The sequence below is a fragment of the Zootermopsis nevadensis genome, unplaced genomic scaffold (assembly GCF_977971745.1).
Source record: "Zootermopsis nevadensis isolate Lab colony 2312 unplaced genomic scaffold, Znev_1.0 Znev_ptg000045l, whole genome shotgun sequence".
NCBI classification, from domain to species: Eukaryota; Metazoa; Arthropoda; class Insecta; order Blattodea; family Termopsidae; genus Zootermopsis; species Zootermopsis nevadensis.
The window spans coordinates 676,100-1,798,216 of NW_028259177.1; the positions used below are offsets into that span (position 1 = coordinate 676,100).

Below are 1,122,117 nucleotides of genomic sequence, written 5' to 3' on the forward strand. Positions count from 1 at the left end.
AAGTATTACCTGGCCTACATTTCATGTTACGAGTTGACACATTTTAGTCTAGAATTTTGTTTTTGACAGTAATCTTTCTTCTGGTGTCAGTTTACATAAACTCTTGATTGACACATTTCAGAATTTAAAAAAAAAAAAATATACAGACTTTTAATTCCATAATTATAATTTCTAATGTCAATTTATAATACATAACCCTAAAATATGAGGAGAGATGGAGACTTCCAGTTTCCCCAGAAATGATAAACACAAGCCTTAACAAGGTGAAAGCCTTCAAACTTCAATTTAGTTCAGTGTTTTGTACAGGAGTTAACTCTATTTAGATTTGATATGGGAGTTTACTGTTAAAATATATTGTTGTTGGTAACCTTTGGTTTTCAAACTAAAAGATGCCATTGGCTGATGAGCTGAGTCACTTATTCTCTCTGGAAATGAAAAAAAACGACAAATGACTGTCTGGATCAAATCAGGAGCCAGGTGGTTCCATCAATTTTCAGTGTACAGCATGTGGAAATATTTACAAATACAGGCGAAGTCTTTTGAGACACGTAAGACTGGAATTTGGAAAGGAACCTTAGTTTCAGTGTCCAGGCTGCCCCCCCCCCCCCCCCCCCCCCCCCCCCCCTGCGGTTAGAACATAGAAATCATTTAACTGCTACAAAACATAGCAAATTAAATTCATAATTGTGTGCAACAACCAAGACTTAGTATATTTTGAATGTAAATTTAAGTCATGTGAAGATATATATTTCTGTTTTTTTGTGATGTATGCTTGTATTGTTCTGATGACAGTGTGTTCCTGTTATAAATGTTTTTGATTCATCATATTTTAAACTCTTATTGCCAAGCTGCATATTTTAAAAAAGACAACTGAGCTGCTTCTTTAAAATTTCATAACGATCACAAGAGACCTTTATGATTTATGAAACAAAACGTAGCACACCAAAAAATATATTGTGTGATAGTGTAATTTATTAAACGAAACAGACATTTTTTTAAAATTAAATAATAAATAACAGAAAAGTAATTTTTAAGCATTAGTCATATAGGAGGCTTACAGAATCTGTCACACTGATTCCATTGTGGTCACTGGTAGGAAAATTGGAGAATACAGGAAGTAATGTTGTATAAACTTAATTGTACGTGGACCATCATCTTATCATTTACAAAGATTATTGATGGTATTAAACTTGTGTGTACAAATGTGGTACCTTTGAAAGAAATTCTCATTATTCTTACATGAAAGAATTTTATTTTCCAGTTACTCATCCATAAATCCATCGAGACGCTGTGATTACCAGGTTATAGAAATATGCGTAAGAAGACTTTGGTATATGTTACGTAGTCATCGCAGATGTTTAATCGTGTCTCACCGTAACACGAAGGCAACTATCCCATTGTGAAAGAAATCACTGACCAGTCATTTGCGCTCCTTTAGTTATCCGATGAGACGGAAATAACTTTGGTGGTTCAGAAGCTTCGACTCTCGAGACACCCTCACACATTATCACTGGAAGCCTTTTGTTATATATAGTTCTTATTTCTGTCAAGTAGAATGCTGTTTTCTTACGCATATTGATGGTTATAAGAGTTAATGTAGTGTATTATGTTGTAGACGTCTGGTCATATTACAAAAAGGATAACGTTCACAAATGGTTTATTTTTATGTTGGATACAAGATTTTTTTTTTAAAAAATATGTACCTTCAGTTACGCCATGATCGCTTCCATGGACGTCTCGTCAAATTCTTTGTTCATTAATAATTTTATCATTTGGTGTTATAGTCTGAGATTCTGACAGTGTTTTAAGTAAGTGAGAAAATATGGAAATGCCTTCAGTTTTCTCTGTTCTCAGTGGCTTCCTTCACTAAGTTATTTAATATTTTTTTTTGTTTATTTAATGATTCTTTGTCAGTTGTGAAGATTATATTGACAATGTTTAGTGAGAATTGGCAGAATGATTAAGAGGAATGAAATAAGTTTACTTAATTGTATTTGTTACGTGTATTGAAACACCATTCTCTTTTGCAAGGAACTTCCAGTTTTTCTGAAGAACTTACTGCCTTCCTCTCCAGACTGGAATACATTTTCACTAGTGTGCTTTAGGTGTACTCCCAATACACCAGATGAGTTTTCTAATAATACTTTAATTTCGGTGTTAACAAATTATTTCCTTAAAGTAAATTTAATCATAGTATTGAAGTGAGATATATATACTTCTTGTAGATATATTGAAGAGGAGATTTTTACTTCCCAAGAATTACAGAACGTCTGCTGGAAGGCTAATAGTATGAGACGTATGAACTACGGACGAAATGTGGGTGAAGATTTGCTTTATCTGGCTTTCTCACTAATTTTTTTTCATTCTTAAGAGTTATTTTATCGTGCGAACAGACGACGGAAGTTTCACCACTTATCGGAATACAAAAATAGAACATTTTGCTGACAGAACTATTCCATTGTGTGTTACAGAATTGAAAGAAAGCAAACTTCAGCAGTTGTAGTAATCAGAATTCTGACAGAGAGTACCTCAGGGCTACTGATGGTCAGGAGGTGATATATCATGGCAGACGAGGCATTTCGACGTATGACGTGGCGAGAGTTACCGATACGAGAAGAACATGGTGAGGCATATTCTCAGTTCCAGTGTCCGCATCGCCCACATCAAACTAAACACAAAAGCAGCATCCAAATGTCTCCGATTAAAGCCCATTAGAAGAGATACAGGTAAGTTGATGCGTACAAACACATACTCATGCATGGATGCATGAGTATGTTCTGTTACTTATTGAAGAATTGAGTTAGCTTCCTCTTGAGTATATGTCATACGGAGACAGATAATATGAAAGGTATATAGAGAGTTACTATTGGGAACAATAATTTATGTAGGATCAGTTCATGGTACGCCTGCATCATATTTTGTCAGTCAGTTTTGGCATTGGGTTTCATTTAAGGTTCTTATGGTGATGGCTGTCTTCTGGGATATTGCGTGGTAGATATTGATCAAAATATCAGAAGAGTTTACTGCCTCCATAACAAAAGCCCTGTTGAAGGAGGCTCTAAGCCCTTCTGTCAGTTTCTACTCAACTCAGAAGACAGCCATATCAAATTTTGATATTTGCAGAGTTTGGTTCATTTAGGCGTTTCTTTATTCAAGGCCTTGAATTAATATATTTAAGTCCTTAGATTCAGTTTAATAAAACTTTGAAAAAAAATGCCACTTCTGTTATAGGTGTCCTGAAAACTCACAATATTTTCATAAGCTCTGATTTTAAGAAACTCGTTGTTAACCTTTGTCAGACACACATCATGGCTTTTGCAGTAGTATATTGTTAAACCATGAACTGCGTAGCTCAACTCTGACTGGCAGCCTCAAATTATTGACGTTTAAATCCCCTGTTACTATATCGAAAAAGATTGCGTGCGCTACCAGAAGTGTTGTCCGAGCCTAACTGATGCATTCCTAAATTTATGTAGTGAATATGCTATATGTAAAGGAATAACAGTTTTGTGATTGTGATTTCGTTCCATTTCTTGTCTTACCCAAGTTTTCTATTAAACGTGATTTTAATTAATTTGAATAATTTGTAAATATTATAAATGTATTGTGTGTGATGTTTTATTGTAGCTGGTGGGTTGCATTGAGATTTTTGCTGGCCTCGTGTTGCACATAACTGTACTAGTTTTTTTATAGGTTAATTTGATCTGCGTCATTTCATTCATCTTAATGTTGATCCTTTTTCTTTGGAAATACAGCCTTCATCTACGTAATACAACCAATCAATCAGGAACTGCAGTTAACTTGAGAATATTAGAAATGGTTACTGAATTTCTAAAAAAAACTGTCATATGTCGTAAGTCTACTTACTAAATTACCAGTTGCTGATGTAAGGAGTTTGTTAGCAAGGGAAAGGTTAATTTTCTACATCAGTAAAATAACTGATGACTTTTTGAGAAGACTTCTTCTCCACAGTTACTGAGTAGAGTTTTAGTTCCATCCAGATGTGTCCAGTACGTAAAAGTGCACATAACTCAAAAAAAAAACACCGTGAAACTGAACACTCATTTTGGCTTAGTGTTATATAAATACCGCATCTAATTCCAAACAATTAAATGGTAAATCCTGTAAGAACTATAATTGTCTTTTAATGTTATTTATTTGATTATTTTCAGCAGAGTCTAGAGCAGAAACCGTCACGAATAAAATATTCAGCAATCCCTTTGCTGCTGATGGCTTTACAATTTGTGGAGTGGTATTTCAGGTAGCATTTCAAACAACAGTGCAATGGAGTGTGCTTCGACGTAGATCTACTTCAGACCCGTGATCGGTAGATGGCAGCAGAGTCTGTTACAGTACGCAAAGAATGATCATCGAATATCCCTCATTCTCCCGCGATCCCGGGATTTGTTCGCTGCTTTTCAGATGTTGCCATCCCTGCGTACGAGATAATGGCGTACGTATTGTGTATCTCTTCTGTCATATATTGTGAGAGCGTGCAAGTTAATGTTATGTTATTTGAGCGTGTGTTGAATTTATGTGTGTCATCTTTCCCTTGTGTGGAGGACGTAAAGTAAGAACTAATTCGATTGCGTTGAAGGTCGGCTTAGTTGGCCAATTGATTATGATGTAGAGTGCCTCTATAGGAAAAATTACGTCTGTGACTTGCTTGTGGAAATGCTGTAGCTGATAATTTATAGTTGTGTAAGAACTTGCTGCAATGAACAAAGTAAAAGTAAGTAGGTAGAGTGACAGGATGCAATAATGGTGATGTGGCACACTTTAAATTCTTAGTGACAAGGTTTCTGGTGTTCATAAGATGCCTCATAAGGCCATTAGGAAGACCTCAGTCCCTCGTGCGTCTAGTTGCTCTCCGAGGATGTGTACAGTAATAATTTTGGTGTGAATGCCTTGTCTGTATCAAAGAGGAGTTTGAGATCAGAGGATTAATACTGAAGAGGATGTGCTTAATGGCAACTGCCTTGTGAACTGTATCTCCCCTCTTTTATGCATATATCGTGGAGTAATATTACCAAGAGATGGCAGACCAAGTTATCTGAATATTAGTGTTTCAGAAGAGCAGTTGTGTGTGTGATGGGGAACCAGCTTAGGTGGAGTTGGAGATGTGAAGAACCAGACAGAATGAAGCACCTGGAATGTTTGTGACTTGGATAAGGAAATGCATTATTCAGGTATGTTAGGGAGTAGAGTTTATTTACATTCCATAGATCCTTATTAGGACTAAACTAAAGGATGTTGTTCATTGATGAACTTGCAGGCACTGTAAAGCAACAGACTGGAGACGCTGATGTTGCAGCTGTAACTAAAGGAATTCAGACATTAAAGATCCCAAATAGGACAGGTTGTGGGACTAAAGGAATGAAAACTGTAGTAGAAACCAACTATTTATCAATTTTTCCTGTAGTGATGTTGCTTGGAACACAATTGAAGGTGTGATAGCGCATGTAATATAAACAAAAGTTTTGTTCTCACTGTAGACAGTTTTCCACTCTAAAATGAAAAAGATGTTTCTATCAGAAAGATTCTGATGTGTTTTTATGTTCAGTAAGACAAATATAATAGGAAGCATACTGGCAGTTTTAGTTATGTAATGTGATATCATCGAAGGCCAAGTTGAAGGAAAGCGAGGACTGGGAAGAAGACTGATACAGCTAACCGACGATCTGAAAGAAGGAAAGAAGATGAAGTTCCAGGAATTAAAACGAGAAGCTGAGAATAGGGAAAACTGGAGAGCTCTTTTTGGGCAGAGCAATGGACCTGTCGTAAGACAGAACACTGAATAATAATAATAATAATAATAATATAGTAAAAATTTGTGTCATGGTATTAAGCTTTAGTAAGAATCCTTTACATAAGATTGAATGAAAATACACTTGTTCTAGTCACGCACAACAGAATAGTATTGCGTGCCCACTAAGCAGTGTTATAAATTTGTGTGTAACTAATTTAAAATTGAAATTCATTAGTAAACCACTGTCAGCATAAGGAATAGCTTTCTGTTTCTGTCCATGATAATGTCACGGAGGATATTTACTGACAGACTACCGACGTCCATCTTCTGGCATTCGAAAGAACAGCTTCATTATTGCTTTTCAGGTGATGTCATAGTTATCTTTAGTAATCTTCCACCTTGTCCATAAATTTGTTGGCTCTCCGGTCTGTATTCGGTCCGTGGCCTCCTCGATTCTCCTCTTCCATTCGGTCCTCTGTTAGGTCCATCTGTCCGAGGCTTTGATTGAGGTGTAGTATCTTAATTTGTAAGTATTCCTTTGAGATGGCCTCCGACATGTGTCTAGCAAATCTCGTGTGAGCTGCTTTTAGTCATATTTCTTAATATCCACTTCAGTATTATATCTCATTCTTGTTCTAACCAGGAAGTCTAAGTAATTACCTAGTTGGTGGGCGTGTGCTAGCATTAACAGAGTGACTGTGACTGGTTGTGCTTCAACTGGATATTTCTTGTTATGTTCCAGACAGGCGTTGTTACATCAATGGACAACATTGTTCCTTTTAAGTACCTGCAGTTGCCACAGACAGAGCAAGACAATACAATGGCCTTCCAACTAAGTATTCAACTATTTTCAATTGCCAGGTAATACACAGAATCTGTTACATGCAATATTGTATTCATATTGAATCAATATATATTCATACGAAACAATCTCTACCAAAACGTACACGGAAGAAACTACTGCTGAGCAGACGGACCGAGCTTTAACACGACTTGTGTTCATGGTTCATCAATTTGATGCGTGCTCAAGGTTCTACTAGAAGGACGGTAGATTTATCACCTCCCTAAGCACTGCAGCTTACCTTATTTGATAGAGGAGTCTCAATGAGCTGACCTCTTGCTTCTAAGCAAGCCTCTCTCTTCTTCTATGGCTGTCCGGTCCATATTCCGTCCATGGCCTCCTCAATCCTCCTCTTTCATTTGGTCCTATCCTCTGTTAGGTCCGTCTGTCCGAGGCTTTGATTGAGGTTTAAAATCATCTTCCTTTTTAAAGTGCAACCCCCAACCTGGAGGACCTGAGTACCTGTCTTAGTCTGACCTCTCCCCCCTCGACCAATCTGGGTAGGGAGGCCCTACCAGCAGCTATGCTACCGCCAACATACCAAGCAAGCCTTGCGCCTTCTAAAATTATTTCTTCACATGTGATGGAGTTGCTATCTTGAAATATTAGCAGTCTCCCTTGGAATATTGCTAGTTTTTGCAAAGAACGCAAAGTACCATCTGCACAACAGACAGAACATCGCAGTCTCAAAATTTGGATGTAAGAATTTAAGAATTTGTGTAACATAATTTTGTGAGACAACAAAAACAGTCTCATGTCTTGGTAAATAGCGATACATAAAATACCAAAGGTGTTTCACACGACGTTAAGAAGAATAATGTAGTTGAATGCGTGTGTCGAGATAACGGACGACACTGCATTCAGCGTTAAAAATTGTATAAATATTTATAATTCAGGCTCTGAATATCCAGGTGTGCATTCTAAGCAATAAATTTGAGACAAATAATTACAAATATAATATAAATAGATTATGGATGGATACCAGGTAATATGACACTGTTGTGAGACAGTGGTGATGATGGAAGCCTGTTTGTCCTGTATACAAGGTGTATACTGTCCTGAAAAATGTAATAGAAGCTAGTTGGTTAAATTTGTGGCTCAATTCACAATCATCACAGCTATGCAATTCTTAGAGCATTGTTACATAAAATAAGACAAGCCTTTACAATTTCCAATTGCCTCTGGAATGTGAGTTTACCCACACTCCAAGACACTTCATATTACAAAGTCAGAAAATGTCAGTGGCCTGAAGCATATTTTACTTTGTATCCATATGCAAATTTTTATTTTCATTACGAAAATTCTGATATTGTGCTCAGGAAGGCGGTTGATCGATAACTTTGAAATTAAATGTTTGTGTTGGAAATTTAATTTTAAAATAATTTTTTAACTTAACTGTACTTTTCCAGATCAAATAATAAGTCACAAAATGGTTTGAAATGATCTCAGTTCTTATTTTCTTGAATAAAGAATATTTATAAATTTAAAATGTATTTTGTTGTTCATTGATGAAATCGCAGGCACCGTAAGGCAACAGACTGGAGACGCTGATGTTGCAGCTGTAACTAAAGGAATTGAGACATTAAAGATCCCAAATAGGACAGGTTGTGGGACTAAAGGAAGAAAAACTGGACTTGTCAACGCTTCGGAACAAAATTGCCATTCATTATGATGTGGAATTTAAACCTTCACCATTTCCAAAGAGGCTTTTGAGGTGTGTATAGCCCCATTATATTTTGCATACGATATGTACAGGTAAACTTTGTATGATTTTTTTATGGGATAAAGAATAATAAATATGTTAACATTAGTTTCAAAATGGTTTTATTTGGTTTTACAATAATTCACTCTGATTTGCATTTTTTGGTAACTGGTAAGATTTTAATTGTAAATATTTCAGTGTACTGTTGTCTTTTTCAATTATTTTACCCACAAATCTAAGAACTAAATCAGTTTTGAAGATACGTTGCATGTGAAAATGTGTGCGCTATAATACTAATACGTTTGAATCCAGCAAATACTGAACTTTTCTGCCTTCGTAGACTTTGGACGTCCATGGATATTTGTGTAGCTAGCAGCAAAAATGAATTTCTTCTTGGCTTTTACCTGTTGTCTATCTTCTTTAGGTCAGTCTGAATAATATTAAAACTTTTAATGACTTCCGTGTAAAAAGACCTTTTGCTACTCTGATAACTCAGAATAATGTGATGTTAATTTTCTCACATTAATTTGTATGTCGTTGTTAATAAGTAGGAGGCTAAATGTTTATGTTTTGTGTTTATACAATTTGGTAAAATCAATGCATTGCTTATATACTTACAGGTAGATTTTGATTAATCGGGTGTTGAGGAGGATATTTGGGCCTAGGAGAGAAGACAATGGGGCGTGGAGAAAACTGCACAATGACGAGCTTAAAAATCTGTACTGCTCCCCCAGTATTGTCAGGGTGATTAAGTCGAGAAGATTGAGATGGGCGGGGCATGTAGCGCGCATGGATGGGACAAGGTGTGCACCGGGTATTGGTTGGGAAACCTGAAGGAAAGAGACCGCTGGGGAGACCTAGACATAGATGGGAGGATAATCTCAGGCAGGATCTATGGGAGATAGGAGTTGAAGGAGAATGGATTTTGTTGGCCCAGGACAGGGTCCAGTGGAAGGCTTTGGTTAATTCGGTGATGAACCTTCGGGTTCGGTAAGCCATCTAGTTAGTTAGTTAGTTAGATTTTGATTACAGTTTGTTATTGTCAGTGTTGGTAAAATTCAATACAATTTTAAGAGCTAGCCGAGATTTTAGGGACCAAACGTAATGTGGTTGCCATGTGTTGCTGCATTTAACAGTACATTGCAATCAGGTCTTTTCTCATTGTGATTATGAATTAATGACTGCTGCCTCCATTATAGCATTATTTGTAGATGAATGTTGACATCGAGGATGTATTAATTGGTACAGCTCTTCTCTGGTTTAAGAGTATTACTGAATGTAATTGCACATTATGTATGAAGCTTCATTCTTTAGGTTTCAAAATCCTAAATTTTTGTTTCTGTAACAATACATGCTCTGGTCCAGTGGTTTTGAAATTGCGGGTCAGAATGAATTGTGAGGGTGCCTTGAAAGGGTCGCAAGCTTAACCTTTTCCTCACTGATTGTTGCATTTGTAACCACACTTGGAGGATACAATCAGGATCTTTGGTTAGCGTATGAACTGTAGTGATCTGATATGAACAGTTACATTATTTAATAAAACTATTAATAAGGTAGTATATTTGCGTCATATTGTGAATTAGGTTGATATTTTAATATTTTTTCCGTCAAATCACAATTTTTAATAAGATAATAAAATATTTAAAATATCATTTCACGTTCCGCATCGAATGATCGATTTACAAATTGGAACGTCTCTTACGACATGTTTCGGTTATATTTAACCGTCCTCAGGTATAAATTAGATTGGTAAATCTAAAACTCGAATTACAATCATTTACAATGTTATGCAGTTTATTGAAAATGTTATTATCAGATTACTCTTATATATTAGAACGAAGGTATTGTTTTTTATATGGCGTGGTTCATCTGATGTTCAATATTAGTCGGTGATGAGTTGATAGAGACATGACGTGTCTAGCGGAAGACATCTAGAAGTATTACTGTGTCGGGTCGAGGTTTAATACTGAATAGGATGTGCTGAATGGCAACTGCCTTGTGAACTGTATCTCCCCTCTTTTATGCATATATCGTGGAGTAATATTACCAAGAGATGGCAGACCAAGTTATCTGAATATTAGTGTTTCAGAAGAGCAGTTGTGTGTGTGATGGGGAACCAGCTTAGGTGGAGTTGGAGATGTGAAGAACCAGACAGAATGAAGCACCTGGAATGTTTGTGACTTGGATAAGGAAATGCATTATTCAGGTATGTTAGGGAGTAGAGTTTATTTACATTCCATAGATCCTTATTAGGACTAAACTAAAGGATGTTGTTCATTGATGAACTTGCAGGCACTGTAAAGCAACAGACTGGAGACGCTGATGTTGCAGCTGTAACTAAAGGAATTCAGACATTAAAGATCCCAAATAGGACAGGTTGTGGGACTAAAGGAATGAAAACTGTAGTAGAAACCAACTATTTATCAATTTTTCCTGTAGTGATGTTGCTTGGAACACAATTGAAGGTGTGATAGCGCATGTAATATAAACAAAAGTTTTGTTCTCACTGTAGACAGTTTTCCACTCTAAAATGAAAAAGATGTTTCTATCAGAAAGATTCTGATGTGTTTTTATGTTCAGTAAGACAAATATAATAGGAAGCATACTGGCAGTTTTAGTTATGTAATGTGATATCATCGAAGGCCAAGTTGAAGGAAAGCGAGGACTGGGAAGAAGACTGATACAGCTAACCGACGATCTGAAAGAAGGAAAGAAGATGAAGTTCCAGGAATTAAAACGAGAAGCTGAGAATAGGGAAAACTGGAGAGCTCTTTTTGGGCAGAGCAATGGACCTGTCGTAAGACAGAACACTGAATAATAATAATAATAATAATATAGTAAAAATTTGTGTCATGGTATTAAGCTTTAGTAAGAATCCTTTACATAAGATTGAATGAAAATACACTTGTTCTAGTCACGCACAACAGAATAGTATTGCGTGCCCACTAAGCAGTGTTATAAATTTGTGTGTAACTAATTTAAAATTGAAATTCATTAGTAAACCACTGTCAGCATAAGGAATAGCTTTCTGTTTCTGTCCATGATAATGTCACGGAGGATATTTACTGACAGACTACCGACGTCCATCTTCTGGCATTCGAAAGAACAGCTTCATTATTGCTTTTCAGGTGATGTCATAGTTATCTTTAGTAATCTTCCACCTTGTCCATAAATTTGTTGGCTCTCCGGTCTGTATTCGGTCCGTGGCCTCCTCGATTCTCCTCTTCCATTCGGTCCTCTGTTAGGTCCATCTGTCCGAGGCTTTGATTGAGGTGTAGTATCTTAATTTGTAAGTATTCCTTTGAGATGGCCTCCGACATGTGTCTAGCAAATCTCGTGTGAGCTGCTTTTAGTCATATTTCTTAATATCCACTTCAGTATTATATCTCATTCTTGTTCTAACCAGGAAGTCTAAGTAATTACCTAGTTGGTGGGCGTGTGCTAGCATTAACAGAGTGACTGTGACTGGTTGTGCTTCAACTGGATATTTCTTGTTATGTTCCAGACAGGCGTTGTTACATCAATGGACAACATTGTTCCTTTTAAGTACCTGCAGTTGCCACAGACAGAGCAAGACAATACAATGGCCTTCCAACTAAGTATTCAACTATTTTCAATTGCCAGGTAATACACAGAATCTGTTACATGCAATATTGTATTCATATTGAATCAATATATATTCATACGAAACAATCTCTACCAAAACGTACACGGAAGAAACTACTGCTGAGCAGACGGACCGAGCTTTAACACGACTTGTGTTCATGGTTCATCAATTTGATGCGTGCTCAAGGTTCTACTAGAAGGACGGTAGATTTATCACCTCCCTAAGCACTGCAGCTTACCTTATTTGATAGAGGAGTCTCAATGAGCTGACCTCTTGCTTCTAAGCAAGCCTCGCTCCTCTTCTATGGCTCTCCGGTCCATATTCCGTCCATGGCCTCCTCAATCCTCCTCTTTCATTTGGTCCTATCCTCTGTTAGGTCCGTCTGTCCGAGGCTTTGATTGAGGTTTAAAATCATCTTCCTTTTTAAAGTGCAACCCCCAACCTGGAGGACCTGAGTACCTGTCTTAGTCTGACCTCTCCCCCCTCGACCAATCTGGGTAGGGAGGCCCTACCAGCAGCTATGCTACCGCCAACATACCAAGCAAGCCTTGCGCCTTCTAAAATTATTTCTTCACATGTGATGGAGTTGCTATCTTGAAATATTAGCAGTCTCCCTTGGAATATTGCTAGTTTTTGCAAAGAACGCAAAGTACCATCTGCACAACAGACAGAACATCGCAGTCTCAAAATTTGGATGTAAGAATTTAAGAATTTGTGTAACATAATTTTGTGAGACAACAAAAACAGTCTCATGTCTTGGTAAATAGCGATACATAAAATACCAAAGGTGTTTCACACGACGTTAAGAAGAATAATGTAGTTGAATGCGTGTGTCGAGATAACGGACGACACTGCATTCAGCGTTAAAAATTGTATAAATATTTATAATTCAGGCTCTGAATATCCAGGTGTGCATTCTAAGCAATAAATTTGAGACAAATAATTACAAATATAATATAAATAGATTATGGATGGATACCAGGTAATATGACACTGTTGTGAGACAGTGGTGATGATGGAAGCCTGTTTGTCCTGTATACAAGGTGTATACTGTCCTGAAAAATGTAATAGAAGCTAGTTGGTTAAATTTGTGGCTCAATTCACAATCATCACAGCTATGCAATTCTTAGAGCATTGTTACATAAAATAAGACAAGCCTTTACAATTTCCAATTGCCTCTGGAATGTGAGTTTACCCACACTCCAAGACACTTCATATTACAAAGTCAGAAAATGTCAGTGGCCTGAAGCATATTTTACTTTGTATCCATATGCAAATTTTTATTTTCATTACGAAAATTCTGATATTGTGCTCAGGAAGGCGGTTGATCGATAACTTTGAAATTAAATGTTTGTGTTGGAAATTTAATTTTAAAATAATTTTTTAACTTAACTGTACTTTTCCAGATCAAATAATAAGTCACAAAATGGTTTGAAATGATCTCAGTTCTTATTTTCTTGAATAAAGAATATTTATAAATTTAAAATGTATTTTGTTGTTCATTGATGAAATCGCAGGCACCGTAAGGCAACAGACTGGAGACGCTGATGTTGCAGCTGTAACTAAAGGAATTGAGACATTAAAGATCCCAAATAGGACAGGTTGTGGGACTAAAGGAAGAAAAACTGGACTTGTCAACGCTTCGGAACAAAATTGCCATTCATTATGATGTGGAATTTAAACCTTCACCATTTCCAAAGAGGCTTTTGAGGTGTGTATAGCCCCATTATATTTTGCATACGATATGTACAGGTAAACTTTGTATGATTTTTTTATGGGATAAAGAATAATAAATATGTTAACATTAGTTTCAAAATGGTTTTATTTGGTTTTACAATAATTCACTCTGATTTGCATTTTTTGGTAACTGGTAAGATTTTAATTGTAAATATTTCAGTGTACTGTTGTCTTTTTCAATTATTTTACCCACAAATCTAAGAACTAAATCAGTTTTGAAGATACGTTGCATGTGAAAATGTGTGCGCTATAATACTAATACGTTTGAATCCAGCAAATACTGAACTTTTCTGCCTTCGTAGACTTTGGACGTCCATGGATATTTGTGTAGCTAGCAGCAAAAATGAATTTCTTCTTGGCTTTTACCTGTTGTCTATCTTCTTTAGGTCAGTCTGAATAATATTAAAACTTTTAATGACTTCCGTGTAAAAAGACCTTTTGCTACTCTGATAACTCAGAATAATGTGATGTTAATTTTCTCACATTAATTTGTATGTCGTTGTTAATAAGTAGGAGGCTAAATGTTTATGTTTTGTGTTTATACAATTTGGTAAAATCAATGCATTGCTTATATACTTACAGGTAGATTTTGATTAATCGGGTGTTGAGGAGGATATTTGGGCCTAGGAGAGAAGACAATGGGGCGTGGAGAAAACTGCACAATGACGAGCTTAAAAATCTGTACTGCTCCCCCAGTATTGTCAGGGTGATTAAGTCGAGAAGATTGAGATGGGCGGGGCATGTAGCGCGCATGGATGGGACAAGGTGTGCACCGGGTATTGGTTGGGAAACCTGAAGGAAAGAGACCGCTGGGGAGACCTAGACATAGATGGGAGGATAATCTCAGGCAGGATCTATGGGAGATAGGAGTTGAAGGAGAATGGATTTTGTTGGCCCAGGACAGGGTCCAGTGGAAGGCTTTGGTTAATTCGGTGATGAACCTTCGGGTTCGGTAAGCCATCTAGTTAGTTAGTTAGTTAGATTTTGATTACAGTTTGTTATTGTCAGTGTTGGTAAAATTCAATACAATTTTAAGAGCTAGCCGAGATTTTAGGGACCAAACGTAATGTGGTTGCCATGTGTTGCTGCATTTAACAGTACATTGCAATCAGGTCTTTTCTCATTGTGATTATGAATTAATGACTGCTGCCTCCATTATAGCATTATTTGTAGATGAATGTTGACATCGAGGATGTATTAATTGGTACAGCTCTTCTCTGGTTTAAGAGTATTACTGAATGTAATTGCACATTATGTATGAAGCTTCATTCTTTAGGTTTCAAAATCCTAAATTTTTGTTTCTGTAACAATACATGCTCTGGTCCAGTGGTTTTGAAATTGCGGGTCAGAATGAATTGTGAGGGTGCCTTGAAAGGGTCGCAAGCTTAACCTTTTCCTCACTGATTGTTGCATTTGTAACCACACTTGGAGGATACAATCAGGATCTTTGGTTAGCGTATGAACTGTAGTGATCTGATATGAACAGTTACATTATTTAATAAAACTATTAATAAGGTAGTATATTTGCGTCATATTGTGAATTAGGTTGATATTTTAATATTTTTTCCGTCAAATCACAATTTTTAATAAGATAATAAAATATTTAAAATATCATTTCACGTTCCGCATCGAATGATCGATTTACAAATTGGAACGTCTCTTACGACATGTTTCGGTTATATTTAACCGTCCTCAGGTATAAATTAGATTGGTAAATCTAAAACTCGAATTACAATCATTTACAATGTTATGCAGTTTATTGAAAATGTTATTATCAGATTACTCTTATATATTAGAACGAAGGTATTGTTTTTTATATGGCGTGGTTCATCTGATGTTCAATATTAGTCGGTGATGAGTTGATAGAGACATGACGTGTCTAGCGGAAGACATCTAGAAGTATTACTGTGTCGGGTCGAGGTTTAATACTGAATAGGATGTGCTGAATGGCAACTGCCTTGTGAACTGTATCTCCCCTCTTTTATGCATATATCGTGGAGTAATATTACCAAGAGATGGCAGACCAAGTTATCTGAATATTAGTGTTTCAGAAGAGCAGTTGTGTGTGTGATGGGGAACCAGCTTAGGTGGAGTTGGAGATGTGAAGAACCAGACAGAATGAAGCACCTGGAATGTTTGTGACTTGGATAAGGAAATGCATTATTCAGGTATGTTAGGGAGTAGAGTTTATTTACATTCCATAGATCCTTATTAGGACTAAACTAAAGGATGTTGTTCATTGATGAACTTGCAGGCACTGTAAAGCAACAGACTGGAGACGCTGATGTTGCAGCTGTAACTAAAGGAATTCAGACATTAAAGATCCCAAATAGGACAGGTTGTGGGACTAAAGGAATGAAAACTGTAGTAGAAACCAACTATTTATAAATTTTTCCTGTAGTGATGTTGCTTGGAACACAATTGAAGGTGTGATAGCGCATGTAATATAAACAAAAGTTTTGTTCTCACTGTAGACAGTTTTCCACTCTAAAATGAAAAAGATGTTTCTATCAGAAAGATTCTGATGTGTTTTTATGTTCAGTAAGACAAATATAATAGGAAGCATACTGGCAGTTTTAGTTATGTAATGTGATATCATCGAAGGCCAAGTTGAAGGAAAGCGAGGACTGGGAAGAAGACTGATACAGCTAACCGACGATCTGAAAGAAGGAAAGAAGATGAAGTCCCAGGAATTAAAACGAGAAGCTGAGAATAGGGAAAACTGGAGAGCTCTTTTTGGGCAGAGCAATGGACCTGTCGTAAGACAGAACACTGAATAATAATAATAATAATAATATAGTAAAAATTTGTGTCATGGTATTAAGCTTTAGTAAGAATCCTTTACATAAGATTGAATGAAAATACACTTGTTCTAGTCACGCACAACAGAATAGTATTGCGTGCCCACTAAGCAGTGTTATAAATTTGTGTGTAACTAATTTAAAATTGAAATTCATTAGTAAACCACTGTCAGCATAAGGAATAGCTTTCTGTTTCTGTCCATGATAATGTCACGGAGGATATTTACTGACAGACTACCGACGTCCATCTTCTGGCATTCGAAAGAACAGCTTCATTATTGCTTTTCAGGTGATGTCATAGTTATCTTTAGTAATCTTCCACCTTGTCCATAAATTTGTTGGCTCTCCGGTCTGTATTCGGTCCGTGGCCTCCTCGATTCTCCTCTTCCATTCGGTCCTCTGTTAGGTCCATCTGTCCGAGGCTTTGATTGAGGTGTAGTATCTTAATTTGTAAGTATTCCTTTGAGATGGCCTCCGACATGTGTCTAGCAAATCTCGTGTGAGCTGCTTTTAGTCATATTTCTTAATATCCACTTCAGTATTATATCTCATTCTTGTTCTAACCAGGAAGTCTAAGTAATTACCTAGTTGGTGGGCGTGTGCTAGCATTAACAGAGTGACTGTGACTGGTTGTGCTTCAACTGGATATTTCTTGTTATGTTCCAGACAGGCGTTGTTACATCAATGGACAACATTGTTCCTTTTAAGTACCTGCAGTTGCCACAGACAGAGCAAGACAATACAATGGCCTTCCAACTAAGTATTCAACTATTTTCAATTGCCAGGTAATACACAGAATCTGTTACATGCAATATTGTATTCATATTGAATCAATATATATTCATACGAAACAATCTCTACCAAAACGTACACGGAAGAAACTACTGCTGAGCAGACGGACCGAGCTTTAACACGACTTGTGTTCATGGTTCATCAATTTGATGCGTGCTCAAGGTTCTACTAGAAGGACGGTAGATTTATCACCTCCCTAAGCACTGCAGCTTACCTTATTTGATAGAGGAGTCTCAATGAGCTGACCTCTTGCTTCTAAGCAAGCCTCGCTCCTCTTCTATGGCTCTCCGGTCCATATTCCGTCCATGGCCTCCTCAATCCTCCTCTTTCATTTGGTCCTATCCTCTGTTAGGTCCGTCTGTCCGAGGCTTTGATTGAGGTTTAAAATCATCTTCCTTTTTAAAGTGCAACCCCCAACCTGGAGGACCTGAGTACCTGTCTTAGTCTGACCTCTCCCCCCTCGACCAATCTGGGTAGGGAGGCCCTACCAGCAGCTATGCTACCGCCAACATACCAAGCAAGCCTTGCGCCTTCTAAAATTATTTCTTCACATGTGATGGAGTTGCTATCTTGAAATATTAGCAGTCTCCCTTGGAATATTGCTAGTTTTTGCAAAGAACGCAAAGTACCATCTGCACAACAGACAGAACATCGCAGTCTCAAAATTTGGATGTAAGAATTTAAGAATTTGTGTAACATAATTTTGTGAGACAACAAAAACAGTCTCATGTCTTGGTAAATAGCGATACATAAAATACCAAAGGTGTTTCACACGACGTTAAGAAGAATAATGTAGTTGAATGCGTGTGTCGAGATAACGGACGACACTGCATTCAGCGTTAAAAATTGTATAAATATTTATAATTCAGGCTCTGAATATCCAGGTGTGCATTCTAAGCAATAAATTTGAGACAAATAATTACAAATATAATATAAATAGATTATGGATGGATACCAGGTAATATGACACTGTTGTGAGACAGTGGTGATGATGGAAGCCTGTTTGTCCTGTATACAAGGTGTATACTGTCCTGAAAAATGTAATAGAAGCTAGTTGGTTAAATTTGTGGCTCAATTCACAATCATCACAGCTATGCAATTCTTAGAGCATTGTTACATAAAATAAGACAAGCCTTTACAATTTCCAATTGCCTCTGGAATGTGAGTTTACCCACACTCCAAGACACTTCATATTACAAAGTCAGAAAATGTCAGTGGCCTGAAGCATATTTTACTTTGTATCCATATGCAAATTTTTATTTTCATTACGAAAATTCTGATATTGTGCTCAGGAAGGCGGTTGATCGATAACTTTGAAATTAAATGTTTGTGTTGGAAATTTAATTTTAAAATAATTTTTTAACTTAACTGTACTTTTCCAGATCAAATAATAAGTCACAAAATGGTTTGAAATGATCTCAGTTCTTATTTTCTTGAATAAAGAATATTTATAAATTTAAAATGTATTTTGTTGTTCATTGATGAAATCGCAGGCACCGTAAGGCAACAGACTGGAGACGCTGATGTTGCAGCTGTAACTAAAGGAATTGAGACATTAAAGATCCCAAATAGGACAGGTTGTGGGACTAAAGGAAGAAAAACTGGACTTGTCAACGCTTCGGAACAAAATTGCCATTCATTATGATGTGGAATTTAAACCTTCACCATTTCCAAAGAGGCTTTTGAGGTGTGTATAGCCCCATTATATTTTGCATACGATATGTACAGGTAAACTTTGTATGATTTTTTTATGGGATAAAGAATAATAAATATGTTAACATTAGTTTCAAAATGGTTTTATTTGGTTTTACAATAATTCACTCTGATTTGCATTTTTTGGTAACTGGTAAGATTTTAATTGTAAATATTTCAGTGTACTGTTGTCTTTTTCAATTATTTTACCCACAAATCTAAGAACTAAATCAGTTTTGAAGATACGTTGCATGTGAAAATGTGTGCGCTATAATACTAATACGTTTGAATCCAGCAAATACTGAACTTTTCTGCCTTCGTAGACTTTGGACGTCCATGGATATTTGTGTAGCTAGCAGCAAAAATGAATTTCTTCTTGGCTTTTACCTGTTGTCTATCTTCTTTAGGTCAGTCTGAATAATATTAAAACTTTTAATGACTTCCGTGTAAAAAGACCTTTTGCTACTCTGATAACTCAGAATAATGTGATGTTAATTTTCTCACATTAATTTGTATGTTGTTGTTAATAAGTAGGAGGCTAAATGTTTATGTTTTGTGTTTATACAATTTGGTAAAATCAATGCATTGCTTATATACTTACAGGTAGATTTTGATTAATCGGGTGTTGAGGAGGATATTTGGGCCTAGGAGAGAAGACAATGGGGCGTGGAGAAAACTGCACAATGACGAGCTTAAAAATCTGTACTGCTCCCCCAGTATTGTCAGGGTGATTAAGTCGAGAAGATTGAGATGGGCGGGGCATGTAGCGCGCATGGATGGGACAAGGTGTGCACCGGGTATTGGTTGGGAAACCTGAAGGAAAGAGACCGCTGGGGAGACCTAGACATAGATGGGAGGATAATCTCAGGCAGGATCTATGGGAGATAGGAGTTGAAGGAGAATGGATTTTGTTGGCCCAGGACAGGGTCTAGTGGAAGGCTTTGGTTAATTCGGTGATGAACCTTCGGGTTCGGTAAGCCATCTAGTTAGTTAGTTAGTTAGATTTTGATTACAGTTTGTTATTGTCAGTGTTGGTAAAATTCAATACAATTTTAAGAGCTAGCCGAGATTTTAGGGACCAAACGTAATGTGGTTGCCATGTGTTGCTGCATTTAACAGTACATTGCAATCAGGTCTTTTCTCATTGTGATTATGAATTAATGACTGCTGCCTCCATTATAGCATTATTTGTAGATGAATGTTGACATCGAGGATGTATTAATTGGTACAGCTCTTCTCTGGTTTAAGAGTATTACTGAATGTAATTGCACATTATGTATGAAGCTTCATTCTTTAGGTTTCAAAATCCTAAATTTTTGTTTCTGTAACAATACATGCTCTGGTCCAGTGGTTTTGAAATTGCGGGTCAGAATGAATTGTGAGGGTGCCTTGAAAGGGTCGCAAGCTTAACCTTTTCCTCACTGATTGTTGCATTTGTAACCACACTTGGAGGATACAATCAGGATCTTTGGTTAGCGTATGAACTGTAGTGATCTGATATGAACAGTTACATTATTTAATAAAACTATTAATAAGGTAGTATATTTGCGTCATATTGTGAATTAGGTTGATATTTTAATATTTTTTCCGTCAAATCACAATTTTTAATAAGATAATAAAATATTTAAAATATCATTTCACGTTCCGCATCGAATGATCGATTTACAAATTGGAACGTCTCTTACGACATGTTTCGGTTATATTTAACCGTCCTCAGGTATAAATTAGATTGGTAAATCTAAAACTCGAATTACAATCATTTACAATGTTATGCAGTTTATTGAAAATGTTATTATCAGATTACTCTTATATATTAGAACGAAGGTATTGTTTTTTATATGGCGTGGTTCATCTGATGTTCAATATTAGTCGGTGATGAGTTGATAGAGACATGACGTGTCTAGCGGAAGACATCTAGAAGTATTACTGTGTCGGGTCGAGGTTTAATACTGAATAGGATGTGCTGAATGGCAACTGCCTTGTGAACTGTATCTCCCCTCTTTTATGCATATATCGTGGAGTAATATTACCAAGAGATGGCAGACCAAGTTATCTGAATATTAGTGTTTCAGAAGAGCAGTTGTGTGTGTGATGGGGAACCAGCTTAGGTGGAGTTGGAGATGTGAAGAACCAGACAGAATGAAGCACCTGGAATGTTTGTGACTTGGATAAGGAAATGCATTATTCAGGTATGTTAGGGAGTAGAGTTTATTTACATTCCATAGATCCTTATTAGGACTAAACTAAAGGATGTTGTTCATTGATGAACTTGCAGGCACTGTAAAGCAACAGACTGGAGACGCTGATGTTGCAGCTGTAACTAAAGGAATTCAGACATTAAAGATCCCAAATAGGACAGGTTGTGGGACTAAAGGAATGAAAACTGTAGTAGAAACCAACTATTTATAAATTTTTCCTGTAGTGATGTTGCTTGGAACACAATTGAAGGTGTGATAGCGCATGTAATATAAACAAAAGTTTTGTTCTCACTGTAGACAGTTTTCCACTCTAAAATGAAAAAGATGTTTCTATCAGAAAGATTCTGATGTGTTTTTATGTTCAGTAAGACAAATATAATAGGAAGCATACTGGCAGTTTTAGTTATGTAATGTGATATCATCGAAGGCCAAGTTGAAGGAAAGCGAGGACTGGGAAGAAGACTGATACAGCTAACCGACGATCTGAAAGAAGGAAAGAAGATGAAGTTCCAGGAATTAAAACGAGAAGCTGAGAATAGGGAAAACTGGAGAGCTCTTTTTGGGCAGAGCAATGGACCTGTCGTAAGACAGAACACTGAATAATAATAATAATAATAATATAGTAAAAATTTGTGTCATGGTATTAAGCTTTAGTAAGAATCCTTTACATAAGATTGAATGAAAATACACTTGTTCTAGTCACGCACAACAGAATAGTATTGCGTGCCCACTAAGCAGTGTTATAAATTTGTGTGTAACTAATTTAAAATTGAAATTCATTAGTAAACCACTGTCAGCATAAGGAATAGCTTTCTGTTTCTGTCCATGATAATGTCACGGAGGATATTTACTGACAGACTACCGACGTCCATCTTCTGGCATTCGAAAGAACAGCTTCATTATTGCTTTTCAGGTGATGTCATAGTTATCTTTAGTAATCTTCCACCTTGTCCATAAATTTGTTGGCTCTCCGGTCTGTATTCGGTCCGTGGCCTCCTCGATTCTCCTCTTCCATTCGGTCCTCTGTTAGGTCCATCTGTCCGAGGCTTTGATTGAGGTGTAGTATCTTAATTTGTAAGTATTCCTTTGAGATGGCCTCCGACATGTGTCTAGCAAATCTCGTGTGAGCTGCTTTTAGTCATATTTCTTAATATCCACTTCAGTATTATATCTCATTCTTGTTCTAACCAGGAAGTCTAAGTAATTACCTAGTTGGTGGGCGTGTGCTAGCATTAACAGAGTGACTGTGACTGGTTGTGCTTCAACTGGATATTTCTTGTTATGTTCCAGACAGGCGTTGTTACATCAATGGACAACATTGTTCCTTTTAAGTACCTGCAGTTGCCACAGACAGAGCAAGACAATACAATGGCCTTCCAACTAAGTATTCAACTATTTTCAATTGCCAGGTAATACACAGAATCTGTTACATGCAATATTGTATTCATATTGAATCAATATATATTCATACGAAACAATCTCTACCAAAACGTACACGGAAGAAACTACTGCTGAGCAGACGGACCGAGCTTTAACACGACTTGTGTTCATGGTTCATCAATTTGATGCGTGCTCAAGGTTCTACTAGAAGGACGGTAGATTTATCACCTCCCTAAGCACTGCAGCTTACCTTATTTGATAGAGGAGTCTCAATGAGCTGACCTCTTGCTTCTAAGCAAGCCTCGCTCCTCTTCTATGGCTCTCCGGTCCATATTCCGTCCATGGCCTCCTCAATCCTCCTCTTTCATTTGGTCCTATCCTCTGTTAGGTCCGTCTGTCCGAGGCTTTGATTGAGGTTTAAAATCATCTTCCTTTTTAAAGTGCAACCCCCAACCTGGAGGACCTGAGTACCTGTCTTAGTCTGACCTCTCCCCCCTCGACCAATCTGGGTAGGGAGGCCCTACCAGCAGCTATGCTACCGCCAACATACCAAGCAAGCCTTGCGCCTTCTAAAATTATTTCTTCACATGTGATGGAGTTGCTATCTTGAAATATTAGCAGTCTCCCTTGGAATATTGCTAGTTTTTGCAAAGAACGCAAAGTACCATCTGCACAACAGACAGAACATCGCAGTCTCAAAATTTGGATGTAAGAATTTAAGAATTTGTGTAACATAATTTTGTGAGACAACAAAAACAGTCTCATGTCTTGGTAAATAGCGATACATAAAATACCAAAGGTGTTTCACACGACGTTAAGAAGAATAATGTAGTTGAATGCGTGTGTCGAGATAACGGACGACACTGCATTCAGCGTTAAAAATTGTATAAATATTTATAATTCAGGCTCTGAATATCCAGGTGTGCATTCTAAGCAATAAATTTGAGACAAATAATTACAAATATAATATAAATAGATTATGGATGGATACCAGGTAATATGACACTGTTGTGAGACAGTGGTGATGATGGAAGCCTGTTTGTCCTGTATACAAGGTGTATACTGTCCTGAAAAATGTAATAGAAGCTAGTTGGTTAAATTTGTGGCTCAATTCACAATCATCACAGCTATGCAATTCTTAGAGCATTGTTACATAAAATAAGACAAGCCTTTACAATTTCCAATTGCCTCTGGAATGTGAGTTTACCCACACTCCAAGACACTTCATATTACAAAGTCAGAAAATGTCAGTGGCCTGAAGCATATTTTACTTTGTATCCATATGCAAATTTTTATTTTCATTACGAAAATTCTGATATTGTGCTCAGGAAGGCGGTTGATCGATAACTTTGAAATTAAATGTTTGTGTTGGAAATTTAATTTTAAAATAATTTTTTAACTTAACTGTACTTTTCCAGATCAAATAATAAGTCACAAAATGGTTTGAAATGATCTCTGTTCTTATTTTCTTGAATAAAGAATATTTATAAATTTAAAATGTATTTTGTTGTTCATTGATGAAATCGCAGGCACCGTAAGGCAACAGACTGGAGACGCTGATGTTGCAGCTGTAACTAAAGGAATTGAGACATTAAAGATCCCAAATAGGACAGGTTGTGGGACTAAAGGAAGAAAAACTGGACTTGTCAACGCTTCGGAACAAAATTGCCATTCATTATGATGTGGAATTTAAACCTTCACCATTTCCAAAGAGGCTTTTGAGGTGTGTATAGCCCCATTATATTTTGCATACGATATGTACAGGTAAACTTTGTATGATTTTTTTATGGGATAAAGAATAATAAATATGTTAACATTAGTTTCAAAATGGTTTTATTTGGTTTTACAATAATTCACTCTGATTTGCATTTTTTGGTAACTGGTAAGATTTTAATTGTAAATATTTCAGTGTACTGTTGTCTTTTTCAATTATTTTACCCACAAATCTAAGAACTAAATCAGTTTTGAAGATACGTTGCATGTGAAAATGTGTGCGCTATAATACTAATACGTTTGAATCCAGCAAATACTGAACTTTTCTGCCTTCGTAGACTTTGGACGTCCATGGATATTTGTGTAGCTAGCAGCAAAAATGAATTTCTTCTTGGCTTTTACCTGTTGTCTATCTTCTTTAGGTCAGTCTGAATAATATTAAAACTTTTAATGACTTCCGTGTAAAAAGACCTTTTGCTACTCTGATAACTCAGAATAATGTGATGTTAATTTTCTCACATTAATTTGTATGTTGTTGTTAATAAGTAGGAGGCTAAATGTTTATGTTTTGTGTTTATACAATTTGGTAAAATCAATGCATTGCTTATATACTTACAGGTAGATTTTGATTAATCGGGTGTTGAGGAGGATATTTGGGCCTAGGAGAGAAGACAATGGGGCGTGGAGAAAACTGCACAATGACGAGCTTAAAAATCTGTACTGCTCCCCCAGTATTGTCAGGGTGATTAAGTCGAGAAGATTGAGATGGGCGGGGCATGTAGCGCGCATGGATGGGACAAGGTGTGCACCGGGTATTGGTTGGGAAACCTGAAGGAAAGAGACCGCTGGGGAGACCTAGACATAGATGGGAGGATAATCTCAGGCAGGATCTATGGGAGATAGGAGTTGAAGGAGAATGGATTTTGTTGGCCCAGGACAGGGTCTAGTGGAAGGCTTTGGTTAATTCGGTGATGAACCTTCGGGTTCGGTAAGCCATCTAGTTAGTTAGTTAGTTAGATTTTGATTACAGTTTGTTATTGTCAGTGTTGGTAAAATTCAATACAATTTTAAGAGCTAGCCGAGATTTTAGGGACCAAACGTAATGTGGTTGCCATGTGTTGCTGCATTTAACAGTACATTGCAATCAGGTCTTTTCTCATTGTGATTATGAATTAATGACTGCTGCCTCCATTATAGCATTATTTGTAGATGAATGTTGACATCGAGGATGTATTAATTGGTACAGCTCTTCTCTGGTTTAAGAGTATTACTGAATGTAATTGCACATTATGTATGAAGCTTCATTCTTTAGGTTTCAAAATCCTAAATTTTTGTTTCTGTAACAATACATGCTCTGGTCCAGTGGTTTTGAAATTGCGGGTCAGAATGAATTGTGAGGGTGCCTTGAAAGGGTCGCAAGCTTAACCTTTTCCTCACTGATTGTTGCATTTGTAACCACACTTGGAGGATACAATCAGGATCTTTGGTTAGCGTATGAACTGTAGTGATCTGATATGAACAGTTACATTATTTAATAAAACTATTAATAAGGTAGTATATTTGCGTCATATTGTGAATTAGGTTGATATTTTAATATTTTTTCCGTCAAATCACAATTTTTAATAAGATAATAAAATATTTAAAATATCATTTCACGTTCCGCATCGAATGATCGATTTACAAATTGGAACGTCTCTTACGACATGTTTCGGTTATATTTAACCGTCCTCAGGTATAAATTAGATTGGTAAATCTAAAACTCGAATTACAATCATTTACAATGTTATGCAGTTTATTGAAAATGTTATTATCAGATTACTCTTATATATTAGAACGAAGGTATTGTTTTTTATATGGCGTGGTTCATCTGATGTTCAATATTAGTCGGTGATGAGTTGATAGAGACATGACGTGTCTAGCGGAAGACATCTAGAAGTATTACTGTGTCGGGTCGAGGTTTAATACTGAATAGGATGTGCTGAATGGCAACTGCCTTGTGAACTGTATCTCCCCTCTTTTATGCATATATCGTGGAGTAATATTACCAAGAGATGGCAGACCAAGTTATCTGAATATTAGTGTTTCAGAAGAGCAGTTGTGTGTGTGATGGGGAACCAGCTTAGGTGGAGTTGGAGATGTGAAGAACCAGACAGAATGAAGCACCTGGAATGTTTGTGACTTGGATAAGGAAATGCATTATTCAGGTATGTTAGGGAGTAGAGTTTATTTACATTCCATAGATCCTTATTAGGACTAAACTAAAGGATGTTGTTCATTGATGAACTTGCAGGCACTGTAAAGCAACAGACTGGAGACGCTGATGTTGCAGCTGTAACTAAAGGAATTCAGACATTAAAGATCCCAAATAGGACAGGTTGTGGGACTAAAGGAATGAAAACTGTAGTAGAAACCAACTATTTATCAATTTTTCCTGTAGTGATGTTGCTTGGAACACAATTGAAGGTGTGATAGCGCATGTAATATAAACAAAAGTTTTGTTCTCACTGTAGACAGTTTTCCACTCTAAAATGAAAAAGATGTTTCTATCAGAAAGATTCTGATGTGTTTTTATGTTCAGTAAGACAAATATAATAGGAAGCATACTGGCAGTTTTAGTTATGTAATGTGATATCATCGAAGGCCAAGTTGAAGGAAAGCGAGGACTGGGAAGAAGACTGATACAGCTAACCGACGATCTGAAAGAAGGAAAGAAGATGAAGTTCCAGGAATTAAAACGAGAAGCTGAGAATAGGGAAAACTGGAGAGCTCTTTTTGGGCAGAGCAATGGACCTGTCGTAAGACAGAACACTGAATAATAATAATAATAATAATATAGTAAAAATTTGTGTCATGGTATTAAGCTTTAGTAAGAATCCTTTACATAAGATTGAATGAAAATACACTTGTTCTAGTCACGCACAACAGAATAGTATTGCGTGCCCACTAAGCAGTGTTATAAATTTGTGTGTAACTAATTTAAAATTGAAATTCATTAGTAAACCACTGTCAGCATAAGGAATAGCTTTCTGTTTCTGTCCATGATAATGTCACGGAGGATATTTACTGACAGACTACCGACGTCCATCTTCTGGCATTCGAAAGAACAGCTTCATTATTGCTTTTCAGGTGATGTCATAGTTATCTTTAGTAATCTTCCACCTTGTCCATAAATTTGTTGGCTCTCCGGTCTGTATTCGGTCCGTGGCCTCCTCGATTCTCCTCTTCCATTCGGTCCTCTGTTAGGTCCATCTGTCCGAGGCTTTGATTGAGGTGTAGTATCTTAATTTGTAAGTATTCCTTTGAGATGGCCTCCGACATGTGTCTAGCAAATCTCGTGTGAGCTGCTTTTAGTCATATTTCTTAATATCCACTTCAGTATTATATCTCATTCTTGTTCTAACCAGGAAGTCTAAGTAATTACCTAGTTGGTGGGCGTGTGCTAGCATTAACAGAGTGACTGTGACTGGTTGTGCTTCAACTGGATATTTCTTGTTATGTTCCAGACAGGCGTTGTTACATCAATGGACAACATTGTTCCTTTTAAGTACCTGCAGTTGCCACAGACAGAGCAAGACAATACAATGGCCTTCCAACTAAGTATTCAACTATTTTCAATTGCCAGGTAATACACAGAATCTGTTACATGCAATATTGTATTCATATTGAATCAATATATATTCATACGAAACAATCTCTACCAAAACGTACACGGAAGAAACTACTGCTGAGCAGACGGACCGAGCTTTAACACGACTTGTGTTCATGGTTCATCAATTTGATGCGTGCTCAAGGTTCTACTAGAAGGACGGTAGATTTATCACCTCCCTAAGCACTGCAGCTTACCTTATTTGATAGAGGAGTCTCAATGAGCTGACCTCTTGCTTCTAAGCAAGCCTCTCTCTTCTTCTATGGCTGTCCGGTCCATATTCCGTCCATGGCCTCCTCAATCCTCCTCTTTCATTTGGTCCTATCCTCTGTTAGGTCCGTCTGTCCGAGGCTTTGATTGAGGTTTAAAATCATCTTCCTTTTTAAAGTGCAACCCCCAACCTGGAGGACCTGAGTACCTGTCTTAGTCTGACCTCTCCCCCCTCGACCAATCTGGGTAGGGAGGCCCTACCAGCAGCTATGCTACCGCCAACATACCAAGCAAGCCTTGCGCCTTCTAAAATTATTTCTTCACATGTGATGGAGTTGCTATCTTGAAATATTAGCAGTCTCCCTTGGAATATTGCTAGTTTTCGCAAAGAACGCAAAGTACCATCTGCACAACAGACAGAACATCGCAGTCTCAAAATTTGGATGTAAGAATTTAAGAATTTGTGTAACATAATTTTGTGAGACAACAAAAACAGTCTCATGTCTTGGTAAATAGCGATACATAAAATACCAAAGGTGTTTCACACGACGTTAAGAAGAATAATGTAGTTGAATGCGTGTGTCGAGATAACGGACGACACTGCATTCAGCGTTAAAAATTGTATAAATATTTATAATTCAGGCTCTGAATATCCAGGTGTGCATTCTAAGCAATAAATTTGAGACAAATAATTACAAATATAATATAAATAGATTATGGATGGATACCAGGTAATATGACACTGTTGTGAGACAGTGGTGATGATGGAAGCCTGTTTGTCCTGTATACAAGGTGTATACTGTCCTGAAAAATGTAATAGAAGCTAGTTGGTTAAATTTGTGGCTCAATTCACAATCATCACAGCTATGCAATTCTTAGAGCATTGTTACATAAAATAAGACAAGCCTTTACAATTTCCAATTGCCTCTGGAATGTGAGTTTACCCACACTCCAAGACACTTCATATTACAAAGTCAGAAAATGTCAGTGGCCTGAAGCATATTTTACTTTGTATCCATATGCAAATTTTTATTTTCATTACGAAAATTCTGATATTGTGCTCAGGAAGGCGGTTGATCGATAACTTTGAAATTAAATGTTTGTGTTGGAAATTTAATTTTAAAATAATTTTTTAACTTAACTGTACTTTTCCAGATCAAATAATAAGTCACAAAATGGTTTGAAATGATCTCAGTTCTTATTTTCTTGAATAAAGAATATTTATAAATTTAAAATGTATTTTGTTGTTCATTGATGAAATCGCAGGCACCGTAAGGCAACAGACTGGAGACGCTGATGTTGCAGCTGTAACTAAAGGAATTGAGACATTAAAGATCCCAAATAGGACAGGTTGTGGGACTAAAGGAAGAAAAACTGGACTTGTCAACGCTTCGGAACAAAATTGCCATTCATTATGATGTGGAATTTAAACCTTCACCATTTCCAAAGAGGCTTTTGAGGTGTGTATAGCCCCATTATATTTTGCATACGATATGTACAGGTAAACTTTGTATGATTTTTTTATGGGATAAAGAATAATAAATATGTTAACATTAGTTTCAAAATGGTTTTATTTGGTTTTACAATAATTCACTCTGATTTGCATTTTTTGGTAACTGGTAAGATTTTAATTGTAAATATTTCAGTGTACTGTTGTCTTTTTCAATTATTTTACCCACAAATCTAAGAACTAAATCAGTTTTGAAGATACGTTGCATGTGAAAATGTGTGCGCTATAATACTAATACGTTTGAATCCAGCAAATACTGAACTTTTCTGCCTTCGTAGACTTTGGACGTCCATGGATATTTGTGTAGCTAGCAGCAAAAATGAATTTCTTCTTGGCTTTTACCTGTTGTCTATCTTCTTTAGGTCAGTCTGAATAATATTAAAACTTTTAATGACTTCCGTGTAAAAAGACCTTTTGCTACTCTGATAACTCAGAATAATGTGATGTTAATTTTCTCACATTAATTTGTATGTCGTTGTTAATAAGTAGGAGGCTAAATGTTTATGTTTTGTGTTTATACAATTTGGTAAAATCAATGCATTGCTTATATACTTACAGGTAGATTTTGATTAATCGGGTGTTGAGGAGGATATTTGGGCCTAGGAGAGAAGACAATGGGGCGTGGAGAAAACTGCACAATGACGAGCTTAAAAATCTGTACTGCTCCCCCAGTATTGTCAGGGTGATTAAGTCGAGAAGATTGAGATGGGCGGGGCATGTAGCGCGCATGGATGGGACAAGGTGTGCACCGGGTATTGGTTGGGAAACCTGAAGGAAAGAGACCGCTGGGGAGACCTAGACATAGATGGGAGGATAATCTCAGGCAGGATCTATGGGAGATAGGAGTTGAAGGAGAATGGATTTTGTTGGCCCAGGACAGGGTCCAGTGGAAGGCTTTGGTTAATTCGGTGATGAACCTTCGGGTTCGGTAAGCCATCTAGTTAGTTAGTTAGTTAGATTTTGATTACAGTTTGTTATTGTCAGTGTTGGTAAAATTCAATACAATTTTAAGAGCTAGCCGAGATTTTAGGGACCAAACGTAATGTGGTTGCCATGTGTTGCTGCATTTAACAGTACATTGCAATCAGGTCTTTTCTCATTGTGATTATGAATTAATGACTGCTGCCTCCATTATAGCATTATTTGTAGATGAATGTTGACATCGAGGATGTATTAATTGGTACAGCTCTTCTCTGGTTTAAGAGTATTACTGAATGTAATTGCACATTATGTATGAAGCTTCATTCTTTAGGTTTCAAAATCCTAAATTTTTGTTTCTGTAACAATACATGCTCTGGTCCAGTGGTTTTGAAATTGCGGGTCAGAATGAATTGTGAGGGTGCCTTGAAAGGGTCGCAAGCTTAACCTTTTCCTCACTGATTGTTGCATTTGTAACCACACTTGGAGGATACAATCAGGATCTTTGGTTAGCGTATGAACTGTAGTGATCTGATATGAACAGTTACATTATTTAATAAAACTATTAATAAGGTAGTATATTTGCGTCATATTGTGAATTAGGTTGATATTTTAATATTTTTTCCGTCAAATCACAATTTTTAATAAGATAATAAAATATTTAAAATATCATTTCACGTTCCGCATCGAATGATCGATTTACAAATTGGAACGTCTCTTACGACATGTTTCGGTTATATTTAACCGTCCTCAGGTATAAATTAGATTGGTAAATCTAAAACTCGAATTACAATCATTTACAATGTTATGCAGTTTATTGAAAATGTTATTATCAGATTACTCTTATATATTAGAACGAAGGTATTGTTTTTTATATGGCGTGGTTCATCTGATGTTCAATATTAGTCGGTGATGAGTTGATAGAGACATGACGTGTCTAGCGGAAGACATCTAGAAGTATTACTGTGTCGGGTCGAGGTTTAATACTGAATAGGATGTGCTGAATGGCAACTGCCTTGTGAACTGTATCTCCCCTCTTTTATGCATATATCGTGGAGTAATATTACCAAGAGATGGCAGACCAAGTTATCTGAATATTAGTGTTTCAGAAGAGCAGTTGTGTGTGTGATGGGGAACCAGCTTAGGTGGAGTTGGAGATGTGAAGAACCAGACAGAATGAAGCACCTGGAATGTTTGTGACTTGGATAAGGAAATGCATTATTCAGGTATGTTAGGGAGTAGAGTTTATTTACATTCCATAGATCCTTATTAGGACTAAACTAAAGGATGTTGTTCATTGATGAACTTGCAGGCACTGTAAAGCAACAGACTGGAGACGCTGATGTTGCAGCTGTAACTAAAGGAATTCAGACATTAAAGATCCCAAATAGGACAGGTTGTGGGACTAAAGGAATGAAAACTGTAGTAGAAACCAACTATTTATCAATTTTTCCTGTAGTGATGTTGCTTGGAACACAATTGAAGGTGTGATAGCGCATGTAATATAAACAAAAGTTTTGTTCTCACTGTAGACAGTTTTCCACTCTAAAATGAAAAAGATGTTTCTATCAGAAAGATTCTGATGTGTTTTTATGTTCAGTAAGACAAATATAATAGGAAGCATACTGGCAGTTTTAGTTATGTAATGTGATATCATCGAAGGCCAAGTTGAAGGAAAGCGAGGACTGGGAAGAAGACTGATACAGCTAACCGACGATCTGAAAGAAGGAAAGAAGATGAAGTTCCAGGAATTAAAACGAGAAGCTGAGAATAGGGAAAACTGGAGAGCTCTTTTTGGGCAGAGCAATGGACCTGTCGTAAGACAGAACACTGAATAATAATAATAATAATAATATAGTAAAAATTTGTGTCATGGTATTAAGCTTTAGTAAGAATCCTTTACATAAGATTGAATGAAAATACACTTGTTCTAGTCACGCACAACAGAATAGTATTGCGTGCCCACTAAGCAGTGTTATAAATTTGTGTGTAACTAATTTAAAATTGAAATTCATTAGTAAACCACTGTCAGCATAAGGAATAGCTTTCTGTTTCTGTCCATGATAATGTCACGGAGGATATTTACTGACAGACTACCGACGTCCATCTTCTGGCATTCGAAAGAACAGCTTCATTATTGCTTTTCAGGTGATGTCATAGTTATCTTTAGTAATCTTCCACCTTGTCCATAAATTTGTTGGCTCTCCGGTCTGTATTCGGTCCGTGGCCTCCTCGATTCTCCTCTTCCATTCGGTCCTCTGTTAGGTCCATCTGTCCGAGGCTTTGATTGAGGTGTAGTATCTTAATTTGTAAGTATTCCTTTGAGATGGCCTCCGACATGTGTCTAGCAAATCTCGTGTGAGCTGCTTTTAGTCATATTTCTTAATATCCACTTCAGTATTATATCTCATTCTTGTTCTAACCAGGAAGTCTAAGTAATTACCTAGTTGGTGGGCGTGTGCTAGCATTAACAGAGTGACTGTGACTGGTTGTGCTTCAACTGGATATTTCTTGTTATGTTCCAGACAGGCGTTGTTACATCAATGGACAACATTGTTCCTTTTAAGTACCTGCAGTTGCCACAGACAGAGCAAGACAATACAATGGCCTTCCAACTAAGTATTCAACTATTTTCAATTGCCAGGTAATACACAGAATCTGTTACATGCAATATTGTATTCATATTGAATCAATATATATTCATACGAAACAATCTCTACCAAAACGTACACGGAAGAAACTACTGCTGAGCAGACGGACCGAGCTTTAACACGACTTGTGTTCATGGTTCATCAATTTGATGCGTGCTCAAGGTTCTACTAGAAGGACGGTAGATTTATCACCTCCCTAAGCACTGCAGCTTACCTTATTTGATAGAGGAGTCTCAATGAGCTGACCTCTTGCTTCTAAGCAAGCCTCGCTCCTCTTCTATGGCTCTCCGGTCCATATTCCGTCCATGGCCTCCTCAATCCTCCTCTTTCATTTGGTCCTATCCTCTGTTAGGTCCGTCTGTCCGAGGCTTTGATTGAGGTTTAAAATCATCTTCCTTTTTAAAGTGCAACCCCCAACCTGGAGGACCTGAGTACCTGTCTTAGTCTGACCTCTCCCCCCTCGACCAATCTGGGTAGGGAGGCCCTACCAGCAGCTATGCTACCGCCAACATACCAAGCAAGCCTTGCGCCTTCTAAAATTATTTCTTCACATGTGATGGAGTTGCTATCTTGAAATATTAGCAGTCTCCCTTGGAATATTGCTAGTTTTTGCAAAGAACGCAAAGTACCATCTGCACAACAGACAGAACATCGCAGTCTCAAAATTTGGATGTAAGAATTTAAGAATTTGTGTAACATAATTTTGTGAGACAACAAAAACAGTCTCATGTCTTGGTAAATAGCGATACATAAAATACCAAAGGTGTTTCACACGACGTTAAGAAGAATAATGTAGTTGAATGCGTGTGTCGAGATAACGGACGACACTGCATTCAGCGTTAAAAATTGTATAAATATTTATAATTCAGGCTCTGAATATCCAGGTGTGCATTCTAAGCAATAAATTTGAGACAAATAATTACAAATATAATATAAATAGATTATGGATGGATACCAGGTAATATGACACTGTTGTGAGACAGTGGTGATGATGGAAGCCTGTTTGTCCTGTATACAAGGTGTATACTGTCCTGAAAAATGTAATAGAAGCTAGTTGGTTAAATTTGTGGCTCAATTCACAATCATCACAGCTATGCAATTCTTAGAGCATTGTTACATAAAATAAGACAAGCCTTTACAATTTCCAATTGCCTCTGGAATGTGAGTTTACCCACACTCCAAGACACTTCATATTACAAAGTCAGAAAATGTCAGTGGCCTGAAGCATATTTTACTTTGTATCCATATGCAAATTTTTATTTTCATTACGAAAATTCTGATATTGTGCTCAGGAAGGCGGTTGATCGATAACTTTGAAATTAAATGTTTGTGTTGGAAATTTAATTTTAAAATAATTTTTTAACTTAACTGTACTTTTCCAGATCAAATAATAAGTCACAAAATGGTTTGAAATGATCTCAGTTCTTATTTTCTTGAATAAAGAATATTTATAAATTTAAAATGTATTTTGTTGTTCATTGATGAAATCGCAGGCACCGTAAGGCAACAGACTGGAGACGCTGATGTTGCAGCTGTAACTAAAGGAATTGAGACATTAAAGATCCCAAATAGGACAGGTTGTGGGACTAAAGGAAGAAAAACTGGACTTGTCAATGCTTCGGAACAAAATTGCCATTCATTATGATGTGGAATTTAAACCTTCACCATTTCCAAAGAGGCTTTTGAGGTGTGTATAGCCCCATTATATTTTGCATACGATATGTACAGGTAAACTTTGTATGATTTTTTTATGGGATAAAGAATAATAAATATGTTAACATTAGTTTCAAAATGGTTTTATTTGGTTTTACAATAATTCACTCTGATTTGCATTTTTTGGTAACTGGTAAGATTTTAATTGTAAATATTTCAGTGTACTGTTGTCTTTTTCAATTATTTTACCCACAAATCTAAGAACTAAATCAGTTTTGAAGATACGTTGCATGTGAAAATGTGTGCGCTATAATACTAATACGTTTGAATCCAGCAAATACTGAACTTTTCTGCCTTCGTAGACTTTGGACGTCCATGGATATTTGTGTAGCTAGCAGCAAAAATGAATTTCTTCTTGGCTTTTACCTGTTGTCTATCTTCTTTAGGTCAGTCTGAATAATATTAAAACTTTTAATGACTTCCGTGTAAAAAGACCTTTTGCTACTCTGATAACTCAGAATAATGTGATGTTAATTTTCTCACATTAATTTGTATGTCGTTGTTAATAAGTAGGAGGCTAAATGTTTATGTTTTGTGTTTATACAATTTGGTAAAATCAATGCATTGCTTATATACTTACAGGTAGATTTTGATTAATCGGGTGTTGAGGAGGATATTTGGGCCTAGGAGAGAAGACAATGGGGCGTGGAGAAAACTGCACAATGACGAGCTTAAAAATCTGTACTGCTCCCCCAGTATTGTCAGGGTGATTAAGTCGAGAAGATTGAGATGGGCGGGGCATGTAGCGCGCATGGATGGGACAAGGTGTGCACCGGGTATTGGTTGGGAAACCTGAAGGAAAGAGACCGCTGGGGAGACCTAGACATAGATGGGAGGATAATCTCAGGCAGGATCTATGGGAGATAGGAGTTGAAGGAGAATGGATTTTGTTGGCCCAGGACAGGGTCCAGTGGAAGGCTTTGGTTAATTCGGTGATGAACCTTCGGGTTCGGTAAGCCATCTAGTTAGTTAGTTAGTTAGATTTTGATTACAGTTTGTTATTGTCAGTGTTGGTAAAATTCAATACAATTTTAAGAGCTAGCCGAGATTTTAGGGACCAAACGTAATGTGGTTGCCATGTGTTGCTGCATTTAACAGTACATTGCAATCAGGTCTTTTCTCATTGTGATTATGAATTAATGACTGCTGCCTCCATTATAGCATTATTTGTAGATGAATGTTGACATCGAGGATGTATTAATTGGTACAGCTCTTCTCTGGTTTAAGAGTATTACTGAATGTAATTGCACATTATGTATGAAGCTTCATTCTTTAGGTTTCAAAATCCTAAATTTTTGTTTCTGTAACAATACATGCTCTGGTCCAGTGGTTTTGAAATTGCGGGTCAGAATGAATTGTGAGGGTGCCTTGAAAGGGTCGCAAGCTTAACCTTTTCCTCACTGATTGTTGCATTTGTAACCACACTTGGAGGATACAATCAGGATCTTTGGTTAGCGTATGAACTGTAGTGATCTGATATGAACAGTTACATTATTTAATAAAACTATTAATAAGGTAGTATATTTGCGTCATATTGTGAATTAGGTTGATATTTTAATATTTTTTCCGTCAAATCACAATTTTTAATAAGATAATAAAATATTTAAAATATCATTTCACGTTCCGCATCGAATGATCGATTTACAAATTGGAACGTCTCTTACGACATGTTTCGGTTATATTTAACCGTCCTCAGGTATAAATTAGATTGGTAAATCTAAAACTCGAATTACAATCATTTACAATGTTATGCAGTTTATTGAAAATGTTATTATCAGATTACTCTTATATATTAGAACGAAGGTATTGTTTTTTATATGGCGTGGTTCATCTGATGTTCAATATTAGTCGGTGATGAGTTGATAGAGACATGACGTGTCTAGCGGAAGACATCTAGAAGTATTACTGTGTCGGGTCGAGGTTTAATACTGAATAGGATGTGCTGAATGGCAACTGCCTTGTGAACTGTATCTCCCCTCTTTTATGCATATATCGTGGAGTAATATTACCAAGAGATGGCAGACCAAGTTATCTGAATATTAGTGTTTCAGAAGAGCAGTTGTGTGTGTGATGGGGAACCAGCTTAGGTGGAGTTGGAGATGTGAAGAACCAGACAGAATGAAGCACCTGGAATGTTTGTGACTTGGATAAGGAAATGCATTATTCAGGTATGTTAGGGAGTAGAGTTTATTTACATTCCATAGATCCTTATTAGGACTAAACTAAAGGATGTTGTTCATTGATGAACTTGCAGGCACTGTAAAGCAACAGACTGGAGACGCTGATGTTGCAGCTGTAACTAAAGGAATTCAGACATTAAAGATCCCAAATAGGACAGGTTGTGGGACTAAAGGAATGAAAACTGTAGTAGAAACCAACTATTTATAAATTTTTCCTGTAGTGATGTTGCTTGGAACACAATTGAAGGTGTGATAGCGCATGTAATATAAACAAAAGTTTTGTTCTCACTGTAGACAGTTTTCCACTCTAAAATGAAAAAGATGTTTCTATCAGAAAGATTCTGATGTGTTTTTATGTTCAGTAAGACAAATATAATAGGAAGCATACTGGCAGTTTTAGTTATGTAATGTGATATCATCGAAGGCCAAGTTGAAGGAAAGCGAGGACTGGGAAGAAGACTGATACAGCTAACCGACGATCTGAAAGAAGGAAAGAAGATGAAGTCCCAGGAATTAAAACGAGAAGCTGAGAATAGGGAAAACTGGAGAGCTCTTTTTGGGCAGAGCAATGGACCTGTCGTAAGACAGAACACTGAATAATAATAATAATAATAATATAGTAAAAATTTGTGTCATGGTATTAAGCTTTAGTAAGAATCCTTTACATAAGATTGAATGAAAATACACTTGTTCTAGTCACGCACAACAGAATAGTATTGCGTGCCCACTAAGCAGTGTTATAAATTTGTGTGTAACTAATTTAAAATTGAAATTCATTAGTAAACCACTGTCAGCATAAGGAATAGCTTTCTGTTTCTGTCCATGATAATGTCACGGAGGATATTTACTGACAGACTACCGACGTCCATCTTCTGGCATTCGAAAGAACAGCTTCATTATTGCTTTTCAGGTGATGTCATAGTTATCTTTAGTAATCTTCCACCTTGTCCATAAATTTGTTGGCTCTCCGGTCTGTATTCGGTCCGTGGCCTCCTCGATTCTCCTCTTCCATTCGGTCCTCTGTTAGGTCCATCTGTCCGAGGCTTTGATTGAGGTGTAGTATCTTAATTTGTAAGTATTCCTTTGAGATGGCCTCCGACATGTGTCTAGCAAATCTCGTGTGAGCTGCTTTTAGTCATATTTCTTAATATCCACTTCAGTATTATATCTCATTCTTGTTCTAACCAGGAAGTCTAAGTAATTACCTAGTTGGTGGGCGTGTGCTAGCATTAACAGAGTGACTGTGACTGGTTGTGCTTCAACTGGATATTTCTTGTTATGTTCCAGACAGGCGTTGTTACATCAATGGACAACATTGTTCCTTTTAAGTACCTGCAGTTGCCACAGACAGAGCAAGACAATACAATGGCCTTCCAACTAAGTATTCAACTATTTTCAATTGCCAGGTAATACACAGAATCTGTTACATGCAATATTGTATTCATATTGAATCAATATATATTCATACGAAACAATCTCTACCAAAACGTACACGGAAGAAACTACTGCTGAGCAGACGGACCGAGCTTTAACACGACTTGTGTTCATGGTTCATCAATTTGATGCGTGCTCAAGGTTCTACTAGAAGGACGGTAGATTTATCACCTCCCTAAGCACTGCAGCTTACCTTATTTGATAGAGGAGTCTCAATGAGCTGACCTCTTGCTTCTAAGCAAGCCTCGCTCCTCTTCTATGGCTCTCCGGTCCATATTCCGTCCATGGCCTCCTCAATCCTCCTCTTTCATTTGGTCCTATCCTCTGTTAGGTCCGTCTGTCCGAGGCTTTGATTGAGGTTTAAAATCATCTTCCTTTTTAAAGTGCAACCCCCAACCTGGAGGACCTGAGTACCTGTCTTAGTCTGACCTCTCCCCCCTCGACCAATCTGGGTAGGGAGGCCCTACCAGCAGCTATGCTACCGCCAACATACCAAGCAAGCCTTGCGCCTTCTAAAATTATTTCTTCACATGTGATGGAGTTGCTATCTTGAAATATTAGCAGTCTCCCTTGGAATATTGCTAGTTTTTGCAAAGAACGCAAAGTACCATCTGCACAACAGACAGAACATCGCAGTCTCAAAATTTGGATGTAAGAATTTAAGAATTTGTGTAACATAATTTTGTGAGACAACAAAAACAGTCTCATGTCTTGGTAAATAGCGATACATAAAATACCAAAGGTGTTTCACACGACGTTAAGAAGAATAATGTAGTTGAATGCGTGTGTCGAGATAACGGACGACACTGCATTCAGCGTTAAAAATTGTATAAATATTTATAATTCAGGCTCTGAATATCCAGGTGTGCATTCTAAGCAATAAATTTGAGACAAATAATTACAAATATAATATAAATAGATTATGGATGGATACCAGGTAATATGACACTGTTGTGAGACAGTGGTGATGATGGAAGCCTGTTTGTCCTGTATACAAGGTGTATACTGTCCTGAAAAATGTAATAGAAGCTAGTTGGTTAAATTTGTGGCTCAATTCACAATCATCACAGCTATGCAATTCTTAGAGCATTGTTACATAAAATAAGACAAGCCTTTACAATTTCCAATTGCCTCTGGAATGTGAGTTTACCCACACTCCAAGACACTTCATATTACAAAGTCAGAAAATGTCAGTGGCCTGAAGCATATTTTACTTTGTATCCATATGCAAATTTTTATTTTCATTACGAAAATTCTGATATTGTGCTCAGGAAGGCGGTTGATCGATAACTTTGAAATTAAATGTTTGTGTTGGAAATTTAATTTTAAAATAATTTTTTAACTTAACTGTACTTTTCCAGATCAAATAATAAGTCACAAAATGGTTTGAAATGATCTCAGTTCTTATTTTCTTGAATAAAGAATATTTATAAATTTAAAATGTATTTTGTTGTTCATTGATGAAATCGCAGGCACCGTAAGGCAACAGACTGGAGACGCTGATGTTGCAGCTGTAACTAAAGGAATTGAGACATTAAAGATCCCAAATAGGACAGGTTGTGGGACTAAAGGAAGAAAAACTGGACTTGTCAACGCTTCGGAACAAAATTGCCATTCATTATGATGTGGAATTTAAACCTTCACCATTTCCAAAGAGGCTTTTGAGGTGTGTATAGCCCCATTATATTTTGCATACGATATGTACAGGTAAACTTTGTATGATTTTTTTATGGGATAAAGAATAATAAATATGTTAACATTAGTTTCAAAATGGTTTTATTTGGTTTTACAATAATTCACTCTGATTTGCATTTTTTGGTAACTGGTAAGATTTTAATTGTAAATATTTCAGTGTACTGTTGTCTTTTTCAATTATTTTACCCACAAATCTAAGAACTAAATCAGTTTTGAAGATACGTTGCATGTGAAAATGTGTGCGCTATAATACTAATACGTTTGAATCCAGCAAATACTGAACTTTTCTGCCTTCGTAGACTTTGGACGTCCATGGATATTTGTGTAGCTAGCAGCAAAAATGAATTTCTTCTTGGCTTTTACCTGTTGTCTATCTTCTTTAGGTCAGTCTGAATAATATTAAAACTTTTAATGACTTCCGTGTAAAAAGACCTTTTGCTACTCTGATAACTCAGAATAATGTGATGTTAATTTTCTCACATTAATTTGTATGTCGTTGTTAATAAGTAGGAGGCTAAATGTTTATGTTTTGTGTTTATACAATTTGGTAAAATCAATGCATTGCTTATATACTTACAGGTAGATTTTGATTAATCGGGTGTTGAGGAGGATATTTGGGCCTAGGAGAGAAGACAATGGGGCGTGGAGAAAACTGCACAATGACGAGCTTAAAAATCTGTACTGCTCCCCCAGTATTGTCAGGGTGATTAAGTCGAGAAGATTGAGATGGGCGGGGCATGTAGCGCGCATGGATGGGACAAGGTGTGCACCGGGTATTGGTTGGGAAACCTGAAGGAAAGAGACCGCTGGGGAGACCTAGACATAGATGGGAGGATAATCTCAGGCAGGATCTATGGGAGATAGGAGTTGAAGGAGAATGGATTTTGTTGGCCCAGGACAGGGTCTAGTGGAAGGCTTTGGTTAATTCGGTGATGAACCTTCGGGTTCGGTAAGCCATCTAGTTAGTTAGTTAGTTAGATTTTGATTACAGTTTGTTATTGTCAGTGTTGGTAAAATTCAATACAATTTTAAGAGCTAGCCGAGATTTTAGGGACCAAACGTAATGTGGTTGCCATGTGTTGCTGCATTTAACAGTACATTGCAATCAGGTCTTTTCTCATTGTGATTATGAATTAATGACTGCTGCCTCCATTATAGCATTATTTGTAGATGAATGTTGACATCGAGGATGTATTAATTGGTACAGCTCTTCTCTGGTTTAAGAGTATTACTGAATGTAATTGCACATTATGTATGAAGCTTCATTCTTTAGGTTTCAAAATCCTAAATTTTTGTTTCTGTAACAATACATGCTCTGGTCCAGTGGTTTTGAAATTGCGGGTCAGAATGAATTGTGAGGGTGCCTTGAAAGGGTCGCAAGCTTAACCTTTTCCTCACTGATTGTTGCATTTGTAACCACACTTGGAGGATACAATCAGGATCTTTGGTTAGCGTATGAACTGTAGTGATCTGATATGAACAGTTACATTATTTAATAAAACTATTAATAAGGTAGTATATTTGCGTCATATTGTGAATTAGGTTGATATTTTAATATTTTTTCCGTCAAATCACAATTTTTAATAAGATAATAAAATATTTAAAATATCATTTCACGTTCCGCATCGAATGATCGATTTACAAATTGGAACGTCTCTTACGACATGTTTCGGTTATATTTAACCGTCCTCAGGTATAAATTAGATTGGTAAATCTAAAACTCGAATTACAATCATTTACAATGTTATGCAGTTTATTGAAAATGTTATTATCAGATTACTCTTATATATTAGAACGAAGGTATTGTTTTTTATATGGCGTGGTTCATCTGATGTTCAATATTAGTCGGTGATGAGTTGATAGAGACATGACGTGTCTAGCGGAAGACATCTAGAAGTATTACTGTGTCGGGTCGAGGTTTAATACTGAATAGGATGTGCTGAATGGCAACTGCCTTGTGAACTGTATCTCCCCTCTTTTATGCATATATCGTGGAGTAATATTACCAAGAGATGGCAGACCAAGTTATCTGAATATTAGTGTTTCAGAAGAGCAGTTGTGTGTGTGATGGGGAACCAGCTTAGGTGGAGTTGGAGATGTGAAGAACCAGACAGAATGAAGCACCTGGAATGTTTGTGACTTGGATAAGGAAATGCATTATTCAGGTATGTTAGGGAGTAGAGTTTATTTACATTCCATAGATCCTTATTAGGACTAAACTAAAGGATGTTGTTCATTGATGAACTTGCAGGCACTGTAAAGCAACAGACTGGAGACGCTGATGTTGCAGCTGTAACTAAAGGAATTCAGACATTAAAGATCCCAAATAGGACAGGTTGTGGGACTAAAGGAATGAAAACTGTAGTAGAAACCAACTATTTATAAATTTTTCCTGTAGTGATGTTGCTTGGAACACAATTGAAGGTGTGATAGCGCATGTAATATAAACAAAAGTTTTGTTCTCACTGTAGACAGTTTTCCACTCTAAAATGAAAAAGATGTTTCTATCAGAAAGATTCTGATGTGTTTTTATGTTCAGTAAGACAAATATAATAGGAAGCATACTGGCAGTTTTAGTTATGTAATGTGATATCATCGAAGGCCAAGTTGAAGGAAAGCGAGGACTGGGAAGAAGACTGATACAGCTAACCGACGATCTGAAAGAAGGAAAGAAGATGAAGTTCCAGGAATTAAAACGAGAAGCTGAGAATAGGGAAAACTGGAGAGCTCTTTTTGGGCAGAGCAATGGACCTGTCGTAAGACAGAACACTGAATAATAATAATAATAATAATATAGTAAAAATTTGTGTCATGGTATTAAGCTTTAGTAAGAATCCTTTACATAAGATTGAATGAAAATACACTTGTTCTAGTCACGCACAACAGAATAGTATTGCGTGCCCACTAAGCAGTGTTATAAATTTGTGTGTAACTAATTTAAAATTGAAATTCATTAGTAAACCACTGTCAGCATAAGGAATAGCTTTCTGTTTCTGTCCATGATAATGTCACGGAGGATATTTACTGACAGACTACCGACGTCCATCTTCTGGCATTCGAAAGAACAGCTTCATTATTGCTTTTCAGGTGATGTCATAGTTATCTTTAGTAATCTTCCACCTTGTCCATAAATTTGTTGGCTCTCCGGTCTGTATTCGGTCCGTGGCCTCCTCGATTCTCCTCTTCCATTCGGTCCTCTGTTAGGTCCATCTGTCCGAGGCTTTGATTGAGGTGTAGTATCTTAATTTGTAAGTATTCCTTTGAGATGGCCTCCGACATGTGTCTAGCAAATCTCGTGTGAGCTGCTTTTAGTCATATTTCTTAATATCCACTTCAGTATTATATCTCATTCTTGTTCTAACCAGGAAGTCTAAGTAATTACCTAGTTGGTGGGCGTGTGCTAGCATTAACAGAGTGACTGTGACTGGTTGTGCTTCAACTGGATATTTCTTGTTATGTTCCAGACAGGCGTTGTTACATCAATGGACAACATTGTTCCTTTTAAGTACCTGCAGTTGCCACAGACAGAGCAAGACAATACAATGGCCTTCCAACTAAGTATTCAACTATTTTCAATTGCCAGGTAATACACAGAATCTGTTACATGCAATATTGTATTCATATTGAATCAATATATATTCATACGAAACAATCTCTACCAAAACGTACACGGAAGAAACTACTGCTGAGCAGACGGACCGAGCTTTAACACGACTTGTGTTCATGGTTCATCAATTTGATGCGTGCTCAAGGTTCTACTAGAAGGACGGTAGATTTATCACCTCCCTAAGCACTGCAGCTTACCTTATTTGATAGAGGAGTCTCAATGAGCTGACCTCTTGCTTCTAAGCAAGCCTCGCTCTTCTTCTATGGCTGTCCGGTCCATATTCCGTCCATGGCCTCCTCAATCCTCCTCTTTCATTTGGTCCTATCCTCTGTTAGGTCCGTCTGTCCGAGGCTTTGATTGAGGTTTAAAATCATCTTCCTTTTTAAAGTGCAACCCCCAACCTGGAGGACCTGAGTACCTGTCTTAGTCTGACCTCTCCCCCCTCGACCAATCTGGGTAGGGAGGCCCTACCAGCAGCTATGCTACCGCCAACATACCAAGCAAGCCTTGCGCCTTCTAAAATTATTTCTTCACATGTGATGGAGTTGCTATCTTGAAATATTAGCAGTCTCCCTTGGAATATTGCTAGTTTTTGCAAAGAACGCAAAGTACCATCTGCACAACAGACAGAACATCGCAGTCTCAAAATTTGGATGTAAGAATTTAAGAATTTGTGTAACATAATTTTGTGAGACAACAAAAACAGTCTCATGTCTTGGTAAATAGCGATACATAAAATACCAAAGGTGTTTCACACGACGTTAAGAAGAATAATGTAGTTGAATGCGTGTGTCGAGATAACGGACGACACTGCATTCAGCGTTAAAAATTGTATAAATATTTATAATTCAGGCTCTGAATATCCAGGTGTGCATTCTAAGCAATAAATTTGAGACAAATAATTACAAATATAATATAAATAGATTATGGATGGATACCAGGTAATATGACACTGTTGTGAGACAGTGGTGATGATGGAAGCCTGTTTGTCCTGTATACAAGGTGTATACTGTCCTGAAAAATGTAATAGAAGCTAGTTGGTTAAATTTGTGGCTCAATTCACAATCATCACAGCTATGCAATTCTTAGAGCATTGTTACATAAAATAAGACAAGCCTTTACAATTTCCAATTGCCTCTGGAATGTGAGTTTACCCACACTCCAAGACACTTCATATTACAAAGTCAGAAAATGTCAGTGGCCTGAAGCATATTTTACTTTGTATCCATATGCAAATTTTTATTTTCATTACGAAAATTCTGATATTGTGCTCAGGAAGGCGGTTGATCGATAACTTTGAAATTAAATGTTTGTGTTGGAAATTTAATTTTAAAATAATTTTTTAACTTAACTGTACTTTTCCAGATCAAATAATAAGTCACAAAATGGTTTGAAATGATCTCTGTTCTTATTTTCTTGAATAAAGAATATTTATAAATTTAAAATGTATTTTGTTGTTCATTGATGAAATCGCAGGCACCGTAAGGCAACAGACTGGAGACGCTGATGTTGCAGCTGTAACTAAAGGAATTGAGACATTAAAGATCCCAAATAGGACAGGTTGTGGGACTAAAGGAAGAAAAACTGGACTTGTCAACGCTTCGGAACAAAATTGCCATTCATTATGATGTGGAATTTAAACCTTCACCATTTCCAAAGAGGCTTTTGAGGTGTGTATAGCCCCATTATATTTTGCATACGATATGTACAGGTAAACTTTGTATGATTTTTTTATGGGATAAAGAATAATAAATATGTTAACATTAGTTTCAAAATGGTTTTATTTGGTTTTACAATAATTCACTCTGATTTGCATTTTTTGGTAACTGGTAAGATTTTAATTGTAAATATTTCAGTGTACTGTTGTCTTTTTCAATTATTTTACCCACAAATCTAAGAACTAAATCAGTTTTGAAGATACGTTGCATGTGAAAATGTGTGCGCTATAATACTAATACGTTTGAATCCAGCAAATACTGAACTTTTCTGCCTTCGTAGACTTTGGACGTCCATGGATATTTGTGTAGCTAGCAGCAAAAATGAATTTCTTCTTGGCTTTTACCTGTTGTCTATCTTCTTTAGGTCAGTCTGAATAATATTAAAACTTTTAATGACTTCCGTGTAAAAAGACCTTTTGCTACTCTGATAACTCAGAATAATGTGATGTTAATTTTCTCACATTAATTTGTATGTTGTTGTTAATAAGTAGGAGGCTAAATGTTTATGTTTTGTGTTTATACAATTTGGTAAAATCAATGCATTGCTTATATACTTACAGGTAGATTTTGATTAATCGGGTGTTGAGGAGGATATTTGGGCCTAGGAGAGAAGACAATGGGGCGTGGAGAAAACTGCACAATGACGAGCTTAAAAATCTGTACTGCTCCCCCAGTATTGTCAGGGTGATTAAGTCGAGAAGATTGAGATGGGCGGGGCATGTAGCGCGCATGGATGGGACAAGGTGTGCACCGGGTATTGGTTGGGAAACCTGAAGGAAAGAGACCGCTGGGGAGACCTAGACATAGATGGGAGGATAATCTCAGGCAGGATCTATGGGAGATAGGAGTTGAAGGAGAATGGATTTTGTTGGCCCAGGACAGGGTCTAGTGGAAGGCTTTGGTTAATTCGGTGATGAACCTTCGGGTTCGGTAAGCCATCTAGTTAGTTAGTTAGTTAGATTTTGATTACAGTTTGTTATTGTCAGTGTTGGTAAAATTCAATACAATTTTAAGAGCTAGCCGAGATTTTAGGGACCAAACGTAATGTGGTTGCCATGTGTTGCTGCATTTAACAGTACATTGCAATCAGGTCTTTTCTCATTGTGATTATGAATTAATGACTGCTGCCTCCATTATAGCATTATTTGTAGATGAATGTTGACATCGAGGATGTATTAATTGGTACAGCTCTTCTCTGGTTTAAGAGTATTACTGAATGTAATTGCACATTATGTATGAAGCTTCATTCTTTAGGTTTCAAAATCCTAAATTTTTGTTTCTGTAACAATACATGCTCTGGTCCAGTGGTTTTGAAATTGCGGGTCAGAATGAATTGTGAGGGTGCCTTGAAAGGGTCGCAAGCTTAACCTTTTCCTCACTGATTGTTGCATTTGTAACCACACTTGGAGGATACAATCAGGATCTTTGGTTAGCGTATGAACTGTAGTGATCTGATATGAACAGTTACATTATTTAATAAAACTATTAATAAGGTAGTATATTTGCGTCATATTGTGAATTAGGTTGATATTTTAATATTTTTTCCGTCAAATCACAATTTTTAATAAGATAATAAAATATTTAAAATATCATTTCACGTTCCGCATCGAATGATCGATTTACAAATTGGAACGTCTCTTACGACATGTTTCGGTTATATTTAACCGTCCTCAGGTATAAATTAGATTGGTAAATCTAAAACTCGAATTACAATCATTTACAATGTTATGCAGTTTATTGAAAATGTTATTATCAGATTACTCTTATATATTAGAACGAAGGTATTGTTTTTTATATGGCGTGGTTCATCTGATGTTCAATATTAGTCGGTGATGAGTTGATAGAGACATGACGTGTCTAGCGGAAGACATCTAGAAGTATTACTGTGTCGGGTCGAGGTTTAATACTGAATAGGATGTGCTGAATGGCAACTGCCTTGTGAACTGTATCTCCCCTCTTTTATGCATATATCGTGGAGTAATATTACCAAGAGATGGCAGACCAAGTTATCTGAATATTAGTGTTTCAGAAGAGCAGTTGTGTGTGTGATGGGGAACCAGCTTAGGTGGAGTTGGAGATGTGAAGAACCAGACAGAATGAAGCACCTGGAATGTTTGTGACTTGGATAAGGAAATGCATTATTCAGGTATGTTAGGGAGTAGAGTTTATTTACATTCCATAGATCCTTATTAGGACTAAACTAAAGGATGTTGTTCATTGATGAACTTGCAGGCACTGTAAAGCAACAGACTGGAGACGCTGATGTTGCAGCTGTAACTAAAGGAATTCAGACATTAAAGATCCCAAATAGGACAGGTTGTGGGACTAAAGGAATGAAAACTGTAGTAGAAACCAACTATTTATAAATTTTTCCTGTAGTGATGTTGCTTGGAACACAATTGAAGGTGTGATAGCGCATGTAATATAAACAAAAGTTTTGTTCTCACTGTAGACAGTTTTCCACTCTAAAATGAAAAAGATGTTTCTATCAGAAAGATTCTGATGTGTTTTTATGTTCAGTAAGACAAATATAATAGGAAGCATACTGGCAGTTTTAGTTATGTAATGTGATATCATCGAAGGCCAAGTTGAAGGAAAGCGAGGACTGGGAAGAAGACTGATACAGCTAACCGACGATCTGAAAGAAGGAAAGAAGATGAAGTTCCAGGAATTAAAACGAGAAGCTGAGAATAGGGAAAACTGGAGAGCTCTTTTTGGGCAGAGCAATGGACCTGTCGTAAGACAGAACACTGAATAATAATAATAATAATAATATAGTAAAAATTTGTGTCATGGTATTAAGCTTTAGTAAGAATCCTTTACATAAGATTGAATGAAAATACACTTGTTCTAGTCACGCACAACAGAATAGTATTGCGTGCCCACTAAGCAGTGTTATAAATTTGTGTGTAACTAATTTAAAATTGAAATTCATTAGTAAACCACTGTCAGCATAAGGAATAGCTTTCTGTTTCTGTCCATGATAATGTCACGGAGGATATTTACTGACAGACTACCGACGTCCATCTTCTGGCATTCGAAAGAACAGCTTCATTATTGCTTTTCAGGTGATGTCATAGTTATCTTTAGTAATCTTCCACCTTGTCCATAAATTTGTTGGCTCTCCGGTCTGTATTCGGTCCGTGGCCTCCTCGATTCTCCTCTTCCATTCGGTCCTCTGTTAGGTCCATCTGTCCGAGGCTTTGATTGAGGTGTAGTATCTTAATTTGTAAGTATTCCTTTGAGATGGCCTCCGACATGTGTCTAGCAAATCTCGTGTGAGCTGCTTTTAGTCATATTTCTTAATATCCACTTCAGTATTATATCTCATTCTTGTTCTAACCAGGAAGTCTAAGTAATTACCTAGTTGGTGGGCGTGTGCTAGCATTAACAGAGTGACTGTGACTGGTTGTGCTTCAACTGGATATTTCTTGTTATGTTCCAGACAGGCGTTGTTACATCAATGGACAACATTGTTCCTTTTAAGTACCTGCAGTTGCCACAGACAGAGCAAGACAATACAATGGCCTTCCAACTAAGTATTCAACTATTTTCAATTGCCAGGTAATACACAGAATCTGTTACATGCAATATTGTATTCATATTGAATCAATATATATTCATACGAAACAATCTCTACCAAAACGTACACGGAAGAAACTACTGCTGAGCAGACGGACCGAGCTTTAACACGACTTGTGTTCATGGTTCATCAATTTGATGCGTGCTCAAGGTTCTACTAGAAGGACGGTAGATTTATCACCTCCCTAAGCACTGCAGCTTACCTTATGTGATAGAGGAGTCTCAATGAGCTGACCTCTTGCTTCTAAGCAAGCCTCGCTCTTCTTCTATGGCTGTCCGGTCCATATTCCGTCCATGGCCTCCTCAATCCTCCTCTTTCATTTGGTCCTATCCTCTGTTAGGTCCGTCTGTCCGAGGCTTTGATTGAGGTTTAAAATCATCTTCCTTTTTAAAGTGCAACCCCCAACCTGGAGGACCTGAGTACCTGTCTTAGTCTGACCTCTCCCCCCTCGACCAATCTGGGTAGGGAGGCCCTACCAGCAGCTATGCTACCGCCAACATACCAAGCAAGCCTTGCGCCTTCTAAAATTATTTCTTCACATGTGATGGAGTTGCTATCTTGAAATATTAGCAGTCTCCCTTGGAATATTGCTAGTTTTTGCAAAGAACGCAAAGTACCATCTGCACAACAGACAGAACATCGCAGTCTCAAAATTTGGATGTAAGAATTTAAGAATTTGTGTAACATAATTTTGTGAGACAACAAAAACAGTCTCATGTCTTGGTAAATAGCGATACATAAAATACCAAAGGTGTTTCACACGACGTTAAGAAGAATAATGTAGTTGAATGCGTGTGTCGAGATAACGGACGACACTGCATTCAGCGTTAAAAATTGTATAAATATTTATAATTCAGGCTCTGAATATCCAGGTGTGCATTCTAAGCAATAAATTTGAGACAAATAATTACAAATATAATATAAATAGATTATGGATGGATACCAGGTAATATGACACTGTTGTGAGACAGTGGTGATGATGGAAGCCTGTTTGTCCTGTATACAAGGTGTATACTGTCCTGAAAAATGTAATAGAAGCTAGTTGGTTAAATTTGTGGCTCAATTCACAATCATCACAGCTATGCAATTCTTAGAGCATTGTTACATAAAATAAGACAAGCCTTTACAATTTCCAATTGCCTCTGGAATGTGAGTTTACCCACACTCCAAGACACTTCATATTACAAAGTCAGAAAATGTCAGTGGCCTGAAGCATATTTTACTTTGTATCCATATGCAAATTTTTATTTTCATTACGAAAATTCTGATATTGTGCTCAGGAAGGCGGTTGATCGATAACTTTGAAATTAAATGTTTGTGTTGGAAATTTAATTTTAAAATAATTTTTTAACTTAACTGTACTTTTCCAGATCAAATAATAAGTCACAAAATGGTTTGAAATGATCTCAGTTCTTATTTTCTTGAATAAAGAATATTTATAAATTTAAAATGTATTTTGTTGTTCATTGATGAAATCGCAGGCACCGTAAGGCAACAGACTGGAGACGCTGATGTTGCAGCTGTAACTAAAGGAATTGAGACATTAAAGATCCCAAATAGGACAGGTTGTGGGACTAAAGGAAGAAAAACTGGACTTGTCAACGCTTCGGAACAAAATTGCCATTCATTATGATGTGGAATTTAAACCTTCACCATTTCCAAAGAGGCTTTTGAGGTGTGTATAGCCCCATTATATTTTGCATACGATATGTACAGGTAAACTTTGTATGATTTTTTTATGGGATAAAGAATAATAAATATGTTAACATTAGTTTCAAAATGGTTTTATTTGGTTTTACAATAATTCACTCTGATTTGCATTTTTTGGTAACTGGTAAGATTTTAATTGTAAATATTTCAGTGTACTGTTGTCTTTTTCAATTATTTTACCCACAAATCTAAGAACTAAATCAGTTTTGAAGATACGTTGCATGTGAAAATGTGTGCGCTATAATACTAATACGTTTGAATCCAGCAAATACTGAACTTTTCTGCCTTCGTAGACTTTGGACGTCCATGGATATTTGTGTAGCTAGCAGCAAAAATGAATTTCTTCTTGGCTTTTACCTGTTGTCTATCTTCTTTAGGTCAGTCTGAATAATATTAAAACTTTTAATGACTTCCGTGTAAAAAGACCTTTTGCTACTCTGATAACTCAGAATAATGTGATGTTAATTTTCTCACATTAATTTGTATGTCGTTGTTAATAAGTAGGAGGCTAAATGTTTATGTTTTGTGTTTATACAATTTGGTAAAATCAATGCATTGCTTATATACTTACAGGTAGATTTTGATTAATCGGGTGTTGAGGAGGATATTTGGGCCTAGGAGAGAAGACAATGGGGCGTGGAGAAAACTGCACAATGACGAGCTTAAAAATCTGTACTGCTCCCCCAGTATTGTCAGGGTGATTAAGTCGAGAAGATTGAGATGGGCGGGGCATGTAGCGCGCATGGATGGGACAAGGTGTGCACCGGGTATTGGTTGGGAAACCTGAAGGAAAGAGACCGCTGGGGAGACCTAGACATAGATGGGAGGATAATCTCAGGCAGGATCTATGGGAGATAGGAGTTGAAGGAGAATGGATTTTGTTGGCCCAGGACAGGGTCCAGTGGAAGGCTTTGGTTAATTCGGTGATGAACCTTCGGGTTCGGTAAGCCATCTAGTTAGTTAGTTAGTTAGATTTTGATTACAGTTTGTTATTGTCAGTGTTGGTAAAATTCAATACAATTTTAAGAGCTAGCCGAGATTTTAGGGACCAAACGTAATGTGGTTGCCATGTGTTGCTGCATTTAACAGTACATTGCAATCAGGTCTTTTCTCATTGTGATTATGAATTAATGACTGCTGCCTCCATTATAGCATTATTTGTAGATGAATGTTGACATCGAGGATGTATTAATTGGTACAGCTCTTCTCTGGTTTAAGAGTATTACTGAATGTAATTGCACATTATGTATGAAGCTTCATTCTTTAGGTTTCAAAATCCTAAATTTTTGTTTCTGTAACAATACATGCTCTGGTCCAGTGGTTTTGAAATTGCGGGTCAGAATGAATTGTGAGGGTGCCTTGAAAGGGTCGCAAGCTTAACCTTTTCCTCACTGATTGTTGCATTTGTAACCACACTTGGAGGATACAATCAGGATCTTTGGTTAGCGTATGAACTGTAGTGATCTGATATGAACAGTTACATTATTTAATAAAACTATTAATAAGGTAGTATATTTGCGTCATATTGTGAATTAGGTTGATATTTTAATATTTTTTCCGTCAAATCACAATTTTTAATAAGATAATAAAATATTTAAAATATCATTTCACGTTCCGCATCGAATGATCGATTTACAAATTGGAACGTCTCTTACGACATGTTTCGGTTATATTTAACCGTCCTCAGGTATAAATTAGATTGGTAAATCTAAAACTCGAATTACAATCATTTACAATGTTATGCAGTTTATTGAAAATGTTATTATCAGATTACTCTTATATATTAGAACGAAGGTATTGTTTTTTATATGGCGTGGTTCATCTGATGTTCAATATTAGTCGGTGATGAGTTGATAGAGACATGACGTGTCTAGCGGAAGACATCTAGAAGTATTACTGTGTCGGGTCGAGGTTTAATACTGAATAGGATGTGCTGAATGGCAACTGCCTTGTGAACTGTATCTCCCCTCTTTTATGCATATATCGTGGAGTAATATTACCAAGAGATGGCAGACCAAGTTATCTGAATATTAGTGTTTCAGAAGAGCAGTTGTGTGTGTGATGGGGAACCAGCTTAGGTGGAGTTGGAGATGTGAAGAACCAGACAGAATGAAGCACCTGGAATGTTTGTGACTTGGATAAGGAAATGCATTATTCAGGTATGTTAGGGAGTAGAGTTTATTTACATTCCATAGATCCTTATTAGGACTAAACTAAAGGATGTTGTTCATTGATGAACTTGCAGGCACTGTAAAGCAACAGACTGGAGACGCTGATGTTGCAGCTGTAACTAAAGGAATTCAGACATTAAAGATCCCAAATAGGACAGGTTGTGGGACTAAAGGAATGAAAACTGTAGTAGAAACCAACTATTTATAAATTTTTCCTGTAGTGATGTTGCTTGGAACACAATTGAAGGTGTGATAGCGCATGTAATATAAACAAAAGTTTTGTTCTCACTGTAGACAGTTTTCCACTCTAAAATGAAAAAGATGTTTCTATCAGAAAGATTCTGATGTGTTTTTATGTTCAGTAAGACAAATATAATAGGAAGCATACTGGCAGTTTTAGTTATGTAATGTGATATCATCGAAGGCCAAGTTGAAGGAAAGCGAGGACTGGGAAGAAGACTGATACAGCTAACCGACGATCTGAAAGAAGGAAAGAAGATGAAGTTCCAGGAATTAAAACGAGAAGCTGAGAATAGGGAAAACTGGAGAGCTCTTTTTGGGCAGAGCAATGGACCTGTCGTAAGACAGAACACTGAATAATAATAATAATAATAATATAGTAAAAATTTGTGTCATGGTATTAAGCTTTAGTAAGAATCCTTTACATAAGATTGAATGAAAATACACTTGTTCTAGTCACGCACAACAGAATAGTATTGCGTGCCCACTAAGCAGTGTTATAAATTTGTGTGTAACTAATTTAAAATTGAAATTCATTAGTAAACCACTGTCAGCATAAGGAATAGCTTTCTGTTTCTGTCCATGATAATGTCACGGAGGATATTTACTGACAGACTACCGACGTCCATCTTCTGGCATTCGAAAGAACAGCTTCATTATTGCTTTTCAGGTGATGTCATAGTTATCTTTAGTAATCTTCCACCTTGTCCATAAATTTGTTGGCTCTCCGGTCTGTATTCGGTCCGTGGCCTCCTCGATTCTCCTCTTCCATTCGGTCCTCTGTTAGGTCCATCTGTCCGAGGCTTTGATTGAGGTGTAGTATCTTAATTTGTAAGTATTCCTTTGAGATGGCCTCCGACATGTGTCTAGCAAATCTCGTGTGAGCTGCTTTTAGTCATATTTCTTAATATCCACTTCAGTATTATATCTCATTCTTGTTCTAACCAGGAAGTCTAAGTAATTACCTAGTTGGTGGGCGTGTGCTAGCATTAACAGAGTGACTGTGACTGGTTGTGCTTCAACTGGATATTTCTTGTTATGTTCCAGACAGGCGTTGTTACATCAATGGACAACATTGTTCCTTTTAAGTACCTGCAGTTGCCACAGACAGAGCAAGACAATACAATGGCCTTCCAACTAAGTATTCAACTATTTTCAATTGCCAGGTAATACACAGAATCTGTTACATGCAATATTGTATTCATATTGAATCAATATATATTCATACGAAACAATCTCTACCAAAACGTACACGGAAGAAACTACTGCTGAGCAGACGGACCGAGCTTTAACACGACTTGTGTTCATGGTTCATCAATTTGATGCGTGCTCAAGGTTCTACTAGAAGGACGGTAGATTTATCACCTCCCTAAGCACTGCAGCTTACCTTATTTGATAGAGGAGTCTCAATGAGCTGACCTCTTGCTTCTAAGCAAGCCTCTCTCTTCTTCTATGGCTGTCCGGTCCATATTCCGTCCATGGCCTCCTCAATCCTCCTCTTTCATTTGGTCCTATCCTCTGTTAGGTCCGTCTGTCCGAGGCTTTGATTGAGGTTTAAAATCATCTTCCTTTTTAAAGTGCAACCCCCAACCTGGAGGACCTGAGTACCTGTCTTAGTCTGACCTCTCCCCCCTCGACCAATCTGGGTAGGGAGGCCCTACCAGCAGCTATGCTACCGCCAACATACCAAGCAAGCCTTGCGCCTTCTAAAATTATTTCTTCACATGTGATGGAGTTGCTATCTTGAAATATTAGCAGTCTCCCTTGGAATATTGCTAGTTTTTGCAAAGAACGCAAAGTACCATCTGCACAACAGACAGAACATCGCAGTCTCAAAATTTGGATGTAACAATTTAAGAATTTGTGTAACATAATTTTGTGAGACAACAAAAACAGTCTCATGTCTTGGTAAATAGCGATACATAAAATACCAAAGGTGTTTCACACGACGTTAAGAAGAATAATGTAGTTGAATGCGTGTGTCGAGATAACGGACGACACTGCATTCAGCGTTAAAAATTGTATAAATATTTATAATTCAGGCTCTGAATATCCAGGTGTGCATTCTAAGCAATAAATTTGAGACAAATAATTACAAATATAATATAAATAGATTATGGATGGATACCAGGTAATATGACACTGTTGTGAGACAGTGGTGATGATGGAAGCCTGTTTGTCCTGTATACAAGGTGTATACTGTCCTGAAAAATGTAATAGAAGCTAGTTGGTTAAATTTGTGGCTCAATTCACAATCATCACAGCTATGCAATTCTTAGAGCATTGTTACATAAAATAAGACAAGCCTTTACAATTTCCAATTGCCTCTGGAATGTGAGTTTACCCACACTCCAAGACACTTCATATTACAAAGTCAGAAAATGTCAGTGGCCTGAAGCATATTTTACTTTGTATCCATATGCAAATTTTTATTTTCATTACGAAAATTCTGATATTGTGCTCAGGAAGGCGGTTGATCGATAACTTTGAAATTAAATGTTTGTGTTGGAAATTTAATTTTAAAATAATTTTTTAACTTAACTGTACTTTTCCAGATCAAATAATAAGTCACAAAATGGTTTGAAATGATCTCAGTTCTTATTTTCTTGAATAAAGAATATTTATAAATTTAAAATGTATTTTGTTGTTCATTGATGAAATCGCAGGCACCGTAAGGCAACAGACTGGAGACGCTGATGTTGCAGCTGTAACTAAAGGAATTGAGACATTAAAGATCCCAAATAGGACAGGTTGTGGGACTAAAGGAAGAAAAACTGGACTTGTCAACGCTTCGGAACAAAATTGCCATTCATTATGATGTGGAATTTAAACCTTCACCATTTCCAAAGAGGCTTTTGAGGTGTGTATAGCCCCATTATATTTTGCATACGATATGTACAGGTAAACTTTGTATGATTTTTTTATGGGATAAAGAATAATAAATATGTTAACATTAGTTTCAAAATGGTTTTATTTGGTTTTACAATAATTCACTCTGATTTGCATTTTTTGGTAACTGGTAAGATTTTAATTGTAAATATTTCAGTGTACTGTTGTCTTTTTCAATTATTTTACCCACAAATCTAAGAACTAAATCAGTTTTGAAGATACGTTGCATGTGAAAATGTGTGCGCTATAATACTAATACGTTTGAATCCAGCAAATACTGAACTTTTCTGCCTTCGTAGACTTTGGACGTCCATGGATATTTGTGTAGCTAGCAGCAAAAATGAATTTCTTCTTGGCTTTTACCTGTTGTCTATCTTCTTTAGGTCAGTCTGAATAATATTAAAACTTTTAATGACTTCCGTGTAAAAAGACCTTTTGCTACTCTGATAACTCAGAATAATGTGATGTTAATTTTCTCACATTAATTTGTATGTCGTTGTTAATAAGTAGGAGGCTAAATGTTTATGTTTTGTGTTTATACAATTTGGTAAAATCAATGCATTGCTTATATACTTACAGGTAGATTTTGATTAATCGGGTGTTGAGGAGGATATTTGGGCCTAGGAGAGAAGACAATGGGGCGTGGAGAAAACTGCACAATGACGAGCTTAAAAATCTGTACTGCTCCCCCAGTATTGTCAGGGTGATTAAGTCGAGAAGATTGAGATGGGCGGGGCATGTAGCGCGCATGGATGGGACAAGGTGTGCACCGGGTATTGGTTGGGAAACCTGAAGGAAAGAGACCGCTGGGGAGACCTAGACATAGATGGGAGGATAATCTCAGGCAGGATCTATGGGAGATAGGAGTTGAAGGAGAATGGATTTTGTTGGCCCAGGACAGGGTCCAGTGGAAGGCTTTGGTTAATTCGGTGATGAACCTTCGGGTTCGGTAAGCCATCTAGTTAGTTAGTTAGTTAGATTTTGATTACAGTTTGTTATTGTCAGTGTTGGTAAAATTCAATACAATTTTAAGAGCTAGCCGAGATTTTAGGGACCAAACGTAATGTGGTTGCCATGTGTTGCTGCATTTAACAGTACATTGCAATCAGGTCTTTTCTCATTGTGATTATGAATTAATGACTGCTGCCTCCATTATAGCATTATTTGTAGATGAATGTTGACATCGAGGATGTATTAATTGGTACAGCTCTTCTCTGGTTTAAGAGTATTACTGAATGTAATTGCACATTATGTATGAAGCTTCATTCTTTAGGTTTCAAAATCCTAAATTTTTGTTTCTGTAACAATACATGCTCTGGTCCAGTGGTTTTGAAATTGCGGGTCAGAATGAATTGTGAGGGTGCCTTGAAAGGGTCGCAAGCTTAACCTTTTCCTCACTGATTGTTGCATTTGTAACCACACTTGGAGGATACAATCAGGATCTTTGGTTAGCGTATGAACTGTAGTGATCTGATATGAACAGTTACATTATTTAATAAAACTATTAATAAGGTAGTATATTTGCGTCATATTGTGAATTAGGTTGATATTTTAATATTTTTTCCGTCAAATCACAATTTTTAATAAGATAATAAAATATTTAAAATATCATTTCACGTTCCGCATCGAATGATCGATTTACAAATTGGAACGTCTCTTACGACATGTTTCGGTTATATTTAACCGTCCTCAGGTATAAATTAGATTGGTAAATCTAAAACTCGAATTACAATCATTTACAATGTTATGCAGTTTATTGAAAATGTTATTATCAGATTACTCTTATATATTAGAACGAAGGTATTGTTTTTTATATGGCGTGGTTCATCTGATGTTCAATATTAGTCGGTGATGAGTTGATAGAGACATGACGTGTCTAGCGGAAGACATCTAGAAGTATTACTGTGTCGGGTCGAGGTTTAATACTGAATAGGATGTGCTGAATGGCAACTGCCTTGTGAACTGTATCTCCCCTCTTTTATGCATATATCGTGGAGTAATATTACCAAGAGATGGCAGACCAAGTTATCTGAATATTAGTGTTTCAGAAGAGCAGTTGTGTGTGTGATGGGGAACCAGCTTAGGTGGAGTTGGAGATGTGAAGAACCAGACAGAATGAAGCACCTGGAATGTTTGTGACTTGGATAAGGAAATGCATTATTCAGGTATGTTAGGGAGTAGAGTTTATTTACATTCCATAGATCCTTATTAGGACTAAACTAAAGGATGTTGTTCATTGATGAACTTGCAGGCACTGTAAAGCAACAGACTGGAGACGCTGATGTTGCAGCTGTAACTAAAGGAATTCAGACATTAAAGATCCCAAATAGGACAGGTTGTGGGACTAAAGGAATGAAAACTGTAGTAGAAACCAACTATTTATAAATTTTTCCTGTAGTGATGTTGCTTGGAACACAATTGAAGGTGTGATAGCGCATGTAATATAAACAAAAGTTTTGTTCTCACTGTAGACAGTTTTCCACTCTAAAATGAAAAAGATGTTTCTATCAGAAAGATTCTGATGTGTTTTTATGTTCAGTAAGACAAATATAATAGGAAGCATACTGGCAGTTTTAGTTATGTAATGTGATATCATCGAAGGCCAAGTTGAAGGAAAGCGAGGACTGGGAAGAAGACTGATACAGCTAACCGACGATCTGAAAGAAGGAAAGAAGATGAAGTTCCAGGAATTAAAACGAGAAGCTGAGAATAGGGAAAACTGGAGAGCTCTTTTTGGGCAGAGCAATGGACCTGTCGTAAGACAGAACACTGAATAATAATAATAATAATAATATAGTAAAAATTTGTGTCATGGTATTAAGCTTTAGTAAGAATCCTTTACATAAGATTGAATGAAAATACACTTGTTCTAGTCACGCACAACAGAATAGTATTGCGTGCCCACTAAGCAGTGTTATAAATTTGTGTGTAACTAATTTAAAATTGAAATTCATTAGTAAACCACTGTCAGCATAAGGAATAGCTTTCTGTTTCTGTCCATGATAATGTCACGGAGGATATTTACTGACAGACTACCGACGTCCATCTTCTGGCATTCGAAAGAACAGCTTCATTATTGCTTTTCAGGTGATGTCATAGTTATCTTTAGTAATCTTCCACCTTGTCCATAAATTTGTTGGCTCTCCGGTCTGTATTCGGTCCGTGGCCTCCTCGATTCTCCTCTTCCATTCGGTCCTCTGTTAGGTCCATCTGTCCGAGGCTTTGATTGAGGTGTAGTAAGTGATCAGTATCTTAATTTGTAAGTATTCCTTTGAGATGGCCTCCAACATGTGTCTAGCAAATCTCGTGTGAGCTCCTTTTAGTCATATTTCTTAATATCCACTTCAGTATTATATCTCATTCTTGTTCTAACCAGGAAGTCTAAGTAATTACCTAGTTGGTGGGCGTGTGCTAGCATTAACAGAGTGACTGTGACTGGTTGTGCTTCAACTGGATATTTCTTGTTATGTTCCAGACAGGCGTTGTTACATCAATGGACAACATTGTTCCTTTTAAGTACCTGCAGTTGCCACAGACAGAGCAAGACAATACAATGGCCTTCCAACTAAGTATTCAACTATTTTCAATTGCCAGGTAATACACAGAATCTGTTACATGCAATATTGTATTCATATTGAATCAATATACAGTGAAACCTCGATGCATCGTTTTCGGCGGGGGTGGGAAATAAAAACGATGAATGCGGGAAAACGATAGATGCGGGAAAGCATTAAATTTTTTAAAAAAAAACTGTTTCTCTTTCAAAGTTACTTCTTTCTACCAAAAAAGTCTTTAATGGACAACTGGTTTGTTGAAACTTTACGTTTTAGACCAAACAGAGCACTTTCCACGTTCAAAATGTTTTCTTCGTCACGTTCACTAATATTAAGCGCATAAAAGAACGACTTCACTTTCGCCAATGCAGCGTGTGCTTCGGCAAAACTCGGCAAAGCTTCGGGCTCGCATTCGTCGTCTTCCTCTTCCTCACCACTCCAACCCCTTTTGCGGACAATAACAGGAAGAATGGAAATACTATTACTGCCGAACTCAACGAAGACCCTGAACCGCTGGAAACGAGATGAACCAGAAGAATGAAAAGTGCCGCCAGCCTTTCCTATGTACTTGTAATAAAAGCATTTGTGAAGAAATTCACACTGCACATGCCATCTGGCATCGCTGGAACGAAATATGAGTGCACCCTAATTAAAATCGTAAAATTTCTGGCAATGAGCACCGCCATTCACTCCAACTATCACCCCTGCACCGCTGACACTCATTCCAAAAGAATGTGCTGGTTGGGCGACATAACAGGTTATCGCTACTGTGTATTCCAAAAACATTGTGCGTCTTTCGGTATTAATTTATCTCAAAACCCAGCATTTTAAATTCTCAGAAACGATCATTGCGGGAAAATTGTGGGACGGGACTAAGATTTTTGAACGATCGATGCGATAAAACGATAGTTCGAGGAACGATAGAAGCGGGAAAATGTAACATTATTTTATATGGGATGTATTCGGGACCGAACAAAACGGACGATGCATCCGGGAAAACGATAGTTCCGGGAACGATGGATAGAGGTTTCACTGTATATTCATACGAAACAATCTCTACCAAAATGTACACGGAAGAAACTACTGCTGAGCAGACGGACCGAGCTTTAACACGACTTGTGTTCATGGTTCATCAATTTGATGCGTGCTCAAGGTTCTACTAGAAGGACGGTAGATTTATCACCTCCCTAAGCACTGCAGCTTACCTTATTTGATAGAGGAGTCTCAATGAGCTGACCTCTTGCTTCTAAGCAAGCCTCGCTCCTCTTCTATGGCTCTCCGGTCCATATTCCGTCCATGGCCTCCTCAATCCTCCTCTTCCATTTGGTCCTATCCTCTGTTAGGTCCGTCTGTCCGAGGCTTTGATTGAGGTTTAAAATCATCTTCCTTTTTAAAGTGCAACCCCCAACCTGGAGGACCTGAGTACCTGTCTTAGTCTGACCTCTCCCCCCTCGACCAATCTGGGTAGGGAGGCCCTACCAGCAGCTATGCTACCGCCAACATACCAAGCAAGCCTTGCGCCTTCTAAAATTATTTCTTCACACGTGATGGAGTTGCTATCTTGAAATATTAGCAGTCTCCCTTGGAATATTGCTAGTTTTCGCAAAGAACGCAAAGTACCATCTGCACAACAGACAGAACATCGCAGTCTCAAAATTTGGATGTAAGAATTTAAGAATTTGTGTAACATAATTTTGTGAGACAACAAAAACAGTCTTATGTCTTGGTAAATAGCGATACATAAAATACCAAAGGTGTTTCACACGACGTTAAGAAGAATAATGTAGTTGAATGCGTGTGTTGAGATAACGGACGACACTGCATTCAGCCTTAAAAATTGTGTAAATATTTATAATTCAGGCTCTGAATATCCAGGTGTGCATTCTAAGCAATAAATTTGAGACAAATAATTGCAAATATAATATAAATAGATTATGGACGGATACCAGGTAATATGACACTGTTGTGAGACAGTGGTGATGATGGAAGCCTGTTTGTCCTGTATGCAAGGTGTGTACTGTCCTGAAAAATGTAATAGAAGCTAGTTGGTTAAATTTGTGGTTCAATTCACAATCATCACAGCTATGCAATTCTTAGAGCATTGTTACATAAAATAAGACAAGCCTTTGCAATTTCCAATTGCCTCTGGAATGTGAGTAAAATTAATTGTTTACCCACACTCCGAGACACTTCATATTACAAAGTGAGAAAATGTCAGTGGCCTGAAGTATATTTTACTTTGTGTCCATATGCAAATTTTTATTTTCATTACAAAAATTCTGATATCGTGCTCAGGAAGGCGGTTGATCGATAACTTTGAAATTAAATTTTTGTGTTGGAAATTTAATTTTAAAATAATTTTTTAACTTAACTGTACTTTTCCAGATCAAATAATAAGTCACAAAATGGTTTGAAATGATCTCAGTTCTTATTTTCTTGAATAAAGAATATTTATAAATTTAAAATGTATTTTGTTGTTCATTGATGAAATCGCAGGCACCGTAAGCCAACAGACTGGAGACGCTGATGTTGCAGCTGTAACTAAAGGAATTGAGACATTAAAGATCCCAAATAGGACAGGTTGTGGGACTAAAGGAAGAAAAACTGGACTTGTCAACGCTTCAGAACAAAATTGCCATTCATTATGATGTGGAATTTAAACCTTCACCATTTCCAAAGAGGCTTTTGAGGTGTGTATAGCCCAATTATATTTTGCATACGATATGTACAGGTAAACTTTGTATGATTTTTTTATGGGATAAAGAATAATAAATATGTTAACATTAGTTTCAAAATGGTTTTATTTGGTTTTACAATAATTCACTCTGATTTGCATTTTTTGGTAACTGGTAAGATTTTAATTGTACATATTTCAGTGTACTGTTGTCTTTTTCAATTATTTTACCCACAAATCTAAGCACTAAATCAATTTTTACGATGTTTTGATGATATGTTGCATGTGAAAATGTGTGTGCTATAATAGCAATACATTTGAATCCAGCAAATACTGAACTTTTCTGCCTTCAAAGACTTTGGACATCCATGGATATTTGTGTAGCTAGCAGCAAAAATGAATTTCTTACCTGTTGTCTATCTTGTTTAGGTCGGTTTGAACAATATTAAAACTTTTAATGACTTGCATGTAATAAAGACCTTTTGCTACTCTGATAACTCAGAATAATATGATGTTAATTTTCTCACATTAATTTGTATGTTGTTAATAAGTAGGAGGCTAAATGTTATGTTCTGTATTTATACAATTTGGTAGAATCAATGCATTGCTTATATACTTACAGGTAGATTTTGATTAAAGTTTGTTATTGTCAACATTGTAAGTGTTGGTAAAATTCAATACAATTTTAGGAGCTAGCCAAAACTTTAGGGACCAAACGTAATGTGGTTGCCAGGTCTTCCTACATTTCACAGTACATTGCAAGGAGGACCTTTCTCATTGTGATTTTGAATTAATGACTGCTGCCTCCATTATAGCATTATTTGTAGATGAATGTTGACATCGAGGATGTATTGATTGGTACAGCTCTTCTCTGGTCGAAGAGTATTACTGCAAATTATGCATGAAGTTTAAAGAATGTTGCCTTCAGTGTTAAGGTTTCAAAATCCTAAATTTTTGTTTTTGTTACAATACATGCTCTGGTCCAGTGGTTTTGAAATTGCGGGTCAGAATGAATTGTGAGGTTGCCTTGAAAGGGTCACAAGCTTAACTTTTTCCTCACTGATTGTTGCATTTGTAACAACACTTGGAGGATACAATCAGGATCTTTGGTTAGTGTATGAACTGTAGTGATCTGATAAGAACAGTTCCATTATTTAATAAAACTATTAATGATAAACTGTTTGCACAGCTTTATTCAGTCAGACTTTCATACATCATTTTTCTGTTTTGACATGTTTCTACTATACCAGGTGATCTTATGGCAGTAAATACTAAATGTATGATAATTCTTACAACAAAGATAGGATTGACCTGTTCATTTACAGGTTTGGGTCCATTGCATGAGCTTTATATAAACTATGTTTATTTGTCATAAGAGATATTTTGTTTTGAGGTTATGTGCATTGTTTTTTATAACAATAAATATTCAAATTATATAAGTTGAAATATAAACTTATAGTATGTAGCATCTAGCTTTCTTGAAGTTAACGACATTTCCAGGTGCTAGCATTGTTAAGACACAAGTAGTTTGGTCTGTAATTTCAAAAAATCTTGGTGTTAAAATGTTATTGCACAGTGTAGAAGACTAGGCTGCTTCAATTATAAACATGTATTTTATGCAGATTGTGTATGTTGTATTGAATTTTTATGCTTATAAATATATCATGTTTCTCTATGTTTCTAGTTTTGTTAGAACTACTGTTGAAACTGTATAACATTTTGTGTAATTATACATAATTCCTTATTTCAGACGTGCAATGGAAGAATTCAGGCGGAAAAATTTTCCTGATCGATATCTAGCTTTTAATGGGAGGAAAAACTTGTACAGTACTCGAGAGCTGCCAGAGGTATGTTTGGTTTAATTTAACAAGTGTAAGCTGTTGCTGCTGGTAATGTTGATGTGGATGTAAAGACATACAACTTGTGATGGAGGCAGTACGCTCCTTTGAAACATTGATCAACTTGTACCAGACTAAACAGTGCAACATCCCAGAAGACAGCCATCTTCATACTTATCGTTGTGAAAGTCTCAAGTTTTGCCATATCAGAGTTAATTTAAAAAGTTAGTTTCCCTTTGTATCACTGTAACTTTGTCTTCCAGTGTATGTGTTGTAAAATTTATAAGTGTTCAGTTCTGAACATTATGGTACATACAGCTATTGAAAGTGATACTGTGATACTCTGTAGCAAAGAACTAAAGTATTTTTTTCTTCAGAAAACTGAAAGTTTCATGGTGCATGATGATGAATCTGTTAGGGTTAAAAAGTGTGAGATTACCATCAAATACACACCCCAAGTTGATTTTGGATCCCTCTCTCCATGCATGAGCAGTGAACGTACACTGGAAATCCCACAGAAAGCTATTCAGATTGTGGATGTTGTGCTGTGCAATGCACCATCTTTGCATGGGTAAGTAGTTAATTAGCTGTTTTGTGACTCTTGGTGTACCAGAAACATCTGATTGGTCTGTAAGGTATTCATCAATACTGTGTCAGTTACAGAGATTGTGTAGTGTCAAATGAAGTGGGTAGATAACTAACTAACTAGATGGCTTACCGAACCCGAAGGTTCATCACTGAATTAACCAAAGCCCTCCACCGGACCCTGTCCTGGGCCAACAAAATCCAGTCTCCTTCAACTCCTATCTCCCATAGATCCCGCCTGAGATTATCCTCCCATCTACGTCTAGGTCTCCCCAGCGGTCTCTTCCCCTCAGACGTCCCGACCAATACCCGGTGCACACCTCTTGTCCCATCCATGCGCGCTACATGCCCCGCCCATCTCATTCTTCTCGACTTAGTCACCCTGACAATATTGGGAGAGCAGTACAGATTTTTAAGCTCGTCATTCTGCAGTCTTCCCTCTTAGGCCCAAATATCCTCCTCAACACCTGCAATCTGTGTACATACATACATACATACATACATCTTTATTACATTTAATGGATCCATAAGTTAGTCAGATGACAATAGGATGTAGAATAAGTCATACTAATACAATACATGTTATACAAATACAAGTCATACTATTATATAAATGTCACAAAAATACAAACAAAGGATAAATTACGACTTACTTGTAGACATTAGGAATTCATCGACAGAGTAAAAGGAGTGTGTAATTAAGTATCTTTTCAATGCTGTTTTAAATTGTGCCTTTTTATTTACAAGACTTGAGAGATTAGATGGTAGACTGTTGAAAATTTTGATCCCTGCATAATATGCACTCTTCTGAAAACATGAGAGGTTGGCAATTGGTCTATGAAGCTGATTTTTATTCCTTGTGTTGACACTGTGTATAGCAGAATTAGTTTGAAAGAGTTCTTGGTTATTTAAAATAAAATTCATTAATGAGAATATGTATTCACAAGATAGAGCTAAGATCTCTAATCTCTTAAATAGACTTCTACATGAATTCCTAGGTTTTACACCAGCCAATAACCTAACAATTTTCTTTTGTAAAGTGAATATCTTTTTGATGTTTGATGAATTTCCCCCCAAAATTATTCCATATTTCATTAAAGAGTAAAAATAGGCAAAATATACTGATCTGAGTGTGTCAGAGTTGCTGACATGCAACAGAGATCTAACTGCGTAACATGCGCCACTTAACTTAGGTATCAGTTTATCAATATGATTAATCCAATTTAGGTGATTATCAATTTGCAAACCCAAGAATTTTGTGTTTATTGACTCTTGTATATACTTCCCATTATAACCAATACTTAAAACACATTGTGGTGAGTTATTTGTTATAAATTTTATTATATTCGTTTTATCTAGATTTAGGGCCAGCTTGTTAGCAGTAAACCATTTACTCATATGAGACAGAACTATGTTTGATGTTGAACAGAAATCATCAAAATTTTTATTTGAAATTATGACGCTTGTGTCATCAGCAAATATTATGGGTTCTGTTAAAGTATTTATTGTTTTTATTGTTGGAGGAAGGTCATTTACATATATTATAAAAAGCAGGGGCCCTAAAATTGACCCTTGGGGAACTCCATGTTTTATTGTTCCCCAGTTTGAGAAAAAATTTCGTTTGTTTTTAGGTGCTTTTAATTCAACCTTTTGCTTTCTAACTGTTAAATAGGAACTGAACCATTGCGCTGCTATTCCTTGAATGTCATAAAAATGCAATTTATCCAACAAAATTTCATGATTTACACAGTCAAAAGCTTTTGCTAAATCACAGAAAATTCCTCCAACATGCATTTTTTGGTTAATAGATTTAAGCACATTGTCTGTTAGCTTGAAGGCTGCATCTTCAGTGGATACACCTTTCCTGAAGCCAAATTGTTCCTGGACTAATATGTTGTTAGCATGCATATGATGACTTAATCTATTGTACATAATCTTCTCAAGCACTTTAGAAAAGGCAGTTAAAAGTGAAATTGGCCTGTAATTTGTCATATTGGTTTTGTCCCCTTTCTTGTACAGTGGTCGTACTACTGATATTTTAAGGCGGTCCGGGAAAATGCCTGTGTATAATGAGTGATTACAAATGTGGGTTAATGGACGACTAATTAAAGCTGAACAAGCCTTCAAAATTTTACTTTTTATTTCATCATAACCTGTTGAGTTTTTTGATTTGAGGGAATTTATTACACTTTTCACCTCAGTTTCGGTGGTTGGAATGATATTAAGGCCAGAAAATTTTACAGGAAATGCAGCTTTTAAAATGGAAACAGCATCTTCTGTCCCTGTTTGATTTAAATTTAAGCATTCAGTAATTGTTAGAAAAAACTTATTGAAGGCATTAGCCACTGTTCCAGGATCATTTACTTTTTCATTGTTTATTAGAAGAGATGGCATCTGTTCTGATAAATATATTTTTCCTGTCTCCCTTTTTATTATGTTCTATGTTGTTTTTATTTTATTGTCTGATTTTTCTATAAGTCTACTGTAATGCTGCTTTTTAGCCTCTTTTATATGTGTATGTGTTTAACTGATTAAAAGTAAAACTCCAATAAAAGATATAAGTATGTAAGTATGGATGTGAGTGAAATTACTGAAAAGGCATTCTGAGATTTTCAGTTTGTATAAATAAGGATAATGTCTTTACAGTAAATTTTACAAGTTATGTAATTCCATTTCATAATACAAGAGGAAATCTACCACCTCGGGTTGACAAGAGCAAAATGATTAATAAAAAGTAATCCCAGTTAAGCCAGAGGTGGCAGTATGATCATCAGCTCATCAAGAGACTTTAGGTAAACTAAATGATTTTTTGTTATAATATATATTTTGGTAGAAAGCGTACGTGGAATCTGTTTCAGGGATTGATGGTGGAGAATCCAGTTGTGATCTACATTGCAGCCCAGAACTATGATTGGCTGCCACAAATGCAGACTGTCATCCAAAGCAACACTAAGCATCGCATTATCCTTGTAGCTCAGGATACACCACTCAATGGCATTTTGGGTCTCATGAACTGTATCTGCAAGGAGCCAGAGACCAACTTTGTAAGGTTAGAGACTCCTACTTGAACCTTTTTACTGCCAGTGAACAAAGTACCACATGTTAACAAGTTTTCACCTGATTTCTAAGATTTGAACATTTGTGCAATATTTAATCTCTTTGACTTATAAATATTATTTTATGTTTTAAAATAAAATTTCCATCTGAGATGGTGATTTATTTAATGTATTGTTCTTATTTATAAATTCTTGGAACATATGCCAGTTTCACTATTACAATAAAGTCCACAATCAGAATTTTTGTTGAAATAAAACCTGTCTTAAATTTGCATAATTGTTCATGTTTAGATAAAATGTTATAATGTACATTTTTGTCTTGAAGATTAGCTGATTTGAGTTGGTTCACTCTTTTCTTATTCATTTTCAAATATTGCATGTTTGATTGTTTGTCATGTTAAGGGTATAGAGCTATGACTCTGTTATTGTATATCCTGTTCTTGCTGTAGCACCTAAAGTGTGGGTTTTCCATTCATAACTTTTCTGTAGATGAATGTAACTTAGTTTTGTCTGAATCAAAAAGAGAGAATTTTTAATATGTGCTGATTTTTGTCGTTCCCCAGTTGCATAAGAGCTTACTTGCTTTTCTGAGAGTGATAGCTGATTTTCTGGCATGAAATTAAAACAAGAGACTTTGTGAATTGGCACTGAAATTATGTAATGAATTTAAAGTTATAATTGGTTAGTTTAATTTTGTTTAATTCTTTAGATAGGTCAAAATAAATGTTTGTTTGGAAGTGAGTTTAGTGGTTACATACTATGTGGTCCAGCTTTTACAGCATTGTGGTTGAGAGGATGACCTGTAGATTAGCATCCTGAATCAGTAATTGTAAGGATCACAAATGGAAACAGGCACTTCATTGTTATTCATTTAAACTTATCCAGATAAAAAAATGTAATCAGTCAGACCACATGGGAGATGGAGGCTTAGTTGAAATGATAATATTAAAGTTCATCTTATTGGAATAGGATGGGAAGCTGTGAACTGTATTCTTGTGGCTCACAATAAGGACCAGTTGGCAACAAACCTTTGGGTTCCTTGAAAGGCGGGACTTACTTTACTAGCTGAGTGACCATCAGCTTGGAAGAAAGACTCTGTTTCATGGAGTTTCAAAAGGTTGAATTAAATACATGTTCCTTTTGTGTGAAGACAATGAACTTTAATGTTTATTAAACTTATTTAGTAACATTATGATGATAATAAGGAGCCTTAGAATAATTCATATTAGATTCATCAGTTCGAATGACTGCATTATTCATGTCTCAATAAAAGGATATAATTAAAATATATAAGTGAACAAGCAGAAGGTCTACGCCCTCCTGCAAATTTAGTTGTGAGAAATTATCGAGCAGGGAATGTCCGTATTAGGTGTTGAGTGCTACAAGTGCCAAAGTGAAGTCTACGAAGGGAAGTTCGTGTTCGTAAGTACGGTTAGCAGTGGGCTTAGTCAGTCGGTGTGCTAAAGAGAGTCGTGCAGTACAATCCCGTGGCGACATATGGAATAATCGTTTAAGAATGCTTCGCGCTAAGTTCATTGTGCAGTATTTTACGAAATCCTACCTGTTTTCAGAAATGATGGAAGATTTTTAGGTTATGGAAATGTTTGGTAGTTGGTTTTCTATATGTGATGTTGGTTGGCCTGATTAATTGACGCAGCCCGCGTTTCATCTTATTAGTTTCTGCAAATTTAGTTCCAAGAATTGAATAAACAGGGAAGATGTCGCTGCTGAATCCGCGTGAGGTGTTGAGTGTCTACATACCAACATGAAGTCTGACGAGTGGAAGTTCGTGTCCGAGACTACGGTTAGCAGTGGACGCTTTCACTCGGTGTCTTGTGTTATAGATAGTCGTGTAGGTATTAAAGATTTGTGTCTGGTTTTGATCTAAGCAGGGTGTTAAACGTCGCTGGGTTCAGTAACAATTCGGGTGACCGAGAGGCAATGTGTGCCAGAATGTAGGCGATCTAGTTACGAAATGTGTGTTATTTGTTTCATAGTGCTTCGTGCTAAGTTGATTGAGCTGTATTTTACGATCCTAGGTGTTGTTCCGTGTGGTTGGTTTCATAAATGATTTTAGGTTATGATTATGTTTGGTAGTTGGTTTCTTATAGGTGACGGTAGGCGTGTTTCGCCTTCATTTGTTTGTAGTTCCTGTCATTTTTAAGGGCTAAGATGTAACTAATGGCGGTCACGGAAGTACTTTCCAGCAACCCCGTTTCTGCTTATGATTTTACAATTTGTGGAGTGGTATTTCAGGCAGCATTTCGTTCGGCAGTGCAGTGGAGTGTGCTAGGTAGGACATCTACTTCAGCCCTTTTGTCGTTAGATGGCAGAGGAGTTCGTCAGGGTGGACATATAACGATCATCGAATATCGCTAGTTCAGCGGTGGCGGGATGTGTTCGCTGTTTTTTTCGACGTTGCCGTCCCTGAGTATGAGGAAAATGGCGAATTCTGCGGTCGGCGTGATCGTGGGCTGCATTACGAGTCTAGTGCAGATTCACTGTCATATATATATATATATATATATTGCCATGGCGTGGAAGTTAATTTGATTTTATTAGAATTGATGTGTGTCATCTTTGTGTGAAGGACGTAAAGTGAGAAATATTTTGGTTGCATGGAAGGTCGGTTTAGTTGGCCAGTTGATCATTAATGTGGTGTAGAGTGCCTTCGTAGTAAGAATTAATACTGGTCCCTTAATGCGGATGTTTATTTCTGTACATGGTTTTGTTTCAGGTAGGCGTGAATGCTAGCATATGGGATACTTCAGCCGTTAGGCAGTTTCGAGTCCATCACTACTACGGAGGTAGCAAGACTTTGCTCCGGGAGCTGACATGAGCATTGTGCATGATGGACACAACTCATCAGGCGATGCGGTTGGGATGACCCACAGACACGTGGTGGCAGCCTCTGTTTTTGTGACTTGTTTGTGGAAATGCAGTAGCTGTTTATTTAAGTTTGTGTAAGAGCCTATCGCAGTGGATAAGGTAGAAGTAATCAGCTAGGGTTACAGGTTGTAATGTTGGTTATGTGGCCACCACACCACAGTCGCCCACTTTAGATTCCTAGTGACCAAGTATCACGAGTTAGTAGCATGCCTCACAATGCCACAAGGAAGACCTCAGGCCCTCGTGTGATCTCCTTGCTTTCCGAGGAGGTGTACTGTTATAGATTCAGTGTGAGTGCCTTGTCTGTCTGAAAGAGGAGTTTGAGATCAGGGGATGTGCTTAGTGGCAACTTTCTTGTGAAGTGTATCTGTAGTGTGTGGAGTAATATTACCAAGAGATGGCAGACAAAGTTATCTGAATGTCAGTGTTTCAGAAGATCAGTTGTGTGCGTGATGGGGAAGCAGCTTATTTGGAGTTGGAGATGTGAAGAACCAGACAGAATGAGGCACCTGGAGTGTTTGTGACTTGGATAGGAAAGTGCAGTATTCAGGTATGTTAGAGCGTAGAGTTTATTTACATTCCATAGATCCTTCTTAGGACTCAATCAAAGGATGGAGAACAAGTCATTTTCTGCAATATACATAAACCTCAGGACTTCATTCAATATACATAAACTTCTGTATTTTCGACACAATAACAAGAACTTGTTTCACATATCAATGTACATAACCTGAGAATTTTAAATAGAAATACAAAAGTGACTTTACATATAGATTATAGATATACATAAAGCTTATGGATTTTCAGCAGAGATGAAAGCGTCTACAGAATAGTAAGAGTGAGTGAAGAGGTAACCTTTCAATGCAGGCTTGAATACCTTTATATCATAATTTAGACTTTTAATTGTTGGTGGAAGATTATTAAACAACTTGATACCTGTATAGTACACCCCTTTCTGATATTTAGTAAAGTTAGCATTTGGCACACATAGGTCATGTTTACGTCTTGTATTTAAATTATGTACATCTGTATTTCTTTTAAGATTATCCAATTTTTCCACCACAAATTATAGCAAGCAGAGTATGAATTCACTTGCAAGTGGAAGTATATTAAATTTACGAGACAATTTTCTACAATAAACCCTGCTCTTGACACCTTCCATTATTCTAATTATTTTCTTTTGCATGTAAAAAACTTTATTACTGTCTGTTGAATTCCCCCAAAAGATTAATCCATAAGACACCACAGAGTGGAAATAAGCAAAGTAAACTAGCTTTAAAGTATCTATTGTCATGGGTGGTATGACTGTTCTCATGGCAAGGCACGCAGAGCTTAATTTGGGAATAATAATATACTCAATGTGTTTCTTCCAATCTGAGGTATTGTGAACTCGTAAGCCAAGGAAACTTAAATATATAAGTGAACAAGCAGAAGGTATATTTCAGTATGAGATCTCTGAAACATTTTGTATATATTTTCAGGTGTTATTTTATTCTGGATACATCAGCACGCCCATTAAAGATCTTGTTATGAATGTATACAGTGATGGAAAGTGGGGGTCATACCGACACCTGCCACTAGACAGCTGTGCACTGTTACTGTGCCACATGCCTATGTCAGCATAATGACCCGAGGAGATTTCTCCAGCTTCAGGTGGCTGGAGGGAAATCTGGACCCTGACAGGTGCTGATCAACTCTTGTACACAGTAATGTGATTACTTTAAAGTTCCATTATAGTGATGAGGGACCAGAATAAATGTACTTAAAATTTAATGCCAAGTGAGCTTGCTTTACTTTCTTAAGAAAAAAATCACATTATTATGCTGTCTTTATATGTCCATTCCTAACACTTTTAAACTTTTGAATCAGGCAACTAATCTGACAAAATTCAATATTAATGTTATGTCAGTTGAGGCCACCCCAGTTTCCTATAATTAACAGTAACAATATGGGATAGTAGTAGCAGCTCCACTTGATATAGCATCCTGAAAGTATGTGTAGCAATAAATAGATCTTCAACAAATATACTCCCTCTCGAAAACACTACATTTTTTATTTTAGTTTCCTAATTTGAGTAAATAATTTACTGTGTAGTTGAATTCCTGTATATTATTGACACCTACTTCCCCGTTCTCTGTATTATCTTCAACGTTCTCTGGGATTGCAGAAATTTTAAATGATACTCTTGCTTAGTTTCTACATCACTCAGTCTTTTGACCCCGAATTTCTCAATCCTGTATATCTTCCCCGCCTGTTTGCTATCATTAAATAATGGTCAGTGTCACAGTCCGCTCCCCTATAAGATCGCATGTCTACGATTTTTGTTTCCTCTGATCGATCAAAACGTGATCAATTAATTTATGGGTGATCCCATCAGGGGACATCCAAGTGTGCTCATGGATATAAAGATGTGAGAATGTTGTGCTATTGACAATCAGATTTTTGGATGTGGCAAAGTTCACTAATCTCACCTCAGTGTAATTACTAAATTCATGTAAACTCTCACTCCCTATAGTTGGTTTGAACATATCCTCCTGACCAATTTTGGCATTGAAGTCTCCTAGCAGAATTTATTTTTATTTATTTATTTATTTATTTACAAGTTCCAGAAATCCAATAGTGGATATAGAACATGTCACAAACTCAAGTATAAAAGCATAAAATACATACATTAAAGAATTACATCTAGACAAGCAGCGTACTAAATTCAAGACAATATAATTAGTATTTTTATTACAATAGTTATCCAATTAAGTACTCATCCACAGTGTAAAACGAGTGAGTAATTAAGAAATGCCTTAATGCAACCTTGAACTTTTTAAAATTATTTGAGGTATTCTTAACCTCTGTGGGTAATTTATTAAATATCTTTATACCCGCATAGTGAACTCCTTTCTGATGAATAGTTAAATTGGCTTGGGGTAGATACAAATTTTGTCTCTGTCTAGTATCAATAGTATGAGAGTCAATGTTTGATGGAAAAAGAGTTTTGTTTTGTAATACAAACAATGATAAAGAAAATATATATTGTGATACCAACGGTAAGATATCTAATTCTTTGAATATATTTCTACACGATACTCTATTGCTACATCCCATCATTGTTCTAATTGCCTTTTTCTGAAGGAGAAAAATAGTGTAACTACGAGATGAATTTCCCCAGAAAATGATGCCATAGCTCATTAACGAATGAAAAAAAGCATAATAAATTGCCTTTAGTATTGAAGTAGACATATATGGTTTCATATTTCTAATTACATAGTAAGCCTTGCTCAATTTTTTAATGAGTAGATCAATATGATTCTTCCAAGTTAATGCACCATCAATCATAATTCCCAAGAATTTAGTACAGAAGATATTATTAATGAATTTATTATTATAACTTATTGTGACAGTATCTGACATTTTTCTCTTAATTTTAAAATTAATATAATGTGTCTTATTAAAGTTTAGTGGTAATCTGTTCATTCTAAACCATCTATTTATATTTTCAAATGTTGCATGAATGTGTTTATTAAAGTCGTTTGTATTAGAATGAGAAAATAAGATGCTAGTATTATCAGCAAAAATTATAGGTGTAGCAAGTTTAGTTATTATACTGGGTAAATCGTTTATGTATAAAAGAAACAACAAAGGTCCCAATATAGACCCTTGTGGAACTCCATGTCTAACTTTAAGCCAATCCGAGGCTGTATTGTTACTGTCATTAGTATGTAATACTGTTCTAATGTATCTGTTATTTAAGTAAGATTCATAGAGTGCATGATCTTTCCCATTGATACCATAAAATTTAAGTTTAAATAATAAAATGTCATGATCAACACAATCAAAAGCTTTTTCTAAATCACAGAAAATGCCTCCCACTATTTGTTTGTTATTCATGGCATTTAAAATCTCTGTAGTCAATTTATAGATCGCATTATCTGTTTTTAATCCTTTCCTAAATCCATATTGTTCAGTACTTAAAATATTGTATTTATTGAGATGATACAAAATTCTTGAGTACATTATAGTTTCAAATATTTTTGAAAAAGATGTTAAAAGTGATATAGGTCTATAATTAGACACATCATATATATCACCATTCTTATATAATGGTTTTATTAATGCATATTTTAATCTATCCGGAAATACTCCTCTCCTTAACATTTTATTGCATATATAATTTGTAGGTGAACTTATAAATGACGAGCTTATTTTTGAAATCATAGGTGGTATCTCATCATATCCATGCAATTTTTTTAATTTAAGGGACTTTATTATTTTTTTTATTTCTTTGTTCGTACAGCATTTGGAATTCATATTTGGGTATGGATTAGAAAAGGCTTGGTTCATGAAATGAATATAATTTTCATCATCATTAATATCATTTGCAGTTATGGGATTATTAATATCTTGTTTTTTTATTTTCTCTGCAATGTTAACAAAACAATTATTAAATTTTTCAGCAATAGTTTGTTGGTTATCGAACTTCTTACCATCAATTTTTAGTGTTTTTATTTCAACTCTATTTGTACTTCTACCTGCTTCTTTATTTATAATATCCCAAGTAGTTTTAATTTTATTATCAGAATTTAGAATGCATTTATCATACTCCATTCTTTTTGCCTTTTTTATAACTGTAGTCAGTATTTTAGAGTAATTTCTGTAATAAGTTCTAAGAGTAGGATCCTTATTATTCCTTAATTTATTACAGAGTTCTCGTTTATGTTTACAGGACATTAATATTCCTGGTGTAATCCAAGAATTATTTTTCTGTTTACATTTTATCTGTGTCAAAGGGAAGTTGGAATAGTAAATTTTTAAGAAAATATTTAAAAATGTATTAAAACTATTATTAATATCATTTTCATCAAAAACTAATTCCCATGTTTCCTGACTTAGTTTTAATTGAAAATCTGTTATAGTATCGTTATTTATTAACCGTTTTATATAAGTATGATATCCTTTTCCCTGTTCCTGTGCCTTATGAAGTATTAATACTTGGGCATCATGATCTGATAGACCATTTATAGAGGGGTATATCTCATATTTTCCAATACTGGTTATATCATTGAAAAAATTATCAATTATAGTGCATGAGGAGATGCCAACTCTAGTGGGGAATGTTACAATACTAGTAAGATTATATGATTGTAGGACAGCATCAAGTTGCTTCTTTCTGTTATCATCATTTAAGTAATTTACATTTATATCACCACATATAATTATATTGTATCTCTCATGATATAACTTCTGTAGAATCATATCTAATCTACTAAACTGATCAAATACACACTAATTCTCCATCTTTACAGTATTTCCATCTTAAAAGTTATCTCTTTATCAGTAGTATGTAGGAACTGCGAAATCATACAGAGTTATCTACGTTCAAATAACCATCTTTGAACCTTGTGTTTTTTACTCAGTAGATCAGTGTCTTACTTTTAAACCATCAGTTTACTTGACAGACTTTGAATTGGATTCTGTTTCATTGAAACCTGAAGGAATTCCATTGCTTAAAAACCACTTTTGTGGCACTGAGTTGATTTGTATTACTGCAGAATAATATCAGCTGATAGGTTAACAAGTCACGTGAATGTAGACAGTCAGATTTATGTTAACATGTGGAATGTTTCAGCATTCAGTTGGAACCAAATGAAGAACTGGTGCATATTTATTACTCTGCACTTAACTTTAAGGATGTGATGACAGCAACAGGAAGGCTGACTGAGAAACCTTCCAGGCATCGGGTGGATCTGGTGAGAACAGACGTGATATATGAAGTGCAGAATCTATACAGTGCTAAGAAAACTATTCTGCCTTTGACTGTGACTGCTCTTGTTATTACACCGTGCACTCTTGTTTTAAAATAATATTTTAATTTAAGTGTTGAAGAACAGAAGACCCTGAAGACTGGGGTAATACTTTCTCTGAAACATAGGTAACCATTTACAAGGTTCCACAGCATCACAACCTAAAAACCACAGTTGACGTCATCGCTACAATAAGAATCTCAAATCTCATACATACTCTGCTTCCACATTGATATAGCGTGGTATTGTGTTTGTAGTCAACTAATTAATTAAACAACTGTATTGATGCTGATCTCCTGGAAAGTAACACCATGTGGACTTGTAGGTTGAAGCCCTGAAGGTGGAGGCAGTATGTGTTTCTGAAATGTTGATGTCTGCCTACAAGTCCATAAAGAATTCATCAACAGTAATAATTTTACTGCTATGAGAACCTCAGTCTTAACTAAACAGTTAATTAATGAGCTGACCGTACTGTGAAGTGCCGTGCCCTTCACACACTGGTGTACTTTGTTTGGAGCAGTATGCACCTATTGTAATCTTTGCTTTGGTGACGTACTTACATGTGTGATTGTTCAACTTCATGAACAAGAAGTATATCAGAGAGTAAATGAAAGTTAGGTTGTCGAATTAACTAACTTCATAGCGTATAAGCTATCTTAAGAATTTGAAAACTGCTAATGTGGCCAAGAATTTACCCTGTATATAAGGAACCTTAAGGTTGGTTATTGTGTTCATAAGAACCACCCACTTTCACGTATTCTGATCCAGTTGGATAGCAACAAAAAAGGGCATGTAGGTTTAAATTTGTTAATTCTGAAGATGAATTATAGTTGATTACAAATACTAGGAAATTTCCCATCAAGAATGGCGAAAAAATCTAAAGTCATACTTAAAAACACATTTTCTTTATTCTTTTACAAATCAATGTATGAAAATTTAAATTTAATGTTTTTTTAACAAAAAAAATCACTATGTATCTTTGCTTAACTAAGATTGTAGTATGATTTAATGTAGTACAGTTTTAAACATGATTTTATATCTAAGTTGTAACAACTGTGCTACACTGTGTACATGCACATAGTAGGACGCCCTTAACAACATATCCATGGCTATAATATTATCTCATAGAGCCCAAAATCTCTTAACAGGAAATGATCACCAACCAACCAATAGTAATTATTATGTAGTTAAATAATAGTCTACTGCTCATCAGTTCTCTTGTCAGCTTTCAAAATCTACGCTGTCCTCTGTGTCTATATGCTGGTTTCTCCATTCACTATTAAAGAACGTCCTGTGCCCTTGTGAGAAATTGCACAATCAACATGAAATTCTGAGGGACACACACACGTATATATGTCTCCACGTCACATAATGTAATAGTTTGTTTTATATATGACATCAAATTTTTTTGTATTTCAGGAAAACTTGTAATTTGTTACTAAAAAATTTTTGTGTTGAAGGGCTAGAGTTCTCTGGACGTGACCAGAATGGGCAATGAGTTACAGGACACCTCTGGGCTCTCCATTTGAAATTTATGTCTCTGATTTCTGTTGTAATGTTATAGTCAGTTCTGTGCCTGCATATCTGTTTCGACTATTATTTCCAACTAAACTTCTGTATGTAATTTTTATTAGTTCCTGCATATACTACATATTTTGTCAATTCCATCTTTGTTACTTTATTCCTAACACATGGACTCGTGTCTTACAGTGTGAATATGTTCAGGTAGCTTAAATAAAGAGCTCCATATATTCCAGATCTAGACAAAAGAAAACTATCCACATTATCTTTCTGTGGTTTCATTTATAACAAATTAAAAAAGTTGTTGTTTGAATAATGATAGGTAGAACAGTTATTGTTTCATTTCTTTATTCGCAGAAATTTGTTTCTCCCGTGCCATATGTAACTGCTGTATTTTTGGTGGAAATTGCTTCTACTAGCTTCTGTATTACTATTTTGTTGTCAAAGCAACATGCTTACTTTTGAATGTCTTTCTTGTAACAGACGACAAAATAAGATACGAAGGGTTTATTTGCACCGAAATAAATCTAAACTAAATAATAGATCAAGTTATTGACATAAATTGAAGTTCTTTGGTTTCGAATACATAATATTGAATACTTTCATATATTAATATGTATAACTGGATATGGTGAAGTCAGATGGAATCCACTCAAAATTCAGTTTAATGTGTGCATCAACACACACTTTCCAATTGTTATTAACAGAATTATTATGTATTTTGTTATCTAAAAAGAATTTCCAGTCAGTGCAAATAATTGATAATTATTTAACAATGTATAAATTGTGAATTGTGTTTTTTTAATATCCATGGTTTATTATGTCTACTGTCATCTCACTAACTTATGGATCAATGGAACATATTAAAGCTGTATGATGTATGTATAACTATTTAACAAGTTTGAAAAAACAGATTTTTTTTTTTTTTTTTGTAAAGTATTCCAGCCCATGTAAGTTTAAAAGAGATTCATCATGCCCCCAGGTCTACTAGTGATCTTGAGATCAAGAAACTGTGAATCTTAACATTCACACCTTGTATTTATCTTTATGACATGGTACTTGGGCAAGGGCCAGTCCCCTAAAGAAAATGAGATTTCAGGTATAAATGGCAGTGGCTATCTTCTGGGTTGTTACGCTATGTACTCTGGTAGATTTCCACCAACGGTTCAGAAGTCATACTGCGATTAACATTCATTGCCCTGATGACAGGCAGTATGACCTCTGAAATGTTGGTGGAAATCTATCAGACTACAGGGAGCAACAACCCAAAAGACAGCAATCTTCATCTTCTGAGTTCTTTTACTGTATAGGCTCATAAAAGTTGTGATCTTTCAGAGGTGGCTGGTGCCACCACCATCAGGAAACATGCACCTCCGAAACACCAGCAGACCTCTACGAAACTACACAGTGCAACAACCCAGAACAGAGCCACCTTTATACCTAAAGAGAATTTAACATAAAAATAAAAACTTATTGCTTTGCTTTATTGTGAACAGGCTTACTATGCACTTGAGATGATCGGTCACATGAGAAAGGGTGAGTCTGTGCTGGTCCACTTAGGGAGCGGGGGTGTAGGCCAGGCAGCCATCAACATCTGTCTGCACGCAGGTTGTACAGTGTTCACTACTGTTGGCACGCAGGAGAAACGGGCATTCATGAAGAAACAGTTTCCACAGGTATTTCAACAGCCTATTTCCTATCTCATGCACACATAGGGGAGATTTTCCGCCATGATAAATTGAATTATTTTACAGATTCTGAGTGTTATGTGTGAATTTCATTAAAAATCGAAGTTTCGATGTGAAACATACTGTCACAGAACTCAAATACTGCTCCCCATCCCCGCTCAGCTTTCTGCATTGCCTGCTTGTGGCAACATCATGACCAAACAGTTGTGCATACACATAATCACCTTCTACGAAAGCCTGTCAGTGCCAAAACATTTCTAGTCACAATGCAACAAATGAGTTCCCTTTCAAATAATGAAGTATGTGCTCTGTTATGGAATTTCTCACATGACAGCGTTACTGTCTCAGCCATCTGCTGGAGGACTGAACATGTGTGCTATTTTCCTATTTATATTCTTTATTTTATTCTTTCTGATTGTGGGGCAGCTGTCAGCTTGTCCTGTTAGATTATGTTCCCATACCTCCACCAGGAACATTCATAATTTGTGTCTGGTTTCTTGGTTGTGAATTTTTGTTTTTGGCCTGGGTGGACTCTGGGGGTTCTCAGTGATGCATGACGTGGCAGCAGCTGTCATAAGTTCCAAATATCTAATCTGAATTTTTGGTGTTTAGTATGGGGGGAAATTTGGGCCTCAACATGAGAAGATTGTGGGACATTTTGGTTTTCTCTGTGTTGGGCAAAATACTGTTTTTCTTTGTACATATGAGAGATGATCAAGAATGTCTAGTACCAAAGAACTGAGTACTGGTACTGTGGCTAGAATCATAAATTATATTTTTACCATAATTAATATTCTCATTCATGCATTGAGATAGTACAGGATCCATGCCTTTGACCCAGGCACAGTACACTGTTTGAAGTATTCTGGAATGTTTTTAACTTACCACATGTGTTATAGGGATTTGCATTGGTATGATGTTGAGACTGTTCAGCAAGGAGAATCTGTTACATCACTGTTAAAGAAAGTGCAGAACTTTTTGTCTAGACCTGCAAGTTATAAATGGATGTATGTTCCTTATAGAATACATAATATTCGTTACTGTCCAGAATGTAAATTCAGAAATGGAAATTTTTCTTCCTCCAGGTTTCCCTATTTATAACACTGGTTAGAGAACAGTGACAGAAAATGAAAAGTAAAATAATACGCTTTTAAGACATGCAACCATAACAGGTATTGAAAGGACTTGGCCTTGAAGGTAAGATTCCTAGAGTGTTTTCACAATGGATGTGTAAAGTCATCTTATGCTCCCTTTTGATAATGTATTGTAATTTGAAGGTAGTTCTCTTGCTTTTAATGTATACAAATTGTCAAACACGTGTGCATATAATCTTCTTTCCCAGTTGACGGACCGCAATATTGGCAGCTCTCGAGACACCTCTTTTGAGCAACTCATCATGTCAGAGACAAATGGTAGAGGTGTGGACCTTGTTTTCAACTCCCTCACTGAGGAAAAGCTGCAGGCCTCTGTACGCTGTCTTGCCCATTGAGGACAGTTCCTTGAGATTGGAACATTTAATCTTCAGAAGAACAACACTATTGGTATTGTAAAAATTTTACTGATTTCACATGGATTCATTATAGCTTATGGATTTGTTAAGTACTCCAAAACAATTGATAATGATTTACTCTTTACTGTTCTTGAAGCTACTGATATAAAAATGCTTAAAATAGTTGTTCTCTATTCGTTACACTTCTCATGTCATAATAAAGTGTTATTCCGCTCTCTTAATGTCCGTTGATAACTGCACACTCTTGCCATGTTGAACAATCATTGCTTATTCCATACATGAGACACTTGAACTTGGCAGTCCTATTCATGTTCAGGGAACTTGTAATCCTTGAAGAAGCTACAGTAAATCCCCACCTCGTAACATCAGCCTTCAGAATGTTTTGTTACACTCCAAACACTGGCCAAAGTTGCTTGAACATCAGGTGAGGTAGACAGGTTACACGTGCTGGAGGCCATGAATCGCATCACCAAGGGAGGAGGGGTGTAATGCTCATGATACAAAACATAATATAAAAATGTTTCCATATTCCTTCACTGCAATGTTTGTTAAAAGGCCAAGGATAAGTGCCGGTACATGCTTCATTATGCCATTAGTGTACTGAGTTCAGTCACAGCCAGAGAAGATCATGTAAACATGTGCATCACAGAAGAAACTTTTGTTTCCTTCTTCCATGACATGACTGTAATCTTTTGAACTGCCCTCAGTTCACTGTTGACAAGTTGCCATGAAGACCACAACAAAAGACACAGAAATTTAATTCTCATTACATTGCTTATAGTAGAGTTATTAGTGTCACAGCACCGCCACGGTGGTCTAGCGGTTAGAACGCTGGCCTTGTAATCCTGGGGTCTCGGGTTCGAATTTATAACTTGTGTTGGGCAAGGCCGTGGTCTAGGCAACACGGAGTTTTCCTCCGGGGGCTTCCCCGGTTTCTCCGTGGCATCCCAACAATTACTCCACTTTCATCATCATCATCTCACAAAAGGGGGTCACAGCAGGGGTGTTAAATGTCGCGGTCCCGATCGAACCCATGTACTGATGGGTCGTGAATCCTGCTAACCACCAATGCACACCATGCTGAATGGTGCGTACTGGATACGAAACAAAAGTGTCACAGCAAAGAGTGGTATTGCCAGTTGACGTGTGAATCATCCAAAGAAATGTTATAGTTGGGCAGGAGAAAATGACAGTTCGTTTCTGCATCATGGCACAAAAATCATTCGATAAAGTTTCTTGACTCATAAAAATTTGAAAGGAGTAAGATGCTCAGCTTGTTACTGCTTGGTTTGTGCAGATCAAAGGAGAAGCAGAATTCAAGGCACTATTTATTTTGTAGTTACACATGCACACTGCTCATATTGTGCATACATTTGGTAATTACTGTGAAAAGTAATACCATAAGTAATTTCATACTTATCTTAACGTACTGTCCCTGCCCACAACATTTTAAAGGTCGCAAACCATAAAAGGTTTGAAATTCCAGTCATTGCAGAAAGCTACGGAACAATATTGTAGGCTATTAGGAATTGCTTATTATGGCAAAGATGCTAGTAAAAGGAACTGTAGTTTTATATGACATATGTTGTATAGTGTTGCTGGTCTTTGTGACATAAATTATCTGTGAGTGAATCCAACATGTAGGCATGGAGGTGTTCCTAAAGAGGACAAGCTTCCATGGAGTCATGTTATCCAAAGTGGTCTCTGGATCCATTGAGTTTAAGAATAAGGTGCATGACTGTGTATCTGAAGGCATAGCGACAGGGGCAGTACGACCACTATCCAGGACTGTTCTTTCAGACACTGAAGTGGAACAAGCTTTCAGGTACAGTTGTCATGATGGAGATGATGGAAGAACTTCAGAGAATATTGTGTAATTTCCTCTCTGTAGCAATTTTTATAAAAAATTGATATCAAGTATCAAAAGCAGTTACATTCATTGGCTTATTCTGTTCATTGATTCTCTGTGACTGCTTATTCCTATATGTTTTCTTCCTTGCACTTTCATTAAAATTGTTTCTTTTGCTGAAACTTCAAGATAGTAATCCCTTCTTCTTAAGTTGCTGTCTGTAAGGCAGTTTCTAATTTTGCTGTGATTGCTTGATCATCGATGTTATTTCTATTTCTTATTATTAATATTATAACAGATTTTATTAGTCTCATAGTTTTTTAAAGTTATGTGACAACAGTAGATTCAGTTGTACTATTATTATGTTGGACGTTGTCACTTGTCTGATATTTATTTGTTATACATAATGTTCTGGAACTTGGCTTTACCCCACCTTCAGGAGACTGACTAGCTGTCGTTCCACTGATAGAATCCTTTATGTTTCTTTTTTATTTTTTTAAAATTTAACATTAATTATCTAGTGGTTGACATACTAACCTGGTATTCAGAAGGTCTGCGTTCCATCCCTAATCATCACAACTACCAACCTTAAAATGGAAAATTGATAAAAATCTTCCTGCATACTGGTAACCTATTAGCTGAATATGAGAGCAGAGCCAACTTTGGAAACATACCTCAGAAAACAGATAAAGTGCAATTAATGTATTTAACATTTATAAGCTGTGCATCATGTTAAGTACATTCTGACTGGAAATGTGTCACGATAGCACAATGCTAAATTACCATTTGTTTTCAGCCACGGTATAGCAGGTATGACACTGCAGTCTTTTTCACTGCCCCGTACAGAATTTGGTTGTTCTTCCCCGCTGAAAGTTATTTTTAATTATTAACCCTATGAAGGTTATTGTTATTAAGTCGAGAAGAATGAGATGGGCAGGGCATGTAGCGTGCACCAGACATTGGTTGGGAAGCCTGCTGGGGAGACCTAGACATAGATGGGAGGATCTGTGGGAGATAGGAGTTGAAGGAGACTGGATTTTGTTGGCCCAGGACAGGGTCCGGTGGAGGGCTTTGGTTAATTCGGTGATGAACCTTCGGGTTCCGTAAGCCATCTGGTTGGTTGGGTCCTCTATTTGGGAAGCCTGAGGGGAAGAGACTGCTGGGGAGACCTAGACATAGATGGGAGGATAATGTCATGCAGGATCTGTGGGAGATAGGAGTTGAAGGAGACTGGATTTTGTTGGCCCAGGACAGGGTCTGTGGAGGGCTTTGGTTAATTCGGTGATGAACCTTCGAGTTCCGTAAGCCATCTGGTTGGTTGGGTCCACTATTTGGGAAGCGTGAGGGGAAGAGACCGCTGGGGAGACCTAGACGTAGATGGGTGGATAATCTCAGGCGGGATCTATGGGAGATAGGATTTGAAGGAGACTGGATTTTGTTGGCCCAGGACAGGGCTTTGGTTAATTCGGTGATGAACCTTCAAGTTCGGTAAGCCATCTAGTTAGGTAGTTATGAAGGTTATTGTTACCAAGAAGGTTCTATTCAAATAGTCATTATATTATCATGCATCCAAGGTCTTCTCTGAGGTAGAGGCACCTGAAGGAATATTAAAGAAATGCTGAAATAAATAATACTTCTCTCAGGTATTTCTAGTTTGCTGAATCATGTGTTTGCAAAAGGGAGTGGGATGATAAGAGGGTATGTGGTAGACCAGACCATTGTCAGAAGTTCTCAACAAGAAAGTGACCTGCAGATTTTAGATAAACTAGTGGGAAATGGTGTAAAACTACTCTCAACAAAATATAATTGTCTTCTCCTTATAATGGTGAATCAGCACTGTAGTGTAAACATTTAAATACCTTGTTCCCATGTAAGAAAGGTTAATACCTCATTTTGATAAATTTGGTAAGCACGGGGTTGAGTTATATAGTTGTATAAAAATTGTGTAGGAATATGAGGTACATAATTATATTGCAGATTAGAAACATATAGACAAAGTTTTGGTGCATATTCGACCAGAGGAGGATAAAAAAGTTACTGTGTCTGTACCACGACTCATGCAGGCCTATCCACAGTACTTCTGTAATCACAGTAACACCTATGTCATTGCAGGTAATGAGTTTTTTCATTTAATTTCCTAACATTAAAATATAAAAAATAAATTGTGTGTAGAAACGTCCATAAATAAAATTGTTAAAATATAGAGAGTTTGGCTCATATTATGACAATGGCAGAGAAATTATTCTTCAGTGCAGTAAAAGTATCTGTGGGTAATTTGTGAAAGATTAAAATATATTGAAATTGGTCGTGGGCAAAATGTAATAATACAATCTTATAATGTTTCCTTGCAATTTTTTGAAAATGTGTAGAAGTCCAAGAATTTTGGATTTCTGATAACCCAACTGGAACTGAAGGCAGAACTAAATAAGAAGATGCTTGCCACAGTTTTATTGATATTTTCTTCACATTATTTTTCTTTTATTTATTTTATTTTAGTCCGTCTTATCACAATATTTAAAATTTCTTATAATTAAGATAATAAAATATCATCGATGTTCCATATCGATTGATCGATTTATATTTCGGAACATTTACACAACATGTTTCGGTTTTTATAAAACCATCATCAGGTGTAAAATATATCTAAGAACTTAAAACTCAATTATGATTTCTGTAGTTTTTTTGGTGATGTTTCATTACGTTTGTTTTTCCATATTTGGGCGAAGGTGTTGTTTTTCCTTAAATTTTATTAGATGTACATATCGGCCTGTAAGTAAAAGATTGAAAGAAACACTAAAGAATTTGAAAGAATTTATAAAAGAATTTAGAGAATAAAATGCAAAAATATATGAATTATAGTTAGAAAGTATCAATAAAATAGAAATAAGAATAAAACATACCAAAGATGTAGGAGTGATTGTCCCAATTCTTTTTCTTTTGTTACCAAATGCAGTAGAATATAGTACTGTATGATGCTGGCAGATATAGTGGTGGATTTCACAATAATATGTGTAAAATTATAGCCTCGTCACATGCACTATGTCACTGCTGCTATGTTAGTATTACTGAGGGTAAGAAAATTAATTAATACATTACTAAAGTGGGAGTGGCCTTAGTTGCTTGATGTTCATACCAAGTTACATGAAAATTTATCACTTGGTTGAAAATCTATTTAGGCAGACAGAGACATGGACATGATACTAAGAGAATATTAGTGTGAAAAGGCTCGTTGAAATTACTTTTTTATTATTGTTATCCCATGCTGTCTTTCGTATTCTCTTTTAAATATTCCATACCTTTTTCTCCTTCCAAAACATTCCATTACAGAAAAATTATGTTTAATATGGTACAGATTATTATATACAGAATGCCCCTGAACAGGTTATCCATAGCTTAACTACGTGCTCTAGGAGATAATTTGAGCCAAGAAGTTATGATCTGCAATGAGTTGCTGTGACCGTCATAATGAGGGTATATTGTAATCACAAATTCAGTTTCTTACAAAACTCTTTCCAATCTTGAGTAGGTTCTTGTATTTCCAGGCTACTAGAGAGTGTGGGTTTATGTTGAAGAATTGTACTACCTGTTCACATATACTTGATTCATCAGGTTGCTGTCTTTTGATTTTTGCATTGGTTTTTAATTGTTTCATATCTAGACATTTTAGCCTGTTAAAATGTTATCTATTACAGACAGTTCATGAATGGTTTTTTATTGGATCCTGTAGTGAGAATCCTACACGTTCTTTGATAGGTTAGGGGAAACCTTATCCTGTTGAACTATCCGAGTAATTTGGTTTTTTCTACATTTATGGTTTTGGGTTTCTGGGTTATCCCCCATATTATTCAAAACCCTATTGGTATCCAAATAGATGTATTTGGGTATTGTTTTTCTTTAGGTCCAAGATGAGTTCTGTGACTAATTGAACTACGTAAACTTCAAACCCGTCACCTTTCTAATAATATTTGGATGCGTTATAACTGTTATACTATTTATTAGTTATATAATAATTTTAATTAAAAAAATAAACATGTAGGTATGTGACATGGGACAGTGTTGCCACTTACAGGTGGCTTGGGAGGCTTTGGTCTGGAGCTGGCTGACTGGCTTGTGTTACGAGGCGCTCGTAAACTGGTGCTGACATCTCGTAAAGGCATCAAGACTGGTTACCAGAGTTTGCGTGTCAGGATATGGCGCAGCTGTGGTGTAAGAGTAGTCATCTCTCTGGCTGACGTTACCATGAAGAGTGGTGTAAGAGCTCTACTGTCAGATGCAAACAAGCTGGGACAAGTTGATGCCATATTTAACCTGGCTGTGGTGAGTGCTGAAATTTTTCACATTTTGAAATATCATATCGGTTAAACCAGAGAATAACTAACGCATGGCTGTCAGTTAAAACCAAGAACAGTTATGCTGAAGTGTAAGATGATTATGTAATTATTTCTGCATTCAGAGTGCTGCTTCTAAATGAAAGGAAAGATCTGAGAAAGAATTTGGTACAATTAGAGTATTAGGAATAAATTTATAAGCATGTGTTAACTCTGTTTCTCATATGTGCGAGCACTAATATATATGTGACTTGAAAGCTTCCAAAGAAATTAGCATATTTTGAATAATCTAATGCATCAGACTAAGTTGATCTATTATTAATATAAACAGAATCTTGTAAGACTTGAGGTTCTCACAGCGGTGAGTATGAAGATTTCTGTCTTCTGGGTTATTGCGCTGTGTAGCCTGTTAGATGTTTACCAACGTTTCAGAGGTCATACTGCCTCCGTCATCAGAGTATGAAGATTTCTGTCTTCTGGGTTATTGTGCTGTGTAGTCTGGTAGATGTTTACCAACGTTTCAGAGGTCATACTGCCTCCGTCATCAGAGTATGAAGATTTTCGTCTTCTGGGTTGTTGCGCTGTGTAGTCTGGTTGATGTTAACCAACGTTTCAGAGGTCATACTGCCTCCATCATCAGGGTATGAAGATTTTCGTCTTCTGGGTTGTTGCGCTGTGTAGTCTGGTAGATGTTTACCAACGTTTCAGAGGTCATACTGCCTCCGTCATCAGAGTATGAAGATTTTCGTCTTCTGGGTTGTTGCGCTGTGTAGTCTGGTTGATGTTAACCAACGTTTCAGAGGTCATACTGCCTCCATCATCAGGGTATGAAGATTTTTGTCTTCTGGGTTGTTGCTCTGTGTAGTCTGGTAGATGTTTACCAACGTTTCAGAGGTCATACTGCCTCCATCATCAGGGTATGAAGATTTTTGTCTTCTGGGTTGTTGCGCTGTGTAGTCTGGTAGATGTTAACCAACGTTTCAGAGGTCATACTGCCTCCGTCATCAGAGTATGAAGATTTTCGCCTTCTGGGTTGTTGCGCTGTGTAGTCTGGTTGATGTTAACCAACGTTTCAGAGGTCATACTGCCTCCGTCATCAGAGTATGAAGATTTTCGTCTTCTGGGTTGTTGCGCTGTGTAGTCTGGTTGATGTTAACCAACGTTTCAGAGGTCATACTGCCTCCATCATCAGGGTATGAAGATTTCTGTCTTCTGGGTTGTTGCGCTGTGTAGTCTGGTCGATGTTAACCAACGTTTCAGAGGTCATACTGCCTCCGTCATCAGCGCAATAACCCAGAAGACAGAAATCTTCAAACAGAATCTTGTCAGTAGTCAGATTCTGTTTACATATTACCTTAAAAGCACAGTAAGCAAAGATTATGTGTCTATGATTCTGATTCTGTACGTACTCGAGAAGAAATGATATAAAATTAACCAAATAGGCAGGAGAACAAATCTGTGAATGTTATGTCATCAGCTTCATATTGTATCACTCTTGTTGTTACCTTAGAAATACCAAGACTGAAATGTAGCTGTCTTCATGGAGAAGAGTAATTTTTGAGAAGCTAATGTTACACTCAGCTAGTCAAAAATTTCCCCACTTTTTTAACCTTATGATTCATTACTGTGTTTACAAGATCCCACAAAAGGTAGCTATATTTTTGGATTTCGCTAAATATGTTTTATTGTTTTGGACAACCTTGTGTATCTGGTCACTGCTTTTACTTGAGTGTGGGGCTTTTTCATTTTACTTATATTTTCATTCAGAAATGAATGGCTAACAAATAAATGCATAACACTCTGACCATTTCTGGGAAGATTGATCTTTGACTAAGTGTAGCTCCACACACTATGTGGAGGCGAATGGCCAGGTTCAGGTCTCAGTCTCTAAGGAAAAGAGCCTGATTACCCATTGGTTGGGATGAGCCGGGATAGCTCAGTCAGTATAGTGACTAGCTACGGGCTGGACGACCGGGGTTCGATCCCCGACGGTGGCAGAGGATGTTTCCTCTAGCCTCTGCGTCCAGACCGCCTCTGGGGTCCACCCAGCCTCCTCTACAATGGGTACCGTGGTCCTTTCCCGGGGGTAAAGCCGGCCGGGGCGTGATGCTGACCACTCACCCCCATCTAGTGCTGAGGTCAAGGAAGAGAGGAGCTATACTGCCTCTCCCCCCAAACGCCTACATGGCGTATAGTGGGACAAACTTTAATTTACTGTTTACCCATTGGTTGGGAGGCTGAGTGGGCATCAGAGACATAATTTATTTGGTGACAAAGATAAAAATCTCTACTGGTGCTGCAAATTTAACTCTGGTCATCCAGCTGGTAGCGTTGGGGATAGCCGACTTTTAAATGCTTATAATAATTTTGCCTATTAAACAGAAGTTAATAAATCACACGACATAATCATGAAAGAGTTTCTTTTGCTTGCATGGAAGCAAAAGAAACTCCAGATATGCAAATTTCTTACAAATGAACTGCTTGTGATGCTGGTTTTAATCTTTAATAAGTATGTTGGAGACTAATAACTGTGGAGCACACAGCATCTATGAGACAAATATTCAGTGATGGAAGAAGGTTAAAGGACAGTTACTGTGTGTAGGTTGTGTAGACCTAAAATGGGTCACTATAAAGAAGCAGAAGAAAGTTAAGTTTGTGTAGAAAAATTCTGTATAGTATAAGAATTTTATTGGAGGATGTAATATAAATATTTTTCTTCAGAATTTACCAATTGGAGAGGTGGTCAGTAAATAGCTGAGTACCATCACTCTTGGTCTGTTTGCATAATACTCTGTAAAGAATTGAAATTCCTAACCATTGATTAATAGCCAATAAGTAGAAAGGTTGTTTCCTTCTGAGAGACTGAGTTTTGTGTTCCAATGCTAATGAAATCCTTATTCTGCCATGACTCATTTACCAGGACATAGGGTGTACCACAAGAACATAAGTAAGAGTGACTGTTGAAAATATTTCGCAACCTGTTTTGATACTGAAAGAAACATCTGGGCATTATTACAAGTGTTGCGAGGCAGACTTCACAGCTTCCGCAGGACCCAAGGCACTTGCAACACATCACCTGGATGTGTTGTCTCGCCAGATGTTTGTTCCTGAGGGCGCAACTGTTATTGTAAATTATTAATTGGAAGTTTTGAAGCTTTTAATGCTTATTCAGCAGAGGATCATAATGTTCTAGCAGTTCGAAAGATTCTGTACAATTACTTCTGTCAAGGGGCAACTCAGATTATTCTTGACCTCTCAATGGCAGTTCTTGATCTGGCAAGTCGTGTCACCCATTTCAAAATTTTTCTCAGTTTTTACAAACTCTTTTATTATATTCTGAACTACTAAATGTAAGTTGGATCTCCAGAAGCTCATAATTTCTTTGGTGGCTTAAATAAAGAATGACCAGCGTGTACTGTAAATATTTTTTGCCAAAGATTCATGTTTTTCTTTTCTTTTCGTGAAGCACGTAAGTCATATGGTTGTTAAAGGCCCCTGAAATTCAAAACATTTCAACTTTTTTGAAACATCAAGCATTGCCAGCAAATCAGTTTTTCTCAGATTGTTGCAAGCTGTTAACCATTGGTAAAAATAATATTGCAAAACAAAGGTTCCCAGTGTACATTTTGTTTTCCTTATATTCACTCTTAGGGTTGTATGTAGGTTGGCAGTGTCTCCCATATTTCAATGTTTTTAGTTTCTCCAAGAATGTTCTTCTTGACAATAGTTTTTCTAAAAAACATGGAATAGCATTTCTATCTAGTTTCCAAAAACTGACTGTTTAGTAACAAAGGGTTTTAGGATGCCAAAAATAATATTCTTAAAACAAAGGGACTAATTTACTGTCATTACAAGAAAGGAAAAGTACTTGCACAGTACACAGCTCAACTGAGATATTTTTTGGTGAGGACCACACAGTCTACCCATGTTTAAAGGGCAAATTCTCTAAGTTTCCTTGATTGCGAGGCACAAATGAATGCGAAGCCTGGAAACTCTGATCCTCTAGTGCATGAAAACATGATCAAATGATGTAGCAGTTAAGTTGCATAATTCATAAAGCCACGTCCAAGCAAACAGTAAAGCTTGTGCGGAATGGAGAAGAGAAAGCATCTCATATTCCTCCAATTTTAGTGGACTGGTGGCACACTACTAGCCAGACCACTGAGGACAATACCCCTATCCATTTCACGTACCTGCATTTATCCTGAAATAAGAAAGTGGTGTATTTTAATGACTTGCTACTCAAACAGTCCTTAAGAAGTATACTTATAATTACTGTTCTCCACTGCTGCCATCATCAGCTGATCTGACATGGTCAGGATTGCTGTCACGTGAGTGGTCGTCCTCTGTGCCATCAACTTCTTAAAACTCTTTTTCAAGTTACCGCAGGCAGCATGAATGCCCATTCACTTTTTATCAACGTGCAAAACTGTTAAGTGTTGAGCCACTAGATTTTAGTTGTTGGTGTGAATGAATGCTTTCAAAAATTCTACCATCGCTTGTTTTGTCTTTCATTGCAGCTTCAAATGGCTTATGTATAGATGCAGCATGCATGTCCATTTCTCCAGGGATGACAACTTGATTTATATTTCTGATTCTTCCGTCATATGGGGAAAGTACCTGTGTACACTGAAGTTGTGCTTGGCTTGGCTTCTGGGTATGTTAATGAATTATGTTGCCAAATTTCTTACAAATAAGCCTTATATCCAAAGTTTGGCTTTATTTTCACTCTCTTGGAAGGAAATGCATGGGGTATTTAAGAAAATGTGGTAACATTAGGAGTCAGATTACATATACAGATTGTGGTCTTCTGGTTTATGACACTATGCAGTCACGTTGCCATTGTTTTCTAGGAATGTGAAGATGGAGGCAGTATGTACCTTTGAAATGGTAGTAACCACCTATAAGACTACACGTTGTTGTAGTCCAGAAGACCACCACCAGATCTCTAATTGATGTGAAGACCTCGGATATCACGTAGCTGATGTGTAAATCACCAAAAGGACTGAGGACCGAAAACTTTTGAAATATAATGGAAAATTAAAGTACTGAAATACAAATATATTGTCTATATGTCACAGGATGGCTTACCACAGGCCCTGTCATTGTCATCTTGTCCATCATGGCTCGTGCATTCGGTGTTGTGTTAGCAGTTGAAGCAGACGTGTGCTCTGGGTGTGTAGGTGTGTCAGGCCAGACAGAGCAATTGGCTGTGGCTAAACTGATGAGTGACTGAGGTATGTATCATTCATTCATTTAAAGAGAGTCTTTTCTTACACCTGCATTAAATTTCATATCTTGTTAATTTAAGTTACAAGAACCGTTTTCCTTGTGAATCCACATGGCTATCCAACGGTTAGAATGCAAAACATAAAATCTGATAAGAGTCTGAAGGTTGTTGGTGATGCTGCACTTTGTCTATTATCTGATTCATAAAATAATAAAACTACAATATTTTGGGAGCTGAATTTTGCTTCCATCTCCGTGTAAAGAAGGAGAAGAGGATATACCAGGTCTGAGGCTAGCTCCACTAGGGGGCCAACAGATAGGATTTCTGCCCTCTTCCCCTTTCATACCAGAAGACAGAAGTAAAATCCAGACTTCAAAATGTTGTAGTTTTATTACTTTTTAATTTGATGATAAACAAAGTGCAAAATAATAATTTTACATATATCATCATCAGAGTCCGATTGCATTTTGTTTTGTATTCAGACCTTTGTATAGAAGTGTGGATTCACAAGGAAATGGTTCTTGTAGGGTTACACTAACAGAAAAAATGATGACACAGTTTTAATCATGCAATTGAATGGCATGGTATAATAAATTATTCTCAAGCTACCACCCGTGTAAGGTGGCTTAATGAAGAAAACCCCAGCGTTTCAAGAATATTCCTTGTCTTCACCCTCAGGGTACCCTGATTCTCCAATCATTGGTGCTTTATTCATTAAACCAACTTACACTGCTGATAGCCCAAGAAGAGTTTATTATGCTTCTTCTTAAAGTGCCCATCCGTTCCGGATGTTGCCGATCAGCATAGCAATTTTAGCTTTATTGGCTGCTACTTGAAACAGCCCTCCAGTTTACATCGAGAACCAAGTTTTTAGGTTCTGAAGCCAGGAGATTCTTGGCCTGCCAGGTCCCCTCTTTCCGAATACTTTTCCCTGGATTATCAGCTGAAGCAGCCCGCATCCTTCACAATTTCTCATGATATCACCAAAATATTCCAACTTTCTCTTTTTATCTTGTTAACAACCTCGACGTCTTTGCAGAGTTTCTCGAGAACTTTTTTGTTGCTTACACGGTCAATTCAGAAAATTCTGAGAATATGTCGGTACAACCACATTTCGAAGGCCTCCAACTTTTTTGAAGAAGCGTCGGTCAACGTCCATGATTCAGCGCCATATAAAAACACAGAGAGAATATAACATCTGAGTAGTCTTAACTTGGTGTTTAAGTTTAAGTCTCGACTCCTGAACATTGATCCCATTTTGCTGAAAGTGGCTCTGGCTTTTTCGATACAGCACTTTATTTCCAAGGAGTGATCCCACTGGTCATTAATTGTGCTGCCCAAGTATGTATATTTCGATACTCTTTCCATTTTTGTATTATTAACTACCAGCTGACCGGGTAATACAGCATTTTTACTGATAATCATGAGCTTCGTTTTTTGGATGTTAAGATCTAAGCCGTGGTTGGTACTGGCCTTCACAATACGATCCATCAATTCTTGGAGACCTTAAAGAGAGTCGGCGAACACTACAGTATCGTCCGCGTACCGAATGTTATTTAATCGCTCTCCATTCACAACGACTTCAACGTTTACATTTTCCAATGCTTCTTCGAATATGTGTTCCAAAAAGAGATTGAATAGAATTGGAGATAGATTGCATCCGTGCCGAACACCATGCCTTATTCTTATGTCTTCTGAACTGACACCTTCCACCTTGATGTTAGCGGTTTGGTTCCAACAGAGGTTAACAATAACACGCAAATCTTTTCTATCAGTATCAGGACTTCCACCATCCTATCGTGTCGAATTCTATCGAAGTATTTAGGTAGTCATCTACATCACAGTTGACATCCCTGCAGCTCAGAAATAATACTTGGATCAAAAATAGTGCCTCCCTTGTTCCCAGTGCATTTAAAAATCCAAACTGGGTGCGAGTAATCTTTTCTTCGCCTAGCCTGTATATTTGTTTATGAATGATCTTCAGTAGTAATTATAATGTTAATACGTAATTTTGAAAGGAATATGATGTTTGAGTTACATCATGCTTAAATACCTCGAAGGAAATAGTCTTTCAAATATACAGCATGTATAATATATATCGTACAAAAAAGTCACTCCACAAATGCGATTTGCAATGGAAATCAATCTGCAAGAACCACACATAACCTACAAATCACATTCAATACCAACCTACAAACAGCTATGACTTTTAATACCAACACAACACATGGCAAGGAGCTCTGAAAAAAAATGGTCACACACATGACGTCACTTACGCAGCTGTCACTGATTGGATAGTGGCGCTATTCAACGCTAGTGGTATTGTAGCATGCTGTCAGTCGCCACCTTAACAGTAACAGTACGAAAACCAACTAGCCGTTTGTGTCAGGTTTAACATGTTATAGTCTGTTGTTTTATATTACGGCGACCAACAAAGGTGTTTGTTTTAACTACCTTCTGAAGACACTTTTTGACATTTTTCTTGAATGTGAAAATGGATTTCAAACATAATTTACCTATACAAGCTGATAAACTTTGTAGCCAACTGCAAGGCCATAATAAATTCTTTGTCAGTTCAGTTGTAAGGTGTAGACGAGGCTTACAAGAAGTGGCACACTCACAGAAGTATTTTGCAGACGTGTCCAAGTTATGTATCAGAGTCGGTTAACTCTCAAGCGGCCATGAGGTAAGCAAAAAAAATGTACAGAAACCTATGACCTTTATGAGTATTAACCAATTTATTAGTAGTTTCTTGAAATTCAAAGTTCATCTGACAGCAGGCAGAACTCTGGAACAGTTTTTTATAATTACTGTTTGGCATGTACCCTTTGAAATCATTTTGTGTCCCACATGTGACACACATACCACACTTTAAGAAATGCTGCTATAATTTTTTTAAATAAATTAAAGTGACTTTTTTGCACAGTCCTGTAATCAGTGTTTCATCCAGACTCTTTTCTCTTCTTCCACATACGACATTTCTGCCTTTACAAAGAATATTTAAAGTGCCAAAGTGCAGTCTGAAAAAAAAGGAGTGTTAGTACATGTGTGTGGATAATGGTGAAATCCTCGAGGACCATGTTCGTGGACGTCTGTGCGTGACTGTGTCCCTTAGCACAAAATTTGTGTCGTTCACATTAAAACAACAGTGTTAACACACCTGCTTAAAATTAGAATATGTGAGATCTTAGGTTTTCACAGTGGCTAAAATGTGAATTGTGGTCTAATGGATTGTGAAGTCTTGTACTCTTTTACGTTTTACCAACATCTCAGAGAGATGTATCACCACCATCTTCTGGGTACAGATCTGAAGTTGGAGTTGTTGTGGTCCTCTGAAATATTGATAACCACCTGCAAGGCCATGACTTGAGTATGTGAGCTTGACATCCCTGGTGTGATCCAAGTCAAGAGTCTGTAGTTGGTTCCTTTCTCTGGCCTCAGACTGGAACATTTCTGTTTTTATCATTGTAATGTACGAGGATGTAGAACCCATTCATTGGGTTCAAGACGGGTTCCAGTGGCATGCTCATGTGATCATGGTATTGAACCTCTGGATTCTGTGAAAGGCAGTCGGTGTAGTTGCCAGTGTGTGAAGATGAAATTGGTTTATTGTGTCAGACCTTGGACAGTTTTTCTTTCCAAAATGGGCAAAAGAGGTTTCTGTGTAATTTTTATTCTCCAGATTGTAATGCAACGAAGATGAGTAATTTTGCACCATACTAAATCTTTATTTTGTAGAGTTGATTTTATTTACATTCCATAGATCCTTCTTAGGACTCAACCAAACGATGTAGAACATGTCATTTCATATAATAAACATACACTTCAGAACTTTAAACACAAGTACAAGAACGTATTTCACATGTCAGTGTACATAAATTTTAGATTCTGCAATACAAGTATGAAAAATAATTTTACAAATTAATATACATAAACCTCAGAGTTTTAAATATAAATACAAAACTTGCTTTACATATACGTAGATTATGGATATAAAGCTTAAACATTTTCAGCAGAGATGAAATCATCTACAGAATAGAAGGATTGAGTGAAGAGGTAATCTTTCAATGCAGGCTTGAATACCTTTATATCATAATTTAGACTTTTAATTGTTGGTGGAAGATTATTAAACAACTTGATACCTGTATAGTACACTCCTTTCTGATATTTAGCAAAGTTTGCATTTGGCACATATAGGTCATGTTTACGTCTTGTATTTAAATTATGTGCATCTGTATTTCTTTTAAATTTATCCAAGTTTTCCACCACAAATAATAGCAAGCAGAGTATAAATTCACTTGCAAGTGGAAGTATATTAAATTTACGAGACAATTTTCTACAAGATACCCTCCTTTTGACACCAGCCATTATTCTAATTATTTCCTTTTGCATGTAAATGATATGAAAGCCTTATGTTACTGTTTGTTTAAGGGCAGGACGAGAATATGTAAGAACCTCTAGCGTCCTTGCTCTTTAAGAACATCGTTTTTAAGTTTCACTTTTGGATTTCAATAACATGACTTTGTTACCTTATATTTTAATATAATTAAATGAACAGAGCATACATTGACATTTTGATATGAGGTGGAATGCAGAGAAGCGTTTAGCAGAATTTAAATCCGTAAATGATCCGTCACCATCTTCAACAGCCTGTATCTCTGTTTTTGTCCGGGACCATTAAGGGGAAGATGGTGGCCAGTCCGTACACTTAAAAATAGTAATTTGTTTTATTTCCACAGAATTAGAAATATGATGTGTTAAAGAAAGTTGTTTCTTTAGTCTTTTATATCTTTGGCGTTATTCTCACATTTGTGTGTTATGATAATGAAGTCACTCCAAAGAGAATATGCAAATTTCAATCTACTGATTTAGTTTAATTTGGTGATGCTGTTCAGAAGTTAATTTTCGTACGAATTGAAGGATCTTGAAATGACTTTTCAAAAGTTGTGTTTATTCTTAATCTGGGCTTTTCGTGAAACAAACTGTACTGGAATAATGAAAGTGCTTCTTTATTGCAACAGTATTAGGAATGTGTGTTTGTGTGTTTTTCCATTGAAGAATCTTCTATTAATCTGTACAGTACCAGGTTTTAAAATCCCTTTATCCCTTTTTGGCCTAACATAAATCCCAGTTGCACTATGCAGTGCATGTTATTTGATAAAACATATCTTTCTTAAGAACCCACTTACAGCAATGAAATAAATTAGACATAGTTCAGGAGAATTTATGTCACCACTGGAAACCATTGCTCGAGCAATTATTCTGCAAGATTTCTTTCATTGTGAAGGAATATCACTGTATTTATATTTTCAGCTATCATTGGATTCTTATTTTGAAACATATTTTGATATTATTAATGTGTTTACCTTAAAATCTGAATGCATCGTGTAAACGTTTCTCTTCCCTCACAAGCAACTGGAGATATCTTTGTTCCTGCCATACATGCTCACAAAGATAGGTTAGACCAATTTTTCTCCCCCATACTGCCGTCTGCCATTTGAGGGTAAGTTTCTCTTGGTCCAGTTTCCGACACATAGAAACCCACAGTAAAGCAACACTGCCATTGCTTTGTGTTCCATGTGCTTTTGCTCCAGATGGGACAACTGGGATAATTTTGGATTTGGATTTTATTTCCTCTCATTGTATTCCCCTTCCATTTACGTCCCTATCTTCTGCTGCAAGGAAAAGTTGAACACTTTCTCTGATGCACAGATTTGAAGGGCTATAACTCGGATAGGAAGCATTTCTGGACCAATGTCTATATGACCTTCATTCATCCTTAGAATTAATGGAACAGGCTCCCAAAGTTTGGCCATATATTTCAGGACCATTCTGTATTTGCCTCCTCATGTCTCTTATTTGAAATATTTTAAATGTTTATACCTACATTTGAAACAGAGCTTTGCTCTGACATGTGGATATCTGCATGTGCTTTGCAGGATGGTGCCACAGCACTGTTCAAAGCCTCACACAAAGGACACTCCAGTGTTGTAGAAGAATTACTGAAGTACCAGCCATCTCTTGGACTTCTGCCTGTAAGTAGCAAAATAAACGTTGCTGAGGTTACGTGCACACAAAACATGTATATTAATAAGATATAACATCGGTGCTGTAGATTTGTATTCAGGAGGCATATGGTTTCAATTTCAGTTGGACTGTCGGCTGTCCTATTGTTTTCATAATTTTCCTCAGTCTCTACAGGTGAAGATTGGGTATACACCTTCGCATAGGACATAATAATCTTTTTCCAAATCTTTACCAGTTATCATACATGATAATCGTTTTTTCATCTCATTTGGCATTATGTAGCTTGTGCATTGAAATAATGTCATTAAATTATTCATTAGTTATTCATTTCTTCTTCTTCTTCTTCTTCTTCTTCTTCTTGGAACTACAGTTCAAAGTTGAACCTTGGCCTCTTCAATCTTTCACCCGAGGCTTAGCTTGAAGTTTCGAAACAAATCTTTGTTTTACGGATTGAGGTTGTCAGCCTCGCGTCCAACCCTCAACAATCCTGAGGGAGTGATGTTTTTCTGTCGGGGTTGTCTCCCTTAGCTGGCCGGTCCCAACTTGGACATGCACGCATTGGACTTTGTAGGAATGAATGGCATTTCCTAAGTTTTTAATGGTACATATCTGCCAGCAGGATATGTACCCTTGAGACAACATACTACCCCTTTGGCTATTCATTTAATGACCTTAATTCTTTGCTTATTTCTAGACTATGTAAACTTCTTGAGTTAGAGGGGGAACAGTTTAATTGTCACCTGCCCTTCTGTCGAGTACTGAATTGCACACAGACTGCATGAGGTCCATAAACCTGACTTCATGTGGTCCTGTTGCAAACAAGTTTTAATTCTGTGATAAACCGCCTGTAACCGAACCCTTACGATCACCAGAGATATTTGTTGTAAGAAGACAAACGCACTAAAATGTCACTTACTTTGTATCAGAATGGGGAAAGTGCTCTGCATGCAGCGGCCCTGTTTGGCCATGTTCCGATAGTGAAACGGCTGATATCTGCTGGAGCAGACCTGATGCTAAGAAATCAAGATGGAGTCACGCCGATGCAAGTTGCCCAAGAAGCCAAGCAGTATGCAGTTGTTGAGTACCTGTCCAGCTTATTGGTGGAACGAGTTAATGGGACACCCCATAAACCATCGTAGTTGGGTCTGACGTTGTGCTAAAGGTGGTGGGAATTCTTAAGTTAACAACATTCAGAATGCAAAATGCCAATATGAAGTCAGTAATGACCATTCATAGAATCGGTGTATGTTGTACTGACAAAGCTGCCACACTTCATATGGGAAAAACTGAATTACCAAACCACAGAATCAGAGACATTAGCATGTACGATGAGGCAATTAATTAGTGTCCAGTGAAATTAAGTTGGTCACAGTGATCGCACCGTCTGAGGCGTGGGCCTCGTGCTCTTGGACACTGGGATTTGTGGGTTCAAATCACACTCAAGGCACGGATGTTTGTCAGTGTCTTTCTGTGTTGTGATGTCCTGTGTGCAGGTAAAGGCCTTGTGACAGGCCGATCGCTTGTCCAAGGAGTCCTAGCAAATGTCTAACTCAGTGGTCCCCAACGCGGTGCCCCCGGGCACCATGGCTCCCACCAAGGGTTTTTTGGGTGCCCGCATTGCTACGGAAAGAGGTTATACTGAATAATGAAGGCCGTTCAACCATGAACATCATAAAATCAAAGCACAGATCTCGACTTACTGACGCCAATCTTGATGATTGTTTGTGAGTAGCAACATCATCCTACACTCCCAAATTTGAAAAACTGGCCAATCAAATGCAGCGCCAAACATCACACTAACTTCCCACTTGAGTAATAATAATAATAATTGTACTTATAAAAGTACGTATTTTTGTTTGCATGGTTTCTTGTATCATTAAACGTGTTGTTTTGTGTATTATTTGGTGTCCATATCTTATTTGTCCAGAGAAAGGAAAATTTGGCTTTGTTAATTGGTTGGTGCCCGCCACGATCTCATAAACTCTCAAATGTGCCCTTAGGCACAAAAAGGTTGGGAACCACTGGTCTAACTGATTACTGAAACCTTTTAAAAATAGAGGCCTTATGCCTCACATAGGAGTGAAAAGGGGAAAAAGAAGAAATTAATTAAAGTTGGAATGAGAGGATGGACTAATGCAATGTGAACACAACACAGCATGAGAAGGGAATTTTGCTTACCAAGTAATGTCATGGATAAACACCAGTTCTTCAAAGTGATGCAGGAGGAGTCTGGCAGTCTTTGTGTGTTGGTTAATTTGGAAAAGTCAGTGAGTCATGTTAGTTTGAAAGAAATATAAAGATATTTAATAAATAAAGGGTTTCCATGATAAAATTCACACTAATTTCAATGTGAAGTTGAAATGATGCTTGATTTAAAAATGAAATATGTTACAAAAACAGAAACTGTTTTGAGTGCCTGACTTCAGTGCACTACAGTTTTATCATGAAGTGTATATTTAGTAGGTGGACCAGGGACATTACAAGAACTCTTTGGGCCACCGGCATACTTGGAAAAGTGTTTTGTGTACTTGCCATTTTAATATAATATGCAAATGCAATATCAGAAAATGAATCTCATTTAAAATACTGTTACAATGTACTATGATGGATATATTTTGAAATACAAGTATAGATAATTTATTAATAAAGTGATCATTATTTATGTACATATTATGATAATACCATTGCTTTTAACAGAGCACAGGTCGCATATGTTGTCTCAGACTGTACAAATTCTATAATCATGTATATTGTGATTGTCATCTTGATTAGCAACACCAGTTTATTTCATTAAAATTATGGATTTATAAATATTAAGGACAGCAGTGTGGAAACAAAATGCAAAATATACAGTTTATAAAACTGAGGTTAGGTCAAATCTCATGGGGCCACATCGTTGGAGATTACAAAGGTAATGTGTCATACCACCACATTTCAAATGGAACCGGTAGTATCAATACCCCTGTAAAGGCATTAAATAGCTGTTTTTTCTTTCTTTCACATTTTGACCTGAAATAATTATGAATGATATCATTAAAATCAATATTTTAAAAAATGTGATTTTCAGTTTACAAATCTTGTACATGTGCACAAATCTTGTAGAATTATTATATTAGTCTGTGGTTTTGGGGTAAATGCAGATGATTCATAAACAACAGAAAATAAATGAGGAAGTTTACGTATATGCTGTGTTTGTTTATAATGTCGTTTCAAGTGTAGAATCTAAATTTTTGTGGCTTTCATGGTAACTTCTATTCAGTTTATTTGATATCTGGACAAGCAACCTATTTTGTGCTTTGATTTTCATTCCATGAGGTTCAACACAGGACATTTTTCATTGAAGTTTACCCAATCGTAACTGTTCAATATGCATTTCAGCAAGGGAATGCTGGATTGATTTGTTTAGACGAAATGTAAAGTGATTAAAACCAATGTCACGTCAGACTTTCACATGAGTAGAAAGTTTCTCAGCAGTTCCATTCAAAAGTACAATCACTTTACATTCATACACTTTCAAAAGTGGAGATGTTTCTTTGCATTATCATTTGTGTAGTTCGTAAATCTGAGCTTTCAGTGCTGACAAGAAGGTAATTGTATTCTGAGATATTGCACTGTTTAGTCCGGTAGAAATTGACTGACATTTCAGAAGCACAACTCTGAAACATCTGTCAATTTCTACCGGATCGCTGTATCCTAAAAGACCACCATTTTCAGGTTTCTTAAATTGATTTGTAGCTAACGTTATGTCTTAAGAAAGGGGCAGGAGAAGGAGGATAGGTAAAGGAACTTGGATGGTAAGTAGTGCTCCTGACTGACCGTCAGAATGTTGTTACAGACAGTAGTTTTACAATGAATGTGGATAGATGGCAGCAGAATTACATTATATCGTAGCTACATCCGTTGGCAACTTTTTAGGTAGTAGGATTTGAGGTTGTGTTATCGTTTTGTATGTTGGGCAGTCTGTGCGAAATATGTTAAGTGTGTTTGCATTTCATTTTATGATGATTCTATTAACTGCTTGCATATTGGTCAATGCAGAACATTGCTGTGAGGTTTGTAAATTTAGGCAAAACCCGGGTGCACTTTGAACAGGTTCACAGATGGAGTTAGTATGGCTGTGGGGATTATTCTGTGCGATTATTCGTAGTCCACCAGTGACGGTTGTGTGGTTTTAGAGACTAACAGTCTTTAATGTCAGCTCAGTGTGTTTAGTTGTGCTTGTGCCTGTAGAATTTAGGGATTGGGTATTTGTGAATTTCGGATCGTATTTTGTAGATTGGAATAGTCGAAAAAGCAGTTGGTTATATAAATCTTCATATTTTCTTATTCTGAGTAGCTATTTTCTTGCCTTTGTATACGCCATTAAGTAGGCCCAAGGCAAGAAGGGGTTGTAATTTAAATGGACAGTTTGCGCTGAGGATACTGTTCTTGATATAAACGCAAAGATAGCGATTATGTTTCGTCATCAGAATAAATAGCAAAAGAAAATACAAGTCCTTAGAAAATGTGGCCAAGTTCAGTAATAAATCAATACTTCGCGAAGAAATGGAGCGACAGTAACAAATCAGAATTTAATTCATGAAGAAATTAAGAGCAGAATAAATTTCGGTAAGACTTTCCACCATTCGGTTCAGATTCTTTTGCATTCCTACTGCTAGAAAACTTGAACATTTTATGGACATTTATTTTAGGCGTTTTTTACGACAGTTTTTAACTTTGTCTGTCACTTAGGTTAAAACATGGATTATGAGTGAGAATGGGATACTGATGAGAATGTTTGGAGCTAAGTGAAAAGAAATTGTTGGAGGAGGAGGAGGTAGTTGAGGTATGTATAATACATAACAGGGTTTTGCTAAATCTGAAGGGATGACTTGGAAGTCCTAGGCATAGATGGGAGAGTATTAAAATGGAAATTAAAGAAATAGGATGCAGGGTATTAATTGAATTCCTGTGACTCAGGATAGGGTGCATTTGTGGGCTTTTATGAAAACTAATGAACTTTTTACATTACAGAAAGTAGAATTTCTCCAGTAACTAAGCATCTTTTAGGTTCATGAGAAGAGCTCTGCTGGTTGTGATTAGTTAAATTACTTTTTATGTGTAAACCATACTACATTTTAAGAATTACAGATTGCAATAAAAGTTAAATTGTGTGAACTCTGCAGATTTTCAGTGGCTGTGATGGTTGTACGACAAGTTCGTGTTTCAGTGATTGTGTAATCTGCTTTATTAAGTGAGTGTGATAGGTTGTTACAAATGTTTAAACTTTATGCAGGGCTCAATTTGAACTAGTGAATTTTCTGCTGCATCAACAAGGAATACCATGTCTACAACAGCAGGAGATGAAGACTCAAGTGTTCGAGTGGCTGTCAGGTTGGTTCATCAGCTTTTTGTTAATTTTAATCTGGATTACATGGATGATGGATATTGGGTGTTGTGGTCCAGGTACTGTTGCAGTTGCAAGAAATGACTGTACAGTACCTGAAACTCGAAGGTTTACTGGCTGCAAAAGAAGAAGGGGAGCACATGCTTAGAGAACATATTCAGGAGCTAGAGGAGGCTCTGTGCACTGTGAAAATGGACTCGGAACAAATGAATCAGGATAGTTGTGAACTAACTCTGAAAGTTGCCAAGGCAACGAATTTGTTTAAGAAGCTGAAGTATGAAAAAGATGAACTTTCTGAAAAATATAAACATTTACAAGCAGAGAGGAATCAGTTAGCATCAGAGAAGAAGATGACTGAAGAGAAACTCAAAGACGTGGCCTCTCAGTTACATAAGTTAAAAACAAGCTGTAGTGTAGATGAGAATGTATTGGCGTCTAGTGGATCAGAATTGCCTCCTGCCACAGAGACACGTGCTGGTGTTGTAGTGACTCCATTGGAGTGTGCTAGTGTGACTGAATCCATTGTCAGCAGTGGTCAAGATGTTACAAGCAGTTTTGACAATACTGAAGTTGTAAATTACAGTGAAGATGGAGATCAGATTTCTGATAGTGGGCCATTGAAAAGACGGAAAAGAAGTACTATGAATGTGCCAGAACCTGTTTCATCATTCTGTTCATCAAAATTGTTAGAAAAGTTAATTGTTTTTGAAAGAGAGAAAATAGAATTAGCAAATCAACTTGAAACTTTGGAGTCAAAATTTCAGGAGAAGGAACTTCAGGAACTCCTATATATTGAAGAAAGCAGTGTGGCCAAGTTGCACTGTAAGGAGCTTGAGGATAAATTATTGCAATTAGAGAAGGTTAGAATAGAGAGGGATACTATTCTTGAAGAAAAAAGTTACCTTGAATCAAAGGTTGTTGACCTGGAACATGAAAATACAACATTTCGTAATTTGCAGACAACACTAAATACTGAACTAGCAAAGGAAAAAATTGCAACTGAAGACAGATTGCAGCTTGTAAAACAAAGGCTTGAAAACGTTATTGATGAGAAAAATTGTACTGCAATAGAAAATTTATTTCTTGATCTTGGAAATAAAGCAAAAGAGGTTGTATTTTTGAAGGAGAAAATGAGGTCACAAGAACAAACTTTACAGTTGTTAAATGAGAAAATACTAATTTTAGAGAAGTCTAAAGGAGAATATGCAAAGAAAATTAATTTGTACCATGAAGAATTGGCTAGGGTCCGTTCTGAACTTGAAGAATCATGGAAACAGCATAATGCTACCAAAGAAGAACTAGGAGCTTGTAGGAAGCAACTTGCTGTGCTATGCATGCAGAAGGAGCAGTGTGAGTCTAGCAGGAGCCGACTGTTGCAGATGAAGACGGGTCACACTGAAATCACTCCTGTCTGTAGTGAGTCACTTTTCATTTCATTTCAAATGCAGAGTTACAGATGAATGTTTGATCAGATAGTGAAGTAAATGGAAATGAATATGAAGACAAAGAGCTTATAATTATTGAAGCCAAGGACTTTACTGTGGTTTGTTTGATCTCATCTGTTCATTATTGGGTGATGTAGTAGACTTCTTTATGAGTGTTTCAGAGAACTTGACAATTACCATTTTCAAGAACTGATTGACAGATTGCTTTATTGATATTTTTTTAGTAAGATGTGTATCTGTGTCCTTTTTAATTTTAACTTGTAATTTAAATATTAATGTATTAATTTCCAGCATCATCACAGGAGGAATTGCACAGTATGTTAAAAGAACTTGAAATTGAAGTTGAAACTCTGAAAAGTTCCCTGGAGGATGAGAAAAATCATAATGAGAAACTTACTTTGGAACTGGAAATGGTTCAGAAGAGTGATAGTGCAGCAGTTCATTCGGGAGTGACAGATGTTAACAGCAATGCCAGTAGTGACAGTGGCATGCTTGAATTACAACATAAGCTGGAACTCATTCTCCGGAGCAACACAGAGTTGGTTGCTGAGAAAGAGTCTCTTCTTGACAAACTTAAGAATCAACAACAGTATGTTGGAATGTTGCAGGTATATTTTATAAAAGAAAATGAATGCCCTTGACTCCCTCCTGCAGTACAGAATTTGTTCTGAAATATGGCCATATAGTACAGATTTCTTATGTGGAAACTCATTGTTCTGATTTGAGTTCTATTCATTTCTTAGTGTTGTGTAGAAACTTCATCTGTAATATTTGTAATTTGTATACATCTGTTAGTTTTGTTTGTATGCCCAAAATAGGTAAGCATTATTAATCTAATTTTTTCACATAATTCAGCGGGCTGGAGGATATGAGCAGGTAGAAAGTTGGATGTCAAATCTGGACAAGCAGCAGAGTGACTTGATGGCTGAATTGCGAGCATATCGAGAACAGCACACAAGCCTGGCAGAACTTGTGGGTTCCACAGGAGTTTTACAGGAAACATTATACAGGCAGAAACATGAATTATTGCAAAAGTTTGAGGTGGGTTAATACATAAATCAAACTTTAATGCTTTTAATTTGGATTTAAACATCTTGATCACATGTTTTACTTTTGCATATTTGTTATTTCTTAAGAAGACCGGTGCATTTTCTGTGAAGCTTTGGTAACACTTCACAGAGCATCTAGGTTAGTAGTGTAGAACAATTTGAGTCTGTATTTCATCATCTCTATCATATTTAATTCTTATAGTGCCTGCATCAGTTACATTTGTGTAAAATGTAGAATTGTATAAAAATCTGTGGTGTTCTTGAAGACTGGTCTTGATGTGACAACTACATTTAAGTCATAGTTATCTTTGTTTTTGAAATAAGGGTGTTCACCTATTCTTAAGCTAACCACAAATGAAAGGTTTTGTCAGTTCCTCCAGGTGAATGTTTCGAAATGGACCACATCTATTTTGGTGTGGCCTTTTTCCCTTCATGATACATAAAAAACCTTCTCATTTCTTAAGCTGTAAATAAACTTGTCATCTTACTGAGATATGGGGAAGAGGAGACAGACACCTGTGGATTCTTCTTCTTCTTCTTCTTCTTCTTCTTAGTATTATACCAAGGTCAAAACTCTGGCTGTTGGACATGGCATGTGGGGGCAGAGCTGGTCTGGAAGTGATTAAAAGATAGGGGAAATAAACCTGTTGGGATTTTGACCCTGGCCATCCAGCCTGTAGCCAGTTCCTTTAACATTTTTTGCATACTACATTGTGCTTGAATATGAATACGTTTAATTTTGAATTAGGAGATGAATGTGATCAAGATAATGTTGGAAAATGAGAGAGTAGAACTGAAGAGTGCACAGCTCAAGATACAGATGATGGAACATCAAATGCTAGAAAAAGATAACATTTTCCAGGTAAGTTGATTATTGCGTTTGTTAATTAACTGACTCTGCGGTAGTAGTATGTGAAGATTTGACACCATCCTCCGTCAAGGAGTTAGGTGACTCATTGCCCATTCCAGACTTATTCATCGCACAGCCTCTTGAAAATTCTTCTTGGGTTCTTAATCTATGTAGTTTGTAATATTTTAATAGTTTTGGAAGTCTGTCTGTTTGCTTTCTGTTAGCATGCTGAATTCAGTAAGTAAATAAACAAAGTTCCGAAGACCCTGCTTAGTATGTTTCTCTATATTGCAATTTGGTGTGTTATCTTAGGAGCTAACACGCCAGAAACGCTTGTTGGAGCAGGATCTTCATGAGATTGAGGACCGACTACGTGACCAAGAAGACCGACTACAGACACAGAAGTTGGCATTGGAGGCTGAGATACGTGACCGTGATTTGCGTATCCGGCACTGGCAACTGGAACTCAGGGCCAAGCAAGTGTGTAGTTCAAAATTCCATTTTTTGTTTATTTAACAATGCTGTCAGTGGCTGAGACTATATACCATCAGATGTTAGGTTGATTAATAAATTAGAAAGGATATGCAAGGAGGTGGTCATGACCTGGTTTAGGGTACTGTACTGGAAGTAGAACTGCAGAAAATATATTTCAAGATACCTAGTCTCTAGGTAAAGATTTAAACCAGGTACTTCATTAGTATTAAGCAGGAGTGCTGATGACTTAGCCTCCTTGCTCAGTAGTACTGAGCAATGTAGAGGGATATTTTTACAGCCGGAGTTCCACTGCTCTTCTTTTATCAGCTAGCATTCGGTAAGCAGAAACATGAGGTCCTCTCAAGGACCTCTGAAACTGCTGATCATTAAATTGTAAGAGTACTTTGTAATTCAGATGGGAGAACAAAGTTCTCAGGACCTTGCCTGTTTGCAGTTTCGTTGCATTAATTTATTTGTCATAGGTTGAAGTAAGCTCTGCAAGGACTCTGGAAGGCTTTGATCAGCAGTCAGACCAATCCACAGTTGAGAGTGATAACACTGGTGAACAGGAGAGGTTAGAGTTGATGCGTTCCCAACTGGAAGAGGTGCACAAGCAAGCTGTAGCTCGCCTTAAACTTTATTTGGAGGAGCAGTTTACTATACGTGAGACAGAACTGCAGAAGAATTTCATGTCAGAAGTGCATACACTTAAGCAGCAGCACACAGAACAGGTAAATGCAGCTATGTCTGTGCCATGACACATATATACTTTGGTATTTACTAATAGGTACACAATATACAAGACTGCCATATTTATGTGATGTCAGATGCAAGACATGCGTGTATTTTGAAACATGATTTCAGGAGAAATTAATCTTGGTTGTGCTGTACACAGATTTCAACCAGAAAAGTATGTGTTTTCCTGTGTGGTCATACTTGAGGATGAGGGTGTGAGTGGGGTATGTGTGTTAATTTACAACTCCTTGGCTGGATGTCATGGTAAATTACTGAACTCAGTTTTAGTTTTATTGTAAGAATACTTTCTTTTTGTAACCTCACTTATGAAAACCAGGGACAAAGTCATATTTACTAATACATAACTATTTAAGAGAGAAGTCTAAAGTACTCAGTTTTGAAAAATGGAATTTGAATTTGGTGAGGTATGGCACTGAATGGCATGCTGCCTATTCCACCATCACAGATGAAATAAATTATGCAATTTGGATTTTCTGTAGCTCTTAATGGAGTCAGTATTTTGTACTAATATGGGATTATAAGTAGGTTTCCCAATTAAGTTGTATTTTTTTTAGAATATCTATATTGGTCTCTTTGAGGTGTCTGTACATTATTTTACCTCATATACTATATACTGAATCTGAATTTCAGGTCTCAGGGTTAGGTGTTTCGTAGTTTTCTATGCCCTGTTCTCATGTCACTGTCTAAGAACGCAGAACTCCAGTAAATAGCGGGCCTTGTATTTGACATATGTAATATTAGAAATCTTACTGTGATAATGATTATTAATTTATATGAATTTGAGGTATTTTTATAGTTCTCCGTAATAATGACGTGTGGTTGTGTATGTAGTAGCTATAAAAAGAACTGAATTCTGAAACTGCCATTGTAATATCAGGTTCCTATGTAGTTACTGATGTATTTCTGAGGTTTCTTTAACGGATCCATTCCATTGTGTGATGCATTTTTGCTTACAAGTTGTCTCTCCATCCTTGAGAAGCAGGTTCCTATTATGATGGTCTGTCATGGCATTTGACATTGACTTTTGACCAGAGAGTTTTACACTTATTTATTTATACAACTAGAACTGATAAAGTATTGTATATGTTGTAACTAGGGTTGCCTGCATTGAGAAAAATTAGAATTACGAAAAATGTTCTGATGTTTATAAAACGATATTTTATTTCTGTACTATTAATATTTACTTGTTATTTCTTGACTGTGACAGCAGTCTCATAGCCTGTAAAGTCATTGAGGTTTTGCAGTAACAGTTTCCAAAAATGATATATGAGGTGCCCATGTAGTGTGAAATATTGTGGTTCAAATAACTGAAGACGAAGTGGAATGAACAATGAACTGTGTGTAGTATTTTCTCTGCAGCAGTAATTCTACTTGATATATAGTCCTATATTTGAGAAAAGTGTTTATTTTTTGGACATTTTCCCCATGATATTCTTACCTTAGAGTCATTCACCATTTTATGGCAAGTGTATGTGAGCAACTTTTTTTACAAGTGGTTGGCAAGCAGAGAAGATACACTCTGCCATCTCCTTACAAAGTACACTTAGTATTAAAACTTTGACTTGAAGGTTAATGTCAGAAGTGATTGATCTCTTGGAGGCTATTTTACATGTTTGAAACATGATTACTGTTAACTCTTTCATCTCCAGTATTTTCAGTAATACTCTGCTGGAAAATGTTGGTGTTAAAAAGTCACAATACCCAATATTTTTTTACAAGGTAAAGAAAATTAACTTTTGTAAATGTTAAGATGTTGGTTAATAGATGTACCTGACTTCACAGATGCAGTATTAATGTTAAGAAATTTGTTTTTAATCAGGCAGACATGTTTCAAATGATATTTCATATTACTTCTGATATGTTTGAGACTTATTTTAAATGCAAGTTTTCTAAAACATAGCTTCGAGTTTTAATTTAAGTTAGTCATAAGTTGTCTATGGTTTGCTGTGCTTGATCCTAGTGTTATTCTTTGAGACTTTCCAATTGTTTCTTCCATGAGCTCTGGAAATGGCATATGAGTTTTATTTCAGGAAAGGGGTTAGAATTCATAATTCCTGCTTAATTTAAAATAATTGATTATATATTATTATGCATTTATTGGTTTGTATCAAAAGTGCATGCCATAGGCTTGCTTTAAGAGAGATAAAAGAAGGGGTATTTGTAAGGGTTGGAATCATGTGTAATTTTTTTTAGAACAGTATTTATGTAGTTTAATTTACTTTTTACAGTAGTTTGATTCTGACAGTAAAGATACTCAGATTAATTTTAACTGTATGAGATGACATGGAACATAAAACCATATATTTAGTGAACTCATGCATTATTTTCGATTTGTAACTTATACATTCTGTGCTGTGTCAGAATAAGGTTATACATGGTAACTGTACATTTTTACTGTTAAGGTCAATGTTTAATGTAAAGTGTAGTCTGGGTCAGAACTGTTGCCAGCTTAAATTTTTAATTTACAGATAATCCATCTATCTTTTAAGCCTTGGCATAGGTTGGTGCTAATATTGTAGGATTTGAGGTTTTCACAGTAATGTGAATATAGATGGTGATATCTTGGTTATTGTGCTATGTTGCATTTTGGCTGTGTGCTGGAATTTCTGAGGAACATGTTCCTCCACCTTCAGGACAGAACTTAGCCCTAAAGATGGAGGCACAATGTTCCTTCAAAATGATGGCACAGCTAAAGTGCTACATGGCACAGCAACCCAGAAGTCCACCACGGCTTGGGCTAATGTTGTGTAATTCATTTTGTTTTCTGCTTTTCACAATTTGTTTAAGGCACTTTTATGGCTCAGGCTTAAAGACTGATTTTGTAAATAATTATACATATTGGGAATAAACATTTTTTTATTTAAAAATTGATTGGTTTTATGTATTTTTATAAAAGAAGCTGTGCTCTTCTGGCCCAGACTGTCAGATTGTGAGCATTCTACTGAGCCTTGTTCGGTTACCATAATTATAGATACAGAATCCTGCCTGAGGGTGATTCACATTGGTCAAGGTTTATTAGAAACCTGGCCATAGCGTATCATTTGCATGTAAGGACCATGAAGTCTAATGACTCTTCAGTTTATTACAAGATGTTAAACATTTTCTATACAGTGCATACCTCTCATCTTCCTGTTTTCATTTAATGGGCCACAGGGGATGCTGGACACTGAAGTACAGCTGACAGTGTATGATACCTTTTAAGTGCAGACTGCAGAATACTGCAGGAAAGACATCAGGATTTGGTAACTCAATGGAATGCATGTCTCAAGGCATGTGTTATCAGTATAATTTGGCCAAACAGAACTCTAGGAATCACTCTCTGGCAGGTTTTTGTTGAACTTCCTCTATACTTGCAGTATGTTTAGTGTATATAGATATAGTATTTAGAAATTCTCCATGAACACACAAAAATGGGAATGAGTCAGAAGAAGAAAATTAAGAAATTTTTTGCATTTTATTGCTTCATCTTTTCTGTTTTTACAAAATTACTTAGTTCCCTAAACGGTTGCTGCAGCTATATATATGATCTGTTTGGTATTTGTATAGGCTGTTGGTCTTATGGCAGTAATGTTATGATGCATAGTGCAATAGACCACAGAGTAAGTACATGACCAGTGCACAATTACATTTCTAGACTGATGAATCGGGCAGCAAGCTAATATTTTTACACACTCTGTACCGTATTGTTTCACTTTACTTCACTGAAGAAAACTTTTTTCAGCTCTTGTAGATGCACAGTATGTGATCTGAAGTTTCATTTGAGTTAATGAATTTACTGGCATACGTTTCTAGCTTATGAGTATACAGCAGCAGCTGGATGCAAAGGCAAAAGAGGTGGAGGCACTCCTGAACTCTGAACTGCACAGTCAGCTTGGCATCAGTCAAAATCTAGTCACAAGACTGGAGGCAGAAGGAATGGCTGCAATAAAGGTGATTTTATGATTGTCTATAATAAGTAACACACTGGTACTCAACTTTAATGTTCTCATTAGAATGGCTGTCAGATATTTGAAAAAACCGCTTTGTGTAGCAAATTGCAAAGTTACAGGATGTTCATAATTTTCAAGCATTTAATTTTAATCTGAAAGGTAAAAATAATATTTAAATTGTTTAAGAATAACTGTACCTGTATCGAAGTTCTGAACATTTTTCTTCTCCATTTGCTCTGGCTATGGGAGTATCACCATGCTTTCATTACACACACACACACACACTTAATAAAAGTTTGAATTTGCTATGGATTCAAAAATTGTTGATGGAGTAATCTGAAATTGTGGTTAAAAATGCTGCTTCCAAATGGGAAGGAAGGCTTAATGAGAACACCATTTCAATGCTTGTGTCCTGATATATTAAGTATTGAACCCATGAAATGTGGAATTAAGTCCATATTATTGACAAACATCCAGGTGGCATACTTTTGTTGCAGAATTTTGAGGTGGAAGAAACTCCATTGTCTTCAGTGTAGAGTTTTGCAATTCTATATTGTTATTAATAGATATGGTACTTAGGAGTCTGATGAATGTTCACTTAGGAAGCTATTTTGATGTGTTGTAATGGAACATACAATTGTGTTTTGAACTATACAAATTACAAAATGCTGTCAACATAATACTTTCATATTTATATGCACTTTGATTTAGCACCTTCCATTTTGTGTTTGTGTATTTGTGCTAGTCACCTGAGTGGTATTTACAGTTTTATGGTGGTATATGTTGTTGTGTATTGAACTGTTCAGATTGAAGTAATTAATGCTGTTTGAGTGGAATGTGGGAGTGCTGTGTTGAGAGCATTTATTCGTTTGTAATCCCTGACATGAATTCTTGATGCTTTAATTTATCTACTTGTGTGGAAAGTGCAGTAAGAATGTCATTGATTCTTTTAACAGGAAAAGCAAAGAAATGAACTGGATAATATGAAGAACAACTTTGATGAGCATCATACTGAAATATACAGTGTGTTGAAACAGAAGTTTGATAAGTTTGCTGAACAACAGATTGCCATAGCCTTGAAAGTTATCCAGGTATGTAATCTTTCTATCTTTTCTGAGACTAATATTTTATACTTTGAAGATACGTGTAAAATAATGTTTTTCATTCATTATCTTTTGAAAGCATGAACATGAGTCAGTCCACCAACAGAGAGTTTCCAACCTCATCATGAAACATACAGAAGAACTGAAAGTTTTGCAAGCAAAATTGGAAAGTCAGAGGCAGGAGGAACTCCTGCTGCTTCGCCAGGTAATGTAACTGTGATCAAGTTTCTCATATTGTTAGTTATAAAAGAATTCTCATACTCTATCTCTGATACTGTTACCTACATGATTGTATCTCAATGTCTTCCTTATCATGATGTAGTGTACCTAATTTTGTCTGAGCAGTATACCCTTACTGCAGTCAAGTAGATTGAGTTCATATTTTGTGGTGTTTTTGTATGTTGTATACATTTCTAATCATACACACAAGCTTCTTACCTTCCTTTAGGAATAGTTTTAGCCTGAATTAAGTAACAAATTATTGTAATAAATGTTGTTGTTAATATGATCTGGAAGTATCCACGTGGTGGAAATATATATTATTTTCTTATTTGTTTCAGGATTTAAATAAAAAGCACAATGATGAACTGAATGAGGTAACAAAAGGGTTAAAATTAGAAATTTCATTGCTCAAACGACCACATGATGGCAAGTCGAGTCGAAGCAGTGTGCACCAGTTGAAACAAGAAATGTGCATGGAATACACATCAACTCTTAAGGTTAGATTTCTTAGGTTTTTCAAATTAAAGAACCAGACTTAAGGAAAATGTGAGCGAGTAGGGATCTGATTTAGCAATTATGGACTACTGTTAAAAACTCAGGTCTGTATTGTTGTATTCTGATTTTGGCTTTCACAGACTTGGTCTGTTTCTTATTTCACAGATGATTGAATATATAAAGTATTTTTCTTATAGGTTAAAATCAATTTGTCAGCTGTAATGTAGGTTATGCAGAAGAAATTAGGTCATCTGTGACATGTTTCAGGGATGGGTTCAAACCTGGTACAGTGATTGTCAGGAACAACTGGAGGCTCTGAACAGGCAAATTTATGAGGTGTGGCAGCAAGAGGAGTCACAATGTCAGCAGTCAGATGCTGATGGTCCAGGAAAAATATCTGTAACTCATATTGACATTAGGAGGCTCCTTGAGGGCAAAGAACAACTACTTGCACAGGCAGAAGGTAAATTTGGGTTTCTTATCTATTTTCTGTGTTGCTGTTGCTCTTCAAAATTTGGTTATCACTGCACTGTACAAGTGACTGTGAAAATTAGGAATAATGTGACCAAACTGCTTTGTCTCTGATACATTAATGTGTTTTTTTGCTCATAAATGTTTAATGCTTGATTACTTAGTTGTTACTGTACCTGAACACACTGATGCCCAGGTAACTGGAGAACTAGTTTTGTGCCGAGTCCAGTCGACAGAGCGAAGAACACATATATTTTAATAAATTATAATTCAACTAATGATTGTTTAGAATCTGCTGTGTTGATGAAAGATGCATTTGTCCATCATTAGTGATTTATGTCAGAAATTATAAATTTTACTGCTTGCTATTTGTCAGTAACTCTTCATTTGCTGTAGACATATTTTGACTGTGTATTTATTTTTTGTTAATAGATTCTCATCTTACAGCAAAATAAAGTAACTAACTGAAGCTGTGTAGTGCCTGGAGTCAACTTAGACCTGCATTCAAATCTAATTTGTTTAAAAGACAAGAGGGTGCAGCATTTTTAAAATAAATTCTTTGTGATATTACATATCCCTCAGATTTTAGTATTTATTTATCTTTGAATGGGTCATATATTATTAAAGGTTTGTGGGTTACCCTGTTAAAATCTTGGCTAGGTAGCTGACTCCTGACATGTTTTTATGATTTCCCTGTTTCTTTGTGTGGTTGTTAAGATAATAGCTTGCCTTGAAATAGACCACAGTTACTCCAACAAATAAATTGTTACCTACTGTCTGTTTATGACTATGCCTCCATTTTATTTGATGCTGTGCAGTTGAAATTGTATCATTGAATAGCCTAGGAATCAGTTTGTTACTTGTATTTGCATCTTGTTTCTCTGTAAGCAGTTTTACACACAGAAGTGGCAAAGCGTCACATGGGAGCATTGCATAGTCTGCAAACTCAGTTAGATGCTGAACATTCCAAGCTTGTAGAGAAAGTTGAACACATGAAAAGAACTGTCCAAGAAGGAACAACAATAGCAAGTCTACAAGATCAGATAAGCAAATTGACTGCAGAGAAGGAAGAGCTCCAAGACAAACACAAGTAGGTCTCTAATGTGAATGAACATCTTGCATACTTTTGCAGCAGAGAAAGGAAGTAATGTTTTTTAGTATGTTTTGCTTATTTTATCTGTGGCAGCTTTACCTTTAATTTTGCTTTTGCATATTCAAAGCTTCTGTGCTGCTGTATAGCATGATTTATAACTACAGCTTCATGCATTGCTGTTTGTATATATATTTATTTTTGTAATGTTTTATGCTGGCATGAAGAACTGCCATATTTATTTGCACAATTCTTGCCTTAGCTATCATGCTTGTACTGTGAAAGAAAAGATAGGCAATAGAAGCACTGTGAAATGCATATACACCAGTCAGCATAAAATCTCACAGTAGCAGTTACTTTTTTTAAAACTGATTTTTCATATCTTGTTTTCTATATGCAACTGCTGATTAATAACATCATCCGGGCTGTGAGCTGTATCAGTTCATAAAAAATTGATATTTCAGGATTTAAATGATAGGAAAGCAACCTGTTGTGTGTTATAGAATTAATGGTACTTTGTATTGTAATCGACAGTGAAAAGTACTATTATTATTTCAGGATTTGATGACATCATATCCTGATGATGGGGAATGTCAGTTTTTAACAAATTGATTCAGCTGATAGCCCAGAAAGATTTTATTAATGTTAGTTTCTGTGAAAGCTTCAGATCATACTGTTGCTGATTATTACTTTATAATAAATAATTTCAGAACCAGAATCTAATTTGTGTTTAAAGTCATAACAAAACAAAACTATGATTATTTACTTTTTAACCATTTCATTTTGGGTTGGCTGAAATTTCAATACTTTTATGAAAATTGTCATTACTTCAATACTTTCTGAAGGTAAAATATGTAATATGCTGTATGTAAGTCAGAATTTCCAAATAGTGTTTTGAACAGGATGGTGGCTGGGTATCAGTATTGGAGACCTAAGCATAGATTGGGGATAATATTAAAATTGATGAGGTGAACAGAATGTACAGGTGTGGATTAGGTTTGACTGACTTCAGATATGGTCCAGTGACAGGCATTTGTGAATGCTGTAATGAGTCTTTTGGTTCCACAAAAACAGGGATTTTTTTTATCAGTTTAATAACTATCAGTTTTTCTATAAAGACCCTATGACATTGACTTAGATGACAGTGGATATTTTTAGTACATTGACCAATTATAGTCATTCCTTAAGAAATGAAAATATGACAGAGAGAAAGAGTATTTACCATAATGAGCCAGCTGAGTAAATTCTTCCTGTACCAAGCAGCTTGAAAGCATAGTATTTTGTGTGACTTAAATTCAGGGGATTTGTATCTCAGACGGCATTGATTGAATGGGCTGAAATTATTTATTGATTTTACTTAGTTGTTCCAGGCAAACTTTTTACTTATTATTTGATGTTAGCCTTGGTCCTTTTCAGTTCATCATGTATAATCGTAATAATATCTTTTGATGCTAAATAATGTTAGCATTGTTAAATATCCTATGGACCAGAATTGTATAATTTGCTTCATTATTCAACATTGAATGAATTCAGGTAATGAAGTCAAATAGTTTTGGTGTTATGAAATAGCACATAGCCACATTGGAACATATTGAAAACTGCCATGATAAATGCATGGATTGTGTAAGTAAGTACAATAGTGTATGAATACAGAATATGGTTTTGTTTTGCATTAGACCATCTGATATTACATGAAGTAGTTTGATATTTGCACCTCTCACTACATGTAGACTGGCTGTGGACTTGCTATCCCATGAGCACAGTGTCGAAGTGGCAAAGTTGCGTGATCTCATAGCAAATGTGAAATGTGGCAGCATTTCTGGCCTCACAGAATTGCGTCAGGAAATGGAGGCTAAACATGCCAAGGAAATGGAAGAACTACGTCAGTACTTTGAACAGAAATGTGCCGATGTTGAGAAACAGTAAGTTTGTGCCTGTTATTTTTATGTCTGATTGTCAGACATGGTAGTTTGTATTGTTGGTGCATTTTGAAGTATGTGTAAAAGTATGCATTTTTGTTGCATTTTTATGTGTGTTCTTAGGAATGAATATTTTGATTTTTAAATGTATTGATAAGACCTAGCTCTAATGTACCTATTTAAATTTCCTGTTTTCTCTTTTGTTCAGTATGTGCAAGTTAAGTACATAAAAAACTATTATGATTCCCTTTTTTGATTAATAATCATTGTATATTCCCATTGTTATATTTTGTTTGTGAAATAGGAGAACTAATTTTCTTGTTCTTCCATAAAATCCATTTGTCCTCAAGTTTATTGTAGCATATGAAACACCCTCTTCTACACAAAATACTCACATGTTAGGCACATTGGTAATGTTTTATATTGAATACTCTAATAAAAGCATTCCTTTTCTGTGTAATTTGACTTCATCAATATTACAGTCTGCATTTGCATTATTATTTATTAGAATCAAGTACACACAAAGAAATGGAAAGTTGAAATTTGATATAGAATTATACTTGCTAGGATTTGAGGTTATCATGGTGGTGAGTATGAAGATGGCTGTCTTCTGGGTTATAGTGTTGTGTAGTCTGGTAGAAGTTTACCAGCATTTCAGAGATCCTTGCTGCCTCCATTATCAGGGAAATCTTGTACAAAGCAATGTGGCACTACAACCCAGAAGACAGCCATATTTGAGAACCACTTGTCTAGGAGGTTCTGTAAAGGAATGTTACTTTGTAACTAACCAGTCAGCTAATTGAATGAAGTACCTAACTAACTAACTAACTGATGGAAAAGGGAAAACTTTGGATATCAGTAGATATTCAAGTGATTAAGACATTCCTTATTACAGAACTTGCAAGGTTTGTCCCTTTCAACATAACAGTCCACAGCTGCACCTTATCCTGAGAGCCATTTCAGTCAATTTACTACCTTGTGACCCATGTCCCTAAGGTCCATTTTTATGTTGATTTAACTGCACTTGTGTCTCCCAAGTGGTATTTACATGAAAGTTGCTAAACAACATGCTTTTTAAATTTTATGAATTAAAAATGAACTAATACTATCATCATCTGTGGCTGAGATTGTCTTTTCTCACTTTCCCCATTTAATTGAATCATAATAAAGTACTGCATTCAGCTATACACTTAACACATGCAATTTTCAACTGGTGATTATTTTTATATATTTCTGCTTCTTCATTATAAATATACACTATTGAATAGAATTTTATTAACAGGCATTTGTTCTCTGTTGTACTAATCTTTGTGGTAGGCTTTAATGATGACTATAATTTGATTGCATTTTATTTATTTATGTTTCCAGACAGACTATTTAACCTAACTTTTTAATACCATCATTGTCATTATGCATTGATATTTTAGTTAGGTTAGGTTGTCTTATGATAAACTTCCCAACATTCTTCTCTCTCCTTCTGTGAGCATTCTTTTTGTATCTGTGTTCACTCTTTCCTTATCCCCAGATTTCTCAATTTCATCCTTGGTCTTCCCAGTGGTCATATATTTAGCTGTCAAAGGAATCTGTCATCCATGTGTAGCATACATGCTGGTGGCAACAAACTTTATTTGTTTTAATCTTAACAAACTTCTTATGCTACTGATAGTTTTTCTGCTCTTTTTTTGATAACATTTATTTTGTATCATCTTCCTGGATTAGCCTTACTCTGTTATTGTTTCAGCTATAATTTTAAGATTTTAACCTAAAATATTTAAAGTATGATGTTGATGTTTATGAAATGTGTTTGGAATACATGAATCTTCCATTCTTTCTAGTTGTTCCCGCGAAGTCCTGTAATAGTTTCTAAAATTGTACTGCAACTGATTGATTATATCCTAGTTTGATGCCAGCAGAAACCTTAGAATAGTTTAAAAACCCTGCCTGGCACGTGTTTTTGTTTCCAGATGTCTGTTTCATCATACCACAAGATATGCTAACACTGATTTGTGTTTCAGTTATTCGGAGGAAGTGTTTAGTCAGCATAGCCGGAAACTTTCTGGGAGTAGCTCAGGCTTGGAAAATGAAGAACTTGTGTCTGACATGTACTATACTGGGGGAGATCACGGTCAGCGTCTGACAGCTCTCACACACATCTGTGACTCTTACAGTGTGGAGCCAAGTTTCAAGTAAGACTTCATTTATTTATTTGTGCAGCATAATGATTACGTATCAGTAGGGGAGTTCTTGGCCAGCTGAATAACAGTGAACTGTTAGAGGAAGTCCATGTGTCATGGTATTTTAGACATTTATAGCAGTTTTCTCAAAATGACTCATTGTGTCAAACAAGTGTATATGAATTAAAATTTCTTTCTCACTGAATCTGAATCACTGATTTTGTAATTATTTCAAAAAGTTTTAGAAATTATTTCTGGCCGTTAAGTGAAGTGGTAGATGTGATCAGGTTAAAGTATCCTACTTGATTTCAAATGTGGATCATTGTAAGTGGCAGTTAACATTTCCTGAGATTTAAAATTTTTATCTGTAAAGTTTAATACTCTCAGCCAGAATTGAATGTTTTCACATGTACAGGTTAGCTTTGACATTAGATGTTATTTCTCATACTTTTTATTTAAATTGTATCAGTCACCACTACACTGACATAGTTAGCAAAGTTTTCAATTTTTGAACTGTCTGCACATCCCTAATAATGCTGAAATCAAAGGTCATAGGAAATTACTGACATTTTTTAATTTGTGGCATTTTGTTACCGAACATCATGGTCATGTCGTTAGCACTCCTACTTCATATTCAAGATGTTCCAGGTTCAAATCTCAGCTTGGACATCACTTATACTGATTGAGGTTTTTTGTGGTTTTCCTCAGTCCCTCCAGGCAAATTCTGGTACAGTGCCTTTAATTAGGTCATGACCACTTCCTTCAATGCCCTTTCCAATTCATTATTCAGTATTTATTTAATGCTGTATAGTCTGAGATACTGAAAGTGTCATTAATAAATTAGAAGTAAATAAAGTAGACATGTAGACATTTTGTTTTAAAGTGTAGCTACAGGTACAGGATAGAAAATATGGAATCTTCTGCCCAGGTAGGCAGGTGTTATGAATAATTATCAGATTTTCAATTTATATAATTTATTATTTTAAATATTTCTAGGGATTTGGAAGAACATTATCGAATAGACTTTGAAAAACGTCTTGTTGAATATCGAGATCAGTTGGAGTCAGTCAAGCTGGAAATGGAAGTTAAGTACCAGAATGAGATGGAAGTGTTGAGGGAGGAGTATGAGTCAAAGGTAGAAGACCTAGTAAGGGATTTATCTAATACTCATAAAACAGAAATCCAGAATATAGAATTAAAACATGCAAAAGAGATCCAGAATCTGAAAGAAAAGTTACAGTTGGAGTCTGCCAAGGAGTTGAGTAATGTCCATCTAGAATGCACAAATGAAATACAAAAAGTTCAGAAAGAAATGGCAGATGAGCACAGAAAGGAACTGGGAAGAATGAAGGACATGTTTGAAAAAGAGTTAAAAAGGCAGATAGAAAGTCTCACATACAACATGAAACAAGAGGAAGAAGACCATGTTGCAGCCATGCAGTCTGAACTTTTGAATAAACATGTTAAACATATTCAGAAACTTGAGGATTCAATTGCTGATCATGTTGATAAAATCGGAAGAACAAATACTGATGTGATTCTTCAAAAGGTGAGGTTAAGTTATGATAACACACATGATTGTGCTCCTGTGGTTGTAGTTAATTTCGTTATAAAGCTTCAAAGTAGGATATTTGATGAACAAAAGAGAATACACGTAGCCACCAGCAGTGAGTTTACTATGATGTGTGTGTGTGTGTGTGCATGCGCATATGAAAGTATGAAATGCACTATTTTGCTGGCTGAGTTACCAAGATTGCACATTTACTTTTACTTATCAAAGGTCCTTATGTGATTCTTATAGTTCTGTGGTAATAAGAAATTAAATGAGGAATTACTACAGTAACATTTTTTAATTCCAAATTAAATTAACAGCATTTTATTTGTATTCAACTGATAACAAAAGTTTTGTCTATTGTTTTAAAAATTGCCCTTCATTAAAAGAATATGCAATAATAAAAATGTATAAATTGGGGATCTGTTGTCTGCCCTTTTCTTCTTCTTCTTCTTCTTATTTCTTTACTGTTTTGTGTGTTTTATTATTATGAGATTGTTGATGGCTTCTTATTTAGGTTAATGTGGTACAGAAAGTTCAAATGGATGTAAAACAACAATGTGAGGAAGAGTACAAGAATAAGTTAACTGAATTGAGAAGTCATATGCAAGAGAAGTATGCCAAAGAACTGGAGGCAACTATTGAAGCTGAAAGAAAATTAATGACAGAACAATTTGATGAACTTACAGCTATATTGAAGAAAAGTGCAGAAGAAGAACAGGTTTGTTTAACCTTCACTCCTGTGCAAAACAAAATTTTCCCATACATCAGATGTAAATTCTATATGATAGATGTTTTTTAATTTACTTCATTTCAGACTGGGTTGAAACTTTATAACAGAATGAACCCACTTTGTTGCAATAATTTATAGCATTCATACATTATAATTCCATTGGACTGTTCAAACCATAGAGAGGACTGTAGTGATTGTTTGAGAGATAGCTAAAAACTGTTGGAAAGTTTGAGAGAGTGTTTTAAACCTGGACACTGTCTGTTGTTCTGGTAAAAGGAAGAGATGCTTTCTCTGCGGGGCTCATTTGATAAACTGATAAAGCTAGTTCTTATCATAAGGCTCTGTAGCTTTATCCAGTGGAACTTTTCTTGGCTCTTATCTTTCTACCTGAAGTTTGAGAAAAACCCAGCCTTCAAAACATTATGTCTTTGTTATTTGGAGAGTTGAAAAGGTTAAAAGAAAATACAAACCTTTAGAACCATATAACCATGCAGTTGCTTCAGCATAATTAAATAACACACAAACCATTTATTTTTGATAGGACCGATACATGTTAATGAAAGAAATATTATAATTTTCAGGATAAATTTATGACAAATCAGAAGGAAATGATGTCAGATTTTGTAAGGCAACATCAACAGGATGTTCAAGCATTGAAAATACAACATGAAGCATCTATTCAAGCAGTTCAGGAAGAATGTCAAAGATTATGGGAAGTTCAAATTCAGCAGCTGAAAGATAAACATAAACAAGAGATTGGAGCTTTACAAGAGGAAATTGCAAGGTTCATACAAGAGAAGAATACATGTCGTGTTCAAGTGATGAATGTAGCAACATCAGCAGTGTCTGCAGATGAAACTTATGGCACTGCAGACTTAGACTCCGCAGCTGCCAGAGAAATGACAACACTGCACACTATTCAGCACTTACAATATAAAATCAAAGATAAGGTACAGCTTTTGAATCTTTATTAAAAATTGTTTGTTCTTCAAATCAGGTTTCTGTGGCCAGTGAAGATGATATAACTGAGGACAATCTGGAATGTGACGACAGGGTATTGAGTTTAGTTGTTGCTGTTGCTGTCATAAAGTAATATAAAAGAATTAGAATAAATATTAGATTATGTAATGTGAGCTTTTCTTTGTGCCAGAAAGATTTTTAGTTCCTACCCATTTTAAATTTGTAGAATGTGTAGTTACAAATGTTTTACAGAATGCTGGAAGATAAATAGCAATGTCAACCCAGTTGTTGCAAATAATTATTGAATTTTTAAATATATAAGATTAAGAACAGCATGGTTTCAAGTGCCACATTCAGACATTTTATGGAACATAATTTTGTCACATACATTTGTAGTGATTCTTATCAAGTGGTATTTAAAAAAGTGAACATCTTGCACTCTGTATACAACTCACGTAGTCCTCTGTCTTTCACTCATGCCTTTCATGTGTTGCCTGTGTATAACATTTTGTTCACTGTACCTAGTGTTTTGTGTTATAATGATTGCTAATTTGTTTATATATGTTCTTGATGAATAACTAATCTAATAACTTACTTTTAAATTACATGTTTTATAGCTAGTTGTGCTTAGAAATAGTGAATTGTGAATTAAAACGTTTCTGTTCAAATTTTAATTCATTATAAAATTGAGTTGAAAGCTACACAACCGGGATTGTTGATAATTTCTTGTGATATTACAGGGAGACAAAATTCTGAGTTAGTTAAATTGACAGAACGTGTATTGCTTTTGTGCTGGATTGCAGTAGCACGGTGGCATTTTGACTGTAGTTCATGTTTCAGTGCCTTCAATAATTTGATTATCCGTCAAGCATTCCTTCATGTGTTTTGTCATTTTTCACTAATTTGCTTATATTATGTTGATCATGTTACACAATTCTGTTTATAAAATAAGAGCTCCAGTTGCAATCATAAGTCATAGGTCATAGTCTTAAGCCCATACCTATATTGGTAATCACATACAAAGTGAAAGCCCAAGAAATTTTAATAGTCTGTGTGGTACTGCATAATATAAAAATCCTGTTTGCAAGTAAAATGTGTACATAATTAAACTAGGTAAATATTTGGTTTAAATTTTCATGTTTGAAATCGATGTAATTATTATTTGATATTCATTGAAATACTGAACAATCAGTTTATGTTTGTATGAATGAAGAGCCTTTGGACAGAACTGAAATTTGATAGGTATGCATGTGTGGTGGGACTTAGGTTGATGTGTTATGTGTGTCACTAGAGTGATTAACTGTTTGACCATATGTGTGCCACTGTAGGATGCTAAGTTTGCTAGCGCCATTGCAGAAATGAAGGAAATGCATGAAAGTGAATTGGACCAGGTGAGAGCCCTCTGTGAGAGACGACTGCATGATGAAGTTGAACAAGCAAAGCATGACATTTCTAGATCTCTGGAAGAGCAAATACAGGTACTTCCTGTTGTCTCTCTCTTTTGGTGTTGGTCATGGTGCAATTACATAGCTGATTTCAGGTGTGGACAGCTCTTAACCCTCCCAGTGCCAGCATTCTGAGACCCTACAGGCTAAAAAAATAATTATATGAATTTATTAAAATGCAAGTTTAAATGTAATATGCTTCCTTTGATTGCAGTGAAATATTCATATATTTATTTGTTTGCATACAAGTGACATAAGATGCAAATCTGATGAAAAGTTAGGATTATGCTTCTGCCTCTGATGGTTGAATGGACCTTTGTTATGCCACGTTTATATTGCATAACATCATTCAAATTTCTCCATGCAGGTGCACAATATTTGTGTTTATGTAAATAGAAATAAAGAGTGGAAATTATTATGTAACTTTTTCCTGTTATGTTTTCTTTAAAAGTTTTAATTTGTTCATATATTTATTTAAAAATACTCTCTTTCCTTGAAATACAGAGTATTAATTAAATAGTCCTGGTTTACCATGGCCCTAAATTTTATGGCAAATTTTCTTCTGACACCACAAGTTTGATAGTTACACTTCTTCTCACTACACATTTACATCTTTGTCTTTAACTTTATGAGTCTCATGACACATTGAAGTGAGTAATGGTATTGGAGATTATTTGTATCAACAACTGATAGCACCCCTTAGATAGTTTCAAGTGAACTTTGATCTGAAACACTTAGCATCAGCCCTGTGTTTCATTATGGTGTACATTATACCTTCAGTAAATGTATTCTTTTCTTTCATCTTTATAATTCAATATAGCACAAAAATACTTAGAGACTATTCATTTTATATAATTTGATATTTTGTGACTCACTTGTTTCAATAATTGCAGTTCTAACAGCTGAAGGGTCAGGAATCTGGGTGTTATTCCATCCATCAGTGAATTCTTCAGATTTACATATTATTGAAGTTTTAAGTATCTTTTTCATACTGTGTAATTTTTATTGGATAAGTGGAAAACATTGCATTTATCAACAACTGGACAAATTTTGCCAATTTTTTGCATGCATGTTCCTTGTCTCTTTGGATAATAATCCATAGTAGTCAGTACACTGCTACTGCTTTAACAGTTAAAATCAGATTTCAGTTAACATACTTTAGATACCAAGTAAATGATGAAAAATGTTTTTAATGTCTGTGCAGAATTAACATCTCTTGGATAATTTTGGTGTGTAATTACTTTAGAACTTGTTCTTCAATTTTTTCTCACATTGCTTTATTAGTATTCAACATTTATTGCAGAATTTTTTATTGTTTTTAATATTAAAACACTGATCATTGGAACTTTTGGTCAGTATTTTATGTAGCTTGGCAATTATATCCATAATGAGTTTGCTTTGGAAATTAATATCTTTGATTGTGTATTTACATCTGTGAAAATATAGAACAGTTTGAAGTAGCATGAAATTTCATCATTGATATAAGCAAACAATTAAGATATTCAGAGCAAAAGTAGCTGGTGCTTCTGAGCAATAAATCTCTTTTGTAGCGTGGAAAAGGTTAAAGTATGCTTTTAATGAACATGTTTTTGCTTGTCCTGTTGCTGTATTTGTGCTTGCTTGGTTTGATAATTTGCGCAACCAATAGCAGAAAGAAATTAAAATTGACATATTAATACTGTGTATCATGTTCCTATTTAGGCCCTTCTGTCAAATGACTGTAAGGATACTCCTCGCCCAAAAGAATTAATTGAGCTTGAGGAGAAATTTGCAATTCATTATAAACAAGAGATTGTTATCCTGAAAGAACAGCATGCTAAAGAAGTGGCACAATTAAAGGCTGATTATGAAACAGAGTTGCAGTCTCTGACAAAGAAGTTCAGTGAGGACATTGCAGTGCTGGAGGGACAGATGGCTGCTGAAACAACAAAGCATGAGGTACAGGTGAGATACCATTGTTTGCAGCATGTTGTTATACTTACATGTGGCAGAGCTTGTACTGAATTATTGTGTTCCAGAATTCTTACTGTGGTGCATTTATCTCTTAAAAACTTGTTCACACTGACCTTTCCATACATTTTTTCATAAAGATTGTTTCATTGTTTGCACATGTACTTATTTACTGCTTGTATTTTTTTTACATATATTTTTATATTTTTTGACAATATAAAGCTGTGGTGAAGATGCTACATCTATCACAATTATAGCAATTTTTTCATTGTATTCGTATATGTACTTTTCTTTAACCTGTTAATGAAATGTAAACTTATTTTTAAAAACGGTCTTACATGCAATTGTGCATCCACTGTTATTTTAGCTTGGTGCACTATAACTGTTATGTAACATGAATTTTTAAAACAGGAGATGGCACTACTAACACAGAAGGTTGAATTCGACTTTACTAACAAAACCACTTTCATAGACAGTATGGTACAGGAATTGCAGTCGTTGAAGTTTCAGATCATTCAGGTGTGTTTTCTGATAATTTTGTCTGTGATTCTCCTGTATTACTTCCATTGAATCAACTCTTTCTTGTACTTTGTGTTGACTTTTAGCTTGTGACATAGCTCTAGCAGTAAAGTGAATGGCTGCAGACTGAACAGCCAGGGTTTGATTCCTGACAGGGCAGGCACTCTCTCTTTGCCATCATGTTCTGATTGGTTCTTATTGGCTGTGTTGCCTTCTTAGCCTCATATTAAATTTGTCCCCCATACTTTACACACAGAGCTAAAGTAACTGGAATGTGAGGCTGACTTCTTACCTCTATCTCTTCAGAAGTTTAGAATGCATGGAGATTCCCCCCCCCCCTCTTTGGTCCTTCATCTTTATTGAGTGCTGCTTGTATAAATAAACAGTTTTTACTTAGTATTTAACATAATACTGAACTACTTTATGTAAGATTTGAAGCTGTTATGGCGACAGTGTAATGAAGCTGTCTTGGGTGATCAGTCATGTGAAGGTGGCGTTGTAATCGGACATTTCAGGGACTGTCTCTACCACCATAATCAGAGTTTATGTGGTGAGTGGTATGACTGCATGTGTATTTATACCTACAGCTGGCTATCAGAGCTCTGTCTCCTCGTTTGTAAATGGGTCAGTGTCAGAGTCAGGCAGTCAGTCATCCCTGCCCTAACCAAGTTCATGTACAGTTGGTCATCCCATTACTCCATTCTCACATGGCTGATTGTCCAAGAAGAATCCATTGTTATATTACCTGAATTACATTTTATTAACTTTTCACTGCTGTGTAGGACAGCAGTTTTCTACCGAGAACTTACAAGTTCTCTTATGTGAACAATGCCACTGCAGAAGGATCCCTCCAGACCTTTTCCTGGTATGATTGAATCCTGTTGACATATTCCACTTCTTATTTCCTTGTGATCCATTTTAATGTTATTTTCCCTTCTATGTCTTGTTTCCCAACTAGAGATTTAAATATTAAGGTGAATACCATTAATAAATTAGAGACTATACATTTCTAAATTTATCTTTTAATCATGTGTTATATTTCAGTTGGAGAAGTGTAAGATTGCAATGCAAATTAAGCTGGAAGGTAGCTCAGATCAGGGAACTGAGAATGTTATCTCGATCCTCCATGCAGATCTGGAGCAGTTGATCAAGGAAAGGTATGTTTGGTCGAAGTTATTTGTTGTCATATCTTCATAAGATAGTGTTTATTGCTGATAATGTGGTATTACTGATTTATTTACAAACATATTTGTATAATATGAAGGAAAACATATTGGGTTAAATTAACAGTTAGATGCATGTAGCTTGTATTGCTAAATTAAGTTAGGAAGATAGGTTAGTCTATTTTGAGGTAGTTTAGTTTATGTAATGCTTTTTATTAGTCTTATTATGCATTGAGCTGAGAATTGTCACAATTGTGTGGTATGGTGCGTTGTAATCCATACTTTTCTTAACATTTTAAGGTTACTTAATATTTTCTTTCCTAAAATGTTAGTAGCTTGTGGGACATGTATTCCCAGTAATAAACAATTTTTCTTTAATTGTCTAGCATGGTAAGATTTTTTTGAATTTAACGGTTCTGAACCCAGAAGATGGAAGGGTCCAAGAAAATTAATATTTGTACTTATGACTACATACCATTGTTAGAAATATTAAGTTAATGTGAAATTTGCTGCATAAATTTAAAAGTACAATGTATGTACTGGCACATATAAACTTCAACACATTTTTTCAAACCTGTATTATTGTACTTGATTGTAAAAATGTGTCATAGTATTTCATATGCTTCTCACCAGTTTACAGGTTGCTACTATCATTATTTTTTTTAATTATAAACTAAATTTGTACTTTGTTGATAATTCATACTGCAATGTATAATTTATTCACAGAGATAATCTAAAGAAAATGACTGTCACTTTGAGGTGCTTGTTGGGGGAACTGGTTGCATATTTTACTGTTTGTGAAGATGAGCTGAATAGTACTCTTATTGGAGAATTGCTGAGGGTTGAGCCAGAAGAATTTAAAAATAGCATGGAATTGAGAAAGAACATATCTGAAGTGAATGGTCATGCATTTTCATCTGTTACTGAAAGTATGTACAATGAATGTGGTAATAACACAGAAGCAAAACGTAGCAGTAATAGCGTTAAGAATTTAGAGACCTTCTCATTAGAATCCACTGTAACAAGCCCACAAGAGAATGACATATCAGTGGTACAAGATCAAGTCACTTGTGATGAGGTCTCAATAGCATCACACCATCTTGATCAGTCTCTTGTACCTATCAGACAAAGTAGCAGTTCAGCCCATGTAACTCATAGGGTTCATTTTGCTCCTGATGCTTCAAGTATCAACAGCCTTATTGATGAAGACAACTTGTTAGATTGCATAGAGGGAAACAAAGATCTGTCCATGAATTTCCGATCAGAACTTGACAGCTGCTTGAAAAGATTGAAAGCTGAAGCAATTGCTGTCCTTGGGCTCTCAGGCACTTTGCCTAAAACTGTTCAAATTACACGAGATGCAGTAATGTTGTTGGAGGAGAAGGTGAACATTCTGACCAACCAACTGGCTATGGAGGTAAAAGAAAAGGATGAGCTTATGATGCAGCTGGAAAATTCTCAGAGAAAGGAAAGAGAGCGTGCTGTCCTACAGGATCATCTAAAAAGCCTGGAAACTATGCAGGAAGTCCTGGAGTCAGATTTGAAAGCAGCAAGGACGCGGGTCACAGAATTGGAATCTGAACTTGGAAAGATGGAGGATGTTACAGAAGGATTTGGTGAAAGCATTCAACCTAGTCTTACACGAAGGCTTCACAACATGGCTGAGTTGCAAGATAAAGGTGGGTGACATCTTGCTTTTATCTTTAGCTACAATACCCGAGAGGATCAATTTAGCACAAAAAGCATTCACGTTAATTCAGAGTTGTGAATAGAAGCATTGCTTCCAATTAATTATTCATTACCTGTCCTGTCATTCAGTGCTATGTTGTCTGAGCTACTAAATGTATCATGAAATAAACTGCAAAAGAAGACAGGCATTCTTTCAAGTTTAAAAGTTTAAAATATTTTTCTTTGAATTAAATTACTATTTTTTGATTTTCTCTTATGTGTGATGTTATTTATAACTTAAGTGAATCTGTAAGTGAATGTACTCAAGCATTGTAATTAAAAACCATATCATAATTAGTTAAACATGTATATCAGCACAAGAAGGATATTATCATATTTCTTCAATTTTAAGATGCCATTGATTGTAAGATTTAGTAATTGGTTCCTTAGACACTGTCAAATGCAAGACGTGTTCTGATTTCGTATATTTTAAAATTGTGAATTGGCTTTTGAAATGCTGTATGTCAGTCCAGACAGTGGACAGCAATCCAAAAAAAATTCTCCAATTACTATACTGTGTTGTGTATCAACAAGTTGTTACAAAACTTTATAGAATGAAAAAAAATTATGTTTGTAGCTCGATCTGTCCTAAGTAAGAGGACAGCTGGTGATCACAAGTCCCCACATCTCCAGCTGATCGAAGAATTGTGCCAGGAAGGTGACCGTCTGTCAGAAGAAGCTCGTAAGAAACATGATGATTTAAAGCAACAGGCAAGTACTTTTTTAACTTTTCCAATAAGAACTGTTGCTGTGAATAATGTTAGTTAGTAGATGTGGTCTGTCTAATGACAGAAGCATTTTTTGTGAATATATGTGAAATGCCATTGTGGTTTATCTTTTAAGAGATTATACCTTCCTACCAACCCCAGATTTTATTTTAGTCAGCACAATTTGACAAATTGTTTAGAGAAAGGATAACAGAATATTGGGAAGTATCATTAGTAATTTGAGTACATTTTGGTATCTTTGTTTCTCTGCCAGGTCTCATTAGACACTCCTCCCTAGATTCACAAGGTTTTCTGTCAAGAGGTAAATAATTTTGGAGATAATATTGACACATCTTCACTTTGTGAGGTGGCATGTTGTGTTTTGCTGTTTGGATTTACAGCTGTTGTGTGTGGCTGCTTAGCTGAGAATATGTCGGTGTTGGTCTGGCATGAAAGAAATAATCTTTTGTCAGACATATCACTGAATATTAATAACATGAGGTTCTGAAGGGAGGCAAAAGTAAAATGCATATATGTTTCTTTTAGCTTTGATATTATGTAGCACTACCCGCATCATCAAGGGTTACAACACTGGCTCACATGCTAGTTATGGGCCTCTGATATTAAAGGCAGTTTTTTCCTCTGAAATGTTGGCATGTTCATACAAGTCCACATGGCATTACAACCCAGAAGACTGCCATCAGTATATTCACTATGCTGTCTTACATGCTGTTATTTTAGTTGACATTGGGAGGGATTGTCAACATTTTGCCCACATCTGCCACAAATCTGTCCAACATTTCTGTACGTGTTGTGTTTTGTGCAGGTTGAGGCTGCAGATAAGCAGCTGCGAGCCACACGCCTCTTCCTGGAGGAGCAGGCAGCTGAACGAGAACAGGAGAGAGATGACTTCTTGCGGGAAATTGCCAAGCTGCAGGAGCAGATTCATGAACGAGATCATGACCATAATGAACGTGAGCGCCTGACTAAAGAGGTTGGTTTTTTATTTTTTAGTTTGCTTTGAGTGGTTATGACTAGGATTAAAAGGAATACAGCCTGAAAAATTAACTAGTTAAAGACTCTAATACGGAATTACATGTAATAATTTGTTGGCAAATGAACAAAAATAGCAGAACAACCGTTATAGAAGTTGTCTTATCTTTTAAGTACACCAGAAATGCATCTAAAAAGTGTAACAAATGTAGAGCTGTTTGCACAATATTGCTGTTTAGATTGCAAATTTAGTGTTAGAAATATCTCCAGTACATTGCTGGTTTGATATTTTTGTGTATGCACAGAGTAATCCTGTAATTTGATTAAGAATAAATTATAGGTATCATAACTTAATTTACTTGAAAGAAACTGCTTATTAGAGTCACCATACCTGTTTGTCCTGCATTCTATAGATATCAGAGATATTTTTTACATGTAGGACCAGCATAAATATGTTTATTGCGTGTTGACCTATGTGAAATGGAAATTATGCTAGAAGTAATGCCTTTTAAAGTGAACTCTTTGGTCAGTTGCAGAATAATTCGTCTTAATTGTGGGACTTGGAACTACATAGGCAAATTGTATAAGATGTTAAATGTCTTGCTGCAAGTGTTTGTCTTTCAATTGTAAGTGCCTTGGGGACTTCAGAGAAAGAACTTGAATATTTATGTCCACTTTAGCATGAAGACTTATTTGCCCCTTTATTTCATTACTGTCCTTTTCCTAACTCTGCATTTTATCAGCATACCATATATTTCTTTCTGTTTTGGTTGAATGTTCAATTAATATGTACAGTACTGATATATTTCCTTGTCTATGAAGATAGTTTGATTTAACATTAATATGGGAACAGTGCCCTATTTATATTGAAATGATTGCTTGCTGGGTGGTTATGCTTTGTAGTTTGAATACATTTAAAATAAGAAGCCTTTGCACTCTGCTGTATTTGCTCATGTAATGAGCATATAAATATTGGTAACTGAAAGTTCTGGAACACTACTCTTTATGTAATTTATACCTGAAGTGAAAACATCTTGAGAGTTTATTGTTTTCATTTATTTAGAATGTAACTGTCACATATATAAGAATATCCATTTTCAACTTCCTGCAATTATATATCTGCCTGATGATTCCTTTCACTGCCAAATTTAATCAGAGTCTACCATTGTCCCCCCCACCTCCAACACTCTTAGCTGTGACTGCAAATCTTATTTATATTCTAGATATACTAATGCTTGAATCATTTTGTATTTTGAAAAGTTTGTCCACATTTCCTGTCACTTTTAAATTGCATCAGATTCAATAAAATGTAGGTTTACATCTTTTTCTGTTATTGTGCACGTTACAAAAAATAAAATAATCCTATTTGTCTATTTAAAAAATCTGATGGCAAACCATTGATGGCTATTACCTGAGGAAATATAAAATTGTATTTGTAGATTATCAGGATTTAAAATGCTACTCCTGTTCCAGTATGTTTTGCATCATGGAACACTAGCATTTACATACTAATTTGAACATTGTCTGATTTGGTGATGGAGTAATTGTTGTTTATCTTTTGTTTTCTTGACCATGCACCCCACCTCCACCCCACCCTTCTCTCTGTCTCTTCTTGAACTGTTTGCTCATGCACAAAGGATGCACTAGAGGGCAGTGAGCAACTCGTCAGAATTCAGACAGTGAGTTTCTCATCATGTTCTTATAACTAACACCGCTATAACAAGTGTTTGAATCTACTCTGTGCTATCTTTGCTGTTTAGGGGTGGCCAGTGTTTGGTTTGATAAGATGTTTGTGAATCTGTTTTGCGGTTTGTGGTAACAGCATGTGCTGAGATTATTGAGAGTTTCAGAAAGTTGAATGGGAATCAGAATAATATATGTATGCTTTACATAAGTTGCTTGAACAGGAACTTTGATGATATTGTATATTATAATTTTGAAAATAGATGTTACTGAAGGTGACTGTCTTCTGGGATGTTACACCATGCAGTATGGTAGAAATTGACTAATGTTTCAGATGCAATAAGAGCCTCTGAAACATTTGTCAGTTTCTACCAGACTTCATGGGACAACATCCCAGAAGACAGTCATCTTCATACTTGCTGCATTGAGAATCTGAAATTTCACCTAGATGTTACTGGTTGAGAACATTGTATTATTGTTTGTATAAGAAACAGAAGAAAACACTGTGCAATGAATGAAAGAAAAGAGAATTAACTACCACACTTTAGTAGTCTGAAACTGTATCATTTTGAATCTGTGTTACTAGCACAAACTTGCACAGTGTATATAAATGATTTGGCAATTTCACACTTCACACATAAAATTACTTGTCATTTTTATGTGCAGACAGTTTACCAGAACTACCTTCTCTTGGCAATTTTGTATGAGCTGAAATAACATTTAATACTTAAATATAACTAGATTTTGGTGGGAAAACTAGTTGGAAAACACTCACTTGTAAGATCAAAAAATAAGATGGGAGGATAACATTAAGATGAATATACAGAGAAATGAGAATTAATTATTATAATATATATTTGTTTTAAATGTACTGGTACTTTATATTTAGTGTTTTACATAGGCAAAGTACCAAACTTGAAATACTGAAATTATTTGTAGATCTATTAGTACAGATGTGGCATCTCTGTTTCTCCACTTAGTTGTTTTCCCACAGAAAATAACCATAGGATTCCCTGTGTTTATTTTAATTCATTTTCTTCTTTTTGGAACTGTCTAAATATGAATATTTAGATGATCTTAGTAAAGTAAAAGGAAAATAAATTTCTTGGTAATCGAGTAAATTAGTTGATAGTTTATATAGGAAGTCCAAAATCTTGTTAATATTTTGTGTGGGATACATTTTAAATAACCATTGATTTTATGTGTATTCCCTCATAATATTTTGTTGGCCATCCTGTAACAAGCTACAGAGTGTACGAAAACTCTTGCTGCATGAGTATGTCAGAAAAACACAGGTTATTGGCCATGTTGAAGCTTTTTGTTAGTTGTTACTGTTCAACACAAGCCAGTAACTTGTATTATAGTTTTGCTTGATGCGAATAACATGCATGTAATGCTTTTAGAATTATAAACACTTTATTTTTATGGGAGTACTATATTGATGTTGTTATGTTTAAACATTTAGACACACTGGGTATTTTCGTCAGGTGCTGAATAGAGTAGTTGAAAATTATACATGTCATTTCATCTCAAGCCCTAGAGAACGGGCATAGTTCATACTGTCACATATAACAGTTATGGCCCCATAATTGAATAAAAGTGTGCTGTAAAATGTATTTATTACTGTTTATAGAACAGCTTCAGAATGGCTTGTTTTGTTAAAGATGTAAAATTGTATGTATTGATGAAATCAGAATTCTTTTAAATTACACACAAACAAATGAAAACTCTTCATAACTTTGAGTGATAAGAAGTATGCTGCTTTGACGACTTTAAGTAAATTGTCATATAAAAGAATTATGACTCCTTGTCAGGGGTTTGTCTTATCTTGTCATCTGTTGCCAGTAAGGACACCTGTTTTATTAAACCTTACCAACAGAAATCTTTGCACAACTATGATACCACCATCTGACAATTTCTTGTTCTTCAGAGTTCAGGATGAGTATACACTGTTTTTCACTATATATATATATATACTCTTCAGAAAAATTTAATATTCACTGTAGTCAGTTTTAACTTGATTCTGACTAGTCTATTTCTGATTATATGTTTTATTGCTGGATGAAAAGGTAAATTTAAAATAAGCATGGAAAAGTTGACAGTGGAACCACGGTTCCGGAGAATCTGACGTAAATATGTCTCTGTAATGTAATGTAATGAAATGTAATAATTCTTATATAAGATATGTATTGTGATATTCTAAAACGTTTTTACCAGCACAAAATTATCTAATCCACGATGCACTTCTACAAGCAATTCACAGCTCAGCTCTTTTCGTAGTAACGAAAGCTGATTGTTGACGGCAGTAATGTAACACAACAATGCCGAGTAAACAGATGACACAACAATTAGTTTCTTAGGTAACATAACAATGCACGCAGGAGTTCATATAAAAGATGACCATTGTTGTCGGTCCATATTTATACATTGTTGATATGGATCTCACACAACTTCGTTACACATCTTCGTTACGCTTTTTTGCCGAATGACACTTCCGCATAGACATATTTATGTCAAAAACGTTTTCTAGATTGAAGAATTTTGACAAACTTGCACACTTTATTGTCAGGAAGTTTTGATTATGCAGTTGGGGGATAGAAGCAGGAATTATATATATATAATTGAAGAGTCATAAGCAGTATTGTAGTTGCACTGTAATGATGGAAATTAATTTCATTAGTAAACAGAATTTTTTCATAATGCATTAACATACCTTGCTATCTTCGTGCATCAGCAAAGTGTTTATTATTAAAAGTAATTCTGTATTGAAACTATCAATTTTGGTGATATTTATAAGTGATAATTTCTGCAACTCAAGCATTGTGGCATTGAACTTGGCAGGGGCATCATAACAACTCAAGCACTCATTCAATCACGGGATCTTGTATTGCAATGAATGAATTTGTTAATGTGTGTCTCATGTGCGTTATGATGTAATGTTTTGACAGGTGGAGTCACTAGAATTGCAAGTAAAGGAGGCAGCAGCTCTTCAGAAAGACTTTGATATCAAGAGAGAAGAATTAGAAACAGAATTGAAAGCTGCTGTTGACAAGGTACTGCCATAAGGGAACACCAATGGACATGAACATTTCTCTGTTTTATGCAGGCTTCTCTTTAATTCAGAATCTGAGACTTTCTTTCATTCTTTAATCATTCTGCACATATTTTGTCAGAAATCATGTTTAATTCTTTCCAGTTTGTGACAGGAATGTTTTCATGGATAAAACCTAGGAAGCAGAATTTGGAAAAAAAAATGACAGAGGTATGCTGTGTGATGTGAAATTGGTTGTGTGACTAATCAGACCTTGATAGGTTTTGAGGTTTTAATTGCACTACAACCCAGAAGGCAGCCATCTTCCAATTAGACCTTATTTCCATGATGCCATCAAGGCATTGGTGGATCATCGGAAAATATATTGAGAAAAACAATGCGACTGTTGAGAAGTAATGTGAATCAGTTTTACTGTAAAACAGTACACTCATTTTATAGTAAGACAATTGTTTTAATTTGAATTACCCTTGTATATAGTTAATGCAGTACCAGACTGAGTGGCATTGAACTTGGCAGGGGCATCATAACAACTCAAAAATATAAATCTCACTTTTACATTAGGTAATTGAATATTTTATGCTTGTTATTAAATTGTGTATTTCTGTATTATTTATATGAAGTATACTTTCTTTAATATGAACACATACAGATAAATTCTATTTTGACTTTCCTAATCAGCATTCCCCTCGATATATTTAAGTTTACTAAATGTGTTTATGACATTTCCAGGCACCTTGCATCCTGCATATGCAGGGATTTACTGTACTTTTGATTGCAGTGTGATTAGGATAGTGATGAAACATTTGACAATAACACTTAAAGGTTTAAAGAAAAATTGTTTTCTTTATTGTGGCTGTTATTGAGGTGTGAGAGAGTTTATGTAATGTGTCTTGCAGTAATTATTGTAAATTAACTTGTGATGTTATTATAGGTTCTGAAGTCATATGAAACACCATAAAAGATAATTGTATACATTTTTATAGCTTTGTCTATGAGTACATTCTGTGCTGAGATTGAAGCTCCTGTTCTTACAGATCTGGGTGTTGCGAGATATAATTGGTGAACTGGAGAGTCAGGTTGAGACAAAGACGCAACATGAGGCTGCTGTAGAACAGCAGTTGTGTGAGCTGCATGCTATACTGGAACAGCAGAGTAGGACTCATCAGGAACTGGCAGAGGAAGTGAGTGACAACTTTTATGCATTTGTCCATCTGTATATCATCTCCAAAACCACTCAACAAATATTAATGAAATGTGGTGTTTAATTTTTACAGTTAAAGTTGCCCACATAAATTTCAATTTGATTTGTATCAATCCAGTATAATTTCTACTCTACATGAAGCTTGGGTTAAATTTGTAATATTTTTGTTCAAAGTGGTTCATCATATGAAAGAGATTATGACATAGCATAAAATATGGTCTCATTAGGATCTACAATTTTTATTTAAATATGTTTTATATTAGTATTGAATGTAAAGAGAATAGTTTACATCTCTATGTAATGTTGGCTTCACCAACATCAGAATTTATGAATCTTTATAGTGTGATATCTGTAATGATAATTAGCTTTGCAAGAATGAATTTATGTTACCCTATGAAGTGCCACCTATTATTTCAGTTCTGTGATACTGGGAACATATGCATGTACATATTTGCAGAAAAAAATACTGAAAATGGAATTAAATTAACTGAACCTAATCATATGTTTTTCACTGATGTCAATTAGTAGGGTTGCTACCTCCCTATTTGCCCCCCCCCCCTTCAAATCCATGTGTAGACATGTAGACATACTGGTAGTCTATGATGTAAAAGTCTACCTGGTAACATTCTACCAAGGTTGGCTTGTTGAATACTCCTCAAAAGGGCACATTTATTTTGATCTCCATGGAAAGAAGAGTTCTGTCTCAGCAGAATATTTGTATCTTGCTGAGAGCATGGCCAGACAGTTAAAAGGCAGGGGAAGAAGTCAAAACTTTGGGACTATGGATGGTACACTGGTTAAGAGAAGATCATGAACTAGCTGCCTGTTTTATGATTTAACCAAAAATTCAGATATAATGTAATGATCTTGAGGATTAGGGCCTGTGTTACTGTGGATTACTTCCCTAGACAATGTTTCCAGTTTTATAGGGTGCTTTTTTATGCTTATGTACAGTTGAACTCATTGCGATTGGATTCTGGCAAGTCAGAATTGACAGAGCACATCAGCCATCTTGAAGAACAATTGCAGAAACATCGGTTGCATGTCGAGCAGTTTCATTCAAACTCTACAGCCTTGCGGCAGATGAAGGCACAGGTGTGTGACATATTTTATAAAGGAATGTGTTGGTCTGAATTTCATTTGTTTCCCATTAAATTTGTCGCTGATATAGTATATGAGAATTCATGTTGTGGAAGTGCTTGTTGGGTGACCACTGACTGACGTGACTGCTTCATGCATAATTTTGTTTCAGCTGAGGGACTTGGAGGCAGCAGTAGATAAGAAGACCAAGGACCTTGAATCATATCATGCCACTGTGTCCAGTGCCAGCTGCAGTTCTCCTTCTGAAGATGTTTCAATAAGGTGTGGTTCATTTTCTTGATTATTTGTGCATTTCAGGAAGTGTTACTAAATTATGGATAAATCATAGACATTGTTGCCATTGGATAAGAAAGGTCTGAAATGTTTATACCTGTTAATGCAAGATTTCTGATTGAATTGAAGCCACTGTGTAACAAAACAAAATTATTGTCACAGTTAAATTTCTGTACTTTTCTGAGGACTTAATAAGCAAGATTCAGTTGTTATGGGATTTTTTTTCCCCATAAGAGGTAAAGCATGTGGATGGCTTATGTTTAATACGGTGTACCGTGTATGATTATTTCGGAAAGCATTAATTAATTGACATCCTAATGTGCTTCAAATTATTTGAAGGTTTTTAATAAAATAAATATTTAACAAATGCCTATGATAAGGTTTTATTTGAGCATAAAAAATATGTGAAGATTGTATTCAGATGCCAAATTCTACTCTTAATTTACACAAAACCATTTTGAATTTACTGGTTATAATGATTGTTTTTTGGGCAATTTTGTGTTGTTTAAATTATGTAGCATCAAGTGAGATATTGTAGGATGATTGTGAATAGTGACTTGAGAGGTATGTGGAAGGATGTGGTCATGGACTATTGTAAGGTACTGTCCTGGTATTTGACTGGATGGACTAAGGAAAACCGCATTAAACCAGTTGGAATAATTAGTCTTTTGTCTCCGAGATGTGTTGCCACTGACATATCAGACTCATTCTATAGTAATTATAAATTAATGGTGATGAGAAGATGATTATAATGATAATTTACAAGAATCACTATACCATTATGTTGAGGTTATTTTGTGGATTTCTGTTTATAAGCTGTAATTTGTAGAAATTACCTCATCTGTATATGTGCTAATAATTTGTAATTTTTTTAAAATGATACTCAGTTTAAATTTTGATCATTTCACATAGGGAACAACTGGATGCCTTTCGATGTGATACTCCTGAAGAAGCACGCAACACTCAATCTCCTGTTTGTTTGCCACTGGATGAATTACATCGACTGCAAGACAAGCTTCAGCGGCACTCTAGAGCAGAGGAAGTGGCTCTCAAGCGAATACGAGACCTAGAGATGCAGCTTAAGGGAGTCAAGAAGAATGAAGAAGTAATGTGTTCTTGATGCTTTCATTTTTGGGAATAGAGTTGTATTAGTAATTTCCTCTTTATAACTTGTAGACTTGTGGTAGATACAAAATCCCACTGGTGTTATTTGTTCATGAATCAGTAAAGGTAGAGAATGACCTCATAACATGGAAACCTGGTGGAAACATTGATGGATGATTATTAGTTTCATTTTTGAGTTACTGTTGCAGGATGTGGTTGCAGAAAGAGATGCCCTACAGGAATACATGGAAAAACAGCTTCTCAAGATTTCAGCTCTACAGTCACGATTGGATGAACAGCGTCAAAAGACAGACAGCCAGAAGAAAGAAGCAAACTCAGAACTGCAGACAAAAGTCTGTGATCAGGAGAAGGAATTTAGCAGACTCCGTGAGACAATAGAGACCAGGGACCAGGAGGCATGTAATGAAGTAGTCTTATGTATTCAATTAAGAACGTTTCAGGTGTAACCAAACATTGAAGACAAGTGATTAGCACTTTTGCAGATAAAACAGTCAGTTGCAGATCTTACATCTTTTAACTTCTTCCTTTGTGCATCCTGTATATACTCTATTAGAACAATGTTTTTGTTCTGCCATTTCTCAGAGTTTATTATATTTTGTACTAAAAATATGCAAACCATGTTATAAGTGTTATACTTGGTAGAGTCAGTTACTCTGAGGAATTACTTCCAGTGATGACTGATAGTCTGTATTTATCATTAGACCAGTTTCAGCACATGTGTGCTTATGTACAGTCACTGTCAGTTTTAAATAAAATATATTGTGTCCCTGATATCTTTTTCTAGGTAAAGGAGTTGAAAACAACTCTTCAGGAAACCAGAAGAATTATGATGGCACAAGAAAAGGAATGGCATACAAAGGCAAATGAAGAATTAGAAACAATTGAGAAGCTCACAGAGACCTGCAAGAAGCTGAAGGCAGAGAAACGTGTGTTAGAGGTAAAGGGTGCTCTCTTTCTCTGTTATTTAAATAGAACTGGTGGAAGTCATATACATGAAGATGGCTGTCTTCTGGATTGTAGTCTGGTAGAAGTTTACTGATGATTTAGAGGTCCTTGCTGCCTCCATCATCAGAGCAATATGTTCATAATTGAAGATTTACGTCTTCTGGGTTGTTGCGCTGTGTAGTCTGGTTGATATTAACCAACGTTTCAGAGGTCATACTGCCTCCGTCATCAGGGCGATATTCAGACGGAAATCTTCATACTCACCGCTGTGAGAACCTCAAAAGTCATTTACATGTTTGTCTTTCAGTTTCTAAGGAATTAAATAAAATAAGAAGGATGAAAAGTGTTACAGAAGAATTTTCATTTCATGCTTCTTGATTTAACTCCTTAAATACTAAAAACTCTGTTAATGTTAGTCCCACTGGTTGCAACAGTGAGACTGCACTGCTCTTACATCTGAGTTACAGTGTTAGCTGTCATTTTGTAAAAGAAAACGCAAAGTGGAAGGATGACATTCCATGTAAGTATTGGTACTGTTCTGAACACAGCTATTATTTCAACTGATGTTATTATATTTGTATGTGTCATAATTTTAATCTCTTCAGAATTAACTGGATAAACAGATGCAGTTCAGTTACATCATAGACATTACTGCAATAGTCAGCAATTGTTTATTCTTTCTTTAGTACTATTGTGAGATGTAATTTCACCATCTGAAGAACAGAAACAAATTCTTAGTGAGATAAGCGCAATGAGACATATAACTTTGGACAAAAAAATATTTGAGAAAATGTTTGAGGACAAACAAGTGACTTATCCTAAGACAAAATGGACATATGATTGTGGATGTAGAAGAGTGGACTAATTGTTATAGACAAAAACATTTTGATGAAATGTCTTGGAAACATAAGAATTTGGATACCGTGATTTTGGAGCCTTTAGTTCTGCTGCCATGCTTTAAATAAAGTGTTATTCTGTTAGTCATTTATATATTGTTCTTATTCTGCAATTTCTCATTCTCAGAACAATATGAAAGTGGGAGAAACAGGGGTTTTGATTGTGGTAGACTTAAATTTCTGGACATTTTCAGAGGAGCAGTCAGATGGAGCGTATGTTTGGTCCACGAGATGAGATGAGGTTCCACAAATCAAACATTACTGAAGGATTTCTGAGTCTCGATAGAGATGATGTGGTGAGTGCGGTTGTTATTGAGTGTCTTCTTTCTGTCATACAGTTATAGTCTGTTGATTTATGTCTGTGCTTTAAAAGAACAGTGATTATACAGAAAGTTCATTATTTCAATACTGGATAATTAAAATTGTGTATAAATCAAACTTATGAGCAAACCACAAGTCAATTATTTGAGCAGTAGAGTGAAAACTCTATTAACTTAAGAAAAATATATGGTCCAGAAGGTAAAATCTTAAGTGAAGTATAAGGCATAGCAATTCACAAAGTTGAAATGAATATTTCAACAACTCCTTCCGTCAAAATTCCTTTTTACTTCTCATTCATGATTACCCTTGCACACATCTCACCTGCCACAACTTATTCTCTGCAGTTGATACAGCACAACGACATACCTATACATCCATCATCATTTCTAAAACCTGACACCAGAAGAGTGTGAATTCTTTCTTTCATGCCACCCATTTCACATGTGTAATACCAGGGTACCACAAAGTTAGTAAACCCATATGCACACTGAGATTCTGTTTTGTCAACCATATTGAGTCAACTTATTAATGAGAGAAGGTCTGAAGCCTGTAGGGGACAAATTGACATGAACCATTACTGTAACAGTGAACTTAATATAACATTTTAACTTCATTGTTTACTAGTTAACTGTTATTGAACCTTGGGATTGGTACATACAGATTTCAGCATGATTGGAGCAGTAATATTTTTGTTGGTAATAGAGTTTATGTTTTGTTCCAGCTTTATACTAGCCCACGTGAAGTTTTTTCAGGATCAGAAGTAGATCATGATAACAGCTACTTGAAAACAATATTGAACAAGAAGGACTCTGAAATAATGTCACTGAAGAACCAATTGGCCGTAAGCACCTCTGTTATTACAACATTCTCCTTACACTGACTTCATGTGACTCTTCTTCAGATTGAACTTTTTATTTGTTTTTACAGCTTTGATATTTATGTCTGTGACACAGTCGCATGATTTTTTAAAAATAATTCAATCTTAATTTTGAGACATTTTACAGCATTTCAAAATGTGTCCAGAAAGATGAAAGGAAGATGTGATAGTGTGTACTGTGGCACAGTGGGCATACTTATTATATGCAAGGTTTTCTGGAATCATAGGTTACAGGAATATCTTTATCTTTTATGGATATTAAAATCTGAACAAGGAGGACTTGGTGATTAAGTAGAAAAACCTTGTGTTAGGCTTTTTTTTTAAATAAAGATAATGCTGGTATGCCTGACTACTTTGGAAGATCCTATATCATCTTTTTGGTACATATCAGGGTAAGCTGGAGTTGGAGCAGAAGCTGGAGTTAGAGCAGGAGCAAGGTACCAAATTGGAGTTGGAGTTACAAAGAGTTCAGCAGAGAGCAGAAGAGCTTGAATCTTCAGTGGAGAAGGAGAAGCAACTGGGACAGCAGAAGATAGAAATAGAGAAGGGAATAATCCAACAGCTAAAGAGAGAGTTGCTTACTGTAGAGGGACAACAAGACATGTTTTCTCAAAAAATATAACATGCTAATACTCAGATATGTTATGGGAGCAATAATTTTGAACTTTTGTCACAAAAAATAAACTAGTGCACCAGTGTATACCAGTTTAGTCTTCTGAGTTGTAGGGTCGTATATTATTGACGGAAGCGTCCAACATTTCATTTATACCCTGAAATGGGGTGGTCATTTCTTCTGAAATGTCTGAACCTTCTTCCAGTAATGCATAGTGTTCTAAACTTTTATTTTAAAAATGTTATGATGAAAGTGTGGCATGATATAACTATACCCGTGATTCAGAATGTGAATGTGATGCTGGAGCAACATGTGACCGAAAATGCAGAAGTAGCCCTTACACTCTCTCGGCTAACAGGGGAGCGCCAACGCCTACAGGCCCGAATTAAAGATCTGGAAGAGCAGCTCAAGACTGCACATAGGTCACAGGTAAGGACAGGTGGCTTTACTTTGCTCTAATCCTTAATAGCATTTTACATTAGTTATTCTTTAATGACATTAAAATGTTGGATTCTGAACAAATTTATATATAAGTGGAATTTCTGAAGTTTCTGTTATGTGATTAGTAACTACCCGCTTTAGACATAAGAATTTATAAAACATTGTGTCAAAACTTGAGATTTGAAGTTCTCACAGCAGTGAATATGTTGGTGTTTTTCTTCTGGGTTGTGATGCTGTATGGATGCATAGCTGGATACTAGAGTTTCAGAGATAGATAGATGGAAAGAGAGAGAGAGAGAGAGAGAGAGAACACATACACGTGTGCACACACTATTTTGTTGCAAATCTAATCATTTTTTGTGTAAACTGGGTTGACCTGGACCTAGTTTTTGTCCACTGGCATGTGTAGTGTACTTAAATATGTACCTTTGAACCATATCCTGAACAATTTCAGTCCTGTTTGTAACTTCGCAACCTATTGCTCCAAGATATGTTATATTATACTCCTATTGATGCACAAATTTTCCATGTGTGTGTATACATTTTGAACTACTATGATTTTTTATTCCATACACATAAAACTTACAATATCATTAAATAACCTTTGCTTATTTTATTTTATGACACACTTAATGATGCTGTCAGATGCTCATGCTGTATAGCATCTTATAGATGTGTTTTATCTCATTTGAGGTACCCGCTGAAATGGATTCAGTACACATGGAATTTGCTGCAGAGAGAACTTTATGGGCACAGGAGAAAGCTGCACTCAAATTGGCATTGGCTCAAGCTGAAGCTGATGCCATTCATGGTTCTAGAATAGGTGAAGGTGCTGACATCACTGATAGAGTGAGTTTTTCCATGTTCTTACTTTTAAGAGGCTAATGTGTTTTGGCACATGTTTCAAGGTGATGGTTTTTACTGGAAGTATCAGTCTGTTCATTTTTAAATGAAATGCAATTTACCATACATTATGAAGTTATAGTGTAAACACTGTTAAATAAATTCTATAGAATATCTTTTACAAAGTAAAGTAAAGCTGTTCTGCTGTACGCCATGTAGGTGCTTGGGGGGAGTTTTGGACAGTTATGTTATGTTGCATTTTGGATCAAAGAAAGCTTAATTAATATAAGACATGCCTCTGCAGGTGAAACACTTGTTTGGAAAGTATCTACGGTCAGAGAGCTATCGTAAGGCTCTAGTGTGGCAGAAGAGGTATCTTCTAGTTGTTCTTGGTGGGTATCAAGAGTCAGAAGCAATCACTGTAAGTCGCCTGGCTCACCTGTCTGGTGTACAAGAAGCCATGCTTCACCAGCAGCATTCTGTGTCTCAGAAAAAACCAAGGACAAGGTTTAAGTAAGTTTTTTAATTTTTAAGTTAATACTGTCAGTTATTCATCAGACTGATATTATGTCAACTTCTTCCTGAGGCGTTTACATTTTATATGGATTGTCTAACAACCAAGCCTCTCCATCTGTCTCTGCCTTGATACTCTTCGTCCCATGTTTTTCTATCCTGTCTGACATCTTTCCTAATTTGTTCCCAGCTTGATCTCAGCCTCCCTCTTCAGTGTTTTACTTTCATATTCAAGGCCTTCTTTGGGATTCTCTCTTCATTCATTTTTAAAACATGCCCATACTGTAATATGTTAATTTACCTTCCAAAGTTTTTATTTTTAAATGCTTTCTAATTATTTCAATCCTTATTCTTCCTTAGTCTTTTCCATCTGTGCTTGTTAAAAATTTAAGAAGTCATTGCATGGTTGTCATGTTTCAGGACGGCAGCAATAGTCATGATTGCGCTGTCCCGTATGCGTTATTTGGTGCAGCGGTGGCGACTCGGACGTCGGGTAGGAAGCAGTGCTGTGCTGAGTAGAGGTTGTAGTGAGAGTACACTGTCCAGTGCGCAGTCCTCGTATCATGGTGAGTAAACAACATCTTATTGCGGACTTCGTTTGCTGTAAAAAGCGTTTCAACATTCCTTGTATTATAACTCCCTAACATGTTTATGATGTGTAGTAGGCTGTTTCCTATATCTGTGGCTATGACACTAGTCAGCAGTGGTGCAGGAAACTGATTAGTTAGATGTGAGTACCTGATGACTGTAGACATCCGACATGTTAGGCATCATGACAAACAAGTTAGGAAATATAAACATAGTGGAACATTCCTTGCACATTTGCTAATGGTCCTGTTGATGTCAGAGTTGTTGGGGGGGGGGGGGGGGGCAGTGACATACCACCATTACCACTATGGTAGCAGAATCCAAATATTTAAGTCTCTTAATACCAAAGACCATTCTGAACTGGTTCCATCTACCTCCCTTCCTTACAACTTTTCTTCTTAAAATCTGTCCAATTGATGTCTTTTCATTACTATCTTGTTCTTCTGTAAGATGCTCTTTATGATGTTACGCTGAAGTACGTCAATCTGATTCGAAAGGTTAAGGGTATCAAGTATATGTGTTTTGTGTAGTTTCATACATTGAATATACCCATTTCTCAACTTACATATTTTGTTATCATGCTGCTTTCCTACATAAGTCTTTTGTTGTTTCAGGTCCAAGAAGACATGGGTCATCAACATCTGTGAGCAGTTTAGGAATTTGCAGAGCCCCTGCACAAGAGTACGATGTTCTCATGTCTCCACCCAGTAGAGACCGACCCATGTTGCAGAGGTGGGAGACTGATTTTGTACAGCACCATGTGAGGTGAATGTGTGGAAATGTTTGATTATTACCTCTTCTCTTATTATTTTCTTCCTTTTTGTTATACTCTGACTGGCCATATATAGATCGGGCAACTGGTGGTAATAATAAAGGGCCAATACATCTGTACCTCAACTGAATAGTAGTAACATGCAGTAGACAGCTGGATGTACCTATACCTTTATTGTAAATAATAATTGAGACAAACTGTTTGTATTTTAAACTTCTAATTTAATTGAGAGGGCTTACCTGTTTCTATTGATAATTAGATCTCATCTAAGAGTCTAATTTGGAGTTACCACTGTTTACTTTTAAGGTTGACATAAATACCATTTTCTCTGCACAAAATTTGTGTGTTAACACAGCAGCAGCACTTACTGGCTTTTTTGTTTCATTTGTCAGGGACAAGTAGGTCAGTGTGCTTGTTGAGCCCTTGTAATAGCATGTAATGTTTGAGACATAAGGAACTCATGTCTCTGGATTTGCAGGACATGAATTGAAGAGGATTTTATGGTAGGAGTGGTTTCGATCAGTAAGTTGACAGGAGAAAGATTGGGGTTTTAAAATGTTATAATTGAAGCTCAAAGAGACTTTAATGGTTCTTGCATTTATCTTGAATTAGAAGGGCAACAGGTTTATTTGGTATTTTGGTCTGCAATCTCTGAAGTTCAGGATAAAAAATGTAATTTATGTTGGGCATATACTATGATGTTGAAAACTAAATTGAACAGACTCAAGACTGGGTCAGTGGTGGGCTTTTATGTTCACAGCGTTTCAGCTTTGGGTCTTAGTACCAACTGATACTCTTAAAATACTTAATGCAAACTACTCCATTTAAAGTTGATTGCCTATTTTTGGCTGAGGGTTGGAAGTGTCACATACAAGTATTTCATATTAATTTTCCATTTTCTGTTTATAGGAGTACAGAAGGCATTCCTGTTTCACCACTGAGGCCATACCATGTGGCTGAATATGTTGATAGATTTGACGAACTCCAGAGAAATCTTGGGTTGAGTTTAACAAAATCCCCACCTTGAACCCAAATAAACTTGCCAGTTTACTAGATGTATGTTCAGAATTTATTTGGCCTGTATCTTTCTGATGATGTTGGTGATTTAATTTGGTCAGAGATCCCAAATAACATTGCATAGATAAAATCTGTTTAGTAAAACTTGTTAATATCAAAGTTGTAGCAGTGAGTAATTAAAATTAGAATATCCGTTATCATTTGTTAAGTGGTGCACATCATATTTTTGTAGTAAGGGTTGTTGCTGATTGAAAACAGGATGGCACTGATTAATAATACGAACTGTAACATATTTTCTTAAATCTGAATGAATGTTTTACTATATGTATTTTAATTTTATGTAATTTATTTTTATATATGTATATAACACTATTATCTTCATAGATTAACTTTATTTTGTAATGCAGCAAGTGCCATCTTTATAAATAGAGGAACATATATTAATTTTCCCCTTTTAAATTTCTTCACAAAACATTTTTGTTATAATTTGTGAGCACTGTCTGCACATAGATTTTCAGTTCTGAGAACATTCAGTATGAGTATGTGAGATTATATCACATTGTATGTCACCATTTCATTTGCCATACTGCACTCTTGACATACAAGGGCAGTTCAAATCTGACCCAGAATTTGAATTGTTTCTCATGAATAATACTGTAGATTAATATAATTGTTGAACATTAATTCCATGAGATGGGACAAGTGTGTACTTCAGAAATACTGCATGATTTGAAACTTTTAACAAAATTCTGGATAAAATTTGAACCTCCTAAATATTTGTTTTCAGGACCATAAGTTTATCAACAAACAGTCATTTCAGTAATAAACCACAATTAAAAAATTCATTTTAACATTTAAAAGAGAATTTTTACTGTACATTTTCATAGGTGACACTCCATGTTAGGCTTGAAATTAAACACAAAACCTTATATTCTCATGTATAGTTTTTTCAAGAGAGGTGCCTTTGTAACCTTAAGTGCATGTTTTGCATTTCATGAAGTTTGCTACCTAACTCGTAGTGATATATGTTTGTGAACACTTTAACAGATTAGCATTAGCAAGTCACCGTGGATTAAATTGTCTTTGTACATTAGCCAAGAGAGCATTTGGAAGATGCATTATACACATTCACACACAAATGTAAGTAGTTATTCCAAAAAGAGTGAATGCTATGAATTAGTGGTTCGCAAATGGTGTCAGAACACTTTTAAATATGAACTCGGTAAACTTGAGTGGAGAATTAAGTGGAGTATTCACTCTTCTGTGCTCACATATTAACGAAAATGTTACATTATAGCTTTGTTTCTTCTTGGAGAGTACCGGGAGTTGTGCAGCCCTGTTACTGGCAAGTACTTGGTCATATCTTTTCCATTGTTGTCATTTGAAATCACTGTACTGATGGACTAATCATTTGTTGCATGATATGTTTTAAGAAATGGAGTATTCTGTAGAACTGAGCCATGGTCATTAACTTCCTGTTTGGAATAAATTAAGTTTTCATTTATAATTTAATATTAAAGTTAATTTGTCCATGGTGCTTAAGTAAGCCGCACACCATGCAGACAATTGGGTGAATGGAGATATAGCTCCAAATGTTCTTAATCTTGGCACTTGATGGAAGTGAATGGTTAACTAAACACATCAGTGTTTTTCACTTGAGGAGAGAATAGAGTGCTCCAGTATCATTAGGATAGGAGGTTAGATGGGCCCCAGAATTGGTCTGGATGCAGTGGCTAAGAGAAAAATCTGTGCCTCTGCCAGAAATTGAACCCCAAACATCCAACCCATACCCTAGTAGCTATAGTAACTGAGCTGTCCCAGTTCCCTGAGGTCTGAGATAAACTTATTAATCCATGATTATAAAATTTTTAATGACAGGAATCAACAAGAGTGAAGTATTCTTGAATATCATCGTTTTCTGTGATTTTAGGACATTTTATAATCCTGTTATAACTTTAGAGACTCATTAAATAAATCAAACTGAAACTTTAAGAAAATTCAAATAAATTTTGATAGTGACATGCCCTCCACTTCATGTTTTGCACACGCAGAATAATGGGCACAACTCAAAACATGTAACATTTTGTAGTGAAGCAATTTTAAATTTTATAATCTGTATATAAAGAGCTATAAGGGTGTAACTGATATGCAGCTGAATGGATAGAAACTACAGCTGTGGCCTTATTATACTGTTAAAAGCAACTTCAGCTTTCAAATAGTACCTTTTTTAATTATGGTCCTGTTATTCTGTGTGTATGAATTGTGTTAATTGTACCATCATGTCTCAGTTGTCTGACCTGTCTTTGTAAGAATTTGGTTCACGGTATGAAGGTGAGGTTGAAATTAAAGTAGGAATGGCTTGCAGAGATGTGTGTGTCTCTCTCGCTCTCGCTCTCTCTCTCTCTCTCTCCCATCCCTCCCTCTCTCCTCTCCCCTCCCCCCATAAAGGAAAAAGTTTTCATAAAATTACAACTACCAATTAGACAGTAGCCATATTATTACTTTTATGTGAAAATATGAAAAGGTTGTTTAAAATATGTTTAATTATTTATTGTATCATATATTTATAAAGTATTCATAACACTTGCAAAAAAACAACTTATTTTGAGTTTGATAAATTTTGCATTCTGTACAGATATTTTTAAATCTCATAACATACTTGTGTTTAGAAACTGCCTGCCCAAAAGGCGTACAAAATTGTCTAATACATTAACCTCTCCCATTAATTTCCACATCAATAAGAATACCAAGATATATATGTAAGTATACAGTTGTGTAGAATTTTGTTTGAATAGAATGGACTATTTTTTTATGTCTCCCTTATCACAAAATTAATTTTAAAAAATTACAGTTAACGAAACAGGATTGTTGTTTAAATTGATAATTTTACATAATATGTAAGTACTTTGGAACCATGTATAATTTCACTGTACTTTATTTTTATTGTGTAGTGCTAGAAATGTTCTCTGTCTGTTACTGCAGTATGTACGCATTGTGTCATTCCAGTGTGTTTCATATTGATCAGGAAGAACTTTCTAGTCATGAGACCTGATTAGGATAAGAATACCAGTAATCTGAAGTTCAGGGTACAATGACTTTTGAACAACATTTTATGTCAGTCATTGTGGGCTAACGGCAACAGTCTTCCACATTAAAACACGCCATGTGAAATAGAGGTTCTTGCCAAATATGAAGTTACTGGTAGATTGGTAAGTTTGTAGTCAATTTATGTGCAGCAACGTCAAGTGATAGAAATCTGAGCTTAGAACTTATGTGACCTAATTTTTTATAATGTTATTTTCTCCACTCTAGAAATAATGGTTGTATCTCCGTGGCTTTTGCCACATGTTGTGATAAGTTTCACCACCTGACGTTAAGGTTGGCAATGATGTAGGAGAGGCTTAATGAACAGCATACCCTGACAATGGAGAACTCTGTTATCTGTAGGCAGTATTAAAATCATTAGTCATGTTCATCTCTTTCTTGCAAATTAGGTGTATTAACGCCTGTCTGTTCCTTGACCCTCTAAAGAATAAAACTTATTTGAATGATACAAAAAATATTCCTTTGTCCAAGAAAACACACTAAAACACCATTACACCTTAAATATTTTAATGGTGATTAGAGAAATGTTTTGCTGTTTGTTTCTTGTGTGTGGTCCGATTTGTTTTAAATATCTAGTCTCTGAATACGAAAGAGTGTGTATATTCTAATAGATGATATGGTAAAAATAAAATGTACCCCTGTTTGAGATAGTTCCTCATTGTTTTTTAGGTCACTGTTACCAAAGTGAAAAGAACGTTAATATTAAGATTAAATGAGAAAACTTCTCTGTATAGATTGTATATGTAATGTGTTGTATTTTTAAGGTTTCAGTATTGAAAGTTAGTGCTGTACGACTAAATTTGAGTGTTATATTTCAGCCTCAAGATACTATTCCGTGTTTTATTGCTTGTTCAACTTGTAAATCGTAAGTTTTAAAAGGGCATGTTATTCTCAAAAGTTTTGCTGATCTAGTTTTGCTATAATATTATTAGGTCTGGTTAATTCGGTGATGAACCTTCTGGTTCCATAAGCCATCTAGTTAGTTAGTTGTTATTAGATCTGATTTTACATTAGTGTTTCCTACATTTCTTTATTCACTTACAACCAAAATATCCTTTGTGATGTATGTAAGATGTATATATATGAATGAAAAATGTACAAATGTGATATTAACAGATTTGAGTGCTTCATTTTGGAATTTCTTCACTTATAGTCCCTCCTTCGGTATACAAGGTCCCCAACATCAAGGCTTTTCAGGTTGTGGGCCAAACAGTATCTTGGATTTCATCATAGGTTCAGCCTTCTTAGTGACTGTAAGGCCATACCTTTTCTTATAATCCTGAAAAGTATCAACATTATCTTCATACTCATCGCCCTGATGATGGAGGCAGTATGACCTCCGAAGCGTTCGTTAACATCGACTAGACTACACAGCGTAAAAACCCAGAAGACAGAAATCTTCAGACTCACCGCTGTGAAAACTTCAATTCTCGTCCTTATGATGGAGGCAGTATGATCTTTGAGGCGTTCGTTAACATCGACCAGACTACACAGCGTAACAACCAAGAAGGCAGAAATCTTCAGACTCACCGCTATGATAACTTAAAATCTCGTCCTGATGATGGAGGCAGTATGACCTCCGAAGTGTTCGTTAACATCGACCAGACTACACAGCGCATCAACCCAGAAGACAGAAATCTGCAAACTCACCGCTGTGAAAACTTCAATTCTCGTACTGATGATGGAGGCAGTATGACCTCCGAAGCGTTGGTTAACATCGACCAGACTACACAGAGCAAGAACCCAGAAGACAGAAATCTTCAGACTCACCGCTGTGAAAACTTCAAATATCGCCCTGTTGATGGGGGCAGCTTGACCTCCGAAGCGTTCGTTAACATCGACTAGACTACACAGCGTTAAAACCCAGAAGACAGAAATCTACAGACTTGCCGCTGTGAAAACTTCAAAGCTCGTCCTGATGATGGAGGCAGTATGACCTCCGAAAAGTTGGTTAACATCGACCAGACTACACAGCGTAACAACCCAGAAGACAGAAAACTTCATACTCACCGCTGTGAAAACTTGAAATCTCGCCCTGATGATGGAGGCAGTATGACCTCCGAAAAGTTGGTTAACATCGACCAGACTACACAGCGTAACAACCCAGAAGACAGAAATCTTCAGACTCACCGCTGTGAAAACTTCAAATCTCGCCCTGATGATGGAGGCAGTATGACCTCCGAAGCGTTCGTTAACATCGACCAGACTACACAGCGTAACAACCCAGAAGACAGAAATCCTCATACTCATCGCCCTGATGATGGAGGCAGTATGACTTCCGAAACGTTGGTAAACATCGACCAGACTACACAGCGTAACAACCCAGAAGACAGAAATCCTCATACTCATCGCCCTGATGATGGAGGCAGTATGACTTCCGAAACGTTGGTAAACATCGACCAGACTACACAGCGTAACAACCCAGAAGACAGAAATCCTCATACTCATCGCCCTGATGACGGAGGCAGTATGACCTCCGAAACGTTGGTTAACATCGACCAGACTACACAGCGTAACAACCCAGAAGACAGAAATCCTCATACTCATCGCCCTGATGATGGAGGCAGTATGACTTTCGAAACGTTGGTAAACATCGACCAGACTACACAGCGTAAAAACCCAGAAGACAGAAATCTTCAGACTCACCGCTGTGAAGACTTGAAATCTCGCCCTGATGATGGAGGCATTATGACCTCCGAAACGTTGGTTAACATCGACCAGACTACACGGCGTAACAAACCAGAAGACAGAAATCTGCATACTCATCGTCCTGATGATGGAGGCAGTATGACCTCCGAAACGTTGGTTAACATCGACCAGACTACACAGCGTAACAACCAAGAAGTCAGAAATCTTCAGACTCACCGCTGTGATAACTTCAAATTTCGTCCTGATGAAGGAGGCAGTATGACCTCCGAAGCGTTCGTTAACATCGACCAGACTACACAGCGCAAAAACCCACAAGACAGAAATCTGCAGACTCACCGCTGTGAAAACTTCAATTCTCGTCCTGATGATGGAAGCAGTATGATCTCCGAGGCGTTCGTTAACATCGACCAAACTACACAGCGTAACAACCAAGATGTCAGAAATCTTCAGACTCACCGCTGTGATAACTTCAAATTTCCTCCTGATGATGGAGGCAGTATGACCTCCGAAGCGTTGGTTATCATCGACCAGACTACACGGCGTAACAAACCAGAAGACAGAAATCTTCATACTCATCGCCCTGATGATAGAGGCAGTATGACCTCCGAAGCGTTCGTTAACATCGATCAGAGTACACAGCGTAACAACCCAGAAGACAGAAATCTTCATACTCATCGCCCTGATGATAGAGGCAGTATGAACTCCGAAGCGTTCGTTAACATCGACCAGACTACACAGCGCATCAACCCAGAAGACAGAAATCTTCAGAATCACCTGTGTGATAACTTCAAATCTCGTCCTGATGATGGAGGCAGTATGACCCCCGAAGTGTTCGTTAACATCGACCAGACTACACAGAGCAAGAACCCAGAAGACTGAAATCTTCAGACTCACCGCTGTGAAAACTTCAAATATCGCCCTGTTGATGGGGGCAGCTTGACCTCCGTAGCGTTGGTTAACATCGACCAGACTACACAGCGTAACAACACAGAAGACAGAAATCTTCAGAATCACCGCTGTGAAAACTTCAAATCTCGTCCTGATGATGTAGGCAGTATGACCTCCGAAGCGTTCGTTAACATCGACCAGACTACACAGTGTAACAACCCAGAAGACAGATATTCAGACTCACCGCTGTGAAAACTTCAAATCTCGCCCTGATGATGGAGGCAGGATGATCTCCGATTCGTTCGTTAACATCGACCAGATTACACAGCGCAACAACCCAGAGGACAGAAATCTTCAGACTCACCGCTGTGAAAACTTAAAATCTCGTCTTGATGATGGAGGCAGTATGACCTCCGAAACGTTGGTTAACATCGACCAGACTACATAGCGCAACAACCCAGAAGACAGAAATCTTCAGACTCACCGCTGTGAAAACTTCAAATCTCGTACTGATGATGGAGGCAGTATGACCTCCGAAGCGTTCAATAACATCGACTAGACTACACAGCGTTAAAACCCAGAAGACAGAAATCTTCAGACACACCGCTGTGAGAACTTCAAATATCGCCCTGATGATGAAGGCAGTATGACTTCCGAAACGTTGGTTAACATCGACCTGACTACACAGCGCAACAACCCAGAAGGCAGAAATCTACAGACTTGCCGCTGTGAAAACTTCAAATCTCGTCCTGATGATGGAGGCAGTATGACCTCCGAAAAGTTGGTTAACATCGACCAGACTACACAGCGTAACAACGCAGATGACAGAAAACTTCATACTCACCGCTGTGAAAACTTGAAATCTCGCCCTGAAGATGGAGGCAGTATGACCTCCTAAAAGTTGGTTAACATCGACCAGACTACACAGCGTAACAACACAGAAGACAGAAATCTTCAGACTCACCGCTGTGAAAACTTCAAATCTCGTTCTAATGATGGAGGCAGTATGACCTCCGAAGCGTTCGTTAACATCGACCAGACTACACAGCGTAACAACCCAGAAGACAGAAATCTTCATACTCATCGCCCTGATGATGGAGGCAGTATGACCTCCGAAGCGTTAGTTAACATCGACCAGACTACACAGCGTAACAACCCAGAAGACAGAAATCTTCATACTCATCGCCCTGATGATGGAGGCAGTATGACCTCCGAAGCGTTAGTTAACATCGACCAGACTACACAGCGTAACAACCCAGAAGACAGAAATCTTCATACTCATCGCCCTGATGATGGAGGCAGTATGACCTCCGAAGCGTTAGTTAACATCGACCAGACTACACAGCGTAACAACCCAGAAGACAGAAATCTTCATACTCATCGCCCTGATGATGGAGGCAGTATGACCTCCGAAGCGTTAGTTAACATCGACCAGACTACACAGCGTAACAACCCAGAAGACAGAAATCTTCATACTCATCGCAATGATGATGGAGGCAGTATGACCTCCGAAGCGTTGGTTAACATCGACCAGACTACACAGCGTAACAACCCAGAAGACAGAAATCTTCAGACTCATCGCCCTGATGATGGAGGCAGTATGACCTCCGAAGCGTTTGTTAACATCGACTAGACTACACAGCGTAAAACCCCAGAAGACAGAAATCTTCAGACTCACCGCTGTGAAAACTTCAAATCTCGTCCTGATGATGGAGGCAGTATGAACTCTGAAACGTTGGTTAACCTCGACCAGACTACACAGCGCATCAACCCAGAAGACAGAAATCTTCATACTCATCGCAATGATGATGGAGGCAGTATGACCTCCGAAGCGTTGGTTAACATCGACCAGACTACACAGCGTAACAACCCAGAAGACAGAAATCTTCAGACTCATCGCCCTGATGATGGAGGCAGTATGACCTCCGAAGCGTTTGTTAACATCGACTAGACTACACAGCGTAAAACCCCAGAAGACAGAAATCTTCAGACTCACCGCTGTGAAAACTTCAATTCTCGTCCTGATGATGGAGGCAGTATGATCTCCGAGGCGTTCGTTAACATCGACCAGACTACACAGCGCAACAACCCAGAAGACAGAAATCTGCAGACTCACCGCTGTGAAAACTTGAAATCTCGCCCTGATGATGGAGGCAATATGACCTCCGAAGCGTTCGTTAACATCGACCAGACTACACAGCGTAACAACCCAGAAGACAGAAATCTTCAGACTCAACGCTGTGATAACTTCAATTCTCGTCCTGATGATGGAGGCAGTATGACCTCCGAAGCGTTCGTTAACATCGACCAGACTACACAGCGTAACAACCCAGAAGACAGAAATCTTCAGACTCAACGCTGTGATAACTTCAAATTTCGGCCTGATGATGGAGGCAGTATGACCTCCGAAGCGTTCTTTAACATCGACCAGACTACACAGCGCAACAACCCAGAAGACAGAAATCTGCAGACTCACCGCTGTGAAAACTTGAAATCTCGCCCTGATGATGGAGGCAATATGACCTCCGAAGCGTTCGTTAACATCGACCAGACTACACAGCGTAACAACACAGAAGACAGAAATCTTCAGAATCACCGCTGTGAAAACTGCAAATCTCGTCCTGATGATGGAGGCAATATGACCTCCGAAGCGTTCGTTAACATCGACCAGACTACACAGCGTAACAACCAAGAAGTCAGAAATCTTCAGACTCAACGCTGTGATAACTTCAAATTTCGGCCTGATGATGGAGGCAGTATGACCTCCGAAGCGTTCTTTAACATCGACCAGACTACACAGCGCAACAACCCAGAAGACAGAAATCTGCAGACTCACCGCTGTGAAAACTTGAAATCTCGCCCTGATGATGGAGGCAATATGACCTCCGAAGCGTTCGTTAACATCGACCAGACTACACAGCGTAACAACTCAGAAGACAGAAAACTTCAAATCTCGTCCTGATGATGGAGTCAGTATGACCTCAGAAACGTTGTTTAATATCGACCAGACTACACAGCGCATCAACCCAGAAAGACAGAAATTTTCATACTCATCGCCCTGATGATGGAGGCAGTATGACCTCCGAAGCGTTCGTTAACATCGACTAGACTACACAGAGCAAGAACCCAGAAGACAGAAATCTTCAGACTCACCGCTGTGAAAACTTCAAATATCGCCCTGTTGATGGGGGCAGCATGACCTCCGAAGCGTTGGTTAACATCGACCAGACTACACAGCGTAACAACACAGAAGACAGAAATCTTCAGAATCACCGCTGTGAAAACTGCAAATCTCGTCCTGATGATGGAGGCTGTATGACCTCCGAAGCGTTCGTTAACATCGACCAGACTACGCAGCGTAACAACCCAGAAGACAGATATTCAGACTCACCGCTGTGAAAACTTCAAATCTCGCCCTGTTGATGGACGCAGTATGACCTCCGAAGCGTTCGTTAACATCGACCAGACTACGCAGCGTAACAACCCAGAAGACAGATATTCAGACTCACCGCTGTGAAAACTTCAAATCTCGCCCTGTTGATGGACGCAGTATGACCTCCGAAGCGTTCGTTAACATCGACCAGACTACACAGCGTAACAACCCAGAGGACAGAAATCTGCAGACTCACCGCTGTGAGAACTTCAATTCTCGTCCTGATGATGGAGGCAGTATGACCTCCGAAGCGTTCGTTAACATCGACCAGACTACACAGCGTAAAAACCCAGAAGACAGAAATCTTCAGACTCACCGCTGTGAAAACTTCAATTCTCGTCCTTATGATGGAGGCAGTATGATCTTTGAGGCGTTCGTTAACATCGACCAGACTACACAGCGTAACAACCAAGAAGGCAGAAATCTTCAGACTCACCGCTGTGATAACTTAAAATCTCGTCCTGATGATGGAGGCAGTATGACCTCCGAAGTGTTCGTTAACATCGACCAGACTACACAGCGCATCAACCCAGAAGACAGAAATCTGCAAACTCACCGCTGTGAAAACTTCAATTCTCGTCCTGATGATGGAGGCTGTATGACCTCCGAAGCGTTCGTTAACATCGACCAGACTACGCAGCGTAACAACCCAGAAGACAGATATTCAGACTCACCGCTGTGAAAACTTCAAATATCGCCCTGTTGATGGGGGCAGCTTGACCTCCGAAGCGTTCGTTAACATCGACTAGACTACACAGCGTTAAAACCCAGAAGACAGAAATCTACAGACTTGCCGCTGTGAAAACTTCAAAGCTCGTCCTGATGATGGAGGCAGTATGACCTCCGAAAAGTTGGTTAACATCGACCAGACTACACAGCGTAACAACCCAGAAGACAGAAAACTTCATACTCACCGCTGTGAAAACTTGAAATCTCGCCCTGATGATGGAGGCAGTATGACCTCCGAAAAGTTGGTTAACATCGACCAGACTACACAGCGTAACAACCCAGAAGACAGAAATCTTCAGACTCACCGCTGTGAAAACTTCAAATCTCGCCCTGATGATGGAGGCATTATGACCTCCGAAACGTTGGTTAACATCGACCAGACTACAGAGCGTAACAACCCAGAAGACAGAAATCCTCATACTCATCGCCCTGATGATGGAGGAAGTATGACTTTCGAAACGTTGGTAAACATCGACCAGACTACACAGCGTAAAAACCCAGAAGACAGAAATCTTCAGACTCACCGCTGTGAAGACTTGAAATCTCGCCCTGATGATGGAGGCATTATGACCTCCGAAACGTTGGTTAACATCGACAAGACTACACGGCGTAACAAACCAGAAGACAGAAATCTTCATACTCATCGTCCTGATGATGGAGGCAGTATGACCTCCGAAGCGTTCGTTAACATCGACCAGACTACACAGCGCAACAACCCAGAAGACGGAAATCTTCAGACTCACTGCTGTGAAAACTTCAAATCTCGTCCTGATGATGGAGGCCGTATGACCTCCGAAGCGTTCGTTAACATCGACCAGACTACACAGCGCAACAACCCAGAAGACGGAAATCTTCAGACTCACTGCTGTGAAAACTTCAAAGCTCGTCCTGATGATGGAGGCAGTATGACCTCCGAAAAGTTGGTTAACATCGACCAGACTACACAGCGTAAAAACCAAGAAGACAGAAATCTTCAGACACACCGCTGTGAAAACTTCAAATCTCGTCCTGATGATGGAGGCAGTATGACCTCCGAAAAGTTGGTTAACATCGACCAGACTACACAGCGTAAAAACCAAGAAGACAGAAATCTTCAGACTCCCCGCTGTGAAAACTTCAAATCTCGTCCTGATGATGGAGGCAGTATGACCTTCACATGCCCAAGCAGAGGTGAACGATCATTCAACCAATTGTAACAACACGAAAGAGTCGACGCACTCTTCAAAGAACTTCAACAGAGAATATATTGCGCATTATCCGTCAGCCGTACCGACGCCGACGGTCGTCGAATCCTAATTTTATGCCTGACTGAAAACAATTGATGTGAATGTATACGTACAATGCACATCTAAAATGTCACACATGCAGTAACACGGCAATTTATAATGAAGTTAATTAAACTGGAATCTGCGTGGGGAAAAGTGTGTATTGGCATTTGTAATTGCACACACAGGCATGTTAATTACGATGTTTACTTTTTCTGGCTAAAGGTGGAGAGAGCGTCAGACAGCTGTGTGTACTGATTGTCTCAAATAAGCAGCCGTGAGCAGGCAAATAACTTTCAGGGGTGCAGAGCCCCTCCCCCTCCCTTGACAGGTGCAATACCCTGACCATTCCATTTTCTAGCCTTGTTGCGATCGACTGAGAAAGTTCGAATCTGTAAAAAGTCTGAAAGAAAATACATTATAGCTTCAATTTATTCTTAACCTCGGCACTAGATGGGGATGAGTGGTCAGCATCAGCTGTGCTTTACCACCGGTCTGGACCCTTTGCTATGTTTGCCATGGGATTGCATCGACAGAATTCTGAATGTTCGCTTTCTATTCCTGAATACTGTGCGGATGAGTTGCGTAGGCGTCCTGGCATAACTGCGTGACTATAAATATACGCTGCTGCAACGTGTACCCCATGGCTACTCAGTGTTCTTCACCACCTGGACAAAAAAAACCAATTACATGCGTTTCCCCATATGGTTGCGTGACTTTTTGAACACAGTGTACAAGCGATTCGCAGCTCGGCTATTTCCGCTACAATCTAACACAACGATGCCGAGTAAAGCGATGACGTAACAATCAGTTTCTTACGTAACAGGTGCGCGCATTTAAAAGCTGACCAATGGTGTCGATCCATATTTACAAATAGTTGATAACGGATCTTGGTTTCACTTCTTTGCCGCATTACCTTCCGTATAGAGCTAACGAAGTGGTGAGATAAGACAAAAGTTAATCAGTGAAAGCGAACCCTGCAAGATAAAGAATTTTATAAAATACTTCAAAGGAAGTCACAAATCAAAGTCGCTGAACAAAGTAAGTATGGAACTCGCCCTTAATTGGAGTAACGTATTTGGTATCTGCCTACTTCGACACGATACCGGAAAGTAAAGGCTGTGTAACAGAGTACGCACTTGTTTTATGTTTTGTATCATTGCATTCAAAATTAATTTGGCAGTATAATAATCGTAAACACTGTAGTCCACAGGCGATGTACACACGTTTCTCTTCAATATGATATAATTATGCACGTTTATCCCACTTACCTTCCTCACAAATGAAGTTAGAGGTTATTGCAATGCAATTTTCGTACTTTACATAGTTCTCACTGAAATATGTGGACACGATTTTCAAAAGTTTTCTTTCACACTTCCATGGCCATTACTTTGTATTAAGTACTAATCAACAAATGCAATGTATAGCCTACAACATACTTTGAAATATATATTAAGTATATATTAAATCTTGTCCGTCTAATCACAATAATTCTTATTAAATATTAAAATATTACAATGAAACATGAAAAATGATGGTCTAATGTAAATCGAATATTTCGATAAAGAACATCATTTAATATTTTAAATATTTTAAATGTTAATTATTGTATTATTTTAATATTTAATAAGAATTTATTGTGATTAGACGGACAAGATTTAAATAATATATATTTATATCACAATATGACGCAACTTTACCATCTTATACTTTGAAATGTTTCCTGGCTCCCAATTTAAAGACAAGTAATTCGTAAAATAAAGCGTCTGTTATCCTTCACAACTTTAATTTCGAAATCTAAAAGAATCACGACCACGTATGTTTTGTGAGAAATATAAAATGCTTGTTTTCATCTGTGACTAAACTTTTCTGCATTTTTCACAGAAGTTCCCAATATGGCGTCAGTAGGGAAATATTTGTAATGTGATGCCTTGTGATGAGTGGTGTATGTGAATCCATTATCGTTCAGTTGTGAGCAGAGAAGATGAACTGTCAAATTAAAGGAATTTGTATTTAGATTATTTTGGCCTAATTTTGGGAAGCTGATGTAAGTGAAGAAATAGTTTGACTTGAAATCTGACCTCCGGTAATCGGATTATTTTTTGTACTATTCAAAATTGTTTTTAAGAAAGTTTTTTTTTTATTTGTGATTGTCTTGTGCGTTGTTGGAATACATTGTTTAGTAGAAGCTTGCCGATGTTTCAGAGGTGCTAGCTCTCTGTATCATCAGGGAAATGAGACTGAATTGTGCAACAAGCCTGAAGACGGCCATCTTCATACTTACCTCCATGATAACCTCAAATCTCACTTGTTGCTTTGTAAAGAAAACAATGAAATTACAAGCAGCTTCGCTTAAGAAAAATTCAGATACACTGCTTTGTAAATAGAACGAAACAAAATACAATTTATCTTTTCTTTAATGGATGTAGATAGAGTATATTTTACTCCTCAATTTTACCACATTTAAATTGTATCAATTCAGAAGTTCCTTCTTTTAACCATCCGCGTGGGTTCAGAATTCCAACTGTTTCTTTTACCTGATATCTTAACATTGATCCTGACAATGAATTAATCAGTATGCAAACATGAAAGGAAACATAACCAAAACAACAAAATGGAACACATTTGTTTATAAAGATTTTTGCGAACAAGCTAATATGTGATGTGACATTTAAATACTGACTTAAATAAATCATAAGGCCATTAGACATTAGTGATGTTTCTTTCTGAGCAACCGTATTTTCCTACATGCACTTGTAAGATAAATGTTAGTGAAAATTTGCTTCTGAAGTCTCTGCATGCCAAATGTGTACGTGACATTGTAGCAAGGTTCAGATGCCTTCAAAATGGCAATGTCGTAGAGCCGTAATATACGAGTTCCTTGAATACAACACTCTCTCTTATTTGAACTAGTCAACACAGTTTCCTTCACCTGAATGATTGCTGTCTAACCATCTGCGGAGGAATATGGCTGTCTTCCGTGTTGTTGCCCTGCGCAGTCTGGTAGAAATTCGCAGACATTTCTTAGATGATGGCTTGTCTCCATCAATGAGGCAGACTGGCCTTCAGTGTTTTAATTCTTGAAAATCCTCTCGGGTTATCAGCCGCGCCAAGTGGTTAAAACATGAAAAGACCAACAGTTCGTTGTCCTCAGGGTACTGGCTCCAGCCCCGTGTGACTGGTGAATGATGTCACGAGCTCGCCTTGTTATGGTCAGCTTACCGGTTAGACGCCTGGGCCTGGTTTCCTGTGTTGAATTTAATTCTTGTTTCCTGTAATGGTTCAAAGTTGAAACAGATTTTCCAGATTAAATATTAACTTCATTATGTTACAGAGAATTCTTAGTCTGTAGAATGACCTATTTTTTCTCTGTTTTTCCAGTCAAAACCGGCTCACGTGTGCCCAGTCAATGACAAGAGTGGCTGTATTGTGAGGGAATTGAAAGAATCTCTCCAAACTCACATTGAGGACAAAAGATGGTCAGAAGAGAAGATCGTTAGGCAGGGAATAGAGATCTGGACTCTGAATGCAGATTTAATTCCATGTCAATTTTTGTGTTTGCGCGTGTCTCTTTAGAAGCCCTGATATTCTCCCCAGTACTCTCTTCCAGTTACGTTGAGAATTTGTTCTGTCTCGCTTAGAGACAAAGCTCTTTGCCTCCAAAGAAGAACATAGGTTGACTTCAGCTTTCCGGGGTGAACCTTGTCACACGTTGAAAGTTGTGTGTGCTGTAGAGTTATTTATGTTCAGATGCACAAAGTTGGTACCTATGGAAAGAGAAACTCTCCAAGTTTGCGCAGAATCTTCCACACAGTCTTCTGCAGAATACCAAGCTCTGTGCTGCCTCTGACGGTGGATTTATGCGGGCTGCGTGTGAAACTTGTTCGGACCCGCTCCGCTGTTTCCTCGCTTACTGACGAGCTGCCGGTTGACTTTCTCTTACATCTCTCCCATTTCTTAAATTCGGAATACCACTTACGAATTGTATGCCAACTGGGTCGATCTGCCGCAAACTTGGTTCAGAAACGCCGTTGCGCACTAATAACAGACCGGTAAACGTGGAAATCTAGGACACAAAAGGCTCCCCTGTCTTCGATGGCAGCCATTTTCTCTCATATCGCCCCTGGCGGCGAACAGTGTCATTACCAGCCCATGAAAGTGATATTTCCCATACATTATTCGAATATAATTTTCTTGATGAATTTCTCATCTGGCTCATGCATGCTGCCTTCTCGACACACACATCATCCCAGTTGTTTTTGTCTCTCTCGGAGACATGTTTTTAGTATGATGTCACGCGGTGTAATTGGAGAAGCCACTGCTTGTTTGCCACACAATGGTTCAGAAATTCGTATGATTCACTAGTGGACTCAAATAGCTGTGTATAAATTTTGCTCTTAACTGTAATGCTTGATTTCTTATTTCCTGAAATACCCTCACAGGAGGAATTTCACAATTTTACGTGGTCATAAAATGTTACAGATACAGAGCTGCGGAATAAATTGAGATGCAATAAATTTAGTGCGAAGAAGAATGGAGACGAACTTCGATTTCAGACACAGGAGAATCAGAAATTACGAGAAATGTTGTCAGAGCAGGCGAGAGAGATTAGCAAAATGCAGACAGAGAGTATGTATGTTTTTATTGTGTTTATGTCCAAAGTTGAAGAGTACAGATTATATACTTCCGCGGTATGAAATGTTGTCAATTACCGTATTAACTACTTGTCTCTTCAGAAGTGCAGATATTCTGCTTGGCAGTTTGTTCCAGTTATCTTAAAAAAAAATTTCCTAACTAGTGGGTTCAAGATGAAGTTTTGCTGTACAGTAGAACAGATTTTATTGTCATATTTTGAACAACTATGGCTCTCTGGGACGAATCTTGTCAAATTTTAAAACTTATCCAAGATTTTGACAGATATTTAAGTTGACATTGCCCCCCTGAAAGAAGTAGTTCCATTGTCAGCTGTAACGCGGGATCATTCTCGATATTTATCAAGACTTATTCCTGGAAGCCGTAGTTATAATCTTAACTCGAGCTACAAAAGACTAAGAAGATGAACTAATGTAGTCACAAAATTTTACAGTGACAGAGCTGCGGAATGAACTCAGACACCATAAATTTATTGCGAAGAAGAATGGAGACGCACTTCATTTCCAGATGCAGGAGAATGAGCGGGCGAGACAGAGGGTATGCATGCTTTTATTCTATATATGTTTTAAGTTGAATAGTGCAGACACTTCTTAGTATGAAATTTTGTCAATTACCATATAACTGCATGTCTATTCAGAAGCGCAGATATTTTGCTTGGAATTTTGTTCAAAATTTATTCGCCTCCCTTTAGTTAGTTACAGATAAAGTTCTGCTTTCAGAGAAGAAGAAGAAGATGTTTTACTTTCATATTCTGAAGACGCTCTGTGTTTAATAATCCCTTTTAATATTACTCGGGTTCTTATCCCCGGGCTGTCAAAGTGACATTTTGCTTACAAAGTTAATTCTTTATGAATTTCTCATTTCTGAAGCCTGTTACATGCTCCATCCACCACGTCCCTACTGATTGCGTCGGTGATGAAAGGGCGTATATATTGTATGACATCAGGCCACCGTAATTGGAAAAGGCACTGGTCTTTTGCCATCTAATGATTTCGACAGTTTTTTGGGATCCAGTAATGTAGACAAAGGGTGTTCAAAGAAGATGCTCACTTTATTTAAATCCTTTGTTTAAAATTTTAGCTATGTAGACTGTGTGCTGTAGCGCGTGGTTTCTTTGAAATTCTGTCGTGCAGACTGTTTTTACTTTGTCTTAAAATGTTTCGGATATGGATCTGCAGAAAGAAGTGAGATTTCAGAAATCGGTTGTGGAGAAGAGTGAGGGCACGATCTGCATCCACACAGATGTGATTAAGACGTTACAAGCAATGTGTTCATGGATGGGGCGTGAGATCGACAAACTGCGTGTATTTACCAAGTTGAAGAGCGCATACTATAAACTTCCTCAGTATGAAGTCCTCTCATTTACCATTTGACTGCATATCTCTTTAGAAATGTAGATATTCTGCTCAGCGCTCTCTACCAATTGCTCCCAAAAATTTGTTCTTACATCCGAGTTAGAGAATGAGTTTTGCTTCCAAAGAAGATGAAATTTTAGTGTGTTGTTTTCAACGGCTTTGGCTATCGGGAATGAGACATGTCAGATTTTGAAAATTATCCATCATTTTGTCAAGGATTTCAGTTGCTATTGTTACCGTAAGAATCACGAGAGGCCACAAGTGGTGTCGGTTGTGAGCCGTATCAATCCAGGTTCCCCTTCCTTTCAGTGTTTCATAATTCATTTTAATATTATCCACCTCTTCATGTCTTCAGTCTTGCCCAATCAGTGCTTCTGAACTAAATCCTGCATGTGCTTTTTATCTCTGCCATGCTACGTGCCCCACCAATCTCATCCTTCTTAATCTGATTATCGTAGCTAAAGAATAAATGTCATGTACTTTTATCAGGAGATATTCTACAGACAATTTCAAGCGTTCATAAAATTTTACAGATTCGGGTCTATCGAGAGAAGTTGGATATTGAAGAATCCGAAGAGATGAATGATTCTGCAGCGGTCCCAAGGTACGCAGATCGGTGAAACAGTGCATTTCATGGACCTGATATGTTTCCCGATGAAAATAACCCAGCAATGGAGAGTGGTAAGTACCCGTTAATTTTGCTTCTTTATCGAAAGTTTCCTGTGGGTTTCCACGGGATATTAAATTAAATAGGTTGTCAGACCTGACTTAACATTCTACGCAGTTTGTCTTTCAAAATTATCTTGCAATATAATTTGTAGTTTTTCAGTAAATAATGTTTAGTTACGTCATTAGCAAAATAGAATTGCATAAATTGCTAGTGTTTATATGGTTCGTCATGTTTCTCCAGTGTACCTGTCGCTTGATATCGCTGTTATATTTTTAACAAATGAATGCATATTTTCAAGTACATGTGCCCTTATGTTAAGTGCTTAAAAAGCAGTTTTCGGTGCCTGAACACGCAGTCTTTATTGATCATATAGGAACGTTGAAATTAAAAAGAAAAAATAGGAATGAAGAAAGTAGGAGAGTGTCTGTTTGAGGTTCGTGAGGAGATGGAAGAACGTTAAGAAAATGATCTGCATAAACAAGGAGTAGGGAAACAAAATTACAAACAAAATTATTTGTTCCATCGTCTGTTCTTTAAAATCACGACGTTTCGGTGGCTGGTTCTGTCTACGTCTTCAGGTGAGAGGTACCTACTCTGTTGGTTCCCTTAGATAGAGATAGTCTCTGTCACAGAACCAGCCTCCGAAACGTCGTGATTTTAAAGAACAGGCGGTGGAAAACGTCCTGACAAAGAATAATTTTTGATGTAAACTCCCGTTGTCAAAGCCCTTTAGAATAAAATTAAAAATATTTATAGGTGTAGAATGATGATTGTACTGTAATCAATGTTTATGCTTGGTAACAAAGATTCCAGGGTTCTGCCGTTGGTACCAGTCCAGTTAGAGTGAAAAGGAGCAGCGATTGTGAGAACAGCATATCATGCCCACCAGACATCTGGGACTTCGGAAAGAGATGTACTCTCCTGCTCTTGTTTTGGACAAACGGCTTCGTCACGCAACCAGGTTATGAGGGAAGTCACCAGTCCACATAACTCTGAAGAAGAAGAAGAATAACTGATGTCTTTTGGAGAGGAATTAACAGGAAAAATTTTGAAATCATACACATAAATTGTTTATCGCAGACACGTTGTCGTGTGACTATTGTTTGGATTTTCCTTTATGGGGTATTTATATTTTATGTCATTAATTAAATCTTCATATTTTATATTCTGTGTCTAATAAACCCTTTGACCTCAACTGGTTGTAACAATATTCAGATATCAGCTCCTACCTCAAAGAGAACACAGCACTCCACCATTGCGAGGATCAGTCTGTTGATGCTGTTACGGAAATGATTGATGTTTGTTCTGAGAATCATAAAAAGTACGCAGATATACTCGGTGGGAAAAATGCAGAGTCACTGAATACCAAAGGATGTGGCATATTGAATTTCCTCTAGGCTGTAAAGGGTTGAATGAAGACGGATCAGATGTGCCAGACATTTTGCATGATATATAACGGGATAAGTACAAAAATGTTCCTCTTCGAGAGATAATATCAGAAAAATTATCGACTTCTCAGTTTTGGAAATTAGGCGCACAGCTATTGAAAATTCATGTACAACAGTGTGATTTAGAAAACTGGTGCACAAAACATTATTCATCTTGAAGATACAATCGTAGGAATAATTATTAATTTATTATGTTTTTTAAAATTAGGAACAGAATTATCCAGAATGTTTGGCATGCCGCAGGGGAAGAAAGTAATTAAGTTTCCCACATTATGAAGTTTTTCATCATAAGTAACTGAAGATTGTTTAATGGTGCATTGTAGAAAATAGAGGTAGGCCTCGATTTGCGCCAATTTTGAAACCAGAAAGTCAAAACGTAAAAGAAAAATATATTTTACTATTATTTATAACGTTTTACAATGTATCTCGTACTGATTCTTATACTAAATCGTAATTCTTACATCGCTGATTTTGAATAAAAGTTATAAATACAGTCATCTCTGCAATTACGTAAGTCTCGTTAACGCGAATTTGCTCCAGTGAGATCGATGAGTCGGTAAAAGCTGTTTGTGAAATGCAATTTGCTCTTATGCAATTTCATTCCTGGAGCTTTAAACTTTCAAAGGACTAATTTAATCTCTGCGGAGGTACCAGGGTTATTTTTACTACACGATTTTCTATAGGTCGGCGTCTTACATGAATGCAACTGTCGCATAACAGCAGAGATGACTGCACACATCAATCACATGAAAGAATCGCAGTCAATCGTGGGGACCAACGAATTGCCGATTTTAAGTGTATAAAATGTATACTTTTTTAAGTTCCCTTTATTTTATCTACGTTATTTCAGAGCTTTAAATGTAATGCCATTATATTACTCGCCAATGTTTGGGTGCTGGGAACGCATGTCATTGACTTCCCATTGATTTACATCATAAGAGAGTTCCAATTTACGCCGGTTCGTCCAGGAACGCATCCCCGGCGTAAATCGAGGGCTACGTGTAATTGCTTTGAATTTCATAAATGCGAGCTGTTGTGGCCAAAATCCATAAAATTAGGAAATTCAAGTCTGATAATAGAATCCACAGACATTCATGAGAGCTATTGTAATCGAAGTGAGACTAGTTATCGCTACTTCAGTTTGCATAGGTTAGGACATTCAAAATGTAAAAACAACTTCGAAAGGGGATGTGAACCGATGGCATGTGTAGGACTAGACGTGCCAAAAGTAAATAAAGTCAGTGTTGGGAGGTAGCCATGAAGGGGAGAGCTGGCTGCCTTGTGATACCAGGTGAAGGAAAGAGGACCATGGGACCCAAGTCAAGCTGCTGGTTGCTAACCATTCTGATGTGCCATGCAAATAGAATTGGATCCACCGATTATGGCCCCTGACCTTGTACGGAGTGCCCAGTATGCGGACCACTCAATGAAGGAAGGAAGGAAGGAGTTTCTGTCGGTCAGTACAGTCTGTGTCAGTGCTGTGTTAACAACATGCCACCTGTTCGTTCAATCTCCTTTCTGGTCATTGATAACGCCTCGTATCACAACACTCAGACAGACAAAACCCACCGACGTCTTAATCAAAGAAGGACGAAATGAAAGCCTGGCTATTGGAGTAACACTGAAGACTACAATGAAGTCCTACCAGATCCACATTAAAAAGAGAGCCATCGCAGCTACCAAAGGGAAGCTAGAAATAAAAAATCTAAGACAATTTAGCCTTGAAACCGCTGTAAGACTATTCGAAGCTAAAACTGTCCCACTGCTAACCTATGGAATCGAAATCGCATGGTCCAACCTAAGTCTGAAAGACGTAAAATCACTGGAAAACGTCAAGGCAAGATTCCTGAAAAATACTCTTGGAATTTCAAAATACGCGCCATCAAGACTGGCCTACGAGCTAGCGAACGAAACGTTCCTGATGAAAGATCTGCGTTACAGGCTACTGCTCCCATCTATGGAAAACTCGTCGCGACTACTTCAAGAGAGTAACTGACATTAACAGTTATATCAGTAGCCATTTACATTTCACTGGTTAGTAGCTGCACTTTCCAATAACTGGATATTTGCAGCAACTGTTTGAATTAGTGGAACTGATATCTGCCATGCCGCTGTTAGTGGAGATCCCGATCACGTTTCACTGAACAGTACCTGAGGTCGGCAGCTGAATTACCAGCAACCAGTTTCCTGCTGTTATTTAAATAACGGGAACTGGTAACTGACATTAACAGTTATATCAGTAGCCATTTACATTTCACTGGTTAGTAGCTGCACTTTCCAATAACTGGTTATTTGCAGCAAATCTCTGAATTTGTGGAACTGGTATCTGCCATGTCGCTGTTAGTGGAGATCCCAATCACTTTTCACTGAACAGTACCTGAGGTCGGCAGCTGAATTACCAGTAACCAGTTTCCTGCTGTTATTTAAATAACAGGAACTGGTAACTGACATTAACAGTTATATCAGTAGCCATTTACATTTCACTGGTTAGTAGCTGCACTTTCCAATAACTGGTTATTTGCAGCAACTGTTTGAATTAGTGGAACTGATAACTGCCATGTCGCTGTTAGTGGAGATCCCGATCACGTTTCACTGAACAGTACCTGAGGTCGGCAGCTGAATTACCAGCAACCAGTTTCCTGCTGTTATTTAAATAAGAGGAACTCGTAACTGACATTAACAGTTATATCAGTAGCCATTTACATTTCACTGGTTAGTAGCTGCACTTTCCAATAACTGGATATTTGCAGCAACTGTTTGAATTAGTGGAACTGATAACTGCCATGTCGCTGTTAGTGGAGATCCCGATCACTTTTCACTGAACAGTACCTGAGGTCGGCAGCTGAATTACCAGCAACCAGTTTCCTGCTGTTATTTAAATAAGAGGAACTTGTAACTGACATTAACAGTTATATCAGTAGCCATTTACATTTCACTGGTTAGTAGCTGCACTTTCCAATAACTGGTTATTTGCAGCAAATCTCTGAATTTGTGGAACTGGTATCTGCCATGTCGCTGTTAGTGGAGATCCCAATCACTTTTCACTGAACAGTACCTGAGGTCGGCAGCTGAATTACCAGTAACCAGTTTCCTGCTGTTATTTAAATAACAGGAACTGGTAACTGACATTAACAGTTATATCAGTAGCCATTTACATTTCACTGGTTAGTAGCTGCACTTTCCAATAACTGGTTATTTGCAGCAACTGTTTGAATTAGTGGAACTGATAACTGCCATGTCGCTGTTAGTGGAGATCCCGATCACGTTTCACTGAACAGTACCTGAGGTCGGCAGCTGAATTACCAGCAACCAGTTTCCTGCTGTTATTTAAATAAGAGGAACTCGTAACTGACATTAACAGTTATATCAGTAACCATTTACATTTCACTGGTTAGTAGCTGCACTTTCCAATAACTGGTTATTTGCAGCAACTCTCTGAATTAGTGGAACTGGTATCTGCCATGTAGCTGTTAGTGGAGATTCCGATCACTTTTCACTGAACAGTACCTGAGGTCGGCAGCTGAATTACCAGCAACCAGTTTCCTGCTGTTATTTAAATAACAGGAACTGGTAACTGACATTAACAGTTATATCAGTAGCCATTTACATTTCACTGGTTAGTAGCTGCACTTTCCAATAACTGGTTATTTGCAGCAACTGTTTGGATTAGTGGAATTGATAACTGCCATGTCGCTGTTGGTGGAGATCCCGATCACTTTTCACTGAACAGTACCTGAGGTCGGCAAGCTGAATTACCAGTAACCAGTTTCCTGCTGTTATTTAAATAACAGGAACTGGTAACTGACATTAACAGTTATATCAGTAGCCATTTACATTTCACTGGTTAGTAGCTGCACTTTCCAATAACTGGTTATTTGCAGCAACTGTTTGAATTAGTGGAACTGATAACTGCCATGTCGCTGTTAGTGGAGATCCCGATCACGTTTCACTGAACAGTACCTGAGGTCGGCAGCTGAATTACCAGCAACCAGTTTGCTGCTGTTATTTAAATAACAGGAACTTGTAACTGACATTAACAGTTATATCAGTAGCCATTTACATTTCACTGGTTAGTAGCTGCACTTCCCAATAACTGGATATTTGCAGCAACTGTTTGAATTAGTGGAACTGGTATCTGCCATGTAGCTGTTAGTGGAGATTCCGATAACTTTTCACTGAACAGTACCTGAGGTCGGCAAGCTGAATTACCAGTAACCAGTTTGATGCTGTTATTTAAATAACAGGAACTGGTAACTGACAATAACAGTTATATCAGTAGCCATTTACATTTCACTGGTTAGTAGCTGCACTTTCCAATAACTGGTTATTTGTAGCAACTGTTTGAATTAGTGGAACTGATAACTGCCATGTCGCTGTTAGTGGAGATCCCGATCACTTTTTACCGAACAGTAACTGAGGTCGGCAAGCTGAATTACCAGTAACCTGTTTGCTGCTGTTATTTAAATAACAGGAACTGATAACTAACAATAACAGTTATATCAGTAGCCATTTACATTTCACTGGTTAGTAGCTGCACTTTCCAATAACTGGTTATTTGCAGCAACTCTCTGAATTAGTGGAACTGGTATCTGCCATGTAGCTGTTAGTGGAGATCCCGATCACTTTTCACTGTACAGTAGCTGAGGTCGGCAGCTGAATTACCAGTAACCAGTTTCCTGCTGTTATTTAAATAACAGAAACTGGTAACTGACAATAACAGTTATATCAGTAGCCATTTACATTCCACTGGTTAGTAGCTGCATCTTGTCCTTTAACAGGCAGCCTGACGGATAATAAAATGGGAGACATTCTGGTCACTCCTGGGTTATTTTCTCTCTCGCTTTGTATTTGTACGTATGTATTCGTCAAGAACGTTAAAGTAGCTGTTATTTCTGTGCATTTATTTTTTTGGAGGGTGGGAGACTTGAACTAGTGGTGATGTTTGGTATTTTCTTTGAAGTATTAACTGGATTCTTAAATATCTACAAATCTACTTCATCTTCGCTGAAAACTCACTAGGGTCAATTTGTTAACATTATTTTCCTTGAATCGCAAGATCGTGGACTACCCGTCATCATTTCGCTGTCCTAAGTCCCTTCGGTCCTGCCAAAGTTGGTCTACTTACATTTCGAAACTCCTTGCATGAGTGATCGGCCTTGAGTGGGACTCGAACCGACGATCGCAGCAGTCAGGCGCACGAGGTATATTATACAATAATTTTCGTAAAGTGTTCAAATTAGAGATGGTGGTCTTCTGCTTTGTTAGGTCGTGTACATGTTTCTTAATTTTCAGCCCAGAGTTGTTGGAACACGTGTTAAGGTAAACTGCTCTGCGCACATGAATCACGAAGTCACCTGACCGGAAGGGGGCGGGGTGAAATCGCTTCGCCATTTTTCTTGGGGCCATCTGTCTCCAGCGTTGCCATGTTGAGAAGGAGCGTGTACTGTAATGACGTAAATACGTCCATACGGAAGGGTGATTCGGCAAATCAGCGTTTGTATGATCCAGCGCCGAGACACATTTAAACTTTCATTCCTCAGGAATGGTAAGAATAAGGGTGATGTAACTTATATGTAAAATGATCAGTAAATAAGGGCCTTTAAGAATCTGTAACGTATTTTGTTGTAATTATAATTGTTTATACATTTATTGTAAATTTAATGAACCAACGCATACAATTTTCGATGTATCTGGCGCGTTAAGCACCCGCCTCTCGAAAACCGTAAGAGATGGATCTGGACATATTGCGTACGAAATACGTATTACGTCTTGAGCTTTCCAAATCTGTTTTCAGATTTTACATATCACGAATGGTTTAGATTCTACAAACATTTATTTATACGAACAAAGGCGCATCGCACCTTAGGCTACTTCTGCGTCTGCGCAGTTCCGTCATACTATGCAGAGATACTCAATTGTAAAGCGTGTATAAAGGGAGTATTTAGAATAAAGCCAATATATAAACTTCCTTTCATTGTATTTATTGCCTAAATATAACTCAAATACAAAGACGTATTTACGTCAGATTCTCCGGAACTGGTTCCACTGTCAATCTTTTCCTTTTCTCCTATCTTTTATGCCCATCGTTTAGCTAGTCTCTGAAGCTAGGCTAACCTGCAGACAAGCGGTTGGATGCGGTAGTTTTGTGCATGACTGTACATCGCGTTCGCTACTGCTTACACCTCGCAGTGTACAAGGACAGTTCATTCAGTGACCCAACTGCACATGCGTAATGGACAGAGATTTCTCTCTTAGCTACATCATCCATGCATTTGTCATTCTGCATTCCAGTTGTTAAGTTTACAAGAGATTCTTTTACTCGAGTATGAAGCTCACGGCAGTGGCAAGTTAACCAGTTGATCTTCGTAATGGTGAAGTGAAGTGTTTTCTTCGCGGTACGGACCGAATTCTTAAATACGATTCAGACGGGTTCTCGCTTCAAACGGACAAGGAACGATTGAACACTGCTGATATATGGAATTCTCACTCGGCTCTGCAATATTTAAACTTATTTTCTACGCGCAGTGTCGAAAGAAACTCGGATCTTGACACTTGTTTCTGGTTTCGAAAATTAACAAATTCCGCCTCGTCTGTTTGTATGTGGCGGAGGGAAGACTGGTGTGATATATATAGGCGGTTTAGTCGTCGGGCGCCATTGATCACTACAGTCACGTACATTGTTTAGGGGTGGTAAGAAAGGGATGCCTATATTACAGGAGATCGTAGTGATAGGCCTCCAAGTTAATTTCTACGACAGACAGTCGAATTTGTTCGGAAGGATATTTCATAAAAACTGGTTCATCCTACAAGGCTTGTGAACGTGTCAGAGTGTAGTCTTGTAATTTCTACCCAAGATTCAATATAGAATTATACAACATCTTGGGAAATGTTATATTACTTCTAGATTTTCAGTTCGTGAACGCGGACGTTTGGTTATGTCTTATAAAAAGTCGGGTTGGACCGACAGGGAACTTCAGACGAGTGTACGTTGGTTTGCGTTGTTATGAAAGGATGAAGTTCTAAATGGAAACTTCCCTTCTTCCTCAAAGAAACCACAACTTGTCTCTGTGACAAAGATCAACTGGTTAATGCTTTTAAGGTAAATAATCTGTGTTTATCCTGAGAAACATACATTGCACATAAATAAAACCTTAAACACGCCCGCGAAATGTCATAAAAGGAAGAAATAAACTTTATTTTCGGTCTTAATCTAAGAATAAAACTTTTAAACGAACTTCAAATATCTTCTGCTTTTTTATGAAACCATCTTAATGGTGAAAGATAACTAATTCATGTTCGAAGCGGTAACACTTCTTACGTACATGCCTGCTTCGAATTTCAGCCGAGACCGAGATTTTCCAAAAAAAATTTCGTGATTTTACTCCGACCATTTATGTTCTCATTTCATGCAATGATATTTAATCGATGTTTGTTTTTAGGTCATAACAACGCAGGGAACAGAGGTGACTCATAGGATGTTGCTCCGTGTAGTCTGGTAGAAGTTTACCGACGTTTCGAAGGTTCTTGCTGGCACCATCGCACATACCATTCGCCCTGGGAATCTCAAACCTCACTAAAAGTCATTTTGCGTAAGATAAATCTTGTTCGGGACTCGATCAGTGACCTCTGTCGGTCAAGACAAGGAAGGAAATAGAACAGGTTTCTTGGGGAACGTTTTAGCCTGTGACCCGTCTTAATAATATCTGCCCCTCTTCTTAGATTCACCTCATCTCACTCTTTCTCTCGACACGCATTCTCTGTCTTTGTCTGTCATATTATAGTCTTACCAGACTCTTAGCTCAAGAGATGTAACCCTGTAACCTATTTATTTATTTATTTAGTGTTCTGTCTGACGACAGGTCCATATGAACAGGATCCTTCCATCCTTTTCTCTTCTCGGACTGGGACCTGTTCATATACGTTCTTGGCAGATGATCCAGAAGTGGTTTGCCATTGCCTTCTTCTGTGTGTGAATGGAGTAATTGTTCGGATGCCACGGAGGAAAACTCCGTGTTGCCTAGACCAGTGGTCTTCAACCGGTGGTCCGCGGACCGGCGCCGGTCCGCAAGAGTTTATTGCCGGTCCGCGAAAGCTTTCACCCGACTATACCGCTATACGATTCGGGGAATTCCCACTGTTGCGAGGCGAGCGGCGAGCGGGGCGCTGCACGCGACGAGTATAGACGAAGTGTGCGGCCGCCGAATGCCAGTATTGCGTCAGCTCGCCTGTCGACGACACGTTGTAAGAATTCTTATTTTATCGCGCTCGTACGTATTGTTTTTTTAATGTTGGGTTGTGGAATTTCTGAAAACAAATTATTTCTTTCGTAAAATTTGAAACCCTACAAGATGGATAAACAAAAAGTCAGTAGAGGCAAGGACAATATTCAGAAGAAAATAAGTGATGGTGCCGAAGGTATGCCAAGTACTAGTGCTTCAAGTTTAGAAAAAAACAAAGAAAAAGAAATATCCTGATACTTCGGAATGTGCAATACAAACCAAAAAGAGAAAAGGAAACTTTGTTAGGCATTACGATAAGGAATATTTAAAGCTTGGTTTTATTGTAGCCCCTGGCAGTGAACTATCGCCACGGCCTTTGTGTGTAATATGTTCCGAAGTTCTTTCAAATGACGCTATGAAACCGTCCAAACTGGCTCCTCATTTGCATTCGAAGCATAGAGATTTCACTGATAAGCCACAGCCTTGCATCTTAGATGTCGTACAAGAAATTTTGGGTCCTCAAGCCACTAAAAAACTAGAGGCTATACCGCTTTCGGACACCACTATTCAGAGGAGAATTGTTGACATGGCCATCGATATTGAAAAGCAAGTTATAGAGGGGATAAAGAAATCGAGATGTTTCGCGATCCAACTTGATGAATCAACTGACGTGAGTAACCATGCTATCCTACTTTGCTTCGTGTGGTACAGTGAAGATGAAGACCTGAGGGAAGAACTTCTTTGTTGCCTTGATTTACCTGGACGGACCACTAGTTCAGAGATATATAATACTCTTAATGGTATAGACTGGAGCAAATGTGTTGGTGTGTGTACGGACGGTGCTGCGAGCATGACTGGTCGTCGCTCAGGAGTAGTTGCGAAAATAAAGGAAGTCGCGCACCCAGAAGTTTTGTTCACTCACTCTGTGATCCACCGGGAGCATCTAGCTGCAAAGAAGCTTTCTACTGAACTAAACACTGTGATGAATGACGCTGTGAAGATCATTAACGAAATTCGTAGTCGAGCTACGAACCCGAGGCTGTTCACGACACTGTGTGAGAGTATGGACTCACATCACCAACATCTCCTACTCCATGCAGAAGTGAGATGGTTATCGAGAGGAAGAGTTCTTGCACGCCTGTTCGAACTGAAGGAAGAAGTAAAGCAGTTTCTGCGAGAGCGAAAATCTGACCTAGTAGAGCCTTTATTGAATGAGGAATGGATGGCTAAGCTTGCGTATATGGCGGACATATTTAACCTTATGAACGAACTTAATATTTCCGTTCAGGTGTCTTGTACGAACACTTTTACACTAAGAAATAAAATGCATGCGTTCAAAAAGAAGCTGGCTCTTTGGGATAGTCGCGTACAAGAGGAAGATATAGAAATGTTTCCACTTTTGGGAGAATTTTTGAATGCTGCTGATATCAACCAGAAAGTCATATTCAACATAATAAGCCAACATTTAAGAGTGTTAGCTGAAAACTTTAATAAATATCTCCCTGAAAATGAAGATCCACGTAAAGGTAACCTTTGGATTAATAATCCCTTTTTGGAAGATATAAAATCATGCGCACTTGATCCTCGTGAGAAAGACAAACTGATCGAGTTGTCTTCTGATCTCACTCTGGTGTCCAGACATAAAATGCAATCATTGCCTCAATTTTGGATATCCCTCGATAAAGAATATCCATCTCTGAGTTATAAAGCTATCAAATTGTTGGTCGTTTTTTCGACTTCCTATTTGTGTGAAAAGACTTTTTAGCTATGTCAGTAATAAAAACCAAACAGAGAAATCGAACTGATGTTAATCCAGCGCTTCGTCTCTCAGAAACAACGCTGCAACCACGTATATCAAATTTGCTTACAAAGAAGCAGCAGCAGATGTCGCACTAACCAACAATTGTAATTTTATAACATTAGATTTAATAAATAAAATTCTATCTACATTGGTTTTTATTTCTGGCTGACGCCGGTCCGCGAAATATTTCTCCTATTTTCGCCGGGCCGCGGGTGTTAAAAGGTTGAAGAACACTGGCCTAGACCACGGCCTTGCCCAACACAAGTTATAAATTCGGGCACCGCCTGGAAGCGAACCCGAGACCCCAGGATTACAAGGCCAGCGTTCTAACCGCTAGACCACCTTATCTTATTATTATTTAGTTTTCTGTGTGACGACAGGTCCATATGAACAGGATCCTTCCATCCTTTTCTCGGACTGGGACCTGTTCATATACGTTCTTGGCAGATGATCCAGAAGTGGTTTGCCATTGCCTTCTTCTGTGTGTGAATGGAGTAATTGTTGGGATGCCACGGAGGAAAACTCCGTGTTGCCTAGACCACGGCCTTGCCCAACACAAGTTATAAATTCGGGCACCTTATATTAGTTATTTTTTATATTTTAATATTTGTATTTCATCCATAATTTTAGTCGGCCTGTTAGATAGAAACTGCTTCCGGTACGTTACGGAAAGAATAATAAGTTGTTAATGTTCATACATGATTTTATGATTTTTATATTTCACATTTAAGCCATACTTATCATCACTCTTGATATGAACAACAGTAGGGTAGATAGCGACCTGAGGATGGACCATATGAGTACGAAACACGTCGCATAATAAATATACACCAAGACGTGCACAGTAGTGCATCTTACTTACGTTTATAAGATTTGTGTGTAAAGAAGGCTACTTAATAATAATAATAATTTATAATATAATTATATATAATATAACTACACACACAAAATTACGCCCCAATTTTATCCATTATTTATTAGACGGCCTGGAGAGAACACTGTGCTATGAAGATATAGCCGATAGTGGTAAGATAATATTAAAATGAATTTTGGAGACTGTTGACAAGATTCATCTGGCTGAGGATAGGGACCTGTGATTGGCTTCTTCAAACATTGTAAAGGAGTTTCTGGTTTTATAGAAGGCGTAGAATGCCTCGACTAGCTACAGTACTGTCAGATTCTCAAGGAGGGGTCTACTGCTGCGTGTAGATAGTCATTTGCTCTGTCCAGACGCGTGTTTCAACCGTGGCCGAATAATAACAAAACAGCTGACGCAAAATTAACTCGTAAACTCAATGGTCAGACATGAAACTAATGCAGTCGTTCGACTGGACTCGTAGATTTAAGCGTAAATAGTACAAGGGTAATGTGCAAACAGTCTCGCCAACTTGTCCATGAAAAAAAATCCTATAATTTTTCAAAATTCACAGATTTCCGCTCTCTACGTTCCTAGCTGAGTAGTAACATAAATTTCTTATCCTCATCATCTCTGGTAGATCTAAAACTTTTCTTAAATAAAATAGCTTCTTCGGATCGTGTAGACTTGTAGCTAGATGCGAACTTTTCGGAGAAACGCACTGAAGATGGAACCGGTAAGCTACAACGAAACGGTGGTATCTGCCTGTTTGTCTACATGACGTCACAACGCAGATGAACATAGTCACTTAAACCTTACACGTGTATGTTCTGTGAACGCCTTCTGCACAGATGCATTTTAACTAGAAACATAATTCATCACATTAAACTGGATGGACTTTGGTTTTTTCGGGAAGGAGACATAATGAAACCAGGTCATGAACTGAACAAGAACATTTACCTTGAATTAATCATTTAATTTTACAGCCAAATTTAGAGGCTGACGAGTGTTTATGATAATACAGAGTTTAATTAATTGTAATACCTATTCAGTCTAATTAAGTGTGAAGTATGAATGTGGGGGGGGGGGGGGGTAGCTGGTTTACGCGCTGCCTTCTTAGAACAGATCTTTCAAACAATCACTTTCTGTATGCAAATACCCTGCCTGTTTCCAGTCTCTTCTTGGGAACGATCTAACAAACTTAATTATTAATTTTCTACTGATACAAGCTTTCGAAACTTAATTATGATTAAATCTTAATAATTAAATGAAGATAACTTAGTTAGAAGCATCGACGAAGCTACTAAAATACGACTTTACCTTAGCGAAATATTTTGTTAATTACTGAAAGCGGGTGGATAGTTTCGGCCGTGGCCTATTTTAAGGCAACTGTTTGAAGGGACAGACAACCACCGTCAGGAAAGCAGGTCTTTGTTCTTGCGTTATCAGCAAGCGATCACCTTTAACCCCGTCTTGCGTAAAAGGCGTGATGCCTGGGAAAGAAACAAAGCAGTTCCATTTCATTTGTATCGATCAGAGCAAATCTTCCGCCTTTCCAGCCGTTTCAACCTGCCGTCTGAAGTGTGCTTGCCGGCGTGCAATATTAAGTTATAACTACGTCAAAACGCTGTTGCTATGACAGCGATTATGTATCCTCAACGCCGGACAACTCTCACGACGTGACCAAAAGAACGCGTCGACTTCTTCCGGCAGTTTGTAGGCTACTCAACGACCATGTTTTAGTTCTCTGCACTCACAACATAAGCCTCCAAACGCAGATACTGTTTAGAGGTTATTGTTGTTATTTTTTGGGGGGAGGGGGGAGACGAGACTGTGTCTCTGTCTCCACAAAACTATAGTCATACGAGTTCGTAAAATCTGGAGGCGGTATGTATTTCTGCGCAGTGATATTTTGTTCTGTTCTGCCGTGTTATATCGGGGGAAATTCACTCCGATCCTAATTGGTTGACCCACTGAAACTTTAGAAATGTCTTGCCAGATATCACAAACGCGCGCGAAAATTTAATTCATTCGCTGGAGAATTCACAGAGAATTAGAAAGGACATTGAACTGGAGATACAAATTTCAGTGAGATCAGTAAAACCTCTGAAAGATTAACAGTTCCTCGTTCCGTTGTGGATTACGCTTGAAAGGAATGCGTTAACATCTGTTTATAAATTTACTAAACGTATCCCGTATAAACGGACGTGCCAAAGCTTAGCACGTAATCGAATCTCAGTGTAGCAATTTTTCAATTTATGAACGACTGTTAGTTGCAACGCCGTTGGACAGAGGGCAGCGGCGATGGGACGGCTTTGGAGCCCACGTGGGCAGACAATTCCACGTCGAAGCACGAACTCAGGTGTGTAAGTTCGCGCAAGTTACACGCTTTGACCTTACAGCGACACGTTTAAGTTCAGAACAGAGCTGTTATGTTTGTAACAGCATCATCTCCGACCTACTGGGCTACTGCCCGAAACACAAAATAGTCTTTGATCGAGTCGTATGTCCGTCCATGTCTTCTGGGAAGATCTGGGCGACTCATATCCGAACCGGACAAGAAAACCAACTCACTCTGAGATACACCACAACTCCACTTTCTTTACAGTCGTGAGAAGTTTTCGGGGGCTGGGAGTGGACGACAACAGCAACCAATCAGAGCAGAAATATAAAATTCTGCTCTGTGGTCAATAACCGAAAATCATTCGCCCATTTGTGTTCAATAAACGTGCAGTGGCAAGAGGTTAAAGCCAGTCTTCAGCTGCACTTCCTTTCAATGATAAGTCATGAAACCGTTTTATCAATTATGTCGCAGAAGCTAATAGTAGCTCACTTAGTCAAGACATTTCCTGCCCCCGGCCGCTAGTCCACACTTACTACTTACTTCAGCAATGGTCGTAAATTTACTTACGATGACAAATTATAAACTCGTAGACATATCTTATGAAACAATTTGTGTATTCATACAGTAAAGTAAACTCATGGGAAATATCAACAAACTTCATATCTGAGCCAGTTTTTTCTATCGATTGATTACTTCATTTAAGGCAAATATTTTCTGCTACTAAGCACAGGTTTTCTCCTGCAACTCCCCTTCCCCTACGAACAGCTACCTCGAGTGTCAAGACCCATCTGGCACCTCGTAAGGACACAGAGTTACAAAATTTAGACGCGTCAAGAATTGAAGGAGACAGAAGATGTCGTTTAGCGCTGATCACAGATCGATGATCAGTTTAAATTTCTAAACAGAGACAGCCAAGTTTTTCTCACACGGAAACATTTGACTGTGCGCGGGAAATATTTTAACAACGGACCAGGTTTCGAACCTGGGAAAAGAATCCTTGAATTTCCAAATGAACGTCAACACAATACGTTCAGTTCCACGACACACAATTGATGACATGATACACTATTATAATCATTACATCCTGATTTCTGACAGCGTAGTTCCATAGTAATGTACAGGCCTAATTTTTTATTGAAAAACTATAAAAGACTTTAGAGTTGAGAGTATACAAAACGATTATTTCATTGACTCTTCCTGAATCTTGCAATAAACTCATAAATCACAACTCTATTTCAATACTTTCAAAACTGGGAGTCTATACCACCCCTGAGGCAATTTTAGAATATTAAGAATCTACAGCCAAGTCAGATGAAAAGATTTACTTACATTCAAGATCATGCAATTCAATGAATACAGTAGAGTAAAAATATTCAATGTATACTTATGTTTGTGCGGTTCAATCAAGAGGAGTGGAGTCAGAAGGAACTACTAGCTCTCCGCGAAATCTCATCGCGTTATGGAGTTTCTCAATCAATAAAACCCCGAAAACCACAGATCTATTTAAGATTTGAGGTTTTCATAGCGGTGAGCATGATGTTAACATCGATCAGACTACACAACGCAACAACCCAGAAGACAGAAATCTTCATACGAAGAATCGCCCTGATGATGGAGGCAGTATGACCTCTGAAACGTTGGTAAACACCGACCAAACTACACAGCGCAACAACCCAGAAGACAGAAATCTTCATACGAAGAATCGCCCTGATGATGGAGGCAGTATGACCTCTGAAACGTTGGTAAACATCGACCAGACTACACGGCGCAACAACCCAGAAGACAGAAATCTTCATACGAAGAATCGCCCTGATGATGGAGGCAGTATGACCTCTGAAACGTTGGTAAACACCGACCAAACTACACAGCGCAACAACCCAGAAGACAGAAATCTTCATACGAAGAATCGCCCTGATGATGGAGGCAGTATGACCTCTGAAACGTTGGTAAACATCGACCAGACTACACGGCGCAACAACCCAGATGACAGAAATCTTCATACGAAGAATCGCCCTGATGATGGAGGCAGTATGACCTCTGAAACGTTGGTAAACACCGACCAAACTACACAGCGCAACAACCCAGAAGACAGAAATCTTCATACGAAGAATCGCCCTGATGATGGAGGCAGTATGACCTCTGAAACGTTGGTAAACATCGACCAGACTACACGGCGCAACAACCCAGAAGACAGAAATCTTCATACGAAGAATCGCCCTGATGATGGAGGCAGTATGACCTCTGAAACGTTGGTAAACATCGACCAAACTACACAGCGCAACAACCCAGAAGACAGAAATCTTCATACGAAGAATCTCCCTGATGATGGAGGCAGTATGACCTCTGAAACGTTGGTAAATATCGACCAGGCTACACGGCGCAACATCCAAGAAGATAGAAATCTTCATACTAAGAATCGCTCTGATGATGGAGGCAGTATGACCTATGAAACGTTGGTAAACATCGACTAGACTACACGGCGCAACATATCAGAAGGCAGGAATTTTCATACTCACCGCTGAGAAAACTTCAAATATCGGCCTCAAGATGGAGGCAGTGTGACCTCCGATACGTAAGTAAACATCTACCAGACTACACAGCTCATCACATCAGAAGGAAGGAATTTTCATACTCACCGCTGAGAAGACTTCAAATATCGCCCTGAAGATGGAGGCAGTCTGACCTCCGAAACGTTAATAAACATCTACCAGACTACACAGCGCATCATATCAGAAGGCAGGAATCTTCATACTCACCGCTAAGAAAACTCCAAATATCGCCCTGAAGATGGAGGCAGTATGACCTCCGAAACGTTGTTAAACATCTACCAGACTACACAGCGCTACATCCCAGAATATAGGAACCTTCTTACTCGCAAATGAAAGAAACTCAAAACTCGCCCTGAAGATGGAGGCAGTATGACCTCCGAACTTTACTTTTAAACCCTTTAAATGGAACGGTAAGTATACGTACCAACTTCTCCAACAATCAGTAACACTTGTCTTTATGGGTTTTGTGTGGTTCTCGTCGTAATCGGCGGTCAATTCCTTAAACAGCGTCAACCAGTTGATCTCTGTAATGGTGAAGAGTTGTGTTTTCTTCGCGGTACGGACTGGATTCTTAAATATCATTCAAGGATTCATTCGCTAACAGCATTCTGACATTTTAAGTCCATCGTATTCTTCAAGATTATTATAATTTTCCTTCAACTGTTTAATGTGCCTGAGTTCAGTGTTATTCAGGGACAGGTGGTCACGGAAGGGGGAGGGGCTGTGCCCCTGTCACTAGCACGTTAACCATGGTAAACCGAAGTACTGATGGTTACCGTGGTAACCAATGTAACCATGGTGATCTTACGTATTGTCTCATCCTACTGACGGTTACTATGGAAACTATGGCAACCTCACGCACTTTCTTTCCCTCATCGACGCCTAGGTCGGCTGAAAAGGTACATTATATTAGTGGATGACTTTAACCTCACAGTCTGGTGGCAGTCTACCGGGACGGAGTAGCGTAGTGAATACATTTGCGACTGTCGTGACTAGATAGAAGCATTTCAGATCGACCGAGCACTCTACAGCAAATTAATAAATGAAAAATGCGTATCACGACAACAAAGTATTCTAATCTGCACACACACATATATATATAATATACCGATGCATTAAGCCACTATCTTTTGGGGATATAGGCTTTACAATGCAAAATAATGGCCCGAGCCCCTCACTCAATGGGTTGGAAGTAAATCGCAGATTCGGTGACGTTCATTCTAAATTTAATTACATTCGCAATAAAAGAAATGTTACAGAGAATTCATTTCCGTGCATGTATTATCAAAGCCGCGGAGGAATTGTGTCAGTTCAAGGTCTTATTCGGACGTTCCAGGGCCAGAGACAATATATCCTGAGGTATTCATAATATTCCTCAGTCTCGCCAAGCAAATATAGAGATTCGTAACTTCATTAGGTCCTGAATCATTTCTGTGAATTTCACAGATCGATAATCTTCGTTTAACATATGCTAGACGGAGCTACTGGTAACGTCCCTTGAAATACTACAAATGAACAGACTAAATAAAATATAAAGGTTCAACCATCAACTGTCTAAAAAAAACCGAGTTTCCAAATTGACGTTTCGTTGCGTTGCACATCTCAGTGGTCTTTGTTTTTCATTTAATGAACATTGAAATCTGACGAAGAGAAATTTCATTGCAGATATCTAGAGATCTTAAGGTGTAGAAAATATGCATAGAGACCTTCTAGGTTACGTCACCGAGTTGCCTTGAAAACCTTCTAGAAGGTTACAGGCCTACGAGATAACCAAGATCATATTCCATTCAATAAACTGCATACCCAAAATTCACATGATATTTAAGTAACGCTGTCCCATTATACATGATGTATACTCTTGGGGGGGGGGGGGGGTAATTTAACCGATGCAGAATTAACAACCCGGTCGTGTTTCATCAGCATCTCCATCATCACCGTCATAAAAGAGCAAACCACGTGTTCTTTTAATGTGTACACGTGGTAGACCTACATCTGTTTGTCATTTGAAGAAGATGTATTTGCCAAATTCCTTTCTCAAGAGTTTTAGGCTATAACAAGGCCCTTGTGGCATGTTTTGAGTACTCTGTACGTCATTATGAGCACTTAAGATCAGTGTTATGCGAAGGACATAATTACCGTAATTCCAAAATATCTGCCGATGGCGTACCTATCCACAACAAACATCAACATCGTCTATCTATAATCATCTCCTTACATAAGAGATAAAGTTTCGCAACAAGACTTCACAGCGGGTAAACTGCGTGGTACCAAGCAGACACCCCGCACTCACTTCGTCATTTGTCATTGTCCTGCGTCATTACAGAACAGCGTAAAAGTACGTACCAGCTCCAGGCCGCGTATATGAAAACCAAAGCCACTTCGTCCACTTCCAATTATCGACGATTTTTACGGAAAGAAATCTAGGTAAAGTCGATTAAGGTACAATGGTTACGCCAAGTAGCAATTTCTGTTTAAATGCACGGGTTTCATAACCACTGAAAACAAAGGTCAAAAGAGTAGGTCCATGTGCTAAAATACAAATAGGACAATTTACTGCAATTCTGATCTGTCCTCTGTTTTCAGACTCGCGTTTGACGATATGAAATGGATCAAAGCGCTGTCCTACATTACGTCTCTCCAGCTTCACTGAGCGTAAACAGGCAAACAAACAAAAAACGCGACCCGTTCATCTCCAAGAATGAATTATTTGCACCTCGCTTCGAGTTCCACACTGATTTAAACAGATGCACAGTCTTCTCTTTACTACAAAGGCAAATTTATTACTAAAAAGCAGGAGCTTAATACGAAACGAAATAAAGCCAACGTTGTCTAATCCTAAGTAGGATTTGAAATTCTCAGGCGGTGAGAACCAATATGACTGTATTTTGGACTGTAGCGCTGTAGAAGTCTACCAACGTTTCGGAGGTCCTTGCTGCCTCCGTCATCAGGGCGAAGATGTACGCTACCCGGCCCTACAACCCACAAGACAGCAACCTTCATTATCGAAACCAGCGATACTGTTACTCAGCATATATATTAGCAGGACATTCACGGAAGAAATTTAAATTGAAGTTACTATTATAGTCACTTATGATAAATGTAAAATCTCAGAAACTCAAGCGGGAAATTAGAACTGAAAAACTGGTCTTCAAGTACCTCCCATCTCGCCTACAAATTTTGAACATCAGGATCTACCCCTGTGGTAACAACACGCGGTTAAAGACATAAAAGGGCTCGAGGGAACATAACAACTGAGCCTGTGGCAATGATTTATCCTTCGCTTATCTAACGTTATTTCAATTACATGAATGTATAATATTAAAGGATTTGGATGAAGCCGGTCGTGGTCTATTTTAAAGTTACACGAAGGCTGTCAGGCCGTCACGGACCACATCGTACTAAGAAAATACTTTAGTACATATAACATATAAATTTTCTTCAAGATATCCTCAATCTGGGCTAGCGGTAATTATGCAGAGGGCATTTTTGAAGCTCCATAAGTCACTTTCTCAACCCTAATTTATGTTTTAAAAAAATTAACTACTGTAACATCTTCCTAATATTAGCACAAACTCTGACAAAACTTTTTCCTGTGTCTGCGTCTTGTCCTGTAATAAGGCGGATGTATACTGTTGAGTGACTCACAAAGTAGATCCGGCATATTCAATGCGATTCAAATCTTTTATCCACATGCAAAGGAGCACGGTTTCTGAAAAGGCCTTTGAGTGCAGCGCATTCAATATACTTTTATAAAAAGTGTGTAAATAGGTACAACTCAAGAGATATGGTTTCTCTGGGGCTATTTGCGAAGTCAGTCGGCAAAAATAATTTCCTAGAGAAAAGATATTTTTTTTCGAAATTGTGACACATATGTTTTCAGAGGCTTAGAAATGGGTGAGAGGAACATTTTAGAATTAATGTGTATTGAACATTAGTTGAGGGTGTAAAATGGGTCCAGCCATCTGAGAATAGTGTCCAACTGCGAGCTGAGAAGAACGTGTTAATGAAACTTCAGATACTATATAAAGTAGATAATTTCTTAATCAGCAGGAAAGCTAGAAGATTTTCGTGGACTCTGGTTACATGTTTATCAGTTTCTAAGGCGAGTTGTTACGTAGGTACATTAGCGGAAAATTGAATTTCTAAGCTCCCGATTTATAATGCAAGTAAATTAGTTATATCTTTCCAACTATAATAAGTAAATGGAATATCAAAAAACCTTTGAGACTGTGTGTGTGTGTGTGTGTTTGTCCAATTATTACGAGCTTTAAGTGTCATCTGTCTCTGCGAACTATATTTCAACATTTAAATTTCCTTGAAATTCAAGCACAAATTTTCTGTTACTGACAACATTGACTGCCTACAAAGTGACCATGAAAATTTACAGGTTACGAAAATATTTACATAATTTTATTTATTTTGTCCGCACCGATTTATCCACATTTAAATTACTATTAATATAGACAATATTAAGCCTATCTTTGTTATTATGCTTGTTGTTGTTATTAACTTTACAACTTTGCAAACATTTCTTATGAAAAGTAGTTTCTGCGTATGGACATCTCTTTAGGCTAATTTAATTACTTTCCTTTTAGTGCACTACTCTGTATTTCACATTCGCAGATGGCAGCAAATTCGGATGTCATGTTATGCTGTAATTTTCCGACTAATATAACCGAGTTACCTCACTAATCTGCATTTCGTAGTGCGTAGGAAAGTACGCAAAGTATTCGGAAGTGGACGCCGACCGGCAAGGTCCTAGCGGCTTAGAATTTTACTAAGCAGTCAACAAAACATAAATGGTTCTGTGACCTAAGCGGTCGTGTTAACCAACATATAATCAATGTTCATAACACAAACAGCAGCTCGAACACATAAATACGCAAAGTGCGCTGGTGGACAAATGCGCTAATACAGTTTATTCCAGCTCAAACTTCCAAGAAAATAATGACGTCATCAGATCTGTTATATAAAAATTTCCTCCACTCCGAGACCAACGATGTTTATAGGTTTACCATGTGATTTTCGGACTTAAAGTGCACACAAATTTCTTTGTTTTACCTAACCTCATAATACGCGAAGCTGGGCTTACCCTTCCCGAGGTAAGCACCAGAAAAGATGTTGAGTCGTCATCCCAAAATTCAAACAGATAAGCTAAGGACATAACTCTACAGTAACAGAACTACCACTAACACTTACAGTTCGTCATTGGTATATTCAATTCAGCTCTCAACTTCGATATTTATATTCTTTCCTTTTTAATATTATCCTTACAAATGCGTATCGATTTCAGGTTATTTTTTCTAACAAGTTTCCAGAAACACAATGAAGCGATTTTTTTTTCATGCCTGGTATTACTGGAAGAGGATTTCAATAGCATTCAGGGTATTCGAGACCTTCGAATGACTCCTGTGTTCGCTTATCGGCGGAACTGGCCTGGTAAATGTCAGTCGCCGGAACACCAGGGAAGACCTAGTCAACACTGGAATCAGGATCTTCAAGAGCGCATGTCAGGTGCTACGATAAGCGGTCACTGTTGAAAACAAAATTTTAAACATTATCTTCAGAGAGAATATCGACGCATCAGCAGACGATAAAAGTCCCCAGACATTATCCTTCTTCAGTCTCCCTACCTGCAGAATTGGAAGTTCCGAAACCAAATGTCTGTCGAGATTAACTTTACAATTTTAGGCAGCAGAGTGCACCACGAACACAAAATATGTTACGACCCGGCGCACTTACGACACACAGAACAATAGATTCGATAGTTCCTCTTAAGCCACAACCTAACCTAACAACTGTCTCATACCACAGTGCATCACGAAAATACATGAAGCTAAGACCTGACAAAAGCGTTCGATTTGTAACAAATCACCAAGTGTTTTCCATACATTAGAATCTGTCTCAAAACAGTCTAATAAACTGGTCTCCTTCCCGCACCGTGCACCTTACAAATAATTTTATTAAAGTAATTACAATATTCCAATTTCAAGGTCATCATGTATCGAGGTATGCTAACCTGCAGAGCCTAATTTATAAATGTTTTTGTACGTATTGATCCCCTGTATTAGAAGCCATCATTTACTGTAACATATCTGACAGCCATACGATTCTGATAATATTGTTCCTCCTTTACGTCACGTGCGTATCACATTTTTCACTACAGACCGATTCACCCACACCACTATTTAACGACGCACATGTATATTGATTTTGTGCTGTATATGTGTTGCTGTTACATAACATGGTGGATAAACATCTGAATCGGCATGAAAGAGAACATACTTATCAAGATACAACTTCTGACGGAACAAATTGAACGTGTCTTAAAAGTAGTTGTTTAGAACATTATTAAAAAGAAAACACACATATCTCCGAAATCGTGAAAACATATGTATTTGGAAACAGAGAGTCGTGGCCTATTTCATATCACCATTCCGGCCACTTGGTATATAACGAGATTAAACGTACTACGGACGACGATTGGCTAAACACATGGAATAACGCGACGTTGATCGGTCTCAAGGCGTTAAACTACTGAAATGTTTTAATTAAAGATAAAAATAGATACAATTCTTATAATTAAGTACGATAATTAGTAACACAAAAAAATGGCCTATAGTCTTCAAGACTAAAGTACTTGACAATTTACATATATAGATTATTTGACGTCGATACAAAGTTGTCCGATATCGATATAAAATTCAATATACATTCACATTAGTTTACTGGAAATAACACAGTTACTCTGACAGACACAAATTAGGTAGAATTCAACTTGAGATCTAGCATTCCAGGCGTGTAAATTCGCTTCGTAAAAAAATGGCAACATAAACCTCGAAGCAACCACTGAATACGATCCGGTCCATAAACTAGACTCCTGCTTCCACCACATCGTCTGCAGGATACTCGGAGCTAATCATAACGTCAGTCAAAAGTTTATCGAGCGAACATATGCAGTCATTAACACGAAATAAAACGCGTGCAGCGTACGTAAGTCACAATGGCCGCCATTCCACCCCGCGGGAACGTGTGCAACTAAAATCTAGTGACGTCATCGCTCACGTGATCACATTACAGAAGAGAAAACCTTGTCTACGTTTGTGTCTCGCCACCAGACAACGCGAGACAGAAGCATAAGCCGTTCGAGAATGTGGCAGATTCAAATAGTAACTACGACATTACACCACGAATAAATATATACCACCCTGAAGGTGGAGAAGATAAGTTCCTCCAAAGCGTTAGCACACGGCGTCGCGCAGGATAAAGCCACCGACAACAACAGATGACATTCTGGTCTCGCTTGCAACTGTTCAGTGACTTGTATTTTGGTTTTTTTTTTTGGTCTACAAGATGGGACACACAAAATTGAAAAGTTATCCCTTCGTTTGTGTAAATCTGGAGGTTTCTCTCGCGTTTAGGGAAGATCACAGATTGGGGGAGCTTCAAAGCAAGGTGCACAGGGTAATATTTTAAAATACGGAGGCTAACATTGGCTCGCAGTAGTTATTAACATAAATTCGACTTAATATCGCAAATATATCATTACAAACAAATCGACTCGAGAAACCATTCGAATAAAATAAAAACTATTTACGTGCTTTAAACACGTGAATCAGTAATCTAGGTTACAACGCAGGTCATTAAATTTCTGTTATTACAAATCCTAAACTTTCATTACCACAAATGTCTGCCGTAAGACTGTAAAACCACACAATTCCTACTGTTCAAAAAAGATTTCTGACATACAGAATTCAATAGTAAACACCAGCGCGTGATTACATTAGAATGTGACAATCCGATCTTACAATAAAGGCAAATTCATTTCTTTTCAAAATAAACCACTCACCATCTCCCACGTAACAAATTACACATCCGCATTCTCTCATTTCTCACAGCCTTGCTGATTGATTCATACGCAAACCGCATACGAACTCTGAATTAGATTATCTACCTGGCAACTGAATCATCATGACTGGTCTATTTTTCGAAATAATTTTACACAAAATTTCCTTCGATAGTTACTGAATCAATTTTCGGCCCCGCCCGAAGTCCCATTACACCCAAAAAATAAAATAATGCCTTCCCTTCATGCATTTCCGAGGTTTCAAATTCGTGGAGCTTCGCCTTCAAACCACTTTTAACGCCACCACGGTACACTCCTGGGTATGCTGACACTCGCATATGCGGAATTCTCATTAACAACCACTGTCCTAGAAAGAAATGTGCGCCATTTTTCGGTCTGAAACACTCCTCCGTCTCGTTAGAAAGGTGATACGTAATATAAATGGCATTAGTTTACCATGAAATGAATAACTAACTAACTAACTAACTAGATGGCTTACCGAACCCGAAGGTTCATCACCGAGTTAACCAAAGCCCTCCACCGGACCCTGTCCTGGGCCAACAAAATCCAGTTTCCTTCAACTCCTATCTCCCATAGATCCCGCCTGAGATTATCCTCCCATCTACGTCTAGGTCTCCCCAGCGGTCTCTTCCCTTCAGGTTTCCCAACCAGTACCCGGTGCACACCTCTTGTCCCATCCATGCGCCCTACATGTCCCGCCCATCTCACTCTTCTCGACTTAATCACCCTCACAATACTGGGGGAGCAGTACAGATTTTTAAGCTCGTCATTGTGCAGTTTTCTCCACGCCTCATCGTCTTCCCTCTTAGGCCCAAATATCCTCCTCAACACCCGATTCTCAAACACCTGCAATCTGTGTTCCTCCCTCTGAGTGAGAGACCATGTTTCGCACCCATACAAAACAACAGGCAAGATTATTGTTTTGTATACTTTAATTTTCAGGTTCTTAGAAATCAGACGGGAAGACAAAATATTTTGGACTGAGAAGTAGCAAGCATTTCCGGAATTTAGTCTCCTCCTAACTTCCTCACAAGTATCGTTTTGATTTGTTATTATTGTTCCCAAATATTTGAACTTTGTAACCCTTTCAAAGGATTTATTAGCCACCCTAAGATAATTTTGCCCGCCTGTCTTCTGATTACGAGATACTAACATGTACTTAGTTTTTTCTGAATTTACTTCCAGCCCCACTTGTCTACCAGCCTCTAGTAAAACTTCTGCGTTCCTCTTTATTGTATTTATATCGTCCCCCAATAAATTAACATCATCAGCATATGCCAATAGCTGATGTGTCCAATTCAATTGCAAACCCTCCTGCCTACCTTGGACCTTCCTGATGGCGTATTCTAGCGCAAAGTTAAAGAGCAAGGGAGACAAAGCATCTCCTTGTTTTAGACCGTTCTTGATGAGGAATGTCTCAGATACATATTTACCTACTCGAATTTTGCTACAGGTTTCATTTAAGCACATTTTTATTAGACCCACTAGCTTCTTTGGTATACCAAATTCAATAAGAATATTATATAGCACTTCTCTCTTCACAGAGTCATGGGTTTTTTTGAAATCTATAAATAACTGATATACGGTCCCACCGAACTCCCATTTTTTCTCTAGTATCTGACGAATGCAAAAGATCTGATCAATCGTTGATCTGTTTCGTCTGAACCCACACTGATGATCCCCAATAATTTCATTCGCACATGGAATTAATCTCGCCAAAAGAATGTTGGATAGAATTTTGTATGAGGTTGATAGCAGCGACATTCCTCGGTAATTACCACACTCAGTCTTGTCCCCCTTCTTATGAACAGGAATAATTATGGATTCCTTCCACTGTTGTGTCATCTCTTGCTTATCCCAAATTAACTGAATAAGCTTATGGATCCTCATATGCAACCCTTTGCCACCTGCTTTAATTAATTCGGCCGGAATCTGATCAATTCCTGGAGATTTATAACTTTTCAACTTCCCAATGGCTAGTTCCACTTCATCTAAGCTAGGTTCTGGCACCAACAGTTCAGCTTATGCATTTTAATCTGTCTAATATCACCAGTATCATGAACATTTAAGAGCTCGCTAAAGAAATTTTTCCACCTATTCACAATTTTTATTGGATCTGCAAGCAAATTGCCACTATCATCCTTTACCAAATTGGTCTGGGGTTGATATCCTTTCTTAAAGTTATTAATGCCTCTGTACAGGTCTCTGATGTTTTTTTCCTTATTATTTGTCTCAAGTTCAGCAATTTTGCCCTTCAGGTATTCCCTTTTCTTAGTCCTAAAGGTTCTACTAGCCTCACGTCTCACGTTACATAGTGTAACCGTCCCACTCCTGTTTGCTGTTGGAGTTGCCCGGCTCGGTTGCAGTCTTGTCGATCTTTGTCGTATTTGATGTAATTCGGGATTTCTGCTCAAGTAGGCATGGAACTTTTCTCAGGGAATATTACATGGAGGGGTATAAGCTGAATGCCAGCGAGGAAGGTTTCGGTAATGGTCTTGAGATTTACGTTCGTAGTTTCACAAGCACAATTTATTTCTTTTACAATTAACATTTACTGGCCGAATCGAGCTACAAAACAATTTAGGATGTTGCTTCCTCTGAATTCCAGAAAAGAGTGCGCCAAGAAAACTTTCCTGTCCTTTAGTTATAGGACTTCCCCCCTTAACTTTCACAAAAAAAAAATGTATTTGGGCAGTAATGATGCCCTAGCTCACGTGGACCATTAAAAAAAACCTTTAGCCGGCGGGTGCCCCCTGCAAGAAGTTTCGGGGTCACACGGTGCCATAATTCTTTCCTTTACCGTCGTTGCTTGTGCAACTTTCTTTTCTTTTCTTTTTTAAGTGTCAGTGAGCCTTCTGCACTGAATGCAGAGCACCTACCAATAAACTGACCCCTGGCCTGAAAAGGACGCACTTGCCTAACAAGTGAAACGCGTAAATCTTTATTACTTGTTTCCAATTTATTTTTATTTGCGCTTCACCGGGACTCGAACCCAGAACGCGCGGTCACATAATCTCCCCCTAAGGTGTGTCGGGCAGGTCGGCAACGCCTACACTGGCCGACATCGCCTTACCTGGCCAGTGGCATCGCGTTCACTACAGCCCATTCTTACAATTAAAATTTAATTCTAGAGGTTACCTTAGGTCACCTCTATGGCAAGTCACAACATCCCCAATTAATACAGATTGCGTACCTCCTTTCTGGAATTACCAACATTAACATTTAAGATTACAACTTCAAAACTAAAAGATATACTAGTCTATATAATTAATTAATTACAATCTTTTTTTTTTTTCAATCATAAACTTTAGGCAACTGTCACATTACTCAATTTCTTCAGTCGATCCACACTAACAGTACATGCTAATCATATGCAGTATATATTATAAACAACTTAATTCCTTTATTAACTCCTCGTTGCCTTCGTCTACAATGCACACACACAGCTCCACATCTACTCGTACCCATTTTATTACAACTAACATGTCGCCTACTGCTGTGTGTACAACTTCTTACCTGCCCTCAAGAAGGTTCCCAACTTACACTGGTTTGTCCGGAAAAGTTACATCGATCCCATTCACTCTCTCTCTCTCTCTCATACAATATATTACATATCTAAAGCAACAAATTAGCACACTTTGTTCTTGTGTCTGTTAGCATGGCTCGTCTTTGTGGTGGCTTACACCTTTTGATCATACTAATTAGCAACCGCGACACACATTTTTAAACAAAGCAAAACAAAAAAAAAAATTGTTTAGTCAAGTGACAAATGGTCATATTCGCCCCGGTTTAACCATGCAAGCGGTGGTCACGTTTGTATTCTCCCCTAGAACTGAGTACGTCTCTGCGGCGTTGTTGTTTTTACGCATGTAAGTAAGGTTTCAGAGACTTTTTATTGAAAACCCCTCGTACTTTCCCTTCTGGGCTTGACAACTCATATGCAGAAGGTGGGATAATTTTTGAAATTGTCCATGGTCCATCAAAAATATGCATAAATTTGCTCGTTACGCCAGCGCTTGCATCCGAAACTATCTGACGCTTAGCCAACACTAAATCATTTACTGTAGGTTCCCAATGAGTTCTCCCGGTCTTCCGGTTTTTGTTGCGTTTTACTGCCCTTTCTTTCATACGCATGTAGGCCTTGACGACCTTTTCCTCTATCGACTCTCTTGGGGGTACTTCATCCGTTCTTTTGTTTAGGAATTTCTTAAACAAGTCTGGTCTCGGTTTGTCACACATCAGCTCTACCGGGCTGTAACCCGTAGGACCCGATGTCGAGCCGTTGAGCCATTCTTCCATTTTGGGTAGTAGTTCCGGCCATTTCTTGTGTGCTTGGTGGCAGTAAATTCGACAAAACTTGCCAATTTCTCGCATACATCTCTCACTAGGGTTAGACTGTGGATGACGTGTCGGAGAAAACCTAACATCTATTCCCAGGGTGGCCAATTTCTTACGCCAGGTTGGACTTGCAAACTGGGTGCCGTTATCGCTTAGGATGCAATTTGGGCTTATCACCTGCGACACGTAATGACCTATAATCTTGTTGAGACACGCCCTTGTGGTGGCTGACTTCAAAGCGTACAGTTTAATAAATTTGGAAAACACGTCAAAACAAACCAGAATATATCTGACGCCGCCACGTCCTATAGGCAAGGTTCCATACAGATCCACCGCGCAGAGCTCCCCCGGGCGTTTGGGCATGTGACTCCTACTCTCAATCAAGTAACTGCGATTTGGATGTTTAACTCGTTGACAGACATCGCAACGCGAAATCAGTTTCCGGACTTTCCTACCTAAATTCTTTACGTGAAACGTGTTGGCAATCGAGGCCATACATTTCTCAGTTCCTAAATGCCCCAACGACGTATGAACAAACTTAATAACTTCATCTTCTAGCTCAGCTGGTAATACGGGCCTCCAATAAGGGAATTTCTTACTGTCTCTACTGTATAGAATGTCCCCCCGGATCACGTACCGTACGTCTGGTAGTTTCTGTGGCTGCTTTACGGTCTGTATAACCTTCTGTATTCTTGGGTCGCGGGCCTGATAGTTAGACAAGTCCCTTTTGGCCCGCCCTACTGAGGTGTCTATACCGAGGTTCAAGGCAGCCACCATCATACCTCGCGGTTCGGACAATCCCTTTATTTCGCGTTCGCTTAAGCCAACAGGATTGCGACTTATAGTGTCTGCGAGGAAATTTCTAGCCCCACTAATATGGTTTATGTGAATGTTATATTCTTGGATCTGCATCACCCACCTCGCGATTCTATTGGAAGTCAATGCACATTTGTTGATGAATGATAGGGCTTTGTTATCTGTATTTAGCTTAATTTCGTGCCCAAACACGTAAATACGGAATCTGTCCAAGGCGTAGACGATCGCTAACATCTCTTGTTCTGCAACCGAATAACGTCTTTCGATCGGCGTCAGCACCCGTGAAGCCGTGGACACAATATGAGTTTCCCCGTTACTGTCGGTCTGCATAAGCACGGCCCCAACAGCTATGCCACTAGCATCGGTGTTAATAATGTACGGTAAGGCGTCGTCCGGATACATTAAGTGGATCGAGTTCGCAAACTGAGCTCGCAACTTCTCGAAGGCTTGCTTAATTTTGGCCGCCCACTTCCATTTATATCCTTTCTTTAATAATGGAAGCAAAGGTGCCACGTAGTCTGCGTAATTTACGATAAACCTGTGATGGTAGTTCGTCGTACCAAGGAACTGCCTCAGCTGTTTCTGATTTCGTGGCGCCGGGTAGCACAGTATGGCCTCTACCCGTCTTGGGTCTGGGGCAACACCACCACGACTAATAACATGTCCCAGGAAATATATCTCTGTCCTACAGAATTGGCACTTCGCCGCATTTATCGTAAATCCTGCGTCCGTTAACCTACCTATTACTTCTCTTACGTGCTGAAGATGAAGTTCAAAGGATGATGAGAAAATTACCAAATCATCGACATAACTCAAAGCATACCCACAGGAGTCTGGTCCAAGAGCCAATTGAAGCGCCCTGATGAAGGCAGACAATGAATTGCGAAAACCGTATGGAGTTCGTTTAAATTGATACACTTGAGATTCAAATAGGAATGCCGTGTATTTTCTAGATTCTGGCTTTAGCTCTATCTGTAAGAACGCAGAGGATAAGTCAATGCTGGTAATAAATTTCGTTCCGTGAAATCGCTGGAGTAACTCCTGGATAGGCTGAACTCGTGCTCTGTCTGACCTGGTAATCTGGTTAATCCTACGGGCATCTATGCAAACTCTCGGCGCCTTTGATTCTCGCATAACAATGGTCAGTGGGTTCAGATAACTGGAATCACTTATTTCTATGACGTCGTCCATTAGCCACTGCTCGATTTGGCGTCTCACCTCTGTTCTCACAGCAAAGGGGATTGGCCTTGAAAGACGGACGATGAGGTCGTCGTGATCGACTTTAAATTCGTATGCTCCGAGCTTACATTTACCCGGCTTTGTTGTGAAATATCTTCTGTACTTTACGAGCATATCGAACAATTCATGTTTCTGTTTTTCATTCAACCCAGTAGCTTCGTCGACCTTCATGTGCAAGTCCCGGTCTGATATCGCCCTAGTATCCTCTACTTCTGTCTTTGGTTCTGAGTTCGATACCTGACAATTTATCAAGTGGTCCACTACCACGTCCCGATCAATGCCCCTCGCATTACCACAATATCTGTTCCCCGTATCCCCCTTAAGGTTTTTATCTTTTGTTGGGACTACTCGATATTCAGTTAATTTAGTTTGAAGTACATTCGCGTTTTGAACTCTAGTAAATGGTAATGATCTATCTAGATCCATTGAATGAGGCAATATCGAACAATTCAACTTAGACTCGGGGTTCGATACTAGGTTTTCTTCCATTCCTTCTCTCGCCATGGAGTCGTAAAAGAACTGGTGACGATTAACCATACTACCGATTTTCGTCGAAAAACATCTATGTTTGAAATCTAATATGACTTCATAGTCGCTAAGAAAGTTTGCCCCTAATATGGCCTCCGCCATTAGCTGAGTCGATATCATAAAAGTCTGCTCATAGACAACACCATCGACCTTGAACTCGATTAGGGCTTGCTTCCGAATTTTCTTAGTTTTCGACCCCCACGCCGATACGAGCACGCCGTTGACAACCGGTATCTCCAGTGCCCTTGCACCACTTAATGCAATGGCATCGTACAACTCTTCCGACAGTATAGAAATCTCTGCTCCACTATCTAACACGGCTGTAGTTTCCTTTCCCGCGATATTTAATCGCACACTAGGACATCCTTTTAGGTTTCCTCCACTTATAAAATAAACAGTGACATCCGTTCCAAAATGGTCATCACCATCGGTTTCACCAAGTTCTAATTTGTGGGTTTCCTCGAACCTTTCGCCGCCAAATTTCTGATTGCTTGGATCGGAAACTACATCTGGGGCAAAACCTTCTGTATATGACGGGTGGCGCCCCCCTAACACGCCCCGTTTGGGTTTCCCGGCGTCCTGTCATTGAAACTGGCAACGTCCGGATTTGGGTTCGCCAAATTTCTACTCGGTATATACGGACCTGCCCCTGGATTCAGACACCCTTGGTCGGTATTATTTCGCCCAGCTGATTCATGTCTGGGACCTGGTACGTCACCATGGTATTGTCCCCCTTGCCTGCTCGGCGTATAAGACTGGTACCTGCCCCCACGACGATTACTCGCGTTTTCCCGAAAACCGAGAGATCTCACTTGATGGTGGCTGTTATTATACCTCCCTCTGTCGTACCGGTTCGGATTACCTCCAGGCGGGGTGCTGTGTGATGGACCTGGGTTCATAACCCTTCCCGGTTCAGCCGACTCCATCGCCTGCAACTTATTTAACAGGTTCAGCGCCTCCTGTACTGTTCTCATGCTCGCCGACAAAAACGATTTATGAACGTACACGGGATAATGGGCGGTCAACGCGTCTATTAAGTCTGCCTCGGACAACGCCGGCGACAGATTCTTTGCTAATAAGGCATATCTCAAGAAGTGTTCCGACATGCTTTCTTTGTTCTTCTCAAACTTTTCCTGGTACAGCGAACATCGCGCGGTTGCCTGTATCTGCTGATTCCACAACAATTGGGTTATGGCGACTTTGAATTGCTCATAACTCTTCAAATCTTTGTGTATCGCCGTGCACCACTGCTTAGCATAGCCATCCGTTTCTGACTTAAAAGCAATCGGGAGCCGAACCGAATCCGGCACCGCCCTTAAACGGAAATATTCGTCTAGCTCACTTAAATACTGGACGATATTCTGTTTAGAACGGTCGCTGTAAGTTGGAAGCACAAGATCTAACAAGTGCGCGCCATGACACTGCGACGGGCCTTGCTTTACAAACCCCTGCATAATAGTTGTGTTGTCGCTGCTACAATCAACAGGCCCATCCGACAACACTGGCAGATTTGTACTTATTCTAACTTCGCGCTCACTCTGCAGACGTTCGGATTCATGGCGGCAAACAGGCGTTACTGATTGGGTTGAGGTCCCCGGGACTAAACCATCTAAAATTTCACTGGTAGTTGGCTCGTCCAAACGTCTACCAGCACCTGATAATTTCTCCTCCAGTTTGCCTAATCTAGACGTTACTTCCTCTATCTGGGATTGACTATCCTTCTCCGCAGCGTCCACACGATCTCGCAGTCTACGTAATTTAGCATCGTCCTCACTTGCAGTGACAGGGATAATTTCCATCTCCTTTCTAAAATTTTGCAAATCCTGCCGAAAAGTTTCTAACTCACTGTCTACATCTCGCCTATGCTCGACTATTTCTTTGTTCGTTTGTTCATTAAGTCGCCTGGTTTCCGCCATGCTCTCTCGCATCTGCTCATTCACTCTGGCAAACATTTGCTCAACTTTCTCGTTCACAAGTTTAATTTCTTGTCGGGTACCTTCCCTAAGACTCGCCATTTCTCTGGATAATCTGTCCGCAATTGATTCTATATGATTTACAATACCCTCATTCCTATCTCTGTCCTCCTGCCTGATTCTCTCCCTCTCCTTTCTATCTTCCTGCAAAGCGCCCCAAATTGTAGCTAGTAAGTCTGCTTGTGATTTTGGCATTTCGTTATCATTGTTCTTTCCACTTTCGGTGACTATCCCCCTTACGACGGCATGCTCTCCCCCGGCCAAAGATGCCATCGGCTCCCGGAGTGGGCCTTCTACGTCTGCCGACACATGTGGTCCCTGCGGTTCCCCTGTTCCATAGGTCTCACTGTCATACAGAGGTTGCCCGCACGGTAACTCAGAATCTGAATTGCCGTCTCTTTCATCTCTCGCACCTTCACACGTAACTTTCTTGTTTCTCAGCTGCCTCGCTGCCATTATTATTATTTTTTTTTCTCCGACTAACCTGGTTTTTGTTGATTCAGCTGAATTAGTCGACCACCTGGAACCCGGTGTGATTGGTTTGTAGACCTCGCTGTCTGCACTCACTTTAACCCCTTGTGAGTATTGCTGACTTCGTTAGCCGCCTTCTTCAGATGTCTTCTTCGACGTTCCTCACAATTGTTGTAGCCCCACGTTGGGCGCCACTCGCTGTAACCGTCCCACTCCTGTACTGTTGTTGGAGTTGCCCGGCTCGGTTGCAGTCTTGTTGATCTTTGTCGTATTTGATGTAATTCGGGATTTCTGCTCATGTAGGCATGGAACTTTTCTCAGGGAATATTACATGGAGGGGTATAAGCTGAATGCCAGCGAGGAAGGTTTCGGTAATGGTCTTGAGATTTACGTTCGTAGTTTCACAAGCACAATTTATTTCTTTTACAATTAACATTTACTGGCCGAATCGAGCTACAAAACAATTTAGGATGTTGCTTCCTCTGAATTCCAGAAAAGAGTGCGCCAAGAAAACTTTCCTGTCCTTTAGTTATAGGACTTCCCCCCTTAACTTTCACAAAAAAAAAATGTATTTGGGCAGTAATGATGCCCTAGCTCACGTGGACCATTAAAAAAAACCTTTAGCCGGCGGGTGCCCCCTGCAAGAAGTTTCGGGGTCACACGGTGCCATAATTCTTTCCTTTACCGTCGTTGCTTGTGCAACTTTCTTTTCTTTTCTTTTTTAAGTGTCAGTGAGCCTTCTGCACTGAATGCAGAGCACCTACCAATAAACTGACCCCTGGCCTGAAAAGGACGCACTTGCCTAACAAGTGAAACGCGTAAATCTTTATTACTTGTTTCCAATTTATTTTTATTTGCGCCTCACCGGGACTCGAACCCAGAACGCGCGGTCACAATATTAGGTTCCATCTACTTCTAGTTGGTTTCGTGATCATAATATGTGTTGAAGAGTGCAAATTATGAAGTACATTAACGAACAAAACTTTCTCAAGCTAAGTGTTGCCTTTTATGTTAAGTTAAATTGATTGTACGAACATATCAAGTGATTATTTAAATAAATAAAGAGAAGTAAAATGCCAACAGAACTGGTACATAAGTTGTTCACCGGGCAATGTACTTAGACACACACGTCTCCGGGAACCGGATTACTAGTTTAGATAAAGTTTATGTCTGTCTGTAGGAATTTTACCAATTTAATTGAGAATAATCTTTTTTCTCTGCAAATGAGCTCACAAAGGGTAAAGATGGAAATATATTCGGCTGTACCTCATTTGTTACTGGCTACCCAGTTACTGAGAATAAATAAAATAAGTTCATTTAAAAACACCTGAATTGTTAGATACTTCTTCAACACAATGAGAATCAAATTCTGCAGCACAGAAGACTCTCTTGTAATATAAAATACGGTTTTATGAAAATATCGATGTCCTTGTCTTTTCGATGTTGTGATAAAACCTATGGTAAGCGATCCACTGCCGGTCTGTAAATTTTATTTCGGGTTTTATGTATTTAAAAAACTGATGAACGCTTAGTAAATTTTATCGCATATTTTTATGGCTACATTTCTCTTTGTATGATGACATTACCGAACAAATGTTGAAAAATAAAGACCTCGAAGTTCCAGACTGAAGGCAGTTTTCCCCAGAAACGAAGACACGACCCATTTTATAAAGTGCAGACTCTTGAAGTATTAAATGTTCAGTATCTTGACGCGTTAGTCTTAATTAGATCTGAGGACAAAATTATTTTGTGCCTAAAGTATTGTACAATTTGAAGCCAATCAGGGACTGTCCTTGGAGAGTTTTGTAGTTCGTGAACTATTATTTCTGAATAATGAAGGCGCGTAGTCTCAAGACATTTATAATTAACTGTTGAATTTTTACTTTTACAAGTAAATTTCGAATCCCTTATCTCACAAAGGAAAAGTCTCTAATGAACGTCTAGAAAAGAAATGTTATGGGTCTTCACTTAATCAACGTCAGACGAGAGGAAAACTGCAAATGCTCAAACCAGAGGTGGGTTAAACTTAGTTACTATTCCAGACTTCACTTGGGGTACTTAGTCTTCGAAACTCAAGGATACAAGTTCTCAGAAATTGGAATCAAACCTGGAAATTCCCAAATTTTTAACGAGAACTGTTAACTCAACCACGAACATTCATTTTATGAGCATCTGATAGATTTTCTGTTGCCGTCCATCTACCCGAATATATTATCTTGATGAACGGATATTAATGAAATTTAGTATCTCAATTTATCATCAAATTACTTGTTGGTTTCAAGTAAACATAACTGGAAATTAATACGAAGATATAAATATATGTTGGTTAAGCAAAACGTAGCTCAGTTTATTCGTAGACGAGCTTCGTGTCGAGACAAGGCTGAAGACTTAACTTAGGAACAAGGGCATGATAACGCTCTAATGTCAGGGCTACGACACAGCTTATGGGTCGGTGAGAGATGAGCATGGAGCAGTGGTGGAATGAAGATTAGACGGGGGTGACCGAAGAACTAGGGGAGAAGGCTATTTTAGTGCCACTTTGTCCAAGAGGAACGTTGCTTTAAGTCACCCTGGATAGAAACCGTATTTATACAGTACGAATTTGGCACTAAGAAGCCTGAGCTACGACGAGACCATTTTGGTTATAGTCAATTTTCAACTGAATACTGAACATAAAGAAATTAAAGAAATACAAGAAGAAGGAAACAAGGAAAGAAAGAGGGATAAATGAGAAGAATATAAATGATTTGACTTTTAAAATCTGCTACTTTCGTGTAAAAAATAAGCTATAACATTTATTACATCCATTAAGCTCTTAAGTTTTGTTACAGGTTTTATTAAAAATAAAGGGAATTTGATTGAATTACGCACCTATGTAATGTAATATATAGTAAATATCAGTAACAGGAATATTTTACATATATACGTAAATAATTTTGTTTAAATTTCAGTTTTGATTCAAAATGCTACTTTCAAAACGCCCGGAGATTAAAAAAAAGTGTGTTAAAAAGCAACCATTTCGCTTTGAACAACAAAAGGCTTCAAAATAGCCCCCAGCACCGACGCTCACAGACTGAATTATTGTTCGCACGAATAAGCTTTGATCTCGAACAAGATCGAGGTGGCCTTAGGGACTCTCACACAAGAGTTACATGCACTGAAAAGAGACTTTACTGAATTCCTCATCGAATATAATGTATGGAGCGTAGCAGACCTGGTTATTGTGAATTAGAGAGTCACTCAGCTGACCAAGAAGTTTCTTGCGTCTCTTAGAATCCGAATGTTCACTACTGTGCTCAAATATTTAACAACGTTTGTTGAAACTAGTATAATAATAACATAAAAGGTCATGTTGGAGCTCAGTATTTACAGTGAAAAAAAAATTGAAGAGATTTTTTAACCACTAGAAGGCATACGGTAGCAACTATGTGAGAAACCACAGGCCTATAATATACAAGGAACTTAATAATTGAAGCAGGAATAACAATATTAATTTGAAATACAAAATTTTTGCTTTTAATCACAGGTTTACGAGAGGGATCAGAGTTACCAAATTGATATTTAACCTGTGGGCTATAGAAATGTAATAAGATATTAAATCAGAAGATAACAATTTTCACTTCACACTGTGATCTAACATTTATATATATTTATATATTATTATATAATTTATATATACATTTATATATATATATTTATAAATTATTATATAATTTATATATACATTTATATATATATTTATATACAACGAAGATGATTTACAGCCAAATATAAGTAAAGGAAATAAAATGTTGCAGAGATACAAGGCAAAAACATACACGATAAAAATAAATGTTATTACAACATTTGTATGTGGAAATAAATGAACAGAAATGATACGAAATGGAGACATAACAGAATGAAAAATAAATGTGTAAAGGAGAATGTAGGTTACAGAAGTAAAGTGAGCTCACTGATAAAGTTTAACAAAATTCTAACTTTCCGGATGTCGACATGAAGTGCCATAATATAGGAAGGTTTATTTTTTATGGAGTGACACTTGACTCCTGCCGTGAAAACTTTATAGTGCTTGGCGGTGAGTCATGCAGTTCCAGCCGCCAGCCGGGAAATTAAATTTGCGTTCAACTTTATGAGTGGTCGCACTGCGAATTAAATGAAAACACAAGTGTAAACTCCGCTCAAAGTATGAAGAAGGATGTGTTATAACGAATTCAATAAAATGTCTAAATATGAAAGGGGGACTTAGATACTGAGAACGGAAACAGGGAAGATGTAAAAGTAGCCAGTATGAGATTTCTGAGAGATGAAGTTAGAAGTGAAGACAGTCCCTCACAGGTATGAGACGACAATGTTAAATATTGTTATTGCAAACAGAAGCAACGTATGTTAAGAATTTCTTTATACGAGTCCCACTAAAAGCTATACTTTTTAAGCGTCCGGGTAAACGAGACTTGGTACACCTGGCTTACTGCATGTTCTTAGTTTGAAACTAAAGCTTATATAAAGTTGCTAAGAACTGAACTTAATAATGAACACACAAATAAATGAATATATTTATCTACTGAACTCTGCAGAGACTAATATCACCTTAGAATTAATATTACGAACTGCATTGGACCAAACAACTTTTAGACTGAGATCTTCTATTCATAATTTTTTGTTCTGTTATTATTATATTCACAGACCAAAGGTTTTCCATTACCGTTCTGGAAAATATGTAGAAATTACGACAGCGCGTACATGAAAACAGGAGCTTGAATTTTTTAAATGAAAGGATACATTGAATGGAGAGCCATTAGAGGGGCAAATATTACGTTTAAGTTCTTCTAAACAGAATTGTCATGCTTTGTGACATTGAATACTTCTATCGCGCAATTCCAGGAGAACAGTTGAATGGAATTGTACATACTGACTGACAGTCATTGGCATTACGATGAGCGAGAGGTGAGTTTGTACCTTTTATCACCGAAGCGTTCTCTAAAATAGCTTTTCATTCTAATTTGTCTTCTTAAAGGATTTCAAGTTTCCTTGGCGATCACAATTGAGGAAAAGTAACATGAACACGTTAGGGCTCTGATAGTGTCCAAAATCGATTTGGAAGTCATATCAATAAATTGTAAAGATAAACGATTCAAATATTTATTTGTCGAACGAAGTCCTGGAGAATTGATGGAAATGTTGTCGTGGTACATCGAGTCTGAATATTAATGATAGTAGGCATACGAAAAATTCCCTGCTCTGTTAACCATCGAAATCAGTAATAATTATCTTGATGAGATTATTTAAAAAAAAACACATGTCAACGTCTATCCAGTTTGGGGGGATTGTGTGTGAAGAAAATAGTAGCTAACAACAATGTTAGAACGCTGGCCTTGTAATACTGGGGTCTCGGGTTCGATTCCCGGCGGTGCCCGAATTTATAACTTGTGTCGGGCAAGGCCGTGGTCTAGGCAACACGGAGTTTTCCTCCGTGGCATCCCAACAATTACTCCATTCACACACAGAAGAAGGCAATGGCAAACCACTTCTGGATCATCTGCCAAGAACGTATATGAACAGGTCCCAGTCCGAGAAGAGAAAAGGATGGAAGGATCCTGTTCATATGGACCTGTCGTCAGACAGAACACTAAATAAAAATAAATAAATATAATAGAGCGAAGAAAACCTCGTAGCGCTTGGCGGTGAGCAGTGCAGTTCCAGCCGGGAACCGGGATGTAACAGTTGCTCTCATCTTATCAGTGAAAGCACTGTAGTTCGGGATAGATTGTCTGCCGGTCGATTGTTTTACTCGATACTTTAGGGGAAAATACCGAAACAATATTTTTTTAACGCCTAGCTAACACACCTCTGTCAAAATCCTTTGGAAATCTTGGTTAATCCATCAAGAAACTCAAACGCACATGAACCGAAATATTAGTTAAGAAGATTTTCTGTATTTTCCTGTCTTCAAAGATTAGTCACTCTGAAAATCATCTTTCCTTTTCCAAATTCTTCCTATTATTCCTCACACCATAGCTGGTACTTCGAACATCCATTCTTCATCCATTTTATCTCAGTACATCACTTCCTATATGTAATAGTCTCTTTAACACTGTGATGAATCTCAAATTTTCAATCACTTCCATTTATTTTTTACGTCTATTGGATTAGAGGTTTGTCAAACTACAGTCTATAGTGAACTCGGTAACAAAACTTCAGATTTCATAACAGGCAGATGAAATATTTAATAAGCAGCTTCTTCAAGACACTGCTCATTTTATATAAGTGATAATTTCTGCTGTTAATATTTTCGTATTTTATTTATATTTCCCCAATGGTTTAACCAGTTTTTTTATAATTTCAAGTAATACTGGCTTAATATGTAGCACGGCATTGTACCTTTGGCGAGATTTTGGTGTATTAAATTAATTTTCCGACTGATCTATTTATCACGTATCGAATACCGAATACGATCTGATTTTACCTTCTCGTGCCTTAGTGAGACATTTTGAACCAGGGAAACATGCTTCTTACACTTAATTAATCCTGTTGTAGGAAGGAGAGGGAGGTCTGTGCTAATTGGTTGCATATAAGTTCCGCTTCGGAGTATGACACCTGGGAATGTGAAGACTCTCTGGGTAATTGAGATTAAAGAGAAAGGTTGTCAGAGGATATAAACGGAACAACCGTACAGCCACTGGAAGCTTTAAGGCACAAAGTTAAAGACCTCAGCGTAATAAATGGCGGATGACGCAAATATTAGAATATTAACCAGGTCACCCGCGGAATTAAACACCAGCCTTTTACAGAAACAGTAGGTTAATTACTGAAACGACGTTTTAATAAATAGACCCTACACGGAACTATGATGGGATATAAAGCACTTTAATAAACTTTGTTTATTCCTGAATTAAGAAATACAAACGAGAAAACGATGACATTTGGAGTCTATTTGGAGCTACGGTTTTCATAGACTTAGTAAATGAAATACAAGAATACACAAGTTTCTATGGACCACATTACGGACTGAACATTAAGTTATCTGACCAAGAAATATCTGTCAGAAAATTAAATCCTCACAGGCGATACACTTGATAAAGTTTGATTATGGACTCAATGTTTATTAACATCCAATACATGTTTTAAGCCTTAATTTTTCATCTTCAGATGAATCTCTTTATGTGTTCGAAACTAATAGATAAAAATTGCTAAATATTTAGCAAATTTTAAAACAGATAACATTCGCATGGATCCACCCGTTTTTTCTACAGTTATACTTGGTGAGTACGTACCTAGGGTATAACATACTTTTCTCGGTTTTAAAAATAATGTACTGCAGTAGAAAGAAGAATATTATAATTTGAATGCCCTTTTCATGGTATGCTGGTTAAATTTTAAGAATGTTCAAGCTATCTATGAGTTAAAATGCCTTCAGGTTATTAATCTTTAAGTTAGAATAAAGCTTTCTTGTTGCGTTTATATTGAATTTGATGGTGTTCTGTAATCAATCAGCAGAGACTGTAATTATGAATGACGTGGACGACGATATTACATCATTATACACTAGGTTTCCTTGTGGTATTTCGGAAGTTTTAGAGGAGACAGCCATCTTGAGACTCACCGTTGTGAAAACCTCAAAGCCAATTTAGCAACAGGTATTCTGTAAAAAGAATTGAAATCGCAGATACTATGATAATTGTAGAACCTGAAGATGGACCCATATGCGCTTCGTTTCTCTAATTTATTGTTCATTAATAAAATATCATGTGAGACTGGGCTCCTGATAACGTCGTTAAATAAACCATAATCAAAATATAAAATAACAGAACAAAATAATCACGTTCATCTTCACGCAGTTTCCTGCACCTCTAATGTTAAACACGTGCATTCGGGTGTTATAATTTAAAATAATGTACTGGTTGACGTAGAAAAATGCCCATCTAGTACTCTAAACTAGGTCTTGATGAGAATATTGTATAACACTTCTCTTTTAACATAGTCATAGGCTTTTTGAAATTTATAAACAATTAATGTACTCTCATTTTTTCCTAGTATCTGTCGAATGCAGAATATCTGATCAATTATTGATCTGTTACGTCTGAAACCACGCTCATGATCCCCGATAAATCAACTAATTAACTGTGTAACTGCATAGAACCGAGTCCATGTTTTGAAACTAATAGTTTCTTAACTAGACAAAGAATTCCATAACTTTTATGAAAACTGAAGGCACATTACTGTGCTCTTTATTAAGCCAGATCACTTAAGTCTAGACGATATAATAAATAAATACACAAATAATTATATAGTAATTTTTTCCTTCAACCGAGTTAACAATAAGATTTCTACAAACAGCAAAGTTTCTAAAAAAAAAATTTGGTTCAATTAAGCAAGTTGGTATGTTGTACAAAATATGAATAATTGGGTTCTACGAGTTAATTATTTTATCAACGTTAACTTATCGAAGACGAATATGAATTTAAGATCATAAAAGCAAGTATTTTTCGGTCAGCTGAGACACTTGCAAACGTTTAAAGGAAGAAATATTGCAACATCACGACGAATCAGTGTAATTTACTTACATGTTTATATTTGTGATGTAACTGTAAAATACTAATTTCAAAATTGATCGGAAAGTAATTACATAACTGAAAATTTCGTTCTGCTAACATTCTTAGCAAGGTTGAACGAAGAACATTACGTTCGGATGGCCGTGTTGCTCAGGTAAAAACTAAAGACGTACTTACAGTTTATAGGGAAACATTTTCCAAAGCGTTCACTTAGAAGCAGGAGAAGGAAATGGGAGAATATTACGGTGGAGTATTCCCAAACACAGATTGGCAAAACTTAGCAAAGGAACAGATCAAATGAACAGAATTTGTGCTGGCAATGATAAAACTTTGGACTGCAATGTGTGAGAATTTTTTTCTTAGCCTAAAAACATTTCAACATGCGCCTAAAATGTAAAACTATATGCAGTAGAGTGCGTAAATGAAATGTCGTATAAAAGCCTGTCTGAACAGTTTTTATCAAAAGAATACTTAGTCGACTGAATATTTTATTTTGCGAGACTCTGAAGTAAACCAGAATCTCTGCTTGACGGAGTTTGTTTGAAATATTCGATACAAACTTTAATATTTGTAGAAAACATAAATTTTTAAGTTTAATGAAAATTAAAGCGGTCCCGTGGTTGTTGAACAGACGAGATTTTAAACGAAAGAACAAATGGATAACGAATACCTCTGACGAGGCCAGAAATAATTAAATGAATCCGTTCAATTTTACATATATATATAAATATATATATATATATATATATATTGTCAACTAGTCTCCCATGGGAGTGTTAACGTTGATGTGACTTGGCAGTGGTCGTTTGAATTGTGATCCCGAACACCAATGTTTAGTGAAACACAGTCAGGCTTCGATAATAATGAGATGAAATAATTCGACCAAACACCAAATCATGTAAAATCAAGTGTACCAAGACCTCAGCCAAGGAAAATGTAGGATATCGCAAGTTAAAGGGTAGCAAACCATGGTTTGATGATAAGTGTTCAAATTAATAAGCAAATGGAAGAAGACTGCATTACAAAAGTGACAGAATCCAAGTCAAATCAATGGAGGTGATCTGCAAAATTTATTATGTGAAACCATTAGAATATTTAGGAAGAAGAAAGGGGAATACGTAAAATAAAAATAAATAATGAACCTAAAACTAATTACAGAAAAAAATATTGGAGATTTATACAGAGGCATAAATGAGTTTAGAAAAGATTACCAACACAAAGTTAACATTATCAAAGATGAGAACGGTTATCTGCTCGCAGACCCCAACAGGGTTTTAAGTAGGTGTTAAATGTTCACGGGGTTCATGATATTACGCAGTTAGATATGCGAGGTGCGATCGGAAAGTTTCAAGACTGTGTCAATAGCGGGCGAACCGGATGTAGTACGAGCTTCTGACTTTAGAGGATGCGACCTACATTCGTAGTGAATCAGTGTGCCAGCCGGCATCATCGAATTAGCATTTGTTTCTTAGTTACGGGCGTTTTGGTAGTGCATTACACCGACCCTCCTGCGATTTCGGAATGGCGTGTGCATCAAATTTTGCCAAAGACTCGCCAAAACGGCTACGGAAACCTATGAAATGCTAAAGCAAGCATTTGGGGAGTCCGCAATGGGTCGTGCACAAACTTTTGTGTGGCATTCACGTTTTAAAAATGGCCGAACCTCTGTCGATGATGACGAGCGTTCTGGACGACCATCTTCGAGCACAACGCCCGAAAATGTTACGAAGATTCGGCAGGCCATTCACGAAGATCGACGTCGTACCATCAACGACTTGTGCGACATTGTTGGGATAGGCTATGGGACCTGTCAGCTGATTCTAAAGGAAGAACTCCACATGCGACGCATCCTGTCTGAGGACCAGAAGCAGAATCGACTTCTCGTTTGTCAGGAGCTCAAAGATCTTGCAAGAACCGACCCCAACTTCCTTTCTAAGCTCCGTGTGACTTCTTCCTCTTCCCAAAGATGAAAATTCAGCTAAAGGGAAGGAGATTTGAGACGATAGAAGAGATTCAGACAGAATCGCAGATGGTGCTTGACAGGCTGACAAAGAAAGATTTCCAGGGATGCTTCCAGGCTTGGCAGCGGCGCTGGGATCGTTGTGTTCACTCCCAGGGAAGCTACTTCGAGGGTGATGGATGAATTTAATACCTGAGATAAGTGTACGGGCGCAGTCTGAAAACCTTCCGATCGCACCTCGTATAAGAACCTAGCGCTATCGAAGTGGAAACTGTTATTAAGAAGTTGACAAAGTATAAATCCCCGTGTACAGATGAGATTCAGGCCAAATTTTTCAAAGCAGAAGGCGAAACGTTGTGCTCCGAGATACGCAAACTTATTTATTTTACGTTTATGGCGAAAGGAGAATTATCACATCAGTGGAAGGAATCTATTACTGTACCAATTCGTAAGAAGGGTGATAAGATTTATTGTAATAATTATCGAGAAATTTCCCTCTTATCATCTGCCTAATTAATTACAAACTAGATGGCTTAGGGAACCGAGAGTTCATCACCGAATTAACCAAAGCCCTCCATCCATGTCCTGTGTCACCACATCGTCTGCCTCCAAAATTTTATCCAACGATTTTTTTACGAGGTTGATTCAATATGTTAATGAAATTGTTGGGTATCATCAGTGTGGGTCCTGTCGTAATCGATCTACAACTGATGAAATTTTCTACATTCGCCATATACTATACAAAAAGTTTGAGTAGTATGTGAAAGTCCATAAACTATTTATAGACTACAAGAAAGCATATTACTCATTTAAAAGATAAGCTCTTTACAATACTTTGCTTAAATTTGGTGTACTTAAGAAGCCAGTGAAGCTGATTAACACTTGTTTAAGTGAAACCTCTAGTTAAAATTCGTGTAGGTAAACATTTGTCCGATACATTTCCCATTCAGAATGGCCTGAAAGAGGGAGATGGCCTAACGACGCTGATTTTCAATGTTTCTTTGCAAAATGCCATCAGAAATGTCCAAGAAACTCGGGGCAGATTCATACTGAACGGGAGAGCTCAGCTTTTGGTCTACACTGGCGATCGCCCTGATGATGGAGGTAGAAGGACCTCTGAAATGTCTGTAAACTTCTACCAGACTACATGGCGCATCAACCCAGAAGACAGCCATATTCAAATTCACCGCCGTGAAAACCTCAAATCCCACATCTGAGACGTATCCCTCCCCCGTCCACAGTTCTCAAATCCTATCATGAGTATCGTTTTGATTACAGAATGACCAAGGATTGCATTGCAAAATTTAGTTGGGAACACGTATTAGTTGACTAAGGAACCAAATTTTTACTGACTTTGTGACACAGATGACGAAAACAAGATAATCATATGCGATGTTGCGTGTGTCCGATGCAGATTGATGGATAAACTTTAGGATGTTATGAATTCATCTGCTGAGCGATGTCATAGTTTATTTAAATTTTTAAAATTTGAAATAGGGGACACCATAATTTTTCACGCGGAACTAATATAACTGAGACTTTCCGATGTCATGTCGTCATGTCGCAGAACCATATTCGTATATTTTGGTACACTCTTCTGGTTTCATAGCATTGCACATATCTTGACAACGATGGCAATTATAACCGTTCAAGTATGTGAATAATTGTATCATACGTAAATTATATTGGTTGTAATTTATGTTGCAAGTGGATTTCCAACAAATTCAGGTGTGTACTTGAAAGTAATTGGGAACGGAGACGAGGGATTTGGTGCGACAAAAGGCAGACAGTTGGCTTTTGTAGTGAACTCAATGAATAACAAGGTACATTCAGCTTTTGTATACTACAGCGCCAGTAATTGTATCCGGATTGGAGACAAAAGGCCTGGTGGACTCATGTATCTAACTGTAAAAGAACCAAGGCATTCCGTCATAATGTACTTCAGCATGAGACAAACACTGTAATGGAAGCAACTGACCCATGGTACGAGCTTGGTGCTTAGTTTATTAACATAATCTGTATATCCATTGAAAAATGACCATCTAACATAGCCGAGCATAATATTAATGTCGCAGAAAGTCATAAAATTATTTATGCGCTCTCTGCAGGAAGTGTAAGGAAAAACTCGTTTATATTTGGCAGTATCTGCCTGTCCGCATGAGTCAAATCGGTAACCATGGTGACCAAGTCAACAAGCCTGGAAAGTGTCTTCCGTACCGGAGTACACAATTTCCATTTAGAAGTAATAATCTGCCCTCCCTCACATAACCTAACCTTATATCTCCCCCCACACAAATTATCCCAACTTAAACCTTTGCTCCTAACCCAACCCAACACATCACAACCCTACATATCGAAAACTAAGTTAATCTAACTTAACCATTCTTAACCTTACTCAAATTGTCCTTCGTCTGAACCAGACCTAAATTAGGGTAATCTCCGCCCTATAGTTCGGCTTCATCCGACTATCCTTAACCACAAATGTAAATATCACAATCTTGGTTAGAAGTCACGTCATGTTAAATTTAGTCAAAATCCGTTCAACCATCATTGTCGACCAAGTACTTTTAACCGCGGCAAGTATTACAGCTAACTAAAGAATTATTATCATTGTCATGTTAACCAGCGTAACCATGGTACGTATTGCCTCAACCCGTAAATTTGTTTACCATGGTAACCATGGTAAACAAATATTCAAAAGTGCGATTTAGGGGTTTCTCCAATGGCACACCGTCCACATCTCCGTACCATGGACACCGGGATGATTAAGGGGATGATGGGAGCCAAGGTCACCAAAATATAGATGGTCATGAAAACCACTGTAACCTTGATAACCAATGTGAACATAGAAATTATTGCAACAAAGACAATGGTTGACAAGGTAACCATGTTATCGTATATGCAACACGGAGTTTTCCTCCGTGGCATCCCAACAATTACTCCATTCACACACAGAAGAAGGCAATGGCAAACCACTTCTGGATCATCTGCCAAGAACGTATATGAACAGGTCCCAGTCCGAGAAAAGGATGGAAGGATCCTGTTCATATGGACCTGTCGTCAGACAGAACACTAAATAATAATAAGATGAGGTGGTCTAGCGGTTAGAACGCTGGCCTTGTAATCCTGGGGTCTCGGGTTCGAATTCATAACTTGTGTTGGGCAAGGCCGTGGTCTAGGCAACACGGAGTTTTCCTCCGTGGCATCCCAACAATTACTCCATTCACACACAGAAGAAGGCAATGGCAAACCACTTCTGGATCATCTGCCAAGAACGTATATGAACAGGTCCCAGTCCGAGAAAAGGATGGAAGGATCCTGTTCATATGGACCTGTCGTCACACAGAACACTAAATAATAATAATAATAATAATAATAATGTGTATATATCTTTTAGCAACGCATGTACACGTGACAATCAATTTGACCAAGCGAACCATAGCAACCAAGATAAATATGAGAACCAAGGCAATCATGATAACATAAGTAATAATGACAACTTTAATAAGTTTAGTTTAGGTAAGTTTATGAAAGGCTAGGATAAGTAAGGCTATGGAATGTTTGGTTAGTCGAGGTTGGGCTCGGCTGTGGTAGGTTAGACTATGAATTTAGAATCCCAAACTTGCAAAAGACCGCGTGTGACATTCTCTGCTGTCTTGTTAAATCCCTTGGTGGCGGCGTTTAAGTTCGTTTAGTATTCTGCACAAGGCTTCCAAGGCAGCAATTTGATATGGCTGATAGGAAAGGCAAATGAAGCAGTCGGTCCTGTAGGGGTTCAGTCCAGTTCCAGAGGATTCTAACCGGTAGTCATTAAGTTGACTTTAGTGGTTGAGAGTCGAGTACAGTGACACAGTTCGAAACTAGAGTGAATTCTAAGGGAAACTGAGCACAGAAGATGAATTTTGAAAGCGATTAGACTCGTGGTAACTACGCAATTGGTATGCGGAATCACTTGAACCGCGCCTTACCAATTCATTTGGAATTCTTTGTTATTTTCCTCGACGTTGGTCTTCTACTAGTAACGCCCTGAAGATGGAGAGAGCATGTCCCGTCGGAATGTTGGTGTCTACGTATGAATCCACATGGCGTTCACAACCCAGAGTAACATGAGCTACCTAGACCGTCAAGATAATCAGATACTCTTACTAGTGTGATAAGGATATGAAAACATAGATACAAATACACCAGATAAGAGTTGAACTTAAAATGACTGTCTTGTGGGTAAAGAACTGCCATAAATCTAGAAGACTCGCTGCCTTGAGGAACTCTAATGTCACAGGAGTTGTACGTAACATCACAGCGGAACGTAGAGTACAGAAATAATTAATATGATTAATAATAATTAAAATGAAACAACGTATTAAGTATATGAGAGAGGATAAAGCGAATATTTCAGACATATGCACACCCAACAGTAAATACGAACAAAGATAACTTAAATTAATTGGATTTCTGTGTTAACGTCCGTTTTAGTATTTCAGACCATAAAATAAAGGTCGAATGACAGGCTGATTGATGGATAAATAATTGGACAGGAAACGATCGCGAACAACTTTGAAGTAGTGTTTCGGAATTTACTTAGAGGAACTGACAAAAACCACGAAAATTGTCAGTTACGATATCCGGTTTCCGGGCAGAGATTTGAACCTGGAACCTTTCAAATACTACGCAGAAGTGCTAATCACTTCTTTCATCTTTTCACCTGTGACTCTATATGGAAGTGTATATATATATATATATATATATATATATATATATACACATTTCTCACCATGCCTTAAGCGTGATTCAAACTCAAGATCCCATCAACCTCGTGGTCACCGTCGATGTCTCTTCAAAATACGCATTTCATGTACTGATAGATGCCTAGCTGGGGTACATGACTGGGTGAACAGATGGTACTCTACTGTAGTGGTATTGAACCTGGGGTACGCGAAGACATCTTAGGGGGTACGTGAAATTTAATATATATATATATATATATTATTTTATGATAAACACTGAATAATCAGTAATGTAATTTATTTAATTTATTTTAGATGTAGATTATATACTATGTATAACTTGAATTATACACCAACAACTTTGAGGGTACAAAGTTGAAGAGAAATTATATCTGTTTTTTTATAGTGTTCTGTCTGACGACAGGTCCATATGAACAGGATCCTTCCATCCTTTTCTCGGACTGGGACCTGTTCATATACGTTCTTGGCAGATGATCCAGAAGTGGTTTGCCATTGCCTTCTTCTGTGTGTGAATGGAGTAATTGTTGGGATGCCACGGAGGAAAACTCCGTGTTGCCTAGACCACGGCCTTGCCCAACACAAGTTATAAATTCGGGCACCGCCGGGAATCGAACCCGAGACCCCCAGGATTACCACTGATCTACTGGCTAGATGGCTTTTTAGGTTAGATGGATTGGCAGTTGAAAAAAGGTGGTAAATAAATTAGTTATGATACGTGGGCTTAGGTAGGTGAACAGTTAGATACACTAGAGTTGATGATTTGGTAGACAGAGGCATTGGATTGAATGAATGGGTAGCTAGAGCAGACGGTTGTTTGGATGTGCATATGGCGTCCTTCGGAGGGGTGTCTGGAGTGGGGCGCTGCCTACCTGTGAAGAAAGGTTTTGTGTGTGCTTGTGTGTCCCAGGTGGCCCAGAGTGCGCACTGATAAATGGAGCAGAACAGACGACGTAGAGCGCCAGGACGGCAACCATCTGTTTCACAGTGTTCATCTTGGCGCGTGATATGAGCGGACTGCAATTTCCCTCCTGGCTCTGCGGACTGCGGCCTGCGTGCAACCAAATTTCCCGGCAGATGCTGGAGTACGTCGCCGCCAGAACGCTCAGTGGCACGATGAACACGGAGACGCTGTACCTGACAACAGAGGACACGTGTTCCAGATGCTTGCTCTGAGACATTGCCTACCGCATTTACCTTTAATGCGGAAACAGATTCATAGTTTTACATTTACAAAGCTTTTATGTTATTTCACTACGTATTACATTTGTTTAAATATTTACCATATTGAAAAGTTCTTAACACTAATGTCTATAAATATCAATGCCACTTTAGTATTTTGTCAAGTTCCAATATTTTGTAAAATATTAAAATAATTGTTATAAATTTCAGAGCGAGCTTTATACAAATCAAAAGAAACATTGGACTAAAAGGAATTTAAAATAATTTATTATTTAAATATATTATTTAAATCTAGTCCGTCTAATCACAATAAATTCTTATTAAATATTAAAATATTACAATAATTAACATTTAAAATATTTAAAATATTAAATGATGTTCTTTATCGAAATATTCGATTTACATGGTCTAATTCTTATTAAATATTAAAATATTACCATAATTAACATTTAAAATTTTAAATGATGTTCTTTATCGAAATATTCGATTTACATTAGACTATGTAAATCGAATATTTCGATAAAGAACATCATTTAATATTTTAAATATTTTAAATGTTAATTATTGTAATATTTTAATATTTAATAAGAATTTATTGTGATTAGACGGACAAGATTTAAATAATATATATTTATTATATCACAATATGACGCAACTTTACCATATCTAAAATGACTTGTTTCTTTGGGGATTTCTTTGAGCATTGTTCTTTCAGTTATGATTCGTGAATCAGAGCGTAAAATGAAAAAGTTACTGTTAGCACAGAAACCAACACTCCTGATATCCTGAACTGAGCATGGACAATCATTCAAACTTAGCTTTCATTTTTATAAACCTGCAGCTAGCACTTAAATTAAAATATTTTGAAAACTTTATACACATTTTGAGTATTTTACATTAAAATGTCGGCGATCTTTTCATTGTAATGATTTAATGACACATAACCCTTCAGAATGCGTGCTTAAATTTTTGACTATCGTGTATATACCGCGCTTTGAGAAAACTTTGTTACTTTGTTAAGCAATGGTACCGAGAATTGGCCGGGGAAAACCGACAGTCAGTGAATCAAACGTAAAACTAGTGAATGAATCCTTTGTACGCAAATCCTTGGAAGACCGTACTCCGTGCCGATTGAGATCTGGTAATTCTACTCAACTGGTATAGTGAGTTCTGAAAAGACATCTGTGCATGCTTTAGGCTTTGAGTAGCAGTGAAAAAGTTTGTTTCCGTTTCTGTGGGGGGGGGGGGGGGGGGGTTCCTTGAAATGCTAGCAAACGACTAAACTCTAATGTCTAAGTTGGTATTTAGTAATTCGTATATCTTTTAACGTCAATAAACAGAACTGTGGCATTAAGAGAACCCGAGGGATTCATTATAAGCTGCAACGAGATTACCTTAAATATTCTGTGCAATGTTGCAACAGACGTTCCTTAAACCGCTAGTCTTTACCGCGGACATGGTTACTCGACCGCACGGAAGGAAGTTTATTGGTAACCAGAAAGTTGATTAAAACGAGCAGAATCAATGACATTGCTTCCGAGGTTTTCCGACCTTATTTCGTCTTCTGCTGGGGTGTGTCGAGGATTATGTTTTCGTTCGCCATTGCCATAAAACACTTACTGAAGTAAATACCCAAATTATCTAAGTAACTGTATATACGAGGTGCGATCGGAAAGTTTCAAGACTGTGTCAATAGCGGGCGAACCGGATGTAGTACGAGCTTCTGCCGCTAGGGGGTGCGGCCTACATTCATACTGAATCAGTGTGCCAGCCGGCATCATCGAATTAGCATTTGTTTCTTAGTTACGGGCGTTTTGGTAGTGCATTACACCGACCCTCCTGCGATTTCGGAATGGCGTGTGCATCAAATTTTGCCAAAGACTCGCCAAAACGTCTACGGAAACCTATGAAATGCTAAAGCAAGCATTTGGGGAGTCCGCAATGGGTCGTGCACAAACGTTTGTGTGGCATTCACGTTTTAAAAATGGCCGAACCTCTGTCGATGATGACGAGCGTTCTGGACGACCATCTTCGAGCACAACGCCCGAAAATGTTACGAAGATCGACGTCGTACCATCAACGACTTGTGCGACATTGTTGTTATAGGCTATGGGACCTGTCAGCTGATTCTAAAGGAAGAACTCCACATGCGACGCATCCTGTCTGAGGACCAGAAGCAGAATCGACTTCTCGTTTGTCAGGAGCTCAAAGATCTTGCAAGAACCGACTCCAACTTCCTTTATAAGCTCCGTGTGACTTCTTACTCTTCCCAAAGATGAAAATTCAGCTAAAGGGAAGGAGATTTGAGACGATAGAAGAGATTCAGGCAGAATCGCAGATGGTGCTTGACAGGCTGACAAAGAAAGATTTCCAGGGATGCTTCCAGGCTTGGCAGCGACGCTGGGATCGTTGTGTTCACTCCCAGGGGAACTACTTCGAGAGTGATGGATGAATTTAATACCTGAGATAAGTGTACGGGTTTTTATAGGCGCAGTCTAGAAACTTTCCGATCGCACCTCGTATGCTACATAGGATTAATAGAGGCTTGTTCTCTTTCGTTTTGGTGATAAATCACGCATGAAATACCTGTGATAAAATCTTTTAATTTTCTTCTGCTAAATGGAGTCTTGTTGGTTGTTCTAAGTAAAATAGGTTTAAACTTGCAGAGATTTATAATCGGTAGGTGTTTTTGAGAAACACCTTCCTAATGAATTCCATACACTTCCCCAGCGAATTATGCAATAATTTTCACTGAACCACCTAAAAGTACGCAAAAGATTAATTAAGCGTTAATATGACTTGATGTATATTTCAGAATTTGGTCTACCAGGTTCAATATCTTTGTTTTCCCGCCAGTTCATTCAAATGTCTATTAATGGTCTTTTCCAGACGCTCACATACTCATAATTTCTCTCATTGCCACATATTTTTCGATGCTACAAGACTCTTATACTTGATACAGGGTCTTAAAATAACATATGTACTCATTGTATCAATCATTGAAGATATAATCTATATTAAATGAAAATCTGTTCTTTCTTGGCAATCGAACTTGGTCGTTGTTCCTTAGCTCAATTTCTCAAAAGGAACGATAAACGATTATTTGTCTCTGTGTAATTCTTGATTTTATTGTGTTCTAAACTTGTTAAGATTTCGATTCCAGTGATAAAATATTTTTCCTTGTAATGAACGTGATCCACTTTTTTTTCAAACTGCCAGTATTTTTGTCTCCGTTTCAGTTAATGGCAGTGGTCGCGTGGCACAAGTTATGGATGTCGTCGCTCAAACACTGGGATTGTGGGTTAAAATATCAGTCACAACATGGCATGAGTATTTACCAGCGTTTTTAAGAGTTATGTTGTCATGAGTAGGTACAGGTTTTGAGACGGTCTTCGAAAAGTATTCCCAGAGCTGAGAGAATTCTCCAAAAACCTCCAAGCACAGAGTATCCAAAAACTGCCTATATATCCGTAGAGTGATATTTATTTAATACAACATTAGATTACACAGTGTCTATTATAGGAGGGGGATATCACGTACAGTGACGTGCCAGATGGAAATGTTTCAAAAAGACAGCTGGTTGAAGAGATTCCCGAGAAAATTGCTTTGTGAAAATGTTCAGGAGTCATATTGAATTTCTTAGCTCCCATATTCGCTCTGCACCTGGTCTGACGTATTGATGTAGCGAAATACAACGTTATGGTCCTTTGGAAATAGACTCAACACACTAACCGCACTCTCGACAATCATCTGCTTCAATTCTGAACGGAAGTAAATCTTCCACAACAAAGAATTATATGTGAAAGGCAATTTTACTTCAGTGACCCAGAGATATGATACAGAATACAGTTGCGTGCAAGTCTGTAATGCTGACGGCAGACTGATCAGACGACTTGTGTCAGACCAAACGCTGAATCATTTTACGAAGGAAGAAATTGCGAGCCAATCCATTGTGTTCGTTACCTAAAACAAGCCAGAGACAGTCAGAGAGAATATTCCCCCATCCCAGCTCCTCCCCTCAGCTACTGAGACGACGACTGAATTTTCATTTAACTTATGGTACATTTATCTTCTGATGCCGACTGCCAAAGGTCCTTGGAGATTCTGCCCAGCCTCTGAAAAATATTCTTTCTTCGAAATCTCGTTTCTGAAATAAATGTCAATAATTTAACGTGCCGTATCGATTTTTTATGTGGAATACGATATGAAGAATGTACCACTGTATTATAGTCTCATAAGCATTATTAATATCATCTTAATTCTATTCAGGTTTTTAGCAGCGATTGATTAATTAATTATTAGACTATAATTATGTTTGATCTAGTCCATTTTTGAGATTTATTACTAGAAACGATGTTTCGGTGACTAAAGTTTACCTTTGCCGTGATTAATATTATGCTGACTGATCTTTATTGTATTAGGTTTTGATATAATTTCAACGGTCAGGATCAAACCCGGCACCCCATTAGTACTAAACTCGTGTGTTATGTGTACCAGTGGATATTTATAATATTCAATCAAAGGAATTTGTATAACACGGACTACTTACTTTTAATTAACTGCCGTGTTATATATTTAATTCTAATATTGGCACAAAATGAAGGCCTGTGACCCTTAATGAAGAGGCATGCAGAATTTTTCTCTCTTATTACAACGTTCTGAATTGAAATGAACTCTGATTTGAATATGGATATGGAACTGTGTGGGTCCAACGTCCATTTTCAATGTTGAGGCAAAGTCTTCTAAAATACTGCTGGATATCAAATTAAATGTCAGTACCGATCCTCAATCACGTCCCTTCAACGGAACCGACACGTAAAAATTGTATTTTCTACATAAATTTTAATATTTTGATACTCGCATTGTGTTTAGTAACCAATTAAGATTTGAGGTTTTCAAAGCGGCGAGTTTGAAGATTTTGTCTTCTGGGTTGTTGCGCCGTGGAGTCTAGTAGAAGTTTACTGACATTTCAGTAAAACAGCCATAATCAATTAAAAATAAATTTCATATAAATCTGAACATATCTGCGACTTCCCACATTGTAAGAAAAATTATATTTATTACATTACCACGTATTATCGTATGTATTTCAGTGCAATTCTTATTTTATTTAAATTTATAAACGCATTTCTAGGTACATCTTGCTGAATATTCTACCGAGGAAAAAACAGAATATATCTTGAATTCAAGTTATAGGCGTCCATCAAATCAGTAAAATGACATTCACAATATTTGCACAAATTCCTCATATATAAAGAATGTTACTATTGCAGGAATAATTAAATATTAAGAGTGCCCCATCTGAAGCGTTATCCAAGCTCTAGCAATTGCCTAAGATTTCACTCGATTAACAGCACATAGCATCTTCGTGTTCCTTACAACTAGACAAGAGAAATATTTCATGGGCGAACGAGTTAGTTCTATATATTTCACTTCTAAGGGCGTATTTTCTCGCTTATTTTGAGGCTCTATTTTGGTACCATAAAACATTTTAGGGCTTTTGGCCTATGAATCTTCATGATGGTAGCCAAGGTGCCAAAATCTGTCATATTTTCTGGGCACAATGTTTAGATTTCAACTTAAATATTTTTCACTATCGGAAGAACGGAAATATTTAGAACCAACTGAGAAAAACCTCGGGAGGTAGGCCTGTACTGTACAAAGATTTACCAAAGTAAAGATTGTCTCAGTTCTTCCACTTTAATCTAGTTTTCAGCCTTCAGCCTTCTCCAGAGTCAGTCACTTTTAGCTCGAAGAGAAAATACTGTTTACTTTTAACCTTTCTGTCTAAGTTTGCTGTTGAATATGCTTAAACGCATAGAAGAGAGTCTGAATGAAGAACTTTTATGGGTCTTTAATAGCTTTTGGTATAAACGTACGTCAGCTGAATATCCTAGGATGTTTATGTTTTAAGCTTGTTTTGTCAGTTTTTTTTTGTAATTAATATTCAGTAAAACATTTCTCGCAATTTCTTTCAAAAAGTAGTTCGGGAAATTTCACAACGTATAAAGCGAAATTAACCTTCCTGTCTGCAGGTTATGTGTAAATGTGGAAATTGTGGTAAATTTTAACCACAGTGTTACCAAAAGCTCATTAACAACAGACCAAATTCCACAGTATTCCTGTCACCGAACATTCCGTGGAGTCTTACTGTATTGAATTTTGTGGTATTTTAGAGGATTCTGTCCGGATCTGTAGTCTGCGTCCATTGGTTGAAGACCTCGTGCGTCAAACAGAGAAATATGTCAATCTAGTCTAATGATTGGAATCTATTGTGGGAAGGGCTAACACAGTTGTTTGTGATTCTCATTCTAAAGGACTGTGCCCCGAAACAGCATAGGTTTCGTAAGTTTCTTCTATCACAGTTTAATAATAGCATATTGATAGTGTTTAAATGTGAAATATAAAATATTTTGCTACAGTAAAATCTATTGGTTCTAGCTTCTGATATATATATAATCATTTGAAAAATTTCTGCATGGTTTTATAAATCCACATTAATATAATATTGTATTATATATTATGATTTACTATACAGCAATTTTAGTGAATTGTCATATTAAATTGTTAAAGTTTAAATACCTTTAAGATTACATATTTCTTTATGTAAGGGAGATTAAAATAGTCGAAACAGTGAAATCGTTTCATTGAATGACTGACATCACTACAGAGGTCTGGTATATTGCGGAATGTTGCGAGAAAAGAAAGGAATGTTGTACATTTATGCCAATTTCAGTGTTTCAGACAGAAAAAAGCACTATAGCACGTTGCTCGTACTGTAAACATTTTACGTCTCTTACAACCCGGTATTAACAGACAGCAACTGAACCACACTCGCAGAATACCACTGTTTGACTGACTTCCTGTATGACCAGTCCTCAGCAGCGTTGCCAAACAACAAAAATATTATATATTTGTTTAAATCTTGTCAGTCTAATCACAATAAAATTCCTATTACTATTAAAATATTACTATAATTAACATTTAAATATTTAAAATATATTAAAATGATGTTCTCTATCGAAATGTTCGATTTACATTAGGATATGTAAATCGAACATTTTCGATAGAGAACATCATTTTAATATATTTTAAATATTTAAATGTTAATTATAGTAATATTTTAATATTTAATAGGAATTTTAATGTGATTAGACTGACAAGATTTAAACAAATATATATTTATCACAATATAACGCAACTTTATCATCTTATGAAAAGTATTATATTATTGCAGATATTATTTAGTATCTATGTAACTTCGTACAATCTTAAACGTTATAACTAAAAAAAAATTCTGCCTCGAAATTGTCTTATTTTTTTAATACAAATTGTTAAGTGGTTCGAAGTACGTATATTTATTATGTATTAATCTATTTCTTAAATTTTTTTTCTTCAAAATTTCTTTATGTTTTATTAATTCTCTGAAACTAAAGAATCTCATTTCTTTCCACTTTCAGTTAACTTCATCTTTGTGGTTTATTTTTTAAGTGTCTTTGTCGTAACCTATATTTTGTGAAAAATTTATTTCTGCGGTATAAAGCAACAAGTTTTCAGCTTTGCCAAATAAAATACGAAGGAATTTATTCAATTAATTTTACATGACGTAAGAGAAAGCGATTGCGAACTGTGAAGTACAACCCTGGCATTCGCATGACAGGACTTAAAGAGCCAAAGCAGTCTTGGAGTTAATTTAGAACGTGGTTCCCCCAAAATGCAAGTCACGCACTAAATAATCCTCTCTATAACCTAATTTCTCTAAATGTCCATTAATTTTGATTCATATCCGGATTTCCATTTCCTCCTCAAAACTCCAGAATGTTTCTGTGCCACGTGAGTCATACCTGTCCTCTCTTACTCTCAATTCGTTAGGTCTTGATTTACCTTGATTCTACTAAAATATACCCTTATTCTATCTATAAAACATCTGATTAAATTTAATCTTCACTTCCTTTAACTTTGTTATGGCTTAATCAAAAGTTTATAAATAATTAACAAGATATAAATAATTAACAATAATTAATTAATTAATAATTAAATAATTAACAAATTTTGTCACATTTCTCACTGTTCCTCACTTATAAATTTTGAAAAATACCTGGCAATTGACATCCTATATTATCTTAGGCATTGTCAATTGAATGCTACCATATGTTTACTAAACTACATTCGACCCCTTCATCATGGCCGATAAATTTATATTTATGTACTGATTATTTCGAGTAATTCTTTACTGGTTTATTCTCAGTAAAAAACTGAAACGAAATATCAACAGCTAAGTCGTGATGAAGTATTTATGGAAATGTAGAAAACTCAAATAAATGAGCAGATTAAATTTAAAATACGAATTGAAGGGACGAATCAGATTCTTAGTCATGGTGTTCCGCTCGTGCTTGACGTAATGTGTGACAAACTAATTAATCGGCCTGCTGTTTGCTTTGCCAATTCTTCTATTTGACATCAGCACTGTCCTTGTTGCACAGTGAGATTTCATCCTAAATCTGCTATTTTTTTTATTTTAACAAGTTCTTCATGTATCCTCACGAGCACAGATCAAGGGATGCGGAATTTCATGACCAATGCGACGATTTTCATGGTATCGATTTAAGTAATATATGTACTAAAAGGATTGTGAGGACTATAAACACATAAATACACGAAAACATAATTATCAGGTAACTATGTAAAGGCTGATATTTCGACTCGTATTTCTACAACATTTTTCACTGAAAATAAGCCTATGAATAAACACCTAAGTTTGATAGACGTTTCGTGCGTTATCCTTTACATCACTGCTTCAAACACACACAAACACCTCCTCAGAGTTACGCACCGTCGCCATGTTCGTAATTGTTAACTTAGGAAAGTAATTCAAACACAAATTGTTAATGATCTATCTCCATAAAATTCACAAATGCTTGGCTCCAACAGCGGTTCGTTGTTTACTGTCATCAAACAGAATATTATTTTTGCTTCACATATTAAAAAATATTATTCTTCAGAAGCTAAATGTTGTACCAAAATCTCTTTGCGTGAGTATTGCGCATTAAGTAGCTCTGGTGTTGGTGTCATGTTTAGTTCAGTGACGTAAGAATTGAAAGGATCGAAAGATGGAGTTGTCCCTAGATTTATGGGTTCACGTGGTTCAGAAGCTTTTAAGGGGGAAAGTAACGCTGATAGATACACGAAAATAATGATACCATTACAGACCATGTTCCTATATCACGTCTATGATATTTACGAGGTGCGATCGGAAAGTTTCAAGACTGTGTCAATAGAGGGCGAACCGGATGTAGTACGAGCTTCTGCCGCTAGGGGATGCGGCCTACATTCATAGTGAATCAGTGTGCCAGCCGGCATCATCGAATTAGCATTTGTTTCTTAGTTACGGGCGTTTTGGTAGTGCATTACACCGACCCTCCTGCGATTTCGGATGTAATCTGGCCTAGTATGGTTTGTGAGTTGGTTGTTATTTTTAATCTTAAAAAAATATGACCTAAAATATGTTATTAAAGTGTTTGTGTTATTAAAATATAAAAATAGTACCAGTGCTAATCCCATTGCCATGATGTTGGGATTATTTCAAAGATGTGTTTTTAAGAGAATATGACATCTATATTTAAGAATTGTCCTCTGGTAAGCAATTTTGAAAATATAGAAAAGTTACGTGATTATTGTGCCACTAGGTTAAGCAGACGATTTTTGGGTATGTTGTGAAATTGGTAGGGGAGTTAGAGATATTACCATTCATAGCTAACAAGGCCTGAGGTCATATGGCTCGTTGGACAGAATAATATTGTCCTTTTGTGTAGGGATAAATGGAATTTGAACATGAAGGGGGCAACATTGTTTGAATCAATTTATGAAAATATTTCAAGCATGTCTTGAGTACCACACAGGATTTCGAAGCCTGGCTAAATGTCATAATTTACATTAAACCTAATAAAATAATTTAAATTTTGGTGATAATATTAATATAACAATATTACTTTGGATTGAAATATTATAAATTCTTAGCATTCTCCACCGATAAAGGGTATTACGAGACAAGATCAGAGGCTCAGAAGTTAAACCGGATATTTCATTGAGATGTTTCGTGGAACCTAGTAAATTAGTCTCCAGTGTTTCGCGAGAAAATAATCTCTAATAGCGGACTGTCTCACTTTACAACACATATACTGTATCAATTTATTATTATTAACGTTATAAATTACCTCACTACTCCTCTAAGTCGCGGTGCACCGTTTTACTGAAACAAAATTATCCGTCGCGGGGTTGATATTGTTGTGTGTATTACCATCACAACAATATTTGTCGGCTTATACTTTTAGGACTAGGTTCTTTAGTGACAACATTGAAATTACTGCCGAAAGCCAAATCTTCCAATAATTTTGTCAGTTTCCTCCATTTCTTAGAGGTTGTCGTGGGAGCTGTGTGGTGTGGTGCTGAAATTATTATTCATGTTAGTCCCAACAAGGAAGTTTCAATGGAAATTTAAATTTTTGTTTTCGTGAACTCTTACAATTGACGGCTGTCTCAAAAACGTAAATCTAAAGGAAAAAGTGAAAATGAAGCTGGACTGATTTACGAATGGCAATTCAACCTAGCCTGATACAAGTGCGTAGGCACACGTATTGTGTTCTAAAGCTTTGAAATGCAGTTCCATGGCCTCCACGACATTAACGAAATTTACATGCAAAGAAATTCCATTGCAAAGACAAACGAATAGGGTATTTTGAACTTAAATGCGATGAACCCAAGCACTCTCAGGCTAACGTCACATTAAATCACTAAAAGAGAAAACAGAAATGTTTGTGTAAATCATGAAAAATATTGCTCATTGCGGTGATGTACATTAAATTGTCCAAAATCTTATTGTGCCTGGTGTAGAAGGCAGTTTCGTATGTCCTCGAAAGAAGTTTATTATTTGAATTCTGCAGTTTCGAGAATAATCAAGAACATGAAATCTAATGAGATGGTAAAGTTGCGTCATATTGTGATATAATAAATATATTTTAAATCTTGTCCGTCTAATCACAATAAATTCTTATTAAATATTAAAATATTACAATAGTTAACATTTAAAATATTTAAAATATCAAATGATGTTCTTTATCGAAATATTCGATGGTCTAATGTAAATCGAATATTTCGATAAAGAACATCATTTGATATTTTAAATATTGTAAATGTTAATTATTGTAATATTTTAATATTTAATAAGAATTTATTGTGATTAGACGGACAAGATTTAATATATATGAACTCTAATGTCGAATGCGAGTTAGTTAAACGGATTAAAAACATATATTTTCGCTATGTAAGCTGATGACGTCAGTAGACATATGGTGTAATATTCTAGCTGAAGAGGAAATGTGTTTGTGCACATATTAGACCAATCATTTACCCTACATGAACAGATATTTTTAATCCATTTGACTTGTCATAACTGGAAAAATTGAATGGAGACAATTTGTTTATGTTTGTAAGAATGACACAAGTTTGGCTGTTTGGAAATCGCGTGGTATAATTACACATGTTAAGATCATTGTACCAGAATTCAACATTAACCAGGTCTAAGGTATGAAAGACGATTCCAAACTGACTGAAAATGATGTTATAAAAGGTTATGAAGATAGTGGACTTTACAAAAGAAGGATACTGAATTTTAAATACCCTTTTTGACGAAACGGGGAGCAATCAGGTGCAGATGTTCGAATGCTGTCACGAGGCAGAATTTCAATACGTGTGTTCAATCTGTGGTCAGTGTTCAACATCCCTTACAGTCTTCGTCATGTCTGTGTGACACTGTGTGGCTGCAGCTGAGATTTTTACAAAGATAAATGAACTGCATTTATATCTGCAAGAGACGCTATCACAATAATCTCGGAACGTGGAAAATTAACTCTTCTTTAGTACAACAGACTTTTGGAGTACATCAATGTGCAAATGCTCTGGTAGTGGGCAGAGAGACCACAATCAATAACTGTATAACACAACGGCAGCTAGTATCTATTACTTTAAAAATATATTAAGATTATAATGGGATTGTTGGGGGTATTAAATAGTGTAGCATTAACGATAAACTTGAATACTAGACTATGTTTCGCCAATGGAGAACATGCCTTGAAAAATTACGCAGTCGTTGAATGATTTTCCTAACGAACTTTACATTCAGATGAGCGTTTAGGTTTATTCTTTCAACTAAAAATTACAAAACCTAAAAGCTACATTGAAAGAGTTTTTTCCCGCCTTTGGCAGAAGTGGTTATGAAATACGTTTAAAAATTTTCCTATAAAAATAAAAAAATATTAATAAAAGTATATGAAAAAGTAACTTATACTTTAACAGACACGGGTTTCGAGGTGCATAACAAGGCATTCCTCTGATTACCTGCTGGACCTGTCTGAATGAGGAGTTTCCATGTATTTACAGTGAAGTTGTGAAGAATATACTCTCAGTTTCATCTGAATATCTGTTCAAAAATAGTAATTGCAAGATATGCAATGGATAAACAAAACAGATAATGGAATTACTACAGAACAAAACTTGAGGGACTCTCTTGCTGTCAGCAGACAGTCCCATCCGTTACAGTCGATTAGTACAATATTAATTATGACCTAAAATATATTTTAGATTTAATTTATACTTGCATATAGTGGTTAATTTTAAAGCAAGTACTTAAAATGAAAGTTTTGTCTCGAATGAAATTATCCATTTTTTTTGTAACTCAAGAAAGCCATTACCGTGATATCGCGAGCTCAATTTGGAACGTTTTTCTACCACAAAGCCTTATTGGAATTTCCATTTGTAATAAAGATAAATGCATATTAGGATTTATAATTCAATATGGATAAAAGCTGCGTTAAACTAAGGTGGAAATTTGCCTCAGTGACCATTGAAGTGTTTTAAGTTTCTTGAAATAAATCTGTATAACGTTAATACGCGCTTCTCGTGATCGTATACTCACCACGTGACGTACGTTCTCTCTCCCCAGGGCTTGACGAAGGTCGCCCAACAGTCGTAAACACCTGGTCCCACCTCCTGATACGAGAACACCACCACCTGTGAACACAAGGCAAAAAACAATACTGCACTCTGTATGCCTGAATTTGAATTTAATTAAATATGCATAAATAACTCTTGTTATACACGGGGGTTGGAAAAAAACGCTTACAAATGGTAATCGTGTAATTGCCCGTAGAGTTTTTGAGTGATGTATCACAAGACGTATTAATTTGTAGTCCTCGGAGGCAAAATGATGTGGTGAGTCAGTGAAACCACGCGTAATTCAGTGGACCTGTGAGGAAGATTTTACCGTCGCCACTAATAGGATATTGATCCTTCTCGTGATACTGAAATAAAAACGTAGATATGCAAAAACAATAACGTCGGAACCGCGTATAACGAGAACCACTGAGCAGAAAATGAAAAAAATTGATCATCGAATGAATTTTTTATATCCTGAAAAACTTGAACTCCTATATAAAAAGGACGATTACATACGGGCCTGTATTTAATATATAATACGACCATACATTAAGGATGATGGGATAAATTGGGCATGTAGCACGTCTGGGAAAATGAGAAATACGTAAAGGATTCTGATCTGCAAATAAGAGAGTGTCAGGCCACTTGGCAAACCTGGGCGCCGATGGAGGGATATTGTATCAATTATTTATTATTGTTATTTAGTGTTCTGTCAGACGACAGGTCCATATGAACAGCATCCTTCCATCCTTTTCTCGGACTGGCACCTGTTCATATACGTTCTTGGCAGATGATCCAGAAGTGGTTTGCCATTGCCTTCTTCTGTGTGTGAATGGAGTAATTGTTGGGATGCCACGAAGGAAAACTCCGTGTTGCCTAGACCACGGCCTTGCCCAACACAAGTTATAAATTCGGGCACCGCCGGGAATCGAACCCGAGACCCCCAGGATTACAAGGCCAGCGTTCTAACCGCTAGACCACTTCATCTTATTATTATTTAGTGTTCTGTCTGACGACAGGTCCATATGAACAGGATCCTTCCATCCTTTTCTCGGACTGGGACCTGTTCATATACGTTGTTGGCAGATGATCCAGAAGTGGTTTGCCATTGCCTTCTTCTGTGTGTGAATGGAGTAATTGTTGGGATGCCACGGAGGAAAACTCCGTGTTGCCTAGACCACGGCCTTGCCCAACACAAGTTATAAATTCGGGCACCGCCGGGAATCGAACCCGAGACCCCAGGATTACAAGGCCAGCGTTCTAACCGCTAGACCACCTCATCTTATTATTATTTAGTGTTCTGTCTGACGACAGGTCCATATGAACAGGATCCTTCCATCCTTTTCTCGGACTGGGACCTGTTCATATACGTTCTTGGCAGATGATCCAGAAGTGGTTTGCCATTGCCTTCTTCTGTGTGTGAATGGAGTAATTGTTGGGATGCCACGGAGGAAAACTCCGTGTTGCCTAGACCACGGCCTTGCCCGACACAAGTTATAAATTCGGGCACCGCCGGGAATCGAACCCGAGACCCCCAGGATTACAAGGCCAGCGTTCTAACCGCTAGACCACTTCATCTTATTATTATTTAGTGTTCTGTCTGACGACAGGTCCATATGAACAGGATCCTTCCATCCTTTTCTCGGACTGGGACCTGTTCATATACGTTGTTGGCAGATGATCCAGAAGTGGTTTGCCATTGCCTTCTTCTGTGTGTGAATGGAGTAATTGTTGGGATGCCACGGAGGAAAACTCCGTGTTGCCTAGACCACGGCCTTGCCCGACACAAGTTATAAATTCGGGCACCGCCGGGAATCGAACCCGAGACCCCCAGGATTACAAGGCCAGCGTTCTAACCGCTAGACCACTGTGGCGGTCTCATTGTATCAATTATGGGACCTTAAAAAAATACAGTGTATTCAGGCTGAATTCATGTGGCACAAGACCTTTGGAATCAAGATAATGAACCCTTGGGGTCCATAAACAGCGGTGTATTCTTAATACTAACTCTTCACCGAACGTTGTGATCGAGTGGTTATCGTATTCTGGAGATCCCTTGTCTAAATATCGGCCTAGTATTTTGTATGAGAGTTTTGTGGTTTTACTCAGTCCTTCCAGGCTCAGTAGTTTAAATTATATCTACGACTTCATACTCTTTCCAGTTGATTTGTCCTCTCAGTCGATACAGTCCGATCTAATGACAGCGTCTATAAATAAACCACAAATAAGAAGGAAAATCTCTGCACTATGGATTCGTTACATAGTATCGTTTAAATGGCCTTTATGTACTAAGGTTATGAGTACGTGGCAGGTGGATTTTACGAGCGATATCAGACGTGAGAGCACAAAACCTAACTGGCTCTGTTAGATTTATTGAATTATTAACTTGTGTTTCATTTAACTACGCTGAAATGACTCAGACTGTCGGCGTTGAATCAAAGTTTCAGCTCTGGATCTCCGGAATAAGAACCAGTCGACGGTGAAGAGTAGTTGGGTAAATGAAGTCAGTTTTTTTTGGAAGGACCGTAGATATTATCTTAACTCATATTAAGTATAATGCATGTAAAACGTACCAATAAATTACATTTGCATCCTGAACTGTAATTGCCGTAATGTGGACATTGGTTTACCATAAAGCCCCGTGAGCAGTTTCGAGGGCAAAAGATTTCCAAAGTTCACGCACGGGAGAGGCGTACAGAGAGCGGTTAAATCAACAGCTCTGATAGTCAGCGTTATGGCACAGTGGATCGTAAAATGGCGTGGCAAGTGTTCGAAGGTTTCTGTCTGCAGGAGGAACGAACAGTATACAATTCCAGTTACAAGATTAGAGAAATGCAGGTTATCGCCTTCAAGGGTGTTAAGATAAATCTCCATAATTTTAATATTTTAATATTTTTTCCGTCAAATCACAATTTTAATAAGATAATAAAATATAAAATATTTAAAATATCATTTCACGTTCTGCATCGAATGATCGATTTACAAATTGGAACATCTCTTACGACATGTTTCGGTTATATTTAACCGTCCTCAGGTATAAATTAGATTGGTAAATTTAAAACTCGAAATACAATCATTTACAATGTTATGCAGTTTATTGAAATGTTCTTATCAGATTACTCTTATATATTAGAACGAAGGCATTGTTTTTTATATATGGCGTGGTTCATCTGATGTTCAATATTAGTCTGTAAAGCAATGATTTAAATAAAACATTAATAAATATGGAGTAATATAGAAAACAAAATGATGGAAGTAAATAAATAGTAGAATGTATAAGTAAAATAATTGTAAATGATTGTAATTCGAGTTTTAAATTTACCAATCTAATTTATACCTGAGGACGGTTATATATAACCGAAACATGTCGTAAGAGACTTTCCAATTTGTAAATCGATCATTCGATGCGGAACGTGAAATGATATTTTAAATATTTTATATTTTATTATCTTATTAAAATTGTGATTTGACGGAAAAATATTAAAATATTAACCTAATTCACAATATGACGCAAATATACTACCTTATCCATAATTTTAGTTAAACACGTATTGAACTGGCAGTTAGCCAATTAAATAAACGTCACAAACTCACAATCTATAACTCTAACATTTTAAAATATTATTCTACCATCTTTTATTAGGTATCCGATATGATAAATTTCCTTCAGCTTTTCAATCTAAAGTTTCGGAGGGAATTTCTCATCTGCTTAGTGCGTGCTATATGCTCAGCCATTTAATTTCAATGATCGTATGAAACTGTGAAGAGTACAATTTGTTGGACTCGGAATATGTTACAAGTGTTGGAATATATTTAGAATCCACATCAGTGTCTGGATTTGTTGTTTCGCGATTTGAATGAATTTCCTTCTTAACACTGTTTTCCTATAGAAGTGATGTTACAATATGGCCACTGCAGCACACACAAACTCATACAATGTCTTCGCCAGTTCCGTTTAAACACTCGGATTTCGCAAAATAAGACATAGACCATTTTGGCAGTAGATTAAAATTAGTACATTAGCATTTTAACTCCGCTCCTCCAGAATACAAAGCCGGTGTACTAACCACTCGACCAGGGCTGTCAGTAGAAGTAGAGTACAGTAACACATGACAGGTTTGTTTCAAGACTATTTTCCTTTACGAACTTTAAAATGCATAAGATTATTTCCTTTAGCATTTAATCCCCTGTCGATGTTCATTTTTGTTGTACATAAAGATGTATGTGTGTGAACAAACAGATTTCTAATGCGGTGTCACCCTGGACACACTTAGAATTATTTACTACATTTAAGTGTCTATCTAATATCATTTGACTGTATATAACCTTAACAGGTGAAATAGAGACGTTAAATAACCTAATAGGCTACAAAAGAAGGTAACGAGGAGATATGTACATCAAAGGGACATGAAACAAGAAATAGATGGAAAAATACGTAGAAAAAATTCTTAACGAGGCAATAAAGTATGAATGTTAAGTCACGTGGGTTGAGACAATCAAAATAAATATGCAGCAAGTTTGAAAGGAAGACACGAGCTGATTGGAAAAATACAAATACTGATAATATCTCTACTTTTCCAGAATTTTATGTTATGTTATTACCGATATAAATGAAAGAGTTTTGGTAAAATCAAGAAAATAATTCAATTCAATTCATTCATTTATTAAAGTGCTTGACAACAGCCAAAAAGGCCAATAACAGCCAAGCACTAACAAAATACAAACATTACTATACAAAAGCAAACAAACAAAGAACTGAAAACATAACTGTACAATATTAATTTATTGCAAAATAACTAATAAGTAAAAAACTAAATGTTATAGATAAGTAAAATAATAATTAAACTAAAAACAGTTTAATTTTGGACAAACAACATACAAAATAAAATGTTATACTAAGTAAACAATAAAAACAATGATTATTGTTTAAAAAGCTGACTGACATCAGTAAGCAAAATACGATCTTTGTTAAAGATGTCGATGCTCCTACAGACTGCATTGGCAGCAGAAACGCATCTGGCAGAAGGACTGGCCTTGAAATTACGTTGTACAGTAAAGGTAGAGTAGTCTCTGATGGACCTAGTGGGTATGCAGAGACTAACTGTATCAAAAACAGATGAGTAACTAATTTTGCCTTTAAAAACATTGATGAGGAAAAGCGCATCCAAAAGCCTCCTCCTTAAATGTAACGATAAGAAGTTTAATCTAACTAATATATCATCGTAATTATAGGCACACACGCCATTAAAGAATCTAGTGTAACATAGAGCTACAAATTTCCTTTGAATCCTTTCCAATTTAAAGGAATCTGTATTAGTAATAGAGTTCCAAACAACGGAAGCATACTCAATTTTGGAACGGACTAAGGTACTGTACAAGACCAAAAGGCTATCAACAGTGGAGAAGGAAGAAGTAATGTACCGAATCAAACCAAGCATTTTCAAGCTTACGAGTTTTAATAACGTGACATGGATGCTGCGTCTCTTGGAGTCTTTCAATATATAGAAAGAACGTATTACTTAAATGCACGTGTAACATTAACGGTAAGGACTGAACGTCAGAGCAATAGAAATTTGCAATCCATGAGGTCTTATCAGAACGCTTTGTTGATAGTGACGATTTATTGCAAAAACGGGAAATGAAGGATATCATTGAATAAATCTTCCAGAAAGGCCACATAAAAACAGAATCAACGGAAGTTTGCTACTGCGTAATAAATATCACGCAGGACAACATCAGCGGATGGATTTCTTTACTGCTCACTAAGCACTGACATTAAAGTAGTAATCAATCTATAAGTTATAGGGACTAAGACTGTAATAAACTGCCTTAGTATAGTGGACAATTAAGCGCTTCTTATATGACGGCTATAAGCAATTTCCGGGATCCATATTATGGAACATTCCTTGAATGTTTGAGTACAATGTATACAAATTACTTGGAAGTAAGTTGGATCCATTCGAGTGGGCCTGTCCTGCCACATCGCCGTTTATTCTAAAACAGTTTAATGAAGATTATATGCGTGTTATGAAAACGGAAATTACGTCGCTAACTACTGAACTGGAGTTACATTGTAATTAAGACCGTCACGTATGTAGTCCTTTAAGCAGAACGAATATCGTATATGGCACATTAGCTAATAGATCTGTTAAATGTGAATACGTCAGTTCATTATCATTGTTAAAGTACTTTAAGTGTAGAAGTACAGTGCCGCCATTGGATGATTTTCTAGCTGTTATGAATTAGTCGTGTTGTCCGTTTCATTTTAGAGCTATTTTGAAATTATAAATCCTTGCTCTTCAGATATTAGACAGGACTTCTTGGACGAAGGGTCAGTAATAATCATGTTAATAAATAATCAAGTTAGAATATATACTCGTAAAGTAACAAATCTGACAAGTTTGGCCCATTAAGAAAATAGTTACGTTTTCTACAACTTTTTCCAAAACGTTTTCCGTCGGTAAATATTACACGAGTTACTCTAAAGATGAATATTTCCGTCTTCTGGGTTGTTGCGCTGTGTAGTCTGGTCGATGTTAAACCAACGTTTCAGAGGTCATACTGCCTCCATCATCAGGACGGAGGCAGTATGACCTCTGAAACGTTGGTAAACATCGACCAGACTACACAGCGCAACAACCCAGAAGACAGAAATCTTCATACTCTGATGACGGAGGCAGTATGACCTCTGAAACGTTGGTAAACATCGACCAGACTACACAGCGCAACAACCCAGAAGACAGAAATCTTCATACTCTGATGACGGAGGCAGTATGACCTCTGAAACGTTGGTTAACATCGACCAGACTACACAGCGCAACAACCCAGAAGACGGAAATCTTCATACTCTGATGACGGAGGCAGTATGACCTCTGAAACGTTGGTTAACATCGACCAGACTACACAGCGCAACAACCCAGAAGACAGAAATCTTCATACTCTGATGACGAAGGCAGTATGACCTCCAAAACGTTGGTTAACATCGACCAGACTACACAGCGCAACAACCCAGGAGACGGAAATCTTCATACTCTGATGACGGAGGCAGTATGACCTCCGAAACGTTGGTTAACATCGACCAGACTACACAGCGCAACAACCCAGAAGACAGAAATCTTCAGACTCACCGCTGTGAAAACTTCAAATCTCGCCCTGACGACGGAGGCAGTATGACCTCTGAAACGTTGGTAAACATCGACCAGACTACACAGCGCAACAACCCAGAAGACAGAAATCTTCATACTCTGATGACGGAGGCAGTATGACCTCTGAAACGTTGGTTAACATCGACCAGACTACACAGCGCAACAACCCAGAAGACAGAAATCTTCATACTCATCGCCCTGATGACGGAGGCAGTATGACCTCCGAAACGTTGGTAAACATCGACCAGACTACACAGCGCAACAACCCAGAAGACGGAAATCTTCATACTCTGATGACGGAGGCAGTATGACCTCCGAAACGTTGGTTAACATCGACCAGACTACACAGCGCAACAACCCAGAAGACGGAAATCTTCATACTCTGATGACGGAGGCAGTATGACCTCTGAAACGTTGGTTAACATCGACCAGACTACACGGCGCAACGACCCAGAAGACAGAAATCTTCATACTCTGATGATGGAGGCAGTATGACCTCTGAAACGTTGGTTAACATCGACCAGACTACACAGCGTAACAACCCAGAAGACAGAAATCTTCATACTCTGATGACGGAGGCAGTATGACCTCTGAAACGTTGGTTAACATCGACCAGACTACACAGTGTAACAACCCAGAAGACAGAAATCTTCATACTCTGATGATGGAGGCAGTATGACCTCTGAAACGTTGGTTAACATCGACCAGACTACACAGCGTAACAACCCAGAAGACAGAAATCTTCATACTCTGATGACGGAGGCAGTATGACCTCCGAAACGTTGGTTAACATCGACCAGACTACACAGCGCAAGAACCCAGAAGACGGAAATCTTCATACTCACCGCTGTGAGAACCTCAAGTCTTACATACTCTAAAGATGTTCGTAAAAATCCATGGAAGTCTTCCTGTAATGGGTTATACTATTTAATAAGGTGATTAAACTCTGGGATTTGCATCATGTTGCAAAGAGAAATCTTAGGTATGTTATTTTGTCAAGCTTTAACCAAAATTGGAATGTGTCAAAACGTTTTAATAAACGAAATTCCGTTCAGAAGTTCTCGAGTTGTTACATGATGACAGATGGACAGACAGACAAATATGGTGAAGCTAATAGGCAAATTTTCTCAATGTTTCGTTCTCACGTTGCATCCACTGGTTCAATAAATCAAAAATTCTGGCAGTACAACACAAATGACGTATTTTCTGAGGACGAACGTTCAGAAAAGGGTTGCTTCGCCTTACATTTGAGGCAACTTCTCTGTCGCTGCTACAAGGCGGGGTGGTATCACACAGGCGTATATACGTGTTACGTTACATATCTGGACATTACTGTTATAAAGTATGAATACTAGTTTGTTGCTCGTTGTATCGTTAGCCAGAAAAGATAAGTTTCGGAGGAGCATGCTATCTTCGTCTTCAAGGTTGAAGTTGATTTTATACGGCCAAAATACTACACGGCATATCAATCCAAGAAGCCACAATCCGTAAAACTATCAAGTTCTATAGAGAGAAATATTAAGAACACGTGACACAAACAACAAAGTTGGATGAAGGAAAATGCGATTAAATACAAGGTCGTCAATGATATTTTTTCGTGGTATCCGTGCATTAGAAAGACCTTCATATCGAATTACTCGTTTATAAGATAGTAAGTCAATATTAAGATGATAAAATCAAGGATTATTCAATGAGCTTGGGTATGAAGCACACATGAACGTGATGGGGAATCCTAGCAAAAGTTTAGCTGAAGAGCTTGAAAGTAAGATACAATTTCGAAGACCTAGTAGATAGTAGTTGACTTTTAAAATCGATCTTCGGGGAAATTTCGTAAGTGCGTTTATATTGGGTTTATCTTGTTTAAAATGCGGCGGACTGCTGTGAACACAACATTGGACCTTGTTTTTTTTTTGTGAAAAGAGTGGGATTCTTGTTAAGCAGCTGAGCGTACTATGACATTCTCAAGAAGGACTCTGTTTCATGAAGTATGATTATTCATTCACTGTTTACATGTAGCTACCACCTTTATATGTAGAACTAACTTTTCTGAGTGGACATATTCAATTGAGATGTCAAGCTGGTGTTCAGGCTTGTCACTGAGGAAAGCGTTGGTGTGCCTTGCAGGGGAAAACTGTACATGATTTACTTGTTATAATATAAATAATACAGATTATTAATTCTACAGAGTTTCAAATCCCGAGTATTTTTTGCTATGATGAATACGAGCTGGGATCATTGATGTGTATTTAAGCGATCATTTTAATCTCCGCTTGTACATCACGCAACACGCAGGTATTCATAAAGAACTGGACATCAATGATTAATTAAATGCCTAGAGTCATCTTGGAAAGCTAATAGTAGTCCAGCTGGTGAAGAAATATTATGACTATTAAGAAAGCCAAATTTTTCCCCTCGGAGACACCGTTTCGAGCCCAGGGCAGACCGGCAGTCTGTGTGGAATTTCTGGTAAACAAAATGTCACTTTGATAGACGTTTCTCCGAGTTATTCTGTATTCACTACAAATGCCATTCTACCGTTGTTACATATTTAGTCATGTATCGCTCCATTGATCTAGCTCGTCTCCCCAAGTCGAATTGTTACGGTGCAATATTTAATAAGATTATTTCTAGAAATCCTTCCGGTGGACTAATCAATTTAATCTGATGAACTTCCAAACTTATATTTTCACGAGGTCATTGTTTAAGATATAATAATGCGACTTTTGCTGTAAAATTTTAAAGTAATATTTGCATCCTTTCTGACATATTCATTTATTCAGTATATTACCTACAAAATGTCACTTGGAATATGAAATTTATGTTTCGCTTTTCTTCGTTTATGCTTTGGTCCAGGGGCAACATCACCTTTAAAATTTACAAGTTATGTCTCTCTGTCTCTAAAATGTCACCTAATGGCTTCTTGTACATTTTATAGTTAATGAAAATCTGTAAGATCGATTTCTGTATTGACTTTAAAATATTTCCTGTGTCATCATTTATAAAGAAGTCTGACTTAAGGTAATGTGTAGTTTTAAAACTGAAGTTTAAATTCATAAACCACAACAAAGACCGCGGGCGACTAACGTACTCAATTTTGCACACCCATGCTCTGGAGAATTGTTTGTCGGTGTAGTTTAGCTTTGTCTTGTCACCCACTCTTACACCGGCATAAGGGTTCAGGAATTATGGCCATAATGTTAAAGGTATTCCGTCGCCTTGTACAAACAAGAGCGGAGGCACGTGCTCTAATTTTGAACACGCTTGTTTTCCGAATACCTTCCTTGCGATTTCCATGTTAAGTGGAAGTTTCGCCACCTTGGCAAGGCGCGTGGATGAGATACGACGACCCTCAGATATAAAGCAATCCATCGTGAACAGCCGATGTGATTGGTCGTCTTGTTTTGAGACTGGGCCGGAGTAAACGATATTCGGCATATTCAGCTTAGAACCTCGGTGTTGGGAAGATGTTTCTGGGTTAGTCTAACCAACTGAAAATAATGATATTAAAGAAACAGATTTAAGGTTGTAGACTGGATTAATTTGACTCGAAATCAGGACCAATGGCGACTCTCGTGAAAACCTAACAAACATCCGGGTTCCAGAGTATATAGAAAAATATTTTGATTAGCTGAGCAAATAATTTACTTCTGAAGAAGGATTCTGCTTCTTTACGGATTCGCACACAACATTGAAGTTTTTATTTATTACAGACACGTATATATATATATATATATATATATATATATATATATATATATATATATTTAGGAACAACATTGCATTACTAAAGCGCTAATCACTCTTTCTACATGCCCTGTACGCAGTTAATCCAGATTCATACAACAACTTCGAAGTTGAAATTTCAGTTTTAACGAACACTGTCTATGATTACTATCTGGTAAATTGTGATTAGGTTAAACTAAAAGCTGACTGAGGCTGTGAATGATTAAATTACAAGCGTCAAATAAGAAATGGCGGTATAATAACGAAGTATTTATTATAAAGGAAGAAGATGAAAGTGGCAGATACCTAATCTAAGGTAATATCACAGCATTTACAGGGTGTCAGTTAATTCAAAAATATCTATCAGGATAGCAGTTGAAGATTTCTGTCTTCAGGGTTGTTGCGCTGTGTAGTCTGGTTGAAGTTTACCAACGTTTCAGAGGTCATACTGCCTCCGTCATCAGAGTATGAAGATTTCTGTCTTCTGGGTTGTTGCGCTGTGTAGTCTGGTAGATGTTAACCAGCGTTTCAGAGGTCATACTGCCTCCGTCATCAGAGTATGAAGATTCCTGTCTTCTGGGTTGTTGTGCTGTGTAGTCTGGTCGATGTTAACGAACGTTTCAGAGGTCATACTGCCTCCGTCATCAGGATACCATGAAAATGGAGACTTAGGGTACGTAGTAAAGGTTGATAGAAGGCCCGTACTGGTTGGTCGTATTTCGTCAGAGGCAGAGAGCATATGGCATCATCCCGAGACCATTATTGAAGCTAGCCAGTCAATTTAAATACGTGCTAAAACCTGCATAGAATCCCAAAGACTCTTTGAACAGTTACTATTATTATGCACTTAATAGTTTGGTTGTTAATAAATGCTTAAAAATCAAAATATGAGCAGGAAATAAGATAATAATAATTTAGGGTAATGCTGATTACCACTCAGTTCAGAACCTTGTCTTTACGTCTGCTCTCTAAAAAAGTAAAGTGTAAATACACAAAACTATAGTTTTTCTGTGGTTTTGTATGGGTGTGAAACTTGGTCTCTGACACCAAGGAAGGGTATTTGAGAATAGGGCACTGAGGAGAATATTTGGACCAAAGAGAGGTGAAATTATAGGAGGATTTGAGGTTTTCACAGCAGGGAGTCTGCTACTGATTTCATTGAATCTACCCTGTACATCAGTGGTCCCCGACCTTTTTGTGCCTACGGGAACATTTGAGAGTTTATGAGATCGTGGTGGGCACCAACCAATTAACAAAGCCAAATTTTCCTTTCTCTGGACAAATAGGATATGGGCACCAAATAATACACAAAACAACACGACGTTTAATGATACAAGAAACCGTGCGATCAAAATAAGTAATTTCAAAAGTACAATTATTATTACTCAAGTGGGAAGTTAGTGTGATGTTTGGCGCTGCATTTCATCGGCCAGTTTTTCAAATTTGGGAGTGTAGTATGCTCGCAAACAATCGTCGAGATGGGCATTAGTAAGTAGTGATATGTGGTTTGATTTTATATTGTTCATGGTTGAACGGTCTTCATTATTTAGTATAACCTCTTTCCGTATCAACGCGGGCACCCAAAAAAGCCTTGGCGGGCGCCATGGAGCCCGCGGGCACCGCGTTGGGGACCACTGATCTAAAATATACAACAACAAATTTCCAAAGTAAATGTAATTATGATATATTTTGATTAATAAATGTTCTAATTATATTAAAATAATTTCTTAAGCCCTTACTTTTGATATAAACCAAAACGGTCGCTAAATGTCTAGCATAGTTCATCTCGGCGTCGCTGTCTGGAATCAAACTCAGGAATTGCTGGCACTAAACATTTTATTTGAAACCCTCGTCAATGCGTGGTAGTCAGACAAAAACACATGTGCGATCTGAAGTTCTGACAGCGGTGAAGACTGCGAAGTTGCAGACAGAATGTTCGTGAAAAATGACGTACACACTGTCGCAGCCTGCAGCAACATCGACAATCGAATTACTCTTTGTTATCTGGCTTAGTGAGTCCGCGGTACCGTTATCGTGAAACTTCATGATCGTTCCATGAGATTATCCCACCGTGAAGTTTATTAATGTGTTTATTTGTCGTCATAGCACATTCGACTCAATGAGTGAGATCTGAATGTACTGTTATACAATTAAACATCTTCAAAGCGCGATGCAGACCTATTTGTAGTAAGTTTGAACTCAGAAATGCATGTTCTTTCACTTTAATTAAATTAAATTAATTTATTTAAGTGTTTGCCATCATTAAGAAGCCAATAACAGACAAACACTGATAATACATACAATAATAATGAAAAATATTACGCAAACAGATTAACTAAACTTATACTAGTACAGTATTAAATATAACAGCCAAGTACAGGCAAACCCAAAATAGAAACAATATTTTACACAAAGAAAAATAAATTAAGAAATATAAATAAAAACAAATAATCCACCTAGGGAACACTAATATAAATGTACATCGTTAAAGAAATACAAAAAAAAAAACAGATAACCAAGCTAGATCATTTCCCTTGTTGAGAACGTTCGCTCAAGGGAGACAATGTTTATGCGAAATACGTCCAATGATTTACATACGGCATTTGCAGTGATGACGCACCTATGTCTTAGCGCACTGCTTACACTAAAAGTAGAAAATTCTCTTATTTGCATCGCCGGCACACGTGTAACAACCAAGTCCCTTCAAATAATGTATCTGTACTTTTGAATACCTCACGTAGAAATCGAATTGACGACAATAATATTTTCGTAAAAGAACAGACTTTGGTGAGATCAGATTTATATATGTATGATTTGAGGTTTTCACAGCGGTGAGTAAGAAGATTTCTGTCTTGTGGGTTGTTGGACTAATGACGAAGGCAGTATGACCTCTAAAACTTTGGCTAACATCGACCAGACTACACAGCACAACAACCCAGAAGACAGAAATCTTCATACTCATCGCCCTGATGACAGAGGCAGTATGACATTCGAAACGTTGGTTAACATCGACCAGACTACACAGCGCAACAACCCAGAAGACAGAAATCTTCATACTCTGATGACGGAGGCAGTATGACCTCTGAAACGTTGGTAAACATCTACTAGACTACACAGCGCAACAACCCAGAAGACAGAAATCTTCATACTCTGATGACGGAGGCAGTATGACCTCTGAAACGTTGGTAAACATCTACCAGACTACACAGCGCAACAACCCAGAAGACAGAAATCTTCATACTCTGATGACGGAGGCAGTATGACCTCTGAAACGTTGGTTGACATCTACCAGACTACACAGCGCAAGAACCCAGAAGACAGAAATCTTCATACTCTGATGACGGAGGCAGTAGGACCTCTGAAACGTTGGTTAACATCGACCAGACTACACAGCGCAACAACCCAGAAGACGGAAATCTTCATACTCTGATGACGGAGTCAGTATGACCTCAGAAACGTTGGTTAACATCCACCAGACTACACAGCGCAACAACCCAGAAGACGGAAATCTTCATACTCTGATGACGGAGGCAGTATGACCTCTGAAACGTTGGTTAACATCGACCAGACTACACAGCGCAACAACCCAGAAGACAGAAATCTTCATACTCTGATGACGGAGGCAGTATGACCTCTGAAACGTTGGTTGACATCTATCAGATTACACAGCGCAACAACCCAGAAGACAGAAATCTTCATACTCTGATGACGGAGGCAGTATGACCTCTGAAACGTTGGTTAACATCGACCAGACTACACAGCGCAACAACCCAGAAGACGGAAATCTTCATACTCTGATGACGGAGGCAGTATGACCTCTGAAACGTTGCTTAACATCGACCAGACTACACAGCGCAACAACCCAGAAGACGGAAATCTTCATACTCTGATGACGGAGGCAGTATAACCTCTGAAACGTTGGTAAACATCGACCAGACTACACAGCGCAACAACCCAGAAGATGGAAATCTTCATACTCTGATGACGGAGGCAGTATGACCTCCGAAACGTTGGTAAACATCGACCAGACTACACAGCGCAACAACCCAGAAGACAGAAATCTTCATACTCTGATGACGGAGGCAGTATGACCTCTGAAACGTTGGTTAACATCGACCAGACTACACGGCGCAACAAACCAGAAGACATAAAACTTCATACTCTGATGACGGAGGCAGTATGACCTCTGAAACGTTTGTAAACATCGACCAGACTACACACCGCAACAACCCAGAAGACGGAAATCTTCAGATGTATATAGATATACTTATGCCACTTTTTATATAAGATTCATAACCTTTACTGGTATAACATGTCTGAATCTGGAATGCAGATTTTCTTGTGGGCTCATGTGTTCCATTCATGGGTATTTTCGCTCTTGGGAAGTGACGAAAAAGACAATGGCAGTTGGGCTAAGAATTTCGTAATAACTAACGTTGCTACAAAAGCCACTTTTGTACAAAACACTGGCTTTGTAAAGATCGCACATTTTAGTTGACTATATCTTCTATCCTTCACAAGGAATCAAATTTCTTCTCCAGTGTTTTAGAGTTATTATTTTTCATCTCTGCACGATCTGCATGGGCTATTTTCTTGTTACGCGGATTTAATTATACTCAGATCTTATCAACCTACGTCACCTCACAATAAATAATTATTATCTGATACTGTCAAATGATTTCCTTCATCAGACATATTTTAAACATGTCGACATGAAATTACACGAACTTTGCTGTGTAATATTTAAAGATAAACTTACGCAATTCTTACGATTTGTAACTTTTGCCAATTAGCTATCAGAGAGATGGCGGCTTTAATATTTAACGAAAGCGACTTTAACACGGGCTTCAGAGGCGACCGTCAGAACGCCATTGTGTCTAAAAATCACTCTTCTCGTGTTACTGTAGTACCTTGAGAATTCAAAGGGATTACCAGAATTATTCTCAGACAATTAATTCTCCTTTTAGAGTTTCGCCGTTGTTACAGAAGGCAACTTTCGCCGAGGCCGGGCGCTTAGCTTTCCAGCCTCGTATTCCGCAGATGATGAGCTTAAATCTCGACTAGGGGACCGGATATCTTGACTAAGGATTTTCGTTATTTTCGTCAGTCCCTCCGGGCAAATGACGGGATACAACCTCCCCTCTTCCTTTAAAAATAAATTATTAATTAATAATCCTATAATTCGACACCCTGTAGATGTTGTTAAATAAATAACTAAGAATTAATTAAATTAATAAACAATATAAATTGAGGCTTTATTGAGAAAACGTATGTTTGGATGAATCAATTACATCCCATATTAAGAGTTTTTTAAAACAGAATATCAATAATACAAAAGCAATAATTTCTAACCGCGGAATCACATAAATATCAATAAATGCAAAACGTTTGTTGAAATCCCCGATATTAAACGGAAATGCCAAAATAATCATTTAAGCCAATGGAAACTATGTACTCTTAATTGAAGATTTATTAGAACTAAAACAAACACAGATAATGTGAAACTGTGGATATACGTACGAATACTAAACGTACTTAAAAAAATAAGTCAGTTTCATGGAAAACATACATTGCGCGTCATATCCTAGTTATTATGACTGCTTATTATTTTTGTTTAAAGAAATAATAATGGTTGAAAAATTAGCAAAGAACGAAAGAGTAGCATTATTTTTGGTTAACAGATTTCCAGAGTTTAACATCTTTATCAGTTTCAGAGTCATCATTCACTTATTGAAGGAATAATTATATGTTCTAAAAAAATCGGACAACAACAGAGTGGAATACTTTTATTAAAATTATATAATTTATAGATACCAGGGCGTTGCTAAATGCAGACTCAATCTGGAACTCTCTGCAGGAATAGAAGACTACCTCCATAAACCTCAGTCAAAATATTGTATCTGCCGGAAATGTATTATTAAAATGTATTCATGCAAACAGAACGTCACGATATACTAATTTAATACTTTGTACTTGGAATGATTAAAATTTGAGTCTCATTCGTGCGCCCAGATATCCTGATTGAAAGGTTTCATTAAACAATTTGGTTCCGGACATTTTCCTTCAAAATCCTTCCCAATTTACAACCACCGAGTCGTTATATAATTTTTACGATTCAAATTGTATTTTTTAATAAACAAATAAATAAAAAGTACATATCCTTTAATACGGACAGGCTGATGCATACGTAATTTAGCGAGAAGTTAGTTTTTCAAATAGTCTGCTTGCTAAAATGTACGACATTAAAGCATTTGAAATGGAAATTCAAAACTTGGTCTTGGCATTCACTGGACTCCAGAGTGAGGTTAATGAAACAAATAGCTGAATGCATTAAAGTTCACGGGATTGGTGTTCGTTCCGCCACTACATTAAAATTATTAGAGTTGGAGGGGATTATGTGTGTGTCTATTTTGGTCATTTCAAAGTTACAGAAACGGGTGTCACAGGTCATGCTGTATAGATATGAATAACAGCGAAATTTCTGCCCAAAATTCTCAGTACAAGGATGCAAATATCAACTCGATTATCGAATCTGATATTCTGCTTTGAGACAGAAATATATTGCAGCAGAATATTGGGGGAAAAGTTCAATAAATGAGTAACATATTTCAGTGTCTCCTCGTGTAACCAATTCGGTTACTCGGTATTTACGTAGAACCGTAAAATTAAACTTTTCATGAATTTATACTATGAAATGTCACTCTATTAGGTCCAATTTAATTAATATGATTTTTAAAAAATATTGGATGTTCTTACAATGTAATTGAATGTAATTTTCTGAATGCCTAGCAAAGTACAGAAACAGAAATTACGTATACAAATTAGCGGTTATATATTTTAAATGCCGAACACTTTAAGATATCCACCTGAAAATGAACAATTCAGATCGAAACCCGTAGTGGATTTTTAATAAGCATTTAAACTGTAATAAAGAATCTTTGTGTAAACGTACTGTCAAATTCAACCCTTAAAAATTATTTACTACGAGTGTGACAAGCCATTAGGACAAATTTAACTATATTTTAAGCTGTAAGCTTGTACAGATATAATCGGACTGAGCCTAAAAGGGCTAACCCTTCGAAGCAGATGTCAGTAAATAATGTTTAAACATTCTGTCTTAAACTAAGAGAAAAAAGTTCTACACTAAAGAGATTAATCGGTTAATATATATTTTTTTTAAAAAAATAAATGCTGTTTATTTTAAGAATCATACCATAAACATAAATAAAATGTGTTGGAAAAAATGTTATATTATTAATTTTTGAAATATTTGTTGCATATGTTTACCAGTTGGATGTAAAGACGTAAACCATTTGATCTGTATCTTTGGCATTTTAATTCAAATAAATAAATAAATAAAGAAAGAAAGAAAGAAAGAAAGAATGAAAGAAAGAAAGAAGAAACAGAGAACACGTTGCAGCCACTCTTAAAGGCTGCAGCAATGGCTTCAGACCTTAAATGTTCCTTACGATTTATACGATGCGTTTAATTAAATTTTCCTACTGTTAACTTGTGTTTGGTGTCAATACAACCTTATAAAGAGATGTTGCCTTAGGTGTAGGCTGACATTCTTCCAGCAGTAGAAAACATCAGACATCTCATTTGCAGAACAGAACTAAGAGGGAGACAAATTTACGCTGGTAATATTTCCAAGGGCGCAAAGCCCCTTTTAGAACTAGGCAAATTCCTTACAGCGTCCGTAGCTCCGTGTATTTCATTCCCGTTGTTGGTTAGCCGCCCTTTCAGGGACATGAGTTCGTCCCACAGAAGCTCGGACGTCATCACCGTGAATTTTACACGAATAGGTTAAAATTTTGCCTTACCACAAGATATTACATAATTTGTTGACACAGAATTCGTTGCGACTTATAGGATGAACTCTCTCATCCCCGGGGGCCTCATTGTTTCCACAAGATTTTTAATTAAAAGTGTACTGTCTCGGTTCAAAGAGTGAGTTCCGCCTACGTCACTAACTCTACAGCATGTGCCGTTTAAACCACAGACACTATCGACGTAAGAATTCAGACAATGAGATACAAAGGAGGACGCTGGGGAATGTTGTTAAAAGTATGGGCAGTTCGTGTTTATTTCTCAGCTACCCCTCGAAACCCCTTGCATTTTACTTGTTCTGGACCTCGAACTCACGGATTCATCCCGACTACTATAATAATACAAGAGCTCATTGAGCTGAATCGCTCTCTGACAAGCCAACGGTCATGCAGGCAGTTGTCAGGGAATGAGACGAGAGAAAGTTTAACATCATAAAATAAAAAATTAGGAAATTATGGATTGGATGATTCCCCAGCTGAAGTTTGAATCAGTTATTTGCTCTTATATAAATACAAAATTCAGCGGCCATTTCTCACCCAAGTCTCTCCTGATTCACTACTAGATGGCTCTGGCAGTCAAATCAGGATTGAGTAGAAATTGTGCAGAGGCAGTGGGCTTGTCACTTACTACTCACAAATGCACACTTTAAAGATTAGGAAAACATCCGAAAGGAGGCGGCGAAAACCCACAACCTGGTTGTAGAGCCAAGAAAACAACAACAATATATATATATATGCATGTACAAAACACTATTCACCTTGTGTTTGTGACTGAGAAACAAAGTTTTCGTAGCTCTGAATGTCGGTCGTTTTGAAAATCAGGCGGACTATGAACCGAGTTTGCAGTAAATTGATTACATTTTTCATTGCTACAAAAAGTTATGTTCCACGTTAACACGGAGTGACGTTAAGATTTATGACTTAATTAGGATTCAAAAGCCTAAGAACGTTCTGGTTTATGAACTTAAAGTTCATATTAGTTCCTTATAGCTTAAATTATGCACCGTATTCCCATCTGGATGAAAAGTAAGTTTAGAAAATATAATACTGCCCGCAGGGAATTTGTAAATTTCATCTAAGGGAACTGAAAAACAGGAAGTCATGATAAACATATGACTGTTATTTCTGTACACGTTTTAATATAGAATTATACATTTAATATCAAATGAACACACAAGACGTACGAAAATAAACTATTAAATATCATTTTGCGTCGATAATTCATCAGCATTTGGCTGAAGCAGCCAAAGGAAACAAGAGAATTCTCATTCTTTGTAGTCCGTCTCCGGTTCGAGGTTTGGAACTCGGGACCACCCAAATACGAAGATCGGATTTTGGGTTTACAGCAATAACTACAGAGTAATTTACTGGAGCTGAGGCGTTCTTGACACGCTAATATATCAGCTGGGTAAGAATTTTCAGCCTTTTATGGAACAAAATATTCGATTAGAGACCGCAAATTCTGAGGATTTTAATTCTAAATATTGCTGCCTACTGATCGTCTTTGTCTGTTCTAGTCTAATATTTTGTTAAATATCTGCAAAGGATGACGAAGAACACATAAATCTTCAAAAGGGAAAATCCGTCCTTACCGAATACGAGATAGCTGAATAACCGCTGAGTTGAAAAAGTTGTTTAGAGAATTATTTCAGAAATTATCCATTGTTTGTGATATGTTGCGTACTGCAATTTCGGAGTTTTTTCGTTTAATATAAAATAATTAATTTTCATTAAACGCGTAATTGTTTACTTACATGTTGTTACGTTCTTTTATCAGTAGTAGGCCTACGATTTAATCCATGACTAATTGATAATCACTCATTGGATACGAAGAACAAATGATGTACTTTGTTTCACGGAAGGACAATCAGAATTCGCCTCTAGCCACGTCACGTGATTGGTATAAAAAAATTGCACTCTCTTAAAAATTTATAAAGTATATGATTTTGCAACACTGCGTTGCGGAATTTTAAACTCAACGTATATTTTGCTTACGATATTTAAAAATTAATGGGAGGGATTAATAAATTTATGAAAATTGCAGCAAACGTAATGCAGTGATCTATATAATCTCTGGCCAGTCATACAAGAGAAGTGGTTAGTAACGCGTTCCGGATTTACATATGTGCATCAATCTTCCTCTCATCTTTGTTTACATCAGGGTAATTTTAGGGCGAGTCAAATATCAGCACACTTTTTCGTAACCGTGGTTCGAACCAGCTGTATCTGTGTGTGACGTCACATGTAAGGGGAAGTTGATATAAAAAGGAAGATTCTTGTTTATGTGCTGTTCGTACCGACCAAAGGATTCGCCTATTTCAAGGTCGCTTTGGGTACTAAAACAAATGACGCTATTAGGTTTGTACGTGTACAAGAACGTTGTCGGCTATGTAAACTTCTTTATAGAATTTCAACGTTCGCGAGTTACGTAAATAAAATGTGTAAGCTTCGTTGCTCAGAAATAAGAGGACAATAAACGTTGTGAGGCGGCTTCTGTAGATTTAAATAAACTATTATGTCTTTGTCGTGAATGTCCGACTTTCGTTCTGTCGTTTAGAAATCTAAGGCAGCAGGTGTCCTAGAAAGTTCCGCAATTGCTCTAATTAACATCGCAGCAGATGAAAGTGTAAGTACAAAAGCTAAGGAAACTTCAGAAGTTACATATATAGTTTCTGTGCATTACAATAGTCTAATGTTTCTTAATAACGAGGAGCGCTTTTAATTTATGTCGTAACGTCGCATAAAAATTTATAACCGTGTTTCTAACTACACAGAGCTGCTTGGATGTCGACCCTTTTTCTGACAATACGGAAAATTATTTTTGTAAACGATTTTGGAAATCGAATATCCTACTGTTACAACATGAAACAAAATTCCAAGAACATGCTCTGAATAACTATTGTTCTTCCCGCCTTTTAAGCGTATCTGGAAATTAAATTGATATTGTTAAAAGTTCGAAGATGGGTGATGGACTTTATAAAACGGATCGGAGCTTCACTAGAACTGGACATTAAAGCTTATAGCATCCATGACTGAATTTTTAATAGTAAAAGACAGACATAAATAAACGTCGCTTATTTATAAATATTTTACTTCGCAGGGTAGAGTTTTCTTGGGGTTGATTGTAACTCAGTTTATAAGCAATTCTCCACCGTTTATGGTGCCCAAACTATATTACCGTACTGAAAATAGCTTATACTAGATTCTTCAACATGAAACCAATCCAAAAACTTCCCACATAATATTTAAGATCCATGTAAATATTATCCTTTGTTATGTGCCCAGTTCTCTAAAGTTGTTCCTTCTCTTGAGATTTTATGACGAATTTTATCTGAAAATCTCATATCCCCATGCATGTCCCCCCGTATTTTAAGTGTCCTCCGTTCACAAAAACAGCGTTTAATATTTAGTGAACGGTACAAATTATGAAGATCACAATACGATTTCAACCAACTTCGTGTTAACACTTTGTTCCTTAAGACTTAATATTCTTGTAAGCATTTCACTAAGATCCTCAGTCTTTGAGATAAGAGCCAAGGTTCCGAGGACGGAGTAGGTCTATTTATACTGCACTGACCTGAGGTATGCAGAAGATGAGGGCGAACACCCAGGCCATCCACACCATCGCTCGCGAGCGTCGAGACGTCCAGGAACAATAGGCCAGTGGGTGGCATACGGCTTGGTAGCGGTCCAGTGCCGTAGCCATGAGAATATAGGCGCTGAGGTACGGACCAAGCGTCTGGCCGTACTTGACGATCTTGCAGAGTAGGGGACCGCCGTAGAATCTGTACGTGACGTCCCAGGCGAGCTGAGGTAGCACGGACAGGAAAGCCGTACAGAGGTCTGCCACGCTAAGATGCAGAATGAAGTAGTACATACGGGAAAGTTTCTTCCTCGGTCTGGCTGACAGAGCGAGCAGAACAGCGAAGTTACCCAAGACAGTGACCGTCAACATTGTGGCAAGTGTCGCTATCTCGGCCTGAGCGAGAGCTTCGTCGCGGTCCAAACCACTTGTGCTGTTCGCGGTCGTCAGGTTACAGGCTTCTGATACTTCTGTCACTGAACTTTCCATCGTCAGCATAGCTTTTTAGCCGCCACTGTACTTTGAGTCATTATCACAATGTTGAAACAATTATTACATCCCGATAATGTATTTGATTATCACACTTACACACTTATCACAAACATTTTAATATTATCTGAACTGAGTTCGCATGATGGAAGAAACATTAAAATATATGCACGATAATATATTCTTTAATATGTATGTCTGTATGATTTAAAATATTTTAAAAGAGTCTTATTTTGTCAATACACCAAATATTTTGAGCTGGGTCTCGCTTCTTATCCCTAGTGAAACAATCCGTTTTCAGGCAAAGATACCATTGTTATAAAAATCTCTTTTAGAGGTATTGTTCATGAAAGTCTTCCTCTGAATGACACAAGTTTTTAGCAATAACACCATTTCACTCGCAAGTCTTTAATTTAAAAGCATAACGTACTGAGTAAACTGATAAATTACAGATTTGCACTAGTACTGAGGTCCTGAGATGCGTTCTTCATATTCACACAATTATAGGAATGGAATAACTAAACAAAGTTCCTTCTTGTCTATTTTTCCTGTAGAACCAGTTGTGAGGATTATCTACAAATACAGCCTCGTTTAGTGGCTTTACGTCATAAGTGTAGCTGGTAAATAACGGTTACAAACTACTTCATAACTGAGTAACTCATTCCTAAGTTATTTTCTTTTTTTAAATTTTAAATTTTTTTTTGAACTAATCAGCTGATAATTGCCGTAGATAACAATCACTTTCTTGGATTTAAGAGCCGAGATACTGAATACTAATTAGATGAAGTTCATCTTGGCTTATGGCCTTAAGTACAGAATGTGATGATCATTTTTACCATTTCTGTAACCGAAATTTCATAAACCAATAACAAAATTTTGTAGAGCTTCTATTGTATCAAACTGCCTTTGATGACATATTGATCAATGATGTCCACGATGTTCCATTGACTTGAACAACAGCTGAGAGTCCCATCTAAAAAAAAAGCAAAACAGAACAGAAAATTAATTCAGTGTTTCAAAGGAACAAAAATGAAACGTTTACGTGCTATTTTTAATGGTGTGAAACTTGATCTCTGAATCTGAGGAAAGAACATCGATTGAAAACGTGGAAAATATTTGGATGTAGGAGGAAGAGAGGAGACTGGAGACAATTTCAAGATGAAGAACTTTATCATTTATATGCATTTAATTAAATGTTATTAGGATGATAACATTAAGTATGCATAAGCGACGCATTGGATTTACGCCGAATAGGTCGACAGACCTGAAGGAGGGAGACTACCTGTGACAAACACCTAGACTTATATAGGAGGTAACAATTACATTTTATAATTACCATTTAAAACCAAAGCTGGTCATAACAATATTTCAATATTAAATTCTTACGTCAAAGAATGATATAGTTGCTGTTTATTCTCAGAATCATATGAAATACATAAATACTGTTTGTGGGCAAAATGAGTTACTGGTTACTAAAATAACCGGTATATGTAATTACCAATTGCTCTAAAGAGTATAAGAAATAGGTTCGGAGGATGTGAAATGTGGCTTAATGTGAAGAAGGTAATGAAAATTTAGTTCAATAAAATACAAGGAGATTCCTGTCTAGCTGATGTACTCCTAGCTTGTGAAGAAGAACTGTTTTCTATGGCTATAGTTTTGATTTGACCACAGAATATTGAGAGAGACTATGTTCGTACTGTTAATAAAACAACGTTAAAAGTTTAAGATGGATAACTCCTCAGTGGCATAATATTCATACAGAATTACAAAAAAAATACTTAATTAATGTTCACAATTGTGATGTCCAACAGGAGCCATTAATATGGAAGAGACGTTTAAATTTTATAAATGTATATCAATCGTAAGCTGATTTACATTTAAAGTATATCAATTTGTTTGTATGTTTGTTCTGCGTGTATTATTATTTTTTAACCAAAGTGTCCGTAACGGGGGAAATATGATTTCAAATTACACAGCTAAGCAAATATTTTGTGTGCGAGTATTCTGTAGTTACTCTCTCTCTCCATGATTTTACGAACGCACGTGCTAGTATAAATGCTTCATAAAAGTAGGTCACAAGGACACAATTATTAAGCTATAATTTCGTCTTGTCTTTTTCTAATCAGGCGAAATACTTGAACCAGAATTTATTGGCTAAACTCTTGTTACTAATATAATAACAATTACTAATAAGTCTATATTAAGACTGATATTATTATAAATTTAAATCTGTGATTTAGACACATTGAAGATCGTAAATATTTAATTGACGTAAATAGTAATTTTGATACACTATTTGTAACTTATTCCTTTGATGAATTTTCATAGCTTTAATTATGAAATTGGTCTTTGAAGTTTGTAGACTTCGCAGAATACAGAAAGAAAATAGCTTCATAATTATATTCTAGTTATGTGCGAACTAGTTAAGCTAAATTAAAATACAAGTAAATTTTAAAATTTATAATATACGTAAACTGTATTAAACCTTTTTGAATGATTTTATAATATTTGAAACTAAAGAAGAGATATTGTCCATATTTCTATTTGTATGCTCTCTGTGTGGTAAATTGTAACAGGGAGAGCTTCAAAAGTCCCTTTGCTTCTCAAATTGTTTTATTTTATTTTGTTTCAGATTCTTAATGAAAGGCAGTTTCAGGTGCTAAGTTCGCTTGTTTTGATTTAGATTTTGAAGTGAATTTTTCATAAACCTAATTTTTTGAAAATAACTGGGATATATTAGCTCTGTAAGAATTATTTTACTGGTATTATGTAATCTCATATTGTACATTATTATAAAAAGGCGGAAAGAAAATTCCATAGAACAACATCTCTTGGAATTGAAGCGAACATTCCACCAGTCATTAGCGACAGCTGTCCGAATTTCCCCCACAGATGACGTGCCATAGAATATAACTTAATCGCTCCGCTTTGAAGTCCAGTTCAATTTTAAGATCATAAACATTATGGAAGGAATGAGTTTTCCAGTTTCAATACTTGCCACCAACTGAATAAGTCAGACAAATTATAAATACATTTTATTTCACGACAAGCAAAGATATTATACGTAGGAGAATCATTATAAACTTGAAACCTTCACAGCATTAAAAAAAAATTACTGTTGTATCTGAGTACTGATATTTATTACAGTGACAAGAATGATAACATAGTCTATAGCCTGCTGCCTGAGCATATTCCGTCTGTATGGGTAAGTTACTCTCTTTAACAAATTAAAAATCAACAACCAACAAATTAACTCCAGGCTCACAAAGGGAGTGTGCAATATAAAAACCAGACAATTTTAATTCCATTCATATGAGCGGCATAAAAAGTGACTATCCTCTCGCGTGTCAAGTGTCAGGATCGGTAATTACGCCTCAATTTAAAATAGACAGTGCCCCCTACGAGTAACATTGATCGAGCAGAAGCATCTCGTGATGTCTGATCTTCGGTTCGACTCTAATTATAGACACCTGCAGTCAGAAATTTTCAGCAGATAGTGGCGAAGACAAAGACCAGATGACTTAACGCAAAGCAGAGAGCCAGGCAAACACGAGACTAACGACCAACGCTATTTCATGACGGACGAGATTCATCACGAAATCGCGGCTAATGTACAGTGAAATTCTTGTAAAATTTTAATTGGTAAAAAGTAGTACATTATGAAATATGTAGGGCATTACAGCAAATGTCAGAATTGTATTTGTAATTTTCAGTACAGGGCCATAAACTGGTTTAATGTTTTATACGTAAATTGAAAGAACGTTAATAGTCACAGCTCTAATTTCGCGAGCCTAATTGGCGATGTTGCGTTAATCACGGCTGTTGTACGGAAAAGAAAATGATGTTTTATTCTCACTTACAGTGGTATTTCATGAGATGCGAAAATGACGATAGAATCACGAGTGTTTATTGAAGTTGGAAATCTGCTGTTTCAAAAATAATCTACATTTCATGTACAACACGATGTAGACCATTAAAGTTTTTCACTGATCATGGTAGCATAGAAGAAATTACTGCGATCCAAAAAGGCGTAAAAAATTTTCCTTTTTTTTTTAAAGTATGGAGTAATTTTGAAACCAAATTAAAGAGTATTTATAACCCATGATAAAAATTTGCATTTCAAGCAATTGCACAGAGTGGAGTATGAAATGATATCCGATTGAAAGTTTGAATACAAGCTTTAATATTAATATAATGGTACAAATATCTATGAAAATAAAAAAAATCATTAATATTTATCCTTTATTGATTACAAGGTCAATACGACCACCGTTGAGTCGTGCAATTTCGAAAACACGATTGGCTAGATTTGTAATGTCTCGACGACATATTTCCTTTGCAATTTCACCACACATCTAAACAATCAAAGCATGAGCTGCATACAGAGGCTTCATTTAGAAACAGTTTTACCTTACCCCAATGGAGAAACTTGTAGGGTTTAATTTCTAGTCTATTGAGTGTCCGCCAATATTATGCTCACCACGGATATTGATAAAATTGCCCACAGAGTAGCCCGTTCGTGAGTTGGAATCTGCATGACAGAACTGTGGTTACATTGATATTGTAATCTATAAAATTGATACACCAACATAAATTATTCTTTATATATATATTATGTATAGTGGGCCTATACATAAACAACACTGGCTATAAATTAGTGACTGGCATCTTCTTGGGTAGACTTCACTAGCCCAATATCAAATTTTAATGAAAATCGCTGGGTACTTCCGAAGCGAAAAGTTCGGGGAAAGCTAAAACATGCCATTTTAACACTGACCGAAGCCCATCCGATCTCTTATACAAAAGACACAGTAGAGTGTCAAATGTTTATTTTACTAAGGTTAGGCAACTGGACCATGAATTACTTACATAGGCTTACGTTACATGCCTTTATAAACCTCTTGTTTTAGGTCCGAAATCACAAGCCAGGTTTCAGTCAACGCAGAACGATAAGGTTTTCAGGAAATGTTATTGCTACAAGTAATTATCATCAAGTATTGCATTATTTGTTCTTTAAAAGTGAATTTTATAATTATCTTCGTTGAAACATTCCATTATATTGTAAACCTCATGTTTCATTTTGCTTGGAATGGTCTATTATAATAATTAACGTCTTGGGAAATGAAGATGGCTGATTGACCTGATGATGGAGGCAGCAAGGACCTCTGAAACGTCGGTAAACTTCTACTCAGACTCCACGGCCCAACAACACAGAAGACAGACATCTTCAGAATCACCGCCATGAAAACCTCAAATCCTACGAGTTGGGAAATGTAACAAGTTACTTACTTTAAATACCTGGGCTATAAAATTTCGTACAAATAAATAAAATAATTAAGTTTACCTACGTATGTGGAACAATAAAAAGATGTCTCGAAGAACAAGTAAAGAAACACGCCTGAAATTTTGTACGATAATAGTAGTTCCTGGGATACTTTATGGATTCGAGAATTTGACTCTAGCAAAGAGACGAATGAAATGAAATTTGTACAGCATGGAGCGGACTAAACACTTCTGGACCGGAAGTGTAGTGAGGAGATACGAAAAGAATTGAATTTCTTTAAAATTAACTGGCAAAATATATACCCATACAAAAATGATTGCTTAGAGAATTTGCTTAAAATGGAAGACTGCCGTGTTACTAAACATCTACAACATTACCGACTGACCGGAATGAGGAGGGTAGGACGCCCAAGGCAAAACTGGAAGCACCAACTCTAATTCTGTATGTGATTACATGGGATCGCAACAAACCACTAGGTGTAGTAACACTTGTTGTTGCTGATGATGATGATTGTGATGATGGGAAATGTGCACGTGGCATCAGAATTATCACGCGTTCGCTTGGATTTTAATGTATTAAATGACACACTGTAAGGCAATTGCTCATGGCTTTGCAACCATATAAAAAGAATGTTCTTTTTCTAGAATTATGTGGATACCTTTCACGATATAAAAGTCCGTTCAGTCACTGTTAAATTTTACCAAACATGGGGACAGACAAGATAGAGAACTTAATAAGTGCTCCACAGAATTACAAACGCGTTTCAATGTAATTAATGAATAATTAAAAATCATATATATAAAATTATATAACATAGACTTAATATTATACATGTTACATACACTCTTATGGATTTTATAGAAATAATAATACCATACTTTTTATTTAAGTTGCCGTATTGCAAAGTGTTTTCTTTGTAACACTCGCTTTGTATAATATTTTAATTTAAAATTGTGTCAGAGAAATATCATACCCGAATATTGTAACAATAAATCATTTCGTTAACATTATATTTTTGTAAGGACTATTGTTATTGGTATAGACGTTCCTTCCTTATCTCTTAATATTATGTATTATATTTCCTTCACTAGTTGATATATTAAAATTATTCGCACTTAATTATTCTTTTATTTGCTAAGGGCATTAAAATGTTTAAAGCATGCCTCGAATTCTGCAATAAAGATGTGCGTAAATTGTTTTATATTTGTGTCACTTATCGCCCTGAAAATGGAGGCAGAAAGGACTTGCGAAACGTTGATAAACTTCTATCAGACCATACGGCCATCTTTGTACAATGCCTTAGTAGTCTGAAATTCTACTTCATGGCTTTTGTTTGCTTAGAGTTAAATTACCGTTTAAGTACTGAAGCCCTGATCTGTTAATCAATTAGCGTTATATAACGTAAGACAAATAATACAACTATTTTATAAGGAACTGATTTAAAACTTTTTGTTGTGCGGTGACTGAAAATAGAACTAATGGATTTTACGTTCTATTTACGTGCGTGTAATACTTCGTTGGTTAGATTTTAGGTTTTGGGAATGTCTTCGTCTTTGTCGTTGACGCATTCATTTTAGCGAGAACTGTTGAATTATTTATCAAAGTCGTTAATGCAAACGACACTTTAAATTTCTCTACACATTTCACAGGCGGTAGAAATATACAGAAAGGATATGTTAGAACACTAAAGCTGAATCAAGAAACGAGTACAAGTATGGAATACTTAAAGTGGTATTTTCTATGTAAAACTTTTGACATGAACTTTCTGACAGAATAATTTTACAAAGAATAATTACGAAGTATCTCATAAAATTCTTTTGAAACTATTTTCTTTTTAATAAATAATTTAATAAATTAATTTACAGTAAACATACATGCTAAAGAAACGTTATACTTAAAGTTTTTAAGCTAGATACTGCATGTTATAACCTATAAATCATTACTACCTACAGAAGACACCAGTACACAACTGAATAGTAATTTATTATCTTGTAATATTCCTAGCTTATACGATTTCCAAATTTATTACTTAAGATTGTGTTTCCAAAATTTACTGTCGCGAGAGACCTGTCGAATGGAAGTTGATGGAGCTCCGGACTACGTCTTACTAGCAGCAGTGTCAAATGTATCTTACAGTTAAAGTAACTTATCTCTTCGACGATGTAAAATTATTCAGGAACTTGTTAGAATTCGTCTTTAAAGAAGATCTTCACGGAGCCCCTGCCAAGGCATTTCTGAGCCCGCTAAGCACCGTTTGGGAACTAGTGATTTAAGGCATCAGCAACTGCATGTACTAGACATTCAGAGTAAGTGTTAAAAATAATTTACTTTTGTGACACCTTGTAAACGTGACCTCAGCTAATCGTAAAGTTTACTAAATTCTGTTCAGATATCTGTCGCTGATCAATCACAAATAAATGTCAATACTTGACAGGAACTGACACATGAAACGTGAGACTACGCGGCTACTTGTATCGGGCAGTGATAGAATCAGTACTTTATCTCTCTTATCCAAATAATCGATAATGTTTGAACAGCACACTCCAATGAAGTGCGTATTTCTTATCAGTGTTTTCGCTATGAAATTATCTTAAGCTTCTCTAGTTCAGTAAGCTTGTCTCACTTGTATTCTGAACGTACTGTGGAAGACTTTCTTTAAACGGGTATCGTATCTTCTCAGTATTCAGCAGGTATCCGCCACAAAGTACCTGCTATTCAAAGTAGAGTCTATTCATGCTGGTCCTATTCTGTTAAATTGAATTGACCGCTGTCCTCCCGTTCCAACACATTTTACCCAAATCTGCTCACAGCTACCCTTCTCTGCTTTATCGAGTGAAATGTAGAACCCATAAGAAACCAAAATCATCAGAGGCAGGCCTTCTTATTTTTTAAATTATTATTATTATTTAGTGTTCTGTCTGACGACAGGTCCATATGAACAGGATCCTTCCATCCTTTTCTCTTCTCGGACTGGGACCTGTTCATATACGTTCTTGGCAGATGATCCAGAAGTGGTTTGCCATTGCCTTCTTCTGTGTGTGAATGGAGTAATTGTTGGGTGCCACGGAGGAAAACTCCGTGTTGCCTAGACCACGGCCTTGCCCAACACAAGTTATAAATTCGGGCACCGCCGGGAATCGAACACGAGACCCCAGGATTACAAGGCCAGCGTTCTAACCGCTAGACCACCTCATCTTATTATTATTTAGTGTTCTGTCTGACGACAGGTCCATATGAACAGGATCCTTCCATCCTTTTCTCTTCTCGGACTGGGACCTGTTCATATACGTTCTTGGCAGATGATCCAGAAGTGGTTTGCCATTGCCTTCTTCTGTGTGTGAATGGAGTAATTGTTGGGTGACACGGAGGAAAACTCCGTGTTGCCTAGACCACGGCCTTGCCCAACACAAGTTATAAATTCGGGCACCGCCGGGAATCGAACACGAGACCCCAGGATTACAAGGCCAGCGTTCTAACCGCTAGACCACCTCATCTTATTATTATTTAGTGTTCTGTCTGACGACAGGTCCATATGAACAGGATCCTTCCATCCTTTTCTCTTCTCGGACTGGGACCTGTTCATATACGTTCTTGGCAGATGATCCAGAAGTGGTTTGCCATTGCCTTCTTCTGTGTGTGAATGGAGTAATTGTTGGGTGCCACAGAGGAAAACTCCGTGTTGCCTAGACCACGGCCTTGCCCAACACAAGTTATAAATTCGAACCCGAGACCCCAGGATTACAAGGCCAGCGTTCTAACCGCTAGACCACCTCATCTTATTATTTATTTAGTGTTCTGTCTGACGACAGGTCCATATGAACAGGATCCTTCCATCCTTTAGAATGATATTGTTTCAATCTGATGTTACTATATTCTAAAATTTAACTCTTTGAAACCAAAGTTAATTTAAACAGAATTTAATAAATGAATTCTGCTTCAAAGAAACCATAAATGTATCAGCCGATTAATGCTGTTCGGGAAACAAGATTGGGGTATACTGAAACTAAGAAGGTGTTCCTCCACCTCAAGACAGGTCGGTGACAAATTTGATATTTTTCTTGTTGTATTTGTCAACTGAGACCCGATGGAGCTGAGTATTTAAATTACTCTTAATCGAAAGAAACAACAAAGATAATGATGTCCAAGGTCACTATTACGATAATATGCGTTGCCTAGATGCTAGGAGAAATGCGACAGACAGACAGACATGGACGGGCCCACAATGTGATTCTCTGTTACGCTAATGAGTGAATAACTGTTTGTTCCCTAATTTTATACTAAACCTATGAATACTCACCGAGGGTAGAATTTAGAGCTGCTGATTTGTGACAGGTGGTACATACAGTTATCACTAGATTGTTAAGAAATATTAGACCTGCAGTCTGGGACGTGGAATATAAACTTTGCCGTTACATGCTCACGATAGGAAATATCCTACGTGGCCGACGTTTCAGCTTTATTTTTGTAGTAATTTGTTTTCTTATTAAGACGATAAAATCAAGGACGATTAAAATGTTAGGTGTCACAAGTATGTCCCGGATCTGCTCGCTTCAAATGGTTAAATTTGAGTGGAAATAAAGCAGTTTACATGCCACAGACGTATACATCAGAGACGACGTAACTTCGAGCTACATCGCAGTCACTTTTTTTGTGCTGAAGTCTAAACATTTTCATGCAGCCGGAAGCTGTGCAGATTTTTCAGTTTTATTTTGTAACAGGAATAGATGAGTGTGGTCTCCGGAGCTGCTGCAAGCAATGTTTAAAGTCTTAAATTCCATTCCTATTTATTTTAACTGGTTTCGTTTGATAGATTTATGTAGGGCATTAGTATATAATCATCAAAAAAAATTGTGTTTTCGCACCGGTGCGTACAGTACAAAGTTTAGGATGTCGTTCAGTGTTTAAGTAAGACTATTTATTTTCCCAAATAAATTGTCCTTTGCGGAAGTTGTGTAAGCTAGCGTGCTCTTTGTTTCTCAATTTACACAACGATATTTTATTATATTATTTTCATAAGATGGTAAAGTTGCGTCATATTGTGATATAATAAATATATATTATTTAAATCTTGTCCGTCTAATCACAATAAATTCTTATTAAATATTAAAATATTACAATAATTAACATTTAAAATATTTAAAATATTAAATGATGTTCTTTATCGAAATATTCGATTTACATTACACAATCATTTAATATTTTAAATATTTTAAATGTTAATTATTGTAATATTTTAATATTTAATAAGAATTTATTGTGATTAGACGGACAAGATTTAAAATATATATATTATTATTCTCAGGACGCCGTTCCCAATTATGTTCCAGTGAGGAAGAAATTTTAAAGCCATTTAAAATATAAGAAAAAATTATGTTTTCGTAAGAATTGTATGTTTTAATGTTCATGTTGAAGAAAAATGTAATTTCAAAATTTATATAGGAAAAGTGGATGCGAAGAAACGAGGTGAGGAACATGGAGTATATGTAATTACAATATTAAAACGGATATTTTATAAATAAAGCTTGAATGTAAGTGATAGGTTTATTTAGTTCACTATAGTACAGAATAACGGAGAATTGTGAACACTGACTTTCGGAATATATGAAAAGTGTCACTCTTTTGACTTAATAAATGAATAATAGCTTTTAAAGATAGAATTTTCTGCAGGAAGTTAATTTACATTGGGGCTCAGTAGAAGATATGACATTTAGTGAATCTTCAGAATAAAAAAATATTCTTCTACAAGCGTTTGGGAGACAGGTTCCCGTTATCAGTTTTCAACGAAATCCATTTAACACATTCGTACACAAAATGGGGAGCGTCACAAATACTACTTTATATTAAAGCATTCAGGTATGTTTAGATTGTCTGCGTATTGTAAATAACACCTCTGTGCCCATAAATTGTAAATATTTTTTCCTTTATGTATATATATATATTAATTGTATAAGGTTTGTTCAAAATTAATCCGTTTTCAAAATTTGGATATGTCAACACCATATATAACACTGTATGCAAATAGGTCTAACTCTTCCAAAAGCAAATCTAAAACATGTGTCATTTATAAGGTAATTTATCGTATAATTATTGTAGATGGCTCACTGAAACCATAGTTGATAACTGCCCCATCTCAATTACTCCCTGATTAACTCGCTTCGTTCAGACAAGTATAATTACAATATATCATAAGCCTGATGTATTATATAGGACAATTTGTAAGTATCCCTAATTTCACTAGGCTTTGACGATTTTAAATGTTTCAGGTCGTTGACAACATTAAGGGTATTATCATTGCAATTTTGACTAACAGTAACGAATAAAAAGCGGGAACGTAAACATTTTTAAATTACGCATTTTGGAAAATCAGATTCTCGACTCAGCGCTAATTGACACCACAAAAAATAGTAAGGGTCATTTTGCAACTGCGGGTCGACTGTCTTGAAAGATATTTCCCCAGTGCTATAGAAAGTCTCGTAAAAGTGTATTGTGAAAGCTTTCGTAATACCTTTCACTTTCCTGGGACAATTTTGACGTCTGACTTGAGACCTGTAGTGATCGAAGGAAAAATAAAAATCCACAGATCGAATTAGAGGAGATGGAACTCATAAAGCTTGCTTTCCTGGTGCACAGACTTCCGGTTTAAAAAACCTTGTTTTTAATCTTATGTTTAGGTAAAGCATGTTATATTCCGAGAATAAAATTAAGTAATCTGATGGGTTACGAGCTGAGCTTGTCAACAGATAATCTCGACAGTGTTAATTCGATTGCTTAAGTTTGCAGGAATATTAAATAGAGATTATTATTATTATTATTATTATTATTTGAAACGGAACATTTTTTATTTAAGTATATATTACGGTAATATTAAATTAACTTATATCTAAATGAGGATTAATGCCTTCTTTAATATTTTGCTATGTGTTACGGTAGAAATTGAGCGACGTTGCTGTTGTATCATCAAAGTAATGTAAACATTTGAAACGTCTTTTAATTTCTACCGCACAGCACGGCATTTAAGATTACAATAATCCTTATATTCGTGGCTGTGAGTACCTGTAATCTCACTTACATCTAACCTCAACGTTTTACTTAATGACAATTAATTTTGAGAATAATTGTTTCGACGCTTTACCAGGAAACAATTTCAGGAAGAAGTAGGCACGAGAAAGATCCATGCCATAATTGTCACCAAAATTATATATATATATATATATATATATATATATATAATATGTATATACACAGGTATATTTTCATTATTTATAGTTAGAGAATATCTTTGAATGCACGGTTCCTTACGGGTCATTTAGAGATACATCGTAGTGTTTGACTGTAAAGATGTTCGCTCATCTCCATCTAATACCAAATGCCGGACTTTAGCGCTGTCTGTATGACTTCATTCTATAGTAAACGGGAACGTGAGTCGTTCAAAGAAACTGCCATTGATCTCTTCATCTCATTTTACGAGAAAGTCCTTATGACGTATTGAAATTCAGAAATATTTCTGAAATTACGAATTCGCTTATGTATTTTGTACGACCCCTTGGACGCAAGGCCTCGGCCTCTACAGACCAGCAAACACAGATAAGCATCCAATCCTCGAGCGGATTCGAACAAACGATGACAGCGTTAGATCGCTGAACGTCTGTCTGTCAGTAAAATACATAAAAAGTAACGTTATTTCAGTAAAGTAATTGTATGTAGTTATTCCTGACTTCACATTACTGTTAATTTAATATTTTAGAGAAAATGTATTTTTCCTCAAGATATATTAATTAAACGCAAAGAAATTAAGTATTTTCCTTGTTCTTAGATTTAGCGGCATTATGGAATAAGTCTCACAGAATATTGAAGATTTTACAATGTTTTGGCAAACTTTACAGTTGCCATCTTCAGGGTGATTTCCCTTGGGGGGGGGGGGGGCAGCGATGAGCTGAGAGTGAGGAACTATTAGACAACCATTGAAAGCGAGACACCATTCAATGGTGAGTTATTATTGGTTGAGACAAAGAGTTAGTGTGAAAAGATTTTAGGGACCAGGCGAATATTTGAAGTGAATATTTTCCACGTGCGGTTAAATTGTAATATTATTTAAGTAAGAACCAAACTACCCTTTGTTCTCCGATGGCTACCATATTAAGTTTCGTATGATTTGAGGTTTTCACAGCGGTGAGTCTGAAGATTGCTGTCTTCTGGGTTATTGTGCCGTGGAGTCTGGTAGAAGTTTCTACCAGTCTATCCAGAAGACAGCTATCTGCATATTACGTTTCTTGAACTGCTCTGATGAATTTTTTTTTTTGTAAAACGTTTTCTCTGCTACACACACTGAGAACTACCTTCGGCGAAACATGTGTTTTATTATATTTTTATGACATGCTGTAATTTACACTTAGGATGTTATTGTTTCTCCTTTTTACAAATATTGATCCATTTTATGAGATAGATTTATATAGCGTTACCAATATTACAATTCCAGTTGATACCAAATCACCCTCTTTGAAAACATGAACTTTGTCGTCAGTGATATTAAGATGGCAGTTCTGCGAACGTATGTGGCAACAGAAACACCAGTGACCTTGAATGTAGGACATCCATATTTTATGTCCTAATAAATTTCCTTAGTTAATTCTTCCTGTACAATCTCACTATAAAACCATGTTTACCATACTAAATGTTAAGTTAATTGATAAACTGTTGTGACTTTGCTTGTAAAATCTATGTAGTGACATGTTTGAAACACATCCGTTATTATTATTTAATTTTGCAGTAAACAAAAATTGCCGTGCACCAAAGTAAGCTTCAATACTAATCTCACTAAATGATCATATTTTTTCCTCGCTTTCTTGAAAACTGCTGTAGAAATATTTAATAACGGCTTCCTCCTTATTCTCTTTTAGTCTGTTCTGTATAAAGGCAATTTGTTCTTTCTTAATCATTATTTCCTGAGATATGGATTTAGAAGAACGATATTTCTTTCACGCTATTTCAGCTTAAGGCCTTGTACGTTCTTGATGGTTTTCAAGTCTCTTTTACGTATTGTGCAAGGCGAAGGAGTATTCGCCTCTTTAATGTTTCATTCTTCTCATGATATGAGAAGCTTCTGAGAGAAGTTACATATTTTATGAGTTCCTGGAAAATAATCGATCACTTTTGAAGACCGCTCTCTCTTCAGAATACGTAAAGGCACAACAAAGTCATAGTGTCGAATAAAATTATGTCTAAGTTAGTTACACGAAACTAGCGATCAGCTAAGTGAACGGATTTGAAATTTTTCAATCGCCACGCCGTAGAACGCTGTGGAATTTCAAATGCGATTACCAATTAACAATAAATAGTTTTCGTTCTCGAGACTAGATGTGCGGACCTCCGGAATACGGGACAGCAATATAATTACCCTAACCTCAACTTCAGTAACTTAAATATATGACGTACGCAACACATAAATCAAAGTCCAATAACTTTTAATTATAATACATTATTTTTATTATTAAGTTTTTCACAGTGTTTCCTGAAATCAAAATATACATATACAATATTATATTCGGAAGCGAATAAGCTCTATGTCACGTTTGTAACAACCAGGACGGATAACACACTTGTGATACCTCAGATTATCAAAAATACATCTATAGTTTGTTCGAAGGTACGACCACTGTAATGAAACCAATCAATACGTCACGTGTATCCAACACTACGTTGTTATTCCTCAAATTAATCTGCGGTGTTTAGAGGAATTACAACTGATTCTCTGATATGTGTTTCAACTAAGCCTCTATTGCACCACTTTTAATAACTATCACAAATCAAACACATATACTGTTTGTTTTGAATCTTGTTATTACAGTGGAAGATAGACAAATATATAGGCCAATCACCATTAATAATACGTGTTGCCTGTTATGTATCTGACAGGTAGAGAAATATATTTTAGTAACTCAGCGTACTACTACTTAAATTTGTCTAATTCAGGCATTATACTGCAAACTCGTTAAGAAAATAATTCTATTTTTATTTCTACTTATAACCGTTCTTTGGTTCTACACACATTTCTTACATAACTGGGCGAACTATATAAACCTAATTGTAACCCTTCCCGTATCCTGATAAGTTATTTTCTTAAGCTAAGTCCCAAAGAACCGCCACGGTGTTCTAGCGGTTAGAACGCTGGCATTGTAATCCTGGGGTCTCGGGTTCGATTCCCGACGGTGCCCGAATTTATAACTTGTGTTGGGCAAGGCCGTGGTCTAGGCAACACGAGTTTTCCTCCGTGGCATCCCAACAATTACTCCATTCACACACAGAAGAAGGCAATGACAAACCACTTCTGGATCATCTGCCAAGAACGTATATGAACATGTCCCAGTCCGAGAAGAGAAAAGGATGGAAGGATCCTGTTCATATGGACCTGTCGTCAGACAGAACACTAAATAATAATAAGATGAGGTGGTCTAGCGGTTAGAACGCTGGCCTTGTAATCCCGGGGTCTCGGGTTCGAATTTATAACTTGTGTTTGGCAAGGCCGTGGTCTAGGCAACACGGAGTTTTCCTCCGGGGGCTTCCCCGGTTTCTCCGTGGCATCCCAACAATTACTCCATTCACACACAGAAGAAGGCAATGGCAAACCACTTCTGAATCATCTGCCAAGAACGTATATGAACAGGTCCCAGTCCGAGAAAAGGATGGAAGGATCCTGTTCATATGGACCTGTCATCAGACAGAACACTACAAATAAAAAATAAAGTCCCAAAGTTATCTTCGTGTTTCATATCGGTCTAACAACTTTTATTTATTTTCGTTGTCAGTTGGTTTATTCATTAATTCAAGCTCATTAAATTTCACTGTCATAATAAAAATATTTACGTAACTCACGAATTTAATCCGCGTTAACACCACAAATTTCCAAAACTTAGTCCATCTTAGGTCTATAAGTTTTTTGAGGCCGGATAATTCAATTGTGTAACATTTGATTTTGTGTTATTTTCTCTAAATACGAGAGCTCACTTCACGGTCAATAAAACAGCTCGGTTGAATTATTTTATACGTATATTGAACATTTTCAACAAAAGTTTTCATGTGCATTGAGCTTGTATTCGGTTGGGTTGCAGCTGATATGTTACTCGCTTCGTGGGCGACTATAACCAAGCATCACATTCATAGATACCATCAAGATCATCACTTCTACCAGTAATGCACATGTTCAGACGTTTTTCCATTTTGTTGAACTGGGATAACCGAATGCGTACATTTACGAAAACCATTAACTGATTAACAAAGGCTCCTATATTCGCATATATTATACTCCGGTTTAGCGTATTATTATTTTTGTTACTTAATACACAGTGTTCCATTTAAAGCACCTAACTGCTATATGTGATCAACTTTACATATAAAACAAAAAAAGCAATATTAAATTCTTGCATCCGTTTTCTGCTGTTTCAACTGATGCGGTGTTTAAAATTATTACGGCCAAATATCTGCTCTTTTATCAAAAAATGTCATTAACATGTTTAATCAAGTCTTCTTCATCACATGCTACCTCTCGAGGCTTCTATTTATGTTTATCATCTACCCTTAGTTATTCAACATAGCATCTTCCTCTGAGGTTTCTGGACCAAATTTTGCTACGAATTTCTGATTTACCAAGGCGTCTTACACACTTAGTTCATCTCGCACGCTTTGACTTCCTAACACCATCCGTTGAAGAATGCTAATTATAAAGTACTGCATTGTGAAATTTTAGAGATTCGTGTGTTACTTCGTATATTTTGGATCTGAATGTTCTTCTGAGCTCTTAGTTCTCAAACCTCTCTAAAATGAGAGATTCTTACAACATACAAAACTGTAGTTCTGTATATTTTATTCTTAGTCTTAAATTAACGCAATATTTATGCAATTGCGTTATCTCTTTCGACGTCATGTTGCGTCCAAGAATAACCAATCACAAATATACTTGTTCAATTTTATCAGTCTAATCACAATAAAATATTATTATTAAATATTAAAATATTATAATTAACATTTAAATATTTAAAATATATTAAAATGGTGCTCTCTATCGAAATGTTCGATATACATTAGAGCATCATTAATTGTAATATTTTAATATTTTAATGTTTAATAATAATATTTTATTGTGATTAGACTGATAAAATTGAACAAGTATATATTCAACACAATATGACGCAACATTATCATCTCACAATCACAAATATTTATAGTCTGTTGGACTTACAGCAACCAACGTGGCATTTCTGTAGCTGTTCGTTTTTCCTGAATCTTGATATTTACTGACATCCTTGTTAGAGCAAGAGAATTGTCATTTAAGGCTGTGTCTTGCTTTATTCTCTCCTCGGCTTCTCACTTTCCACTTTCTATAGACTTTGTATGTCTTCCTATTAAATGAACCCAAAAATAGTCGCATGTGATACGTGATTATTCAATTTGGTCGATCGTTTCTTCGCCAATTATTAGCATCTCGAACTGATATTATTTATTTTCTACTATAAATTATTTCGGTTGTTAAATCGGCAAGGGGTTTTCTTGAAATGTCCATCTCTTATTATTGTTCGTGTCAATGCTTGTGTAATTATACATTAATTTTGGTTTGCTATGTAAGTACTAGCTCTTTCATACCATTTTCTTTTCACTTCTACATAAATTTATTTCTATATTAGTTTGGTTCATTAAAATCAATTCTGTAAATTTAGATGCCTGGTGTCTGAAGTCCAAAATACTTCAAATTCATTTAAGAAACAAATATTTCAGGAAGAAATCTGTTAGCTGAGTGTATTCTTCATCTTATTGAGTCAGTTCTAATGAATGCTAGTTTTTTCATTTCGCTTCGTAATCCATTCCAATTGTACAAGCTCATTTACTTTAAGCTGCTAGCCACTCAGGTTGTCAGGAAGTATTATGAAACCTCTTAGTAAGTGCGTTTCCTCCCCTGGGCCACATAAATGCATAGACCATCCCTTTACCACTTAATACAAATTACATTGCCATGCCATCTACAAGAATAATAATGGATAATATTCTCTTGTACAGTCGAATTTCAGTTATCATTTAATATGACATTTCTCGTCACTTCCATGCGTGCTAAATGCCCAGTTCAACGCGTTCTTCTTGCTTTAATTATGTAACTTTCTCAGACATCCTGATACTTCATCCTCCTTACTTCAAAAATTTTTATCTTAGCATCCCTGTCTTTGTAAACCCCTAATTCTTTGCCTCAAAATTAGAGAAATTTTCACACCAATTCAAAACACGAAGTTAAATTATTGTATTTTTTATTAACAGCAACATAAAAAAGTCTCCATTTAAAAGCTGGTATGATATATTTTTCACTGTTTGTGGGTTTCGAGAGTGTGGACTGCTTTTATCTGCCTTGCGATGGGGCCCATGGGATGAGGGAGCTCATGTGAACACTGTAATTGACACATGAATTACATGAATGGCGGGCGAATTTATTAAAAAGCCTTCTCAATGATGACTTTGATCAACTGAGTTATTTTTCCCCCTCTAATAGATTACGTTATCATCACACAAAGTAAATTTCTCGTTTCATCTTTTTATCAATTCACACAAGACGTAGCCATAATTCTGAATTTTGTTAATTGTGATTGGGTGACCTAGTTCCGAAGATAACACGTGTATACCCACAATTATATACTTTTCGAGCCACAAAATATATAAAAATATCACACGCACGTGCGAGATCAAGAATATGGCAGAATTAAATGTTGCGAAATGTGCACTGCTCGTTCCGGACCCCAACGTTTTTATAGGGCACATTGCGAGCTGGCGGAGTTGTTCCACGTCATTTTTTTCTCCTGATACTCTCCATTGCTAACCATAATAGTAGTGTTTCTGGCTAGGGTCTTTACTGCTTAGTTTATACAACGAGGCGACAAAATTATTCAGAGATGAAATGTCATACTGTGCGGCGAGGTTACACGTGCACTCTGCTTATACTACACGTGGACGGTGGCATAATGCAAAGTGTGTCAGACTGACCTCTCTACAGGACATCATTCTGGAATAAGCCAAGATCGATTAAACGCTCAGTACAAAAACGGAACTGGAAATGTCAATGTTGGTCTTCTGAATTCTAAAGATGTGTGGCTTTAATAAAAAATTCTACCTCGAACTTTAGATATGATCTACGAGGTTGTAGCGACATATGGATTTGAAGATTACTGTCTGTTTTGCTGTTGCGTCGAGTCTGGTAGATTCTTACCGACGTTTCAGAGGTACTTTCTGCCTCCATCATCAGGGCGATCATTGCCCTGATAATGGTTAACTTCTTCCAGACGAGACAGAGCAAGAAGACAACAATTTTCTTTTTAATAAATGTATTTTCTAAGGTGTTCTGTTTAATGTAGCTCAATTTTTTTTAATTATAGTCATCCCAAAGCAACTGATATTAAAATAAATACTGTAATTGCCAAATAATTTGATTAATTGGCTCGCGTGTGTTATAAGTTGTGAATGTTATGAGCGGATTCTCAAGCTGTGAGATTTGTAACCTCGGTGTTCAAGTATGTATGTAAACGTAGTTGGGAGATTAAAACTAAGACTTAAAAGAGGTAAGAAGTAAAGAAAGTTTTAGAAAATTATCGAATGATTAGGACTGTATACTCAGTTTTTCTGTCTTAAGCATCCGTAATTGCAGTGGAGTTGGAGACTTTTTTTGTGAAGGACGTGAACATCTTTCTGTGTCATCAATTCCAGGTGGCGACTCCTTGCAATTACAGCTTTAGTGGATGAACATCTGCTCCTCACTGTAATGGAGCCAAGCATTTTACAACTTTGTTTCTGTAACGAAATCCTGCAAAAGGCAAAAGATTGCAATTCTGTGGTCCAGCGATCCGTGTTCGAATGTTGCTCATTAAGGCGAATCTTTGTTAAAACAGGGTCACATATTGCTGATTGACAAGCGTAATATATTAATCCCAGTTATTCGTCAAAATCCCCTATACTTCCAAGGCTGAGTATGGATGATGAAATGCTTCAGTGTTGAGCTCGAAACAATAAAGAATTCAGTGGGACATAGTAAATTATTCTTCGAATTTAGTAAATCAGTGCTGAAAACAGTAAATTTTGAGAATGATTGATAGACCAAAGTATGATATATGTTCTGATGGCTTCATAATCAGTTGCCTCATGTAGATACGCATATTATCAGTTTACACGAAAGCCTTGGTTATCAGCACTGCATTACGATTGTCTACTGATTTTGTAAAAAAAGACTATCGAAGTTACGTTGAGTTATCCTGCGAGTTTTGAAGATTCCGAACCAATGCCAAACAATGTTTGTTAATTCGAACTGCAAACCTCACTTCTCCATGTCTCCTGAAAACCTGATCATTCATTTTCCATTTTGTCTTGCAGTGTTTACACTTAACTCTTAAATAATCCCTGGAAAAGCCCTCGTTCACTGAGTTAGCCAGACATCACAAAACTCAAAATCCCCAAGTACCCAGCCAGAGCGTTGTACGAGAACTGCGGCAAGTCGTGACCGATTAGAAACTGGCGCTTTCAGCCGTGGGACGACTAAAGTACTCACTATCTACTCTTAGAACACTACAAGACTAAGTAATCGTATAAACTTCCCAAAGACAATAATTCTGTCTTGCTAGAAACTGTCGCAATTTTATATAAAAAAACTGAAGTACATTCAGTTGTGACACGGCACGAAACTTTACCTAAGACGTACACTTAAGCATGTATTATACCCAACACAAACATCTCATTAATGTGATCTACCTATAAATCAAAAATACATTGCAACTAGAATTTAGAAACAATGTTGAGCTCGCGTGTGTGCTGCCGGGAACTCTGAAGACCGGTTTCAATACAAAGTATAGAAATTCTGTAAGGGAATTATTAATCGATTTCCCACTTATCAAACTATGCATGTAAAATAATTAATGGTGTTTGTCGATTGTCACTAGCAATTGGGCAATTCTTTGAGGTAACTGACCCCTAGCTTATTAAAACGTTGATGGATTTTGATCTAGTATTTTGTTTACACCGCAGTCCTACCAAATAATGAACTCACTGCTCAACAAAATTACATTTAATATATTTATTTGTACAGTCTATACACAAACGTTTGAAGTTTATTGATGTTGTAAAAATTATATAATATTAAAACATTATAATGTACGGATCATTATAATGTATTGCATCAAGTATCTAACAGTTTTTAAAATATTTTAAATTGATAAAAACCTGAAGACGACGGTATTACCCGTCGAAACATGTCGTTTTAATAAAAGCGCTAAAAAGTATAATGTAAAATCGTATTTACGATTAAGAGCGCTAATATAATATTTTACACAACAAAATGTTTTAATATTATATAATTTTTACAACATCAATAAACTTCAAAAGTTTGTGTATAGACTGTACAAAATAAATATATTTAATCGAACACAAACATGACGCATATAAGATACAAAAAAAACATTTATTGAAATAACAATTTAAAAAAAAACAAAATGTTGCCGAATTCGGGGGCAAGACCAAAGCGTTGTCTTTGTGTTTCCTCAAAATGCTCTGCACGTCTCATCAAGGCTTGTTGCACGCGCTAACGAATTAACTCGCCCTAAGTGGTAGTCCTCATGCCCCACCATCTGCCGTAACATTCACGATAATTTTAAGATGGCCTTATAAAATTTAAGCGGGTTTAAACTAGAATATCTTGCGGACCATAACTATAACACTAAGATTCAAAAAATCTGTTTCCAAATATATGTTTTGGTTGTATATGTGTATAAAACACCCCCCCCCCCCCAAAGGGTACATGGTATATTACCCTGGCTTGTAATGAAGGAATTATATATTACTTGTATGTATATTTTAAATTTGTGTTCTAGATTTATTTTACGAATTTTCATATCCACATCAATGAACTGTGGTTATAAAAATGCCTAATTACGGGCTGGACGACAGGGGTTTAATAATCTGCAGAGTCAAAGAATATTTCTTCCAGTCTGCATCCGGACCGTCTAAGAGGTCCATCCAACCCCTTATTCAATGGGTTTTTGTTGTCATATTTTGTCGGGGGTTAAGCTCGGCCAAGGCACTCACCCCCATAAATTAACGAAGTCAGGAATCAGTAGTGTTTATAACATTTCTCCCAGTAAGGTACTCCATGACATGTGGTAGGACAGATTTACTTATGTCTATGTTAAAATTATTTATTTATATAATACATGTTTATGTACACAATTCGATATGCCTGTGTGTATGGGAGTCAAATAGAATGTCCGATACATTGTAATTTTCAGTCCTTGCACAGTATGACAAGTGATTACGCACTCAATGGTAGATTTATAAAACACCAGGTCATCTTAATAATGTAAATAACGAACATTAGTCCTCCAGACAGATTTTGATAATTAATGCATGTAGTATAAATTAGTAACGTACATATAATATTTTATTATTTTTAATATGCAATATAAGTAGACCATTTTAATGTAGATATAACAATATATAAAATAGACCTATTAAATAAAATTTTAATATAAACACAAGTAAATATTACGTGATAGGTCAGTTACAAGTCAGATTAATATACCATTTAGAATATATACTGAGGCATGCGTTTGATAAATGAAGTGTACTTGTAAACTAGCTTCGAAACAAGTTGTCGAATGAAATGTGTGACATATGCAGATTTATTAAAACTGTTTTATTTATTGGAAAATAATTTAATGTCATTAAAATAATATACACAACAAGAATATGTAAGTAAATAATAGACTCAAATGATTATGAAATTATTTATATATATTTTGACATTTTGTGTAGGCCTGTACACAAGGAGGCTGAACAATTTTTATTTGTTACTCGTAATTTAGCAATCAATACATACGTAACAGAGTTTATTAAATAGTACCAGTAAAATACATCAACTCGAAACATGCACCCTTTAACAATTTCATAATACGGAAACAAAACGAATTTAAGTTTGCTTTCTGGGGTACAAAGAGCGTATTCAGTATTAACGTGAAATCCGCTTAGCGTATGAATTCAGTAAAAATGCACTAGACGTAATGGAGCCCAGTTTTGACAGGGCTGAGTGTTGTTAGTAATCTACAGAGGCAAACAATTTCGAATGCCTGTCATTTTCATTATTGTTTGGCATAACAATGAGACCCTGGCTCTCGTAAAGAGAAATTACAAGAAAATTGAGCAGTAGTGTGTTTCTATGCTCTCCATATACACAAGCTTTTTCATACCCCCCCCTTCCCCGTCGCCGAGCTTATAAAATCCTCACGTTCGTAAATTTCCCATACGACGTACTTCATGTTTTAATAGCCATAATTACATTGAATAAGTTACAGCACACTTTAAAAGCAAAATTTAAAGTAAAACATAAAATATGTAAAAATGCATAAATATTAGAATTGCAAAATAAATGAAATACAAATTATTTCGAAATAAAAATAAACCTGATAATAATTATAGCAATAATATGAAGTCAAAAGTAATAAAATTGCTGATATCTGGGTTTCCGTTCCTATTTTATCACAATTTTACCAGGTGATGAATTAAAATCAATTGAATTTCAAAATGCGTCAAATCTGCCCTTGGAATCTTGCCTGCCCCCAAGGTTAAGAACCAAGGGCCATAAAATGACTGCAATATATATTAACAAAATAAATACATACTGAAAACGTTTATCCAAAAGAAGAATAAATAACAGAAAAATATTTGTATCTTATATGCGTCATGTTTGTGTTTGATTAAATATATTTATTTTGTACAGTCTATACACAAACGTTTGAAGTTTATTGGTGTTGTAAAAATTATATAATATTATATTATTTACGATTAAGAGCGCTAATATAATATTTTACACAACAAAATGTTTTAATATTATATAATTTTTACAACACCAATAAACTTCAAATGTTTGTGTATAGACTGTACAAAATAAATATATTTAACAGAAAAATAATTAGGATAGATGAGACATGGCGCGTTGCCCAGAATTTAACCTTTAACCTCTTTAAATTAAACTTGTGACGTCAGAGAAATCTTTTGTGGGTAATCATTGTTTGATGCCTTATGCCTGTTTTTGACGTTGTAGCAGCGGATTCCCCCACACGTTTGGGGAGTTCCCACTAGTATATCTACAAGCACCTGTTTTTACTCTCCGATCCGATCCAAATTTCGAACGTGCCTACAAATAGGAAATTTCTCCCAATCAAATATAAATATCTGTTGTGCGGTTCTCGTGTTTTCATGTTCGGAAAGATGGACAGACAGACTAGTGAGGTTAAGGTAAAATGCGTTTTCTCATATCTTAGCTGTGATCGCCACGAAAATAATCAAGAGGAATTAAGTAAATTAAAGAATTCCTAGCACGGCGAAACAATATAGTTCCATTAACGAGTATGGCGCATTCACTTGTGTCATTGCCTCTAAATTTTCAGTTTAGGGACGTTCATGTATTAAATTTGATAGAAATCAGTTCAACATCCCTCGAGTGATCAGACGACAAAGAATTAAAGATCCTTCTAATTAATTACCTGATAAAAGGGTAGATATCAGAAGAAGTGGGCTGGACATAACTTTAACAGTTACGTTCGATCTAGACTATTTTCACTTCCATAAATATTTGACATTTAGAACGAACATAATATTTCGTGTAAAGTATCAGTTATTATTGTCCGATTCTAACCGAACATTTTTGATGCATGTCAGTAAAAGTACCCAGTACAAAATTTCATTAAAATCCGTTCAGTAATTCTCGAGCTGTTTCGTACATAACGAAACTAAAAACGGATTTATTGCAATTTTATTTTCAAAAGTTTTTAAAAACAAAACAGTTACTATCCAAAATTTCGCAAGAAGGTTTAAGATTTATAGACATCAGTTTGGTTTTACTGACTGCAGTGACACTTGAAATTAAGTTACTGTTATCTTTGTGAAATACATTTCCCGGAATACAGATCAATAACGTTCATATTGCTTAAATACAGAATGTCCCAAAAATATGTATGTATATATATATATATATATATATATATATATATATATATATATAAACAAGTAAACACTTGTTTGTGAATTGGTTTCTGAAACTGCGGTAAATGCGTTATGTCTTTTATTGTGCGTCGAATTTTGTTAGACACAGTTCATTGTAGTTTTAATAGAATTTTGAAAAATGCCAAACTTGTGTCCTAACATTTTACGAAATGGTTAAACTCACTGAAATTAGGATTGTTGAGAGTGTAATTCCAGACTTAAGGCTGGCCAACTTCCTACCTAACTTTTGGTGTAGTGAAGATCATCTTGTGAGCAAAAGTACAACACTCAGGAGTATAGTTTCAGATCACAAGAAAAGTGTTCAAGACTTAGTTTCAGAACAGGCAGTGCCAAGTTCCTAATCTAAGTTTAAAGTAATTCCAAACATTTCACGTGAGGTTTAACCAGGGATCTAAGCTTTGGTTTTACATTACAAGTAGGTATTCGTTGGTGTACATTCTCCTAAGTCCAACAAGACGGTTCATGACCCAAATATATTTAATTTCTTATATTTATTTTATTAATTTATAGTTGTATAAAGAGTTCATATAATAGAATAACAGAGCAGTGAATGTTTTTACAGGCTTCGCTGTTTAACAGCTATACAGAATGCATATATTAAAACATATTTGTTGTGAATCATTTTAATATTATAACCCAATCTACGATTTGTCTCCTAAGTGAGTTTCCTTATATCTTTTGAATGTATTTCTCAGTATTATATTCTTCGGTTATCTCACCCTAACTCGGACTTAGGTGGTTTATTTGAAGGGTGTAATTGACCAAAATGGAGATGACATGTGTTCAGAAACAGTTTCAATATGTGTATGAAGTTGTAATTTATGACGTAAGGCTGAAATGAGGGAGTCTTGTAAATATTAATGAGGTCAGTAACAGCAATGTTTTATTATCTTTTTTTAATAAAAAATATGCGAGATTCGTGTACATCACTAGAAGATTTAATTTTGACAATTTTTTTAAAATTTAATTTTTTATATTTTACTTCAGCATTAACTTTATTGGTTAAAATGTATAGCAGGTTAGCATAGTTCATGAAATAATGTGCATCGTATCCCACGCACAATGCATATTTTTGTCCACCTGACACGAGGATATTCTTATTACAGACTCCACGTTGCTATGACAGCGACAGGTTTTATTTCAGAAAGACAGAACTGTGTGACGTTGCTTGTATGGAGAGACGGAACAGAAAATCAGTCCAGAACAGTCTTTCAAAATCACAATAATTTTTTTTAAAACTGAGTGAAAAACGTGATAGTTGGGTCCTGTACATAAAAGTGTACTGAATAATTTAAAGTGCTTCTAAAATAATCCGCATCACGTTAATATCACCGTAGAAATAAAAAGTGGTCCACACGAAGCTCTTTCAGATTTCGTAAATATATAACAGCATTTCAATAAAATTTTTGTGTGAATTTAATCTACTGGGGAATGAGATCAGTTTCATGAACAATTCCTATATATCGGCTAAATATTTTCCCACTAGCGTATTTCTGTGCTGCTATTCAATATTGGATCTTGGTTATTTTATAATAATTTAGGTTTTTTTATTAAATATACGTAATTTTTCATATTGAAATGTTCGTCGGGAATAACACAAATCAATAGATACACTGATAAATATTGTGTTCACCTTATTTTACTGCGATATGCCTTATTCAATGCCGTTTCATAAATTTGGCACGATAAATAGTTTTACGTACACAATGGTATAAATTACATATGAATTACAGTAAAATATGGTAAACATTAGAGAAGACCAAGGTAGGTATTCGCGTAATCACATTACAGAGACATATAAGAGGCGTGGAGGGAGAGTTCCACGCATTCTTAACGTCAGTGCGAGAAGAAAGCATCTGCTTATATTCAGTCTTCCATAATTTAGTCCTACGGCAAAGTCTTCGATAAACTTTGCAAGTAACGCTAGAAATCTGCCAAAATCAGGAAATTAACCCTGATCATTCAGCCCAAAATCAGTTGCATTACTAATTTATTCCGGCTCAGTTGTTTATATAATTCAATTCTTCACTATCAAAAAAGAGATTATAAAGAAATAACGTGAGTGTAGTTGGACAATAATAGTAATAATAATGATAATTATAAAAATTATGACTGTGTTCTTTATATCATTAAAAAATACAGTAATCTTCTCAGGAAGAATGTCTGACTTTAATTTTTGAACATAAGATTTGCTTTCAAGAACATGTTTCAAGTAGTTAAAAATCACAGACTATTTCGGGGGAAAAATATTTCACTAGCGGATGATTCAAAAGTTAAAACAGTTTTTAGACATTACTAATATAAATTTAAACAAACTGATTTTCCAGAAAGTATAGCTAGCATTTTAAAATTAGCTTAAAATACGCAATCAAAAAGTTTCCGTTTTTAATTAATATCCGGTCTGTTAAATTGAGACTATCTATTAAATTAAGGAAGTTGTGCAGTGGCGAACTTGTTGAAGGAACTTCTCGCAGAATATCACTAAAAAAAAAAAGTACTTGCAGTTTGTTTCCACGTGGCTCGGATGGAATGTACGAAAACTTTGGGGTAGGGATATATTTTACGCATGAGTTTGCAGATGTAAATTGAATATTGAATTATGGAGGGAGCACACTTAAACTGTAACAGAGTGTGAATGTGCAATGAGGCTTGTATGAAGACAGTAATGAAATGATGAAGTTCATAAAAGATGGAATGTTTTTTTGTTCTACATAAAGAAGCGTCTACTCGCTTATATTGCCAAGAAATTCTGAAGCTTGTATTCCATATTGCATCCAGAAGAGCTTGTAATGAACACTGTTCTGAATTCAGTTTGTACAAGATCTGTCTTATTTTTCCTTGAGATTTTCAGGCTAAAATCTGTAAAATTATCTCCACCACGGTTATATTATCTCATCCCTCTTATTCTACACTCATCCAGTTTCTCACCTTAATAATGTCTGGTAAACAGAACAAATTATAAATCTCTTCCTTGCGTATTACTTACCTTGTCTTACGTCTAAAAATTCCCCCAGCAACAAATCAAAGACTTGAGGTTCTCACAGCGGTGAATATGAAGATTTCTGTCTTCTGGGTTATTGCGCTGTGTAGTCTGGTCGATGTTAACCAACGTTTCAGAGGTCATACTGCCTCCGTCATCAGGGCGATGAATATGCGATGATATTCATCGCCCTGATGACGGAGGCAGTATGACCTCTGAAACGTTGGTTAACATCGACCAGACTACACAGCGCAATAACCCAGAAGACAGAAATCTTCAACAAATCAAATGTCGCGGCAGATGGTTGGCAATCATGCTTCGTATTCGAGTGCGCCCGGATGCAGATCTCTGTGTGGAGACGCGCTATATCGACTGAGATTATACGTGTTCTTCGTTAGATTCTTCAGGCAAATTCCGGGAGAGTATGCCTATATTTATATCATCTATAAACGACTTCCTGAATATTATTTCCAAATCATTCATTAACCACTATATAATTCGGTGCTAGTATGTATATTTTATGCTGTGTAAGAACAGATTTAATGAAAATTGAATTATGAACAATGACATACTACTTGTATTTGCCATATCTAAATTATATTTTTACATTGGCTTGGCTGTAAATTATGTCATTGACTAGAAATATACCCAATTTTCGGAGAGAATTTCTTATGCATTATTCTTTATTGTACACTCCATCCTAGAAATAAAATACGTCTTCCTAACGTTCATTAATTCTACTTTCAAGATACAAGGGCTTTTCCTACACCACAAAATTTTGCCTCACACCGTACAGACTACAGGCTCACTACCTCTAAACTAAACTTTAGTTTGTAGAGCTAAGATTTAGCAAACTATTTATGTGCCAAGTCATTTCCTCGCCAGTGAGCTACACTGTAATACACGCTTCTAAGCAAAAATACATCACGGACGTTTTCACGGAAAGAAATCTTTATTGCCTGCTTTCATATACGTGTTATAATGTTTGCGTTTAATCTACAAATAAAATTAAAGTAATATATACCAATGGTGTGATTCTAATATAGAATTATACCAACCAGGAAATAATAATTTGTAACAAAAATATATGCTGTTTTAGTGACTTTCATAAATAATATACTATTAGATCGTGCAATGCGGGAAGATACACTTTTAGTGTTATAAAAATTATGATATTTAAAAATCGGGGAAATATAGGTGAATACTAGACTATAGCCGAGAAAAATGCAGGAAAAATACTTGGAATACTTAAGCGTATATAAGAAAATAATATTAAAACGGAGTTGGATTTTTTGGTTATGATTGTATCAATTGGATTCACCTGACTGTGCCAGTAGCAGGATCTTGTAAATGTGAAAATAAATATGCGGATTTCATAGAAGGCTTAAAATTCTTTGACTAACTGAGGGACTGAGAGCTTCTCAATAAGGACTTTGCCCAGTGGGGACATTTATAAGATTGGTACTTAAAATTTGGGTTGGACATATCTTCGGAATGTGTAATTTGTGTTTTTGTATACCGCGCTGACTAGCAATCATCAGCATTTAAAGAAAGCTAATGTACAGGCATATGTACTATTAGTTAGCTCGAAATTATATATATATTTAACGAAACACAAAAGAAGAATATCTTAATAAAATTTTAGTTCTTACTGTTAGCTTTGTGTAAAGTGGATTGACGTCAGAAATAAATGAGTACCAAAATTTTGTGCACAGAGTTTTAAATTTGCACTGGATACATTTGGAAAATCCTGTGTATTCTGAAATAGAAAACAATTAAATTTTCATGCAAAAACACACGATATACGTCCATGTAATTCATTCCTTATTAGTGAGACTGGAACATTGTACGTTAGTCTGACACATCCCTGTTGGCCAGTAAAAGCTCTTGCTTCATGTATTAATTAATCGAAGGGAATTCGCTGATGCGTCGTCATTTATTATTAAGACCAGCGGGTCACTGGGTTTTATGGAAGCAATATGGCTGCATAAAGTTTAGGAAGCAGAATTTTATATGCCTATTTATAGCACAGACGAATTTTGTAATTTACAAGAATAAGCTTCCAGAATGTGCTACCATATTAGGTTCCGTACATATCACTCGTACTGAATTACATTTAAATTTACTAGGTTCAAATTATCCTTCTTTATAAACTGACAATTATTCGTCTCTTTAAGAAAATTTCCTTCGTTTATGCAACCTGAATGTTAATTACAGCGTTCACAAATACACGCCACTGACATTGTTCTGAGCCAGATGAATCCAGTCCTCGCCCACATATCTTACTTCGTTAAATTATATTTTAATAATATTACTGTACATGGGTCTGACTCAGTAATTTCTTGACGTCAGAAGATCCTACTAAAATACTGCTTTAAATTCTCTTGGCTCATATCGGTGTTATCCACACTTTAATGTCATAATCTTCATTTAATGATCCTAATAATTTTAGGTGAAGGTCGTAAATTATGAAACTCCTCATTACACAACTTTCTACAGCCTTTCTTCCTTCCCTGCAAAGAGTCATTTACTGAAAGTTCTGTTGTGAATTTTACGATACACGTAAAGACAAGAGAAAGGTACAGACAGACGGAAAATGAAATAAAATATCATATTAAACTGACGGACAGACAGACTATATTACATGCCATGAAAAAGACATTTTAAACTAGTAGTAAAAATGTTTGGGAGGTGGGTATAGAATTTAATATGATACAGACATCTATACACTTTATATTTTGTTTAATGGCTGAATTCATAAGTACGAAAGGTTTTAAATCCTTTATATTATTATATATTTATATTTCAATAGCTTGAATGATGAAAGTTGTTTTAGCCTTCCACTCAAATTAAGTAGAAGTTTAATTTTCTGTTAACCAAAATTTAAGTAATTTTATTCTCGAGGAAAAATGGGGTAACGCTTTCAGATCGTTTTAATTTCATACAAGTAGTATAAAGATTTTGAGTAAATGTTACCATTCTCGTATAGATATCAAGACTACAACAATCTGCCTGGATTTACTAGGGGATGATCTAATATTTTAAACACAATCAGCATTACAAATTGGTGAGTCACAGATTCAATTAAGCACTCTTCTATTTTGGTTAAAATTTGACAACAACCATTCTTAACTATTTTCATCCAATAATTTTGAATCATTTTTGTGCCAAACTTTTATATTTATTAAAGCGTAACTTAACGTTTCCAAAATATTTTAGATAATCATAATTTGCGTTGACAAAAGTGTGGTAATACGAAAAAGGAAATTATTACCTGAAGATATGTTTTTAAACCGAATTATGTCGTTGCAAGTGATTTAAATAAATATAAAATAAAACTGTTGCGTACAGACGAATAATAATAATAGACTATGTAAATCTAACAACATTATTCTCCTGCATAATCGTTAATATGTGATGTTTTGCTTTAATAAAACTGTTATTATCATATGCACAAGATATTAACGTTCCTTTCACAGAAGTTTTACCCTGTAGGATCTAAGGCTTTCATTCTGGAATGTAAGTTCAGATCTGTGCTGATGCTGCATGCAATCTCTTAGTTACATATAAAAGATTCCGAGAATCATGTATCTTCAGGGTTGAACGATACTTACTTTAACTCTAAAAATGAATGCAGCATATCCCAGCTAAACATCGGTGTGCAAGCAGAAGGCAATATCCAGAAGAGAAATATCTAAGTTCAACCGTGCTTTGGTGCTGTCCGACGCTCCGAGACGTGACGTTTAGATTAATGGAGTAGGCTAACGCATCGTAAAATTTGGTCCTTGTAAATCTTGTACTAAAAGGGGATGCTGGTCTGTCTACATGAACAGTTATTAGAGTTATATTAATTGAATTGAATTAATTCAATGTACACTGAATGAAAAGAAAAATGCTAGTTAGATTGTCACGTCATGTACACATTATCACAGTTCATAACACCATATTAGTAAAAAACGTATAGTTACTTTTAGCTGCTTGGGGTGGAACGAGGATTTGTAAATGTGTCTGTGAAGCTTAAACCTTCAAGAAATGGACACTAGACAGCAGCAAAGATGAGTTCTGTACGACCTCTACTGAATAGCACAAAACGTTTCATCAGTGGGAAATTTTAAAGAATTATAGAGTTGAAAAAATAACTAAAAGTTATATTGGTAAACTCGAAATGGTTACCGATTGGAATAGCAAGGCGTTCAAGTGTGGTTAAGTGATATTTGTCGTAAGGAAATATAAAGATTGGATTCATCTGGCTCAGAATAGGGTTAAGTGGGAGTTCTTGTAAAACAGTAATGAAACTGAGTTCTCCATAAAGTCTACGTTATTATTTTAGCCAATCTTTGCTTTTGAATAAAGATTCTGTTCCATTTGATTTGGTCACCAAGAAAACACAGACATGAGAGACAAATTAAATGTTTTAAATACTTTTTAGACTGAATGAGGCCAAAAGAATTGGCTGCTACGTGTCTGCAGACTGAAGATAAAATAGCAATGCAGAAACTTGAGTATGAACCGTTAGGACAGGGAGTTTCTAGACTTCGGGAGTAACGACTGAGAGACACAGAGGACCTTGCGATGAATATGCATGGTCACATGTGCTGGCTGCTGTACTCAAGTGGTTCATGAATGTTAGTCCGTACCATTACCATGGCTTTAACTCGCCAGTCATGTTTCGTTTCAAGTGAGGACACGTTTTCAGACGTTTTATCTATACGAGCCTCGCTCTATAAATGCGTAAATAAAATTCATGTAAAAATGACTTTATTACATATGTACCCTTCGAGGAGACTTGTTACAAGGATCAAGGAGTAATTAAAATTTCACTCTGCACCGCGTGAATTCTCTCTATGGTTCAGGAGCTACAGAATTACTTTTTCGCAGGGGTTAATACTTCTTTGGTGCTCTGTATTAAATTCTTTGCAATGAAATTATTAATTATTACCAAGCTCTCTGGTTTAAATCCTTCAGGATAGTTTGTTCTGTGTGTTAACAAAGCCAAGTGACCAGTGAAGCTGTGTCAGACTTGAAGTATGACTGAGTCTAATTAATAATATAATGTAGGGAAACTTGTTTGATGTACTTCGAATTCACCAAAATAGTAGCAGTTTTTCAAGACTGTGCTAGATTAGTAAAAATTGAGTAACGTAGATAGCATTTAGCATTGTCACAGATGAATCTTATAACTGTTTACTTTGACGTTTATATTTTATTAATCTGACTTTCCTCTTTGAGAAGAAGTTACTGTGCAAAGAACAATGATGACCTCTGGGCGAAGATAATAAATACATAAAAAAGGGAAACTGTTATTTTGTAATGTTGGCCTCATCCAAACGCCATTCAGCTGTTCTATGTCGAACAGTCATGCATTCGTAGTCGGTAAATATCAAAGGATTATTTATTTCAATTTGCTTTATTTACTAAGAATGTTCATGATGACGCAAATCTGCCTTGTAATTACTAATGTTTTTCAGTAGATTAATTAATATTTCGATGGCTTATTTTTTGGGTGGTTTAATAAATATAGAATGCTTTATAATTTAAAAAAGTAGTATATAAGGGATATGTCAATAAACAACCTATTGACGGAAATATGAAAGCTGAAGGAATTTTGGACCCTTCTTAAAACAGACAACACAAATATGGGAATATAAATAAACCTTTGTCACGTTCCAAACCACTTCAATTGGTAGGTGTAAATATTTGAAATAATTAATTAAAAAGTGAATACAATAATTGATATGTGTGTTATAATTTTCAGTTTATTGACGCTAACCTGAAAGATAAAAATTATGTGAAATTATGATTCTTAGTAAGGGACATTTCTATTGCGTACGGAAACTGAGAAACATGAATGACCTGGATTACATGGAGCGTAGCAACAAATATGCAATGTTTAATAGATTAATGTACACACTTCCAGTAAATGTAAATGTATGCAAATTTGTCTGCACAACAGTCAACTAAGTTAAGTTGGTTTTGCAAAATATATTCTTCACGTTAATACACTTATTGCGATAATTTAGGTATAAATGCAGAGACTGTGTAAGAAACGCTGTCCGACTATATACCATGTAGATGTTTGGGGGGAGATGTGGCATAGTTCCTACTAGTTCTTAACCTCAGCAGTAGATGGGGTGAGTGGTCAGCGTCACGCCCCGGCCATGCTTTATCCCCAAGAAAGGACCCCAGAACCCATTGGATAGGAGGCTGTGTGAGTGTGAGGTAAGAAAATTAAAATAATTCGATTTACATCGGAATGTTCGAATGCTCGATATGGAACATAAGATGATATTTTAATAATTTTAATTATCTTATCTTACTATTTTATTGTGATTTGACGGTAAACAAATATAATAATTATTTTAATTAATATCACAATATGACGCAGCTACACTACCTCAAGAAAATTAAACAAAACAGAACGCTAAATAGACAAAGTCCATGGAGTAACAAAGCATATACAAAAACAAACGTCATGGACAGTTTCCCAGCGCCATTACATCATGTTACGCTAAAATCCACATTTCACCCCTCTCTCTCATAAAGGGACATCTTTTATTCGAACTATTATGTCACTGACACAAAGAGGACATCGAAGTATTCAACAAACGCACATAGTGTAGGATATTTGTGACCAGATATTGGCAATTTCACTAGGTCTAGAAATTGGCTGAATTCTATGAATCCGAAAGGTAACCATCATATTAAAAGGACTTGAAAAGTGAACTATGCAGATCACACAAACGTTCAAAAGGTGTTCTCTACACCACATCCGATGGATGTGACATCAAGTATTTCACATAAACACTGACAGTTTCTAGCACGAATAGTTCATACAATCACTGATATATGAAAGCACGATCTTTCTTCTGCGATCCTGAAATATTTGGTATTCTAATAAAATATCGGTCATGTACCGAATGGTATGCCCTAATACTATTACTACAAATAATGACGCTGACAACGGATATTACTGTATTGTTATTTTCATTACATATAGGAATAATAATTTTATTATATTATATTCTTATTATTATTTATGACGTAGATTCTTGAAAATAAATCATTTCTTCTAATATGTCTATCCGTCATTTGTTTATGAAGGGTATAAACCTTGAAAGATTAAAAATCATCATTTCTAAATGGAAACATGTATTCTAATTTATTTTCATTTGTTTGGAGAACTAGATGAATTTAATAACTTACCGCGCTTGAAATTATCCAGTTATTTGTTATTCATCTTTCTATATTTTACGTAATTTTTCGTTCAGTTTTATTTTGTTTCATAAAGTTAATTTATTGCATAAGAAGCAACATTAAATCACGAAGACGATGATAATAAATATTTTAGTAGAAGACTTGTGAGAAAGGAAAAAGATAAGCATGAGTATCAAATGAAACATCAAGACAATTTCTAATACGTCTGCAAAATATCACGAATTACTCACAAAAACTTCGAGATCCTAAAAACAATAATTTTCTCAGGACCCCAAACAAATGTAACGTTTCTGTTGATGAGCTATAAAAGCCAGTATCATATGGAACTAAATTTCAAGCAAAAGGAAAGCATGTGTAGGAAGAAATCAAATTTATAAATCAGTCCAGTAAATTTCTTTAATGTCATGGGGGTGCCTTCTTGGAAAGAATATTAATGTGCCAGATCTTAAATTTTCATCTAATTTATATAAGGCATCGGTTGCGTAGATAGCAGTTGCACTATTTTCGTGTAAACAGCGTTGGAAATATAGATAAAGACTCGATCCCGCAATTGCATAGGTAAGAAACCAACATGCTATCACACAGCTAAGGTACCTTGGTACATATTCGTATTGATTTGTGATATTAAAGAAGACATTTGCATCAGACGATATATTTAGCTGGAATATGAAGTTGTCTAATTAATATAGCTAAAGCAACTTTTATTAATAATTTAGTATTTGCAAACAACTCATGTGGATGGACTACATATTTCAAGCCTTATTTTAAGACAGCTTATTATTATAAATTGTTGTTAAAGAACTGACGCTTTCGGTGGTGCACAGCATTGTTTTAATTATCACCCAGCTTTAAAATTAGTAAATATTTCATCCAAGGGCGTCAGATAATTTTCAAGTTATGAACTGTCCTTCAGGCTTGTTTAAGCTACACTTGAAAACTTGTGGAATAATTAATAAGATGTAAAACTCTCTTCGAGCTCATGAAGTATACTTAACTGATTATATCCGATCACTCTGACACACATAATGTTCAAATTATTCAGTTTGTAACTTACATGATCTGTCTTTCATAACATTTATACATTGCTGCAACGATATTATGTTGTTCAGTAGTTAGTGTATACGCACCAAAACAATTTGAATTACATCTGTTTACTAAAAATAAAATAAAAATTAAAGTTGAAAAAACTATTTATATTATCGTCTTCCTGTATCCACTCTTGAACATATGTGTACCTACACTAGTAATGTACATGTTTTTCAAATGTTGGTAAGAGCTTTTATCCAGATTGTTATTTCTTATATCGTATTCCCGAATTTCTCCAGGGAAACAATGGGATTAGTACATTATCTGAAAAGGTAGTCCGAACAGAGACCATGAAAACATCAACTATGCCATACTTTGTATCGATTCTGGCTACGACTTACACTTTATAATACACACAAGTACCTACATCCCGACGCAACACATAACTTTGCAGCCAGGTCTGTTCTGTAAAAGGGCGAATACGTGGACAAACACACTCAAAACCCCCTCTGCAATGTGCATTAAAGTACAGTGCACTCCTGAAAGGTACTGGACGTTACGCTTTCTACGGAAACTTTATTTATTAATTGTGATGTTTAATGCAGCTAGAACATGTGGGACTGTTTACAAGTTGGCCACTGCAGGTTATAACCACTCCGGTTACAAGGGACTGAAGTGTTTAGCAATAAAGAGCTCCATTACCAAAACGTCTGCGGAATCAACAATAATTTGCATTCCACAACACATAGTCTCAAAAAGACTTAAGTTATTCATTTGCCAAAATATAACATAAATCTACATAAAAGAGCTGAAATAGACAAGAGCTTTATGGTTATAAGCGATGTTATTTGTCTAACTTGATATAATAGAAGTCCTCCATTCTGCAGTTAATATGAATAAGGTTTTTTTCACCATAAAGTTCAGATCGGTTTTATAATACAGGTTACGAAAGTTTTAGAAAATTTTACACGTTTCATCGTACGAAAGCAAACTTTCTTATTACGAGAGTCTAAAATCCGTTATCTGAAATCAAACTTTTGATGAGAATATTTTTTTTTTTCCCCACAATGAATAAAGTTTCATGAATATCAAGGTATTTCTTGAGAGACGTTTATTCAGATGATGCTATTATTGTGGTGACAGGAAGGCATGGAAGTGCCTGGGGGTTGGACCTACTGCGGCCGATCCTCATGAGTGCAAATTTCGCGTATAGAATTGAATTTGACGTTTCTTCGTTGATCATCTCATCACAGTTATAAAAATAGCTTAGAATCAGAAATTATTTTTATTTTCCTGACATGAGCGTCACAACTAATAACAAATTAAAATAGGAGTTGAACATCATCACTAGATCTGTATATTTTATCCTGTGTAGCAGAATTTCTTGTAAGATAATTTTTATACGATCTAGACCTACATTTCAATACAAAGTCATACTTAACAATTTGGAATGTAATTGCTCGACAAGACCTAAATTTGAAGTCACCATAAACCTTTCAGTATCGATATGAAATTAAAACATCTCATAAAACCCCGTCACTAGTTTCGGTGACAGACAGAATCGGCCTCACCATTGTGTACTCATTTCATACACTTCGTGTGAATAACGCACATAAATTTGCACACAGAGTAGTTAATAAACGTTATTAAAGATAAATATTATCACGCCATACACACAAGCGTAGCTATTAAATAAGGAACCACATAACCTCTGTTATTAATGTTTGCAGCCGAATATTTATTTACAAAACACACCTCTGCGTGCATGTGCTACGTTAAGCTTCATAGAGAGAGATATCAAACAGCATTTATGATAGAAGAGCAGTAATATGAGTAGCCAAATCGGCGACAGCTCCGAGCAGAGTTGCTGACTTGGTCCTACGAGTTGGTCGTATGAACTGAGACCTTGTACTTCCTGTTTATAGAATTTAGTTTCTTCTGAATGGGATAGATTCATCTATCGCTGAATACGGACTAGTGACTGAATATTATAAATGCAATAATCTACCTTCGGGTTTAGTAAAAGCTGGTTTATTTTTGGATATGCTAAACGAATATGAGATTCTCAAGAACTCTGCTTTAAGAAGATATCAATTTATGAAGTTCGGTAACTAGGAGGGAAATATGTGTGGGAGGACAGAAACCACTGTTTTCTGTCAGACGAATTAAAGAAGTTAGTAGAATGTAAATACAATAATTTATTTTATGGATAACTATTGCTGTCGATTTAAGGATATTATTTGTATAAAGTCAGATGTGGATGACAGAATAGAATTAATAAATACGTTAGTGGTAATAGGGAGGAGAAGGGTAGTTTTCTAACTAATAATAAATGCTTTGTAAGATGGAAGTAGCGCCATTAGAGAAACAAGTAGTTATTTGAGGCTCAGGTCAGCAAAACTCGATGTACACGACCGAAGTCTTCCGTATAGAGAACAAAACTCAGCAAAATAATGAATAAATAGATTTCCTGTAACAGATTTATTAAGTACGTGGCTTTTCAGTCATACATTTTACGCGAATTTCACGTGGACAGTGTCAACATCTGTACTTCCGATTAGTCCACCACAGCAAATTACCACCATCAAACAAAGGAAGCTACGAACCGTCACTTGTTTGTTGCTTAGATACGTAGTTGTCACTTCCAGACGCACGATCCAATTACAATGTAATTACCTAACCGTAGCCACAAGATAGAAACAACTTACAATTGCATGTTTATTGCAGGCTCGGACTTTATATTAGATTATGCCTCAAAGTACTGAGTATGGCCACACTGGTGTCGACTGGGGCCGATTCAGTTACGTGGTTTTATCAGACTGTGTTTTGATATTAGCATTTGATTGTATGTACAATGTTTATATCAGTCATTAGCAATTCAAATTTCAGTTCGTGTAAAGGCTAAAATAAGATCAGAAACAGTAGAATTGTTGTAAATTAATGAGGTTAGGTGAGGTTGGATATAACTAATTTATATAATGAATATCATCTCATTTACTAACTAACTAACTAACTAACTAACTAACTAACTAACTAGATGGTTTACCGAACCCGAAGGTTCATCGCCGAATTAACCAAAGCCCTCCACCGGACCCTGTCCTGGGCCAACAAAATCCAGTCTCCTTCAACTCCTATCTCCCATAGATCCCGCCTGAGATTATCCTCCCATCTACGTCTAGGTCTCTCCAGAAGTCTCTTCCCCTCAGGCTTCCCAACCAATACCCGGTGCACATCTCTTATACCATCCATGCGCGCTACATGCCCAGCCCATCTCATTCTTCTCGACTTAATCGCCCTCACAATACTGGGGGAGCAGTACAGATTTTTAAGCTCGTCATTATGCAGTTTCCTCCACGCCCCATCGTCTTCCCTCTTAGGCCCAAATATCCTCCTCAACACCCTATTCTCAAACACCTGCAATCTGTGTTCCTCCCTCTGAGTGAGAGACCATGTTTCGCACCCATACAAAACAACAGGCAAAATTATGGTTTCGAATACTTTAATCGACAGGTTCTTAGAAATCAGACGGGAAGACAAAATATTTTGAACTGAGAGTCATTTGCATTACATAAAATTATATTTCAGAACTGAGGAAGACCTTGTTCTTAACACCTAAGTTTTTATCAAATAACCTAATAACTTTTGTTACATTTATGAAGCCCAACAAAACATGGCAGTCCATCGAATAATTTGTTAGGTTCGTAGTGACATTTTTCTTCCAATTCTGTTTCGATATGACCACTGGTGTTTCAAATAAAATGTTTGAAAATTTTGGAGTGAAGCTCTCACTTGAAAGAGAACATTTACCAAGTACAGTTACTTCATTAAAATATCAAAGTGTGCTTCTCCAGTCCTTGAATACAACTGATGCAACAATTCTTGGATTTAACACATAGTATTTCAAATATGAATATACAGCTGGAATGTAACATTTTTCTCACATTCCTACGTGTCATGAACGCGAGCTCATCTTAGGAACTGTCTTATTCCAGGAATAATCTCCTGTCACGAACAAAGTCAGATAGTTAGCATTCAGTAGCCTTTCTTCAGTTCGTGGAATGACGTCAACGCTTTCCATAAAGTATTTATATTCATAAAATACGAAGGTGTTCTTAGGTTATTTTCACCAGAAACTGAATTAGGTCCTTTTCAAAACGACAGTTGTATCTAATATAATTTTCACGGAAAGATTCAACTTGATATTGAATATATCTCCATTAAATATTTCAAGCTGTTATTACCTTATAATCCATATTTTTATGATAATTTACAACACACGTCGCTTAAATTGCACAAACAGTTAGTTAGTATGGCTGTTAAGTGTAAGTGTTGGGAGATAATTTAGCCTCCTTTAGAAAAAATGATTTTATAAAAGAATGTTCAGTAATTGAAAGGAGACGTTTCAGGCTTTGCCAGAAATGAGTTAATTAAGCAAGCAATATGGCTGTTAAGTGTTATTCTGAAGTTGTGTTTCATATTTAAGTTTCATTATCCTTTAAGTTGTCGTATCAAAATGGTTGAAGCTATTAACTTATAGGTTTTTTCTAATTCTTTCAACTATAAAGAGCAGAGTATTACACATAAAATATTATCTTTAGCGTTGTATTTGTTAAAACTTTGATTTGTACAAAATGTTATATTCTTATTATAGAAACTTTTCAAAAAATTCTTGTATTCAGGGTCAGGATTGCATTGAACAAAATGTTTCTTACATTAAAAAGGATAATTCTCAAGAATTCGCTTTTATGGTCACTGCTTGAAGAGTTTATTGCATCCATATTTCTTTACTTTCAAGGGGAAAAAACATCATTGCAAAAAGATGTTACAGAATTTATTCTGTGGAATCGTTTTTCAAACATAATTTGTTATTGTGCGGTGTCTCCTGTCTCAGAAATAATAGCATTGTGTTTCATGTTTCTTGGATTACGTGCACGAAACGAATTGCGATTAAGGCAAAGTCTCAGGCAGTACAGACTTCAGTGCAGTCGATTTTATAACCAATAACTGAGATGCAATTTGTTCGATCCTTTGACACACAGCAAAGAGATAAGACAAATGAGAGGATATGGAAACCTCATACAGGTCAGAAGAATTTAAACTATGTAAAATATAAAAGGCAGTTTTAAACAAAGGATATCTGTATTTATTATAAAAGATGACATACGAGTGTAATGTAACATTAGTAATGTAAGAAAAACGATGCAGATGAACATTACAAAGGAAAAACGTGGATTGAATACCGGATAAAATGTACGGAGATTTTTGAATTCCACAAATATTTACAAATGGAGAAAATAATAAAAAAGTAATATATCATCCTTTCAGTAGGACATAGCAATGAAAACAGATTTTGGAAGCAGCTGGAGTAAGATTGATTCTTGGGTTGTTTAATGATGGGGTAACCACTGAGCACCGAACATCGTGGTTGAGTGGGGCCTAGAACCAGATATTCTGAGATGTTCCACGGCGTTTCTCAGTGCCCCCAGACAAATAATCGAAAGTCACCTTCGGGAAAGATTTCTTCCTTCCACTTGCATTCTGATTAATTATTCAATAATCACGCCGTCTGTCGTCTGATCTGAGGAGTTCACATCGTCGTTAACTAAGCCTTACACGAACAAACTGGACAGCGTCTGAATTTGCATAATGATTCTGAAGATCAAGAGTAGAAAGTCCGAAGATTGGCCCACGTTCGAGCCGGATACCTTTCAGATTGGACAAATCTGTTTGGTTATATCAAATAAATTATTTCTGAACGCGAATTAACAATAAACAAATTTATGTTTTATCAATTCATGAACTTAACTTTGAAGATTCTACTTTAACACTCATTTCAAAAAAATAAATCAAAATAAAACATGGCGAACTCTATAGTGACCACTGAAGATGTACTAACACCATGCACGGTGTAGCATACCAGAAGAGAGCCACCTTCAATTTATCCTCGTTATCAAATCTGACACATTAAAAATTATTCATATCATTATGAAATCCTTTATTGAGGGCAATAGATTATTTATTGAAATCATACAGCTCACAATAACGATTTAAGTGACTACTAGCTCTTCAGGAAGGTGTACGTATATAACATCATAATCCAATTCAATTAGATTATTCAGAAACAGGGAATTAAAATATATAAATACGCTGCACAATAGAATTAGTTTAAAACTAATCACGTATTAATAAATACTGAATAAGAACATTCAAAACAGAACATGTTTGCCTTATAAAAGTGTAATATTCTGATGTTAAACCGATTAAATTTCTGTTGTGTAATAGATCCTCTTTTAAAGCCTTGTATTTAATCACGCCATATAAATTGTAATTTGAAAGTTTTAGCTCTTCTAAAGGAGGAAAGATATTACAAGTAACATGACATGTCTTGGATTTGTTGAACATCTTCCTGCTCAGACGTTGCTTCCGGTCTTGTGAGGCTTATCAGAGGCGACTTGGACATAATCTTGACAGCCTCATCTTTATACTGAAGGAATTGCAACTAGTTGCTTTCGTCTCGAAAATGCAACCGTAGAAATGTTTCGCTTAAGTCTTTTGCCAGTAAATGTCATTGGAAAAGTTTCCTCGAGTTTACTTTAAGAGAAATTTTCAAATCTGTTCTTGAAGATTGCTGTCATACGGGTTGTTGCGACGTACAGTCTGATAGAAATATACCGACGTTTCAGAAGTCCTTGCTGCTTCCATCATTAGCCATCGTCCTGATAATCGAGGCAGCAAGGACCTCCGAAACGTCGGTAAATTTCTATCAGACTAGACAGCGTAACAACCAGGAATGCAGCCCACTTAATACTGACCACTGTGAAAATTCAAATCCTACAAATTTATTCTTGTTGACTTAAAAACACGCCATTAAAGCTGTCTTACATTTATTGCAGGTAAAAGACCATTAAACGAGACTCACTTTATAATTGAAATTAAGGTCACTCAACTGTGTGATATCCTGTAATAATATTAATATTCACTTTCATTATTAATATTATTACAGAATCACTGGGTAGGTTAAAATGAACATACGTTTTGCTAGGAAAATGTTAATGAAAGATACCACTTGGAAGTCACATGGGAGATGAATATAGAAAATAGTAAAAACGTGTACCCTGAAAAGTACACTGCAGTTAAAATAACATTATTTGGCCTATATTTAATGTCTGTGATATCAAATATTTCTAGTGTTCACTAATAGAATCTGTTGAAAGACGTGAAATACAATGCCCACTATGGCCTGTGTACTGTCGTATAAAAAATACGTTTCTGGGTCGGATCTCTTGTGGTTGCGCGTGTGGCTAGTAATTGATTATCCATATCCGAGCACAGGATCAAAGCCAACGGTGATGGTGGGTCTTGGTTAGCTCCTCTCCACAGACCAGGGGCAAGTAATGTTATGAGACTCCAGAGGGGTCTAAGAGTCTTGACCGGACTTGCCCCACAGACCTAGTGCAGATTAATAAAAGGACAGCCAGCGGCCTAATGGTTAGTGTGTTCGCCTAGTATTTTAAAGACCACGATGTCGATCCCAGTTGGACGAATGCATAATCATAATTGTTATCCTCCTTGTTGGGCAAATTTAAGGGATTCCCCATTCAATCACTTCGCGTGTAGTAATGTAGGGAGCCAGGGTCATGACCTCCTAGCCTCTAACACATAGGACAGGCAGTAACAATTAGAATTTGACCTTCGACCTTTGTGAACAACCACGAAATCCGCCAGTTACGGTTACCGTGCTATGGATTTCAATCCCAACCGTTGTAAATGAACTCTAATTCTTGCAAAGAATTCAAGCGACGTCAATGTTGTTTGAAATTACTGGTATTTGCGTGAGAGAGGAGTTTGGAGCCTGTTTCGTCGGATGCTGACTACATCTTCCGTGATAGCTTTTCCAAGTACGATCATGAATGACAACGTTGTGGTCTGTGATGGCTTCTTCACAAAAGTTGGACTTTATATCAGATCTTTCATATGACCACTGATAGGTAACATAACAAAAAAGTTCGTATGGCCACTCATAGATGGTAGCACGATCTTCTAGACTGAAGAACAGACATCAGCATCTTCAAAACAACATTATAATACTTATTTATGTCATTATTATCATAAATAACCGCCAGTATTTCATAGAGAGTACTGTCACCATTTTATAATTATCAACATAATCACAGATTACCATTATCGTTCGTTATGACCTCATCTAGAAGATTCCATATTCGATGGGTGTGGCATAAGATAGTTTAAATAGCCACTGATAGATAGCAGTACCATCTTTTGGTTGAAAGGAGCGACGGATGAAATGCGAAATGAATAGTACGTGCCCATAAGGCGTTCTTCGCTCCGTTAGAACCTAAAGGCATATAAAGGAGCTTTAAGTTGAATACTACGCCGTTGGCTATATCCATATTGATCAGGACAGGATACAATGACAAGCTCGTCAACACGGGAGTTGTACAAAGGCGCGGAATTCCTTGAAAATCTGAGGAATTATTACTTCCTTAGGGCACGAAATCATTTCCACGTAACTCGTGTTCTACTTTACTCCGAATCGAGATATTTTAAAATAAATAATTTTATATATTAAATCTTGTCCGTCTTCAGGTGTAGGAACTGAAACATGAAAAATGATGGTCTAATGTAAATCGAATATTTCGATAAAGAACATCATTTAATATTTTAAATATTTTAAATGTTAATTCTTGTAATTATTTAATATTTAATAAGAATTTATTGTGATTAGACGGACAAGATTTAATATATACTTATTATATCACAATATGACGCAACTTTACCATCTTATAAATAATTTTAGATGTTAGCCTTACGGGATCTGTATTTTATTATATAACTTTTGATGAGTGGTGTTGGAGACTATAAATATAATTCTATTTAAGTTTCACTAAAACTGCGGATTATGTTAGATGGATCAAAATAATTAATTACTGTCAACAGTATATAATGTAGATGACAAGTGTCAAATTTCATAGGAGTAAGTCAATTATTTTCTAAGATTAAATTTCCATAAGCAAAGACAGGCATTACTATTCATTGTATTTTAATTTCATAAAATTTGTTGCAAGAAACGTGAAATGTGTCTGTTAATCTTTTTTGTTGCTTAATAAATATAATTGATGTCTGATTGTTTCATGCGTTTTAGTATCGCTGATAATTCTTTTCATACTCTGTTAGTGGTACGGGCATGTTAGCTTACAAACTTTTAAGTTAAGTTAGTTTTGTCAGTACATTATCGTGCGATAATGAAGTTGTTCTATTTTAATAAAAAAAAAACTTCATTTACTTTTCCATACTTCGAGGTTACGTCATCAGGTATATATTTATCATCATATATTGAACAAAGGCAACATGGTCTGTTACTGACGTCACCAGTCGAATATCGACTAAAAGAGAGTCACGCTGTCCCGGGTTAGGTATTACGTGGATTTCATCGGCTTCTCCAAGAAAATTCTCTTCTTGTATCCAAAAGAGTACGCGACTCTTTTCTATCGTGTTTTTCTCAGCTCACATTTATATTCATCAGGCCATTTCTTAAAGATGACCGTCTTCAGGGATGTTGAGCCGTGTACTATGGTAGAATTTTACGGACGTTTCGGAGGTGATCCTTCAAACCATCATTATTGCAGAACAAAAACAAAAAAACGTGCTCTGTTTATTTATCGCCATGATGAAGGAGGCAGAAAGTATTTCTGAGACGCCGATAAACTTTTAGCAGTCTGCACGGTGGAACATTCCAGAAGACAGGCGTATTCATTATCGCGGCCGTGAGAACCTGAAATCTCAGCCAGATCTTTTGTTGTTTAATGTTGCATAACGTACAACGCTAAAATAGAAATACAAAGCCATTTTAAAGGATATGGACTTCGAGTACAGTCGCTTGCAATAGCATATGAAACTCATATTGTCCTTTTTTCACGACAGCTGAAACATTTATGTTTAATTTGGACAGAAATATAGGCGCATCAAATCTCATCAATGTTAGAATTACCCAGAGTCAAAATGTTACGGATATGTCAGCTGTAAATTGATTGCAGACGATCAAACGCATACAAAAGTCGGAGAGATTAATGGGATTTTGTACATTCAGAGTTTTAGATAATTCTGACAGCTGCTTGATTAAAGTGTGGTCGCTAGAGAGATTTGATTGCTGTCCCGTGGACCAAGATCCCCGTACAGCTGATTACGGGGTGACCCACCTCAGGCCATCAGCATTAGGAGAGCATGAAAATAGTAGTAAAATTACTTTATTTTGACAGCAATTAAAATACAATTAAACAAAATGGGATATTTATAAGCCTACATTCTGAAAAATACGATGGGAAGTATTTAGGTATTTACCTATCCAGTTGTTACAGAACTTATTGAAAAGCTACCTGTCGCTTAGATATGTACGAAAACCTACCATTAAATACTGTTGTGAGCCTCATCCCTTTCAAAATCTCACGTCCTGTTTCCTTAAAATGTATCTTAATGTTATCCTTGGATCTGTAAAAATCACCGCTAAGTAACATCATATCTTTTTCCCATGTCTCGTGCGTTTACGTAACATGAATATCCAAGTTTCTGGCAAATATTTTCAATATTAATTTTTGTAACATATAGGACTAACACTGGATTCGCTCTGATACAAAGTGTGAGAAGGTTGAAAAGTCTTTAAGAACAGAGATAAACTAAATATGTCCCTGGTGGATGAACCCGCAGGTCCAACAGCGACAACACTAGAGCTCGCCACCAGACTCCATCCATTTACCATCCTCACAGTCCACCTCCCTAAGATCCATTTTAATATTATCCCCCATCTTCTTCTTGGTCTGACCAGTATTCGTTTTCCATAAGGATTCCCCAACAAAAATCTGTATGCATTCCTTTCCCCTCGTGCATGCTACATCCCTAGCCCATTGGAGCCTCCCACATTTCGCTATCCTCAGTATGCTAGGTGACTCGTACAATTCACGGATTTCCTCGTTATGTTAATATTCTAAATTCCCACTTATTTAATCCCTCCTAGGTTCAAATATTTTCCTGAGCAGTTTGTTTTCAAATACTTGTAATCTACGTAAGTTCTTCCTTCAAGATAAGAGACAATGTTTCACAACCATGCAAGACAACAGGTAAAATTATTTTTTTTATGTATGTCCTGATCTTTGGTGTTTTGGATAGCAAACGATATGATAACAGTTTTTGAACTGAATAAAAACAAGCATTTCCCAAATGTATTCTACTCTTAATTTCATATTTCTATTTTGTAATATTTCTTCCAAGATACTTAAATTTTGAATCATTTTGAACAGGGATACGAAATGAAATGTTCTGGAACAGAAGAATGGAATAAACATGAACAGTATGTTTCGTATATGGTGTAAGATTTGAAAGGTTATGGATTTATGGCCCAGAATACATTGTAAATAACGAAAAACTTGGTCGGTTACAATTGACAAAACATAAGTATCAGTGGAAATTCCTGATATTGAATGAATGGAACACGGAAAAAATTAAATAAAGAAACACTACAACCAAGAGAGAACATTGCCAGGCGATACACAGAAAAGTGTCACAGTGGTAAAGCATAACGTCATGGTGAACTGAGAGATGGTGGTAAAGTTTCAGGTACTCGGCACTAGACACAGATGAGTTAGCTTCAAATTCGTCGGGGGTACGCGAAGACATCTTAGGGGGTACGTGAAATTTAAAAAAAAATATTATTTTATGATAAACACTGAATAATCAGTAATTTAATTTATTTTATATGTATATTATATACTACGTATAACTTGAATTATACACCAACAACTTTGGGGGTACAAAGTTGAAGAGAAATTTTATCTGGGGGTACGCGAACAAAAAAGGTTGAATACCACTGCGTTAGACTACTCATGTTCGTAATTCGTCTCGTGCGCCTCGGTAAGTGTGGTCGGTTTTGCGAGCCCGAAATCAAGCAACGCGAACAACCGAAACCATGGACTCGAGCGGCTCGCTACAGTGTCAGTAGAACTGTCTGTACACACCGCCAACAGTCATCACGAGCATCTACAGCGCGAGCACTCTGGACGTCCCGGAATCAGGCAAACCTGTGACCTTCCTCGACTCTGATTGGTTGAAACGTAAACGTTCCTGACCCTTCGAGACCCGGTGACCCAGCACTTCGCCAGTCGTTATACCGACTAAGCTATCCGGCAGAACAGAAAATGGTTATGTTATATACATAAGAATAATAGGAAAACATGACGAGAATATTTATTCAGTTGACGTCAGATGGAAAACGTAGAAGGGTGATATGAAAAGACATTGGTTAAAATGTCCGTTTTAAAAAGGGATGGCTTGAAAGGATTTAAAATGAAAAAAAAATTGGATAAAAAACGCTGAGTCGGAATAAGAAAACGGGACAATTTTGTAAACGGAAATGGAATACTCTGATTTAAACAAATATAAGCCTATAAATTGCATGTTTGTATTCCGTAATGCAGTGCTCAGAGGAAGCTATTGATTGGCTGTAGTGAAACACACAGAGAGAATGAGTGGGTACCTACAGGACGTCCTTGCGATAGTAACACTTAGGAAAGACTTGTGCATTTATTTCATTTTCTTATCCCACACAGAAACCTCCACATGTTTACGAAAGAAAAATTAATGTTTCCAATCTAAGGTCCTTATTGTTTCAAAATACCTTGTGAAATAGATCAAATTGTTTAAATATTAATTAAAATTATTTCTGTTGTCTAAAGTAGTTACGTACATTTTAGCCTTTCGGTCCTAAAAACCTGAGATATACTGATTGTTTGTTGTAGTCTTCTTCAAACATTTTACTCGGAATAAATAGAAAAGGCTTCTAGTTTTTCGAAGGAACATACTGCCACTATTTCCAGGGTAACAGGAAGTATTGCAGATATATATCGTCGCAATTAACATTCTTTTAAACATGAATTATTTTTAACGCAACAAATGTATTTCGTTCCTATATAGTTTTTAAACATCTTCAATCCTAGGACGATTATATTGAGATTGAATTGCAACTGGAGAACACAGAAGAAACAAATTTCATACCAATTACAGAAAACATCTGTTTCCTAAAATTCAGAAAGAAAACCGGAGAATATATCGGAACTTTGGATGCCATAGCAATCGGTTTTCTGTTCGCCTTACCTCATCGGTAAATTCTCTGACACTGCTGTAAAGCGGGTACCATATTCATTCAGGCGTTTCTAGAATACGACAGACACGACACGAGTTACGAAGGAGGGCAAGTGACCTTTATCACCAATATGATCCAGTTACATTCAGCTATAATGCTCACAACATACTTCTCAATGTTATCTACATGCTATCCGCACAAAAACGTTCAAAAATTATGATTTTAAACATTTTGAACTCAGAATTTTGGAACGTAGGAAGTGTAGAGGAATTTGGAAACTGAACAATAAAAATTTCGAAAATTCATCATTATTATAATATTCTCACCAACTCTATTATATTTGTTAGTTGTTTTAGAATTGTATAGTTATTTCATATACTCGTGTAATTACTTTATTGGTGATTCTAATCATGTTTCCTGTTCACATATATGGTATATCTATATTTATTTTCAAATTATTAAATAAAACTAACTGCTTAAGTCTTACACGCATAAGTGATTCACGTCATTATAATATGAAATTTAGTTCATTGATAGATTTGATTTTGTCTATTGAAATGTTTAGAATTGTATTGTTTAATACACGAGTCTGCAGTGCTACCGTTAATTAATTAATATTATTTCATTATTAAGAGTTTATATTTCATACTTCCGCAAGGCTTGTTTTTGTCGTATAATTAGACTTTTATTAACTGTCCATTCTTTGGTTTAAATCTTGGGTTATCGTTACTTGGTATTTATAATATTATTTAAGTAATTATCGATATATGTATTTTAGTAAATGGGTTTTAAAACCAAAAAAGTAATATTTACTAATGTACAGTTGATATGGTAAGAATGCGGTTCCTAGATACCGTTGTCTCTTTGCGAACTTGAATCTTTCATTGCCCCAAATCGCCTGGAGGCGAGTTCTAGTCTTCTGCTTGAGTGCGCATTTACAAAGAAAATCACTGCAGTTCTATTTGAGCGTATGTTTGCTACTAAATTTCTGAATGTCTTTTTCGTTAGCTTAACTTACAGGTCAGTGCTTCAGAAGCTAGAAAGAGCCATACTTTGTGTTTAACGTATTTCATTGGCTGTGCTATCTTTCTAGAAGTAAGGTGTGTTTTGTGCCTTGCCCAACACAATTTATAACTTGTGTTGGGCAAGGCCGTGGTCTAGGCAACACGGAGTTTTCCTCCGTGGCATCCCAACAATTACTCCATTCACACACAGAAGAAGGCAATGGCAAACCACTTCTGGATCATCTGCCAAGAACGTATATGAACAGGTCCCAGTCCGAGAAAAGGATGGAAGGATCCTGTTCATATGGACCTGTTGTCAGACAGAACACTAAATAATAATAAGATGAGGTGGTCTAGCTGTTAGAACGCTGGCCTTGTAATCCTGGGGGTCTCGGGTTCGATTCCCGGCGGTGCCCGAATTTATAACTTGTGTTGGGCAAGGCCGTGGTCTAGGCAACACGGAGTTTTCCTCAGTGGCATCCCAACAATTACTCCATTCACACACAGAAGAAGGCAATGGCAAACCACTTCTGGATCATCTGCCAAGAACGTATATGAACAGGTCCCAGTCCGAGAAAAGGATGGAAGGATCCTGTTCATATAGACCTGTCGTCAGACAGAACACTAAATAAAAAAATATCTACTTAAGTTTAAAATCGTCTAATGTTACAGAAATCTACAGCAATACTAAGGTAATGATAAAATTCACTTATGGTAAAATAGGTGGTATTCATTGCAGATGCCTCGTTATTTAAAAACATTTTTTTTTTTTTTAACTTTTACGTTTTTATTTTTAAAATTAATTCTGTAGTTATGGGCATTAAAGTTTTGTTCATGACGTAAGGACTAATATGTTAATAAATTTCTTAACACTGCGCAGTATATAATGCAATATAAGAAGTAATCGCTTAATTCTGCAAATACCAAGTTCATAAAATAAAATTATTAGAAAATTAAATTCGAGAACTAAACGAATGAACGTAAAACATCGAGTAGGATGGGATGGATGGTAATAAAGTTTGAGGGATAATAAACTAAGAAGAACGAGGCAGTGACATCTTCAAAGGCTTAAATCAGTAATATCCTAAACAGACTTAAAGAAACACCATGAAATAGCTTATCCAGGATATAACATAATCCGGTCTACATTCAAACTGATTACCATCCGGATAATAGTCTAGCTTGGAAGGCTGTTGAACGTGAAGATCACTTTACTTGTTACGAGTGATGAACGGTGAAGTATCTTTATATTGTTTAAGAGCGTCCATTCAGCTGCAGAGGTTATGTCGAAAGAATATATCCTAAACGGTGAATGGAAAATCAATTTGGAATGATGACATCATGTGATCTGAGAGTTCTGTTTGAGAGAGAGTAAAGACAAGACGGCGGTAGTCAACCACAAAGAGTCTCAGTCAGTACAGTCAAAGCCATAACGTTTTAGCTCCCGAATACGAGTCTTGAGATGTTATAGCTAAATAATTCTGTGCAACGGAAGATGTCTTTCGTCAGTGATGAATCGGTGGTCTCTCATAAAAAACTGTATTCTGGTATTTATTTTATAGGAATAATTTCATTTGGGTTTTCCTGTGGTGCCACACAGAAACTGAGGCTAATTGTGCCACATTCGACGCTAGTGTATCCAGGGGTATCCTTGAAAACGTCATATTATTTCTAATAGCAGTTACAGCGTTTCAGAGTTGTAGCATCCGGAATCATTTTGACTCATTAAATGTGTTTATATCTCGCTGATTACAATCTTAAAACGTCCCTGTTGTTATGAAGTTTAACGGAGCCACACAATTACAGTATTTCCTTGGCCGTGTTGCGACTACCGTCACTTTTTAAATCGAAACTCGCCTCGCAGAACTTTCCCAGTGACTGGAGTAATCATATTTACTATGAAAGATAAAAGCCGTGAATTTTGTTGATGGAGATTTGGACAGGGTAAATACAAAGTAAGCCGATCAGAGGCCGCGCCGTCTGACCGTGGGTTTTGATCGATCAAACTCAGTGACCGTGGTTTCGAATCCCTCTCAAGACGTGGATATTTCTCAGCGTCTTTCTGTGTTGAGCTGACGACTCGTCTAAGGAGTTCTACCAAACGATTAAAGAGTTAAAAAACCTATGTGTGAAGAGGACAAGGTCCTTTATGGACTGCAGAGCTATGAAAATAGAAGCATAATTCAGAAGTGTATAATTTTGTACAGAGTTAAGAACACCTCAAGCTGATCCCATGACATTTATTTATTTTTAATTCCTAACCGTCCTAAACAACAAGTTATAACAGCGGTTCAGTAACGGTAAATAGAAACGCTCTCTTAATCGAGACATTTGAAATATTTCTCAGTGAGCTGCATTCTGTCAGAAAATCTTCCTTCCAGATCCTTACCGCTTTATAAAAATTGAGGGCATTGTCTCAGAATTCTACTGCGTTCAAATAACAATTATTCTATTCTAGATTAAAATGCCATGTAGTATTATTGTTAGCTGTCATTCATAAGTATCGAACGTCGCGGTCGAGTGGTTAGCACCCCTGCTTCGTATTAGGGGAGGTCCCGGGTTTCATATTTCTGTCCGGATACAGAATATCCTGACTGGGGTTCTTAGTGGTTTTTCCTCAGTCCTTTAAGACAAATGCCGGGATATTACCTTAAATTAGGCCACGCCCACTTCCTTCCAAACCCTTCCCAATTCACTATCATTTTCTCATTCGGCACCATATAGTCTGCGCTGAGCTACTGAAAAAGCCACAGCAATGATAAGCAAGAATATGTTTCCGTCCGTTCTACCCTGAAGACGAAAGCGGTAAGTTGCACTAAAACGCTGAGAAGTACTTAAAGCTGAAATCGCGTCGAACCCAGAATACACAGTAACAATATGAACTAGCTGTCTTAAGTGAGTCCTTCCGTGGTTTTCCTCTCTCTATACGAGAATGTCGAGTTTGCTAATTTAAATAGGCCTCATCGCTGTCTTACCGTGTCCTCCCTACTTTTAAATAAACTGTGAAGCAGTGTACACGTATTTTGGTTTGGAAAAACACAAAACCTTTCTTGAATTTTAATTTTAGTCCAGTAAAAATGTGGAAGAGAGCTTTGTCCAGTGGTGATTACTACAGTTTTTAAGGTACGCGTTTAGTTAGTTAATATTTCAGTGGCTGTTAACTTTGATAGACGCTAGGAGTGTTAAAAAACACTACAATGACACACGTTCATGACATGAGACAGAAACAATCCACGACGGTATTTCCAGAGCCATGGACCGATCGAAGGTTTGGAAACTGCAGTAAGTTGAATATATAACAAGTTTGGAAAATGCATTCCATACCAGAATATACATAATTTGCTCATGCGTTCTTTGCTACGTGCATTTAGAAGTATTAAATTCATATTGGCCATCAGATCAATGTTCATCTCACGAATTTTCTCATCTGTCATTTTATCATAACTGCCCGCAGGATATTCAAAAGTACGATTTTGGGGTCGTCAATTTTTATTCAAATAGACTGGACACACGGAAGGACAAACACGATAGTCCACAACGCATTTTAGCTGTGCACTTTATGCAAATACGCATAACCTAATCCTTTCATTATACATGGATAGTATGCACATAACACACAGTTTTATTCTTTGGCATGGGATTAGACGAATCGGTGGGAAACCTTCTTCAGGAGAAGTAAAATTTGATACAGAAAACATTAAATTAGAAAATAAAAATTAATTTATTTTGCCTGTAATAAGTAAATGTGTGCTAAAATTTAAGAAAAAGGAATATAATTTAAAACAAACTAGGAAATGTTCACGTTGCATAAAAATTCTCATCGTTTAGCCAGAATTTAAAACTTGACTTTCGTGGGTGTCTGTGAAATTTACAGCAATATTTTCTAATTTTGAAGAGATATAAAATGTTGAAATTTCTTACGTATTTTCGTCTTCCTAGCCACGTGGCTCAACAAATACCAAATTGCTCACTCAAAGTTTGCGTCTTCTTAGGGACATAATTTTTCTGCTTTGTTAAATGTACAACACATCGAATCTCCTGTTAAACAAAAATCTTCCCCCTTAATAATATCTGTGTTCTAATGTGTTCCAAATTTTAGAAAATAATTTTTTTTTGGAATACGTCTACAAAATCTGATATCAGTGTAAATTGAAAGTTAAATTGAACACATAGAAAATCTGAATTTGCCTGACACAACGAGTGAGGACCGCTTTAAGGTAACTTTGGACCTTGTGCTCTGGCCCTGATCTTGTGCCCCCACTTTCATTACATTTACTATTCATCTTTTGTTGCGAATTACACGTTTCACTCCGTATTCGTCCTTTTTCCCATTTGCTGATTACTCTCTTGACGTCTACACGAAACTATTTAGAAGTCTGCATGACAGACGTTACAGTGACATGTCGTAATTATTGGAAACTTGCCGTACCATAGTCTAAGTAGTCCGCAAATGTAAACTATTCTTGAGATACGAAACCCATCACATAATTTCACAGATGAAACATTCGTACCTTCAGACAAACAAGACCTTGTATTTATAATTAATTTTCTGGATTTTTGTAAAATATCTACGCAAATTCTCCACCTTTTATTAGGCCAGAATTTTCGTTGTCATATTCATAAGAGCTCAGCCTCCAATCTCAGCCAAATGAATCCAGCCACGGGCTGGACGGCCGGGGTTCGATCCCCGACGGGGGCAGAGGATTTTTCCTCTAGCCTCTGCGTCCAGACCGGCTCTGGGGCCCACCCAGCCTCCTCTACAATGGGTACCGGGGTCCTTTCCCGGGGGTAAAGCCGGCCTGGGCGTGATGCTGACCACTCACCCCCATCTAGTGCCGAGGTCAAGGAAGAGAGGAGCTATACCTCCACTCACCCCAAACGCCTACATGGCGTATACTGGGACAAACTTTACTTTACTTTACTTAATAGTTCCTTGTGGCCTCTTACCTTCATGCTTTCCAACAAACAATCTAAACGAAAGTTTAAGTTCTTCAAGAATTCTGTACGTCACTCTGGAGTAGTCCGAAATGACTGTTTTTGCAAGTGCTTTTGAAATTACACGCTCTGTACAAAAGTGTACTCAGGCCACACGTAACACATCAGCAGACAACTCGAGGCCCTACTGTCCAATATCCCAAATGTTGTATAAATTAATACAGAGCTTCGGTACAATTATATTAACAGAGGTAACTTTTCTCAGTGTAACCGTTGTCAACCATAAATCCGCGAATCCGTACGTCTGCGGTGAGAAGACGGCGAGTAATTGTCTGAGCTATGGCACGACCATGTTTCACACCCATAAAAAACGGAAAAAAACAGAAGTCTCACTTTCCTTAAATGTGATGGAGCTGTGAAATATACGTGTCAGAACTCGTGTCTGGAAGGTCGATTAACGGGGTCATGTTGTCTGTAGGAAAGCTCTAATTTTGCTAACTGTGTCCATGCGAAGACCACAGCGGGAGCTCCTGGTAATTTGATACTATTTCGTAAGCATCCACGCTCAGCAGTTAGGCTCCATATTGATGTGTGACATTTCCTTCCCTGTTACAAATTAAACATGTGGCTCTGTCATAACAAGAACTTTCTTGGTTAGATTAACTGCCTATTAACTCATCGTAAATTGTACAGAAGGATGTTTTTTTTAGCTGGATACAGAAAGTTTTCGCACATCTACTATATACTGAGGTAGGCTAAACAATCAGTCACTATATATGCATGTATGTATGTACCAAAATGTATAATACTCAAAATGGAAAAGAGCTATAAAGCTTTTGAGGGTTTCTAATTAGCATAATCGCACACAAAATTCTCCACGTTTGACAAAACTGGAGTTCACACTAGAGGACTCGTATGTAACATTTTTCTTCTCTCATGTCTGATTTTTTCTGTTCCGAATTGCTTATGAGTTCATGAAGCCTTTCGACACGAAGTAGTATTTTTGAATAAGAAGAAAGTCCACTGCATGATATGTGCCGCTACGAGAGAACATAAAATCAGTTGAAATCGATAGTAAGACGTCTGTGAATCGAATTCGACGCTGCACACTTAACGCCACCAAGCCATCTTCGCCTTGAAGAAATTAAGTCATCCTTTACTAAAATTATTAGAATACACAACGTTGACTTGTTTATTGAGTTTTTGCCAGTTATGTTACTTCATATTAATAAATAGCGACAACATTATACCGAGGAAATCATTAATTTTATTACTGTTGAAACCTATCGATATATCGCGTTATTTTCAATACCATAGATTTTACTTATTCATTGAAATGTAATGCAGGGACTTGGACATATTCGAGACGAAATTTATTACACTTAATTACACCCTAAAATAATCTAACTTACTTGATTTATCTAAATTATTACTGCAAATATACTAATGTATTTAATAGCAATTTATCTTTGTGAATGGGCGTCCTCTGCACTCATGTATTTTATATTTCCTTTGTTGTTACATTTATATATTTATTACTTTGTTCGTGTGTTCGTCTCTGTTCTGTATCTGTAATTGGCCTTCTGGCTGTTGATATATCACACTAATAATAAAGAATTGAATTGAGTTATTATTATGGGCGTCAAACCCTAGGGCTCCGCTGCCATATTATTAGTTAATTAGATCTGTTGTCTATACCACGTTATCATGTACCTTTTACTACATATTTAGTGATGTAAGCGATTCTATTAAGCATTCATTACATTAAGCGGATAAAGCGATTTGTATAGAAGAAGCTTACTTGAGAAATAGACGGGAGCCGAGTCGAAGGAAGTTTTATAGACTTTTAAGGTACAGAGGGCAGTGTCCGTACTTTCCAAGGTTAACTTCTATCCACAAGGAAAAGAATATTCCAATTTCGATTTACGTCTAATTATTTCTGAATAATTCAATGCAGAAGGATTCTTCTTTAGAAGCTATCAGTCGCACAGTTGATCAGTACATTCTCAGCATTTAATGAAACCAAATGTTTATTACTATGCTCACAAGTGCCTGTCACTGATTTGTATTTTGAATTAGATTAATATACTCCACAAATTCACGCACTATTTAAAAGCTTTGGTGTTTTAAGCAAAGCTTCACGTCTTGTCCATCTCGTACTTCATTCGTTCAGAGCCAGTAAAGTTTTGTTAAGAGTAGGCTATGTATCTCTAAGTTTCTCATTAAGGAATTTTTCCCCATTCGACTGTAATTTCTGTCTATTAGATCCAAATATTCTCCACAGCACAATGTTCTCAAACATTCTTTATGAACGATTTTATCTACGAAATATGCTATATTAAAAGAAAAGTGTTCCTGCAAGGAAAGGCGAAGTTAATGAACATATAATCACAAAATTTTGACTGAAGAAGACCTTGAATTTTATATTCGAGGAACCTGTGTGACATCACGCGATTCTCAGCTGTATAAAACCTTAATAGTTACTGATAACAAATGATTATAGAAATTCTCTGCAAAATCCTGACAAACGTTCGCACGAAAGAGATATAGTCGTGAATGGAAATACTCGGTAAGCAAAACGATAGCTTAATATGAGGTATTATCTACTGTTGGAAAATTTATCCGGAAATACTTACGATTGTAAGAGAAAAATGCCAGTGATATTGGTAATGACATTAGCGAAAGGAATTAGAACAGTTTACGTACGACATGGCCCCTAGAGATTTTTGACAAAGATTGATTCATTATACCCCATTTACATTGGGAATTATTTGTTGTCTGAAGCACATTTGATATTTAAGAAATTTCAGGAGTTCTTTATACTACCGTTTTGAAGCGACTGTTTAGCATTAGAGCGTCCTGCATTGATACAAAAATCTTAGAAAACTGATTATTTATAACAATCACAGTGAAGTTTTAGTGTTGTGCTCAAATTTGGGTTCTCACTGAGAGTCTGAAGATGACTGTCTTGTGGGATGTTGCAATACGTAAAGTGGGAGATGCTAATCGACGTTACAGAGAAGCATACAGCGTCAATCAGCTGGAGTATCTTGCAAGAGATGTATAGGAAGTTTCTCGTTGTATGTTGCTCTCATCATTCAACATTAACATTATATTTTATCTACAAAACACTTTATTTTGTTATAATATGTGGATATTTCTTTGTAAATCACATCCGTTAACTTTCCTTGATAGCAACGCCCTAGACTGTCCTGTAAAATTTAAGAAATCTTGTAAATTTTCCAAAACGATTAATCTGTTACATTTCTAATTAATATTATTTTTGTTAATCAATCTCTATGTCTATTTGCTAGACATACATTTATTTAAGTAGGGTTTTAGGTTTTCATGGCAGTGAGTTTGAAGATGGCTGTCTTCAGGGTTTTAGCTTTACTCATCGCCCTGATGATGGAGGCAGCAAGAGCCTCTGAAACGTCGGTAAACTTCTACCAGCCTACGCGGCGTAACAATCCAGAAGATATATTTATTTGCTTGAAAATATTGAACTTCATATAACTCCAGACGACAATAAGTTCACGAAAATTCAGTTGTTTTTCTTTTTAAACGTTAAATTAAACAACTTAATACTTTCATTTCAAAGTAATTCCTAACAGAAAATAAATATATATCTAGTACATTATATTTTATTTATATATTTATTGGTAACCTGTATGAAACTGCTGAAGATATTCCTCATTTGTTTGTAAGCCAAAAGTTAGCCTTCTCTACATTCGGCTATTGGATCTTGTCAATTGAATTCATCCGCATTGTAATACCATATTGATCGATGATAAATTTTTTATTCCCACGTCTATTTCTAGATCAGCGGTTTAATACATCCACTAGAAATTCTGCGACTCAATTTGTCACACGCATTTCTGTTCTAATTTCCCATGGCAATACATATTTTGTTCGTCTAATTACTTTGATTTAATTACTCCAATAAAATTACGTGCATTGCACAGATTATGACATTAGTCATTACCGGTATGCAATTTTCTTCGTTAAATTGTTAATTACTCTCTGTTATGTTCAAATGTAATCCGTACAGATAAACTGTGAAGACAACTTCAATCTATGTTCTATCTTTGTCAATGCTTACAAGTAGAACTTAATTGACTGATAAATCTTTAAGGTCCGTTTTTATAATATACTCAGGTTCATTTAGGTCACTTATTAAATTTATTCAACATACGTTTGTATTTGCTTCACTATATTCTATGCGTGCTACATGCAGTGCCAATATAAAACTTCCTAATTTATTCATAATGCGAGGGATGCATGTATGATCTTGAATTTCCAAAAGAGCAGCAATACTATATTTAGCGGCTATAAACACTATAAAATATTTTGTTAACATTTGAAGGAAAAGCTAGTCTAAATAATGTTTTAAGTTCAGTCCGTACCACAAAGACAACACAACAGTTCATCGTTACAAATATCGTGTTCCTAATGCTGTTTAAAAATTCCAGTTTATACTGAGAAGCATACGATACTTGTAAATACAAACTGCAGTGTTACTCATAGTTAAAAAAAGAGGTATGTTATTACCACTGTACTTTAAAGATGTTTTTTTATAAAGCTGTTCTTGTTAGTTGAGTTAAATATTAATTACTGAAGTTGCTTTATGAAAACAAAATTTTATTCTACTTAGTGAGACACCGAACCTAAAACTCATCTCTTCTTTGTTTCCGAATGAACGGTTAGAGTAATTTATATTAATACAAAGTGAATAGAACTTTTATTTTAAAATTTTATGTTTCAGTTCTCTCTCATTAATGCACAACCAAATGGAATCAAAAGCAGCTATTTAATAGCATTTTAACACATTTAAAATGGACAATGTACCGACTTCCCTCAATTTTACATTAATTTTCCTGGTTTATAGGGTCTGAAAGAGTAATGGTCTTTTGCCTATCTTTTGAGATTAATAATTGCAAAATGGTTATTTCTTTAAGTTCCTTGGATGACTGCATTTGCGAGGTCACGGTTCATTTCAATCCTTATCAGCAGTGATATATCACGAGTAGACGTCTGATACAGAAATACGTACCTTGTTTACAGCTGAAACTTTACCGACACTCTACGCCTTTAGACAAATATTGGATCAGTCAGGTATTTATAAACGACGTTTAATAAAACTTGAAAGAGGCAAATATAAAGTTGTCCCATTGAGATAGATATTTGTTGAAAAGTGGAACTATAGCTCCAAGTATTCTTAACTGCGGCAGATGAACCAGGTAAATGTTAAGATTAAGGACCCATACATTTTACCACCAGGTAGAAAGTTCTTGGTACTCACTAATATGACTTGGGAGGACGCGTTAGCAAACAGAACGGGGAGTTCCTGTACTTGACGGAAGTCAAATCTGTCTTTCAATCCGTAGCCTAGTCACTTTACAGACTGAACTGTTCCGATATTTTACAATTTATTTTTTTTGATTCTGATTGTTTTAATATTTATTCTTATCCTTTTAATATCTGGATAAAATTGTAATAACTCTGAGTAATGTAGATGAAAGGTCAATAACAAAATTTAAATGGTCATTGGAAGGCCTGGAAAGTTGTTCTAGATTTAATAAGCGTCATGTCACGTTTATTTTTTTAATATCGGTTTGTCTGTCATATGCACAATTTATTGCAGGAAAAAGGAGTATATATAATCGTTCGAAATGCAACAAATAAGGCCTGTAGCTTTGAAATATCCCACAGATCGACACCATTAACCTTTCAACACTTTTCGTATCTTACCGCCCAGGCAGTTGAATCCCGAACTGCGAACGTGTGAAGGATTCTATGTTATTAGACGTTCTTTGTTCGTTTCTGTAACTCGAGAGAGTCAGGGTCTGTAGAACGACGTGAGGGGCAACACTGATCGCCCGTGACTATAAAATAAACGTCGAATTCACTGTCTGCGTTCTTACACGAGCGAGAAACTCCTTGAATAGGAATCTCGAAGCCAATCTGTGGTTCTGTGTAGTCTCTGTTGCCCGTAATCGATATGACCGTTCGACCAAAATAGCAAAACTCACGGTGTAAGAGGTCATTCCATGCTTTGACGTTCTGACATGTGAGAATCGCGTAGTAGCTTGCAAAGACCGGCTTTCAAACCTAGTCCTGGCTAAATCCAGACGCAACTAATTGGAATTCCAATGACCACAGACTTCATCAAGAGACAAAATTGTTATCGATGTAACAACCGCACTATTGGCCGGGGATAACTATCGGTTAGACTCGGGAATGAAAGACTATGGTTCGATTCCAGGCAGGGACAGATATTTTTATCCTGCTCACTGCGTCAGGACCGGCTCTGGGGTCACCCAGCTCCCCAGTCAATGGGTTCCGGTTCTCCGGTATTAAGACGGTCGGAACGTGAAGCTTACTACTTACTTCCGTTTAAGAATGCGTGGAGCTTTATCTCCACTCTATCGTTTATCTATATGAAGTGGTGCTTAATTAAGAAAAGTGATAGCATTTATTCATTAACCTAATAACTTTAACATCATGGAGCAGAATCTTTATTCTGAAGCTAATAGTAATCTGAGCTAAACAAGAAATTATCCGTCTTTTATGGAACCCAAGTTTCGTTACCGAGATGATAAAGAGTTGAGCCAGATCAATCTAATCATCACTCGCTCAAACCCTATTTTCGTAACACCCGTTTGAATACTATCATTTTAATTTTTTTCTAATGCGTTCCGAGTGATCTCCTCCCTTCAGGATTTAGAACAAAACACTTTAGAGAATTTCCCATCTTTTCCAAGAGCCCCTTCATACTCCACGCCACTCACTCTCTTTGGTTTGACCACCTTAATAATATTTGGTGAAGAAGAATATTGTGGAACTCATGATTTTCTTCAGAGTGCTGTCACTTTATTCGTCTTTAATAAAAATATTATCCTAACAACCTTGTTTTAAACACACTTAACCTGTAATCTTTTTCTGACGTCATATGCCAGGCTTTACACCGATAAAATTCATGAGGCAAAAGCGATATTTTACGATATTTCAGTCTTTACGTTCTTAGACAGCAGACAAGAATACAAAAGATTATGAACGGCATAGTACCGTTTAAATTTAATCCGCTCTAACATTTCTCATGAATGCAATGTTAATTTGTTAACGTCGTCCCCACTTATTTAAACTTTTCCCCAATTAGAATTTTTAGCTACATCTATTTAAAGATTTTATCTTGCAGTCTCTTATGAACGTATGCAATTTCTCCTCGTATACTTCTAGAACAGATTCGTTACTTACATCTAATAGAGTTTCTGTGTTTTCCTGGACGAAATTTTTGTTTTCGTCCAATAATTTAACATTTATGGACTAAAATTTACTGTGTCCCAATCCTCTTTTCTTTTGGAACATACCAAAATTCAAGTTGAAAAGAAATTGTGATAAAGTATCTTCAGTTTCTGTTTATTATGAAAATGAAATACACCAGATAAATATATCCCTATGCTGACTTTATATATATATTTCATCCAAGCACTTCACTGAATACTTATCTTAATCTCTCCATTAAATTTAACAATGTTTTAAAAAACCATAAATATAAAAAAATAATTCATTACATGCTACATGCATTCTATAACAGAATTATGTATTTAAATCGTTATAATATTTAAATTAGCATTTCTGTTTTAAGTACTGTATAACAACAGAACGCTGCATTTTCAGGCCTCTCGTAAACATTTTATAAGCAGATGCTAACGTCATTAGCAACATTTGGCCGGAGGCAGATTGGTAATGGTGACTCAGTACGTAGGTATAATGTAATATTTGCATGTCCCGTATGTGCGTTCCTTTATTTTTGTGTCAGGACGACTGTCGAAATCAAACAAAATTAAAACAAAGTAGGTTTCCTGTAACATTAATTCTCTAATTATCGCGATGCGTGGATTACTGGAATTAAAAGGGAAACGACCGCTTTTCAATAATTTTAAATTTTTAAAATAGCTGAAAAAAAGGCAGGATTCGATTGAGAAACAAAATGTTTCCAGTTATTATATTCTTTGTAAAATAATCTATTAAGCAATAAAGTAACTACAATTCCATCTCTATAATACAGGCTAACAGTGTTTGAAGTTGCTTTCACCACGCCAACCAATATTTTGCTTCTAAATCTAGGATTCAGAGGCTATATTGTACAAAAAGACAGAAATCAAATTTATAGATTGAGGGAACAGAAAATTTCTCTTAGTTTATCTAACGAGACATTTCTACTGATACAGATTTCATAAAATCTAATGTAAATATGATTATGTATGTTGAACTTGGAAATAGTTGGTAGAAGGCTGTCTATTAAGGAACATTGCTGGGTACTGTGCCAATGTTTTTTTTGGGAAGGATTAAGGAAAACATCTAAACGTATTATCGAAAATAGTTTAACCTTCCGAATAGGAGCCACTCAACTCCGCAGGGTTAAATGTGTTTAAAATAACCAATTTTGGAATAAAAGTACATAATTTTTTTGTTATTAATCACTATTTCTGCTTTGCTACAACGATATGCGGCATTTGCATAAATCTTGCATATTTTTCCCAGTTAGAGAGAGAAATAAAGCAGGCGGTTTTTCATACGTTTAGGCCAGAATATTAACTCATAAAATAATAATTAGCTGTAAAAATGTAACAAAACAGATTATTCAATTAATAATTACTTCGTTACTAAATACGAAAGCATTAAGTTTCATGATTTTAACGCTTCTATAGAAATGTCAAATCAGTTAAATACACTACAGTTTAGTGTTAGAATACGAGATATGTTATTGTAAAATTGTGTGAACTTTTCATCAAGTACGGGCCCTGTGATTTTCTTTCGTATATAACTGAGTTGAAAATTATAGACGTAGCTCGTATGTGATCCTTTTTATTTCAGGAGTTGAAGTTACTACTAAATAAACTCTTCAGATTATAGAATTTTCAGTCATCTGAGTCATGACCTGAATATTATATCTTATATATATATTTGTCTTTACTAATGGAAAATGTCGCAACGCAGATATGGTGTTACTGCAGTATATTCCTTCAGCTGGCCTCTTGTATGTTATACCTAAATGCAGAATCTTCTGTCATGAACAGACGAGACATGGGAATGCTAGGCATGAATAACAATCCACTGCAGGTATGAAGTGGGCAACATTGCGTGTAAACCTGTCAGTTTGTGTTTTGCCAACTTCTACTGGTAGATCAGATAGCTTGCCGTATATTATTCTCAACAGACTCACAGTCTCCTGTTCATATTGGCATAACATGCACCCGGAATGTAGCCTTCGATCAATCAAACAAATGAAAGACGAAACATTTGGCTTTACCCATCACCAATATTTTACGAAACTTCTTGTCAGACTATCCAAACCACATGACTGTTTACATCAGTGGTCACTGTTGAAGTTCAATAGCTATGCCTTAGTATATGAGGATATATAGGTTAGGTTAGGTTAGGTTAGGTTTGGTTAGATTAGATTAGGTTAGGTTAGGTTAGGTTAGGTTTGGTTTGGTTTGGTTAGATTAGATTAGGTTAGGTTAGGTTAGGTTTTAGGTTAGGTTTTAGGTTAGGTTTTAGGTTAGGTTTTAGGTTAGGTTTTAGGTTAGGTTTTAGGTTAGGTTTTAGGTTAGGTTTTAGGTTAGGTTTTAGGTTAGGTTTTAGGTTAGGTTTTAGGTTAGGTTTTAGGTTAGGTTTTAGGTTAGGTTTTAGGTTAGGTTTTAGGTTAGGTTTTAGGTTAGGTTTTAGGTTAGTTTTAGGTTAGTTTTAGGTTAGGTTTTAGGTTAGGTTTTAGGTTAGGTTTTAGGTTAGGTTTTAGGTTAGGTTTTAGGTTAGGTTTTAGGTTAGGTTTTAGGTTAGGTTTTAGGTTATGTTAGGTTAAGTTAGGTTTGGTTAGATTAGATTAGGTTAGGTTAGGTTAGATTAGGTTAGGTTAGGTGTATATGTTTTGACGTCACTCGAATGATCTTGATTGTACAACCATGTATGGGTGTCTTCTTAACATCAGAAGTTCTACATCGACCACAGTCGCTGCACCAGTCCTTATTGAAAAACGTATGTTCGAGAAGTAATAACAGTTCTATAATCGCACAACCGTTTACGTCAAGAAATCTTTATCACATCCTTGATCGTAATAAAGAACGAAGTTCATCTAAATATGACATTTAAAATTTTATTTCATGTCTGAAGACGGGGTTAGAAGAAGTAATCTAAAAATATACAGAATTCCAAGGACGTTCTGTCCGTCGCTTTAATTAATATTATTTATTTATTTCTACGTCACGTCCAACGCCTGGCCTGCTGGGGATTCAATACCCACTCACTTTCGTGAGCATTCTCAAGTTGGACAGTGAAAAAAGGGGCTTCAGGTTGGCTCCAAAGCCATGGGACGGAGATTATTAAAAAAATACCAGGGTCCCTACCGGAAGTACCCCACATACCTAGGGCTGGCAGTAATTAAGGAGGATAACCCCGATTGCATAATGGTAGACCTAGTCCGTTAATATTAAAAAGGTTATTGATTTGATCGCAATAATGCGATGAGGATGATTCTCTACCCAGTCATTTCCCGGTCAAAGTGATTTAAGGGGTTACAAGGCTCGATTCCACAGATCACGAGCGTGTGTATTAAAGAGGGAAGGACGATCTCTGCAGGATCGATCTCAAAGCCCCAGGAAATACACTAGCAACCAAAATGTGTCCTTTTAACTTTGTGAATGACTGGACAACGCGTTGAGTGAGTTAGCTTATTAAATTAATATTCAGGTTCTCCGGACTTCGGTTGTGCCTATTGAAAAAAAAACCCAGTTATATTCGCACATGGTGTGACGTCAGAATTCTTTGAGATTGGTGATCTTTGCCTGGGTGCCTGTGGTATTTGTCCTGATGTTGTGCTCCATGATTCCAGCATCACTGATGCCACATCTGACGCGTGTGGCATCTAATAGTTAAAATGGAGACGTAGGTAGAAGCGGGAGTGTTTTGTGTGGCCGGTATCAGATGGAAGCACGATATTTTCATGTGAAATACGCGATGGTAGGCAAAATGAACGTGTCTATAAAGCGTCCTTCTATATCGTTAAAGCTTATAGCCATGGTCGCGGTTTTGGTAGTGCATTATGAGAAGCGTCGTATCAATTAATATTTCTTTTTATTGGTAATGCAACAAATTGATTGCGAATAAAGTTCTCTGGAACCTGTGTCTATCCATGAACTGCCGGCGCTCTAGTGTGTACACGGCCTTCGTAATACGAATGTATTGTGGTCGCGCCGCCGTGAAAGCTCCATGAAGAACGAAACTTGGTGGTATAGGGCTTATCAAGCCTATATAACCGATAATATTTTAGGTTTTTAAAATTTGTAATCTATCCCGTTTATTATTATAAAACGGTAATAATAATTTCGTCATCATTGATTTGTTTAAATTGTTTCAGGACTTCAGTGAAAAGTTCTTTTCCACCTTGTTATGTTCACATGACTTAACCGCGCACAGCCGTTTTTAATTAAGTTTTTAAGTTTTTTTCATTTACGTTAGGGGCTTTCACAATTTTACCTAAAGAACATCCATTTTATTATTATACTCTGTTGATCTGTAGGAATTAAAGCGTAATTCTATAATACGTAAATACCTTTAGGCCCTCTTTGAACAGATAAATGTAGACGAAGAAGGATTTGTGCACATGGAAAGCAAGACGTAAGAGACATAAATAATCGTGGACATAATTAAGAAAAATGGAGTTTCTCTTCACAAGTTGACAACTCTTCTTTTCGCTACCGAGATTTAAATACACAAGATAAATGCCAGCATGTATCCCATATATATATATATATATATATATATATATATATATTGTTTGGTTATTGACATTTTCTGCTGTTATATATTGTATTTGTAAATTACGTAATAATCTAAAACATTATAGTTTGTTTTTTGGATTCATGTTATCTATTATTACCCATTCATATGGAAGTATATAAACAAACATCCGATGGATCACTGCGTGACCAATTTATACTGAATTTTAAATTAGATTTTGAGAATATGAATCGATAATTTTGTTAAACATAAGAAATTGCGAGTTAATTCGTTTTTATTTTATATATAAAATGCTTCGTATCTAACAAGTGGACTAAATGTTGGGAGTAGAAAGAAACCAGACTCAGGGTGAACTACGGAGTTTTACGGCTATAAATCCGGCAAAACCCCCGGGAGATAGAAAAAACCCGGTGAAACGTACATCGCTAAATAAAAGATGTGTTTTTGGGAATCAACCCTCATAAAATTGATTTTTCCTGGTGCTATCTTTTTATTTCGCGGAAGTTCACGTTAATAGTTGCCATGAACGGATATTTGATATGGTCAGCCAGTGGTGAATATTGATATTCAAGGAAAATAGTGCGGAAATACAGTACCATTACAACCGTCCAAAAATCCCACTCATATGCTAAGGTATTTTAATGTTAATGATAATAATAATAATAATACTGTGCAACAGCTTTTCAATACATCCGCCTTTTTATAAAATCTGATAAGGTCAAAGGTCAGCCCCTCCTTTCTACCCCCTCCACACCGACACACAGAGAAAATGATGACACAATAAGAAGTCTTTCGTTTTGAAACGCTGATGGACGTTTAAATATGCAGATATACCCTGAACCGCGAATATTTAAAACAATTTGTCATCTTTGATTCCCTGGAATCTAAACCATTCTCAGTGACCTTGTTCAAAATTTGTTTTTTACTCTCTTACTTAAAATTCAGTTTGTAAACAACAGAGGCGTAGAAATAATCAAAAATGATCTTCTACTTTACATAAATGTCCATAATTACTATCGCAGATTTTAATTTAACTTAACAAATATAATTGTGGGGTTGCAGTGAAATACCAATCCTTCCAAAATAAAATTATATTAGAAATTACAGACATGGCCTGCCTTCATTAAAATTACGAATTTGAATTTTGTTTGACTTTGGAAATGTTTCAGAGCTCCTCAAAAGAGACAATTTTATCTAATACGTCCCGGTCGTGACCCAATAATATCAGGGTTTCATTTTATTATATCTTCAGAACCCAAAGAACACAGCAAACAGTAGAAATTTGTGATTGGTTCCTACTGTATTCAGTGTCACCCAAAGTCGTCTGTCAACACCGCAGTTGCCCATTCACGACAGTTCAATTTCCTCTAGAAGAATTTTACGTTAACTCACTTACTGTACGTAGCCGAGTCCTTCCTGAGTAGCCAACAGTCGCAGAGCCACTCAAGATAATCCGAAAATTTTATGGAACCCAAAGGTTCATTACCGTGTTCAAAAGAACCCGCCACTGGGCTAGATAAATCCAGTCCATACCACTCCACTGATATTTTATATCACTTATCAATGTTAATATTTCAATGTAGTACAGACAAGTCTCTTTGGAACTGGGCCTTCAACATTTCCTTTGCTTATATCACAGGTAATATATGAATAAAATGGTGCAGCTGTGGGAGGATGACACAGATATCCGAAAAATGTGGACTGAAACTTCATACGTCCTGCGAACCCCTGTATCCGCGTCCTGAAACCGGACACTAACTACCTGAAGAAAAATGCGATTACGCGTGGACTTAGATTAGTTCGTAAAAGGCCAGGATTTCAAATAGGGATGTAATTACAATGTAAATGCGCCTTTTTCATTGAATAGAACGAAATAAAAGGATTACGGATCAGCATTTATCTTGTTATTGTTAAAAACCGCTTTAGTATATTTTAAAATTCACCCCTTAAAATATTCACTACTCGCTGACTCTACCCTGGTCTGAGGCTAAGAATATTGTGTGGATGTTTATCTCGACAACCACGTAACCTAGTACCAGGAATCCGAAATATTTTATCTCTACTTCAAACTCTCATTTTTAAAAAAAAACACCAACTCGATCATGTGAAGTAGATCCGTTTGATTGCATTTTGTTGTGATTGCAAATATGCAAATGTGAGTTTCAGGCGTGGACATGTCCTCTGAGGATATTCATCCAAATGATATTTGTAGGCAACACGCAAGACCTTCAGCAACACGAACTGTTTCGGTAAACGAGACAAGGGAAGACACGCGATCCAGCGCAATAAGAAACGTTCTACGAAAGGGTTGCTTACAAATTAACGTGGTATTTATTAATTCAGTAGCGTAGCTCCCGCGATGTTACTACCAGAAAATCAGACCAATGCTTAAATTTATTGTCAAATTTTCTGATCCGGAAGTTATCACAGGCATAATTATTCGATGATTATTATTGAATGTCATAATAAACCCAGTGTCATCTACTGCAATTAGTATAAAAAGTATTGAGATTTACCTTTTCCTTATCTATGCATATAAGTACAAGCTGGACCCTATTTCATTCTCAGATTTAATTTATAACAGATTTGTTAAATTAATTAATTAACTAATAAAGAAAAGTAATTAAACATTCAAGCTTTAGTTTTGTTTAAAAACATTATAGAATCTATAATGACGGAAGAGTATGTTTGAATAAGGACTTTTATTTACCATTTCTTAATAACAATTCTTAACGTAAATATATTAAAATTCTTCTTGAAGGAAAAATTGCACGTCTTTATGATAAAAATACATCTATTTTTCCTGTGTGCACCTGTACATTCAATTCTTTTGCAGAATCAACTTTTGAGCAAGCCACACATAAAAGAATACCTAGGAATCTATGGTTGTGGAATTTTGGTGTAGGATTCTGTATGTCCTCCCTGAAACAGACAATGCTTATCATTCCTATCTCACTCTATCACAATCAATTATTAAGGTATAGATCTTCGCCAGAATTTGAACACAGTATGGCTCTCTGCTTTTCTAAGCATCGTGTTTGTAATCTCCTCGCTGAATCGACTGATGTTGGTCTTACCGGGGAGTGATGCTAACAAATCACCCCCATCTAGTGCCGAGGTCAAGAATGAATAGGAGCTGTACCAACTCTCCCCCCAAGCGTCTACATGGCGTATACTGGGACAGTTTTACATGTTCTTACATTACTTACCTATATTTTTTCATCAAAATTAGATTTAAGGATGCAGGGACCATTTTCACCGAAACTTTAAATCAGAAGAGTTTTGGTTTGAGACATTTGTTCCTACATTCTCCTCACCCCTCCCGAAACAAGTAACGTTGGTCTTGGAGCCCTTCTCCTATCATAGGTAGTTTTAGAGCTACTGAAACGAATCTCACCGGGAATCAAACCCAAAGGAAATTTTAAGAGTTATGAAATGAGCTATAAGCAAATTTACATAAACTCACACACAACCACATTTGTAATCTTATTTATAGGATTGCATACACGAATACATGTTTTCGTTTCCCTTCTTACGAATCACAGTGGGTGAAACTAGAGATAACACTTCATAACAAATCTAAATAGAAATGTATAAATACTTTAACCTTCAGTTGTGAGTTATTCTTCATTGCAGAATAATTTCGTTTAATATACACAAATTCCCCGAAATAAAAAAAATGACATTTTAAATGTTAATAAGATATATGTTTCGTATTATATGCCTTATGTGACTTAAGAATATATCGATTTTTGTACGAAAAGCAGCATTTTATTCAAAAACAGATATACTCAAACGTGATTTTGTCGGCTAGTCAACGATTGGTGTAATTATACGCCTCCCACCGATACAATACTTTGCGACGAATTAACCTGTAAACAATACTTTGTTATATCTACATAAAATAAATTCAGGTTTACAAATAAATGCCTACACATTTTCAACATAAATGTTTTACGGTGATAGGCTTAACTATTTTTGTCTAATGTGCGAAGTTACTCTGTTAAAAAAGAATCACACCACAGTTTAACTAGACCTGGTTTTACTGATTGATAATTAAAGCACTTCAACGTTCTAGATGTTGATTTCTACATTAGCCGTCATAGGCTTACTAACTATACTAAATATATTCTGCATTTCAAACGAATATTCATATTATATGTGTTAATTCCAGGCTAAAATTATCTGTTAACTTTTATTTCATACCAAGTTGTACTACATTTACTGTACCAAAAATTTTCACACTGTGCAATCTCACAGATTTTAATAAATTCCCTATTATTAATGAACATAAAAGTTTATCATCATCATATAAGCCCGAACGGAACGTCGTGGACGAATGTTTGGTAGTTCTGCGTATTTAAGATACAGATTTTAAATAAAGCCACTGAGGGTTTCCCATACTTAAACCAGTCTACCGACTCAGGATCGTAAATTAAGTCACAACCGCTTTCTTCCACATATTTTCCAATTATTTAATAATGCTATCAATCGATGCTACATAGTCCTAAGTACTGACAGTGTTTTTAAATAAACAACCTTATAGCATATTGCGAGCCAGTTCAATTCTGCTAGCAACCAGTATTGCAGCTAATATTGGCTTTATTATTAAACCATCTATTCACCACTTTATAGGGTATTTACTTCTATGTACCCCAGACAAACCTTGCCCCTGAGGTACATTTTGTTTTTAATAAAATCGACTTAATTTAATTGTCATTACAAAGGTATTGATGTATTGTATACAAGTTGCGTTTATGCATTAATGTCCTCTACACTCATGTAACTTTTCTGCAATCTCTTTGTTGATACCTCTCTATATTTATCATTGTGTTTCTGTGTTCTTTCACTGTGCTCTGTCCATAATTGGCCCTCAGGATGTTGATGCAGAAAGGCAATAATATACGACTGAAATAAATTGAATTTCTATTATGCGTTGTACGTTTCAATCTACAAAGTCATCTCATTCCATGATTACAAACCAAATTCCTGCGTGTGTGTTCCACATTTATTTTGCACGTCCAAACGATATCATTCCTATTCAGTTAAACACTCTCTTGTTATTAGCCAAAGATCGCTGAGCGTACATTTACATTTGTTACATTAATGGTCGATGGCATGACAATTATAATGGCATTAATATGTCAGCAACGTGGTTGATGTTTTGCAATTTGTTATGCGTGAGTCTACGGACAGTTTACCTATTTAAATTGGAGTTTTGTAATCGACTGTTTCAATTGCTCAAATGATTAAAAAACAGTTAATTTAAAAGGATATGAAATGGAACTTTCGTATCTTAATATAAGGTACTACAACGGTATCTGATTTAAGAGACTAAGGAAAACTACGAAAAAATTCCGTAATTTTAGCTGGTATCCGAACCAAGATTTGAACCTAGTATATCCCATATAAGAAGCAAGAGTGCTGACTACTTACCAGAGGAGTTCAGCCTACATCCAAATAAACAAACAAAAACGCTTAGAGGTTACGCGTAAAACCACCCACAAATCCAACATTATAAAGAAACAAAATTCAGTAGCATGCACAAGGAAAAATAAGAAGATGGGGTAAGGACAACGTAGCCCGAGAATGCTTTTTAAACATACCACGGTTGTTTATTTACGAGGAAGCCTTGCAGGCTCCCAAACCTAATTAGAATTACGGCGAAGCTAGGACACACGAAATCCTGCAATTCAACACGCACACGGTCAAACAAGAAGGAATTCTCATTGCTCACGGGCTCCAGTGTTCAAGCGAAAAGTAATTCAGTACCGGATGTGCGGCCCACCCAGCGTGCTATACAAATGACACCTCCATCCAGCGCCGAGGTTAAAAACGGGTAGAAATATAGGCTTACTTCTACTCCACACTTTCGCATGGCTGATCCATGAATTAGTTCCTTTTGGGATGGTAATGGACCTTCTGGTAATAAAAATATCCGCCTATGTTATGAAACTCAAAGGTTCATTACTATATTCGCTAGGGACTGACATTTCGGCCCACCACAGATGGATGTAGTTAGCACTTTCAAATAATAATTTTAGGCGCCTTTGTATTCCTGAAGAGGAGATAAATAGTCATCATACATGTAAAACATAGAAAGCAGCTGAACAAATTTCTATGTAATCTGATATTGGAGTACCTAGTTGGAGCAATTTAGCCTACTAGTGGCATTTTTTTGATGTAAGATTATTACAATAGGTTATTCTGCACGAAAATAAATGTAAGATTTGAGGTTTCCACAGCGGCGAGTATGAAGATGTATGTACGTAGTATGGTCGATGTTTACCAACGTTTCAGGCGATACATCGCCCTGATGACGGAGGCAGTATGACCTCAGAAACGTTGGTTAACATCGACCAGACTACACAGCGCAACAACCCAGAAGACAGAAATCTTCATACTCTGATGACGGAGGCAGTAGGACCTCTGAAACGTTGGTTAACATCGACCAGACTACACAGCGCAACAACCCAGAAGACAGAAATCTTCATACTCTGATGACGGAGGCAGTATGACCTCTGAAACGTTGGTTAACATCGACCAGACTACACAGCGCAACAACCCAGAAGACAGAAATCTTCATACTCTGATGACGGAGGCAGTAGGACCTCTGAAACGTTGGTTAACATCGACCAGACTACACAGCGCAACAACCGAGAAGACAAAAATCTTCATACTCTGATGACGGAGGCAGTATGACCTCAGAAACGTTGATAAACATCTACCTGACTACACAGCGCAACAACCCAGAAGACAGAAATCTTTATACTAAGAATCGCCCTGATGATGGAGGCAGTATGACCTCTGAAACGTTGGTAAACATCGACCAGACTACACAGCGCAACAACCCAGAAGACAGATATCTTCATACTCTGATGATGGAGGCAGTATGACCTCTGAAACGTTGGTTAACATCGACCAGACTACGCAGCGCATCAACCCAGAAGACAGAAATCTTCATACTCTGATGACGGAGGCAGTATGACCTCCGAAACGTTGGTTAACATCGACCAGACTACACAGCGCAACAACCCAAAAGACAGAAATCTTCACGAAAATAAATGTTTCAGTTGTTTCAGCCGAATGTCTAAACCATAAAGAAATACAAATAATACATTTGTATCACTATAAATTCTTTCGTCACGATTACCAGGCTATGAGTGTTTTTTACAATAATTCACCTGACCATAGTTAATTCTTACCAATAGCTCTAGAATCGTCACGCTACGCTTACATTTCTTAAGTTGTTTTAAGATCAATTTCAATATTGTCTCCCTCTAGGTCTCAAGGTCTTCAGGTTTTAGAACAAAAATTGTCCATGTATTTCTCATCTTCTCCGTGTTGTGCCCCTCCCAAAAATATAATCTTCATCAATTCGATCTTTTTAATAATTAAGATACCATTTAAAAACAGGTCTCTCATGGGTAGTGAACAGGTGACATTGGAGCGGTTTGACAAATCCTTGCTTGGACCGATTTGATAAGACCAATAGCTGCAGACTAACCTAGTTCAAGTACTTAATTCCTGAGACAGTAGTGCAAGCTAGTTATCTAAGAAAGGGCTCTACCTTGGTTCCGAATAATCTCATTACGCTAAAAGCTTACTGAAGCGCTATTCTCACTAAAATGATCTCATTAAACGAACAATGGCTTATATAAAGACGCTGAATCAGTCGTACGGTTTATTTCAGTTTAAAAATATTTTTTGCAAACTGATATCTAATATAAACAACTATGAATTGACATGAAAACGAAAATATACAGTACAATTAAGCCTAATGGAAACACAGTTTGTTTTATGAATGGAGTACTAAAATTTGTGGCCAAATGTTTATCAATCCGGGTTCGTATTCATAAGATTCAAGGATGAAATCTTGACCAGCGGAATGTCCGTCCTATCTGATCGAGGGTTTTTATATTTTATAGTGTCCTTTGAGCAAATTTCGAGTTAGTAACTTAAATAAGATCACTTCCTTCCATATCCACCCCAATTTATTCGTAACGGACAGCCCTGTAATTTAAAGCTGTGTAGTCTGGACTACTGACAGAAATGTTAAATCCCTTCAAATTAATTCTGAATTAATCTTTTTTTTTTCCTGAAATTTCATCAGCTGAATGTCTCCGATATGAATCTCGGCAAAGACGGTACATTTTTTATAGTTTTTTTCAATTCTTCTTCTTCTGGAATTCAGCTTAAAATCAGCCACGACCGTTTTCTTATAAATGCTACCAAGTTCACGATTTCTCAAGTATTGTTTATTTTATGTCCAAAGCGTGGAATTTATGACGCATTTTTAGAAACAAAGGAACATCCGAACGCCCTAGTATCAGAGATGAAACTAGCAACGTCAGATAACTAAATATGAGAAATAGAAATTGGTTCAGAGCAACACGTTTTCTTATGAAGTTATTCTGACTAATATTCTCTGTGTGTTTGTCACTTTCGGAATTCTGGAAAATATTTTTAAATTCCCACGAAAGAGAACTGAACTCACCGTTTAAAACTGTATCGCTGTTTTTATTCCATCAGTGCAACTGAGAGAACGCTAAAATTAAGCAACAAACAAAAAAGATTTCGTGTATTTACATCCAGAAACTTCCAAGTTCGTGATTCCTTAAATTATCCAACGATTTTCTATGAAATCGATAATTATGCCGCGTGTAAGTAAACGAAGAAAGAATACATTTGTGCTGTGAACTTTAAAGAACTAGAAAGGAAAACGATCTAGACTTTCCTCCTGTATCAGGCCACCACTGTCATGTCAATATTCTTGTAGTTTTCCTCAGTCACCAAATTTCTACTAGGGTACCCGGCACAAAATCCTAGGAGACGGTCATCTTCAGGCAAATCTAACATCTCATTTCGTTGCAAGACCTGATATTGTAACATTATAACGGGGTAAATTTACGAGTCTTAAACTTCGAGGTATTAACTTCAGTGCCTTCAACCTCCTTCCTACAAGCATGGGGTCACGGGAATTCGAATCGAGTGCCAGGGGTGAGCGATTAACCCTCCTGTTTCATATTCGGGAGGTCAAATTTGCCCCATTTATCGTCCAAGGCACAAGTGACCTGGCTGGTGTTTCATCGCGTTATCCAGCAAAATGCTAGGACAAATATCTTAAAATAGGCCCTGAACGTATCCTCATAAGTGGAACAAATTTCAAATTTACGATTCTTAATAATCTTGACATTCAACGTTTTATAAGAAATTAAGTCAATAGCGTTTTACTGAATAATATAAAAGATTTTAATATAAATATTACGTTAAGACATTCTGAGTTGTAGCGCGTTGTAGACTCGTGATTGTTTACCAAATGCTACTTCCATTACAGAGTTAATGTTTTCTAACCTTACTCGGAACAGAACTGAAGATGGAGGCGGTATGATCCTCCAAAACATTGGTATGCCTGAAAACTGTACTTGAAAATATTAAATCCTAAAAAAATATTACATTAATCATAGCCCCGTACTGAATAAATGCACTACTGTGAGAAATAAGATACTGTAAATTAGTCCAACTCCTAATGGAAGTTTCTTATTATATTTTCTTAAATTAGGAGGGTTAATGGGTCATGAACCAGAGGCTGCAGGGTTGTTTCACAAGACTAGTCATTATAAGTTTATGAACATATTTCATCGGCCACATTTCATATAAACTAAAAGAAACATCGACTTACCACTTTTATTTTGTCCAGAGAATTACGAGGAAGACGACATGTAGGCCACTCGCGGTTTTAGAGGACCGTCCATGTCCACAGCCGAACACGACTGTCGGAACACTTTAGTCATGTCGCAGGCCGTGAGCGTAGAACTGGTACGCGCGTGCGTTCTGCCGGACACTTGTTGGCGAGCTGAAGCTGTGTTGCAGGAATCTCATTTTCTTCCGTGCAAGAACAATCTTAAGTGGCCATTTCTTTCGACTATATTTACGTTTAAATTAAAATAACGCTGAGTTAACTAAATGTTGTCAACGTTCTACCAACCACATTGACAATAATTCTTTTTTAATTTTTACTGAACAGACCGGTACGACTCGCCAGTATTCCTACATTAAAGACGGGAATACAAATAGAAGTTTCTTGTGACATGCGTAGAAAGATTTGATTAACGACCGTAATATTGCATATTACTTCAATTTCCTAAAAATTAATATGCATTGTCTCTATTATGTTTATATTTAGACTAATGTAGAATGTGGTACACTTCAACACATTCTACAATAATCTAATTTCCTTAATTTATTACATTATTATCACAAATATACTAATATATTTAGTAGAAATTTTCTTTAGGTATTAGAGTCCTCTGTAATAATATATTTTATATTCCCTTTGTTGTTACATTTATATATTTATTACTTTGTTCGTGTGTTCGTCTGTTCTGTATATGTAATTCGCCTTCTGGCTGTTAATACATCACACTAATAATAAAGAATTGAATTATATTTTGTATTATGCTGAAGAACTATTTTATCTAAAAATTTGAAGCTAAATGTCTTCCATTTCCGTCTACCTGAAGAGGTCTGCGAACTTTACTTTTCTAGAAACATTCCATATTTTCTTACTATCTCTATCCCATTGCATTATCACTTGTTTTGATGTAGAGTAGAAAGGTTCATGTAACACTCTGATCCGTAAAATCGTTCTCGACCAGACAAAGGCCCTCGATATATGTCGTTAAAACGTGCTCATCTGGAAGCTGCGATCGATGAATCAAACGCACACAATACAGCCCTGAGTGTCACCCAGATTTCCGATTCCGTTGCGGATATGAATGTTAATGGTTGTACTGGAGCTTTATGCTGTGGTTGTAACATTTTAAGTACCCGTCTCCACATAAAAAGAAAGCATCTGGACATGTACCACGTATCACAAATACAGAAGACTCCCATATACGTAACAGTGCAAAGACATGTTAATATTTGTGCAAATATTAATTGAATCAAAACAAACGCTATGTAGGATTTGAGGTTTTCACGGCGGTGAGTTTGAAGATTTCTGTCTTCTGGGTTGTTGCGCTGTGTAGTCTGGTCGATGTTTACCAACGTTTCAGAGGTCATACTGCCTCCGTCATCAGAGTATGAAGATTTCTGTCTTCTGGGTTGTTGCGCTGTGTAGTCTGGTCGATGTTAACCAAAGTTTCAGAGGTCATACTGCCTCCGTCATCAGAGTATGAAGATTTCTGTCTTCTGGGTTGTTGCGCTGTGTAGTCTGGTCGATGTTTACCAACGTTTCAGAGGTCATACTGCCTCCGTCATCAGAGTATGAAGATTTCTGTCTTCTGGGTTGTTGCGCTGTGTAGTCTGGTCGATGTTTACCAACGTGTAGTATTTTGGAGGTCGTGTCCAGATGTTTTCATATAATGGCTCAACTTTAAGTATTACCGTATCCGATCAAGGTTTATTACAGTAATAAACCTTGATCGGATACGGTAATACTTCTGGATCACCTCCAGACACAACTGTGTTGTCTACTATTTCATCTCTGACCGATGTAAACACCAAAAGCATCACTTCAAACAATAAAGTTGATCCATTATATGAAAATATCTGGACACGACCTCCAAAAAACTACACTACGAAAAATTGTAAATAATTGTAATTGAGTTTTAAATTTAATATAATTTTACACCTGATGATGGTTTAATAAAACCGAAACATGTTGTAACTGTTCCAATTGTAAATCGATTATTCGATATGGAACACAGAATGATATTTTAATTATTTTAATTATCTTATTTTAAATACATTGTGATTTGACGGAATAACCAAATAATTTAATTTTAATTTAATAAATCACAATATGACGCAACTACACTATCTTATGAATATATTTCCTATCTAACTGTCCTTGGTCAGTGTCTTTCTCTTATTATAGTTGTTTTTATTCTTTATTTATTTATAGATTATTCAACGACGCATTCAGTATCTCGGACTATGCAGCGTGGAATGGCAGATGATAATCAATAACGTATTGAAAATAAAGTGAAAGGAAACATTAGTGGCTTAATTTAATATACCATTCCAGTACTTACTTGGAGAAAGTGAGGAAAACAACAAGAAACCTCTTCGAACCCGGGACCTTCCGAACAAAAATGTGTTAACCTATCAACTTCGATGTTCATTTAATTTATAAGCGCTTATATTTTGAATGTTATAGTGCTGTTTGATTTAACTCTTTGTTGATGTGTATTTTAGTTACTTTGTAATTATTCTTCAATTTTTTAAATATTTATTCTTGAACTCTGTTGTGTTATTACTGCGTGATTACGTGTGTTTTAATGCAGTACGTAGAGTTTTGTTCTAATGCCCCGTTTAACTACTGAATCCAGTTGTGGAACCCACGGGTGATAGTTGCTGGAACACAGAACCTTTTCCGTTACAGCTAAACACGATAGGTAGGCAACCACAATAACAAGACATAGTAACAGCTCTATAACTCATTATAAAATGTGTAGGTGGAAAAGAATACTAATATTGAATCAGTAATAATTTATACTTATCACCAAATATTAAATAATGAGATGAAAGGAAGAATGATAAGATGGTCGGGTATGTAACATGTGTGGGAGAGATGAGTCGTAAATACAAAATGTTAGTCTCGAAATGAAGGTAAGATAAGACTCATAAAGGAGTAATGTGGATAGAAAAGTAATATTACAACAAACATTAAATAAGCGTGTTATAAGAGTTTATACATCCGCGTTAATATGTCTTACAGGGGCAAGAATTTGGCTTTTGTGGACACGATAATATATTTCCAGCTTCCATAACGCGCGGGTAATTTCCTATCCATCTGAGTGAATATCAAGTTCTCAGTAAGCAATGTTTTCTATGGAATTATTATTATTAATAATAATATTAGCGTTTCGCATTGTGCCACAGTCGTTCTCTCTTGTCAGAATAATTATAAATTCCGGTTTATTATAGATGTATGAATGCTAAGCTAAATCCCTATTAATGACGTGCTTTACTTAGAACACTCCACAAAATGCTTCTCGAGTGAGACTGGGGTTTCATCTAGGAATAAATCACTAGATTTTCTTGAGACAGCTCCAGGAGCAATTATTATTACTGGAACTACGTAACACTTGGAATTCTGGAACAGTGAAGTACTTTTGTTGTTCTTATCCTTACAATTACTACTATCACTGCTCTTATCATTATTACAACCAACGTTTTCACCGTCTAAACGACTTAAATGGTACAAAAGTACGGAAAAGTCGGATAATAGGGAATTGTAAATATCAAATTCATTTATATATCAATTTGCCATGCTGTTAACTTACGAAGAAAATAGAATAAGCTAATGAGTACACGAAATATAGGAGGAGAGTGGTTCTTTCCACAACATACAGAGTTTACCGTCGATAAAATGGAGCGTTCCGACACGGAAAGTCGAATAAGACAATGTCGGAAAACCAGAATTTTACTGTACGAAAAATATAAACTTCAATAAACAACTGTTTCTGACTCTCATTCCTCTGGTGAGGCTGATTCCAATTTTTTTTTTTTTAGTGTTCTGTGTGACGACAGGTCCATATGAACAGGATCCTTCCATCCTTTTCTCGGACTGGGACCTGTTCATATACGTTCTTGGCAGATGATCCAGAAGTGGTTTGCCATTGCCTTCTTCTGTGTGTGAATGGAGTAATTGTTGGGATGCCACGGAGGAAAACTCCGTGTTGCCTAGACCACGGCCTTGCCCAACACAAGTTATAAATTCGAACCCGAGACCCCAGGATTACAAGGCCAGCGTTCTAACCGCTAGACCACCTCATCTTATTATTATTTAGTGTTCTGTCTGACGACAGGTCCATATGAACAGGATCCTTCCATCCTTTTCTCGGACTGGGACCTGTTCATATACGTTCTTGGCAGATGATCCAGAAGTGGTTTGCCATTGCCTTCTTCTGTGTGTGAATGGAGTAATTGTTGGGATGCCACGGAGGAAAACTCCGTGTTGCCTAGACCACGGCCTTGCCCAACACAAGTTATAAATTCCATACGCCAATGAAATTATTGGGGGTCATCAGTGTGGGTTGCATCGTAATGATCTACAACTAAATACATTTTATATATTCACCATATACTAGTGAAAAACGGGACAGTCGATCAACTATTTTCAGGCTTCAAGAATGTCTATGAATCAGTTAAAAGAGAAACTTTGCTTGAATTTGGTGTACCTAAGACGATAGTCAGGCTAATTCAAGCAGAAACACTGTTAAGGGCTGGTAAGGAAGTTTTGTCTAGAAATAAATGCAGAAGAGACAAGGTACATAATCATGTCTAGGCATGAGAATTCAGGACGGAACCAGAATTTAAAGACAGCTGACAAATCGTTGGAAAACGTAACAAAATTCAAGTACTTGGGGGCGACGATAAGTCGAAATTACATTTATGGCGAAGTAAATAGCAGATTCACGGAATTATTCTATCATTAAGTCCTCCCGTCTCATAAAAACTAAAGATTCGAACACTGAAAAGTGTAATTTTGCCAATTGTACTGTATAAGTGCAGAACTTGGTCTCGAACTTTGAGGGAGGAACACAGATTGAGGATCTGTGAGAGGAGAATGTTGAAGGGGATATTTGGATCTAAAACTGATAGAGGGTTTTTGTGAAATTGACAAGCTGAGTGTACAGTCGACGTTTCAAATAATAAGTTCTGACTCTTTTGTACGTGCGTTGCGCATGAGTAACTAAGTTCTCAGTAATGACGCTAGATGACATAATTTTAGATTTTAAAAATGCTGCTATCTTTAGGAATCTCTTAGAAATAAAGTAAATGAGATGGAAATGGATTGAAGGAAAGTGAAGAGGTGTAGAAGGAATGGAGATGTGACAGAGAACATTGTTAGTTGAATTTCAACGGGCCATTTATACTAGTGTGTATAAAAATGCGTCATTTATTAAACTGTACGTTTTCGCTCTCCGTTCAGGCAGGCCAGGTTCGGGACTACGGTAAAGCACAAATGCTGGAGTGGTACTTTCAGGTTTGTGATAGTCATTTATTTTCACCATCCATTCTAATTCACAGCACATTCAGCTGATCCGACAACATTAATACCTACAGATGAAATAGCGTCGCTAACAAACTTTAAAATGACATAAAATGTTGCTATTTATTAGTTATGTCACTAATTTATGTGGAAAAGTTTTTTTGTTTTATTAAATATAAACACGTAATAAAAATCATATTTTTCCTTCTACCTCCTTCTTAGGCGGGTATTCATCTATGAATATTTATTCAACTGCTCAAAAATTTCTCTGATTTTACGAAACACGAATGTGTAATGCAAAGTTTACAAAAGGCAGTTTTTAGATTCTCTTGGCTACTTCAATCCACTTTACATAATTACGACCTGCGTTTCTGGAATATACGATACATTTTTCTCACATCGTGAATGTAGCCTGTTTCGTTGAAGTTCTAAATCCAAAAAATTTCATACTTGGTACTCTCATCTTACTTTCCTCAATGTAATTATCATCATCGTAATGTGTGAATAGTGAAACAAATCATTAAGTTAATTCCCCTCATCTGCTCCTCAGTATTTTGTCTCAGACACCCGCAGTATTTGGAATGACGTTCAGTTCCTTATTTTTGTTATTATTAAGAATGTTACGAAGACTCGTGACGCCGCGTCAACGTTCTGTTGTTAAATCCCCTGAAATGTGCTTAGTCTACACAGACAGATTCCAGGCTCTTCAGAAAATGCCAGACAGAGCATCGGAGACTCGGAACAAAGCGACCTTGGATAAGGATTTTGGAGTGAGCTGTCCCAGGAGGCAGACATCTTTCGCTGTGGAGAGAGGAAGGAGAATCCGTGTTCTGCGACGAAGCGTAAGAGTTGTGTAACACCAGAATTGGACTATTTTTTTTTTTACAACTGTCGGTCTCTTTCATTCTACAGCCGTTTTTAACGGGGTTTGGAGACTCCAAAATCGGTCTCACGAACTTAGAAAAAAAATTCTATATAATTTTGGAATTAAGTTCTTTGTTATTTTGGTATTACGCATCGAAACTTTATTATTTTGTAGAATCTGTGGGACTCACGTTCACAAGTATAATGTGGCTTCATAAGCAACTAAACTTCTTACAGACAACTTTTAACTAAAGCAATTTGGTTTCCCCAAAGCAGATTTGTTATAACTTATGGTATTATAAATCAAATCGGAAATCATTTTTGTATTTTTAGATATCTTACTCTTTACGGGAGACAGAGTACGTTTATAGTCGGATCCAGTCCTTTATCCCGTCGTGTTGGTTAGGTTTTATATTGGAAATTTGCGTGATTTGTACAGGATATATTTGAAATTTTCATGGCTGAGAGTACGGTCATGGCTGTCTGATAGATGTTCACCAACTTTCCTGAGGCCTTACTGACTCCGTCATCGGAGTAATCAGACTGAAACGTTGGTAAACCTGAGTAAACAGCGCTGTAACTCAGAATACAGCTATCTATGTATAAAATGAAGCTTAAATAGGATCATTGTCTTCTACGTATCCATTCATTTAATGAATGCTGTTTACTTAATTGAATTGATTCTCCTATGTATTTGAGTACTTTATGTGTGTCTTGCTAAATGACAACCTACTAATCTGCATCGAGTCATCGTGGCAAGGTTATACCAAATAGATGTACATACAATGGAATCTCAGGTATTACAGAAAATAATTTGCATCCAAATCTTAGCTTGGTTAAATCACAGAGCAGCCGAGAAAAATACAATGATTAAGAACATTAATGGCACCACATAAACACGCACCAATAAAAATGGAAAATATTTAGATACAATGACGAGTACATTCGAAAGATCACTAATTTTTTCAAGGATACTAGTCATATTATAGGTTTTCGAACCAAAAAAACACTGTATATTATTAAAATATATAAGTAATAGGGCAGTGGAATGTTTTATTTATTTAGTGTTCTGTCTGACGACAGGTCCATATGAACAGGATCCTTCCATCCTTTTCTCGGACTGGGACCTGTTAATATACGTTCTTGGCAGATGATCCAGAAGTGGTTTGCCATTGCCTTCTTCTGTGTGTGAATGGAGTAATTGTTGGGATGCCACGGAGAAACCGGGGAAGCCCCGGAGGAAAACTCCGTGATATCTGGACCACGGCCTTGCCCAACACAAGTTATAAATTCGGGCATCGCCGGGCTCGAACCCGAGACCCCAGGATTACAAGGCCAGCGTTCTAACCGCTAGACCACCGTGCGGTATAGTGGAATGTAGGAATTAAAATTTACTGAGTGTAATAAAATATGTATCGACCAAAATAGAAGAAATTAAAAATTAATTTTTCAAGAATATATTCTAGATATTAAAAATAGCAGGGAAGATTCAAAATTTGCCACCTGTATATTAAAATAATAAACACTCCTATTTACCAGCAGACCAAATAATAATACAAATAGATCATGATAATAACAGTTGGTTAAGAGATGCTCGCACGTTTGTTTATAAAAGAATATGATGACCTCACTGACAAAATAAGTATGTGATAATATTTCTCTTTGAGGGAGCTGTAGTGGCACACCTTAAATTAACCGCAGAAGTAAATTAAACTTCTCCGTAGATGTAAATACACTGACCCAGACAGTAGGTACACAACCACCAACACACGTAAATCAACATAATTTACCTCAGTCACACATGTACCACAAGCAAATGCTTACTGTGCAGTAATAAACATAATACACACACGTAAAACACCCTCTTATGTATTTTGTACATATTCAGCATATTAAACTAATCACATTATAATAATTCATTACGACCAAAACATTTGCAGATACTTATAAGAATATCTATTCTATAAATCTTCGGACATTAAAATCATACACCAGCAAAGTGTGTAGTAACACTAGAATTATGTTAAAATTATTTAAGAATTTAAGCTAAATTAAGTACAGGACCTACACACATCAGGACGCCTGAATTACAATTTGTTTTTTACACCGCACGATGTTTAAGAATTGCCAAGAATTTTACCTGTGTTATTTGGCAAACTAAGATCATTTATGTTTGATTTCAAATTTATGATTTATTAACTAGATTTTAAAATATTATTATATTGCGGGGAATTTGGGCCTTCAACGGAATCCATCCCCAAGATGAAACACGAGTGAATAACGAGCAAACGTGGAATGATATTGACAGCGGAAAACCGAAATCCGCGGATAATCACCAATCTCAATGACACTTTGTTCATTACAAATCCCACATAGACTCACCTGGGCGTGAACCCACGACTTCGCGGTGAGAAAACAGCAGCTGATGCTTATTTTGTGTCTCACTAGAATACATTACAACCTGTACCTTAATTCTGTTTGTATTCTTCTGCAAAGATATAAAATTACGTTGTAAGGGTTTTTAGTAATAAACACGTCTTAATATATCAAATCTAAAACTTCTTGACGATGGCGAAGAGTCAATTGAATAAAAATTTACTTGGATATTATCCATCGTCTAGTAAATATAAAACGTAAAACGACGTTTCGGAGATGGGACTCTATCTCCGTCTTCAGGTTCCTACAAAGTTGGGCCCACTAGATAGAGCTAATCCCTATCTCCGGACCTTGAATAAAAATTTTCTTGGATATTATCCATCGTCTAGTAAATATAAAACGTAAAACGACGTTTCGGAGATGGGACTCTATCTCCGTCTTCAGGTTCCTACGAAGTTGGGCCCACTAGATAGAGCTAATCCCTATCTCCGGACCTTGAATAAAAATTTTCTTGGATATTATCCATCGTCTAGTAAATATAAAACGTAAAACGACGTTTCGGAGATGGGACTCTATCTCCGTCTTCAGGTTCCTACAAAGTTGGGCCCACTAGATAGAGCTAATCCCTATCTCCGGACCTTGAATAAAAATTTTCTTGGATATTATCCATCGTCTAGTAAATATAAAACGTAAAACGACGTTTCGGAGATGAGACTCTATCTCCGTCTTCAGGTTCCTATACAGTTGGGCCCACTAGATAGAGCTAATCCCTATCTCCGAAACGTCGTTTTACGTTTTATATTTACTAGACGTTGGATAATATCCAAGAAAATTTTTATTCAATTGACATCTTAATATGATTAGTAAAAATAGCAATTGGACTGAATTCGGTCGTTATCTCGCCCAAATGCGGAGTTTTATGGTGACGGTAATGATTCCTTTGCTACTGTGGGATCATAGGTTTGCTAACTGATTCAGTGACATATCTCAGTAAAAATTTATTCCAAAACCGTGCGCCTCAAAAATTAGAAAAATTCAAATATCGTAAGTCAGTTTATCGCTGAAGTCTTCACTCAATTTTTTCCTTAAACCTTTCGCCTGATGATTCCTCTTGAACTGCATTTTGAAATGACTTTTGTCCAGATCAGTTCCTTCGTCTTGTCTTTTATTTTTCATAAGAATTCCCATTATTCACGTGTATTGCCTTACTTTTATGATCTGTGTATACGCTCAAAAAGTTATTAGCAAATGGATCTTAGCTGTCTCTCTCTTCTCTCACTTCTTGTTTTTATTCGTCTAGGATTATAGTCTCTAAGCAACGTGGCTATTGTTATTAGTTATAATGTCGAACAAAAATATTGCCTCTTCCGGAACTTCCTTCATTAACTTTTAATTTTTTATTGTAGATCAAAACCTTTGACATATTTCAGTAAATCTGCGACTACATTTAGACACTATGAAAATATTTCAATCATTTATTTGTATGTGACGTCTCGTAATTCGAAGAAACGTGGGATTTTGCAGAATTGTGTTTCAGATTCTAAGAGAATGCTGTAAGCTTATTCGTTCTGAAATATAACGCAAGACACGTACTGTAACTTAGTATCGTTTTCACATTGCAGTAAATTGTCGTAATTATATAAGATAACCGGTGTATAAGAAAGGAGCTAAAGTGGCTCCAAGTCTTAAAAATTCGGATGTCCCTGGTCCAAACCGTGTTCTTCACAAATTATTCTTTATACGTGCAAAATGTTACTTATTAGAAAGGGCTTAAATTCTTTTCTTTACTCTATAGAATACTTAGGAATTGGAGTGCCAAAAATGGCTGGGACGTTGTACGATTCTAATACCAACACAGGCGACTTCACTGTAGAATTTACAGCTACATTAATTCTTACGTTATATTAAGTATTTGAGAAAATGTACTGGGAATAATATTACTGAGTAATGCGAATATCCCAAAAATTGGCATGAGAGTCGATCATTTTTCCTTCCTTATTCTAATAGTTAATTTCTCTGTCCTGCTGTGATAATTAAATTTAAAAACACGCTTAATCACACCCCTTACAATCGGATATTAGTATGAAAATGTTTGTAAGAACTTCATGCTTTGTTTTGTTGAAAATATTCTAAAACTCCTTAAGGGAACAAATTCATGTGTTTAGCGAATGTAAACCGATCGCTTAAAATGATGCTGTGTGCCACAACGCATTTCATATTTAAAGGCCTAGGGAGAGAAATTTTGTAAAAAGTTATTGCAAGAAGTTAAGATAATGAGTTATCTTACTGAGCTTTACAATTTCATGGGACTAAATGTGTGAATGTGCTTACCAAACGGTGTGTGGCGACTGACAGCAAATTCCTCGTGTGATAAGGCGTTTTTAAGTATTTTATATTTATTATTTATTTAGTGTTCTGTCTGACGACAGGTCCATATGAACAGGATCCGTCCATCCTTTTCTCGGACTGGGACCTGTTCATATACGTTCTTGGCAGATGATCCAGAAGTGGTTTGCCATTGCCTTCTTCTGTGTGTGAATGGAGTAATTGTTGGGTGCCACGGAGGAAAACTCCGTTTTGCCTAGACCACGGCCTTGCCCAACACAAGTTATAAATTCGGGCACCGCCGGGAATCGAACCCGAGACCCCAGGATTACAAGGCCAGCGTTCTAACCGCTAGACCAACTAGACTAACTGAAAAATGATCAGTGGGCAGTGTTAAATCTGCGAATAAGTCAGAGTGGATAATGAGGGAAGACGTTTTATTGTTTATGAAACATTTCATAAAACAATCTAGGATTGTGATGGACAGACTTGTGTTGCTTCTCGTGTACAATAAACAATGACACCTTGCTGTAAAAATACTGGACCTTACGAAAGAATGAGGAGTGGTGTAGTCGTCTTTTCCATTCTACGCCTTTCACGACTGCAACTCTTTGACAGGTCATTTTATGAAGCCTTTAGAAGGTGTTAAAAGCTCGTGTAGTGTAAAGATGGGAATTAATCTAGAAAGAAATATGACAATCTACATCTCATCCACTCGCTACCAAATACACTCACGCCAAAAACATCCGCTCTGAAAACCAAGAGAGAATGTTGTTTTAATAGGTACCTCTATGAACCAGTATTGGAGGTTGAAGGTCGAGTATTTTCTGAGCTCATTAACAGATAATTCAATGACAGCCAAGAGAATGGACGAAATTTTTTAAAAAAAATGTTTAAAGAGTGAATATTAAGTTCAATAAATGAGCTTATGATCGTTGCGTCAAACTTAGTGACTTTTGTGTTTGAATGAAATTAAATCCTGATGATGATATTGGTGACCACGTGTCTGAATATTGGTGTGATATAGGATTTTTAACCACTTTGGATATTTATTACATTACTTTAATAATTAGCATCTAAATATAAATGTTTGAATTTGTGTTTTTTTCCGAAGTATTTTGACAATTTAAAATGAGGGCCCGTAGAAAATATAATCTAAATAACGTTGTGCATTTTTATATTAAACAAATACACACAACAAAACTTAACAGTACATTTTTATTGGTGCGAAACAGTTAAGAACAATTAATGCCATGAAACAGTGTTATATTACGCATTCTCATCAACAACTCCAAATATATTAAAAATGTTAATGACGAATTGTATGAAAATACAACTTTAAACAACAATATCACCATCCTTATGCTCAAATATTATTCCTAAACAAAATATTCGCACAAGAAAAAATCATAAAAATTTATAAAAACTAACCCCGGTATAACTTATTGTATAAGTAGTCGCAGACAGCCGACAAGAGGTGATCTTTAGAGTTTTGGGTATTTGGCTGGGGGTTAAAAACTCCCCACCATAAAATAGGAATTTTACGAAATGGAACACAGGGCGTCGTATCTGCACGGTTTGTTCAGAATGAGCTAAACAACGTAAAATAAACATGAGGTTTGGAATGCCAGAAGTCCCTAAGAGGTCAGATTCTTTGAAAACAGTATCAAGAAATAGAACAAATTATAAGTGATTTAATGGCAGTTCAGGAGCTTAGATTGGACAGGCTTCTCCGTACACAAGGAAACCATATCATCGGTTCAGAGGGTACAATCTGTTAGTGATAGGATACCATATTTTACACTGAGAAGCCATTGGTGTGATATTAATGTTCTAAATGTGCATGCATCAACTGAAGATGAATGTGAAAATGACAGCTTTTATGAGGAACTTCATCTTATTTTCTGCCTTTTTCTAAATTTAAGTTACCTTGTGGTTTCCTTACAAAATTTCTGCTTATATTCCTAGTCTGTCACATCCTAGGCATACGCTCTGGCCCACGTAAGATTTCAATATTTCTATTCCCTTAAAACAATCGGCGGATTTTACAAATCACGAGGCTCCTCGTTATTTAGTATGAGACAGCTTATTACCATGTTCTTGTTAGGTTCAAACATTTATTCAGAAACTTTCCTGGATAATTTAGAATGCTCAACATACGTGACACAAATGCACTTATATAGATTCTCTAATCTCTTAAATCGTACGTAGCCAGAAAAGCACGTTGCACATTTGCACGAAAGTAAATAAAAACTCAGCGTTTCAGTCTAGCGGTAAAATTCTCCAGACGTACTTTTCAAATGCGAGTCTGAAACGTGTTGGATTAACTACTTTAAAATAGTTTCTGTAATTCCGTTCAGTAAGATTTTCAGATAGTATTGATTGGATGGAAGCAGCCATGACTTTCTACCATTCTAAAAAATTCTTTATTCCGTGTCGTCCTTCCATAACCTATTTGACGAAACGTCGGTTCTAGTCGATTGTTTGGCAGGTAAAATTGTATCGATTCTTTTTCTTTCGGTTCCTCAAATTTGACTTTCGTCAGAGAACTTTTCTTCTATTAATTTACAAAATATTAAGACAAAAATAAACTTCGAACACTTATTTAAACGTCCTTCAAAATTAAAGTTAAACGATTTAACAAATATGTCAGAATATCTCAGACATATCAAGTAAAATATACCGGAATATATAATAATATCGTCACACGTTCTTTGCAACGTGCATTTGAGGTATTAAATCTGCCTTGTTTGACAGTTGTCATTTTGGCCACCAGATCGCAGCACCTCAATGTCTACCTCAAAAATTTCCTCATCCGTCAAACGCACGATTTTGAGATCCTGCAAAATAACACCAAACCCCCCCACATAAAATTTCATCCATATCCGTACAGTAGTTCTCGATTTTAATCGACTGGACTGAGAGACTGACACACACGTGCAGCCTATAATGCATTATCGCTACGCACTTCGTGCAAAAAAACATATTATAACAATAAAGAAATTTTCATACTGAAATAACACGCAAAATCCAACCAATAGTAAAAGAACAACATACGATTAAATTTCACCAAATGTATATTAAGAATGTCGATATTTTAGCAAACGATATTTGCCGCTGATGCCTCTGGGTAGTTTTACATGAGGTACCAACAACAAAAAAATAAAATCTCTAAACGGTCGAGTAGAAATGCGAAAGCTGTTAGTTTCAGGTAAAGAGGGGTAGCATTTAAAACCACTGTTAAAAATTAAAAAGTTAAAGAGCATTTATGTCACGCCTCCCAGAGTAGGTCTATAATGTTTAAAATTGTAGGTGATACAAAGTATCAGTAGAACATGGTAATCCATGTTCTACTGATAAATATTAAAGTTTAGATACAAATAAAATAATATATATTATAAGAAGTGAATGAAAGCGCTCTTAAGAATCAAAGATTACGAAAATAATAATAAATATTAATTTGCCGTGTGAGAAAGTATCACATAATGAAGTCGAAATTAGTAACATTCACGAAATTCTAACCTGAAGTCTACACGTATAGCTGTGAGGTTAGGTTAGGTATATTAATCACTAGTTTTAATCCCTCATTCAATACGTGGCTGGTAGGTACGTGGTAGAGAGGATAAAATATCTTTAAGTTATCAGTAATGTACATGCATGGATTTAGGAGAAACATATCTCGCTGATAGATACAAACTAAAGCCTCTATAACTCCCCTCTACTAACACTTTGACGTTCAGATGTTTGATTGAAAAATAATTTGTAAATTAGCTTTTAACTCTGAGGATTAAACTCATTGTAACGCAGTGTGAGGAAGGAAAGAAAGTTCGTGGGTTATTGTCGTTGGAAATAAGAACCCACAAGAACGGTATAAATGTTTTCTGAAAATCAGTTAGGTCCATATAAAGACTATGTTTACCCCAACACACATGTTACAGACAGCTTCAAATTAGTTCACATGATATTCAACATTGCCGTGCGCCACTGTGGTCATTACACTTGTTTTACCGGCGTCAAAACATGCACTTGGGTTCACCTGGGGTCGGCAGAAAGGCTGGTTCACATCAGCGCGTGTAGAACGTTTCAGCCTTTATGTTACAAGTGTGTGTGTTCTCTAGTCGCAAACATTGTCTGCGATATTTGGTCATTCTTATTAAGATACAAAACAATCAAATTACTGAATGTAGTCGCAGATCCTTGTATTCAGAATATCCCGAATTCTATTCTAGGCAGTGGCTTTGCCTACCTTGACAGTATTTAGTTCATCAGTACCTGCAGGCAAATTATGGGATATCGACTACTTTAAAATAAATAGAGATAGATTCTTACATCCATCTGTGTCACGTGGTATTATCATTTCCACAAATAACAGTTTGCAACCTTAGGATATTTACACTAAACACATTACGTCAGTTATCAAACGACGTAATGCATTGTACAAAATCGTGACGTATTTGAAAAATTTAATTAAGAAACTTACAACGTAATATTCAACATGTCAAAGGAACTATACCCACTGAAGTATGTATTAAAATATGTGTGGTGAAGTTTTGACAGAAGTATTACTTCATCATATTAAAAATGTTACAATCTTTACGATCATTAAATCTTAACAAAATACTCTCAAGAATTTAACACATTTTTTATAAATATTTTGTTATGCAAATTCTCTCAAGAAAAACTCCTTTAAATCAGGGCTTTGGAGTCGGTACTAAAACCTCCGGGCGATGTTGACGGAGGCAGTATGACCTCTGAAACGTTGGTTGACATCGACCAGACTCAACAGCGCAACAACCCAGAAGACAGAAATCTTCTTACTCTGATGACGGAGGCAGTATGACCCCGAAACGTTGGTTAACATCGACCAGACTACACAGCGCAACAACCCAGAAGACACAAATCTTCTTACTCTGATGACGGAGGCAGTATGACCCCGAAACGTTGGTTAACATCGACCAGACTACACAGCGCAACAACCCAGAAGACAGAAATCTTCATACTCTGATGACGGAGGCAGTATGACCTCTGAAACGTTCGTTAACATCGACCAGACTACACAGCGCAACAACCCAGAAGACAGAAATCTTCATACTCTGATGATGGAGGCAGTATGACCTCTGAAACGTTCGTTAACATCGACCAGACTACACAGCGCAACAACCCAGAAGACAGAAATCTTCATACTCTGATGATGGAGGCAGTATGACCTCTGAAACGTTCGTTAACATCGACCAGACTACACAGCGCAACAACCCAGAAGACAGGAATCTTCATACTCTGATGATGGAGGCAGTATGACCTCTGAAACGTTCGTTAACATCGACCAGACTACACAGCGCAACAACCCAGAAGACAGAAATCTTCATACTCTGATGACGGAGGCAGTATGACCTCTGAAACGTTCGTTAACATCGACCAGACTACACAGCGCAACAACCCAGAAGACAGAAATCTTCATACTCTGATGATGGAGGCAGTATGACCTCTGAAACGTTCGTTAACATCGACCAGACTACACAGCGCAACAACCCAGAAGACAGAAATCTTCTTACTCTGATGACGGAGGCAGTATGACCCCGAAACGTTGGTTAACATCGACCAGACTACACAGCGCAACAACCCAGAAGACAGAAATCTTCATACTCTGATGACGGAGGCAGTATGACCTCTGAAACTTTGGTAAACATCGACCAGACTACACAGCGCAGCAACCCAGAAGACAGAAATCTTCATACTCTGATGACGGAGGCAGTATGTCCTCTGAAACGTTGGTTAACATCGACCAGACTACACAGCGCAACAACCCAGAAGACAGAAATCTTCATACTCTGATACGGAGGCAGTATGACCTATGAAACGTTGGTTAACATCTACCAGACTACACAGCGCAACAACCCAGAAGACGGAAATCTTCATACTCTGATGACGGAGGCAGTATGACCTCTGAAACATTGGTTAACATCTACCAGACTACACAGCGCAACAACCCAGAAGACAGAAATCTTCATACTCTGATGACGGAGGCAGTATGACCTCTGAAACGTTGGTTAACATCTACCAGACTACACAGCGCAACAACCCAGAAGACAGAAATCTTCATACTCTGATGACGGAGGCAGTATAACCTCTGAAACGTTGGTTAACATCTACCAGACTACACAGCGCAACAACCCAGAAGACAGAAATCTTCATACTCTGATACGGAGGCAGTATGACCTATGAAACGTTGGTTAACATCTACCAGACTACACAGCGCAACAACCCAGAAGACGGAAATCTTCATACTCTGATGACGGAGGCAGTATGACCTCTGAAACATTGGTTAACATCTACCAGACTACACAGCGCAACAACCCAGAAGACAGAAATCTTCATACTCTGATACGGAGGCAGTATGACCTATGAAACGTTGGTTAACATCTACCAGACTACACAGCGCAACAACCCAGAAGACAGAAATCTTCATACTCTGATGACGGAGGCAGTATGACCTCTGAAACGTTGGTTAACATCTACCAGACTACACAGCGCAACAACCCAGAAGACAGTAATCTTCATACTCTGATACGGAGGCAGTATGACCTATGAAACGTTGGTTAACATCTACCAGACTACACAGCGCAACAACCCAGAAGACGGAAATCTTCATACTCTGATGACGGAGGCAGTATGACCTCTGAAACATTGGTTAACATCTACCAGACTACACAGCGCAACAACCCAGAAGACAGAAATCTTCATACTCTGATGACGGAGGCAGTATGACCTCTGAAACGTTGGTTAACATCTACCAGACTACACAGCGCAACAACCCAGAAGACAGAAATCTTCATACTCTGATACGGAGGCAGTATGACCTATGAAACGTTGGTAAACATCGACCAGACTACACAGCGCAACAACCCAGAAGACAGAAATCTTCATACTCTGATGACGGAGGCAGTATGACCTCTGAAACGTTGGTTAACATCTACCAGACTACACAGCGCAACAACCCAGAAGACAGAAATCTTCATACTCTGATGACGGAGGCAGTATGACCTCTGAAACGTTTGTAAACATCGACCAGACTACACACCGCAACAACCCAGAAGACGGAAATCTTCATACTCTGATGACGGAGGCAGTATGACCTCTGAAACATTGGTTAACATCTACCAGACTACACAGCGCAACAACCCAGAAGACAGAAATCTTCATACTCTGATGACGGAGGCAGTATGACCTCTGAAACGTTGGTTAACATCTACCAGACTACACAGCGCAACAACTCAGAAGACAGAAATCTTCATACTCTGATGACGGAGGCAGTATGACCTCTGAAACTTTGGTAAACATCGACCAGACCACACAGCGCAGCAACCCAGAAGACAGAAATCTTCATACTCTGATGACGGAGGCAGTATGACCTCTGAAACATTGGTTAACATCTACCAGACTACACAGCGCAACAACCCAGAAGACAGAAATCTTCATACTCTGATACGGAGGCAGTATGACCTATGAAACGTTGGTTAACATCTACCAGACTACACAGCGCAACAACCCAGAAGACGGAAATCTTCATACTCTGATGACGGAGGCAGTATGACCTCTGAAACATTGGTTAACATCTACCAGACTACACAGCGCAACAACCCAGAAGACAGAAATCTTCATACTCTGATGACGGAGGCAGTATGACCTCTGAAACGTTGGTTAACATCTACCAGACTACACAGCGCAACAACCCAGAAGACAGAAATCTTCATACTCTGATGACGGAGGCAGTATGACCTCTGAAACATTGGTTAACATCTACCAGACTACACAGCGCAACAACCCAGAAGACAGAAATCTTCATACTCTGATACGGAGGCAGTATGACCTATGAAACGTTGGTTAACATCTACCAGACTACACAGCGCAACAACCCAGAAGACGGAAATCTTCATACTCTGATGACGGAGGCAGTATGACCTCTGAAACATTGGTTAACATCTACCAGACTACACAGCGCAACAACCCAGAAGACCGAGATCTTCATACTCTGATGACGGAGGCAGTATGACCTCTGAAACGTTGGTTAACATCTACCAGACAACACAGCGCAACAACCCAGAAGACAGAAATCTTCATACTCTGATGACGGAGGCAGTATGACCTCTGAAACGTTGGTTAACATCTACCAGACTACACAGCGCGACAACCCAGAAGACAGAAATCTTCAGACTCGCCGCTGTGGGAACCTCAAATCTTACATAGTTCAGTTTTGGTTCGATGGCTAGATTCCGCTTTAACTCCATAAACAACCAAGTCTGAAGTGGGACGTCTTTAGTACAAATTAAGAAATGTCGCCATCTACAAATATACAGAGGACATGTTGCTATACGATAGCCTTGTGAACTGTTAAAATTATAAAGGACGATAATGCTAACGGAATATATGTTTTACAGGGTTTATATGGCGACTACGGAATATTTACGATCATGGGGAAATTGCCTGCCGTTTCAAAGTTCTGACGTTAAACGATAGTCGTATGGCTTGGGTTATAAAGTAGCTCAGATATAAAAAAATTAAGTTGGAGGGGGGGGGGGAGATCGTGAGCGGGTTAGCGTTGTGTGTGTATGAGTGGGCGAGCGACAGTGAAATATAGCTTGCGTGACACTGATGGGGGGCGGAGACCCTCGGACAGCTGCCTGCGACATTGCAGTCAGCCTTTAGTGCAACTCACTTCCATCTCATACGCCATTTCTTTCATTGGACATACAGCGACTCCCTTACACATGAAACGTTATAAATACGTCCAGTTATAAAAAAGTTTCCTACCCCTCTGAATCATTCAGACCTTCCAAGCCCTTAAATGAAATTCATTACGTTTTTGCAAATTAAATGTTATATTTAGGATCTGAGGTATTCACGATGGTGAGTTCGAAAATGACTGTCTTCTTGGTTTTATCGCCCTGATGATGGAGGCAAAAGTGATCTCTGAAATGTTAGTAAACTGCTACCAGACTACACGAATCTACAGCTCATAAGGTAGCCATCTGAAGAATTTCATTTTATGAAATTCTTCATCATTTCGGGCTAAAAGCCTTTCCCTGTTTCAGTTCAACGTTCAACATTTCCATCAATTAAATATTTATTTCCTTCCCCGTGAATTATAATTATAAACGAATGCAATTATGTTAACTTAATTAAATGCTTTAATAATAATATTCCGTTGCATGGTTGTATAAATATACTTCATCTTCTTGTCTTTCACATTATCTTCGCACTGAATTGTGGGTACATATAAAAGATTAATTTCTTCGAAATGTGTCCATCCTTTGTATCTATGTGGTCTTTCAAATAAGTCCTATATGTAACAATAATATCTTGAAGTTGCCATTCATTTAAGTAAATCGAGCACTCAGTTATTTATTTATTTGTCTAACTGTAGCTAATAGATTCACAGTTTGAAATATTACTAATCTGTTCGCTACACGACGCTGTGTCAGAATCAGTAAACTTTCAGCTTGGAAACTGTTACCTGTTCAATACAGATCTAATAAAATAAGGCAACTTAATTACATGACATTATCAAAATTAAACACGTATTAATTTAAAATAATAATAATATATTACAATAACCAAGGTTTGAAAAATTATTGAAATCGTAACTAAAAATTGATTCGTCACCTCGAATTTTTACAAGAATAACGCACTTGTACATAAGACTTTAACCATTTCATTAAAAGATTTTTCTAAAACAACAATACTACTAACTCATGATAACGATTTTTAGCAGCAGAAACACTCAGATTTTAGATTTTTAAAATATTTGTGAATCCCAAATTGTGTGTAGCGTTTATAAAATCGAAATATTTTGTAAAATAAAAATTTATTAACAAAACATTCGAAAGCACAGAGATACGCACAATAAAAGTGGAATGCTTTAGAATTTTTTTATTAAAGTATGACAAATTTCTGGGGCATTCCGTTCCCAATGAACTCACAAAAATTAATATGTAAAATACACATTTCTAGTTTCCGTTATCAGACGCAGCTCGACTCACGCACTCGGGCCGCAGGTCTTTTCTAGTTTCACTGGATCAATAGCACGTTCAGGTCCGAAATTTTTATAGTCATGTTGCGCTGTAAACACTCGTTCATACCAATGAGAAAACACTGCCCACAATTATCATTAATTTAAGTGAAGAATGAAGTTTAACTCAAGTCATATGTTGTGACTACTCTAAAAATACATATGCATTTATTCACATGAATTGTAAACATGTGGAGCACTTCGGGGCTATGAACAGACTGGGAGATTATATGAGAACCACAGTTAAATAAATTGAAACGATAACTGAACGTGCTAATGAACCGTAGACAAGTCGAAACACATTAATAATAAAACTATTTTTAGTAGGAAAATGCCTATTTTCTCTCTTAACCCCACCAAGAATATTTATTTATTTATTTAGTGGTCTGTCTGAGGACAGGTCCATATGAACAGGATCCTTCCATCCTTTTCTCGGACTGGGACCTATTCATATACGTTCTTGGCAGATGATCCAGAAGTGGTTTGCCATTGCCTTCTTCTGTGTGTGAATGGAGTAATTGTTGGGATGCCACGGAGGAAAACTCCGTGTTGCCTAGACCACGGCCTTGCCCAACACAAGTTATAAATTCGGGCACCGCCGGGAATCGAACCCGAGACCCCAGGATTACAAGACCAGCGTTCTAACCGACTACGACTAAACGTAAATTTCCGTTGTTAACAGTGAACGTGTCACCACTAGTCAGATGTTGGTTTACGAGAACATTGCTATCTACTTAGAGCAAGTACGCGTTTTTTTGGGTATGAATTTTGGTCACAATGAAAGGGCTTGTTAAATGACGACTACATCGGAGTAGCCAACCTAACTTTGCTACACTTTAAAGAGAACGTTACGTAACGCCTTCTTATCGTCTTTGGTTAAATATAAAACACGGAAACTTATTTTTCATGGAATTGATTATATGTATGTCCAGTGTCAAAAGAATATTTCGTGTTTGGACTGCGTCTAGGACTCCGTAAATGAGCTAATTAGCTAATTGTGTGGTTACAGCATTTCGGATGTAATATAAGGGTTAACAAGAGAAGAAAATATACATTGTGTTAAATATGGCACCGTGGAATACAGGAAATTCTACAATACTCAAACCAAAAACTATTATGGGGATTATATTTTTATAAACTTTATTACGGATGTTTTTAATAAAAACAAGAATAACACGAATAAACATTTTATTCTAAAACAAGGGTGAAAAAGTATGGTATCGAGGCCACGTGTTGCCCTATTAGAATGAAATTTAAGACTGGTTTGAAACATTTCCTACTTATTTCGACATAAAATGCATATCTACGAAGTACACAGGTAAGTAGTTACTAAGAGTTAGTCTGATGGATCGACAGACAGAAGTTAAGTATTAATATGCATTCGGCCGGCTAGTTAACTATTATTAAATGTTCCTTCTTCAAATGACATATGGAACGATAAAATTCTGCACTCTTGGACCCCATGCTCGAGTTATTTTTAATTTCGGAGGTCCTGGTTACACGCGTTGACATACGATAACCACAAAAATTTAAATTTCTCTCAGCCAAGTAATTCTTTAGTTATTAATTTAACCAACTTTTAATTTTAGACTCTTACACCGGCTAAAGATGTGAGGTAAGTCGATAAATTTGTCGAAAATTTCAAATTTAAATCACGTATTAGGTACTTTATTCTGTATGAGACACTTAACATATGTCGGTTTAACAACTGAATATTTGGTCACGTGTCTCAATAGCATAGAATATAGTTTCAAATGAGGTAGGAAGATATCACAAATGGTAGATATTGAAAGATGTAAAGTTCTGTAGCATTCACCTGGATCTTTTTAGGAAAACTACGAAAAATCTCAATCCGAATGTCTGTCAGACATGTTGAGGTTAAGTTACCAACTATAACTGTTCCCCACGCGAACCTATTCGACCAGATGTGCAGGCAATAACTCCCCTTCTAGCATGCACGCAACTAACAGCCACCTGCCCACGTAATATAGAAACCAAGGGTGAATTTGCTCAGTTATCCACATCTAATGTAGAAATTAAGAATTCGAATTTATCTCTTTTGTTGCGTCTATAATTGGCCTTCTCAGATAAAGTACAATAATAATAAAAAATTGAATAATAAATCATTGAATTCGGTCGAATATACCTCCATACCCTCTTATAGTTTCATGAAGAAGTGTTACAGGTCAGGGCCACCTTAACTTGGAGCAGATCCCTTCTTTAGGATGTAGCAGTCAAATGGTGAGATTTTAGCTTCTTACGACGGTGAATATCAAATGACTTGTCGTCTGGAATATTGCGCTGTGTAGTATCATAGAAACTGTCCGATGTTTCGGAGATGCTTACATCCTCAGTCATCAAGTCACTAAGCACCTCTGAAACGTCGGTATATTTCTAGGAGATCACATACTGCAACTTAGCAGAATATCAGAAAAGAGTTACGTTAATAGTCGCTTAGCAACCAAAGGTTAATTACTGCTTTCACAAGAGACCGCCAGATAAATCTAGACACCCCCCCTCCCCACATACAAACACACATTACAGCTGAAAATCTATTGCAGTGTTTTTGTCCTCAGGTTTTCGCGGCTGGAGTTCAACGTAGAACCTCGGCTTTCGGATATGAACCTCCTCGAATGTTTCGGGCAAAGACTTAATCTACCCTGGATATAGAAATTGCAATGTTTGCCGAAACTATGGTTAATACTTAACACTGGACGCAGCTCACACACGAAAGCCAGAAAAACATTAATATTATCCTTTCATTCATTTTTAATTTATCTCATTCATCGTACTTCCACAATATATCGAATATATTAAAATTTAAATTAAAAAAATTAAAAATATATCTCAAGCTTTAAAACATTACTGCATACAATACATGCCTCTAACATATGAAGGTCTGTTTAAAAACATCGGTGACTAGAACTTAAAACCTCTTAGTGAATAAACTATATCGTTAATCAGCTTCGTATACAATGGACTGTCATAAGCATCATGACCTCTGACGCTGAAACTAGTTTACGAGGAGACACTGTGACGTTGTGCGATCAGCAACCTTTCGAATGCGGACGAAAGCAGTCTGAAGTCGGCGGTGTCTTTATGTAATATAGATCTACGAACTACGAACATACACACACATATATAAACCCATAAAACTTACCTTGTGTTGTTTTAATCCAAGAGAACAGATAATGGAGTATTTCCAAAATCCCTACAAATCTCCATGTTAGGTCTTTACACTTAAGAAAGAAACAATTTTACAGCCGAACTACGTCTTGTATCATAATTTTACAACCATTAATTTTCTTTTCACTCTGCACTCTGCTTACTTATGTACATGTCCGATGTACCAATATCGTGTGGAACTTTAAAAAATTAACTTTGTATTAAAAGATGATAGAGTTGCGTCATATTGTGAAAATATATATTTAATTAATTAATCTTGTCCGTCTAATCACAATTTAAAATTTTTAAAATTAAGATAATTAAAATACCATGTGATGCTCCTTATCTAAACATTCGATTTACATTTGGAACATCACTTTCTTACTACATGTTTCGGTTCTTAGATGAACCATCTTCAGGTGTGTAAAAATTACAATTATATAAACTTAAAACTTAATCATAATTTCTTATATGCAACTTTTTTGTAGTTGTTTATCAGTTATTAGTGGTGTTCACTTCCAGATTCCATTTTAATATATTTTAAGTTGTTCTATATATGTGATTAGACGGACAAGATTGATTAATTAAATTTGTATTAAAACATTCGTACACTAGCAGGATTTTTGCAACGAATATAAAATTTCCCACTACGCCACTCGTAACACGCACTACTGATCACTTCATTCGACATTTGAGGACTGGTCATCTGAAATACAAGCCACTTGCCTACAACAGACAACTTACTTGGATATTTGGACGACCCGTTCTTTAAGTGCCTTGAACATCTGCGGGGTCCCATCTTGGCTTGATCTATTAGACAGTTGATAGGACTCATTTGACGAGGGATCGGCCGGTCGCAAGGCCTCGACCTGTACGCAGGACAGCACAACACAGAGAGACGCGGACAAACATCCGTGGCTCGAGAGACCAACTTTCGTTGATAATGTGAGTGTTACATCATCTTGGGTCATATTCTACTCAACTCTATGCGTTGTTTTTACTCTACGTGAGGCTCAGAGGACGTCCTTGCGATAATGTCTTCCTGAGGGAACAAAGTAAAGATTCAAAACACTTTTACCTTGCATTAATACCGTGAATTTTTCTCCAGTTAAACTGGAAACGGTACAGTTTTAAACAGAATACGCATTTGATTTAAAAGGATATAGCAAATATTTGTTGATGTCCGAACCCCCAGGTAGATTTCTGAGGTCTATTTCGTGTTTCATCTATTGCTCATTATTACGAGGCGCGTCCATAAAGTAAGTTTCCCACTCGTCCCACAGCTAGCAAACCTTATATTGAGCGAAGCGTCTGTGCGTACGTGATAGAGCAATGACGTAGCATGGCGCATGCACTAACGGCACTTCCCGCGTTCTCACAGTAGCATTGTTGCAGCTGTTGAAGATGGAGGTTCTTATTCCAGCTCCCGCTGACTGTGAAGTGCGGTCAGTGATAACGCTAGGCCGCACACTGCTCGACGGACAGCAAGTCTCCTGCAGGAATTCAGCTGGGAGGTGTTTAATCATCCACCCTACAACCCGGACCTCGCTCCCAGTGATTTCCATCTTTTCCTACACCTCAAGAAATTCCTGTCCGGTCAGCGTCAGCGTTTTGAGAATGACAGAGAGGCGGAGATGGTTGTCACACAGTGGTTCCAATCCCAGGCGGCAGACTTCTACGACACCGGTATTCAAAAGTTTATCCCACGGTATGACAAATGTCTCAATTCCGGTGGCGAATATGTTGAAAAATAGCTGGACACTTGCTGTATCTGTTGCAATAAATATTTCCATGAAATTGTGTTTTGTTTCTGTAAACGGCCCCAGGGAAACTTACTTTGTGGACGAGCCTCGTATTTCATTTCTTATGGAATACCATAATATAAACCAACATGGCGGCCGAGTAAACTTGTGAGGTGGGATCAATACTACCGCGACTTGCTATAGTATCATACAATGATGCATGATTATTGGTTTTCGGTAAATACATAACTTTGGTATAGTAATTCTTTATTTTATGTGATATAACAACGTGTTGGCTGCGTAAAGACATTTTAGATCTGATGGGTTAAACCTCCTTATGAGATACTGGTGTTGATTCACATTATAGAAAGAACACATTAACACGACATTATTTGGATAGTTGTAAACTAAAGTTAGGTAATTAATAATATAATTGACGAAATCTCTAATTAATATATCGGAATTTGGAAAGAAAGCCTGTGTTTAATCCGATATAGAATACACCTCCCAGTATTTTTCAATTTAAACATGTATTAAACAAAGTTCACGACAATTAGCACTCTTAAAGCACTTCGTGTTTAATTCGTGTGACTAACTGTGGAATTTGTCAAGGATGTCCACCACATTTTATAAAGGATCAGAAAATATAATTGGCATGTTAATATTAGTGATTATAACTTGGTTATGTGAGACAGGGCTGTACGCACTGAAAGTAGATAGTGAAATTAATAAATAAAAAATTAAGGAGTGCGTAAATGTTATGAAGGTAAATATTTACAAACATGCAGCTAATATTTCACTCCGTTTTTATTATGTTACTTAATGTTGATGAAAGACTCTCGGGCTGCAAGCCGCGTCAGGTGGCTGAGTGTTGAATAAACCATATTTTCTGCCAACTTTTCGAGAGCCACCCGAGAGTCTTTCATCAACTTCAGTCGCTTCACTTTATACGTTACTTAATGTTACTTAACGTGTACTTCACATGATTTTGTCGTGTTCTTACGTGAACTGCTCCCACAAACGTCCATTGCATGTCGTCGCATCGAAACTCAGTCAGGGTTGTTCTGTTTCGTATTTTGTTTTATTGTATCAAATTCCATTCCATTAAATTAAATATTCGAAAATAATTAATGACGCTAGAGCTCACAGCTCTTATGAAGACAGACGGATTAATGTTCAGCACCTGAGATTATTTCCACTGTAATGCGTAGGTATTCGATTCGAATTTCAACAGAACTGCAAGTTCTGAATGAGATTTCTTGTGATGCATGCAACGGTGACAATGTTACTTTAAAATGGTCACGACCACTTCATTTGACATTCTCACGTCTTGTAATTAACGTCCACCGAATTATTTAACAGATCGTTCAAGGCGCCTAATGCTCGAAGCCACTAAATTCAATGTTAGTTCCTGGGAGTTTCTATAAAAATCTATTCGGTATTATTCAGAATAACTGTGAGAACAAGTGTGAATAATTTAGCTGGTGCCTTGGTCAATGTAAAGTAGCAGTTATTGTAAATGTTTGCTAACGGGCAGAGTTTGCTGTGTCCCCTGAGATGTGACTACGAGCGGAAACTGTACGATAATATTTGAACCGCAGCATATCTCCGAGCACAGAGCAGTAAAACCCAGAATGGTAGGCGATAACTTCCTCACCACACTCTGAATTTTAATCTCGTTCAGTTTGAAACTTTTTGAAAGTCTTCCATTGTTTTCAGTACATGCAAAGTGGTCTTAATGTTGTGAATCAAAACAGATTACTGCAACTTATGGGTCCAACAGCTGTTTTTCTATACACAAAGTAGAATAGTGCTGCATAATTTAAATTCTGGTTATTACAACTGAATGTTCCATCGTTTTTCTTGGTCCATATCTCAGATCAGCTGCGTCATAATAACACGTTTGAATCACATTTGATGGAACTGGCATCCTGAGGCTAGTTGAGTTCTGTCTACTTTTTCTGTGAGGAAGGCATACGAGGTGTCAGTAGTCCTGCGTGTCTCTGAGTTACGTTTAAGTGTTCATGATATACGGAAGTATTTGTGAGTTATGAGACTGTCAGTTATCTGGGTATCACTGAGCAATGTCTGAGTTTAGGTGAGTTATGTGTGAACGCCCATGAGCTATGTGTGTTTCCGTGAGTTATACGGGTGTCAGTTATCTGGGTGTTATTGAGATACGTTTTTCCTTGAGTTGTATGTGTGTCATATACTCGGGTATGTGAAATTCTGTCAAAACAGAACCAAGTAATACTGCGATTTTTAAAAAAGTAGGAAAAGAAATATGGTAAATAATATAAAAACTGTAAGTAGAAAATTAATAATGTTGCAAAACGAATGGTTTTTATTGGTAATGTTGAATGTAACACAGAGAAACAGATAACTGAATGGATTAAGAGGAAATGAGACAAATTTAACACAATTGAAAGTAAGAAACCGAGACAAACTGAGAGGGGTGTCATCGGAAAGTAAGATTGTTCATTCAAATGGACTCATGGAAACTGAGAAAGGGGGACAGAAATTGAAGCCTTTCGTGTAGAAAATGAAAAATACTAAAATCTAAGAAACTAATTTCAGAATGAAACTATATATTATTTAACGAATCAAAAAAAAATAATTATTTAAAAATTTAAATTTGAAAGAATTTGCATAAGAAGATTTCTGTCTTCTGGGTTATTGCGCTGTGTAGTCTGGTCGATGTTAACCAACGTTTCAGAGGTCATACTGCCTCCGTCATCAGGGCGATGAATATGACGGAGGCAGTATGACCTCTGAAACGTTGGTTAACATCGACCAGACTACACAGCGCAATAACCCAGAAGACAGAAATCTTCATACTCACCGCTGTGAGAACCTCAAGTCTTACAATTTGCATAAGATTTGTAGAAACTGTAGGATAATATCTTATAAGAATAAATGCAGTAAAGATCAAATGGAGAATAAACAAGGAATATAACTGGAGTTGAGAAACAGAATTACAAAATGTAAAACAGAAAATATAAATTGTGTGATAAGACTGAAACAACCCACGGAAATAAAGACACGTAAAAAAAGAAAGATTGATCATGTCTGACAGATATGAAGTGTGTGCAGTAATCCACATGCACGGATGGAGGTGAATGTTGTGTACGTCCGTTCAATAGCGTATGCAGAATGGGGACTAATTACTTGGCGCTCTCGATAACAGCGGCAACACGTTACGCGCCCATGCATTATATTAGCCTTGTCATTCAATAGACACAGCTCGTCAGGGGTGGGCACGTAAGCTTCTTTACATCACCAGCAAGTTTTTTGTGTCTGCACCACATGACTGCAGACTGTTAACAACACCAAATATAAATAATAATTCAAATAATTCTCCACTGTGATTAGGCTCGTAGTGTATAAATGCCAGTTACACACAACAATTTTTATAATTAAATTTTATACAAACAGAATTGTCATTTTGCTATAATAATTCATGGGATACATCCTTCGAACTTATATTGACATCTTCAGGCTGTCTATGCACTTATTATAATCGCACTTTAATTATGAACAACCACTGTATGGAATTTAAAATTCTATACTTACCACGTAGTAATAAGACATATTATATTAATAGCACATTCTCCAGTTAAATAATACTTTGTTTTATACTATATATAAACGTTAATTGTTCGTGTTGTTATCAAATATTGTGCAATTATTAAAGTACTTTTGACAGCTGGATATCTGCTAATATTAACCGCAACAGAACGTCCGTTGTGTTACATATTATAAAATGAAGAAAGGTAATATGAATTCAGTACTTTGTTATGTGTTATTGTGTAGTATGTGGGGCACAAGAGCCTTCAGGCTGTGTTGTATCGGGTTTATTGAACATAAACAAAACTGTACTGAGGTACCAGAGTCAATACCGTTTACAATAAATTACGAATAAATTTACTTGGTGGATCTTGTTTTGGTACTCTGAAAAAAAAAAAAACTAAATATAATTGAGTAGAGTAGCAGCCAAGACAATATCTCTAAAGTGCATGTATTGTTACAATCTTCCATTATATGTTTCAACCTGTAACGGTCATCTTCAGGTGGAGTATAGTGATTTTACTATACTCCGAATAAAGATGGCTGTAACAAGGCGAAACATGTGGTGAGAGAATCCATTAATAGTTGCTGTTCTGACGGCTACCCTACTTAATAGCGTCTTGTTTTATCGACACATGAATTTCCGTTTCTTTCGTTCAATTTTGTGTGTCCCTCTATTCACTAATACACATGTTTCAAGCGACATAACTTTCATTAAGGTCTTCTTTTTAGGAACTAAACTTTATTAATTCGTTATTCGACGACACTGAGTACTGCGTAAGTACGTAAATTTGACGTCGTAGTGTGAGCTAGTTTTTAAGTACACACGTTTTATCTCGGAAAATTCTGAAAGAAAGAAGATGGCTGTCTTCTGTGTTGTCGTCGCCCTGATGATGGAGGCAGTAAGGAACTCTGAAACGTCGGTTAACTTTTACCAGACTACATGGCACAATAACCCAGAAGACAGCCATCTGTAGACTCACCGCCGAGGCAAACCTCAAATCCCGCTTCTGAAGGATTTTAGTTAAATTCGTTATTTGTGGGTTTAAAATAAAGTCGGCCTCACAGCACCTAATTTAACTTGAGGCTGAAATGAACCTTCATGGATTTTGTTGAAACGTAGCCCATCGTTTAAATCATTAGTACAAAATGTATAGTATCATTAAGATGTGTGACATTTATTTGGAAAATTTTGCGATTTCATGTAGACTGCATCGAGCTTACTATTTGCTTGCTTGCTTCTGTAGTTTTTATCTGCACTGTTAATAATTAACAGTGTAGATAATAGTAATTGTTAATTTAAATTCTTCGTTAAATATTTATTGGTCATAAAAACCTACTGTTGTTAAAGTTGATAAGTTAATTATTATCTTTAACAAAAGTAGGTTTTTATGGCCAATAAATGTTTAACAAAGAATTGAAATTAACAATTACTTGGAAAATATCTGGGTACAAATTTCCTCTCTTATTGGACATAGTTCCGTAAGTCTTAAGTTGTTCAACCCGACTATACTCGAAGACTGATGAATAGTTTCTGACGTAGAAGAGGTAGTTGACTAATATCAGTATTGAAAGTAACGTCTGAACGGGACGCTATAACTCACAGCTGGGAGGGAATTCGAACGTCAAGTTTCGTAGAAATTGATGTTGGTGAAATGTGTATAGTTGGCGAATTAATGTGTGTTCTAGAGGACGAGAACTAACTGAAAACTATTTTTGTACGAATATCGTATTATTAGATGTTAGGTAGTGGACATTTGGTTAAAACACTTACAAAATTTATGTTCTGCCTTATAATATTTATAATGAAAGTTTTAAAAGAAAAGGGAAATTTTTCGTCTCTAGAACTGCTTAAAACTCATTGTGTCTCTCTGGGTGTTATTACGAGACCACAGATCTGTAAGATGTCATGCATAAAGCGATCTATATCCACCGCAGATGATATGGCGTAAGGTATGACGTATTGTTATGATGTGAATAGAATAAAATTTTTCCATATTTACGACAGCAAAGAAGAAACTTCTAGTATAGAGATGGGCAAATAATGTGGTACACGAGCTTCGTTATTACCTGCTCGTAAAGTTCGCGGCTGAAGTCTTGGCTACGCCATGCTAAAAACATTAGTCTCAGGCATCAGAGCTGGACAACAGTTCAAGTCGTGAAATCGAGTCCATAATAAGAGTTACGTGAATGTTTTATTTGTGTTTCAAGATCCCTTTTTATTTCCAAAGACCTTATATCTTTATTCAATTGGTTCTGTTCCTGAGCCACATGCGTTTTGAATGTCTAGTAGAGTTCTTGTAAAGTTCCTAGAATTGTGACGTCACTCACGAGCCAAGTTGTTTGCCGATACCTATAGTCGTTTATAATGCATTAACGGTCTGACGTGGTTCGTATTGCAGGACTGAGAGGAACCGAAACGCAAACAATAGAAACATACCCAAAAATATATTTTTAGAAAGTCTTTACGAAATAAATTAAGAGAACAAACATTGAGAGATAAAATGGAGATTAGCAAATAATTATAAGGAAAATATAATACAAATAAATACAAGTAAAGGATGTACGTAATATATAGAGAAAAGTGATATAGGTTGAAATAAATAAACAGACGAAGAAAGTGAGACAGAGGACACAAGATGCTGTGCGGTATAATATTTTTTCCACATTTTAAGCAGAAGCCTGTGCGCGTTGCCTAGTTCATTGGAGGAGCTGACCGCTGTTTTACGCCCCCTGAGTATCGATATGACCTCGTGCTGCAAGAGTAATTAACTCCCAGTTAAGTGCTTATGTACTTCCAGTGTGACTATTGAAGACCGCCCTGGGACTTGCAAACATGTCACTGGTCGGCCTTTTTCAAACGCATTGAATATTGATTGAAACATGGCTGCAAGGCGAGAGATTTCCAGGTGCGATATTCGTGAAACAAATGACTGATAAATTTATTAAAGCTTATGTTCTTTGTGATCACTTGAACAGTGAATCAGTAGTTTTATCTTCTGTTTCTCCATCAGGACTAACGCATGTAGTTTATATTTATTATCAGGAGATAAAGAGTGACGAGATTAGCGATGCATACACCAAGTATTGGGGAAATTTAAAATTGCTTTTATAATTTGGTTGGAAAACCTGAATGGAAGAGACATGTTGGTAGGTCTTGCTGTAAGTTAGATGATATTATTAAAACGGATGTTATATAACATGTGAACGTGTGGATTGGATTGACATGACTGATGTCGTAGTACAAATATGCTACTTAAGATAAGCGAAATTTATTAATTAACTCAGCTGCAGTTACATTCTTAAGAATAGCTGTGGTTTAACTGCTGATATTATGAGGCACGGAATAATTGAACTCTGAAATGCGAGGGTAGGAACATGGCGTAGCCTGTAATTGACAAGGGAAACTGAACGCAAGATTTCATGGTGGCCCGTCTGGAATTCTGAACTGAAGCCACATGTTTCCGATGCTTCAACCTGTCTGGTCGTTCTGTTTTCCTAAAAAATTTTGTTGTAAAATAGCTTCTTCCCCACTTTCCGTCACAAAGCCACAAAGTTTAAGGGTGTGATTTTTCTGAGTCAGTATTAACTTCGTTCAATGGTTTTAAAGATGACGTCCAATTTGTAGTTTTCTGTTAAATGGTGTTTAATATATTCTTCCAGGGCTGGTGAATTTATTTATTTAATTACTATTATTATAAGATATTGTAGGTGCGTCATATTGTGATTTTATTTAAAATAGTATTGAAATATATTAAAATATATGTAAATCGAGTACTCGATACGGACCAAGGATAATATTTTAACCATTTAATTATCTTATATTAATTTATTGTGATTAACGGACAATTTTAATATATTTCAATACTATTATTATATAAATTTGAACCAAGCGATTTTTTGTATTTGCAGTAATAGCAGGATTTGTTCAACAGTCACGATTTCATTAGTCTACAGATATTTTTCCATTTTGCATTCTCGTCAAAACCGACCTTTTAATCATAACCGCGTTTAATTATTCGCCTGAAGATTCAATTATAGCGTATTCTAAAATTCGTGTTATTTCCTGATCAACCGTAAGTCTCACACGTGAATATTACACAATAACATAGATGGCTACGTCATTGTTTAACAATAATTTATCTATTAATTACTTTATTGTGCGTTTAATTTTATGTGGTGGAATGGTAACAGGGAGTAAAGAACAGTAATATAAAACTCCATATCTTTATTATGCTTGTCTAAAAAACAATCTAATTTCTTACGTTCATATCGATTGTCTGTAATTTTAGATTGAGTAGGGAACCACTAAAACTGCTTAGGCAATCAAATTTTGATTCCTCGAGCCGAAGAATCCTGGTTTGCAACTCTAGGGAGATAAAGCGGAATGTTAATCATGTCCTTTCCCCCTAAATAATAAACAATAATACCAACAGACGGAGGAAAGACAACTTCCATAGAATGGTAGAGGCGCTGTTGTGTTCCCAGTTGTGGAAATCTAAGTTTTGTGTATCAAGATTTGTTTTGATTTGTTACATCTGTCGAGTCGAGCAAACATTTCATCCTCGATTAATTTATTACGTTCGTTATTGTGTTCGTATGGAATATTTCTGGCACATTTCAGAAGCCTGTAGATCCAACAAAGTCATGGCTTCAAAATGGACAACGGAGGATTTTATTGCTGGTAGGGGCGTGAAATTTCGTTCTGCTATCAATTACAGATTCTCAGGTAAACACATGTAGACCGAAATCGCTTTCATCGTGAAAAATGCTACCAGGGTGTTAACGCTTACCACTTAAGTACATAAAGTGTTAACGTTAAGAATGCGTGAAGCTCTATCTGCACTCACCATACACTTCCATGTTACGGTGCTTAATTGAAGGCAGAGTCAACTTTACTCTGGGAAACTTTTTAAAAAACTGAAATTCCGTTCGTATCCCTGAAATTCAAGTTTACGTGTTGCCGATCGGTGTTCGCTTATCTGTGAGACTGTATTTATTTATATGTGGTGTAGATGCTGAAGTGATTTAATAATAGACAAATAATGAAGTTAGCATTATATGGAAAGAATGCTTCGTATAATGAGTTATTATAGGGCTATCAGCTGTCTAAGGTGGTTTAATGGAGAAAACAACACGAGTGACACATCACCCTAATGAAAGAGGCTGCAAGGACCTCTCAAACGTCGGTAAACTTCTTCCAAACTACAAGGCGCAACAACCCAGAAGACGGCCATCTTCAGACTCACCACCGTGAAAACGTCAGATCCTATGTATTTGCTATATGATCATCGTATCTAGAGACATTTTATAATCTTACCAATGTATTGATTCCATTGGTTCGTGTCATTCAGTTTTCGCAGTCCTCCATTAAGCCTAATTTTCGAATTTATTCTTTCATATACATGATTTCTCTTAGAAAAGAATTTCAGCATTTTTCGCTTGTACTGTGTTCAACTGAATTTCCCATGCCAAACCACCTCTCTCGTGTTCTCGCTTGAGTTACTTGGACGAAACCAGTTTCATAATTTTGTTATTAATAATAATAGCAATAACGGTACCAATATCAACAATAATGTATCATTACGCTTTCATTCATTGACAGATCTACATTTATTAAGCCAGAAATAATATCAATTTAATATTTTCGTAAAATTGAAAGTAGTTTGCAAATGACAATATATCAGTTTGCAAATATTTTAAAATTTGTGCACTTTCTGTGATCAATTTTGTGGAACATATTATTATATAAGTAAGGTTACTATGACGATGAAATAGCTCATTGTAATCTCCCGCTTTTATATTAATTAAATTTCTTGAATTATAACAACAACTGCAAAACCATTTATTTTGTTCGCTCCTGAATATAAAACCTTCAGCTTAACACCAAGTAGTCTTATGTGTTATGTATCCTTATACATACGTAGATAGTTACAAATGTTTCGAATGAACGTATTGCCTCCAGCTTCAGGATAGAGGCAGGCAATGTCCTCCTATACGATGGCATCCATCCACAAGATTCCACAGCTCCACTCGTTTCACAATACCAGTTTTTATTTGAATATCAATACATTCTTTGGGTACTTCTGAAGCATCTGAAATCGCTTCATAATAATATTCTCAGCAGTAGTAAGTTCTGAACTACAAATATAAATCTTTGCTGTCTTACAGCATAATATCTGATTATATATAATAAGATGATTGTGATAATGATTCGGATGTAATTAATTTCGTTTCTCTTTTTCCGTGAAACGTTTAGTGTTCGTGTTTGTAATTTGGCTAATAATCTTCTATCGTCGATGTTTCAATCGTATTTCTTGACAGTTAATTAATTATATAGTAATTCCGTTGCTGTAGATCTTGTGTTCATTTCTGAGTAATCTGTTTATGTTAGAAGTTAAAAGTTACATATTCTACAATTATCCGATTCTATTACAAACTCCTTTCTTGTATGTTTATAAACTAGGATAATCTTTGCTGTTATTTTTAATCATATGTTTCAGCGTTGTTTATAATTATGAAAATTCATGTTAAATTCTGTCCGAAATAAACTCGGTGCTTGCAGACCGTCACCTCATTTCAACTTATTAATACATTATGAACCTTTGAGCAATAATTGCAACTAGTTGTGTATTGGCTTCAGGCTATGGGTACATAATAGAGACCAATTTGTTGACCATACCAGGGTTTCCAAGCTCTGTCGTCCAAAGCGCCATTTTATAACCTTCTATGTCTGTAACATAACTTTAATAATTATAGTTTGGTTTCAGATACTCTTTAGTGTGGAATAATTGAACAATAAAATTTGTCACGCAGATAAGTATTCTGGGATATCGTGCCATTTAGGTACTTAAAAATTAACCGACGTTTCAGACGCGTGGACTTGGTCAATTTGTACGAAACTAGACACTGTAATAATCCAAAACACCACCATTTTTATGTTCACCGACTCGCATTCTCATTGAACTAATAATTTAAATTTATTTAAGATATAACCATATTGCTGCAAACGTAATGCAAAAACAGAGCCAATATTTAATTAAATATTTTCCATACCAATTTTGGAAACTGTTTGAAACAGAAACAAGACATATTAATTCGATGCTATTTATAATAATACACCAGTTATGGACAATCTCAGTCAAATATTCTATGCGTGGTTTACCTAAAATTTTCGTACTCTCCAGGTGAATACTATGATATTGTCTTCTAAGAGAATACTACAATCTCTATCCAGATCCTTACCTATTCACTTACAGCAATCATAGCATCTCATTTGACACTATATAAACTCTGAAATTTAACTGCTTCATTTAATATCCAAAAATCAATCATCACGAATTTATTTTATTATTATTATACTACTAATACTAAAAATACTTTATGATTCTTTCTCAAGGTGTTATCCGGGATAGCTCAGTCAGTATAGTGACTAGCTACGTCCTGGACGATCGGGGTTTGATCCCCGACGGGGGCAGAGGATTTTTCCTCTAGCCTCTGCGTCCAGACTGGCTCTGATTACTCACTCCCATCTAGCGCCGAGGTCAATTACAAATAACAGCTGTTTTGCTCTCTTTTAAACACAAAGTGCCTTTACGGAGTGTACTGTGGACAGCTCTACTTTCTACTTTAAAAATTATTTTCATTTTTAAGTTACAGTATATAAATATTCCTGAAAGAGACAGGCTGAGCGTTTTGGACGATATTAAAGCTTACGCCTCTGACAGACAAAATGTTAAGTGATTCAGACACAGGGTTATTATATTTCGTTTAAATTGTACATTAGGAAACTTCAAATGCGTTATAGTTTTCATTAAGATATATTGTAACAGAATGAGAGATATTTCAAATCTCCTAAACATTTTAAGAGCTACATAAACTTACCGATTAACGTTGATTTTAAAGATTCATTGTGTTTCCTTCGCTAATATATATCCATTTTCCTGAAATTACAAATTTTCAGAAATTTGTAAGACTTGAGGTTCTCACAGCGGTGAATATGAAGATTTCTGTCTTCTGGGTTATTGCGCTGTGTAGTCTGGTCGATGTTAACCAACGTTTCAGAGGTCATACTGCCTCCGTCATCAGGGCGATGAATATGCCAATAGGAAACCAACCAACCAAAGAAGCTAACTGAGGGCAGAGGCCTGCGCCAGCGCAAGCATCGTCCCTACCTAGGTGAAACCATTCCTGCGCACAAGACGCATTGCTGGAAATGGTAAACGGTGGTAATATAAGAACGGAAATTTTGCTATCGCTAACAGGGTTACGTCGTGGCGGGAGCCTCGACCATTCAAACTGGGATCCGTTGCTGCTGATGGGAGGTCATCCCGTCAGGCAAGTTGTCCAAAGGAATTTGGTTGGTTGGATCTCCGGGGTTTGAACCCAGAGAGGGAGGGGCCGTTTCGGCTGAAGGCCTCTGCGGCATGGGGGGAAGATCACTTCAGCTGATGGCCTCCGTGATATGGGTGGTGGTGGCGGGCCGTGCCCCTATTAAGTTATACCCTGGCATTCGCCTTACAACTGAGGAAAGCACGGAAAACCTCAGTCAGGGTAGCCAATAGGGTGTGAGGAGTTGGATTTTATAGGCAGGGACGTGAAAGGTGTAGCCTGCCCCGAGCCAATGGGAGCAGGTATGGGAGTGGACCAATGGTAGCACGTGGGCGAGGGTGGGAGAGGGAGAGAAAGTAGAGAGAGAAAGGTGAGTGTAGTTGTATGGATAAAGGCCCTGAAAGGGGCCGAGTTACTGGTCTGGTTGGTTCTGGCGGCGCACTCTTGCTCGTTCTCGGAGTCCTCGGAGTGTGTGGATCAGAGGCTTCCAGGACCGGCTCAGGTGAAGTCCATCTTCCCTGTTAAAGTTATCAGGATGAAGTTCGATCTCGATGGCTTCCCTGATTAAATTTACAATATTTAAACGTGAACAAATTGTACTGTCAGCTATAGTATGTTTGAAAATAGTGATACTTTATTTTGATTAAAGTTGTTATCATAAGTCTATAACTAAATGCATCGATCCATTTTAATTTCGGTACATGATGTCAAAAAAACATGAAGAACGTCAGATTTGCTCATAATAATTTTATCGTACAAAAACTGGTACTAGTTGATATATGCATCTTACAGAAGAAGACAAATGAGCCTATAACTTTCATGCCAAACATTTTTTGAATGACTTTTTAATAAAATAAAATGGAAAATTTGTGCCGCTCAACATCATAGATTTTGTTTTAAGACAATAAATTTAGCCTACATTCCTCTCTAACAAGTATAGTGAACTAATATCATTATGCACTGTGAGTGTTCTTCGTTTTCATTGCCTTAAGTAATGACAGAATATTACGAAATTTTCTATGGATGTTATTCCACTGAATGTAGAATCTCGCTATCTCTGTCTGTATCAGTGACTTAGGTGCTCCATATTTCTCGATTTCTGGTCATCGTTTAGATGCTACACATTGATAAATCACGGGGGGGGGAAGTTCGGCGACATTGGTGGCCATTGGACCGTCCCACGACATCCTTTCCATGCGGGAAACCTTGTGTTAAAAATGTACGAAATCATGTACATAACATTCTGTTGCTATGCTAGTTGTTCAGAATGTTGATCATTTGTCACTTCAGGCAACATTATTCTGCACGAATTCCAGGTAATTTGCAGCTATTACAGTCCCGTCAAAATTAGGATGAAACAACACGGAATGAAGAAATTTTAAGCCAGAAAATACATCCCGGTTTATTTAATTCATGTTGTATTACTTGATGGAGTTTAGATCGTTCGGGTAGAAAGAGTTGTGTCGGCTGACGCGTAAATTTGTTTAAAATATAGCCTCTCGTATCCAGAAAATGCAGTTCACGAAATTTGGACGACCCATAAAACTCAGTCCTATCAGGATCGTATTCATTCAGTGGTTGTAGCAGTACTGATCTGTACGGTTTCCACTCCATTTTTTTTTTAATTTTAATACTTCGATCAGATAAACCAAGTCCTTTGGCCGTTCGCCTGGTTGATTTGGTTGGATTACACAAATGTACACTCAACATTTTCCATCTTTTATTCCTATGTTACCGATCTTAGCCTTGGCGACATTTTCTCTTTCCTTAGGTTTTTCGCCCATACAGGTTGAAAATTGCGGAGGTTCAACGGGACACATTTCACTGAAAGCTTCAAAAACAAAAGTAACATTTTTTGAGAAGAAACACCTCTGGTCCTTCTACAGTTTATCTTTTGTATGAGAAATTTAAAAATTCGGCAAAACCAGTCAGATTAATGACGATAAACATCGCAGGAACAACATACATGTCAGTCTCTTAGCAAATTCTTGTTATTTTTGGTAGAGCGACTGCATGTGGCCTTAAGCCTCGGGATGGAAGAATGATGGACAGTCTTGTAGCAACTGTTGGATTTCATTTTCTGAAACAAGAAAGTGGAGAACACAAGGGAAATAAGGTGGAAAACGTAAACTTGTCAGAAACACTGTGGCCAGAGGGTGAATGTGTTTGTTTCAACAGAAAACACCGGTATATCATCTGGACAGGCCCACTGAAATTATCGTTTAGCGTTTAAACTCCCTCTTCTCCCCTTCACTTCACGTCCTCTTCAACATTGTGCATTGTTCATGTGACTACACGACATAAATAATTAACGACACGAGTCAGTTTGTTGATTCCAAAATGCACAGAATGTTCCAAACATAAACGGCGTAAGTGACATTAGAATATCATGGTTTACAACTCCTGAACCGTAAATTCTGAATTTTGATATCGAAATACTTTCATTAGAGTACATTTACATGTAGGCTGTAATACGTCTTGTGATGCAGGAAGCCGGTTTGGAGAAAACACGCAAATTTAAATTGAGCCTCGTATAAAACAGACTTTAAATTAAATTTGTTCCATAGATAAACACTGAATACCAAATATCATGAAATCCGCTAAATTTTGTCTCAGATAAATCGCGGCTATTGCTGGGTAGACACGAATTTCTGATAAAATGCAGTCGGTGATCGTACTGTAGGTTATCTCAAAGTAATGCTTATTATCAGTAATTGTTTCTTATCAGCTTCAAATTTAACCATTTTAAGCCAAAGAAAATCTAAATAATATTTACGTATCGAGTTCTTATCTCATAAAAACACAACGCGCTCATATTTCAAAGATCCCTTTGCGGAAATATTTGCTATTTATTCTGAGAATCACACGAAACACATACGTACAATTTATGGGCAAAACGTCGAGTTACTTGTTGACTGTTAAAGCATGTGGTACATATAGTTACCACTGGGCTATGAAGTGTTAAACTGGGCTAAGAAAAAGAGAGATGTGTTGTTATTTGCGGCAGTTTGAAGATTGCTGACTTCTGAGAAGGAACACCGTGTAGTCAGAAATTTTCCGACGTTTCAGAGGTGTTCTCTACAGTGCTTACTCATCACCCTGACAATGGAGAGAGGCACATCTGAAACATTGGTAACCTTCTACCTCACTACACAGCAGAAGGCAGTCATCTACAGGGTGGGTGGGAAGTAAGTAGTCATTAAATAATCGCTGCATTGGAAATATAGAGTTTATAACCATTTCTCAATGCCTACTTACAGAAGAGAATGTGTCAAATGTCTATTTAAAAGCAATATGCTATAATTCTACTTGATAGACTGATCGATTTATCGATTCATAATTTTATTATGTTTAATGACCCTTCATTAAATTACACAATTTAGAATCCAATTAAAAATGCTTTGAACAGGGGATCGATACAAAAGATCTTTGTTCGTCACACGATCGACTCGAAACTCACATCTGCATCCGGTAACTAACAGTAATAATTAATTCGTTCTGAATTCCTGAACTGGATTACGTATTTGACATTTGCGAAACAGGTAAACACATGGCAAATAGACGTTTGTATCAAGCTTTTAAGTTAAAATATATGCGTTCATGTAAGTTTCATAGGAACATTGTTCTCCCTGATCCTTATGCGACCTGCTTTGCGTGTAGATCCACTGTCAACTTTCTACACCCTAGTGAAGGCTCTGAATATTAGTTTCTTAAAGACAATTATCACATTGGTTCCACAAATAGTACTACATTGTCTGATGGAGAACTGGTGTAAAATCTGTGTAATTTAAACGCAGGTAAGTGCGTAACTTAGTTACCATGGAAAACATGGGTCACAGATGGGAGACAGAATTGACAATTTGTAATTCTTCGTACGATGTTATAACATTTCAGTCTTTCTGAATGTAAAGTGAAAGAGTGCATAATTGGAATATGTCCCGCTTTGATTTCGTAAATATTTTGTCAGATTTTATGCAATTCATAAGTATCTGAGGACACAGCGTGAATTTCAAAATATTCCGATTAAGTTTAACTGACTCCATAGAACCGAGTAATTCTTACAAAGCTGGTAGTTAATTTTCATGTACTTCCTCGTGTATTTGTTAAACCCGATGATTTATCGCGGTTTTCCCAAGATCCCAGGCGCTGATTCCTGTCAGTAGCAACATGAATACACAGACTTCAACACTAATATTATATTCCTTTAAGATCCACTTAAATATTGTTATCTAATCTTCGTTTACCTTTTTCCTCAAGGTTTTAAGCTAATTTTTTTCCAACGTTTCGGTAAGCATTTCAGTTGCCATCCTCAGGTTCAGTATGTAATGCCTCGGCGAATTGACAGTCCTATACACAGGCAGTGAGTAAACGGGGGTAAGATCTCGCTGATATTCAATAGGACATAAACACGTGGCTGAGTATAAAAGGCGATGAAAAAATGTTGAAAATATTTCAATTCCCATGCCTGCAAAATGTCTCGTCCGTGTTTTCCTAATAGATATGATCATTTTACTCCTCGATGCCATTAACATCACCACGAAACATGCTTTATAGTGGACTACACACCCTCTGTCAAATCAGCAAAGCTTTCATATCAATTTCAAGTGCCGCCAGTGCGCAGATATATTTGCTACGTGACCGTGTTAACTACAGACGCTCATACACAGCGAATCGTGTCTTCTGCCGACAGGATAATGCATTGATAAACAGCTCGAGTCTGCACAATGAAAGCTGACATGCAGATGGTGGCGCTATGAATGTGTCAGACTGACGGCCGTCATTCGCACTATAGACAACCCACTGACTCATTATGATTCATGGGCGCTGCAGTCAACAACACTGAATCCACATTTCTTTTACAATTTCTATGGTGAGATACATAGAATGTGCAACCTCCCTGTAAGATATTATCATTTAATATACAATTAGCGGCGGTAGAGATAAACATTCATACAGAATTTTAGTTGGAAAATCTGGAAAAATAGACCGTTTAAACAAACTACAAGTAAAAATATAATTTGTTTTATAGATGAAAAATGCTAACAATTTTTTTTTTGAGAAACAGAAGACAACAGACCACTTCGGAGAACAAGGCTAATAGTAGAGACAAGAAACAAATACTGAATTTTAGTAGAGAAATCTTAAAGAAGATTACTTGGGGGAAATCAGATCCATCTACACATGAGATATGAGGATGTGGATTGGATTTAAGTGGCCCAGAATAGAGAATTTCTTCTGTTTGGTTCTTAAAAAGAGCACCAGGGGATCAGTAGTAATGACACCTGCTTTTGGCATGGTGCAGTAAAGTGTTCCGAAGGATTACAGAGAGTAGGTTTCAAAATTCTTCCATGCTACTATCAGATATGTGATTACACCATACAAATTTTTGAAGATGAGTTCATGTTTGTCTGTTATCATCCCTGTCTGAAAAGTTCTCGTAGTAGTTACTTTAAATTTTTTAAATAGAGAATCTTAATACAATTTAAATAAATTTTACAGAACTATCGACAGCAACTTTCGAATTTAAAGTTACATCTTTAACAGCGTTAGTAGTGCCCCATTTTCAGAAGTTCGCGTAACTGCGATGACAGTCAGACAACACGTAAGTGGGACGATGCTCTTAGAGAGTATCACGAATAAGGGAACGAATCGATATATGCAGACCGAGAGAAATTCTTCTGAAGCTGATGGTCGCGCACGTCTTTTATGAAACTTCGTAGGCAACTCTTTGCTCCATCCGAAAGTAGAAACTTCATTGTACAGCAACGCGCGTTTTGCGGATTTAATAAAAGTGAACACTAAATTATTATCATATTCTGAAACGTTGAGGTGATGTTCTTTACGCGCTAGAGTGAGACTAGAATACGTCGTGTGATTCAACACAAAAACCCATGGAGGAATATGGATTGAATTTGGTTTATGATTCATGGATGGGACAAAAGGTGTGCACCGGGTGTTGGTCGGGAAGCCTGAGGGGAAGACACCGCTGGGGAGACCTAGACGTAGATGGGAGGATAATCTCAGGCGGCATCTATGGGAGATAGGAGTTGAAGGAGACTGGATTTTGTTTGTCCGGTGGAGGGCTTTGGTTAATTCGGTGATGAACCTTCGGGTTCCGTAAGCCATCTGGTTGGTTGGGTCCACTATTTGGGAAGCCTGAGGGGAAGAGACCGCTGGGGAGAACTAGACGTAGATGGGAGGATAATCTCAGGCGGCATCTATGGGAGATAGGAGTTGAAGGAGACTGGATTTTGTTTGTCCGGTGGAGGGCTTTGGTTAATTCGGTGATGAACCTTCGGGTTCCGTAAGCCATCTGGTTGGTTGGGTCCACTATTTGGGAAGCCTGAGGGGAAGAGACCGCTGGGGAGAACTAGACGTAGATGGGAGGATAATCTCAGGCGGCATCTATGGGAGATAGGAGTTGAAGGAGACTGGATTTTGTTTGTCCGGTGGAGGGCTTTGGTTAATTCGGTGATGAACCTTCGGGTTCCGTAAGCCATCTGGTTGGTTGGGTCCACTATTTGGGAAGCCTGAGGGGAAGAGACCGCTGGGGAGAACTAGACGTAGATGGGAGGATAATCTCAGGCGGGATCTATGGGAGATAGGAGTTGAAGGAGACTGGATTTTGTTGGTCCGGTGGAGGGCTTTGGTTAATTCGGTGATGAACTTCAGGTTCCCTAAGCCATCTAGTTAGTACGATTCATGACACAGGAGACTGATCTAAACCCGAATTATTATTTAACTACAATCGGTAATGCCAACGTGGCGAACAAACGAACTTGTGAGGTGGGTTCGGGACCAGTCTACTGAGGAAACAACAAACACGATGTAAAGTCATGTTGAAAGATATTGTTGTAAAAAGATATTTGGACTCATATCTGACCAAGAATTTCAAAGATGCATAAAAAATTACCTAGGACACAACAAATAACCGAAATCAGGAGAGTGCAACACAAGTCTACGTGATGCGGGCTGAAGTAGGCATTTGGAGATTTTGTTCTGCGGAAAGTATTTGTTTTCAATCTTTTTATTCACGACTCTTCAATTTGTCAACTTATTCCACTTTTAAATTTGTAATACATCCACAACCTTAGTTAGTTAACGCAGTTAATTAATTGGTCTTTATGATCCGACTGGGTGGCCGTGGTTTAAATTTTTTATTTAATTACCTTCCTTGAGTGTTAACATAAATATGCTGGATGTGAGCTGTGGCTATTTATAAAAATATTTTACAAAATATAAAAGGAACGTGTGGTCGGTACCGTTTGCCCTGTGTTGTCACCCCAGTGACATTTTCCCTTTCCGCGCCGTGTACACAGAACAGCAATGCCTCTGGCAGCATTCTTAATGTCAGAAATACCGCGGGTGAAATTCATTTAATTATGCGTAAAACATTGTTACAAAAACAGAAAGAACGCCTTTGAAGTGTCTTTGTATGTAACCCTCCCTGTCTTCTTACAACCTAATATTTAAACAATTCTGTAATAGTAAAATGAAAAAAAGAATAGTTAATTTGGTATAACATTTCCTGTGATTACTTTCAGCTGTCTGGATGAAAACTATATAAGGAGTTTCGTAGAACGGTTTATTTCCAACCTTCAGCTAGAAAAAAGCAATGCACGTTTGCCAAAATTGTATTTAGTCGTCGGAAAATAAACTTTGTTATAATGTTACAAACGTTCAGAAAACCAATACGTTTGTGGTGTTTAACCATATTGAATGGGATGTAATTCAACATCTTTGCCATATTGTAACTATAAAATTGCGATATGTTGCATTTTTCTGCTGTGGATTACGATAAAAGAAATTTCCTATTAACTTCCTTGCGGCGAGGTTCGAGCTGATGGGGGTGGATTACTTGTGGAACGAAGGGTTGCCTTAGATTATCAGATAATGGCGTTGAAGGGTTAAAACTGTTATCGGAAAATGAATCCGCCAAAGAGTAAAAGATAGTAAGGTGTAGACAGAGACTAAGGTCCCTGATGACGGTGGCAGTATGACCTCTGAAACGTCGGTAAACATCGACCAGACTACACAGCGCAACAACCCAGAAGACAGAAATCTTCATACTCATCGCCCTGATGATGGAGGCAGTATGAGCTCTGAAACGTTGGTAAACATCGACCATACTACACAGCGCAACAACCCAGAAGACAGAAATCTTCATACTCATCGCCCTGATGATGGAGGCAGTATGAGCTCTGAAACGTTGGTAAACATCGACCATACTACACAGCGCAACAACCCAGAAGACAGAAATCTTCATACTCATCGCCCTGATGATGGAGGCAGTATGAGCTCTGAAACGTTGGTAAACATCGACCATACTACACAGCGCAACAACCCAGAAGACAGAAAACTTCATACTCATCGCCCTGATGATGGAGGCAGTATGACCTCTGAAACGTTGGTTAACATCGACCAGACTACACAGCGTAACAACCCAAAAGACAGAAATCTTCATACTCATCGCCCTGATGATGGAGGCAGTGTGACCTCTGAAACGTTGGTAAACATCGACCAGACTACACAGCGCAACAACCCAGAAGACAGAAATCTTCATACTCATCGCCCTGATGACGGAGGCAGTATGACCTCTGAAACGTTGGTAAACATCTACCAGACTACACAGCGCAACAACCCAGAAGACAGAAATCTTTATACTCATCGCCCTGATGATGGAGGCAGTGTGACCTCTGAAACGTTGGTAAACATCTACCAGACTACACAGCGCAACAACCCAGAAGACAGAAATCTTCATACTCATCGCCCTGATGACGGAGGCAGTATGACCTCTGAAACGTTGGTAAACATCGACCAGACTACACAGCGCAACAACCCAGAAGACAGAAATCTTCATACTCATCGCCCTGATGACGGAGGCAGTATGACCTCTGAAACGTTGGTAAACATCTACCAGACTACACAGCGCAACAACCCAGAAGACAGAAATCTTTATACTCATCGCCCTGATGATGGAGGCAGTATGACCTCTGAAACGTTGGTAAACATCGACCAGACTACACAGCGCAACAACCCAGAAGACAGAAATCTTTATACTCATCGCCCTGATGATGGAGGCAGTATGACCTCTGAAACGTCGGTAAACATCGACCAGACTACACAGCGCAACAACCCAGAACACAGAAATCTTCATACTCATCGCCCTGATGATGGAGGCAGTATGACCTCAGAAACGTTGGTAAACATCGATCAGACTACACAGCGCAACAACCCAGAAGATAGAAATCTTCATACTCATCGCCCTGATGATGGAGGCAGTATGACCTCTGAAACGTTGGTAAACATCGACCAGACTACACAGCGCAACAACCCAGAAGACAGAAATCTTTATACTCATCGCCCTGATGATGGAGGCAGTATGACCTCTGAAACGTCGGTAAACATCGACCAGACTACACAGCGCAACAACCCAGAACACAGAAATCTTCATACTCATCGCCCTGATGATGGAGGCAGTATGACCTCTGAAACGTTGGTAAACATCGATCAGACTACACAGCGCAACAACCCAGAAGACAGAAATCTTCGTACTCATCGCCCTGATGATGGAGGCAGTATGACCTCTGAAACGTTGGTTAACATCGACCAGACTACACAGCGCAACAACCCAGAAGACAGAAATCTTCATACTCATCGCCCTGATGATGGAGGCAGTGTGACCTCTGAAACGTTGGTAAACATCGACCAGACTACACAGCGCAACAACCCAGAAGACAGAAATCTTCATACTCATCGCCCTGATGATGGAGGCAGTATGAGCTCTGAAACGTTGGTAAACATCGACCATACTACACAGCGCAACAACCCAGAAGACAGAAATCTTCATACTCATCGCCCTGATGATGGAGGCAGTATGAGCTCTGAAACGTTGGTAAACATCGACCATACTACACAGCGCAACAACCCAGAAGACAGAAATCTTCATACTCATCGCCCTGATGATGGAGGCAGTATGACCTCTGAAACGTTGGTTAACATCGACCAGACTACACAGCGTAACAACCCAGAAGACAGAAATCTTCATACTCATCGCCCTGATGATGGAGGCAGTGTGACCTCTGAAACGTTGGTAAAGATCGACCAGACTACACAGCGCAACAACCCAGAAGACAGAAATCTTCATACTCATCGCCCTGATGACGGAGGCAGTATGACCTCTGAAACGTTGGTAAACATCTACCAGACTACACAGCGCAACAACCCAGAAGACAGAAATCTTTATACTCATCGCCCTGATGATGGAGGCTGTGTGACCTCTGAAACGTTGGTAAACATCTACCAGACAACACAGCGCAACAACCCAGAAGACAGAAATCTTCATACTCATCGCCCTGATGACGGAGGCAGTATGACCTCTGAAACGTTGGTAAACATCGACCAGACTACACAGCGCAACAACCCAGAAGACAGAAATCTTCATACTCATCGCCCTGATGACGGAGGCAGTATGACCTCTGAAACGTTGGTAAACATCTACCAGACTACACAGCGCAACAACCCAGAAGACAGAAATCTTTATACTCATCGCCCTGATGATGGAGGCAGTATGACCTCTGAAACGTTGGTAAACATCGACCAGACTACACAGCGCAACAACCCAGAAGACAGAAATCTTTATACTCATCGCCCTGATGATGGAGGCAGTATGACCTCTGAAACGTCGGTAAACATCGACCAGACTACACAGCGCAACAACCCAGAACACAGAAATCTTCATACTCATCGCCCTGATGATGGAGGCAGTATGACCTCTGAAACGTTGGTAAACATCGATCAGACTACACAGCGCAACAACCCAGAAGATAGAAATCTTCATACTCATCGCCCTGATGATGGAGGCAGTATGACCTCTGAAACGTTGGTAAACATCGATCAGACTACACAGCGCAACAACCCAGAAGACAGAAATCTTCATACTCATCGCCCTGATGATGGAGGCAGTATGACCTCTGAAACGTTGGTTAACATCGACCAGACTACACAGCGCAACAACCCAGAAGACAGAAATCTTCATACTCATCGCCCTGATGATGGAGGCAGTGTGACCTCTGAAACGTTGGTAAACATCGACCAGACTACACAGCGCAACAACCCAGAAGACAGAAATCTTCATACTCATCGCCCTGATGACGGAGGCAGTATGACCTCTGAAACGTTTGTAAACATCTACCAGACTACACAGCGCAACAACCCAGAAGACAGAAATCTTTATACTCATCGCCCTGATGATGGAGGCAGTGTGACCTCTGAAACGTTGGTAAACATCGACCAGACTACACAGCGCAACAACCCAGAAGACAGAAATCTTCATACTCATCGCCCTGATGACGGAGGCAGTATGACCTCTGAAACGTTGGTAAACATCTACCAGACTACACAGCGCAACAACCCAGAAGACAGAAATCTTTATACTCATCGCCCTGATGATGGAGGCAGTATGACCTCTGAAACGTTGGTAAACATCGACCAGACTACACAGCGCAACAACCCAGAAGACAGAAATCTTTATACTCATCGCCCTGATTATGGAGGCAGTATGACCTCTGAAACGTCGGTAAACATCGACCAGACTACACAGCGCAACAACCCAGAAGACAGAAATCTTCATACTCATCGTCCTGATGATGGAGGCAGTATGACCTCTGAAACGTTGGTAAACATCGACCAGACTACACAGCGCAACAACCCAGAAGACAGAAATCTTCATACTCATCGCCCTGATGATGGAGGCAGTATGACCTCTGAAACGTTGGTTAACATCGACCAGACTACACAGCGCAACAACCCAGAAGACAGAAATCTTCATACTCATCGCCCTGATGATGGAGGCAGTGTGACCTCTGAAACGTTGGTAAACATCGACCAGACTACACAGCGCAACAACCCAGAAGACAGAAATCTTCATACTCATCGCCCTGATGACGGAGGCAGTATGACCTCTGAAACGTTGGTAAACATCTACCAGACTACACAGCGCAACAACCCAGAAGACAGAAATCTTTATACTCATCGCCCTGATGATGGAGGCAGTATGACCTCTGAAACGTTGGTAAACATCGACCAGACTACACAGCGCAACAACCCAGAACACAGAAATCTTCATACTCATCGTCCTGATGATGGAGGCAGTATGACCTCTGAAACGTCGGTAAACATCGACCAGACTACACAGCGCAACAACCCAGAACACAGAAATCTTCATACTCATCGTCCTGATGATGGAAGCAGTATGACCTCTGAAACGTCGGTAAACATCGACCAGACTACACAGCGCAACAACCCAGAACACAGAAATCTTCATACTCATCGCCCTGATGATGGAGGCAGTATGACCTCTGAAACGTTGGTAAACATCGACCAGACTACACAGCGCAACAACCCAGAAGACAGAAATCTTCATACTCATCGCCCTGATGATGGAGGCAGTATGACCTCTGAAACGTTGGTTAACATCGACCAGACTACACAGCGCAACAACCCAGAAGACAGAAATCTTCATACTCATCGCCCTGATGATGGAGGCAGTATGACCTCTGAAACGTTGGTTAACATCGACCAGACTACACAGCGCAACAACCCAGAAGACAGAAATCTTCATACTCATCGCCCTGATGATGGAGGCAGTGTGACCTCTGAAACGTTGGTAAACATCGACCAGACTACACAGCGCAACAACCCAGAAGACAGAAATCTTCATACTCATCGCCCTGATGACGGAGGCAGTATGACCTCTGAAACGTTGGTAAACATCGACCAGACTACACAGCGCAACAACCCAGAAGACAGAAATCTTTATACTCATCGCCCTGATGATGGAGGCAGTATGACCTCTGAAACGTCGGTAAACATCGACCAGACTACACAGCGCAACAACCCAGAAGACAGAAATCTTCATACTCATCGCCCTGATGATAGAGGCAGTATGACCTCTGAAACGTCGGTAAACATCGACCAGACTACACAGCGCAACAACCCAGAAGACAGAAATCTTCATACTCATCGCCCTGATGATGGAGACAATATGACCTCTGAAACGTCGGTAAACATCGACCAGACTACACAGCGCAACAACCCAGAAGACAGAAATCTTCATACTCATCGCCCTGATGATGGAGACAGTATGACCTCTGAAACGTCGGTAAACATCGACCAGACTACACAGCGCAACAACCCAGAAGACAGAAATCTTCATACTCACCGCTGTGAAAACCTCAAATCATACAAAATAAAATACGTTTCCCATTGAAAGAGCGTTGTTAAATAACCAATGAATCACACGTAGTTTCTGACAAATACGAAGAACCTCCGCGATTAAAACAGCACCATTAAGTGAAAAAGAACCAAATGTGGTGTCTAAGGAATACAAGTATTGGGGCTTCCGGTATACGATAACACTGGACCAAACTGATCAGTACGGTGGATTTACAACGGCACAGCACTATACAAGATAAATTCGTTTATGCATATCAACATTTTACATACCCCACCTCAGAAATGACAGATGGACGAACATGGGTGATACACAGATGGTTTACCACGTGAAAGAGTAAAAACTGCAGAACATTTTGATTTTTACTCATATGTGAAATGAGCTTAAAAAGCAGAACAAAGGTACAAATTTGAATGGAGAACAGGACAAAGCTCGCATATACGATTCACAGGTGTGTCTATTGTAACAGATGCCGAATATCCGCTCTATAAATCTACACAAAGTGCTACGAGCAAAACCACACAGACCACGTACAACAGGAGCTCAAAAAGACAGACGAGTTTCTATCACAGTTAGTAAAAATCATTTGTAACATGCCAGATAATTATAAAACTATTGTTCTGTGACAACAAAGAATTTTAACAATAACACTGATTTTTGAAGAGTGCTGATGTGTTTACAGATAGCCAGAATGGCAAAGGCGGAAGTGACTGCCTTCCGGCTGTAAGGCCGAGGTTCGATTTCAGGAAAGAGTGGATTCTTCTCTTCGCTGTTACGTTCTGATCAGCACCTGGGAAATGTTACGTGGGTTTCGGTGGAAGGGTTCTGCAGCCTTGTAAAAATCGGACGGAATGTTGAGATGATCACTTACTCCTATCTATTGTGGAGATCTGTAAAGCGTAAAAATCTATTGCGCACGTACGTCGACCTCCTTCTCAATCCGCTTATGAGCATCCTTCTATAGCATTATACGAGGTGCGATCGGAAAGTTTCTAGACTGCGCCTATAAAAACCCGTATACTTATCTCAGGTATTAAATTCATCCATCACCCTCGAAGTAGTTCCCCTGGGAGTGAACACAACGATCCCAGCGCCGCTGCCAAGCCTGGAAGCATCCCTGGAAATCTTTCTTTGTCAGCCTGTCAAGCACCATCTGCGATTCTGTCTGAATCTCTTCTATCGTCTCAAATCTCCTTCCCTTTAGCTGAATTTTCATCTTTGGCAAGAGGAAGAAGTCACACGGAGCTTAGAAAGAAAGTTGGGGTCGGTTCTTGCAAGATCTTTGAGCTCCTGACAAACGAGAAGTCGATTCTGCTTCTGGTCCTCAGACAGGATGCGTCGCATGTGGAGTTCTTCCTTTAGAATAAATCAGCTGACAGGTCCCATAGCCTATCCCAACAATGTCGCACAAGTCGTTGATGGTACGACGTCGATCTTCGTGAATGGCCTGCCGAATCTTCGTAACATTTTCGGGGGTTGTGCTCGAAGATGGTCGTCCAGAACGCTCGTCATTATCGACAGAGCTTCGGCCATTTTTAAAACGTGAATGCCACACAAAAGTTTGTGCACGACCCATTGCGGACTCCCCAAATGCTTGCTTTAGCATTTCATAGGTTTCCGTAGTCGTTTTGGCGAGTCTTTGGCAAGAGATTCAGGCAGAATCGCAGATGGTGCTTGACAGGCTGACAAAGAAAGATTTCCAGGGATGCTTCCAGGCTTGGCAGCGGCGCTGGGATCGTTGTGTTCACTCCCAGGGGAACTACTTCGAGGGTGATGGATGAATTTAATACCTGAGATAAGTGTACGGGTTTTTATACTCGCAGTCTTGAAACTTTCCGATCGCACCTCGTATATTGTACGCTTTTTTTCAACCTGTTGCAAACAGCGTTGACGTCACGACTTTAAAGTATGATTTTGTCCCGACACCTTTCAGTTCAATCAATCTCTCTCTCTCTCGTCTCTGAGCATCGTGCCCCCCACATGCGTTGCTTCAGTTCGCTATGGACATGATCCGCTGTTTCAATCATTCCCGATCTTCTGCGTTTCTTATTATCTTATTTAGAGGTAACTGGGTGATCTCCTTTGCCTGATCAACCCATCTCCTGGGTGATCTTCCTCGAGGCCTTCTTCCGTTGACTACTCCCTGGACTATAAATTTTTCTAGATTATCACCCTGTCGTCTTGTGATGTGGCCGAAGAATTGCGATGTCCTCTGGTAGCATGATGAAGAAAGAGATCTATTCATGTCCAGCTCATTCCTGATTGACACATTTGTTTTTCTCTGCGTCCGTGGTATCCCTAGCATTCTTCGCCAGCACCACATTTCGAAGTCGTAACTACGTCGGTTCAATATATGTGTGAAATTCCGTCAAATGCGACAAAGAGTACTCATACCGCCAGAATTTATCACAACGATGTTAAATTTTATTCGACATGTTCCAATTTGCTACAAAGTCATCAGGGAAGCATTTTCTCACATTTGAAGACAACTATTGATTATAATATAACAAGGACCTTGCCAATACAAAGACATGTAGCCTACATAATCTGAAGATTAACAAACTCTGTTCAAAACAAAATTAAAGAACACCACCCAACGAGTACGCTACCCAAATATGACACAAACGAGGATCGCCAGTGATTTTGATTTTATATATTTATTTATAATTCCAGCTTCTTAGTAGTTTAATAGCGGTCAACTGCCGATATAACTTCAAACCGTCTTTAACAAAGATAACAGTACTAATGTAACAGCAGTTATATCGTAATGAACACTTTTATTGAAATGTCAGAACAAATGCCACTTCTGCAAATTACTTTGAGGCAAGTCGAAACATGTTACGAAAAACGTGAGATTGTTCCAATTAATTCTGACATTATCATTGTTATTTGTTGCATTTGACGGTTTTAAATAAACCTCTAGTTTACGTTTTATGATTAGTAAATTGATCATCTTAAAAAAAAGAGTTACTTCATCAGTTAGAATATTGTCTCCAGCAGTCATCTTTTTCTTGAGGGCTGAAAATGTACCAGGAATAGGAGAAACAGGTATATAGTATTTCAGTTGAGAAACGTGAAAGGAAGACACCACTTCGGAGACATAAGTATAGATGGCAGGTTAATAATAATAATAATATTAATAAACAGGAAAAATACGATGTGCAATTACGTTGATGTTGCTTTTTGGGTTGTGGACTTATTGGATGATACCAGACCTGAAGATACTGAACTCCTGAAGATGGAGACAGTATTATTCTCCGAAACGTTGGCATTTACCTACTAGACCACATGACGTCACAACCTAGAACAACAATATTGACATATTTACTGCAGTGAGAACCTCAAAACACACATTAAATCGATTAATTTTTCTTGGAATTTTGCAATGAACATTGTCGTTCCATAAAAGGCTCGAAATTTAGAGACAAATTGAGCAAATATCTGATTGTAAAGAAGGATTATTTTCCATGGGAGATGATGGTTACTCCTGTTTAGCTGGTCTTTATAAATAAAGTAATATATTTTGTCAAAATGCTAATGCCAATATCAGGCATTAAACCCGGTTCATGGCGTAGACCTACGCTGAGACCGGCTCTTGTCAATGTAGGCAGAAGCCATGGATTGTACCCACCGCGCGTACGTTTTTCTGCTTTTCAGAAGCACATGCCACTAAATACAGAGCTTAAAGAGACGGAGAGCGGGGATTATTGTACAGGCCTATTACATGCTTTTTACAATACAATACACACTAGCTTACTGAATATTAATGAAATGGAATACCAATTAGTGCAATCAATTTGTGAATGGGTTAGGCTATGCGTACTATACTAATTTTTAACTCGACCAGATTTAAGCGGCATATTACGTCATGTTCAGGGCCGAACAGCCGTTTTGGTGATTAGAAGATTAAAATAGGGAGGGGAGAAATTCATTTATTCAATCAATGAAGGGGGTTAAAATGCAATTACACAGTGCATTAGTGCAGAATATCTGTTGCCCTTTCTATTAGTATCCACCGATATTCGCATTCCTTCGTCGTATGCACTGCACATGTAATATGTCTGTTCGCATCGAACATCAATGTGCAGTGTAGCAACTCAGGGGCCTACGCCATTTTCATTTGCACCCATATTTATCTGAAACGTTTGTTGGAGTCACAAGTCGATGAGACACACTTTCAAGAGAAAATATTGAATCTTAAACTGTAAAATTAAGCTTTCTCTGGCTCTATACCCAGGTGTTAGATATTTTGATGGTGGTCAACATTCTAACGTTAAATGAATGATACATAATTTTTTTACAATCCTTTAGTAATATTAAATTACTAAAGGTTTTCTTCAGTCTCTCTAGACCAAGCCCGGGACAGTATCTTCGTGTAGACTGAGCCCGCTGCATTCATGATTTGAGTGTTTTTCTTTTTTCAAATCAGGACAGGGCTTTGCGGATGTTGTGAGGAATGTTAGTTGAAACATGAACGGAAGGAAATTTGGATGTAAAGAGAAATCTGAAGATGGCAAGAAGAGAAGGGAAGTTCTCTTTGTACGAGGATAACATATCTAACACGCATCGGAAAATCACTGTACAGAATGAGGGACCAGCATATTGATGATGCCAGGCGGACCAAAGGCGGACGGAAGAGGCACGACATTGAAGCTGCGTGTATTTTGTTTAAGATGGCGACTCTGAGGTCAACAAAGAGCAATATATTGACGAAGCAGAACAGTAGAATGCAAGTGAGAGAGGAGATGAAAGAGGAAGGACAAAGGAAATACAAGAGGAGCAGGGAAATAGAGGTCCACAGGTCACCCCACGATACGGCCCTCAGCAGTGAGCACCCCGGTAATGGAGGGGTGGGGGTGGGAGAGAAATCGGGGCAGAAAGGGGGAAATATAAGTTAGGTTATGGGCTATTTAGATGAGAGAGGTTTTCGACCGAAAGCAACACTGCCACATCTTGAAATCATGACAGGCTTAAGCGACGCTTTTCACGAAACCCTGTTGAACCAGCAGTTCAAAATTGGAACAAAACAGAAAAGAGTTTATATTTATAGTTTTGTGTAACAGTATTTGGTTCTGTTATCTCAGTGGCTTCCTTAGGGAGTGCATACCTGGAATAAAAATTTATCAATAATCAAACGGGATAGAGCGGGAATCGAACACTAGACTTATTACGGTTATGATCGTCATTTGTCCAGACTACGTGCTGCCTCCATTGGCGCCGCCATCTTGTCGCCCTTATCACGTCCATTATCAGACAAGAGAAAGCCCCTATATTGCAGATACGTTCAACTTGGAACCCTCGTGTTTTTACTGCTCTAGCATGGCCGGTAACATAATGAGATACTGCAAGTGGATTTCGTCCCTCGGGAAAACTAGGTCTAATGTATGTAAATGCAAAGTCTGAAAGGTGAGGGTTAAGCTTCCAAACGATAAAGCTGTGCTACAACGTGGGACTATTTTCCACACTGTGACTTCTAAGGCACGGCTTCTGGAACCAATTAGGACATACCACAAATTTTTGCGGTATCAGAATATCAAGAGCGGTAATTAACATTCTAATTAACACATTCCCTGCTGTGCAAGTGATTCAATGCTACTTGAGGAGTTGATAACCGCTCAGCTGATCTTTGTCCGTACCTATTCCTTGCAAGAAATATGCGAATTATTATGTACAAAATGTCGTGATGAAGTTTCAGAAAAATATGGCGAAAAAGTCGGTTGATATTACCAAAAACGCCAAACTGGTCTGGTGCGTAATATCACGTTTAAAAATAATGTATATTTAGGTAACATTAACTGAATCGGTTACTTGCAGAACCTGATGAGTCTTTTTTCTTTTAGAAAAATGAGTTTGTACTATCATTGCAATAATCAGGAGCCAGCGTATCGTTTCCATAAAAATCGCATCAGTCTAAGCTTTTACTGCTCGTGGGCAGTCATATCTATAACGTATTTAATGTAAGAAAAACAATGAAATCCAAGGCTACCTGTATACGCCACTCCAGACGTTACAAATAACACATAACCACATGAGTCACGCAATATTCTTTCAGTATTATATGGATACATAACCCGAGTAAAAAAAAATTAGATTATAAAAATTTTAGTTGCCCCCAATTTATAAAAATCTACACAGCCTACGTGACAGTTATATTTGGGGGGAAATTTCTGGCACAAATTTCCAGACTAAAAGAGAGAAACTGAAGGAAATCTTAAATAACTGCTTATAATATTACCACTGTCCGCGTTCTTATCCCAGCAGTTACTTCAAGAAAACTATACACTGTTAATTTGGTATGGATAGGACAGACACGAAATATAATATTTTAAGCGATAAAATATATCAGAATATATCTGCACACACAACTGAGGTTGAGGTGGAAGCATAATATTAAAGTAGATATTTTGTAATATTTTCAATTAATGTCGAATGATTTAAACTGATCCAGAGTCGTCAAAATTAAGAAGCTTTGTTTTTAATGGTGTTCGGCCTTTGGGCTCAAATAAACTGAAACTATGTCAATAAATATTATCATTAATTGGTAAAGGAGAATGTAGAAAAAATGCGAACTGTTTAATCAAAATTCACTCGGATTTGAATTACCGTGGATTCGGCGTGAAAGGGAACCTAAAACTGTAACAAATACACAAATAAATCATTTGTTATATGAGTTGAAGTTGTGATGATTATTTTAAAATAAGGGGGCCTTCGTCTAGGCTACACTGCACAGTTATCTCGTTGCTAACGAATATGGAAGGAAGGTCCATGCCCTCAACGTAATAATGTTCCAGTCATAATGTATTAATTTGATGACAGCTCTGCTTAGATGTAACTATTCTGTCTAGAACACACAGACGCAATGCAGTCGGTTGGAGATTTGTGGTGGAGGATATAGGATTTGGACAGGTTTTACGGGAATATTCTGCTCCTGACAGTGATTCTACCAGTCATATATCTCCGATATCATGAATGCTATATAGACCTATTTTCATACTGGAATAAATTAACCTGCTATACCTGTCTGGAAACAAATTTCATATAAAAATACTCGGACCTAAAACTGATAACGTAAAAGAGCAATTTACGATAACAAGGAACTTCGTGATTTATACGGGTCACTTAGTGTTTTAAGAAACAGAGTGGGTAGCACTGCTGCTTTGTATTCGAGATATACTGTGTTGAACTCTTTGCCCGGAGACCGGTTAACAGTATGATAATTTTAGTTGATTTTCTCTCTTCCCTAGGCGAATTCCACGATCTTACATTAAATTAGGCCAAACTGCTGCCTTCCACGATCTCAGCAATTATTATTCATTAGTCATCCTGTCGTTCGACGATATACAATCTGAGTTATTCAGCGTCGTTAAATGAATAATAAGTAAATGAAAAAAACTATTGTAAGTAGAGTGAAGCTGAAAGTGTAGATAAGATTGGGAGAAACAAGCATTGTACATAATTGCGATGAGGAAATATAGAAAATGTTTACTTCGAAAAACCCCAAAGGAGATCTGAAAAATAAATTAAGTTTCAATGAGCTTGGTTGAAAGAATGAGAGCTGAATGGATGTAGATTTCAGAACGTAAGGTTCACAGATCTACTTCATTTACCACAAAAATGATCTTAACTAAGACTACGCGACTCTAAAAGCTCCGAGCCTCGTATATCTCTTGGGTGTGGGGTAGGTTGAAACAAAGAGCCAACCCAAACGCGATAGTACTCCTACTAGGAATCAAAATCCTAATCGTTAAACACATCACGGACTTAGCTATACCAAATAATATAAAATAAAATTTATGGCGACACTAAATGTTTCTCCGTAACTTACTAGCCACTTAACTAACACGATATGTAATTATATGGTAGCAGAACCTGGAATCGGCGTTGGTAATGAGAAAGTATGGCACTGGACACCACACCAGAGTGATGTCAGGCAAATCCATATTATCAAAATTTATTTTCCCAGTTTATGTTTTAATATTATGTTCCCATTTCATTCTTAAAAAACCCGCCATAATATTAATTGAAAATGTGATCACTGTATTAAAGGAAACCAACACACTAAACCAGAATGAATAACCCTACAAGTAAGTTCTCTTTAAGCAAAACATCTGCAAAATTGGGAAACTGCATTTCATTCCAGTACATTCATTTTCTAAATGCTTTTTGAATAAAAAGTTTGTTGGATATTTCCATCGTCTAGTAAAATATTAAAATAGAAAACGACATTTCGGAGATGGGACTCTATCTCCGTCTTCAGGTACTTAATCTGTTGGGCCCACTAGATAGAGCTAATCCCTATCTCCGGACCAAAGTCGTTTTCTATTTTATTATTTTACTAGACGATGGAAAATATCCAAGGAACTTTTTATTCAAATAACTCACCATCGTCACGAACTTTTAGATTTGATATTCTAAATGCTTCATTCCCTGGTTTTACTCTCCAGAACCAATACCAGATTCAGTTTAAATTCCTTTGGTAGTTACGAAGATGACAGACGGATGGACACTACCTTCTTTATGCGATACGTGAGAGGAAGTCATACAATGTATATTAATATTGATAAAATGAACAGAGTAAAACCATTTTTGCTAACTAGAAGCTACATATCTCTGTTCCGTTACTGGGACGTAAAAACTCTGGATTAACGCGTTAAAGTTTAAATCCATTACCATTTTATTAGTTTCTTTATGATTCAGAAACGCATATTACATTTAAAAGCAAAGGAGTTTCTCACACCAACACTCGTCATACCAACGTGTCACGTGTTTGCTTGTGTGTTTCCCCTCTCACTCTCCAAAATAACACAAAATGAAACACGTCCCTTCTACTTTACTTCCTGTTTATTTTTTTGTTAATGAATTTATGAACCATGCCTTCTGCTTGCTTTCCACGTGAAATAAGTTACTTAAAAAAGCACGATGATATAAGCCCAAGGTAACGAAACCAGTGAAACTTCATTAATTAGTGAACTCTAAAAACCCAATACCGTAATCCCCTGTCCCCTCCCCTCTTTTACGTGAGATAATGAAGTAAAAAGGGGGAGCGAGAGAGAAGAACTCCTCTCTCCAACTTTCTAAGCTCCTTACTTGAAGAATTAATCAATCAATATCGTTTGTTCTATACGCTATTAATAATTATAGAGGCCTACTCTGCATGTGATGAAGGTATTACGTCATTACCGTATCGGTTTAGCCATGACATGAGGCGGTTGCTTTTAACCTCATAAAATTAGACGTTTTATACGTACAATACCTGTTTCACGCAGAATGAAATTACTGGTAGCTTTATTAGCTAAAACGCTTGTATTATCAGTGTAATCGACAGATACACAGGCATTTTAAACAAGGACTGCATTACGTTCTGTGATATATCACTCTCGGTGACCAAATGCTTACTGTTTTAATTTATTCTAGTGTCCAATATTTGTCATTTCTTTATAATTCTCTAAAGCTTTTTGACAGTGGTTTGTTGAATCACTATACAAGTAATATTATCTGCACTGTCAATTATCTGAGTGCACTACCGCCTCAATAGGCTAGTGGCTACTATATTAATTTATTATTCGGATAGTTATGGGTTCGATGCCAACCGTCGTCACTAATACAGAAATAAAATTGTTAACAAATTTGGCTGTATTATGACAATAAATCACCTGTAGTGGGAAATGCGGCCAAATATCTAAACATCACGTAAGCCTGCATAAAATATTATCTTAGACAATAAACAACGTCCAATTCATATGGCTATTCGTATAACCTTTAAACTTGATGTTATTCTTGTGTTATTTATTGTAAATCTTGCTGTATTTGTACTATGTTATATATATTTCGTTAATATATCATGTGTTGGCGTTTTTTTTACTACCAGATTTTGCTGTCAAGCAGTGTAATAAATACGAAACAAGCAACTGAATTGAACCGAATTACGATTATTGGCTAGAATTCGTTTTACAATAGGAATTGATGAGTTTGGTTAAATTTCTATGAATTTGTTCAATTTACAAAGTAATTTATACAATATGTAGTACATAATCTACAAATTAAAAATGTGGAAATGTTTCGATATGGGAAATGTTTAATGGAATAAATGGAAAAATAATTTTTGCTGGTGCAGTACTGCGATTAGCTTTGCAACAACACATTTCTGTTTTCAATAAAAGAGCAGTCAAGCCAAAGAATGGTTTATGCAATTTCTCAAAAACCAGCTAAATCTATGGAGGAGAGTCTGTTTTAAATAGCTAACAGTCCTTCAACTAGAAATTCCACAACATTCATGGAATTCAATAAATCGAATAATCACACTCGCTGGTTACACGCCTTTAAGATACATTTTAATACTGTATTCCAATTTACGTCTAGTTCTGCCAAGTAATATCCTCTATTAAGATTATCCAACTAAAATTTTGTGAGTACTTCTGATATCCCCTGTGCGTGTTCCAACTTCTGTTAGCCTCATTCTTTTCAGTGAAGAGATTCGAAAAAGGGATTTGGAATACGCGTACAGTGGGGCGCATCTAACCTAATTTTTGGTTTGTTTAGTTTAATGTGTTGAGAGTCTCCAGTACTAGGGTAATTGTGTGGTTGCGCCAGAGAATGTGACAACTCATGTTTTGATGAAACAGCCATAGAGAAATGACCAAAAACAGACAGAAGAGTAGAAGTTGCTGATGAAATTCCAGAAGTGTCTATAAACATGGAGATGACGTCACAGTTGCTGAAAAGGCCCGGCTTGCATTTGCAGACACAAACATAAAAAGGAAAGTCAGTCCCTCTTTCCCTTTCATGTCTTTATCGTAGTCCAAACTGAGTGACTAGAGACTAACACAACTTACATAATGAAAGAGACGAAAATTGGATGCAAAAGTTATGGCCCAGAGGACGCTGGTGCTGCCGCCTGGCTGACTTTCATCCATGATTTCTCTAATGCAGTCGAATTGAAAAGAGAAACTCCTGCATAGAAGGACAAAGACCTTTATCATATGGCAGACTTACTACCGGGGGAACTGGTATGGTCACCTGTCCTAAAAACCTTTACAGTTAAAGTAGACTTAACACTTTAACGAACAGCAGACTCTATAGACCTCTACGTTACACCTATTTCAAGTTTCACAACTCGAAATTTCGCCAACTGAGAATATTTAATAAAGTCAATATCGATTACTTTGAGAAACTGCTAGTTTCATTGTATTTAATCTGAATATATAAGTAAAGTCACAAGTAACTTTCGTGACTTACATTATCTAGGCCGACTTAAGTGGAACCCTTGCCACCACGACATGGCCCGTCCTTAGGTCGTGGATGGAGGAGGCCTTCAGATACGGACAGTAGCTGTAAATATGTTCAATAAGCAGTCGCGGACAGTTGAGGAGGCACGGTCCTCCAACATGGCGGTTGGGAAATGGGCTAACAACTTCCTACGGAATTGTCTACGCTTTACAACCATTGTTTAAGTTTTCCTTTAGAACACGCCCTTAGGAAGACCCAAGAAAACACAGAGGACTTGTAATTCAATGAGACATATCAGCTTGCGGTCTATACTGATGATGTTAATTTACTGGGCGAAACAGTACATGAGATTTGTTCAATGCCAGAAAGGAAATTATCATACATGTAAACGTTAAGAAAACTAAGTCCATTATTCAGAAAATGCTAGCTAATACGCTATTCAGAATATTTTTTCTCTCCGTCTGCTAAAGAGTAGACTATACACACGTGTAATTTTACCAGTTGTTTCGTATGGGTGCAAAACGTGGTCTTTCACTTTAAGAGGAATAACACAGTTATGAGTGTATTAACAACAGACCGCTTAGGAGAATATTGAGACCTTAGAGGGATAAAGTGATAACAGACTTGAGAAAATTGCATGACGTGTTCTCTACTATGTACCCTTCTCTAATATTCATAGATGATCAAGTCAGTACGATCAGATAGGCGAGTCATATGAGGTTCATAGGAAATACGAGAAATGGTTACAACAAGACTAAAGGGGAAAACCCACTTGGAAGACCTAAGCGTAAATGGAATGATAAGGTGGAGAGTATGAATAAGATTAACTGGCTAAGGATAAGGGTCGGTGACCAGCTCTTCTGAAGATGGTAATAAGCCATCAGTTTCCATAAGAGTTTAGGAAATCGTCTGAGTGCTATTAGCTTCTCAAGAAAAACTCTGCTCCATCAGTTAGTGAATTACACTATCCAGGCGAATATTTCAACTGCGTCGTCAGAATCATATAATAACACAAATTAATATGCAACTTAATGATTAGCTGTCAGACTGGAAATTAATGTAGATAGGTACCGTACCTTACGCGTTCAGATAATGTTGGGAAGAAGATGGCTGTCTGATAGAACTTTACCGAGATTTCGGAGGTACTTCAAATTGTGGGCTCAGAATTACAAAGTAACACAAATTAACTCCTATATTAATGGTCTGAGTCACTCTAATAAAATAGACAGCAAGAACCTCTGAAACGTCGGTAAGCTACCAGACTACTGGACCCGAAAACCCAGAAGACAAAGTTCTTTGTACTTTGCCTCCGTAAGAATTTGAAATATTACAGAATATGGGTAACGTACAGTCTCACCAACTTGATAGTATGAAAATCAATATAAATCTGAATAATTCAAGCATATTACCTCCCAAACTTTTCTTGATTTTCCCAGAGAAAAACCGAGCATCCTTTAACTTTCACGTCTAGTTACAATAAAAAGCTACGAAAATATTAAATTTAATTAAGGGACTGATGATTGTAATGGAAATGTAACGTGATTCCTCAGATGTAACAACCGAAATTTTACACTGAATAAGAGAGAAATGTCTTCAGTTATTCTATTTTAAAAAGTTAATATATTATTATTTCACGGTACGTGATGGTCGATTTAAAACGTAACTTTAGCTGGTCCACACGTTCAACCACAAGACGACGAGACTAAGGAGTAACAAGTGGTCAGCCTCCTTAGAGAAAACAAATTTGGTTGGCTGAGTAAGACCCTCGTTGTCTCCATTACAGGGGCTTCAAAACAGCAGACAAACTGTCAGCGAAAATAGATTTTCCTGTATTTCGCCCGTAATCGAAGGATATCATTGGCCATATCTAGTATTACCAGCTTTTTTCGTTTAAACAATCTTCTTTCTCGAATTTAAATCATACAGAGTCACTGGCTGAGGTAAATGTTCCTAGAATAAGACTATTTCAGTTAAAAAAATTTAAACAAACCGACTTATTCGTACTAATATTAAAAGAACCTGTAGATAAATATGATTCCAGAATACGGAACGAATTTAACGGCTTAAGAACGGACATGGTAATAAAGCTACAACCGGATAATCAACTGTTAACTCAGTAGGGTTCGAATTCTCGAAGAATATAGTGTATAATATTTTGCGATAAACCTTTATTTGTACAGAAGTCAACAACGTTCACACTGAACAAAATTAAATTGCCAAATTTAATTGTAAGTCCGTTAATAGTATCGAATATTAAAAAAGCGGACAAATAAACGGACGGACATGACAGTCACTGCACGCGACCAATTCCTATTCTTTATACAAAAAAATATGACAAAGATCATAATGAAACTCACGGACTTTACATTTTCGCTGCAGATATCCACATCAACAGAGCTTAATTATGTTCAGCTAAGATAACCCTTTGTGGTCCGCCTACTTTTACTTACATTAACATTCCACCAGATCTAGTATATATTTTATTTGAATTTCAAAATAGCAGGGCTCACGCGCTGAGGCTGAAATATGACTTTCCAAACGGAGGACCATTTTAGAAATTTACCAGCATCAAAATTTAATTGTCTCCTTCTCCTTCTTGTTTTCTATCTCACTTCCTTTGTTTTTCTGTCCCTCTGTTGTAACTTTAATAAGATTATTGGACTGAGCCCGACATTGTACCGGAATGTAATTTCCGCGATGTGGGACGGATTCTTCGGATAACCCGAAAGAGTTCAAAAGTCCTAAGACAAAGAGTACGCCTACTGATCACACAGAAAGCAACTGATGAAGAGAGTCAAAGCTGTGTCTCTAAGATACTGATTCACAACTCCGGCAAATAGGAATAACTGTCTTCCAAACGACACAGACAACAATTATGAAACCAGCGTTACAGGTGTATATTAAAGGTTTAATTAGACAACTATAACAAATGGTTCTATTGTACGAGGCGCGTCCTCAAAGTAAGTTTCCCTGGGGCCTTTTACAGAAACAAAACACAATTTCATGGAAATATTTATTGCAACAGATACAGCAAGTGTCCAGCTATTTTTCAACATATTCGCCACCGGAATTGAGACATTTGTCATACCGTGGGACCAACTTTTAATACCTGTGTCGTAGAAGTCTGCCGCCTGGGATTGGAACCACTGTGTGACAACCATCTCCGCCTCTCTGTCATTCTCAAAACGCTGACGCTGACCGGACAGGAATTTCTTGAGGTGTAGGAAAAGATGGAAATCACTGGGAGCGAGGTCCGGGCTGTAGGGTGAATGATTAAACACCTCCCAGCTGAACTCCTGCAGGAGACTTGCTGTCCGTCGAGCCGTGTGCGGCCTAGCGTTATCACTGACCGCACTTCACAGTCGGCGGGAGCTGGAATAAGAACCTCCATCTTCAACAGCTGCAACGATGCTAATGTGAGAACGCGGGAAGTTCCGTTAGTGCATGCGCCATGCTACGTCATTGCTCTATCACGTACGCACAGTCGCTTCGCGCAATATAAGGTTTGCTAGCTGTGGGACGAGTGGGAAACTTACTTTGAGGACGCGCCTCGTAGAATAAAACGCCATGTTGTTTTGCACTGTGACTGATTTTGCCAGGGCGGACTCTGATGGAGCAGTCAATCCGTCCTCCCGTCAAGTCGGGCGTTTCTACAGTTTCACGGTTGCGCTGTCTAAAAATTTAGTTGTATGAAGACAATTTAAACTGATATAATAAATTCACTACCCGGGACATACAGTATCAAACTTCCAGGCATTGAATCTACATCTAGCATCTGAGGTATGTGAGGACAGAGAATAAAAGAATGGGACATAATTATGCTTGTTATCTCAAAGAATTCGATGTCATCCTCATATTTTATCATCTCTCTCTCTCTTTTTCATTCCCTCCCTTATTTTAACGCGTTCCTTATGACGCACATGCTACCCCGCTTCACTACTTTCCTCATTATTTATAAATTCTTTCCCTTCGAAACTTTTGTTGTCGTCTTTCTTCTCCATTCTACTTCGTTCCTTATGTAAAGTCAGTATCTGGCACTGTGCCCTTCCTTCCCCTCTGCTTCTCCTTCCTTGTTTTCTAGTACAAAGTTCCGCGTATTCACACAACGCATCTTCAACATTTGTACCGCAGAATTCCAGCATGCGGAAATATTGGCAGTTGTACTTCACATGTCACAGCTTCCAACTTCTGTTAGACGCAAGACAACAAACTAGTCTCGAACCCAGGTCTAGCTCGTATATGCTATTATATTTCAGACACTCTTAATATCATTTTTCCAACAGCATCAACACGATTACGGCGATGAAGTCTGGAGTCGATTTGTCGTTCGATAGAGCTGTTTCGGGTAGTAATGTTTTAAGATTTCCTTGTATTACATTACTAAAACAGTATCACCACATGAGGAAAAAATCAATTAATTCGCTAAAGGAACTTATTGTGCATGCAAAAGGTTAAAATATATGCCGAATTATTACAATGTAATTTAGATGGCTCACTCAGTAACATAAAACTTAATACATGATGTCCCCTCCTCATTATGTTTCGTAAATGTAACAAGTTATAACAAAACAGGTCTTTTAATACCAGTCTGTAAGATCTTTAATTTAAAGAGACAGCTTGGGAGACCTAGACGTAGATGGGAGGATAATATAAGGTGGGATCTATGGGAGATAGGACTTGAAGCCGACTGGATTTTGTTGGTTCAGGACAGGGTCCGGTGGAGGGCTTTGGTTAATTCGGTGATGAACCTTCGGGTTCCGTAAGACATCTAGTTAGTTGCCTCGTCAACTTCCAGTCTACGGAAAGAACATGTATTTAATTCTCGGAAGACAGTCACTGAAGTCTTTGACCTTGAGTGACGTAATAAAACCTGGAGTAAAGTCCTTATGGTTAAACGTTTGAACCATGCATTTTTATCCCCGATCCCAAAGAAATTCTTTTCCGACATTACGTTCCAAATCATCTTCGGAATACGCTACTAAGAAGCTAGAAAAGGTCGAGAGAGATTTAAATTAAATGGGACGATCCACCTTTTAGTCTATGTTGTTATGCATCGTCCTGGTTCGGAAAAAAATAACAAAGAAATTCTATTCATATCAAATCTAAAACTTCTTGACGATGGTGAAGAGTCAATTGAATAAAAATTTACTTGGATATTATCCATCGTCTAGTAATAAAACGTAAAACGACGTTTCGGAGATGAGACTCTATCTCCGTCTTCAGGTTCCTACTCAGTTGGGCCCACTAGATAGAGCTAATCCCTATCTCCGGACAAATTAAAAAAGTGAAAGTCCCAGAATAAAAAGGCATAACTACACCATCCATCCGTGGGACGTAAAAAAGTAAATAGTAGAAATAAAGTTCGTTAAACACGATAAAGCCCAAAAGACACAAACTCACAAAAAGTGGGAATAAATACACAAGAATATTAACTTGAAACTCGATGCCCACTTTGGATTTCTTGAGAGATGACAGGAATCCAAATACGAGATAAATCCAAACTAGGCTGGCTGATAGGATTGGCGAGTAGTGCCATGTGTGCAGCCTCCTTGTATTTTCTGTAGATGGTATTGGGTTCAGTTAATAATACTTTGGCCCCATCCCAACAGACATGATGATCTTCTTCGTACGCATGTTGGGCCAATCTGGATTTTTCCAGCAGGCCCTGTCTGAAATTATATTTGTGTTCTTTCAATCGTACTTCCAGAGGTCTGTTGGTTTCGCCGATATACCATCTACCGCAATCACATGGTATTCCATACACACACTGCCTAGTCTGTCTCTCGGCTATTTTTGGTCTCATGGAACTCAATACACCACGGAGAGTGTGTCCGGTTTTAAAGACAGTCCTGATGTTGTAACGGTTCCCAATTCTTCTAAATTTTTCAGAGACACCTTTGACATATGGGATAACCGCCGTACCCAAAGGCGTTCTGTCAGGAGAAAGCCGGATGTTTTTTTCTTTTGACTTGATAACAGATTCAATTAAATGTCGGGGATACCCATTCAGAGATAGATCATGTTTGATGTTCTGAACTTCTCTGTTGAAATTGTTTTTTTCTGGACATATGATGTTAGCTCTATTCACCAGACTGTAAACCACTCCCCTTTTAACGTGGAGTGGGTGATTAGATTCGAAATTTAAATATCGGCCAGTATGTGTGGGTTTCCTATAAACATCCGTAAGTAAATTACCACCATTCTTCGTGACTAAAACATCCAGGAACGGAATAGTACCATTATTTTCCATCTCCATGGTGAATTGTATTGACGATCTGAGACCGTTAAGATGGTGAAAGAATTCCTGCAATCTCGCTGGACCATGCGGCCAAACCACAAAAGTATCGTCCACATATCTCAACCAAGTGGCTGGTTGGTGATCAGTTGTGTCTAAAGCCAGAGTTTCAAAATACTCCATATAAATATTGCTCACGACAGGCGACAACGAATTCCCCATCGCCATTCCCTCCTTTTGTTGATAGAATTTATCTTCATATTGAAAGTACGTAGTGGTCAAGCATACCTCTAACAGTTCCACCAAGTCATCAACCTGTAATGATGTCCGGTCCAATAATGTAGAATCCGTACGAAGTTTTTCCTTGATGACAAACAGGGCCTCTTCCACTGGTACGTTGGTAAATAGGCTGACTACATCGAAACTAACCAGTATATCTCCACTTTGAAGATGGACAGCCTTCAATAGTTGTATAAAATGTTCCGAATTTTTAACGAAAGATTCCGTGCTATTACTCAGAGGAACCAAAATCTTGTGCAGGAATCCCGCAAGGACGTAACAAGGTGAACCAATAGAACTCACGATCGGTCTGAGGGGGATATCTGGCTTGTGTATTTTAGGAAGGCCATACAGATAAGGGGGTTTACTGTGATATGGTGTCAGTCTACGTTTCAGATCGGTAGCAAGGACAGATTTATGCTTAGAGAGGATCTTCTGTATCTTCCTCTCCACTTGGGACGTAGGGTCCTTCTTTAGAGGTTCATAGACACCAGACTGTAACAGACTCGAAATCTTTTGTTTATAAGTAGAACTATCCATCACTACAGTACAGTTCCCTTTATCAGCAGGAAGAATTCTTAAATCTTTGTTGCGTCTCAAGGCCAACATGGCCCTAAACTCAATCTTAGTTATATTAGATGTTGGTGGTTTTGATTTCTCCAACATTGACCGAATTCTCCAACTGAATTCCATTCCCACAGTAGGGGGAAGTTTGGACTGAACAGATTCAGCAGCAACTGCCAGGTCCAGGTTGAACCTAGTCCTACTCAATGCAAAATTGAGCCCCTTCTGAAGAATAGTTTCCTCCGATTTTGTAAGAGTGTGTTCAGAAATATTGAGGATGAACTTCTTGGACCCCGAAGATATTTCCAAATCAAGAAGTTCTCTACTTTAATCAATAATCATCAGACTACTACTTCAGCTCGAGAAATATCTTCGGGGTCCAAGAAGTTCATCCTCAATATTTCTGAACACACTCTTACAAAATCGGAGGAAACTATTCTTCAGAAGGGGCTCAATTTTGCATTGAGTAGGACTAGGTTCAACCTGGACCTGGCAGTTGCTGCTGAATCTGTTCAGTCCAAACTTCCCCCTACTGTGGGAATGGAATTCAGTTGGAGAATTCGGTCAATGTTGGAGAAATCAAAACCACCAACATCTAATATAACTAAGATTGAGTTTAGGGCCATGTTGGCCTTGAGACGCAACAAAGATTTAAGAATTCTTCCTGCTGATAAAGGGAACTGTACTGTAGTGATGGATAGTTCTACTTATAAACAAAAGATTTCGAGTCTGTTACAGTCTGGTGTCTATGAACCTCTAAAGAAGGACCCTACGTCCCAAGTGGAGAGGAAGATACAGAAGATCCTCTCTAAGCATAAATCTGTCCTTGCTACCGATCTGAAACGTAGACTGACACCATATCACAGTAAACCCCCTTATCTGTATGGCCTTCCTAAAATACACAAGCCAGATATCCCCCTCAGACCGATCGTGAGTTCTATTGGTTCACCTTGTTACGTCCTTGCGGGATTCCTGCACAAGATTTTGGTTCCTCTGAGTAATAGCACGGAATCTTTCGTTAAAAATTCGGAACATTTTATACAACTATTGAAGGCTGTCCATCTTCAAAGTGGAGATATACTGGTTAGTTTCGATGTAGTCAGCCTATTTACCAACGTACCAGTGGAAGAGGCCCTGTTTGTCATCAAGGAAAAACTTCGTACGGATTCTACATTATTGGACCGGACATCATTACAGGTTGATGACTTGGTGGAACTGTTAGAGGTATGCTTGACCACTACGTACTTTCAATATGAAGATAAATTCTATCAACAAAAGGAGGGAATGGCGATGGGGAATTCGTTGTCGCCTGTCGTGAGCAATATTTATATGGAGTATTTTGAAACTCTGGCTTTAGACACAACTGATCACCAACCAGCCACTTGGTTGAGATATGTGGACGATACTTTTGTGGTTTGGCCGCATGGTCCAGCGAGATTGCAGGAATTCTTTCACCATCTTAACGGTCTCAGATCGTCAATACAATTCACCATGGAGATGGAAAATAATGGTACTATTCCGTTCCTGGATGTTTTAGTCACGAAGAATGGTGGTAATTTACTTACGGATGTTTATAGGAAACCCACACATACTGGCCGATATTTAAATTTCGAATCTAATCACCCACTCCACGTTAAAAGGGGAGTGGTTTACAGTCTGGTGAATAGAGCTAACATCATATGTCCAGAAGAAAACAATTTCAACAGAGAAGTTCAGAACATCAAACATGATCTATCTCTGAATGGGTATCCCCGACATTTAATTGAATCTGTTATCAAGTCAAAAGAAAAAAACATCCGGCCTTCTCCTGACAGAACGCCTTTGGGTACGGCGGTTATCCCATATGTCAAAGGTGTCTCTGAAAAATTTAGAAGAATTGGGAACCGTTACAACATCAGGACTATCTTTAAAACCGGACACACTCTCCGTGGTGTATTGAGTTCCATGAGACCAAAAATAGCCGAGAGACAGACTAGGCAGTGTGTGTATGGAATACCATGTGATTGCGGTAGATGGTATATCGGCGAAACCAACAGACCTCTGGAAGTACGATTGAAAGAACACAAATATAATTTCAGACAGGGCCTGCTGGAGAAATCCAGATTGGCCCAACATGCGTACGAAGAAGATCATCATGTCTGTTGGGATGGGGCCAAAGTATTATTAACTGAACCCTATACCATCTACAGAAAATACAAGGAGGCGGCACACATGGCACTACTCGCCAATCCTATCAGCCAGCCTAGTTTGGATTTATCTCCTATTTGGATTCCTGTCATCTCTCAAGAAATCCAAAGTGGGCATCGAGTTTCAAGTTAATATTCTTGTGTATTTATTCCCACTTTTTGTGAGTTTGTGTCTTTTGGGCTTTATCGTGTTTAACGAACTTTATTTCTACTAATTACTTTTTTACGTCCCACGGATGGATGGTGTAGTTATGCCTTTTTATTCTGGGACTTTCACTTTTTTAATTTGTCCGGAGATAGGGATTAGCTCTATCTAGTGGGCCCAACTGAGTAGGAACCTGAAGACGGAGATAGAGTCTCATCTCCGAAACGTCGTTTTTACGTTTTATTACTAGACGATGGATAATATCCAAGTAAATTTTTATTCAATTAAATTCTATTCAACTTTAAAGAGGGCGTTAAAACAAACAAACAAACAAACAGCCGCAGAGGCAGCTAAGTATATCGTTATAAAAATGTTGGAAAAAATCAAGAGAGAAGGATGCGTTCGTAAAGAATCCTTCAAAAACGTCAAAACAAGGCGAATTTAAAATATTCGGGAAACAGAAATACAAATTAAATTAACATTCACGGAAAACGTAAGTAACGAATTAATTAACTCCATGGAGATGAATTATTCTTGGGAAGCTAAAAGTAAGCTGGACTAGTCAGAAACTTAACATGAATGGAACCACACTGTCCATTTCGTTCTCCACAACAGCTCGCCACCGGTCTCTATTCTAATCCAGATTAATCAGACTCAAAATTTCCAAACCTACATCCCTAAGATCAGTTTTAATATTGTACTCACATGCACGCCTGGGTCTTCCAAGTGGTCTCTTCCATTCAGGTTTTCTAACCTAAATGTTGTATGTATTTATCATTCTCCATGCATGCTAAATACCCAACGCATCTCAATCTACATCTTGAAGATTACAAATCACAGAACTCTTCGTTATGTAGCTTCCTATGTACCTTGTTCTCACACAGCCGTAATGCGTGTTTCCATTAAGAGACCAAGTTCCACAAAACAACAAATATGGGCAACTCTCGGTTTACGAACCTTTGCTATAACGAACGTCACAATTCATTCAAAATTTCATAAAGTCGCCAATAGATAGATTTCTTTACAAAGCGAAATGCCAAAGTATAGTGAATATAATTGTAAGATTTAAATAAATAAACTTTTAAAAAATATATTTATTACAGTATTTATCAGAAAATTATTTTATGATAATTAGTACATTGTTTTAATGCTTTAAAATGGTTGCTAACCTATACGATACGTATCGTAAAAGCCCAGGAATGCAAGATACACATAACGAACAACGTCTTGGAACGGAACTCTTTCGTAAATCGAGAGTTGCCTGTAACAAAATTTTTACATTACAGACGGGAAGACAAAGGAATCTAAACTGCATTGTAGCTAGCATTCCCCGAATGTATCCTGCTCTGTATTTGTTACCGTCGTCCCAAATAATTTAATTTTCATTTTCAAAGCGATCTTGTCATGTGGTCTGGAGACGAAATATGAAAATGTAATTAGTTTTCTCTGCGTTTAATTCTACACGAAAATTCCTTATTAAAATGTAATAGAGCTTCTGTGTTTCTCTGTTATGATATTTATGTTTTCACCCAATAAATTAACATTATCAGCACACACTAGAAGCTGATGTTCCCCATTCAATTCCAAGTCCTCCCTTTTCTTGAATGTTCCTGATGGTTTATTGTACAACAAAGTTGAAAATCAGTGGTGCAAAACATCTCCCTTTTTCAGACCATTCTCATTATGAAATGCACCAGACATCTAGCTGTACAGAATGCAGTATAAGTTCAATTTAAACACATTTTAATTAAACTAATTAGTTTCTTTTTGGGTATAACTAAATTTAATATGAACTTCATTAAACACTTGAATAAAAATTTTCTTGGATATTATCCATCGTCTAGTAAATATAAAACGCAAAACGACGTTTCGAAGATGGGACTCTATCTCCGTCTTCAGGTTCCTACACAGTTGGGCCCACTAGATAGAGCTAATCCCTATCTCCGGAATCTTTTGTGTAGGAACCTGAAGACGGAGATAGAGTCCCATCTCCGAAACGTCGTTTTACGTTTTATATTTACTAGACGATGGATAATATCCAAGAAAATTTTTATTCAATTGACTCTTCACCATCGTCAAGAAGTTTTAGATTTGATATTCATTAAACACATTCCTTCTATCTGAATGATGGGCTTTTTCGAAATCTATAAACAGAGTATGTATTGTTCCTTTATACTCCCACTTTTTCGACAGTACCTACGAATGCTGAATGCCGAATCAGAAATTAGTTGATTACGTCAAAGCCACGATGATGATACCCAACAATTTCGTATGCGTATGTAATTAACCCAGATAGAAGAATGTTGGATGTCATTTTGTATGTAGTTGATGACAGTGGTATTACTGGATAATTAATGGCCAATTTCATCATTCTTGAAAATTATTCATTTCACTGCTTTGAACGAACTTAACAGCGGTTTACATCTGAGTAGGAGGGCGCGGCGGTGTGCGCGGAAGGGTCAGGGCGCGAGCCCGCCTGGAGCCGCCGCCGGTGCAGATCTTGGTGGTAGTAGCAAAATCCAAGCGAGGGGTTGGTTAACATCGACCAGACTACACAAAGAAACAACCCAGAAGACAGAAATCTTCATATTCATCGCCCTGATGACGGAGGCAGTATGACCTCTGAAACGTTGGTTAACATCGACCAGACTACACAGCGCAACAACCCAGAAGACAGAAATCTTCATACTCATCGCCCTGATGACGGAGGCAGTATGACCTCTGAAACATTGGTGGACATCGACCAGACTACACAGCGCAACAACCCAGAAGATATAAAACTTCAAACTCATCGACCTGATGACGGAGGCAGTATGACCTCTGAAACGTTGGTAAACATCGACCAGACTACACGGCGTAACAACCCAGAAGGCAGAAATCTTCATACTCATTGCCCTGATGACGGAGGCAGTATGACCTCTGAAACGTTGGTTAACATCGACCAGACTACACAGCGCAACAACCCAGAAGACAGAAATCTTCATACTCATCGCCCTGATGACGGAGGCAGTATGACCTCTGAAACGTTGGTTAACATCGACCAGACTACACAGCGCAACAACCCAGAAGACAGAAACCTTCATACTCATCGCCCTGATGACGGAGGCAGTATGACCTCTGAAACATTGGTGGACATCGACCAGACTACACAGCGCAACAACCCAGAAGATATAAATCTTCAAACTCATCGACCTGATGACGGAGGCAGTATGACCTCTGAAACGTTGGTAAACATCGACCAGACTACACGGCGTAACAACCCAGAAGGCAGAAATCTTCATACTCATTGCCCTGATGACGGAGGCAGTATGACCTCTGAAACGTTGGTTAACATCGACCAGACTACACAGCGCAACAACCCAGAAGACAGAAATCTTCATACTCATCGCCCTGATGACGGAGGCAGTATGACCTCTGAAACGTTGGTTAACATCGACCAGACTACACAGCGCAACAACCCAGAAGACAGAAACCTTCATACTCATCGCCCTGATGACGGAGGCAGTATGACCTCTGAAACATTGGTGGACATCGACCAGACTACACAGCGCAACAACCCAGAAGATATAAATCTTCAAACTCATCGACCTGATGACGGAGGCAGTATGACCTCTGAAACGTTGGTAAACATCGACCAGACTACACGGCGTAACAACCCAGAAGGCAGAAATCTTCATACTCATTGCCCTGATGACGGAGGCAGTATGACCTCTGAAACGTTGGTTAACATCGACCAGACTACACAGCGAAACAACCCAGAAGACAGAAATCTTCCGAATATTTTACTGTGGCATTTCGTTTTAAAACGCCTTAAAGCTATATGCAAATCATTAGGTAAAATTATTGTTTTGTAAACTTTTGTGTTTGGATTCTTCGTACCACACAGAAAGGTAAAAATAGATTATGAGGAAAAAACAGCAGATATTTCCGGACTTGAAACTGTAAGGTTTGATCTCTCATCTAAGAAAAGAGATGCATAAAGAGTTGTGTCACAGTTGTACTCTGCTCCAGATACTGCTAGGCTGAAATTAAGAGGATGAAATGGGCGGGGCATGCAACGCCCATGAGCGAGATAAGAAAGTACAAACGTTTTTAGTTGAAAAACTTTAACGTAATTGACTACTTGGCAATCTGAGGGATTTATGGAAGGATTATATTAAAACGAATCTTAAATAATTAAAAAATACTAGACTATACTAGATTTATCAAACTCAGGACACGGACCAGTGGCGGCCTATTGTAAACACGGTGATCAACATTCGGGTTCCATAAAACGCTAAGAATTTCTTGACTATCCTCGTGAATATTCACTTTCCAGAAGTGCCATCAAACACGAAGTTACTTTTGTCCTGGAGTTTAGTGACCAAATAATAACACGCAGCTACATCCTACGTTTATCTGTAGACTAACCTCCCGTAATATCTTCTGCTTGAGTTACTATGTACTTTATAAAGCTTCGCTTCTGTGAAACTGTCCTTTGAAAATTATTATTAAGCAATAAATTTATATCCGCTTCTATGTATAACGAATAGGCCTACATGTAATAGAAAATTATAATCTTGCATTAAGTCTAATATTCTTCGTCGTTCGTCTTGTTAGGTAATGTCATATTATGCTGTCATATGGCATGTCTCCCTCACTTCGATCCAGGTCTCATCTTCCTCCATTAAGCTGATAACTCCCATCTGTTCTCCTGTTACCTTGTTACCTCACAGTCTCCTCGGAATTCATCACTGTACTACATCAGAAATTCCATCCGATTTACTTAAAACCTTTCTTTAAGAATACTACATTCAAGACCAAAAATGCATCAATTATACCTGCGGTCTGTATTAAGTACGTGTATCCTCACACTTAGTATATAAAATATACGCATTAAGGGAAGGGATATCGTGACAGTAGTTTTATATACGAAACTACGGAACGTTTTTTTTTATTTGTAGTGTTCTGTCTGACGACAGGTCCATATGAAGAGGATCCTTCCATCCTTTTCTCGGACTGGGACCTGTTCATATACGTTCTCGGCAGATGATCCAGAAGTGGTTTGCCATTGCCTTCTTCTGTGTGTGAATGGAGTAATTGTTGGGATGCCACGGAGAAACCGGGGAAGCCCCCGGAGGAAAACTCCGTGTTGCCTATACCACGGCCTTGCCCAACACAAGTTATAAATTCGGGCACCGCCGGGAATCGAACCCGAGACCCCAGGATTACAAGGCCAGCGTTCTAACCGCTAGACCACCGTGGCAGGCTACGGAACGTTATTTCGATTAAATTTCATATATGTCACCTGCACTTAAGAATGTCAGGAAAAGTTCAAGTCGGCCATATATTAATTTTCTCATAATACAAAATTAGTACATTAGATTCATGGCACGCCTCCGTTTCCTGGAGGTACATGGTCTGGGAGGAGAATGCACCTTTTTACTGAATTACATGGCCAACTAATCGTTTCCCTCCTCCCTCAAAGCGTTTGTGCCTGCATTTACGATCCTATAGCCACGTGTGTTTCCTCTGGTAGGTATGGGTGAGCGAGAAATGCAAAGGAAAAGGTTCTGAACATCGCGACATGCTGTTCACACACCGAGCAACGAACTAGGGCGGTCCGTAATATGACGTGAGAAGCTGAACGAGGCTGAAAATATATAAGAACACGCTCAACAGCAAACTTGTAATGTTTTGCTGCGAGCTCAATCGCGAAAAAGCTAGACCGTATACACAGGGATGATGAGATCAATAATGCTTAGTCACAAATTTCAGTATATGGTGAATATTTGACAAAACTTAAAGAATAATGAAGATTTCTGTCTTCTGGGTTGTTGCGCTGTGTAGTATGGTCGATGTTTACCAACGTTTCAGAGCTCATACTGCCTCCATCATCAGGGCGATGAGTATGAAGATTTCTGTCTTCTGGGTTGTTGCGCTGTGTAGTCTGGTCGATGTTAACCAAAGTTTCAGAGGTCATACTGCCACCGTCATCTGGGCGATGAGTATGAAGATTTCTGTCTTCTGGGTTGTTGCGCTGTGTAGTCTGGTCGATGTTAACCAACGTTTCAGAGATCATACTGCCTCCATCATCAGGGCGATGAGTCTGAAGATTTCCGTCTTCTGGGTTGTTGCGCTGTGTAGTCTGGTCGATGTTAACCAACGTTTCGGAGGTCATACGGCCTCCGTCATCAGGGCGATGAGTATGAAGATTTCTGTCTTCTGGGTTGTTGCGCTGTGTAGTCTGGTCGATGTTAACCAAAGTTTCAGAGGTCATACTGCCACCGTCATCAGGGACCTTAGTCTCTGTCTACACCTTACTATCTTTTACTCTTTGGCGAATTCATTTTCCGATAACAGTTTTAATTACACATTTGTCTTGAAGTTCCATAATTATTTATGTCACTTTGAAGATTAATATCTGCCGCGATACCTGTCGAAATAGTTTGCAACTTTGTAAGCTGAAAAGGTCATATTAATGATTACAGTACTAAGGTTTCCTTTGCTTTCCATTTGGAATTAGTTACATAAAAATGTGTTGAGGGATTCTTTCTGGCCTGGCCTCATAGGCACACATCTCTTTTAAGTTCAACATTCTCCTCGGAAATCAACCTAAATTAACGGTACGTTTGTGACTCCGTCAACGATAACCTAACATGCTGATTGTTAGATCGCTAAAATCTTGTGCTGAAATTATCAATGAAATCTGCGGCACACATGTTAAGGAAAACTTCAGAGGCGATTTATTCTTTTGTCTACCGAACTGCTGGCTAGTAGTCAGTATGCATCGGGAAGTTCTTGCGACCGATCATATCGACACAGATTCACTTGGTATTCCTCTACCTTAAGCAAATGGTTTTCAAGTTCTGCAGCCCTCCTAACTAAAATTAATCAAAATTGTCATTTGCTCTTAAAGTTACTAAATTACTTAACTTTCCAAATTATCATTCCAACATGTATTAATGGGAAAATAAAAAATTATGCCGTCTCTGTTGTGTGGCTTTCGTTGCTTAATATTTTAATGCCTTTAGCCTATTTCTGTCCTTATCAGAAGAATGGGTGTGGGCTGCCTGGAAACCTTCTAACAAAAATAAGCTTCCTTTATCTAAAAATAAAGCGTCTTTAACTTCTCCTCCATAATTTTATCTTTGTTCATATTCTATTTCCTACGACACTCTTTCCCCTGGCTCCTCGATCCCAGTCACAAGCCTTGGCTATCCAAGCCTTCCAGATTTCAGTATACCACAAAAATATTTGCTTTGTAGTATTTTAAATGCCTCGTTTAATTTAGCGGTAAATTTATGACTTTCTATTTATTTCTAAGTGCTCTAAGAACCCGGTCTGGCAGTTGTGATTAATAAGCAAAGACTGGTCTTGAACGTGTGTTCACCGAGTGTTTGCGGGGTCTGCATTTCGGAAACTGCAGCGAGGGAGCCGGAATTCAAGTCGGCTCGCGGGAAGTCTGCAAATCCCCGGCTTCTTGATGAAGCTGGCGGGTGGCGGGCTGCAGCTGTTCGTTACTTCTAGAGGGCTTTGAACGTCACCGTAAGTTGCTGGGTGTCTAATAAGCATAAGGCAAGTTCGCCTCCTCATCTTGAGGAATGCGTTAGTCACACCACCTGCTCTCCCTCGGTTCTGCCTCGTCACTGCAGAAGACTGTAGAAGGAATACGTATGACCACACTTCTTTTGTTTCGCGCGCAAACATGTCATGGAGAACTGGAACGTTACAGAGGGACTATAGAACAAATTGAAAGCGAGAGTGTTTGGGCCTAGCAGAGTCGCATTTGCTATTCACATATTTGAGGCTAATCACAGTAGTTAAAATCTGTAATCATTCGTTCACTAACAAAAACACTAAATTTCAAGACATATAAAAGGATAATTTTGCCACTTTTTCTGTTTGGCTTTGAAACTAATCAGTTAATTCGAATGAAGAAGATGTCTTAATTTTGTGTTTCTAAAAACTACGTGCTCAGGAAAATGTTTAAACCAAAACAGGCTGAAACATCTACAGCATTAGTAACATTTAGTTAAGAAAACTTCGTTTTCTCCAAGTCTTTTAGTTTGATTGGATATTAAAATCTAGGAGGTACGATTGAGTGAACATGGGAAATACAAGGAACGCATGGGAGAGTTCGCAAATCAAATAAAGTAGTATAAGAAGAAGAAGAAGAAGAAGAAGAAGAATATTACCTACGACAAGATCAGGCTAACTGAACAAATGGCTTTACTTGTGTTGGCCTACGTTCTGTGATAATATCACTGTAAGTTTAACGTGACTTGTTGCACATGTCGGAGTGTCTAGGCGTATCGAAAGTCGATCAAAGACCCGTTAGGGGATGTTACTTCGAATAAGGGGCTATAAGCCTATTTCCCACTTGGAAACATACAAACATTCCCTCTGCTAACACACAAAATGTTGGGTTTTCCTTCCCCCGGCCCCGCGTAATCCACTTACTCGGAGCGTCAAGAAAGTTTGGGAACAACTTAAGATTCGCTTATTTGAGACCCTGGCAGGACAACACAGCGATCCATTTCTTTTCATAACGAACACTAGTATAGATTCTTTGCCATGAAAGTGGTTACACAGAGTCAGGCGTGTCAGTTTGACGGCTCCTGTTTAACCTTGGGTCTTACCTCTGTGTCATGGCCACGGTAACTTGATTCTTGCCAACATCGAATATTTGGTCCTAAGAGAGATGAGGTGACAGGAGGATGGAACAAACAGCACATTGGGGAGTTCTATACCGTGTAGGCTATTCTTCACCAGACAGTATTGGGACGATCTTATCAAGGAGAATGAGCTGAACTGGTCATGTAGTACGAATGGAGAGATAAGAAATGCGTAAAAAATTTTGTTGGAAAGCTTTAAGGAAAGAGACCACTCTGAATACCTAGAAGCAAACGGGAGAATAGTTTTAAAATAAGACTTTGGGGGAAAGGATGGTACCGCTAGGGGGGTTGTAGTGGAGTCCTCCAGTAGCCTTGAAGCATTCAGTTTGAAGACGGCTACTGTAGCAGCCACTGAGTGTGTATGATTATAATGAAGACAATATCTGACCAACAGGAAAGAAACTAATGTCAGGATGGACAAAATAACATAACTCTGTACCAAATATTGTTAAAATAAAAAATATGGGGGAGAATGAGATGGGCGTGACATATAGCACGCAATTAAAATAGTATATAAACACAAAATTTGTCGGGTCATTTTAAAAGTCCAGTTGGGAGACCTAACCGAAGATTGAAGTTTAATATCAAACTGGGTTAGAGACAAGTTGTGAGTGCATTGACTACTTTTATCTGCTTCAGAATTCGTTCCAGAGATCTTGTCAATACGACAGTGAACTTTCAGGTAAAATAAAAAGCGAGAAAATTGTTGATAAATCACGTGACTATCAGCTATTAAAAACTCCGCTCAATCGACAGATCGCATATATGAAGAACTATAATCGAATTTATTCAAACTGTAAAACCCTGTAGAAATTTGTTACGAAGTTCTTAAGGATGACGCACCAAGTTTCGCATTCAACGCTCCTCGTCTCCGTTGGAAAGCTGCTTTACTGTTCATCCTCTCTAATTGCCCCGTCTCCTGGACTATGCTTCATAGCAATTCTGAGAACAAATGGTAAAACACGTAACACTCAGTGTTTCCTCCACTGCCATCTTGTTAGTGCTCGTTACGCATGGACTGAGTTTACAGCTGTCAGTGTGCCACTGGGTATAATTAATTAAGACAAACACAAATTTAGAAACCTGTCCGGTATATTTTTGGGATTTTTCATACCACACTGACGTCGATATGAATCAGGATATCTAAGTCAGTAAGTCACAGGCTTCGGAATGAACGGCTGACTTTCTGCAACTATCTGCATAGAGAGAACGCATTATGTAGTGTCTTTCCGTCCGAATGTCCAATCGATTCAACTCGAGAATAACTGAACGATTTCGATAAAATTTGATGTGGGGGTCGTGCTATTCTGCACGACCTCAAAATCGTACATCTGAATATCCTACAAGAAGTGATATCAAAATGACGGATGAGGAAATTTGAAAAGGTAGAAACGTATTGTTCCAATAATAATGGCAGTAAGTGGGAATACTTTTCTTTGTACTTTATCAAATATTCACCATAAAAGTTGACATGTTCATCGCATCTCATTCAAGTTACAATGGTAAAACAAACAAGTCACCAAACTCCACAGAGGAGCTCATGATCGTGCAGCTATTGTGTAAACTGATGGATCATTATCATGATCAACAAATTTCAGCCCTGGAACGCATCCTGAGACAGATTAATCCTGTCCACATCCTCATATAATATTTACCTAAATTCGAAATTTTATAAAACTTAACCACTTACTGCGTTATAAATTACCTCTCCAGCCTAATAATTGACTACAACATAAAATAATGGTTATCACATTTATTTTATACTATTTTATAATATTTTATACGTAAATTCAACCACAGCATGTCCAAGCTATGGGATCAATTAGAATGTCGACCAGGTTCGTCACTTTTCGTGGGCGAGCACAATTAGAACTAAAGTACCCTAACGGAAGTTAAAATTACCTTGTTGTTATACTGGGTATTAGTTCTCAAAAAGAATTTGGAACTCCGGACACGACTTCTACTTCTATATCCCTTTGAAGCTGAAATTCGTCTAAATAATAATTAATTATTGATTGATTTGTCCACACCGCAATCAAAACATAACTATTCACAACTGCAGACATTAATATGTTAATGCTGTTTAAATAAGTAATTCCTGTTTACGATGAGAATAGTACGAAATCCATAAAAAATATATAGTTATTTATTGTTTAAACGGGTGGAATATATTGTTACCACTGGACTATAAAGGGTTGAAATCCAATATAATGTTATTTTCCAAACTAAACCGCGATCCGCTACACCACTTTAGGCAAAAGTGTATGAACTGATGTTTCCCCATACATGTCTCATGCACCAATTATCTCAAAATTATTGATTACGCTAACATCTACGTCTTTAGCATGTCTAGCCCAGTTTCTCTTGCTTTCTCTAACACCTCAGAAAATTCTACACGTCCTTCTGACGCTTTAAAAAAACCGATGTGTGATCGTTATTTTAATGAGCTCATAACCCTGAAACATTCCCAATGAATCTGTGATATAGCAAGGATGGATTTCAGTACTATTACCAATGCTGTATGAAGATCGAACATTGATAATTCACTTATAATTACAAAGTAGTCTATAAAATAGAAATCATCAAGGTAATCCTACCTCTCGTGTTGCAATTTATAGCCGAAGTAATGGTCCATTCTCTTACCTGAAAAAAATAAAAATCTCACTCAAAATAGGACAATAATATTTTTAAATTAAATACAACTGTTCGATTCTACAACTTAAAACTCATAATAAATGTATTTCACAATTAAAAATACGATAATCCTAAATGTTATTAACAATTTTAACACAATAATATCTAAAACTGAAACTAACGCCATGCAGCACGGTCCTTCTTGAGAAACTGAAAGTCGATCAGGTAGTCTAGAAATTTCTCGCTTCTTATGAAACTTCGGTTTCATTACCATATTCGTAAGAGACCACAGCCAGTCTGTTTCCTAAGCCATATGAATTCAACCCACACTTCCACACTATTTATAAATTTCATTTTAATATTATCCTTCTATCTATATCTAGGTCTTCCAAGTGATCTATTCCCTTCTTGCTTTCCATCCGAGATGTATACACATTTCTCATGCGTTCTACATGCCCCTTCAATCTCAGCTTCCTTCATATGATCATCCTAAAATTATTTAGCGAAGAGATCAAATCATGAAGATCCCCACTAAGCTACTTTCTTTACCCTCCTATCGTCTTCGGTCCAAATATTCCCCTCATCATCCTGCTGTCAGCCACACTTAATCTGTTTACAGACCGAGTGGCTGACTAAATTTTACCACAGAAAGCAAAAACCAAAATTAAATTTTTATACGTTTTATTCTTTCGGTTTTTAGATAGGGGTCGAGAAGACAAAAGATTCTGATGCAGACCAAAGTGAGGCAGCTGACAAGGCCTTTTCCGCACAGCGAACACTCGGTTTCGTCTTCAAAAAAAACACGTCGCACCTTTTATTATCAACGTTTCTCATTAATTCTTTCACTTACAATATACTCTTCGGAGTACACTGACACTACAAAGGTGTTTATTACGCATATAACGTAGGTCATTCCTACACTAATGTGATCAGAGCTCATTGTTTCGCCTCAGGTCACCCTTAAAGGAATGCGATCTGTCATTGTTGTGCAACAGTTTGTGCCAACAATGAACTCTATCCGCATTATTATGCAGTAATGTGTTCCCTCTGGCCCCATTAACACTTAGTCATGGAGGCTGCCTATCTCCGTAGGAAACACGCGACGGACGAGCCTATTATGTGCCTTTCGATCATGTTCAAAGCTCAAAGATCGACTAAAAGTTTCTAAGATGATAAAGTTGCGTCATATTGTGATAAATATATTGTAGCGTGGGTAGGTATACAACCTTGATTGTCAACCCTTGATTTCTTGCAGGGATTGTAAGAGACCACAAAGTCTTCCAACAATAATGAATTTAATCAACTAAAACGTCCTTACAGCACAAAATAATCTCGTTTACAACACACTTCTCCTACAAGCAATTCACACTTCAGCTCTCTTCGCAGTATTTCTTCCACACTCTCACCTACTACACTGCTCTCAAAGCCGATTGTCAATCGGCTTTTATACAATTACAACAATGGCTATGCAACAATGCCAATAAATAGACGCAACAATGCTAAACGCAACAATGCTAAACGCAACAATGTCAATAGTAATACAACAATGCATGAATACAACAATGCCTATAAACTAACAACAATGCCAACCCCAACACATCACACTACCCCCTCCTTAAAGCTGCTCGTCCCGAGCAGCACCCAAATACGGCGCCAACCTGTCCAGGTGGACTACCATCATCCGGGCCCGGGTATGCCGCTGAATCCGATAAACCACGTCGTTAATTCTGGTCACCACCCTGTAGGGGCCCTCCCAAGATGTTTGTAGCTTGGGAGACTTCCCTTTTGTCCGGGTAGGATGATACAACCACACGCGATCTCCCTCCTGGAAGCCAGCCGAGTTTGCCAGGCGATCATAGCGTGCCTTCATCCGGTCGCTGGCCATCTTCAGATGCTGGCGGGCATGGTTATGCGCGTCATAGAGTCGTTCCTCGAGATCCGCCGTATAATCGGTTGTCGACTTCTCCCTATCTGGTGGAGCCCCGAACATAAGGTCGCACGGCAGGCGTAGCTCCCTCCCAAACACTAGGCTGGCCGGTGTTACCCCCGTAGTCTCGTGGGTCGAGGCTCGGTACGCCAGTAGGAAGAGAGGCAGTCTGGTGTCCCAGTCCCGCTGATGTGATGAGACGACCTTCCGTAGATGTTCTTCGACCGTTTTCACATAGCGCTCTACCATGCCGTCCGACTGTGGGTGCAGAGGGGTGGTGCGAGTCTTGGCCACCCCCAGACGCTGCAACACTTCTTGGAGCAGTCGGGATTCAAAGTTCCGGCCCTGGTCGCTGTGCAGCTCCCTCGGAACTCCGAAGCGGCAGAAGAAATTGCTTATGAGTACATCTGCCACTGTTGATGCCTCCTGATTGGGTATGGCATAGACCTCTGGCCATTTCGTAAAATAATCCATTGCGATCAGGAGATAGCGGTTTCCTGCGTCGCTCCTCGGGAAGGGTCCCGCGATGTCCAAGGCGATCCTCTCAAATGGAGCGCCCACGTTGTATTGGCGCATGAGACCGCGACTTCTGGTCCTGGGGCCCCGGCTGGCGGCACATGTGTCACATTGCCGACACCATTGCTCCACGTCGCTCCTAGAATGTAGCCAGTAGTACCGCCGCCTGACCTTATCCAGGGTTTTGTTAATTCCCAGGTGTCCCCCGGAAGACCCTCCATGAACCTCGGCCAGAACCTCCTTTATCTTATTTCGTGGCAGGACCAATTGAGCCGTCTTCGCTTTACCATCCGCCGACTCCCAGTGTCGTTCTAGCACGCCGTCCCTAATCGCTAGGGAGTCCCACTGTGCCCAGTAGCTCTTGTAGACCGGGCTACGGTCAGCAATGTCATCCCACTGGGGTCGTTGTCCCTTTTCCATCTCTTGAAAGATCTGCCCCACATCTTGGTCCTCCAGCTGCTCTTTTCTTAATGTCACCCGGTCCCAACCATCCGCGACTGTAACGGCGACGGCTCGCACCTTTACGCGACCCGCTCGTTGCTCGAACTTCTGGCAGTGGCCACAGTCCTCCGAGCATGGCCTTCTAGAGAGAGCGTCGGCGTTGGTATGCCTCCGTCCCTGTCGATGTTCAGAGGTAAAGTTATATTCTTGTAGTCGCTGGACCCAACGGGCAGTCTGTCCCTCCAGGTTCTTGAAACTGAGCAGCCACGTTAAGGCGGAGTGATCCGTACGCAGGTGGAACTCTTGCCCATACAGGTACTTGTGGAAATGTTCCAAGGTTTTTACCACAGCCAGCAGCTCCCTCCGGGTGACACAGTAGTTCCTCTCGGGGCGGGATAGGGTCTTGCTATAGTAGCCTATTACTCGCTCCTGGCCATCTTGTACCTGGGATAACACGCCTCCGATCCCAACACTGCTTGCGTCGGTGTCTACCAAGAACTTCTCGCCAGGTCGTGGATATCCTAAAATGGGCGATGCACACAGCGACTCTTTTAAGGACTCGAATGCGACGTTCGCCTCCGGGGACCAGTGGAACGTTCTTTTCTCCTCGGTGAGTTGAGTCAGTGGCTTGGCGATGTCAGCAAACCCGGCAATGAATCTCCGATAGTAGGTGCATAGGCCGATGAAGCTCCTTAGCTCGTGCTTGTCCTTTGGCCTCGGCCACTCTCGCACGGCCTTCAGCTTTTCGGGATCGGTGGTCACCCCGCCGGGGGAAACCACATGTCCTAGATATTTCGCTTCCTTCTGGAACATCCGACACTTTCCGGAGTTCAGCTTAAGTCCGGCTTCCCTGAGCCTCTGGAGCACTTCCCTCAGATTATCCAAGTGCTCCCGGAATGTCCGACCAATGACGATGACATCATCCAGGTAGACCAAGCAGGATTTGTGCGTCAGGTCACGCAGGACGGACTCCATCAGCCGCTCGAACGTTGCCGGAGCGTTGCAAAGGCCGAATGGCATTACCGTGAATTGCCACAGCCCCTGTCCAGTAGAGAATGCAGTCTTCTCTTTATCCTCGGGATGCAGGGCCACCTGCCAGTAGCCACTCTTTAGGTCTAATGTCGAGAACCATTTGGCCCCTGCCAGTGTGTCTAGGGTGTCGTCGATCCTGGGCAGTGGGAAGCAATCCTTCTTGGTGACGTTATTCAGCTTCCTGTAGTCAACGCAGAACCGCAGTTCCCCGTTCTTCTTTCGCACAAGCACGACAGGCGACGACCACGGGCTGTCTGATGCCTCGATCACACCTTGTTCCCCCATGTCCCTTAGCATACCGTCCACCTCTTCTTGTTTTGCTAACGGAAGCCTCCGAGGAGGCTGACGGATCGGACGAGCATCGCCTGTGCTGATGCGGTGGAGCACTCTGTCCGTCCGCCCATAACCATTGTTTTCTGTCACGAAGACATCCTGAAAGTCGAGGACCAATGCCTTCAACTCCCTGGCTTCCATTGTCTTCAGGTTCAGGATAGCATCGGCGACCATGCCCTGCAGTGGCTTGCACAGCTCTCTATTCTGCGGCGGAGGTTCTGTATTGCCAGCCGGGCCCGCCCACGTGACCGGTTCACACAGGCCCAGGGTTGTGCCTTCTGCCAGCACTTGGTCGCCGTCCCCGACATTCACAATTCTCACAGGCACGCTGCGCTGGGTGCTGACTAGCGCCCTGGCTACGTATAGTCCTTCTCGTGGTAAAGGGTCCATACCAGGTTCTATTATTCCGCTCGCCGTTCCCACGGGGTCGTTCATCCGTGCCATCACCACCCTCTCGCACCGCGCCGGTATTATCTCCTCGCTGGCTAATGTCAGGCGTGTTGATCGGGGTCTGCTCCGAGGGCCCCACAGAGATATCTCTTCTTGGCCCAGTCGCAGCACTTGGCGTCCTAGGTCCACCGTCGCATCGTAAGCTCGCAGGACGTCCAGCCCCAGGATGATCTCGTCCGTGACGTCGGCAACAAAAATCCAGGTGCGGATGACACTTTGCCCCAGCGTTAGCTCAACTAACACCTCTTTCAAAACGGGGATGGTTTCACCGGACGCTGTCTGCAGCACGTACGGTCTGCTCGGCTCCCGCTCTGATTCTCCCGCTACGACGTCGGGCCTGGCGATGGTCACTGCAGCTCCGGTGTCGATGGTCACATTACAGCGTCTTCCCCGAATCCAGCCTTCGGTGATCAGACCATCGTCACTCCTCTTGGTGACCACGCTCAGTGTAAAGCGAGGGGAAGGGGGTGGTGGGGCCGACGGTCCCCTCCATACGCCGGCCATTACTCGTTTCCCGAGACCTGGTTGGTCCTTGCGGAGACCTGCGGACACCATCTCATCAGGTGGCCGGGGGCGCCGCACTGCCAGCACACCGGTCGCCCCCATCCAGAACGTCTATCCTGGGGCGATCGCTCCTCCGTCGGGTCCTTTGACTGTATTTGACGCACCGTTATTGTTGATCCTGCGGCTGCCTTTGCTGCCTGTAGCTTCAGGGCCTGTCCGAGTGCTTCATTGAGGGATCGGTCCCCGCCCATTAGTAGGTGTTGCTTAATCTCTCGGTCTCCCCAGTATTTCTTGCACTGCACACTCCATGGTTGACAATCCCACTTCTGACACCAATGTAGCGTGGGTAGGTATACAACCTTGATTGTCAACCCTTGATTTCTTGCAGGGATTGTAAGAGACCACAAAGTCTTCCAACAATAATGAATTTAATCAACTAAAACGTCCTTACAGCACAAAATAATCTCGTTTACAACACACTTCTCCTACAAGCAATTCACACTTCAGCTCTCTTCGCAGTATTTCTTCCACACTCTCACCTACTACACTGCTCTCAAAGCCGATTGTCAATCGGCTTTTATACAATTACAACAATGGCTATGCAACAATGCCAATAAATAGACGCAACAATGCTAAACGCAACAATGCTAAACGCAACAATGTCAATAGTAATACAACAATGCATGAATACAACAATGCCTATAAACTAACAACAATGCCAACCCCAACACATCACAATATATTTGTTTAAATCTCGTCAGTCTAATCACAATAAAATTCCTATTAAATATTAAAATATTACTATAATTAACATTTAAATATTTAAAATATATTAAATGATGTTCTCTATCGAAATGTTCGATTTACATTAGATCATCACTTTTTTACACGACATGTTTCAGTTCAAAAAGAACCATCTTCAGGTGTATAAAATTATATAAACTTAAATATAATTTCTTAAATGCAACTTTTAGTCAGATGTTTATCGGATGTCAAATGATGTTTTCTTCTAGATTTATTGTATTTTTAATATCGTATTCGAAGTTATTCTGTATGTACGTCGTGCTTAACATGATTTTGTGTGGGTGAACGTTTGTTGTTGTTTTTGTATCATCCAGAAATGAAGTTGTGGAGGAGTTACGTCCATCTGGAAGTATTGCCGTGTTTGATAATATAATGTAAATCGAACATTTCGATAGAGAACATCATTTAATATATTTTAAATATTTAAATGTTAATTATAGTAATATTTTAATATTTAATAGGAATTTTATTGTGATTAGACTGACAAGATTTAAACAAATAAAAGTTTCTAATTAATCTTGCATGACAATGTGTACTTTAAAAACTACAACCTTTCAAAACAAAGTATCTGAACTGCGGCATTATGCACGTAAAGAACGCCTAAAACTGTCCTCGAGCCGATATCACGTCACGTTTCTGCAGTGTGTGAGGTGAAAGCACACCGTTCTTTGCCGGAAAATCCCTATATATATTTTTTTTAGGTTCCACCTTCCACATTTGCTAAACTTCTCCATCCAGCAAGCGAGTGGCTTGCCCATTCCAGGGGTGGAGCTGATTTAATAACGCTGATAAATGAGCGTAGCCAGACAGTCTCTTGTTTGAGGCAATGGCAGGAGACTCCATTAGGGCAACCTGTCTGCTGAATCACTCAGGCCTTACTTCTAACCTCCCCTTACCCGTAGGGGAAAATATCAGAAATACTGGAAAAGAGATCTTATTGGATTATACCAAAGCATTTGTCCAATCGGATGGACAAATAGCAGCTACAGATGGTATGACTGGAATGCTTCCTTTTGATCAAATTTCTAAGGACGCCCTCAGAAGTGGTATGGCAAGAATAAGAATGCATGGCTCAAGAAGCATTCTTACAGCTCAGAAATGCGTTCCTCATTCTCAAGTATTTATTCAGATGTAAACAAATGCGAGTGCATCTCGAGAGATTAAAACCAAGTGTCATTTGAGTGTGACGTCAGACGTGAATACTGTGCAGATGGATGTTTCGCTGTATTCAACCAGCTACACGGTGCAGTGATATCTGAAAAGTTCTTAAACCTGTAATAGGTAAATTAATAATTTTAAAGTAGGAAACGTAATTAAAATGTTTTACTTTAAACACTGACTTTCAATAACTGTCAAAAGTTTCCTTCTTCCTCTGCTTTCCAAGGATTAGGATCAAGCTTGTTCCGAATTCATAGCTATCATTTTAATGGTCATCAATATATCGACATATACATACATTTATAATAAAACTAAAGTTTTGAGAGTTTGTCACTGTCCAGTCTCTTTAAGCAACCGAATCGTTCTTCTGCGTAAGAAAATATTTCTTCAATTTACTGAATAAATATTTATTTAATTCTATATATATCTCCTTTTCTGTACTTGTCTGGTTCAGATCATCCTTTGACATTTCTAACAACAATAATTCGCCTGCTGGCAGAGTTATGCAAAAATGTTTGTCCTTACGCCAAGTTTAACTTCCATATAAGAGCGTGCGAACATTAAACCTTTAAGACTTCGTCACTTTGCTTGTCGTTTTAATGTTCTGTTTATCGTCTCACGTATTCCTTGATATCATCATAAGAATCTGAATCTCCAAAGTAGTTAAAGTCTCAGACTTATTCTATAGCTGAACACAGAAATTGTGGTGGACTGGATACAACCCTAATTTTTGTTCCTGACTTTCTCATTGAAAAGAGGTTATCTTAAACAATAAATATTTAAGTTGACCGTCACTTGTTCCACGGCGAATCATTGGTATTGTCGCTTCCCTAAATTCATATACTTATTAACGTTTCCTTTTTAAGGACTTGGTTATTCTCTTTAGGTATCAAGAACACGATTCTTGTTACACTCTTATATTTATTACTCATTAGGTTATCAGCTGATATTCTGTCGAAAAACTGTGTTTAAATATTTATCAAACAAAACCTAACTTCCTGTTTCGACGTTTCCTATTATGTAGTTAAACAAAATTCTGTTGATGTAAATGGCTGTCTTCTCGGTTCTTGCGCCGTGTAGTCTGGTAAAAGTTTACCGACGTTTCAGGAGTCCTTGCTGCCTCCATCATCGTCCTGATGATGGAGGCAGCATAACCTAATAAAGGCCGAGTACTTTTAACATGTATGTCACCACGTAAAACTTCATGAACTACAATGCATATTACAAATGTCCCTTGAAACATAAGTTTTTACGTCTATGTTAAAAATTCTTCGAGTCAGGAAGTGAGACGGAGAGAAACATAAGGTTCTCTGACAGCGCTATAAAGGGTTCCGAAGGCCGTAGCTAGTAAAATCATTAACGTAACACTATTAAAATTCTGTACGCTACTTATCCCGACTAAAGGCCGGTCAGTACCCTGATGACACTTAAGGTCTTTAAATGTACAGATCTACTCGTAGTGTATTGCTTTACTGATCTGCTCACTGCTTGTTCTGTACGAGACATGGGCTGTGGGGTCTCTTGGGAATATCCTTAGCTGGTAGCCGAAGGAATTATGTAAATGAAGGGCGAAAGAAGGAGAAATTAACATAATAAGACCACACCTTACGGTTTACACCGCAGATATAGTGAATTATGTTTAATTGGAACAATATGAAGGGTTTGCAGTTCGTTCGTCTCTACCAGGGCGTAAGCCTGTTCAGTCTCAACTTGTTTTTTCATTTGATGCAAACAAATGTACATTTACCTGCTCTTCTGTGTTATAATGGGGTGATGGGGAGGGGGTGAAAAGGGGAAAACTTGAAAGAAACCAAAGTAAAAAGAAAAGAAAAGAAAAGAACTTCTTGCGACTTTTGAAGGATGACTTTTTTTACATAAGAAGGATGAAGATTATTTTCACTTAGTCATGTGTTGCAACCAAACATTCTCCCATCCTACTTGAAGCAGAAAACATTATACCCGTGATCATAAGAAGAGTGGTAGAAAGAAGTTTTAGAATGAAAAGTTTTCTACAAAATTTGTATTTTTACGTAGCTTCGTGGATATATTTTTCTCAGAATTCGTACGTTGCCAAAGTTAGATCGGCCGGTGTACAGCTTTCCCCTTCTACCATCCTAAGAAGTTAGTTTCAGCATCGCTACTTGGACGAGGTACAGGGATCGACATTTTATCAACGACTGGTTTGCTTTTCCTACAAAAACCATTTTCTGAATATAGAGGATGTAAGTGAATTATGATTAAACCTTGAATGCTTATTCGAGAAGAGACAACCCTATATCAAAAATGTAATAACATACAAATAATATAAAGCAAAGACAATTTAGGATTAAATGGAATAATTACATATACTTTTGTGTTGTTAGAAATGTGAAAGGATGATCTGAACCAGACAAGTACAGAAAAGGAGGTATATATATAATTAAATAAATATTTATTCGGTAAACTGAAGAAATATATTCTTACCTGGAGAGTAGCAAACTCTCAAAAATTGGGTTTTATTATAAATTAAATGTATATGTCGATATAATGATGATCATTAAAAAGATAGCTATGAAGTCGGAACAAGCTTGATCCTAACCCTTGGAAAGCAGAAGAATAAGAACATTTTTGAGTATTATTGCAGGTCAATGCTTAAAGTATATTTTCGCCGTATTTTGTCAACGAAATTTTGAACTTAAAACATTTTCATTACGTTTCCTGCTTTAAAATTATTAATTTACCTATTACAGGTTTAAGAATTTTTCAGACATCATTTATGTAAATAGAGACTCGGGAATCGACCGCTAGTTTTGTACACTAAAACAGCTTTTGCTATCATTTAGTTTAGAATCTTCTAATTCCAAAATCCTATCCCAAATCATAACGACGAAAATGCACAAAACTATATTTTTACTTCGTGGTTTTTATAAGTAAGAAATATTGTCTCTCATAGTACGGTACGAACGAAGAGATGAGGACAATATCTACAACATAAAATTAAAAACAAAAACAGGAGAATGTAAATAAGTTCACAGCTAGGAACTTCGTAATTTTTATTCATCACAAAATATTATTAAGGGGACAAAATCAAAGAGTACTAGATGGACAGGACATGTAGCACGTACGGGAACTTGTAAGTTAATGCAGAATTTTAGTTGGAAAGGATATCAGAATGGGCTAATAGCACACACGGCACAGCTGGAAACAATTAAGATAAATATTAAAGTAACAGTGAGGCTGTCGACTGATTTTACAGAGTACATAGGCAGACTTTACTCAACACGTTAATTGGCTTTCACGTCCCATTTCTTGAAAAAATAAGCGGCTTTCAACTTCTAAAGGACTGTGTTCCATAGACTTCATCATTCGCTAGCCATCCAGCGCAGTGAGCGAATCTTCAGTTAAGGAGATATATTAACTAATTGTTAAAAGTTGGTAAATCAGTCGAGAATCAGCCAGTTCAAGTAACTGAAACGTGGAAACTTTCTTTGTTCTTTCTAGTCACTTATAAGCTAAATGCAGTTTGTACTTTCCAGTAATCACTCCAACCGATGAAACATAAATTCTTATCTTTCGCCTTCGCCCTAGGATTTTATTCATGCAAAACAGTTAATAAAGATATTCTTGTCCTGATTTAGAACATGAAATACTTACTTCTCGGACGTCTACAAAGTACGATTAAAATATTTTACAATTCAGGAAATAATTTTAAAAATTACGTGGCTAATATAGTCACAACATTCTGGGTTGTGTCGTGTAGCATAGTCTACCAGACTACTCGCTACCGTAAAAACATTAAATATCACTCAATACAAAATTGCGTTTGCCGGCTATCATGTAAAAATTTTCACTGATTTAAAATGATTTCGTTTGCACATGTCACGTTTTGTCCGGCACAGAATCCTATTAAAAGACGAGCAATAGAGCACATATCAGCTTAATAACATTTTCCATATTTAGATTAGCTCGGTAGTAAAGCATGTTATTTCGAATCTCGCCGCTAGTGTAAACTGTGATTCTGGTTTTTAAGTGTCGATATATGTTTAATTTAATAAACAGTGTGTTACACATCAATTCCATTAAGTCATATTAAGCCCATAACTTTGTAGACTAATGAACAAGTGTCCTCTATCACTCAGACACTAAATTAATTAATTTCTTAATAATTTCTTTATCTGTTACGTGTCCGACAATGTTTAAAAACGTCACTTAACTTTAAACAATTATTCAAGTAAAAAGCTGTCCCACTATACGCCATGTAGGCGCTTGTGGGGAGTGGAGATATACCTCCTACTCATTCTTTACCTCGGCACTAGATGGGGGTGAGTGGAGGTATAGCTCCTCTCTTCCTTGACCTCGGAACTAGATAGGGGTGAGTGGTCAGCATTACGCCCCGGCCGGCTTTATCCCCGGGAAAATACCCCGGTACCAATTGGATAGGAGGCTGGGTGGACCCCAGAGCCGGTCTGGACGCAGAGGCTAGAGGAGAAATCCTCTGCCCCCGTCGGGGATCGAACCCCGGTCGCCCAGTCCGCAGCCAGTCACTATACCGACTGAGCTACGCCGGCTCATACAATTACTCAAGTACAGAAATTAAAGATAAACCCATAGCCTCTTACATAATACATCAGTCTACCAAACAAACAATATGGATTTAACTAACCTGGTTTTTTATGCACAACAAATATGACGCGTTTCAATTACTATCTGCATCTAAAATTCTTTAGCTCAAGTGTTCAACAAATCAGTACTCTCCACCCGTACCTTCTTTCTTGTTATCATCTTTTACACCGAAACTGCACTACGATATCTCCACGCATGGACCTCTCCTTTCTGCCCTCTACATCATATCTTTCGCTCACAAGAATTTAAACTTTTCCACCCCAATCGCAGAAGTACCTTCCAACTTCTTCTTGGTTTTACCTTTACCCTTCTTTCTCCCAGTGGCTCCCATCACCTTCTTTTGTCTTATTTTCTTGCTACATTAGTTTCTCTCCCTTTCTACAATTCTGCTCCCAAAAGAAAGAAAAGAAAAAAGAGTTGAGAAACTTTCTAAATGTCTTTCATTATATTGTAAATTATGAGCGACAGTTGTGCACTCTCGTGGCACACTAGGGAGTTTCGTGGTCGAAGCAGAGATGAGAACAGCTTAAGAGGATGTTCTCTTCTAAACAAGCCAGTTGCTTCGAAAACCAAGTCGTCCTCTCTCCTAGCGAAACAATGAATTTCATCCACTCACATATGCAACTTTACAGATACTTAATAGTAGTTAACTCACTGCCTAACGTCTAAGATTTATATGCAAAGGAAGGCCCCAAATCGAACTACATGAAAAAGTCCTTCTGGAGAAACTAACATACCCTTAACTAATCAAATTGCTCGCCCTTTATATAAGCCAAATTCTTATTACAGTGTTCAAAAAGCCGGTCACTTGACTATATCCAGAGCTAATTCCACCTAGCCCATTATCTCACACCCTATTTTCTAAGACCCATTTTAATATTATTCCCAACTTAGAAACTTTGTCTTAGATGTTTCCCCTAAAAGTCAAACAAATCGACTAAAATTCTGAAGGTTGTGGAATTTTAATTTACATCTCGTACAGTCCAAAAGTACGGGCAAGGGAAAACAAATGAGAGTATTAATTAGATGCATGTATTGCTGCATTTTATGACACACGTCTTATAACTGTTCAAAATTTCCGCCACGGTTGTACTGCCCGTTGAAACACAACGGCGTAAACGGCGGCAACCACAACTTCGGGTGTACTTCGGTCCTGAAGGTTCATTAAATACCACACAAATAAATTAAGCAAAATTAGGTCCGAATATCTTTGCTGCCAAGGTACTGGACCACTACGACCAATCCAAAAATTTCATAAATCAGTTTCAAAATGTGGAAGTGCTGCATTGTGCTAATAGGAGATTTGACTTGTTGTATCCAGAGACACATCTTCCTTTAAAGCGGCTAATCTTTCGCTGGGATTTTAAGTTAATTATCGCAGTTAAAACGTTGTTTTAATACGAATGGTCCAGTCAGCTGATCCCCAATCAGACAAAAAAAAATCTCTAAAATTCGATATTGAAACGTGCTTTTAGCGGTACGGTGAAAATTAACTGCGGTAGACAAATGGGGAATTTCGGCTACTACTCCTTTCATTCCGATTGAATTCTGTTCCGTCACTGAGAATGCGATGAAGAATCCAGCGATGAGCAACCATTCATTGGCAAAACTGGACAGGAATATCGTTGAAGAACTTGCACACTGCGCAAAAGGTAGGGATATAACGCTTCAACACGTGTGGTTAGTCATACCCGCAATGCAGACTCGCCAGTTCGATTGAAATTCTTCTAGCACTGGTAACTGGGCAAAGCTGCAGGCTACTAGGTCCAGTAGACGCTCTTCCACACCAACGGGCCGTCGTATTACGTGGTATTAGTTACGTAAAACAATTTCCTTCGTTTGCCGTAGTCCGGTGTCACTGAACACTTGTCTCACCGGGATTTGGCCTCTCGTAAAAACGTATTTTAGATATTCTTCAACTGCCGCATTATTGTTATCACAGAATGTATTTATAACATGGATAACACCGTATTCAGCGGTTGAAACCGTTGATTTATTTTACAACAACACAACATCACGTTTGAATCTTGTTGTTCGTTTGTCATCAGTCTTTCGACTGGTTTGATGCGGTCCTCCATTTTCGTCTATCTTGCGCCAATCTCTTCATTTCCACATATTTTTTGAAGCCCACATCCTCAGAAATCTGCGTCACATATTAAAATCTTTGTTTCCCCCTACAATTCTTCCCTTCAACTGTTCCTTCCATTACCAAATTAACCAATCCTGGGTGCCTCAGAATGTGACCCACCATCCTATCTCTTCTTCTCGTAAGATTTTTCCTTTGTCTATCCTGTCTAAGACCAGCTCATTTCGTACTTCATCAGTCCACTTAATTTTCAACATTTCAAATGCTTCTATATCCTTCGTCTTTCTGGCTTTCCCACTGACCATCAAAAATAACGGAGATATGGCATAAAAACAGCTGAAAATCAGCAATGATAACATCTTCAACTAAGGTCGCTATCAGTGTTGCCAACAACCGAGGCACACACAATTGTATATTTGTTGTTTACATATAAAATTCCTGAGTTTCGTTACGGTTGGAAACAGGACCAATGTTTTCTTAACATATTTAGCTCTAAATTAATTCCTTAATCGCTCCCTCCCCCAATGATGTACAACACAGAGATTGTGAAACATCCTGTAAAGAATCTGCAGTGTAGCTTGTTGTCTTGACTTTAATATCACTGTCAATGTCACTTTAATAACATTTCTCACTGTCTTTAAAGTCCTCGTTGTTACTGTAATGCGTGCTTCGACAGAAAACGGTCATCATCATGTTCTCAAATTGTAAGGAAGATACTGAACATCTTCCAGTGTTGTACTAGTTACGTGAAATTATTGTTGAAAACTATCGGTGATAAAATAATGGATAAAATTAAATCAAATAACCATTTGTGGCAGGGTTAAAATCTTTGAAGAAAGAATTACAAAATGCTGATGTTTTGTTGTTATCTATCTCGTATAAAGGAGATATGTTTATTATGATATTTTGGAAATAATGTGATACGTAATATTGTTACGTATTTAATTCCTGTGGGCTGCTGTGTTGTGTGTTTATGTTCTTTTGCCGAGTTATATGACAGTGGCAGTCAAGAATTATCTGTATAAACCTTTATCAAAAGCGTCACACATAAAAATTACAGGATTAATAAATAAGATATATTGTCATATTTTAGTATTGTGTACTTTGAGTTGCCTCTTACAGATTCGACAAATTTCAGTGTTAACTTCATAATATATAGAGGATTTACAGTAGCTACACAATCGCATTACACACTGTATAGAGCTATGATTCTATTTTTGATATAGCTAATAAAGAGAACAAATATTTCGCTGCGTACAGGAACAAAATAATTGTCTTTGTACTCCCATTTTGTTAAATGTACACCACATCGACGAATATTTTCAAGTGATGTCATGCATACGAATTACATATGTGTATAACTGCATGTACCCATTTTTAATATGATTAACAGATTTGTGTAGCTAATCTCATTACGTTCGATTTAAGTTTGGTGCAAATGTAATTGTGGCTTGAATTAAAAAGTGAAACTTGTTTAATTATTGGAAAAGTACGCGCTGTTATACCGTGTGAGGGCTACGGATAGATCGAAGCTGGCCTAGTGGCCAACATATTTGTCTTGGTTTCGAATCCCGTTTCGGGCTCTTGATTCATATCTTTTGCATAGACTCACCAGGAGAGGTTCTGTTTGTATTTTCAATCTGTAAGTTTCTCCTGCTGTATAGTTCTACAGTGAAAATAATTAACAAATATATTCCCATCTGAAAAAATCAGTATTTACTGATATCTGGATATATCCTGATCTGTGAATTGTAAAATATTTAAAAACGTATTCCAGTCAGATAAATTATACTTCCCCTTTAATCCTTCGTGGCCAATTCGACAGCATATTGGGTGGAGAGCAGATATGTTATATATCGTTCACGTGCAGGGAATTAAACCTCGATCCTCTAGTCTGTAGCACTTCATTTTAGCAGGCATGATGTAATAATGTATTAAAAGTAACAGCAGTAATATGTCTGGCAATTAAGCCAGGTGTTACAAAACCACTAATACAAAAGCACGCCACTGGGCACAAACCTGAATTGGTTCCGTCTACTTTCATCTTCACAAATACACTAATAAAGTTGTCCCTGATTAATTAGGCAACGCGACATAAAGACACATGGGCTATGGGGGTACAACTTCTCGGATTCTTAACCTTGGAATCAGATGGAGATTCACTGGGCTTACTATTCAAAGAAACATGAGAATTTTCCCCTAAGTAGCTGTAGATGTTTAAGGGTGTATTAATACTGCACGCAGGCTCTGTGTAGGTCTGCGCAAGTCTACATATTTTCATGGCATAGGCATATTTTAGTTCGTTTCAGGCATCCGAAGGAAAGAAAGGACAAACAGTTGGAAATAAAGAGCCAAGAAGAAAAGTCACAAGGAAAGAGAAATAAATTAGTAAAAAAGAGAAGAAATAGAGAATAACTATCAGAAGATCTAAAACTTCTTGACGATGGTGAAGAGTCAATTGAATAAAAATTTTCTTGGATATTATCCATCGTCTAGTAAATATAAAACGTAAAACGACGTTTCGGAGATGGGACTCTATCTCCGTCTTCAGGTTCCTCCGGACCGGAGATAGGGATTAGCTCTATCTAGTGGGCCCAACTGTGTAGGAACCTGAAGACGGAGATAGAGTCCCATCTCCGAAACGTCGTTTTACGTTTTATATTTACTAGACGATGGATAATATCCAAGAAAATTTTTATTCAATTAACTATCAGAAGGCCTACTGTCTTCACTTGCAGATAAAACTTACGCCTGCGCAGATCGTGTACCTTTCTTCACAACAAGTGAGATAATGAAAATTTCCAGCGAATGTTAAATCGTATTAAACGTCTTTTAAACCAACCGAGACCCCAATAATGCATTTAGCAGGGAGACGTCCTAAACTAACAAGGCGAAGGTACTAAAGTTCCTTATTACCGTGATTCCAATGCAACTGACTCCAAGCCATTTCTCTCTGTTTGGGCTTCAAGCTCTGTTTCTTTGTCTCTCATTCATTCTTCCACCCTCCAGACTGTCTTTCTTCCCTTTTCCTTGAAGCACTTTGTTTCTCGCGTGGGGTAAATTGATCCTATGTCTCCATTATTACCCCAAACTTGCTGGCGTATCAACCGCGTTTCCATGGCATACCATGGAATACGAATTGCTCTTCAGCTCTATGTCGCCTTTAAGTTCGCCAGTCATGGCCTTCTCACATTTTTACGCTACAATGTTCTGACACTTAGTGTGATCTCACTTTATCTAAGTTAGTTGATCCCTAACAGACTAGAGCATCCCCGGCTACTCTTATAGTACACACCAGTGAGGACGGTGTGCGCGCGAATGAATGATATGCCTCGGTTCTTAGTTTACAGGTAAAAGAGACGCTTTCTAATTGAAGGAAATCTTCGAGTGGCAGAATAACGAATTAGGGATAAGGCCGGTGTAAGAAAGCAACCGTGGCCTACTTAGAATTTTCCTGGAGGGACTGAGAAAAGTATAAAATAAGATAATCACACGAAAAGCCGCAACTCGGAACTCTGGTAAATGAAGCTGGAATGTTAACCACTCGACTTGCAAACCCTCGGCTTTATGGCTTCAGGAAACTTCTTAACACAAATAATTTTACACTATAATGGTCTAGGCCTATAGAATGAGCCACGATGGGTCAATTACTAGAGTGACTCGTAGAAAGATAGTTGCAAGATATAACTACTAAAAAGTGAAAGATTGATGCTTAAACTTTTGGACTAACGTGTACCGGAAAAAGTATCGATTTCGAATATATTAGTAGCTAAATTACATGTTCTTCACCCAACCTCATCTTAAAATATATTCTACTTTTAGGCTACGATAAAGTTATCATATTATTTGTTTAAAATATGCGCATTTTACATTTAACGCGTAAATGCATTTTTAATAAAATTCTGAAATAATGCAAACAATAAAATGCCTCTTACGTCTTAACTGAAACATGAAATGAAAGGATGTGATGATACCTCGTGGTGAAAAGTCTCGTAAATGCCAAAACAACAGCGAAACAGCGGTGGGTATAAATCTCTTTACGCGTTAGGCCTGTACTTTGTAAAGGTATCCTAGCAACAAAACCAGACGGGCAAAACGGAGGGAAAAAACCGGAAACAGACGTATTTTGTTAAATAAATATTGCATGCGCGTCCTTTCTCCGAACACCAGTTCTGTATTCTCTGCCAGCGTTCACTTATTGTGAGCTCATCATGTGCGTCCAAGAACCATAAAGCATTTGTTCACACTCGTTGCATTTCCTTTTCAGTGTATCTCATGTCTTCCCTCTCTTCTACTCTTTTCTTTATACTTTTCTTCTGGACAAATTGCCCGCGACTCCATTATTCCCGTGACATATCAAGGATCGGTCAGATTTGTCTTGGGAGACAACACACTGGTACGTTAAGATGTATGACAAACGGAGCTCTCACTGTAGTCATGTGTTGGATGTCGGCACTCATCCACACTCTTCAACAAAGAACTTTCAAGTGAATTTAGCATTCGAGTTTTAAGGGATTCATCCTGTTGTGTGTTGAAATGTGGTCGTGAAAACCTTGTGTTAGGCGGCCACAGATCACTGTATAGAGTACTCAACATATATATGTTGAACTTTATCTTTACAGTCCGTCTCGCCACCTTTTTATTATGGTTTCAATGTTTATTAAAATTCCACTACAAGTCTGGGTCTTGACTGGTCATCTTCAGGTGGTTCTATTTAAGTGTTTGAAACTAACCGACATGACTGCTTATTTGTATTTTCTGTTGCCAAATTCACCACGTAATGGACTGTGTCTTAAGCAGCTTGCCTATTTTAGTATAAATTCACGGTAGTTAGCATTTATTTCTGTACTCGATCATTGCTTCTTAATACTGTAGTTACTGCAGATTAATCGAAAATCACACAATCCACATCAAAATGTTTATTGATAATTAAATTTAAAACGATTCGATTGGATTAAAAATACACAATATTTCTATAACACGCGGTATGAGGCATGGACCTCGTGCGCCTGACCGCTGAGGCCGTGGGTTCGGATCCCACTCAAGGCATGGATGTTTGTCAGCGTCTTTCTGTGTTTGTATAGGTAGAGGCCTTTCGTCGGGCTGATCACTCATCCAAGGAGTCCTACCATTGTCCAAATAGATCAAGAAAATAAATAAATAAATCTCGACACCTACGGGTAAAAGAGGGTGAGAGAAAGAAAAAAAGAAAGAAAGAAAGAAAGAAAGAAAGGAAGAAAGAAAGGAAGAAAGAAAGGATATTTCTTTAACTACATAAAAACCCACGCAAGCCACGTCGTGTTGTAGCCTGTTCCAGCCATCAGTTGCCTTCAGACCGACATTAACTGCTACCAACTAGGTCATGTATGTAGTTGTTCCTTAATTAGCGTAGCGATTCGAACGCCATACATTTTGCGTTATGGTATTTTCACTTAATAAAATGTTATAAACATAAATGGACTATATTCTTTGAAATCTGAGTAACAAAACATGAAATGATTAACAACTACTCCACAACATTCGTCCGGTTACTGCCGTTCTTTACAGAGGTAAAAAAATGCCTATATGTTATATAATTTATTGTTCTATTAGTATTATTTCAGTTCTTACCTGCACCTGCTTTCTTCTTTGTTTTATCTGAATTATTTGAGCCAAAAGATCATCTAACTCTACTGTGAAAGCCTTCTACGATAACAAGATTACTATTCCCACGATTAAGATTCCTTGTCGTCAATGAACGCGAAGGTTAATCATGTTTATGACCAGAGTATACCTTGAGCAAGTTCAATAGAATTTATATCTTTCAAGATACATTTCAATAATATTTTCTACCCTCTTATATTTTACCAAATTGGTTCCCTTCCATGTTGTTTTAGTTTAAATTGTTCGAATTTCATTTTTACGATTTCATGATACATATCTGGCCTATATGCGTACCCCTGATGAAACCATTTTGACAATATTAAATGAACAGAACAAATTATGAAGTTGTCTGTTACATAAATTGTTTCACTTCAATATTTGTTTATTCCTCTTGGGTGAAAAATAAATTGTCCTCAGTATTCTGTGTTAAAATATTTGTATGAAGCAGAAGATGAAGTTGGGTAAATAGTTTTTTTTTTACACCGGCTACTACGATTAAGTACAGCGAATACTTTCATGGCCTCTGCTGATAATATAATAAAGCCAGGAGAGGAATTTACATTTTAACTTACGTAGGTCCCTTTTTGCTGTTTGGAAATTAATTGAGTCGCGAATGAGGAGACGGACTAGAGATGCAGAGAGTAGGCCTATATGGTAATGTAGTGAATAAACAGTCACGGACGGGCGACACGGGGTGTTCAAGCAGCTTGGATGTGGAGGGTAGAATTAAAAATCGTTCACTGTTAAACACTGTGTTAAAGATCTAAAAGTTCGTGACAATTGTGAGTTATTTAAATAAAAAGTGCTATGGATATTCTCCATCCTCTAAACTATAAATTACACAATAAAATTGAAACGACGTTTCGGAGATGGGGCTCTATCTCCGTCTTCAGGTACCTACTCTGTTGGGCCCAATATATAGAGCTAAACCACATCTTATTTAAACTGTGTTGAAACTTATATAAAAGTCTTAGGGAGAGTTTTTGAGGATGGCTGTTGGATTGAACTGCCTCAGAATCGCATTAAATGGCTTACAATTCTCTCATCTGTCAGTTAGAAACGCCTACTTAGTCCATGGAAATATAAAGTAACAAATTTCGGCTCTTTCAACGTCGATAAAAAGTATCAAAACGTTTCGAAACAAAAATTAAAAAAAATACGAAAAACTTTTGAGTAGTAAATTATTAACCTTTTGAAGCCAAAGCTCGTCTAAATAATATTTACGAAGAAAACTCTACACTTCGCCAATTCAAAGATCAACTGTTAAAAACTGTTCAAGAAAAAATAGATGTTTGCATTAAGATACATACAAAATCCATACATAAAATATGATATGCTAATGATTGTTAAAATAGGCGGGACATACAGTTATAATTAGGCTTAAACGGGTTAATATTAACGAAGATGTTGTTTACGAGGCAAATAATAAAAATACTAACAATGCGCAATTAAGAAACACAGCAAAACATAGATGTAATTGACAGAATAAAATTAATAACAAATAAATGTAAATCAAGGATAGAGGTGAGTATAATTATTTTTAGAAAAACAGGCATTGCATATTTTCAAAGTGAAGTTGTTAGAAATAGTTGCACGTGAGATACGGGAATCAAAAACTCTGCGTTAAGCGGAAACATTCTCGCATAAGAAAACTCCGCTCAACAAATCATTTGATTTGAATATTTATTACAACTGCGCTGTTTTTAAGTATTTCCAGAGTAGTCAAACTACTTACCTCGGAAATCGATGCTGTACCCTACAATCGGAATATTAAACGTCAGGTTACCGTGAATTATTTATTTAACTCGAGCTAGGGGACTGACGTTGATTTTGTCAGGGGTCAATTGGCTGCGTGTATTATACAGCAAGACAGAATTCCGACTCCAGAGAAGAGAAACCGGACACAGTCTCAATGCATAAGACAGCAAATCAGAAGTTTGCAACCTGGGGACTGAAAATCTTAACAGTCAGTGTTCTATCTTGGAAATGAGCATGGTACATATAAGTTAAAATACTGCAAAAGCATGAGAAAATAATAAATAAGATGGGACACCATAACTACAGCCAAAACAAGTCTTCAAGACAATCGTGTCCGCGTGGTGCTTTCTAAGACTTCAAAAGATGTTATTCAATTACAGTACCATTCGTGCTACAAGGTGGACATAAAGCTGCCTGTCTACCAGGCTGTTGCTTCGTGGAGTCTGATAGAAGCTTACCGACGTTTCAGAGGTGCTTACTGCAGCCATAACCATAATCGCCCTAATAAAGGAGACAGGAAGCACCTCTGAAACGTCGGTAAGCTTCTACACGGCGCAATATCCCTGCCTAAGTCCGACACGGAACGATGCACACTTTATGTCAGTGGATACTATAACTGATCTTTGTATTGTATTTGCAAGAGTGGATTTGTATCTGAAATAAAATAACATCGTTGCCAATGAGATGTGTAAAATGAAACATACGTTGAAAAATGTGTGTCCTGAAATAATAAAAGAATTTATATTCCTGATAATTACTGAACCATAAGGGCTTCTCACTTAAAATTGTTTGAACTAAATAACTGTTGATAAAAGGATAGCTGAGGCGCTCTTGCATAAGCACCAACTGGAACAGCTCAATTCGGAGCTGAATACGAAATATTTATGGTCGTTGACTATTGAATTGCACAGTTGAATTCCTCTGAGACATTTTAATCGAGTATCGTGGACTGCATATTTCACAACCACAGTATGAACAGCTCTGATACAGGACAGAGCAAACTTTCAGTGGAGTTAAACAGGAAAAATAATCCTGTAGTTAAATAATTTGCCGAGGATTCATTTATATGAAAAATAGGTCTATCATTCCGAAGGATGGTAAAATTATTTTATATTCAAATTTATTTAAAATAAAGTTTATATTGATTTCTATTCTTGGATTGTACCAAAACTACCATATAACTAACTAACTAACTCTATGGAACAGAATTCTTCTGGAGAAGCTAATGGTATACTCAGCTAGTCAAGATAATCCCCTGCTTTTATGCAACCATAGTGATTATTATCGCGTTAACAAGAGCCCATCACCGGTTACTACCCCGAACCACGTGACCTGATTCCACATCCTAAATTCCTATTCCCTTAAAACTGTTTTAATATTATTCTCCCATCTAATATTAGGTCATGCATGTGACCTTTTCCCTTCAGGCTTTCCAATCAAAATTTTGAAAATATTTCAGCTGCCTATACACTCTTCTTGATCACCAAGTACTTCATTTGTTACGCTCTAAATATTATTTGAGTGATCCAATCACGGAAAATACGCTGAACGGAATATGTATAACGCACGTGTAAGATGGAAAATGAGTGAAAAGTTTTAGTTGGAAATCGTGTTCATGAAGAGAAGTACCGCTTTCATCCCCTGGCGTAGATGGGGGAATCACAGTAAAGTGATTTTCTAAGAGACCATTCGAGACGATGTGGCCTGAATTAATCTGAACCCGGATAGGGATCACTACAAGGCCTCGTAAACGTCCCGGGTTCCGCAAAAGCAGGGGAATTCTTGACCAGTTAAGAGACTGTTAGCTTCCCAAGGAGGATTCCGGTTCACGGAGTCGGTTATTCTGGGTAAGTAGTTGCAGAAGAAATGATTATAGAAACTAAAGAAACTTCAAAACATCAGCAAAGCAGCAAATTACGACACAGTCAATTTAACAATTCCATAACTCTAATATTGTGAGGCTTTCATCAATGTTTTTTATCTTCATTTCTGCTACCCTAGGCAATCTCTTTACCATTTTCAATTGCACTATACATGCACAGGCAGACTCCCAACCGTGCTAAAACCTCTTGACCTTCCACTCTAATTGTTACGTGTCTCAAGCTCGGAGAAACTTTGCGTCTGTTATACTGCGGGGTCCCTTCACCGCGGGTAAAGCACAGCTGGGGCGCAGCGCTGACCGCTCTTCGGAGGACAATATGTTGGACAGTCGATAAATTGACTGTTGGGTGTGATGCTAAAATAACCCCTCATTTTAAGAAGGACAAGGTATGAAGTAGGATTTGAGGTTTTCATAGCGGTAAATACGAGTCCTTGCTACCTCCATCATCAGTGTGATAATCGCTCCGATAATGGAGGCAGCAAAGACCTATAAAAAGTTAGTAAACTTCTACCTGAATACACGGCGATACAATCCAGAAGACAGTCATCTTCACGTCGAAATTTCACAAAGCACCTCAGATTCAGACCAACTGTTTGGAGAACATGATATTGTTGAATGGCGGGCTTTTGTGAACACGGTAATGACAATTCGCGTTAAATAAAGGAGGTGATTTCTGTCTGTGTAACTTTAAAACTTCAAATAGTGACCCCAAATCCTACAGTTCTTTAACATGATTCGTTGTTGACGAAATAGCTGAGACATAGTACTTTATATTGTAAAGGAAAGGTTGTTTACCGAAAACCATGCCATGAGGCAAAGCTCCACTCGTTCTTGGCCTTAAAACTAGATGAAGGTGAATGACCAGTTTCACGTGCCACTACTTTGTCCTAAGGGAAAGAGTCCCTGTCCCGTGTGGGCCCCAGAGCATGTCTGGATGTAGAGATCGTGACCCTGTCGGGAGTTGAATCCCGGTCGTTCAGCCCATAGTTAATCACTACACTGACCAATACTACATAATTCTGGATGACTCCAGCTCGACCAGTACTTAAGAGTTTACGTCTTTTACGTGTTCTTCACACTCTAACGTGAGCCCGTAAATGTCTGTCGTATTTCTCACAACATTCGGACTGTTGCGCAAACCTACTACCGAGGCCTACTACGTTTAGGCCTGAATACGTTACCATAAAAACATGATCACCTCTGACCATTTGTTTTATGTTCCACGGTATGACGTAACATGCAACAGAGTTTCCAATTTCCGGTCAAGGCTGATGTATCAATTCGCCAGCGTATCCAGGCCGACTTTGTTCTCCTGTACAGTAGATACATCAGGCTTCCTAAGATTAAAGAGGTCGGAGAATGAAGGTAAATGAACCTTCTCACTTCCATTTACTATCAAGGTTCAGAATGTCTTGAGCCTATGACCATACCTCATCACTGGTCTCTATACATCTTCAGGGTACGCTATAATTTTATGAGACTGTAACCACTGATTCGGTGTCACTATGCACGATGTTGTTTATGAAATACTTGTTACTTGCTTCACTAATCAGACAGTGGTCCCATGTTACGCTTTAGCACGTTATGCAATGCCGCATGTACTGAGGTATGACCTCCTCTGCCCCCGAACCGACCGTCACTGACTTGGCGTGGAGTTGGTCCCGAGACTCAGGTAATAGCATTTAGACGTGAGCCCATTACAGATTTATAGTCTGCAGTGTGTTGGTGGACCAGAAGGGACCGCACGCGCGGTTTGGACCATTTCCCTTCTAAACCTTGCACACAAAACATTGCAAAACTTCCTCTTGTAAGCCGAGGCTTTCGGAGCTTGGTCTACACCTCGCAGCAAAACACTGCAAAACTCTCACTGGGGACTTTTAGGCTTTCGGTTTCTTTCTTCGTCGGTTTATCCATTTAGAGAGTTGGGTCAGACTGAGCCAACAGACATGAGATGACCTACAAAGAACAGCGACCAATGTCCGCTGTTTTCTTCGCTCCAGACATGACTGGTCTGGAGTGATTTCCTTGTGTGTGTTGAGTTTGGACCAGTGGGGGTTGGCGTAAAATATTTCTCCAAAGTTCTCTTTTAACTTTCCAACCACAAACTCTAAGGTAAGAAAGAACAAACTTGTTTTTCTTCACTACTAAGGTTTCTTTCTAATTTATGTCCCTCCAAAAGGAAACTATAAAGTAGAATGACTGGAAATGCAAAAAAACCAAAAGATTTATGTCGTTTACGTAAGCAAACTACTTCTATATAAATCTATAGACTATTAAACTTAACCAAGTAAAAGTATTATTTGTACTGACGTGTATTGAATATATGTGTTACCTTCAACAATAATTTAACCTCTCTGGTGTGTCCTGCCATAATGTTTTTCGATTTCATTCTCACGGTTTATAGCAGCTTCCGTTCAGATTGAGAGCTCTAAAGAAAGTGTTTCCTTGCCGCGTTAATAGAACATAATTAAGTTAAGCTTAATTACTTGTTTCTTTCCCCATAATTTCAAAATTAAAAAGAAGACCGAAAGGGGGGTGGATAGAACATTTATCAGTTTCTTTTAACGATAAAACTTGCAAGAACTGTTTTAGTTATCAAAAAGTTTAATAACATTGTAATAACATATAAAAGAATTCCTTAATGGCCGCATTTTCATTACCAACCGTTTCTACAATTAACTTGGATAATCTTGTAGCCAAAGGCGATGATATGTCAATTGTGGAAGCGACTATTTGGCTATAGACTGTATCAGATTATGTCGTGTTGGCAGAGAAAACGTAATTTTAATTTCTTCTGAGAAAACACGAAATCCCCAAAGTTTTACTGAAAAGCACTAAAATACTGAAGTCGATATAGACCTTAATCGACTAAATCAGGGCGAGGAACAAACCACATTCTAATGAAAACGAGTCTAAATCCGAAGTTCTACCAACCAAAATAAAATTAATCTGCCCACTGTCATATATAACCAAATGTTGATTAAAGAATATTTAAATGTTATATGTAACATCACTTCATTTGAATGTATTCGGTTACAATAAATGTCTTTTTTAAGAATATTGTTGTACATGTTTATACTGGATCGACTCATCAAAGGAAGCGAAATAAAGATACTTTTTTTTTAAACTGGTTATTCGTTACAATAAAAATAACCAGCAAAGTCACAACTACTGTAACTTAATGTTAATCGAATCTCAACAGTTGGTACCAATAACAATTATGAGTAATATTCTGCGATTATTTAACAGCATATGTAGGCATTCAAGATCGAATTTGATGAGGTCATTATAAACGGTGAATAGGTAAGAATTTGGAAGGACCCGGTCTTGACCTATTCAAAAGTACATTCTAAGCATCTTCTTGAAGACACTAGCCAGAGATTCGTATCAGATAATCTTGAACACAAGTTTCGAGCGGAATGGCTACAGGCTCTATCAACAAAATTAGAGAACAAACGGCAATCGAAATAAGTCGGTATCACGCAGACTTATTATTCCACTAACGAGACAGCCAGCTAATCAGTAACTGAGTCAGTCAGTAAATCAGTATCTCAGAGAGGCAATTAGCTAAAAACCAGTTAGTAATATAAGCTATAAGTCAGTCATACAAACAGCCAGTCCGCTAAGTCAACCAGCGAACACATCGACCACTAAGTTCGTGATTCAACAGTCAGTCATCCATCTAACAAACCAGGTAGTTAGTTAGTTAATCAGTCAATTAGACAATCAGTAAGCCATCCAACATTTCAGTCTACCGGTCAACTAATCAAACAGCAAGTTACCTAGTCAGCCATCTAAAAAAAATAAAGACCAGTCAGCCAGTTAGAATGGCAGTCAGACAAGAGACCGGAGATGCTTTTCAGGAACTTGAGTCGCTACATATGTATGATTATCATACGAACGAACCTAAAAATGTCCCGTGCCTCAATAACGAGTCTGATATTTGAGACATCAGCTTAGCTGCTTTCAGGCGCAACTAATGACGTTCCCATTATATCGATCAGATAAAAAAGGGGCCTAAACGCGTTGCCTATTAAAGTTTTCTCAGTCATTTTCTCTGCCTTCCGTACAGAAATGCAGGCTTCCAAACTCCCATCCCCCTTGCCTCAACGTCTACGTCCTTCCTCTCCCTCATACATTATCGATTTGTTAAAGCAACCCTACTTGTTGAATATTAACTACAGAATGATTACAAATAAACTTCGAGCTTGCTTCTTTTATCGGAAAATAGTAAATGCGAAATTTTGAGACCATGACACTCTCTCAGATCCAAGGAAAATTGGAGAAAGATGTTATTTTTTTCAGCCCTTTAAGGCAGTGATATTCAATCATTTTCTGTTCGCGTACCCCCAGATATAATTTCTCTTCCAACTTTGTACCCCCAAAGTTGTTGGTATATAATTCAAGTCATACATAGTATATAATCTATATCTAAAATAAATTAAATAATTTATATTACTCATTATTCAGTGTTTATTATAAAATAATATATATTTTTTTAAATTTCACGTACCCCCTAAGATGTCTTCGCGTACCTCCGTGGGTACGCGTACCCCAGGTTAAAGACCACTGCTTTAAATCACAGTGGTAACTAAATGTGCTTTAACATTCATCCAATGTAGCCTTCTTATAGGTTTCATATTATTATCAGAACAGACTAAGATTATGTCCCTAAACATCATCAAACAACCAACCTTCGTAATGGAAAAGCGTTGCATTTTTTTCGTTTGAATTAGAAAGTGATTTTTAAATATTACGTATATGAGCTTCGTGTTTCAAAGGGCTGAACCTAAGATAATAAAAGTTAAATACATTTAATGAACAGTATTTTAACATTGAAGATGACGTAGCTAAGAAATGTAGAAAATTAGGAACATTATAATGTGCATTCTTCACATTAACATTTAGTTCCAAATAAAATTTGAAATTTTATAAACCGCATTTCTCAAAATCATAAAGTTGACATACGACAGTACATATAATATTAACACAACGTTTTCATCACGTCCGTGGAGTTCAAGGACTCATGGAGTACTATCAGGATAGAAGACAATGCAAGTTTCGCAGGAAAAGAAAAGGTATTTTAGACGCCCATGAATGAATTGTGAGGAAACTGAATATTAAATATGTCTGAAGAGTTTGATAAAATCACCGAAGTCTCAGACAGAAAATCGATATCTGTCAAGATTCGAACCAAACACCTTGAGATAATAGTCCATTATTCAACTATCTCTATTAATTATTCACCACAGATACATCCATAATCCGTTTTTGCCCTTATGCGCAACTCACTTCTCAAACGCAATCAACAATACTTTAATTTCATTTGCCTACTGGTTTCCATTACTCTTATCTTAGTCCAGGATAAAAATTACCCTTAACGCTCACCGTTACCATTACGTGCAACAAAATGGTCACTGGGATCTCTCACTTTATTTATTATACTTTACTTTCCTGAAAGCCTGTCAGCCCAACTGTTTCATATATATTTTAGCGTACTCAGGTTTTCACATGCAGCAAAATGGTCACGTGAGTCAATTATATTTTATACCTACTTTTCTGTTACACAGAATGCGGTATAGTTCACTCATCATTTTTAAAGATAAACTAGTCGACCACAGTTCATTTAAAGTAACGGTGATCTGAAAGACAAGTTACCTGATAACCGACCAAGTTACAGCGCGTAATGAATGCACCAGCGTTTCAATCCTGATGAATGAAATCTGACTACTGTTATTTTTTAAAAGTAACTCTGTTATGTATAGCCACGGTGGTCTAGCGGTTAGAACGCTGGCTGGGGTCTCGGGTTCGATTCCCGGCGGTGCCCGAATTTATAACTTGTGTTGGGCAAGGCCGTGGTCTAGGCAACACGGAGTTTTCCTCCGGGTGCTTCCCCGGTTTCTCCGTGGCATCCCAACAATTACTCCATTCACACACAGAAGAAGGCAATGGCAAACCACTTCTGGATCATCTGCCAAGAACGTATATGAACAGGTCCCAGTCCGAAAAAAGGATGGAAGGATCCTGTTCATATGGACCTGTCGTCACACAGAACACTAAATAATAATAAACTGTTATATCGACCCTCTATAATGACAAAGACTTGTATTTCAATTCACGTTACCTGGATTAAATTTGAATAAACTGAGGTAGACTAGCGTCATTTTAAAAATGATTAAGGAACACTACCCCACTCTATATTAATTACCCTGACGCGAGTATCCTCCGTTCATAAAATTACCATACCACATTTATTATGCGCACGCAATGGCTACGCGAAATTTACGTTTTTTTTATTTTACGTCGCAGGCTACCTCTGAGAAGATATAATCTACTGACCAACCACGACGGATATGAACAGAGCGTTGCGCTTAGAAAGCAGAAACTGGAGATTAATTTCATGTAGTTACAAGAAGAAGCATTTTGTGAATCGAGGCTATTCACTTTCAGAAACACCGCTATTAGTTACAAAAACTTCCGCTAGGAACCGTAATTACAGGGACCCATAAAAGACACGCCTTCCTTCCGAATGACTTAAATAACCTTAATGACGATCATCTAATGTTCCATCTATTATAAATGAATTATCCTTTCTTCCAATATAAAACCATTTTCACGTAAAGACGCATTACGGGATAAAGGATTGTGTATAGTGTCTATAAAGAGTACGAAGTGCAAAACAAGTCACTTCAGGAACACAATGTGGAATAAGCTAAAATTTGATTGATAGAAAATTATGCGTTGTTTACACGATGTGTATTAAATGAACGCTTACAGAACTGGCCATGTCTGTCTGTCCGTCCCTCAGCATGATTCAACTTGAGAATCGCTCGACAAATTTGGATGAAATTCGGTATGGATGTTATGCCATCGAAGAATTTCATAAAATTATACTTTACAATTTCGTACAATCGGTAATACCAACATAAACGAAGAACAAACTTCTGAGGTGGATGTATGATAGAAGATTGTGGAAAGAACACAGATCTTTGGCACTATAATTATTTGTGCAGTGTAATATGGCAAACTGGCATTTGCATAACTGGAAAACAAAGAGACTTAAGGAGAATTTGATCCTGTAATCTCGTACGTACGAAACCAGTACACCAACATACATCTAACGCGCACTCCGTTGCATCGGTATTAATTTATATTACTTAAAGAAGACATTTAACACCGCATGATATGTATAGTTTGAAACTAAAGTTGTCGAATTAAGATAACTGCATTGATATTTCATTCAGAATTTTTAAAGAACTCGTTTGGGTATGATTTTTGATACAATTATAATTCACTAGAATCTGTAGGGTTATAAGGTGCAGCTATTTTCATACTCATGTTGTTTTAGAAGTAACCCTATAATATTGGAGGATCATTAAATAACTTTCTTTACTGCTGTGATGACCTATTTAAGTTGCTATGGATTTCAATGTTTCCCTTCCGGGAAACATATTATACATGGCTCCCCACGCTCAATAAAGGATTGTATTCATTTGACTTTACTGGGACACAATGCATTAGCCCCTTACAAACGACCGATTCTAATGAATGAACGTGGTTGGAGCGCACAGCTCTGAAAATTGACATATCACAGTAGTCGAACGTGTTGGATATGTTACGAGTAACCAATGTCATGTGCAAACGAGTACTTACAAACATGAATTGTCGATTTTCGGAAGATATCTGGAGAGAAATAAGTGCAACTTATATTCCAGACAAGACAAACTCCCCATCTACAATTTCACTAGCTGGTAACTGAGAAATGAAATAAAATACTAACCGCCTAATACCCTAACTTCTTTTGTTTGTCTACTTGTCTTAACTACTGAATGAAAGTAATTATATTTCCCCGTTTATACTTTTAGAATTCCGCAGTTTTACAGAATAAGAAAGTCCATTACCATGTTCACGAAATCACACAGTGTACCCTTACTGAATGTATCATAAAACATAACTGTTTTTGTCTAAAATCAATTTTAATATTATCTTCCCATATATTGCTACTTCTCTCACGTTGCCTTTATCTTTAAGGTTCAACATCCTTTAAAAGAATATTTTTGTGGAAATATATATACCGTTTCCTCACGCGAGCCCATTCAAAATGATGTCCTCCTCAGCGAATTTTGTCGCCTTCAACGCCTAAATGGCAAAGTCCGTGTTGTGTTTTTGTCTTGAGAAAACACTTCGAAATGCAAAACGTCTCAGGACGACGATACACTTCAGTGCCAGGACACGGATAAGATTTCGAAATCCTCTCGTGCAGGGCGCTGTAGATTGAGAGGTATGTCGGGACATGACATGCGTTGGGGTCTGGGGGTTCGCCGTCTTACTGCCAGCCTCACTCCTCACTATTGAATATTCTACGTGCTTGATTCTCTTTTCATTCCCCCGCGCAAGTTCACATCAATCCTTCAGCGCCTGACCTGTTCAGTGGCGGCGAAGCGTCGAACAGGGTGAATACCAAATACAGTCTTCAAAACAATATTAAAAACAGATTAATACTAACAGTTTCAACGCTTTTAATAGATACAGTATCAAATATGCATTTCAACAATTTAAAATAATGCCAACCCCTAAAACGTCGTGTATAAAAAGAATTTCTTAAGCATTGAAGGGAAATTCCCGAAACGTCTTGTATTTCAATGAATACATCAGGCAACAGTCAATAAAGGGCCGAGTACCTAAATGTCAGACATTTGATAATGCATGGATAACTCTGAAAACATCCTTTATAGCAATTCTCTGTAGATAATGGGAAGTACAAACTTGACTGCCGAATGTTCGTGCACTTTAAATGTGTATTATAAAACTATAATGTGAAAAATGAATAAATTAAATTCAATGGCTTGAATACTCGATAACTCTTAGCATGTACTATTTCCATTGTATCCAGTATTTCATCATGGCGTTAACAAACGCCCGACATTGGAACCTATCCTGAGTCAGCTGTAGTCAACACACGATCAAGTCTATTTTTTAAGTGTTCGTTTTAATATTATTCCCCACGTAAGGCTTTGTGTCGAGGTTTTTATAAAGATGACTGATCTCATCTCAGGATTAAGGATCATATTAAAATGAAATTAATTTTGCCAATTCGTGATTGTTACATCAAAGTAATTTATTTCATTGATTCTGGTCTATCTTTGATCTCATCTCCTGGTTTGCTGTGCAGTGTAGCTGGTAGAAGTTCGCTGACGTTTTAGAAGAACTTATTTCCTTCGTTATCAGGTAGCTACTATGGATGCAGTAAGAATCTGAAATGGCGGTAAACTACCAGACTACACGACAGCCAGAAATTAAATCTCAGACAATTTATAGTGTGTTCAAAATGTATCAGGTCTGTTGTTGAAGTAAGCGAACCAATAGAACTGTCATTAAAACTGCTACGTGGCTGACTATGGAGATATATTTTATAAGAACGTAAGTAAAGTAAAGTAAAGTTTGTCCCACTATACGCCATGTAGGCGCTTGGGGGGAGTGGAGGTATAGCTCCTCTCTTCCTTGACCTCGGCACTAGATGGGGGTGAGTGGTCAGCATCACGCCCCGGCCGGCTTTACCCCCGGGAAGGACCCCGGTACCCATTACAGAGGAGGCTGGGTGGGCCCCAGAGCAGGTCTGGACGCAGATGCTAGAGGAAAAATCCTCTGCCCCCGTCGGGGATTGAACCCCGGTCATCCAGCCCGTAGCTAGTCACTATACTGACTGAGCTATCCAGGCTCATATTTTATAAGAACGTAAAATTATTAAATGCTAGAGTAGCATTTGACAACAGCCAAGAGTGAATTTTAATCTTTAAAATCATCATTTAGTAATTTAGACATTCAACAACGCAACATGATAAAGTTCTTTCATTCAACCTATTAATTTCCTAATGGCTTAAGTGACGAAGATACCTCACTGATTTAAAAGTAAATCATCTGTTAAACGCGTTTCAAGCCATCCGATTAACGCAATCGACGGTGCTGAAAAACGCAATTACTGTCGTCACTCACAGAGCGCATCCCGTGTATAAAACGCGCGCACACACATTGGGTAAGAGGAAACAATGCGATTCTGCAAACGATATTTGTTTCTTTGTTAATTTTAATGTCTTGTCTACTGAATATGTTAAAGATTATTTGATTATTTAAAAACGCTGCACCAGCTTGAGAATTTACTAAAATCAAAAGAGAAGAGACGTAATGAATGGTGGACATGGCTTCATTTAAAGATATAACGACACTCATTAAATTCCTGACACTGAGGGATGAGTTTGTTCTAAAACAAATAGTACAGAAAAAAGGTTGATGTGTAAGATTTCATACAAAATAAAACTATATTAGTCGTCACGAAACTGCATGCTTCAAGGCCATAAGAAAATCGTACAACGTTGCAACACGAAGAGCGTACAGGCCAACAAAGACAGCTCAAAACTCGCAGCGTTAGCAAAGCTACCAAAGCTTGTACAGTCCACAGACCAGGAGAAAAGCCCTGCTAGGAATGCGATATACGCGCATGCGCAAGATTTCGCGGTGAGTGACGACCCATCCTAAAAGCATTCGTTCCACAACCACTGAACGAACAACAGACGACAGGCTTTCATGTGTTCTAATGGGCACAGCTTTAAGATTACCTCACAGTGGCACAGTGATTTAATCTAGAATATTATCACAACACCCACAGAACACATTAAAAGTGCACTCACTACCCGCTACTCTTAACTGCTTGATGTTTTCAGTCTGTGTAGTAGCGTAAAACTCTGACGTATCACACTTCCCACCAATAGCAGCCCTCTAGTCCAGCTGATAAGAAACATTCCCCCCGCACCGACCAGAAACGACTTCTCCTAGCAGGGCTTTTCTCGTGATCTGTGGACAGTACTGTTGACTTAGAACCACTAGAGTGGTGTCCTTCCATGATCTCGGAACATGCAGTTTAGTGACAGCTACTATGACCACCAGTCACAAAACTGAAGCATTGAAACGCAATGCATTATTTAAGCGTACGACAGTGTATCTATATCTACAGCTGAAACATAGCGTAAACCGAATTCCCCCCCCCCTACTCGGTTGTCATCCAATAGGAAGCGAGTACAATATCGTTCCTCGGCAAGTGCTTGTTGACGTCTGATACATACGCATCCTGTACAGGGTACACTTAAAAGGAGCCAATTTACCATACCATATGCCATGATGAAGTATGCGAGAAAGGAGAAAGTCTTCATGAATTTTTAATCTCCGTACTAGATAAAGGTTAGTCACTGAGTTCATGTTCTGCATAAAGAAAATTCCAGTGTTGGCTCCAGAGCAAGTCTAGACCCTGGGTACTAGATGCAAGTAAGCAAGCAGGATTCGGTCACTACTGTCCACTGGACAAAATCTGAAGATGTCATTCTTGAGAAGATATCTTGGGGAACGAAGTGGCACGAGGAAAGAATTTTCTCCGCATTTTGTGATTATTCCCTGGTAATCATCACCATTCCTCCACAATCACCTGTCAACACGCCATGTGGTTTGCGACAGCCCTGATCAAACAACATGTTGTCATCCTCTCGATTCTAAGTTAGCAAGTCAACACTTGGCTGGTCTCGGAGTGAAGGTTTACACAACCCTTATTGAAACAGAACGTACATTTCATTTGGCCTATGCACGTTAAGAAAGAAATATTTTTTTAAGATTCTTATATGAAACTTCAGGTTCTCACGCGGTAAGTACGAAGAAGACACTCTTCTGGAATGTTGAGCCGTGTAACCTGGTAGAAGATTTCTGTCTGTTCGATGTTTACCAACGTTTCAGAGGTCATACTGCCTCCGTCATCAGGTCGCAACAACTCAGGAGACAGAAATCTTCATACTAAGAATCGCCCTGATGACGGAGGCAGTATGACCTCTGAAACGTTGGTAAACATCTACCAGACTACACAGTGCAACAACCCAGCAGACAGAAATCTTCATACTCTGATGACGGAGGCAGTATGACCTCCGAAACGTTGGTTAACATCGACCAGACTACACAGCGCAACAACCCAGAAGACAGAAATCTTCATACTCTGATGACGGAGGCAGTATGACCTCTAAAACGTTGGTTAACATCGACCAGACTACACAGCGCAACAACCCAGAAGACAGAAATCTTCATACTCACCGCCCTGATGACGGAGGCAGTATGACCTCTAAAACGTTGGTTAACATCGACCAGACTACACAGCGCAACAACCCAGAAGACAGAAATCTTCATATTCATCGCCCTGATGATGGAGGCAGTATGACCTCTGAAACGTTGGTTAACATCCACCAGACTACACAGCGCAACAACCCAGAAGACAGAAATCTTCATACTCACCGCCCTGATGATGGAGGCAGTATGACCTCTGAAACGTTGGTTAACATCGACCAGACTACACAGCGCAACAACCCAGAAGACAGAAATCTTCATACTCACCGCTGTGAGAACCTCAATTCATACAAGTTTACCGACGTTTCAGAGGTGCTAGCTACCTACATCAGACACCAACGTAACATCGCAGAAGACAGTCATCTTCATCTTCAAAATTCCTCATAGCAAAAGAAATCTCTTAAGTTAACTGAAGTAAAACTAATTAATTAACTCAATTTCAATTACTTAAAATGAGCATTTGCTGAGCTGTGTGACTAGCGTAGGGACTCTCGTTGTCTGTGCTCTGGATACACAATTCAAGCCACAGAAGGATTAAGGTTTAGGGAAGCATGAATAAAGTTAGGTAAGACGAGAGAGGGTGTGAAGTGCTACGGAAGGCACGCTGGAGAGCTGTTAAGTTTACTTTGCGACACTCTTAATCTGCACCAGCCTCCATGCGACACCGTCGGCTTTCCAGGTAGACGGGCTAGCAAGTATTTGCAGCAAGAACAAAAGGACACTGACTCTGGCTTGGAACGAGATAGTAGCCACCTGAGGGAAGTTGTTGGAAATTCGGAGAAGCTTGGGAAGTCTGGTGCAGTCTCAGATAAAAGAATGACAAAGAAATGCAGACCGGTAATCATCCTGCTTGAATAGTCCCTTCATGTGGGCAGCAAAATCATGTTTGCTCCGTACAAGTTACTTAATCTTTATGTTTTACCAGCATGGAGAACTTTTATCGATTTTTAATTAACTTAAATCGTCGAATGCGTCGAATAGTCGGATGGCCGTTAATGATGACATGTGGAAGGGACAGATCGTGGCCTGTTTTAAAGCACAATCCCAATGCTCGCCTAGCAAAACTATATAAAACCATTACGAATCGCAATCAGAATAGCCGATCTCCAATCAGAGATTTGAACGCATGGCCTCTCGAATTTGAAACACCGGAAAGAGAAGTTGGATCAAAAAAAAACCGCATCAAATTAATGTATTATAATTGATTTTGTTGTGTTTTTCCTTCCGTTCACGTACTTCATATTGGAAACTTTCCTACTGGGAATAAACACAAAGTGTTCTGGCAAATTAGTTTTGGTTTATATAAGTTTAATTTACATGATTCTCAAGCAGAACTTACTCTGAATAGCACGATGAAGCTCCTACGTTTAAAAAAAAAAAATTAAAAATTAAAAAGAAAACAGCCCAATAAACATAAAATGTACATTAGATAGTATAATTGCGTCATATTGTTTTAAGTTTGTTGATATAATTTTACACCTGAAGATGGTTCGATGAAACCGAAACATGTTGTAAAAATGTTCCAAATGTAAATCGATTATTCGATGTGGAACATAAAATGATATTTTAATTATCTTATTTGTAAATTTTAAATATAATTGTGATTAGACGGACAAAACCGAATAATTAATTTAATAAAATGTACAGGAAATATTCTCCATAATATATCTAATTACTATTATTATTATTTAGTGTTCTGTCTGACGACAGGTCCATATGAACAGGATCCTTCCATCCTTTTCTCGGACTGGGACCTGTTCATATACGTTCTTGGCAGATGATCCAGAAGTGGTTTGCCATTGCCTTCTTCTGTGTGTGAATGGAGTAATTGTTGGGATGCCACGGAGGAAAACTCCGTGTTGCCTAGACCACGGCCTTGCCCAACACAAGTTATAAATTCGGGCACCGCCGGGAATCGAACCCGAGACCCCAGGATTACAAGGCCAGCTTTCTAACCGCTAGACCACCGTGGCGTGTATCTAATTACAATACAAAATAAAGACTCTCATTTTGTATAAAAACTGCAGTTTCTCTTTAATAAATTAAGCCTACAGCAAACTAAGGGAATTAATAAGACATTTCAAAGATAAGTATTCAACACTCAGCATTCAAATTTGAGGTTACGTCTGATGGATCATGCGATAAAAGTGTAATAAGAACGAATTAAATACTTTTAATCTATTAGAAAAATACAGAACCACAAATAAAAATGTTTTCTGATAAACACTGATGCGAAGCACACTGCATTCTCGTGAAACAAAATATTAAATTTATATATGAAATTGTCGCGTGCCAACTGCAAAGCGCAATGATGCACTTTTCTAATGAAGGTCACTGTACACGGCACTTTTTAGGTTAATAAATACTAGACGGTTCATTGTCAATTTGTGTATTTTACATAAATGGTAACCTGTACTTTATGAAAGCCGAAGACTTATCACAGTGTTTAAAGTGTTCAGCTATTGGGTTTTATCCTGAGCCAGTTTAGTCCAGTCTAATTTTACACACACTGTCCATTTCAGATATAGTTACGTCTTCCAAGCAGTCTGTCTTTAAGATATTCGGACAGAACTTTTGTATATATTTCTTACCTCCCAAGTGTTTGTTGCAGTAAAAATTATGAAGCTTATCATTATGTAATTTTATATAAGATGTAGTCTATATCTCTTAAAAAGAATCAGAAAATTTAACGTCGCAAATATCATTTAAAAATGGTCGAGAAATTTTAAATAAAATGCCGAAATATTTGTCATCAAAGATCACGGCAGATGGGGAACAAACAGACCTCGGAGGATAAGACAGTTTATTCCATTACAAAAAGGATAGTCCGATACATTTCATTGAGAGCACTAAGCTGTAATATAGGACAACTTCCCTTGAGCATCTGTTTGAGTTACAATTAAAGTTGAGTTATACGACCATTATTCGTGTTTTTTTCCGTCTAATCACAATTGTATATAAATAAAATTATACATAACATATTAAAATATCATTTACATATTTGGTACAATTTTTTACTACATGTTTCGGTTACATTGAACCATCTTCAGGTGTAAAGTTAAAAGTTAAAAATTATAATCTTATAAACTAAAACTTAATTACTGTTGTTGTGTAACTTCTGATGATGTTTACTTCCAAATTAATTGGAGTGAGGGTATATTTTGAAGTGATAGTGGTTTAACATTAGCCTGTAACGTAAATAATTTAAATATTTTTTTAATATTTTTTAATATTTTTAATTTTAATATCTTATGTATAATTTTATTTATATACAATTGTGATTAGACGAAAAAAAACACGAATAATTAAATTTTAATTCACAATATGACGCAATCATATCAACTTATACGACCATGACTGATTCCCTGCACAGGCTCGATGCGTCTCTTCGACATCACGTCCACACTGGCTCCAAGGCACTTCCAAAGGCTACCGGATGCTCTTTCCCGAGGTACAAGGTAAATGGAGCGTAAAGCTGATCAGTCACATCTACCTTCTGCTGATATTAAGAACGCATGGAGCTTTAATAACAGATTCACTATAAACTGCAGTGCTAAAACACGGGTACAAGTTAACTTCTAATTCAGTAGATTTTTGTGCAGTTTTCTTAGAAAATTTCACCAAGAACAACACGAAAAACGAAGAAGGATTAGAATGCAACTAAAGTCTCGACGCTTCCCGTACAAACTCAGTTCTTCCGTTACGGAAGATCCACAAGTTGACCATAAAACCAGCACGAGTTACATTCCCGGGTACCTTTAATCCAAACTCGAGCCCAAAGCGGGGGAAAGTTAGCAGCGGAGACCAAGTTCGCATGCAATAACACAACATTGTTTTCTGGCTGCTCCCTCGCGACCCGTTCGTCACGTTGAGAGAAAACTGGGGTTTTCGGACAGTCGCTGCTTTCGCTTGCATAAGCCGACACTTCCCACACAAGCCCAGGGCCGTTTTAGGACCCCAAAAACAAGTAACAAATGTTCGCGACTGCATCTTATGGCAAGAAGAGAATCAGATAGTATAATGGGGTGCAATATTAATTTCTCAGGTGGCATCTTACAATACAACAAAGGCATATGGAGGTCACAGAGGTGGAGCTCCACACTGTCTAAATGTCGGCACTATACGTACATTAACCTTAGTTTAACGCTCGGGCTATATTATTCCTTTAAAATTATTCATTGTCAGGACTTTCTCCATCGTCTGTTCTTTAAAATCACGACGTTTCGGAGGCTGGTTTTGTCTCCTTCTTCAGGTGAGATGTACCTACTCTGTTGGGTCCCTTAGAAAGAGCTAGTCTCTGTCACTGTCCGCTACCCACACCAGTAGTAAATCAGTTATCTAAGCGTCATGGGACGACGCCAGCTTAAACAGTCACTGACCATCACACAAAACAAGCCAGTTTGTATCCATATTCAATGACTGAAAACTGAAATGTTTAAACTAATTTAATCCTTTTGATCTAGTAATTTCATCAATTCAATATAAAGGTGTGAATATTTAAAAACTAGTGAAAGTTTGGTAACTCTGGTCAGGAATTTGTGCTAAGTTCTTATTGCGTCTTTTGAAATTATTCACGTTTTATCGTTACTCTCTGTGTTAGAATTAGAGTTATTTGACGAATTAAATATTTTAAACACAGTGTGGACTAATAAATTCCAGTTATACGAGGGTCGCTCATTAAGTAATGCCCCACATTTTTTTTCTCAGCCAATAATGAAGATAGAAAAGTGTACTTTTACATGCTTGAGATTTGATGTTTCCCGCGTTCGTGTACGGAGTTTCAAATGATTCCAACCGATAGCGGAGCTGTAGTGAACTGTTAAAATGGCGTCTGTGAACGACTCTCGTTACAAGCAACGAGCTGTAATTGAATTCCTTGTTGCTGAAAAAGAAACGGTGGTGAACATTCATAAACGTTTGTGTGCTGTGTATGGAAGCTGTGCAGTCGATAGGAGCACCGTTGGTCGCTGGGCTAAGAGAGTTAAAGCTTCAGGAAGTGAAGAAACCGAGCTCCATGATCTGCCGCGCTCTGGGCGTCCTGCCACAGCCACCACTCCAGACATGTTGAACCGCGCGGATGCCATTATTCGTGAGGATCGGCGCATCACAACTCGACAATTGGCCCAACAGCTTTCAGTCAGCAATAGAAGTGTGATTGCAATTATCCAGGCTCTCGCATATTCGAAGGTGTGCGCAAGATGGGTTCCACGAAGTCTCACAGCAGACCACAGGATTCAAAGGAAAACGATTTCTTCTGAATTGTTGGAGCGTTTTGATGCTGAGGGAGAGGTCTTTCTGTCCCGGATCATTACAGGTGACGAAACCTGGATACACCACTTTGAGCCAGAGACAAAAAGGCAGTCAATGGAGTGGCATCATCCTCAATCACCGAGAAAGAAGAAATTCAAGACAACTCCCTCCGCCGGAAAAGTCATGATGACTGTCTTTTGGGACAGTGATGGGGTCATTCTTGTGGATGTGATGCCAAGAGGTGCGACCATCAATTCAGACGCGTACATCAGGACCCTGAAAACCCTCAAGAAGCGTTTTCGACGAGTTCGGCCTCACAAGCATCCAGCAGAAATTTTGCTCCTGCACGACAATGCACGCCCTCACACAAGTCTGAGAACCCGGGAAGAAATCACCAAATTGGGTTGGACGGTGCTACCCCATCTACCCTACAGTCCAGATCTGGCACCCTCCGACTTCCATCTCTTTGGGCCACTTAAAGATGCTATCCGCGGAACAAGATTTGAAGATGACGAGAGCGTGATTCAAGCAGTGAGGACATGGCTACGTGCACAGGACAAGAGCTGGTACCGGCAAGGCATGCATGCACTTGTTCCACGCTGGCGTAAAACCGTACAAGTTGATGGGGACTATGTGGAAAAATAGTATGTGTAAAGGAAACATTGATTTATATTGTCACTAAATTTGAGCCATCTTGAATAAATATGTTCTGAGGAAAAAAATGTGGGGCATTACTTAATGAGCGACCCTCGTATTAATAACTTACTATTAAAACACCGTACCACGGTGGTCTAGCGGTTAAAACGCTGGCCTTGTCATCCTGGGGTCTCGGGTAGGTTGTTCTACAGCAAACGGATGAAGTTAAACGTGATTCACTTAAAAAAGAGGTTATACAAACAACATTTTAGTGTAACCAAATGTTATCAAAATATAGTCTGTAGTTTTTGAGTTCATCAGACAGAGACCTGCTATATCCGGTCATAGCAGTTAAGCTCCTCTGTATTTGCTGGCCTTGTAATCCTGGGGTCTCGGGTTCGATTCCCGGCGGTACCCGAATTTATAACTTGTGTTGGGCAAGGCCGTGGTCTAGGCAACACGGAGTTTTCCTCCGGGGGCTTCCCCGGTTTCTCCGTGGCATCCCAACAATCACTCCATTCACACACAGAAGAAGGCAATGGCAAACCACTTCTGGATCATCTGCCAAGAACGTATATGAACAGGTCCCAGTCCGAGAAAAGGATAGAAGGATCCTGTTCATATGGACCTGTCGGCAGACAGAACACTACAAATAAATAAAAAAAACTATTAAAACGGGGTGAGACTGTCTTTGCGAAACTGCGACGGGTTACGGATCCACCGGATGATATGTGAGTGATTATGTAGCAGCAATAGAATGGCAAATAGCAAACCCTCCTCAAACGTGGGTTTGACTAACGCGGATTCAATTACATGAAAATAATGCAGCGTACGAAAAAACACGAATGCTAAGATGGGTGTCTACTGGGTTGTAGTACCGTGTAGCCACGAGGTCCTTCCTGCCCCCATCATCAGGACGATGAGATCGTACTGAAACGTTGATAAACGTCTACCAGACTATAAACCAGAAGACAGTCATCTTAGTACTAACCTCCGGCAGAACTTCAAATCCTAATTTATGAAACTGGTGTATCTGTTTGGAAATCAACTTGCTTTGTGTTCTTCAGCATATGTAACAGTGTAAATATCCAGCTCGATTGTATATCCGCGATTTATTCTTCTCGTGACCTAACCTTCTCTTCGCCTCTCAAACTGCATGCAATCCGCGGTCTAGAGGACGCTTACGCTGTTGACATGTTAACTTGTTGCGTGGTATTTTTTCCCCTTATTTGACTGTTCATGACAATTCCCTTGAACGAAATGATGGAATCAACGTAAATATAAACGTGAATTATGAAGCAAAGAAGAGTCTTAAGTTTAATACACTAAAAGAAATTAAGATTCTAGATTAAGCTGCAAGACGGTACGATCGCAGAAGGAGTTGGCCTAACATACAATTAGTATTTTAATTTAACGTCTAACTTTCCGTTCATATCTTACTACTAATAGTTAATTTTCTGATGATTCGGCATTACATATTTTACAGTTTGTTCGTAAATAAATATCACTAAAATACATTTATAATTTTTTTGTTAATCCCATATAATATTAATACGACAAACGCGGATTCGAAAAAACGTATACATCGCGCTGGGCTAGAGTTTACTGTATATAAATTAATTAATAAATAAAAATTACTACTAAAGCCCCAAGCAGAGTTAATTTTAAAAGCGATCGAATAGATATAACGATAATCTTCTAATTTCATATAAAAAATCCATCTAACTGGTAGACTTATATTTCCTTTTATTGGTTTTCTACACATGCATTTTCATGTAGACATCAAAAATTTCACAGACTAAATCAACAGAGGGACAGACACAATGACACAAATTGGATTGCTTCAAGACCCTTTGTTACATTATCTATATGAGGTTAGTTCACGACGACAGAAAACGCGATAAACAGAAAAATACAAAACAAATTTACGTGTCTTACTTATCATAAATGTATTCTACCTACAAGTTAAATAACTTTTTTTTTTCTAATACTTTCTGAAGGAACTTTAATAACGCCGTGTGGTTTTCACTTCCGCGAGCCCATGATCGAAAAGGCGAGGGACGCTCGTGGTTACGACCGAGCTGCTGCAATACGTCACTTCCAGTTCGCTTACACTGAAGCAAATTGACAATTCACCAAATTTTAACAAAAATAAACAGAAGAAAATATTCACCTACGACTTCTCTTATAAGAATTGTACAAACTTTGACGTGCTTTATCAGCACATCCTGATACAGAACTAGCGACTTCAATTTCCAATAGAAAACGTCAATATAAAAAATGGAGGGGAAAAGTAAGATTGGTAAAAGAAAGAGACAGAGAAAGAGTGAAAGTGAATATTTTGACTATTTTCTTATTCAACGAAGCATACGCGGTACCCAATGTTGAGTTTCTTAGTTCATTCAAGTCCAACTTATCCCCCACCCCCTACCTTCTTCTCCGCGAAAAGAGAAATACTCTCACTGTAAAGGGGCAGCCTCAGACCGCAATACCAAGGCCGTTAAAACAGTCCTTTATCAATTCCTCACGGCACGACAGGTCCTTTTACGCGTTCTTTTTCATTTAAAGAATGTTTTTCGTGTAATTCCATCTGGCGCTCCTTTCGTCACTTAAACCTGCTGACTTGACGACAGAAAAAATGACACAGTCAAACACACGACGTATTTTAATTTTAATTGCAGCGGGTAACAAGGAAAGACCGACGATCAAGGCATGAAGTACGTAGGAAAATGACGAGGAATCTCTTAGACAAGATTCCGCTTGGGAGATCAACATGAAGGAATATCAAGACACATCTTAGATACAGGTGTATCCTGGATAGTGTTGCTGCTTCCATCTTCAGGTATTATTATTATTATTATTATTATTATTATTAGTGTTAGTGTTCTGTCTTATGACAGGTCCATATATCATGAACAGGATCCTTCCATCCTTTTCTCGGACTGGGACCTGTTCATATACGTTCTTGGCAGATGATCCAGAAGTGGTTTGCCATTGCCTTCTTCTGAGTGTGAATGGAGTAATTGTTGCGATGCCACGGAGAAACCGGGGAAGCCCCGGAGGAAAACTCCGTGTTGCCTAGACCACTGCCTTGCCCAACACAAGTTATAAATTCGGGCACCGCCGGGATTACAAGGCCAGCGTTCTAACCGCTAGACCACCTCATCTTATTATTATTTAGTGTTCTGTCTGACGACAGGTCCATATGAACAGGATCCTTCCATCCTTTTCTCGGACTGGGACCTGTTCATATACGTTCTTGGCAGATGATCCAGAAGTGGTTTGGCATTGCCTTCTTCTGTGTGTGTGAATGGAGTAATTGTTGGTATGCCACGGAGAAACCGGGGAAGCCCCCAGAGGAAAACTCCGTGATACCTAGACCACGGCCTTGCCCAACACAAGTTACAAATCTGAGCACTACCGGGAATTGAACACGGGACCCCAGGATTACAAGGCTAGTGTTCTTACCACTAGACCACCGTGGCGGTTCTTCAGGTATACACAGTCATAATACAACATAAACAATCTAACTGTGAAAACTTCATATTTCGTAGACCTATAGCTGACTATCCACAGACATGTGGGGTTGAAATTGATTGTAGGAGTTATTCGGTTAAAATAATACTTGGGCAGTACTGATAAAAATCCTCTGAGATGATATCATTTTAGAATAATGGTTCTACAAAATCATCTTTGGGATGATTATCTAAAAATGTATGATTAACTTCAAAGTACTCGCATTATTATTTCTGCACTTTTCTCAATGCCTTGAAACATCACTTCAAATCGTTTCCGTAAGTCCTTTTACTACTCATCACGTCAGTCTGAATGTATTCAATGAATTCAAAACGAGACACTCAAGGAAAAATTCAGTTCCCTGAACACAACAACGTCACAAGGAGCCAAATGAGTTATAAGCAGTACTTGTTCGAACACAGTCATTCACAGTTTACAGAAACTAATCGCTGCTTATTCTGAGAATTACATGACATCAATATACACACTTCGTGACAAGACTTCAGCGTTATTGAATGATAAATGGTTGTATATTTAGATATCACTGAAATGTCAAGGATTATTGCATAAACTTATTATTATATTTATTGTTATTATTCCATCTATTCACCACTTCATAGGGTATTTCCTTCTATGTACCCGAGACAAACCTTGCCCCTGAGGTACATAGTGCAGCAGATATTTCCGAAACACATTTAGTTTTTTAATACATGTTACATATATTATATAGTTTTATTGTGAGGGATGACTATATATTTTACATCAGCGTCTTTCGAATGAAGTATGATGATCCTAGAATGATGGTTTTTCTGAAGTTCGCTGATGTCGTGTTCGCCCGGGATGTTGGAGAAATATTATTATTAATATTATTACCACTACTATTATTACATCTCTTCGTCATTTCATAGGGTATTTACTTCAATGTACCAGATACAAACCTTGCCCCTGAGGTACATAGTGCAGCAGCTATTTCCGAAATACATTTTGTTTTTAATGTGTGTTACATGTATTATATAGTTTTATATATTATTATTATTATTATTATTATTTATCACAGCAATCACCCTCAACATTATCGTCATCATCTACATAAAAAAAATAAGTGCTACGACTTTCGAACTTCGAATAATACCTACTTAAGACATTACAACCAATAAGAGAGGCATACCATTCTTGCTTTAAACAATACGTCGAAGAGGCGACTTTGGTACTACAGAAACAAGAAATAATCTCATTCAAATCTGTAGAGAGCTTGGCGGTTCTCGAAGGATTACGCTGTATCGAACAAGAAAGGAAAAGCTACTTCTTCTGTCTCGTCTCTCGGTTCAAACAAGAGATGACAAATGCCTGATGCCAGTATTCTTTCTGGCTTAACAGCAAAGCCCGAATATTTACGTTGGTAAGAGAAAACATTTTGTAGTAATTAAAAAGAAAGCTTTCAACATTACAATAATGGAAAGGAGTTGTAGGCAGTTCAACAGAACTTTCTAGTGTCAATCACGGCTCGCAATATTTTTATTTCATTCATTCAAAGAAGGAAAAAATAAAAAAACCGCGGGATGTTTAGATTTATATAACTCCCTACATATGAAAGTTATGTTTATGTTTCTAGTAGTTACAACGTGAATTGCACCAACAGATGTCCATATTACACGATCCACTAAATTTCTACCTAACCACGCGTTCGTCTTAGGACGTGCGGCAAAGATAGGAGAAACAAGAAATACATAGAATATGCAGAAAAAGTTTTTTTTATTTTGTGTAACATTTATAAATCTAGCGACTAAACTATATACATGTCTTTGCCTGCTATTTAAATGGATGTGAAGATTAATTTCCCACTCTCAAGGAAAACACAGAATAAAGTAATTTAAAAATGTGCCTAGAAAGTCGTCTGGACCCAGCGGAGAGACATAAAACAGACATGAGGGAATTACAAACTTCAGCGTCGTTATATGAGCATTATATACATTGTAATGTACGACACAACTGGAATGCTTAAATATAAAAAACAAAACAAAATGTGTACTGCTCGCGTGATACTGTTACGGCCTTTATATGAAGGGCAGGGACATGTAAGATGAACCACCGATAACAATTTTTAGTTTACAACCTGAAAAGAAGGGATGATTTACAAGACTTAAGGGGAGATGCGAGAGTAATATTAAAGTGGGACTTATACAAACAGTGTGGATGTGTGGATTAATTTAGTTTAGTGAACACGGCAATGAAATGACTGGCTTCTTAAAAAGACAACAAAATTTATTGAGTAACAGAGTGGCCATCAGATTCCAAATGATTCTGTTTCAAGGTTAGTTAACACATATAATAAAACATAGTCTTGTGATATTACATAGTTCTGGACGCTGAACAAATTATCAAAGATAACCTACGATCCAGTTATCATCATTAACTATACAAATTATGCACTTGGAAAGGATCGCTAAATAATCTAGAAACTTATCAGCTGAGTAATAACAGCTGTAAGTACACTGATTAGTTGTGAGCTGAAAAATCGGGATTCGATTGACGACAGAGACAGAAATATTACCTTGGTGACCGTCCAGACTGGCTCTGGGATCCTCTCAGTTTCATATACAGTGAGTAATGGAATGCTTTGTCCATGGGTAAAGCGGCCGGGGCTAAAAGCTAACTGCTCGTGTCGAGCTTAAGAACGCGAGAAACAATACCGTCTCTACCTCAAACATTTTCACTGCGTTATGACAAATTAGGCACTAGGGAACTTGATTTTATTTTTAAATTACGTGCTGTGGTGTGTGGGTCATACCACAAGATATAACATACGAAGAACATAGTCAAATGCACATCATTAAGGCCTATGTGAATGAAGCTACCTTTTGCTAAACATTCACCGGTTAGAAAATAAATTAATTGCATTTAAATCGTAATAGCATTCTTAACAGAAATAACTTTTCATTCCTTTAACATTTAAAACCTGGGCGCCTGAGAAATACGTAAAATGCAATCCTTAATAGCATTTACACCCGAGAGCCTAGCTCAGCCATCCGTTACTCAAATTACATACAGTTTTAAATTTTAAACTTACCAGACTTTTCAGAATAACTTACCATTTTGTGTTCGGCAGTCAGCGCCATAATTAGGGTAGTGGATATGGTTGACTCCAACCTTGTTCTGTACACCCTAACCGACCCTCCCCTTATGTGTCACAATGACTCCATGTCTTTGAAGTTAAAGACTGGGAGTGGGGACTTCTTATTTGTGTACACGTTCGAAAACTATTTTTAACGCATTTTAACTCGTCCCCTTATATTCGTCCGCCTCTCCCTAACTTTTCAATTCCTTCCTCGTTCTTGTCACTCTCCCTTGTATAATTAATGACTCACACCCTCGCCGGTCTCGGCAAATATTTAAAACTTGCATCTCTAGGGATGAATGTTGGACTCCGCCAATTCCTATTCTGCATATGCGTGTTGAGTTTGGTAACAGAAAGTAGAAAGTAGAAAGTAAGGTAACTAGCTCAATGGAAAAGTCTCTCTCTCCACGAACTGACAGTTTCTCAATTAGAAAAGATATTACCTACCTTTAATATTTTAATATTTTCCGTCAAATCACAATTTTAATAAGATAATAAAATATAAAATATTTAAAATATCATTTCACGTTCCGCATCGAATGATCGATTTACAAATTGGAACGTCTCTTACGACATGTTTCGGTTATAATCATTACCGGTATGTTTTATTAAATTAATTTAATTTTATTTTACTTATACATTCTACTATTTATTTACTTCCATCATTTTGTTTTCTATATTACTCCATATTTATTAATGTTTTCTTTAAATCATTGCTTTACAGACTAATATTGAACATCAGATGAACCACGCCATATAAAAAACAATACCTTCGTTCTAATATATAAGAGTAATCTGATAAGAACATTTCAAATAAACTGCATAACATTGTAAATGATTGTAATTCGAGTTTTAAATTTACCAATCTAATTTATACCTGAGGACGGTTAAATATAACCGAAACATGTCGTAAGAGACGTTCCAATTTGTAAATCGATCATTCGATGCGGAAAGTGAAATGATATTTTAAATATTTTATATTTTATTATCTTATTAAAATTGTGATTTGACGGAAAATATTAAAATATTAACCTAATTCACAATATGACGCAAATATACTACCTTACCTACCTTTATAAAATCCCTAAGAATCCTTACTGCGTTTACAGGAGCAAATTAACGAATCTATCCTATCAAGTGCAACCACTTCCCTAAGGATTATTTAATAATATCCTTCTACCTTAGGACTTTACGTGTCTTCACCTAAACAATCAGTTAAAATTCTATAGCCCTTGTGATATTTCGATAACCCAATCAACGAACTGACAACTACTTTTCATGTATGGAGTCCTGCCTCCTATATATCCGAAACCGTTGAAGCCTCGCCATGGTGCTAAGAGATCTATCTGACATAACATAACATCTTCCTTAAATATCAAGCTACTTAAGTCGTTCCGGGAACAACCGCGTGTACATGCTTAAGGAACTTAACCAAAAAGTAAGTTAATACAATGCGTATTCAAAGTATGTGGGCGGTTTAAAATATTAATAATAATAAAACTAAATGGCATACACAAATTAAACTTATGCAATTAGAAGGGTAACTTCAGAAATGTTGGTGGCATGCGGGAGAAGTGAAATAACTCTAACGACGTCGACTAGAAGAGCAACTGATGATACGACAATAAAATGGAGGCTGAATCCGAGAAGGCGAAATGAATTTGCGCTTGGAGGATTTTTAAAGCATTTCCTGTGAAAACCCAGTTGAACAATGGTCACATAGGAGCATACAGAAACTTATTCTCAGTTGAGTCAACATACATTATGTCATGTTGACAGCAGTGCATCTTTTGGTTACTATTGTAGTTAAGCCATTTATTGAACAAGATATAACATTTTTTAAATTTATCCATAATTTCTGTATGCCGTTTAGTTTTGGTAAATGCATATTTGAAATCGCTCGTATCATGTGTTCAGCTCATACTTATCGGTTTACTTTGGTTCCTCCAATAGACACTGTTTCCCTAACCCTTAACAATTATTGTTGAGATGGGAACAAGTTTTGAATAATTATATTTTTTTTAGAAAATGGAAAGGTCTTATTCGTCCGTTCGCATGTTTGAACCCCGAAACTACAGATCGAATGGAGATGAAATCTTGAAAGGGTAGGGAGTACATATTGAAAGATATTCAACGTATTTCGAATTTCAAATATTCGTTGCTTATTTTAAGCGCCTACAGCACGGAAACTGAAGAATCAAATTCAAAGTTCTATAGGTTAAATTGAACACAAACTGGAGCATCCTTGGAAATACATTATCTGCCATCCACAATTATAAATCTAATTTAAATTAATTCTTAAAATAAAAAAAATATATAATTTATAATCCCGGGGTAATGTCTGTATAGTCCGAGCAACCATATCGTGATCTTCTCGTTACATGCCTAGAAACCAATGCGAACAGAATTACTTAATATTTATGTTTATGTAACTCTACAGCAGGCCCCTAGAGGTTTCAGTACTGAAACGCTAACAAGAGGATGGTTTTCTTCCAACTCCCAACACAAACACAACCCGGAATATAACGGAACGAGCCTCCTAGGATTGTGCCAAAATACAACTGTCATGACAAACCGGATCTGCACCGAAATGACCTACATCCACAGAACTAAAAGAATGTTGCTTCTGTCAGATTAGCGACCCCAAGACACCACACAGGGACCTTCTGTTAGACTCCAGACAGAGACAACGCAGACACCTCGCTCAAGTTTGGTGGATATTTACATAGCGTTTGTAAACTGGGAATCAACCGATATGGAAGTTAATCTGAGCTACGCAGAACGTTGTTAAAAACTACAAATATATGCGTACATATATAAATTGGGAGAGAATCTGATGTAAAACCCTTTCGGACTCTTGAACGTGTACGGGTCGATACACTGAAAAAACAAAGAAGTAGAAGGAAAATGACAGGAAGTAGACGAAAATGATGAAGGAGGAATAGGAGGATGTCAGAAATATGAAGTATAAGAAAGAAGATAGGACGACAAAGATGATGAAAGAAAAGGAAAAAAGTTAGTGAAGGTGTACACAGCGTAACATTTCTGGAAAATTCGCCAGAGTCTGACTTTTGCGAGGGGCTGCAATGATGTCAGAAGTTTTGTGGGTCTATGACCACTGCGCGGGAGGAGCGCCATTGTGGCTAGTTTATAATATTATCGCGGGGAATTCTTCAACGTTCCTGCGCACCTTAGTAGAAATTTCCCAGGTAACCAAAGAAACTATGGTATCCAAACCGCGGGACAACGATTATTTGGGGATTCCCCAGCAAGTCACTTTCGGGCGCATAAGTGGAGTTTAAAACTCCGTCCTTCACACCAAGAAAGAAAACACGTGTATGGTAAGTTCTCATAAACATATGATGAGTTGATCATTGTTTTGCGTGAAACGTAATATTATAAAGCAATACAACTGTAGATAAAGTTCGTGGTCCTAAACCTGATGTCACGACGTCACTGTGATGGGCAACAAAGGATCTGTCAATAATAACCTTGGGTTTAAAGAGTAATGACCTTGAAATTAAGATCAAACTGATCATCATAAACGTATGATTGTCTTCATGTAAATGATCATTAGAAATGTCCGATTTTATCTAAAAACATAACGTGTCGACAAACTGCAGTAAAACTCCACGATACAGAATTTAATATAAATCCGTTCTACTCTTCTCAGGTTGCTACATGTGTAGTGACACACGGGAAACCGATATGGCGAAGACTCTGAGCGCATTTTCGGAAATTTAGCTGCGAATATGGATAAGAAAGAAAAATATAACAATTTAATGGTCCCTAAATATATTGTTGATTTTTTTTTATTATTTAGTGTTCTGTCTGACGACAGATCCATATGAACAGGAACCTTCCATCGTTTTCTCGGACTGGGACCTGTTCATATACGTTCTTGGCAGATGATCCAGAAGTGGTTTGCCATTGCCTTCTTCTGTGTGTGAATGGAGTAATTGTTGGGAAGCCCCCGGAGGAACCGGGGAAGCCCCCGGAGGAAAGCTCCGTGTTGCCTAGACCACGGCCTTGCCCAACACGAGTTATAAATTCGGGCACCGCCGGGAATCGAACCCGAGACCCCAGGATTACAAGACCAGCGTTCTAACCGCTGGACCACCGTGGCTACAAACACAAAATGAATTCTCCCTTTATGTTTGATCTTAAAAAGTAAACATTACTATTATAAACTGTTACTGCTACAGTGTTTCTGGAAATGCGTAAATTAATTAATTTTCCATTAAGGTTACAAAGGTGCAGGAAGACAGGGAGAGGAAAAAAAAACCCTATCTTTTCCATTCCACTTCAGTGTTATCCGACTATGTGTTTCTAATTCCCTGTACCAATTATGCATAATAATTTCTTGCTTAATAAAGACTACAACAGCTTTCAACACTAGCATCTGAAGTTATTTCCTTTATCACAACGATATTTCTGCCTCCAATTTCATACGTTCCCCCTCCCATCTTCTCTTACGAGTCCTTTTCCACATTTTCCACCCAACGAAATTTTCCTGCACCCCGAACCTGCTATCTCAATACGTTCTTCTTGCAAATCCCACGCGATTTCCCCGGCTGTACCTCCCCCTACACATACACCCCAAGTCACCCCGGACTTACCAAAACCCGACCAGAAATTATGCCGAAGCCTGGGATTAGTTGCCAAGGGTTGCAAAACAGAGCGAGATATTCAGAGAGAACAGAAACTGAGGCGTGTACAACGGCGACTTCAAAAGGTGCGGAGTAATCTTATTGATGCCTCAGGGGTGGACGTGCAGGTTAGGGTAAACTTGAGACAAAGGATATTAAGGTTAACTTAATAAGGCTATTCTTTTAAGGGTACTTTCATCACGATACCTCTCCACCCATTTCGGCGTCAAGTTTGAAACAGTTACTATCAAGAATCAGTTAATATCAGTTGTAGGCCCCAGGGACAATCAGGGTCTTTCAGACCCTACCACTCGACGCATTTTGGAGGAGACATCGAAGGGGTTCCCACTCCTTTGGGCTTCGCCCTCCCCTGCTAAATCCAGTTTCATTGTCTATACACGTTTATATCACAGGATTGTTTTTAAGGTGTGGGACAAATTTAAATTTCATATTTGTGCTCACTGTTTGGTTCTCACATACTTAAAAATATTGTATCAACTTCAGAGGTTATTATTGACTGCTTGATGAGAGGGTAAAATTATACAGATATTTTGGAAAATAACTGAGAAAACCGTCGTGGCCTAATTTAATCCACCATCTAAAGTAAAGGGTCGTACAGGGCCACCGTTGAAGACCCTTGTCAGGATAGCTGCAGGATAAGATTCAAATCTCGATCATCCCCGAAGACTAACAGGAATAGACTACTAGCCATTTGTCTATGACTATCGATGTCCACAGAAACCACTCGCATGTCAGTGCTAAACGAATGTGTGAGATTTACAACGATAACACATTAACTGTTTTAGGCTTTCTGTATTAATCCTAAGTACCTTTCTAGAGCTATTCGAAACGAGGTCAATCAACTGGTGTGTTTGTTCATTTGCCAGACACACAGACATTACACACAAGTAATGGTAGGACTGAGACAGAGGAAGGTGCTGTGTTGCATTTAGTCTCTGAGACCCCAGTTTTACCCACAAATTCAGTAAAGTTTGCTAAGCTGTGCAAATGAGATCTTACGAGGAACTTCATAAGGAGCAAAGACAAACCAGTCGCAGGGGCATTCACACACAACGAAATCGTGAGAACTGCGAAATAAATCACGGATATTCAAAATTGCATGAATAATACAAAGAGGCTACAGACCGAACTGCAAATTATATGTCGTATATTTTTAAATGATCAGGTAGTTCGACTGGGTGATGGGAATGTGTTAGGTTAGGTTAAGTTAGGTTAGATCAGGTTAGTTCCCTGCCCCGGGGTATTGGTGTGCCGCGATGTGGTGTCACAGGAGCGCACACCAGTGTGAGTGTCCTTGAGGATCCGGTGTGGTATAGAGCAGTGGTATTCAACCTTTTTTGTTCACGAACCCCCAGATGTAATTTATCTTCAATTTTGTACCCCCAAAGTTGTTGGTGTATAATTCAAGTTATACATAGTATATAATATATATCTAAAATAAATAAATTACATTACTGATTAATCAGTGTTTATCATAAAATAATATTTTTTTTTTAAATTTCACGTACCCCCTAAAATGTCTTCGCGTACCCCAGGTTGAATACCACTGGTGTAGAGGATCCACCACTGGAAGAAAATCCGTAGTGGGATGCCCCAATGGTTGGGGCAGAATCCCGTTTGTGGGGCGTGGCCCTCAACAACGACGGCATTTTCTTGTGGGACGGAACCTAACGGTCGTGGCTGAGCCCTGAAAGAGGGGAATACGTCTAATGGGACGGAATCTTCGGTTGGGATGGATCCCCTCTGTTTGTTACGTTCTCATATTAGGTTAAGTTGGGTTAGATTGTGGTATCTTAGCTTGTTAGACTACTTAACAGGACTTACAGTCCACTACGTACATATTACACGCAGAGATATGCTTCAGAACAAAGTCAATTTCAGCTGAAAGTAAACCCGTGTTGATATCATGTACAAGGATCATCACATATATCAATCGGCCATTCCCACACTCCATTTGCTTGATTGCATCGGCCTCATTGCATCCGGCTCTTAACATTTAATTGGACTGTTATTTGTTGCTGTGGGCTGAATTAGTTTGCACATTACAGCAGAACTAGGTCCGTTCTTATCGCCACTTGGACCAGGGGTGACAAAAATATAGCAGATTACTAATAGCAACTTGTATGATAGCTGGTTGCATCAGTCGGTAACCAAGCCATGCTCCACCTTTCAACATTAACTTGATAAGACAGTCCAATGGTCCATTTTCAACCCCCACATTCAAAACGAGTGAATATGGAATGAGTGGATTAAGAAAAATCCTGTCCCAGTGCCACCTTTTCCACTACAAATCCCACACGCGACTGAGAACAACTCGGGCTTGTACGGTGATAAGCCGGCACCTAAACGCCTGAGCTATGGCACAGTCAGAAGACCATTTGAGAAATAATATCTTATCTTATTAAATAGAAGTAAATGCCCAACACGTTTGTGCTTAAATAACGTTGTAATGGTAAAGCTGTTAGGGTATTCTCGGTCTTACGGTTTGCATTACTGATCATAAAATCGTATGTATTACGTCTAGCCAACAATAGTAATACCAGATTATCTGCTTAGAAGGCAGAAACGTCTACAAGAGTAAAACTAATGATAACTTTTGGGTTTGCTTATTTTACAAAAGAGAAAGTTTCTCTTTCTATTCAAATAAAAGCTTTGATCCTTACAATTAACTGAACAAGGAAGTCAAATTGTACTGCCTGACATTTCTCAAAGGAACTGTATATAACTTTCTCTCAATTCCTTTTCAGCGTCTCACTTTAAAATTCCGGTCTCTTTGCACCTCCAAGCCGACTGTAGAAAAATATGAAGACAGTAAAGGACCGTGGAAACAGAACCAAATGCCACGCGGTCGGTTCAGAATTGAATACAAATCAATAGTATTTTTTTTTTAAATGACAAACCTTTTAAGAATTAAAAACCGAATATAATCGCAGTTAAATTTCTTCATGATAATTCACTTAGAAAGACATTAAAATTTGTCGGTATTTGACGTGTATAAACATTAATGCTACAGCCCAGGATCAATAAATCGAGTTGCTTATTTTTTAAAATTAGTTTTTAAACGTATAATATTCTGACAAAGCTTAAATCTTGGTGAAAAATGCAGATTTTGACATCTCAAAGAAAAAATTCGCTGGCTACGGAATATCTAAAATCGGAAAATTAAAAATGAAATAAAACTGGTGGTGTTCTGAGACCTGGTCAGCTGCTTGCACACTTCCTTACGACAATACGTCCTCAAGTTTGCCAATACGACCGGAAACTATACAGTCACCAGACACAAATCATTGATTCTTGAAGGTATTACTGACAATTTCTAAACTGCATAGTTCATAGAATTTCTAATAGTAAATAGGGTCACTGAAAATAACGAATTAGAACTGACGCAGATAAAGGCAATTCTGACCTATTTTAATGTATTAATCAGAATGTTCGTGTAGGGAATCGGGAATACCACGATAAACCTCAGTCAATATAGGCGTCCCCCAAAGCAAGATTACGAAGAAAGAAAGGAAAACAAAAAAGAAAAGAAACAAAGGAAAGGACAGATGAAGATCTGAAGTGTAAGAAAGGAAAGAGGTATACTGCCTTTCTCACAAGGTTATAATCTGCTTCCTTTAGCACGTAATATTTCCGAGAAAAACTCAAATAATGTCGTTAGGCGTTGGTCACCCCTAAGCCACTTAACAGTTTGGCAACCGCCGGTAAGAGGGGAAGAAGGGACTTTAATGGTACCCGAAACTCGGAATAGAGAATTTATACGGCTAATCTGCTGTTCGCCACCGACATTAAACTTCTAATGAAGCTTGGAATATGCCAGAAATTGGTAACTCTGCATGCGTACAATTGTTGACCTGCGGTTGCAAAAACCTTTTCTGTTGCAGGTGGATCTACGTATGTTGCCACCTTCCTCTCGTCGAGGTAACTTCAAGTATCGCCAAAAATACACAGCCCGCTAACAGCGTGCTATCAAAGTGAATAAATAACTCCAAACAGCAAATAATAATATTTCTGATCCCATAACTTAAAAAAAGACACTAAATAACCAACTGATACTTGTTTGTCATTCGATCGTCAATTTGAGTTGCCCCATTTTCTCACATTTCGGTAGTGTAATTCCTATTTTCCACAAACAGCTTGAAATCAGTGAATCTTATTTTTCGTATATGTTGGACCTAATTCTCTGCCATCCTATTACCAAAGTCTAGCTTTTCTATGTGGCCTTTCTCCTAAATCTTACTTTATCAAAATGCAGTATTTATAATTCGTTCGCGTTCAATATACCCCATTAAGGTTCAATGTTACAGACTCCTGATGATTACAACGTGCCAAAATATTTTGTAGGTCTATGTAAGATTTTTAACATTCAAGTTGTAAATGTGAAGACTTATTCTAATTAGTCCCAACGCCCAAAACTTAGGCTCAATAACAGTCTTTAATCTGCAACTACTTATTCAATAATGTTTCTCCTACGACATCCGCAACCTGCATCTAAAACCTGAGACTGAAACTATTAATGAAATTTACGAGAATTGAAGTCTTCATGGTGGCTATAATTCATATGACTGAATGGTTGAAGAGACGAAGATATTGAGGTAGCTTCAGAAAAGTATCCTAATCATCAACAAGTTTGTTAAAAACTTCAAGTACAAATCTACTTCTCATTCACGTCACAGAAAATTTTATGAAATGAAATATAATAGAATTTGCTACGCAATTTTCAATTCAAGTGCCACTTCAATCACAAGTCGCAGTCATAGAGCACAAATTATCTCAAAAAACTTTACAGTCGCTCATCCAGTCAAGAAATCTACTGAGGCGCGGAACCCATAAGTTCACTTCGAAATTTACAACAGCCCACACGGTCTAGTGGCTGTTAAATAATACTATAAAAACAGTATTTGGCTCGCGGACTACGTTTTGTGTTTTTGAATTGCAGAAATTCATTATGTTATGTTCGTGTGGAGGCTTCTAGCAACCATTGCAACAAGCCTGGCTTCTCTTTGTAACTGATGCACGCAGTAACGCTCAGCAGATATCGCTTTTGTAGGGCCCCACGCCATTAAAACTGTAACTAAGTACTACCATTACGTAAATCGTGAAACGGAATAGCTCCACGGCCAAAACCGCTGACGATGGCATAAGGTGTAGCTTTCAAACTCGAAACTTCCCCCACTCTTGTAAACCGGTCGGCGCCATGAAGACTGGCGACATTTTGTTATCACAAGGCAGTAAAGTTGGTAACACTGTCCTACTGGTTGGAACTGCGTAGAAATCCACTGCGCTGCAAAGGCTACGATTTGTCCATCATTACGTTGTGGACAGTAATTTACGCATTATAGAATTTGAAGCCCACTTCACTGACACTCTTATTTCCGACTAACTGTTCGGTCTATGCCCGTTAGGCAAGGTAATTCAGAAAAGTTTGAGGTTAGAAGTAGTTCTTTGAGACATTACACTCAACCAAAACATAACTGTGAACAGTTATAACATCCGAAAGATAACGAAAGCAACTCAATGTAACGCGCACGAAACGCAGAGCCGTCTATAAACAAGTAAAATCACATGACGAGAAAAAGAAAAATACTACTTCTTTTTTCCGCATAATATTATAGCATAACTAGGCGAGCTTTCGGCTCCGTCCTTCTAGACCTGTTGTCACGAGGAACGTCAATGGCCATCTTCCAATACAGTGATGATGGACCGATAACTCCTGCTCTGCACTTCAAGTACTGATATGTAACAAGCAGATAAAATTCTTCATGGATATTTGCCGTAACAGAGATTCTAACTTGGACTCTTTTCGGGATCGGTGCTAAACCGTTCAGAACATACAACGATTAGTGTATTTGACGTGTTCATTTAAACACTAACAAGTGATTTGTCCCTTGGGTGAATCGAACTCTTTATAACATACTCAGATAACGAATTCTAAGGTTGGTTGAATCATATTTATTCTTGATTTTAAAGTTTTCTTTTTGAGGGGCGTGGTCGGAGGATTTTTTGATATGTTACGTCATTTGGTCAAGAAATTTGCCACTTTTCATGGAATGCGAAGGTTCATTACCATGTTCACAAAATCCTGTCAATGAACTCTATCCTCAGTCGTTGAATCCGGTCTACAACGGAACACCTTTCTTTTCCGCTAAGATTCAAACGTTCTTCCCATCATTTCATTGTGTGTCGAACGTTAGGTTTACAGTCCGTCGACACAATAATTTTATTTTAGTTTCAATGTTTATTAAGAATCCACTGCATGTTTCGAGTTTAATCGGCCATCATCAGATGATTCTCTATGAGTCAATCTATCAGTTTCGAAGACTTGCAGAGAACCACCTGAAGATGGCCAATTAAGCTGGAAAGGTGTGGTGTATTTTTAATTAAAACTGAAACTATAATAAAAATTATTGAGAAGATGGACTGTCAAACTTACCTCTGAGACCGGTGAAGTGCTCGGTCTGATCCGAAAACCTAACAGAAACCTAAAATTTGATAACGTTCTGGCTATTCCGACCTATCGAATACCTCACGAACTGAATATTTAAGGTTTGAAGAGGAAATCCTTCTACAGTTTCAACTGCTCCCACCCCAAAAACCCTACGTGGACTTTAGAAAACACTGAAGAAATGACAATTTTAACAGCTGTAACCTCGATGTTGTTATTCGGTAGTCCTATTCGATCCGATACGGCACGCTCACAGTGGCTTGCAAGATTCTCTGCATGTCACTGTAAATGCTACCAACCTCATGTTGCTAAGTCTCCCTCCAGTACGTAATCTCAGACGTGATCGCCTATGTCTTCAGGTACAGCTAGCTGGCGAGACACCATAGTAGCTTTCAGAAACATCTGCGACACTTCCACCCTACCTCAACTCACACAACACCCTCTGCTGTCGCAGTATAAATAACTGCACCATCCTGGGCTATTTTTGATTCGGATGGTGAAATGAAAAGTGGTCTATGTCAAACGACTTGTCTTGTTCTACACCAGAAAAGAAGGTAATACGCTGATTAAAGAATAACGAGAAGTAAGGTTATAATTGGGACAGTTCAGTGTTACTTCTCGTGAGGAAAACTGCCAAGAACGGAAAATTGGAGGAATTCAGTGTAGTAAGGAAGAATTGATATTCTAGTGCAATTTGTAATGTCGTAAAATTTAGTGATCACCCTCAATTTATCCCGTGGCTTAATTAAAGCCTGATTATGCCACGTAATGGAAATGTATGCGACAACAGAAAATTTATAAGAACACAGCATACGCGTAGAATTCTCACGCTGTCTTGGGAAATTATACGCACGCTGAAAAGCCACTCTGCGCACTTAAGTAAAGTACATATTCCACTCTATCATAGACGATCTTTTATTAAATTCAAATTACATGATAGGTCGACGCTATATGGTCTGAGCTACTAAAAGGGTTGTTAAATAAACTATAAACAATAATAATAACAACAACGTAACAGGAACATTAAAAGTGTTATAGCTCAGACGGCTAGACGCGGATACCCGGATTCAGCACCGAGTGACCATTGAGATTCGTGTTGGAAGAAGTAGAGGTCAAACACAGGTTTTATCCGAGTCCCTGCTAATCATTATTCTACCATTGCTCCACACTCATTTATCACAACTCCATGGTGGTGTGATTGCCCTGACGAAGCAGCACTTTACAGTAACTTCGGTCCTAAGTTCGGGGCTATTCTCGGAGTGAAGGGATTTTTGTTTCAGAAACAGTAACATAAAACTGGTAGCACACTGGGCTAACATTAGACTCGGAAGTTTACTTAAAAGGGAAATGCTGGACTAAGCAGATTTTGCACTGGATAATGTTACTGAATATTAAAACTTACAGAGATGTATCTATTCCCTTACAGGCGTTAGATAATTCGAACCACTGCACTCCGTGCTTGCTCACATGGAGTACCATACGCTTATGTACCTTTCCCTCTCTCATCATATACGTAGAAGTACCTCACTTCACGAGCACAGAATTACCCAGAATTTCCGCTACCAATGCAATAACAGAAGTATTTTTCTCTTATATTATCCAATTAATAATTAATATTAAAATACTGTTTTTCTCAGAATAAATGGTAAAACACGAAACAAATATATAATTGTATAAGGCCATGGCCAAATGTCACAGAAAATTCTATAACAAATTGTACAAAACTTAAAAATTCAGTCTGCTTCATATACATCAAATTGAAATAGCGCGTACCAAAGTGCACTGATTTTTGTTTTCAACCGTTAAGTGGACCAAAGTTAAGAATTCACTATTTATAACATGTCTGAAACAACTACGCAGAATTCCTCGCCTTTAAAATCAGCAGCAATAAAACATATTTTATTGTATTTATTCACTCCTAATCGTAGAATATTTTCCTACGTTATGAAGCATTACAGAGGGTATCGTACTTTAATGAAGTCGACGCATCTTACAAAGAAATACGTCAGCGTGGGACTGGACTCATTGGCGTGATTTCATGAACTTCACGTTCCATACAAGACTGGGAATATTTTGACTGATTAATTGTAATTAATCAGTCAAAATATTTAAAAGCTAATAATTATTAGCTTTTAAATGACTCTGCTGTGTGTAGTAGACAGTTATTACCTACTAATTTACTTCGGAAATTATTATGGGATGACAATTTTTGAGCTGCTGACTAACAATAAATATAAGCGTTTCAAGAATAATTTTGTTCTTTTTGTAGATATATATTGGTTATCAGTTAATAATAATAAAAACATATTAAAAATAAATTCTATTTCGGAAATAGCTGCTGCACTGTGTACCTCAGGGGCAAGGTTTGTCTAAGGCAAATGCCCTATAAAGTGGTGAATAGATGGAATAATAATACCTGCTCCAATAACGGATTCTAATAAGTTCTGAATCTGGTACCCTGTTATTTTGGATCTGCTGAACGTCGCGGTCTAGTGATTATATTTCTGATTTCCCGGTATCGAGTCTCGGATCTAAGGCTGGCTATCTTAACCCATAGCAATCTTCGTCGTTTCTCTGTTTCTCCAAGAACATTATAGAATGTAGTTGTACAGCGTTTTTAAATCAACTAAACAACAAATACGCCTGGTTGGAGATTCCCCTGGCAGCAAAGGTGATAAATCACATTTTCGCCACTAAATGAATGATATTACAAAATTACTGTCTCTTGAAGAAACGCCGAGACTTAGGTCCTTGTTTCAGGATGGTCACAGGGCCATACGAACCACGTGCTTTCCTGTGATACAAGGCGAACGCAACATCTTAGCGATATTGTTGCGACTCCAGCAGGGGAGAGGACGCCCTACCATAACTTTATTCCCATTGTATATGGATGAAGCTTGGTCCTATGTTCTTAGTAAGAAAATCCGTTACTAACTTGAAGGGGGTTGGAAGCGTTAAGTGGATAAGAAAGAACCTGCAGAGTACGGTTGATTGTCAAAACTTTTCAAATAGGGGAAGGGTAATGATTTTGTGACGTCGCTCTATGTCCTTTCATTACAAAAGATATGTCTTAGTTGTTTCCCTGCTGCAATTAAATCACCAGGCGTAATACCCAGTATCACAAGCTACAGGATTAGACTGGCATCGCATATTTCCCCTTTGCGTTTCACAAACTCAACAAGGGGTAAGAAAATCTCTTGTTTTGATGGAAGCCAATGGTCCATCACTGTCTACAGAAGCTGACAACTTTTTCTGACAAGCTTAATTCCGTTCAAATCTGCATACATCATCATTTTCAATTCTCCTCCTCTGGTCCTCTAGATCATTGGTATTCAACCTGGGATACGCGTACCCCCGGGGGTACGCGAAGACATCTTAGGGGGTACGTAAAATTTAAAATTTGTATATTATTTTATGATTAATCAGTAATGTAATTAATTTAATTTATTTTATATGTGGATTATATACTATGTATGACTTGAATTATACAGCAACATCTTTGGGGGTACAAAGTTGAAGAGAAATTATATCTGGGGGTACGCGAATAAAAAAGGTTGAATACCACTGAGCTAGATCCTTCGAGTGGTTTCATGACTACAGCTTTTTAGTGCATTTATAATTTGACCCATTTGTGATATTAATTCTTCAAATCTTACTGCTCAAGATAATTAAGAATACTACCTTAAAATAGGCCGCGACAGTCCCCTTTCACATTAATTCACAACTTTCAAACTCATTCGACGTTATATAATCTCCTCAGTTAAAATTACGTCGATACAGAACTTATGAAAGTTATGCTTTCCGCCAGTGTCATGGTGATATTTATGTAGACCTGTGTAACTCAAAGTTATTAATAATATGTTTAGAAGAGTAGACTTATATAAAATTCCTCATATATCTTTTCTGGAAAAAAATACGTTTCAATATAAAGACATAAGAATCACTATTAATCTAGGTAGACAATGCGTAGCATTTTGATTGCAGAGAAATGAAAAAAAAAAGGCTGGGTTGAAGGACGTCTCTACCCCCTTCTGATTTTAATAAAAATCTGTTGGAACATTTTGGCATCCGTTCGTGGTAAACGCAGTCGTCATTGCTTTTATGAGATGGAATGAGAATTTCTGAAGTGACAGTCTGCGAAAGAAGGAAAGATAGGAAAGAATAAATCACAAGAATCCATGCAGACAAGGAGGGCAGATGTAAACTTTACAAGACAGACAAAAGGACGAGCAGTCTTTACTAACATTTCTTGAAGCAACAAAAGAAGGGAGAGAAATAAAAGAAAGGTGACATCTTTTAACTCCCTTATCTCTCCACAGCACGAGTGTGGCAGCACCAACAATTGAAGGCAAAACAATGAACTAGGGAAGGCTGTATCGCGAAATACGAGATCTTTCTCGGGAAGCGCGAGTCAAGAACAGAAAAGCATCGTTGAACCCTGGAGCTTATGGTTCGTTTCGGGTGGTAAGTAATTAATACAACATGGCAAGGACGTTTAGCCTGTTTCAATACACAATTAATTGAGAAACAGTGAATTATTTAGGTAATTAGTTACGCTGCTTCGCAAAGCCTTTACATGTACTAGAGAAACATATTATACGACAACGCTAACATCACTGAGCCGAATGGAACTCGAATCTGTAACCCGTATTTGGGTGTTGCAAATTTGTAGAACAATTGATATAAGCTACTTTTGAATTCATTGATGTAATTACATTAGTAGGGCAGAAATTCTAGAAAATATAAGCGTATGGATACAAATTACAATACAGTGTAAAACGTCGTATATGCGCCAGTTAAACAGACCCAGAAGGAAAATCCTTCGAAAATTTTATGAATTGTATAAGTCGGAGATCATGTTAGTACCTAAAAACATCTGTGAGATACAGATCTCGTACTTGGACAGTGTTGAAGAAATAGTTAATATTTTATGACTTCAAAAGACAATTTGCATATGTTTATCATCAATTAATAATTTACAACGTGAGCGCGAGATATATCTTTCAGAAATAATGCTCGTTTTGATCTGCATTTATTGGGACACTACGGGAGAGTGAAATAAACACTCTTGTCTCTCGAAGTTAAACGATATTTTTCGCGTTTTAATTACACAAATTATATATTACCTTTAAAAATCCTAATAAAAGAGGCGTGGAAGCGATTGAGGACACACACAAACACACACATACATATATATATTATATATATAAAATGCTTTTTTAAAATTCTTAATCTATCTGCAAATTAAAATGTTTATTATTATTATTATATTAATTTATAAATAATCATGTTATTTTTTGCTTTGTTTTAATTGTTAATCTGTCTGTTTCCTAGGAACTTTATTATTATTATATGATTATTGTATATACTTCGTTTTGTTGTGCTGTAATTGTAATTGGCCGTCTGGCTGTTGATACAGCAATCTAATAAAAAGAATTGAATTTAGGTTTCTTATAGTCAATTGATTTTCTGTATCTTTTTACTAAAGGAAAAGGCCCGTTGAAATACCCGGGGAATAATTTCTGTCGTAATTTTATCTCTTATCCTCTTTTTATAATAATGAGATAAAAATCACCTCTGTTACAACCAATAATATTCGGTCAGGCACATATCCTGTATTTCGAGCATTGTCTTTATCGATAAAATTGCCACGATACACGCGTTTATATTTTATTGTGCGTTTTTAGGAAAGCTAGTACTGTGTAAATCGGGATGGACTAAAACAGGAGTAGCCACAGCTGGAACTGAGCACTCAAAGTATTCTTGTTGTTGTGGTTTGGTCCAGCCACAATCTTTGACCTCCATCTGCCACAGAGGCGGAGTTTCCACTTTGTTATGATAGTAAAGATGAGGGTTACGGTGATGATGACCGGCATAGGATACCTGTAGGTTAGCGACTTAACGGATCGTTTAAATTCATCGTATCCTAAAGGTATCAAAGCAATTCTCCATCTCTCTTCTCGGTTTCTATTATTTACTTTTAATTTTCTTCTCCCAACACTACCTTATTCTTCTCCTTATATGTCTTCCTTCAATATGTTCTTCATCTGTTCGTTTCTTTTAAGTGTCTTTCTTACTTTGTTTCAGTACGCCATATCTTCGTTTTGAATTAAGGGCGAAAGATTTAATCGACGAAACATAACCTTAAAAAAATGTTAACAAAAAGGCTGTATAAAATATGGAAACAACACACTGCATGTTGTTCACAGAATGTATTTGTGGAGTTCATTCGGTTGTAAAAAGGAAGGTATAACCAAACTTGTATTTACCAGTACGATTTAGATACGTTTTGTTTTAAAGTATAAAATCACAATATTATCTTAGCCACATTTGCTGTAATAAACCAAAGTTCATAATCGTCACAGATTATGTAACTTGTGTAGACAGACGTACCAAAGAACCGAGTTCACTGCACTCTAAACATAAAGTATAAAACCATGATATAGAATCTAGACGACTGAAATGTATTATAATCGAGCAATTATAATGTGTAACCTTGGCAACTATGACAGTTCAAGATTATAAGCACAGGGAAAGCACAAAATATCTTTACGCTTTAAAAAAGATACTGAAAACAAATGCGGTTTACTTAGAATTTTACACGCACACAAGTCGATAGAAATACTCTCAAAGTTTTGTACACACCTCACAGAGAGTCGGTATGTGCTCGGCGAGTCACACGCCATATGACGAGACGATAATACAACTCGTTCCAAATTTTGTGCAGAATGGTGAAAGCTAAGGCATTTGTGATTCGCTGTCTCAACTCTGGGAAAGACTACGGAGTAAATGGTGGTTATACCTGAAATTTTGCGCGATATGTCCACTCCACAGCTCAGCTGTTACGGACTCTTTATTCGCTAACAGCAGAACACACCAACTCATCTGTTTTCGGGTAGCCATTTTCAAAACTGGCGGCATCTAGCAGATGCGCGCAACAACAGCAATGCCCCGGACATTTGAAACAAAACTCTGAGAGAATTTACGTCGACTTGTGTGGCTTTAAAGTTCTAAATACGCCAAATTTATTATCTCTATCATTATAAAAGTGTAACTTCTTTGTGTTCATTCTATATATTACAATGATATAGCATGAAAACAATTTCAGTCCAACTCTAAATGTTTTGTATAAATTTCCAGAATTTCCTAACTACCGTAACGAGAAGATTTTGTTTTTGTTGGTACAGCGCTGTAATTTATAGCGAAATAGTGATTTTAAACACTTGTCCTCTTACACGCTTTACAAAAGCAGCATTATACGTTCTTTGTTAATAAACACTTAACTTCATCGCGAAAACTATGAATTTCAGTGTGGAGTGCTCTGAAAGCCTATAAACAAGTTAACTATGAATCACTTTCGCTACTAACTTACGCGTATATAAGGAACGTAACAAAATTACAACGCAGAGGTACAGCTGACTATTTACCTAATATAACGCCCAGAATTAGTATGAATGAAGCTAAATCTCCATTCCCCTTAGGTTTTAATGCGTGATAATTTGGTACCAGCGGCAACTTTTCTTTCATCTCGAAATAAATGTGATTTTGCGTGTTCTGACATCGTACGTTCCCTCCATCTAACCAGGCTCAAGATGGTTCTCATCAGCTTGAAGAGAACCGTGACGTCACCTTCTTTGTAGCATGTAAGTGTCAGCTAACCCATAAACCCCTCAGTTACAGGACCTTTAGGGGTTGCAGAGAGTTTTCATCTATGTGAAGTCCTCCCCTTCCATTCTCTTAAGGAATGAGTCGGAGTATCACCAATTCCCAGACATAGAATATCTTAGGGAAGGCAGACGTACAGACGCTGCATTCTCATAGCCCCGGGGCCGTTGTTCTTGCATGCTGCTGTTATTCCCACGTGAATTTCACACACTGTTCAACTCCTTCCATGCATGTTTTCGACCATCTTGCAAGTTTCAGACTTGGTCCTTCGTTGCAGCCTCATATCCTAGTGACAAGCTCTTGTTTCTCTTTGAAATGACATCTGTCTTGCAGAGGTGTTTACCTCCGTATCTCACGGTCTGTGTGAACTTTATCACTGAATATATAGGTATGTTCTGGTGTAGCTTCTCCCTTTTAGCTCCTGTACGGTATGTAACACTGTATGTCTTCGTTGTTTTGGAAGGTGAGAGTTAGATCATCTATTCAAGTCTCTGTTTGACTTAACTGTGTTTTGTTTCTGTGGGATTAGGACAGAAGTAGCTGGCTACAGCGTAAGACGTCGTCATGATGTAATATTTATTCGTGGTTTCAGTTATATAGGGCCATTCGTTATGTAAAGTGTTCAAAATGCCTGAGGTGTGTTTTAAAACAAAACAATTTATAAGAAAAGTGTTCTTATTTACTTATTTATTTAAATCATTCCTAAGTATTGCTCTCTGAATTTTACAATTGGTTCTACTACGTTGTATTTTTGGTTCCTGCAGGAGAAGAAGTACAAGTTTTGCTCCTTATGTTTCTTTGTCATCAGTCTTCCGACTGGTTTGATGCGGTCCTCCATTTTCGTCTATCTTGAGCCAATCTTCATTTCCACATATTTTTTGTAGCCCACATCCTCAAAAATCTACGTCACATATTCAAATCTTTGTCTCCCCCTACAATTCTTCCCTTCAACTGTTCCTTCCATTACCAAATTAACCAATCCTGGGCCATTTTAATAAACATTTTCTTGGATATTATCCATCGTCTAGTAAATAAAATATAAAACGACGTTTTGGAGATGGGGATTAGCTCTATCTAGTGGGCCCAACTGAGTAGGAACCTGAAGACGGAAATAGAGCCCCATCTCCAAAACGTCGTTTTATATTTTATTTACTAGACGATAAGATAGTGTAATTGCGTCATATTGTGAATAGTCTAACAATTATTTATTTTCATCCGTCTTATCACAATATTTAAAATTTCTTATAATTAAGATAATAAAATATTATTGATGTTCCATATCGATTGATCGATTTACACTTTGGAACATCCTTTACACAACATGTTTCAGTTTTTATAAAACCATCTTCAGGTGTATAAGATTTTCGAACTTAAAACTCAAATATTATTCCATTTGGTGATGTTTTATGCCATTTGTTTTTCGAATTTGGGCGAGGTGTTGTCTTTTCTTAAATTTAATCAGATGTACATATCGGTCTGTAAGTAGAAGATTGAAAGAAACACTAAAGAATTCGAAAGAATTTATAATTTATATAGGTAAGGAAACCAAATTCATAACAAAACTATTTAAAGAAAACAAAATAAAAATCGCTTTCAAAACAAAAAACACAATAAAAAACCTCCTCAAACAAAAACCACCAATAAACATAAACAATCAATATAACTTACCGGGTATATACAAATTAAAATGTAAAGACTGTCCATTAACATATATAGGACAAACTGGCCGCACTTTCACACATAGATACAAAGAACATATTGCAGCCATAAGACACAATAAAGACAGTTCTGCATACGCAAAACATATTCTAAATACAGGACATGCATATAATACAATAAACGAAACAATGGACATATTAAAAATAGTACAAAACAAAAAACATAGGAATACAATAGAAAAATATTACATACAACAAACATATAAACAAAACATTTGTCTAAATGACAATAACATATTCCTTAATAACCCCATCTTCAATGCACTACAGATCATTAACCCCAACCCCGACAGCCACCTTTCACTTACTCCTTCCACAAGCAACCACAGTCAGTATTGATCCACACCTATACGATGACAGTCGTACTTCTGGACATATCGGAACATACAATCAATCCTACATCTAAGGTATGTTTTATTTGTTTTTATTTATATCTTACTGCTACTTTTATCTATAATTTATATATTTTGCATTTTATTCTCTAAATTCTTTTATAAATTCTTTCGAATTCTTTAGTGTTTCTTTCAATCTTCTACTTACAGACCGATATGTACATCTGATTAAATTTAAGAAAAGACAACACCTCGCCCAAATTCGAAAAACAAATGGCATAAAACGTCACCAAATGGAATAATATTTGAGTTTTAAGTTCGAAAATCTTATACACCTGAAGATGGTTTTATAAAAACTGAAACATGTTGTGTAAAGGATGTTCCAAAGTGTAAATCGATCAATCGATATGGAACATCAATAATATTTTATTATCTTAATTATAAGAAATTTTAAATATTGTGATAAGACGGATGAAAATAAATAATTGTTACTAGACGATGGATAATATCCAAGAAAATTTTTATTCAAATGACTTATCACTATCGTCAAGAACTTTTAGATTTGATAACCAATCTTGGGTGCCTCAGAATGTGTCCCACCATCCCATCTCTTCTTCTAGTAAGATTTTTAATAGACTTCTTCCTTCGCCTATCCTGTCTAAGACCAGAACTGTTTGTTTATTTAAATAAACAGTCTTCTGTACATTAGTTTCTAAATCAACATCCCTAAACAACCTCTTCGCCATTTCCATATACAGTGGATGCGTCTAGTATTAAGAACAGAATTTTTCGTCACTTGTGCTGTATCTGTAATTGACCTTCAGGCTGTTGATACAGCACACTCATAATAAAGAATTAAATTTCAAACATATATGGACGTGGTACGTCTACCCCTGCAGCACATCGAACCCTAAACGTTCAGACAATACATTATTTAATTTTTGTATTATTCACTTTATTTTCACAAGAGTGTTATTACCTGTACGTGTCCCTGATTGTATAACGACTCTTCAAATACAGCTTTCCTTAAAATACGGCATTTTCTACAAATTCCATTCCATTAGCAGTTGTCATCGTTTAAGAACTTTCGTATTTCAAAATTCTGTTCCTAGTGGTACGACCTCCCTGCATTTCATATGCTGTTACGTTCATTAGCTTCATTCACTACACTAAAATTATTCTCGAATTTTAATGTTCAAGTTGTCTATTTTATCCGAATGGCTGCCATTGTACTGACATGCATTTTTTTTTCTGTTAACAGTCTGGATCGAACCCCGAAAACCTTTGCATCTCATCTTGTATGCTAATTTTGGCCTATTCCTAGCGTCATCTCACTGCAGTGGTGTTCTCCTGTCCCTGCTTGTTCGCTGAAACTAACTTGATAGTTTCGTACATCAGAAAGACGAAACAAGGGAATAATGTACGAGTCTATGCACTCTGTCAGAAGTTTACCGACATTCAAGAGGTATATACTGCCTCAATAATTACGGCGACGTGATGATGGCGACAGAAAACACCTTTGAAACATCCGCAAACTTACGCAAAGCCACAAGGCGCCACATTCCAAAAGACAATAATTTATTTCCCCGCCGACAGAACATAAAATATCAGCCAGTAAATCGTGATTCACGGCAATAATATTGCGTTTTGATCAGCGTAAATGGATAATACGGTCAGTTCAATCACATCGTACATGCAATATAAAAATCATTCCTTCTTCCATTCAACAAAAATTACATTTACAAAAGTTGGTATATTCTTCTAAGATATATCATGGCTCAGAATATGAGGACGCTGGCTTATTGCTCCCTCTTCGCGAGTCATCACGGTCACAATATATATATTAATGATAATAGGAATTTAAGAATTACGAAAGTAGGGCGGTCTCTTGAGACTTGGTGTTCCTACGAAGTCTCGCGAAAATCCAAAAATTGGTTTAAAAGCTAATAGCTCGTCCACAAACAGGACACGGCAACAGATGCCTGTGTTTCCTTGTTTTATAACGAAGAGGTTGAAGAAAGGACGAGATAAGACAGCAACCAAAATGATATTCCTACACAGATTACAAATTTTAAGTAGAATGTCTTTCTTACCTTTCTATGATGGGTTAGGTGTCAAAATTATCCGAAATATGGAATTGTATCACCACGTGTAGTTCGTTACAGAACACCAGTCAACAAACGCGAAACTGAAACATGAGAATAGGTTCACTGTAACATTCTATATTAGATTTTAAATGCTCACGGCGATGAATAAGCGGACTGTGGTCTACCGGAGTGTGCCGTGAAGATAGAGGCGTTATGTTCCGCCGAAACACTGTTAAACACCTACAAGATTACGGGACATGATAAACCAGAATACCACAATTCAGATTTATGTTACGTCATTGAAATTTTCACACCTATTCCGATATGTACCTCAAACTTATTTTGCTTTTATACATTAATGTTGTGCTGTGTTCCTTTAGTTATTCGTTTTAACTAATTTGAGAGTGCATAAACTTTATAAACTTCGGACTTTCTATTCATAAAACAAATAAATAAATTCTGACATGGATATTAGGCAGCTACACGTAGTTATTTCTGATAGACTTAAATTTAGTCATGTGATGAACACAGCGTTTTTTATGAACAGGTAAATTAAATGAAAACTGAATTTTTAAGTTTATTAAAAATGCTAAAGTATTACAGAAACCAAACTCCACGTAAAAACGATAATAATCATCATCATCATCTATCAGTCAAGGAGACAGGTTGATTGTTTTGGTCTCAATAAAATGTTTATTTACTCTCCTGCGGGCAATATACTTTATACTCTGACAAAGACAATGCTATTAAGTTCATTTCACGTCATTATATCTCTGTAGATCCAGATTCTCAGTTTTAAGCAATCATGTCTGTGACAACAAACATCATGTAGCCGAAGTCCTTCTTGAGGTTAATAGTTATTCAGCTGGTCAAGACATTTTCCACCCACTATAAAAACCGAAGGCCCGTAACTAGCTCACCACCACACTTTATCTTCAGACAGTTCAATCCAATGACAACCTATTCCTTCAACATCGACTTCAAAATTATTCCGGTGTATGAGCTTAAGTCACTCAAGCGGTTCACACTTTTCACATTTCCGACTACAATTCTGTACGCATTCATTTTTTTGGTACTTTTCTCCACGCTCCAAGCTCTTATTATCACATTTGATTATAACACCGTTAACAGTATCTGATGAATAGTATAATAAAATTTATCAAAATTCTCAACATGTCAGTTTCTTTCCGTATCGCTGTTAGTTCTCCCCTTTTAGGTCTAAATTGCAATGACAGTACTGTTTTCTAGAAGAACAAGGTAGGACAGATATTAATTTCCTACTGACGTCAAACCAAACTTTCTTAATAGTTACGGAAACTCTGCCAAGTTTTAAAACAAGTGGCAAAACAGCTATCTGTTTTATCAACTCCTTTGCATCCTTAAACCCCTTAATTTAATGAAAACGTAATCGACTGGCAGCACTGCTTTCATGACTTTAAACAAAGAAAAAGTATCTTAAGTAGGAAAGGATTAGGCAGAATAAGAAACACTCTGGAGTATAGGAGGAAGGTAGAGAGCAAAATAGACTTTGCAGCTTTTTGGGGTCGAGGTTAATTGGATTTGCACAGCAATACGACAGTACAGAAAGAGGTTTGAAAGCAGAGAAAGTAAGCTTTGAGAAAGGGGGGAGGGAACTTTAGATGAAAAGACGCTACTTTTTGGAGTATATTTCCGTTTTTCTCACGGTTTGCTTTGTTTCCTACCAGCTTCTTTCTACATCTTATTCGCTTTTCCATTCTGTCTGCTTACATCTCAAGTAATTGCCTCAGACTGCTCTGTACCGGGATCTTCTTCTCCTTATACCGTACATTGTCCTTCTCATTCGCCAGAATCCTTCTCAGGAAGAGAGCAACCACAGATTTACACTCGACGTACAAGTGTCGCGTCTTTTGCCTTCAGCCCTGTTGGTTAGCGGGCAGTTTAACAGAATTATCCGTTTTCATTAAACGTCCTTTCCCACAAACTAATACTCAGGTTAATTAGTTGTCCTAAGTCTTCTCGCTCATCCGAAATTTTTCCTTTAAATCAATCATTAAAAGAGATCTAATAATCCTGTATTGTGACAAAGAACTACTTAGGCATAGATAAAAAGTAAAGTTTGTCCCACTATACGCCATGTAGGCGTTTGGGGTGAGTGGAGGTGTAGATCCTCTCTTCCTTGACCTCGGCACTAGATGGGGGTGAGTGGTCAGCATCACGCCCCGGCCGGCTTTACCCCCGGGAAAGGACCCCGGTACCCATTGTAGAGGAGGCTGGGTGGGCCCCAGAGCCGGTCTGGATACAGAGGCTAGAGGAAAAATCGTCTGCCCCCGTAGGGGATCGAACCCCGGTCGTCCAGCCCTTAGCTAGTCACTATACTGACTGAGCTATCCCGGCTCATTAGGCATAGATAAGATGATGATAATAAAATGGATGTTAGGAAAACAGGGTAAGAGGATGTAAATAGGATTCGTTTGGCCCTCTTGTAAACACGGTAATGATCCCTACCTTCCCATAAAAGACGTAGAATTACTTCCCTTACTTTGGATACTTACTATCAGCTTCTCAAGGACTTTGCTAATTGGAGTTCGGCTAAATAGATTTACGGAAAATGAGATTAAACACTCCTTAGCAAAGAAGAAGACGGATATGAGTAACAGCGTTCAAGATGGGTCCAAAAACCGCCTGACTGTTCCCAGATCAATTCGCTCGACTGGTTGACTGACTTCCCTTCGAAACGTCTGAACCTCCTCCCGCCTTAGAAACAGAAAGTAATCTTATGAGTTGTTTTATTTTGAGTGTGATGTATTGTTTTGTTATGTCTTATTGTTTTGTTGTGTATCATAGTTTTGTTGTGTCTTATTGTTTTGTTGTGTCTCATAGTTTTGTTGTGTCTTATTGTTTTGTTGTGTCTCATAGTTTTGTTGTGTCTTATTGTTTAGTTGTGTCTCATAGTTTCGTTGTGTCTTATTGTTTTGTTGTGTCTCATAGTTTTGTTGTGTCTTATTGTTTTGTTGTGTCTCATAGTTTTGTTATGTCTTATTGTTTTGTTGTGTATCATAGTTTTGTTGTGTCTTATTGTTTTGTTGTGTCTCATAGTTTTGTTGTGTCTTATTGTTTTGTTGTGTCTCATAGTTTTGTTGTGTCTTATTGTTTAGTTGTGTCTCATAGTTTTGTTGTGTCTTATTGTTTAGTTGTGTCTCATAGTTTTGTTGTGTCTTATTGTTTAGTTGTGTCTCATAGTTTTGTTGTGTCTTATTGTTTTGTTGTGTCTCATAGTTTTGTTATGTCTTATTGTTTTGTTGTGTATCATAGTTTTGTTGTGTCTTATTGTTTTGTTGTGTCTCATAGTTTTGTTGTGTCTTATTGTTTTGTTGTGTCTTATAGTTTTGTTGTGTCTTATTGTTTAGTTGTGTCTCATAGTTTTGTTGTGTCTTATTGTTTAGTTGTGTCTAATAGTTTTGTTGTGTCTTATTGTTTTGTTGTGTCTCATAGTTTTGTTGTGTCCTATTGTTTTGTTGTGTCTCATAGTTTTGTTGTGTCTTATTGTTTTGTTTTGTCTCATAAGTTTGTTGTGTCTCATAGGTTTGTTGTGTCTTATTTTTTTGTTGTGTCTCATAGTTTTGTTGTGTCTTAATTTTTTGTTGTGTCTTATTGTTTTGTTGTGTCTTATTGTTTTGTTGTGTCTTATTGTTTTGTTGTGTCTCATAGTTTTGTTGTGTCTTAATTTTTTGTTGTGTCTTATTGTTTTGTTGTGTCTTATTGTTTTTTTTGTGTCTTATGTTTTTTATGTCTTATTGTTTTGTTCTGTCTCATTGTTTTGTTGTGTTATATTGTAGTACCACTGCCACCGGGTAAAAACCCATTTGCAGTTAATAATAAATAAAAAAAGTAACTGAATCAGTTGATCCAGAGAAGAGCTCGTGTGAAAAACATACTGAAATGAATCATTATCGGATTCCATGAGAGGTAAGAAATTTGACTAGCTGGGCGTATATTAGCTTCTATGAAGGAATATGCTTCATGGGGGTAGTTTAAAAAGGATAAATTAAAAATATATGGAGACCATCGCAGAATCAGGAGCTTCATCCAGTTTCCACATTTCAAAAATAACATTAACTAATTAACATGGAAATGGGTGGAGCTGCCTGAAGATCAGTCCATTAGCAGGCTTCAGTATTAACAGCGTTCAACCTTTGGGCTAATTAGTAATTTAACAAAAACTAGCTTATACGTAAATATACGAAGTCTCCCATGACAGGGATGAGAAGTATGTGAATAATTTTCATTTTATTGTTTAATCCATTAAATGGATTTCGTGGAGTTATTACATCCTGGAGAGAAATTTCCCTAGAACTGCACAGCACTCTGTATTTTAAATGAGGTACCAGCCCATGGAAGACGTACCAAAACAGGTAATAACTGTTGGCTTGGTGCACAAATATGAGGGCTGCCGTGCGCGGAATAAGACACGACGACCATCCAAACTGACGCTTCTAGGCACATGACGCAGTCGACGACGGTTGGGCGCTTGTAAAAATTTAAGTGAAGTAAAATAAGAGCATGGATTAGACAGGAGTGTGTTGCTGCTTCACTTGCTACAGAGCTTAGTTCATTCCGTTGCTCTTGTCGCCTGGAAGGATGAACTCCTTGAAAGTGAAGAGAAGTCCTCAGACAGCGAGACAGGGATCCAACACGAGAGGGAAAAGCGATCATGGGGGATGCAGATAAAAGAGGCCACAGGAGCGAATGGAAGTCGGTAAACACGAAACGAAGGAAGACGAAAGACGAAAAGAAACAGAAATTAAAAATGAATGAAAAGTAAATGAAGACAGAAACAAATAAAGGAAGGTCAAAGGCAAGAGACAGACAGACAAATAAAATATATACAAAAATGCATACGAATGGGAACTGACGACTGAAAAAGAAGAACGAAGCAAGAAAGGAAATAAAATAAAATAAATAAATTAGAAAGGATAGAATAAAATTAGCAATGAAAATCAGAAATTTTAAAGAGGATATGATGTACAGTAGCAGATTTGGTCTGTAAGCAATTAAACATCATTATTGCACACAAAGGACAGACAATCAAAGTATAAGCTGTTATTATTGTAAAAACGACTGGAAGAAAAATAAAAGGGCGAGAGTTTCCTCCAGTTGGAGCAGGCAGAGCTGTCTACTTTTCGAAGTAGAAAGAGTACAATAGAAAGCAATTATAAGGTATTAGTACTTATTTTTCGCTCAGAATGTGAGCTTTTGAAAGAGAAGCAAATTGCATGAATTCCAACATTAATAAGAATCTTTTCACTCACTCCAGAGTTGCCAGCCACAAGAGGAAATAGTGAAGCGTCCACGTGTCAGCCCGGTTAACACTTTGAAAAACGATTTCTCGCCATTTTAATTGCGTGACCTTTGTTACATGCGTGTGCCGCGTGTCATGGAAGATGAAGTAAGCGACTGTCGAAATTTTACGATCCGTGTCTCGGGACTTGGCTAACACTTTTGAACAGATCAAGCTACACCACTAATGCGGAACTATTGCGCACACTAACTGTTGATGTTGAGTGGGGAGGGTGGAAACACACTCGACAGTGAAAATAACACGCAAAAGTAACCTAGGATAAACTTAACTTTAACTGACATAGTCTATATTATAAGGCCTAAATTCAGTCAGCTTTTCAAGTAATTCGAAGTTTTTTACAGAACCCAAAGGCCATTATCGTATCTACAAGAGCTGGCAGTCTGACCCTGTGTAGGGACAGGAAAATTCAGCTGACAACCTCAAACTCTGTTAATGTCAGATCGGTTTTAATATTATTCTCATATCTACGCTAAGGTCCTCTGCTCCTCGAACTAAAATTATACACGCACTTCTTATTTCTGAGATAAGTGATACATGCCCCGACCAGCTGGAAACATAAACAATTAGGCCTATATTTATTAACATTAGGGCATGCGCGTGGAATTTACGCGTACACTGGTTGTAAATGCCTTGAAAAACAATAACGGCAAAATTATTGTATAAAATGTACTCGTGTTCTTGATGTGAAAATCAAGTAACTGAAATGAGTGACGGAGAGGAAAGAGATGTTTCTTTAATGCATCCTTTAGCAAAGTTTTATCTCTTGCATTTTTGTTATTCTTTCTTTTTATTATGAGGGTTGCGTTTAAATTTACAGTGACGGGTAAGTTTTTGAAATTTGAGAGACGCATACGTTAAAATGTTATGGCGATGGTAAATTTTCATATAGGACTATAAAAGTATAAAAGAAGATGATATATAGTAGTCCTCCTGAAAATTTTTGGGGCGAATGGTAAAAAGAAAAGAAGTTTTAAACATATCCACGGTACTTTCAGTAAAATTTATTGTCATAAAACTTCTACGCTTACCTCGTAACCCTGTTTTTGAATAATTGATGGTTTAATTCGAGATGAAGCTTCCGGACTTGAATTTCAATCTGCTTAAGTATATGAAGCATTTATCCAATGCCACTTAAATATGACCGACGCCTGGCATCTGGACGAGGTTTAAAGCGCTACTCTGAAGCATTACTGAAAATGTATTCGTATTCTCTACCGCAATGAGGGAGGAACATTGATTTCTGCTTGAGAAAACTGTGCTCAGAAGAACGGTTTGACCTAAGTTATAGAAATCAGGAGACCAAAGAAAACTGCGTATGAAGATTCTGATTATCTGTTCTCTTCACCGAATATCGTTGAGCAATGAAATTAAAGAGGACGAAAACGCAGATGGTAGACGCCGTCTTACACTAAAGATATATTCCCATGTTCTGTTTAACTTGCTAACAATCATAACAGGATGCATAAAAATTAATATAAAATCTGTTGAGATTAGCTAAGCATGCAGTACGCACTGGAGCGAATATAAATGTCTATACAATCTTAATTGGAATTTCTTAAGGGAGAAAGCACTCGAGATATCGAGGCGTAGACGGGAGGATAATATTAAAATGGGTTTTGTAGAAACATTTTGAGAATATAGACTTGATTCAGCACGCTCAGATGGAACGGCAATGTAATGAAACATCTGAGTCAACAGACGGCGATTATCGGCTACTCGTGAAGTGCTTTCTTCAGTGGAGTTATGTAATCAGTTACTTTATTTCCTAAATTCTTGCAAAGATCTGAAACTTTCTCTAATACACATCGGAAATAAGTGGCAGTTGCTTTCCTGATAGGCGTGTTTCGTGTTATATGTTCCAAGAGTTAATGCGAGAACTTGGCAAACCAATTTTTGGGAAGTCTTATATAGGAACTCGGTCCTTGCAAACAGATTTCACACGTTTCACATAGGCTCCGAGCCAGAAAATGAACTGCACACGCGAATAGTTATATGAAAGGGTCGTGCCATATCACAAGCAGTTATTTGCCGGATTCGCGCCTGGTCAGTCCATCTGGGATTTGCGGTGGACAAACTGGCAATGCGATAGGCTTCTTCTCCGAGTCATTTGCTATTCCCCTGTCATCATCATTTTAGCGATACTCCATATTCGTTAATGTATCATCTGGGGGGATGGATAATGGGACTGTTGCCGACCGCAGGTCCACATAAACACAGTATCACCCCATCATAACAATAAAATTAACATATTTATAATCATTAAATCGAATACGTAATCTTGCGACAAAACAGAAATCTGTAACTCTGTCGTAATGTAACTGTGCTAATAGGCGTAGTTATTTAATAATGCTTCAAAATTTGACTGTGTGGGAACAATGATAACGTATGTAGGCGAAAACGAACTTCGTGATTAAATTATTCTCCTAAAATTATCTAGACGAAGGCGAGCAGATCACCGTATTTTCAAAGCTCTTTTAATATATTAAATAAATTATTTATTTAGGCAGCGTTGAGGGGTAAGTATGATAAGAACGATGCAGCAATTAAAGATTTGACGAACAGCACTGTCACAGATGTATCTCGTAAAGAGAACACAGATACTTGCATAATTCCCGACGAGCACACCCGTGCCACAGGCAGGTAGGGACACAGATCTGGAATCAGTGCGGTTTGCGAGAGACGGACGAAGTTGCTGTAAATCTCAAAGAGTTTCCCCGAAACTTTGGCTTCTACAGTCTTCAGAGGTAAGTCATGAGGTAGAGGAGATTTTAATACCGGCCTAAAGGGGCAATAAGGCTGCTGAAGTTGCTAGTTAGGGAGGTCCTTTAGGACTAACTACTGAAGAATTCGGGATCCTGAAGTCGGAGTCGAAATAATTACAGCAGTCACAAGTATGAAGAAACGGAGGGGGTGTGATGCTGGTAAATTTGAGTGATTAAAGGATTAAGAATATCTGAAAACACTAAGGAACAAAAAGAAGAAAACGAACGACGAAGAAACTTAGAAAATAAATAAGGACTCTATAGCCGTTAAACTTGTCGGACGCATTCTCAACACTTTTAACAGCTGCAGAAATGTTAACGAGTATAATGTATCTCCACACACTCTCAATTCCAACCACTTCTGTCAATCTGAAAGCTAAATGAATATTGTAGCACGGCCGCCATGTTGCTAACTGCGTTCTAGAGAAAGGTCTTAACAACCGTTACACTTGTCAAGAGGCATTACATGAGCGCTAGTGTTGTTCGCACTTAACAAGTTTCCGTGCTCGCCAAGTTGTCACTACTGACTGCACGATATTAAAAAAAGTCCTTAGCTGGGATGGATTATAATGACCATACACAAATTGTCCTAAAAATTAGTCACTGCTTCCCACGTTTCCATAAAGAAGTCTATTTCATTAAAAAGAAAATTTCAGTAAAAATAACTATCTCGGTTATGAACGTCGGACTTCGGCTGATTTTTCAGCGTGTTTCAAGCAACGGAGAAAGGATAATTCTGGATTCGTCTGGCTAAAGACAGGATCCAGTAGCAGGTTTCTGTTGATGCAATAACATACCATTGCGTTCCACAAATGTAGATAAATTACTGATCAGAATATTTTGTGCCATGGTATTAGGTGGATTTAAATTAAAGTTCAATAAGACAATACTTGCATGTCGCACACGTGTAGACTATCGGACCCTTACACACAAACTACGTAACAAGTAATCCCCGTTCTCTGACTGCAAATGAATGTTATTTCCTCCAGCAAACGAGTTACAGCCACCAGTCGTATCGGCCAGACAACCTAATTCAACGGCAACGCACTCACATTCTGCCATTAACCCATCCACTTACCCCCATACTGGCCACGTGACTCACAGAAGCACGTTCTTAATTAACTTAATATTTTCTCATCTCAGTACTTAATTGTAAGGCGTCAAATACTATATTTGAATGACCGGGTTCGGTAGGAAGAGAAAGGAAGTCTAATAATATCCCATATTTTGAATGGAAAGAATGAGGAAAACCACGGATGTTTGAACGTTTTGAGGATAACCCGACTCAAGGTTTAGTATTGAAACACAGGAAATGTCAATAACTCAGACTAGCCTAAATTTCTTGGATCTCCGTTCGGTTCTTATCATGTTTGATTTTAAGTGCGCTTACCAACAATTTTTTCTCAGAATTTATTTAGTAATGTGGCCTTGTTTAAAGCCCCATAATCTATCTCCAGAGACTGAAGGAATTTAAAAAAAAAAAGTCGGAATAAAATAACTGTGGGCTGAAAATCGATCCTGGGGCACTCTGAACAGGTAGCAAGAGTACTAAATATTCCACCAACACGATGTTGAATCGTTTACTCAGAGTTGTTACATAACGTTGCTGGAGCAGCTGAAGAACTCTTATGATTAATGTTAATGTACAGATACCATAAATTTATTACCCACTGTTTTTGAAGATGTACGATGTAGTTCTTTCTCTGACGTAATTAACATTAGATTCTAAGGAACACGAAACTTCGTGATCTGTAATCTTCTATTAGTTTGACCAATATAATTACGCGAAGGCAATTACGATAGGATATGAGAAAAATTAACGAGTTTAACATTTTATGAGAGAAACTAGTAATTACGCTTTATTCTAGGAATACCAAGAAACGAATAGGAAGAAATATAAAAGCTGTAATTTATTGAAAATACATTGAACTATAGCCACGGTGGTCTAGCGGTTAGAACGCTGGCCTTGTAATCCTGGGGTCTCGGGTTCGATTCCCGGCGGTGCCCGAATTTATAACTTGTGTTGGGCAAGGCCGTGGTCTAGGCAACACGGAGTTTTCCTCCGTGGCATCCCAACAATTACTCCATTCACACACAGAAGAAGGCAATGGCAAACCACTTCTGGATCATCTGCCAAGAACGTATATGAACAGGTCCCAGTCCGAGAAAAGGATGGAAGGATCCTGTTCATATGGACCTGTCGTCAGACAGAACACTAAATTCAATTCAATTCAATTCAATTCATTTATTAAAGTGCTTGACAACAGCCAAAAAGGCCAATAACAGCCAAGCACTAACAACAATACAGACATTACAATACAAAAGCAAACAAACAAAGAACTGAAAACATAACTGTACAATATTGATTTATTGCAAAATAAGTCATAAGTAAAAAACTAAATGCTATAGATAAGTAAAATAATAATTATACTAAAAACAGTTTAATATTGGACAGAAAACATACACAATAAAATGTTATACTAAGTACACAATAAAAACAATGATTATTGTTTAAAAAGCTTACTGACATCAGTAAGCAAAATACGATCTTTGTTAAAGATGTCGATGCTCCTACAGACTGCATTGGCAGCAGAAACGCATCTGGCAGAAGGACTGGCCTTGAAATTACGTTGTACAGTAAAGGTAGAGTAGTCTCTGATGGACCTAGTGGGTATGCAGAGACTAACTGTATCAAAAACAGATGAGTAACTAATTTTGCCTTTAAAAACATTCACGAGGAAAAGAGCATCCAAAAGCCTCCTCCTTAAATGTAACGATAAGAAATTTAATCTAACTAATATATCATCGTAATTATAGGCACACACGCCATTAAAGAATCTAGTGTAACATAGAGCTACAAATTTCCTTTGAATCCTTTCCAATTTAAAGGAATCAGTATTAGTAATAGAGTTCCAAACAACGGATGCATACTCAATTTTGGAACGGACTAAAGTGCTGTACAAAACCAAAAGGCTATCAACAGTGGAGAAGGAAGAAGTAATGTACCGAATCAAACCTAGCATTTTTAAGCCTTGTGAGAATATATAGTTAATATGCTGGTGAAAATAGAGCTTACAGTCCAGTAGAACACCGAGATCTTTAACACAATGGGAGCGTGCCACCAGGTTGTTACACAATTTGTAATTAAAGTAAATACTGTTTGTCTTCCGAGTGAATGATATAACAGTAGTTTTACTTAAATTAAGTTGCATCCCATTCACAAGACACCAATTTTGCACTGAATGAATATCGTCCTGTAACAGTTTGCAGTCATCAACATCGCTGATACTCCGATACATCTTTAAGTCATCAGCAAATAAAAGGCACTGTGAATTATGTATGGAGTCGCAGATGTCATTAATGAATATATTAAAAAGTAAGGGGCCTAGGGTGGAACCCTGAGGCACCCCACACTTAACACGATAAGGATACGAAAGAGTTCCACATACACGAACAAAGGATTGCCTGTCAGAAAGATAACTATGGAACCAATCAACATAACTGGGTGATAGTCCAAAGTTTCTAAGTTTCCCAAGAAGAATATTATGAGGAACTAAGTCAAAAGCTTTAGTAAGATCAAAGTATACCGAATCTGTTTGTCCTTGAGTACTAACTGAAGGTAAAACGGAGTTAATGTAAGTAACCAAATTTGTTGTTGTGGAATTAAATTTACGAAAACCATGCTGTGAGGGATTTAATCTGTACTTAAAAAATTTTCCCAAGTGATCATAAACAAAAAGTTCAAATATTTTAAAAAAGTTATTAAGAATAGAGATGGGTCTATAATTACTAACAATGGAACTGTTGCCTTTTTTAAACACAGGAACAACAGCTGTTTCTTTCCACTGGGACGGAAAGGTGGCACTAGTTACACTTAAATTAAAAATATAGGTTAATAAGGGGGTGAAAATATCAGAACAACCCTTAATTACTAACGAAGGAATTCCATCTAACCCCACACACTTTGAGGGTCTGAGGCGCTTGAACGCCTTGCTAACTTCAGCAGGAGAGATAGGAGCGGCGGGCAAAAAATCAGAAGTAAAAGTATCGGTAGGAGTGACGGAACGGCAAGAAGTGTTAAAAATTGATTCAAAATGCGTAGCAAATTCATCAGCAATGTGTTTGGGCTCAGTGACAAACCGATCACCAATTTTTAGCCGAATAAAGGAATTATCTTTCTTTATGAATTTTGAAACGTATTTCCAAAAATGCTGAGGGTGAGTTTTAAGACTGTCATCAACAGACTTTAACCACCGCCGCCTATCAGACCTGATGGTAGCCTTAACTAATTTACGAAAGTGTGCAAAGTAGGAGTAATGTACATCAGAGTTGGTCTTTTTAAACCGACGAAAATAATGATTCTTTTTATTGATGTAATGTTTTAAGGTGCCGGAAAACCAGATAGGAAATTTAGACTTACTAGAATGCTTATGGGGAATAGCTAAGTTTAAAGCATCAGTAACCACCGACTTGAGCTGATAAGCGGCGGAGTCCGCAGAGGACTGATTGTATACGCAGGACCAATCGTAAGAGGATAAATACCTATAAAGTAATAAATAGTCAGCACGCGCGTAATTGCGGGAACATCGAGAGGGCTGTGAATTGGTGGTCAGAGATATATTTCTAATATCAATAACCAGGGAAGGATGAAAAACATCAGGTTTAACCAAATCGTGATCAGAAATCGTGACGTTTACAGAGGAAAAGTTAGCAAAGACAAGATCGAGTAGATTTATGTTTTGGATGGTAAGGTTGTGTTGAGAAAGTCCGAGGAAGCATGCGGCACTGTGAACGACATCCCCTTTAATTTTGGTATAGTAATGTGAGTTTGCTTGAGGGAAGCCGTGTGTCCAATCAAAGCCAGGTATATTAAAATCACCTAAGAGAACTACCCGAAAATTTTGAGGGTTTAAATTCTTTTCCAGAGAATTAAAATAATTTTCAATAACTTTACCATCAGTGTTAGGTGAAAAGTAGTGGTTTCCAACGAGTAAGTTGAAACCATCGGGAAGTGGAACTTCAATCCAAACACATTCGCTGGTAAGTTCAAGATCAAACCTACGTTTACAACCAGCCAGAGATTGGTGAACTGCCGTCAGAACACCACCACCTCTGGTTACGTTGAGATCGGTGTAACCTCTGTCAGCGCGGAAAACGAGATAGTCATCAGGAAACAGATTGCGATTACAGAACGAATCATTAAGCCACGTCTCGGTAATACATATAATTTTGAAATCATTAATACAGACATTATCATGAAAGTTGGTACATTTAGTACGCAAACCTCTAACATTTTGGTAAAAGATATCAATAGAATCCAAACGCTTAGAACCAGACGTGGTGAGACGATAATAATAATAATAATAATACATTAAACTGGTAAAGGATCGTGTCTAATGACAAGTTTATGAACCATGTTTATGTTTAATTGATTGAACCTCTATGGAATTGTGTTATGTACACTGTACATAAAATGACGTGATAGCTATTCTTCCCATCACAGACTACGTTTTCCAAAAGTATTTCACGCCTGATAACAATCTATGAAACTGTTTCGTGCGTAAAAATTGGAAACACATTCTCGGACAGAACGTTTAAGGTATGTATTACAGTAGCTATAGAAAAGCGGAAATTTTATTCAAAAATAAATCGTCTATTTACGAATATAAATTTAATTTTTATTCGCATCAATTATGTATTGAATTAGACCAGATGACATACGCTATTTCATCAACTTGTATCTTGTTCAATCATTCTGCCTAGCACAATATTGAGCACATGATGCACAGAGAAAGTTCAAATAAACGTTAAAGGTGCGTGAAAAGGCTACCCCCGAACTCGTTTGCAGACATATCCCACGTAACATGAGCTGGTTGCATCATTACCACGAACATTTATTTATCTGACTGATCCACTTTAGAGATTTTCGCATGACTCTCTGGTTTTATGTCCACTTCTAACTATATTTACATTTGTTGTAACATTTTTGTATTCTCTGCTTTCTTTTGAATCTTACTACTATCCATCATCTTTGCTATCACCGTGTCGTTTATATGTAAAGAAATATTTCCTCACATGTAATAGTCTGAGGCGGAGGAAAACACGACTAATTGATTCGTTGCAGGAAATTTATAAATATGATCACATTATTAAAAAGTAATGTCTATCAGTATATATGTTTATATATAGAATTATTTTCACAAAAAATTCGAATTCAATTTGTTACTTGTAATATACACTAGCGGTTAGAACGCTGGCCTTGTAATCCTGGGGTCTCGGGTTCGATTCCCGGCGGTGCCCGAATTTATAACTTGTGTTGGGCAAGGCCGTGGTCTAGGCAACACGGAGTTTTCCTCCGGGGGCTTCCCCGGTTTCTCCGTGGCATCCCAACAATTACTCTATTCACACACAGAAGAAGGCAATGGCAAACCACTTCTGGATCATCTGCCAAGAACGTATATGAACAGGTCCCAGTCCGAGAAAAGGATGGAAGGATCCTGTTCATATGGACCTGTCGTCAGACAGAACACTAAATAAATAATTGATGGCCACGGTGGTGTAGCGGTTAGAACGCTGGTCTTGTAATCCCGGGTTCGTTTCCCGGCGGTGCCCGAATTTATAACTTGTGTTGGGCAAGGCCGTGGTCTAGGCATCACGGAGTTTTCCTCCGGGGGCTTCACCGGTTTCTCCGTGGCATTCACACACAGAAGAAGGCAATGGCAAACCACTTCTGGATCATCTGCCAAGAACGTATATGAACAGGTCCCAGTCCGAGAAAAGGATGGAAGGATCCTGTTCATATGGACCTGTCGTCAGACAGAACACTAAATAAAATAATATACACTAAAGGTTTTCAACAGATCTATCTCAAAGGTCTAGACGCATTTAGAAGTAAAAATTAGCGTCGCTATTCTAGAAAATCGGCTTCAACAGGGAGGGAGAGAAACAATGAGAAACTCTGTCTTGGCGCCACTTTACTCGGAGTTCCCATGGCGTTAATGACGTCAGTAACCGGGCAAAACCTACCGTCGCCCTGACTGACTTTCATTCCACAGACTTCTCACGTCTTTATTACGGTGTCACAACTGTCCAGGGCTGATAGAACCATTTGACAAGACAGACAGGTCATTGATTAGATTTTATGGCCAGGAAATTGCGTTGCATTCTTAAATCCGATTTTCCTTTGCGTTGTTACTTACACCCCCCCCCTCACTTGCATACAAGCTTCAGTCTCTACCCATAATCCTATATTCGCCTTTTTTATCAGAGATGGATAAAGGGAGGGTCTCTAATTTGCTTTTCTGTCTCACCCTTCGGGTTTTCTATTCAGCAAGAATCATGGTAACGGGGAGGCAAAGTTACTAACCGTGGATTTACCCCCAAACACAACTGAACGCTCAATGAACTGAATGCTACTAAAATTTGGTTCGACTGAAAATGTTTTCCCATATCCGGAAATTACAAACGCAGGGGCCCTTGTGTGTCGCAGCAGGGGATATGACGCTGGTACGAATCACGTTTACTAACGCTGTTCATTACAGAGTACGAGTAATATCAAGACGGCAAACGTTAAACAGACACATCCGACTTTTCAGTTACCCCCACGACACTTAATCACTCTGTTCATAACTGAATCTCTTTAATGGCATGCACGAGACATCACGATTAAAAGAATTTACCATTTCGCTTTAAAATTATGTGATGTTGGATGAGATAAGATAAATGGTACGCCATTTCACAACGATTAATATTAATAATGAGCGAATTTTCTGCAGCATAAATTATATTAAATGAAAATACAAAAAAATTTGATAGGTCGATTGTGGAAATAATGAATCATAGAAATGCTTGTTAATTAAAAAATTGCTTCAAACTAATCTGCCTTTTAGACCTGAAATTCCCGATTAAATTCTGGATGTTAAATAGTAGCCTGGGATCGAATTCCATCCTGGCCTATGTAGAATGCAAGTCTAATAACATTAAATGGATGGCTTAGGGAACACGAAGGTTCATCACCGAATTAACTAAAGCCCTCCACCGGTTTGTGTCCTGGCCCAGAAAAATCCAGTCACCTTCAACTCCTATCTCCCATAGATCCCGCCTAACATTATCCTCCTATCTACGCCTAGGTCTTACCAGCGGACTCTTTCCCTCAGGCATCCTGACCAATACCCGGTGCACACCTCTCTCCCCATCCATGCTCTACATAAAATTTAGTAAAGTCGCCATGTTCGCTTTGTTATGACTGGTAGTTGAAATATACAAAGACAGGGTGACCATCAATAGACTACTGTGCGATTGATTGAACCAGGACACGGAGAGACAGACGGGCTCAAGTGGATGATTAATGGAGCATGAAACCAAAAATGACACAGATTCTGGACAGATAACTTACGTCACTTGAGAAGGTGAAACTAATCTTGGGCGACGGAGATCTGGACGTAATCAAATGTGCTGTCCAGAGTGAAATCAGTCAAGTACAGACATGTGTTTCTAACTACTTAGGAGTTGGAAAATTACGTTACCTATTCGAAAATTTAGACGACAGAACTAAAGAAAATCTGAAAATTCAACTCAGATTCAACATCTCACTTTATAATGACACACACAATGTAGCAGCATTTAATCTCCTCATCTTTTCCATTCTGTCTGTCTGATTCTTTCTAGGAGTTCCTAAATATTTCATGAACAAAGCGACTTATTTGGCATTTGGAGTCCTTATTACCACAAGGCATTACCGGTGAAATAATAGTAATAAGGAATACCAACTGACAGGTATGTAATTAATAAGAAACCAGAGAAGATCTTGAAATACAAAGACGTTCTCATTCAAACATAGAGAATGTAGAATGTGAAAGCAAAAATAATCCCAATAGTTATAGGAGCTAAAGGAACTGTCTCCAAGTCAGTCAGAAAATATTTCGCCAACATTCCGGGCGAACACAACATCAGGGAACTGCAGAAAACTGCCATTTTAGGATCTTCATACATAATTCGAAAGACGCTGTCGTAAAATATGTAGTCATCTCTAACAATAAAAGTAAAGTAAAGTTTGTCCCACTATACGCCATGTAGGCATTTGGGGTGAGTGGAGGTATAGCTCCTCTCTTCCTTGACCTCGGCACTAGATGGGGGTGAGTGGTCAGCATCACGCCAAGGCCGGCTTTACCCCCGGGAAAGGACCCCGGTACCCATTGTAGAGGAGGCTGGGTGGTCCCCAGAGCCGGTCTGGACGCAGAGGCTAGAGGACATCTCTAACAGTAGAATTATATAGTACATGTAACACGTATTAAAAACAAAATTTATTTCGGAAATATCTGCTGCACTATGTACCTTAGGGGCAAAGTTTGTCTCGGATACATAGAAGTAAATACTCTATAAAGTGTTGAATAGATGAAATAATTCAATTCAATTCAATTCATTTATTAAAGTGCTTGACAAATAATAATAATAATAATAATGTTATTTCTTTTCAAAATTTTACGATTTTTTGCGGTTCACAGAGAGTAATGAGTCGGTACACAGGTTATTATTAACAACAGTTCTGTGTTGCCTGTTCCAGGGAGTGCACACCGAATAATTAATCAAATTATTCTCCTTGCAACCAGGGGAAAGCTACACTCTGTGCAAAGACATGTTGAAACTAATAAATAATTGTTCTGTACCGCTTCGAAAAGACACGAGGGACATTTTTTGTTAACGCGACACATTAACAAGATTTACATTACACCCAGTACAGTTTATTGCAAGAACGACTCCGGTGAAGAAATGGTAGTGTAATTCATTGGGGAAGAATCCTTCTTGACACCCTGATTGTTACTTAGCTGGTCAAGAAATTCTCCGCCTTTTGTGATACCCAAAAATCCATTACCGCTTTCAAAGGCTCTCAACAACGAACAACAAATACACCGAGCTAGATGAATGCAGTCCACAATGTCACACCATCTTTAAAAAATACACGCACGTACATGCATGCTACACGCATACATTTTAGCCCTTGTCATGCGGAGGTATCTGAGCTACAAGTGAGATTTATTTTACTTGCATATGTCTACTGAGCCTGTCATATACCGTACCAAAAATGAGTAAACAAACCGCTTGAAAAGTCGCGAAAGATAGATACAGTTTTATTTTATTATTTTTATTTAGTGTTCTGTCTGAGGACAGGTCCATATGAACAGGATCCTTCCTTCCTTTTCTCGGACTGGGACCTGTTCATATACGTTCTTGGCAGATGATCCAGAAGTGGTTTGCCATTGCCTTCTTCTGTGTGTGAATGGAGTAATTGTTGGGATGCCACGGAGAAACCGGGGAAGCCCCCGGAGGAAAACTCCATGTTGCCTAGACCACGGCCTTGCCCAACACAAGTTTTAAATTCGGGCACCGCCGGGAATCGAACCCGAGACCCCCAGGATTACAAGGCCAGCGTTCTAACCGCTAGACCACCGTGGCTATGAAAGATAGATACAGTTTTATTATAACTGACTTTAAAAAAACCGAATGTATTCTGAGCTGAATTTCTCAGTGAGAAGGAAAAAATATATCCAACAAATGTTTAAAAGAAGCCGGTAACTGATACTTGGTTAAATAATCCACGCTTAATACTGGCGAGATGCTTTTGTCCTCGTCAACGCGTCCAGACCAGCCCCACGGTTTACCCACCTTAGAACCCAATACTTCCCTGGGGATGTTTTCCCAGGTACAGGGAGAAGATGACCAGTTACCTCCTTTTAACAGAGGGCAAGAACAAATGAGTTACACAGATTCTTTCCAGGGGGTAAAGCGGCCGAAGCGTGAGGATAAACACTTACCTGTACCCAATGCGGAGGTTAATATTACCTGGAAATATTCTTACAGTATCCGATACGCGATCATGGTTTGGTGCTTACGCGCATGGACGACGCTAATTATTTATTTCTTTTTCGAAATAACTATAAACCAATCGACGTCAGTCAAGATTTGCGGGAGTGCCCTGAGATGAAGTTTCACTGCTGAGTGACATGTTCTTGTTCTTCAGCAAAACGTGTCGTTAGATAGCGGAAATCTATTCGGAGCGAATAAATAAACTTATTAACGTTAAGGTGGCGACTGACTTGTAACATTTGCCTGTAATGTAACGTGTTACAAATCGAGCATTACACAAGTGAAGACAGCGAACGGAGCCGCTCGATGCGAGCTGCTCACGCTCGCGGGCGCTCCATCGTGTTGTCGGTTTTTTCGCGAATCCCTTTGAGTGTTACATTACAAGTCAGTCAGTCAGTCGAGCGGCGTCGTAACGAGCATTCACGAGTTCTTTAGATAAGAGTAGCGTATTAAATGAAACAAAGATAACACAACCTCCACGTCCGACATATTGAATGAAATGAATGGAGCACACATGAGCACAGTCGAGCCGAGCGTTCAAAACGAGCATTCGATGCGCCTCACCAGTTGTGGTGTAATGTAACATGCTCGCCGCGAATGTTACATTACGAGTAAATGTTACAAGTCAGTCGCCACCTTTAGAATAAACGCATATTGATAACTGTGTATCCGACTTAGCTTACTTGATTCATGATTTAATAGGCATAAATGCATTCATATACATTGTAACTGACAGCTGACTGTACAATGAAGTTTGTTCATGATTTGATCAGCACTTGGTTGAGCCATCAGCTACATGCATTGCGTGGCGCTGCATGCCACAGGTGACTAATTACCGACTAGCCAATCTTCTGCTGCAGAACGGGGATATAATTGCCAGCCCGAAGGGAATCTAATGGACACGGTAAGTTGATCCAACATCTGACAGTCACTTACAGTGTGTATTCACTGAATGATGTTGCACAGTACGGTGAGAAGGATTGGACAAGATAGTTAAATTCAAAGCTTAATAATACTAAGTGTAAACAGTAACTAATTAATAGTCGGTATTAAAAGGTACATAAGACGGAATCAAAAGGATTTAGATATCACTGATCTATAGAGATATACAAAATGAATGGCTCCATTGGAGACGGAAATTAAACGTAATTCACCCACAGAAAGCTTTGTTACACCTAATATTAATATATTCACCAGCTCTGTCATCTAGCCACTGATCTGCGTCTAAATGCCTACACGCACATACAGGCCACCCATTCACCTCCCAACTAACCTACATATTCGTTCATCTGCCTGTGTCTCTGTACGCACGCACGTACATACGTATGTGAGCATGTATTATATAAATATGAATTTAAATTTATACACCTGTGTGTTCTTGTGTAGGCCTTTTTATACATGTAACCAATACATTTAGGTATCTAATTAACTTTCAAACTATTTGTCTCCCAGTCTGTAAGTAAATCTCAAATAACAACAGCCAGAAAATTAGCGACTTTGATTCTAGATGTTATATTATCATCGCGACGCGTATCTGCAGGTCCTGAGTCCCTGTGACGATACCAGGAAACCCTACAAGGTGTCAACAAAAACACGTCCTGAAATGACTCATGGTTAGTAGCTTAATCTCTAGATCTGTACTCGGAAGTTTTCTAGTTCTAATCTGATCTTAGATACGCAGAAGTCATCTTAAGCTACAGTTGATACAGCGTCCTTTAAAAATCTGAGGCTAAACTACATGAAGATGCGAACACTGTAATGGAAGTAAGAATGGTCTGAGACCGAGGTCTAATGAGAAGGCATGAAAGAGAAAATAACACTGCGGAAAAATTTGTATTGTGACTGCATTTATAACAGTACTGACCAGCTAATATTATTAACATAATTAAACTAACAAGGAACAGATAAACAGTACACGCAGTACGAATAATAAAATAAGAAACGCGTGCTTATTTTTTGTAAGATAGACTCATCAGAAGCCACGGTGGTCTAGTGGTTAGAACGCTGGCCTTGTAATCCTGGGGTCTCGGGTTGGATTCTTGGCGGTGCCCGAATTTACAACTTGTGTTTGGCAAGGCCGTGGTCTAGGCAACACGGAATTTTCCTCCGTGGCATCCCAACAATTACTCCATTCACACACTGAAGAAGGCAATGGCAAACCACTTCTGGATCATCTGCCAAGAACGTATATGAACAGGTCCCAGTCCGAGAAAAGGATGGAAGGATCCTGTTCATATGGACCTGTCGTCAGAGAGAACACTAAATAATAATAAGATTAGGTGGTCTAGCGGTTAGAACGCTGGCCTTGTAATCCTGGGGGTCTCGGGTTGGATTCTCGGCGGTGCCCGAATTTATAACTTGTGTTTGGAAAGGCCGTGGTCTAGGCAACACGGAGTTTTCCTCCGTGGCATCCCAACAATTACTCCATTCACACACAGAAGAAGGCAATGGCAAACCACTTCTGGATCATCTGCCAAGAACGTATATAAACAGGTCCCAGTCCGAGAAAAGGATGGAAGGATCCTGTTCATATGGACCTGTCTTCAGACAGAACACTAAGTAAATAAGACTCATCAGGAGAGATAACTTTGGATTTTTTTTAAACTGGTCCTGAATAATTACGGTATGAAGGTGCTGATTACTTTAAACTTAATCACAACGGGGTATATTTTAAGAGTTTCACAACGCATGAAACTTCTTCAAAAGCTGAGTAACTGTCTACTTTTCAAAACAGACCCTGTACCACGGCGCCAGTAAGTTAGACAGCTGTAGTACTACCGATCCTTCAAATCGTATCACGTCACAGCAATTGGGCACAATTAGAACGCAGTCTGTTACAGTGTTATCAAAGGAGTTGGGTGGGCACATACACGCCTCGGAGAAAGCTGGGAATTTGCCAGGAATTTCAATAACCTTCAGCTGGAGGCTTTCTTTTGCCCCTTCCAAAAGCAGCGGGACCTAAACTCCGGGACCCATTTCCGACTACGCGAGCCAGAGCAGTATTACAGGGAGTGAGGTGACGGCATCACAACGCGTTTCCGGTTTACGGAGATGAAAATCAGCAACTTCACTTTGGTGGGATAGCAAATAGGGGGGTGGCAGGTTAGATCGAGGATGTGTTCTCATTAGCATGGAACCAGGGCTAGCGTCTGCACTAATGTACGGATCAATGCATTTGACCGAATTTGTACATTTAATTGGATGCGTAGGGACGAAAAGGGCACATGTCACAAAAACAGTAATTTTGAAAAAGTGGAAATAAGCGTTTATAATTTTGCAGGGAGTCAGAAAATCGAGTAACACTTCTTTGCAAGCTTCAGTAAGACTGACGTATTTAAATTCTGTTACCATGATTTCTCTATCCTCTATAGCCCAAATGACATAATTTTGCCCTTTTCCCCAAGTTTCGTAAACGTAAGTTCTTTATAGTGATAAAGTCCACAATTATTGAAGAACATTTATATATTTTATAAAAATACTACAAATAAGTATTTATTTACGCTGGTAAATTTTAAAATTCTTGATGATCCTGATCAATATATTCCGTGGCCTATTTGATGTCAATCTATTTAACATTTAAAGGGTACGTGTCATTAGGGACGGCTTTTTGGTTTGGTATATCGGGAGTTTTATTTGGAACATAAAGGATCATGAAGTTTCCTGTGATGGTTTTTGAGAGCTAAATTCACGCATGTGGTATTGTGCAATAAAATTAACTTTCTGGGTCCTAGGAGCAGCTTTACCATATGACAGCACTAACATGATGTTCTTTTGCACAATTCTGACCACTGCAGTATTTATGAAGTCTTGAGTTACTTAGGAACTTATTTTCTGTTTGATTGCCGAATCAGTGTGTACACACCATACGCACTTTGTGTAGAACGTTTTTAATGCGTTAAAGTCCTTGCCAAAGAGCACTTTTCCGTTTCTTAGAGAGTGCGAAACTATTCAAATTCGTGATCTTTTTAATTTTTTTAACATTCCTGTCATGTAAAAAGTGTAATTGCCACATGCAGTCGTAGCTTTATGTTATTATTTACCTCCTATATAATGTCGGTGCACATTGTAAACAAAACGCACGATTTATAAGTTCGGAGAAACTTGGCTTACACATGACTATTCATAAATTTTCAAAACTAACTGAAGATCTCCAAAAGAAGCCAAGCCAAGTCTTACGTCTTTAAGTCAAGTGCCATACTCGTTCGTTTCATCAGTTCGTTTGTTGAAAATAAAAACAACTGAATTACGGACATATGTGCAGACATGATTGTGTTGTAAGAGTACCTTCCTTTATCACAATGAAAGCGGGTTAAAAAGGGATTTGGCTCTACCTTACCCCTCAGACTGCCAATATCGATTAGATCGACGAAAGAATATAAAAGTGCGAGTGTCGATAAAATGAGTCTTCTGTACCTAACATTTCCAAAAATTCTGTGGTACAACACACCACTTCCATTTGATGGCAGAGAAGAAATTATGTTTAAAATTAGAAGATATGCACAATAAATGTTTATAACAAAATAATTCAAATTATAACAATTAAACTTACACCATAAAGTAAAGTTTGTCCCACTATACGCCATGTAGGCGTTTGGGGTGAGTGGAGGTATAGCTCTTCTCTTCCTTGACCTCGGCACTAGATGGGGGTGAGTGGTCAGCATCACGCCCCGGCCGGCTTTACCCCCTGGAAAGGACCCCGGTACCCATTGTAGAGGAGGCTGGGTGGGCCCCAGAGCCGGTCTGGACGCAGAGGCTAGAGGAAAAATCCTCTGCCCCCGTTGGGGATCGAACCCCGGTCGTCCAGCCCGTAGCTAGTCACTATACTGACTGAGCTATCCAGGCTCATAAACTTATACCATATTCAAAACAATTTTATTAAAGAGAAATTACACTTTTGGATATGTAACGTGTTCCTAGCTACAAAAAATCACTTTATCTGAGTAAGGTAATTTAATTTTGTGAACAACGTTACTTTAAGTGTTAACGTTGCAGCAATTGAAGCAATTTTCCACACGAGATAAAGATCAGCAGTTTTTAGAACCAATCGTATGTTTATGGTGCCATTAAATATCAAGTTTACGAAGCTAAAATGGAATATAACATGATATATGCATTACCGTACCATGGCAAGCTGTATCGTCATTAGAACGAATGACCTGGAACTTTATGGCAAATGGGAAGTTTTCAGTGGAAGAGATTAGTTTTTTCTGTGATGCTGTATCCTTCTATAATTTTTGGACAGAGAAACACAATTACATTTTTGTTAGCCGTTAGTGCTATATCAGCTTTACACTGGAGCGTTTTATTGTATCAGTGTCTTGAAAATGAAAAAGAATAACAACTTCATTTCATTCTTCGTTAATCAACAGATATGACAACCCCTTAAGAATTACGTTCTTGTGTTAGGAATGATGAAATACGCTGAAGCTTTGAAATAAGTGCAAAATAAAGAATAAAGTTCAGCCGGACTTAAACAATACTGCTTAGGTTAATACTGTTCAAGACTGCTTTAATCGCCCAATGTATGTAGTTTATTAATTTTTTTAACGAAACTTCTACAACTACATAATACAGAATTTCATAATTTGTATTTATTTTAAGACACCAGAGTAATCAAATAAAGACGAATGAATGAGGCACGTCATGTAATACGCACAGGAGCTATGAGAAATTCTTATAAAATTTTTGATAGGCAATGTGAAGGGTAGAGACATCTTCGGACATCTAGGCGTGCGTGAGAGAATAATATCGATATGGATCTTCAAAAATATGGTTTGAGGTAGAGGAATTGATTAATTTAACTCAGCATGTCGTCCTTTGACGGGCTCTTGTGAACACGATCAGTTCCAAAAGGGGCGGGCAATTTGTTGACTAACTAACTAACTAGATGGCTTACGGAACCCAAGGTTCATCACCGAATTAACCAAAGCCTCCACCGGACCCTGTCCTGGCCCAACAGAATCCAGTCTCCTTCAACTCCTATCTTCCATAGATCCCGCCTGAGATTATCCTCCCATCTACGTCTAGGTCTCCCCAGTGGGCTCTTCCCCTCAGGCTTCCCAAATAGTGGACCCAACCAACCAGATGGCTTACGGAACCCGAAGGTTCATCACGGAATTAACCAAAGTCCTCCACAGGGTCTCTGTCCTGGGCCAACAAAATCCATTCTCCTTCGACTCCTATCTCCCATAGATCCCGCCTGAGATTGTTCTCCCATCTACGTCTAGGTCTCCCCAGCGGTCTCTTTCCCTCAGGCTTCCCAACCAATACCCGGTGCACACCTCTTGCCCCATCCATGCGCGCTACATGCCCAGCCCATCTCATTCTTAATCACCCTGACAATACTGGGGGAGGAGTAAAGATTTTTAAGCTCATCATATATATATATATATATATATATATATATATATATATATATATATATATGGCAAGATGTTACCTTGATGGTGCATAACAAATTGATGTTGAACAGTTCATTACTTAAGTGAAGAACTGAAAACTCCAGAAAACCACTGCCCTGGCTTCCCGCTCTGTACACATTATAACCCTTAAATTTAAACCCTTCTTACACTTTCCGTTTAGCAGGAAACAGATTCTGTAAGTCGTTATCCTGGCATTGTTCCACATAATTGCCTGTACTCGTCGCCTATACATGAACACTGAACAAAACCCGCATCTTATCGGGACACAAAACTACCCGACTACGTACAGCCCTGCTGTTTACTGTAGCATTTAAACAACCCCAAATTTCCATCCCCTACCATATAATTATTATTCTACATTGTGAAAAATACAGTGTTAACCTCTCAACGTTCTTTTGCCGGTCTCAAACCACTCCATCCCTTATCAAAGGGAGAAACGTCGGACAGCTTAATTGGACCATACAAACTAAGGGATGGAAGATGACATAAAACTTAAGCATTGGTTCTTAATGGGGAGAATGGTAGAGCTACATAGTAGACAGTTTGATTTATAAAATGTGCTGTCTTCAACAGTTCGTTATCTTTTGAATCGCATAAATATGTCACTGATTGTTATCTCTAAGCAGATACGAAAGGTAATAGTTACATTTACCAGAAGTGTCACCACGACCACTGAGTGGATGATGAATGAATTCATAAATTTCCATCGTCGATCTGATGGACCCCCGCAACAGATTTCTTCCTCAGTTTATGAAATTACACGCTACTTCTCCCTGGTGGTAAAGGGGGTAATATTCATACTAAAGCAATTTCATTTAAATCGGTATTATAAAAGACCAGTTCTTTGCTAATCTTGCTTGCGGAGTTGTTGAAGAAAGGCTAGTTGACAGCTTAACACTCGGTTTCGAAAGGGGAGATTTTGCTGAGCCGTGTTCATATGAACTTGAAATGTCATTTTAGTGCGCTTAATTCACTTCCAAATATTTTATAAATCTCTTAGATATAGCTTGCTTAGCGTTACATAATGAGTTATGAGTAATAAATTTAAAAACATTATTTGAGGTTTTCATAGCGGTGAGTTTTCTGGGTTATTGCGCCGTTTAGCCAATATCGCCTTGATGACGGAGGCAGTATGACCTCTGAAACGGTGATCTACCAGACAACACAGCGCAATAACCCAGAAGACAGCAATCTTCGTCTTGGCCTACTTAAGGTACTATCTTGGAATTTGCCAGCAGGGAATGTGGATAATAGGGAGCGTCTCTATTATAATATCTGGCCTCTTGCCTGAGATTTGAAAACAGGACCTCCCAAAAGCGAATCCGGATTTTCAGCTACTCAACGTGGCGTTCTCGAAGGCAAAAGAAAAGCCTTCCGTCTTCGTAAGCATCGCCCCAGGATTGATGTAGGTGGTCCGTAGGTAAAGATATTCATATTCCAGATTTCGAAACGAGATGCATGCGAGTTCTCAGCTTCATTCCGTGGCCGACTTTATCACCAGGTATCTATAAGGTAAGAGACTAGACGAGCGAAAAAGCAGCTAAGAGAAAAATATTGACACTCTCTGGAATCGAACCTCGTTTAACAGCTGCGTAACCAGTCAGTTTAATAACAAAATTGTTCCGAATCTTCTCCTGTTAAATCAAGATATATACCTAATTGAGGCACATGTTAGAAACGTGTCCACGTAGGTTTATATTAAAGGGTAAAGCTAACTATGGAGACTGTATGTAGACTTTATTGATGTCCAATATGTAATTAGCTTCCTACTAGAAGTTTCTTAAAACTTTAGTGTAATATACAGTGACGCTTTTGAAGTACGTGGAATCACTCAGAAGGGGAGTTGATATAATGAGGTGTGCTATACTCATGGACTCAAAAAAAACTTGTAACTTTTGAATAAGTAAACAAGTTTCGAATCAAGAACTTGTATTTGACAAAGTTAATTTCACGTTTACAGTGAAAGCCATGAGAACGTAATTATGTTTAAACACTTATTTACCTTTGTTCCCTTTCTGAATTATGAAAGGACACATGAAAATAAGTTCCTACGCTCATTATAAGTTTGTATGCTTTTGTATGTCTTTCCTGAATTGGTCATACTTTACCTACGTCATGACCATGTAAGCATATATTATTATTTCTTACCCTTTTACGTTGCCCTGGTGGAAAGGCGCAGCGCAGTTTTGAATAGTCAATTTTCTCCATATGTGTTCTTTCCTTTCTCTTACGTAACTTTGTACTTGATAATATTGCTGCAGATGCTGACATTAATCTGAACACGGCATAATTTAATCTTTTTTTGTTCGTTTAAACACTCAGATATTTAAAAACAATAAATAATAATAATACATGTAAAACGTATTAAAAACAAAATGTATTTCGGAAATAGCTTCTGCACTATGTACCTCAGGGGTAAGGTTTGTCTCGGGTACATTGAAGTAAATACCCTATAAAGTGGTGAATAGATGGAATAATAACAATAAATATAATCATAAGTTTATGCATTAATCCTTGACATTTCAGTGATATCTAAATATACAACCATTTATCATTCAATAACGCTGAAGTCTTGTCACGAAGTGTGTATAATAATGTCATGTAATTCTCAGAATAAGCAGCGATTAGTTTCTGTAAACTGCATTTTCCATTTAATATTTGTAATAGAGACGTGTTGTGTTTTCTTTGAAGGTGCAAACCGGTTCATTAAATATTATTTAGTTGAAGTTCGACACCATTATCCGTTGAAGAAAATCGAAGAAAAACCTCTATAATAATTAAGAAACTCCGCTGACCAGAAAGTGATTTGATTGTACGTAGTTTTCGATACATTTTCTTTCTTGAAAGCATAGCTAATTTAGCCCTGAAGATGGGGACAGTATGTTTCTTCGGAATGATGGCATTTGCCTACTAGTTTATAAGACGTCAAAACTCAGAAAAAACAATATCAATGAAATAATGTGTAGTTATTTTGTCAGAAATTTAATACAACTGAATTTAATATTTTTCTTGCCTTAGTACATAAACAAAGAACTTAACCATAATACAGGTTTTAGTGTTTCGTGATATACTGAACTAGGCTATATTATAAGGTCGAAATAACTTACACTAAACTTTTCAGCAAAAAACAATTCTCAAAACTGTTGAGTTTTCCACTAACATCCATTAGCCTGACATTGCCTGTACTGGATATTATGAAGCCGGGCTATAATTTGTAGGTACTGTGCTGTATTGATTCACATCATGCAGTAGAAAGACAGAGTCAACTTAATCTTCCAAATCCTCGGGAGATGGTCCCTGGAAGCTCTTCCGTTCTTCTGCACATCAACTTCTATTCGGAGCTAATCCTTTAGCGAGTAGATTTAGGTCGAGAGATAACTCAAGTATGCCTACACTTTCTGGACAAGCTGCTTGGGTTCGTATCCCTTCTAAGCTAGGCGATGGAATATATATTGTGTTGTGGCAATGTTTATTCTTATAAGACGGATAAACATAGCTTCCCGTCTGCATCCACCAAAGAAGAAGCCATACTACTCGTTTACCGAATTCCCGCTTCTAAATCTGGAACATACAAGTTATTTTGTGTGATGTGTTCGTGGCGTTCCTGACGCGTCGCGAAGTATCAATTATGAGCTGTTACATTCATCATTTGGAGTTATCTTGACATTTCTATTTAAAAGCAACGCGTCTGAAAAATATGATATGACGTTATTAAACTATTTGACAGTTTTTGTACTTTGATTCCTTCTACCATAGTATCTTTCCCATTTATTTTTTTCTCATTCCTCTACACTGTCTTTATATCATTCCCCTTTCCTCTCTTTCCTATACTTATTGTATTTTCCTTTCCCATATCTTTTTTTCTCTTAATAACTACGTTCCTTTCGGTCTCTCTATACTTCTTTCTTCAAATTTCTTCAAAAAATTTCAATCGTTCCTACTGTACTGTACTTTGTTTTATCAGTTCATTCACTCTTTATTCATTTTGTAACATCTCATTCTCTTTTCTTCCAGTCCTATTTGATAGATTCCGAAGTATGTCATAGAAATAAAGTATCCAGAACATATAACATTTCCGTAAGCCTACATAAAACTAGTGAGCCGAAAACTGAAGCCTGCAGCGGGCCTTCTCAAACGCGACGTATAAACACGGTTGTAAAATAAAGGCGATGAGGACCCAAACCGCACTTTTGGAGCATACGACTTGAAGCCAACGACTGCTACTTCTGACACCAAGTTCCAGCTCCTCGTAACCTTGAAGCCAACGACCCCCCTTCTGAGGTCACCAACCCACGTCTCTTTTTACTACAGTTCCGAGTCACTTGCGAGATGGCACTGTAGTAAGGTAGTAGGTAGGCTTATAAATGTCACTCAGCTTGTGAGGAGCGCCTCGCTTGTGGCTCGCCGCTTGATTACCCTAATGCTAATTAGAATCGAACTGTATATAGCAGAACTAGGAAGAAAGCTGTACCTAAGTCTAGTCCGTTTGCGTTTGAAACTGCTGTTGCAAAGTTCAAAAGTTATAAATCGCCAGGTAGTGATTAAAATTCCGGCAGAAGTGATTCAAGAATGAGGTAAAACATTACGTTATGAGATCCATAAACTCATTAATTCAATTTGGAATGCGAAAGAATTGCCTCACCGTGGAAGGAGTCTATTAATGTACCAATTTACAAGAAGGACGATAAAACTGACTTTAATAATTATCGAGACTTATCACATATATCAACTTCATACAACATTTTATCCAACATCCTTCTATTCAAGGTTACGTTCATACGTAGACGAAATTATTGGGAATCATCAGTGAGAGTTTCGACGTAATAGGTCAGCTATTGATCAGATTTTTCTTATTCGTCAGATACTAGAGAAAAATTGGAGTACAATAAGACAGTACACCAGCTATTCATAGATTTCAAGAAAGCCTATGCTTGATTTAGGATGGAAGTATTGTAAAATATTCTCATTTAGTTTCGTACACCCATGCACTGGTTGAGCTTGTTAAAATGTGTTTAGATGAAACCTATAATAAAGTCCGCATAGGTAAATATTTTTTTACACGTTTCCCATTTAGAATAGTCTAAAACAATTTGGAAATAAATTGACGTAGACTTCCTCTTCCTTATCATGAATGTTAAGAAAATTAGGTTATGTTTGCCATGTATTCTACCATGTTGAGCAATGCGACCTTAATTCAGCAAAACTGGGGATATATAAAAAAAATCAAGATGTGATAACACAAAGTAGACCGTCACATTATCAACATTTGTAACACAGGTGAAGTACAAAATAAGAACTTTGGACATTTAGTTGGTGGTGCTTAGGTTACATTACCACGCTACATCAACTGTGTGTTGCACAACATTTAATTAAATGAGAGAATGATTAAACACTGTGAATTTAAAATATTAGCAAACAGCGCGATATCTGAGCCATTTCAGGGTTGTTAACTGAATAGCTGTCCTACAAATATGTTACTAGTGTACTGCAGTGTTGCCTGTCGCTACCCCCTGCATGGGGAGCCATGAGCGCAGTTGAGCAATCACTAGCGCGGCCCGCAGCGCGACTCTTTCAACCAAGAAATGAAATGTCCGTTCAGAAGGTACCTGGAGTGTTCAGGAACAGATAAATGCGCTTAATTTTGTATAGAAAATTCATGACGATGGTTTAATTTCAAGATAACAGGCCATCAGATCAATAATTCAAGTCCGGAACGTCCGTGTACACGGCAGGTTTGCAAAATAATTAAACTTAATATTAAGTAAGAAGGAAATATTTATAAAATACATATAGGTCTCTCTCACGCAGATAACTTATCTCTCTTCACACCGAATATTTTCCATAACCACTTAAATTCTTTACTTTTTAGTTCAGAAAAAATCATGATAAGATGTGATCTATAACTGCTGAGATTACTTGTTGGTTGGTTAGTTGATTGGTAGGCCTACATCTGAAGGCCGGTTTTGAGTATGAAAACACAGGGTACTGATTAAATAAAGATATCAGGTTAAGCCCAAAACAGTAGAAGATTAAACTGTCCAGTACCACACTGTCCATAACTTATCCCACATGCCAGTGAACCCTGGTCTTCACATTTAGGAGTCGATGTCTGAGTCCTGAGGCCTTTCTAGCAGTCACACGCATATGAAAAGAATTTTAGATTTCAGGATCTACTTTGTAGGAAGCACAACCAGAATAGTCTTTTTCTCTGAGATTGGTGGATGATGTGATATCTAGATACAGGGGCATTCATGGCGAAGCCCAGGAAATTTGCTTATACGACGGTGTTACGCCCCGATACGATAAGAAGAATATCCGCAGAAAGGAGGAGGAGGAAACTTCTGTCAGATGGAGAACTTGGAAATAAAAGAAAAGAAAGTGAAATAGGGAGAGCACAGTGAGATGGGACTTTCACTGTAAAAAAAGAAAGAAGTAACTGTTGGGAGGGAATCAAAATAGTCTGCAGCTGACCACCCATGAAGGCAGGCAACGTATTTGACACGCGAGGCAAGCAGATTGCCTAAACAAGTGTATGCCAGGAGGAGGATCTGCAGAAAGATGGAAACTGAACAAGAATATAAATTCGACAATTTCTTTTGAAACCCTCTTTCCTGTCTCTGGATTCGGGTAGAGTTTGAAGAATACAGTTGCTATCAGTGATATCATAATAAAATAATCCCTACATATACATTTTTGTAGAATGGGGCGAATTCCATTCCATTTCACAAAGAGAGGTAGAGGGGTGGTGGTGGTGGGAAAATTTCCTCCCTCTTGTCATGTTGGAGATATTCTTGGAGAGGCAATGTAGGGAGGGAGAGAGAGAGAGAGAAAGAGCAGGGTGCTGGGCGGAATACCATCAAATAAGTTACCGAGACGTGAAATTGGAATTGGTATGTTACGAATCCACTGCTACTACTAGTACAGCACCTGAGTGCGAAGATGAAAATTCCGACCCCATCCACTTCATCCTGTTTATAGCGCCAAACCCTTCCATCCTCTTTCCATCTCTTTTTTCACACGGAAGGGTAACGTAAGCAAAATTAGTTTGCAAACAAATTCATGCATCAAAACTTGACGAAATATAGGCGTCAGTAATTTATTTTTCTTAAATTAAATTCTCGCTTGTTATTAATTTGGAAGAAAACTCAGTCAAAAGGAAATTACGTCGTAAGGTAACGTGTTCACGGAGCATAATAACGAATCTGGAAAGGAAATATAAGAACTTAGTGAACCAGTCGACTTCTAGTGAGAAATATGAATACAGAAGGGAATAATGGTACAAAAATACCTTGTGCGCCAAGAACGTTCGACGATACTCCGTGTCCTGTAACATTAAATTTGACGAGCAACGCGTTTGTCTAAAAAATTACATTCTATGACTCAAAAACCTTATTTTCACTTACATATTACAGTTCCTATGTCCACTGAAAATTTAGAGCCTGTGTTCCTGTCACTGAATTTCTAACGGACAAGAGGAGGGTAGATTTCAGGAGGAGGAGTTTTGCCTTTAAGCAGACAGACTTTATTCCAGCACAGGGAGTTCTAGGGTAGCAGAGGTTACGGATTGACTCGGGAGCCTAGTGAACTGATCACAGAAATTATTTTAATATAAAGTTCATCCTTGTGAATAAAAATTATACCGGAAGTCTCGGTTCAGTGCTCTTTGTATGGGCGTGGAGCTCCGATCTATGTAAAATATAGAGATTTCGGGTTCTCACAGCGGCGAATACGAAGGTGGCCGACTTCTGGCATGTTGCATATTGTTTGGAAGGCAATGATCGCCATGACGATGGAGGCAGAAAGTACCTCTAAAATTTCGGTAAAATTTCACTAGAAGACAGATATTTTCAAATTTTTGTGATGAATATCGTCAACCAGATTTATTTGAAGTTAATGTTGTATTTATTTAATTAAATTTATTGTTTATTTAACGACTTTGTCAATAACGCAGATAAAACAACGTCGGAAGATAAGTTGTAAATAACGAATTACAAGAAAAGAGGTCGTGGCTTAATTTAAAATACTATTCAAAACATCTCAGTCAGAACAGCCGGTTTCCGAGCTGTGACGTGAACCTGAGACCTCGTAAATATGATGTACGAGAGTTTAACACATTATAACATTCGGTAAAAGTAACTGATGCGAAGACCTTGCAGAGAGAACTTCTGTTGCGTATTTGTGGACCCTGACAACAGCAGCAAATTCATCATCATCAATAATCTCTGCTAGAAACAAAACACAGCCATTATTTATTATAATCTACGTTGTATCACATTGTGACGGAGTTGACAAATATCAGGAGATAAAAATGAAAGAATTTATCACTCGCACGGGAACGATTCTTTATAAATTTAAGTACATATTCGACTGAACTGTCCTATATAATGAAATGAGAGAGATCTGTGACAAAGGAATAAGTGGGAAAAGTCTGGAATACATTTCATGTTCATGGTATTTTAAAAAATGTAGAGACGGTACCTATCCATCATTGTACAACAAAAGAAACACTAAGAAACACAATAGTTACAGGGGGTTCAGAGACACCAGGGAACAAACTGGCGTGTGTACAATATAGTACCTATCACTGAGACATAACATCATAACAAACAATAGGCATATTTTAGTTTCTTTCTATAGGTTTTTGATGTGGTCAACCACAGATTCTTACGGACCAGTCGGAGCAGAGGCAGTGATGCACTCAGCTGTTTATGACGTCATAAACCGTACGAGTCACAGTGGATCAGTGGACCCAAGGGAGACATTCTACATTCCAAGATACAATCCACGCTTGAACCCTCTTTTACCCAAGAAAGCGGCCCATCTAGAGCATACATCTGATGGTCAAACTGGGCTAATATAAAGACCCCGGAACAAAAGCACGGCCAGCCTATTCCCTGTTTACGTGCTCATACAAACGAGGAACGTGTTGAGTGCCCTGAGTTGAAAGAGTGGGCCAAGGCGAGAAAAGTGTCAGCCTTGTTTCTTTCGTAAGGAAACACAGGTTTATGACATTGTCATTTTCGTGTATCCGCTTCTGCGTCTTACCCTCTGTCAGTTTTTAACCAATTGACAGATATTCATAATCCGGAATAAACATCATGCCACTTCATGCTATCTTAACTTTGTATTTTTTTTAAATTTCCTAATATCTTTAAATTCTTCATGTCAGATGAACAAATTTATGAGGTAGGAACGACGCACGCATTTATTAACTTTGACTAACAATAATTTCTTACAGTTGAAAGACACTTGTTTAACATTACAAGGTGTTGAACGAGATGTGGAACAATGGTTGTAAGAAACAAACTACGTACGAAGGAGCATTCTGTGTCATATTTAGAAAATTATCCTGGAATGTGTGGAGAGACTAAAGTAGCCCACGAAATACACAAGTCACACGCGAAATAAATTACCACGCGACGTTTAACAGATGTATCATGGGACATATTGTATGTGGGTGATTAAGACATCTCTTAGATTTTGACATCTGTAAAGACGTTAATTTTGTGCTGTAAATACAAAAGTTTAAATGTTAGTAATATTTCAGCCCATTAAAACCCAATGGTAAATATTTGTCCCACCTGCTTGAACAATCCTGTCATTTTATACTTTTCTTTCGTATAATTCTCAATGTATACAGCGATTACTTCCCTAAACACTATTAATTAATTGATTTTTGTAATGGTGAAGTCCTGGTTCTTCTTTGTGTTACGAATTTAATTCTTAAATACAGGGCTAGTCTAAATGATGTTCCCGATTTGAAAGACATGTTACTCACGTTTAATGAAATTCAGATGCACAAAATTGGTACCGATGGAAAGAGAAACTCTCCAAGTTTATGTTGGTATACTTCGCGGGCCGCGTAGTAACACTGTTCGCCGCCAGAGGCGATATGAGAGAAAAAGGCTGCCATCGAAGACAGGGGAGCCTTTTGTGTCCTGGATTTCCACGTTCACCGGTCTGTTATTAGTGTGCAACGGCATTTCCAAACCAAGTTTGCGGCAGATCCACCCAGTGGGCATACAATTCGTAAGTGGTATTCCGAATTTAAGGCCACCCTTACCACAGACCTTGCTTGATCTGCGAGCGCGTATCACAGCAGCCATTGCAGCAATCGATCACGATATGCTGCAACGTGTCTGGGAGGAACTCGACTACAGGCTGGATGTGTGCCGAGTTACCAAGGGGGCTCACATTGAACACTTGTGATGTATTGAAACAAAACTTGGAGAGTTTCTCTTTCCATCGGTACCAATTTTGTGCATCTGAATTTCATTAAACGTGAGTAGCGTGTCTTTCAAATCGGGAACATCATTTAGACTAGCCCTGTATGACTCAGACAAGTTTCGGATTCATAGGGTTAATTTGAAAACTGTTATTTGTATTGTACAATGTGAGATAAATACGGCGAAGTTATTCAAAAAGTCCCAATGTGTTGATAGGTAAAACAGCAACTGCTTTACCTATCAAATCCGGTGACTAACCAAGCAGCGAGTTGGAATTCGCCTAAGGAAATACACAGAAAGTCGCTCGAAAGTAAAATAGAAGTAATATGAGTAGAAAAGTTGGTGACAGGGGCACACTAAAAGAAGTCATCAAAACTGCATTATGTCTGCATAAAAGACGAGGGAGACCGGACTAATGAAGAATGAAGGGGGGGGGGGGAGAACCTAACAAAGATATTACCTGTATAATCTTGGAGGTGTACAATGCAGTGACTGAACATAAAACATGATCTTGGAGTGAGTTACGACTGTTATAATCCAGGGCTTTAAAGGCACATCTCGCGAGTTTTTATTGTAGGTATTATGAAGGATGGTAATTACTCTTTTAATGCTATTAATTCTGCGACTAATGCAAATTTTACTTTGTGTTTCGAAGGCAGAAATGTATACAACAGAATTACAAAGAGGGATAACGGAAGGTCGAAGATATAAGAGGCGTGTGGTAAGGTTTATCTCGAAAAACTGTTTTGCTGACAAAATAATCCCCAGCTTCATTCCCGCTAATGTTGCAAAAGTGTTTTCATGACACCGGTGTTTCAAAAATACGTATCTCTTCGAGTAAAAGGTTATATGTAGATTAAAATAGAAGTATTTTATTCAATTTTATTTCACAACCAATTGTGACGTGCGAGGTACTAAGAAATATTGAAAAACTTGCCTGGAAACTCAAGGGCATAAAACCTTTAAAAAATAGTCATAAATGAGAAAAATGAAACAGTATTTGAATGACTGACTTAGTTCAGGAAAGGTTTCACATTTGAGCTTCTGTGGTCACAGTTGTGAAATTTCGGGTTACACGAAAGCCTTAAATTCAATAGTGAAGGGGATAAAAGATTTGCTATTTCAATTTTGGCCTGATTACTACCATAAACCTTTCTACAAAATTTATTTATTGTATCGGTATGTTAAAAATTACAAACATACGGAAGACAGAAATATAAGCCTGCTACTGGAAATTATGTGTAGAAATAGATACGTAACTCTCAGGTATTAGGCACAAACCCGAAGGTTCAGTAATTCAACTAGACGTCACCCACCCCATCCCAACAACCCATGTCCCTAAGATTCATCTAGTAATCCTTCCATCTATGGGTGCCAACGAATCAACATTTCTGAGGAAGATTTCGTTTGCGTTATAAATTTTCCAAGCATAAAACGTCAGAAAATTAAAAACTCAGTCAACGACAAAGGTTCTGCACCAAAAACACAAGGGACGAACAGGGTAGAACTGCAATGCGTTCTGTAGACTCTGCAACTTGTAAATTCTAAGTCTCCTCAGTCAAAACAAAACTGACCACCAATTCATCGGGCTACATTACCTCTCAAAGATGCGGAGGCGGGAAGAATTATGGGAAACGATTAACAATCGACAAAACTTTGTTCTAGGACCAAATGAGTACTGTAGTTCCTCAGGATAAAAGCAACTCAATCAGCGGGTAAAGCTGGTGTTACCTCATACTAGCGTCTTGAAAACGCCCTTCTCCGAAGCCACAAATTCACGTCTGATTTCACTGCGAATTTTGATGGAGGTTTGTCGACCGAAATAAAAGACGCAATATCAAAAACGACAACTGGGATTAATATTTCTTCCATTTATTTCTCAAAAATAATATTGTTCATTTAACCGTGGTAGTCGACGATCACCGGACCTGGTTTATAAACAAGTTACGCGCCTGCGACGAATCCATCCTCTGACCCGGGGTAAATAAGAACTACACGTTGTTCTTTCCGTTGCCTTCCGTTAAGACTCCCTTCACTTCATCTGCCTGCCAACATTTCTTAAATGTTAGATTCCTGTCTGTCGACATCTTGTTTACATAAAAGACCCAACTTCCCCAGATCCACAGGCCGGCCTACGAAGAGATGGACTGTAACAGACCTTATTGCCTATCAGGAAAAACAATAATAATAAGAAGAAGACTTTCTTCAGAACGACGTTCGTTTAATTTCACCAAGAACATAGAAGGCCACACGACAATACGTGGTCACTCTATCATTCTTGCATTTTTCAATCTAAATCCAATTTTGTGCAGTATCCAGTCAGTATAGTGACTGGCTATGGACTGGACGACCGGGGTTCGATCCCCGACGGGGGCAGAGGATTTTTCCTCTAGTCTCTGCGCCCAGACTGGCTCTGGGAACCACCCAGCCTCCTCTACAATGGGTACCGGGGTCCTTTCCCGGGGGTAAAGCCGGCCGGGGCGTGATGCCGATCACTCACCCCCATCTAGTGCCGAGGTCAAAAAAGAGTAGGAGATATATCACCTCTTCCCCCAAGCGCCTACATGGCGTGTAGTGAGACAGCGTTGTTTTTATTTTGTTTTTAATTTATCTTTCTTAAGGACTGTTGACCCCAAAGAAAATTTATTTTCTTTGTGATTATTTGAAGGAGTTTCACACACGTTGTAACAACTTTATCATTGCGCGATTTTTACCACGCATAAATCAAATTCATCAATATTTTCGTCTCATTGAGTTTTACAAGCTCTATTCTTACCTGCAGTGAACAGAGGGCTCTCTTAATTTTCTCTCTACCTAACCTATTTCACTTCTAAAAACCAACACTCCACAACAGTTCGCAGAACCCAGAACTCGATCGTATTACGGCGTAATGTTTTCTCAACTGGAATCCATCGGTTCTAGCCACTGATTTACAACCTTCTGACTTCCTCAAGGGTCAAAGCTTTTCCCTTAAGTAACTAATAAATATGGTAACATGATTTAAAAGTTAAACTAAACGTTAGGGAAGTTTAAGGGATGCTCAGCACCTCTTGATATTGTTCAGTGGATGTGATACTATTAGGAATTTCAGGTACAAAAAGAGGAAATATCTAACAGACAAAATTAACTAGACTTTTACATACATTTCCTCCATTCTCCACCCAATCTAAATATTTCTCTATATTGTACTAATTTTTTACAGATCATCTCGATGTCCGAACACATTTTGAACACTTAAGGACAGCAGACTGTCTGTCTGTTCTTGTTCAAAATTTTTTTTGTTTCCTTTTGTTGAATAATGAACATGTATGCAGACTGGTGAATATATCCCCCAACAACACGCCGCTCGTGACTGCAACAGCTAATTCTCGCCGTAATAACTATCACAAAGCAGTCTTTCATCTATAAAATTAGGCCGACAGAGATTTCACATATCAAATTAAATGTCGTATGTAAAGAAGTATACTTCGGTTCTGTGTTGTGGAGGGCTTTGACAGCTATATATTCAAAATTAAGCCTAGTTTTGAAAAGGGCTTCTCTGAATAGATGCTCATGTAATGGAAATTCATGATGACAGTTCATAAGCTTACCTGCATGCATCAAAGGGCGACCGTAATTCATTTAGAAATTAGACTATGGAGGAGTTTGAGATGGAACGTTCTTGTGGTGTAACCTTTACGTTATCTCCCACGGGGACAGATAAAGGCAAGGTGACATGACACTCAAAGGCGTCCAATGTGCGCTGTATATTCAGTGAGAGACTGCATATGTGCTTACATAATTATGCCCAAAGATAATAAGTTATTATTATATTATTATTTAAAGAATACATCTTAAGAAAAAGAAAAGAAAAGAAAGTAAGAAAGATACAAAACATGAATTACGAAGAATTGATAAAGGAAATAAAGAAACGAAACGAAAGAAAGAAACGCACAGAAAATGAAAAATAAAAGAAACAGAGAGAACAAAGAACGCCAAAGAAAGAAATCTGGGAGTCAATAAAACGGTAATTAAATAAACCACAAATGAATACAACTTGTTCAATTTCCGCTTCACAGTAATATCCTCAGCAATGTTTTCAGTCACCTTGAATCTACGTGCTTCCCTCAAAGGGCGATACCAAAGGCAATACTATTCTTTTTGTATATTTAAATACATCCGAAAAGAAGAAAAGAAAAACGATCATTTAATTGTGCAATATGTATAGATACCAGATCTTATCTATGTGTTTTTGTATAAAAGATCTCGGCCGTCGAAAATGAACGTATTTGCAGATCCCCTTTTATGATACGATGCTCAGAAACACAGCTGTAGACCTATTTATTTTTCACGTTAGTATAATGAACTAGTCCCATCATCTCTTTAAACCTAACTATTCTTTTCAACAATTTAAATAGTACGTTATCAAGAAAATATTCTGATTAAAGGTTCCTCAATTAAAAACAAGTATCCAGAGAATTAGGTTGCACGCGTAGACAGTTTAGACACGTCGTCCGCGTCTCACCTCGTCAGACCAATAGTTCTTCGTTCTCAAATTCTAGTGTTGCTGAGACCCGGCTATGAAATTAATTTTCAAACAATTCCTGATCCTAATGACACTGCAAGCGGCTAGGGTTTGACATAAATTACAGATAGTGAAGACATGGCCGCACGAATAAATTGAATTTTGCCTCTCTATCACATTACAACAGACATCCGTAATCTAGGTTTTGTACATTACTTTCCTTAGAAGGTCTTACTCAACGTAGTAGAGGCTTAAAAAGTCAGCTGCAAAAATTCACGACCTTTATGGATCCCAAAAACTGATTACCATGTCCTCAAGAGCCCATTACTTGACTCTAAATTTAGTCCACACCTTCATAACATATTAGTACAAGATCCATTTTAATATTATCGTCCAAGTGTTCACCATTCACTAAGGTTAGTCACCGTTACAATACTTAGTGATGAGTACAAATTACCTGCATGTAACCTTTTTACTCCTTATCTATTTCTTCTTTCTTATGTTCCAATACCTTTAAGAGCACTTTGTTCTCAAAATTCCTTGAATATTTTCCTTTCATTACGCTAAGGAAATACATTCAACACATATAAAAAGAAAATGCATGTATAAATGTATGGGCCTAACCAGAACTTTATCTTTCGGTTTCAGAGAAAACATTGATATCACGCGATTCCAAACTTAATAGCAGGTACTTAAGATAATTTAATTTGTGTTTCTTTCTGGACATTGACCTAACATCACAGCTAAGTGACTACCACTCCGTCTTCGTACACGGAAGGTCCTGAGTTCAAATATCGACCCGAAGACCGGGTAATCACGGACATTCACTTCACTGTTTTTTAATCCTTCCAGGCAAATGGTAAAAGATATTTTAAATTAGGCCATAACAACTTCCTCCTACATCCCTTCTAATTCATTATTTATCCTATTAGAACCTATATAGTCGGAGCTAGTGAGAGCGTCCTTAAATAAATACACAAACCAGACATGAACATATAGCCTACTTAGTTCTGTAAGTATTTATTTCTTGGCGGAAACTTCCTGGCTCCCAGCAGAGTTTCAATATCCACACTACAAGTACCTCATCTTACTTCATAAAACTTTAGGGATTTTATTGAACGAAAGTTTGTGAAATGTCACTGTACAAACATTTCCTAACAAATATGGCCGGAGATAAGAGGTTTCAATTCAACTCTGAGCAAAACATGAACGTTTATCTCTGAACAGAACTTCAAACAAAAATTTTGTGCCCGAGTTAGTGCGAAAAGTTTTTATTACCAGCATAAAAAACACAGTTTAACTTATCTAGACGTCGCAGCAAATAACGCAAGACGATAACTCGTGAGTTAACGTCATCCATATATTTTGAGACTACATTTTGCTCAGTAAGTCTGACCTGACAGGTAATGAGGACCATCTAGAAGTAAAAGCAGATAAGTCAAGGAGCCCTACATTCTTACATCCAAGTCTCGTTATCAGACTTCAGATCAAGATCGTAATATAAACACAACTAATAACATCTTCTTAACTGTAGCGAAATTAAAATACCGGGTAATCAGAAACTATCTTTACGCTTTAAAAAGGCACTGAAAACAAATGCGGTTTACTTAGAATTTTACACGCACACAAGTCGATAGAAATACTCTCAAAGTTTTGTACACACCTCACAGAGAGTCGGTATGTGCTCGGCGAGTCACACGCCATATGACGAGACGATAATCCAACTCGTTCCAAATTTTGTGCAGAATGGTGAAAGCTAAGGCATTTGTGATTCGCTGTCTCAACTCTGGGAAAGACTACGGAGTAAATGGTGGTTATACCTGAAATTGTGCGCGACATGTCCACTCCACAGCTCAGCTGTTACAGACTCTTTATTCGATAACAGCAGAACACACCAACTCATCTGTTTTGGGGTACCCATTTTCAAAACCAGTTGCATCTAGCAGAGGCGAGAAACAAGTACAAACCCCCCGATCGTTTGACACAAAAAACTGAGAGTATTTCTGTTGACTGTAGTGGGTGTGAACGTCTAAGTACGCCGCGATCACTTTCAAAGTATAAAGTTATTTTATGCTCACCCTGTATTTGGGAACAACAATAACAAATCAAAAATATTTACGTAGAAATCGAAAGTTGATTAAATTACGGAAATGTATGCTACTACTAAGTTCAGAATCGTTTGCCTAATCGTCTTCCGTCTAAAATCTTTAGATTAAAATGTATAAGAATATACCGTTACATCTGTTCTGTGTAGCTGCGAATCTCAGTCCTGAACTCCAACAGATAAACGTACTTTGGAGTTGTGTAAAACAGGAGAATATTTCGATCTAAGAGCAGGACATGATATGAGGGTGGAATAAACTGCACAAGGAATTTCACAATTTGTACTTTTCAAATGAAACTGAATCAGATGTACTGGTTACGTAGTACGTATGGAGGAGATAATAAATAAATACAAACTTCTATTCTGAAAAACTGAATGAAAAACATCTTCGAAGCTCTCTCGTAAATTTAAGGACGATATTAAGAATGTTCTCAAGGAAATACAGTGTGAGAATGTGGAGTGTATTCATCTGGCTCAGTATACTGTCCAGTAGGGAGCTCTTACGAACACGGTAATGGTGGCCAATGACGATATGTAATTTAGTTTTGCACTTCGTTTAACAGATTGTTTATAACTAAGGCCCTAGACCTGTAGGCTACTCTGAATTAACCGTCTGGATTAATTCGAGTTATCCCCTAATGGGATGAAAATACAGTACCTATAACTGTCCTAATCTCTCCATATAAATGGTGGAATGATACCAGTAAACAGACCACTTCGTCCTTCCAGATTCATATCTATTCACCATTTATGCTCATATACCCATTTAATTCCACGCTATCAGAATCTGCAGATTGGATCTCTGTGTTATATAACACAAACATCACTGACTCAGCAATATATAAAGACCTGTAACGAATAGGTTAACACAGAGGTAACGCTTCTGACTGATCGTCGATTAGTACCAAATTGAATCTCTAAAGCACCGGCTATGCTGGCTGTCATTTTCCAAGATGATAGTAGCTCAGAATTTCTTAAGCCCACTTCTGTCCACACTCTATCAATTCATAACCATAATAACCTCGGTTGTTATATAAGTTATATGGTTATAAACACATCATTGACCTCCCCTCCCGCGAAATAAAACTCGTCTTCTGGCGCATTGCAGCTAACAGCGTGGCATTGAATAACCAACAGATACAGCTTTGTTAAATGATTGTGAGAGATAACAAAATATAAGGAACATAAACTTTTGGCCGGATAAAATCAAGAGGTGTGTTGGGCAATCCTGTTTCAGTCAAGTCGACATACAGCACCTTTCAATTCACAGTTCTGAAAGCAGTCAGTCACAGTTTCTCAGAAACTAGACTTCATGAAATAGCCGTACAAACAGGCTCATACTTGGTTAAAGCCGGGACACAGTGCACTTGATTACACTGGGTACAATGAGAGTTTACACTGCAGCCCTCGTACGACCTTCACATTATGCAAACACAAGCAAGTAATTTATAACAAAATACTGCTAAGCGTTTAAATGCACGGTAAGAAAAGAGGATACATTCCCCTCCCTACTTACACTATCTTAACAATAGAGTCGAAACGACTTTCCATTCTAAACGTAGCAAAGTAAACTCCTGTGTAGTTCTATGTACAATGTAGCTTGAGGAGCTTTAAAGTAGCAATGTGTAAAATATAGACAAAAACAGTTTCCTGTCAAAATACAGAATGCTGTTGGACTCTGGGAATAGAATATAACTACGAGTATATAAGACTTTTAATAAATTACAGTATATGTTTTATATTCAAAGTTTCAACGTCATCAGAATATTACTGGAATCTGAGAATAGAGTATAACTAAATAAGATTTCTAACATTAAAATACATGTTTAAAATTTAAAATTGGACCAGAATGTTCAACGCCATTAGGCTCGGTCATCCACGTACTAATCCAACACAAAATTGCCCTAAGATGCATATATATATATATATATACATATATATATATATTATTTGTAGTGTTCTGTCTGCCGACAGGTCCATATGAACAGGATCCTTCCATCCTCTTCTCGGACTGGGACCTGTTCATATACGTTCTTGGCAGATGATCCAGAAGTGGTTTGCCATTGCCTTCTTCTGTGTGTGAATGGAGTAATTGTTGGGAAGCCACGGAGAAACCGTGGAAGCCCCCGGAGGAAAACGTCGTGTTGCCTAGACCACGGCCTTGCCCTACACAAGTTATAAATTCGGGCACCGCCGGGAATCGAACCCGAGACCCCAGGATTACAAGGCCAGCCTTCTAACCGCTAGACCACCGTGGCACGGTGTATATATGTATATATATATATATGTATATATATATATGTTATCCTAATATATTTTTCTTGATTTTCAAGGAATCTTAACCACCAAAATTCTGCATGAATTTCTTACCTCTCCCATCAAAACTACATGTCCAGCCCATCGTAACATCCTTCTTTTTACACCATACAAAAATTAGCCTGAATGCAAAAAAAACCCATAGCGAAACAAAACAACAATTAATTAATTGCCTGATATGTGAGTATACGAACGAACCTATCGTATATCAGTCTGATTTTAACACCGTACTAACGCTTCTTTAGAAACTTTAAAGTTGCAGCCTGAAAGGCAATACGTAGTTTTCACTTCCATCAAACTGCCAACAAAGAAACAAACACATTCACAGAGAGGCGAATCCTAGGCCTAATACGTTTGTTTGAGAAACGCAACCAAATCATATTTAAAACAGGTCGTTCAGACTTAATTCTAAAGGCTAAGAAAAAGAAGGATCAGCCTCTAGTGTCCAAGAAACCTCGCTTACAAGTTAACACAATTAATTTCTAGCCACGTTTTTCGGGTTATCAGCTTGAAACCAAATAAAATATGTAGGATTTGAGGTTTCTACGGGGGTCAGCCTATTAGACTACACGGCGCAACAACACAGAAAATAGACATCTTCAAATAAAATATGGTTCTTCAAGTCCTTTTAACAGAATTATAGGCTATACCTCAGTTTAAAACTAAAGGAAATTTTAGAATAAGTTTCTACAAGTGTGGATGATGTTTCGGAGACACTATATTTCTCTGAAACGTTGGTAGAAATCTACAGGTCCACATAGCGTCACAAGTCAGAATAACGACATATTCACCGCCTTGAGAACCTAAAATCTCACAAAATTCCTTCACATAATCACATCGTCGAACATATTTTCAATGCATTTCATACAGTGGCCCACAAATTTACTAAATAAATCAAAGTAAGAATTGTATTTTGTATCTTTGGCATATTTCCGTGAGAAATAGTCAAGTAATTTCAGAAGAAATTTAATCAGTAACCGTTCTTTGGTAGTCCCGGATACGCTGACCGATCTACTAAACTTTATCACACATTACAGTCGATGGTCGTCCAGAACCCAAATCACATCAACACACAAACCTCGAAATTTAAACTGTTATGTGACTCACAAAATTAAAACAATGTGCCAAGTTTTCCGCAAAATTTCGTCACCAGTATACACACCCTCTGGAAAAAAATTAACAAAATAGTTGTTATTCTTTGGAACATCCTGTCAACAGATCAGTCACATTAAACGTGTCACAATATATCCACTACTCGAGAGACAATGTAAATCTACTAAATAGTAATTAAGGTAGGTTCATATTGTTTATGACAGGTATCTTTTTCAGAGCTGCCAACACCACTTTTAAGACATAAACGAAAATTGTTTTCGACTTCCTCTCGTAAAGGCCTCTATGCGTTTCTTCTCATAAAATATTTAATTCACTTTTCTTCCATTTTCCGCCGTCGTTATTCCTGTATCACTCCATCCTATCAAGATTTGTCTCTCCACTAGCAGACGCAGGGTACAGTCGAAACAAAAATACTTGTCATTATATAGTACTGTGCGTTTAAAATTCTTGGTGTTTTTCTGAATAATCCGTATATTTATGAGACGAATTCATTGCTTGATTACAGATACGTATTACATTAAAGCTATCCGACATAATCTAAAAATCCTGCATTGTCTACATACTGACTTTTAATAAGCATGTCTTCCACACTTTTTTGGGTATGTTTACAACATACCTTTACACTCAACTTCACATTTCTAACTCCATCGTTCAACTGCCACCTTGTTGTTTTACATTTTTCAGAAATGTTGTCGTACTAAAAATGCAAAAACTGGTAAAAATCAGTTTCATGACCGCCACGTTGGTCTAGCGGTTAGAACGCTGGCCTTGTAATCCTGGGGTCCCGGGTTCGATTCCCGGCGGTGCCCGAATTTGTAACTTGTGTTGGGCAAGGCCGTGGTCTGGGCAACACGGAGTTTTCCTCCGGGGGCTTCCCCGATTTCTCCGTGGCATCCCAACAATTACTTCATTCACACACAGAAGAAGGCAATGGCAAACCACTTCTGGATCATCTGCCAAGAACGTATATGAACAGGTCCCAGTCCGAGAAAAGGATGGAAGGATCCTGCTCATAATATGTCGCCAACCTCATGTAAAGGAGACGGCGTAATAAAGAAGAAGAAGAAGAAGAAGAATAAGAAGATAAAGTTTCATGATCTTGGATTAAAAGACGTTATTGATGCTACCACACTACAAGTTTAAGTTGTTAATATTGATTGCGATAAATTAAAAAGTAGATTAGTTTGGAATGATATCCAATGGCAAATGCAATTAAAATTTTTCAGCGTCTTAAAAAGTTGGACAGACAGCTTGCTATTTCATAAGCTTGCGTTTTTCCACAGATAAGGAAAGCAGGCTACAAAGCAAAGTTCTTCTATGACAGGACAGTAAAATTAGCCAACATAAACACCGGGGGTTATATTTACGCATCACGAGAAGATCTAACTGCCTTCCCAGTAATTTAAACTCTGAGGCGATTAGAGCATTTCCGTAGGTTATAAAGATTCAAACAACTTACGTGTAGGCTACCCTTTTATGATTAGTGAATACTTTTTCTGTCGGTTCTGTCACGAAGAAAGTCTTGCATTATTTTAATAAATGTCCCAAGGAACTGAGCTGTCGATTTTAGACTGCAAAGCACAAATTTATAATGACCGTAGACTGCCACATTTCTTATCGCTGGTGAAAATATTTACGCAGGCAATATTATTTAAAATAAAAACATTGCGTAAGTTTCCGCCAGTATAAGCGTGTGAAATTTTTTCTTAGTTCAGGAACAAACATTTTAGTTTTCCCCAATATTCCTTACATTTCCGAAGTAGTTCATTGAGAACACATTTTAAGTTGTTCTCGTGGCTGAAGTTTAAGTTTCGGAGATGAACCGCGGTCAACGTTTCTTCAAACAATGCAGTTGCCACATTCACCCTGAAGACTGCAACTGCAATGTTTGCCGAAACGTTGGATAACTTTCATCATTCTACGCCGCACAACCTCGAAATCCTAAGTTGCAAACTCCACGTTGACTCCGCACCGATGTAACTGAAAGAGTTGAAATGGACTGAGCGTTCTGGTTTCGAATTTAGCATGTACAAATCGTTTTAAACGTGGGAAATAAAATTACTTAGAGATGTAATTTTAATCGCCGGGATGTTGCTTCAGCACTGTAAGGGGATGAATACATATTTAAAACTGGTAGCTTATTTTAACAGCAATGGAAAATGTTGAAAGTAGAGGGTAATAACTCTGTATGGACACAGGATCGAAAAACTCGTCCAACGTAATGATACGTGGTTCAACTTCCGCTATTTTATTAACCATACAATGGCGTGGTATCATCCATATTATTATTTACAATTCACTTCCAGATATGAAGTTACTTTCTAACCACCTGTCTTACAGAAATATGAGATGATGATAGTTTCAATTTGAAATACTAGGCACAAGATGGGTTTAAGACAAAGTAATGAGGCAGTTTCTTACCAAATGTTCTGTAACCGATAAAATAAGACTACGAGATTGTGAAGGGAGGCTGGCGGTTTAAATTGTAGTCTGTGGTGCACTGTGCAGTGTTAACGCAAGTGGGGACACGCGTAAAGTACGGCCATGCTGCAGTCTATGACAGAGGACACATTCCAGTACTAGAAGTGTCCCCGATGTACCACATTGTTCCAGCAAGTCTTAGAAACTAACTTCCCTCACACATTGTGCCCATATCTGCCTTGTTTCTCGCTCAGAGTTCCCTTGAGCGATGTACAGTCACAGCATGCTTCAAGTGAATACAGAAAGATGTTCTATAACAAACAGATGTAGAATTCTCGTCTCCAAACTACGATTATCGGACCGAGTCTAGCTTCTATTTATAAACATCTGTGTGTCTGTTTATGACGTTAGTTGGACGTGAACAAAAGAAGAACAATAGTGCTATTACTGTCTAAAATATTAAAGGTAAATAAAATTACGAGGAATAAAGATACCATGTTGATAAGGGCGAGTCCAAAAATCAGTCTTGTTGAAACGAACAAAGGCTGGGTCCCAATAGGACCATCCATTTCCTATTACTTCCGACAGAGATAAATGTATTTCACACATGCTGCTACGTAGATAACAGTGTCATCTTGAACTGATAAAAATATTTTGAATGCAGTCAGTCAAGATTGATGTAACAATACGGTTGCAATTTTCGGGGCTAAAGCGATTCACGCTGGTGTGCTTATGGCGACAAGTGCGTGCTGCGGTGGATTAACAACGGGCGACACATTTATAGACAAATCAACAGAAGAAAAAACGGGCCGCGAACCCTGTTCTGAATGCGGTGGAAATATAAGGGATCTATTCATTCGGAATCCGCATACTTAAAACACGAACAGAAAGGAAAGAACAAGCAAAACGTAAGAAGAGCGATAAAGGAAGGCAGAAAGTAAGAAAATCTTGCGAAGAGAGAGATGGAACGAGACAAAGGAAGGAATAAGAAGAAATAAAGGAAAGAGACAAAAGGAGGAAGACAGAAAGACTGGAAAGGAAAAAGTAAATAAACAAAGAAAGAGGAAGGAAAAAAAAGGAAGACAGAAAAAGGAGATGACGAAAGAAAACGTAACAGGAAGAAATAAGAAGAAGTAATAAAAGGTAATATAATAAGGAATGGAGTGGGCATTTTTTACTGAAATATGAACAAATGCGCAATGAATAGAAACTCAGTAGCTGAGCCTTGAAAGAAAGTGAAAGATGTTGCGGTTGGAAGGTTAGCACATCTACTTCTTATTTTGAAAGTACGTGGTTCGAAGTCTACATCTTTCACTCAGTCGCATATAATTTCTTATTGTGTAACTGTGTTACCTTCCGTTCAGTATTTGCGCCTGCTGCTTCTAGTGTAGACTATATGAATCACTCCGATGTCAGAGAAGTTGCTGCAAAATCACGGCGAAACAGTATTTAGATGAGATAAGACAATGACTTTTGGGAGCAGCGTAAGCACGTAAGACTTTACTAACCCCGTCTTACCGAAAATTAACGTTAAAGATACCCCGTTATTTAAACATAAATGACACAATAAATAATGACCGAGAAGGTCTGGTTACAAATATTTATTTGAATTACTGAGCGCGCGGAAGAAAACATCTTGATCCTTCTCGTAAACGTTGAGAAGTACATATTTCTAACCGGTTTGTACTGTAACTATGGAAATAAGAAGAAGAAGAAGGAATCTAAAGAATTATTAACCACATACATGGAGGAGAATATTTTTACGAAAGCGGAGGTTCTTCTGCTGCGTCAACAAAAACCTGCCACTGGACTATCTTGAGGCAGACGAACCAGTCTCGGATATTTAACAACAAAGCTATTTTATTTATCCCAAGTGTTTTCTTCCTTTAAGTTTGTCAGACTAATGATATTACTCGTCTCTCATTTCTCTCACGCCACCGTCATGTCGCTTCCATCCCATCGACCTTGATTAGATCATCCTAACATCATGTGACTATTATTGTTCTCTTAATGCTTGAGGATGTTATTTGCATTTAAAGATACGTTGATATTTTTCAGAAAATATAATAAACCTACTGATATCGTCGGAGACATTTTATGGATAATACAAATTTAGTAGTTTTTCATAACATATTCAATATAGTATATCAAATCTAAAACTTCTTGACGATGGTGAAGAGTCAATTGAATAAAAATTTACTTGGATATTATCCATCGTCTAGTAAATATAATAAAATATAATAATATAAAATATTGGTACGGAGATAGGGATTAGCTCTATCTAGTGGGCCCAACTGTGTAGGAACCTGAATACAGAGATAGAGTCCCATCTCCGAAACGTCGTTTTACGTTTTATATTTACTAGACGATGGATAATATCCAAGTAAATTTTTATTCAATTGATTCAATATAGTGTTTAAACACGTGGCCTTCCGTAAGAAGAAACTTATTTTAACATATTTAGTTTCAGATATTTTCTAGAGGAGATCACAGATTCAATGAAAAAACAGACACGATCAGTTTGTTGGAAATACATCACATACAAATTTTCCAAATTGAAGTCGTATGAATTAATATTATATACAACTACACACAGCAATCATACACACACAATATTAAGAGCGATATATGTGCAACTTCCGTTTTCCATTTCCAGATAATGTTTTCGAAAACGATACAAAAATATTGCGTATAGAACGACTAATTTATACACTAAATTCTTCTGGAGCTACCAGCCATGTAAAGTACAGCTGGTAGCCCGAGAAAAATTTATTATACTTAGTCGCCGTGAAAGCTTCAAATCATAAACAACTAATTGAGTTTAACGCAATGAATTAATTCTAGGGGTTCTATGATTATTCAACAGCGCACTCTTGTTTATTTTATATACGTGAAGGCACAACAAAGCTTTTCTCCTTTCAAAGTGGTTCCACATTGCTCGTTGTTGTAGTAGAGCAAGAGACGTTGAGTGATATTTTGACAGTACTCGTCAGTACCGCTGACACGTTAACAAAGCAGTTCGTTATCAGAGCGCCTGCTTGTCACGTTATATTGCAGACCTCAAGTATAGACATTTATCGAGTAATCACCTACCACTTTTTCTCATAATTAATTTTGATCTCAGAATAAACAGAATTAATCAATTGAGCTTTGTATGTGTTGATTCAAAAGTACCTTTACATATGTGTGTCGTGATACTGCACGGCCCTCACTATTGCCAACCTTAAACCACTTTTCGTGAAAAACGTTCTTCGTTGTATTAGTAAATACACAGAAGTCAAAAATAAGTTTGCAGAAATGCTTGTTAAATATCACGTATTGTCTGCGAGCCAATAGAACTCGCTGGGCGTCACGTGTTCATGAATTCCTACGCTATATTCTATTTTATTTTATTTATTTAGTGTTCTGTCTGACGACAGGTCCATATGAAGAGGATCCTTCCATCCTTTACTCGGACTGGGACCTGTTCATATACGTTCTTGGCAGATGATCCAGAAGTGGTTTGCCATTGCCTTCTTTTGTGTGTGTGTGAATGGAGTAATTGTTGGGATGCCACGGAGAAACCGGGGAAGCCCCCGGAGGAAAACTCCGTGTTGCCTAGACCACGGCCTTGCCCAACACAAGTTATAAATTCGGGCACCGCCGGGAATCGAACCCGAGACCCCAGGATTACAAGGCCAGCGTTCTAACCGCTAGACCACCGTGGCACTTCTATATTCTATAACAAAACATTAGTCCCCGCAAAACTATTAACATGCATAATGCGTTCCATTACTCGAGACTACTGAAGTACAATGTGTTTGGAACAGGAATAGTCAGAGTACGATAGTGTAGTAAAATGACCCCTTTCTTAAGTTCCTACAATACGCGAGAATTAAGTAAGTCTGTGTATGCGGCCTGGCAAGTGACGTGTTTCACTACTAGCAGTTCGAATAACATCGTGCTGCTTCTAATTTGATGCAAACTTTACTGGTAATACTTTACAACAACGGAAGTTATTATTTTAATAACCGAAACATGTCGTAAGAGACGTTTCAATTTGTAAATCGATCATTCGATGCGGAACGTGAAATGATATTTTAAATATTTTATATTTTATTATCTTATTAAAATTGTGATTTGACGGAAAATATTAAAATATTAACCTAATTCACAATATGACGCAAATATACTACCTTATGAACGGAAGTTATAATACATTCAGAAAAAACCAAACAGACAAGTGAATATCAATACTTCGGACAGCGGACCAAAGATAAGCATAATATTTGTGCTAAAGATCAGTGTTCTTCACTCAAGACCATGGGGTCAGCACATTTTATGATCGTATCTCAGCAGGACAGCAAAAAAAAAACCGACGACTGAGGACATACAGGTGTGCCTCGAATCAGATTTGAACACACTTTTACAGTGTTTGAACTTCGTACGCCGTTAAAGTGTTCTTTACCGAATATTACCAGAGTGATAAAATCAAGAAGATGAGTCGAGCAAAGTATGTAGCACGAGTGGCGAGAGGTGGAAAATGCACACAAACTTTAATACGGAAATCTGAAGGGGAGAGATCACAAAAGAAACTAGGTGCTCTGTAGGATAATATTGTGTAACTCTGTGCGCTGCATTGCAGTGGCTCAGAATAGTGATCAATGATAAGCTCTTGTGAACAGGGTACTCAACCTTCGGCTTACATAATAGGCAGGATAGTCCTTGACGAGCTCAGCGACTAGCAACTTCGTGTTTTATGACCAGATCAGTATGGATTCAAATAGAGTGTAGGACAATGCATTATCACAACACTAGGAAGTAATTGGTAAAAGCTTGCATTGCAGTTGCTTATTTAACGTGAAAGAGCCCTCGTCGCTGTTTGGATGGGAGGCTGGGTGTGGCCTACAAGTGATCTGGGCGTGGTAAACTAACGCCATGTATCGGAGCCGTTCCCGAGAAGCAAATATTACTCAGAGCACAATAAATTGCCTTGTTTTTCATGGAATTCGAAAGTTCATTACCAGGTTTACAAGAGCCCATCACTGGGAGATGTCCTGAAATAGTTGAACTGTATTTATTGGAGTGTCTGTTGGGCCTCTGGGGCGCTATGAATATGGCGGCGAAGAGAAATAATCACTGTCTTTACCGGGAAGCGAACTGTGGTTAAGCAGTCCACCGACAGTCACTTTACTGACTGATCTACATTACTTAACCTATCTTCAAATTTCTTGCTTACTTTCAAGGTTTCCTAGGAAACATCGTACTATTTCGACCCCGATATATCACTCAACAACAGATTTAAAACATTTCTGCTCTGTGGGATTTGAATATTAAAACTTCATACAAATTTCGGGTATTACGGGTCCTTTCAATAGTTTCTGTGGACTGTGAAAACGAATTTTCAGGTTAACAGATTTATCACACCTTCTCGATAACGCATTTAGAAATAGGCGTGGCAAACCTATCGTCTACTGTCCGCTGGGAGCTACGCTATACTCGTTCACGAAACATACGTCCACCCCTGCAACATTATTTATATATACATTGCACTGCGCTACTAGAGACTACTGAAGTATAATGAGGTTTGAACACGAATAGGCGGATTGCGCCTGCGCAGTATGATTTTGTTTCCCAGCAGACTTCGAGTGTCATGCGGACAGTAGTCCATTTCTCTGCCTGTTCGTCGATTTGTTGATTATTAAAGTTTCAGCAACCCAATAAAATTTATCTGAACGTTATCCTGCTTTGTGCTTAAGGAGTATCCTCCCCCACACACACATACACGCGCGCTCGTTCGTAGACATACACAAAACTAAAGAGAACTGATACACAAACACACTTAAAAATCTCACTGGTTCACGCAAATTAGTAAGAAAATCATATTTAACTTGAAAGAATGACCTTTAACTGCTCTCTCAACCCGTGGAAAAACCAACCGACAGGAAGTTTAAGAAAAATGTACCGAAGAAATTATTTTCTCGTATGGAAGATAATGTAACAAGATGACAGTGAAAATTACATGATAAAGAACTTCATGATCTACACTCCTTACCGAATACCATGGACATTAAATCACGACGGCTGTGATTAACGGTTATGCAGCACGCACGAGGAAGTGATATACACGTGTCAGAAATTTGACTGAAGAGCCTTAAGGGACAAGATCCTTCGGGACACACAAGTGAAATATAAGCACGATATTAAAATAGATGTAATATGTTAAAATTATTGACTGGACTCAAATATTTCAGGAAAGCTTTGATATAGCTGGACGAGACAAATGATTTTGGCGATTTCACTCGCATATTCCTGAGATGAAATATGCGGACAGACGAACAAAGACGAAGTCTTTATAATAATTCGTACAAAGAACTCGAAAAATGTCTTCTATTTCCTATCAAAAAAGAGTACAGCAATTGTTCACACTTCATCAGGTCTGTGTTTTCATGAACTAAAATAATGGATTTGAAATAGAAATTTTGATGACAGAAGAGAAGTTTGCAAGTATTTGAACCATGAGCTGTTCATTTCCCTGCTGATTATCGATTTGTTGGACTGGGAAGCCTCGCTCGTCTGTTAAATGAAGATTACAGTTCCCAGATATTGAAACGCCTACACTGGCCTAGGCAAATATACGTCCTTTGCGAAAAGTAAAACATGGCGACGATGCGTTAATTTATTTCCAGATACAGAACTATTTGATACTTTGCGAACATAAGAATGTCTACAAAAACTATACATATAAATAACTAAATAGCGTAGAGTTTTGATGGCTCAGCCGGTCAAGAAATATCCATTTTAAGGAGCGCGAAACTCCATGTCCTGACCGAAATGAACACGATTATCTAGTCGGTTTCTCGGTCTGGCACGTGGTCTTTTCCTCTCCGACTAAAATTTTGTACGCACCTTTCACCTCACTCCTGTTCGCTATGTGATCTGCCCATCTCAACAGATTTTGTCACCGTAAGGACATTTACTGTGAGTCAAAGCGGTGTCCGCTCGGTTCATCTGATCGTCTCTCCTATTATACAATTTTCTTCAAATTCCTGTCCCTTCCACTTAGGTCTAAGTATTTTCCTCAGTCATTTCTCAATCTATGTTTCCTTTTAGGATTAGTAACTAAGTTTCATACACAGAGAAACAGCAGCATAATTCTGTATTTTTTAGTCTTTGGTATTTTAGATAGGAGACAGGACGTTGAACTGCTCAATAGCAAGCAATCCCCGAATTTAATCTGCTTTTATTTATTCGTGAACTCAATTTTGATGTATGTCAGTCCCAAACACTTTCTTTCTTTCTTTATCTCCTCTTTTACCTACAGTTGTCGAGGTTTATTTATTCATTTAATTGATCTGTTTGGACAATGGTAGGGCTCCTCGGATGAGTGATCAGCCCAACGCAAGGCCTCTACCTATACAAACACAGAAAGACGCGGACAAACATCCATGCCCTGAACGGAACTCAAACCCACGGTCGCAGCAGTCAGGCGCACGAGGTCCATGCCTCAGACCGCGTGGCTACTGGGGCCGGTGGTCCCAAATACCCCTACGTAAAATATCAGAACATTTTTAATTGCGTTTCATAATTATTAATAACTGTCGTCACATTTCCCCTGTTTAAGAACACACACACACACACACACATATATATATGTATGCGTATATATATATATATATATATATATATATATATATATATATATATACACGCATACATACATACATAAGTGGGTTATTATTATTATTTAGTGTTTTGTCTGACGACAGGTCCATATGAACAGGATCCTTCCATCCTTTTCTCGGACTGGGACCTGTTCATATACGTTCTTGGCAGATGATCCAGAAGTGGTTTGCCATTGCCTTCTTCTGTGTGTGAATGGAGTAATTGTTGGGATGCCACGGAGAAACCGGGGAAGCCCCCGGAGGAAAACTCCGTGTTGCCTAGACCACGGCCTTGCCCAACACAAGTTATAAATTCGGGCACCGCCGGGAATCGAACCCGAGACCCCAGGATTACAAGGCCAGCCTTCTAACAGCTAGACCACCGTCGCCGAATTTATAACTTGCCAATAGCTGCTAGTAATTATATTATACTGGAAAGCTAATAATACACATAAAATAGTATTAAATGATCAGAGAAAAGTAGGACGTTATTGGTGCGGCATGTAGCTCGAAGTTCGTACAAAATATTAGTCGGAAGGCCTAAAATGAAAGACCACTTAGTAAGAGCTGGGAGGAAAATATTAAAACGGGTCTCAAACAAATATGGTACGAGAGTTATAAACCGGAATCATTTGACTTATGATATATTCTAGTAAGGAGTTCTTTTAAAAAGGGTAACGAACCATCAGCTCATATCAAGGAATTTTATAAATTTCTTTGGTTCCGCATGTGTGCTGTGTGCCTACTCACTAAACTGAAGCCGGTCACACTTTCTGAAGCTGACCTACAACTCATTTTAATCCATTCAATAGACTATTTTTTCTCTGACCTAACTCCAGTAACTTTCAAAGGAATGGTGTAGAACGGCCTTAATATTTATACTGAGAGGTCATTGCTTTTTCGTCAGCTTCACAGAGCACCCACCATATTCCGCTATAGAACGAGTATTGAAAATGTAATAGAAGTGAGTTTTATTACAAAAAAAGTGATAACGGAGGGAGGGAAACACAAGGTCGTTATGAGATCTGCAATCGACGATCGAAGCTTGTGGCCAATGAACACACCAACTGCAGAGTATTTGTGTAGGAACTGCTGAATAGAATCCCAAACTACTTTTGCGGCCTCTCCACCTGAAGAGGTCAGAGTAAGAGGTGCACAAAAGGCGTACGTATTGATTTGGGAGCCCTCATGTTGTGGTTTCATTTCGTAAGTGCAGGAGAGGTTACCTACCTTTCATTACGGCTAAGAACGACATATGGTACATATACTGATGAGAATTGGATAGTTTCTGCACATAAATCACACTTGACGAAATAAGCCCAATAATAAAACCGGGATTAAACGCTGCTAACATCGAAGTTAAACATTTTACAACATCGCAACACAATGTTCTATAGGTTGGTAGCCTTCTGCTAGGCCTATTTCTGGAAGACTGCCCCCTGTCAGCCGTCCGCTGCTGCCTAGATACTGAGCATATTTTAAGATAATGCTGTTTCTACCCGGAGACCGTATCCTTCTTACGTAATTAACCAGAGGACACGCGATACTGTATGATGATAGACTCGCCTGAAAGTGGCACCAAAAACTAACTCCGAAGTGGACACGACGCCGAATAACAGTTGCTCAGCAGGAATAACTGTCACGTTTTGAGAATAAACCAATCAGCGTTGGTCAGACTACGCTGTCGGTACTCTCGCGAGTGCAATAAGTTGTCAAGTCGCTTTGCCGAGTCATATGCTGCTGGACTTAAGGTAATTAAACTTGAGATGGTAAAGTTGCGTCATATTGTGATATAATAAATATATATTGTTTAAATCTTATCCGTCTAATCACAATAAATTCTTATTAAATATTAAAATATTACATTAATTAACATTTAAAATATTAAAAATATTAAATGATGTTCTTTATCGAAATATTCGATTTACATTAGACCATCATTTTTCATTTTTCACGACATGTTTCAGTTCCTAAAAGAACTATCTTCAGGTGTATATAATTATATAAAGATTCAAATCACTAATAACTTAAATACAATTTCTTAAATACAATACGCTAAAATAATATATAGAAATTGTATTTAAGAAATTGTATTTAAGTTATTATTGATTTGAATCTTTATATAATTATTTACACCTGAAGATAGTTCTTTTAGGAACTGAAACATGTCGTGAAAAATGAAAAATGATGGTCTAATGTAAATCGAATATTTCGATAAAGAATATCATTTAATATTTTAAATATTTTAAATGTTAATTAATGTAATATTTTAATATTTAATAAGAATTTATTGTCATTAGACAGACAAGATTTAAACAATATATATGTAATTAAACTTATTGTTAGTGGTATAGGGTTGAGTTCAACTGGAATAAATAATTATTACAAAAATAATACGACGTCAGAATGGCTATCTTTTAGGTTCTAGCACCATGTAGTCTGCTAGAAGTTTACCAACGTTTCAGAGGTCCATGCTGTCTCTATCATCAGGGTGACAATGATTGATGCAGCAAGGACTTCTGAAACGTTGGTAAAGTTCTACCAGAATGGAGGTGCAATGGAGGCATAATATCGACGTCTGTTTTCGCGACAGCCAGTCTCGTTTGATTTCAGTTAACCAACAAATTATCAACCAACGAACTCCCTGGCAGTAGGAAGTCATTACTGCCACCAAACCTTGCCACTGGACACTATATTGTGCCAATTCCATGCACCGTCCGACCTCAGAATCGATTTCTTAATGCTGTATAAAATACTGATATCCGTTGTTATACAGAGTAAGTCTAGCTGCACAACTTTGAAGAACTGTAACCGTGTTACCTGCAGCCAAAATGTGCTGATATCAGCAGATATTTGTAGAGCGTAACCTCGAGTATGCTCTCTTATGTATTTTAAAACCCTAAATATCATACAAAATCTAAAGATACGTGAGATAAGTTTGTGACACCGTCTAGACTTAGCCCTGAAGATTTATCCGAAACGTTTGTACACGGCGTCGCAACCCAGAAGAACAACGTCAAAAGATATGGTCCATCAGTTTAATCAAATTAACGGAGCTCAAAGGGTAATAAAAGGTGGAACCTTGATACGATTTCGAGCGTTAAGAGGATTCAGTGAATTAACAGAGGCACAAATTTCTTTCCTCGAAAACCTCGTTGAAGCTCCTTTCATTCAATGCAAAATCTTTCTCATACTGTAATTCGTCACCTTAACGTTACCGATGAATCATGAAAATCTGCTTATTTTAAATCGTCCACACAGTTTCTTTTCCTTAAGATGCCATTTTTAATGACAGCCTGATTACCTCTGTTCTGGCTTAACTTACTCTGAGTAAAATATGTTACTAATTTTAAAAAATATTATTTGAACGACATTCGCTTCGTCTTAGTTGAAATAATCAACACTAAAAAGCATGAAAACATAACTTGTATTTAATTATCACAGCATCGAACGCGGAAATGAAGCCCTAATTATTATAGATCCCAAAATTATATGAAGTTAGTTGTCAGCTTCAGGCTTCAGCAGATTTACACCGATGCCCATTTAACAGGAGATGTAGGGTCCAGAATCGGTCGACATTTACTGGCGTAAAGAAACACTCGAGCTTATACGGGGAATCGGACCCTAGTCATCCAACATCTTCACTGACTATAATCTGAAGGCGTGCCACAAAATGCGAGTTCTATGAAGCCTTGTAAAATCTCTAGCTCCGAAGCGACGGTTTAATCTTCGTTTTGGAGTTATTCCGTTTACGCACCGAGGTGAGTATAATGCATATTGCAGAACTTTCGATTATATCGATTTGGCATTTTGAATGGCGCTATAACGAGAAATGACGTACATTCGGTCTGCAGTAATGTATTGCAGCCTACATCTTCTGTTCAACACGCGGAAATGAGGACGCTACTCAGTGGCCTATACTTTCCATAATAAGAGCGCCATTTTGAATATATATGAACTTTCCAATTCCTTTCTTAAGATAATAGGACGGACGAAGACACGGTTATGACAGCAAAAACTATGGTGATAGTAATTATGATTATGGCAAAGACTGTTGACTGTTGACAGTGATGATAATATTAAGACTATGGTAATTAAAGCATACACAAACAAGCAATTTTTTTTAAAATCCTCAAATCATACCGAGCAAAACATAGTCGTATTATAACATTTAAAATATTTTATCAATATATTATTCCTAGCGCATCGGCGAGGCTACAAATGAAAAGAAAAAAATATATTTTATTTTTAGGTGATTTGGTGTTCACTGACATTCTGGTTTACACGTTCTTTTTCGAATACCACAAACTACATATCTCGTTATCCATTTCCAGTTGCTCTTGATGTGAGTTTCACATGTAAATTTTGATATATACTTTCGAAAAAATATACAACTACAAATTGTAAAAGAGTAATTCTGGGAATACACCATACGCGTTAGAAACATACACCGACATAATAACTGTAACCTGAAAATTTTTTCTTCACAGCATCAACGTTAGTCTCCTACCCTAGCAATGCGGCTACCAGCGAATACACATGTCGAAGCGAAGTCTATAGTTCACACTTTTACTTCCTCATGGGACCTAGTTCCAAGTCTGGGTCATGTCATTAATTCACGTTTTTCGTCAAAACGGGGGTCCGCAGTGGTAGCGCAGTCTGAGGCGTGGGCCTTGTGCCGCTGGGACCGTGGGTTCGAATCCCACTCAAGCCATGGATGTTTGTCCTCGTTTTTCTGTGTTGTACTGTCCTGTATACTGGTAGAGGCTTTGCGACGGGCCGATCCCTCGTCCAAGGAGTCCTACCGAACGTCTATAGATCAAGCCAACGAAAAAGTTGGGACCCGCAGTCCTCAGGCACTTGAAGAACGGGTCGTTCCCAGTAAGCCAGTATCCCAGTTTTCTTCAAATCAGGAATATATAATTGGATATTTACTTAATTAATGTCTGGAATATTGAACTGTAATTAACAGAAGACAGAAAAAGCCACGTTCGGACAAATGCAAGGATAATGCGAAAGACTGAAATTATGACACCAGCTACACATGTAACTTCCGGTTAGAGGCATCCAAACATTTTAGCACTTAATTTCTGTTGCACTGAGTGTGTGTAACTGTGTGCAAATGGTATGACACAAGTCGCCTAGTAGCATGTTATTACCACGTAAGACTAAAATATAATAATAAAAATAATAATAAATTTCTTCTGTATATGATTTAACGATGTGTCAAACGTCATTGCTAATTTATCGTACAATTAGCCTGGAAGAACTGAGGAATACCACGACATATCCTGAAAAAGGAAAGCATCCAATCTGAATGAATAACCGTTCACTATAGACCTAATATTCCAATCATTTCAAAATTATCCTTCTTGTGGGGGAGGCCAAAATTGATCTATGCATTTAGCTGACAGTATGTGACGTAATTGTCTCGCTGTCATTTATTTAAATGTTACCTTCCATCGTCAGATTCGGAACTCTAAATAACAGGTTTTTATGAAGTATTCCGAAACTAATTTAAATTTTTAGCACAAATATTGCAGTATATCTGAGTACTAGATTATATCCAAATTTCTCTATTGGTTCTGGAAGAAAATATGAAGTAAACTAATGCAGATGAATATACCCATTATGGATTTAGTTTGTCTACTGTATGAACAACGTCTTAAAATTTTCTTTCAAAACATCCTATGGACTGAAAGATGATCGGGGTTTGATCCCCGATAGGGACAGAGGATTCTTCCTGTAGTCTCTGCGTCCAGACCGGCTCTGGGGCCCACCCAGCCTCCTCTCCAATGGGTACCGGGGTCCTTTCCCGGAAGTAAAGCGCGGCCGAGGCGTGATGCTGACCACTCACCCCCATCTAATGCCGAGGTCAAGGAAGAGAGGAGCTATACCTCCACTCACCCCAAACGCCTACATATTGAATATAACGGGACAGCTTTCCCTTTTCTAGTACTTTTACCTTTCAAACCTTGAAGACCTTATATTATAATTTTCCGGAAGAATAAAAGGAAACTTGTATTCACTTGTGCATCGCACCCCTTGATTAAAATCGCTTTCCTTCTGTAATTATTCTTGAAAGCAGACAGACTGTTTTATTTCATAATAAAAATGCTTTCGGGACAACGTTTCAAGTCCGGATGAAAAGAAAGCTGACATACATTAATAAATATCCGGAATTTTTTCATTTCATAATGCAGAGTTGGACTTTATGCAGGATAAAGCCGGGCTCTTTTCCCCTCATTTAAAATTATAAGCGCACTTTGAAAATAAGATTGAATTCTACAATAATGAATACGAAACATTACGTCGACAGTAAAATATTACCATAATTGGCATCGTATGGTATGTCATATGTCATAGTACACTAGCGTTTCTATTCTAAATTATCGAAACGTCGCTTCGTTAGGCCTATGATTTACTGATCCAAATAAAAGGATTTTACAAGCATACGTACATTTTAAAACTACGGTATCACTTATATTCACAACATTATACGTACATCATATTCCAGCTGCTTAAGGTGTGTTAAAATCAGGAGACTACCTGTAGAGTTGAACAGAAGTGGGTAGATGAGACACAAAGTAATCTACTTATAATTACTGGGGGTTCTGATGTTTAGTGACACTTTTACCCTTAAACCGTCTCGTTTGGTTTATAAACAGCCTCCATTAGGCCTCATCGCCCTGATGATGGAGGCACTAAACAAATCAGAAACGTCGGTAAACTTATACCAGACTACACGGCGAAACATCATAGAAGACGACCGTCTTCACAGTTGCTAGTATTATTCAGTTGTGATACAGACAGGGCAACACGCTACGTTATATATCGCTTTGTTTCCATTTCAGGTTCGTTCAATTTTGGCGGAGTGTTTTCACAGGAAACATTTAAGAGAATTTACAGTCATTATCAGATTAAGAGATCACACATGTTTATATTTATTCTTTTCGCAATTTTACTTCCTATTCTTAGCGATGCAACATTATTAATCATTCACAGTGTGATTAGATAAGTCCTTGCTGTGGGTTTAGTGGAAATATTAAATATTAAAAGAGCGGTTCTCTACACGTGGCTCCATGAAATGTTCTGTATTGTTTGCTTACATATCTCTAAAGCGAAGACATAGTTATCGCCTGCATGAAATGTTTACTTTTAAAGGAATAAATAAAAATAATTTACATGTTATCACGTTTTAAAGAAAGTTATTAAGAAATACACGAACCTATTTGTTAACAGTAAATTAGTAGCGTGTTTAACACACTGCTATTAATTTTCAACTAATTCGTCACTTAGCCTGTAAGACGATAAGAAACAACGAGTGAAGTCGCAAGTCTGAAGAAAGCTGAGAACTCTTATACAAAAATACGGTGTGCTACAGAAGAGTTTTCTTTGCAGTTTTAGGGGTGCGAATATTTAAAAAAACTTATAAAAATTAGTCTATCATTTTGCATGCGTTATCTGCTTATCAGTATAGCCACTCACGCTGTTCCTGGCATCTAACGACACGATATGCAATTGAATTACATGAGCGGCGAATGTTTCCGTTCAAAATGCAGAACATCACTTCTGGTTCCATCGTTTCTAACCGGCATCTCCTTCTGCTTATAGTATCGATTCTACCCGCCTCTCTCGGCTCGTCACATACAATATGTATTAGTACAGGCTTCGATTATATCGAACTCGAACGCTCAGAGAAGAATCGACTTTCCAGCAAGTTCTCCAGGGGCAAGTCAATTCCATTATATAAAGTAGGGCCTTAGCTCTCTCTAATACTTGCTTAGTAATGAAAGAAAGAGAACACTTACATTGCACGGATGTAAGCAGGGATCTGTTCATACCACAGCCAATAGCAGAAAGCAGACCTGAAACAAGAACACCACATTAATCAATGTTCATTATTTCTTAGCTTATTTAATGACAGTTATATTAAAAGCGTATATAATATATATCAAACGGAAAGTGACAATTAATGATTAACTGGGAACGACCTGGTGGGAGCTTTGTTAGCCCATTCAAAGATTCTTGACTCAGTTTTCACGTGGAGGGACAGAGAAATAATAGAAACATCAATTAGGTAAGTCAGCGACCGCATGGATAACCAAACCCAGGACCTCCAGAATAAGTGCTAAGCACTTAGGATCGACGTTTGGTCTTCGGATGTTGAATAAATTCGCTGCAACGAGACATATTAACACGTCAAGGAACCAAAATCATTGGCAAGGTATTTAAAAATGTGCAAACATTTGAATAACTCAAGACTAACATGATAAAGTAATATTATCACTGAAAAGCTGATGGACCGTAATCATGGCAAAAATTCAACACCTTTTATAGAACACAATGTCGTGGTCATAACAGCCCTCCTGAAACATCTGAATAAAATTCACACTCTCACATCCCATTCTTTTAAAAGCGTCATGAATGAAATTCTATTCATCATTTCATTGAGCTGTTACAGTCAGAGACAAAGACGGACAGACAGATATGAAAAGCTTATAGGCACATTTTGCAACTCTCAGTTTCAAAATCGCCTATGGAAGCCTTGTCGTGCTATAAGTTCGTACATCATATAGAACACAAAAGGAAATACAGGATCACTTTACTTCTGCTACACAGCGTTACCGGCTATTTAGTGTGGTAAGGCACGCAAATATAATGTATTTATATCTGAAACCACTAAGTACCGTACTTTGCCCGTTTTTTTATAAATCAGCAATACTGTGGTAATAAAAATGTATTGTCATGTGAGGTTTATATAACTTTAATAAACTTACTTAATATTTATATCTACAGGTACATGTATTTTAGATTAATCTTTGCGACCTACAAAAGAAGGTCCTCAACACAGGATGAATATTCAAAAAATATTTGTTAAACACATTTGAGGACCGTACTGTATATCTAACTCACCTCACAAGTTCGTAAAGTCACCATGGTGGCAAAACTGAAATTAGGAACTTAAAAGTACAAACGTAAAGTAGTCACTAATAGCTTGGTATTCATACCGAGTTTCAAGAAATTCCATAAAATATTTCATAATTTGTTTTAATATGGTCATTACACAAAAATTATATAATTTATTACTTAACATAGGAAATAGTTTAGAAAATATTGTAAACATTTTTTATGATACTGACTATATAAATAGCTTATAAATGAATGGTTTGATCTGACTTTGTTATAAATACCTCGTGAAAGGAAATTCTACAATATTCCGGACAGTTAAGTTATGAGTCGCTTTCAATAGACGGAAATTATTCGTAATGGTGTGTAATGATGTAGTATAGACGCGAGTTTTATAACGTATTGGTTTCACCAATTCCGCCATGTTGGCCAGCTGACGTTTTCCCGTGTTACACATCACCTTATGGAGGGCTTTACAAGATCACTCAACGTAAGCCGGGGGAGGGGGGCTCTTATCAGAGACCTGATGCCCATTAGACAGCTAACACCTCTTTTTCCCATAAAGAATTGTATTCAGTGTCCATCATACTTAAGTTTTCCTCCACGTTCCCCTCCTGTACGTAACACGATTTAAGACGAACAGATCCCAACTCTACCAAGAAAAACCTTGCTGGAGAGAACGAAAGTAGGAACGAGACCTCATTCAACGCAGAGAGATAAAATATAAATAAATCCTGTTACAAGTTTTATTTACTCAAGGCGTTTGCGAGCAGAATACAGAGGAGAATATCTAGACATAGAGGAAGTAATATAAGAATGGGGAAAAAACATGTAAATTAGTTAGAAGCTTCGTAATTTATAAACCTCACGTAATATTTTAAAGTTACTGAATAATGCCAGGATAAGACGGGAGGGGCTTGTAGCACGGGTGCGTAAGATAAGGCATTCTGCTCTAGCTTTCGACTCGGAGGCAAAAATCTTATTATGACTGCATATTAAAAATATAACATCAGTCTAGTTTTCGATGCTATGAAATTATGCAATTCACAAATAAGAAACGAAACTGAACTTCTTTGTTAGACAGCCGTTTTAGACTATCACGGCACAAATTAGCCCCATTTGTTTCATAGCTGCAGGGATCAGTCACCACTGAGAAGGTGAAAGTCGCTAAGCTCGTCAAAATGTTCTCTGCTATTTTATGTAATCTTAAAATTTATTACCGTCTTCATAAAAGCCCGGCACGGAATCCAGTCCAAAACGTCAAAGCTTCTTTCCCTAACATTAATTTTAATATCATATTCCAATATGCTCACAGGTCCTTCGTAGCTTTCTCCTCCCTTCAGGTTTTTCGACTAACAATTTATGCGCATTTTTATCTCTCTCATGCGTGCTACATGCCCCACTCATCTTACCCTTCTTTAATTCACCATCCCTAAGGAACACGAGGTGAAGTACAAATTACAAAGCTCCTTGTTATGCATTTCCCTCTATCCCGCTGCTATTATTCTCCTAAGCACCTGTTCTCAAACAGAATCTACGTCATTTCTTGAGGGTGAAAGACGGACGTCAAAAACAATGAAGGTAGTCTTTATTCACGTCACATAATCACAGTTCTACTCCTATTTTAATATCACCTCTCGTTTCCATTTATATGGGCTTAAGGACAGGCACTACTCAATATTCAGGTTGCTTTCTGTGTGATCAGCATTTTAATTCAACTTCCCACAGCAATTTACTTCCTTAATGTGTATCCGATATCTTCCTTTATATGAAAATAAAACACCGTATTCTTTTCCGAATATAAACTTACCTGCGTTATATCTAGAGCCAGCACGGTGTCTTGCATGATCAGAAAAATTAAAGATGTAGAAGATTAAAATAATTTTACTAATTTCATTCCGAGTTCTTAACAGTTCAACGAGAATCTCTACTATCTGATTATATTCCTTCCAGATACCTCCAGAATAAATGGTTACTGGTACGCATTGTAATTTTACAACACGTTAAAATTATCACGTAACATTTTTGAACTTAGACTTAAATGCGTTACAACTTAATCGCCACCACGTCCAGACTGATTCGGGAAACCGCCAATTCTTCTACTTCCATAGAGCGGCCTGAAACTAAAGCTGGACACTTTACTGTGTCCATTGTCAAAATTAAGAATTCGTGAATCTTTAATTCACGTCCTGCGCACGTTTACCAAGCACGGGGATAAATCTACTTTAACCTCACAAGAAGTCAGACAAATTTGTTAATATATCATAAGGAAAAATCCTATACGCCACTCTTACATTCAAGTAAAGAGAATATGAGCGGAAAAGCAAATCCACTCTATTCAAATACAGGGCGATTCCATCACATTATATGGTAGTATCTAGACAAAGAGAGACCCTACCTACCAAAGTAACCTTCAAATGGAAGAGAACACGTAGCGTGAGCAATTTAAAATTTAAAGCAGCACTGACAATTTCGCGGCAGCCTTTGACGAGAATTCTCGAGAGGAGGAGGGGGGAGAAATAGGAATTTTTATGTTTTTAAAATTCCATCAGCTCCATTGCATACAATGAATAATATTTGGTATACACAGTTTTTTTGGTTTCAGTCTCAGGCAATTAATTGGAAATCACAGAAGGACCAGAATGATTATTATGACCTCAGAAATACTCGTTTAAGATATGAAGCACTATTAGTGTTTCTTCCAGAACAGCGTGCACAACGAACATACGATCTTTACATGTTCAAACCTCGGCAGCTTTATGTCTAATATTGAAAAATGAGAGCTTCAGAATTTTTAGTTTTCATCTCACATTACTTGAGGACTCTAGATACATCCCATTAAGATTAGACTATTCCACGCGTCCGTATATCAGATAGGACAGGTTGGGCCAACCCAAATGATCTTTCGGGCCACTTTGGAAATGCATCATAACTCCGCGGGCCACATATAAAATTATATATCCCCATATTAGATTTAGATACACTATAGACATTTTTTTGGAGTGAAAAATTGAAACATAATGAGTTATTATTATTGCGTTTACTATTATTCTTACATGTAAACATAGATAATATAATAATAATGATACTAAGCGTACATTGTAAAGAAATATATAGCACTAAAAATTAAATATAAATATATTTTGTAAAAGTGTGATGAATCTCGCGGGCCGGAAAAATGTTCAAGGCGGGCCACATGCGGCCCGCGGGTTGGCCACCCCTGAGATAGGAAAAGATTAAGAAAACAAAAGAACTTAAAACGTGAAGCAACGTCTGCATAGTTATTGTAATGAGATACCAATTTATACTTCTGGTCTGTTAACGTCTGCGCGTGGAATAACAAAGGAGTAACAAAATTTAAATAGCAATGAAGAGAAAGGAACGAATAAACATAAAGTGTATAATTAGTACACTTGTTTGTTTATTCATCAAAACCAACGAAATGTTAAGACTGCAGATTCCTGAGGTTCGAAAATACACCTGAAGAGGCAGATACTGCTTTGGGGCTAGTATGTCGAAGGGCCGAGGACGTCTAAAACATGCCTTTTTTGAGAATTGTAATAAAACTACACATGAGGACATAAAGAGAATTTATGAATATTTAACACCCGACATTAAGAATGCATGGATCAGTCCCATTCAAATACATAAAAGATCTTATCTTCTGGGAGTGTGTTATTGATTACACAATTTATTCGTGTTTTTTATCAAGCAATAGGAATCACACAGTTAAATCCCCTCGCTAAGATAAATTAATTGATAATGAATTCCTTAAATTAAACAAGAGAATTTAAGTCACTGCATAGAAAACTGAGTTGTACATTGATGATCAGAGCTTCCCTCAACTTTTCGAAATTTATCTACGCGGTTAATATGAAACAGCAACTCAATTAAATTTATCCAAATGCTTATTAAGACTGACTCTTGTCCTCTATCTGTTTGATGTCCTTCAGTTTGCTGAAAGTCACAGAGCTACACAGATCCAAAAAATGACAATAATTTTAGCACAGGACCATAGTGAAAGACATTGATTCTCTGACAGAATATTCCATAGTTGAGAAACAGCGCCTGTTTTAAACTTCTACTGAAACTTGTCATGTATATGAGTGCATCCTTACATTTCGATGAAAAATCCATAGTTGATATCACTTATGGATTTTCAATTAAATTACGCCACGAAACTCTTCCTTCCACATTATTTTTAATTCTTTATTAATCTTATCATACAGAGTAATATTCTCTGTTCTACTGACCGTCGTTAAACACACCAGAGTTAGAAAATAAATAAACTTCGTCAAGTGGTCTGTTTAGTTAAAAATAGAGTATGCTTTAGACACTCATATCTTTTCTGTCCTTCCGTAATCCCATTATTAATTTCCGTATTCTGAAATTTTTAACTGCGATATTATTAATCCATAGTTCGAAGATTTCTGTCTTCTGGATTGCTGGGCTGTGTAGTCTGGTAGATGTTTACCAACGTTTCAGAGGTCATACTGCCTCCATCATCAGGGCGATGAGTATGAAGATTTCTGTCTTCTGGGTTGTTACGCCGTGTAGTCTGGTAGATGTTTACCAACGTTTCAGAGGTCATCAAGGCGATGACTGCACAGCGCAACAACCCAGACGACATAAATCTTTATACTCACCGCTGTGAAAACTTCAAATCATACAATCCATAGTTAATTTCCGAAATTTTTTGATATGATTCTAGCACGCATACAAATTGCTCTCAACAATATTTATCTACAGAAAAATTAACGTTGCGCCGACATGACCTTTGGACGCTAAGTTTCACAGCATTTAATTTCTTTTGTGTCATATTTTTTGAAGACAGGTCACTAATTAATATAATTTCTAATTATAAGTGCGTCAAATATTTCCACGCCGATGCAATAATATAAAATAAATTACGCACCCAGAACTCGTAATTCCAATATTCCTATTGCACACTAGTTCTTCTATGTAAATAGACTCTAAGGAATAAAATAAAATTGTTGCGTCTTAAATTACCATTCCGATAAATTGTAGCTGTATGTTTTGTTCTGTTTATCTTGCCTGAAAACACACTTACGATTTATGATTCGCCTTTGTTTCGCTTTCTAAAAGACGCAACCAAGAAATGCGTTACATTTCTATCTCGAGTTATGTGTAATAGCCAAGACAACGCGACGTTATCTGCTGCCAGGAAAATGGCTTTGTACGGTTCTTATATATGTACTTTCATTTCTGATATAACAATAAGATGATACATCCATCCTTAAATTACCTACCTTGATCTGAATCCAGGGTTATAAAGAAAGATTTCAATATCGGATAAAAGAGTTTTTCTTTATTCGGATGTTCATTTTAAAATATTATTCTCGATAAAGTAGACAAATGTTTCAATCGAGTTCCAGAGCAGACCAAGAAAACTTTATTCTGCCTAATACAAATGCCATTTAAGGTCCCACCTTTGATACACATTTTCCACGTCAGTTTCTCCTTCTGATCCGTAATCTTTTCTAGTATTTTTCCTTTATTCCTCATATTTTTGTACTTCTATGTCGCTCAAGCGATAAGTTACAAAGAGGATGCATGGAATTTAGGGAAGGTAAAATACAATATTTGAACTGGTGATTCATAAGCACGTAACACACACTTTTATTCTAGGAACGAAAAATTTAAAATTTAACAAAAAAATATTTAACATCGCCAATATATTGAAAACCTGGCAGCAAAATATCTTCTGAGCGTGTTCCGTTCATAAACGTAATTATCACATATGATCTAGAACCAAATATAGGCCTACATTAATTTCAAATGTACTCAAAATTATATTATCATTATTTGGCTTGCGACCAGAAGATGTCTTTGCATTTTCGTTTATCTTCAGTAAACAGTTTAAGCTATCGGCTGTTCGGTCTTTTGATGTTTTGAGCTCCTTCCATTTTCAAATTGTACGAGCATAAACACACTTACTCAACATTTTTATATTTCAAAACCTAAATTCATAATAGTAACTGGACGTTTTAAAAAGACATATTATGTAATTATGAAAACAAACAAGTTCAGGAAATATTTGTCATTCCTGTTCGCTCAAATTCTAATGCGTTAAAGTTCTTAGAAAATAACATGACGCGATGGAAAAGAGTTGATTACTTGCTTATTAGCTACTCAAGCAACCAGCAACTATTTCATATACTTAGTTACATTACACATATCATAGCTTATACAAGTTTCGGAGTTAGTAATTCGTCACTATGTGGCAATATTATTGAAAATATTGTCTCATCGTGTCTCAACACTTTTTGCTGACCTTCGCCAACAGTAACTTTACATGCCACCATTTACATATAAAAATAACAAGAAGACTGATGACAGCCTTAGCATAGCCAGTTGATGGATTAGTCAGTATCTAAATTGAATAAAAATTTCTTTGGATATTATCCATCGTCTAGTAAATATAAAACGTAAAAACGACGTTTCGGAGATGGGACTCTATCTCCGTCTTCAGGTTCCTACACAGTTGGGTCCACTAGATAGAGCTAATCCCTATCTCCGAAACGTCGTTTTTACGTTTTATATTTACTAGACGATGGATAATATCCAAAGAAATTTTTATTCAATTGACTCTTCACCATCGTCAAGAAGTTTTAGATTTGGTATTTAAATTAATCTATCAGCCGGTAGGCACTTCTTCAGTTAGCCACTTATTATAAGTCAACTATTTATTAAGTCGTGCGTACTTGGACAGTCAGCAAGTCAGTCAATGAATTAGCCAGCCAATAGGCTAGTGTAGAGACGCCTTTTTTAAATTACTATTGTCCTTTACGATCCGCGAATGATACGTCTGTCCCTCTCTGTGGTCAGAGGTCTTCGCTATGTTGCGTCAGTTACACGCAGTTGCAGTAGCCACGACTGCAAACGATTCTTGTGGTAAGACCGTGGTTTTGGAATGTGTGGGTGCAATTGGAAGCAGCCAACAAAGAGCTAATGCAAACGCAGTGCCATATGTAATAACGCCCGCCACATGATATGCGAACACCAGTGTCTCGGACATCGGTCCACTGCACCTAGCAGTGCTATTGTTCCTATTGTTACGTCACCACATGGATTCAGGGACACGGCTAACAGCTCAGTGACCATCACCCCTCCCACCCACGTTCCAACCGGTACACTGAAGCCTAAATTATTTCCGCTTCGTAAGTTCTGTTTGTATGACTGCCTGTCTGCAGTTTTCGGTTTTGTCTCGCGATGGCAGAGGCTTTCTGCTAGGTCGATCGCCTGCTAAAGGAGTCCTAAGGCGTGTCACATTGTTTTGAGGCCAAACACATCAAAGAAGCTGACTCGCGAAATGAGAGTATCAAAGATGAAGGAAGGGTTGTAAACAAAGTTCAGAAAACATGGAGGATAAAACCAAGAAGGGTGAGAAGATAAAGAGTGGGGAAATAAAAGAAAAATATGGAGGGCATAAAGAAGGGTTATGAGAAAATGAGGCAGAATAAAAATGAAATTAAAATAAAAAATCTCGATTAAAAAATTTTTAGTCTGTGTATAATGTTGATTTAAACGTGTTGGTTATTCGCTGTGGTCTATAACCGCTAGATTTTAAAAGTGGAGAGAATGTGAGAAGATAGAAATGAGATACTTGAAACCTTGCATAGTGTATTGAAATATAAAGTTTGTTTAGAAACAAAACTGTTTACACTTTAGGACACTAATTCCAAACGCGTTTCGACCTCAAGACCAAACCAACAACGACAATCATACCAGTATACTTAAAAGCTAAGTGCCCAACAAAATACACCAATATCTGTGGAATCAACGTCCAGTGAGGTGTTACATAAATATGGTTCTTGTAAAATACATACCTTTTATGCCCTGTTAAATACTATAATATTTTTGGTTTGTATTTAAGATTTAGCTTGTTTTTTGCCACGGATAATGACCTCTTGAGGTCGAAAAGCGTTCGGCATTAGTGTCCTCAAAGTGTAAAAGTTTTGTTTGTATACATACTTTATAATGAGATGCCTGTTTTGGAGAGAAATTAGGTCTATAAAACATCGCTACCTTTAGAGGAGACAGTACGTGTAGATGATTAGGCTTAGTTGCTTAGGAATGTCAACATAAATTATGCGTTATTCATATAACCAAACAGCCTACTAATTAAACAGAAGTAACTGATTAATTAACACAATAATTTTATAAATAAAACGTAACACGTTAACAACTCTAAACCAGCGTCATGTGGCAGATTCTCCCCTGACAAAACTACAATCGCTCACTTCGTCAAGAAATTCCATGATTTATGAAACCTGGAAGTTTATTGCCGTGTTAGAAAAATCCTGAAAATGGTCACCATTTCTTTAAGATCCGTTTTGTATTGTACTCTTACCTACGTCTTTATATCCCTAGAAAAGTTTAAACAACCTAAAAATAATTATAATTAATTAGCGGTTACTTTGTGCCTTTGTAAATTTATGAGGTGGGTGAGTGCGAAGTCAGCGAAATTAATGCCCGGCTAAAATTTCTGGGACTGATATTTCGCGGCCATCATGTTATTTCGCATTACACAATCTAATGGCAGCGACAGAAGTTGAGTCTCCTGCAAAACTGTAGCCTGAAAGCAGACTTACCACACGACAAACCCATTGTAGTAGTTTAGGAGGCACAACCAATTGTGTAAGCTAAATGCTATGTTTGTAGAAGGAACATAAACATACATTTTGCATGAGAAATTGTTTCATTTGTTAATGTTACAATATTTGTCAGCAACAACCATAAAGACAATATTCATATTAGTTACTGTACAGAGGCGAATAAGTAAAGTACTATTATATAATTTGTATAATTATTAATTTATACTACATTGTGTTAAAGGACAAAATAATTTAAGGAAACGTAAGGTCATTAAGATTTCTTCCCGAGCTTCTATTTTGTTTTTCAAATGTCCTGATTAAGCTTAAGCCTTTCAGACCCATAACGTGAAAATGTGTGGTACAGATTAATGAAAAAATAAAAATAAATTAAGATGAACTAAGAAGAAGAGGACAAACCTACGGTCTTCATCTAACAACTATTTATCAACTGCGACAGCTATAAAATATCAAGTGAAGACGAGGACGATAAACATAACTAACTAATACCAGGAAACAGAATATTTTTTTTAGAAGCTGATAGTACTCTCAGTTAGATTCATTACCATGTTCACAAGATCCCGCCATCGGTACCTATCCCCAGCCACATTAATCAAATCCACATCCCAAAACCCTGATTCCCTAAGAGTACAAAGTCCGAGATTGCACTGTCTACGACTGCTCATTCAATGCGTTTGCAACTACCATCCACATCCAGCGACCTTCTTCTCGATGCCGTCGTAACAAAGGAAGGGGCAGTGGATAAGGGTAACGAGTACAGCTTTTGTCATTTTGTATCCTGTGCGAAACATCGTCCCATGGCTTCTGGCTGAAGTTGTTGAATGTATCACAATTGAGAATATAAATTTACGGTGCTACTAACAGTTTTAGATACAAATTAAGACTTTGAAGTCGAAGCTCCTGTAAGTATTATTTAAGAATTCAGTCCGTACCGCAAAGAAAACACGGCACTTTATCTTAAGTAGTTAATGTTGTTCGAGGTAATAAAGATTGTATGTTCAGATACTCACATAAAATCAAACAAATGCAATTACTATTTGTTGTTAAACCATCCATTAAATTTCGTTATCATTCAGTTTTAATGGGTCAAACTTTAAGAATTCGAAAACACAGTCAACATTTTCATATTCTGGCAAAAAAAAAATATTTCGTTGTCTTCCCAAAAACTGGAAAAACACACAATTGACTACAAGGGCCTGACCTGGACTCAGTTTAAGTTTCTGTAAAACTAATTGAACACTAACGATAAACGCGTTTGTACTCAAACCAACTGAAAATAAACTTTCTATCCCTTCCAATTTGTTTTTCCTTCCTTTATTTTTGTCACTTTTAGAGAGAGAAATTGTGAAAGTTTACTTGACGTGGGTGGAAATCGTTCGCCAGATACTTAGCCACCAAGTTCGATGCAAGCTGTTTCCATGCAGTAGCAGTAAACACTGGATCGAGCGAGCGAGTGAGAGAGAGAGAGAGACCCTCTTCAGGTATAATAACTGCAATGGAAGAAAAACCTCCATGACAGCTGAAACAAACCGGGAAAGTAAGGAAAGTTATCGGAAACGTTTGACACATACTGCAGGATCGCTTTAAATTCAGACACTAGAAGTTTCTTTTAACTCGTAACTGAGTACTGCAAAACGATTGGAAGTAGAACTGTTTTTAGAAGACCATCGTTGGTTTAGCGTCCTTGGGTGGCCGTACGTTAAAACCATCGTATACGGAAAAAGAAAGGAACTACATCACATCTGAACTTCAGTACCCTAAAGACCAGGACGAAGATTGGTCTCGAAACTTTGCTGTTTTCATCATTAGACCAGCTTTCGCGGCTGGTAACCTGAGAATAATTCATTATACTTAGTCGTCGTGAAAACTTCAGATCATATATAACCTGACATCGTTGCTAAATAGCACAGGTGACCTTTTGGGCGAGGGCAAGTGAAGCATGGACAATTTATATAGGGCATTTGGGCGACCTGAATAATAATAAAACAACTTATTTAGGCGAATAGAAAACGTAATTTTTCCTTCCCACTTCAGGAATCCCGCGACTCGACATCGCTTCATTCGGATTCTAGTGTTGACGTCACTACGGTAGACGTTGCAACGCTCGGCGTCGGTTTTCCAGTGGCTGTTCTATGCCGTTGTTGGATTGGGATGGTTTATGTTGTGTAAGGTTTCGTTGAGGTTCGGTTGGGTTAAGTTGGGTTAGACTGGATTAGGTTAGGACAGGTTAATTTAGGTTGAGTTAAGATGTGTTTGTTCCGGCGTCGTAAAACTGGCCGTCGGGTTGCCAGCATCGTATCGCAAGGCGTCCCGAGGCTCATCTTCTCTTTATTAGGACGGGCGCCGCTACGCTCGGCGTCAATGTCGTGTGGCATCCCGAGTCCCTATTCGCTTGATTAGAATTCTTATGTCGACGTCACTACGTTAGGCCAAGATTAGAAATCTAATCGCCCAAGCGATCTTTCATCTTTGGCCAAGACATTTTCTGTTCGCCCACTCACTAAATAACTATATATTTATGGACCCTGTTACCCAATAAAACTTTACACAGTCAACAATAACATATTTTACTAGCATCCTACGTATCGAGTTTATCAACAGAATAATTACACAGTAGCCTGTCGTTCTGGGGTGTGGGCCTTGAACACCAGGACCGTGGGTTCGAATCCTACTCAAGGCACTGATGTTTATCCTCGTCTTCTGTGATGTTAGAGGTCCTGCGACGGGCTGATCGATCGTCCAAGCAGTCATATGTCTAAATACATTAAGAAACCTCCCATATATGTGGAGGTCAACGTCCTTCAAAGACTATAGAGCCAAGAGGAGAGATAAATAATTACATAGCAACAGTTCGAGTACAAAAGGAACTAGGAACATTCCTAAAGGGAGAAGAACACTTGAAAGACAAGAGGGGAAGAGAGATCTAGGCTGGAAGAGCACTTGTTTTGGACGAGTGGTTCTTATAATTTTCAAAGTATTTTTCCTCCTTTCGATATTTACCAAAATACAATAATAAAATAACTGTACAATGCACATGGGATGAATCATAACTAAAAATATTTTGGTTACTCCTGTTCCGCGAGTGAAATTGTTTTAGAGCAAAAACCATGAATATACACGAGCGCTGTATTGTAAAAAATATAAAAAAAAAACATGTTGAGCTCTAAGAACGTTGACAGGCAACATAATTAATATGGTTATGTGTGCATAGTAATGAAGATAGTAGTATGTACCAATAAACACCCTCAGTTATGGCATAATTTACTTAAGACAAATTTATAGTTTATTAAACGAGGTCTAGACAACGAACTACTAGCAAGATAATGAAAATGTTGTTCAACAGAGAACACAGAATTTTGCAACAAACTTCATTAGAAGGACGGAAGGACTTCAAAATCACTCTCGGAGCGTCACTAACTCAATTTCGTTTAAGTGCTGTATTCAGAATCTTAAATATAAATTGATAAGTGATTCTTGGCTTGTTTAGTGCCGCCATTTCAAGTACAAAGGTTATACGTTTGCTGCTCAATAAGAAGGACTTAAGCCAAACCTTTATTGACTTCAGCTCTTCTCACCAAACACGAAGGAAATAACATCGAGTGACAAGGGTAGGTCATTGTGAAGGAAACAACCTGTGCTTACTTCAAGGATCTCTGTAAACAGAACGCATTTATGGGTTTCGTATGATTCTCGGAATACACATCGATAATTCTCTAAACAGAATTTACCAAGAGATCTTTTAATGGAAGCTTGCTGTGTTTTTCTTTGAGGTAGGAACTGAAATATAAAATGTTATCTTGACGAACTTTGTGCTTAGAAGGATTAGATGAGATGATACAACCTGGGAAGGACTTGATAGTAAACGGTCCCTTTCAACGTAGTTTTCAGTAAAAGAGACAAACAACTGGAGAGTGCAATCAATATAGTCGAAAAAGAAACAGAAAAATAATTTGAAAAATGAAATCATAAAATATCGGAATAGTTCCTTGAATGGGTCATAACATGTACCTTATATATCCTCTCTAATTTAACGACCGACGTAACTAACTCAAATGGTTGATACAGAGTCATAAGGTAACTGATTAACTAATATGACAAACCAAGAACAGTACAACTAAATAGAAATAACCAAAACATATTGGTGTATTTTTAAATTACTATGACAGTACATTGACTCAATCATTAAAGTGACTGGCAACTGGTAGGAAGAACTGTGTTCGGTCCCCGGTAGGGGCAGGGATTCATCTCTTTGCCACTGCACCCAGATCATCTCTGGTGCCTTCCCAGGCTCATATTTAGTGCGAATTGAGAGCCGGAGACTAAAATTAACCACTCTCCTCCATCCAATGCCGAGGTTAATAATACGTGAAACTACGTATCTTTATGGTCCAATGGTCAAACACAGGAAACAATTTAGACCTAAGAAGATGGCTCTTTTATGTGTTATTTCGCTGTAGAGTCTGGTAGAAGTTTGCCGACGTTTCAGAGGTGCTTGTTGCATTCATGAAGCGCCTCTGAAACATCTATTAACTCTTATCTGACTACACGATGCAACAACCCAGAAGACAGCAACCTTCATGTTTGCCGCACTGAGAACTTCAAGTCATTTTTGTGTTACATTCTGAGAAAATATTATTCTGGGGTGTCACTGTTTTGAGAGACCCTTCTCCATTCCCTTACTCACGATGAGATGGGAGAAATATCTTGAAAAAAAATGCAGTCTGTATCCGATTACTAGACAGGCTATACTACACCTCGCAGATGTAACATGAAGTGAGTAAAGTTCACGGATCTCATTAAGCTTAATTAAGTTGTTAAGTAAAAGATTCGTTTCCGTTGATCTCCTGCCTGACACGGGCAGTGTACTGTTTCAGTATAGTGTGTTTTTCAAAAGAAGATGACTCCCTTGTTAAAATTTTATTATTTTTATTGTGTCTCTGATGACAGCCATTATTATCCGCTAAAGAACAGCTTAACGCAGTTGTTACTATCCACAGCAAAACAGCCCAATACAAAATTATTTTAATAACAGTAAAGTAAAAATAGAGAACGATGTAAATATTAGCATGAAAATGTACATATCAAGCACTCTTTTAAATTGCTAGAGTACCCGACTTTTTCAATGTTATTTTCCTGTTTCGTTGTGTTGTCATGTAATCGTGAAAAGTTTACGTTGGTCTAAACCAGTGGTATTCAACCTTTTTTGTTCGCGTACCCTCAGATATAATTTCTCTTCAAATTTGTACCCCAAAAGTTGTTGGTGTATAATTCAAGTTATACATAGTATATAATCTACATCTAAAATAAATTAAATAAATTACATTACTGATTAACAGTGTTTATCATAAAATAATATATATATATTTTTTTTTAAATTTCACGTACCCCCTAAGATGTCTTCGCGTACCCCAGGTTGAATAACACTGGTCTAAACTTCAATCAGAATTTAGGATCTTACTGGACTAATGGCAAAGAGAAAACCGAGATTAAACGTATACAAATGATAAGAAAAAAACAATGAAAAAAGTTACAAGCAGCACGTATAAAATTATGTGAAGTAACAGAAATGAATAGAAACGTTTTCGACAAATTAACACATCGGAAAAATATCACGGATACAAAATTACAAAACAGAATGTTACCTGAATGATACGTAAACAGATCCCCAGAACCCAGTATCTGAAATGTCATTACAGTCCCATCCGCCAGGGGACAGCACCCACAACAAAGCCATTCACAAGCAGCACGAGAGCTGAAAATGGGGATGACCAGGCAATGGGACCTACCAATTCATTGTGAATTTCGACGCCTTTCAGTTGTTTTGGAAGGTGCTATACTTTATTTTTCAGAGTTGTAAACTACCTCGTTGACATAATGCAATATTCAGTTAAAGAAAAAATAGTTCAGAAGCCACTGATATGTTCTCTGCGGTTCTGTTATTAAACTGATATTTTACTAAAGGTAGTGTAAGTAGGATGACTAAATTTTATTTTATCTATGTTACAATTGTTTAAACAGTTCAACATACATTTAATTTCAATGTTCTATTCTAAATTAGAATCCATATTTCGTGATCACTTTAAGATGTTGTTTGAGGTTAGAAGCGAGTATGGGGTAATGAGAATCACTTTATCTCAAATCAATCTAATGGTGGTTATGAATGACAAATATTGGATTATATCGCATATATATGTTATATTCCTTACAAATTTCAACTTAGGTCTACACCTTGTTACCTTTGTGATCAAAGACAGCAAATTATTTGCCTTGTGTAATCACTAGCATCTCAAAGAAAATATCTAAATCGGGGCCATTTTCAATTTCGTATCGAAATTCTAATGCAGACCTCATCTAATTCTTGGGACTGACTATGGGCGATTAAACTTGGATTTTATTATTCTCTCACCACAGCATTAGAAACTTTCTGGGTCTTTGCAATTTCTATACAAAGACCCACAATAACTTCTGCTGGTGTTCGAAATCGTGCATAATAATATACACATGTTTACAGCAATGAATAATATATGTTTTATATGTGGAAAAACGGCGCATACATCCCATTAAAAAAGATATCTTCCGGATAGGAAATAGGGAACATATGTTTCGGTATAATTCCATACTACTGCAAGCCACTCGTGAGATATTAGAGTACTATATATCAACCACTGAAGTTACGCAAATTTAAATGTGACGTACGTGTCTGCAGCAACGAGCAACTACTTGAAGCAGGTAGTGGCTGTTTTTAATTTGTTCCCTATAACTTCTCTAATGGTACTAACGATAACAAAGAAAAATTTTGAGAATATCGGTCTAGACACTACACATACTAATTACATATTTCATATGAAAACCTACGATCTGCTTCAATCAGTACCAAGTGTCAGATGCAATAACGGACTGGGATTTTGACCCATTCTATAACCGAAAAACAGTAAATTTCTGCATTAAAGGAACACATTTCTGCAGTGCAAGTTGTTGAATGTATAGAGAGTCAAAGTGTAGGTAGAGCTTGTTGGCAGCTTTGCTAAAATATCACTTTTTCCCCCCGGTCCTCTTCCTCACTTTTGAAACTCTGTCGCTGTCGAAACTGTTCATAACTTGCCAAAACTTTTCCTCTTTGTTCCATACAACTTCCTTCCTTGTTAAACTCTACTGTTTCCCACTGTTACTATTATTCACTGACCTTTCTCCCGACATCCCTGGCCGCTTCACTCATTTTAATGAATAGTGGCGGAATATTTATTTATTTCGCTTTTCTGTAGTCCTTGAAGGGCCTTGGCCACGATCCCAGTAACCAAACAATCAAGACCAACGTCCTAGACCGAGCGGCTACTGCAACCGGAAATGTTTAATAGTGTCTGTATGAGAGGAGCATTGACTCTACATTGAAGCCGTGACGTCATAATTAATGCTGTACTAAAAGACACTGCCCCCATTCTAAAAATGTTTCCAATATTTGGACCAATCAACATATTTAATATCACGGGCGTGTTACTAATGACATGTCTAATATACTAAACTCTACATAAACCAAGACATACTAAGAATACAAAAACGATACTAGAACGTTAGGAAACTAATGTAGAACCTTGAGTAAACCGATGTTTCTACACTGACTATTAGAACGACTGTGCGTCTATGCAAATGGGTAGTTTTGTTTAAAGCTCAAGTCAATTCTCTGCTGTCTGATCTGTAGCAGTGCCACTGAGCGTCACTGCAAAATATCTTTGGCCTATACTGTCACACAAAAGTCTTTTAAACCACATGTTAATGCCCCGGTAATGTAATTGTACAATTACAGTTATGACTTCACATTAAAGACAACTAACTAGGTCGATGGTGTCAAGAAATTTTGTTCCTCCGAAACAGAACTGGAAATTTCTGCGCCTCGGCCTCCAAGTTTTCTGATTGGATCCATGACATTTCGTTAAGACAGCACTTCAAGAAACGACACTTTAGTTAGCCACATAAATGTACAGACGATTTGGTTTAAAAATACAAAGGACATTTGGGCCCTAATACGGTAGTAGAATTAAATTGGCATGGGCTTTATTTGCTGTGAATTCCAATGGCATCTCTCCCTTTTTCCACACCAAGCTTTAATTGTTATATTTTGTTTGAACATTATCCATTGATTGTTATTCAAAAGTTAAAAATTACAAAAACGTCAAGTAAAACTGTCTTACTATACGCCATGTAGGCGTTTGTCCATGACTTGTTTCTATCTTTTTGTAATTGTAATCAAATAATAATATCTAACACTACTAGAACAATAGCTAAGTGCAAGTTATACTCCTGTGAATAACAGCATCTAATGCAGTCTGACTTCGAATATTTTGTCAAATACCCATTTCATTTTTAATTCTGAATCCATTTTGAACCATTTGACTAAATGTATTAATTTCCCTGATGCCACTGAAGATGACCTTTTGAGGTCGAAACGCGTATGGCAATAGTGTATATTTCTAGTGTTAATAGTTGTTGGTTTGCTTAATCTATATACTACTAGAACAATATTTACAGGACTGATAATCTGTGGAATAGGACAGCATGCCTTACGAGTTCTGACGATCTGACTGTAACACTACAAGAGCCTCGTTTGTGGTCAACACGTAAACTCCCCCGCCACAAATATACAGGCCCGCACCGTCCGAAGAACCTCCGGATATCAAGTGACATTCTCTAAACTGTTTTGTTAACGTTCCTTCATAAGCGTAATTGATAAACAAACAACGGTGTAACGCAGAAATAGACACAGTGACTCTGACAGTACGCAGTAGAACGTTGTGACTAGAGCCGATGTTGCATTTACATCCCTTACGCTTCCTGAAAGATAGAGAATCCAAGGGGCATGACCATCGGTACAATCCATCATCACCATCGTTTTATGACAGAAGAAAAATTGACTTTTCCACAAACAGGAAGTTCTTCATCTTCAAGCACAGATTTTTAACCTGTTCGAAAAACATATTCCATCACCATCTAATATCTGCCGTATAGATGGTTACTGATCACTCTGTCCCAAATTGAAAGAATTTTAAGATATGAATCAGAACCTGCAGACCGTTTAATTCAAACAAAAATCACCATTTTTATGGAACAGACTACAAAGTTCCAAACACGAAAATTAATTTATAATTTAAAACGTCGTGGCTTAGCTCCGCCTCTAATTATAAGTGTATCTAAATAATTTTAATGTAATTTCACAGATTCTGTTTCCATAATATGTTTGAGTAGTTATGAAAGATATTAAAACCCATCTCATCTTCAAATTTGTAAGATCTAAGCATCTGTTCTCATACTATGTACATGTCGATAAAGTGAAGTTCTGGAAATACAAAACAAACTTTCCAGAGGTTTTGAAATGATGTAAAACCTGGTATCTTTCTCTGAGAATAGATTGTAAATTACCAATACCATAAAATAACATATCTGAATTTAACCAGGACAAAGTGCATGAACAATTTAACACATTACATGTCTAACGAAACACAGAGAGATTTATTCAGGTTACCCTTATGCTTACGAATGAGAAATATAGGAGGCTAAAGCATGCATAAAGTTTTATGCTTCATGCTCAGTATTTAATAATTATCAACAAACAGATGACATTTATTTTTAACATTAAGCAGACATTGACTCCCTGAATTCAAACTTACAAGTGTTGAGACTAAATTAAAAATTAAATAAATAAAATTAGTTGTGAACTGAAGGCGTCTTTCTGATAAGCTGCAAGACAAAGAAACCTTAGCAAATCATTCAAAGCTTATTCTGTAACACTGAGGAGTAAATTTGGTAGCAAAGTACAACTACGCCTAGGGTACACCTCTCTGCAGTGGCTCAGTGCGAAGATACTTCCAGATTCTTTCCAATTTACTGTTCATTAATCATAATCACATTCGACACTATACATAGGCAGAACTACAGACAGTTTCGTTAAGTAAATCACAAACAAGAACAGTAAATCGCTCCCTAACCCCCGAAAATCCTTTAGTCAAATTTGCTGCATTTCTATGAATTATAAATGTGCTTAAGAGCATAATTGGTTTATTAACTATAACATTTTTAAAATTAAAGCATTTTAATCAAATCAAATAAATAATTAATTAATATAGTATTACATCAAATTCCACAAAGATAATTTTACTACAGATCACTTCGCTGAGTACGATTATCATATCATACAAGTTAGTCCATAAATTCCAATCTGCAGAATCAAATATGAAGGTATATTTCAAATTCATCCTTCTATCAGTCTTTCAACCTACGTATTTTCCTTGGAATTCAGCGTAAACACAATTTCATTATTTTATTATTATATAAGGAAGACAACGCACGCTAAACAAATCTGTACGATAACAGCATGGCCGTGTATTTGCAGCCACTCCATCAACTACCCCTAATTATTCTTGGAAATCAGAAGTGATTGTTACCCTTGTGTTCAATCACTCCGACAACTTTCAGACAGGAACGCCAACGTCATCCCATTAAACATCAACACTAATGTTTTCAAGTTTATTAATCGTTAATTACGTTGTTGTTCCTTGGCTATACAACCCAGTTACTAGACTTTGAAGTGTGCATTTTTTGAGTAGTGAGTGACCAGCCCACTGACTTTGCACAATTTCTTTTCAATCCTGATTTGACTACCAGAGCCATCTAGCAGTGAATCAGGAGATTTGGGTAAGAAATGACCGCTGAATTTTGCTCTTAAGGTTCTTTTACATTCCGAAAATCTACGACATGGGACCGCCGGCACTACTTCCCCTCCGAAGGAAAGTGTACTACGAATGTTTATTAAAAATCCATCGACCACGGCCGGATTTGAACCCGCGAACTACCATGGGCGATAATCGTTAATTATACACATTTACTATCGTGATTCGTGTTTCTTTGGTTTCCCTAACCTAATTATTTTTTTAAAAAACCCGGATGCTTTATTTTCACTGTACGAAATATTCTGGGGTTGTGACGTCTTGTAGTTTTATGGGTGGCAACACTCGGATCACTGTGTAGCTACGTCACAACCCAGAAGACCACAGCCGACATCTTCATCGCCATAAGAACCTCAGATCTCTCGTGAACTTTGACTAGTAACTTATTCATAGGAAAACAAACTGAATATCAATTTTTAAACTCAATATTAGCAAATACATATAACACTTCTACGTTGGAAAATATCAATCTATTTTGAGTAAACAACTCATTTTATAAACCGAAACAAAAGCAAATAATTTAAATTAAACCTGATACTACAGACACTGATACCAGCTATTCTGTCGTATTGAACATTTAGGCCTAGATTAATACATCTGTGTTACATGACAGTTCATGTTCAGCGGGGAACGCCAGAATTAAGTCCGCTTTGTGTAACTCCTGTCGGATCCTTTGATCATAGTTATATGTACTAGAATGTATATAGGACGAAACAGAGGTATCAATGGATTACTGTCATCACAAAATATCACTTATTCAAAATGCAGAACGTCATCATATTATAAGCCTGTACGAACAAGATTTTGTGATATAGCACTTAAAAGTTCTCGGGAAACCCCCGTTTGTCATCCCTTAAACTAATGCTAACATTACTCACCCATTATTTCATTATTCTCTGTAGTTACGTATTCATTATCATAAACTTCTTCGTACAATGGGCAAAGCACCCGTTTTTAGCCAGACTTTATTCTTAAAATAAATTGTACTGAAAAAATTAAATTGCTTAGTTATTAATCTTCAAGAATAAACAGTTTAATCTTAACCTAATTCAATTACAACACATATTATTTCGTTTCGGCAACTTTTCAAAGCATTGGCTATCTCAAAGTAAAAAAAAAAAAAATCGACTGTCTGTCGGATCTGCTATCATCGAGATATTACTCATATAGTGTCTATTGGATATGGAAATTCTCCGTTCTTCATAAATGTTCGAAACAACTTAGTTGATATACCCTTAATGGTGGCATACTAGACCTAATTGTTACGTCAACTGAGGATTATCTGCAGCGAGATTCAAGGATACTGAAAAAGGTCGTACGACAAATTCTAGGATAACTGTAAATGATGAGATGCAAATAATGTGGAAGAAATCTTTTTGCGGCCACTTAACTACGGTACTCTGGAGTTCCATGCATGAATGAAGAAAACCTGGAAGTAATTTAGACAGAATAGAGATAGGCAGACCGAGTTGGGGATTAACCAGTCATACCTGCAGTTAAGACTATGAAGCAGAGTCCTTGAGAAAACCCACACTTACTCCTGCTGGTTAAATAACTGTCTGTCCGCCTTATTATGACGCTCGAGAAGTTAATTATTGTTTTCATAAAATTCCACCACCAGACTCTGGAGTCTACATCCTCAAACTTTAATTTCTAAGATAGATATTAATATTATGCGTAAGCCTGCAAAAAACCTACAAGAGGCAATTCTGAATGTATTACGGCCAACTTTTGCTACATGTGCCAACCACATTTAGTGAAAAAGACACTTGTATTTGGAGCTTATTTTGAAGGACGAATAAGGCCTGCGTTTGTAAGTTGCGACTGTACCGTGAATATTACAGAAGAAGGATGGGAAATAGAGTTTTCACAAGCCTTCAAGATCAAAGAAAAGTGCAGAATAATGTTGAAGGAAATAAGATGGTATCGAGGGAAATAAAGAAGGAAGAAAAATATATAGAGAGCGGATTACACGTTATATACAAGCAAGTGATGAACAGGAAATAGCCTTCGCTAAAAGGATCGAAAATAAAATTATTATAGGAGTGTAACTTGAAAGGGAAAAATACTGCGTCTGCAAAGGAAGGAATTGACAGAAAACGGATATACATGTGTCAACATGGACCGATTCCAAAGCGAAGAGGCACGTGCGATTCAGTAACACGCCGGAGGAATGGGGACTGTCAGGGAGACGACAAGTCCCTTGGAGAGAGAATTTTGTAAATTGCTAGTAGATTACAGCAGTCTAGCATCGACCATGTTAATGAGTGAAATAATGCACAGAGAGGATTTCGTGTCAATCCGTCTGTTAACACGTTTCATCTCCGAAACTACGAAAATAATTATGTTTAAGATTTCTGTCTTCTGGATTGAATCGCCCTGATGACGGAGGCAGTATGACCTCAGAAACGTTTGCAAACATCGACCAGACTACACAGCGCAAAAAACCCAGAAAACAGAAATCTTCATACTCATCGCCCTGATGATGGAGGCAGTATGACCTCTGAAACGTTGGTTAACATCGACCAGACTACACAGCGCAACAACCCAGAAGACAGAAATCTTCATACTCATCGCCCTGATGATGGAGGCGGTATGAACTCTGAAACGTTGGTAAACATGGACCAGACCACACAGCGCAACAACCCAGAAGACAGAAATCTTCATATTCATCGCCCTGGTGACGGAGGCAGTATGACCTCTGAAACGTTGGTTAACATCGACCAGACTACACAGCGCAACAACCCAGAAGACAGAAATCTTCATACTCATCGCCCTGATAATGGAGGCGGTATGAACTCTGAAACTTTGGTAAACATGGACCAGACCACACAGCGCAACAACCCAGAAGACAGAAATCTTCATATTCATCGCCCTGGTGACGGAGGCAGTATTACCTCTGAAACGTTGGTTAACATCGACCAGACTACACAGCGCAACAACCCAGAAGACAGAAATCTTCATATTCATCGCCCTGGTGACGGAGGCAGTATTACCTCTGAAACGTTGGTTAACATGGACCAGACCACACAGCGCAACAACCCAGAAGACAGAAACCTTCATATTCATCGCCCTGGTGACGGAGGCAGTATGACCTCTGAAACGTTGGTTAACATCGAGCAGACTACACAGCGCAACAACCCAGAAGACAGAATCTTCATACTCATCGCCCTGATGATGGAGGCGGTATGAACTCTGAAACGTTGGTAAACATGGACCAGACCACACAGCGCAACAACCCAGAAGACAGAAATCTTCATATTCATCGCCCTGGTGACGGAGGCAGTATTACCTCTGAAACGTTTGCAAACATCGACCAGACTACACAGCGCAAAAAACCCAGAAAACAGAAATCTTCATACTCACCGCTGTGAAAACCTAAAATCTTACAATTATATTTAAATTTCGTACTGGAGGGACTACACTGAAAGTTGTCAAGTATATTTACTCTTATTTGATAGGTCCAGTACAGGTAACTCATGCGATAACCAACTAACTAGATGGCTTACCGAACTCGAAGGTTCATCACCGAATTAACAAAAGCCCTCCACCGAACCCTGTCCTGGGCCAACAAAATCCAGTCTCCTTCAACTCCTATCTCTCATTGATCCCGCCTGAGATTATCCTCCCATCTACGTCTAGGTCTCCCCAGCGGTCTCTTCCCCTCAGCCTTCCCTACCAATACCTGGCGCACACCTCTTGTCCCATCCATGCGCGCTACAAGTCCCTCCCATCTCATTCTTCTCGACTTAATCACCCTGACAATATTGGGGGAGTAGTATAATAAATCAAGGGATGACGGAAGAGCCTTGCTGATTGTTAGCGCCTGTAGAATGTTTTGGGGTTGAAGCTTGCAACTTAAAAGAACATTACTCTATTTACCCCCGTATTTTGTATAAAGCTCAATTTTAACTTTATTCGTTTTCTCAGAAATGATTCGTCCTACAACGTGGTGTTCCGTGACACGTGATACAGATGTTATTAAGATCTATGCCTGCAGCTTTCATTTGAACATTTTAGATTCGATAAATATTTAACGAAATATAACTTAAATATGCCAGAACACTGTGCAATGCGATATCTGTAGTACGATTAGCTGTGGAGCAACAGATATGAATCTGAGCATCGAATGCAAAATAGAAAATAATATATTTGAAAGGAATGGAACTGTGTGAAACAGTTACCCATCATAGCAGAGTATATATAGTCGCCAATCTAGTCATTAATTTCCCAGACTTATTTGTAACCGGAGGGTTCATCGCTGTATCCAAAACAACCCGTTCCTGGATTATATTCTGAACCAACTAAATTTAGCCCGCATTTATTTATATAAGATCAAAATACCATCCTCCCAACCATGGCCAAGCTCGTCAAGAATTCTCCTCCATTCACTTAGACTGATTTAAATGCATTATAAATTGCTTATCTTCCCCTTGCGTTGTTTACTATGGTTCATTAAATTCTCCTTGATAGGACAATACCAATAACATTTTCTGAGAGACACAAATTATAAAGTTTCTCATTATTTAATTACCACCATCCTTATGTCATTTACTCTCATTTAGATCTAAGCTTTATCTTCAGCTAAATCGATATATTTTTTCCACCACAGCAAGAAACCAGTTTCACACCCATACAGAACACCAGGTAAAATTATACTTTCGTATATTTAAATATTCATGTTTAAGGGTGGGATAAAAAGTATTTTTAACAGAACTGTAGCAAGTATTCCACTTCATTACTCTGCTCTTTACCGACGTTTCAGAGGTACTTTCTGCCTCCATCATCAGGACGATAATCATCAGAATAACTGATCTAGTCTTTCAGTTAAGTTAGTCGTAAAGAAACTTGGAAACTAAATAATGAGATGACATTTTCCATTCCTGTAAAATTAATTTAATCTAAATTAAACTTTCAGTATCGGCGAGAACTCATGCAGCAGTAAAATTTCCTCTGAAATTGGAACAAGAAAACCATTCCTTCTCTTGTGGAGCTGCATGCAGCTGTGCCTGGAAGATATACATCCCCAGTAACCAACAGCACGCGAGCACAAAGGGTGGCCTACATCTTCCGGCATCACGTTATATGCATTCTCTTGGTTATATAAAGTTTCGTCTTAAGAAAACTTCGGTGGTCCGGCAATTTTCCATACCAGCCTTTTGGAAGCTAATTACAATCGGGTTCAAAAGATCATACATCATTTGGCATGCTTCTGGTCCAGACATGTAAACCATAAAACAGACAACGTCTGTGCGACCCCATAAAAGTTTGCTCATATCTTACAGCTAGAGAACAGTGGTTAAGGCGAGAAATGGGCAGTCAGGAGAGCGAAGGTCTTGCATCTGATGGCCTCATGAGTGGTGGACAAGAAATTCTAGGGAGAAATACAGAGAAATAAAGAAATAGACACGACAGAAAGTAGGAATAGAAACAGTAAAGGAAGAAAGAAAAGAAAGGAAAACTTCGTTTTTAACTCATAAAACGGGGTATTATCTTCATTGGTATGCGTTATATTGAAGCATAGCCCGTGAGTTGTACAGGTCTACAGGTACTCAACTACTTACGTACTCCACACGACAAGTTTCCGTTCCGTCTGATCGATTTTACATAGCCTATGTCTTCAGCATTCCTCTCCACAGATCACCAACGCCAAACTGTCGCGATGGTCTCACGAATTCTTTTTTCCATGCATTGCCTGTGGTTCGTAACCTTAGGCCCACATTTAATCACTAGATTATCGAGATCATTAGTTACATTTAACAATTTTAACTGACAATAAGCCAATAATAATAAATTGTTTCTGCGCTACTTATTTTGTTATGGACAAGCAAAGGAAAAAATATATATAAATACCCGTGCAATGGAATTTAGATTCCGACTTAATTTTCAGATATTAATATTATTAATGAAAGTTCAGTAGGCGAAATAATCCTCAGTAACTGAGCCCAATGTTCTCTAAAGCTACAATTTATTAAGATGACATATTAAATTTTATCACAATTAAAGGATAACACATCTTTCCAGACTTTGTACCATGACATGAAGTAGTTCTAATTATAGCATGATGATAATATGTAATTCTAAATTAGTAAATTTTTCGGTTCATTCACTTAATGTTTTGAAGACAAACTACAGTTTCTAAAATTTTCAACAACATATTACGAACCCAAATCTTTCTTCAGCAGTTTAAAATCAGTATGCATCTTATTAATAAATTACCCGTGGATTGTAGTTTCCTGAGCTGTGACGTAATTCAGAATTTCAGGTGGTTATCAACGTTTCGTAGGAACGTATCGCCTCCATCTTTAGTGTGGAGGGGAGACACTGAAGATGGAAAGTAATGTTCCTCCAAAACGCTGCCAACTACCACCAAGACTGCACGACGTCGTAACTCAGAAGACAACAGTCTATATTTCCATGACTGTGCAATTCTCATATCTCATAAAAGGAGATTCCTGGTTTCAGATACCCATAGGTTCGTTGCTGTTTTAACAGACGCTCGACACTGTACCCAGCCATGTGCCAAATAAATGTTTCAAGTACCAAGATCTTCGTGATATGTAGTAAAATAATATTTTTACTATATGGTCTGTTAGCTGTACGCTTTAGCCACAAGATGGACAGAGTCCAGTAGAGGCTATCTTGAACACGGCAACAAGGTGAAATGCCGGGTACGCCACCATAAAAGACGGGGATATCTTGGCGAACATAGCCACTATCCCGGTTACACAAAGGTCTCTCTATATCTCATAGGATGAAATGAGTTACGGGAGAGAAATTATATGAGGGATTCAGTTCTACTGAAATTGCTCAATGGCGGACTTTATTGAACTCAGAACTAAACCTTCGGCTACCATAAAAACAAAATTCACTGACCGGTTGAAGAACTTGGAATTTGTCCACAAAGTGAAGTATGTTCTATAAGGTCCGTTTAAATGACTTGACAGTGTCATAGCAGTCGTCAGATTCCACTACCTTATACGATGTTGCGCCCAGATATTCCTTACAGCAGCAGGTGAAAGTAGAAGGAAAAATATTGCGAGTTTAAGAGCTTTAGATTCTGTTTCCGTGTTCTAGCGAATTTTTCATCTGCAAGAAGCTACGCTGAGAACTAGAATGTGATAATTCAACATTTTTATGTCTCAGAGATGAAAAAAGGGACGAATGAAAGTGAGAAATCCGAGAAAGAATAAAGGACACATAAATCAAGAGAAAAGTCTTACGTGTTCTACCAATGTTCTTGAATGTATTCCTTCTTTACCAAGCAGGGCCTAGACGTAACGTTAACTTCTATCAGACTCACTTTTAAAGGGCGTGTCCCTTATTACAACTTTATGCCTTCAGCATTTTCATTCTAACTTTACCAACCGACTATAAACAATTAACCGAAATATTAAGTTTATTTCATTTCTAAGAAATTAAAAGAAGAATTTAGAAATATTTCAGTTGGACACATTTTGTAGCTACAGCGAGCTCATCTCTGAACCAGGTGTTTAATAAATTATTCCATTAAAATTAAAGCCACTGACTTCTTTCATACTTCCTTTCAATCTCCTCTCATTTATTTTCTTTATTTTCAAATTCCCTTTTCTTTCTTTCTTTCGTCCATTTACAGTTTTGCATAAAACGAACATTTACGCCTATCAAGTCGGATTAAGTAAATATTCTGGTGTAATGCACAGAAATCCTGCTCTGTATTAACAAGGATCCCTTCTCCAATTTCGTCACGGAGAACAGTTGTTTTAACAAGAATTTTTCTTGCCTCCAGGAAGACTTGGGGATATTGTATTGAAATGGACTACGCCACTTCATATTCATCCCGTTGCATTATTCTGTATTAGCCGTTGAGTTCATTAAACCCCATACAAATAATTCAAAAAGAGTCACGAAATTACCCTCCCTTAATATCGACTAATACTCTAAAATTATTTCTCATCCCTCACGTGCTGCAAGTTCCGTCCATATTATCCTTCATTTAATGAATCTAATAATATTATTTGGCGAAAAACATAAAATTCTATTTTTGTTTTTGTTTTTGTGGTATTTCTAAAAATCTTAAATACGTTTGTCATACATTTTCGTAATAATACAATAATGAAAACTGTAAGTTTCCTGATTGCCTCAGTAAATAGTAAGGAAATGTTTGCAACAAAGTCTAGTAGCTTTGTTTCGCAGTTTTAGGACAAACAGACGCATTTCCGTATTTTTATGTCTGGCATTATTAAGTTCGAACTGCGACTGAAGTCTGAGACACGCTGTTTTCTGTACAACCAACTTTAGCATGAAATTGTCAAAGTTCATTTCCAGATGGAATTTCGAGGCAGTATTGTTTTATCCTGGGTAGACCTAATTTCCTGAGGCGCTTTGCGAAGTTAAATCAACTTTAGATTGCTTTTGTTAAAGTTTTGTATTATAACGAATGTTTTTAACTTATTAATCATAATATTCGAAATATTAACAATATTTTGGTTGCATTTATGTATATCTTCAGGGTTTTCAGTGCGGAAACAAAGTTATTTTTCTGTTTTGTTTCACCTCCACGGTATATGAATCACGTATCCTGTTTATCGTATTATGTATTATATATTCATATTGCAGAAGGAACTAAACAATTTTGCCGTCTGATTAGAACGTAACGTGCTCTATTTGTAACAGAGTTCAATGCCGAAAGAATAGTGTGGCTGCTTAATTTACGATTAAACGCATAGCTCTCACCAAGGACGCCTGAAATAATCGACGTTAAGTTCCAATAAAATATCAGCATTTGACTGTTAGGACTGAGAAAAGCCAGTCAACGACTTGGCATTCGAATAAACTTGGTCCTTCGGAGCGAAGAGGTATTACGTTCCTGCAAATTGCAAACCGATCACCAAATACCTTGTATTTGCTAAAGAGTAATAATACGCGTGTCATTTTCTATGTTATTCAACAGTATCACAGACTAAAGTACAGGGTTGAGATAAAAATAAGTAAATACTATTCAATAAAATTAAAATTAGAAAACCATGACAAAATATTTTTAACATAACAGAATGGGCAATAACACATTCCAAAAAAATGTTCTTCAGTAAAAAAAATATATATATATACACATACAGACAGACTGTAGGTGGACCATTCACAGGTCTGCCTCGAATTGAGTACAGACTAAAATTCAATCAGCAGATATCTTCATGATGATAATAAATACAGACACAAATATTTTCGTGGATAGTAAAGTTCACGGTACGAAGACGAACACTGGAGGGGAGATACGGCTCCAGACTTTATTAGTCTCGACACTACATGGAGTTGAGTAGTAAGCTTCATACGCCCAGTCTCGACAGTCCCGAACCCTAGATCCCCCGTCAACCTGTCCTGCAGTAATACGTTCGGCACTAGTTAACACTGGCATAACTTAATTTTCAGCTCGACTCGGATTTGGGCAAAGGATTGCTGTTGTCTGCTTTAAATTCAGGCTACCCGCTTTACAAATGAGTCTGGCGCTTTTATGAATAATTAAAACACGCAGTCAGGAAGCCGATAACAAGCGCATATGGCTCTCTGAGACCACCGAATCGTTCATTCGGAAATTGCACAAGAGTCGGTGGTTACATGAGCGAGGGAGGGTATGTGAAATTTGTCGTTCCATTGATATGTCAACCCTCATACGAATACAGAAGTCAGGGAGGGGGTGACTTGGTCGAAAAGGGGTGGATTGTTCCTGCGCTTGAAGGCTTCCCTGGAGAGAGTCTTATGAATATAAATATTCTCCCTCCACCTCACTGGATTCCCTACTAGGATTTCCGTCTCTTGTCCCAATAAATTTCTCCATATTTTGATATGACGTACTATAAAGTGAAAACAGCTAGAAATGACAAAGACGTAATAATAGAATTCCTTTTATGTTCTCTAATGTGATACAATCAGATGAACACATTCCAAATTCTAAACATTTCTGGTCCTGAGACGTATTTGGAAAGCGCAATATTTGTACAAAGAATAGAAAATGCCTGTATTCGTCACTCGATCCGTATATTCCAATTCCTGAAACTACGAAGCGAATTTTGATTGAAACTGTCATTGTGGGCCGAAAATAGAATTTGTCTGGTGAATTTAATTTTGATTCACATTGATTCATACAGGTCACGAAAAAGTGGTACAATATATAGATCCCGCTAAAGATGTAAAACTTTGTAACGCATTTGCAAATGGAGAATGTTTAACGAGACACAAAATCAATTCAGTATCTATGTTTTATGCTATTTGCGGTGTCGTAAGCTTGTTACTGGAGCAGACCTGTAAGACCTGGCATTTGTGATTTTTAAGATACACGAATAATTCGTTCTGAAATGCTTACTTTAAACTCTACTTCAGAACCCAAACAATCATTCCCCCACCAGCCTAACTAAAAGCTGCTTTTCCTCAGGGCGACTTTCTAACTCCAATCAGATTCCACCATCTACAGGCGGGCTCTATCAGACTCTTCGCGTTCTCGGGTTTTGTTTTATTTAGCATTAATTTAATGTTATCATATTTTGTGACAATAAAGATTATAACAATAAACAATAAATAAACCTGAGATGATAAAGTTGCGTCATATTGTGATAAATATATATTTGTTTAAATCTTGTCAGTCAAATCACAATAAAATTCCTATTAAATATTAAAATATTACTAAAATTAACATTTAAATATTTAAAATTATGTTCTCTATCTAATTTAAATCGAACATTTCGATAGAGAACATCATTTTAAATATTTAAATGTTAATTTTAGTAATATTTTAATATTTAATAGGAATTTTATTGTGATTTGATTGACAAGATTTAAACAAATAAATAAACTCCTCCCTCCAACTAAGGCAGGGAGGACTTCAAAGGTTGACGGAAGGGTGGGGAACCTGTCGGCCGGAAATAACTGATAAGATGGAAATAGAGTTGCGTGGGACCAAAACATATAACACATGTCCAGTGTGCAAGGAAGGAAAGCATGGCGAAATTGTTGACACCGTTGGAAGAAAAACAATAAGAATTTATATCTTAATTGCGTCATGTTTGTGTTTTATTGATACAATATTTTATTTTCCGTCTATACACAAACTTAAAATAATGTTGTTTAAAATTACTTAAAATTATAACATTCTCAGTAGACACTGCATCTTGTTACAAAAAAAAAAGAAAAAAAAAAAAAAAAAAGATGCAGTTACTACTGAGAATGTTATAATTTTAAGTAATTTTAAACAACATTATTTTAAGTTTGTGTATAGACGGAAAATAAAATATTGTTTCAATAAGAATTTAATTTTAAATATTTTGTTGTGGTGGTGGTAAACAAAATGAGAGCCGGCAACAGAAGGAGCTAGCAGATTAAGAAACGGGAAAAGATAAACAAAGGAAAAACGAACGAAAGATGAAAAGTAAACAATGCAGTAAGAAAATACGAAAACAGACGAGTCACAAAACAAAACTAAAAAAACAGTGAAAGACAACTGTGCTAATAATTTTTTATAAATTAAATGCAGGACGAGGAAAAGAGAAGTCACAAGCAGAAAATGAAAGAATGACGGAAGAAGAGAATAAAACACAGGAAGAAACTAAAAAGAGAAAAATGTATATTTGGGTTACAAATGAATAAGTGGATTGCGAATGCCTCATTCGCGTTGGTCGAAGTGTAAAGCTCAATATTTTCATACATTCTTGATGTTCTGTAGGCGGTCGGTCTTTCAACAGGGATTCATTTTACTAATCACGCTTCTTGCTGGGCATATTGTCTCGTGGTACAGACATGACCAAAACAAGGTAGCTACTGCATGCAGAAAATTTGGTAAAAGAAATGAAATAAAGTCAACCACCTTCAGACTGATAAGCAACTGGAATGTGCAGATGTATAGGCGTGCATGCAGACGCCGTAGATTTTCAGTTCAAAAATGGCCATGCATAACTTCCGGCTATGAAACTACGTACTCGATTGAAATGGGTCCTTCTTGAAAAAATGGCCGAGATATTCCTCCCTTTTATGGAACGCGAAGGCTCATTACCATTTTCAGAAGAGCGCTCTAACTGAATTCCGAGGCCCTCTGAACAATTTCTTAACATTTTGGTACTTTCCGCTGAGGACTTGTCAGTCTCTACCCAATTTCCAATTCAAAAGACCACCTCTTATCAACTGCCCTTGACTGTATTTTAATCCACAACCTCTAAACACGTTATTCCGAAGTGACAAGAAGTCCACCTAATGTAGAAATCTAAACATCATAATCAGAACAAGGAGCAGGGACCCATCAGCTCCAATATCTGAGTATAAACGAAAATACTAAGATTCTTCGCCAGGTACATCAGCAAAAACACACTATCTAGAGCATTTACTTATGTAAGATGGGCAAATTTTCAGTTCTTCTGTGTGGCTACAAATCTCTCCATGATGAGACAGTAGAAAAGAATCCAGCGGGCACATGGCCGAACGATCTAACACGTGCGTGATGGCCGCCCTAAGACTGTAATCGTGGACTCAACTTAATGAGCATGAGAAGAAATTATTTAAATAAAATTACAGGAAAACCTGAAGGGAAGATACAGAATTGGAAATCTAAATTTAAATGAGAGAATGATATTAAAATAAATCTTAAACAGGGTGTGGATTCAAGTGACTCAGAGCAAGGTCTAATGGCGGTATAACGAGAACTAAGAAGTCAAACTTCAGATTCGATAAACGGAAACTGCCTCAAGTTGTTATGAGATGTCGATACAGTAATTCAAAACTTTCTGTGTTTATATGGACTCCATAAAGTTCATCTCCATTGCTGTGAATCCCCATTTCTTTGAACTGTTTCATATAAGCACAAATATTTAAGATAAAATTTAATACAGACCAACATAATTCTAATCAACGTGTAGGATTACGAATCCATTATTAACTACGTGGCAACAGAAATCAAAGAGTCAACAGGGCTAAAGCAGATCCCTTTTTTGTATAGTGTGATAGCCTGTTATGAGTTCAATTCCCCACAGGCTACCTGAGATGGATACGAACTGGATTTTAGATTATAAATCCGGTTATATGCTATGCGGCCTGGCGATTGTGACGTGTTGTTGACAATGGTTAGAAACGAAAATAGATGTGGGAAGTAATTGTTTTCTTTTTGAGGTCCGGTTCTCTCGCGTCCACAAGTATCAAGGAGACCGCGACTTCTGGCACGTTCTGGAGCAGACGTGTAACTCGTGTGTTATAATAAAGTTTAGACGTTGTTAGATGTTTGAATCATTCCACATGCAAGTTCCTATCACACGTATATTCCTCGAGTAATATAGATCTCGTGCGTCTACAACAACAACAACAAGCATCCTATAACAAACTGTGCCGAACTCACCTCAGATAGTCGGGATACAAGTGCAAATTAAGGTGGGCTGTTACAGTAGCTTGGGTAAAAATCAATCAGAAGAACGCATTGCAAGATAGTGTGGAGTGTGAGGTGGACCGACTGTATTCGTATGCTTCTAGGCCGATTTCGGTCGGGTCACAGCCTAAATCACAAATGTTGCTAACAATATTTTACGACCAAGTGAGATACTTTAGGCCAGAATGGCTAAAATTCAAAATATGACAACACTTTTTACGATACAGATCGCTGCCAAGCTGCAACTGCATGGTGCAGGCTGAAGGCTGAAGGCTGAAGGTTGTCCCTGCCCCAATATGAAGATGGCTGTTGTACGTCCAATCAAAGTTCAAGCTCATAAAAAAGAGAATGAACTACAATAACAATGTCCAAAATTATCCATGATCTTGAGCCAGTTCTGTCCAATCTGTTTCTATAAAAAGCACGGCAATGATGACGTATTCATTAAATTCTCCCCACCGGAACAGATTTATGATCGTCTAAATATGAGTCCGGTTCATTCTAATAGGCTGTAAAAGCTGCCACTATTTTCATTCCCACGGAAACAATTTTAAAATTATACGACGATAATAAAACAACTATTACGGAATGAAACATATAATTCAAAATGGAGACTTAACTGTAAATATAAAAAAAACTCTAACAATTCCGTTCAAAAAATCTCGATGTGGCTGACATAGTAACGTTTCAGAATATTTGTTTCAGATTTACACATGAGTTTTTCACACAGAGTTTCGGGAAAGGAAATTAAAACCTGTCATAAACACCTGAATTTATTACCCCCACCACCATCGCCTCTCGCTCTGTGCTCCGTGTTTGTCGAGTTTGATTTGGTGACCAAATAATCTTCATTAGAGTCCATCTATGCGTGCATCCATCCACCTATTTATGCTTGTATCCATGTATCAAGTCAGCCTCCCGCCCACCCAACGACGGCCCTATTTTCCTGCCTACATGCACACAAACTCATCCATCAATCATCGACATGTGGCTATGTTTAGGCCTATATACACATATACCGTCTCATCTACCCACTCATGTAACTACCTCTATGTTTGCTTACCTATAGGCTATCCTGTAAAGCTGACGTTTCTGTCTTGTATTCAAGTACCAGGTTAGAACCTCAGCAGTGTTACTGGCTACCTGACTGATTTTCTGTTCCTTTCGTTGGTTCCTTCAGATGAATGTTCTTTAAGATTTGAGGTTTTCACGGTGGTTATTCTGGGTTGCAGCGCCGTGTAGTCTGGTAGAAGTTTACTAACATTTCAGACGTCCTTGCTGTCTTCATCATCATGGTTATTATCAGACTACAAGTTACACGGCTCTATAACCAGAAGACAGCAATCTTCAAGCAAATATATCAGCGGAGGTGCTAATCTGATAATCAGTCAGTCTCTGGTAACAGAAGCCAAAAATTTAGCTCCGCAAATTTTATTTTTCAATTTCCTATTCGATCTTCCGACTGGACATCTAGAAAGATAAGATATTGTAGGTGCGTCATAATGTGATTTTATTTAAAAATAGTATTAAAATATATTAAAATTGTCCGTCAATCACAATAAAGTAATATAAGATAATTAGATGGTTAAAATATTATCCTTTGTTCCGTATCGAGTACTCGATTTACATATGGAACATTCTCGACATGTTTCGGCTCTCATAGAGCCGTCATCAGGTGTATGTTATAAACTCTTAATTCAATTACTAATTTTTAATTTCATTAATGGTTTTGAATCCTTTAATTCACAGACCAATATACGCAGCATTAACATCACTCCGACAATACGATTGTATCAATGATTTATAACACAACAACAAATGTTGATACAATGTGAAAAACGAAGAAATGATAAGAAAATTAAAAATTAGTAATTGAATTAAGAGTTTATAACATACACCTGATGACGGCTCTATGAAAGCCGAAACATGTCGAGAATGTTCCATATGTAAATCGAGTACTCGATACGGAACAAAGGATAATATTTTAACCATCTAATTATCTTATATTACTTTATTGTGACTGACGGACAATTTTAATATATTTTAATACTATTTTTATCTAGAAAGATATTTCTGAATGAAAATTTAGTAAGCATTTCTAATTTTCACCACTTGACCCTTAAGCCTAAACCTAACCTCACTTATTTAAATATTCTAATAACCCTAAGATACTTACATAATTACAATCCAAGAAATTCCAATTACTTCTTTTTACGTTCATGTGTTGCTAAGTGCATATAGCAATTTGGGCTATTTCAGCTTTGGATTTGTTGCTCTAAAGACATCAGTGTTAACATTATTAACTATTCTTTTCAAAATACAATACTAAAGACAGGAACATTATACACAGAATGTTGTAAAGGAGTCTTGGTAGAGAAGAGGGTGATCTGGCATTCACGCAGTTGTAAAAAGAAAACTCATTCAACAGCGTAAGGCTCTTAAGAGCAACAGGTTACAGCAACTTCGTGAAGAGTTGCAAAAAGAATTGAAGGCAGACACGTCTAAACAAAAAACCTTGTTCATGAAATAAACTCTCTCGGCTTTACGTCTTAGTTACAAGGCAATCTGCTAAGGTTTTCTCACGCAGATGTGTGCAATTTATCTGCACGCGTACCATTAATGATCCCTAGGCTATTTAACGACGCTGTTATAACTGAGAAGTTTAGGCTATATAGCGTCCTAAGTACATCACTTTGTTCCACACCATGAGGTTCGAACTGATTACCTCTCGTGTACAAATCTAGATCTTTATCGCCGCCATTTTGCTTGGTGGGAAAATGTAAAAGATACTTAGATGCTGATCTTCTGAGTTGTAACAATGCGTAGATTTGTAGGTAGACAATAACGTTTCAGAATACTGCCTAAATATTCAGTCCTGAAGATTTAGGAAGTATTTTCCTAACAAATAATGGTATCTTCCTACAAGTCCACACAATGTTACAACCCAGAAAACCAATACTGACATGAAGATTTCCGTCTTCTGGGTTGTTGCGCTGTGTAGTCTGGTCGATGTTAACCAACGTTTCGGAGGTCATACTGCCTCCCTGATGACGGAGGCAGTATGACCTCTGCAACGTTGGTAAACATCTGCCAGACTACACAGCGCAACAACCCAGAAGACAGAAATCTTCATACTCATCGCCCTGATGACGGAGGCAGTATGACCTCTGAAACTTTGGTAAACATCGACCAGACTACACAGCGCAACAACCCGGAAGACAGAAATCTTCATACTTATCGCCCTGATGACGGAGGCAGTATGACCTCTGAAACGTTGGTTAACATCTACCAGACTACACAGCGCAACAACCCAGAAGACAGAAATCTTCATATTCATCGCCCTGATGATGGAGGCAGTATGACCTCTGAATCGTTGGTGGACATCGACCAGACTACACAGCGTAACAACCCAGAAGACGGAAATCTTCATACTCACCGCTGTGAGGACCTCAAGTCAATACTGACATCTTTACCACTTAAGAAGCAAATTCTTGTAATTATAATTTAAATACATAGCTTTAAAATGTTTTATAAAATCTAATTCGGATAAATTATTATATGTCATTATTCATTTGCTTTGCGGATGAACCGAATGCAACATTAAACGTTAAATTAAATGCATTTCAGCTACTATGACTTTTCCTCGTCAGACAGGAAAATTGTTTCCATCTACTCCTAATACAATAGTCAATAGTCGTCACTACTCTTGACTGTATGAGTTCACTCACTGTTCCTGTGACGAAGAAGACGTCGAAACTTAGTCCAGATTGTGGCGATTCTGGTATAACTGAATATGAGTCTATGGTAGCGCCTATGGGGAGAGTCTGGAGTTTGGAGTCAGGCGGTGTTGGTGCATTTGGCAGGAATATGGCTACAGCCGCGCGTTATTTACCTTGTAAAGAAATGTCATAAATTGATTATTATCAACGCGGTTTGCAAAGACAATGCTAGAATAAAATACATTACTGTTCGACAGTAAAAAAGGTTCTCTTCTGTCAACATATTATTCTAGTGCCAGATTATAAATGTAGGCTGCCACTGAAATTATCGATTTACCTAATCATCACGTCACAGCAGCGTTTGGTGGCTGCTTAATACAGCCCTGTATCTCGGCACCATATATAGATGAATAAATAGCGTCACCCTCCGTCCACTTTACCCCTAGTAAAATATTTGTCTGCAGACAGTATCGGGCACTATATGGGCTCCCACAGACGATATAAATGTGTTAGTAAAGACAAAAATATTGGCCCAGCGCTAAATCGAACCCTGGTCTTTTAATCCCACACTTACGCAAAATGGTATGTATCCACGCTGTCGATGAATGATCATCGGGGGTTGGGATTTTCGCCATAGCTTTGCGACGTATAACACCAGAGGCAGGCGAACGTTAATAAATTCCAGCGCGTGTCAGAACGATTAGTTTCCTAGATCAAATATACCTAAGTTCGAACATGTGATTGTCGAAATTCAAGAACGAGAATTAAAATTTCCGTGTATTGAAAATATTTAATAAACTTTTATCAAAACACATCTTGCTATAAAAATAATGAGATTATAAATTGTGTAAAAAAATGTTGCGATTAAATGCCTACTTGTTATTTCGGGTTCTAACAATGGAGGTAAACTTTTTCCAGATTGCACGGCTCAACAACCGAGAAGTCAGCCATTTTCAAATACCCTATTGTTTCTTATAATAAAATCCTAGAACACAAATCATTATTTTTCCTATCCCTCTCATAAAAATGTATTGAAATAATTTTAAGACCGCCACAGTGATCTAGCGGTTACAACGCTGGCCTTGTAATCCTGGGGTCTCGGGTTCGATTCCCGGCGGTGCCCGAATTTATAACTTGTGTTGGGCAAGGCCGTGGTCTAGGCAACACGGAGTTTTCCTCCGGGGGCTTCCCCGGTTTCTCCGTGGCATCCCAACAATTACTCCACACACAGAAGAAGGCAATGGCAAACCACTTCTGGATCATCTGCCAAGAACGTATATGAACAGGTCCCAGTCCGAGAAGAGAAAAGGATGGAAGGATCCTGTTCATATGGACCTGTCGTCAGACAGAACACTAAATAAAAATAATAGTATAAATAATTTTAAATACTAAACATTTTAAATCCTACGCACGAGATATCTCGTTTAAAATCACTGTCCCTTCTTATCTAGGTTTAATTCGTGTTTAAGAATATCGGAGATGAAGTTGCTTGCCATCTAAGAGCAGTTAAAATTCAATATAACAGAACTCATAAATTATATTAATTATTTTGAAAATAAAGAAGTATAGCCAATCGATATTTACACCTAAATTAAAATATTTTCAAAGGATTCTTGAGACATGAGAACAGAGGATTAATCACTTATCACTCTGCGTTTACTTAACCATCACTTTTTCGTCATTTAGGGTCTACTTTTAAGAACTTAAAATCTAAGAACCTCTTCAGCCGTTTTAAATTATAAAATTCTATTTACTTATCGCTACTCATTCCAGCATTATTTTAATTTTAAATATATATTTCGACTTTTTAAAAAGCGAAATACGTTTCTAGATCAAAGCAGAAAGCCACCACAACTCAGTCTCTCGTATTTGTCACTTTTAATTTTGCGTCTCGCCCCTTTTCGGGACATAATCCAGCCCGTGGAACGTTATCACTGTTCCCGGATTATTTAATCAGTATTTTGTTTAACTTCAATGATGTAGACGTACCGTATTCTTGCTTATTATTTTTCACAAACGGACCGTCGTTTATTCAACTTAAATGTATAAATGTTTGTCTTTGCTTTCTTTCAACCACCCTTCCTTATGTTTTCATTTACTATTTTCTCTTCGTCTTACATTATTTCCTATTTTTCTTTTTCTTTGCGCATTTATCTCTCATTCCCAACGTCTCCCTCCTTTGATGTCTATTATACAGAGAGTCCCAAAAAGATGTTTACGAGGTGCGATCGAAAGGTTTCCAGACTGTGCGTAAAAAAACCCGTACACTTATCTCAGGTATTAAATTCATCCATCACCCTCGAAGTAGTTCCCCTGGCACACTGATTCACTATGAATGTAGGCCGCACCCCCTAGCGGCAGAAGCTCGTACTACATCCGGTTCGCCCTCTATTGACACAGTCTGGAAACTTTCCGATCACACCTCGTTCACACAAGATTAATATTCCATATTATAGCGTGTATATGTGTTTCTGGAACTGGGGTAGCTCAGTCAGTATAGTGACTAGCTACAGAATGGACGTCCGGGGTTCGATCCCCGACGGGGGATTTTTCCTCTAGCCTATGCGCCTAGACCGGTTCTGGGGCCCACCCCGCCTCCTATCCAATGAGTAACGTGGTCTTTTCCCGTACGTAAAGCGCGGCCGGAGCGTGACACAAACCACTTACCGCCATCTAGTGCCGAGTTTAAGAAAGAGTAGGACTTATATTCCTCTCCCACCAAGCGCAGATTTATTTTATATTTGATTTTGGGGCACATATCTGTTCGCGTTACAAAGAGACAGACAGAAGGATGGTGCTGATACCTGTATGTGTAGTGTCACTAATTATAACGTGATAGCAATCAAGTAATAACAAAAAGTGAGGCGACATTTTTCAACAAGCGTGACAGAAACGAACACTACGGCTGGTCAAAGTAGATGATCCTCCGTCACTACGCACAAAGCTCATCTATTCATGTATTGGGTGGTTTTTATAGGCACACGGGAAATGGGAGGCACATCCGATAAAAGGTTCTTTGTTGAAAGAAAAGACGTGCAGGCGGGATTGATATGGAAGTTAGTTGTTCTTTCTTTTCAGTCACCAAACCGTGTTAACATCGGCTAGGTCTTTATTAACATCCACGTGCTCTTATTTACAAACGGGCTATGTAGCAACTTTTAATTTAAACACTTCATACGTCGACCTAAGAAACATAAAAGAACAAAAATACGGATAAAACTTCATAAGCGATTATTATTATTATTATTATTTAGTGTTCTGTCTGACGACAGGTCCATATGAACAAGATCCTTCCATCCTTTTCTCGGACTGGGACCTGTTCATATACGTTCTTGGCAGATGATCCAGAAGTGGTTTGCCATTGCCTTCTTCTGTGTGTGAATGGAGTAATTGTTGGGATGCCACGGAGGAAAACTCCGTGTTGCCTAGACCACGGCCTTGCCCAACACAAATTATAAATTCGGGCACCGCCGGGAATCGAACCCGAGACCCCAGGATTACAAGGCCAGCGTTCTAACCGCTAGACCACCGTGGCTTATCATAAGCGGTACTCTTATTAAAATACTGATTTCGAAAACTGAAACCAAAATTACCTGTCCTTTGTCTGACTCCAAAATTTGGTCTATAACCGTGAGTGATGAATAAAGATTTAAAATGTGAGACGTGACCACTGGATACACTTTGCCCTTATCAGCATGTCAAAGGAAATATTCCCATGATGGTAACGTCCGCATCTGTTCATGTGTCATCTGCACTATGCAGCAGTCTTATTGCATCGTATCATTGCTAGGTATTTGCAACGGGATGGCAAAGCAGGTATTCGATAGTCAGAAAACATTTTGAGCGGCGGTGTTCGCTCCATTTCTACAACACACACTGCTCATACCGCGTGTACGAAGGCGACGCGTTACGGTGAGATAGTACTGAACAGAGCATGAACAGTGTGCAATACTAATCTCTGACCCCCAGACTCCATTTCTACAAGACAGAAATATAAATGTCGTGGAAAATTCTAACCAAATACTAATCTCTGACCCCCAGACTCCATTTCTATAAAACACAAATATAAATGTCGTGGAAAATTCTAACCAATTGTTCAACACCTTACAGACTATTAATCTTGAAACAGAATAACAAAAAAATAACGTCACGTGGTTATAATGATGACTATATGTCGATTACATTTGTAAAAAAATCATGCCGGTACATACTGAGCACACCTTGAAGCTTTGTACCTGAGAACGTGAACGGGACGAGATTTGTAATATTTATTAGAAGTTAAAAGTACGTGTTCTAATTCCAGTCCTGTGTAATATAAATTAGCCTGTGAACAGGTTTACGGTACATGACGCAAAGAGCCAAATTACCAGTGACGCAATTTCAAGCGAAAATGAGGAATAAAAAGATTCCATAACTTGCCTAACAACTTCAAAGAAACGAAGAATAAAGAAAGTTAATGATGCAGTAACAAAGGAAAGTTCTGAAAGACATTATTATGGTACCAATTTTTATCAAGACAGGCAGCGTTCATAATACCTCAATGTTATTCAGGAAATTGGCTTTTTAGAAATAAAGCATTGATCGGACGGAATGTGAGGGGAAAAATTGGACGACTGGAGTCATACTTCTAAATCAATTACTGCTTCTGAACCTTGTAGAAGCAGTAACACGCTGCCGTGGAATACAAGATATTCTCTACACGTTTGCTATTTTCGACATTCGCTGACCTCCACGTGCAATTACTGCAGATAATGTTCCAGAATTAATAAACAGCAACGGATAAAACACTGTACTGAAATATTTATTACTTTACGTTGTGTACCTTAAATATGTTGAAAAATATTTTAATCCTGTTTTGTGATCAATAAATTATCAACGACAAACCGTTTACACAACTTTATATTCAGAATTGTTACGTCCATGATATTCACTACAAAATCTTTCGACCACGTACGTTCATCCTCAAGAAGGAAATATTAAATATGCTGTGTTCCTTACAAATATAAACGACCCGTTATACAATTAAAAAATTATACATGTATAGGCTACAGTAACAGCATATCAATTATAAATAGTAGTTAAGATTGGAGTTAATATTAAAACTGAAACAGGATTAATTCAATTAACTTTTTGGTTCCATTAAAGATGGGAAATTTAGTTATTTTGTGAGCGACTATAAGCATCTTGAGGAAATTCTGATTCATAAATATAATTACCTTAATTATTTTGAATTTATTTGTGGCTGCGGGCCTCATATAAGTTTGATGTATAAATACTTAAAATTTCAATTTATTTATATAATATTATTATATTTTTATTACGACATCTTCTAAATAGGAGCCGGCATAGCAGTCTGTATAGAGATAGCTACGAGGTGGACGACTGGAGTTCGATCCCCGACAGGGGCAGAGGATTTTTCCTCTAGTCTCTGCGTCCAGACCGGCTCTGGGATCCACCCAACCTCCTATGTAATGTGTACCAGGGTCCTTTCCGGGGAGTAAAGTGCGGCCGAGGCGTGATTCTGATCACTCACCTCTATCTAGTGCCGAGGTCAAGGAAGAGAGGAGCTATACCTCCTCTCCCCCCAAACGCCTACATGGCGTATAGTGGGATTGCTTTACATTTTTACTATCTTCTTAATTACAGTTTATAATAACATTTTAAACAAAGCAAGGCGAGAATGACGAAGGGTACAGGCGAATAAAATGTTAAAATATATTAAAACTGTAAATTCTGAACCAAAACTTAATCTGTAAAAAAAATACAAGCGCACGCACTGACCCGCGCGCACACGCACGCACACACACACACACATATATATTGAGGCAGCAAAAATTTAGGCTAATTTATTGCTAAATGTGTAGAAACTCGTCTAAATTCAAAATTTGTTGCTCCGAGACCCATTTCACCGAGTGCCAAACACTGAAAAAGATAATCTCGGACATCAAATACTGCTGTCGTTGAATACAAAAACGTTCCTAGCTGCATGTATGAGACTGGTAGACTGTTCCATAATTCAGGTCAGGTCCCCAGCTTCTCACCGTAAAGACCCAGGTTTGTGCCCACGTCAGTCCATGTATAATTTGTGGTGAAAAGAGTGGCACTGGGGCGAGTTTCTGTCCCAGTCAATATAATTTTAGGGCTTCACAGGAGGATGAAAAATGAGCCCACTAGCTGCCCATTTCGATAGAGCCAACCTCACCCCAACGAAACAACACATTAAAGCACGTAATAGCGATCTAGATATAGTACAACGTAAAAACCTGTTTCTTAACTTTTTTGCTAATTGAATTCATGAACGTAGAGACACCAGGTAAAATGGTATGTACCCGCGCTGTCCGATTTCTACACAAACGACGTCAAGGTAGCATCGATGATGTTGGCAGCACTGAACTGCATCCACTGTGACTGGATCCAGTCGTCGACTGCTAGGTTTTGTTTACCGATCATCCAAACATTTGAAAAGCCAATCTGGATGCTAAATAAAGGGTAGACAGTGAAGTGATGTGGCACAGAAGTCCTTTCAATACTCACTGAACCGTGAGAAGAGAAGGGCTTCTCTCTCTCTCTCTCTCTCTGCCAACTCTTTGTACTGGCAATAGGCTATGCAAATTACAACCCAAACTGCCGTACTGCTAGCTGCTAGACTACAGGGTTTCAAACTATTAACTTACTGTTGATGAATCCTTACCGATTGTTTGTTAACACTCAGAGACACCAAGGAGTCAATTTGAATTTTAGAATGACTCATTGTGTACAGCTGGTGTTAGAAATGCTGTGACTTTAAGGAAATACAGTGTTGACTACACTGGACTAGACTAGAAATGTATAAATGCGAACATGTGAAATAAAAGTGCAAATGATTTAAGCGCTCATGGCGGTAAAATGGTGCAATGTGGTCTCCTATGAACCTTCCTCGGGTTCCATAAAATGCATAATGCCATAATGGCCGCACCATAGCTCAGGCGGTTAGTCATTGGCTTTTCAACAGAGGGGTTCTGATCTGTGCCAAATTCAGTCCATACGGAATTTGTGGTAGATAAAGTGGCGTGGGATAGGTTTTTCGGTTTTCCTCTGTCAACATCATTCCACCGCTGCAACATATTCACTAGTGAATCATCTGGGGGGGGGTGTGAGAAACAATGGGCTTGTTAATGGTCGCAGTACCACGGACACACAGTGCCCTCCCCCCATACAGCAATAACAATAACACCCCATCAATACCATTTTCTTCCATATGATCACTTACAATCAGATTCTCGTACCAACATGTCCGGTGCATTTATAATTTCCCGTGTTCGTATCACGTGTCTTTTTAGCGTAATTTATTAAAATTTGATTTCCGTAATAATGTTAAATTTACAGTACAAACCATAAAGTTCTTCGTTAAGTAATATTCTTATTTAATTTTTATGTGACATCTCTTTGGTCTAACTTTGTTTTCAAACACCCTTAATTTATCGCATACCGTTGAGTAAGAGATCACATTTCGTATCCACACAAAACAATATGTAAACTTATAGTATTTCAGTAACAAGTTCTCCGACTGAAAAGTCACTTAACAATTCTTTAAGGAATTCTGAGATTCTACAATTAAGGAATTTGTATTCCGTGCAGAACGTTTTGGAGTCCAACACCTGCTGGGTTCGTAAATGTAAATCACCTGAGGTTAAATTTTACCGATCATATGATAACAATAAGAGATATTGAACAGTTATTTTGAATTTCAGAATCATTCACTAAGTTAGTATGTTATTAAAATTTACAGAGTTTTTCTTCAAATGCTCAGTGTTCATAGTTGCTTGTATCGAATTGAAGTGTCCTTTGCTTCAGCTACATTAACACAATCACCGACAAAACACAAATAAACCAATAATCCCTCTAGATGGTCGCTTTCATATTTATTTATCTATTTGTTAATTTAAGTTATTCTTAGATTTTAACAAAGCTTTCGACATGACAAGATTATAGAAATAACATAAAGAGGTCGGATGTTTAGGCAACGATTAATTACAAATGATATAGTATAAAGCGTACGTCTCCTAATTTAAGTCACTAATTCGGAACTTGCCTGGGTGGTCTGAAAGTTATTACGACAATATTCGGGAGGGATGGCTGATCCCCAGTAAGAGATTTAAACACGGGACATCCGAAATACGAATCAAGAATGCTACCCAATGGACAGCGACTTCCTGGGGTTACTTTTTGTAAATTATTCAGTGTCGAATCCTAGTCTAAAAGTCACGTCGAGAGAAAGTGCAGTTATATAAAATTCACCAACAATCGCACCATAGTGGTAAGTTATTTTAATAAAAAATATAATTACAAATATTATTATTACGTCACTGTTACGTTCTGTGGTAAAATACTTTTTTATATTCCTGCAGGCGGCGAACTAGTGACCAGAGCCACTGAAGAAAAGCTTGTTATAAGATCTGTACACAAATCTCATACAATGTATGCATAATGAGAGGTGATATCTCTACGTTGGCATGTTTCATTTACAAAGTGTACAGTAGATATGAAGCTAATTTCATATTGGTTTGTATCGATCAAATAAAACATCCACATTACACTGAATAAAAATTTAACTATATCAGTTTTCTCAGGGTCGACTCGTCGTACAAAATACTTGCACAACATAAAATATAACGTAATCTACGTATTTTTGGGGCGTTCCACTTTCCTTAAGAACATTGTTTTTAATATGGCGAATAACGAAATAAAAAAATAACTTCTGACTCTGCCCAGTGTGATTACCGTTAAAACGAAGTATTTAAATCTAAAACAAATGAATAATACTTCAAATAAGGTATTTATACTACACTCTGCAAAGACAGCACATACAAAATGCATACGTTCTAAATTGAAATTCAACTTTGCATTTATTTTTATCGAAGAAACTGAGTGATAACGCTAGATATGCTCCCTACATGACATCACCCACGAATGACCCATTTCTGCTGATTAGTTTAAACTCTCCTTAGTGAGTTAAACACAAAGCTATATCTAGTCTATTCAGGGTTCAAAACGCGTGTTTGTTGCACAAAAGGGATACAAAGCAACCATCACACAGAGACGAGTTACGGAATTGGTTACCAGTTTTGGAACACAAAAACAAAAATTACGAAACTCGAATTGAGTTCTCAATTACAAATTACCCTTTGAACACTGGGCGAGAAAAAAATACAGTACGGGGGTGGGGGTGGGGGGTTGAGGGCACAGAGGAGTATAGAGTGAACTAAATTCGATTTAACAAAATTACCAAAAATACTGTTACGAGTAAAGGGCATCGAGGGATATAAACGAGTAGAAGTATTGAAACGATTTTTTTGGGGGGTGGGCTGGGGTTGGAGCATACATGAGAGATCCCAGATAAATGTCAGGGAATGAGAGAGTGGTACAAACAATTCAATATCAATCAACGTGCAAACTCTTGGTGGTGGCTGAATAGGAACGGACGAACCTAAAGAGGTCGGTTGGAGGAGGGGTTTATCAGTATTTTTCTCTCACTCTCACCCAAAACTCCCTTCTCATCTCCCTCACACAGATGTGTCCAGTTCGACACTCCGCACATCATTAGATTCCAACAGTCACTTCTTTTAATGGAATGGGGGAATTTAGAGTAATTTTCTAGCTGACTGGACAGTAAGCTGTATGTTCGTGATTCTCTTCCATTGCTCTTTATGTGCAGACATCCAACTGACAGGCTGCTTGTGGCAACCGGCACACTCTCGCTTGTCACATCAAAATGTCAGACTGACCAAACCCTTTATTAGTCCGGCCCCACTTATCACACTACCCTCATAATTAAAAGCTGTACGCGTCTGCCCAAGGAATCCTGTCAGTCTCCCCAAAAAACGTAGCAATACTGCGACCTCCCAAGTACCGACACAAAGTGAGTCTCCTCAATACTAAGAGCAAGAAACACAAGTTCCTCGGTTACTTTATTTCATAAGCGCCTAAAAATAATTATCTAAGCAATATTCTGTAGTGTATGTCGTTAACATGGCAACCACTGATACAGTATACGAGGTGCGATCGGAAGGTTTCCAGACTACTCTTATAAAAAACCGTACACTTATCTCAGGTATTAAATTCATCCATCACCCTCGAAGTAGTTCCCCTGGGAGTGAACACAACGATCCCAGCGCCGCTGCCAAGCCTGGAAGCATCCCTGGAAATCTTTCTTTGTCAGCCTGTCAAGCACCATCTGCGATTCTGCCTGAATCTCTTGCCAAAGACTCGCCAAAACGGCTACGGAAACCTATGAAATGCTAAAGCAAGCATTTGGGGAGTCCGCAATGGGTCGTGAACAAACTTTTGTGTGGCATTCACGTTTTAAAAATGGCCGAACCTCTGTCGATGATGACGAGCGCTCTGGACGACCATCTTCGAGCACAACGCCCGAAAATGTTACGAAGATTCGGCAGGCCATTCACGAAGATCGACGTCGTACCATCAACGACTTGTGCGACATTGTTGGGATAGGCTATGGGACCTGTCAGCTGATTCTAAAGGAAGAACTCCACATGCGACGCATCATGACAACGCGCCAGCGCACACCGCCCTCAAAGTTCGGCAGTTTTTGGCCTCAAACACCATGGCCGTCATCCCGCACCCTCCTTATTCGCCGTGTGACTTCTTCCTCTTCCCAAAGATGAAAATTCAGCTAAAGGGAAGGAGATTTGAGACGATAGAAGAGATTCAGGCAGAATCGCAGATGGTGCTTGACAGGCTGACAAAGAAAGATTTCCAGGGATGCTTCCAGGCTTGGCAGCGGCGCTGGGATCGTTGTGTTCACTCTCAGGGGAACTACTTCGAGGGTGATGGATGAATTTAATACCTGAGATAAGTGTACGGGTTTTTATAGGCGCAGTCTAGAAACTTTCCGATCGCACCTCGTATACACACTATTTATATCAATATTAATATAACCCCCTAAATTACGCGTAATCTTCGGAAGTGTTACCTTGAGATATTAAAGCCAAAATTTTGTTTTCATTTCTTATCTCTGTAATGCGTAGTACATGTGCTCACCTGGTTCTTTAAAATTTATTGCGCTAATATTAAGCTTACAATAAAGATTATGAAACTATCATATGTAATTCTTGTATAATTTGTTGAATACGTCAATGTCCCTGCTCGTACATAATAATTCAATTACATTCTTTATTTTAGTGTGCTACATCAAGAGCCGAATGGCCAATTACACTAACAATAATTAAATTATTTATTAGATTGTTGGCAACGGCAAAGATCACCAACAAATAGAAAATATTTCAATGATTAATTTTAGCAGGAATGTCGTTAATATAAAATTTAAACAAAAAACGATCAAGGGAAGAACTTTGTAGTACTCCCGATAGCACAGAAAAGGGGAAATAAAACATTTATCCAAAAATACGAACAAAGGAAGATCTGTCTGATAAGTAGCTTTGAAACCACTTAAAGTAAAATTAAGTTTGTCCATAATTATTAATCTTATCTAACAAAAGAGAATGAGGAACTTAGATGGAAGCTTGGCTAAGAAGTGTTCCTCTGAACAAATATACGGTAGTTACTATATCACTACTTTATCTTTAATGTTAATTTGAATAAACACCCAAATCACTACGGTTTTGTGAAATAAAAATCTACGGCAATGTATAGAATGCCTAAAGTCAGTAGGCCCCACCATATGGATTCATTTTTAGCTGAAATACTCTTGGACAAAAAAAAAAGTTTAAAGTCACAGAAGTTGAAAAATACTGTCTGAGTGAAATACTGTATCAGCACAATTAGATTGCTGGTAGAAGATATACATATAAATGGGAGGGTAATATTACAATAAATCTTAGAAAAGAAGGTATGAAGATGTAAACTGGCAGGTTTATGGACCTGGAAGGTTCAATATCGTGGAAAACCACTGTCTTGTGGATTGTATTGCGGTGTAGTTTGGTATTAATACCACTCGCAAGACAGTCGTCAGAACCACAAATCCTACTTAGCTCAATATCGTGTTCAGAAAAACCTATCTTTCGACCATACCCTAAGTCATTTTAATATAGTCAACGGCCTCAGAATCAATTTTCATAAGATCCGTTTTAATAATATTCCTTTCTTATTTTCCTAACATATTTCGTTTCCATTTGACTGAGTTTGTTTCTGATAGATTATCCGTGGTATATATCATCATAGTTTCAATTTATGAACACAATGGCTGTTGTTTTATTTGGTGTAGTGTTTGCTTTAGCGACGAACAAGGTAGCAGTTCGTGTACCATGATGGCAAACACTTGTTTGTGGTTACAAACTTGCTGTGCTGGCTGAATGACATGGAACTCGTAAAGCGTGTTCATGTACACAGACACTAACACAATCAGATATAAAACATACACTTTCATCAACTTTGATGAAATTCATCTCTCACCTGGAAACTATTTTATACTTTTACGCTATTCAATATTAACTTCACCGCAGGCTACAAACAGACAAGCAATATGAGCAACATTTAAACATTTATTACCCTTTACATGGTAGCTTATTATTCATTTACATGTTTCCTAGGTAACATATTTTACTGTTTTAGAAATTCACAGTCTGCTTTGGACTGTCAAAGGAAATAGGAGAGAGAGGCCTCTTTTCAGAGTAGATGCGGGCAGTCGCGGGTTACCATTTCATAGCACGGAGAAGATCTTTGTATATGTTTACTTTATCTTGAATGAACCTGCAGCATAAAACTGATTGCTGAATTCTTTGGTTAGATGACTGGATCGGTGAATGAGCAACGCGTGTCATCAGGGACAGGGTAGATATGTCAACCGTGTTAACAGAGTTAGCCCGGCTAACACTTTGAAAACCGAAAAATCAGAAGTCCATACACTGAAACACGGAAGAATAGACCATATAAAGTGCGTCGTTGGCCATATTTAGTCAGCCAGAGGCTCACGGCGAGCGTTAGCTTCAACTAGGTGGTTGAAGGTGACTAAAGAATCATTTTATCCATCTTGTTCGTCTCTGCTCCAGACGAAGTTTTAATTACAAGTTCGCATGTTTATCAATTTCCATTGTTTCAGAAGAATTTGAAAATCCGCTGAAAGTCTATTAAAAAGCTCTTTCCGTCCTTAACTTATGTAACAACTCGAGACCAGCCAAAAATGTAGATGGCTGTCTTCTGGGTTGTAGCCGTGTATGTGGTAGAAGTTCACCGACTTCTGGGTTACCTCCTGATGACTTACGCAGTAAGTATCTATGAAATGTAAGTAAACTTCTACCAGACTTCGCATCGCTACAACTCAGAAGACAGCCGTCTTCGTACCCGCTGCCACGAGAATCTCAAATCGTAAGACTAAATAGCATTCAATAAATTTTAAATTGGGAAGTTTTACTAACATTTCTATTATTCCACTATTATTATTTATAATATTATATTATTTGTATTATTATGTGTTGAAATTGCGCTTTCCAGCCCCTTATATCGGCTGAAGTAATAAGATATGTCTTTCACTCGTCTAATACAGAATAAAAATAATGGTCACAGTACTAAGGCCAGAGGGGAGAACATACAAAACTGGATCCAGTCTTCTTATTTTATTGGATTATATTATAACTATATATTGTCCTGCAAAAACGTGTAGAACCAATGAGAGGAAAAACATAACTTTATGTTATTCTATTCTATTTGTAGCCACACTGGCCTTGTAATCCGGGGGTCTCGGGTTCGATTTCCTGCGGTGCCCGAATTTATAACTTGTGTTGGGCAAGGCCGTGGTCTAGGCAACACGGAGTTTTCCTCCGGGGCTTCCCCGGTTTCTCCGTGGCATCCCAACAATTACTCCATTCGCACACAGAAGAAGGCAATGGCAAACCACCTCTGGATCATCTGCCAAGAACGTATATGAACAGGTCCCAGTCCGAGAAAAGGATGGAAGGATCCTGTTCATATGGACCTGTCGTCAGACAGAACACTAAATAAATATAAAATTCTATTAAAAAAACATGAAGATGGTCAATAAAGTCGAACATGCAGCCATAATAATAGTAATCTTTTTCTTGTTAAACATTGTGTCACTTAATAAAACAAACTTTTGTGTGTGACGGAAAATATAATATAGTTACAATGATGGCTTTTCAATAACCATGCAGTTTCTTGAGGTTCGGCATTAACCACGCAACCTTTTACGTCAAGTGATGAATTAAAGTAATTAATAAATTATTATTATTGTACCTATTAGAAATTATTCTATTAATTATTCATATACAAACTAAAAAATAACAACATTTGTGAGGCTACATGTTTCGGCGAATTCAGATTGCCATCTTCAAGTCACCATCTAATTAGGTATTTTAAATCCATGGTTAGATTTTGAAAACTGGACCATTTATTGCATAAGTGTCATATAATAATTTATTGGAATGAACAGAAAGATAAAAAGTTATTGAAGTATGTGGAGACAACAACAAAATATTATTTACGGAGCGTACGATATTATGCGACGCGCATTGTATTTTAATATAATGGATTATTACGAAGACGAAACGTGCGGTCAGAACGCTGTACGGATAAGTAAAATAACTCGTGATGAATCGGAGCGTATGTTGGATTCTTGAATGTGGGGCGGTGGCGTCCTATACTGTGTAATGTGGGTCGACGGTGACAGAAGACGTGATGTGAATCAGATATTGTGTTATAAATTTTCAGGCACTGTTTCGGCCGAGACTGTGCGAACCGACTGTAGCGCACCCCTGCATGAAGTATATCATTCATAATCATCATCATCTCTGACTCTACAACCCAGCCCTGGTCGCCTCTTCTTAAGAGGTTACTTAATCTATTTAGACATTCGGTAGGACTCCTTGGACGAGTGATCAGCCCGTCGCAAGACCTCTACCTGTACACAGTACAACACAGCACAAAAAGACTCGAACAAACATCCAAACCTTGAGTGGGATTCGAACCAACGGAACCAGAGCACAAGGCCAACTCCTCAGACAGCACGGCCACTGTGACGGGATGCTGTAAACATTACTTCCAATAAACAGACACAGTTTAGCGCGAAAGGTATACAAAAAATAATCTGAAATTCTGTTTTGCATTTGCTGTCGTCTATTCAGATTGTTCTGCACTGTGCTACCTGGAATTTATTCTCGGAAAAAATCCTCTAACAAAGGGTTAAAAATGAATTCCGGCTGTCGAGAGAATATGTACGGAATATTTTAATGGACTAATAACAGAGGATGGAAAGACCAAAAAGAAACATAAAGAAACAAAGAAACAAACAGAACAACAGTAAATATGCAAATTACAAAATGAAGACGAGAGAAGTAGAGCAAAATTTAAAAGTACTCTTGGTGACGTGAAATATAATCAATTAAACTGAACGCTCCGGAAGAACGCAGTCTCTCTAAAATGATGTACGAGTAGGACTTACTTCAAGGAGACAGAAATGTACCTATATGAAAGTGTAGGAGTACATTTAAAAGAAATTTAAACCCCGAATGGGATTTAAAAAACACGACATTTTGGGATGTAGAATATTGTAAAAGTGAAGTTTCGAACGTAAATAAGCTACAAAGTCTTTAATAGCTTCGACGGGATAAATGTGGAATTCACAAAGTTAATACTAAAAGATGAGCATCTTCATTTCCCTCGTGAAACGAATTCGGCTGTGCCAAAACCACGTACAGAATCCATATCATATTGAATTTTAAAAAAATGAGAATACCTCGTGGCACAAAAGCTTTAATATCCTCCGGAAAAAGAAGATAATTATAACAATCATTAACACCAATAATTTCACTTTTAATAATAATAATAATAACAAATAACAATCATAATATATTATAATCCGAAATAAAAATGGAACTTGTCTCTTAATTGAAATAGCAAAACCAACTGACAGGAATGTAATTAAGGAGAAAGCGGAGAATATCTTGAAATACAGGGAATGTAGAAAGTGAAAGCAAAAATAATTGTCATCTCTAACAATAAAATTATAATACATGTAGCACGTATTAAAAACAAAATGTATTTCGGAAATATCTGCCGCACTAAGTACATTAGAGGCAAGGTTTGTCTCGGGTACACGGAAGTAAATACCCTATAAAATGGTGAATAGATGGGATAATAATAATAGTATACCGTATAAAGGAGATAAAGGACAAAATCATTATTTTGCTTGCGAAATCCCTCGGAAATCAGCAAAGGAAATAGGAAAATAAATTGAAATTCTTGCCATTGGATTTGGTCCACAATCAGTACAAGTGACAGTGATAAAAACGGCAAGGATATCAAAGTGAGAATTATAGAAACCACTTACATGATCACAGGTTCTAAAGTAGCCACAGAAACGGTCGCCATTAGTCTTAAAATTTGCTACATACTGCTTTGTTCGCCTAATTCATTTCAGCGGGACTGGCTCGACAAGCCAAGAGTTCTCTTAGCAGGCATTTACGTGAAATTGTGCTGTTGTTTTAATTTAAATAATACATGTGGATGCAGCTGTGTCTGTTAGCACACTGATTGATGGCACTGTGTGTATATATTTCTTCCGAGTACAGTCAAGATACTGCCAGAAAACTCACAGGACCGCAGCTGCGGCACGTACGGGAAGGAAAATTACCAGTGGCCATCCAACATTCCACTCAATTAGTGAATCCGGGATTAAAACCCGACGTTAACTGTTGAATATTTTGTCAGTGATCTTCATATTTATTTCCTGGCTTTATTATAACACTATAGCCACGGTGGTCTAGCGGTTAGAACGCTGGCCTTGTAATCCTGGGGTCTCGGGTTCGATTCCCGGCGGTGCCCGAATTTATAACTTGTGTTGGGCAAGGCAAGGCCGTGGTCTAGGCAACACGGAGTTTTCCTCCGGGGGCTTCCCCGGTTTCTCCGTGGCATCCCAACAATTACTCCATTCACACACAGAAGAAGGCAATGGCAAACCACTTCTGGATCATCTGCCAAGAACGTATATGAACAGGTCCCAGTCCGAGAAAAGGATGGAAGGATCCTGTTCATATGGACCTGTCGTCAGACAGAACACTGAATAATAATAATAATAAATGATAACACCTGATTAACTGACTAAAACGCTAATCATTGATTCACTCGTTAAATAACTGAGTGGCTAATGACAGACAGACTAAACTGACAAATCAAGTTACTTAATAACATACTATCTTATAAACTGACCACATTACTCTCTAAATAAATAAACGATTGATCACATGACTAATTATCAAAATAAATGCCTAACTAAGAAATTAACTTGCAAAATCGTTGACTAATGAACTAAGTAAAGAATTTATAAATTTATTGACTGAGAACTAATCGATTAAATGATTATACTAACTTATTCACTCAGAGAGTAGCTAGCAGGTAACCGCTCTAGAATAACCCATCATGGGCTGAGACTTAATTTATTTCAAAATCTATTTCATGATTTCACTTTAATATTACCCTCGCATCTACGTCTCGGGCCTTCAAGTTCCTGTTTCCAAAAGGTTTTACAACCAGTGGTCCTTGTTTAATCTCTCATGCTGCATACTTCATTCTCAGACTGCGACTTGAGAATGCTGTAGTATAGTATGCACAACGGAGTGCTTTGTTAAACAAAGTCTTAAAACACCACACTTATTCTAAATTTGTTGATAGCGCTACTTTTAAGGTGTGAGCATCGCAAAGGAGGAGGACCCAGAAATCGGTGGTAATAGATTTAAAGATCCAACTTTAGCCATGGTATAGGTATGCAGGCCTATATGTACAGTAATTGTTTTTCGGGAACAGAGGCTCAGGAGAACTTGATGAGGCACTGAACCTCGCGTGCCTCCCGGTAGTGCTTCATAGAGCCAACCGGCCATTGTTCCTCGGTCAAGACATACGAGGGTAGCAGATCCGCTTCAAGACAATTTACAGTGACTTGTGTTACCAGTTAATTAAAGAGATATTTTAATGTAATAAAATTTAAATTATGTAAACCAAGGATTTAAACCACATCAAACCATAAGGCTACTGACATATCATTACTGGTGTTACGAAAATGGATTATCATTAATAATTAACATAATTCGCATAAGAAGTGGCGTTTAAAGTCCCAGAAAAAATTAATTTGTTTTCTGTCCAAAATCATGTGAATAGATATCATTAAATATGAAATGGGGGCTATAGTCTGGATCTGTAAGTGTATAGGACGACAAATTTAGTTTTAAATAAAATTTTCGTTATCGAAATGTACAAAATTCACCTTGCAGGTTGCACAGCGTTAAGACACCGTTTAACATACGTAAAATAGAAGGTTTAATTAAAATATTTCTATCGCCTGAATCGTTAGAAACGAAAATCTAATTGATATTTATGACTTTAAATTTGAAGATGTTATGGTACCAGAAACAAAATTGAAAACAATTTACACAACAGAAACAAACATTATCACACGTTTGTGAGATGCCAGGTTTTCTAGGTGGTGGCTATAAAGACGAATTCAACCAGACTACACGACGGAATAACTCAGAAGACAGCCATTTTCTACCATGTTTTATTATGCAAATACTGACGTGTAAAAGACTATACATAATCTTGCCGATATCTGAATAAAATGTATTTAATCCCATGAACGCCTGAAAGTTTCATATAACCAAACTCAAAAACAGAATTAATTAAGATAGTGGTAGCACAGCCCGATGCTCAATAGCGCCACTGGACATATCTTAATTCAATTCCATCAATATCCGATCTTCGCTACTTATATCCCCAATGTTATAATGACATCTTCCTCTCGGTCTTCCAAGTGTAAATTTTTCAAAGACGATAGGGCGTGAAGAACCGAGGAATGAGGACACATCAAAAAGTTCTCTTCAACCTTAAGAAAGGAGCAATATACATTCAGAGTGCAAGAGAGGTTAGTCGATGTCAGCGAGGGTTAGGCATCCCAGCCTGACACGTAACTGCTGATTGACACGGAAACAACGAGGGAATAAATGGAAGACTGCTTCCCGCACACCACGTTCCTTTCGAATGGTAATTGATCCCCAAAGAGCAAGAGTGAAGTAAGGTTCACTATTCAGTGTTACCACCACTTGGATCCCTCTCATTTCAAAACAGCTCGACCTTAAAGCACAAGGACACAGAAAAAGTTCCTTCTTTCCTCCCGACATGATTTTCTTTGAAGAATTCTGTCTTCTGGGTTGTCGCCCTGATGACGGAGGCAGTATGACCTCTGAAGCGTTGGTTAAAATCGACCAGACTACACGGCGCAACAACCCGGAAGACGGAAATCTTCAGACTAATCGCCCTGATGATGGAGGCAGTATGACCTCTGAGACGTTGGTTAAAATCGACCAGACTACACGGCGCAACAACCCAGAAGACAGAAATCTTCATACTCGCCGCTGTGAAAACCTTAAATCTTACACAATTTTCCTTCTTTCCGTTCGCCTTCCGCCCACGTATTTATCAAATTACTGACCTCAGACACTGTTCTGTCACTTCTACCTTCTTTCATTATATTATTTACTCTGCATATGTTTTGGTAACATATTCTTTTCCATAAATTCCATCCTTGTTTTGTTGTGTTATTTAATTACACTTTCACATCTGCAGAGGGCGACTGACAATGATGTTTGGGAAGGACAGGGAAGGAAACGGCAGTGGCGTATTTTAGGGCACTGTGCCAGCATTTACCTGGAGGGACTGATGAAAGCCACGAGATGCATCCCTCAAGACGGCCGGGCTCCGAGCCCATAATCCAAGCCCGAAGTCTCGAATACGACACAGGAGTGCAAATCGTTTAAAAGCAACGTTCGGTCTGTTCTTCTCGTACTCATGGCCGTTCTTTCATTTTTTGGCGTCTGCTATCTGTTTTTTCTGTTATCTCCCTTTTTTATATATTTCCACTTTTATTGCTTTTCTGTCCGATTCTTTCTTTTACTTTCTTTGCTGTAATTTCATCACTCTTTCTTACTTTCTCATATAAATCAAAAGTTGTAACTGTAAAGGAATCCATTTCGAGCTTCTTACGAAGAGCAATGTACCTTCCGAGTGGCCACAATACCGAAACGGATTTTAGACGTACTCTCAGGGTAGAATGGAACATAATAATAAAGTGTGCTTTTTAATTTAATTTTACTTACGATGTTTCAACGACGCAGCCAGTAGCACAATGTAGTTTCTTAAATATGCTGCAACGGTGTGAAACAGCAATGAGTAACCATAGCATAGAGTTCAATAGCGGGGTTTTATGATCACACCAATGAACCACTATATTCAATAAAAATTATACTTACAATTTAAAATAAATTAATGCAACTCTTAAACGTCTGAGTAGATTTTCATGAAATTAGACAGCGGAGAGATTTAATAAACTATATAGAAGAATTCCAGTTTTGGTTCAAAAAATCGGACAACGAAAAGGGGCACTTTACATGAAAACATACATGTATTTCTGCATGCAGGAGTGAGCGGGTAGGGGAATCCACATACAATTACGTTAAGGGAATCCTCCGTCATGACGTCACCCAATTAGACAGGGGCAAGAAACGCATAGGCTGCTAATCCAAGAAAACTGACGCCATTAATTCCATCCCCGAAGGTCAAATTCCTAAGAAATATGTCATAATTATTACTCTACAGAAACATTTTCCAGTCTGTTAATTTGGCAAGCCTTCTTGCGTGGAGACAAATATTTTATTCTGATGAAAAGTCATTTTTAGCATCATTCCGTGACACGTGAGGTAAACGTTTATTTCATTCATCTTATTATAAACCAAATATATTATGACCAGGACGGAAAATATTTTAATCGATATCTCATTAGCAACAAGGGAAATTTTTAACAGTTTCGCTTATTTGTAGTGGTAACAAGTGGTGGATGTTTTATAGTTAACCAACGGCAGAATTTATGCTTCATGTAGGATGCAAGGGTGGTATTTAAGTTCACGAGGGAAAAATTGAAAATAGAGATCGTGACCCTCATACAGTTTCCATTTCATACATCGTTACAGCTGACATGTAAAAACAACGGAAAAGTCCACTGGACCATCTCCTTAAACCGACAAGTTCCCATATAATCTTGCGAAAAAAACTGATGTCATCTAAAGATGGCTGTCTTTTGGTTTTTGTGCTGTGCAAACTCAGGGATGTTCATAGACGTTTAAGACGTGCGAACTGGCCCTATCATCAGGGCGATTAGTAAGTCATCGCCCTGATGATGGAGGCGGAATTACGTCAAAAACGTCGACAAATTTCTACCAGACTACACGGCGCAACAACCCAGAAGACAGCAATCTTCAGACTCGCCGCCCTAAGAACCTGAAATCTCGCCAGATGGTATCTGATTTTACTTAATAACGTGCGCTTATACAAGAAAAGTTTATCATAAATTCGTAAGCTGCTGATGTTAAAATCCTGTAATGTTTTTTTAACTGCTGTACGTATCTAAAATTTTGTAGTGGTAGTACATAGAGCTTTTAACTGCATAATACTGTGAAAGGCCAATGTTGTACATCACTGCCTACCAGACCTACACAAACGAACTGCGTTCGGTTCCGTTGTAAATTGTATGTAAACCAATAAATTTCACATCACGAATTGAAAAAAAAAAGCATGTTAAAATCCACAAAAAGGAATATCAAACAATTTATAACATGCTGATGAGACGAAGATAATTCAATTTGAAGATAATAAAGTGAAATCTATCAACTGATCTGACAGAAATACTTTCGACGATTTTTATAGGTCTTCAGTGTCGGGTGATCCTGAATGGTTGCATAGAGTGCCCGTGGAAAACATGAAACTTCAGTTAGGACTTTTCGCCTTCTTTTCAAAAATGGAAAGCGAAAAATCCGTAATTCTGACAGTGGTTAGAATTCCTGTTTCATATTCGGAGTGTCTCAGTTATGATACCTTGCAGTCTGTCAACGTCACGCAGTTACCTTACCACTGCGCCAACACTGTTAGGTTATGAAGATTTCTGTCTTCTGGGTTGTTGCGCTGTGTAGTCTGGTCGATGTTAACCAACGTTTCAGAGGTCATACTGCCTCCGTCATCAGGGCGATGAGTATGAAGATTTCTGTCTCTGAAACGTTGGTTAAGATCGACCAGACTACGCAGCGCAACAACCCAGAAGACGGAAATCTTCAATTGTATTTAGATTACTGAAGCAAATCTCGGTGAGTTTTGTTTATAGTAGTTTCTTCGGAGGGACAGAGTGTTCACGTTAACTATGTTAGCCGTCTTCGCCCGGCTAACACTTAGAAACAAACAAGAAAGTCTTCTGTCTTTCTGTCTTTCGTGGTATTCCTTAACTACATACAGAAGAATCGATTACATAAAACGCATTGCTACTAGTTCCGGTGTTAGCCAGCTATACTGTCTGACTCTACCATCGTGTTGTTAGCCAGCTACTTTAAAATTCTTGCCAATGACGTTATATTCAAAGATAAGGCCATCAGGCTACCTCGACGTCTATTATGTCTTCATGGCCTTATGGCTGAACTCTGGGTCACCTTTATCCTTAACTACGACGATAAATAATCGTCACAGCAGATCTGTCATCGATAGTGTTGGAGCTTAACACCGAAATGTAATTGTAGGGGCACGCAGAGAACGCGTTTAAAAGTCGAGTGGCGGTTTCAAGCAAAATCAGACAGCGTGACACCTGAGAGTGTCTTTATCTCAACACGAACCTACTCTTCAAGAAAATAATGTCGCTTCTTAACCCTTCCCAGTTACAATAATCAAGATAATTTGATAGAATTACTGTCTTGAAACAGAAAAAAATTATACGGTAGCATACTCACTGATAATAATGTCCCGGTACTGATGAAACTGCTATATAACTCACCTGCGGAGAGAAAAAGAAGGATTATTTAAAAACACGATAATCAAACAATGTAACAAATGCAAAGGTAATGTTTGCACAATATTAAGCATAGTAATATTTTTTTTGTGAAGAATGCTTCGAATTAGGTAAAAGGATAAACAGCAACATTTATAGCAGGAACTGGAAAAAGTCAATGCAGAAATGTTGTTGAGATAAAGGCATGAAAAAAAGTCTTGTTGTTTAAAGAGAAAAGGGAAAAGAGAAGAAAGAAACAAAAGTAGTAGAGAAATAGTGGAACACAAAAAAGGAACTGGATAGAAAATAAAGTGAAATTAAAGTAAAATGAGGAAAATACATTTGGTGAAGAAAGAAAAATAGGAAAGTCGAGAGAAATGAGTGGCAATGGAAGAGAATGAAACGTAATTTAGAGGACAGCAAAAGAAGTGTGGAAATGGAGAAAGGAGAAGAAAAAATAAGATAAAATAAAATACAAGCCACGGTGGTCTAGCGGTTAGAACGCCTTGTAATCCTGGGGTCTCGGGTTCAATTCCCGGCGGTGCCCGATTTTATAACTTGTGTTGGGCAAGGCCGTGGTCTAGGCAACACGGAGTTTTCCTCCGTGGCATCCCAACAATTACTCCATTCACCCACAGAAGAAGGCAATGGCAAACCACTTCTGGATCATCTGCCAAGAACGTACATGAACAGGTCCCAGTCCGAGAAAAGGATGGAAGGATCCTGTTCATATGGACCTGTCGTCAGACAGAACACTAAATAAATAAATGATGGCCACGGTGGTCTAGCGGTTAGAACGCTGGCCTTGTAATCCTGGGGTCTCGGGTTCGATTCCCGGCGGTTCCCCAATTTATAACTTGTGTTGGGCAATGCCGTGGTCTAGGCAACACGGAGTTTTCCTCCGGGGGCTTCCCCGGTTTCTCCGTGGCATACCAACAATTACTCCATTCACACACACACAGAAGAAGGCAATGGCAAACCACTTCTGGATCATCTGCCAAGAACGTATATGAACAGGTCCCAGTCCGAGAAAAGGATGGAAGGATCCTGTTCATATGGACCTGTCGTCAGACAGAACACTAATAATAAAAATAATAAAATACAAGATAAGAAATGAAAATAGTGCGAAGGAAACAAAAATGATGACAGTAACAAAATACAAAGAGAGTTTATATTACAAAACAGCATCTGTGACGCAGGAGGAATAATTCGAAATGCGGTTGCAGTGTCTCCATCTAAAATGTTCGTTCTCTGGCTCGTAATTGGCTTTTATTTGCGCAAGACGTGGGAGGAAACAAGACGGCGGAAGTGCAGTGGATTTACAACTTGTGACGCACTTCCGCACACATTGTTGAGTCCCAGAGCAACAGAGGGAATTAATGTGTCCAGTGGGCTCGTCTTTGCTAGCGGGGTATTAAAACCCTCTATCGGAAATCCCCCACTGGAAACCCCGGCTTCCTGGAAAGTGAAGGAGAAGCGATAACCACACGAGAGAATTGGGGTCAACTGAACCCACCACTCAACACAACAGGTTCACAAATGCAGATACCATACAAGATGATTATCCATAAAATCTTTGTGGAGTGATTAGGCCGTGGTATATTTAAAACCGGCATTTGATTCAAATGATTCCGTGGTCAGTTTTTACACACCAGACTGGAAGAGGAGACGCGGACAAACACCCATGCCTTGAGTGGGCCTCGAACCCACGGTCGCAGCAGTCAGGCACACGAGGACCATGCCTCAGACCGCGTTGCTACTGGGGCCGGCAATCATGTACTGGATGTCTCCTTTAAATATCTATTCAGCCGGTCGAGAATATTTTTCTTGCTTTTATTGATTCATAAGTTTCATCATAATACTCACAAAATTTCATCCAATGCGGTCTTTTCTGAATGTACGTATAATCAGCCCACATCTTCATACAGCATATATATAATAATTTACTTAAATGTAATCATTTAAAGTACAGTGGTAACTATGCCTGTACGTTTCACGTGCTTAATCATTAAATAACTATATCAAATCTAAAACTTCTTGACGATGGTGAAGAGTCAATTGAATAAAAATTTACTTGGATATTATCCATCGTCTAGTAATAAAACGTAAAAAACGTAAAACGACGTTTCGGAGATGGGGCTCTATCTCCGTCTTCAGGTTCCTACTCAGTTGGGCCCACTAGATAGAGCTAATCCCTATCTCCGGACAAATTAAAAAGTGAAAGTCCCAGAATAAAATAAATCCAAGGTAAGCATCGAGTTTCAAGTTAATATTCATGTGTATTTATTCCACCTTTTGTGAGTTTTTGTTTTTTGGCTTTATCGTGTTCAATGAATTTTGATTTCTACTTCTATTCTTTTACGTCCCACGGATGGATGGTGTGGTAATGCCTTTTTATTCTGGGACTTTCACTTTTTTACTTTGTCCGGAGATAGGGATTAGCTCTATCTAGTGGGCCCAACTGAGTAGGAACCTGAAGACGGAGATAGAGCCCCATCTCCGAAACGTCGTTTTACGTTTTTTACGTTTTATTACTAGACGATGGATAATATCCAAGTAAATTTTTATTCAATTAAATAACTAATCAATTTAACCACAAAGTATATTTATTTGGCTCTCATGACAACCAGAACAAACAGTAATAATTTCAATAAGCAACATTAGCGAGTGATCTTTGTAATAAAAACACACTTGGAGATTTCAGATCCTGAGGATGGGGAGAGTAAACCCTCGGAAACGTCCGTCAGAATCTACCAGACTACACGGTGCAACATCCCAGAAGACAGCTGTCTTCATTGAGAAAATATGTTTTATTTTCTAAATATTATTTAGAGAAACTTCGTGTTACAAAGTGATATCATTATTCGGGCTTTCAATCAAGTTTGTATGCATATCAAATCTAAAAGTTCTTGACGATGGTGATGAGTCATTTGAGTAAAAATCTTCTTGGATATTATCCATCGTCTAGTCAATAAAATATAAAACGACGTTTCGGAGATGGGGCTCTATCTCCGTCTTCAGGTACCTACTCAGTTGGACCCACTAGATAGAGCTATTCCCTATCTCCGGAGATAGAGCCCCATCTCCGAAACGTCGTTTTATATTTTATTGACTAGACGATGGATAATATCCAAGAAGATTTTTATTCAAGTTTGTATGCGATTACCATTTCCCCACGTAGCCTGTCACCTTAAGATTTACCTTTTTAAATGTTATTCATAAATCTGTTATTTCTTAACTTTCTACTTGAACTGCAAAAGCATTGTTCCTTATGCGTGATCACACATGCACTACTTTCCGTAGTAACAACGACTCCCCCACTCCCGAAGTTAATTTTAAGTAATTACGCTACTAAATATCTCTTAAAATGTTTGTAGCTTAAATGCGTCATGTTTGTGTTTGATTAAATATATATTTATTTTTACAGTCCATACACAAACGTTGAAGTTAAATGATGTTGTTAAAATTATATAATATTAAAACATTATCAAATCAATTAATCAATTAATACATTGCATTAAAATATCTAATAATTTTAAAATATTGTAAAATTGATATAAACCTGAAGATGAGGTATTATCCATCGAAACATGTCGTTTAATAAATAAAAAAGCGCTAAATAATGTAAAATCGTATTTACGATTAAAAGCGCCAAAATATAATATTTTATACTACATAATGTTTTAATATTATATAATTTTAACATCATTTAACTTCAACGTTTGTGTATGGACTGTAAAAATAAATATATATCTTAAAATGTTGTTAAAATAAATAACGAGGCCAATGTAACATATTTAAATACCAAAAGCTTTAGGATTTCTCAATTGGTTTACAGTTTATTGAAAAAAAATTAATTTCTTAAGAAAATAATAGACGCTCAGATGGCGAAGAGGTTCCCAGGCTTTTAAAGTTTTGCAGTCATGTTCACAACAGTCCGCCACTAGTCCTTTACCGTAATCTTACGAAACCAATCGACAAATTTTCAGTCTATTTCCTTCATTATCACTTTTCATTTTATTCTCTTATCTCGGCCTTCCCTGGCCACAGCTTACAGCAGGTATTCTTAAGAAATATTTCTTGTGACATTTTATTCAAATGTTAGACGGATACCTCACTCAGTATAGTGACTACCTACGAACTGAACGATCGGGGTTCGATCAGCGACAGAAGCGGACGATTTCATTTTAGCCTCTGCGCCAGACCGGTCCTGGACCCTACCCAGCTTCCTTTCCCGGGGATAAAACTGACCACTCGTTCATCTCCTTCTAGTGCCGAGGCTGAGAATACATTGGCATGTGTCAGGGTGGCTTTACATTACTTAATTCAAATTTGCAATTGGGCTGCGCTGTACTGAATCCATTTTTCTGCGTATTTGCATATTAAACTTCATTTAATGACGTAAGCATAAAACAACTGTTACCTGGAGCAGCTGACGCTGAACGTAAAAGCAAATCCACAGATGGTGTTCTCCATTCTGTCGCAGATGACTTCGGGGGAAAAAAAGGGAAGTTAGGAAAGGTTCCGTCCTACAATGTAAGATATTTTAAGAAACATTCCCATACCGTCCAAAGTTAAGCAACGTATATCTAGGGTAACTTTAAAATAAATATTGAAATCGTATCTATATCAAGTAAATAAATCTGGAAAATTACATCAATGTTTTAATTTTCAAGGGATATATACACTCAAATTTCAACCAACGGAAGGAACCAAACAGGTTCTTGATTTCTGTGTCAAGGCTTTTCCCAATTCTTAGATTACAAGCTGCTGTAACAACAGATGCTGCAGAATGATCATTAAGGAAGTTGAAATAAGCGTTCGCATCTTCTTTAAAGTGTCATACTGTACCAGCATTTGCTTTGTTAATTATTTATTTCCCGTCACAGTGACCGCGTGGTCTGAGACAGGGCCTCGGTCACTGGGACCGTGGGTTCGAATCCCACTCAAGGCATGGACGTCTGTCCGCGTCTTTCTGTGTTGTGCTATTCTGTGTACAGGTAGAGGCCTTAGGACGGGTCGATCCCACGTCCAAGGAGTCCTACCAAATGCCTATAGATCAAGCCAACGAAAAGATGGGACCCGCAGATGCTCAGGCACTGAAGAACGGGTCTCATAAAATACAAATAAATAAATGTATTTAGCGATGTATTTACAACTACTTCGATTACGTACCGTCAAATAGGTAGGATGGTTTTATAAATGATTTCTATGGTACTTGAAGTAGGCGACTGTGGCCTATTTTGAGGTAATACATACATTAGAATTTTTTCTAGACGGACTTGGAAAACACACTACAATTTCCGGTCAGGATACCCAATTTCCAAGCCGAGATTTGGGCTTAGGACTTCACTAATACGAAAATGTACTAACCACTTCATAGCTATATTCATTTGTAAAAGGGGTTTTAGGTAGGGAAAAGTGTTGAAAGAACATTCCTGTAAACAGGAGTCACTATTGATAAGCACCAGAGTGTACCAAAGCTGTGACTGTAACATATTTGTTGTATTGCACAGAGAAAGTAGTGAGTGAAAGGGGAGGAGGGTAAAGTAGGGCTGGCTTATTTCATAGCCGTATCACCACGCCAGCTACTTCTGTATGCAAAGTGAACTGCGGTCTTGTTCCACAGCCGGTGGACTGCGGGCAGTATTACCAGAACTCAGCTTAGCACGTGTCTAAAAACGAAGTTCACTACTTGTATCATTATTACCATATTTCCCTGTGTACAAGACGAACGTCAGTTTAACCTTTTGAATCCGCAGCTATTGAAAGGGGTTTTAAATTATTGAGAATTCTTGTTCTGCACACCAACGAACTCTGGGTAACGCTCCCAGAACCCACCATTACAGGCACAGAGAGAAACATATCAAGTGTTGTCTTCTGGAATATGAAGGTGTGTAGACTTGTACGCGGTTCTTCAATATGCTGAACTGTATGTGTACTTATTATTCGTTAATCGTGTTCATTTACTTAGAGCCTTTTTCCGAAAAAGACTGTAAGTAAATGGAGGTCCTTAGTGTCTGAAATCAAGTTTGTCTTACGTTCGAACTGCAACGGCGCAGAGAACAAGAATGCAGTACGCATAAATTCTTAAATACGACAATACATATTTCAAATGCGTTCCTTGCTATGTTACGTACATCACTAACGTAGGAGTATGTAAAATTCAGAGAAAATACAAACAAAATTAATAACGGAATTGAGTTAACCTTTCACAGTGATAAAAGCTAAGGACATTAAAATAGAATAGATAAATGCATGGATATGTTAAACATAATATCATGTGTTCTGTCCACTAGTAAATATGCCTACGGCTTCAGCCCTGAGCGTGCTAAGACAGGTCTACTATCCCAGCTGAGGACAGATGAAAGAAATTATTGTCGTCTGTGGAGATCGAGTTAGAAGCTTCAAGGGAAAACCTGTCACGGACCTTCTGGTTTATGTGGAACACAATCTGGGGATAAAGCACGTGATAAATGGCTTCTGTGACAAAGGCTCTGCAGAGAACTTATTGTGAGGCGGGAGGCCTGCAATCAGGAGTGTGACGATCCTCTGACACGCAGAGCGCAGTAACGGATTTCTGCCATGCTTCCTAACTACACGCACATGGGAAACCCAATTTTTGCTCCTCATTCACCGAAATAATTCAGACCGAAATTTTAATTTTAATTAGATTTAATAAATAACACAATTCCAAAAAATTGAGTATCTAAAATGTTCAAAAATCTCCTATTAATCACACAGAGTCCGCCTGACTGTCTGCACACAAATGATATCAAAACTAGAGACCGATTATAACAAAACTCAATATGTTAGATGCACTGTAAATTTTGTGGAATCATGGCAAATTATATTATTTTTATAAAGTTTTGTTAATCTTAAGGACAGCTTCATTTAGGTTTAGATTATCTAGTTAAGGTTTTACTTAGACATAATTTGGTCGTAATGATGTATTTTAATAAAACTCAAAATATGGCATTTCTTGTGTAGGAATATTGTTATGTGTTAGTTTCATTTAATTATAAGTCTACATATGTTCGTCACGTGACGTATTCAGACGACAAAATTAACAGAACACAACAAACGCCTAGTAAGCTACTTATAATTACAAAGCTCACACAAGAATATGGCACATGGCTTTGACCTGCTAATTACTTTAAAGTGATGTGTACGGGCTCGTCCTTAGATTAACAACCAGTCTCACCAACCAACCCACGCAAATGTCACACACAACAATCCATTAGCAAACTCAATCTCTGCGCCTAGAGACAGGCGATTTCCAAAATAATTTTATGGCACACCCCACTAACTTTATAGAGTGGGTAATACAGATGATGCACTGATCACATTAGAGTGATTACATAACGAAAAGAGGCGGTCGAGATATGCCTACACAACTTTGAGCGGAAAATCTAAGAATAGAAAAATTGGAGCCGTACAAAGAATTATAATATTAAAATAGAATTTAGAGACATAGGGATGAATATGGTGGGCTGAATTAAATTGTATCAGGATAGCGTCTAATAGTGGGTTACTTATGAACACAGCAATTAACCTTTAATTATCATTAAATACAGGTACCAGGCTACTTATTACTAACTCCAATGGAAATCCTTTACCACAAACCTTGATCAAATTATACTTCTGTTTTGTGTTGTAGTGATAGACAGAATATTTTGCTCGAAAATCCCTCAGGGCACAGATCGCCTAAGAAATGTAGTTCTAAAAAGGTTAGCTTTAAAAAAAGTCTTACAGAAATACCGCTCGATCTGGATTCGACTGAATGAAGATGCAGTCCATTGGTGGACTGCCGTAAACGCGGTAATTATCACATGGGTTCCATAAAAGCCAATAAATTTCTCGATCCGATGATCGACTATAAGATTGTCCAGAAAAAGTCTGCTCTGTGGAGCCAGTTGACGTTGTAGAAACGGGCCGACCTTCCAGTCTTTATATTGAAAACTAAATTTAATGCATTAATCCCTTGTAGAACAGCAGGAATCTCTAGCGGCCTTATTAATCAGATTAAACCACGTTAAACAGTGCAAACCACGAATAATCCCAGTCAGACTGGACCAAAAGTGACAATATATTATCAAATCTAACTTTCTGATACTGGGATACTGGATACTGGGAACGACCCGTTCTTCAAGTGCCTGAGCACTGCGGGTCCCAACTTTTCGTTGGCTTGATCTATAGACATTCGGTAGGACTCCTTGGATGAGGGATCGGTCCGTCGCGAAGCCTCTACCTGTACACAGGACAGCACAACACAGAAAGACGCAGACAAACATCAATGCCTTGTGTGGGATTCGAACCCACGGTCCTAGCGACCAAGCGGCACAAGGCCCACGCCTCAGACCGCAAGACCACTGCGGACCCCCTAACTTTCTGATACCCAACATAATAGAGATACGGTGCTGTAATTGAAAGAAAACACCAGGTGTAAAAAAATTCTCTAGCGAGGCATTTCGAATGCAAGACCATTAGTCGATCCTACACTTTCTTGTCAGTCCTTTAACACGAGTGACATATATTCGGAAGAACTTCGGTCAGATACTTCGATGTTTCTTTTACTGTTCCTAAGAACAAACAGCTATGTGACACGCCACAGAAAACAAACATTAGAAATGATCAAAGAAAAAATACAAAATAAAGACAGGCAGAAAATAAAGTGAACGAAGGACAACAAAGAAACAAACTAAAAACAAAACAAAGAATATAAAGGAATAACACTATAAGGATCAGAGTCCTTAAGGAAGTGGTAAAAAGATTTTTATTCTCTTCTGGAAACACTCTTAGCCACAATAATCCTGTCCGTACCCTTCCAACTTATTCTTTTAGGTAGATTTTAATGTTATGTAACGAATGAAGAACCGCCACGGTGGCCTAGCGGTCAGAACACTAGCCTTGTAATCCTGGGGTCTCGGGTTCAATTCCCGGCGGTGCCCGAATTTATAACTTGTGTTGGGCAAGGCCGTGGTCTAGACAACACGGAGTTTTCCTCCGTGGCATCCCAACAATTACTCCATTCACACACAAAAGAAGGCAATGGCAAACCACTTCTGGATCATCTGCCAAGAACGTATATGAACAGGTCCCAGTCCGAGAAAAGGAAGGAAGTATCCTGTTCATATGGACCTGTCGTCAGACAGAACACTAAATAAAAAAATCATGGCCACGGTGGTCTAGCTGTTAGAACGCTGGCCTTGTAATCCTGGGGTCTCGGGTTCGATTCCCGGCGGTGCCCGAATTTATAACTTGTGTTGGGCAAGGCCGTGGTCTAGGCAACACGGAGTTTTCCTCCGGGGGCTTCCCCGGTTTCTCCGTGGCATCCCAACAATTACTCCATTCACACACAGAAGAAGGCAATGGCAAACCACTTCTGGATCATCTGCCAAGAACGTATATGAACAGGTCCCAGTCCGAGAAAAGGATGGAAGGATCCTGTTCATATGGACCTGTCGTCAGACAGAACACTAAATAAAACGAATGAAGATAAGAAAGAAAAAAACAAATAATTTACTTAAGGACAGAAAACACTAAAGAGGAACTAAAACAGAGGATGAGCGAAAGAAGGAGAGATATACAAAAATCATAGCTAAGAAAAGAAGAGAACGAGACAAATACAACGTTAAACAGACTCAAAGAGAAACAGAGAAACAAATTACAGAAGACACATCGATCAGAACAACTTCGTTAATTTCAAACGTTGTTCTTCACTTTATCCTTACATTAGAATATTAGCCAGTCCAACTGTTCCACACAAAGGTAACGCGCGTGCGCAACTCTCTCTTTTGAACGATTTCAAAAACAATTTTCTAAACAATACCTCATTTATTTCATCCAACAAACTTCCTTCTCTCTCGCTCTCTCTTTCTCTCTGACTGTCAGCTTCTTTATCACAAGAATTCTTTTCTTATTTCATTCTCGCCCCTCTGCACACGAGTTTCTGGATATTCCTTCTTCCCTTTCTCAAACGCTCTTTCCTTTTGAAGTTCGTGCAACCGACTGAGCAATGTGTTTGGGCCACTTTCCACTTTCAAAATAAGGAGTAAAAAGTTGCCCTGACTGACAAATCTTACGGTGCGACTTCAAATGTTGATAGAATGCAATTCAAAAGCTCTCTTCCCCTCGGCCCTCTCACCCCCGAATCCATCTTTGAATGTGCTAAATCAGAATAGGAATTCAATACTAGTTGTGAAGTTTCGAAGATTTCATCTGGATGAGTTGCTACTGTATGTGACGTAGCAAAGATTTGCACAAGTACAACTTCAGGTAGTCAGGACTCATGTTCGATACGACAGACACATTCAGTAACGACGATTTTTAAGGTTTTTCGGCACCTGTATCCACTGCTAAAACTTCATAATGAGGAAGTACTTTTCATGTACGATATATCTAGTATCTAGTATCTAGTGTGTAGTATGACTCTCATTGCCGACGGAGATAAATTCACTAAGTCAAAATCTCCGTTTCTGCTACCCACAACAGACTATTATGAATCTATCTCTGTTCTACAAGATAGTGCTTACAGCAGTTGGCGTAATATCAGTGAAAGAAACATTACCAGTAATTCCCTGGCAGTGAACAATCGGTGGATTTTCGACAACATAAATTATATGTTACCATGGTAACGCAGCAAAATAAGCTTTCTTTCAATAAAACAAGCATGGAAAATGTTAACACAGTTTGTTTGCTGACAAAGTTATATGCAACTGCCACTTGCCGGCTCACCGGCAAGAACTGCACCGCCCAGCGCTAAGAGCATCTGTGGTTCCTTTTGTTCACGCAACATTACAGCTGTTTCTAACTCCGTGTTAATAAATTTTTTAGTATTGTGTGCGTGGATGTCTTTCGAAATACCGTCTGTATGAAACGTGGTTCCGCTAGAATGTGTCGGAATAAATTTCGTCGAAATTTCCCAGCTTCAAAGAGCACAATAGGCATGCATAAATCAATTAAGGTAAAGTCTACTGGGTCACTTCTGAGCAAGAAATTGCTAAAAAAAAACCGTATGCTTGCCGAATAAACACTAGAATAAATACGTGATAGGTTAAAACACACATCAAGGAAATCAGTTAGTTAGACGCCTTGCACAACAGACCGGCATTCGAAATCATTAGGTAAAGTGACGACGCGCTGAATTTAAATCTATTTAAATGGAATAAGGACAGCGTGTGTGTACAGACACATAATTTCTATACATTTATCTATATACAGTTAAGTTTATTTTATTTTTTTAATGGAATATTATACTTGATTCGTGAATCGGCTAAGTACCGTAGCGCTGGGCGGTCAGTCACAATTCCTGCTGAGCCGGCATGTAACAGCTGTGTGTAAATATGCCTCCGAACACACCATACTAACATATTCTTATTTTATATTTAAGTCTTGCCCTTAAATAATAACAGTTTTCGGCATTGATTACCAGTTTTCTTCTTTAACACGGATAAGCAGACGAGTCTGTAAACTTTGTTGTTTACCTATTCTATCGAGAAGTTAAGTGTGTGACGATAGAGATGGAAAAGTTTCAGGCCCATTATTCCGCTATACATTACAAAACCGCTTAAATAAGAGCAATATTATATTCCTAATATCAGACAAAGCAAAGTACTGTTAAGTTACTGTGAGACAGACTAAACCTAAGAAAGGCATATGCAATATTTTCTTAGAAATTTGATTTGGTTTATGAAACTCTTTTGTCGCAATGGCGTGTCTCCGAGTCACATAAAAATAACTCTTTAAATTATTATATTTCCTATGTCAATATCCAAAATCACGATTTGAAAATTAATTTTACAGATATAAAACATCCAAGCACAACCTCCAAATTTAAAGGAAGAGACAAAAACTTAAAATTAAACAAATCAAATTAATCAATATACGCAACGCAAGATGTACAACAGTTTTTAAAATATATTAAAATTGATAGACCTGATGATGATGTAATACACATTGAAACATGTCGTCGATAACAAAAAATGTAACAAGATGCAGTATCTACTGAGAATGTTATAATTTTAAGTAATTTTAAACAACATTATTTTAAGTTTGTGTATAGACGGAAAATAAAATATTGTATCAATAAAACACAAACATGACGCAATTAAGATATAAAATAAAAATAGTGATTAATAATGCTCCGGAAAGATTTATTTACGTTAGTTATTTGGTTTGTTACCATACAATAAGTAAGAAGCCAGCCAGATAACCTGTAACAAGTAATATAGATAGCCAATCACTCGCCACGTCAATCACCAAGTTACGCAGGCAAATAAACATTCATTCAGTTCATAATCCAGTGAACTAATCAGTATATTAGTTGGCAATACAGTTAGTCAGCGAGTCGATTAATTAGGCAGCTAATCAGCTATTCAGTCAGGTAGGCAGTGAATTAGACCGAAGCTAATAATACGCCTACTGTCGACAGGTTAGATCTGCTTCACTTGAATAGGATAAACGTCAAATTCCGGGTCCATGATTGCGCATTCTGCCATAATGTAAGAGCGAAGCGAATTAAGGAATCCTAAGACTCGTATGTGGACGAGAAGGCGCGCATTCTAGTTAGCGCCTACTCTTAACTTCGGTGGCGTAAATTTACGTCCACTTTCGCTGAATAACCGGAGGTACTGTAGATCGACAGGAGCGAATATTACAGCAACAACGTCCACACTAGCTCATTCGCTGTTACGTTGCGCAGAATGAGCAAATGTGAACCCGGCTCAACACATGACAAACTCATTCATTGAATTAATTAGGTGCAGTCGTAATTATTTCGCTCTGTAACTGACACATTTCTTCAAAATTAATAAATACTGTGATCACAGAGACTTGAAATTAAACAAAAAGATTTTTTACGTACATGCATGGATTAAAAACACAAAGACACGATCTTAGCGGCCCCGTGGTTTAAACCATGGGTCCTTATTACTTGGCTACTAGGATCCAGGTTCGAATCCCTCTCAAGGCATAAATGTTTGTCGCAGTATTCCTGTATTTGGCCTTGCTGTGAAAGTAGAGGCCTTACGACATCTGACCTTTGGTTCAAGAAGTCCTAAAAACTGTCTAAAAGTATATTCTGAAACCTCTTACAAGGAGGCGACCAAGGTTATCCAAGAAATGTAGAGTAACATGGAAAAATCAAGTACAAATTAACCATACGTAAGAATGTGTGTGGAACGAAGTACAGGATTGTCACACCTTGACATTAAATAAAGGAAAGTGATTAGTTTCAAGATCCCGTTGTCCTTAAGAAGATTATGTTACTAAAGCATCGAACCCCAGTCACTTCAACATGAACTAGTAGCTATCACAGATAAAAAATATATATAGATATAATCTGCAACTAATGCAAGTAGCCTTAATTTTTATAGGAAGCAGAGTTAAAAGGTGTTAAATGAAGTACAGTAAAACCACTCTAAGTTGGACACTTGGGGTTTCACGAAAATATGCCCAACTTACAGAGGTGTCCAAGATATAGGGAAAGAGAAAAATCAGGTTGTGGTCTAATGACAATATAATCTATTTACTTACATACACTAACTACTTGAATTAAGAATTAATGACAATAGTGTTAATAATAAAAATCTTTTGAAGCCCACTCCCATGCATTGCACATTACACCCCAGCCTCAATAACATTTTCTAAAGTTAATTCCACCAATTTTCGGTTCCCCATCGCAAAAAGAAAGATTCCATTTCTGTTAACGCAGTCTGAACTCAAATGCAAGCACAGTACTGATGGAGTTAAAGCCGTGTCTTCTGCAAAACTGTAGTCCAGTTAAGGGTTCAGCAAAAGAATAGCTAAACACTTGCAATGCATTCCAATGATGGGTTCAATGTCCATAAGATAATCCTCCAGAGATGAGGCATTCATCAGTCAGAAATTGAAAATAACAAAATATGCGACTGAAAAAGTTTCCTTGAAAAGCGTCGAAGCTAAGTGCATGAACCTGTCCAACTTACAACAAAAGGGGTGTCCAAGATATAGGGTATTGTGGACATGTAAAATTATAGGATATTCGCCGGTTCCAATTAAAAGTGTCCAATATAAAGGGGTGTCCAGGATATAGGGGCGTCCATCTTGAGGGGTTTTACTGTACTTTTAAAGAGTGTCAAAGCTATTTGCTCAAACAATTTTTGAATCGTAGATAAGGTTCACTAAAATGACATGCAGTTCTTAAAATATTTAATATTATTTACGTAACATCCAAAGTTCTTCATCTACACTCCCATCTAATGCCGGAAATTAATAAAAAGGCATAATACAATGGTTAATTTCCATTCTAAATGTCTACTCCTTGTTTTATCTTCTCGTATCCCCCATTTTCACTTTCCTCTAGATTATATTAAATTAGATCAGACATTACAGTCGTCCGCGGGCTAAATCCCCCCCGCCCGTCCTTCTGGTATCGCGATATTTTGTCGCTTTGTTTTGGAGACACGAGATTAATTAACGCAGGGAACAAAGTCGTGGTAAGATGATTCCAGATAACAAAACACTGTGAAACTGTTTGCTGAAAAAGCGACCTAACGCCCCACTGGTGCAATACGTTTGCAAACAGAACTGGGCAAAACTTGTGATGGGCACATGCTGTTGTATGATATATACTGAATGTACAAGACATTTCGAGAGCGCGATTCACTTCTGCCTTGAAACAGAGATTTTTAACCTGCAAGATGGTGACAAAGTTAAAGAAATAATTTGAAATATGCTATATTTGTACACTTATCTGTCTGTGAAAAATCAATTCCTTTTGGAGAAGGAATGAAAAAAAAATGTTTCAGTTAAATTTTCTTCTTTTCTGACAAATTCATGACCTCAGCAGCACTCATCCACTATAATTTCCGTTAGACGCCTTCGAAAATATTACCTCAGAAAAATGGGTCACATGGAACAAATATTGGAAACCCCAACACTAGTAGTTTGCAAACAACTTCGTTACGCAAAAAATTCTGGGTTCGAGTGACTGATCCCTCTGTCTGTGAGAATATTAACTTCCAACAAGAACCTTGCTTCAGGTAGTTCATAGTACGCATGAGGTGGTCGAGACATGTGTACAGTATTTTAAGGGAAAATTCTCAAGGGCAGAGACCACTTGAGGTACCTATGCATAGAGAGCGTGAAAAAGTAACCTGAATAAATACGGAGGGTGCAGAATTATAAGGGAGAAAGCTGTCCCACTATACGCCATGTAGGCGCTTGGGGGGAGAGCATATAACTCCTACTCATTCTTGACCTCGGCACTAGATGGGGGTGAGTGGTGGGCATGACGTCCGGGCAAGACATGATGACATATTTTAAGAAACTACCAATAGGTACTGAGTAAAAACACGCATAATCTGCCGGGATAGCACGGCTAATATTTTGAGTAGTTACCTGAAAGAAATCAAGGAAGATGCATTTACTTCTCAGTTAACTATGGAGTATACATGTTGTACGATCATGGTAGTAACAGACAAATGAACACATAGATTACGAATTCTGGTGCGGTAGTGGACTTAGGCTACTGTAGAACGGAAACGAATGATATGACTCGTCTATTTTAAAAACGAAAACAGTATAAACATGCTATTAAAAATATATTAAAATTAGCCGTCAATCACAAATATAATATTATTAAAAGATTAAAATATTATTTAACGTTCCCTATCGAGTACTCGATTTACATGTGGAACTTACACGACTAGTTTCGGCTATATATAGCCATCATCAGGTGTTAAGTATTTAAACTTATCACTGAATTACTGATTTTTACTGTTTTCAGTGATAAAATCAGTAATTCAGTGATAAGTTTAAATACATAACACCTGATGATGGCTATATATAGCCGAAACTAGTCGTGTAAGTTCCACATGTAAATCGAGTACTCGATAGGGAACGTTAAATGATATTTTAATCTTTTAATAATATTATATTTGTGATTGACGGCTAATTTTAATATAATTTTAATACTATTTAAATAAATCACAATATGACGCATCTACAATATCTTATAAACATGCTACTTGAATTATATCACAAAATAAGCTATAGGCTTTTGTATGGAGCCTCACGCAATGCAATTTGGCACAAAAACTAAGGAGTTTACAAATGTCAGTTAAAGTTGCTCTACAGATATTCCTTAGTCATCAAGAATCAAGAATCTTGATTACAACATATTAAGACACCTTCAAGATATGTATATATTGTACATTTCGGATTTTCTTAGTAAACGCAAAGAAAAAAACAACCAAATGACTTCTGACTGGTAGTAGCAGCAGACAGGGAAGCACATGTCTAGACAAAATACATAACGTAAGACAATAAAATAGTTACATACATAAGCCTATTTTATGTGGATAATCGTCTATGAGGATTAAATTCTGGAAATGCTTGCTACTTCTCAGTTCAAAATATTTTGTCTTCCCGTCTGATTTCTAGGAACCTGAAAATTAAAGTATACAAAACAATAATATTGCCTGTTGTTTTGTATGGGTGCGAAACATGGTCTCTCACTCAGAGGGAGGAACACAGATTGCAGGTGTTTGATAACAGGGTGTTGAGGAGGATATTTGGGCCTAGGAGAGAAGATGATGGGACATGGAGAAAACTGCATAATGATGAGCTTAAAAATCTGTACTTCTCCCCCAGTATTGTCAGGGTGATTAAGTCGAGAAGAATGAGATGGGCTGGGCATGTAGCGCGCATGGATGGGACAAGACGTGTGCACCGGGTACTGGTTGGGAAACCTGAAGGGAAGAGACCGCTGGTGAGACCTAGACGTAGATGGGAGGATAATCTCAGGCGGGATCTATGGGAGATAGGAGTTGAAGGAGACTGGATTTTGTTGGCCCAGGACAGGGCCCGGTGGAGGGCTTTGGTTAATTCGGTGATGAACCTTCGGGTTCGGTAAGCCATCTAGTTAGTTAGTTAATCGTCTATGAGTAAGGCAACTAAAAAGCTTAAAATATTAATAAAGCAGGCCATATTTATTATTGATCCTTTTATTAAAACGTTCCAGCCTCAGTCTTCCAATTTATTCTTAGGTCGTTTATGAGCTCTTGTTCCAAGTGGTCAGTATTAATTAATTTGAGGATGCTCACTTAGCCTATATGGACAGGGAACATTAATTAATAATTCTGGATTAAAATTCACATGGCCCCTAAAGAAGACCATTTCACGTATAGTGCAATGACGTTGTGTTTCCTATAAACATCATTTTAAGATATAGCCAACGCCTTGTAAACATAATTTGTTGCTCACGATTGATTTCAAAAAGGAAAATATTAATAATTTTCATTTTCATTTTCAAAGTCTTTCAGATAATAAACTTCTAAAGATAAATTCCTTATAATTCCGTTCACCTTATTCAAAATTACTATGATGGGGAAAAACGTTGCCAAACGGAAATGACGAAACAGTTGGAAGACGGAGAGAGATGATATGAAACATTAAAATTCCAGGTACCTACTTTTATCTGTGTTCAGATATCAGTCATCTTCGGCTTCTGTAAGAATATTTCACCCGTCGTGTAAGCAGCTGGTATTCTATTGTCTTCTAAATCATAAGTAACCGTCTTCTCCGGTCCAGAACACTCAGTTCGTACCTTCCCCACCCACACATACGAGGTGCGATCAGAAAGTTTCAAGACTGCACCTATAAAAACCCGTACACTTATCTCAGGTATTAAATTCATCCATCACCCTCGAAGTAGTTCCCCTGGGAGTGAACACAACGATCCCAGCGCCGCTGCCAAGCCTGGAAGCATCCCTGGAAATCTTTCTTTGTCAGCCTGTCAAGCACCATCTGCGATTCTGCCTGAATCTCTTCTATCGTCTCAAATCTCCTTCCCTTTAGCTGAATTTTCATCTTTGGGAAGAGGAAGAAGTCACACGGAGCTTAGAAAGGAAGTTGGGGTCGGTTCTTGCAAGATCTTTGAGCTCCTGACAAACGAGAAGTCAGTCGATTCTGCTTCTGGTCCTCAGACAGGATGCGTCGCATGTGGAGTTCTTCCTTTAGAATCAGCTGACAGGTCCCATAGCCTATCCCAACAATGTCGCACAAGTCGTTGATGGTACGACGTCGATCTTCGTGAATGGCCTGCCGAATCTTCGTAACATTTTCGAGCGTTGTGCTCGAAGATGGTCGTCCAGAACGCTCGTCATCATCGACAGAGGTTCGGCCATTTTTAAAACGTGAATGCCACACAAACGTTTGTGCACGACCCATTGCGGACTCCCCAAATGCTTGCTTTAGCATTTCATAGGTTTCCGTAGCCGTTTTGGCGAGTCTTTGGCAAAATTTGATGCACACGCCATTCCGAAATCGCAGGAGGGTCGGTGTAATGCACTACCAAAACGCCCGTAACTAAGAAACAAATGCTAATTCGATGATGCCGGCTGGCACACTGATTCACTATGAATGTAGGCCCAACCCCCTAGCGGCAGAAGCTCGTACTACATCCGGTTCGCCCTCTATTGACACAGTCCTGAAACTTTCTGATCGCACCTCGTACATCTAGCTAGCATCTCCTAGACTCAGCCTAATTAAGAACCTGTAATCGGCTTCTTGGCACTTTGCTTAAGACGCAAAACGAGCCAAAAAAAGGCACCAGCAAAAGATCAAAGCCAAATAACTACCACACCTTTTGGTATTCGCCCTTAATCTTTACATGGGAACATTTCTGACGGCGGGGGAGAAGGCGCTGAATATTAAAGAAAGCGACAGAGCGGTTAGAGTTAGCAAATACGGTTCAAAATAGTAATTCACGTAAAGTAATGTAATAATAACTGTACGTGTAAATAACTCCACGGAATAGTCTTCCTTGATTAGTTACAGTTAAACTTTTTATCTGTAGTTTGTGCTCTTAGACACTTTATCTATGTTATTTCGTGAACTTCAGGTAATGTCATATTTCAATATCGTTAATTCTGCAATGAAGACACGAGAAAGCAGAAGAAGAATAACAAAAATTTGAGCTTAAATGAGAAACTTTTGGGCCGGTCTTACCACACTCTGCTTCAGCTTCTAAAAGGTGACGTGACATTAAGCTATAATGAAAATGCGTGTATTACAAATGAAATTAGTAATCTTTAAAAATCTTTCGTTGGAATTATTTAATGTAGAATTAAAGTAACCACGTCAACAGCCATTTGCAATAAAAGCAGTTGAGAGCAGACTCCGTGAATAGCGGAAGAAAAGACTTAAATCTGAATGCCGTATTTTTTAATCCTGCTGTGATATAAATTACAGTAAGGGTGTAAGTCCATTTATTAATTAGTTGCTATTTATACGGGTAAACAACACGTCGCTCATTAGATAAACAATTTAATATTTTTAACTTCTTAAATCGTTAAGATTGAACAAATGAAACTATCTGTTGTGTGTCATACGGACTGACTATTTTACGTATTCGGTAAATTTTAAATCAGTTCAGTCCTTAGATAAACGAAAAAATATTAATTAACCGAGAATTACGTTCAAAGACGCTTGGAAGGGTTGGATAGGTTTAAATAAATCTTATAAACGTCACAAGAGATATTTATTATTATTATTATATTCCATCTATTCACCATTTTATAGGGTATTTACTTCTATGTACCAGATACAAACCTTGCCCCTGAGGTACATAGTGCAGCAGATATTTCCGAAATACATTTTGTTTTTAATACGTGTTACATGTATTTTATTATATAGTTTTATTGTGAGGGATGACTATATATTTTACTACAGCGTCTTTCGAATGATGTATGGAGATCGTAAAATGACAGTTTTCTGAAGTTTTATTCTTATTCTTCCTATTATTATTATTGTTGTTGTTAAAATTACCATCGCAGAGGAACTTATGGGACTTTCTATGTTTATAGAGTTCTATAAAGTCGTTCCATCATTTTCCCACGATTTGACTGGCGTTTCTAAAATCAACGAATTAGTGAATATTCACTATCTTTATCTAATAGGCTTATATATTTAAATCTGATTTTCATAAAAATTTTGTCTGTATTTTTGTTCATTATATCAATTACTTTCACGATTTTTTTATGTTCCTTTGCAGTCAGTTCTGTCAAGGCAACGTATTACTCAAGTTTTAAGTCAGACACTCTGCACGCGAAGTTTCATTTGCTTATTTATTCACATTTTAGTTTATAAGTGTATGTAATGTTTTTATTTGAACATGCGCTAGTTGTACGACTGGACTTGTGGCTCTTAAGATATCATATAAATAACTTAATTATTATTATTATTACCATTAGTGCTTTAGGTCTAATGGATCTAAACCTTGTATGAAAGAGGAAGGAAATGGCATTTCTTTACTCAGGTCCATAACGAATTTACGTATCCATATTTTATTCATTTTTTATGTACTACATTGCACATTCTTTTAAGTCAGAGGTTCCCAGACTTTTATACCTTGCGCCCCCCTTAAAACATTTCATAAATCTCACGCCCCCTTCCAGAACAAGTGCAAGCAAACGGATTTGACATAAAATTTAGCTATGAGCACACATTTTTTATAATTTTGTACATATTATTCAATGCATTTAATTTAAAAAAACTGTTATAAAATATACGCTCGCTTCGTACCTGGATTAGTGGGATGGATGTGGTTGCTTCTGTGAACATAACTTATCATACCGAGGTTGGAGTTTTGAAATGACCGCCCTAAGGTCGTTTTCCAGGTTCATCGTAGAACGATACTTTGTTTTGATGGCTGCCACTGCTGAACTGCTTTAATTAAGTGAAGGATGTTAAAAATGTTTCTCCATATTTCGTTACAAAGAGTTTTTCATGCAGACAACACGCCCCCCAAGAGAACTACTCCCCCCAGGGGGGGCGCACCCCACACTTTGGGAACCTCTGTTCTAAGTGCATAAAACACTACATTACATTACGTTACGTCGTTCTAATAAGCCAGCTTGCGCACAGCAGAGTAGGAATGTCGAGCGTGATGCTTACAGTGACCTACTCAATATCCAACTCTGTAAGTGAATCATATTTGACGTAGCGAATTCAAGTTAAAAGTAAAGTTTACAGAGAAGAACATATAGTACCAATAAAACTGAGATTAAAAATTACGTGTCTCGTGGTTTTATAGCCAGAGTACCAGGGACAGACGCTGTGGGGGGTTGAAACGAAAGGTGTTGAACGTTCTGTCGGGTCCCATTCTTCTTAGCATCATGGCTTGCGTGCTCTCTCAACACGTCACGTCTGCCGTGAATCAAAAAACCGCTTACGGTGCTAACAATCTAAGAATTTACAGTCCTACTGTCTACTTTTCATAGTTTCTCTTTCCCCCATTTCTTGTTCATTTCACTTTCGGTCTGTCTTTGTTTTGAGTTTTCCTTTCTCTTCTTTAATACTTCCTCAGTCATCACTTTATCTACTTATGGTTCTTTCTTCTGATCCCTTAAATATTTAAATAAGCATGTACTTGATTTATTTAAAGACACTTTTCCGGCGCAATGATTATACAATGTTAAATAACCTGTGAGAAACGTTAAGTAGTCGTGGCCTATTTTACGACATTCTACAAACATTTTCATGAGGTTACTAAGAAGAATCACAAAACGTTTGACATGATGGTCGGTTTTAGAACCGAGATTTGACCCACAATCTTCGGAATTCGAAGCTGGAATGATAACCACTGCAGAACACGTGTTTTCCGAATACGAGAAAGCTCCGATACATTTATTGGCCACGCAGAGTTCATATAAATGGTATAACGTTGATTGCGCTATTTAAAAAAATTATCGATCTTTCAGACCGACAAAGCGGTCTAAATCAAACATTCCTATACCAGCAGCTTCAAAGGTTCATGGTGGAAGATTCAGACATAGTGTACAAAGCGACTTAAGTTGATGAAAGAGTCTCGGGTTACACGCCGCGTCAGGTGGCTGAAAGGCGAATGAACCTTAGGAATGATGATATCTCTCTCAGCTGGGCCTCGTATCCTGTGACAAAACTGCTGTCCGCCCAGAAGGCCGAGTCAGCGAGAGCGAGCACTTGACTACCGGTTTCTATTGGTCAGCGAGAAACAAAGCAAGAGACGAGCCACCAGCAACACCAACCTTCCACTGCCAGTTCCCATCGGCGAGCGCTCTACAGAGGTCCAGTTGGTTACACAGCTGCCCACAGGATGATAGCAGAGATGGCTCTCGAAACGTAGGCAGGGAATATGGTGTATTCACCATTCAGACACCTGACGCGGTTTTTAACCCGAGAGTGTCACAAAACAGCATGTTAAATATTAATTTACTGGGATATTTAACTACGCTCGTCCAACTAAAGACATTACATAGCATCGAATAAGATGAGGAATGCTAATGTTTCGATATGAGTCGGCCGTAGCCTATTTAAAGGCACTATTCTAAAATAAGAAACTGAGGAAAATATGCAGACTACAAGACAACCTGTAATCTGGTTAAGATACGAACCGCGTACCTCCGAACACAAGTCTTCAGCGTCACACAAATCTAGATTGTGGAACTTGACTGATATCTATCGGAATATTGACGACACTGCATCAACTACAGATATCAAATGCCATGAAAGGTGAGTAAATGAAAATTTGAAATGCTGCGGTAGTAATCTATTTTAAAGAAATATTTTCGTCGTCCACTGAATAGTCTGAGAAAAACCATGAGAAACCTGACGACAACCGATACCAGAGGAATTCTACTACGCTCGTTATTATGTGGTTACTGGATCTGGTATGAGAACTGCGAATGCAAAATTAATGACATTACCATAGCTACATACTGCCTGATAGATGGCGCAATAATTATCACAGTGACGTACAATATGATTAATAATTGAAGACGGAATTTCAGCGAACTACTGCTTGATATTGTATTAATTTACAGCAATTATCGATAGATGAAGCCGAATTCTCTCACAGATCAATTTCACTACCAAAACAAGATACATAACACAACCTTTGTACCAAGTGCATAAAACAAACGCAACGTTCGTAGGTCATGTCTGTCGGTCTGTATGTCCACTGGATTTAATATCTGAATCTACTGAACCTATTTCCATTAAACTGGTTACTTGTGTCTACCCAACAATTTGGGAGACGAAATGAATAATTTTGTTCCGAACTGATACAATACGGCCTACATGAATTTAAACTCAAACGTTATAATTTGCCTCGACAAGCACTTAGAGTAAAATATTAGTTCATGACACAAAATAATTTCAATTTTAAAAATCAGATTGTGCAACAAAATTCAAGGTCAAATATAATTTGATTCTACGTAACAACGCACATGCAGCTCGACAATCTGTCTGACTACAGACTTGTTTCTGCAAAGAATGGACGTCTATACCCTGAACCAACGGGTTACACACAACGCAAAAACGCGTATAAAAGTATGAGCACTACACTGGAGTAATAATTTGCACTCATTATTTAACGTTTCATATTTCGCAAACAAATTTTATCGCTTTCCGTTAACAGAGAAAACGAAGAACTTTAAACATTTTAACAATAAGTAGTTCTACCTATAAGCCCCCCCCCCCCCCCATTAAGCGCTAAAGACTGTGGAATTGAAGGGTTTACTTCGAAGCACGTCTCAAAACCTTCTTCATTTCAATTTATTTTATTTTATTTAGTGTTCTGTCTGACGACAGGTCCATATGAACAGGATCCTTCCATTCTTTTCTCGGACTGGGACCTGTTCATATACGTTCTTGACAGATGATCCAGAAGTGGTTTGCCATTGCCTTCTTCTGTGTGTGAATGGAGTAATTGTTGGGATGCCACGGAGAAACCGGGGAAGCCCCCGGAGGAAAACTTCGTGTTGCCTAGACCACAGCCTTGCCCAACACAAGTTATAAATTCGGGCACCTCCGGGAATCGAACCCGAGACCCCAGGATAACAAGGCCAGCGTTCTAACCGCTAGACCACCGTGGCGGTCATTTCAATTACATGAAATAATTAAACAACAGAAGTTAGCTTTTTGGCATTACAACAAAATATGAGCTTTTGCATTTCTGAATCCTCATGCAGAAAACGATGCAGGGTGATGCCATGGCAAAGGCGAGAGCTTCTCAGAACTGAGCAGGAAAACGCTAACATATGGACCCCGAAGTTGTATTAGAATCAACGATCACAATATTTAAAAATTTGAAGTGCACCATACATTTAAAAATACACAATGAAGTCACAATATTCCTCGTAATGACTGAATTACGGTCCACAATATGTGGGAAGACGAATTAGAAATGAGATTGGGGCTGTCAATATGCTAGGTCTAATATAGGCCTATTTAAAATATATTGTATAAATAAAACATATATTTTGTATAAAGTAAAAGTGATATGGAAGGTATTAATTAGGACCTAAAAAGGCGGGCAAAGCTGAGAATGACTTAGGAGGCAAATCTTAAATTATATTAATTTTCTTACAGCGCAGATAAAATGTATGGGGGGTTGTCAGGAAGGATCTATGAGAGATAGGAGTTGAAGGAGACTGGATTTTTGTTGGCCCAGGACAGGGTCTGGTGGAAGGTTTTGGTTAATTCGGTGATGAACCTTCGGGTTCGGTAAGCCATCTAGTTAGTTAGTTAATTAGCAGGTAAAATGTATCAGGAAGACTGACACAATCCAAATATACACCTCTGATAGTAAAAAAAGACACAGTTTCTGATAGTGAAATCCCCTTTTTCAAAGGGGTCTAACAGCTAATTCCTCCTCTTACGACAAGGGTAGCTAACTCAAGCAACCGGCTTCTATCCAGCAAGCAGAGGCTCGTTTCTATATGACATGAATTCTCGACATTCGTGGCCATGACACACACAACTCCACATTACACTGAACCTGTGCATAACTACAGCGTATTTAAATAACCCAGGAGTATAAAAGAACTTCTTAATTGTGATTTGCGTTCGGCGTGAGAGGGAAGGGTACATTATAGCGGGGGAAAAAATAAATTGACCTGAAAAATTAGAAGAGGAATCAGAAGAAGGAACAAATTAGGCCCAACATATTTGTCGGAAAATATTAACCGTAGAATAATTCGTGTATTATGTAGGATGTTATATCACTCGACTTCTGACTGACCATTTTATCAGTTGGCTAAAAACATTCTGTTCCTATTTTAAATTACATAAGCAGCATTTAACAAAATGTGTTCTTTTGTGGTGCACGGAGCTAGAAGTTGACCCAGACACCCACTGAGAGACACATTCGTGGAAATAATTTCTTCTCCACAAAGTAGTAAGACCGTACACACGAATAGCTTAGTCTGACTCGACCTGAAACTACGCAGATTTATTCAACACAGCAGACCTCAGTTTAGATCCATAGACAATTTAACCTTTACTAATTTTTCATTCATTTATGGTTTACTTCCGGCACTTTCAATGCAAAGAACAAACTCTTACTCATTTCTTGTGCGAATATCCATTTTTAAAGATGAAGCAATTTTCAGTAATAAGAAATAACAGTAAAAAGTCTTTGTTTTTATAAATCACTGATACGGCTGAAATAGTAAGGAGTTGAAAATCATGGCACAAACTCAGAAACTAAGAGTGAGAGACGTGGAACTCGAGATAAATCTCCGTGAAAGAGACAGAAAGTGAAGTCAGACGGAGAAGTACTTATATAAAGAAGGAGTAAAGAAAACAGAAGTAAAATTTAAATAATTACCATTCTGCTTTCTCTCTGTCTCCTTCCTGCCAACATTTCATCTTGTTACACGCTTTGTGCAATCCACTTTCCAAGTCAGAACCTATTTCATTTTAAAATCTAGAATAATGTAATATATTGTATTCTGTTCTGGCCGAGATGAAGATAAATTCTGGCTTATTCTGTGTCTGGTAATGTAAAGGCAAATAGTTCTTCCACGAATCAAAGTAAGTACGTCGATGATATGACACTTCGACATCGAGAAATAACACGTTTTTTATCAGCTGTTAGGGTTTTAGCGAAAAAGGTAGCAAAATTAATAAATAAAAATACAGAGACTCATTAACTGTGGACTGTAAAGGCAAATGATATCAACAATTATTGGTACAACTAAAAGCTTATCACGATCATATTACATGGCTTCATCACGGGGTTCTGGGAACAGCACGATTCTTGTAAAAACATTTTAATGTAGCACTATATATGTCAAATATATTTTCCAGACGATATATAATCAGACACAGGATCAAGGCCGGTCGCTGGTTCATACACAGATACAATGTAAAATGGCGTGAGAGCAATAACAATAATAAAAATAATTATTATTTTAATTTATTAACGAGCTTAGCAACAGATAAACAGCCAATTACAGGCACAATTAATTCAATTCAATTCATTTATTTAAGTGCATGACAACAGCCAGGTAAGGCCAATAACAGTCAAGCACTGAACAATAGTACAGGATAAAATATAATAAATAATTAAATTCATTTCAATAATAATAAAAGTAAAACATTACGAATACAAAAACAAACAAACAAATGAAACTAAATATATAAATGTACCATATTGAACAATATTTCAGAAATAAATGGGCTAAATACGATACCTAATATAATTCGATTCAGTAATTCTAAATAAAAACATTAAACAATAAGAAACAGAATAATAATAATTCAATTCACTTATTGAATAATATTTCACAAGTAAATGGGCTAAATACGATACCTAAGTAATATAATTCAATTTAGTAATTCTAAATAAAAACATTAAACAATAAGAAACAGAATAATAATAATAATTCAATTCACTTATTGAATAATATTTCACAAGTAAATGGGCTAAATACGATACCTAAGCAATAATAATAATAATATCCACCGGTTATGTCGTTTCTATGGACACGGTACCAACACTGAGTTTGAATAATAGGATACGTATATAAGACAGGCTTAAAAATAACAGCTAACTAAATGATGTTGAGGCTAGAATGAGCAGCTGAAAGCTACTTACGGCCAAGGAATACTCAGATTCTGCGGTACCTGAATGTTCATCACGAAAGCCCTGCCATACAATTCACCCGACCCTCCAAAGAGGATTTTGAGACCGGCAACGGGGATAATTTGAGAAAAGTGAAAGGGTGTATATTCAGTTGTGATGTATGGTAAGACCCCAGCAGTTTCTAAATGTTTATGCTGCAATACAATAAACAGTGACTTTCGTTATTCCAAAAACTCATCATTTTATTATAACTTTCAAACTTAATATTTTGTTTATGCACAAAAATCCTTTGGAATTTTCTATTAGACCCTTAATTATGACTGTGATAAGACAAGTGTGATTACTTACTGAATTTAATGATGTGGTTTAAGGAAACGAATTAAGTAATTGATACCAGTAGAACGAACAGAATATCTTAAAGATAAAGTCTTGAAAATCTGATTGTGTATTATGAAGTCTCAAGGTTGTAGAAGCGCCGTGACCTGTCTAAGGTACTGAGGAAAACGACTTAATTGACACTCAAGATAATTTTTTACAGAACCAAATCGCAGACCTCTCGAATTCGAACTCGGAGTAATGATCACGTAACAGTGATGTTTTGTGAGACTGGTTCTTGGATTATTTTATTTGGATATTTCAACTTCAGAGAATACTTTTGATACATTTGGCAAGTATCACATGAAAATTCTGCTAGGAGATTTCAATGCAAAAATTGGGAGGGAGGATGTCTTCAAACCCACAATAGGCAGCGAGAGTCTCCATGCACTTAGTAATGATAATGGCGTCAGAGCAGTGACCTTCGCTACGTCAAAAGATTTAATTGTAAAAAGTACAAAATTTCCACACCGTGATGTTCATAAATACACTTGGACTTCCCCAGATGGCAGAACACACAATCAAATAGATCATGTTTTAGTAGATAAGAGAAGGCAGACAAATGTAATTGATGTGAGATCATTCAGAGGAGCAGATTGCGACACTGATCATTATCTGGTGGTAGCAAAAGTGAGGGAGCGGCTTTCAGTAAGTAGACGAACTAAACAAAATTTTGACACAGAAAGATTTGATTTGAAAAAATTAAGTGAGGGAGAGGCAAAGGAACAATATCAAGTTGAAATTTCGAATAGGTTTCAAATTTTAGAGACAAATGAGGATAAGGAAAGTGTGGACATCAACAGGGAGTGGGAAAATGTCAGAAACTGCATCAAAATTTCAGCAAAAGAGAAACTAGGATACTACAGGAGAAAGCAAAATAAACCGTGGTTTGATGAAGAATGTTCAAAATTAATAGATCGAAGGAAGCAAACAAAATTTCAATGGTTGCAGAACCCAAACAAAACAAATGCGGATAATCTATGTAACGTGAGACGTGAGGCTAGTAGAACCTTTAGGACTAAGAAAAGGGAATACCTGAAGGGCAAAATTGCTGAACTTGAGACAAATAATAAGGAAAAAAACATCAGAGACCTGTACAGAGGCATTAATAACTTTAAGAAAGGATATCAACCCCAGACTAATTTGGTAAAGGATGATAGTGGCAATTTGCTTGCAGATCCAATAAAAATTGTGAATAGGTGGAAAAATTTCTTTAGCGAGCTCTTAAATGTTCATAATACTGGTGATATTAGACAGATTAAAATGCATACAGCTGAACTGTTGGTGCCAGAACCTAGCTTAGATGAAGTGGAACTAGCCATTGGGAAGTTGAAAAGTTATAAATCTCCAGGAATTGATCAGATTCCGGCCGAATTAATTAAAGCAGGTGGCAAAGGGTTGCATATGAGGATCCATAAGCTTATTCAGTTAATTTGGGATAAGGAAGAGATGCCACATCAATGGAAGGAATCCATAATTATTCCTATTTATAAGAAGGGGGACAAGACTGAGTGTGGTAATTACCGAGGAATATCGCTGCTATCAACCTCATACAAAATTCTATCCAACATTCTTTTGGCAAGATTAACCCCATATGCGAATGAAACTATTGGGGATCATCAGTGTGGGTTCAGACGAAACAGATCAACGATTGATCAGATCTTTTGCATTCGTCAGATACTAGAGAAAAAATGGGAGTTCGGTGGGACTGTACATCAGTTATTTATAGATTTCAAAAAAGCCTATGACTCTGTGAAGAGAGAAGTGCTATATAATATTCTTATTGAATTTGGTATACCAAAGAAGCTAGTGGGTCTAATAAAAATGTGCTTAAATGAAACCTGCAGCAAAATTCGAGTAGGTAAATATGTATCTGAGACATTCCTCATCAAGAACGGTCTAAAACAAGGAGATGCTTTGTCTCCCTTGCTCTTTAACTTTGCGCTAGAATACGCCATCAGGAAGGTCCAAGGTAGGCAGGAGGGTTTGCAATTGAACGGGACACATCAGCTATTGGCATATGCTGATGATGTTAATTTATTGGGGGACGATATAAATACAATAAAGAGGAACGCAGAAGTTTTACTAGAGGCTGGTAGACAAGTGGGGCTGGAAGTAAATTCAGAAAAAACTAAGTACATGTTAGTATCTCGTCATCAGAAGACAGGCGGGCAAAATTATCTTAGGGTAGCTAATAAATCCTTTGAAAGGGTTACAAAGTTCAAATATTTGGGAACAACAATAACAAATCAAAATGATACTTGTGAGGAAGTTAGGAGGAGACTAAATTCCGGAAATGCTTGCTACTTCTCAGTCCAAAATATTTTGTCTTCCCGTCTGATTTCTAAGAACCTGAAAATTAAAGTATACAAAACAATAATCTTGCCTGTTGTTTTGTATGGGTGCGAAACATGGTCTCTCACTCAGAGGGAGGAACACAGATTGCAGGTGTTTGAGAATCGGGTGTTGAGGAGGATATTTGGGCCTAAGAGGGAAGACGATGGGGCGTGGAGAAAACTGCACAATGACGAGCTTAAAAATCTGTACTGCTCCCCCAGTATTGTGAGGGTGATTAAGTCGAGAAGAGTGAGATGGGCGGGACATGTAGCGCGCATGGATGGGACAAGAGGTGTGCACCGGGTACTGGTTGGGAAACCTGAAGGGAAGAGACCGCTGGGGAGACCTAGACGTAGATGGGAGGATAATCTCAGGCGGGATCTATCCGAGATAGGAGTTGAAGGAAACTGGATTTTGTTGGCCCAGGACAGGGTCCGGTGGAGGGCTTTGGTTAATTCGGTGATGAACCTTCGGGTTCGGTAAGCCATCTAGTTAGTTAGTTAGTTAGAGAATACTTTGTTGGTGTTTGACAAAGCGAACTTACATAAAAAGTAAATCCTAACGACAAGCCATTATTAGCGATCACCGAAGACTGACGAGGGAACAGGCACACGTACGAATTGGGACCAAAGACATAGTTGTTAATGTCAAGGTATGCTGAAAATCATAAAAAAAGCAAGTCACGACAGATAAAAGATTTAAAATATGCTGTCTCCCGAATGCATCCTAATCTACAGGAAAATATTAAAATGTACTTTTGAGAAATAGCTTCTGAGGTTATGTATTAACTGAGCTGAGCTGGTTATGACTACAATCCTGTGGTGAATTCTTTTTAGCATTACAGTGAAAGCATTCGGGCTTCACGACAGGAAATAACAACATAGTATTCAACGAAGTTCCTGCAGGTTTACAACAGTTAATAACAATATACGGTTCAGTGAAGACTGTACGGGTCCACAACAACGGGGAATAATACACGTTTTAATTAACCTACAAGTTTAATACTAAATCAAGAAAGAAGTGAGCTGTATTTGACAACATGCATCACTTACGAGGTGCGATCGGAAAGTTTCAAGACTGTGTCAATAGAGGGCGAACCGGATGTAGTACGAGCTTCTGCCGCTAGGGGGTGCGGCCTACATTCATAGTGAATCAGTGTGCCAGCCGGCACGATAGAAGAGATCCAGGCAGAATCGCAGATGGTGCTTGACAGGCTGACAAAGAAAGATTTCCAGGGATGCTTCCAGGCTTGGCAGCGGCGCTGGGATCGTTGTGTTCACTCCCAGGGGAACTACTTCGAGGGTGATGGATGAATTTAATACCTGAGATAAGTGTACGGGTTTTTATAGGCGCAGTCTGGAAACCTTTCGATCGCACCTCGTATACCTAAGAATGTCATGTGTGTATCTTAAATAACCAGAAAAATCGGGAACAACTTTATAATAGACTCCCTAATCAAGTTCTATCTGACAACAGATTTAGTGAGACAGTACTGTGCTAGAAGAAGCTAAATACAGCTAAACCTCTTTACTGTCTTCACTGATTCCTTCCTCAAACTGAACTACGTTCAGCACGAAGTTAGTTAAGCGATTATCCTTTTACAGAAACTCTCAACTTTATGCGGTGTAGTCAGTTCTGTCGCATATAGAGCACGAATGTGCTTCATCCTGTCGCGGTTACCTCTTTGAAGATTTATACATATTCTTAGTCATTTATGTCGTGCAATTTAGGTTTCCAAAGCAGAGGTATTTTATATCAAATCTAAAACTTCGTGATGACGGTGAGTTATTTAAATAAAAAGTTCTTTGGATATTATCCATCGTCTAGTAAAAAAATTAAATATAACGACGTTTCGGAGATGGGGCTGTACCTCCGTCCTCAGGTACCTACTTTGTTGGGCCCAACAGATAGGGATTAGCTCTACCTATTGGGCCCAACAGAGTAGGTAGCTGAGGACGGAGGTACAGCTCCATCTCCGAAACGTCGTTCTATTTTATTATTTGACTAGACGATGGATAATATCCAAAGAACTTTTTATCAGAGGTATTTTAGCTCAAATCGTTTATTAGTCCTTAGGTTATTCACGACAGTTGTTCAACTGCATAGCCAGAAAACGTCGAATGAGACTGATAGGCAGTAGTAGGCGTTAGACAAGGAAGGAATTGACAGGTCCTGGTGAAAATAGCATCTACTCAGACAGAATTTTGAAGCATTGCAGCTAACCAAAACTGTGACATGTTCCTGCTTTTTCTGTTGTTCATATTTGTTGACATTTTTGCAATAAATTCAGATGCTTTTCGAGAGCACTTGGCTCTTGCTACCATGGAGATTCTTTGAGATAGTCTAGTGTGAGATACGAGGATTATGTAAACTGTATATCTAATTATTACTATTATTATATAAACTGTAAAGTTAGGCTTCCCATGCAGAACAAATTATACCTTTTCATTGCGCCACAGATGATGGATTAACATCGCAGAATTAGACTCAATAACCATATGTAACTGCACAAACACTCTAACTGTGTTATGTAGCATAATAAGAGCCCACGCAGAATGTATTTTTTGTGTATAGACCTATCAATGCCATGTACGAGCTTTTTGTTAGATACAAAGCAAATACAAAAAAAAACTACATTATGTATTCCTCTTCTATAAACAGGCGTGTACCGGAAGTTGGACGTTGTTACTATCACCATGTTCAAAAGAAATCCAGATATAACACAACTCAATATCAAGGATAAACAAACGGAAGTTACGTAGATGAATCCAATATAAATAATGAAAAAAATGAAATAAAAAGAATATTTGTTGGGAATACACGAGGGACCACTTCAATAAACTAGTAGTGTGAGTGAGAACAATTACACAGGGTGATTCAAAAGGTTAGGGCCAAACTGAAGGAGACTCAGAGAGAACAACTTTCGAATAGGAATCTATGTCCTCCGAAGTTATCCTCAGTCAGTCGAGGTCGTTAAAGGTAGGGAAGTCTGATAACTTACAGCTGAAATAATCGTACTTTACTATTCTCCTACTAGCTTAATTTTGTTTTTTTTAATGTACAAGGAATACATTAGTAATCTTACAAAACAAATTATTTAAGCTGTATGTTATCAGACTTCCCTACCTTCAATGGCCTCGACTTACTCAGGATAACTTCGGAGGACATGGATTCCTTTTCGAAAGTTGTTCTCTCTGAGTCCCTCTATACGCTCCTTCAGTCTGGCCCTAACCTTTTGAATCACCATGTATACTAATGCAATCACGTGTGTGTGTGTGTTGTAAACCGCCTCGTACTATCCGGACAGTACAGTTTACATGTAACATCGCATTTAACTCTGATGAGCTTGGGCTAAACATTGGGAAAACAATTCATTCATTGCGCATTCAAGATTAAAGCCTCGCACAGTCTCATTACTGTTATTTCCTCATTTATCTTTCTCTATCTCTCTCTCAAATACACAGTCTTTCCATTAAAACTCTTTGTCTCAAATATTTTTGTTTCTTTCTTACTTACTTACTTACTCCCCTGTTTCTATTAAGTTCTTGACAGCGTGAAAAAAAATTCTTCTTACGATCTTTGAAACTCTAATATATATTAAGGTAAAGTCATTCCGTGGCACTTGGGGGGAGAGGCGGTGTAGCTCCTGCTCATTCTCGAACTCTGCACTAGATGGGGTGAGTGGTTAGTGTCACGCCCCACTGGACAGAAAACTGGGTGGGCCCCAGAGCCGGTATAGAACCAGAAAAATGTATATGAAACCTCCTAAAAATAATTCAAGGCGACAGACCTACCAGGAGGTGAGGAACAACACAAAGCTTAATTGACATGTCTAAATGAATATCACGCATATTATTTCCAAACGAAAATGTACGTATATTAAAATAAATGTTATTTTCTAAAAAAGGTCATAATGTGAGAGTTTTCACACAGATGATAGTAGCACGTTGCTCACAAATGCTATTAAAACACGATGTTACAACTCGGAAGACAGCTTTTATACAGATCGCTTTAAAAGCAAAAAATCTCACAGTCAACTTCTTTACAACCTGAGTATTTCATTGTAGTCGGATTTCGTGTCATTTAATGACATTATATCAACTGAACAGCTTAGGCGCGTAATGCCTCGAATGTGATGAGAGGATTAACAGGGAGATCGAGTAGGCGTGGAGTTGAATAGAAGCGTCGAGAAGCTGAGATAACAACGAACAACGTAAAGTATAACTCGTTTTCCGGCTTATATTTGAATTGGATAACGTCTAAGGCGTTAACAGTACTCCAAAGCGCTTGTTTTGGTTGCAAAATGTTTTCCTCAAAAGATATTTTTCCATCCTATTCTCTTAGTTCAATTTCGATAAAATAAATATTTAAAAGGAAGAATGTCTTAATGGACATTTTGAATACACTTGAATTTTTGTAAATGTTTGCAGACTAAAATTAAAGTTATCCGCTGCGACATGTGGTGTACTGAGGAAAACTTCGGACATTATAAATTACCAAAAGCATAAGAATACATTCAGTTCATACTTCGATATTATTGAAACATCCATTTATTGGATAGGACGTTTCATTGTTCCCAGAGCCATCCTAGAAGTGGACTAGAAGAAACACATCTAAACACCTCTTTTGAAAATCGTAACTTGTCAGTTCTTTTGTAACTCAGTTCTCTTTTTGGGTTTCGTGGCTATATTACTAATAAAACTAAACATTTTGTAGTTGAGTATGTTATAAATGGGAAAATTAAAGTCATTTTGTTTTGCTGGGAGAGAATATTAAATACAAAAGACTGCTTTATAATGTAGTTCTATGACGAAGGACGCTTTATCAGGGCACACTTAGAATGGGTTTGTAATGCGTGAGGCTTAATACTGATAGCTTAGTGAAGGCACCGATGATAATATAGCAGAATAACTGAAGAATTTATAAAAGCAATGCCATATTTGTTACAAATTCTATGTGGTATGTGTTATAATAAAACTTGCTACATAACCGGTCAAAACAATTAAATTAATTCATTATTTAGTAGGCTAACGAAGAAAACAAATGCAAGACATAAACACTTAAAGAGGAAACAATACAGATCCTTATTCCCTTATATTATACGTATATCACAGAAATACTAGCATGAATCATTATAGTGTTGAAATATAAGTACGTATATGCATTTGAAGATGGTTTCCTTTTCTCGGATGTTGCTTTGTTTGATCTCGTGAATGTTAACTGACATTTAAAAGGAGTTACCTCTCGCCATCATCGCTCTGAAACGTTGGTTAATATCTACAAAACTACATGACGTAACAACCCAGAAGACAACCTTTTTCATCTCGTCGCTGTGAGAACCTCAAATCTCGCCTATACGCAATTGAACTCCAGCTTGACAGCTTTGAGCCAAAAGTATGGTTACAAGCGGATATAATTCGATTTATGGAACAATTGTTTTGACTATCGATACGTGATCTTTCAAACGAGTTTTGTCAGCTCTGTATTCAGTACTCAATACCTCACTTGTTCTGGGAGAGGATTAGAAAGAAATCAAAAACATAAGCTAAGAATTTTTATCAATATTCGTTCATTTAATGTGCATAAGGAAATTTTAGGGATGCAAAATAGTCAAAGCATATATATATATATATATATATATATATATATATATATATACACTTGCATGAATACATGCATGTATTATATTTATACTTGCGTAAACATTCTTATGGATATATACTATAAAAAGTAATTATGTATAGGAGTGGATTTCTATAAGAATATACCAAAGGATTTATTTTGTTTGCAAAACTCCTTTTCTTAAAAAATTCAAGAATAGTTTTTCTTCTTGGCACCGGGAGTTAAAATGAATTTCCGTTGTAATAGAATATCAGAAAATAAAAATAATGCTATGAATATTTATAAGAAACCCATCTCATATCATGTCTTGAATCGAACTCTTTATAATCCTGTATTCTTCATTAATGTTGTTATACGAGTGTATACATTTCAGATTAAAAGTCCGATAACTTTAAATTCTATCTAGGTTACAGGACTACTGTAGAATAAAGAATCACGCACAGAATCCGTTTACCATACGAAAAATTCTCGTACCGGTACCTGTCTAGAGGGAGAAGGAGCGAGTAAGTCACAAAGACAAAGAGAAATTAATTAACCTAACCAGACACACAAAGAATCTGAAAAGAAGTCCTGTTTAAACAAACATGAGAACCAGTGAACGAGATCAAAATGAAAGGTGGAGAACAGGTTAGGTATTAAACAAAACGAGGGTAAAATAAAGTCTCCTGCCAAGTGAGTGAGAACAGGAAAAAGCACTGTTCTTTCATTCATAGAACCATTCGTTCGTCATCCGGGAGTATTTCCCGATCGTCTATTTTCCCTGCTGTTCATCCTTTGCATTTTCATTTTGTATTCTTTCAGTTTTCATTCTTTACCTTCGTCTCCTTTCATTGTATTTCATTTTATTGTTTTTCATCTCTCCTTTCCCGTTCTTGATCATCTCTCACCTTTGTTTATTCCTACAGTTTTCATTCACTAAAGATACTTTCCTTGATCAGTCCTATCAGATAAGCGTTTAGACCTCGTTAGTGAAATTGCTTGAAACAAGTAATTAAAATTATTTGGATTTGAGTTTTCTCACGGCAGTGATGCCTGTAATCTGATCTGTAGCGTCGTGTACTCTGATGAAAGATTACCCATTCAATCACTCATCGCCCTTACGATGAAGGCAGCAAGGACCTCTTAAACAACGACCATCATTCACCATATTACACGGCCATATTTTACATCAAACTAAAGGTTTCGTAGAACGAATAAAACTTTTTGGTTTAGTATTTTATAAAAATGAATTGTAAATATTAAAATATCAGAATACGCTCATAATTGGAATTGTTGATTAGTTACTCAGGCTGAGAACTACGGAAATGTAATTCTCGTTTCTGCGTTTGCACAAAGCATACATGTGGTGTACTAGGAGCTTCGTGGCTGCAGGGTGTGGTAGGGAAAACGTTGCTGAGAATCAGCAGCTGTGTATCTTGAGATGCATCAGCCGTCGACTTGGAAATTCTGTTAAAAACTAACCTCGAGGGTTATTTTGATTTTAGTTAACGGCTGCTCGCATTTTGTTTCTTCCCGTCGCTTGTAACGGTGGAGAAATAACGTTCAATTTGGTAAGCATTCGCAAGGCTGGTCGATAAATTATCCACACTTACGGAAGCCGGAAATTAGATCTTGTCATTAAATAACTACTATCACCAGTCTCAGGTTAGAACCTCACACGGTATGTAAGATCCTTCATAACAGTATTCTCCCACCCAAGCTTACAAGAGGAGGATTTGGGTTCTTACAGAAAGAGGAGCTTTTTTATAATTTGGATCACAAGAATTTGCATCAAAGAACATGGCGTATTAAGCCTGTGTCAAGTTTTATCCTAATCTATTCAGTGTCTTTGATATTGAAGACGGACGGACGGACGGAGAGAAACAATATGCCGTTTATCTGTTAATTTATGAACTTGTAAACAATACACATGATTTGCCACAAAGAAAAAGTAGCGTTATCAATCACTTTGGAGCAGGGTTAACGGAGCGTTAAGAAATTAGTTGCTAGTAAAATTACGAGCAAATTTCTCTCTGTTACAGGATATTTAATATACAAAAATTCTTGTAACCTGGTCATGAATATAACGCAGCGTAATAAGAATGAGCATTATGAAGATAAGATTTAATTGAAACGCCTTGTCTCATAAGCTGTCTTCTCGCTTGGGTTACGTAAAGCTTTACAAATTTTACGCAACTCACTTGCAAACCTCCCAGTATTGTTTCTTTGAAAGGAAATATATCAGTCGCAGATTTGTACAATTTTCGTCCTAACCTCGCCTTTGGGAGGGAAAATCTTAAGGGATGGACTGTTTTCAGAGAATACAGGTAACTGAAAAGATAATAAGCCTGGAAGAGTCCACGCAGATGTATCCATATTGCCACAGCAGGGCTACAAGGCTCCATGTTGTAACCGGATTCAAGACAAGCCGATGTGATTTTGTATAAAATTATTACGCAGTTATATTCTCTCGTTCTCCACGTCTTGTATAATTTCTACTGAGCACTGTTTATAATAATCTTCCCACTGAAGCATCTCTAATGGAATTGGTTTTGTTATGTTCCCAATAATCGATCATCACCATGAAATGCTAAGGAATTGTAATATTATTTTTGTGTTCTGCTATACACCGCAGATTTCAATAATTTAATTTATTAATTTGCGGTGGTATTATTGATTGCAGGATATTACAAATTACGAATCTGAGCGGCCTCCAATGGCACAACATTAATATCATATTGTATGAAAATCAGTCAACCCATCCTCGAATTGTTAAATGCTTGCGAATTTCACATCTTTATTATCGCGGTAAGATCCATGTGACCACCACAGTGAAGCAGTTGCTACAGATGTGGTTAAGGATATGTGAGATTCGCGTAGGGTCATGTTGATATTGTGATCGATGACGTCATCAGTTCAAGCATAGAGTTCTGTGTAAAATCGGAGGATTAAAATTGAAACAAATTTTAGAATCCGTTACGTTCCTACTTCAGACAACAGGAAATTACGAAGCACGAATTCAAACAAACGCAGCCGAAATTTCTAATGAAGAACAGCGAACTGACAATTGGTCAGACTATGTAATAGAAGATGCAGAAGGAGACAATGAAGAAATTGACTACGGCACTGTAACCGATGGCACTGGAGATTTCGAGCCTACGTCAGAGATGAAACGAATCATGAACTGGTTCCCCAGATCAAAATTCCTGACCACGAAGAACAACGGATACAAGTTATTTCAAGGGGTAAGTAAGTAGTACTTAGGCAATTTGGCTCACAAGAATCGACTTATAAATATTTGTTGCATTTGGATAATTCACTGCAAGGTAAACGAAGAAGTGGATAGTTTCAACTGAGTGTTGTGGGATACCATTTTTACTGATATCCACGTCTGAAATTAAGATTACGTCTAAATATCTAAAGAAACATCCGCACAACAAACAGCCTATCGCACGAATTTGGAAGTATTGAAAGGAAAATGGGTGTTGTTCATGAAATTGAATTATCAGCGGCGGGATCTTTATAACATTGCACGTGATATCTCTTTACTCCATGATACAATATGTCGGATCTTCAATGTGTTCCCACGGATATGTTTAACCCCCTATGAGGCAGGTGTGAAGGCCATTAATCAGTCGAAAAGAAGTTTTTATTATCCACGTCTAGATATCTGACGTAGGACACAAAAAAAGGAACAAATATGCGAACAAAATTGTTTCCCAGTTCTGCAATAAATCACTGAAAAACAAATGTATTTTTCCATCCTCGGTACAATTTTTTTTAGGTGTATGAGGCCAACAGTAACAAAAGTAACTGGCTCTTGTTCAAAACAGAAGAACAGAGACTATAAGCGATTGTTAATATCCAGTTCGACATTGATACCATCCACCAAATAAACGCGCATGGAGCAGAGTTTTCAGCAAGACAGAAACAGTGTCTCAGGTAATCACGAATTTCAACGCGTGGACAGAAACAGACGTCATTGCAAGTCTAATAAATGTTTCTCTCATAGGATAACATTCAAGATGTGGTCCTGTTCCCACTTATATAATCATAAAATGAAGACAAAATATTTATTTTTTTAAACTGTCCTAATCTAAAAAGCCCCCTCCTCTATTTTCAGCATCAGTAGGAGATAATCAGAGGTCATTTATTAAATTTAAGTTGTTACACAGTGATGGGACAAGAGGTGTGCACCGGGTATTGGTTGGGAAACCTGAAGGGAAGAGACCGCTGGGAGACCTAGACGTAGATGGGAGGATAATCTCATGCGGGATCTATGGGAGATAGGAGTTGAAGGAGACTGGATTTTGTTGGCCCAGGACAGGGTCCGGTGGAGGGCTTTGGTTAATTCGGTGATGAACCTTCGGGTTCCGTAAAGCCATCTAGTTAGCTAATTACACAGTGAAAAAACACTGAAAGAACGTCTCTTTATCTGGGACTGTGCGTTATGCGGCCCACAATGTGTCGAATTGTGCGGTGTTCAAAATATCTTCGCCTCTCGCTCAAAATATTTATGAGTGTTTTCGGGTATGTTGGGTGACGTAACTAACTCTGCGACTACTCATATCGAAGTTATAACCGGCAGCTAAGTAACTGACTGACTCGATACAGGGTATTCGTTATTGAGAACCACCACCACTTACAATATTAGGAATCCGTAAGAATAAAAAAGGCTGGTTCCGGAAACGCTCTTGAATCTGGGCACCATCGACTAATGGAAATTCGCTGTAATATTCTGACTGCTATGTTATAAATTTCTAGTCACATGCTTTTAAGTATTTTACATGTTTTTTCACTGGTGAAAACACAAATACCCCACAGCATCACGAAGATGAACAGAGAGACTCTGTTGTAAGGAAGCAGCTCTAGACGTGAAGGCAGAGAGATCTAGGGACACGTCAATGTCTCGCCAACAGACTCTAGGACAAAATTACTACACAAGATGCATATTTCCCCAAATATTATTTCAAAAGATCAAAGTCACATTTACGAAGACATTAAGAGACGTGTTAAATTCGGGGAAAGATTGCGTCCATCACTTCTTAAAAAGCTGGCAGTCGCTCAGCCGGTAAACAGGTCTGGTCTGTGGTATGGCGAATGACCACTTCAAAGGACAAATGTTCGATGTGTGACGAAATTCGAAGAGATATTGCCCTTCATGAAAGAACAGCGAGACAGCGAGTCTTTGACTCTATCTTACAAAGACCTGTTCTGCAGAGGCGAAAGGAAAAAAAACTATATAAAAGGTCAGGAAGAATAAACAAAGCCATCGGCGGAGTTTCGAGAGCAAGCCACAGCCCATACTCACATTCTCTCAAACGGCTTGCGATGAAGTTTAAGACATTCTGGAATGGCCGGATTTTCACATCGGTTTTTGCAACAAAATTATTAAAATATTAAGTATTTTCATTCGAATATCAACCCACTGTAACTAGTTTCAATTAAAATCTCTTCATGATGACCCACAGAGTTGGTAAACGTTGTTACACAACATTTCCCTTTTCAGAATCACCCATTTTCTCGACTTATTCCGCATTCGTTCGTCATAGAACACAGCCCCACAACAGAAAGTTTCGTCTACAAATAATTCATCTGGTAAAATCATAGTAAGATTTGGTACGTGACTGTTTTCTGATCTGCCGAATCTTGGCTCTTAGTTTATTTAAGAACACATCGTCTAATTAACTACTTACTTGCGGCAAACAGTAAGATGCTATCTGTGAACGATTATTTTGGAAAATATTTAAATAATCGCTCGTGGCCTACTTTAAAACACACTACCAGCATTCGCCTTGATGTACTGTGGAACATTACGAAGATCCTCGGTCACGATAGACGGTCATTGTGCCGAGATTCGAATCTGCAACTCCTTGAACACGAAGCAGGTTTCGACATTCCGTGAGACGCGGTTATCCGCAAATCGTTCAGCGCTGACAAACATTTCCTTTAAATATTCATACAGGCATTCGTTTCCAAACAGTGTTGACCTAACAATTTCAGGCACGTTTAATAAAACACGATCATGTGCTGTGTTATACGCGGACATCCAAAATGTTTTAAATCTTTCTAGATGGAATCGCTTACTCGTAACAGAAAATTTCAATAATTATTCTGTACAAAAAAAAGGTTCATTTTTGCCAAATGCAGATGTTCACGACTCTGAATGTTTCAAGTTGAGAGAAAAGAAATATTTAGTTCAGCACAAAATTCCACTATCAATAAAATTCCTGATAGCTGGGTAAATTTAGTACTCCGTTCTGACAAAACATATTATTGGAATACCGCGTTACTTCCTTCGTACCTAAAACATGATTAGAAAAAAAAAACATTAATTTTTTTTTTCGAATGTAACTGACAAACAATACAGGAAACGTTTTCTGTCCGCCTAGAAGAATTTCGTCGTCACTTTTGAAACTACTACGATTAATCTAATTTAAGTATTTTTTAATATATCTGCAAAGATTTTTCTCGGATCTGGCCCCAAAAATGCAATTCCTGTAAAAACAACGGAATTCTTTTAAAAAAATTGGAAATTTTCTATATGGCAAATGCCATTCTGATGGAAAAGTATAATTTTACGTTTTCCCTCGAATCCATTTACGAAGTAATATAATACAATTAAAGCTTTCAATGTCAAAATTCTCTTTCTAGCGAGGCCATTTTATTTTTTCAACATCAATACAATTACATTCAAAATTACCACAAGAGAACGTAACACTGCTACAAAACATTCTTAGCCTGGCACTTGAAACTTTGCCAACCACACTGTAAAGTGGCCACGTGCCAACGAAACAATGAATTTAACGTCTACGATTGAAAACGTGCACCACTGAAGGTTTTCAAGGAATCTATAAGCTTAGCAGGTGACTATCACATCATAAATCTGCAAACATAAATTGCATTCATCTCCTTCGGGATTAAAACATGTCTCAAGGACCAAGACAGACATACGCTCTAATACGACATTTATTTTAGAACAAAACACGCTTACCTGGTAACACAAACCATGAATTACTAAAGTGAAGTAATTTTGCTTATTAGCCTGGTTCACGTAAACACGTTTTGTAGGGAAAACGCTTTTCAGGCAAGAGAAGACGTTTATACATATTTTATGAAATGTGTTTACACGGAATGTGAATAAACACTATCTGTATATATGTTAGAATAAACAATTTTATAAATGCCTATGTGCTTTACGAGTCAGAAGTTACACGAATAATACGTGAGGAGACATTCTACGTTCCTGCAAAACTGAAGACTGGACATAATGACACATTCCGCTTTAAATTAATTAAACAGAACCAATATATAAGCGGATGAATCACAGTTTTGTACGGCTACTCAAAGCACCATCTTATCATCGAGATTACAGAGTGTCAAACGAATTCTAAGTGTGGGAATAAAAAAAATTGTACTCGCAAATCGTAATTCGTTCTGGAGCCCACAAATCTCTTTGGCTAGGAAGCCGAGAGCCCCCCCCTCCCGGGGTTACAGTAGATTTAACAATGGCGGCTTTTATAAACATGACAAATCTGGAATTTCTTCAGGAGATTAGTAAGATTAATCAAATCACGAACAGCTGTTGCCCAAGAACGCGACTTAATGAACCTGATCTCTTGAATGCTGAATTCATCTGACGGAAAGATTTGTGCTTTTTTTTATTACAACTAATCCACAGCCTCCGAAGTTTGGAGAATTATATTTAAAACCGCCTGTCCTAATACACGCGGCAGCGCATCTCGCTTTGAATAACGCTGACTGAATCTCTGGAACAAAAAGAGAAACAGCTGATTTGAAGCGAGCGTTACACACAGCGGGTAGGTTTTTCAGCGGCACGCAACTTAATGGGCGGAATATAAACAAATGGCTTCCCTACAATCCGCTTCCAACGTCGTACTCATAAAACCGCAAATCAGAAAATATGCCACGAAATCAAAGCTAGCCTAACAGCAAAGGACTTCATCGTGGGCGGACTTTCACAGGTTCGACTATAACCAACATTCCTGGTCCTTTTACTTAACTACAATCTCACACTCCTGCTATGTATTCGAGAAGTCCCGGGTTCAAATCTCTGCCCGGACACAGGCTGTGATTTTTCCTGGTATTTCACAGTCCCTCCAGCCAACTGCCCGGATAGTACCTTAAAATAGGCCACGACTGCTTACTTCGACATCTTTTCCAGTTCATTATTCACTATCATCCTCCCATACAACGTTGTAACATCTGAGCTACTTAAAATCGTGTCGGTATATATAATATAAATACGTATTAACTTAAAATGCCTGTTATTGAACAAGAGAATGTGTTCAGTCACGGTTTTTCCTGTGCACCACTTTTCGCACAGTGTGTTACATGTAACTTACAGTGGATTTTCCAAATATATTCCTTCGAAGTTTTCATTTTTTATAGGTTTGAATACTGATTACTTGCACAAAACTATTATCTGGTCGAAGTTATTTTGTCACATAGCAGGCATGTGCGTCATATTAACTGCGTTATCTATGAAATAGTACACATTACACATTACTGACAAGATAAACCATAAAAAGGAACTAGCCAGTCCTTGAACATTCTGCCACGTGAATAAATCCCAGTCTTAGTGTTACTTGTTTATATATTACCTCCATCCAGGGCGGTGGAAATGCGACCTTAAACACAACCGAGACACGAACTGTCCGGAAGTTATCCGATACGTAATTAATCTGCATATTTTTATTTATCTTAATACAGTAAATATACATTATTTAAATCTTGTCCGTCTAATCACAATAAATTCTTATTAAATATTAAAATATTCCAATAATTAACATTTAAAATATTTAAAATATTAAATGATGTGCTTTATCGAAATATTAGATTTACATTAGACCATCGAATATTTCGATAAAGAACATCATTTAATATTTTAAATATTTTAAATATTAATTATTGTAATATTTTAATATTTAATAAGAATTTATTGTGATTAGACGGACAAGATTTAAATAATATATATTTATTATATCACAATATGACGCAACTTTACCATCTCATTAATACAGTAACTTAATACTCTCGCCTGTCGTAAGTAAACATCACGGACACAAATAAAGCAATGAATTAACTGTGAAGGTAGCAACATAGTTGCATTGTAGTCCACCAGACTGCGTCTTTCGTAGATGCACATGGACCACACCCCGGCATATTAATATCATTCAGTAGGAGCTTTAAGGAATGTCAGCTGCCAACCTAACGATCATACAGTGCCCTACAACGCTTGCGTGGGGATGAAATTCCCTTTTCTTCACACTCTCACGTGCCCTGCATATATGTATATATATTCACAATAAAATCTCGCAAAAGAGCAAAATCTTTATCCTGACATAAATAAACTCAACATAAAATACGACTTAATATTTATTCCTTGTAGTGTAAATCAATATGAATGAGACCCAGGTTTATCTCCACACTTCTTTTAATTAATCCAAGACTTTTACGATTAGGTTTTGTGTATAAAACTGAATTTATTATAAGCTCTTCAAGACGACACATTCAAATTATATAAAAATCAGTGGTATGTATGAAAATGTCTGTCTCTTGGATTATTGCGTCGTGTAGTCTGGTAGAATGCTACCGACGTTTCGGAGGTACATCCTTCATTTTACAATAAAAAATGTCGACCTAAATAGAAGGGAAAAAAGCAGGAGGCCAGAGGAAATTATAATTTGTATTCTTCATCTAATAAATCAAAGAAGACGGGGACGGGGCATGAAAAGGGCATTGGAATGAGAAGTCAAAAGAATAATTTTACATAATAAGAAAAATTTGGGTCAGCAATAATTATAAGACTGCTCTGAATAAAAGGTCGGTTGTCTAAGTTCGGTTGGTCTTTTATTTTCTTTAAATAATCCAAACTGTATAACAACTTTCAAAGTACTGCGATTTTTAAAATGTACTCTGTATGTAAATTCAGAAGTCGGTCTTCAGTCTAAAATTCATTTATAATTCCTGAGTGACCGATAATGTCTATGTTAAGATCATTCATCATTAGTGACTTGTACCTTTAAAGCAACTTAACATTAAGGGAATTTCTAGGAATAAAATTTGCACAGTCCCAAGCAACGGACAAAACTTTCTCAGTAATCAGAGCTTGTTCAAAGCGACGTACATTAATTAAGTCGCATTTATTTGCTGGTTTGAATTTAAATGCGAATTAACAATCTACATTAAGCTTAAAATCTCCCTGATGATGACAGCTGGAAACACCTCTGAAACGTCTGTAAACTCTTACAAGACAGCCGTCTTTGTAATCGCCTCAGTTAAGCACCTCAAAAACCTCACTCATTGAAGCAGAGTCCTTAAATAAGTTTCTTTCCAGATATTAATTACAGTTTCCACAATAGCCCACAACTGATACATATCCTAACCCCGTTAAATGCGGTCCACAATTTCAGACCCTCCTCTTAAAGATCAATTTTAATATTATCCCACCAAATACATTTGTGTCTCAAGCCCTCTAAAATCGTGCTTGTATTTCTGACATCTCATTCTGGTTTTTGATCACCCTATTAAAATGGGGCGACGACCTCAAAATATAAAATTATTCGTATAAACGTGAAAAGCTTTTTAACGTTTCCTATCATGCTAGTTTTTATTCATCTACCTAGTCCCAAGCTTGGTACCATTCCTTGTCGGCTGTCCGCTATAGTCTATTTAGTACATTCGGAAATGCCGTTCCGAAAGTCACCTTCCCCATTGAAAACTCAACGATGTACCACGCGTTAGTAACAAAGGACCCACTTACCACGTAAATGACAATGTTTCCAACAAAAAAGGACACGCAGGACCTCCACATGAAAACAAAATGCCATGAACTGCTCTTACAGCTAATAGCCTTTGTTCAATAACACCAAGGACTTCAAAATGCAACCAGCAATCACCAAAAAGCATTTTTCAAGGTCACAGCATTGCAGCGCGAACAGCGGGGTTCAGATGAATTAAGACAAGTCAGAACCAGCAGCGCTGTGCTGGTGGCCTATGCGAGCGTGACGAAGGGACCGAAGTCCTCACATGGCTTTGAAGCTTCTACGTAATTTGATGACTGCTACTACAGTACGGCCTTCTTAGGTTCTAAGTTTCTGCCATATAGCCTGCACAAAGCAGTTCCAGACACGTTATATACGTCGACCATTTCCAGAAACTTTATATATTTCAGCTGGTTTCTTAGGGCCCATTTCCTTGCTACGGAACGCATTTACAGACTTTTCCTACAGCTTCCTAATAGTTTTCCCCCATTTTTGAAGCCACTCACAACACAATAGTAGTAGTATAATTCAAGTAAATACACTATGAACTCAAAGAGGTATCTTAGCCAAGGCCTGAGACTGAACTGTAAAATGTGAAATACAGCAGTACTCCGCATCTGAAGACTGTTCGAACACGACTCTCTCCTCAATCAATTACGATAAAGTTACGGTTATTTACAGACTAAAAATGGCCGACGTAAGGATGATATTAAAAACTTTGAGGATGTGAAAGCACGGGGAGACACATCTCGGTTAATACGAGACAAAAAATTCAGATTATTTTAATGATTTTTGTAAAATCATTAAAATATCAAAAATAAGTTTTTGGTGTAATAGCCACAAAGGTAATTACAATACTTTTATCTCATTAAATACTGATATAATACGCCTTAGATTATAGCAAAATGAGCAGTGATTGATGTTGTTTGGCGACAGTTTTAATTATCCAACTCGACATTTATCTCCTGTTATACACGCACGCCCAAACACACCGTATTTCACTTCTTCGATTTCAAGACGAGTTTTCTTAACATTTTGAATTTTCTGAAATCATGGTTCATGTTACATCTGATGACGTCTAAGGATCGATAAACCGTTCTATTTCCCCTTAAAATCTGATACTAAATCAAGTGCATTTCTTACAATCGACTACGTCTTAAAATCGAGGAAATGCGCTGTGCGTACGTCCTATAAATCACTAAAACCTTCTAATGCGAGAGTAATCCCATTATCCATAATTGTTCTTGTAGAATCGAACACAATTGCATACGAGGTTCAATTAATTCTGAAATTTTACAAATTAATACGGAATTTGTGATTGATTATCCTGTTCTGTGGCAAGCGCTCTGGCGTGGTATACTCCAAACTTATTACCCGAGCATGAAGATGGCAGTCTTCTGAGTTGTACTACCGCGTAGTCTATTAGAACTGTTATCATCAGTAAAATCTCATTAACCTGATTATGGAAGCAGCAAACGCCTCTGAAACGTCGGTAAACTTCTACCAGACTACACGGCGTTACAACTCAGAAGACAAACCATCTTCGGACTCGCCTCCGTGAGACCCCAAAATCCTGCTTATTATCCAAGCATCTGCATTCAACACTTAATTAAATATAAAATAGAATTATGTGGTAAATTAATCTTCTGTCAAATCATATTTCCTCACTGGTCATTCTGATTCGGTAAGTGTCTGGGTTAAAAGCACCCACAGTCGCTTAAAATGTTACCATCTAAAATATAAAGACTAAAACTTAATACTTTCGTTCTTCATCAGAGTTCTTGTGCTTTCAATACCAAAACATCCAAATCAAATCATCGCGTGTGCAGTGACATTGGATGACGTGGCTCTCTTTTGTTAGCATCTCTGTCCTGGTTTGAGACATTTATTGCCATAACAACGGGCCTGGAAACATTCCTACAACCTAATAAAATTGTCCAGGAAGAACTGAAATTCTTTCCTTGTACGAAACTTGTGGTTGTATTTCTTAACTTAAAAAAATACTCGCACAAGAGAAAGGACATTTTATTCGAGGACTGAAAAGTTATTTGAGACACGCAACGCTGTTCCATACATTTGTTTCGAAAGCCTTTCAAACATTAAGATATAACTGTCTGGCCAAAAACAGAATCCGAACAGGAGAAAACGTTACCCCCAAACATAAAATTATTCCGTAAGTCCCATTACATTTAAGGTGCATTTATGTGTTACAATTATACAATTATTACACCGACAATAAAATTATTCGTCATGTAACGGAACATTTAAAAACTATAATTAATATCACATTAATTGTTACTACAACCTGTATACATGAAGGTATATTAAAATTTTATTCCGTTTATGTCACCATGAATTAGGACTGTGTGAATTAATTATTTGTGGTTTAAATATCAATAAAAGTTTGAAGAATTTGGTGTGTTAAACCTCGACAGCAATAAATCGTGCTGATCCCTCATTTATTATGTCACAATACATAAATAACTAAATTAATTAATTAACATTACGCGTTATAGAAACTGTTAATAAATTCGAAGTACGCTATTTTCAATTTGTAGTACACAACCAAAAAATATAATAGGACTAAATGAGACGTGTCGAAACATAAGGGAATCAGTTATTTTTAACAGCAAGTTGTGGGTAAACGCATTCCTCAAATTACTCCACAAACTTGTCCTTAATACTTCAGTTCTGATATTTATTCTAAACGTCAAAGTTTGTATCGTAACATAAGCACTCTCACCCTGGTGAAGCGCGCACCAAGGAACTCTGAAACGTCGGCAAACATCAACCAGACTACACGGCGCTACGTCCCAGAAGAAACCATCTCTCGTCTTCAATTTACTGATCGCCTTCGGTGAGAAGTAAAATTCCTTTATACATACGGATGAGGGAAACAAATCAATTTGGTTAGAGTAAATCTGTACTCCTCCCCCGGTATTGTCAGGGTGATTAAGTCGAGAAGAATGAGATTGACTGGGCATGTAACGCGCATGGATGGGACAAGAGGTGTGCACCGGGTATTGGTTGGGAAGCCTGAGGGGAAGAGACCGCTGGGGAGACCTAGACGTAGATGGGAGGATAATCTCAGGCGGGATCTATGGGAGATAGGAGTTGAAGGAGACTGGATTTTGTTGGCCCAGGGCTTTGGTTAATTCGGTGATGAACCTTGGGTTCCGTAAGCCATCTGGTTGGTTGGGTCCACTATTTGGGAAGCCTGAGGGGAAGAGAGACCTAGACGTAGATGGGAGGATAATCTCAGGCGGGATCTATGGGAGATAGGAGTTGAAGGAGACTGGATTTTGTTGGCCCAGGACAGGGTCCGGTGGAGGGCTTTGGTTAATTCGGTGATGAACCTTCGGGTTCGGTAAGCCATCTAGTTAAGTTAAGTTAAATCTGTCTCAATGTTACTTTGTCCACTTAAAATCCCACTTGGACTGCCCTGGGAACGAACCCAGTAAGAATCCGAAACAGAAATAACTCACAAAAGTCAATATGACAGTTCTGCATAAAATGTATTAACGTACTGTAAGATTCAGACACAAATCGATTCTGAAGGATGAAAACAAAAAGACATCAACAAACATAAGGCAGCGAGTTATGACGAAAACACACCATAAATTTCCACTGCCCTCTTGAACCTGTAATCTTGTTATCGGCCAGAAACAAAAGCGAGAGACGGACTTCCACCTTCAAGTGTTCCCTTGAAAATACATCAGAGTGTTATGACGAGGGCGAAGTACGACGGGGAAAAAGGGACCATTTGGGAGAGCAGAGGACGACTTCGGTCTGTCTCGTTCCTCCTGTTCTCAAGAACTAAAATCTGTATTAAAAGCCCCACTGCTGGAAACAGATGACAGCCTCGCTCTATTATAAATATTATTTAACTACGCTGTCACAAACATAAAAAAATGTAGACATTTCTATAAACTCTGCAATTTATTTACGTCGCTGGCTACTGTCCTCAAACGTGAAAATCCCCTCCCACAAAAGACAATGTTCAATTTCAGACTAGATGTTGAAATACTTGCATTTTTAACCACGTGTTAACACTACAAAGCAACAGAACTTTGCGAAACATGGTCAACACGATGTCTACTCTAAACAACAACAATCTAGACTAAAAAATCACGTGACTACAGCCTCTTTGCGTTCTCAGATGCAGTCTGAGGTAAACCACGATACGACGAGCGTAAACATGTCAGATACAAGTTTTAGGTTTTAATCTGACACGAAACGCGAATGCAAATTAAATAGATCTGCAATGCAAACACTTCAGAAACAATTAAGATCTAAGTCCAGATGTAAAATATATTTTCCTTCGTGTAAACGTAGAATATTACTTAAGAAACGTAAATTAAAAAAACCTTTTCCGACCTTGAGATTTGTGACATTTCTTATAAGAATAAACTTGCTTTCTTTAGCGAAGACTAAAATAAAAGAAAATTGTACTCCTTTAAGTGACGGCTTAAACTAATAGTCCCATGCGAACGTATTACTGTCTCATGTTTGAGCATCTGGAGAGTCAAAATATGTACGTATTTTTCATTTCTCTCCGACTACGTCTATAGAAGATAAAGTTCTGCCAACATATTTTTGAAAACCTTGCGTAATACTTAAACAAATTATGTTCTCTTTCTACTCGTGACAACTTTTCTATCCTTGTCACTTTCCTCTCCATTCTACTTAAATTTATATTCGTCTTCTCCTCCTACATTAAGTTTATGTTTCAGTTTGTAAAAATGTCCTCGGATAAACAGTGGATCACTGCATGTAAGGAATTTACGTTACTTAATAGGATCTGAGGTTTTCACGGCGATGTCTGAAGATTTCTGTCTTCTGGGTTGTTGCGCCGTGTAGTATAAGTTTACCGACGTTTCAGAGGTCACTGCTTCCTCCATCACTCATCGCCCTCATGATGACTACACGTCATAACAACCCAGAAGACAGCAATCTTCAGACATCGCCGTGAAAAACTTCAAATCTTTCATTACGGTATATTTTAAGTCGGTGAAAAGGTATGGAAACACACGATTTCATATTACAGGTGTTATCAAAGGTGGAGACGAATAGAAGTTTGAGAACCACAATCGGGTTCCTCACAAACCGTCTCCTTAAGTCACTTTAGCTTGTGACCCGCAGTTATTCACGCACCGGATATGATATTAGAGACACTACAACGGTTACCTATAAGTTTTATTTCATAATTTAAGCTAAAAGATGAACATGAATACATCGCCTAGGACTTTAAATTCCACAACTAGAATATAGGATCCACTCTACCAGGTTCAACAGAATTGGTTTAAAATGTAATAAGAAACCAGAGCTCTGTTTAAATTCAGAAGTGTTGTAATAGAAACCTACGCACCTAAAGAAATTACACCACACGCTTACACTCTTGGGAGGTGTTACTGATCTTACTTTCTGTACATGGGAAATGCGACTCCACGCTTTAACTTCGCTCCCTAGCGCTCCCGCGGCTGGAACTGCAACTACACAACGGATGGAGTAAGGGCGAATTAATTAACAAAAGCCTGGAGGAAACCGAAACGATGTTCCAGCAAATTGTACGGGGCTGAAAATCTGTAAATTCTACATTTTAATTAATGTTTTCAAACGCCATCGTAACATGTTCTGAAGTCTTTCTTAATACTGAAAGAGAACTTTTGAAACTGTACCAATTAAAAAGAACATTTTGTTCTCAAATACGGCCGCATTGTTTCGTACCGAATCTAAACCGGGATTTTACGATATTAAAGTAAGGAAACTCAATAAAGTAACTTGTAAAAATAATGATAAAATAGTTTTAAAGGCACAAACGCAGGAACGTCGTTTCAATACACTGCAAATTTTGAAGAAAAATCTTAATATAAATCAAATTAACTCGATTCCGCGGGGCACATTTCTCCTTGGGAAGCTAATATTGGCGCAGCTAATCGAATAACTTCAAAATTCCTTCTTTTATGGTTACACGGTTACCACCAAAACTTACAAACGCTGTAGGATCTGAGGTTTTCACGGTGGTGAGTCTGAAAATGGCTGTCTTCTGTGTATTTGCGCCGTGCCGCCATCATCGCCCTGATGATGGAGCCAGCAAGGACCTCTGAAACTTCGGTAAACTTCTAACAGACTACTCGGCGCTACAACCCAGAACTCACTGCCGTTAGAATTTCAACATTCACAAGGTAACTAAGAATTTATCGGATCACTCAATAAAGCTTTTCCAAACCAGATGAAGGGTGTTGAGGCGGGTATTTAGGCCTAGGAGAGAAGGCGATGGGGTCTTTAGAAAACCGCGTAATGGCGAACTTAAAAATCTGTACTCCTCCCCCAGTATTGTCAGGGTGATTAAGTCGAGAATGAGATGGGCTGGGCATGTAGCACGTATGGATGGGACAAGAAGTGTGCACCGGGTATTGGTTGGGAAGCCTGAGGGGAAGAGACCACTGGGGAGACCTAGACGTAGATGGGAGGATAATCTCAGGCGGGATCTATGGGAGATAGAAGTTGACGGAGACTGGATTTTGTTGGCCCAGGACAGGGTCTGGTGGAGGGCTTTGGTTAATTCGGTGATGAACCATCGGTTTCGGTAAGCCACCTAGTTAGTTAATTATAACAGATGCAGCGTACCAATAAAATTACCTTGTTGCATCTCGCTACTAGGTGAGGCATGTTAGACAATAGATTCAAGTGTCAGGACTCACTTCGTGACTTTCAACTCGTAAATTGTATTAAATCGTTGAATCTCTTCATAGTGATCCTGAGGAAGACTTACGGAGAAGTAATTTTTTATCCACCCAGAAACGTCAGTCAAATTCTACGAGCCTGAAAATGTAAACTGAAAGGACTGCAAATTGAACACATTTACCCTTCAAGAGTGACGGACACAGTAACAATTCAGGGGGGGGGGGAAACTAGGAACTGCACATGTCACTTTGAGCACGTGATAAAGAGGAAGCCAGGGACGGCTCACTTTTAAAACCCTTGCACTAGAGATGGCAGCAGACCGGCTTTTAATCCTAACCCATTTCAGGAAAAACTAAATCCATCATGGCACTACTGAAACGTTAATTGGGGGTTGTAAAAAGTGAATAAAAATTATAATAAGAATCTTTAATGAATTTCCCAGGAGGCTCTTTCATTGTAGGTTCAGTTCTGTGTCCTAGGCATTTCCCCACTGAAGGATTTTCCTTGTTCCTGTGTCACTTGGACTGTATAGGGAGACTTCTCCCCTTGCTTAAAGCCTGAAAATGAAAATTCATCAAACAGATTCTAAAACCTCTTAATTACTCGCCTGTTCCGACAGCTCCAGTAGACTACTTATACAGTTCAACTCAAAGTTATAACACACCTTCTTGTTTGAAGAGAGAAGGTGCTGGAAATTGGTTTAATCTTTAAAAGCCCAGTCGTAGCTACACGTATCACGTGCTTTAACAATCAGTAATTCTGCATTCTGCCCACAGAGTGCGACTCAGGTTCGTATGATTACTAGAATAAAGAACATTTCCCTAAGCTGCATTAACCAACTTGTCTTTCAAATTGAGAACTGTTTCCTCTCAGATGCTGAGTGAATTTTTAACTAATATTTAGATGGAACTAGGCTTCAAAGTCTAAAAGGAGACAATCAAATTATCGCTACATGAACTAAAGAAACACGCTCAAGAGAAAATTACAGAGTAATTGCTGTAAAATGGGGTGTCCGACCCTCCTCTGAATTACATCGTGGACTGACTCTACGGACAGAACGGATGGCATTCGACTCCCGGAATGGGCGGGGACTTCAGGCCAAATACGAAATACGTTCCTAAGCACAGAAGCAACTTCAACATTCTTACTTTATACAGCCTACGTACTGAGATACTTACATCATAAGATCTACTAAATAAACTGTATATTTTATTTTATTTATTTGGTGTTCTGTCTGACGACAGGTCCATATGAACAGGATCCTTCCATCCTTTTCTCGGACTGGGACCTGTTCATATACGTTCTTGGCAGATGATCCAGAAGTGGTTTGCCATTGCCTTCTTCTGTGTGTGAATGGAGTAATTGTTGGGATGCCACGGAGGAAAACTCCGTGTTGCCTAGACCACGGCCTCGCCCAACACAAGTTATAAATTCGAACCCGAGACCCCAGGATTACAAGGCCAGCGTTCTAACCGCTAGATCAGTTGATCTCTATTCCAATGCTATTTAACGATGCTACATCAACTATATCATTCAGCGTCGAATGAGTTCAAAGGCTAAAACTGGTTTTAAGTTCGCTCGGTAACTGACACGGATGGCAAAAATTAGCTAATTGTGTTTAGCGTCATAAGTTTCGAAAAAGCATCCGAGTGCCCCATTCCATCAAAAGCAAAATCCCGGCCTTAGATACGAACTCTTGAGTAAACCGAAGAATTATGACGTAGTAATTCCACCTGTTCGCTTTTATTTCGTTAAATTTACATCCTCGTCAAAGCTCTGAAGCAGTCTTCCATTTCCAACATATTACGGACTCCCGAAACTCCGAATTACAAATCGCAGCCCACAGATAGTCCATTAAACCGCTGTAACAACCTCGTCATGTGTTTCTACAGGCACCTCGTGTCCAGAACATCCTTCGATCATTCCAATATTCTTTAACAGATCATGGTACCGGAATTAGCTAAGTCGAAACGCAGAAAATATGTTGATACGAACGGTACTTTGACTTAGTCCAAGTCACATATTGTGGGAGAAACGCCACTGACTTCATAAGCTAAACCTAAGCCTTTGCTGTTAGCTAACAGATGTAGCACAGAGCACAAAACCAGTGATTCTGCTCGTGTTGTAAAACAAAGTAATAACTGCTATTCCAATACAAATGCAGTTCTGCTACGAATAGCAATAACAGTGAGGATTTTGGTGCGCTAAAACCCCAGATTACACTCGATACGAGGTGCTGTGACCATTAGTTCTTCAATACAAAATGCAGAATGACTGTCGGGCCCTTCAGAACAAAACTCCTTTCCTTCATCATGGACACTTCACAGCTCGTGGGGCTCGGATGCCATTATATTTAAGTGTAAAGATTACTTAAACATAACATTACTACGACAGTAAGTAACCTTAGGGCAATTTTACATGTTAACTCTAAGCGTGTCTACGTAAATGTAGTCTCTGAGGCCCAGGTTCGATCCCAGAGCTGTCCACATATGAAATGTGCTGGACAAAGTGATAAATTAAGTCGGATTTTTCTCCGAGTCTCTTAAGTCTCATTGTCAGTATCATTCTTAAGTAATATATTCTATGTTATGTTAATGTATATTGGAATCCAGTGAAATCGGAATGTGACTTAAGATCGTTAATCACTCCATCTTGACAATACATATCTAATTTGACAGATCTAAATATGAAACTGTAAGCAAGAATCGATTCCAAGAACAGACCACAGAGCAAGACCATTCGATAATTAGTTTTCTTCAACAGTAACCACACCCTTGTGCAGAGTCATTTTTCGTTTCCCTAATTAAACCTTTGACGTTGTCTTTTTAATGAGCTGTTCCCACAATTACGCCTAACAAACGGATTCATCGTCAGCCCCCAAACTTCACGTCACGATGGATCACTGCGTGTGTCGTGCGTTCACAGTGAACTCATCGCCTTATTTTGTAAAGTTAATTGAAGTCAGACTTTTACATAATTCGTCCTAGTAATAAAAATCATACTGTGAGATATCACAAAATGAGGAAAGTAATTATTTTTACTCTTAACTAAGTATCAGGATAATCAAATCAAAGAAGATGATGGGCAGGCATGTAGCATGTTTGAGGCAGACGAAGGACTAATACGAAATTTTTGTTCGTAAACCTGAAACGAAGTGGCAACTTCGTATGTGGTAAAATAATATTAAGACGGCTGTTAAATAAATGGTGGGGGGGGGGTAATTAGAACTAAATTAATGTCATTCGGGATATGAACCAGCGGCGGAAGTTATGAAGACTGTTGACGAATCTCCGGTTATTAAATTGGTTTCATTTCTCGGTCTTCTAAAAAGTTTTAGTCAAATGAAATTGGGCCAAACGGCGTAGAACGGAAGCTGGCGTATTTTTTTTACTAATATTTCGAGGCATATTTGATGGGTGGGAAGGTATAACACCTGTCACAGACGGGGAATGCAGGGTAAAGGGACGTCAGGTTAGGTTAGGTTAGGTTAGGTTACATTGTAGGTTATGTTTTGTTATGTTAAGTTGGGTTAGGTTGGGTTATGATAGTTTAGGTTTTGTTATGTTAGGTTTTGTTCGGTTAGGTTAGGTTAGATTGGGTTAGGTTAGGTTACGTTAGGTTACGTTAGGTTTTGTTAGATTGGGTTGAGGATTTGGTAGTTATTTTGGGAAAGGTCTAGGCCTACTCGAAAACGTCAACGTTCCATCTGCACAATTCCGAGGACTTGGAGCATTCAGAGACCGAAATTTTCAGACGATTGGTGATGGAACTGTATACTCCGCAATGGACATGTTCTTTATTATTGCTGTTTCTAATGGTGCTGTCTGCAACTGCTAACAACATGAAACTCCACCAGGCTTCAGTATTCACGACTGTAATTATTTGGGCCTACTGCGTACCGCTGAGCTCTGCTGTTTATGTACTCACTTCCTCTGTTTAATATACACTTACCGGTCCGTATGACAGCTGTGCATACTGGCTTGCTGTATGTAAAGTCTCTTTCCCCGGGACGGTCCAGGATATTGGTTGGTCGTGCGTATAATAAGAGGGAATCTTGGATGCTACTGGGCACCACTCGCGCATGGCTACCAACATTCCAGAAGATATTACCGCCAAGCGGGTATTTTAATAGACAACACGGTGTCCTTACACCGAAGATCACAATCGATGCTTTCACCGCAGTGAAATCGTAACGTTAGCAATTACATACATGATTAAGATAGATTCCATAAAATTTATAATAATTTTGTTGATTAAAGACTCCGAGGAGGTACAGATTAAAAAAATAGGTCTTTGCAACCAAAATTTGAGAGGAATTTATGTTTTACGGAAGCATTCTAATTAAAATATAAATTAACTGAAAAATACGAATTAGTCGTGATTATCGAGACACAGATGGTACCGAAAAGTCGATTTATTTTTCAAACGTCACATAGCTGATGGCCGAAATGGATTTTATTAAGTTTAGTCATTTCAAAATCTTTCAAATCGTATAAAAACAGTATTGTCAGCCTCACATACTGTTCACAACATAATCAATTTTATTCTGCAACTCTGATAAATATATTAATAACCAATACGACCCATGGTTTTGAAAATATTCCCGATCACCAATGTAGGGTTCTTGAAGAAATATGTATAAGATTGTGGACTGGTTTCAGCTAACAATGCTCCTGTAGAAAATCAGAAATTTTCTTCGCCATCTTTTCAAGACGGATTCTCGTCCGTGGAATTCGTTAATACAAACTTTTCCTTTTAGGAAAAAAAAAACAGAAATAAACAAAAAAGATAATGTGAATAACGGAATACATCCAAAAACTTTCCGCTACTTTGAAGTACAGCCTTTCAGTTTCCTACAGACTCGTGCTAATTATGTCTGAAACCCTCAGGGTACGTGTCTGACTACAAGACAAAGCAACCAGACCACTGGGTACATACCCTATGATTACTTTTGATACTAAGACACCGAAATTAATTCTCCAATTATAACATCAAATTGTGCGGAAGGATATAGCCCCAAGGACGTTCTTCTTTGCATCGCATCTCGTTTCTGAACAAGCACTGCCACGCGGCTGTCGAAAATCATCACGAACGTTTTAGACAGAAAAGGGTCAGAACGAAATTGCAGTTGAATTTGCACGATGTGGTTCATGGGTGCCTACATAATCGCGTTTACGTAAACCTACAACAACTAAATCAAACGTAAAAATTCATAGCAAAGACGTATCAATTATCTAAGTCTGTGCAACTTAAGATCATATCGCGTGGCGCCATACTTGCCCGCAGCGGTAAAAGTTATCGCAACCAGAAAATGGATTGAAACATAAGAAGAACGTCTTCCATACTCGTATCTTCTTTTCATCAGAAAATAAATAAATCAATAATAGAAGAAAAGTGTATATACCGCAGTTGCGACAAAAATCCACTTTCCGAATTTCGAACCAAGTACCTTAAAGTGATCAGCAGACTTATGTACACTCACACACACCACAAGTGGAAAACGTCGACTCAGCGTAATGAGTCCTCGGCATTAATCCCCATTAATAACATTTGCGGATTATTGTATAATACCCAGAACACAAAATAATACGAACATTAAACAAATATACATCTGATACAACGATATTAGTCACATTTAAGAACCTTTTTTTAATCCATACACCACTCATGCTTATTATAATAACCCCTGAGGTTTGTCAGAGTATTTGGTTCAATTATAATCTTTGATTTCGACATATGAATTTTACAGTAGCCTATCAGTTTACACAACGATTATCACATAATTACGAGCAGGGAGATAACCAGCACCAGGAATCAATAAACTCTGAGGATTAACACAGAAAAGCCCTTGTTATGGCTTCCGCAGACACCTCACAGATCGAACACTGATCAATCACCTTCCACATGTCGGAGTAAGCTTTTTAGAGACACACATTTATAATTGACAGAGTTTGTTCTTCAAGAAATTGGTCGTGGGTATTCGCTTCTGAGCCTCCTTCGTATTCTTTGCGGCAAGGTCGCCTGACGTAGCAAGCCCCAGCTCAGGTGATAAAAAGTAGCGATGCTTTCAGCAGTTCGTTTGGACTCAAATCTTTCAAGATATCAGCTTAAAGCTTGTAGCAGTCGGAGCACATTCCATTCGGGTGATTAAGTGGCGAAACAAGTTGACAAACACGTGACCGTCAGCCAATTACGTCTGGACGCAGACAGGACCGAGCACTGATTTGAAGAATTCCAACCGAAAAAATTCCTTACTGTCCACTCCACCAACGGCACATTGTGATTTAAGCCCTTCTTGAGAAGCTAATGGTCGCTCAGGTAGCCAAGTTATTTCTCAACTTGTAAGGAACACAAAATTTCATTATTTTATTCTCTAGGGATCGCCGCTGGACCCCACCTTGACATAGGCAAACGAAACACCACATCGCTACATTCCACTTCCGTTAAAATAATTTTTTATTATCAAATATTTAAACGTGTCAAATTTTATGTTTCGCGTGTTCTGAATTTGCGGACTCTCCCCGTAAATTGTTACTTGTGTACGTAATTAATTTTCCGTGGATTTAATGTGGTGCGCTGCTGAGTAATTCCTTTAATGGTCAAACGGCTTGTTAGGCCTACTAACTTAGCAAAATCCGATTAGTAGATCTAATTAAATAGCCGTCTTAACCGTGCTTGTAGTCAAACCAACGTGTATGATCCTACCTTGCTTAATTAACTGTTTCATAAACTGGAAGCGAGATTTCCCTTCCGCACGGGATTTACAAGTTTATTCGTAGTCAGTAAAGCATTGTGCAACCAAATACAATATTCATCAGTTAAAAGATGAATCCTATGGTTGCGGCGTCCTGGCTGACAGACAGACAGACACTATTGTCTCTTCAGCGTGGCCGCAAGACGACTATATTGCTATCAATACGAATTTCTTGTAAGACACTCATTCGCGGTTCGATTCACAGTAACTGTAACTTGTTTTTCAAAATAATATCTTGATTCCAAGAAACGAGAGTGCAGATATTCCTTTTCCTTATTTTTTATTCTTTCTACAAGAAATATCTCTTGATTATTGGACGATAAATAAATGAATACAACGCAATTCTTCTTACTCATAAAAAAAACGTTTAAATCGTGATTTGGAGCCTCGACTGACTCAAGACGCATTTAGTATTCACGAAATACAGACTGATCTTTACGTCTCTTTGTGTCTAAACTGGTCCACCCAAACCTTTATCTTTCTCCACACAACTTAATTTTCTTTAGATGAGATGATATTGTTGCGTCATATTGTGATGATTATAATTGTTTATTTTAACAGTCTAATCACAATAAAATATTTTATTAAATATTAAAATATTATTACTATAATTAACATTTAATATTTAAAATATATTAAAATATATATACAATTAAACAATTAATTTTCTTTGTTTTATGAAATGTTCTCTACACATCTTCCTTCACGTATATACACGAATACGTATAAACATGTGCGTAGGCCTACAGTCACACAATTTATTTTCCCATTTTAATAGCGGATTCGATCGATCCACACACAAATTTGCGACAAATTGTGCATTTGTTAGTAAATCACAATTAAAATTTTGTTGTCTCGAAGGCTTTGAGTATCTCACGGCGTTGATTAAAAAGATGGATGCCTTCTGGGTTGTAGCGGCTTGTAGTCAGGTTAATGTTCACCAACTTTTCAGTGGTCCTCGCCCCTTCCATCAGGAAAACGTCACTAAACTTCCCTTTCGCCCAGGAAATAGAAAGGAAGGAATGTTATTAAAAACAAAGTTGCATCTGGCAGAACGGAAGTATCAATTATTAAATTTTCGGAAAATTAATATAATCCCGCGCTTATATATCACGTCCTTCACTCCTGACGACTTAAAAGTGTTTTGTGTGAAACAGACTGCGTAAATCAAACGCATGAACGTGTGTCTACCTCGAAAAACCTTACACGAAATTACGACTAGGTTACTTCAGATAAAAACCTTAACACGCTTACATTCGGATTAGTGTCAATCTTCTGTGCCCACAACAGTCTTCACACAACTCAGTCTCTGTGCGTGTGTGGATGAAAGGAGGGTTAGCGAGACTTCGTTACGACAACCCGGACTCTTCGATCACCACCAGCTTCTACGGAAGGCGGTAGTCAATTATCGGCAATGCGGGTGGCTTACATTCTGGCGTTCTCCTCCCGAGCATGGGTACAGCTCCCCATAGACCTTATTGTTACCAAAACTGACAAACTGTCCGACATGATTCATGATCCAATATACCAGGTTCGATGAACATCGCTTGTTCGCTTGACTAGATTCAGCCATCGCTGTAACCACAGGCCAACGGAGGAGTTTAACAAATGCGTCCTTAAACGTTACGTACTGTTTAACAAATTATACGGAAGACTGCTTAAAAATTATAAATACGACACCCTTGTGGGATCTTGCACCGTGTAGTACTGTAAAAGATTACCAACGCCGTGAACCGACGTAAATATAAACACGACAAACAATTATCTTTTCTTTAACTGTGAAACTGATATTATTTCAAGAAGTAATTTTTAGACCAATAACACGCCTATACCGCCACGGTGGTCTAGCGGTCAGAACACTAGCCATGTAATCCTGGGGTCTCGGGTTCGAATTTATAACTTGTGTTGGGCAAGGCCGTGGTCTAGGCAACACGGAGATTTCCACCGTGGCATCCCAACAATTACTCCATTCACACACACAGAAGAAGGCAATGGCAAACCACTTCTGGATCATCTGCCAAGAACGTATATGAACAGGTCCCAGTCCGAGAAGAGAAAAGGATGGAAGGATCCTGTTCATATGGACCTGTCGTCAGACAGAACACTAAATAAAAAATAACACGCCTATGCGCTGCTCACTAATTTACATCCAGACACAGTCGTTATTTTTCAAATAACTGCAAATCTTTTGAGAGGGTAAAAACTAGGGCCACATTATCTTATAAGTAGTTGTTTTGGTATCCCTGCCTTCACTCAACAAAACAAAAAAAGAAACGAATTGTGATGACTTCAGCGTCCAAGTGCTGTAGTGGGGGTGACGTGTATCGTGAACAGCGTTGCCAAATTAAACATACAACTTTTACCTAATTCATTTATGACCTGGAATGTTTGTCTTCATGTCCTCGACGCTGTAGGAGTTGCAGAGGTCGGATAGACACGCACATGAACGCTTACGATGTAACACGTTGTCTGTTCCTGTGCTGGCTTTAGGTTATGTTATTGGGAAAACATCAGACAGGAGAGATAGTACAAAGTCGACCGCACTGCTTAAAATTGGGTCATGACGCTAAGAGTCGTCACTTATTAAATACGAAGAATGATTCTGTCATGATTTTTCATGGAGATGATTTTTATTTTTAATTTTGTGCTTTGTATTTTGAGATTAAAACACATTCAGAGACCCGAAATCTTCGAAAAAGTCTCCCTGTAGGAAAATTTAAGAATAAAATAAGGTACAACAAACAATCATCTTTCTTCTTACAGTTCTTTGAAAGTCAAGGGTCAGACGTCGAAACCATTCTGTTAGAAAACATTTTGAGCGAGTCGTACGTACTTACATTTAGACAAAATTCTAAAACGATATATAACTGTGGTATCTACGTGATTAATTGCTTATACTAGAGGCACAAAATTAATATCGACATATACACGTCGAGCGAAACAGTCACTTCAATATGAACCAGTGGTTCAGTATCGGCGCACATACCTGAAAAGAGAAATATTCTTTAAACAAGAAAACTGGTGCCAACTCACTCATTACTTTAATACACTGATATATTCAATTCAATTTAAAGTACAATACTAAAATGAATATTCGAGTAAAAGTGCGTAAGTATGGAGATTCTATTCATGTGGCTTGGCGACTAAGTCCTGTAATGAGCTTTGACGAAATTATAACGAAAATTTGTGGTATATAACATGCGGGGAAAGTCTTGACAAGCTCAGTAACTATTAGATTCTCCGGAACAATTCCTTCCCAGTGTTAGTCATTAACTTATTCAACAAATTAAATTATTTGGTATTCCGTCAAATCACAATATATTTAAAATAAGATAATTAAAATAATTAAAATAATTAAAATATCATTCTTTGTTCCATATCGAATAATCGATTTACAGTTGGAACAGTTACAACATGTTTCGGTTTTATTAAACCATCATCAGGTGTAAAGTTATATTAAATTTAAAATTAAATTAAATTTTTTACAATTTTTTCGTAGTGTAGTTTTGGAGGTCGTGTGCAGATATGTTCATATAATTGATCAACTTTATATGAAAATATCTGCACACGACCTCCAAAACTACACTACGAAAAAATTGTAAAAAATTTAATTTAATTTTAAATTTAATATAATTTTACACCTGATGATGGTTTAATAAAACCGAAACATGTTGTAACTGTTCCAACTGTAAATCGATTATTCGATATGGAACAAAGAATGATATTTTGATTAATTATCTTATTTTAAATATATTGTGATTTGACGGAATACCAAATAATTTAATTTTAATTCAATAAATCACAATATGACCCAACTACACTATTTTATATTCAACAAAGTTTATCTGAATCGTCCCACTTAAAAAAACTCTTTTCGGGCTATCAGCCTTGTCAGATGGTTAAAACTCACCACGTGTCAGCTATCATCTCTGTGATGTCACCAAAGATTTAGATGATTTTAACCTCCTCACAACCCCGCCATGAATTTAAGAGATTGCTTTTCAGAGTTGTGTTCGTAGAAAGCTTACGCGGTGCCAGACAGAGACATCAGCACGGAGCCAAGGCAAGACAGGCCCACAGCACTCTCAAATGTTCCTCTTTAAAGATTGTTAAGGAGACGGAGAAAAAGTGGTCATGGATGAGTCAGACCGATGATGTATGGACCAGGGGTCGCACGCCCCGGCACACGCGCCACAAAAGCTACTGGTGGTCACTCGCTTCGACGTTCCCTTCTCGAATTTTGGTACAAGCTTTCTGTTGTGACTGGCATTTCTTTCGAAAATTCATCTTCGGTCCGTCATTGGAATGAAAATTTATTGCGTTAAGTATACCACGGCCAATCCTTCACGTCTGTCAGTTTCTTTGTTCGCAATGCAACGCACAAGACATTTACTTCAAAATCCAACAGCCTCTAAAAATTACATCAGCACCATCAAGCGATTTAGAACTTTACCAACTCGAAGACTGATCGCCCTAACCATTTCCCCTTTCTCACAGCAAACCTCAGGTCCCCTCCCCCCCTTCTCATCACTTTTTCTCACACGGTCTCTCACTCAGTCCATGGGTAGTTAAATATTTCTTTCATAACCTCCTTCTTCCTCAGGAACTCCATCGGAGAACCTCCCCTTTAATAAGCGGCTCATAATCCATTCCTCACTCACTTCTACCCTGAATATGAAGCTGATACGTTCCTCTCAAACGTTGGTAATCTCCAAAACGATATTTCCACCGCCGTGTAAACGTGAAATCTCAGGCTGTAATGCGGTGATCGCCATTTCTGTTTCGTAACACTGAGATATCAGGATTATCTCGGCGGGCACCGGACGTAGTGAATCTTTCACTGTGTGTTATTCCCTGGACAATGGATTCATCAGGGTCAAATCACGAAGGAACTTTGTCTTTACGGAGCATCAGCCAATTTCTAATGTCACTTAAGTCGCTGTGCAGCGTAGGAGAAATCAGGACGATGTCATGAAGTCAGAGTCAGAAAATAGCGGTCTGTACCTGCGGATAACAGGTCATATGTTATTTAAGGATGCTGCATTAACTTCAGCAATTATTAAGGCGTCCAGTGATATCAGAGGACGGTGACGTACGTGGAACGTAAAGGCTCAGCAAAGTCGCCATCTATTTAAAGGTATTTACGTAGATTTAACTCGACGAAAAACCATTTTACTTCTGCAATACCAAATTCCAGCAAAACAATACAATAAAAACTCAAGACGATAAACGAGACATGAAATTAAATTGGTAGCGACCCATCGCTGAAGACTGCATTTCAGCTGTAAGACTGTGTAAAGTGTAACTATTAAAGCAATCCGCATAACTTTTACTTGGAACGTACTTCAGAATAGCAGACCCCAAGCATCTGGGAGACCGGGAATGAACCAAAGGTCACAATTCTTTCACAGACTCTTGGTCTTATCCCTCTGCTCAGAGATGATCTGCGAGCAGAATTAGGGTCCTTGCGAATTCTGACGTGCTCGCTCACTACTTAAAATTTCAATTATTCCTGAGCGATTCGCGCACAATTTCTACTTAGATTCGTTTTTTTTTTAAAACTCACTTCAACGTAACATCATAAAACACATTTTGATGAAACACGTCGCTAATTTAACATTCCATTAATTTTAAATCTCAAGACGTTACGAAAGGAAATTATCATTAAAAGATGAATAAATTATACGAAGATAAAAAGAGAATTTTAAGAATCGCTGAACAGTCGATGTTGAATTTCACGTGCTTCAATTATCAGAATTATTTGTGGAACGTTCTCATTTTATCCTTCATTGTTCTTTATTTTTTTTAAATGGAACACGAAGTGCTTTCTAATGCACCTCATCCATTATACAAAATTCTTTAATCTTTCCTTATATTGTCCTGTGCGTTACATGCCACGTACCGACAGTTACAATTAACAACATTGCTATCGGATGCAGTTCAGAACAAATTAAATAAACATTTTATGAATTCTATTGCTTTTCTCTTTTGTCAAAAACAATTATAATAAGTATAATATTCCCCACATCTAACACAGATGTCGTAAGTACAAACAAATATCATGCAGTTATATTCTGGCTACCAAAAATAATCAAAACAAGAGTAATTTGTGCATTTATGTAAGAATATTAAAATAAACAGAAGGCATATTGAATAATAATTTAATATGAAGACAGAGTATTTCTTGTCGAAGTTGGTATTCCGTGCAGTACCAACCCGTGGACTGATAGGTGAATTATAATAACGTTTCAGAGGAACCTCATCTTAAAAATCTGTATGCAGTCTGCAACTCCGACTATCTTACCTACAAATCCATAGGGGGGTCTACCCAGAAGATCAACATGCTTATTATCACCGCCGTGAGTACGTAAAAACTCAGATAATATTTTAGCTGCAGATACCAACTGTACACTACGATCCAAATGTCTACCCTCGTAGGTGATGTGATATAACACACTGCATTATACAAAGCGAATGACTAACATCGTAAATATTCTTGGATTCAATGTCACTTAAATAAAGCCTCAGACACTCCAGTCAAGTTGTTTGAATGCAAATCGCTTGACAAATATGACGCTGTGTTTCAAACACGTTTAAAATCTAACGAAATGACGCATTACTTACTTCTGATTACGTCATTTCAGATTACCTGAATGTGAGCATGAGCTTGGGTTCCAGCTGCTGAAATTCAAGCCATCTGACTAGTCGGAACGAGCCTTCATCCGAACACAGTTTTCGCATCCTCACACCATGCAACGCATATTCCAGGAACCACACCAAGAGATCAGGACAAATCATCCTACACAACGCAGTGACGTGAAGTGAACGCTGTATTTAAGCCGGGCTACCAGGTTAGGGTTCCCGGCCATTAGTCTGTTGTCCCGAAACATATCACAATAACTTTCTCCCACATCTGCCACAATCTATCATCGAGTCACGACGTAACTCTAGGTGATACGGCGTCGTTAAAAAGGCAAAGTGTCCAGAAAGGAACGGCAAAAACAAAATAACTAAAAAACAGAGAGGAATATCGAAAGATAGTCAGAGGAGAACTAAGGAGGATAATCAAATGGAATAGGAGAGGAAGAACGCATGAGAATGAGAGGAATAGTTAAATAACGAGGGTGTCGACAGAAGAGGAAAGGTGACAGGAACCACGAAAGAAATTGAGACAGAGGAAAAGAAGGAAAAAAAGTTGCAAAAAAGAGGAAATTAAAAAAGTTAAATGTTTTCCATTCGGTTAACTTCTGTTCAGACGGAATATGTACAGGCCTATCAGGACGCGTAATATGACAGCTTCTTTTAACCTAACCTAACCTAACCTAACCGTAACCTAACCTTAACCTAACCTAACCTTAACCTAACCTAACCTTAACCTAACCTAACCTTAACCTAACCTAACCTTAACCTAACCTTAACCTAACCTAACCTAATCTACGGGATAGAGACAATAGGCGCAGACGCAAGCCCTGAAGATGGCATTCTTCGACTCAGGTCGGATCTAGATAAGAACATAATTACGTGAGCTTAATCGGTTTCGGACACGCATCCAATGCCTCGACTTCAGAAATATTTTCGGGCATGTATGCCCGCCCAATTCAATTTTAAAACCGAAAAATAAGGTTAACCTTATAAGTGAATTCTGTCGCTAGACCTAAAGATAATTTTACCGCGTATCATCAGAAGTTTGTAAATTTATCTACCATTGGGACATGTGCCGAGGACCGAAGCCAAGTTCTGTAAGACCACGGACAACCAATCAGCGCGCTACGTTTAGTCCGTCCTGTGTTTTTCATCGTTTCGCCACGGAAATAAGCAAAGTCCAGTTTCTCATTCGGCCCCGCCAATCGTCTGTCATCAATGACCTTGAAGCGTTATCTCACTTGCCTCCGACGTGTGATGAGAGGCACGCGAAGGTCAACTCCGTGCGGGCGACAGAGTCTCGTTTGAAACGCAAATATTCGCTTAGTCACGAACGCCAACACCCGTAACGCTTAGCAAAGTACACTTCCGCGTTCACAAGAACCGAACACCGGTCCAGACGAAAGAAACCAAAAACCCGAAACTCTGGTTTTAAAGTACGTCTTAATGAAGACTGCTGTCTTCTGGGTTATCGCCCTGGTGATGGAGGCAGCGAGGACCTCTGACACGTCGGTAAACTTCTACCACTCTGTACGGCGCCACAACTCAGAAGACCGCCATCTTCAACCTCAGATCCTACACACATTTTAAAGCTTCCTACACGTCTACACTGATGTCTTCCACGTGGGGTTTAGTCTTCAGATTCTGCGATTCTACTGAGGAATTTCAACTTTCGTCGACCTGAACCGCGTTCATATTTCTTACTGACTAAATATTCTTTAACACACTTTATACTTGTCGCAAAATATCTCCGAGCTTATGTGACCGCCACAAACACACGCATTGTCGTCCACCGGACCGGGGTACGGGGGAAATAACAAATGATAGTGCATGAGGCTACCATCACACCCTACACTTCACCCACATCCCTCTTACTGTGATTCATCTTACGCTCGCAGATATTTTGCGTCAGTTATAAATTGAAGAGGAAATATTACACTTGGGCCCGGAGTGATACCATCGTAGAAAATTGTGCGTGGGCTGCACAATTGACCCCGGGGGGGCTCGTGAGGCATGAAGCTTTAGATCCTATCTATGGACATGCTTAAGAGAGGTAATGGTCGACCTTCGGTAGCTGAAGTGAGCAAAACAGGGCGATGTGTGGCCAATTCCAAGGCACTTATGGGTCGAGATAGAACGATGGGATGACGAATGTGTTCTCCAGAAAGGTTAGCTGTGCCTACAGGCCTCCATTAAGGGCATGCGTGCTGAAGGTCAGAACTCGGTGGCGTGGGTTACCTTCCAGTTTTAACGATGATGTTTCAGGTAAGGATGACAGGCGCTTAACATAGATCGAAATTTGCATGAGAACAACCGTTCAGGACATGACGCAATATTGCGCCTACGTGTAGAGACGCAGAGGTGAAACTTTCGTGCCGTCTTCAAAAAGAGTCAGGAAAATAAAACAAATTACCCGACTCTTGCCAGCCTAATCTAACATATTTCTCAAAAAGAATCCAGTGAGGTAGAGTGTATCATTGTGACCATAAAGTCCACACGTCGTGAGAATTTATAGGTTCAGGTACCCTAAACCCCGAACAAGATAAAACCCACTATGTACAGAATTTCGCAATGAATAACCGACATTCACATACACAGAGCAGTTAATTACATTCGATTTAAGAGAAGGTAAAGTTCAGCATCAATGCGTCTCACCAATCTCATACGACACGTTTAATATAAAATTACACGAGAAAATTGAAATGCATTACCCGATAAGTTTCCCGCCCGTTGTGTCATTATCAGGCAAAGCTACGTCACTTACTTTTTATTTAGTGTTCTGTCTGAGGACAGGTCCATATGAACAGGATCCTTCCATCCTTTTCTCGGACTGGGACCTGTTCATATACGTTCTTGGCAGATGATCCAGAAGTGGTTTGCCATTGCCTTCTTCTGTGTGTGAATGGAGTAATTGTTGGGATGCCACGGAGGAAAACTCCGTGTTGCCTAGACCACGGCCTCGCCCAACACAAGTTATAAATTCAGGCACCGCCGGGAATCGAACCCGAGACCCCAAGGATTACAAGGCCAGCGTTCTAACCGCTATTCTACAACTTACTACAGCCATTAAAAGTTCACAAAATTGCATTTCTGTCTCAAGAATGCATCTCATATTAGAATCCGGACAGGCAGTTTGAATCTAAATGAAAATTAAGAAACGTGGTTTTATTTAATATCTTCAACACATTAGTAGTAGTAGTAGCAGTGATAGTAGTAAATTAAAATAGAACGTCTAGATGCGGTGTTTGAGAGGCTGACTCCTCTCTCGCGTTCATTTCATTCATTAATATATCCATTTATGCAGACCGTCTACCATGACTGGCTTCTCGTGGTTTTCCCCGGTCCCTCCAGGTAAATGCCGGGATAGTATCTCAGATTAGATCATGACCACTTCCTTCCACATCCTTTCCAATTCATTATTCACTACCCCCCCCCTCATTATTGAGCTACTAACAACCGTCTTTAAATATAATATCTTCTGAAGCGGCTTAAAAAGGTCACCTCTTTTCTAGTTTATGCCCGCGGCTTCTGCATACTCGGACCTGCATTTTGCTTCCGACAGCCGGAATCAATTACCATCTCCTGTCGGATGTTTTCAAAGAATTCAGCATGACGCGAATAAACGCCATGGTTTACGGACATGAAAATCACGTGGATAAATAAAATATTCTAATTGAATTTTGAATTTCTGAATCACAAGAAAAATAAATTGCTTTCTCGATTCTACATTGGAACTGCTGTCTTACGCCACCCAAATTCTAAAGAGTTTTAAAGAAATGTGGTCACACCATTCAGTCATTTACGTTGTAAAACAATACATTTCCATTAAATCCTATATTCGACATACAATCCACCAGGAAAATAGTATATTTTGTATAAACACCAAAAATCTCACACAAAAATTACATCAAAAGCCTTCAAAATAAATTTATTTCTATATTAGTAATTAGTTCATAGTAACAGTAATAAATTATACCAACTTTAATATCGGTGTAATAAAGAGACGTTCATTCAATGGCACCTGTTAATAATTAAATAGCCTATATTGGCATAATAATGCTTTCTGCATCAGTAGCATCTGAAACATTGCAATTAAATACTTCATCCCTGAATCACGAGAAAACACCCACAGTAAAATATATCATTGTATACGCACAACTGTAATTAGCGTGTCTCTACGAATAAATATGTTTCCTACAGGTCAACATCGCTCTTTCTGTTTTAGCCCACGGGTTTGGGGGAATATGGATCGGTTGGGAGGATACGTGGCTTTGATCAATCACGTAGAGGCAATTTGGGTACCCCGCCTCCATATATGATGCATACAGCTGCTATTTTAACTACTGCCTACTCTACATACCACACAGGTCCCTCTCCGGCTGGAAGGCAGCGTTTAAGTTCAGTCTGGCCGTGTTCCAAATGCCACTGACAAGTTTCTGCCATTCTGCAACACGCTACGAATTCAAATTTATTTCAAGACGCCGATAACCTTAAGTCTACTTGCATTTCAGAAGTAAGACCGGGATCGTCGTAGAGTTAGATCAGATTTCGTGCTGAAGTAACCGTTTTAATGCTACGAAGCTCATCCGGATAATATTTCAGAATTCATGTTCTTACGTTCTTACAGAAGGAGATCGATATATAAATTCGACTTTCGATATTAAGCCGCGTCGGTTGTTGAAAGTTTTCAAACATTCCAGCTGCCAAAACATTGTAAAACCTTAAACAATTTACGGAACTTATCTCCGGAAGACAGAGAGTAGTGGATACCAAGTTATACATTTCATAATTTCATTTCTACTTACAAAAAAAAAAATAACAACAAAACGCATTTCTTCCCACCACAAGCACCAACTGTTTAACCCTTCGAAACCGAAGATCGTCTAAATAATATTTAAGAACTCAGGCCGTACCGCGAAGAAAACACAACTCTTCACCATTTTGGGAATCACGCGAAAACAAGTATTTGTTGAGTGTTAAACCAGATGGTAGATGCATAATTACCGCTGTCCTTCAAAGGTTTAACCAAGAGCGTCTTTGGGAGCCCTGCAATTTCAGGTGAAAACCGTCTGTCTCCCTGAATCAGTGGCGCAAACTGCACGATGGCATCTCATGAAAGCAGACCACAGCTAATGACCTCCCTATTACGCTACTAAGCCTTCCTCTTGGTTGCTACGTCAGTTCGCTGATTTTACGGCAAAAGCCTTCGTCCTCGTCGGCCGTGTCCCTAAATACTGAACCCGAGTAACTAAATACAACACAGAACTTCTTCAGAAGCTAAAAGTCTCTCAGGTACTCAAGAAATTACCTGCCGTTCACCCCCAGATATAATTTCTCTTCAACTTTGTACCCCCAAAGTTGTTGATGTATAATTCAAGTTATACATAGCATATAATCTACATTTAAAATAAATTAAATAAATTACATTACTGATTATTCAGTGTTTATCATAAAATAATATATATATTTTTTAAATTTCACGTATCCCCTAAGATGTCTTCGCGTACCCCCGGGGGTACGCCTACCCCAGGTTGAATACCACTGGTGTAGGGGAACCCGGGGTACGTTATCACCAATTTCGTATTTGATTATTTTGCCTAATGATATATTGATTTCGTGATGAACGTTAATCACACATCCTTTTTGGGCACTTAAATCGACATAATTACATTTTAATAGGATTACGGGAGTAACATTATAAAAACTGTATAAATGTTGCAAACAGCCCGGATTTGGGGGGCGAGTTGCAAAACACAGCGGGACGCTCCGAAACGCTTAGATCCAAGTGATCGCGACATCTCGTGTCGTGTCGTAAACAAGCAAAATGTGAACACAGTTGATATTTCATACATTGCACTCAGTCCTCACCTGTCTTGTACCGTTCTAGCACAAACTGAACACCAAAAGAACTTTCTACGTTCGTTTTAAGAGCGTAAAAAGAGTTTTAATATCTTCTCGGTCTCTAGTTGCTGATTTCTGTTTAAACGAACAACCGGAGAAAAGTCTTAATCGAACGCTGAGTTCATTTCATCAAATGCAAATTACAGCAGGCCTATGACGTTATAAGCTGAGAAGAGAGAGAGACAGAGAGAGAGAGAGAGAGAGAGAGAGATGACGCAGTGTGTCAAAAGAGACTACGGTTAATATGTCCATGTACACAAGTCTGCATATTAAGTCAGTACAAGGCATTCAGGTACATGTTTCTCCTTCAGACCTGATGTTAATTTGTGTTCAGAAAACACAGTTTACAGTTCTGTCTAAAGGTAAATTATGTTGTTGTGGTAAGCGAAATCAGATTTAATTAGATATCCTTGTGTACAGACGGCTATAAACGGGAAACACCGTTTCAAGTTTAAAAACCTGCGCACTGTGACGTCATGCAGATAGTTTGGATGCTAGATGGCACCGGAGGGGGAGGGGGAGGAACATTGTCAGCGAACCCCCAGCGGAATTATATTAGGACTCTCAGCATAACCCCAGTTTATTCACAGAAAATTAATCCCAAACGTCAATTTGATTACACATCTGATGTTCGTATGTAAAATATTTAACGAATATCAGAAGTGAGAACTAATTAGTTGTTTCTTTTTTCGAAAATCTATCGAAATAAAAATATTCTGGAAAGACAGCTTCAAGCCAAAAATTGTTCACAAAGAAATTAATAAGTTTAAATTCCAGAAACATTTCCTATCATTATGTCCAGAATCGCTTGTTTCCAAAGACTGGAATACAACAGACTCAGTTTACCTTTCGTCCGTTTGGGCATGGAACTGACTCACAAATTAATACAAATTAAGGACGCTTGATGGAAGGATACTGAGTACAGGACGTAATACAAAGACGGGAGAGGCTGCACAAATCGAAGTTTCTTTGCAGTTTGTAGTATTCCCGGTTTACACGGCGGTGAGTCTGAATATGGCTACCTCATAGCCCCAATGACGAAGGCAGCAAGGACCTCTGAAACGTCGGTACACTTCTACCAGACTACACGGCGCAAAAAAAAACAAGAAGGCAGCCATTTTCAGACCCACCGCCTTGAAAACATCAAATCCTACAAATATATGATTTGGTTTCTTACTTTCTGTGTTGAGTCCAAATTGATGTGTAAGTCTTCTAAATATAAACAAAGACATAACGTCGTATTTGAAATATTTTTGAGCCAAAAAAAGGCTTGTATCTTCAGTACTGATAAAATATTATTTTGCCAATGAATACAACGATCAAGCGGTCTGTTTGTTTCATCGTTTATTATATCTTCTGGGAGCTCTATGCGTCACCAGAATTGTTTATAATAAGAGGACAGACGAAATAAACCTCCAGCTCCATTTTGTGTTAATGTTTATTCCTCTCTGTCTTGTATTTTTATTTTGAAATTGGCACGTCTTACAGTGTAGATGCAACACGACACATGAATTAATCTTTGAACACTTAATCATACAAATCATTACGGACTAGGTATAATAGGACAAGGCTTTTACTGTACATAAAACGTTTAAACGTTTATCTGACAGACGTAAAATAAGTAAACCTGAGATAAATTTGGTATCAAATATCGCATTCTGGAATCTTCCGGTTCGAATATCAGCTAAAAATGTACAATTCAAAGTGGAACTTCACTCTAATTCCAAAATCGTTGCAGCAAACTAAATCAGAGTATCTTTAATTAGGTAACGAGTTATCTACCACATATGTCACTGTGCAACACTCTAAATCAGTCTTATTATGTCCCAATCGCTGCCATAATAGGCTCTTCACGTGACCAACTGGCACGAATCCGTAAATATAATCGAATTTCCAGTCACTTTATCTAAGAGATCCTAGTTTCCCATCTTTCTATTGTCTCCTTGTACGTAAAACGGATTTATCGTAGTAAACTGATTACCTTCTCAGTTCTGAGCCTCGTGTGTCTGCGTGTAGTGGCTCACAATGCCAGGTACAACCACCAGTCTCATCGCTGTAATCATTATCATCTGTTCGTACTGCACACACGTAACATGATGATAATTTAAGACAGTTTAGGTAATAAGGAGAGCTCTGGTAACGTTCACAATGACACGCCTTAACCATTTGCTGGAGGCTGTGTGTTATGAGAGGGTGGGGGAGTTTGCGAAACTCCATTCCGTCATCAGGGAAGTACGCAATGATGTTGCAGACTGAAATCTTATCTGGGACTCTTCATTAAACGCAACACCGAATTCTCACGTGACATTGAAGGTCTGGCTTTTCGACAGCCCAAAGGGGAACACGTGTTCTAACACCTCCTTAACTTTGCAATTCACAGGTTAATAATGTTCCTCATTACAAGCTGTTGCATTTCAAAATCAGACGATACACATCATAAGAAATATGCATAGAGATGGTTACTTACTGGCTTATTGCACAGTGTAGACTATCGCCCTGATGTTCAAGCGCTTCTGAAACGTCGGTAAACTTGTACTAAACTAGACTATACGGCACAACTATCATCTTTATACGCGTCGCCTTTAGAACCTGACATTTCACTAACAAATGTAAGTGCTTACTGAATTTACTGAACATTTTCAGTCCGGAAAAAATGCTGTACTAATGAGGATTTTTGATACCCCTGAAAAGGATCTCTAGTACCCCCAAGGAAATGTTTCAAGACAAGCACTTTCATAACCCATCCCATTCTAACCAAACTTAATCGGATTAATCGAAACCAGTCTCTGAATTTTGCGGACAAAACACAAATGAAAATGGATTGAAATAAAGTTAAACTAAGAAAAAGTTTACTGAAACGAGGATTAACAGATAAATTATCCCTTAATTTGATTATGTGAGCCATTACAACGAGAATAGCTTTGAAACAAACTAATTTTGTCTTTCATTACAGGTAATTCAATACGGGTAAAAAAATTATAAAACATGGAGACAACAATAATTTCTGTATATATTTAGGATTTGAGGTTTTCGTGGCGATGAGTCTGAAGATTTCTGTCTTCTGGCTCGTTGCACCGCGTAGACTGGTAGAAGTTTACACAACGTTGGAAGATGGAGGCAGCAAGGACCTCTGAAACGTCGGGAAAACTTCTACCAGGCTACACGGCGCAACAACCCAGAAAATTCATGTCAGTGCATAAAGACGTTTCCGTGTTTGAGAACTTGTGGTGATAACTGCAGGAGGTATTGCTTCCCTGGATACGCGTTTCGCTTTTTGATCTAATTCATGGCAGTGGAAGAGGGAAAAAAAACAAAGGAAGGGAAGTATTGGTGTGCTTCCGTAAGGCTCTTCAGTCAATTTCTAAGGGAACTGAACAAACATCGATAAATTGCGAGAGCAGATGCTGGCATCTCTCAGAAGAAACTACGTAGCTCGCAGGTCGGAAGGCAAGTTATGAAGTTGACCAATATTCAATGAGGAGTTATCTTCATGAACGAATAAAGGAAACTTTGCATAAACAGGGATCAGAGAAATGTATTTTCAAGAAAGCTTAAGCTCGCGATCGTTTGCACGTGAAACTACCCTTCTAAATGCTATCCCTTCAGTCAACTTTATAAAGCAACCTATGGAGTTGATAAAGCGCCGTACAATAAACAAGTTAACACGATACAAATATCGGAGATTAAATGTTCGATCGCCGGAGAAAATCTCGATTATGTTCTTCCGGGTTGTCACGTCATGCATTTATCGTGAAGATGGAGACCTCGACACTACTTCGCATTCGGGAGATCCCCGGGTTTAAACCTCGGCCCGGAATCCAAATATCCTCAATGGGGTCTTTCGTGTATTTCCTCAGTCCCACCAGGGAAATTCCGGAATAAAACCTTAAATCTGGCCACGACCGCTTCCTTCCACATCCTTTCCAATTCATTACACACTGCCATCCTCTCATTCGACGCCACATAATCTGAGGTACTGAAAAAAGCTTTGTTAAATAAACCATAAGTAGATAACTTTCTCGGAAAGATTGGTAACCACCTAAAAGACTACGTAATATCACAACCCAGGAGACCACCGCCCTCTGTACAAATGTTTTACCGTGTGTGGCATGAGAATCACGTGTTATGAAGTAATTTCTAGGAGATTTTCTGATTTTTCTTCTCTGACAACTTCCTGAACTAATTTACCTTCAAAAATTCACTGCACTAAGCACTTACGGTCCTCACTCAAATGCAAACTTGATATGATTAAATAATATTATGACACAATTATGTGCTTAGATAAGGGTTTAAACGAGACGGCTATGGCTAATTTCTGCGTAGCGTCCCAGAACACACCTCGACAGACCGGGTGGGGGGGGGGGGGGAATGAGGAAAATTCCCTCAGAACATGACGGGCACTAACGGGACTTCCTGAATAACGGGCTTCGGGTACATTAGAACGGTTGTACGGTCGATTATCTGTCTATAAATAAGCCCATGTCGAGAATCAAAGGCAGGATGTATACATGTAAATCGCGGGGTTGTTTTGAGTTACCAGACATGACACTGGAATATAAGTGTTAGATTTCGATTCGCTTCGCCCCTATGGAACTGCTGAGTTAAGTGGCTGCCAGCTTGTCAGGGTGTCCCTCTCGGTCACCACGTTCACACCAGAACTGTGACAGGCCCTCTGCCCTCAGGCAAAGCTGATGGAACGTGAAATCCTACTATCGCAGAAGCCTGAACACGATCCACCCCCACGCCTACAATTTCTACACGTTCGGTTTTACCTTGCGATTTACTATTTTACTTCTGAGGACGTCTATGGAAGTCCACCGGAATATTTAATATTCATAGCTGGATTTTATAAAACAGCGGCAGATTTTGCTGTGAGCCTACTCCAAGGAAATCGAGTTATGCATTTACTGAGTTGAGTTCTCTGCACAAAACTGTATGTCCGACGATCACCGGGATTTTGCTGACCGACGTCTGATATGCAATCTAGTATCGCCCTAGAGACGTATACAAACATTACCCCTATAACGAAAAACCTACCCCACCCTTCCCAGTACTCAGACATATCTTACAAATTTTTATTATTTAATTTTGCATCTAATTTCATACAAGTATTCTCCAGTATTTCTTAATTTGAAAACCTTGATACATTTACAATGTCTTGCAAGTTATACGCACAAAAATTTCCGTGGGTTAAGAAGAATCAGGGCTGCCACCATCAAAATCAATTCTATAGAGCATAGTATTCAGTGGTATATATAATTAAATCGTTCTGGGCTGCCAACTGTGCGGAAAAGTACAATATTTGTGCTGATACTGTCACAATCGGTGATGCGTTACTTGTGAATGCTTTCGCAAGATTTCACAGAGAAGTCGAAACATTTCTGCCGCTATTACTGTTTATTATACGAGGGTCGCTCATTAAGTAATGCCCCACATTTTTTTCCTCAGAACATATTTATTCAAGATGGCTCAAATTTAGTGACAATATAAATCAATGTTTCCTTTACACATACTATTTTTCCACATAGTCCCCATCAACTTGTACGGTTTTACGCCAGCGTGGAACAAGTGCATGCATGCCTTGCCGGTACCAGCTCTTGTCCTGTGCACGTAGCCATGTCCTCACTGCTTGAATCACGCTCTCGTCATCTTCAAATCTTGTTCCGCGGATAGCATCTTTAAGTGGCCCAAAGAGATGGAAGTCGGAGGGTGCCAGATCTGGACTGTAGGGTGGATGGGGTAGCACCGTCCAACCCAATTTGGTGATTTCTTCCCGGGTTCTCAGACTTGTGTGAGGGCGTGCATTGTCGTGCAGGAGCAAAATTTCTGCTGGATGCTTGTGAGGCCGAACTCGTCGAAAACGCTTCTTGAGGGTTTTCAGGGTCCTGATGTACGCGTCTGAATTGATGGTCGCACCTCTTGGCATCACATCCACAAGAATGACCCCATCACTGTCCCAAAAGACAGTCATCATGACTTTTCCGGCGGAGGGAGTTGTCTTGAATTTCTTCTTTCTCGGTGATTGAGGATGATGCCACTCCATTGACTGCCTTTTTGTCTCTGGCTCAAAGTGGTGTATCCAGGTTTCGTCACCTGTAATGATCCGGGACAGAAAGACCTCTCCCTCAGCATCAAAACGCTCCAACAATTCAGAAGAAATCGTTTTCCTTTGAATCCTGTGGTCTGCTGTGAGACTTCGTGGAACCCATCTTGCGCACACCTTCGAATATGCGAGAGCCTGGATAATTGCAATCACACTTCCATTGCTGACTGAAAGCTGTTGGGCCAATTGTCGAGTTGTGATGCGCCGATCCTCACGAATAATGGCATCCGCGCGGTTCAACATGTCTGGAGTGGTGGCTGTGGCAGGACGCCCAGAGCGCGGCAGATCACGGAGCTCGGTTTCTTCACTTCCTGAAGCTTTAACTCTCTTAGCCCAGCGACCAACGGTGCTCCTATCGACTGCACAGCTTCCATACACAGCACACAAACGTTTATGAATGTTCACCACCGTTTCTTTTTCAGCAACAAGGAATTCAATTACAGCTCGTTGCTTGTAACGAGAGTCGTTCACAGACGCCATTTTAACAGTTCACTACAGCTCCGCTATCGGTTGGAATCATTTGAAACTCCGTACACGAACGCGGGAAACATCAAATCTCAAGCATGTAAAAGTACACTTTTCTATCTTCATTATTGGCTGAGAAAAAAAATGTGGGGCATTACTTAATGAGCGACCCTCGTAAATACCCTGATGAAACTAACTTACGAACACAGTGCAATCTTCAGAGCGATATACAGAATGTCCCAGAAAGATATATAAAAATACAATATGGAATATTAATCCCGATATTGATTTCACCGCTGTCAAATGTACCACGAAGCTAACGGTGTCCATTTTAATTAACTGAGTGCCAATGCTGACGTATGTAATGATTTACTTCATTAATGCGTATATATCTTTATGGGACATACTGTATCTGTTCATATAAAGGCTCGCCCATATTACATCTGAGAGTAAGTTTAGACGCTAAATAGCCGACCCCCCCCCCCATTTTGACATTCAAATCTACCCGCGGCATTAACATTCATGCTCAGAGCTGAAGTTCAAAGGATATTCTACGATTAAACACACGTGATACTCTGTTTCCCACTAAGTGAGATCTAAGGCTTTATATTTTTTTACGTGCGATAAGTTTAATGATGTAAAACTTGCAGTTATGTACCAATACTCCTCAGCGGATCTTTTGAATGCCAGAACTCACCCACAATAACTTCCTGAAAGCATCATACGTAGTTCATGCCGTTATTCAAAGGTGTGGGATACGCCACGGACTAATACACGACCGGAGCATATAAGTAGCGAAGGAAAGATTAATAATTGACTTTCGGCTTGATAAATATTCGTTCATCTTGAAACAGTGAAGTAGAGTTTTTATTTAGAGTAGTATACACCGAGCCAGAAGTAGCCTCCATGAAGGAATCGATTACAGGACCTCGTGGACGCATGCAAAACCATCGAAAAGGTTAATTTCTTTCTGCATACTCTGTAGTTTGTTCCGGGGTCTGAGGTTTTCATAGTGATGAAGATTGTAGTGACGTTTTCCGGGTTGTGACAACTTACGACTAAAATTTTGGATGAACGCGTAGCCTCAGTCTTGTTGGTAACCACACAAAAGACCACAGGTTGAAGATGAAGACAGTACGTTCTTCCAAAACGTTCGTAACAAACTAGAAGACCTCGTGGCAGATAAACACATGCCAAAACATCTTCCTCTGGAAACAAAAGTCGTAAAAGTTAAGTTATTTCTGTTTGCGATGCCATTAAAGATGGCAGGCAAGATAATGGAAATCTGGACGTACGTTCTCCATTGAAACATGACAGAACCGCATTACTACACTTCACGATGAACAAGACCTCTTAGCATAACGACTTTTATCTCTCACAAAAGAGCTCGCGACACCGTAGGACTGGAAAAGGTAACCGACGCTGATAATCAATATCGACGCACAAAGCAACAGTGTTGACTGACGACATGCGTTCATAGTTTCTCAAACGTCAAGCACAGTTCCGCTAATATAATAAATTTCCATCATGACGACGCGACCCGATATATCACCAAAGAATACAGATATTAATTTACATATAAATGCGGAGAATGAGAAGAAACTCTCTTTGATGAAGATTCAAATATGTATTCATACGTTTATGCAACATAAACCCTTTCAAGTTTACTAACCGATTCCTTACGTCAAAAATACATTTCCTAAGATGATTGCATTCTGGGTTGCAGCATCCTGTCCTCCGGTAGTTTACCAAAGAGTCAGGGGTCCTAGTACCTCAATCATACGGGCGATAATTACTAATGACAGAAGCAGCAAGGTACTCTGAAACGTCGGCAAACTTTTACCAGAATACATGGCGCTACAACCCAAAAGACAGCCATCCCACATTACAATACCTATTATAATGCATAGCTTATAGGCTAACATTTTATTAATTTTAAGAAATGCGTATTAGATATAATTTTTGCTTATGAGTTACAAAGTAAGAAAAAGTTTATACAGCTGATGAATATCGACACAACGTATAATTTAAATTCGTACAAAGGGAAAGACGTTGCCCTATTTGTAACCAGGATACAGACATCGATGTAATTACATAATTTAGAAGTCATTTACATGCAAAATTAATATTCTTTCCTGCAGATAGTAATTTCAGAATACTATAGAAAACAACGCCATGAATAACAGAGATAAGAATAAGATACGAGAAGTGGTATTGGTCTATTCTAGGCAAAGCGAAACTCAAAGAACCTATCGATATTTCTGAGACCCTAAAAAAATGCCACAAACCACGACCTTAGCTTTCCGGAACTCAGGGAGACAAAGATCTTGATTTTCTGACTCTCGTAGTTTTGTTAACGTCACAGAATCAAGGAGTTTACGATGTCGATGTGAAGGAAATTCACGAGGGTGCATGAGCTCCACTCATATTCAGGTGTATTTAGAAGTAATTTATGACAGAAGGAAAATAAATACAAAATATTAAACTGACACAAAGGCAGGCCATTCTGTATTTTATCTAGAGTTTCATTTTATTTTGGACAGAATCATGTTTAGATAACTGAGCAGTTCCTACGTCATGATACAGCGAAGTGAAAAGTACTCTCTTGGGTTCGTTGGATGCAACTAATCACTAACCGTGGACAACGGCGCTATTTGTTAGGGGATAAACAATGAACACCCCGGGAATGAACAGCAGGAGATAAGCAGGAAACAACTAAAAACTGTAAAAATTAATCGTATGTCCACAGAACACTGACAATGATGCATATCGCACCCACATGCAAATAATTTACAAAGGTTAATCTGTTTGCGTTGGGGGTCGCAAGAAGTTCTTAACAAATCGCATACGTCAAATTTTTCCAAACTGTCGGCAATACAAAACTTCCAGCTTCAGTACATATCACCAATTTACTTATATTCCATAGGATACATAAATCTGTACGCGGTAACATAAAGAAAATTATATCGAGGTAGATTTTTCCTCTTAAAATAATAAGAATAAATGCGAAATTCATGATCTGCATGTTATGTTATGTTCTCTCAGTAGCTGTACTAAAAATCCTTTTACACGAACACATCTATTAGACGTTCAACAGTAACAGATATAAACACGAGGCATCGCACCAGAGGTTATAATCGCCTTACCTTATACGTCTCGCAGTTTTTCATTACTGAGCTACTTAAAAATGCACTTAAGTCTCCAGCGCCGAATGACAGGGCTTTTTTGAAGGACAATTTGGAAGGCTGTGCATAAACACATTTCAAACAACGCGTAACTTGGTAGACACTGTATATTTTGCAACAAGACTTCAAGTAAAGCAAAAACTTCTATAATAAATTGCCTATACGACTATAATGTCTATTATCTTACGATTAGTAATGATATTTCAACAGCTGATAATGGGCGTTCGCAGAATATGTACACATACGCGATATAAGAAATGTTAATGTCTGAAGGTTGACGGACGTGTTCTATTAACTTGCACCAACTTTGAATGTAACTATTTCCAGAGACCCGCACAATACATACACGTAGATAATGCTCTGTCTTGACGTACTAAATGATTTGGAAGAAAGCCAAACTGACGCGGAAGGGGAAAAAGCTGATTTCCCGAGCAGCAAATGGGCCAGAAGTTTCTTCAGATAACGGAGAGCACTTCCCTTTTTCGCAGGCGGAGGATGAAGACTGGCATTTTTAAGACCCTGGCGTCTTCACCGAGTGGAGTACGCCTTCTCCACCACGTAATTTCGTGAACGACAGGACGGAATTTTGAACATAACCATTTTCTAAGATATACATGCGTTTGACACATGATTAATCGTTCTCTCTTTCATGTTCGGTTCAATTGTGAACGCCGGAGATGGTTAAGAAATGTGTTATTATGCGCGTAAGTACCAGGACTCAAGATTTTTTTTTTATGAAAGAATTTTATATAATTAATCACAGTCTTCCAGTTCGTAAAGTAAATTCAGTGAGTATGCATCTATGAAGAGTTCATTTAGTAATCTGCTAGGGGTTCTTAAGTATTTATCCATCTACCGTGTACGTCACGCAAACCTGTTCCATAATTTAGACCTCAACGTTATAACTCCCAAACGTCATACGAGTACAGCAGTCCTTGAGAACCATTCGTTCAGCTACTCAGATATTACGTTGCCCCTTACAAGACCGTAAAGTCCATTACAGTGTTTATAACATACAGCAAATGACCCTTAACATAAGCCAGACAAATCCATTTCAGAACCTCCCAGCACACTGCACGATGCGCCCTCAGACGGCCTCCAAATATGAACAACCGACAATGGGACGTCCTCAAGAATGTTTGGAAGGAACTAGTGTGTTTTTGAGATAACAATGAAAATAAACTGCAGGTAACGGGAGATATAAAATTTCAGGTAAAGTGTAACGTCATATCCCATGGTACACGCAGAGTACGTACCAGTGAGCGAGCTGTTTCCATAAAGGGACGTGGATTTCACTGCTATACTTGGAATTCCTTTACCATCCGAAGCTAGGATTCATTCCATCGACATTCGGTCCAGCGTTACACCGTTCTGAGGGCATTCGGCTGTACAATGCACTCCTCCTCGAACTTAATCACTGTAGGAATCCATTTCGTGAAGAAATGGGAATATGCAAATTCCCATCTAAAATTACTTTCTTCCGTGATAATTTATCCCTCGGGTGCCACTTTCTCTCGTCCGAGATTCCCACTTTACCTTGTTCATCACCACAGCGCTCAAACTTTACACGGTGTTTCACAAAGAGCTCAACTTTAAATGGAAAAACATTTTCTACGCACTTAATACTTATAATATTCATGTGGAACAGGGCACAAAATATAATCTATTTTTTGTTGGGTTGATTGTCCGTCTACATAATAATTTTTATTATGGTTTCGATTTTTATTAAGAATCCACTATATGTTTCCACCTTAAGTGATCATCTTCAGGTCGTAATTGTATCTTAGCCTCTGTTCGCATGGGTATTTCTTCCCTCTCCTGAAGAATAGGTTAGGAAAATTACACTGTTGTAATTGTGGACATATCATAAAAAATCATCAGAAATTATGTAACTTTATCCTCGATGAATAGACACGAAAATTGTTACAGCTGATTAAGAATTTCGAGAGAAACAATTCGAGAACAGAAACATCTATTTCTGTCGGACCATAAAAAAGTAAACAGTACAAGAATATCACCGAGACTCCTCCGCGAATGAAGTTCACACTTGAAGAGTCATACCGCCACCAAATTAATTCCGTGTTAATTGGAGAGTAATGTCCTGTGCGAAGCCTATTTAGACACACGAAGTGTAAAATGTACTTAACAAAGTGATTTCACTTCAGAGACAAACATTTCCAGCAATTATGCCTTCTATTAGACCATATGAGTAAGCACGCCACGTCTGTAATGCTCATACATTTTCCTGGGAAAATTTCTTAAGTTTCTCCCTTGGCCTAGACGACATCGTAAGCGGAACACACGACGAAATACATAATTAAGAATACTAAAAAAAATACGAACTATAACACAAACTCCATAATAAAGGTACTATTTGAGGTTTTCACGGCTGTGAGTCTGAAGATGTCTGTCTTCTGGGTTGTAACACCATGTACTCTGGTAGATGTCCACCAGACTATACGACGCAACAACCCAGAAGCCAGCAATCTCCATATTGAAGCATTTAAGAATACCGTTTAAATTTTGCGATCATGATAAATGAATTTTGTATGGAAAATCTGAAAGAAATACACCACTAGGAATGCGTGGGCATACATGAAAAGATAACGTTACAATGTACGAGGGTCGCTCATTAAGTAATGCCCCACATTTTTTTCCTCAGAACATATTTATTCAAGATGGCTCAAATTTAGTGACAATATAAATCAATGTTTCCTTTACACATACTATTTTTCCACATAGTCCCCATCAACTTGTACGGTTTTACGCCAGCGTGGAACAAGTGCATGCATGCCTTGCCGGTACCAGCTCTTGTCCTGTGCACGTAGCCATGTCCTCACTGCTTGAATCACGCTCTCGTCATCTTCAAATCTTGTTCCGCGGATAGCATCTTTAAGTGGCCCAAAGAGATGGAAGTCGGAGGGTGCCAGATCTGGACTGTAGGGTGGATGGGGTAGCACCGTCCAACCCAATTTGGTGATTTCTTCCCGGGTTCTCAGACTTGTGTGAGGGCGTGCATTGTCGTGCAGGAGCAAAATTTCTGCTGGATGCTTGTGAGGCCGAACTCGTCGAAAACGCTTCTTGAGGGTTTTCAGGGTCCTGATGTACGCGTCTGAATTGATGGTCGCACCTCTTGGCATCACATCCACAAGAATGACCCCATCACTGTCCCAAAAGACAGTCATCATGACTTTTCCGGCGGAGGGAGTTGTCTTGAATTTCTTCTTTCTCGGTGATTGAGGATGATGCCACTCCATTGACTGCCTTTTTGTCTCTGGCTCAAAGTGGTGTATCCAGGTTTCGTCACCTGTAATGATCCGGGACAGAAAGACCTCTCCCTCAGCATCAAAACGCTCCAACAATTCAGAAGAAATCGTTTTCCTTTGAATCCTGTGGTCTGCTGTGAGACTTCGTGGAACCCATCTTGCGCACACCTTCGAATATGCGAGAGCCTGGATAATTGCAATCACACTTCCATTGCTGACTGAAAGCTGTTGGGCCAATTGTCGAGTTGTGATGCGCCGATCCTCACGAATAATGGCATCCGCGCGGTTCAACATGTCTGGAGTGGTGGCTGTGGCAGGACGCCCAGAGCGCGGCAGATCACGGAGCTCGGTTTCTTCACTTCCTGAAGCTTTAACTCTCTTAGCCCAGCGACCAACGGTGCTCCTATCGACTGCACAGCTTCCATACACAGCACACAAACGTTTATGAATGTTCACCACCGTTTCTTTTTCAGCAACAAGGAATTCAATTACAGCTCGTTGCTTGTAACGAGAGTCGTTCACAGACGCCATTTTAACAGTTCACTACAGCTCCGCTATCGGTTGGAATCATTTGAAACTCCGTACACGAACGCGGGAAACATCAAATCTCAAGCATGTAAAAGTACACTTTTCTATCTTCATTATTGGCTGAGAAAAAAAATGTGGGGCATTACTTAATGAGCGACCCTCGTATCTTAAACAGGGCATGAGAATGAATGTTGAATTCATAGGAGAACTTTTAAAATTTCGGATCATAAAAGCCGGGGAATTTATTGCCTAGTTGAGCAACTATTAGATTCTTAAGAAGGACTCTTAACTTTTGCAATACGGATCCCAAAGCTCGCAGTTTTACCCCAATTTTCTTCTGCAACATTAAATTCCTTAAAAGTTATGAAAATATCCTTATTTAGTCTAATTTGACATTAAGTAGTTGCAGAAACTAATATTTTGCAATACCACAAGAAGAGGGCAAGATAAAACTTTAACGCCCATCGATAAACCTAAATATTGAGATTACTTTCACAAGACCGAGTTCCTTTTCGTCTCCAAAGACGTGTTAATAGGAAGGCCGATTAGATATCATGACGAGGTGTTGTGTCGTGAGTCCTTTAACGACGTTTTTATCAAGGCACTACCGAAAGAAATGAAGGAACAGTCACGAGTGGTTTAATGATAAATAGGAGGCCTTAAGCCATATTAAACCATTTCCCAAGAAATTACTTACAGGGACCCAGGAAAACTACAAATATCTACCAAGAGTTAATCCCCCTTTAGATTATAGATCACTCCTACATTCCATTAGGGACCTTGAATTTCTAAACTCGGATTGGACAGCGGCTCTCCGGAGAATTTTCAGTCTGTCCAGCCAAGGAGCTGCCTGCCGCGACTGTCATGAACATCTATTAGTGTTTAGTGTCACATCTATTCAACGTGACACTGATGACCAAACCTCGTAAGAATAATACCGAGACGACTCCAACAAAGACTTGCGACTTTTAATACTGGCCACGACACAACGTCCTTCAAAATTCATAATTAGAATTAATCGTGTCATTTTACTTTCTATAGCATGTTTTACTGTCAAATTTAACAACAACAAAAAATTACAAAAAAAAATCCCCCAGCAAAGTTTCATTGTAAAAATGCAGGTAAGTTCATATCTGTTTATAAATATTTGTAAACTCTACGAGGGTTAGTGGCTTTGACATTTGAAGCTCTTCAAGAGACATGCCACTCAGTAAACAAGGCATTGCTGTCAGACAGTTTCCAATTCTCTGCTCATGAACAACCCTGATCACGTAGCGACTGCTATATGATTTTGGTATCATTCGACCCACCAACATGTCCAGGGAAGTCCTAAAGATTCCTATATCGAAGCAGAGAACGAGTCGCATCTTATTAGATCGCACGACAGACTCTGCCTTGAAGCGAAAAGAAAACACATTTTCAATCTTCAAGCAATCGATAGCAAGAATCCCGTATCATGGCAATTTCTTTCAGCTCAGAACCCAACACTGTTTTATCTGCGTTTATAAGGCAATCTGTCAGCGACTGCTAGGGCTACGTTCCTGAAGACACCGCCGTCAGCAAGATCAAGACCTCATGAGGAAACAGAGATTAACTAAAAAAATACTTGTAGATTTCTGTCTTCTGAGTTGTTGCGCAGTTGAGGCAGTATGACCTCTGAACCGTTGCTGGACATCGACCAGACTACACAGCGCAAGAACCCACAAGACAGAAATCTTCATCCTCTGATGAAGGAGGCAGTATGACCTCAGAAACGTTGGTAAACATCGACCAGACTACACTGCGCAACAACCCAGAAGACGGAAATCTTTATACTCTGATGACGGAGGCAGTATGACCTCAGAAACGTTGGTTAACATCGACCAGACTACACAGCGCTTCAACCCAGAAGACAGAAATCTTCATACTCATCGCCCTGATGATGGAGGCAGTATGACCTCAGAAACGTTGGTTAACATCGACCAGACTACACAGCGCTTCAACCCAGAAGACAGAAATCTTCATACTCAACGCCCTGATGATGGAGGCAGTATGACCTCTGAAACGTTGGTTAACATCGCCCAGACCACACGGCGCTTCAACCCAGAAGACAGAAATCTTCATACTCTGATGACGGAGGCAGTATGACCTCTGAAACGTTGGTAAACATCGACCAGACTACACAGCGCAACAACCCCGAAGACAGAAATCTTCATACTAAGAATCGCCCTGATGATGGAGGCAGTATGACCTCTGAAACGCTGGTTAACATCGACCAGACTACACAGCGCAAGAACCCAGAAGACAGAAATCTTCATACTCTGATGACGGAGGCAGTATGACCTGAGAAACGTTGGTAAACATCGACCAGACTACACAGCGCAACAACCCCGAAGACAGAAATCTTTATACTCTGATGACGGAGGCAGTATGACCTCAGAAACGTTGGTTAACATCGACCAGACTACACAGCGCAACAACCCCGAAGACAGAAATCTTCATACTCTGATGACGGAGGCAGTATGACCTGAGAAACGTTGGTAAACATCGACCAGACTACACAGCGCAACAACCCAGAAGACAGAAATCTTCATACTCTGATGACGGAGGCAGTATGACCTGAGAAACGTTGGTAAACATCGACCAGACTACACAGCGCAACAACCCAGAAGACGGAAATCTTTATACTCTGATGACGGAGGCAGTATGACCTCAGAAACGTTGGTTAACATCGACCAGACTACACAGCGCAACAACCCCGAAGACAGAAATCTTCATACTCTGATGACGGAGGCAGTATGACCTCTGAAACGTTGGTAAACATCGACCAGACTACACAGCGCAACAACCCCGAAGACAGAAATCTTCATACTAAGAATCGCCCTGATGATGGAGGCAGTATGACCTCTGAAACGCTGGTTAACATCGACCAGACTACACAGCGCAAGAACCCAGAAGACAGAAATCTTCATACTCTGATGACGGAGGCAGTATGACCTCAGAAACGTTGGTTAACATCGACCAGACTACACAGCGCAACAACCCCGAAGACAGAAATCTTCATACTCTGATGACGGAGGCAGTATGACCTCAGAAACGTTGGTAAACATCGACCAGACTACACAGCGCAACAACCCAGAAGACGGAAATCTTTATACTCTGATGACGGAGGCAGTATGACCTCAGAAACGTTGGTTAACATCGACCAGACTACACAGCGCAACAACCCCGAAGACAGAAATCTTCATACTAAGAATCGCCCTGATGATGGAGGCAGTATGACCTCAGAAACGCTGGTTAACATCGACCAGACTACACAGCGCAAGAACCCAGAAGACAGAAATCTTCATACTCTGATGACGGAGGCAGTATGACCTCAGAAACGTTGGTAAACATCGACCAGACTACACAGCGCAAGAACCCAGAAGACTGAAATCTTCATGCTCATCGCCCTGATGATGGAGGCAGTATGACCTCTGAAACGATGGTTAATATCGACCAGACTACACAGCGCAACAACCCAGAAGACAGAATTCTTCATACTCGCCGCTGTATAAACCCCAAATCATACATTTTGGAAACCCCTGAGTCTGCAAACTCTTGCCTTCCCCAGTTAACAGGCTTCCGTTCTCCTTCCAGTGGATTCCTGTATGGAGCGCCCATCAACAAAACGGCACAGTTGTCCACGTTTATGACGTCGTACCATGTCGGTCCATGCATATCAAGAGACAGATCTTGATCACGTATTCTGTAAGCATTCATTCAGAGCCTTCAACGTTCGACAATATTTGACATCGACGTCATGTCTCTTGTTATGAATAACTTACATAAACTAGACAAAATTAACGCATGAGGACATCGTCTCTCTATCCTCCTTATGTAAATTAAATCTCGGAAACTGGTAAACTGACTTGAACTGAATTTGGTACAAGCTCCATCATTGCGTATTGTGGAACAACTTCACTAGCTTACTTCTATGGACGGTTGCTATATAATAAGGTCTCTTCTATTTCCATCCACTGTCCTTCCGGTACTCTGCAGCAGGACTGATAATTTTCGTTCATCTATAGTTCATTCCTTTTCTTGTGATGCTTAATCCCCGCTGGCACATAAAACATCCAGTGAAAACAACAGAAACTTTTGTACTATATTCGACAATTTAGTGGTGTCACGTTTTACCTTCCAATTATTGAGAGTCTGGTATGAACCACTAAGTTATACTTCGCGAAGCTTGTGAGATCGACCGAAACAGCCCGAGAAGCACACGAATTGAGTCAGTCGGGCCACCCGGCTAGCATTCGACCACTCTAACTGGTTTTCACTCAAGCTTCACGAGAAAAGGAATCTATTACAACTCTCGGCTTTCTGTCTTCCGCCTTGGATGTATCCACTCAACACTTGTTTCTACCATTCTTCGGGCAATGCTAACTGATTTGTTTACGTGCCTCTTCGGGGGTGGGGGTTGTCTCCTTTCGACATTATTTCCGATCGTCTCCACGACCTCACATCTGCAGGTAAGGCCATGAAATTAAGAGCAAAGTAGATAACACAGAACTTCAGAAGTCTTAATGGATTATAGACTTATTTTTGGCTCTTAATTTCAATGGCTGTTTCTTCATTACAGCTGGCATCAAGGCGTACGGTACGACATGCTTGTCACAGAGACAATTGGTTGTGAAAACTGTGTTCGTTGCATTGACAAGAAAATTTCAAATAATGAATACCAAAAAATAATTTTCGATCAATGTAATTAGTCATCACGGTTGAGGACGTGTTACGATATACAGATTTTTTAACGCAAACACAATACAATACGTACAATTTTCAGTACTGTATATAACGTGAAGAATATCCCGGACGGTTAAATACGTGATTTATGTTTACATTATCAACAGAATGATCGTCCAGAATTAACTTCGTAGCAGATAATTTTATTAACGTCTTTATTTCAGCCATAATCATAACTCAAATGCAATGATCATGACATTTGATATTTATACATCGGTGCAAAAACAAATCTGGTTTTCTAGGCTGTGAAGACGAAATCACCACCACCATCGTCACGGTATAAGGATTAAGCTATGTACTGTCGGTCCATATTCCAAACATTCCTTTTCTCAATATGTTCCCTGCATCAATTGTATCCTCTGACTATCTGTTAAGATTTATACTACGGAATATGAATTCATATTTTAACATCTTCATACCCATTCACCTCTTCAAATTTAATATTATTTTATTATCTTGCCTGAATTTCTGGTCAATAAGAAAGAATGAGTTTTCTATTATCGTACAAACTCTGCATCATCATTTTTGTAATTATAAATTTGTATGTGAAGAATATTAAATTATGTTTCCAGATATAATTTTAATTTCTCTCAGCTCTACTGGAGCAGAACCCGAAGTATGATACTGACGATCTCAAGCCAGTTCTATCCCCACCAAATTTTTTTTAAGATACATCTTAAAATCGTAGACCCCCTTCTCAACATACCTGTCCGATCAGACTTCCTATTTCACTCTCCATACAAGGAAGGACGACTTCCGTAATTAGTGGGGTCTCTTATGCAGCACCAAGAAAATCGATATTTTATTCACAAATACTTATGTTATTCGCTAAGTAATTTGTTCTAAATTTCTCTTGCTATTTCTTAGTTATGAAAAGAGACACAAATTTTTCGATAGCATAAAAGTAATTCGTTTTTATAGCTCGTGGAGAATCAGTACACAAATCAATACAAACGTATTGCAAAAGAATTAAAATTTATTACAAAAAAATGGAGCCCAGCAACCGTGGAAATATATTTTAACCGGAAAATAAAAATCTTTAAATTTTTAACAATATGGTGAGAAAGATTCTCATTTGTTATATCTAGACCAAACACGACTAGACATATCGTTTTCTGAAAACGATGACTTTGTTTCATCAAAACAGACGCATTTCAATTTATTAATAAACAGTCAAAAATAGCTCTGGTATTGATGAAAGACTCTCGGGTTACAACACGCTTCCCAAATGCTTCACGAACAGTAGAAAACAATTTCGATTGGAATAGAATTTTCGAGAATGAACACATTTTCCTCTCGTGAACACACCATGTTCGCACTTGCACAGAACCTGCGGCCTTACGATAAAGTGACCTAGAGTCCAGTGTCACGATATTGGGAGAGTACCGACTTCTGATTTCATTTTGTTCTGTAGTACTGTTACAGGGTTGAGTTTGAAATGAAACATTCTGTGTATGTGTATGTATATTTTTAACGCATATGCATATTTCATCAATGGGCAGAGAAATCGAATTAAAATCCCTTTTGAAGGACGTGCTGATGGGAATTAATATTATCCATGAGAGGAAATTGGAAAATTTACTAAGGGAAAACCTGAGAAATGGGGCAAAAACAGTGGGGGGGGGGGGTGTTTCTACGTATAGAGGATATTTTATAACACGTTATACGGTTTCAGGAGTTTCGAAGTGTGTATCTGTATGTGTGTGGCTACAGAACACATATATCATCTGGCAAATCCGAGATCAGCTTCTAGTCAGAATGAAATGTGTTTTGTAAACAAGAGGCCGATAGATTTTAATGTTATCTTGCAATTATATTCAAATATAAACTACCGAGAAACTGAACATAGTAAAAATTGAAATGACATACCTTAAATTAGGCCACGACATCTTTTACATTTAATTACTTACTATCATCCTCTCATTCCACGCAATATAGTCGGAGTTCACGAAAAAGCAGTTTAAATTGATGGTTTTATTAAAATATTAAATTAAAATTGTGACTAGTCACCTGCTTGCGACCGGATTAGTAACAGAGTCACCAGTTATATTATAAATTGGAAACAACTAGTTGATAGAATCTTCCTTCAAATACTAATATAAACATAGTTCCAGTGCATTCTACATATCCCGCCCATATCATTTAATTTATATGTGGCGAAGTTCACGTTACGAAATAAAACACACAAATTTATCCAAAGACAGTAATTTCACTCGTCTATCCAGACAGAATAAAAATCGTGCAAATATTTCCCACATTTTCACACTTCGCAGAATTAACGACATTTTGTCTCCAATATTACCATCGTATTCGGCCTGCCCCTTCACGAATTCATTTGTCCCTGACAGCAGAAACTTCCAGAACACACGCTTACAAGTATTTCTAAACGAATAATTTTCAGTAGTGTGTGGAAGTGTGAGGTCCACTAAGAGAGACACTAATCTTTCCCTCTTATATCCTATCTTCTATTTCTTTGTACTCTCTTCCATACGTACGGTTGGAAAGTCGTGGAATATATGTCTCATTGATGTTACCAGCAAAGTAATGTATTTCTTAGACAACGTAATAATAACTGTGTAGATACGTCTCCATATTTACGAGATCCTTTCTGCCTCCATCATGAGGACGATGGTGATGGAGGAAGCAAGGACATCTGAAACGTTGGTAAACTTCTGCACTCTACAACCCAAAAGACAGTACCTCAGTATAATTATTGTTCATTTACAGCTTTGCTGTTTATTCGACTGTTAACTTTTCTCATCCTCCCTGGATTTAGGTCCAGTAATATTCTAAAAGTAGGAGTTGAGGTATTTACGGCGGAGAGTGTGAAGACAAGACATTTTCAATTACGTAACGGAGTTGGCATTTGAGATTGTACGAGATGCAGGTTAAATCACGCGGTAAATACGGACCTTTATCACAGACCTCGGTACGAGAAAGACGGCCAGAATCGAGAGAATTATTTAAGACCCTTAGCTACATACAGGCCTACATGGTCAGACAAAGCGAAAGAGATTGATTATTTCTGCCTACAGTAATACAAAATACGAGGCTCGTCCTCAAAGTAAGTTTCCCTGGGGCCGTTTACAGAAACAAAACATGGAAATATTTATTGCAACAGATACAGCAAGTGTCCAGCTATTTTTCAACATATTCGCCACCGGAATTGAGACATTTGTCATACCGTGGGACCAACTTTTGAATACCTGTGTCGTAGAAGTCTGCCGCCTGGGATTGGAACCACTGTGTGACGACCATCTCCGCCTCTCTGTCATTCTCAAAACGCTGACGCTGACCGGACAGGAATTTCTTGAGGTGTAGGAAAAGATGGAAATCACTGGGAGCGAGGTCCGGGCTGTAGGGTGGATGATTAAACACCTCCCAGCTGAACTCCTGCAGGAGACTTGCTGTCCGTCGAGCCGTGTGCGGCCTAGCGTTATCACTGACCGCACTTCACAGTCGGCGGGAGCTGGAATAAGAACCTCCATCTTCAACAGCTGCAACGATGCTACTGTGAGAACGCGGGAGGTGCCGTTAGTGCATGCGCCATGCTACGTCATTGCTCTATCACGTACGCACAGTCGCTTCGCGCAATATAAGGTTTGCTAGCTGTGGGACGAGTGGGAAACTTACTTTTGGGAAGCGCCTCGTAACACACGGAGAGAATGTGTGAAGGCTAGTTACATCAGATAGTAGGGCGAGGGTAGGCGATTAAGACATTCGAAAGAAAATATTAATACATTATATGAAGTAAAGTGGAATAGTAGTTGCTGAAAAGGAGAAATATGAAGCTCCTCTTTACTCTGTTTAAATCAGACTAATCTTTTTTACACTTTCTTTTAAACTTCCTTCGTCTCCCTTATCCTCAGGACGCATAAAGTTAAGTACAACGTCCATGTAAAGCAACGTGTAAAACTATTTGTTCACAGACGTGACTTGTAAAATAACAAGGAGGCCGGAACGTTGTACAAATTACCTGTTTTAATTTAGATTTATCTGGCTTAACACAATGGACGGTAATAGCATGTTAATAAATAATTTTATTTAACACAAAACAAATGGACATAAATTTACTTGCAAATAATCACACACAACGTAAATGTATCGTTGAAACTGTTACCTTCACACGTCTTTTGAAGCATTGCACATAAGGTAGTTACATTTCAAAAAAACCCTTTTTCCTTTATAATCTCATCGCCAAGTTAAACTTAGGGCCTATTATCGCTAGTTAAAACAGAGTTTTCCCAGTCGGTGAATTCATAAGAGCCATTTCTACTGCCATTCCAACTTTATACTCAAGTAATTTCTTCAATTCAATCGCAGAACCGCGACTGACACAAGCTCTATAATTGGATTCTCTCTTCGCTGGACCTGAACGCTCCATTTCTTACAATAGGAAAGGCGTGGTTTCTGCATATTTAACAGCTAACATTTCCTTACACGGTATAAACCTATTAATCTTTGTAATGGAGACGCGTGGTGTTTTAATTCAGTAAGAAATTATTTTTTTAATTTTCTTTGAAGACTTACATAATAGACGTTCTGAATTTCTCTCTTAAAATTTCGTATCATCCACCTCATATCCATATCCTTAGAACATATTTCATTACACCCTTTCAAATATTTTGATTTGTTATTTAATTATAATTATATCATATTTAATTCTTCATCGCATCTGTGCCCTGTATCCACTCGATTCAAGCGAAATTCGCCGCAGAAAATATTTTGCAGCAGACAATTTAGTTCCATTAACCACATCAGTTCTTCCTGTTTGCTCCAAACTTACACATGAAACACGGACTTAGTCAGGGCTTTCCAAGACTATTACAGGAACAGCATGATCCATGCATTTAAGACAAAGATAAACGAAAGGCAGAAATAACAAACTCCATGTGACTGCCCTTTTTGAGAAGATAAAAGTCAATGGTTCAAGAAACGCCCCGTAATTTGTAAAAAGAAAAGTTTAATTCTCTACACACCAGAGCCCAAAAGTGGTCATTTTCGTCACTAGTGTTGAAATCGTCCATCAGTACGAGCGGTATGTCATTCAGGCTCGTCAGATGCCGCCTGAGTTGTCCGAGCGCGCTTACGTTGCCTATATTCGCGGCAGTACTGCGCGTTGGTTTTGGGTCCGGGCCCGACGTTTTCCGTGTCATTCTCTTTGGAATGTTATGCTCTACGCATTCGTGCACAGATTTTTGTAATTCTGGTTGTACTTTGCCCTCATATATCGCGACATTTTAAGAAAATCGGGAAATTTTCAAACTTTTTTAAATTCACAGCCTCGTATCTTTTTGAGTTTTTGAGATACACACTTGGAGGCCAGGACGAGTTGCAACATATACACACCTCTTCAAAACTACACTTGTTTCATTCAGATCGGATAATTAGTCTCTGAGATATGATCCCGTTTATGGACACGTGTCGAATCCGGAAAGTCGAAAATCGTGGGTTCAATTTGCGCGTGCGCAGTTCGCGACTTCCAGCCGCCACGGATGTCGGAGCGGTACTGGCACACACTTTCATCCTTCCTCTTTAAAGCAAGACTAAGATGGCGGCGCTATGTCTATTTTTAGTCGAATTATTGAAGTTTGAAATCACTTCGACAGAAACTGTCGCTCATTTGGGCATTTTAAAGATGTTTTCACGTCAAAAATCAATCTTAAAATTTCTCTTACTAAAACACACGTGTTAGGATAAAGTACGAGGGAGGTATAGATAACACTACGGGTCTACAATGAGGTTGAGGAGAAATCAGAATGCAGAGAAATGCGCAGCATCCCAAGCAAGATAAGAACTATTTTCGTTTTCCGTCGCGCAAAACGAAGTCACGATTTCATTAATTCTTATACCGCGTGCCCCATATCAACTTCGCCTTAGGTGTCATTGTGGCAAATGTTTGGCCATGCCGTACTTCTCATACGCACCCCTAAAAGTGCGTATCTACAAATTTGCATAAATATAAGACGAAGAAGAGTCCCACAGAAACACTAATGCCCGATTACTGTCCCATAACAATACACATTTGGAACACCCGTTATTGTATGAGATACGTTGCTGGCTTACAGGAACTACAAGAGTTAGTTACTAACTTTTAACCCAGTAAGGCCACACTTCTGCCATCCCTGGAAGGAACTACGAAAAAATAAGGATTCAAACGAGGTCAATATTTCATTATCCGCAATCAAGAACTTTCTATGTCGGATTTGAGGTTTTCAAGGCGGTGAGTCTGAAGATGGCTGTATTGTGGGTTGTTGCGCTGCCAAGGATCCCTGAAACGTCGGAAAACTTCTACCAGATTAAAATGCGCAACAACCCATCTTCAATAACTTTCTTTCTTAAGAATAAGTTCACTTCGCAAAAAGTTTGTTTAAAACCGTTGTTCTAGTCAGACAAAGTTTGTTACGAAGGCAGCCCTTATCAAGTCGCCTAGCTGTCTAGATGGTACAACTTATGTATGCTGCAACCTTCCTTACTATCAGGGCCAACGATCTAAAAACAAAAATACAATGGTCATCAAAATCAAGATGTTCGACCATTGTCTTCTTCCCTATCACAGATAAACCTGACCCCACGTCCTACCTCCTGTTCCAGAACAATAATTATCATATCATCAGCTCGATTAATCTAGTTCTTGTAAAAACCTTTTGTTTTGTGATGGCAACGGCGTAGATTAATTAAGACATCGAAGAAAGGAAAGTTCAGATTCCCGGGGCCATCACCATTTAAAACAATTTTCTTGGAGACTCTGTGTTTCGAGAAAACATATTCGGGAAGAGAGACGTGTTACAATTCTAAGTATTGTCCACGCGTGGTACAAATGTATCCGTAAAAAAAATTAAATTTCTATTTAGAACTCTCGAGAAAGTGCAGTTTTAACCCTTCAATAGACTCTGATAACAAACAGACTCGAGGAAATAACAAATATTAGCATAGAGACAAGTAAGAGGAACCTATTTAAGTAAACAGACAGATATTGTACATAACTGGGTCCCGATAAACCGGTATGACGACTCCAGCTGCTGCAAAATCCTCTTTTCTCGCGTAAACCACTCAGCCAATCAATACCCGAAGCTAGCTAAAACCTTTCAGACCTCAGCTGGCCTAAACATCATATAAACATTCACTTCTCACCTCAAAGAAAACAAAACACCTCAATATTTAGCGCAATTTGTTCAATACGGTCAAAAACGAAAAAAAAATCCATTTACATACACGCAAAAAAATAAAACAGCAGTCGTTATAAATGCTGGTTCCTTCAACATAAAATCAATCCTTCGTTACGATTTAATATTTTCTTAAAAAAATTTCGTACGCATTTTACAGGCGGGCGGACGGACGGGGTGTTGAAATCATATACCCCTGTACTAGGTAAATTGTGATGATCCACATTCCAGGTGGATCAGAACAAGATAGCCATGCACGGTTCCATAACAGGCCCCACGTGCACACCAACACAAAGCGCAGCTGTCGCATTAACGAGAAATCATTTCTATTTGTCAGGGCAAATTTCCTAACCAAACACTTCTGGTCTCCAAAACCCTTGGCTGGATAAATGACAGAAAATTGAAAAAATCTCGTCCTGAAATTCACACAAGAGTACAGTGACTGGTAAAGCCAATTCTGAGAGCTACGTCAATACCACGACAAGGCCAGATCCTGAGATACAGAAATCACACTCTTCACTCACTGACCTTGTAGAAACAAAAGACTAGGAACACGACACACAACACTGTAATCGTAGCGAAAATAAGTTCGGAATATGTTAACTTCGTAAAAATGTATCCATTCAATTCTGTTTATTAAACAGGTCTACAAAAACTGTACGATTGTTTCGGTCAACAATGGTGTCTGCATTTCCGTATAAATGATGGATGCACTGTTTTTTTTTTAACAATTTCTCGAAACTTCTACATCCCAACACAGCTAAATCACACGCCTGCGAGAACACACGACACTGCAGTGTAGGAAGAAGACCTTTGGATTACGTTGCTGAGACAATTGCCCTCGCGAGACAGATTAACGAGGACCTTAGAAACAGATGCAAGGCAATTTTAGGGGATTTCAATTCATATAATTTCGCTCTAGCTCAGCTATTCTCTTTTTACAGACGCATCGGATTCAAATTTTCGTCCTAAATCACAGGATCCCTACGTCGCCCCAAACAAAATACACAGCCCTGTCCATTATTTTAACAAATGACAAAACTTCCCTGCCAGTTTCGTGGCCCCACAGTCACTTCAGTCCTGAAGATGGTGACATTATGCATCTCCGAAACTCTGACAACACGTCTGCACGGCAACTGAACTCATAGCCAGCTATACTCAACGTTCCAAGAAGCGATCAGACGGATGATAAGATGACCCCGAAGAACTTCATTACATCGCCCACGCGTGCCTGCATCAGTGTCCCATTAAATAGCATTCACCTGACTAATTTCCTTCATTACGTAAAATGTATATTCCGTCGTTCCTTCTACCCGCGAACTTCTGTGATAAATTATACGCTGACGACAAATAAAATCATACAAGACTCGTGGCACTAGGAAATGAATCAAATTCCGTCGATAATGAAGTCTAGCTCGCGTCCTACACGGTTGTTACGATATTGATTTCATGTTCACCACACATTTTTTTCATTACAGACGCGCCATACGAGAAATTAGGAATGATAACACGGAACCCTAAAGATTTCCAAGGCAAAACAACAGATATTTTCATAGGGTTTCTATATTAAGAACATAAATTACCGTATGTTTCAGGCTGGTGGAATTTCACGGCCCAAAAGTTCTTCTCAAACGTCCTTATCTTTGTCATAACAATGTAAAGAGCTTACGTAACACAAAACTAAATTGTTATCTCACGATGCAGCACAGTGTTAATTGGCAATTATAAAGACGTATAAAGAAACCACATATCAAATCTACACAAATAGTAATGCAACAGCGATGTACTTTCGTAATTATTTTAACCGCACATATCTACCTGAACACCAACAGTCTTGAAATCAGTTCATTCTAGAACCAAAAACGTAAGGAAATTGGGGGTAAGCAATACCCAAACTTCATCAATATCAAAGTTTCCTTCTCATATCTCTGTAGGCGAGAGCGTACGTTATAACGAAACCTGCTTTTAATATTTACTTACTACATTTATGAACACTCCTCTGTTTTTAACACTCACAATCATTCTGTCTAGTTGAGGCGGGGCATTAACGATAGCTTAAGAGCACAAAACAGAACACAACCACAGCGCGAATCAATTACCTACGAAATTCATCACGAGTAATGGGAAACACGGAAACTTCGTTCTGTAAACCGATCGATACTTTGTTCCGGACGCTCAGAAATGGGAACAAACTGAAAGGAAAAGACCAGGGTTAGATTCTTCTGTCCTACGGTTTCAGTCCAGTGGCGAGCTCTTGTTAACGCGATAGTGAACCTTCAGGTCCCGTAAACTACAGAAATCTGACTAGCTCAACAAATGTTAGCTTCACAACAATCACGAGACTTCCGAGTTCGCTACACCTATCCAGCTCAACAACGTCCAGCAACACTGAGATTACTTCCAACGAATTCGAATCGTTTACTTGTGCGAATAACACGTAACTCCAGGAATATTCTCGCTATGAAATTAATACGATTTCTGTAGTGAGAAAAACTCGAAAACTACAGACGAAGAATTGTCAAAATCGAAACATTTCTTGGAATTCCATTTTCATACAATGCCACAACACACGAAACTTTTATTTTCTTATTTATTTTATCCGTAACAACGTTATCTATTATGAAAATACTCAGAAGTACATCGCTTCTTACATTCCCGTGTCTGTGGCTCTAATCACCACAAACTGCCCCAACATACTGAGTGGCGTAATTCAGTCCCTAATTGGTTCAGGCATTCTACGTCGAGTTCTGATTAGGAACTAGCGAGATAAAGCCTAAGTGCGGTTTATCAAAACTGACTTAACGATGATAATATCAACAAAATAGACGAGCCGCTTCTGTAAATAAATGAAAACTGGTGCCTTGCCAGTTGTATGAACTTAGGAAATTGAGAAATAATTCCTAAAGAAAATGCGGAAGATTCGAGAACATCACTCACGGATCTAACAAAGCCTTGACAAAACAGGCAACACCTGGTCCTAATGCAATACACATCATAACCGTCAATTCGTCGTGCGAAGGTCAGGAGCACAAAGCGTGGGACTTGGCAACAATCGGCCACTTTCACTTGCTCTATACTCGCTCATCGACGGCTTGACGAAACCTGGCTAAGGATTACAATTCACTTTTCACTTGCCTCAAATTAAGCAGAATATTCAAGAGTGCACGCGTAAAATTCAGTATCCTCACCATCAATCATCGTCACAGGCAAACGTTTTTCTTCTACACCGTTTCCTTAATATCACGAAACGAAATCAGATTAATAATACCGTGTAAGATAAAACATAAGATCCTGGTGAAAGACTGATCACACCGTTCTCCCAAATGTTCACTACTGAATAATAATATACCGTAGGTGGAAGTAATATCGATATATCGCACTAGAACACAATCGCGAAAACCTTAAGATATTCGAACTCATTTTCAATATTTCTCAAAAGATTCTTTCATTTAATGTAACAATTTTAACCTTAAACACAAAATTGGAAAACCCAAATTGTTCACTTTCCACACGACAAATTTTTAAAAAAAAGTAAAAGACGATGGTGTTAAATACACTTTGAAACACAAATTCAAACACCCATCTTAAATTTGCATTGACGGTAAAACAATCGATCGTTTAGTACAGTTCACCTCACATTAGTTTCTGGGGACGACAAATGAATTGAAACTCACCTGGGTAGCATCCGTATAATGTGTGGAAGAATTTTTGTTATCAGCTGAGATCCAAACATTGGTATTCCACTGGAGGTGGGGCTGCTAGACCGACTGGTATCGTCCTGTTGCGGCACCATTATTTTCGTTATAAGAACTTTCACTAAGAAAACCAACAAATACTACACACTTTTAATTTAATTTGAATGCGTCTAAATTATATTTCACGGAGATAATTCGTAGCAGTACAGTAAAAACTCCCTTTACTTTAGCTAAATATTTTTAGTAATATTACGACTTTCAGACACTTCCACAGATTTGCGGGGCAACTCCCGTCAAACTTTCTTGTACATCCATTTAAACTAAACGTTCTTCCTGTCAATGTAAGACGACGACTGAAGGCTCCGTGTGTCCGCGTAATGCATACCTACCAAACGATAATCGCACACATCTTTACGTAGCGAGCTCTCGACCAATCAAAACCTCGAATGGGAGGAGTTTCGCCCCTTCAAGTGGGAACTCTATCTATCAGAGATAAAGCCGACAGCATGAGCTGTATAGAAGCTGTACAGAAGTATGTCATTGAACCACAAAAAGTTAATAAACTTTATAAATAAAAGCAATTATCACTTTGCACACATGTTACAGCATCCGTGTAGTTTAAACATATTAAACACATTTTCCTTTAAATATCATTGGTACCTTAATTAATGTCGTGCTTATGAACTTCAAAAAAACAGGGTAATGTGTTTATAAGACCACATGCGGTCGTAAGCCAACATATGAAACTGTCTACTCTCGTTACACGTTAAATTTGACTGAAGTTGTTTTTCCGACCCGTACAGTTCAACAGACAAGTAGAAAGTGAAGCTTTATCCACATACCTACATTCCCCGCTTGAAGCGCCTAAATGTTCCGTCTTTCCGCCGTCAGATGTCAGATGTCAGATGTCAGACAAGACCTGACAACCTGGAGTGTGTAGTACACATGCAGTGTTGCTACTACCTTACGAACACGTTTCAATGGCGGTGGAGGGCATGGGTGAAGATACCAAATTTGTTGGAAACTTGTAGGAAACAATCTGTTTCTTCTCACCACCTCACAATTACTCGCGATAACAAAAGCAATTATTTTTGTTGGTTCAGCGAATTCATGCCAGGTCGAACAGGTGAGGTTTCAGTGGTTTCTTCCAAGTTAAGGTATCACAGAGGTACAGCTTCGCACACTTCAAGGTTGTGTAAGATTCGAGTGGCAGCGCAGTTACGACATTCAGTGATCGCAGTTCGAGACGTACAAAATTACCCAGTAATAAGTGTTCTTCATGGGTCCTTAATTTCTTCTCGTCGCAGACGCACGCATGACGAAACTTTTATATTGAAAATAACATATTTTAGTTTCGAACATTTCTGTATTGTTTAATCTTGATTCACTGTATTGGCTTAATGGAATCATTACGATATACGTGAATAGGCTGAGCGTGTAGCACGTAGGGGATAGATGATACATGTACAACCAATGTTTGTCGGAAAACGAGGTAATATATCGCTTCGAAGACCTAGGAGTTGATATGAGAATAACATTGAAATATATTTTGCATAAATAAGCTGCGATGTTGATAACTGGATTCATCTAGATCGGAACAGAGACCAGTGGTAGACTGAAGCAAACACGGCTTCGGAAATGAACTCTGTTTAGATTCTTGCTAACACGGTCATAAAACGTCAGGTTCCGAAAGATGAACGGAATTTCTTGACCAGCTTAGGGACTTTTCGTTTCTCAAGGACCCAGTGCAGTTCGTTACATAGTTTTCAAATAAAAGCTTTCCAACCCTGTCTGCCTGCTCTCCTCTTTTTCTCTCGTTGTAGAACAGCGTTTCTGTCTTTTCGATCGACATACGCGTACACCTTTCCAATTGGGAGAACCTACGAGTAATCAATAAATCGTGTACTATAAAACCCAAAAACATTCCTTCGGGCCCGTTCTACATGTCTGGCAATATATTAATCATCTTAAATACCCCTGGAGTACATTTACCCCATTTTAGAACTGGTGGTCTACAGAAACCACGGGACCACCGATGTTGAGAGCCGATGTCCAGTTATGAGTTAAGTTTATTTCGATTTTCGTTACAATAAAAATATTTGTTATTTAATGAAGCAATATTAAAAAAAATATTTTACACGTAAACATTTTCTATGACGTCTCCTTACATGAGAATCGAGTTAATATTCACCAACTCTCACACAGCTGATCGCCCGAGAAGACGCATTCCGTTGCCGTGTAAGATTCAAACACGCGGCCCTAGGCATATGGGATTTAACATTCTAAGGACGAAATATAACAATTTCCACGGAACAGAGTCTTCTTAGAAAAGCTGGCAGCCTTTTAGTGAACCCAAAGGTTCATTTCCGTACTCACAAGACCCCACCACTGTTCCCTGTTCTGAAGTAGATGAATTAGTACACAGCCTTTCCATTCAATCGTTTATTACAAAAATCTTTCGTAGACAGGGGTGTAGAATCTATAATAAGAGCCGCTATTTTCGACCATTCATCTAAGAAATGCACCCCTTTTAGAGCATCAATGGACGATTTTTTATTTCAGGAATGGTCCGCGAACATGGACATACTATAATTCTAATGTCCATACAGACTTACGGAAGATCAGTTCTCCCGTAGAATAAAGCGTTACAGTGTTAATGCGTTAAGGCGAGTGTCGTGTGCTACCAGCAGCACCAGGGTTCAGCTACAATCATGTGACCTGGCGAGAGATGAGAAACATTCGAGGGGTAAAAGGAAGGGGGCACAGTAACATCCCAGGAGGGCACAACTAGTGTCGTGCTCAGTGTACAGAAATTCCGGGGAATTTACCGTGGGGACTTCGCCCGGCGGTGCGTCAATCAGAAATTTATCTTACGCTTACCAATGAGTACGATGTAAAGGGGTATTAATGATGCAGTTTATCCGGCCTTCTCAGGACTCAGAAACTGCTCAAGCACAGATGGAATGAAAATATTGGCTGTTAAGAAATTGTTATGAGTGGGTGCGTTCTGGATTCACCTAGTCTAGGACAGAAAATTTTCGCAGGGTTTTTGTGAATACGACAATGAACTTTCGGGCTCCATAAACCGTGCAAATTTTATTGTCCAGCGGAGCGATTACAAGCTACTCAAAGAGGACTTTGTTCTGTGCAACGAGATTGTCATTCTCAGCGTGGCAGAAGCAGATGTTTGAAATTGTAGCTTTAGAATTAAAAATTACACATAAAACAACCGTCGTTCCGTCGGTTCCATCCTGGTTTTACAGCGACTTAGAACGGAATCCTGTGCTATTCACCCTTAGACAAGACGGTCCACTGTTACTGGCCTCAGACTGCAGGAAACTTGCGAAGGAAGTTCTGGACGTTGGTACGAGATAGCTATTACCTCACCTTGGCGTTTGTACTTTGCAGGACCCCACCGGAATATGGTCTGCATGCACTAGAGGTGATTACACACAAGGCTCTTGGCAAATATCATAAAACACCTCTCTTACAGATTATACAAGCATGACGACAACTGCTAATGTTACATATACCACCATAGTCCTTGCTTTTGTATCTGCCGTTTAGATAAAAAGGATTATCGGTTGTCTTTTGTATTACACTAATTTATCTCTGCAGTACGCGTAGTAACGGCTATGTCTTGGAAAATCTGTTGTAAGCAAAGGCTAGGGAAGGAATTGCTTCTCTTTATTGATGAGTATTAATCCTAGGCCGATGTCAGTCTATGTCCTTGTTCAGTGAGCCAAGAGAAATGTTGTGAGTGGACGCATTGAAAATCGGTGCTCTTTTGCGACAGTCATAATGATTTTATGCGGTGAGTTTGTTAATTTTATGCTCAAAGTTATTTATATTGTTTATAAGATGTGTCTATTATTTCAAGTCGAAGTAAGTATGAAATCACGATACATTAGAGGTTTCCAGCGTTGCTGGTCTTGACTTCGCACGACGTGGCCGCCATGTTGGTCATTGGATAAGGCAAGTGGGAGGGCGCGGCGTCTCTCCCTGAAGACAAGGAGAGACACCGCAAGAAATTAAGGGAGAGATTCCGCACTTAAAAAAATACCACATCTGATTTAAAAAATCACACACGTACATATTGAGTACTCAAAAATGCCTGGTCTATTGCATTATCTTATATTATTGAGGAAAATTAGTCCAGTGCTGAAAATACCGAAGAAAAACTCAACTGCAAGGAGGCAACTGGCTTCTGTCCTCACTGAAGCAGCCAACAGAGGAAATGCGAAAGAAGCAAAGAGGAAACGAAGTCAAAAAGCAGACGAAAGAGGCAAAGGTGAACAGTCCGAGTACTTCAGGTGTACAAGGTTGAAAAACGTGAAAAAAAAGTTCTAATCAAGAGACCCCTGAAAACTGTAACACCAACAAGTGCTGTGAGTACTGGGAAAACTGTTGCATGAGTTCTGCTCTCCGTACAAATTTCACTGACTAACGCATAGACTCTAAATTCACTGGTTTAAGCTTTGACTCCAAGCAACCTCTGGAACATTTTGCTTTCAATGTACTTGATAATTGAACATTCATTTGATATTCAATAACTTTTCAATTTTTATTGGTATTCACATATTTTCTCCATGTTAATGTTCACATTAATTCATTAGTTTGAATGAAATATATTAAAAAAATGTTGCCGTCAATCACAAATATAAAATTGTTAAAAGATTAAAACATCAATTAACGTTCCCCTTCGAGTACTCGATTACATAGCCATCAACAGGTGTTATGTAGTTAAAACTTATTACTGAAATACTGATATTTATTGTTTTTTATAATTTATATTCTTCATTTTCTGATGATGTTCTTCTTGTTCTTTATATTATTTCTTCGTTGCGTTGTATTATCACGGGTCACTGTTATTAGGTTTGTAAAAAAAAATTTAATATATTTTAATACTTATAATCACAATATGACGCATTTACAATATCTTAGTTTGAACGAAGTTCATCAGTTTTCATTTACATATGTTTCTTTTTGAATTCACAAGATGTGTTCAAAGAGCGGCGTCTCTCCCGGCATGTCCGGGAGAGACGCCGCAATAACAACTTTTTTTATCGCCCTGTATCTCTGAGAATTAATTTGCTTTAGATATTTTGTTTATGGATTAGTATAATAGAGATCATGAATATAATATCTCTGAATTTTCAGCCGTTTTGACCATTTTTGGATTGAGTTAGAACAAGTGTTGCAAAAAGTACGGCATCTCTCCTGGAATTACCTTATACGTATAATTTTGTGATGTTCGTGAACATAAGTCAGTAAGATGTGGTTATCAGTAGAATGCTTTGGATGGTGTTCAGTGTTAAAATTGGCCCAAGAAAAGTGTACACATTGAAGTACACATTGGCGTTCCAAAGAATTTTCTCCCGCTGCGTCACGTTCGTCATTGTTGAGCTGTCTTCCGAGGTCATCGTGAGCAACGCGCTCCAACAATGTCCTTGGGGCTTTGCAGTATCATATGATCCGAGGTCACTCTTGCGCAATAATGTGTTCCAACAATAGCCTCGATTCACACAGGTGCTCAAAGATGACAGATTGTAATGCGGGTTGCCAACCTCCACGTAAAATCGCGACAGACAAACTTCGACTGACCCACAAATTACACTTCGCTCACGCTAGAGTCTGTATTTTGTGGTGTATTAAACGACACTGTCAGTACATCACGTTGAAATAAGAGACACACAAGAAAGATTATTCTTGGCTTCGTGAGAAGAGAGACGGTAGCTGTCTAGGGAAGTCCATTACCACTGCCGACTGCGTTAGAATTAACGAGGGGTGGGGCGGGGGTGGAGGAGAGGGGAGAGTCTAGAGTAAAGTAAAGTAAAGTTTGTCCCGCTATACGCCATGTAGGCGTTTGGGGGGAGAGGAGGTATAGCTCCTCTCTTTCTTGACCTTTCGGCACTAGATGGGGGGGTGAGTGGTCGGCATCACGCCCCGGCCGGCTTTACCCCCGGGAAAGGATCCCGGTACCCATTGTAGAGGAGGCTGGGTGGGCCCCAGAGGCTAGAGGAAAAATCCTCTGCCCCCGTCGGGGATCGAACCCCAGTCGTCCAGTAGCTAGTCACTATACTGACTGAGCTATCCCAGCTTATGACAGTCTAGAGTAGTGATCTCGGGTCTGAACCGTGCGCAAGGAGGGGAGAGAACGTAGGATTAATGATTTGTCTCCCTATTTTTCACGTCTTGGGATGCAGCAGTTAAAAAACGATCTGAGGTGGTGAATGATTCTCGGAGTAGGCCATGCAAGTTGTAATTGAATGGATGTCTCTTTATGTTACCTTCGATTTGGTCGTAAACTACTTAGATGACCAGATTCTGAACAGGAACACGCCACGTAAAAGACCACAAGCGTCACAATACGCAGTCGACTTGTGAACTTGCTTTGTGTGAGGTCGGGGGACACGTTTGTCCTGCCCCTCATGTCCGATGGGTTACACTGTAAAAGTTCCAGACCTCTGAATTAGATAATCATGCTCAGAAAAATCCCCTTGAGGGAGTGACGTGATGTTGTACAAAGCACGAATTTTACTAGACAGCTGGTGTTGCTGCTTCTAACTTCGTGTTCCTTATGAAACTAAGAAGCGTGCTCATGAAGAAATCCACCATATTATATTTTGGGGTAGATACTTTATTAGTTTCCCAGAAGACATGAAGTGCGATGGTACAATAAGTAGCAAAAGAATGGCCAGGGTACCAAATAAGGGTCTGTATACAGGCAACGTAGATACTAACTCCAAAGAGCAGAGTCCTTTTGCAAATGTTAATAAAACTCTCAGGTAGTCAAGAAATTTCCTGCCCTAGATTGAACTCTAAGGTTCATTACCGTGTTCACTAGTGCCCGCCAACCATCCCTATCCTCATCCAGATTAATTCAATGCGCACATTTCAAACTTATCTTTCTAAGATCAGTTTTAATATTATCCTCCCAGAGAGAAAGACAGAAATAAAAGAAGATAAAAGCAAAAATTAATCTGGAACAACAAAACCGAATGCCTTGATTCGAATTGGAGGGGAGGCATTTTCGAAATTCTTCATTTCAGTACGATTACCAACCTGAACCTATTTCTTCGTACCGCTGACATAACCCGAAGTAGTTTTAAAATAGGCGAACGTCAATCCACTGTCCACTGTTAACATGTTGGTCACATAATTACCCTTGATGTCATTGCATCCTCCCCCTTCCCCCCTTCGTCGCATTGTATTTTGCGCACAAGAATAGCGGAGGTTGGTCCGTAAAAATCCCCCGTACGTACAAACTATCCCACCCCCCACCCCAGTGACATTTACGAGGGCTACATGGCAATGTTCTAGCTAACAGTCAATCTGGGAAATGCACCTTCTAGCACCAAGCGATAAAAAATTTCGCTAACAGAGGGCAAAAAACACTCTTCTATCAGCTAATTGACTTTGATACCAGTTTTTTTTCCATGAAAATTCTTTATAAAAGAACTGGTGACACAGTCACACATGAGACTAATTCAATTGCATGGTGAAAAATATATATGTTACTTAATATTGGGCTAAACAAATGTTCATGAAATAACAAACGTGAAATGAATGCAAAATCTGAGAGCCTCTCTATGATCTAGATTCTAGATTCTAGAACTCCTTGAATACATCACGCTATGTGGACAGCAGAAAGATAATTCAGAATAATTTACTGCATTTATAATTTTGGATTATATGGTAAAAATGTCGTAAAAATCAAATCAATATAATTTTCTATTTCCTACAGAAAAAAGTGAATATACGAGGCGCGTCCTCAAAGTAAGTTTCCCACTCGTCCCACAGCTAGCAAACCTTATATTGCGCGAAGCGACTGTGCGTACGTGATAGCGCAATGACGTAGCATGGCGCATGCACTAACGGCACTTCCCGCGTTCTCACAATAGCATCGTTGCAGCTGTTGAAGATGGAGGTTCTTATTCCAGCTCCCGCCGACTGTGAAGTGCGGTCAGTGATAACGCTAGGCCGCACACGGCTCGACGGACAGCAAGTCTCCTGCAGGAGTTCAGCTGGGAGGTGTTTAATCATCCACCCTACAGCCCGGACCTCGCTCCCAGTGATTTCCATCTTTTCCTACACCTCAAGAAATTCCTGTCCGGTCAGCGTCAGCGTTTTGAGAATGACAGAGAGGCGGAGATGGTCGTCACACAGTGGTTCCAATCCCAGGCGGCAGACTTCTACGACACAGGTATTCAAAAGTTGGTCCCACGGTATGACCAATGTCTCAATTCCGGTGGCGAATATGTTGAAAAATAGCTGGACACTTGCTGTATCTGTTGCAATAAATATTTCCATGAAATTGTGTTTTGTTTCTGTAAACGGCCCCAGGGAAACTTACTTTAAGGACGAGCCTCGTAATTTTCACAATAATACGTTATTAGAGTGATCAAACAAAGGAGGGTTAGATGTACTGGTCAGCCCTGAAGATAGAAACAGCATATTACAACGAAACGCTGTTGTCATTCCGCGCGGCATTGCAACGTAGAAGACCGATGTGGTCAATTTCACTGCCGAGAGAATACGATCACACTCCGTAAAACGTAATATAATCATTATAATTTCTATGTCAAAATTCTGTGTTATAAGTCTTTTCCATGTGACCGGAGCAAGTAGCCTAGCGGAGACGAGGTACATGGCTAGATGAGAGATAAGATGTGTACCATTTTCTCTACTGCAGCTTTGTATAGAGTTACTATCACGTTTTCCAAGTAGTTGTTCGTGGGCATGCGCTGTTGTATTCGGTGTGGACTCGGGATCGCGGACACAAAAACGGGTTCACGTGGTAAATGACCAAACGATAACCAAAGTCTGTTCGTATAAGTAGCGTCTCCAAATGTGCGTACTTGAGTGACATTTCATTCAGACAAATAGGTTACTAAATAATCTAAAGAATTTATAATGGAACCTTTATCAACTTTAATATTCATGTCAGCATTAAATGACAGTATAATTCCATCTCACAATTTCACACAGTCAAAATGTTGGTATTACTGATGTCATGAACATTCCAAGTTTTATTAAAACAGTTATTTTGTTTAAATTTCATTAGAAAGAACGATATGAATTAGGAATGATGCCATAAGCCTATAGTTTCTTATAGATACATAAATTAAGTCTGGCATTTATTAAAAATTATACGTCTTACTGGCAGTAGACAGAGGACAGCTTTTTAATAGTTTTATAGACAAATGCCATGAATCTTCCTTCCCTATTTATAAATTATAATCATCCCATATAAAGTATCTAGTTGAAAATCCCATGATACGAGTTTCTGCGCACATTAGAACTCGGCCACGGCGCCCACTCGTCCCACAAACCGTACAAACCGTAGGACGTAATTGTGCGCATTGCCGATTCTGCACGAGTACCAGGGCGCATGCTCATACCTAAATGAAACTAACTACGACATTCTGACTGCATCTTTCCATTCCTTGCATTGTGCAAAAAAAGGAGAAGAGATTCCGAAGTGGCTGAGATGGAAAAAGGAGATATGGCCTAGTATGTAGTTTACTATTACTAGAATTTTAGTAAAATTATCTCTCACGTATAACGTAATTACCTGCAGAGTTAACAAGTTCCCTGTTCAATCTATAGACCTATCGAAATGTTGCGGATTCTTTAAAAGTCGATTTATATTCATCTCTAATTCAGACTATTGTATTTATTTAATGATGTTCATTAATTTTTAAGTTATGTACTTTAGGTTATATGGTTTTGTAATCTTATGAGTTGTTTTATTTTGAGTGTGGTGTGTTGTTTTGTTGTGTCTCATTGTAGGACCACTGCCACCAGGTAAAAACCCATTTGCAGTCAATAATAAGAATGATAATAATAATAATAATAATAATTACCGTATTCACAAGGCCCCGCCAGCTGTCCCTATCCTGAGCCAGATGAATCCAATCTACCCCTACCCGTCCTACTTCACTAATATCCATCTTAATGTTATCCTAACTACTCCTAGCTCTTCTGAGTGGTGTCTTTCTCCAGCCACCTCTTACTTCAGCGCCCTCATGCTTTGTTCTTCCCTTAACGTGAGAGATCAGGTGTACTCGCACAAGACAACAGATGAGATTAAGACGACTGTATTCTGGGATTTTACGTCGTGTAGTCTGGTACAAATTTATCGACGTTTCGGAGGTGCTTGTTGCGAAACAGGCACATCAAGTGACTTTGTGCCGCGACATTTGTACTATAGTGCGTACAGGCCTTTAGACCATCGCGTATGACAGAAGCATTCTCGAGTTTTGACCGAATTAAAAGAATGTGTATGATGTTTCTGAAATATAGTGCACCACTTTAGGGGTGTGTTCTTAGCACAGGAACAATAAAAGGAGTCTAAAACACAAGTCCTTGGAGATTTCGTCTTTGAGTCATGTGCTAGTTTATTTTGGGAACAGTAGAATAAGAAATAATATATAAACGAGTCCACAGGAAAACATTTATTTCCAAATCTCTGAACTCAACGTTATACATAATTGTTTTGACAACAATATAAATTACAAACAGTGCTCATTGTGATGTCCTTGTGCGCATCTCAATAAGGATTGTCGCATGCTCTAAAATTCCAGGCTTGTTAGGTATTGACTATTTTTTTTTATTTGGTGTTCTGTCTGACGACAGGTCCATATGAACAGGATCCTTCCATCCTTTTCTCGGACTGGGACCTGTTCATATACGTTCTTGGCAGATGATCCAGAAGTGGTTTGCCATTGCCTTCTTCTGTGTAATTGTTGGGATGCCACGGAGGAAAACTCTGTGTTGCCTAGGCCACGGCGTTGCCCAACACAAGTTATAAATTCGGGTACCGCCGGGAATCGTATATGACATTAAATCTGTGTTCTTTATTTGGGGTGAACCTTCAAGTCTAATACACTACGACACAACAGATAAAAATTACTGCAATTCATATTTTAAAACTTGAAGCTTTCTAATTGGGGCGATAATGCAACAAATTGGCAGCTGAACGATAACAAAATTCCCCGAATTTGATATTGTCCTAATTCCCTTGTGACTGTGATTCTGATTTCTCCGTCTTCCATACGTAACAGAATGAACCTCCCACATTATCGAGGGATTTCTCCCCTGCGTTTGTATTCTGATACTGTCCTTTAACCTGGTGAGAAGAGACATGAACTAAGATCTCTGAGAAGTTTTATTCTTTGTAGACCAGAGAGTTTCTTTGTTCGAGTTTCAGCCCTGCACGTAGGCACCAAACAGGAGCTCATTCGTTCTTTTTGCAAGAAGGTGAAACTCGTAATGGAGAAGCAATGCCCTGCACAATTAATTTTTAAATCCCATCCATCTTGTTATCACCTGCTTCACTGTGGAAGACGGTCTCTTTGAAAGCAGATAACTCGAATTTAAAAGAATGGGACAAACGAGTGGAGTTCGTTACGGAAACACAACTCTGTACTTAAGTAGAAATTGTTTTCCCGCCGTGAAATCGTCTTTCATCCGAAAAATTAACCACGTGACAGATTTTTCATACGTGGTACTAGAAAGAAAGACCTGACTTAGTAATGAGTAACTCTTCATTTCGCATTTGTACGCTTCGTACGTTTCTCAGAATAAACAGCGATTATTTCCTTAAACGGCGTTACCCAGTCGATCTTCGCGACGGTGAAGTGTGGTGTTTTCTTCGCGGTGCGGGCTGAAACCTTTAATATTACTTAGACGAGCTTCGAATTCAACAGGTCAATTCGTCCAATTATTCTTAACAAGATATTCATTGCTTCTGGTGCGACTCTGCCCAGCACCAGAACTGCCTTCTTCATTTCGAATTTCGTCTCTCCCTTGATTATCATTTTAGATGGTCCTTACATTCCTCTTACGCCCAGTCGGCATGATGACCCGCGAAGCAGGTAATTCTGCTTTGATACAGTGGTCTAGCGGTTAGAGCGCTGGCCTTGTAATTCTGGGGTCTCGGGTTAGAATTTATAACTTGTGTTGGGCAAGGCCGTGGTCTAGGCAACACGGAGTTTTCCTCCGTGGCATCCCAACAATTACTCCATTCACACACAGAAGAAGGCAATGGCAAACCACTTCTGGATCATCTGCCAAGAACGTATATGAACAGGTCCCAGTCCGAGAAAAGGATGGAAGGATCCTGTTCATATGGACCTGTCGTCAGACAGAACACTAAATAATAATAAATAAATAGGTTACAGGGTTACATCTCTTGAACTAAGGGTCCGGTAAGACTATAATATGACAGACAAAGACAGAGAATGCGTGTCGAGAGAAAGAGTGAGATGAGGTGAATCTAAGAAGAGGGACAGATATTATTAAGACGGGTCACAGGCTAAAACGTTCCCCAAAAAACCTGTTCTATTTCCTTCCTTGTCTTGACCGACAGAGGTCACTGATCGAGACCCGAACAAGATTTGTTCCCTGTTTATCTTACGCAGAATGACTTTTAGTGAGGTTTGAGATTCCGAGGGCGAATGGTATGTGCGATGGTGCCAGCAAGAACCTTCGAAACGTCGGTAAACTTCTACCAGACTACACGGAGCAACATCCTATGAGTCACCTCTGTTCCCTGCGTTGTTATGACCTAAAAACAAACATCGATTAAATATCATTGCATGAAATGAGAACTGTGGCTTTCGCGGAACATAAAAGGTCGGAGTAAAATCACGAAATTTGTTTTTGGAAAATCTCGGTCTCGGCTGAAATTCGAAACAGGCATGTACGTAAGAAGTGTTACCGCTTCGAGCATGAATTAGTTATCTTTCACCATTAAGATGGTTTCATAAAAAAGCAGAAGATATTTGAAGTTCGTTTAAAAGTTTTATTCTTAGATTTAGACCGAAAATAGAGTTTATTTCTTCCCCTTATGACATTTCGCGGGCGTGTTTAAGGTTTTATTTATGTGCAATGTATGATTCTCAGAATAAACACAGATTATTTACCTTAAAAGCATTAACCAGTTGATCTTTGTCACAGAGACAAGTTGTGGTTTCTTTGAGGAAGAAGGGAAGTTTCCATTTAGAACTTCATCCTTTCATAACAACGCAAACCAACGTACACTCGTCTGAAGTTCCCTGTCGGTCCAACCCGACTTTTTATAAGACATCACCAAACGTCCGCGTTCACGAACTGAAAATCTAGAAGTAATATAACATTTCCCAAGATGTTGTATAATTCTATATTGAATCTTGGGTAGAAATTACAAGACTACACTCTGTTTCCCCGCTGGTTGTACGACACATTCCATAACCAGTCTCATACATAGGAGAGAACTACATCTCCTGCAATATAGGCATCCCTTTCTTACAATGTACGTGACTGTAGTGATCAATGGCGCCCGACGACTAAACCGCCTATATATATCACACCAGTCTTCCCTCCGCCACAACAGACGTGATGGAATTTGTTAATTTTCGACACTGCGCGTAGAAAACAAGTTTAAATATTGCAGAGCCGAGTGAGAATTCCATATTTAAGCAGCGTTGAAATGTTCCTTGTCCCTTTGAAGCGAGACCAACCAAAACCAACCAAAAAGCTAACCGAGGGCGGAGGCCTGCGCAAGCGCAAGCATCGTCCCTACCTAGGTGACACCATTCCTGCACTCAAGGCGCATTGCTGGAAATGGTAAACGGTCTTAATATAATAAAAAAAAAAAAAAAAAAACGAAAATTTTGCTGACGCTAACAGGGTTACGCCGTGGCTGGAGCCTCGACCATTCAAACTGGGATCTGTTGCTGCTGATGGGAGGTTATCCCGTCAGGCAAGTTGTCCAAAGGAATTTGGTTGGTTGGATCTCTGGGGTTTGAACCCAGAGAGGGGGGGGCCGTTTCGGCTGAAGGCCTCTGCGGCGTGGGGGGAAGATCATTTCAGCTGATGGCCTCCACGATCGGGGGGGGAGGGTGGCGGGCCGTGCCCCTATTAAGAACTCGTCTGAATCGTATTTAAGAATTCGGTCCGTACCTCGAAGAAAACACGTCACTTCACAGACGCAGAAGTAGCGTGAGGTGCGATGCGCCTTTGTTCGTATAAACAAATGTTTGTAGAACCTAAACCATTCGTGATATGTAAAATCTGAAAACAGATTTGGAAAGCTCATGACGTAATACGTACTTCGTACGCAATATGTCCAGATCCATCTCTTACGGTTTTCGAGAGGCGGGAGCTTAACGCGCCAGATACATCGAAAATTGCACACATTGGTTTATTAAAATTACAATAAATGTATAAACAATTATAATTACAACAAAATACGTTACAGATTCTTAAAGGTCTTCATTTACTGATCATTTTACATATAAGTTACATTACCCTTACTCTCAGCATTCAGGAGGAATGAACGTTTAAATGTGTCTCGGCGCTGGATCTTACACGTGTTCGCAACTAACGCTGATTTGCCGAATCACCCTTCCGTATGGACGTATTTACGTCATTAAAGTACACGCTCCTTCTCAACATGGCAACGCTGGAGACTGAAGGCCAAGCAGAGTAGCGAAGCGATTCCCCCCCCCCCCTTCCGGTCAGCTGACTTAGTGATTCATGTGCGCAGAGCAGTTTACCTTGACACGTGTTGCAACAAATCTGGGCTTTGCCGGCCGTGAGATAAAATCTGGTTGAAAAATAAGAAACACGTACACGGCCCAACAAAGCTGAGGACCACCATCTGTAATTTTAACACTTTACGAAAATTATTGTATAATATACCTCGTGCGCCTGACTGCTGCGATCGTGGGTTCGAGTCCCACTCAAGGCCGATCACTCATGCAAGGAGTTTCGAAATGTAAGTAGACCAACTTTGGCAGGACCGAAGGGACTTAGGACAGCGAAATGATTACGGGTAGGCCACGATCTTGCGATTCATGGAAAATAATGTAAACAAATTGACCCTAGTGAGTTTTCAGCGAACCCTCTGAAACACGAAGTAGTTTTGTAGATATTTAAGACTCCAGTTAATACTTCAAAGAAAATACCAAACATCACCACTATATCAAGCCTCCCCCCCCCCCAAAAAAAATAAATGCACAGAAATAACAGCTACTTTAACGTTCTTGACGAATACATACGTACAAATACAAAGCGAGAGAGAAAATAACCCAGGAGTGACCAGAATGTCTCACATTTAATTATCCGTCAGGCTGCCTGTTAAAGGACGTGATGCAGCTACTAACCAGTGAAATGTAAATGGCTACTGATATAACTGTTAATGTCAGTTACCAGTTCCTGTTATTTAAATAACAGCAGCAAACTGGTTACTGGTAATTCAGCTGCCGACCTCAGCTACTGTTCAGTGAAACGTGATCGGTACCTCCACTAACAGCTACCTGGCAGATACCAGTTCCACTAATTCAGAATGGTGCTGCAAATAACCAGTTATTGGAAAGTGCAGCTACTAACCAGTGAAATGTAAATGGCTACTGATATAACTGTTATTGTCAGTTACCAGTTCCTGTTATTTAAATAACAGCAGGAAACTGGTTACTGGTAATTCAGCTGCCGACCTCAGGTACTGTTCAGTGAAAAGTGATCGGGATCTCCACTAACAGCGACATGGCAGATACCAGTTCCACTAATTCAGAGAGTTGCTGCAAATAACCAGTTATTGGAAAGTGCAGCTACTAACCAGTGAAATGTAAATGGCTACTGATATAACTGTTATTGTCAGTTACCAGTTCCTGTTATTTAAATAACAGCAGGAAACTGGTTACTGGTAATTCAGCTGCCGACCTCAGGTACTGTTCAGTGAAAAGTGATCGGAATCTCCACTAACAGCGACATGGCAGTTATCAGTTCCACTAATTCAAACAGTTGCTGCAAATAACCAGTTATTGGAAAGTGCAGCTACTAACCAGTGAAATGTAAATGGCTACTGATATAACTGTTATTGTCAGTTACCAGTTCCTGTTATTTAAATAACAGCAGGAAACTGGTTACTGGTAATTCAGCTGCCGACCTCAGGTACTGTTCAGTGAAAAGTGATCGGGATCTCCACTAACAGCGACATGGCAGTTATCAGTTCCACTAATTCAAACAGTTGCTACAAATAACCAGTTATTGGAAAGTGCAGCTACTAACCACTGAAATGTAAATGGCAACTGATATAACTGTTATTGTCAGTTACCAGTTCCTGTTATTTAAATAACAGCAGGAAACTGGTTACTGGTAATTCAGCTTGCCGACCTCAGGTACTGTTCAGTGAAAAGTGATCGGAATCTCCACTAACAGCGACATGGCAGTTATCAGTTCCACTAATTCAAACAGTTGCTGCAAATAACCAGTTATTGGAAAGTGCAGCTACTAACCAGTGAAATGTAAATGGCTACTGATATAACTGTTAATGTCAGTTACCAGTTCCTGTTATTTAAATAACAGCAGGAAACTGGTTACTGGTAATTCAGCTTGCCGACCTCAGGTACTGTTCAGTGAAAAGTGATCGGAATCTCCACTAACAGCTACATGGCAGATACCAGTTCCACTAATTCAGAGAGTTGCTGCAAATAACCAGTTATTGGAAAGTGCAGCTACTAACCAGTGAAATGTAAATGGCTACTGATATAACTGTTATTGTCAGTTACCAGTTCCTGTTATTTAAATAACAGCAGGAAACTGGTTACTGGTAATTCAGCTTGCCGACCTCAGGTACTCTTCAGTGAAAAGTGATCGGAATCTCCACTAACAGCGACATGGCAGTTATCAGTTCCACTAATTCAAACAGTTGCTGCAAATAACCAGTTATTGGAAAGTGCAGCTACTAACCAGTGAAATGTAAATGGCTACAGATATAACTGTTAATGTCAGTTACCAGTTCCTGTTATTTAAATAACAGCAGGAAACTGGTTACTGGTAATTCAGCTGCTGACCTCAGGTACTGTTCAGTGAAACGTGATCGGGATCTCCACTAACAGCTACATGGCAGATACCAGTTCCACTAATTCAGAGAGTTGCTGCAAATAACCAGTTATTGGAAAGTGCAGCTACTTACCAGTGAAATGTAAATGGCTACTGATATAACTGTTAATGTCAGTTACCAGTTCCTGTTATTTAAATAACAGCAGGAAACTGGTTACTGGTAATTCAGCTGCCGACCTCAGGTACTGTTCAGTGAAAAGTGATCGGAATCACCACTAACAGCGACATGGCAGTTATCAGTTCCACTAATTCAAACAGTTGCTGCAAATAACCAGTTATTGGAAAGTGCAGCTACTAACCAGTAAAATGTAAATGGCTACTGATATAACTGTTATTGTCAGTTACCAGTTCCTGTTATTTAAATAACAGCAGGAAACTGGTTACTGGTAATTCAGCTGCCGACCTCAGGTACTGTTCAGTGAAAAGTGATCGGGATCTCCACTAACAGCGACATGGCAGTTATCAGTTCCACTAATTCAAACAGTTGCTACAAATAACCAGTTATTGGAAAGTGCAGCTACTAACCACTGAAATGTAAATGGCAACTGATATAACTGTTATTGTCAGTTACCAGTTCCTGTTATTTAAATAACAGCAGGAAACTGGTTACTGGTAATTCAGCTTGCCGACCTCAGGTACTGTTCAGTGAAAAGTGATCGGAATCTCCACTAACAGCTACATGGCAGATACCAGTTCCACTAATTCAGAGAGTTGCTGCAAATAACCAGTTATTGGAAAGTGCAGCTACTTACCAGTGAAATGTAAATGGCTACTGATATAACTGTTAATGTCAGTTACTCTCTTGAAGTAGTCGCGACGAGTTTTCCATAGATGGGAGCAGTAGCCTGTAACGCAGATCTTCCATCAGGAACGTTTCCTTCGGTAGCTCGTGGGCCAGTCTTGATGGCGCGTATTTTGAAATTCCAAGAGTAATTTTTCAGGAATCTTGCCTTGACGTTTTCCAGTGATTTTACGTCTTTCAGACTTAGGTTCGACCATGCGATTTCGATTCCATAGGTTAGCAGTGGGACATTTTTAGCTTCGAATAGTCTTACAGTGGTTTCAAGGCTAAATTGTAGTCTTCAGTGTTACTCCAATAGCCAGGCTTTCATTTCGTCCTTCTTTGATTAAGACGTCGGTGGGTTTTGTCTGTCTGAGTGTTGTGATACGAGGCGTTATCAATGACCAGAAAGGAGATTGAACGAACAGGTGGCTTGTTGTTGACACAGACTGTACTGACCGACGGAAACTCGTTCCTTCCTTCATCGAGTGGTCCGCATACTGGGCACTCCGTACAAGGTCAGGGGCCATAATCGGTGGATCCAATTCTATTTGCATGGCACATCAGAATGGTTAGTAACCAGCAGCTTGACTTGGGTCCCATGGTCCTCTTTCCTTCACCTGGTATCACAAGGCAGCCAGCTCTCCCCTTCATGGCTACCTCCCAACACTGACTTTATGTACTTTTGGAAAGAATTTGGGCACGTCTAGTCCTACACATGCCATCGGTTCACATCCCCTTTCCAAGTTGTTTTACATTTTGAATGTCCTAACCTATGCAAACTGAAGTAGCGATAACTAGTCTCACTTCGATTACAACAGCTCTCATGAATGTCTGTGGATTCTATTATCAGACTTGAATTTGCTAATTTTATGGCTTTTGGCCACAACAGCTCGCATTTATGTCTCTACTAGCAATGCCCAGTGAAATTCAAAGCAATAACACGTAGCCCTCGATTCACGCCGGGGATGCGTTCCTGGACGAACCGGCGTAAATTGAAACACTTTTATAATGTAAATCAATGGGAAGTCAATGACATGCGTTCCCAGCACCCAAACATTCACGAGTAATATATAATGGCATTACATTTAAAGCTCTGAAATAACGTACATAAAATAAAGGGAATTTAAAAAAAATATACATTTTATACACTTAAAATCGGCAATTCGTTGGTCCCCACGATTGACTGCGATTCTTTCATGTGATTGATGCGTGCAGTCATCTCTGCTGTTATGCGATAGTTGCATTCATGTAAGACGCCGACCTATAGAAAATCGTGTAGTAAAAATAACCTCGGTACCTCCGCAGAGATTAAATTAGTCCTTTGAAAGTTTAAAGCGCCAGGAATGAAATTGCATAAGAGCAAACTCGCATATGCAAAAGTTTGCATTTCACAAACAGCTTTTACCGATTCATCGATCTCATTGGAGCAAATTCGCGTTGATGAAACATACGTAATTGCAGAGATGACTGTATTTATAACTTTTATCCAAAATCAGCGATGTAAGAATTACGATTTAGTATAAGAATCAGTACGAGACACATTGTAAAACGTTATAAATAATAGTAAAATATATTTTTCTTTTACGTTTTGACTTTCTGGTTTCAAAATTGGCGCAAATCGAGGCCTACCTCTATTTTCTACAATGCACCATTAAACAATCTTCAGTTACTTATGATGAAAAACTTCATAATGTGGAAAACTTAATTACTTCCTTCCCCTGCGGCATGCCAAACATTCTGGATAATTCTGTTCCTAATTTTAAAAAAACATAATAAATTAATAATTATTCCTACGATTGTATCTTCAAGATGAATAATGTTTTGTGCACCAGTTGTACATGAATTTTCAATAGCCCTGCGCCTAATTTCCAAAACTGAGAAGTCGATAATTTTTCTGATATTATCTCTCGAAGAGGAACATTTTTGTACTTATCCCGTTATATATCACGCAAAATGTCTGGCACATCTGATCCGTCTTCATTCAACCCTTTACAGCCTAGAGGAAATTCAATATGCCACATCCTTCGGTATTCAGTGACTCTGCATTTTTCCCACCGAGTATATCTGCGTACTTTTTATGATTCTCGGAACAAACAGCAAGCATTTCCGTAACAGCATCAACAGACTGATCCTCGCAATGGTGGAGTGCCGCGTTCTCTTTGTGGTAGGAGCTGATATCTGAATATCGTTACAACCACCTGGGGTCAAAGGGTTTATTAGACATAGAATATAAATACCCCATAAAGGAAAATAAAATAAACAATTTATGCGTATGATTTCAAAAATTGTTCCTGTTAATTCCTCTCCAAAAGACATCAGTTATTCTTCTTCTTCTTCTTCTTCAGAGTTACGTGGACTGGTGACTTCCCTCATAACCTGGTTGCGTGACGAAGCCGTTCGTCCAAAAGAAGAGCAGGAGAGTACATCTCTTTCCGAAGTCCCAGATGTCTGGTGGGCTTGAAATGCTCTTCTCAGAATCGCCGCTCCTTTTCACTCTAACTGGACCGGTACCAACGGCACAACCCTGGAATCTTTGATACCAAGCATAAACATTGATTACAGTACAATCATCATTCTACACCTATAAATATTTTTAATTTTATTCTAAAGGGTTTTGACGACGGGAGTTTATATCAAAAATTATTCTTTGTCAGGACGTTTTCCACCGTCTGTTCTTTAAAATCACGACGTTTCGGAGGCTGGTTCTGTGACAGAGACTATCTCTATCTAAGGGAACCAACAGAGTAGGTACCTCTCGCCTGAAGACGTAGACAGAACCAGCCACCGGAACGTCGTGATTTTAAAGAACAGACGATGGAACAAATAATTTTATTTGTAATTTTGTTTCCCTACTCCTTGTTTATGAAGATCATTTTCTTAACGTTCTTCCATCTCCTCACGAACCTCAAACAGACACTCTCCTACATGATCAATAAAGACTGCGTGTTCAGGCACCGAAAACTGCATTTTAAGCACTTAACATAAGGGCACATGTACTTGAAAATATGCATTCATTTGTTAAAAATATAACAGCGATATCAAGCGACAGGTACACTGGAGAAACATGACGAACCATATAAACGCTAGCAATTTATGCAATTCTATTTTGCCAATGACGTAACTAAACATTATTTACTGGAAAAACTACAAATTATATTGCAAGATAATTTTGAAAGACAAACTGCGTAGAATGTTAACTCAGGTCTGACAACCTATTTAATTTAATATCCCGTGGAAACCCACAGGAAACTTTCGATAAAGAGGCAAAATTAACGGGTACTTACCACTCTCCATTGCTGGGTTATGTTCATCAGGAAACATATTAGGTCCATGAAATGCACTGTTTCACCGATCTGCGTACCTTGGGACCGCTGCAGAATCATTCATCTCTTCGGATTCTTCAATATCCAACTTCCTCGATAGACACGAATCTGTAAAATTTTATGAACGCTTGAAATTGTCTGTAGAATATCTCCTGATAAAAGTACATGACATTTATTCTTAGGATGAGATTGGTGGGGCACGTAGCATGGCAGAGATAAAAAGCACATACAGGATTTAGTTCAGAAGCACTGATTGGACAAGACTGAAGACATGAAGAGGAGGATAATATTAAAATGAATTGTGAAACACTGAAAGGAAGGGGAACCTGGATTGATACGGCTCACAACCGACACCACTTGTGGTCTCTCGTGATTCTTACGGTAACAATAGCAACTGAAATCCTTGACAAAATGATGGATAATTTTTCAAAATCTGACATGTCTCATTCCCGATAGCCAAAGCCGTTGAAAACAACACACTAAGATTTCATCTTCTTTGGAAGCAAAACTTATTCTCTAACTCGGATGTAAGAACAAATTTTGGGAGCAATTGCTTGTAACGTCTTAATCACATCTGTCTGGATAGAGATCGTGGCCTCATGCTTCTCCACAACTCATTTCTGAAATCTCACTTCGTTCTGTAGATCCATATCTGAAACATCTGCTAAATTCCTTGCATGACAGAATTTCAAGAAACCACGCGCTACAGCACACAGTCTACATAGCTAAAATTTAAACAAAGGATTTAAATAAAGTGAGTATCTTCTTTGAACACCGTTTGTCTACATTACTGGATCCCAAAAACTGTCGAAATCATTAGACGGCAAAAGACCAGTGCCTTTTCCAATTACGGTGGCCTGATGTCACACAATATATACGTCCTTTCATCACCGACACAATCAGTAGGGATGTGGTGGATGGAGCATGTAACAGGCTTCAGAAATGAGAAATTCATAAAGAATTAACTTTGTAAGGAAAATGTCACTTTGACAGCCCGGGGATAAGAAGCCGAGTAATATTAAAAGGGTATAATAAACACAGAGCGTCTTCAGAATATGAAAGTAAAACATCTTCTTCTTCTTCTCTGAAAGCAGAACTTTATCTGTAACTAACTAAAGGGAGGCGAATAAATTTTGAACAAAATTCCAAGCAAAATATCTGCGCTTCTGAATAGACATGCAGTTATATGGTAATTGACAAAATTTCATACTAAGAAGTGTCTGCACTATTCAACTTAAAACATATATAGAATAAAAGCATGCATACCCTCTGTCTCGCCCGCTCATTCTCCTGCATCTGGAAATGAAGTGCGTCTCCATTCTTCTTCGCAATAAATTTATGGTGTCTGAGTTCATTCCGCAGCTCTGTCACTGTAAAATTTTGTGACTACATTAGTTCATCTTCTTAGTCTTTTGTAGCTCGAGTTAAGATTATAACTACGGCTTCCAGGAATAAGTCTTGATAAATATCGAGAATGATCCCGCGTTACAGCTGACAATGGAACTACTTCTTTCAGGGGGGCAATGTCAACTTAAATATCTGTCAAAATCTTGGATAAGTTTTAAAATTTGACAAGATTCGTCCCAGAGAGCCATAGTTGTTCAAAATATGACAATAAAATCTGTTCTACTGTACAGCAAAACTTCATCTTGAACCCACTAGTTAGGAAATTTTTTTTTAAGATAACTGGAACAAACTGCCAAGCAGAATATCTGCACTTCTGAAGAGACATGTAGTTAATATGGTAATTGACAACATTTCATACCGCGGAAGTATATAATCTGTACTCTTCAACTTTGGACATAAACACAATAAAAACATACATACTCTCTGTCTGCATTTTGCTAATCTCTCTCGCCTGCTCTGACAACATTTCTCGTAATTTCTGATTCTCCTGTGTCTGAAATCGAAGTTCGTCTCCATTCTTCTTCGCACTAAATTTATTGCATCTCAATTTATTCTGCAGCTCTGTATCTGTAACATTTTATGACCACGTAAAATTGTGAAATTCCTCCTGTGAGGGTATTTCAGGAAATAAGAAATCAAGCATTACAGTTAAGAGCAAAATTTATACACAGCTATTTGAGTCCACTAGTGAATCATACGAATTTCTGAACCATTGTGTGGCAAACAAGCAGTGGCTTCTCCAATTACAGCGCGTGACATCATACTAAAAACATGTCTCCGAGAGAGACAAAAACAACTGGGATGATGTGTGTGTCGAGAAGGCAGCATGCATGAGCCAGATGAGAAATTCATCAAGAAAATTATATTCGAATAATGTATGGGAAATATCACTTTCATGGGCTGGTAATGACACTGTTCGCCGCCAGGGGCGATATGAGAGAAAATGGCTGCCATCGAAGACAGGGGAGCCTTTTGTGTCCTAGATTTCCACGTTTACCGGTCTGTTATTAGTGCGCAACGGCGTTTCTGAACCAAGTTTGCGGCAGATCGACCCAGTTGGCATACAATTCGTAAGTGGTATTCCGAATTTAAGAAATGGGAGAGATGTAAGAGAAAGTCAACCGGCAGCTCGTCAGTAAGCGAGGAAACAGCGGAGCGGGTCCGAACAAGTTTCACACGCAGCCCGCATAAATCCACCGTCAGAGGCAGCACAGAGCTTGGTATCCTGCAGAAGACTGTGTGGAAGATTCTGCGCAAACTTGGAGAGTTTCTCTTTCCATAGGTACCAACTTTGTGCATCTGAACATAAATAACTCTACAGCACACACAACTTTCAACGTGTGACAAGGTTCACCCTGGAAAGCTGAAGTCAACCTATGTTCTTCTTTGGAGGCAAAGAGCTCTGTCTCTAAGCGAGACAGAACAAATTCTCAACGTAACTGGAAGAGAGTACTGGGGAGAATATCAGGGCTTCTAAAGAGACACGCGCAAACACAAAAATTGACATGGAATTAAATTTGCATTCAGAGTCCAGATCTCTTTTCCCTGCCTAACGATCTTCTCTTCTGACCATCTTTTGTCCTCAATATGAGTTTCCAATTCCCTCACAATACAGCCACTCTTTGTCATTGACTGGGCACACGTGAGCCGGTTTTGACTGGAAAAACAGAGAAAAAATAGGTCATTCTACAGACTAAGAATTCTCTGTAACATAATGAAGTTAATATTTAATCTGGAAAATCTGTTTCAACTTTGAACCATTACAGGAAACAAGAATTAAATTCAACACAGGAAACCAGGCCCAGGCGTCTAACCGGTAAGCTGACCATAACAAGGCGAGCTCGTGACATCATTCACCAGTCACACGGGGCTGGAGCCAGTACCCTGAGGACAACGAACTGTTGGTCTTTTCATGTTTTAACCACTTGGCGCGGCTGATAACCCGAGAGGATTTTCAAGAATTAAAACACTGAAGGCCAGTCTGCCTCATTGATGGAGACAAGCCATCATCTAAGAAATGTCTGCGAATTTCTACCAGACTGCGCAGGGCAACAAGACGGAAGACAGCCATATTCCTCCGCAGATGGTTAGACAGCAATCATTCAGGTGAAGGAAACTGTGTTGACTAGTTCAAATAAGAGAGAGTGTTGTATCAAGGAACTCGTATATTACGGCTCTACGACATTGCCATTTTGAAGGCATCTGAACCTTGCTACAATGTCACGTGCACATTTGGCATGCAGAGACTTCAGAAGCAAATTTTCACTAACATTTATCTTACAAGTGCATGTAGGAAAATACGGTTGCTCAGAAAGAAACATCACTAATGTCTAATGGCCTTATGATTTATTTAAGTCAGTATTTAAATGTCACATCACATATTAGCTTGTTCGCAAAAATCTTTATAAACAAATGTGTTCCATTTTGTTGTTTTGGTTATGTTTCCTTACATGTTTGCATACTGATTAATTCATTGTCAGGATCAATGTTAAGATATCAGGTAAAAGAAACAGTTGGAATTCTGAACCCACGCGGATGGTTAAAAGAAGGAACTTCTGAATTGATACAATTTAAATGTGGTAAAATTGAGGAGTAAAATATACTCTATCTAGATCCATTAAAGAAAAGATAAATTGTATTTTGTTTCGTTCTATTTACAAAGCAGTGTATCTGAATTTTTCTTAAGCGAAGCTGCTTGTAATTTCATTGTTTTCTTTACAAAGCAACAAGTGAGATTTGAGGTTATCATGGAGGTAAGTATGAAGATGGCCGTCTTCAGGCTTGTTGCACCATTCAGTCTCATTTCCCTGATGATACAGAGAGCTAGCACCTCTGAAACATCGGCAAGCTTCTACTAAACAATGTATTCCAACAACGCACAAGACAATCACAAATAAAAAAAAACTTTCTTAAAAACAATTTTGAATAGTACAAAAAATAATCCGATTACCGGAGGTCAGATTTCAAGTCAAACTATTTCTTCACTTACATCAGCTTCCCAAAATTAGGCCAAAATAATCTAAATACAAATTCCTTTAATTTGACAGTTCATCTTCTCTGCTCACAACTGAACGATAATGGTTTCACATACACCACTCATCACAAGGCATCACATTACAAATATTTCCCTACTGACGCCATATTGGGAACTTCTGTGAAAAATGCAGAAAAGTTTAGTCACAGATGAAAACAAGCATTTTATATTTCTCACAAAACATACGTGGTCGTGATTCTTTTAGATTTCGAAATTAAAGTTGTGAAGGATAACAGACGCTTTATTTTACGAATTACTTGTCTTTAAATTGGGAGCCAGGAAACATTTCAAAGTATAAGATGGTAAAGTTGCGTCATATTGTGATATAAATATATATTATTTAAATCTTGTCCGTCTAATCACAATAAATTCTTATTAAATATTAAAATAATACAATAATTAACATTTAAAATATTAAATGATGTTCTTTATCGAAATATTCGATTTACATTAGACCATCATTTTTCATGTTTCATTGTAATATTTTAATATTTAATAAGAATTATTGTGATTAGACGGACAAGATTTAATATATACTTAATATATATTTCAAAGTATGTTGTAGGCTATACATTGCATTTGTTGATTAGTACTTAATACAAAGTAATGGCCATGGAAGTGTGAAAGAAAACTTTTGAAAATCGTGTCCACATATTTCAGTGAGAACTATGTAAAGTACGAAAATTGCATTGCAATAACCTCTAACTTCATTTGTGAGGAAGGTAAGTGGGATAAACGTGCATAATTATATCATATTGAAGAGAAACGTGTGTACATCGCCTGTGGACTACAGTGTTTACGATTATTATACTGCCAAATTAATTTTGAATGCAATGATACAAAACATAAAACAAGTGCGTACTCTGTTACACAGCCTTTACTTTCCGGTATCGTGTCGAAGTAGGCAGATACCAAATACGTTACCCCAATTAATGGCGAGTTCCATACTTACTTTGTTCAGCGACTTTGATTTGTGACTTCCTTTGAAGTATTTTATAAAATTCTTTATCTTGCAGGGTTCGCTTTCACTGATTAACTTTTGTCTTATCTCACCACTTCGTTAGCTCTATACGGAAGGTAATGCGGCAAAGAAGTGAAACCAAGATCCGTTATCAACTATTTGTAAATATGGATCGACACCATTGGTCAGCTTTTAAATGCGCGCACCTGTTACGTAAGAAACTGATTGTTACGTCATCGCTCTACTCGGCATCGTTGTGTTAGATTGTAGCGGAAATAGCCGAGCTGCGAATCGCTTGTACACTGTGTTCAAAAAGTCACGCAACCATATGGGGAAACGCAATTAATTGGTTTTTTTTGTCCAGGTGGTGAAGAACACTGAGTAGCCATGGGGTACACGTTGCAGCAGCGTATATTTATAGTCACGCAGTTATGCCAGGACGCCTACGCAACTCATCCGCACAGTATTCAGGAATAGAAAGCGAACATTCAGAATTCTGTCGATGCAATCCCATGGCAAACATAGCAAAGGGTCCAGACCGGTGGTAAAGCACAGCTGATGCTGACCACTCATCCCCATCTAGTGCCGAGGTTAAGAATAAATTGAAGCTATAATGTATTTTCTTTCAGACTTTTTACAGATTCGAACTTTCTCAGTCGATCGCAACAAGGCTAGAAAATGGAATGGTCAGGGTATTGCACCTGTCAAGGGAGGGGGAGGGGCTCTGCACCCCTGAAAGTTATTTACCTGCTCACGGCTGCTTATTTGAGACAATCAGTACACACAGCTGTCTGACGCTCTCTCCACCTTTAGCCAGAAAAAGTAAACATCGTAATTAACATGCCTGTGTGTGCAATTACAAATGCCAATACACACTTTTCCCCACGCAGATTCCAGTTTAATTAACTTCATTATAAATTGCCGTGTTACTGCATGTGTGACATTTTAGATGTGCATTGTACGTATACATTCACATCAATTGTTTTCAGTCAGGCATAAAATTAGGATTCGACGACCGTCGGCGTCGGTACGGCTGACGGATAATGCGCAATATATACTCTGTTGAAGTTCTTTGAAGAGTGAGTCGACTCTTTCGTGTTGTTACAATTGGTTGGATGATCGTTCACCTCTGCTTGGGCATGTGAAGGTCATACTGCCTCCATCATCAGGACGAGATTTGAAGTTTTCACAGCGGTGAGTCTGAAGATTTCTGTCTTCTGGGTTGTTACGCTGTGTAGTCTGGTCGATGTTAACCAACGTTTCAGAGGTCATACTGCCTCTGTCATCAGAGTATGAAGATTTCTGTCTTCTGGGTTGTTGCGCTGTGTAGTCTGGTCGAGGTTAACCAACGTTTCAGAGTTCATACTGCCTCCATCATCAGGACGAGATTTGAAGTTTTCACAGCGGGGAGTCTGAAGATTTCTGTCTTCTTGGTTTTTACGCTGTGTAGTCTGGTCGATGTTAACGAACGCTTCGGAGGTCATACTGCCTCCGTCATCAGGACGAGATTTGAAGTTTTCACAGCAGTGAGTCTGAAGATTTCCGTCTTCTGGGTTGTTACGCTGTGTAGTCTGGTCGATGTTAACGAACGCTTCGGAGGTCATACTGCCTCCATCATCAGGACGATGAGTATGAAGATTTCTGTCTTCTGGTTTGTTACGCCGTGTAGTCTGGTCGATGTTAACCAACGTTTCGGAGGTCATAATGCCTCCATCATCAGGACGATGAGTATGCAGATTTCTGTCTTCTGGTTTGTTACGCCGTGTAGTCTGGTCGATGTTAACCAACGTTTCGGAGGTCATAATGCCTCCATCATCAGGACGATGAGTATGCAGATTTCTGTCTTCTGGTTTGTTACGCCGTGTAGTCTGGTCGATGTTAACCAACGTTTCGGAGGTCATAATGCCTCCATCATCAGGACGATGAGTATGCAGATTTCTGTCTTCTGGTTTGTTACGCCGTGTAGTCTGGTCGATGTTAACCAATGTTTCGGAGGTCATAATGCCTCCATCATCAGGGCGAGATTTCAAGTCTTCACAGCGGTGAGTCTGAAGATTTCTGTCTTCTGGGTTTTTACGCTGTGTAGTCTGGTCGATGTTTACCAACGTTTCGGAAGTCATACTGCCCCCATCATCAGGACGAGATTTGAAGTTTTCACTGCAGTGAGTCTGAAGATTTCTGTCTTCTGTGTTGTTACGCTGTGTAGTCTGGTAGATGTTAACCAACGTTCGGAGGTCATACTGCCTCCATCATCAGGACGAGATTTGAAGTTTTCACTGCAGTGAGTCTGAAGATTTCTGTCTTCTGTGTTGTTACGCTGTGTAGTCTGGTAGATGTTAACCTACGTTTTGGAGGACATACTGACTCCATTATCAGGCGGAGATAAAAGTTTTCACAGCGATGTGTCAGAAGATTTCTGTCTTCTGGGTTGTTACGCTGTGTAGTCTAGTCGATGTTAACGAACACTTCGGAGGTCATACTGCCTCCATCATCAGTACGAGATTTTAAGTTTTCACAGCGGTGAGTCTGAAGATTTCTGTCCTCTCGGTTGTTGGGCTGTGTAATCTGGTCGATGTTAACGAACGCTTCGGAGGTCATACTGCCTCCATCATCAGGACGAGATTTGAAGTTTTCACAGCGGTGATTCTGAAGATTTCTGTCTGCTGTGTTGTTACGCTGTGTAGTCTGGTCGATGTTAACCAACGCTTCGGAGGTCTAGCTGCCCCCATCAACAGGGCGATATTTGAAGTTTTCACAGCGGTGAGTCTGAAGATTTCTGTCTTCTGGGTTGATGCGCTGTGTAGTCTGGTCGATGTTAACGAACACTTCGGAGGTCATACTGCCTCCATCATCAGGACGAGATTTGAAGTTATCACAGCGGTGAATCTGAAGATTTCTGTCCTCTGGGTTGATGCGCTGTGTAGTCTGGTCGATGTTAACGAACGCTTCGGAGGTCATACTGCCTCCGTCATCAGGACGAGAATTGAAGTTCTCACAGCGGTGAATCTGAAGATTTCTGTCCTCTGGGTTGATGCGCTGTGTAGTCTGGTCGATGTTAACGAACGCTTCGGAGGTCATACTGCCTCCATCATCAGGACGAGAATTGAAGTTCTCACAGCGGTGAATCTGAAGATTTCTGTCCTCTGGGTTGATGCGCTGTGTAGTCTGGTCGATGTTAACGAACGCTTCGGAGGTCATACTGCCTCCATCATCAGGACGAGAATTGAAGTTCTCACAGCGGTGAATCTGAAGATTTCTGTCCTCTGGGTTGATGCGCTGTGTAGTCTGGTCGATGTTAACGAACGCTTCGGAGGTCATACTGCCTCCATCATCAGGACGAGAATTGAAGTTCTCACAGCGGTGAATCTGAAGATTTCTGTCCTCTGGGTTGTTGCGCTGTGTAGTCTGGTCGATGTTAACGAACGCTTCGGAGGTCATACTGCCTCCATCATCAGGACGAGATTTGCAGTTTTCACAGCGGTGATTCTGAAGATTTCTGTCTTCTGTGTTGTTACGCTGTGTAGTCTGGTCGATGTTAACCAACGCTTCGGAGGTCATACTGCCTCCATCATCAGGGCGATATTTAAAGTTTTCACAGCGGTGAGTCTGAAGATTTCTGTCTTCTGGGTACTTGCTCTGTGTAGTCTGGTCGATGTTAACCAACGCTTCGGAGGTCATACTGCCTCCATCATCAGGGCGATGAGTATGAAAATTTCTGTGTTTCTGTGTTGATGCGCTGTGTAGTCTGGTCGATATTAAACAACGTTTCTGAGGTCATACTGACTCCATCATCAGGACGAGATTTGAAGTTTTCTGTCTTCTGTGTTGTCACGCTGTGTAGTCTGGTCGATGTTAACGAACGCTTCGGAGGTCATACTGCCTCCATCATCAGGACGAGAATTGAAGTTCTCACAGCGGTGAATCTGAAGATTTCTGTCCTCTGGGTTGTTGCGCTGTGTAGTCTGGTCGATGTTAACGAACGCTTCGGAGGTCATATTGCCTCCATCATCAGGGCGATGAGTATGAAGATTTCTGTCTGCTGGGTTGTTACGCTGTGTAGTCCGGTCAATGTTTACCAACGTTTCGGAAGTCATACTGCCTCCATCATCAGGACGGGATTTGAATTCTTTACAGCGGTGAGTCTGAAGATTTCTGTCTTCTGGGTTGTTACGCTGTGTAGTCCGGTCGATGTTAACCAACGCTTCGGAAGTCATACTGCCTCCATCATCAGGGCGATGAGTATGAGGATTTCTGTCTTCTGGGTTGTTACGCTGTGTAGTGTGGTCGATGTTAACGAACGCCTCGGAGATCATACTGCCTCCATCATCAGGACGAGAATTGCAGTTTTCACAGCGGTGAGTCTGAAGATTTCTGTCTTCTGGGTTTTTACGCTGTGTAGTCTAGTCGATGTTAACGAACGCTTCAGAGGTCATACTGCCTCCATCATCAGGACGAGAATTGAAGTTCTCACAGCGGTGAGTCTGAAGATTTCTGTCTTCTGGGTTTTTACGCTGTGTAGTCTTGTCGATGTTAACGAACGCTTCGGAGGTCATACTGAATCCATCAACAGGGCGAGATTTGAAGTTTTCACAGCGGTGATTCTGAAGATCTGTCTTCTGGGTTGTTGCGCTGTGTAGTCTGGTCGATGTTAACGAACGCCTCGGAGATCATACTGCCTCCATCATCAGGACGAGAATTGAAGTTTTCACAGTGGTGAGTCTGAAGATTTCTGTCTTCTGGGTTTTTACGCTGTGTAGTCTAGTCGATGTTAACGAACGCTTCGGAGGTCATACTGCCTCCATCATCAGGACGAGAATTGAAGTTCTCACAGCGGTGAATCTGAAGATTTCTGTCTTCTGGGTTTTTACGCTGTGTAGTCTGGTCGATGTTAACGAACGCTTCGGAGGTCATACTGAATCCATCAACAGGGCGAGATTTGAAGTTTTCACAGCGGTGATTCTGAAAATCTGTCTTCTGGGTTGTTACGCTGTGTAGTCTGGTCGATGTTAAGGAAAGCTTCGGATGTCATCCTGCCTCCTTCATCAGGACGAGATTTGAAGTTTTCACAGCAGTGATTCTGAAAATTTCTGTCTTCTGGGTTGTTACGCTGTGTAGTCTGCTCGATGTTAACGAACGCTTCGGAGCTCATACTGCTTCCATCATCAGGACGAGATTTGAAGTTTTAACAGCGGTGAATATTAAGATTTCTTTCTTCTGAGTTGTTACGCTGTGTAGTCTGGTCGATGTTAACGAACGCTTCGGAGGTCATACTGCCTCCATCATCAGGACGAGAATTGAAGTTCTCACAGCGGTGAGTCTGAAGATTTCTGTCTTCTGGGTTTTTACGCTGTGTAGTCTGGTCGATGTTAACGAACGCTTCGGAGGTCATACTGCCTCCATCAACAGGGCGAGATTTGAAGTTTTCACAGCGGTGATTCTAAAGATATGTCTTCTGGGTTGTTACGCTGTGTAGTCTGGTCGATGTTAACGAACGCTTCGGAGGTCATACTGAATCCATCAACAGGGCGAGATTTGAAGTTTTCACAGCGGTGATTCTAAAGATATGTCTTCTGGGTTGTTACGCTGTGTAGTCTGGTCGATGTTAACGAAAGCTTCGGATGTCATATTGCCTCCTTCATCAGGACGAGATTTGAAGTTTTCACAGCAGTGAGTCTGAAAATTTCTGTCTTCTGGGTTGTTACGCTGTGTACTCTGATCGATGTTAAAGAACGCTTCGGAGGTCATACTGCCTCTATCATCAGGGCGATGAGTATGAAGATTTCTGTCTTCTGGTTTGTTACGCCGTGTAGTCTGGTCGATGATAACCAACGCTTCGGAGGTCATACTGCTTCCATCATCAGGACGAAATTTGAAGTTATCACAGCGGTGAGTCTGAAGATTTCTGACATCTTGGTTGTTACGCTGTGTAGTTTGGTCGATGTTAACGAACGCCTCGGAGATCATACTGCTTCCATCATCAGGACGAGAATTGAAGATTTCACAGCGGTGAGTCTGCAAGATTTCTGTCTTGTGGGTTTTTGCGCTGTGTAGTCTGGTCGATGTTAACGAACGCCTCGGAGATCATACTGCCTCCATCATCAGGACGAGAATTGAAGTTTTAACAGCGGTGAGTCTGAAGTTTTCTGTCTTCTGGGTTTTTACGCTGTGTAGTCTAGTCGATGTTAACCAACGCTTCGGAGGTCATACTGCCTCCATCATCAGGGCGATGAGTCTGAAGATTTCTGTCTTCTGGGTTGTTACGCTGTGTAGTCTGGTCGATGTTAACCAACGCTTCGGAGGTCATACTGCCTCAATCATCAGGGCGATGTGTATGAAGATTTCTGTCTTCTGGGTTGTTACGCTGTGTAGTCTGGTCGATGTTAACGAACGCTTCGGAGGTCATACTGCCTCCATCATCAGGACGAGATTTGAAGTTTACACAGCGGTGAGTCTGAAGATTTCTGTCTTCTGTGTTGATACGCTGTGTAGTCTGGTCGATGTTAACGAACGCTTCGGATGTCATACTGCCTCCATCATCAGGGCGATGAGTATGAAGATTTCTGTCTTCTGGGTTGTTACGCTGTGTAGTCCGGTCAATGTTTACCAACGTTTCGGAAGTCATACTGCCTCCATCATCAGGACGGGATTTGAATTCTTTACAGCGGTGAGTCTGAAGATTTCTGTCTTCTGGGTTGTTACGCTGTGTAGTCCGGTCGATGTTAACCAACGCTTCGGAAGTCATACTGCCTCCATCATCAGGGCGATGAGTATGAGGATTTCTGTCTTCTGGGTTGTTACGCTGTGTAGTGTGGTCGATGTTAACGAACGCCTCGGAGATCATACTGCCTCCATCATCAGGACGAGAATTGCAGTTTTCACAGCGGTGAGTCTGAAGATTTCTGTCTTCTGGGTTTTTACGCTGTGTAGTCTAGTCGATGTTAACGAACGCTTCAGAGGTCATACTGCCTCCATCATCAGGACGAGAATTGAAGTTCTCACAGCGGTGAGTCTGAAGATTTCTGTCTTCTGGGTTTTTACGCTGTGTAGTCTTGTCGATGTTAACGAACGCTTCGGAGGTCATACTGAATCCATCAACAGGGCGAGATTTGAAGTTTTCACAGCGGTGATTCTGAAGATCTGTCTTCTGGGTTGTTACGCTGTGTAGTCTGGTCGATGTTAACGAACGCTTCGGAGGTCATATTGCCTTCATCATCAGGGCGAGATTTCATGTTTTCACAGCGGTGAGTCTGCAGATTTCTGTCTTCTGGGTTGTTGCGCTGTGTAGTCTGGTCGATGTTAACGAACGCCTCGGAGATCATACTGCCTCCATCATCAGGACGAGAATTGAAGTTTTCACAGTGGTGAGTCTGAAGATTTCTGTCTTCTGGGTTTTTACGCTGTGTAGTCTAGTCGATGTTAACGAACGCTTCGGAGGTCATACTGCCTCCATCATCAGGACGAGAATTGAAGTTCTCACAGCGGTGAATCTGAAGATTTCTGTCTTCTGGGTTTTTACGCTGTGTAGTCTGGTCGATGTTAACGAACGCTTCGGAGGTCATACTGAATCCATCAACAGGGCGAGATTTGAAGTTTTCACAGCGGTGATTCTGAAAATCTGTCTTCTGGGTTGTTACGCTGTGTAGTCTGGTCGATGTTAAGGAAAGCTTCGGATGTCATCCTGCCTCCTTCATCAGGACGAGATTTGAAGTTTTCACAGCAGTGATTCTGAAAATTTCTGTCTTCTGGGTTGTTACGCTGTGTAGTCTGCTCGATGTTAACGAACGCTTCGGAGCTCATACTGCTTCCATCATCAGGACGAGATTTGAAGTTTTAACAGCGGTGAATATTAAGATTTCTTTCTTCTGAGTTGTTACGCTGTGTAGTCTGGTCGATGTTAACGAACGCTTCGGAGGTCATACTGCCTCCATCATCAGGACGAGAATTGAAGTTCTCACAGCGGTGAGTCTGAAGATTTCTGACTTCTGGGTTTTTACGCTGTGTAGTCTGGTCGATGTTAACGAACGCTTCGGAGGTCATACTGAATCCATCAACAGGGCGAGATTTGAAGTTTTCACAGCGGTGATTCTGAAGATATGTCTTCTGGGTTGTTACGCTGTGTAGTCTGGTCGATGTTAACGAAAGCTTCGGATGTCATATTGCCTCCTTCATCAGGACGAGATTTGAAGTTTTCACAGCAGTGAGTCTGAAAATTTCTGTCTTCTGGGTTGTTACGCTGTGTAGTCTGCTCGATGTTAACGAACGCTTCGGAGCTCATACTGCTTCCATCATCAGGACGAGACTTGAAGTTTTAACAGCGGTGAGTCTGAAGATTTCTGTCTTCTGTGTTGTTACGCTGTGTAGTCTGGTCGATGTTAACATCCGTTTCGGAGGTCATACTGCCTCCATCATCAGGGCGAGATTACAAGTTTTCACAGAGTTCAGTCTGAAGATTTCTGTCTTAAGGGTTGTTACGCGGTGTAGTCTGGTCGATGTTAACGAACGCTTCGGAGGTCATACTGCCTCCATCATCAGTACGAGATTTTAAGTTTTCACAGCGGTGAGTCTGAAGATTTCTGTCCTCTCGGTTGTTGGGCTGTGTAGTCTGGTCGATGTTAACCAACGCTTCGGAGGTTATGCTGCCCCCATCAACAGGGCGATATTTAAAGTTTTCACAGCAGTGAGTCTGAAGATTTCTGTCTTCTGGGTTCTTGCTCTGTGTAGTGTAGTCGATGTTAACGAACGTTTCGGAGGTCATACTGTCTCCATCATCAGGGCGATGAGTATGAAAATTTCTGTGTTTCTGGGTTGAAGCGCTGTGTTGTCTGGTCGATATTAAACAACGTTTCTGAGGTCATACTGACTCCATCATCAGGACGAGATTTGAAGTTTTCTGTATTCTGAGTTGTTACGCTCTGTAGTCTGGTCGATGTTAAAAAACGCTTCGGAGGTCATATTGCCTCCATCATCAGGGCGAGATTTCTAGTTTTCACAGCGGTGAGTCTACAGATTTCTGTCTTCTGGGTTGTTGCGCTGTGTAGTCTGGTCGATGTTAACGAACGCCTCGGAGATCATACTGCCTCCATCATCAGGACGAGAATTGAAGTTTTCACAGCGGTGAGTCTGAAGATTTCTGTCTTCTGGGTTTTTACGCTGTGTAGTCTAGTCGATGTTAACGAACGCTTCGGAGGTCATACTGCCTCCATCATCAGGACGAGAATTGAAGTTCTCACAGCGGTGAGTCTGAAGATTTCTGTCTTCTGGGTTTTTACGCTGTGTAGTCTGGTCGATGTTAACGAACGCTTCGGAGGTCATACTGAATCCATCAACAGGGCGAGATTTGAAGTTTTCACAGCGGTGATTCTGAAGTTCTGTCTTCTGGGTTGTTACGCTGTGTAGTCTGCTCGGTGTAAACGAACGCTTCGGAGCTCATACTGCTTCCATCATCAGGACGAGATTTAAAGTTTTAACAGCGGTGAATATTAAAATTTCTTTCTTCTGAGTTGTTACGCTGTGTAGTCTGGTCGATGTTAACGAACGCTTCGGAGGTCATACTGCCTCCATCATCAGGGCGATGAGTATGAAGATTTCTGTCTTCTGTGTTGTTACGCTGTGTAGTCTGGTCGATGTTAACATCCGTTTCGGAGGTCATACTGCCTCCATCATCAGGGCGAGATTACAAGTTTTCACAGCGGTGAATCTGAAGATTTCTGTCTTAAGGGTTGTTACGCGGTGTAGTCTGGTCGATGTTAACGAACGCTTCGGAGTTCATACTGCCTCCATCATCAGAACGAGATTTGAAGTTTTCACAGCGGTGAGTCTGAAGATTTCTGTCTTCTGGGTTCTTGCGCTGTGTAGTCTGGTCGATGTTAACCAACGCTTCGGAGGTCATACTGCCTCCATCATCAGGGCGATATTTGAAATTCTCACAGCGTTGAGTCTGAAGAATTCTGTCTTCTAGGTTGTTACGCTGTGTAGTCTGGTCGATGTTAACGAACGCTTCGGGGGTCATACTGCTTCCATCATCAGGACGAGATTTGAAGTTTTCACAGCGGGGAGTCTGAAGATTTCTGTCTTCTTGGTTTTTACGCTGTGTAGTTTGGTCGATGTTAACGAACGCTTCGGATGTAATACTGCCTCCTTCATCAGGACGAGATTTGAAGTTTTAACAGCGGTGAATATTAAGATTTCTGTCTTCTAAGTTGTTACGCTGTGTGTCTGGTCGATGTTAACGAACGCTTCGGATGTAATACTGCCTCTTTGATCAGGACGAGATTTGAAGTTTTAACAGCGGTGAATATTAAGATTTCTGTCTTCTAAGTTGTTACGCTGTGTAGTCTGGTCGATGTTAACGAACGCTTCCGAGGACATACTGCCTCCATCATCAGGGCGATGAGTATGAAGATTTCTGTGTTCTGGGTTGTTACGCTGTGTAGTCTGGTCGATGTTAACCAACGTTTCTGAGGTCATACTGCCTCCATCATCAGGACGAGATTTGAAGTTTTCACAGCAGTGAGTCTGAAGATTTCCGTCTTCTGGGTTGTTGCGCTGTGTAGTCTGGTCGATGTTAACGAACGCTTCGGAGGTCATACTGACTCCAACATCAGGACGAGATTTTAAGTTTTCACAGCAGTGAGTCTAAAGATTTCCGTCTTCTGGGTTGTTACGCTGTGTACTCTGATCGATGTTAACGAACGCATCGGAGGTCATACTGCCTCTATCATCAGGACGATGAGTTTGAAGATTTCTGTCTTCTGGTTTGTTACGCTGTGTACTCTGATCGATGTTAACGAACGCATCGGAGGTCATACTGCCTCTATCATCAGGACGATGAGTTTGAAGATTTCTGTCTTCTGGGTTGTTACGCTGTGTACTCTGATCGATGTTAACGAACGCATCGGAGGTCATACTGCCTCTATCATCAGGGCGATGAGTATGAAGATTTCTGTCTTCTGGTTTGTTACGCCGTGTAGTCTGGTCGATGATAACCAACGCTTCGGAGGTCATAATGCCTTCATCTTCAGGGCGAGATTTCAAGTTTTCACAGCAGTAAGTCTGAAGATTTCCGTCTTCTGGGTTTTTACGCTGTGTACTCTGATCGATGTTAACGAACGCTTCGGAGGTCATACTGCCTCTATCATCAGGGCGATGAGTATGAAGATTTCTGTCTTCTGGTTTGTTACGCCGTGTAGTCTGGTCGATGATAACCAACGCTTCGGAGGTCATAATGCCTTCATCTTCAGGGCGAGATTTCAAGTTTTCACAGCAGTAAGTCTGAAGATTTCCGTCTTCTGGGTTGTTACGCTGTGTACTCTGATCGATGTTAACGAACGCTTCGGAGGTCATACTGCCTCTATCATCAGGGCGATGAGTATGAAGATTTCTGTCTTCTGGTTTGTTACGCCGTGTAGTCTGGTCGATGATAACCAACGCTTCGGAGGTCATAATGCCTTCATCTTCAGGGCGAGATTTCAAGTTTTCACAGCAGTAAGTCTGAAGATTTCCGTCTTCTGGGTTGTTACGCTGTGTACTCTGATCGATGTTAACGAACGCTTCGGAGGTCATACTGCCTCTATCATCAGGGCGATGAGTATGAAGATTTCTGTCTTCTGGTTTGTTACGCCGTGTAGTCTGGTCGATGATAACCAACGCTTCGGAGGTCATAATGCCTTCATCTTCAGGGCGAGATTTCAAGTTTTCACAGCAGTAAGTCTGAAGATTTCCGTCTTCTGGGTTGTTACGCTGTGTACTCTGATCGATGTTAACGAACGCTTCGGAGGTCATACTGCCTCTATCATCAGGGCGATGAGTATGAAGATTTCCGTCTTCTGGGTTGTTGCGCTGTGTAGTCTGGTCGATGTTAACCAACGTTTCGGAGGTCATACTGCCTCCATCATCAGGACAAGATTTGAAGTTTTCACAGCGGTGAGTCTGAAGATTTGTGTCTTCTGAGTTGTTACGCTGTGTAGTCTGGTCGATGTTAACGAACGCTTCGGAGGTCATACTGCCTCCATCATCAGGGCAAGTTTTGAAGATTTCACAGCGTTGAGTCTGAAGATTTCTGTCTTCTGGGTTGTTACGCTGTGTAGTGTGGTCGATGTTAACCAACGCTTCTGAGGTCATACTGCCTCCATTATCAGGACGAGATTTGAAGTTTTCACAGCGGTGAGTCTGAAGATTTCTGTCTTCTGTGTTGATACGCTGTGTAGTCTGGTCGATTTTAACGAACGCTTCGGAGGTCATACTGCTCCATCATCAGGGCGAGATTTGAAATTTTCACAGCGGTGAGTCTGAAGATTTCTGTCTGCTGTGTTGTTACGCTGTGTAATCTGGTCGATGTTAACCAACGCTTCGGAGATCATACTGCCTCCATCATCAGGGCGATGAGTATGAAGATTTCTGTCTTCTGGGTTGTTACGCTGTGTAGTTCGGTCGATGTTTACCAACGTTTCGGAAGTCATACTGCCTCCATCATCAGGACGAGATTTGAATTTTTTACAGCGGTGAGTCTGAAGATTTCTGTCTTCTGGTTTGTTACGCTGTGTAGTCCGGTCGATGTAAACCAACGCTCCGGAGGTCATACTGCCTCCATCATCAGGGCGATGAGTATGAGGATTTCTGTCTTCTGGGTTGTTTCGCTGTGTAGTCTGGTCGATGTTAACCAACGTTTCTGAGGTCATACTGCCTCCATCATCAGGACGAGATTTGAAGTTTTCACAGCGGTGAGTCTGAAGATTTCTGTCTTCTGTGTTGTTGCGCTGTTTAGTCTGGTCGATGTTAACCAACGTTCGGAGGTCATACTGCCTCCATCATCAGGACGAGATTTGAAGTTTTCACTGCGGTGAGTTTGAAGATTTGTGTCTTCTGTGTTGTTACGCTGTGTAATCTGGTAGATGTTAACGAACGCCTCGGAGATCATACTGCTCCATCATCAGGGCGAGATTTGAAATTTTCACAGCGGTGAGTCTGAATATCTGTCTTCTGGGTTGTTACACTGTGTAGTCTGGTCGATGTTAACGAAAGCTTCGGAGGTCATACTGCCTCCATCATCAGGACGAGATTTGAAGTTTTCACAGCGGTGATTCTGAAGATTTCTGTCTGCTGTGTTGTTACGCTGTGTAATCTGGTCGATGTTAACCAACGCTTTGGAGGTCTAGCTGCCCCCATCAACAGGGCGATATTTGAAGTTTTCACAGCGGTGAGTTTGCAGATTTCTGTCTTCTGGGTTGATGAGCTGTGTAGTCTGGTCGATGTTAACGAACGCTTCGGAGGTCATACTGCCTCCATCATCAGGACGAGATTTGAAGTTATCACAGCGGTGAGTGAAGATTTCTGCCTTCTTGGTTGTTACGCTGTGTAGTCTGGTAGATGTTAACGAACGCCTCGGAGATCATACTGCCTCCATCATAAGGACGAGAATTGAAGTTTTCACAGCGGTGAGTCTGAAGATTTCTATCTTCTGGGTTTTTACGCTGTGTAGTCTAGACGATGTTAACGAACGCTTCGGAGGTCATACTGCCTCCATCATCAGGACGAGAATTGAAGTTCTCACAGCGGTGAGTCTAAAGATTTCTGTCCTCTGGGTTGTTGCGCTGTGTAGTCTGGTCGATGTTAACGAACGCTTCGGAGGTCATACTGCGTCCATCAACAGGGCGAGATTTGAAGTTTTCACAGCGGTGAGTCTGAATATCTGTCTTCTGGGTTGTTACGCTGTGTAGTCTGGTCGATGTTAACGAACGCTTCGGATGTCATACTGCCCCCATCAACAGGGCGATATTTGAAGTTTTCACAGCGGTGAGTCTGAAGATTTCTGTCTTCTGGGTTCTTGCTCTGTGTAGTCTAGTCGATGTTAACGAACGCTTCGGAGGTCATACTGCCTCCATCTTCAGGGCGATGAATATGAAAATTTCTGTCTTTCTGAGTTGATGCGCTGTGTAGTCTGGACGATAATAAACAACGCTTCTGAGGTCATACTGACTCCATCATCAGGACGAGATTTCAAGTTTTCACAGCGGTGAGTCTGCAGATTTCTGTCTTCTGGGTTTGTTGCGCTGTGTAGTCTGGTCGATGTTAACCAACGTTTCGGAGGTCATAATGCCTCCATCATCAGGGCGAGATTTCAAGTTTTCACAGCGGTGAGTCTGAAGATTTCTGTCTTCTGGGTTGTTACGCTGTGTAGTCTGGTCGATGTTTACCAACGTTTCGGAAGTCATACTGCCTCCATCATCAGGGCGATGAGTATGAGGATTTCTGTCTTCTGGGTTGTTACGCTGTGTAGTCTGGTCGATGTTAACGAACGCTTCGGAGGTCATACTGCCTCCATCATCAGGGCGAGATTTCAAGTTTTCACAGCGGTGAGTCTGCAGATTTCTGTCTTCTGGGTTGTTGCGCTGTGTAGTCTAGTCGATGTTAACCAACGCTTCGGAGGTCATACTGCCTCCATCATCAGGGCGATGAGTATGAAGATTTCTGTCTTCTGGGTTGTTGCGCTGTGTAGTCTGGTCGAGGTTAACCAACGTTTCAGAGTTCATACTGCCTCCATTATCAGGACGAGATTTGAAATTTTCACAGCGGTGAGTCTGAAGATTTCTGTCTTCTGGGTTGTTACGCTGTGTAGTCTGGTCGATGTTAACCAACGCTTCGGAGGTCATACTGCCTCCATCATCAGGGCGATGAGTATGAAGATTTCTGTCTTCTGGGTTGTTGCGCTGTGTAGTCTGGTCGATGTCATCCAACGTTTCAGAGGTCATACTGCCTCCATCATCAGGGCGATGAGTCTGAAGATTTCTGTCTTCTGGGTTTTTACGCTGTGTAGTCTGGTCGATGTTAACGAACGCATCGGAGGTCATACTGCCTCCATCATCAGGACAAGATTTGAAGTTTTCACAGCGGTGAGTCTGAAGATTTGTGTCTTCTGAGTTGTTACGCTGTGTAGTCTGGTCGATGTTAACGAACGCTTCGGAGGTCATACTGCCTCCATCATCAGGGCGAGTTTTGAAGTTTTCACAGCGGTGAGTCTGAAGATTTCTGTCTTCTGGGTTGTTACGCTGTGTAGTGTGGTCGATGTTAACCAACGCTTCTGAGGTCATACTGCCTCCATCATCAGGACGAGATTTGAAGTTTTCACAGCGGTGAGTCTGAAGATTTCTGTCTTCTGTGTTGATATGCTGTGTAGTCTGGTCGATTTTAACGAACGCTTCGGAGATCATACTGCCTCCATCATCAGGGCGATGAGTATGAAGATTTCTGTCTTCTGGGTTGTTGCGCTGTGTAGTCTGGTCGATGTTAACGAACGCTTCGGAGGTCATACGGCCTCCATCATCAGGACGAGATTTGAATTTTTTACAGCGGTGAGTCTGAAGATTTCTGTCTTCTGGTTTGTTACGCTGTGTAGTCCGGTCGATGTTAACCAACGCTTCGGAGGTCATACTGCCTCCATCATCAGGGCGATGAGTATGAGGATTTCTGTCTTCTGGGTTGTTTCGCTGTGTAGTCTGGTAGATGTTAACCAACGTTTCTGAGGTCATACTGCCTCCATCATCAGGACGAGATTTGAAGTTTTCACAGCGGTGAGTCTGAAGATTTCTGTCTTCTGGGTTGTTGCGCTGTTTAGTCTGGTCGATGTTAACCAACGTTCGGAGGTCATACTGCCTCCATCATCAGGACGAGATTTGAAGTTTTCACTGCAGTGAGTCTGAAGATTTCTGTCTTCTGTGTTGTTACGCTGTGTAGTCTGGTAGATGTTAACCTACGTTTTGGAGGACATACTGACTCCATTATCAGGCGGAGATAAAAGTTTTCACAGCGATGTGTCAGAAGATTTCTGTCTTCTGGGTTGTTACGCTGTGTAGTCTAGTCGATGTTAACGAACACTTCGGAGGTCATACTGCCTCCATCATCAGTACGAGATTTCTAGTTTTCACAGCGGTGAATCTGAAGATTTCTGTCCTCTGGGTTGATGCGCTGTGTAGTCTGGTCGATGTTAACGAACGCTTCGGAGGTCATACTGCCTCCATCATCAGGACGAGAATTGAAGTTCTCACAGCGGTGAATCTGAAGATTTCTGTCCTCTGGGTTGTTGCGCTGTGTAGTCTGGTCGATGTTAACGAACGCTTCGGAGGTCATACTGCCTCCATCATCAGGACGAGATTTGCAGTTTTCACAGCGGTGATTCTGAAGATTTCTGTCTTCTGTGTTGTTACGCTGTGTAGTCTGGTCGATGTTAACGAACGCTTCGGAGGTCATACTGCCTCCATCATCAGGACGAGATTTGAAGTTTTCACAGCGGTGAGTCTGAAGATTTCTGTCCTCTGGGTTGTTGCGCTGTGTAGTCTGGTCGATGTTAACGAACGCTTTGGAGGTCATACTGCGTCCATCATCAGGACGAGATTTGCAGTTTTCACAGCGGTGAGTCTGAAGATTTCTGTCTTCTGGGTTCTTGCTCTGTGTAGTCTAGTCGATGTTAACGAACGCTTCGGAAGTCATACTGCCTCCATCATCAGGGCGATGAGTATGAAAATTTCTGTCTTTCTGGGTTGATGCGCTGTGTAGTCTGGTCGATATTAAACAACGTTTCTGAGGTCATACTGACTCCATCATCAGGACGAGATTTGAAGTTTTCACAGCGGTGAGTCTGCAGATTTCTGTCTTCTGGGTTGTTACACTGTGTAGTCTGGTCGATGTTAACGAACGCTTCGGAGGTCATATTGCCTCCATCATCAGGGCGAGATTTCAAGTTTTCACAGCGGTGAGTCTGCAGATTTCTGTCTTCTGGGTTGTTGCGCTGTGTAGTCTGGTCGATGTTAACGAACGCTTCGGAGGTCATACAGCCTCCATCATCAGGACGAAATTTGATGTTATCACAGCGGTGAGTCTGAAGATTTCTGACTTCTTGGTTGTTACGCTGTGTAGTCTGGTCGATGTTAACGAACGCTTCGGAGGTCATACTGCCTCCATCATCAGGACGAGAATTGAAGTTCTCACAGCGGTGAGTCTGAAGATTTCTGTCTTCTGGGTTTTTACGCTGTGTAGTCTGGTCGATGTTAATGAACGCTTCGGAGGTCATACTGAATCCATCAACAGGGCGAGATTTGAAGTTTTCACAGCGGTGAGTCTGAAAATTTCTGTCTTCTGGGTTGTTACGCTGTGTAGTCTGCTCGATGTTAACGAACGCTTCGGAGGTCATAATGCCTCCATCATCAGGACGAGATTTGCAGTTTTTACAGCGGTGATTCTGAAGATTTCTGTCTTCTGAGTTGTTACGCTGTGTAGTCTGGTCGATGTTAACCAACGCTTCGGAGGTCATGCTGCCCCCATCAACAGGGCGATATTTGAAGTTTTCACAGCGGTGAGTCTGAAGATTTCTGTCTTCTGGGTTCTTGCTCTGTGTAGTCTAGTCGATGTTAACGAACGCTTCGGAAGTCATACTGCCTCCATCATCAGGGCGATGAGTATGAAAATTTCTGTCTTTCTGGGTTGTTGCGCTGTGTAGTCTGGTCGATGTTAACGAACGCTTCGGAGGTCATACAGCCTCCATCATCAGGACGAAATTTGATGTTATCACAGCGGTGAGTCTGAAGATTTCTGACTTCTTGGTTGTTACGCTGTGTAGTCTGGTCGATGTTAACGAACGCTTCGGAGGTCATACTGCCTCCATCATCAGGACGAGAATTGAAGTTCTCACAGCGGTGAGTCTGAAGATTTGTCTTCTGGGTTTTTACGCTGTGTAGTCTGGTCGATGTTAATGAACGCTTCGGAGGTCATACTGAATCCATCAACAGGGCGAGATTTGAAGTTTTCACAGCGGTGAGTCTGAAAATTTCTGTCTTCTGGGTTGTTACGCTGTGTAGTCTGCTCGATGTTAACGAACGCTTCGGAGCTCATACTGCCTCCATCATCAGGACGAGATTTGAAGTTTTAACAGCGGTGAATATTAAGATTTCTTTCTTCTGAGTTGTTACGCTGTGTAGTCTGGTCGATGTTAACGAACGCTTCGGAGGTCATACTGCCTCCATCATCAGGGCGATGAGTATGAAGATAATGTTGATACTTTTCAGGATTATAAGAAAAGGTATGGCCTTACAGTCACTAAGAAGGCTGAACCTATGATGAAATCCAAGATACTGTTTGGCCCACAACCTGAAAAGCCTTGATGTTGGGGACCTTGTATACCGAAGGAGGGACTATAAGTGAAGAAATTCCAAAATGAAGCACTCAAATCTGTTAATATCACATTTGTACATTTTTCATTCATATATATACATCTTACATACATCACAAAGGATATTTTGGTTGTAAGTGAATAAAGAAATGTAGGAAACACTAATGTAAAATCAGATCTAATAACAACTAACTAACTAGATGGCTTATGGAACCAGAAGGTTCATCACCGAATTAACCAGACCTAATAATATTATAGCAAAACTAGATCAGCAAAACTTTTGAGAATAACATGCCCTTTTAAAACTTACGATTTACAAGTTGAACAAGCAATAAAACACGGAATAGTATCTTGAGGCTGAAATATAACACTCAAATTTAGTCGTACAGCACTAACTTTCAATACTGAAACCTTAAAAATACAACACATTACATATACAATCTATACAGAGAAGTTTTCTCATTTAATCTTAATATTAACGTTCTTTTCACTTTGGTAACAGTGACCTAAAAAACAATGAGGAACTATCTCAAACAGGGGTACATTTTATTTTTACCATATCATCTATTAGAATATACACACTCTTTCGTATTCAGAGACTAGATATTTAAAACAAATCGGACCACACACAAGAAACAAACAGCAAAACATTTCTCTAATCACCATTAAAATATTTAAGGTGTAATGGTGTTTTAGTGTGTTTTCTTGGACAAAGGAATATTTTTTGTATCATTCAAATAAGTTTTATTCTTTAGAGGGTCAAGGAACAGACAGGCGTTAATACACCTAATTTGCAAGAAAGAGATGAACATGACTAATGATTTTAATACTGCCTACAGATAACAGAGTTCTCCATTGTCAGGGTATGCTGTTCATTAAGCCTCTCCCACATCATTGCCAACCTTAACGTCAGGTGGTGAAACTTATCACAACATGTGGCAAAAGCCACGGAGATACAACCATTATTTCTAGAGTGGAGAAAATAACATTATAAAAAATTAGGTCACATAAGTTCTAAGCTCAGATTTCTATCACTTGACGTTGCTGCACATAAATTGACTACAAACTTACCAATCTACCAGTAACTTCATATTTGGCAAGAACCTCTGTTTCACATGGCGTGTTTTAATGTGGAAGACTGTTGCCGTTAGCCCACAATGACTGACATAAAATGTTGTTCAAAAGTCATTGTACCCTGAACTTCAGATTACTGGTATTCTTATCCTAATCAGGTCTCATGACTAGAAAGTTCTTCCTGATCAATATGAAACACACTGGAATGACACAATGCGTACATACTGCAGTAACAGACAGAGAACATTTCTAGCACTACACAATAAAAATAAAGTACAGTGAAATTATACATGGTTCCAAAGTACTTACATATTATGTAAAATTATCAATTTAAACAACAATCCTGTTTCGTTAACTGTAATTTTTTAAAATTAATTTTGTGATAAGGGAGACATAAAAAAATAGTCCATTCTATTCAAACAAAATTCTACACAACTGTATACTTACATATATATCTTGGTATTCTTATTGATGTGGAAATTAATGGGAGAGGTTAATGTATTAGACAATTTTGTACGCCTTTTGGGCAGGCAGTTTCTAAACACAAGTATGTTATGAGATTTAAAAATATCTGTACAGAATGCAAAATTTATCAAACTCAAAATAAGTTGTTTTTTTGCAAGTGTTATGAATACTTTATAAATATATGATACAATAAATAATTAAACATATTTTAAACAACCTTTTCATATTTTCACATAAAAGTAATAATATGGCTACTGTCTAATTGGTAGTTGTAATTTTATGAAAACTTTTTCCTTTATGGGGGGAGGGGAGAGGAGAGAGGGAGGGATGGGAGAGAGAGAGAGAGAGCGAGAGCGAGAGAGACACACACATCTCTGCAAGCCATTCCTACTTTAATTTCAACCTCACCTTCATACCGTGAACCAAATTCTTACAAAGACAGGTCAGACAACTGAGACATGATGGTACAATTAACACAATTCATACACACAGAATAACAGGACCATAATTAAAAAAGGTACTATTTGAAAGCTGAAGTTGCTTTTAACAGTATAATAAGGCCACAGCTGTAGTTTCTATCCATTCAGCTGCATATCAGTTACACCCTTATAGCTCTTTATATACAGATTATAAAATTTAAAATTGCTTCACTACAAAATGTTACATGTTTTGAGTTGTGCCCATTATTCTGCGTGTGCAAAACATGAAGTGGAGGGCATGTCACTATCAAAATTTATTTGAATTTTCTTAAAGTTTCAGTTTGATTTATTTAATGAGTCTCTAAAGTTATAACAGGATTATAAAATGTCCTAAAATCACAGAAAACGATGATATTCAAGAATACTTCACTCTTGTTGATTCCTGTCATTAAAAATTTTATAATCATGGATTAATAAGTTTATCTCAGACCTCAGGGAACTGGGACAGCTCAGTTACTATAGCTACTAGGGTATGGGTTGGATGTTTGGGGTTCAATTTCTGGCAGAGGCACAGATTTTTCTCTTAGCCACTGCATCCAGACCAATTCTGGGGCCCATCTAACCTCCTATCCTAATGATACTGGAGCACTCTATTCTCTCCTCAAGTGAAAAACACTGATGTGTTTAGTTAACCATTCACTTCCATCAAGTGCCAAGATTAAGAACATTTGGAGCTATATCTCCATTCACCCAATTGTCTGCATGGTGTGCGGCTTACTTAAGCACCATGGACAAATTAACTTTAATATTAAATTATAAATGAAAACTTAATTTATTCCAAACAGGAAGTTAATGACCATGGCTCAGTTCTACAGAATACTCCATTTCTTAAAACATATCATGCAACAAATGATTAGTCCATCAGTACAGTGATTTCAAATGACAACAATGGAAAAGATATGACCAAGTACTTGCCAGTAACAGGGCTGCACAACTCCCGGTACTCTCCAAGAAGAAACAAAGCTATAATGTAACATTTTCGTTAATATGTGAGCACAGAAGAGTGAATACTCCACTTAATTCTCCACTCAAGTTTACCGAGTTCATATTTAAAAGTGTTCTGACACCATTTGCGAACCACTAATTCATAGCATTCACTCTTTTTGGAATAACTACTTACATTTGTGTGTGAATGTGTATAATGCATCTTCCAAATGCTCTCTTGGCTAATGTACAAAGACAATTTAATCCACGGTGACTTGCTAATGCTAATCTGTTAAAGTGTTCACAAACATATATCACTACGAGTTAGGTAGCAAACTTCATGAAATGCAAAACATGCACTTAAGGTTACAAAGGCACCTCTCTTGAAAAAACTATACATGAGAATATAAGGTTTTGTGTTTAATTTCAAGCCTAACATGGAGTGTCACCTATGAAAATGTACAGTAAAAATTCTCTTTTAAATGTTAAAATGAATTTTTTAATTGTGGTTTATTACTGAAATGACTGTTTGTTGATAAACTTATGGTCCTGAAAACAAATATTTAGGAGGTTCAAATTTTATCCAGAATTTTGTTAAAAGTTTCAAATCATGCAGTATTTCTGAAGTACACACTTGTCCCATCTCATGGAATTAATGTTCAACAATTATATTAATCTACAGTATTATTCATGAGAAACAATTCAAATTCTGGGTCAGATTTGAACTGCCCTTGTATGTCAAGAGTGCAGTATGGCAAATGAAATGGTGACATACAATGTGATATAATCTCACATACTCATACTGAATGTTCTCAGAACTGAAAATCTATGTGCAGACAGTGCTCACAAATTATAACAAAAATGTTTTGTGAAGAAATTTAAAAGGGGAAAATTAATATATGTTCCTCTATTTATAAAGATGGCACTTGCTGCATTACAAAATAAAGTTAATCTATGAAGATAATAGTGTTATATACATATATAAAAATAAATTACATAAAATTAAAATACATATAGTAAAACATTCATTCAGATTTAAGAAAATATGTTACAGTTCGTATTATTAATCAGTGCCATCCTGTTTTCAATCAGCAACAACCCTTACTACAAAAATATGATGTGCACCACTTAACAAATGATAACGGATATTCTAATTTTAATTACTCACTGCTACAACTTTGATATTAACAAGTTTTACTAAACAGATTTTATCTATGCAATGTTATTTGGGATCTCTGACCAAATTAAATCACCAACATCATCAGAAAGATACAGGCCAAATAAATTCTGAACATACATCTAGTAAACTGGCAAGTTTATTTGGGTTCAAGGTGGGGATTTTGTTAAACTCAACCCAAGATTTCTCTGGAGTTCGTCAAATCTATCAACATATTCAGCCACATGGTATGGCCTCAGTGGTGAAACAGGAATGCCTTCTGTACTCCTATAAACAGAAAATGGAAAATTAATATGAAATACTTGTATGTGACACTTCCAACCCTCAGCCAAAAATAGGCAATCAACTTTAAATGGAGTAGTTTGCATTAAGTATTTTAAGAGTATCAGTTGGTACTAAGACCCAAAGCTGAAACGCTGTGAACATAAAAGCCCACCACTGACCCAGTCTTGAGTCTGTTCAATTTAGTTTTCAACATCATAGTATATGCCCAACATAAATTACATTTTTTATCCTGAACTTCAGAGATTGCAGACCAAAATACCAAATAAACCTGTTGCCCTTCTAATTCAAGATAAATGCAAGAACCATTAAAGTCTCTTTGAGCTTCAATTATAACATTTTAAAACCCCAATCTTTCTCCTGTCAACTTACTGATCGAAACCACTCCTACCATAAAATCCTCTTCAATTCATGTCCTGCAAATCCAGAGACATGAGTTCCTTATGTCTCAAACATTACATGCTATTACAAGGGCTCAACAAGCACACTGACCTACTTGTCCCTGACAAATGAAACAAAAAAGCCAGTAAGTGCTGCTGCTGTGTTAACACACAAATTTTGTGCAGAGAAAATGGTATTTATGTCAACCTTAAAAGTAAACAGTGGTAACTCCAAATTAGACTCTTAGATGAGATCTAATTATCAATAGAAACAGGTAAGCCCTCTCAATTAAATTAGAAGTTTAAAATACAAACAGTTTGTCTCAATTATTATTTACAATAAAGGTATAGGTACATCCAGCTGTCTACTGCATGTTACTACTATTCAGTTGAGGTACAGATGTATTGGCCCTTTATTATTACCACCAGTTGCCCGATCTATATATGGCCAGTCAGAGTATAACAAAAAGGAAGAAAATAATAAGAGAAGAGGTAATAATCAAACATTTCCACACATTCACCTCACATGGTGCTGTACAAAATCAGTCTCCCACCTCTGCAACATGGGTCGGTCTCTACTGGGTGGAGACATGAGAACATCGTACTCTTGTGCAGGGGCTCTGCAAATTCCTAAACTGCTCACAGATGTTGATGACCCATGTCTTCTTGGACCTGAAACAACAAAAGACTTATGTAGGAAAGCAGCATGATAACAAAATATGTAAGTTGAGAAATGGGTATATTCAATGTATGAAACTACACAAAACACATATACTTGATACCCTTAACCTTTCGAATCAGATTGACGTACTTCAGCGTAACATCATAAAGAGCATCTTACAGAAGAACAAGATAGTAATGAAAAGACATCAATTGGACAGATTTTAAGAAGAAAAGTTGTAAGGAAGGGAGGTAGATGGAACCAGTTCAGAATGGTCTTTGGTATTAAGAGACTTAAATATTTGGATTCTGCTACCATAGTGGTAATGGTGGTATGTCACTGCCCCCCCCCCCCCCCAACAACTCTGACATCAACAGGACCATTAGCAAATGTGCAAGGAATGTTCCACTATGTTTATATTTCCTAACTTGTTTGTCATGATGCCTAACATGTCGGATGTCTACAGTCATCAGGTACTCACATCTAACTAATCAGTTTCCTGCACCACTGCTGACTAGTGTCATAGCCACAGATATAGGAAACAGCCTACTACACATCATAAACATGTTAGGGAGTTATAATACAAGGAATGTTGAAACGCTTTTTACAGCAAACGAAGTCCGCAATAAGATGTTGTTTACTCACCATGATACGAGGACTGCGCACTGGACAGTGTACTCTCACTACAACCTCTACTCAGCACAGCACTGCTTCCTACCCGACGTCCGAGTCGCCACCGCTGCACCAAATAACGCATACGGGACAGCGCAATCATGACTATTGCTGCCGTCCTGAAACATGACAACCATGCAATGACTTCTTAAATTTTTAACAAGCACAGATGGAAAAGACTAAGGAAGAATAAGGATTGAAATAATTAGAAAGCATTTAAAAATAAAAACTTTGGAAGGTAAATTAACATATTACAGTATGGGCATGTTTTAAAAATGAATGAAGAGAGAATCCCAAAGAAGGCCTTGAATATGAAAGTAAAACACTGAAGAGGGAGGCTGAGATCAAGCTGGGAACAAATTAGGAAAGATGTCAGACAGGATAGAAAAACATGGGACGAAGAGTATCAAGGCAGAGACAGATGGAGAGGCTTGGTTGTTAGACAATCCATATAAAATGTAAACGCCTCAGGAAGAAGTTGACATAATATCAGTCTGATGAATAACTGACAGTATTAACTTAAAAATTAAAAAACTTACTTAAACCTTGTCCTTGGTTTTTTCTGAGACACAGAATGCTGCTGGTGAAGCATGGCTTCTTGTACACCAGACAGGTGAGCCAGGCGACTTACAGTGATTGCTTCTGACTCTTGATACCCACCAAGAACAACTAGAAGATACCTCTTCTGCCACACTAGAGCCTTACGATAGCTCTCTGACCGTAGATACTTTCCAAACAAGTGTTTCACCTGCAGAGGCATGTCTTATATTAATTAAGCTTTCTTTGATCCAAAATGCAACATAACATAACTGTCCAAAACTCCCCCCAAGCACCTACATGGCGTACAGCAGAACAGCTTTACTTTACTTTGTAAAAGATATTCTATAGAATTTATTTAACAGTGTTTACACTATAACTTCATAATGTATGGTAAATTGCATTTCATTTAAAAATGAACAGACTGATACTTCCAGTAAAAACCATCACCTTGAAACATGTGCCAAAACACATTAGCCTCTTAAAAGTAAGAACATGGAAAAACTCACTCTATCAGTGATGTCAGCACCTTCACCTATTCTAGAACCATGAATGGCATCAGCTTCAGCTTGAGCCAATGCCAATTTGAGTGCAGCTTTCTCCTGTGCCCATAAAGTTCTCTCTGCAGCAAATTCCATGTGTACTGAATCCATTTCAGCGGGTACCTCAAATGAGATAAAACACATCTATAAGATGCTATACAGCATGAGCATCTGACAGCATCATTAAGTGTGTCATAAAATAAAATAAGCAAAGGTTATTTAATGATATTGTAAGTTTTATGTGTATGGAATAAAAAATCATAGTAGTTCAAAATGTATACACACACATGGAAAATTTTTGCATCAATAGGAGTATAATATAACATATCTTGGAGCAATAGGTTGCGAAGTTACAAACAGGACTGAAATTGTTCAGGATATGGTTCAAAGGTACATATTTAAGTACACTACACATGCCAGTGGACAAAAACTAGGTCCAGGTCAACCCAGTTTACACAAAAAATGATTAGATTTGCAACAAAATAGTGTGTGCACACGTGTATGTGTTCTCTCTCTCTCTCTCTCTCTCTTTCCATCTATCTATCTCTGAAACTCTAGTATCCAGCTATGCATCCATACAGCATCACAACCCAGAAGAAAAACACCAACATATTCACTGCTGTGAGAACTTCAAATCTCAAGTTTTGACACAATGTTTTATAAATTCTTATGTCTAAAGCGGGTAGTTACTAATCACATAACAGAAACTTCAGAAATTCCACTTATATATAAATTTGTTCAGAATCCAACATTTTAATGTCATTAAAGAATAACTAATGTAAAATGCTATTAAGGATTAGAGCAAAGTAAAGCCACCTGTCCTTACCTGTGACCTATGTGCAGTCTTGAGCTGCTCTTCCAGATCTTTAATTCGGGCCTGTAGGCGTTGGCGCTCCCCTGTTAGCCGAGAGAGTGTAAGGGCTACTTCTGCATTTTCGGTCACATGTTGCTCCAGCATCACATTCACATTCTGAATCACGGGTATAGTTATATCATGCCACACTTTCATCATAACATTTTTAAAATAAAAGTTTAGAACACTATGCATTACTGGAAGAAGGTTCAGACATTTCAGAAGAAATGACCACCCCATTTCAGGGTATAAATGAAATGTTGGACGCTTCCGTCAATAATATACGACCCTACAACTCAGAAGACTAAACTGGTATACACTGGTGCACTAGTTTATTTTTTGTGACAAAAGTTCAAAATTATTGCTCCCATAACATATCTGAGTATTAGCATGTTATATTTTTTGAGAAAACATGTCTTGTTGTCCCTCTACAGTAAGCAACTCTCTCTTTAGCTGTTGGATTATTCCCTTCTCTATTTCTATCTTCTGCTGTCCCAGTTGCTTCTCCTTCTCCACTGAAGATTCAAGCTCTTCTGCTCTCTGCTGAACTCTTTGTAACTCCAACTCCAATTTGGTACCTTGCTCCTGCTCTAACTCCAGCTTCTGCTCCAACTCCAGCTTACCCTGATATGTACCAAAAAGATGATATAGGATCTTCCAAAGTAGTCAGGCATACCAGCATTATCTTTATTTAAAAAAAAAGCCTAACACAAGGTTTTTCTACTTAATCACCAAGTCCTCCTTGTTCAGATTTTAATATCCATAAAAGATAAAGATATTCCTGTAACCTATGATTCCAGAAAACCTTGCATATAATAAGTATGCCCACTGTGCCACAGTACACACTATCACATCTTCCTTTCATCTTTCTGGACACATTTTGAAATGCTGTAAAATGTCTCAAAATTAAGATTGAATTATTTTTAAAAAATCATGCGACTGTGTCACAGACATAAATATCAAAGCTGTAAAAACAAATAAAAAGTTCAATCTGAAGAAGAGTCACATGAAGTCAGTGTAAGGAGAATGTTGTAATAACAGAGGTGCTTACGGCCAATTGGTTCTTCAGTGACATTATTTCAGAGTCCTTCTTGTTCAATATTGTTTTCAAGTAGCTGTTATCATGATCTACTTCTGATCCTGAAAAAACTTCACGTGGGCTAGTATAAAGCTGGAACAAAACATAAACTCTATTACCAACAAAAATATTACTGCTCCAATCATGCTGAAATCTGTATGTACCAATCCCAAGGTTCAATAACAGTTAACTAGTAAACAATGAAGTTAAAATGTTATATTAAGTTCACTGTTACAGTAATGGTTCATGTCAATTTGTCCCCTACAGGCTTCAGACCTTCTCTCATTAATAAGTTGACTCAATATGGTTGACAAAACAGAATCTCAGTGTGCATATGGGTTTACTAACTTTGTGGTACCCTGGTATTACACATGTGAAATGGGTGGCATGAAAGAAAGAATTCACACTCTTCTGGTGTCAGGTTTTAGAAATGATGATGGATGTATAGGTATGTCGTTGTGCTGTATCAACTGCAGAGAATAAGTTGTGGCAGGTGAGATGTGTGCAAGGGTAATCATGAATGAGAAGTAAAAAGGAATTTTGATGGAAGGAGTTGTTGAAATATTCATTTCAACTTTGTGAATTGCTATGCCTTATACTTCACTTAAGATTTTACCTTCTGGACCATATATTTTTCTTAAGTTAATAGAGTTTTCACTCTACTGCTCAAATAATTGACTTGTGGTTTGCTCATAAGTTTGATTTATACACAATTTTAATTATCCAGTATTGAAATAATGAACTTTCTGTATAATCACTGTTCTTTTAAAGCACAGACATAAATCAACAGACTATAACTGTATGACAGAAAGAAGACACTCAATAACAACCGCACTCACCACATCATCTCTATCGAGACTCAGAAATCCTTCAGTAATGTTTGATTTGTGGAACCTCATCTCATCTCGTGGACCAAACATACGCTCCATCTGACTGCTCCTCTGAAAATGTCCAGAAATTTAAGTCTACCACAATCAAAACCCCTGTTTCTCCCACTTTCATATTGTTCTGAGAATGAGAAATTGCAGAATAAGAACAATATATAAATGACTAACAGAATAACACTTTATTTAAAGCATGGCAGCAGAACTAAAGGCTCCAAAATCACGGTATCCAAATTCTTATGTTTCCAAGACATTTCATCAAAATGTTTTTGTCTATAACAATTAGTCCACTCTTCTACATCCACAATCATATGTCCATTTTGTCTTAGGATAAGTCACTTGTTTGTCCTCAAACATTTTCTCAAATATTTTTTTGTCCAAAGTTATATGTCTCATTGCGCTTATCTCACTAAGAATTTGTTTCTGTTCTTCAGATGGTGAAATTACATCTCACAATAGTACTAAAGAAAGAATAAACAATTGCTGACTATTGCAGTAATGTCTATGATGTAACTGAACTGCATCTGTTTATCCAGTTAATTCTGAAGAGATTAAAATTATGACACATACAAATATAATAACATCAGTTGAAATAATAGCTGTGTTCAGAACAGTACCAATACTTACATGGAATGTCATCCTTCCACTTTGCATTTTCTTTTACAAAATGACAGCTAACACTGTAACTCAGTCTCACTGTTGCAACCAGTGGGACTAACATTAACAGAGTTTTTAGTATTTAAGGAGTTAAATCAAGAAGCATGAAATGAAAATTCTTCTGTAACACTTTTCATCCTTCTTATTTTATTTAATTCCTTAGAAACTGAAAGACAAACATGTAAATGACTTTTGAGGTTCTCACAGCGGTGAGTATGAAGATTTCCGTCTGAATATCGCCCTGATGACGGAGGCAGTATGACCTCTGAAACGTTGGTTAATATCAACCAGACTACACAGCGCAACAACCCAGAAGACGTAAATCTTCAATTATGAACATATTGCTCTGATGATGGAGGCAGCAAGGACCTCTAAATCATCAGTAAACTTCTACCAGACTACAATCCAGAAGACAGCCATCTTCATGTATATGACTTCCACCAGTTCTATTTAAATAACAGAGAAAGAGAGCACCCTTTACCTCTAACACACGTTTCTCTGCCTTCAGCTTCTTGCAGGTCTCTGTGAGCTTCTCAATTGTTTCTAATTCTTCATTTGCCTTTGTATGCCATTCCTTTTCTTGTGCCATCATAATTCTTCTGGTTTCCTGAAGAGTTGTTTTCAACTCCTTTACCTAGAAAAAGATATCAGGGACACAATATATTTTATTTAAAACTGACAGTGACTGTACATAAGCACACATGTGCTGAAACTGGTCTAATGATAAATACAGACTATCAGTCATCACTGGAAGTAATTCCTCAGAGTAACTGACTCTACCAAGTATAACACTTATAACATGGTTTGCATATTTTTAGTACAAAATATAATAAACTCTGAGAAATGGCAGAACAAAAACATTGTTCTAATAGAGTATATACAGGATGCACAAAGGAAGAAGTTAAAAGATGTAAGATCTGCAACTGACTGTTTTATCTGCAAAAGTGCTAATCACTTGTCTTCAATGTTTGGTTACACCTGAAACGTTCTTAATTGAATACATAAGACTACTTCATTACATGCCTCCTGGTCCCTGGTCTCTATTGTCTCACGGAGTCTGCTAAATTCCTTCTCCTGATCACAGACTTTTGTCTGCAGTTCTGAGTTTGCTTCTTTCTTCTGGCTGTCTGTCTTTTGACGCTGTTCATCCAATCGTGACTGTAGAGCTGAAATCTTGAGAAGCTGTTTTTCCATGTATTCCTGTAGGGCATCTCTTTCTGCAACCACATCCTGCAACAGTAACTCAAAAATGAAACTAATAATCATCCATCAATGTTTCCACCAGGTTTCCATGTTATGAGGTCATTCTCTACCTTTACTGATTCATGAACAAATAACACCAGTGGGATTTTGTATCTACCACAAGTCTACAAGTTATAAAGAGGAAATTACTAATACAACTCTATTCCCAAAAATGAAAGCATCAAGAACACATTACTTCTTCATTCTTCTTGACTCCCTTAAGCTGCATCTCTAGGTCTCGTATTCGCTTGAGAGCCACTTCCTCTGCTCTAGAGTGCCGCTGAAGCTTGTCTTGCAGTCGATGTAATTCATCCAGTGGCAAACAAACAGGAGATTGAGTGTTGCGTGCTTCTTCAGGAGTATCACATCGAAAGGCATCCAGTTGTTCCCTATGTGAAATGATCAAAATTTAAACTGAGTATCATTTTAAAAAAATTACAAATTATTAGCACATATACAGATGAGGTAATTTCTACAAATTACAGCTTATAAACAGAAATCCACAAAATAACCTCAACATAATGGTATAGTGATTCTTGTAAATTATCATTATAATCATCTTCTCATCACCATTAATTTATAATTACTATAGAATGAGTCTGATATGTCAGTGGCAACACATCTCGGAGACAAAAGACTAATTATTCCAACTGGTTTAATGCGGTTTTCCTTAGTCCATCCAGTCAAATACCAGGACAGTACCTTACAATAGTCCATGACCACTTCCTTCCACATACCTCTCAAGTCACTATTCACAATCATCCTACAATATCTCACTTGATGCTACATAATTTAAACAACACAAAATTGCCCAAAAAACAATCATTATAACCAGTAAATTCAAAATGGTTTTGTGTAAATTAAGAGTAGAATTTGGCATCTGAATACAATCTTCACATATTTTTTATGCTCAAATAAAACCTTATCATAGGCATTTGTTAAATATTTATTTTATTAAAAACCTTCAAATAATTTGAAGCACATTAGGATGTCAATTAATTAATGCTTTCCGAAATAATCATACACGGTACACCGTATTAAACATAAGCCATCCACATGCTTTACCTCTTATGGGGAAAAAAAATCCCATAACAACTGAATCTTGCTTATTAAGTCCTCAGAAAAGTACAGAAATTTAACTGTGACAATAATTTTGTTTTGTTACACAGTGGCTTCAATTCAATCAGAAATCTTGCATTAACAGGTATAAACATTTCAGACCTTTCTTATCCAATGGCAACAATGTCTATGATTTATCCATAATTTAGTAACACTTCCTGAAATGCACAAATAATCAAGAAAATGAACCACACCTTATTGAAACATCTTCAGAAGGAGAACTGCAGCTGGCACTGGACACAGTGGCATGATATGATTCAAGGTCCTTGGTCTTCTTATCTACTGCTGCCTCCAAGTCCCTCAGCTGAAACAAAATTATGCATGAAGCAGTCACGTCAGTCAGTGGTCACCCAACAAGCACTTCCACAACATGAATTCTCATATACTATATCAGCGACAAATTTAATGGGAAACAAATGAAATTCAGACCAACACATTCCTTTATAAAATATGTCACACACCTGTGCCTTCATCTGCCGCAAGGCTGTAGAGTTTGAATGAAACTGCTCGACATGCAACCGATGTTTCTGCAATTGTTCTTCAAGATGGCTGATGTGCTCTGTCAATTCTGACTTGCCAGAATCCAATCGCAATGAGTTCAACTGTACATAAGCATAAAAAAGCACCCTATAAAACTGGAAACATTGTCTAGGGAAGTAATCCACAGTAACACAGGCCCTAATCCTCAAGATCATTACATTATATCTGAATTTTTGGTTAAATCATAAAACAGGCAGCTAGTTCATGATCTTCTCTTAACCAGTGTACCATCCATAGTCCCAAAGTTTTGACTTCTTCCCCTGCCTTTTAACTGTCTGGCCATGCTCTCAGCAAGATACAAATATTCTGCTGAGACAGAACTCTTCTTTCCATGGAGATCAAAATAAATGTGCCCTTTTGAGGAGTATTCAACAAGCCAACCTTGGTAGAATGTTACCAGGTAGACTTTTACATCATAGACTACCAGTATGTCTACATGTCTACACATGGATTTGAAGGGGGGGGGGGGGGGGGGGGGGGCAAATAGGGAGGTAGCAACCCTACTAATTGACATCAGTGAAAAACATATGATTAGGTTCAGTTAATTTAATTCCATTTTCAGTATTTTTTTCTGCAAATATGTACATGCATATGTTCCCAGTATCACAGAACTGAAATAATAGGTGGCACTTCATAGGGTAACATAAATTCATTCTTGCAAAGCTAATTATCATTACAGATATCACACTATAAAGATTCATAAATTCTGATGTTGGTGAAGCCAACATTACATAGAGATGTAAACTATTCTCTTTACATTCAATACTAATATAAAACATATTTAAATAAAAATTGTAGATCCTAATGAGACCATATTTTATGCTATGTCATAATCTCTTTCATATGATGAACCACTTTGAACAAAAATATTACAAATTTAACCCAAGCTTCATGTAGAGTAGAAATTATACTGGATTGATACAAATCAAATTGAAATTTATGTGGGCAACTTTAACTGTAAAAATTAAACACCACATTTCATTAATATTTGTTGAGTGGTTTTGGAGATGATATACAGATGGACAAATGCATAAAAGTTGTCACTCACTTCCTCTGCCAGTTCCTGATGAGTCCTACTCTGCTGTTCCAGTATAGCATGCAGCTCACACAACTGCTGTTCTACAGCAGCCTCATGTTGCGTCTTTGTCTCAACCTGACTCTCCAGTTCACCAATTATATCTCGCAACACCCAGATCTGTAAGAACAGGAGCTTCAATCTCAGCACAGAATGTACTCATAGACAAAGCTATAAAAATGTATACAATTATCTTTTATGGTGTTTCATATGACTTCAGAACCTATAATAACATCACAAGTTAATTTACAATAATTACTGCAAGACACATTACATAAACTCTCTCACACCTCAATAACAGCCACAATAAAGAAAACAATTTTTCTTTAAACCTTTAAGTGTTATTGTCAAATGTTTCATCACTATCCTAATCACACTGCAATCAAAAGTACAGTAAATCCCTGCATATGCAGGATGCAAGGTGCCTGGAAATGTCATAAACACATTTAGTAAACTTAAATATATCGAGGGGAATGCTGATTAGGAAAGTCAAAATAGAATTTATCTGTATGTGTTCATATTAAAGAAAGTATACTTCATATAAATAATACAGAAATACACAATTTAATAACAAGCATAAAATATTCAATTACCTAATGTAAAAGTGAGATTTATATTTTTGAGTTGTTATGATGCCCCTGCCAAGTTCAATGCCACTCAGTCTGGTACTGCATTAACTATATACAAGGGTAATTCAAATTAAAACAATTGTCTTACTATAAAATGAGTGTACTGTTTTACAGTAAAACTGATTCACATTACTTCTCAACAGTCGCATTGTTTTTCTCAATATATTTTCCGATGATCCACCAATGCCTTGATGGCATCATGGAAATAAGGTCTAATTGGAAGATGGCTGCCTTCTGGGTTGTAGTGCAATTAAAACCTCAAAACCTATCAAGGTCTGATTAGTCACACAACCAATTTCACATCACACAGCATACCTCTGTCATTTTTTTTTCCAAATTCTGCTTCCTAGGTTTTATCCATGAAAACATTCCTGTCACAAACTGGAAAGAATTAAACATGATTTCTGACAAAATATGTGCAGAATGATTAAAGAATGAAAGAAAGTCTCAGATTCTGAATTAAAGAGAAGCCTGCATAAAACAGAGAAATGTTCATGTCCATTGGTGTTCCCTTATGGCAGTACCTTGTCAACAGCAGCTTTCAATTCTGTTTCTAATTCTTCTCTCTTGATATCAAAGTCTTTCTGAAGAGCTGCTGCCTCTTTTACTTGCAATTCTAGTGACTCCACCTGTCAAAACATTACATCATAACGCACATGAGACACACATTAACAAATTCATTCATTGCAATACAAGATCCCGTGATTGAATGAGTGCTTGAGTTGTTATGATGCCCCTGCCAAGTTCAATGCCACAATGCTTGAGTTGCAGAAATTATCACTTATAAATATCACCAAAATTGATAGTTTCAATACAGAATTACTTTTAATAATAAACACTTTGCTGATGCACGAAGATAGCAAGGTATGTTAATGCATTATGAAAAAATTCTGTTTACTAATGAAATTAATTTCCATCATTACAGTGCAACTACAATACTGCTTATGACTCTTCAATTATATATATATAATTCCTGCTTCTATCCCCCAACTGCATAATCAAAACTTCCTGACAATAAAGTGTGCAAGTTTGTCAAAATTCTTCAATCTAGAAAACGTTTTTGACATAAATATGTCTATGCGGAAGTGTCATTCGGCAAAAAAGCGTAACGAAGATGTGTAACGAAGTTGTGTGAGATCCATATCAACAATGTATAAATATGGACCGACAACAATGGTCATCTTTTATATGAACTCCTGCGTGCATTGTTATGTTACCTAAGAAACTAATTGTTGTGTCATCTGTTTACTCGGCATTGTTGTGTTACATTACTGCCGTCAACAATCAGCTTTCGTTACTACGAAAAGAGCTGAGCTGTGAATTGCTTGTAGAAGTGCATCGTGGATTAGATAATTTTGTGCTGGTAAAAACGTTTTAGAATATCACAATACATATCTTATATAAGAATTATTACATTTCATTACATTACATTACAGAGACATATTTACGTCAGATTCTCCGGAACCGTGGTTCCACTGTCAACTTTTCCATGCTTATTTTAAATTTACCTTTTCATCCAGCAATAAAACATATAATCAGAAATAGACTAGTCAGAATCAAGTTAAAACTGACTACAGTGAATATTAAATTTTTCTGAAGAGTATATATATATATATATAGTGAAAAACAGTGTATACTCATCCTGAACTCTGAAGAACAAGAAATTGTCAGATGGTGGTATCATAGTTGTGCAAAGATTTCTGTTGGTAAGGTTTAATAAAACAGGTGTCCTTACTGGCAACAGATGACAAGATAAGACAAACCCCTGACAAGGAGTCATAATTCTTTTATATGACAATTTACTTAAAGTCGTCAAAGCAGCATACTTCTTATCACTCAAAGTTATGAAGAGTTTTCATTTGTTTGTGTGTAATTTAAAAGAATTCTGATTTCATCAATACATACAATTTTACATCTTTAACAAAACAAGCCATTCTGAAGCTGTTCTATAAACAGTAATAAATACATTTTACAGCACACTTTTATTCAATTATGGGGCCATAACTGTTATATGTGACAGTATGAACTATGCCCATTCTCTAGGGCTTGAGATGAAATGACATGTATAATTTTCAACTACTCTATTCAGCACCTGACGAAAATACCCAGTGTGTCTAAATGTTTAAACATAACAACATCAATATAGTACTCCCATAAAAATAAAGTGTTTATAATTCTAAAAGCATTACATGCATGTTATTCGCATCATGCAAAACTATAATACAAGTTACTGGCTTGTGTTGAACAGTAACAACTAACAAAAAGCTTCAACATGGCCAATAACCTGTGTTTTTCTGACATACTCATGCAGCAAGAGTTTTCGTACACTCTGTAGCTTGTTACAGGATGGCCAACAAAATATTATGAGGGAATACACATAAAATCAATGGTTATTTAAAATGTATCCCACACAAAATATTAACAAGATTTTGGACTTCCTATATAAACTATCAACTAATTTACTCGATTACCAAGAAATTTATTTTCCTTTTACTTTACTAAGATCATCTAAATATTCATATTTAGACAGTTCCAAAAAGAAGAAAATGAATTAAAATAAACACAGGGAATCCTATGGTTATTTTCTGTGGGAAAACAACTAAGTGGAGAAACAGAGATGCCACATCTGTACTAATAGATCTACAAATAATTTCAGTATTTCAAGTTTGGTACTTTGCCTATGTAAAACACTAAATATAAAGTACCAGTACATTTAAAACAAATATATATTATAATAATTAATTCTCATTTCTCTGTATATTCATCTTAATGTTATCCTCCCATCTTATTTTTTGATCTTACAAGTGAGTGTTTTCCAACTAGTTTTCCCACCAAAATCTAGTTATATTTAAGTATTAAATGTTATTTCAGCTCATACAAAATTGCCAAGAGAAGGTAGTTCTGGTAAACTGTCTGCACATAAAAATGACAAGTAATTTTATGTGTGAAGTGTGAAATTGCCAAATCATTTATATACACTGTGCAAGTTTGTGCTAGTAACACAGATTCAAAATGATACAGTTTCAGACTACTAAAGTGTGGTAGTTAATTCTCTTTTCTTTCATTCATTGCACAGTGTTTTCTTCTGTTTCTTATACAAACAATAATACAATGTTCTCAACCAGTAACATCTAGGTGAAATTTCAGATTCTCAATGCAGCAAGTATGAAGATGACTGTCTTCTGGGATGTTGTCCCATGAAGTCTGGTAGAAACTGACAAATGTTTCAGAGGCTCTTATTGCATCTGAAACATTAGTCAATTTCTACCATACTGCATGGTGTAACATCCCAGAAGACAGTCACCTTCAGTAACATCTATTTTCAAAATTATAATATACAATATCATCAAAGTTCCTGTTCAAGCAACTTATGTAAAGCATACATATATTATTCTGATTCCCATTCAACTTTCTGAAACTCTCAATAATCTCAGCACATGCTGTTACCACAAACCGCAAAACAGATTCACAAACATCTTATCAAACCAAACACTGGCCACCCCTAAACAGCAAAGATAGCACAGAGTAGATTCAAACACTTGTTATAGCGGTGTTAGTTATAAGAACATGATGAGAAACTCACTGTCTGAATTCTGACGAGTTGCTCACTGCCCTCTAGTGCATCCTTTGTGCATGAGCAAACAGTTCAAGAAGAGACAGAGAGAAGGGTGGGGTGGAGGTGGGGTGCATGGTCAAGAAAACAAAAGATAAACAACAATTACTCCATCACCAAATCAGACAATGTTCAAATTAGTATGTAAATGCTAGTGTTCCATGATGCAAAACATACTGGAACAGGAGTAGCATTTTAAATCCTGATAATCTACAAATACAATTTTATATTTCCTCAGGTAATAGCCATCAATGGTTTGCCATCAGATTTTTTAAATAGACAAATAGGATTATTTTATTTTTTGTAACGTGCACAATAACAGAAAAAGATGTAAACCTACATTTTATTGAATCTGATGCAATTTAAAAGTGACAGGAAATGTGGACAAACTTTTCAAAATACAAAATGATCAAGCATTAGTATATCTAGAATATAAATAAGATTTGCAGTCACAGCTAAGAGTGTTGGAGGTGGGGGGGACAATGGTAGACTCTGATTAAATTTGGCAGTGAAAGGAATCATCAGGCAGATATATAATTGCAGGAAGTTGAAAATGGATATTCTTATATATGTGACAGTTACATTCTAAATAAATGAAAACAATAAACTCTCAAGATGTTTTCACTTCAGGTATAAATTACATAAAGAGTAGTGTTCCAGAACTTTCAGTTACCAATATTTATATGTTCATTACATGAGCAAATACAGCAGAGTGCAAAGGCTTCTTATTTTAAATGTATTCAAACTACAAAGCATAACCACCCAGCAAGCAATCATTTCAATATAAATAGGGCACTGTTCCCATATTAATGTTAAATCAAACTATCTTCATAGACAAGGAAATATATCAGTACTGTACATATTAATTGAACATTCAACCAAAACAGAAAGAAATATATGGTATGCTGATAAAATGCAGAGTTAGGAAAAGGACAGTAATGAAATAAAGGGGCAAATAAGTCTTCATGCTAAAGTGGACATAAATATTCAAGTTCTTTCTCTGAAGTCCCCAAGGCACTTACAATTGAAAGACAAACACTTGCAGCAAGACATTTAACATCTTATACAATTTGCCTATGTAGTTCCAAGTCCCACAATTAAGACGAATTATTCTGCAACTGACCAAAGAGTTCACTTTAAAAGGCATTACTTCTAGCATAATTTCCATTTCACATAGGTCAACACGCAATAAACATATTTATGCTGGTCCTACATGTAAAAAATATCTCTGATATCTATAGAATGCAGGACAAACAGGTATGGTGACTCTAATAAGCAGTTTCTTTCAAGTAAATTAAGTTATGATACCTATAATTTATTCTTAATCAAATTACAGGATTACTCTGTGCATACACAAAAATATCAAACCAGCAATGTACTGGAGATATTTCTAACACTAAATTTGCAATCTAAACAGCAATATTGTGCAAACAGCTCTACATTTGTTACACTTTTTAGATGCATTTCTGGTGTACTTAAAAGATAAGACAACTTCTATAACGGTTGTTCTGCTATTTTTGTTCATTTGCCAACAAATTATTACATGTAATTCCGTATTAGAGTCTTTAACTAGTTAATTTTTCAGGCTGTATTCCTTTTAATCCTAGTCATAACCACTCAAAGCAAACTAAAAAATGAAAAACCAACCTCTTTAGTCAGGCGCTCACGTTCATTATGGTCATGATCTCGTTCATGAATCTGCTCCTGCAGCTTGGCAATTTCCCGCAAGAAGTCATCTCTCTCCTGTTCTCGTTCAGCTGCCTGCTCCTCCAGGAAGAGGCGTGTGGCTCGCAGCTGCTTATCTGCAGCCTCAACCTGCACAAAACACAACACGTACAGAAATGTTGGACAGATTTGTGGCAGATGTGGGCAAAATGTTGACAATCCCTCCCAATGTCAACTAAAATAACAGCATGTAAGACAGCATAGTGAATATACTGATGGCAGTCTTCTGGGTTGTAATGCCACGTGGACTTGTATGAACATGCCAACATTTCAGAGGAAAAAACTGCCTTTAATATCAGAGGCCCATAACTAGCATGTGAGCCAGTGTTGTAACCCTTGATGATGCGGGTAGTGCTGCATAATATCAAAGCTAAAAGAAACATATATGCATTTTACTTTTGCCTCCCTTCAGAACCTCATGTTATTAATATTCAGTGATATGTCTGACAAAAGATTATTTCTTTCATGCCAGACCAACACCGACATATTCTCAGCTAAGCAGCCACACACAACAGCTGTAAATCCAAACAGCAAAACACAACATGCCACCTCACAAAGTGAAGATGTGTCAATATTATCTCCAAAATTATTTACCTCTTGACAGAAAACCTTGTGAATCTAGGGAGGAGTGTCTAATGAGACCTGGCAGAGAAACAAAGATACCAAAATGTACTCAAATTACTAATGATACTTCCCAATATTCTGTTATCCTTTCTCTAAACAATTTGTCAAATTGTGCTGACTAAAATAAAATCTGGGGTTGGTAGGAAGGTATAATCTCTTAAAAGATAAACCACAATGGCATTTCACATATATTCACAAAAAATGCTTCTGTCATTAGACAGACCACATCTACTAACTAACATTATTCACAGCAACAGTTCTTATTGGAAAAGTTAAAAAAGTACTTGCCTGTTGCTTTAAATCATCATGTTTCTTACGAGCTTCTTCTGACAGACGGTCACCTTCCTGGCACAATTCTTCGATCAGCTGGAGATGTGGGGACTTGTGATCACCAGCTGTCCTCTTACTTAGGACAGATCGAGCTACAAACATAATTTTTTTTCATTCTATAAAGGTTTGTAACAACTTGTTGATACACAACACAGTATAGTAATTGGAGAATTTTTTTTGGATTGCTGTCCACTGTCTGGACTGACATACAGCATTTCAAAAGCCAATTCACAATTTTAAAATATACGAAATCAGAACACGTCTTGCATTTGACAGTGTCTAAGGAACCAATTACTAAATCTTACAATCAATGGCATCTTAAAATTGAAGAAATATGATAATATCCTTCTTGTGCTGATATACATGTTTAACTAATTATGATATGGTTTTTAATTACAATGCTTGAGTACATTCACTTACAGATTCACTTAAGTTATAAATAACATCACACATAAGAGAAAATCAAAAAATAGTAATTTAATTCAAAGAAAAATATTTTAAACTTTTAAACTTGAAAGAATGCCTGTCTTCTTTTGCAGTTTATTTCATGATACATTTAGTAGCTCAGACAACATAGCACTGAATGACAGGACAGGTAATGAATAATTAATTGGAAGCAATGCTTCTATTCACAACTCTGAATTAACGTGAATGCTTTTTGTGCTAAATTGATCCTCTCGGGTATTGTAGCTAAAGATAAAAGCAAGATGTCACCCACCTTTATCTTGCAACTCAGCCATGTTGTGAAGCCTTCGTGTAAGACTAGGTTGAATGCTTTCACCAAATCCTTCTGTAACATCCTCCATCTTTCCAAGTTCAGATTCCAATTCTGTGACCCGCGTCCTTGCTGCTTTCAAATCTGACTCCAGGACTTCCTGCATAGTTTCCAGGCTTTTTAGATGATCCTGTAGGACAGCACGCTCTCTTTCCTTTCTCTGAGAATTTTCCAGCTGCATCATAAGCTCATCCTTTTCTTTTACCTCCATAGCCAGTTGGTTGGTCAGAATGTTCACCTTCTCCTCCAACAACATTACTGCATCTCGTGTAATTTGAACAGTTTTAGGCAAAGTGCCTGAGAGCCCAAGGACAGCAATTGCTTCAGCTTTCAATCTTTTCAAGCAGCTGTCAAGTTCTGATCGGAAATTCATGGACAGATCTTTGTTTCCCTCTATGCAATCTAACAAGTTGTCTTCATCAATAAGGCTGTTGATACTTGAAGCATCAGGAGCAAAATGAACCCTATGAGTTACATGGGCTGAACTGCTACTTTGTCTGATAGGTACAAGAGACTGATCAAGATGGTGTGATGCTATTGAGACCTCATCACAAGTGACTTGATCTTGTACCACTGATATGTCATTCTCTTGTGGGCTTGTTACAGTGGATTCTAATGAGAAGGTCTCTAAATTCTTAACGCTATTACTGCTACGTTTTGCTTCTGTGTTATTACCACATTCATTGTACATACTTTCAGTAACAGATGAAAATGCATGACCATTCACTTCAGATATGTTCTTTCTCAATTCCATGCTATTTTTAAATTCTTCTGGCTCAACCCTCAGCAATTCTCCAATAAGAGTACTATTCAGCTCATCTTCACAAACAGTAAAATATGCAACCAGTTCCCCCAACAAGCACCTCAAAGTGACAGTCATTTTCTTTAGATTATCTCTGTGAATAAATTATACATTGCAGTATGAATTATCAACAAAGTACAAATTTAGTTTATAATTTAAAAAAATAATGATAGTAGCAACCTGTAAACTGGTGAGAAGCATATGAAATACTATGACACATTTTTACAATCAAGTACAATAATACAGGTTTGAAAAAATGTGTTGAAGTTTATATGTGCCAGTACATACATTGTACTTTTAAATTTATGCAGCAAATTTCACATTAACTTAATATTTCTAACAATGGTATGTAGTCATAAGTACAAATATTAATTTTCTTGGACCCTTCCATCTTCTGGGTTCAGAACCGTTAAATTCAAAAAAATCTTACCATGCTAGACAATTAAAGAAAAATTGTTTATTACTGGGAATACATGTCCCACAAGCTACTAACATTTTAGGAAAGAAAATATTAAGTAACCTTAAAATGTTAAGAAAAGTATGGATTACAACGCACCATACCACACAATTGTGACAATTCTCAGTTCAATGCATAATAAGACTAATAAAAAGCATTACATAAACTAAACTACCTCAAAATAGACTAACCTATCTTCCTAACTTAATTTAGCAATACAAGCTACATGCATCTAACTGTTAATTTAACCCAATATGTTTTCCTTCATATTATACAAATATGTTTGTAAATAAATCAGTAATACCACATTATCAGCAATAAACACTATCTTATGAAGATATGACAACAAATAACTTCGACCAAACATACCTTTCCTTGATCAACTGCTCCAGATCTGCATGGAGGATCGAGATAACATTCTCAGTTCCCTGATCTGAGCTACCTTCCAGCTTAATTTGCATTGCAATCTTACACTTCTCCAACTGAAATATAACACATGATTAAAAGATAAATTTAGAAATGTATAGTCTCTAATTTATTAATGGTATTCACCTTAATATTTAAATCTCTAGTTGGGAAACAAGACATAGAAGGGAAAATAACATTAAAATGGATCACAAGGAAATAAGAAGTGGAATATGTCAACAGGATTCAATCATACCAGGAAAAGGTCTGGAGGGATCCTTCTGCAGTGGCATTGTTCACATAAGAGAACTTGTAAGTTCTCGGTAGAAAACTGCTGTCCTACACAGCAGTGAAAAGTTAATAAAATGTAATTCAGGTAATATAACAATGGATTCTTCTTGGACAATCAGCCATGTGAGAATGGAGTAATGGGATGACCAACTGTACATGAACTTGGTTAGGGCAGGGATGACTGACTGCCTGACTCTGACACTGACCCATTTACAAACGAGGAGACAGAGCTCTGATAGCCAGCTGTAGGTATAAATACACATGCAGTCATACCACTCACCACATAAACTCTGATTATGGTGGTAGAGACAGTCCCTGAAATGTCCGATTACAACGCCACCTTCACATGACTGATCACCCAAGACAGCTTCATTACACTGTCGCCATAACAGCTTCAAATCTTACATAAAGTAGTTCAGTATTATGTTAAATACTAAGTAAAAACTGTTTATTTATACAAGCAGCACTCAATAAAGATGAAGGACCAAAGAAGGGGGGGGGGAATCTCCATGCATTCTAAACTTCTGAAGAGATAGAGGTAAGAAGTCAGCCTCACATTCCAGTTACTTTAGCTCTGTGTGTAAAGTATGGGGGACAAATTTAATATGAGGCTAAGAAGGCAACACAGCCAATAAGAACCAATCAGAACATGATGGCAAAGAGAGAGTGCCTGCCCTGTCAGGAATCAAACCCTGGCTGTTCAGTCTGCAGCCATTCACTTTACTGCTAGAGCTATGTCACAAGCTAAAAGTCAACACAAAGTACAAGAAAGAGTTGATTCAATGGAAGTAATACAGGAGAATCACAGACAAAATTATCAGAAAACACACCTGAATGATCTGAAACTTCAACGACTGCAATTCCTGTACCATACTGTCTATGAAAGTGGTTTTGTTAGTAAAGTCGAATTCAACCTTCTGTGTTAGTAGTGCCATCTCCTGTTTTAAAAATTCATGTTACATAACAGTTATAGTGCACCAAGCTAAAATAACAGTGGATGCACAATTGCATGTAAGACCGTTTTTAAAAATAAGTTCACATTTCATTAACAGGTTAAAGAAAAGTACATATACGAATACAACAATGAAAAAATTGCTATAATTGTGATAGATGTAGCATCTTCACCACAGCTTTATATTGTCAAAAAATATAAAAATATATGTAAAAAAAATACAAGCAGTAAATAAGTACATGTGCAAACAATGAAACAATCTTTATGAAAAAATGTATGGAAAGGTCAGTGTGAACAAGTTTTTAAGAGATAAATGCACCACAGTAAGAATTCTGGAACACAATAATTCAGTACAAGCTCTGCCACATGTAAGTATAACAACATGCTGCAAACAATGGTATCTCACCTGTACCTCATGCTTTGTTGTTTCAGCAGCCATCTGTCCCTCCAGCACTGCAATGTCCTCACTGAACTTCTTTGTCAGAGACTGCAACTCTGTTTCATAATCAGCCTTTAATTGTGCCACTTCTTTAGCATGCTGTTCTTTCAGGATAACAATCTCTTGTTTATAATGAATTGCAAATTTCTCCTCAAGCTCAATTAATTCTTTTGGGCGAGGAGTATCCTTACAGTCATTTGACAGAAGGGCCTAAATAGGAACATGATACACAGTATTAATATGTCAATTTTAATTTCTTTCTGCTATTGGTTGCGCAAATTATCAAACCAAGCAAGCACAAATACAGCAACAGGACAAGCAAAAACATGTTCATTAAAAGCATACTTTAACCTTTTCCACGCTACAAAAGAGATTTATTGCTCAGAAGCACCAGCTACTTTTGCTCTGAATATCTTAATTGTTTGCTTATATCAATGATGAAATTTCATGCTACTTCAAACTGTTCTATATTTTCACAGATGTAAATACACAATCAAAGATATTAATTTCCAAAGCAAACTCATTATGGATATAATTGCCAAGCTACATAAAATACTGACCAAAAGTTCCAATGATCAGTGTTTTAATATTAAAAACAATAAAAAATTCTGCAATAAATGTTGAATACTAATAAAGCAATGTGAGAAAAAATTGAAGAACAAGTTCTAAAGTAATTACACACCAAAATTATCCAAGAGATGTTAATTCTGCACAGACATTAAAAACATTTTTCATCATTTACTTGGTATCTAAAGTATGTTAACTGAAATCTGATTTTAACTGTTAAAGCAGTAGCAGTGTACTGACTACTATGGATTATTATCCAAAGAGACAAGGAACATGCATGCAAAAAATTGGCAAAATTTGTCCAGTTGTTGATAAATGCAATGTTTTCCACTTATCCAATAAAAATTACACAGTATGAAAAAGATACTTAAAACTTCAATAATATGTAAATCTGAAGAATTCACTGATGGATGGAATAACACCCAGATTCCTGACCCTTCAGCTGTTAGAACTGCAATTATTGAAACAAGTGAGTCACAAAATATCAAATTATATAAAATGAATAGTCTCTAAGTATTTTTGTGCTATATTGAATTATAAAGATGAAAGAAAAGAATACATTTACTGAAGGTATAATGTACACCATAATGAAACACAGGGCTGATGCTAAGTGTTTCAGATCAAAGTTCACTTGAAACTATCTAAGGGGTGCTATCAGTTGTTGATACAAATAATCTCCAATACCATTACTCACTTCAATGTGTCATGAGACTCATAAAGTTAAAGACAAAGATGTAAATGTGTAGTGAGAAGAAGTGTAACTATCAAACTTGTGGTGTCAGAAGAAAATTTGCCATAAAATTTAGGGCCATGGTAAACCAGGACTATTTAATTAATACTCTGTATTTCAAGGAAAGAGAGTATTTTTAAATAAATATATGAACAAATTAAAACTTTTAAAGAAAACATAACAGGAAAAAGTTACATAATAATTTCCACTCTTTATTTCTATTTACATAAACACAAATATTGTGCACCTGCATGGAGAAATTTGAATGATGTTATGCAATATAAACGTGGCATAACAAAGGTCCATTCAACCATCAGAGGCAGAAGCATAATCCTAACTTTTCATCAGATTTGCATCTTATGTCACTTGTATGCAAACAAATAAATATATGAATATTTCACTGCAATCAAAGGAAGCATATTACATTTAAACTTGCATTTTAATAAATTCATATAATTATTTTTTTAGCCTGTAGGGTCTCAGAATGCTGGCACTGGGAGGGTTAAGAGCTGTCCACACCTGAAATCAGCTATGTAATTGCACCATGACCAACACCAAAAGAGAGAGACAACAGGAAGTACCTGTATTTGCTCTTCCAGAGATCTAGAAATGTCATGCTTTGCTTGTTCAACTTCATCATGCAGTCGTCTCTCACAGAGGGCTCTCACCTGGTCCAATTCACTTTCATGCATTTCCTTCATTTCTGCAATGGCGCTAGCAAACTTAGCATCCTACAGTGGCACACATATGGTCAAACAGTTAATCACTCTAGTGACACACATAACACATCAACCTAAGTCCCACCACACATGCATACCTATCAAATTTCAGTTCTGTCCAAAGGCTCTTCATTCATACAAACATAAACTGATTGTTCAGTATTTCAATGAATATCAAATAATAATTACATCGATTTCAAACATGAAAATTTAAACCAAATATTTACCTAGTTTAATTATGTACACATTTTACTTGCAAACAGGATTTTTATATTATGCAGTACCACACAGACTATTAAAATTTCTTGGGCTTTCACTTTGTATGTGATTACCAATATAGGTATGGGCTTAAGACTATGACCTATGACTTATGATTGCAACTGGAGCTCTTATTTTATAAACAGAAATGTGTAACATGATCAACATAATATAAGCAAATTAGTGAAAAATGACAAAACACATGAAGGAATGCTTGACGGATAATCAAATTATTGAAGGCACTGAAACATGAACTACAGTCAAAATGCCACCGTGCTACTGCAATCCAGCACAAAAGCAATACACGTTCTGTCAATTTAACTAACTCAGAATTTTGTCTCCCTGTAATATCACAAGAAATTATCAACAATCCCGGTTGTGTAGCTTTCAACTCAATTTTATAATGAATTAAAATTTGAACAGAAACGTTTTAATTCACAATTCACTATTTCTAAGCACAACTAGCTATAAAACATGTAATTTAAAAGTAAGTTATTAGATTAGTTATTCATCAAGAACATATATAAACAAATTAGCAATCATTATAACACAAAACACTAGGTACAGTGAACAAAATGTTATACACAGGCAACACATGAAAGGCATGAGTGAAAGACAGAGGACTACGTGAGTTGTATACAGAGTGCAAGATGTTCACTTTTTTAAATACCACTTGATAAGAATCACTACAAATGTATGTGACAAAATTATGTTCCATAAAATGTCTGAATGTGGCACTTGAAACCATGCTGTTCTTAATCTTATATATTTAAAAATTCAATAATTATTTGCAACAACTGGGTTGACATTGCTATTTATCTTCCAGCATTCTGTAAAACATTTGTAACTACACATTCTACAAATTTAAAATGGGTAGGAACTAAAAATCTTTCTGGCACAAAGAAAAGCTCACATTACATAATCTAATATTTATTCTAATTCTTTTATATTACTTTATGACAGCAACAGCAACAACTAAACTCAATACCCTGTCGTCACATTCCAGATTGTCCTCAGTTATATCATCTTCACTGGCCACAGAAACCTGATTTGAAGAACAAACTATTTTTAATAAAGATTCAAAAGCTGTACCTTATCTTTGATTTTATATTGTAAGTGCTGAATAGTGTGCAGTGTTGTCATTTCTCTGGCAGCTGCGGAGTCTAAGTCTGCAGTGCCATAAGTTTCATCTGCAGACACTGCTGATGTTGCTACATTCATCACTTGAACACGACATGTATTCTTCTCTTGTATGAACCTTGCAATTTCCTCTTGTAAAGCTCCAATCTCTTGTTTATGTTTATCTTTCAGCTGCTGAATTTGAACTTCCCATAATCTTTGACATTCTTCCTGAACTGCTTGAATAGATGCTTCATGTTGTATTTTCAATGCTTGAACATCCTGTTGATGTTGCCTTACAAAATCTGACATCATTTCCTTCTGATTTGTCATAAATTTATCCTGAAAATTATAATATTTCTTTCATTAACATGTATCGGTCCTATCAAAAATAAATGGTTTGTGTGTTATTTAATTATGCTGAAGCAACTGCATGGTTATATGGTTCTAAAGGTTTGTATTTTCTTTTAACCTTTTCAACTCTCCAAATAACAAAGACATAATGTTTTGAAGGCTGGGTTTTTCTCAAACTTCAGGTAGAAAGATAAGAGCCAAGAAAAGTTCCACTGGATAAAGCTACAGAGCCTTATGATAAGAACTAGCTTTATCAGTTTATCAAATGAGCCCCGCAGAGAAAGCATCTCTTCCTTTTACCAGAACAACAGACAGTGTCCAGGTTTAAAACACTCTCTCAAACTTTCCAACAGTTTTTAGCTATCTCTCAAACAATCACTACAGTCCTCTCTATGGTTTGAACAGTCCAATGGAATTATAATGTATGAATGCTATAAATTATTGCAACAAAGTGGGTTCATTCTGTTATAAAGTTTCAACCCAGTCTGAAATGAAGTAAATTAAAAAACATCTATCATATAGAATTTACATCTGATGTATGGGAAAATTTTGTTTTGCACAGGAGTGAAGGTTAAACAAACCTGTTCTTCTTCTGCACTTTTCTTCAATATAGCTGTAAGTTCATCAAATTGTTCTGTCATTAATTTTCTTTCAGCTTCAATAGTTGCCTCCAGTTCTTTGGCATACTTCTCTTGCATATGACTTCTCAATTCAGTTAACTTATTCTTGTACTCTTCCTCACATTGTTGTTTTACATCCATTTGAACTTTCTGTACCACATTAACCTAAATAAGAAGCCATCAACAATCTCATAATAATAAAACACACAAAACAGTAAAGAAATAAGAAGAAGAAGAAGAAGAAAAGGGCAGACAACAGATCCCCAATTTATACATTTTTATTATTGCATATTCTTTTAATGAAGGGCAATTTTTAAAACAATAGACAAAACTTTTGTTATCAGTTGAATACAAATAAAATGCTGTTAATTTAATTTGGAATTAAAAAATGTTACTGTAGTAATTCCTCATTTAATTTCTTATTACCACAGAACTATAAGAATCACATAAGGACCTTTGATAAGTAAAAGTAAATGTGCAATCTTGGTAACTCAGCCAGCAAAATAGTGCATTTCATACTTTCATATGCGCATGCACACACACACACACACACCATAGTAAAATCACTGCTGGTGGCTACGTGTATTCTCTTTTGTTCATCAAATATCCTACTTTGAAGCTTTATAACGAAATTAACTACAACCACAGGAGCACAATCATGTGTGTTATCATAACTTAACCTCACCTTTTGAAGAATCACATCAGTATTTGTTCTTCCGATTTTATCAACATGATCAGCAATTGAATCCTCAAGTTTCTGAATATGTTTAACATGTTTATTCAAAAGTTCAGACTGCATGGCTGCAACATGGTCTTCTTCCTCTTGTTTCATGTTGTATGTGAGACTTTCTATCTGCCTTTTTAACTCTTTTTCAAACATGTCCTTCATTCTTCCCAGTTCCTTTCTGTACTCATCTGCCATTTCTTTCTGAACTTTTTGTATTTCATTTGTGCATTCTAGATGGACATTACTCAACTCCTTGGCAGACTCCAACTGTAACTTTTCTTTCAGATTCTGGATCTCTTTTGCATGTTTTAATTCTATATTCTGGATTTCTGTTTTATGAGTATTAGATAAATCCCTTACTAGGTCTTCTACCTTTGACTCATACTCCTCCCTCAACACTTCCATCTCATTCTGGTACTTAACTTCCATTTCCAGCTTGACTGACTCCAACTGATCTCGATATTCAACAAGACGTTTTTCAAAGTCTATTCGATAATGTTCTTCCAAATCCCTAGAAATATTTAAAATAATAAATTATATAAATTGAAAATCTGATAATTATTCATAACACCTGCCTACCTGGGCAGAAGATTCCATATTTTCTATCCTGTACCTGTAGCTACACTTTAAAACAAAATGTCTACATGTCTACTTTATTTACTTCTAATTTATTAATGACACTTTCAGTATCTCAGACTATACAGCATTAAATAAATACTGAATAATGAATTGGAAAGGGCATTGAAGGAAGTGGTCATGACCTAATTAAAGGCACTGTACCAGAATTTGCCTGGAGGGACTGAGGAAAACCACAAAAAACCTCAATCAGTATAAGTGATGTCCAAGCTGAGATTTGAACCTGGAACATCTTGAATATGAAGTAGGAGTGCTAACGACATGACCATGATGTTCGGTAACAAAATGCCACAAATTAAAAAATGTCAGTAATTTCCTATGACCTTTGATTTCAGCATTATTAGGGATGTGCAGACAGTTCAAAAATTGAAAACTTTGCTAACTATGTCAGTGTAGTGGTGACTGATACAATTTAAATAAAAAGTATGAGAAATAACATCTAATGTCAAAGCTAACCTGTACATGTGAAAACATTCAATTCTGGCTGAGAGTATTAAACTTTACAGATAAAAATTTTAAATCTCAGGAAATGTTAACTGCCACTTACAATGATCCACATTTGAAATCAAGTAGGATACTTTAACCTGATCACATCTACCACTTCACTTAACGGCCAGAAATAATTTCTAAAACTTTTTGAAATAATTACAAAATCAGTGATTCAGATTCAGTGAGAAAGAAATTTTAATTCATATACACTTGTTTGACACAATGAGTCATTTTGAGAAAACTGCTATAAATGTCTAAAATACCATGACACATGGACTTCCTCTAACAGTTCACTGTTATTCAGCTGGCCAAGAACTCCCCTACTGATACGTAATCATTATGCTGCACAAATAAATAAATGAAGTCTTACTTGAAACTTGGCTCCACACTGTAAGAGTCACAGATGTGTGTGAGAGCTGTCAGACGCTGACCGTGATCTCCCCCAGTATAGTACATGTCAGACACAAGTTCTTCATTTTCCAAGCCTGAGCTACTCCCAGAAAGTTTCCGGCTATGCTGACTAAACACTTCCTCCGAATAACTGAAACACAAATCAGTGTTAGCATATCTTGTGGTATGATGAAACAGACATCTGGAAACAAAAACACGTGCCAGGCAGGGTTTTTAAACTATTCTAAGGTTTCTGCTGGCATCAAACTAGGATATAATCAATCAGTTGCAGTACAATTTTAGAAACTATTACAGGACTTCGCGGGAACAACTAGAAAGAATGGAAGATTCATGTATTCCAAACACATTTCATAAACATCAACATCATACTTTAAATATTTTAGGTTAAAATCTTAAAATTATAGCTGAAACAATAACAGAGTAAGGCTAATCCAGGAAGATGATACAAAATAAATGTTATCAAAAAAAGAGCAGAAAAACTATCAGTAGCATAAGAAGTTTGTTAAGATTAAAACAAATAAAGTTTGTTGCCACCAGCATGTATGCTACACATGGATGACAGATTCCTTTGACAGCTAAATATATGACCACTGGGAAGACCAAGGATGAAATTGAGAAATCTGGGGATAAGGAAAGAGTGAACACAGATACAAAAAGAATGCTCACAGAAGGAGAGAGAAGAATGTTGGGAAGTTTATCATAAGACAACCTAACCTAACTAAAATATCAATGCATAATGACAATGATGGTATTAAAAAGTTAGGTTAAATAGTCTGTCTGGAAACATAAATAAATAAAATGCAATCAAATTATAGTCATCATTAAAGCCTACCACAAAGATTAGTACAACAGAGAACAAATGCCTGTTAATAAAATTCTATTCAATAGTGTATATTTATAATGAAGAAGCAGAAATATATAAAAATAATCACCAGTTGAAAATTGCATGTGTTAAGTGTATAGCTGAATGCAGTACTTTATTATGATTCAATTAAATGGGGAAAGTGAGAAAAGACAATCTCAGCCACAGATGATGATAGTATTAGTTCATTTTTAATTCATAAAATTTAAAAAGCATGTTGTTTAGCAACTTTCATGTAAATACCACTTGGGAGACACAAGTGCAGTTAAATCAACATAAAAATGGACCTTAGGGACATGGGTCACAAGGTAGTAAATTGACTGAAATGGCTCTCAGGATAAGGTGCAGCTGTGGACTGTTATGTTGAAAGGGACAAACCTTGCAAGTTCTGTAATAAGGAATGTCTTAATCACTTGAATATCTACTGATATCCAAAGTTTTCCCTTTTCCATCAGTTAGTTAGTTAGTTAGGTACTTCATTCAATTAGCTGACTGGTTAGTTACAAAGTAACATTCCTTTACAGAACCTCCTAGACAAGTGGTTCTCAAATATGGCTGTCTTCTGGGTTGTAGTGCCACATTGCTTTGTACAAGATTTCCCTGATAATGGAGGCAGCAAGGATCTCTGAAATGCTGGTAAACTTCTACCAGACTACACAACACTATAACCCAGAAGACAGCCATCTTCATACTCACCACCATGATAACCTCAAATCCTAGCAAGTATAATTCTATATCAAATTTCAACTTTCCATTTCTTTGTGTGTACTTGATTCTAATAAATAATAATGCAAATGCAGACTGTAATATTGATGAAGTCAAATTACACAGAAAAGGAATGCTTTTATTAGAGTATTCAATATAAAACATTACCAATGTGCCTAACATGTGAGTATTTTGTGTAGAAGAGGGTGTTTCATATGCTACAATAAACTTGAGGACAAATGGATTTTATGGAAGAACAAGAAAATTAGTTCTCCTATTTCACAAACAAAATATAACAATGGGAATATACAATGATTATTAATCAAAAAAGGGAATCATAATAGTTTTTTATGTACTTAACTTGCACATACTGAACAAAAGAGAAAACAGGAAATTTAAATAGGTACATTAGAGCTAGGTCTTATCAATACATTTAAAAATCAAAATATTCATTCCTAAGAACACACATAAAAATGCAACAAAAATGCATACTTTTACACATACTTCAAAATGCACCAACAATACAAACTACCATGTCTGACAATCAGACATAAAAATAACAGGCACAAACTTACTGTTTCTCAACATCGGCACATTTCTGTTCAAAGTACTGACGTAGTTCTTCCATTTCCTTGGCATGTTTAGCCTCCATTTCCTGACGCAATTCTGTGAGGCCAGAAATGCTGCCACATTTCACATTTGCTATGAGATCACGCAACTTTGCCACTTCGACACTGTGCTCATGGGATAGCAAGTCCACAGCCAGTCTACATGTAGTGAGAGGTGCAAATATCAAACTACTTCATGTAATATCAGATGGTCTAATGCAAAACAAAACCATATTCTGTATTCATACACTATTGTACTTACTTACACAATCCATGCATTTATCATGGCAGTTTTCAATATGTTCCAATGTGGCTATGTGCTATTTCATAACACCAAAACTATTTGACTTCATTACCTGAATTCATTCAATGTTGAATAATGAAGCAAATTATACAATTCTGGTCCATAGGATATTTAACAATGCTAACATTATTTAGCATCAAAAGATATTATTACGATTATACATGATGAACTGAAAAGGACCAAGGCTAACATCAAATAATAAGTAAAAAGTTTGCCTGGAACAACTAAGTAAAATCAATAAATAATTTCAGCCCATTCAATCAATGCCGTCTGAGATACAAATCCCCTGAATTTAAGTCACACAAAATACTATGCTTTCAAGCTGCTTGGTACAGGAAGAATTTACTCAGCTGGCTCATTATGGTAAATACTCTTTCTCTCTGTCATATTTTCATTTCTTAAGGAATGACTATAATTGGTCAATGTACTAAAAATATCCACTGTCATCTAAGTCAATGTCATAGGGTCTTTATAGAAAAACTGATAGTTATTAAACTGATAAAAAAAATCCCTGTTTTTGTGGAACCAAAAGACTCATTACAGCATTCACAAATGCCTGTCACTGGACCATATCTGAAGTCAGTCAAACCTAATCCACACCTGTACATTCTGTTCACCTCATCAATTTTAATATTATCCCCAATCTATGCTTAGGTCTCCAATACTGATACCCAGCCACCATCCTGTTCAAAACACTATTTGGAAATTCTGACTTACATACAGCATATTACATATTTTACCTTCAGAAAGTATTGAAGTAATGACAATTTTCATAAAAGTATTGAAATTTCAGCCAACCCAAAATGAAATGGTTAAAAAGTAAATAATCATAGTTTTGTTTTGTTATGACTTTAAACACAAATTAGATTCTGGTTCTGAAATTATTTATTATAAAGTAATAATCAGCAACAGTATGATCTGAAGCTTTCACAGAAACTAACATTAATAAAATCTTTCTGGGCTATCAGCTGAATCAATTTGTTAAAAACTGACATTCCCCATCATCAGGATATGATGTCATCAAATCCTGAAATAATAATAGTACTTTTCACTGTCGATTACAATACAAAGTACCATTAATTCTATAACACACAACAGGTTGCTTTCCTATCATTTAAATCCTGAAATATCAATTTTTTATGAACTGATACAGCTCACAGCCCGGATGATGTTATTAATCAGCAGTTGCATATAGAAAACAAGATATGAAAAATCAGTTTTAAAAAAAGTAACTGCTACTGTGAGATTTTATGCTGACTGGTGTATATGCATTTCACAGTGCTTCTATTGCCTATCTTTTCTTTCACAGTACAAGCATGATAGCTAAGGCAAGAATTGTGCAAATAAATATGGCAGTTCTTCATGCCAGCATAAAACATTACAAAAATAAATATATATACAAACAGCAATGCATGAAGCTGTAGTTATAAATCATGCTATACAGCAGCACAGAAGCTTTGAATATGCAAAAGCAAAATTAAAGGTAAAGCTGCCACAGATAAAATAAGCAAAACATACTAAAAAACATTACTTCCTTTCTCTGCTGCAAAAGTATGCAAGATGTTCATTCACATTAGAGACCTACTTGTGTTTGTCTTGGAGCTCTTCCTTCTCTGCAGTCAATTTGCTTATCTGATCTTGTAGACTTGCTATTGTTGTTCCTTCTTGGACAGTTCTTTTCATGTGTTCAACTTTCTCTACAAGCTTGGAATGTTCAGCATCTAACTGAGTTTGCAGACTATGCAATGCTCCCATGTGACGCTTTGCCACTTCTGTGTGTAAAACTGCTTACAGAGAAACAAGATGCAAATACAAGTAACAAACTGATTCCTAGGCTATTCAATGATACAATTTCAACTGCACAGCATCAAATAAAATGGAGGCATAGTCATAAACAGACAGTAGGTAACAATTTATTTGTTGGAGTAACTGTGGTCTATTTCAAGGCAAGCTATTATCTTAACAACCACACAAAGAAACAGGGAAATCATAAAAACATGTCAGGAGTCAGCTACCTAGCCAAGATTTTAACAGGGTAACCCACAAACCTTTAATAATATATGACCCATTCAAAGATAAATAAATACTAAAATCTGAGGGATATGTAATATCACAAAGAATTTATTTTAAAAATGCTGCACCCTCTTGTCTTTTAAACAAATTAGATTTGAATGCAGGTCTAAGTTGACTCCAGGCACTACACAGCTTCAGTTAGTTACTTTATTTTGCTGTAAGATGAGAATCTATTAACAAAAAATAAATACACAGTCAAAATATGTCTACAGCAAATGAAGAGTTACTGACAAATAGCAAGCAGTAAAATTTATAATTTCTGACATAAATCACTAATGATGGACAAATGCATCTTTCATCAACACAGCAGATTCTAAACAATCATTAGTTGAATTATAATTTATTAAAATATATGTGTTCTTCGCTCTGTCGACTGGACTCGGCACAAAACTAGTTCTCCAGTTACCTGGGCATCAGTGTGTTCAGGTACAGTAACAACTAAGTAATCAAGCATTAAACATTTATGAGCAAAAAAACACATTAATGTATCAGAGACAAAGCAGTTTGGTCACATTATTCCTAATTTTCACAGTCACTTGTACAGTGCAGTGATAACCAAATTTTGAAGAGCAACAGCAACACAGAAAATAGATAAGAAACCCAAATTTACCTTCTGCCTGTGCAAGTAGTTGTTCTTTGCCCTCAAGGAGCCTCCTAATGTCAATATGAGTTACAGATATTTTTCCTGGACCATCAGCATCTGACTGCTGACATTGTGACTCCTCTTGCTGCCACACCTCATAAATTTGCCTGTTCAGAGCCTCCAGTTGTTCCTGACAATCACTGTACCAGGTTTGAACCCATCCCTGAAACATGTCACAGATGACCTAATTTCTTCTGCATAACCTACATTACAGCTGACAAATTGATTTTAACCTATAAGAAAAATACTTTATATATTCAATCATCTGTGAAATAAGAAACAGACCAAGTCTGTGAAAGCCAAAATCAGAATACAACAATACAGACCTGAGTTTTTAACAGTAGTCCATAATTGCTAAATCAGATCCCTACTCGCTCACATTTTCCTTAAGTCTGGTTCTTTAATTTGAAAAACCTAAGAAATCTAACCTTAAGAGTTGATGTGTATTCCATGCACATTTCTTGTTTCAACTGGTGCACACTGCTTCGACTCGACTTGCCATCATGTGGTCGTTTGAGCAATGAAATTTCTAATTTTAACCCTTTTGTTACCTCATTCAGTTCATCATTGTGCTTTTTATTTAAATCCTGAAACAAATAAGAAAATAATATATATTTCCACCACGTGGATACTTCCAGATCATATTAACAACAACATTTATTACAATAATTTGTTACTTAATTCAGGCTAAAACTATTCCTAAAGGAAGGTAAGAAGCTTGTGTGTATGATTAGAAATGTATACAACATACAAAAACACCACAAAATATGAACTCAATCTACTTGACTGCAGTAAGGGTATACTGCTCAGACAAAATTAGGTACACTACATCATGATAAGGAAGACATTGAGATACAATCATGTAGGTAACAGTATCAGAGATAGAGTATGAGAATTCTTTTATAACTAACAATATGAGAAACTTGATCACAGTTACATTACCTGGCGAAGCAGCAGGAGTTCCTCCTGCCTCTGACTTTCCAATTTTGCTTGCAAAACTTTCAGTTCTTCTGTATGTTTCATGATGAGGTTGGAAACTCTCTGTTGGTGGACTGACTCATGTTCATGCTTTCAAAAGATAATGAATGAAAAACATTATTTTACACGTATCTTCAAAGTATAAAATATTAGTCTCAGAAAAGATAGAAAGATTACATACCTGGATAACTTTCAAGGCTATGGCAATCTGTTGTTCAGCAAACTTATCAAACTTCTGTTTCAACACACTGTATATTTCAGTATGATGCTCATCAAAGTTGTTCTTCATATTATCCAGTTCATTTCTTTGCTTTTCCTGTTAAAAGAATCAATGACATTCTTACTGCACTTTCCACACAAGTAGATAAATTAAAGCATCAAGAATTCATGTCAGGGATTACAAACGAATAAATGCTCTCAACACAGCACTCCCACATTCCACTCAAACAGCATTAATTACTTCAATCTGAACAGTTCAATACACAACAACATATACCACCATAAAACTGTAAATACCACTCAGGTGACTAGCACAAATACACAAACACAAAATGGAAGGTGCTAAATCAAAGTGCATATAAATATGAAAGTATTATGTTGACAGCATTTTGTAATTTGTATAGTTCAAAACACAATTGTATGTTCCATTACAACACATCAAAATAGCTTCCTAAGTGAACATTCATCAGACTCCTAAGTACCATATCTATTAATAACAATATAGAATTGCAAAACTCTACACTGAAGACAATGGAGTTTCTTCCACCTCAAAATTCTGCAACAAAAGTATGCCACCTGGATGTTTGTCAATAATATGGACTTAATTCCACATTTCATGGGTTCAATACTTAATATATCAGGACACAAGCATTGAAATGGTGTTCTCATTAAGCCTTCCTTCCCATTTGGAAGCAGCATTTTTAACCACAATTTCAGATTACTCCATCAACAATTTTTGAATCCATAGCAAATTCAAACTTTTATTAAGTGTGTGTGTGTGTGTGTGTAATGAAAGCATGGTGATACTCCCATAGCCAGAGCAAATGGAGAAGAAAAATGTTCAGAACTTCGATACAGGTACAGTTATTCTTAAACAATTTAAATATTATTTTTACCTTTCAGATTAAAATTAAATGCTTGAAAATTATGAACATCCTGTAACTTTGCAATTTGCTACACAAAGCGGTTTTTTCAAATATCTGACAGCCATTCTAATGAGAACATTAAAGTTGAGTACCAGTGTGTTACTTATTATAGACAATCATAAAATCACCTTTATTGCAGCCATTCCTTCTGCCTCCAGTCTTGTGACTAGATTTTGACTGATGCCAAGCTGACTGTGCAGTTCAGAGTTCAGGAGTGCCTCCACCTCTTTTGCCTTTGCATCCAGCTGCTGCTGTATACTCATAAGCTAGAAACGTATGCCAGTAAATTCATTAACTCAAATGAAACTTCAGATCACATACTGTGCATCTACAAGAGCTGAAAAAAGTTTTCTTCAGTGAAGTAAAGTGAAACAATACGGTACAGAGTGTGTAAAAATATTAGCTTGCTGCCCGATTCATCAGTCTAGAAATGTAATTGTGCACTGGTCATGTACTTACTCTGTGGTCTATTGCACTATGCATCATAACATTACTGCCATAAGACCAACAGCCTATACAAATACCAAACAGATCATATATATAGCTGCAGCAACCGTTTAGGGAACTAAGTAATTTTGTAAAAACAGAAAAGATGAAGCAATAAAATGCAAAAAATTTCTTAATTTTCTTCTTCTGACTCATTCCCATTTTTGTGTGTTCATGGAGAATTTCTAAATACTATATCTATATACACTAAACATACTGCAAGTATAGAGGAAGTTCAACAAAAACCTGCCAGAGAGTGATTCCTAGAGTTCTGTTTGGCCAAATTATACTGATAACACATGCCTTGAGACATGCATTCCATTGAGTTACCAAATCCTGATGTCTTTCCTGCAGTATTCTGCAGTCTGCACTTAAAAGGTATCATACACTGTCAGCTGTACTTCAGTGTCCAGCATCCCCTGTGGCCCATTAAATGAAAACAGGAAGATGAGAGGTATGCACTGTATAGAAAATGTTTAACATCTTGTAATAAACTGAAGAGTCATTAGACTTCATGGTCCTTACATGCAAATGATACGCTATGGCCAGGTTTCTAATAAACCTTGACCAATGTGAATCACCCTCAGGCAGGATTCTGTATCTATAATTATGGTAACCGAACAAGGCTCAGTAGAATGCTCACAATCTGACAGTCTGGGCCAGAAGAGCACAGCTTCTTTTATAAAAATACATAAAACCAATCAATTTTTAAATAAAAAAATGTTTATTCCCAATATGTATAATTATTTACAAAATCAGTCTTTAAGCCTGAGCCATAAAAGTGCCTTAAACAAATTGTGAAAAGCAGAAAACAAAATGAATTACACAACATTAGCCCAAGCCGTGGTGGACTTCTGGGTTGCTGTGCCATGTAGCACTTTAGCTGTGCCATCATTTTGAAGGAACATTGTGCCTCCATCTTTAGGGCTAAGTTCTGTCCTGAAGGTGGAGGAACATGTTCCTCAGAAATTCCAGCACACAGCCAAAATGCAACATAGCACAATAACCAAGATATCACCATCTATATTCACATTACTGTGAAAACCTCAAATCCTACAATATTAGCACCAACCTATGCCAAGGCTTAAAAGATAGATGGATTATCCGTAAATTAAAAATTTAAGCTGGCAACAGTTCTGACCCAGACTACACTTTACATTAAACATTGACCTTAACAGTAAAAATGTACAGTTACCATGTATAACCTTATTCTGACACAGCACAGAATGTATAAGTTACAAATCGAAAATAATGCATGAGTTCACTAAATATATGGTTTTATGTTCCATGTCATCTCATACAGTTAAAATTAATCTGAGTATCTTTACTGTCAGAATCAAACTACTGTAAAAAGTAAATTAAACTACATAAATACTGTTCTAAAAAAAATTACACATGATTCCAACCCTTACAAATACCCCTTCTTTTATCTCTCTTAAAGCAAGCCTATGGCATGCACTTTTGATACAAACCAATAAATGCATAATAATATATAATCAATTATTTTAAATTAAGCAGGAATTATGAATTCTAACCCCTTTCCTGAAATAAAACTCATATGCCATTTCCAGAGCTCATGGAAGAAACAATTGGAAAGTCTCAAAGAATAACACTAGGATCAAGCACAGCAAACCATAGACAACTTATGACTAACTTAAATTAAAACTCGAAGCTATGTTTTAGAAAACTTGCATTTAAAATAAGTCTCAAACATATCAGAAGTAATATGAAATATCATTTGAAACATGTCTGCCTGATTAAAAACAAATTTCTTAACATTAATACTGCATCTGTGAAGTCAGGTACATCTATTAACCAACATCTTAACATTTACAAAAGTTAATTTTCTTTACCTTGTAAAAAAATATTGGGTATTGTGACTTTTTAACACCAACATTTTCCAGCAGAGTATTACTGAAAATACTGGAGATGAAAGAGTTAACAGTAATCATGTTTCAAACATGTAAAATAGCCTCCAAGAGATCAATCACTTCTGACATTAACCTTCAAGTCAAAGTTTTAATACTAAGTGTACTTTGTAAGGAGATGGCAGAGTGTATCTTCTCTGCTTGCCAACCACTTGTAAACAAAGTTGCTCACATACACTTGCCATAAAATGGTGAATGACTCTAAGGTAAGAATATCATGGGGAAAATGTCCAAAAAATAAACACTTTTCTCAAATATAGGACTATATATCAAGTAGAATTACTGCTGCAGAGAAAATACTACACACAGTTCATTGTTCATTCCACTTCGTCTTCAGTTATTTGAACCACAATATTTCACACTACATGGGCACCTCATATATCATTTTTGGAAACTGTTACTGCAAAACCTCAATGACTTTACAGGCTATGAGACTGCTGTCACAGTCAAGAAATAACAAGTAAATATTAATAGTACAGAAATAAAATATCGTTTTATAAACATCAGAACATTTTTCGTAATTCTAATTTTTCTCAATGCAGGCAACCCTAGTTACAACATATACAATACTTTATCAGTTCTAGTTGTATAAATAAATAAGTGTAAAACTCTCTGGTCAAAAGTCAATGTCAAATGCCATGACAGACCATCATAATAGGAACCTGCTTCTCAAGGATGGAGAGACAACTTGTAAGCAAAAATGCATCACACAATGGAATGGATCCGTTAAAGAAACCTCAGAAATACATCAGTAACTACATAGGAACCTGATATTACAATGGCAGTTTCAGAATTCAGTTCTTTTTATAGCTACTACATACACAACCACACGTCATTATTACGGAGAACTATAAAAATACCTCAAATTCATATAAATTAATAATCATTATCACAGTAAGATTTCTAATATTACATATGTCAAATACAAGGCCCGCTATTTACTGGAGTTCTGCGTTCTTAGACAGTGACATGAGAACAGGGCATAGAAAACTACGAAACACCTAACCCTGAGACCTGAAATTCAGATTCAGTATATAGTATATGAGGTAAAATAATGTACAGACACCTCAAAGAGACCAATATAGATATTCTAAAAAAAATACAACTTAATTGGGAAACCTACTTATAATCCCATATTAGTACAAAATACTGACTCCATTAAGAGCTACAGAAAATCCAAATTGCATAATTTATTTCATCTGTGATGGTGGAATAGGCAGCATGCCATTCAGTGCCATACCTCACCAAATTCAAATTCCATTTTTCAAAACTGAGTACTTTAGACTTCTCTCTTAAATAGTTATGTATTAGTAAATATGACTTTGTCCCTGGTTTTCATAAGTGAGGTTACAAAAAGAAAGTATTCTTACAATAAAACTAAAACTGAGTTCAGTAATTTACCATGACATCCAGCCAAGGAGTTGTAAATTAACACACATACCCCACTCACACCCTCATCCTCAAGTATGACCACACAGGAAAACACATACTTTTCTGGTTGAAATCTGTGTACAGCACAACCAAGATTAATTTCTCCTGAAATCATGTTTCAAAATACACGCATGTCTTGCATCTGACATCACATAAATATGGCAGTCTTGTATATTGTGTACCTATTAGTAAATACCAAAGTATATATGTGTCATGGCACAGACATAGCTGCATTTACCTGTTCTGTGTGCTGCTGCTTAAGTGTATGCACTTCTGACATGAAATTCTTCTGCAGTTCTGTCTCACGTATAGTAAACTGCTCCTCCAAATAAAGTTTAAGGCGAGCTACAGCTTGCTTGTGCACCTCTTCCAGTTGGGAACGCATCAACTCTAACCTCTCCTGTTCACCAGTGTTATCACTCTCAACTGTGGATTGGTCTGACTGCTGATCAAAGCCTTCCAGAGTCCTTGCAGAGCTTACTTCAACCTATGACAAATAAATTAATGCAACGAAACTGCAAACAGGCAAGGTCCTGAGAACTTTGTTCTCCCATCTGAATTACAAAGTACTCTTACAATTTAATGATCAGCAGTTTCAGAGGTCCTTGAGAGGACCTCATGTTTCTGCTTACCGAATGCTAGCTGATAAAAGAAGAGCAGTGGAACTCCAGCTGTAAAAATATCCCTCTACATTGCTCAGTACTACTGAGCAAGGAGGCTAAGTCATCAGCACTCCTGCTTAATACTAATGAAGTACCTGGTTTAAATCTTTACCTAGAGACTAGGTATCTTGAAATATATTTTCTGCAGTTCTACTTCCAGTACAGTACCCTAAACCAGGTCATGACCACCTCCTTGCATATCCTTTCTAATTTATTAATCAACCTAACATCTGATGGTATATAGTCTCAGCCACTGACAGCATTGTTAAATAAACAAAAAATGGAATTTTGAACTACACACTTGCTTGGCCCTGAGTTCCAGTTGCCAGTGCCGGATACGCAAATCACGGTCACGTATCTCAGCCTCCAATGCCAACTTCTGTGTCTGTAGTCGGTCTTCTTGGTCACGTAGTCGGTCCTCAATCTCATGAAGATCCTGCTCCAACAAGCGTTTCTGGCGTGTTAGCTCCTAAGATAACACACCAAATTGCAATATAGAGAAACATACTAAGCAGGGTCTTCGGAACTTTGTTTATTTACTTACTGAATTCAGCATGCTAACAGAAAGCAAACAGACAGACTTCCAAAACTATTAAAATATTACAAACTACATAGATTAAGAACCCAAGAAGAATTTTCAAGAGGCTGTGCGATGAATAAGTCTGGAATGGGCAATGAGTCACCTAACTCCTTGACGTAGGATGGTGTCAAATCTTCACATACTACTACCGCAGAGTCAGTTAATTAACAAACGCAATAATCAACTTACCTGGAAAATGTTATCTTTTTCTAGCATTTGATGTTCCATCATCTGTATCTTGAGCTGTGCACTCTTCAGTTCTTCTCTCTCATTTTCCAACATTATCTTGATCACATTCATCTCCTAATTCAAAATTAAACGTATTCATATTCAAGCACAATGTAGTATGCAAAAAATGTTAAAGGAACTGGCTACAGGCTGGATGGCCAGGGTCAAAATCCCAACAGGTTTATTTCCCCTATCTTTTAATCACTTCCAGACCAGCTCTGCCCCCACATGCCATGTCCAACAGCCAGAGTTTTGACCTTGGTATAATACTAAGAAGAAGAAGAAGAAGAAGAAGAAGAATCCACAGGTGTCTGTCTCCTCTTCCCCATATCTCAGTAAGATGACAAGTTTATTTACAGCTTAAGAAATGAGAAGGTTTTTTATGTATCATGAAGGGAAAAAGGCCACACCAAAATAGATGTGGTCCATTTCCAAACATTCACCTGGAGGAACTGACAAAACCTTTCATTTGTGGTTAGCTTAAGAATAGGTGAACACCCTTATTTCAAAAACAAAGATAACTATGACTTAAATGTAGTTGTCACATCAAGACCAGTCTTCAAGAACACCACAGATTTTTATACAATTCTACATTTTACACAAATGTAACTGATGCAGGCACTATAAGAATTAAATATGATAGAGATGATGAAATACAGACTCAAATTGTTCTACACTACTAACCTAGATGCTCTGTGAAGTGTTACCAAAGCTTCACAGAAAATGCACCGGTCTTCTTAAGAAATAACAAATATGCAAAAGTAAAACATGTGATCAAGATGTTTAAATCCAAATTAAAAGCATTAAAGTTTGATTTATGTATTAACCCACCTCAAACTTTTGCAATAATTCATGTTTCTGCCTGTATAATGTTTCCTGTAAAACTCCTGTGGAACCCACAAGTTCTGCCAGGCTTGTGTGCTGTTCTCGATATGCTCGCAATTCAGCCATCAAGTCACTCTGCTGCTTGTCCAGATTTGACATCCAACTTTCTACCTGCTCATATCCTCCAGCCCGCTGAATTATGTAAAAAAATTAGATTAATAATGCTTACCTATTTTGGGCATACAAACAAAACTAACAGATGTATACAAATTACAAATATTACAGATGAAGTTTCTACACAACACTAAGAAATGAATAGAACTCAAATCAGAACAATGAGTTTCCACATAAGAAATCTGTACTATATGGCCATATTTCAGAACAAATTCTGTACTGCAGGAGGGAGTCAAGGGCATTCATTTTCTTTTATAAAATATACCTGCAACATTCCAACATACTGTTGTTGATTCTTAAGTTTGTCAAGAAGAGACTCTTTCTCAGCAACCAACTCTGTGTTGCTCCGGAGAATGAGTTCCAGCTTATGTTGTAATTCAAGCATGCCACTGTCACTACTGGCATTGCTGTTAACATCTGTCACTCCCGAATGAACTGCTGCACTATCACTCTTCTGAACCATTTCCAGTTCCAAAGTAAGTTTCTCATTATGATTTTTCTCATCCTCCAGGGAACTTTTCAGAGTTTCAACTTCAATTTCAAGTTCTTTTAACATACTGTGCAATTCCTCCTGTGATGATGCTGGAAATTAATACATTAATATTTAAATTACAAGTTAAAATTAAAAAGGACACAGATACACATCTTACTAAAAAAATATCAATAAAGCAATCTGTCAATCAGTTCTTGAAAATGGTAATTGTCAAGTTCTCTGAAACACTCATAAAGAAGTCTACTACATCACCCAATAATGAACAGATGAGATCAAACAAACCACAGTAAAGTCCTTGGCTTCAATAATTATAAGCTCTTTGTCTTCATATTCATTTCCATTTACTTCACTATCTGATCAAACATTCATCTGTAACTCTGCATTTGAAATGAAATGAAAAGTGACTCACTACAGACAGGAGTGATTTCAGTGTGACCCGTCTTCATCTGCAACAGTCGGCTCCTGCTAGACTCACACTGCTCCTTCTGCATGCATAGCACAGCAAGTTGCTTCCTACAAGCTCCTAGTTCTTCTTTGGTAGCATTATGCTGTTTCCATGATTCTTCAAGTTCAGAACGGACCCTAGCCAATTCTTCATGGTACAAATTAATTTTCTTTGCATATTCTCCTTTAGACTTCTCTAAAATTAGTATTTTCTCATTTAACAACTGTAAAGTTTGTTCTTGTGACCTCATTTTCTCCTTCAAAAATACAACCTCTTTTGCTTTATTTCCAAGATCAAGAAATAAATTTTCTATTGCAGTACAATTTTTCTCATCAATAACGTTTTCAAGCCTTTGTTTTACAAGCTGGTGCAATCTGTCTTCAGTTGCAATTTTTTCCTTTGCTAGTTCAGTATTTAGTGTTGTCTGCAAATTACGAAATGTTGTATTTTCATGTTCCAGGTCAACAACCTTTGATTCAAGGTAACTTTTTTCTTCAAGAATAGTATCCCTCTCTATTCTAACCTTCTCTAATTGCAATAATTTATCCTCAAGCTCCTTACAGTGCAACTTGGCCACACTGCTTTCTTCAATATATAGGAGTTCCTGAAGTTCCTTCTCCTGAAATTTTGACTCCAAAGTTTCAAGTTGATTTGCTAATTCTATTTTCTCTCTTTCAAAAACAATTAACTTTTCTAACAATTTTGATGAACAGAATGATGAAACAGGCTCTGGCACATTCATAGTACTTCTTTTCCGTCTTTTCAATGGCCCACTATCAGAAATCTGATCTCCATCTTCACTGTAATTTACAACTTCAGTATTGTCAAAACTGCTTGTAACATCTTGACCACTGCTGACAATGGATTCAGTCACACTAGCACACTCCAATGGAGTCACTACAACACCAGCACGTGTCTCTGTGGCAGGAGGCAATTCTGATCCACTAGACGCCAATACATTCTCATCTACACTACAGCTTGTTTTTAACTTATGTAACTGAGAGGCCACGTCTTTGAGTTTCTCTTCAGTCATCTTCTTCTCTGATGCTAACTGATTCCTCTCTGCTTGTAAATGTTTATATTTTTCAGAAAGTTCATCTTTTTCATACTTCAGCTTCTTAAACAAATTCGTTGCCTTGGCAACTTTCAGAGTTAGTTCACAACTATCCTGATTCATTTGTTCCGAGTCCATTTTCACAGTGCACAGAGCCTCCTCTAGCTCCTGAATATGTTCTCTAAGCATGTGCTCCCCTTCTTCTTTTGCAGCCAGTAAACCTTCGAGTTTCAGGTACTGTACAGTCATTTCTTGCAACTGCAACAGTACCTGGACCACAACACCCAATATCCATCATCCATGTAATCCAGATTAAAATTAACAAAAAGCTGATGAACCAACCTGACAGCCACTCGAACACTTGAGTCTTCATCTCCTGCTGTTGTAGACATGGTATTCCTTGTTGATGCAGCAGAAAATTCACTAGTTCAAATTGAGCCCTGCATAAAGTTTAAACATTTGTAACAACCTATCACACTCACTTAATAAAGCAGATTACACAATCACTGAAACACGAACTTGTCGTACAACCATCACAGCCACTGAAAATCTGCAGAGTTCACACAATTTAACTTTTATTGCAATCTGTAATTCTTAAAATGTAGTATGGTTTACACATAAAAAGTAATTTAACTAATCACAACCAGCAGAGCTCTTCTCATGAACCTAAAAGATGCTTCGTTACTGGAGAAATTCTACTTTCTGTAATGTAAAAAGTTCATTAGTTTTCATAAAAGCCCACAAATGCACCCTATCCTGAGTCACAGGAATTCAATTAATACCCTGCATCCTATTTCTTTAATTTCCATTTTAATACTCTCCCATCTATGCCTAGGACTTCCAAGTCATCCCTTCAGATTTAGCAAAACCCTGTTATGTATTATACATACCTCAACTACCTCCTCCTCCTCCAACAATTTCTTTTCACTTAGCTCCAAACATTCTCATCAGTATCCCATTCTCACTCATAATCCATGTTTTAACCTAAGTGACAGACAAAGTTAAAAACTGTCGTAAAAAACGCCTAAAATAAATGTCCATAAAATGTTCAAGTTTTCTAGCAGTAGGAATGCAAAAGAATCTGAACCGAATGGTGGAAAGTCTTACCCAAATTTATTCTGCTCTTAATTTCTTCATGAATTAAATTCTGATTTGTTACTGTCGCTCCATTTCTTCGCGAAGTATTGATTTATTACTGAACTTGGCCACATTTTCTAAGGACTTGTATTTTCTTTTGCTATTTATTCTGATGACGAAACATAATCGCTATCTTTGCGTTTATATCAAGAACAGTATCCTCAGCGCAAACTGTCCATTTAAATTACAACCCCTTCTTGCCTTGGGCCTACTTAATGGCGTATACAAAGGCAAGAAAATAGCTACTCAGAATAAGAAAATATGAAGATTTATATAACCAACTGCTTTTTCGACTATTCCAATCTACAAAATACGATCCGAAATTCACAAATACCCAATCCCTAAATTCTACAGGCACAAGCACAACTAAACACACTGAGCTGACATTAAAGACTGTTAGTCTCTAAAACCACACAACCGTCACTGGTGGACTACGAATAATCGCACAGAATAATCCCCACAGCCATACTAACTCCATCTGTGAACCTGTTCAAAGTGCACCCGGGTTTTGCCTAAATTTACAAACCTCACAGCAATGTTCTGCATTGACCAATATGCAAGCAGTTAATAGAATCATCATAAAATGAAATGCAAACACACTTAACATATTTCGCACAGACTGCCCAACATACAAAACGATAACACAACCTCAAATCCTACTACCTAAAAAGTTGCCAACGGATGTAGCTACGATATAATGTAATTCTGCTGCCATCTATCCACATTCATTGTAAAACTACTGTCTGTAACAACATTCTGACGGTCAGTCAGGAGCACTACTTACCATCCAAGTTCCTTTACCTATCCTCCTTCTCCTGCCCCTTTCTTAAGACATAACGTTAGCTACAAATCAATTTAAGAAACCTGAAAATGGTGGTCTTTTAGGATACAGCGATCCGGTAGAAATTGACAGATGTTTCAGAGTTGTGCTTCTGAAATGTCAGTCAATTTCTACCGGACTAAACAGTGCAATATCTCAGAATACAATTACCTTCTTGTCAGCACTGAAAGCTCAGATTTACGAACTACACAAATGATAATGCAAAGAAACATCTCCACTTTTGAAAGTGTATGAATGTAAAGTGATTGTACTTTTGAATGGAACTGCTGAGAAACTTTCTACTCATGTGAAAGTCTGACGTGACATTGGTTTTAATCACTTTACATTTCGTCTAAACAAATCAATCCAGCATTCCCTTGCTGAAATGCATATTGAACAGTTACGATTGGGTAAACTTCAATGAAAAATGTCCTGTGTTGAACCTCATGGAATGAAAATCAAAGCACAAAATAGGTTGCTTGTCCAGATATCAAATAAACTGAATAGAAGTTACCATGAAAGCCACAAAAATTTAGATTCTACACTTGAAACGACATTATAAACAAACACAGCATATACGTAAACTTCCTCATTTATTTTCTGTTGTTTATGAATCATCTGCATTTACCCCAAAACCACAGACTAATATAATAATTCTACAAGATTTGTGCACATGTACAAGATTTGTAAACTGAAAATCACATTTTTGAAAATATTGATTTTAATGATATCATTCATAATTATTTCAGGTCAAAATGTGAAAGAAAGAAAAAACAGCTATTTAATGCCTTTATAGGGGTATTGATACTACCGGTTCCATTTGAAATGTGGTGGTATGACACATTACCTTTGTAATCTCCAACGATGTGGCCCCATGAGATTTGACCTAACCTCAGTTTTATAAACTGTATATTTTGCATTTTGTTTCCACACTGCTGTCCTTAATATTTATAAATCCATAATTTTAATGAAATAAACTGGTGTTGCTAATCAAGATGACAATCACAATATACATGATTATAGAATTTGTACAGTCTGAGACAACATATGCGACCTGTGCTCTGTTAAAAGCAATGGTATTATCATAATATGTACATAAATAATGATCACTTTATTAATAAATTATCTATACTTGTATTTCAAAATATATCCATCATAGTACATTGTAACAGTATTTTAAATGAGATTCATTTTCTGATATTGCATTTGCATATTATATTAAAATGGCAAGTACACAAAACACTTTTCCAAGTATGCCGGTGGCCCAAAGAGTTCTTGTAATGTCCCTGGTCCACCTACTAAATATACACTTCATGATAAAACTGTAGTGCACTGAAGTCAGGCACTCAAAACAGTTTCTGTTTTTGTAACATATTTCATTTTTAAATCAAGCATCATTTCAACTTCACATTGAAATTAGTGTGAATTTTATCATGGAAACCCTTTATTTATTAAATATCTTTATATTTCTTTCAAACTAACATGACTCACTGACTTTTCCAAATTAACCAACACACAAAGACTGCCAGACTCCTCCTGCATCACTTTGAAGAACTGGTGTTTATCCATGACATTACTTGGTAAGCAAAATTCCCTTCTCATGCTGTGTTGTGTTCACATTGCATTAGTCCATCCTCTCATTCCAACTTTAATTAATTTCTTCTTTTTCCCCTTTTCACTCCTATGTGAGGCATAAGGCCTCTATTTTTAAAAGGTTTCAGTAATCAGTTAGACCAGTGGTTCCCAACCTTTTTGTGCCTAAGGGCACATTTGAGAGTTTATGAGATCGTGGCGGGCACCAACCAATCAACAAAGCCAAGTTTTCTTTTCTCTGGACAAATAAGATATGGACACCAAGAAATACACAAAACAACACGTTTAATGATACAAGAAACCATGCAAACAAAAATACGTACTTTTATAAGTACAATTATTATTATTATTACTCAAGTGGGAAGTTAGTGTGATGTTTGGCGCTGCATTTGATTGGCCAGTTTTTCAAATTTGGGAGTGTAGGATGATGTTGCTACTCACAAACAATCATCAAGATTGGCGTCAGTAAGTCGAGATCTGTGCTTTGATTTTATGATGTTCATGGTTGAACGGCCTTCATTATTCAGTATAACCTCTTTCCGTAGCAATGCGGGCACCCAAAAAACCCTTGGTGGGAGCCATGGTGCCCGGGGGCACCGCGTTGGAGACCACTGAGTTAGACATTTGGTAGGACTCCTTGGACAAGCGATCGGCCTGTCACAAGGCCTTTACCTGCACACAGGACATCACAACACAGAAAGACACTGACAAACATCCGTGCCTTGAGTGTGATTTGAACCCACAAATCCCAGTGTCCAAGAGCACGAGGCCCACGCCTCAGACGGTGCGATCACTGTGACCAACTTAATTTCACTGGACACTAATTAATTGCCTCATCGTACATGCTAATGTCTCTGATTCTGTGGTTTGGTAATTCAGTTTTTCCCATATGAAGTGTGGCAGCTTTGTCAGTACAACATACACCGATTCTATGAATGGTCATTACTGACTTCATATTGGCATTTTGCATTCTGAATGTTGTTAACTTAAGAATTCCCACCACCTTTAGCACAACGTCAGACCCAACTACGATGGTTTATGGGGTGTCCCATTAACTCGTTCCACCAATAAGCTGGACAGGTACTCAACAACTGCATACTGCTTGGCTTCTTGGGCAACTTGCATCGGCGTGACTCCATCTTGATTTCTTAGCATCAGGTCTGCTCCAGCAGATATCAGCCGTTTCACTATCGGAACATGGCCAAACAGGGCCGCTGCATGCAGAGCACTTTCCCCATTCTGATACAAAGTAAGTGACATTTTAGTGCGTTTGTCTTCTTACAACAAATATCTCTGGTGATCGTAAGGGTTCGGTTACAGGCGGTTTATCACAGAATTAAAACTTGTTTGCAACAGGACCACATGAAGTCAGGTTTATGGACCTCATGCAGTCTGTGTGCAATTCAGTACTCGACAGAAGGGCAGGTGACAATTAAACTGTTCCCCCTCTAACTCAAGAAGTTTACATAGTCTAGAAATAAGCAAAGAATTAAGGTCATTAAATGAATAGCCAAAGGGGTAGTATGTTGTCTCAAGGGTACATATCCTGCTGGCAGATATGTACCATTAAAAACTTAGGAAATGCCATTCATTCCTACAAAGTCCAATGCGTGCATGTCCAAGTTGGGACCGGCCAGCTAAGGGAGACAACCCCGACAGAAAAACATCACTCCCTCAGGATTGTTGAGGGTTGGACGCGAGGCTGACAACCTCAATCCGTAAAACAAAGATTTGTTTCGAAACTTCAAGCTAAGCCTCGGGTGAAAGATTGAAGAGGCCAAGGTTCAACTTTGAACTGTAGTTCCAAGAAGAAGAAGAAGAAGAAGAAGAAGAAGAAGAAGAAATGAATAACTAATGAATAATTTAATGACATTATTTCAATGCACAAGCTACATAATGCCAAATGAGATGAAAAAACGATTATCATGTATGATAACTGGTAAAGATTTGGAAAAAGATTATTATGTCCTATGCGAAGGTGTATACCCAATCTTCACCTGTAGAGACTGAGGAAAATTATGAAAACAATAGGACAGCCGACAGTCCAACTGAAATTGAAACCATATGCCTCCTGAATACAAATCTACAGCACCGATGTTATATCTTATTAATATACATGTTTTGTGTGCACGTAACCTCAGCAACGTTTATTTTGCTACTTACAGGCAGAAGTCCAAGAGATGGCTGGTACTTCAGTAATTCTTCTACAACACTGGAGTGTCCTTTGTGTGAGGCTTTGAACAGTGCTGTGGCACCATCCTGCAAAGCACATGCAGATATCCACATGTCAGAGCAAAGCTCTGTTTCAAATGTAGGTATAAACATTTAAAATATTTCAAATAAGAGACATGAGGAGGCAAATACAGAATGGTCCTGAAATATATGGCCAAACTTTGGGAGCCTGTTCCATTAATTCTAAGGATGAATGAAGGTCATATAGACATTGGTCCAGAAATGCTTCCTATCCGAGTTATAGCCCTTCAAATCTGTGCATCAGAGAAAGTGTTCAACTTTTCCTTGCAGCAGAAGATAGGGACGTAAATGGAAGGGGAATACAATGAGAGGAAATAAAATCCAAATCCAAAATTATCCCAGTTGTCCCATCTGGAGCAAAAGCACATGGAACACAAAGCAATGGCAGTGTTGCTTTACTGTGGGTTTCTATGTGTCGGAAACTGGACCAAGAGAAACTTACCCTCAAATGGCAGACAGCAGTATGGGGGAGAAAAATTGGTCTAACCTATCTTTGTGAGCATGTATGGCAGGAACAAAGATATCTCCAGTTGCTTGTGAGGGAAGAGAAACGTTTACACGATGCATTCAGATTTTAAGGTAAACACATTAATAATATCAAAATATGTTTCAAAATAAGAATCCAATGATAGCTGAAAATATAAATACAGTGATATTCCTTCACAATGAAAGAAATCTTGCAGAATAATTGCTCGAGCAATGGTTTCCAGTGGTGACATAAATTCTCCTGAACTATGTCTAATTTATTTCATTGCTGTAAGTGGGTTCTTAAGAAAGATATGTTTTATCAAATAACATGCACTGCATAGTGCAACTGGGATTTATGTTAGGCCAAAAAGGGATAAAGGGATTTTAAAACCTGGTACTGTACAGATTAATAGAAGATTCTTCAATGGAAAAACACACAAACACACATTCCTAATACTGTTGCAATAAAGAAGCACTTTCATTATTCCAGTACAGTTTGTTTCACGAAAAGCCCAGATTAAGAATAAACACAACTTTTGAAAAGTCATTTCAAGATCCTTCAATTCGTACGAAAATTAACTTCTGAACAGCATCACCAAATTAAACTAAATCAGTAGATTGAAATTTGCATATTCTCTTTGGAGTGACTTCATTATCATAACACACAAATGTGAGAATAACGCCAAAGATATAAAAGACTAAAGAAACAACTTTCTTTAACACATCATATTTCTAATTCTGTGGAAATAAAACAAATTACTATTTTTAAGTGTACGGACTGGCCACCATCTTCCCCTTAATGGTCCCGGACAAAAACAGAGATACAGGCTGTTGAAGATGGTGACGGATCATTTACGGATTTAAATTCTGCTAAACGCTTCTCTGCATTCCACCTCATATCAAAATGTCAATGTATGCTCTGTTCATTTAATTATATTAAAATATAAGGTAACAAAGTCATGTTATTGAAATCCAAAAGTGAAACTTAAAAACGATGTTCTTAAAGAGCAAGGACGCTAGAGGTTCTTACATATTCTCGTCCTGCCCTTAAACAAACAGTAACATAAGGCTTTCATATCATTTACATGCAAAAGGAAATAATTAGAATAATGGCTGGTGTCAAAAGGAGGGTATCTTGTAGAAAATTGTCTCGTAAATTTAATATACTTCCACTTGCAAGTGAATTTATACTCTGCTTGCTATTATTTGTGGTGGAAAACTTGGATAAATTTAAAAGAAATACAGATGCACATAATTTAAATACAAGACGTAAACATGACCTATATGTGCCAAATGCAAACTTTGCTAAATATCAGAAAGGAGTGTACTATACAGGTATCAAGTTGTTTAATAATCTTCCACCAACAATTAAAAGTCTAAATTATGATATAAAGGTATTCAAGCCTGCATTGAAAGATTACCTCTTCACTCAATCCTTCTATTCTGTAGATGATTTCATCTCTGCTGAAAATGTTTAAGCTTTATATCCATAATCTACGTATATGTAAAGCAAGTTTTGTATTTATATTTAAAACTCAGAGGTTTATGTATATTAATTTGTAAAATTATTTTTCATACTTGTATTGCAGAATCTAAAATTTATGTACACTGACATGTGAAATACGTTCTTGTACTTGTGTTTAAAGTTCTGAAGTGTATGTTTATTATATGAAATGACATGTTCTACATCGTTTGGTTGAGTCCTAAGAAGGATCTATGGAATGTAAATAAAATCAACTCTACAAAATAAAGATTTAGTATGGTGCAAAATTACTCATCTTCGTTGCATTACAATCTGGAGAATAAAAATTACACAGAAACCTCTTTTGCCCATTTTGGAAAGAAAAACTGTCCAAGGTCTGACACAATAAACCAATTTCATCTTCACACACTGGCAACTACACCGACTGCCTTTCACAGAATCCAGAGGTTCAATACCATGATCACATGAGCATGCCACTGGAACCCGTCTTGAACCCAATGAATGGGTTCTACATCCTCGTACATTACAATGATAAAAACAGAAATGTTCCAGTCTGAGGCCAGAGAAAGGAACCAACTACAGACTCTTGACTTGGATCACACCAGGGATGTCAAGCTCACATACTCAAGTCATGGCCTTGCAGGTGGTTATCAATATTTCAGAGGACCACAACAACTCCAACTTCAGATCTGTACCCAGAAGATGGTGGTGATACATCTCTCTGAGATGTTGGTAAAACGTAAAAGAGTACAAGACTTCACAATCCATTAGACCACAATTCACATTTTAGCCACTGTGAAAACCTAAGATCTCACATATTCTAATTTTAAGCAGGTGTGTTAACACTGTTGTTTTAATGTGAACGACACACAAATTTTGTGCTAAGGGACACAGTCACGCACAGACGTCCACGAACATGGTCCTCGAGGATTTCACCATTATCCACACACATGTACTAACACTCCTTTTTTTTCAGACTGCACTTTGGCACTTTAAATATTCTTTGTAAAGGCAGAAATGTCATATGTGGAAGAAGAGAAAAGAGTCTGGATGAAACACTGGTTACAGGACTGTGCAAAAAAGTCACTTTAATTTATTTAAAAAATTATAGCAGCATTTCTTAAAGTGTGGTATGTGTGTCACATGTGGGACACAAAATGATTTCAAAGGGTACATGCCAAACAGTAATTATAAAAAACTGTTCCAGAGTTCTGCCTGCTGTCAGATGAACTTTGAATTTCAAGAAACTACTAATAAATTGGTTAATACTCATAAAGGTCATAGGTTTCTGTACATTTTTTTTGCTTACCTCATGGCCACTTGAGAGTTAACTGACTCTGATACATAACTTGGACACGTCTGCAAAATACTTCTGTGAGTGTGTCACTTCTTGTAAGCCTCGTCTACACCTTACAACTGAAGTGACAAAGAATTTATTATGGCCTTGCAGTTGGCTACAAAGTTTATCAGCTTGTATAGGTAAATTATGTTTGAAATCCATTTTCACATTCAAGAAAATGTCAAAAAGTGTCTTCATAAGGTAGTTAAAACAAACACCTTTGTTGGTCGCCGTAATATAAAACAACAGACTATAACATGTTAAACCTGACACAAACGGCTAGTTGGTTTTCGTACTGTTACTGTTAAGGTGGCGACTGACAGCATGCTACAATACCACTAGCGTTGAATAGCGCCACTATCCAATCAGTGACAGCTGCGTAAGTGACGTCATGTGTGTGATCATTTTTTTTCAGAGCTCCTTGCCATTTGTTGTGTTGGTATTAAAAGTCATAGCTGTTTGTAGGTTGGTATTGAATGTGATTTGTAGGTTATGTGTGGTTCTTGCAGATTGATTTCCATTGCAAATCGCATTTGTGGAGTGACTTTTTTGTACGATATATATTATACATGCTGTATATTTGAAAGACTATTTCCTTCGAGGTATTTAAGCATGATGTAACTCAAACATCATATTCCTTTCAAAATTACGTATTAACATTATAATTACTACTGAAGATCATTCATAAATAAATATACAGGCTAGGCGAAGAAAAGATTACTCACACCCAGTTTGGATTTTGAAATGCACTGGGAACAAGGGAGGCACTATTTTTGATCCAAGTATTATTTCTGAGCTGCAGGGATGTCAACTGTGATGTAGATGACTACCAAAATACTTCGATAGAATTCGACACGATAGGATGGTGGAAGTCCTGATACTGATAGAAAAGATTTGCGTGTTATTGTTAACCTCTGTTGGAACCAAACCGCTAACATCAAGGTGGAAGGTGTCAGTTCAGAAGACATAAGAATAAGGCATGGTGTTCGGCACGGATGCAATCTATCTCCAATTCTATTCAATCTCTTTTTGGAACACATATTCGAAGAAGCATTGGAAAATGTAAACGTTGAAGTCGTTGTGAATGGAGAGCGATTAAATAACATTCGGTACGCGGACGATACTGTAGTGTTCGCCGACTCTCTTTAAGGTCTCCAAGAATTGATGGATCGTATTGTGAAGGCCAGTACTAACCACGGCTTAGATCTTAACATCCAAAAAACGAAGCTCATGATTATCAGTAAAAATGCTGTATTACCCGGTCAGCTGGTAGTTAATAATACAAAAATGGAAAGAGTATCGAAATATACATACTTGGGCAGCACAATTAATGACCAGTGGAATCACTCCTTGGAAATAAAGTGCTGTATCGAAAAAGCCAGAGCCACTTTCAGCAAAATGGGATCAATGTTCAGGAGTCGAGACTTAAACTTAAACACCAAGTTAAGACTACTCAGATGTTATATTCTCTCTGTGTTTTTATATGGCGCTGAATCATGGACGTTGACCGACGCTTCTTCAAAAAAGTTGGAGGCCTTCGAAATGTGGTTGTACCGACGTATTCTCAGAATTTTCTGAATTGACCGTGTAAGCAACAAAAAAGTTCTCGAGAAACTCTGCAAAGACGTCGAGGTTGTTAACAAGATAAAAAGAGAAAGTTGGAATATTTTGGTGATATCATGAGAAATTGTGAAGGATACGGGCTGCTTCAGCTGATAATCCAGGGAAAAGTATTCGGAAAGAGGGGACCTGGCAGGCCAAGAATCTCCTGGCTTCAGAACCTAAAAACTTGGTTCTCGATGTAAACTGGAGGGCTGTTTCAAGTAGCAGCCAATAAAGCTAAAATTGCTATGCTGATCGGCAACATCCGGAACGGATGGGCACTTTAAGAAGAAGCATAATAAACTCTTCTTGGGCTATCAGCAGTGTAAGTTGGTTTAATGAATAAAGCACCAATGATTGGAGAATCAGGGTACCCTGAGGGTGAAGACAAGGAATATTCTTGAAACGCTGGGGTTTTCTTCATTAAGCCACCTTACACGGGTGGTAGCTTGAGAATAATTTATTATACCATGCCATTCAATTGCATGATTAAAACTGTGCCATCATTTTTTCTGTTAGTGTAACCCTACAAGAACCATTTCCTTGTGAATCCACACTTCTATACAAAGGTCTGAATACAAAACAAAATGCAATCGGACTCTGATGATGATATATGTAAAATTATTATTTTGCACTTTGTTTATCATCAAATTAAAAAGTAATAAAACTACAACATTTTGAAGTCTGGATTTTACTTCTGTCTTCTGGTATGAAAGGGGAAGAGGGCAGAAATCCTATCTGTTGGCCCCCTAGTGGAGCTAGCCTCAGACCTGGTATATCCTCTTCTCCTTCTTTACACGGAGATGGAAGCAAAATTCAGCTCCCAAAATATTGTAGTTTTATTATTTTATGAATCAGATAATAGACAAAGTGCAGCATCACCAACAACCTTCAGACTCTTATCAGATTTTATGTTTTGCATTCTAACCGTTGGATAGCCATGTGGATTCACAAGGAAAACGGTTCTTGTAACTTAAATTAACAAGATATGAAATTTAATGCAGGTGTAAGAAAAGACTGACCTGAATGAATGATACATACCTCAGTCACTCATCAGTTTAGCCACAGCCAATTGCTCTGTCTGGCCTGACACACCTACACACCCAGAGCACACGTCTGCTTCAACTGCTAACACAACACCGAATGCACGAGCCATGATGGACAAGATGACAATGACAGGGCCTGTGGTAAGCCATCCTGTGACATATAGACAATATATTTGTATTTCAGTACTTTAATTTTCCATTATATTTCAAAAGTTTACGGTCCTCAGTCCTTTTGGTGATTTACACATCAGCTACGTGATATCCGAGGTCTTCACATCAATTAGAGATCTGGTGGTGGTCTTCTGGACTACAACAACGTGTAGTCTTATAGGTGGTTACTACCATTTCAAAGGTACATACTGCCTCCATCTTCACATTCCTAGAAAACAATGGCAACGTGACTGCATAGTGTCATAAACCAGAAGACCACAATCTGTATATGTAATCTGACTCCTAATGTTACCACATTTTCTCAAATACCCCATGCATTTCCTTCCAAGAGTGTGAAAATAAAGCCAAACTTTGGATATAAGGCTTATTTGTAAGAAATTTGGCAACATAATTCATTAACATACCCAGAAGCCAAGCCAAGCACAACTTCATTGTACACAGGTACTTTCCCCATATGACGGAAGAATCAGAAATATAAATCAAGTTGTCATCCCTGGAGAAATGGACATGCATGCTGCATCTATACATAAGCCATTTGAAGCTGCAATGAAAGACAAAACAAGCGATGGTAGAATTTTTGAAAGCATTCATTCACACCAACAACTAAAATCTAGTGGCTCAACACTTAACAGTTTTGCACGTTGATAAAAAGTGAACGGGCATTCATGCTGCCTGTGTTAACTTGAAAAAGAGTTTTAAGAAGTTGATGGCACAGAGGACGACCACTCATGTGACAGCAATCCTGACCATGTCAAATCAGCTGATGATGGCAGCAGTGGAGAACAGTAATTATAAGTATACTTCTTAAGGACTGTTTGAGTAGCAAAACATTAACATACACCACTTTCTTCTTTCAGGATAAATGCAGGTATGTGAAATGGATAGGGGTATTGACCTCAGTGATCTGGCTAGTAGTTGTGCCACCAGTCCACTAAAACTGGAGGAATATGAGATGCTTTCTCTTCTCCATTCCGCACAAGCTTTACTGTTTGCTTGGACGTGGCTTTATGAATTATGCAACTTAACTGCTACATCATTTGATCATGTTTTCATGCACTAGAGGATCAGAGTTTCCAGGCTTCGCATTCATTTGTGCCTCGCAATCAAGGAAACTTAGAGAATTTGCCCTTTAAACATGGGTAGACTGTGTGGTCCTCACCAAAAAATATCTCAGTTGAGCTGTGTACTGTGCAAGTACTTTTCCTTTCTTGTAATGACAGTAAATTAGTCCCTTTGTTTTAAGAATATTATTTTTGGCATCCTAAAACCCTTTGTTACTAACAGTCAGTTTTTGGAAACTAGATAGAAATGCTATTGCATGTTTTTTTAGAAAAACTATTGTCAAGAAGAACATTCTTGGAGAAACTAAAAACATTGAAATATGGGAGACACTGCCAACCTACATACAACCCAAAGAGTGAATATAAGGAAAACAAAATGTACACTGGGAACCTTTGTTTTGCAATATTATTTTTACCAATGGTTAACAGCTTGCAACAATCTGAGAAAAACTGATTTGCTGGCAATGCTTGATGTTTCAAAAAAGTTGAAATGTTTTGAATTTCAGGGGCCCTTTAACAACCATATGACTTACGTGCTTCACGAAAATAAAAGAAAAACATGAATCTTTGGCAAAAACATTTACAGTACACGCTGGTCATTCTTTATTTAAGCCACCAAAGAAATTATGAGCTTCTGGAGATCCAACTTACATTTAGTAGTTCAGAATATAATAAAAGAGTTTGTAAAAACTGAGAAAAATTTTGAAATGGGTGACACGACTTGCCAGATCAAGAACTGCCATTGAGAGGTCAAGAATAATCTGAGTTGCCCCTTGACAGAAGTAATTGTACAGAATCTTTCGAACTGCTAGAACATTATGATCCTCTGCTGAATAAGCATTAAAAGCTTCAAAACTTCCAATTAATAATTTACAATAACAGTTGCGCCCTCAGGAACAAACATCTGGCGAGACAACACATCCAGGTGATGTGTTGCAAGTGCCTTGGGTCCTGCGGAAGCTGTGAAGTCTGCCTCGCAACACTTGTAATAATGCCCAGATGTTTCTTTCAGTATCAAAACAGGTTGCGAAATATTTTCAACAGTCACTCTTACTTATGTTCTTGTGGTACACCCTATGTCCTGGTAAATGAGTCATGGCAGAATAAGGATTTCATTAGCATTGGAACACAAAACTCAGTCTCTCAGAAGGAAACAACCTTTCTACTTATTGGCTATTAATCAATGGTTAGGAATTTCAATTCTTTACAGAGTATTATGCAAACAGACCAAGAGTGATGGTACTCAGCTATTTACTGACCACCTCTCCAATTGGTAAATTCTGAAGAAAAATATTTATATTACATCCTCCAATAAAATTCTTATACTATACAGAATTTTTCTACACAAACTTAACTTCCTTCTGCCTCTTTATAGTGACCCATTTTAGGTCTACACAACCTACACACAGTAACTGTCCTTTAACCTTCTTCCATCACTGAATATTTGTCTCATAGATGCTGTGCTCTCCACAGTTATTAGTCTCCAACATACTTATTAAAGATTAAAACCAGCATCACAAGCAGTTCATTTGTAAGAAATTTGCATATCTGGAGTTTCTTTTGCTTCCATGCAAGCAAAAGAAACTCTTTCATGATTATGTCGTGTGATTTATTAACTTCTGTTTAATAGGCAAAATTATTATAAGCATTTAAAAGTCGGCTATCCCCAACGCTACCAGCTGGATGACCAGAGTTAAATTTGCAGCACCAGTAGAGATTTTTATCTTTGTCACCAAATAAATTATGTCTCTGATGCCCACTCAGCCTCCCAACCAATGGGTAAACAGTAAATTAAAGTTTGTCCCACTATACGCCATGTAGGCGTTTGGGGGGAGAGGCGGTATAGCTCCTCTCTTCCTTGACCTCAGCACTAGATGGGGGTGAGTGGTCAGCATCACGCCCCGGCCGGCTTTACCCCCGGGAAAGGACCACGGTACCCATTGTAGAGGAGGCTGGGTGGACCCCAGAGGCGGTCTGGACGCAGAGGCTAGAGGAAACATCCTCTGCCACCGTCGGGGATCGAACCCCGGTCGTCCAGCCCGTAGCTAGTCACTATACTGACTGAGCTATCCCGGCTCATCCCAACCAATGGGTAATCAGGCTCTTTTCCTTAGAGACTGAGACCTTAACCTGGCCATTCGCCTCCACATAGTGTGTGGAGCTACACTTAGTCAAAGATCAATCTTCCCAGAAATGGTCAGAGTGTTATGCATTTATTTGTTAGCCATTCATTTCTGAATGAAAATATAAGTAAAATGAAAAAGCCCCACACTCAAGTAAAAGCAGTGACCAGATACACAAGGTTGTCCAAAACAATAAAACATATTTAGCGAAATCCAAAAATATGGCTACCTTTTGTGGGATCTTGTAAACACAGTAATGAATCATAAGGTTAAAAAAGTGGGGAAATTTTTGACTAGCTGAGTGTAACATTAGCTTCTCAAAAATTACTCTTCTCCATGAAGACAGCTACAATTCAGTCTTGGTATTTCTAAGGTAACAACAAGAGTGATACAACATGAAGCTGATGACATAACATTCACAGATTTGTTCTCCTGCCTATTTGGTTAATTTTATATCATTTCTTCTCGAGTACGTACAGAATCAGAATCATAGACACATAATCTTTGCTTACTGTGCTTTTAAGGTAATATGTAAACAGAATCTGACTACTGACAAGATTCTGTTTGAAGATTTCTGTCTTCTGGGTTATTGCGCTGATGACGGAGGCAGTATGACCTCTGAAACGTTGGTTAACATCGACCAGACTACACAGCGCAACAACCCAGAAGACAGAAATCTTCATACCCTGATGATGGAGGCAGTATGACCTCTGAAACGTTGGTTAACATCAACCAGACTACACAGCGCAACAACCCAGAAGACGAAAATCTTCATACTCTGATGACGGAGGCAGTATGACCTCTGAAACGTTGGTTAACATCAACCAGACTACACAGCGCAACAACCCAGAAGGCGAAAATCTTCATACTCTGATGACGGAGGCAGTATGACCTCTGAAACGTTGGTTAACATCAACCAGACTACACAGCGCAACAACCCAGAAGACGAAAATCTTCATACTCTGATGACGGAGGCAGTATGACCTCTGAAACGTTGGTTAACATCTACCAGACTACACAGCGCAACAACCCAGAAGACAAAAATCTTCATACCCTGATGATGGAGGCAGTATGACCTCTGAAACGTTGGTAAACATCTACCAGACTACACAGAGCAACAACCCAGAAGACGAAAATCTTCATACCCTGATGATGGAGGCAGTATGACCTCTGAAACGTTGGTTAACATCAACCAGACTACACAGCGCAACAACCCAGAAGACGAAAATCTTCATACTCTGATGACGGAGGCAGTATGACCTCTGAAACGTTGGTAAACATCTACCAGACTACACAGCGCAACAACCCAGAAGACGAAAATCTTCATACCCTGATGATGGAGGCAGTATGACCTCTGAAACGTTGGTTAACATCAACCAGACTACACAGCGCAACAACCCAGAAGGCGAAAATCTTCATACTCTGATGACGGAGGCAGTATGACCTCTGAAACGTTGGTTAACATCAACCAGACTACACAGCGCAACAACCCAGAAGACGAAAATCTTCATACTCTGATGACGGAGGCAGTATGACCTCTGAAACGTTGGTTAACATCTACCAGACTACACAGCGCAACAACCCAGAAGACAAAAATCTTCATACCCTGATGATGGAGGCAGTATGACCTCTGAAACGTTGGTAAACATCTACCAGACTACACAGAGCAACAACCCAGAAGACGAAAATCTTCATACCCTGATGATGGAGGCAGTATGACCTCTGAAACGTTGGTTAACATCAACCAGACTACACAGCGCAACAACCCAGAAGACGAAAATCTTCATACTCTGATGACGGAGGCAGTATGACCTCTGAAACGTTGGTAAACATCTACCAGACTACACAGCGCAACAACCCAGAAGACGAAAATCTTCATACCCTGATGATGGAGGCAGTATGACCTCTGAAACGTTGGTTAACATCAACCAGACTACACAGCGCAACAACCCAGAAGACGAAAATCTTCATACTCTGATGACGGAGGCAGTATGACCTCTGAAACGTTGGTAAACATCTAACAGACTACACAGCACAATAACCCAGAAGACAGAAATCTTCATACTCTGATGACGGAGGCAGTATGACCTCTGAAACGTTGGTAAACATCTAACAGACTACACAGCGCAATAACCCAGAAGACAGAAATCTTCATACTCTGATGATGGAGGCAGTATGACCTCTGAAACGTTGGTAAACATCTAACAGACTACACAGCGCAATAACCCAGAAGACAGAAATCTTCATACTCACCGCTGTGAGAACCTCAAGTCTTACAAGATTCTGTTTATATTAATAATAGATCAACTTAGTCTGATGCATTAGATTATTCAAAATATGCTAATTTCTTTGGAAGCTTTCAAGTCACATATATATTAGTGCTCGCACATATGAGAAACAGAGTTAACACATGCTTATAAATTTATTCCTAATACTCTTAATTGTACCAAATTCTTTCTCAGATCTTTCCTTTCATTTAGAAGCAGCACTCTGAATGCAGAAATAATTACATAATCATCTTACACTTCAGCATAACTGTTCTTGGTTTTAACTGACAGCCATGCGTTAGTTATTCTCTGGTTTAACCGATATGATATTTCAAAATGTGAAAAATTTCAGCACTCACCACAGCCAGGTTAAATATGGCATCAACTTGTCCCAGCTTGTTTGCATCTGACAGTAGAGCTCTTACACCACTCTTCATGGTAACGTCAGCCAGAGAGATGACTACTCTTACACCACAGCTGCGCCATATCCTGACACGCAAACTCTGGTAACCAGTCTTGATGCCTTTACGAGATGTCAGCACCAGTTTACGAGCGCCTCGTAACACAAGCCAGTCAGCCAGCTCCAGACCAAAGCCTCCCAAGCCACCTGTAAGTGGCAACACTGTCCCATGTCACATACCTACATGTTTATTTTTTTAATTAAAATTATTATATAACTAATAAATAGTATAACAGTTATAACGCATCCAAATATTATTAGAAAGGTGACGGGTTTGAAGTTTACGTAGTTCAATTAGTCACAGAACTCATCTTGGACCTAAAGAAAAACAATACCCAACAACATCTATTTGGATACCAATAGGGTTTTGAATAATATGGGGGATAACCCAGAAACCCAAAACCATAAATGTAGAAAAACCAAATTACTTGGATAGTTCAACAGGATAAGGTTTCCCCTAACCTATCAAAGAACGTGTAGGATTCTCACTACAGGATCCAATAAAAAACCATTCATGAACTGTCTGTAATAGATAACATTTTAACAGGCTAAAATGTCTAGATATGAAACAATTAAAGACCAATGCAAAAATCAAAAGACAGCAACCTGATGAATCAAGTATATGTGAACAGGTAGTACAATTCTTCAACATAAACCCACACTCTCTAGTAGCCTGGAAATACAAGAACCTACTCAAGATTGGAAAGAGTTTTGTAAGAAACTGAATTTGTGATTACAATATACCCTCATTATGACGGTCACAGCAACTCATTGAAGATCATAACTTCTTGGCTCAAATTATCTCCTAGAGCACGTAGTTAAGCTATGGATAACCTGTTCAGGGGCATTCTGTATATAATAATCTGTACCATATTAAACATAATTTTTCTGTAATGGAATGTTTTGGAAGGAGAAAAAGGTATGGAATATTTAAAAGAGAATACGAAAGACAGCATGGGATAACAATAATAAAAAAGTAATTTCAACGAGCCTTTTCACACTAATATTCTCTTAGTATCATGTCCATGTCTCTGTCTGCCTAAATAGATTTTCAACCAAGTGATAAATTTTCATGTAACTTGGTATGAACATCAAGCAACTAAGGCCACTCCCACTTTAGTAATGTATTAATTAATTTTCTTACCCTCAGTAATACTAACATAGCAGCAGTGACATAGTGCATGTGACGAGGCTATAATTTTACACATATTATTGTGAAATCCACCACTATATCTGCCAGCATCATACAGTACTATATTCTACTGCATTTGGTAACAAAAGAAAAAGAATTGGGACAATCACTCCTACATCTTTGGTATGTTTTATTCTTATTTCTATTTTATTGATACTTTCTAACTATAATTCATATATTTTTGCATTTTATTCTCTAAATTCTTTTATAAATTCTTTCAAATTCTTTAGTGTTTCTTTCAATCTTTTACTTACAGGCCGATATGTACATCTAATAAAATTTAAGGAAAAACAACACCTTCGCCCAAATATGGAAAAACAAACGTAATGAAACATCACCAAAAAAACTACAGAAATCATAATTGAGTTTTAAGTTCTTAGATATATTTTACACCTGATGATGGTTTTATAAAAACCGAAACATGTTGTGTAAATGTTCCGAAATATAAATCGATCAATCGATATGGAACATCGATGATATTTTATTATCTTAATTATAAGAAATTTTAAATATTGTGATAAGACGGACTAAAATAAAATAAATAAAAGAAAAATAATGTGAAGAAAATATCAATAAAACTGTGGCAAGCATCTTCTTATTTAGTTCTGCCTTCAGTTCCAGTTGGGTTATCAGAAATCCAAAATTCTTGGACTTCTACACATTTTCAAAAAATTGCAAGGAAACATTATAAGATTGTATTATTACATTTTGCCCACGACCAATTTCAATATATTTTAATCTTTCACAAATTACCCACAGACTGATACTTTTACTGCACTGAAGAATAATTTCTCTGCCATTGTCATAATATGAGCCAAACTCTCTATATTTTAACAATTTTATTTATGGACGTTTCTACACACAATTTATTTTTTATATTTTAATGTTAGGAAATTAAATGAAAAAACTCATTACCTGCAATGACATAGGTGTTACTGTGATTACAGAAGTACTGTGGATAGGCCTGCATGAGTCGTGGTACAGACACAGTAACTTTTTTATCCTCCTCTGGTCGAATATGCACCAAAACTTTGTCTATATGTTTCTAATCTGCAATATAATTATGTACCTCATATTCCTACACAATTTTTATACAACTATATAACTCAACCCTGTGCTTACCAAATTTATCAAAATGAGGTATTAACCTTTCTTACATGGGAACAAGGTATTTAAATGTTTACACTACAGTGCTGATTCACCATTATAAGGAGAAGACAATTATATTTTGTTGAGAGTAGTTTTACACCATTTCCCACTAGTTTATCTAAAATCTGCAGGTCACTTTCTTGTTGAGAACTTCTGACAGTGGTCTGGTCTACCACATACCCTCTTATCATCCCACTCCCTTTTGCAAACACATGATTCAGCAAACTAGAAATACCTGAGAGAAGTATTATTTATTTCAGCATTTCTTTAATATTCCTTCAGGTGCCTCTACCTCAGAGAAGACCTTGGATGCATGATAATATAATGACTATTTGAATAGAACCTTCTTGGTAACAATAACCTTCATAACTACCTAACTAGATGGCTTACCAAACTTGAAGGTTCATCACCGAATTAACCAAAGCCCTGTCCTGGGCCAACAAAATCCAGTCTCCTTCAAATCCTATCTCCCATAGATCCCGCCTGAGATTATCCACCCATCTACGTCTAGGTCTCCCCAGCGGTCTCTTCCCCTCACGCTTCCCAAATAGTGGACCCAACCAACCAGATGGCTTACGGAACTCGAAGGTTCATCACCGAATTAACCAAAGCCCTCCACAGACCCTGTCCTGGGCCAACAAAATCCAGTCTCCTTCAACTCCTATCTCCCACAGATCCTGCATGACATTATCCTCCCATCTATGTCTAGGTCTCCCCAGCAGTCTCTTCCCCTCAGGCTTCCCAAATAGTGGACCCAACCAACCAGATGGCTTACGGAACCCGAAGGTTCATCACCGAATTAACCAAAGCCCTCCACCGGACCCTGTCCTGGGCCAACAAAATCCAGTCTCCTTCAACTCCTATCTCCCACAGATCCTCCCATCTATGTCTAGGTCTCCCCAGCAGGCTTCCCAACCAATGTCTGGTGCACGCTACATGCCCTGCCCATCTCATTCTTCTTGACTTAATAACAATAACCTTCATAGGGTTAATAATTAAAAATAACTTTCAGCGGGGAAGAACAACCAAATTCTGTACGGGGCAGTGAACAAGACTGCAGTGTCATACCTGCTATACCGTGGCTGAAAACAAATGGTAATTTAGCATTGTGCTATCGTGACACATTTCCAGTCAGAATGTACTTAACATGATGCACAGCTTATAAATGTTAAATACATTAATTGCACTTTATCTGTTTTCTGAGGTATGTTTCCAAAGTTGGCTCTGCTCTCATATTCAGCTAATAGGTTACCAGTATGCAGGAAGATTTTTATCAATTTTCCATTTTAAGGTTGGTAGTTGTGATGATTAGGGATGGAACGCAGACCTTCTGAATACCAGGTTAGTATGTCAACCACTAGATAATTAATGTTAAATTTTAAAAAAATAAAAAAGAAACATAAAGGATTCTATCAGTGGAACGACAGCTAGTCAGTCTCCTGAAGGTGGGGTAAAGCCAAGTTCCAGAACATTATGTATAACAAATAAATATCAGACAAGTGACAACGTCCAACATAATAATAGTACAACTGAATCTACTGTTGTCACATAACTTTAAAAAACTATGAGACTAATAAAATCTGTTATAATATTAATAATAAGAAATAGAAATAACATCGATGATCAAGCAATCACAGCAAAATTAGAAACTGCCTTACAGACAGCAACTTAAGAAGAAGGGATTACTATCTTGAAGTTTCAGCAAAAGAAACAATTTTAATGAATGTGCAAGGAAGAAAACATATAGGAATAAGCAGTCACAGAGAATCAATGAACAGAATAAGCCAATGAATGTAACTGCTTTTGATACTTGATATCAATTTTTTATAAAAATTGCTACAGAGAGGAAATTACACAATATTCTCTGAAGTTCTTCCATCATCTCCATCATGACAACTGTACCTGAAAGCTCGTTCCACTTCAGTGTCTGAAAGAACAGTCCTGGATAGTGGTCGTACTGCCCCTGTCGCTATGCCTTCAGATACACAGTCATGCACCTTATTCTTAAACTCAATGGATCCAGAGACCACTTTGGATAACATGACTCCATGGAAGCTTGTCCTCTTTAGGAACACCTCCATGCCTACATGTTGGATTCACTCACAGATAATTTATGTCACAAAGACCAGCAACACTATACAACATATGTTATATAAAACTATAGTTCCTTTTACTAGCATCTTTGCCATAATAAGCAATTCCTAATAGCCTACAATATTGTTCCATAGCTTTCTGCAATGACTGGAATTTCAAACCTTTTATGGTTTGCGACCTTTAAAATGTTGTGGGCAGGGACAGTACGTTAAGATAAGTATGAAATTACTTATGGTATTACTTTTCACAGTAATTACCAAATGTATGCACAATATGAGCAGTGTGCATGTGTAACTACAAAATAAATAGTGCCTTGAATTCTGCTTCTCCTTTGATCTGCACAAACCAAGCAGTAACAAGCTGAGCATCTTACTCCTTTCAAATTTTTATGAGTCAAGAAACTTTATCGAATGATTTTTGTGCCATGATGCAGAAACGAACTGTCATTTTCTCCTGCCCAACTATAACATTTCTTTGGATGATTCACACGTCAACTGGCAATACCACTCTTTGCTGTGACACTTTTGTTTCGTATCCAGTACGCACCATTCAGCATGGTGTGCATTGGTGGTTAGCAGGATTCACGACCCATCAGTACATGGGTTCGATCGGGACCGCGACATTTAACACCCCTGCTGTGACCCCCTTTTGTGAGATGATGATGATGAAAGTGGAGTAATTGTTGGGATGCCACGGAGAAACCGGGGAAGCCCCCGGAGGAAAACTCCGTGTTGCCTAGACCACGGCCTTGCCCAACACAAGTTATAAATTCGAACCCGAGACCCCAGGATTACAAGGCCAGCGTTCTAACCGCTAGACCACCGTGGCGGTGCTGTGACACTAATAACTCTACTATAAGCAATGTAATGAGAATTAAATTTCTGTGTCTTTTGTTGTGGTCTTCATGGCAACTTGTCAACAGTGAACTGAGGGCAGTTCAAAAGATTACAGTCATGTCATGGAAGAAGGAAACAAAAGTTTCTTCTGTGATGCACATGTTTACATGATCTTCTCTGGCTGTGACTGAACTCAGTACACTAATGGCATAATGAAGCATGTACCGGCACTTATCCTTGGCCTTTTAACAAACATTGCAGTGAAGGAATATGGAAACATTTTTATATTATGTTTTGTATCATGAGCATTACACCCCTCCTCCCTTGGTGATGCGATTCATGGCCTCCAGCACGTGTAACCTGTCTACCTCACCTGATGTTCAAGCAACTTTGGCCAGTGTTTGGAGTGTAACAAAACATTCTGAAGGCTGATGTTACGAGGTGGGGATTTACTGTAGCTTCTTCAAAGATTACAAGTTCCCTGAACATGAATAGGACTGCCAAGTTCAAGTGTCTCATGTATGGACTAAGCAATGATTGTTCAACATGGCAAGAGTGTGCAGTTATCAACAGACATTAAGAGAGCGGAATAACACTTTATTATGACATGAGAAGTGTAACGAATAGAGAACAACTATTTTAAGCATTTTTATATCAGTAGCTTCAAGAACAGTAAAGAGTAAATCATTATCAATTGTTTTGGAGTACTTAACAAATCCATAAGCTATAATGAATCCATGTGAAATCAGTAAAATTTTTACAATACCAATAGTGTTGTTCTTCTGAAGATTAAATGTTCCAATCTCAAGGAACTGTCCTCGATGGGCAAGACAGCGTACAGAGGCCTGCAGCTTTTCCTCAGTGAGGGAGTTGAAAATAAGGTCCACACCTCTACCATTTGTCTCTGACATGATGAGTTGCTCAAAAGAGGTGTCTCGAGAGCTGCCAATATTGCGGTCCGTCAACTGGGAAAGAAGATTATATGCACACGTGTTTGACAATTTGTATACATTAAAAGCAAGAGAACTACCTTCAAATTACAATACATTATCAAAAGGGAGCATAAGATGACTTTACACATCCATTGTGAAAACACTCTAGGAATCTTACCTTCAAGGCCAAGTCCTTTCAATACCTGTTATGGTTGCATGTCTTAAAAGCGTATTATTTTACTTTTCATTTTCTGTCACTGTTCTCTAACCAGTGTTATAAATAGGGAAACCTGGAGGAAGAAAAATTTCCATTTCTGAATTTACATTCTGGACAGTAACGAATATTATGTATTCTATAAGGAACATACATCCATTTATAACTTGCAGGTCTAGACAAAAAGTTCTGCACTTTCTTTAACAGTGATGTAACAGATTCTCCTTGCTGAACAGTCTCAACATCATACCAATGCAAATCCCTATAACACATGTGGTAAGTTAAAAACATTCCAGAATACTTCAAACAGTGTACTGTGCCTGGGTCAAAGGCATGGATCCTGTACTATCTCAATGCATGAATGAGAATATTAATTATGGTAAAAATATAATTTATGATTCTAGCCACAGTACCAGTACTCAGTTCTTTGGTACTAGACATTCTTGATCATCTCTCATATGTACAAAGAAAAACAGTATTTTGCCCAACACAGAGAAAACCAAAATGTCCCACAATCTTCTCATGTTGAGGCCCAAATTTCCCCCCATACTAAACACCAAAAATTCAGATTAGATATTTGGAACTTATGACAGCTGCTGCCACGTCATGCATCACTGAGAACCCCCAGAGTCCACCCAGGCCAAAAACAAAAATTCACAACCAAGAAACCAGACACAAATTATGAATGTTCCTGGTGGAGGTATGGGAACATAATCTAACAGGACAAGCTGACAGCTGCCCCACAATCAGAAAGAATAAAATAAAGAATATAAATAGGAAAATAGCACACATGTTCAGTCCTCCAGCAGATGGCTGAGACAGTAACGCTGTCATGTGAGAAATTCCATAACAGAGCACATACTTCATTATTTGAAAGGGAACTCATTTGTTGCATTGTGACTAGAAATGTTTTGGCACTGACAGGCTTTCGTAGAAGGTGATTATGTGTATGCACAACTGTTTGGTCATGATGTTGCCACAAGCAGGCAATGCAGAAAGCTGAGCGGGGATGGGGAGCAGTATTTGAGTTCTGTGACAGTATGTTTCACATCGAAACTTCGATTTTTAATGAAATTCACACATAACACTCAGAATCTGTAAAATAATTCAATTTATCATGGCGGAAAATCTCCCCTATGTGTGCATGAGATAGGAAATAGGCTGTTGAAATACCTGTGGAAACTGTTTCTTCATGAATGCCCGTTTCTCCTGCGTGCCAACAGTAGTGAACACTGTACAACCTGCGTGCAGACAGATGTTGATGGCTGCCTGGCCTACACCCCCGCTCCCTAAGTGGACCAGCACAGACTCACCCTTTCTCATGTGACCGATCATCTCAAGTGCATAGTAAGCCTGTTCACAATAAAGCAAAGCAAAGAGTTTTTATTTTTATGTTAAATTCTCTTTAGGTATAAAGGTGGCTCTGTTCTGGGTTGTTGCACTGTGTAGTTTGGTAGAGGTCTGCTGGTGTTTCGGAGGTGCATGTTTCCTGATGGTGGTGGCACCAGCCACCTCTGAAAGATCACAACTTTTATGAGCCTATACAGTAAAAGAACTCAGAAGATGAAGATTGCTGTCTTTTGGGTTGTTGCTCCCTGTAGTCTGATAGATTTCCACCAACATTTCAGAGGTCATACTGCCTGTCATCAGGGCAATGAATGTTAATCGCAGTATGACTTCTGAACCGTTGGTGGAAATCTACCAGAGTACATAGCGTAACAACCCAGAAGATAGCCACTGCCATTTATACCTGAAATCTCATTTTCTTTAGGGGACTGGCCCTTGCCCAAGTACCATGTCATAAAGATAAATACAAGGTGTGAATGTTAAGATTCACAGTTTCTTGATCTCAAGATCACTAGTAGACCTGGGGGCATGATGAATCTCTTTTAAACTTACATGGGCTGGAAAACTTTACAAAAAAAAAAAAAAAAAAAATCTGTTTTTTCAAACTTGTTAAATAGTTATACATACATCATACAGCTTTAATATGTTCCATTGATCCATAAGTTAGTGAGATGACAGTAGACATAATAAACCATGGATATTAAAAAAACACAATTCACAATTTATACATTGTTAAATAATTATCAATTATTTGCACTGACTGGAAATTCTTTTTAGATAACAAAATACATAATAATTCTGTTAATAACAATTGGAAAGTGTGTGTTGATGCACACATTAAACTGAATTTTGAGTGGATTCCATCTGACTTCACCATATCCAGTTATACATATTAATATATGAAAGTAGTCAATATTATGTATTAGAAACAAAAGAACTTCAATTTATGTCAATAACTTGATCTATACTAATTTGTTCAATTACAGCACATTCTCTGTACTACATAAAGTGGAATTTAATTTATGCAGGTGCTACTTATATACCCTGCAGATTAATGGTAGAACTTTTAGAAACCCTCAATTACTGATAGCAGATATCCATAATGATTTAAGTGTTGCCCATTATATCTTCTTCAGTAATATGCATCAGTGATGTTTTACAGTAACTTGCAGTAGACAGATTGTGACCATATTTTATTACTGTGTTGCTTTCCTTGCTGGCCTACTACCACTGAACAAGGTTGCATTCTTTAGCTGAAAGATATTTGTCTTAGTGATCAGCAGCAGAATAAGAAGACTCTAAGCTACAGTTTATTAGAGGTTGTAACGTTACATTTCATACTGCACTTAATTTAGAGATCAATAAATAGCACTGTTTTAGACATCATACTTAATTTAGAATTTTGTGGTACAGCATACGTTAGCCTTTCATATTTAGTTTAGATTTATTTCGGTGCAAATAAACCCTTCGTATCTTATTTTGTCGTCTGTTACAAGAAAGACATTCAAAAGTAAGCATGTTGCTTTGACAACAAAATAGTAATACAGAAGCTAGTTGAAAGAAATTTCCACCAAAAATACAGCAGTTACATATGGCACGGGAGAAACAAATTTCTGCGAATAAAGAAATGAAACAATAACTGTTCTACCTATCATTATTCAAACAACAACTTTTTTAATTTGTTATAGATGAAACCACAGAAAGATAATGTGGATAGTTTTCCTTTGTCTAGATCTGGAATATATGGAGCTCTTTATTTAAGCTACCTGAACATATTCACACTGTTAGACACAAGGCCATGTGTTAGGAATAAAGTAACAAAAATGGAATTGACAAAATATGTAGTATATGCAGGAACTAATAAAAAATACATACAGAAATTTAGTTGGAAATAATAGTCACAACAGATATGCAGGCACAGAACTGACTATAACATTACAACAGAAATCAGAGACATAAATTTCAAATGGAGAGCCCAGAGGTGTCCTGTAACTTTGGCTTATTATCAAATCTGAAATGATATAGTGTACACTAAAAAATGTGTCAGATAAATTCAACATTAATTGAAGCCACTTTGTAGTTTTGATATAAGATTCTGAATGCTTAAGAGTAAATGTCCTAATATTTATTTAACTTCATCACTCACTGTTGCATAGGCTACAGGCACAGTTGCTGCATCCTCAAGAGTCCAGTGCTCAGGCACATTCCACAGCAAGTTCTGGTCTGCCAGCACCATCGATGCCAGGGCTACAGAAGTGAACATGCCCATAACTCGTTGCCCATTCTGGTCACGTCCATAGAACTCTAGCCCTTCAACACAAAAATTCTTTAGTAACAAATTCCAAGTTTTCCTGAAATACAAAAAGCTGTGATGTAATATATAAAACAAACTATTACATTATGTGACGTGGAGACATATATACGTGTGTGTGTGTGTGTGTGTCCCTCAGAATTTCATGTTGATTGTGCAATTTCTCACAAGGGCACAGGACGTTCTTTAATAGTGAATGGAGAAACCAGCATATAGACACAGAGGACAGCGTAGATTTTGAAAGCTGACAAGAGAACTGATGAGCAGTAGACTATTATTTAACTACATAATAATTACTATTGGTTGGTTGGTGATCATTTCCTGTTAAGAGATTTTGGGCTCTATGAGATAATATTATAGCCATGGATATGTTGTTAAGGTCGTCCTACTATGTGCATGTACACAGTGAGGCACAGTTGTTACAACTTAGATATAAAATCATGTTTAAGACTGTACTACATTAAATCATACTACAATCTTAGTTACGCAAAGATACATAGTGATTTTTTTTGTTAAAAAACATTAAATTTAAATTTTCATACATTGATTTGTAAAAGAATAAAGAAAATGTGTTTTTAAGTATGACTTTAGATTTTTTCGCCATTCTTGATGGGAAATTTCCTAGTATTTGTAATCAACTATAATTCATCTTCAGAAATAACAAATTTAAACCTACATGCCCTTTTTTTTTTTTTTTGCTATCCAACTGGATCAGAATACGTGAAAGTGGGTGGTTCTTATGAACACAATAACCAACCTTAAGGTTCCTTATATACAGGGTAAATTCTTGGCCACATTAGCAGTTTTCAAATTCTTAAGATAGCTTATAACGCTATGAAGTTAGTTAATTCGACAACCTAACTTTCATTTACTCTCTGATATACTTCTTGTTCATGAAGTTGAACAATCACCAAAGCAAAGATTACAATAGGTGCATACTGCCCCAAACAAAGTACATCAGTGTGTGAAGGGCACGGCACTTCACAGTACGGTCAGCTCATTAATTAACTATTTAGTTAAGACTGAGGTTCTCATAGCAGTAAAATTATTAATGCTGATGAATTCTTTATGGACTTGTAGGCAGACATCAACATTTCAGAAACACATACTGCCTCCACCTTCAGGGCTTCAACCTACAAGTCCACATGGTGTTACTTTCCAGGAGATCAGCATCGATACAGTTGTTTAATTAATTAGTTGACTACAAACACAATACCAGGCTATATCAATGTGGAAGCAGAGTATGTATGAGATTTGAGATTCTTATTGTAGCGATGACGTCAACTGTGGTTTTTAGGTTGTGATGCTGTGAAACCTTGTAAATGGTTACCTATGTTTCAGAGAAAGTATTACCCCAGTCTTCAGGGTCTTCTGTTCTTCAACACTTAAATTAAAATATTATTTTAAAACAAGAGTGCACGGTGTAGCAACAGGAGCAGTCACAGTCAAAGGCAGAATAGTTTTCTTAGCATCGTCTAGATTCATATATCACGTCTGTTCTCACCAGATCCACCCGATGCCTGGAAGGTTTCTCAGTCAGCCTTCCTGTTGCTGTCGTCACATCCTTAAAGTTAAGTGCAGAGTAATAAATATGCACCAGTTCTTCATTTGGTTCCAACTGAATGCTGAAACATTCCACATGTTAACAAAAATCTGACTGCCTACATTCACGTGACTTGTTAACCTATCAGCTGATATTATTCTGCAGTAATACAAATCAACTCAGTACCACAAAAGTGGTTTTTAAGCAATGGAATTCCTTCAGGTTTCAATGAAACAGAATCCAATTCAAAGTCTGTCAAGTAAACTGATGGTTTAAAAGTAAGACACTGGTCTACTGAGAAAAAAACACAAGGTTCAAAGATGGTTATTTGAACGTAGATAATTCTGTATGATTTCGCAGTTCCTACATACTACTGATAAAGAGATAACTTTTAAAATGGAAATACTGTAAAGATGGAGAATTAGTGTGTATTTGATCAGTTTAGTAGATATCACATGAAGATTCTGCTAGGAGACTTCAATGCCAAAATTTGTCAGGAGGATAAGTTCAAACCAACTATAGGAAGTGAGAGTTTACATGAATTTAGTAATGACACTGAGGTGAGATTAGTGAACTTTGCCACATCCAAAAATCTGATTGTCAATAGCACAACATTCTCACATCTTTATATCCATAAGCACACTTGGATGTCCCCTGATGGGATCACCCATAAATTAATTGATCACGTTTTGATCGATCAGAGGAAACAAAAATCGTATAGGGGAGCGGACTGTGACACTGACCATTATTTAATGATAGCAAACAGGCGGGGAAGATATACAGGATTGAGAAATTCGGGGTCAAAAGACTGAGTGATGTAGAAACTAAGCAAGAGTATCATTTAAAATTTCTGCAATCCCAGAGAACGTTGAAGATAATACAGAGAACGGGGAAGTAGGTGTCAATAATATACAGGAATTCAACTACACAGTAAATTATTTACTCAAATTAGGAAACTAAAATAAAAAATGTAGTGTTTTCAAGAGGGAGCATATTTGTTGAAGATCTATTTATTGCTACACATACTTTCAGGATGCTATATCAAGTGGAGCTGCTACTACTATCCCATATTGTTACTGTTAATTATAGGAAACTGGGGTGGCCTCAACTGACATAACATTATTATTGAATTTTGTCAGATTAGTTGCCTGATTCAAAAGTTTAAAAGTGTTAGGAATGGACATATAAAGACAGCATAATAATGTGATTTTTTTCTTAAGAAAGTAAAGCAAGCTCACTTGGCATTAAATTTTAAGTACATTTATTCTGGTCCCTCATCACTATAATGGAACTTTAAAGTAATCACATTACTGTGTACAAGAGTTGATCAGCACCTGTCAGGGTCCAGATTTCCCTCCAGCCACCTGAAGCTGGAGAAATCTCCTCGGGTCATTATGCTGACATAGGCATGTGGCACAGTAACAGTGCACAGCTGTCTAGTGACAGGTGTCGGTATGACCCCCACTTTCCATCACTGTATACATTCATAACAAGATCTTTAACCCGTCGACGTGGTAGTTTAAATACCCCGCATATACTGCTGTCGTGCTGTTCCTGCGGTAGTATTTTTTAAATGCCCGTTTAAATTTTGCTGTAAAATACTCTTTTTTTCATAACTTTTGAATTATATGAGATATAATTATGAATTTCTCACTGAAATCCTCTTAAAAGATGGTTTTATAATCTTACCTTATAAGATGAGATGTGTGAGCAGTGGAAGCAAGTCGATTAGAAGTTTAGTTTCATAAAAAAACGGAGTGTACAACAGCCGGTTCTTTGAATAGTAAGATCTAAGTGTAGGCTTTTGCACAATGCCCATCAACATAAATAGAGCCAAAAGAACGTAAATTTCGCCCACTGTAACATCTTGCCACTTCCTAATCCTAGAGCGAAATGTGAGAGGATTGGCACTTTTTGATATTTCTTGCTGAGCATATCTGTTGGTTTGAACAGCAATGTGCTGCACAAGTGCTATATCAAAAATATTTTCGAATAAACTCACGACATCTAGTTCAGCAGTGTCGAACTGGGGACCACATACATTACAAAATGCTTCTCGTGAAGCAGGAAATGAGTCTATATTTTCCCACAAAAACTTGTTGGAAACCACACCTGCATGTACGATGTCGTCCTGTCGACCACGTCTACCATTATCACAATCACTATCGCTAAACACGACAGTTCCCGGTGTCACAAACTGTGTATAATCAATGTCAAATACACTATCATCGTCCAAACTATATTCACTTATACTATCATCTTCTAAAACTTCATTTAAAACTTGTATTTCTTCAAGCTCCGTCAAGGGTCGACTTGTCGAAGAGAAAGCCATTGTAAACTACCAGGTCAGGCGTTTATTTTTAGACTCTCCCTTGCAGGTCATTGGAATGTAACCCTGTTGCCACATGTATACACATAGAGCTTTATTTCCACAACAGGCGAGAACAAACCTCATCGCGCTGGCGTTATTTATTCCATACTTATGGGCGTTTTAAATTAGGCTTTGAGGCTCGCGTGTTTATACGTAAATCCACAAGAACTTTAATTTAAATGCCCGCGTGTGTACACGTAAAACCACGTCTGAGGGTTAATGGGCGTGCTGATGTATCCAGAATAAAATAACACCTGAAAATATATACAAAATGTTTCAGAGATCTCATACTGAAATATACCTTCTGCTTGTTCACTTATATATTTAAGTTTCCTTGGCTTACGAGTTCACAATACCTCAGATTGGAAGAAACACATTGAGTATATTATTATTCCCAAATTAAGCTCTGCGTGCCTTGCCATGAGAATAGTCATACCACCCATGACAATAGATACTTTAAAGCTAGTTTACTTTGCTTATTTCCACTCTGTGGTGTCTTATGGATTAATCTTTTGGGGGAATTCAACAGACAGTAATAAGGTTTTTCACATGCAAAAGAAAATAATTAGAATAATGGAAGGTGTCAAAAGCAGGGTTTATTGTAGAAAATTGTCTCGTAAATTTAATATACTTCCACTTGCAAGTGAATTCATACTCTGCTTGCTATAATTTGTGGTGGAAAAATTGGATAATCTTAAAAGAAATACAGATGTACATAATTTAAATACAAGACGTAAACATGACCTATGTGTGCCAAATGCTAACTTTACTAAATATCAGAAAGGGGTGTACTATACAGGTATCAAGTTGTTTAATAATCTTCCACCAACAATTAAAAGTCTAAATTATGATATAAAGGTATTCAAGCCTGCATTGAAAGATTACCTCTTCACTCACTCTTACTATTCTGTAGACGCTTTCATCTCTGCTGAAAATCCATAAACTTTATGTATATCTATAATCTATATGTAAAGTCACTTTTGTATTTCTATTTAAAATTCTCAGGTTATGTACATTGATATGTGAAACACGTACTTGTTATTGTGTCGAAAATACAGAAGTTTATGTATATTGAATGAAGTCCTGAGGTTTATGTATATTGCAGAAAATGACTTGTTCTCCATCCTTTGATTGAGTCCTAAGAAGGATCTATGGAATGTAAATAAACTCTACGCTCTAACATACCTGAATACTGCACTTTCCTAACCAAGTCACAAACACTCCAGGTGCCTCATTCTGTCTGGTTCTTCACATCTCCACCTCCACCTAAGCTGCTTCCCCATCACGCACACAACTGATCTTCTGAAACACTGATATTCAGATAACTTTGTCTGCCATCTCTTGGTAATATTACTCCACACACTACAGATACAGTTCACGAGAAAGTTGCCACTAAGCACATCCCCTGATCTCAAGCTCCTCTTTCAGACAGACAAGGCACTCACACTGAATCTATAACAGTACACCTCCTCTGAAAGCAAGGAGATCGCATGAGGGCCTGAGGTCTTCCTTGTGGCATTGTGAGGCATGCTATGAACACCCCATACTTGGTCACTAGGAATCAAAAGTGGGCAACTGTGGTGTGGTGTGGTGGCCACATAACCAACATTACAACCTGTAACCCTAGCTGCTTACTTCTAGCTTCTTCACTGCGATAAGCTCTTGCACAAATTTAAATCAACAGCTACTGAATTTCCACATGCAAGTCACAAAAACAGAGGCTGCCACCACGTGTCTGTGGGTCATCCCAACCGCATCGCCTGATGAATTGTGTCCATCATGCACAATAATCATGTCAGCTCCCGGTGCAAAGTCTTGCTAACTTCGTAGTAATGGACTCGAAACTGCGTAACGGCTGGAGTATCCCATATGCTTGCATTCACGCCTGTCTGAAACAAAACCATGTACAGAAATAAACATCCGCATTAAGAGACCAGTATTAATTCTTACTACGAAGTCACTCTACACCACATTAATAACCTACTGGCAACTAATCCGGCCTTTCGTGCAACCAAAATATTTCCCACTTTACGTACTTCACACAGGGGAAAGATGACAAACATCAGTTCAAATAAACTTGCAAGCCCTGGCAATATAAGAGAGTAAATCTGCACTCGACTGGGCATGCATCCTACCACCACGCCGTCCGAAGTAAACAATAACAGCAGAGGAGCTGCGCCATTTTCTCGCAAGCAGGGACGGCAACGTCTGAAAAACAGCGAACACATCCCGCCACCGGCGGAGCACGAGGGATATTCAATGATCAATATGTGCGCACCCTGACGAACTCCTCTGCCATCTAACGACAAAAGGGCTGAAGTAGATGTCTTACCTAGCACACTCCACTGCACTGCCGAACGAAATGCTGCCTGAAATACCACTCCACAAATTGTAAAATCATAAGCAGAAACGGGGTTGCTGGAAAGTACTTCCGTAACCGCCATTAGTTACATCTTAGCCCTTAAAAATGACAGGAACTACAAACAAATGAAGGCGAAACACGCCTACCGTCACCTATAAGAAACCAACTACCAAACATAATCATAACCTAAAATCATTTATGAAACCAACCACACGGAACAACACCTAGGATCGTAAAATACAGCTCAATCAACTTAGCACGAAGCACTATGAAACAAATAACACACATTTCGTAACTAGATCGCCTACATTCTGGCACACATTGCCTCTCGGTCACCCGAATTGTTACTGAACCCAGCGACGTTTCACACCCTGCTTAGATCAAAACCAGACACAAATCTTTAATACCTACACGACTATCTATAACACAAGACACCGAGTGAAAGCGTCCACTGCTAACCGTAGTCTCGGACACGAACTTCCACTCGTCAGACTTCATGTTGGCATGTAGACACTCAACACCTCACGCGGATTCAGCAGCGACATCTTCCCTGTTTATTCAATTCTTGGAACTAAATTTGCAGAAACTAATAAGATGAAACGCGGGCTGCGTCAATTAATCAGGCCAATCAACATCACATATAGAAAACCAACTACCAAACATTTCCATAACCTAAAAATCTTCCATCATTTATGAAAACAGGTAGGATTTCGTAAAATACTGCACAATGAACTTAGCGCGAAGCATTCTTAAACGATTATTCCATATGTCGCCACGGGATTGTACTGCACGACTCTCTTTAGCACACCGACTGACTAAGCCCACTGGTAACCGTACTTACGAACACGAACTTCCCTTCGTCAGACTTCATTATGGCACTTGCAGCACTCAACACCTAATACGGACATTCCCTGCTCGATAATTTCTCACAACTAAATTTGCAGGAGGGCGTAGACCTTCTGCTTGTTCACTTATATATTTAAATTATATCCTTTTATTGAGACATGAATAATGCAGTCATTCGAACTGATGAATCTAATATGAATTATTCTAAGGCTCCTTATTATCATCATAATGTTACTAAATAAGTTTAATAAACATTAAAGTTCATTGTCTTCACACAAAAGGAACATGTATTTAATTCAACCTTTTGAAACTCCATGAAACAGAGTCTTTCTTCCAAGCTGATGGTCACTCAGCTAGTAAAGTAAGTCCCGCCTTTCAAGGAACCCAAAGGTTTGTTGCCAACTGGTCCTTATTGTGAGCCACAAGAATACAGTTCACAGCTTCCCATCCTATTCCAATAAGATGAACTTTAATATTATCATTTCAACTAAGCCTCCATCTCCCATGTGGTCTGACTGATTAAATTTTTTTATCTGGATAAGTTTAAATGAATAACAATGAAGTGCCTGTTTCCATTTGTGATCCTTACAATTACTGATTCAGGATGCTAATCTACAGGTCATCCTCTCAACCACAATGCTGTAAAAGCTGGACCACATAGTATGTAAACACTAAACTCACTTCCAAACAAACATTTATTTTGACCTATCTAAAGAATTAAACAAAATTAAACTAACCAATTATAACTTTAAATTCATTACGTAATTTCAGTGCCAATTCACAAAGTCTCTTGTTTTAATTTCATGCCAGAAAATCAGCTATCACTCCCAGAAAAGCAAGTAAGCTCTTATGCAACTGGGGAATGACAAAAATCAGCACATATTAAAAATTCTCTCTTTTTGATTCAGACAAAACTAAGTTACATTCATCTACAGAAAAGTTATGAATGAAAAATCCACACTTTAGGTGCTACAGCAAGAACAGGATATACAATAACAGAGTCATAGCTCTATACCCTTAACATGACAAACAATCAAACATGCAATATTTGAAAATGAATAAGAAAAGAGTGAACCAACTCAAATCAGCTAATCTTCAAGACAAAAATGTACATTATAACATTTTATCTAAACATGAACAATTATGCAAATTTAAGACAGGTTTTATTTCAACAAAAATTCTGATTGTGGACTTTATTGTAATAGTGAAACTGGCATATGTTCCAAGAATTTATAAATAAGAACAATAAATTAAATAAATCACCATCTCAGATGGAAATTTTATTTTAAAACATAAAATAATATTTATAAGTCAAAGAGATTAAATATTGCACAAATGTTCAAATCTTAGAAATCAGGTGAAAACTTGTTAACATGTGGTACTTTGTTCACTGGCAGTAAAAAGGTTCAAGTAGGAGTCTCTAACCTTACAAAGTTGGTCTCTGGCTCCTTGCAGATACAGTTTATGAGACCCAAAATGCCATTGAGTGGTGTATCCTGAGCTACAAGGATAATGCGATGCTTAGTGTTGCTTTGGATGACAGTCTGCATTTGTGGCAGCCAATCATAGTTCTGGACTGCAATGTAGATCACAACTGGATTTTCCACCATCAATCCCTGAAACAGATTCCACATACGCTTTCTACCAAAATATATATTCTAACAAAAAATCATTTAGTTTACCCAAAGTTTCTTGATGAGCTGATGATCATACTGCCACCTCTGGCTTAACTGGGATTACTTTTTATTAATCATTTTATGGAACAAATCAATGTATTACTTATACAGCATTAAATAACATAATAATTACACTGGATGAAGTGAAAAGTATAAAGAAGGATGATTCAGTATGACCTGTACATTGATTATGTTGTTGTGGGTTGTGATGCCTTGTAGATTTATAGGTAGAATCCAAGATTTCAGAGAAAACTACTGTTTCTACCTTCAGCCTTACACGGTGTCATAACCCAGATGACTATCATCATATTGTCATCTTTACCATAGTGAAAATGTCAGATCTCACAAAGCTGCACAGTGTTCAATACGTAGAAGGGTAAGCATGCTGCTCAGGCGCATGACTCAAACAAGTTAATTGCAGTTTCAGAGCATAATCATACTCTAAAACGGGTCTCTGATGCTCTTGTCAACCCAAGGTGGTAGATTTCCTCTTATATTATGAAATGGAATTACATAACTTGTAAAATTTACTGTAAAGACATTATCCTTATTTATACAAACTGAAAATCTCAGAATGCCTTTTCAGTAATTTCACTCACATCCATACTTATGTCTTTTATTCGAGTTTTACTTTTAATCAGTTAAACACATACACATATAAAAGAGGCTAAAAAGCAGCATTACAATAGACTTATAGCAAAATCAGACAATAAAATAAAAACAACATGGAACATAATAAAAAGGGAGACAGGAAAAATATATTTATCAGAACAGATGCCATCTCTTCTAATAAACAATGAAAAAGTAAATGATCCTGGAACAGTGGCTAATGCCTTCAATAAGTTTTTTCTAACAATTACTGAAAGCTTAAATTTAAATCAAACAGGGACAGAAGATGCTGTTTCCATTTTAAAAGCTGCATTTCCTGTAAACTTTTCTGGCTTTAATATCATTCCAACCACCGAAACTGAGGTGAAAAGTGTAATAAATTCCCTCAAATCAAAAAACTCATCAGGTTATGATGAAATAAGTAAAATTTTGAAGGCTTGTTCAGTTCTAATTAGTCGTCCATTAACCCACATTTGTAATCACTCATTATACACAGGCATTTTCCCTAACCACCTTAAAATGTCTGTAGTACGACCACTGTACAAGAAAGGGGACGAAACCAATATGACAAATTACAGACCAATTTCGCTTTTAACTACTTTTTCTAAAGTGCTTGAGAAGATTATGTACAATAGATTAAGTCATCATATGCATGCTAACAACATATTAGTCCAGGAACAATTTGGCTTCAGGAAATGTGTATCCACTGAAGATGCTGCTTTCAAACTAACAGACAATGTGCTTAAATCTATTAACCAAAAAATGCATGTTGGAGGGAACAATAAAACATGGAGTTCCCCAAGGGTCAATTTTAGGTCCCTTGCTTTTTATAATATACATAAATGACCTTCCTCCAATAATAAAAACAATAAATACTTCAACAGAACCCATAATATTTGCTGACGACACAAGTGTCATAATTTCAAATAAAAATTTTGATGATTTCTGTTCAACATCAAACATAGTTCTGTCTCTTATGAGTAAATGGTTTACTGCTAACAAGCTGACCCTAAATCTAGATAAAATTTATAACAAATAACTCACCACAATGTGTTTTAAGTATTGGTTATGATGCGAAGTATATACAAGAGTCGATAAACACAAAATTCTTGGATTTGAAAATTGATAATCACCTAAATTGGACTAATCATATTGATAAACTGATACCTAAGTTAGATCTCTGTTGCATGTCAGCAACACTGACACACTCAGATCAGTATATTTAGCCTATTTTAACTATTTAATGAAATATGAAATAATTTTGGGGGGAAATTCATCAAACATCAAAAAGATATTCACTTTACAAAAGAAAATTGTTAGGTTATTGGCTGGTGTAAAACCTAGGAATTCATGTAGAAGTCTATTTAAGAGATTAGAGATCTTAACTCTTCCATGTGAATACATATTCTCATTAATGAACTTTATTGTAAATAACCAAGAACTCTTTCAAACTATACACCATGTCAACACAAGGAATAAAAATCAGCTCCATAGACCAATTGCCAACCTCTCACGTTTTCAGAAGAGTGCATATTATGCAGGGATCAAAATTTTGAACAATCTATCATCAAATCTCACAAGTCTCGTAAATAAAAAGGCACAATTTAAACCAGCATTGAAAAAATACTTAATTACACACTCCTTTTACTCTGTCGATGAATTCCCAATGTCTACAGATAAGTCGTAATTTATCCTTTGTATTTTTGTGACATTTATATGACTTGTATTTGTATAACATGTATTGTATTATTATTACGACTTATTCTACATCCTATTGTCATCTGACTAACTTATGGATCCATGGAATGTAATAAAGATGTATGTATGTATGCAAGAGTCTTTCTGCCTGTTGTTTTTTGGGGTGTGAAACTTGGTCTCTCAAAAAAGAGAAGAGAGTTTGAGAGTACAGGTCTTGGAATATGTTTGAGATTTTAGAAGAGATCCGGTAACAGAATACTGGGAACAATTACATAATAAGAAGCTTCTTAATTTATTTTTTAATTAAAACTTTTAGTGCAGTTGAATTAAGAAGGATGTGATAGGCGATCATGGAACATATATGCGGCATATGAGAAATACAAAGTTCTGATCCAGAAATGTAGAGGAAGGAGACAGTTTGGGAAACCTATTAAGAAATAGAATGATAATAGCACATCTAACATTTCTGAGGAACTACTGGCATACATAAATTACAGTATGTGATGTATTGCAGGCAGCATTTCACACAGCAGGTCAACGGAGTGTGCTTCGACGTAGATCTACTTCAGACCCATGGTCGGTAGATGGCAGCAGAGTCTGTTACAGTGCGCAAAGAATGATAATCGAATATCCCTCATTCTCCCGCGATGGCGGGATGTGTCCGCTGCTTTTCAGATGTTGCCATCCCTACGTACGAGAAAATGGCGTAACTGTTGTGTAACTTTTCTGTCCACTGCATTTCTTCTGTCATATATATTGCGAGGTCGTGCAAGTTAATGTGACGTTATTTGAGCGTTTGTTGAATTTATGTGTGTTATCTTTCCCTTATGTGGAGGACTTAAAGTAAGAACTATTTCGAACATGTCATTTCATGCAATTTATATAATCTTCATACATTCTACATGACTTCTGCTTTGAAGTGACTCAGAATAAATAACAGGATTTTGTGATCACAGTGATGAGTATTCAACTCTCATAAGAATAATCAAATTTACGATCAGTTGAACAAGTTTCGGTTTCTGAAGGAAGAGGCTGTATTACAGAGAGAAGAATATTGGTGATTTCTATCCTAGACCCTTATAAATTAATTATTGTAGCTGTTAATTTTATAACAGAATAGTAAGACAAAAACAGAAAATACAGTGGAGTCTGTATAAATTTTATACAGGCTCTCCAAGATGATATTGAAACACTGCAGCCAAATGATAACAACACAGAAACTGCTGAACAATGCTGACCGAAACTTTGCAGCAGAGCTACAATTACAAGTTGAGATACTGGTTGGGAAGTGGAAGAAGTTGGTAGAAGGAGCAAAACATTTGTTTGAAAGATGCTTTTAGAGGGAAGTAAGATGGTAAGTTGGATATTCCCACACCTGGTTTAAAACCTGGCCGTAATATTGGAATAAAACCTGTAATTGTCTCATTCTTGCCATTTTAAAGCGCACAGCTAAAGAAAATGACCTGTCTGTGGTGAACGCATCTTTTCATGTGTCTCACTGGTCTGTGCAACCGTATGGAACTGGTATCAGCAGGATGAAGTATGTAGGTATGTATACAGCACTTCAGCTCACTAGAGAGTAATTATAATCAGGCATACTATAAAGTATAGATAGAAGATGATGGTGTTGTTCTTCCAAGTTGTGGTGCTCTGTGGATTTGGAGAAACATACTGTCTTTGAAATTTGGTGTCTTCCTATGAGTCTTCTTGATGTCGCAACCCAAAAAAAACAACATTGTCACTTTAAAATCTATAGTAATTTGGAGGAGTTGCAACAAATGCTTCATTTTACTGCCAGTTTTCAATTTTATACTTCAAATTGATCACTTCATTTAAGTTGGTAAATGTGATTTCAATGACAATATAGAAGTTGTTACCTCAGTAGATCAATGCCAAAAATAACTTTGAAGTCTGATTCTTAACTTAAAGAGATTCTGTTTATGATATTATGAACCTCCATTAAAATATAGTTGTATTATATTGTGGACATGACAACTGTTATATATGTATGTGTTATTATAGGTTGTATTTGTTAACAGAAACTGAATGGTTTAGTGCTATCTGAAGCAAGATGCGTAACTGAAACATTGCACATTCATATTTCAGGTTATGTCTTTGGTGGTGATGTGTTAAGGTTCTTCCATGGGGGTGATGAATGCCTCACCATTCCATCTACTTGGACCGATCAACCTGGACAAAAGTAAGATTTGTGTTATTGGAAGGGATGAAATACAGTTATGAGGTATGGTCCTTTATATGTTTAGAAAGGAATTGTTTTTAAAGAAGATGGCTATCTGCTGGGATGTGGCGTCGTGTAGTCTTGCAGATATAGACGTGTGTTTTGGAGGAGCTTACCATCTCCGTCATCAGAGTGATGATGCAGGCAATAAGCTCCTCTGAAATGTTGGTTGATATATACCATATTACATGGTGCTATATCCAAGAAACAACCATCTTCATACTCATCTTGAAATTATCAGATCTCACTGGAATATTTTTAATTTTTATAATTAAATTTTTTCATTCTAATTGTGTTAGAAATTGATTATTTAGGAAAACGGGATTTACCCTTCATGTCCAAAGTGTTAGGTTTGTGATGGTCAATTTAAATTTTTAAGCAGCTGGTATGGTAATTCTGTGTAGCCAGTCATGGTACAAGTCTGTAACAGAAACCTGGGGTATGAAGACAAAGAGTGGCCACGTGATAGTTACTCCGTTGGCAGACGCACGTGGAAATGAACACAGAATTTTTTTTTTTTTTGTGTTATGTACTTAGAAACATGCTTCAACCTGAATTGAAACCTGTGATTCCAGTCTGAATGGTCCATATCATAGAACGCACAGCCATGGTGATCTGTTGTATGCAATTAATTGTTAATTTCTTTCAGCATTGTTGTTCATGGGGGTGGCAGTGTAATGAGTCAAGCTAGATCGCTGTGGTGACTGGAATTGGCAAGAACCAAATGGGCAGGCGGCTTCATCAACTGGTATCATCCGATGAGGATCCGCCACCTTACTACTGTTCGATACTTGGGAGTTAATGAGAACAATGAGCTCTACCTAGTAAGAAAGTATGTTAACTATGGAAGATAAATAGCATAACCATAGAATAAGAGAAGTATGGATTTTACAGAAATAGGTTGTGAAGTTGGAACTGGCTCAGGGTTGTATCCAGTGGTTGACATTTGCATTAGCAGTGTTGAACCATTGGATTCTACTGCCAGTAGAGATGGCTGGCAACTGAGAAGTCACATAACCCATATTAAAATATTTGCTGATGGTTTCAGTTCAATACAATTTAACTGGATTAATAAAAATAACAATACTGCTGTGAGTGTACGAGGCCCACACATGGCACGTCATGTTTTAACCTCCTCGCACCAGTCCGTCAGTCGCCTTACAGCAGTTGAAGTGCAAGGATAATTTCTTCAGAAGTGCAAAAAAGTGTTCGACCATTTCATTCTTACTTAACATGGCCATCATGAGTTTATGATTACATTTCCAGATTCTCCTGTGCCGAAGAAATTGACAATTTCTTGTTTTTGGTGAACTGTTTTTTCTGTAACAGGAACTCTACACTGCAGTTCATTAAATTTGAGCGAAAGCTTGAGTGCGTGAATCACCGAACACAATGGACATTAGCAACATATAATATAAAATGTATTTTTGTTTTTTTTCTGATTTAAGCTTAATTTATTTTTATTTAGAATAGAATGTGTGTCAGGAATGGGTTGCATGACTTTACAGTCGTTCTGTGCATATGCTCATATAAACAGAACTTGGGCAGAGGTGGTAATGATGTTTTAGGTTTTGTTCCTCAGAATCTGAAGCAGTTTCATTTCTGCATTACATGAGATTGAGGCCTACATGCATTATATACAACGCCTGACCCATCAGTAATTATAAACCTTATAACATTTAACTAGAAGGACCCCAAGAGTAAACAGTCTTGCAAAGATTTACTACAACCCAAGTATAAAATATCCTTACTATTATAGGTTTATGACTTACAGTTTTTTCTTCAATTTCTCCCAATTAGAAAACAAATGATTTTAATGAGTTGACACGTATTGTAATATCGTACGCTCTTGAACAGAACAGCTGGGCAACTGGTGTTAATAGCTTTTGCTTTGAAAGTTAGGATGAGAGTATATTCATCTCTGTATTGGAAAAATTCATGTAACATTTTACATTTTTGCACGCAGAGATGATGCTACACTTGCCACGTCCACTTTCTGCTTGCGACAAGAGAAGGATGACCTAAAAGTGGTCCTGGAAGAAAAGGATCTAGAAGTGATCGGAGCTCCCATCATCAAATATGGTGACAGTACTGTCATTGTGCAGCACTCAGATTCAGGGCTGTGGCTCTCGTACAAGGTCTGTATACGTATTGTCCGTCGACTAAATTGGGTCATAATAGATGTGGTGGAAAGTAAGGTGTTTACTTTTCAAGTTACCAGATTTGTAACGTAAGAATTTGAAATAATTATATTATATTAAATAAGTGTTGACAAAGAGAGTTGCAGTTTTACCTGACAGTCATTGCACAATGAATAATAATGTGGCATTGTAACATGCAGTTATGGAGAAACTAAATACTATCTTACTGAAACTGTTCAGAAGCAAAATTTAAAATGTTTCTTCAAAGAAAAAAATCTTGTTAAGGACACCATAGAATCATTGCACTAATATGAAGTTTAATAAAATAAATGAAAATAAGCTGTAAAATATTTATAGCAGATTCTGTCACAGCCTAGCATTCACACTAAGATAAATTAATTTTTATAAAATATTTATTCCAATACTGCACTTTCTTTCTTTCAGTCATACGAGACAAAAAAGAAAGGAGTTGGTAAAGTTGAGGAAAAGCAAGCTGTACTCCATGAGGAAGGAAAGATGGATGATGGTTTAGACTTCAGCCGTAGTCAAGAAGAAGAATCTAGAACGGCCCGTGTGATTCGAAAGTGCGGTTCTCTCTTCACCAACTTCATCATGTATGTGTCTTCTGATATACTGCAACAAGGAAAATGAATGAATGTTAATGAATGAGTGAGGGAGAGTCTTAACCTTTATTGTCCTTGCATCATGGCTTATGCACAATTCATTTGGCCATGCATTGCAGTAGTACGATCATTGCTGAATCATCAAGCCAGTAATCTGATAATGCAACATTTAAATTCTGTATTCGTGTATAATAAAATTGTGGCTTTGAGATAGCTTTAACATTATATTTAATCGTATAATCTATTTGTTGTTACCTTCTTGTATTTATTATTGTGCTGTATCTGTAATAGGCCTTTTGGATGTTGATGCAGCACACTAATAATAAAGAACTTAATTAAAATGAGACCAAAGGGCCGTATTTCATATTTAATTTTTTACAGGATAGTCTGAACTTATATTGTACGTAAATGTCTGAATTAATGTCATCTTTATTCGATCAATAGTTATTTATAAAAATTTGAAAGGAAATTTAAAAATGTACAAGCATTAATTTGCTGTGGTAAACTTCTGATTATCCAGGCTAATGAAGATAAGATGCATGAATAATCAAAATACATGGATACTCAAAAATATTTCTTACTGCATTCACAAATCCGCCACGGTGGTCTAGCGGTTAGAAAGCTGGCCTTGTAATCCTGGGGTCTCGGGTTCGATTCCCGGCGGTGCCCGAATTTATAACTTGTGTTGGGTAAGGCCGTGGTCTAGGCAACACGGAGTTTTCCTCCGTGGCATCCCAACAATTACTCCATTCCCACACAGAAGAAGGCAATGGCAAACCACTTCTGGATCATCTGCCAAGAACGTATATGAACAGGTCCCAGTCCGAGAAAAGGATGGAAGGATCCTGTTCATATGGACCTGCCGTCAGACAGAACACCAAATAAAAAAAATGAAGTAGAAGAAACAATGATATAACTTGATAATTACTACAGTCAATTTTGTTGCCCTTCTTGTAAATTGGTAGACTTCTTCCACAGCTTATGCAATTCTTCCTTATTCCAAATACAGTTAAAGAGTTTCTGGATCTCAGAATATAATGTTTTATCTCTTCCTTGAATCAGTTCTGCCAGAATTTGATCGCTACATGGCAGTTTTTATCTTTTAACTTTCCAATAGCAATTTCAACCTCAAGAAAGGTACTAATGGATCAGCTCTGTGTGTTTCTGTCTGCCAACATGATTGGCCCTATGTATGTTCAATAACTGAGAGAAGTAATTCTTCCACGTGTTCAAAATGTTGTGGGAATCTGCAAGCAGATTACTATTCTCATCCTTTATCAAGTTACTTCTAGGTTTGTAACACTTCTTAAATCCATTTATATCTCTTAAACATTTTTCAGGAGAAAAATTCACTATAGTTAGACTAACCACATACATGATGAACGTCTTCAGACTCCGAGAATGATCTATGTTGAATCTTGAAAGTTATTCCGTATTTTGGCAAAAATTTCAGTTGTTGTCTTCGGTGTGAACAACACGTGGTTGGGTGTTTTGAAGCCTTATATAGAACAGGCGGTACGTGACAAGTTGAATGTGATGAATCTGATAGGCAGAACAGAAGAGTAGGCTGTTATCCAATTGGTGATGAGCACATGATTGAGGAAAAGAGGTGATGAAAAGTTATATAAAGACACGTGGTAATGAGAAAAAGCGATACAAGCAATTTTGGTGACCATGAGACTAAATTCCGGAAATGCTTGCTACTTCTCAGTCCAAGATATTTTGTCTTCCCGTCTGATTTCTAAGAACTTGAAAATTAAAGTATACAAAACAATAATCTTGCCCGCTGTTTTGTATGGGTGCGAAACATGGTCTCTCACTCAGGGAGGAACACAGATTGCAGGTGTTTGAGAATCGGGTGTTGAGGAGGATATTTGGGCCTAAGAGGGAAGATGATGGGGCGTGGAGAAAACTGCATAATGATGAGCTTAAATATCTGTACTGCTCCCCCAGTATTGTGAGGGTGATTAAGTCGAGAAGAGTGAGATGGGCGGGACATGCAGCGCGCATGGATGGGACAAGAGGTGTGCACCGGGTACTGGTTGGGAAACCTGAAGGGAAGAGACCGCTGGGGAGACCTAGACGTAGATGGGAGGATAATGTCAGGTGGGATCTATGGGAGATAGGAGTTGAAGGAGACTGGATTTTGTTGGCCGAGGTCAGGGTCCAGTGGAGGGCTTTGGTTAATTCGGTGATGAACCTTCGGGTTCGGTAAGCCATCTAGTTAGTTAGTTAGTTATGTGACTCAGGAAATGTGATGATGAAAGGGTTTCAATGACTATTTGGGTAGGAGAAGAGTGTATTTTTATGAGCTGCAGGTTTGGGAATACACTTTTAATAATTCCATACAGTATGTTTATAAGTAGCATAGATAACATGACACTAATTTCAAAATACATTACTATTAAATTAATATACCAAGTAAATAACAACACATCCACATAAGAATACATGCATATATGTTATTTTCCATATGCCTAAAAGTTTATACTCATGACCATACTTGAAATTTACATACATGATTGCAATAGTATAAATTACAAAATTAAAAATTCATCATTAGAGTGGAAGGTGTGTGTCGAAAGAAATTATTTTTAATTCCACTTTAAATTGTTTACTCTTAGCTGATATATGTTTATTAATTAGATTTTTATACTTCTGGTATTTGTACCAACTGCGCAGTATGAGGCAAATGGGGTACTAGTTGTCAGATTGCCCGCTCTTAATTTACTGGTCTGCAAATGAGACTTTGCAGAGCACTATTGAGTTCACTCAGTGATATTCATGTATAATAATGTTTTCACAGACTCAAAATGAGGAACTGTACATGACATCTGATTGTTTCAGACTGATCACAACCGCACGATGCTATTTCAAGTTGGTCGCATCGATTTGAGGCTCATCAGTCCAGACAGAAAGCAAATTCTACTGCACAAGCACCTGAAAGATGTTGCTAGCTGCATCCAGGTACTGATGGGCTGGAGGTTATGACCTGGAATATGTACGTGAAAGTGGGTTGAAAAGTAATGCCTCCTCTTAAATAACACGTGAATTGGAAGGAATCTTTTTATGAAACAAAAACGTATACAAAATTTAGAGTTTATTCTTCAAAATCGTACATTATTTTCCTGCAGTTACCTTCTGCTTCAATGCACTGATGCCAACGATAAATTAATATTTTTTTAAAATCTATTCTTATAGAGCTCTGAGTTTTGTTTGTGCAAAAACTTGTCTCACAGTGGGCTTGCCCCATAAATGTTCCTTGAGCTTAGGGAAGAGATGAAAATCGCTCAGTGCAAAGTCTGGGCTATATGGGGGACGAGGTAAGAGGGAAAAAGCCAGGCATTTAATCGCTTCTCGTGTTTGAGCTCTCAGTGTGGCGACTGCATTTTGGGATGTTGCTGATTTTATGTAATGAGGGACAACCATTAAATCTGAACATTGTATCTAATCCTTAAATAAGTTGACAAAAAGATTCAAAAGAGTTGATAACAAAAACCACACAATCCTTCAACATAACGCTAGATCTCACACCAGTACTTGAACACGAGAAGCGATTGAATGTCTGGGTTTTTCCCTCTCGCATTATTCCGCATACAGCCCAGATCCAGCAAAGTGATTTTCATCTCTTCGCTTAGGTCAGATGAAGAAGTGAAGTCTGCTGTGAGATAATTTCTTTGTGAAAACTCATAGCTCTACAAAAATTTATTTAAAAAATTTAGTTTATAATTGGCATAAGTACATTGAAATAGAAGGTGACTGTAGAAAAATAATGTATAATTTTGAAGAGTAAACTCTAAATTTTTCCTATGTTTTTGTTCCGTTGAAAAATTCCTTCCCATTCATGTTTTAATTAAGAGGAGGCAATACTTTTCAGGCCATCCACATAATTTTATATTTTAATGTTATTGAACATGGATCACAGCTCTGTCCAGCTGGCTTCTCCATGATGGGGGGGATGGGGGATACCCTGTTTCCATATGATAAATGTTAAGTCTGGTAACGTTCACATAACCTCTCCTCATTTGAGTCTTTTGTGTACATTTTTAATTGATCAAGTGAATACAGTGTGCTTACACAAGATGTCCTGGAAGCAGATCTGGCTATGCACTTCCAAGTCAGTGAAGAGTTTTACTAACATATAGAATGACAATGGGCTTTCCGTTGTCATCAGTAATAGGGAACGTGCACATGGACAATTTCGAAACAGTTGCACTAGAACAGAGTAACATGAAACCTAATGTTTGGCTCATGCACATGAATGGGAAGATATTAACTTTTTCCTTACACTCCAGAAAAATTTAAATTCATTACTGAATCGATTTCATCTCTCCGTCCCAATACATAATCTATGTTCACACTGCATTTTTTTTCCTATCTTGTGGTGTAATCTTTTTGTACTGCCTAACAAGTCAACACTAGTTTCAGCACTAGAACTACATTCAGTGTGTGTGTCTCACTGTGAAAGTTTGAATACATTATTATACATACATGAGATTCAGATTCTTATTGTGTCAAGCATGAAAATGAAATGACTGTTTTTCTGAGATGATATGTCATATAGTCTGGTACAAGTTTACCAACATTTCAGAGGTGTTTACAGCCTCTATCAGCAGGCATAGAGGTGGTAAGCACCTTTGCACTGTTGGTCAGTTTCTACCAGACTATATGTCATATCATCCTGGAAAATGTCTTTGATAATGGAGGCAGTAAACGCCTCTGAAACATCAGTCAATTTCTACCAGACTACGTGGCGCAACATCCAGTCATCTTTAGTATTGTGCATAGTTATTTTCTGTGAATTTTTAAGTCATTTTTGTACTAGTATTAACATCTGACATGGTGTGAGAATTTTTTTGATGCTGAATTTAAAGTCCATATGGTGTGGTGGCGTAAAGCAGCACTAGATTTAAAGAACTTTGTCATTATAGATGTCTTGGCATTATAAACACTTTATTTAAAACAATATTTTAGGTACTCGTGGCACCAGATATGAAAAAGACTGTCTACCAGTGTACATGGCACAACAAACCAAAATACAGCCATCTTCTTTATATTTAAATTCATATTGCCACAGCATAAAAATTTGCTGGTTTTAAATTGCTTTGTTAGCATAAGCAAACACTGAATTTAAGTAGCATAGCAAATTGTTAATAATGTCTTCTTATCTACATTTTAGCCTCTCGTGTAGCCTTAAGATTCCGTTTGACATATTTCAGTGTTGTTTTTTTAAATATCTTTAAGGGACTAAGTCAGAAAAACTTGCTGTGATGGGTGCAAACTTTATGTGCAGGGAATCAAGAATGCAGACCACTTTGGGTTCATCTGTCGAGAGTTGAATGTGGAGTCGTACATTGGATATGTATTCAAGTGCCAGTCAGAATCTGTAGCTGATGATTTGGTAGCAGGTGAGATGGACATCTTTATTTCCAATGTTCATTGGTACAAAAGAATGTGAGCCACATCTTGTAGCATCTTGACTGGGAATTTATTTTTGAATATGTTCTGGAAGATGAATTGATAGAAACCATTTCTCATTACATAGATTAATGAATTAGCATTACCACTGGAGTAAGTATAAGTTTATCTCTGTATTTTATAACTTCATTTTATCGGAAGAACCTATTCTTAATGTAGTATGAAACATTTCGGAGAGTTGAAGATGGCTGATTGTAGCACCATGTAGTCTGGTAGAAGTTTACTGATGTTTCAGAGATACTTGCTGCCTCCATCATTATTGTGCTCATGACTTCTACCAGACTACACAGCGCAACAACCCAGAAGTCGGCCATCTTCATACTTGCCACCACGAGAACCTCAAATCCTACTTAATTTGGGGCGGAAGGGGGGAGGGGGTTCCAACCACTGAACTATTCTACTAAATTTGGCTCAGTATCTATTACTGTTCCTAATAAAATAAAAGGACCTTGGGAGATTCAACCAGTACAGGTCTTTTTCGACATTATTCTTTTGCCGGTTTTAGTAAGCCATAAAAACTCTTTTGCCCTCCATATGCTGCCAGCATCAGTTAAGATGTACTAACCCATGCAGCACCTCAGGTAATCCATTCTTACTTGCATACCACTGCTGTAACTATGTAGATAAGATTTTGATCTTGCTGATAGTTTATTTGTATGCCTGTTAGAAGCATTATTTGTTTGCTGTAAGTTCCAGTGACATTCTCTACATCACATTGAGCGGATGTGGCATGTATGCAACATATCTCTAAAGACAGTGGACTCTTGTGGTTTCAGGAAAGTTCAATCCTTGCGGCAAAGGAAACAGTCTGTCATCATCATCCTAAAGTACACACTATGGGTGGGATATCAAATAGTTTATATGGCAGCTGACAGATGACAGCACATATAGTTCATATGGCAACTGGTAGATGGCAGTGTGATCTTTTAATCTGAAAGATGTGATGGACAGCCCTTGGCCACAAAGTGTTCTTTGCGCCATTTCTCTATCAAATTCACCTATTATTCCGATATTATTGAATTTATGTGATAAATGTTTTGCGTTCTGTCCAGTTTTTCAGATAATGAATTTTGATGTAACTTGCTTTCATAAATATCATTATTTAAAAAATATAATAAGTTGTAAGGAACAATAATTTGAAAAATAAACGGCTTCAAGGATATTTAATAATATTCTTTTTGTGAACAATGATTATGTGGCATTGGAATTGAATTAATTATAATCTGACTTTTTTTTCTGTGTTCTTAACATGCTCACACAGCTAAGCCATTTTTAACAAAATTCTAACATTTTGAAGTATTACATTTGAGAAGTGATTGGCAGTTGATCAGTGATTCAAGGACTTTCGAAAGGTACCTGCATACACTATCTAGTTACAGGATGTGAAACTGTGTTCTCAGTTTTCTGAGAAAGGCGCTTTTTGTCTTATCAGGGCATATTCCTATCATCGCTGTATGATCCTGGTCAAAGAGCAGCATGCCTTTAGAAGTCAAAACATAACGCTTTCAGAACACACTTTGAGCATGTAGTTTTATTCTGTCACTGCGTGCAGTTACCTTAATGGAATTCATTGAAATTTGTAGGTCATTTGTCATTCATATCTGTGGAACATGAAGTACTACTGAAAATGACTGAGAGGTAAACCAGTAGCCAAGTACCTGGGAGTGAATGTGTTAAACATCTGACATAAAAATTATAGAATTTTGTGATGAGAATGCTGTATGTTGTGTACTTTCTGAGGCTGTCTCATAATTGACTCATACCATTACTTCGAATGTTGCCAATCCTTTGTTTAAATGTCTGTTGGTATGCTTCCACAGCAACAAGACAAGCATTTCTTGCCACGACAGAGGCTCAGCTACGTGAGAAGCTGCCAGTGCTATCCTGTGAACACTGTCCAAAGGTGTGGTACCACAAGCTCTGTGCCGAAGCAGAAGGTGAGTGTGTAATGAGATAATGTTCGTAATATATATCGTAATATTTTTTACTTGAAACAAAAATGTCGACTGCCTCATGTGAGGGTTATTTTTATGAGTCCAGTGTCTGTTCCTTTATCGATCAATGACGTACTGTCAGCAATGTTTCTACTGAACAGATTGTTTTTAAACTAGGTATGAACATCATTACATTGAATGTCGCTCCAGACATATTTCTTATATTCCTGTCTCTTCAGTGGTTCCAAACTTGCAGCCATAGCAGTTGTTTCCTAGAAGGACCAGTTACTAGTACAGTTCTATCTTTTTGTATTTTACTTTAGGCATGAGGAATGGCCTAATCCAAGGACATGAAACCTCTTTGAGACTGAGTGCCATAAATTCTAAAAATGTACAATAAAAGCTTGTAATGTGATCACACCATGCCCCCCCCCCCAGTAACATTTTTTAATAACATATATTATTATTTTGTACACATAGTACATTATAAGTAGCAATAAAAATTAGAAACTGTAACAATAGTACAAACAACTTTATTTATAAATTTAAAAATTTCCAGAATAACATATTTCTCACTGTCAGTGAGATTTTTGTTGCTGGATTTTAAATAATTTTAATTCAAGTCACGCCGTTGTGTGGTGACTTAGTCAGTGACACTAAAATCTGTTGCTACACGTGGTATCACACTCTCTAAGTCTACTAATGATATTATATAACATTTGTCTCCTTTGTAATTTGCAAAATGTATTTTTTTTGTCTTCAGACAGTGCAGAACTTCTTCCATGAGCCCAGGCATTTAATATAAGCCTGCATTTAAATTCCCAATAGTGAATGTGATAAGACAGCATACATTGTCTCTTTCTTGATTAGCTTTGTGTATCTTAAGGTGCGCCAATTGACATCAATAGTAAAATGTAAAGGTAAAGTTTGTCCCACTATACGCCATGTAGGCGTTTGGGGGGGAGAGGAGGTATAGCTCCTCTCTTCCTTGACCTCGGCACTAGATGGGGGTGAGTGATCAGCATCACGCCCCGGCCGGCTTTACCCCCGGGAAAGGACCCCGGTACCCATTGTAGAGGAGGCTGGGTGGGCCCCAGAGCCGGTCTGGACGCAGAGGCTAGAGGAAAAATCCTCTGCCCCCGTCGGGGATCGAACCCCGGCCGTCCAGCCCGTAGCTAGTCACTATACTGACTGAGCTATCCCGGCTCATTGACATCAATAGTACTGCCTTTAATATTATCTTGGAGTAGAAAAGAGAATTGTCCTCTCTACATCTTGTTTAGTGTCCTGTAAAATACAGAGTATCCCAAAAATATGTATGCACATTATAATATGGATTATTAGCCTTGTTATTCATCTTCATGTGTTATGTTTATGAGGGGAGTCTAGTGTGGTCTACACTTAACAGATGATACCATGATTCATATACACAAATGGTGGAGGGTTGATTGAGTTTCAAGCAATGCAAATTCATTGAATGCCTGTATATATCTTTTTGGGACAGCCTGTATCATGAACTGATGTAAGCAATACTCCTGAAGTATCTGCAGTTTTTTTTTGCTGGATCAAAGATATTTTGAATTCTTCCTAGATCATCAGACCTAAAGTAGTCATAAAAATTCTTTACAGTTGATTTACTTTGTCTTCGCCATATTACGCTTGTATCTAACACATGCACACTTTATTTTAGTGAGCACACAACTTCTGAGAAACATCTTCCGTCGCCTGGAGTTGTTACCAGAAGAAGAGCAGTCTGTGATATTAACTAAATTCCGAGGAGTAGAGACCTCAAGTCTCCGTGAGCAGAATGAGTTTCTCATGATGCTGCTGAGAGCACACTGTGAAGGAAAGCAAGTTCGCCACACTCATGACACAGCTGAGAACCGCAGCGAGTTCCTTAATCAGTACCTGGGAGGGAGTACCATCTTCATGAAGGCCAAACGTTCCCTCACAAGCTCATTTGATCAGCTGCTGAAGCGCAAGGGCTCACGAGATGATTTTGGACCAGTTGTGAAAGAATTGAGTAAGGTAAAATAGCATGTTACTGGATCAGTACCTGAAACTTAAATTCTGCCGTATTGCTTCTTTCAAGTACTTCAAAATAATTTCGCTCATGTTTCGTCATGCTGCCATTATCGTAGTCTCTTCTTATGATGGGGTGAGACTTTGTCTCTGTGGAACTGTGGCTGCTAATGGGCCCATTCTCCATCCCCCAGATGATACATGAGTGAAATTATTTTGAAGTACTTGAAAGAAGCAATACGGCAGAATTTAAGTTTCAGGTTATTGCGCTGTGTAGTCTGGTCGATGTTAACCAACGTTTCAGAGGTCATACTGCCTCCGTCATCAGGGCGATGAGTATGAAGATTTCTGTCTTCTGGGTTCTTGCGCTGTGTAGTCTGGTCGATGTTAACCAACGTTTCAGAGGTCATACTGCCTCCATCATCAGGGCGATGAGTATGAAGATTTCTGTCTTCTTTGTTGTTGCGCTGTGTAGTCTGGTCGATGTTAACCAACGTTTCAGAGGTCCTACTGCCCTCGTCATCAGGGCGATGAATTCATACATACGTACTTAGTTACTCAGTTGATTACTTAATCAGTTAGTCACGTAGTTAGTTGGTAGTTTAGTAAATCAGTTATGAGGTTAGTTAATCAGGCAATAATATCGTCAGTCAGCTAGTCAGTGAAGTAGGTACAAATTCTTTTCTCATTACACTTGAACTCCGCTAATTTAGTGTGGTTTTTAAATTAATGTAGTATTGAAGCTTCTCTGCTAACTCAACTGTTAGTAAAGCAGACCACGAGTATGTGAACCACGTGAAATGTGTGCTTCTCCATTACAGTCGCTGTGATGTAATATGCATAAGGCCTGTTAACCAGAAATCGGTTGCAGTGGAATTGTCTGCTTCTCGCTGTTTCGTTTCTCTGATTTAACTGCCTCTCGTAACTACGCATCTCATGTGAAAAATTTAATTTCGGATTAATCTTTCTGTTTCAAGATTAAGTTTTTAGTGTGAAGGTGTCTAAATGAATATTTGGTCTCTTTACTAGTTTGTTTCTAATGCACTAGTCATAATGAATGCTTAAATATAAAATTGAATTTTCTTTTTTAGGCAATACGCCATGATCCCTTATAAGGAATATTTCGAAAAATCCAAGAGTATACGTACATTTTAAATCACATAAATAATTTGTTAAGCTTCTGATAAAATTTGGTATTTAGATATGGACATTGGGCGACAGAGACAGAAGAAGGACTGAGAAATTTAAAATAATTTGCTCGATGTAAACAGACAAATAAAAACAAAGTAATTGAAAAAAAATTGTAACAGCGTATAGGAGGCGAAGAACAGAGAATGTGGATAAAATTAGTAAAGATAAATAGCCCGGTGTGGTATGGAATTATAAACCTAAGAAGAAAAATGAGACCCTGACAATGGTGTAAAGTGGATCATAGGCCGGTGCAGGTACTCATTTTTTAAATTTAAGAGTATCTGAAGAATACGAAACGCAAAACTATCAGTGTGCATGGTTTAGAGCGTTGTCGATGTACTTAATTTTGTCTTGGTGTGTACTGGAAATACAACGGGATTAAATTTCTCAAGTCTCGAAGCACAGTTATGGTACCATCATTGTGTTTTACAACAAAGCATTTCTGCTGAATGCTCCATATACTAAATTCTTATTTAATAATCGAGTAATGATAATTATTTGAGCTCAGAGTAAATCTCACAGAAGTGTTTATGTGAGAAATTTGACAAATGAATTACCATGGAAACCAGATGCAGAGGAACGAACGGGTAATTTAATTTGCAGTGTGTTTGTATTGCTGTGTTCTGTACCATCAGGCACCTCTGGCCCCTGATAACCTATCGAGGGCAGGACTTTAGATGCGAGTAACTACAGCGTGAAATTTCCATTTTCCTCTCAATGATAGGATGAGAGCAAAGATAAAATTGTTGCTCAGTAAAGGGGACGTGCGACTTACCGGGACATTCGAACCTAGGTCGGGGGTGGGGGGTCCTTCTATACCTCGCAGTCATTTCAACCTAGTCGGCTGTCAGGGGAAGGCAATGCGGTTTCGAACCCGAGACATGCATGAATAGACTAACAAGCGCTTCAACTCTGAACCATTACATACTCCCAATATCATAATTTAGTCGAATGTGAAATAACAGGAGTTTATAACAGAAAATCGATCATGAATACTAGGTTGAGATTTGGAAGAAGTTTATTGTAATCTGTGACAAGATTCTGTACCGGCATTGCCGTATAGAAACGGACAAATCCAGCAAAACACAAAAATCTGTCTTTTTGTAACATTTTTCGTGTTTTCAATACCTCCAGGAGAATGTTGAGTAAGCAAATCAGATATGATGTTTTCACGGCGGTGAGTCTGAAGATGGCTGTCTTCTGGGTTGTTGCGCCGTGTAGTCTGGTAGAATATTACCGACGTTTCAGAGGTCTAACAGACTACACTGCGCAACAACCCAGAAGACAGCCATCTCCCTAACCAAATGAAGCAAAATATATGTCCTTTTCTTTTTCCATCTTCTTCATGTCTCATTCGTTATTCTACTCATGTACCCGAAATTCGTTAATGTTAGAAGGATAATAAATGAACAAAACTTACATTTACAAAGAAGCTAACTGGACTTAGTCTGTATTCTTTTATCAAAATGTATGAGATAGTCTTCAGTAGGGGATCCACGGTGACAGAAATGTTGAGGAACACTGAATTAAGATACAAAGACAGGCGTACAAATGACTTTTATAAATCACTCAGTATATTGTTGAAGCTGTGATATTTCTTGTACCTCCATTCATTTTGTAAGACAATTCAGGATGAACTTTAAAAGTATAATCAGAAAGTAAGTAAGTAAGTAAATCGTCCCACTATACGCCATGTAGGCGTTTGGGGGGAGGGGAGGTATAGCTCCTCTCTTCCTTGACCTCGGCACTAGATGGGGGTGAGTGGTCAGCATCACGCCCCGGCCGACTTTACCCCCGGGAAAGGACCCCAGTACCCATTGTAGAGGAGGCTGGGTGGGCCCCAGAGGCTAGAGGAAAAATCCTCTGCCCCCGTCGGGGATCGAACCCCGGTCGTCCAGCCCGTAGCTAGTCACTATACTGACTGAGCTATCCCGGGAGGTGTCGGAAAGCAGTGGTCCCCTCTTTCCACATGTCCTTCTAGTCTCGACATTTAAATGTTAACCGAGTCGACATGACAACTACGCCTATCTAATGGTTTATGCTGGACTCAATTGCACGTCTGTGACATTATCTGTAATTGGGGGAATATAATATCATCTGTTCACTCCACCCACTTGTAACTTGCACATATGACGCTTAAATTTATTCGGTGGTGGCGAAAGATTTTCTTGTCCCATATTGGAGTATGTAATGATTACATTTTTTTCTCTGTACGAAAGTTGTTAAACTAACCTCTTCTCACAACTACATGAACGTGGTAATTGAAAGGGAATCTTTGGCAGATTAATGCTTTATGTTTTCAAGAATAATTTCTTGGCATTATCTGAAATTTACGCTAGTGGGTTTGTAATGATTCAAATATACGAGATTATGGAGATAGGATTTCTTACAAAAGTGCTCTGAAATAATAAATGCACATGAACATTTCGTCGTAGGCCAATAACTGGTAGATTTTTGAGCACTTACGAGCGGTTCTTTATTAGTAATAGCCTAAATAACTGTTTGTATTACACAATTGCCTTTAAATTAATTTTACATTTGTGGAAAATGTAAATATCTCTAAGGTTATAATGGAAAAATTAAGGTTTCTGTATATAACGTAGAGGCCGTAACATTAGTTATCCTAATATTTTAATATTTTCCGTCAAATCACAATTTTTAATGAGATAATAAAATATAAAATATTTAAAATATCATTTCACGTTCCGTATCGAATGATCGATTTACAAGTTGGAACGTTACAACTTGTAAATCGATCATTCGATATTTTAAATATTTTATATTTTATTATCTTATTAAAAATTGTGATTTGACGGAAAATATTAAAATATTAACTTAATTCACAATATGACGCAAATATACTATCTTATTATTCATCCTATTAACGTGTATAAATTAAATTTTGTAATGAAATACATTAGTATTGACAAGGCTCGTGATAAATCTGTGTCTGAAATCATATAAAAATTTACATAATAATTTTTCTTTTCAGTATTTTTTTTACGAATATTGCAAAAAAATATATCTTCTTCCTTAAAAATTGCCGAAGCCAACCTAGATATATCACACAAGTCTTTATCAACGTTTGCTTAATGCATATAACTACATGCATATTGGATTTATCTTCTGCGTTTGCCGTTTATAAAACTTTATGACGACGTAAGCAGTACACTTTAGCCCCTTAACAGATACTGCATTAAGAACAACCTAATTATTCTTAATTATCATTTAATTTAGATCGTCAAAATGATGTACTACATTAGAAAGCTTTTACATTATTTGCCGCCGTAAGAGCCAAAGAAGACTGCATTCATTAGGTCTGTATTTTATATGGCGGCCTAGCGACGGTACAGCGATTCAGACATCGCTTAAAATATTATATGGTCTCCTAGTTGCAGCCGGGCAGGTAGATTGGAAGAAATTTTAGGGAGATCAAAGCTTGTACACGAAAAAGAAGTGTATGTGTACTTATTTAATAATAGCACAACTAATTGTTATTTTAGAATGGGTTTTATTTGTTTGATAAAAATGAGAAAACAGAATTGTTTCTTTGCTTTCATAGGTTTTCATTTATAGATTCATACAGTGATCGACCTATCGAATGACCCCATACGATGTTTTTCTTTTTGTGCTCAGAGTGAAAGTCTCAGCGTCTGATGCAATTGGCTCAACTTTGCATCATAAAAATGCTAATTAGAACTAATAGGAAGCATTAAGTATCATTCCTCTCTTAAGATTTGCAATAAAGTATCGAGTTGAAATCAAGATTTATAAATGCAGTGGTAACAGAATTAGGACTTGGTTTTGTGCGCTTTTCAGGCATTTTCCAGCATTTCTTAATTTTTCGAAAATGTTTGAAAAATTTTGAAAAATTTCAAAATTTTCGAAAAATCAAAAATGCTGGAAAATGCCTGAAAAGCGCACAAAACCAAAATTCTTTGAAAAATTTGGAAAATATTTGAAAGTGAAATTTTTTAAAAAAAATTACATTTTGTTCGCTTTTTGAATAATTTCCTGCATATTTTGATTTTTCGAAAATTTTTAAAATTTTGAAAAATTTAAAATTTTTCTAAAAATCAAGAAATGCTGGAAAATGCCTGAAAAGCGCACAAAACCAAAAAATTCTGAAAAATTTGAAAGTGAGTTTTCAAAAAATTTACATTTTGTGCGCTTTTTGAATAATTTCCTGCGTATTTTAATTTTTCGAAAAATTTTCAAAATTTCAAAATTTTCGAAAAATCAAAAAATGCTGGAAGATGCCTGAAAATTGCACAAAACCAAATTTTTATTTGAAAAATTTGAAAGTGAAATTTTTAAAAAAACCGTTTGGTGCGCTTTTTGAATCATTTCCTGCATATTTTGATTTTTAGAAATTTTTTCAAAATTTTCGAAAAATAAAAAATGCTGGAAAATGCCCGAAAAGCGCACAAAACGAAATTTTTTTAAAAAAATTTGGAAAAAAATTGAAACTGAAATTTTTCAAAAAATTTACGTTTTGTGCGCTTTTTGAATTATTTCCTGCATATTTTGATTTTTAAATAATTTTTCAAAATTTTGAAATTTTTCTTCAAAATTTTTCTGACCTGATGCTTCGCAGAACCGGACTCTGTCGGAATGCTCTTATATACTACGTCTCTGAGGAACGCGGTCGTTACCTCACACGGCCTCTGATGCGCAGTCACTGAAAAGACCGGGTATGGCACTTGGAACTTTTAAAGGCCCGTTTCTCTTCCCAAATAACCTTCTCGGAACCCGTTGCTGCCCGCCATCCCGCTGTCATGGACCAACGTCGGAGAGTGAAAAGTGTCAGAACGAAGAACAGAGTTATTGCATTAAATTAAATTAACATTCCTGAAGATTAAGGCACGGAGAAGAAAACTATGACCCACGGGCCGAATGCGGCCCGAGAAGAAATTCAGTCCGAATCTTACGTTGCTTGGATTTTATTAACCACACGATCTGCTATGACAATTACTTCCTACGTTTGCCGTTTAGGGAGCGCATGGATTCATGAAAGCAGTCAACATGGCTAATATTGTGGGCACTGTTGATTTTATAATTACATGACATCCACATGCATAATATTTATGTCAAATGTTGTGTCAGTGTGATTTCCATACAGCACCCCTGGAGGTGAAATCCGTAATCTACGACGAATAGCCAACGCGTCTTAATTTAGTTTTACCGTACGCTACCGCCATCTGTGCCGTGGTATGGCAACTCGAAGAACCACGCGATTACCCATCATGCATTGCTAGAGAGAACGAAGTGGTTGCAGATTTGTTGTTGGCTGTTAGTAGAGAACGCAAGGTCAGGTTGTATGTACGTACCACGACCTATAAAGTGCTCGCCTTGGATTAAGTTTTGTGTGATACGCTTGTGGGTGGATAAACTTGTGTGATGGCAATACTTCTATTACCCGAATGTTTGATATTATGTGCAGTGTTTGTAACTTAATAATAGAATTAAGCGTGTGTATTTGTGGCTGTAAGCTGGACCCACTTTTCTAGTAAACCTGTCACCAGTGACATTGGAGCAGATTGCAAAACGAAGGTAGGAACTCATTTTTAAGTAGAGTGTGATGTGTGTTAATTCGCCTTGTGTCGGTCCACACCAAGACTATCAAAATAAAAGCCAGAGAGCCAAACGCATTATATTTTCCGTATATTATGAGAGTAATTTGCAATTACCTATGTGTTTTGAAATCAAATTCAGTGATTTTAAACGAAGCTCAAAGGTCTGATTTTTATGGCAGACCAATTTTTTACTACCATGAAGGTACAAAGATGGCTGTCTTAAATTTTGTTCGTGACTATTCAGAATAACTCCCCCTAGCAGAAGGACAGCAAGATATGTTGAAACGCTACTGAAGTGTACTAAAAGTTTACTTTAAGCCTGCTGATACAAACACGGTCTAATATTACTCAGTAGTTTTATTTCCACAGAGTCATTAACGAAGTTTTCGAGACACATTTCATTCGGCTCTAACACGAGTAATCTTTCAGTGCGTGTAACGTATTACAAATATTTTAATACCAATATTTGCATGATTTTATACCAACTTTAATAAAAATCCCGTCAGTTAAGAGAGGGCAGACTGGCACGTGAGCATTATAAAAAAATTGAAAGTGGAACCACGGTTCCCTATTTAACGTTGAAGAACGTTTAACTGTATAAGGTATATTTGTACTGAAATACAATTCTAATGTATACCTTTACGTCTTATCTATACGTGACGTCATCCGCCGACAGCTGATCTAAGTGTTGCCAACGCACTCACTAGAACCGTTCTTTGTCACGAAATAAATGGGCCAAAACTCCTAAACCGTGAGAGTTAGCTGAAATCTGTTTGCAAATTTGAAAAGCTCGTGTTTATTTACGTATTTCACTCGCAATATGTCTGGATCTAACTCTTACGCTTTAGACGTGGCAAGCGGTTGAATTTAAGGAACGAGGGTATAGTTATTACGTGTTTTGGGTAATTATTTCAACAATGTGTAAAATATGCATTATGGAATAAAGTAAACATCATTATTGGCGTTTGAATAAGTTACACACCAGCGTTACAGTTTCTGTCGAGTGTATAGCGTGATTTTATAAACGTTAAAAAACTATAAATGTCATGACAATAACCGTCTAGCAGCCCAGTACAGTGAAGTTTGTAGCCGAGTTTCGAGGTTTGACGTAGCAAAACGAAACATTTGCAACGCTCTCAATGGCCCTGAGCTATTCTTGGCTCTGCAGTGAATGCACGTGCGGTAAGTAGGTCACTCCTGGAGTGCGGGGGGCGGGGGGGGCCTCACCTGTAATCTGTGTGTTAAAGGAAGAAAAAGTTGCTTATTCCTTGTTCTATCTGGTTGAGAACAACCGCGTTGCTTGCTTTTACTTCGCGGAAGTTGTGATTATCCAGACCGACTGTCATTTGTCAAGTGATCAGTCAGGGAAACAGGCAACATGGGGGAGGGGGGGGAGTAGTTTATTTATTACAGGGATTATAATTTTTTTTAAAGATATTTAATTGCATAGAGATTTAAATTGTTTTGAAGTTTATTTCGTTAATCGAGCCATACTAAGTTTTCGATACGGTGTCTTAATGGTAAATAAATCGTATATACTTTGCGCCAATATTAAAACGACCCCAGAGGCCGGGAGGTGGTGCGGTCGTAGGATAAGAGTAGCAGTTAAGACAAAAAAAAACCGATTAACCAAAACGTATATTTAATAAAAATTAAATAATCATAGAAATAAAAGGAACAATCATCCCAGGGCTCAGTCCTCGGTTGGGTATACGAATAGACACGTCAAAACAGACCTGCCTTCAACCTTTCGCCTCGATGGCGCGCTGCTGTCTCGCGCATGCGCTGTGCCGCGAATTTTAAATATACGTACCAACTTTGAGCAATTTTTTTTTCGCATCAGCAGCTGGAATTTTGTGTACAATCATTACTAGACGGTCTCTGTAGACGAGCAAAATTTCAGGTGAGGTTTCGGCACGACCAACCTAACCATTCCCTTTGAGAGAACTTGCTGTGCGTATTAAGGCTTTGACCGGGATGTTCTTTTGTTTAATCTTATGTGGTACCGCCTGATTCGACTTCTAATGGTTAAGTGAAGTGTTTTCTTCGCGGTACGGTCTGGATTCGTAAATAATATTCAGACGAGCTTCGGCTTCAAAGGGTTAAGCGTGGTATCGCGCTAGGGTACCAACGGGAGGCCATGGCGCAGCTGCGAGCATCTCGGCCAAACTCAAGTGTATTATTTATTAATTTGGTAGTCGTGTACATATATCGCATCTGGCATCCGTCGTGCTGCAGCGCCTCCAACTTGGCAACGCTGCCACGGCGAAGGCCGAATCAACATCACACGACATGAGGCCAGTCCATTGTCGTCTGTGTGTATTTCTACTTCTTTCAAACATGGACCATCACTATGGGATTCATCTGCTATTGAATACGCAAACCGGGACTTGAAAATAAGAAACTGGGAAGATATTGTGGAAATATATGGAGGAGGAGATTTATCTACAGTAGAAAAGAAAGAATTAGGTGTAAGAAGTGTTTCTATGGCTTCATTTGTGGGGCCGCTTTCCAATATGGCAACTTGATTTTTAATTTTTTGTTTTGTTTAGCAATCTATATATCTATATATATATATATATATATATATATATATATATATCACCACTTTAACAGTATATGTAATAATGAAAAATAATAATGTAATTCTGTTCACGATTGCAAAATTTGTGTGAACAGAAATAACTCCTATCTGCGTTGTCACATTGATGCAGTGGTTCAGGGTTGTCCGTAATCCCCCCTCTGCATTGTATTCATGCTGTTTGAACGTGGAATTAATTGTTTCTGCAAGAATATCACTGGAGCCAACACTCGTCTGAATAATATTTTGAAATGCAGCCCCTGTAGCAAAGAAAACGTCTCACGAGATTCTAGGCTGTGAAGATGTCGATTTTGATGTTCTCCGTCCGAATTTGTTGGTAGATGGCGAAGTTTCGGAAAGCATTTCGGTTGCCATCTACAGGATGAATATGCGGGGGGGGGGGGGGGGGGGCGAGCTCTGTCAGTCAAGAAGAAGTCTAGTTTACGAACTTCTTTGCTCAGTGCGTCTGAATATCGCGTTACGTAATCGAACTGATAAATATTTGTGTGTATATACAGTGGCCTGAATTTCAGCTGAAGAGCTTTAGATTCTGTTCCTCAAAGAGCACGAATGACCATCGCTGCTTTTGGAGCTTACTGCCCCTTGTTGTCCCCCCAAAGGTCCTCCCCCTTTCTCTCTCTTGCTTTCAGTTCTTTCAGGGGATTCTCTTTTCCTCAGTGGAATAGAAAGATACGTCCCGTAGGATTCAGTCTTAACCAGCACCTGCCAAGACCTTCTTCAGCGTTGCCAGATTTCAACATACGCGCATCGTGCGGACCGGACTGAACGTATTTCAGTTCGGGATTGCGCTACACCAAAATCACTTGTTTTACGTGAGCATTTGTTGATTTGTTAATATTGACAGAGGAGGCAAATTACAGACAGTGTTACAATTGACAGAATTCTGTGGTGGGAAACGCGAAACTAGTAATTAATGTGATCTGGGAAGATTGTGCAGGTCTTATTATAGCATGATGTAGGCAAGTCGTAAGCTGGGACAAGAGAGAGCTTGTATTTGAAGGCGTTACTCAGACTTACGTAATTTAGGCACTGTAAGTGATGCGTTAGACGTTGAAACTTCAGAATTTTTAGTGTGGATTTTCTTCCGTCTAGTTTCAAACAAGGAACCCTCATTCAAAAGGAGCAGTGTGCGACATGTTTTACTTTATTTCCCTAAATGTTGAGAAGGGCCGGGCCTTTCTCGAGGTTTAGTCCCCCGCGATTAATACGGTGTCCGCCAGGGATAGAATTATGATGTTGGTACTTTGTTTATAATCTCAGGACAGCATTCAGTTGTGCCATGTTGCCGGACCTCACCAAACAGTCCCTTTAAATATTAACCGCTTTCAGAAAAAGACGCTCCGTGGACTCAGTTAAATACAACACCGATTTTCACATTCTAGTCCTTTACACCTTTAAAGCATAGTGGTAACTATATGTACCAGAGCTCACTAAACTCCGTATTTTGTCCACATCGTATACCTAAAAGATTGTCAAAATAAACACAGATTATTTCTTTAAAAGGTTGCACTTTGTAATGGTGAAGTGTCGTGTTTTCTTCGCGGTACGGCCTGATGAAATACGCCTGAAGAACCGGCTGAGGAGGCGATGGCAGGTCACAAGAGACCCCGCTCTTAAGACCCAGGTCAATCGACTCCAGAGGTCGGTGACCTATCGTCTCAACGAGTGGCGGAACGAACAGTGGAGCGACACGCTCGAATCCTTGGACTGCGAGGACCAGTCGCTTTGGAAAATGACCAAGCGTGTGATGCGAGTCCCCACTCCGTCGCCCCCCTTCTTAGTGATGGGAGGACTGGCTCTCTCGAACCCCGAGAAGGCAGAAGCCCTAGCCGACAGCCTTGAGGTCCAGTTCCAGCCGGTAGACTACCCGTCGGACCTGACTACAATTGACATGGTTAACGAGGCGATGCGAGCATACGAGTATGCCCCTGTAAATGAACCAAAATTAACCAGTCCATCGGAGGTCGCCCAGGCCATCAAGGGACTCAAGCTTGGCAAGGCTCCGGGCCCCAACGGTATACCGAACAGGGTCCTGAAACATCTCCCACGACGCGCGGTAACCTTTCTCACGAAAGTGTTCAACGCGGTCCTTCGCAGGCAACACTTCCCCTCGGCATGGAAACACGCTCGAGTGGTGTCCATACTGAAGCCGGGGAAGGACCCCACGCTACCTTCTTCCTATAGACCCATCAGTCTTCTCGACACGGTCGGCAAACTCTGCGAGAAAATCCTACTAACGAGGGTCCTACACGAGGTCAGTGAACGCGGGCTGCTGCGCGACGAGCAGTTTGGGTTTCGACCCAGACACAGCACATCGTTACAGCTGGCTCGCCTCGTCGAAAGGGTCAACAGAAACCTTGATGAGAAGCGGCTAACCGGCGCGGTTTTCCTGGACGTGGCCAAAGCCTTCGACACAGTCTGGGTCCAAGGCCTCCTATACAAACTGACCGTCCTCAACTTCCCGTCGTACTTGGTAAAAACCATCTCTTCCTACCTCGCTGACCGGACATTCCAGACATCCTTCCAGTCGGCCATGTCCACACGTCGTACCATGCGGGCTGGAGTTGTGCAGGGCGGAATTCTCTCCCCTGTGCTCTTCAGTCTGTATGTCAACGACATACCCACACCGTCCCGCCACGTCGAGTTAGCACAATACGCGGACGACACGGCTCTAGTAGTCACGTCCCGTAGCCCAACGCTTCTCGTCAGGTATCTGGAGACCTACCTCAGTAGACTTGAGCTCTGGCTCAGGGCCTGGAGGATTGCTATCAACGTCTCGAAGAGCACCGCGGTTCTCTTCATTTCCGCGAGAAGACACATCCAACAGCCCCGAGCAGTGCAGTTCCTCGGACAGCCGATCCAATGGGTCAAAACAGCACAGTATCTGGGGGTCACCCTTGACGCCGGGCTTACTTGGTCGGCGCACGTCAACCAAGTGGGAAAGAAGGCAGCGCAACGATTAGGTGTGCTAGGCCCGCTTATCAATAGGAGAAGTGGCCTGTCAATCAGGAACGGTGTACTACTCTATAAGCAGCTCATCCGTCCCATAATGGATTACGCATGCCCGATCTGGAGGTCAGCTGCCCACAGCCACGTCCAGAAGCTGCAAGTTCTGCAATCCAAGTGTCTTCGAATTGTTACTAACGCGCCCTGGTACGTTAGTAACAGGCAAATACATGAGGATCTGGGGGTCCCTTTCTTTGCCGACCACATCAGAGCACTAACTGAGAGGTTTGACTCGAGGTTAGCTGGTGTGGGGAACCCCTTAGTTCGGCAACTCGGAAGACACTCGTGCCGAATGAGGGCTGCCAGAGTTCACCCAAGGGCAACCGAGGGCGACTGATGTTCAGCAGGCCAGCCGAAGCCATCCCCAAAAGACGGCCAAGTCAGCACAACGAGTGGTTAGACTACTCGGCTACCCTGACTGAGGTTTTTCGTGCTTTCCTCAGTTGTAAGGCGAATGCCAGGGTATAACTTAATAGGGGCACGGCCCGCCACCCTTCCCCCCGATCATGGAGGCCATCAGCTGAAGTGATCTTCCCCCCATGCCGCAGAGGCCTTCAGCCGAAACGGCCCCTCCCTCTCTGGGTTCATACCCCAGAGACCCAACCAACCAAATTCCTTCGACAACTTGCCTGACAGGATAACCTCCCATCAGCAGCAACAAATCCCAGTTTGAATGGTCGAGGCTCCCGCCACGACGAAACCCCGTTAGCGTTAGCAAAATTTCCGTTCTTATATTACGACCGTTTACCATTTCCAGCAATGCGTCTTGTGCGCAGGAATGGTTTCACCTAGGTAGGGACGATGCTTGCGCTTGCGCAGGCCTCTGCCCTCAGTTAGCTTCTTTGGTTGGTTTGGTTCTGGCTTCAAAGGGTTTGGTAATTATTATTGTACTGAAATCAGCTTCAGGAACGAAGTCACAACCTTCTGATATATTAAATATTAAGTCTATGACCTATTATTTTACTGTTAGCTTTCAGAATTAAAATAGACACTGACGTGTCATCATGCTTAATAATTCTTGATATTTATTTGTACTAAGAACCACAGCCAGAAACCTTACTTATGTAAATGAATAAACGTGTGTGGAGAGTCGAATGATGTCATAATTGATGTGTGTTATCGTCAGTTGTCCGATTGAGGGGAGAGACTATTTTGAATTACATAGGAAAATACTTAGACAATCCACACAAGACGAAAAAGCCGTCGATAAGTCATCTTGACGTATTCAGATCTTGTAATAACACGCCCGTACGTGCGTTTTGCAGAGGCCAGGATGGGAGGAGACTCCGCGGATTGGGCTCATGAATTATCCTCCAGTCTGCAGGTCGTTACCTTCAACAACCTCCAGGGTGAGTTTGTATTATTATTATTATTATTCCTCTTGGTAATGTTTATAAAACGGATAAAAATTGTAAATGTTACTGTTTTTCTTTTGTCATTGTATTTCTTCTCCGTCACAATGTTCAGCGTGAGAACAAAAGTGGATTACGTAGTCTGTTGTAACCAAAAGTATTTAATTTCAATTAGCTGTCGAAGTTTGAAGGTTTCTAACGGTGATGCCTTGTTCTTTTAAACTCTGTCCATTGTCTAAATAAGAAAATTATAAAACTGAAGCATCTGGCTTACGGGATTCAATCTGAAGACGGAATCACAATCCAGCATATATATATATATATATATATATATATATATATATATTGTTATAAGCTGGTCTCTGAGTTCTCGTACAGGAATCTTACATATACAAAGTATGAATTTTAAAGCAAATTTCTGTTAGCTGTGAATTTAAATCGTTTCTTAGAAAGTTATTAACTAACGGTTCCTTATTTCCATGGAGAATATTCTTATTATTATTATTATTAACTACCGAAGTACAAATTCATATGACGTTTCTGCCCTTTGGAAAGTTCTATGCACATGTAATATTAATGTGGGTTCAAGGTCCAGTATGCGAAATTATTTGTGTTCTCATTATCCTTGGTTCGTATTATTTTGAAAATGTCACCAGAGAAAAAGAAAAACTAGGCATTAATTGTCACATTAGAGAGAAAATTAATTTTAATTCGTTACAATTTCTTGAAAATCAGGATCTATCAAGTATACCTAATCATTTTATTTTCCAAATATTTTTTTAAACCATATACTGAAGTTCTCAAGAAGATTTAGTAGCAATTTTAAGTACTTGAAACGTAATTAACGAAGTCAGTGAGAGACGTTTGTAATGAGTGTCCGAGTCAGGTTAATTTGGGGGTGTGTTAATCGAGATTTACAATTTACTGAAACGAACCAGTTCCTGGGCTGGTTGAATTGTCTTTAAAATTGTTACAATCTCGCATCCAAGGTTGTGTTTCCGCAGTTCGGACTCGAATCGTGTAAGCACTAATTTGTGTCTCCTGGATGATTTTCGATTTGCATTTTAAACAGAGGAATGTAGACTGAGAGTGTTTGATCCCAAGAGAAAGGAAGTGACTGGAGAATAGAGACAATTACACAGTCAGGAGCCTACTTATATCTAGGCCGACACTTCAACAAGATTTCTACATCACATCCAGATCAGGAGAATAATATTTAGCGAATATTACAAACTACGAAGTTTTTAATATATAATGCCCTCCACCTCCCTTAGGTCCGAATATTTCCCTCAGTGCCCCCCCCCAATGTGTATTCTAATATTTGGCCACATTCATCAACTTTTATAAAAAGCGATCACGTTCCATCCTCTCTCTCTGGACTTGGGTCATTGCTCGTGAGAGAATTCAACATGAAGATGACTGTCTTCTGGGGTGTCGCGCGGTGTAGTGTGGTAGAAAAAGACCGACGTTCAGGGGTGCTTACTCGCTTAACGTCCTCATGATGGATGCAGCGAAATCCTCCGAAACGTCTGTCCTTTTCTGCCAGACTACACTGCGCGACAGCCCAGGAGACGGTCACGTACTTAGGCCGTTGTTGCTGTGGAGTGTGGTTTCTTCTTCTTCTTCTTCCAGAACGGGATACACCTCTTTGTAACGTAATCTGAAAGCTGCCTATAAATCAAATATCTGATCACATAGCTTTCAGTCAGGGCAGGACGCGACTGGATTGGCCTCTGCCGGTAATCAAGTGCACTGCCTGGGATTACGATTTTCATGGATCGACAGCTCCTCCAATTTCGCCCAGTGCTCAGTCACCATCAGATTCTATTTACATGAGATGTACTTTAATATTATCGTCCCATGTTCTCTGTTCCTTTCACATTATCCGCCTACAAAAATTTTAGTACGAATCGCTCATTTTTCCCATGCGTGCTACATGTTCCTTTCATTTCATCCTTATTTATTTTAAAACCGTAATAATTGGTTACAAAATGCATTTAAGCTTTGCATGTATTTAGCCAGGAAACCTTTATAGTCGCGTGGAGAAAACGTGTCGTCATCGTGAGAAGTAGGCTGCCCGCCAGACCGCTCCGTAATGAAGGCATTGCGCGCGGTTGGCCACGAACCCGGTTCACACCTGTGCGGCACAGCACCTCTGACGGTATATAACAGTACCTTAAATAGGCCACGATCACTTTAAAATCCTTTGTAATTAATTATTCAGAAATCATTCTGGGGTTTGTTTTAGCAAATGCAGTTGGAGCAGCGTCTTTAAATAAACCAAGAAACAAAAACATTATAACGACGACCGTTTCAGTTGCTTGGTAACTCATGTTTTGTCCCTTGAAGCCCGAAACTTGTTTAAATGTTATTTAGTAATTCGGTCCGTACCGCGAAGAAAACACGACACGCCACCATTAGAAATATCAACTGGTTAACGCTGTTTAAGGAAATAATCGATGTTTATTGTGAGAGTCATACGAAAGCCTTAAATACAAATTGTAGCGTTATTGATTGTTAAATTAAGTGGTACATATAGTTACCACTGGACTTTGCAGGGTTAAAAGTATTTTTCAGTAAGATATAAACGTAACGCTGTCTCTACAAACACGGAGAGAGGAACGTTAAAGCGAGAAGAATGGAAATAACAAGGTTATGCTACGATGAATCGGCTACCAGGCGTGTCTTGACACGTGGCGTCCAGAGGCGCGGTGGTAATTAAAGGAAGGAACCAAAGCCGCGATTTGTACGTTTAATTTTAATAACAGGAACGTGAGTAGGGAGATTCCTCACCGGAATTAACTTTTAACACTTCCAGGCCCAGTGGTAATCGTGGCCCCCGGTCACCTGCTTTAACAATCACGAACCGAATTTTGTGTTTATGTATTTCCCGTGATTCTCAGCGTAAACAGCGATTACTTACCGAAAAACCATTTACGAATATAACGTAATGAGTATGATTAGTGTTTTCTTTGAGGTACGTGCTGTATTTTTAAATGTAACTGTTTCAAAAAGGTTAAAAATGTGTAGTGCTGTGTCACTGCGCTCCAGGCGTTTTTAAATCGTGGCCTGTAGATGTCATGCTTGTCTTCTTGTTACGTAATCAATCAGGGGGCGAAGGCGTCGACTATAAATAAAAGAAAACTTAGTTTTTATAAGATCGATCTTTCTTGTCCTGCTCATGTGTCAACCCTGAACTAATAATTAGAAGTGACAATAATAATAATAATAATAATAAAACAAGTACGATGCGATAGACGCAAAATGTACCCTCACCCATAGGAGACCCCATTGTATGTGCAAAGTTTCAGAAGAAAGAACCTGAAGGGAAGAGAACACTTGGTAGACCAAGTCGTAGATGCGATGATAATATAAAATTGTGTCTTAAAAATAGGATTCATATAGACTGCGTTTATTTGGCTCAGGATAGATTTCGCAGATGGCAGGAAATTTCTTTATCAACTGAGCGACTGTCATCTTTTGAAGGGGTACTCTTTTTAATAATATTAATAATAATAATATACATTCCTCCCCGTAGACCGCCGCAGAAAACGACAGCAGATATAATTCTTGTTGCCACGCAGTTCAGAATTTTCTATCTTACGATCTCGTGGCCTACTTAAAAAACTAGGGATTGAAATGCTATAACGTTACGTTATGTTTGTTTTATATGTGTACGAGACCTGAACTCACACCCCAAGGGGACAATATAGCTTCCAGTTCTTATACATTTATTAACTGGAAAGAAATTGTCTTCTCTTCGTTGAATTAAAATTCCGCGTCGAGGCGGCGTCTCGCGATCTCCTCTGCATATCACAGAATACCTCGTCATTCTACTTCTGTCGTCTGCTGTAAGTGCGTTGGCCTGTAAATCCACGGAAACTCGACGCTTTCCGTGTGGATAGTAACTGGTGATTTTGCTGTGGGCCATTCCAGGCCTGCAGATACCATCATTTTTAATTTCAATTTCGGATTATTTGTCAGTTTTTTTTATTTTCTCCACGGTTTACTCTTATGTCTAGATATTCTTTATTTTATGAGATTTAAAGAAACTCATTCGAACGTGTGTTGAAACATCATATCTGTTAAAATCCAGCAACATCCACAGAAAGACACAGCATGGTGAAAAGAGGAGCTGTACTGAGCCCTCTTTCTTTGCAGTCTGCAGTTCTGAGCTGTGTAGGGGCGTACCTCTGTCTGGTCCCACCCTGATGTGAGCTCATTTCTAAAGAAACACGTGTATGAAAACGGAGTCTCTCTCTCACTTCGTATTCTTGTGCGCCAGAAAGCCTGGGCGTACCTAATCTTTTGACGCGTTCTATAGAATTGCGTAGAAATTTTGTAGACACGACATTTGTAGTAAGGACAACTGTTGAACGTATAGTGCATTCAAAATCTATAACGAACTTATTATAAGTAGGACCTATGCTATTTCCGGCTGAAAAATATGCACCAAATTGCTTTTGTAGAATTTAAGTTACTACATAAGTATACGAAAAGTTTCCACAATACTGACTTGTTTTGTGCTTGTTCTCGAGAGTAATTAACTGTAATGATTTTAGCTAAGAAGCGATATCATTTATTAACTAAGTGAGGCTCCAGAAACGAAACTCGTGAAGAGTTAAGCCCTTTGTCATGAACTTAAACATTTTCAGGACTTTGCCTTAAGTTCGATACCTGACTGTGTCTCATCTGATGGGTACAAATCAGATCGTTCATTTCCAAGTTATGAGTCAAAACGTCGACACCTCTACCGGGACATCTGTTTCATATAATGTACCAAATAAGCGCATATAGAATAGGGTGTTATCGAAAATACTGAAAGAATTTTGACGAAATTTTATATTATACCCCACATACAATAAAATTCTAGCGAATTTGATGTTTATCCGTATCTGTCCAACATAACCCTTATCTCAATTTTCGTGAAGCCTAATATCGAATTTGGTTGGTTTTCTTAAACACCGTACATTGCAAAAAAAGAAAAAAAGAAAATCATACGTGATTTAAATACATAGTTCACATTAAAATTTAGAGTATTTATGTGCAACATTTTTTGAGTGTGATTAAATATTTAACGAAATAGTAGGATAAATATTATCTTTTGCTCCGCGGCATGATTAAGTAGAGAAAAATGTTTTGTATCTTCACATTTGTACCTGCAGTTCATTGACATAAAGGGCAATGAGATATACAGTGTGTGTACTGTACTCCAGTCTTTTCAGCCTCTGTTGTAGCTGACTTTTAAAAGAAATGAAGTAGATTACATTTTAATCTTTTATATCTGTAAGAAGAAGGACCATAGCTTCGTCCTTAAATGGTGATCTAAAGTATGATAACCAGAAAGCTCTATGATCGTGGTATCTCGAATGGGGTTATTTACATTGCCTTAATTTAGTTCGTGCTTTAATTAGCCATGCCACTCTTAAGAGTGAAAGCGTCTGAAAAGCAAATGGCGCACATTCTGTCGGAGCTTCTTGTATGACGTGATGCGAGATTAGAAATTAATTTACTGCTCTCTGTGCCGAATGAAGTGAGGAAGAAGGTAATAAGAAGCTGCTGATGACTGAAAGTAATTAATAACTCCGTGGAGATGAGTCGTTGTTGAGAAGTTGAAGCTGCTCATGAAGCCAGGAAATTACTCGCTTTTTATGCAACCCAAAGCTTCATTAGCGCGTTCACAACGGCACAGCACTGGGCCCTGAGCCAGGTGAAATAAACCAGTTTCGTTAATATCCTTTTTAGGGGTTATATAATTTTCAGATTTTTAAATACATTCAGCTTTTGTTTTGTTAGAGGTAATTTCCATCTTTGCCTAGGTCTTCCAAACATTCTCTTACATTCAGGTGTTCTGTCCCATTAGCGTCTAGGTTTCCAGAATGCTCTAGTCCCTTTACGTTTTGTGACTAAAATTATATAGACCTATTCATTTCTCATCTCTTATCATTATGCAGTCTTCTCCGGTCACCTGCCTTCCCCATTCTGAGCAATCTGTATTTGCTGTGGAACACAAAGTTTCACATTTGTAGAAAACAAAGAGGGTATTTTAATATCTAAGTTTTGGGGTGGGAGAGTATAAGGTGAAATATTTTGAATTAAATTATAGCAAGAATATAATACACTCTTAATTTCTTCGTGAGCTTATGTCATTTTTATTTGTTACCGACTTTTCGAAATATTTGAACTTCACCAGATTTTTGGAACTATTTAGTAGCTATTTTTATATTTTGATTTGTCCTGAATTCCAGTGACAAAACATTAAATATCTGTAGTAGACGTAGAACCAAGAGACTGAAATAAAGTTGTTTATTGTGGTCTTCGTAACCGTAACCGATCAGGTAGACTGCATCTTTAGCCAGGTGCAGCTCGTTGCGAACGCCTGACTGGATGTAGCTGGCTAGTGATACATTTTAAGTTATCCATTGTACTGTGTTCCGGTGTATGGAGCAGAATTGAACTAGGCAAATAAGAATAACTTATTTTCTTTTTTGAAAGTGTTAGTAGGGCTTACATGACTAACAAGAACGCTACGCCCTTAGTTACAACCCAGAAGACCACAGAGGATATCTTCACTGCTGTGAGAACATAAAATCTAATTTCCTATGTTGTTTAACAAATTCAGAAGAATGAGATGGGCGGGGTATGTGGAGCGCATGGATGTGGCAAGAGGTGTGCACCTGGTATTAGTCGGGAAGCCTGAAGGAAAAAGACCGCTGGGGAGACCTAGACGTAGATGGGAGGATAATGTCAGGTGGAGTTGAAGGCGAATGGATCTTTCTGGCCCAGGACAAGGACCAGTGGAGGGCTTCGGTTAATTCGGCGATGAACCTTCGGTTTCCCTAAGCTATCTGGTTAGTTAATTTAACAGATTAGAACATTTCTGTGTAACTTAAAAGTCATAAATGTGAAACCTGCATTAATGGATTAAAAAATGCAGGGAGTTCAGCTTCGCAGTCTTGTGAAATGCAAGATGTTTCTTGGAAGGCATTTTATCCTTCAGTTGATCGACCTTTACATCGGAGATTCGTTTTAGTGGTACGATTCTGTCAGTAGCTCCCATTAGATTGATTGATTAATTAATCCTGAAGTTTATAAAAAATTACATAAGTGCAGTGACATTTAACTTTATCTGATTGAAGGGCTGATTCACCTTCTGCTGTGGAGAGATGAGAGAAAATTCCTGACTCTTCGAAAAGTTTTGTGTGAATCTGTGCGCTTCTTAATTACAGCAAGTAGCACTGTTTGTGTGTGTGTGTGTGTGTGTGTGTGTGTGTGTGTGTGCTGTGGCGGGAATCAGCGACAGTCAGCTTGATGTTTGTTCTGCTGCTGTCTGCATTCTTTTGTTGAAAATACGGGTTAAGTTCATCCGCATCAGACTGCAGTGGCAAGTACAGCCTGTCCACAAAGTTCTTATTCATTTAAGTTATATTTTATAAACGTTCATGTTTTCAACTTGAATTCCCTGATACGACTCCTGTAGTTACTCGTGTTGGAGAGACGGGTTTATTCCCAGGGGAATCCATCGCCAGCGAGCAGTGAGGGATTGAGTTTCACGCACCATTTTGAGACTTGAATTCTCGAGTGTATGGTACTGAATTGCCTCTGAGAAATTGATAGTCGTTTACCCGATCAATTAATGCCCCCCATAAATTTATACTTAGAACCCAAGAGCTCACCGTGAGACCCCTTTATGAGCCACGTGATTCCAATCTGCCAGCTCACAATACTATTTATTTCATGTTAATATTATCCTACCATCTCCCAAATGATCTCTTCACATTTTTCAACTAACATACTGTGTTAATTTCCCTCATGCATGCTACATGCAAACCCTTCTCTTTCCCTTTGATTTTATTACCCTAGTACTGAAACGTACTAATTATAAAGCTCGTCAAGGTATAAATTTCTCAAGACCCCAATATATTTTTTCCTTTGGAAAGTGCTTCGAGATGAACCTACATTTTATTCGTAAATTATAATTGATAACCGAAGCAAATAAACAAAGGTCTTGAGCGGAAATATATGTCTCTCGATCTCGTAGACCTGTGGGGTATGTCGTACATGAGGAGTACGAAATGTCAGAAACATCAACACAGCGTAGCTAATACTGCACAGTCTGTTGGTAGCGTTTCAGAGAGGCCAAAAATCACAAAGCGTGACATACACGTATGTAGACCTCACGTACAGAGCGGCTCTGTAAGGTTTATTTTACATTGGAAAAATTCTGGAACCTTTCGTGGTGTATTGAATATAGAGACTCTACTTCCTTCTGACATGGCACAGATGTGAAAACACCGTGTTCTCTGGTACGTGTTACTCCTTTTAATATGTTTTATTTTATTTGCAGTACTTTTACGTGAACGTACTACAACGAATATTTGTATGAAACATTTTCTTTTTATCTTTGATTAAATTTTAAAAAAAGGACGTCATCCGAAAACGCTTTGCAGTAGTCTAAAACAAAGTACAGGCATAATATATGCTTCATGTGTGGAGCGCACTGGATTTCTTGCGTGTGGCAAAACAGATTCAGACAATTTTCTGCATAGGACATTAACATATAACATAGTTTTTGGTCAGGGGTGAGCGTGCAGATGGCTGTCTTCTGTGATGTTGCATAATATAGTCTGCTAGATAATTACTAACGTTTCAAAGGCGCTTCCTGCTTCCGTCATCAGGGTGAGAGTCACTCTGATGATGGAGGCGGTCAGCTTCTCTGAAACGTCGGTCAGTATCTACGAGAATACCCCCCTTGTATCTGTGAGAACCTGAAACCTCACATGTACTTTCGGGTTTCATAAAAATCGGGAATTTCTTGCCTAGCTTAATGTAGTTTAGCTTCTTAGGACACTGCTCCATGAAGTTGATGAGTTAGGAATATTTTATTGTGTACCATAATCTTAACAATAAAGGGTTTTTAACTTTTGTAACAGAATGTTTCTTCCCGTGCCTTGTATTTTAAGGGTAAATATCATTGTTTCAATATTGATGCTGATTACATAACCTGAAGATCAAATTATACAAAAAAAAAAACTTTGCCTGTTGTTTTCTATGGGTGCGAAACATGGTCTCTCACTCTGAAGGAAGAATACAGATTGCGGGTGTTTGAGAACAGGGTGTTGAGGAGGATATCTAAGCCTAGGAGAGATGAGGATGGTGAATAGAGAAAACTGCAAAATGAGTTTAAAAATCTGTACTCCTCCCCCAAAATTATCAGGGCGATTAAGTCGAGAAGAATGAGATGGGCTGGGCATGTGGCGCGCATGGATGGGGCAAGAGGTGTGCACCGGGTACTGGTTGGGAAGCCTGAGGGGAAGAGACCGCTGGGGAGACCTAGATATAGATGGGAGGATAATGTCAGGCGGGATGTGTGGGAGATAGGAGTTGAAGGAGACTGGATTTTGTTGGCCCAGGACAGGGTCCGGTGGAGGGCTTTGGTTAATTCGGTGATGAACCTTCGGGTTCCGTAAGCCATATAGTTAGTTAGATGCTGATTGCATATTGTTACTTCTTCGATCTACAGATGTATTGAGCTCAAAGGAATGTTGTCACTACACGCACATACGATTAGTACACAAGAGAGAGACACTGCGGTACGATCGCATGGCATGGCGTCCTCTTGTTTAATGAGCTCGCTGCAAAGTTTGTTTGAATATTTGATGTTTTATAAATTCGGAACAACCCTGACAGTGACATTCAGTGGGGTGGAGGGTGGGGTAGAGGTGACAGACGAGTCGAATCTTTTCTTCAGTTCACGAACCAGGCGTGATGGTGCTAGGGCTTCAGAACCAAGATAGAGACAGGACGTGCTGTTAGGTACAGAATACTGATGTGTCTCCGTTGCTGCCCTGTAGGAAGAGATCTCACCACGTACATGTCAACTGAACTTTTCAAATATACCTCCAAACGAAGGCAGCAAGAGAAAAAAAAACCTTGTGGTAATTTTAAGAGTTGTGGACACTTGAGCGACTAATATGAGCCTATTAACCATCAATTATAGTAGGATGTTGCGAGAAGTCGAGAATTTTACTTCTCGATGATCAAGGTTGAAATTAAAGAGAAACAGTTTTTAAATTACCTATTAATGTGGTTTGTTTTAGAACTCAGGAGTATAAGTTGTGTCGGTGAAGCGGTAACTGGGATACTGGAAATGCACCAGTTTCGAGGAGGCGAGTATACAGGATACGCTTGCTGACCTTCATGTTTTCCTCAGTGTCTCCCCTAACGAATGTTAGATTAGTAATTGCAGAAATATCACTGTCTCCTCCTTGAGGATCCATTCACGCTTACATTGTCGTCTCACTTATTATCTCATGAGGTGTGCTGTAGTCCTCACCAAGCAGCACGAAGAAGCGTAATTATATTACTTCATTATTCCGAAACGTATGAAAAATGCAGCGTTTTTGTTCAAACCTTTCTTGCCAATTTTCTTGTCATTTACCTTAAATGTATGCGTTATATTCAATGTAACTAGCACATTCTTATGATTTCCCCTAATTTTCTCCCAGATACCTTTGTCGTTCCACTCCTGCCTCATTATCCTCTTACCAAGCAACCCGGTAAGGAGAATTTATCATTGCATTGTAGGAAATAGACCAGGAATATGAAGCTGTGATGAATTACGTTACTGAGAACAGCAATGGGAGCGAATGCTTAGCTACGTAGGGTATTCGTGTTTGTTACGACGTATTAACATTAATTGACGAGTGAAGAACATGTTTTGTACAGAAACATATTCTGCCACAAGTTTAAAGCTTTACGGAACCACGGAATTCACGAGGATAATAATCTACCACCTTCGGCGCGATATATAAAGATCAAAGGTATCTCTTCACCATTCTGAATTTTTAGTAGATCAAATCTTTTAAACATGCCGTACAAAAAGAAAACAGTAAAAGAGAAAACTGGAATTTACGGTCGTCTAGGGAGATATGCGTGAAGCTTATGGAAGTGTGTTGGATGGGGAAGAAATCTTGAAGAGGAAAGTGGAAGGATGAGGAAATGGGGGAACAGTCTATTGAAACAGAAGTGGGAATTTCTCCCTCAAGTGCCTTCATGTACATTAAGTCTGTGGAGGCACTCGTCTTATGTCACTACACTCTCAGTTTTACTGCATTCAAATTATGTTGAGAAAGATGCTTATCTTTTCTTAGGAGAGGAAACTAGGTTTAAAAGTGTAAAAGCGCAGGTAATGATTAGGAAAGAAGCTGTAAGGAATGAAGTAAAACGAAAGAGAAGAGGATGATGGCGACGAGGGTTGGTGGATGGTTTCCCGTTTTCGGGGGGAGGGGGGGTAATAAAAAGGAGAAATAAAGACGGATAGCCTAGGATAAAGAAGTATGATAACAAGTAGACAAGTAAAAAATGTGGGTATGGAGAGAAATAGAGAGGTAGAATATAAGAGAAAGAAAGCGAATGCGATAGGGGTGGAAATAATTCACATAGCGAATTAAAGTAGAGGGATGATAACTAAGAGACTTGTGAGTGGAGCCATAGAAGATGTCCGAAGTGAAACGGAGTACTAAAGGAGAAAGAAAGGGAAGAATGAAGGAGAGAAAGCAGTGACTGATGGGGAGGATTTTGGGAAGAATAACAAATGTGCGCTATCGGTGGAAGCACCTGCCTGTACTCGCTGCTTGCTGCTTAGAATTCCGAATGAGACTCTCTCCGTCTGGATGGCTAGTTAGTGGGGCGAGGCACTTCATTCTACAAGGGCTGATGTCCAGAAGTAAGTTCTTAGATAGAAAACTTCGAATTAAAAGTCACTTTTATCTCTATCAGGCTGTAGATGCATTTTCTAAAAACAGTATCATGAACATTTTGTCCCACTACTGACATACGTCTGTCACATTGTGAGGATCTACTAATTGACTAACTCCTTGATGTGGAGTCGTTCTTGAGAAGCTAATAGTCGCGTGTATGATAAGTAGCATTCGAAGCAGTATATGGAACCCGAATGTTTATTACCGTGTTCGGAAGATCACGTTACTAGGCCCACTCCCGTGCCAGATGAATCCAATAAAGAACTGCTGTAACTTGTATTATTTATTATTAATCATAGAATCTTTTTGGCATCGTACATTATCAAATGGTAGAGTTTTGATGCTTGGAAGGAAATTATTATCTTATTCAGAATCGATCTATCGAAAAATGACAGTAGTCCGTATTAAATCTGGGCAGGTCCACGACAAATGGAGCGTCACTCTTACAAACGCCCGTCATTCTAGAAGTGTTCTGGATAGTGTCCATCTTCCGATTTCCTGCCACTCAGCAGTTCAGATGTTACCTCAAATGTCGTGACTCAACGACATTACATTACCCTACCTCAGCTTTAGTTCTCTCTTGTCATGGGGAGGATTGGCATCTCTGCCATGGCGTCTCGTACCCTGACTGATGTTTTCACAGTTTGAGGCGCGTGTGCAATTTTCAGAGACTTAAAATATGTTTACTAAGCATGTTGGTGTAACAGTTTCCAATGGCTGCACGGTCTGGTAAATCAAAATATAAAGTCTAATAGCTGCATGATGTGTGCCATTTTGCATCTCTTAAATCTCCTGGATGCTTTTGACACAGATTTACTACGAGATACATTGAGCAAAATTTAAAAATTGACCTGCATTTCGCATACGCGTGAAGTCCTTTAAGTTTACTTTCTGGTCGCTCATAAACTGGCATTTAACGTCCTGTCGTTTCAGGTTGAATGTGAAATTATTTAATGACGCTGTTTTTATTACAGACGATGAAGGCAGTCGAAGATTATTATAAGACACAATAAATGCTATGTGAGATGATTTCTGCTTACAGTTGTACTTGACTTTGCTCCACACGTATTAACAAAAATTATCTGAACTGAGTAGCTAGTTTCTTATTGAAATTAATGTAATTTTCTCATGATAGCGAATTAAATTAATTTATTATATTAAAATTATTTGTTGGGAGTGCAAAATTAATGTTGAGGAAGGGAGTGTAATATTAGGTAGATGTTGAAGAAATAGGAACATATGGAGAAGACTGGATTTAAATCTCTCTAGGGATTTCATATTAAGTTTTCAAGGAACCCAGTTTTTTTTGTCAATCTTCAATTCGATTGATAATGTATGAAATGTTTAATTACCTGTTGATGTCTGTGTTGGTGATTTCGTCTTCTGAAAGGCTGTGGAAATCTCATTGCGTTGCTTCCAGTCCTTTGGTGTCCCTTCCCTTAAATGGGCCTAATTTTAGATTTCCTTAACTGTTCATATTTTCGTTTCCGATAGCAGATGCGTATGTTAATAATTTTATTTCCATGTTTTTTGTGTGGTCTTATATAGTGATATATCCTAAATTGGTCAACTTGAATGCCTTGACACTTGTTCAGTAAATTTTATTGTGTAATAGTAGTTTTATTTTTACCAGCTATTTGCTTTCAGTGGTAGATTATTAATTTTGTATTCGTTTGCAGTGATAATTCGTGTGTGGTAATCTGTAATTCATATTGGGCGATTTAGTTATGTATTACGACTTGCATCTACTCGTAGTTTCGTGTCAACCTCACCCCATATCTTAGGATACTATCTGCCAGCATACGAATAGCATAAAAGACCAGAATTTATATTAATAAGCCAAACACAAACACAGACTCCCAGGTGAGGCCCTCGGGTGGGTTATTAACCGGCTTAATATCAGCGAGGTATAGCAAACCATCCGGAAAACCAGGTCAGTGGTTTTCAATCTCTGCTGTTTCACGTGCAGGTACAACAGCAGCACACCGCACATTCCCATCGCCGGTCTCATATTTCGTAGTACGAGCAGTAGTTTACAGTTCAAATTATGCGTCGAAATGCAAGAGACATGATAACAATTTACGCTGAATAATTGTTATCTACATTTATGAATCAGTCTTGCATGTATCTTATTGTTTCATTTTATTCCACCGAAAAGAACGCCTTCTTTACTGCTAGCAAGCAACGCGAAACACGTCGAAAAAGATATACACATCATTGAAGGATTTTCTTATCCCATATACTTCTCGTTGGATAATTCACATCTATCCCGTTGAATCTGAATGATATGTGAACTCAGCAGTTGATACAGCGTTGTAAAATAACAGAATAAAGAGCTGGTAACCATGGCGTACGTCGACCTGCTTTTATACCGACCTCTTTGCATTTGTATTTTTATCCATTGTTTGTAGGTGTCTACTAAATCGCTTCTTGAATCCCCGGTTCTAGCGTGAGCGAAAAACGTCTTGGGCTAGTCCATGTCTGTCTGTCGCGTTTCTCAGTAACGATGCATTGCTGTAACAGTGACCTCGAATCACATTGTTGCAACAGCGTGCTTCTGTTCAGTCCGTAGCTTCCCTCGTGTTTTACGTCTACCTGTTTAATTAATTAAGAGGAAAGCCGAGTGCGTAACGTTATTCCTTAGCCAGTTGAGGATGTAACAGGTGCCATATTTCAACCACTTGAGTCAACTAAGCGTCAACTATGAAGTGTAGACAACCGAAATTGTGTATTGGGCTCACCTTGTGGCGATGGAGCGGTGATCAAGATGGCCGATTAAGTAATGACAACATTAAAGATTGAATGGATCTGAATCTGGCACAACTAGAATTTTTAACCGAAAACGTGTTAGAAATTCAATTTTAAAATGTGTGGTAATGCCCGATATTCCAATCCGTACAGCCTAAAACGGGTTGGATCACGAGTAAAACCTTTGTTTGGAAAGCCGTGCATTTTGGTTGGCTCACACGTTGTTTAAGGCTTCGACCGGGATGTTAAATCTTATGTGGTACCGCCTGATTCGACTTCTAATGGTTAAGTGAAGTGTTTTCTTCGCGGTACGGTCTGGATTCGTAAATATTATGAAGACGAGCTTCGGCTTCAAAGGGTTAACCAGCTGATTTTCGTAATGGTGAGGTGTAGTGTTTTCTTCGCGGTACGGACTGAATTCATAAATAATATTCAGACGATCTTCGGCTTCAAAGGGTTAACGACAGTGTATGTCTCATAGCCGTTCCCTCTGCGTATCTAGCTCTTGACCTCGCTCCACGATTAATAATTTCTGCACTTGTTAAGCTGTCTTTAAATAATCTACGAATACTGTTACGCTCACAAATGTTGTTTTTGACTGTCGTGATGTAACAAAACACGCTCTTTGGCTTCCGATGTGGCAAGCGACGTGAGACAGTTGAGTGTGTGTAGGTCCATAGGAAATAGTGCGTCCATATTGCGGTAAATGCTAATAAGTTTAGATTGCATCGGCGTGTCTTTGACAGGTAGATCGACTTAGATAACCTGCGTGTGTTCGAACAGGACGTCTCTAAGATCAATAACCGCTTGTCCGTGCAGGGTAATTCCTGTGGGATGTTGGTGAGCTGACCGTCTCCGAATGGACATCAAGACCTGCGCTATCTCACTGACAGTAAAGGGGATGCATATTGCAGTGCAGTGCATAGCTCATTGTACGTTATATTATGTTTATAGGACATGCAGACTCATTACTAATGAACTAAACGCATAAAAGTGTCAGAAATTATATCGCCTTCTAGCTCATTAAATGCCCTGTGTGTCGAAAAATGTGTGAAATAAAAGCAGTTTTCAACAATATTCAGATGTATTTTGTGTCAGGTATCAAACTTTTGTGTGAAACGTTTACGGGATAATCTGGGCTGTAAGAAGTGAGAGTTTTATGTTTTTACGTTGGCGTTTTTGTGTTCCGCAAGTATTAACGCTATTCGTTAGAGAGTATCAAATGTTAGCAATCAAGAAGTGAAAATTCGGAGACAATAACAGAGAGAAAGCTCCAGATTTCTTAAACTGTGCGTACGTTTCTTAACTTGTTACTGCATTATTTAATTCTGGGTTGCTGGAATTAGATATGACTTATATGAGGCCAAAAGTGATATTATTATGCCCCGCTGACTTCAAATGACTGACCCCCAAAATTTTAATGTAAATGAGCTTTCTGAGGGTGTTATATATTTTGCTGTTTTCACTCCTTATATTTAAAATTCCTTTCGGCTTTCCTGAATCCCATTAAAAATATAAACATCTTCGCCAACAATAAAATAACTGCTTGTGTTAATTGACTTGTATTTGGCTCGGTAATAAAACTTAAAATTTTCTTGTATTTTAATCTTTTTCAGGATACGAGGTTAAATGTTATATTGTTATTATCTATCGTATAGACTGTGTAGAGTGATCAGTCACTTAACAAAAATGTAGGGCTGTATTTATGTTTTTCTTGCTTTATTATTACCACTGATTGTGCTGTTCTTTTACATCAGATTTCTCCACTTCACAACAGAATGAAACGCTGAAGTGTTTTGTCGCTGTCAATTTCTTGTTTGTATCTGGAACAATAGCTACTTCATCTTGCACCCGAGTTTTCTTTATAGTGGAAACCAATCTTTGTTGTTTCAAAGAAACATTATTATTTGCTATTATTTTTAACTGTGGTTATGAAAGCACAATACGTATAATTGTTTTACATTGTCTGGGTCACCCCTTCACAATACTCGTCAGAATTCCTCATCGTACGTACAATAAATGCTGAATAGTACAGTCTGTTGTGGCATTATTGAGCAGTATGTTTTAGAGTTTAATCACTCCAGTTGCTCTAGAGATAACTGAAGGTTGTCTTTAAAAGCTTTGAGATGAACAGCTGGTCAGCAGGTTAGAAACTGAAGATTATTTACCACGCTCATAACAGTCCGGCACTGGACCCGATTCTGGGCTAGTTAAATGCAGTCCACACCCTTCCATCCTATTTATTTAAGATCTATTTCAGTATTATCTCATTATCTGTCCTGGCCAGTTGAAGTGATCTCGTCTCCAAAACATACAGATTTTTCATCTCATTTTTTATATTTTCTCACCCATCTCATTTACTTTGACTTCATCACCCTAGTAGTTTTAATGTAGAGTACAAATTATGAATTTCATTATTACGCAATGTTTCCAACCCCCCCCCCCCCCCCCGGCTGCGTAACTTTTTTTTTGGTCGAAATGTTCAGGGTACTTTGTTCTCAAACACAATATGTCCATGGTCCTTCCTTTGTATAAGAGCCCAGACATTAGATGTTTAAAATCGAGTATGAAAGAACATCACTTTGGGGGTTGGCTCTGCTTTTTTGCCATAATTGCCTCACTATATATGAGGAGGAGTTGTTAATATTAATCTGTTTTTATTTTTGCTCGTGATATTAGCTTATAGGTTACATTATGTAGTATAGTGACTAGCGAATTGCTTGTAAGTGGTCTAAGCATTTCATGTTGAGTTGGTTTTTAAATCATGAAGCTAAATATTTTGATGAAATGAAAGTGTTAGATGAAATATATAATGGTTTTTATTTCCATAAAGTTTCTGAATTGGCATTGGTTTAAATTGATTCAAGATCAAATGGGAATTTTATGTAGGTTCTACACCAGCAATAAGGGATTTCTGTAAAGTGAAAGGTCTTTACATACTGGTCACTACTTTCGATATCTTGTTAAATAGGCAATGGACAGGGTCTAGTCTGATGGCTAACTTAGGCAGAAAAGTGTTTTGCTAGTCGCTTTATCAATACAGCGACAACAGCAAACGAAAATAATTCATTTTCCGGAAAAGCTCCGCATTTGCGTGTCAGCGAATGCAAGTCTCTCAGGAGTAGCATTTGTTTCATTTGCTTTTCATGGTTGTTATCGTTACTGCTGAACCCCCCCCCCCCCCCCCCCCCCCGAGGAGGAGATTGCCAGATTACGTTACTGAGGCGACGATCGTCCCAGGCCGGGAGGTGGTACGGCTTGGGGAGGGCAAAGCGGTGAAAAGTCAAAAGAAACTACGTCGAATAATCGAAGTATATTATTTAATGAAAAATATTTAAATATAGGATAAAAAGAATCGAGACACCTTTCAGGGCTCAAACTCCGCCTGGGTATGCGACTCCAGATGCCGAACTCAACCCCCACAAACCCTGACTTGCCTCCCGACTTTCTCCTCGAGTCGTTCTCTCTCCGGCGGACACACACAGACTGTCCTAACTGCCCTGCTGTCTGATCAGGGCTCGAACTCGCCGACTCCAAAGAACTTAGAGAGGGGAGATAAGCCACTTCGAGCCATGAGGCATGGCTCACTGCCCATGCACCTAGTATGAGTTTCACGAGAGCAGATTAGTGAATAGATATCTATTTAAACGTAATTAAATAGCACGTTCTGATAAAAACTTACGACGGACGTTTCCCCTATCAAATGTGTTCGTGGAGAATTCCAAATCCGAACACTTACATTAAATGAACCTGCTAGTGGCAGAGGCGTTAATTGGAAAGTGGAGACGTTAACCAGTTTAAGCTGCTTACAGCAACATTACAATAATTCTTGTAGGGTAGTTACAGATCGACCTTATTTTTGTTTCAATTCTAATGGGTTTTGACGACGGTAGTTTACACTTAAAATTATTTGTTGTCAGGACTTTTTCCATCGTCTGTTCTTTAAAATTACGACGTTTCGGAGGCTAGTTGTGTCTCCGTCTTCAGGTTAGAGGTACCTACTCTGTTCGGTCCCTTAGATAGAGCTAGTCTCTGTCACTGGACAGAACCAGCCTCCGAAACGTCGTGATTTTAAATAAAGACAATGGAAAAAGTCCTGAAAATGAATAATTTTAACTTATTTTTGATCTTTGACAGGGATAGTGGAGATATATTCTTTCAGTAACTTCTTACAGTACGCAAAACACTTCAGTTGAACACATTCGTCAAAGTGGTAACGGAGTAAGGAAGTTAAGTACAAATAGATGAAGCTGAATTTGTGTAACGTGGAAAACAGGATCAGCTTGTCACCGAGCTAGTCATCAATGATTTTTCAGGTTATTACAAATGATGTATCAGTTGATGGCTTCAGCTGTTGAGCATGTGGTTTGACTGCCCCTTCCCGAACAACCTCCTGTCGTTCTCAGTTAATGCAAACGCCTCGGAGGGAGTTCTCAGCTTCCTAATGCTTCAAAGGGGATCTTTGTCCCCAGAACCAACAACACCAGACATTGTATTACGCCACCACGTTCGTACGCTAAAAATGTGCCACCATGAATTTCATAATGGTATGTCATATGCATAATTCTCTAGAATCTTCGCATATGAATACACATGGAATGTATAAGGAGGTTTTATTACACTGAGACATGTGGTTCATGAAAGATTGAATGTAGGGTGAATTGGGACAAAGTGATACATAAAGAACAAATGGTGGTCCTCACAGATCGGGAATATCGCGGTCTTCCGGATCGAATAAGAAAGACCCGTCCTTTGAAATGTAGTGGGCTTTTAAAGTTTTAACATATTTATGACTTTATAATAGACGATACACAAAGCCTGAAATAAAGAAAGCAGCAGAGTAATATGATACCATCGCACAAAACATTAGCCTGGGCTTACGCCATTTTCTAGTTGTTGTTCTTTGAACAAAGAGCATAAAATGATAGAAATCATGTTTTCCTGTCTGTAAATCCGGAAGGTTTCATCTTTAAAAAAATTGTATTAAATTTAGTATTGACAGATATGTACTAAATGTTGTTGGGAGAATTTCATTTTGTTTTATTTCGTCAAGTGTGAAGCCATTTATCATATTTGCATATTTCGTAGTAAAGCCGCCCCTTTAATATTACAAAGTTTGACTTTCCATCACCGTAACAACCAATGCACGGAAAACGTCAAGACAGTAGTTAGCAGTCCCGCGTTGTATCCGAGAAGTACCTCCCGTATCTTTGCCCGTGTACCTGCTGTCCTGAGGGTTTTTGTGGTTTTGCTAATTTTCTCCAGGAAAATTCTGGGACAGTACATTAAGATTGGCCGCGACCGCTTCTTCCCTTCTTTATTCATGATTCACAGTCATCGTGGCAAATGGCAGTGTGTAGGCGTTGTAACCTGCTCTGTTCTGAAGGCGTTTTTAAATTAACCAACGGAAATAGGTAATTATATGAAGGACAAAAGAAATTCAAGAGGAAAGGGGTAGACAGAGGAGGAAATGAACAGAGAAAGGCGAGATAGAAGGATAAAAATGGAAAGTACGAAAGCGAGAAAGCCTTTCGCTGAGCAGTGGCCGTAATCCAGTTGCACATTAATTGAAACTGTGTCTTCAAGGCTGTTTTTTTTATTCCCACAATATGTCCTTGTCTTCTGAATGAGATTTATTGCCCGCCTCAGTGGTAGCCCCTTCCGTATCGGGGTGACGTGAGAGCAAGGCATTTGAGGTCGGTCTTGAGCTGCCGATTCTTGGTCGCTGTATTGTTATCTTGAGCTAACCGCGCACCTCATTTCTCTGTCACTGGGTCTCACCTCATCAGGATCAGAAGCTTGAGGTCTGGTTACCATGGGAACACGTAGTCACACGAAAAGATGAATGGATTCCATGCACGAAGGAGAAGAATGAACTCGTGCGTTTATACCTCGCGATCGGAAAGAAAAAAACTAGCAAAAAATATCGATTATGGCTTCACATAGATCCCCCCGTGATGGCGTCCATATTTTAGAAGGTATTTTCCTGACTTACGTAGAAAGTGGTCAGGACAACGTCATGACATCAAGATCAAAAGTTAGTTCGGCCTGCTGTCCGAGTCATTTGAACCCATGAATCATAACGGTGAATAACATGTCGTACACCTATAGATAAAGTCGCGAAGCATTGAACTGAGTCGTATATGGGATTAAAAAGTAGCTGAAAATATTTTATTTGTCTGTGTTCAATTTAAGTCTTTACTGGTGGTCTGAGGACAGTCACCTTTTTCCGTACCTGTCCGCGAAACCCGTTCGGCGCTAATTTCTTGGTTTTGGACTTTATTCATTATCTGTTGATTGTTATTATCAGATCACATCTCAAATGATGGACCTTCCTTCGTCTTCCGTTAGGTCAGAATTCAATACATGGAAGATCGAAAATAATAGGTGCCTTCTCCCCCCACCTCCCTGAAGACGAAGGATGATCCATTCTTCCAAACGACTGTACAATTTCATTTTTTATGAATAGGTACTTTTTCAGTTGTTTACATTTGTGCCATAACATCAGGCTACTGTTTTATCTGTCTCGATTTTGCATGTTTTATGGTGTGATCGGCCAAGTGTTGAGGAAGAATACGCATCTTTCGAGGCTGGTTGCTGACAGTATCGTTAAATAAACAGCAAATAAATAAAAAAGTACTAAAATAAAAGGTTTCTGATAATGGTGTGACGCATTGTGTATAATTCTATTAGACTTCATCTGTCGTCTAAGAATTTACGTTTCCTCGGCTGTGTTCTGTGCCAGTTAATTGGAGTTCACTACTTCAAACTGTATTTCTCTAAGATACATTTTAATATTATCCATCCATTATACGATCTGATCTCTTGAGTGATCTAGAGTGGTCAGTTTTCTTCAAGTTTCAAAACCAAAATTTAGTATGAAGTTCTACTTCTCATCTTCCTGTTCATACTAGCCTGCATTCCTACTCCTCGTTTTATTTTATTTAACCACTCTAGTAATATTTCTTTAACATTGCAAACTATTAATTTTATTGATCGAAATCTGAACGTTGACAAAAAATATCTGCCGGTCAATCTCAGATGACCTCTTCACGATGCTCTGTTTTCGCTGATGATAAGTACCGTATTTATCAGAGACACGCCTGGAATCTGTTTTGTACATCGTGTCACTAAGCGAATTCTGCACATGCGTAAGACTCCTTATATACCTCAATAATATCTTGTCATTGAATGGTTGATGCACCCCTCAGAAAATTTTGGTGGATGCCACAGAAGATATGTAATGTATATTGATTAGCTGCAAAGTATTGTGCCAGTGCGTGACCTCCAGGAACTAAAGTTCAGCACGCCACGCTCTAGCGTTATTAAAATCGATACAGCTAAAAGATTTCGGTTGCACAAGTGCTCAGATACCTGATAATCGTATGAAGATGGAATCTGCCGGCCCTAAAATGAGACTAGTAGTTCCCGAGTATTTAACGATGTTTTCGTTTTAGAGCTGGGAAAAACATTCAGTGCAGTGTCTGGCTACGGATTGGACGACCGGGATCTCCCCGTCAAGGGCAAAGGATTTTTCTTTTAGCTTCTCCGTCGAGACCGGCTCTGGGGCCCACCCAGCCTCCCTTTCAGTGGGTACAGCGTGGTTCCTCTGGTGTGACGCTGACCTCTCACCTCAAGAACGAGTAGAGCCCCTCCCCCAAAAGCCAACATGTAATTATAACCGGACACATTTACTTTCTTAAATAATAATAGGAGTTTTGTATAGGTTATATGAAGTACCTGGTCGGAATGGCTATGAATAGTGAATTGAATAGGATTTGGAAGGAAGCGGTCGTTACATATTTTAAGATAGGTCTACTCTCTGTGAATTTGCATTGATGAACTGAGATAGTATGCTCCCCCGAAACGTTGGTATTTATCTTAAGTTCCACATGACGTTACAGACCTGAAGACCAATCATCATCTTCACTGCCATGATAATAAATAAATACATTTTTTGGGGGGGAGATTTTAGGAACTGCAGCAGTCAGCGTTATATTTCATGTTATTGTTATTTACTTTTCATTATCACTTTTATGTGAACGTCTCCAGTAATATTCTTTCCATTGTCTTTATATCGAAACAAAAATTTCGAAATTGAGCATATTATATCTGATTACTCTCGACCTCGGATTTTGTGGCCAGCACGGAAGTTTGTTAATCAAGCCTCTATTTCCTCCATGCCAGTTTTAACGATACAATCTGTCTCTGTAACGTGCTGACACATTCCCAGATATCGGTTGCCATAAATATTATTTCTCTTAGCAGGAGCTCGTCTAAATAACTTTGTACTAAACTACGCAAGTCTGTATAAGTAACATTCTTACAATATACTGCAGACTAAAACGTAGCCGAAGTATCAAGTAACACGAAACTGATTCTTGTCTGATTAAAGTAATGTAACGTCCCTATGCCCAATGCATTTGGGTTGATGAGACAAAGCGCCTCACGTTCTTAACCTCGGAATTAGTTGGAGGTGAGTCTTTAGCACGAAGCTTCTACCATTTTAACCACGTCCTAGATCGTAATCAACGACTTTTAGGGACCCGGCCCGATGAATTTACATTTTTGGTCACTGAGCCAAGCCACTCATTCGATTATTAGTCGCTTGTTTGTTAGTTTGTTAGTTTTGCAATCAATGATCAGCACTACGTATTACTTACTCTACATTCACAAATACACATTTTTTTGTATGTACGCCTTCGTTTGTATGTATATGTAGGATGATTCTTAATTACACGCAGTAAATATAAGTATCACGTTCTACTCATAAAATCAAACGAAAATTTTTTTTGTGTGTGTGTGTGTGTGTGTGTATTTTTAAATCTAATATTATTGAACTGACGCTTCTAAATTAAAGCACATCCAGTGTGGTAATCGTCTGAAAAGTTCGAACTCTCTCCTTGTTGATATTATTGGTGGTAGGGAATTAAAGTGTCCCCTGATATCCCACCAAAGTTTAATTAAAATCTGTCAATTGACCGAACAAGTTATCACATGAGATAAACACACCGAAACGCAACTTGTCTTCCTTAGAAAGGAAATTACATGGAGCCGTATCGATCATCAGATAATGTCTTGCATCGCCACGTCGTTTCTAGGAACAGCTGATTCTGTCATGTTCTTTTTTGTTGACAGTCATGGAGTTCTCATGGCTTATGTTATGATACTGTGAGAAACGTTTGTCAATAGGGATGTAGGCACGGCTTAACTCAATGTTAATTTGTAAATATGAATTTAATTCCGTATTAGGCATATATTTACAGTTCTTATTAAACATAAAACACAACTCTACCACGTTTTGTTTCTGTCCTTTTCCTGTTGCAAGAAATGCTTTCTCTCTGGACTCCCACTGTAAAGAACTGGAACCAGAAACTTCTTTTCAGTAGATCTCTCGTACCCCCCCCCCTCCCCGGCTCCGGTCCTGAACCCTTTTTCCACTTATTGTCGAGTTAAATACCGTACTTTTATCTGAAATTACAATCTCTGCAAAGCTTTTGGACAATCCAGTATTTCTTATCAGCAGACAAATTAGGGCTTCATTATATAATAGTTCACTTTCAGAGTTCGTAATTCTTACTTACGAGTGTTTTCATCTGTTAAATTAACTGGTTATAACTTGTATTATCGAACACGGCTTAAAGGTTTTTAGAGTGTTGAGGGAAGCGGGAAGTATCGCGGTGACTGGGAGGGGTAATGCGCCTTCGTGTAGAAAAAACGGGGGTTGAAGGTCGGTTAGAGGAACGAATTCGAGAAAGATGAAAGTTCCATGTAAACTCGATACCCTTTGCCTTTTATTAAATGCATAATTTTTAAGCTTGAAAAATAAATGACTGGTCTCTCGTGCACGCTCTTTGAATGACGAGATTCCCCCCCCCCCCCCCCCCCCGTAAATAGCAGAAAAAAAGAGGCTTTGCTCTGTTTCCTCCTCCTGCCGTTGTCGTTACTGATTTGTTGAAATCGGATTAAGGAACAAACACATTTTTCTCATTAGTAAGACATTCTTCGAAGCTAACCCTAAATTCTGATTTAAAATGTGAGTAATAAATGTATCAATAACATGTAAAAGAAATTAAAATGTTATTCGTAACTTGTTCAAATAAATTCCCTCGACAATATAGGTCTACTTTTACATTTACATCATTATAGAGACTCCGCAAATTTCCATGTGAAAGAAGACTCTCTTAAGCATATTATTGTAAAAATTAATTAGGGAATTTACGGGCCTAAAGATGATACTCTACGCTATATAGTCTGAGCTACTGAAAGAGCGTCGATAAATAAACTACAAATAAATATAAGTCAACATCATAAGAGAACAGCGGCGAAAGAATGTGCAGGGTGATACCCATCTTTTGTTCGCGACGTTTGTCAGTCTCTGAAGGCAAACGTTTTGATACTGCCTTGAGTAAGCCTTTACCGATTCCTTTCACACCCCTGCCAGTTCATAATTTTTACGATCACGTTCCCATTCAACCCTGCATAACATGCTCAGTTGAAGAACACCGTAAAGTTTGAATGATTTGAGGTTCACACTACGGCGAGTATGAAGATTTCCGTCTTCTGGGTTGCTGCGCTGTGTAGTCTGGTCGATATTAACCAACGTTTCAGAGGTCATACTGCCTCCATCATCAGGGCGATGAGCATGAAGATTTAAGTCTTCTGGGTTGTTGCGCTGTGTAGTCTGGTCGATGTTTACCAACGTTTCAGAGGTCATACTGCCTCCGTCATCAGGGCGATGAATATGAAGATTTCTGTCTTCTGGGTTGTTGCGCTGTGTAGTCTGGTCGATGTTTACCAACGTTTCAGAGGTCATACTGCCTCCGTCATCAGAGTATGAAGATTTCTGTCTTCTGGGTTGTTGCGCTGTGTAGTCTGGTCGATGTTAACCAACGTTTCAGAGGTCATACTGCCTCCGTCATCAGAGTATGAAGATTTCTGTCTTCTGGGTTGTTGCGCTGTGTAGTCTGGTCGATGTTTACCAACGTTTCAGAGGTCATACTGCCTCCGTCATCAGGGCGATGAGCATGAAGATTTCTGTCTTCTGGGTTGTTGCGCTGTGTAGTCTGGTCGATGTTTACCAACGTTTCAGAGGTCATACTGCCTCCGTCATCAGGGCGATGAATATGAAGATTTCTGTCTTCTGGGTTGTTGCGCTGTGTAGTCTGGTCGATGTTAACCAACGTTTCAGAGGTCATACTGCCTCCATCATCAGGGCGATGAGCATGAAGATTTAAGTCTTCTGGGTTGTTGCGCTGTGTAGTCTGGTCGATGTTTACCAACGTTTCAGAGGTCATACTGCCTCCGTCATCAGGGCGATGAGCATGAAGATTTAAGTCTTCTGGGTTGTTGCGCTGTGTAGTCTGGTCGATGTTTACCAACGTTTCAGAGGTCATACTGCCTCCGTCATCAGGGCGATGAATATGAAGATTTCCGTCTTCTGGGTTGTTGCGCTGTGTAGTCTGGTCGATGTTTACCAACGTTTCAGAGGTCATACTGCCTCCGTCATCAGAGTATGAAGATTTCTGTCTTCTGGGTTGTTGCGCTGTGTAGTCTGGTCGATGTTAACCAACGTTTCAGAGGTCATACTGCCTCCGTCATCAGAGTATGAAGATTTCTGTCTTCTGGGTTGTTGCGCTGTGTAGTCTGGTCGATGTTTACCAACGTTTCAGAGGTCATACTGCCTCCGTCATCAGGGCGATGAATATGAAGATTTCCGTCTTCTGGGTTGTTGCGCTGTGTAGTCTGGTCGATGTTTACCAACGTTTCAGAGGTCATACTGCCTCCGTCATCAGGGCGATGAATATGAAGATTTCCGTCTTCTGGGTTGTTGCGCTGTGTAGTCTGGTCGATGTTTACCAACGTTTCAGAGGTCATACTGCCTCCGTCATCAGGGCGATGAATATGAAGATTTCTGTCTTCTGGGTTGTTGCGCTGTGTAGTCTGGTCGATGTTAACCAACGTTTCAGAGGTCATACTGCCTCCGTCATCAGAGTATGAAGATTTCTGTCTTCTGGGTTGTTGCGCTGTGTAGTCTGGTCGATGTTAACCAACGTTTCAGAGGTCATACTGCCTCCGTCATCAGGGCGATGGATGTTGGTAAACATCTACCAGACTACACAGCGCAACAACCCAGAAGACAGAAATCTTCATCGTAAAGTATCTTAAAAAGAAATCATTCTTTAGAATATTTAGAAACCAACCTACTGGAATCAGGAACGGAATGAATCAATAAGCATCGGTTGAAGCTTCTATATGTGAAGCTTTATAAATATAAATTTTTCCGGGACGAAATATAAGATGTAGGAAGACGCTTTCCATTCTTAAGAAATATTATCACTCTAGCGTTCACAACGACTAGCGATTTTCAACACGATACAAACAGAAAGAGGGAAGATTTGTAGGAAGGAGAAATGAAATACAAAGAGTCAGGAAATGGGCGATACAATCCAACTTTCGTTTTGACTTTTCTTTTTAGCTCTTAGTTCTGTATCGTGAAGGAGATATTCCATATTTTGGAACAGTTTTCGTGAATGAAGTTTTAAAACCAGCATTTCTCAAAGTTTCTTTATTTTAATTCTTTGTGACTACATCATATTTTACATCATTTAATGTATTTTACTGGAAATTTGGTACAGTTCTTATCTATATTATATGCATATCTTCTTTGGCTTTCTGTCAATGTGAATAGTTTATATTTATGTATATTTTATTCTGATATGCACCACATCGGTATAACCTTGTACAAAACACTATTATTTATGCCTCTTTCCTTTCGCATTATTATTATTATTATTATTATTATTATTATTACCTTACATGACCTTCAGTTCTTTATTTATGACACTATATTAAATTGTGGGCATAAAACAGGTAATGAACATCAGATTTACTCACTTTTGTGTTATCTGCTCTGTGATGCACTGAATGTGAGAAATCACCACACGTGTATACAATTAGAATAATTTATATTGCGATCAGAATCTCATAACTGGCTTGAAAACAGTGGATAAACCTACGCATCTTATTACATCAAATATATGTTCATGTAGGTCACTGCATAAATACATTACATTTCATTTTAAAATTCTAAAGAAAGCGAGTCTTTTTAAAAGTCATACAATAGACCAATTTATGTTACACTTATTCTGCAATGCGAGTGATTTTTAACAAGGAAATTGTACATATAAATTCGTATGGAGAATGTTTCTCACAGAGTAACATGGTTGAGCCCAAAAAGGACAGCTTCCACAAGTTGTTTGTCACCTTAAATTAGGTGACAAACAACTTATGAACGAAGGAGTGTTGCGGTCTGTGAGTACTGCACGATCACCGGACTTCAACTCAATTATATTCTTGAGTCCACGTGAAGGATTCATTGTCCTGCAGTGCTGCCAACATCCCAGATGGGATATGGTGTCTTGTTTGCTGGGTGATGAACAGTGTTCGTCGCACTGTTGATGTGTGTCTGTGATCATTCATAAACAAATGCTAACGGTGGTCCGTTTGAGCATTTGACGTGAACGAAATGCTAAATACAACAACAAAATTGGTAATTATCGAACTGTTATAACATCCTCCATTTTAGGGACACTAATTTGCAGTAGCTTAATAATGAAATAGAATAAGATTTTTTAAATTAATTTTGGTACCTACTCTTGTTTCATAAAACACGGGGCACTGCGATTAAAGAAAACAAATGAATAAATAAGACTGTCATAGGGGGTTACACGTACTCATAATACATACAAATATAAACATATTGTAACCGTGTCACAGATTTTATATTTTCGTAAAATAGGACACTTTCAAGACGTTTTATAAAGTCACGTATGAAAGATGGACAGGTTGGTCTTACGATGTTTGCTTCATTTGTGAACTCTTACATTTTTGAGACTTCACTTCTTCGGCTTCACATTCACCTCATATTTCCGTTCTTTGGATTGTCACCACTCGATTGTCAATGCTCATCTGCTTAATGCTGTCAGTGTGAGAAACCACTTTCAGCTGTCGTTCATATAGAGAAGTGAAGGGACCGAATATAATAATTTTTATGAAAAATTTAGAAATAAATTATATTCCTAATAGAGTTTTAGGTGGAGATTCAAGAATTATGTCTGTATCATTTTTGAAACTCTGAAATTTTAATCAGTTCAATGTATGTTAATGACAATAATTACACGTACAGGCCTACACCCCTCGTATTAATCTATTAGTTAGGATAAGATAAAGCAATTACAGATTTCGGTGTAGCTTTACCTGTAATGAATTATCTTTACGTAGTATCTTGTTAATGCGATTTTTAATCATAGTGGGACACATCGTGATTTCTGCAGTCGTTTGTATCTGAGTGTATCTGTACTCTATGATGACTTAGTTAAATGAAATAATTGGAATAATAATAATTTTATTGATAGAATTAATGCAATTAGAATAAATTTTACAACATATATTCACCTTAAACGTGTTTATATAAACTTAGTTTTATTCTTGATACAAAAATTTAACGATCAATATAAGGGGAAGGGCAGGTAATGTAATGGAGCTCGTTTTACGTCTGAGACAAGTTTTGACGAAAGCTCCCAGTGTCATGAATTCCCCTGAATTGAAAGTCTGACGTCATTTTCGTGACGTAAGAGTCTTAGATGTCAAGATGCTTAAAAATTAAAACTTGGACAATTCTTGTAACATAATCTTCCTTGTGAACAGGAGAAGCTGGTTAAAACTTATTTTTTTCTCGTAATAAGAACTCAGAATATTTGGAGTAGGGGCATTCTTCGCATTAAATGCTGTCATTACATGTAGCGCTGTACCTTTCATGAAAATAACCTGCAGTAATCAGTTATACGTTAAAGTTTTTCGTACCATGTTACAGTCTGAAGAAGTTACAACAAGCGATATCACGACTTATGGCGTAGGAATAGGTAATATTTGTTTAAAGATGAAGTTTTTTATATTCTGCTAAGAAACGAAGAAAGAAAGAAACACTGTAATCCAATTGTGGCCGTGTATAGTATTCACTTTTAGTGTGGATTGTACATTACGATTATTAGTAGGAAGGAGTGTTTATACCTCGTTAAATACCGTGAAATCAGCTTTTCAGATGTATCAGGTATATTTTATGACTGAACAGTATTGGTTTGCTGAAAATTTAATACCATTAATAAGTACAAAGATTATTTCAAGTGTTTAACTGGGATTTCAGACATTCCAGTTTGTTATATGGTCTGTATGACCCAGAAAATATTCTTAGGCTGTTTTAAATATTACGCAAACTAGAAGTTTAGAAGGAGGAAATCATAATATTTTTCAAAGCTTGGGGTTCCATAAATTGTTACAGAGGTTAACCTTTGATGAGCAGATCACACCATGTGAGTAAAACGGATGTTTTATGTTTTGTAATTATAAGTCAGAAAATAGGTATGGAATAAATAGTCTATAGATACAGTATAGATACTGTTCTAAGTGATGTGGAAAAGGGTTTAGATGTTTACCATTAGGGATTTGGATGCTTTTTTCCCTTTCTGGCACTTACAACACGAGTATTTACACAGTAATAGCATTTTCAGTGGTTGGGTAAGGACAGATAGGACCACAGCAAATGGGGGATAACTTCGTGTATCTGGGACTACGGAATCCTTTTGTCAGTTACATATTCCGCATTAAAACGTACCGATTTAGTATTTGATGTAAGCGGGAAAAAACACTTTTGACGGATTTATTTTTTTTCAGTTTAAACATTTAAAAATATCGTGTTTTGTTAATTTTTAAATATTAGAATCCTTGAACAGTTTTTGATAAATATGTACACAATGGTAAGAAATATAAATAAAACAGTGTGCAATTCCGTCGCATTCTGGTATAGGGAATGACACATAAGGAACACAAAATATTTTTCGTCGATCTATGATTTATGTATCATTGGTTTGTTATAAATATGTTGTATGAACTCGCAATTAGTTCTCTTTCTAATGTGCATGTCAACACCGAAAAGGCGACTAAATGTCAGTTTTGCCAGTCATTATTTAATAGCAAAGTTACGACGGCAGAAATCTTTTGTGATATCACGTAGAAAACAAAATACTGTAAGAACAGTTGCCAGTTCATTACTGTATCTTTGTTCCTGCAGAAGCAATGTTCTTCATCCACCGCTGTTTCACTGCGTATCTTGAAGTCCGTAAGCCTGAAAAAGAAAATAAATAATGTCTAAGGCTGATTCAAGAGGATTTAAAAAAAATACAGTAATTTAATCCACTTGGGTAACAGCTTTAGAGGTGCGGAACTGCAGACAGTTAATCTCTTGTGATTATATTTTAAAATGTACGTATGTTTCTGCTAATTAGAGAAACTGAACGCATTTTAAATGCTTATAAAATTTTAGTCTGAAAATATGAAGGAAGAAAAATTTACATGGGTGTCTGAATAGTTTTAAAAATGATATTTAAACACAGTGTATTGTGGTGTGGGCTGGATTCATCTGGCTTCGGACGGGGCCCACAATCGGGCTCTTTTCAACACAGTAATAGACCTTCTGGTTCCATAAGAGGCGAGGAAATTTTTGACCAGCTGGACGATCAACAGCTTATTAAGAAGGACTGTGTTTCTTGCAGTTGCATGTATTTCGACGTCACATAATCTAAGCAGTCGGCACAGTGTCGTCGAGATATGTGTACGTAATACAAATGAAAGCCGGTACAAAACTAGATGGCAGTAATTTTGTATTCTGTAATGGCATAATGCCCTGTATTTTCTGCAAATTATATAGAGTACATTGTTACGTCACCTGATTTCTGAGTTTGAAAATCGCGTAGCTCGGTTTGCGACATTAAGGCAGCTCGAATCACAAAACAAGTGACATGACGCACGGTAAATAAGCTGTGGACGAGAATTATCATTAACATAAGAATAATCTTATTCCTAATCACTGTCACTGCGATCTGATAAGCTTATAGTAAATTGAATGTTCTCTCATATTTTTAATGGAGGTCAGACAATGTCCAAGAGGATAATGGAAATTAATTGGACTAATAATAACAGAACATTAATTGGAAAGGAGGCCTTCTCTGTATTACTGTATTTGTATTCAATCAGAGCGGATTTATAGAGTTGAGCACCATTTTGCGGCAGCTACTGATATATCCCATCAAAATTATAGAGTGTACTTCAGAATCGTGGCTAAGTAGGACGAGGTATTAGGAAATTATTGCAGTGATATGGCCATTTGTCCAGTAATTCTGTTTGTAATAATCAACAAAGTGAGGACAATGGTTGTGAGTTTCTTGATGGCGTAAAAAATCTAGCGTATGAATGAACACCTGTATTTTTCAAAGTTCATTTGTTTTGATACATCTGTCTGGTGATTTTCGAATAAATTTAGTGTTCAGGGATTGTTAATTAATATCAAATATGACATTTCAATGCTTTCGTCACAATATGGTATGAAAGCAGTGATTGCATTTAAAATAACCTACATCTTATATTAGTGTACTTAAGTGTATTTACTCTTTTCCGGTATGACATGTTTTAATTGTGAAGAACATCGATTTACGAGCCTCATACTTACATATACGTTGCTGATTCTTTTATTTTCTTTTATTATTATTATTAAGTGTTCTGTCTTACGACAGGTCCATTGCTCTGCTCAAAAAGAGCTCTCCAGTTGTCCCTATTCTCGGCTTCTCGTTTTAATTCCTGGAACGTCATCTTCTTTCCTTGTTTAAGGTCGTCGGTTAGCTGTATCAATCTTCTTCCTAGTCCTCTCTTTCCTTCAACCTGGCCTTCGGTGATATCACTCATTAATCCATTCCTTCTCATAATATGTCCCAGCCAGTTAGCTTTCCTTCGTGTAATCGCCTGCAGAATGCTTCTTTGCTCGTTGACTCTCCTCAATACTTCTTCGTTGGTCACTCGATCCGTCCACCTGATCTTCTCTATTCTTCTCCAACACCACATTTCAAAACTCTCCAGGTATTTCTGTTCCTTCTTCCTGAGTGTCCAAGTCTCTGCTCCATACAGCGCGACACTCCATACGTAACACTTCACTAGTTTCTTCTTCATCTCCAAGCCCAACTTGCTAGTGAGAAGTATCCTCTTCTTGACGAAAGTTGCCTTGGCCATGGCTATCCTTGCTTTTACTTCCTTGGTGCATAGGGCGTCCGTCGTGACTATGCTTCCCAAGTACTTGAAATGCTCCACATTCTCCATCTGTTGGTTTCCAATTACAACGTTCAATGGTTCTGCTCTCGGTGCTATCCTCATTACCTTTGATTTTTTCAATGTTGATTTCCATTCCATACTCTCTACCTGTCTCCACTAACTTGTCCATCATGTTCTGTAATTCCTCCTCTTCCTTCGCCAATATTACTAAGTCGTCTTCATACTTTACAGTCTTTATCACTCTTCCTCCAATTTTGAAGTCTCCTGTTCCCTCCAGAGCTTCCTTGGCAAGCCATTCCCCATACAGGTTAAAAAGAATTGGTGATAAGCAGCATCCCTGTCTTACACCTCTACCTATCTCAACGCTGTTGGTGTCTCCTGAGTCCAGTCTCACTTTGACTTTTTGCTGCATGTACAGGTTTTTGATTAGTCTTCTATCTCTCCAATCAATTCCAATTCTCTGTAGGATCCTCATTAATTTCTTCCATTTTACTCGATCGAAAGCCTTCTTCCAGTCGATGAAGCAGGCACATACTTCTTCCTTGACATTGAGAACGCTCTCTGAAATTATTCTCATAATTTCGATGGCATCTCTGGTTCCTCTTCCTCTCCTGAATCCAAATTGGTCGTCTGCCATCACTTGCTCTATCTTCTTTTCTAGTCTTTTAGTCAGTATTCTAGTCATTATCTTCGCCGCATGTGAGATTAGGCTGATGGTCCTGTAATCGCCGCACTTCTTGGAATTCTTTTTCTTCTGTAATGGAATCATTGTTACTTCCAGAATGTCCTTGGGCCACTCACCGGAGGTGTATATCTTGTTAGCGAGTCTAGTAAGAACCTTCACTCCTTTCTCTCCAAGTTCTTTCAATAAGTCCGATGGGATTTCATCATCTCCCATAGCTTTTCTTCTTCTCATATCCTTTATGGCCCTCTCTACCTCGCTCTTCAGTATCTCTGGACCTTTGTCGTCCTCTTCTACTTCTTCTTCTGGCTCAAATTCCATCTCCTCTCCAATTCCATCTCCTCTCCCCAATTAAACCAACAAATGTTGATTCCGTAAGTTCTGATGGCAGAAGTATCCTTTAGGGTTATTTTATATATTTTGATGTCCATACTTATATATTAATATGCCACAGGTCTTCTTGTTATTGGGGTTTTCTCATTTTCACTAGTTTCCCATTCCAGACACCTTCCTTCAAATTCTCTTCCTTGATCATTTTATGAACACCATGCATTTGCTTTCCCCCTTTCACATTTTCCAATTTGTGTCCATATACAGTCCATTGTTATTTCTACATCACCATTCCCAACATCCTAACACACAAATTAATGTGATTACAAATTGTGCAGTTTAACAGTCCCTTTGTTTCTTGCCCTGTTTCATAACATTCAGTCAGCATTGCTTAATTCTTCTGACAACCTCTTTGTGTGAACCACTTTTCTTTAATGACTTATTCTGAACTATCCTTATCCTTAATAACATTTTAAGAATAACATGTATGACAACATTCCCGTGCAAAGGATGAATTTAATGAAAATGTTTTATAGTTCTATGAGTCACACCTGTGTTTTCTCACAAGTAATGTACATGGCACATGTAAGGTCTGTCTAACCTAAATCAACATTTGCAATGACCTATGGTGAATTTTTTCTAAGTGTAAATAACACAAGTCTGAAGATTTCTGACAGCGATGCGTCACATAACCTGTAAAACATGTTTTTATGCACTTTGTGCATTGTCTAAATTAAAAATAGAATCACAACGCTTCAGAAGCTTGATTATGCTTCAATCTTTGCCTTCCAAATCTGTGATTTTATTTATAATTTACTTGAATGACAAAGGCCAAAAAGAAAACAATTTTACCGATAATAAATAACACTAACCCTCATGTAAAGATTCATATTCAGAATTACAGTGTTACTTGGAAGACTTGGGTGTTTGAAGGGGGATAACATTAATTATAATGGCTCTTAAATAAAGAGGCAAAAGGAGGTCTGCTGGATCAATCTGACTCAGGATAGGGTCCAGTGGCAAGCCATTTTGAACATGGTAATGAAACTTCTGGTTCCATAAAAGGAGAGGGATTTCTTAACTAAGCGAGTGTCTATTAGCACCTCAAGAACTCTGCACCATAGACTTAGATTTAAGATATTTATTATGCTGAATTCTTTGTGGCACAGCAAAATTTATTAAAGTTTCAGATATTGTTTAATTCTAGCATTTCATTTAGCCAAGTCAGTTCACATTGTTAAGGGCTCTCACAAAATGTCAATCACCTTAATAATGAATATTAATATTTAAGTAATCTGTTGTGTTTAATGTGTCGAGTTAATGTAATAATTATACCTACTCCTTAACCACTGTCTTGACAATCACATGATTTTAGTACTGAATCCAGATTACTTCCACTGGGCTGAATATTAAAAACATCCTTGTACTTCCAATACGAGAACAGTTCTACCTTTCCTTCTAAAAGTATATGTTATACACTTACTCCATGGAGCTGAATCCTTCCTGAGAAGCCAATAGTCGCTACACCACTCAAGAAATTCCCAACATTACAGAATCTTATTTTTTATATTTTCAGAAAAAGTAGAGATTGTTGAGCCAAAACCAACCACAATGACTCAGAAACTTACAATGCACATATTAATATGTATGAAATATATGCATATTATATTAAGGTAGATTGTTATTGTTAGACTTGTTTCTTTCCCTGATGCTGTATACCATCTTGTTTGTATGCTCCTCAGATACTTCAAGGTTAAGTAGCTTTTTCTTTTAGCTCATATTGAGCGATCATGTCAGAAAGGCATATTTGCATAATCGAAGATATCCGGTCTACTCCTTACTTACTTACTCTGTGAAGCTAAGTCCTTCCTGAGAAGTTCCTGAAAGTACATTTGTTTATATTACATAAATGTTGCAAATTCTGCATGTTTAGTAATTCCTGGCTAGCAATATCAGTGCAAAGTAAGCTTGATGACTGGGGTTTGATTCCCAGTAAGGGTAATATTTTCTTCACCTCCACGTCATACTAGGCTGAGGCAAACACACCCTCATCCAGTCTGTGTCAGGGGCTCTGTCCCTGGGGTGTGAGCTGACCACCCGCATCTTGTGCTGAAGTTAAGAATGCATGGAGCTCTGCCTTGATTCCCCATAGGCTTTCATGTTAAGGTACGTAATTAAGCAAGAAGGACAAATTTAATTTTATCCTTAGTATTAATAGTGTATTATGAAGAAATGACTAAGAATAACTTTTATGTGTCTTTTAAAATTTATGTCAAGGAAGGGCAGTACTGACACTATAAGTTTGAGATAAAGGGTTTGCTTATGTTTTTTTATAATGAGAATCACCAAATATTGGGGTGATCAGATAAAGGAGGGTCAGGGTGTGGCACACATAAGAGAGATTAAGAATGCAATTTCTCATCTGATGAAATAACCGAGTGCTGGACACTGGTATGAATCCATTAGTACTGCTTCTTTATCTAAGTGAAGAGTGTGGACTGTGCGTGACTGAAGTTTCGTCTGGTTTTCCACAGAATATTAAATTAAATAGGTTATTAGACATTGACTTCAGATCCTTTTCAGTTTATCTTTCTGAATTCTCTTACCACATAATTTGTAGTCACAGGAAAGTTACTGAATTCTTCAAAAATCGGTATATAATGTTTAATTATATCATTGGCAAAATAGAATTGCATAGATTGCTAGTGTTGCTTTGGTTCATCATGTTGGTATCACTGTTATTAGTATTATTTTTAGAGCATAATTTTAACAAATGAATGCATATTTTCAAATTCTTCTGTCAAGAGTTTAATATGCAGTTTTCAGTGCCTGAACACCCAGTATTTTGTAATGAAATTTATAGAAGAAGGAATGAAGACAGAGTGAAGAAAATAGAGTGTCTGGTAAAGGTTCAAGAGGAAAGGAAGAATGTTATAAATTATCTTTATAAACAAGAAGTAAGGAAATAAAAATATGAATATTTATGGATATATCTAATAGAATGATGATTGGCATATGATTGTACTGTAATTAAAGTTTATGCTTGCTAACAAAGATGCCTGATTTGACTTTTGGCACCAATTAGAGTAAAAAAGAACAGTGAATGTATATCAGATGATAACATATGATTTTTCATGATATCTGCTTCTGACAGGTTTTGAACACAGAATATCAGGACCAGCAGACATGTTTTCAGAACAGACGCGCGCCTCACTTCCTTTGGAGAAATGGCCTCCTCGCACAACCAGGTTATGCGGCAATATCCCCTTCAAGTCACGTGCCCAATTAAACCCTGAAGAATAATAAGTGATGTCTATTGCAGAAGAATTTGAGGAAAGAGTTTGGACACCATAAGCAAAAATTGTTTATCCCATATAAATTGTAGTGTGAATATTGTTGGATTTCCCATAATGGGATATTTATATTTTATCTCACTAATATAATCTTCATATTTTATATTCTGTGTTTAATGAATCCTTCGATCAAAGCTGTTGTTAGCAATATTCAGAATTTGATTCTTATCACAAACAGAACACAGCTCTCCACCATTGTGAGGATCAGTTGATTAATGCTCTTATGGAAATGGTTGCTGTTTATTTTGAGAACCATACAAAGTACATATAAATATACTCAGTGGGAAAAATGCAGAGTCAGTGATTACTAAAGCACGTGGCATATTTAATTTCCTCTAGTCTGTAAGGGGCTAATGTAGATGGATCAGAATTGCTGGACACTTTGCATGCATTGAATGATACATTCAGAGTTTTGACTGGGGATCATCAGTTTCAGAGAGGATAGTTTGAGGTAGGCAACTTAACAAACACAGGTTCTGTGGAGAGATGAGATTTTTGTTTACCACAAAGAAAAGACGACATTCCCGACCACCGTAACAAATCGTGACTGTTTCTATGATGTCACCAGAGATGTCAGTGCGAGCAGAGCGCGCTCATTTCAAATCGTTTGAAAGATAATTCGGGTCACGTGATTCCTCTCCCCATCCACAAATCACCTGTTGTTAGACACTGAGATTCTGATCGTTTACAACGGATACTAGAAGTAATTTTAAGCATTTGTTTCACCGCTTCACTTTGGCTGAATGTAATAATACACACAATATTCATATTACTTGAAAAAGAGTAAAACAATGCGACGTGACGTAACATATACTTGAAGTGACTTAATATCGATTTTAGACAATCGGAAGCCCAGTGTTTAACATGACTTTAGTAATACGAAGAAGGTGGTGATGCCCTGAAGATGGGGCTATAACCCAAAACATGCCATCACAAGTGAAATGAAATCAAACCATGAATTGTATGAATGGATAGTAAAAATATCTTATACAATTTTCAGTACATGGTGCTTTTGTATAATATTAGGTTTAAGTTTATTTTGAAAGCAAAATAACACCACAGAAGAGGCGAGTACCACACAATTTGTTGTAATACTAAATCTGCTGGAAGGGAGAGTACTGTTCAGTCCGAGAGATGGCGGGGCAGTTCTGCTCATCCACTCGCCTCTACTACACACAACAAAACAAACCAGAGAAAGCGTTGGATTGACTAGGGTGCGCCGTATATTTCACGGGAAACTTTAAAAATAAAGAAACGTAAAATTCCCAAGGACATCTACTCTTCATCATAATTGCCTTGCCAATTCCCTGCCTGTGGACTGTGCTGAATGCTTACCTCGGATTAGTGTCAGCTGAGAAATTTTGGATGTTTTTATTCAACAAGACCAGGGATTATTTAATCATTAGTACGCACGGAAAGACAAGAACTCGCAAATGAAAACAGTGAAACTAATCAGAAGTCCGAACGAGAGAAACACAAACACTGATTGTAGATGAGAAAATGTCAGCGTTGAGGACTCTTGTTCGGTGCGCAGAACCCGTCGAAGTCTCAGGGTGGTCATCATCTCCTCTCACCACTGCCCCAGCAACCAGCTTCCACCGTGCGCTGGACAACACTGTCAAGTAGGTCACTCCCTTTCGTCAGATACATCACGAAGTCATAAGTCAGAAATGCATCATGAAAAGGATTGAAAGAATTTCTTCCGCTTCGATCATTGTACTCAAAGCCGTTCTTGTACTGCGCAAGCGTACTCGACACTAACATTGCGAAGTCCCCTCTTTCTGCCATCCGTCTAAAAGTCATCCCCAACGCCAGCGCAGTGACTGCGGCGAGATAGTATCGTATCCGTAGAGTCGTTGAAGTATCTGTCAAATCCCGAGTGGCACCCGAAATCCAATTTGGATCGCACCAGCTCATCAACGGTACGAACCTGTTTTTCGAACCCTGGATTTATGAGGAAGCTGGTTAAGAACGAGAGGTACACCGCGTTGATGTGCAGGCAATATATGACCCAGATCAGATATAAAAGTCGTGTCTGAGAAGCACGCGGCTGTTCTGGTAGTGAGACCCCGAGCACGACGGCCCACACGTGAGTCAAACTTTTGACCAGAGTTTCGTAAGACGTCTCCTCGGAAAGACAACTCATGCGCCATAACAGCAGGGCCACTGCGATACTGAGGACGATGATGACCACCCACGTTTCCTTCTCAAAAAATCCTGTACAGTGCGGCACCTGATTGGGACGTCTCACGTGCCTCACCAATGGGTCTTTAAAATGAGGGTCCGTGCTTTCGAACACCTCGCATAATTCCGTGTCCAGAAGTAAAGCTCCAAACCTAGCTCACTTACGTCATTGAAGAGATCCCCCTTCATCCGAGTCCACGTGTTATTGGGGAGTTTGTCTCCCCATTTCTCATTTCTTTTGTACAACTTCAGCTGAAACCGCAAATTCATCTTCATTATCGATTGGAATAAACGTCCCTCGAGATCGTCTATCGATGTCACGCCAGGGTTGTTGCTGTAAGGCAGAATAACAAAGGGCTCGATTTCTGTTGTGGAAAACTTGATGCTGCATCCTTTCAAGTCATGGGGAATCTTCTGTGGGAACAAAGAAGAACCGAGAAGAAATCGTCCTCTGTCTTCAAAGACCCAATAGTTCAACGTGGTTACCCGTAATTGTGTGCACGTTCTCGGTGACCCATAAGGAAACCAAGTGTACGAGGTGCGATCGGAAAATTTCCAGACTGTGTCAATAGAGGGCGAACCGGATGTAGTACGAGCTTCTGCCTTTAGGGGGTGCGGCCTACATTCATAGTGAATCAGTGTGCCAGCCGGCATTATCGAATTAGCATTTGTTTCTTAGTTACGGGCGTTTTGGAAGTGCATTACACCGACCCTCTTGCGATTTCGGAATGGCGGATTTTCATGAACAAATCAAATTTTGCCAAAGACTCGCCAAAACGGCTACGGAAACCTATGAAATGCTAAAGCAAGCATTTGGGGAGTCCGCAATGGGTCGTGCACAAACGTTTGTGTGGCATTCACGTTTTAAAAATGGCCGAACCTCTGTCGATGATGACGAGCGTTCTGGACGACCATCTTCGAGCACAACGCCCGAAAATGTTACGAAGATTCGGCAGGCCATTCACGAAGATCGACGTCGTACCATCAACGACTTGTGCGACATTGTTGGGATAGGATATGGGACCTGTCAGCTGATTCTAAAGGAAGAACTCCACATGCGACGTATCCTGTCTGAGGACCAGAAGCAGAATCGACTTCTCGTTTGTCAGGAGCTCAAAGATCTTGCAAGAACCGACCCCAACTTCCTTTCTAAGGTTTCCTCTTCCAAAAGATGAAAATTCAGCTAAAGGGAAGGAGATTTGAGACGATAGAAGAGATTCAGGCAGAATCGCAGATGGTGCTTGACAGGCTGACAAAGAAAGATTTCCAGGGATGCTTCCAGGCTTGGCAGCGGCGCTGGGATCGTTGTGTTCACTCCCAGGGGAACTACTTCGAGGGTGATGGATGAATTTAATACCTGAGATAAGTGTACGGGTTTTTATACCCGCAGGCTGGAAACTTTCCGATCGCACCTCGTATAGGACCAGAGCGAATTCCTGCCATTTTTCGTCACTAATATTTGTTTATTGATGTAATACCGGAAACGAGAACAATTTAATTCCTGTTTCGAAAGCAGCAATGCTGTTTTCTGTTGCACTGTTTTATTCGCAACTGCGCGCGTTACTGGAATTGTTGGGACTGTTGATTAAAGTTAACAGTAAACAATGATGGAAACATCGGGGGGGGGGGGCGCCCAGGGCCTCACGCCTTTATTTGTGTGTTGGAGTTGCCTTTTTTCTTTAATTGTTGCCGTACTTTTTAAGACGAAGAATAATTAAGTAGAAATTGAGGAAATTTTTGATAAAAGCCTGAGGAGAATAAGCAATTTTTAAATGCCTTCCATGAAATGCTGTTGTTGATGGCAGAATGCGTACTGTTTGGTCACATTGTCACATTTTAAACTCTGCTGTTAATTCAATAATTACCCGTGTTAAGGATTTACGGCTAAAAAGGGAGGCTTTCGTGAATCGGGTGTCAGTATTAGCTAGAATGCTTGAGAACACTAAAAATGCCTTTCGTGTATTTCCTTCATAAGGGTCCTCGCTAAACAATGTCAGCCAGGGCCTCACGAATGGCTCAGCAGCCATTAAATTTATTGAAGTCTGCTTTAGAGTTTTACCTTTAAGATAATACATTTTCCTTCCTTCCTCCGTGGCTCTATGGTCCTGTGAGGACCTTCGCCTCCCTTATCAGAGTCTTCCAGTCATCCCTTGACTCTGCCTTCCTTCGCCACCTTCTTACTCCAATGGTTCTCATCTAGCCATCTCATACGTGGTCGTCCCGTCATCCTCCTTCCACCTGGTTGACCATTTAGCGCATTTTTTTGGTACCTTCCGTTGAACATGTCCCAGCCATCTCAGTCTGTCTATCTTAATAATAGCAACCAGACCTGGTTCTTTGTACAGTCGTTCTTATTCTCCATTCGTCTCCTTCCTCCACTGGCCCAAACATCTTTCGCAACACTTTTCTCTCCCATACATTAATCCTCCTTTCTGTTGTTTTCGTTAGGACCCATGCGTCACTTCCATTCATTATTACAGGTCTCAGCTTAGCTTTCGAGGGGTGCAGACGTGTGTGTGTCTTGCTCCTGTATTTGCTGTTTCATCGTAATTCTAGCTACGAGTTACGGGAATCAGTAATTTTCGTGGCCACCATGCCTGCGAGCAAGGTTCTTGTGGCGTGTGTGTCAAAGCCTTTTATGGCAAACAAGAATATATTAAGTGTTATGGGCCCTGCGGCAATAGATTTCATCTTGGCTGTCTTCAGATCAGTTAATCTGAATACACATATTTTATGGATTCATTGGTTTCCACCTTCAAGTGCGCGTCCTGCGTTAAGAATCTAAGATCGCAGCGAAGCGATGATACGCCGATTAAAACGCGATCGTGTTCGACCTCTGACCTTTCCAAGAAAGTGGTTTCTCCTGAGAGGTCTCTTGTTTTGCCATTAGGTACTGATGCCGACAAATGCGAGACTGATAAATATGAGGCTATGTGTGTCCGACTAGAGACTGTACGTCTTAATGGGGTCTGCGCTCTGACCTGATTAAATCGTTAGTGGATAGTGTAAATAAATTGAGGGAGGATGTTACCCTCCTTAAGAGTGATAACACAGTCCTAAAGGCTGAAATTAAGAGCTGCGAGGTCTAGTGGATCATCAACCCATGCAGTCCAAAGTGCAGCACCAGGGATCATTGTCCTCCTTGCCCGGTTCCAAACCCAGAAAGAAAGTTGTTACGACCTTTATGGTAAATTGACTCCTGATCAAGAGCATTCCTTCCGCATTCCTGGTAAAACTCTTACAGTAGGTGCTTTGTCTGCTGGTAATATACCTATTGAGGGCCACGGTGGTCTAGCGGTTAGATCGCTGACCTTGTAATCCTGGGGTCTCGGGTTCGATTCCCGGCGGTGCCCGAATTTATAACTTGTGTTGGGCAAGGCCGTGGTCTAGGCAACACGGAGTTTTCCTCCGTGGCATCCCAACAATTACTCCATTCACACACAGAAGAAGGCAATGGCAAACCACTTCTGGATCATCTGCCAAGAACGCATATGAACAGGTCCCAGTCCGAGAAGAGAAAAGGATGGAAGGATCCTGTTCATATGGACCTGTCGTCACACAGAACACTAAATAATGATAAGATGAGGTGGTCTAGCGGTTAGAACGCTGGCCTTGTAATCCTGGGGTCTCGGGTTCGATTTATAACTTGTGTTGGGCAAGGCCGTGGTCTAGGCAACACGGAGTTTTCCTCCGTGGCATCCCAACAATTACTCCATTCACGCACAGAAGAAGGCAATGGCAAACCACTTCTGGATCATCTGCCAAGAACGTATATGAACAGGTCCCAGTCCGAGAAAAGGATGGAAGGATCGTGTTCATATGGACCTCTCCTCAGACAGAACACTAAATAAATAAAAAATATACCTATTGTGCTCTGTTCCCCAATGATTATGGCTCTGGACTACTGTGATTTTGATATCTTTTATCAAAATGTCAGAGGGCTGCGGACAAAATGTTTCGATTTCTTTGACAATGTTTATGATAACAAGTTCAAAATTTTTTCCATTACAGAAACCTGGCTTAATGACACTATATTGAGTTCTAATTTATTTCCTGATTCTAACTACGTATTTCGTGTTGACAGAGACTATTTTACTTCCAATAAGAAACGTGGAGGCGGCGTACTGATTGCTGTCTCCAAGTCATTTTATGGGGTTAAACGTAGGTTTGATTTGGAGGTCACGAAAGAATGCGTGTGGATAGAAATTCCTGTTAGAGATAATTATAATTTACTTATAGGAAATCATTATTTTGCAGCTGATTGCGACGTTACAGTAGTTGAAAACTATTTAAAATTCTTGGAAGTAAATTGAAATTCAAATCTTTTCCGGGTAGTTATGTTGGGTGATTTTAATGTGCCTAACTTTGATTGGTTTAATGGCATCCCCTTTCCTAACTAGTACTGTTATAACAAAGTTAAAGGCAATTGTATTTACGCCACCTCATGCTTTCTTGGTCTCAGTCAGCACAACAAGTGTGTTCGTAATAGCGCACTACTCGATCTTGTTTTCACAAACATTAATGATTTAAGTGTTTCTATTTCAAATTCTCCGATGGTCGCTCCTGATAAGTACCATCAGCCACTTGTTCTTGACTTTAAATTAATATTTGACTATCAACCACTTTTTTTATTCCTCGACGTAACTTTGGCAAAGGGGATTATTTGTTGCTTTATGTGATCTGGCACAACACTGACTGGTCATGCGTTTTTAAACAAAATTCTGTTGAATCTGCAGTTTATAACCTCACGGCTACTGTGTCTGAGGCTATTAACCTTACCGTTCCTTTTGTTAAACCAAGGAATTCCACCTATCCTCATTGGTTTTCCAGTTCTCTTATGTATTATATTAAGAAGAAAAATCAGTTTTTTAAGAAATTCAAGAAATTTAAGTCTGATTATTATTATTATAGTATTTTTTCGTATTATCGTAGTCTAGTTAAAATAAATATTAAGGCTGATAAATTGGTTCGGATGAAACTTATTAATAATAAGTTAAGATCTCAACCGAAGCACTTTTGGAAACATATTTCAAAATTTGAAAAAAAGAATGATCAGTCTGTTACCCAAATTGAAGTCGGAAACAAAATTATTACTGAGCCTCAATTAATTGCCGAAGCATTTGCAGGCCATTTTCCCTCTGTATTTAAACCTTTTTCTTGTGTAAATACTCAGAATAATTCTGGTTACACCTGCTCTGATTCCATTAATATTCCATCCATCTCCGATGCAGACGTCAAACGGGCGATTAGTCGTCTTCGTTCGATGAAATGTGTCGGACCTGATAAGATTCCAAATTTCATTATAAAAGGTTGTTCTAAGATATTAACTCCACTCTTATGCCATATTTTCAACCTTAGTTTATGTAGTGGGAACTTTCCTTTGTTATGGAAGCGAGCGGCTGTTGTGCCGATTTTTAAGAAAGGCAACAGCTCCTTAGTTTCTAACTACAGGCCTATTTCGATCTTAAATAACCTCTCCAAAATTTTTGAAAGTATTATTCATGATCACCTTTCCTTTTATTTCAAATTCAAATTACACCCCAGTCAACATGGTTTTTGTAAATCAAAATCTACGGTAACCAATTTAGTTACCTACCTTAATGATGTTCAGCCGTCGGTTTGTTCACAGCGACAGATCGACTCTGTGTATTTTGATCTTAGGCAGGCCTTTGATTCAATCCCGCATTCTATTCTTTTGAAAAAGCTAAATAAATTTGGACTATCTTCTCCTTATGTCAAGTGGTTCCAAAGTTATTTATCTACTAGATCTGCCTTTGTTCGCATTTTAGGACAGTCTTCTTCTCTCTACGCGGTGTTATCTGGAGTTCCACAAGGCTCTACCTTGGGACCTCTCTTATTTAATATTTTTATTAACGACCTTTGCGACAAAATTAAGTATTCTAAATTTCTCTTATTTGCTGATGATTTGAAATTATATTGTGACATAAAATCGGTAAATGACTGCAAATTTCTTCAACCAGATGTTGATTCTGTACATCAGTGGTGCGATGTTAACAATATGGAACTTAACATAAATAAAACCAAAATTATATCGTTCACACGTAAAACCAACAGTATCCATTTTAATTACTTTGTCAGTGACTTTTTAATCTTGCGTACTAATTGTATAAATGATCTTGGTGTTTTGCTAGAAAATAAACTATATTTTCACTGTCATGTAAATTGTGTTCATTCTCAGGCACTAAGGACCTTAGGGCTTATTCGTTTTATTACTTATAATTTTTCCTCTTTAGACAGCCTTGTTGTTTTATATAATGCTTTAATTAGGTCAAAGCTTGAGTATGCGTCGGTTATATGGAACAATCTTACACAGACAGATTCTAATAAATTAGAAAATATCCAAAGGAAATTTGCCAGTTTGTGCAATTACCGGTTTTTTCAGTTTAATATTACTCGTAAATATGAATTGATTTTAACTACTTTAAATTTCAGAACACCTTATACTAGACGACGACATCTCGATGCGTTATTTCTTATTAATGTATTTAAGGGCAAAATAAATTGCAATTCCATTATGGACACTGTTTGTATTCGTGTGCCGGCGAGGCAAATAAGAGAATTTTCTACGTTTAGTGTGTGCAGTGCACTTAGACATAGTTCTTCAGCCAGGTGTCATTACTGCAAATGACATATGTAAATCTTTGGACGTATTTCGCATAAACATTATTTCTTTTGAGGGCACTTTCTCAATAAGAGAAATGATTTAGAGAGTGGCCTTGATTGGATCTAGCTTGGTTATTGGTTTTAATTTTATTTTTGTTTTTATTTTGTTCCTTGTATTTTATTAGTGTTTACTATTTACTTATTAATTATTTTGCAATAAATTAATACTGTATATTTATATCAAATCTAAAACTTCTTGACGATGGTGAAGAGTCAATTGAATAAAAATTTACTTGGATATTATCCATCGTCTAGTAATAAAACGTAAAACAACGTTTCGGAGATGGGGCTCTATCTCCGTCTTCAGGTTCCTACTCAGTTGGGCCCACTAGATAGAGCTAATCCCTATCTCCGGACAAATTAAAAAGTGAAAGTCCCAGAATAAGAAGGCATCACCACACCATCCATCCGTGGGACGTAAAATAATTGAAGTAGAAATCAAAATTCATTGAACACGATAAAGCCAAAAAACAAAAACTCACACTTTTGGCTTTATTCGTGTTCAATGAATTTTGATTTCTACTTCAATTATTTTACGTCCCACGGATGGATGGTGTGGTGATGCCTTCTTATTCTGGGACTTTCACTTTTTAATTTGTCCGGAGATAGGGATTAGCTCTATCTAGTGGGCCCAACTGAGTAGGAACCTAAAGGCGGAGATAGAGCCCCATCTCCGAAACGTTGTTTTACGTTTTATTACTAGACGATGGATAATATCCAAGTAAATTTTTATTCAACTGTATATTTATGTATTCAGTTCTTTGTTTGTTTGCTTTTGTATTGTAATGTCTGTATTGTTGTTAGTGCTTGGCTGTTATTGGCTTTCTGGCTGTTGTCAAGCACTTTAATAATTGAATTGAATTGAATTAAATTATTATTATTATTATTTATAATTTTCTGAGGTGTCTTGAGGGTTGGTGTGTAATTAAACATTCATATGACAGGAACTCCATTAATATAGAGGACTCTACTTCTGTAATGATGGCTACCGGAAGAATTCTATAGCCACCTTCGTCCTTAATGGAGGATAGCAGCTGGTTCTTTTTATGTCGTGTTATTGGCAACGCCCGATTGTCTGATTTTATTTGTGCTGTCAGGAATACTAAACAACTTGAGGTAGAATTTCAATTGAAATGTTTTCTACAGCACAAGGTTGTTGTACTTCAAATACCTCCTCCATTTATGGTAAATTTTTGAACGTTCACAGCAATACCAAAAAATCTTGTTAATTAAATTATCACTGCTTACAGTGTAAGTGGCAAGTATGAAATTTCATATCAACTGCTGGGATGGTAGTGAAGGAACGTAAATTCTGTTTCTGGGAATTAAAGTCGTAGAAAGTCAATGTACGTGATCACGCTTTGATAAACATCGCCGAAAAACTTTTGAATTGATCCGAGACGTAATATATTTAGACTAGACACACTTGAAATTTGATTTGGTAGCGACTAATTTGATGAAGAAGAACTTGACGCTAGTAGAAAGTTGCGGAAGAGTGAGGTTTTCCGAGATTCTCCTGAGGTGTAAGGCAAATACAAGGGAATAATTCAAAAGCAGGACGGCCCGCCAACCCCAAATCATTGAGGCCTTCAGCTGACGTGAACCCCCATCCCCCCATTCTCAGAACTAACACTCGGTTCAAATTCCAGACATCTGTCCAACCAAAATCCTTTTCATGAAGGACAACTTGCCTCACGCGATTCCTCTCATCAGCAGCAAGACCCTAGTTTGAATAATCAAGTCTTCCGCCGCGAAAAAGCCTCGTGTTAGGTATAAGGAAAGTTTTCGAAACCACCGGATGAAAGTGGCTCTTCTGTTCTTCTAGACCTATAACAATTAATTTGTATGTTTGCTCCTTTAATTTTACTGTAACTCATTTTGAATAATCTTTTATTGAATTCATTGCTATCTGATAAAAGAGTAAATTTATTTAAAAAATGGGCTGGGCACTAACAAGTAACTGATCTCTATCGCATGGCATATTCTGTGCCTCAAATGAGCAGGTAGTAATGACGCTCAGATCCCAGAATACTGGACTTTTGACACATGCAATATGTAGAATATTTCATGCCTACAATCTACTTAACTTTAATTATCTGTGCACTGACACATAAGTGTCATCCAGCAGACCGTGTGCCACTGCTAAACCATAATATCTGGAGTTGACATCCAACTCCATACTATGAAGGTTTAAATCCCCTCTTATCATGCAATAAAGGCTAATCAATACATCATCTCCAGAATCAAGTTATTCTACAGCCCATTAATGTCGTGAGCATCCTGGCATCATTCAGTCAGACGAACTCACCTAACTGGTTATAATTATTCAATCCAAATACATATATGTCTCCTTTGGATATTTCCTTTGCAAATGTACAGTAAGCGCCTGCCCAAACATCTTCAAATGCAGGTTCATGCTTTGGCTTGAAGGTCACCAGCATGGGCGACAGCAGGTGGGCTGCAACAAAGGACTGAATTGAGCGCTGGATCAGGGCCACGCCGAAGCATATGCCTCGAGTTTGATGCACACTCACCCATGCCCTGCCTGCTTTCTCGGCTTGCACTACGCTCTGCCACGCGTCCCAGTTGTCCGTGCTTCGCACACCCACATGTGTATAGATGTCCATTTTCACTCAGCATAACGAGATGATCTGCCCCAGACGCTATCTTCACAACAGTAATGCCTGGCAACATTTCTAAAGGTTGTTTCTGGATCCCATTTAATGTGAAGCCCATAGACCCATGTGAGTCCTACAATCTATATAACAATGGTAATCACCCATATGTGAGCAGAACAGTTACTAGTTACTAAGGATAAAGCTGAGGTGCATGCTCACCCGGAACGAGCCCCAGGCATACACCTTTCCGTCACTAAGCAGTGCTGCTGTGTGGGAGTCTCCAGCTGTGATCTGTACTGCATGGCCTTCTAGAACCACTTTCCCTGGCTCCATCTCTGAGCCTTCATTGTTAGTGTCTCGGCCCAATGCCGCCTCATCATTGCAGCCAAATGTAATGACCTGAATATTACAATGTAAGTGTTAGCAGTGAGGAGGTCAGGCATCCTCATATCAAGTTACAAGCTTAACTCTCACCTCTCCATACTCTGTCAGACAGACTGTGTGCATTCCGCCTGCACACAGGTCTATCACATGATCTACACTTGACAGGAGTGTTGGGCTGGTTCGTTCCAATACGCTTTCTCCTAGACCAAGCTGGCCCACGTCATTCTGTCCAAACGTGAGCACAACACCTGGATTGCAGGTGGCTACAATCAACTGGGGGACAGCTCGATGCAACACCTGGCTGGCGGATCTGTGGGGACCGACGGTGGTGCAGTGACCTACAGTACCGTGACGCCCCAGCACCAGGGACAACATTACGATCCTCCAGACCACGAATATCACTCCCTGGACGGTGGCAATCACCACCCGAACGCCTACATCGACAGCTCTCCAGAGTTCTACTCTGCACCTCCGCCACCCTCTCTCCTGAACACCAAGTATCAGGCGCACTTCGTCAAGAATTACCCGCGCAGTGAGTAGGCTTACACTTCTTCATTCCACTGGAGCAGAGTCCCTGTGAAATTCCGGGCTCTTCTTCTCACCACAGCGAGTCTGAAGATTACTGTCTTCCGGATTACTGCATCGTGTATTCTGGTAGAAGGCTACCGACGTTTCATATATGCTTACTACCTCCATTATCAGAGAAATGATGGGGGCCTCTGAAACATTGGCAAACTTCTACCAGAATACACGACGCAGTAACCCAGAAGACAGTAATCTTCAGGTGAATTCCAGTTTCTAGAATACGTATCTTCAATGTTCTTTGTCTTTTTGAATACGACAGTGAACTTGGCGTTTGTATGTTACGGATGAATCTTAGATTAGACGCATTTCAGGCTGTGAACAAATTTGATGTAATAGGAACGAACTTTCAGTGCCTTGGACATTCTGTAACCTTGCTAACAGCCACGAGTGCTTGTCCGTGTTTGTTTTGCTTTTAGTGATGCTTTGGTGGCCATGCGGGACTCTCCGTTCGTCATTAGGCTGGCCTTGCCCAATGCCCGTCGTCGGGAATAATTACTTGCTGTAATAATGTTTCGGCTTTTGTTTCACGAGTTTGTTTTCGTTCAAGAATATTTTACCCTGAATAAGTCATCGGTGCGTAATGCGTGAGGTGATATCTGTGGTCACAGGTCCATGTTCTTTAAGACGCATCGTTAAACGGAATAAGTATGAGACATGTAGCACGAACACGGCGATGAGAAATGCATTCTTAATAGAGTTTTTGTCGGAAAATCTGAAGCGAAGAAATTATTTGAGATACCTTCTTTGTAAGGGTGAAGGTGTGGACTGGATTTATTTCCTTCAGGAAATGGTCCAGTTCTGTGAACGTAGTGACGCATTTAAAGTTTCTATAAATACGGGGAATTTCGTGACCAGCTGAGCGGCAATCAGCTTCTAAATGACTCTGCTCTTTGGTGTTGGTTCTTAGATTATGTCTTTGCAAACAATCAACTCGAAAGCACTGCGCAAAACCCATCCTTAACCATGTATTTTTTGTGAAATATTTGAATTTGATTTTTGTTTTAAATTACGCGTAGAGTTGGTTTGCTCTTAAGTCTATGGAACTATGCGCATGTCACCATGGAGGCGTATAGTGCAGAGGTTCTCAAAGTGTGGGGCGCGCTCCCCTGCGGGGCGTGTATTTTGTATGAAAAACTTTTTTTAACGAAATATGGAGAAACATTTTTAACTTCCTTTGCTTGGTTGAGGCAGTTTAGTTGTATTACAGTGTTGTCGAATTCAGACTCGTAGATCATCGGCGGTTTTAGGAAGTAAACGGCGATATTAGTCTACGTACACATCCCACTAATCCAGGTACGGAGCGTGTATGTTATTACAGTTTTTTTAAATTAAATGCATTGAATAATATATACTAAATTATAAAAAAATGTGTGCTCATAGCTAAATTTTATGTAAAATCTGTTTGCTTGCACTTGTTCTGGAAGGGGGCGTGAAATTTATGAAATGTTTTAAAGGGGGCACAAGGTATAAAAGTTTGAGGACCTCTGGTATAGTGAGCTCGAAGACACAGAACCTGTCAGTTTATCCTACCGATAGATGGCTGCTAAGCTGCCACAGCCTACGTGATCGGCAGTTGTTTGTTTTAAAAAAGGCACAATAAGACGCAGTTGCTTTGATTAACTTGTGGATCCCTGGTAGAGGGATCGTTGTTAGTCAGATCGTCATATTTCACTAGTGAAGGTCACGAACATGTCCTATGTTATTCACATTGATAACAGAGTTGTCGACCTCAACGCATATCAGTATACTGCTGACATCTACCGGCTAATCATGGTACTGTTGTTGAACTATGGCTGTTTCCACTTAAGACTTACGTTATGTAACCAAATTGTTCATTTGCATCTCTTGTTCTGTTGGAATATATCGTAAGTAGTCGTCCTTCAGAAGACGAAAGACCGTTTGGACTCTGACACTGAAAAAAGACGTTATAATCGTTTGGATATTAAGTTAAAGTTAGAGTTAGGTTATGTAACGCATTCCTTTTTATTTTATCCACACAAAGAATGGGTGTATAATAGATACATTCGTGAATATGCAAAATGCTGTCTCTTTTGTTACAAATTGTACGTATTTTTACCCAAGCACTAAACTGAGTAATTTACCATCAAAATTTTGACTACTGTATTGTTTGGGTAAGTCCTGCTTCATAAAATTCACAGCCCCCCTCACCCCGCGTCTACCTCATCCCGCAAATAAGGGCACCGAATATCGTGGTTAGTGCCTCTTCTTCGTATTTGTGAGATCCCGGGTTCAAATACTGGCCCGGGGATATGTTGGCGTTTATGGGATGATATTATTAAAATAAATATTTAAAAAACGTGTGTAGTTTGGGTTCAGTTGAAAATGGTAAATAATTTTTCGCTTACGTAAACGACGGGGAATTTTATGGCCAGCTAATTTGAAACTAATTCTAATAATTTTTCTCACGTATGCGTTAAATTGGCGAACTACGTCTTTGTAAGGGTCTTAAAGAAATATTTATAAACATAGGCCTACGGTCACACCAAATAGTTTGGTTACTTGGGGTCTTAAAATAGGCTCTAAGCCTGACAGATATATGAACAGCTTTTAAAAATTGTTGTATGCGATGAAAATGACTTCACTTCGTTGTCAGTGTTTTGGTACTTGGCCGGTTTTAAGAAGTAAGCAAGAATTGCATTATTTCTAGCACTCCCGATGTTTGGTTGAAGGAGCCACGCGTTACGTACTTGTACAGCCCTGAGAAATACAATTACCGCTGAACATTTCCCACGGTCATCTGAATACCTTGCCAGTTTCGGAGCCACAGCATACATTTGCGTGTATTCAGTGCCCGCATGACTTGGTGGCTTCTGACCTCTAGAAGTGGTGATCTTTCCGCGTTGTTGGTTATCACGTGATATTACAAAATAGAGTAGGCTACGAAATAATGCAAATGTTATGCGAATAATCTAGTATAGACGTCGTTATTGGTGTTAAAATCGTGTCTTATTGCTGTTTAAGACAGGAATTTGTATACACTTGTAGATTGTGGAAACAAATGGTCTGCATTTGTTTTCTTTGCGGTACGGAATGGATTTTTGAACGTTTAGACGGACTTAGGCCTTGAAGGGTTAATCAAATTTAAAATGTGATGTTTAGGGAATGTATCATTTTAGAATGAACTGCCATGCATAATTTTGAAAACGTTTAACAGTAAAAGCCGGTTTTCTAGCTGTCGTTAATTTATGCTAAACGTTGTCCGTAATAATTTAGACGTATACAGCAGAAGTCGGCAACCTTTTCGTTATCGCAGAATGCATTAGCTATTCCATTCTTTGTCCAAGACCGCTCAAAGATATTAAGAATATCGCGGCAGCCAGCGAAACTGTAGAATGTAGCTGTTAGTCTTTCAGACAGCTTTGATTTGAAATCATTGCTAATTTTATAAAACTTCACTTATTAATACCGCAGTAGTTCTTATATTGTTTGCTAAACTTAATTTGATCTGGCCTCAAACATAGTTGCGAAGGCCACATGCGGCTCTCGGGTTGCACTCCCCTGGTATACAGGATCGTCTCTCTGCTTGTGACCTGATCGTTCGAACACACCAGGAGAATCTAAATTGTGGTTTTACTAATGGAAATTGGTTCAAATGAAAAATCCTTTCTTTCATGATTTACGTCAATGTAAGTTGCCTTGTTTGTTGCTGATTACAGTTATTTCCGGCTTGATTTCTTCAGGATATGCCGTTTACAGAGATTAGATTATTCCGCTGAAATAAAACATCCTCGCCTCCGGCTTTTTATAAAACCACGATAAGGAACGCAGGGCGTGAAAACGAACAGTAAACAACTTTGAATGTGGTAGCTCATCACAGTTTATTACGGTTGATCAGTTCCCTAGAATGATTAACTACTGATTTGTCTTGGCGGTCCACCAACACTTAACCCGCCACGAACTGTTTCTTACAAATTGTGTAAACCGCACGAAGAAACCCCATGTCTAACATACACAAGCAAAACACGATGAAAATAAAATTAAGATGGTTGTCTTTTGGACTGTTGCGCCGTAGTCTAAAATCGTTTTGTATTGTACCGACATCTGTTAACACGATTTAAGAATTACTGCAGAAAATCGTCGGCCTCACTGGCGCAGTCGGTTTACAGGCAGAACGAGTAGGTGTCAAAATAACACTGTAGACCACAACAAATGTGATTGTGAATACGGATCTGAACTTTCATGTTTCATAAAAGCCGTGCAGTGACTTCGCCTACCTTAGCAAGGATTAGCATCTGAAGGACTCTGTCCCATGGACAAGGAACATGAATGGAAGAACCAAATTCGTAGGAGGAAAATTAAAGGAAAGGACGAAGGACCCTAAGGTAGACTTCTGATTTTTCAGAGGACCATTAAATAATGGTGCGAACTGAAAAAACAAGTTTCGTGTAACATTTCCTCGAGGCCTTGGTAAGTCACAATGATACGTCGTGATAGCCTATAATGTAATCGTGTTACGAAACGAGCAGAGGGGAGTGGCGAACGCGAACTAGACTTGAAGAAAACACCGAAGCTGTGTGATTCAGTTAGTTCCTCTGTCGGAAATCCCCGCATCCAACGTCGTCAAGGCGAACTCTGACGTCTTTTCGACCACGAAGCGCACACAACGTGCAGCTAGGAGAGTACCTGCGTTGTTACCACGGAGAATTCAATATTCTAAACGACGTTTGAATGACTTATATATCCAGAGAGTTAGTAGTGGGGCAGATCGTACGCTGTAGGCTGTCGTACGTGGGTTATGTGGTGGATTGTCCCTCAACCTTAATGGTACCGCGGATCCGCTACTCAGAATTATCTCATGCGTTTTGATTAAGTAAAATATAGACTAACTAAAAGAGAGATGGAAGGTATTTTCGTCATGTTTTTTACTCCATCTTGGAAATAAAGGAGTGACGATTAAAGCTTGTTCATGTAAACTTATGATCCCATTATCTGACGTTTTGTAAGTCGATTCCACCGCGCATTTGTTGGTTGACTACTACTGCCAGACCTTCGGCGGAAGCACAAGACTGGAAACACGGCACTGGCATTTAGAGCTGTGCTCTCTTTCTGTCTCGCTGATTGATATAACGACTTGACTCGTCAGGATCTCCTTTCAGATCCTGGTCGGTTTTTTTTAATGTTGCCCACACGACGTATTTTAGACATTTCACAGAGACTTTCGATTTTCAACAGACTATGTTTAATACGGCGTACCTCCGCTAGGGTCTATGCTTGATGGTGTTTGTTGGGTGAAAACATATATTTTAAAGAAAAACCCAGAAGTTTTATTAGACTCTTCCGTAGATGCACATTTGTCTAGAAGTAAACGTGGATAAAACGTTTCTAATTTTACACTTCAGGTCCCTCACGTTCATGGAAGAACACATTGAACGTTTTTAAGAAAAAAAAATGCGTACTCAGTTTTGGTTAGAAAGCCTGAAATGAGCAGACCACTCAAAATACCTAGGCCTAGATGTCAAGATAATATTAAAATAGGTCCTAAGGAAAGAGGTTTGGGGCTGTGGATTGGATTAATCTGTGATCTTGCACACACTGTTATGAACCTTTGGACTTCCATAAGAGACAGGAAATTTCTTGACTAGCTGGGCGTACTAATAGCTTCTTAAGAAGGGCCTTGCTTCGTGGAGTTAGTAGTACCTTAGTAAGGAATTGAGACCAATTAACGAAGGAAGATAATAGCAGAATTACGATGTAACGACAATTCTCCCTATGCATGAGGCCATGGAGGCGAAGAGGGAGTTGGAGTTTAAGCTACACGCGTTTTAAATGTCGATGTTAAGTGGAAGCGATGATCGGCTTCACGCTGGGGCCGCTTTATCCCGGTGGAAGAGCCCCCTTGATACCCGGTGGATAGAAGGCCGCTTGGGTCGCATAGTTTCTGTACCAGAAATTTTATATTAGTCAGAAAACTCCGCGAGTGAACCCAGTTCAGACGTCGTCCAAGAAAATAGTTCCTGAATAGCGTCTTTACTTAGCTATACTGATAGCACAGTTGTGGGCCTACAGCTTTAGATAAGTAAAACGTCATTGTGAAATAGACTCTTCAATTCACCGGCCTGTAGCCTAAATTCAGCGGTCCATCCTGTTTCTCCCAGATGGCGCGTGAAAAATTGTAAGTGGGAGAGGGGGAGATTTCTCTTGAAGAGACAACCATGGGTAAATTATGTTTTTGTCAATTTTGAAATTACTCACGGGTGTTGAAAAACTTCGATATTTATATTGGCGCGTCCTGGATAATTGGTACACAAAATTATGTTCCTCTTTGGCAGACAGACCCCGAGGAAGTCACCGACATGTTTTATTTTTAAAATTAGGCTCAGGAGTATCCAACAAACTTACACTACGGCTTGTCACAGAAACGTCTGCACTTTAAATGTGCCAGTTCTTATGTCAAAATCTTTGTATATAAAGTATTAAGTTTGTTTAAAGGTCCATGTTCTGTCGGTAGAGGGCATTCAGCTTTAATTACAGAATGTTCTTGTTTGTTTGTTTGTTTATTCATTTCCTTGTATATGGATAGTTTAACTCTCACAGTTTGTTACAGGTTAGTTACATAGTATGTTTACTTTCCATCACCAAAAGTTCTCCTTGGCCATGTTTGTTCGTGGACTCATGCCTTGACACTGGTCTTCTGTTACAGGTCGTTATTCTCATTAAGAAGCCTACAGTGATTCTTGTAGTTCTCCCTATGACTCTTCGCCGTTTCAGACCGTTCCAAACAGCGCACCGGATCACTGGGGTTCAGGCCCTGACATGGGGCAGGGAGGACCTCATCCTCACCCTGCCTTTTTGCATTCTGGTCCAGGCAGGGACACCCTTGGCCACGCGGTCACCCCCAATGGTGACACAAAACCAGTGCATCAGTCTTCAATGCTTGCTGGGTACTCCGGTAGGTAAAAAAAAAGTTATTCTTCCTGTGTCCGGTTTTTCCAGACAGACTTCGATATTGACCTCGTGATTGTAGCCCCGAGCTGTCATTTGTTTAGAGGGCAATTTTCATGTTGTTTTTTTAAATGTAATACAGCTGTTGGCATTGTTAAATGTTCTGAATCTATGGTCACAAATGTTCTGACATTGTTCGTTTTCTCGTGTTTTGCCTCGGCTTCAGGCAATATAGGAGAAGATGTGGAAAGCGTATTTGAAAAATGTTAATGTACACAGCTGACAAAAATAAGAAAGTGCCTTGTAAATAATGTAAGCCATTTTGTCCCAAGAAAATTGTGGGATATCTAACATGAATATTATTTGTGATTTCATGATACTAAATATAATGGTGTCACTTTTTTAGTTTTAAACTGTGTTTTCTTATGTAAGAGTGTAATATAATATTATTATGTAGATATACAATTGTTGTGATTGTATGGCAAATGAAAGAAAGAAAGAAAAAGAATTTGTTTGGTATTTTTCTCTGTTTTACAGCTATTGCTGACAGTCTATTTCTAAGATATAACCTATCTTAGCAGTTTTTATATCGAGTGTAATTTTTCCAAAATGTTTATAGATGCTGTTTTTATATGATATAACTATGTGGAAAATCAAGCCCCATCAGTCTGTGTTGGTCCATGTGCTATGAGGAGCAGCCCTCATGTTTTTTTTCTATAATTACACCATAACTGGATGACACTTAGTAATAAGATTTATGTGTGGACCTCATACTTCATACTGTGTTTCCAGCATTATATTAGAGATTTGACCTATTCAAACGTACAATTTCATAAACTTTCCTAAAAAGGTTTAGTAATTTGTTAGCTAATAACAGTGTATTTATCCAAATTTCGAAAAGCCTTCTGCACAAAATGTAAACCAAGGCAACATCATTTTGATGCTCAAAACAAAAGAACAGTGCCTCAGTCATTCTATTTACATTTCTTATGACAGAAGAACAATCCTTCCATGTCACAGACAATCAACAGACTGTCAACATCCTAAGCTGACGACGATTGATGAGACTTAAATTGATCCCACAGAGAAATGAGTTTATAGATAAGTATATGATAATGTTACGTATCGCCTGCTGAGAACGATAGTGACGTAGCTCAGAATTTTGAGTTATGTCCATAGACTTGCAACATTCACCTTGAAATCATGCGTAAGCGGCGGAAGTGTAGGTCCGCCCCATGCCGCTAGGTAACGACAAACGCCACTATTGTCAGGAAGGTTTCGCTCCATCTCTTCGTGCACGAGAGACGTAAGACGGAAGCAGAAAACTTACAAATTACATTAATTCAAAGCAGATTGTGAATAGAGTAAAAGGAATTACTCGAATAAGTTGTGTGGCGGACGAGGAATGAAAGATTGAAGTTGCGCCAAAAGTTCGAAGGCATTTTTCTCGAAACCGTGATTTCTGAGTTACGTCACTATTGTTCTCAGCAGGCGATATGTCTGTACTCTGTCTCAATACACATGTAATTGTCCATATTGTAATTCCCATTGATATATTGTCATATTTCTTAGGAATACTGCAAAAAAAGTGTCAAGCGGAAATATTCCTACAATAACCCCCCCCCCCGTCTTGTGTAATTGTTACAGATATTGTTGTGTCCATTATAGAATTTACCTGTAGATCTTTACACTTTTACAAGGAATATTGTCAGTATTTTATAGTTAATTCTATTTTCTTATATATCTTCTGGAAATCTTCATTTAAAAGGAAAATGCACTGTTCTGGTTTCAATTTTGTCTTAAGAACAAAACATTTATTATTTTTATTATTTAAAAAAAATTGTTTAGAGATTGATGTGACTTGAATAAGAAGGAATTTTAAAAATCTTTCTCTGGAATGGGATTTTCTTTGTTGAAAGCAATAACCTTTTGCCAGTAAAAGATAGAGGACTCGCCGGCAACCGTTACCGTCACGTCACGCAAAGTTTGGTAGAATAGTTAAATTAAGAAAACGTCTCGGACAAAATTTGAAAATACTGCACAGAAATTATCAGTATTAAAACTGATGGAAATACAAATACATGGGAAACTACTACTGTATTTTGGGCGGAGTATCTTAAGCTGTCTTGGTTGCATTCTTGAAGAAACTGTCCTGGTAAAATATGTAAATCCGACATTTCTGTTTCATACAAGAATACACTCTTCTTATGATGTTCATTTGTTTGTGTGAACGGATATTTCCCTACAATTTTAATAACTACAAGATATGCTCTTGATTTCAAGACAGAGCTGAAAGTATGCACAGTTAAACATTTTATATGCAAAAGTAAATTAAAACTTCTGTAAATCCAAATAGAATCGAGTGGAAACTGCTTATAAACACAAGGAAACACATGCAGTAATGAGGATAAGATCTTGAAATGATGGGAACATTATCTTTCCTTATTATTGCAAATTAATTTCGTTTAGAAGTTATTTTTATCTCTGTTTTCTGCACCTTATTTTATAAATAAAACAGAGGGGAATGGAGAAGTGATGGAGAATTCTTAATAATCCATTTCAAATTTTAAATAGGGAAAAAAATAATATTTTGCTTGTGTTGTTGTCACTGGCATGTCCTTAAAAACATTACTGTCTTCAAGTTACACAGAAAATTTTATTTCTGTTTGTCACTACGAGTTTTGTCGTAAAATCATCTTCAGGTGGCGCACAGTTGCATTTTGCATGGACCGCTGATTAATTATTCACTTTCTATTGATTTTCGTAGTGGAAATTAATGTAAATTATGAATCTCAGTACATCACCTGTATTTTTGTCACAATTTATTTATAGCTAAAATATTCAATTACTAACAAAACTGTTACGATCAGACTGACTGAGATTGCTGTATACATGAGCACAAGTTGAGTGTACTGCGTCATGGACAGTATGAGGGAAGCTAATCTGTTCGGGTCTTGGCGTGGATTTTAAAGCCGTTCTCAGCATAATAGGTTGAATGGAATTTTGCTGATATCAATGTGTTGCTCATTTCGGTATTTTGCGAGTCCTTCATGTGTGTGAAGATGGAGAGGTTTCATAAGCATTCCATATTATCCTCCTGGGGACTTTTTTCTGTATCCTTAGTAGTTAAGATCTATTGTAGGTGTGCTTTTTATTCAGAATATGTATAACCTGTGTAGGTAGACTTGTCCCTATATAATCTCCTCTCGTTATCGTTATTAATAATATTTTTGAATTTTATTACCGTCTCTGCTTTTGTAATATGTTTGATAAACTTTGTAACATATTGTTCACTTTAATCAGAAGCACGAATTTCATGTGAACGATATTTAAGAATTAATTTCCTTCGTCTTCATTACAAAGATTAGTTGGTTAATAGTGTTTATGTTAACAACCATTGTTTATTCTAAGAATCATCCGACTCCATAAATATACACAGGTTGTACATGTAACTGTCACGATGCTTCAAATAGGTAAAAAACATTTCCTACGATAGAGTCGTAGAAAGGTTTGTTTTCGTTTGAATCTGTGACTGACATACGTATAATTGTGATCTTCTTCTTCTATGGCTCTCCGGTCCGTATTCGGTCCATGGCCTCTTCAATTCTCCTCTTCCATTCAGTCCTGTTAGGTCCGTCTGTCCGAGGTTAAGGTTTTGAAACATCTTCCTTTTTATGGTGCAAGGTTGTTAGCCTTGCGACCAACCCCCAACCTGGAGGGCCAGGGTACCTGTCTTAGTCTGACCTCTCCCCCTCGACCAATCTGGCTAGGGAGGCCCCACCAGTAGCTCTTGGGATCACCGAGGTACTCAAGCCCCACCACCAGGACAAGGTGCAGGAACCATTAAATGGGGATAATTGAGATCTATACTGTATATTAATATTCCATCGTGAAATTGATTAAAGTCGCTGAATAACGTAACACTTGTCCATACTAAATGGAAATGCATCAGCAAAAGATGATTATCTATCAAAAAATGTAACACAGAAAATAAAAATTGTGTTTCAGTAATGTTTTAAGGGATTATTGAATGATGTCCCAGAGAACCAACCAGCGCAAAGAAGTTCGACATTTTGAATGGTACATATTTTTACCTGAGCAAATTTACACACAGATTACATGGAACATTTATATACCTTCAATCATTGATTTAATGCCACTTGTTTCGGTGACTTACATCTCGTTAAATATCTTATTTATTACGTTCAGTATAAAATAGCCTGAAGCAAGTGTCACTACAGCACGTGTGGAAAGTATGGTTAGCCAAGTCAGAATCTTTAATACTTCTCATGGTACGTTCATGTGCATTTTGCAGATATATTTTGAGTTCCTTCTTAGTTATGTACATTACTGATGGCATTCATCTGTCACTAGAGTGGGTACAAGCCATTCATGTTGTACTGAGAAAATCTTTACTTTTGACGAGACGATTGATAATACTGAACATATAAATTTCATTGATATATATATATATATATATATATATTATTTTATTGCATCTGGTGTAACTGATCTTTCTCATCCATCCGCACTATGCTTCAGTCCACTTCATACCATCGTTAGGGGTCAAGCCTCTTGTATAAGGTATTAAAAGTTTTATATGATTGTTCTATCTTAAATTAGTGATAATTAAAATTAATTCTACATTCAATGCCTAGTCCTTATTCTGTGTACCAATTAATTACTTTTGGTCAATAAAATTATGAAAATTTAAAATTTCTATTCACCACTGATTATTTTGAAACTATTTACAATGTTAAGTCAGTGACGTAATCAACTTCTTTTTCTCCCGTTTATACATATTCATACTTCTGTGTGTCTGAGTCTCATATTACTTTCTTCCTTTCACAATCAAACAAAAATTATTATATTATCTCCCGTCTACTCACTTTGTGTCTGCCATTTATTGTCTTTGGCTACTTCTCGTACAGCCCCTAATCTGTAACGATGACAGCTACGTTATGCTGTACAACATTTATTGCTGTGTGTAATATATGCTGTTTGATACCCGCATCAGTTGGGTTTTGTCTATAACTGAAGTACTAGATATGCCATCATCTCTTCAACCTGCTAACCGATCAACGCGGTTTCCGCGTAATCTCATACGGTGCCTGTTGCAGCTACATTTTATATCATTTTATGTGATTGTTGAAATATTTCAGTCTCAGATGGACTGTTGTAGCAGCACTGTAATAAAATAATATATACTGAATTTTATAAATTGGAAATACGTGAATATTAATTTGATTAATATATTTTGTATCTAAAATTTTATTATTATAATTTTATTATCATGCCTCACATATTAATGTCTCCTCCATCAGTAACTGTATGAAAGTTGTACCAATTCATTTCTGTTACACACATGGAACAGATGTCCCAAGCAGATAAAAAGTTTCTTTGAAAATACCAAAGATTCTGTATTTGACATTTACTCCTTTCCATTGAAGCTGAAGAGATGAGATTTATACAATTCGCATACCGCATAAAGAATAAAATTTTGGAACAAGCAGGTTTCGTCGTAGATGGGGGAATGAAATGTAAACTGTTATAAAAATTCTTCAAGAGGCAGTGGCAATATATCAAAGGTGGTTTGTATGTATGTGTTCTGCAACAGCCATCTAGAAAGTAGGATGTGTGGGTAAAGTTGTTGGGAAAAAGTTTCTACCTTTGCAATTAAATTACATTTTGTATCCCCTGGTCTTTGTCAAGGAGCTTATTTTGATAGCTTGACAGTGTTTGTGGACATTTACATTACACACTTTAAAATTTGTTAAAAATTTAAGACAAAGAAAATCTACATGTCCAGTATTGGTTGTTTAAGTGACATCTGTGCTGTAACTTTTGTCCTATAGCTCACGTCAGAGGTATGAAATGCTATAACCACTGTATACTTGGAGATATACAGGGTGGGTGGGAAGTAAGTAGGCATTGAGAAATGGTTATAAGCGATTATTTAATGCCTGCTTACTTCCCACCCAGGATGTAAGTTGTTATCTTCCATATTTATTGTGGCCTACAAAAGGATGGAACAAAATAAGTGCTGATTTTTTTTCTAAGTGTTTATTTCAAAGGAAAATGTGCGACAAAATCATTTGTTTCTTGCTTGAAGGAAATAATCATTTCCATCGCATTGTATCACAGAATTGTGCTTATGGTTCTTTGTTCTATGGAGTGTATGCTATAGCTAATACAGTGGAGCAAATCGTGTTTCTGGGTGACTTTCATTTTATTATAACAATAAATTGAAAATTATTTAAGTCACAGTTCTTGATGTTTGGTCATTGCTGATCTAGCTTTAACACTTATAAGCTTATGATTCATTTGATGATGTATTTATTTATATGCATGGCTTTATTTGTCAAAATTCATTAAGCTGATCACCTTAATTTATTATAGCAACAGGTTCAAACAGTACATACAACATTCAGTGTTGATATAAAATTCTGATGCCTATTTTAGTGAGAAATGTCAGCATACATCGTAAAATAAAATTTAGACCTGAAAGTAATATACTCATCTCAGAAATATTTTTCTTGTCTGCTGCTTATGACAAGATTGTAATTGAAGAGTTCATGCAAGATTTCCAGACTTATGCAACCACATTTATTCATAAAATACCAGTATTTCATAACTCAAAAAGATACCTTAAAATATAATGAGTCCAGCATTGATAGAGCATACACAGGGCTGTACAGGGGTTTGATCGTGACCCTGAGTGAAACTATCTCATTTATTCACAGACTACCTATTTGTATTCCCATGGCCTTCAAATAATTGGAAAATTTGTTGGTCCATGTTTATATGTAAACAATATTTTGTGTGTCTGTAAAATAACTCGTTAGTTTAATTGGGTTGAATTTGAATAGTCTAAAGATTGTTATTTTTACTGCTGTGCTGTTCTTCCAACAACAGTTTCTTAAACTAACTTAATACAGTATGTTGTTTCTGTAAAACACCTCTATCTGGTCTCTCTGTATTAAAATAAAAAATAAGTACCATTGTATCAATTTTATGGCACGTATGACTGTAAGTTGTTAACACTATTTGAATAGAGAACATTTTAGTTAAAGAAGCTATACAGAGAGCATGATGGCTTTGTGCATTCCTAAAAGAGGATTTGTGCTCTGTACTGAAAGTCCATACATACATACATAGGTGGGGCAGTCAAAACGTTCCAAGAATTGTGATTCCAAACGAACCTTCCGCCGGTGCTTCCAACAATGGCAGGATCGATGGAGCAAGTGTGTGTGCACGTAAGGGTCCTACTTTGAAGGTGATTAGGTAAGCGTTGCCATATGTCCTACCATTACAGTGCTATACCACAATTCCGGGAACTTTTTGACTGCCCTACGTATACTGCTGTTGGGGATCAGTCTTCAACTATCCAGTTCTCAAGTGTTTGCCTTAACTAATCTTTGCAGTGTAAACCCAGGTATGTGTGTTAATAGTCATAGTGAAAACATAAAAATTTCATAAAGTTTCACAAGGGCTGCACAAAAACATAAAATTTTGAAAATATACTGTCCCCACTCTGTAAGGTTATGTTTTTGAATATAAGATATTGCATACAGTATGACAGGAATATACATTTATGAATACCTTCTGTCCAATGTTGTACTTGTGTCCACATTACTTGGCCAGTTGATGAGGACTCTGTCAAGCCACACAGAGGATGAAGCTATTATTTTTGTGGCTTTATTACATTTTTATCAGTTTATGAGATTGAACTGAACTTGGAAAGGAATTTGAGTTACATTATGTATATTTTTGTAACAAATTAATGGAAACATGACACAAAAACTCAAACTGAGGTTTTAAACTAAGTCAGTATTTAAATAACAAGAGTTTTATTAAACCTTAATGTGATTTTTTAAAAAGTAAATGTTATGTGTATGAATGAAGGATTTATGTTAACTGTGTGTGAAATCTACATTTTGACACCAAAGGAAAGAAAAATGCTAGTAATATTGGAGCATTTGACTATGATGATGAATATGTAATATTTGAATGAATGGTTGTTTCCTGTTTGATTGAAAGTTAAATAATTCTAATGGGTCAGCATTGTAAATTGCTATATATTATGGTTAGAAATGGGCACATGATAGTAAAGTTATTACCCATGAGAAAAACATCAGCTCTGTACTTACAGGATAAAGAGCATAAATAAAGTTAAGATCCAAGTCTTGATTGCTTTACTGGTAAGTTGTTAACTGCCAGTCAATATTGCTTGTAAGAAGAGGAAAGAAATTTAAAATCTAGGTAGGATCAAGTGTTGAGACAAAAATAATAATTTCAGAAATTATTTTTAGTAATCACTTTAAAAACTGTTTGTGTGTCATCTACTTTCCAAATCCCCAACAGTGAAGGTGTGTAAAACCCTTTTTTCATCTATTAAACATTTCTTCTTCTCTTTTTTTTAAAGACCGGTATATATGTTCGGCTACTCAAAGAAATTACATGCTATTTATGGATCCTGGATGTTCACTACCATGTTCACAAGTATGCTTCTGCTCCCATCTATGCCTAGGTCTTGTGGTCTCTTCCCTCTAGATTGTACAACCAAAATTTTGTACACATTTCTCATTCCTCCTTGTACGTCACATGCACCATTCATCACGTTGTCCTCAATTTCATCACAACATCTGGTGAAAAGTAAAAATTGTGAAGTTCATGATTATGTGATTTTCTCCATTGTACTAACAGTTCATCCCTGTTAGGTACATTTGGACTGTTCTCAGATATTCTCCATGTTAACATGTTGTCAACATTGGTCCCCAAGTGTTGTGTGGAAGTATCTGTCCTGTTTCTGAGTATGTAGTTGTATGACCCTGACCCAAACAATTAATACGGAATACAAGTATCGTAACTTTGTATTTTGTTCTTTATTTGTGCCATGGTACTGAAACAGCACCCATTATGATACAGGGTATTTTGTACAATAATTCTAAGTTGCAATATTCGCTCCTCTTAAGTAAACTTTAGATTTGCTAGACATTTCCTTATCCTGTTTGATACTTCTGAATTGAGGATAGGTAACTTTGCATCATTCACATTGAGATAATTTAATCATGCATTTCAATTTCACTAGAGCACGAGTTTTTTGCCTGTAAAGTTGTTTAATTAGTACTATGTATGTAATGGGCAAAGAGATCATGTACATGGAATATTTATCTTTCATCATATATTTGTGATACCATAGTTGTGAGTGCCTCATTCATATTGTACTTAAAATATTTAATTTAGAACTTTTTCAGAAGATAAACAGTATCTTATGTTCTGTACATGAATATTCTCTTACAGTTCAATCATATATCATACAGATTTCAGCTTAATTAAAGGCATTGTATAATTCACATAAAAGCCGCCACAGTGGTCTAGCGATTAGAATGCCGGGCTTGTAATACTGGGGTCCCAGGTTCGATTCCCAGCGGTGCTCATATTTACAACTTGTGTTGGGCAAGGCAGTGGTCCAGGCATCACGGAGTTTTCCTCCTGTGTTTCCCCGGTTTCTTCGCTGCATCCCAACAATTACTCCACTTTCATCATCATTTCGCAAAAAGGGGGTCATAGCAGGAGCGTTAAATGTCCCAGTCGAACCCATGTACTGATGGGTCGTGAATCCTGCTAACCACCAATGCACACCATGCTGAATGGTGTGTACTGGATACAAAAAAAAAATCACATAAAACAAAATTGTCCTAATATGGTCATTTGTGAAACTAAAGTGAAGGAGACGAATGGAAGACAGAAAAGAATAAGACTTTTATCAGTCAGTAACAAGAGAAAGAGATATCCCATAATAAAGAAGACATCCTTTATTGTACACACATACATATTAGAATTGCCAGCCATTAAAACATTTGAGGATCCCATAGCGGTGCATCCAATGAAGGCCATCTTCTGGGTTGTAGCACAATGTACACTGGTAGAACATTTCAGAAACAACAAAGACCTCTGAAATGTTGGTGAACTTCTACCAGATTACATGGCGCTACAACCCAGAAGACAGCTATATACCACTATAATAATAATAATATCATGAAGTCTTCGCAATCTGAAGAAGCTTCTCCTTGCTCTCTGAAAACTGTGTCAGGTACTCCACTTCAAGAGGATGCAGGTGTCCTACTATTATAAGGGAGTGGAGTGGTGGGCCCAGATCAGCATCCTTCATCTCTTGCAGTGTGCAGGCCAGTATCTGTTGTGTGTCGGAACCAACACGTGCCACCCCAACACACAGAGTGGTACCTGTGTATGCTGAAGATCATGGAGTATTACAGTAATATTACTATTGTCTACATTTGGGTCTGTGCTGTGACAAGTTCTTGTCACTTCCATACATATTAGAACTTGAAGAAGAAATCAGAGCATTAGTGTAACCCTTCTGAAATGGAGGCTTGTCTATAAACTCAGAAATTCAGACTCTACCTCAAAGAAAATGCAACACATCTCCGGTACAAAGATAATTTGGTTAATGCTGTTCAGGGAAATAATTGGTATTAATTCTGAGAATAATATAAAAACTCATCAGTACAGTATGGGGGCAAAATGCAGAGTTATAGATTGTTAATGCAGTTGGTACATACAGTTAACATTGGAATTTAAAGGTTTCAGTTCATATTTTACAAAATACGAGGGTCGCTCATTAAGTAATGCCCCACATTTTATTTCTCAGCCAATAATGAAGATAGAAAAGTGTACTTTTACATGCTTGAGATTTGATGTTTCCCGCGTTCGTGTACGGAGTTTCAAATGATTCCAACCGATAGCGGAGCTGTAGTGAACTGTTAAAATGGCGTCTGTGAACGACTCTCGTTACAAGCAACGAGCTGTAATTGAATTCCTTGTTGCTGAAAAAGAAACGGTGGTGAACATTCATAAACGTTTGTGTGCTGTGTATGGAAGCTGTGCAGTCGATAGGAGCACCGTTGGTCGCTGGGCTAAGAGAGTTAAAGCTTCAGGAAGTGAAGAAACCGAGCTCCGTGATCTGCTGCGCTCTGGGCGTCCTGCCACAGCCACCACTCCAGACATGTTGAACCGCGCGGATGCCATTATTCGTGAGGATCGGCGCATCACAACTCGACAATTGGCCCAACAGCTTTCAGTCAGCAATGGAAGTGTGATTGCAATTATCCAGGCTCTCGCATATTCGAAGGTGTGCGCAAGATGGGTTCCACGAAGTCTCACAGCAGACCACAGGATTCAAAGGAAAACGATTTCTTCTGAATTGTTGGAGCGTTTTGATGCTGAGGGAGAGGTCTTTCTGTCCCGGATCATTACAGGTGACGAAACCTGGATACACCACTTTGAGCCAGAGACAAAAAGGCAGTCAATGGAGTGGCATCATCCTCAATCACCGAGAAAGAAGAAATTCAAGACAACTCCCTCCGCCGGAAAAGTCATGATGACTGTCTTTTGGGACAGTGATGGGGTCATTCTTGTGGATGTGATGCCAAGAGGTGCGACCATCAATTCAGACGCGTACATTATGACCCTGGAAACCCTCAAGAAGCGTTTTCGACGAGTTCGGCCTCACAAGCATCCAGCAGAAATTTTGCTCCTGCACGACAATGCACGCCCTCACACAAGTCTGAGAACCCGGGAAGAAATCACCAAATTGGGTTGGACGGTGCTACCCCATCCACCCTACAGTCCAGATCTGGCACCCTCCGACTTCCATCTCTTTGGGCCACTTAAAGATGCTATCCGCGGAACAAGATTTGAAGATGACGAGAGCGTGATTCAAGCAGTGAGGACATGGCTACGTGCACAGGACAAGAGCTGGTACCGGCAAGGCATGCATGCACTTGTTCCACGCTGGCGTAAAACCGTACAAGTTGATGGGGACTATGTGGAAAAATAGTATGTGTAAAGGAAACATTGATTTATATTGTCACTAAATTTGAGCCATCTTGAATAAATATGTTCTGAGGAAAAAAATGTGGGGCATTACTTAATGAGCGACCCTCGTATATTACATCTCAAGAGAATAAATTCATACATGTGAAACGAAAGGGTAACATTAATACAGAATGGAATTATGAGAGGAAGGATGGAAGATTATAGAAATTAGAAATTACATGGAAAGAGAAAAGTAGCAGTAGATGAAAAGAAAATTGGGTACTGTTCTACATAGGAATGATTTGAGATCTCAGCCAAGTAACAAAAAGGGGGAGTCCCATTTAAGAACCAGGGAAGGAGATGTAATGTGAGATCTTTCAGGTATGGGTATAGGTATAGAAAGATGTTTGGCTGCAAAAGCTGAAATAATTAACTGGTGGAGAAAAAATTATTTATGGGGAAAACATGAAAAGGAGTGTGACACACACCGAATTCCTTGTGATCTCCATGTCTTCTGCTGATGATTTCTAACAGCTGACCAGCTGCTTCACTGACAGACATAAAGCGAGGCGGTTGGTATTCCTTTCTCTTCTTTGTTAGACTTTCTAATGTTGGCTCCTTTACACGGATATCTGTATCAGATGGTATTATTGATACAATAATATTCAATTCTACATAAGACAAAACAGATAATGTAAGAAATACAAAAAGGATGCAGAGTAAAATGCTGAAGTAACAAAATTCATGAAACTCATATTATTTAACTGTTTCATGACAGTTTACAAATTGGATTAAGTTAATACATTTTGCTTGATGTTATGCCTTTTATTAATATAACTAACTTAATTAGTATATGGCAGCAGAGAGAATAAATATAAAAATATATTTTAAAAATTGTTACCTAGGACACAATAATTTCACTGCAGTCAGAGTGGATTAAATTATAACCAACAACCCTTTGCCTATTTTCAATGTCTGAAACATTCAGTTTAGGAGTCAAGCAAATGAAATATAACTGAAAGGTAAAATATATCAAACGTTTGACTGTGTTTATGATACCTTACCTAGGAGGCACAGTGTGTGCAAACCACGTCTTCTGTTGCCAGCAATTTTATCATAGAAACTGTCTGGTTGCCATGATTCAGACCAATATGGGACAGACACTGTTTCTCCAAAACTGTAAAGCTGTAAATAATATTAATAGAGAGCTGCAGATATTACCCACAGTGAACTATAAAAATTTAAACCTTAACAGAATATCATATGGCTCTAGTTTGTTTCATGGTTACTGTATAAAAATTCTGAATTGTCATAGTAACTAACCTGAAGCCCACAACATCCCACAGCATTTAGTATTGATGCATTGTGAATTATCTTGCAAGTGATACCTGCTTCTCTGGCACGGAGAACCAGGTCTGTGTGTGTAGTTGCACCAAATGGATCTCCTACAACCAGCAGTGCTATGTCTTTTGAATTTGCATCTTGAAGAATTTCATGTGCTCCTTGTTCAACAAGATCACGGTCTGCTATGATCAGGTTCCGACCATAAAACTGTTCCTGTGTGTTTGGATTTCTGCATATTATTGGAATTCATATCTGAGTTAATAAATTTGTAATAAGCGTATCTTATTGTTACTGACTCTTGTGGGAAGGCTTTGTTCTTCTCTCCCGTATCCTTCCTGATCATCTCTGAGAAAAATACTTACATTTTAATATGCGGGTAGACAATTTTTCTTAAACAAAGGGACCATGATGTTCGCTTGTTCTTCAAGTTTGATTAGATATAAGGGGAACCAAACTAAACCTAATCAAAAGGTGCAGTACGCGACCAAAGTTCGTAAGGTGGTGGGAAATATGAACCGTGTTCGGTATTTTACTAATAATTTTAAGAAGGAACTTACTCCCTAACCTATAAAAAGTAAATATAACCATACCAAAGCCTCTTTACCAACTGTTAAAATAGATGTATAAACTTCCAAGTAAACTCTTTCAGCTTTCTTTACAATTTCTAGTCCTTTGACTGTGATGTCTTCAGCCTCTCCAAGTCCTAACCCAATTATATAGAACATATCCGAACAACACAATTTTTAGATTCCCTACTACCTATAACTTCATTGATGCCACATTGGACATTTTGAAAGTTCTTGCTAGTTTGGCAATGTAGCAACCATAGATAACTACCTGCTCGCAACTTGTAGCGGTTAAACAAGCGATATAGGAATATTTATGATTGGCCGAGATGCTTACATGTGAACCAAGTGTGATAATCTGTGAACTCATTTTGAAATCTCAGTTTTAGTGTAATTATTACGTGGTATGTTTGGTATGGAGAGATTAGGATTGTACTGGTGATTCAAACATGTTTATCTCGGATGTTGTAGGAAGCAGTAAAGAAGAATTGCACTATGAAATTGTATATGATTTACGACATATAGGAGTGAAGTATAGAATTAAAAAGTCGGCCTGTAAGAATTCACAGGTGAGATGCCACTTAGAGACGTTGGGTTGGTTGTGAGATTGCCATGCATTTCCAGTCTCGAATAAGTTAATAATAATTTTTACCATATTTTCAGCATCTTAAACACGGCAGTACAGACACGAAAGTATTTAAGGTGCCACTTCATCACCTTGTCCATGAAGTTGTATTCCTAAATTCTGGAACAGGTATTGAAGTCCCATGTTTTGTTGCAAGGGCCTGTTCATATATAAAACAGCACATACAAACTGAAGGAATTTTTCGAAAAGCAGGCTCAACTTCTCGACAGAGAGAATTGAAGGTATGATATATCTAGAAAACTACAGTATCAATTTAGCAAGGACATTTACTGACATTTTATCATAATGCTAATGTTTCTGGACTTCCTTTGTTGACAGTTTGAAGGTTGTGTAGATAAATGGGAAGAATCATTTAACCTTCATCTAAAACTTTCAGTATTTTTGACGTTGGCACATAGATATCATTGTACTTTGCCTACTTTTACTTTATAATAAAGTGTTGAATAATATTTGAGTGATCCATCTAACAGTAAAATTATATATACTATGCAAAATAAAATAATTAGAATTATGGTTGGTACCAAATCAAGGAATTTGTATAGAAGCCTACTTCTGAAAGTATAAATTTACCTCGTCCTTCTGAATATATATTTTCATTAATCATCTTCATCATAAATAACCGGGAACATTTCCAGACAAATTCAGTTAAACACAAGGAATAAGGACTATGCTGGCATCAAAATCTTCATCATTCTATGACCTAGTCTCAAAATGTGTATTGGATAAAAAGGAGAAATGTAAAGTAACACTAAAAAGATTCTTAAATACCTTTTATTGTTTCGATGAATTCCTACAGTTAAAATAAGACTCATAATCCTTTTAGAGGCTACTATACTTACTTACAAAATATAAATTGTCATTAGTAGCATAACCGTTGTGTTGCAATGGATCTAGTGTAATATTTTACATTTTCATGATGAATCTTTATCATTTGTGAATCCTAATTGATTTATAAAATTATACTCATCTGTATGTTTCGTACTTATGAATTATTTCTCATCCTATAGTCTGACTAACTTTGGATTCATACCATATTTAGTTTCTTCAAAATTATTTGTTCTTAAACTATGAGTGCATGTACTACACAAAACGTGTATTTGTCAATAGTAAGGGTGCATTTTTTCAGTCTTACATGTCTGATAAGAATTTTAAGTTTTCAGCAATATAAAGTAATAATTATGGCACATTACATCCATTAGCTCATTTGAATTTTGTGCAGGCATCCGTGGAATGTGGCAAGATGTTTGGGCCTGAACACCATGTAATTGATGTAGCAAACATTTTGAAAATGTTTTTTATGGAGCTACCTGAGCCACTTATACCACATGCATACCATGAAGTACTGCTGAGGTGAGTGATCTGCAAGTTGAAGTTATTTCACTGATTGTAATCTTTTTATTGGTTTATGAATTTGCCTGAATTCATAGAATACAACTTACTACATGTTCCTGAGTCCTTCCTGAGAAGCCAATGGTTACTCAGCCAAAAATTCCCAACATTTAATGGAACCTGAAGTTTCATTACCACGTTAACTTGAGCCTGCCACTGGACCCTATCCTGAGGCAGATGAGTCCAGTCCATACCAGCCCATCCTATTTCTCTAAGATTGATTTTAGTATTATCCTCCCACCAACGTCTAGGTCTTCCTAGTGGCCTCTTTCCTTCTGGTTTGCCCACCAAAACCCTGTATAGAGTCCTCTTCTGTCTCATGTGGGCTGCATGTCATGCCCATTTCATCCTCGTTGACTTGATCAAGTCTGATTATATTTGGCTAGGAGTATAACTTATGAAGCTCCTCATTATGCAACTTTCTCCAGTCCCCTAGTAATTCACCCCTTTTGGGTTAAATATTATCCTAAGCACCCTGTTCTCAGACACCCTCAGTCTGTGCTCCTCCCTTTGTGTCAGAGACCAAGTTCTACACCCATACAAAACTACTGGCAAAATTATAATTTTGTTTATATCAATATTTACATTTTTAGACAGCAGATGAGAAGATAAGAAGTTCTAAATTTGGAAATAATACATCAAATTTTTAATCAAAATTTCACTATTCATCTGTTAAGCCTAAATTAACAGGTATAAAAATCCATTAGAGTGTGCATTTGAATGTGAATGTGGCTTTTGGGAACTATGAAAAATAAAGGGTTTGAAATTTGTCTTTTTAAGACTGATCTGTACTAATACTTTGTATTACACTTTTTGCAGGTGTTTGCTGTTACAGGATAATAAAACAGAAGGAATACTTTTAACATGTCTGCTCTTACCAACTGTACACATAAACACACTGGCATATTTGATGCAGGTGAGAATATAACATTAATTTTGGGATTTGTATGATTTCTCTTTCAGTTGAACTTGTTAATTCTAATCCTTCTGTCATGTACTACCACTGCCATCAACAGTAGCAGCACAAACTTGGTATGAAAACAACATTTGCACTAAGTAGGACTTGAGGTTTTAATGGTACTGTTCAGTGTAGAGTGCTGAAGTTTTAAAGGTAAAAGTTCTTTGGAAAGAATGCAAATTAAATTCTGGTAATTGTGTAGGAAAATGGAAATAACATTTTAATCACATGAATTATTTTGGTTTGATTCTGTGGGGCGGTCAAGGCCTGTAATAGGCTATAGAACCCTTGATGATGATGATGATGATGATAACGGTTCCTGATAGATCATTACAATTTGATATTTATTTATCATGTTTTAAATACAACTACAGAATTTGTTTCTTAATTTGTAACACTATGTTCAATAATATCTTTATAAAGTAACAGAGATTCATGTTCCACACAAATTTTGCCTCCTGAATGATTTTTATATATAGAATAAGTTTTAGGAATAAATTACGGGGAATGTTTTTAGACCTACGAAGCAAAAAAAGAAGGTCTTGAAATGCAGCCAATCTTTATATGCTGAAATTAAAAAAAACATACAATTTTTATTTTTATGTATCATAGTAAGCTGTCCCACTACACGCCATGTAGGCACATTGGGGGAGTGGAGGTAGAGCTCCTACTCTTTCTTGACCTCGGTACTAGATGTGGATTACGTATCATACTTCTTAATAATTAAGTCATGCATCAAACATAAAATAACATTAGCACTAAATCTGGCATTTTTGTTATGGATTTTACTGGTTCAGGCATTTGTAACATTTGTCTGAGATGTGACTGTATCTTCTGTTGTATTTTATTACAGTTCCTCCAAGAGGTGGCATTTCATTCTGACACAAACAAGGTGGATGTGACAAATTTGGCACTCATAATTGCTCCTTCAGTTATGCCTGTAGAAGAGAAGATAGTTGTCTATGGCACATCAAGGCTCAGTCATCACGTAGAAGTTGTTGAAGTGTGTAACCAAATGTCTTCCTGAAGCAGAATTCTTTAACTTTTGTAGTATATTTTTTAATAATAATTAGGTTGGCAACCAGTTGTTCCAAATGGTACTGGACTACAAAGGATAAAATATTTTGTGAAGTTGGTCATGATTAATGCTTAAGGTGTTCTCATTTCTCTTGCAGTTCACTTGTTGCAACTCTTGTTATAACATTTATTTAAACTGAGTATCATTGACGGGGTATAAATTCTTGTTCAGCGTGTGTGGTCGTCACTTTACACAGCACATTTTCACCCTCAGATACTTCTGTAGCTTTCTGAATGCTGGCCAGTGACAGTCGGTCTTTGGCTGATTGCTACCATTTAATTCTGATATGGGCCTAGAATGACTTACGCTAAATATGACCAGTAAATGCTGCTGTAATGATTTATGATCGCATAAGTGCTTTCGGTTGTGGCTTCATGTCTGAATGATGAAGGCTACAGTGTTGTTAAACAGCCTACTATGTAGTGGTTGTCATTATGAGTTAATGTAGTTTAGTGTATGTTGAATTACTTTTTCTTTATTGCTGTTATTATTATAAGAATAATGTAAGTTAAATGTGGTTCTGTTAGAAAGTGTTGGAGAAAATTATGTGTTTAGTTGTTTGGGGCAAGTGAAGCAGGCATTCAGAATTGAATGTGTTTATGTGTTGTATGTACATATTACTGACATTTGACTATTACATCAAATTTTTTAAAACTGAGTTTCTGAATATTGCTGACCTCTTTTTGTGGAGATTTTTAAATTTAAATAAGAATTTAACTTATAAAGATTCATAAGTGGTTGCCGCTGGCTCACATATTTAACTTATTACAGATAATTGGCAAAAATGTTTCCCAGATCACTGATATTTTTGAAGGAGTATAAAGGAACTTCTAATTTATCTGTACTGAAAATGTTTAGTAGTTTTCATGATCTGTGGCAATATGAACATTACATTACACAGCACTAAAATTTATCACGTATTTTTGTATGTAGCTGCTGATAAGTAATGCTGATAAAATTGGAAATCTTCCGGAGAGCATATGTGAAAGATTGGCAGCAAACAACTCTGTCCCTTCCTTGTCCAATGATGAGCAAGATGGTGATTCATCCAGGCAGAGCAAGAAAAAGAAGAAAAAGCAAAGTGGATCAAAAACACGTGTGTTTGTTACTTGTTAACTTCTGTATACATTTAGATATGATGTTAGCTGTATGACTGCAGACTCAGCAAAATGAAAAAAAAGAGCATAAAAGTAGTATAATGTTTTTGCCACAAAATAACACACTTGCAAAGTAGGCCATTCATATACAGAATTTGCTTGACAGGTAATGATTATTGCCTTCTTTAGGTAAAATCTGGAAACAGCAGAAAGTAAGCTACAAACCTTATTAATACTTGTTTCTCTAAATGGCTAAAGAACTGATTGTTATTGTTCTGAAGGGGGAGACTGCCTTTATGGCACTACAGTTATTAATGGGTCCATTATTCAGTCTGCTGGTGGTGCATGTGTGTATATGGAGCAGTGGTGGAATGATACTAATGGGAAATCAAACAATTTAAAGAAAACTTGTCCCAGTATCATTTTGTCCACCAAAAATCTGAAATGGATTGTTCTTGGCTTTTGTGATAGTAGTCAGACAAGTAACTGCCTTAGCTTTTGCATGGCCTATTATATTGAACCTTCCTGTGGATATTTGCAAAATCTGCACATTTTACTTAAGGTGTCCCTTAACTGAAGCTATCACAATTTAAACATACTTACCACAAGGCTGATTACAATAATTATTCTTTTTGTAGATTCTACTAGTTCATAGTTTATTAGGCATGCAGTCTTCTGTCACCAGTCACAATGAAGCATTTTTAACTGGAATTTAGGAAAAAATCTGGGCTTCATATAATAAAGTTTACAATTTCAAAGAATCAGCAGCTTTTGGGAACGTTTTAATTTTTGTCAACTTTTCCCCCTTTCATCACACTTTGCATACTTGGCTATTCAATAATAACATTTTGGAAATTGGAACTTGGATTAATTTGTATGGAATGTGTTGAAAGTATTTTTGTGTTCATCGACCATTCACAAAATTTTGTTTATTAATGATATGGATATAAATATTTATGAAAAGAAGCACTTAATTTTTATAAGGTGATTATTCTGGTTTGTGCTGTATAGTCTTGTAGAAGTTTGCTGATGTTTCAGAGGTGCTAGCTGCCTCCATCGATGATGGAGACAGTCATCTTCATATTCATTGCTGTGAGAACCTCAAATCTCACTTTATTTTCAGTTTCTTTCTCCCACTTCTAACTGATCATGAGGTATATAGAGTGCAATGAATTATTTGGAATAATGCATGTAACAATTCTGGTGGTGTCTAAATCTTTGCTTTGTGGTATGTTCTCACAGGTATGTTGAATGGATTGAAGAAAATGGTTGGAAAGGGAACTCCAGAAGTAGATGAGGGTCACCTTATTACATCCACACCTGATTTTTCAACACCCTATGTTAAATTAAGCAAGAAACGGAAAGCCGCTGAAGTAACTAGTGCATTTTCAAGCAAGAAGAGGTTTGTACAATTTCTGTATTATTTCTGCAATTCATTGTTGGCTTTGCCTTTGTAAATATAATTTCTTTTATTTACATTAATTTGTTATGTTGATGCTTTTGTGAGCCAGAACCTGGAAATGAGCAAGCCTGCATCATTATCAAATTTTATTCTTTCATGCTTTATGTTCTTCCTGTTGTAATATGTCTTGTCTCTAAAGACAAAGAATACCTCAGTGTGGCTTAAATTTTATGTTGAGATATGATAACAGCTCTTAGCAGGCTTAGCTACTCAGAGGATAGTTGAATGAATTGTACTTCAATATTAACCTTTATCATATGATAACAGGGAATTTAAATGTTTGTATTACAGGGTTATACCAGATGGATTTCAATTCCAGAATTAATGGTTTTGCGGTATTTTGCAGAAACTCACAACCAGCTAGATTTTGTGTTTGCTGTGACACAGATGATAAAGACATCTTGCGACTGTATATATGGTTTTTCATATCGGTGCTGTGTCTTTTCTGGCCGTGCATGTTATATATCCCATCACAATTTAATAACTTTTAGATATTAATTCTGTGTGTGGGACCTCTTAATGTGGTGGTTAGCATCCAGTTAGTATTGAAAATTTTTATTATGGGGGAAAGGAAGGTTTGTTTTATAGGAGTTTTATTGCACTTTGTAGGCATCTTGATACAGAAAATGAATTTGTGGCTTATGTTTTTTGAGAAGTCTGTAAAAATGTTGGCTGCAGTAACAAAGACCTTCCTGCTGTGTGATTACTTTGAGGTGAGTCACATGACTGTTCGGTCACTGTGATGACATGTAGTTCTGTGTAATTGCTGAGATGATACAGATGTCGGTCATATGCTGTAAAGGTTTATGACAATGTTTGACTATTATCTCATAATTTTTGATATTGTTCAGTGTCTTAGGTTTATTTTATTTGTATAAAACCTCAGGAGTATGATCTGTTCTCATCTTCTGATTGTTGTTATTGATTATGGCTGGATGCATTAAGAAGAAGTGAGGAAAATAAATAAAACAAAAAATATAATTATGGATACAGTACATAATTGTATTTGTATGCATACCTGATACTGAAAGTAAATATGCCTTTGTATGTAAATTAGCTGTATGTGATGGGTTCTGTGTTATGTTTGAAAAATTTTGCATATGCCTTGCATGCTTTGTGTGATGATGTTTTTGAGTATGCATGTTGGTGTTCCAGGCAGGATGTTTTGCAAATTCTCCCCCAGAGTGTAGCACTAGCCAACATTCCTTATACTCCTTCTAGATCCATGGCACATGACTTGTATGTTTCGTCTCCGGTTTGTTCACATCCAAAGTAAGTAGCTCTGGAGCGCTTGTTGCATGGTTTTTGTATTGTACAACTTGAGGTTTGTCTGTTCGAGACATGCAATTTTTTCACACTTGTGGTGTTCTTTCTTGTATGGTACTCAGTTTAAATGCATGAAATGTTTAATTGAGTGTATAAACATATGTGTTAATTTTGTGTTTCTTCTTTGGAATTACAAAGCTAGATTGCTTCTGTCCTTTTCATTTAATTGCCATGTCCTTATTGTTTTGCTTAATTTATTGCGGCTATAGGTGGATTAGTATGTGCACTTGTTTCAGTATTATATTTTCATTTACAGTTTAGCTTCAATTATTTTGCAATTATTTTTTCATGAGATGCTGTTTTGTTTTGTGCTCAGAAAGTTAAAGAATATACATTTTTTTACATAGACACCTGGAAATTTTGTTTATACAAGCAAAATTTATTTTCCTAAACTACTGAATTTTCACAAATCAGTATAAAATGGATGACTATGTACAGCTTATTTTGAAATTTAACATTGTATTCAACCTTCAGTATCAATTTCCTTGTGCTGCTTTTGCCCTTTCTTTTTTTCTCATTTTTTTTAGTTACTCTCAATAATTATTACAGTATATATAAATGTAATGGCATACACAAGAGTTTACAGAGTGTAGTAACCTCTGTATAGTCATGACAGGCAATTTCAGAATCAGTGTTCAAATTACATTAAAGTTGTTATTATGTCTGTACAAGTGTACTTTATTCAGCCATTCATAGACTATAACTAAAATAACTGTCAAATTTGTAAAACAGTTACATGATCCTTGAAACTCCTTTGCTTTCCCACTACCAATATTATTCTCAAACTAAAATATTTGAAATAGTTAATCTACTGTGTACAGTTCATGTGCTGCTAAAAATGGTTTCATCATCTGTCCACAGCCCCAGCAGGAAAGTAAAGTGTCCACAGTCAGTGAAACAGCGGCACAGAAGATTCTTCACACCAAAGTTACATACTGAAAGGTAAAAGGTGTGAACTTGTGAACTACAGTTACTACTACTTCTCACATTCATGTAAAGAAAATTAAAATATTTTTCTTTACAGTGTTATAAAGAAGAATAATGGTAAAGACACATACGACAGCTGGAAGAAGACTCAACTAAGTGTTGGAAGTTGGTCTGGGAAGAAGCAAGTAAGAAAGCATGGAATTGTTCATTAGAAGTTCTACTGATCTTGTCTTCAGAAGAGAGAATCCAGCCTTTCCTGCATGTTTTCTATTTTGTATTAAAGCAGGGGTTCTCAATCTTTTCCAGTTGTGTCACATTTACTCACTACAAGGTTATAAATTATAACAATTTATTGAATCCCCTTGGCAATGCTACTAAATTACGCCTTGTTTTGAAAATGGGTTCGCATAATTCTTAATATTTTTCTTAAATGAGATCAGTCATTAGTGAGATACTTGACATTGCCTTTGCTTAAGTAATCTTTTACTATGAGCTGACAGTAATAATTACTGACAAATACCGACAACCTTAATAGGACATGTTTCCTGGCAACAAATACATCATCCGGGTACCAGTGCCAGTACAGTGTGCATTATTTTTTGGGATAATCATAATTACAGGGTACCTCATCCTAATTTTGTCAGTATGTAATTAGTATGTCTTTCTGGACCAATTTTCAAAGTGTGATCCACAAAATACTACCTGTTGCTGTTCTGTCTTTTGGCACCTCCTGAACACTCAAAACTGTTGCATAAAAACTCAGAAATAGTCTTAACAACAAGTTACAGCATTGTTAATATCGAGAAATATGTTTTACAAGGGCTGTTAGTTAAAGTGAATAAATTTATGTAGGGTTTGAGGTTTTCACGGCGGTAAGTCTGAAGATGTCTGTCTTCTGGGTTGTTGCGCCGTGTAATCTGGTAGAAGTTTACCGATATTTCAGAGGTCCTTGCTGCCAGACTACATGGCACAACGACCCAGAAAACAGACATCTTCTGAGTAAATCTTTTATGATTCATAATTATCAGAATGTGGCATATGATAAAATATGCAAAAATACATCATTTTAAACAAGTATCTGATTGCTAATTTTGTATTTATTTGTTCATGCTTCTTTGATTTGTGTGTGGGTATATAAATAATATGTATCATAGTCAACTGTTCCATTAATTCGTGGTAATGCAATTCCATGAAGAACTTTGTTGGTAGTTATATTATTAGTAATATTCCTTAAAGTATTTTAGTGAAACACTACTCAAACTGTTATTTACCAGTAGATTAGACGAATACTATATATTACATGACACATTCAGTAATTTTAGATTTTGCCTAAAGCTTGAAAGTGTTCCAGGTGATTGTGGTTACACTTCATGCTTTCTGAGTGCATGTTCCATGGATAGAATTTCAGATACATTATTTTAGAAAAACATACAATGTGTATTTTAGAATTTTTCTAAATGCTCTGGAATTCTCTCACAAATATCACATTGACAGCCTTAACTCATGTTTCAGAAACCTGAGGAATTGGCTGTTGTGTGTAATCCATTTGGTTCAGACATAACCTGCCATTCGGATCATGCAAGTCGAGGAAGTTCTCTGGAGCGAAGCTGGAGTGCAGGCCCCTGGGCCAGAAAGAAACTTTTAAATCTATCAGCTATACCAGTGTTTTCACCCTCAATTGGGTCTGGTGTTGACATCACTAGTGATAGGGAACTGGCCCAAGTAGAAAACCGATGTGTTCCAGTCATTCAGGGCGCACAAGTCAATCTGTGCGATGATCCTATTCATGTATTACAACCAGATCATCATGAGACAGAATTTGTTTGTATTCCAAAGAGTGAATATGAAGCGATTAAGAACAGATTATCTACCATTGAGAACAGAATATTACAAGAGTTTGGAAACATGAGATCTGCCAGTGACACTGACTCAAGTGCATGCCCTCTAAATGTACCATCTAGCACTGAAGCCAGTAATAACACAGAATTGGTTCAGACTGCATATGAAAGAACTTTAGTTGAATCTGAGAAATTAGGCGACGCTTCAGCAGATCACCTTGCCAGGCGACTGAGCAGGGAACTAAGGATTCATCGGAGCCTAGAGAATAAAGTTATAAGATCACCGAGTGCACGAAAAATTGGCACCATCAGGCGTAGGTCAAAAAAAAATGCAAAACCTGTCTTCAGAAAATCATCAGAAAATAATGGGTTAGGAAGAAACATGTCATGGCACTTGGCTGTAATACCCAGCTGTACTGAGATCAACCAGTTGTGCCCACGCACTAATTTAAAGAGGAGCAGGCCCAATGCAGTTTTCACAGGCTTGCCTCAACCAAGTCCAAGAAATGCTGTCAGCACTGAGCACAAAAGAATAGCTTGCAAATCTCAGCATGACCAACCTTCTGAGGGTGGAATTGAAGAGATATTGCAAAAGTACCAGTCCTGTCTATTGGATGATGAGATGATGAATATGATGGATTTGACTCAGTATCTTGATGTGTGTAGGAAAGTAGTTGGTCCCATGACAAGAAGTAAAGCTCGGAGGGCTTCCTCCTTCCATGGTTTTGAATGGGCGTTCAGAAATCAGAGCTTTAGAAGTGAACATTTTACAGATGTTATGAAATCCAACAGTGATGGTAACATTGCTCAAACCACAATTCACAGCTCACTCGGCCCAAAAGTAAATGCTGATATTGTTGATAGAAGAAAACAACAGGAAGATGGTGAATGGAAAACAGCAGACGTCTTCTTCAATGGTGACCAAAACATCAAGGAAGAAGTGCCTGTTACAGGCAGAGCTTCTGTAGCAAAATTAAGGATCGAGAATGCAGGAATGGTTTTGGAAAGAATGAAGTTTTTTGATGCAAAAGCAAATTGCAGTTTAGGATATCATGAGAAAGAGAAATCTATGACTGATTCTAAAACAAAACGACTTGTACATATTCCGAGTGTGTTTGGATGTAATGCAAATGCTACTCGATCTGTAGGAATCCAATATTCCGGAAATATTCCTACCAAGAAACATAGCGTCTCTAGATCAAGTCATAGCAAGTCAGTTCAAAGGATTCATTCCTCATTAGTAGCAAAGTCTGGCGTAAGTGATTTGCAAGATTCTTTTAAAGGTAGCCTGAAGAAGATGGGCACACCTAGACGGAGGCATGGAATGAAAAGTCCAAATGGTTCTCACCAAAAACAAAAGTTGAAAGTAAGGAAGTCACCATCCAAGGCAGATCCAATATCCATAGGAAGTCCAGCCGCAACAATCCGTAGAAAGCATAACAGAATGAAGCTGACACGTGGCAGAGTTTGTACAAATGTTAAAGCAAATCTTACCGTTCCGATAAAGTGGTTAAGTACAGAGAAGGAGAATGTTCTGTTCCCTTGTGATAATACATGCATACAGCCAAATATGGGATCTCAGAGTGGCAAGGATGTAAAGGAAGACTCTCAACTTACATTCGCTCAAGCCAATATGCCTAATACATTGAAAGAAGTGTGTTCTCCTGCAGTGTGTAAGACATCCTTCTCTCCTCTGAAAGACTGCAACAGGATTGAAGTTAATAGTCAAATTCCACATTGCACCATTAAAGATCCATCTGTGGTGACTTGCTCAGGGTGTAGAACCCCGAGGGAGATGCCATATATTAAGAAAGCTTTACTCACCAAGTCCCCAAGTCAGTTCTGCAGGACACCAAAGGGCAGTCTCCTTTCCACTGACAGAAGTGGTTGTCATCACCAAACCCCAATGAAAGCTGTGGCCGATTTTGGCTATGGAACCACTGTTGCATCTCCCAAAAGACAAAGTCCCAGACTCTTCGGTATCAAATAACAAAATCTCTCATAGATCTAATGTAAACAGTGAAAAGTAAATTTCTTCATGTGCCAAATAATGCTACGATTTCTTTATATCAAGTGTCAATTTATAGAACTTTCTATCATTATGACTAGTATAATTCAGTGGAATGTAATTTATATACGGAAACTATTTGATGTCTTATAGTCTGTATGCAGTTAGCAAGAGTTTCATCTTTGATCATAACACAGGGTAGTTTGCTGGTTTTGTGTTATTGAGAAAATTATTTTTAATTATTGAGGCCTAATTTTTAATAGGAATTTTTTAAATCAGGACAGGGGTTTATCTTGTGAGTTGGGATGGGAATTGTCATATGCATATTTTTGTAAAGAAATATTGTACACAAGCAGAAACAAATTTAAGAATTTTTCTATTTTGGTTTCTTCAGCAAATGAATGGGTTTCTTAGTGTCTTTTATCTTTACAAGCAAATGTTCAGGTCACATTAAATAAAAAGAGTACTTTTTGATGTGTCTTATTTCTTCTAAAACGTGTCCACATGAATTTGATTTCTACAAATGACGTAACCGGTAGTACTATGTTAATGTAATGAAGTAATTGGTTTGCATTTTTGTACAAAACTAGTTGACAGATTTCTTACTTAGCAGTTTATTGTATCTTGATGCGTACAACTTACTGCGTTATGAAGAGTAAATATTTTGTTCTCTGTGTGGTACAATGTATATGCATGGGTATATCCCATCTCTGCTTTTAATATGGATGGCATTAATCTTTTTAGTAATAATTATAATTTGATCCTGAAGAAATTAAAAATTTCATGAGGTAAACTGTCTTAAAAATAATGTACTTTGATATCTTTGTATGCTAACTGCTAGTACATATATATTTTTCCATCTCTTGACTGTATCGTTCGGGATCTGAACATGAAATGTGATAAAATCCTGGCCTAATTCTGCATTATTTGTACTTATTGGTCAAGTTATATTTTGTGCAATTTTGAATTAAACTGTTCTAGAGACTGTAACAAAGTGGATTCATGTAAAAAAAAAGTTTGTTTGTATAACACTATTTTATGACTGTATTCAATAAAACAATGTTTATATCATTGTCATTGTAAAGTTATTTTACATTGAACATTTTGAAGATATGTAAAGATGCATGTAAGCACATGTGCTTAGCTTACATATCTGACAGTAATGGTTTGGTCACAGATGGCAGCACAAGGCAGCCAGTTGTCATTCAGGCACTGAGGGTCTTGGGTTATGGATGCAACGGTGAGCCATAGGGAATGAAGGTAAGAAAGGAGGGACAATTTTCATTATGTGCACACAACTTTTAAGTTTGTACTTGGTATGGTTTACTTTACATGGAAAGAGAAATTCTCCTATGGCTCTCCGGTCCGTATTCGGTCCATGGCCTCAATTCTCCTCTTCCATTCGGTCCTCTGTTAGGTCTGTCTGTACGAGGCTTTGATCGAGGTTTTGAAACATTTTCCTTTTTACGGTGCAAGGTTGTTAGCCTTGCAACCAACCCCCAACCTGGAGGACTAGGGCACCTGACCTCTCCCCCTCGACCAATCTGGCTAGGGAGGCCCTACCAGTAGCTCTTGGGGTCACTGAGGTACTCAAGCCCCATGACCACGACAAGATGCAGATACCAGGAAAGTGAAATTGGCAAAATTATATTTGTTTTCCCACAAATTTTAAACCAACAGTAATACTGTATGTATACATGGGTAACTATTTATTAGTAGTTTAAAACAGTAACATTTTAAATTCAGTCTTTATAAACTATACATTTAAATTACTATTTTTCTTACACTCATAAATTGAAAACATGAACAGACTAACACAATGACAATGAACATATGACACTTAAAAGAATACTGATTTAAAATTCAGGTATGCATTCATATTATATAAATGATGACAATAGTAACAGGATATAAAGATTAAAATTATGAATATTCTTGGACATTGTTCTTTGTCTATTAATTAAAGCAACCCAGAATGTGTTTAAAACACATTGTTTGATACTAGCTCTTTTCAGTGGCCCCAAGTGACTATGTTGTAGGTTTCACATGATTATGGAAGCAGAACCAGCTTATGAAATGTGTGTTTTTAAATATTATAAATTATCAGATGTAGGAAAATATGCACAAGTTTAATGACACACCTTATAAACCTTTATTCAAAGCTATCAAAGTATTCCCATATGAGGTGCCTGATCTACAGTAAATTTAGGCAAGATTTTAAAAGTGAACATAGTACATACTCCGACATCTAGATACAGTAAAGCGATGGGTGAAAAACGATCATTTAAGAATCAAAATTAATTTAAACAAAACATTTTCATTCTTGGGTTAAATATAAAATGCAAATTTTTGCATCTTTGTACATCCAGTTCATTAATTATTTTCTTATTATCTACACATTATGAACTAAATCTATCTCAAATTGTACAGAAAACTTTAGTTCATTTATTTGGTACAACTGTTGTCTGGTTATTCTGTAAATCCCATAACATCCACATTTAATTAATTCAGATAAATGACATTCTATTGTACTCCGTTGCAAGATTGCATATTTACATTTAAAACCTGGGTGCTTCAGATTTTTGAAAATTAAAATCAGCTTAGCTGTTAACTTTAGGTGCTGCATACTAAAGTATTTTTTAATGAATATTTTGCGAACATGGTCATTCAGACCCTGTCGTATAGACACTTTTATTAATGTTTGTTGATTTTGGGCAAATTGTTAAAGTCTGATGAGTTCGTAGAATTTCACATTTATAAAATATTATATAATAAAGTAATGTGAACATATTATTGGTTTATAATTAAAAAGAAACTTCATTCATGTTTATCAGTGCTGTGAATTTGGAATATTAAAACTGTGTCTAGAGCATTTATTCATATCAAATGTCTGAAACTGCCTGTTGGTGTAATTGGTCTCTTTAAAGGACGTTTTGTGACAATTTGCACGAATTCAAATTCATCATATTCTATACAATATGAAAACATTACTTTAATCGACATTGAAAACAATTATTAAACAACAGGTTGTAATTAAAATCTGGGTTCATTAACTGTAATATTTGTTCAGTTGACTTCTTTTCAGAAGCATGGAGGTGGTCATGGATTTTTGATGTAACTGAATTTTCATAACTGGTTCCATTCTTATCATCTATTCATTCATGAACACTTCACAGATGTTGACTGGTGACTGAGAAATCTCTGCAGCAAATTAAGAAGTCAAGTAAAAATAATGAATATTGAGGTAATGTTTGTATTTAAAAGTCCAAATTATTTCTGTTCTTACCTCTGAGATTGTCACTGCTAATGCTGTCTGTATCATCGCTACTTTCAAAGACGTCAGAATCAGTGGTCTTAATGACGGATTTCAGTTTACAACAGCTGGAGCAAGCAGATTCACTTGTTTCATCATATGGTCGGTTAGCCCCAGCATGAATTTCAGCTCTGTTCCTCTGCCATATAGGATGGTTTGGCTGGAGCGACATTACCTGTCATAGGAATCGTGTAACCTTTAACAAGCTGATGTTTCTTTAAGGATTTGTGACAACATCGATTCATTGCGCTTTTGTCAATGGAGGGCATCAAATCCCTTTGCAGTACTTTTATATAATTTATATTTTATACCTTTTAGAATGTATCAGTGTGTGTCTGTTAATGGTCGCTGTACCCAAAGAAGTGAAGTGGTTGTCAGTATGTCAAAATAACATTTGCTCCCACATATTGCATCGGTGTTAAATACCTCACACTACACGCGCTTATATATGCTGTCTCGGAAACTTAAAAGCTACCGAAAGCCGTTTTTGAAATTCTGTCATGTTGATGGTCTTCTTTTTTGTAATTCTGTGTGGACTCATGTGGCTAACTTTGGCCCTGAAGTTTGAGGTTGCGTGTTTCTCCAAAACGTTGATATCTACCCATTGGCGTATGAATTGTTATAGTCAGATCAGAAGTTTTTGGCTGGTGGAGAATCTGGCAGTGCATAAGTAAGCTTCATTGGGCATACCTTTTCACAGCATGCTCTGCTGACAATACCACGATGGCCAATAACCTTCCAGAGAGTTTCTCTGCTTGTAAGCAACTCTTGATACTGCCACTGCCAGTGAAATCCGAAGGTCCACACGTACAGCTCACACTTTATATCTTCATCATCTTCTTCTGTGTCATGGGCCAGGAATCTGGCATTTCCATAAAAAAATTACATTTCATATTGGTAGCCATAAAGTGGAAAAGGAAATAGTTTCTTAAACTGTCTTAATTTTTTATTTGTTTGCAATTGGTAATGGCAACAGAGGCTTGGGTTATTTTAAAACGGTCTGCTCAAGGATTGGAGAAAAAACATATTGATTTTCATAATCTTTATTTTTTGACTTCAATTGTTAGGGTGACCAAGTTAAATATGGAAGAATAATATTGAAATCGGTTTTAGGGAAATTCATTGTGAAGCTATGAACTGTATCAAACTTATTCTGCATAGAATCCAATTACCATCAATGGTGAAAGTGGTTTTCCTTCATGCTATTAAATTTGTGTAGCATTAAAAATCATTCAAAATATTACATTTCCATTAATTTTGTCAGGTTCTGTTATGTACATACATTCAATTCAGTACTTACATAATTTGTGTCACTTACAATGCAACAAAGAAATTATAGCATGTGAATTCCTGTGGAGCATACTGGGCTCGTTTGAAGTAAGTGAAAACCATGGCCAGGAGGTATTTATCAGCAAGTTTTGAACACGTATCATTCTTGAGAAATTCCTGGATTACCGGAACTTTATCTTGAGACACATTAAGAGAGATGCATGTGCAAAATTAATTTTTTGTTAATAATACAGTCCCTTCAACATGTAGCTGCTTGCCAGCCAGCTGAATATAAATCCCATTTAGCTTACAGCTCTGAACTTAAATTTAATTTCTATATTGGCCACAGTGGCTGATGAAAAGCTGTATGTAAAAGTTAATTTAATCTTTCAGTATCGAGTTGAATCACTAAACAGAAATTCATTATCTATTACTGCTATCAGTATCATAGTTTGATTTAATTTGTGCATCTCATTCAAATCTATTATTATTTGATAAAATATTAGAATATTATAATCAGGTTTGTAGCAAGATACTTATTGTAACATATGTTACACACGTTTGCCATTGCATTCTTCTGTGTGTGAATGGAGTAATTGTTGGGATACCACGGAGAAACCGGGGAAGCCCCCGGAGGAAAACTCCGTGTTTCCTAGACCAAGTAACAAATGTATTGCAGGCAAGTTAAATTGTGTATGTTGAGCCATGATTAAATTTGAGACTGATTTTGCAACTGGCTGGTTGTTTTCTTTTAAATGTCTTCATGTCTGTTTTCGTTTATGATATTTTCGTATAGGATAAAAGTAAAGTGACGTATCTGAAGACATCACAAAGCAAATGATTGTCACCAATGGTAAAATGGGTGTTGTACTTTTCAAAATTCAGCATGTTTCATACCGACTATACACCTGTGGACTTTCTGAAAGGTATGCTTGTGTTTATAACACAACGACAACATCGTTATAGTGTTATTTTCTTTCAAATATGGCATCACTGGAAAACGACCCATCTTATATACATTTCCTGATAACAGCAGCTGTTCTGTGGCACAGTGGATGGACGTATAATGATCTTTATTTGTATAATGCACATATTCAAAACATGTTTGTCGTACCTGGTGAAACAGATTAATAAAAGTGTCAGAATTGGGGATGAGGTCAACTTGAGGCGAATCAAATTCGTGGTGTTTCAGTCTGCTTGGTATGAACGTTCAGATGAACATAAAAGGAAATGAAGAGGAATTGTTTAGTGAGTTTAACACACAATACAAATGTGGAAAGATCAATTCCAATTATTGTTATAATGAAATTGTTTCTTAGCACAAAATACAAATCTAGGTTAATCACAGACATAGCAAACCAGAAGACAGCCATCTTCGCACTCAATAATACCAGATCCTGAAATCCCACTTATAATCTGCGTAATTTTCGGGCTTGTTATGCACGGTTGTCTCGCATATGATCATGAACATTGCCCAAAATTAATTAATTAAAATGTGATCTGTTGCTTTGGAAATAGTACAGCCTCCAAATAAGCGCAAATGAGCGGCATCTGTAGCCTTGTAAAATCCTATTAAGATACAGCCAGTTGTTCCCGCCCAAACATTAATTGAATCAGTCATTTTAAAAAAGAACCTTATTCAGTTTTGGGGTAAAATAAATGAAGAATGCCACCGATTTCTACGCTTATAGATTTATCAAAATATTAACTAAGTCTACAGAATGTGACATTGCTTTTGACAGGGTCTCAATATTGAAATAAAGCCCCTTCTAAGCTAAGCTGATGCTCGTAACAGATTCTTTGATAGATTTTGCGCATAGAACATTGTAGAATTCTTAAATGAGACTATTAAATTTTACAGTTTGACCGTATAAAGCATTATGTTATCATCATCATGCTATGACGCGCTAAATCTCCACTAATGCAGTTAGACATAAGAGGATTAGACGTCGGTAAATTGTAATCCTGAATTTCACACTTTAGTAATTTAAAACAAAGGAAATGCAATAGACAAATGCACTCATATACCATAGGCTGTACTAGCTTTGACCGTAAATACATTAATGTCACACGTCAGTAATTTCTAAACGGAAGACAGGCGTTTCATTCTCCTTCCATTTACGATAAAATGTTTTTATCAATATTGAGATTATAAAATAAAAGAGAAATTTCGTGTGGGAATAATTGCATCAATGATTGAATCTTAAGTTATTTTACAATTCCTTTCTAACTACAGACGAGACAGCTCACATAGTAGGGCTGTAGAAAAGGCTACGGGCTGGACGACAAGGTTTTGATTCCCAGGAGGGGTAGAAATAATGTCTTCTTACCATCGTGTACAGACCAGTTCCTAATGTGCACAACTTTCTATCTAACGGGTACCTGGGTTCTGTAGGGTAGCCTGGTTAATTTGAAGATTACGACTCATCTGCATGTAGTGATGATGTTATAAATTCGTGGCGCTACATATCCACTCCATCATAAATGTTCACGGTGTGACGTTTAATTAAGCTCAAGGACTGATTTATCTTTGAAACTACATACGTTTTTCACGAAGTACTGAATGTCATGGAACTGAGTGGAGAGTAGTAGTTGTAGTGGTCCAGAATTTGCTTGGAGCGCCTGAGTAAAATTTGTCAAAATATCAGGCCTCCGTGTTGCAAAAACGAAGCAAGGATGCTAACTACAGCAACGGAATTATGCCCCAAAACCGAACTTGAAAGCCAAACACCGTAAACTTCATTTGCCAAGAAGTTTGTTACCCGATTTGGCACTTGTGTTGAAAGTGGCCAGTTCGTAATAACGTGTCATTATTTTGGGTAACGAGTCTATTTTATGGTTGCTTATGATAAATAACTTCGATTCATATTTTATTGAATAGCTAATACGCAGAGTGATGTAATTATATTTTAGTGCTCTAACAGGCTAATCGATAGACTGAACAAGGCACCGAGATAGTTGCCTGAGAATTTGATTATAACACGCTAAGTAATGTCGATTATTACCATTAGAGTTATTAAAAAATCCTAATTTAATCTGGAATAGATTGGAGCATCTAACATAGAGTGTCACAGCAATTGTATTTAAATCAGCAGAAATAATTTGCATCTGAATCTAATTTTCACCATTCTTAGGCTCTGAACATTCAGTGCCTACGCCTCACAGCGATGCATACTAAAATTAATAATAAATTATGGTTAACTTCGGGAGGGACGATATAATCTCTGCCATTTACATTATGTGAAAAACGAATGCACTGATGCAGAAATTTTATTTGAAAGGCAAAGTTCACGGCCAGTGTTAAAGAATAATAACTCTTTGTCAGGCCAACTAAGGTTCTAATCTTCATATTCACTGTAAAAACCTCAAATCTTACCAACTAAGGTTATTTAAAGTCACTTTGTATAAGTCTGAAAGGTGGTCTATGATGTTTGGAGTAGGGCGTAGATTTGAGGTTTAAGAGGAGAATAAATGCATCTAAGAGGGATGAAATGACAACAGAAATGAGCGGAATGAAAAATGAGAATCATTGATAGGAAATGCATTAAAAATATTGTTTGGAAATATGAAGGGAAGAGACCACTTTGAAAATATGGGCGTATATGGGATAATAGGTGGAATATTAATAAAAATGCTAATGAAGCCAGGTGAGGCTGTGTACTGGATTAATTTGATTCCAGCTATGAACCAACGTGGTAAGCATATAAAGTATTAGCCTATGAAGGACTCTACTTAACGAATTTCCCCGATGGCCGAATTATCGTTTTGAGCAAAGTATATTTAGGAATACAGTAAAATCTAACGTCCAGACCGAAATAGGAACCTGGAATCTCCCGATGGAGGAGTGCTAATAGCACTCTGCGGCTTTTAATATAACTTCCAAATAAACGCACTAACTGATAATTGTTAATGTATGACACATGAACTCAGTGACACGTAAATTTCATCCTGAAACATATTTCATAGCGCATATAGTCTTGGTCTGATGTCGAATTTGTAGCAGTTTATACCACGATATATATATTTAGTTTAACATAAATTTTCTCTCGTGGAGCATAATAAAGTGATTTATGGATTCAAGCTCTAATACAAAATTTCAGCTAACAATCCAGTGTCAAACACATGCGTGTACACACATATGGTCCTAAAAATAAACATTCGCGTATAAAACATAGCCCACGGTGCAATGTTATTGGAAGTTGTAAACGTTTGAAGCTGATTATGATGCAAGATGTATTATACCTGTACTGAGATAATACTCTACAAACTACGCACTGCCATTAACCTTTAGCCCTCAGTTTATACACATATAGTATAAAGGCTAGACAGGGGTAACTGAAATACTTGCAGTTCATTGGACAATAGGATGAAACGCGGAATTCTTTTTGAAAAAGCCACAGTAGTGTCCATATCTGTACAAACACAGAGGGCGCGTGTTAGTACAATCAGAATGCTAGTTACAAATGTACCGTGGTTCTGACAAACCCATTCTCTGTGCTGTTGTCGGTCTAACAGTGGGAACGGCAACCAACCGATTACATTTTTTGGATATTCACTGTTTACTAGATTTACGTGTACCCTTTGAATCCATCCAGTCAATACACGCATCAGTAGGTAACACTGATTGACTGGATGATTGATTAATACGGCGCTTGTTTCCACGTGTGAAATGAATCGAATGGTTCTATAACATTATCAGTTTAATTCGTTTTGTTCTGCGCTATTAACTAGTGACTAGCTACGGGCTGGACGACCGGGGTTCGATCCCCGATGGGGGCAGGATTTTTCCTCTAGCCTCTGCGTCCAGACCGGCTCTGGGGCCCACCCAGCCTCCTCTACAATGGGTACCGGGATCCTTTCCCGGGAGTAAAGCCGGCCGGGGCGTGATGCTGACCACTCACCCCCACCTAGTGCCGAGGTCAAGGAAGAGAGGAGCTATACCTCCACTCACCCCAAACGCCTACATGGCGTATAGTGGGACAAACTTTACTTTACTTTACTTAAGTTCTACTAATGAGTACAGTATCCATTTATATAACGGACGGACGGGGTTCGATCGCTGGCAAACGTTAGGGATTTTTCTCAGCTCCAGTAGGTAATAAAATTCCCCGAGGGGGTAAAGGCCGACTGAGGTGTGACGCTGACGAATCTCGCACTCAAACTCCGCTCTGCTCTGGCGAATGGGAAAAGAGTTTTACTTATACGCAGGTACAACGCGCGATGGCAAGCGTATGGATGAGGTGAATCTAATGCAATGTAAATTTAATGCGTTGTTTACCTAGGCGAATTCAAGCAGAACTAATGTGACATTCATATAACTCAAGTTTCTATGGTAATTTGCCTATTAGAGTGTAAGAAGTAAAATATGATAATTAACGAAGTTTTTAAATGCTGACAAAAAACTGAATAGGATCATGAAATGGAAGATGGCGAACAGAAAAGCAGAACTGCTATTAAAACCAAAGAGTAAAATGGACCAACGTTTGTAACGTTGGATCCTCTAGTTCAGGGGTGGCCAACCCAAATGATCTTTCGGGCCACTTTGGAAATGCATCATAACTCCGCGGGCCACATATAAAATTATATATCCCCATATTAGATTTAGATACACTATAGACATTTTGTTGGAGTGAAAAATTGAAACATAATGAGTTATTATTATTGTGTTTACTATTATTCTTACATGTAAACATAGATAATATAATAATAATGATACTAAGCGTACATTGTAAAGAAATATATAGCACTATATTAGATGTTCCAAGATGCACGCGCATCATGAGTTCGCAGAATATAGTTTAATTATTCTGCGAACTCATAACTGTAAACTCATGAATAAAACAGGCAATATCTGTCATATATTCGCAAAAATATTATTTTAAAATCAAAGTTAATTTTTCCTCATAATTTCGACAGATAATTTTTGAATATATGGATGCACAAATAATGTATTTTTTAATATATTGGTTTTCACTACTTTGGCCATTATAAAATAAATATATTTTGTAAAAGTGTGATGAATCTCGCGGGCCAGAAAAATGTTCAAGGCGGGCCACATGCGGCCCGCGGGCCGCGGGTTGGCTACCCCTGCTCTAGTTGAAGGAGAAAACTTATTTTTTATACTTGTTACACTAAGAACAAAATCCTGAATTTGTTTATTGGGTACAAGAAGACTGAAAGTTGTCGAATTGAGTGAAAATCACTTTGCATTTAAAGCAAGGCTAAGAAACAGGGGTAGGCCTATTAAAATGCTGTAGTATGGAATAAATAATTTTTAAGTTTTATGTTTCAAAATCGAATAACAGTTATGAGTAAACGTGGGCAGAAAATATGGAATAAAAACAATTTAACATTTTTGTATAAATGAAAGTTAATTCCAGGCGAAATGCATCTTCAGGCTTCGACCTAATTGGCAAGGTGAATAGAACCACGACAGCGTGTAAGACATTTTTAGACAACATTTCTTATTCAGTAGATTTTTTGTTACTGATGCATTGCTAACTCGCTTTGCAATACTTCGTTAGGACAGTCCATGGAAACAAAAATGACTTGGAGGAAATGCCATAAAGGAAAATTCAGAATCTTTATAAGACGTAAGTCTCGAGGCTGGTCTCACTCCTGCAATGATACTAAAGTACATGGTGTGTGCAAACAACTGTGCTAATATTTTAAAAAACTTATAATCACACTATAGATATAAATATTTTCCTGGGTCCGTTCTGTACAAACATGTAATTTAGTCTTGGTTAATTAGATTAACATGGGATGAAGAATACTTTCAGAAAATCTAATCAGTTTGGAATATCTAAGTGCGTTATTTAAATTATAATATGCAGAAGTTACAACGTCGATATGGTTCTTGTTTTTGACGCAAATTCTGTTATTTCTTACGTACGATAACACGTGAATGAAATACAATGACCTCCAGCGAATTATGTGTTTTCGCAAACTCGTAAAATAGAATGAAATGAGACAAGAAAAGCATATTTCTAGCCAGTTGACGGGATAAAAATTAGATTAAATCTAAATAAGTATTTAAAACTACATATATTCGACGTCAGATTAACAGCACCTCATTAATCGAGTTATTTACTATTATTAAAACATTTTAGAGTCAACTGTAATATAGAATATTAAATCTTTAGAAGTAGAGGATTTCTGACTGTATATTTCAGCCCAGATCCGTAATTTATTTATTTATTTATGTTTCATTTAAAGATATTGTCAGTAGCTCAGAGGATGGTTAATTAATAATAAATTAGGAAGAATGTTTAAGAAAGCGGTCATGCCTCAAATTAAAGCACTGTTCAGGTTACTGTATTGACTATAATGAGGACAACCACGAAAGTTATCATTCAAGTTGATCGGTCTCCGGTCCGAATTCGGATTTGAACTAGGGGCCTTCCGTATATCAAGACACCGCCATATTCGGCTTGTTCAAGATTACTGCATCATTTTGAAACATTTCTTTGCGGAAATGTAAATCAACATGCTTGGGCCGGTGGCTGGAAGGACTGGGGGGGGGGGGGGGGCATGAAAACAAAATGAAACGCTGACTCTTACACATAAAGCGATGATGCAGAATGTAGACCGGAAATATTATATTGCCGTTTGTTAGATCAACTGTGAGGTGAGACGAAGGTCAGCGTGTCTGCTTCCTATAAGTGAGATACAATATCTCACTATGACAAACAACTAGATAATTGTAATTATATTTAAATAAGTCTAAACTCTTACGTACAAAAGAGGTAGGAACCATATAATAATATACGTGCGTGTAACACGTATTGAAAACGAAACGTGTTTCGAAAATAGCCGCTGAACTATGTACCTCAGCGGCGAGGTTTGTCTCAGGTACGTATATGTAAGCACCTTGTAAAATGATGTATAAATATAATAATAGTAATAAAATTTAATATCACATTGAGTGAGACAGTCGATATAACAAGTCCACTATGCACAATATAAAATACCAAGCGCGGATGAGCACACTATCCGAAACTGGAAATATCATAATAAAAAGCCTTAATAATCCTACAGAATTTTTAAGCCGTTTCGACCATAAACAGTACGTATATCATGAAGTGTGTAAATCTTTACCATTAGTGAATCCTCCTTGATTAGAATCAGTCCCTCAATTGGTCTTTATAAACACCTTAACAGTTTTCGTAGGGGTTGTGGCCTGAGACACACGAATCCAGTCTAATCCTTCATATGTTTCTCCCTTCCTTCTTCGACTGTCTCTCAAATGATTCTCGCCCTCAGGTTCCCATAAGAACTTTGTATGCTTTTCTAGCATATAATGTTGATGTTCAGTACCTGAACTTGTGTTAAGTGCTCTTCACTTCAGGAGGTTAGAAAGTTTCCACTGAGTGTTGTATCGTATTAAACACCAACAAATTAACACCATAAATGCATACATAATTCAGCAAATTTTAATTAAAACGTTACTTCAGCTTCAAGTTATTCTCCATAACTTTACGAGCAGAATTAACAGAAGATTCATCGTCTCTCTTAGCGAAAGTGCTGAGTTCGTAAATTAACTGGATAAAATGACTGACTACGGGCTGAACGGTCAGGAATCGATTCCTGTCAAGAGCAGGGACATTTTCTTCGTCACCACGTGGAGACCAAATCAGGGATCCACAGTCTCATGTGTAACTGACACCATAATTCAATAAAAAATTGAGTGGTAGAAATAACTATGGGTATGCGGATAGGAAGTACATTAATTGACGTTAGGACTGTCTCCAATAGCAGGCTTTTACGACAGCGATGTTAAGATAATTTATTTGTTTGTTAGCTAAGACATACTGAGGATAACACCAATGCTAACAATTATACCGCATTAATCGAAAATGGCGTAATTTCGAGTTGTTAAAATTCAATCGTCCTCTAATTACGTGTATTAACTTCGTATGAATATTTTGTGCGTAATGCATACGGTTTAGTTTTCAGTTTCTCTCTCGTTCACTGCAAATGGACAGCTGTCATAATAGCGAGCAACAAAATGACGTCACATTATTCTATGCGATCTGAAACCTTTTCCCAAGGATGTGCAATGTCTTTGTGTACAAAAACTATTATCAACCACACAGCATCAGTGGTATACGACTAACACTGAACTTATATCAATTTTTTGATGATTGTTCCGTCTACAGATGAAGGTTCAAACTTTTCTTACTTGTCAGAACTATATTCATGGGAAAGAAATAATATCTTCTTTTCAGTGTTTTTGTTAAAAAAAATGAGTATTTATTTTCATCTCTCTCATGTCACCTCCTACAACATTTGAAGATGACATTTCTTCAACTTAAAAATATATTAATATACCTCTCCAATCAAGTACATTGCAAGAAAGAATCCACTCTGTAAAAAACAAGAAAATTAAAAGAAAATTTAGCCGATTAAAGTCGTAGCGCTTGTGCCGGTCATGCTCGCATCCATCACGCGCGTCATACTGCAGACTCCGGGCACGTTTTCAAATATTCTCCGAAGTGTAACCACTATAAATAATGCAACCGAGATCTTCGTAGCGATCGACAGTAGAAGATGCTTCGGACAGTTTTCCTCTGTGTTGGTGTGGCCTGCGTGGCAGACTGCGACTGTCCTACGTTGACGCCACAGACGTTGACGGCGTCCACTACTACTTTACGCTTGACGGCGCAGAAAAATGACACCGGCTCCTGGACCGCGCGGTTTGGGAATTACCAGGTACGAAGCGTGGACAGGAACATCCTTATTTTTTATTGTACGTCGTGTAATAGCAATTTGCTACTTTGCAATGTTTTTCGTGCAGAGTATATGTTTATTTCAACTTAAAAAGTAGTGCTAATATTATGATCGAAGTTCACCATTTTTTTTCTGGTTTTACGCTTAAGTATAATCTTGAACACATTAATTCGTTTGTAAAGAAATTCCTATTTTTGGTACATGTTAAAAGCCACTACTGTACCACTATTACTAGTATCAAAGTTATTGAAAATTATTTGAATTCAATAAGAATTCAAATATGCACAAAAATGTTTCGTGTAGATTCCTTAAGAATATTTTGACGTTCCCGGTTATAATTGAGTTAATGGCTTTCCCTGAGTTAACTCGCATTACTCTATTGAAATCAGACCGAAAGTGAATCACATTGACGCTCGTTATCCTAAGGTTTTCAAAACAAGAATCTGCTTCATGTTGTTTCTGCTAACATTCCGACGTAAACTTCATTATTTGTAATTTAGACTTGGTTGAACCAAATATTCTCGATCCTTCTTTGGTGACAGATTTCTTCAATATATTTATTCCTCTTTAATATGCTTGCGGAAAAAATGTGTTATTTATTATTGTTTTAAATCACTTTCTAAGGCACGGTTCACATCTTATCACTCCTTCTGACACTGCTACTTTTAAGACTTGCTACCCACAGCAACTGCATCTTTCTCTAAGGTCACCAGGGCCTTAGACTTTCCTTATCTGTTGGATCGGATGAAATTCCAATGTTTAAAATTAAGGGTTGTTATAGTATTCTTATTCCCTTAATAACATATATATTTACTATATTGTATCGTGTAGTCGCACAGAAGTTGACCTGCGTTTTAAAGGTACGAACTGCATCCATTGTCAAGACGATTAGTTCTTGCAGAACGTGCCTCTGAAACAATGATCAACTTCTATGAGAGTGCATGACGCAATATCCCAGAAGACTGTCATCTATGACTGAAAATATTTTAGTTTCTTCCTGCAATTGGCTTTTAAGCTGGTGGCAAGAACGTTATATAAATTTACTGAAATTAAATGAGCAACTAGGCTACCGAAAGCCACGTTCAATTTGTATTCGAGAAGTATTAGGCCCAAATCTATTCGCACATAGAGGCTACTCTAAATGGTGGTTTCGTGGTTCTCTTCAGTACCGGTTAACACATTCTGAGATATTACCTTAAATAACTACTGTCACCAGTCTCAGGTTAGAACCTCACACGGTATGTAAGATCCTTCATAACAGTATTCTCCCACCCCAGCTTACAAGAGGAGCTTTGATATAATTTGAATCACAAGAATTTGCATAAAAGAACATGGCGTAGAAAGCCTGTGTCAAGTTTTATCCTAATCTATTCAGTGTCTTTGATATTGAAGACGGACGGACGGACGGACAGAAACAATATGGCGTTTATCTGTTATTTTATGAACTTGTAAACAATATACATGATTTGCCACAAAGAAAAAGTAGCGTTATCAATCACTTTGGAGCAGGGTTAACGGAGCGTTAAGAAATTTGTTGCAAGTACAATTACGAGCAAATTTCTCTCTGGTACAGGATATTTAATATACAAAAATTCTTGTAACCTGGTCATGAATATAACGCAGCGTAATAAGAATGAGCATTATGAAGATAAGTTTTAATTGAAACGCCTTGTTTCATAAGCTGTCTTCTCGCTTGGGGTATGTAAAGCTTCACAAATTTTACGCAACTCACTTGCAAACCTCCCAGTATTGTTTCTTTGAAAGGAAATCGTATATCAGTCGCAGATTTGTACAATTTTCGTCCTAACCTCGCCTTTGGGAGGGAAAATCTTAAGGGATGGACTGTTTTCAGAGAATACAGGTAACTGAAAAGATAATAAGCCTGGAAGAGTCCACGCAGATGTATCCATATTGCCACAGCAGGGCCACAAGGCTCCATGTTGTAACCGGATTCAAGACAATCCGATGTGATTTTGTATAAAATTATTACGCGGTTATATTCTCTCGTTCTCCACGTCTTGTATAATTTCTACTGAGCACTGTTTATAATAATCTTCCCACTGAAGCATCTCTAATGGAATTGGTTTTGTTATGTTCCCAATAATCGATCATCGCCATGAAACGCTGAAGAATTGTAATATTATTTTTGTGTTCTACACCGCAGATTTCAATAATTTAATTTATTAATTTGCGGTGGTATTATTGATTGCAGGATATTACAAATTACGAATCTGAGTGGCCTCCAATGGCACAACATTAATATCATATTGTATGAAAATCAGTCAACCCATCCTCGAATTGTTAAATGCTTCCGAATTTCACATCTTTATTATCGCGGTAAGATCCATGTGACCACCACAGTGAAGCAGTTGCTACAGATGTGGTTAAGGATATGTGAGATTCACGTAGGGTCATGTTAATATTGTGATCGATGACGTCATCAGTTCAAGCATAGAATTCTGTGTAAAATCGGAGGATTAAAATTGAGACAAATTTTAGAATCAGTTACGTTCCTACTTCAGACAACAGGAAATTACGAAGCACGTATTTGTAATATATACACCAGGCGACGAACAGTATCCAGCATAAGTTTGGTTTGATTATTTATAACTACGTGCAATGTATGATCTGAACATTTAACGACGACTAATAACCTCTTCTCGGGCTATCAGCCTTGAAGGGTGTCTTAATGAAGGAAACACCAAAGTTTCGAGAACCATCTTATTAAACTACGTACAGTTTAGTATCTGTGGATTGATACATGTAATGCTAAATTCATATACATATGTAATAACACAAAGGCCAATAGGTTATGAGTAATCGGAAACGCTTTTAAAAGTATTCATTCAGACTGAAGGTCTCCTTTCCACTCTTATCAATTTTAAATTTCCGTATTCTAATGTGTTTATATTTTCGCACTTTTACTGGAATTCGAGCAAATTAATCTGGCATAAACTTTGTAAGTGTGGATTGACTTATATGTAAATAAAATATGCGTGAATATATGTAATAGGACAATCATGGAATGCCTAAGAGTCCGAAGCAAATGAGTTTCCTGTGCAGGAAGTACGTCATTCAGCTCAAAAGATAACTCAAGGATCAGATAACGGACAGGAAGCCAAGTTCACGGACGTGTAATGGTTTGGAGATCTGGAGGAATATGAGTTTGGCGGTTGGTGAGGGTGGTGGCCGGAAGTTGGGTACTGGTGTACTCGTTAACGACGTACAGTTATATTAGTTCATTTGACGTTCATTACAAAAAGCGAAAAATGAACCCATAACAGTGAAGTTCGTCTATCCGTCCTCGCAAGCCGGATCAAGGCCGATCAGTGTAAACACAGCAAATGATTATGGGCTATACGACAGCGGTTTGATTTACAGCGGTACAGCGATCGTTCTGCAGTCGAGATCCGCTTTGGGGTACATCGAGTCCCTTAATCAATCGATATCTGATTTCTGTCCTCTGAAATAATAGGCCTCACCTTCATTTGCTGTCTAGGTTAAGAATGTGTGGAACTACAAATTCACTTCTACGTATACTGTCATGGTGTAGTGTGCATCCGCAGGAAAAACTTTCCGTCTGCCTTTGCAATTACAGCTCAAAGTCACGAATTTGTGTCTCACATTGAAAAGTTGAAAGCTTCAAATCTGTGCCCGGAAACTGGCTTTGATAACTGTGGTTTTGTGTGACATTTCAGGTAATGACGAAGTGAGGATGATGATGATCTTGTGGGGTTTGACGACATATAGACTTCAGTCCTAAGATGGAGACAATATTTTTCTACGAAATTTAGTCTACATGGCGCCAAGACCCAGAAGAATATCATTCTCATGTGGATTTCCTCATTCCTTCTTCAAGTTAGGCTATGGCACCTTCCTTTCCTTTCCGAGTCGTCATTCATCGATCGTTCTGTTTTTCGACGCTATATAACGTGGAGAGAGTCGGTAAATAAACCATATGTAAATATCGAACTTACCTAAATACAAAACGTAACTGCTTTTAATATAATTGTAGATCTGAAGATTTCTGTCTTCTGGGTTGTTGCGCTGTGTAGTCTGGCCGATGTTAACCAACGTTTCGGAGGTCATACTGCCTCCGTCATCAGAGTATGAAGATTTCTGTCTTCTGGGTTGTTGCGCTGTGTAGTCTGGCCGATGTTAACCAACGTTTCGGAGGTCATACTGCCTCCGTCATCAGAGTATGAAGATTTCTGTCTTCTGGGTTGTTGCGCTGTGTAGTCTGGTCGATGTTAACAAACGTTTCGGAGGTCATACTGCCTCCGTCATCAGAGTATGAAGATTGCTGTCTTCTGGGTTGTTGCGCTGTGTAGTCTGGTCGATGTTTACCAACGTTTCGGAGGTCATACTGCCTCCGTCATCAGGGTATGAAGATTTCTGTCTTCTGGGTTGTTGCGCTGTGTAGTCTGGTCGATGTTTACCAACGTTTCGGAGGTCATACTGCCTCCATCATCAGGGCGCAACAACCCAGAAGACAGAAATCTTCATACTCACCGCTGTGAAAACCTCAAATCATACGTAATTGTTGATCTGTATTAAACTGATCCTAAGCCTATGTATGTAACAATTTGTACCATTAACAATTTTTTTGAGAAGACGGAATACGTTTATGTAAAGTACAGGTAATAATTGGCCTGAATGAGATTTCCCCAACATTTAGTGCACATTCTCAAGGCTAGTTTATATTGGCCATCCTTGAACAGACTTTCATGGCATCACTAGGATCCCCTAAATTTTTTTTTGCGTGTGTGTGAAGATTACGTAGGTTCAATGTAGTCTATTCTAAATAGAGATCAGTTCGATTCAATCAGGGTTACTAAGAAGAACGGCTTATCCTACAGAATGTGGATAGTGATTGTAGGATAAAAGTCTCATTACTCTCTGCAATAATAACGTGGAAGAAAGTTGTTTAATGACTGTGTGATTTGATACCGATAGTATAATTAATTACCTTTGAAACAATGAGCATAATTCTATGAATTGATTCATACCTCTGATAATTGAACATCTAGACCAGTGACATTTGAAACATCACAAAGGACGCAGACTGGAATACACCATCAGGCTTTTGTGCCTTGTGTTTATTGTGTTCATAATCGCTACGAACCAGTACAGTTGTGTCCTGCTCGCAATTGACACAGTTACTAGGTCGTATGGTAGCCAGACTCTCCCAAGGCAGTGTGAACAGAATGAAGATGCTTATTTTATGAGTTGTCTGATGAGTTTGCCGACGTTTATAAGGTCCCTGCTGCCTCCATTATCAGGGCTGTAAGTAACTGAAATCTCACAAGACAGGGAGTGTTATAATGTCCCGAAGCAACACTGGGAACAATTGCTTGATTATTAATTAACAATAAAATATTGTATTAAAATTGACAAATAATTACTTTCATTGACAAGAGCTTCTGAATAGACCACCTGGTGTTTAATACCGTCGCTACGTCTTTTAAATAATTTCAAGCTTGTTGCTATTATTCAAAATAACGGTATACTATCTTACCCATTGTGCTAACTAAGATAAATATGTTGTTTTATTGATATTTTAAAATTAATTTATTGTTACTTAAATTAACGGGCTACTAAAATATTAATTTATTAGGAAGAAATGAAATATCAAGTGTGTTTTTCAATGCCATTAAAAGTTTTTACACGGGTACATGCTCGTTGTCTCGATTCTCCGGATTATTTCATTTTAGTAACTGATTTGACAATTCGAAACGTTGGAAGTTTTCCATTAGCGAGTTGTTACTCTAATTTCCTCTACAAAACGAAATGTAAGGCGTACATTGAGACAATACATGCCTGTGCCAGTTTTCCATACCCCTATTAGATTGAGATCAATATTTATTTGATTATAATGCATTTACTGACTGAACTGCTAATGCATATGAAGTACCCTTTAATCTGTTAGTCAGATGATGTGGGCTTATGATTACAGATTAAAAATAATGATTGATTTATTGAGTAATGCGACAATTAACGTTGCATTCCGTAGAAGGTGCAGTGCCATAATGAACCAACAATTGTTAAAAATTGCTGAAAATATTTATGTTCAAACTAGGCGTTCCTTTGATGTAAATCTCTCTCTCTGTGTATATATATATATATATATATATATATATATATATATAGTGTATACCTCTACACCATGGAGCACGTTAGGTCTATGGTGGAGCATGGGACTCGTACGTAAGGGGTAGTAGGAATGAGTTCAAATGGAAACTTTTTTCTTCAATACAATCGCCATGTTGTTTTATATTATAAAAGTAATTACTATATCAAATATTTGTAGTTTCCGAAAATTTATAATCGTACATCATTGTGTGGTCCTTTTGCAAATCAGTTCCACCCCACAAGTTTCTTCGTCCGCCATGTTCGTAGTGCCAATTGCAGGGAATTGTAAAGTACGATTTTGGGACAGTCATCATTGGCATAACATCCACTTCAAATTTAATCGAAATCTGTCCAACAATTCGAGTTGAATCATTCTGATAGACGGATATTGGCCGTTCTTATACGTGTTCATGTCATGTAAAGAAAGCCTAAATACAAATTCGGATTGTATTTTAGGTTGCTATTTTTAAGTAAACCTGTGAATACTATGACCCTAAACAGGATCCTGCCTACCGATAAGTGACCCAACCCTCCGAAGGAGTTTTCTCTCTTGCACTATAGGAAACCTGTACTATTAGTGTCTTTTATTTGCCGTCGCCCAAAAATTACCGACGATTACCTTAACATCTAATATGGTTGTGTGCCTCATCCTTTTCCCATTTTTTCCTATCTCAGACATTATTAATGTTATCATATGCCCTTAATTAATGCGTTGCCAGTGGAACACCTGAGCCCAAATGTACTTAACAGCAGTCACAAGAGGTTAATTACACTGAGTGAGTGGACGATTAAAGAAAATAAATAAAGCCCAACAGTAGCAAATGGTAAACTACATTACGTTTTTAAGGGCATGCCAGCTCAATCCGTTTCCAAGTCTCCTTTATAACCAAATGGTAGTTTTTTCATCTCTCAGGGTAAACAAGGATTATTTCCTTGAACGGCATTAACTAGTTGATATTTGTATTAGTGAAGTGTTGCATCCGGAATGTATTTTTAAACGATATTTAAATGGGTCACAGCTTCAAAGTGTTAACTGAGTGATATTGTTTAGCAAACTAGTGGTGGGAAATTATTTTATAATTGTAACATACGCAACACCATCCTAGCAACTGTAAACGCTACTCTGTAACCGATTTAAAAATACATTTAACAATACAACTAATGTAATAGGGCTTCAATATTTCTTGATATTAATGACAATATGTCAACCTAACCGTACAATTTATGTAGTCTTGGAAGGATGAGTAATTTATATGTGATCTGAAGCTTTCATGGCGAGTAATAATATCTTCTTGGACTATCAACCGCGTAACTTGCTTAGAAATCACCGACGTTTAGGGTGTCATTTATCCCTAAAATTACAGCATTAATGATGGTAATGTAGTCCCTGAAAAGAAAAGATTTTTAACCAATGGACACGGCGTAACAAGATTTTATTAATTACTAGTTTGCGTTTGTAAAGAAGTGGAACACATGCAGACAAATGGGTCATTTGGCCCTATTTCGTTCTGATATTTATATTATATTTGTCAACAGACGAGATTTGCCCTACTAACTGCACAGAGATTGTAAGGTAATGGAAGTTTTGTTGTGTACAATTAGTTGAAAATAAGTGGGAAGAATGTACTCCTATTTAGTTCAAAGTTACTGTCCCATAAGCATTTGGATGCATTGGAAAAACTGACTCCACGGTGCAGGGTCCTTCTTAAAAGCTGATAGTCGCTTAACAGGTAATCCACCTACCATGTTCAGAAGAACCCATCACTATTCCGTATCCTGATGCTATACTCTGTTTCCTTTGTATCCATTTTATTGGTTCCTTCCATCTGCTCTTAGGTCTCCCAAGTTACCTTTTCTTTCATGCTTTTAAAAGTAACTTTTGTACTAATCATGCTTCCGAAGCCATCTTCCTTTGTTTCATCATGTTAACATTATTTACTAAAAGTAAGGTTCTGTTTCTCAGAATGGGAAATGGAACCAATGGGAAGTCGAAAAATCTGCGTGTATTCGGACTGGTTAGTTTCATAACAAAAACCAAAAAATGTGTCGCAAATGAAATCACCAATGAACAATGCCATAACTCAAAGATTTGAGGCTTGGATTCCGTTAATTACGTTTGAAGACAATAATTCCTGATCTGATGATAATCTTAATGCTTGTTTCTTGTGGAAATGGAATTATCTTACATTTTCTTCCGTCGAAATCTTAATGGAAACTGCGTGTTCTTTGTAGGTACGCACGATATGATTCTATGCGTATAAGAAAATCCACTCACTGATGGGAGGTTATTGGATGCAAAGTAGCCAACTTGTAGGAGGAAATGACGTCTCAAAGTAAAGGAAAAGGAGAGATGAAGCACGCAGAGAGTGGAGTGTACTGAATAAAGGACAAGAGAATACCTAATGAGACGTACGTGCAAGATTTTTGTTTCGACAAATGTGAAATTGCGTTACAAATAATGCTTATAGTCCAAAAGAACTTAAAATAACTTTGATATAGTTTTGAATATAAAACAAGTTTATTACAGCATTTACAATTAAATTTATATCAAAACGTCTTTGCGCAGGAAGGATATACCAGAAGTTTCACCGATGTTAAACATCGTACCATTTTCAAAACACAGCAAACGTTTACGGTCAAGAATGTTATTAATACTGAGATATATTTTTAAATCTTGCCACCGATATTATTAACAGACATGCATTTAACAGCAGAAAGGTAAAGCTGATCCCTGCGGAACTCCAGACTTTACGATGTCAGAAAAAGAAGTCAGATAGCTGTGAAGTCAATTGACATAACCGGAGGAAAGTATGAACCTAATATGTTACTAAGAGAAAGACTATGGGAGATAATATTAAAAGAAAACGTAAATCAGAATACATGGAATCAGTTGTCTTTGTAAAATCACAGAAAACAGAGCACTTAAAGATAACTAACCAAATTGTTTGCGGAAGCCATGCTGAGACGGATTAAATATTCACTTAAAACAATGTGAAAAGTTTAAATAATAAATATACCGCTTCTATCCTTTTGAATGCTGAACAAAGAGCTGTCTGTTTCAACAAGGAAGGAAAGATTTTACCTGCCATGATACGGTTAAAATTACATGTAATCAATGGAATAAAGATGTCAGGACAACCTTTAATAATAAATGATGGAGTACCATCTGAACCGACAGTCGGACGGTTCGTAGTTCTGCTGACTGCAGCGAGGGAGGGAGAGAATTTGGCAGAAAAACTGTCCTGACAGAATGAGGCAGAATAGCAGTCGAACGAGGTGTTTTAAAGTGGGTTTTAGACGATTAGCAAAGGCATCAGCAATATTTTTGTGCTTTGTAATAAATTACTCAACAATTTTATATTAAATGAAAATTAAATTATTCTCTTTAAGATTAGAAACATATTTCAAAATCGGTTTGGCTGAGACTAGAATTAAGATCAACAAAAATGAATCATTGCTGCCTTTCTGACTTAATTGTAAGTTTTAGAAGGCTGCGAAAAACATAAAAGAATGTATGTAGAGATTTTTACAACGATGAAAGAACTGATTTGTATTATAAATTACACGTTTCTGAATATCATAAAATAAACATGGAACTTGGACTTTCTAGTACACGTATAACGAATGGTTTCATTTGCAGAATCCGTAAGTACGCAGTTAAGTTGATTAAGAGCAGAGTCAACACAGGACTGCTTATGCACACGGGCCCAGTCAAAAGAGGATACAATTTCTCAGGCACAATCTCCACTGGCTTAGGTACGAAAACAATAGAATTGCGAAAAGAAATTTAATATAATGAGGTAAATGTACAAAGAGGATGGTAAATATCACTAATAAATAACGTAAAATATGAACGGTTACTTCAAAGAATTTGTAGATATAACAGATAAAATAATAAAGTTGTTTCTCTGAAGTTCAAGAAAACATGTATCGCTTTTAATAATATCGCCTTTAAATTTGGAGTTGTAATGCGAATTATCTGAGGGCAAGCCATTAACACAATTCATAGCGAGAAACATTAAATTCGCCTGTGAAAACTACACGAACTTGTGTCTAACTTGGTTTTGAAAGTAATAACACAATTTTCAGTTAATTTATTTTCTGATTAGGTGAAAAACAATGATTTTCGACTGTAAAACAAAAAATTTAACCGCGTCAAATGATAGGGTGATTAAAAATAATGAACTTGAAAATATGTTGAAGGAAAAGGTCTTAGTTTAATTTGACGCATTATCCCAGCATTCGTCTGGAGTGATCGAGGAAAATCACGAATTATGCGGTTAACCGGACTTCGAGCCAAGAACTGAGCCAGCGACCCCCACGTAGAGTACTGAATAACCACTCTACTGCATCAATTGATAGTTAAGAAGATCAGTTTCTGGGAGAATTACTAGGAAATTGAAGAAAAACAGTGTGTTTTAGGGACGAATCTGACGGTAGCAAGAAACGAGGGTTTCATATGTAATAGAGAATATAGTATTTTAACTTATACACTCTCTGGTCTGTAAACACAACGGTGAACTGATTTAATTCATTGTTTTAATGCGTTCATTTGACAGTTTCGCAGTGAATTATAGGCGGAGCATAACAGAAATATCGACAATACAAAAAATGCAATAAAAATTTATGTAATTATACGCCTTCTGAACAAAGATTAATACACACGAAAGAGCAGAGGAAAAAAAAAGGAATAAGTAGTTTTAAAGCATACACTAGTGAAACAGATTGTCAGTTAAAATACGTCAATATCTCTATAAACGGCATTTGCAGTAATAATGTTGACCAATCAATTAAATTATTTAAGTGGTTTGTAACAGTCAAACAAGGCCAGTCACAGTCACACAGTAGAATAATAATACAGCATAAAAATTATATGAGGAATTTACAGATGACCCAACAGGAGAAAAATAACATTACAAAACAAAGAACGTAGTCTAAATATGCTACGATATGAAAGCTGCAGAGTATGGCCACAGAAAAGAGGACAGGAGGTCTAAATATAACTAATGTTATGAAATGTCAATGAGAAGGAAGAATATCTAATTTTTGTTTTTAAGTACATGAATAAGGAATAAGGCATTTCGACCATGTCTGTAATAAACTGTTGACGGATCCAGTCTAGCAAGCACACATTAACAACGTTTGCAAAAATAGTTTACAAAAAAACACACTATAGCGTATGGCAGTACTTTTTAACTCTGTCTAGTTTGGACGAATTCGTCAATACAACGTACGAGGTGCGATCGGAAAGTTTCAAGACTGTGTCAATAGAGGGCGAACCGGATGTAGTACGAACTTCTGCCGCTAAGGGGTGCGGCCTACATTCATAGTGAATCAGTGTGCCAGCCGGCATCATCGAATTAGCATTTGTTTCTTAGTTACGGCAGTTTTGGTAGTGCATTACACCGACCCTCCTGCGATTTCGGAATGGCGTGTGCATCAAATGTTGCCAAAGACTCGCCAAAACGGCTACGGAAACCTATCAAATGCTAAAGCAAGCATTTGGGGAGTCCGCAATGGGTCGTGCACAAACTTTTGTGTGGCATTCACGTTTTAAAAATGGCCGAACCTCTGTCGATGATGACGAGCGTTCTGGACGACCATCTTCGAGCACAACGCCCGAAAATGTTACGAAGATCGACGTCGTACCATCAACGACTTGTGCGACATTGTTGGGATAGGCTATGGGACCTGTCAGCTGATTCTAAAGGAAGAACTCCACATGCGACGCATCATGACAACGCGCCAGCGCACACCGCCCTCAAAGTTCGGCAGTTTTTGGCCTCAAACACCATGGCCGTCATACCGCACTCTCCTTATTCGCCGTGTGACTTCTTCCTCTTCCCAAAGATGAAAATTCAGCTAAAGGGAAGGAGATTTGAGATGATATAAGAGATTCAGGCAGAATCGCAGATGGTGCTTGACAGGCTGACAAAGAAAGATTTCCAGGGATGCTTCCAGGCTTGGCAGCGGCGCTGGGATCGTTGTGTTCACTCCCAGGGGAACTACTTCGAGGGTGATGGATGAATTTAATACCTGAGATAAGTGTACGGGTTTTTATAGGCGCAGTCTTGAAACTTTCCGATCGCACCTCGTAATCGAATTCCGACCGGCAGTTATATATTCCAGCCTGAGTCAAGCAGAGGTTGTAGATTTAACAAAGAAGCTATCAGTTGTGAGAAAATAAAAGATATCAAGTTCTACATGAAATTAATCCCAAAATGTTTAACTTTGACATTGTATGTAGACAATACGATAAAATTGTTGGAGCCTACTGTCCAGCAGAATTCCAATATCTTTAATATACTAAGGACGTAGACCAAGATTATTACATAATTTATAATTGAATCAGTCATTTGCAAAACCACATGAATTTGCCTTTTCAGAGAATTGAGCTGTTTGTTACCATGACAATCGCCGGAGTTAGTACATCGTTTTCAACAAGAACCACATCAAGCCAAGTCTTTGCTGCGCGTGGGTAGCCTTGTACTCGTATATCGTCTAACTGCCCCCAGAAGCACACGAATCATCAACTCACATTTTACCCGATATATTACAGCATTGAAGAAAGACAATCACTTAATCTTCCATTGATATTATACCATATGTTATAAAAATAATATTCCAAAAGATACTTTAGCTTGTAATTCTAGTTACAAAAGTTGTTGGTAAAAAATAACTGTATCAAAGAATTAGATACATTTTAATTATTCTTAGAAACACTAAATCAAACTTACAATAAATATTGTATTTGCTTGCATACTTTTTAAAGTTATTAAGAACTGATTTCTGTTGAGTCATGTGGTTTTAAAAATGATCGACTGAATTAAAATAATACTGATAATTTTACTCGTAAAAATGTAATGTTAGTTTTGACAAAGTTATATTTATATTTATATATATAGTTTATATTTTTGATCTAAATAAGTATACTATTCAATTTATGGGCTGGTGAGGTAAACTTGTGCACAGACTCTTATTCAATTGCATCCTAGTGGAATCAAATTTCTTTACTGCCTGAAATTTTAAACGTTACAGATCACTAATAATAATTTTTAGAGCACATGTTACTTTACATTTTTCATCCGTAACCTTGAAGTTACTTACTGTATCTATGCAGCAATTTTAATAATATTTTAATTTGATAAAACGTTATTAAATGTAATAGCTAAACTGTTGCTAAGGAGAATATCAAATCTTTAATTTATGTTGATGTTAATGTTCCAGCTTGTTAATGTGTTAAAGATAATTATAAGTAATAGCTAAAACATTACTATATATAAGAGGTAAGATTTTAAAAGCAGAAAATATATTTAAGATGAATTACGCAATTAATATATTTTAATCGATATCGTGATCAAAAGGGGATAGCTGAAGTGTAACGGAACATGCACGGTAGGTGTTAAATAATATTTTGTAAACAAATGTCAGTGCGGTGAGTATTATTAAACAAAGACAGTGGACACTAATATTAATACATGATATGTCCATTTTCTAATAAGATATTCAATTGCGTCATAGCGTAAGCATGATTTGGATGGGAAGACATCCGGACGTATTTACAGGTATAATATTCTCATTATCCATCCATTAAAGAAAGGGACGGATGTGGTTTTCGCCTCCTGCCCGTCGATTTTACCTGTCAGTAACACAAAGAACTAAACAATTTAACTTTAGATAACTTACTTTACAGTGAAGTCCTTCACAAGCTTCTATTATAACCCACAAACATCGACGATGTTTCATTGTAATTTTCGCAATGGATAATGCAAAAAGGAAATTTGTTATAACATGAAATATTTTACTGTATTTTGATCCAAAAGACATAAATCATATTATAGAACACTGAAATTTGCGAACATTCATTACACAATAAAGGAAACGTGCGTGCAGAATTTTTAATAGTTTGACATGTTTTATTCGTCTTAATTAACATGCTGTCATTCTCCTAGCAAAGGCTTTGTTCGTTTTAAATATTGTAACCTGACTCCCTTTGTTAAACTCCAGGTGGTTCAGAGCTTATAATGTAGCAACAAAGACTGACAGAACCTGCAGGAAACTGCGTTATGTATTTTGTTAAAATACAGATTGCTTTTATATAGAATGTCTTGAAATTTCATACCGAAAAGATACACAGTGTTATTCTATGATAGAAACTGAATAAATAAGCTGCTATAAAGCAAATGGGGCCCAATGGGAACAGGTATCAAGATATGAAATGTTTTATAGTTCGAAGATTATCGTAAAAGATATCAAACATATGAATATTTGCAAAAAATCTATTATCGAATGCACAAAACTCACACACAAGTACACATGAATCTATGGTCCTTATATAAATCTCAGTGTAGACAGTGAATATTTCCTTGAACAGCGTTAATATATTTTAACAACTTTAACGGGTATAATTTTGTCTCTGTTTAAACAAAACATGTCCAGATGACGGAGCTCGACTCCCTGGTCTTGTGCTAAAACATCTGGCTTACTATTAAACCGTCCATTCATTACATTACAGAATTGAGTTGGAGAATTGAATTGAATTGAAATGCTGTTACTTTACAGTATTCAACGTGCTTTCGCATTAACTTTAATCTGAATTTATCATGTCTTTATATTCATGTTTATCATTCTTTCCCACTTCTTCATATATCTATTTAAATACAGTCAAAAATTCCCGACAAATCTCTTATTCTTACATCTATTTCTGCAACGATATTTCAGAATTTCTTACGCAGAATGTTTTCCGTCCAAATTTCCTTTCCATTACATATCAAAATGTAGCCTAGGCCCCCCCCCCCTTTCTGCATACAAAGCAAATTGAAATTTATACATTTTTCCTGATACCCTTCAATCTCCATATTTCCACCCCCCGCCTCGATGCTCCTCGTGATTGTATAATCGTCTTTCTGCAAGTTCCTTTTTCAAGTAATTAAATTATATTGATCTTTTATCTCTCGTAACTTCAACTCACCATCTCTCATGCATTCCTATAATTCTCCCTTTTTCTCGTTTTATTCCACAAATGCATTTACGTTCCCTTTCCTACGTTTGATAGGTTAAGGTATCGCCTAATAAGCTCGACTCTTCAATTTCTAATACTTAAATACCCTTTCTAACACCTTTTCCTTCCCGATTCCGCCATTCTCAATGCTTCTGTCCCACTAGTTACGTCTTGTCTCGTCTCCTTTCCACTACTACCCAGAATTACTCCCAAGTATTTCATTTAATTTGCTACCTGTCTTCCCAATTTCAAGTTTTCGTAATGTTTTTTTTAATTTTCCCCCATTTCTTGAACACTACTACCTTGGTTTTAGTATTATTTATCTTAAATTTCCATTATTCATCGCCCCTTGCATTCCCATGACAGATAAATTATCTACAAATCGCAACCCCAAAATATTTCTGTTCTTTACTATTTGTGGATGTATATTTTTTTCATCTAACTTCGATAGTATTTCTTCAAGGCTAGTGATAAAGGACGTCCTTCCTACAGTCCTTTAGTTGAATAAAACTCTTGCTTTATTGTAGTTTCCTGTAGCCCCTTATCGCTTTTATGAATTTTGGAGATAGTCCCTTCTTCCCTAATTTCAACCGTATCGAAGACTTTGTTTACGTCAACAAACATTCACCATATTTTAATTCTTTCGTTCTTATCACAAAAATATTATCTGAGGTACTTAGTCCTGTTCTGAAACTCATCTGACATTCTGATATTGAACCACTGATTTCAAATAAAATCATTAATCTTTTTAAAACATTTACGTGTACATTTTCTGCAATGTTGACAGTAATGCTATTGATTTTTGTAAGGTTGAAACGGAGTGTTTTATTTGAGGTACGAACTGAATTATTAAATAATATTGAAACGAGAATCGGTTTCAAAGGATTAAACACGTACCGATATTAGAACAAAAATATTTGAAATTTTATTCTACCAGAGACGATACACAATGGACTTATGCCAATTCCGTCTTGAATGTTTTTGCATATTCTTTTTGAAAATATGTGAATACTTTATGATGTTTATATCAGCAACCAAAAGAAACAAAAGAAAGACACATAGCTGATGGGCTGTCTACGTACAAAACGTGAGAAAATATCTGTGAAGAGACGGCCAGTAGTTTTGCTGTTATTCGCATGCGCGTAAGTTCCTCGTGTAGTGACGTCGCAGAGTGAGGAAGGGGGGGGGGGGGCTAAATCGCCGTCCATGGTCCAAGAGGAAATACTGGGGCAATAGTCGAGCCATCATCGCAGTACTGAACTTGAGGAGGGAAATTTAGTACAGCGGAGGTGGTCGGTAGGGGCGCATGTGTCTGTTAGTCTCGTAGCTGTTCGATACGGCAACAGCGCCACATCGATGTCGGAAACAAATGAACAGCGGTAATCAAGTGCAGATACGACATCCGTGTGTTAAATAATAATTTTTACGTCTAGAAGAGATTGTTTCAAAGTGTTTTTTAAAGTAATCTGTGTCGAAACTTCAACTAAAACATCATAGACCACCAGAGTAAAGGAAACAACATCGTTTATACGTGATTAACATCTGACCAATGAGTGTAGATGTGACAAACAGCAACCAGCCATTGTAACACAGTGAATAATTCCCTCTTCACGTGTACAAGCAACAAAACTGTTATACAGTGAATTAAGTCAAGCGAATAGGGAGGGATCATTCATGTGACTTCTGTTTGTGCTGTGTACTAACGAATTAATAGATTAATGGACATCGACTCAGTTTGGTAGGCAACACAGTGGAGGACAGTATAATGTGTATCACGCATCCGTGTAATCGTTATGCTTGAGTAACATATTACTACGTGTTTATCGAACTGACGTAATGTCTGCCGGTTTTACGTGAACAAACAGAGAGATGTTTGCCCATTGTAGCTCTTGGATTAACTGCTAGTGAAAGGACATTCTCTCTTTGTTACGTCATCTAGAAAAAAGGTGATTATAGAATATAAATTAGGAATGTCGAGTTTAATTTAAATTCTGTTTTGTTAGAAATTAAAATTGATACAAGAAGAGGAAATGTGATTTTTTTTTATCGATGTGTACAACATTATTTGAGAAGTGAAATCTATATTTGATGCCCTAGAGATTTTTTGCGCGAATATACTGGTTAAATTCTGGTGTTAATTTTCCGTTCGTTTTATTCGTAATAAGTTTTGAAACCGGCTTGCAGTTTTCGTCGTTAAAAAAGAGAGAGATATTATGTCTGAAGTACAAAACCCGACGTTTGAAACCTAATCTGAGGGTGAGAAGTGTGTGGGATAATAGTGAGTGCAAGACTATGGGTTATTTGAAGCAGTGATATCGCTGTGGAACTGACGATGGCCGGAACTGCAGAATTCAGTGGTTTCCTAGGCAGTCTTCTACTCCATGTCCTTGTGGCCACAATTCTCGCACGCACAGGTGAGTCGAGTCGAGTCTTGTCGAGTAAAACGCGTTTATGATACGACCCATTTCAACCGATTCACTGATTATTGCTTAACAGACATGACGCGAAGTTTAATGATAAAATATTTTGGTGTAGTTTATATTTAATTACATAAATTTATTTGGATAAATATCTTAACAGATCGAAAATGTGTACAGACTAATGTTTCAAACATTGACACGTACGAACGTAATTTGGAAACCACCAATCGCCCTCTTTAGTGGAGGCTGGCCTTATTTCCTTTCGAAAATGAAGCTGATCGATCACTTGGCTCTCCATCTACAAACGTTTTTTTTTGAAAACGCTTAGCTGGATCTCTAATTCTCTGATATTTTCGAGGCGTTTGCTTCATTAAGCCCAACGAAAACTTAAACTTTTGTTTTAAATAAAAATACTGCACATGTAGTTGGAAAGGCTAACAGAACTGTCAGCAATATGTGATACACCGCAGTGAACTAATAAACTGTTCCACTATACGCCATGTATACCCTTGGGGGGGAGAGGAGGTATAGCTCCTACTAATTCTAAACCCAGGCACTAGATGGGGTGAGTGGTTAGAGTCACGTCCCGGCCGTGCTTTAACCCCTGGAAAGGACCCCGGTACCCATCGGGTAGGAGGCCGGTCTGGACGCAGCCTAGAGGAAGAATTCTCTGCCCCAGCCGGGGATCGAGCCCCGTTCGTCCAGTTTGTAGTCAGTCACCTTACAAGAAATATTTCGTTTTGGTTTCTTTAGTAATTGTGGCTGAGTGAATGGGACAGAGTACATCCTGTAAGTACCAAAGGCGACATTCGAGCAAACAGATGCATCAGCTCTGCACATATTAACCGTCCTTTGTATAGCTTTGAGCTACTTAATGATACTCTAACTTACGAATTTAAATGTCTTTGTCTCGTGCTAGAAATGTTTCATAACCTTACAGTACCTAATCGAGGCTTTGCAGTGACATTAGGGCGAGGAGCTGTTTACGTAGATCCATTTTCAAAGTCTTTAATTGTCAAAGGTGGGTTTGATAGACCCGTAAATTATCACTCTGGCATTTAACCACATAATTTAAAAGTTTATCTAGCCATGAATGCATAAAAAACGCGCAGATCAACAGTCAAGATGATAGTCACCTATAGGAGAGGTAGAATTTAAGAAAAAGTATCCTCACGCTACTGACATTTAGAAAACACTGATTTTTTATCGTTTATGTGTAATTCAAAATACTTCAGAAAAATCGGAAAACATTGCAAATTTTTTGCGATAGTTAAAAATCTTCAGCATTTAAATGTCTTTACCTTAGGTCCGGAGTGTGCAAGTGGGGAAACAGAAAATACGTCTGAAGTTTCGGTTGGAATGCCCAGAAAGAATTTGGGTAATAATATTCAGTGGTTTGTCAAGATGTGAACTATATTGAACTGGTTCATAATATTTACTAGTGTAGTGTTTTAGTAATGTTATTGAAGCCTAATTTTTTCTACTGGAGGTCTATGTGCATTTGAATCTGAACTAATAACATCGGTAAAACAGTCGGAAAGGCTGTTATGAACGAGCTTTATTAAATGAATGCTTGGAAGGAAAAGGACACATGTCAGTGGAGTTATAAAACGGAATCTTTTATGAAACCCCATGAACTTGTATTCTGACGAGTGGCCGTATTGATTTCAACTTGTGGAAAAATAAAATTTGTCAATATATAAAATAATTCGATGTAATTTCCCGGAGAAATGCTTTGGTAGTGTGTTCAGAAACTTTTAATAAAAAGGAGGAAACACGTTTCCGGCGTTGTAAAATAATTGATAAGAGAACGTCCTAACGTTTATAAAGATGGGGGCACTGCAAGTATTCAATTAAAGTTCAAAACTGGCGGCGTAATTTAACTTTCAACTTTGTGTTATTAACACTTACTAGTTGCGTATTTTTTGTAACAAGACAGTTTTTTTACGATGATAGGTTCTTAGCCTCACCTCCAAGCTGGAGGACCACACCTCATCGGCTGTCCGCGACTGCTCATTCAATATGTTCTTAGCTAACCTCTGTAACTTGAGGCTGTTTCTCCATTGTCAGGGTGATTAAGTCGAGAAGAATGAGATGGGCTGGGCATGTAGCGCGCATGGATGGGACAAGAGGTGTGCACCGGGTGTTGGTTGGGAAGCCTGAGGGGAAGAGACCGCTGGGAAGACCTAGACGTAGATGGGAGGATAATCTCAGGCGGGATCTGTGGGAGATAGGAGTTGAAGGAGATTGGATTTTGTTGGCCCAGGACAGGGTCCGGTGGAGGGCTTTGGTTAATTCGGTGATGAACCTTCGGGTTCCCTAAGCCATGTAGTTGGTTGGGTCCACTATTTGGGAAGCCTGAGGGGAAGAGACCGCTGGGAAGACCTAGACGTAGATGGGAGGATAATCTCAGGCGGGATATGTGGGAGATAGGAGTTGAAGGAGACTGGATTTTGTTGGCCCAGGACAGGGCTTTGGTTAATTCGGTGATGAACCTTCGGGTTCCCTAAGCGAGCCAGCCAGCTAGTTTGTTATTTAGGTACTTGATTTCGTGTTTAGAAGGAGTGTTCTTAATCGTTTTTTTATAGATTTATGAACAGTGTGATAACTGGGAGGCTTCGTCTTGTCATATTCGTTTCCTCCATTTTCGCCTACTAAACATCTTCCTCTGCGTATTCGTCATCCCCGGGCTCCTTTTGATCAAAATATGAAGATGCAGAAAAGCTGGAAAACTGCGTAGTCAGCAAATTCAACTAATTGACATTTTTGAAGCTAATAAACCGATCAGGTAAAGATTAGAATGGCATGTACATTGTAAGCATTCTTGTCTATTGGCCGGCTTTCAATCACTGATATCCACAATTATCGATAACCAGTGTTTGTCACTACCATACAGAGCAATAGGAATCAATATTATTGATAGATTACTGTCATTAAAAATCTTGTTTCAAAGACTGAAATCATCTGTCACGAACATCAGTTTGCTTTAAAATTATTTGTAACTAGGATATTGCATTACTGTGTTTAATAACAAAGAAACGTGTTCTGGACACTTCGTTTCAGTTCTGGAAAGCGACTTCTGTAATGCTCTGTGGTTTTACCCGAGTTCGTGCAGTTGTGAACGCGTAAGTCATTGCAGGTACAGAGAATACAAAGGAGTGACCATTGCAGTGAGAACAGAAATGGCCGAATGAAGATTTCAAAGCGTGACGTTTCAACATCGCTGATACAAAAGAGCGTCATTAGACATGATCCTGAGCCAGTTTTTAACCACAATTATAACAGCTTAGTTGTAACTGGCGATGAACAAGAAGAGGTTATCATTTCCTCTAGGCGAATCACGTGACATTGTCTTTAACTAGGCCACGACCAGTTCGTTCAAAATCCATAACCTCGTCGTCTCGTCCATTTCGTGACTAGATAGGCCTAATATCGGTGGGTGAAATAGCGTTATTAATTACCTAAGGGTCGATCAGTCTCAATTTAAATAAATGAACGTAAATGTTGTCAACATACGTTTTGTTGTGTACTTCGCTTACAGATACGTAGTATTAAACATATTTAACAATAGTCTCGGAGAACACAGTTAAAATACACGATGTGTCTTGTACAGACGTCTCTTTGAGCTACATGAAAGTTTGTGCTAGACATTGATTGTGCGATCTAATATCCATCACAGGGGCATGTAAACAAGATGACACTTGGAGGTGAATAAGATGACGCCTATAAACCATTTTGCAATGCTGAAGGGCTCTGAGAATTTTCACCACAGACAGGCAAGCGTAATCTGAGACCAATCAAAATGTGCACTTTTTATAACAAATTAGTAAACCCGACATAACATAAAGGTGTAGGGTCCTTCATCATAAATTAAGAGTCGGTTAGTTAGTGTTGAAATTTCTCGCCGTTTATGGAACTCGAAAACCCATTACTGTATTTGCAGGGGCCAAGAAAATCGATATACTGGTTCAGATGAATCCAAACTACAGCTGTAACCTTATTCACGTTTATAACTCACATGTACTCAGACGTTTTCGAAGTGGCCTCTTTCCATCAGACTTTACAACTAAAATTCTCTATACAATTTTTTATTACCTGTGCATGTTACATGCCCTTACAAATCACATTTCTTTATTTTATCACTGTAATAATATTTGGCGAAGAGTATGAACTCGCTAGAAGATGAAATTCCAGGAATTAAAACGAGAAGCTGAGATTAGGGAAAACTGGAGAGCTCTTTTTGGGCAGAGCAATGGACCTGTCGTAAGACAGAACACTGAATAATAATAAGATGGGCTGGTCTAGCGGTTAGAACGCTGGCCTTGTAATCCTGGGGGTCTCGGGTTCGATTCCCGGCGGTGCCCGTATTTATAACTTGTGTTGGGCAAGGCCGTGGTCTAGGCAACACGGAGTTTTCCTCCGTGGCATCCCAACAATTACTCCATTCACACACAGAAGAAGGCAATGGCAAACCACTTCTGGCTCATCTGCCAAGAACGTATATGAACAGGTCCCAGTCCGAGAAAAGGATCGAAGGATGCTGTTCATATGGACCTGTCGTCAGACAGAACACTAAATAATAATAAGATGAGGTGGTCTAGCGGTTAGAACGCTGGCCTTGTAATCCTGGGGTCTCGGGTTCGAATTTATAACTTGTGTTGGGCAAGGCCGTGGTCTAGGCAACACGGAGTTTTCCTCCGTGGCATCCCAACAATTACTCCATTCACACACAGAAGAAGGCAATGGCAAACCACTTCTGGATCATCTGCCAAGAACGTATATGAACAGGTCCCAGTCCGAGAAAAGGATCGAAGGATGCTGTTCATATGGACCTGTCGTCAGACAGAACACTTAAAAAAACATACGGAAATATGAAAGAGGCCATAAGAATGTCTTTACTCCTAGATCAACCAAGCTCCGGGTCAAACATGAAGCCGCCTATTTTGGGGGTTGCTTGGTCGTGGCTAACACTCATCTCATGAGATGCTTAAAGATGGGTATGGGGCGGTGATTAAGAGGAAAAACAGATGTAAGATAGAAATCAGCTTTAACAACTTCAACCACTACGAATCTTATTTTAAGTCGTCTGGCAATGAACCCAGATCTCTGTGAGAAGTCAGAGGCTGAGGAAAAGAAAGGAAGTGGTCATAACTTAGTAAAAATGTATTCTTATCCTTGTTGGTTTCGCCATACAGAGTCGTATTACTGTGTTTCCGGGAAATTTATGGATCCAAACTTCAAACCTCTTCTTCTATCCTGGCACTGCCATCTTCATGGTTTACATTGTACGCCCATATAAATATCCCAGTTTTAGTATGAAAATCCTGACCAATTAACGCGATTAGAAGGGTGTAATCTGCATTATATTGAAATTCCAAAGACGTTTTTAATATCATCACGGTCGGTCACAAACAGACAAATAGACATTGGCGGGCCCATAAGGAATTCTTCGCCCACGCTGGTGTGAGAAGAACAACTACTAAATAAAATAAATCAGCAAACTGTTTGTGCTTAATGATCCCAGGTCTTTGAAATGCGTGCACTCGGAGACAGAGTATTACACAGCCATGAGGGATTTAAAAGGAACTTTGGTGTTTCATGTAAGTTCTAGGTAAATTATTAGGAACGTATAACCGTTGCATTAAAAGAGGTAGTTGTGGGCTTATGGAGGAGATATTTATATAATACATTCGTTTTGCTACGTGTTTTCTGACAGTATTTTATTTCAATTAAATAACAGGATGCATAAAGTTAAGTAAAAGTCTGGGATACATTAAAATTTTAAATTATTGAATAGTTTAGTGATTATGGTCCCTGTATTTGAGCAACGCAAGATGAGATTGTATTTTTCATGTTGTTTTAAACAGCAATTTCATTATCTGTACAAATATGCGGGAAAGAAACGTCAATTAAAATGATTTACTTACTATTAACAGTGTACAGTGTGTTTAGAATTGTAATAATTGATACCAAAAACATTCCCTTCGAACATCCGTCTCTGTAGTTTTCTGTTTTGTTTTCAATGTACAATGAGCGATTAGCGAACTGCATGAATGAGAACAGTTGTTGATCACGTTAAGTCATATTTGGAAAATTCAAGTTTCTATTTTGTGATACCCATACGAGTATAAACGCTATATTTATAATATGTAATAAGAATAAACAAAATTATTAACTTTATTGTCAGTTTTTATTTATGAAGCAGGTTGTAAAATGTAAGCTATACTATTCGATTCCATTTTCTCTTATGCTTAGATATTTTAAACATGATTGAGACTTAATTCTGCTATATAATTTCTCTTTTATAAGCAGTTAATTTTACATGCTTTCAGTTAGAATTGTCTCCAGTTTGTTGTTAGGCGTCTCGTCTGTTAAACAGAGCCTACAAATAAGCTAAAAGGTAAGATAAAGTTACCCATTTTGGTCTTCTGGGTAGTAACGTCGTGTGGACATGAAGGGAAGTAGAAAGTCTGCGCAAAATAGTTCTTATGGACATTTTTCATTGCCCAGATTTTAAAACAACGTTTTGGAAGCTGTATTTTGCGTCAGGCTGGTTCAGCTAAACTCAGACCTGGACATCTATATCGCTATGCCGACAGGTACCACGACTCATTGATAATAATAGGCATAATAATGACTGCTGGAAGGTCGTTGTGAACATGAAGTTTCAGGATATGATGTAAATTTCTGATTAGCTTTGCGACTGTTGATGTTATAAAAAGAAGCCGGTTATAGTAATAGGCATTTTACAAAAAGAAATTAAATGAGTGATTAACACGTCAATACTAACATAATGTAGTTAGGTGAAAGCGATTAAAGTTTTAGTCAGAATCTTTCAAAATATGTCTGAAAGTATGACGTAGAAAAGGATATATGTTTTAAATAATAATTAATAATAATTATAACAAATAAAACACATGAAGATTTCCGTCTTCTGTGTTGTTGCGCTGTGTAGTCTGGTCGATGTTTACCAACGTTTCAGAGGTCATACTGCCTCCGTCATCTGAGTATGAATATTTCTGTCTTCTGGGTTGTTGCGCTGTGTAGTCTGGTCGATGTTAACCAACGTTTCGGAGGTCATACTGCCTCCGTCATCAGGGCGATGAATTCACATTTTCATTTATCTCCATGATGACAGTGGCAGTATGACCTCTGAAACGTTGGTTAACATCGACCAGACTACACAGCGCAACAAACCAAGAAGACAGAAATCTTCATACTCATCGCCCTGATGATGGAGGCAGTATGACATCTGAAACGTTGGTTAACATCGACCAGACTACACAGCGCAACAACCCAGAAGACAGAAATCTTCATACTCTGATGACGGAGGTAGTATGACCTCTGAAACGTTGGTAAACATCGACCAGACTACACGGCGCAACAACCCAGAAGACAGAAATTTTCATACTCTGATGACGGAGGCAGTATGACCTCTGAAACGTTGGTTAACATCGACCAGACTACACAGCGCAACAACCCAGAAGACAGAAATCTTCATACTCTGATGACGGAGGCAGTATGACCTCTGAAACGTTGGTTAACATCGACCAGACTACACAGCGCAACAACCCAGAAGACAGAAATCTTCATACTCTGATGATGGAGGCAGTATGACCTCTGAAACGTTGGTTAACATCGACCAGACTACACAGCGCAACAACCCAGAAGACAGAAATCTTCAGACTCATCGCACTCATGACGGAGGCAGTATGACCTCTGAAACGTTGGTTAACATTGACCAGACTACACAGCGCAACAACCCAGAAGACAGAAATCTTCATACTCATCGCCCTGATGATGGAGGCAGTATGACCTCTGAAACGTTGGTTAACATCGACCAGACTACACAGCGCAACAACCCAGAAGACAGAAATCTTCATACTCTGATGACTGAGGCAGTATGACCTCTGAAACGTTGGTTAACATCGACCAGACTACACAGCGCAACAACCCAGAAGACAGAAATCTTCATACTCATCGCCCTGATGATGGAGGCAGTATGACCTCTGAAACGTTGGTTAACATCGACCAGACTACACAGCGCAACAACCCAGAAGACAGAAATCTTCATACTCTGATGACGGAGGCAGTATGACCTCTGAAACGTTAGTTAACATCGACCAGACTACACAGCGCAACAACCCAGAAGACAGAAATCTTCATACTCATCGCCCTGATGATGAAGGCAGTATGACCTCTGAAACGTTGGTTAACATCGACCAGACTACACAGCGCAACAACCCAGAAGACAGAAATCTTCATACTCTGATGACGGAGGTAGTATGACCTCTGAAACGTTGGTTAACATCGACCAGACTACACGGCGCAACAACCCAGAAGACATAAATCTTCATACTCTGATGACGGAGGCAGTATGACCTCTGAAACGTTGGTTAACATCGACCAGACTACACAGCGCAACAACCCAGAAGACAGAAATCTTCATACTCTGATGACGGAGGCTGTATGACCTCTCAAACGTTGGTTAACATCGACCAGACTACACAGCGCAACAACCCAGAAGACAGAAATCTTCATACTCTGATGACGGAGGCAGTATGACCTCTGAAACGTTGGTTAACATCGACCAGACTACACAGCGCAACAACCCAGAAGACAGAAATCTTCATACTCTGATGACGGAGGCAGTATGACCTCCGAAACGTTGGTAAACATCGACCAGACTACACAGCGCAACAACCCAGAAGACAGAAATCTTCATACTCTGATGACGGAGGCAGTATGACCTCCGAAACGTTGGTAAACATCGACCAGACTACACAGCACAACAACCCAGAAGACAGAAATCTTCATACTCTGATGACGGAGGCAGAATGACCTCTGAAACGTTGGTAAACATCGACCAGACTACACAGCGCAACAACCCAGAAGACATAAATCTTCATACTCATCGCCCTGATGATGGAGGCAGTATGACCTCCGAAACGTTGGTAAACATCGACCAGACTACACAGCACAACAACCCAGAAGACAGAAATCTTCATACTCTGATGACGGAGGCAGTATGACCTCTGAAACGTTGGTTAACATCGACCAGACTACACAGCGCAAAAACCCAGAAGACAGAAATCTTCATACTCTGATGACGGAGGCAGTATGACCTCCGAAACGTTGGTAAACATCGACCAGACTACACAGCGCAACAACCCAAAAGACATAAATCTTCATACTCTGATGATGGAGGCAGTATGACCTCTGAAACGTTGGTAAACATCGACCAGACTACACAGCACAACAACCCAGAAGACATAAATCTTCATACTCATCGCCCTGATGATGGAGGCAGTATGACCTCCGAAACGTTGGTAAACATCGACCAGACTACACAGCGCAATAACACAGAAGACAGAAATCTTCATACTCTGATGATGGAGGCAGTATGACCTCTGAAACGTTGGTTAACATCGACCAGACTACACGGCGCAACAACCCAGAAGACATAAATCTTCATACTCTGATGACGGAGGCAGTATGACCTCTGAAACGTTGGTTAGCATCGACCAGACTACACAGCGCAACAACCCAGAAGACAGAAATCTTCATACTCTGATGACGGAGGCAGTATGACCTCTGAAACGTTGGTTAACATCGACCAGACTACACAGCGCAACAACCCAGAAGACAGAAATCTTCATACTCTGATGACGGAGGCAGTATGACCTCTGAAACGTTGGTTAACATCGACCAGACTACACAGCGCAACAACCCAGAAGACAGAAATATTCATACTCTGATGACGGAGGCAGTATGACCTCTGAAACGTTGGTTAACATCGACCAGACTACACAGCGCAACAACCCAGAAGACAGAAATCTTCATACTATGAATCGCCCTGATGATGGAGGCAGTATGACCTCCGAAACGTTGGTAAACATCGACCAGACTACACAGCGCAACAACCCAGAAGACAGAAATCTTCATACTCTGATGATGGAGGCAGTATGACCTCTGAAACGTTGGTTAACATCGACCAGACTACACAGCGCAACAACCCAGAAGACAGAAATCTTCATACTCTGATGACGGAGGCAGTATGACCTCCGAAACGTTGGTAAACATCGACCAAACTACACAGCACAACAACGCAGAAGACAGAAATTTTCATACTCTGATGACGGAGGCAGTATGACCTCCGAAACGTTGGTAAACATCGACCAGACTACACAGCGCAACAACCTAGAAGACAGAAATCTTCATACTCTGATGACGGAGGCAGTATGACCTCCGAAACGTTGGTAAACATCGACCAGACTACACAACACAACAACCCAGAAGACAGAAATCTTCATACTCTGATGACGGAGGCAGTATGACCTCCGAAACGTTGGTAAACATCGACCAGACTACACAGCGCAACAACCCAGAAGACATAAATCTTCGAACTCTGATGACGGAGGCAGTATGACCTCTGAAACGTTGGTTAACATCGACCAGACTACACAGCGCATCAACCCAGTTGACAGAAATCTTCATACTCTGATGACGGAGGCAGTATGACCTCCGAAACGTTGGTAAACATCGACCAGACTACACAGCGCAACAACCCAGAAGACATAAATCTTCATACTCATCGCCCTGATGATGGAGGCAGTATGACCTCCGAAACGTTGGTAAACATCGACCAGACTACACAGCACAACAACCCAGAAGACATAAATCTTCATACTAAGAATCGCCCTGATGATGGAGGCAGTATGACCTCCGAAACGTTGGTAAACATCGACCAGACTACACAGCGCAACAACCCAGAAGACAGAAATCTTCATACTCTGATGATGGAGGCAGTATGACCTCTGAAACGTTGGTTAACATCGACCAGACTACACAGCGCAACAACCCAGAAGACAGAAATCTTCATACTCTGATGACGGAGGCAGTATGACCTCTGAAACGTTGGTAAACATCGACCAGACTACACAGCGCAACAACCCAGAAGACATAAATCTTCATACTCATCGCCCTGATGATGGAGGCAGTATGACCTCCGAAACGTTGGTAAACATCGACCAGACTACACAGCACAACAACTCAGAAGACAGAAATCTTCATACTCTGATGACGGAGGCAGTATGACCTCCGAAACGTTGGTAAACATCGACCAGACTACACAGCGCAACAACCCAGAAGACAGAAATCTTCATACTCACCGCCCTGATGATGGAGGCAGTATGACCTCCGAAACGTTGGTAAACATCGACCAGACTACACAGCACAAAAACCCAGAAGACAGAAATCTTCATAATCTGATGACGGAGGCAGTATGACCTCCGAAACGTTGGTAAACATCGACCAGACTACACAGCGCAACAACCCAGAAGACAGAAATCTTCATACTCTGATGATGGAGGCAGTATGACCTCTGAAACGTTGGTTAACATCGACCAGACTACACAGCGCAACAACCCAGAAGACAGAAATCTTCATACTCTGATGATGGAGGCAGTATGACCTCTGAAACGTTGGTTAACATCGACCAGACTACACAGAGCAACAACCCAGAAGACAGAAATCTTCATACTCTGATGACGGAGGTAGTATGACCTCCGAAACGTTGGTAAACATCGACCAGACTACACAGCGCAACAACCCAGAAGACATAAATCTTCATACTCATCGCCCTGATGATGGAGGCAGTATGACATCCGAAACGTTGGTAAACATCGACCAGACTACACAGCACAACAACTCAGAAGACAGAAATCTTCATACTCTGATGACGGAGGCAGTATGACCTCCGAAACGTTGGTAAACTTCGACCAGACTACACAGCGCAACAACCCAGAAGACAGAAATCTTCATACTCATCGCCCTGATGATGGAGGCAGTATGACCTCCGAAACGTTGGTAAACATCGACCAGACTACACAGCGCAACAATCCAGAAGACAGAAATCTTCATACTCTGATGACGGAGGCAGTATGACCTCTGAAACGTTGGTTAACATCGACCAGACTACACAGCGCAACAACCCAGAAGACAGAAATATTCATACTCTGATGACGGAGGTAGTATGACCTCTGAAACGTTGGTTAACATCGACCAGACTACACAGCGCAACAACCCAGAAGACAGAAATCTTCATACTCTGATGACGGAGGCAGTATGACCTCCGAAACGTTGGTAAACATCGACCAGACTACACAGCACAACAACCCAGAAGACAGAAATCTTCATACTCTGATGACGGAGGCAGTATGACCTCTGAAACGTTGGTAAACATCGACCAGACTACACAGCACAACAACCCAGAAGACAGACATCTTCATACTCTGATGACGGAGGCAGTATGACCTCTGAAACGTTGGTTAACATCGACCAGACTACACAGCGCAACAACCCAGAAGACAGAAATCTTCATACTCTGATGACGGAGGCAGTATGACCTCCGAAACGTTGGTAAACATCGACCAGACTACACAGCGCAACAACCCAGAAGACATAAATCTTCATACTCATAGCCCTGATGATGGAGGCAGTATGACCTCCGAAACGTTGGTAAACATCGACCAGACTACACAGCACAACAACCCAGAAGACAGAAATCTTCATACTATGAATCGCCCTGATGATGGAGGCAGTATGACCTCCGAAACGTTGGTAAACATCGACCAGACTACACAGCGCAACAACCCAGAAGACAGAAATCTTCATACTCTGATGTTGGAGGCAGTATGACCTCTGAAACGTTGGTTAACATCGACCAGACTACACAGCGCAACAACCCAGAAGACAGAAATCTTCATACTCTGATGACGGAGGCAGTATGACCTCCGAAACGTTGGTAAACATCGACCAGACTACACAGCGCAACAACCCAGAAGACATAAATCTTCATACTCATCGCCCTGATGATGGAGGCAGTATGACCTCCGAAACGTTGGTAAACATCGACCAGACTACACAGCACAACAACGCAGAAGACAGAAATCTTCATACTCTGATGACGGAGGCAGTATGACCTCCGAAACGTTGGTAAACATCGACCAGACTACACAGCGCAACAACCTAGAAGACAGAAATCTTCATACTCTGATGACGGAGGCAGTATGACCTCCGAAACGTTGGTAAACATCGACCAGACTACACAACACAACAACCCAGAAGACAGAAATCTTCATACTCTGATGACGGAGGCAGTATGACCTCCGAAACGTTGGTAAACATCGACCAGACTACACAGCGCAACAACCCAGAAGACATAAATCTTCATACTCTGATGACGGAGGCAGTATGACCTCTGAAACGTTGGTTAACATCGACCAGACTACACAGCGCATCAACCCAGTTGACAGAAATCTTCATAATCTGATGACGGAGGCAGTATGACCTCCGAAACGTTGGTAAACATCGACCAGACTACACAGCGCAACAACCCAGAAGACATAAATCTTCATACTCATCGCCCTGATGATGGAGGCAGTATGACCTCCGAAACGTTGGTAAACATCGACCAGACTACACAGCACAACAACCCAGAAGACATAAATCTTCATACTAAGAATCGCCCTGATGATGGAGGCAGTATGACCTCCGAAACGTTGGTAAACATCGACCAGACTACACAGCGCAACAACCCAGAAGACAGAAATCTTCATACTCTGATGATGGAGGCAGTATGACCTCTGAAACGTTGGTTAACATCGACCAGACTACACAGCGCAACAACCCAGAAGACAGAAATCTTCATACTCTGATGACGGAGGCAGTATGACCTCCGAAACGTTGGTAAACATCGACCAGACTACACAGCGCAACAACCCAGAAGACATAAATCTTCATACTCATCGCCCTGATGATGGAGGCAGTATGACCTCCGAAACGTTGGTAAACATCGACCAGACTACACAGCACAACAACTCAGAAGACAGAAATCTTCATACTCTGATGACGGAGGCAGTATGACCTCCGAAACGTTGGTAAATATCGACCAGACTACACAGCGCAACAACCCAGAAGACATAAATCTTCATACTCATCGCCCTGATGATGGAGGCAGTATGACCTCCGAAACGTTGGTAAACATCGACCAGACTACACAGCACAACAACCCAGAAGACAGAAATCTTCATACTCACCGCCCTGATGATGGAGGCAGTATGACCTCCGAAACGTTGGTAAACATCGACCAGACTACACAGCACAACAACCCAGAAGACAGAAATCTTCATACTCTGATGACGGAGGCAGTATGACCTCCGAAACGTTGGTAAACATCGACCAGACTATACAGCGCAACAACCCAGAAGACAGAAATCTTCATACTCTGATGATGGAGGCAGTATGACCTCTGAAACGTTGGTTAACATCGACCAGACTACACTGCGCAACAACCCAGAAGACAGAAATCTTCATACTCTGATGATGGAGGCAGTATGACCTCTGAAACGTTGGTTAACATCGACCAGACTACACAGATCAACAACCCAGAAGACAGAAATCTTCATACTCTGATGACGGAGGCAGTATGACCTCCGAAACGTTGGTAAACATCGACCAGACTACACAGCGCAACAACCCAGAAGACATAAATCTTCATACTCATCGCCCTGATGATGGAGGCAGTATGACCTCCGAAACGTTGGTAAACATCGACCAGACTACACAGCACAACAACTCAGAAGACAGAAATCTTCATACTCTGATGACGGAGGCAGTATGACCTCCGAAACGTTGGTAAACATCGACCAGACTACACAGCGCAACAACCCAGAAGACAGAAATCTTCATACTCTGATGACGGAGGCAGTATGACCTCTGATACGTTGGTTAACATCGACCAGACTATACAGCGCAATAACCCAGAAGACAGAAATCTTCATGCTCTGACGATGGAGGCAGTATGACCTCTGAAACGTTGGTTAACATCGACCAGACTACACAGCGCAACAACCCAGAAGACAGAAATCTTCATACTCTGATGATGGAGGCAGTATGACCTCTGAAACGTTGGTTAACATCGACCAGACTACACAGCGCAACAACCCAGAAGACAGAAATCTTCATACTCTGATGATGGAGGCAGTATGACCTCTGAAACGTTGGTTAACATCGACCAGACTACACAGCGCAACAACCCAGAAGGCAGAAATCTTCATACTCTGATGATGGAGGCAGTATGACCTCTGAAACGTTGGTTAACATCGACCAGACTACACAGCGCAACAACCCAGAAGACGGAAATCTTCATACTCGCCGCTTGTGCTGGTAGTCCCTCACTTTAGGTCATTACGCTTATCTTTGGATATTTAGAAAACGTGTCTCACTGCTACTATTGGACAGCTGACACAATCCACCCAAATGTTATGCAGTTACATGCTCCTGTACATCAGTGATTTCGATCCGCATCTTCAGTTGCCTAATACATGACCGATTTTTACGTAGGATTTGAGGTTTTTACTGCTGTGAGTCTCATCGACCTGATGATGGAGACATCAAGGACCTCTGAAATAACGGTAAACTTGTACTAAACTACACAGCGCAACGATCCGAACGACAGGCATCTTCATGACAGATTTTGTCAAAACACGAAACAACTTTATGGTTTTATATGCCTGTAGTCTTAAGTAACTATCTCATGTACTTGAAGACGGGTGCATCTTTTTCCCAGAAAGTGGACATTTCCCCCAAAAATACGCTAATGGCAATGGAAGAGTGTTGTCATGGGCCCTTAGAACACAAAGGCGGGAATCGATAGTTTTTTTCTTATGTTGGAGAACCTGAATAAGCTTCTAATTGAAGGACGTGTTTACGGACGGGAGGAACTTCTTAATAAAAAATTTCACCTCTGTGTGTGGCGGCCTGGAGTTGTGATTAATGATGTGGCTTTGCTAACGAGAATATCCCCGTCCCTGTTTGTGTCAGTTATACTATAAAAGCCGTAGTAATTAGTAGCATGATAAAAAAAATGTGTATTCGGCAAGGTTTGACAACAAAGTAATTCTCTGCCTGGTAATTACTGTATTCAAATTGTATGCTTCGAAATCTTATTGTCTAAACGAGTAACATTTCTGACTTAATAACCGAGGCTAAATATTTGCTGTTTACTTTTAATGTTTGTGGCTGCATAGCCCTTTAGAATACAGGAAACTTACTTCAGTGAAACTGAGGTGACGGATCTCGTGTCAGGTCGCCGTTGTTGTAATTTTATTATCGACTCCGAGTACTTAGTGTGGATATAAGAATTGACTTTGTGGAATTATAGAATCTTATATAGTCCGATTCTGCATTACTCTACAAAAAAAGGAAACATGATTATAACAATTTTTCAATCGGGAAGTTGTGATAGAAATATTTCTCAAAATGTACCAGTTTCTATTAAAAGTAAATATAAAAATATTAACGAGTTATTTCCAACTATACAAGAGGTTATGTAGCTGGTTGTCTTGTGGGCTGTTGTACCGACTTTACAGAAGTGCTTACTGCCTGCATGTGATGTTGCATGACGGGAAAATGTCTACCGTACTACACGGCTAATCATCCCAGAAGACAGCCATGTTTACATTCTTCGTGAAAACCTTAATTCTCATGTATACAAAGGATTTCTGTTCGTTATATGCAGTCGAAACATGTCGTAATTTAGTATTTAATGTGTGTTAAATGATAAATAACAAAAAGGCTTTGTATAGTTGCTAATGAAATTTCTTAGTATTTTATTGTTAAAAATAAAAACTTGCGAATTAATGACAAGATGCTTCCATACAACGCATTTTAAATTTATTCCATCTGTAATGTGAGCTTACAAGAGATATCATGTAAACATTATGAATACCACGTCTGGGGTCCCTAGCATTTACAAAGGTTAAAATAGTTTCATCTGTTTGTCGAACGTTTATGGCGTCTTCTGATTATAACAGCTTCGGGATTGGGCGTGGGCCTTGAATCCTAGGACATTCGTATCGTTTGGGTGAAGGAGTCCTGCCAAATGTCCAAATATCTTACAAATCCTCCCATACATTTTAGGTGTCTTGTTCGAGTTGCTAAGGCTTAATGAGAAGGCTTCTTATAAACAACGGGGCAACTAGTGTCAGCCAGTAGGACGTACCTTGCGGTTTTAAATGATGTGCAAGCCAGCCGTGTTGCTTTGAGACAGCAGGGATTGTCTGCTGTTATTTAATATAATAAATGCGAAACTGTTACATCTTTCATATGAATATATGCATATGATGAGTCTGATGAATATTAATTAATTAATGACAGGTTCATAAATTTTTATGGGGTCAGTTTACTTAAAAATAGCTTTCTAAGTTCGCTGAAATATTATTCTCAAAATTATTTTAAACTAATGGCATGTTTTGGATACATTTATATAATATTTCCAGTAACAAAACAGTTTAATACAGACTCATATCTTCTCCAAAGTCCCACGCAGCGTATTTTTTTTTTGAAAAATTAAGCAGGTGCTTCCCCACACAAATTTCACAGTCTTACTCTGAAACTTTATTACCGTAAATGGTGTTTCCATTATGACGGGCTGATATAAATTCCTCTGATTGACTGGACTCGATGAGCGAAGTTGACTGCTGGCAGGTGCCTCACTTCGCCTTCCTCAGTCACTTAGGCCTTCTCTTGCATAAATTTAATTAATACTGAACCGACCTCGTCGTAAAATATTCTAACGGTCTGTCAAAGAACGAGGTTACAGGAAGTTTTTAATTTCTTGGGTAACTAGCTTATCGGATGACCAACTGACAGTGATAAGTAAGGACGCCTTGCTTCTAGGCGTCAAAACTTGAAAATAACCAGATTTATGGTTTCCGTTCTCTGTCTGTCTGGTGACCATCGCCTGTAGCACTATTAATGAATTTAGTAACTAAGCAATATAATTCTGATACATAGTCATAGCCTGGGTTCTACCTCAAGATCTCTGACATTTATGTTAACAACACTGTCATGACACTCTCTGCCATAGCGTATGCCGACTTCAACATAAATACCATTAATTCCTTCATTTTTTAGTATTATATTAGTTTTTCTGTGAGAGGTTTGTAGGAAAACGCTCACAGTGACAGGCCTGTCGAAGGCTTATTCTTAGCCGCTTTAGCAGTGGGATTGCTGTTTCAAATCCCACTCGTTTATGTGTTTCTACGTGTCCTTCTGTCCTGTGTAGGCAGAAACCTTAGGTTGGAGCAACCCCCACCACCAAGAAATCTAAAAAGACGAAAGAATTTCAAGAATCTGATAGAAATGCTCTTGTAGGCGAGGAGGAAATATAAACAAATAATTATACAGAACAGTGAATCAATTCTAGTCTTCAGATTGCAACACTCTTGTTTATGCCAGACATAACCGTTGTTGTCTGGCAAGAAAGAGTATCGTACTACTTGTAGACGGACTTATTATGTGTTTCTGGGTGTAATATTTAATTTTTTCTGTATTGCCCACTGACCAAAATCTAAATCTAGATTTTGCGAGGTTGCATAATACTCGGAAATGTGCCGATATTACCATACAGAATACCAGAATGTTACATTAAGTGGCAATACTGTTGATAGGACGTAGGAAATTAGAAAGGTCAAGAGTTTTTAGTGGAACAGTGTTCATTGTAGATTTCACGGAAATCTGTCTGTCTGTTGTGAAAATATAGCCTACACATACACTGTCATGATTATACCATAAGCGTTCTTTCATAAAGCAATGACATTTATATAAACTTATTAAACGTGAAATATTTAATATGTTTCGGTTGCCTTCTTCTAAATTCTTAACTTTGATCACTCGTGGTCATCATCATCTTACCAGCTCATTCGATTATTCTACATAACATCTGCATTTGGAAGAATCCCGTCAGGTAATGTATCTCGACGAGTCCGAAGTCTTCTGATTACCAGTCGCCATTCTTTCCTATTCTTTCACTCTTTTCGCAGCCTTTTAATTCTGAATTTTTCATCCATCTTCCAGTTTGTCACCTTCGCTGTGGCATCCACTCGAGCCATTGCTTGGGAAATCTGTTTTGGCTGTCATTATTTTAACGTGTCAAGAAACTGTTTGTTTCATTTTTATACAGCCCAAAATAGAAGTCTGTAAACACATCTCTTCTCAAAGTATGTGGGTATTGATTTTATCTTTCCGCGATTTTCGGTCGTCTCGAAAAAATTGTTTCCCGTTTAAAATGCCATAATTCCGAGCTGTATAACGAGCTTACAATTAGGGTCACTTGAATATGAAGTACAATTCGCTATGTATGGAACACGCCGTTGGTCCCTGACCTGAAGTTGAATTCTGTATGAAGATAAAGTTTCGAGAAATGTGTTACTGAGGGACTGCACTTTGTATTAACAGTCATTTTATTTTTTGGACATACAGACTTTTATAAATTACTTTCACCACGACTCGATGTTGTTGTAGGCTGTTTTCGATATTTTACTGAACAAATATCTGTGAAGGTTATAACTTGTCGCTTCGTTCATTCTCTACTAAATTAGACACACCTTTAATATTTCACATTAAAACGGTATTTGTTTCAGTCCTTAGAGAAATGACAATTTGGTTAATTGCATTTATGGTTCAATTAGTTATTGCAGTCATACACGCGATGATACTGCTTCACAGATGCTAATTTAGGCTCCATTTCATTTAGCAGTTGAAGCAAATCACTACAGTTCGTATACATTAATGACTAATAACATTACGTCACAGTGTCATTAAATATTACTGCATCTTTGTTCGAATGTAACATCTTTTTTGTACTGTGGCGCTGGTAGATTTATGTTATAAGTACCTGTTATGGTATCAGTTAATTGAATTATGGTTAGCAACTTACATTCGCTGTCGATTGGTTAAATTCGTGCTTAGTATTAGATCGGTCCCGCTTTCAAATATCGTCCCGGAGACCAGCTATCCTGCAGACACAGATTCTCTTCACCAGCCGTCAGACGCACGTTACTCTACACAACATCTCTTGATAAATATAACATAAGCAACTTACCATGAAAATGGAAAGCTACAAACAGAACTACGGATCATTATAATATATTGCATCAAATATCTAATAGTTTTTAAAATATTTTAAATTGATAAAAACTTGAAGACGACGGTATTACCCGTCGAAACATGTCGTTTTAGCGCTAAAAAATATAATGTAAAATCGTATTTATGATTAAGAGCGCTAATATAATATTTTACACAACAAAATGTTTTAATATCATATAATTTTTACAACACCAATAAACTTCAAACGTTTGTGTATAGACTGTACAAAATAAATATATTAAATAATTATTAGTCTTCAGCTCCTGCTAAATTCATCATATAAGTCTAACTAGGGAATAAGATAGGCTTCATAAGGTGTGGTCCGATTGCCAACTGCACGGCCACCTTTTTTCAAGCAGTTCCTTGGTCTTTAGCCTGATAATGGGTGTCTTCTGGGCAAATGCACTAGACAAGGCCGCGTAGGGCTAAGAAAGTTGTGCTAGATGCACTTTCTAGTTGGCATTCGAAAGGATAAGACAGACTTCCTGCGGACTTCCATGGTCTGAGGAAGTCCTAACAGCTTGTTGTATTGTACACAGTTTCGTCAACATTAACATCATGCTTCGTGGATACCAGCGATTGTCGGACATGAATGCATCATTCAACAGGTGATAAAATAGATGTAGATTGTCCTTTCTCAAGCCCTCAGGTGGATAGAAGATGTAATTTGACTTCCTCAAGCTTATCTGCGCGCTGTGGTTTCAAGAAATGGTTTCATCCGCTCCTTGTGACTTGCAGATAGCTAGGCTCACTTATGACAGGCCGCGGGAAATTGATTGTCCTTGCTAATTGAAAAGCAAGGTGCTCTACGGTGGTCCTTGCCTTCTTCTAGGTCTGGTGGTAGTACTGGACACCTTATTGGTTCGATTTCCGCCACCAGAATTCAACGTTCTAGCCAAGTAGCCTGAAGATAGCTTTCTTCAATCTTACAATGATTTCCGTCAAACTTTCATTACACAAGATGGTTGTCTTCTGGGTTGTTGCGCTGTGTAGTCTGGTCGATGTTAACCAACGTTTCAGAGGTCACACTGCCTCCGTCATCAGAGTATGAAGATTTCTGTCTTCTGGGTTGTTGCGCTGTGTAGTCTGGTAGATGTTAACCAACGTTTCAGAGGTCATACTGCCTCCGTCATCAGAGTATGAAGATTTCTGTCTTCTGGGTTGTTGCGCTGTGTAGTCTGGTCGATGTTAACCAAAGTTTCAGAGGTCATACTGCCTCCGTCATCAGAGTATGAAGATTTCTGCCTTCTGGGTTGTTGCGCTGTGTAGTCTGGTCGATGTTAACCAACGTTTCAGAGGTCATACTGCCTCCGTCATCAGAGTATGAAGATTTCTGTCTTCTGGGTTGTTGCGCTGTGTAGTCTGGTAGATGTTAACCAACGTTTCAGAGGTCATACTGCCTCCGTCATCAGAGTATGAAGATTTCTGTCTTCTGGGTTGTTGCGCTGTGTAGTCTGGTCGATGTTAACCAAAGTTTCAGAGGTCATACTGCCTCCGTCATCAGAGTATGAAGATTTCTGCCTTCTGGGTTGTTGCGCTGTGTAGTCTGGTCGATGTTAACCAACGTTTCAGAGGTCATACTGCCTCCGTCATCAGAGTATGAAGATTTCTGCCTTCTGGGTTGTTGCGCTGTGTAGTCTGGTCGATGTTAACCAACGTTTCAGAGGTCATACTGCCTCCGTCATCAGAGTATGAAGATTTCTGTCTTCTGGGTTGTTGCGCTGTGTAGTCTGGTAGATGTTAACCAACGTTTCAGAGGTCACACTGCCTCCATCATCAGAGTATGAATATTTCTGTCTTCTGGGTTGTAGCGCCGTGTAGTCTGGTCGATGTTAACCAACGTTTCAGAGGTCCTTGCTGCCTCCATTATTAGGGTGATGTGTGACCCATCGCTGTGATGATGGAGACAGCAAGGACCTGTAAAACTTGGGAAAACTTTTATCAGACTACACCCAGAAGAGAGCCATCTTCATATGAACTCGTACCAGTGGTTGCCAAAGCGATTCTACGGTATGTCGCGGTAGACATGGATTTTACACCGGATATTGGTGTTCTCAAAAATGTTTTTTTAAGTTGTAACGGCATATATGTTGCTGTGATTAGGTCGATGGTAAGCATTTCTGCCTTTTGATCGATTATTGTTCTATAAGATGCCTATCACACTGAGTCTGTAGGCTCCCTCATTTATGTATTCACACCTTAAACAAGGCCACCACCGGTTAATTGAGAGAATAAGAGTAATAACCTGTCTGCTAGAAAATCTTAATATTGTAGCATATAACAGTGATTGCACTGTTGCGTATTTGTAAAATGAGATTAACTTCATATTCCCTTGATTAAGGCTCTGCCGGTTGTACAGATCACGGCCTAGATTATGGTTGACCAGAATATATATAAGTTCTCTTCTGACTACCTAAATACGCGATTAGAACTTAATATTTTACTTTTCTGTTAATCTCTCGAGGATTAGGTTATTCGAAATAATAGTTAAAAATTGTATGCGTACCATAAAGAGAATACAACACTTCTTCAAGGCATTTGATTAATAATGTTTAAAGAAATATTCGCTGTTTATTCTAATAACGTACGTAATTGTATAAAAATGCAGAGTTGACTTTTTAAAGCAGATGTTGCAGTGCATATATTATCACTGAGTTTTAAAGGGCCAACCCATCAAACTTCTAAGGGAAAGTTTATTATTTCCTCCTTGCACAGTGTTCGCTTAAAGCATTGTTCGACATTTCGACACCGCCGTCCGTTGAGGTATTGGCGTCTAGGTTTTTATTCTTTGTGAATGTGGCTCGACAAATCACTAGTCATTTCAGAAACGACTGAGTCATTGGAGGCTTTGTATCTTCGATTTACGATTAATTCTCTTCACGCTCAGCTGCATGAACCTCATAAGTGGTGCGATCGGAAAGTTTCAAGACTGCGCCAATAAAACCCCCGTACACTTATCTCAGGTATTAAATTCATCCATCACCCTCGAAGTAGTTCCCCTGGGAGTGAACACAACGATCCCAGCGCCGCTGCCAAGCCTCGAAGCATCCCTGGAAATCTTTCTTTGTCAGCCTGTCAAGCACCATCTGCGATTCTGCCTGAATCTCTTCTGTCGTCTCAAATCTCCTTCCCTTTAGCTGAATTTTCATCTTTGGGAAGAGGAAGAAGTCACACGGCGAATAAGGAGGGTGCGGGATGACGGCCATGGTGTTTGAGGCCAAAAACTGCCGAACTTTGAGGGCGGTGTGCGCTGGCGCGTTGTCATGATGCGTCGCATGTGGAGTTCTTCCTTTAGAATAAATCAGCTGACAGGTCCCATAGCCTATCCCAACAATGTCGCACAAGTCGTTGATGGTACGACGTCGATCTTCGTAACATTTTCGGGCGTTGTGCTCGAAGATGGTCGTCCAGAACGCTCGTCATCATCGACAGAGGTTCGGCCATTTTTAAAACGTGAATGCCACACAAACGTTTGTGCACGACCCATTGCGGACTCCCCAAATGCTTACTTTAGCATTTGATAGGTTTCCGTAGCCGTTTTGGCGAGTCTTTGGCAAAATTTGATGCACACTCTTTGTTCATGAAAATCCGCAGTCGCAGGAGGGTCGGTGTAATGCACTACCAAAACGCCCGTAACTAAGAAACAAATGCTAATTCGATGATGCCGGCTGGCACACTGATTCACTATGAATGTAGGCCGCACCCCCTAAAGGCAGAAGCTCGTACTACATCCGGTTCGCCCGCTATTGACACAGTTTAGAAACTTTCCGATCGCACCTCGTATGTACCTGAAGTCGTGCTCTTTATTAGGTTCGCCGACATAAAGTTAGGTATCGTGAGGATTCATCGATTTACGTTAGGCTGAAGGTGTATATATTTGTAACTAAAGACTGATCGAAATGTCACGGAACCATGCTAAAATATTTATTGACGTCTGCGATTCAGCAAAATTCGATTGGATTACTAAACACACAATATCGCTGTGGCTATACAAAAACCCACGCAGGTCACCTAATGCTGTAGTCTGCCGGTTGTCAGTCTGAAGTGCAAGGAAGTCTTTTTCACAGATGCAGCGAGCCGGTCGGTCTTACTTCATTTTCCAAAATTAATTTAGCGCTATATTTCGCGAGTATCGTTTGCCAAACAAATTGACAATACCTCGTATGTTAAACCGTTTCTGTAACATAGGAAGTCTTCACATGGTTGCATCAGACATGGAGGAAAAGTGTGAATTTTGTGCGTCGCTGAACGCGGTCGACATTTCTTGACTTATATAACTTATTTTCTGATTTCAACAAAAATTACAACTTTTACAGGTAAAACATGCGTCAGGAATTGGTCACGTGACTTTTCGATTATCCTGTACGTACGTATATACGTAATCTACAAATATGGTTTCTGTGTCTGCGAAAATAATTTTGATTTCATTTCTTAAAGCCAAATATTTTGCTGCCTACGATATAAATTAATAGACGTTTCATAAGGGACAGGGGAGGCTACTGAGTATATGATACTATGGGACAAGAAAATGTCCGTCCCGTACTAGCACCGACAACTAGCAGCTTTACTGCGAACTTTCGACATATCTAGAGTAATCCACAGGATACTAAACTGCGACACCAATAGAGGTTTGCGTGTACATATAATAAGAAAGTATTCAGAAGACGTAACTACTGTTTTCCTTTTGCTCTTTAACGTTCTTCCGAAGAGGATGTCGGTGGTCGTGTCACACCGGACGCCAAAGTTATAAAGGACGTCACAGACCAAAGGTCACTCGAGGCTCGAAATCATGGCCATCGGTTATCAACATTGCTGATGGTTTGATTCTCTCTTATCCGCCTTGAAGTTCACAAGAAATGGAATTCATTCTTTTTCTCTTTTGCCTCTCGCGCAGGAAGAATCCCATGTCGTCTCTCTTCCTTTGGGACTACAGTAAAATATTATCTTTCACATTTCGTCTTCCCATTGTGATATATAAAAGTCTTTCTGTTTATTTCAAGGTATATACCCTGATTATTTCTAATATCTTTGTAGTTAATGTCGCACTTGTAGCCCTTAATGGTTCTGTCCTCAGCCAGTTTAATCCTGTTCAGATCTTCATATCTAATTGCCTTCTACACTTCCCTGTCCTTAGACAGTTCCAAGGAACAGACTTAAGTCCGTCCAAGCCGAACTCTTGTGTGACATTTTGCAGTATTAAAGCATCTTTCTTATTTACTAAAAGTTAGTCCTGTGTAATATTTTATAGCATCTAAAAGGAAGGCGAAGGGAATTGTACAGTGAGGAGCTCCCTTTATCAAACAGTAGTCTTTTCAAAGTTTTCCGACGTTTCAGAGATATTTACTGTTTCAATGGTCAGGGCGATGAATCATGAGGACTTGAATTCGTACGTTATTAGTAAGTTCAAATAAACGAATATGAGGTGGTTGGAGCATGTACCACTCATGGATGAGATGAGAAAGGCTTAAAAATTTCGGTTGGGAAGCCTGAAAGGAAGAGACCACTCGGAATTCTTAGTCGTAGATGGTAAGGTAATATTAAAGTGGATCTTAGGGAAATAGGTTTTTTTGGATGTGGATTGGATTTATGTAACTCATGGCAGGGTCCCTTTGTAGACTGTTTTGAAAATGGTGATGAACCTACGGTTTCCATAAAGGCGGGGACTGAAATTACTACTTTTTGTCAAGACGGGCAGTGTTTTATGAAATCACGTAGTTAGCATTAAACGTTATCCCACGTTTTATTTTTTTACTGAAGCGTATTTCATGAGCCGGGATAGCTCAGTCAGTATAGTGACTAGCTACGGGCTGGACGGCCGGGGTTCGATCCCCGACGGGGGCAGAGGATTTTTTCCTCTAGCCTCTGCGTCCAGACCGGCTCTGGGGCCCACCCAGCCTCCTCTACAATGGGTACCGGGGTCCTTTCCCGGGGGTAAAGCCGGCCGGGGCGTGATGCTGACCACTCACCCCCATCTAGTGCCGAGGTCAAGGAAGAGAGGAGCTATACCTCCTCTCCCCCAAGCGCCTACATGGCGTATAGTGAGACAAACTTTACTTTTACTTTACTGAAGCGTATTTCAGTTTCGATAATTCTATTGGTGGCAGTTGAGTTAATGGAACTAAATTCCTCTCAGTTTTGATTTTCGTGAGAGGCCATTATGTTTAATGTTGAGGCAATCAGCACATTTTCTACATATTCAGGATACGTAATTTCGAAATAACAACAGTTCATGACGCAGTGTCACCCAATTAAATTTTTAGTTTCAGTTATGATTCTGCAGTTCGCTATAATTACAGTTTATTAAAAATTATAACATTTAATTCGTTGATGTTATTTGTTCAGTATATACGCCTACTGATAATGTTTACAAAATGATAGGTTTGTGTAGAATCCCATCTACCGATGACATTACTGTATTAAAAACCACGGGTGACTGATTCATAGCGCAGTTAATGTTGTGGCCAAGCTAAGCAAAAAGGTATCAGAATATATCTACATTCAAGCATTTGATTACCACAGTGCGTATTTATTATGTTGAATTTTAGCAGTCTTTGTGTGTCTATTAGAATAACGTGCAACATCGAGTGTCGAAGCAAATTGGTTAGGAATCATTCATCATCATCATCATCGAACAGGAGACCGGCAGCGTGTACCAAGATCTGTTCCGATGTCCCTCAGTTTTTAAAACAAATGACGGAAGGGTGCTTAAATTAGGCAACCACTGCATCCTTTTACATTCAGTTGATCTGTATTTCTACACGAAGCACACACTCCTTAGACCTAGTCACTAAGATTTTAGTGAATACGCCGAATTTTGAAATTGTCACTCGCCTTAGAAACAATGATAAATTAATATTTACATTATCCTTAGGGGAAGGGAGGGGAAGCCTGAGTACTGAGGACATAGAAAGTTCTAGTCAGAATAATGTAGTATGACAATTTCCTTAAAATATTTTATTTTGTTTGTCTACACCAGAAAATATTATATTTGCATTAATAATTATACAATGAAGTGATAATTTCTTTTTATAATTTTACCATCAGGTTTCAGTTATAAGAGGGGTTTGGAAAACGTTTTTACGTGTTACGGTTACCAAATTGAGGAAGATGAGGGAGGAGGGATATTCTTCGCGCATGAGAGAAATTTGAAGTGCGAATAAAAATTTATTCGGAAAGTCTGAAGGGATGTGACTATTTCGAAAATGAAAGCACGTGTAGGCTAATAGTAAAATGTATCTTAAATATCGTGTGTTGATACGTATTGGATTTACATGGTTTAGGGAAGGGACCGTTTTTTGACTCTGGTGTGTAAAGAATTAAACTTTTTCTTTTTAAATATGACGGAGCGTTTCTTGAAACATTAATTGACTTTTATTTTATCAAAAAGTGCGGTCACATGGAGTTATGTTGTTTCTGTCTTTCGTTTGTGTTTGTCTTAAATGCATTTGGATCATGCTGTTTCTGTAATAGTCTTCGAAAGCCCTGACTAAGTCCGTACTTCATGTGTAAGTTTGGAGCAAACAGGAAGAACTGATGAGGTTGATGGAACTAAATTGTCTGCGGCATCATACTGGCAAGCGGCGAATTTCGCTTGAATCGAGTGGATACAGAGCACAGATGCGATGAGGAATTAATTATGATGTAATTATAATTACAAAACAAAACAAAATTTTTGAAAGGGTGTAATGAAATATGTGGATGATACGAAATTTTAAGAGAGAATTCAGAACGTATATTATCAAAGAAAATGAAAAGAGTAAATTAAAAAATAATTCCTTGCTGAATGAAAACACCACGCGTCTCCATTACAAAGATTAATAGGTTTATACCGTGTAAGGAAATGTTAGCTGTTGAATATGCAGAAACCACGCCTTTCCTATTGTAAGAAATGGAGCTTTCGGGTCGAGCGAAGAGAGAATCCAATTATAGAGCTTGTGTCAGTCGCGGTTCTGCGATTGAATTAAAGAAATTACTTGAGTATAAAGTTGGAATGGCAGTAGAAATGGCTCTTATGAATTCACCGACTGGGAAAACTCTGTTTTAACTAGCGATAATAGGCCCTTTGTCAACTTGGCGATGAGATTATAAAGGAAAAAGAGTTTTTTAAATGTAACTACCTTATGTGCAATGCTTCAAAAGACGTGTGAAGGTAACAGTTTCAACGATACATTTAAGTTGTGTGTGATTATTTGCAAGTACATTTATGTTCATTTGTCTTGTGTTAAATACATGCGCGCTAAATTATTTATTAACACGCTATTACCGTCCATTGTGTTAAGCCAGATAAATCTAAATTAAAACAGGTAATTTGTTCATCATTGTTTCTTTAGTGTTCCGGCCTCCTTGTTATTTTACAAGTCACGTCTGTGTACAAATAGTTTTACACAACGCTTTACATGGACGTTGTTCATGTCTTTATACGTCCTGGGGATGACGGAGATGAAGGAAATTTAAGATAAAATACAGAAAAGATTAGTCTGATTTAAACAGAGTGAAGAGGAGCTTCATATTTGTCTTTTTCAGCAACTACTATTCCACTTTACTTCACATAATATATTAATATTTTCTTTCGAATCTCTTAATCGCCTACCCTCGCCCTACTATCTGCTGTGTTATTCTGTATTACTGTAGGCAGAAATAATTAATCTCTTTTGCTTTGTCTGACCATGTAGGCCTGTATGTAGCTAAGGGTCTTAAATAATTCTCGATTCTGGCCGTCTTTCTCGTACCGAGGTCTGTGATAAAGGCCCGTATTTCCCGCGTGATTTAACCTGTATCTCGTACAATCTCAAATGCCAACTCCGTTACGTAATTGAAAATGTCTGTCTTCACACCCACCGCCGTAAATACCTCAAATCCTACTTTTAGAATATTACTGGACCTAAATCGAGGGAGGATGAGAAACGTTGACAGTCGAATGAACAGCAAAACTGTAAATCAACAATAATTATACTGAGATACTGTCTTTTGGGTTGTAGAGTCGAGAATTTTACCAACGTTTCAGATGTCCTTGCTTGCTGGCAGTAAGAATCTCGTAAATATGGAGAAGTATCTACACAGTTATTATTACGTTGTCTAAGAAATACATTATGAGCCGGGATAGCTCAGTCAGTATAGTGACTAGCTACGGGCTGGACGGCCGGGGTTCGATCCCCGACGGGGGCAGAGGACTTTTCCTCTAGCCTCTGCGTCCAGACCGGCTCTGGGGCCCACCCAGCCTCCTCTACAATGGGTACCGGGGTCCTTTCCCGGGGGTAAAGCCGGCCGGGGCGTGATGCTGACCACTCACCCCCATCTAGTGCCGAGGTCAAGGAAGAGAGGAGCTATACCTCCACTCACCCCAAACGCCTACATGGCGTATAGTGGGACAAACTTTACAAGAAATACATTACTTTGCAGGTAAGATCAATCAGACACATATTCCACGGCTTTCCAGCCGTAAGTAAGGAAGAGAGTACAGAGAAATAGAAGAGGGGAAGATTAGTGTCTCTCTTAGAGGACCTCACACTTCCACACACGATTGAAAATGACTCGTTTAAAAATACTTACAATAATTTATTTACCGTCTATACACAAACTTAAAAATGTTGTTAAAATTACTTAAAATTATAACATTTTTTCATTAGATACTAGATCTTGTTACATTTTACATTGACGACATGTTTCGATGTTTATCACATCATCATCAGGTCTATCAATTAAAAACTGTTGCACATCTTGCTCTGCGTATATTGATTTGTTTTATTTGTTTGATTTTTAAGTCTCTTCCATTAAATTTGAAGGCTGTGCCCGGATGCTTTATATCTGTAAAACTAATTTTAATTTTCAAATCGTGATTTTGGATAATGACATAGGAAATAGAATAATTTACTAATTTAAAGAGTTATTACGTAATATAACGTAATACAATGTAAAAGAATCATAAAAATAGTAGTAAAAGGTAGTAAAACATACCGGGTTGTAAGTGATGTGTTGTGTCCGATATTACGGGACGGTAGATTGCAACTGAGCTGTGTGTATCGTGTGTGGCTATATATATATTGAGTGAAAGTTGTTCGGGGGGTTGGGTCGATGGACTGTAGAGCATTAAATATTGGGTTGTTCGCGTATTTGCTGTTATATGTTATATAAAGAGCATATAACAGCAATTAAACACAATAAAGACTATTCAGCATACGCAAAGCATATATTAAACACGGGACATGCATACAACAAAATAGAACAAACAATGGACATTATAAAAATAGTACAAAACAAACGACACAGAGACACAGTAGAAAAATACCATATACAAAGAACACATAAACAAAATATTGCATTAAACGACAGCAACATCTACGCGAACAACCCAATATTTAATGCTCTACAGTCCATCGACCCAACCCCCCGAACAACTTTCACTCAATATATATATAGCCACACACGATACACACAGCTCAGTTGCAATCTACCGTCCCGTAATATCGGACACAACACATCACTTACAACCCGGTATGTTTTACTACCTTTTACTACTATTTTTATGATTCTTTTACATTGTATTACGTTATATTACGTAATAACTCTTTAAATTAGTAAATTATTCTATTTCCTATGTCATTATCCAAAATCACGATTTGAAAATTAAAATTAATTTTACAGATATAAAGCATCCGGGCACAGCCTTCAAATTTAATGGAAGAGACTTAAAAATCAAACAAATAAAACAAATCAATATACGCAGAGCAAGATGTGCAACAGTTTTTAATTGATAGACCTGATGATGATGTGATAAACATCGAAACATGTCGTCAATGTAAAATGTAACAAGATCTAGTATCTAATGAAAAAATGTTATAATTTTAAGTAATTTTAACAACATTTTTAAGTTTGTGTATAGACGGTAAATAAATTATTGTATTAATAAACACAAACATGACGCAATTAAGATATAAATTAAAAATACTTGTAAGCGTGTGTTCTGGAAGTTTCTGCTGTCAGAGACAAATGAATTCGTTAAGCGACACGCCGAATACGATGGTAATATTGGAGACAAAATGTCGGTCCTTCTGCGAAGTGTGGAAATGTGGGAAACATTCGCACGGTTTCTATTCTGTCTGGGTAGACGAGTGAAATTAATGTCTTTGGATAAATTTTTGTGTTTTATTTCGTAACGTGAACTTCACCAAATATAAATTAAATGAGATGGGCGAGATATGTAGAATGCACCGGAACTATGTTTATATTAGTATTTGAAGGAAGATTCTATCAACTAGTTGTTTCCAATTTATAATATAACTGGTGACTCTGTTACTAATCCGGTCGCAAGCAGGTGACTAGTCACAATTTTAATTTAATATTTTAATAAAACCATCAATTTAAACTGCTTTTTCGTGAACTCCGACTATATTGCGTGGAATGAGAGGATGATAGTAAATAATTAAATGTAAAAGATGTCGTGGCCTAATTTAAGGTATGTCATTTCAATTTTTACTATGTTCAGTTTCTCGGTAGTTTATATTTGAATATAATTGTAGGATAACATTAAAATCTATCGGCCTCTTGTTTACAAACCACATTTCATTCTGACTAGAAGCTGATCTCGGATTTGCCAGATGATATATGTGTTCTGTAGCCACATAAAAACATCTTCTTGTAAATGGCGTATACGTATTTCTGTTCCAATTTCCTGCTATCCTTCAGACGTGAATAGTGAGACAAATGGCAGGTAATTTCAAATTTGTAGATACAGAATGTTATTCGGACTTCGTTCACAATTTCTTTTATTTCCGTGATATACCGATACTATAAACTTTATTGTTCACTGTTTTTTTCTCCAGTGCTTATAGTCAGGAAATTACAGTAGTTCAGATACACACTTCGAAACTCCTGAAACCATATAACGTGTTATAAATTATCCTCTATAAGTAGAAACACCCCCCCACCACTGTTTTTGCCCCATTTCTCAGGTTTTCCCTTAGTAAATTTTCCAATTTCCTCTCATGGATAATATTAATTCCCATCAGCACGTCCTTCAAAAGGGATTTTAATTCTATTTCTCTGCCCATTGATGAAATATGCATATGCGTTAAAAATATACATACACACACACAGAATGTTTCATTTCAAACTCAACCCAGTAACAGTACTACAGAACAAAATGAAATCATAAGCCGGTACTCTCCCAATATCGTGACACTGGACTCTAGGTCACCTTATCGTAAGGCCGCAGGTTCTGTGCAAGTGCGAACATGGTGTGTTCACGAGCGGAACATGTGTTCATTCTCGAAAATTCTATTCCAATCGAAATTGTTTTCTACTGTTCGTGAAGCATTTTGGAAGCGTGTTGTAACCCGAGAGTCTTTCATCAATACCAGAGCTATTTTTGACTGTTTATTAATAAATTGAAATGTGTCTGTTTTGATGAAACCCAGTCATCGTTTTCAGAAAACGATATGTCTAGTCGTGTTTGGTCTAGATATAACAAATGAGAATCTTTCTCACCATATTGTTAAAAAATTGAAAATTTTTATTTTCCGGTTAAAATATATTTCCACGGTTGCTGGGAGCCATTTTTTTGTAATAAATTTTAATTGTTTTGCAATACGTTTGTATTGATTTGTGTACTGATTCTCCACGAGCTATAAAAACGAATTACTTTTATGATATCGTAAAATTTGTGTTTAATTTCATAACTACGAAACAGTGAGAGAAATTTAGAATAAATTACTTAGCGAATAACATAAGTATTTGTGAATAAATTATCGATTTCCTTGATGTTGCATAAGAGACCCCACTAATTACGGAAGTCGTCCTTCCTTGTATGGAGAGTGAAATAGGAAGTCTGATCGGACAGGTATGTTGAGAAGGGGGTCTACGATTTTAAGATGTATCTTAAAAAAAATTTGGTGGGGATAGAACTGGCTTGAGATCGTCAGTATCATACTTCGGGTTCTGCTCCAGTAGAGCTGAGAGAAATTAAAATTATATCTGGAAACATAATTTAATATTCTTCACATACAAATTTATAATTACAAAAATGATGATGCAGAGTTTGTACGATAATAGAAAACTCATTCTTTCTTATTGACCAGAAATTCAGGCAAGATAATAAAATAATATTAAATTTGAAGAGGTGAATGGGTATGAAGATGTTAAAATATGAATTCATATTCCGTAGTATAAATCTTAACAGACAGCCAGAGGATACAATTGATGCAGGGAACATATTGAGAAAAGGAATGTTTGGAATATGGACCGACAGTACATAGCTTAATCCTTATACCGTGACGATGGTGGTGGTGATTTCGTCTTCACAGCCTAGAAAACCACGATTTGTTTTTGCACCGATGTATAAATATCAAATGTCATGATCATTGCATTTGATTTATGATTATGGCGGAAATAAAGACGTTAATAAAATTATCTGCTACGAAGTTAATTCTGGACGATCATTCTGTTGATAATGTAAACATAAATCACGTATTTAACCGTCCGGAATATTCTTCACGTTATATACAGGACTGAAAATTGTACATATTTTATTGTGTTTGCGTTAAAAAATCTGTATATCGTAACACGTCCTCAACCGTAATGACTAATAACATTGATCGAAAATTATTTTTTGGTACTAATTATTTGAAATTTCCTTGTCAATGCAACGAACATAGTTTTCACAACCAATTGTCTCTGTGACAAGCATGTCATACCGTATTTATTCACGCCTTGATGCCAGCTGTAATGAAGAAACAGCCATTGAAATTAAGAGCCAAAAATAAGTCTATAATCCATTAAGACTTCTGAAGTTCTGTGTTATCTACTTTGCTCTTAATTTCATGGCCTTAAATGCAGATATGAGGTCGTGGAGACGATCGGAAATAATGTCGAAAGGAGACAACCCCCATCCCCGAAAAGGTACGTAAACAAATCAGTTAGCATTGCCCGAAGAATGGTAGAAACAAGTGTTGAGTGGATACATCCAAGGCGGAAGACAGAAAGCCGAGAGTTGTAATAGATTCCTTTTCTCGTGAAGCTTGAGTGAAAACCAGTTAGAGTGGTCGAGTGCTGGCCGGGTGGCCCGACTGACTGAATTCGTGTGCTGCTCGGGCTGTTTCGGTCGATCTCACAAGCTTCGCGAAGTATAACTTAGTGGTTCATACCAGACTCTCAATAATTGGAAGGTAAAACGTGACACCACTGAATTGTCGAATATAGTACAGACGTTTCCGTTGTTTTGACTGGATGTTTTATGTGCCAGCGGGGATTAAGCATCACAAGAAATGGAATGAACTATAGATGAACGAAAGGAATCAGTCAGGATACCGGAAGGACAGTGGATGGAAATAGAAGAGACCTTGTTATATAGCAACCGTCCATAGAAGTAAGCTAATGAAGTTGTTCCACAATACGCCATGATGGAGCTTGTACCAAATTCAGTTCAAGTCAGTTTACCAGTTTCCGAGATTTAATGTACTTAAGGAGGATAGAGAGACGATGTCCTCATGCGTTAATGTAAGTTATTCATAACAAGAGACATGACGTCGATGTCAAATATTGTCGAACGTTGAAGGCTTTGAATGAATGCTTACAGAACACGTGATCAAGATCTGTCTCTTGATATGCATGGACCGACATGGTACGACGTCATAAACGTGGACAACTGTGCCGTTTTGTTGATGGGCGCTCCATACAGGAATCCACTGGAAGGAGAACGGAAGCCTGTTAACTGGGGAAGGCAAGAGTTTGCAGACTCAGGGGTTTCCAAAATGTATGATTTGGGGTTTATACAGCGGCGAGTATGAAGATTTCTGTCTTCTGGGTTGTTGCGCTGTGTAGTCTGGTCGATGTTAACCAACGTTTCGGAGGTCATACTGCCTCCGTCATCAGAGCATGAAGATTTCTGTCTTCTGGGTTGTTGCGCTGTGTAGTCTGATAAATGTTTACCAACGTTTCAGAGGTCATACTGCCTCCATCATCAGGGCGATGAAGATTTCTGTCTTCTGGGTTGTTGCGCTGTGTAGTCTGGTCGATGTTAACCAACGTTTCGGAGGTCATACTGCCTCCATCATCAGGGCGATGAAGATTTCTGTCTTCTGGGCTGTTGCGCTGTGTAGTCTGGTCGATGTTAACCAACGTTTCGGAGGTCATACTGCCTCCGTCATCAGAGCATGAAGATTTCTGTCTTCTGGGTTGTTGCGCTGTGTAGTCTGATAAATGTTTACCAACGTTTCAGAGGTCATACTGCCTCCATCATCAGGGCGATGAAGATTTCTGTCTTCTGGGTTGTTGCGCTGTGTAGTCTGGTCGATGTTTACCAACGTTTCAGAGGTCATACTGCCTCCGTCATCAGAGTATGAAGATTTCTGTCTTCTGGGTTGTTGCGCTGTGTAGTCTGATAAATGTTTACCAACGTTTCAGAGGTCATACTGCCTCCATCATCAGAGTATGAAGATTTCTGTCTTCTGGGTTGTTGCGCTGTGTAGTCTGGTCGATGTTTACCAACGTTTCAGAGGTCATACTGCCTCCGTCATCAGGGCGATTCGTCTACCAGACTACACAGCGCAACAACCCAGAAGACAGAAATCTTCGGTTTCCAAAATGTTTCAGAGACAGTTCATGGTCGTCTACTGAGGCGTGGCCCATTGAGATGCAGACAATTGATTAAGGCTTTTAATTGAACACTTGTCTTGCGCGTCGTGATTATTCTTTTTTCGGGAGGTATATGCTTAGGTGGGAAAATGCTATCACAGGGTTACACGGTATTAAGCTGTTCTTAGCATATAATTAAATGACTCATAACATTATGATAATATGTTTACGTTCTGTTTTGTTGCAGGGGAGTAAATGATCGTCTTCTGAAGAAGGTCTGTTGTGGTCGTGGAAGTGTTATGGTAATGTACGAGCCTCAATAAATGTTTATACATCTAGGCCAGTAGTGTTTATGTAACTTTACCTGGGGACGAAGTGAATGTGGCACACGAAATAGCTTGCTTAAAAGATTCACTTATTTATTATTTGCATCAACTGAACATACTAGATACTTGATACAATAATAATTGTTAATTCATTCACTATTTTATAAACCCTGTAGATATTCTGAGATTATCAAACTGTGCGTTAAACCGAGTATAAAATGGACCATAATTGACTTTCTCATATTTGCAAGTATAAATTGGATTCCAGGAATTAAATTTCAATAACGCAAATTTGTTTATTAATTATTTTATACATCTATTTACGTATTTATCCGTCCATTTTAATACAGTGTGTTTCACAACCTTGTTAATATTTACTTTAAAAAGTAACATGAGACATAGTGGTCGACATTCGCAAATGCCAAGGAAAAATATACAAAACATTGCTGTCAGTGTATATAAGGTCATTTAGGAATACAGTATTCATTGATAGAATATTTGATCATTGGACGTGGTACTTTTTTCTCTATTTTGGCCTAATCAATGAAACGTACGAAATACTATGAGCCATTTAAGGTTCTCACTTCGGTGAAGATGTCGATTATAGTCTTATACATTGTAACGTGGCGTGAAATTGTTGGCTTTCGAGAAACACACATTATTCATCTTCAGGGGTGAGACAGTATGATTTTTGAAACACTGGTGTATACAAGTCTACACGGAGTTATAAAAAACTTAGCGTTGACATTGTGGAATACTGTGTTTTATTAATTTATGAATAAATTTAGGCCTATCTATAAATTATTTATGTAATTATGCGTTTAATTTGGATTGCAATATTTTCTGTGTTACAAGTACGTGGATGTAAAAATTACAGCCAGATATGTATATGTTAGCCACCCCTGAAGAGAGCTCATTCAAAAAAATAACGATCTAGGAAATAAAAAAAAATCGAAATATATTTTTCACTTGTAAATATATTTTTCAAGATCACAAAGATTTCTTTTCTGTCGCTTGTGATACACTTTTATATCGCCGCAATCTTATTTCTATTCTGGTTTCTTAATCTTTGGTATAATTTTAAATGTATAATATATATGCCGAGTTTCAAATACACGCGCAGTTATGTATTTTATTATGTATTTATTTTTCTGTGTGTCCACTAGTTCTCTTCTGTCCTTCTTTTAACGCTGATTATGATAGGTCTGTCCCTGCGTAATTGTGGAAATAGACGGACGGACGGACTGATAATTACAAAAAATCTGCGACCAGATAATACGTTTTCACTGGTGTGATGAATTCTTATGAGGTGTTTCCAGTTGTTTTGGTTATGTGGTAGCCTCCGAGGTAGTCAGGTATCAGTGATTGGAACCACGACTTGTGGTTTAGAACTTTACTTTTCAAGTTGTGTAGCCATAAAGACCCCATTGCAAAGACGTCCGTATGTGTCTCTGTCTTCAGCGTGAAAGTTAGAAAGTTAAAAGGGACCGGAAACAAGTCACGTTCTGAAGTTAGCTGCGTTCACTGTTGTTTGAATAACTTTCTTAGTACCGTATTTACAGAATGTTCATTTTATTTCGGAACTGATTGCACCCTCTGTGTGCATTTCTCGAGATGCTTCATACATTAACTCAAAAATTCTTTGAATACTTACATTATTTTCAATTCAAAATCATGTTTTACATTATATGAGATGCCAATCAAGTGATTGAAGATGTACGCGGAGACTTTGAAACGCTTGCATGAGGCATACGCTATGGAAGGGTGATTTTGATGGAGTACACCTGATTGTATCTGACACCTTTTTAAGTCTTATGAATGCTATAATGAACCTTCAGATTATATAAAGAGTAGTAAATTTTAGTCTGTTAGGTTTGCAAGAAAAACACTTCTCAGCGGAACTTGTGTTGACGTATATTTTTGTACATCTAACTGGTTTACCATTTTCATTCGTCTTTGAACCTTCAGATATTGGTTTCTCCCTTTACCGCCTCTTTCGTTATTCTTGTCTTTTTTATCTGTTTCCTTCGATATCGTTGTTGCATCTTTATGCATTTTCATGTATGCTGGAAATAAGCCCACGCTTATCATTTTTCCGTGAGTGACCCTAAGTTATTTTCGTAATTTCTTTATTGGGAAAGTCTTCTCAGAGCCTGTTGAGTGAACTTATTGGGGTCTTGTGGTCTTTTAATCTTTACAGGCACGTTCTTGGATAGATACACCACAACCAATTTCTTCCATGTGTAGGTCCGACATAGAACTCGGACTTTGACCACCCATTGAGGTTAAAAATTCAATTCTTTATTATTTCAATTCTTTATTATTTGTGTGCTGTATCAACAGCCTGATGGCCAATTACAGATACAGCACAGAGATGAGCACACGAACACAGTAAAACATAAAAGGTGAAACAAGCAATATATAAAATACATTGAAACGGAAAATACACAAAAAATTACTAACTACATTATGATATTTGTAAAAATAACAAGAATCAATTAAGTAAATTATGCTATTATAGAATATGATTAAGTGAGACAATTTTCGTCTCGAATATGTCCAAATCCCTGCAGACAACATTAGCAGCTGATGCGCATCTAGCAGAAGGACTGTTTTTAAACAAGGGGCTAAAACTGAACATAGAAAAATCTCTCAGATTCCGAGCAGGGATGCGGAGACCGACAGCTTCCAGAAGGGAAGGACAGCATTTAAAACCACGGTAAACCTGTGCAAGGAATAGTGCATCACTGCAATGCCTTCTCTTACGCAGGGTATGGAGTTTTAAATGCTCTAACGCATCAGCGTAGCTGTAATGCACTTGGGGGAGGAAACGATAGTAGCAAAGGGCTGCAAACTTCTGCTGGATACGCTCCAGTTTGTTGGCATCAGTAGTCGTAATAGAATTCCAAACGACCGAGGCGTACTCGAGCTTGGATCTGACTAAGGTTACATATAACATATACAGGCAATCGAGAGAAGAGAACGAAAAGGTTAACGTGCGAACAAGACCCAGCAACTTAATACAATGTGAAAATATGTGGTCAACATGGTTGTGAAATCGGAGCTTGGAGTCGATAAATATTCCCAGGTCTTTAATGGTATCGGTACGTGTTATGGAGGAATGAAAAAGTTTGTAATCAAAGATCAAAGTAGTGGTTTTCCTGGAGAAGGAAATTACTGTAGTTTTACTAATATTGAGTTTCATGAAGTTAGCAGTGCACCAACCTTGTACCGAGTCAATGTCAGTTTGAAGTTGATTGCAGTCGTTGGGAGATTTAATGGCACGAAAAATTTTGATATCATCAGCGAAAAGAAGGCATTTAGAATGATTAATTACTTGGCATATGTCATCAATAAACAAGTTGAAAAGTAGAGGACCCAAAACAGATCCCTGTGGAACTCCAGAGAGGACTACAAAAGGAGACGAAAGAGTTCCAGAAACGCGAACCTGGGATTGTCTGTTGGTTAAGTAACTACGAAACCAGTGTACATAACCATCAGAGAGTCCAAAAGCACTGAGCTTGTTGAGTAATAGATTGTGAAGGACAAGATCAAATGCACTGCTAAGATCAAAATAAACAGCATCAGCTTGACCCTGGGAGCCAACTATTGGGTTAATAAAATCAAGATAAGTTACGAGATTAGTAACTGTAGATTTAGATTTAGTAAAACCATGCTGACAAGGATTTAATTTCGACTTTATGTAATGGGAGATATGATCATAAATAACAAGTTCAAATAATTTGGAAAAAGTATTAAGTATAGAAATGGGTCGGTAGTTACTAACAGTGGCAGAGTTACCTTTTTTAAAAACAGGAACTACTGCTGCCTGTTTCCATAAAATAGGGAAATAATTCTGTGCTAAACTTAGATTGAAGATGTGCTTGAGAACAGGAACAAAGATCTCCGAACAACCCTTTATAACAAAGCTAGGAATGTCATCAAGTCCGACAGATTTGGAAGGTCTCAGACGACGAATTGCTTTACAAATGTCCAATTCGGAGATAGGGGCTAAAGACAAGAAGTCGGAGGACTCCACAGGGGAAGGGGATACGCCTAAAGAGGTACTGTAGACCGACTGAAAATGCTTAGCAAATGCATCGGCAACAGAATGGGGTTCAGCCAAATGAGTTTTATAATACGTTCTCTTCTCTGTTAAGATGATTAAATCAAGGACGACGCATACATAAATAAATATAATTATACATGTAACACGCTAGGAAGAAATTAGAAGAGCATGTAATATTTTGGTTGAAAAACCTAAAAAAAAAAACAGATTTTTTTTAGAAACCTAGTTGGAAGGAGATTATTACTCACGTTCCACAAAACAAGAGAATTCTGTTACTAGCCGAGCGTCCACAAAACTTTTCAAGGAACTTACAGGCATCATACTCTGGCGCACATTACGTTCTGGATGTACGAGAATGATGTACAGCTTCGGCGAGAAGAGACAGGCAAGAGTCACGGTCGCGGATAAGCTAATCGTTACCGACATGCTCGTAATTCTCAGTGGCACGTGGTTGCCTGTTCCGAAGTAAAGCGGCACCAAGATCACACACGTCGTGTACATGGTGAACCCTGAAAGAAAAAGAAAAAAAAGGAAATCAGCTGTCAATATCATTTCAGAACCTGCAAACCCTATCAACAAATTCCTCCCACCCTTCATAGTGCAGTTTGTTTCATGTGTATATTTTTTTAGAAGTTAACGTTAGATCACGGAATAACGTAACAAAATAACAATTGAAGATTTCTGTCTTCTGGGTTATTGCGCTGTGTAGTCTGGTCGATGTTAACCAACGTTTCAGAGGTCATACTGCCTCCGTCATCAGGGCGATGAATTCATCGCCCTGATGACGGAGGCAGTATGACCTCTGAAACGTTGGTTAACATCGACCAGACTACACAGCGCAATAACCCAGAAGACAGAAATCTTCATATTCACCGCTGTGAGAACCTCAAGTCTTACAAAATAACAATTCTTTATTTTAATTTATGTACTGAATACATAGTAATAAAATAAATAAAAGAAGGCTAGGAATATACTTGACTTCCGCCTCCAATAACTTCTGAAATAATAAAAATATTCAGGTATTATCATGGTTTAGCATAAACTGATTTCGTGACGGTGCTTTTTTTACGGTGATAGGCGTTGAGGAGGATATTTGGGCCTAAGAGGGAAGACGATGGGGCGTGGAGAAAACTGCATAATGATGAGCTTCAAAATCTGTACTCCTCCCCCAATATTGTCAGGGCGATTAAGTCGAGAAGATTGAGATGGGCTGGGCATGTAGCGCGCATGGATGGGACAAGAGGTGTCGAAGCCTGAGGGGAAGAGACCCCTGGGGGAGACCTAGACGTAGATGGGAGGATAATGTCAGGCGGGATCTATGGGAGATAGGAGTTGAAGGAGACTGGATTTTGTTGGTCCGGTGGAGGGCTTTGGTTAGTTCGGTGATGAACCTTAGAGTTTCGTAAGGCATCTAGTTAGTTAGTTAGTTAGTTGGTCGTTTGTGGGTGGCGTCTGGACGTCATTCTAGAACAGGTATTCACACCATCGTAAGCCAAGGGCAGCGTTTGGCGGGAATTGGTTGTTACCTCCAAGGGTGGCAAACATTGAGCCAAGAGCTACTGAGGATCACGGCTATCTCATCAGGATGCCGACATCAGCGCAGAACAAAGTTCCTACTTACCCGAAAGGACATTAGGAACTTATCTCCGTATATCGACTCTTACAGAGAGCTGCTGTACCGGCGGCAGCCAGATTAAAATTAATTTTTTGTATTTTATTTAATGACGCGTTTTCAGTATCTCAGATTATATGGCGTCGAATTAGAGGATGGCACTTAATAATAAATTGGAATGGAAGTGGTCGTGGCTTAATCTAAGATAGTATATCGACCTATGCCTGGATACCGAACGTCGTGGTCGACAATCCTTGGTATTCGGGACGTCCCGATGCATTGGGAAATTCAAAAGGGGGCGAACGTTGTAGTAATTTTGGTGTGCTAAATGTCTTGCAAAAATTCACCGATTGTGGGCAGGTTGTCGGTTGCTGAACTCACTTTCGAGCGATTGGAAACTCTAAAAAAATCCTGTGCTCTCCGGTGACTGGAATCGATGTTTTTGGATTTAGGATCGAATTTCGCTTAATAGACTTATCGGACTCACTGCATGAGAAAATATAACGGGAGTAATTGTGTGGGTAATAATCGCGTTGGTATTAAGTACGATTTGACGTTTTCACGGTGGTAATTCCGAAGTTGGCTGTCGTCACCCTTATAATGGAGGCAGCAAGGACCTTTTAAACGTCGGTAAACTTTTACCAAACTACACCCTGCAACGACCCAGAAGACAGCCATCTTCACAATGATATTATTAAAGTATTATTTATTATTTCAAATGCCTGTCGTTAAGGATGGTTTAAAACAAAGTGTGAAATATCCCCCGGTTTGGGTATGTTCAAAGTGTGTGGGGCTGCTTAAAAGGATACAGTTGTCAGCCTGGTTCTTGGCGTCTTTTATGTACAAGACGAATTTTTATAGGCGAATCTCCCCTTGAAAGCAGGGATTCCTAGTGGTCCAGCTCTGTATTAGTATAGCCAATGTGTAATTTGTAATTACAATGCGTCGTATATGTTCGTATTCCCGCTCTCTCGTCTGTCTATCACATTTCTTGTCGTCTGTGATTATTTTTATTCCTTGTTACGTTTGTATCAAAACGATTACCAGAGTCTGGCGTAACGCCACGTCCTTGTTAACATTCATTTGTATTCGACAGGTCCGGGTTATAATCTCACCCCGGAAAGAGGCTATCCAGACGCAGGATTGTCGTGGTCTTTTCCAGTCGCTTCATAAAATGTCTGTATGATAATGTACCTCGAGTTAGATGCCGATTGTAGTCTTTAGTTTTTACAAAAATAGCTGTAATTACGACGTAGAAGGTGGGGGTCAGATGGTCATGTTTGACGCACGGGGAAGATGAGATATCTAAGGGTAATTTTAAAGTGAACTGGGTGCCCGGTGGTTGGTTCTTGCGATCACGGTAATGAGTTTTTTGGGCTGCTTACCTCCCGGACCGCAGCCAACTGAGCCCCCTTTTTCATTCGTCTGTGGCCATGAAGTCCTCGACCCTTACGAAAATGCACCTTTTCCCTGTCCAAAGATCTGATGTATCCGTAAATTAGGCTACGTTTTGTCGTAAAGACAAGTATTTCGGTGCGGGGGGGACGTGAGGTGTTTCGGCCAAGGAGGCACGAGCTTAATAATTAAACCCCCTTAATCCCACGCTTCTAAAAAAAATATTTAGTCGAATTATTAGCAATTTCAGGCCACGCGTTCTAGTTTGCCTTCCCATTAGATCCTCTATCTGTTCTTAGTAATTCCTTGTCAAGTTTTCAAACAAAAATTCTATATTCTCCGCATTTTGACACCTTCGGGGACACGTGTCCAAATATTTTCCTGGATTTTAAATTCCTTGCCCGGAAAGTCCAGTACCGTTCCTTTAATTACAGTTGGTCTTCTCATGAGTTGTGGACGTGTACGTTCGTGCCGTATATTTTGAGGAACGTGCTGCCTCGATCGTCAGTGTTGTTACTCAGAAACGACGCTACAGACCCACACGGTGTCGTCGGAGATCATCATCGTCTCTGCCGCCCTGAGAAAAATGTCTGCTCTATTTCGCTGGCATTCTTCCCTGATGTGTATGCAGCCCGCACGACGCCCGTGTATAAGAGTTTGCGTGCGTGTGGTATGGGCAGGTACGAGTGGCGGCCATGTTGGACGGTGGGCGCGGCAATGCGAGTGTATCGACCAGTGGATGCAGCTCACAGCTGATCCTCGACCAATCGCTGATTCGGACGCTCGTTCACCAATGCTGAATGAGTAATTACGGCGAGTATCAACCCAATACGGGTCTTAGTAGGGGGCTGTGGAGTCTGCAGAATCGCGTACCCCACCGAGGCAGGTTCCATCGTCGGCACTGGGAGTCGAAACCCGTTTTAGTTTTATTAACTGAATTGAAGGACGGCGTATGAATTGCATCTTGGGAGAAGGAAGGAGTTTCTCTCTCCTGGGAATGCAGACGGACATACGGTCGTGTTTTGTAAGGGGGAGGGGGTGGTTTTTAAGGTTTGAACGCAAGCTTCCCCTCTCCTGCCAAAATATCTGGGAGTACACGCAGAAAGATTCTTCTGAACGTCGCAGCAGGGTTTTTTTTTTGGGGGGGGGGGGGGTTTGTGGTTTTTATCAGAATACTTGGTTGAATGAGATTGTGTCCGGTTCGTTGTAGTTTGCAGACGAACTCCTCCACACCTGCTCAGTTAGGACATAAATTGCGCTGTTTTTATTGGACCCAAAGATTTGATTTAACATCAGCCCTAAAATGAGACACACGAATCCAGTACGTACCCTCCAGCCATATTTTCGTAGGGGTAATATTATCTTTCTGTCATCCCTTATCATCTCCGCGTTCTACGAGACTTTCCCCCAATCTAATTCTCCTTTCAGTTCGCTTCTTCACAGCCCAATTACGCGATCTGTTCTTTTTTAGGCTACTAATAACCACGTACGTCATCTCGCGAGGAGATATATTCCTCCGATGTTCTCCAGACAGAGTTTGAACGCGAATATTGTAGAGGGCGTAGGCAGAATCTGGTCTCGTCCCATCAGATTCTGTCTGAAATTCACAATTTCCGTTGTTTCGTGTGCTCGCTGAGTTCAGTGTCCACCGAAAAAGTCGTGTTTTAGAGGCCGTTGCGGCCAATGGGCTCTTAGTATGAGTGCACGGCTTCAAGACTTCTGACGGGTGTAGGACTCGCGCCGAGAGAGAAGGGTAAATTACTAACCTGGATAATATTTTAATCTGTGGAAGGATCACGCAGCTGATGATGGCGAAGCTGCGAGATGTTAAATTTTTAATCGTATTCTGGGTTACGATGCCACGTGGCCTTGTATTTAGACGCTACCTTCAAGGCTGTACGGCGTCATGACGCAGACAAGTCACTATTCTTCATTTGCGACTGTTACGAACAGCTGATACAAATTATTAAGGTTTATTGGCGTGATTTGGCAAAACTAAAATCAACTCTCACGGTTAGACACTCCTGTGCGATATAAGAACGCGGTCTTGGCTCTCTCTTTAACATTACCATGTTTTTTCCTCTCTCTCCAGGCAAATGTCGTAGCGGTTAGAAGGCTGGCCTTGTAATCCTGGGGGTCTCGGGTTCGATTCCCGGCGGTGCCCGAATTTATAACTTGTGTTGGGCAAGGCCGTGGTCTAGGCAACACGGAGTTTTCCTCCGGGGGCTTCCCCGGTTTCTCCGTGGCATCCCATTCACACACAGAAGAAGGCAATGGCAAACCACTTCTGGATCATCTGCCAAGAACGTATATGAACAGGTCCCAGTCCGAGAAAAGGATGGAAGGATCATGTTCATATGGACCTGTCGTCAGACAGAACACTAAATAAATAAATAAAAAAAAATATTTTTTTTACTTAAGGGACAATGCCGTTTTGAATGCTGCCTGTGGCAACACTGATACTATTTTAACGTCAGTCTCATTCCAGGTTCGTATATTACACAAATATTGTTACAAATAAGCAAGCAAAGCAATGTAATATGATGAAACGTCATTACAAATTCAACAGCTCTGTGGAGTTGGAACGTAACTACAATAACACCATTTAACATTAACAAAGAGGGAAGTGTTAAATGGTGGTTGGCTGTCTGTAACCGGATTGAAGATAATTCTCATGCAACTATTCAGGGCCACTTGTTTGTATCTCACCGATGCTGTGTTTCAATATTCCCTCCTTTTATTCCAAAAAATAATTCTCTTAGTTTCCCATTTCAGGCTAACGTACGTTCATGTTTTTAATTATGAACCTCCTGCAATTTTGTTCTTTCCTAATTTCTTTCTCCTACCAATAAAGAACAACCTTAATGAACCACGATTTATCCAGCTCGCCTAATTATTATTAATTCACAACCCTGATGATGCAAGCACGTCCAAGACGTACACACTTTTAGACCAGACTACACGGCAAAACTACTCCGAAGACAGCCATCTTCAATTGAAACTTCTGCCGTTGAAATTTTAAGGTGCCTAGCGCTAGACTACGATATAAAATGTAGTTAAAACAAACTTACACAGTGACAAAGTTTAAATATCTGGGAAAGACAATACCGAATAAAATTGCAATCACATGTCTAATCCGTAAAAGAAGTATAATTTTACCTGATGCTTTATACGGGTGTGAACCACAGTGTGTCTCATTGAGGGTGTGGCAGAATTCTTGGGAGAATATTTGCACCTCAGAAGGATGAAGATTCAGGAGAATGAGAAAACCTCATGAACAACTTCATTAATTGTACTATGACATAATTAAAAAAGCGAGATTGGCGGGGCATGTAGCATGCATGGAGGAGATTAGAAATTCGAATAATATTCAGGTTGGAAACTTTAAGGGGAAGAGACTGCTGCAAATATATAAACGTAGATAGAAGGATAATATTAAAAAGTATTATAGAAAAAAAATAGGGATGGAGAGTATGAACCTTTGGCTGGCTGTTGTGAAAATGGTAATTAATATTTTGGTTCCACTAAAGGAGGTAAATGTTTTGGCCTGTAGACTTCTCAATTAAGATTCTGATCCATGGAGCGATTGAGTTGGTTTAGTTAGACGTCCTACATTCAAAACACTGCATGAAATTGTGTAAGTACATACAAATGGCAGGGAGAATGTCTTCATGATCTTCCTATAATAACCATGAACATTAATTCACAGAGATCGAAGGCGTATTGACTGCAACTTGGTCTGATATCGAGGGTACGTAATTGAAAAGTTCTCATCTGTTCTGAATTCATCAGTAAACTGCTGGGTCTCAGGTTGTGAAGACGAGCTGGCTGGTCAGGCCTGTCGCATTGTTAATAGACTGTGACAAATGAATATGGTCCAGTACTAGTGGAATGATGAATGACAGGTGGAGAATTTGGATAATTGTTCGCTAAAAATGTTCGCCTTCGTCTGTATCCACCCTTTACAGAGTATTATTATTTTATTTTTATTAAATTTTGATTGTTTAAATGCACTCCTTGCAGATATCTGAATCTTATATTAGAAAAAATCATTAATGTATCGATAATGTTTCTGTCGATTTCGTGCTGTCGGTTTTATATAACAGGAAACTGCTGTCTTATTTCATTTAACTCAAAACTATTTAACGTCCTGTCAGAAACTTCTCATCCTTAGTAAGTGACGTTGAATCGATGAAAAATTATTAGTTTTCCTTGGTTCAGTTATCGGGAAAAGTCAGCTGTGAAATATTTCAGAACATTTTAAGTTCGGCGGCTGGCTAACAATTCTTCCTGCGAGACGTCGTTATACTTACGCACTATTGCGTTTTACTTTTCCCGCCTATACGCGTTGATAGAATCATTAATGTTGGCATTGACGACAACGATACCAGCAGGGAGAAAAACGTGATGGATTTCAATTCCAGCCTCACTTTCATAAAGCACGATCGGAATTAAAAATTCCCTGGTGAACAGGGTACAGGGATGGCTAACATTTTTACACTGGCGCCCGGAGCCAAAGGCAGACAAATCAACACATCTGTTTCATTATCGCCCTACGAAAGATACGTTTTGAGACTCACAGTAAATTTTCGTTCTACCTTAGTACATAATTAAACTTGAGGTCACGTTTAAATACACGGGGCGATAAGAATAACATATAAAATTTTAGTAAGAAAACACGAAGGTTTGTAACTACTCGAGTGAAGTTTACGTACTTGCAGGATAATATTAGAAAAACATCTTAAATGAACAGTGTACGAGGGAATGAACTGTATTCATCTGACCCATGATAGGGAGTTGGAGCCTTTAGGTTCCAAGGAAGGTAAGGGTCTTTTTGACTATCTGACCGACTATCAGCTTGAAAAAATGGACTGTCCTTCACACACTCAGTAGGTAAGGTTATAACTTTATTCAAGTCCAAGGAATTAACTTTGTAATTTTGGTTTGATAATATTAAATTAAAAATTTATTCCGATGATATTGTTTTGTTTCAAAATGACGTAATTCTGTCCAACAGAATAAAACTTGACTCAAACCAAGCATACACTGTTCAACGAGTCCCTGTTTATCGCAGAGTGGCCATATTGTTTTACATTTAAAAAAAAACGGTGCATAATCTTTCAACCCCTTTATCATGAGAAATTTTAAGATGCCACTGTATTAAGTTACTACTGGTCTCATATCAGAAATTCCCATGCTCGTGATGTTGATTACAAAAATCTAAAAAAATATGACTATTGGGATGATGATGATACCAAGTTTCGTGAAAATCCGTGAACTTGTTTATATTAATGAAATTGCGTCTAGTAGTTCTATGTGGATATATGCCTACATTAAAGAAACATAGAAAACAATATTATACACCAAATAATTATTTTCTACTGCAGTACAGGAAACACAAATAGAATCTTCAGTCCAATGCACGGGGACGGAATTCGCTAAAACGTTGTTAAAATAATAAGAGCTAGAAGGGTAAAAAACCCAGTACGAATACAGAATGTGCAGTGTTGCGTCGTGTTTGTTATGCCGGAGGAGAGTAAAAATAATTGGCCGCCCTGACTCTATATATGAATATGAAAATAAATCCTCTTGTCAAAATGCAGGTGCTCAGGGAGTTTAGTTTTCCAGTAAAATACACTGTGCTACGAAATGAAACAGAAGAATGATAATCGAATACCCTTTGGAGATTCAAATTTACAAACAAGTAAATTTGTTTATTTGAGAAAGAAACACCAATAATAGAAAAGGTGGTAGTTTCTCAGACTGCCAACAATCCACACATTACACGGAATCTGAAATGTCGTTTCCACTTTCATAAAAGCTGACAGTTGATTCTTGTTCTAAGCTAGACAAATCCAGTCCACGTCCTCACATCCAGTTCATTTAAGATACACATTTTATATATTATTTGGTGTATTTATTGAGAAACAAATACGAATTAAATCGATATTCACAGAAGACTTGTTATCACATCTTCAGATTCTGTGACATACGGCTTCAATTGTCGGACTTAACTACATTTACCCTGACATGTTCATTTTTAATTCATCCTGAGTCCCTCTAAGAAAATTATAATACTATGTTTTTAAAAAGACCACAGCAGCTTTCTACATGTCCTTCGAAACCCATCATTCATGATGATCATACTTCTGGATGATCTATAATGTACACATTTTAAGTTAGTTGTCTGAAGAATGTGGCAAGCAAGAAACTTTGTTGTACTGTCTTTTTTCTACAGAATGACAAGTGAACGATTACAAGTTCTTAATGGAGTACCAGGTTCATAAATTAAGCTTCACAACTCATACGAAAAGACACAGCATGAACTTCTAAAACTCTACAATAAAGTTATTACTACAAATCAAAAATTACAGGTGTAAAAATCAGAAAACATTGATGTAAATTTCTTGTGCATCTCTAAATCATAACAGAGTACCACCCATCAATTTCGGAACAAACACTAATGAATACGTTTATTGTAAGAAATATGAATCTAATTAGCTAGTTTACAGAATGGAGACGGCAGGACATCTTTTAGTGAATCCGGTATTAAATAAAAACATTACGATTTCTGACCTTATTTTTCTATAAAGGAACTACTTTTAATGAAGGAATTAAATTATTATCAACAGCGGAGTTTCTGAGAGTCTAATTTCTTCCCCGAGTTGAATATTTGAGAACTGTATTGGAAAAATCAATTAAACAGTAAAGAAACAAAAGAGAAAAAACTTTAGTAGAAGCATTCAGTTCCTGGATTAGAAACCTTAAATAAACAAGTCTACACAGCGTAAGAAACGTTTTTTATTTTCTTAATATTTACTGATGGAGAAATCGTCAATGCATAAAATATAAAAAGGTCTCGTAATTCGTCTTTCCCAAAAGCAACGCTTTCCTGGAAGACTTCCGTTACGTAAAGACAAGTAAAAAGAAAATTAAGCAGACGAAATGAATAAGTGACTCCATGCTAGTACGGATAAAGACCCTTAAAAACACAAAACAAGTATTTCTGGGAAAAGAATACTTTGTACCAAGGACATAAATTGATGTAATGGGGTTAAGAAGACCTACGAATTAATAGTTATAAAATTGAGTTATGCATCTTTTGTGAATAATTTCCACTAGTATTGATTCCGACTATGAAATATATAAGCAAAGTTTCACATTCACGCATGTTTATATTATTTTATAGCACAAAACTATCTCGCATTCAATTTCTAGCTATATTCATATTCTAACAACTTTCCACCTGCTTAGCGTCAATTATTAATTAATTATCGATATTTTATGATATTTTATATTATACAAAAATAATACATTAACAGAAGTTCTTTCATTAGCACGCTAGCAGTGCACTAACATTTCTCATCTCAGAATTTCGCACGACTACCACGGTTGTATTACGTACGGTAGTAAATAGAAATATATAACGTTGTTACAGGGGGACAGACATAAGACATACAGGCATGATGATTTCAAATATTTACTTGTAAAACGATGAATGCATACTAGAAGAACTGATATCCCACCAAAATCAAGGCAAAATAATGCGAAACAGATCTATCAAAAATATTTATTCTAAATGAATTTTGACATAAATATGAAATATTAAAACACTTCTCTCGTATAAGGGTATGCAATGCCACTCAAATATTTGTATAAGCATTACGACCCAGTATTAATGAGAAGTTTCAAGTAAGTGGTTATATAAATGATTACTTTTTCTTAAAGACTCTTTTCGTAGTTTTCATACAAAATTAGTATATGTCGAGTTAAATTCACGTTTCTATAGAAATTGAAACATAATGAGGATTCACGGAAAGGTACAATTAAAGACAGTGCTGTATATCTGTGTATCTGAATGTCTACTCGATGAGGTCGGCAGAATTACTTAAAACTACGTGAGCTTCATCTCTATACATACAGGGCGTTTAATTTAAAACGCAACTCTAACTACACCAGTTTCTATATAAGATTTAGTGGCCTCAATATAAAGAGACAACTTGTTTATCTAATTTTTTGTCAGGAAGAACTTAAAGAAAGCCTTTACACCAGATGCTGTCCACCACCTTCTGGAAGACGAGCGTCTTAGTGTGTTCAGCGCAACTTCCCGAAGTGTTTCTGGGTTAATGGTGGCAACAGATTGTGCAATATTGGTTCAATTCCACCAAGCTTCGTGGTTTATTCTTTACTTTAGAAATTCCAACAGAAATAAGTGTGGCTGGGATATTTCTGGTAATAGCGATTGCCAAAGGCTATTATATTTATAAAGTCAGGCATTACTCTTACCGTCTCTTCAAACACACATATTATAAAACTATTTACTTAACCAATCAAATATATTTTTATATTCCACCATGTCCGTGTGTCTGCCCTCTTTAAAACGGAATAACCAAATAATGGATATCGCCAAATTTGGTACGAATATCGCGCTAATACAGACGCCGCCGTCTTCAATCTCTTCCTATTTTCCTTAAAACTAACCTAGCAGTTCTGAAAGACAGCAGCGAAACGTAACCAAGTAAGAAAATAAAGCTTAGCTTTAGACTTTCGAAGTACATATAATTTTTGTTAGGAACTCATTAAAGGGTTTTAAAATAATATAAAAATCCCGATAAATTTGTATGTTATTTTTTATGTTAAAATTTACAAACATGGCGACGATGCGAAACCAGGAGATTATATGGGGCAAATTTAACGCAATCTGAACCTCTTGTTCCCTTGGCCATAAACACGGAATGATATGACGACAGCGGGGACAGAAAATAAATGTTTAGTTTGTTTACTTGATTCTGCGTTAGTATTTTAATTCCTTGTAGGACCATTCTTCATCATCTCTACCCTCCACGTCTGGACAAAAGACAGTGATAAAACATCGCGTACTCACCGACGAACCACGGGTTTCGGTGATTACTCTCCACGGTGAGGTTCAGGAAGTATTCCTCAAACCCTCGGACGGGGTTGGCTTGAGGCTGCACAGACAGGGTTCCTTCCACCTCTGCCTCGTTTCCGTCGGAAACGAGACTGCGCGCACTCCAGCCGTCTGAACCGATCCACGAGAAGCTTCCCGTTGCATTGTTGAGTTGCACAGCTCGCATGACGCCGGTGATACGATTATTAATAAAACGGGACGAATACAGAACGGATTTTAGCCTGGAAGAACAGAGGAGAAAACCGAGAAAAATCCTCTATAAGAATATTCGGCCTCCTGACCGAGATCTGTAAATGAATACGAAGCAGGTTTGATTATAAAGTTCTCGGTCGAAATATTCGGTCAAAAATTTCAGGAAGAATTGCAGATATTTCATATCCAATTCGATCTCAAAGAAACAAGGTGCTAAAGTGTGAACATAATTCAAGTGGACGAGGGTGACGTGCGGGCGTGCAATATCTAAGGCGTTTGGCCATCGCCTCTCATCCGACACTATATAGTCTAGACACCAAGAGCGTCGTTAAGTAATCTATAAAGAATAAAATGCACAGATCGGAAGTCTTACAAAGTTAACGAAAGCCCTCCCAACCCATTATTTTATTTGCTCTGAAAGGATATGGAATCATCCCATTACAAGTTGATGCTCACGTTACTGCATATAGTATCACAACGTATCATGTGGCGATAACGGAAGCTACTAAGTTTCAAAAGTTCTGTAAACCATCTTTTTTAAATCGCCGAATATAATCCTCTTGTGGGATTCAACCAGGACTCAAAGAGGTTTCATCTTTCTGATGGCTAATGATGTACAGACAGGATGGATGGATGTTCCGTGCACACAAGGGAACAATCAAGTCAGTTCAATCCTAATTCTTTTGTAAAAGCTTCTCAGTGTTACGCGGCGAGATTAAATCATTCTTTTATGTTCAAAGAACATGACGTAGCAAGAAGTTACTGGAAATAGTCACAGTTTAACATACGACAAACGCTTCAGTTTCTATGTCGAGTAATCATGACGCAATTTAATTGCAAACTTAATTTTTGTCAATTTGCTGAGTTAGCGTGGATACCCTGAAGAAAGGCACGTTCTTGTTAAGGGTACAAATCTTGAAGTGACAACCCGTCCGCCAACTTATAGTTCGTCAGGTTGGTACTCTTGGAATGAGAAACTTAATTTACGAGCACATTTCACAATATTAACCGATCGGACACGGTCGTGGAAGGAATCGAGGAGCAATGCTGATCTTTGCGAAAGGACGACAGACGTTACAGATCCCGGTCGAATTTTCGGGAGACGGACAGCAAGCAACACATGGATGTTAGTCCTCTGGATTGTAACATATAACAAATGTTGGATTTACACAGAAGTCCCGCAAAATATGCTCCTATGCAAAGTACAATACCATAGCTAAGACAAAATAATTCAAGGGCATTTTCATAGCGAAACCAGTGAAACTCGAGGAATTAAAACCAACAAAATAATAAGTTTACATAACGTTTGGAGCCGTTCTGTAGTTTAGCTAATCGAATTCCAGCAGCAGTCTACAAAAAAAAAACCTATTAAACGAAACCTGAAAAGTCTATGTTCAGTTGGTCACAGTCTTTACACGGTCGTTTAAACTCGCATTAACTAACTCGACTACATCCCGACTTACAAACACAAAGTTCTCTCGCAGATACAAAAGAGAACGAGGTTTTAATCTCCTTGGAAGTTGGAAGGCTTAGACTTTAAAGTACACGAAAAGAACTTTTTGATAAACAAAAACAATAACAGAAAAAAAAATCAAATTCTTAATAGTAATATCAACAACAATAATAAAAACAACATTCAATTGTTTTAAAAGACTACGATCAACCGGAAATGTGGCTCACAGGGAAGTTGTTGATATCAAAGGTGTTAGACCTCAGAAACATCACTTGTAGTGTCAGCCAAATATTGTTTGGATTGTCAAATCGAAAACAATACGAAAGGTAAACAGCACAAGTGTGGCTGATGAAAAATGCGTACATTCTCTGATCGGGGTCCTGAAAGGAAAAATACCGCACTGAGTACCTAGGCGTACCTCGAAATTTAATATTAAAATTGATCGTAAGCAAATATGGCTGGCGATAAGAATCAACTGCGGGTTTGTATGAACACGGCAATAAATATTCTGTTTCTGTAAAGGGCGGGGAATTTCTTGTCTAGGTGAACATGCTACTGGCTTCCCAGGATAAATTGTGTTCCATGGAATTACTGCTGTTAACATGTTAATTAAACACGTTATTAATTACGGGTTTGTTCAACAGCGAAATGCCCAACTTCTGAATCACGTATATTGTGAAAACTAAAAGATTATGAAACGCTAAATTGAATCAAAAATTCTTTGTTTATACTTCGGAAATCAGTACACATGATAGAGACATGTTCATGAACACGTCGGGATTTTAGAAACTCGGAAAGAAGTCTATTGGCAGTGAGCAAGTATATTTAACGCGGAAGGCTCCTTTTATATTTAGAAATTACATGAATTCTGGGATACAAATATGATACAATGACATTCCATACTGATATCCTGTTACTGATAACGAAGGTTCAAGACAGACAATGTCACTGGACTTAATTATAGACCACGTCAGTCCAGACACCTAACATCCCTGCAGAGTAAACATGACAGTCGTCTTGAATATTTCTTCATATAATCTCATAGAAGGTTATAGAATCTTCAGAGGGTGACGAAGTCTGTGTAAGCACCTCTGAAACGCCGGTCAACTTCTACAAGACTATACAACGCAATATTCCGCAAGGATACCAGCTCTGTACTTGTAAACGTGAATACCACATTTCAGTACAGTAAGGCAAAGTATCCAGAAGGTGATGGACTAATCTCGAAGACGGATGAAGTGTCGTGATTTCAGTAGGTCCTATGGACACACGCAACTAAAATAATGTTGTTTGTAGTTCCGGGGTTTGGCATCATGTATACTCGTCGGTATATGTCGGCGTTAAAGGGCAACATACTGTCTCCATCTTCAGGGCTGAAGACAGCACGTTTATTCAAAACATTAGTATCTGCTGATACATCTACACGACGCAAAACCCAAAAGATTAATTTCATCATCCTCACCGCCCCGAAAAACATAATATCTCCAACTAAAATAATGATTTCCCTGCTTCTGAACCTGAGGAAAATGACGTAACGTAGGTAACATGCGAAACACATCAATAGACATCCAATCACAGCTTGTTATGAAAATTTTTATGCAACATTTGAGTCCAACTAACCCAATGCGTAAGTATTTTACCGTGAGTTTTCAGAGTTACAAAGAATAATATCTGGGAGGGTTCCTGTAACAGGACAATTTTATATCTACTCGAAAAATGAAATTCTCACGGTAGGGGTTGTTTTAAGAATAAAACTACGTAGAAAGAGTGGGGGTGAGTGAACAGGTATTGAAAATCTATGCTTAAACAAAGTAGTTTTTTCGCTTCGAGCACTGATAATGGCGTGTGCGCCATTGTTTTTATACACCTACGAGAATTGGTTCGAAAGGTGGGGTGGGGGGTTGATAATCAGAAAGGAACTTGGGAATTTCGCTCTAGCACGGCAAATTGGCTCCGAGGATATATAATCCATCCCAAACTTCTGAAAATAACTGAAAATATTCTGAAGAAATTGTGCATAAGTACAAACCACACAAAATGATGTGTGAAATTAATTCATTTCAACAACTCTTCTTCAAATAATTCAATCTACACTGCGAAGTAGTATGCTAACTACAAATTAATAACAATAACATGTAATATTATCCATTTCCTGCATTGTTTCCACCTATTCAGATGTCGACTAACTTAAATTTACCAGATACGACCATCAAGTCTCAAGCCTTCGCCATATTTATTTATTTCAAATTCTTAGGCAAATAATGCCACGTGACTAACTTCAACCGTTAATCCCTCAAGGATACCAACCCTAAGCACGACGTTCGGCCCTATGAATGCGGGATTCCTGAACTAACCTTATACGTAAAAAGCAAGACATGATTTTGTGCATCAGTATTATCCAATAACAACGCTTATCACCCCACTCAAGTGATTGGACAACTCAAGAAATGTAACATATGTATATATAATAACATAATATAAATATTTGCATGTCTAAATAAGTGAATAAGAAAATTACTTATGACTTGATTATTTGAGAAGTATCCACATGTGCGAGTCGTGAACAATATCTCAGGTTTAAATAAAATTAAATATTAATATATGATATGGATTCGCGTACTAAAAAGTGTCAACATCCAGTGAAGTGTTACTAAATTTGGTTTTGTAAAGAATTTACCTTCATGCTCTGTTAAAAAAAATCATAATCTTTTTATTTCTATTATAAGATTTAACTTGTTTTTTTGCCACTGATGATGACCTCTTGAGGTCGAAACGCTTTCGGCATTAGTGTCCTTCATAGTGTAAACGTGCATATTTGATATTAAAATTAAATGTTAATATAGTACTATATGGATTCGCGTACTAAAACGTGTCAGAATTCAAAACTCTGTGAAACTAAACTAGTTATAAATGAGTCTTTAAAATATGTAGGGCTACTAAAATTCCTCGTTGACAACTCAGAAAAACTTGTTTAAAACTTATATTGAGCTGCCAGACTGTTTTTTTTATAGCGAGCTAGATCAGAAATGCCGCTGATTACGTCTGCCTTCTGTTATACACTGACGTGCCTCATAAACTCGTCTGAGACGAAAGAGTTAAGTGTTCAGGTCTCGCTGAAAGAGTGGCAGGTAATGCAAACGGAGAAAACTTACAAGGAAGAGTGTTAAGAAAGGACCATAATGAAATCTGTCGAAAAAGTGAAAAGCGAACTTCAACTCAAGTGGCTTTGTTAGCGGCAGGCTCTTCTGAGTGACGTATTAAGTTCATTCACAACTTAATCTCGCTCTACAGAATGCCAGAAATCGACATGACCTTCGACGTTTCTGAGTTAAGATATTATGCAGGAGTATGTATGTTTCTGCGGAGTAAACCGTTACCTTGGCAACGTCATAGGCTACCTTCCATTCAGCGTACAGAAATGTCAGAAACGTTAATTTTTCAAACATTATTCTGTGTTAAAATTATTCAACAAACCAGATTTCAGTTTCTCATAGTAAAGACTACGGGAATGACTGCTTTCTTAGATGTTGCCCTGTGTAGTCTTGCTTGCTGCTTCCATCATCATGGAATGTATTAAAATAATATCCGCATATAAACCTTTTAGTAAAACACTGCAACACCAAATATCATGAAAATCAGTTGAAAGATTTTTGAGGCGTTATAGGCAGACAAGTCGACAGCCAGGCACGCATGATCAATACAAAAAGATGAAGTTTTTTGTAACTTTTAATTAAGAATGCTTCTAAAGTCAATAATTACCTACTTTTATGCAAATTTTTTAATGCGCAGTTTGGGAATCACATTGCACGAAAATCGCATATGCAAGCGAGTGCGACAATCCTCCAAAGGCCGTGATTTCAAAAGTGTCTGACGCTATAAGTCGAAGACCCTGACTTAAAAATTTACATTTCTGGTTATATTTCGAGACTTATAAAAAATTATTTGAAAACTCTACGAACAGCTTACAATACAGTATCCTACCCAGTAACATTATTAGCTACTTCATTATTAACCCACTGCATTAACTGTGTTTGTGGGACTGGTCTTGAACTCTTGAACCAGAATACAGGTCAGCCACCATATTGTGGCTGGCGCCAAATGCGAGTAATCGAACTGTGCTCTACCACAGCGCCACCAAACACCATTTGGAACGGGTGAGCAAACTGTCTCATACTGCAGTTTTTTTTTTTAAATTCAACCTACGTCCGTGTCCTCGGTTAGAGGGACAACTGTGGCAGAATTTACATAATTCAAGAAAAATTGACCATATTTCCCATCCTAGACACTTGGAGTGTCTTAGTTGTAACTAGAGTCTAACTGCTAACCCCTCGTTCGCTATGACAGTAAACGTATGAAGAATGCGTAAGTGGTAGTAAGAAGAATTTATGTTACAATACAGGCCAAATGTAGCCAACCACTCCAAAGGCCACAAGATAGAGTAGAACATTTTTAGCACGCAAAATTTAATACAATTACATATAACACATGACTGTTTTTCATATTTCATACAGGATATGAACTAAACAGTCTAAACAGATAAAAACTTGCACAATAAATAACAAGAGGGAGGGAGTGTATTCACAGGGACTCTTAAATTACTTTCCATTTCCAACACTTATTTCAATAGATGCAGACGGATTTTTAAACACCCTGTATATCATATGTCAAAATCATAACACATACTGAGATACAACTGCGAGGCGCGCTGCCATGAAACAAAGGGCGGGTTATGGAATACAGTGTCTTCAACAACGGACCAGAACGCAGAATCATCTTTATCTCTCGGCAGAATAAATTATCTCAAATTCTAAAGAAACATGGTACAGTGTACTACGTACCCTGAATAGCAAAAGAGGCACACGCAATTTTATAATATAATAATTTAAGTGATACTTTATAATGTGAATCAGCAGTACAGATAAATTAAATGAAAAAAAAAGTGTAACGCTGTGGTGATATGTGGTTGAGTAACAGGAACGTACTTTCTTAGGTATAAAGGAGAAAAATGTAGGCAAGTTTTAAAGGAGAAGTGCTTTTTATTCAGTGCGTGTGTAAAATTCTGTAACTAAGAAGCGAAAGCTTTTCGTACTTGGCACTTACAAATGTTTAAATTACACAGAAATAATCATTTACTATAAACGTAATAACTCTAAACTTAAACGACATTCTGTTTCAGGCTCAATTACGAAATGACCATTTTATTGAAACGTGTGTTTAATGACTTTGATTAACATTTCTATAATTTACACAAAAAAAATACATTCCTATATACGAGGTGCGATCGGAAAGTTTCTAGACTGTGTCAATAGCGGGCGAACCGGATGTAGTACGAGCTTCTGCCTTTAGGGGGTGCAGCCTACATTCATAGTGAATCAGTGTGCCAGCCGGCATCATCGAATTAGCATTTGTTTCTTAGTTACGGGCGTTTTGGTAGTGCATTACACCGACCCTCCTGCGATTTCGGAATGGCGTGTGCATCAAATTTTGCCAAAGACTCGCCAAAACGGCTACGGAAACCTATGAAATGCTAAAGCAAGCATTTTTATGGAGTCCGCAATGGGTCGTGCACAAACTTTAGTGTGGCATTCACGTTTTAAAAATGGCCGAAACTCTGTCGATGATGACGAGCGTTCTGGACGACCATCTTCGAGCACAACGCCCGAAAATGTTACGAAGATCGACGTCGTACCATCAACGACTTGTGCGACATTGTTGGGATAGGCTATGGGACCTGTCAGCTGATTTATTCTAAAGGAACAACTCCACATGCGACGCATCCTGTCTGAGGACCAGAAGCAGAATCGACTTCTCGTTTGTCAGGAGCTCAAAGATCTTGCAAGAACCGACCCCAACTTCCTTTCTAAGCTCCGTGTGACTTCTTCCTCTTCCCAAAGATGAAAATTCAGCTAAAGGGAAGGAGATTTGAGACGATAGAAGAGATTCAGGCAGAATCGCAGATGGTGCTTGACAGGCTGACAAAGAAAGATTTCCAGGGATGCTTCCAGGCTTGGCAGCGGCGCTGGGATCGTTGTGTTCACTCCCAGGGGAACTACTTCGAGGGTGATGGATGAATTTAATACCTGAGATAAGTGTACAAGTTTTTATAGGCGCAGTCTTGAAACTTTCCGATCGCACCTCGTAATCAAATCAACGGCATTCCGGTAACCAGATATAAAAGCAAGATTTTGTTATCATAATCAGATATCTATATGAATTAAAATGGATAACGTTTCAATAAGCATAGGAAGAAAGTTACTTCCCATCTCTTGCAGCAGTACCCGTAATACTAAGACTCAAATGTTGCATAAACATGATCATTTAACGAGAAACACAATAGGTGAATATTCATTAAAACTTGCAAACAACACGGATAACAGACAAAATACTAAACACGCAATCCTCACCTGTTCTGTTTGTGTGTAATGCAGTTTAATGTTGGCCTGAAGTGTTGTAAAGTAATATAATACATATAATGTAGTGTACCCACGTCGCACCACACGTACAAAGTGTTAATGCTGATTACATTCAACAACTTCTTTTGCGTTCAAATTTCTACGGCGAGACAAATTTTCTGTTCCTCATAAAACATAAACACTTATTTTATAACTTAGTGACATGCGAGTAAAGAATCATTTTCACTTGAACTAATAAGTAATCTCATACAAAGCAGGGGGAAAATGATGCTTTTCCAAACGAGACATCTCGTTTGTAGCATTAAGAGGGTTGAAATACTACCTAAACGTAAGGAATAATTGTTAATTGTGTTTGTAAACCTGGTTATGTTTGCTTTATTTTTCACAACTGCCCAAAAGTGGAGGGAACCGGTGCGAAAACATTACTGAATAGTCTACTCGGCCTTCATCAGTAAGAAATTATGATCTGTTCGATTGTTTGAAGCACAATGAAAAATATACGTACCGAATATTGCGAAAGTAAAAATTTTTTTTAAATTTTTCCCCCCACATTGTAGTTACTGGTTTCATACGATTCTCAGGCCAAACATCAATTATTTCCGTAAGAACATAAACCAACTGATCTTTGTAATGAAAACGGGGCGCGTTCTCTTTGAGGTAGGAATGAATTTTTAAATAGTATTTGGATGAAGTATTAGAAATATATTAAAATTATCCGTCAATCACAATATAATATTAATTAAAAATTAAAATATCATTTAATGTTCCCTATCGAGTACTCGATTTACAAATGGAACATACACTACATGTTTCGGCTATATATAGCCATCATCAGGTGTTATGTATTTAAACTTATCACTGAATTACTGATTTTTAATGATTTTTAGTCTTCATTTGTCTTGTGATGTTCTTGTCCTTTATATTGTTTCTTCATTCGTTGTAAAAATCATTAAAAATCAGTAAAAAATCAGAAATTCAGTGAAAAGTTTATAATATAACACCTGATGATGGCTATATATAGCCGAAACATGTAGTGTATGTTCCATTTGTAAATCGAGTACTCGATAGGGAACATTAAATGATATTTTAATCTTTTAATTAATATTATATTGTGATTGACGGATAATTTTAATATATATTTTTAATACTATTTAAATAAATCACAATATGACGCATCTACAATATCTTATTTGGATGAACTTCGTGCTTCAAAGCGTTAAATAGCATATTGTTATCGGAGCTTTTTATTTCAAGTTTTATGTGCGGCGAAGTACTTAGTGTTTACACCCACGCGCTAGAGAAATGAACAATGTTTTTTTTTTCCACTATCCTTTATGGCTACACACGCCCTGCTAAGTCTGTTTCATTAATTTACGGCGAATCACAAAGCACCTTAATACAAAGGAAACAAAAGAAATTTCAAACACAAAACCTCCATTTTTTTTGTAGGCTGTATGTGTCTGTATATGAATAGAAAACAGAATAAAGACATTACCTAATGAAGCCAGCAGTGGAAAGTCTTTGTCCACATTTCAACCTCACAGCATTCGGAAAGAAACTTTGCATCGACAGAATGCTGTTAGCTTTAAGAACGGGACACGTTGCTTAAAAGCAATCCTTTAAGCAAGTATGCTTTAAAATTTAAATATACCGTTAATTATATGAAATGTCTAGAGATAACGCGTTATAAGATAAAGAACAAATAATAATAATAATAACAAACAAATATAAATTTAAAAATCGATGATAATAATAAAACAGATAAAATTTACTTGGCTAACAGCGAATCCAGATACTGGAATCCTGAGTAAATTATATATATATATATATATATATATATATATATAAAATGTTATTATTGATAAAGTTTCATATCAGAATGAAATATTTTTCTCATTTGAAAACTTCGTGTCACTTCAGTGAGAGACGTTAAAATGAAAACTGAATTTATATAAGAAAGAAGTCCTTTTCATCGGTTGGTGTGGTCCTGACAGATTCTCTGATTTACAGTTGGGGTGGGAGGTTACGAGGACAATCCTTCTCCCATGTTACCGCTATCAGCGGTCCTGAAAACATCAGCTGCATAAAATATATTGATTAGGGCGGGACACGTAGAGAAGACGCATGTGACGGCCTGGTACGGATTACGAACAACAATACTTGGACTGCTTACACGAAAGGATAATATTAAAAATGATATTGCAGTAGTGTAGTGCAAAGGTGTGGACTGGCTTGAAGTGCCTGAAATTGACACCAATGATAAATTTCTATGAGCATATTAACACATTCCTGGTTTTATAAAAGATGCTAATTTACAGGAAAAAACCTAAACCTAACAGGGAATTAATGAACGCCGGTAAATGGACAAAGTTATCCCTGTAATTAATTAAGGGAGTGGAGGTATAGCTCTGCGTCTTCTTAACCACGGCAGTGAACGGAGATGAGGTGCCAGCATCACGCTGAGGCCGCTTAGCCGTGGGAAAAGTATCTGATTGCTGGCGGCTTGGAGAGATAGGGAGACAGCGGAGTCGGTGGGGATAATTCCCATGGCTTATTAACAACGCTGTATCAACTGGAGAAGGGACAAAGACACTGATGCGAAGAATATTTCATAATTACTAGCTACTTAAAATGTAGCACTTTCTGGTAGTTCTAAAGTGGTTAAGCCACAGGTGTGAGAAAGAAATATGCGATGAAACAAAGAAAAAGAGAAAAGAAACAAGGAAGAAAGAAAGAAGCCGGCATAATGATACGCAACAAGTGACAGTTGTGAAATAAGACACGGACGGAAAGAAAGATAGAAGTCCCTGGTTCTGATACATCGTCCAAGAGCAGTAACCTACAGGTTAATCAACTTCAGAACACATTCATTTTCCAGACTCCAAAAACTCCCTTGACCTGAAAGGCCTCGTTCATTTACCCTAAGTTGTTACATCCCACCACCGTTCGTAAGACGCAATGATTACAGCTCGCATCTTCGAATCGGACACACGTATTTTACCTCAGCAAATTTACGACAACTTCCAGCATGGAGACCTAATTTTATTTACCACTCATACCGATCCAGCAAACCAACACTGCATAATAACAAACGCCTTTTTTTAAAAAAAACAAGTCCACTGTTACATAACGAGTGACTCATTGTGAAATAACCAAAATAAAAGCAAATAAGTTAATTAAGATTTCTTACGCTATCGGATAATATGTAACCAACGCCGACAACACCTAAGCCAGTCACGATTCTGAGCCAACTCCATCCATTTATCATCCTCACAGCCCACGTCATATATTAATTTACATTAAAAACTATATCATAATTCAATTTGTGAGTACAGGGATATTCCTCCTGAAGCTGCCTTTGAAATGATTAATGTTTTCGTATCAGTTTATATACAGCAGTCATCCGTCATCACAATCACATGGGATCAGTAAACCACTCTAAATGACTGAGCATCGAACCATGAGAAATGTGAAAATAATTCTCATGATGTGTGACATGGACAAAACAGGATTTGAGGGGACTGTATTTTGCGTGTCTGTACTTCAGTTACTTAAAGATGATAAGCCAAAGTTCAAACGATCGCGAGATATAAACCCAACACAGTGCATGATGCAGTAAACATAAAATTCCATGGAAGTATACTGTAGTACGTTTGGGGAAAAAAAAAATTAATACTCACTTGTTAGGTTTGTTTATAATGGATTTCTTTCAATCGTATGTTCTCAGATGAACCGATTGTATGAAGAATGGTTTTAAAATGAATTGTGTGAGGTTTAATATTTGTAGTATCTTTTTAATAGAAAAGTTTGTATAGACTCACAGAAAATACATCCGAATCAGAAACACATTTGTCGTGCATAAACAGCACAAAAGAATTGAATTGCTAGTTCCAGATGTGTAAAAGGATTGGATCACACGCTTACCCTGACGATGAATGAATTAGTCTTAAGCGATTCATCAGGATGTAAGAAGAAGACAATGTAAATAAACACAGACGTATGGCGAATAGTCTTGGTTGATTCCAAGCTGTAACACCCTGATATCATTAACTACGTAAATCCGTATTGGTAACTAAACTAAAGAGGAATTAGGAAAGTTCTGTGTAGTGGGAATTCCTACTGGCTTAGTCTCGAGTCCTCAAGTTCATAACACTGCCACACAAATCGCACAAACCAGCTGAGTTTTTCCCTGAAGAGGTAACACCTAAGAGACCGAAATTTCGGCCCCGTATGAAAGCCCGAAGCGAACAACATTAGCATTTAGGACGTTTTAGCATTGTAACGTCAAAAATTAGAACATTATACTGCTTTAAATATCTGTAACTGAAATCAACACTCTTAAATTTATATATTAAATATATGGAATGTATTATTATTATTATTATTATTATGTATGAATGTAATCATTGTATTATATTTTATCCTGTAATGTTGTTCAGTGCTTGACTGTTATTGGCCTTACCTGGCTGTTGTCAAGCACTTAAATAAATTAATTGAATTGAATTGAATTATTATGTGGATAATTAAGACGTTTATAGCGTTTGTAAATAAATCCAAACTTCCTTATCAAAAGTTTAGTTTTTAATGTAAATTGTAAAAATATAATTAAACAAAAAAAAAATACATTTTTTCACATATTCCTAAATCTGCGCATAAAAACGAACTAGTGTATATATGAAAGTTCTCCAAAAATATTTCCGAAGAATTTCTTATATCTTTGAGAAGCAAAATGCGTGTGTAATTTCTGAATTCCGATTTATATTCTTGTATTTACAAGAATATCTCATCATTAAAGAAGATGGCAGACTTCCGTCATGTTTCGTCGTGTAGTCTAATAGAATTATGCCGACGTTTCAATGGTGTTTAATGCCTCCATCGTCAGGGCAGCAAGCATCTCTGGAAAGTCGGTAAACTTCTACTAGATTACGAGGTTGAACATTTCAGAAAATATTCAACTTCGTATTTCCCGCCATGAGAACCTGAAATCTCACTATTCGTTAAATAGTTTATCAAAAGGAGTTAGGCCTGTCACGTTAAGTGACTGTCTGGTTAAAACTAACTGGACTTTCGTGACGTTACTAATTTTAATGAAACTGGGAAACATTATTATTCGGCTGTTCCGTCTACCCACTCACTCCGTTAAATATTTGCAAAACAGCATACAACAGCCAGTTTTGTAATTTAATTAATTTCACAAACATTTGTTTTGTTTTTGTCCGCACGGTCTAATGGATGCTTTCGTGACATAGTCGTGCATTCCAGTTGTCCTCACATAAAGAAATAATTCGCTAACAAGTCAATTCGGTTCTGTGCTCCACATAATATTAGTTTATGGTCACATTTCTATAATTTATCTTCCTTGATATTACAATTCCTTTTCTACTTATGTCACAATGTTTCATGTAACCTATCAGTAATCAGTTGTTCCTGTAATAATTCGCGCTCATCTGTATGTAACTTGTGAGTGAAGTCAGTTTAGGAACTAAAAAAATGCATGCTCAAAAATTTTGCGTACGTGAAATTATTCCAAGGGACAAGCTGTTTGAAATTCATTTATTTATTCAGTATCAAAAGATACCTACAAATAACATTACACAAAACAGTAAATTAACAATTAATTCTTTATTTAGTGATGTTTCAAATACAAATTTTGTTATATTCAAAAAATACTGGAAGACCACGGTAATTAATATGGAATACTTTCTAAGGAAGTATCGTCTGTGGTCTGTTTTAAGACATCATCCGAATTTTGGCACGAACGTAGGGAGGGAAACCTCAATCAACATAAAATACCCGTTAATATTATGCAACTGTAGATTGGTTAATTCCCGAACGAGAGAGTTGAAAATTCTTATTTTCTACTTCATAGTGTTTTAGTATCTTCTTCTAGGAGTAAAATCTCCAAACCGCTGATGTTCAGCAACATAACCCTTATACAGCGTGTCCCAAAGATTGAGTAGCCCGAAGGTTTAAGGTAAATATTGTTTTACTGTGATATGGATATTTAAATCTGTCACGCCCAGTGAAAAACTAGACTTCTGTACTCCAGCATATTGGTGGTTAGGTTAGGTTAGAACTTATTCGTTGCTCGTGTAACATGCATAATAAAATTTGTGAATTACCTGTTTATTGTTGAAAGTTATTTTCGAAATTAGTATCAGGTGAAATGTCCTAACGCTGCTTTACTACACAGATTATACTTTTTCGACTTACTGACTGATTTTCTATAAATACAAAACTCTTTAGTTATGTCAACAAGATGGTGGGTGCATTCTACATTTCGTTCATTTGCCTCGTAGAAGCTAATTATGTGACAACCCATACTTAACAAGAAGATAATTGTCTTCGGGGGATGTTGAACAACCGAAAAGGAGTTTACCGACGTTTCAGAGACGCTTACTGCCTTCATCATTAGGGTGCCTCTGAAACGATTACATTACACAGGATCCCATTATAATCGTGAGACCATAAGAACCTGACATTTCTCGCTTTTATAAAGTTTTATAATAAAGAAGATAGGGTCATATATAAAATCACGAGCACAGGCATTTATGCAGAAAAGAATACGGGAATGTGATTCATGAGATTCAGTCGAAAAACAGGCAGAATGCGAAGCTCAAAACATCGACGAACGTGGATTTATTTAAATCTGTACATTGCATTTTGTTTATGATGACTACACGGCGCAGAACTCAAAAAGGCAGAGGCTGGACGGTAGAAGGAACTGGCTATATATGCAAGAAAGGACCACGTAAAAGTAAGGAGATTGAAGAAGAAGAAGAAGTGGTGGGATATTGAAAATGAGGAAAACAGAAAGACAGGCCTACACGAAATCACAAAAAAATACTATCAAGACAAACTGAAGACGAAAGAAATTCATATCTGGTGAGTTTGAATAAAGATACATTTTTATATATATATATATATATATATATATATATATATATATACAATATTTTATTTTCCGTCTATACACAAACTTAAAATAATGTTTAAAATTACTTAAAATTATAACATTCTCAGTAGATACTGTATCTTGTTACATTTTGTATTGACGACATGTTTCGATGTGTATTACATCATCATCAGGTCTATCAATTTTAAAAACTGTTGCACATCTTGCGTTGCGTATATTGATTTGTTTGATTTTAAGTCTCTTCCTTTAAATTTGGAGGTTGTGCTTGGATGTTTTATATCGGGTTGTAAGTGATGTGTTGTGTGTCCGATATTAAGAGACGGTAAAACACATATATATATATATATATATGTCTTCCATCCTTGAACTTTTCAGTGTGTTTCGGAAGCTTATTTCAGTAAAACGCAAATGTAGCACAAGTGCTATTTCATACTCATTTTGTGTGACATTGAATGGTTAAATGTAAGTTATTCTCTATTATTTAAACGACGCACAACACAAAGTGAATCCGACCGTCTTTCCGAACCTCTGAGTATATACAGAAAAAAAAATATATACTAAATTTAGTGTTCAATATTAAAAATAAAAGTTGAAGCATTTCTGAAAATACTTCGCCATTCGTTTTACATTCCAGTGCCATCTGTGACATTCAATCTGTCTTCCGTTCTATTTTCGTGTCATGACCACTTATTCTCGGTTTAATTCCATTCCATTCGTTAAATATTCAACATTCTTCTAATCTGCACATGTATTTTACAATATGCTATTCACTGAGGATCACATGCATAGCTGAACAGGGTTATGTGGATGCTGGATGGAGTTTGGTGGCAGATCTATGGTTTCCTCGCCCTCACTTTGCTGTCAGGGATTAGCAACTCTCTTCTGTTTACGCAAGGTGTTAGTAGACCTTGGTTCTGTGCTACTGAGGAAGCGATAAGTCAAAGCAGAGTCAGGTGCTCCTTTACAACGTCCTGGGAGATGCTAGTTCACGTGATGTACATTCTAACACGGACTCGTGATTGCCACGAACCACGCATTAATTTTCCTCGTATTCCAAGCGTGAAAAAAGTTTTGTTGACCTCTGCGAGAGGCATCACGTAACTAGGCGCCAGGAGACAAGACACGTGATTTCAGTCGCTAGTCAATCATCGCCAAGGCCTCGTGACCTTGACGTCAAAAATTATAAGAAAATGGGACGTGAGAAGCAGACGGTGCAAAGTAAATTGGACAGAATCGTATCTCGTGTACTAGCGCAAACGAAATCCTGCACGCCATATGACTATTTACCAGTTCGTGTGGTCTACGTGGCCAGCCTCTTAAAGGGAAGTATGCTGTTTCAAGGATTGACACGTAAAAGAACTGTGGGACCACAGCCAATTTTACCACAAAGACAAAACAAATATTTTCTTATCAGTATTGTCGTCACATTTTTCAAATTAAGTTCGTTTCCTCGCGCAATTCCTTATAAGATAATATCATTATTTAAAACATTTTATGTCTTTTGATGTTAACTTTCATTGTATTAAAACTCAGACACTGAAAGAAATTAATAGCGTAATAATGAACTAACTTTAGCTGCATGCTGGAGGTAAAAATGTTTGCGGAAGACGAAAGGTGGGAATCAGAACGCACTCGATTAAGAGGTAATTATTCGAAAATACGACCTGCGCATTTTTAAATAGTGACAAATATAATTAGCGATTTCAAGCTGCGAGAAGTTCTTTGGAACTAACGATATGAGTGAAAATAATATTTTTCGTGAGTCTGAATCAGTGATTAATAACGCACGAATAAATTAAAATCGAAACAATCGAAGTTACAAGTTCTGACCAATCACTATCAACCACAACCAAAATCATCCAGCCAAAATTCGAAATTAACGGTAAATACGGATTTTTTCCCCCAGATACTGACAATAACAGCCAGCCATATAAATTAATGTTCCTGTCACACGACCTAATAGTTTTAATCGTAAAATTGTGAACGTGCATTGAACGATTTCTTTAAAAGAACTATTTTACTTTTAATTCAAACGCAAGTCCTTCCAAATCCTATCGCCATCATCTCTCCTTCGGACCCCATTAAATACGATCCCATTCGGGTCAGTGTCTTCGGATCAATTAAAATTACAGAAAAAGTTACAAAGGATAATTTTTTTGTACTTATGTGATGCATGTAATAATCCATCGTTTCATTGCATCTATCTTTTAATTCAGGCCTATAAAATTGTTGATTTCTAATTGTTCGGGTTTTTTTTCTGTAGTTCGGTACCGTAAACCCTAATTATAATAATAATAAACTTCTCGAAAATGCTGAGTAGAATCTCGCTTTACGAAATCTCTTGCGGAACTTAACTGCTAGCACAATGGAAGAAAAGCGAGGATTGCATGTCAGAAACGCCATTGTTCGTGAAACAGCAGCTGGTGCCGTTTACAAGAAAGGCTTTGTTTTCTGCAGAGGTGAAGTTGCCTTTTCATAACCATTCTTCATGCGCCCCCGGAAATATTTCAACAACAGGAACTTTAACTAATTACATACATCGGGAGGAATGGTTTACACGTACGTACGTGCCTTCCTATCTTACAAACTGTGTGGCGAGTATCATCACATCGACTGACTCTATAAAACCGAAAATATACTAAGAATATTGGATAACTCCTGCCATTATCTCGATTTTCTCTCAGTTTGATAGTTGGCGAAATTATCATTTTATTTTTAATTCCTTACATTTTAGGAGACTTCGCTGAAAACGAAGAGACCTAAATGTTTTTACTTATTATTAACTTTTTCATAGGCAGAATAAATTGGCCGAGGACACTTAATTCAGCTAGGCGAGCCATTGCTGTAAATGGCATTACAAATTTTCTGGACTTTTTTTTTAACAAAAACAACGTCTTCTTCGATGACACTTAATACGAGTAAAGGTTCAGACCGGACACTTTTGACATTTGAACCACGTCAGGCCAATTTATAAATTTTCATGTCTCAAATGTTTTTATTCTTCTTAGTCTAATTTTTAATGTCTTCCTGCAAATGAATTTGTTCGTGTTATTCACGACATTAATAATCGAACGGTCGAATTCAAATATCACCATCGCCAGAAACTGTCACATAATTATACTGGCATTTATTTATCTTCTACTCGATGTTACATTCTTGCAGCCAAACTACATTAGGTCAGGATTTCTTAAATTCTAGTGGGAAGTAGCCAAATTAATTTAGGTGCTATTAACTTCTGTTATAAAAATGTTATGTGGATATATTATGAAGAATACGTTCAGCATTTTGCTGCAGTTCTGTAATCCGAACACAGATACGATATAGTACAAAATTCCTTTATATGAACAGCCTAATATGTGGATGCAAAAGGCGTTTAACTTCGTTAAACAAGACGAAAGCAAGTCCTGACCTGAAACTTCCATTATAACAAACATTCTTCTTTGTTCTAATCCTACGCTAGGAACCACGAGATATCGAAAAGTTTCCCAAAAATTAAAACTTGATTACCGCCTAAACTTATTCTTCCAGAAGAAATTCGACCGTTCCGGTCAGATTTTATGAACAAAGTTTGTGTTTTTGTATCTTGTCTCGCTTTTTTCTGTTCAGGTGTTTACGTGCAGACTTTTCATGCCACAGCAAACGCGTATCAACGTAATAAAACCACTCACTGCTCTTACTGTGAGATTGAAATAAGTAGTACTTCCTTTAAGGCCGATCTCTTGGTCTGGATTAAACCCACAGAGAAATTTATTACATGAGATTAGAGTTAACACCCGTCACCCAAAGTGCTTCGTATAAGAATTAACTGCAAAATGTTAAGAAATTACACACGGGCTCCACAGACACATTCACCGATCGATTGTTATCCGACACAAAGTCGAAGACCAAAAAAATCAACTTTATGTCATTCTATTTGTTTTATGACAAGGACAAACAAGATCAGAATAATTAATACTTTCGTATCTAAATCTGTTTGAATGTCCGCTACAAAATAAGTGTCAACCAAGAATACGATTTCCGTCGAACGTCATACACGCATTCCGCAACCAGAAGTTATACCACTTATTTTAAGTACTGTCCCAAAATGTGCCTGGTGAGACTGATAGAAAGCGAAAATCGGATTGGCCGGCCATCTAGCCACGAAATCAAACAGTGGACCTCTTCTAAATAAAATACGAATCAGCAGGGGTAAAAAAAAAAAAAAAAAAATAAGTAAATAAATAAATAAATACTTTTGACAATACTACAAAAGCCCATTCACTATACTTATAAATCTTCAAAAACAAACCAATTATTTGGTACGCAAGTTTGGGCAATTGATTTTTCGACGATGTATCTATCAAACTATCAAAATAACCGAGTAATACTTTTTATGCCTGTACTCATTAATGGAAAGTCTATTTAAATCTCCATTCGACTAGCTTTGTTACATGCCCGTATTAACTAGTAGTCCCGAAGTTCAGCGTAATTGAGCTGGAATAATTGCAATTTTAATCGACATATTTTAACTATATTATAACCCCTCATAGAGACCCAACAAACAAGTACGTACACGAGTGTCAAGTACAGAAATGTTTTACATAAATTCTAAATCGGTATGTTTATTCGGATGAAGAGAATACGCCTACCGTTTGAACTATGTACCTGGCAAGTTGTTAAATATGCAGATCGTAAAAATATATAAGGCCCATAGAAAGTTTCACAGAAGAAAGAAGGTGCAGTGAAGTATCAGTGCTTAGACTATTTTCAAAGAACTCGCCAGTCTCCATGAAGTAATGTGACTGTGGTTTTCTGATACAACGAAATCAAAACTCACCTCTGGCGCGGGGTTTGGTCAGTAACTTCAGCACTATGCTGTCACACGCAGAATCATCAGCGACTCCTGAATCCTTTACCAACTTCTCCTTGACAGCGATGCAAATGGCATGCTTCGCCAACAACGTCTCCAACTCTTCGAATGCCTGAGGAAAAACAAAATTTCAAATAATATTCCGCCATGGATACTGCATCTCAGGTAAGCTGTCTTCATTAAAGGGTTGTGTAAGTGTGTTTAGACCATAGGAGTCGTGACGTTCTAATGGGAGTAACCATTTGGTTTGTGTTGTTGTTGTTTATGGTTGCATGTGTTGATGATTCGAATAGACGTATCACTTTCATCATTAAACGAGTTTGTAACCACCTTCAAAGTTTACTCATCATTACGATCCACAAGGTTAAAATAAAATTATTCATTTGTGCGGGGAAAAATTTAAAAAGCTTCAAAACCTCCTTTCATTGTACTTAAAAAGGTTACATTAGATACAATTTTATATTATACTTATAATTAACAAAAAACATACACGTCAGAAATTGCTGCTCTTATTAAGAAAAAAATTACTGATGAGTTTATGGCTTCAGTACTTCGTGTGAGGAAATGTACTATTATAGTAGTTTGTAAAAAAAAAAAATATATATATCAGTTGTTCCGTACAGAACATGAATTAGGGTCACTGAAACCCGAGAGCCACAGATTGCAAACCACTACCTTACACTTTCCAGACGTAAAACAGACAATGATATCTTCTGCAGAGTGGTAAAAATTGTACGAAAATGGTATTGATGTGATCTAGCTTTACCATTCTTTATTTTCTCACGACTTTAATAATTCATTAATTCCATACCAACAGTCCATCTTGGATCAGTTAAACATGGGTACAGGCATCCAACCTTGACACAGCAAATATTAAATTTTCGAACTGTACTGTGAATATACATATAATGATTACATAATCTGGATGTTTCTCAGTTTAACAAAGGATTCCCACAATGCTGTGTAAACTACACACGGCCATAATTTGAGCGTTTATTAGACCATAAATAAATAAACAAACGAAATTCTACATTCAAGAAAGCCGATGTGGTCTAGTGTTCTGAAAATAGTATTAAAATGGTTTTAACCGCGTTACACAGAATAACAATTTTATTGCACATGCAAACAAAACTGGAACTGCGTTTGTATCAGCTCTTCTCTACCCAACAAAAAAATATTGACATATCACACGGAGATAATTAATCCTGCTAAGATTCCAGTTTACAACGGCGAAGAATATGAAAGATGGTCGAATTCTGGTTTTCAGCGCCGTTTACTGTGGTTGAATTTCACCATTACGCCGCCCTGATGGTGGAGGCAGCAAGGACATCGGGCTACACGGCGCAACGACCCAAAAGACAGCCATCTTCATAAGAAATTCTTCCTACAGTACTTTCTCCGGTCCCGCAGTAGGTTATATACACACACATGGATCGATGTTGTTTACTCTATAAGGACAAATTGGGGTATCAAGACAATTTTCTCTATTTTCTTCTTTCCAAGATCAGATTTTCCTCTCCATTCTAGGTTATTCATTTCTTGTTTAGGCTTCCATATAGGTCAACATATACGTATTTGTTTTGGTGTGACACGCGAACACCCACGAGAGAAATAAAGTGGCGGTATACTATATTTATTGACACCCTACCCCTGATATATTTTTAGAAAAACTCTGAGCCCGATTCACACTGCTACGTAAGGCTATCAGGTAACCGTAACACAATGACCATTCATAGCCTTCACCTCATTAAAACATCCCTTTACTGGAGTCACAGAAAAGGTAGCATAATTTCATTCACTGCTCAAAAATCTCCCTTCCTTTCATGAAGGTAAAAGATTTACTATCGTATTCAAAAGAATCCGCCACTGGTCGCTGTTCTGAACCAGATGAATCTAGACCGTACGCACAGTCTTCAAGATTCGGTTTAATATTGTCCTCAAATATGAGGCTGCATTCCTAATTTGTCTATGCTTAATCCTTTCAGCATAAATCTGTGTGCGAATTTCTCATCTAACCTATGCGTGCTACATATAACACACATCCACACATTATATTTAAAATTTTTTTTGTTTCACAGAAATAAAAATAACGCTATCCTACTAGAATCTACGTAGTTTGTGATCGGGTTAAATATGTAAGCCTATTCTGGATGTGCATAAACTGAATAAATTATCCAACGTTTAGTCTTCGACACGAAGTCACACAAACGCGTTTTGCTTGACAACATTTCGGGACAACATCCCTGACGTATGCGTCGAATGAATCTCACGCGTTGAGATCACGAATCTATCTGAGTGGCGTAAGCTGAAACTCTCCCTTACACACACCACAGTGAACAGTTCCTAAGAGCAACGTCGATTTTCTGAGGGAGAAGAATTGGGGCACGTGATACTGAATATCCCGAAAATAACAGGAAGAGAGAGAGAAGTAGCAGGAAACAGGAAAACCCTGACTTTCGAAAGGAGAGGAAGAAACTGAGAAAAAAATTTTGCGAAATCACTGAAACCTACAAAGTTTTGTCTGCGCGGATATTTAAGTATGACTTGAAACTTTTAAATTTTTTTTTTCACGTTCCTCAGGAAGATAAAATACACACGAGATTGGGTCCAACCAATATCTTCCTTCCCCCCCCCCCCCCAACATCCGAAAACAACGTCCAACAAACTTGGCAGACAAGGTTGTGTCCATGATGGTCTTCGGAGTTGTGACGCCGTGTGAAATTCCTGAAGATGGTGGCAGTATGATTCTCCGAAACGTTAGCATCCACCTACAAATGCACACGGTGAGTGACAACCCAGTAGACCACCACGGACATACTCACGGCCGTAAGAATCTCGTATCTCATACAGAAAAGGTTAAATTTTCGTTATGGGACAGACGCAGATTTTTGAGACAAAAATGTGTAATTTTTTTCTGACATTCAAATTAACAGCGTACTTGGAAAAAAAAAATTATAAAAATGAATGCGGACCACTTATGGTATTAAAGTATCAGTGTACTCATACGTTTCATTTGCTGTCAGAAGCTCAGACTGTACAGCGTTGACCGAGATTTTAGAACAGGAATCTGTCCATGCTATTAGGATTTCACCGTCTCATCTGACTTGCCCCTGCATGTAATTAAACGTACAACTACGCTCTCTTTTATCTTGCACGTACGTGCAGTTTACAGGTAAAAATAATGGGGTACAGTTCTTTCGGTCTGCGACGGGACTGTAAATACACAGTCTCTAGTAAGATCTTGTATAAAACATAAGAATGCTTTACCATTCGCTAACAAAATGTAGTTCCCATGACAATAGCAACGAAAAGCGCTTTATTTAATGCAAATTAAATAAGAGTTGAATTTGGTATTCATAAACCGTATTGTTATTGAACAAAAGCAAGATGGCGAACCCGCTTGAGTGTCTCACCTTCCTCTGAAATGCTCTTTTGCAGCCCAAAAGAAGCCAGGCTTCTTTTTATTATTATTCTTAGTTAATTACCCTGAACCCACACAGATACCTCACACATCTTTTCCTTACGATCCATTTCAACATTATACCGCACCGTACGCCTACATCTCGAGACACGTTTTCCGTCTAAAGGTTTCGTACTTTCTAATCACATACCTAAGCGCGCTACGTGTCCTGCCAATATAATCTTCAATATCTGTTCTAAGCAACGCAGGCCTTGATACGCGAACAGACACTCGGTTAGTTTAGGCATTCGTCGCCTTTTATGGAAACTAAAACTTCAATCTATCTTTACAAGAATAAATTGGACCCATGCCCCCATCCACTTTAATAATATTAACCTCACATCCATGCCTTGGTCTTTCAAGTGATCTTTTACCTTTCGGGTCTTCCGATCAGGACTTTAGTATTTACCAAGTTAACTGAATTGGTATTAAGATTATCAGGTAACGGAGGATGAGATGGGTTGAGCATGTAGCGTACATGATGGAGATGATAAGTGCATACAAAATTTTGGTTGGGAAGCCTGGAGAGAGGAGACATCTCGGACAATGTGAAATTCAGCTATAATCCTTGACTAAGCTGACCTCCGCCTGCCGGGGTGGTTGGGGGCATACACCTTCCAAAAGCAGTCACTAGCACGACGAAATTTAAATTCTGTCTGCGACGACAGGAAGGCGCCAAGTCTTCCTACATTGAGGACATATCGGTTCGAAAATCGGCTAGTATACAGTTTGGTGTTAATTAAATTTCATGTAGTTTATTCTTCACGATCGCTTTCTTTAATTTTCTGACAATTTCACAATTCATTAACAACTTCATATCTCATGAGCTCAGACGTAAACAACAAAAATTATATATGTTGATGGCCGTTTTACAGATTGTATCTTCGTGTAGTCTGGTGGAAGTTTACCGACGTTTCAGAGGTCCCTGCTGCTTACATCATCGGGGTGCCGTGATGGTAAAATACTACCAGAGTACACGGCGCTGCAACCCAGAAGACAGTCAACTTCTGGATAACTTTTAGTCCTCGTGGGAAGTACAAATTTTGCTGGGTCCGCCAGACGGAACCAAATTTAATGAGAATAAATTATGTTTGTCTGTTAACATCAGACGACTGACGAAGTTCAGAATTAATAAACGCGTTAATCCCTGTATTTAATTTTTCTAATTATTTATAATCTGCCGTTATTGTATTTTTAACGTTACTTCGTCAGATGGTCCAAAGCACAGAGCATTATTAGTACTGTCCGGCATTTAATTTGTCCATAAATTGTGCTTCATTCCAATTGGAAGGGACAGTCCACACGGTCCGTATCCTTTGCTTAACCCTGGATACTTAGGGTCGAAGAGGTGAATCCCAAGGGCTACACAGGTGTTGGGGGCGCGAAGGATAATGGTCTTGACACAGAATATGTTGAGTTCGACTTACGTCAGAAGCAAATGGGGAAAGGGGATCAGAGGGGTAGCATATATGGAATCTTATACTGTCCATACTACAAGCATTGCATCCAGCTACAATACTTCGTAGCTCGCTGTCCCATGTCTTTGGTTTACTTATTAAATGCTCATATTTTTCTTTCATCCACTGCCGAAGGTAAAACGCACGGTTCATTCCCGGCTATTGTGAAAACAGATAGGACAGCCTACAGAGATAGCAAAATTGAAACGGCGGTCGGAGTGAACCCAAAACTTCTGGACCAAACAAATAACTGAGTCTGTACAGTACAGACAGCAGCTTATCTATATAAAGGATGGGCAGAATATTAAATATAAATTTCGGTACGTAGATACAGGTTGTCCCAAAAGAGATGCGTACACATTATAATACGGAATATTAACCTTGTTATCGAACTAAGTGTGTCGTGTTTACGAGGACAACCTAATGCGACACCACAATATATTTTCACATTATTCTGATACGCAAAATGGAGTCGGGACTTTATTCCAGAAATTAAATGTGTATATATTTTTGGGTCAACTGTACGTGGTTGATTTATCTGAGGAGAATCATCTGTTCCACCTCATGTCGCTGAGACAAGTTGAGGAAGATCACGCAAGCTCGTGGTGATATAACTGATACTCTTGCGATTTTTGTAAGAGGTATGTGGCAGCAAATCCGATTTTATCCGCTTAAAAATAATCTGGTTTTGTTCGCCTCTCTCTCTCTCTCTCTCAAACATTTATCATGATCACAGGGAAATTTATTGTCTCTACTTATGAGGAGAGAAATGTAAGAAAATGTTAATCCCTTTCGTAAGCCAAATTTAAGACTGAATTAGAATTTTATACTTTAAAATATTACTCCTGCTGCAGCTCTTACTTCTATTCAAGTTTTGGTAGAGTCAGTAGATTACTTAAGTCTCCCCAAAGCACGTGACGCAAGATTATGTTCCGTTGTGAAGAGAAAAATAAGGCATAATAACATCTGCATTATAATTAATTCAGTTTGTGTGCTTATAGCGTGTAATATTTTATTTAAAATATTCCTCTGGCTTCTGCATTTAAGGGAAAAGCATTTAAATTACATAAGTTACCAGAATTTACATTGTCAGAATTAAAAAAAAATATCTTATTTTAATCATTCGTCTTTGTGATCACAAGTTACGTGTCTAATGGTTGTACATAGTTCGTGTCTACCTAAAAGAAAAAAAATCCAGAATAGCGTCGATACCATCATCACCGCCATGAGAACCTGAAACCTCACATGCCTCTTACCTTGATTCCGTAGTTCGATTCTTCGTAAATAATTGACACGTAACTCCAACCCATTCGCATGACAATCTCCACCATGGCCTTCACCTGGTAGTGATCATAAGGGATGGTCAGCGAGAAATACTCGAATCTCTGCTTGTTGCTCAGTTCAGGGCTTGTCGAGAAGAACGATACCTGTAACACGAGAGAATAACAGAACGCTTTAAAGTCTCTGAATAATTCATACACGGAATGAAACTTTACTGCAATTTCTAGATTAATATTAACTCTCAATAGCGTCACGACTCCGATATCTCTCTCGGTACTAGAGTACAAAATATTACTTATATCTTAATTGCGTCATGCTTGTGTTCTTCAATACAATAATTTTATTCACCATCTTTACACAAGCTTATAGATTGTTAAAATCACATAAAATTATAACATTTCAACATTTGATATTGTTACATTTTAAAATGACGACATGTTTCGATGTTCATTCCATCATCGTCAGGTCTATCAATTAAAATTAAAAACTGTTGCACTTGCTGCCCTGCGTATACTGATTTTTTCTACCCGTTAGATTTTATTTGTTTAACCTCCAGGCTTCTTCCATTTAATTTTGAAGACTGCGCCTGGATGTCTTAAATCGGGTTGTGTGTGAGGTGCGTGTTCGATATTACGGAGCTGTAGACTGCAACCTCTCTCTCTTTTTTTTTTTTTCGATGTTCATTCCATCATCGTCAGGTCTATCAATTAAAATTAAAAACTGTTGCACTTGCTGCCCTGCGTATACTGATTTTTTCTACCCGTTAGATTTTATTTGTTTAACCTCCAGGCTTCTTCCATTTAATTTTGAAGACTGCGCCTGGATGTCTTAAATCTGCAAAATCAATTTTTTTTTTAATTTTCATATCCTGATCCTGGCTACTGACATAGGAAATGGAATAATTTTAAAGAATTACTCAATATATCGTAATACAAGCAAAGAAAAGTAATCACAAAATATTTAAAGTATTATAACATACCGGGTTGTGTGTGATGTGCGTGTCCGATATTACGGAACGGTAGACTGCGACTAAGCTGTGAGTATCGTGTGTGGCTATATATATTGGGTGAAAGTTGTTTAGGGGGTTGGGTCGATGGACTGTAGAATGTTAAATATCGGATTGTTCGTGTAGATGTTACTGTCGTTTAATGCAAGGTTTTGTTTATGTGTTCTTTGTATATGATATTTTTCTATGGTGTCTCTATGTCGCTTGTTTTGTATTATTTTTATAATGTCCATTGTTTGTTCTATTTTGTTGTATGTATGTCCTGTGTTTAATATATGCTTTGCATATGCTGAATGATCTTTATTGTGTTTAATTGCTGTAATATGCTCTTTGTATCTTTGACTAAAGGTGCGTCCGGTTTGGCCTATATAGGTTAACGGGCAATCATTGCATTTTAACCTATATATGCCTGGTTTTTCGTATTGATTTGTTGTGTCTATTTGTGGCTTTTGTTTCAAGATGTTTTTTATTGTGTTTTTTGTTCTAAATGCTATTTTTATGTTATTTGTTTTAAATGTTTTTGTTATATATTTGGTTTCTTTTCCTATATATGTGAATGTGGCCCATTTGTTTTGTTTATTTTCGTTTTCGTCTTCATTTATGTTGTTTACATTGTTTATTTTATTTTTGGGTTTTAATTCATAATTATTATATCCGTTTTCTATTAGAATTTGTTTTATTATGTTACATTCAATTTGTTTGTTTATTGTGGTTATGGGATATGTATTTTTTCGGTTTATTAAGTAATTAATAGCCATTTGTTTATGTTCATTTGGATGACATGAAGAGGCATGAATTATGGTGCTTGTATTTGTAGGTTTTCTGTATGTTTTGAATTCGAAGTTGTTTTCGTTTCGTATTATAGTTAGATCTAAATAATTTAATTTGTTATTTTGTTCTGTTTCTAAAGTGAATTGTATATTTTGATTTATGTTGTTAAATTCATTTAAAACATTTTTTATATTTGTATTTTTTGCATCAAAAATCATGAGTATATCATCAACATATCTACTATAGTATTTGATTTGATATTTGTTTAATATATTTACTATATAATCATGCTCGAGATATTGTAAGAATATTTCAGATAATATGCTCGAGGTTGGAGCTCCCATGGGTAACCCTGTTTCTTGTTTCCAATATTCATTGTTGAATTGGAAATAATTTTGGTTAATAATAATGTTAGTTATATTTGTAATTTCATTTATTAGATCTGTATTTATATTCTGTCTATTTAGAATATCTCTTACAATATCTCGTAGCATGATTGTTGGAATATTTGTATACATATTATTGATGTCAAAAGAACAAATTTGTATATTTTTATTATTATGAAAATTCAATTGTTGGATTTCGTTTATTAATTTTATAGAATTTGTTATGTTAAACGTATTTGGTAGATTACAGTATTCTTTTAAAATGTTTGATATTTTTATTGCTATTTTATATGCAGGGGCTGATGTCCAATTTATTAATGGTCTGATAGAATATGGGTTCTTATGTAGTTTAATTTGTCCTGTGATGATTGGTGCGGTGGCACTGTGATTATAGTATTGTGTTTTGGGAGGGTTAAAAATGTTATTACATTTTTGGGTTATTTTTTGTATTTCCTTTTGGTATTTTGGTGTTGGGTTTTGTGTTAGTTGTGTGAATTCATTTTTGTTTATAAATTGAGTAATGTATTTTTGGTATTGTTCTATAGAGAGTATTATGATGGTTTTTCCTTTATCTGCTTGCGTAATTGTTAGTTTATTTTGTTGTAATTTTTGTTTAATATTTTTTATTAATTTCCATTCGTTAATATGTGTTTTATTATATTGATCGTTCTTTTTGTTTTGTTTAATTAGGTGTTCAATTTTGTCAGCTATTATGTGTCGTATATGGTCTTGTTTTTGTATAGGAATTAGATTTATTGCAGTTTCTGCTTCCAGTGCTAGATTTGTGATCCATGTTTTTTGTTTATGATGTAAATTGTATTTTAAACCTTTGTTTAGTAAATTATATTCGTTTTGTGTGAATTGAATATTTGTTAGGTTCTTTACGCGACATGCGAAATGGTGTGATGGTTCATTTTGTTTGTATTCGTTATTATCTTCGTTTCGTATTTTGTTTAGTAATGTTTTTATTTTATTATTTTGTTTTTGATATAATTTAGTCAATTCGGTTTTTAATTTTTGTGTTATTTCATTTTCTATGTCAATCCATACATCCTTCCATATGTTTGCAGCTTCTAAATGATTTTTATAGGTTAATATGTTTAATTGATATTTCTTTTTGTATAATTGTTTGATTTCTGCTTTTATATATAATGTTTCTGCCTTTCGTTGAATTATTTGTACATTAGGATTATTTCCTTGTATTTTTATTTTTACATATTTCGGTGTTATTCTCTCCTTTAAACATAATTTGTTGAATCTAATATTCGCATTGCACTTCAGTACCTTTCGTTTCAAATTTAATAATTGATACACGCAATTTATTTGACAATTATATAACTTATATCTTAATTGCGTCATGCTTGTGTTCTTCAATACAATAATTTTATTCACCGTCTTTACACAAGCTTATAGATTGTTAAAATCACATAAAATTATAACATTTCAACATTTGATATTGTTACATTTTAAAATGACGACATGTTTCGATGTTCATTCCATCATCGTCAGGTCTATCAATTAAAATTAAAAACTGTTGCACTTGCTGCCCTGCGTAAACTGATTTTTTCTACCCGTTAGATTTTATTTGTTTAACCTCCAGGCTTCTTCCATTTAATTTTGAAGACTGCGCCTGGATGTCTTAAATCGGGTTGTGTGTGAGGTGCGTGTCCGATATTACGGAGCTGTAGACTGCATCGAAACATGTCGTCATTTTAAAATGTAACAATATCAAATGTTGAAATGTTATAATTTTATGTGATTTTAACAATCTATAAGCTTGTGTAAAGACGGTGAATAAAATTATTGTACAAAATATTATTGCAACGCGATGTGTAATAAGGCTTGCATAAAAAACAATTCAATTTACGAAGTTGCGAAACATGAAGTACCTGGTACTTCGAATCCGAAAAGGATGTGGAAGGAATTTAAGAAAGGAAGACGCCCTCCGTGTACACAGGAACATGATGATTTACATATATTATTAAAATGCTGGGGTAACAAGGAACCTGGGGACAAATTTTCTGAGTACAAAATAGCGTATTATTAATGAAGAATAATAAATTGTACTTATGTTGTAGAATTAAAGTGTACAGAAAATTACTTGTATAAAATAACGAGACACGAGAAAATAAAGTCTGTAACATGCAACTGAAAATATGGAAGACGAGATTAATTTAATTTTTGTAGAGAACTCAACTGCATAAATGAACTGAGATAAAACGAAGCTAAACAGTGCAAAGTATTTCTACTCCGTATTTGGTAGGTTTCCGAGTTCTCATACCAGTCCACTGACCTCTTATCGTGACTAAATTTCCGTGCTTTTTCCCATTACCTCCAGGTAAGTAACAGGATACAAAACCTACCCTACGACAGATCACATGTTCCTTCGACATCATTTTGAACTCGTTTTTCATAATAATTTGTTTTTCTCAAAAATATTTTCGAGGAGAATATTTTGACATACAAAGAAGCAACGGACGACTGAACGAGTCTGATCAATGAACTGGAAACGTATTACCCAGGAGAGTAATAAAAAATGCATGCAACATTTAGTCGGAATAACTGAAGAGAAGACCATGTTTGGGAGAGAAAAGGAGCAGATGAAAAATAACATTAAAATGGTCCTTGAAGATTTTAGGTGTGAGGGTCTAAAGTGAATTCACCTGATACAGAACATGAACACTGCGACGGGATCTTCTGAAGAAGATGGCAGATCTTTGGCCTCCACAAACGTTGTAATTTCTTGTCTATCAGCGCCGAGTAGTTCGCTAGACGTTTACAAGCGTTTCATATTTTTATCATCAGGACAGAGTCTCTTTAACGTAATAGAGAATTCTCTTTGATTATCACTGCTGTTTACAAACGATAACTAAGGCTAGATTGTGTTAAATGCAACCGTTGGGCAGGAATTTGTCGGCGTGGGTTTGAATTCCGTCCACAGCTTCATGCATGGAGCCACCAACCGAAACTAATACTTGTATCTAAACTCCCACGCTGCCGGTTGCCACAGATTTACTCTCAAGTACAAACAAAATAGTTGGCCTACTAGACCTTGGTAAGCTAATACCACAACGCCAGTACAAAATATCTCCTTTTGATGACGATAGACCTGACGTTGCTGATCACTAATTTACCAGCGAGTGCTCGGATCATGTCTCCGCCTTCAATGAGACCACGTGACAAAGTAGATTCGATTCACGACTGAATGTCCTAAATTTCAACTACAAAGCCTGTACAGGCAAAATGAAATGCCATTTGAGACTAAATACACAGACGCGTACAAAATGACCTCCCAGAATATTTTACCACTAAATCGAAGCACCAAATGTAGTGAGGAAGCGGTTACCACTCATGCACCGTATTCAGAAGGTCCTGCCCCCGACATACCGATTATAATCAGCTAGAATAATTATTCTACCTGAGGTTTCAGAAGTTTTCCTCAGTCCCTCCAGACAAATGTCGAGACAGAACCTTTACATAAACCCACAAAAACTTACTTCCGTATCCTTTCAAATTCATTACATAACACTCTTTGTGTAATTGGTCGCAACAGCCTAAACCACTCGCAGCGCCTTTGAACAAATCACAAACAAAATCAGCGATGTAAGATTTGAGGTTATCATGGCGGTGAGTCTGAAGATTGCTGTCTTCTGGGTTGTTGCCCAATCTTCAAAATCAGCGATGATGGAAAATTAACGTTGAAAACGGATCAGAACAGTATGAATGTTTTTGAAAATGTTAAATATAGATATTTCAGGGCAATAATATGAATGGGGAAAGAAAATACATATCTGTAGTTTTTTTGTCGGAAAGGGAGAATTGAAGATGTAACGCGGTAGACCGAGATATAGATGGAACCAAATATCAAAATTGTTGTTAAAGAGATATTGTGCAAGGATGTGGACTGGATTCGTCTGGCTAAAGAAAAGAACTGAGGTGGCTGTTAGTGTATGGAGTACTGGAATTTGGTGTTTCGTAAATGACAAGTCATTCTTTGACCACCTAATGAAGAAGGCATCTGCTCCGAAGAATTATTGTCTGAAAGTGTTTAAGTATCTAAAGTTTCTTTTATTAAAATGTTGTTTGTCTTTTAAACAAATTTCAAAGATAAAAGTCACCGAGTATTCAGTTTACTTTCTGGAGAAGTCTTTAATTTACGTTTTAATTTACCTGTTTTCCGGGCCAATGAACTTGCAGTTCATCCATCGTACAAGTGTCGCTAATACTACCAACACTCTAGCTGATTAACACCCCAGTTCATATCTGCAACACAAGAAAAATGTTGGAATTTTTGTTTTCGTAGTTAATTCAATAATCCATTTATCCACAGTCGAAACAGGACACAGCGTCATAAGACAGATAACAGTATCAAGACTGTCAGATCCACGAGATAACCATTAATGTTTCGGAAAATATGTGTACCGGAGTTACAGCGTGCAACTTGATAAACCAAATAGTCGCTCATGAAGTAAAATAATTTTCACATATTTTGCTACATAAATAATAAAAACTAAATATCCTGGCGGTAGAAAGTAATAACATGTCCCACCGGATCAGTGATCTATGATTATACGTATCACACAAAACACACTGATACAGGATGCGATGTCAATGACTGTGAACTCAGGTGGCACGTGTAGTTAAAACTGCAGATTATAAAGGACCAACTTGAGAAAAGCAGTTAATGGAACAGGGTTATTTACAACTTCTATGTTAACTGGCTGCGCAAGTTATATAGCGTTGTTGTGGACGTGAGAGATGGTTTACACATTCCTACTTGAATCAAAGGCTGCTGCTGAAGGACTTGTTATATTACACTGTCACTTTACGGAACGACACTCCACATCAAGCTACGAGAGTTTAACACAATCAAACACTACAGTTAATGAAGGATCTCATCCTAAAACTTCCTGTGATCTCTTCAAATATGCTATTCTCTGTCTAACCAATTCTAATTATGAGATTTTAGTGTGAATTTAATTACTTCCACTGTAACTAATACATGGTCTGTTAACATCCTTCAATTACTGCATTCTTAACACAGTTTCACGACCCCAGAACTCACTTTTTTGGGTATTAGAAGGCGATAGTAAAATATTAATAAGAATAGGCACAAAACTCGAGATCCGAGACGTTTTATTAAAATATGATAGTTCCTCAGCTGAAAAAAATCCCTATTTTTACAAAACCTAATGACTCATTACTATTTTCACTAAAACTGGTTGAATCAAGCATATATCTTCACGCTCTATTTATCTGAAATCCGTTTTAGTAACATCCTCTCATCTACACAAAAGTTCCGAAACAGATATAATCCATTCAGAATTGTGAGGATCATAATTTGTGCAGTTCCTCATCACTGAATTTCTTTCCAGCCTCCGCTCACTTCATCTCTCTCAGATCCATATTCTCTCCAGCGCCCTGTTCTCATACCTAAGCGTCACTGAACAATTTCAAATCACATGCAAAGTAGCTTCCACCCACGTGAAACACGAAGCGCCTGTTGCGATATGAACAAAATTGTCTACAGAGATGTGTATATATATGCTTTCTTTTTTACACAGAATAATTGAATTTCCTATCACCTGTTGGGGCCTGTTCCTTTGTGTAACTTCATAAGAAAAAAGAAACACGATTCATGATATGTTAAAATGCAGAATTCTATGTTGCAGAAGGTGTTTTACTTACATCCACGCGTGGTAATTTATAAACTTATATCTTACGTTTCTACGCATTCTTAGCGTAAACAGCAAATTGTAATTCAAGCTTCCAAGCACCAAATTTAATGTAAATCTTTTCAGGACTTAGAAAATAGAATATAACTACAGAGAAGACCATTTGCGTTATTAATTCATTTATAAATTTTCTGCAGGGATCACTTAAAGATCAATCATTCTGTGTTCATGAAGACAGAACAAATTTAGGATGGTAATTCAATTCAATTCAATTAATTTATTTAAGTGCTTGACAACAGCCAGACAAGGCCAATAACAGTCAAGCACTAAACAACAGAAAAGGATGAAATATAATATAATAATAACATTAATTTCTATAATAATAAAAATAAAACATTACAAATACAAAATCAAACAAACAATAAACTAAATATATAAATATCAATGTTAATTTATTACAAAATAATAATCAGTAATAAACTAAATATACCTAAGTAAATTATTCAATTAAAAATACTAAATAAAACAAAACAGAACGAACTTATAAAATTAATACCACAAAATAAGATAAAATACAGTCAGCACAGGAAATGAATAAACAAAAAAAAACGATGATTATTGTTTAAAAAGCTGACTGACATCAGTAAGCAAAACAGAATCTTTGTTAAAGATGTCAATGCTCCTACAGACTGCATTGGCAGCAGAAACACATCTGGCAGAGGGACTGGCCTTGAAATTACATTGTACAGTAAAGGTGGAGTAGTCTCTGATAGACCTGGTGGGTATGCAGAGACTAACTGTTTCAAAAACAGACGAGCAACTAATTTTGCCTTTAAAAACATTCACGAGGAAAAGCGCATCAAAAAACCTCCTCCTTAAATGTAACGATAAGAAGTTTAATCTAAGTAGTATATCATCGTAATTATAGGCACACACGCCATTAAAAAATCTAGTGTAACATAGAGCTACAAATTTCCTTTGAATCCTTTCCAATTTAAAGGAATCAGTATTAGTAATAGAATTCCAAACAACGGATGCATACTCAATTTTGGAACGAACTAAAGTACTGTACAAGACCAAAAGGCTATCAACAGTGGAGAAGGAAGAAGTAATGTACCGAATCAAGCCAAGCATTTTTAAGCTTTGTGAATATATATAGTTAATGTGCTGATGGAAATAAATCTTACAGTCCAGTAGAACACCGAGATCTTTAACACAATAAGAACGTGCCACCAGATTGTTACACAATTTGTAATTAAAGTAAATACTGTTTGTCTTCCGGGTGAACGATATAACAGTCGTTTTACTTAAATTAAGTTGCATCCCATTAACGAGACACCAATTTTGCACTGAATGAATATCAACCTGTAACAGTTTGCAGTCATCAACATCGCTAATACTCCGATATATCTTTAAATCATCAGCAAATAAAAGGCACTGTGAGTAATGGTAATAATAATAATAAAAGTGAGGATTTGTGGTCAGGAAGGTGTTTCTCATAGTTTGGGCAGACAATTGCCTGAACAGAAGTTAGTAACGACACCTTTATAAGTATTATAAAGTAGGGTGAACATGATCATATTCGAAAATGGGAAGACGGATCATCACTTACCTGTGGTATCCTGAAAAGACGCAGCAAGTTCGCAACTTGGATTGAAGTGACGCTAGAGGCAGCACCCACCACTCCAGATATCACTTTGCGGATTTGAGTCTTGTTGCAGTGATATTCTGCCCCGTCGATGTTACTAATCGATCCTGAAAAGTAACGAAATGCATTGCTGAATTAAACGTACAGGAAGCTAAATGTTTTTATCTACCACGTGATCGCTTTATATTGGAAAGAACCCTGCTCCTCTGGTCGTCCAAGCATACTTCAAATCACATTAACCTGCCTCTGTCTGATCTTCGTAATCTGCACACACACATATTCACCCTGAAGACGGCAACTTCAATGTTAGACGAAACTTTAGAAAACCTTCAACATTCCATGCAGCTTATATATTTGAGATCCGAGTTTGTTTTCCAACCGAGAAAACCACTGGAATCAACTCAATGGAACACAGTCCTTGTTCAGATACTCTTTCGGATTTCCTAAAGAAAATCTCCACTTTTTATCAAAACCAAATTTCATTGACGTACTCAAAACCTGCATCCTAGGTCCGGTTACGTAACGCTTTGTTTACGTTTACACTAAGCGAAACAGTTCCATGGCAACGCATCTCCATGACGTTACGTAGGTGTTCACTTCGAATCCGTAGGCCCAAACGCAAATACGACGTCAATGTCAAACTAGAAGACGTACTGATTCTCTTTTTCAATATTTTACAACAACCGGATGTCAAGAGTATGAAAAATTTCGCAGGAAAAATCAGGTTTATGCTGTCTGTGTGATGTATGTCGCCCTTGTCCCAATTTTTGAACGAAAGGTTTCCATTACATTTACAGCGAGCATCATGACATTAGAGGTAAACATCCTCGTACGTTTAAAAAATTTCTGCCAACGGTTAGCTTCAGCATCGCAGACGCACGAAATTTTGAGGTGGAAACTACTCTGGAGTCAATACTGGACTCTGAAATAGTGTAAAGCAGCTATACAAGCTTTTTAATATCATGCAGAATTTTCCTTTTGCAGAATATAGATCGAGGTCAGGGCTGCTGTATAAAATCCACAGTTGGCATTTGTATTAGTGGCGGTAACTGATGAACCATTCGAGATAGTCTTTAAAAATATGGTGTGGAAATATATCATAAACGTTCATACTAATTCTGTACTGAACAGTTTTAAAGCCAGCAATTACAAACATGGCGACGGTGTGAAACTTTGAGATTGCTTTCTAAGTTCTTTCCAAGAAGGAAATAATAATACTTGTAACAGTCAAATAAAATATTTACATTTACAAACAATGAAACTGTAACAAAAACAGGATTTGATCCTGTGACAATTTGCTCACGCTGATACAAAAAATTTACATTGATTTTTTAGATTATAAATTTTTTTACAATCTAACCTCAGTATAGGGGTACAGGGGAATAGTAACATAGCCGACTTTTCCTCATCGCAATAAACAATGGTTAAAATAAATTTAATCAACACTCCCTTTTAGTACCATATCGGGACCCATCGAGCAAAAGCTGAAACAACAGAGCATCGCGTCTTTTGTTTCTACCACACGCCTATCTGACTTGGCTCCCAGAGATTATACATTCTCCTCGCTAGGAACGACATTTCTGACAAACATTTTCACAACAGCGATGAAATTGCATGCGCCAACTTTCATCTCGTGGGCCCTTAAACGTTAGGGCACAAGTTTAGGAACTTATTTACAGTAGCTCTATCACACGCTTTATATACCACAGTTCAAGAACCGATACCCCATTTTCAGAAGTAGAATTTATGTATCAAGTTCAAGAAAGTTCGTAAAAACCTCTCACTGCAATACTTACTTTGTTTCATATTTTTTTATCAATGGTTTTGTCATCCGAAAACATAAGATATCTTGCAACGCTTTTATATGGTAGGGATAAGCAAGGAACCGGCCGTGGTCTATTTTAAAATGCTATCCTAACATTTGCCTGAACGAACAAGTGCAAATCGCAAAATACCTCAGTCAGCAGACTGCTTCAGGACCCTGTATTGAAATCAGGACTCCCAGGATACGAGGTACGTTACAGAGCAATTTAACGGTGAAGTTCGGCCCCGCCCGCAACTTGAACGAAACGTCATTCTTATAAAATGTTTAGCACGTTACAAGCCAAGCACAACACAAATTGTATGTCCTTTGATGTTTTCAGGGCTGGCATTGTTTCTAGAATACATACGAATATAAAACTTTAATAGTATTTCTCTTTGTTAAGCTCTTAGCATCCCCCCCCCCAAATAATTTTGACCCCAATAAATTGGCTAAAGAGATTAAAATAAGTGAGCAGTCTAAATTACAAAATCCTTCAGAAAACCTGATGGAGAAAAGCAATCCGCAAGAACGAGACACTGAAAGCATTAAAGGGAGGGGGGGGGGTCTTAAGCCGCGACAGCGTGAACTTCAAATGACCCAGGATAAGGTCCAATGGCAACGAACCTTCCTTTTCTGCAAAAATCGGTGAAATTCTTAACGGTATGGCTGAATAGCCATCGACCTTTCGATTAGATCTACTATCCTGAGCATGAAATTAATTGAAACTTGTTTTGTTAGCAAATCCCCACCTGCCAACAGATTTAGTCAGTCTGTTACTTAATGCCTACCTGTCAATTAGTTAGTCTTGCCTAGAAAACTACAGCGACTGTGTGTGTGTAGACTCTAAGCTACGTGAGTGGTAACTAAACTGTAGCAAGGCAAATTTGTTACCGGTTCGAATCGCACGCAGTGCGTCCATTCTGGCGTGCAAGACCACGGTGCGAGGTGTAATTCATTTCCATTCGGAAGTCATAAAGAACTGGGGTGTGAGACAGCAGTGGACTGGCTAAGGTCAGGGTTAAATCGTACACTCTCGTGAACAAGATATGGAGTCTTCATAAGGTTCTCAAGAAGAATTCCGCTCCACAGAGTTAGTGTGAGGTGTGCATAACATTATTATAATTGTTATTATTATCATTATTAATTCGAATACACATGGGTCTCACGTTTCTTTTAATTATTATTTCGTGGTGGAACTGCAGATTACCTACATTTCCTTTTAATTCTTCGTCTATAACACAAACAGAGATGTTAAAAATCTTACATAAATATAAACCAGCGAGTTTTACAGGCTACATCCCGTAAAATCTACGCGTAAAGATATTGTTATCATCTGTTAACAACTTTCGTACTTTGAGCTTGGGAAAATTTTGTGTATTATTACATCATTTTAAGGCAACGAAATTTTTGTAAAAAAAAATATATTTATTTTTATAGTTTATTAAACGACGCTTTTTAGTATATAAACTACATAGCGTCGGATGACAGGATGACTGTAATGAACTACAAAAACGTAATTTGAGGCAATATCCAAGGATTTACTGAGAAAAACCCTCTGTCACAGTGGCCGTTCTCCGGACTAAGATTTGAACCTAAGACCTCCTGAATATGAAGTATAACAGCTAACAATGACGTTAGGTATATTTAGTAAAGGGCCTGCAAGTAATACGGTCACTCAGAGAACTACACTTTGGCAGAAATAAGCATGATAAAAATGACCTCTAAGTACTTAACTTCACGAACCGCTTGGAATGTGTTTATAGTGAAGTCCTTAAAAAATATACAGCCAAAGGAATGTTATCCGAGATCTGTAACAGGAAAATGTTAAGGGGTTTTAAAGTTTCCAACTGTCTCCACCATCTGCAAGGCAGGTAAAGTTGCAATATATCTTCTGAATTGATTTAAAATTAGGTTTTCGTCCTTCGCCGGATATCGAGAACCTTGGTTTGTTTCAATTCCATTCATCACCATTCCTTATCGTCTGTCGCTAGTGTACCGAGCTGGAAACGGATATTATCGGCAAATGATTAGTAATGTTCAGAAAATATCTGCAGGGCGTACTTCGTATTTAGTTGTCACGGTAACTAGCTCGAAAGAGTGCAAAAGCATAATAAAGCGATCAGAACTAAATTGAATCTCACCCGTACGACGTCACTCCCAGATTCATCCGAGATTTTACGCTTATTTCATTTTTGAAGGATCAATACATAACAGCTAAGAAATCATTTCATTGGAAAAAAAAATAGCGTCTACTTATGTTAGATTAAATGTAAACAAGGATGGGAATTTATACTCTACCGAAGTAGGCACATTTTAAAAATGCACTTCCTGCAGTTTTCTTTAAATTACTTTATTTATTAATTTACGTGTTTATATTTTGTTTTATTGAACGAAGCCTTCAATAAATTTCGATCATAAAAAGTCTAAAGGTTAGACGATGCATTGTAAATTTCCTATTTAATAATCATTCAATCTCATTAGAAGCCTTTCTCCCTCTGAAGTTTAAAAATGGTGTCAACTGTATATAGAATTCTGTAAAGCTGCTAAATACTTAAGAATGAATTTGTATAACAGACACTAAACCAGAACAGAAAGAATCATTTAGTCTCAATCACTCCTGCACTAATTCCGAAAAGTAAGCGGATCTCCATAACGTACAGTGGAGTTATATTTCGCTTGTGTTCAAAGGAACCCTTCTTTCTCTAGGGTTTTCAAATACACTTCAGATATTTCGATACCACTGAAGCAGTACTTTGGAAACTCATTAAATTTATAACAAAATAAAAATATCCTCTTTTCACTCTGCAGAAATAAAACCGAATGGAATTTAAACTAGTACAGGATTGTATCGAATTTTCCCTAAAAGAATTTTTACATAGAACTTGTAATTACATTTCCTGCTTTTCCTATAAGATACAGCTTTCATAGATCCCTTTCTATAGGATCAGAAACAAAAACTTTACAAATTAAATAGTTCTTCTTAACAATTCTGGATTAATTAAAACTAACTTCAAATACTGCACCACATTCAAGACGTACTCCGAGATATATTAATCGGCTACAATCCGAATTATTCACATCAGTAAAACAGCAAAACATGTGTAAAGTGGATTAGGTGTGTTAAATGACTGTAATACCTACCCTCCTTGTAGACAGTCCAAATTTAATTTTTCTTCTCCAGCAAATTAACAATAATAATTAAACTAATGGAGCTGTAAGAGTAAATCAAGATAAACTTTCCTTTTGTTATGAGCTAAGATGTCTCGAGCGCCGATCTAATCTAATCATCCACTTTAGGTCACAAAATAATGGTAATAATACAACAAAACAAATCAATTCTCTTTTAAACGCGCTAATTCAACAGATAGATGAGCCAATTATAGCGTTAACACAAGAAAATAAAATTAAAAATACAATATGAACACGAATTGAAAATAGCAAATACTCTAAAACAAAATACGTAATAATTCTGAACGTACCAAAAACAATAATTCCGAAAAATCTATTTTAACAAAATAATAATATTGGCTTTGATCTATTGCACATAGATCCCTCCCGACATTATCCTCCCATCTACGTCTAGGTCTCCCCAGATGTCTCTTCCCCTCAGGCTTCCCAACCAACACCCGGTGAACACCTCTTGTCCCAACCATGCGCGCTACATGCCCCGCCCATCAATGTTTCTGTTATTGAGTAAATATATGTATGACGATGGTTGTTTCTAGGTTGTTCCGTCGTGTACAAGTTTACCGACGTTTCAGATGTACTTGCTGCCTGGCCGATCATCGCTTTGAAGCCAGAAGAGTATTTTATCCCCAAATACTCTCCAGAAATACTTTTGTCTTAACTGGCCACCTCATATAAATTATTTATGAACATAAGACCAACGTAGAGGCAGTTTGAACAACTAAGTTCTAAGCGACACTACTGTTAACTTTATTTTATGTTTTGTTGCATACTGAAAGAATGTTTAGATCGGTTAGTGTCGTAAATATAACATGAAAAGCTGAGTGAGTTGCTACAGTCATATATACCAGTAACACGACGATTTAAAACATATTGAACCAACTAACTGATAGGCCAACACACAGTCTCGTAGTTCAACACTCCTGGACGCGATCCTAAGCAGTTCATTTCACCTCCCATCATCAGAAAGTCTTTACTTTAGATACAACATTGTTATTTTACCATATCCTTCTCGGTCTTCCAAGTGTTCGTTTTCCCAAGAGAATTGCTCAACAAAAAGTCTTAATGAATTCCGCGTTTATCCCATACTGGTTAAATAAGCATCTTATCGTGACCTTCTGCATATAAAACCCGCAATACCTACACACCGGTTTATTAATGTAAGACTTGAGGTTATCACAGCGGTGAGTATGAAGATTTCTGTCTTCTGGGTTGTTGCGCTGAGTAGTCTGGTCGATGTTAACCAACGTTTCAGAGGTCATACTGCCTCCATCATCAGGGCGATGAGTATGAAGATTTCTGTCTTCTTTGTTGTTGCGCTGTGTAGTCTGGTCGATGTTAACCAACGTTTCAGAGGACATACTGCCTCCATCATCAGGGCGATGAGTATGAAGATTTCTGTCTTCTTTGTTGTTGCGCTGTGTAGTCTGGTCGATGTTAACCAACGTTTCAGAGGTCATACTGCCTCCATCATCAGGGCGATGAGTATGAAGATTTCTGTCTTCTTTGTTGTTGCGCTGTGTAGTCTGGTCGATGTTAACCAACGTTTCAGAGGACATACTGCCTCCATCATCAGGGCGATGAGTATGAAGATTTCTGTCTTCTTTGTTGTTGCGCTGTGTAGTCTGGTCGATGTTAACCAACGTTTCAGAGGTCATACTGCCTCCATCATCAGGGCGATGAGTATGAAGATTTCTGTCTTCTTTGTTGTTGCGCTGTGTAGTCTGGTCGATGTTAACCAACGTTTCATAGGTCATCAGGGCGATATTCATCGCCCTGATGACAGAGGCAGTATGACCTTTGAAACGTTTGTAAACATCGACCAGACTATACAGCGCAACAACACAGAAGACAGAAATATTCATATTAACCGCTGTGAAAACCTCAAATCATACATAATATGTCGATTATTGAATAATGAATGAACTTGAATTGATATGGAAGGGCCCTGTCGTAGCCAAATCTAAGGCACTGTTTCGGCACCTGCCTGGAGGAGCGGGGGGAAACCACGCTAAGAATGTCTGTCGAGAAATTTCAAGAGTGCTTCCACAAAGTCATTCGATGTGGCATTCTGCCTTACACACTACAGTTTGGCGTATCTCTACGCGTGTATATATATATATATATATCCAAAAGTCGTATAATATAACGAAGTTGGGCTCTAACTGTGATGAGTCTGGATGTTGCATCCCAGTGGTTTTAATTTGACTTCATTCTCCGAAGGTATGTAAAAATGATTGATGGTGTGTTGGATATTTCCCATTGTATATTGTCTGATGAAATTTTTATGTAAACTACGTTTCGTGGGTTGGCTGTAGTGGGTAGTGTACATATACTAGCTTAATATTCAAAATGTCCCAGACTGACCCCCAACCGCTGCCACTGTTAAAATTAACAAAGTAATCGTACGCCAACTTTCGTAATTTGTCATTTGTTTGCCACTACTCTTTAATGTAACAGTGAAAGTGATTTCCTCACAGCAGACTACGGTCACCTATTAGATTTCTGTTCGCCGCAATGGCCATTATCAACTATTATGCCACTAATAAAAAGACCAGTTTCATTAATGTTATATGTTATCACAGTGCAACTGGGTCTGACCTACGTCAGGTCAGTTATTTACACGATGTTTAATGGGTTACCGCCTGGTATCGATTCACTGTGCAATTTTAAACTTGGGTTCATGGCAGGCTAGAATCATAAAACGTTACTGGATACCTTGAATGCCAACGTTTAATCCTGTGGCGATTCTAGTAAATTCAGCAGAAAACATCCTTCGAAAAAGTGTTGTTACCAAAGACACGAGTCTAGCAGCGGACGATCCAAAAATTCTGCCAGGAAATCTACTTTTGTTTTGCATTTAATGTAGAGAGTCCTCGTAATACGTATCTTTTTTCCTAAATACAAAATAATTGACGTATATTACTCAAGTTATTAAATGCTGTTTTTATATGCCTACTGAATCGCGCTAAATGAAAAGTGTAACAATGACTTATTATCGTCATCATCAATATCATCGAAATATTTAAACGTTTAGTAAGTACTTTAACAGATGCTCGGATACTAGAAAATCATTAGATGTCTGTTGAGTGTTAGTTCATTAGTGTCTGTAAATAAATAATTACAAGAAAACGGATGTCATATGGGATGATGCGCCGAGTAGTCTGGTAGAAATTGACGTTTCAGCGGCGCCTACTGCTACCATAATCAAGGTTCGGCCAATTTATACCAGGCCACAAGAAACAACATCCAATAGAACAACAATTTTTATACTCATCACCACGAGGACATTAAATCTGACAAAATCTTCACAGAAAACTTGATTATTGGTCCCAACTTGCTGAATGTGCTGAGTTCTGTAAACTACGTTCGAAGATGTCCTCTAAGTAATGCTAAGGTTCATCGTCTTGCTTTACTTTTAACCCTTTAAAATCCAGTGGTAACTATTAGTACCAACTGCTGTAACAGTTTATACGCTTTTCTCACAGTGTGTGTTTATGGGTTTCCTATGATTTTCAGAATAAACAGCGATTATTTCCTTAAACACTATTAACTAACTGATTTTTGCAACGGAGATATGTGTTTATTTTGCGGTAGGATGTGAATCTTTAAACAATGTTTAGATAAGCCTTGGCTTAGAAGAAGCTCTCATATTTAAAAATTTTCTTTTATGTATTTGCTTCAATACTTCTGCTGCTTTAAAGGGCAAGAATTAAAATAATTTACTAATTAGTCTGAATAGGGCGTTATATGAATATTGTTCAAAACTGCAAGTTCTTGCCACCTACGTAGCTTTATAGCTCCTGTAATATTAATCTGACCATATCGATTTTCAAGATAGATAGCTCGAGAAGGCTGTGGGTTGCCCATGTATCTTTGCTCCATGAAGTCGACACCGAGTCGAAAGCATTTCGAATCAGGTGGCATAAACGCGTTCCAATCCAAGTTTTTTGGAATAAATATGAGAGTAGTAACTGTTTTAAAAACTGGGATATGCTCAAAACCTCTCTCGTTACATAAAAGCACACTCATATTTGAAGTGTGTTGAAAAGCAAACGAAGGAACCAGCTACACGGTACAGCAACGTTTTGGTCTGTTGATCCATATTCGGTGGGCTTAATAATTCCCTGCCTTTTAGGGAAAATGGAATTTCATTACCTTGTTCGAGAGAGACTGTCACTTACACAATTAGAAAAACTAACGGCCAAGAATTTTATTGTAAAATTATTATTTACATTAAAAGATGTACTGAAGATCGTTCCGAAATATTTTCATTCACTCCAAAATCTACTTTTTTTTTATTCTCGCCAAGTTGGCTGCCAGTGTCATTCAGGAGACTCTGGTTTCAAGCTTTGTCTCTGCGTTATCTCCAGTTAGCTGATGTCCTCACCTGTGTTTGCATTTTTCAGTCTACATCATACTTCTTCATTTTGTATCCTGCCACTTAAATTTATTATCGTACAATTGTCATGCGTGCAATTTATAATATTCCCCCTCATACCTCATTTTTTTTTCTGTTTCCTCATCTCCTCTGAATAAAATTCCGTGTCCATCAGTGTCCGAGTGGACACCCGTCTTGCCTGCTCTGTAAAGTTTAATAATAATGAAAATGTGAACATTAGTTTGTACTAAGAGACATTAGGTGTGTGATGGAAACAAATTCGTGCTGTGCATTTTAAAATAATCTTCGATCTAAATTATAAATTACTGAATGAAAAACAATTGACCGTATGAGGGCTGTATTTTATTCTTTGTAATCCCAAATGGTATTTATATTGCGTTGGGCAAAACGTGTCCAAAGCAAAATTGAATGGCAACTGAAAGGCCGTCGAAATTTTCCGCGACGAAAAATTCGATATGACGAGTATACGTGACTTATAATCATGCGTTCACTTTTTCTACCTCTGATAAGGACGCATAAAATTAAAAGTGTGTGCTCAAAACATTGTACCGAAATTAGATTAGGTGAGTAATGAAATATCACTTAGCTGCAAGCCAAAATCCTACTGGAGTTCCATTGGTCCAACTTCGTCAGCGAGAAAATGGTAACAGCATGAATGCACACTGGCTTTGCTAGAGTAATTAAAATCCTCATTGTCTCTTAACCATCCAGTTTTGTTTTTCAACTTAACTTGTCCTAATTTTCTCTATCTGTTATATTCTCAGTTGCGACGCCGTGTAATCAAGCCTACCTACGTTTTGGATCGACGTCTAGCCTCCATATTCTTCGAACCGTTGGCATCCACATTCCAGACCATATGGCATTAGAATCAGGAAGACATTAGACCTGCTAACCTCGAACCACTCTCTTGTGTCTCAGTTCCTATGTCCTCGCAATATAATAATAATAATAATAATAATAATATATTTGGTTTAGAACTATATACAGAGATCTGTGGCCGCCTAACACCAGGTTTTCACGGCCACGGTCCTTACATACGTAGCACTATTAGCACTACTGCTTACTACAACTACTCACTAACGCTACTCTACATGACTATTCCTTAATCCCTAATACTATTTACATAACTCTTCCGTATTGTTCTCGTGCCTTCTACCCCAGTGGCAGTTCTAAATTCCTAATTTTGACCTGTCTTTTACATCTTACTTTGTACAGAAATTTCCCTACATCCCTGACCTCCGTGTCATTCGTAGTGCTTAAAATTTTCTTGAAGGCCAACTCTTCGCCAACGGTGAACCACTTGTGGCGATAGATAAGTGCTTAGCCAGAATGCCACATATGAGGATAAACATTTTAGAAAATGTATACGAGATGGTATGTGAATCGAGAATGATGTATGGGGCGGAAATATGGGGATTAGAGGAGGGATGGAAAGAAGTTGATGTAATCCACGGGAGATTTTGTAAGAAGGTCCTAGGGATACCAAGGGTCGGAGCAAATGGGGTAGCCGAAGTGGAACTGGGGAGAGACAGCAGGAGGAGCAAGGTTTTAGGGTTGGTCACAAAATTTTGGTTAAGGATTTTGCAAATGGACAGGGATGATTTAGTAAGGAGATGCTACGACTGGCAGGTACTGAACTTGAAAATTGGGGGATGGGCTAAGGGGGTAAAAGAGGAATTAGATAAATTAGGGTTGGGGTATATTTGGCAGGATCCGCAAGGAAGAAGTGTGGGCAGGACGTGGGAAATTTTAAAGGAAAGGTGCAACGCCATAGAACGACAGAACGTTTTTGCTAAAATTAGAGAAAAGAGATCTCTGGCGTTGTAAGGGGAGATGAAATCAGGGTGGGGTAGACAGGGCTACATTGGTTGCTGTACGAGGGTGGAGAGGGAGGGATGGGCATGGTTCAGAGCGGGTATTTGGAAGCTGAGAGGGATGAGGGGGGGCATGGATGGGAAAATATGCCCTTTATGTGGGGCGACAGAAAGCGAGATTCAAATACTATTAAAGTGTACGTAAACCGGGAGGTGGAGGGAACAGCTACTGAGGAAAGGTTCATAAACTGTGACAAGTTGAAACATAAATTGTGACTCAGTGATATAGACTTTGTATGTAATATTTAGATTAACGTACTACTTTAATCTCTGTAGCATAATTCTTCTTGAAAACCTTGCAGTCATTTTGCGAGTGATTGAATTCCTTGTCTTTCTTATAAATCGTTGGTTCACTGCAGTGTTCACCAGAACCTACCATTGCACCTTATTCCTAAGCCACATGAATCCATTCTGCATCGTTATTAATTAATTTACTTTTAAGATCCATTTAAATATTATCTTCCTATCAACGCCTATATCTCTTATATTGCATTTACTCTTATCTTCCGATTAGAATTTTGTGTTTACAAGAGCCGGCCATGAAATCTGTACTGAGCCAGATGATTTAATCCCACGCCTTCAAACCGTTTTTCTTTAAAATGCCTTGCAACAGTATCGTCTCATTTACGCGTGGGACTCATCTGCTCCCTTATGTTAGATTTGGAATATAACTTATCGTAGCAACACCTATTTGATGGGATTTGAGGTTATCACGGCGATGAGTGTGAAGATGGCTGTCTCCTGCGTTGTTGCGTCGTGTGGTAATTGTCTAGTAGAAGTTTTTCGATGTTTTAGAGGTGAATGCTGCCTCTATTTTCGGGGAGGTGATCGCCCTGATGATGGACGCAGGAAGCCTGAAGTTTTAGTAAATTTCTACCTTATTAAGATCGCTGTCTTCTGGATTTTAGCGCTGTGTAGTCCAATAGAAGTTTACCAACGTTTGAGGGGTCCTTGCAGGCCCTGATGATGGAGGCAGCAAGGACCTCTTAAACGTACTCACCGCCGTGGAAACCCCAGGTCTACTTCTACCATAGTCTTTGGCCCAACTCGTAAGATAGTCACTTTTATTTGTTTTTGTGCGTAAGTTTTAACTTCGTAGGAGTTTTGCAGATACGCTGGAAGCCAAAACGTTGATGAAAATTATAAAATATTCTGTCAGCTGCCGATTCAGGAACCAGGTCACTTGGATTTCGCGTTCCGTCCACTGGTCCTTACTTTGCTCGCTCCATTAATAATTTAGACGTTTCCGGTTTCTTCTCCTCCCACACTGAGATTTCTCCCGTGAAACCTTCCTTATACGATGTTACGGTATAAATTGCTCTGATTTACCGCTGGCGAGATTCGTCTATAACTTTATTATGACTGTGTTGGTACAGTTGCCACCAAAACTGCTTTCTGCCGAGTAGCCAATATTCGAGATACACGTGCGGTGAGTCACAGCGGAGCAATGGCTGTTTATCTGAGGCTTGGTAATTAAGAAAACATACTACGACTTCATTTTCATATAACGTGCATGGCAACACACCCAGGCATGGAAGATACCTGCGCTGTATTTACAGATACATGCATGCATACGCAAGAACTGGTGGTTACGTGCTGTGCTGCTAAAAATCTCGGCTCTGGATTGGGCTGTCCTGACTGAAGTTCTGTTGTAGTATCTTCAATTAGACCACGATAGCTTTGTTCCATATTATTTCGAATTCATTATTCATTAATTATTCTCTAGGCCTGTTTCGAAGCCGTAGATTCTGAGCTACTCACAGTCATTAAGTATAACATAAATCGCAAATACATAAATGAAACAAGCATCTAAGCGAAAATCATGCACACAGACACTCGTTTCTTTATGCTCACGCATAAACATAAAACTACACACAAACCAGAAAGGGGCAAAATAAGAAACACATTTGCCCTTTCTTGAGGAGAACTTTGTTCTTATATTTGTTTACACATTCATTCTTGGAATTATTTATTTCAGCGTTGACGCCTTCTTGCATTGAGTGTGCTTCAGCAAATTTTGTGTGATCTTTGACATACGACAAAATGTTTTATGATACATTATTCAGCCATGTCTCGAAGGGATCAATGGCCAAGTGGTTAGTAATCTGTTTTCTGTGCTGGTGGTCCTGGGTTTGAATTACTTTTCCTGAGTATATAATTTCTTCTATTAACATATAACCTATTTCAAATACGGCATTTGTAAACTTCATGCTCTCTCGAAGTGATGTACACTTCTGTATGCTTTTAAGCTTGGATATAAATTGTTATTACATTCAGCAACAATCTTCGATATCCAGTGCAGTTGAGCTGTCAGCCAATAAAATGTATGTTTGAACTACTTATTCTTGACTTATAAGGACATTTTCAGGATGCACAGTTGGAGGTAGTGGAACGGTCTGAATCTGCATAGAATTTTGTTACTGCACAATGAAACGCCAGTTTCAGTTGATGTCATTTTGTACATGTTTCAATATAAGATGACGTATAAAACGAGAATCCTGGTCTGAAAGATCTGACTGGATAAACTACGCGTATCGTGTAGAAAGAGTATTGTATATTTATAGCAACAGAGTGAATTAGTGTGAAGCGTGAAACATTGTTTATTCAAACAAACTCTTATGAATAATCACTGCTTAAAACATTGTCAAAGAATTTACTTGTTAATATAGAAAAGAAATATGACCATGACTTCTCATTATGGGCTTATTTCATATATGTAGTGCAGAGACCGCATAATTATGTGCTTAATGTGATGATATCAGTGGATATGTGTCAATATTGCTATTATACACTAATGACTTTCTATATGCAGAACAAGAAAGACTTCTGGATAAGAAACTTTGTATTTAGGAAATTCCTTCTCAAGCCTGTTTGTCTAAATTGTAGTTGCAAAACACCGAGATACATTGCTCAATCTCTATCGAAAACTGATTCACTCCATGGCGCGAAATTCTTTATAAGCTGATAGTTATTCAGATAGTCATGAAATTTCCCGCCTTTTATGAAACCCGAAAATTCATAATTAAGATTGTTCTTTGGGGCTTTGTCCGTCGTCTAAATTATAACATTAAAAAACTACAAGGTTTCGAAAGCTGAATTCTACTTCCTTCTTCATGTAAAATGGATGGAAGAGGATAGATGGTCTATCTGTTGGGCACCCTGGTTGAGGTAACCACAATCCAAGTCTAATACCACCTGCTGTTTTGATGGGCGGGTATGCACACAGGACTAAATTAAATGAATCCTTAATTTTGCTTCTCACTTTGCAAAGTGACAGTATAAACTCAGAATATTCGAAGTAAAATAGATTCGGAAAAACTTCTCTTTAATACTTAAAAATATTCAGGTGTTTATACGAGCATATTTTAAAAGGAAACCATTACAAGTTCGTCGAAAAAGGATGTGAGATTCACGGACGATGTTTTTCGTGCGCCTGGCCTAACACATCACCGTCACTTTTGAAAGTAATCGTAATTTTTCGTTTAAAGTCCGGATACTCGAACGCCACTTCCAGGGGAAGCGCTTTGTACTCCAGACATCCATTAAAGAAAAAGAGTGATTAATTACTTTCCACGTTTCTCTGTTGTACCTCCTACGCTCGTTGATTGCATATTTTAGTTGGTAACTCGTTACTACCACGACATGCAGTTTGTTGGATTTTTGTTTGCAGTCACGGGCCAAATGATTTTGAGGCCACTCAGCTTCTTAACTGCATGATACTCCACGTTTTTGCTACAGGAATAAGACAACCGGAGAGTAAATCAGACCTTTTATCCATCTTCCGGCGCCTAAATCTAGAATAACTGGAACTCTTTGCCTTTGAGCCTGTTGTAAGAGTTCTTAACTTTGGCAGTATATGAAAGTGACTGGGTATATTCATGCCCTGTCTGCTTTACCCCTAAGGAGACAAGTTGGGTACGTATCGGATAGGAGGCCGGCTGGACCCTTCATTGTGATGAAGAGAAGATTTCTAGGGAAAAGCGTGAGACTGGGCTTAGACCAACAGATCTAAGAGTTGAACGAATGCTAGAAAGTTCTATTTTACATTCAATTCTGCATTCGTGATCATCACGTTTGTTACGTGGTTATTGCCACTCCGTTAAATTGACAAAGTTGGCAAGATGATGAAAGTAAAGCTATAAAAGCAGTAAGAAGCAACCGGACGGAAAATAATATATGAAAATGCAATTACTTTGCGTCGATAAGATGTAATGAAAATACAATGACCATGTTCGGAATGGCTGCTTCTGAAAGAATAAAGATGCAGTTAACTGAAACAAGGAGTTGTTAACTGCCGTGATTTACACTTCGTGGTCTCCCTAAGAGTCTCCTTGACCTTAAGCATACGTTTTAAAGCAGTGCAGTGAAGGGAACTTTTTTTCTGATTCGCTTAATTTATGTGAGAACGAAAGCAGCCCAAGTTCTCTTTTGCGAGATAAAACAATACTTTAACCTTATTTTAAAAGCGAAAGTAATTCGTACTTTCGAAGTTTTCCATAAATTATTTGTTGCAACAAAATTAAATTGTGTAATGAGTAATCACCTTACCTTATTATAAATTGACATTGACAACAGTATTACGTATGAATGTGTGTCTTTTATACTTAAACGTATGTGAGTAATGTATTAATGTATGAATCCATGCATGCATTATCAGTTTCATGCATTGACGGAAGTTTTTTTATGTAAATGGGCCTATGTATGTGCGTTAAAATTTGGAAGAGTAGACATGCAGAAAATTCAGTGTTTCTTTCAAATGCCTCCAGCTGATAACTATGATACCTCGGTGAAACACTTGTTATACATCAGATATTGATATTTGCAAAATTTCCTTGGTTTCAGAATAATTCCCTTTGACAAGCATATTGTAATTAATATCGTAAATATTCGACATTATTTCTTGCACTCAGTGCTTTTTAAGTCCTGCATTTTATTGTTAAGTCTCGAGATGAAAAATACACAGAGCGCAATTAAAAGTACAAAAACATATCATTTCGACTTCTAAGTCACACAGACCCTTCACTGCAAAAACTCCTCTAAAAGAATTTGGTCCGTACCGCAAAGAAATCGAACACTCCACCGTTAGAAAGATCGATTGGTTAACGCCGTTTAAGGAAACAGTCTCTGTTTAAGATGATAATTGTACGAAACTTGTTTGTACAGAACGCAGTGTTACTGACCGTTAGAGTAACTGTTACTTGCAGTTTCCATTCGACTTGAAAGAGTTAACGGGACAACGACGTTAGACTTTTTTTCCCCTACACCTCAACTTGTGTGATGCAGTAAGCGTTTAATGTGCGACAGTAAAACGTGTCGAGTATTTTATTCAATTGAATGCAGTCAGTACAGTTGAAATCAATACTTCGTGCCAAACGTAACTCAGCTGGCAATTCCGTCAGAATTAACAGCAATCACGGTCGTCCAGATTCAGTTCTCTGGATTTATTGCCTGTGCTTTGAGCGCCGGCACACAGCACCCGAGTTTAATCGTGTGCTATTTGACGACGTTGTAATAACTACTGAGGTTATCCAGAATACTCTGATGGACAAGAGAGATTTATTATGAAAATAGAATCTTGATAATTTCATCTGCTGTACTTGTAATGATATGTTCACATACTTACCTAAGGGGAAACGATAAAGATCCCTTAACTTAAATTAAAATCTCGGATCAAATGGTGAGAAATATCTGCAAGGCGCCCATGTAACTGTTCTATTCATTTTATTTCTGGTAATTACATTAGAGGCTAGTTCTTTGTGTTTATGAAGTGAAAGAACTTTGTAAGCGTGCTGATAACATTAGAAGGTTTGTGACGGTTGTTCTGGTTGGCCTTTGTCTTTGAAATTGCTTCAGACCGGCTTGCTCAAATGGCGAAGACGAAACCCACTACTTTCTGCCTGTGATGTAGATTACTGTATTCGTATGTGGATACTTCAACAGCAAAGAGATTAATTAATAAAACAATGCTTATTGCGATGTGGCCACTGATCTGTTTTCGATAATTATTAGTGGCTACATGTGCTATAACTAGCTTCATGGAGCATAATATGTGTTGATTAGCTAACAATCGCTTATCTTGTCAATAAATTCCCCGCCTTTATGGAACACAAAATGTCATTCAGCCCTGAAGATGGAGACAGTATCACCACACGTCGTTACAACCCAGAAGACCAACAACGAACACTTAATTAGTTAGTCTCCCTGATACAGACCCGTTTTTAGTTGGAATTGTTCGCGAATTGGTGTTAAGTGTATAGGAACTAAATTTTCAAGCTGTGTGGTGCGCTACACAGATCATTTACGGAGTGTTTTCATCAATGACAGGATAAGTCACGCGCACGAAGCAGCGACATACCCGGATGTTTGATCGAGATTTCTTCTACTTGCCATTATAGCAGTTTCTGTCATACCCAGACGCTGTACTATTGTTGTGATTACACCATCTGGCAGATCGGATGAAGGGTAGGATGCGAGCTGGCGCAAAATCTGCTACCTACACAGCCTGTTAATTTACTTACTTGTGGCGATAAGAGAAAGATCAAAACAGAGCGGCTGTGTTATTACTGGGCGCAATATATCTGCGATCCTAAGAGGAGGTAAAGTACAAGAAAAGGGCTTTCAGTAATATGACAAATTCGTATATGAATGACACTGAAAAAATAAGATGTCATATTGACTGTGTATGATTTCTCTATATATCTCGCAAAACTGCCTCGGTTTCACTGTACTTGTAATCATTTTAAGACCTGACAATAAATAATTAACTCATTGGACAGCGTAGGTCTGTTGCACAGTAAAAAAGTTTATTAGAAAAATTCCTCCAACAAACTTTTGGTTCTCTTAGTGGCAATGCAACCGGGTTTGAATCTGATAATGCTAATTCTGTGTCCCATATAATGACTGTAGTGGTCACACAGTGCCACATTCATCAAAGACCAAGCTATCACAATGAACCATTTCTATTTATTGACAGCACACTGACACTTTGCCCTGGATTGATTTGTACAGAAGAACTACATTTACAAAGAATGTGCGGACCCAGCTCCATCCAGAGAGAATGTAGAGTTTTGGTGTCTGTCACGTCCAATGCGATTATTAAATAACTCTTTTTTCTCTTTCTTTATTGGTGTTGTAAAATAATTCTTGCGCAGTTTACTATGTTTTTAGAAGAGTTGTTATAACTTTATTTATATATTTTTAGTTATTTCTTTTTCTATGTTATGCGCTACTGACGAATACAAGAAGTCACATTTATTTCTTTAGTAATCGAGGAATTAAATAATTGCATGAATTACTTCTGAAACTTTCACGAATCATTATTAGATTTAGGGGAATTTAACACGCTTGCCTAGCGATGAGATGAATATCGCCTTAGAATTTTGTTATCAGTCTATTAAACTTGTTTGTGTTTCTGAATGTTTGATCTTACAGTATAAACATATCTTGGTGTAAATTGCTATAAAGAGCAGTTTTTGTTAAGAAAACAGCGCAGCAAAGAAAGTGTGTGAGCACGTGCTTGTATACAAGACTCACTGGAAAAAAAATTCTGAGACACTTTTCGAAATTTATTTTTCGTCTTTTGTTGTCACTCCTTTGTGTCCGTGTAATACAACAGCCACTGACGTATGCCTGGAGCAGGATTTGAACCCAGTTTCGCTCGTAGATTAGCCCACTGGATTCGTGTGTAGATGACCACAAGACTGAATCTTTCTCGCGTCATAAATGTTTGTTTCGTGGAAAAATAAACAGACCGAGTCTTGGAGCTGTTGATGTTATTGTTATTATTATTATCCTAATTATCATCATCATCATCATCATCACCACCACCACCTAGAATAACTTAGGCAAAGTAGCTTACAGATCAACTATTCGCAACTATGAAATATTTGTAATTGTTGACTTACAAACAGTGTGGAGACAGTACGCACGTCTCAAACGCCAATATACTTATAGGAGACTCCAAGGCGCAACATCCTAAAACGCTGCCATCTTAAACGTTGGACAAAATTTCATGAAAATCTGTCTTTTGTTTCAAGCGTTGATAGAGGTAACATACACCATTGTGATCTCAGATATTTATTTAATTTATTTAAACACGAAATGGGCTAATGGAAGCAGCGTAAAAAAGAAATCGGTCTCTGCGATGCTGTACGGGTGGGTTGAGAAGCTGCGGAAAGGACTAGAAACTACCTGCGCCGCCATGTTGGCATCAGTGTCCACAGCCTCCTGCCCCGTTGTTGCCAAGGTGACCACTGTGCGCGGCAGCGGACCACTGGAGCTGCTACAGAGACATCCTCTTCACCCCCCTAACCACCAAACATACCAATATATTTCTTATTTATTTATAACTCTCGTTTGGAGGTCCTCAGCGTTGAACTTACATATTCGAGGCGTCTTATAGACGTAAATTTGGAACTTTAATTTTTCACGTTGAATTCTATTTGTTCTGATTCTTAAACACAGATAATCGGTTCGAGAATAGACCCATAACACTGCCCTCACAATTCTTATTTGTTCCAAAGAGTATTAATATACCGATAACGGACTACAGATCGCAAGCAGCGCATTTGGAATCTCTGTGTACACCAAACTTATGCACTCCTTTCTGCGTTATATACTTAAGGCACATCGTTTAGGATGAAACCATAATTTAAACTCTCGTTTAAGACTTTCTAGAGTGTCTTTTTCCTTGTACCGAGTCTTCATGATGCTCGTCACGTAGAAACCTCTTCATTTCAGAGACTCACCTTTGTGGTGCGTTCCGAGAGATGGTACGGAGACTGCACGAATCTTTCGGCAACGAGACACCAATTTCCAGGCAATGTCCTGTTCACACATCCCTCCAGGCCTGTATTTATCGCTATACTGCGTCTGTATGGCACAGGAAGCTGAAAATCTTCGATGGTAAAATGTAAATATCCGTTGCTGGCGAAGATCATGAAATAATGCCAGAAGTTGAGTTCATTGTCCATGTTCGATATCGCTTTATATCCTTTGATTGTTCTATTCTGGAATTATATCTGTACTGTCATCTGGGTGAAATCATTTTTCTGAGGTTCGTACAAATTTCATAATTTTAGTTTTGATTTAACCCCTCCACTTGTCGCTGTCTTAACTTCTTTACCAAGTAAGTCTTTTCATCGATGCAGAGAATATTGGCAGAAAATGTGGAATGGGAACGTGAAATTGAGTAAGTCGAAGAAAGAAACGAAGAATGACAATTCGAATTAGGGGAGAGAAATTAACGGAAAAGAATTGCTCCACTTAACTTCCTTTGACACAATTACAGCGTAAGTGTGTGAAGGAAGATCGGAGGAGACAGAATTAATGCTCCCGCGCCATGTAATCTTTGTCTGTCCCCATTAGTCTTTCTTTGCTGCAGGCGACAAATGAAACTTGCGTTCTGCAAGGGAAGTGTTAGTGAGCCTGTCATCGCCACGGTACGGAGCGCCCTCATGTTGCAAGTATTGGAAACGGCCTCTTGATATTTTCTATAGCATTGGATGAAGGCACTGAATAAGCATTTACAGACAGACGAAGAAAGTGGTCCTTTAGCTTGAGGGTTGGACGGGAGCTGACACCTCGTCACATGTTACGTAACGGAACATGGGTCCACCAAGGGGCACTTTGAACCCTCACGAAATTTCGGGCTTCATATATGGCGGGGAATCTCTTCGTCATCTTCATGACAACAAGTTTCTCAAAATTAATAGTGATATATATTATTCTTTGCTTAAAAAATAAAGTTTCTTTGACCAATGAGATTAATTTTATGTAGACAACTGACCTGCGCAGTGTTTGGAATGCTAGAAAAGTGTTAGGACTTCAATGTAATACTGGAATCGTGGGTTCGAATCACATTTGATACATGGATGTATACCCGCCTCTTTTCTCTGTCTTACTGTTATGTGTACGTAATTAGCCGATTCCCCATCTAAGGGATCCTATCAGTTGTGTAAAATTATTCATATCTTTTGTCTTCAAATTCCCACTGCGGCGTGTATGAAGACGACACTCTTCTTGCACGTTTCGCCGTGTAGTCTGGTAGTTTACCGACGTTTCAGGGTAGTAAGCTCTTTGGAACGTTGGTAAACTTCTGTCAGGCTACATGGTACATTATCACAGAATTCTTTTGATTTGTACTTCAAGAAGTCAGTTCTAAATCTGGACAACGCATTGGGCCGAGTTCATTAGAGCCGAAGAAGAAGAGTCTGTTTCAAAAGCAATATTTAACAGTGAGGTTAAGGTACTCCGGACTTGTATTCGTGAAAAAGCAGTAGCAGAGGAACATCTGTAATTCATATTCAGTTCCGTATGAAGCAACATATTATATCTACGCGAGTTTCCGTCTCTAGGGATATATGTGCAGAGGTTGGCAAGCTGCGATAGTGACATTTGGGGATAACCCTAACCTTTCTTACTGTGAACACTGTTTGAACTGCATCATCAAAGGAACTCTCACTGTGAAGGCCAGTGTCTGATCAATGGCACTGGTGCTATCAGCAGACAGGAAAGTCTGACGCTACATATTTTGCGTTCCACAGGGATACATGACGACGTGAATACACATTTGCTTCGAGTTTCGGATAAATATACTGATTCCTTCTTCAGGACTGACTAACAACTTCAGTAAATTCAAGGCTTAATTTACGTCGGCTCTGAATACGGGGGCAATCTGTTCCTCTGAAACGTTGGCATTTGCATATAAGTCCACACAGTCTTATTATAACCTAGAAGACCAACTTTAAAATTTTCACTGCCTTGAGAACATCAAATCTCAGATCATTTATTAATGATCAGAGCCATAAAAGGTCAGTAGAAGTAACCCGTGTCAAGTTCCGAGAAAATGTTATGACGTCTAAGTTTCTCTAAACGCCTAGTTTGTGTGGTAGCTTTGAATTTAATTTATGTATATTTTGAAGGTGATGAGAATTAAATTGTTTTTCTTAAATGCTACAAAAATGTCAAAATTTGTATTCAGAGAACTTACATATTACTATGTGTGAGTTGTTGAATATCATCTCAAAGATCTACACAATGTTCCCAATCTTTCCGAAATTTGTTTATCACTATGTAAAGTTCACGTATTTTTCAGCGCTAGTTCCCCAATTGTCGCAATTAAATTGAGGTATTCGTTTTGTAACGGCCCTATTAAATATGCATTGTAAATAAAAGTGGCCGGACAAAACCTGTATAATTTTCGAAGATTAATTCGTCAAACAGAATTTAAGGACATTTCACAAAATGTCTTTGGTGCTGCGCTCCAAGTATCTGGAGATTGACTATCCTCATTTAGATTTGTATAGTGTTCCTTAGTCATTCTAGGCCTTAAAATATAGCACTACATCTTCCCCACACGTGCTTTCTAGGTTGTAACTCGCAAACTCCTAGAGCTACATACTAAGAAACTGGCCGTTTTAAGAGGTCCATTAACTAATGAAGGCTTTTGTGAATCACTTTTTTACACCTAAACAATTTATTAAGACATCTCAAGAAATGGTGACACAAGAAGAACGTTTTTATTCGAGAAAGACAAATTACTTTGTCTACTAAAATTTTCGCTTGCATAAAATAAATCTACCCGAGGACCCAATATAACTGAATCCATAATTGAAACAAAGGGAGCTAATTTTTTGCCTTCTCTCATGTCATAAACGTATTTGACAGTGACGTGTACAATTGCCACATTGATATATTTGGAGAGGAGGTGTTTTATTTGGATGTGTTGAGACTCATTTATCAAAGGATTGCCTCGCTTTTGTCACGTAATGTATTTATGGTTCAGTGTGGACGGTGAGTAAAGCTGGAAAGGGTTGACATAAAAATTTATTTTCGCACTGACGCATCTTCCTTGTAATAAAAGGCGTTGATCAAAACCCGCCTGATGTATTTTCAGGAATATACCTTAGTTATCCTGTCACTTTCTGTTTAAGTTATAAACGTCTGTGTGATTTATATTTCAGTACTAAGTGATCTTACCGAGATGTTGTGTAGAACCCATTCTCAGTGGGCCTTTTAGCTGTCGTACGTAGAGACTGCATAAGATAGATAATGCTCGATCCTGGCTTCGCTTTATTGGTGATATTCTTTGTGCAGACTACCCATTGACACGAACAGACGCCAATCTGTAAAATGGCTAATGTAAGTTGTATGTTTTTATTGTACGTTTAAAGCTGTTCTAACTATGCAATTATGTTTGATATTGTTAACTGCTGTTAGAATCTTGAGTCTTCTGAGTTATAGCGCCGTGTTTTATGTTTCAGAGTTAGAAACAAAACCAATGTTTCATTTTGAACTGTCTCAGTTTATGAAACTTGAAAACACCAGAATATTTTCTCCTATTTATTACAATTACAAAAATATGTACAAACATGTGATGCGGGATATTAACCTTGTGTGTATATATATTTTTGTGACGTCGTACAAGATTATGCTTCTGATAATTAAACCTTGAAGTACCAGTGACCTACCACGTCTCTTCTCACGCACTCCGCCAACTTCCTGATACGCCCTTCTGTGCGCACTGCAGTACTACAAGCTGTGACCCCAACAAAGGTCTCGTCATTGCTATTACGGAAAGCGATAAGAGCTTTTTACGTAGATTCAGCAACAGCTTTGAAATAGCAAAGTTAAAGATTTACTCCCGCTTCCACTTCAGAGTTCTCAAAGCAAAGAGGAATAAGTAGGAAAGAAGATTTGCAAAAAAGTCGAATTTCTGTCTACAAGAAGTATTCTCTACTTTCTAGTATGAATGAAATTTTTGATACAGTCTGATGTAATGGAATAGACGGTGTATAATCTACGGTAGAACATGTGAGTTTTACAAATGCAATGTTTACAACAGTTTTACCTATTTGCTTATGTCTTCTCTGGCATCAGAAAATAAAAACTTCATTGAAAATAATAAATATAATAATAATAATATCTCATGAAAATAATAAGTTTAATTTGATACTTGATTCTGTGGAAAATAAATGTGCGTGGCATCATGACAATCTGAATCGATTTTCGAGTTACTTGGGATTTGAGGTTCTCTAGAGCAGTGGTATTGAACCTGGGGTACGCGTACCCCCGGGGGTACGTGAAATTTAAAAAAAAATATTATTTTATGATGAACACTGAAAAATCAGTAATGTAATTTATTTAATTTATTTTAGGTGTAGATTATATACTATGTATAACTTGAATTATACACCAACAACTTCGGGGGCACAGAATTGAAGAGAAATTATATCTGGGGGTACGCGAACAAAAACGTTTGAATACCACTGCTCTAGAGAATACACCATTTTCCAATCTCCGGCAAGTTGACTACTTTTGTTTGTTGAAGACGACTGCCTTCTGGGATATTGTGACGTAGAAATTGATTCATCTCATTAACACTGTGCTGCTAGTCTAGTAACCTTGTTCTGTGGCGAACAATGGTATTTCTTTTGTAAGATTTGTACCTAGGTGCTTGTTTGCTTGCATAACTAATTAGTGTGATATAAGCTAAGAGAATGCACTTTAGGAAATCAGCGTAGTAGTAGGTTAGATTAAATGTACGTGCGGATGTGGAGCTCTGATTTCTTCATTAGTATACTGTATTTCCATTATACTTATTTCCGTAATCCGATTCAGAGAACACTGAGCGCCTGCAAATACTCGTTTAGACTATTAGCTACACAGTCATGTCGGAGAAGTTGCTGGGCACTCAAGGCGACAGAAGGTGTACCGACAACCCGACAAAATCTGCTGTCTTCTGGAATTTTGTGACATATAATCTTAAAGAAATTGACCGACGTTTCAGAGGTGTTAATGGGTGAATCCATTTCATCGCAATGATGATGGAGGCAGTAAGCACCTCTGAAATGTTGGTAACTTTCTACGAGACCACAAGGTGCAATATCTCAGAAGACAGCCATCTTCTATATTCTGCTGTCCTTCACATCTGAGGCTGCCTGCTCCTTCTGAAACTTACGGACGTGTCGTAGAGGCAGTTGATGTTACATTTAGATGTGATATAATTGTTTATATTTAATAATAACTGAAGAGTTTAATAATTTACCTGGTTCTACATATGAAGCAATAATACTGACTAAATATTACAAATAAAAACATTTACCGTACGTGCGTGTAAAATCTTAGTTTGAAATTTGAAAGTTCAGTGCAAAATTCCCAATATATTTTGTTTGTGTGTGTTCATGTAACGACGAATACTTAATTGATAAACGTGGTCCAAAATGGAGTGACTGTGTCGCTTAGATGAAGGCAATTTATCGGTTATTTATTTAGCTGTGCGACAGTCTTGTCGCACTTGAAAGCAGCAATCTTATGCAGATCCTTTTTAACAATACTAAATTTACCATTACGACTTTCGGAAGCTGATATGTCTATTGTTGACTCTAGCGACGTAAGACTATGGAAACATCACACTGAATACTCTGTTTTTCCTGCATATCAGTAACGGTTTTAGCAAGACGTGGCGTATAGTAAGTGATGAATTCTGCATGTTTATGTCGTGAACGTTTTGGAGGTTGATATGATGAAGTGTTTCTTATAGATTTGACACATTTCGGTTTAGTTTAATATAAATTGATAATTGTAGTTGGACAATACGAACTAAAATAGCAGCTTTGGTGCAGACTGCACCACCAGTCTCATCAAATACGTATAGGATATGTAATATTCTGAAGGATGGGCGTGGCTTCCCATGTACATCGTCTGCGTTTTATCAAATTAAAATAAAGAACGTAATGATTTGAGTTACGAGCACACAGTCGTGCCCCTTTTTTTAAATTATTTCTGTTGTATTATATTTGTGAATGTTCTGGTACCGATGTAATTTCAGTTATTGTTTTATGTAAACAAAAACTTATTGATTCTTTCTTCTGTTTGTATGAATACGCCTACTTTATAATCCGTGCTTTGAGTGGAATTAACTGTTTACTGGTGACAGTTTTAACACAGCGGATGTATTTCTACTATCTAACGAATTTATCCTATCGATGAGGTGTATTTTGTTAGTTCAGTGTTTAATACATGTATCTGAATGACTAATAAACCGATTCTGTCATGACATTGTGCAGCATTGTTGAGCTGATGAATCATTTACGAAGGATTTAATAGTTGTAGCATTGTTAGTCTACTAAATAGCTACAATAATATAAAACTCATTATAAAACACTTGGTCAACATTTTACGTTTTAAGAGCCTGCATTGAACGACGTTGGTGCTAATGTAACCTACTTTTTAAATTCGCACCATCGCCATGTTGACATTATTTGAAACAGACTAGTGTTTGCATCGCATGGCTTCTAGTATTCTCTTCATAGAGACTATAGAAATGTATGATATTTATTATTTTAAGGTTATGGCGGACGAAGGGCTATGTCTCTTGCCCCATAACCGCGATTATTTGAAAGGAATGAAGTTGTATTACTTTATTCCATAATCAGACGATGTTAAAATATATGTTCGAAATGTTTTAATAGGAGTCAGTGCTCTTGCAGAAGCTCTTAGTGATAAAGAAGTTTATTCGAGACTTAATTTTTAGAACTGCGTGAATTTTAGTCCATGAATGCAGCACAGAATTTAAAGCGAATAAAGGTTTAAAGCGGAAGAAGTTTCAGAAATTCTTTACTTCCCTGGGAGAAGACTAAAACGCGTTTTTTAAAACGTCTACAGTTTTCAGTCCAACGCAGCAACGTTCTTATCTTCCTATAGGTCTTTTAAGCTTTGCACGTAGCCCCCGTCTAAGCACGAACGTTCACGACATCAAATCTGAAAAGTACATAAAAGTCCAGTTCAGTTTTTGCCCTCCATTTATTGAAGTCTGCCAGATGAACCGAAGAAATTCTCCAGAGGTTAATCTAAACGAGTACATTACTTACAATATTTTTCTGCCGTTTCATATTTTAAATTAGATTCAGTAAAATGAATCTTGTATTATCATGCTGACAAGCTCTATCTGGATACAAGATTCAATGAAAACAGCTGTATTGTAAGCTCGTATCTTTATATTCCTTCTACCCCTGATATAACACTGGCTTTATTGAAAGTCTTTGTTTTGTTTCTTCAGCAACTCGTTTCTCCGCACACGTTTACCTTTCTTATTTTAGTATTCTTTTATGTCCCAGTGAAGTGTAAACCGACGTAATCTTGCATTCCTCTGTAGCACCGAAGACGAATCTGTCACGTTCTGACTCGGATGACATTCCTTGTTTCCGACGTATGCACATTTTATATTTGCGAAAAGTATATTCTGAACTTGAGACAGTTAAAGAAACCCGTATCAGCAGAGAATTCACCTAATTCAGAGTAATATTGTCAGTATTTCTGTTAATGTTTTGCCATAACAATTTATTTGCTGTAACAATTACTTTATTGTAAGTTATTTATTTACTGGGTTAATTAATTTATTGATGTTAGTTTCATAAGCTTCCTACAAGAAACTGTTACATCTGAGCTACGTTTCAGGATTGCCCCCGTCAAACGTCTGCAAACTTCTACCGCGTTACACATAGCAAAACCCCAGATTCCCAGCAGTGAGAACCTGAAATGTTACGAAATAAGGACCAGTCCGTCTTGTCTTCTTATTCTTCCTCGTGGGAAGTTCAAATCATCCGCTAATTTTTGGACATTTTGTAATTTTAGTTAAATGTTTTTATCTTCCAGTCCTTACTAGATAATGCAATTATAATTAATGCATTTTACACTTGTTTATCAACCGGAGAACACGAGAGATTTTGACAACTAAATTATTTTATAGACCTACTCTGCCGTTAATAAATTTTGATTATAAAGGTTTCTTTTGGGTGATAATAGTTTGTCTTTTAAATACTGTTTTAAGCTTTAAGTTTCGTATAATATAGAGGTCTGTTTAACCCTTTGTATCCCAGTGGTAAACATATTCCCCACCTGATTCAATAATTATTAACTCTGAATTGTGTGTTTACGCATATCGTGTGATTCTCGCTGTAAACAGAGATTTTTATTTAAACTTTTTCTTTACAATGGTGAAGTGTTTTCTTTGCGGTACGCACTAAATTTATAAATATTTAGACGGTTTGACTTCAAAAGCTAAACATGCTAGCAATAATTAGATTTTATGAGGTTATGTTTACTGTAATATACAATGTAGAGAAATGTTTAAAACACGGCTGTATTTATAAATCCACTTTCTGCCAATAGATGATGACCTGTTGAGGTCGAAACGCGTTTGGAACTAGTGTCATTTATAGTGTTGATAGTTTGTTAGTTTGCTTATTTTTATATTGTACCATGTAAGGTCACAATATCGGCAGTTGGTGCAGCGTCGCAGGTAAACAGCCTTCTCTATTCTAAACCCAAGACAGTGGCTTCAGATATCCCCTCTATACATACTGGATATTAAATGTGCACTTGTGTCATTGTGCTGACGAGTAAATGAAGTGCCTGACTGTGTTTTGAAATCCATTATTCTTGTTGATTGACGACCGTAATGGTGTGATGGGGACATAGACAGTAAAAGCTTTCCGAATTACACTTCTCCTTTCCTTCTTGTCATGCAGCCCCAGTCTTGTTAGTGATCCGCCCTGCTTATGTTGGCAACACCTCTAACCGGTCTGGTTTCCCGAAATTTACGTGACTGGATCAGAATATAGGGGAACTGTATCTGGATTTTACGTCGGCGCTCTCACTTAGCAAAATGTGTTGTATGTATATATGCAGATGGGGCGGGCGCAGAACTGCTGGCTCCCTGATGACAGGAATCAACTTTCAGTTAGAAGTTCAATATTGAAGGGCTCCTTTGTACGGCTTCTGCTACTTTCAGTCCTACGTCTCGTAGACTACGAGAGTTTTTCGAGAGGGAGGGTACCGCCCCCAGACCTGGGCCTTTTAGGCACCCTGGTCAGGGCCTCCTGAACTTCGTAGTGAAAAGTTTTCAATCAATCTGTTACTCTTCGGGTCACACTGTGTTACAAGTACTGCTCGTCCCTACAGTGTATCGACGTTCAATCTACCGTACCAACGTCGAGGTCCAAAACTTTGTGTCGAAAGTTCACATATTTGCGAACGATGGTAAGTAATTAAAATTTCACTCATGAGGAAATTAAAACAGCGCAATAACCCAGAAGACGGATATCTTCAAATTAAAACAGGTTTAATATGGATAATACGTATTACAATGTGATTAAGAGCATTCACCTTTTCATCTGTTGTCTAATACACAAACGTGAAAATATACAAAACTGACGTTGTACCTGTTGTTTTCTCTGGGTATGAATCTTGGTCTGTCACGTTAACGGAAGAATACAGATTGAACAGGATATGTAGGAGAAAATTCGGATCTATGAGGGATAAAGTGACAGGAGGTTGGACAAAATTGCTTAATGGGGAGCTCCATCATTTGTAGGCCTACTCTTCGTAAAACATTATTGGGATCTAATCCAAGATGAAATGGGTGGTTCATGTAGCGCGCATAGTGGAGACAAAAATTACGCACAAAATTTGGTTGGAAATTCTGGACAGACAAGGCCACATCGAAGACCTGGGAGTAAATTAGGAGGATAATATTAGAATATATTTTAAATAAATGGGGTTTCTTTTTGCCACCGAGAATTTTAAGGATATGGTGAATTAAAAGAAGTAATTCCTTCAAACCCTTTGTACACATGTTGAAATAAATATTGAAATAATATATTTGGTTTAGAACTATATACAGAGATCTGTGGCCGCCTAACACTAGGTTTTCACGGCCACAGTCCTTACATACGTAGCACTATTAGCACTACTGCTTACTACAACTACTCACTAACGCTACTCTACATAACTATTCCTTAATCCCTAATACTATTTACATAACTAGCACACATGTTGTAAACCATACCGACAAAGTTCCTAACAAACAGCAGTTTCTGTTCCACACGATGAATGCGAGTGAGGCGGATTAATTTGTTTTTAATTTATTACACAGTTCGAGACATCGATCGTATGCTGCAGTCTGTATGAGGCGATCCGCCTGGCGAGTTAGTCACTTGGTGTGAGCCTATTACATATCACATGTCTAATGCTACTCTAATAACAGAGGGCGTAGAGTAGGTTAGAACATAATACCCCCTGTTTCCATCTACATTAATGATGAACTCGTGTATGTATCAGTCAGTACACTCGCAGTGAATTCTCCGTCATTCAGAGACCTCAAAACTCTGCGTTTTGTCACTGAGAACAAGATCCATAAGGTGTACTTTCTGGAGGGACAGTGAACCCCGATCATGCACGTTGGAAACTTCCATACGCAGACATACAGACATACTTGAGCGAATCCATGCGGTGTTCTTTGCTCACGCTAGAGTGTCGTACAACATGTAATTTATCTTCATACTCTCGGCGCCTTATTACGAGTTAAGAGGCAGGATTTAAGAATGAAATACAACGGAATGGAAATTTTGACCTTTCACATAACAATATTGAATTTTTAGAGATAAAATTGAAACATGACAAGTTCTACCTGTGTGGTAGAATTTTCTATGTTTATTGTCGTTTTGCTTTTAACGTGGATAGAAATTTTGCGTGTTTCTATCACTCCCACGTAAACCTACTTCAGTACTGCGACTTTTGAAAATGATAAATAGTTCTATCTCTAATTCTATGGAACAGAGTCCTCCTTGGTAAAATAATAGTCGTTTGCCAAGAAATTTCAGCCTTTTGTTTAAATAGATTGTTCATTGCCGTGCTCTGAAGAGTCACTCTCTAATATTTTGTTTCTATAAGATCGAGTTTCTGTTCCAGATTTAAATAGTTTCTTTCCTTTAGGATTCCACACTGAATTTCCATATTCGGTTCTCTTCTGCCCCACGCGTGCTACATGCTCGTCTGCATTCCCCTCCTTGTTTTGTTTTCTCTTATAATATTCGGCGACGATCACAAATTAATATTTCCCTCAGCATCATAGTTATTACTTCTGGTATTTCGTTCCTCTCAGGTAAAAATATCGCCAAAACCCTGTTCTGAAACACCCACAATATATGTTCTTCCCTCACATTGGGAGGCACAACATAATACTTCAATAAATATTACATTATTTCCGAGATAATGATTACGGGACACGAATTAATTAATACAAAAATGATTTTAATCTGTGATCGAAGTTTCGAAGCAAGAATAATATGGTTAGAGAAAGGATTTCTTTTATAACCACAATTTATAGCTATGCAGTTAGTCCATTGTTTTCATGAACCTCTTTCTACAAAATCGTACTAAAGCATAGTACTTTACAGATTGATATCAGCAGATTCAATGCCGCAGATGAGCGGAAACTCTGCAGGAGACGTTTTTAATATCAAACCTACATATCCACTGCATCACACACCAGCGATCACAAGAGTAATAAAATACACAAAGCGTTGTTATGGAAGCACGCGAGAAGTGATTTATGATACGATCCAAGTGTTTTAAGTAATTCAGTTACGGTGTTCTGAGGATTCTGTTTTATTTAAGGGCACATAACAGATACAGTGGTGTGATAGCCGAAAGAGAGTTACTTTTATTAGTGCCGGTAATACGAATCTCTGTTATGCAGGTTTATACGAATCCCGGATCATATGTTTCTGTTCGTGTTCTCCATTTCGATAACAATTTTACTCCAACTTAGATCAACTCGTATACAGTTATCTCACGTAGCAAGATAAAAGGGAAAGTAAAATCCTCTTTTCACTAGCACATTACCCCGACAAGTTGTAAATCGATACACGCTTTAAAATTCGGCTAGAAATATTATTTGACGTGTAACTGATGTTTGTGTGTGAGAAGTGTGAAAGGAAAAAGTTTGAAAGACCTGAAGTTCAGAAAATTCCATTCCTGACTCCACTTTAAGGTCTGTTTTTAAAAGGGCGTGTATGCTTTAAACCCTAGAATAATATACGTCCACAAAACTTCGGCTTTCGGGGGTAAGACGCGTCGTTTCAGCAAACATGGCAGTAGCCATCTTCAGGGCGAATATATTGATTGAGTGTTTTCCAAAAATGCAGTATGCGGTCAGTGTGATAGCACGGATCTTATTGGAAGAGGGATAAATTGATCTGCTGCCCGTCCGTCTGTACGCATGTAACAACTCCAGAACGGTTGAAAATATGCTAATGAAATTTGATATTGGGAGGTTATACAAAAGTTTTTCACTTATTCCAGTTTTCATCAGAATCACACAACAATAACGGGCACCTCACACGAAGACTTTCTTGCGTTTCTGAACCCCAATGTAAGACGATGGGGTATCCGTCGGCCAGCCACAAAAGTCAAGGATAAAATTCTGTTAAACGCGCCGTAATTGTTACGTTATAAGTAGGCCTCAGTTTCCATACTTGTCATTTCGTTCTATAACAGTAGTTTCATGTTTATCTCAATACCATCAGTGCGTTACTTCGTGGCCCAGAATCCAGTCGCAAGAATCCATGATTTTACGTCCAGCAGAGTTGTGTTGCGGGTGGCAGTAACGCCCCTGAGATGGCGAAACTCTCGTCGTCTTCGTTTGTTTACATGTTGTAACTGCTGTGATTCCATTGAGGAAAGACAGTTGTGTAAATATTTACCATTATCTTCACTTCAACAACGTTTCTTTGTTTCTGTGTAACGAAAGGCCCTGTCACTCAAATTCTGACGTTTACATTTTTATCTTTCGGTCATAAATGTGGCATTTCTTTCTTCTTGCTTCAGAAAGTCGGAAAGGGAGAAATTAATAAAGCGTGTTCATCTGAGATGAACGTAGATGTGAGACAGGAGACGGCGAGTGTGAAGATCATACGGCACAACATCCAGGAAAACAACCAGATTTTTTCTTTATTTCTTGCTACAGAATTTATGATGATAAACTATAACGTTCTAAAAACATGTTATAATATTTTAATGTGAATGAATTTATTTCGTTGTTTGTACAGCACTTAATGATAACAGAAACAGGGCACAAAATCATTCGAGGAATATGAACATTCCTGTCTGCAGCCCGTAATTTGAACTGCCACACCCTGGACACGACGCAGACCTCTGCATCTAAGCTGCAATTTTACTTTTGACGCCATAGTTTTTGAAATAACCTGTTAATTTGATACGTCTTGAAGAAATTTAAACTAGGGAATGAAGTATGCGTAATGACTGGCAACTAGTTCAGTGTACAGGAGACTTATCTGGCTGTCTTCTTGTGTGCAGGTGGAAGAAGTGGAAGGGTCTTCTTCGGCTCACCACCACCTCCACCATTCCCCGGAAAGTTGGGGCGGGGGCTGCGGTCCTGCCTCCTCGTCATCTTCGTCCTCTCCGCTACCGCCGTCAGCTCTGCGACGCCATCGCCCCATGATGGTGGACAGCACGGGGATCGGACCTGGGCCGTCATCAGGGCCCCCTGGGCAGACGTCTTCATCCACTGCAGGAGATGACACCACGGCGAGCGGTTTTGCAGGCGGAACAATGTCGGAAGGGAGTGTCAGTGAATCCTCGCCGCGGCAGTGCGGGGTCCAGTCCCTCGTAACCTCAAGGGAGGAAGACGGTGAGGAGGATGGACAAGGTGGGGAAGCCGAAGATGCGGTCAGGAACTGGAAGCAAGAGGGGCAGTATCGCCTCGTCCGACAAGAGCCCTGGACAGAGGTACTGTTTGGATTACCTCAGAGACTTTTAAGTTTAAAGCTACTGAACTCGAAGCACTCTCCACCCCCAACCTTTATTTTTAATTGCTAAATAGATTTTATAGTAGATGTGTTATTGTTCTTGTGTGGAGTAATAAGATTATGTTTCTCGTACATTGAACGATATTATTACCCTATGTGTCTGTCAGATATATGCTTACACATAAACGTCAACTGATATTCAAAAGGGAATTCGCTCCACCGCGCAGAAAGATGCCTACTACTCTGTTTTGTAAGAAGCACGTGGCTAATTGCAATAGCATGTACGTCGTATTAATTAATTAATGTATTTACCTTGCAGCAGACAGTTGGTGTTACAGATGCATGTAATCCCGACAGGAACTCATATAACCCTCTGGGGACCACAACTGAGACAGACTCTTTCAGTGTGTTTTGTTCGCTAAGAAAGATTCTTTGGAAACGTTTACCCTTAGGTCCACGTAAATAATGGTCTGCTGCTTACATCAATACAGACAGCAATCGATCGATTGCAGACTACTGCAGAAATCTTGAATGCTGTTTCCCATAATATAAAAGTAGAAAACTTGGTAAGTCTGACACTGTTAAATCATGACTTCCGCCTATGCATTTTAAGTAAATTTGATTTTTCCAAACCTCTGGAGACTTCTGAAGTGTTATTCATCTTGAAGATTAAATAAATTCGTAATAGCAAGTGGATTTTTTCTAATCTATAAACATTATGGAATCAACGCATGGATTTCTACAAACATATCTTTATATAAATTCGCATTTAGTTTGTAGAGTCAGGGGATTCTCAACTGTGAGAGTAAGAAAAGAAAAACTTACATACTTGTCTTATAAAGAGGAACGACTAATTAGTACCGCCCAAGATTTCAGTATTCCTCTAAAACTGAGTGTTTCGTTTAATTAAGGAAGTGGAATCTTACATTTTGTTTGTATCGAGAGGCCATGCTGATTCTAAGTTTAGAGAAAATTGTAGATGTATTTAACTGTCTGCAGACGAACTCTCAAATTATTAATTTATTCTAATCGTCTAGGTTAGGAAATTGTGAATAAAAACTAAAGTTTTAATAAAATTATGGTTAAAATTACTTATGGATTTATAAATTTACTGTCTTAAATCGTACTGCACCTTAACTAATTATCCACAGTAAAAAGGACAAATACCTTTATGATTAAATCAAGAAAAAATTCTTAGTTTTTTTATATTTCCCGTCGATATTGGATTTTGGTGTAATTGTAACGTGGCGCATGATACTTAGTACGAACAAAGGTTTGTTGTGTCGAGTAGGCTGGTAGAAGTTTATCGACTTTTCAGAGTCCATCATCAGGGCTCATCGCCCTGATGATGGAGGCAGCAAGCACGTACCAGACTACTCGGTGTAACAACATAAAAGACAGTTATCTTCATACTCGCCGTCCTGAAAATTTGAAAGTTCTGATTCCGTTAATAATTTTCCCTCAGCTTTACTCACATTGTTTCCGTAGGAATCAATTTGTTTTCCAGTGTTGGTGTGTATATATAACTAATGCTGTTAATTTGTTTGGAATTTATGCCCGATTAATTGGATCCCGAATGAATGTAAATAGCTCGACATGCTTCTGGCCCCGCCTTTCCCATGTTCAGTTATCATGCATAGTGATTTTATTGAAGGTGTCTGTGATGAGACTTCAGTTCCTTTAGAATTACCGGCAATTGGAAATTTTATATAATCGTTTTCGAATTAAAATTCATTCTTTTACATCAGTAATGCTCTTGAAACCTAACACTGTTCCTGGTCCAGTTAACAGTAAAAGAAACTTGCAATACGCGGATTATTAATAGACATAAAAGCAATAGTCCTATTATTTTAACTGTATAAATTATTCCTAGTTTTCTGGGCGATTACTTGAAAACAAAAATACATTCCAATAATATAACGAATTCATAGCTTTCTTTATTAATGTGTCTTTGCCTTTCAAGTCTCACAAAAGGCCACTTGTATGATGTGGAATTGATAGTGAACGGTCATACTCAGAACACAGTTGTCTCTTCCTATCTCTGCGATGATAGGTTTATGTTCGTTTTGCCAATGATGAAAAATGTGCAATGGAAATGTTAGTTATTTTCTGCATCAAGCCTCTCCTTGCCAGAATATATTAACTTATATACAATCGAAGATATTGGATCGTAATAAAAAGCGAAAACCCAAATATTTCTGCCTCATAAGCAGAATGTATTAGATTGATTTTTTTTATTTTGTTCGTGCTGACTTAACACCCGGAAGGCCAGTTACAAAGTAAGACCTAGTCAGAAGCAAAAGACATGGAGAGAAGGAACACGCAAAACAAAATCTTTAAATCAGGGCAATTTATGTAATATGGATGATAATGTAAATTCGACTTAAGTCAATTTTGTGAATAGAAGTTGTGAAAGAAAATGTACATACACACAAGTTCATATAAAATATAATATAAAAAATATAATGTGTAATAGTATACAGTGTAATGGAAGGATAGTAAAAATTACAAAACGAGGCGTTTCATAAATTGTAGCTGCTCTCCTGCTTTTGTTGTTAGGGCAAAAATTAAAAAAGGCGATTGGGGTTTCTATTACGCATTTTGGAAATGAATAATGGGGACAAAAGTTTGGCCATGAAACCTCAACGGAAAAGGTAGCTTGGATGATATAAACGTAGAGTACAGGATAATATTAAAATTGATCATAAACGTAATTGAGTAGAATAATTTGGCTCAGTATAAGGCCTGTGATGGACTTCTATGGAAGCGATGATAGACTTATAGCTCCACAAAAGTGTAATTCCTTCATCAGTTGAGCATCCACAACTCCTCAAGTCTAATTTGTAGCCTGTCAAAACATTGATCTTGATTAAACTGGCGTTAAGAGAAGCCCGTTCTTAATAACTCTGATTTCTGAGAAAAGTCCTCAGAGCCCCGAAACTACGAGATTTGCTCCTTAATATTCAGGTACATAGCCACAACGTGGAATGTTTATTTCAGCTGTCCTCTGCTCAAGCTTAGAAATGGCTGCATTTCCGTGATACATCCTGACGTTTCAGATTTACACGCAAATAACGAATGTTACTGGCACACAAAAATATAAAGTTTATTCAGCAACAGTCCAACAAGCTATAAGGGATTTCTTGGGTCTACAGATAGCATTTTTACGTCTTTCTAACTCCTCTGAGTGTGTGTCACTGATACAGTTTACCAAATCCTTAGTTCAGGGCCCATAAAATCTTCGCTGTTTAGAGGTTACTAATAATGGGAGGTTCCAGACTAAGAATTTAAGTCTGAGTGATTCCACTTTGTAAACATAAAATTAGTTTAAGTTCTTTTTACTCGCATAACATTTAATATGGCACGATTTTTGTATCACAATTTAATTTCTTGTTATATCCGTAAACCCAGGATACAAATAAATTAAATGTCCCTGATGCTGCAGAGAAGTGTCGCATGGTCCGTTTTTCATGTTACCCTCGTCTTCCGCGCAAGGCCTTCGTGTTATTGTGGGGTTTGTTCGGCGATGTCAGGGCAAATTGTTGCAACTCGTAATACGTACTTCGGAGCCGTTAACGTCAATCGCCAAGGCCCTCCTTTTCCTACTGAGCATGCCACTTTCGGCACCTTCGAGAAACATTATCTCGGGGACCTCTATCGATTTATATTGAAGTCTCCCGGACGTGACTTGGTTGTGAAGAATAAATATGAACCGTGGGTTGTGTCTGGGGCCATTTCTTCTTAATGTAAGCACACTTGACGGTCATTTCGTGGAATGAGTGCCTGTAGATACCCCTTTTTTGGAAAGAAGTATTTCTGGTTGCACTGACAGATTCATAATATATAAATTATAACTTCAATGCGCCCATTTCTGAAAAAAGAGCTATAGTTACCTTCTTTCTCTTTATTTGTTTTAATTCTTTATTTTGTTTTGTATTTCTATCTGTCGCATTGCCTATATACGTATATACTTATCTATCTAAATATAATTTATCTCTATCGTTCTATCTCTCTGTATTTCTTAACCGCCTCCTTATTATTACGCGTTCTTCATTTCCCCACTCTTCCTTCCTTTACGTTGTTTTCTGGCGTTCTTTGTACATATCTTCTTCCAGTTTACCGCTCGTTTCATATCTGCGTATTTATGCTTTTGTTCAACGAGGAATTTAATAAATGATAACTGCCAAATTTGTAAGAACTTCAAGCGGTCCTTTTAGCCATCAAAATCCCTGTAGTACGTGATTCCTGGGTCAGTTGTTATTTTGCTACGTTAAGGAACTGAAGTTTTCCATTCGAGAAGTCATAGTCAAAGTTTTGTCGTTAACATCACGGTTTTCCGGAGACGTTTTTAAGTTATTTTATACTTTCTTCATGACTTGTGCAGAAGTGAAATAGAACATTGCCGTACTGTTTTAACACAAACCTCCTACGTCAAATAATGTACTTTATTGCTTCTATGTGTGTAACTAGGCTCCTCTGCGCTAAAAACTTGGCGGTATTCCCTAAGACCCATCCAGTATTTCTGTTTTAATATGCAAATCGGCGCTAGTTGAATTCCTTACATTTTTGACCTAAACGTAAATAATACTTGAAAACGTGTCGATAGATTTTCCTGAATTTGCTATCAACCTACGTGTATGCTGTTGTTTTATACTTAAAGGTTTGCCTGAACAGACTTTAAAATATATCAAATCTAAAACTTCTTGACGATGGTGAAGAGTCAATTGAATAAAAATTTTCTTGGATATTATCCAAGAAAATTTTTATTCAATACACTTTAAAATAATTATTCATAAATATCTGATTCTACATTAGTAAAAAATACAGTATTTATGTTTAACCATTCTTAAACTTATCCTGTGTTTCTTGTGTTCATTATACAATATATATTATGAAACAGTGAGCACGGATTAAAATATTTTCTTATTTAAAATTTGCATTTTTCAGTCAGACGTTCCTGTATTTTTCTTTGAGGAATCAATTTAACTTATATCGGAAATATTAGTGTGTTTCCTTCATAACCTGAAGATTTTATAAAAAATTATTCCTTCTACAATAAGATAATAGAAATATTGTTCTCCCACGCAATTTTTAAGTCATTCCCGCAAGGAAAACGACATTTCCGACACACTCAGATTTAATATTCCCGTTTTTGATAGTGTTACAAGATATCTAGGCAAATGTCTCCCAATAAGTTAGACTTAAAATGGCATATAATAGTGATACGCGTTGTAAGCTTGTATAATCGTGTTTCTGTTGACGGAAGTCAGTCAGTCAGTCGGAAAAATTCACAAAGTTTTGAACTATGTGTACGGAGACTATACTCTGAACAGAAACGCGGTTTTTCGATAGGAAAACCAACTTTGTTGATAAGGCAAGTTGTTAAGTGGCATTGAGAGGCGAGACATCCGCTTTACCGACAAGAAATTCTTTGTGCTTTCTCGATGCCTTGAAAGCCACTGGGATGGAAGGTAATTATGTGAGAAAGTTTCACTCTTATTAGATTTATTTTCGGCGAGTGAAACTTGTGTAATACTTTGTATACGACTTTCGTATGAGCTGATCAGAGTTAAACGTGGTGTAAGTCAACAGAGGTACAGAAAGACTCTTTTATGTGTATATTTTCAATTTATTCACACTAGTCAATAAGAATACGTTATTATTATAGTTAATAACATATCCTGTAAGTACACCAAATAATCTTACTCGTCTCATTTGGTATTTACGAGAAGCCTAATGTTATATAATTTTAAAAAATATTGCTTTCTCTGCAACTCTGAGTAATTCGGTCGCACACACGCATATATAACAGGAGACTTTTAAGATATAGGCTGTTTTAAATTATATTTTATTAGAGTTTCTGAGTCGTAACCAATGAATACATTATGATCATGAACCTACTGGATGAGGTAGAGTTATAAGTCTTGATATTCTTATAGTTACGTTTTATAACATTTAAATAAATAATTTTTAACACAGTTCTCAGTGACGTTCTAAATAATTCTTAAAAATGACTCGCAGCTTATTAAGATTTTGACCAGATTAAGTTGTCCAGTCTTTGTCGTTGTTGACTAACTTATTCTCAGCCTTATGGTTCAGTATATAATTGAATTGTTTTTCGTATGTTATCGAAACCCAACACACTTATGCAAACTGGACACGAGAGCAGTTTGGAAATGTTTGTGAACATCTGTCACTCAATATAACCCCTCTATTGGTTTCTACTGAAGGGTGTCGTTGTTGTCTTGCTGATGCAACTTTAGATGGCTTTTGCTGTTTAACTCCAACTTGTTCTCTGCACTCTTGTACATATCAGTCACTAATTATGTGAAATAGTATTCGTCTTGTGCCCTCTTTACCTCTTCACATATTCTAATATTTGTGCTGTTCACTTAATTGTTTACTCCACTTCCTTGCTTTTCACTTGTGGATTGTCTGCAACTACAACCCGGAAAATTAGTGTATATTTCTTCAAAGACTGTATCAGAGTTGACTCGCTACGGTGTTGTAATTTTCCTTCTTCTGTTCTAATTACATACATGCTTCTGTAGTGTTTGTGATATTTAATACGAGAAGTAAACTAAGCTGTAGCATGGACAAAGTATCACATAATGTGGTATGTAATAGGAATGTAAGTAACAGATCGTAAATGTCAATGTTGTGTTCCTTATAATGTAATTATTTTATTATAAGAAGTGGTAATCCAAATGTACAAATGTCTTCTTTCAGATTACGATATTTCATTACTTATAGACAATTATTTAAATCACTGAATAGTCCCATAATTACGTCATTATGATACTATGACGCGTTTTAGAATTGTACATTTATTAAACTTTTTTTGCCCTCAGGCAGTAGGATAAATGAAATACGTTGTGGACGAATCTGTTGAACTTTTTTCATGTCTCGTTTTCTTATAAAGCACAACGTTTCGGAAGCCAGGCTGTGCTTCCGCCATCAAATAAGTGAGCGTAGTTTATCTCTGTCCCTGGATGCTCATCTGGTGGATAAGGGTGCAAGCTTTACTCCTTACCTGGTGAAGGCAGCAGGACCTGGCTTCCAAAACACGGCATATTACAAACAAAAGTGTGGAAGAAGTTCAAATTACGTGCCACTTTAAAAGATACTGTCGTTACAATCTTCAGACTTAAAAAATCGTATTGTTTCACAAGGTAAGTTATTATTTTTATAAATACAAATTTCGAGTTTTAATCTTTGGTCTTCTCCGCTCGAAATCCACGTAGTAAATGTACATTATCAGCAAGGTTTTGTCTTCTGACGTACTAAGTTTATAAAACTGAAAAGTGTATTACTGACGAGGAAGAAAATAATTTGATTCTGTGATAGCCGTGATAAAATTATTTCATATTGCGGAAGTAATATTAATGACAAATTAATATTCACACATCTAAGTTACGCAATTTTAAAAATTAAGAGATGAGAGAATACGCTCAATATGAAACATTATTCATGTGTATTCAGTATTATGTTGTAAAGGCTATGCACTCCAGAATACTCCATTTTGTAGCAGAAATGTTTCTCTAGATTACAAATTATTTTTTGTTAGGCGATTATAAAGGTGCTGGATCAATGATTTAGTCTATGTCCCACTACACTTATCAATACACTGTATATCTATTGCCGTGTGAAATATCACGAGCACTGTAATATATAAATTAATTTTATTTTAGCCTAAGCAGTTTGTAAGTTAAAATAATATAGTGCAGAATTAAAGTTGCTCAGAAAGACGCAGTTCATCAAATAAATCAAGACTACCAATTTAAATTATTCTGTTCTGTTTCTTATAAATATATAATACATTCTAATTTATAGCCTTTTTTAAATTATCTGTTTAATCGTAGTCTTGCTGATGTTTGGAATTCTTTTTTTGTTTACCCCAAGTGTATGCATTTTAATTAGTTGTATGTGTTTTGTTGTATTGGTTATTCGTTAATTTTAATTTCCGTTATATCTGGATATTTTTGGATATACTATGTAGCTTTATTTTCAGTGCTTTGTGTAGCATGTATCATTTGTATTATTATTATAGTTTCCGATGCATGAAAATTATTACATTTATGTCATATTTTCTCATCTATATAATTATATAATAAGTTTACTATTAAGTGCAACATATCAGTCGTGGCATACATTAATTAATTTTTATGTTATATAACTGCAAATAACATTACGCATATAAAAATTATTGATAATTATAGAAATCAAGAGTATATAAAGTTTCGAAGAGTCATAGTCTCGTCTTATCGTGACAATAAAGGAAAAGTAGTCTTCATAAACATTTGGTAGGAATTCATACTGAGATCTCTTTCACTGCAGCACCATTCCTACACATGATCAGTACGACACAGTAAGAGGTAAACGTGATCTGGTCCTCTAGTGGGATTCGAATCCATGATCTCAGTGTCTTAGTAGTCCAAATCCACGCACGCCTTTAACCGCGAGCGTGATTCCTCTGTGGTCGAAGAAATAAGTTGTCACAAAGACAAATTGCAGAACGCAGCTGAGGCACGAGCAGAAAGACGGTCCATTGCAATGATTCACGGCCTTGCAAAGTACAGCGTAGTATTAATACGTCTTATTGCATAGGTTGACAGGGAAGGTAAATTACTGCAGGTGAATGGTTCCTCCTAGAAGGAACGGACCCTCTGATGGGCATGTAAATGGATATTGCATATAAATCAAGGTTTCAGCGTACAAACATTGCTTTATGTTCTGTTAGGTCTAGCCCAAAAACGTATAAAGTTAGTGCCTATTGAGTCAATTTTCACAAACTGTTTTTTGCACTATCAGAATCCTAACTTCATGGAACGCGGTCTTTGTGAAGTTAATAGTCGCTCAGCTGGTGAAGAAGCACCTCTACTTTTATGGAACCAAACTCTTTATTATCGTGCTTACAAGAGTCCGCCACTGGCTCCTTTACAGAAACATGTGAATCTGGACCACGCCCTTATATTCTACTTATTTGGAATAAATTTGTGTTTATCCTTCCATCTATGCCTATTCCTTTCAGGTTTACGATAGAAAACTTGTATGAAATTCTCATTTTCTACATTTCTACAAGCTCGGCTTATCTCGTATGTCTCGACTTGTTTTTATTAATGCTAGGTAAAGAGTACAAGTATGAAGCTTCTGAAAAAAAAAGTATTTCAAAATTGCATGTCTCCAGCAGCCAAATACAAAATACGTATTATCTGCTTCAGTTCATTGTTATATTGTACAATGACACATCAGTTATGTTTTTGACAGAACACGAGTATCAGAATTATTACGCTGGGTAAGTAATTTTCGTTCAGTTTTACACCACCAGCAATTTAAAATGAATATACATTAACCATGTGGTATGGATGTAAGCCTGGAGGATATACCACTTGTAAGTTCGAGTCATAGATGATCTAAAGTACTTAAATAATGATGGAGATGAGTTCAACACGCATTTGATATGGACAAGACACGTTTATGTGAAATAAAACAATTTCACGAAATTGATGAACTTGTTGTCCATTTGGGTTTTTGAGCCACAATTAATAGGGCTTCTGATGATATACCCCTACATAGATAATGAATACAGAATGTCCACAACAATAGGTTATGGCTTTAAAGATTTGCAGGCTCTTTTGAACACGAAAATGAACCATCGGTTTCAAGGAGGGCTCTGCCTCGTAGATTCAGTCACGTCATAGGAAACGTCTTTCAGATCCCTCGCAGCATCACGCAACTCAGTGTTTCTGTCTTATTCTCTTTGTTTATGCCCAAAAGCCTGGAATTGGAAGCTACCGTGACGGTCTCGGCGTAATGACACTGTGAGTGAAGATGCTGGAAGACTCATTCTTTATGCTGCGAGACTGTAAAAATCAATGTCAGAATGTCTTAATGACGCATTATATTTTCAGGCAAGAAAGAATATTCCCTTCTGCAAATGCGGACGGTGGGTCGACGAAGTCTTTATAGGTTTATGTGTTTCTTGTAATCGCGATTATAGCTGTTGATATTATGAACACATGTGATCAAACGATAAACGCTCTTGTACCAAATTGCATTTCAACACTTGGTCGAACGTCGTCACCTGATGGTTAGCCATTTTCATTTGTATTTCGGATGTCCCAGATTTAAACCTCGGCGCGGATATCGGTTAGCTATCCACACTAAAATATTTTGTGGTTTACCTCACAACCTCAAGGAAAATTCCGCTTCTTTCCATACAATTTACAATTCTTTATTCTTTAAAAGTCCTTATTATTCGTTGTTGCACAGCCCAGGCTGGTGATACTTGTTAAATAAACCACGTATAAGCAAAGAAATAGAATCTGTGCCTGTCCACCGTTTACCTGCAGGACAATTCTTGAATAAGTGATATTTAAGATTGTCACTGCCGCGAGTATAAATATGACAGCCCTCAGGGTATTGCGCCGTGTAGTCTCGTAGAAAGCGAGTGTTTCCTGTCTCTATCATCATCTTACTGTATCGAACCGTGCCATGGATAAATCGCTTTGAAATCGATCTATGGTGACACGACCTCAGCATCGTTTCATCACAACTTTTCCGTGTGTAAATCAAACAAGGTCTCGCGATGTAATACAGATATCAATGATACCATCCGAACTATCATCGATAATTTGGTCTACACCCGGTCTTGTAGGTGTGTAAGTGTGTCGATGCTTCAGTCCTCACAAAATGTAGGCAGTTCCAATGTAGTTGCAATTATAATTTTATAACACCGTTTTAGTTCAAAGAAAAGGCCAGCTTCTATAAGCTCCAATATCTCATTAAATTTCATTAAGACGTTACGATGTAGATATTTGAATTTCCCGTACTGATTGTATAAAAGATCTTGGTGTCTTGTTAGACACTAAGCTATACTTTAATTGCCATGTAAATTTTGTTCATACACAGGCACTAAGGACCTTAGGGCTTATTCGTTTCATTACTTATAATTTTTCCTCTTTAGACAGCCTTGTTGTTTTATATAATGCTTTAATTAAGTCAAAGCTTGAGTATGCCTCGGTCGTTTGGAATAATCTTACACAGACAGATTCTAATAAACTAGAAAATATCCAAAGAAAATTTGCCAGTTTGTGCAATTACCGGTTTTTTCAGTTTAATATTACATGTAAATATGAATTGATTTTAATTACATTAAATTTTAGAATACTTTATTCCAGACGACGACATCTCGATGCGTTATTTCTTATTAATGTATTTAAGGGCAAAATAAATTGCCATTCCATTATGGACGCTGTTGGTTTACGTGTGCCGGCGAGGCAAATAAGAGAATTTTCTACTTTTAGTGTGAGCAGTGCACTACGACATAGTCCTTCAGCCAGGTGCGTCATCGCTGCAAATGACGTATGTAAATCTTTGGACGTATTTAGCATAAACATTGTCTCCCTTGAGCGATCGTTCTCAACAAGGGAAATGATCTAGCTTCGTTATCTGCTTTTTTGTATTTCTTTAACGATGTACATTTATATTAGTGTTCCCTAGGTGGATTATTTGTTTTTACTTATATGCCTTCATTTTTTGCTCTGTGTTAATATTGTTTCTATTTTGGGTTTGTCTGTACTTGGCAGTTACATTTAATACTGTACATGTATAAGTTTAGTTAATCCGTTTGTTTACTATTATCCATTATTATTTCACTATTATTGTATATATTATCAGTGTTTGCCTGTTATTGGCTTCTTGCTGTTGGCAAACACGTAAATAAATTAATTAAATTGAATTGAATTGAATTGAATTTACATTTCACTGGTTAGTAGCTGCACTTTCCAATAACTGGTTATTTGCAGCAACTCTCTGAATTAGTGTAACTGATAACTGCCATGTCGCTGTTAGTGGAGATCCCGATCACGTTTCACTGAACAGTAGCTGAGGTCGGCAGCTGAATTACCAGCAACCAGTTTGCTGCTGTTATTTAAATAACAGGAACTGGTAACTGACATTAACAGTTATATCAGTAGCAATTTACATTTCACTGGTTAGTAGCTGCACATTCCAATAACTGGATATTTGCAGCAACTGTTTAAATTAGTGGAACTGATAACTGCCATGTCGCTGTTAGTGGAGATCCCGATATCTTTTCACTGAACAGTAGCTGAGGTCGGCAGCTGAATTACCAGCAACCAGTTTCCTGCTGTTATTTAAATAACAGGAACTGATAACTGACAATAACAGTTATATCAGAAGCCATTTACATTTCAGTGGTTAGTAGCTGCACTTTCCAATAACTGGTTATTTGCAGCACCATTCTGAATTAGTGGAACTGGTATCTGCCAGGTAGCTGTTAGTGGAGGTACCGATCACGTTTCACTGAACAGTAGCTGAGGTCGGCAGCTGAATTACCAGTAACCAGTTTGCTGCTGTTATTTAAATAACAGGAACTGGTAACTGACAATAACAGTTATATCAGAAGCCATTTACATTTCAGTGGTTAGTAGCTGCACTTTCCAATAACTGGTTATTTGCAGCACCATTCTGAATTAGTGGAACTGGTATCTGCCAGGTAGCTGTTAGTGGAGGTACCGATCACGTTTCACTGAACAGTAGCTGAGGTCGGCAGCTGAATTACCAGTAACCAGTTTGCTGCTGTTATTTAAATAACAGGAACTGGTAACTGACAATAACAGTTATATCAGAAGCCATTTACATTTCAGTGGTTAGTAGCTGCACTTTCCAATAACTGGTTATTTGCAGCACCATTCTGAATTAGTGGAACTGGTATCTGCCAGGTAGCTGTTAGTGGAGGTACCGATCACGTTTCACTGAACAGTAGCTGAGGTCGGCAGCTGAATTACCAGTAACCAGTTTGCTGCTGTTATTTAAATAACAGGAACTGGTAACTGACATTAACAGTTATATCAGTAGCCATTTACATTTCACTGGTTAGTAGCTGCATCATGTCCTTTAACAGGCAGCCTGACGGATAATTAAATGTGAGACATTCTGTTCACTCCTGGGTTATTTTCTCTCTCTCTTGTACGTATGAATTCGTCAAGAACGTTAAAGTAGCTGTTATTTCTGTGCATTTATTTTTTTTTGGGGGGGAGGCTTGAACTAGTGGTGATGTTTGGTATTTTCTTTGAAGTATTAACTGGATTCTTAAATATCTACAAAACTACTTCGTGTTTCAGAGGGTTCGCTGAAAACTCACAAGGGTCAATTTGTTTACATTATTTTCCATGAATCGCAAGATCGTGGCCTACCCGTCATCATTTCGCTGTCCTAAGTCCCTTCGGTCCTGCCAAAGTTGGTCTACTTACATTTCGAAACTCCTTGCATGAGTGATCGGCCTTGAGTGGGACTCGAACCCACGGTCGCAGCAGTCAGGCGCACGAGGTATATATATTATACAATAATTTTCGTAAAGTGTTCAAATTACAAATGGTGGTCTTCTGCTTTGTTAGGCCGTGTACATGTTTCTTAATTTTCAGGCAGATTTGATCCCAGGGCCGGCAGAGCTCAGAGTTGTTGGAACACGTGTTAAGGTAACCTGCTCTGCGCACATGAATCACGAAGTCAGCTTACCGAAAGGGGGGGGGAGATCGCTTCGCCATTTTGCTTGGGGCCATCTGTCTCCAGCGTTGCCATGTTGAGAAGGAACGTGTACTTTAATGACGTAAATTCGTCTATACGGAAGGGTGATTCGGCATATCAGCCGAGACATATTTAAACTTTCATTCCTCGGGAATGGTAAGAGTAAGGGTAATGTAACTTATATGTAAAATGATCAGTAAATAAGGACTTTTAATAATCTGTAATGCATTTTGTTGTAATTATAATTGTTTATACATTTATTGTAAATTTAATGAACAAATGCGTACAATTTTCGATGTATCTGGCGCGTTAAGCGCCCGCCTCTCGAAAACCGTAAGAGATGGATCTGGACATATTGCGTACGAAATACGTATTACGTCTTGAGCTTTCCAAACCTGTTTTCAGATTTTACATATCACGAATGGTTTAGATTCTACAAACATTTATTTATACGAACAAAGGCGCATCGCACTTCACGCAGATTCTCCGGAACCATGGTCCCACTGTCAATTGTTAAACAGCGTTAACCAGTTGATCTTTGTAATGGTGAAGTGAAGTGTTTTCTTCGCGGTACGGACCGAGTTCTTAAATACGATTCAGACGAGTTCTCGCACCTGCCACGGCCTGTTTTCAGATTTATTACAAAAATATTTAACAAGTCATTAGCTTCAAATTATTTTCCTACCCAGTGGAAAAACGCTAAAGTTATCATGCTCCCAAAACCAAAAAAGGACCATTCCTCCCCGTTAAATTATAGGCCAATAAGTTTATTAAATTCCCTAGGCAAAGTTTTTGAGAAAATCATCTTAAAAAGACTTAATTTTCAACTTAAGGAGCTCCACATTATCAGAAATGACCAGTATGGTTTTAAACGTGGACATTCCACAACGCACACACTATTAAGAAATATAGAGAGAATCACTCACGGATTTAACAATAAGAAAGCTACAGTGGCATTGTTCCTGGACATAGAACGAGCATTTGATAAAGTTTGGATCACGGGGCTAATAGCAAAACTCATTAAAGTCAAAATTCCGCCTCACCTAATCCACGTAATTCACAGTTACCTCCAGAACCGTTCATTTTCTGTTTCACATGGGAGCTCTCACTCAAGCTGCCGCCCCATCAGGGCCGGCGTTCCCCAGGGTAGCCTACTCGGGCCAACACTTTTTAACATCTACATAAATGACATCCCATCCATTGAGAATGACTCCAATGTTTCCATCTCAATCTATGCAGATGACACAAATATCAGTGCTCGCTCAGGAAAATTAGACATAGCGATAACGAAACTAAACAGAGCAATAGGCCTTCTGGAACCCTGGTTTCGGAGATGGAGAATTCAGATCAACATTGACAAGTGCACCACAACCGTGTTTTCAAAACGTTTACGCGACTATCGCTGCACTGTTCCCACCGTAAAATTTTTTAATAAAACCGTAGCTTTTACCTCCGAAACCAAATATCTGGGTGTCATTCTAGATTCCAAATTGACGTACAAGGCCCACATATCATCCATTCTCCGTACAGCCAACTTCAGACTGAGGCAACTATTTCCTTTACTCAATAAATCCTCCAGAATGGATGTAAATTTATCGTTAATGATCTATAAATCACTCCTCCGGTCCATACTGACGTATGCCTCCCCCGCCTGGGGCTACGCTGCTAACACTCATTTACAAAAACTTCAGACATTTCAGAACAAAGTCCTCAGAATAATAACCAAATTGCCACGGGTTACTCCAATTAGTACCCTACATGAACAGACCGGAATGCCGTTGATCAAGAATTACATTAAAGGGTTAGCGAATAGGCTATACTTGAAATCGGCCACCAGCTACAACAGTCAAATTCAAGAGCTAGGACAGTACGATCCCAGCATTGACAAATACCTCCGCCCCCGAGCCCTTCTTGCGAGGTAACACAACCCGCGAAATCCTCCAATCCTTTTGCTCAATAAACGGTCAGAGGATTGCCTCTGTAGTACATTGTTCTGTAACATTAGCCCAACAACACACCTTAAAATTCCTTCACCTCCAGCAAAAACACAGCTAAACCTCGGCTTTTCTTTTGTAGCCCCCACTACAGTGCACCACCAGCCCGTTATAGGTACCCCGGAGAGTCCAGTCCATAGGCGGTCACATCGACCACTCCCCTACGCTGGACCGACCGTGAACCAACGGACACAAGACAAGACGACCACGGCATGAAAATGGAAAAATGATTTATGGAATATGGATTGTAACTTTTTGTAATTGGATAAGCAACGAGCCAAGTTGGTCGTTTCTTATCCAAAACAAATCTATGTAAAAAATGAAAAGAAAAAATGTATCAGTTTTTAATAAAGGAAGCGCACGGACAGAGGCTACCGTTAGGGCTCGCGATTTTAAATACCGGACTGCTGGCTAGAAGTCAGCAGCACGCATCCGGAAGGTCCTGCGACCGGCCAACTCGACCAAGGTTTTCCGTGGTTTTCCTCGGTACTAGAGCAAATGCTGAGTTGGTACCCAATTCCCACGTTGCTCTGCATGCCTCCCATGCAGCCCTCTCAGAGTAATATCAAAATTCCGCTCTATAGTAGCCCCCCCAAAATTAACGTAAATTATTCCTAACGCCACCCCCAAGGCCAATATCAAAATTCAAAATTAACGCAAAGACCCGAATCAACTCCCCCCTACCCTATTTCTTACCCCATCCTGTCTCCTAAATCCCCTGTCCTCACTAAACTTATTCATACCAGAAGGACGAGCGGGCACTGCCTGGGAACCTTCGTAGCCCACAACCAACTTTATACCCCTCCCCCATTTATAACAGTAGTGCCTATCGCTACTCCCCCCACTTTCTCTCTTCTCTCTCTCTCACGTCTTCACTCTTACTTTATTCTTAACAGAAGGACGAGCGGGCATTGCCTGGGGACCTCGTAACTATAAGATGCTCTTTCTCCCCCCCCCCCTGAAATCGAAGTGTCTCTCACTTCTCCCCCCACCAATTTCCTATTTCTCTCTCTCTCTTCTTCGGCTTCGAAGGGTTAATTAATTATCGGAATAAACAGCGATTATTTCTTTAAACAGCGTTAACCAGTTGAGCTTTGTAACGGTGAGGCGTTGTGTTTTCTTCGCGGTACGGACTGGATTCTTAAATGCTATTTAGACGAGCTTCGGCTTCGAAGGGTTAATTAATTATCAGAATAAACAGCGATTATTTCCTTAAACAGCGTTAACCAGTTGATCTTCGTAATGGTGAAGTGTAGTGTTTTCTTCGCGGTACGGACTGGGTTTTTAAATATTATTTAGACGATCTTCGGCTTCGTACACTGCATGGTTCTCATGCAACCCTCCCTACCTTAATTTATCTAAATGTACCCTTCCTCCAACCGATGCGACCAAATTAATTACTTAACTTTCCAAATTATATCTTCAGTGTTTTGTAATAAGCAATTCGAAATTTCCGTCGTTTCTGCTGCCAAACTGTCACTAATTATCGCCCTAACGTCTTCACCCTTGCTTTAATCCTTACCAGAAGGACGAGCGGGCATTGCCTGGGAACATTCTAACTATAAGATACTCTTTCTTCCCCCCCTCTCAGTGTAACGGTCCAAATTACATCTTCTGCTGAGGTGATTTATTACTTTATCGATCTGAATTTCTTTTAAGTATTCGTTTCAAAAT

The 1,122,117-nt window shown here is 37.8% G+C and overlaps 17 protein-coding genes, 6 long non-coding RNA genes and 1 pseudogene across 107 annotated transcripts; 12 read left to right on the plus strand and 12 right to left on the minus strand.

Moving 5' to 3' along the window:
- Window positions 1-1,640: 1,640 nt before the first annotated feature.
- LOC147871596 (uncharacterized) lies at window positions 1,641-4,007 on the minus strand. The gene is made up of 2 exons (XR_015538644.1): window positions 3,868-4,007; window positions 1,641-2,668 (listed from the first exon to the last, which is right to left on the minus strand). It is a non-coding gene; the product is annotated as an uncharacterized LOC147871596 (long non-coding RNA).
- LOC147871597 (fatty acid synthase-like) lies at window positions 2,592-68,535 on the plus strand. Of its 24 annotated transcripts, none has more exons than XR_015538612.1 (36): window positions 2,592-2,726; window positions 4,173-4,453; window positions 5,065-5,189; window positions 6,492-6,610; window positions 8,111-8,304; window positions 10,374-10,498; window positions 11,798-11,916; window positions 13,417-13,610; window positions 15,680-15,804; window positions 17,104-17,222; window positions 18,723-18,916; window positions 20,986-21,110; window positions 22,410-22,528; window positions 24,029-24,222; window positions 26,292-26,416; window positions 27,716-27,834; window positions 29,335-29,528; window positions 31,598-31,722; window positions 33,022-33,140; window positions 34,641-34,834; window positions 36,904-37,028; window positions 38,328-38,446; window positions 39,947-40,140; window positions 42,210-42,334; window positions 43,634-43,752; window positions 45,253-45,446; window positions 47,516-47,640; window positions 48,940-49,058; window positions 50,559-50,752; window positions 52,822-52,946; window positions 54,246-54,364; window positions 55,865-56,058; window positions 58,128-58,252; window positions 59,563-59,681; window positions 62,138-62,331; window positions 64,066-67,170. XR_015538612.1 is itself a non-coding variant. In XM_087360699.1 (36 exons), the coding sequence occupies exons 35-36, from the start codon at window positions 64,073-64,075 to the stop codon at window positions 67,804-67,806; spliced, it is 300 nt and encodes a 99-aa protein (XP_087216825.1). In that variant the 5' UTR covers window positions 4,260-4,453; window positions 5,065-5,189; window positions 6,492-6,610; window positions 8,111-8,304; window positions 10,374-10,498; window positions 11,798-11,916; window positions 13,417-13,610; window positions 15,680-15,804; window positions 17,104-17,222; window positions 18,723-18,916; window positions 20,986-21,110; window positions 22,410-22,528; window positions 24,029-24,222; window positions 26,292-26,416; window positions 27,716-27,834; window positions 29,335-29,528; window positions 31,598-31,722; window positions 33,022-33,140; window positions 34,641-34,834; window positions 36,904-37,028; window positions 38,328-38,446; window positions 39,947-40,140; window positions 42,210-42,334; window positions 43,634-43,752; window positions 45,253-45,446; window positions 47,516-47,640; window positions 48,940-49,058; window positions 50,559-50,752; window positions 52,822-52,946; window positions 54,246-54,364; window positions 55,865-56,058; window positions 58,128-58,252; window positions 59,563-59,681; window positions 62,138-62,331; window positions 64,066-64,072; the 3' UTR covers window positions 67,807-68,535. The 24 variants fall into 24 exon arrangements, 1 of the variants encoding a protein (XP_087216825.1); XR_015538613.1 differs by having other exon boundaries at window positions 5,073-5,189; XR_015538616.1 differs by lacking the exon at window positions 2,592-2,726 and adding an exon at window positions 8,913-9,095 and having other exon boundaries at window positions 4,260-4,453.
- A 965-nt stretch (window positions 68,536-69,500) lies between these two features.
- LOC147871598 (fatty acid synthase-like) lies at window positions 69,501-81,055 on the plus strand. The gene is made up of 7 exons (XM_087360697.1): window positions 69,501-69,646; window positions 70,532-71,233; window positions 72,165-72,366; window positions 76,304-76,424; window positions 79,496-79,675; window positions 80,773-80,884; window positions 81,030-81,055. The coding sequence occupies exons 3-6, from the start codon at window positions 72,308-72,310 to the stop codon at window positions 80,806-80,808; spliced, it is 396 nt and encodes a 131-aa protein (XP_087216823.1). The 5' UTR covers window positions 69,501-69,646; window positions 70,532-71,233; window positions 72,165-72,307; the 3' UTR covers window positions 80,809-80,884; window positions 81,030-81,055.
- On the plus strand, window positions 76,431-78,315 carry LOC147871599 (uncharacterized). The gene is made up of 2 exons (XR_015538646.1): window positions 76,431-76,606; window positions 77,939-78,315. It is a non-coding gene; the product is annotated as an uncharacterized LOC147871599 (long non-coding RNA).
- Window positions 81,056-81,093: 38 nt separating the features above from the next.
- On the plus strand, window positions 81,094-101,813 carry LOC147871600 (uncharacterized). 2 transcript variants are annotated; one of them, XM_087360696.1, is made up of 5 exons: window positions 81,094-81,228; window positions 85,024-85,158; window positions 87,116-87,363; window positions 98,544-98,639; window positions 99,558-101,813. In XM_087360696.1, the coding sequence occupies exons 2-5, from the start codon at window positions 85,104-85,106 to the stop codon at window positions 99,768-99,770; spliced, it is 612 nt and encodes a 203-aa protein (XP_087216822.1). In that variant the 5' UTR covers window positions 81,094-81,228; window positions 85,024-85,103; the 3' UTR covers window positions 99,771-101,813. The 2 variants fall into 2 exon arrangements, with proteins under 2 accessions (XP_087216822.1, XP_087216821.1); XM_087360695.1 differs by lacking the exon at window positions 81,094-81,228 and adding an exon at window positions 81,258-83,022.
- On the minus strand, window positions 96,309-98,578 carry LOC147871601 (uncharacterized). The gene is made up of 2 exons (XR_015538645.1): window positions 98,492-98,578; window positions 96,309-97,311 (listed from the first exon to the last, which is right to left on the minus strand). It is a non-coding gene; the product is annotated as an uncharacterized LOC147871601 (long non-coding RNA).
- A 706-nt stretch (window positions 101,814-102,519) lies between the features above and the next one.
- Window positions 102,520-152,227, plus strand: LOC147871602 (uncharacterized). 17 transcript variants are annotated; one of them, XM_087360662.1, is made up of 42 exons: window positions 102,521-103,239; window positions 103,363-103,456; window positions 103,797-105,433; window positions 105,754-106,070; window positions 106,318-106,503; window positions 107,260-107,373; window positions 107,674-107,841; window positions 108,318-108,566; window positions 112,384-112,521; window positions 113,477-113,611; window positions 113,703-113,828; window positions 114,184-114,342; window positions 114,608-114,803; window positions 115,703-115,901; window positions 117,632-117,823; window positions 119,836-120,006; window positions 120,991-121,543; window positions 122,064-122,267; window positions 122,861-123,229; window positions 124,568-124,717; window positions 126,386-126,628; window positions 127,046-127,153; window positions 128,198-128,310; window positions 129,043-129,995; window positions 130,622-130,755; window positions 131,578-131,745; window positions 133,382-133,423; window positions 136,376-136,480; window positions 137,514-137,660; window positions 138,635-138,775; window positions 138,933-139,042; window positions 139,967-140,159; window positions 140,368-140,574; window positions 140,964-141,116; window positions 142,215-142,316; window positions 143,063-143,182; window positions 144,117-144,260; window positions 144,966-145,121; window positions 145,420-145,628; window positions 146,049-146,194; window positions 146,831-146,981; window positions 147,898-152,227. In XM_087360662.1, the coding sequence occupies exons 3-42, from the start codon at window positions 104,098-104,100 to the stop codon at window positions 148,013-148,015; spliced, it is 8,925 nt and encodes a 2,974-aa protein (XP_087216788.1). In that variant the 5' UTR covers window positions 102,521-103,239; window positions 103,363-103,456; window positions 103,797-104,097; the 3' UTR covers window positions 148,016-152,227. The 17 variants fall into 17 exon arrangements, with proteins under 17 accessions (XP_087216799.1, XP_087216798.1, XP_087216788.1 ...); XM_087360661.1 differs by having other exon boundaries at window positions 103,907-105,433; XM_087360664.1 differs by having other exon boundaries at window positions 103,907-105,433; window positions 146,831-146,948.
- An 8,621-nt stretch (window positions 152,228-160,848) lies between these two features.
- On the plus strand, window positions 160,849-168,610 carry LOC147871603 (uncharacterized). Of its 4 annotated transcripts, none has more exons than XR_015538642.1 (5): window positions 160,849-161,115; window positions 161,959-164,703; window positions 165,161-165,264; window positions 166,616-166,763; window positions 167,559-168,610. It is a non-coding gene; the product is annotated as an uncharacterized LOC147871603 (long non-coding RNA). The 4 variants fall into 4 exon arrangements; XR_015538643.1 differs by having other exon boundaries at window positions 160,869-161,115; window positions 163,456-164,703; XR_015538641.1 differs by lacking the exon at window positions 160,849-161,115 and having other exon boundaries at window positions 161,697-162,121; window positions 163,456-164,703.
- LOC147871604 (oxytocin receptor A-like) lies at window positions 162,689-709,320 on the minus strand. Of its 7 annotated transcripts, none has more exons than XM_087360682.1 (8): window positions 709,203-709,320; window positions 608,031-608,074; window positions 547,706-547,762; window positions 484,186-484,280; window positions 252,899-254,366; window positions 230,605-230,699; window positions 217,325-217,589; window positions 162,689-163,346 (listed from the first exon to the last, which is right to left on the minus strand). In XM_087360682.1, exons 5-8 carry the CDS (start codon window positions 253,400-253,402, stop codon window positions 163,293-163,295), a joined length of 918 nt encoding a protein of 305 aa, XP_087216808.1. In that variant the 5' UTR covers window positions 253,403-254,366; window positions 484,186-484,280; window positions 547,706-547,762; window positions 608,031-608,074; window positions 709,203-709,320; the 3' UTR covers window positions 162,689-163,292. The 7 variants fall into 7 exon arrangements, with proteins under 7 accessions (XP_087216808.1, XP_087216811.1, XP_087216810.1 ...); XM_087360685.1 differs by lacking the exon at window positions 162,689-163,346 and adding an exon at window positions 163,665-167,744; XM_087360684.1 differs by lacking the exon at window positions 162,689-163,346 and adding an exon at window positions 168,019-168,057.
- LOC147871605 (zinc finger MYM-type protein 6 pseudogene) lies at window positions 176,493-178,366 on the plus strand (annotated as a pseudogene).
- Window positions 199,172-201,448, minus strand: LOC147871606 (uncharacterized). The gene has a single exon (XM_087360679.1). The coding sequence runs from the start codon at window positions 201,184-201,186 to the stop codon at window positions 199,306-199,308; it is 1,881 nt and encodes a 626-aa protein (XP_087216805.1). The 5' UTR covers window positions 201,187-201,448; the 3' UTR covers window positions 199,172-199,305.
- LOC147871607 (uncharacterized) lies at window positions 399,046-401,890 on the plus strand. Its single transcript, XM_087360499.1, has 3 exons — window positions 399,046-399,128; window positions 399,972-401,386; window positions 401,847-401,890. The coding sequence occupies exons 1-3, from the start codon at window positions 399,046-399,048 to the stop codon at window positions 401,888-401,890; spliced, it is 1,542 nt and encodes a 513-aa protein (XP_087216625.1).
- A 19,131-nt stretch (window positions 709,321-728,451) lies between the features above and the next one.
- LOC147871608 (uncharacterized) lies at window positions 728,452-735,996 on the minus strand. 3 transcript variants are annotated; one of them, XR_015538493.1, is made up of 5 exons: window positions 735,617-735,996; window positions 732,051-734,782; window positions 731,490-731,593; window positions 730,185-730,331; window positions 728,452-729,431 (listed from the first exon to the last, which is right to left on the minus strand). It is a non-coding gene; the product is annotated as an uncharacterized LOC147871608 (long non-coding RNA). The 3 variants fall into 3 exon arrangements; XR_015538494.1 differs by lacking the exon at window positions 735,617-735,996 and having other exon boundaries at window positions 732,051-733,287; window positions 734,620-735,068; XR_015538492.1 differs by lacking the exon at window positions 735,617-735,996 and having other exon boundaries at window positions 732,051-735,068.
- Window positions 735,997-753,840: 17,844 nt separating this feature from the next.
- On the minus strand, window positions 753,841-803,546 carry LOC147871609 (uncharacterized). Of its 17 annotated transcripts, none has more exons than XM_087360585.1 (42): window positions 802,827-803,545; window positions 802,610-802,703; window positions 800,630-802,159; window positions 799,993-800,309; window positions 799,560-799,745; window positions 798,690-798,803; window positions 798,222-798,389; window positions 797,497-797,745; window positions 793,542-793,679; window positions 792,450-792,584; window positions 792,233-792,358; window positions 791,719-791,877; window positions 791,258-791,453; window positions 790,160-790,358; window positions 788,238-788,429; window positions 786,055-786,225; window positions 784,518-785,070; window positions 783,794-783,997; window positions 782,832-783,200; window positions 781,344-781,493; window positions 779,439-779,675; window positions 778,905-779,012; window positions 777,748-777,860; window positions 776,063-777,015; window positions 775,303-775,436; window positions 774,313-774,480; window positions 772,636-772,677; window positions 769,577-769,681; window positions 768,397-768,543; window positions 767,270-767,410; window positions 767,003-767,112; window positions 765,886-766,078; window positions 765,471-765,677; window positions 764,929-765,081; window positions 763,746-763,847; window positions 762,880-762,999; window positions 761,802-761,945; window positions 760,943-761,098; window positions 760,436-760,644; window positions 759,870-760,015; window positions 759,085-759,235; window positions 753,841-758,168 (listed from the first exon to the last, which is right to left on the minus strand). In XM_087360585.1, exons 3-42 carry the CDS (start codon window positions 801,966-801,968, stop codon window positions 758,051-758,053), a joined length of 8,922 nt encoding a protein of 2,973 aa, XP_087216711.1. In that variant the 5' UTR covers window positions 801,969-802,159; window positions 802,610-802,703; window positions 802,827-803,545; the 3' UTR covers window positions 753,841-758,050. The 17 variants fall into 17 exon arrangements, with proteins under 17 accessions (XP_087216711.1, XP_087216712.1, XP_087216708.1 ...); XM_087360586.1 differs by having other exon boundaries at window positions 759,118-759,235; window positions 779,433-779,675; XM_087360582.1 differs by having other exon boundaries at window positions 779,433-779,675.
- A 706-nt stretch (window positions 803,547-804,252) lies between these two features.
- Window positions 804,253-836,437, minus strand: LOC147871610 (fatty acid synthase-like). 10 transcript variants are annotated; one of them, XM_087360606.1, is made up of 10 exons: window positions 836,305-836,437; window positions 834,717-835,420; window positions 832,850-833,785; window positions 831,122-831,242; window positions 829,453-829,616; window positions 827,133-827,312; window positions 825,580-825,778; window positions 819,442-819,689; window positions 807,433-807,528; window positions 804,253-806,508 (listed from the first exon to the last, which is right to left on the minus strand). In XM_087360606.1, the coding sequence occupies exons 5-10, from the start codon at window positions 829,573-829,575 to the stop codon at window positions 806,296-806,298; spliced, it is 1,059 nt and encodes a 352-aa protein (XP_087216732.1). In that variant the 5' UTR covers window positions 829,576-829,616; window positions 831,122-831,242; window positions 832,850-833,785; window positions 834,717-835,420; window positions 836,305-836,437; the 3' UTR covers window positions 804,253-806,295. The 10 variants fall into 10 exon arrangements, with proteins under 10 accessions (XP_087216732.1, XP_087216734.1, XP_087216733.1 ...); XM_087360608.1 differs by having other exon boundaries at window positions 834,717-835,416; window positions 836,305-836,427; XM_087360607.1 differs by lacking the exon at window positions 836,305-836,437 and adding an exon at window positions 835,864-835,991.
- LOC147871611 (fatty acid synthase-like) lies at window positions 819,689-824,068 on the minus strand. The gene is made up of 2 exons (XM_087360659.1): window positions 823,786-824,068; window positions 819,689-821,784 (listed from the first exon to the last, which is right to left on the minus strand). Exons 1-2 carry the CDS (start codon window positions 823,962-823,964, stop codon window positions 821,733-821,735), a joined length of 231 nt encoding a protein of 76 aa, XP_087216785.1. The 5' UTR covers window positions 823,965-824,068; the 3' UTR covers window positions 819,689-821,732.
- An 83-nt stretch (window positions 836,438-836,520) lies between the features above and the next one.
- Window positions 836,521-840,860, plus strand: LOC147871612 (uncharacterized). The gene is made up of 2 exons (XR_015538609.1): window positions 836,521-836,595; window positions 837,343-840,860. It is a non-coding gene; the product is annotated as an uncharacterized LOC147871612 (long non-coding RNA).
- Window positions 840,861-841,571: 711 nt separating this feature from the next.
- On the plus strand, window positions 841,572-845,950 carry LOC147871613 (ryanodine receptor-like). Of its 3 annotated transcripts, none has more exons than XR_015538607.1 (5): window positions 841,572-842,076; window positions 842,165-842,270; window positions 842,829-842,922; window positions 843,611-843,785; window positions 844,928-845,064. XR_015538607.1 is itself a non-coding variant. In XM_087360645.1 (5 exons), the coding sequence occupies exons 3-5, from the start codon at window positions 843,720-843,722 to the stop codon at window positions 845,751-845,753; spliced, it is 453 nt and encodes a 150-aa protein (XP_087216771.1). In that variant the 5' UTR covers window positions 841,572-842,270; window positions 842,857-842,922; window positions 843,611-843,719; the 3' UTR covers window positions 845,754-845,950. The 3 variants fall into 3 exon arrangements, 1 of the variants encoding a protein (XP_087216771.1); XR_015538606.1 differs by having other exon boundaries at window positions 843,611-843,793; window positions 844,928-845,063; XM_087360645.1 differs by adding an exon at window positions 845,547-845,950 and having other exon boundaries at window positions 841,572-842,270; window positions 842,857-842,922; window positions 843,611-843,793; window positions 844,928-845,099.
- LOC147871614 (TBC1 domain family member 4-like) lies at window positions 845,575-1,104,678 on the plus strand. 7 transcript variants are annotated; one of them, XR_015538604.1, is made up of 8 exons: window positions 845,575-845,716; window positions 848,573-848,692; window positions 851,019-851,133; window positions 853,024-853,140; window positions 854,828-855,165; window positions 868,800-868,883; window positions 904,595-905,521; window positions 905,719-906,229. XR_015538604.1 is itself a non-coding variant. In XM_087360629.1 (8 exons), exons 2-7 carry the CDS (start codon window positions 848,591-848,593, stop codon window positions 1,019,438-1,019,440), a joined length of 768 nt encoding a protein of 255 aa, XP_087216755.1. In that variant the 5' UTR covers window positions 845,575-845,716; window positions 848,573-848,590; the 3' UTR covers window positions 1,019,441-1,019,456; window positions 1,104,447-1,104,678. The 7 variants fall into 7 exon arrangements, 4 of the variants coding, with proteins under 4 accessions (XP_087216755.1, XP_087216753.1, XP_087216754.1 ...); XR_015538603.1 differs by having other exon boundaries at window positions 904,595-904,730; window positions 905,384-906,229; XR_015538605.1 differs by having other exon boundaries at window positions 904,595-904,730.
- LOC147871615 (regulator of chromosome condensation-like) lies at window positions 916,929-918,042 on the minus strand (the record flags this gene model as incomplete). Its single annotated transcript, XM_087360581.1, has 4 exons — window positions 916,929-917,243; window positions 917,320-917,536; window positions 917,623-917,802; window positions 917,878-918,042. Coding segments are annotated over 4 exons (726 nt in total), but the record flags the coding sequence as incomplete, so codon positions are not given.
- Window positions 918,180-952,828, plus strand: LOC147871616 (uncharacterized). The gene is made up of 13 exons (XM_087360601.1): window positions 918,180-918,319; window positions 925,034-925,282; window positions 939,498-939,595; window positions 939,690-939,893; window positions 940,892-941,022; window positions 941,881-941,977; window positions 942,873-943,022; window positions 944,031-944,193; window positions 945,437-945,596; window positions 946,812-946,928; window positions 947,844-947,924; window positions 948,007-948,094; window positions 949,422-952,828. Exons 2-13 carry the CDS (start codon window positions 925,147-925,149, stop codon window positions 951,735-951,737), a joined length of 3,741 nt encoding a protein of 1,246 aa, XP_087216727.1. The 5' UTR covers window positions 918,180-918,319; window positions 925,034-925,146; the 3' UTR covers window positions 951,738-952,828.
- LOC147871617 (diphthine methyl ester synthase-like) lies at window positions 935,071-939,549 on the minus strand. The gene is made up of 5 exons (XM_087360626.1): window positions 939,051-939,549; window positions 938,440-938,673; window positions 938,181-938,301; window positions 937,605-937,748; window positions 935,071-935,532 (listed from the first exon to the last, which is right to left on the minus strand). Exons 1-5 carry the CDS (start codon window positions 939,183-939,185, stop codon window positions 935,315-935,317), a joined length of 852 nt encoding a protein of 283 aa, XP_087216752.1. The 5' UTR covers window positions 939,186-939,549; the 3' UTR covers window positions 935,071-935,314.
- LOC147871618 (speedy protein A-like) lies at window positions 954,238-956,887 on the minus strand. The gene is made up of 4 exons (XM_087360524.1): window positions 956,387-956,887; window positions 955,759-955,930; window positions 955,042-955,243; window positions 954,238-954,956 (listed from the first exon to the last, which is right to left on the minus strand). Exons 1-4 carry the CDS (start codon window positions 956,458-956,460, stop codon window positions 954,907-954,909), a joined length of 498 nt encoding a protein of 165 aa, XP_087216650.1. The 5' UTR covers window positions 956,461-956,887; the 3' UTR covers window positions 954,238-954,906.
- LOC147871619 (metabotropic glutamate receptor-like) lies at window positions 1,023,057-1,071,523 on the minus strand. The gene is made up of 5 exons (XM_087360500.1): window positions 1,071,511-1,071,523; window positions 1,070,984-1,071,126; window positions 1,061,509-1,061,679; window positions 1,055,303-1,055,447; window positions 1,023,057-1,024,085 (listed from the first exon to the last, which is right to left on the minus strand). Exons 1-5 carry the CDS (start codon window positions 1,071,521-1,071,523, stop codon window positions 1,023,817-1,023,819), a joined length of 741 nt encoding a protein of 246 aa, XP_087216626.1. The 3' UTR covers window positions 1,023,057-1,023,816.
- Window positions 1,104,679-1,122,117: the final 17,439 nt, after the last annotated feature.

What these genes read in the sequence shown, in the direction of transcription:
- LOC147871597 (XM_087360699.1), top strand. Translation starts at nt 64,073, where the DNA reads ATGGAAGAATTCAGGCGGAAAAATTTTCCTGATCGATATCTAGCTTTT. An exon ending in GTACTCGAGAGCTGCCAGAG is followed by an intron (nt 64,163 to 67,596) that starts GTATGTTTGGTT and finishes AATCTGTTTCAG; the next exon opens with GGATTGATGGTGGAGAATCC.
- LOC147871598 (XM_087360697.1), top strand. Translation starts at nt 72,308, where the DNA reads ATGACCCGAGGAGATTTCTCCAGCTTCAGGTGGCTGGAGGGAAATCTG. An exon ending in GGAAATCTGGACCCTGACAG is followed by an intron (nt 72,367 to 76,303) that starts GTGCTGATCAAC and finishes GGAATGTTTCAG; the next exon opens with CATTCAGTTGGAACCAAATG. An exon ending in TGAAGAAACAGTTTCCACAG is followed by an intron (nt 79,676 to 80,772) that starts GTATTTCAACAG and finishes TTCTTCCTCCAG; the next exon opens with GTTTCCCTATTTATAACACT.
- LOC147871600 (XM_087360696.1), top strand. Translation starts at nt 85,104, where the DNA reads ATGCAGGCCTATCCACAGTACTTCTGTAATCACAGTAACACCTATGTC. An exon ending in CCATATTTAACCTGGCTGTG is followed by an intron (nt 87,364 to 98,543) that starts GTGAGTGCTGAA and finishes TGTGCTTTGCAG; the next exon opens with GATGGTGCCACAGCACTGTT. An exon ending in CATCTCTTGGACTTCTGCCT is followed by an intron (nt 98,640 to 99,557) that starts GTAAGTAGCAAA and finishes ACTTTGTATCAG; the next exon opens with AATGGGGAAAGTGCTCTGCA.
- LOC147871602 (XM_087360662.1), top strand. Translation starts at nt 104,098, where the DNA reads ATGACTGTACAGTACCTGAAACTCGAAGGTTTACTGGCTGCAAAAGAA. An exon ending in AAGGAATGGCTGCAATAAAG is followed by an intron (nt 112,522 to 113,476) that starts GTGATTTTATGA and finishes TTCTTTTAACAG; the next exon opens with GAAAAGCAAAGAAATGAACT. An exon ending in GGCTGAGTTGCAAGATAAAG is followed by an intron (nt 129,996 to 130,621) that starts GTGGGTGACATC and finishes TTATGTTTGTAG; the next exon opens with CTCGATCTGTCCTAAGTAAG.
- LOC147871606 (XM_087360679.1), bottom strand. Translation starts at nt 201,186, where the DNA reads ATGGCAGCGAGGCAGCTGAGAAACAAGAAAGTTACGTGTGAAGGTGCG.
- LOC147871604 (XM_087360681.1), bottom strand. Translation starts at nt 253,402, where the DNA reads ATGCTGACGATGGAAAGTTCAGTGACAGAAGTATCAGAAGCCTGTAAC. An exon ending in TCATCTTCTGCATACCTCAG is followed by an intron (nt 230,700 to 252,898) that starts GTCAGTGCAGTA and finishes TTGTGTTCACAG; the next exon opens with GTGGTGGTGTTCTCGTATCA. An exon ending in GAGAGAACGTACGTCACGTG is followed by an intron (nt 217,590 to 230,604) that starts GTGAGTATACGA and finishes CTCTGTTGTCAG; the next exon opens with GTACAGCGTCTCCGTGTTCA.
- LOC147871607 (XM_087360499.1), top strand. Translation starts at nt 399,046, where the DNA reads ATGGTGAAAGAATTCCTGCAATCTCGCTGGACCATGCGGCCAAACCAC. An exon ending in ATATCTCAACCAAGTGGCTG is followed by an intron (nt 399,129 to 399,971) that starts GTTGGTGATCAG and finishes CCATTCCCACAG; the next exon opens with TAGGGGGAAGTTTGGACTGA. An exon ending in TTTAGTCACGAAGAATGGTG is followed by an intron (nt 401,387 to 401,846) that starts GTAATTTACTTA and finishes TGATTGCGGTAG; the next exon opens with ATGGTATATCGGCGAAACCA.
- LOC147871609 (XM_087360582.1), bottom strand. Translation starts at nt 801,968, where the DNA reads ATGACTGTACAGTACCTGAAACTCGAAGGTTTACTGGCTGCAAAAGAA. An exon ending in CTCTGGAAGAGCAAATACAG is followed by an intron (nt 779,676 to 781,343) that starts GTACTTCCTGTT and finishes GTTCCTATTTAG; the next exon opens with GCCCTTCTGTCAAATGACTG. An exon ending in GTGCTGACATCACTGATAGA is followed by an intron (nt 760,645 to 760,942) that starts GTGAGTTTTTCC and finishes ATGCCTCTGCAG; the next exon opens with GTGAAACACTTGTTTGGAAA.
- LOC147871611 (XM_087360659.1), bottom strand. Translation starts at nt 823,964, where the DNA reads ATGGAGGTGTTCCTAAAGAGGACAAGCTTCCATGGAGTCATGTTATCC. An exon ending in GAAGTGGAACGAGCTTTCAG is followed by an intron (nt 821,785 to 823,785) that starts GTACAGTTGTCA and finishes ATTATATTGCAG; the next exon opens with ATTAGAAACATATAGACAAA.
- LOC147871610 (XM_087360612.1), bottom strand. Translation starts at nt 832,553, where the DNA reads ATGACCCGAGGAGATTTCTCCAGCTTCAGGTGGCTGGAGGGAAATCTG. An exon ending in TGCCTGTAGCCTATGCAACA is followed by an intron (nt 827,313 to 829,452) that starts GTGAGTGATGAA and finishes TATTGTGAACAG; the next exon opens with GCTTACTATGCACTTGAGAT. An exon ending in CATCTCTTGGACTTCTGCCT is followed by an intron (nt 806,509 to 807,432) that starts GTAAGTAGCAAA and finishes ACTTTGTATCAG; the next exon opens with AATGGGGAAAGTGCTCTGCA.
- LOC147871613 (XM_087360645.1), top strand. Translation starts at nt 843,720, where the DNA reads ATGAGGATCCGCCACCTTACTACTGTTCGATACTTGGGAGTTAATGAG. An exon ending in GAGCTCTACCTAGTAAGAAA is followed by an intron (nt 843,794 to 844,927) that starts GTATGTTAACTA and finishes TTTTGCACGCAG; the next exon opens with AGATGATGCTACACTTGCCA. An exon ending in GGCTGTGGCTCTCGTACAAG is followed by an intron (nt 845,100 to 845,546) that starts GTCTGTATACGT and finishes TCTTTCTTTCAG; the next exon opens with TCATACGAGACAAAAAAGAA.
- LOC147871614 (XM_087360627.1), top strand. Translation starts at nt 848,591, where the DNA reads ATGCTATTTCAAGTTGGTCGCATCGATTTGAGGCTCATCAGTCCAGAC. An exon ending in AGCTGATGATTTGGTAGCAG is followed by an intron (nt 851,134 to 853,023) that starts GTGAGATGGACA and finishes ATGCTTCCACAG; the next exon opens with CAACAAGACAAGCATTTCTT. An exon ending in TACCTTCAACAACCTCCAGG is followed by an intron (nt 868,884 to 918,046) that starts GTGAGTTTGTAT and finishes CCTGGATTGCAG; the next exon opens with GTGGCTACAATCAACTGGGG.
- LOC147871616 (XM_087360601.1), top strand. Translation starts at nt 925,147, where the DNA reads ATGGGGCAGGGAGGACCTCATCCTCACCCTGCCTTTTTGCATTCTGGT. An exon ending in AATGCTTGCTGGGTACTCCG is followed by an intron (nt 925,283 to 939,497) that starts GTAGGTAAAAAA and finishes CGGATGTTGTAG; the next exon opens with GAAGCAGTAAAGAAGAATTG. An exon ending in GCATTTTCAAGCAAGAAGAG is followed by an intron (nt 945,597 to 946,811) that starts GTTTGTACAATT and finishes TTGGTGTTCCAG; the next exon opens with GCAGGATGTTTTGCAAATTC.
- LOC147871617 (XM_087360626.1), bottom strand. Translation starts at nt 939,185, where the DNA reads ATGTTCTATATAATTGGGTTAGGACTTGGAGAGGCTGAAGACATCACA. An exon ending in CAGTTGGTAAAGAGGCTTTG is followed by an intron (nt 938,674 to 939,050) that starts GTATGGTTATAT and finishes CCAAACACACAG; the next exon opens with GAACAGTTTTATGGTCGGAA. An exon ending in TGGGATGTTGTGGGCTTCAG is followed by an intron (nt 938,302 to 938,439) that starts GTTAGTTACTAT and finishes TATTATTTACAG; the next exon opens with CTTTACAGTTTTGGAGAAAC.
- LOC147871618 (XM_087360524.1), bottom strand. Translation starts at nt 956,460, where the DNA reads ATGGTTTTCACTTACTTCAAACGAGCCCAGTATGCTCCACAGGAATTC. An exon ending in TATAATTTCTTTGTTGCATT is followed by an intron (nt 955,931 to 956,386) that starts GTAAGTGACACA and finishes TGGAAATGCCAG; the next exon opens with ATTCCTGGCCCATGACACAG. An exon ending in TAGCAGTGACAATCTCAGAG is followed by an intron (nt 954,957 to 955,041) that starts GTAAGAACAGAA and finishes AATTTGCTGCAG; the next exon opens with AGATTTCTCAGTCACCAGTC.
- LOC147871619 (XM_087360500.1), bottom strand. An exon ending in GTCTTTTCAGGATACCACAG is followed by an intron (nt 1,061,680 to 1,070,983) that starts GTAAGTGATGAT and finishes CTCGTGTTACAG; the next exon opens with GTATCGTTCTTCTCGACAAG. An exon ending in GACCAAACCCCGCGCCAGAG is followed by an intron (nt 1,024,086 to 1,055,302) that starts GTGAGTTTTGAT and finishes TTTTTCTTTCAG; the next exon opens with GGTTCACCATGTACACGACG.